Source organism: Mastigoproctus giganteus, chromosome 6 (genome assembly GCF_048544385.1).
Source record: "Mastigoproctus giganteus isolate SK-2022 chromosome 6, ASM4854438v1, whole genome shotgun sequence".
In the NCBI taxonomy this organism is placed as follows: domain Eukaryota; kingdom Metazoa; phylum Arthropoda; class Arachnida; order Uropygi; family Thelyphonidae; genus Mastigoproctus; species Mastigoproctus giganteus.
In genome coordinates this window covers 58,640,826-59,575,927 of record NC_143580.1, presented here as the reverse complement: position 1 = coordinate 59,575,927, position 935,102 = coordinate 58,640,826, and the positions used below count along the sequence as shown (strand labels likewise).

The 935,102-nt window shown below is 36.9% G+C and overlaps 2 protein-coding genes, 1 long non-coding RNA gene and 1 pseudogene across 5 annotated transcripts; 1 reads left to right on the top strand and 3 right to left on the bottom strand.

The window, feature by feature from the left end:
* Positions 1–41,409: 41,409 nt before the first annotated feature.
* On the bottom strand, positions 41,410–647,080 carry na (sodium leak channel non-selective protein na). Its single transcript, XM_090376183.1, has 41 exons — positions 646,981–647,080; positions 640,902–641,012; positions 606,992–607,177; positions 580,181–580,264; positions 562,271–562,410; positions 554,479–554,607; positions 545,240–545,385; positions 534,201–534,343; positions 530,305–530,409; positions 501,319–501,540; positions 486,623–486,790; positions 477,175–477,234; positions 451,723–451,854; positions 432,906–433,043; positions 402,446–402,520; positions 394,586–394,717; positions 377,007–377,200; positions 374,457–374,564; positions 345,921–346,085; positions 338,389–338,568; positions 329,213–329,333; positions 310,629–310,760; positions 298,056–298,223; positions 292,197–292,301; positions 290,196–290,299; positions 276,179–276,299; positions 246,802–246,900; positions 232,238–232,438; positions 226,784–226,858; positions 215,053–215,172; positions 191,417–191,485; positions 182,265–182,413; positions 167,658–167,751; positions 162,081–162,210; positions 148,404–148,519; positions 130,703–130,750; positions 112,875–112,984; positions 99,357–99,507; positions 80,977–81,168; positions 73,248–73,344; positions 41,410–41,576 (listed from the first exon to the last, which is right to left on the bottom strand). The coding sequence occupies exons 2-41, from the start codon at positions 641,001–641,003 to the stop codon at positions 41,410–41,412; spliced, it is 5,178 nt and encodes a 1,725-aa protein (XP_090232309.1). The 5' UTR covers positions 641,004–641,012; positions 646,981–647,080.
* Positions 647,081–676,872: 29,792 nt separating this feature from the next.
* Positions 676,873–836,523, top strand: LOC150084324 (AP-1 complex subunit sigma-2-like). 2 transcript variants are annotated; one of them, XM_090375171.1, is made up of 5 exons: positions 676,873–677,495; positions 686,109–686,287; positions 709,081–709,189; positions 713,086–713,223; positions 836,433–836,523. In XM_090375171.1, the coding sequence occupies exons 1-5, from the start codon at positions 677,493–677,495 to the stop codon at positions 836,469–836,471; spliced, it is 468 nt and encodes a 155-aa protein (XP_090231297.1). In that variant the 5' UTR covers positions 676,873–677,492; the 3' UTR covers positions 836,472–836,523. The 2 variants fall into 2 exon arrangements, with proteins under 2 accessions (XP_090231297.1, XP_090231296.1); XM_090375170.1 differs by lacking the exon at positions 836,433–836,523 and adding an exon at positions 813,550–814,505 and having other exon boundaries at positions 676,879–677,495.
* Positions 836,524–897,092: 60,569 nt separating this feature from the next.
* On the bottom strand, positions 897,093–926,426 carry LOC150084322 (uncharacterized). 2 transcript variants are annotated; one of them, XR_016547100.1, is made up of 4 exons: positions 926,295–926,426; positions 924,008–924,079; positions 904,239–904,356; positions 897,093–897,188 (listed from the first exon to the last, which is right to left on the bottom strand). It is a non-coding gene; the product is annotated as an uncharacterized LOC150084322 (long non-coding RNA). The 2 variants fall into 2 exon arrangements; XR_016547099.1 differs by having other exon boundaries at positions 897,112–897,188; positions 904,200–904,356.
* Positions 924,499–926,315, bottom strand: LOC150084323 (RNA-binding protein 39 pseudogene; annotated as a pseudogene).
* Positions 926,427–935,102: the final 8,676 nt, after the last annotated feature.

Here is a 935,102-nt window from a genome sequence, read left to right as displayed (position 1 = left end):
GACGTCAGAGTGCCTGGCATATGAATGTCTGGACCCAGGGTACCCCAGCAGAGCATTGCCCAAAACATGACACTGGCTTTATTTATTGCAAATAAACACTAACAAATGCATGCAAACCTAGAAACCAGAGTGTTTTGCTGTGGTTCAACTTATCCGTCCATAGCCAGTAGAGAAGTCAAATAATCATGTGCACATGCATAGGTTATTTGTTATATGGGTGCAATGAAAGCCAATTTTATAGTGGCAACTACTTTGTTTTCAATATGTCTGAATTTTTGTGTGGTGGTCTCCAGAGTTTTTCCCATGTGCCGCTGAGTCTTCTATACTGGGCTAAGCCCAAGCTGGCCATATGTCTGTGTGTGCATAGTGTAGGTTTTTGAAAGTGTAATGTTTGGAAATGTTCTGTTGTAAGCCAGCAAGCAAGTGCTTAGCAGACAGGGGCTGCCCAACACCTGGTTGGGTGCCCCTTGGCTGCCATCCCTAGCCACGTGGAGGCACACATTTTTGTACTATCAGTGGCTCTTACTGGCATCCACAGTATCTGTGGGTGCCGAGCGGTGTTGAAAGTAGAGGGTAGATAGTGGGAGAAGTGTGGGTGGGGAAAGAGTAGAGCGAGAGGGAATGAAAGTAACAGGCATCCCCTAGAACAGGAAGAGAGAAATTGTGAAAGCCAGACAAAATATTTGAGGACAGTGGGTTGATCCCACCCCGAAAACGGGTCAGCAGATCCACTTCATGGTGGGTACCTGAAGGGGTTGAAATCCTACCCTCAAAGGGTTAGCAAGCCTACTAGTCCGAGGCCTGATTCCCACTCAGCTTATGCAATCCCACCTCATCATGGGGGTCAGCAGGCACGATCTGAAATGTCTTCCGAGTTTGTTTGTCATTATCTGTGGGTTCATTCTGTTTGGAGTTCCCCTAAGATATAGGTGGAGCCCACAGGCAGGTCATGTCTGGGTGGAGTCCCAGTTTGGTTGCCCCATCAGCCGTTGTCACCTAAAAACACTTTCCTCAAAGTTGAAAGCTACAAAGTTTTCCTTTGTAGGAATAGCGGTGCCTGTTCCTGTGCATATACCTCTGTGAGAATTTGAAGAGGCCTTTGCAGGTCCTGGTAGATTGAACAGGTAAAAGTAATGTGGTGAGCTGTCTCTGGCATTCCACAGGTGCAGTCAGGGGTTTGTGCTAGCCCCAATGTGAGGAGTTTGACATTCAGGCTTCTGTGTCCAGTTAGTAAGAAAGTCGAAAATAGATTTGGTATGAACCATTTTTAAGCTGTTTAGAGTGTTCCTGTACTGTAGGCATGTAATTATGGGTGGTTCTATCCAGTGCGTTGGCAGCCCAGGCAGTCTGCCAGATGATTATCAGTTCACATCCAATTCTTTTCTTCTCTTAGATAGTATTATTGAAGTCCAGAATTATGTCATTACTGCTGCATGCGGGGTTCCGTCTTTTGTGCCACATTGAGGTGAGGTGAAGTGGTAATTTGCCAGATGGGATCTGCAGCACAGGAGTACAAACTGTTCTGCAGACTCTAGAGGTCATAAGGAGAATGGCATATTGAGCTTGGTCTAGTTGTCGTTTTACTGCTGTGTAGTCACCACTATGGCCCTGTGTGCCAGCCTCGTAGGTAGTAATTGGGAGGAAGATGCACTTATAGTACAGCTTTAAGGTTTGCCCCAGTTCTTCCTGATGACTCTCAGGAACTTGCCAGTGTATTTCTTGATCTCCTTCATGTAGTTAGTGAGTTGGCTTTGCATTAGCAACACCCCCTTGTTTAGGAATGTAGTTGTGCATGTGCCAGTATCTCAACAACAGCCAATGTGGTTAAGTGCTTCCATCTTGTGGTGCCACAAGTCTACTGTGAATGGCTCAACAGCTGTCAAACAGCCAACTAAAAGTCACATGTGGGACAGTCATGTAGTTGATGCCCATTGTGAGTTTCATATTTTAACTTGGCAGCTTTGCAGCACAGTGGCCCAGCTAATCAGTACAACATAGGAACAGTACGACACATGGACTATGTGCCAGATATTAACTCATATACTTGGCTATGGCAGTTGATGGTTGTCATAGGTACCCATGCTCACTGTGAGACACAAGAAACTTCCTTGCACGGGCATGTCAGCAGCAACACTGAACCATGAGGTGGAAATCTGTTTCCTGGTCTGACTAATCTTGTTTTCAATTCTGACATGCTGATGGGTATCCACATTTGGAGAGAGCAACATGAGGCTATGAAAAGTCCCCAAACCATAACACTAATAGTGCATTCAGGTGCCATAGCCTCATGTTGCTTTCTCCAAATGGGGATATACCCATCAGCATGTCAGAATTGGAAACAAGATTCATCAGACTAGGAGACAGATTTCGACCTCATGGTTCAGTTTTAACCATTGACTCCAGACAACTCAGGCATCTATCAACAAGACAACATGCCATAAGGCCCAGCAGATTGCTAACTGGTTTCAGGAACATGACAATGGATTCTCCATCTTCCCACAGCTGCTCAACTTACCCAATCGAGCATGTTTGGGACCTACTGTAGATGGCATTCAATGCTATGACCTGACAATGTGCAGGCATTATTGGACACATTGTGCAATGTGCAGGTAGCACTACCACAGAATAACCTGCAATACTGTGGGGTCCATGCCAAGATATATATATATATATATGTTGTATTATGGGCAGAAGGTGGCCTGACGAGGCATTAGGTAGGTGTCACTTATGTTCTTGTTTATACTCTGCACGACCAACAGGTCAGAGGAGTTTACAATAAATGATAAATACAATCAATAATCATATTTAGCAGGCATGGGTTTGAACCTCGGTCCACTAAAAGAGTGTGTGCTACTGCACTCTTGCTCTTGACCACTTGGCTATGTCAGGCCTATGCAAAAGCAACTTACTGTATAATGTTTAATTGTTTATAGCATTGGTTATAGATACAAAATAAATATAAATCTGTAATAAATGCAGAGAAGTATAGTAAACTCTAAAATTTGGAACTTTACAACAACCTAGAATTCATTAAAATCTGGCATATTTTACAAAAAAAATTTTAATTTAGAAAAATTAAGAAAGCAATCCAGCACTTGTATTGATAACTGCATTTGTCTTTAAGAATCCATGTATAAAAGGGTGCTTTTATAAGCAAAATAGTATAAAAAATACTATTTAGAGAAGAAATTAGTACGGCTATTTTGTCCCTTAAATCTTGCTATTGCAAATAGTTCAAAATGCATAGAAAATCCAGTGGAATTCATTAAATTTACTATCAACAAACATACATACAAGTTTCCCTAGTATTGCTGATGTTATTGAGGCAGTGTTAGGTAGTTTGGAAAACTGATAGCTTGGAAGGGATACCTGACTAATATATTAACAGCAGACACAAGCAGAAGTCAGGCATATATAAGCTGTTAGAATTATTAAAAACAGAAGCATACATGTACACCAGTGCTAGGAATAAAGCAAACAAATCTGATGAATTTGAAGTACTGATTAAATCAAATGTAGACTTGGTGCACTCACATATGAAGGACATGGAGTTTGAATTTGATGAGTACAGAAAGTACAGCAGAAGGGTTATGCTCTTGGTTAAGAATAACATAAAATTTGAGGCAGTGCACCCAGTTGATATGGGTGGCCAGTGCAATGTTGAGTTAGTTTTGTGTAATAAAACAAAAATGAGGAGTGTGTTATAGGCTTAATTATTGGGATAAGTATAATGAAAAACTATACAGACAAACTGGGTGGGCCACTCAATCAGAATGACTAATAATGATGGAATTATAATGGATAAAGTTGTAGGTTGGTCACTCACAACAACAGCAATACTTTTCTGGGTTCATTGGATGCCTGTTTATACACCAGCAATACTCTTGATTTGATTATCAAAAAGAGTGGGTATTAGTAATCTCCAGCTAAAGGAATGACTAGGTAGCAGTGATAACAGTGTATTGGTAGAGGGGCCTACTTTTTTAATGATGCAAGAAAACAAGCTTATAAAGCAACAACAACAACAAAAAAAAAAAAAAAACAAAACCCACCCACATGACCTGTCCATCCCATCTGATAATTTTTCTAGTTCTTCCTTCAATTTATTCAAATTTTCCACAAACGCAAATGGAAGTTTGTTTCAACAATCAACCACCTGCTAGCAGAAGGCAAACCTCCACACATCTATCCAGCAACCATCCTTCCTCAATTTGAATTTATGTCCCTTTGTGTGTTAAGTATGAGCAAGATGAAGAATGCAATTGGCACTGAGCTTGCTCAATCCATTCAGAGCCTTAAACACCTTAATTAGATCACCTCACAGGTGCCTAGCCTCCAGATGCCGCAATTTGCAGACCTGAAGCCTGTCTTGGCAAGATGGACCTTTTGTCCCTTTCATTAATCACTTTGCCCTTCTGTGCACCTGTTCCAGACGAACTACATCCTTCCTAAAATGACCTGTGAAGTACTCAAGATGCAGCCTAACCATTGCCTTATACAATGGGATAATCACTTCCTTATACCTGCTAGTAAAACTCCTGTTTATCACAGACAAAACCCCATGAGCTGCCCTGGCAGGCTGTCTGCATTACTCAGAGAACTTCATATCTGACTGCACAATTTCCTCAGGTCTTTTTCACACAGCTGATGCATTAATCTGATATTGCTGCCACCCATATATACAGTACCTTGCATTTGTCAATGTTAAACTTCAACTGCTCTTTCTCAGCCCATCTGCCTAATTTGTTTAGATCTTGTTGCAGTAGCTTACCCTGATTACTGTCAATAACCACCCTGCCAACTTTTGTATCATCTGTAAACTTAGACATTAAGCCTCAGATACCATCATCAATATCATTGATGAATATACAAAACAACGATGGGCCCAGCATTGAATGTTGGGAGACACCACAAATAACTTTAGTCCAAACAGCAGTATCCAATAATAATAATCATTCTCTGTCTTCTCCCACTCAACTGTCCCTTTATCCAGAGCAGTAACGTACCCTTAATGCAACACTTCTCCAATTTTTACAGCAGTCTTTTATGACCAATGGTATCAAAAGCTTTCCTGAAATCCAAGTATATGATATCAAAATTATTTTTTCATCCAGTTCCTTTGTTACTGTATCATTATCCAATCAGATTGGTCAGACAAGATTGCCCCTTAACAAATCCCTGCTGCGACTGATGTATGATTGCATTCCTGTCTGGATGATCTTGCATTACTTCTTTAACCAGACACTCCATTTTGTTTTCCCAGGAACAGATGTTAAACTAACAGGCCTGTAATTGCTTGTCACTGTTTAATCCCACCCTTTGTGAACTGGAGATACATTTGCACATCTCCAATTCATAGAGACCTCTCCTGAATCCAAAGACATTCTCATAATTATGGCTAAGAGTTTGCTTATCTCCTTTGCTGCCTTCTTAATATAATTGGATAGATTCTATTCACACCATGCACCGCTTTTATGTTAAACTTAAACAATTTTTCCTCCACTTTCCTCTCAGTTATTACAAAATCATTTAGCTCCCTGCTAGATTTTGATGAACTTCTGGAATTCTCCTATCTAAAGAACTCATGCATGGATATAGATGCAAAATTGCACTGGCCACCCATGCTGACTGGGTGCATTGCCTTAAATTTAATATACATCTTAACTAAGAACATAACTCTACTGTCCACCAACTGTGCACACTGCACTCCCCATATTCAAATTATGCATCTCTTATGTCTGAATGACACCATGTCTCTAACATCCCTACAAACCTACTTTATGACTTAATCAGTACTTCAAATTCATAAAATTTATTTACTCTACTTCTAGCATTAGTGTACATGCATTTGTTCTTACTCTTAGTTACCATAAGTTTGCAGACGATACGAAGGTTGGTCCCACTTTTTAATGTTTAATGAGGGTTGTTAATGACACTAATGACAGTACACTGCTGCAACAGGATCTAGAAAAGTTGAGCAGATAGCCTGAGAGGTGGCAAATGAAGTTTAACATTGACAAATGTAAAGTACTACATATGGGAAGCAGTAATCCCAGAGTGACGTATCAACTCTGGTAGCACACTGACAGTGGTAGAGAATGAAAAGGATCTGGGGGTAATTGTGAGGGAAATATGTGAAGTTTTCTGAGCAGTGCAGACAGTCTACAAGAGTAGCTCATAGTGTCTTGCCAATGATATACAGGAATTTTTCTAGCAGGGATAAGGAGGTGATTATCCCCTTGTATAAGGCAATGGTCAGGCTACACCTTGAGTACTGTATACAGGTCTGGAGGCCTCATTTTAAGAAGGATGTAGAGCTGTTGGAATGAGTACAGAGAAGGGCAACAAGATTAGTGAACAGAACAAAAGTTTGCTCTTACAAAGAAAGGCTCAAGTTTTGCAAATTACAGTGTCTGGAGACCAGGCACCTGCGAGGTGATCTGATTGAGGTGTATAAAGCCTTGAATGATTTGAGCATGCTCAATGCTGATGGGATTCTTCCTCTTGCTCAGAATAATCACCCGAGAGGGCATAAATTAAAATTGAGGAAAGATGGTTGAAGGATAGATGTGTGGAAGTCTGCCTTTAGCCAGCGGGTGGTTGATTGCTGAACAAACTTCCATCTGTCGTAGAAGTTGATAGTTTAAATAGATTCAAGGCAGGCAGAACTCGACAAACATTTGGAGCGAGGGGATGGGTGAAATAAGGGTTTTTTTTTTTTCTTTTTTGGCTGATGCTATATAAGCTTGCTTTCTTGCATCATGTGCCCTTGCTAATACTAACAAATTGAACTGTTATTTATATTTTAATAGACATAAATAAGTTCAGTTGTTAGTTCTCAATATTCATTGAAGCATGCTTCTGCAATACTGCTTAACCACTAGGTATACCTCTCTAAAATCCTGGAAAATTTTAAAATCCAGAACCACTCTTGTAACATGTATATAGATTTTAGAGAGCTTACTGTATTTACATTTTTTGTAGCAGTGCCATAGCAAAATGGCACTTTATAGCCAGTCACCATTAATCACAAATTAATCTTGCCATCTTTTCAAGTATCTTTCCTGAAATGAAGCTTTCAGAATTGTAAACCATATTCAAATGAGGTCTAACCACTGATATGCATGACAGGATAATTAACTCTTTATCTCTACTGGCAAATTCTCTGTCATTTACAAAACCTCATGCACTATTATAGCAGCCTTACTACACTAATGAGATAACTTCATGCTGGTCTGTATTACAATGCCTTGATCTTTTTCATTGTCAGACATTGTGTGTGTGTGTTGTCCTTCCCAAATGACCATTTAACTTTGGAATACAGCAATTCAGAACATAAGTACCATTATTGAGACTAGTTATATATATAATTCACCTATCTTGAAATAACATATCTTGGTTGGTTCTGTTAATGACCCCAACTTAATACTATGAATAAATTTTGATATGCAACTTTCATGTCAAATAATGTGCCATCATTAATGAAAATTAGAAATAACAAAGGCTATAGCAAAAAACACGAAGGTTCCTGCTCATAACACTGGTTAATCTAGAGCATTACTCTGTCCAGACATTATTATTACACAATCTTTGCTTCACACTGCATACATCCAAGCTGGCTGGGCAATCTTCCAAATGCAACTTGATGTGGCTGAGGAGATCTTGATAATGAATAAGTTGTTGAGTGAAATTTGACAAAAATTTTAGTAATTTGGTTATAGTTTCCCACTGGGGAATGCAGGTTTAGAGCTATTAGGGTTTCAAGGTCTCTGTGAGTGATGTCACCAATCTTGTCATCCTGGAGCATGTGTGACAGGATATTTTTGGTTCCTTCTGTAAGGCTGACACACTTTTTTTTTGTCACAAAGGAGGGATAGGGCTGTGTTGTTATAATCCAATTTCCTGATATAGAGTGACAAGTCATTTCTTAATTCTTTGAGGGTCACGTGCTCCTCACTACTAATATTTGGCATCAAAATATATGTTGACTATCTAGTTTGTACTTTGCTGCAGCTGGTGTCAAGCTGTGCCACAAAATCTAAGGTAGGTAGGTGGAATGACAGAGAAATGGAGGTCCATATTCAGAACATGTAACTGTTTCAGAGATTGTGATTTGTTGCTGCTTGCAGTCATAGTGTTGTTGGTTTCCTTACAGGTTGTAGGTGGTTACGAGAAACAGAATCTTGTTGGGTTATACTGTCTAATGTCTAGTTGAACCCAGTGGCATAGCCAGGTTTTGAAGTGAAGGGGAGCAAAGGGATTATATAGGCACTAATTGTTTGTTTGAATGTCATTTTTTTATAGTTGTCATTTCACAATTCCAGAAAATTAATTTATTGTATATGAGAACCTGTAAGCCATTAGGTTTTGGTGAATAAAAACTTTTAAATCGGTAATCTTACTTACTAGTTACTACTAGTGTAGTGAAGGATGTAAATGCAATATAATCTTAAATAATGCTTTATTAAATGTAAACTTACAAAATGTACATCAGTATTATTAATTTCCTATTAATTTAAACTTTTTTGTGTCCAAGTTTTATTTATGCATAGTAATCAAATTAAAGGATGTAGCTGTACAAATGATATCTGAAAAGTAATATGTCTTGTAACTCTTCTCTTTATTAGCAGAAAGCTGTCCACTGCCTTAAACCAATGCTAATGTGTATATGTAATTTAAAAGACTGAATACAAAATATATGACTCATTGACAAATTTATGTTTGGCTAGCATTAGTTTTATTAGATTTTATTAAGTTTTGCAATTTTACTAATCAGAGTTAATACATAACTGGTTAGAGAGATGATAAATAACTTGACAAATTAGTGGGCTCTTCTGTTATTGTCTTTTCATTTTATATTACAAATTTTTGCGACTCTTCAAATGAAAAAAATTGCCTATCCAATTCCTCCTTGAATCTTGACACTCTGCCTTGGCTACCCCTGCAGGCAACTTATTCTGTTTCCCAACACGGTGCACAGCAGCAAACTTCATAAGATCAAGTCTACTGTTATCCTTAGGGAAATTTTAGTGAAGGAGGAATTATTTTCACCAGTGAAAATAATTCCTTCTTCATTCATTTTACTAATTCTCCCACAGGGCCTTATACATCTCATTTCATTTCCCTCTAAGGTATCTAACTGCTAAACTACATAGTGACTGGATTCGTTCCTCATTTCAGTGTCTGTTTGACAAAAATTGTTGGTTTCTGCAATTTTGAAAAATTGCAGAAGCTAACAAGAAAAGCTTTTGTTGCCAAGTGACTTTGAGTTGCAGACATTTTAAAATTCGCTGTGAAGTTTTGTACAAAGCACTTGTCAAAAAAAAAAAAAAAAAAAAAATTATCTTCCTGATATTAGTGAGGTTGAATAATAAATCAAAAATATATACTGTATATTCATAATTTCTGTATTCATCACCATTCAACCCAACATATACAGATTTTTTGATTTGATTTTAAATATTGGATTATTTTTGCAATAACAATTAGTTATCTGTGTTAATAAAGAACTTTAATTTTACCCAAAAAAAAAAAAAAAAAAAACCACTTAACTTCTCATGGAAGTTGTAATCCATATAAAGTTAAGAGTTTCATGCTACAGAATGCATAGTGATGGGCATAATTGAGTTACAATCAAAATAACTGATTATATGCAAATTAGTTTATTATGAAATCGATGACAAGAAAACTGAAGAAATTAAAAAAAATAATAAATAAAATAATGGTAGGATTTGATCTACATATGATCAAATATGGAGACTGCACCTAAAGAAAGACATTATGCTTTTTGAAAGGGTCCAAAGACAGGTAACTCGCCTGGTGAGATCAGCAAAAGGGTGTCCATATGAGGAAAGACTTTGAATATGTGGGTTGCAGAGCTTGGAAACTAGGCACCTCAGAGGAGACTTGATTGAGGTGTTTAAGGCTCTGAGAGGCATAAATACATAAGCAAAATGAATGAGGACGAAATTTTCAAGGTTATAAATGATTCTAGAACTAGGGGCTGTAATTTCAAGTTACGTGGGGAGATGTTTAGACTGGATTGCAGGAAGTTTTATTTCAGCCAATAAGTTATAAATTACTGGAATAAGTTACCTACATGGGTGGTAGAGGCTGACAGTTTGGGGAAATTCAAAGGTCAGCTGGATAATTTTACCTACAAGAGGAGGGAAACGCATAGGTTGTCTATTACCTTTTCTCTTATTAATTATTTATATATTTTTAAATTTTTTTCTTCTTATTATTATTTTTATTTTATTTTTTTGCTGGTGCAGCATAAGCCATAGGCTTCCTTGCACCATGTGGTCACTGCTAATACTAATAACTGATATTACATATCTATATGTATATCTGATGCTATATCAAAATTAAAGATATAAAGTGCTGGTATCACTTGGGAAATAATTCCATTCCAAATGCTTTCTCTCTCGTTTTGATAACATCAAATCGAATTTTTCCACTCTCATTTTTTTTTTTTTTTTTTCCCTTCAGTTTTCTTATTGTAGATTTCATAATTGACTAATTTGCAAGTAATCAGTTATTAATCATTTGATTATGCCCATCACTAAAATATATAATAATTGTAAAGCTAATGAATAGCTTCATTTATGTATATAGTTAAAGATAAGATCAACTCAAAGTGTGCAAAATGGACACTACTTTTAAACTTTTAAAAAGTAGCACTTTCCCCAAAAGTAACAGAATATTGCTACTCTAATTTTTCTGAGTAGATTGCCATTACCCAAATCGGGCTGTTTTGAAGATTTTTTATCCTCATCAATTGGTAATGAGTAGGCCTTCTAAGTCTGAAAGCTGATGAGCCAGTTGTGTAATTAGTCACACCAAAAGGGACATCAGTATCATAGACTAAAACATAGCTCATAAACTAAGGGCTATTTTATAAATTACACTTAACCACTCACTGATGAAGAAACAAGCTCTGAAACAGAGTTATATGGGTGATTACACTCTATTGAGAATAAATAGTAACACCACTTTTGAGGGAAGTAATAGTTATTCGAGATTTAATAGTAAGGCAGTTCCCAATTTGAGGAGTTGTATAATGATGTCCCTTTGCAAATTTCAGTTATGTACATAAATGATGTTATATATCATTTATGTACACAGCTATATAAACAGGTATAATATATACGTGTACAATTACTTCTCATGGAAATTAAAATATGGAAGTACTGTATTTGGACACATGTAATTCCTGACCATTTATCCTGTAAGTAATATTTTATATATATATATTATAAATCAACAGGGATTACCTTTATTTTAGATATAGGAAGCTTCTTTTCCAACTCTCCTAGTCCAACAAGTTGGAAGGAAGCTTCCAAAGAAAATAGAAAAAGAAGGAAAATAGGAAGGAAGCTTCTTTTCCAACTCTCCTAGTCCAACAAGTTGGACTAGGAGAGTTGGAAAAGAAGCTTCCTATTTCTAAAATAAAGGTAATCCCTGTTGATTTATAATATAATAGAATATAGGAATTATCAAGCACTTAATAGCTCTCAATTATCAAATATATATATATATATATATATATATAAAAATGCGTGCGTGCGTGCGCGCACGCACGCACACACACACACACACACATACACACACACAAGTTTCTGTTTTGGGATTTTACTTTTGTTTTATTTTAATACATGGTGATAATTAAGGGATTAATTCTGTTTCTTAGTAGAGTGCAAACACAAGTATTAATATAACAGAAATTAAATATAGCTTGGTCAATATTTTTTCTCTTTTCATTACTACATTCAAGAAAAATCCTTAAGTGTTTTCTCTTCGTAGAAACATACTTACTTGACTGCATTCAAATTCCAGTGTCAAGTGTTAACTATTTAAAAATAAATGTAAGAAATTTTAATTGAATTCTCTACCTTCACGGTTACACATTTTAAAAAATAAGCTTTATTATGACAAATATTGGCACAGTTACATATGATTCCACCATACTAATCCTTTACATCTAGAAATACATTACAAGTTTTATAAAGTAGTACATATAAAATTTTACTTGCTGATAATAACTGCTGATGTACTGTATATACATATATATAATAAGTTAGTAAACATATGTACAGTATAAAAATATACAGGCAAATTACACATTCTATAACTGCAACTTGATTTATATATATATACTATGTACACCCACATATATATATATATACAAAGCAGATCAACAAACAGTACAATGCAACATTTAAAAATTTTCTTACATTAATAAATATTCTATAAAAAATTATAGTACAAACTAAGTCAGGTCAAGTCAACCAATGCTGGTCATAGTTATATTAAACAGGGTGTGTAACACCCTCCTATTTTTTTAATGATGCATATAAAGCCATAGCAACCAAATTTGTCTTTATTCCTTATATGTTTGTACATCACATGACATGAACAAATTGCATTTTATTGGCATTTTTTAGGCACATTAGCATATATGCATCTATTGTTTTCCCCTTGTCTATCTGCCTATCCAGCCACATGTAATAACTTAACTTCCAGAGGAAGAAAGCTTTTTCGAGTCTTTCCAAATTTCAGTGGGATCAGACCAATAGAAATTTGGCAATTAGTATTTTTTTTTTCTTACATATCACATAGGATATCTACATACTTATATTGTAGCTAAAGCACTGGACTTGACGTTTGTTGCCATGTGCTGGTTGGAGGAATGAATGGGCAATATGGCAGATATGTAGAAATTAAAGTGTTCTAGGTTCACACATAAAATTCATTGCTTTTTGCTCTTTTTTTTGTTATTGAAATATTACTATTTGCTAATGCACCTGAAATGTAATCCACTGCATACATTAACTAACTTGTTTTAAGTTGTCCTGACTCTTGGTTCATAGTGTATCTACTAAAATTATTTTAGACACATTTCAGAACATGGTACTTCATATTAGGCCCTTCAAAATTTTTTTTAATTAATATTTTTTCTTATTTTAACATGCAATAAAATGTCATTTCAAATGTTGTGCTATATATGCTCAATACCGAAGTATTGAGCAAATATAGTGAGCATTTTATATTACAATTTATATTAGTCTCTTTGGCAGCAATATTATTTTAATGAGTATTTCTGCAGTAAAGATGTGCAATGTGCTTCTTTTAGAAAAATTCAATCTATCCCGAAATAGCAAATTAAACAAAAATAAGTGAAGTACACGCTATTGTTGCAATAAGCAGAACACAGTATCTTTAAGTGTTAAAATATTTCTGTTAATATTAAGTACTTCCTGGATAAAACAAGTGTTCTGGTGTGGTTACTGCACATGTGCAACTTACATCACAGAATTTAGTTTACCATTAAGGTAGTTTTGTTATCCTGGTGCTCTGATCTACTAACATAAATATTCCATTTCAATTCAAAAATTTATTTTTTAGTTACATTAGGACAATCAAAAAGTTTTTTGAATTAATATTTTTATTTTACCATGCAATAAAATGTCATTTTAAATGCTGTGCTATATATGCTCGATACTGAAGTACTGAGCAATAACCCGATTGTTGTTGTTGCTTAGTTTAAAAAAAGTATTTTAAACTAAGGCATTAGTCTTAGCTTAAAATACTTTGGAACATGATATAATATTTAATGATTTTTAAGTTAATACAGCTTAAAGCAGTTTACGATAATATCACATTTACCTCAGAAACTATTTTTTTTAATACTATTTCATGACCTGGAGAAATGACAAGAAAACCCAGAACCCAACCCAAATGTAGTATATATATACAGGGTGTTTCAGTTAAACGTTTCAGAACTTCTAAGAGGGGTAGGGTACATCCTGACAACTCGAAATCATATAGCAATGTGGGGTCGGAAATACTTTCCTGAAGCGGTATTGTACACAGAAGTCGTCGTGCAGCACAGATTCGATTTTCGGTCAATGAATGGGCCGGTATTATGGGAGATCACCTCATCGGACCTTACCTGTTACCGTGTCGTCTAACCGGACCTATCTACTTGATCTTTCTGCAGCAAGTATTGCCACAACTTTTGGGAGATGAACAGATTTCTGCATCGACGCAACAGACAATGTGGTTCCAACACGATGGAGCCCCTGCCCATTATAGCGGAGATGTTCGTAACTACCTGGATGTCACATTTGGTCAACAGTGGATCGAACGTGGTGGTCCCGTGCGTTGGCCTGCTCGGTCACCCGACCTATCATGTCTTCATTTTTATTTCTGGGGTCATATGAAATCGCTAGTTTATGACACCCCTGTTGACAATGCTGAGGAGCTGGTTGCAAGAATCGCAGTAGCTGCGGAAGAAATTCGAAATTCGCCTGGAGTATTCCAGAATGTTCGGATGTCCATGCGTCAGAGATGTGAGGCGTGCATTGTAGCCCGTGGAAGAAACTTCGAACACTTACTTTAATCCATGTACCTTTTGCTTCTTTTCATGTATTATTAAAACGATTTCTCACTTACGGTCTCTTTTCTTTATGGTGCTTCTGTGTACAACACCGCTTCAGGAAAGCATTTCCGACCCCACATTGCTATATGATTTCGAGTTGTCAGGATGTACCCTACCCCTCTTAGAAGTTCTGAAACGTTTAACTGAAACACCCTGTATATATATATATCTTGTTTATACTCCAGTGAGACCACCAGATCAAAGGCATTTACAATGAATCATTAATTTTTTTTTTTTTTTTGTAGTTGTTGGCGCATAGGCTTCTGTGGCCATAATGCACCTCCCAAGGTTTTTGCAGTACTTTGATCCAAGCCAGAGGCGGGAATCGAACCTGCGACCTTTGGGTTGCCAGGCAGGCACTTTACCCACCCGGCTAGCCCGGTCGGCGAATCATTAATTGCAATTAGCAGTCACGGGCATGAACTACGATCCACTCAAAGAGTGTGTGCTACTTCACTCTCACTCCTGACCACTCAGCAACGTCATCTTAAGACTCTGGGTCAGACCTCAAGAGGTGGCATTTCTACCCATTGTATAATTATATCCTTTCCCTATCCTAATTTGGTTTGGCATTCCCAATCCTCTTTCTTATCCTTGTATTATTTATCTATATTACAGCATATGGGAATCAGCATTGTTGTGAATAGCATAGTAGTTACAAATGCTTTTTGTATATGCCACATGGAAATTGCCTGAGTGAATCCTGTGACATTTGGAGAATTTTTTTTAATGCCATGCCAACTTTGGTTTTACATTAAGCAAAATGGGTAAACCAACCACAGAATACACACAATGCACTGACACCTCATAGACTCATTTCAGCATATGAGCTGGATATCATCATTCTCTTTCTTGGTGATTCCCTTCTATCTCTCTCTCTCTCAGGGTAACACAGAAAATTTTTTTTTTTTTTTTTTGACTGGTGCAGCAAAAACATCAGGCTTCTTTGCACCATATGGCTAATAATAATAATAATAAAAACAAGCAACAATATGGGAACCCATAAAAATTAGATAATAACAATGCAATTACACAATTTTCAGTTTAAAGATTAGTATTTTATAGTTTAAGTCAGCAGTTCTAAACTTATATCAAATGACAGTAGACAACCAGAATGATTTGCTCTTGTCACTCTTCATTGTTTTTATATTCATAGTATGCTTCACAAGAAAAAGTTTTAATATTACTTTTCTTATATAAGTGCCTTGTATTACCACTCAAACTCTTATACCATAAGTTAAGAGATGTTGGTTTAGGGGGAAGAATGTATACTCTATATAAAAAAGAAACTGCATGTTTGTTCCAGAACACAAATGTTTAGCCATGCACAATAAATCATTGGTGCATGCAGCAAGGTAACTTGCTCAAGTTAGAATCATAAGGAATGCCATTTTCAAATTAAAAAGTGAAATTTATCTTTAAAAGAATGTTTTCTTTGTTTATATTCATATGGCATTTTAAAAATTGTATCCCATAAGAAATGAAATTAAAAAAAAAAAAAAAAAAGACTTAAAAGTTGTAAAATCGTGTGTAAATGACAGATGGAAGAACTTTTTTTTTGTTAGTTGCTGGCACATCAGCTTCTGTACCATAATGCACCTCCCAAGATTTTTGCACTACTCTGATCCAAGCCCGAGGCAGGATTCGAACCCGCGACCTTTGGGTTGCCAGGCAGGCACTTTACCCACCTGGCTAGCTTGGTCGGCGATGGAAGAACTGTTGATTCTTTCCTCTAAACATAGGTACACTGAGACACAGAGATACATCACAAATTCGCTCCACACGAACTAAACAGACAACTAGGAAACACAAGGCAGAGCAGTTTATTTATCCAGATAAAAAAAAAGAAACTATAACAGGGTGATTGCATAAATTGGACTTAGCAAAGTTTTTTACTAATTTATGCTTGTTTAGTACAGTGAAAAATTTTGAGAATTAATGAAAACCACCTACTGAGAATATCTGACATTAAAAATAAACATACAATTGGTTGTTGTAGAAGAAAGAACTGATACAATAATTGAAATTTGGAGATCATTCCTGCATTACATATGAACTCTGGATATGCGCTGTCACAGAGAGTTATTTGGAAATAATATAATTACATTACTTTCAGCTGTCTGTCAGTCTCACATATTATTAAGACAAAGAAAGTCAAAAAGATTACAACCCTCTGAGAGAGCTGGAAGAGTAATGGTTATTTCAAATAATGAGTATGGGCACACGAAAATTGCGGAATAAATCAGAATTAAAGATGCTCTTGACTTCTTGACTTGTAAAAATTATTTAAAACACCAAAAGTAAGTAGATCCAAAGTAACCCCAGGGGCTCACATCTGGTGAGTACGGGCTTGGCACCACCCAGGGTCCTGAGCTGGATATCATTATTCTTCTCTATCTTGGTGATTCCCTTCTACTTCTCTCTCTCTCTCTCTCTCAGGATAATTCAGAAATTTTTTTTTTGGCTGGTGAAGCATAAGCCTCAGGCTTCCTTGCACCATATGGCTAATAATAATAATAATAATAATAAAAGCATTCTTTATATGGAATACTGTGATGACAGTGAGATTTTTTTTATACAGCCCATTCAGCTAAAAGGAATATTATAATGGACTAAAAGCAGCTTTTGTTACAGTGGCTGAAGAAAGGGAAAACTGATGATCATTTCCAAAATGGTGGCTTTTAAACTTTCCAGAAGAGAAGATACAGAATTCTAACATGGCCTGACTAAAAAGAAATTGAATTTAAAAGGAAAGAAATACAATTCTGATGGCTATTTCAAATAATGAGTATATGCACATGAAAATTGCAGAATAAATCATAATTAAAAATGCTCTTGACTTGTTAAAATCATTTAAAACAGCAAGAGAGGCGTGGAAATACTTATATATCCATAAGTAGATTTCCCCATGGCAGCATTGAGCCAGAATTAATCATGATTAATTTTGGCTCCAAAATAAATCCCCAAGAATAACAATAAATCAGTAATAGTATGAATGAATTAAGAATAATAGAGAAAATACAAATAAAATTATAAGTAGCGATTAGAGTAGTGATTAGATGACATTGATGAAGGATGTGGACAAAAAACAGACAAAAAAGCAGTTTCCAATTATCAAATAAAAAGGGTAGTAAATGTATAACTGTACTTGGCTATGAATTAAATATACATAATGGAATCAAAAAAAGTTTCTGAAATTTTGAAATAGTTTGATATTTGTATGTGCATGGACATATGTAATGAATAATTGGTTCACACATGCATGCAAGCCCATTCAGTTTGTGGAGATTAGAAAAGGCAGATGTGTACATGTGTTATTTTCATTTTCACAAAGACATGGTCCCTGTTGTTTTCAAAACTGTCCAACTCATCATCAATCCCTGTCAATTGCAGTTTCCCAAAATGAAACTGCTCTTGAAAGAAGTAGGTTTAAGTCTGAGATGAGAAGTGGAATGTGCTATGACAGAGGTGCTGAGGGAAACAGGAAGGAAAAACCTACAGGACTGTGTCTTGCTAGAGGCAATTTTATCTCACATTACAGTATTATTGCTATATGTTGTCCTAGTGCTGAACAACCGATAAACAGCACTTATCAATACAAAACTATTCCACTATTCATTAGTAAAGAAATGCCACTACTCCACCCAGCTGTTCCAATGTTCATTGCCATCTCATTGGTGGATGGATAGGACTTGAAAGTACAATATACAACACTGCATTGATGAATTTACACTTGCGAGATGTCAATACATGTCGAAACAGTAAAGCTCAAAATTTATGAGCAAATGCTTCTTTCTACTTTGGAGATATAGATATATCTGAAAATGAGATTTTTGCCATAGTATCCTAAGTGGGAAGTCCTGTGCAGTGTGCTAATATCTAAATGCTAAAAATGAGCAGTGCTGGATAATTCTCTCAGCAGTGCTACCCATCCACACATGAGACATGATGATCATTAAAATGATGTCTGTCTGTCTGGGTGGTAGCTTGACATACTGCCTCACAGCACAGTAGACAACCTTGTAGCAATAATATAACGTGAGATTGAACTGCCTCTAGCAGGGTACAGTCCTTATTTTAGCATTTAGTATCACACTACATAGGACTTGCAGTGATAAAATTTACCCTGAATCTTATTTCAAGATAAATCTATTCACCCAAAGTGAAAAAAAAAAATCAGTATTATTAATATATTTTATATATCCTTGTAAACAGAAGGAAACTGCTTCAAAAGGGGCTCACATCTGGTGAGTATGGGGTTGGCACACCCAGGGTCCTGAGCCATTCTTCTCTTTCTTAGTGATTCCCTTCTACTTTTGACTCTCTCTCTCTCTCTCAGGGTAACTCAGAATTTTTTTTTGGCTGGTGCAGCATAAGGCTAATAATAATAATAATAATAATAATAATAAAATGGAATTTCTCTAGACTCAAAAACATCAAATTCACAGAATAGCATAAAAACAAAATCTAGTTTAGATATGATATAAAATACAAGTATAAAAAACACATCTTTGGAATAATGAAAGAGAATTTGTTAACCACTGAAAGAAGACCTTTTTAATGCCACACCTGTATTCTCATGTGAGTATTTTAACTTGTATTTTTTTAAATATATTAATATATATCTGAAATCTGCTTGTTTTTATAATGAAAGGAAATCAAAGACCTGAATTTTATTTTCTATTAGATCTAGTTATGTTTCAAATATGATTTTTTTTTTTAACAAAACATAGCAATGTCTATGTGATAGCTATAAGGATTAACCATTTTAATTATGGAAATATATAAAATAATGTTATTCTAATTAGCAAGTGAGTGACATTTTAAACCTTTATGCTTAGCTATTATTTATGCACTAATCCTATTCTTCATATATCATAAATATTCTTTCCAAAAACCATCATAACCACTAAACAGCAAATATATTTTTTATACTTTCTGGCAGATTTAAATTTGACTCAAATATGCAGTTACCACAAAAATTAGTTTAAAAGTCACCGTTCTGGGGCATACTAATCAACCTTTCTGCATATGTGGGCCACACTGAATGTAGTGATGACAGCCATATCTGAAATCAGAAATGTGACTACCCTTGATTATTAAACCTAATCACCATGTAGTTCATATCTTAGAAAATTTACAAAAATTTTGAGACAAAGTCAATTAAAATTGTTAATTGTCATTTAAAATTGTTATTACAGGGAAATAATAATGACTATGAAGCAAATTACATATTACATTGCTTTTTATTATATAAAATTAAAAAAAAAATGCTATTTTTTGCTTCTTTGAAGTAAGGAGCATTTTTATTTGCAAGTCTTTTATAACATAAACAATATAATCATCCTTATGGATGATTATACTGCTCATATTTTTTTTGAAATATCCCAAAACAAGAAATCATTTTAAATGTTCTATTGATAGAGCCTAAAATGTAAAATTAAATTTAATAATTTAAATAATTTCTCCACAATCTGCAATTAACAACTCTTTCAATAAGAAATTGACTGCATACTATTATTATTATTATTATTATTTTTTCCCCAAGTGGGTCAAGGATCATACAAAAACATTCAAACTTCAAGAGGGCAATGGGTTTGTTGGAGTTGTATAAAAATGGGTTTATACCACTTTCTGTGGCGCCTCCATAGCCAGGTGGGAAGGAGCAGCAGTCGCTTCTTGATTAGACCGGGGTTCGAGCCCGTCACCACCAAATACAGAGGATGCGGAAAGGTCAGGGAATGACCACCGCATATCACGGAGCAATATAGCCTTAGTTGCTAATGCTCCTAAAAAAAAAAAAAAAAAAAAACCAATAACAAAATAACCACTTTCTGTGGTATAAAATTATGCACCGACTGGCAATAGTGTGTCTTTGCCTTCTCCCCCACCATTTCTTAAAGAGAGTAATCATTAAAATTGAATGGATTATGAAATAGCAGCATGTGGTATTCAATACTTGCCATATTACTTTTACTATGGAATTTGTATTTAATAAATATAAAAGGTCAAAAAAAAGTTTCTTTTACAAGACATTTGTATCCCTGTCACCTTTTTTTTTTATTTTAGGATAACAAGCTTGTTAAGAGGGAAAATTAGCACTCTTCTAACTTGCTTTAGAATTTTTTTTTCAAGCATCACAAATTTTTTTTAATGTTCCTAAAATATAGAAGAGAAAAGTTAACTACAGAATTAATAGAATTACTGAAACAGATTTTTAAATAAAAGGGAACACATGTATCAAGTGACTGGCAAAAAAACATACAATACCAATATAAAAAAAAGGAGATAAGCAATTGTCAGAAAATTATAGGGGCATGAATTTATTAAACACTTCACTGAAAGTGTATACAAAGGAAATATCCGAAACATTAAATAAAATTATAGCATTAGCAGAGGTACATGATGCAAGAAAGCAAGCTTATACAGGCCTCCCCGACTCATGTAATACTTGACTTACGGAAATTCAACTTTACGTAAGTTTTTTCCGGCTGGTGCAAACTTAAAAAAATTGTGGAAACGTATTTTGCATCTTGCAGGAATAAATGGAGGTATCGTGAAAACATCGCAATTGTGAACCCAGTAACACTTTTTTTTTTTTTTTTTTTTTGCAATTCGTTCCAAGACTTTGGAAGTTGAAATTTTCACTATTTATATAACTATCTCTCTAAAAGGTCATTTTTATAATGGAGCGCTTCCCATTCATCATTATCATATGTTCCATTATAAGAATCAATTTTGAATGCCTTTGTTGATATTTTTCTAAAAAACATTTCTGGAGGTCACAACCATAAAACAATAAAAACAATTTGCACTTTCTGGTTTGTTGAGCTTTTCTGTTAATGCAATCTATTATAAATGGGTAGTAAAGTCAATCTTATTGCATTTGCGATGATACCGATAACTGGAATAGTTTGGGTTTTTACGTTATTATGGTGAAACGTGTTCCCTGAAACCTTCAATCATATTAAAAACATAAATACATTTTCAGAATCTTCTCTTCATTCCTACTTGTTACAATGAAGGGAAAAACAACCAACGGAAAGTGCAAGTGGTGGCAATGCTGGAAACGAAACAAAATTGATTTAGAAAAAAATTATTAAGAAGTACAAAGCATGACAAAGTTTGTCATCTATTGCATGGGAATTAGGTCTCACTGCTTCAACAGTGAATGCTATTTTATAGGACAGCGCATGGGTAAAAGGACATGCTAAAGGATCAAGGCATGTTGATAATTTTGAATGCTGTTTTGTGATCAACAGTGATCACAAAACAGCATTCAGGTGCTATGTTGAAGATGGAAAAGCTATTAATAATATGGTGGAAAAATCAGATTCAGACGTGAGTGCCCCCTGAGTCAAATGGCCATTCAAGCAAAAGCAACAAGTATTTATGAAGATACAGTATTAAGGATAAGTATGGCAAACCCCAAGCCAAGTTCATGGCAAGCAACAGGTGGTTTTAGTAGGTTCAGCATCATGCACTTTTCCACAACATTAAAGTATGCAGTGAAGTTGCTAGTGATGATTCTGCAGCAAATTTTAGCAGAGAAATTTTGTGATGTGTTAAAAAAAACCCCTTCTAAATTTCCACAGCCCTCAACCTCGGCGTACTTATATCCTGGAGATGTTGATTCTGGCAATGATGTTCGAAAGGTAAAACTTGCTGACGTTATGTCTGTCCCTTCCTTTTTTTGTAATTTTATAATTTCGAAATTTTTGTAATTGCACTTTTGTAATTTTTCTTACGCATAAGATAAAAAAATTCAATAAATTAATTTACATGTTCGTTGAACATTTCTTTTTTGCTTCAATCAAATTCAGGAAGCATAGTTAATAGTTGTGAGTGCTGCATAAGCCTTTAAGGAAATTCCGACTTATGTAGAGTTCTCGGAATGCAACCCTTACATAAGTTGGAGAGTGCCTATCATCAGCCACATAAAAAAAATAAAATAAAATAAACCCTTCCCATTTCACCCATCCATTCACTCCAATGCTTGTCTAGTTCTGCCTTGAACTTATTTAAGTTGTCGACCTCCACTACAACAGGTGGAAGTTTGTTACAACTATCAACCTAAAGGCTAAAGGCAAATTTCCACACATCAACTGTCTTTCCTCAATTTGAATTTACATACCCTGAGGTGAGTAATCTGAGCAAGAGGAAGAATTCCATCGGCATTGAGCTTGCTCAAACCAGTCAAGTTGGTATGTTACTCTGGGGTTACTACTACCCAAATACAATACTTTACATTTATCAATGTTAAACTTCAGTTGCCACCTCTCAGCCCATTTGCTCAACTTATCCAGATCCTGTTGCAGTAGTGTACTATCATTACTGTCATTAACAAACCTGCCAACCTTCATCAATATCATTGATAAATATACAAAACAACAATGGGCCCAGCACCGAACTCTGGCAGACTCCACTAATAACATTAGTCCACGAAGAAAGAACAGTGTCCATTGATTACCATTCTCTATCTTCTCCCACACCACCATCCTTTTATCCATTGTAGCAACTTGCCCTTAATGCCATACTGCTCCAATTTGTACAGTAGTCTTCCATATGCAACCACATCACAGTATCTAATCAAATTTGTCAGACAAGACTTCCCCTTAACAAATCCATGCTGTGACTGAACTATAACTGCAGTCTTGTCTAGATAATCCTGCATTGCTTCTTTAACCAGTGACCCCATTATTTTCCCTGGAATGCAAGTTAAACTAACAGGTCTGCAATTATTCATGCCACTCTCTGTGAATTGGGGACACATTTGCACATCTCCAATCCATGGGGACCTCCCCTGAGTCCAAGGATGCTTTCAATGATGAACAGCAAGGATTCATGTATAGATGCAATTGTTATGGTTAAGCAAATAAGAGGAAAATCATTAGAGTATAAAGACCATTTTATATGTTTCTTAGATTATCAAAAGCTTTTTAGAGAGTTAAAATATAAAAAGATGTACAAGAAATCTCAAAGCTTTGCAAATTTCCTAAACAATTAATAGAAGTAATCCGAGATATATACAGACAATAAATATATAATCAAAACAAGTTAAGGAAATACAGAGCAAATAGGAATAACTAAAAGAATAATACAAAGAGACTCAATGATTCCTATTTTCTTCATCTTGATGATGGATGAATCATTTAATGAAATAAATAGAGCAAATAAAGGAATCAAAATAAAAAAATAAATATAATCTGCTATGCAGATGATGCAATACTAATGGCAGAAAATGAAAATGATTTTCAAAGAATGCTACATAATTTAATAAAAAAGTGAAAGAGTATAATATGGAAGTATCCAATCCATAGGGAAAACAAAGAACTGCAATAGCAAAAGAATTGCTAAATTAGAATTAGAAGGGAAAATGACAGAACAAGAAATGAAATTTAACTACCTAGGAATACAGATAAATAATTCATAAATAATTCAAGAAGTAGAAGAAGATGGATCATTAAAAGCAAGTAGAACATCAGGGGGATTAAATAATATAATTTGGAAGTGTTGCATTAATCAGGATGCTAAAGTTAAAATTTTAATAGGACAAAACAGATGCATGTTTTAATATGCACTGTTTTGCTGTTGTACCTGACAAAAGGTACAACAGCAAAAATAAATAAATGAAACAACAGAAATGAAACATTAAGTGATAAAAGTTAAAAGTGCAGAAATCAGGAAACAATATAAAATACAACCTATTAATGAGCAGATATATAATAGAAAAAAAAAAAAAAGAATTGGGGAAAATATAGAGATAGAATGGACAATGACAGGTGGACAAAAATGTTAAAGAACTGGAGACCCATTGGTAAATGAAGTAGAGGAAGGCCAAAAAGAGAAAGATGATTTATCCTAAACCCAACAAGCGATAAGCTCAATGAGAAAAGAAGAATACAGGAATATCTCGAATAGTGCAGGTTCGAACAGCGCGGGTTTTGCTCTAGTGCAGTTTACAAATTTAAAAAATTGAAAAAAAAAATTAACTGCGTTATGCACCAATGCATTTGATATGTATGTATGTATGTATGTATGTATTGTAATGCCAGTATGTAGGCCAATGTGTTATGGTTTCAAGGCCATGCTGGCTCTTGTCACAACTCCCATTATATATGGACTCTGCTAGCATCAATACATTAGTAATCACTCTAGATTCCGAGCAGTGAGGCCGTTGACTGTGCGTAAGCTGTACAAATATTTTTCGCTGCGTATTTTTATTAAGGATTATTTTTAAAAATGTTACACCTTTATAGCAAATATGGGTGGAAAGAAGAAATGTAATGACGCTGAGTGTTCTTCTAAATGTAAATGGTTGACACTAGATGATAAACTAGAAATTATAAAGCAATATGAAAGTTGTGCATCACAATCATCGGTTGTTGTTTGTTTGTTTGTTTCGGAATTTATTGGGCGCATCGGCAACTATGGCCATAGTGCGCCACAATCATCGGTACGAACACTTCTAAAGAATAAAGATAAAATAAAAGAACATGCATTAACAACAGCATCTTATATGTCAAAAATGACTGTTAAAAATTGTAGCTCTGAAATAGATAATATGGAACGTCTGTTAATGTAGTAGTAGCATGTGATGCAAGAAAGAAAGTGTATGAGCTTATGCAGCATCAGCCAAAAAAAAAAAAAAAAAAACAATCCCCTCTAAATATTTGTCCAGTTCCTCCTTAAATTTATTTAACCTATCAACTTCCACGACAGATGGAAGTTTGTTCCAGCAATTAACCACCCGCTGGCTAAAGGCAAATTTCCGCACATCTATTCTACATCTGTCATTCCTCAATTTCAATTTATGCCCCCTTAGGTTCGTAATCTGAACAAGTGGAAGAATCCCATCAGAATTGAGCATGCCCAACCCACCTCAATCAGATCACCTTGCAGGTGCTTAGCCTCCAGCTGCTGCAATTTGCAGAACTTAAGTCTCTCCTGGTAAGAGGATCCCTTCATTCCCCTCACCAATCTTGTTGCCCTTCTCTGTACACAAGCAAATCTATATCCTTCCTAAAATGAGGCCTCCAGACCTGCACACAGTACTCAAGGCGTGGCCTGACCATTGCCTTATACAGAGGGACAATCACCTCCTTTTTCCTGCTAGCAAAATTCCTGTATAACATTGACAACACCCCATGAGCTGCCCTGGCAGACTGTCTGCATTGCTCAGAAAACTTCATATCTGACTGCACAATTACTCCCAGAGCTTTTTCATTTTCTACCACCTTAAGTGTAGTACCACACAGCTGGTACGTTTCTCTGGGGTTACTTCTACCCATATGCAGTACTTTGCATTTTTCAATGTTAAACTTCAGTTGCCACTTCTCAGCCCATCTGCCCAAATTTTCTAGATCCTGTTGCAGTAGCACACTGCCATTACTGTCATTAACAACCCTGCCAACCTTTGTATGATCTGCAAACTTCGATACTAAGCCTGATATACCTTCATTAATATCATTGATAAATATACAAAACAACAGTGGACCCAACACCGAACCTGTGGAACTCCACTAATAACATTAGTCCACGAAGAGCAGCACCCATTGATTACCACCCTCTGTCTTCTCCCACTCAACCATCCTTTTATCCATTGTAGCAACTTACCCTTAATACCATTCTGCTCCAATCTGTACAGTAGTCTTCCATGGACAACAGTGTCAAAAGCTTTCCTGAAATCCAAGTATATGATATCAAAATTATTTTTTGCATCCAGTTCCTTTGTAACCACATCATAATAACCAATCAAATTTGTCAGACAAGACTTTCCCTTAACAAACCCATGCTGTGTCTGAATTATTGCTGCAGTCTTGTCTAGATGATCCTGCAATGCATCTTTAACCAGTAATTCCATTATTTTACCCGGAACAGAAGTTAAACTAACTGGTCTGTAATTACTCGTGTCACCCTTTGATCCCCCTTTGTGAATTGGGGACACATTTTCACATCTCCAGTCCATGAGGACCTCCCCTGAGTCCAAGGATGCTCTCATAATTATGGCTAAGGGTTTGCTTACTTCCTTTGCCATCTCCTTTAATATAACTGGATAGATCCCATCCACCCCAGGTGCCTTTCTTATGTTTAACTTCAACAATTCCTCTTCCACTTTGTTCTCAGTTATTACAAAATTATTAAACACCCTGCTACAATTTGATAACCTTCTGGCATTTTAAAACCTTAATAACTCCTCATGTGCGAATGTAGATGCAAAATACTCATTCAGTTTGTTTGCTATCTGAGCAGGATCATCAACAGTCGAACCATCGATATCAAGTGGACCAATCAGATTCATCCCCTTCCTTTTAGAGTTTATATAAGTAAAGAAATCCTTGCTGTTTTTCTTAGCATCCTTTGCCAAAGATTTCTCTTGTAATTTGCCTTCGCCTGCCTAACCTCCTTTGTGACTTGATTACAGACCAGCTTATATATATCATAGGTTTCTGTGTTGCCTGATAATTTATATGCATCTCATGCATTTTTCTTCTCTTCCACGGGTCTCATTAGTTCATTTTACAACCATTTAGGTCTAACCCTTGAATGGAATTTTATTGATCAAAGACTGTAACCAGAAAAGAATTCTGTTAAGTCAGATGACGATTCAAACTAAAGCAAGCAGTCTCTATTCACTACTAACAAAAGAAAATGGCAAGGAAGAATAAAGTTTTTGTGCAAGCTGTGGTTAGTTTTACAGGTTTAAAAAATGTATGGGGTTCCACAATGTTCGACTTAGTGGTGAGAGTGCCAGTGCCGACAATGACGTAGCTGCAAGATTTCATGATGATCTAAAAAAACTGATTGAAGATAATGGTTACAAGGATGAACAAATTTTCAACGTGGACGAAACGGGATTATTTTGGAAGATGCTGTCACACACTTATTTGGCAGAAAAAGAATCAACCGAACCAGGATATAAAGCCGCCAAAGATCGATTAACCCTTTTATTAGGTGGAAATGCACTAGTGACTTTAAATTAACGCCTGTGCTGATATATAAATCAGAAAATCCAAGGGCTCTAAAAACCTTTTCAAAAAATACTACCTGTTATATGGTGGTCAAATAGGAAAGCCTGGGTAACAAAACAGCTCTTTGAAGATTGGTTTGTAAATTATTTTTGCCCTGCAGTTAAACGCTATTGCAAAGACAATAACATGGACTTTAAAATTCTGTTACTATTATACAATGCGGCAGGTCATCCTACTTATCTTACGGACTTGAACAGAAATGTCAATGTTATTTTTCTGCCACCGAATACAACTTCTTTGTTACAACTAATGGGACATCATTGCCACATTTAAGGCTTTTTATTTAAGACATACCTTTGGACAAGCCATTAATGTAACAATGGGAGAAAATGTCATACCTTTATGTGAATTTTGGAAACGTTACAATATCCGAAAGGCCACTGAAAACATATGTGAATCATGGCTTGAAGTAACTGCGAACAACATGACAGTTGTTTGGAAAAAATCTTTTACCGAATTGTGCCAATGTTAATTGTATCAGTTTCAAATCTCAAATCAAAACAGTTTCTGAAAACATTGTGCAGCTTGGGAAAGATCATCTTGGATTTGAAACCTTGGATTATGACAGTGTGCATCAATGCAATGACTCTCATTCCAATGACCTCGCTGATGAAACACTTGTGAAAATGGAGCAGCAACGCTTATATGAAGAAGAAGAAGAAAATGTTACATCTACGAAAGAATTCACAATTGATGAATTGTCAACATTGATTGCTAAAGTAGATTAAGTTTGTGAATTGATAATGACAGCAGATCCAAATATCGAACAAGGTATGAAAGTAAGGCTGGCGTTGCAAAATGACATTCGACGTTATAAAGAGATGTATGCAGATAAAAAGAAGAAAAAAACTGTGAAAATTAAGCTGATCAGTTATTTTTCAAAATAAAAATACAGTACATACTTATCTTCTCTTGGTATGTACGTACTGTAATAAAAATCATTTGTACTGTACTTACTAGTATTTTTCATTTTTATCACTTTAGTTTCTTTTTTTGCAAGAACTTCATGTGCATCGATTTATAGTAAACAAACACCTATATATTTTTGTAACTTGACCCATATAATCAAATTGTCGGAACGCATTACATTAAAATACATACTAATAATACCTCGATCAGCATGGTTTCGCATAGCGCAGTATTTTTTTGGCACAAATTAACCGCGCCGCTGTGCGAGATATTCCTGTATAAAATTTTGAAAGCTTTCATGTTGATGTGATTTTATCAGTCAACTGATCAAATGAAGCCCATATTGTTAAAAAAAAAAAGATATTCATCTTTTGCATTCCATGCAAAAACAGCCTCCAAAATCATTGTAAGTTTAAAAACAATAAGCATTATTTCATCTCTAATTACTACATCAATTTATAATGTTTTGCAAGAATAGTACATGGCTGTAGTAGAAACAAGTAGTTCAAAGTTTAGGGAGATTGGAAACAAGTAGTTCAAAGTTTAGGGAGATTGGAAACAAGTAGTTCAAAGTTTAGGGAGATTGGAAACAATGGAGTTCATGGTGAGTGCTATTGTATGCTTATATGTTTAGGAACTTTCAGTAATTCCGAGGATATCTCTTAATCAGATATATCATTGATAAAAAATAAGGAGTTTCCAAATCTTGTGTGATTAATTTTAATAATTTTACAATACTTAATCATACAACAATAATAATATATAATACGTATAATTTAATAAATAATAATTTTAAAAAATAAATTACAAAATAATATTGTATAATACTTAATAACTATTTATAAATTTCCCTTTTCCTTTTTAATTATCTAATAAGACCTGGATGCTAATTAAACTTCCTTTTAATTACTAAGCATTTCTTGACCTTTTAGTAATATGAAGTGTGATCAAAAAAGTTCAGGGACCAAACTAATATTTGGAAAACTAATAATGATAAATGATGCAAGGAAGCAAGTTTATACAGCATCAGCCAACAAAAAAAAAAAAAAAAAAAACCTTTTATTACTTGTCTATCCCTTCTAATAATTTGTTTAGTTCTTCCTTAAATTTATTTAAACTACCCACTTCCACAACACTACATAGAAGTTTGTTCCAACAGTCAACTATCTTCTGGCTAAAAGCAAATTTCTACACATCTATCCTATAAGCATCCTTCCTCAATTTAAATATAAGCCTCTTATGTGCATTGTCTGAGCAAGAGTAAGGATACCATCAGCGTTTAGCATACTCAATCCATTCTGTTGCACTTTTCCCTAATTGTAAATAAAATTTGATGCCAATTCACTGCAGAGTAAAATCCCTCATTTTAAAATGCAATTAAACACACAAAACATCTCCTATTTAATGTGTGTTAATTCAGAATGATTACAGATAAGTGGATAATTCACACATTGATATGTCTAGATGAGTCATTAAACATGTTGCAACATAACAACTTGCTACGGTGCCACAATTTCAAGAGATATCAGTCACCAAACTTAAATACTTCCAATCAGATCTCATCCTAGGTGCCTAACTTTTAAACACTGCAATTTACATTACTGTCTTTCATGGTAAGAGTACAATCTTGGACTAATATGATTGCAATTTTCTGTACCCATTAAAAGAGATTCCTCCTTCTTAAAATGAGGCTTCGATACCTGTGTGCAATACTGGAGATGTAGCCTAACAAATGCATTAAACAACAGGATAGATAATCACCTCTTTATCTCTGCTGGAAAAATCCTTGTATATCATTGACAAAAACAATCCATGAGCTGTCCTAGCAGCCTGTCTGAACTAAGCAGAGCACTTCATGTTTGACCGCATAATTACCCCCCAGGTCTTATTATTCTCCACTTCTGTTATCCAGGGATTACTGCAATCCCTATGCAGTTCTTTGCACTTGTCAAAGTTAAATTTCAACACTGACAAATAATGATGCATATTAGCTATCTGAATGGATCTCCTTTACCCAGTATACAGTAATTCCAATGCTTCCAAAACTTCTGAAAGTATTCCTGATAGGCTTCTTTTGGAATTGCTAAGAGTTCCTGTATAGCAGTCTAAATAATTTCCTTTAATCTGGTGGGGGGGGGGAATTACAGATAATGGGGGAAGACCAGGTGATTGAGTGCTCCACAAGAAATTCTTGAATGGAAAGTGTCAAGTGTGCAGTGTCACTATCATGATAAGAGCACTAATTCCCTGAAGCTTACTTTTCTGGCCATTTCCTCCCAATAGCATTTTGCAATCGCTGTAGAACTGTTTTGGGGTATTCCTGGTTCAGTGTGTGACTACGCAGGATAAATTTATAATTTATCCTGCACAGTCTGCGATTATCTTATTTTGGGTCTTGGAGAAGACAGGCTTTCACTGAGAGAACTAAGCCATAGTTTCTGGGTCATGGCCACATAACCACAATTCATCACCAGTAATGATGGAAATGAAAAAGTGTGGGTCAGCAGCAGCATGCTTATAAAAACCTAACATGTGTGAATGAACAAAACTTGGCCAAAGTGCATTGCATTTCCATACTTTGTATTAAAATTCATGGATGTGTCCCATTTGAAATACTGATTTCACTAGCGACTTAACAGATAGTTAAACATCGATCACTCCTGATCAGATTATGAGCACAAGTAACTGAATCATTGGTTTTTGAAGTTGAAGGGTGGCCACAGTGAGGATCATCTTTGATGAACATGCAGCCCTCTTTAAACTTTGCGAGCAACTGAAAAAGTCTTCAAATGATGCATAAATACAGCATCCTTTTCAAAAGTTGTTTTTAACATTTCATGGGTTTCTGCTGCACTTTTCCCTCATTTCAAACAAAATTTGATGCCAATTCACTGCAGAGTAAAATTTCTCATTTTTAAATGTGATTAAACACATAAAACATCTATTTAATGCATGCTAATTCAGACTGATTACAGATAATGGGTGACTCAGATCTTGGTATATCTAGATGAGTCATCAAATGTGTTGCAATATCCTCACTTGTTAAGATGCTGCAATTTCAAGATATGTTAGTCCCCAAACCTCATATTCCCACCTAAACCTGAAAAAATGTTTAATGGCTTACATATAAATCATGTACTTTATTTTTTTATTTTTCTATATAATAAAAATATTAAACTTTTTTGGAGCTTACTTTAAATTTATTCAACTTAGACAAATAAATGAGGGAAGAATGCAAGAATACTCAGAATGAATGAATGACAGATACAACAGTGATGGGAAGCTAAAACAAAAGAAAAAATGTTTCAGTAAATTAATGCAATGACATAGGAATAAAGGAAAATGAAGAAAGCAGTTCTATTAAGGATAGAAATAGTGGCACATTTCAAAAACAATGAAGTGAATATATGGAAGAACTACAGAATGGCAGTAATGAGGCAGACATTTCCATATGTGCTAATGGATATATCTGTATCAAAGATATGCAGCAGACTTTTAAATGTTGCAAGTTTATTTAAGGGAGTTTAGTAAATAACCTTATTGACCTCTTTTGGAGAGAATAAAATATTTCAATGGTTTTAGTTTTGGGGAAACACTTCCTTAGTACTATATACAGGTCTGGAAGCTTCATTTTAGGGAAGAGGTAGATTTGCTAGAACAAGTACAGAGACGGGCAACGGGATTGGTGAGAGAAACATAGAGTTACCAAGAAAGGCTTAAGTTCTGCAAATTCCAGCTTCTGGAGACTAGGCACCTGTGAGGTGATCTAACTGAAGTGCATAAGGCCTTGAACAGACTGAGCAAGCTCAATGCTAATGGGATTCTTCCTCTTGCTCAGATTACTCACCTGAGGGGGCATAAATTCAAATTGAGGAAAGACAGTTGTAGAATAGATGTGTAGAAATTCACCTTTAGCCAGCAGGTGGTTAATAGTTGGAACAAACTTCCATCTGTGTAGTGGAGGTCGACAACTTAAATAAGTTCAAGGCAGAACTAGACAAAGGTTTGGAGTGAATGGATGGGTGAAATGGGAAGGTTTTTTTTTTTGGCTGATGCTATATAAGCTTGCTTTCTATATAAGCTTGCATCATATGCCCTACTAATGCTAATGCTTAGATTTGGGAACAACAACATTCTACAGCAGGGTGGTCTGAGATTTAACTATATATTCAAAGGTAGTTTCCACAATTTTAAAAAATATAAAGCATCAATGATATATGCATACCTCACAGAAAATCTTAAATCTTCTCAATTTAATTTAAGTGAACATTCCTGTATTCAGTTGCACTGATACTGGGGGGGAGGAGAGTTCCACCTATCTACTTTCCCAATCATTACATAGCATAGTAATTCTATGCAATATTTATAATGATGGAAACAGTAGAGGTATGGCCTATCATGGGAGATGAAATGTGATTTAATTTACTTTTTCTTGATTTAGACATGCAAAATTTTTAAACTAGATTTTTAAAAGTTTTTGTATAATTTAATTTTTATTTATTTTGTTGAACCTTTCCATTTTGGGAATGTCTAACATGCAAGTTACTTCAAAAAAATTTAGTTTCTAAAAATACTGCAGAATAAACTCTCTAAATAAAAATACCTTAACAGAGCAAAAAAAAACTTTGAGAAACAATTTATTGAATAATAAATAAATAAATAAATAATGAATAAATTAATAATGAATAAATAAATTGAACAATTTATTGAATTTACCACTTAAATGCATTATTTCTTGGTCTTGCCTAACATAATTATTTGCACCATTCATCTTTTCCTAGTGTTACGCTACAAACAGACATCACTTCTCTGATAAGAAATATTATTTCTCATTAAAGAAATGCTCATCACCATTACAGCTGTTTCAATACTACTGCTATCTCTTCAGGGTAAGCAAGTACTTAACCTTGCAAATCCAACAATCTAGTAGTCATACAAATTGTAAAAAAAAGGCAATATCATTAAAATGAGAACTATTTTAAAAAACAATGAATTTCAGAGCTTATGTTCATCATCATACAATGGTTTACTGCAAAATATGGTGGGCAAGTATCACATTATTTTAATTCTACCTCATCTTAAAATAACCAAGTTTAAAAATACATTTATGTAAATTTTTCGTGTGGTGAATTCTATAATAAATAGTTATTTCTTTCTCCATAAAGTTTATTCAAAAGTTTTATATGAATTTAAATTATAATACAATTCCAGTCAGATAAAATACCTAAAATTCCATTAAATTCAACCTGTTTGCTTAAAAATACTTTATACAGGAGCAGTCCATTCTGAGATTATATTACATTTCTGGAGCCACAGAATAATATGAACAGAATTTTACAAAAAAACATTCCAATATATAAAATATATACACAAGTTGGCCAAAATGTCAGAATCATCTGTCACAATGTGCATTTAAACAGCAGGATAGACAATGTCATGTGGAACAGCTACACATATCTCAAATCCTTCCTGATAAAAAGGAGACCTAGACTCTAGGTCTCCTTTTGTCAGGAAGGATTTGAGAAGGTCCACAGGATAGCAGATAAAGAAAGACATAATCAAGCTGCAGAGAGATTAACCACTGGTGCATGACATTAGATATAATGATTTTGGAGAGTAGGGGAGTACTGAGTGACCAAGGCCTTATTATCTCAAAGGTGTGTAATGCTTGAAAAATCCAAAAGCAAGGCATGACTCAGGTGGGAAAAATTCTGACTATAGAGAGTCAATGCAACAAACATTTTAGTATGCTGCTGCAGCTGAATGACTATTACTTTCATCTACTGTACAGACACATATTTAGCTGAACCATGCAAAGGGAACTGCATCTGGTAGTCAGATCACATCTGTAAATTTCAAATTACAGTGATAACAGACAATGCTGCAATGATTACAAACTACAGGTAATTGGAAGAAGGTATAGTGAGCTGATGAAGTCTGCTCTATATTTTTAAGTATAGATTGCAATAAATCTGTGTCATTAACTCAAAAAAGGTGATGAATTCTGCATATATTATCCTCAGCAGTGAAAGCTTTTGGGGTGGAATTATAGTGTGAAATGTTATTCTCATAGCATGGGTTGAGCCTGGCACACAAAGTGCCAGAGAAAACCACATAAAAATCCCAAAATATAGGGGATGGCTGAAAGATTAAAAACTATGACTTCATTTCAATTTGGTGAAATCTAGTCACATGCTGCTGATTTAATAAAAACCATATAAAGCAACCACAACTTGAACATACATGTTTGATAATTGATTTATTAGTTCACACTGACAGGAAAAGTCTAAAATCATAGAACCATGAGATATTGTGTAATTCAGGTCCACAGTTACTAGATCTCCTTGATTTCTTTCTGTACATATTGAAAGGCAGTGGGGGGGCTTATGCTGGCTATTTACAGGAAAAGCTGAGTTCTCTGAAATATTACTGAAGTTTTCTTTATCACTTCAAGCATTTACTTCCCACATTTTTATTCAAAAAATTTAACAAATATACCTCCTGATTTTATATTAAAACAATAGCGTCTAATTTAGAAATCATATTTACAAAGGTGTGTCAAGTGAAGATGCAATTCTGATTGTCAAAATTTAAATTACTCACCCTGATGGTGTTTAGTACTAACACTTCTACTAAACAATAGGGCATGTTGTCTCTCTTGTATGCATGATGAGTGATGCACAGTAACAGAGATGATATGGCATTCATCGTGATGGGTGCATCCAATGGAGCACAATGTGGTGTTCAGTTTCTTTCAGCAGAATTCTAGCAGAAATTCACTAGTGCATGGAAAAGATGCCCATCAACAACCATGCCCACAGGAATATGAATGAACAAACCATTAGTGCAATGAAAAAAAAACAAAAAAAACAACTTTCTATAGAATGACTTCACTGAGGATAAGTTCAAAGTTTTCACAAAAGAAAATCTCTTGGCAGACATCATTAGGGCAGACTGGTGTATGACAGCTAATGTGGCCAGGGAGCTGTATATCAGTCTACCTACACCATTGTCCATGACAGATTGCAGTACAGGAAAGTCTACACCAAATATCTCAATGATAAACAAACATTTTCAATTGGGACTGTGCTTACATCACTCACTGCAATGTGAAGGAGGAGGAAAAAGCTTGACTTGTAGTGACTGTGAGTGAAACATGGTACAGGCATTTTAAACCAGGGAGCAAGTGATAGCATGCAGTGGAAACATTGGCCACCTCTAGATTGTTTTATTTCTACAAATGAAATGGCAGAAGCTGCTCCACTGCCATTTCATTTGCAGAAGTGAAACACACTTTACTCACAAAATTATGCACAAATCTTCAAAGTTTATCTGTGATGCGTTATCGCAAACAAGAGATCTAGATGTTTAATAGCTGTCATTTTGTTACATTACAATAAAATAAAATTGGAAAAAATTTCTGTTCACAAACCTTGTTATTCATCAGTGTAATTATATAAAATCACCTTAATACAAGTATTCCAAAGTACCACAAATTATTACTTGTAATTTATTCCAAGGTTTGTTCTCTGTTGTACCTTGAAATAAGTTGTAAGTAATCTTTATGCAATTAAATTACATAACAATGCTTTTTTTTTTTTTTTTTTTTTTGATTTGGTAGTTGTTGGCGCATCGGCTTCTGTGGCCATATTGCACCTCCCAAGGTTTTTGCAGTACTTTGATCCAAGCCCGAGGCGGGAATCGAACCCGCGACCTTTGGGTTGCCGGGCAGGTACTTTACCCACTCGGCTAGCCCGGTTGGCACATAACAATGCACTTCTCCACATGGCTCAGTAAAGTATGAAAATAATTTACTGAGAAAAATAATGTAAAGTGACTGAGCTTCCTCACTTTGATTCAGATTTGTTACCTTGAAAGTTTCGTGTTTATGGATGACTGAAAAATGGATCTGAAAGGAAGTCAATTCCACACGATGAAGCAAAGGGAACCATCAAACAATGGTGCCAACAGCAACTAAAAATGTTTACGAGTGGAGTGTATTAAAAATCTAGCGTACTGATGGGATAAGTGCCTAAACAAGGAGTGGTCACCCTCAGTTGTTGTTTTGGTTTTTAGGAGCATTAGCAACTAAGGCCATATTGCTCCGGGGATATGCGGTGGTCATTCTCTGACCTTTCTGCATCCTCCGTATTTGGTGGTGACAGGCTCGAACCCCGGTCTAATCAAGAAGCGTGTGCTATGCACTGCTGCTGCTCCTTCCCACCTGGCTACGGAGGCGCCGGTCACCCTCAGTAACCATGAGAGCAGCACAAGACAATCTTCAACATGCACACATGAATTTGATTAAATAAAATTCAGATACACAATAAAAATTTACTTTTCAGATAAAGCCATTTCAAAATCCTGATTAATAGTTTCTTTTGAACTTCATTTAATATACCCATTAACAAATAAAGTGGCATACTGTAATTCAGAAAATACTCTTGCATTTTTACAATGTATTGTAAAATAACAGAGAAACACCGTAAATTAGGAGGAAAAAAAACTGAAGATGAATTTTTGGAGTCATTTTTGCATACAATATTCCTCATTAAGGGCTATTTAAATTGCTAGGTCTGTTTTAAAAAGCAGGGTAACATGTTTTGGGGACAAAATTGTGCCATTTCTTAGAGAGCCACACTTGAAGTGTCAAAGTACAAAACTTGCAACTTGTGATTTGGTTTGCATCTGACCTAAACTGGAGCAGAGATTTTTTTTGAAAAATGAAGTATCAGTTATAGCAGAATTAATTCCAGTCATTAGAAACAATAGGGATTGAGAATATTTTGTACAGTTGGTTTATTTAGATAACTGATTTTAAATCTTACAGTATAAAATGGAAGCAGGGAAAAAAAAAAAAAAAACAATTACAGTAATTTCATTTATGATTTATACATTATGTAGTGTACATGCTTATACAACTTTAAAATAACTGCCAATGTTTTTTTTGCTTGAAAGATATGCTTTTTTTTTTTTTATTCTTTATTTTTTTAATGCAAGATTCTGTATTTTATTCAATGCATAATTAATTGGTTAACGTTCATTTCTTCTTGCCATTTGACCTATCTAGAAGCAATTTGAAGGGCATTAAATGCTTCACTATCTTTTGGTTTATGTGGCATATATTCATTAAAGTGTTCTCTCTCTTCATTTTCAATTTCTGTCTAATCTGGTTTAGTACAACTGATGCTGAAATTATGACTGTTAAATTAGTAGTAGCCTGGATTGTTAAGAAAACTGTGAAACTAACCCTCAGTTTGCTTCATTCATAAAGCTTTATATAAATAGAATCATGATTTTACTATATTATTAGCATTATAGGTTTGTTTCTGGCTTTTAGAGAGGTTCTGTAATTCTTCACAAAGTACCATGGTGCAGATGTGGGGAACCACTGGTGGCACCTTCCACAAAACACTATGCCACACTGTTAAATATTCAGGGGGTGTTTGATGCCTGTGGTGAGGGAGTCACAGGGTTAGGGCATTCCTCTGTCCTGGTAATATTTACTGCCTTCTGAAAGATTACTTCCATCAGAGGCAGGTTACTCTAGATTTGTTGAAAGAGCCGCCAACAGGGCTCGGTCCTGGGGCCTCTGCTGTGGAACTGGGTTCTTGAGTTCCTAGTGCAGCACAATGTTGACATTACTGTCACCGTGGCTAATGCAGATGATTTGGTGTTTCTTGTGGAGGAGGGAACTCGCACAGGGAACTTGAAGAATGAGTGGAAGCTTGCCTGGCTCGATTATTATCATGGGCCTCTCTGCATAAGCTACAGGTTTCTGTACACAGGTCTATGGTTGTGTTGCTAAGAGGACACCTCAGCCGGATGCAGCCTCTGTTTTCTGCTCTGGGGACTTCTCTCTTCGAGTTGGCAGACAGGTCATGTATCTTGGTGTATGCCTTGAAGGGCGACTGACTTTTCTGGTACATGCCAATTACTTGTGGGGGAGGGTGAAACAAATGTATGCCAAGCTCCAGCGAGTTACCCATGTGGATTGAGGCATAAAGGGGGAGCTCTCTCCCTCCTTTATGGCATCTTTTTCCTGATCCTGACTTACAAGGCCGGGGCTTGAGGAGGGTGAGTTGAACATTCTCACGTTTGTTGGATCCTTCTCTCTGCACAGCGGTTTGCTCTTCTCGGCATCACAAGAGCATGTGGAACAGTTGCTACAGCGCTGTGTGTGTTGGCAGGAAAGATTTTGGCCAACCTGCTGGTAGATAGTGCCTATTTGAGGTTCATCTTGAAGAGGGGCATTCTCCGACTGGCTTTCAGCATCTGGTCATGCCCGGTTAGATAGGCAGGCGTTGTCTTGGATATAACATCAGAGCAAAGGAGAATCAGTGATGAATTAGAGGCCATATGGCAAAATCAATGGACCAATTTTGAGAGGGGGTGGCTGTCTGCCTTTATTGCCTCCATTCAGACAGTGAGTTGATGGCAGCCATGGCTCCAGTTCGGCTTGGCAGCTTGCTGTGTTCTGACCAGACATGGCCTGAGGTCGAGACTGTTCTGGCTGGGGCTTCTAACTTCAGAATTGTGATCTTGTGGAGAGCCAGAAACTGGCCTTCATATTATGCTTGACTGTCCAAAATATTTGGACCGCCAAGGAAGGCTGGAGAGAGGGACACTCCCTCTCTCTCTCTCAGTCCACTTTGGTGGAGCTTTGTAATAACAAAGATTTTTTTGGCACGCTTGGCAAATTTATTAAGAGTGTAGTAGTATAGTGGCATGTGATGCAAGAAAGCAAGTGTATGAGCTTATGCAGCATCAGCCAAAAAAAAAAAAAAAAATTCACACAACCATTCCCTCTAAATGTTTGTCCAGTTCCTCCTTAAATTTATTTAACCTATCAACTTCCACAACAACAGATGGAAGTTTGTTCCAGCAATTAACCACTCGCTGGCAAAAGGCAAATTTCTGCACATCTATTCCACCTGTCTTTCCTTAATTTGAATTTATGCCCCCTTAGGTTCGTAATCTGAACAAATGGAAGCCTAGTCTCCAGCCATTGCAATTTGCAGAACTTAAACCTCTCTTGGTAAGAGGATTGCTTCATTCCCCTCACCAATCTTGTTGCCCTTCTCTGTACACACTCAAGCAAATCTACATCCTTCTTAAAATGAGGGCTGCAGACCTGTACGCAGTACTCAAGGCATGGCCTGACCATTGCTTTATACAGAGGGTTATTTTATTATTTTTTTTTTTTGGTTTTTTTTTAGGAGCATTAGCAACTAAGGCCATATTGCTCCGGGAATATGCGGTGGTCATTCCCTGACCTTTCCGCATCCTCCGTATTTGGTGGTGACGGGCTCGAACCCCGGTCTAATCAAGAAGCGTGTGCTACGCACTGCTGCTCCTTCCCACCTGGCTACGGAGGCACCTTATACAGAGGGACAATCACCTCCTTTTCCCTGCTAGAAAAATTCCTATATATCATTGATAAAACCCCATAACCTGCCGTGGCAGCCTGTCTGCATTGTACAGATTAAGTTACAGATTGCTAGATAGGGCGACATATCTCCTTGTGGTGGGGACAGTAACTCATGGTGGGGTGGGGCCGCTGTCCCCACTGCAAGGACAAATGGTCATTCCTTTATTTTGTTTTGTTATTTGAGTTTATGTTGTGTTGTGTTTTGTATTGATTAATATGCTAACCCATTGAACATGGTTACAGCTGCAATTCACAATTGAGAGCTAGTAGCATATGGACAAAAGCCTGGGTGGCAACTAGGATTAGAGTTCATTCAAATGACAAATGACACTGTTAAATATATCAATTTCTTTGAGTGAAAGGAAGAAAAACAGAGAGAGAGAGAGAGAGAGAGAGAGAGAGAGAGAGAGAGAGAGAGAGAGAGAGAGAGAGAGAGAACTTTCATAAAAAAATTTCAGATAATTGAAATTTCTTATAACTAGAATTCCACTGTATTGGTAAAAAAAATATTTCTCATTAAAAATAATTATCACCTGCACCTGACTCACCCTTGTACATACTCTAATTCTTTTACATTTTTTATAATGAAATTTTTAAACCAATAGTCTTTTTCTTTTTTGTTATTTTTCCATTTTTCTCAACTAAACATTTACTATTAAACATTAAATAAATATGTTTTTAGTAGAAAAGTAAATATTTTAAATAATTTTTAAAGTATGGAATGAGTATTTAAAAACAAAGGTAGTCCTTTGTTTTAAACAGAATAAAAAGTCAGTTCAAAAGGAAAAAGAAATACTTGCATGGTTAGTTAAAAATCAATTTGAAATCAATATGCTAAAGGACTGTGAAACCAAAATCCTAATGGACCACCACTTCTGAAAGCAAATATTTTTTAAGGGCTGCATGAAGAAAGTAAATATTGTGATTTTTATCAGAATATTCACTACATTTGTACATACAATGTATCTCTATCTCAGGAACACTAGTTGAATCTATGCAACAAAAAAATAATAATAAAAATAAATAAATAGATAATGTAAAAAAATAAAATATCTATTAAAGTTGTCTACACGATGGATTTCAATTTGGATATACAACACTGTTCTTATTGCTGCAATTTAATATAGTACCAGAATAAAGAAAATTAAAATGCATATTTTAAACTATTCCTTGTCTTTTTTCTCCAGAAATAATGGGCTGAATGCAATGCAAACAGCATACTTGTTCATGTGACTCTTTTCAATAAAAATCTTTGTAAGTCCATACTTGAAATAGACACTAGAATTTATTTTCATGTGTTCAGTATTTCTTCAATCTGAATAAAATGAAATGGCACAAAAATTGAAATTTTTATGCCATTAGGCAAGAAGAATATACTGTTTCAAAAAAAGTAATATAGTTTTTCTATTTTTTTAAAATGGCATTATATATATATATATACTTGATTTTACACTTCATAAAAATTACCTTTATCAGCTCTCTATTTTATATTAATATGCTGAAATGCACTGGAAAAAATAACTGTGCAATAAAACTAATAAGTTTTAAAAATATTTCAAACCATATCCCAATATTTATACCATAATTTAAAAGAATCATTCTGAACCACTGTCATAATTCAATTGTGCATTCCACCAGTTGTGAACTTCAGCCACAATGGTAGCCATCTTTGGCATTGAAGGCTGTACAATCCCTTCATCTTCATCTGGAGTTACAGATGACAGTTCACTTCCTTCACTTAGATCTGGTAAACCTTTAGTCCCTTCACAAATTAATGAAAGTCAGTTATATATATATATATATATATGTAATAAGGATAAAAATGGGGTAAAAAGTTAAGTAATAATAGAGAGATAAAAATAAAAAATATTATGGTTGCACCTGCAAAGCAGCAGCAGCAGCAAAGGATGCAAAAGTTTATATGCACAAGGTAAAATCTATTGAAAACTGTGAAGATGGAGGCATAAATTACACAGAATGCCAAAACTAATAGGAGAAGGATAGCAGAAATTGGAGATATTGAAGGCGTGAGAAAGAGAGAAAGAATGTGAATATCCTATATGATATAATGAATTAAATAAAATTATAGGCTGAATTGGATAGCCAATTAGAGAGAATGGAACCGTAAAGCAAAAATGATTAGATTAATATATAGAGTAATAGCAAGCATCAGATAAGGGTGGATACTTTGGTTATAAGCCTGGAAAGGGGGGAGAAAAATTATAAAATTAAATTAAAATCTGATGTTAGCTAAAAATAAATACTGGTACATAATGAGGTATTTCTTCAGGGAACTACACCTGATCATGTATCAAATACTGCATTTTTGACTGTATAGTAATGTTGTATATAAAACTGTATAGTAATGCAGTTTTTGATACATGATCAGGTGTAATCCCCTGAAGAAATACCTGTTTTTTATGTATCAATATTTATTTTTAGCTAACATCAGATTTTAATTTTATAATTTTTCTCTGATATTTTTGATAAAAATTTTATAATTTTTCTCTACAATGTCTGCAAAATTATTTTTGCAGACATTGCAGGAATATTGAAGACATGGTGTCACTCATATGTAAGGGATGCAGAATTTAAATATAGGAAGTACAATGTGTATAGAAAGGATGTGTATGTATGTATTTTTTTTGTACGGGTAGCATCTAGAATATTGATTAAACTCTTCCTTGTGTTGCTGTGAAGATACAGATCACTGTAGAAAAGGCCAAGCATGTGATCAGTGTTAGGTTTGTGTGAATAGTGTTGTGTTGTGTTGTGCTGGGTCTCCAGACTAGCAGCTGTCCTTTACCACAGGAAGGCGGGGCCAGTTGTTGTTTGCTTATAGGCTATACAGTGCAAGGGCAACAGGGCCATAATGTGCCTAGGTGGGCCATTTCTGCTGTAATGTACATACTGTCTCATTAGAGAGACATCTGCACTTGAAAAAAGAGGGAGTAGGAGTATAGGGACTCATCAAACAACACCATCTGTACAAAATTATCCAAGATCCAAGGAAGTTAAAAAAAAAAAACCCTAAGCAGCAGAACATTCATTATTAACACTATTTACAGCATTCTGAGTATTATACAAACACCTCCTGCATTTGAAAACATCTGAAGCAAAAAAGGAGATTTTGTTGACACTGAAGATTCTTGGGCAGGGGTGTATTCTGGAATAGCATTAGCATTAGTAGAGGCATTTGATGCAAGAAAGCAAGCTTATGCAGCATCAGCCAAAAAAAAAAAAAAAAAAAAAACCCACTTCCACTTCACCCCTCTGTTCGTTCAAAATACCTGTCCAGCTGAGCCTTAAACTTATTTAGGCTATCAACCTCCACCACAAGGGATGGCAGTCTGTTCCACCAACCAACCACCCGCTGGCTAAAGGCAAATTTCCGCACGTCTATCCTACATCTGTCTTTCCTCAATTTGAATTTATGCCCTCTCAGGTGATTTTTCTGAGCTAGAGGAAGAATCCCATCAGCATTGAGCATGCTTAAACCATTCAAGGCTTTATACACCTCTATCAGATCACCTCGCTGGTGCCTAGTCTCCAGACACTGTAATTTGCAAAACTTAAGCCTTTCTTCGTAAGAGCACCCCTTTGTTCCATTCACTAATCTTGTTGCCCTTCTCTGTACTCGTTCCAGCAGCTCTACATCCTTCTTGAAATGAGGCCTCCAGACCTGTATACAGTACTCTAGGTGTGGCCTGACCATTGCCTTATACAATGGAATAATCACCTCCTTATCCCTGCTGGAAAAATTCCTGTATATCATTGACAATACTCCATATGAAGTTCTCTGAGCAGTCTGCACTGCTCAGAGAACTTCATATCTGCCTGCACAACCACCCCCAAGTCCCTTTCCTTCTCTACCACTGTCAGTGTAGTACCACAGAGTTGATACGTTGCTCTGGGGTTGCTGTTTCCCATGTGTAGTACTTTACATTTGTCAATGTTAAACTTCATTTGCCACCTCTCAGCCCATCTGCTCAACCTTTCCAGATCCTGTTGCAGCAGCATAGTGTCAGTAGTGTCCTTGACAACCCTGCCAACCTTTGTATCATCTGCAAACTTGGACATTAAGCTTGATATACCATCATCAATATCATTTATAAATACAGAAAACAATAATGGACCCAACACTGAGCCCTGAGAGACTCCACTAATAACATTAGTCCACGATGAGCAGTGTCCATTGATTACCACTCTCTGTCTTCTCCCCCTCAACCACCCCTTTATCCATAGCAGCAATTTGCCTCCAATGTCACACTGCTCCAATTTGTGTAGCAGTCTTCCATGTGCAACAGTATCAAAAGCCTTTCTAAGATCCAAGTATATAATATCAAAGTTATTCCCTGCATCCAGTTCTTTTGTGACTGCATCATAGTATCCAATCAAGTTGGTCAGGCAAGACTTCCCCTTAACAAAACCATGCTGTGTCTGAGCTATAACTGAAGTCTTGTCTAAATGATCCTGCAGTGCTTCTTTAACCAGTGCCTCCATTAATTTTCCTGGAACAGAAGTTAAGCTCACAGGTCTATAATTACTTGTGTCAGCCTTTGATCCTCCTTTGTGAATTGGGGTCACATTTGCACATTTCCAGTCTATGGGTACCTCCCCTGAGTCCAAGGAAGCTCTCATAATTATGGCTAAGGGTTTGCTTACTTCCTTTGCTGCCTCCTTTAATATAACTGGATAGATCCCATCCACCCCGGGTGCCTTTCTTGTGTTTATCTTCAACAGTTTCTCCTCCACTTTACTCCCAGTTATTTCAAGATTCTGTAGCTTACTGCTAGAGTTGAATACACCTCTGGCATTCCCCTTGCTGAATAACTCCTCATGTGTGAATGTCGATAGATAATATTAACTTATAAAATAGATAATATTAACTTTGAAGGTCTTCATAGATAGCAAAATCATGAACGATTATATGGAGACTGAGAAGAAACAATTTCTCGTTCAGTGACCCCTGCCTCGTGATCAAGAAGAATGTCTCCAGAGTGAATGAAAACCAAGCTCTTGATTTTTTGTTTAGAAGACGTAACATTGGCAACTTTCACACAGCAGAGCCCAAAGGAGAAGAGTCTCACTTGGTCTGCCAGATATTTATCAGTTCATCAAAGCATCTACTTTGCTCATTCTTGGAATCAGCCTGCAAATTAATTTTGATGTCAAGTATACCAGTAGGAATCATCTTTTTAATGTGGAAACAAACCCTGATAGATAAGGAGAAGATCGAGTGGAACACAGCCAACAATAACTTGGATGGCAATAATGAAAATGGTTCTCCACACATGAGTAACAGATAATAACATAGACCACTGAATGAAATTCAATTTTGAGTGGAATTTTGTATTACCTGCCCTATGGAACCATGCTCCAGCAACATAAGTTACCAGAGGGAAGAAGACAGTCTGATAAGAAAGATGCAGAGTTTTCCTTGATTGATCCCATTCAGACCTAGAAATTCAAAACATTTTAATTTTAGAACTTAGATGAAGATGAGAGAAGCTGAGTTGGTGATCAATAATGACATATAAATATTTAGTTTCAGTCACAATGGGTAAACATTGTCCATAAACTTTTATTTCTGGTGGTCATTGAAGTTTGGATTTGAAAAGCATAATCTTTGTCTTGGATGGATTAATTTTAAGTTTATTAACTTGAGATCAAAGACCTAAATCCAGTAGCACCCAGTTGTTTTCAATAATGGCTTGAGATCTACATGAAAAAGTCAGGTTATCAGCAAATGCCATGAGCTTACAGTTTTCAAATAAACGGCAAGCCAATCATGTAAAACAGCATTTCAGGCCCCAGAACAGAGCCCAGGGGCAACCTCAAAAAATTTGTCTGGTAATACGTAGGTGATTGGACTTGACAATGATAAAACAATCAGAAAAGTAGCTCCTGAAAAGGTTACAGAGTTGAAGGGGACACCAAGCGGAGTGGTGTCCCCTTCAACTCTGTTCCACTAGAGGGAGTCAAATGTGCCGACCGGGCTAGCCAGGTGGGTAAAGTGCCTGCCTGGCAAACCATAGGTCGTGGGTTCAAATCCCGCCTCGGGCTTGGATCAGAGTAAAATGCAAAAACTTTAGGAGGTGCATTATGGCCACAGAAGACAATGCACCAACATCTAACAAAAAAAAATAAAGAGTCAAATGCATCCTTGAAGTCCACAAGAACATTAGATAGTTTTAGAGCTAAATTGTATTTTGCTCTAGAACCATCTAAATGAAGCATGAAATCAAAGAGGGCATCCTCACAAGACTGCCAGAACTGAACTCATATGAAGAGGAGAAACAAGATTTTGAGCAATGAAAACATTGTGAAGTTCTTAGTGCTATTACACATTCCATAATTTAGCCTAAATTTGCAAGGTGGGTGACAAGCCTATATCACTTGTGATCCTAAATGTTGGGAAATAAACTTTCGTCTAAGCATTATTAAACAGGTGAAAAAGAATCTGAGATTTTAAAGCAAGAAAAGAAGGATGATGAGTGTGACCTTCCAGAAGTACTGAATGATTATAAATGACAGTCCCAAAGACATCAGACATGTACATCTTATTCCTCAAAATTTTGTACATCAGTCCCCAAAGGTCTGAATTAGTATTAGTAACAGCCATATGGTGCAAGGAAGGCTAAGGCTTATGCTGCACCAGCCAAAAAAAAAACAAAAAACAAACATAAATAAATAAATAAAAATAATAATAAAATAAAATAAAAATAATAATAATAGAAAAGGAAATAGACAACCTATACATTTTCCTCCTCCTGTAGGTAACTATCCAGCTGACTTTTGAATTTCCCCAAACTGTCAGCCTCTACCACCCATGTATGTATCTCGTGGCAATTCCCAACCTCGTGTTGTTTGGCATTACAAGAATGCAAAATGGGATGACCTGCAAGACTTCTTATCTTCTTTTCCATGGTCGGATTACTGTTTCAAAACTTCTGATGTCAACATTTGCTCAGATCGTGTCAGTGAAATTATTCTTGCAGGAATGGAATCCTTTATCCCACACTCCACTTTAAAATCTCATCCTTTATCTAAACCTTGGTTTTCCAATAAATGTGCTAAGGCAGTTCAAGAGAAGAATGTTACATATCGTAAGTGGCTTGTTTCTAATTCTTCAGTTTCATTTTCTGCCTACACCAAAGGTCGCAACAATTGTAAAGCAGTTATTAATTGATCCAAACTAGAGTTTGAACAGGCTAAGAGTAGAAAACTTGCTTCTTGCCCTAATGGTAGCCGAGCATTCTGGTCTCTTGCCAAAGCTATTGGCCGCAACTTTTGCCCATCTCTGCTCCCACCTCTGTCCAAACCAGATGGTTCTGTTGTCACTTCAGCCAAGGATAAAGCTGACCTGCTAGCATCCCATTTTTCTTCCAGCTCATGTATTAATGACCTTGATAAAACACTCCCCACCATTCAATGCCTCCTGTGGTCTTCCATCCAAAGGATATCAGAAGGATTTTGATGAATCTCGATGCTAAAAAAGCTCCAGGTCCTGATGGTATTTCTCCACTTGTTCTCAAAACCTGTGCTCCTGAACTTACTCTAATTCTTTGCCGCCTTTTTTCACTTTCTTATTCCAAAGGTGTTTTTCCTTCTGCTTGGAAATTTGCTCATATCCAGCCAGTTCCTAAAAAGGGTGACAAATCCCTCCCATCCAATTATCGTCCCATTGCAATTACTTCTACTCTTTCTAAAGTAATGGAGAAATCAATTAACCGCTAACTCTTAAACTACCTAGAAACCTTCCGTCTGATCAACGATCACCAGTATGGATTCCGTCATTGTTGATCCACTGGTGATATTCTGGCTTATGTTACCCATTTATGGACTAATTCAATGGAAAGGTTCGGTAAAACACAAGTAGTTGCTCTTGACATCTTAAAGGCTTTTGATCGTGTTTGGCATAAAGGTCTTCTAAACAAGCTTCCATCTTATGGTTTGCCAACTGTTTTTTCTTGTTGGTTATCCAGTTTTCTCTCTGACCGCTCACTGAGGGTGATGGTAGATGGCTCTCTCTCTTCTAACTTCTCCACTAATGCCTGTGTCCCCCAAGGTTCAGTTCTTTCCCCCACTCTTTTCCTCTTGTATATTAATGACCTTCTTCCATTGACTGGAAATCCTATCCATAGTTTTTCCGATGATAGCACACTGCATTCCACTTTCCATTTTGATTGATTGATTGATTTGGGTTTTATTGGCGCACTAGCAACTAAGGCTATAATGCGCCAAGACCAGGTAATATCTAAAAATTTAACATCTCGGTGACTTAATTAATTAGGCCACCATGTCCAGATCTAAAAACATAAATAAACAACAATAACATATAAATTTTAAATACGATTAACAACCTTTATTGCTTTTAAAAAGCTAAAAACAGCAGACACATTGTCATTGTCGGATAAAATCTGACTGAGTGTATAAGGCTCAGTCAGATGATTAAAAGCGGTAAAACAGGTATTGCTAAAATCTGGACAGTCAATTAAAAGGTGTCTGATCGTTAAGATTGTGCCACAGGACACACACATAGGAGGGTCATCAGCCCTCATTCCATTTTGAGAAACGCTGTCCTGCTCAATCAGTTTCAACTTCTCGAAAATCTGCTACCAATTCCTTAAATGCCGATCTTCAGGTAATTCTCCAGTGGGGCAAAGACAACTTAGTTGATTTCAACCCTTCTAAAACTCAGTCTTGTCTTATATCTCGCAAAAAGGATTCTTCGGCTCCTATGCTTATCTTTAGTGACACTCCGATTTCTAGGCAAAATGATATATCTCTTTTGGGGATTACCCTGACTTCTAATCTCTCTTGGCACAAGCACATTGCAAATATTGCTTCCTCTGCATCTAAAAAACTTGGTTTTCTCTTTCGCTCTCGGCGTTACTTTTCTTCCAAACAGCTGCTCACTCTGTATAAATCGCAAATCCGCCCTGCCATGGAATATTGTTCCCACATCTGGGGTGGTGCCCCCAAAACCTCTCTCAGGCTTCTTGATTCCATTCAGAAGAGGGCAGTTAGGTTAATTAATGATTCATCTCTAACAGAGTCTCTCCACTCGCTTTCTCATAGATGTACTGTTTCTGCTGCATGCCTCTTCTACAGATACTTCCATGGGCACTGTTCTTCTGAATTGGCTTCTATAATTCCCGCTCTCTCTTTCAAAACAGTCCGAACACGTGCCGCCACCAGCCAACATCCATTTACTGTCCAACTTCAAACCCACAGAACCAACTTTTCATCTTCCTCATTTATTGATTCAACTGCCGTTTTCTGGAACAACCTTCCTTCATAAGTATTTCCTGAAAATTACAATCTACAGAAGTTCAAGTCCAATGTCAACAAATATCTTCTTTCATCTTCTCAACCTCCAACTCAAGCACGGTACTAAGTACTATAGGTTCTAATACCTCTCATGTTTGGGGTTCACATAAAAAAAAAAAAGGTAACTTATAATTTATAACTCACTGCTAAAATAAAACTTCCTGTAATCCATTTTAAACATCTCTTCCTGTAACTTGAATTTATGATTCCTAGTTCTAGAATCATTTATAACTGAAAATTTCATCCTCATTCATTTTACTATTGCCTCTCAGAGCCTTAAACACTTCAATCAAGTTGCCTCTATGGTGCCTAGTTTCTAAGCTGTGCAACCTACATATTCGAAGCCTTTCCTCATAAGGAGATCCTTTTGCTGATCTCACCAGGTGAGTTACCAGTCTTTGGACCCTTTCAAGAAGCTTGAAGTCTTTTTTTTTTTTTTTTTTGTAGGTGCAGTCTCCACACTTGAACAGTATTCCAAGTGTGATCTAACAATTGCCTTATATAATGGGATTATATTGTCCTTATCTCTACTAGCAAATGATAAATAGCAGATAAATCATTGATATTTGATCATTGACACTTCGCCCGTGTACTTAGAAGGGTTGTTTGTGAGATTTTGATTTTGATTTGGATTTTATTGGCGCATTAGCAACTAAGGCTATAATGCGCCTTGTTTGTGAGAAAAAGATCAAGCATATTGGCTGTATAGTTAGGATTGTCCGGTATTCTTGTACGTAAATGAACAATCTCTGAAAGGTCATTAGTAATTGCAAAAGCCTCAGCATCTCGACCAGCTGGGTCGGTGTGACTAGAAAGCGGAAGCCAGCTGGAGTTGTGAACATTAAAATCACCAAGGAAAATTCCCTCACTGTTAGGAAAGTTGGACTGGAGAAAGTCCAAATTGCAAAGAGAGGTAGTCAAAGAGCTCCAAGTGATTAGTGGAGTTGGGAGAAAGGTAGAGACAACAGATGAATTTGACAGAATGAGGTACAGAGATTTTAAGCCAGAGCAGATCGAAAAGAGGAAATTCCAAAATACCAAGTCTCGAACAGGGAATATCAGAACAGACATATGCACAAGTACCACCTTTGAGGCGAAAGGAATCATACAGCGAATAATTTTGGAAAATGAGATGAGCAGTAGTTGAATCAACCGATAACTGAGATTCTGTTAGAAAAAGTATATGGGATTTGGCAGACTGCAAGTGGAAATGGACATTGTTGAGATTAGAATTGAGACCACACATGTTTGTGAAATGAACTAGGAAGTGTTTGGGAGGTTTAGATCTTTTTGCAGATAATCTTACTGTATTAGTTTGACAATTCATGGTGTATTCAATAGTAAGAAAAAGCGTGGGGGGGGGACTTCTGTATGAAGTAATGAAATTTTTGGATTTAGCAAAAAACATGGTAAGAATATATCCAGATCCTTGACATAATGTGGCCTCGCCACCATAGCTACCAGATCTCTTGCCAGTCACATTGCAGCTTGGAAGGTTCAAGAGAACTGGACCACTTCTGACCACCGAGCTATCACATTTGACATGCAAAGATCACTCCACCGAGCCCCGGTCATTAGTCTCAAACTAAACAGGTATGCAGTAGATAGAGCAAATTGGGAACAATTTGCTCTAACAACTTACAAACCGACCAACTACTGAACTGCACACCTGATCACCAACAACATACGATAACAAATGCCATAACAAGTGCTGCAAACCAGACGATCAGGACAAGGACCCCACAGCCGGGAGCAGTCCCATGGTGGTCACGAGAACTTGAAGTACTGAGACGGGAAATGAACCAAAAGAGACGAGCCTTCCAGAGAGCTAGACGGACCTGGCCCCCACCTGAAGTGGAGTTTCTCAGGCAGCATTACAGGGATGCCAAGAATACATATACCGCGATGATCAGGCAGCGGAAGAAGCTGTCCTGGGAGCACCTAGTGTCTACTGTAGGCAACTCAGGCCCATGGAGCATAATATATCGCATAACCATGAACAAACTGCCCAGAGGGGAGTGACATCCTCCACAATCACCCCACAAGGCACTATGACAAAAAATTGGCAAGATTCAATCAACAACATCCTAAATACCATCTTCAAACCACTAAACGGAAATGATACTCCTGAACAACAGCTACTTTGTCTGGCCAACGAAGCTTACCAAACCATCCGAATGGAAGAGCCCTTCACTCACCATGAATTACAAACAGCCATAAGAAAATTAAAATAAAAAAGAACTCCAGGTCCGGACATGCTGGAGCCGGAAATAGTAAAGAAAGTTGCTGAATATACCCCTGACCTCCTCCTAGACTTGTACAACCACTGCCTCAGCTCTGGCTGGTTTCCCTCAGACTGGAAGGTGGCCAGTGTGAAACTTATACTTTAAAAACCCATCCAAACAGCCACAGATACCAGAATCATATCGAGAATCAATAGCCCTACTTTCGGTGCTAAGCAAAGTATTTGAACAACTGCTCAAACAGAGGATAGTAGAACACTATAACACAGCAAATTTAACTGAAAACAACCAATTCGGCTTTAAACCTGGAAGATCTACCCTTGATGCTCTGGAATATATCCTGGACTTAGCAGAGAGAGGGTTGTGACCTAAAATATTTCCTCCTCATCATGATTGATTTTGTGGGGCGTTCGATGCTCTATGGTGGCCGAGCGTCCTTGCAAGACTCAGAGCAGCCCAATTACCAATGAATCTCTATGACTGTATGCGGAGCTACTTAAGTAACAGAAGGATCTTAGTAGATGCTCCCTACTGCAGGGTGGAGCGCCGGGTCTGTCGGGGATGCCCCCAGGGCTCGGTACTGGGCCCCCTCCTTTGGAACTGTGTACTTGACGAGTTCCTCTGCAAGGATCTAGGAAACGTCAAATCACTGGCGTTTGCTGATGATCTCTCCCTGGTACTGGCCGCTAACTCTAGGGCTCAGATGGAGGTCATCCCAAACGAAGCACTAACCACCCTCTGAGTCTGGGTGGAGGGACATCACCTGACCATTTCATCAACCAAGACGAAATCCACACTCCTAAAAGGCTTCCTGACCCCAACCAGACCGCCCCAAATTAAAATCAATGATAGAACTGTTAAGCTTGTCACTGAACTTAAATACCATGGAATTATACTAGACAGAAACCGATCGTTTACCCCCACCTCAACTATATACAGACAAAAATTAAAAATTACTTAGCCATGCTTGCCAGGGTCCCCCCGCCGATACTGGGGGCTGAAGAGGCGCACCCTTGCGCTCCTATACAAGGCAGCCATCATCCCAGCAATTACATATGCCTCCGGTGCCTGGTATCAAAAGGCCTCAACACGGTGAATTGTCGACAATTAGAAATAATACACAGACCGATCCTCATCACCTGAGCATGCAATACAGTATCGACACATGCACTGCAAGTTATCACTGGAACCTTGCCTCTCAACTTGGAAGTAATCCGCACAGGAATGCAGCAGCAACTCAGGCGTGGAAAAGCCACAACGTATCTAGACCATACCACAGATCCGATAAATAACAGAAAGGCAGAGAAGAAAAGACTGGAAACATACCTACAAACAATCTGGCAGCAACGTTGGACTGACTCAACCAAAGGCGAAATAACTCGAAAGTTTCTACCTAATCTCCAACAGGTCTACCCACAATATCCGCAATGGTTCAACCCCGGACTCTACACTACTTACCTCCTCACAGGACATGGAGCGATCCGTAACAAACTGAACCTCCTTGGCATCACAGATAATCCCATGTGCGCGTGTGGCTCCCCGAAGACATGGGACCACATAATGCATGAATGTGAGCACTGGGAAGATCTACGTGGACACCTGATCACACAGATACAATTCAACCCCAAAAACCAGGTGCATTATCTACTGGAGAATGAAGAAAATTACAAGCTATTCTCTAAATTTGCCCAGAGCCTCTACGCCAGACGGCAAACTCTCCCGGCACCAGCAAACCCTGAGCAACCAGAACCAACATAGCTCATTGCTTGTACCTGCGGAATAACCAGCATAACAAAAACAGGAGTCTTGAATCCCTATTTCCCCATTGTGACTGAATCCAAACATCCCGACTTTCACTCTGGGTCAGGCCATAGGGCCCACGGAGAAACCACTACTACCAAAGACAAGTCTAACCTATAGCGTGCAAATGACTCTACACACCCAGGTTGGGACCAAAGCACAGAAATGAACATGTAAAGACCGCCACTATGACGAGAACACATCCCACACACACACAATGATCGTAAAGATCTGACTCTTTTAACCCACAGCTGGGGCGTTGCCCAATCTATAAAGACAAACGACCAAGCAGCTGTCGTGCTGCACAGACACCAAATGGACATGATTGAACCTTCAACCCTGATGAAAATCTTTCTCAACTGACACACGGAAGGGGACTCAGTCCCACGAGCGATTCTCACTAAAAGATGAAGAACCTGCACAGTCGTAGGGACCTGACAAGAAAGCCTGAACATCCATTAGCCCTGGATGGTAGGCCACTAATGATAGATGACCACTTTTCAGCCACAAGCGTTCACGCCCTATTGGCGATCTGGGTCAGCTCCCTTGTTTGGCCCACTATTACTGCCCTTCCCTGGTGGGGGAGGGAGGCGCTTGCCGTCTCCTGCAACCCACACCACCCTTCTCTTCTTTCTGGTGGAGCATGGGCATGCCCCACTGCAGGCTGCAGCTACCTTCCCTATCGGCTCCTTATTTCTGACTGTATCACCCCAAATCTTCAGTCTCCCTCCCCCCACTCTAACTATACACAAGCGAAAGTCCCACACAATCCAAATTTAACCTTCAAAATTAATTTTGCCCAAAACTCTCGGCTTCTCATTCTAGCTCCTTCACCACACAAACTAACCTATACCAATCGATGTGTATGTATATGCATTTTTGTATGTATGTGCACTTTTTTTTTTTTTTTTTTTTTTTTATAGGTCCTAGCCACTGAAATCTCAGGAAATTAGGTGGCAGGACCTGCCAAAGTAAATAATTATAATACTGGTGTACCTGGTCTGCCTCCATGGGGCGAAAGTGTGGCAACGTTGGGCCTCAGTAGGGGTCCAGCGGCTAAATGACCGAATGAGCAATGGTGCACAACACTACACATGAACAATATCCATACACTTTTAAATCTCTGGCATTTCCAGCAAACTGGCACACCCATCACAATGTAAACAACTCGGAGATGGGGGAAACCCCTGGTGCCGTATGACCCTAAATACACTTTACCCCTCAGCATACACACTACTCGGACTCCCTCCAGTCACTATCTGGCAAACTAGAGGTAGCAAGATTATACACTAGTTGATCCGGAAGCCTCCTAAAGAGTTACCAATAGGTTCGGTCTGGTGTACTAACTAGTGGCTGGCCTGCGAACACCGTTTTAGAGCTGTACTCTCGAAATGAAAAGAAGACTGGATCTCGCTATGATGTCCATCATAACCTCAAAAGTCATCAATCATACAGCATGATGGAAGAGATTGGGGAAGGATTGACCGGAACTCAGCTCTGGAGACTAAACATGGGTTCCACCACTTCAAGCCACCAATAAGCAAAGTGGTGGTATTGCAGCAGTTGAGAGTCATCTGCCTAGTACTGCCTGGTAACACAGAGGGCTGCATTCCTCCATGTGGTGTGGGCACCACAACTCAGCCCCTGCTTACATTGGTTCACACCTGGGTGGTCACCCACAGTGTGCTAATTTGGAGGCTGCTTCCAGGATTATACCCCTGCCGTAGATCTTTCGGACACTTTTGATTTTTATGTTGCCCAACTTTAGTTTTAAGATTTTCAAAACTGTCTTTTACGCCATCACTGTACCAATATCACAACCCTCTGCTGCCTTTATAATGAGCATATCTTTTCTTCTGGGGCAGGAATCTTGGGCATCTTGACATCGGCTGCATATGACAAAATCTGAGGAGCCCCTTCAAAAGGGGCCTGGGCCGGAGTGGTAGAGGCAATGGTGTTCAAGGCCTCGAAAGCCGGGTTGGTTATAGTCATTAGCATTAGCATTAGTAGAGGCATTTGATGCAAGAAAGCAAGCTTATGCAGCATCAGCCAAAAAAAAAAAAAAAAAACAAACCCACTTCCACTTCACCCCTCTGTTCGTTCAAAATACCTGTCCAGCTGAGCCTTAAACTTATTTAGACTATCAACCTCCACCACAAGGGATGGAAGTCTGTTCCACCAACCAACCACCTGCTGGCTAAAGGCAAATTTCCGCACGTCTATCCTACATCTGTCTTTCCTCAATTTGAATTTATGCCCTCTCAGGTGATTTTTCTGAGCTAGAGAAAGAATCCCATCAGCATTGAGCATGCTTAAACCATTCAAGGCTTTATACACCTCTATCAGATCACCTCGCTGTTGCCTAGTCTCCAGACACTGTAATTTGCAAAACTTAAGCCTTTCTTCGTAAGAGCACCCCTTTGTTCCATTCACTAATCTTGTTGCCCTACTCTGTACTCGTTCCAGCAGCCCTACATCCTTCTTGAAATGAGGCCTCCAGACCTGTATACAGCACTCTAGGTATGGCCTGACCATTGCCTTATACAATGGAATAATCACCTCTTTATCCCTGCTGGAAAAATTCCTGTATATCATTGACAATACTCCATGAGCTACCCTTGCAGCCCGTCTGCACTGCTCAGAAAACTTCATATCTGCCTGCACAACCACCCCCAAGTCCCTTTCATTCTCTACCACTGTCAGTGTAGTACCACAGAGTTGATACGTTGCTCTGGGGTTGCTGTTTCCCATGTGTAGTACTTTACATTTGTCAATGTTAAACTTCATTTGTCACCTCTCAGCCCATCTGCTCAACCTTTCCAGATCCTGTTGCAGCAGCATAGTGTCAGTAGTGTCCTTGACAACCCTGCCAACCTTTGTATCGTCTGTAAACTTGGACATTAAGCTTGATATACCATCATCAATATCATTTATAAATACAGAAAACAATAATGGACCCAACACTGAGCCCTGAGAGACTCCACTAATAACATTAGTCCACGATGAGCAGTGTCCATTGATTACCACTCTCTGTCTTCTCCCCCTCAACCACCCCTTTATCCATAGCAGCAATTTTCCTCCAATGTCACACTGCTCCAATTTGTGTAGCAGTCTTCCATGTGCAACAGTATCAAAAGCCTTTCTAAGATCCAAGTATATAATATCAAAGTTATTCCCTGCATCCAGTTCTTTTGTGACTGCATCATAGTATCCAATCAAGTTGGTCAGGCAAGACTTCCCCTTAACAAAACCATGCTGTGTCTGAGCTATAACTGAAGTCTTGTCTAAATGATCCTGCAGTGCTTCTTTAACCAGTGCCTCCATTAATTTTCCTGGAACAGAAGTTAAGCTCACAGGTCTATAATTACTTGTGTCAGCCTTTGATCCTCCTTTGTGAATTGGGGTCACATTTGCACATTTCCAATCTATGGGTACCTCCCCTGAGTCCAAGGAAGCTCTCATAATTATGGCTAAGGGTTTGCTTACTTCCTTTGCTGCCTCCTTTAATATAACTGGATAGATCCCATCCACCCCGGGTGCCTTTCTTGTGTTTATCTTCAACAGTTTCTCCTCCACTTTACTCCCAGTTATTTCAAGATTCTGTAGCTTACTGCTAGAGTTGAATACACCTCTGGCATTCCCCTTGCTGAATAACTCCTCATGTGTGAATGTCGATGCAAAATATTCATTTAGTTTGTTAGCTACCTGAGCAGGATCATCAACAGTTGACCGATCAATATCAAGTGGACCAATCTGATTCATCCCCTTCCTTCTAGAGTTTACATAAGTAAAGAACTCTTTGCTGTTTTTCTTTGCATCCCTTGCCAAGGATTTCTCGTAATCTGCCTTCGCCTGCCTAACCTCCTTTGTAACTTGGTTGCATATCAACTTGTATCTATCATAGGCTTCTGTGTCATGTGTTAATTTGTAAGTATCCCATGCATTTTCCTTCTCTGCCATATGCCTCATTAGTTCATCTGACATCCATTTTGGCCTAAACCTTGAACAATATTTCTTAGTTGGTATGTAAAGCCTAGTAGCTTCCAAGATAAGTTCTTTGAATGCTTCCCATTTTGAATTTGCTGTTGGTAACATCATCAGTTGGTCCCACTGTATAGAATTTAAATACTATCTCAGTCCATCGTAGTCGCCTTTACGGAAGCAATAACCCTTCCCTTTACCCCTAATGGTAGTTACCTCTTTGAGTAAATCCCACTTCAGCACACTGCCACCGAGTGGTTCATTTATATCTGCAGATTCTTAATGCATGAAGAATCACTGCTGATAATCAAATCAAGAGTATTACTCCCTCTAGTTGCCTCCCGAACATGCTGATGTAGAAAACAATCATCCAATAAATCCACAAAAGCCCTGCTAGTGCGTGAGTAACCAGCCCCCAAATTCCAGTCAATATCTGGGAAATTAAAATCTCCCATTATAAGACTCTCTGATTTACTGGCCCACTCTATTTCCCTGTACAGTTCCTTATTATACTCATCAGAGTCACTAGGCCTATAGCACACTCCTACTCTCAATTTTGATCTCCCAATGCTTATGTCACACCAAACTGACTCAACACTGCACTGTCCAGCGATGTCGACTGGCTTCACTTCCTTGGTTTTTATGTGTTTCTTAACTACTAGCATAACCCCTCCCCCCTTCCTATCCTGTCTATCCTTTCTGTAGACGTTGTACTCCCCAAATTGCAGTTCTGCATCCCTTATATCTGTGTGACACCACGTCTCTGATATCCCAACAATATCTGCCTTTGATGTTTTGAGCAATACCTCAAATTCATCAAATTTATTTACTAAACTCCTAGCATTGGTGTACACACAAGTATACCTGCACCTGTTTCTATTCTTAGCTACCCTAACACAACCCATGTGTTTACTTGTACCGCAATGGCTCCCAGCAGTCTCTGAAATACCATGCATCTTGTTTTTCAGGCTTCTGCTCATTCTAATAGAAGCAGTGCAAGAATCTCTTTCACCTCTGCCAGTGGCTACTGTCAATCTATTGGTCTTTGTCTCCCCCCCAAGCTAGCAGTTTTCCGACCCACCTAACACTGCCTCGATAGCATCAGCAAATATTCTTGCACCCTTTCTATTTAAGTGTATCCCATCCCTGTAGAAGCAATCTCTCCTGTTAACAAGTACAGTCCAGGCTGAAAAAAATTCTACCCCTTGAGCCTTGCACAATCTTTCCAGGGCCGAATTGATCGACAAGGCTCTCATCATATACTCCCTCCTATCGTGTCTGGGCAGAATTGCAGACACTTTCAAATTCAACCCTAATTCTAGGCTTTTGTTCAGCAGTGACCTGTACTTGTTAAGTAATTCTGCCGGTCTCCTACTCCTACTCCTAATCTCCTACATCATTGTGAGGTTGCACTGGTTTGTTGATTTCAGTTGCTCGTTTTCAATTATCGCTTTGTACAACATCTTTTCCAATGAGCCCCAGCAGTGTGTAATATGCAAACACGCAGCACTGGAAACTCCACTATTATCGCTGTAAAGACAGCTCTCCATTTTATACTGCAGAGTCTGGATAATTCTTAGGTTTGGAATTTCCTTCCTTAGTAAGCTAGGTGGATCCTCTCCTTCATCATTACTCTCCCTCTTCTCAGAGGTGGGAGCAGAGGTTTCTGGCATCTTTAACGCTCTTTTCTTGACAAGTGCTTTCTGGACGTGGACGGGAGGCCATGCTCTCCATTTCCTCACAATCATCATAGTCTTTGCCGTGAGAGTTATCAATCAGGATGGCATCCTGGTCGTTTTGTGTGAGTGTAGACTGTCTAGTTGACCAAAGTCTGTTCCTAATCATGGGAAAAGAGAAGGGGGTCCCCCTCTGAGTCTTTGTCACCTGTTAACTGGCAAGTTTGAAAAAAAAAAGTCATGAATTAGGGTTGAATTTGAAAGTGTCTGCAATTCTGCCCAGACACGATAGGAGGGAGTATATGATGAGAGCCTTGTCAATCAATTCGGCCCTGGAAAGATTGTGCAAGGCTCAAGGGGTAGAATTTTTTTTAGCCTGGACTGTACTTGTTAACAGGAGAGTCTGTTTCTAAAGGGATGGGATACACTTAAATAGAAAGGGTGCAAAAATATTTGCTGATGCTATCGAGGCAGCGTTAGGTGGGTTGCAAAACTGATAGCTTGGGGAAATTACAAGACCTAATAGATAAACAGTAGCCACTGGCAGAGGTGAAAGTGATTCTTGCACTGCTGCTATTGGAAGGAGCAGCAGCCTGGAAAACAAGATGCAGGGTATTTAAAAGACTGCTGGGAGTCATTGCAGTACAAGTAAAGAGATGGGTTGTGTTAGGGTAGCTAAGAATAGGAACTGGTGCATGTGTACTTGCATGTACACCAATGGTAGGAGTTTTGTAAATAAATTTAATGAATTTGAGGCACTGCACAAAACATCAAAGGCAGATACTGTTGGAATATATCAGAGACGTGGTGTCATACAGATATAAGGAATGCAGAACTGGAATTGGGGGAGTACAATGTCTACAGAAAGGATAGATAGGATGGGAAGAGAGGAGGGGTTATGCTATTAGTCAAGAAACACATAAAATCCAAGGAACTGAAGCCAGTCGACATCACTGGACAGTGCAGTGTCGAGTCAGTTTGGTGTGACATAAGCATTGGGAGATCAAAATTGAGAGTAGAAGTGTGTTATAAGCCTAATGAATCTGATGAGTATAATAAGAAACTGTATAGGTAAACAGAGCGTGCCAGTAAATCAGAGAGTTTTATAATGGGGGATTTTAATTTCCCAGATATTGACTGGAATTTGTGGGTTGGTCACTCACACACTAGCAAGGCTTTTGTGGATTTATTGGATGATTGTTTTCTACATCAGCATGTTTAGGAGGCAACTATAGGGAGTAATACTCTTGATCTGATTATCAGTAGTGATTCTTCATGCATAAAGAATCTGCAGATAAAGGAACCACTAGGTGGCAGTGATCACAGTGTGCTGAAGTGGGATTTACTCAAAGAGGTAACTACCATCAGGGGTAAAGGGAAGGGATTTTTCTTTCGTAAAGGCGACTACGATGGTCTGAGACAGTATTTAAATTCTACACATTGGACCAACTGATGATGCTACCAACAGCAAATTCAAAATGGGAACCATTCAAAGAATTTATCTTGGAAACTACTAGGCTTTACATACCTAGAAATATAAGAAATATTGTTCAAGGTTTAGGGCTAAATGGATGTCAGATGAACTAATGAGACATTTGGCAGAGAAGAAAAATGCATGGGATGCATACAAATTAATGGGTGACATGAAAGCCTATGATAGATATAAGCTGGTCTGTAATCAAGTCACAAAGGAGAAAAGACAGGTAAAGGTAGATTATGAGAAATATTTGGCAAAGGATGCAAAGAAAAACAACAAAGAGTTCTTTTCCTATGTAAACTCTAGAAGGAAAGGGATGAATCAGATTGGTCCACTGGATATTGATGGTTCAACTGTTGATGATCCTACTCAGGTGGCTAACAAACTAAATGAGTATTTTGCATCTACATTCACACATGAGGAGTTATTCAGGGAGGGGAATGCCAGAGGTGTATTCAACTCTGGCAGTAAGATAGATAATCTTGTAATAACTGAGGGTCAAGTGGAGGAGAAATTGTTGAAGATAAACATAAAAAAGGCATCTGGGGTGGATGGGATCTATCCAGTTATATTAAAGGAGGCAGCAAAAGAAGTAAGCAAACCCTTAGTGATAATTATGAGAGCTTCTTTGGACTCAGCGGAGGTACCCATAGACTGGAGATGTGCAAATGTGATCCCAATTCACAAAGGGGGATCAAAGGCTGACAAAAGAAATTATAGACCTGTTAGTTTAACTTCTGTTCCAGGAAAATTAATGGCGGCACTGGTTAAAGAAGCACTGCAGGATAATCTAGACAAGACCTCAGTTATGGCTCTGACACAGCACGGTTTTGTTAAGGGAAAGTCTTGGCTGACCAATTTGATTGGATATTATGATATGGTCAAGAAGGAACTGAATGCAGGAAATAACTTTGATATCATATAATTGGATCTTATAAAGGCTTTTGAAACTGTTGCACATGGAAGACTGCTGAACAAATTGTTGCAGTATGGCATTGGAGGCAAATTGCTGCTATGGATAAAGGGATGGTTGAGTGGGAGAAGACAGAGAGTGGTAATCAATGAAAGCTGCTCATTGTGGACTAATGTTATTAGTGAAGTCCCTCAGGGTTCAGTGTTGGGTCCATTGTTGTTTTCTGTATTTATAAATGATACTGATGATGGTATATCAGGCTTAATGTCCAAGTTTGCCGATGATACGAAGGTTGGCAGGGTTGTTCAGGACACTACTAACAGTACGTTGCTGCAACAGGATCTAGAAAAGTTGAGCAGATGGGGTGAGAGTTGGCAAATGAAGTTTAACATTGACAAATGTAAAGTACTACATATGGGAAGCAGTAACCCCAGAGTAATGTATCAACTCTGTGGTACTACACTGACAGTGGTAAATATGAAGATATGAAGTTTTCTAAGCAGTTCCGATGGTTTGTAAGAGTAGCTCATGGTGTCTTGTCAATGATATACAGGAATTTTTCTAGCAGGGATAAGGAGGTGATTATTCCCTTGTATAAGGCAATGGTCAGACCACACCTCGAGTATTGTATACAGGTCTGGAGGCCATCATTTTAACAAGGATGTAGAGCTGTTGGAAAGAGTACAGAGAAGGGCAACAAGATCAGTGAATGAAACAAAGGGTTGGTCTTATGAAGAAAGGCTTAAGTTTTGCAAATTACAGTGTCTGGAGACTAGGCACTTGCGAGGTGATCTGATTGAAGTGTATAAAGCCTTGAATGGTTTGAGCATGCTCAATGCTTGTGGGATACTTCCTCTTGCTCAGAATAATCACCTGAGAGGGCATAAATTCAAATTGAGGAAAGACCAATGTAGGCTAGATGTGCGGAAGTTTGCCTTTAGCCAGCGGGTAGTTGGTTGGTGGAACAGACTTCCATCCTTTGTTGTGGAAGTTGATAGCTTAAATAAATTTAAGGCTGAGCTGGACAGGTATTTGGAACGAACTGAGGGGTGAAATGAGAGCGTTTTTTTTTTTTTTTTTGCTGATGCTGCATAAGCTTGCTTTTTTGAATCATATGCTAATGCTAATGTTAAAAAGTCTGTTTATGTGAACGATGCGTAACCTTCTGGTTAAAGATATCCTCTTCAGCCATTGGTTAAAGTAGCAAGCAGCACTATATCGATGTTGGGGCAAAATAGGTCAACTGAAAGTTGTCAATCCAAATAAACATACAGTACAAAAATCTGCTCTTCGAGACAAGCAAAATCCAAAAATACATCCAGCAGAATCCGAGAACTGCCGTGTAAGTTTAATATTCCCCATAATTGAATAGGCTGGATGACTTCTGTTATGTATGTGGAGAAGTACATTATCTTCAAGAAAGCGTCGCTTAACTCAAGTCAAATAAAAAAGACCTACTTCTTGTACTTTGGGTGTAAAGTAGGTGACCAGGACAAGAATTGGGTTCCATACATATGCTGCACTATCTGTTCATCAAACTCAACACGTGCATACCTCATGGTGAAGTACTATCTATTCCTGAACCACCCAACCGTTTTTTTTTACACTCTGATGAAGATGAAGACACTGATAAACATCAACTTGATATGCACAAAGAAGTACAGCAGCCATGTACATCAAGGGATTCGCCATATTGTCCAAAACTTTATCGTTCTGAACTACATAAGATCACAGAAAGTGAGCTTTGAGCTTAATGACCTCATTAGGGATGGCACACCCAGGGTCCTGAGCTTGATATTATCATTCTTCTTTTTCTTGGCGATTCCCTTCTACTTCTGACCCCTGTTCTCTCTCTCTCTCTCTCTCTCTCTCTCTCTCTCTCTCTCTCTCTCTCTCTCTCTCTCTCTCTCAGGGTTAAAAAAAATATATTTTTTTTTGGTGGTGCAGCATGAGCCTCAGGCTTCCTTGCACCATATGGCTAATAATAATAATAATAATAATTATAATAATAATCTCGAACTGCTGAAGAATAAGGTAGAAGTTTTGGCCTCAAGGCTACAACAATGGAATCTTCTAGATCATTCTGTGAAAGTGACAACATTTCGTACTCGAAATAAAGACTATGATAAATTCTATCAAACAGAAGTTGAACTCGTTGTTTGTAAGGATGTTGATGTCTAATGGCAGCAATGAACATGAGGCATGTTCACGAAGAACGGTGACTATTTATATAGATGCTACTAAGGTTAGTCTTAAGGCTATTTATTACACAATGGAAATATGCTGCCCTTCAATACCTCTTGCGTATGCTGTTCACAAAAAAGAAACATACATAGACATGGAGAACGTCCTCTTAGGTGTACACTATCAGAAGCATGAGTGGCAGATATGTGGTGATTTAAACGTAATTTCCATTTTATTAGGACTACAAAAGGGTTACACTAAGTATCGTTGCTTTCTCTACCAGTGGGATAGTCATGCCAAGGATATGCACTATGAGAAGAGGAGATGGCCTCAAAAAAAATCATTAACACCTGGAATGTAGAATGCAGCATTTGAACCTGTGGTAGATCCAAATAAAGTTTTACTTCCACCACTCCACATCAAACTGGGGCTCATGAAAAATTTCATGAAGGCTTTGGAAGTGAACGGGCCTGCATTCACATACTTGAAAGAGAAATTCCCTTAAAGGCTTAGTACAGAGAAAATTTAAGGTAGGCGTTTTCATTGGTCCACAAATAAGGCAACTTTTCAACGATGAACAGTTTGAATGTGTCCTTAGTCCTAGCGAGAAATCAGCATGGAAATCTTTCGAAATGTTTCGACTGGTTTTCTAGGAAATGTAAAGCCAGCAACTACAGGCAGCTTGTGGAAAATCACATTATTTCTTATGAAAAACTGGGGTGCAACATGTCATTGAAGATGCATTTCTTGCACTCACACCTGGATTTCTTCCTGCTAAACTATGATGCCATCAGTGATGAACATGGTAAGTGCTTCCATCAAGACATTGCAGTGATGGAACAAACATACAAAAGCAAATGGAGTGCTGCTATGTTAGCTGAGTATTGTTGGATGGTGAAAAGGGATGCTCTCGAAGCAGAATACAATATTGTTGGGATATCAGAGACATGGTGTCACACAGATATAAGGAATGCAGAACTGGAATTTGGGGAGTACAATGTGTATAGAAAGGATAGACAGGACAGGAGGGGAGGAGGGGTTATGCTATTGGTTAAAAAACACATAAAATCCAAGGAAGTGAAGCCAGTTGACATTGATGGACAGGGCAGTGTCGAGTCAGTTTGGTGTGACATAAACATAGGTAAATCAAAATTGAGAGTAGGAGTGTGCTATAGGCCTAATGACTCTGATGAGTATAATAAGATACTGTACAGGGAAATAGAATGGGCCAGTAAATCAGAGAGTCTTATAATGGGGGATTTTAATTTCCCAGATATTGACTGGAATTTGTGGGTTGGTCACTCACACACTAGCAGGGCTTTTGTGGATTTATTGGATGATTGTTTTCTACACCAGCATGTTCGGGAGGCAACTAGAGGGAGTAATACTCTTGATCTGATTATCAGTAGTGATTCTTCATGCATTAGGAATCTGCAGATAAAGGAACCACTGGGTGGCAGTGATCACAGTGTGCTGAAGTGGGATTTACTCAAGGAGGTAACTACCATCAGAGGCAAAGGGAAGGGTTTTTGCTTTCGTAAAGGCGACTATGATGGTCTGAGACAGCATTTAAATTCTATACAGTGGGACCAACTGATGATGTTACCAACAGCAAATTCAAAATGGGAAGCATTCAAGGAACTAATCTTGGAAGCTACCAGGCTTTACATACCAACCAAGAAATATTGTTCAAGGTTCAGGCCTAAATGGTTGTCAGATGAACTAATGAGACATATGGCAGAGAAGAAAAATGCATGGGATACATACAAATTAATGGGTGACATGGAAGCCTATGATAGATATAAGTTGGTCTGTAACCAAGTCACAAAGGAGATTAGGCAGGCAAAGGCAGATTATGAGAAATCCTTGGCAAAGGATGCAAAGAAAAACAGAAAACAGTTTACCTATTTAAACTCAAGAAGGAAAGGGATGAATCAGATTGGTCCACTGGATGTTGATGGTTCAACAGTTGAGGATCCTGCTCAGGTGGCTAACAATCTAAATGAGTATTTTGCATCTACATTCACACATGAGGAGTTATTCAGGAAGGGGAATGTCGTAGGTGAAGTAAACATTGGCAGTGAGCTAGATTATTTTCTAATAACTGAGAGGAAAGTGGAGGAGAAATTGCTGAGGATAAACATAAAAAAGGCACCAGGGGTGGATGGGATCTATCCAGTTATATTAAAGGAGGCAGCAAAGGAAGTAAGCAAACCCCTAGCCATAATTATGAGAGCTTCTTTGGACTCAGGGGAGGTACCCATGGACTGGAGATGTGCAAATGTAACCCCAATTCACAAAGGAGGATCAAAGGCTGACACAAGTAATTATAGACCTGTTAGTTTAACTTCGGTTCCAGGAAAATTAATGGAGGCACTGGTTAAAGAAGCACTGCAGGATCATCTGGACAAGAATTCAGTTATAGCTCAGACACAGCATGGTTTTGTTAAGGGTAGGTCTTGTCTGACCAATTTGATTGGATACTATGATGTAGTCACAAAACAACTGGATGCAGGGATTAACTTTGATATTATATATTTGGATCTTAGAAAGGCTTTTGATACTGTTGCGCATGGAAGACTGCTGCACAAATTGGAGAAGTGTGGCATTGGAGGCAAATTGCTGCTATGGATAAAGGGATGGTTGAGTGGCAGAAGACAGAGAGTGGTAATCAATGGACACTGCTCAACGTGGACTAATGTTATTAGTGGAGTTCCTCAGGGTTCAGTGTTGGGTCCATTGTTGTTTTCTGTATTTATAAATGATATTGATGATGGTGTATCAGACTTAATGTCCAAGTTTGCAGACGATACCAAGGTTGGCAGGGTTGTTAAGGACACTACTGATACTATGCTGCTGCAACAGGATCTGGAAAGGTTGAGCAGATGGGCTGAGAGGTGGCAAATGAAATTTAACATTGACAAATGTAAAGTACTACATATGGGAAACAGTAACCCCAGATCAACGTATCAACTCTGTGGTACTACGCTGACAGTGGTAGAGAATGAAAAGGACCTGGGGGTAATTGTGCAGGCAGATATGAAGTTCTCTGAGCAGTGCAGACGAGCTGCAAGAGTAGCTCATGGTGTCTTGTCAATGATATACAGGAATTTTTCTAGCAGGGATAAGGATGTGATTATTCCCTTGTATAAGGCATTGGTCAGGCCACACCTTGAGTACTGTATACAAGTCTGGAGGCCTCATTTCAAGAAGGATGTAGAGCTGCTCGAACGAGTACAGAGAAGGGCAACAAGATTAGTGAATGGAACAAAGGGTTGCTCTTACGAAGAAAGGCTTAAGTTTTGCAAATTACAGAGCCTGGAGACTAGGCATCGGCGAGGTGATCTGATAGAGGTGTATAAGGCTTTGAATGGCTTGAGCATGCTCAATGCCGATGGGATTCTTCCTCTTGCTTAGAATAATCACCTGAGAGGGCATAAATTCAAATTGAGGAAGGACGGATGTCGGATAGATGTGCGGAAATTTGCCTTTAGCCAGCGGGCAGTTGGTTTGTGGAATAGACTTCCATCGCTTGTTGTTGAAGTTGATAGCCTAAATAAATTTAAGGCTCAGCTGGACAGGTATTTCGAACGAACGGAGGGGTGAAATGGGAGTAGTGGTTGTTTTTTTTTTTTTTTTTTTTTTTTGGCTGATGCTGAATAAGCTTGCTTTCTTGCATCATATGCCTCTACTAATGCTAATGCTAATGCTAACAAGCAAAAGGCAAAAAAGTCCCATGTTTAATACAGATATATTCGTAGCTAGATCTTACTAGCTACGAATAGATAAAAAATACCTTGTATAAATATAAAAAAACTATTATTTTCAAAAACAAGAGCCAATCTGCCATTTTAAGCACTATTTTCATGTTTAGCAGACAAAATCTATAAAGTAAAATTACTTTCATGCCCATACTAAGATATGACCGAAAATTTGTTGTTCAGTATTATCTGTGAATAAGGCAGTAGTAATTGTCTCAAGTTTAGATCATTTGTCCAAGCACTAACATTTGCACTAACTGAAGTTTTAGTAACTCGGTGGACTTGACAAACCAGGAAACTCATTATGCCTTTCCTTAACTTGGAAATAACTAAAAAGAGATGAGTTAGTTAGTTAGTTATTTGATTTTTAAGAGCATTAGCAACTAAGGCCATATTGCTCGGGGATATGCGGTGGTCATTCCCTGACCTTTCCGCATCCTTCGTATTTAGTGGTGACGGGCTCGAACCCCGGTCTAATCAAGAAGCGTGTGCTACGCACTGCTGCTCCTTCCCACCTGGCTACGGAGGAGCCTTAAAGAGATGAGGCATCTTGATATTTGTCTTCAGTACAATCGAACATAGTACATAAATCACATGTGATGCCAAGTCTCGTATGTAGCCCTGAGGCAATATTGCTATCAAGGGCAGAAATTGATTGAGTAGTTGGCAAAGCTGAAGCTACAGAAATAGACACAGAGAATTTATATATAGCAGAATCATCCTGAGCAGAGCCGGATTTAAACTTTTGTGACCCTAAGCTATAACATCTATGAGGCCTTTCACAAGTTCCCTGTGACAATATTAAAAAAGAATTTTTAAGGTGGAGCAAGGTCCCTTGTAATATGAGGGCCTAAGCTGTAGCTTGTTTAGCTTATGTGTAAATTCAGTCCCCCTGATCCTGAGACATACTGGATAAAATTTTTTGAGATAACACTGAGACACCTTGAGGCAGTTTGACAAAAGAGACCCAAAGCTCATACAAATTTGCTTCTGCAGAATTAATAATTGTTGAGGGAGGAAAAATTTATCCTCCATGGAATAATATTACAAATAAATTCAAATAAATAAAATAGAGTTATAAAAGAAAGAGTAAAATGTACAATGGGAAATGTCATTGTTAAAAATAAAGTAGAACACCTAAAAGTGATAGGCTCTTAAAAAATATCAGTTAATTTTGGAGTCTTCTGCAGATCACTAGTTCAGAAATGTCCACTAGGGAATGCAGATATCCAAATGATGCAGAAGGACTTGAAAAAAGTTAAAAAAAAAAATGTGTTTTGTACAATCAATAATTAAATCATTTCTTTCAATTTTCATTTCTTTCAACAGAAGCCTGAGGCTTCTGTTACACCAGCCAAAAAAAAAAAAAAAATTTCTAAGTTACCCTAAGAGAGAGAGAGAGAAGAGAGAGAGAGAGAGAGAGAAGTAGATGGAAATCACCAAGGAAGAGAAGAATCATGATATCCAGGTCAGGACCCTGGGTGAGCCAAGCCCATGCTCACCAGATGTAAGCCCCTCGGGTTAACTTCTGATAATAATAATCTCAACAAAGAAAGGGCATGAGACTACAAAAAAAACTCAAGCAGGCGACCTTTTATAATATAAGCTCACTTTCATTATTTTTCTTTTCATTTTTGACACTGGAAACTTTAATGTTGATATCCCTCATTTTTTTATGCTTCAATGATGAGGATTTACATAGATACAGCACATGTCACTTACTGTAATCACAGATAATGTCCTCATTCGGATAATGTTATTATTTTTATGAAGTCTCAATCAACCATATAGGAATACACAGAAAAAAATGTTGTTTATTGTAATCAGAACTTCGGTTTCTGTTATCACAGTTTATGCATGTGCAATGGATGTGTTTACGTAACAACCAGATTTGTTCTTCAACTATGACACATTGTGTGGCTAGTTACTCCATAAAAGGAAGTACTGTATCAGTACTTCTACCAATCTGACTGTTTTACTGTAAAGCATTAACCCTTTAATTCTTGATTTTATTATTTTCTTTGTTTTTAATGTTTTGTATAGACTTCCAAACACACATTATGATAGTTTAATTTTTACTGATAACTTTTCTTGAAGAAATAGTGGACGAAAGTATTTTATATTTCTTGATTTAAATGTTTTCATTCTGTCCACTTCCATCTTTTTATGTACACATTTCTGCTCTGAAACAGTAAACAAAGGGGAATAGCTGCATTCTTGTTCCATGGTTTATCACTTAGTGATCATAATAAGTAACATCCATTGTATTTGGTGGATAGTATCCTATTGCAGTCAGGCAGTTAGAGCAATAAAGGGTGGGTATTGGCATTTAAGGAATTGATAGCAGACTTTTGAGAAGTTGAAGCTGATTGAGCAGGGCAAGGTTTCTCAAAATGGAAAGTGGGATGCAATGTGCTATCATCGGCAAAACTATGGAGATAGGATTTCCAGTCAATGGAGGAGGTAATTAATATACAAGAGGAAAAGAGTGGGGGAAAGAACTGAACCTTGAGGGACACCAGCATTAGTGGAGAAGTCATCTACCATCACCCTCAGTGAGCAATCAGAGAGAAAACTGGATAACCAATTACAAAAAAAAAAAAAGTTGGCAAACCATAAGATGGAAGCTTGTTTAGAACACCTTTATACCAAACACAATAAAAAGCCTTTGAGATATCAAGAGCAACTGCTTGTATTTCACCAAACTGTTCCATTGAATTCGTCCATAAATGAGTAACATAAGCCAGAATATCACTGGTGGATCGACACTGATGGAATCCATACTGGTGATCGTTGATCAGACAGAAGGTTTCTAGGTAGTTTAAGAGTTGGTGGTTAATTGATTTCTCCATTACTTTAGAAAGAGTAGAAGTAATTGCAATGGGACGATAACTGGATGGGATTGATTTGTCACCCTTTTTAGGAACTGGCTGTATATGAGCAAATTTCCAAGCAGAAGGAAAAACACCTTCAGAATAAGAAAGTGAAAAAAAGTGGCAAAGAACAGGAGCACAGGTTTTGAGAGCAAGTGGAGAAATACCATCAGGACCTGGAGCTTTCTTAGCATTGAGATTTGTCAAAATCCTTCTGACATCCTTTTGACGGAAGACCACAGGAGGCATTGAATGCAGCATGCTAGGAATGGTGGGAGGTATTTTACCAAAATCATTAATACGCGAGTTGGAAAAAAAAAAATGGGATGCTAGCAGGTCAGCTTTATTCTTGGTCGAAGTGACAACAGAACCATCTGGTTTTGACAGAGGTGGGAGCAGAGATGGGCAAAAGTTGCAGCCAATAGCTCCGGCAAGAGACCAGAATGCTCGGCTACAATTAGGGCAAGAAGCAATTTTTCTACTCTTAGCCTGTTCAAAATCTATTTTGGACTGATTAATAACTGCTTTACAATTGTTGTTATTTGGTTTTTTTTAGGAGCATTAGCAACTAAGGCCATATTGCTCCGGGATATGCGGTGGTCATTTCCTGACCTTTCCGCATCCTTCGTATTTGGTGGTGACGGGCTCGAACCCCGGTCTAATCAAGAAACATGTGCTACGCACTGCTGCTCCTTCCCACCTGGCTACGGAGGTGCCACTTTACAATTGTTGCGAGCTTTGGTGTAGGCAGAAAATGAAACTGAAGAATTGGAAACAAGCCAATTCTTCTCTTGAACAGCCTTAGCACATTTATTGGAAAACCAACGTTTGGATAAAGAATGAGATTTTAAAGTGGAGTGTGGAATAAAGGATTCCTCCTACAAGAATAATTTCACTGACATGATCTGAGCAAATGTTGACATCAGAAGTTTTGAAACAGTAATCCAACCAAGGAAAAGAAGAAAAGAAATCTTGCAGGTCATCCCATTTTGCATTCTTGTAATGCCAAACAACAAGAGGTTGGGAATAGCCATGAGATAAAGGCTGCATTGGAGAAGAGACAATCACCAAGTTTTGATCTGAGGTGCCTAAAGGACCACTCACTTCGAATGTGTACTTAGAAGGGCTGTTTGTGAGAAAAAGATCAAGCATATTGGCTGTATGGTTAGGATTGTCCAGTATTCTTGTAGGTAAATGAACAAGGTCATTAGTAATTGCAAAAGCCTCAGCATCTCGACCAGCTGGGTCTGTGTGACTAGAAAACAGAAGCCAGCTGGAGTTGTGAACATTAAAATCACCAAGGAAAATTACTGTTAGGAAAGTTGGACTGGAGAAAGTCAAGTTGCAAAGAGAGGAAGTCAAAGAGCTCCGAGTGATTAGTGGAGTTGGGAGAAAGGTAAAGACAACAGATGAATTTGACAGAATGAGGTACAGAGATTTTAAGCCAGAGCAGATCGAAAAGAGGAAATTCCAAAATACCAAGTCTCGGACAGGGAATATCAGAACAGACATATGCACAAGTACCACCTCGGAGCAAAAGGAATCATACAGCGAATAATTTGGGCAATTGAGATGAGCAATAGTTGAATCAACCGATAACTGAGATTCTGTCAGAAAAAGTACATGGGATTTGGCAGACTGCAAGTGGAAATGGACATTGTTGAGATTAGAATTGAGACCACACATGTTTGTGAAATGAACTAGGAAGTGTTTGGGAGGTTTAGATCTTTTTGCAGATAATCTTACTGTATTAGTTTGACAATTCATAGTGTATTCAATAGTAAGAAAAAGTGGGGGGGACACATACTGTATGAAGTAATGAAACTTTTGGATATGGCAAAAAACGTGGTAAGAATATACCCAGATCCTTGACATAACACGGCCTCGACAATGCTAACCGGCATACACACTACTCAGACTCCCTCCAGTCGCTATCTGGCAGAGTAGATATGCAAGATTATACACTAGCTGATCCGGAAGCCTCCTAAAGAGTTACCAATAGGTTCGGTCCAGTGTACTAGCTACCGGCCGGCCTGTGAACACCATTTTAGAGCTGTACCCTCAAAATGTAAGGAAGATTGGATCTCGCCATGATGTTCAACATAACCTCAAAAGTCATCAGTCATATTGCATGATGGAAGAGATAGGGAAGGGTTAATCGGAACTTAACTCTGAAGAATAAACATGGGTTCCACCACTTCAAGCCTTCAATAAATAAAGTGGTGGTGTTGCACCGGTTGATGAGAATCATCTACCACCTAGTATTGCCTGGTAACACAGAGGGGCAGCATTCCTCCATGTAGTGTGGGTGCCATGCCTCAACCCTTGCTTACGTTGGTTCACACATGGGCAGTCAACCCATAGTTTGCTTGGCATGGAGGTTATACCCAGGATTACTAACAGTCCCACCATCATGAAGGTGCAAGCAGAGGATTTGGCTGTCACAGACCGTCTGGACTTCACCAAAATTGGGTCCACTTGACTTGAATGTCACTTCCATCATCATTTTAGACTCCTAGTTAGCAAGTATAGGAGTGTGCAACCCTGGGTGTGCCAAGCCCATTCTCACCAGATGTGAGCCCCTGGGATTTGCATACATATTGTGTATACTGATCTTCAGCCTCAATAACTTATTTGCTCTATACTGTCTTTCGTTTTGACTTAGAAACAGTGCTAAAGATACAAGGTGTGAATTAATGCACTTCGAAGATTACGCTGTCTTGTACCATAACACAGTGCGAGAAAAAAATTGATGTATCAAACATAATACAAGTATATTCAAAATATATTTCGTACATTTATGTCAAAAGAATATGACCTCTGATATTTTTATCTAATATTATTGAATCAAAATATCAAAGGCTGTTCTGTCGATTATTTAATTTTCATAATTAATTTTCATTTTGTTTAAATAACAAAATCCTGTAAACACATGCTTCTGCTGCAATGTTGTTGTTGATATGGCATCACTTCTGAGGCACTTTTAGAAAAACTTTCTTATAGTTGCACAAGTTAATTTACATCCTACATTTTATCTAACACTGAAACTCCTTCAGGCTTGATAATTTGAATAAACCTCATATAAATTTTCAAAAACTCAATGTGACTTTTAATGAGAGTATGTAATTTGCTTAAACATATTTCATCTCTTTATTTTCAAGAAAAAAAAGGGGGGGGGATCATACTTACCTTGTGTTCTGTTATTCCATTTTTTTGCTGGATATCTTTCTTTCTCAGCTCTTGAAGCACCATCTGATAACGAAGGTGCCAAAAATTTTCTTCCACCCTGGAATAAATTTAATATAAAATAACATTAATTCATGCTGGAAAACACGTTAATGTATTTTACATTACACTGAAACCAATTTCACTTATTTAATTATAATAAATAATTATGTTGCATGTACTGATGGTTATACTAATTTTCAAAATTAATTGGTATAATAATCTTTCTTGTGCAAGATGTGATGTAATATATGAATGGCAGAAGCAAGGAAATCAGGATGGTACTGACATTCTGAGATCCTTGTGCTGCTAAAGTACCTTCTGCTATTGGCAAGACATGGTACTCTCTCATTCACGGTGTATGATAGTTCTCTCAAGTGCATCTCCAAATGCAAATATGCCTGTCACTAACTCCAAAACAGAACTGGTACTTATCACAAAAGACTATATATGATGCCATTCACTACAAGTCATAATTATGTGCAGACAATTCAGTGTATGTGATAATATGGTGTATGAAAATTCACTGAAAGGCACTTTGGAATGTATTGCAATTCAGAATATTCTGTGAGAATTCAATGTATAACAGTATGCAAGAAAAATTTTGGCATGATAAAATAAAAGCAGTAAATATATTAACCACAGTGCAGTTCTTGATATATTTTGTATGGCAGATCATCTCAGAAAATCAGAAAATAACAATGGGTCCAGCTCTGAACCTGTGGAACTCCACTAATAATATCAGTCCATGAAGAGCAGTGCCCACTGATAACTACTCTCTGTCTTCTCCAACTCAACCATGCTTTTATCCATAGCAGTAACTTCATCTTTATGTCACACTGCTCAATTTGTACAGCAGCCTTTTATGGGCAATGGTATAAAAAGCTTTCCTAAAATCCAAGTATATGATATCAGAATTATTTCTACATCACTTCTTTAACCAGTGACTCCATTATTCTTCCTGGAACATAAGTTAAGCTTACAGGTCTGTAATTACTTATGTCATTCTTTGCTTCCCCCTAACAGCACTACTCCTTCATGTGCTGCATTAGAGCAGCTTCTATCTTTTCTATACATAGTGAAGTGTTTGATTGTTATAGATACTGCATTCGTCAGGTTTGTTTCTTGTATGCATGCTGCAACAGGCTTATATTCACGTAGGACCATTCTGTAGATAAATTAGCACAAAGTCCGCGACAATTCCATTGAATCACTGTGTGCATTGTTTGGTTTTAATTGGTGGGTTTGGTTACTTACGGTGGATATTTTTGTTTGCGCCTGTCTACTTTTGCTTTCTACTTTTGTCTTTCTACGCCTGTCTACTTTTGGGGGCCTCCGTAGCCGAGTGGTCAGGAGCGGGAGTGCAGTAGCGCACGCTCTTTGAGTAGACAGGGGGTCAAGCCCCTGACTGCTGAATATGGTCGATCTGCCAACCCGCACTGGACCAGCATGGCAGATTATGGTCCATTTCCCTCAGCATGAATTGTTGAGGAGGCTTCCATCCTGCAGTGGGTTGATAATGGCTGCACTTTACTTTACTTTTTTACTTTTGCTTTTTCTTTTTTTGGGAAGGTTGGCCTACCTGTGTCAATGCCATCCTCTGGATGAATCTCAAGAACTGAATCATCTTCATATACCTTTTCATCAATATCCATGGTATCGGATATAAATTTAGTTGCATTGCTTCTTTCAGGGCTGGTGGCTCGTTCTTTTGGTTGATCATTAAGTTTTTTATCTGGAGGTATTGTTACAGGAGTGATTTAGCCCAAGCAGATATTGAGATATTTGGAGGGACTGAGCAGTCAGTCTGAGTTGCTACTGAGCATAGCCGTTGGGTAACTGAAGCATATGTAAGTGACTTAGCAGGTACTGCAAAATGTTTTTTAGCTTCTTGATATGATACTTTCTGCTCAATCTTATATTTTTGAATATTCTTTCCTCTTTTCCATTGAGGGCATTCCTTAGAGAAGGCAGAGTGGTTACCATGGCAATTAGGACAACTTTGCATTTCAGTTTTTGTATGTGTATGCTCTTTTGATCCGCAGGTAGCACAAGTGGCTACACCTTTGCAGACAGCTTGGGAATGACCAAATTTTTGGCACTTAAAGCACCAGACTGGATTAGGAATGTATGGTCTTACTTGGCATCTAACATAACCAGCTTTAATGGAAGTAGGTAGATTTGGTGTTTTAAATGTTAGTATCACTGTCTGTGTAGGGGCAGGCTTTCCATCTTTTTTTATGACAATTCTTTTGGTTTATACCATGTTTTGATCTCTTAGTTCATGCACAAGTACATCCTCCAATACATTTAATAGATCCCATTCTGATATTACCTCTTTAGAGGAATTTAAGGTGGTATGTGGGGCAACCTTCGTGGGAATTCCATCAAAAGTAGATACTTTCAATAGTCTCTCGGCATGTCTATGTTCGGTCATTTCAGCTAATAAATCTCTGGATCTTAATCGCCGAACCATTTTTGAAGGCATATTTTTGAGACATTTCTGTATCAAAAATGGGGACAGCTTACTCAATGGTTGGTCTGTGGAGGAGTGTAGTTTTAAAAAGAGAAGAGGGATATTATCCGTTAATTCTTTTTTTTTGTCTCTTAGCATGGGATATATTTGTGTTGTCATGATCTGGATTATGTTTGTCTAGATCTGAATCAAAAGATCCACATGCGGACTGTTTATTTTTGTCCATCGTTGCTCTTTTAGCCCTGGGAGAGGGGCTTTCTTCTCAGAGGTTTCCAGCCCTGCCACATGGAGGCAGGAGCAGTGCCACCAGTGACCAAGTGATAAAGTGAAGTTATTTGTTAGTATTAAAATTTGTGTTAGTAAGTTAGTCCTATGTACGAGAAGAAAGGTGTCTTTCCTTTATGTTAGGTACGCTAGCTTCTTTACTATAGAAGAGCAAAATTAAATAACTCTTAAAAAAAATGAATAACAACACTATAATTATCAGCCGCTCTTTAAGAAAATTGCTTGGAAATCACTCAAAAATCGCTATAGTCACTCACTTGGCACTCGGGGGCCATGTGGATATAGTGTAGAAGGTTTTCCTTTGCTTAGGTCCTTTGTTTTAGTGCACATTTTACTATGGATATGCCAGCCCTTTTGAATTATCTTCTGAAATTTCTATAATTTTCTTGTATTTTTATTTGTGCAAATTTGGGGATAATCTGTGAATGTATGCATTTTTTAAAAAAAATCTATGTGCGTTTTCTGTTGGAAATATCTTATTATGGTTACTTCATATAGGTTGAAATGCTCACGTAATGGGGGGTTGTACGCCTTAGAAATAGAACAATGGATTATTCACTGAAGCATTTGTCCGACACATTTTAGCGGTTATGAAACATCAAATAGCTAAATTTTGATATATGACATAGAGTAAAAAAATATGTGGAGGTCCTAAAGTCTCGAAACTTTATTAGATGGTTGGACAGACAACTTGAGTAGTCGAGACCCGTTAATTTTCGAAAAATTGGACAAAGGCTAATAATTTATTGTAATTTTTCCTTGTAGAGAATCTGCGATCTCATTATAGATTTAAAATAAACTGTAGATTTTTTTGAAAAGGTTAGTATAGGCTATTTTTGGAAATTTTAAAGGAATATTATATATTTTATTTTAAGGCAGAAGAATACTCTTACCTAGGGTTTTCTTCAGGAACGGTTGCATCCACTAAAACAAAGCAAAGGAAAACTTTCTACACTATATCCACAGAGTAAAAAATCAACTAAAATCACTTGTTAAAGAGGACCTATAGAATAACTTTTTCCTACACGTACAGGATAGAATCAAATTTCATACTGAAATACTTACCACAAGACATGAGAAAAAATGGAACTCTCTTTTAAAATCACAAAGACCGCTATCTGTAGGTATGCACATAATAGATTATGCAAACAGTGAATTCATAACCAACCTATCCAAACTATAGCTTAACAAAAGATGAACGCAAGCTTCTCTATAAAGGCCTCAATTACAGCATGACCCCAAAAAAGACCCCATACAACGAATATGTAATAAAAGTCCAAACAGGCTTATACAGCCACAGCAATAGGAAAAAAACTAATCAAACAAATAAATAACGTGATAAACAAAAAAAACAAATATTTCTCCTAATCTTTCAAAAGAGGAATTTCAATGCATCAAAAAATTAGCCACAAATGAAAACATCATCATTCAAAAGGCTGATAAACGTGACTCAATAGTATTAATAAACAAATCCGATTAAGACAACAAATTGGCAAACCTCCTACAAGACACAAATACACACCAGAAACTAGGCAAAAATCCTATCCCCACCATGAGATCAAAAATCGAAAAAGAACTAAAAAGATTATGCTCTGAAGAAAAGATTACCAGCAATTTGCACACAAGAAAAGATTACCAACAATTTGCACACGTTCACCCTACATATATATATTTTTTTTTGGCTGATGCTGCATAAGCTCATACACTTGTTTTCTTGCATCACACCACTACTACTACTACTATTTGGAGTCACAAGTTGCATAAACCAGACAAACCATTGAGGCCCATAGTAAGCTTCAAAAATACATCAGCAGCAAACTTAGCAAAATTTATGGTTGATATACTAAAACGCCTAATGAATTATTCCAAATATCACATAAAAAACATGGAACACCTATTTTTGTCAATCAAAAATATAAAATTAGAACATGATGATGACAAATTATATTCCTTTGATATAAAATCACTATACACAAACGTACACCCTCAAAAAGCTGTGAGGGCCACTGAAGACACATTATGTAATGATCCCACACTTATAAGAATCGGATATAACAATCGTACTAAATATACTGTTATCAGCGAATTATTTCACCCATGAAGGAGATTTTAACCAACAAGTATATGGGGTACCAATGGGCGGTTCCATAAGTGGACATCTCTCCAAATTTTACCTCCTGAAAAAGAAAACCACATCATTTCCAAGTACTCTTCCCCATCCCTTAAATTTTATGAAAGTTATGTAGATGATTGTCTGCTTATAGGCAAACCAGACACCATAAATACCATTTTCCATGAGTTGAATAATGTAGATGATTGGCTACAATTCACAACTGAAAATGAAGAAAACAACAGGATCAACTTCCTAAATTTAACATTAACAAGAAATGCCACCAAAATCAACACAAAAATATACCACAAACCTACAAACAAGGGGAATTATTTACATTTTGACAGCTATGGCCCCCTCTCTCACAAAAAATCAATCCTAATAGCCCAGTTCAACAATACTTTCAGGTATTCATCTACAGAGGATGAACACAAACAGGAGATTGAAACACTTAAGAACAGATTTTCCAACTGCGGTTATCCAAAATGGCTCATAAGCGGTGCCTTAAATACAGCCGAAACAGTAAAGAAAAACCAAAATGAGAAGCACCAAAAAACAATGGATAGGGCTCCTGTACATTGAAATGTGCCAACAGCCTTTGAAAAAAATCTTCAAAGATTCTAGAGTAAATCTAGCCTTTGGCAGCTCCAAAAAACCATGGACATACCTAAAAAGCTTAGCTATCAACAAAAAAACAATAGATTTCAATCAGCAAACAAATGTGGTTTATGCAATTCCTTGCACACCGGATTACGATTGTATATATATAGGCAGCACGAGAACATTGCTACATATAAGAATCCAAAAACAAAAACAGTTTAAAAGTAGCCGCAAATAACAAAGAAAAAACAGACCGAATGAAAAAAAAAAATTGTTCTGAATTGGTAGCTCACCACTTAGACACAGGACATTATCCCTCCTTCCAAAAACAATAATAATTGACAAACAAGACACAAAATTTAAGTTAGAAACCAGTGAGATCAACATACATAGACCAATAATAATCTCTGAAGAATGGGACCTAAAAAAATATCCTATAAGTTCAACTTTAGCAAAAGAACATAACACCTCCCCCCCCCCAATCCAGGACCTCTACTAACGGTGATGGGTAGTCATGCTCCCGGATTTCCAAGTGAAACCTCTTTCTTTCCCTTTCCTACCTTTTTTTTTTTTTTTTTCGCCAAAAAAAAATCTACAATTTCCAAATTCCTAAAGTATAAGTGTAATACGGTGAGGCGGGAAATTCTTCCCCTTCACCCTACTTCACTCTTTTTCGACTACTCAACACCCCCCCCCCCCACCACGTTTTTGAAATATGGCAATGGAATGTGTCCGGGCTATAAAAGACGGTCTTGACACGTATTCACCCTCCTTTGAAGATGGTATTTACAAAAAAAGCTCCCATTAGGCTTCAGGACATCACTCCCTTTGCCTACAATTACTCCTCATGCAAGGATTTAGGACAAAAGCTGGCTTTTGTCCTAAATCATTTTCTTTTGTCCTCCTTCCATATAAATGCAATTTCAACACCTTCTGAATTACATCTCACCTGGATGCAGCCATTCCTGAAGAAAACCCAAGGTAAGAATATTCTTCTGCCTTAAAATAAAATATATAATATTCCTTTAAAATTTCCAAAAATAGCCTATACTACCCTTTTCAAAAAAATCCAGAAAGTTATTTTAAATCCATAATGAGATCGCAGATCCTCTACAAGGAAAAATTACAATAAATTATTAGCATTTGTCTGATTTAATGAAAATTAGCAGGTCTCGACTACTCAAGTTGTCTGTCCAGCCTTAGATACTTTGGAGCAAAATCAAAAACAACCAAATCTGGCCATCCAACCCTTAACTTATCCACACTACTTCAGTGGTACAGGTTTCAATAACCATTTATAAAAAAAGAAAAATAAATAAATATGTAGGAAGTAAATTCTTGTTGGTGAGATCACACACTGAATTTTTGTGCATTTACTGAATTCTTATATAGTGAATTGCCATGCATACACCACACCGTTGTAAGCATCAAATTATTTTTTGCTAAATTATCATACATCAAATTCATGTGGACATCTAATACCACTACCCATGCACAATGGATGGTAAGAAAATGCCACACTTCTCTCAGTCTTAATTAAAGGCATCTACTTATTTGGGCCATGCCAAGCTTCAACACTGGCTTGAAATCTGGCAATCTGTCATGGATATGTGCTCAGAAGCCAACTAATGGACCCGTCCTGTGTTCATCTGATGATGATGCTCACCTGTGAGCTCCAGAATTTGGGTACTAGGCATGAGGACCTACCTACAGCTATTGTTAATACCTTCCTGCAATTATCGTAGCATGACTCATTATGAACAGTGATATGCCATGTGCTGGCTACTGAGGTTGAGAAAAACTAATAATCCATCTCCATTCAAATTTGTTCAGGTGCTTGTAACCAACCCTCTGATCATGTGTCAAAGGCACTCCACTTTTACTAATTAAAAGGCACTCATTCTCTCAGCAAGATATAGAGTTAAACTTTTTTTGCACGCACACTGCTGCTCAAACACTAACAAATGCTAACACCTGCCACCAATCAAGATTATCAGTTGTGCTGCTCCCATGTCACTGCATTAACTGTCCTTAAAAGCTAATCATTTACATATTTTTATCTAAAAGATATTCATGAAAAAATATTTCAGACAGATCTGTCTACTCCTTCTAGGATGGGCAATTTCACTGCTCAGCAGAGCATTCATATATACTGCCAAAAAATTTCATACTAATGATAAAAATAATATTTTGGTTGTATGTAATTCTTTAAACTTTCTTACCTGAGAAGATATACTGTCAGATCGACCTGGAGCAGGTCCTTTTTTGCGTAGGCGAACAGATGCAGATGTATCCTCTTTGGCTTCTTCTTTAGGCTCAGCAGGAATAGGTTTATTTGGAATTATTTCAGACCCTGCAAGTAATGCTTCTGTTGTTGCACGCAGACTATTGATAAGACTGGTTTGTTCTTTTTGCTAACAAAAACAAAAAGGATAAAATAAGAATATCACCCTAAAATTTAATATTAGACAAGAATCAAGCAATCATAATTAGTAACAACAAGGATCTACTGAGTTCAAATTTTTATTTCTCCATAACTATTGAGAGTACAAAGTTTTTTCAAATGGTATACAAATTAACTGCTCAGAATTTATATGACAATATGTTTGATGTGGTTCCTCCACATTGATGATTCTTCTCAGCCTTACTCTAAAATCTGTTATGACTCTGGAGAACCTTTGTTGAAATATCAAAAATGTGATTTTGAATTGGCTATTTCAGTTGTTCAATGGTATTTAGGTTGCTTTGGTAAACTCTCTATCTTTGATGCGTTCCCATAGAAAGAAGTCACGTGGATTGAGATCTGAGAATAGGCAGCCAATTGATGCCACTTCAAGAGTATTTCTGATAGTCCAAAGTAATGACATTCTCCCCGAAATGTTTAATAAAAAGGTCAAAAATCACCTGTAAATGATAGGATTGGGTCCATCTTGCATAAAGTAATGACCTCTGAGTTCTGAGCCATGGAAACCCTACAAAAGGAAATGAAATCGTTTTCAAGCAAGCATCTGTAGATGAATGAGGCGACAATTCCTTGATGATTGCTGGGCCATAAATTCCATAAGTGGAGAGCGTGCAACAAATAGTAACGAGTACAGGGTGTAGGCCTGCAGAGCCTATGACATGCAGATTTTCTGGGATCCAGATTTGCCTGTTCTGCTTGTTCACAAATCTATCAAGGATGAAAGTGTGTCTTGTCAGAAAATCAAATTAGGGCAAGGTCAATTTCTTACTTCACAAATTTGCCCAGTATAGCATTAGCAAAGTCCAATCAGCAAAGTATTAGGGTAGCTAAGAGTAAAAACAGGTGGTTGCCATGTTTGTAAAGAGACAAATGCAGGTTAGACTTGAGGATATGCTGCAGACCTGTTCTTGTGGTTGATGACAAGCATTGATGAGAGTAATTGTCCAGAATGGATCCTGTCCTCCCAAATTTCTAGACAAGTTTAATGACTGTGTGCCTCTCTGGCTTCTACTTTGGCATCAACTTATTTTGAATGGCTCTCCTGATGGCTTCAGAGCTCTTTGCTAAACAGAAATATTCCTCAATTATGAATATTTGCTGCTCCATGGTATGATGCTATTTTGTGATCATCATGCCACCTGCAACACAATAAATAAAAATTCTATGAATATCTGGTTTGCATACCATTTGAATAAATTTTTTGTACTCAATAGCTATGGAGAAATAAAGATTTAAACTTGGTAGGTACCTTTTGGGTCATTTGGTATATACTAATATAAAATATTAAATCATTATAATTTTATACATTAGTAAAGTAGCAGCTCGTAATTTTGTACTACCCACAATAGAACTTTTACTCAAACTTTCCTTAATTCTTAGATCAGTTCATTGAACAAAAGTGAAATCTAAGTGAAGTAAATCAATACAGTTAAATCAAATAAAAATGAGTTGATAAATTTCTTTTTAAAAAGGTATCTGCTAGTTGCTGTTACTATCGAGGCAGTGACAGGAGGGTCGAAAAACTGCTAGTTTGGGCAGATACACAGACTAATAGATTAACTAGAGACACAGACAGAGGTGAAAGTGATTCTTGCAATACTTCTATTGGAACATGCAATAGCCTGGGAAGAAAGGTGTCAGAGATTTCATGCCCTGATGTGAGTCATCACAGAATGTGAGTAAATACATGAGCTGTATTAAGGTAACTAAGAGTAAGAACAGGTGCATATATACTTGCATGTACACTAATGCTAGGGGCAATGTAAATAAATTTGATGAATTTTGAAGTACTGATTAGGTCATCAAATGCAGGCACTGTAGAGTTTTCAGAGACATGGTGTTACTCGTATGATGAATCTGAATATTGGAAGTGCAATATATACAGGAAGGACATAGTATATAATGTATAAGACCTTGAATGGTTTGAGCAAGTGCAATGCTGATGGGATTCTTCTTCTTGCTCAGATTATTCAAATTGAGGAAAAACAGTTGTAGAATCAATGTGAGGAAATTTGCCTTTAGCCAGCAGGTGGTTGATTGCTGGAACAAACTTCCATCTGTTGTTGTGGATGTGATAGCTGAAATAAATTCAAGGAAGGAATGGATGGGTGAAATGGGAAGGTTTTTTTTGGCTGGTGTTGTATAAGCTTGCTTTGTTGTATCATATACCTCTACTAATGCTAATGCTACATGACATAGCACTGGGTCTCTCCTCCAATTCCACATAGTATACTCTGTGTCACAGTACAAACTCTGTAAAGGCCAGAGAGTGTAAGTTTATTGAGTGGTCTGCATAGTGCAGTGTTGGGCTGTTGTTCTTCTAGCTGCTTAGCTGTGGGCCCTTGGAGAGCCAAGTTTACCCCCCCCCACTTCCTTCCCATTGCTCATTCTTCAGCACAAAGAAGTGGTCTGGACATAGGATGTAAGTAAAGTGTCTGGCTGGGGTGAATCTTGGTGCCGCTTATGCTTGCCAGGGAGGGACCCTAAAAAAAACATTTCTGGAAGTTTTTATTGGAAAAGGAGTGCGGGAGTGTTAGTTTAAGTTGGGATAAAGGTAAAGGAGATGGACAGAAGGCAAATGCTCTCCACAAAACAAAAGTTAAGGGAACAGAGGGGCAACCTGAGCTGGATATCAGCATTCTTCTCTTTCTTGCTTTCTTGGTGATTCCCTTCTACTTTCCTCTCTCTCTCTCTCTCTCTCTCTCTCTCTCTCTCTCTCTCAGGGTAATATGGGAAATTTTTTTTTTTTTTTTTTTTTTTTTGGCTGGTGCAGCATAAGCCTCAGGCTTCCTTGTACCATATGGCTAATAATAAATAATAAAATAACCTTGTGGGGGAAAGTCCATCCTCCAGGGGAAGGACTGTTAAAAACAGGGGAGAGTTTAAGTTGCTAGGGCCCACCAGGTGAAACATAGGGGAAAGGTGGGGAGGGCCAGTAGAAGGTTTAGAGGGAAATAAACTCATAGTCAGGGTAGCCTATTGGGGAGGGAGATCACCATTATGGTTATCGGTATATTAAAATAAATTTTACACTGGCCTGACCAGCTACAGCCAGAGTCAGCAGATTCCACACCAAGGGAACAGGTTTCTTGTTAGGTTGCCTCCACTGCAGAAGTCAGGCAGAGGCTTATCAGAACAGGCATCATACACACATCAGACACCACATGTATACTAGCCATTTACTCACCTATCATGCAAACATATACACAGAACGTTTTTTTTTAATGACACATATTTAGGGAAACATGACAATTTGACATTTATAATGACTTCCTCTCCCACATTTATCTTATTCCATTTATCACCTTGCACTCTGATAGTATGATATCCTCCTGAATACAAACATGTTATTTGTCTCTCACAAACACTTTCTTTTTGGTAGGTAACCAATCATTTATTCAGTCATCGCATAGCTTACACAATGACCCTCTATTTATACCACATTTTAGGAATGTCTTAACTTGCAGAATTTAAGTTAATAATTTTAATATATTTTATTTTTTTTATGTATATTCGGAGTGTACATTCAGACAGTTAACTGACATTCTCATTTGCCCAGCAGTGACACACATTTAATCCTATTCAATTGACACAACACTCTGAACATGGACAGGACACTTTTTTTTTTTTTTTTTTGAGGTTAAGTGAACATATCTCCCTGCGTTCAACGTTCATATAACATTTGCCCACATATAACAGGGATATATATATATATATATATATACACCCATATAACAATTATTTCAGTCATTCACATTCATTCAACAAGGGGATACATATATATTCATACATACCTTCTTACCGTTTCATTTAAGCTAGTTAGCTGTGGCAGACGTGACAGAGAGCTCCAGCTAAACAAGGACAGTTGCTCATCCCTAGCATTTCTCTTATGCTTGCTCCTATCATGGCAGCTGTGACAGACAGCTGCAGCTGGACACGGACATTCATTCATTCTAATTTTGTATTCATTCAAATCTTGTATCTATCACAGCAGCCATGATAGAGAGATACCAGTGAAATTTGCCATTCTCATATCCTTGCATCTACAAGCTCCCACTCACTTCTGACAGCGTGGATGTGAGTGAGAACTCCAACCAAGCACCAACTCTCAAAACATACTAACTGTCGACCATTTTTAAACTTGGAGAGCAAGTTTAAACATGTAAGCCTATGCCCATAGGCTTACATGTTTAAACTTGCTCTGGTTATGTTCACTGGAACATAGCCACAGAAAGTTTATCCTCATGTACCAATAAACATGTTATATATCATATCCATTTTGCTTACAGATTCACATAGACACACAACTTACATTTAACATATACAGGGTGATTCACAACCAGTGTGACAAACTTGCAGGAGGTGTAGGGGGCACAAAGATGAATCGGAATCACATAGCATTGCAGGGTCCGAAATGCCTTCGTCATGCGGTAGAGGACGTTGAACGGGAGGTCGCGTGAACAGCGATCCCGCTGGAAGTCAGCATTTGCGAACCATTTCTGTTGAAGAAACGAAGTAGCAAAACTCCTCCGGAGTGGATAATCTGCAGGCTCCAATGATTGGACGCGTTGCAGATGGTATGAACTCATTTGGTTTGTTGACAGTATCATCCATACAGTGGATTGGGAAATACCCAATCGTTGGCCTATCGCTCGAGTACTCGTACTCGGATTGCCTTCTGCAAGATGTAGGACATTCTCCTCATTGTCTGGCATCCTTGTCGTTCGCTCTTGATTCATGGCACCTCTCATGAAACAACCAGTCTCACGTAACCTTCTGTGCACACGTGTGAAAATCGTATGATGAGGAGCACGCCTGTGCATGAAACGTTCCTGGTACAAGCACAGATCGACGTGCCCGTTACAGTCTGCAGCTCCATACGCGAGGTGCATGTCGGCCAGTTCAATGTTTGAATACTCGTCCATCCTACTGCCTTGGGAACCGGTTCGCAAATGCTAACTTCCAGCGGGATCGCTGTTCACGCAACTTCCAGTACAGTCCTTGTGAAAGTAATCTGTTAGTATTACACCATTCTGATCGCAAAAACTAGACAGCATCACAATGGCAGCACTTGGTTGCAACTTTGACTTGTTTTGTGGGGGGGGAGATTTTGTATGCTTTTCTTGTTTTGACCTTTCTTTAGTTTTGGGATCATAGTGATGGATTCAAATTTCATCCATGGTGACAAGTCATGAAAAAACTCCTCTTACTTTTCCTGGCACATCAACAACATTTCAAGTGCATATTGTGCTCTTTCTTTCTTCCAGTACGGGGTCAGAAACCTGGGAACCCAACTATCAGACACATTACTTTTTTTGAACTGTTGATGGATGATATTCTCTACAGACCATGCACTAATGTGGAGCTCTGTGGCTAGTTCTTTGACACTAATACAGTTACTGGTCTGTAATTACTCGTGTCACCCTTCGATCCCCCTTTGTGAATTGAGGATACATTTGGAGATGTGCAAATGTATCCCCAATTCACAAAGGGGGATCGAAGGGTGACACGAGTAATTACAGACCAGTTAGTTTAACTTCTGTTCCAGGTAAAATAATGGAGTCGCTGGTTAAAGATGCATTGCAGGATCATCTAGACAAGACTGCAGCAATAATTCAGACACAGCATGGGTTTGTTAAGGGAAAGTCTTGTCTGACAAATTTGATAGGATATTATGATGTGGTTACAAAGGAACTGGATACAAAGAATAATTTTGATATCATATATTTGGATTTCAGGAAAGCTTTTGACACTGTTGTGCATAGAAGACTATTGTACAAATTGGAGCAGAATGGTATTAAGGGTAAGTTGCTACAATGGATAAAAGGATGGTTAAGTGCGAGAAGACAGAGGGTGGTAATCAATGGGTGCTGCTTTTCTTGGACTAATGTTATTAGTGGAGTGTCACAGGGTTCGGTGTTGGGTCCACTGTTGTTTTGTATATTTATCAATGATATTGATGAAGGTATATCAGGCTTAGTGTCGAAGTTTGCAGATGATACAAAGGTTGGCAGGGTTGTTAATGACAGTAATGGCAGTGTGCTACTGCAACAGGATCTAGATAATTTGGGCAGATGGGCTAAGAAGTGGCAACTGAAGTTTAACCTTGACAAATGCAAAGTACTGCATATGGGTAGAAGTAACCCAAGAGAAACGTACCAACTGTGTGGTACTACACTTACGGTGGTAGAAAATGAAAAAGACCTGGGAGTAATTGTGCAGGCAGATATGAAGTTTTCTGAGCAATGCAGACAGGCTGCCAGGGCAGGTCATGGGGTTTTGTCAATGATATATAGGAATTTTGCTAGCAGGGAAAAGGAGGTGATTATCCCTCTGTATAAGGCAATGGTCAAGCCACGCCTTGAGTACTGCGTACAGGTCTGGAGGCCTCATTTTAGGAAGGATGTAGATTTACTTGAGCGTGTACAGAGAAGGGCAACAAGATTGGTGAGGGGAATGAAGGGATTCTCTTATCAAGAGAGGCTTAAGTTCTGCAAATTGCAGTGGCTGGAGACTAGGCACCTGCGCGGTGATCTGATTGAGGTGTATAAGGCCTTGAATGGGTTCAGCACGCTGAATTCTGATGGGATCCTTCCACTTGTTCAGATTACGAACCTAAGGGGGCATAAATTCAAATTAAGAAAGGACAGATGTAGAATACATGTGCGGAAATTTGCCTTTAGCCAGCGGGTGGTTAATTGCTGGAACAAACTTCCATCTGTCGTTGTGGAAGTTGATAGGTTGAATAAATTTAAGGAGGAACTGGACAGGCATTTGGAGGGAATGGTGTGATTTTTTTTTTTTTTTTTTGGCTGATGCTGCATAAGCTCATACATTTGCTTTCTTGCATCACATGCCACTACTACTACTACTTTCCACGATTAATGCCTCGATTTTTGCAACATTCTCTTCTGTTATTCTTTCCCAGGAGTAACAGAAGAGATAGTTGGAATCCCAGGAGAAATCTTTCCTGGAATTTCTTCATCATGCACAGAAGTTCTTCCACATTTGAATTTTTCATACCAGTGTGCAACAACATTGTAACCTGGGCAGTCTTCTCCATAAACAGCAACCATTTCTTCATGGATTGTTCTGGGTGTTTTTTTTTGCAGAAAGCGGAACCAAACCACTGCTTTGTATTCCACTTTATCCACTGGGTCATTTCACTTCTTTCAGTGTAAATAAAAAAAATGAATTGCCAGATTGAAACAAAAATTTGCGTGGCTGCTATAGAGAATTCAATGTATCAAACAAAAAAAAAATTTCATCTTTCTATCACAACTACTTCTGGGTGAATACAAATCTTTCTTCAACCTCCTCCCCTGTACATGTGCCCAGTCCTCATCAGCTCCACAGGTTAAGGATGTTGGGCAAGTCCTAGTTAACATAGTTTTGTATTTAACTATCCTAGTTAACATAGTTTTTGTACCTGAGAAAGGAACCTCCTAGCGACTTTACCTTGGTAGTCTCATCCCATCTGGTCTGCCACAGTTGGCAGAGAGTATCCAGAATTTTAGACAGAAAGGACAGAGAGGGCAGGACAGGGGGTTATGCTCTTAGTTAAGAAGCATATTAAAGCTAAAGCAGTGCATCCAGTCAATATGGGTGGCCAGTGCAATGCTGAGTCAACATTGCATTGCATATTGACTAAGCATTGCACTGGCCCAGCATTATCAGACCAAACGACTGGGAAAACGAAAATGAGAGTAGGAGTATGCTATAGGCCTAATTACTGTAATGATATATACCAAACAAGTATATAAAAATATAGAGTGAGCCAGTAAATCATAATTAAAATCCCCCTTCTAAGACAGAATGTCTTATAAGGAAGAATTTTAACTTTCCACATGTTAACTGGAATTTGTGGGTTGGTTACTCACATACAAGCAAGACTTTTGTGGACTTATTGGATGACTGTTTTCTATAGCAGCATGTTAGAGAGGCAACAAGAAGCAGTACCCTTGATCTAGTTATCAGTAGCAACTCTTCAAGCATTAAAGATATGCATTAAAAGACCTACAGGTTGGCAGTGATCACAGTGTATTGATGTGGAATTTACTTAAAGACATAACCATTGTTAAGGGCAAAGGAAAAGCTTTTGCTTTTGTAAGGGTGACTATAGTGGTCTCAGACAGTTTTTAAATTCTATACAGTGGGAACAACTGATGATGTTACCAAAAGAAAATTTTAAATTTTAAATTTTAAATGATCAGTAATATAATCATAGAAGCTACCAGACTTTTCATACCAACTAAGAAATACTGTTCAAGGCTTAGACCTAAATGTATGTCAAATAAACTAATGAGACTTGGGGCAGAGAACAAAAATGTGTGGAATGCTTATAAATTATCAGGTAATTAGATGCCTATGGTAGATATAAACTAGTCTGTAATCAAGTTACAAAGGAGGTTAGGCAAGTTAAGGCAGATTACAAGAAGTCTCTGGCAAAGAACAGCAAAAAAGATTTCTTTGTTTACATTAACAGGAAAAGGAAGAGGTTGAATCACATTGGGAAACTTGAATGTCAGTGGTTTAATTGCTGATGACCCTTCTCACGTTGCTGACAAACTGAAGAGGTATTTTGCATCTACACTCACACATGAGGAATTGTTTAGGTAAGTTGTCAGCAATTTATCACACTCTAACAGGGAGCTAAATAATTTTGTGATAACCGAAAGGAAAGTGGATGAGAATTATTGAAGCTAAACATAAAAAGAGGTACCAGGGTAGATGGAGTCTATTCAATTATATAAAGTAAGGTAGAAAAGAAGGTAAGCAAACTTAGCCATAATTATGAGACCATTCTTGGACTTCGGGGAGATCTCTATGAACTGGAGACATGCAAAGGTATCCCCAATTCACAAAGGGTCATTGAAAGATGACATGAGTATTTACAGACCTGTTAGCTTGTCTGTTAAAGGGAAAATGATGGAGTCACTGGTTAAAGGTGTAACGCAAGACAATGTAGACAGGAATGCAATTATACTACAGTCACAGTATGGATTTGTTAAGGGGTGGTTTTGTCTGACCAATCTGATTGCATACTATGACACAATAAAAAAAGGAATAAGATGAAATGAAAAAAATAATTTTGATATTATATACTTGGATTTCAGGATGCCTTTTGATACTATTGTACATAAAAGACTGCTGTACTAACTGAAGCAATATGACATTAAGGGCAAGTTACTCTATTTATAAAGGGATGGTTGAATGGAGAAGATAGAGAGTAGTCATTAATGGGTACTGTTCTTTGCAGACTAATGTTCTTAGTGGAACCCCTGGGTTCAGTGCTGGGCCCACTGTTGTTTTCGATATTCACTAATGATACTGATGAAGATATATCATGCTTAATGTCTAAGTTTGCAGATGCTACAATGGTTGGCAGGTCGCTTAATGACAGTAATCAAGGTAAGCTACTGGAACAAGATCTAAAAAATAGACAGGCTATTTAAGTAGACAGGCTGAGAAATGGCAGTTAAAGTGTTTAACATTGACAAATACATGGTACTGCTGTTTTGTTGTTTGTTTGTTATTTGGTTTTTAGGAGCATTAGCAACTAAGACCATACTGCTCCGGGATATGCGGTGTTCATTCCCTGACCTTTCCGCATCCTCCGTATTTGGTGGTCATGGGCTTGAACCCCGGTCTAATCAAGAAGTGTGTGCTATGCACTGCTGCTCCTGCCCACCCGGTTATGGAGGTGCCCTATGGTACTGCATATGGGTAGCAACCATATGCGGTACCATGATAAACATACCAACTGTGTGGTACTACACTCAAGGCAGTGGAAAAGGAAAAATACCTGTAGGCATTTGTGCCGTCATATAATAAGTTCTTTGAGAAGGCTGCCAGAACAGTTCATGGTGTTTTGTCAATGATATACAGGAACTTTACTAGCAGGAATAAGGAGGTGATTTTCCCATTGTATAAAGCAATACCAGGCCACATCTTGATTACTGCATACAGGTCTGGAGGCCTCATTTTAGAAAGGATATAGATCTGCTGGAATGAGTGCGAAAAGAACAATGAGATTGGTGAAGGGGACAAATATGTACTCTTACCAAGAAAGGCTTCAGTTCTGCATGTTGCACTATCTGGAGACTAGTCTCCTGTGAGTAGATCTGATTGATGTGTTTAAGGCCTTTGAATGAATTGAGTAAGCTCAACGTTGATGGCATTCTCAATCTTGACTACACACATCAGAGGCCGTAAATTAAAATTGAGGAAGGATGGTTGATTGTTGGAATAAACTTCCATATTTTATTGTGGAAGTGAGTAGTTTGAATAAATTCAAGGAAGAACTATACAAATTCTTGGAAGGGATGGATGAGTGAGGTGAGTATTTTTTTGGCTGATGCTCTATAAGCTTGCTTTTTTTTGCCTTATTTGCCACTACTAATACTAGTCATAAAACTCACGAAAAAATTCATAAAGAAATAATGAAATTTCTTGTTTGGTAATGATTTATATTCACATGTCCAAATTCATTCAGTGAAAAATTATTGAGGGGGGTGGCAGGGCATTATTTTGTGCTTGTAGGATACTTATTCCATTAGTAGCATTTGATAATGCTATTTATTATAAAGTGAACTGTTTATTTTATTTTATTTTGCAGAGATTGATAATATTATAGACTGCCTAGTGGTAATTTTGCACTGACAGTGAGTTAGCAGAAGTAATAGTAATATAGTAAATGATGAAAGAAAGCAAGCTTATATAGCATCAGCCAGGAAAAAAAAAAAAAAAAACCCCAGCTCACCTACCCATACCCTCCAAGAATTTGTCTAGTTCTCCCTTGAATTTATTCAACCCATCTGCTTCCACAACAGATGGAAGCCTGTTCCAACAATCAACCACCTGCTAACTGAAGGCAAACTTTTGCACATCTGTCTTGCAACCATCCTTCCTTAACTTGAATTTATTCCCCCCTCATGTGTGTAGTCTGCAAATGGAAGAATGCCATTAATATTCAGCTTACTCAAGGCTTTCAAGGCTTTAAATACCTCAATCAGATCTCCCCAAGTGCATATAGCCTTGAGACACTGCAATTTACAAAACTGAAGCCTTTCTAGGTAAGAGCACTGCCTGTTCTCTTCACCAGTCTAGCTGCCCTACCCTACATTTGTTCCAGAAAATCTACATCCTTCCTAAAGTGAGGCCTCCAGACAAACCAATAATCACCTCATTTTCCTGGCTAGTAAAGTTTCTGTATATCATTGACAAAACACCGTGAGTTGTCCTGGCAGTATGTCGGACTGCACAATTATCCCCAGGGCTTTCATTCTCCACTAATGTAGTGGTTCAGTGCATCTGTGTGGTACTACACTCTCGCTGAGTGTAGTACCACACAGATGATAAGTTACTCTGGGGTTACTACTACCCATATGCAGTACCTTGCACTTGTCAATGTTAAACCTCAAGTGCCATTTCCCAGCCCATCGACTAAATTTTCCTAGCTCTTGTTGCAGTAGCTCACCCTGATGACTATCATTAACAACCCTGCTAACCTTTGTATCAACTGAAAACTTACAAAACCAGATATTCCTTATTCAATATCATTGATAAATACTGAAAACAACAATGGGCACAGCACCGAACCCTGGGGAACTCCATTAATAACATTAGTTCATGAAGAACAGTCCTCATTGATAACTACCCTCTGCTTTTCCCACTTAACCATACCTTTATCCATAGTAGTAACTTGCCCTTTATGCCACATTGCTCCAATTTGTATAGCAGTCTTTTATGTGCAACAGTATCAAAAGCCTTCCTGAAATCCAAGTATATGATTCCAAAATTATTTTTTGAATCCAGTTCCTTGGTCACTGCATCACAGTAACCTATCAGATTAGTTAGACAAAACTACTCCTTAACAAATCCATGCTGTGACTACATTATAATTGGATGCCTGTCCAGACAGTTCTGCATTACTTCTTAAACATGTGATTCCATTATTTTCCTCAGAACAGACGTTAAGCTAAAAAGTCTGCAATTAGTCATGTCATCTTTTGATACCTCTTTATGAATTGGGGAGGCGCCTCCGTAGCCAGGTGAGCAGGAGCAGCAGTGTGCAGCACACGCTTCTTGATTAGACCGGGGTTCGAGCCCGTGGCCACCAAATATGGAGGATGCGGAAAGGTCAGGAAATGACCACCGCATATCCCTGGAGCAATATGGCCTTAGTTCATAATGCTCCTAAAAAAATAATAAAAAAAAAAAATTAAAAAAAAAAAAAAAAATTAATTGGGGATACATTCACAATTTTTTTTTTTTTTTGTTTTTTTTTTTGTTAGTTGTTGGCACATCGGCTTCTGTGGCCATAATGCACCTCCCAACATTTTTGTATTTTCTACTCTGATCCAAGCCCGAGGCAGGATTTGAACCCACGACCTTTGGGTTGTCAGGCAGGCACTTTACCCACCCGGCTAGTCCGGTCGGCAACATTCACACATCTTCAGTCCATAAGTTCCTCCCCTGAATCCAGGGATGGTCTCATAATTATGGTTAAGGGTTTGCTTACCTCCTTTGCTGCCTCCCTTAATATAATTGGAGAGATTCCAATCACCCCAGTTGCCATTTTTATGTCCATCTTCAACAATTTCTCCTCCACTTTCCTTTTAGTTATCACAAAGTCATTTAGTTTCTCATTAGAGTTTGATAAACCTCTGGCATCCCCTTCCCCAAAGTTAGGCCTTCCTAATCACTGAAAAATGTGTTTAAGGCCAGTTGATACTGATAAATACAAAATTTACAGAGAGAGAGAGAGAGAAAATCTTTATTGCAACTGAATTAATACAATGTACATATATAGATTTAAGTAAAGTTTTAATTAAAGTTGCAATTGTCCCATCACGGCCAATGGCCAGGGGCTCACATCAGATAAATCTACATTTTATGTGGAATGCAGTGGTGTTGAATGTTGCTTCTCTAAAAGTTCACACAAAGGGAAACAGAGAAACAGAGATTAGAAATTGCAAAATCTTCAAGAAAACCAGACACATCTTGATTTAAAACAATGTCACAAATTCTGCAGGCAGTAGTTTAGCACAGTTTATACATAGTGGGTCATCAGTAATAGATAAAGAAAAGCAGCCTGCTTTCTTTATGGAGGTTTTAAATTTCTTTATATCTGATGAAGTGACATGTGTAGGACTTATATGGATACCACTGGAAAAAGTAATGAATCACTCTTCAAACTGCAGTAACAAACTTGATTTTTATTTCCAATTATGTTCCCACATTTAGTAGCCAAAAATTTAAAATTAAGAAGGATAAGTTAGCATATGTCATCACTTAAGAACAGAGCTCAAGATCAGTAGTGTAAACAACTGGAGAAACATAACTTCTCTGTTTTCTGTGAAAAAGTCTGAACAAAGTATGTAAAAAAGACAAATGGAACTTACTGTACAATACTGGAATAATTTTCAAGCTGTATTTATACAAGGCACTGATCTGTATTCACAGGCAACTCCACAGAGTTGGATTTGTTTGATAATTTTTATTTTATACTAAGCAAGTTGGATCTGTCATTAAAAAAATTTAATACATATTTCTTTGGATGTTCCAAATGTGAACATTAATTCCACTTTCAATACAACCTAAAAACTTGTACTGAAAGGGGAAAATCCAACATAAATGAACCAGAAATATTTTATATAGGTACTTGATCACTTCACATAGTTTGTGGAGTTTTTAAAACAGCAATGGTTAAAATTGAGTAGAAAATACCAAAATTTCTTTGATAATGTATTTGTATTTTCTATTTAAGGCCTTTTCATTAAAAGAATGAGATTTTAAACATCATCCTGGCTTCTCCAAGTTTTGTCTTACATTCTGTGAAATCAGATGAACAGAAAATTCTAGTGTAATGCAATGAGAACTAGAAATGATAACTCATTTAAAGAAATATGTAGAAGCAATAAAGATAATACTCTGGCAACAGAAAACTTCAACAAAGTGTAAAGTGATTTCTTGATTCCATTTTTAGAAACCTTTACAACACGTTGCAAAACATTCTAAATCAGTTTTTGCAAAGATATTATACTCATGATCAGGCCTTCTACATATGTCATATCTGCAAATCGGACAAATTCATATAATTTCAAGCCAGTTCTTATTATTGACATTTCATTTTGGGGCTTCTACATACAGTCAGTCCTCGTATAACACGTGTTTACACTAAACAAATTCGATCATACACGATTTATAAATAGGGGAACGATATCGTATATAACATGAACCAAATTTGCTTCTGCATGATTCGCCTTTGTGTTTACAAGAAGTTTTACAATTCCAGCTATTGGTATTATTGCAAATGCAATTAGATAGAGTTAACTACCCGTTTAGAACAGATTCCACTAGCAGGAACGCAATGAAATTGTTTTTATTGTTTTATGGTAGTAACCCCCAGAAGTGTGCTTTAGTAAAATGTGAGCTAGTGAAGTGTTAATAGTGTGTCTCTGCCTTTACGGTGTTGTTTATTCAGTGGCTACACACGCACAGCTTTGTTTATGTGTATCAAGCGTGCCTCCTCATTTTGTAATTGTGCTTTATTCCCTAAAAATGAGTAAAATAATTAAAAGGTGTGAAAAGGAAGCATCCTGGTGAAGACACTACAGATTCAGAGAGAAAAAGAAAAACAATATCGATAAACAGAGGTGGACTGGGTCAAAAATTCTTACCTGGGAAAATTTGTAGTGGCCTCATACTAGCGTTTATTAAACTCCGGCCCACCGGGGTTTCCCCGATAAGGCTTATGGCCAGTCCGCCTCTGTTGATAGAGAAAAAAAATAAGAAATTGTGAAACGCTTTGAGTGAAATGAAAGACCATGTGATATTGCATGTGCTACAGGCCTAAATGAGGCAACGCCAAGAATTACAAAGAATGCAGAGAAAATAAAAACAACTTTCATAGCAGGAACAAATCAAAGTGTAATAAAATCCGTTAGATCAAGACACAAAGAACTGGAAGAGATGGAATGGCTGTCATCTGTTTGGATAGAAAATCAAACAAAGAACAAGTTTGCTTACGATAGAAGCAAAAGCAATATTTTATTATGTAATAGTCATAATAAAATACGTAAGTATTTTATTATGACTATTACATAATAAAATATTATGATTATTTAATATCAAATTAAATTTAATTAAATAAAATAAAATTAAAAGTATCAAACCTATAGTACTTAGTACCATGCATGGGTTGAAGGAGAAGTATAGCTGGGGGGGATGCTGGAAACTTTGCTCTAGAAACTAAACATGGGTTTCACCACTTCAAGCCTCCAATAAGCAAAAAGTTGCACACATCGTATATGATGGAGACGCAAAATCCTAACAAGACATTTCAATACGCCCGGATAATAGGGGATATAGGTGGTAGAGATAAATTCATTGATGCGATGAGGGTTAGATTGCGTAACAAATTCGTGAACCTGAAGCTCATATCTATCTAGAACATGAGGTGGATAGCCGCAATTTGAAAGCTGTGCCCTAATTTTGGAAATCTCTAATTGCCAGTCACCAGTCGAATTAGAGTACATCCAAGCGCGGGAGAATAAAGTGCGAGAAAATGACCAGGGACGTGTGCAGATCCATAATTGGTAAATTGGCCTGTGCACATTGGCTTCCTAAAAACGGAAGTTACTAAACGTAAATCCATGAAATGGACTAACACATCCAAAAAAAGGAAGAGTATTATCAACCTCTAGTTCAATAATAAACTGAATGACGGGCAAAAGGGAATTGAGATATTGCAGCAGTTGAGATTCCGATTCCTGGGGGACAATTGTGAAGATATCGTCACCATAACAACACCAGAGAGTGATAAAAATAAGTAAGTTCAAGAAAATCTGACTCTCAAGTTCCTCCATGGCGATATTGAAAACAATATTGTCATGGAGGAACTTTGCAACTATGGGTGCCATTGTTTTTTGCCAAAAACAGTGGCACCCATAGCTGTGCCCTGTTTTTGGCAAAACAGAGAATCATTGAACATGATCATGCCCCTCATTAAACACAGATTGAGAGCAGTACAAATATCATCTGTACAGAGCAAGGTTCTGTCTCCCAATGTGGTATCCCCGCTCAAAAGATGTCTCACACAGGCAATAGTCTGTGGTACAGTAACAGAAATGAACAGAGAAACCACACCAAATAAGACCATAATCTTGCTCTCAGAAATAGTAAAATCCTTAATAATATGCAGAAAATGTGTACTACTGGAAACAGTGTAAACAGTTTTCCCAACAAGGAGTGCTAATAACTTGGCAACATATTTAGAAAGTTCATACGTAGGTGTATGACAACAAGAAACCATGGGCCGTATAGGAATATCAGGTTTATGGATCTTTGGAAGTCCATAAAACTGTGGGAGTTGACAACCTGTTGCATGAAGCTTCCAACGGACACTCCTGGTAAACTTATTAGCTAAAAACCAAGAATGCACAAGTTTATTAACTTTAGATTCCAACTTCTCCAACACTTTCTCAGGGGAGTCTTGCACAGTTTCATAAACCTCCCGAGGGATACCAAACTGGGAGACAGAACCTCGCTCTCTACAGATGATATTTGTACCGCTCTCAATCTGTGTTTAATGAGGTGCATGATCATGTTTAATGACTCTGTTTTGCCAAATGCAGGGCACAGCTATGGGTGCCCCTGTTAGTCCTATTGTGGCCCATATCACCATGGAGGAACTTGAGAGTCAGATTTTCTTGAACTTACCTATTCCTATCACTCTCTGATGTCGTTATGTTGACGATATATTCGCAATTGTCCCCCAGGGATCGGAATTTCAACTGGTGCAATATCTCAATTCCCTGTCGTCCGTCATTCAGTTTACGATTGAACTAGAGGTTGATAATACTTTTACTTTTTTGTATGTGTTAGTCAAATGCGTGGAATTGCATTTGGTAACTTCTGTTTTTAGGAAGCCAATGTGTGCAGGCCAATTTACCAATTATGGGTCTGCGCATGCCCCTGGTCATTTGCATAGCACTGCTTGCACTTTATTCTCCTGCGCTTGGATGCATTCTAGTTCTACTGGTGACAGGCAATTGGAGATTTCCAAAATTAGGGCAGAGCTTTCAAATTGTGGCTATCCACCTCATGTTCTAGATAGATGTGAGCTTCAGGCTCACAAATTTGTTACACAATCTAACCCTCCTCACATCAATGAATTTATCTCGACTGCCTACATCCCCTATTATCTGGGCGTATCGGAACGTCTTGTTAGGATTTTGCATCTCCATCATATACGATGTGTGCAACTTTCGGGGAGGAAATTACAGTCTATTATTTCTAAGGTGAAAACACCTGTTCCTCCTTTTCTAAGGAGTGGTTCTATATACCGCATTACATGTCCAGATTGTGGGGGGGGTGTTATGTAGGTGAGTCTGGTAGAAGATTGAAAGATCGGGTTTCTGAGCATGAGGTGGCTCTGCGAACCGCTAATTTTGAATGCTCTGGGTTTGAAGAGTCGCCGAGCAGCACAATCTTGATCCCCGACGGGATATTGAAATCATCGACTATTCACATGATTACTGCCAGCGCTCATGGCTTGAAGCACTGCACATAGCTACCAATAATAGTACTATGAATCGCACGAGGGGAGTGCACTTACACCTTATTATAGAATGTACTGTATTGTAGTGCCATGAGTGCTGGCGGTCATCACATGTACGTAATTCTGTTCTACCAACACCAGACTCGTGATACATGATCATGCCCAGCTGACTTTTGCTATTGTAACCATCAATATATACTGAAGTACACCATTTGCCTACTAGCTGATGAACAGGCACTTTGTCTCAAACGCTTCCATGTATTTTAACACTTTTATTATATTTTATCCTATTGTATTTTAACTCTTTTATCTTATTTTATCTCTTATCTTATGTGTATATCATTTATTTATTTTAACCAGTTAGTTGGTAATCGCAAGCAACTTGGATGATATGCAATCTGACGTGCAAGGCCTGTTTTCTAACATTACACTTCATTTAGGATGATTAGGTTTTTGGATTCTAACAAGCCAAGTATAAGAAACATTATTTCTGCAAAGAATGAAAAGAAACACAAACAATATTTGAAATTTTTTTGTACGAAAATGAAAAAATAACACAAAGAGACACTTACAGCTTTAATTCGGCGTAAACACTTGTCTAGCCACTGACGGATAGTCTGTTTTGCAACTTCTTCTTCTATCAGATACTCAAGTTCTTCACGAGCTAACAATTCCTCTAGCTGCAATGCTTTTCTTATATCCACAGATCGATAGGACAGCATACTGTGTGAAATTAATTTTAAGAAAAGATAGTCTAAAGATCATATAACTTTGAATAAATACTTTTTTAAAGCAATTTTTAAAATAATGTAATAAATACTGTGTGCATAATTACTGGTTAAGGGCTTAGATGATACCAGTTTTTTCAAATTCTGGTTTCAGAATAGATGTGTGGATGTGTGCAATCAACCACCTGGTTGACTGTTGGAAAAAACTTCCACCTGCAGTTGTGGAAGTGGATTCCTTAAAAAAATTCAAGGAAGAGCTAGACAAGTTACTGGAGAGAATGGATAAGTGAAATGCAAAGTTTTTTTTTTTTTGGCTGATACTATAAAAGCTTGTTTTCTTTCATCATTTGCCACTACTAATATTAAATGTAACCTGACAATGTGATAATTTTAAAACTTTAATAAAAATGTGATATGTTTATACTAGTGTAATTTACAGAAACATTTTAAAAATCCAACAGTATCAAAAGTTAAACAAAAAATGAAAGACAAAAAAATATATATGCTGATAGCATAGCTGCCAACTTTTGACTTCACCAAGGCAGGATATTGAGTAATTGTAACCAGAAGAAAACAAGAGACTTTTTGGATGAAACAGGCAAACAACTAGAAGTTATTAAAAAAAAAAAAAAAAGAAAAAGCGGAAAGCAAGAGTTCTTCAAAAAAAACCAGGAGGGAAAAACAGGAGATTTAAAAAAAAAAAAAAAAAAGCATGTTTTTTAGTCTATACTACACTAGGAATTAAATTCCATTGACAATATACACATTTTTTATATGAAAATACAGCCACACGATTGTTTATTGATAAAATATACTTTCAAATATTACCCTACCTAGGATTTTTCTGTTTGCCGATTTCTATAGCATAGCTGCCATAGAAGCTCCCTTCTATCGTGTCTGGGCACGATAGAAGAGAGTATATGATGAGAGCCTTGTCGATCAATTTGGCCCTGGAAAGAATGTGCAAGGCTCAAGGGGTAGAATTTTTTTCAGCCTCGACTGTACTTGTTAACAGGAGAGACTGCTTCTACAGGGATGGGATACACTTAAAGAGAAAGGGTGCAAGAATATTTGCTGATGCTATCGAGGCAGTGTTAGGTGGGTCGGAAAACTGATAGCTTGGGAGCATACAAGGACTAATAGTTTAACAGTAGCCGTAGGCAGAGGTGAAGGTGATTCTTGCACAACTTCTATTAGAATAAGTAGCGACCTGGAGCATGGGGTGTTGGGGGTTTCAGGGATGGATGGCAGTCATCCTGAAATAGGTGGGTATATGGGATGTGTTAGGGTAACTAGGAATAGGAGTAGGAGCATGTATGCTTGCATGTATACCAATGCTAGAAGTATAGTAAATAAATTTGATGAATTTCAAGTGTTGGTCAAGACATCAAAGGCGGATATTGTTGGGATAGCAGAGACGTGGTGTCACACAGATATAAGGAATGCTGAATTGGAATTTGGGGAGTACAATGTGTACAGAAAGGATAGACAGGATAGAAAGGGAGGAGGTGTTATGCTGTTAATTAAGAAAAACATAAAATCAAAAGAAGTGCATCCAGTTGATATAGATGAACAGTGCACTGTTGAGTCAGTTTGGTGTGACATAAGCACTGCGAAAGCAAAAATAAGAGTAGGAGTGTGTTATAGGCCAAATGACTTGAATGAGTACAATGAACAATTGTACAGAGAAATAGAGTGGACTAGTAAATCGGAATGTCTTATAATGGGAGATTTTGACTTCCCAGATATTGACTGGAACTTGTGGTTTGGTCACTCACACACTAGTCAGACTTTTGTGGATTTATTGGATGATTGTTTTCTGCAGCAGCATGTTCGAGAGGCAACCAGAGAAAGTAATACTCTTGATCTGGTTATCAGCAGTGATCATTCGTGTATTAAGAATTTGCAGATAAAGGAACCACTAGGTGGTAGTGATCACAGTGTACTGATGTGGGATTTACTTAAAGATTTAATTACCATCAGGGATAAAGGAGAGGGTTTTTGCTTCTGTAAAGGTGAGTACAGTGGTCTCCGACAGTTTTTAAATTCTGTACAGTGGGATAAACTGACGATGTTACCAACAGTAAATTCTAAGTGGGAAGCATTCAAGGAATTAATCGTGGATGCTACTAAAAGTTTCATACCTATTAAGAAATATTGTTCAAGGTTTAGGCCTAAATGGTTCTCTAATGAACTAATGAGACTCGTAACAGAGAAGAAAATGCATGGGGTGCATATAAATTATCAAGCGACTCAGAAGCCTATGGCAGATATAAGCTAGTCTGTAATCAGGTCACAAAGGAGGTTAGACAGGCGAAGGCATATTACGAGAAATCCTTGGCAAAAGATGCTAAGAAAAACAGCAAGGATTTCTTTACTTATATAAACTTTAAAAAGGAAGGGGATGAATCTGATTGGTCCACTTGACATCGACAGTTCGACTGTTGATGATCCTGCTAAGATAGCAAACAAAGTGAATGAGTATTTTGCATCTACATTCACACATAAGGAATTATTAAGGTATGAAAATGGCATAAGATTATCAAATTGTAGCAGGATACTTAATTATTTTGTAATAACTGAAAGCAAAGTGGAGGAGAAATTGTTGAAGTTAAACATAAGAAAAGCACCTGGGGTGGATGGGATCTATCCAGTTATATTAAAGGAGGCGGCAAAGCAACTAAGCAAGCCCTTAGCCATAATTATGAGAGCATCCTTGGACTCAGGGGAGGTTCCCATGGACTGGAGATGTGCAAATGTATCCCCAATTCACAAAGGGGGATCGAAGGGTGACACGAGTAATTACAGACCAGTTAGTTTTACTTCTGTCTGTTCCGGGTAAAATAATGGAGTCACTGGTTAAAGATGCATTGCAGGATCATCTAGACAAGACTGCAGCAATAATTCAGACACAGCATGGGTTTGTTAAGGGAAAGTCTTGTCTGACAAATTTGATAGGATATTATGATGTGGTTACAAAGGAACTGGATGCAAAAAATAATTTTGATATCATATATTTGGATTTCAGGAAAGCTTTTGACACTGTTGCGCATGAAAGACTATTGTACAAATTGGAGCAGAATGGTATTAAGGGTAAGTTGCTACAATGGATAAAAGGATGGTTAAATGGGAGAAGACAGAGGGTGGTAATCAATGGGTGCTGCTCTTCGTGGACTAATGTTATTAGAGGTGTCCCACAGGATTCGGTGTTAGGTCCACTGTTGTTTTGTATATTTATCAATGATATTGATGAAGGTATATCAGGCTTAGTGTCGAAGTTTGCAGATGATACAAAGGTTGGCAGGGTTGTTAATGACAATAATGGCAGTGTGCTACTGCAACAGGATCTAGATAATTTGGGCAGATGGGCTAAGAAGTGGCAACTGAAGTTTAACCTTGACAAATGCAAAGTACTGCATATGGGTAGAAGTAACCCCAGAGAAACGTACCAACTGTGTGGTACTACACTTAAGGTGATAGAAAATGAAAAAGACCTGGGAGTAATTGTGCAGTCAGATATGAAGTTTTCTGAGCAATGCAGACAGGCTGCCAGGGCAGGTCATGGGGTTTTGTCAATGATATATAGGAATTTTGCTAGCAGGGAGAAGGAGGTGATTGTCCCTCTGTATAAAGCAATGGTCAGGCCATGCCTTGAGTACTGCGTACAGGTCTGGAGGCCTCATTTTAGGAAGGATGTAGATTTACTTGAGTGTGTACAGAGAAGGGCAACAAGATTGTTGAAGGGAATGAAGGGATCCTCTTACCAAGAGAGACTTAAGTTCTGCAAATTGCAGTGGCTGGAGACTAGGCACCTGTGCGGTGATCTGATTGAGGTGTATAAGGTCTTGAATGGGTTGAGCACACTGAATTCTGATGGGATCCTTCCACTTGTTCAGATTATGAACCTAAGACGGCATAAATTCAAATTAAGAAAAGACAGATGTAGAATAGATGTGCGAAAATTTGCCTTTAGCCAGCGGGTGGTTAATTGCTGGAACAAACTTCCATCTGTCGTTGTGGAAATTGATAGGTTGAATAAATTTAAGGAGGAACTGGACAGGCATTTGGAGGGAATGGTGTGATTTTTTTTTTTTTGGCTGATGCTGCATAAGCTCATACACTTGCTTTCTTGCATCACATGCCACTACTATTACTACTACTACTACTACTACTACTGTTCAGATTGTTTAGTTTAGACATCGACCTATGAGTAGTACTGTATATGGGTAAAAGTAACCCTAGAGAAATGTACCAACTGTGTGGTCTAATGTCCAAGTCTAATGTCAACAAATATCTTCTGTTGTTGTTATTTGGTTTTTAGGAGCACTTAGGGTTGTAGAAAATGAAAAAGATCTGAGAGTAATTGTGCAATTAGATATGAAGTTTTCTGAGCAATATAGACAGGCTGCCGGAGCAGGTCATGGGGGTATTGTCAATGATATACAGAAATTTTGTTTGTAGGGAAAAGGAGGTGATTATCCCTTAGTATAGGGCAATGGTCAGGCTATGCCTTGAGAACTGTGTACAGGTCTGGAGGCCTCATTTTAGGAAGGATGTAGAGTTGCTTGATTATGTACAGAGAAGGGTAACAAGATTGGTGAGGAGAATGAATGGTCCTCTTGCCAAGAAAGGTTAAGTTCTGCAAATTACTGCAGCTGGAGACTAGGCACCTGTGAGGTGATTTGATTGAAGTATATAAGGCCTTGAATGGGATGAGCACACTGAATTCTGAAGGGATTCTTTCGCTTGCTCAGATTACAAACCTGAGGGAGCATAAATTCAAATTGAGATAAGACGGTTGTAGAATAGATGTGCAGAAATTTGCCTTTGGCCAGTGGGTGGTTAATTGCTGAAACAAACTTCCATCTGTCGCTGTGGAAGTTGATAGCTTAAATAAATTCAAGGAGAAACTGGACAAACTTTTAGAGGGAATGGATGTGTGAAATTGGTTTTTTTTGGCTGATGCTACATAAGCTCATATACTTGCTTATTTGCATCACATACCTCCATTAATACTACTACTACTACATTAGCTTATTACAATTATTTCAAGAATGATACTGTTGCAGGCTTTGTCCTCGTCAGAAACGTTGAGCCAAAATTTTGTTTATAACAATTGTCCTATTATCTAGATTTGGCTGTCAAGAGTATTTCCAGAGCTTCCCAGAACCTTTGTGATTACATCAGCATACAATATTGTCAATTTCAGAGAATTATTGTCAACTTTTATTTGTGATCTGATTCACATATATTTGGTCCTTGAGGTTGTCACAGACATTCTCTCAGATATGTCAGACAAGCTGTACCTGGGAGTCTCAAACGCTGATGGAACTGATATTCAGGTGAAACTCAAGTCAAGGGGACCCAATTTCGTTGAAGTCCAGACGGTCTGTGACAGCCAAATCCTCTGTTGCACCTTCCTGATGGTGGGACTGTTAGTAATCCTGGGTATAACCTCCATGAACAAGCAAAATATGGGTGACCACCCATGGAATATTGCTCCCACATCTGGGGCGGTGCCCCCAAAACCTCTCTCTCTCAGGCTTCAAGATTCCATTCAGAAGAGGGCAGTTAGGTTAATTAATGACTCATCTTTAACAGAGTCTCTCCACTCGCTGTCTCATAGACATACTGTTTCTGCTGCATGCCATTTCTACAGATACTTGTATGGGCACTGTTCTTCTGAATAGGCTTCTATATTTCACGCTCTCTCTTTCAAAACAGTTCAAACACGTGCCGCCAACAGCCAACATCCATTTACTGTCCAACTTAGGCACCTCAGTAGCCAGGTGGGCAGGAGCAGCAGTGAGTAGCACACGCTTCTTGATTAGACCGGCGTTCGAGCCCGTGCCCACCAAATATGGGGGATGCGGAAAGGTCAGGAAATGACCACCTCATATCCCCGGAGCAATATGGCCTTAGTTGCTAATGCTCCTAAAAACCAAATAACAAACAACAACTGTCCAACTTCAAACTCACAGAACCAACTTTTCATCTTCCTTGTTTATTCATTCAACTGCTGTTTTCTGGAACAACCGTCCTTCATACGTATTTCCTGAAAATTACAGTCCACAGAAGTTTAAGTCTAATGTCAACAAATATCTTCTGTTGTTGTTATTTGGTTTTTAGGAGCATTAGCAACTAAGGCCATATTGCTCTGGGAATATGTGGCGGTCACTCCCTGACCTTTCTGCATCCTCCGTATTTGGTGGTCACGGGCTCAAACCCCGGTCTAATCAAGAAGCATGTGCTACGCACTGCTGCTTCTGCCCACCTGGCTACGGAGGCACCAGAAATATCTTCTCTCATTTACTCAACCTACAACCAAAGCATGGTACTAAGTACTATAGATTTTAATACCTCTCGTGTTTGGGGTTTTCATAAAAAAAATATATATATTACGTATTTGATTGTGGAAATTCAGTCAAGCATGGGAAAATGGTAGAAGTAAATTGGCTAACTCTCAAATTCTTTAATTGTTTTAAAAAATCTTTAAAACAAAAATTATATACTGCAAAATTTATAACATTTTAAAGTTTTTATTCTTAAACTTTTTTTTGCTTTTAAATTTTGAAAACTTTTTAAAATATATTTTTTGCCAAATATATTTAAGATTCCACGAGATATCTCTGTATGCATTTATATCTTATGAAAATATCTACTAACTATTGTAATGATTTTTAATTCTGGTTTAATGTTAATTTATAAACAAAATTAATTAAAATAATAATTAAAAATTATTTCTTCCTAAAACCCCTGTACTGTAAACATGAATACATTAATAAGTGTCCAATTTTAAATAATTCATTGCTTTTATTCCAAACATTTCCATGGTATCATGGTGAAATCACATGCATCAGCTAGTGTAACTTTTAGAGATGCACCAGCTAGAGGGTTAATGCAAAACAAAAATATCGAGGCTATATTATTCATTTTATGATAGTCATTAAGGAAACAAATAGGGGCTAACCACAAGGGACTTGTTTAAAAAGACAGAAAATTTCTTTTTTTTTTTAAATGTCACATCTATATTCATTGTTGTAGTGAGGATGAAATGTAAAAAACAGCTTTAAATCTAAGCCTCTTCCTTTTTTTTTAATTTGCCATACTACAATGATAGCACTAAAAATTTAACCTTTAATTACTAAAATAGATTCTACAATTGACAAAATATAAGAATTTTATAATGTAGGCTATATAATTATGTATATAAATGCTTTTCACAAACACTGCCATGTTAAATAAATGAATATTTAGTCAAAATTGGGTGGAATCATAAATCTAAAATTAGAATTAAAAGCATGACAATATGGCCACAAGTTGAAAGCAGTTATCTTAGTACAAACTGTTATGATGGTCTACTTTTACACCTATCTTCAGACATTTGCTAACATTCTTTTAACTTCATCAGTGAGTGGAAACATGAATGCATTTATATGAAGTTATTATTTTTCAATGTGTATGTGTGATCTACTTAATGTGAATTCCTTTTGGTTGTGTTAGTTTAAGAGTGGTTTCTTTTATAATATAACATCACAAATACATTTCCTAAGCTCAGGCTGCAAAATAATTTGTTTAGATGATTTTTCTTCCTTGTTTTACTTCTCTAATAATATAATGAACACCCCTCCATCCCCACTGGCTTCTGAAAGAGCTGTCTGAAAAATATAATATCTTTTTAAACGAGGATCCATAAAATTCAGGTTTATTTGTGCATAATGCCAAGAATTTTGATGTGTAAAAACTTAAATGTGTCATCTTTGGCAAAGTTCATTCAAGTTATATCTTTAATTTCCTTCCCCAAACTCTGTTCCAACTGTTGGAAAGCACCCTCCATATGGCATAAAGTTGGATGGCATGTGCTCAGGAATACCAGACTAAAGCCTACTAGTTGTAGCTTTAGTCCAGTATTTCTGAGTACATGCAAAACTATATTGAAAAAAAGTATGTTGTATATTGAAAAAGGCTATGTTCAAAAAAAGCCGTGAATTAGGGCTGAATTTGAAAGAGTCTGCAATTCTGCCCAGCCAAAATAGGAGGGAGTATATGATGAGAGCCTTGTCGATCAATTCGGCCCTGGAAAGATTGTGCAAGGCTCAAGGGGGTAGAATTTTTTTCAGCCTGGTCTGTACTTGTTCACAGGGGAGACTGCTTCTACAGGGATGGGATACACTTAAATACAAAGGGTGCAAGAATATTTGCTGATGCTATCGAGGCAGTGTTAGGTGGGTTGGAAAACTGCTAGCTTGGGGAGATACAAAGACTAATAGATTAACAGTAGCCACTGGCAGAAGCGAAAGTGATTCTTGCACTGCTACTACTGGAATGAGCAGAAGCCTGGAAAAACAAGATGCAAGATATTTTAGAGACTGGTGGGAGTCATTGAGGTACAAGTAAACACATGGGTTGTGCTAGGGTAGCTAAGAATAGGAACAGGTGCATGTATATACCAATGCTAGGAGTTTGGTAAATAAATTTGATGAATTCGAGATGTTGCTCAAAACATCAAAGGCAGATATTGTTGGGATATCAGAGATGTGGTGTCACACAGATATAAGGAATGCAGAACTGGAATTTGGGGAGTACATTGTGTACAGGAAGGATAAACAGGATAGGAAGGGAGGAGGGGTTATGCCATTAGTTAAGAAACACATAAAATCCAAGGAAGTGAAGCCAGTTGACATCGCTAGACAGTGCAGTGTCGAGTCAGTTTAGTGTGACATAAACTTTGGGAGATCAAAATTGAGTAGGAGTGTGTTATAGGCTCTGATGAGCATAATAAGAAACTGTACAGGGAAATAGAGTGGGCCAGTAAATCAGAGAGTCTTATAATAGGGGATTTTAATTTCCCATTATAAGACTCTCTGATTAGTGGACTGGAATTCTTTTTAATTGACTGCAATTTGTGAGTTGGTCACTCACACTAGCAAGGCTTTTAGGGATTTATTGGATGATTGTTTTCTACATCAGCATGTTTGGGAGGCAACTAGAGGGAGAAAATAATTGATCTGATTATCAGTAGTGATTCTTCATGCATTAAGGATCTGCAGCTAAAGGAACCACTAGGTGGCAGTGATCACAGTGTGCTGAAGTGGGATTTACTCAAAGAGGTAACTACCATCAGGGGTAAAGGGAAGGGTTTTTGCTTTCATAAAGGCGACTACGGTGGTCTGAGACAGTATTTAAATTCTATACGGTGGAACCAACTGATGATGTTACCAACAGCAAATTCAAAATGGGAAGTTCAAAGAATTTATCTTGGAAGCTATAAGGCTTTACACACCAACTAAGAAATATCGTTCAAGGTTTAGGCCTAAATGGAAGTCAGATGAACTTATGAGACATATGGCAGAGAATAAAAATGCATGGGATACATATAAATTAATGGGTGACATGTAAGCCTTTGATAAATATAAGCTGGTCTGTAACGAAGTCACAAAGGAGATTAGGCAGGTAAAGGCAGATTATGAGAAATCTTTGGCAAAGGATGCAAAGAAAAACAGCAAAGAGTTCTTTACCTATGTAAACTCTAGAAGGAAAGGGATGAATCAGATTGGTTCACTGGATATTGATGATTCAACTGTTTGTTAGCCACCTGATCCTGCTCAGGTGGCTAATAAACTAAATGAGTATTTTGCATCTACATTAACACATGAGGAATTATTCGGGGAGGGTAATGCCGGAGGTGAATTAAACTCTGGCAGTGAGCTAGATGATTTTGTAATAACTGAGAGGAAAGTGGAGGAGAAATTGTTGAAAATAAACATAAAAATGGCACCTGGGGTGGATGGGATCTATCCAGTTATATTAAAGGAGGCAGCAAAGGAAGTCAGCAAACCCTTAGCCATAATTATGAGAGCTTCTTTGGACTCAGGGGAGGTACCCATGGACTGGAGATGTGCAAATGTGACCCTAATTCACAAAGGAGGATCAAAGGATGACACAAGTAATTATAGACCTGTTAGTTTAACTTCTGTTTCTATTCCAGGAAAATTAAAGGCACTGGTTAAAGAAGCACTGCAGGATCATTTAGACAAGACTTCTGTTATAGCTCGGACACAGCATGGTTTTGTTAAGGGAAAGTCTTGCCAGACCAATTTGATTGGATACTATGATGTGGTCACAAAGGAACTGGATGTAGGGAATAACTTTGATATCATATATTTGGATCTTAGAAAGGCTTTTTGTACTGTTGCACATGGAAGACTGCTGAACAAATTCAAGCAGTGTGGCATTGGAGGCAAATTGCTGCTATGGATAAAGGGATGTCCATTGTTGTTTTCTGTATTTATAAATGATACTGATGATGGTGTATCAAGCTTAATGTCCAAGTATGCAGACGATATGAAGTTTGTGTTGTTAAGGACACTAATGACAGTACGTTGCTGCAACAGGATCTAGAAAAGTTGAGCAGATGGGCTGAGAGGTGGCAAATGAAGTTTAACATTGACAAATGTAAAGTACTACATATGGGAAACAGCAACCTCGGAGCAATGTATCAACTCTGTGGTACTACACTGACAGTGGTAGAGAACGAAAGGGACCTAGGGGTAATTGTGCAGGGAGATATGAAGTTTTCTGAGCAGTGTAGATGGTCTGCAAGAGTATCTCGTGGTGTCTTGTCAATGATATACAGGAATTTTTCTAGCAGGGATAAGATTTTGATTATCCCCTTGTATAAGGCAATGGTCAGGCTACACCTTGTGTACTGTATACATGTCTGGCAGCCTCATTTTTAGAATGATGTAGAGCTTTTGGAATGAGTACAGAAAAGGGCAATAAGATTAGTGAATGGAACGAATGGTTGGTCTTATGAAGAGGGCTTAAGTTTTGCAAATTGCAGTGTCTGGAGACTAGACACCTGCGAGGTGATCTGATTGAGGTGTATAAAGCCTTGAATGGTTTGAGCATGCTCAGTACTGATGGGATTGTTTCTCTTGCTCAGAATAATCACCTGAAGGGCATAAATTCAAATTGAGGAAAGACCGATGTAGGCTAGATGTGCGGAAGTTTGACTTTAGCCAGTGAGTAGTTGGTTGGTGGAACAGACTTCCATCCTTTGTTGTGGAAGTTGATAGCCTAAATAAATTTAAAGCTCAGCTGGACAGGTATTTGGAATGAACGGAAGGGTGAAATGGGAGAGGTTTTTTTTTTTTTTTTTTTTTTGGCTGATGCTGCATAAGCTTGCTTTCTTGCATCATATGCCTCTACTAATGCTAATGCTAACTAGTTCCTCTTACTAATAGGATATTCACAGTGGACAGATTTTTTCCATATCCTTCAGTTACAATTATTTACAAATTATAACACAAACCCTTCTATTATGCACCAATGATAGATATAGACGTAAAATCCTGAATTGTATTCTCGGTGGTATAATCAACTGAGCTCTATATTCTTTTATGAATATACAAGGTGAGTCAAAAATCAGAGTAGAGTTTAAAGAACATATATCTTGAAAAATAACATATTTAAAAAGAAAATGCTTTTTCACTGCAGAAAGAAATAAAGCTTTACATTTATCATGGCTGAAACAACAACACAAGATAACATTAAAGATATTAAACGCATACTGGAACCTTATGACCACTATGTACAGTAATATTGATAGTGAAGCCTTATAGCAAACTAATGTGACACCCAGTAGCAGCCAAATGAGCCTTGGATCCTGGACTACTATTGTGAAAGTGATGAACTTCAGCTTTCTTTATTGTTACTTTTAATATTCATTGCTTGGAAAACTTTATCGAGATTTGTGATATGCTATCAATGCAGTGGCAACACTACTTTGCCACTCTGTCAGAATACTGCATCATCTTTTGGAAATTATGCACTTTATAATAACCAGCAGTTTTCTTCAATACAGGTAGTTCTTGACTTTATGAGTTAATTTGTTCCTAGTGCGTGCTCATAAAGTGGGAATTTATTTCCCATAGATATAAGGTTTAAAATAGGGGTTACATTCTAAAACAATGAAATTAGTTAGCTAATTAGTTTATGTTTAAACAATGATTGATTTATCTAAAGAAATGAAATGCAGCCTGTAAAATCAAGCAAATTATAATAATATAGAAATAATTTACAACTTACAAATGTTAAAGAATGTTTATTCTTCGTCATCATCGACTAAATGCACACTTGTTGATCACTCATAATTGGTTCGTTGCACAAGGAGTCGTCTTCTTCAGAAATGCTTCAAGAGGCATTTGTTTCCAAGATAATCTTCTCTTTTAATTATACATTTCACGATTGCATGCATAAGAATTTTTTAATGGCACACACAAATTGCAACTAACACGATTTGCATGGAATAACAAGTTTATGAAGCTTAAAAAAAAAAGGAATGAAGAGAATATTCTGAAAATGTATTTATGTTTTTTATAATTGAAGATTTCAGTAAAGGGGGAACACATTTCACCATAATAACTTAAAAAAAACCACACAATTCCAGCTATTGGTATTTCACAAATGCAAGAAGATCGAGTTTACTACCCGTTTATAATTGCTTGCAGTAACAGAAGAGCCCAATAAACGGAAAGTGCAAATCGTTTTTATTGTTTTATGGGAGTGATCTCCAGAAATGTGCTTCAGAAAAATATCACAAAGGCATTTAAAATTTATTCTTATAACGGAACATATGACAACGATGAAAGTGTAGTGCATTTTAATGATTTGCATTGGTAACTAATACAATTCAAACCACTTTCACGACCTTTTATATGGCCTTAAGGTCACGCTCATGACCTTAAAAATGACATTATAGAGAGATGAATAGCTTAGTTATACAGCGAAAATTTCAACTTCCGAGACCTTGAAACGAATTATCAAAAAACAATGTGTTATTGGGTTCAACATTATGATATTTTAATGATACGATGATGTCTCTGGAACTGATTAATATCATGAAGCTGGGTACACTGTATTGTATAGCTGTGCACGTGGTTTGGAATGCAGTATTTATGAATGTTTTAACATTTGTTTTTTGCAATTAATGTTCATATTTTCGATTTTGTTGATACTTGATACTTGGGGGGGAAAAACTCATAAACCCGGGAACTCATAAAGTGAGAACTGCCTGTATTAGATTTCAAAAATCTAGCAAGGGACAATTTCTTTCAATATTGGATGTTCTATTGTATGCTTTAAGCTGATTAGTGATTTTGCCTGACAGTTGAGTGGTCAAGTGCAGGAACATATACACATTTGAGTTAACCCTAGTTCAAGCTTACATGCCTGCTAAATATGGCTAGCAATTATTTATTATTAAATCGATTAGTTGTTAACTCCTCTGTCCTAGTAGTCATGCCACAGTATAAAGAGAACATTTATATATGTATATTGCAAAAATTGTAGTACACATACTTCAGCACATCATGAAATGTAACATCATCCCCATTGTGCAGCTTTTCCATTTCATAACACATATGTTTAAATAGTAATCGATCTCTGTCAGGATCAACTTCAAGGCGTCCCTGAAAGAGTTTACAGTATAAATTCATTTGTGACATAAAATAAAAATGTATTTTTTTTAAATAATAAAATAAAGCAGTATCGCTAACATTAAGTATAGGGAATTTAACTTTTTTTAAGTTTTGGGTCGCTTCACTGTATACCACTTGTACAGTTCCATGCAGATTAATTAGGACAAACTTTATTATTTGTACAGTCGATTCTGGTTATTTGGGACACATCGGGACTAGTGCATTTTTGCCCGATTAAGCGGCTGCCCCAATTATCCGAAGTTTCACGTAAATAGTTAAAAATACAATGAACCCCCGCTTTACAATTGGCTCACTGTACTATCAAATCATGTTATGATGGACTCACCATAGTAAAGTACTGTTCACTATACGATATGTAGTAAGCGCCAGTCATTGTGATCATGTTTGTGAATTGAATTTTAATTTGATTCTAATTAGCAAAAATAGGAGGAATATTATCCACAGGCTATAAAAGTAAAGATATATTAAGCACAAATTTACCATTTATTACCTTACCAATTAAAAAATTAAATGATACGTGAAAATCGGAAGAATATACGTGATAATTGGAATAATTAATACATACTGTAATATGTACATACTAACTAGTTGACATTTCTGTTCACTGACATTTGTGGGTGGGGTTTAAAATTTAAACCAGTAAAAAGATAACAGTCAATAACAAAGAAAACGGCACACACAAATTGCAAGTAACATTATATGCACAAGTGAGAATGGAGTAACAAGTTACGAAGCTTTAAAAATAGGAATGAAGAGAAGATTCTGAAAATTAATTTTTTTATATGACTGAAGATATAAAAATATGAATGAATTTATAATAACCCACAGAATTCCAGCTGTTGGTATTATCACAAATTCAATAAGATCGAGTTTACTATCTGTTTATGATAAATTGCACTAACAGAAATGCCCAATAAACAGGTGAGTGCTAATTGTTTTATGGTTGTGACCTCCAGAAATCCGACTGAACCACATGGTACGGTCGCAGACAATCGTAGGGTAAACTCCAGTGCTGCAGTCTCCTGCCCCGATTAAACGGCATGTTGTCCCAATTAAGTGAAGTAAACCTTGGCTATTTTTACGATTGGATTCTGTTTTTTAAGATTTGCCCCAAATAAACAGCTGCCCCGATTGACCGGAATTCACTGTATTTAGTATTTTTTACATAATACAATTGGATTTCTGGAATTTATATAAAGCAACATTTATTTGCCAGAATAATACTACAGAATAGTATTTTAAAATGTTGCTATATGAAGTTATAATTCCATTCGTTGAATGCTTCAATCTCAGTTAGTTATGGAAAAATTTAAAAAAACTTTTGAAACAGATGACATTCTGCTAGTAAGAGAAAGTAAAACGAATCTGAGAAATACTGATGTAGACCTAAGAATAAACTGGCTGAATCTCAAATCTGCCATGTCACAGCTGTTTTGGTGAAGGCTATACAAGAAAACCTGTAAGAAAGTTCTTTTTGACAGACATGATTAAACATAACTGTTTATATATAGGTCAAAAAAAGTATAGACATTGAGACAAGTATAGACAGTTCTATTTTCTGATGAGTCCCATTTTGAGGTTCAGGGTCAGAGAGGATAATACATCTTCAAATAGGCCTCTGGGGTTGGGAATATTCATATTCATAATAATTACACAATACACCAGCCGATGTTATAAATAGTGTTATGTTTATTAAAATTAAAATAAAACAAATTCCAATAAAAACTGATAAAAACTGACTGTACAATATAATATGAATTTAAACTGCAAAGAATTATTTACAATAAAACAATGTAGATGAAACACAGGATGATAAAAGCGCCAAAATACCGTAGCTTTCAGAGACATCCGCCTCCTTTTTCAACAGTGAGGCTTATCGTACGGCACATCCTTAAATATCATTGGAATTTTTATTGGAATTTATTTTATTTTAATTTTAATAAACATAATACTATTTATAACATCGGTTGGTGTATTGTGTAATTATTACGAAAATGAGGATAATACAGTAAACCTTCGATTTAACGAACTAATAAGGGAGAAGGGGTGTCTGTTAAATTGAATGTAACCTGGGGTGGGCATTTTTTATTGTTCTTAATGTAAAAAAAAAAAAAAAAAGCTTTAATACAATATACCGTACTGTATAATATAAAATTATTAAATTATAATAAAGAATATGTAGTATTCTGTTGTAAATATAAAATGTTGAAATTTGGCCTTTGATTTGGCCTTGGATATTAGAAACAGTTTGTTTTTTTATGCAGTAAATTTCACAAACATGTGCTACTGAGATGCCATGTTCTAATTTCTCAATTAACTCTAATTTCTGTGCCACATTTATGTTCACGCATTCTTTTAATTCCTCTATCACTTGATGACATTTTAAATTGTAAGGATTGCAAAATTATTTAATAAATAAAGTCAAAATTCAGAAATCACAGAAACACTCTGTATACAACCTGACTGCATGATAGCTTGCGGCAGACTGAGACCGAAACAAAGTGAGTCGGTAGCCCTGCAGTTTACTGTCCCGAGAGGCGCCTCCGTAGCCAGGTGGGAAGGGGCAACAGTGCGTAGCACACACTTCTTGATTAGACCGGGGTTCGAGTCCGTCACCACCAAATACGGAGGATGCGGAAAGGTCAGGGAATGACCACCGCATATCCCGGAGCAATATGGCCTTAGTTGCTAATGCTCCTAAAAAAAAAACAAATAACAATAATAATATTGTCCCGAGACATGTTCAGCTCACAAGTCACCGCCTGCTCTTACCTGTTATCTGTAATCTGAGAAAACAGCTATTTTAACATGTTTTAAGAAAAAATAAAAAAACAATTTCCTGAATTTGATTATAAAAATAAAAGTAGGTAATTATCAAAACAATAATGGAAATAGGTAATTATTATTAATTTTTAATTAACTGAAGTTTTGTATAACCTAAAAAATATAATATGGTCGAGATTAATATGTACATTACTGTATTATTATTTGTCCGGTCCGTTAAATCCGAAATCCGTTATATCGGGGTCCGTTAAATCGAGGGTTTACTGTATGTCTGGCAAGATACTGGAAAGCTGTCTGAAACTCACTTTTAACAAACAGAAAACATGACACGATAAGGTCGTTGACTATTCCTTACTGGAGGAATAGTCAATGACTGTCTGAACAGTCTACAAAATGAAAAGCCTTCTCTTCATTGCATCCAAGCCAACATGCCCTGCACTCGCCACTTTGATGCTCCAATTAATTACTGAGCATACTGGGAAAGGAGCCAGTGGTGTGTGCTTCAACTGCCTCCATTCATGCTGTTCTCTCCCACAAGCTGCGAAGAAGAAAATCGGGACTTTCAAGTGTCATTTTGTTAATTTAATCTAAACGTTACATTACACATTTATTTAATGTAATTTCATTTAATGCAATTTTTATGTCATCTTAATATTTTTATGTGACCTAATGCCATTATGGAAGTCACTGTATTGTCTTATTAATGTTTTTTGTCACTTGATGTTATTTCATTTAATTTGTTTTATGTCCTATATCACTTAATGGCAATTTATTTATTTCTGTAGTATATCTGCTAGTTATCATCTCTATAAGTGTTAACCCCTGGCCTTTTGGCAGTGAAGGGACATTGCAACACGATCCAATCATGTAACTGTCAGAATTGAAGGTAGTGCAAAAAAAGATTCTCTCACTATATTCTTCAGAATTAAAAAAAAAAGTTATATTTTTCTGAGAATAAATATTTTAAAAAAATGTGGATCAGTCATAAATATTAGCAGAAGCTTTTAAAAAATATCAAAATATAATAAGGAATTTGAGATTTTTGTGTTCCATATTCATGAAAGCACAGTACCTACAGAGTCGCACTGGACATAAATGCTTTACAAAGCACTGCTGAATTAATAAATTTTTGAGAAGATAATTATAAAATTTAATTTTATGCGAAATATAAATTTCAAAATGTGAGAAATTTTGCTGCACATATAGTCAGTATCCTCACATAAATATGTGAGGCTGATGGTGTTATAAGGACAGCATTACAAGAATTAACAGAAGTGGTACAAGAAGTACCACAAAACATCTGAGAATAATCTTTAATTATTTAATTTCATTAAGAAATTAACCCTTTGGAGGTTGCCATATATCTGTGAGATACATGAGTGATATTTTCTTTCATAATTTCAAGGTATAAACAAGTATGACCTTGAGTGTCCGTATAGCTTCAAGTAAATTTACCCTCTACAATTTCCACAAATGTTGTTACAACAGCTCTACCGGTATTAGTTTTTGTTTGATGTTTTCAGAACTCTGCTTTTTTGCATCTGTCAGTACAGCAACTCACTGTGATTATTTTTTGTTTCTATAAATATGAGTATGGATCATACAACAGTGAAAAAGTTTTATAATTTATCCAACCCTGACGATGTTGCAGAAGTAAGACTTTTTTTAGAGACAGATGATTCGGATAATAACAATGAAGTATATGATTTTGATGATGAAGGCGTTGTAGCTGATGAGGACTATGTTGGAACACATTCTGAAAACTCTGAAATAGAAATTGATGCTTCCAACAGTGAAGATAGCAAAGATACTGCCAATGGAAAAGATAAATTTTTTGTTGGAAAGACAAAAAAAAACAAAACAAAACCAAGTGGCTCTATATCCAAGAAGAAAACCACAAAATGTATTGTCCCAATTGGTATTAGTAAGAAAAGAAGGTAGACATGCAAAAACGGAGTATGATGCATGGAACTGTTTTATTGATGATGAAATATTGAACCTGGTATCAGTAAACACTAATAAATGCATAGAATCCATACAAGGCAATTACACCCACCAAAGAGATGGAAAAACAATGAACATTACAGAACTAAAGGCATTTTTTAGGTATAATTTATTTGGCCAGAATACTCAAGAATAACCAACAAAATTTAGAGGACCTAGTGGGCCTCTAAAAAAAAAATTCAGAAGATTTAGTGGGCTACAAATGGAATGGGTATAGAATGTTGCTGATTGACGATGCCTCTGCGAGGGTTCAAATTCCTTAATAATTGCATATGATTCGATGACAAGCAGACCCGTGGAGACTGCTTCAAGCTCAACAAGTTGGCAGCTGTGAGAGAAGTTATTATAAAATTTGTTGAAAACTACAAAGCTTGTTATTCCTTGGGGCAAAATGAAATGCTAGCCGGATTCAGGGGAAATTGTTGATTTAGGCAGTATATTCCCTCAAACCCTAATAAGTACAGCATTAAAATTTTTTGTATGGTTGATGCTCAAGTTTTATAACATTGAACCATGAAATTACTGCAGGGAAACAGCCTGAAGTCTGTACTGATTTAGCAACAAATCGGTAGATGTTGTGATGAAGCCTGCAGAACCTATCTTCAAGACTGGGTGTAATATCACTGCTGATAATTGGTTTTCTGACATTCAAAATAAGATTTGAATGTAAAAGATCTGAAGAAACAAAGGCCGTCATATGTTCATACGTTAAGAAAAAATAAGCCACAACTTCTATTCAAGTTCATTGCCACCAAAATCAGACGAGAGAAACCTAACTTGTTTGTGTTCGACACTGATTGCACAATAGACTCACATATTCCAAGAAAAGGGAAAAATGTTAACTGATTTCAAGTATGCATTTTGATAAAGCCATTTATCCAGATTCAAGAAAGCCTGAAATTATCTCACACTACAACAGCACCAAATTGGGTGTGGATGTTGTTGATAAAACAACTGCTATGTATAGTGTAGCAAGAAATTCAAAACACTGACCTATGGTTGTTTTTTATACCGTGCTGAATTTAAATGATCATAAATGCACAAATTATCCAAAAAAGAAACAAACAAGAGGCTCAATGCAGGAGGAAGTTTTTGGGAAACCTAGTCACCAGTCTTGGGTCTGAGGAGATAAGAAGATCAGATCATAATACTGGGATCTACAAGGCACTTCATTTGAAAGTGTAAGAGTTTCAACAAGCTTCGCATGCCAATGATCCCAAAGAGCCTGATACATCCATCGGAAAAAAGAGAAAACGCTATTCAACATGTTACTCTTCAAAAAAAAAAAAAAAAAAAAAAATCTAATTTTTCTAAGTTTTTCTGTAAGTGTTGCAATGTTCTTTTTTGCATAGAACATGCAGCAATGATATGTAGTAACTGCACTCAAATGCTGCAAAATGTTGATAATGATTAGTGTGAATGTTTTATTACATCATCTACCACATTTTGTTCTTGAACTAGAATTTCTATTTTGTTTTTATATTATAACATGATTTTCTCTTTTATTTAAAAGTGTACTCATATTTGAAATAAACTGAAATTACTTCAAGTTTTTTTTATTTAATTTCTAAAAATATGTATGTTAACAAATTAAGTTTAAAAACATTAACAAAATAATAAAATATAATTAAAACTTTCAACTAAGTGTGACACTATTTGAAAAATGCAAAAGCTATTAAAAAAATTGGCAGCGTATCTGGAAGATACATTGCAACCCACTGCTTTCTTAATGAGACCACAACCTCTGAAGGGTTGTAGTCCCATTTCAGAGATTAATTTGGAAAATCAATCAAGAGTTGCCATTTCAAAAAATTTCAACAGATATAGATAAATTAAATCAACACAGAGTAAAGTAAATTTCTTATTAAATAAATTTTGCTGCTATGGCAGAAATCAAGATTATAACTTTTCTCATGCAATCCCCCAAAACATTTTTGGTTTTAAAAAGTTACCTGGGACACTTCTAATTATTTATGGTCTTGGATTGTATATTGTTTTTGAAGCTCTTGTATTTCTTGTCGGAAATTAGCAGTTAATTGCTTTTTCAATATACAAGTAAAGTTTTGCCTGGAAGCCATCAAGCCATCAGGCTTATGTATTATATTCCTTACACATATGTTGTAAACAGAGGCCAGGTGTGGCTAAATTGTCACTATTTCATTTGATACAAGTTTTTAAAAACAAAATCAATAAATGATCTTTCTGATATATTTGTACTTGATCAAAAAAAAAAAATAAATAAAAATACTAATTTCTACCATTGTTCATTAATTCTAAACATAAGTGGTGAGGTATGACTGCACCTTAAGGGAGAAAAACAAGGAAAAACATTGGTGTAAGTATGTTTTAAGCCTTGTGAGACAAGAAGACAAACTCATCATTAAATCTAAATAGCATAAAACTTACCAATTTTGCTGTGTGGCAAGGTGCTGAGTCTTGTTGAAAAATGCAGTTGTGCACACCTGTGTGGTGATTCCTAATAATGGGTTTCAGGCACTTCTCCAAGATAGCAGTGTAGGTTTCTGCATTCACTGTTCCATTAATAAACTTAATTTGCCCCACCCCTTTCTTGTTATGCATCCCCAGACCACCTGACTGGCGGTCAGATGGTCTGGAGTCAGGATGGTATGCCTCAGATGGTCAGATGGTTACGTAGTCAGGATGGTATGCCTCCGATTTTCATCTTCTGACTTATCGCTTCCCATCCAAGCCATGCAGGTTGAATTTTGATTCGTCAGAAAAGATGACGGTGTTCCATTGCTCTTTTGTCCATGAAATATGTATTTTAGCCCAAACAAGTTGCTTCTTCCTCATTTGTTGAATCAACAAAGGCTTCTTGGAGCATGCAGACCACATTCCGAAAGTTGTCTTTGGATAGTTCATACACTTGTTTCAACACCAGAGGCTATCTCAAAGTCCAGTTTTAGATCAAGAGCACTAGCATGGCGATTATAAAGGCATAGTCATTTTGAATATCGATCTTGGAAAGGCATAGTCACTCTCTTATGGCCTAACCCATGTCTTCTCTTCACATTACTGGTTTCGTGCTTTAATTTCAGCACCCGGAGATACTGTTGACTGGTGGCAGTCTATTTTATCAGTGATAGCACGTGTAGAAAGCCCTTTCTGGGACAGAGCAACAGCTACACTTTTTTTTCTTGGTGTCAACTGAACATATGGAGCCTGCTTACACCTCTGCAAAACAGGATACTAATGAGTGTATATACCATACCAACACCATATTTATAGAAATGGCTGATGCAATACCTTGCAATTTCTGTCTGATGCAGTAGAAGCATTATCTGATGCAATACCTTTGCTTTGCAACAAACAAAATGACTGTAATCAAACAATAACTTATACGTTTCACTACAAATGTTACTTTTTTAAGGTGATGCAGTGTTTTTGTCCACCACTGTAAGTAAACAAACACCATGATATATTTTTTGGATAATAGTTGAAATTATTAATATGTACCAGATTTTGCCTTAATAGCTAGGTTCTTTTCAGATAAGCGGTTTTAAGTTTTTGTATATGGGTATAAAAAATGAAATTTCTTATCAAAGTAATATGCTCAAGTCTTTATGCACAGGGACCTTGAGAACTGTTTGGACAGAAATATTCAGGGAAATTAGGAAAGGAGGCTTTTTTTGGAGATAGTGAGATGACATGAAATATTTTTTACAATTGCTAATAAAGCAATGATTAATTAACTGATTGTTAGTAGTGACCTCCTCAAGGGTCTTAGATTTTTAGATTGGCCCAGATTTTTAAAGTCGTCTGCATAGCAGATAAACTGAACTTCAAAAAAGAAGGGGGAGGATTAAGGATGAGAAAAGTAAAGCTGAAAGGGTCCATTCTGTGAAATGCTGGCTGAAATGGTTTTACTATACATATCTGGCCCAGTGGAAAGGAACAGTGATATATCAATAAGTGAAGATAATAGAATGGAAAAGGTCACCTGAAATAGCATCAAACTAATTAAGAAGGAAAATAGTAAATGACTCAAAGGTTACTGCTGTCTTTAGCAATCAAAAATGGGCCATTCTTCAAAGCTATTACTACCTATTCTTTCTCTATCTATGCAATTTCACTATCAATACCTGTTGTTTTAGTTCTTCCACAATGTATCTTCATAATCTTCACAGGAAGATTGTGTTCTATGTTGAAAGATACAAATAAACATTTGGCACATTTGACATCATCATCATCACCAAGAAATGCAGCATATTTTTGCATTTCTTTCTATGCACTGCACAGTGTAATGCTTACAGTTGAAGCTGTCTTAATAGACCTCTACTTAACTGATGCTCCTACCTTCCTTCTTTAAAACATACTGTTGGATGGTTCACATCCGAAAGTATGTTTTAAAGAGGTTCAGTATATAAAGTTAAGTCTCTAAAACAAATTTCTGTGGATAGGATAGGTGTGAACAAGACAACTGTAAAAGATGGTAAAAAAAAAATAAATAAAAATAACAGGATTTTGCACCAGTTGCTTTCACAAGTGTCATAAGTTCTCACTCAACTTCAAAGAACCAAAATCAAAGATCGGTGAACAATGCATGAGTGTGGTTTATGCAAGAAAGACAACAGAGAACTGCAATCAGTAGACCAATTAAAAGCAGCATGAAAGGAAAAGCCTTGGTCTTCCATCAAAAGATTGATGGTGCAGAACATTTTATAGTGTTAGAAGAAATGTTATGGTATTAATGTATTGAGTATTAATGGGAGAGGTTATCTGCTGATAAGCTTGCTGCTCAAAAATTTACAGAAGATTTAAGTATATAAACAGGAAAAACCTGATTTAAAAAAAAAAAAAAAAAAACCTAGTTGTATTAATAGGCCACCAAAGAATTACCTCACCCTACCTGTGTACATTATGTCTGTAAATTGCATGTGCATTCTCTGGTCAGTTTCCTTGTTTTGCTTGATGAAAAAACCCAAGTTTCTGGTGAGGGGGGGACCTTGTTATTCTCATCTGAGACCGAGTATCACCCCAGGGTGTGCCAAGCCCCTACTCTGGTGAGTAGGGGCTTGGCACACCCAGGGTCCTGAGCCAGATATCATCATTCTTCTCTTTCTTGGTGATTCCTTTCTACTTCTCTCTCTCTCTCAGGGTGACTTGGGAATTTTTTTTGGCAAGTGCAGCATAAGCCTCAGGCTTCCTTGCACCATATGGCTGCTACTACTACTAATAATAATAAGGGGCACGATGGCTCAGTGGTTATCAGTGGTTACCAGCCTGATCTGGGTTCGAATGCTGCCTTGGCGGAAGCAAACGCGGCTCCATCTCACTGGGAGACCGGTATAATAATAGTAATCAATTAGACTAATAATAATAAATAAATTAATAGTAATAAAAATTAATAAAATAAAATAAAAACATTGTGAAAGTTGCTCCAAGGGACCTACCCACCACAAGGTCGGAGTGGCAGCAAAGGCAGATTCTGGCGCCATCTGGTGTCACTCCTGAGAACTACCACTGGACATAAATTGAAGCTAAACAGGTCGACCTCCATAAATGGATGATGTCGCAGCGAAATATTAATCGTACTGCATCGAGTGTGGCGCAGGATAAAGTCACTCACATTCAGACCTAAGGCAGAGGGGTCGGTTCGAAAAATCAGAGACGGTCTCCTGAGGAAGACAGCGGAGCGAGTGCCGCTGTCCCCCATATGGCTACCACAAGAGAAGGGCAAGACCATCCAGTCCCACCAGCTGGAAGGGCTTCCTGTGCAACTGCACTAATGACCACCCAGGAAGGGAGAAAACGGCAACACATGAAGTGGAGCATCGAAATGAATACACAGATCATGCAAGCATACTACAAAATAACGAAACTGGAGACCAATATGACAACTTATGGGGTGAGACTACATACCAAGTGGCTGGAACAATTCGCGAATATTCAGGTCACTAAACAGTGAATAGCAGACCAGAGAAGGATCATCATCACAAAGAACCTGATAGCTCCAGCAATCTTGAAAAAAATTAAGCAGGATGTAAGCAATCAACTACAAAGGATAAAGAATATGGAACCAGAGGAGAAAGAACATACTGCCACCAGAAGAAGAAATACAACCCGCAGCAACTGAAGTGGAAAGAGATGACGTTATGATATCCAGAATAGAGGATGAGTGGAAGAAGGCCCTGACAGAATTCGAAGGAATGGACCCCACAAAGACCTGCATAATACCGAAGCAGAGACCCAATAGAACCTCGTGGAGAGTCACAGACCACCTGAATCGGCACATAATACCACATTACCTCAACAGCAATGGTGCAACACTGGAGGCCATCCACACAGCCCTGTATTGTGCTGCAGTAGCAGATATGAGGATTAATGGAAGAGAAGCGAGAGACCAGCAGCAGAAGAACCGAAAAGAGAAGGAACCACCAGCTTGGGAAAGAAGACTTCAGCAGAAGATAGAAGAATTAAGAGTCAAGATAGGCCAATTGACCCAGTACCAACACGGCAATAGGAGTAAGAAATTAATTGGAAAAGTGAAGAGCATCCTCAAGAGAGACAGCATCCACAGCAAACATGAGACAAAAAATCAGAGAATAGGAGAGTACTTGGACACACAGAAGCAGAACCTCCTTGCCCTCAGATACAAAGATACAAAGAGAGCTCCCAGAGGAAAATAAACCGAATCTTCGATGAGGACCAAAGAGGCTTCTACAGGAATCTTGGAGAAGATGGGAAAGAAGGGAATGGACCACCTGAGAAGAAGAAGATTGAGGAGTTCTGGGGAAACATATGGAGCAGGGAAGTAAGACATAACAGCCGAGCCACCTGGACAGAACTAGAATGCAAGAAAACCAAGGACGTACAAGAAATGAGAAGGTGGGAGAAGAAGTAAAACAGACAATCAAGAACTCTCATAACTGGTGAACTCCAGGAATAGATAACATCCACAACTACTGGTACAAGAAGTTCACTTGTACATACAAGCATCTGGCAGAGCAGTTCATCCGAATGGTAAGGCACCCAGAGACAATCCCGAAGTTTCTCACTCAAGGAATCACATATCTGAAGTCTAAAGATGAAGATACAAGAAACCTGGCAAAATATAGGCCAATCACCTGCCTCCCAACAATGTACAAGATCCTGACCAGCTGCATAACCAGGTAGAGCCAAAACATAATGGCCGAACAGTAGAAAGGATGCAAGCGGCTGAGCAAATGATGCAAGGTGGAATTAACCATAGATGCCACGGTTATGGAGCAAGCCTACAAGAAGCGCTGCAACATGTACACAGCCTACATCGATTACTGCAAGGCCTTCAACTTGGTGCCTCATAGCTGGCTAATAGAGGCGCTGAACATCTATAAAGTCAATCTGATGGTGAAAAACTTCCTAGACAGTATACGAGAAAACGTATGGCGAAGTGGAGTACCACCATTAAGGTCGAAAACATTACAACAAGGCCAATCCCCATCAGGAGAGTAATCTTTCAGGGAGATGCCCTGAGCCCATTGTGGTTCTGTCTAGCACTTAACCTGCTATCCACCATGCTCAACAGTACAAGTACAGATATAATCTCAAAGAAGGAAGGAAGGAAGAACCTGTACACCCTCACCCACCTGATGTACATGGATGACATCAAGCTCTACGTGGGAACCGAGAAGCACCTCCAGCAACTACTCCAGATCACCAAAGAATTCAGCAATAATATTAGGATGGAATTTGGTCTAGACAAATGCAAGACCTACGGATTGCCCCAGGGAAAATTAGTCATTCGAAACTAGCAGCTGCAGACTGTTAAAGAGATCGAAGTCATGGCAGAGAGAGGGGCCTACAAATACTTGGGGATGATGCAGGCTCAGCAGTTACAGCACAAGGTAATTAAGGCCTGCCTGACCAAAAAAAAACCATCAGAGACTCAGAAGCCTGCTGAAAGCAAAGCGGAATGGAGGGAACACAGTTAAAGCCATAAACACCTATGCAGTCCCAGTGCTAACATACTACTTCAGAGTCATAGATTGGACTAACAATGAGCTGGAGGATATCATGAGAAAGATAAGGACAATGATGACCAAGAGTCGCCAACACCAAGCGAAGTCGGCTGTCTGTGGAGAGACTGACAATTGCCCGGGAAGAAGGAGGAAGGGGCCTGATAGACCTCATTGAGCAACAGAAGACAGCGATAGTTAACCTGAAGGGTTAGTTCTAGAAACACACAGTAGCACTCCACCAGGCCATAAGGAAGATAGACAAGCAGTATACCCCACTCAACCTAAGCGAGGAGTCCCACCCACAACCAGAAGGTACAAACGAAGCTAGAAAGATGGGCAGAGAAGACACTCCATGGCAGACACTACAATGATCTCCATCAAGATCACACAGATAAAATTGCTTCCAATGCATGGCTCACGAGCGGGGACGTTCTTCCCCGAGACTGAAGAATTCATGCTCGCCATCTAAGATCCATCTAAGACGCCATCTAAGAACCAGACATCGCCAAGGAGCCCGGAGTGTCCGATGGACACATGTCAATGATGCCACCTGGCCTCAGAAACTATCCAACACATCACCGTGGGGTGCAAGGTGATCACCCAGACTGAGTACTTTCATAGACACAACCAGGTAGTCAGGATAATACATCAGAAGCTAGCAAGGAAGTACCAGCTGATTGAAGAAAGTGTACCGTACTACAAGTACAAACCCCAGGCAGTACTAGACCTCAACCCACAAGCTGTACTGGGACAGCGCCATAATAACGGATAAGACAATCCTGCACAACAGACCAGACATAACCCTAGTGAGCAAGAAGGAAAAGGCTATCTATCTGATTGACTTAGCGGTACCAAACACTGGCAACCTGCAGAAAACCCATGGGGAAAAAATCAGGAAGTGCATGAACCTAAGACGGGAGATCAAAGAGATGTGGCATATGCAACAAGTAACAACCATTCCGATCATAGTGTCAACCACAGGTATGGTGCCAAAGACCCTGCATAATAGCCTAGCAGCAATAGGCCTCCCAGACAACCCCTCAAGGAACTCCAGAAAGTCACAATCCTGAACACCTGTAGGATAGTCAGAGAGTTCCTCCACCAACAGTAATACCAGACATAACAATAACTACCCTGTGTAGTTGGTAGCAATACCCGTCACGAAGTGGAACCCCCAATAAGGGAGAAATAATATAAGAGCAATAATAATAATAACTCAGCCACAGAGTGAAAAAAAAAAAAAAAAAAAAAAAAAAAAAAACTTAAAAAAGTTCCTTGTGTCATTGACAGGATTCCAAACTGCCTTTTTCCACATGAGGTAGGAAGGACAGTGATTATAACCACTGTGCCATGTGAAGACTGAGAGAAAAACTTCTTGAACAACAACTCTATAATACGGACAAAACAGGTCTAAATTATAAGATATCTACAAAAATAATGGTAAAAAAAGGAGAGTGCAACAGCAGGATACAAAATATCCAAAGGAAGAATCATGATAGTTGCCTGCAGCAATGCAACTGGAACTCATAAACTCCAACTTTTTTTTTTTTTGTTGGTAAATCAACTAATCCTAGAGCTTTTAAAAGACAAATAAATTTTTCATCTTTACCAGTTTATTACCACTCATAAAAATCAGCATGGTTGGAGTCTGCATTATTTACAATATGTTTTTTTCATGAATTTGTGCTTTCTTAAAGAAAATATACTTATCTGAAAAGGCTATTCTCTTTCTGGATAATGCAACTTCAAGAAGCACTGCAACATGTTCAAATTCCAATTGTGAAAAGGGGACATAAAAGTTTTTATGATTTTATTTAACATCCATGAGATAGCCTATGGATCACGGATTGTAGAATGTCTCAAGAGACAACACAGGTTAAAATTTTTTGAGATCATTTCGGTAAAAAATGGAAGACACTGATATAGGTTTTACAGAGCATTAAAAGTCAGCATCATTGTGTTTACAATATAGCACTAGCATGGAACGAAATTTGAAGTTCATGATTTAGTAAACCTTGGAGAAAACCTTGGCCTGAGTTTGACAATGATAATGAATGTTCTAAACTACAAGAAGATAATGAAGAACACAGTTTATTATCTGATTTCATGCAAATTGTAGGTTCCAAAGATTTACATTAAGAAGACATACAACAATGGATTCAACAATGTTTTCCAACAAATTACCTATTTGTTGGAAAATGAAATTATTGTCAATGTAGATATCACATATACAGAGTGACAGAAACAGATCAGGGGCCAAAAATTTCTCATGCAGCTGCAAAAAAATGCCCAAATACAGCGTTACATTACATTCAATAACTATCAACGATAACAGCTATTGTTGATTTTTCAACAATCAACAACGTGAATTATATAGGGACCATGCTGCAAAACATCACATTATTTCATCTTTAATTTTTAAAAAATAAGAGGAAATGATGCAATATTCTTTTTCAAAATTAAAAAAAATTTTTTTTTTCAGATCATTTTTTCAGATCAGCTGATTTCATGTAACTAAATGTATATGTACAGGGTTGTTAAAATTAAAGTATCCCTATATAGAAGGCTCTGGAGCAAGTTCTAAGGCTCATACTGAAGATAAATTTGGACAACAAGTACAATAAAGAATGCACTCATCATTAATTGGAAAAAAAAAATTTGTCACTATATGGCACTGTGGCAATACAAATCAGTTGAAAAGCACTACAATTGTTCAATGTGTCCTCCATTTTGGTCAACAACAGTTTCCATTCGAAGAACAGCATTTCTACAGCCGAACATAACATGTCAACTGGAATAGCCAGCACATGACGTCTAATGCTGTCCTTCAGATCTGCCAGAGTTTGACAGCCTTCCCAATACACCTGGTTCTTCAAAAAACCCGGCAACTAGAAGTCGCATGGGGTGAGATCCGGTGATCGGGGTGGCCAAGATGTCTGGAAACAATGGCTGATGACCCATTCGTCTGTAAAGTACCTTAGTAATCTTTGGACACAACGGTGGATGTGGGGTGGCCCACCATCTTGCATGAATATGATATCCTGAAGGCACCCACGTTGCAGCTCTGGTATTGCGAAATTTGCCAACATATCATAATATCGCTGTCCAGTGACGGAACAGGTGCGCGGTCCAGTCGGTGTTACCTGTTCAAAAAAATATGGCCCAATCATGAATGTGGCTGTAAATACACACCACACTGTCACTTTTGGAGAATGCAATGGGATCTCTTGGATGGCTTGAAGGTTTTCTGTTGCCCAAATGCAACAGTTGTGTATATTCACTTGTCCATTTAAGCAGAAGTGGGCTTCATCACTCCAAAAGATGTTCCATGGCCAAGTGTATCCACTGTCATTCGCACCAGAAACTGAAGTGCGTGTATGAAACGAATATCTGCATCACCATGCTTTAGCTGCTACAGCATATGCATCTTGTAAGGATAGTACCACAACACCTGATGCATTACTAGCCTTAAAGTGGCTAGTACAGCCGGCAAGTAACATCAGTTACAACAGACAACAAGAGCTAGATCAACACACTAATCAGAGGACCACTGTATCACAACATGCAAATTGTGCAATGCAGTAGGTATAGGGTTGTTGTTGTTATTTGGTTTTTAGGAGCATTAGCAACTAAGGCCATATTTCTCCGGGGATATGTGGTGGTCATTCCCTGACCTTTCCGCATCCTCCGTATTTGGTGGTCACGGGCTTGAACCCTGGTCTAATCAAGAAGCTACACACTGCTGCTCCTGCCCACCTGGCTATGGAGGCGCCTAGGTATAGGGAAAACTGCTGTGTAACCATCATAAAGGAACTAGGTTACAACAAGGTTTGTGCCTGGTGGGTCCGAAAATGCTGATATGAGCACAAAGGCCAGAAATTCATCTGTATGGAACTTCTCCAGTGCTACAAGAGTGAAGGAGAGGTTTTTCTTTAATGCATAGTGCGTTAGTTGTCTTGGCACCAGGGGTTCCCCCCATCTCCGCGAATTCACAGTCAGGTGACAAAACCGGGTCCACCGTTATGACCCTGAAACGAAGAGACAATCGAAGGAGTGGCAATATCAAAATCCACCATGCAAGAAGTTCAAAAGACAGTCTTCTATCGGTAAAGTCATGGCGACAGTGTTTTAGAACAAAGATGGGGTCTTGCTTGTGGACTTCTTGGAGCATGGCACCACAACAACTCAGATCGATATGTGGAAACGTTGAAAGCCTGCATCTGTAGAGTTCGAATGGACCAGGTTCTTCTTCTCCACGATAACACGACTCCACACCAGTCTGCACATGATGGAGGCCATTGAAAAACTGGGGTGCACTGTTCTTCCTCATCCCTCTCATAGCTCAGATCTTGCACATTCTGACTAACACTTCAGCCTGCTGAAGGATGCACTGCGTGGAATCCATTTTGTGGATGACGACGCCTAAGCACAGTGTTTGTGAAGCCCTTCAGAGCAAGAGTAAGAACTTTTACAGGATTGGAATACAGCATCTGACTCAGAGATGGCAGAAGTGCATAGAAAATGATGGTGACTTTATGGAAAAATAACAGTGTGTTTATTAATGACTGAGGATTAATTGATGTACAAGGCATAGATGTATGAATTAAATTTTCTGAGGAAAAATATAGGATGCATTATTTTTGTACCACTCCTTATAATTTTATTACATTATTTTTGTACCACTCCTTATAATTTTATTATTCTTTTCTATAAAAAAATGATGGAGAAACTCTTTGTCACCAACTAGATTGCAATAGGAATGTTTATAAAATTAAGTAAAAATTGTGGATTCTCTTACCAGCTATGCTTTGATAAGCATCTTAAAACTTACATGGTGTAATAGTGCATTTATTTTATTCAACTTCCAATAATGCTAACCATGTATCATCTTCCTTTCAGGCAAATGAGTAATCATATTTTCAGTGACGTTCATACATACCTTGAGCAATCTAAGAAGGAATTTAACTCTTCTTATTGGAATCAAACCCTATCAAAATAGAATAAATTAAAATTTTAAAAAAATATATGAAAATTATAATTGTAAAATCAAATTGAGGCTTTAAAATGGTCAAATATAAATTATATATAAAAAAAAACTAAACTAAAAATAAACAGCAATAAAACAGAAACTTATAAGAGTATTTTATATCTTATACTTGGAATAAAATTATATGATGGAGTGAAAATAATGTTCTGAATAAGCAACACACACAATTAAGAGAGATGTGGATACTGATAATGTATATTAAAATTTATAATAAATTTTCCCTTGTAACAGAATTCAATATGAGCTTTTATAGTATAGTGGAGCTGTTACTGACTATTTGACTGGAAAAGTCTGTGGCTGATTCTTGCTATATTGAGTGGGGGAAGGCCTGCAGCCCTGGACCTCAAAATTTACTTAAACAGAAAATAACACAACATATAGTAAAGCATGCTCATCTATGACCACAAAATTTCAAATTTAAAAAATTGTGCCAACCACTGGGCCCTTTAGTGTGCTTAAATGGGCTGTCATTGTGAATATCTATTATGTGCCTTTTCAAGAGGGACTGAATCAGCTGGTCTCACCCACAAGCACCAAGCTTTATACCTCCAATAAACAGGCAAATTGACTAGAGAATTTCAGGTATAGAACACTTAAGTGTTCTATACCTGAAAATAAATTATGGCTTTGTCACTGATTTTAGTTAAAAATATTCCGGTTTTACATTTCTTTTAATGTTGCAGCAGTAACTCCTGTTATTAGAAGCATAATTTATCAACAAACAGAAAAGAAAGCTGTGTACTCTTTGTGGTAATTTTTCTGGACCAGAGTTTCTTAACTTTTTAAACTCAAATGTACTTTTCATACCAAAATATATATATATATTTATAAATTTTTAAAATAATTAAATGCACTTGGCATAATACTTTAAGAGTTTAATATCTATATAATATCGGTGTTTAGATACACCATAGACACTCTTAAAAAACTACATAGTAGTTGTTGTGGGCATCATTTGCTCTTTCTCATATTGTGCTCTGCCTTCACGACGAGTTGCCATGATACTGCACTACCTCAATAAGTAACTCTTCACTAATAGAGAAGACTATTGTTACTTATTCTCAGTGAGTACCACCACCCAGACATGTTTCAAGGCTATTGGCCTATCATCAGTGGGTGGGCAGGTACCCTAGTATTGCAGACATGACGACCCAGTTGTGAAGTTAATCGCACAATATGCTGCTGCTGCATAAGCTTGCTTTCTTGCATCAAATGCCTCTACTATTGCTAATGCTAATGCTAATATGAGAGATGCCAAAAGGTGTATAAGATAATATTTAAAATAATTAAATGAACTTGGCATAATACTTTAAGAGTTTAATATCTATATAATATTGGTGTTTAGATACACCATAGACACTCTTAAAAAACTACATAGTAGTTGTTGTGGGCATCATTTGCTCTTTCTCATATTGTGCTCTGCCTTCACGACGAGTTGCCATGATACTGCACTACCTCAAATAAGTAACACTTCACTAATAGAGAAGACTATTGTTACTTATTCTCAGTGAGTACCACCACCCAGACATGTTTCAAGGCTATTGGCCTATCAAACACCGATATTATATAGATATTAAACTCTTAAAGTATTATGCCAAGTGCATTTAATTATTTTAAATATTATCTTATACACCTTTTGGCATCTCTCATATTGTGCGATTAACTTCACAACTGGGTCGTCATGTCTGCAATACTAGGGTACCTGCCCACCCACTGATGATAGGCCAATAGCCTTGAAACATGTCTGGGTGGTGGTACTCACTGAGAATAAGTAACAATAGTCTTCTCTATTAGTGAAGCGTTACTTATTTGAGGTAGTGCAGTATCATGGCAACTCGTCGTGAAGGCTGAAGGCAGAGCACAATATGAGAAAGAGCAAATGATGCCCACAACAACTACTATGTAGTTTTTTAAGAGTATCTATGGTGTATCTAAACACCGATATTATATAGATATTAAACTCTTAAAGTATTATGCCAAGTGCATTTAATTATTTTAAATATTATCTTATACACCTTTTGGCATCTCTCATATTGTGCGATTAACTTCACAACTGGGTCGTCATGTCTGCAATACTAGGGTACCTGCCCACCCACTGATGATAGGCCAATAGCCTTGAAACATGTCTGGGTGGTGGTACTCACTGAGAATAAGTAACAATAGTCTTCTCTATTAGTGAAGAGTTACTTATTGAGGTAGTGCAGTATCATGGCAACTCGTCGTGAAGGCAGAGCACAATATGAGAAAGAGCAAATGATGCCCACAACAACTACTATATAGTTTTTTAAGAGTGTCTATGGTGTATCTAAACACCGATATATATATATATTTATACATTGCATTTAAAAAATTTAATTGAGAAAAATTTATCTCAAGATTGGTTGGTTAGTTATTTGGTTTTTAGGAGCATTAGCAACTAAGGCCACATTGCTCCGGGATATGCGGTGGTCATTCCCTGACCTTTCCACATCCTCCGTATTTGGTTGTCACGGGCTCAAACCCCAGTCTAATCAAGAAGCATGTGCTACGCACTGCCAATCCTGCCCACCTGGCTATGGAGGCGCTTATCTCAAGAGAAGTTCTAGTTGTTTCGTAAGTTTCTCTGATGAACCCCACATCAGTATTAAACATGATAAACCAAAAAACATTGGAAATACAAAACATCGAACTATGCATATTACATGAAATTAATTACAATAAACCAAGCATAATGGTCAGAAAATAGTAACCACAAAAGTAACATTTTATTGTTAAAAACTGCATAAATGACCTAATGCATCTAAATCCCATAATAACACACCCTTTGAGTAACACCAAACTCAAGATATTATGTAGTTAAGGAAATGACTATGAGTTTGACATGAGAAAAAAAAAACACTGCTAGAACAGCCTACTGGATTCTGTCAATTATATACAGGAACTTGAACAGCAGGAACACACGTGATTATTCCATTGTATAGAGCAGGTGTGGGCAACCTTTAGAAATGGCAGGCCAAATAAAATGTCTGTGAAGTCACACAGACAAAATATTTTTCTAGCTTTCCACGATTTTTAGGATAATTAAAATGGGGTATAATAAAAAAATTGTCATAAACAGTTTTATGTTATTTATTGTAATATTTACGTATACCCATACACTTATACATATAATTTATTTTATTAATAAGAAAAACAAAATACAATTCCAGTAACAAAAATTGCAATATTTTATTTTTATATTTAATGAGGGATTTGATACTCCATAATTGATGCTGCCAACTCTGATCAATTAAAACTTTAAACATAGATAAAATTAAATTACAAATAAAATAAATAAATAAAATACATAAAATCGACTGTAAAATATAATATAATTTAAAATACAATAAATCACATGAATATATTAAAATAATAAAAATATTATACATTAAAAGCGTTAAATCTGTACTACTTTAAAGCTGAAGCTTTCGGCAGCATCTACTGCCTTTCTCAAATAAGTAGTGCTGCATCAACAATTCATTATAAAGTACTAAGCCTTCCTAGCAGACCCAGGACATACTATGGTACCTGCGCATGCTCCGTTTCCTGTATATCAGCACTGGAAGTGGCTCGGGGCTGTATGACTTTAAAACACTCATCCCTATCCAGGATAACGGTCTTAAACATTACATTAATCCTACAACCCTTATCCCTATTCAGGCTATGATCACCCAAGGAACAAATCCTTAGGCTCTCCAGCCACTTCTAGTTCCAGAAACCCTCTACTTTATTTGTAATTACAGCTCCTTCGGCTATTATCCCATGCCTGGTTTCCCATGAATGTTCCGCCACGGCCGACCCCAAGACATTAGCCAATCTAAGCATCCTGCTATGTTCCCCCAATCTATCGTGTAATCTGTGCTTAGTCTCACCTACGTAACATCCCCTACAATCCGAACACTGAATTTGTAGACAACCCCACCATTGTCAACTCCCACAACAGGGTTTTTAAACTGCCACCATCACCGTGTGCAGCTTCCAACCTGGAAGCTGCACACAATACATCTTACAGTTGTATTTGGTACGACTGTAAGATGTATTGGTTGCGAAATGCCTGAATAGTAGGGAATGTATGCGGTGGAACCAAGTACCCCCCTCATCTCTCTGAGTACCATGTCCACTACAACCTTCAATCACGTTCCAGGGGTATCCACATTTCACAAGGTCAGCCGTAACCCATTTAATTTCTTCCTCCCTATCCTCCGAGGTAGAGCAGTGCGACCAAGCCCTGCTCATAAGAGCCCTACTACACTCTTCTTATGACCTCCAGTCTGGGCAGAACCAAAATGAGTATACTGGGCCTGACACATCTCCTTCCAACACTTTTGTTTTTAATTGTTGGCCCACCCACCCACCCTGTAAATCCAGACATCCAAAAATGGCAGAGCGCCCCCCCACTCAACATCGGAGGTAAACTTTATAAAGGAGGAACCACTATTAAGCCAACTGAGAACCTCTTGCCCACGTCCTCTACGTAGTATAGTGAACGTATCGTCCACATATGCCCGCAAGGGCAGCGGACCACAGGTGTCCAAATTGTGGGGGATGTTGCGTAGGTGACTAAGCGCCGATTACGTGATAGATTGGGGGAGCATAGCAAGGCGCTTAGATTGGCTAATGTCTCGGGGTCGGCTGTGGCAGAACATGCCTGGGAAACCGGGCATGGGATAACAGCCAAAGGAGCTGTAATTACAGATAAGGTAGAGGGTTTCTGGAACTGGAAGTGGCTGGAGAGCCTAAGGATTTGTTCCTTGGGTGACCATATTCCTGAATAGGGATAAGGGTTGTAGGATTAATGTAATGTTTGAGACCATTGTCCTGGATAGGGATGAGCATTTTAAAGTCGTACAGCCCCGAGCCACTTCCGGTGCTGATGTACAGGAAACAGAGCATGCATAGGTATCATAGAATGCCCTGGGTCTGCTGGGAAGGCTTAGTACTTTATAATGAATTGTTGATGCAGCACTACTTATGTTGAGAAAGGCAGCAGATGCTGCCAAAAGCCTGTTTTAGAGTAGTACTGGTTTAATGCTTTTAATGTATAATATTTTTATTATTTTATATTCTTATGATTTATTGTATTTTAAATTATATTATATTTTACAGTCGATTTTATGTATTTTATTTGTAATTTAATTTTATCTATGTTTAAAGTTTTAATTGGTCAGAGTGGGCAGCATCAATTATGGATAGATTTCCTGCCCACAGAGGCCTTTTTAGGGATTTGATACTGTTTATTTTTCATCAATGAATCGATATCTGGATCGATATTTGTTGTAGCAATGTGCAGAGCATTTTTAAATTCACATCAAAAATTTGGGACCTGTTCTTGGATTTTATAAATGACATTTTTGAGAAAAAATTGTTCATATCTGCATGTGCTTCCAAATAACGACAGAATTTTCTTTGCATTAACTCTCACCTGTGGAAATTCTTTTCAGTTCAAATTTTTATAAAATTTTCATTGAGATAATTCCAAAAATTTCATTTTCAATTCTGTTTTTTCTTGCATTTCCAATATTTCAAAGAATGTCTCTTTATCGGCAAAATCAATGACTCTTTATTCAAACTTGATGCAAATTTTTAAAATATTGATAAATTTACCAGTGTTGCCAGAATGCCTATGCTTGCTTACTGTTTGACAATGCATCTGCTTACTTAAGTCAGGACATATGGCACAAATTCAAATGATTCACAGATGCAGTGCAATCAAAATGATAAAAACAATTAAAAACAGTAAACATAATAAAAATTACAATAAATATAATTTCATGATATATATTCTTTGGCAGGTCATTTATTATATATATTTTGAAAAGACTGTGGTCCAGATTACGCATGTTCACAGGCCGCAGTTGGCTCACAGTGCTCTATAATCTACCCATTGCTCTATACCAGGGATTGCCCACCCCTGGTATGAGCAATGGGTAGGCTATATCTAGAAAACTGTACACGGGTTTGGAAACCTCATTTTCAGAAGAACATATTTTTGTTGGAAAGGGTAAGGAGAAGAGCAATAATATTAGTTTGGGTATTCATAAGGATATTTTTTTATCAAGAAAGATAATGAGATTCTGTAAATTGCAGCATCTGGAAACTAGGCAACAGTATGTGGTGTTCTAACTGAAGTACATATGTAAAAGGGTAAGTAAATGCCAATGGCATCTTTAATCTTTCTCAGATGACATACAATAGGGAGTATATATTTAAACTGAAAAAGGATGGTTATGGAATATACAGATAAGTGTAAATTTGGTTTCACCTAGAAAGTAGTAATTGACTGTTGGAATAAACATCCACTTAGTATTGTGGAAGTAGGCAGCTTGAATAAGTTTAATAAAGGCTTTTAAAAAAGAATAAGTTTAATAAATTATTAGAAGAAATGGGCAAATCAAATGTTAAAAAAAAACAGAAATTTTCTTTTGGCCTGCTGTGCTTTGCTTCACTGAATCATTGTTCCAAAACTAATAGGAAATCTCTCTCTTAGAGAAAGAATATCATCATTACTGCATCAAGTACTTCAAAAATCATAATTTTTAAACAGCCATCAACTTTATTAAAAGTCCATTCAATCAGCGTATTTATTTGTTGCAATGTATGATTAAAAAAAAAAAAAAAAAGAAAAAGAAAAAAAAAAAAGTCTGTTTAATGGTCTTGAGCAGACCTTATGAATTATATACCAAAGAATTGCAATTTCTCCAGGATCATGCCACTTTTCAAACAGCCCCTTTACAATATTAGCAAGGCTAATTAAGTACCTTATATCCATATCATTTCTCAACTTAGTGAATTATAGCAGAGATGCAACAAGAGAAAGCAATACTTTCAAATAACTAGCAGTGATTCTTCATGCCTTAAGAATCTCCAAATAGAGGAACAATTAGGTGGCAGTGACAACAGTATATTGATGTGGGATTTATTTAAAGACATAACTACCATCAAGGATAAAGGGAAGGGATTTTGTTTTCATAAAGGAGACTACAATGGTCTTGGTAACATCATCAAGTTAATGAACTGATGATGTTACAAACTGCAAAATGGAAATTAAACATGCTAAATCTGAATTGTTCAGGGAAGTAGTTCCTATTGGAATAAAACGCTTAGTAGCTTCTACAAAATTTTTACACCAATTAAGAGATATTGTTTAACTAAGAGATATAGATTGATGTCAAATGAAGTGATGAGACTAGTGGTAGAGAAAAAAAATGTGGGATGTATATAAATTATCAAGGGCCACAGAAACATACATTAAATACAAACTAGTCTGTAATCAAGTCACTAAGAGGATTAACCAAGGCGAGACAGATCATGAGAAGTTTTTGGCTAAGAATGCAATGAAAAGGTATGAACCATAGTGGTTCACTAGATAAAAATGGCACAGCAACTGATAATCCTATTCAGGTTGCTGGCAAACCGAATAAATGTTTTTCATCTACATGTTGAAGAAGTTTTTAGGGATTGAGATACCAGAAGTATACCAAAGATATAACTGGAAGCTAAATAATTTTGTGATAACTAAGTGAAACTGGAAGAGATATTGTAGAAGGTACCAGTAAATAAGGCATCCGTGGCTGATGGAATCAATCAAAAGGACAAAAGAGGTAAGCAAAACTTTAGCTATAATTATGAGAGTATCCTTGGATTCAGGGGAGGTTCCTAAAGATTGGAGATGTGCAAATGTCTTCCCTATTCACAAAAGGAGATTAAAGGACAAAGCAAATAATTAGACCTCTAAACTTGACCTTCTGTTTCAAGGAAAATAATGGAACAGGGTCAAAGAAAGAATGCAGAATCATCTTGACGGAATGCATTTAAACAGAATTCACAACATGGATTTGTTAAGAGGAAAGCTTGTCTGACCAATCTAATTAGCTACTATGATGCAGCAACAAAGGGGCTGGATGTAAAAAATAATTTTGATATCATATACTTAGATTTCGATAAAGCTTATGATTCACATGGTTGGTTGGTTGGTTGGTTGGTTAGTTATTTGATTTTTGTGATGCATTAGCAGCTTAGGTCATAATGTGCAAAGTCAAGATGCTCCACATGAAAGACTGCTTTAAAAGTTGGAGCAGTGTGGTATTAAGGGCAAGCTAATGCTATGGATAAAGGGATGGTTGAGTGGAAGTTGTGGTGTTTTCTGGCGCAAGGGCTACTTAGGCCATATTGCGCCTCCCAAATTAATTGAGTTACTTATGATAACTGCACGGTGAGCAGTTAGAAACGGTCATACATTTTTATTTGTTTTATATAGAAAAAGAATTCAGAGAGATTTGCTTCTTTACCTATTATGCTATTCAGAGCGAGAGGTTGCTGTAGATCTGAAATGAAACTAAAAGACATTCGTCGGGCATTGCTGAACAAGTTACATTCAAGGAGTATATGTTTTACTGTAAGTGGTTGCGAGCAGTGCGCACACTGCGGAGGATCGTTTCCTGTAAGCAGATAGAGATGTGTAAGATGAGTGTGACCTATATGAGTTCTGGCTAAGGTTATTTCTTCTTTTCTATTTTTAAGAAGGCTAGAAGTCCATAATTGTGGTTCAGGTTTTATTTGGAATAGCTTGTTATTTGTTTGCACTTTCCACAGAAGTGTCCATTGTTCCATAGATGTTCTTCGTATATTATGTCTATAATCAGGATATGGGACTAGGTCATTTGTTGAGGATATGATGGAAGGATACTTAGCAGTGCTGTCTGCGCATTCGTTTCCTGGAATACCACTGTGGCCCAGGGATCCATGAAAAGATAACAGTTTTCTGATGTTCATGAAGACGTATCAGCTTATGTTTTATGAACTTTAATAAAGGATTTTTAGGTGGGGAAGTCCTTTTCAAAGCTAAAAGAGCACTCTGTGAATCAGTATATATTATACTTTTATTTATTGACATTAGAGAGATGTTTTCCAGAGCAAGCTTAATGGCATGGAGCTCAGCAGTGTAGCTGCTGCATTTGATTGGAAGTGAAATTGAAACAGTTGTATTAGGGAAGACGGCAGCTGCACCCGCTCGATTGTCAGACTTTGAACCATCAGTATAGACCTTGGTAAAGTGGGGATACTTTTGTGGTTGAGTAACAGGTAGTTGTTGGATGTTAATATTTGCTATAGAGCCTTTACCTCATTGCTTAAAGTATTCATCAGTAGAAAGTGTGAAGTTAGTCCATGGGGGATCCGGATCTTTTGTTTCTCTGATGATATTATCAAGCTGAATATTCTTGCTTTCTGTTAGATTCTGCAGTCTGATACCAGAAGGCCGAACTGTTCTAGGTTTATTTGCGTGATGGGTTTTAAATTGAGGATTATGTAACAGTGGCCAAACCAGATGAGTAGGCAGGCTTTTAATTTTAGCTGAGTAGTTCATCAGCAACATCTTTCTTCTGATGCTAAGTGGAGGTTCGTGAGCCTTAACATAAAGACTTTAAACTGGTGATGTTCTATATGCACCTAGGGCTATCTTAAGAGAAGAATGTTGGATGGGTACAAGATGGGCCAAGGTGCTCTCCCTAGCTGAGTCATAAACAGGTGCTCCGTATTCTAACCACGATCTAATTAGAGATTTATATAAGTGGAGCAGGCTATAACGATCGGCACCCCAAGATGTACTGAAGATGACCTGGAATATATTCATTTTCTTTGTGCAAGTGGTTCTTAGATACTTGATGTGCTCCTGGAAGTTTAACTTCTTATCAAAAATTAGCCCTAGGAGGCGAATACTGTTTACAATTGGTAGTGGATGATCAGCCAAGTGCAACTCAGGTTCAGGATGCATTGCACGCTTGGTGCAGAAATGTATAGCTGTAGATTTATGGCTTGACAGTTTGTATCCATTTTGCACAATCCATAATTCAATATTATTAATGGATATTTGTAGATGCCTCTCAATATAGTTCATATTTTGGGAATGGCAGGATATGGTAAGATCATCTGCATAGAGATACGAGTCAACGGTATTTGGAATGCTGTTTGTGATGTTGTTTGTTCATATTGCAAACAGTGGCACTAAGAACAGAGCCTTGTGGGACTCCTTCTTCCTGAACGTATGTTTGAGATAAAACCTGCTGGTACCTCACTTGGAAAGATCTGTGCCAAAGGAAGCTTTGAATAAAATATGGTAAATGGCTTCTCATATGAATACAATGGAGATCTCTTAGGATACTGTAGCGCCATGTGGTATCAAAGGCCTTCTCTATATCGAGGCATATCATGACGAGATGTTGATTTCTGATGAATGCATTTCTTATGTTGGATTCGGCTTTGGTCACGAGGTCTAGGGAAGATCTATTCTTCTGAAAGCCAAACTGATTATTACTGATTATGTTTTCGGATTCCAGGTACCAGGTGAGTCGATGGTGAACCATTTTTTCCAGAGTCTTATTCAGGCAGCTGGTTATAGAAATTGGTCTATAGTTGTTAGGAATCAAATGGTCTTTTCCAGTTTTAGGTATGGCTATTATGTAAGAATGTCGCCAGGAAGTAGGGAATATATGTTCTGAGAATATTCTATTGTAAAAGTTTAGCAATGAAATTAGTGATTTCTGATTGAGGTGCTGAATCATTATATTGTAGATTCCATCAGGGCCAGGAGAGCTGTTTCTTGAGGTATATACAGATTCTTTCAGTTCAGATATTGTGAGTGGTTGGTTATAGGTAAAAGGACATGTAGTTTTGAAGTTTAGTTTCCTTTTCTCAGCTTCAGCTTTAATTTTTTGAAAAGATGGTTGATATGCAGTTGGGGCAGACAATTCACAGAACACCGTTCCTATGGCATTGGCAATTTCATCAGCAGATGAGATCTCCTTCCCGTTCCAAATAATAATAGGAGAAGGCAACTTATGATATTTACCATTTAGTTTATTTTTTCCCAGATTATTCGGGTATCAGTATCTTTGTTGATTGAGGAGGCAAATTTTATCCATGAGTCTTTTTTTCACCTTCCGCCGGATATAACGAGCTTTGGCTCTCAGTCTCTTGAAGTTAATAAGGTTGGCAGTGGTGGGATGTTTGCGGAAGGTGTTCCATGCTTTGTTTTTTTCTCTCTTTGCTTTATTACAATCACCATTCCACCAGTGATTGGTATGCCGATGGTTTCTTATTTGAGACTGTGGGATGGCGGCTTTTGCAGCTGTTAGTATCTGCATTATGATATGATCGGTGACACTGTCAATAGCAGAAGACTCTATGATGTCATCATCAAAAGATACATGACTGGCAAATTTCATCCAGTTTGCTTTGGAAAATTTCCATTTTGTTTTTGTTTCAGTTTGTTTGGAATGGGTGGTTTGAATACTACAGATCAGCAGATAGTGGTCACTATTTAGAGGATTGTCATGTACTGCCCACTCTATAGTTGGGAAGAGGATCAGAGAACAAATTAAGAGATCTACTGCACTGGTTGACCCAGTAGGAAAATGGATATATGTCGGTAAGCCATTATTCAATAGTGTCAAATTCTCTCGGTCAAGTAACATTTCAGTGAGTTCACCACGTCCGTCTGAGACCAGAGATCCACATAATGGATGATGCCATTAAAATCTCCTAGTAAACAAATAGAAGATTTAACAGAAGCTGGTAGGTTTGGAGAACTGAAAGTTAAAATTATACTCCGGGTAGGAACTAAACTGCCATCTTTTCAGATCATGATCCTTTTTTATTCCTTAATAAAATAAATTATTTTATTCCATAATTTTTGTTCCTTAAGTTCCTGGGCTATTTCATCTTCAGGAACGTTCAATAGATCTCATTCAGTGATCACTCTCTTTGAAGAATTGAGGGTGGTATGCGGTGTGATTTGAACTGGGATTCCACTCAAGGATGTCAGACTTAATAATAGTTCAGAGTGTCAAGAATTGGTGGTCTCTATTAATAAATCTCCAGATTGGAGACGTTTCACCATTTTTGGTGAACTTGCGGCATGTTCGAGGCATCTCTGAATGATAAAGGGGGAGAGCTTGCCCACAGGTTGTGTTGACAGAGAATGTATTATCAGGAATGCTGGTAATTCCTGTCTGCCAATGTCTTTCTTCATTCTCTTCGAGAGAGAGAAGTCATGGTCAGTGTCATGAATGTCATTTGCTTGAGAGCTCTTCGGCTCTAAGCGTGGAAAATCACTTGTTTCCATCTCTGCTCGTTTTAGCCTGGGGGGGGGGTTACCAGCCCCGCCACGTGGAGGCAGGAGCAGTGCCACCAGTGACCAAGCGGTTGTTGAAGTAAGTAAAGGATTAGTAATGAATATATAGAATAAAAATGAAAGGTAGATTTTCTCTCTCGGTTCTTATTTTTGCCCTTTAAAGTACAGAACCGCTTCAAGTAAACAAAAAAACAGGTGACATTAGAAAAGAAACAAAACTTTAACACTTTAGGAGAACACTATATATTCTCAGGAAGAAAATCGCTTGTCACTATCGCTTGGCACTCAGGACCTTGAGTGGAAGAAGGCAGTAGTTATTAATTATAACGGTAATAATATTAAAAGCATTTTTTGATGTCTTATTCTCCTATATGCTTAATCGCCTCCCCAAATGAAGTCTGAACCTGTTCTAAAAATAGTACATAAAGTTATTTGCCATTTCCCTCGGGCACACTGGGTATTGATTCTCTTGAACCTTCGACTCAAATCAGTGACTCAGTTAAATTTTTCAATCACTAGCTACTGTCACTATGCTGAATGATAACTTATTTCAAAATGACTCAATTACTTGAGTCATTGACTCAGTCACTTTTCTATAATCACTCAATTCAGTCAAGTTGGCCAGATGACTCATATTGCCCAACACTATAGAAGTCAAACCCATCAGTCCATAATTACTTATATGCAACTTAGCCTTTCCCTTATTGAATAGGCCCCTCTGTAGCCAAGTGGGCAGGAGCAGCAGTGCGTAGCACATGCTTCTTGATTAGACCGGGTTCGAGCCCGTGATCACCAAATACGGAGGATGTGGAAAGGTCAGAGAATGACCACCGCATATCCCCGGAGCAATATGGCCTTAGTTGCTAATGCTTCTAAAAACCAAATAACAACAACAACAAAACCTTATTGAATGGGTGAGACATTTGCAATTCTCCATCCAAAGTTTAGTGACCTAAATAGCAATCCTAATAGTGTGGTGTACCCCATCCACCCCAGGAGTACTAACCTCCCTCTCTCTCTCTCAACTTCGGTAGTTTTTCTATTAAGAGCTTCTTACAGATCATATTTCACTAATCTTGCTGCAATCTGACTGACCTATTCTGTATTTTTCTGGTTCAAATGTGCTTTGAAGTGAAAAATGGATGCCAAAATATCTGTTCAGCTCATCAGCAATACCAGCTTGATTATCTATGATTTCACCATTTTTGGACCTGGATGGGGGGGGGGAACGGACGGACCTCTATGGCTTGCTGAAATTTTATTTTTTCATTAATATGAGGGTAAACTAAACACTTTTCTTTACACCAGCAATTTCTGATACTGTGGCTTCATGATCCGATCTTATTCGATCTGATTTATGTAGTTTATATATTTGCTTATATTACTCAATATGTGGCAGCTAAACCACTGAAATTTCTTTAGATACTCTCCATTTTACAACACTCAGTTAAGAAAAGGAGAAATTACCTCTATGATGTCTTGTAGAACACTTCTGTGCTGATACTCTCTGTTGCTGAATTAACTATGCAAATAATTTACATGAATTTGTCACACTCTTTGACAGAATCAATGATCCAGTGCATCACAAAATTGGTGGCACACGGACCCCAAACCAGACCCCAAAATTACATCGAATCATCAACCAAAGTTTTAAAGTCCATACTTTAAAACAATTTAAATGCTTTGAAACCAATTTAAACAATCAATCCATCCTTTAAACACTTGTTAAACCATAAAAAACATTAAGAATCCACTGAAACTAACATTAAGGAATTAACAGAATTCATGATCACAGGAAAGTGAAACTGCGAGTTGTGTGATGGAATTTATAGCATGGAGATTAGTTGCTGTCTTGGCATGAGAGTGAAGGACCATGAATCTTGATGGTGTAGGGGCGACATACATTGATTGAATTTTGATGTAATTTAATTTGTAGAGCCTCAGCAATTAATAATTTGGTGTAATCATGTTGGATGCTAAGTATATTCACTTCATTAAATAGAAAGGTGTGGTCTTCACTGATCGCATGGAATGCAAATTCCGAAGCAGAGAAGTCCTTGCATCCAGCTCCTCTGCTTTAAATTGGTTTAAAAGCATTTAAATTGAAAATGCTTTGGGTTGGTGATTCTACGTAATTTTGGGGTCGGATTTGGGGGTCTATGGGCCACCGATTCCGTGATGCACTGGATCATTGGTTCGGTTTAAGAGTGTGTCAAATTTGTATGAATTCATTTTGCACACTTTTTTTTCTCTTTTTTTAGAAATTGGTAAAGAAAAACTGTCCAATTTCTGCTGCATTTGTATTTTATTTCGTATGTAGAATGAATCATTGGATTTCTGCATACTTCCATTTGAAGATTTTTTAAAATGTCATGATTATTCCTATTAATTTGATTTATAAAACAAGCATTGTAAGAAGTAAGATTTAAATATGGAAAAAGATTTTTACCATATTTAATTGTCTCCAATAAGTTATAATGACTGTATATTGAGGCATGTAATGGATAATCGTATGTGTATAATGGCCATCAAATGGGCAGTTTATTGCACACATCAACCTAATAACTCCTCCTTTAGTCTTAAGAACAACCTCAAGTCATTGGGCACAAACTCCCAAAGGTATCAAAAGAATTCCACAGGGATGCTTGCCTACGCACACTCAACGCTGAAATTGCCTCAGAGTAGGTGACATCAGATCCTTGCCAGTGGGTAGTTGGTTGGTGGAACAGACTTCCATCCCTTGTTGTGGAAGTTGATAGCCTAAATAAATTTAAGGCTCAGCTGGACAGGTATTTCAAATGAACGGAGGGGTGAAGTGGAATTTTTTTTTTTCTAGCTGATGCTGCATAAGCTTGCTTTCTTGCATCATATGCCTCTACTAATGCTAATGCCAGCACGTTACATAGATGCCCAATCAGGTTGGAATCCAGTGACTGAGCAGGTTACTGAAGAATGGTAACCCAATCTTGTTGCTCTTCTCTGTACTTGTTCTAGCAACTCTACATTCTTCCTAAAATGAGGCCTCCAGACCTGTACACAGTACTCAAGGTGTCGCCTGACCATTATCTTACGCAAAGGTATAATCACCTCCTTGTCTCTGCTAGCTGTTGTTGTTGTTGTTGTTATTTGGTTTTTAGGAGCATTAGCAACTAAGGCCATATTGCTCCGGGATATGCGGTGGTCATTCCCTGACCTTTCCGCACCCTCCGTATTTGGTGGTGACGGGCTCGAACCCCGGTCTAATCAAGAAGCGTGTGCTGCTCCTTCCCACCTGGCTAAGGAGGCGCCGACTCTGCTAGCAAAGTTCCTATAAATCATTGACAAAACTCCATGACCTGCTCTGGCAGCCTGTCTGCACTGCCAGGGAATTTCATATCCGACTGCACAATTACCCCCAGGTCTTATTCATTCTCCACCTCCCTGAGTGTAGTACCACACAGTTGGTACATTTCTCTTGGGTTACTGCTATCCATATGCAGTACTTTGCATTTGTCAATATTAAACTACAGTTGCCACTTCCAGCCCATCTGCCCAACTTTTCTAGATCCTGTGGCAGTAGTATACTGTCATTAACAACCCTGCCAATCTTTGTATCCTGTGAAAACTTGGACGTTAAGCCTGATATACTTTCATTGATATCATTAATAAATACACAAAACAACAATGTGCCAGCACCGAACCCTGAGGGACTCCACTAATAACATTAGACTACGTAGAGCAGTGTCCATTTATTACCACTCTCTCTCTCCCACTCAACCATCCCTTTATCCACTGCAGCAACTTGCTCTTAATGCCATACCGCTCCAATTTGTACAGCAGCCTTCCATGTGCAACAGTATCCAGAGCTTTCCTGAAATCCAAGTATATGATATCAAAATTATTTTTTGGATCCAGTTCCGTTGTGACCACATCATAGTATCCAATCAAATTGGTCAGACAAGAATTCCCCTTAACAAACCCATGCTGTTTCTGAACTATTACTGCAGTTTTGTCTAGGTGATCCTGCATCACTTCCTTAACCAGCAACTCCATTATTTTCCCCGGAACAGAAGTTAAACTAACAGGTCTATAATTATTTTCATCATGCTTTAAACTCCCTTTGTGAATTCGGGATCAATTTGCACATCTCCAGTCCATGGGGACCTATCCTGAATCTAAGGATGCTCTCATAATTATGGCTAAGGGTTTGTTTACTTCCCTTGCTGCCTCCTTCAATATAACTGGATAGATTCCATCTGCCCCCCCCAGGTGCCTTTTTTATGTTTAACTTCGCCAATTTCTCCTCCACTTTGCTCTCTGTTATTACAAAATCATTTAGCTCCCTGTTAGAGTTTAGTAAACTTCTGTCCTCCCCTTCCTTACAGAATTCCTCATGTGCGAATGTAGATGCAAAACACTCATTCAGTTTGTCAGCTATCTGAGCAGGATCATCAGCAGTCGAACCATCAACATCAAGTAGACCAATCTGATTTAATCCCTTCCTTCTAGAGTTTACATAAGTAAAGAAGTCTTTGTTGTTTTTCTTTGCATCCTTTGCTAAGGATTTCTCATAATCAGCCTTCACTTGCCTAACCTCCTTTGTGACTTGATTACAGACTACAGACTAGCTTATATCTGCCATATTCTTCTGTGTCACCTGCTAATTTATATGCATCCCATGCATTTTTATTCTCTGCCACAAGCCTCATTAGTTCATCTGACATCCATTTAGGTCTAAATCTTGAACAGAACTTCTTAGTTGGCATGAAAAGCCTAGTAGCTTCCAAGATTAATTCCTTGAAGGCTTCCCATTTAGAATTCACTGTTTTTAACATCATCAATTGATTCCACTGTATAGAATTTAAAAACCACCTGAGACCACTGCAGTTGCCTTTACAAAAACAAAAACCCTTTCCTTTACCCTTGATGGAGTTACATCTTTAAGTAAATCCCACATCAGTAGACTGTGATCACTGTCACCTGGTGGTTCCTTTATCTGCAATTTATTATTTTTTTAAATTTTATTTGCAATTTACTTTTTCTTGTTACAGCACCACTCTTGGTACACTCCAGACTGTTTTAAGTGAATCGGGCAGCACGCCTAACATTGACTATCACACTGCACTTTAATGCTAATTAAAGTGCAGTGATCCATTTAATGCTAATTGTAAATACACTATCCTTCAGTATTTACCTACTTTACACAGTCTGATACAGAAATTGACACTGTCTATGATGATGAGATAAATTCATTGGATGATGGCACACACCTAATAAACTAGGCAAACTCAATGTATATATAAATTCTCTGGCTCTGTGGAGTTGTCTCAGGGTAAACAGGCTATATGATTGTCAATAAAGATTATTATTAATATTTTTTTATTTGCTAAACACGACCAAAATCTGTAGCATTATTTATTTAGTCAATACAACAAACCAGTGTCTTGGAATGATTATATAATTTACCCTTTGTTGGATATCGACCACATTCCAAGTGTTCTGAAAATTTCTGATGTCAGCATAACTCAATAGAGCATCTTCTTCATTAGAATAAAACAATGAAAAGTTTTCCATGATGATGGCTATAAATGACAAAAGAAGGAAAACATATTCAACAAAGAGCTGCTCAGAAAATGAAATTAAGCTGCAATATAATAATTACGTAAAATATAATTTTAAGTATTTTTTTGCGCATGAAATGTTTTAAATAATGTTGCAAAGAAGTAAGAGGTGCTACCAAAAGTTCCTGAAATGTATTTATAAAATAAATTAGACACCCTGGGTTTTATTTGCCACCATAACTTTTGAAGTAGTCCCCTTGAGAGCGTAAACATCGATCCCAGTGCTTCTTCCATGATTTGAATGTGTCTTGAAAGTAATTCTTCGTCATAGTGTTCAGCACCACCTGCAATTCGGTTTGGATATCCTCTAAGCTGTCAAATCTTTGACCCTTCAGCTTGATTTTCTTCTTAAGTCTGGCAAATAAGGTGGGTGGTGGATAATTGTCACTTTGTTGGATGCCAAAAAACTGCGCCACGGCGAGACGTGTGTGGGCCACCATGTTGTTATGATGAAGGACCCAGTTCTTTGTGCGCCACTTCTCTGAATATTGCCTTCTGATGCTTTCCCTTAACCGCCTCAAGATGTCGCAGTAGAATTTTGCACTCATGGTCTGGCCAGGAGGAATGAATTCCTTATAGATAATCCTGTCAAGGTCTAAAAAATAGATCAGCATGGACTTCACATTACTCCTCACTTGTTGGACTTTCTTTGGTCAGGGCGAAGGTGGGTTCTTCTAATGGGATGATTGTTACTTGGTTTCTGTGTCATACCCATATACCCAACTCTCGTCACCAGTGATGCCCGTAGAAACGAAGTTTTGATCACTCCTGGCCTGTTCTTGAAGATCTCTGCTAACTTCCATGTGATGCTGCTTTTGGTCTTCACTCAGTAAATAATAAATAAATTTTCTGTTTATACTCTGGGACGACCAAACGGTCAGAGGAGTTTCCAAGATACACAGAATACAAGAAACAGCACCGTATTCAGCAGTCACAGGCTTGAACCACGGTCACTCAAGGCACGTGTACTTATGCACCCGTGCGCCTGACCACTAGGCTACGGTGGCCTCGTAGCCGTGGCACGAACTTGGCTGCAATCCTTATGTTCAATTTGTCTAACAAAATTTGCTGACATGTACCGTATCATAGTCCTACAATGCCACAAATGTCGTGGATGGTCTGTCTGCTGTGTTCATGGATCACTGCCTGAACTTTTGCGACATTTTCCGGGGTGGTGCTCAATGATGGATGCCCAGAGCAATGGTCATCATCAACTGACATTTGACCGTTTTTAAAATGGTTAAACCAGTAGCAGGTCTGTGCCTGGCCTAAAGCATTGTCACCAAAAGCTTGTTTCAACTTCTTATGGGTTTCTGCTGCTGTATCATTAAGAAGGAAACAAAACTTGATGCAAGCGTGTTGCTCTCTCACATCAACCATCAAAACAATCGCAAACTATGCAAAACACACCACCAAAGAACTGTCCATAAATATTCAATGACCCTATCCAGCCCGATGCTATGTGGCACACAAAGGATGCATTCAGTGTTATCTAGTGCCACAAGTCTCTACTAGATGTAGTTCCTGTGCCACAATAAAATTTTGGGAACATTTGGGTAGCACCTCGTATATTCACTTGGCTGAGATATTCATATTTTCAATCCATACATTTAAAATTGGATAGAACAGAAAAATATCCTTGTGAGGAAAAGTAAAAGATCTGTACACTGAGTGGGACTTTAGGTTCATATGTAATGAATACAGCACCATTTCTTTTTTTTTTTTTTTTTTGTTATTTGTTGGCGCATCGGCTTCTGTGGCCATAATGCACCTCCCAAAGTTTTTGCATTTTACACTGATCCAAGCCAGAGGCGGGATTCAAACCCACAACCTTTGTGTTGCCAGGCAGGCACTTTACCCACCTGGCTAGCCTGGTCAGCCACCATTTATTTATATCAGCTAATATAAAGCACAGTCAGTCCTCGTATAACATGTGTACACAACACGAATTCGATTATGCACGATTCGCCCTTGTGTTTACAAGAAACGGCAGTCCAATGCGGAATCACGCCAACTGAATGCAACACAATAGGAATGAAGAGAAGATTCTCAAAATGTATTTATGTTTTTTATATCAGTGAAGGGGAAACACATTTCGCCATAATAACGTAAAAATCGATTGATACACAATTCCAGCTATCGGTATTATCACAAATGCAATTAGATTGAGTTTATTATACCAGTTTATAACAGATTCCACTAGCAGAAATGCAACTGGAAATTGTTTTTATTGTTTTATGGTAGTGACCTCCAGAAATGTGCTTTAGTAAAATGTGAACTAGTGAGGTGTTAATAGTGTGTCTCTACCTTTACAGTGTTGTTTTTTAAGTTGCTACATGTGTGCTGCTTTGTTTATGTGTATCAAGCGTGCCTCCTCATTTTGTAATTGTGCTTTATTCCCTAAAAATGAGTAAAATACTTAAAAGGTATGAAAAGGAAGCATCCTGGTGAAGACATTACAGATTCAGAGAGAAAAAGAAAAGCAATATGGATAGACAGAGGTGGACCAGGGTCAAATATTCTTACCAGGGAAAATTTGTAGAAGCTTCATACTAGTGTTTATGGCCAAAATCACACTGGCCTCCATCGTCTTCTGGCCTTCGGCCCACCGAGGTTTCCCCCGGTAAGGCTTATGGCCAATCCACCTCTGTCCATAGAGAAAAAATATATAAAATTCTGAAACGCTTTGAGCAAAATTAAAGAACATGTGATATTGCACGTGCTACAGGCCTAAATAAGGTAATGCCAAGAATTAGAAAAAATGTAGAGAAAATAAAAACAACTTTCATCATAGAAGGAACAACTCAAAATATAATAAAATCCATTAGATCAAGACACAAAGAATTGGAAAAGATGGAACGGCTGTCATCTGTTTGGATAGAAAATCAAACAAAAAACAAGATTGCTTACAATAGAAGCAAAAGCATTAGCAATATTTTATTATGTAATAAAATACGTAAGTATTTTTTTATGATTATTTATCATGTTTGGTAATGTTTTGGTTACAAATGTGTGTTCGATCTTGGGTGGTCGGCACCTAACGGTTTCAAAAATGCCAGCATCTGAGCAAAAAAGCATGGAGAGTTGAGGTTTCCTCTAAGCCAGGATGTCAAATGCATTTGAGCCGTGCCATTTAGCATTAGCATTAGCATTAGTAGAGGCATATGATGCAAGAAAGCAAGCTTATTCAGCATCAGCCAAAAAAAAAAAAAAAAAACACTACTCTCATTTCACCCCTCTGTTCGTTTGAAATACCTGTCCAGCTGAGCCTTAAATTTATTTAGGCTATCAACTTCAACAACAAGCGATGGGAGTCTATTCCACAAACCAACTGCCCGCTGGCTAAAGGCAAATTTCCGCACATCTATCCGACATCCGTCCTTCCTCAATTTGAATTTATGCCCTCTCAGGTGATTATTCTGAGCAAGAGGAAGAATCCCATCGGCATTGAGCATGCTCAAGCCATTCAAAGCCTTATACACCTCTATCAGATCACCTCGCCGATGCCTAGTTTCCAGGCTCTGTAATTTGCAAAACTTAAGCCTTTCTTCGTAAGAGCAACCCTTTGTTCCATTCACTAATCTTGTTGCCCTTCTCTGTACTCGTTCGAGCAGCTCTACATCCTTCTTGAAATGAGGCCTCCAGACCTGTATACAGTACTCAAGGTGTGGCCTGACCAATGCCTTATACAAGGGAATAATCACATCCTTATCCCTGCTAGAAAAATTCCTGTATATCATTGACAAGACACCATGAGCTACTCTTGCAGCTCGTCTGCACTGCTCAGAGAACTTCATATCTGCCTGCACAATTACCCCCAGGTCCTTTTCATTCTCTACCACTGCCAGCGTAGTACCACAGAGTTGATACGTTGATCTGGGGTTACTGTTTCCCATATGTAGTACTTTACATTTGTCAATGTTAAACTTCATTTGCCACCTCTCAGCCCATCTGCTCAACCTTTCCAGATCCTGTTGCAGCAGCATAGTATCAGTAGTGTCCTTAACAACCCTGCCAACCTTGGTATCATCTGCAAACTTGGACATTAAGCCTGATACACCATCATCAATATCATTTATAAATACAGAAAACAACAATGGACCCAACACTGAACCCTGAGGAACTCCACTAATAACATTAGTCCACGTTGAGCAGTGTCCATTGATTACCACTCTCTGTCTTCTGCCACTCAACCATCCCTTTATCCATAGCAGCAATTTGCCTCCATTTGCCTCTCTGTCTTCTGCCACTCAACCATCCCTTTATCCATAGCAGCAATTTGCTTTCCTGTATTAGTGTACCTCACGTGAGCCACACACGACTTACAAACCTTGCCATTGCTAACCTAAAGATGCTTTTTAATTGCTGCTCAGTTGTTGTTTGTTGCTGATTAATACTTGCAACTGAGAATGCACTAACTAACTGAAAGGAAATAAGTCTGAATAAACAACAAAACATGAAAAGCAAGTTTATTCCGGATAATACAATATTTCAATGAAGGAATATACATAAAATTAGGTAATCTATGCCTTTTTGACAGACACTTTACTGTTTTCTTGAAACCAGCTTCACAAGGTTTGAATCAAAGATTGAGAAGACACAACCTTCATTATGGAAGTAAGATTAGCCGTGATCTGTGTGATGTTTTATTAGCTTTCATAAGCAAAACAGTTGTTCACATAAATACAGGAACTCCCTGACTTACATAATACTTGACTTACGGAAATTCGACTTTACGCAAGTTTTTGCCGGCCGGTGCACTCTTAAAGAATTTGTGGAAACATATTCTGCATCCTGTAGGAATAAATGGAGGTATCATGAAAATATCGTAATGTGAACCCAATAACACTGCTTTTTTTCTTTGTAACTGGTTCCAAGTCCTTGGAAGTTGAAAATTTTGCTATATTACTAAGCTATTTATCTTTCTAAAATGTGATATTTATAATGGAAATTGCACTATCCTTTCATCATTATCATACGTTCCCATTATAAGAATCAATTTTGAATGCCTTTGTGATATTTTTCTAAAGCACGTTTCTGGAGGTCACGACCAAAAAACAATAAAAACAATTTGCACTTTCCGATTTACTGGGCTTTTCTGTTAGTCCATCTAATTATAAACGGGTAGTAAACGCGATCTTATTGCTTGTTTGTTATTTGGATTTTAGGAGAATTAGCAACTAAGGCCATATTGCTCCAGGGGATATGCGGTGGTCATTCCCTGACCTTTCCGCATCCTCCATATTTGGTGGTCACGGGCTCGAACCCCGATCTAATCAAGAAGCGTGTGCTACACACTGCTGCTCTGCCCACCTGGCTACGGAGGCGCCTGATCTTATTGCATTTGCGATAATCCCGATAACTGCAATTGTGTGGGTTTTTATGCTATTATGGTGAAATGTGTTCTTCTTCACTGAAATCTTCAATCATATAAAATACAAATTTTCAGAAACTTCTCTTCATTCCTATTTCAGTATTACAATGATGAAGGGAAAGCGACCAACGAAAACTGCAAGTGGTGGTAGTGCCAGGAAACGAAACAAAATTCATTTAGAAATAAAGATGAAAATGATTAAGAAGTACGAAGCAGGACAAAGTTTGTCATCTATTGCAAAGGGAATTTGGTCTCGCTGCTTCAACAGTGAATATTATTTTAAAGGACAGTGCGCATATAAAAGAACATGTCAAAGGATCAACGTACTTATGATCAACAGTGATCACAAAACAGCATTCAGGTGCTATACTGAAAATGGAACAGCTGTTAATAATGTGGATAGAAAATCAGATTCAGAAGCAAGTGCCCCTGAGTCTAATGACCATTCAAGCAAAAACAACAAGTATTCATAAAGATATTAAGGATAAGTACGGCGAACCCCAACCCAAGTTCGTGGCAAGCAATGGGTGTTTTAATAGGTTCAAGCATTGCGCTGCTTTCCACAATGTTAAAGTATGTGGTGAAGTCGCCAGTGCCAATTCTGCAGCTGTAGAGAAATTTTGTGATGTGTGGGAAAAAATTATTGATGAAGGTGGCTATTCAATGCAGCAAATTTTTAATGTTGACGAGACTGCTCTGTATTGGAAAAAAATTCCGGATGGAACATACATTGCCAAAGAGGAAAATACAATGCCAGGTTTCAAGGCATCAAAAGGTAGGGCCACACTCTTGCTTGGTGCTAATGCGGCGGGAGATTACAGATTAAAACCACTGCTTGCGTACCATTTTGGAAATCCTCGTGCATTTAAGGGCATCAATAAAGCCACACTACCCATGCATTTCCAATCGAACCAGAGAGCATGGATAACAATATCTCTCTTTGAGGATTGGTTTAAATGCTGCTCCATTCCCAAAGTTTAAAAATATTGTAAAGACAATGACATTCCTTTCACAATTTTGCTTCTATTAGATAATGCTCCTGGACATCATATGCATCTAGATGATTTCAATTCGAACGTGAGAGTCATATTTCTACCGCCAAACACGACTTCACTCATCCAACCTATGGATCAAGGTGTTATTTCAAATTTAAAAGAAAACTATTACACATAACATTTGCTTGGGCATTGTCTGCAGTAGACGATGTGAAAAATTTTGTGTTGAGAGACTTGAAAATTTTACAATATTTACCACACCATCTTAAACATTAATAAGGTCTGGGCGGAAATTACTAAAAGTTGTTTTTATGGCGCATGGAAGAAAATATGCCCATGGCACACAAAAGGCTACAAAGGATTTGAAAAAGACGAATCATATGAAGAGGTTACAGATAAGACTGTAAAGGTTGCAGAGCTACTTCAGTTGGAGGTTGATGCCAAAGATGTGGAGGAGTTAATAGAGGAAGAGAAGGAATTATCTAAAGAATAACATATTGACTTGCAGGGAGCAACAGTGAAAGAAGAAAAAATGCCGACGAAGCTCAAGATGAACCAAATGAGCGGCGAAGATGCTTCATTGCCAGAGAAACGGCAATGGCATTTCATGAAATTGCATGGGCAATGGCAAAGTTTGAGAAGATGGATCCTGACAGCGAACGATGCTTAAAAGTTAACAGAGGGGTGAATGATATGCTTGTTTGCTATACAATGAAAAGAAAACAGCCACTGTCCAGTCATCCATTAATATGTTCTTTCGTAAAGTTGAGCAGCTGACCTCTTCTAAATCTCCACAGCCCTCAACGTCCGTAGTGGCATACTTATCAGCTGAAGATATTGATTCTGGCAACTATGCTCGAGAAGTAAAACTTACTGATGTTATGCCTGTCTCCCCTCTTCTTTTGTAATTTTATAATTTTGAATTTTTTTTTTAAATTGCACACTTTTGTAATTTTTCCTGCGCATGAGATAAAAAATTGAATAAATACAATAAATAATTCTATTTACATGTTCGTTGACCATTTCTTTTTTGATTCAATCAATTCAGCGAGCACAGTTGTGAGTGCTGCACAAGCATGGGGGAAATTCCCCGACTTACATAGCGTTCCGCGGAACACAACCCTTACGTAAGTCGGGGAGTTCCTGTATGTGCTCCCAAAGTAACGTAGAATTTGAGCGGCAAACTTTTCTATCTCTGAGTACTTTTGTCCTAAATATGAGTAGATTTTCAACTTCTTGGTATTTCTCTTTTAAAATTTAGTCATTCTGCAGATCAGTTAGTTCCATTTGTATGGAAATGGCAGCTCTCTCGACATTAAAAGAAAAAGGATCCTTGAAAAGAGAAAAATCTTCTTGGTGCTCCTTGAAAATTTTTTAAAGTGCCTATCAAATTCATCTTTTCTATTCTGTCACAATATTTTAAAAAGGTATAACTTTGACTCTGATTTTTCAACTGTTCCCACATAAAAAAGTAAGTCAGTATCCTCTTTTAATTGATTTTGTCACACAATCAACTTTTTTTTTGAAAACTAGCCAGTGTATCGTGCATGTCTGTTATCAACTGATGATTCCCTTGTAGTATGATGTTTAGATCGTTTAGTTGAGCTGTAATATCTACTAGGAAGGCCAGATACCCAAGACCGATCCTTCAGAAGCGATACAATCTGACCTTTTATTTCTAGGAACAGTATTATTTCTTCCAAAAGTAAAAAAAACCTCTTTAGTACATTGTGGCAAGACAACTAACAAACCTCTGTGTAGCATGGCAGCCCTGTATGCTTGTATGCTCTCCCCAAGTCCTTAAGAAGGAGAGCAAACTGGCTGTGATTTAGTCCTCTGGACCGGATGAAGTTCACAGTTTTGGCCATAGTCTTGAGCACATAGTTCATTTTCATTATTTTCGAACACAGAACCTGCTGATGAATAATGCAGTGTAAAGATTGCAATTTTTGTTTGTCAGGATACTTGTCCTTCAGTTTTGCTTCTAGTGTTGAATCAAATCCTTTGACTTTGCCTGTCACTGATGGAGAGCCATCGGTAGTCACAGCCACGAGTCTCTTGAGAGGAAGCTTGTATTTCTCCAGAATGCTTCATACGGCATTACAAACGTCTTCCCCAGTAGTAGTTCCATGGATGGGAATCATTTCCAAAAACTCTTCAGTTACTTTCAAATTGTTATCGCAGGCTCGAAGAAACAGTGCAACCTGCGCCACGTCTTGAATATCGTTACTTCCATTAAGTGCAATTGAAAAACATTGAAACGTTGCAGATGCTTCCTGCAGTTGTCTGATATCTCAGTTATCCTTTTAGCCACTGTGTTTCTTGACAACACTGAAATTTCTTGGAATACTTTTGCATTTCCGGGACAGATGTTTTCAGCCGCTTTTATCATGCATTCCTTAATAATGAGCCTTCACTTGTTTTTCACTTATGAAATCAGCCTTCACTTATGAAATCAGCTATTTACTGGAAAAACATTGGTTTGGAATGTTTTTCCAGTAAATAGCTGATTTCATAACTGGCTTTCACTACCAATTCACTGCCTTCATTAATTTTTGTAATTAAATTTTGTTGTCTTTGAAGTGAGTTGTTGCTATCCTTTAGTTTTTCTTTTAATTTACCCTTGAAGCAGGAAAATTTTTCTTTGTGAATTGTATCATAGTGTCATTTAATATTGTACTCTTTGATGACACTAATCAATTCATTGCAAATAATACACAACTTTTATCTCTGTGCAAAAGTAACTCTTTCTTGGAATTGTCTCCCCTCATCAACAACCTTTCTTTTTCTGGTTGGCTGGGAAAGCGACATCACATCGGAATGACGTGTACAGCAATACCTCGCTTAGCACAGCTTCAAACAGCACGGGTTTCACTATAATGCGGTTTTCAATTAAGTTTAAGTTGAAAATTTACTGTACACATTAAAACTCATTCACTATATGAGTAGCGGAAAAGTTATCCACTATTCAACGTTGTTTTCTCGTTAGCCTATTTCACATTTGCTGAACAGTATCAACTCCAGCTCTACAGACTCTTTCAGGCACTGTACCACTTGACCTGCATGTTGTGTTTAGAGGGCTTTGCTTTTACATCCGCAGAGGCATTTCTACGGAATTTCAGAGAATCATTTTTAACCCTCAGGCTGATTCCAAAACTGAATGAACCTGATGCTTGAATTTGTTAGTGAACATTTGGAAGAATAGGTGGAATTCTATCGAAAAAAGGAGCTATTAACAAAATATTCATTCCCGACATAACTGTACTACTTTCATCATCCAACAGAAAATGGTTTTCACCCTTACTGTTTACCTCCTACATGCTAACTGGACATGGTTCTCTTAAAGCAAAACTCTACCAATTCAGACTTTCTAATATAGTCTCCTGTTGTTGTGGGCTACTGGAAGACTCTCCTCACGTACTTTTTAAACGCTCCATTTACGACGACCTAAGATTTGCTCTTAAGGCAACAGTACTAAACATGTCTCCCTGATGTGAGAAGATACTCATATCTGTCAACAATTTCCAGGCCCTTCAAACCTTCTACAATGCTGCTTTTAATCGCAGTCAAAGCAATCAAACTGAAAACACTTTATTAATGAAAATACAACCTGTTGTCTCATTTGTTGTCCTGATGATATAATGTCCAAAATTTTGCTGGTTTTCAAGAACACGTGAAGATTTTAACAGATCTGCATTTTTCTGGTTCATTCTTTATCAAGACTCTTCACAACTAAATCCTTCCTCTGCATAGTGATACCGTCATCAACCAGTGACTTCTGATACCACTCCAGATTAACAGAATGAACTTGTTTCTGCTGATCTTGTTTTTGGATGACATTACTACTGCTGTTTGACAGTACACCTTTTCTCTTTGTGGACTACTTTGGGCAGCACTGCATAAAGATGTGGGCAAAGACATAGATAAAGATTTTATTATTTTTTTTATTTATTTTATTATTTTATTTTTTTGTTTTGTTTATTTATTTATTTTTGTTTTGTTTATTTATTTATTTTTTGTTTTATTTTATTTTATTAATTAATTAATTAATTTATTATTATTATTATTATTTTTTACTTTATGCTATTCTCTTTATTTCCTCGTCTTCTGCGGTCCTGTCTCCTGGGAATGACTGTGCGTGTGCACGTGCACGTGTGTGTGTGGGCGCGCGTGTGTGTGTGTGTGTGGGCGCGCTGGCATGGAGTTCTTTTGAATGGCTCCAAACTCGCTTTGGACATTCAGTGCGTAACTGTTGAGGTTGGCCATGGTTCATGCATAGTTGTGGCCTACCTCCCCGTGGTGTAGATGGACACTGGGCAGACTTTCCAAGTGATCGCCTGCCTGGTGACAAAACGGCCAGAAACAACTAAACAACACACACACACACACTGCATGAACATAATATTACACACATTTCTGGCCTGTTACAGTGCTCTGTAACCATCATGCCGACCGGGCTAGCTGGGTGGGTAAAGTGCCTGCCTGGCAACCCAAAGGTCGTGGGTTCAAATCCCACCTCGGGCTTGGATTAGAGTAAATGCAAAAACTTTGGGAGGTGCATTATGGCCACAGAAGCCGATGCGCCAACAACTAACAAAAAAAAAAAAAAAAAAAAGTAACCATCAACAGTGTACAAAGGTGGAGTTGAACTTTTTTTATTTTCTGTTTATACTCCAGCACGACAACCGAGTCAGTAGAGTTTACAATAAATCGTCAATACAAATATTTATCGTATTTAGTAGTCATGGGCTTGAACCCCGGTACACTCAAGAAACGCGTGCTATGCACTCTTGCTCCTGACCACTGGGCTACGTCAGGTGCCGTAGACATGTATAGTATCTACATAAGATACTATACATGTCTATATGCCTAGACACGTACCCTACATATATGCTGTGTTGTCGTAGCCTAGGTAAACAAACATATATGCTGCGGTGCCAACTATATTGTCTCAAATGCGCATATGCCAATAGTTCCTCTCAGGCAGTCAGGCAACATGCAACAGTGTTTGGTATTCTTAATTCCATTATGACAAGACAACGTGTAGCTTTTCAAACTTTTCATTTCACAATTTATTTTTTAGCTATTTAAATACGATTGAAAATATATCTGCATCTTGGCTAGAAATCACTGCCAACAACATGCCTTCTGTTTGGCAACATGTTTTTGCCCCATTTGGCAAATGATCTCACTGGTTTTGAATTGTAAGAAAGTTTTTTGGGGGATTGACACGGCCTGCAAGGTGATTATGAATGGAGATCCGAATGTTGAACATAGCATCAAGATACGACAAATTTTACAAGATGGAATTCGATGCTACAAAGACTTGTATGCCGAGAAAAAAAAGAGATGACTTCACCAGACTGCATTATTGAAATACTTAAATAAACAATAAAGCTTTTTTCTCATCTCTCATGCTGTTACCTTTTCATTAATTCTTCTTCTTTAATGCTGGCGAATGGCGTTTGCGACTTCGTTTTGATATTGTTCTCTGTCTAGCGCTGCGTGTAGAATTTGTGCTGTTGTCATGTGAAGCCAGGTGTTGATGTTATCTAGACATGCCATTTTCGGTTTGCCTGGGCGTTTCTTGCCTTCGATCTTTCCCTCCAGGATGAGTGGTAGTAGGTGATATTTTTGTTGGTTCCTAGTGATGTGACCTAGGTATTTGCATTTCCTGCTGATGATGGTTTTGAGCAGGTCCCGTTCCGTGTGCATGTCCTGCAGGACCCTTACGTTGGTTATCTTGGCTGACCACGGGATTTTTAGCATTCTTCGGTAGAGTCACATTTCGAAGGCCTGGAGCTTTTTTGTAATGGCTGATGTTAGAGTCCAGGTTTCTACACCGTAGAGCAGTATTGGCCAGATGTATTCATTTCATTAATTAAATTTTTGAAATATATATTTTTTTCAAATCCTTTTAATTGGCTATCGAGTGCAAATTGTTAATAGGTTTATTATAATTTGTTTATAGACTGTTTATCTGGTATGCATTCAATTAAAACCCATTATACCTCAATCAGCACAGTTTCACATAACACGGAATAGTTTTGGTACCAATTATCAGTGCTATGCGGGGTATTGCTGCATATAAGAGTTCACAACACAAAACTGTTTGCTTACTGACTTTATTAAATAGAAACGGCAACACAAATATTACTCACCACTCACATTAAAATGTAACTGACTCAAACAATATGAAAGCTGGAGTAAAACTAACAGATCGGCTGCCGTAGTCGAATGGTCAGGCACACGGGTGCCTAAGTACACATGTCTTGAGTGACCAGGGTTCAAGACCGTGACTGCTAAATATGGTGCTGTTTCTTGTATTCTGTCTATCTTGTGAACTCCTCTGACTGTTTGGTCATCCCAGAGTATAAACAGAAAATTTATTTATTAACTGTCAGCATGCGAAACAATTGCTTAAATAGGCAATGGAAAATTCTGGATATTGCACGATCAGAGAAAGCAGTAGACAGCAGTTGAAAGTGGTAGAAACGCATTTTAGAAACATCATTATTTTCCCTGGAGGCGGCATGGGCTGCCAGTTTGACACCCATGCTCTAAGCATTTGGAACATCATGGATGGAAGGGAAATGCATTTCTTGACCACACTGTGATGGATGTGAGATGTAGGTGCGATAAGATTGTGGCAATATTCAATACTCCGTGCCGAGTGCTCATTGAAAATTCTCCGTCACATTCCAGAGCAGAGAAATTTGGAAGTAATGTGTGTTCTCCAGTGGTTGCAAACCCCTCATAAAGAATTCTATCCTGCAGGGATACTAGCACTTGCATGTAATGGAATAGGTGTGTATGTGTAAGGGGAAAGTACATCAAGAAGCGTCATTTTTCTTAACACCATGATTTTCAGTAGCCTATGTGCATCTATTCTGGCCATTAAGGGATCGACTTAGATGAAACCAAGCCTCACTGGGAACTTTGCTCACAATAATGCATTTGGTAATGTGAATAGAATAGCTACATTTATATCTTTGCTCAATTCTTTTTAGAGTTTTTAAAATAACAATTATATTTATATTTACATTTATATTTATCGCCAAATATACTTGTAGTTTTGATGCCCTTATGGACAGCAATTGGACAGTCCAGATCAAACACATAACTATAAACTGTTATAAGAAAAGCTACTTACCAACAAGTAAATTAAGAACAATGTAAGTAATGATAACATAAAAGGAACAAAAATATATGAGGCTTCCTGTAAAGTGTCCACAGTCAGTTTCCCAATAATTGTCACCTGGTGTACAATGTGGAGGACTCAGCTATAGTAAAATAAAATTAATGTTTTAATATAAATAAATCAGTAAATTAATAATTAATAAAACATTGAAATAAAACAGTTTTAATATTGTTTACCAGCTACTCACAAAATTATAATTTTAAGTTTTTTTTAAATTTTAACTGTATAATGGACAGTTCAGCAATCAGTAATGAGAAAGAGCTGCAATTACACAGAATCATCAGAGTCAGGATGGTAGACTAGCCTTAGCAGAGAATGAATGGGGGGGACTTGGAATAGTTATGTTGTTGTTGTTATTTGGATTTTAGGAGCATTAGCAACTAAGGCCATATTGCTCCGGGGATATGCGGTGATCATTTCCTGACCTTTCCGCATCCTCCGTATTTGGTGGTCACGGGCTCGAACCCCGGTCTAATCAAGAAGTGTGTGCTACGCACTGCTGCTCCTGCCCACCTGGCTACGGAGGCGCCTGGAATAGTTATAATCATTAATGTCCCTGTCATCTTCATCAGAATATGGAGGAAAGGACCAGATTCATCAGAGCTTTCAACTCAAAATCAGCCATAAAGATCTGTATCATAGGGGATGACAATGAGCACTCCATGCCGAGTGCTCATTGAAAATTTTAAAGATAGAAATACCCCACACAAGAATATTCTAAATTTACAGAAAAATCCTATTGTATCCAATTTATTAATATAACTTCAGAACCAAACAAAGCATGCACTTTAAGGCCCACTAGACATGTAACATAAAAAAAAGTACTTACCAGTAGAACCATTATCAATAAACCGAGTAGCCTTTTGGAAAATAATAAAAGAAATAATTTTATTAACTAAATAAACCTTATAGTCCTTTGTGACCCCAATTCACAAAGGAGGATCAAAGGCTGACACAAGTAATTATAGACCTGTGAGTTTAACTTCTGTTCCAGGAAAATTAATGGAGGCACTGGTTAAAGAAGCATTGCAGGATTATCTAGACAAGACTTCAGTTATAGCTCGGACACAGCATGGTTTTGTTAAGAGAAAATCTTGCCTGACCAATTTGATTGGATACTATGATGCAGTCACAAAAGAACTGGATGCAGGAAATAACTTTGATATTATATATTTGGATCTTAGAAAGGCTTTTGATACTGTTGCACATGGAAGACTGCTGCACAAATTGGAGTAGTGTGGCATTGGAGGCAAATTGCTGCTATGGATAAAGGGATGGATGAGGGGGAGAAGACAGAGTGGTAATCAATGGACACTGCTCTTTGTGGACTAATGTTATTAGTGGAGTCCCTCAGAGTTCAGTGTTGGGTCCATTATTGTTTTCTGTATTTATAAATTATATTGATGATGGTATATCAAGCTTAATGTCCAAGTTTGCAGACAATACAAAGGTTGGCAGGGTTGTTAAGGACACTAATGACAGTATGCTGCTGCAACAGGATCTGGAAAGGTTGAGCAGATGGGCTGAGAGGTGGCAAATGAAGTTTAATATTGACAAATGTAAAGTACTACATATGGGAAACGTATAACTCTGTTATACGTTTCCCATATGTAGTACTTTACACATGTAGTACTCTGTATAAGAGCAACGTATCAACTCTGTGGTACTACACTGACAGTGGTAGAGAATGAAAAGGACCTGGGGGTAATTGTGCAGGCAGATATGAAGTTCTCTGAGCAGTGCAGACAGGCTGCAAGAGTAGCTCATGGTGTCTTGTCAATGATATACAGGAATTTTTCTAGCAGGGATAAGGAGGTGATTATTTCCTTGTATAAGGCAATGGTCAGGCCACACCTTGAGTACTGTATACAGATCTGGAGGCCTCATTTCAAGAAGGATGTAGAGCTGCTGGAACGAATACAGAGAAGGGCAACAAGATTAGTGAATGGAACAAAGGGTTGCTCTTACGAAGAAAGGCTTAAGTTTTGCAAATTACAGTGTCTGGAGAGTAGGCACTGGTGAGGTGATCTGATAGAGGTGTATAAAGCCTTGAATGGTTTGAGCATGCTCAATGCTGATGGGAATCATCCTCTTGCTCAGAATAATCACCTGAGAGGGCATAAATTCAAATTGAGGAAAGACAGATGTAGGATAGATGTGTGGAAATTTGCCTTTAGCCAGTGGGTAGTTGGTTAGTGGAACAGACTTCCATCCCTTGTTGTGGAAGTTGACAGCCTAAATAAATTTAAGGCTTAGCTGGACAGGTATTTCGAGAAATTTGGAGAAATGAAAGGCAAAAGAACAGGCAAATGGAGAAATGAAAAAAGACAAAGTACCTGAACTTTAAATGTGATATCCTCCTAAGGAAAAGCTGGATCCAAAGATTTCCCATTAAACAGACTAAAACCAAGAATGAACCAATTCTTTGATCATTATTAAATTTAACCTCATTCTCCTAAAACTGAAGAAGCCCATTACAGAGGAAGCTATGAAGTAAATATTTTACCTCTACACAGGCAAAGCATTGTTTTATTCTGATTATTGTCTACCTGTGTAAAATAATGCCATTAACCAAACACATTAGAAGTTACCTATAATTGTTATTATAGATAATTTAAATTTACAACTAAATTATGTCATTAAAACTGCTATAATCATGTAATTCTTGTCCATGCACAGGCATAAAAAAATGCAATGTTCTGACTCTGATGATAATTTTTCCTCCAAAATTAGGACACATCTCATGGATTTTGTTGAGCTGAATCAAAATTTGTAGTCAGATACTGGCTTAGCACCCACAGATTCAGAGAGGAATGCAGGTTACACTTATTGAAATTTTAAAAGGAATTTTAACCAGAACTACAATAAACAGCATAAAGATATAGTTAATTTTTTTTTTAGTTTCTTTGTTCTTTTTTAATGAAAAATGTTCAACAATAGTTTGCAGCATACTGGGCTTCCACCTGACAGTAGCATTTCTCCATGGTAACAATATCCTGATGAAAACATTCAAGGTTATTTTGGAAAAAGTCTAAATGGGAATGAAGAAAGAGTATTTTAGAAATATATTGCAACTAAGATTTTGATGGGCCTGTAATAAATTCTCCATCAAGATTTTGTAGTTGTCTGCTCTGTTGGGAAGTTTTTTTTATATTTATATCCATTTGACATGCAGGGAGCAAGTGTGAATAGAAATAGGCTAGAAACTGATGGAAAATGACCATTGCAGTAAGATCTAAAGAAAATTCCTGATTCCAGAACTTCTCAATCAGCAGTCCAACTATTATGAATTGAGAGACCAAAATCTAAGTATGCATAAACAAATGAAATATCTTGGAACTGATGGTGCTAAGAAAAAATGAGCTGCATATTTGAAATCAGTGTTAGAAATACATTAAGACCATCATATTTTTACTGAAAAATTTTTCACTACTCTTCACTGTAAGTTTTAATTGTATACTGACTTCAATTAAAATAAGGACTGGTAGTTTCTCAAACCTGCAACTTGGCCACAAGCTACCAATGTCAATTTGAAAACATAGCAATGACACCAGAATGGGGAACCTAAGACATTCACATATCGTTTAACTTTGAATGTCATGGTAGGAGGAGAGATTTTAAAGAAGCATTCAACATAGCCCAGCTGCTAACAAACAGGGATGGGGAGACTCACTGTCTGTTCCCAGCTGATGCTTTGAAGAATACCCAAAGCAACCTCTCAGGTTCACTGCAACTCAGCAGCCAAGCAAATTGCTAACTCCAGCAATAACACAGAACAACCAGATGACTAAGACTTGTGGGTGCTTTTACTTTGTACCCACAGATCTCTAGTGATCCCAGAAGATTGTAATTAGAAGAGAAGCCACCAAAAGAGCAACCAGTCAGAAAACAGAGTCCCCACAGCAGGTGCTCCTGTACCCAATACAATACAAATACTCTTTCTTTGAACATTAGGAGAGTTGAACTCAAGTACAGAATGGACTCAGAGGTAAAAGGGACTATGTAAGTTCTTCATTATAACACCTACTGGATTTAGAATGAAGGAAGAGAAAGACCAAAATCCAGGCTATTCTTAATTTTAATTTCTAGTTAATTCTATAGTCATTGTAAATTCTATTTTTTTTATAGAAATTAGTTGTGAGTTTTGCAGAGCAAGTGTTTATTTTTTAAATTTGACAGAAATCGTATTCACAGAAAATCAATCTTCAGTTTAGCTTCTCTACTGTCAATAGGAAACAGCCAAAGGAACTTACAAATTTGACAATCTCATTTCTGATTTGAAAAATTTGACATTTCTCATTTCATATAATTAGAAAATGTTCTCCAGCTTGGTGAAGTTATATGCTAATAAGCTACATGATTTCAGTATCAATAAGAGATCTATAGGAGGCACAATCTTTCAATGTCAAACCAATACTTTCCTTTACAGCAAATATAATTATCTGAAAAACTGTAATGACAATACATACTGACATTACGGTAATCCGAAACTTGCTTATAGCACACTGCAACTATCTTCATCAAATGTTAACCAAGTGTGAAAAATAAAAAAATAATAATAAATAATAATAATAAAAACATGCCAGCAGGCACAGTAGCATACAAAAGTCACCATTCAATTTTTTCAAAAAAAAAAAAAAAAAAAAAGATAGAAACAGTTTAAAACTGCACATTCTGTAATGCCATTTGTTATTTTAACTATATAAGGGCTGTAATTACAAAAGTTTTATCTATTTTTTTTATAATAGATGCATCTTTTTCTTGAATAAAAGTGTTATGTGAATGGGAGGAGTTTGTGCATGTTGTTCACCATTCAATCTACATTTTAAAAAAATAAATAAATAAAGGAGATTATTTACCTGTCATTATTTTAATCTTTTTTATTAAAAATTTAATGAAGCCAGCAGCATAGAAAAAAAAAAGGTTATGTCAGTGGGCACGTTATAGTACTGCATATAAAGGCAAAAACTTCCTAGTCATACTTTTTGAATTTTAAAATAAATAATAATGCAGATTGAAAATTGAAATAATTTTTGCAATATTTTTTTTTAGTTGATAATTTTCATCTGTACATCTGGCTGATAGGTAAGGCTGTAGGTTATTAAGTATTTAAGAGGCAGCATGTTATTAAGCATGTAAGAAGCCTACAAGGCAAGGAGTCTATCAACCTTTTCATATAAATGTCTTTGCTATTTATCATAATCAATACTTTGTTAATTATTTATATGATAACTAACAAATTTCAATCTCATAGATTTATAATATATGCTGCTTGACAGCAGTGAGAAAATTAACAAATTATTTTTTATTTCAAGAATTGCTTCCATGTGCATGAGAAAATCAAATTTAATTGAGTCATACTGTTTATCTTTATTTAACTAAGTTCTACTTTCCAGTAGTTATTGACTGATCAAAGTCTCCATTAAACCTCAATAAGTCAAATTCCTCAATCCTATCACCATGGTAAGCAATAAATTAAAATAGCATGGAGTATAAACTGAAAAAAATTAGAATTATTACATAACTTACCATGCAATCATGCATAATCTTATTCCAGTCCTCACCAGTCACAATCCTGAATAACATTGCAATACCACTTGGTGCTGTTTGAAAGTTCGCTTGCCTAACCATAAAAATGCTATACTTTATTAACATGAATATTATAATTTATAAGCACATCCATAAGATACAAAAATTTGTACACTCATTTCTTCCACAAAAAATGCTTCTCAATTCTAATTTTATTTTGCATAATTTGAAATAATAAAATATTCATCTAAAAATAATCTAAAAAGGTAAAGTAGTTTTAAAAAAAATAAAAATTAATTAATATAGTAATAGAAATGTACAAGTAATAATTCTGGTGATCTTCTTATCTTTAATTAATTCTGCTAAAGATTTGCATAAGCAGCCTTTGTCAACAATTACATTATTTACATAGCCTTCATCCTTCAGTTTTGCAAATATTATCCATTAATTTTGAATGATTAGGTTACAATCATTGATAAGTGGTATTACTGAATGCTAACACTTGAAAACACCACTGCAAATAAATGAAAATCAAAAAAGGTTCATGTCTGTTTAATCATTCCTGTAACATGAAATACCCTTCCTGTGTATGAAATATCAGATCAAATGAAACTTTGTTTGGAGCATGGGCAATTATTAAACTGAAACCAAAACTATGGTTTCATTGTGTAATGATATATATTCTTAATTTAAGGAAGGATAGGGAAAAATAGGGAAGATGAGCCAACAAATCTCAGTTCTGTGAATAATTTGACACTAGAATATCAGAAATAAAACAGGAAAAGAGAAAGCAAAGTCAAAAAGAAGCAAAGCAAACTTAACATCAAGGATAGTTACCTAACCTTGATGTTAAAATTTCAAAACTTAACATTACATTATTATTGACAATTTACATTACATTATTTAATGTAATGTTAAATTTTGCAAACTTAACATTACATTAAATAATGTAATGTTAAGAATTTAAAAGAATTTGTTAATATTCTTTTAACAAACAGTCCACAAGAAATCCATCACCAATACTGGAGTATCTTGCACTTTAGTTCCTGTATGGATGTGCTCATCCATACAGGACCAAAGTCACATGAGAATTCAAGATATGCAAGGAGGAAGATCATGTGATAGAGTTCAGAAAACACAAAGCAACACTGAGGAAGAGAGTCACCCTACTAAACCACAGCGAATACAATACACAAGTCAGACCATTAAAAAAAAAAAACACACACACACACACACACCGGAAGAGAAACTCAACTTCCCTACTGTCACAATTTCTTAATACAAATTGACAAACCAGTCAGAGAGTTGGGCAAAAAAGAAAAACATTTAATCTCATATTTACTACTGCAATTTAACTTGGAGGGGCACTGGATTGAAAAGCTATATTGGGATTTTTAAATGTTGGCATAACAGTTAAACAAAACAGGTAAATTGCTTTATTCAAGTCAAAGGAAGAAAAACATGAACAGACTTTCTGCATACATGAGGATAATATGTATAGAATTATCAGTTTGCTTGTCCTGTTTAGGATTGTTTCTGCCAGAAGTTCACAATTCAGAAGTTCTTTTTCTTCAGTTTATCAATTTTTATTCTTTCTTTCAAAACCTTTGGATCATGAGTCAGTGGTATTCTCTAATGTGATTATTTGTTGTTTTCTATTTAGTGAAAACACAAGCTCATATTGCTCTGAAAAGTGCTCATATTGCTTTTCTCACTACTTCTAACCTCTTCTTTAAACAGCCTTGTTTAAAGAAGAGGTTAGAAGTTAGAATGTGTACATACACACATTCTTCTAACTATTTTTTATTTTATTGGCATTTGACAGTATGAACCAGAGCTATAATGCTCAATACATTCTATGTTGATATCAATATTTGTAAAAGAATAAGAAGTTTACCTCAATATGATACGTAGAACACTTCCATGTGATACTCTTCAGAAATTAAAACGAAAACAATTAAAAAATAGAAAATCTTACATTATGGTAAAAAATAATTAAAAATCAATTGAACACAATTAAAAATCAATTTAACACAATTAAAAATTAAGTAAATTAATTTAAAAAACTAAAAACAAAATTTAATGAAAAAATTGTAATTTTTTCATTAAATTAATTTACTTAATTTTTAATTGTGTTAAATTGATTTTTAACTGTGTTAAATTGATTTTTAATTATTTTTTACTGAGGGTATCATACGAAAGTGTTCTATGTATCATATTGAGGTAAATTTCTCTTATTCTTTTACAAATTTTAATGGCATGCATCTTAAAAATTTTTAAAATTAACTTTAAAATCCAATTATTCATTCATTTCACAGGAAGGCATGCAGTTCTCTTTTCAGCACACAAATTAACAAGATGATAAGGACAGCCTATTACCACCTCTTTTGATACCCATGCTACTTCAGTTTTTAGGCCTACCATAACACATTATCAACACTTACTAAGTATCAGACAGTTTTTTGAAGGAATTCATATGCTTTCAGGTTATTCAGATATTGTAGAGTCACCTTTCAGTGTAGGTACTGAGAGAAAGCTGTTTTTGACTTGATTTTTTTTGATTACAAAAAGCCACCACAATGGTGCAGCTTGGAATCACTTTGATTACTGCCACCTGCAACAATCAAAAATGTCCCATTTTTCAGAGCCATCACTACCTCTTTTTTCCCTATCAATGAAATTTCACCAACAATGTCTGCTGTTTTTGTTCTTCCACGGCTGTACTTTTTTTTGCTATTAGGAAACATATTTCTAAAGAGCATGCCAGCATGATTAGCACAACTCAGAGAAAGACAATGTTCCAAGACAAAAGATACAAATAAACATTGCACAAGTAACATCATCACCACTATGAAATGCAATATCTGTACTTATGCTTATCTGTTTGAAATGTCTGTTTGCAATGCATTACCCACTGCTTGAAATTGAAAAATCACATTTACATATGGTAGACAAATGTGCTACCTTTTGCAGATTTTACAATACATGAAAAAATCGTGCTTAATGTCTTCTGATATTATGTCATATTTCTTTGGTATCTTCACGAAAGATATCATTAATTTGCTTTGCACTACAGAAGTACTAAGAAATTACATAACAGAGAACAATGGCATTATTGCATGTTTGTGATGCAGCCTACACAGCACATCTGACAACCAATTCATTAATGAAAATAAACAGAAATTGGAAAATTAAAAAAAAAAAAAAATCCAGAGAAAAACTGGATTTTTCCAAAATGATGGAGAAACTGTTAGTCACCAACTACATTATGACAGTGAAATGGAGAAGGGTCAAATAAAGTAAAAAAGAAGGATTTTCCATTGCAAATCCAGAGAGTTGGCTGTGATGCAAATGCTAATAAAAAAAATAAATGGATATATAAATAAAATACAGGATAAATATATGAAGTGCAGAATATATAAAAAAATTTATATAAATAAGTTTCTTTGATGGGAAGTTAAAAACAAAACTTTGGGAGGGGGGAAAAGGGGAAGAAGATTGTTTCTGTTCAATTTTCAAACTTAAAAAATAAATAAAACACTGGCCACTTTCTTCTATCTTAAAAAACTTACACATTATTCCATTTCCTTTCATACTTCAAGCACTGTGTATATCTTTAAATCATGACCAATTTCAAAATACTGAATAATATAAATGTAAAGTAAATGTCATATGCTATTATTTAGGATTCCTAAAGATTTTAAAGTTAACTACTGATTGAATAACTTATTAGCCTTTTCAGTAGCGAGTTTGCTGCATGTAGTTGGATCCCTCACAGTGAATTTTTGTAGCAGCAGGCTCTATGGAGCAAGTTTTTTTCATAAAATTTTAAAATTTTGTAAAAATGAAAAATTTGTACATAAATCACTTGATCATCTGATGCTACATCAGATTCATTGCTACATCCAGTGGTGAGCTGTGAATATTTTAACAATGGGTTCGCAGTTTTTCTGACTTTCTACCGAGTAAATCTGATCGGTCACGGAAATGACATCATCTGCAGCTTCCACTAGAGGCACTTCCCACGCTCGCACTACTACTAGTAGTGTGATTAGAGCACGTGATGCATTTTTCGTGTCAGGTATAATATCTTGAGTCGGGGCGGATTTAGAGGGGTGGACAGATGCGGCTTATTACCCCCTTAACCATGAGTATAAGTGAATGTGTAAAACGTTCTTAGGTCTATCTAAAAAAAAAAAAAAAACACTTAAAAACCTGGTCGTCGTGCCTCCCTTACAATGATAACTGGATACGACAGTGTCTGGAGCTAGCTTTTTAGAATTTTTGAATAGTATGATGTTGCAATCATGCTTACTGCAGTAAGTATGACTGCAACAATATAAATATTTGTCAACAATTTCTTTTTTCGTCTCGCATTTTCGTTACATTCCATTGTTAGGTTCCCCTAACAGCTGTGTATGTCACTTCAATTAAAAGATTGGTACATCAATTAGCACTATTTTACAGAGATATTTAGATACGTTGCACTCGCAAGTACTGGCACTCGCAAGTACTGGAAGACAAGATACAATGGATTTATGATAACTTTAGTTATCATAAATCCATTGTATCTTGTCTTCCAGAAATTATGAAAACCTGTGAATGATCAATAAAATATTTACAATAAAAAAGATTTTTTATTTCATAATTGATATATACAAATAAAAATACCTAAAAGAAATGAAGGATGTTTTGCATAAACCATCTACTGCGCAACTTTTTTATTCGTCTTTTTTTTAACTAGGGAAATATAATGGATACATTTTTTTCATGATAAAATTTTAATACTGTGAATAAAAAAATAACATGAAATATTTCCCATATCACAAATAACATAAAAACTATCACAAAACATTCCACAATATAAAAACAAATATTACATAAAAAAAAAATACTCTAGAAAAGTACACAAAAATCACAGATTACATGAAAAAAAATTATTTCACAAATATTCAAGAAAAATTTATTCTAAAAATTGTCATATAGAATTTACTTCTTTATTAATACTTTTTGTCGATCTTCTGCTTTGCTCAATAGCTGAGCAATGAATACAGAGGAATGATTTTACATAACGATCCAGATCAAATTGAAGCAATGGTTTTCCATTTAGATGTCAAAATCTGCAACATGTTTAACTGTCAACATTATTAATTTATTCACAATATATTATTCATTACGCTGAAATCTCACTCAGCTTCAGCACTGCTAATCGCAATGGTTTCAAAGATATTTTCTGGCTTTCTTAATTGAAAAGGTAATTTCACTCAATTTTAAAGATAAACTGTCTTCGACAAAATCTCTAAAATCATTAATTTTTATTTCATATTTTATCAGAAAACTTAAATTTCTTATTTGGTTTTTATCCTCTTGCCACCGAGATGAAAGTTCTTTCATATTCCATGATTTCGGGTAGCATATGTTTAAAATTTCTTTCAATGGTATCGTTATTTTTTTTAGTTAATTTAAAATCACCCTGTTGCATTAATAACTTATCCTTTAAGGATAAAACAATGCATTTAATAACTTGTCATGCGGTAATTTTTTTACTTTCGATTTTGATTCCTTCAAATTCTTTCCACTTCAACATGCTCTCAATTTTAGCTTCATAATTTCCTTCAGAATTTTTCAAATTAGCAATAGCATTGATAGTTAAAATAATTAATTTATATGATTTTACCATTGTGATTCTGTAAAGCTTCTGAAAGGTAAGAGAGCTCCTGCAGGATGTCGATCATTAGTGCTAAATGGGTAAGAAATTCCAAATTTAAAAGTTGGTTTAATAATCCGGAATATTTAACTTCTGATTCAAAATGTTTGCACAAAGCGGTTCAAAATGTTTGCACAAATGATCCCTCCAACCCACAATTACCATCCGCAATCTAAAAGCTGCTCATCGTGGCCCGAACACACGACCGATCTTTATAGTTTTCACATCAAGTTCTTTAGCAATCATCCTTGATTCATGCTAGTTTTTTGGAGATTGGTGATAGTTTTTTTTTTTTTTTTTAATTATTGCCTGTATGCCATTATATTTTAGAACATTTTCTACACAGTAAAAGGCTCGACAAAGTTTCGAAATCTGCCAACATTTCATCTTTGTAAAGTTTATATAATATCTTAGTTGCCTCAATCTCCCCCCCCCTCTATGTTGCTACTCTCACTAATTCTTTGAATACAGTGAAAATGTCGGAATCACACGGATATTCAGCTACTGTGACCATGTAAACATAGATAGGAGAAATTTACTGGAAGGCATAGATCACTCACTTCTCCGAAAAACATATATCCGTTTGTCGGAGTAAAGGAGAACCACAACACACGTTGACCAGAGGCTATAATCCATGTCGAGAATCTTCTTAATCCTCTGACTGGCTATGGAAAGCATATTGACTAGCGACTTCTCGGTATGTGACTGCATAGGTTTTATGGACACCACTAACATTGTGAAACGGTAATCCCTTTCACCCTTAATTCACACTTTCTAATTATCTAAATTGCTTAAAGGCCTGAGGTCAGAACAATGCATACGAAGTTCTCTCTCCTAATCCATTTGTTACATGGAAATTTTCTTTGTTCAATGGAAACTATTTTAAATGTAATTACCAAGGGGGAATGAAAAAAATTCGCTATAAAGAAGTTCGTTAAACAGAGATTTTGCTGTAATTAAATCAAAAATGAAGCAATTTTAAAATACATAACTGATCGATTGCACCATGAAAATGCTGGGAATGGGGCCTCTCCTGCCCCACCGTAGTTTCAGCTCTGGATACTCAATAATTGCATTCAGGATTTCATTTGTAAAATAAATGATCGTCTCAACAATGGGCTCGCAATTTTTCGAAAAAAAAAAAAATAAATAACAATGAGCCCTTGCGAGCCCACTATAGCTCACCACTGGCTACATCTCACTAAAGGAGGATAGGATAGTTTTTAATGGAGTTTCATAAAGGACACTTCACTGCCCTGAAATGGAATTTCAGAAGATGATTCAATTTCACATGCATTTACTGAAACTATTTCAAAATTCTCATAATATACATAAAATACTTCAGTTTGATCATTATTTCTGGAGAGAACATTTAATATTTTAGTCTGTACCAGTTTCCATCTTGATGCTTTACATAATAAAGCTTATCCAATGCAAATAATTTTAATTTTCCTGGAGTATTTTATGTAGTTAAATAAATTTTAAAATAGTTTCAATAGAAAATGCATGTGAAATTGAATCAATTTCTGATGTATTTGATGAAATTCCATTTCAGGCAGTGAAATAAACCTTTCATGAAATTCTATCAGAAACTAACCTTCTTTAGTCAGATGTAGCAGTTTGTACATGTATGTTTTAAAATATTAATATATTCTTATTTTGACTTTATTTCCTAAATCAGGATTTAAAAATATTTATAAAAAATTTGAAAAAAATTTCATAAACAAATTTTAAATAAAACTTGTTATATTTTTGATGCAACAATATCCTCTATATCTATTTATGTATTACTTTATTCAGTTTTACCAAATTCTTTGATTTCCTTTTTTAAAGTTAAATTGGATGACTAAGGTCAACAGGCATGATCTTCTCCCTGATTTTGAAATCTATTTTCAGGCTGCCATCTATTATAAACTGTGTTAGCTGGAAACAGACTGGAAACACAGAAAAGAGATTTCAAGGCAGTTTGTACATTAAAGGAACATATTGTTTGAAGTGACTTTCAAAACAGATTTATGTATGTATTTCCCACAGCTCCTCATTAAAAAAAATAGATCTACATACCACTGAAAAGGCTAATAGACATGCTATACCAAAATACTTTTGATTTAAAAAAATGTACATAAGCAAAACAGGTAGGAGGTGCGAAAACCAGAATAGTGGAATACTGGGAACAAATTTAAAAGGGGAAAAAAAAAAAAAAAAACAGAGGTCCTGGGACATGTGTATGAATGCCTTTATGCTTTTAATTTAAATAATTTCAACTGCATGGGGGAATATTTCATCAAAAGGAAGAAAATTTAAAGATGAGATGATAGATGAAAATATCGGGAGGGGCACAGAAGTATTATGGATGTTTGTTTGTTTGTTATTTGGTTTTTAGGAGCATTAGCAACTAAGGCCATATTGCTCCGGAATATGCGGTGGTCATTCCCTGACCTTTCCGCATCCTCCGTATTTGGTGGTGACGGGCTCGAACCCCGGTCTAATCAAGAAGCGTGTGCTACGCACTGCTGTTCCTTCCCACCTGGCTACGGAGGCGCCAAGTATTATGGAGGAACTTATTCAGTAACAATTTAGCATTATAATTATGAGAATATTATTATTTTTTTTTGTTTAAATTTTTAATCATTTGTAAGAGTTTCAGTTGCTGCCCATAATGTTAATATAATTAATATAACAGAACTAGACTTTGAATTCTGGGGTTGAGGCTATGCTTTGGCTTGCCTGCTTAGTCATTGGATTGCCAATTTCACTCTTATGATGTAATATTTTTGCAATTAGAACACAATACTTTGATATCAATACAGATGAGAAGAAATAATTAATAAGGCATGTGATCAAGGAAACAAAAAGAGGTTTTGGCAATACAAGATTTATAGGGGCTGGGGGGTAATGTAATGCACAGTTGCTCCAGGGTCCTCCAGATGTATTCAATTACTGTATGGAATAAAATTTTTTAGCTTTTAATTGCATTTTATTTACTATAATTACTGCTATTTTTGCTTGCTGCATCAAACAAAATATTAGTAAATTAATAAGAGGAGTTTACCTCAATATAGTATGTAGAACACTTCCGTATGATACCCTCCAGAAATTAAAACGGAAAAAAATCGACAACTTACCGGTACATTAAAGTAAAATATAAATAATTAAATAATCAATTTAACACAATTCAAAATCAATTTAAAACAATTAAAATTCAAATTAACGCAATTAAAAGACTCTAACGAAAATATTCAAAACGATTTTCCTTCCTGAAGCTGACAATGCTTTTCGACCGACTGTCGTGATCACAGGAATGAAAATTACCGAATCAGGCTAAACCTGCAACTTAAATAGTGATCATATGCGCATAAAGGTCCACGCATCGGAGATCGAATATGGCCGCCGAACATTAACAGAATTCTCGTGTAATTTAATTTCAACGGTTTCTGCAATTAATAGTCGCGTATAATTACGTTGAACGTTCAGTATTTTGGCCTCGTTAAATAAAAAAGTATGTTTTTCGCTAATGGCATGAAAGGCTAATTCTGACGCTGCTGAACGAGAAGCACGAACTGAGGCTTCATGTTGATTTACACGAATATTAAGAGAAAACCGCGTCGAACCTTGGTAAGACGAGTCGCAATCACCGCAAGAAATGTTGTATACCAGATCATTAATTTGAGTTGCGAACGCGGAAAGAACCGAGCGATTGTTCAGTATAGCGTGTAACTTCCGTATAGGCCTAGCTATAATTTTAAATTCGGTATCTTTAAAGAATCTGTTAAGCTGTTTGTGCCACTGTTCAACATATGGGACAGAAATAAAGTATTTTTTGATATTACTATTGTTGATTGGTGTAGTATTTTTTATCCTATCCTTAGCTTGTACCCTAATTCGATTTATTGTGTTAATGGGATAACCCCTGTTTAAGAATCTGCTAGTTAATATTTGTATTTCTGAGTCCAAAGCAGAATCCGTCGTTGAATATTTATAGGCATTTAGAAATTGATTAAAGATAATCGATCTTTTGTAGGTGAACGGGTGATAGCTATTATAATGTAGAAGCATACCGGTGTTTGTGGGTTTTCGATAGATGCTAAATTGTATTTTGTTCGAGTCCCGGGTAAGCGTGAAATTTAGAAAGTTTAATGACTTTGTATCCGTATCTTCCCTTTCCAATGTAAATTTGAGTCTAGAATGAATATTATTAAACGAATGTAAAATGTCTTGGATAGTACTACTATCGGTAATAACTATAACATCGATCTAAATACCTCCCATAGTATGTGATACGGGGACGAAAAGGTGTCAAATGTATCTGCTCAATCGTTGAGAGATAGATCTCTGACATTAAGCCACTCAGGCTCAAACCCATTGGTAATCCAAAAATTTGTTTGTACACTTTGTCTCGAAAGGTGATGTAGTTAGCCTCAACTAACAGTTTAATTATGTGAAAAATTTCCTTAATAGGCAGCTTCGTATAATTAATCGGTGTCGAGTTTTTATTTAGCATATCCCAAATAATATCTAATGTGTATTCAACGTTTACATTAGTATACAATGAGGTAACATCTAGTGAGAATAAATTGTCATTGTCGCCGAGTCTACAGTCTTTAAGATTCTTAAATAATGTATCGTAATTCTTAATCCCAAATTGTATAACCTGTCTAAAAGGTTTTATAATGTTATATACACGTGTGGCTAAGGCTGAAAATGCCCAGTTCCTGTAGGAAACAATAGGTCGAATAGGAAATCCAGTCTTGTGTAATTTTACCTGACCGAAAAGTGCAGGAATATTGTATGTTCTGGACTTCAATTCCTTCAACTGAACCATAGTAATGTAGTCGTTTTTACGATATGTGGTTAACGTTTTATTGTATTGATTTACCAAATTAGTAAAAAGTGCCGGATCTACTTCACGATAAGTGGAGGTATCAGACACAACTGAATCTAACTTATTAATATAATCATGTTTATCTAGTATTACCACTGTATCTCCTTTATCTGCCCTCTGTATAATAATGTCCTTATTTTCTCGAAGTTCTCGTAAAGCTGAACTGTCATGTGTATTCAATTTAGGAAGTCGCGTTTCTTTTAGGTTATTCACTACTTGGTTAACTTGTTGAATAAATACATCTTTTTGTGGAACACTACGAAGTCCAAATTCAATATCAATTACGCATTGTTTTTTTGGCAGCTTTCGCATATTTGATCATATTTGGCATATTGGCACATTTGATCTCCGATGCGTGGACCTTTACGCGCATGCGCGAAGACATATAATCACTATTTAAGTTGCAGGGTTAGCCTGATTCGGTAATTTTCATTCCTGTGATCACGACAGTCGGTCGAAAAGCATTGTCAGCTTCAGGAAGGAAAATTGTTTTGAATATTTTCATTAGATTCTTTTAATTGCGTTAATTTGAATTTTAATTGTTTTAAATTGATTTTGAATTGTGTTAAATTGATTATTTAATTATTTATATTTTACTTTAATGTACCGGTAAGTTGTCGTTTTTTCCGTTTTAATTTCTGGAGGGTATCATACGGAAGTGTTCTACGTATTATATTGAGGTAAACTCCTCTTATTAATTTACTAATATTATTATCAACGTAGAACATACTGAGTATTACAGCTCTGATTCATACTATCTAATTAATTTTTAAACTCTTATTGACTATTTCATTCACTTCCTGTCTCTCCAGTAGTATTCAATCGATACACACAATTATGGGAGATTTTTTTAATGGCTTGGTACAAAATTACATTAAATCTACACTAAGGTACTCGGCCCAAAGTTACCATATTTCTTTCCTAAAATATTGCCTTCAAAACAACATCGTTCCGAAGTTTGCCAGGGTGAATTTAAATCAAAAAATTTCAGGCATAAAACAACTAACACTGGCGACATCACGTAATATTGTTAAGCTTGCCTTAAAATCTCGATATTCGAATAAACAAAACTACCTTTCCCAGGTTAGCTTCGCGATAAATTAAAAAATTATCTACATCCGAACAATTGGTCTGTATTGAAGACCTCCACAGATTTGCGACGGGAAGCACAAGCCTCAGAAATAAAAAACAGACACGTTAATAAGTTGCAAACATTATCGAATAGTTCAAGACACGTTCATGCGAATTCTAACACATTGTCGCGGGCTTGCGACCAAGTTCACACGAGTTGGGTGACATCCCCCCCCCACAGATACATAATGTACTACCACAGAATATGTCGGCTAGTTCACAAACACCCCCTCACCCAGTATCCAACGAACCGACATATCAACAGGTTACAAATCTTTCCTCGTGTACACTATCGCAGGACCAGATTTCACTTTTATCCAAAGGATTAAATTATATTTTACCACCTCGAAAGCTGCCAAAAAAACAATGCGTAATTGATATTGAATTTGGACTTCGTAGTGTTCCACAAAAAGATGTATTTATTCAACAAGTTAACCAAGTAGTGAATAACATAAAAGAAACGCGACTTCCTAAATTGAATACACATGACAGTTCAGCTTTACGAGAACTTCGAGAAAATAAGGACATTATTATACAGAGGGCAGATAAAGGAGATACAGTGGTAATACTAGATAAACATGATTATATTAATAAGTTAGATTCAGTTGTGTCTGATACCTCCACTTATCGTGAAGTAGACCCGGCACTGTTTACCAATTTGGTAAATCAATACAATAAAACGTTAACCACATATCGTAAAAACGACTACATTACTATGGTTCAGTTGAAGGAATTGAAGTCCAGAACATACAATATTCCTGCACTTTTCGGTCAGGTAAAATTACACAAGACTGGATTTCCTATTCGACCTATTGTTTCCTACAGGAACTCGGCATTTTCAGCCTTAGCCACACATGTATATAACATTATAAAACCTTTTAGACAGGTTATACAATTTGGGATTAAGAATTACGATACATTATTTAATAATCTTAAAGACTGTAGACTCGGCGACAATGACAATTTATTCTCACTAGATGTTACCTCATTGTATACTAATGTAAACGTTGAATACACATTAGATATTATTTGGGATATGCTAAATAAAAACTCGACACCGATTAATTATACGAAGCTGCCTATTAAGGAAATTTTTCACTTAATTATACTGTTAGTTGAGGCTAACTACATCACCTTTCGAGACAAGGTGTACAAACAAATTTTTGGATTACCAATGGGTTTGAGCCTGAGTGGCTTAATGTCAGAGATCTATCTCTCAACGATTGAGCAGATACATTTGACACCTTTTCGTCCCCGTATCACATACTATGGGAGGTATTTAGACGATGTTATAGTTATTACCGATAGTAGTACTATCCAAGACATTTTACATTCGTTTAATAATATTCATTCTAGACTCAAATTTACATTGGAAAGGGAAGATACGGATACAAAGTCATTAAACTTTCTAAATTTCACGCTTACCCGGGACTCGAACAAAATACAATTTAGCATCTATCGAAAACCCACAAACACCGGTATGCTTCTACATTATAATAGCTATCACCCGTTCACCTACAAAAGATCGATTATCTTTAATCAATTTCTAAATGCCTATAAATATTCAACGACGGATTCTGCTTTGGACTCAGAAATACAAATATTAACTAGCAGATTCTTAAACAGGGGTTATCCCATTAACACAATAAATCGAATTAGGGTACAAGCTAAGGATAGGATAAAAAATACTACACCAATCAACAATAGTAATATCAAAAAATACTTTATTTCTGTCCCATATGTTGAACAGTGGCACAAACAGCTTAACAGATTCTTTAAAGATACCGAATTTAAAATTATAGCTAGGCCTATACGGAAGTTACACACTATACTGAACAATCGCTCGGTTCTTTCCGCGTTCGCAACTCAAATTAATGATCTGGTATACAACATTTCTTGCGGTGATTGCGACTCGTCTTACCAAGGTTCGACGCGGTTTTCTCTTAATATTCGTGTAAATCAACATGAAGCCTCAGTTCGTGCTTCTCGTTCAGCAGCGTCAGAATTAGCCTTTCATGCCATTAGCGAAAAACATACTTTTTTATTTAACGAGGCCAAAATACTGAACGTTCAACGTAATTATACGCGACTATTAATTGCAGAAACCGTTGAAATTAAATTACACGAGAATTCTGTTAATGTTCGGCGGCCATATTCGATCTCCGATGCGTGGACCTTTATGCGCATATGATCACTATTTAAGTTGCAGGTTTAGCCTGATTCGGTAATTTTCATTCCTGTGATCACGACAGTCGGTCGAAAAGCATTGTCAGCTTCAGGAAGGAAAATAGTTTTGAATATTTTCGTTAGATTCTTTTATTTGCGTTAATTTGAATTTTAATTGTTTTAAATTGATTTTGAATTGTGTTAAATTGATTATTTAATTATTTATATTTTACTTTAATGTACCGGTAAGTTGTCGATTTTTTCGTTTTTTCCGTTTTAATTTCTGGAGGGTATCATGCGGAAGTGTTCTACGTACTATATTGAGGTAAACTCCTCTTATTAATTTACTAATATTATTATCAACGTAGAACATATTGAGTATTACAGCTCTGATTCATACTATCTAATCAAACAAAATAGTATACTGCTGCATCAAACACAGTATACTGCTGTGATATTCATAAGTATATCACAGCAATATACTGTGTATAATGAAGTACCTGCTTATGTCACTTTATTTTAGAACAACATAATATTTTATGTATTCATGTGTGCAGGGCTCCAAACTTTCTAAATCCAACACTGGGTTTTAGAACATGATGGTGATAACAAAGTTAACTGTCAGGGTGTAATAAGTGTATTTATCAGTGGTTATCTTTATATGGAAATAACACTTAAACAATGCATTTAGAGCTATAATTAAGGGTTGCTTATAATTTACCTGCCAATATTCTCTCCAAATTTAACTGTGCCAAAAAGCAGAACACCAGTTAAAGCATAGAAAAGGATGAGAAGAAACATCCCCATGATGATGAAAAAACTTTTGTACACAGAAACAACAACAGTAAGCATCAGCATCTTCAATGTAGCCTATTATGAATAATACAGAAATAAGTATTCATAAAATAAAAATAAATGAGTGTGCTTTTGTAAACAAAACTCTAGCTGTACTAAAGAACTAGAATTTTGGAAACAGAAAAATTCTGAAGTACCATAAAGGTCATTACTTCCTGAATATTCCATTGATTGCATTTTTGCATGAATTTTATTTATATTTTAAAAAATGTATATATTAAACATAATATTATGATTTTTGCTTTAAATTGCTAATTATATCGAATTAATATTTCACAATTTTGATTGGTTTACTGAACAGAGCAATATTTCAGATGACAATGTTTAGATATTCAATATCTTAATAATGAATTTTGATGATGCATTCTATAAATAACACTTTTACTAGAAAACATATTAATGTTATTTTACAAAGGAACAATAACAACAAACAGTTTTTTATTCTTCCAAAATGACTATTTAGTGTCAAGCAACAAAGAAATCATGAGGCAAAACAAACAGCCATTTCTACAATATCAAACTATTATACATGAAACTATGCAAAATCTACCAATGTGGAATCCCTTAAAATTCCTTTTAAAATCAAAATTTTACAACATACAAAGTTTTACAGAAATATTAAAAAAAGCAATCTAGCACTAATACCAATAATTGCATTGCTTTTAAGAATATGTGCAAAAAAGGGCTGAAATTTCTCTTTTAATACTATAATTTTTTTCAATAAACTTTGTAACTTAGTTATCCTCTAATGCTAAAGTGATTTTTCTCCAAAGCACATTCATTGATATTTTCTCTGATACTGTAGTGGGCATGAAATAGGTGTAAATTGACATTAGAGGACATGACAAAATTTTCTGTTACTTTGTTTATTTTATTTCTTCCTATTTCACAAATTGAACTATTATTTACATTTTTAACCAGCAGCACCAACTTTAGGTCATTATAAATGTTTATGGAAATAAATAAACTTGGTTGTTAATGCTTAATATAAATTGAAATGTGCTTCCCCAAACCTGCTCAGCCACTAAATATACCTTTCTGAAATCCAGATAATTTTAAAATCCAGCATCACTCAATCCCTAAAGATCCTGGATTTTAAAGAGTTTATTGTACAACCATTCTGTACAGAGACAGATTTCAGAAACCACAGCCTGTACCAACAGAATGCACATTATCAAAACAGTTCTTTACCCCGAAAAGATCATTTAAAAGGAAATTACAATCTAAAAATATTAACCTTAACTCCTCTAGACTAGGCATGTTTGTTATTTGTTATTTGGTTTTTTAGGAGCATTAACAACTAAGGCCATATTGCTCAGGGGATATGCGGTGGTCATTCCCTGAACTTTCCGCATCCTCCGTATTTGGTGGTCACGGGCTGGAACCCCGGTCTAATCAAGAAGCGTGTGGTATGCACTGCCACTCCTGCCCACCTGACTACGGAGACGCCCAACTAGGCATGTCAAACTCATTTTGTATCGCAGGCTAAATAAAGAATTTTGCACTATGTCGAAGGTCATATGTTTTCAATATTTGAAATATAAATAAAATAAGATGTTTTTTTAGGATTATTTAAAATACATTGTGCCATCTAATACTCCATATTATTATGTTTACTAAGCAAACATACATAGGATTCTTAAAATTAAAAATATTTCAAAACAAACATTTATTTATAAAAATAGATTACATATTTGTAAATAATTAAACATCAAAAATAGAAATTTTGAAAAAATAAACATAAACAAAACCATAATTTCTTAATTTTCAGTTTTTAATTTCTATTATTTTTTAGTAGATAAACTTTGGCACCATTTTCCAGAATGTAAATCATCAAAATTTGGTACAATGTCTTGAGCTGATGAAATTTTCAAAACTGAAGCTATATTCTAATCGGTTAATCTTGGCCTTTATGTTTATATGTGTAACGAAAGATAGTAGCACTCTCGGAACCTGATCTGTAGATAAATAGGTGTAAAAATCTGGAATTCCAACTTCCATATAATTTTGCTTTAACAAAGAGCCATATCGGATTTCAGTTAGTTCCATTTGTAAGTTGTCAATAATTTCAATGTCAACAACAGACAGAGGTAAAGAAAAGAGATGAAACTGAGATTCACAGTTTTTGAAATCAGAAAATCTTTTATCAAATTCTGTTTCTAACAATTTTATTTGGTGGGAACACTGAAAGTTTCAATTCAGGCAGTTTTAGCAACAGATATTGGTAACTTTCAAAACGAGACAAGTTTCAGGACTTTTATCCACTATCCAGCTTTTAATTCAGTGCATTCATAATTTTGTTTCCAAAAAAACAAAAAAAAAAAAAAAAAAAAAATGATGATTTCATCCAACAATTTGAAGAATTGTTTTAAAACCTTATGACTCTAAAGCCATTGAACTTCCATATAATAAGGTAGGTGGGTGAATTCACTTCCTAAATCTTCCAGAAATTAAGAAAACTGGCAATGTTAAGTCCACATGCTCGTAAAATTTATAATTTTAGCACCTTTCCTGTCTCTTTTTCAAGCACTACATTTAAACAAATATCTTTTTTTTTGGTAGTTGTTGGTGCATAGGCTTCTGTGGCCATAATGCACCTCCCAAGGTTTTTGCAGTACTTCAATCCAAGCCCGAGGCGGGAATCAAACCCGCGACCTTCGGGTTGCCAGGCAGGCACTTTACCCACCCGGCTAGCCCGGTCGGCAAACAAATATCACATTCGGACCAAAGTGCATGTAAATTAAATAAAAATAAATTTATTTAAAAATGAATAGTAAATATTTATTATATAGTATAGGTAAACTTTTATTTATTTTATTTCTTGTTCTTTTTTTTTTATTTATTTTAATTTTTTTTTATTTTCAAGGGTCGGCAGGCCACAGCCTTTTTGCTGGCAGGCAGGCTGTATGATAACCGTGTGTTTGATGTGCCTGCTGTAGACATTTTGTATATCAACTGTTTTTTGAATCTATGAAATCTCAAATTTGCGAATACAACCAACTCCTAAAATTTACGAGTATACTACAATAACAGTAGTATAACCTCATATACTACAATAACAGTGCAAACATAAGATATGTCAGACTTAATAATAATAATATAAAATGTATTGGTCAATTTGAGATTTCATAGATTCAAAAAACAGTTGATATATAAAATGTCCCGAAGAAGACAGGAGAGCAAGTGGTGCTGTCCTCAGTAAGGCTACCACAAGAGAAGGGAAAGACCATCCAGCCCCACCAACTGAAGTGCTTCCTGTGCAACTGCACTAGTGACCACCCAGGAAGGAAGAAAACGGCAACGCATGAAGTGGAGCATTGAAATGAATATGTACATCATGCAAGCTTACTACAAAATAACAAAGCTAGAGACTGATATGACAACGTACAGGGCGAGACTACATACCAAGTGGTGGGAACAATTCCCGGATATTCAGTCACTGAACAGCAAATAGCGGACCAGAGAAAGACCAACATCATGTAGAACCTGATAGCTCCTGCAATCTTGAAAAAAAAGCAAACAGAATGTGAGCGATCAACTGCAAAGGATAGAGAATATGGTCAATATGGAACCAGAGGAGGAAGAACATACCACTACCAAACCAGAGGAAGAAGAACAAGAAGAAATACAACCCACAGCAGATGGGTTGTATTTTTTCAAAAGACGAGGTCATGATATTCAGAATAGAAGACGAGTGGAAGAAGGCCCTAACAGAATTCGAAGGAATGGATCCCACAAAGCCTCACATAATACTGAAGCAGAGGCCCAATAGAACCTTGTGAACACCTCAATTGGCAAATAATACCAAATTACCTAGACAGCAATGGTGCAACACTGAAGGCTATCCACACAGCTGTATACTGTGCTGCCAGAGCAGCCATTAGGATTAATGGAAGACAAATGAGAGAGACCAGCAGCAGAAGAACCGAAAACAGAAGGAATTGCCAGCTTAGGAAAGAGGACTTCAACAGAAGATAGAAGAATTAAGAGTCAGGACAGGCCAATTGACCCAGTACCAACAGGACAATAGGAGTAAGAAATTGATTGGAAAAGTGAAGAACATCCTGAAGAGAGACAGCATCCACAGCAAACATGAGAAAAAAAAATCAGAGAATAAGAGAGTACTTGGACACACTGAACCTCCTCAAACTCAGCAAGAGATTACACTGATACAAAGAGAGCTCTCAGAGGAAAATAAACCAAACCTTCGATGAAGCCTAAAGGGCCTTCCTACAGGAGTCTAACAGAAGACGGGAAAGAAGGGAATGGACCATCTCAGCAGAAGATGATTGAGAAGTTCTTTGGCAACATATGGAGCAGGGAAGTAAGACATAAAAGCCGAGTCCCGTTAAGAACTAGAACGGGAGAAAACCAAGGATGTACAAGAGATGAGACAGTGGGAGATTCGGGTGGAAGAAGTAAAACATGATCAAGAATTCTCACAACTGGTGAACTCCAGGAATAGATAATGTCCACAACTACTGGTACAAGAAGCTCACTTACACACACAAGCACCTGGCAGAGCAGTTCACCCAAATGATAAGGCACCCAGAGACAATCCTGAAGTTTCTCACACAAGGAATCATATATATGAAGCCCAAAAATGAAGATACAAGAAACCTGGCAAAATACAGGCCAATCACCTGCCTTCCAATGACATACAAGATCCTGACCAGTTGCATAACCAAGAAGATATGAGACCACTTGGAGAGCCAGAACATAAGCAAAGGATGCAAGGAGCAAATGACCATAGATGCTGTGGTTATAGAGCAAGCTTACAAGAAGTGCCACAACCTGTACATTGCCTACATCGATTACCAAAATGTCTTCGACTCCATGCTTCATAGCTGGCTAATACAGGTGCTAAACATCTATAAAGTCAATCTGATATTGACAAATCTTCCTAGGAGAAATGATAGCAAAATGGAATACCACCATTAAGGTCGACAACATCACAACCAAGCCAATCTGCTTCAGGAGAGGAATCTTTCAAGGAGATGCCCTGAGTCCACTGTGGTTCTGTCTAGCACTTAACTTGCTATCCACCATGCTCAACAGCAGCAAGTATGGATATAACCTCAAAGAAGGAAGGAAGGAAGAACCTGTACACCCTCACCCACCTGATATACATGGATGACATCAAGCTCTACGTGGGAACCGAGAAGCAAATCCAGCAACTACTCTGGATCACCGAAGAATTCAGCAATACTATATTAGGATGGAATTTGGTCTAGACAAATGCAAGACCCACCGATTGCACTACGGAAAACTAGTCAGCCGAAACTACCAGCTGCAGAGTGGTAAAGAGATTGAAGCCATGGAAGAGGGAAATGCCTACAAATACTTGGGGATGAAGCAGGCTCAGCAGTTACAGCACAAGGTAATTAAGGCCTGCCTGACTGAAAAATAACATTAGAGACTCAAAAGCCTGCTGAAAGCAAAGCAGAATGGAGGGAACACAGTTAAAGCCATAAACACCTATGCAGTTCCAGTGCTAACATACTACTTCGGAGTCATTGGACTAACACCAAGCTGGAAGATATCATGAGAAAGACAAGGACAATGATGACCAAGATTCGCCAACACCACCCAAAGTCAGGCATGGAGAGAATGACAATTGCTCGGAAAGAAGGAGGAAGTGCCTGATAGACCTCATCGAGCAACAGAAAACAGCAATTGCTAACATGAAGGATTACTTCCAGAAACACACAGCAGCACTTCACTAAGCGAGGAGTCCCCTCACAACCAGGAGGCACAAATGAAGCTAGAGAGACGGGAAGAGAAGACACTCCATGGCAGACACTACAATGATCTCCATCAAGATCACATAGATAAAATTGCTTCCAATGCATGACTTACGAGCGGGACACTTCCCCAAAGGATTCATGCTTGCCATCCAAGACCAGTTAATCAACACTAGAAACTATAGCAAATACATTGCCAAGGAGTTCTGAGTGTCTGATGACATATGTTGATAATGCCACCTGGCCTCAGAAATGGTCCAACACATCACCACGGGATGCAAGGTGATCACTCAGACTGAGTACACTCATAGACATGACCAGGTAGCCAGGATAATACATCAGAAGCTAGTAAGGAAATACCAGCTGATTGAAGAAAGTGTACCGTACTACAAGTATGAACCCCAGGCAGTACTAGAGACCCCAACCCACAAGCTGTACTGGGAACATGCCATAATAATGGATAAAACAATCGCACACAACAGACCGGACATAACGCTTGTAGACAAGAAGGAAAAAGCTACCTATCTGATTGACATAGCGGTACCCAACACTGGCAACCTGCAGAAAACCCATGTGGAAAAAATCAGGAAGTACACAAACCTAAGATAGGAGACCAAAGAGATGTGGCATATGCAACAAGTAATGATCATCCCGATCACTGTGTCAACCACCGGTATGGTATGGTGCCAAAGATCCTACATAACAATCTAGCAACAATAGGTCTCTCAGCGAACACCTACAAGGAACTCCAAAAAGTCGCAATCCTGAACACCTGTAGGATAGTCAGAGAATTCTTCGACCAACAACAACCATCCTGTGTACTTGGTAGCAATATATGTTACAAGGTGGAACCTCCAAAAAAGGGAGAAATAATACAAGAGAATAATAATAATAATAATAATAATAATAATAATAATATAAATCTCTTTATTACAAAAGTAATTACTGAATAATTACTTAAATAATGAAATGAGATACAGATTAAAATTCAAGGATCCAAAGCACAGAAATCAGTGGGATGTACAATATGAATTTTCTATGAATAAGTAACTCAGGGAAAAACAGAAACTCCAAAAGAATTTCTCACTGTTGAGAGCCTACCAAATTCTTTGATTTCAGCCTTTCTTCAATCCTACAGAGACATAAATGAAGTCAAGAAATAAATTTATACGAGGCACCAGATGCCAATATACAGAAGTTAGATTGCCAAAATATGAGGTAAAAGTCAAAAGTTTTCGGACTGGCCACATGGAGCACAAACACATGTAGTATAGCAGTGCATGTAGCACAGAAATGAATTAGACACTGAATTAATTCAGCAGTTAAATACTGCTGAATTAATTCACTGTAATTCAGTGTGGCAAGTTTCATGCCAACAGGCTATTGCACTTTTGTTCAATTGGCATTGAAGTGTGTTTTTGCTTCTTCTCTAGTGTTTAGTATTTCTTCTAGTAATGTGTCTTGTGATTTTTGTAGCCAAGTATTATGGTGGACATTAAATAACACTGAATTTTGTCATAAAGTTGAGAAAGAAGCTTCAGAGACTTATGAATGCTTACACAAGTGTTTGGTGATGATACTATGGATAAGACACAAACTTTTCAATTGTACTCACATTTCCAAGGCAGCCAACTTTGGCTGAGCATTTTGAGTTCTCAGGTTGTCCACTGTCAAGTTAGACTGATGAAAACATTGAAAAAGAACATCAAGCTATCCATAAGGATAGATGGCATACAATTAATGATATTTGTGGTATTCTAATGCATCAGCATCATAAAACAGGAATGATGCATCAGCATCATTCCTATTGTATGATGCCGATGCATTTTAACTGAAAATTTAAACAAGGTGGACTGCTGCAAAATTTGTGTTGTTTGCTAAGTGATGAACAGAAACAGAACCGGCTTTCTATGTGCAGCACAGACCAGAAAAGGTAGAAACTGCCTTTCTAAGGTCATAACAGGAGATGAAAGCTGGGTTTATGTTTATAACCCAGAACAAAGCAACAGTCCTCCCAGTGGAAGAGTCTATCATCTTCATGTCCAAAAAAGGCAAGGCAGGGGTAAGATCAAACATCAAGAGCGTGCTGATTGTTTTCTTCAACGAGGGAATCATTCATCAGCAATTCCTTCCACCACTGTAAATCACCAGTTCTACATCAGGAAATTAAGGCGTTTGAGGGAGGATATCAGCAAAAAATGTTCAGACAAATGGCACACTTGGGATTTTCAGGATTGGCTTCTACATCACGACAATGTACCAGTCCACACCACTTTGTCAGTTCAGCAGTTTTCAGCCAAGAAATAAATGATGATGATCCCACATCCTCCCCATTCTCCTAACCTAGCCCCCATGACTTCTTCCAGTTCCCCAAATGAAAATCCAATTAAAAGGACAACTATTTGAAGACATCACAGAGATTCAAGCTGAACCACAGATAGTGTTGGACACCATCACAAAACAGGAGTACCAGAGATTCATCAAACAGTGAGAGAAGTACTGGGATCAATGTATAAATTCTGGTGGAGACTACTTTGAATAGGAAAAATGCCAACATATAAGTAATGTTAAGTCTAAATTAATTTTATTTCCTAGTCCAGAAACTTCTGGCTCATACTTCATATATAGTATTTCTAGGCATATTATAAGTCTCCTCGCAATTAGTGAAAGAGTTCTGTTCTAGGAAATTTTATTTCCTAGTCCAGAAACTTCTGGCTCATACTTCATATATAGTATTTCTAGGCATATTATAAGTCTCCTCGCAATTAGTGAAAGAGTTCTGTTCTAGGAAATTTTATTTCCTAGTCCAGAAATTTCTGGCTCATACTTCATATATAGTATTTCTAGGCATATTATAAGTCTCCTCGCAATTAGTGAAAGAGTTCTGTTTTCTCCCTCACTTTCCTTTATTGTATCCAAAATGTAAAGAATATATGCACCTGGACTGGGGAGTTTAATTGATATAATTGAAAGTCTAATAGACATAATTTAAAGATAGCAACAAATATAGTTTAAAGATAGTACAAATAACAACATCATAACAATTATGATGTTGCTATCTGTACTACTTTTATATGGAATAAAAGGTTTTATTCTACACAAAAGTATTTTTAGATTTTTTTTTGATAACATGGTGCTTAGTGTTTCTTCTAGTAAAACAGTTATTCATATGCAACTTTTTTAAAGTTCATTTTATACCCATATTTTAACTATAAAGCAGCAAAAATGTTTTAATTAATATTTATAAAGAGGGAAATTTGATTACTGAACTTACGTGCTTTCCAGTAATGGTGAAAAATCTAAGAATAACAACAGCAAATCCAAAGGAATTACTCAGATCATTCTGATTAAGAAGAAAACAACAAACATTAACTTTATAATAATGCTAAAAAATCATAAGTAATGCTTTGTACTCTGAAACTAGTGCATTTAATGTGATGTGTTATAAATTTGATATGATAAAGAGTAATATTAAAAGATCAGCAATTGGCAATCAATACTTTTAACAAAACTAGCAAAAAATTCACATTTCAGAAACTAAAATTACTAAAAACAAAGAACAAAATTAGAGCAGATCACATTACTATTTACAATAAAGCCAATATTTCTGCTCATCTTTAAATAAAATAAAAATTTTTTACAGCTTTTTCATGAATCATCTGAGTTGCAAAAAAATTTAAAGGTTAAATAACAATCAGCCCTGAAAGCAAGATGTCAGGGATTACAAGTCCTGCTGGGGTGGGGGGGGGGTCCTCATGAGAAAAGCAAATACATAGGCTGTGGCAGGGTTACTAAGAGCAGAAATATGGTGAATGTATACTTGCGTGTACACTAATGCCAGGAGTAAAGGAACTAAATTTGATGAATTTGAAGGGTTGATTTAGTTGTCAAACAGATATTGTAGGGTCATTGGGGACATGGTGCCAGTCAAACGTAAGGTATGTGGAATTTGAATAAGGCGAGTATCATATATACAGAAAGGGCAGGCAGTTCAGGGAGCAGTTATAGACTTGGCTAAGAAGCACAGATAAACAGATGCAGTGCACCCAGCTGACAGGGGTGGCCAATGAAATGTTGAGTTAGTTAGTTTAGTGTGATATAAACACCAGGAAAATAAAAATGAGAGTAGGAGTGTGCTATAGGCCAAATGTTTGTGATGAGAATAATGAACAACTATACAGACAGAGTGGGCCAGTAAATTAGAATATCATATAATGGGAGATTTTAACTTACCATATATTGATTGGAACTTGTGGGTTAGTCACTCGTAGTAGCAGGACTTTTCATGATACAAGGTGCTACTGAAAAGGTTTCCGAAATGTATTTATAAAAAAAATTTGTTTCACCCTGGGTCTTATTTTCCACTGTCACCTTCGAAGTAGTCCCCTTGAGAGTGTAAACACCGATCCCAGCGGTTCTCCCACGATTTGAATGGTTCCTGAAAGTCCTTCTTTGAAGTGTGGCAAATAAGAGGTGGTGGGGGGGGGGGATAATTGTCATGTTGTTGGATGCCAAAAACTGTGCCACAGCAAGAGATGTGTGGGCTGCCACATTGTCATGATAAAGGTCTTTGTGCACTGTTATTTTTGGTTTTTAGGAGCATTAGCAACTAAGGCCATATTGTTTCGGGGATATGCGGTGGTCATTCTCTGACCTTTCCACATCCTCCGTATTTGGTGGTCACGGGCTTGAACCCTGGTCTAATCAAGAAGCATATGCTACGCACTGCTGCTCCTGCCCACCTGGCTATGGAGACACCAATCTTTGTGTGCAACTTTTTTTTGGATGTTTCCTCCTAATGACTTCCCTTAACTGCCTCAGGACGTTGCAGTAGAACTCTGTGTTGACGGTTGGCCAGGAGGGAAGAATTCCTGATGGATAATACCATCAATGACCAAAAAACAGATCAGCATGGACTTCACATTGCTCCTCACTTGTCAGGCTTTCTTTGGTTGAGGCAAAGATGGGCTCTTCCACTGGGATGATTGTTGCTTGGTTTCTGGGTCATACCCATATACCCAACTCTCGTCACCAGTGACGACGGTAGAAAGGAACTTTGATCACTTCTAGCCTGCGTTCTTGAAGATCTCTACTAATTTTCATGTTTGTTTGTTTGTTATTTGGTTTTTAGGAGCATTCGCAACTAAGGCCATATTGCTCCGCGAATATGCAGTAGTCATTCCCTGACCTTTCCGCATCCTCCGTATTTGGTGGTGACGGGCTCGAACCCCGGTCTAATCAAGAAGCATGTGCTACGCATTGCTGCTCCTTCCCAACTGGCTATGGAGGCACGCCAACTTTCATGTGATGCTGCTTTTGGTGTTCACTCAATAACTGTGGCCGCAATCCTTCTAACAGAATCCGCTGACATGTGCTGTACAACAGTCCTACAATGCCACAAATGTCGTGGATGGCCCGCCTGCAGTCTTCATAGATAGCCGCCTGAAGTTTTCCAACATTTTCAGGGTGGTACTCGATGATGGACACACAGAGCGATCGTCATCATCAACTGGCATTCGACCATTTTTAAAATGGTTAAACCAGTAGTAGGTCTGTGTCTGGCCTAAAGCATTGTCACCAAAAGCTTGTTTCAACTTCTTATAGATTTCTGCTGCTGTATCGTTAAGAAGGAAACAAAACTTGATGCAAGAAATTTGCTCTCTCACATCAGCCATCGCAACAATTGCAAAACACACCGCCAAAGAAATGCACATAAATATTCAATGACTCTATCCAGCCCGACACCACATGGCACACAAAGGATGCATGCAGTGTTACCTAACACTACAAGTCTGTACTAGATCTAGTTCTCACGCAACATTCAAATTTCAGGAACATTTGGGTAGCACTTCGTATATTGGATGAATGTTTTTAACAAATGCATGTTAGAGAAAGAGATATCGTAGTTGTCTGACGGCACCAGGGTTTTCCCCCCATCTCCACATGTTAGAGAGATAATGAGAGAAGGCAATACTCTTGTTCTAATTATCACTAGTGACTCCTCGTCCATAAGGAATCTCCAGATAAAAGATGTTTTGGTTTTTTTGTTTTGTTTGGTTTTTTTTTTAGGAGCATTAGCAACTAAGGCCATATTGCTCCGGGATATGCGGTGGTCATTCTCTGACCTTTCCACATTCTCCGTATTTGGTGGTGACGGGCTCGAACCCCGGTCTAATCAAGAAGTGTGTGATTTCTCCTGCTGCTCCTTCCCACCTGGCTACGGAGGTGCCTCAGATAAAAGAACCATTAGGTGGCAGTGATCACAGTGCTGCTATGTGAATGACTATCACTATCTATTTGTCTTTCATAAAGGTGACTTCAATATTATTAGACATTTTTTAAATATAATTAGCATTAGTAGAGGCGTATGATGCAAGAAAGCAAACTTATACTGCATCAGCCCAAAAAGAAAAAAAAAAAAAAAGAACTTCCCATCCATTTGCTCCAAAAGTTTGTCCAGTTCTTCTTTGAAAATTATTTAAACTATCAACTTCCACAATGACAGATGGAAGTTTGTTCCAGCAATCAACCACCAACTGGCCAATTCACTGGGACCAACTACAAATTCTAAATGTGAAGTAATTGTAGAAGATACTAGGCTGTCTATACCAAGTAAATGATATTGTTCATGGATTACACCTAAATGGATATCAGATGAACTGATGAGTGGTAGGGAAGAAAAATATGCAGTAAATGTACAGATTGTCGGGGGGGGGGGATACAGAAACTTAGAGTAAGTATGCAATATCATGAAGCGGGTTAAGGCAGATTACAAAAAGTCTCTGGCAAAGAAAGAAAAAAAAGGGTTGTCAAAGACTTCTTTACTTCTGTTAGTACTAGAAGGAAAGGGATGATCACATTGGTCTGCTAGAGATGAATGGTGTTACTGTTGATGACCTAGTTCAGGCTGCAGACAAACTGAATAAATATTTTGCATCTACATTCATGTGCAAAGAAGTTTTTAAGGATGGGAATAGCAGAAGTGCAGCAAGTTATAACTGGAGCTAAATGATTTTATGATAACTGAGAAGAAAGAGAAACTGTCAAAGCTAAAAGTAAATAAATGAAGCACCTGGTGCAAGTGGAATGTACCAAATTACATTAGAAAGAGCAAAAAAAAGATAAGCAATCCTTTATTTATAATTTTAGGGGAGTTTTCTATGATTGAAAATGCGCAAATTTTTCCCTAATTCACAAAAGAGGCAGGGGATCAAAGGGTGAAGGAGTAATTACAGTTTGACTTCTGTTCTAGGAAAATTAATGGAGTCGCTGGTTAAAGAAGTAATACATGATCACTTAGGCAGGAATGAAGTTATATGGCAGTTGCATTATGGATTTCTTAAGGGGTGGTATGACCAATCTGACTAGTTACTCTGACTCAGTAACAAAGGAACTGGATGCAAAAAATAATTTTGACTTCATATACATTTGTACTTGGATTTCAGAAAAAGAACTTTTGATACTATTCCACATGAAAGATAACTATTGGAAACAAACTGGAGTAGTGTGGCATTAGGGGTAGGCTACTGCTATGAATAAAGGGATGATTGAATGGGAGAAGACAGACAGTGGTTTTCAATGGACACTGCTTTCTTGAACTGTTATTAGTTCAAGTAAAGCAGTTTTTGTTTTAATATTTATTAATGATATTTGATAAAGGCATAATCAGGCTTAATATCTAAGTTTGCAGATGATGCAAAAATTGGCATAGTAGTTAATGACTGGTTTGAGAAGTGGCAAGTGAAGTTTAATATTGATTTTGACTGAATCTAGAAATATTGCTACCCATACTATATATGGGTAGCAATAATTCCAATAATTCCAAATTAATGTACCAAATGTGTGGTACTATACTCGGGGTAGTGGAGAACGAAAAAGACCTGGGGGCAACTGTGCAGTCTGATATGAAGTTTCTGAACAGACAGGCTGCCAGGACAGCCCATGCTGTTTTGTCAATGATATAAAGATATTTTTCCAGCAGGAATAAGGAGGTAATTATTCTGCCATATAAGGCAATTGTTAGCCCACATCTTGAGTAATGCATACAGGTCTTTAAACCTCATTTTAAGAAGGATGTGGATCTTGGCATCATTTGGAATGGGTGCAAAGAGTAATGACGTTAATGAGAAGAACAAAAGGTTACTTTTACTAAGAGACTTCAGTGCTGCAAATTGCAATGTCTGGAAACTAGGCACCCGCAATGAGATCCAATTCAGAATTTTTATGCTTTGAAGAGATTGAGTAAATTAAATGCAAATGGCATCCTTTAACTTCTTTAGATAATACTCATAATGGAAAATAAATTTGCATTGAGGAGGAATGGTTGCAGGATAGATGTCCAGAAATTTGCTTTCAGCCAGAGAGCAGCTGATGTCTGAACAAACTTCCATCTGGTGTGGTGGAAATGGGTATTTGAATAAATTTAGGGAAGAATTAAACAAATTATTAGAAGGGATGGGCAAGTGATGTGGGACCTGATTTTGTTTGTTTTTTTTGCTGTATAAGAATGCTTTGTTGCATAATTTTCCATTACTAATACTAATAAGTATTCGCAAGGTGAAATTACACAAGGAAGTGGACATTTTGTACAATGGCCAAAAAAATATAAAGTAAAATAATAATAAACAGAATTTTCATACTATTTTTCATTCCCACAAAGTAAACATCCAAGTGTGCTTTGAATTCTACTAGGCTCATTACCTTTACCATGTTGAGAAACAACTTATTCAAATGTTTGACAACCTGCGGCCCATAGGTGAACTTCATGAGATCCAATCTTCTGTTATTTCCTGAAAATTTATATTTATGCCTCTTGGTTGTTGTCTGATTTATGAAGGAGAACAAACCTTCCTCATTCATTTTACACAGCCCCTTCAATATACCTCAATTGGATCTATAATATGTACAGTTGTCAGGCTTTCCACAGTTTCTAAACCATATTTCATATATGCAATGATTTGTTATCATCACCCTTCTTTGAACCCATTCCAGAAGTGGTTTTTTTTTTTTTTTTAGGTACAGCCTCCCTCCAGACCTGAATATAATATCCAGAATGTGGTCTAACCAATGTCTCATGTAGAGATAAAGATCTCCTTCCTAACTGTTCTCCATGGCAGTGTATTTGTCATATATTACTCATTTGGAGAGGTTTGGGTTTGAGTCCAGTTATAGACTGGAGGTATTTCTGACGGTCTCTTTGGGCAGGTCAGGGCTGTAGTCAGTTGATCTCAGGCAGAGGGAGTAGGGGCATCCCCATGAGTTTTATACGGGTTGAAAAACTGTGTGTGTGTGGGTTTTTCAGCCTCCATAAAATGCATATCAGCTCATAAATATGCACTTCTAGAGACATAATACATAATTGTGCAATATGGTCTAAGCTGCTCATGTTGTTTGTTGCTATCTAAAGACCAACAGCAACAAACAACAACCTTTTTCCTGGTAGGAAAAGTCCCAAAATCATAAATAAATTTAATTGATGCCAGTAATCAAAAGCATGATGTGCTTTCCAAGCCAGAGATCACATCACTTGGAAAATTATGTCAGATTGAATCATAACACCTAAGTGTTTTCATCTTGAACTGCTCCCCAGCTTATACTTGACTCTAGAATTTGAGTTCCCAAAATGCACCTTACATTAAGAAGCATTAAACATGAGCTGCCATTTTTTTGTACCATATAAGCAACCAATCCAAGTCTTGTTTGAGGCAACATGATCCTCAAATTGTTAACTGCCTAAAAATAATTAGTAAACTGGCAGCTCTTTTGGATACCCCCATTAATATCATTTAAGAAAATTAAAAATATGAGGGAATCCAATACTGAGCCATGGGGGGGGGGGGCATACTTGTTACATAGGTCCACTACGAAGATTGATCATTTATGACTTGTAACAAAGAAGAAAAATGCTTGGGATGCATATAAATTATCAAGCAACTCAGAAACCTATGGCAGATATAATCAGATCACAAGGGAGGTTAGGCAGGCGAAGGCAGATTATGAGAAATCCTTGGCAAAAGATGCTAAGAAAAACAGCAAGGATTTCTTTACTTATATAAACTCTAAAAGGAAGGGGATGAATCTGATTGGTCCACTTGACATCGATGGTTTGACTGTTGATGATCCTGCTCAGATAGCAAACAAACTGAATGAGTATTTTGCATCTACATTCACACATGAGGAATTATTAAGGTTTGAAAATGGCAGAAGATTATCAAATTGTAGCAGGATACTTAATGATTTTGTAATAACTGAAAGCAAAGTGGAGGAGAAATTGTTGAAGTTAAACATAAGAAAAGCACCTGGGGTGGATGGGATCTATCCAGTTATATTAAAGGAGACGGCAAAGCAACTAAGCAAACCCTTAGCCATAATTATGAGAGCATCCTTGGACTCAGGGGAGGTTCCCATGGACTAGAGATGTGCAAATGTATCCCCAATTCACAAAGGGGCATCGAAGGTTGACACGAATAATTACAGACCAGTTAGTTTAACTTCTGTTCCGGGTAAAATAATGGAGTCACTGGTTAAAGATGCATTGCAGGATCATCTAGGCAAGACTGCAGCAATAATTCAGACACAGCATGGGTTTGTTAAGGGAAAGTCTTGTCTGACAAATTTGATAGGATATTATGATGTGGTTACAAAGGAACTGGATGCAAAAAATAATTTTGATATCATATATTTGGATTTCAGGAAAGCTTTTGACACTGTTGCGCATGGAAGACTATTGTACAAATAGGAGCAGAATGGTATTAAGGGTAAGTTGCTACAATGGATAAAAGGATGGTTAAGTGGGAGAAGACAGACGGTGGTAATCAATGGGTGCTGCTCTTCTTGGACTAATGTTATTAGTGGAGTCCCACAGGGTTCGGTGTTAGGTCCACTGTTGTTTTGTATTTATCAATGATATTGATGAAGGTATATCAGGCTTAATGTCGAAGTTTGCAGATGATACAAAAGTTGGCAGGGTCGTTAATGACAGTAATGGCAGTGTGCTACTGCAACAGGATCTAGATAATTTGGGCAGATGGGCTAAGAAGTGGCAACTGAAGTTTAACCTTGACAAATGCAAAGTACTGCATATGGGTAGAAGTAACCCAAGAGAAACGTACCAGCTGTGTGGTACTACACTGAAGGTGGTAGAAAATGAAAAAGACCTGGGAGTAATTGTACAGTCAGATATGAAGTTTTCTGAGCAATGCAGATAGGCTGCCAGGGCAGGTCATGGGGTTTTGTCAATGATATATAGGAATTTTGCTAGCAGGGAGAAGGAGGTGATTGTCCCTCTTTATAAGGCAATGGTCAGGCCACGCCTTGAGTACTGCGTACAGGTCTGGAGGCCTCATTTTAGGAAGTATGTAGATTTACTTGAGCATGTACAGAGAAGGGCAACATGATTGGTGAGGGGAATGAAGGGATCCTCTTACCAAGAGAGGCTTAAGTTCTGCAAATTGCAGTGGCTGGAGACTAGGCACCTGCGCGGTGATTTGATTGAGGTGTATAAGGCCTTGAATGGGTTGAGCACGCTGAACTCTGATGGGATCCTTCCACTTGTTGAGATTACGAACCTAAGGGGGCATAAATTCAAATTAAGAAAAGACAGATGTAGAATAGATGTACGGAAATTTGCCTTTAGCCAGCGGTTGGTTAATTGCTGGAACAAACTTCCATCTGTCGTTGTGGAAGTTGATAGGTTGAATAAATTTAAGGAGGAACTGGACAGGCATTTGGAGGGAATGGTGTGATTTTTTTTTTTGGCTGATGCTGCATAAGCTCATACACTTGCTTTCTTGCATCACATGTCACTACTACTACTACTACTATGACAATCCTCTGTCTTCTATCCAGCCTGCAATCTTACTAGTAACTGCAAATTCTTCTGGTTTATACAGCAGCCTTCCATGAGGGATGATATTAAAAGCTTTACTAAAGTCTAGATATACAGGGTGTCCATAAAGTTCTTGTGCACTTTAAAACTGCAAACATAGGTTCTGTACATAAAAACAATGTGTAAAATGGATAAAAAAGGTAATTTATTCTAGTTTTTTTGCACAAAAATAATTACTTAATTTACTCTAATTTGCTTTTTAATTTTTTTTTTCCAGATAATTTACCTCACAGGAGATGGCTTCAATAGAAAAGGAAGTAAACTGTGTCCTCTGGCTAGTAAAGCGTAAGTCCATAACAATGGTTAGAAGAAAATTTTTGATGCATTGCACAAAGGAAGCTCTGCACAGAAATTCAGTTTCAAACTAGATAAAATTCAAAGAGACTGGTTCCATTAAGCTGCAAACTGGAAGGCCTGGATTAAATGGGGTGACTGCCAAGGAAGCTTTCAATAAATTCCATGAAAATCACTATAAAAGACATCTCTGGAACTTGGTATTCCTAGAGCAGTAGCACACAAAATTCTCAGAGTGAAATTGCAAGGACGGCTAAGGTAAAGAAAGCCTGCACGAGAAGCATGCAAAAGTTTGATGAAATTTACCGGTAAAAGTACTTTGCCGTAACGGCATTTGTATTGTTGCTCGCTCGATAAACAGATGGTGGGTGTTATCGGTCTGGAGTAGCAGTTGAATCCCACGGGAGCTTGAAACCGTCCCGAAGTGGAGGGGGTAACCTGACCTTTTTTCTTTAGAATCACTAATTGAATAAACTAACTGAATCACAAACAGAGTCATTACTAATGATATTAAGAGTAGGAGACCAGCAGAATTACTTAACAAGTACAGGTCACTGTTGAAAAAAAGCCGTAAATTAGGGTTGAATTTGAAAGTGTCTGCAATTCTTCCCACACACACAATAGGAGGGAGTATATGATGAGAGCCATGTTGATCAATTCGGCCCTGGAAAGACTGTGCAAGGCTCAAAGGGTAGAATTTTTTTCAGCCTGGTCTGTACTTGTTAACAGGAGAGACTGCTTCTACAGGGATTGGATACACTTAAATAGAAAGGGTGCAAGAATATTTGCTGATGCTATCAAGGCAATGTTAGGTGGGTCAGAAAACTGCTAGCTTGGGAGAATACAAGGACTAATAGATTAACAGTAGCCACTGGCAGAGGTGAAAGTGATTCTTGCACTGCTTCTATTGGAATGAGTAGCAGCCTAGAAAACAAGATGCAGGATATTTCAAAGATTGCTGGGAGTCATTGCAGTACAAGTAAACACATGGGTTGTGTTAGGGTAGCTAAGAATAGGAACAGGTGCATGTATACTTGCATCTACACCAATACTACGAGTTTGGTAAATAAATTTGATGAATTTGAGGTATTGCTCAAAACATCAAAGGCAGATATTGTTAGGATATCAGAGATGTGGAGTCACACAGATAAGGAATGCAGAACTGGAATTTGGGGAGTATAATGTGTATAGACAGGATAGGAAGGGAGGAGGGGTTATGCTATTAGGTAAGAAACATAAAATCCAAGGAAGTGAAGCCAATCGACATCACTGGACAGTGCAGTGTCGAGTCAGTTTGGTGTGACATAAGCATTGGGAGATCAAAATTGAGAGTAGAAGTGTGCTATAGGCCTAATGACTCTGATGAGTATAATAAGAAACTGTACAGGTTTCTTATTATACTCATCAGATATACCCAACCACAAATTCCAGATATTGACTGGAATTTGTGGTTGGTCACTCACACACACTAGCAAGGCTTTTTTTAGGGATTTATTGGATTATTGTTTTCTACATCAGCATGTTTGGGACGCAACTAGAAGGAGTAATACTCTTGATCTGATTATCAGTCTTGTTTCTTCATACATTAAGAATCTGCAGATAAAGGAACCACTAGGTGGCAGTGATCACAGTGTGCTGAAGTGGGATTTACTCAAAGAGGTAACTACCATCAGGGTTAAAGGGAAGGGTTTTTGCTTTTGTAAAGGTGACTACGGTGATCTGAGACTATTTAAATTCTATACAGTGGTACCAACTGATGATGCTACCAACCGCAAATTCAAAATGGGAAGCATTCAAAGAACTTATCTTGGAAGCTACTAGGCTTTACATACCAACTAAGAAATATTATTCAAGATTTAGGCCTAAATGGATGTCAGATGAACTAATGAGACATATGGCAGAGAAGAAAAATGCATGGGATACATATAAATTAATGGGTGACATCGAAGCCTAAGATAGATATAAGCTGGTCTGTAACCAAGTCACAAAGGAGATTAGGCAGGCAAAGGCAGATTATGAGAAATCCTTGGCAAAGGATGCAAAGAAAAACAGAAAAGAGTTCTTTACCTATTTAAACTCAAGAAGGAAAGGGATGAATCAGATTGGTCCACTGAATATTGATGGTTCAACAGTCGAGAATCCTGCTCAGGTGGCTAACAAACTAAACAAGTATTTTGCATCTACATTCACACATGAGGAGTATTCAGGAAGGGGAATGCCAGAGGTGAAGTAAACTCTGGCAGTGAGCTAGATGATTTTGTAATAACTGAGAGGAAAGTGGAGGAGAAATTGTTGAGGATAAACATAAAAAAGACACCTAGGGTGGATGGGATCTATCCAGTTATATTAAAGGAGGCAGCAAAGGAAGTAAGCAAACCATTAGCCATAATTATGAGTACTTTTTGGACTCAGGGGAGGTACCATAGACTGGAGATGTGCAAATGTGACCCCAATTCACAAAGGAGGATCAAAGGCTGACACAAGTAATTATAGACCTGTGAGTTTAACTTCTGTTCCAGGAAAATTAATGGAGGCACTGGTTAAAGAAGCACTGTAGGATTATGTTGACAAGACTTCAGTTATAGCTCAGACACAGCATGGTTTTATTAAGGGAAAGTCTTGCTTGACCAATTTGATTGTATACTACGATGCAGTCACAAAAGAACTGGATGTAGGGAATAACTTTGATATTATATATTTGGATCTTAGAAAGGGTTTTGATACTGTTGAACATGGAAAACTGCTGCACAAATTGGAGCAGTTTGGCATTGGAGGCAAATTGCTGCTTTGGATAAAGGGATGGTTGAGGGGGAGAAGACAGAGAGTGGTAATCAATGAACACTGCTCATCTGGACTAATGTTATTAGTGGACTCCCTCAGGGTTCAGTGTTGTGTCCATTATTGTTTTCTGTATTTATAAATGATATTGATGATGGTATATCAAGCTTAATGTCCAAGTCTGCAGACGATACAAAGGTTGGCAGGGTTGTTAAGGACACTACTGACGCTATGCTGCTGCAACAAGATCTGGAAAGGTTGAGCAGATGGGCTGAGAGGTGGCAAATGAAGTTTAACATTGACGAATGTAAAGTACTACATATGGGAAACAGCAAACCCAGAGCAATGTATCAACTCTGTGGTACTACACTGACAGTGGTAGAGAATGAAAAGGACCTGGGGGTAATTGTGCAGGCAGATATGAAGTTCTCTGAGCAGTGCAGATGGGCTGCAAGAGTAGCTCATGGTGTCTTGTGAATGATATATAAAAGAATTTTTCTAGCAGGGATAAGGAGGTGATTATTCCCTTGTATAAGGCAATGGTCAGGCCACACCTTGAGTATTGTATACAGGTCTGGAGGCCTCATTTCAAGAAGGATGTAGAGCTGCTGGAACGAGTACAGAGAAGGGTAACAAGATTAGTGAATGGAACAAAGGGTTGCTCTTACGAAGAAAGGCTTAAGTTTTGCAAATTACAGTGTCTGGAGACTAGGCACCGGCAAGGTGATCTGATAGAGGTGTATAAAGCCTTGAATAGTTTGAGCATGCTCAATGCCGATGGGATTCTTCCTCTTGCTCAGAATAATCACCTGAGAGGGCATAAATTCAGATTGTGGAAAGACAGATGTAGGATAGATGTGTGGAAATTTGCCTTTAGCCAGCGGGTAGTTGGTTGGTGGAAAAGACTTCCATCCCTTGTTGTGGAAGTTGATAGCCTAAATAAATTTAAGGCTCAGCTGGACATGTATTTCGAACGAACGGAGGGGTGAAATGGAAGCGGTTTTTTTTCTGGCTGATGCTGCATAAGCTTGCTTTCTTGCATCATATGCCTCTACTAATGCTAATGCTAATATTGGAAGTTCTGGCATCATAAAAAATGTTCGCAATGTAGTTTCACTGGTAAACCTTTTGGAAGTTTGCCGTGCTTCTCGTGTGGGCTTCCTTTGCCTTTTTTTTTTCTTAATAAACAATTTATCCACTAGTCCACCAGTGATTCTAAAGAAAAAAGGTCAGGTTACCCTCCCTCCACTTCGAGAGGGTTTCAATCTCCCATGGGATTCAGTTTCTACTCCAGACCAATAACACCCACTGTATGTTTACTAAGTGAGCAACAATACAAATGCCATTACTGCAAAGTACTTTTACAGGTAAATTTCATCGAACTTTTGCATGCTTCTCGTGTAGGCTTTCTTTACCTTCGCTGCAAGGACCTTACAAGATTCAATTACATCAAATGTTGCTGAAAGAGGACTACCATGCAAGATTAGTTTTTTTTTCCATGAGTTTAATGAAAACAACATCAAAAATGGCATCTTATCTCTTGATGATCAAATTCTTTTGATAAAGCAATGTTTCACATTAGTGGAAAGATTAATTGTCGTATTTGGGGACAGAGAAACCACAATAAGTCTGGGAACATGAAAGTGATTCCAGAAAAGTCAATGGTTGGTGTGCCCTTTGGTCGGTATTACATACTATAGGATTTTTTTTATTCCTGAACTAAGACGATTAAGAATTGAAGACAGTATGGTTTTTCAGCAAGATGGAGCATCCTGCTGCTTTGCTTAGAATGTCTGACAATCTTTAAACAAAGTGTTCCCAAACAGATGGATCAGCAGAGGTGGCCAACTGTTTGGCCAGCTCAACTCACCTGATTTGTCCCCACTGGAATTTTTTTCTATAGGGGACATGTTAAAAGTGTAGTTCACTCCTCAAAACCTTGCTCTTTAAATGACTTTCACACTAGGATCACAAGTGCAATTAATGCAATAACGAAAAACAACTGGAGAAAATGTTCATGGAACTATACAATTGTACTACACTACACATTAGTAATGCATAATGTAATACAATTAGCATTAGTTATGTAATTAGCATTAGTAATACTGATGGAGGTTATTATGAATCTTAATGACTACATAACCTAAAATATATTATGACTACATACCCTAAAATTATTGACTACCCTAAAGAATTATACTCTAAAAAATTATTATGATACCCCAAAGTTATTATGACTACATAACCTAAAATATAGAATAAATTATCTTTTCAATGAATTTTACAGAATGTTTTTATCTCACACAGAACCTAAGTTATTGAAGTTTTAAAGTGCATAAAGACATTATGGACACCATGTATAATGTCAAAATTGTTGTCTGCATCTACCTGTTTAATGACTATATCATAGTAATTTACCAGATCAGTCAGGCATGACTTTAATGGACCCATTCTGTGATCTATTCAGAATTCTATTCTTGTGAAGATGGTCTTAAATTGCAGGATGATGTCAATTAGATGTAAGACACTTTGTCTTACAACAGTTCAGTGTATGAGTCAATTTGGCACATGACAATTCAATGTACCAGACAATTAGGTGAAAGACAACTGGTGGTTATGACAATTCAGTGTATCACACCAGAGACCAGACAATAAAAAAATCAATGAAATAAATGGTTTGAGAAACTAAAAGAAATTCTGGTAATTAGAAAGGTGGAATGCAGAAATTTAGAAAAAACAGAAAAAAGAAAAGAATACATTTTTTATCAATTTATTTTGGGTAAGAATATTCACTCTGATCCTACTATGTTACAATATGGACATCTGGGGTAGCACAGTGGTTAGGATAACTGCTCTTCCACATGCTGTGGAAACAGGCTTGATTCTAATCCAACCATGATAGGAGGAAATTTTATGGGTAGGTGCACAGTCTCCTCCACTATGGAATTCAGTTGTTTTTTTTTATCAAGCAAACAAAACAAACTGCTAATACAAATACAGGTAGCCCTCGTTTTGTGCTGGTCAGATTTGCACCTTGCAATAGCACCAGCTACTAACCACGAGGCCATTTTTATATTATTTATTTATTTATTTTTACAATATTTTTATACATTGAAAGTTTAAAATCGTCAAACAAAATTTATCAGAATCTTACTGTACCATGCACTGTTCACATGATCAAAAACAATCTGAGCCAATCAGCAATTAGCACGTCCGTATCATAGCCAATCAGAAATAAGAAAACTTCCCACCCTCAAAGTAGCCACTCGTTGATGCAGGTGGCAAAGGTCCATGCTGTGAAGCATTTAGTTAGTTAGTTGTTTACGGCATTAACACGTTGGAAATTTATTATGCAAACATTTTTTATTAATTGTGTTATTAATAAATTAATTAATAATTATAGCCATGTGCAGTATTTGCCAATCGTGTTATAAAGTTTTTAATTTAATAGAACAAAGAGACGCCATGTAAAAGAAGTTCAATGAATCCTAGTGCAAATGAAAGCATGAAAAAAGCACATCGATCTATCACATTGGAAAATAAGATGGAGGTTATTTGAAGGATGGAAGCTGGTGAAAGCTGCCCTAATGTGTGTAGGGCTATGAATATGCTTCCATTGACTATTACTACAATTATGAAGAATGCTAATAAAATAAAACAATCAATGCAAAGTGGTAGGTAAAATTTTTGGTGCCAGGAACCTAACCCTGTGATTTCCCATTGACTCCATGATTTAAGGGTTCCATTTGCACCTGTCTCCCAGGAAACTAACCCTGTGATTTCCCATTGACTCCATGATTTAAGGATTCCATTTGTGCCTGTCCCCCAGGAACCTAACCCTGGCGTAAATCGAGGGCTACCCGTATATGCAGTTTACATCATATAGATGCCTTGTGGCCTTAGCTGTTTGGTGAAAAAATAAACACTCATTTAACCGTCCTCCTCCATGCTAACTATGTATCTTTTGGCTTACCAGCCCTTAATCAGGGGGACTGAGAGCTGCCATGGGCCCTGGAGTAAATGCTCTCACTAGGCCAGATTGACTTTCTCTGAGGGCAATCCCCTCCAAAAGTATACTGTGGGTTGCAAAATGAATGTCAGAAGGCAAGCCATAACCCGACAATATCCATTAATTATCTCTATTTTTGGTTTCCAGATCAATTTATCTCCATATATATTTTTAAAAATACAACCTGTAGAAGCAAAAGTAAATTGTAAAAAGTTTCTTCTTGTTTCCCCAATCTTTCACCTGTCTCTAGTACATTAAAAAATGAAGGTGGATAGTGTACTCTATCAAAAGTACTAAGAACCATATTGTGATCATTAAATTAACTTTCAGTACAGCATGTTTAAAGTTTGCATTTTCAGTCTTGCTTTTCATACAGTGAATTCTCACATAGAATCTATTGAATTGTTGTACTCACCACATTTTTATATACACTGAACTGTTAAGCACCAAATTGACATGGATCCTTGAATCACATCCTTAAACAAAAAATCCATAATCTTTCCTTTTACAGGAGTCAAACCCACTAGCCCATAGTTATCCAACTCCTCTTTAGTACTACCTTTGTGGATTGGGGCAGACATTAAAACTTCTCCAGTCCAAGTGAGATCTATCCAGAGTATAATGATGCTCTTATTACCATTCCTAATGGTTTGATAAACTTGCATTATCCTTTTTCATTATAACTGAAAATTATGTTACTGGCAAAGTGTGGAATCAAGACACTGTATAGAATGCCTGGCAAAGTATTGAAATAAACTTTTCTTTATCGTCCTATGATACTATTATTAAGTAAACCACAGTTCTAACTTTTATACAAAGGCATACTTGGGGAAAAAATACTGCTCCTCATATTTTGTTCTTAAAATTAAACATATATACCTGTTATAAGTAGTAAATATAATATAAAAAAAAAATTATAACATGAAAACTTTGGAGAATTTCCATCTGTTTTACATTTATTAATAGCATTTCCCCTATTACAAACTTGCAAATGTAATGATGTACTGTATCAGAGTAAAAGTTTTATCAATGCAAACTGGTAAAAACCTGGAAAGAAGTGTGTTGTTGGTGATAAATTTAACTTATTGAACTAAGCAGTGCACACAATTTGGGATTTAAAACAAAAAAAATGATAGTCACTTGAAAACAAAATGAAGTGTATACATAAACCCAAACATTCTGACATTGATAAGGCTCTTTTAAAGTGGTTTAAACAGCAGTGGAGTGAAAATATCCTGACAGGTGGACCATGTTTAATGAATAAAGCAGATAATTTTTCCAATTTAAGTTGCATCACAGCATGTGTTTTGGAGAAGTTAAAGTTGGACAATGTATTCATTTTGCAGGGATTAAATTCAGTATGGCTCGCAAAAAGAATATGCAGACAAGACATTTTTAATGCATATGGAACTGACCTCTTTTTCTTTTTTTTTTAAATTAACTCCTGATGCAATGTTAAAATTCAAGAGTGAAAATTGTGTAGGTAGTAAACTATCAAGAGACTGGTCACTATCCTCATTTGCACTAATTTGAATAGCACAGAAAAATAAAAGAAATGTTTGTGATAGGCAATTCTCAACACCCATGATGTTTCAAACACATGAAACTTGTGTTTCTTCCAGGAAGCACAACAAGAAGATGCTGCACCAAATGGATCATGGGGTAATACAAAGGTCTCAAATCTCATTTTTGAAAAATTATTTTTGGTGATACTCCAATTTCTAGACAAGATGATATATCTCTTTTGGGAATTACCCTGACTTCTAATCTCTCTACACAAGCATATTACAAATATTGCTTCCTCTGCATCTAAAAAACTTGGTTTTCCCTTTCGCTCTAGGGCGTTACTTTTCTTCCAAACAGCTGTTCACTCTGTACAAATGACAAATCCTCTCTACCATGGAATATTGTTCCCACATCTGGGGGAAGGTGCCCCCAAAACTTCTCTCAGGCTTCTAGATTCCATTCAGAAGAGGACAGTTAGGTTAATTAATGACTCATCTCTAACAGAGTCTGAGTCTGGCCACTCTCTGTCTCATAGATATTCTGTTTCTGCTGCATGCCTTTTCTACAGATACTTCCATGGGCACTGTTATTCTGAATTGGCTTCTATAATTCTCACTATCTCTTTCAAAACAGTCCGAACATGTGCACCCACCAGCCAACATCCATTTACTGTCCAACTTTTCACATTCACATAACCAACCTTTCATCTTCCTCGTTTATTCATTCAACTGCAGTTTTCTGAAACAACCTTATTTCATACATATTTCCTGATACTTATAGTCTACAGAAGTTCAAGTCTAATGTCAACAAATATCTTTCGTCTTCTCAACCTCCAACCTATGCACGGTACTAAGTGTTATAGGTTCTAATACCTCTCGTGTTTGGGGTTTTCATAAAAAAAAAAAAAATAAAAAAATATGCATTTTTTTAATTTTGTGTAGTTCACAAATTCTACTGATATTTCCATGGGCATAGAAAATTAATTTCTTCACTATTATATTGCTGAGATATTGATGCAGAGGTATATTTTTCTTGCAACCATTTAGATTTATAGATTATTCTACCAAAATTCTCTCCGATATCATTATTATATATACATATTATATATTAAAATAATACTTACTAAGTAAAGAAATGCATGAGGCATAATAAATTATGAATTGAGAATTTACTATAGTGCATTCGGTGAAATACATACCATTCTTTGTTCATAATAGCAAATTGCAGTGAATGGCATCGATTTAATTGTATCTCATATTGTGACTCACATAACAATGAGTTACCACATATTGCACTACCTTGAATAAGTAACGCTTCTCCAATGGAGAAGACTATTGTTACTTATTCTCAGTACTCATTACAACTTGCTATTATGAACAAAGAATGGTGTGTATTTCACCAAATGTTCTATATTATAATAATACATATCTCTCTATACATTAAAAAAGTTTTCCTCTTAGTGATATTTATTCAAGCCAATGCGAGAAGAGGGCGGGGCAATTACATCACTACAAATGTGCAGGTAAATAATTACGTAGGTCATTTTCTGATTAGATTTCGATCAATGTGTTATAATGTTAATATAAAAAAACTGGTATAATGTTATTAATATACAAATAATAACATTATACAATACAAAAATATATAAAGGAGCATGAGGATGGTGAATATTAAATGGAAGGAACACAAATGGGTTACTGGGCAGAATCAGACACTTGCTGTTGACAATGTAGAGCATGTACGTGGGACACACGCCAATGTTTGCTGCATTGAAAGACAACTGCCTCCATAATGTTAATATATATTTGTAAATAGTTTAGTATTTTATAAATATTTGTATAGTTTATAAATGTTTTGTCATGCTCTTTCATACGCAACAATATTCCTCACGCATTATGGAATCCGAAACAAAAGGCCTTTTACTACGTGACCTATGAAAATGCAGGTAAATAATTACGTAGTGATATTTATTCAACCTTGAGAATGCAGTGTGGTGGGTAACCAATGAGAGAAGAGAGATGCGGGTCATGTGGTACAAGTGGGCAGGGCAATTACATTAATACAAATGCACAGGGAATAATTACATAGGACATTTCCTGATAGATAGCGATCAGTGCATTTCAACAGGTGTGTCTTTTACGTAGAAAAGTGTGCATGGGGTGGCGAGCAAAGCAAGCAGGGGGTGGAGTCCCTTAGTTATATATTATAATAATACATATTATAATATGTATGGTCTGAGACAGTATTTAAATTCTATACAGTGGGACCAACTGATGATGTTACCAACAGCAAATTCAAAATGGGAAGCATTCAAGGAACTAATCTTGGAAGCTACCAGGCTTTACATACCAACCAAGAAATATTGTTCAAGGTTCAGGCCTAAATGGTTGTCAGATGAACTAATGAGACATATGGCAGAGAAGAAAAATGCATGGGATACATACAAATTAATGGGTGACATGGAAGCCTATGATAGATATAAGTTGGTCTGTAACCAAGTCACAAAGGAGATTAGGCAGGCAAAGGCAGATTATGAGAAATCCTTGGCAAAGGATGCAAAGAAAAACAGAAAAGAGTTCTTTACCTATTTAAACTCAAGAAGGAAAGGGATGAATCAGATTGGTCCACTGGATGTTGATGGTTCAACAGTTGAGGATCCAGCTCAGGTGGCTAACAATCTAAACGAGTATTTTGCATCTACATTCACACATGAGGAGTTATTCAGGAAGGGGAATGTCGTAGGTGAAGTAAACATTGGCAGTGGGCTAGATTATTTTCTAATAACTGAGAAAAAAGTGGAGGAGAAATTGTTGAGGATAAACATAAAAAAGGCACCCGGGGTGGATGGGATCTATCCAGTTATATTAAAGGAGGCAGCAAAGGAAGTAAGCAAACCCCTAGCCATAATTATGAGAGCTTCTTTGGACTCAGGGGAGGTACCCATGGACTGGAGATGTGCAAATGTAACCCCAATTCACAAAGGAGGATCAAAGGCTGACACAAGTAATTATAGACCTGTTAGTTTAACTTCGGTTCCAGGAAAATTAATGGAGGCACTGGTTAAAGAAGCACTGCAGGATCATCTGGACAAGAATTCAGTTATAGCTCAGACACAGCATGGTTTTGTTAAGAGAAAATCTTGCCTGACCAATTTGATTGGATAACTATGATGTAGTCACAAAAGAACTGGATGCAGGGAATAACTTTGATATTATATATTTGGATCTTAGAAAGGGTTTTGATACTGTTGCACACGGAAGACTGCTGCACAAATTGGAGAAGTGTGGCATTGGAGGCAAATTGCTGCTATGGATAAAGGATGGTTGAGTGGCAGAAGACAGAGAGTGGTAATCAATGGACACTGCTCAACGTGGACTAATGTTATTAGTGGAGTTCCTCAGGGTTCAGTGTTGGGTCCATTGTTGTTTTCTGTATTTATAAATGATATTGATGATGGTGTATCAGGCTTAATGTCCAAGTTTGCAGATGATACCAAGGTTGGCAGGGTTGTTAAGGACACTACTGATACTATGCTGCTGCAACAGGATCTGGAAAGGTTGAGCAGATGGGCTGAGAGGTGGCAAATGAAGTTTAACATTGACAAATGTAAAGTACTACATATGGGAAAAGGTAACCCCAGATCAACGTATCAACTCTGTGGTACTACGCTGACAGTGGTAGAGAATGAAAAGGACCTGGGGGTAATTGTGCAGGCAGATATGAAGTTCTCTGAGCAGTGCAGACGAGCTGCAAGAGTAGCTCATGGTGTCTTGTCAATGATATACAGGAATTTTTCAAGCAGGGACAGGGATGTGATTATTCCCTTGTATAAGGCATTGGTCAGGCCACACCTTGAGTACTGTATACAGGTCTGGAGGCCTCATTTCAGGAAGGATGTAGAGCTGCTGGAACGAGTACAGAGAAGGGCAACAAGATTGGTGAATGGAACAAAGGGTTGCTCTTACGAAGAAAGGCTTAAGTTTTGCAAATTACAGAACCTGGAGACTAGGCATCGGCGAGGTAATCTGATAGAGCTGTATAAGGCTATGAATGGCTTGAGCATGCTCAATGCCGATGGGATTCTTCCTCTTGCTCAGAATAATCACCTGAGAGGGCATAAATTCAAATTGAGGAAGGACGGATGTCGGATAGATGTGCGGAAATTTGCCTTTAGCCAGCGGGCAGTTGGTTTGTGGAATAGACTCCCATCGCTTGTTGATGAAGTTGATAGCCTAAATAAATTTAAGGCTCTGCTGGACAGGTATTTCGAATGAACGGAGGGGTGAAATGGGAGTAGTGGTTGTTTTCTTTTTTTTTTGGCTGATGCTGAATAAGCTTGCTTTCTTGCATCATATGCCTCTGCTAATGCTAATGCTAATATTATGTTATTATATAATAATATATTAAGTATATTATTATACTATTATATTATACCTATATTATAATATAATATAGGTATAATACTATATTATACCTATTACATTATATATATAATACATATATAATATTATAATATATATTATGTTATATTTCATATTATTATTTCTTCCATTACAGTTTTAATTTTTTTCCCTAAATATTTAGTGATACTTCACTAAGAAGACTTAGGTATACAACAATGTTTCAGTCCTGGTATTATTGTAGCTAGTCAAATTTATACAGGCAGTTCTCGCTTTATGAGTTTTTTTTCCCCAAGTATCAAGCATAAACAAAATCGAAAATATGAACATTAATTGCAAAAAATGAATGTCAAACATTCATAAATACTGCATTACAAACAATGTGCATAGCTATATAATACAGTGATCTTGGAAGTTGAAAATTTCAACTTCCAAGATCTTGAACTTGAACTGTATAACTAAGCTATTTATCTCTCTAAAATGTCATTTTTAAAGTCACAAGCTGACCTTATGGCCACATAAAAGGCCATGAGCATGGTTTGTAAATTGCATTAGTTACCAATTCAAATAATTAAAATGCACTACACTTTCATCGTTATCATATGTTCCGTTTTAAGAATCAATTTTAAACGGCTTTGTGATATTTTTCTAAAGCACATTTCTGGAGGTTATGACCATAAAACAATAAAAACAATTTGAACTTTCTGGTTTATTTGGCTTTTCTGTTATTGCAAGCAATTGTGTGGTTTTTTATGTTATTATGGTGAAATGTGTTTCCCCCTTTACTGAAATCTTCAATCATACAAAAAACATAAATAAATTTTTAGAATCTTCTCTTCATTCCTTTTTTTTTTAAGCTTTGTAAACTTGTTACTCCACGCGAATCATGTTGAAATTTGTGTGTGTGTTGTTAAAAAATGCTTATGCATGCAATCATGAAATTTATAATTAAAAGAGAAGATTATCTTGGAAACAAATGCCTCTTGAAACATTTCTGAAGATGACGACTCCTTGCGCAACAAACCAATGAGTGCCGAGCCAATAATAAGTGATCAACGAGTGTGCATTTAGTCGATGATGATGATGAAGAATAAGTATTCTTTAAAATTTGTAAGTCGTAAATAATTTCTCTATTATTATAATTTGCTTGATTTTACAGGTTACGTTTTCATTTCTTTCGATAAATCAATCATTGTTTAAATATAAGCTAATTATCTAACTAATTTTATTGTTGAGAATGCAACCCCTATTTTTAACCTTATGTCTATGGGAAATAAATTCCCGCTTTACGAGTTTTCACTTTATGAGCGCACGCTAGGAACGAATTAACTTGTAAAGTCGAGAACTACCTGTATTTATTTTTGCATTTATACAGCCTCATTAAACCTTTATTTATTTATTTAATTTTTCAAGTTCTGTTCATTGATATTCTCTTTATTTGTTTGCTTTGCCATATCTTTTCCTATACTTACAAATTTCCATGCAGAGAATAATATAATTCTTACTGCTGAGCATTGTGATATTCCACTTTTCAAATCTACAGCCATTCTCTTCAGTGGCTTTTAAATTTATTTCTTTAGGTATTATTTGGTTTATTCAGCCTTTGCTGCTAGTACTCCCATTTAAATTTTATAGTTTTACACTCACTATATTTCTATTCATTTGTTCTCATATGTTTTAGTTATTGGATCTACTTATGTTCTAATAAATTTATACATTTTTTTGGCTGGTGCAGCATAATCCATAGGCTTTCTTGCACCATGCGGCTATTACTAATACTCAATAAATATATATAGTAGAAAAGCATAATGTTCAGACATTATTACAAATAAAACTATAATTCTTCTAATTAAGGTTTGGACCTTACTTAGAAATAAAGCTGTCCCCTATTTGCTTAACATATTTCAGGTCTCCAAATTAAAATATGGTACAAAATAAATCTCTATATTATGCCTTCTAAGAAAACAAATATTCTTTATATTTTTTTCATTTTTGGATGCAAATTTATTATTCAAGTATAAAAACATCACACTTGCCATCAGCATAAAATGCATGATTACCCAAATCACACCCAAGAAAGTTACAAAAAGATCATAACGATTCCTTCTGCTTTGCCAATATCCTCGAGGAGTGAAGGCAATTGTCTTCATAAGAACCTAATAAATTAAAGATAATAATGAAATAAATTAGACATACATTTTATTATATGTTAATACAGTGGTTTTCAACCTTTTTTTAATAATGGCACCCCTAAGTAATTTATTTTTTTTTGTGGCACCCCACTCAATTTTCTTCCTGTTAGATCTGATTCTCTCTCTCTCTCTCTCTACACACACACACACACACACACACACACACACACACACACACACACACACACACACACACACACACACATGTATATATAATATTAAAAAAATGTTATATTATAGTTATTACAATAATATAGCTATAAACAAAATTACAATTCATAATACAAATTATATATATATATATATATATATATATATATATATATATATACTGTATAATTTTATTCTTTATATAGAGGTACTAAATAAACATCAATTATAGATCACCACAAAATTAAAAAGATACTGTACACCTTTTTATAATGAAATAAATATATAAATTTAAAAAAATAAGTTTAAGAAACTTAAATCCAAATTATGTGGCACTCCTGGAATGTTGTTGTGGCACCCCAGTTGAAAACCACTGTGTTAATACATAATATGTTAACAGTAAAATGTCAGTTATCCAGAATAATTGATGTCAGACCTCTTCTGGATAGCCAAATTTTCCGGATAATTGAACAGGAAAATTTTCTGGATAATTTTTCCGGTAAGATTAAATAAATTTAATATGTATTTAATCTTACTTTTTTATTTATTTATTTAATTTAATCTTATTTATTTAATTGTAAGGTAAGATTAAATAAATTTAATCTTACTTTACGATTAAATTAAATAAGATTAATTAAATAAAAAAAATTATAAACCAATCTTGGAAAACAGAAACATCCATCCAGGCATTTTTTTATGATTTTTATACAAAACAGGAAAATTAAAAAGATGAAAGATTTTTAAAGGCTCTTGGTTTTTTCGACTTACTGATAACAAGCACAGACCATCTATGTGCCCCACGGGCATTTTCACACATAGCAATTGTAACTCGCTCTTTTCTTATCTTAAAACTTGGTGCAGGCATTTCTCTTTTAGTGGCTAGGGTTTTTCTCGGTAATTCTTTCTATAATAAGCCATCTCATCAACATTATAAACATTTTCTTTCTCATAATTTGCTATAACTGAAGCAAACTTACTTTTCAAAGGACACCACTGCCGATTTGTCTGCAGAAAGTTTCTCATCTTGAATATCTAGTTCACGTATACTGTGTCTCAGTTTATAAAGTTTTTCAGCCAACCTGTGCTTGCCTTAAAATCTTTATTACCTATTAATTTTCGATTAAAATCCAATGCCTTTTCACACAAAATTGGGCCAGACACTGGTTCACCTAAACTTTGCTCTGAAAAAAATAAAGTGAGTGCACTCTCTAAAGCAGCATTTTCAGGTTTTGACATTGTCTTTTTTCTGCTAGATCCTCCTTTACTATCCATAATTGACACAAATTCTGTTAAAGCATTGGAATTTTTCTTAACATTGTAAATTGTTTGAAGTTCCCACATTAAACCCTTTAAAGATATTTCCTAAATTTTAACCTTTTCTAATTCTATTAATAATTTCTGTTTTCTGTTGCAATGTTAAAACTATGCATTTTCTTTCCGTTCACATTTTACTGCAAAAAATTGAGAAATATAATAAATCACGCAGTTTCAGGCCAATATTATTCTTACTGAATCTGGAGCTAAACTAATCTGAAATTCACTCATGGTTTCCGAGAAAACCCAATAGTCTCTGTGGTATTTATCTAAATCACATTTCTGAAGGTCACATAGAATTGTAGAGGTCACAACCAATTTGCAATTTGCAGTTTATTGGGCTTTTTGTTTATACAATCTGTTATAAGCAGGGGTGGTAAACTCGATCTTTCGCTTATTATAATCAAAATTAAATTTGCAAATGTGCTCAATATAACTAGAGCTTACTGTACTACCGTTAATAAAAAAAAAGAAGAAAGATCAGCCTTTCAAATTATTCCAAATAATTGACTTATGGATAACCAACATTCTATTGTATGTGAAATCATTAAATCTAGGCATATAAATTTAAATATTTGTCCTTTTGTGTGTAATGCTAAATATTCCCATGTTTTATCATATATATGAGGCATTATCTCAAAAATTATGAGAATGCATTTAAAAACAAAGAATCCATTTAATTTAATTTGCATCATATCTCCTTCAAAGTACTTTCCTTGGGAAGCACACCAAGCCCAGTGATTCTTTCCCTGTTGAAAGCATGAAGTCTGTAACAGCATTACTTAAGGAAAAAATCTGTCAGCTTCTTAAGTTATGTCTGCAAGGCTTTCAAAATAAGACCACTTTCTGTAAACAAATATGGAATCTTTCAATTAGCAAAGTTTCAAACATTTAAATGATCATTAATTCCTAAGAAAAGACCCATCCAACTTTTAATTCTCATGAACTTCAACATTGACTTAAGGGCGTCAGTATAGATATCAAACAACTGTGCTCTATGTTAAGAATATGGATGACTAGTTTTCACATTGCAACACTTTCAGTGCAGAAAATATTAACTGCTAACCAGCTGGAAACAGTAACAGAATAAAGAGATAAAATACTCCTTTACTCTTTAGTGCCAGTATTAAAAATTGCAGAATAATTCAAGGAAAGAAATGCCATCTGCTATTTAGGAAAAAAAAAAAAAAACAAAGCCTCCTTAGTTTCATCTAGTTCATGGGTAGATATCTAATCTATCTTTAAATATAAATAATCATTTTTAATTTTGCAAGGCTGGATGGTAGTCGTTTCAATAGTAATCCTTTGATTAAAAGCAAGTTTTCTTATGTTTACTCTACAATTCGAATCTTTCTTATGTTTACTCTACTTTTTTAAAATTTGAATGTTCCCTTGTTTGAATCATCCTAGAAAGAGAAAATATAACCCTAGCATTAAATTTTCTGAACCATTTTTTTTAATATCTTAAACACCTCAATCAGACTCTCTGGTATCTAACTTCTAGACTTTGCAACTTGCAGGACCAGACTTTCATACTGTAAGAATATCCTTTTGAACATGGAAATCTATGTTCCCTTGTTTGAATTATCCCAGAAAGAGAAAATATATCTCTAGCATTAAATTTTCTGAACCACTGTTAACAGGAGAGATTGCTTCTACAGGGATAGGATACACTTAAATAGAAAGAGTGCAAAAATATTTGCTGATGCTATCGAGGTAATGTTAGGTGGGTAGGAAAACTGCTAGCTTGGAGTGGGGGGGGGGTTACAGCCTAATAAATTAACAGCAGCTGCAGACAGGGGTGGAAGTGATTCTTGCACTGCTTCTATTGGAATGAGCAGAAGCCTGGAAAGCAAGTTGCTGGGGATTTCAAGAACTGCTGGGAGTCATCATGAAACAAGTAAATACATGGGCTGTGTTAAGAGTAAGAACAGGTGCATGCATACTTGCATGTACACAATGCTAGGTGTATAGTAAATAAATTTTACAAATTTGAAGTGCTGGTCAAGACATCAAAGGAAGATACTGTTGGGATATCAGAGAAGTGGTGTCACACAGATATAAGGAATGCAGAGTTGGAATTTGAGGAGTGCAGTGTATACAGAAAGGATAATGCTGTTAGTTAAAAAACACGTAAAATCTAAGGAAGTGCATCCAGCTGACATTGGTGGGCAGTGAAATGTTGAGTCAGTTTGGTGCAAAATAAGCACTAGGAAAGCAAAAATGAGGGTTGGAGTGTGTTATAGGTCTAATGATTCTGATGAGTACAATGAACAACTATACAGAGAAATAGACTGGACCAGCAAATCAGAAAGTCTTATAATGGGGGATTTTAACTTCCCAGATATTGAATGGAACCGGTGCCATCGAAAATCTCAACATACCGATTGCATTTAAAAAAACAAAGTTAGGGTCTATATCTCTGAAACTGTTTTTGCAATAAGAAATGTTTTTCATTTAATCAAAACAGCCACTAAAAACATTAAAATTTTATTATATTGATATTTATCAGTTCACAAAAACCACATTACTGACAATAATCACAGTTTAATGATATCAAAATCACAGATTAAAATCTGCAAAAAATCAGACAAATTATAATCACATGTTTAAGTATTACAGAATAGTATTCTTAATATACTTCAATAATCTTAATAAAAATACTTAAATAATCTTAAGTATTATAATAAGAAGAAGAAAATGGCATTTTTTTTTTTTTCGGGGATATTTTTTCCTGTTACCCCTTTCAACGTATCCTGCCGGTACCCATGATCATGCCTAATATACTTGTCAGAGAAATTCGTGAAAGTGCAGCTAATAACAAATACCTGTATAATTACAGTTTTAGTTATGCTAATGATATTTATGACAAATGTTATGCAGTTGCCAAAATGCATTACTCTAAATTTTCATATTCTGAAAGTATTCTTATTTCAAGTTTTTTATCTTAGCATTTCAATGCTATACCTATAATAATTGCTTAAACACCCTATACAAATACCAAAATTCAACTTGAAAAATTACCAATTAAATGCAATATAATAAAGTAAAATAAATTAAGTCATTTTTTAAAAATGCTTGTTTCTGTAACAGAAAACATGATCTTCAAAGTAAAGAGGTTTTTGACATTAAAATTTTTATTTTTTATATTCCTTCTATACAAAATTAATCTAATATGGTAAATTTTTCACTTACAGAAAAACTAATAAATATATAGAATTATATTAATATATTTTTACAATATAGTAGATGTCGGGATTTTCGGCTGTCGGGAATTTGGCCTGTTGGGATTTTCGGCTGTCAGGATTCTGGCCGTTGGGGTTTTGGGCCAGACTCAACTGGAACTTGTGGATTGGTCACTCGCACACTGGCAAGACTCCTGTAGATTTACTGGATAATTGTTTTCTATAGCAGCATGTTCGACAGGCAACAAGAAGGAATTATACTCTTGATCTGATTATCAGCAGTGATTATTCATGCATTAATAATTTGCAGATAAAGAAACCACTAGTGGCAGTAATCACAGTGTACTGGTGTGAGATTTACTTAAAGACGTAACTACCATCAGGGGCAAAAAGAAGGGTTTTTGCTTTTGCAAAGGTGACTACAGTGAACAGTTTTTAAATTCTATACAGTGGGACCAACTGATGATGTTACCAACAGCACATTCTAAATGGGAAGCATTCAAGGAATTAATTTTGGAAGCTACTAAGTTTTCATACTAACTAAGAAATACTGTTCAAGGTTTATGCCCAAATGGATTTCAGCTGAACTAAACAGACTTGTGACAGAGAAGAAGAATGCATGGAATGCACATAAATTATCAGGCGACACAGAAGCTTATGATAGATATAAGCTAGTCTGTAATCAAGTTACAAAGGAGGTTAGGCAAGAGAAGGCAGATTATGAGAAATCTTTGACAAAGGATGCAAAGAATTCTTTACTTATATAAACTGGCACCTCCATAGCCAAGTGGGCAGGAGCAGTAGTGCATAGCACACGCTTCTTGATTAGACCGGGGTTCGAGCCCATGACCACCAAATACGGAGGATGCGGAAAGGTCAGGGATGACCACCGCATATCCCCGGAACAATATGGCCTTAGTTGCTAATGCTTCTAAAAACCAAAAAACAACAACTTATATAAACTCTATAAGGAAGGGGATGAATCAGATTTCTCCACTTTGGGAGCTAAATAATTTTGCAATAACTGAGAGCAAAGTGGAGGAGAAATTGTTGAAGTTACACATAAAGGCATCTGGGGTGGATGGGATCTATCCAGTTATATTAAAGGAGGTGGCAAAGGAATTAAGCAAACCCTTGGCCATAATTATGAGAGTATCCTTAGACTCAGGGATAGGTCTCCACTGACTGGAGATGGCATACATATATATTAAAGATTGAGGTGTATAAAGGCCTTGAATGGTATCCCCAATTCACAAAGGGAATCAAAGGGTAACACGTGAAATTGCAGACCTGTTAGTTTAACTTCTCTTCCGGAGAAAATAATGGAGTCACTGGTTAAAAAAGAATTGCAGGATCATCTAGACAAGACTGCAGCAATAATTCAGACACAGCATGGGTTTGTTAAGGGGAAGTTTTGTCAGAACAATCTGATTGGATACTATGGTCATAAAGGAACTGGATGGTAGGGTTGTTAATGACAATAATGGCAGTATGCTACTGCAACAGGATCTAGAAAAGTTGGGCAGATGTGCTGAGAAGTGGCAACTGAAGTTTAACATTGACAAATGCAAAGTACTGCATATGGGTAGCAGTAACTCCAGAAAAATGTACCTACACTCAGGTTGGTGGAGAATGAAAAAGACCTGGGGATAATTGTGCAGTCAGATATGAAGAGTTCTGAGTAGTGCGCAGACAGGCTGTCAGATCAGGTCATGGGTTCTTGTGAATTATATAGAAAAATTTTGCTAGCAGGGATAAGGTGATTATCCCCTTGTATGAGGCAATGGTCAGGGCAAAACCTTGAGTACTGCGTACAAGTCTTGAGGACTCATTTTAGGAAGCACGTAAAGTAGTTAGAACAAGTACAGAGAAGGGAAACAAAAATGGTGAGGAGAACAAAGGGGTGCACTTACCAAGAAAGGCTTAAGTTCTGCAAGTTGCAGAACTTAAGGTGTCTAGTCTCCAGAATTCATCTGGAGACTAGGCACTAGCAAAGTGATTTGATTGAGGTCTATAAGTCCTTGAATGGCTTGAGTAAGCTCAATGCTAATGGGATTCTTCCTCTTGCTCAGATTACGAACCTGAATTACTGAACTTGAACCAGATTACGAATAGATATGTAGAAATTTGCCTTTAGCCAGCAGGTAGTTGATTGCTGGAACAAACTTCCATCTTTCATCGTGGAAGTTGATAGCTTAAATAAATTCAAGGAAGAACTGTACAAACCTTTGGAGAGAATGGATGGGTGAAATGGGAAGAGTGTTTTTTTTTTTTTTTTTGGCTGAAAGTGTAATAACTTCCTTTCTTGCATTATATGCCTAAAGCTAATGTAAAAAAATGCTAATGTCTTAAACACTTCAATCCAACCCTCTTGTAGCTAACGTCTAGACTTTGCAACTTGCAGAACCAGGGATTTAATCTGTAACAATATCCCTTTGAATTCACATCTAATCTCGAAGCCCCCCCCTTTGCAACTTTTCAAGCCCGTCTAAAAATCAATTTGAAATGAGATTTCAAAACTAATATATCATATTTAAGATGTGGTGTATAATATGAAATACCAATGATTTATACAGTGAAATTATTGCTTCTTTACTACAAAATCCCTGCATATTATTCACTTAATATCCAAGTAGCCTTAAGGCACTGCTGAGAGAACTTCACGTTTCACTGTATTACCATCCCTAAATTCTTTGCCTTTATAAATACAGTGCAACCTGAATATAGTTGTCGGGTGAAAACTTTAATAGCCATTTTATAAGCAAAGCCATTATAGCCAAAAAAATTTTACCATTTTTTCCTGATTTTTTAACATAAATACACTTTACTTAGTAAATAAAATACTTTATTTACTAATGTTTTAGGAATATACAGATGAAAAGACAAAGTATTAAAGGCTATATCAACCCCCTTTAGATTCTGCTAATATTGTTTGTTTGTTTGTTTGGTTTTTAGGAGCATTAGCAACTAAGGTCATATTGCTCCGGGATATGCGGTGGTCATTCCCTGACCTTTCCGCATCCACCGTATTTGGTGGTGACGGGCTCGAACCCCCGGTCTAATCAAGAAGTGTGTGCTACGCACTGCTGCTGCTCCTTCCCACCTGGCTACGGAGGTGCCTTCTGCTAATACACAATGCTGTTTGTTTGTTATTGTTATTTGGTTTTTAAGAGCATTAGCAACTAAGGCCATATTGCTCCGTGAATATGCGATGGTCATTCCCTGACCTTTCTGCATCCTCCGTATTTGGTGGTGATGGGCTTGAACCCCGGTCTAATCAAGAAGCGTGTGCTACGCACTGCTGCTCCTTCCCACCTGGCTACGGAGGCACCTACACAATGCTGTTACGGACTTACTGAAACAGTACATCCATTCTGAAACAGTCATGTAATTTAGCTTACCAGAACTGATGATAGCACTTTTGCAGTATATAATTCTTAGCAGTGGTCGGATGCAATAAATGAAGATGTTCACTATCACTCTGATGTTCTAATCACAACATCACCTCATTAATGTTTTCAAGCACTTTGTTAATTTCTAATGTTTTTTCCGTACATGATCATCCACATTATCTTCTGAATCACTCCCTATGTCACTGGCCTTCAATCTGTCAATTGTCTTCTCACTGTTCACAGAGGCTGCAATTTCTTTCTCACTCAGGTAATGTGCACCTGGAGCTTATGCATCCACCTCAATCCAAGCCGCCAAGTCATTTGCTTCAAAACTGTACCATGTATGTTACAAGCAGCCTTTGCTTCTTGTTCTGGAAATACTGCTAATCCAAGGTTGTTATTAGTGATCTCATCTTTTCCAATACATTTTTTCCAGAACTTTTCAATAGTTGTTGAGCTTACTTTCTCAAAATTGTATGCAATATCTTTCAGTGTTAATGTTTTTAGAAATTTTAGAAAGAAACTTTACATGGGAATTTGTAGGAATGCCATATAGTCTTCTAATTGTATCACAGAAGGATATTTACACTGCCCAGTATGGTTATAAATTCCAAAATCCTTTAAGAAGTGTCGGAAATATGGATATCCACAAATGGCCTGCTGTAATGCCTCTGCATGTGCTTGGTGTGGTACAAAGGACCATGAAATTACATCATATCCAGCTATAAAACCCACCTGTATCAAATGCCAAAGAGAACACATTGCATGAACATGTCAGAGGTGGAAGGAAGGAAAAAAATATATACATAAATTAAAGCAGAGCTGATCTCATGATAGGAGGTGAGCAAAGCAATAAATAGCAATAAGCCAACGTAAGCTGAAAGGGGGGATACAAACAGAAATGATATATTGCTGAAAGAGTCATTTACACCTATTTCCTACTATTTCCCGAGTTGTCAGAAACCAACGGAGAAAATTCAGTGAGCTGCCATTCCAACATTGATAACCTTAATGTTCCAGCATTACAGAAATTCAGTGGTAAAATAACAGTACAGACAACCCAACTGCCAACAGTAGTGCAATCAAAAAATGGACATTAAAGCTGAGGTACCTCAGCCATTTTTCAACAACATGCTTGACAAAACAGTTTTGGAACTCTTTGGGGAGGAAGAAATGATCCTTGGACAGTATCCATGCTTCTCCAAAAAAGAAAACTCAAGGCTGAGAAAAATAAGCCATCAAAACTTTGGAAGCCAACTAACGATCTGCAAAACCTACTAATGGCTAAAGCCTATGTTGGATTTTGGCAAAATATTGAAGACATCAAGACCCCTTTTGATAAAGCATGAAACAGTCTGCTTTTGCCTACAAGAGACACCTGAATGTGCAAATGATGACACCACCCCCATGAAACATTTGCTAACCAGACCCCCATATCAGCCTTTGTTACTTGCATCCAGCATTTTTGTTTAATCACTTCCATATTTTCATATGGAAGTGATAAAATTAAAAAGAAGGAAGGGAAAGAAAACATTATTTAATATGGTAAGAAAAATAAATGGAAAGAGGGGGACTAATCTTTTCATGAGAATGTATTGTCAATTGCCATATATTCTGTAATATGTGGGTGGAAGTAAAGGTTTTGAATATTAGGAAGAATCTTGGTGAACAGCGAGCGTGTTTCTGATTGATTGGTAGGGAATTTAATTTTCTTGAGGCCCTAGACATTAGAGAAATCAGCTGAGTGGTGTGCGCAGATATTCTAATTTATACTTCTTATTATAGTTTATGGTAAGTGCTTCCATGGCATGAAGTTTATAATTCTTGTTTAGTTTGAGTAAAATTTTGGCATTATCTGATTGTGATTTATGTTTATTATTATGTGTGTGTGTTGTAAGTTCATTAAATCCATTTCCAGTATGTATGCTATGTTCATGAAAGTAAGCACACGTTTGACATATCAGAGCATCCATACCAGACAGGAGTTGACCTGATGTATTTGTCTGAACAACCATCTTGACAGTTAAATATGCTAAATTATTTATATCATTGATTTTATAAGAAAATTTGTTTATGAGACATGGAACAAATGGTTTGTTATGATGAAAATACTAATTTTACATCTGCATGCCTAAATATATCTTTAATTTTGTTAGTTAGAGAACTGTGATAAGGCAAGGATATGATTTTGCTGAAGTTTTCTAATGAATTATTGAGTGGAGAATGTGAGTTTATGATGTTATTACTTATTATTTCATTTATGACAGAGCATAATTAACCCCAGGGGCTCACATCTGGTGAGTATGGGCTTGGCAAACCCAGAGTCCTGAGCTGGATATCATCATTCTTCTCTTTCTTGGTGATTCCTTTCTACTTCTCTTTCTCTCTCTCAGGGTAACTTGGGAATTTTTTTTTTTGGCCGGTGCAGCATAAGCCTCAGGCTTCCTTGTACCATGTGGCTGATAATAATAATAATAATAATAATAATAATAATAATAATAATAATCTAGAAACTGAATTTCTGACTTCACAACACCAGCAAGTAGCTCACCACAGGCTGTATTAGTGCAGTTATGTTCCTTGACAGAATGAGACCGATGTTGCCATCTTTCGATTTCAGGACATCAGCCTGAAGGATGAGTGGGCAGTGATCCAACAGTAACAGAGCCAGATTTGCCTACAAGACTAACCTGGGATATCTCATGACGTACCTTCTATTTTCAAAGCCACTCTTCAGAAGATTGAAATGTGCCATTATCTCCACAAATTAGCTTATGAAATTTAAGTGCCTTTACTTTCAAAATTACCTATTTTATCGGTACCACTTGTATAAGCATTGATCCACATCATTGTTCTCACAAAGCCTTCCCCTCTAAGATAGGAAGGCTTTGTGAGAACAATGATGTGGATCACACAAAGCCTTCCCCTCTAAGATGTCTGGTTGCCAGACATTGGTTGAAAAGACTGACAACCAATGTCTGGTTGTCAGTCTTTTCTCGTACACTCATCTTTTTGCCGATCTCACCATGCAAGTTCCCATTCTTTGGATCCTTTCAAGAAGCTCAATGTCATTTTCAGATGAGCTCCTCATACTTGGACACAGTATTCCAAATGCAGTCTTACAATTACCTTTGTATTGAATTATGTTAATGAAAGAGAAAGAATATTCTCAGAAATATTTGGGATGTTTAATTTTGGCAGTATCAGATGATTTTTAATATTTGCATATCTGATTTCAAGCATTCAGACTATTTCGGACAATTAAATTCTTAACACTTTATATGTATCTAATGTAATTATAACCTAGTTCTCAGGGTGGAATATAGTTGCTAATTAAACTTGAATTTAAAGAATTTAATCTGAATATTCAGCTGGTGTCATTCGTTGCTATCTATAAATAAAAAATTATGTTAATGCAAATAATTTTAAAATGATATTAAGCAACAACAACAAAAAAATCAACTTTCAACTTGTATCCAAATTTATGAGAAACTGAAATCAAATGAATTTTAGTCTGAGAAACCATGATCATACCTCAACAGTAAATAACATAGTGAACCCTGCAGATATTGTTGCAAGTGGAATAGTGTGAGCTTCATCATACTTCCACTGAAAAAAGTAAAAATGTAAACAGTTTCTAGTATATATATTTTTAATTACACAAATTAGTATTGAAAACTCACATTCTACCATGTCAGTTTTTTTATGGTTCTTATTATTAATTTGTGAAAAAAATATGACAGAGAATATATAACACAAAAATTCAAGGATTATTAGAAAATTGCAGAATTTAATTAAGATCCTAAATAAGTTAAGAAATATGACAGATACTAAACATAACACAGATGATGTTAAATCTATCAAAAAGAACATATACAAAAAATACCAGTAAGTAAAAATCGGTAACAGTAAACTATAAAAATTATAAATTAACAGAAGCACAGCCATATAAGATGTTAGTATTTCTGGCAGATTCAATTATCTGAGTGAGTGCCTCAAAGATTAAAAACTCCTATACTGTACTTAAGAAATGTGCCCCAAATTTTCTCCACCTAACAGGCAGCTATGAGGTGGGATTTTCAAGTGTTAATTGCAAATCTGTAATTGATTTTGTCCTATCATATCAATTTAACAAAATTAAAAATAAAAAAATGTACTACCTATAGCAGAATATATATTCTGAAATGTCTGGCCAAAGTTGAGGATTAAGTTCTACTTGCCAAAATGATTGAAAAAAACACTGTTGTAAAGATACTGAAGGCATTTCTCAGCTTCCACATCACAGCAGGTGTTTAAAATGACTTTTCTGAGCAGCAATACAGGCATCAAAACATCTTTGTATTGACTGCTGAACAAGAACGAAATTATCAGGAGTGTTCCAGATTGGATGACAGACACACAGTGTTTTCACAAAGACTTTCTTCACTGCTAATCGGAACTGAGTAGACTAGACTAGCACTTTTAGGTGCCTCCTCCAAATGAAAAAATCCACGAGATTCAAATTTGATGAGCAAAGTTGGGATCAGTATTACAGACAGTAGAGGGAATAACAGAGGGTCGTTTGCTAGGTGGCAATTGCAAAACTGCTCTCTTCATGTATGGTTGATAGTTTGTACTATCAATCATACATGATATCAATCATATATCAATCATATATGATAGTTTGGTTACGGAGGCACTGCAGGATCATTCAGACAAGACTTCAGTTATAGCTCGGACACAGCATGGTTTTGTTAAGGGGAAGTCTTGCCTGACCAATTTGATTGGATATTATGATGCAGTCACAAAAGAACTGGATGCAGGGAATAGCTTTGATATTATATACTTGGATCTTAGAAAGGCTTTTGATACTGTTGCACATGGAAGACTGCTACACAAATTGGAGCAGTGTGACATTGGAGGCAAATTGCTGCTATGGATAAAGGGGTGGTTGAGGGGGAGAAGACAGAGAGTGGTAATCAATGGACACTGCTCATCGTGGACTAATGTTATTAGTGGAGTCCCTCAGGGCTCAGTGTTGGGTCCATTATTGTTTTCTGTATTTATAAATGATATTGATGATGGTATATCAAGCTTAATGTCCAAGTTTGCAGCCGATACAAAGGTTGGCAGGGTTGTCAAGGACACTACTGACACTATGCTGCTGCAACAGGATCTGGAAAGGTTGAGCAGATGGGCTGAGAGGTGGCAAATGAAGTTTAACTTTGACAAATGTAAAGTACTACACATGGGAAACAGCAACCCCAGAGCAATGTATCAACTCTGTGGTACTACACTGGCAGTGGTAGAGAATGAAAGGGACTTGAGGGTGGTTGTGCAGGCAGATATGAAGTTCTCTGAGCAGTGCAGACGGGCTGCAAGAGTAGTTCATGGAGTATTGTCAATGATATACAGGAATTTTTCCAGCAGGGATAAGGAGGTGATTATTCCCTTGTATAAGGCAATGGTCAGGCCACACTTAGAGTACTGTATACAGGTCTGAGGCCTCATTTCAAGAAGGATGTAGAGCTGCTGGAACGAGTACAGAGAAGGGCAACAAGATTAGTGAATGGAACAAAGGGGTGCTCTTACGAAGAAAGGCTTAAGTTTTGCAAATTACAGTGTCTGGAGACTAGGCACCAGCGAGGTGATCTGATAGAGGTGTATAAAGCCTTGAATGGTTTGAGCATGCTCAATGCTGATGGGATTCTTCCTCTAGCTCAGAATAATCACCTGAGAGGGCATAAATTCAAATTGAGGAAAGACAGATGTAGGATAGACGTGCGGTAATTTGCCTTTAGCCAGCGGGTGGTTGGTTGGTGGAACAGACTTCCATCCCTTGTGGTGGAGGTTGATAGCCTAAATAAGTTTAAGGCTCAGCTGGACAGGTATTTTGAACGAACAGAGGGGTGAAGTGGAAGTGGGGTTTTTTTTTTTTTTTTGGCTGATGCTGCATAAGCTTGCTTTCTTGCATCAAATGCCTCTACTAATGCTAATGCTAATGCTATTGGAGATTAGGTGTACTGTAATTCAGATGCTTGTCAATTCAGAAGGGCTCAACATTTCAGATGGTTGTTTACTAATAGATTCCTTATTTGAATGACAGTAATTTACAAAATTAAATTAAGTGCAACAATATAAAATTAAATTATAAAGTAATTTTCATCATAATTAGTAACTGTGGAATATGGATAACAGAGGCAGACAGGCATGTACATGTAATTCTGATTTGATAATCGGCTGTAATATCCCATATTGAGTAACAGCATGAGGTCTATATTATGTGAAAGGAAACAACTTTATTTTATAGTATTTTATTTAACTTTTATTTGCATTATAATTTTAATTATATTTTATAAATCCATATTCTAGCATCAATACGTTGCTTATTCTACTCGTAGAATATCCTTCATTTGCAGTTTTATGTCACAATATGAGCATCACACACTCAGTAATTACTGAATTGTAACCACCTATCTAATACCATGGCATTTGACTCCATACAGCATAAGGCAATGTTTCGGGGACTGGAAAGACAAGGCATTGATACCCCATATATTACGATTTTGAAGAAAATATATGAGAGTGCTTCCTCCTTTATAAGACTAGACAAAGACAGTAGGAAATTTAAAATTGAGAAAGGAGTTCGACAAGGAGACACAATATCTCCGAAGCTGTTTACTGCTGCCCTTGAGGAAGCTTTCAGAAGATTAGACTGGTCGCAGAAAGGAGTCAATGTGAACGGAGAGTACCTAAACCATTTACGATTTGCAGATGACATTGTAGTCATTAGCCAAGATCCCAACGAATTAGAGGAAAATCTTAATCAGTTATTCACAGCTAGTAAGGATTTTGGACTAAAGATGAATATGGCTAAAACAAAAGTAATGATGAACAAGTATGCCACAGAAAGGGAAATAATGATTGAAGGAGCAGTAATTGAAAAGGTGGAGTCATATACTTATCTGGGACAAGTCATTAGCTGTAATAATGATAAATGGCTGGAAGTCAAGAGAAGAATAAATTTTTGATGGATAGCATTCAGGAAATATAGTCACATACTGAAGAGCAATATCCCAGTTTGTCTGAAACGTAAAATAATGAATCAATGTATACTCCCCACCATGACTTATGGAAGTGAAACTTGGGCACTCACCAAAAGAATGGAAGAGAAGCTGAGAACTACACAGCGAAGAATGGAACGAATCATATTGGGAATCAGACTGTTAGATAAGAAGAGAAACACATGGATTAGGCAACAAACTCAAGTAAAGGACATTCTGATCAAAACTAAAGAACTAAAATGGTCTTGGGCAGGACACATAGCTCGAAGACATGATGACAGATGGACTAAGAAAATAACAGAATGGTATCCAAGAGGAGCTAGAAGAAAACCTGGAAGACAACGGCGGAGATGGATAGATGAAATTCATGAGTTTGTGAGTAGTAAATGGATGGCCAGTGCTCAAAACAGAAGGAACTGGAAAGTTGCTGGAGAGGCCTTCATCCTGCAGTGGATTAAAAATGGCTGATAATGATGATCTAATACCATGTTGGGCCACCATTCACACAGATAATACCCACTATTCCCTTAAGCATTGACTATCCTAGATGTTTGAAAATGTCCATAGAAATCTACAGCCACGATGTCTGCAATGCTTTCTGCAGTATCGGAATAGACAACAGTTACACGTCCACAGCCCTCACTTCCATTCCAAAAACATCTCACAAGTGTTCAATTGGATCGAGGTCATGCAAATTAGGGAGCCAATCAAGATGGATGATATCTTCACTGTACTCCTCAAATCACTCATGCACAGTGTGGGTCCAATGAGATAGATGATGCATTATCATCTTGGAAGATAGCGTTTCTGTCTGGGGAAAAAATTCAACATGGCAGGGTGCACTTGGTCTTCTAAGAGCTGCCAGTAGACCTCATCAGTGAAATGTTGGTCCATATGCACCAGGGAGTCCTAGCTCTTTCCAGAAATACATACCCCCATATTAAAAATAGTGGGCACCATGCATGATGGGTCCATAGACTCATGTTGCTTGCACCACACAAAGGTGTCCGTTAGTGTGTTGCACCAGGTATTTGGACTCATCCGACCAGCACACTTGTTTCAAGTCCTCTGATGTCTAACCAGCATGTTGTTGACACCACAGCATTTGCTGTCAATGATGATCACAGTGAGGAGAGGGTGTCTGTTGCATCTGAGTGAGTGACACACTGTCATTTGGGATAATGTTCTTGCATTCCCCATACCGTACGGCAATGTCAGCTGTCATACAATGACCTGCTATTGAGTCCGTACAACACACTGCACCCTTAGCTCACCATGAACATCCACATGTCACAGTCCTTTGCAGTTCTGTCAGTGGGAGGTGGTTTGATCCATTCAACACCATTCATTGTACACCTTAACTACAGTGTGAGCAACCGACAAGATGTGCCGTTTCTGATATGGAAGCACCCAATGCACGACTTCCCACAATTATGCCCTTTTGAAACTCTGTGATATCTTTGCTACATCCCATAACTGCTACTTCATCATTCTGATTTGCACAACCAGATGCAAATTACCACTGCTCTAGCTGTATGAAGTTGTATGGCTTTTCATACTGTGATCTATGTTGTATAGTACATTATGGATGGGCTGGTTCCAATTCAGTGATCACTGAGAGTATATGCTTTGAGATACAATGGTCTTGAGATACAATAAAATACAATAATACATCAATAGTTTCATAGCATACATCTGCTGATATAATTAATTACTGAATAAACATACACATCCATAACCATCGCAATATCATTTTTAAATTTAAGGCTTCATGTTGTTTGAATTTTAATATTTCAAAAATATTATTTTTAAAATATAAAAAATGAATTTTAAAATATTATTTTTAATATTTTTAGAATTTGTCTTAAAATTTTCAAGAAAAATGGAAAGGAATTAATTGTTTATCAATTTCCAATTACATTAAAAACAAATTATTACTACTTACACTAACACATAACAGGCTACTGTTTGTTAGCACCAGCACTGCTATGAAACGTTTGAAGTATATATTCTGCGTTATGTCATATATAAAAGCTCGAAACCTATGGCTATCTGGACGAGGTGGAAGATGTAATGGTTGAGCAATCTTTAGTCTTTTCTTAAGATCACACCACCTTCTTTGGTCTACTGTTAATAAAGCTGTACCCTGAAAAACAATATAGAATAAAAGAAGTTATTATTATTTAAAATTTATTTACAACTGAGATTACAAATATAGCTATGCATACTAATATACATAATATGCCTTGTGCAGATTCAGGTAAGCATGGAGACTGTGTAAACAATTATGTAGTCTCAACTTTTTATTAACTGTTTGTATTTATCCTTTGTGCAAACTTTTATTTTTACAATTGCAAAAAAAAAAAAAATATATATATTAAAAAAAAAAATATATATATTAAAAAAAAAAAAAAAAAATATATATATATATATATTTTTTTTTTTTTTAAATATATATATTTAAATATATATATATATATATACACACACACTAGTGTTCAAAGAAAGTGCATCACCCCTTAAAATTGTAATTTTTGTCCGAATAACGTAAGTATATGGCAATATTTCTTACAGATTGCATCAGATAGGATTGACATGCATAGGCGATGACATAATATTGCATCAACTGTTACTTTCAGCTATATAGCATGCTCTGCAAGAATTGCAGTCATTCCTTGCTTGTGTCAGGATGGCGAGTTACATGCAGTTGACGCCACGAAGAAAGAGTTCTATTGTTGCTTTACGTGAGGAAGGATGTTCTTTCTGTCATATTGCTTATAGAGTGTCTTGTAATTAGTCAATAGTGAGTAATTTCTTTCCAAACTCAAGAATACTGGTTCTGCTGATAGGAAAAAAGGAACCGGATGAAAACGAATCTCTAAGCCAAAACAGGACTGCGTTTGAAGTGCTTATGCCTTAAAAACCGTAAAGCTTCTTCATCTGAGCTGAAAAGAGAATGGGAAGAACACACAGGAGTGGTAGCAAGTTAGAAGACACCTCTCCAAAAATGGACTTGTAGCCCGTCGTCCTAAGAAGAAGCCCCTCCTCACACAAAAAATGAAAAAGGCCCAATTAATTTGGTGTAAGGAGCATGTCAAATGGACCCCCGAGCAGTGGAAGTCAGTTATTTTCTCAGATGAGAAGAAATTCAACCTGCATGGCTCTGATGGGAGACAAACGATTCGCCTTAGATGTGGTGAAGAATACCATCCAGACTGTATGGTTTTTTTTTTTTTTTGGGTAGTTGTTGGCGCATCAGCTTCTATGGCCATAATGCACCTCCCAAGGTTTTTGCAGTACTTTGATCCAAGCCCGAGGTGGGAATCGAACCCACGACCTTTGGGTTGCCAGGCAGGCACTTTACCCACCCGGCTAGCCCGGTCGGCTGACTGTATGGTGTCTACAGTGAAATTCCCTACCAGCCAAATGATATGGGGGGTGCATTTTGTATTGTGGAGTTTATAAATTGCAGGTCACCTGCAGTTTATAAAAGGTTCCGTAAATGCCAATGGATACCTGGCTATATTGGAAGGCAAATTGCTGCCAACCATTAGAGACCATTTCAACTGCCAAGTAACTGTATCTTTCAGGACGACTGTCGTCAGGCGAAAAGTGTAAGTAGGCACTTCTGTAGTTACTTTAGCTTCATTTCTGCATTAGAGATTTGACAGTAATGTGATTACATTTTTTACAGGTGAAAAAATGGTTGGAAGAACGGTCATTACAACTCTAACCTGGCCAGGAAACAGCCCAGCCGGACCTGAATCCTATAAAGAACTGTTGGCATTGTGTGGAATCTGCAGTTGCCAGAAAGAAACCAAAGACCCTTCATGAACTTCAGGAAGCCGTAATTCATGTTTGGAACCACAAACTATCAATTGTTACTTTCAGCTATCAGCATTACATAATTGCAAATTTTCATGTCATTTCTGTTATATGGGAGATCTTCCATACATGGCTTATGAGATGTAGGAAGTAGGTGATGACGTAATATTGCATCAACTGTTACTTTCAGCTATATAGCTTTTTGATCATGCAGGACAGGATTTTGTGTGAAATTTGAAGTAAAAAAATCAATTTAAAAGCAGTAGCGACTCTTTGAAATACAAGTCTAATAATAGCACAAAACTATGTACAAAACAGTAAAAAAAGACTGAAATAAAATTGATTGAATAAGTGTGTGTGTGTGTGTGTGTGTGTGTGTGTGTGTGTGTGTGTGTGTGTGTGTGTGTGTGTGTGTGTGTGTGTGCGTGTGTGCGTGTGCGTGTGTGCGCGCGCGCGCATGCAAGTGCCTTCAATTCAAAATTATATTTCATTATATTTCTCTTTGCTAACTTTCAATCATTCATTGTCTTAGCAATTTAGTTCCTTTTCATATTTCTATATTTCTCTGTGAAATTTCCTTACTCACCTGTTATTATTCCTTATGGATATTGCTTTGTTTCTATCTAGATACTACCTAATGAATATAACAGAATTATTTTGTCTTAACTTTCTTCTAAATTCTGTTCTCATGGTATTTTGAACTTTCAGAATTTTGGTGTTCATGTTGCAAGAATCTACCCAAATTTACTACTTGATTTCTCAAACATGGCATTTTTTTTTTATCACACTACATTCTGATATATGGTATTAATTTTCTTTTTTCATAATAAATCTTCACTTATGCTCCCAGCTTGCCTGAATTGTTCATGTATTCTCTTCATTTTTCTTTCAACATTCAAAACTTCTGCTTCCATTAACCTATCTATAACCTAACAGATAGGTTAATGGAAGCAGAAGTTTTAAAAGTTGTCCATATCTTTTACCTGCCTTATCCACTAGTCATTCCCCTTCCTATATCGTATGCTGACTGTTTGTATACTTTAACTACCTTTTATAAAAATATGTACCAATGCCAAAGCTTTATAAAGGTTTGGCTTTATGTCCCTAGCATGACGAAGCACTGGTTCTTGTTTTGGCGATTTACTGCTTACTGTCTATATATGTATATTTCAATTTTTTTCACCATACTTACCATTTTTTTGCTACAATCTCCTTTCTATCCTCCTGTATATCTATCTACCCACAGTACCTTTTTACTTATCATGGGATACATTTGGAACACTTACCCTTCTTAGAATAACTCAAATATTTTATCTAACTAAATTATTAGTAAATTTACAGGTGGTAACACAGCGTTAGATGCACCATCTTTATCTATGCTATTTCTAAATCAAATTCTCTATGTCCAGGAAGGATTGTCACAGTAGTCATTCCCTCATGACATTTGCAGTTAGTATATACTTCATGTCCACTCAGTATAGATGTTTATATATAGCAATATGTAAACTCTTTTCCTTGGATATTTAGGTTTATAGCTTTTAACATTTTTTCTTATTTTATATTTCTAGTTTACTTTATAACTTTCAATTCAGGTATCTTTTACATTGAACTCCTCACACTACTATTGACGGATATCAATGGTTCGACTGTTAATGATCCTACTCAGATAGCATACAAACTGAATGAGTATTTGGCATCTACATTCACACATGAGGAGTTATTAAGGATTGAAAATGGCAGAAGGTAATCAAATTGTAGCAGGGTGCTTAATGATTTTGTAATAACTGAGAGCAAAGTGGAGGAGAAATTGTTGAAGTTAAACATAAGTAAGGCACCTGGACTGAATGGAATCTATCCAGTTCTATTAAAGGAGGCGGCAAAGGAAGTAAGCAAACCCTTAGCCATAATTATGAGAGTATCCTTGGATTCAGGGGAGATCCCCATGGACTGAAGATGTGCAAATGTATCCCCAATTCACAAAGGGTGATCGAAGGGCGACACGAGTAATTACAGACCAGTTAGTTTAACTTCTGTTCCGGGTAAAATAATGGAGTCACTGGTTAAAGATGCACTGCAGGATCATCTAGACAAGACTGCAGCAATAGTTCAAAAACAGCATGGGTTTGTTAAGGGAAAGTCTTGTCTGACAAATTTGATTGGATATTATGATGTGGTTACAAAGGAACTGGATGCAAAAAAATAATTTTGATATCATATACTTGGACTTCAGGAAGGCTTTTGACACTGTTGCCACAATGGATAAAAGGATGGTTGAGTGGGAGAAGACAGAGGGTGGTAACTAATGGGTACTGCTCTTCGTGGACTAATGTTATTAGTGGAGTTCCACAGGGTTTGGTGTTGGGCCCACTGTTGTTTTGTATATTTATCAATGATATTGATGAAGGTATATCAAACTTACTGTCGAAGTTTGCAGATGATACAAAGGTTGGCAGGGTTGTTAATGACAGTAATGGCAGTGTGCTATCCAACAGGATCTATAAAATTTAGGTGGATGGGCTGAGAAGTGGCAACTGAAGTTTAACATTGACAAATGCAAAGTACTGCATATGGGTAGAAGTAACCCCAGAGGACGTACCAACTGTCTGCTATTATACTTAGGGTTGTAGAAAATGAAAAAGACCTGGGAGTAATTGTGCAGTCAGATATGAAGTTTTCTGAGTAATGCAGACAGGCTGCAAGAGGAGGCCATGGGATTTTGTCAATGATATACAGGAATTTTGCTAGCAGGGAAAAGGAGGTGATTGTCCCTTTGTATAAAGCAATGGTCAGGCCACACCTTGAGTACTGCGTACAGGGAAGGAAAATAAGATTGGTGAGGGGAATGAAGGGATCCTCTTACCAAGAAAAGCTAAAGTTCTGCAAATTGCAATAGCTGGAGACTAGGCACCTGCGAGGTGATCTGATTGAGGTGTATAAGGCCTTGAATGGGTTGAGCATGCTGAATTCTGATGGGATATTCTTCCACTTGCTCAGATTACGAACCTAAGGGGGTATAAATTCAAATTGAGATAAGACAGTTGTAGAATAGATGTGCGGAAATTTGCCTTTAGCCAGTGGGTGGTTAATTGCTGAAACAAACTTCCATCTGTCGTTGTGGAAGTTGATAGCTTAAATAAATTCAAAGAGGAACTGGACAGACTTTTAGAGGGAATGGATGTGTGAAATTAGTTTTTTATGGCTGATGCTACATAAGCTTTCTTGCATCACATGCCATGATTACTACTACTACTACTACTATATTCATAATTTAATTTTTAATTTAAATTTTACTTTACATTTTGTTTCAGATGCTCAACAATTGAAGATTCACTTACATGTCCCATTTTTTCCATAGCTCCATCAAAACAGTTAATATTTTAAAACAGTTTCACCGTTATATAGTATATATTATTAGTGGTTCCATATGATGCCAAAAACCAGGCTGATAAGGCATCAGCAAAAAAAAAAAAAAAAATCACCTATATCACCTGACCATCCTCTTCAATAGTCTATCTAGTTCTTCACTGAATTTATTCAAACTGCCCACTTACACACAACAGATCGAAGCTTGTTCCAGTGATCAGCCACCTGCTGCCTGAAGGCAAACCTCTAAACATCTATCCTGTAACCATCCTTCCTCAATTTGAATTTATGCCCCCTCATGTGTATAGTCTGAGCAAGAGAAAGAATGCAATCAGCACTGGGCTTGCTCAATCCATTGAAACCCTGGAACACTTCAATCAGATCACCTCACAGGTACCTAGTCTCCATATGCTGCATTTGCAGAATTGAAACATTTCTTGGTAAGACCCCCCCTTCTATTTCATTCCCTTCACCAATCTCACTGCTCTTCTCTGCACCCATTCCAGTAGATCTACATCCTTCTGAAAATAAGGCCATCAGATGTGTATGCAGTACTCAAGATGTGGTAACCAGTGCCTTGTACAATGGGATAATCTCCTCATTATCCCTACTAGCAAAGTTCCTGTATATCATTGACAAAACCCGATGAACTGTTCTGGCAGCCTGTTTGCACTGCTCAGAGAACTTCATATCTGACTGTACAATTAACCCCAGGTCTTTTTTATCAGCTACTACCTTTTAGTTTAATATGACATGGTTGAAATTTTAATTTGGGATTACTGCTACCCATATGCAGTATCATGCATTTGTCAATGTTAAACTTCAGTTGTCATTTCTAAGTCCAGCTGCCTAATTTTTCTACACCTTGTTGCAATAGCTCAGGCTGAATACTGTCATTAACCACCCTGCCAACCTTTGTATCATCTGCAAACTTAGACATTAAGACCTAATATACCCTCATCAATATTAATAAATATAGAAAACAACAATGGGCCCAGCTCTGGGGAATTCCACTAATAACATTAGTCCATGAAAATCAGTGTCCATTGATAACAACTCTCTGTGGTCTTCTCAACCATCCCTTTATCTGTAGTAGTAGTAACTTTCCCTTTCACTGCTCCAATTTGTACAACAGTCTTTTATGTGCAACAGCTATTATCAAATGTTAGTATCAAAAGCTTCCCTGAAATCCAAGTATACGATATCAAAATTATTTTTTGCATCCAGTTCTCTGTTACTGCATCAGAGTAATATAGATCCTGCATCATTTCAACCACTGACTCTATTATTTTCCCTGAAAGGAATTTAAGCCAACAGGTCTGTAATTACTCATGTCACACTCTGATTCCCCTTTGTTAATTGGGGATACATTTGCACATCTTCTGTGCACAGGGAACTCCCCTGAATCCAAAGATGCTCTCATAATTATGGCTAAGGGTTTGCTTATCCAACTATAGTGGATCGATCTGATCCAACCCAGGTGCCTTTTTTAAGTTTAACTTTGACAATTTCTCTTCCACTTTCCTTTCAGTTATTACAAAATCATTTAGTTCCTGTTAGAGTTTGATTAACTTTTAGCATCCACTTCCCTCAAGAATTCCTCATGTGTGAATGTAGATGCAAATACCTATTCAGTTTTCCTTCAACCTGAGCAGGCGCCTCCGTAGCCAGGTGGGAAGGAGCAGCAGCAGTACGTAGCACACGCTTCTTGATTAGACCGGGGTTCGAGCCCGTCACCACCAAATACGGAGGATGCGGAAAGGTCAGGGAATGACCACCGCATATCCCGGAGCAATATGGCCTTAGTTGCTAATGCTCCTAAAAATCAAATAACAATAACAAATAACAATCAACCTGAGCAGGATCATCAATGGTCAAACCATCGACATCAACTGAACCAGTGTGATTCTTCCCCTTCCTTATAGTGTTTACATATATAAAAAAGTATTTTCTGTTTTCCTTTGCCAAATATTTCTCATAATCTGCCTTGGCTTGCCTAACCTCCTTTGAGACTTGAATGCAGACTAGTTGATATCTACCACAGGCTTCTGTATCACCTGATAATTTGTATGAATCCCATGCATTTTTCTTTTCTGCCACATATCACATTAGATCACTTGACATCCATTTAGGTCTAAGCCTTGAACAGTATTTCTTGGTATGAAAAGCCTAGTAGCTTCTATGATTATTTACCTGAATGCTTCCCATTTACAATTGATTCTTGGTAACAACATTAGTTAGTCCCACTGTACAGAATTTAAAAACTGTCTAAGACTACTGTAGTCACCCTTACAAAAGCAAAAATTTTTCCTTTCCTCTTAACAATAGTTATGTCTTTAAGTAAATCCCACATCAGTACAATGTGATCACTGCCATCTAGTGGCTTTTTTATCTGAAGTTTCTTTTAATGCATGAATAATCACTACTGTTAACCAGATCAAGAGTAGTACTTCTTCCTTCCTCGCTAACATGCTGCTGTAGAAAATACTCATCCCATAAATGCACAAAAGTCTTACTAGTGTGTGTGTGTGTGTGTGTGTGACCAACTTGCAAGTTCCAGTCATTGTCTGGAAAGTTAAAATCCCTCATTATAAGACATTCTGATTTACTGTCCTGCTCTATTTCTCTGTATAGTTGTTTGATGTATTCATCACAGTCATTAGCCTTACAGCACTCTACTCTCATTATTGTTTTTCCAGTGCTTATGTCACACCAAACTGACTCAACGTTGCACTGGCCACCCATGTAAACTAAATGTACTACTTTGGATTTTATGTGCTTCTTAACTAAAAGTATAATCCCCCCCCCTCCTAAACTGTCTGTCCTTCCTGTAGATATTGTACTCCCCATATTCAAATTTAGCATTGCTTATATCTAAGTGACAACATGTGTCCAACATTGCTACAATGTCAGTATTTGATGACTTAAATCAGTACTTCAAATTTATTTACAATGCTACTAGCAACAGTGTACTTGTTCTTACTCTTAATTAGTCTAACACAGCCCACATATTTCCTTGTTTTTCAAGACAATCCATAGTAGGCTTTGGAATTCTTAATACCTTGCTTTCTGGGCTGCTGTATTTTCCAATAGAATCAGTGCAAGAATCATTTTCACCTCTGCCTATGGCTATTGTTAATCTATTAGTCTGTGTCCTCCCCCCAGCTAACATTTTTCTGACTCACCTAACACTGCTTTGATAAAATCAGCAAATATTCTTGCACCTTTTCTGTTAAAGTGTATCCCATCTTGAATAGATATTTCCATTCTAATTAAGTGGTCCAAAGTGGACATGTCTGGAAGCTGCACTGAATGTAGGAGATAAGGTCATTTGATTCCATGTAACATAAAAATGAGCATTGACCATTCCCTCCAATATTTTGCACAGGCAGCTAGTTAGAGCAATGGGTAATTTGTTGGAAATTTAGGGTCCTTTCCTGGCTTAGCAAAAGCAAGAATAAGTGCCTTGTGCGAGGTGTCCAGAAATTGCTCTTCAAAAAAGATTCTGTTGTATAGGAAGAGCAAGTGTGGCCCATGGATTTTGGTGAAAGGTGCTTAATCATTTTATAATGGATGTCATCTGGTCCAACAGCATATGCCTTTGGAATGATGTTTACCGTACATGCTGTTTTCAGCTTGTGTATGGTAAATGGCCCATTATATGCCTAAACACCCTTTATACACTTAAAGCCTGTTTCTCAGCTTTGTGTTTAAGGACTCAGAAACTCTGTGGGGTAAGATGATGTTAGAAAATGTTTCCCCAAGAGCACTGGCCATCGTAATTGAGTCTACAACAGTGCATCCATTATATTCCAGAAGTGAGGTGTGTGCTGTGTACTTCCCCTTCATCTTCTGGATTTTTTCCCAAACCACCTTACAGCTGGTCGCCTAGGTAATAGAAGATGTAAAACCAATCCAGGATTCCTCTGACATTGGATATGATGTGGTTTAGCACGTGTGCAACTAAAAAAGCTATGAAATTAGCTGCAGTGGGATATCACAGAAATATCCCCCAGGCTTTGCTTTGTACCTCTTTTGCTGTTGTGCATTATGAATTCCACCATGGTTGGGAAAAGGTACAAACTGGATGGATTTTTTTGGAATTTCAATTGCAGCTGCATGGATAATACTTTCTGTGATGTACATGACCATCATTGAGAGGCTCCTAACTGATGCGGTGATGTAAAAATCTTCCAGATGTTGGAAGGCATTCCAGTCAGCCTGATCAAATTTCCATCAGGATAGCCTAAAAGGAAGACACAGTCTTCCACTACATAAGCAGGTTATCTTGGGGAAGTGATCATTTTCATACAGGTTCTCCTCCAGTTCGCATATAAGTGGGAGCAATATGGCCTTAGTTGCTAATGCTCCTAAAAAAAAAAAAAAAAAAAAAAAAACAAATAACAACAAATAACAGCATGTAAGTGAAGGAAGGAGAAAAGGAGAGCAGATAGAAAGATCACTGGCAGAAAACATACAAGTAGGCATGTGGAAGAAGATGTTTGTTCCCACATTTAGAAGAGAGAGGTCATTGTCAGTGAGTATATGTTCTATGACTGAACATATCCCCTTCCACTGATGTCAGCACTAGCCCAATGGCGCCTCCGTAGCCAGGTGGGAAGGAGCAGCAGTGAGTAGCACACGCTTCTTGATTAGACCGGGGTTCGAGCCCGTCACCACCAAATACGGAGGATGCGGAAAGGTTAAGGAATGACCGCCGCATATCCTGGAGCAATATGGCCTTAGTTGCTAATGCTCCTAAAAACCAAACAACAACAACAACAACTAGCCCAATGAAATCACTAAGAAGTAAGAAAGGGGAGGCAAATGCATTACAAGATCATCAAGGTCTATTTGGGGGATGTCAGTCTCAGGTGGCAAGTAAATAGAGCAGACTGTTAATAAAAACCCATTATAAGGAAAATTGCTACTGCCTCAATGCTGGTTGTAAGTAGCAAAGGCTGAAAATGGGGACTGGTTGCACAAGTGGAAAGCAACTCCTCCATGCAATTCTATTCTTATGATTAATAGTACTGTTAGGCATGGTGGAGTCATCATTTGTCTTTAGATAATCTGCTGTAAGCAAAAGTAGGCTGGTTCATGCTTTTACAAGAGTGCCTCGATGTCTTCTGCATTTTGCCGGAATCCATGACAATTCCACCAAGCCCAAATAATGGGCTTGGTGGAACCATTGGTTGGCTTATAAAAAAGTGCTGAGGGCTTATTTTTCTCAGTCTGGGTTTTCTTTTTCAGGGAAGTATGGATGCTTGCCTGTGCCCATTTCTTCCTCCAAAAAGAGTTCCAAGACTGATTTATCAGATGTTTCCTTGGTTTAAACATCATTTTTTTTCTTACTGCTATTAGGTTTTCTTTACAGCTCAATTTTGTAATACTGGAGCAAAAGGAAATACTGATACTGGAGTGGCAGTTGACTGAGTTTGTTGTGCAGGTTTTCAGAATTCAGTAAATAGTGGGCAATGGGCATAAATGGCTCTTTCGGTGGCACAGTCACTTCTGTTTGAGTCCCAATGGAACATTTCTTGGCAATATTTTCGGCATACGTAGCATTATTGCTGTTTACTGGTTTAACTGCTTTTCTGGCCTCATGATATGAAATTTTCAGCTCTGTCTTAAGTCTTTGTATTCCTTTTTCTTTTTTCCATCTCTGGCATGCTTGAGAGCATGCAGGATGTTCTCCTTGACAATGAATGCAGGTGGTTTGGTGGCTGAATATGATATTATTTCAAGGTTGTTTGCATCACATTGAGTGTATGCAAGGGCACCATGGCAGGCCATTTGAGAATGTCCATATCTCTGGCACTTGATGCATCATAATAGGTTTGGAACATATGGATGTACTTGTGCAGTTCAGATAGCCAGCTTTGATTTCATTAGGGCCTGCTGAAGGTAAGTATGAGATTTCTAGTTGGGATTAGATTTTCATTCCTACGTACAAAAATTCGCTTTGCAGCTGTTATCCCTTGCGCTTTTAGCTCTGAACAGATCTCCTCTTCAGACATTTCAAGAAGATTCCATTCTGAGATCACACGTCAAGATGAGTTCAGTGTCTTGTGGGGTGTAAATGGTATTTCCCCAACAGAAGTGGCTTGGCAGAGCTCTTCTGAGTATGGATCACACTTGGTTTCAATGAGAATACCCCCAGAATGCAGCCATTTTACAGATTTAATGAAGGTTGCCAACCCTTTCAAACCCTTCTCAATAAAGAAGGGTAACATTTTCTCTATAAGTTTCTTTTTCTCTCTCTCTCTCTCTCTCTCTCTCTCTCTCTCTCTCTCTCTCTCTCTCTCTCTCTCTCTGGTAGAATGGATTGCCTGGTAGCTAAGTGTTAGATATGATATAGTTTCAGTTCTGGGCCTCTTTGCTGAATAGTGCTGTCTGTATCTGCATCATTACTTTCTGGTAGGGCCCATGAGAAAAGTTTAGATTATCAAGATTCATAGTGTGTGGTTTTTTTTTTTTTTTTTTTTTTTTGGTTCCTGAACCCTGTCCCTCAGACTTCCATGAGGGTAGGGGCAAGGTGTGGACACAGTTAATCTTTGCAGGCAAACCCACTAGCCAAGTGATCTGTGCAAGCCATCCCAGGGACATCCATCTTGTCGAGGTGCCTCCGTAGCCAGGTGGGTGGGCAGGAGCGGCAGTGCGTAGCACACGCTTCTTGATTAGACCGGGGTTCGAGCCCGTGACCACCAAATATGGAGGATGCAGAAAGGTCAGAGAATGACAACCACATATCCCCGGAACAATATGGCCTTAGTTGCTAATGCTCCTAAAAACCAAATAACAACAACAACCATCTTGTCGAAATAGGATCCAAATTAGTGCATTGAAACTGAGCCCCTCAACCACCTGACTCCCCTTTCTAAGTATCCACAGGTCACAGTGCATGGCAAATACATTGGATTCCTATGACGTTAATCTGTAGGACCAGCAACATCACCGGGAGGTCCCCTCACCACATACAGATGCCCACATTTAGGGAAAAGATTAGGGAAAACAAGGTGGTTAACATGCTTTAGTGCTTAAGTTGTAACACCAAAGAGGACTGTTTTATGTATATGTGATGTTACTTCACTGAACAGAAATAAAATACACAACACTTAAAAACAATCCTCACCATCAATAATGAGAATGGCAACACAGTGACAAGAACAAAGTTATGGAGGAAGTGATTATTTTAGTATCCACAGTACTATATTGTTCTTTACAAGAAACAAGGTTCTATCAGCTCTATGCCGATGCTTCATCCTTGTCTGGTTTATCAATTTGAGATGAGTATAATGAGGTAGATGACACAGTAATTTCTTGATTGACAAAAGGTTCAGGTAAGGTAGCAGATTTACCCCAGGGGCTCACATCTGGTGAGTATGGGCTTGGCACACCCAGGGTCCTGAGCTGGATATCATCATTCTTGTCTTTCTTGGTGATTTCCTTCTACTTCTCTCTCTCTCTCTCTGGGTCCTAGGGTAAATTAATTTTTTTTTTTTTTTGGCTGGTGCAGTATAAGCCTCAGGCTTCCTTGCATCATATGGCTAATAATAATAATAATAATAATAATAATAATAATAATAATAATAATAATAATTTAAGACTGCATTCTTCCTTCCAAACTTTTTTTTTTTTTTTTTTTTTTTTGTAGATCCCTCTGCACTTTTTTATAGACCTTGATTAATTTGTTTGACAATTACTTAAAGTTAAGATTACACTCCACAAAGGGAGCAATTTTCATGAAATAAAATTAGAAGCAATCGATATATTCTTTCTGAGGCTGTCATCTTTGATTTTCTCCACCGCATCCACATTTTAGTTTTCACTGGAAGTATATCACATTTATCTACCAGAACACCAGACATTCCTAACCACATACCCAACACTACTGATCTTAAAAGCACACAGTCAACGTTTGTGTTCATTTAGGTAATCTAGGTCACGACTTGATCATGGTCGCTTCTCCAATAGGGGGTCTCTAATGGCTGTTCTCAGCTTCATGTTGTTTGGCATTACAAGCTGCAAAATGGGATGATCCAATTCAAACATTTTGGCATCCTAATGTTCTGATCCTAATAATTCTTACAGAGATGAAATCCTTTATTCCATATTCCACCCTAAAATTTTGTCCTTTACCTAAATCATGTTTTCCAATAAATGGGTTAAGGCTGTTCATGATAGGAATGTAAGTATATTGCAGTTAGCTTATATCCAAATCTCCAGTTTCATTTTCTGCCTACATAAAAGCTCACAACAATTGTAAAACATTTGTTAATCAATCCAAACCTGATTTTGAACAGGCTAAGAGAAATATTCAGGAGAAGGGTTACCTGCTCTGGCAGGTAACCCTTCTCCTGTTCCTCAGACTTCTCCTGAATCAGCTTCTTCTTCAGTCTTCAGGAAACAATATAGCAGTGTCATTTCAACTCCTTTGACATTTCAACAAGCATTTGTTGACATTTCAACAAGCATCAATAAATACTTAAAGATACTTTTTTTCTGGGCCTGGCCTTCCACTTTTCATAATCTAAATTACAATTAAATGGCACACAAAACACTTCGGCACTTCTTAATGTGCCATCATCAACACTTTCGCCTTAAACAGTTCTAAAAATCAATTCATTCATTTCCATAAGGTGCTCCACTGATGCCATGCTTTCCCTATATGCAAACCTATCAAACCCTCTGTCATCTCCAATATCAATCTTTGATGTCCTAATATTAATTCACTTTTACCACACAGTGCATGTATAGAGAGAGGCACCTCCAAAGCCAGGTGGGAAGGAGCAGCAGTGCATAGCACATGTTTCTTGATTAGATCGGGGTTCGAGCCCGTCACCACCAAATACGGAGGATGCAGAAAGGTCAGGGAATGACCACCGCATATTCCCAGAGCAATATGGCCTTAGTTGCTAATGGTCCTAAAAAAAACAAAAAAATAAATAAATAATAATAATAATAAATAAATAACAAATATTTAGAGGCCATATCCTAATATATGTAAAATAAATGCTGATTAACAAAAAATAAGGTTAGCAAACATAGCAATGTAGGGAAGAACCCATCTATTATGAGAATGTGTAGAACATCACACATAAGAACACATGAAGAAATGCAGTGTAATGAAAACATGAACAGGAAAAAATTTTAAGCTTCAAATGCTTTTTAGTACTGAGCAATTAGATTAAATTGCATATAGGTAAAACTTGATCATAGTTAGCAAAATTTTAGTATGGGAGAAAAAAACTTGTTAACAAAAACTGGGCTGTGAGAGATTACTGTACATATTAAATAAAATATCAAACATATTCTCACCTTGTTTTCACTATAATTTGCAATAACCACACCAACAAACAAGGTTAATCCAATCATGCAACCAAGAAACACAAAGATATGAATATAAATTGCATGAACCTAAATAATGAAATAAACATTAATTAAACATTCTGAAATACTATATGTATTTTAACACTAACAAATGTAGATCCTTACAAGATCCTTAAAAAGCAGAAAAGACAACATATAATGATAAAAAAAAAGAAAAAAGAAAAAAAAGACAACAATGATCTTATTACATAAGACGATGGAATAAGATCATTGTTGCATTGATCAGCCTATAGTGCATCAACTCTTATTAAATGTATGACAATATGCAATCAGCAGCTAATTGAATGGTGCTGTAGGCAATAAACTTTATTAAGTCGGTGTCAAGAGACGCCAATCAATTTTTCCAATGAATAAATTTTTGATTCATTGGCAAAAACAGATTGAGTTAAATTTTTTCAAAGATTCTTTGGCATATAAATTTGATTAGAAGTAGTGTTCAAATTGTTCAACCCATGATGGTTGAGATAAAAAATTCTCTTACCTTTTTGTTGAAATGTGGCCTACAGATGTATCAAACGTTTTATGCTTAGCCTGGACAAGGGTGTTACAAGCTTAAGATAATAAAACACATCAGAATTATGAAAGTTATATCCTTAGCACTTTGTCAGCAGCCAGTTTACATTTAAATAAAGTTAGGTGAGGATTCCACCATGGTGGAATCTTCACCTAACCTTATTTAAATTTGATATGTTAAAAAGTAGGAATATTATGAATTCCTCGAGAGAAAATGAGATACAAGAAATTACTGGAGTACACCACACAGCACCCATAACTTCCACATCTCATCTACCATATTACGAATTCTGCAAGGGAAGATAAGATATGAGGAATGACTGAAATCCACAATACATCTACCTTATCTACCATACAATTGAGAAATCCAAATAAAGAACTATTAGAAGTTGATATTTGAAAGCTGAACTATTTTTTACCACTTGAAGTTCAACAGAAAACAGAAATTTCAGCTGAAATTTAGATGTTTCCTACCTCCACAGCACTGGCAGTTTCCCTGAACAGTCAATTTCTCTTTGCCTAAAATTTTCACTTATCTGTTCTACCATTATCCATTCTCAATTTAAATTTATGTCTCCCCACAGATGGGGCCTGAGAAAGAGTAGACATAACCACACTGTTTAGTTTACTCAAACCACCACAGCGAAAGTTGAAATATATCACTATGCAGTTGATATATTATCAATAATGGGTATGTAGTAGTGATAATAATAAATGATGCAAGAAAGCAAGCTTATATAGAACAAAAGAAAAAAAACCCAGTTCCTCCATCCGTACCCTCCAAGAATTTGTATACTTCTCCCTTGAATTTATTCAACCCATCCACTTTCCACAACAACAGATGTTGTGGAAGTGGATGGGTTGTTGTGGAAGTGGATGGGTGCCTGTTCCAACAATCAACAACCTGCTCTGGTGACTGAAGGCAAACTCCCACACATCTGTCCTGCAACCATACTTTCTCAACTTGAATTTATGTCCCCACATGTGTGTAGTCTCAATAAGTGGAAAAATACCATTAACATTCAGCTTACACAATCCATTCAAGGCTTTAAACATCTCAGTCAGATCTCCATGGGTGCATAGTCTCAAGACACTGAAATTTGTAGAACTGAAGCCTTTCTACGTAAGCCTACCTATTTGTTCCCTTCACCAGTATGGTTGCCCTTCTCTGCAATAATTCCCACACATCTACATCATTCCTAAAGTGAGGTCTGCAGACCTATATACAGTACTCAAGATGCAGTCTAACCCTGGCCTTATACAAAGGGATGATCACCTCCTTATCCCTCTTAGCAAAGTTTCTGTATATCATTGACAAAACCCCATGAGTTGTCCTGGCAGCACATCTGCACTGCTCAGAGAATTGCATGTCTGACTGCACAGTTACACCCAGGTTTTTTCATTCTCCACTACCTTGAGTGTAGTACCATACAGCTGATAAATTATTCTGAGGTTACTACTACCCATGTGCTGTACCTTGCATTTGTCAATGTTAAACTTCAGCTGCCATTTCTCAGCCCACTGACCCAATTTTTTAAGATCTTGTTGCAGTAGCTCACCCTGATAATATTGGGTAATCACCCTGCCAAACTTTCTATCATCTGAAAACTTAGACATTAAGACTGATATACCTTCATCAATATCACTGATAAATACTGAAAACATCAAAGGACCCAGCACTGCACCCGGCAGAACTCAACTAATTAGCATTAGTTGAGACATATAATACAAGGAAGCAAGATTATACAGCATCAGCCAAAAAAAAAAAAAAAAAAAACCACTTCCCATTTTCCCATCCATTTGTTCCAAATGTTTGTCTAGTTCAGCCTTAAATTTATTTAAACTATCAACTTCCACAACAACAGATGGAAGTCGGTTACCTACCTGCTGGCTAAAGGCAAATTCCGCACATCTATTCTATAACTGTTTTTCCTCAATTTGAATCTCTGCCCCCTCAGGTTGTTAATCTGAGCAAGCAGAATTATCCCATCAGCAATGAGCTTGCTTAAACCATTCAAGGCCATATACACCTCAATCAGTTCACCTGGCAGGTGCCGAGTCTCCAGATGCTGCCTTTCAGAAACTAAGCCTTTCTTCGTAAGCGTGCCCCTTTGTTCCTCTCACCAATCTCGTTGCCCTTCTCTGTATTCATTCTATCAACCCTACATCCTTTCAAAAATGAGGCCTCCAGACCTGGATGCAGTACTCAAGGTGTGGCCTGACCATTACATTATACAGGGAATAATGACTTCCTTGTCTCTGCTAGTAAAATTCTTATATATCACTGACAAAACTCTATGACTTGCTCTGGCACTGCTCAGAAAACTTCATATCTGAATGCACAATTACCCCCAGTTTTTTTTTTTTATTGACACCTCATTGAGTATTTTTATTCTACACAAAAGAGTTCTTTACTTATGTAAATTTGAGGAGGAAAGGGAAGAATCAGATTGGACCACTTAACATAGATGAGTTGACTATTGATGATCATGCTCAGGTAGCTGATAAACTAAATGAGCATTTTGCATCTACATTCACACATGAGGAGTCATTCAATGAGGGGAGTGTCAGAAGTTTATCAAATAATAATAGAGAGCTAAGCGATTTTGTAATAACTAAGAGCAAAGTGGAGGAGAAATTGTTGAAGTTAAACATAAGGAAGGCACCTGGGATGGGCAGGATCTATCCAGTTATATTAAAGAAAGCAGCAAAGGAAGTAAGCAAACCCTTAGCCATAATTATGAGCACTTCCTTGGACTCAAGCAAGGTCCCCACGGACTGGAGGTGTGAAAATGTTTCACCAATTCACAAAGGGGGTTAAAAGGTAACACAAGTAACTACAGACTTGTTAGCTTAACTTTTGTTACGGGGAAAATAATGGAATCATTGGTTGAAGAAGCATTACAGGATCATCTAGACAAGACTGCAGTAATAGTTAAGACACGGCATAGGTTTGTTAAAGTGAGGTCTTGTCTGTCCAATTTGATTGGATACAATGATGTTGTCACAAAGGAACTGAATGGAAAAATAATTTTGATATCATATAGCTCGATTTCAGGAAAGCTTTTGATACTGTTGCACATGGAAGACTGCTGTACAAATTGGAGAGGTATGGCATTAAGGGTAAGTTGCTACAATGGATAAAGGGATGGTTAAGTGGGAGACAACAGAGTGGTAATCAATGGACACTGCTATTCATGGACAAATGTTGTTGGTGGAGTTCTGCAGGGTTCAGTGTTGGGCCCATTGTTGTTTTGTATATTTATCAATGATATTGATGAAGGTATATCAAGTTTAATGTCCAAGTTTGCAGATGATACAAAGGTTGGCAGGGTTCTTTGCTACTCCAACTGGAGTAGATAAGTTGGGAAAATGGGCTGAGAAGTGGCAAGTGAAGTTTAACATTGCCAAATACAAAGTACTGTATATGGATAGTGATAACCGAAAGAGAAACGTACCAATTCTGTGGTACTACACTCGGGGAAGTGGAAAGTGAAAAAGACCTGGGGGTAATTGTGCAGTCAAATATGAAGTTCGGTCAGCAGTGCAGATGAGCTGCCAGGGCAAGTTATGGAGTCTTGTCAATGATATATAGAAATTTTTCTAGCAGGGAGGTGATTATCCCATTATACAAGGCAATGGTCAGGCCACACCTAAAGTACTGTGTACAGGTCTGGAGGCCTCATTTTAGGATGTAGAGTTGCTAGAATCAGTACAAAGAAGGGCAACAAGACTGGTGAGTGGAACAAAGGAGTGCTCTAACCAAGAAAGGCTTAAGTTCTGCAAAATGCAGTGCCTGGAAAGTAGGCACCTGTGAGGTGATGTGATTGAGGTGTGTAAGGCTTTGAATGGGTTGAGCAAGCTGAATGCTGATGGGATTCTTCATCTTGCTCAGACTAAGAACTTGAGGGGGCACAGTTTCAAATTGAGGAAAGATAGTTGTAGAATAGATGTGCAGAAATTTGACTTTAGCCAGCGGGTAGTTGATTGGTGGAACAGGCTTCCATCTTTTGTTGTGGAAGCTAATAGCCTAAATAAATTTTAGCCTGAGCTGTACAGGCATTTGGAACGAATGGAGGGGTGAAATAGGAGCTTTTTTTGGCTGATGCTGCGTAAGCTTGCTTTCTTGCATCGTATGCCTCTACTAATGCTAATTACTTCTTTAACCAGTGACAACATTATTTTCCCTGGAACAGACGTTAAGCTAACAGATCTGCAATTACTCATGTTAGCATTAGTAGAGGCAGAGGATGCAAGAAAGTAAACTTATGTAGCATCAAGCAAAAAAAAAAAAAAAAAAAAAAAAAAAACTGCTTCCATTTCACCCCTCCGTTTCTTCCAAATACCTGTCCAGTTCAGCCTTAAATTTATTAAGGTTATCAACTTCAACAATAAAGGATGGAAGTCTGTTCCACCAACAAACTACCTGCTGGATAAAGGCAAACGTCCGCACATTTATCCTACATCAGTCTTTCTTCAATGTGAATTTATGCCCTCTCAGGTGATTATTCTAAGACGAAGAATCCCATCAGCATTAAGTATGCTCAAACCATTCAAGGCTTTATACACCTCAATCAGATCACCTCGCAGGTGCCTAGTCTCCAGACACTGTAGTTTGCAAAACTTAAGACTTTCTTTATAAGAACAACCCTTTGTTCCATTCACTAATCTGGTTCCCCTTCTCTGTACTCATTCCAAAAGCTCTACATCCTTCTTAAAATGAGGCCTCCAGACCTGTATACAGTACTCAAGATGTGGCCTGACAATTGCCTTATACAAGGGGATAATCACCTCTTTATCCCTGCTAGAAAAATTCCTGTATATCATTGACAAGAGAGTATGAGCTACTCTTGCAGACAATCTGCACTGCTCAGAAAACTTCATATCTGCCTGCACAATTACCTCCAGATCCTTTTCGTTCTCTACCACTGTCAGTGTAGTACGACAGAGTTGATACGTTACTCTGGGGTAACTGCTTCCCATATGTAGTACTTTACATATCGTTCAAGGTTTAGGCCTAAATGGTTATCAAATTTACTAATGAAACTCGTGACAGAGAAGAAAAATGCATGGGATGCATATAAATTATCAGGTGACGCAGAAGCCTGTGGCAGATATAAGCTAGTCTGTAATCAGGTCACAAAGGAGGTTCGGCAGGCGAAGGCGGATTACGAGAAATCTTTGGCAAAAGATGCTAAGAAAAACAGCAAGGATTTCTTTACTTATATAAACTCTAAAAGGAAGGGGATGAATATGATTGGTCCACTTGACATCGATGGTTCGACTGTTGATGATCCTGCCCAGATAGCAAACAAACTGAATGAGTATTTTGCATCTACATTCACACGTGAGGAATTATTACAATTTGAAAATGGAAGAAGGTTATCAAATTGTAGCAGTGTGCTTAATGATTTTGTAATAACTGAGAGCAAAGTGGAGGAGAAATTGTTGAAGTTAAACATAAGAAAGGCACCTGGGGTGGATGGGATCTATCCAGTTATTTTAAAGGAGGCGGCAAAACAACTAAGCAAACCCTTAGCCATAATTATGAGAGCATCCTTGGACTCAGGGGCGGTTCCCACGGACTGGAGATGTGCAAATGTGTCCCCAATTCACAAAGGTGGATCGAAGGGTGACACGAGTAATTACAGACCAGTTAGTTTAACTTCTGTTCCGGGTAAAATAATGGAGTTGCTGGTTAAAGATGCATTGCAGGATCATCTAGACAAGACTGCAGCAATAATTCAAACACAGCATGGGTTTGTTAAGGGAAAGTCTTGTCTGACAAATTTGATTGGTTATTATGATGTGGTCACAAAGGAACTGGATGCAAAAAATAATTTTGATATCATATACTTGGATTTCAGGAAAGCTTTTGACACTGTTGCGCATGGAAGACTACTGTACAAATTGGAGCAGAATGGTATTAAGGGTAAGTTGCTACAATGGATAAAAGGATGGTTAAGTGGGAGAAGACAGAGGGTGGTAATCAATGGGTGCTGCTCTTCGTGGACTAATGTTATTAGTGGAGTCCCGCAGGGTTCGGTGTTGGGTCCACTGTTGTTTTGTGTATTTATCAATGATATTGATGAAGGTATATCAGGCTTAATGTCAAAGTTTGCAGATGACACAAAGGTTGGCAGGGTTGTTAATGACAGTAATGGCAGTGTGCTACTGCAACAGGATCTAGATAATTTGGGCAGATGGGCTAAGAAGTGGCAACTGAAGTTCAACCTTGACAAATGCATATGTATTCAACCTTGACAAATGCATATGACAAATGCAAATGCATAAGTACTGCATATGGGTAGAAGTAACCCCAGAGAAACGTACCAACTGTGTGGTACTACACTTAAGGTGGTAGAAAATGAAAAAGACCTGGGAGTAATTGTGCAGTCAGATATGAAGTTTTCTGAGCAGTGCAGACAGGCTGCTAGGGCGGGTCATGGGGTTTTTCAATGATATATAGGAATTTTGCTAGCAGGGAAAAGGAGGTGATTGTCCCTCTGTATAAGGCAATGGTCAGGCCATGCCTTGAGTACTGCGTACAGGTCTGGAGGCCTCATTTTAGGAAGGATGTAGATTTGCTTGAGCCTTACATCGCGCGCGCACACACAAAAGACATCCTCCTTGGTAATATCATGTCCCGTACCTGACTGCTTCACAAACATCAAGCAAGCAGTGCATTTTAAAATTTTAGATCGCAACTGCCCCCAATCAGGTCTCCCCTGAGTCACAGCACTCCATTTAGCTTGAGCCTTTTGCTTTGCTGCTCTGGTCTGAGTCATGATTTCGATTCAATTTCAGTACAAAATTATAACCCTAAACTTGTATCCCAACGCAGTTATAACACTATATATCTATAAATTTTTTTCAGTATTGAGTATTATCTTCGAGTTCCATTATATAACTTCCGTATCAAGTTATGTATTAATTAATTATGTTACGTTTGTAAAATCTAATTCGTTATATGTATTTAATTAAATTGACAATTTAATTGACAATGAAGTTTAACAAGATTAATAAATTTTACTGATTAATAGATAATATTATATACTATACTAAGCTCACGCCAACCAGTTCGGGATATAACGTTGTATCGTATAACAATTGCGGCAAGTTACGAGCGGTAAATCTACGGACACTTAAGTATTAATTAACTTCCAAAATCTCGCTGTCTCAATTCAGAATAAACCAAGGATCTTGACTAGGTCTATAAGCTACTTATAGAAAATAATTTAATATAACAATTAGTCAATAAAGCGGCTAAATATAGCTAAAAAACTTCCCAAAATATGTAAAACACGTGGATTGGATACCCTTACTGATACTAACTAATAACCTACAAAATCTCTATCTAAGTTAAAATTTAATCTAAGTATCGTAACTAGGAATATAAAGCTACTCTAGAAAATAAGTTAATATGCCAATTTAAGTTAATAAAACAGAAAAAAATGTCACCTTTTGTTCCTAACTAGGAATATAAAGCTACTCTAGAAAATAAGTTAGTATGCCAATTTAAGTTAATAAAACAGAAAAAATGTCACTTTTTGTTCCCCCTTTATGAATTGGGGATATATTTGCACTTCTGCAGTCCACAGGGATCTACCCTAAATCCAAGAATGCTCTCAGAATTATGGCTAAGGGTTTGCTTACCTACTTTTCTGCCTCTCCTTAATATAATTGGATAGATTCCATTTGCCCCAGGTTCTTTTTTTATGTCCATTCTTAAAAATTTCTCCTCCACTTTCCTTTCAGTTATCATAAAGTCATTTAGCTCCTCATCACAGTTTGATAAACTTCTGGCATCCCCTACCCTCAAATTCCTCATGAAAGAATTCCATATGTGTGAATATAGATGAAAAATACATATGCAATTTGTCCATAATCTGAGCACGGTAATCAACAGTTAGCCATTACAACTAGCCCAATGTGATTGAACCCCTTCCATTTACTGTTAATATAAGCATAGAAGTCTTTGCTGTTTTTCTTTGCCAGAAACTGCTCATAATCTGCCTTAGCTTGCCTAATCTCCTTCATGACTTGATTACAGACCAATTTATATCTACTATAGGCTTCTCTATCACCTGATAATTGATATGCATTCCATGCACTTTTCTTCATTGCCACATGTCTCAAAATTTCATCTGACATCCATTTAGGTCTAAGGCTTTGTCGTATTTCTTTGTCGGTCAAAGTAACTTCTTTGATTACTTACCTGAATACTTCCCATTTAGAATTGCTGTTGGTAACATCATAACAAAAAAATATAATACAATACAAATACAACAAAAACCTTTTCTTTTACCCTTGACAATATTTATGTCTTTAATTAAATTCCACATGTGTTTGCTGCCACCCAGTGGGTCTTTTACCTGCAGATTCTTAATGTATGAAGAATCACTGCTGATAACCAGATCAAAAGTATTGTTCCTCCTCTTGCCTCTTTATCATGGTGTTGTAGAAACAGTCATCCAAGAAATCCACAAAAGTCTTGCTAGTTTGTGAGAGACCAACCCACAGATTCCAGTCAACACCTGGAAAGTTAAAATTCTCCATTATGAGACATTCTGATTTGCTGGTCCACTCTATTTCCCTGCTGGTATACTCATCATAGTCATTAGGCCTGTAACACTGTTACTCTCAATTTTGTTTTCCCAGTGCTTATATCACACCAAACTTGCCCAAGCCAACTAGATGCAATGTCCTAGAGGTTTAAAATTTTTCTTAACTAAGAGCATAACTCTCCATCTCTCTTGTCTTGTCTGTCTTTCCCATAAACATTGTACTCCCCATATTCAAATTCAGCATCACTTAAGTCTGAATGACACTAGAATAGCATTTCTGCTATTATTACGATGTCTATATTTGACGATTTAATCGGTACTTCAAATTCATCAAACCTGCAATGCTTCTAGGATTAGTGTACATGCAAGCACACAGGCAGGGACTGAAATCCCAGACACCTTGCTTTCCAGACTGCTGCATGTACCAATAGTAGCAATGCAACAATCACTTTCACTCTGCCTGTGGCTCTATTAAACTATTAGTCTGTGTATCCCTCCAAGCTAGCAGTTTTCCAACCCACCTATCACTGCCTCAATAGCATCAGCAAATACACCGATGAGCCAAAACATTATGACCATCTACCTAATATGAACGGGCTCCATAGCTGAGTGGTCATGAGCGGGAGTGCAGTAGCACATGCTCTTTGAATAGACCGGGGTTCAAGCCCCTGACTGCTGAATACAGTCGATCTGCCAACCCGCACTGGACCAGCATGGCAGATTATGGTCCATTTCTCTCAGCATGAATTGTTGAGGAGGCTTCCATCCTGCAGTGGGTTGATAAATGGCTGCACTTTATCTTTTTTTTTTTTTTTTTTTTACCTAATATGATAGTGGTCCTCCACGTGCAGCCAAAAGAGCTTGTCGGCAAGGCATGGATGCTACAAGATTTCTAAATGTGTCTTGTGGTATCTGGTACCAACATGTAACCAGCAGATCCTTTCTCTCCTGTAAGGTCTGTGGTTGAGACATAGGCACTCAGGGTGGCCTGCGGCTAAGCAGCCCCATTTTCAGCAGGGTTCGAAGTACCTTGTGTTGTGACACATTACTCTCATCACCAGCATTCCAATTATGAGTTGTGCCACAGTTGCCCTTCTGTTCCCACATACCATACGGGAGAGCCTTCGCACACCTTGAGCATTAATGAGCTGTGGTCGTCCAACACCTGCTAGCAGTTCGTGGGTTTTCACTCCTCAGACCACTTTCAGTAGGTACTAACCACAGCTGACGGTGAGCACCCAACCAGCCACGCCGTTTTGGATATGCTCTCTGACCCAGTCATCTGGTCATTACAATTGTGGCCTCTGTCAAATTCGCTTAAATCCACTGCCTTTCCTATCTGAAGAACAAGAGAAACACTGATTAACGGAGCTCAGTAACAGGTGTTTTTTATGCCACGTTCCGACCCACGCACGTGAGTCGTGGTGCACGAAGCAACTACAGGTGAACTACGTGCCGTAGTTAACCTGCAGTTGCTTCGAATTGCATAACAACTCGCTGGTCATAATGTTTTGGTTCATCGGTGTATTCTTTTACCCATCTATTCCAGTGTATCTCATCCCTATAAAAACAAGTCTCTTTTGTTAACAAGAACAGACCACGCTGAGAAAAATTCTACCCTATGTGCCTTGCACATCCTCTCCAGAGCCAAATTGATATATCAGGCTCAATTTTTTGACTGTTGTATGGGAACTACATCTAGTACGGACTTGTGGTGCTAGGTAACACTGCATACATTGTTTGTGAATCAGTGTGCCATGTGGCATTTGGCATAGAGTCATTGAATATTTATTCACAGTTCTTTGGTGGTGTGTTTCGCATAGTTTGCAATTGTTGTGATGGCTGATGTGAGAGAACGTGCTTGCATCAAGTTTTGTTTCCTTCTTAACGATACAGCAGCAGAAACCCATAAGACGTTGAAACAAACTTTTGGTGACAATGCTTTAGACCAGACACAGACCTACTACTGGTTTAACCGTTTTAAAAATGGTCGAATGTCTGTTGATGATGACGATCGCTCTGGGTGTCCATCATCGAGCTCCACCTCGGAAAATGTTGCAAAAGTTAAGGCGGCAATCCATGAAGACCGCAAGCAGACCATCCATGACATTTGTGGCATTGTAGGACTACGGTAGGTGTCAGCAGATTTTGTCAGACTAGTTGAACATGAGAAGGATTACAGCCAAGTTCATGCTACAGTTACTGAGTGAAGACCAAAAGCAGCATCGCATGGAAGTTAGCAGAGATCTTCAAGAATGGGCCAGGAGTGATCAAAACTTACTTTCTATGGTCATCACTGGTGATGAGAGTTGGGTATATGGGTATGACCCAGAAACGAAGAAACAATCATCCTAGTGGAAGAGCCTGTCTTTGTCCCAACCGGAGAAAGCCTGACAAGTAAGGAGCAATGTGAAGTCCATGCTGATCTGTTTTTTGGACATTGATGGGATTATCCATAAGGAATTTTTCCCTCCTGGCCAGAACATCAATACAAAGTTCTACTGCGATATCCTGAGGTGGTTAAGGAAAGCTGTCAGGAGGAAACATCTAGAGAAGTGGTGTACAAAGAAATGGGTCCTTCATCATGACAACGTGGTGGCCCACAGATCTCTCACAAAAACTGTGGCACAGTTTTTGGCATCCAACAGCATGACAATCATTAGCATTAGCATAGGCATTTGATACAAGAAAGCAAGCTTATGCAGCATCAGCCAAAAAAAAAAAAAAAAAAGAAAAAAAAAAAATAAATAAAAAATAATCACTTCCACTTCACCCCTCTGTTCATTCGAAATACCTGTCCAGCTGAGCCTTAAACTTATTCAGGCCATCAACTTCCACGACAAGAAATGGAAGTCTGTTCCATCAACCAACCACCCGCTGGCTAAAGGCAAATTTCCTCACGTCTATCCTACATCTGTCTTTCCTCAATTTGAATTTATGCCCTCTCAGGTGATTATTCTGAGCAAGAGGAAGAATCCCATCCACATTGAGCATGCTCAAACCATTCAAGGCTTTATACACCTCTATCAGATCACCTCACTGGTGCCTAGTCTCCAGACTCTGTAATTTGCAAAACTTAAGCCTTTCTTCGTAAGAGTACCCCTTTGTTCCATTCACTAATCTTGTTGCCCTTCTCTGTACTCGTTCCAGCAGTTCTACATCCTTCTTGAAATGAGGCCTCCAGAACTGTATACAGTACTCAAGGTGTGGCCTGACCATTGCCTTATACAAGGAAATAATCACCTCCTTATCCTTGATAGAAAAATTCCTGTATATCATTGACAAGACACCATGAGCTATTCTTGTCCCGTCTGCACTGCTCAGAGAACTTCATATCTGCCTGCACAATTACCCCCAGGTCCTTTTCATTCTCTACCACTGTCAGTGTAGTACCACAGAGTTGATACGTTGCTCTGGGATTGCTGTTTCCCATATGTAGTACTTTACATTTGTCAATGTTAAACTTCATTTGCCACCTCTCAGCCAATCTGCTCAACCTTTCCAGATCCTGTTGCAGTAGCATAGTGTCAGTAGTGTCCTTGACAACCCTGCCAACCTTCGTATCGTCTGAAAACATGGACATTAAGCTTGATATACCATCATCAATATCATTTATAAATACAGAAAACAATAATGGACCCAATACTGAACCCTGAGGGACTCCACTAATAACATTAGTCCATGAGGAGCAGTGTCCATTGATTACCACTCTCTGTCTTCTCCCCCTCAACCACCCCTTTATCTATTGCAGCAATTTGCCTCCAATGCCACACGGCTCCAATTTTTGCAGCAGTCTTCCCCACCCCCACCCCATATTTTTCTGCCTGAGCCCCGTGTGACTTCTTCCTCTTCCCAAGAATGAAAATCAAGCTGAAGGGTCAAAGATTTAACAGCGTAGAGGATATCCAAACCGAATTGCAGGCAGTGCTGAGCACTATGAAGAAGAAGGAATTTCAGGACACATTCAAATCATGGGAGAAGTGCTGAGATCAGTGTTTACTCTCTTAAGGGGACTACTTCGAAGGTGACAGTGGTGAATAAGACCCACAGTGAGTCTAATTTATTTTATAAATACATATCAGGAACTTTTGGGTAGCACCTTGTATATGGTAAGCGCTGGTCCTATTGTTCACATTTGCAAATTAAATTTTAATTCTATAAAATGGTGATTCTAATAAGCAAAAATAGGAGGAATATTATCCACAGGCCATAAAAGTAAAGATCACAAATTTACACATTATTACATTACCAATTAACAAAATTAAATGACACGTGAAAATCAGAAGAATATTTTCCACAGGTTAGCAAAATAAAATAAATTTATTCTTACATCTATAGCTTAATTAATACGAACTGTAATAACTAGCTAATTGATAATACATACTAACTAGTTGATATTTCTGTTCACTGACTTTTTTGGGGAGGGGGGAGTTGTAACATTTAAAACAGTAAAGAAGATAAGTAATCAATAACAAAGAACACAGCACGCACAAATTGCAACTAATACGATATGCACAAGTGTGATACAGAGTAATAAATTTATGAAGCTTAAAAAATAGGAACGAAGAGAAGATTCTGAAAATTTATTTATGTTATTTATATGATTGAAGATTTCATGGAAGGGGAAACACATTTCACCATAATAACATAAAAACTCACAGAATTCCAGCTATCGGTATTATCACAAATGCAATAAGATTGAGTTTACTACCTGTTTATAATAGATTGCACTAACAGAAAAGTCCAATAAACCAGAAATTGCAAATTATTTTTATAGTTTTAGGGTTTAGACCTCCAGAAACATTCTTTAGAAAAATATCACAGTGGCATTCAAAATTGATTCTCAAAACTGAACATATTCGGTTATAAGAATCAAATTTTTTTCATGATAACGATGAAAGTGTAGTGCATTTTAATGATTTGAATTTGTTTTTTGAAATTAAAGCAGTTGATTCTACTAACCAGTGATCATGTTAACCAGTGCTTACTTATTTAACTTTAAGATTGGATGGGCTTATGATTTTCTCCAAGTGGACCACGTGGTCCTTCTTCTCAGCCAATAGCAGCATCTGTAAACGTGTTGGCCATGTGTTTTGTTTTGCATCCTTTGGTTGAACTGATTTTTTGTGTTGTGCTTTAATATATTAGTTTTAATCAATTGTTTTAATCAATATGTACAATTCCTATTATAAAAACCACCTTTTAATGAGATAAATAGATTATTTATATAGAGAAAATTTCAACTTCCGAGGTCTTGGAAAGAATTACCAAAAAATAATGTGTTATTGGGTGTATTATCATACCATGATGGTGACTCTGGAATGGATTAATAATGTAAAATGGGGGACCACTGTATCTGGTTTTGCCATACAATAACAACATGGAAATTACTGAAAAATTCTTATGACCTCTGTCTGGCAGGTTACATATTAGGGGGGGGGGGAATTGTTTATTGTAGTTGTTATTTGTGTGGCCAAATTTTTGCCTTTTGCTGAGATTTTTCACGGCATGGTTATATGGGGAGACCTATTCATGAGCCAAAACATTGTGACCTCCTACCTAACAGCATGTTGGGCTGCCTTTTGCTGTGATAATCACTTTCACACAGCGTTGCATCAAATCTACGAGACTGCAGAAGGTGTTCTCGGGTATCCTGAACAAGTTGGACAAAAGGACATCCCTGAGTTCGGTAAAAGAGCAGGGCACCAGCATGTACTTGCAAATGCTGCATTCCACCACATCCCACAAATGCTAAACGGGATTATATTGGTTTGAGGATTGATAATCCTCAAACCATTCCTGCACAATGCAGACCTCATGGCACAAAACACTGTCTTGTTGAAAGAGACCAGTTCATCTGGATACATGGCGACCATGCAAGACAAAACTTGGTCCAAAACAATGCTGAGGTAGGATCAGGCAATGAGGGTGCATTCAACGGGGATGAGGAAATCCAGTGATGTCCATGAAAACATCCCTCAAACTGTAATACCAATGTCACCAGCCTGTTTTCGTCCAACCACACAGTCTGATCACAGCTGTTAATCAGCATACAGCTGGAAACTTGATTCACCAGAACAGGTGACTCTTTTTCAGTTGTCCAATGTTCAGAAATGGTGTTCTCATGCCTACTGCAGGCAGAGATTTCAATAATGGTTAGTCAACATGCATGTTCGGGAGGCAACTAGAGGGAGTAATACTCTTGATCTGATTATCAGCAGTGATTCTTCATGCATTAAGAATCTTCAGATAAAGGAACCACTAGGTGGCAGTGATCACAGTGTGCTGAAGTGGGATTTACTCAAAGAGGTAACTACCATCAGAGGTAAAGGGAAGGGTTTTTACTTTCGTAAAGGCAACTACGGAGGTCTGTGACAGCATTGAAATTCTATACGGTGGGACCAACTGATGATGTTACCACATTGAATTCTAACTAGGAAGCCTTCAGGGACTTAATTTTGGAGGCTACTAGGCTTTTCAATCCAACTAAGAAATACTGTTCAAGGTTTAGGCCTAAATGGATGTCAGATAAATTAATGAGGCTCGTGGCAGAGAAGAAGAATGTATGGGATGCATATAAAGTATCAGGTGACACAGAATCCTTTGGCAGGTATAAACTAGTCTGTAATTAAGTCACAAAGCAGGTTAGGCAGGAGAAGGCAGATTATGAGAAATCTTTGGCAAAAGGATGCAAAGAAAAACAGCAGAGAGTTCTTTACTTATGTAAACTCTAGAAGGAAGGGGATGAATCAGATTGGTCCAGTGGATATCGATGGTTTATCTGTTGATGATTCTGCTCAGGCAGATAACAAACTAAATGAGTATTTTGCATCTACATTCACACATGAGGAGTTATTCAGGGAGGAGAATGCCAGAGGTGAATTAAACTCTAGCAGTGAGCTAGATGATTTTGTAACAACTGAGAGCAATGTGGAGGAGAAATTGTTGAAGATAAACGTAAAAAAGGCACCCGGGGTGGATGGGATTTATCCAGTTATATTAAAAGAGGCAGCAAAGGAAGTAAGCAAACCCTTATCCATAATTATGAGAGTTTCCTTGGGCTCAGGGGAGGTACCCATGGACTGGAGATGTGCAAATGTGACCCAAATTCACAAAAGAGGATCAAAGTAATTACAGATCTGTTAGTTTAACTTCTGTTCCAGGGAAATTAATGGAGGCACTGGTTAAAGAAGCACTGCAGGATCATCTAGACAAGACTTCAGTTATAGCTCGGACACAGCATGGTTTTGTTAAGGGGAAGTCCTGCCTGACCAATTTGATTGGATACTATGATATGGTCACAAAGGAACTGGATGCAGGGAATATCTTTGATATCATATATTTGGATCTTAGAAAGGCTTTTGATACTGCTGCACAAATTGGAGCAGTGTGGCATTGGAGGCAAATTTCTGCTATGGATAAAGGGATGGTTGAGTGAGAGAAGACAGAGTGGTAATCAATGGACACTGCTCTTCATCGACTAATGTTATTAGCGGAATCCCTCAGGGTTCAGTGTTGGGTCCATTGTTGTTTTCTGTATTTATTAATGATACTGATGATGGTATATCAGGCTTAGTGTCCAAGTTTGCAGACAATACGAAAGTTGGCAGGGTTGTTAATGACACTAAGTACAGTACGCTTCTGCAACAGGATCTTGAAAAGTTGAGCAGATGGGCTGAGAGGTGGCAACCGAAGTTTAACATTGACAAATGTAAAGAACTGCATCTGGGAAGCAGTAACCCCAGAGTAATGTATCAACTGTGTGGTATTACATTGACAGTGGTAGAGAATGAAAAGGACCTGGGGATAATTGTGCAGGCAGATATGAAGTTTTCTGAGCAGTGCAGATGGTCTGCGAGAGTAGCTCATGGTTTCTTGTCAATGATATACAGGAATATTTCTAGCAGGGATAAGGAGGTGATTATCCCTTTGTATAAGGCAATGGTCAGGCCACACCTTGAGTACTGTATACAGGTCTGGAGGCCTCATTTTAAGAAGGATGTAGTGCTGTTGGAGCAAGTGCAGAGAATGGCAACAAGATTAGTGAATGGAACAAAGGGTTGAGGTGTATAAAGCCCTGAATGGTTTGAGCATGCTCAATGCTGATGGGATACTTACTCTTGCTTAGAATAATTGCCTGAGAGGGCATAAATTCAAATTGAGGAAAGGCTGTTGTCGGATAGATGTGCGGAAGTTTGCCTTTAGCCACCCTGTGGTTGATTGCTGGAAGAAACCTACATCTGTCGTTGTAGTTGATAGCTTAAGTAGATTCAAGGCAGAAGTAGACAAACATCTGGAGTGAGTGGTTGGGTGAAATTAGAAGATTTGTTTTTTGTTTTTTTTTGTTTTTTTGTCTGATGCTATATAAGCTTGCTCTCTTGCATCATGTGCCTTTACTAATGCTAATATTAGCATGGGCACATGAATGATTGCCTACCCCATAGGCCTATATACAAGAATTTCTGATGGATAATATGCTTGGCACAGTGGTTGTAGTCTGCAATTAATTAAGAGATTGTGAGCCATCTACCATCTTGGACTGCCTGAGTCAATCAATAGTGGTCTCCCCAACCCGGAAAGTTAGGTGGTTATGTGTCCCTCTTTAGGCCACTACCACCACACCTTCACTATAGCAGCTCTTGAACAGTACAATGGCTGTTGTTTCTCAAACCCTGGACCCTGCCTTCCTAGCACCAGAAATCATTCTCTGTTCAAACTCCATCAGGTCCTTCCCTTTCCCCATTGCAAGGGCATCATACTGACGGACTCCCTGTGCTGGCTGGTGACATCATTCCTATGTGCTGTGGGCTGCATCCAAGCATGGAAACAGGGGTGATCATAATGTTTTGGCTCAGGAGTATGATTGTACTAAAATGAGTTGTACAGGTGGATTCTTTTTTTAAAAAGTGAAAAGGTTTAGCTACATTTGCATCATTCCCTAGCAAGTGTTGGGATTCATTTCATACTTTTATGGATTTTAAAGCTACATTTCTGATAGAATGATAACAAATACATTTTAATAGGATATTTTTTTACTGTAATTGGTGAGTGACAAAATGAACAGACAGGTGGATATTCTCCCGTAAGTAGGAAGAGATGTGTTGAAAGGGTAAGTCCAATATGTGCACAAGCAAGGACGACCTTTTCACGTCAGTTCCTTCAGAAGCTGGAGTTCCATACATGTGGTCTATGCTTTATTTGTAGCAGCTTATTTGTTTGGGTCTACCACAATAGAGCCCACTGATTAATACACTCCTGCTGTATTACAGATTTAAAATCAATGAAGGGGATCTGAAAGGGAGTTGTAGTGTTAGCCAGTTGCTTTGATGAGTGGACTGCCTGTTCATTTCTAGGTATTACAGTGTGTTCTGGGATTTAGCAGAAATGAAGTATCTGTTTATTTTCATAAAGTGAGCCAACTGAGATTTTATTTCAAGATCGGATAAGATGGTGGAGATTTATTTTCTACAGCAGTTACCTCATTTAAAGAGTCAGTATATATTGCTAATACTGCCTAATGCTATGGTGCTGGTGGGAAGAACCACAGAAACACCTATAGATGTCTCAATTTTTGAGTTGTCAGTATACTTCACAACTCAAATCTGAGTAAAATCTGGGTTTGCCAATGAATGTCCTTCATTCAATTGTCAGATATTTAGTTTGCAAGGGAGTGTTTCCTCCACTAACAGAAGCAATTATCACAAAAAAAAAAGGTATGTCTTCCATGGAGCTTCTACATCTTCTGTGTTATGAAATGTTATAGAGGCAAATATTCCAACTTGGCATTAGCTCTTGTAATTTTGACTCCTGCAGGTCTGATTTTATTAGGCTTGTTTTTGTTGTTAATGATCCACTGTGGATCAAAAAGACATGGCCAGATGGGATGGAAAGGAAGGCATCAGATTTTAGCTGCATATTTAAATAGATATTTTTTTCCCCAAAATATAATGGAGGTTTATTTTCCTGTATACTGTTATTCTATACCCTATACTGTTGCACTGTTATTCTATAGTTTATACCAGGGGTGGCCAACAAGTTGATCGCAATCTACCAGTCGATCACGGCTATAATTTCGGTTGATCACCATGAATTTTGAACATATATAAAAAATAGATTAGTCAAAATCTAAATGTTATTATTATTATGTGCCCCACTGCATACGCTTATTACAAATCCATTGAACCACGTGATTACTCTTGTCGCCGCACAGCAGCTAGGCTTGTCTAGTGCAGAGTACTACTCTTTGGTCTAGTGAAAATTCACGCACTTATGTTGTGGAGAGCATAGTGTATATGTCAAATTCTTATTTAGCTTACTTAATATTAATAACTGGACAGTACTTATATGTTAATTTTATATCCCTTGATTTAAAATGAATACTACGAAAAAGAGTAAAACGTATCATTTTCATCAAGAGTGAGAACTAGAATACTTTTTTGTAATGATAAAAGAAAAATGTTGATGTTTGATTTGCAATGCTTCTGTGGCTATACTCAAAAAAGGAAATTTAGAAAGGCACTTCAATGCATCCATGTTGGGCCACCTTACCGCTTTCAATACTTATTAACGATATTAATATCATTATGGTAAATATCAATCCATATTGATATTTACCATAATGATAATCACTGTTAGTCGGATTTTCTGACTAACAGTGACCTTGGAAAAAATAAATTAAAAGAACTTAAATCCAGATTATTCGCACAACAAAATTTCTTTATGACACTTAATTTACAATCTAAAGCAGTAACTGTAGCATCGTTTAAAGTGAGTCATCTTTTTGCAAAAAAATGCAAACCATTTTTTGACGGTCCATTCATCAAAGATGCATTTTTAGAAATAACAGATTCTCTTTTTGAAATTTTAAGAACAAAAATTAAATTAAAAGTGCTCTTCAAAATCTGCAATTATCTCAAAATACAGTGATGCGAAGCATCGAAAAATGAGTAAAAATGTAAGCGAACAATTGCGTGCTCATATTGCTAGTGGTGTGTCCTTTTCTTTACAACTGGATGAATCTATAGACGTCAGTGATACAGCTCGACTGCTCATTTTTATTCGTATGGTTTTCAATGATTCTGCCACTAGAGAAGACTGCTGGGTATGGTTTCGTTATAAGAAAGAACTAGAGGTCTTGATATATTTAACGCAGTCAAAAATTTTATTGAAAAAATTAAATTACCACTATTTAAGCTCCTATCAATAACAACAGATGGAACCAAAGCAATGACAGGACATCTTAGCAGATTCATCGCATTGTGCCTAAAGGATGGAGAATTCCCAGATTTTTTGAGTTACCACTGTATCATCCACAAAGGATCTGCCAAACCGCATTGGACCAGCGTGGCAGATTATGGTCCATTTCCCTCAACATGAATTGTTAAGGAGGCTTCCATTCTGCAGTGGGTTGATAATGGCTGCAGTTTATTACCATCCACCAACAAGTGTTGGCCAGCAAAAGATTAAATACTAAGTGTTATGGACATAGCTTTCAAAATCGTGAATTCCAACAGAGGACTTATTTAAAGGAGACTTTTCAAAAATACAACTCAATGAAAATGAACCAGATCTGATATTACACACAGATGTGAGGTGGCTGAGTCGGAGTAAGTTTCTAGAGAGATTTTGAAATTTGCTGAATGGAAATTAGCATTAGTAGAGACATATGATGCAAGAAAGCAAGCTTATGCAGCATCAGCCAAAAAAAAAAAAAAAAAACCCCACTTCCACTTCACCCCTTCGTTTCGTTCGAAATACCTGTCCAGCTGAGCCTTAAATATATTTAGGCTATCAACTTCCATTACAAAGGATGCAAGTCTGTTCCACCAACCAACTACCCGCTGGCTAAAGGCAAGTTTCCGCACGTCTATCCTACATCTGTATTTCCTCAATTTGAATTTATGCCCTCTCAGGTGATTATTCGGAGCAAGAGGTAAGATCCCATCAGCATTCAGCATGCTCAAACCATTCAAGGCTTTATACACCTCTATCAGATCACCTTGCTGGTGCCTAGTCTCCAGACACTGTAATTTGCAAAACTTAAGCCTTTCTTCGTAAGAGTACCCCTTTGTTCCATTCACTAATCCTGTTGCCCTTCTCTGTACTCGTTCCAGCAGTTCTACATCCTTCTTGAAATGAGGCCTCCAGAACTGTATACAGTACTCAAGGTGTGGCCTGACCATTGCCTTATACAAGGGAATAATCACCTCCTTATCCTTGCTAGAAAAATTCCTGTATATCATTGACAAGAAACCATGAGCTATTCTTGTCCCGTCTGCACTGCTCAGAGAACTTCATATCTGCCTGCACAATTACCCCCAGGTCCTTTTCATTCTCTACCACTGTCAGTGTAGTACCACAGAGTTGATACGTTGCGGTGGGATTGCTGTTTCCCATAAGTAGTACTTTACATTTGTCAATGTTAAACTTCATTTGCCACCTTTCAGCCCATCTGCTCAACTTTTCTAGATCCTGTTGCAGCAGCATACTGTCATTAGTGTACTAAACAACCCTGCCAACCTTTGTATCTTCTGCAAACTTGGACATTAAGCTTGATATACCATCATCAATATCATGGGTGCCTTCGTAGCCAGATAGGGAGAAGTAGGAGTGCGAAGCACACGCTTCTTGATTAGACCGGGGTTTGAGCTCGTGAGCCACCAAATACGGAGGATGCGGAAAGGTCAGGGAACGAGCACCGCATATCCCCAGAGCAATATGGCCTTAGTTGCTAATGCTCCTATAAACCAAATAACAAACAACATCAATATCATTTATAAATACAGAAACCAACAATGGACCCAACACTGAACCCTAAGGGACTCCATTAATAACATTAGTCCACGATGAGCAGTGTCCATTGATTACCACTCTCTGTCTTCTCCCACTCAACCAGGCGCCTCTGTAGCCAGGTGGGTACAGAGCTACGCTCTGCAGGCTTGTGCTACGCTCTGTAGCCAGTGCGTAGCACAAGCTTCTTGATTAGACTGGGGGTTCGAGCCCGTCACCACCAAATATGGAGCATGCGGAAAGGTCAGGGAATGACCACGGCACCGGAGCAATATGGCCTTAGTTGCTAATGCTCCTAAAAAAAAACCAAAAAAAACCACTCAACCATCCCTTTATCCATAGGAGCAATTTGCCTCCAATGCCACACTGCTCCAATTTGTTCAGCAGTCTTCCATGTGCAACAGTATCAAAAGCCTTTCTAAGATCCAAATATATGATATCAAAGTTATTCCCTGCATCCAGTTCCTTTGTGATCACATCATAGTATCCAATAAAACTGGTCAGGCAAGACTTTCCCTTAACAAAACCATGCTGTGTCCGAGCTATAACTGAAGACTTGTCCAGATGATCATGCAATGCTTCTTTAACCAGTGCCTCCATTAATTTTCCTGGAACAGAAGTTAAACTAACAGGTTTGATCCTCTTTTGTGAATTGGGGTCACATTTGCACATCTCCAGTCCATAGGTACCTCCCCTGAGTCCAAAGAAGCTCTCATAATTATGGCTAACGGTCTGCTTACTTCCTTTGCTGCCTCCTTTAATATAACTGGATAGATCCCATCCACCTCGGGTGCCTTTTTTATGTTTATCTTCAACAATTTCTCCTCCACTTTCCTCTCAGTTATTACAAAATAATCTAACTCACTGCCAGAGTCTAACTCACGTCTGGCATTCTCCTCCCTCAATAACTCCTCATTTGTGAATGTAGATGCAAAATACTCATTTAGTTTGTTAGCCACCTGAGCAGCATCATCAACAGTTGAACCATCAATATCTAGTGGACCAATCTGATTCATCCCTTTCCTTCTAGAGTTTACATAGGTAAAGAACTCTTTGTTGTTTTTCTTTGCATCCTTTTGCCAAAGATTTCTCATAATCTGCCTTTGCTTGCCTAATCTCCTTTGTGATTTGGTTACAGACCAGCTTATATCTATCATAGGCTTCCATGTCACCCATTAATTTATATGTATCCCATGCATTTTTCTTCCCTGCCTTATGTCTCATTAGTTCATCTGACATCCATTTAGGCTTAAACTTTGAACAATATTTCTTAGTTGGTATGTAACGCCTAGTAGCTTCCAAGATAAATTCTTTGAATGCTTCCCATTTTGAATTTGCTGTTGGTAACATCATCAGTTGGTCCCACCGTATAGAATTTAAATAATGTCGCACCTTTATGAAAGCAAAAACCCTTCCCTTTACCTCTGATGGTAGTTACCTCTTTGAATAAATCCCACTTCAGCACGCTGTGATCACTGCCACCTAGTGGTTCCTTTATCTGCAGATTCTTTATGCATGAAGAATCACTACTGTTAATCAGATTAAGAGTATTACTCCCTCTAGTTGCCTCCCAAACATGCTGATGTAGAAAACAATCATCCAATAAATCCACAAAAGCCTTGCTAGTGTGTGAGTGACCAACCCACAAATTCCAGTCAATATCTGGGAAATTAAAATCCCCATTATAAGACTCTGATTTACTGGTGCACTCTATTTCCCTGTACAGTTTCTTATTATACTCATCAGAGTCATTAGCCCTATAACACACTCATACTCTCAATTTTGATCTCCCAATGCTTATGTCACACCAAACTGACTTGACACTGCACTGTCCATCGATGTCGACTGGCTTCACTTCCTTGGATTTTATGTGTTTCTTAACTAATAGCATAACCCCTCCTCCCTTCCTATCCTGTCTATCCTTCCTGTACACATTGTACTCTCGAAATTCCAGTTCTGCATTCCTTATATCTGTGTGACACCACGTCTCTGATATCCCAAAATATCTGCCTTTGATGTTTTGAGCAATACCTCAAATTCATCAAATTTATTTACTGAACTCCTAGCATTGGTGTATACCGAAGTATACATGCACCTGTTCCTATTCTTAGCTACCCTAACACAACCCATGTGTTTACTTGTACCACAATGACTGCCAGCAGTTTCTGAAATACCCTGCATCTTGTTTTCCAGGCTGCTGCTCATTCCAATAAAAGCAGTGCAAGAATCACTTTCACCTCTGCCAGTGGCTACTGTTAATCTATTAGTCTTTGTATTCCCCAAGCTAGCAGTTTTCCGACCCACCTAACACTGCCTCGATAGCATCAGAAAATATTCTTGCACCCTTTCTATTTAAGTGTATCCAATCCCTGTAGAAGCAGTCTCTCCTGTTAACAAGTACAGTCCAGGCTGAAAAAAATTCTACCCCTTGAGCCTTGCACAACCTTTCCAGGGCTGAATTCTTGTAATGTCGCGAAAAAATAACACTCTGAAATCCTCAGCACTCAAAACATTCTTAAATGATGGTCATAAATTAAAAGACTGCAATTTATAGCTAAAAACAAAACTTACTTGTGGGCTGAGCCGTAAATCAGTAAATTCAAAATTTTATCAAAAGTTTATTCCATAAACTAACCTCAACACAAACAAAAAACAAATAAAACTACATACCAAACTATAAACAAAAGACAACCATTGCTGCTAAAAGCCCACAGTTCAATCAGTTGTCAATTTAATGTGCATTTACTTTTATAGCACTTATTTCCTGGCCACTACTTCAATGCTGTTTGAATGTTTTTATGTGTAACAGCACATCACTTGTAGTGCCATTTGATGCTTATATTGATCAGATGCAGTGAATGCATTAAGGATGATTTCATACTTTTCAGAATAAATTCAACACTTTTTTCTTTTCTTTTTTTTGCATCATTGCAGGTATCATTCCACCAGCAAATGTAACACCTGCCATTCCTGGTATTAGGGTGAGGTATGACAATGGTTGTAGTTGTCAGTATCTGATGTGTGATGCACTTGGTGACATCAATGGATTGATGTTGGATACTTTGGTCATTGAGTGATACACAGGAGGAATATTTTGCACAGCTTACTTTTAAAAATTTGCATTCTTGTGTTGTTTTAGTCTGCAATGCACTTGTTTGTTTTGAATTTACAAGGTAGTAGTAGTAGTAGCGGCATGTGATGCAAGAAAGCAAGTGTATGAGCTTATGCAGCATCAGCCAAAAAAAAAGAAAGGAAAAAAAAAGTGGTATTGGAAAGTGGTCGCTATTAAATAAGTTTTCTAATACCAACCACTCAATGCTTGAAAACAGTGAGGGAGAAAAGGCAGAAAAATCAATTTCTGAGGTTGATTTTGTGGAGGAATTCATATAAGTATGAGAGCAAATGTTTAGTAATGAAAGGGTATGCTTGTCAAAGAGAAGTTCAACTAGTTGTCCACATTTATCTGTCTGGAGTGATCCCCATAGTGCACGATGCCCTGAAACACCTCAAAAAGAAGAAGGAGATCAGTAACTGTGAACAAGTTCTTTGGGATCATTTATAGTGCACAAGTGATTTGCTGAGAAATATACAGAAACCAGGGTGAAGACAATTACTAGTGACACATATGTGGCAACTGCCTCCAAGGAAATTTGTAGTGAAATAGGTTTAGAAGGAATGCTGGAGTCTAGTACTACGGCTACACCACCATGTGCTGCATTTCTGTCTCATCTATAAATTTTATAGTTTACAACAGAGAGGGATGCTTGTTATGTTAAGTCTGTTTCTTGAAGAGAGACAGAGAGAGAGAGAGAGAGAGAGGAATCACCAAGAAACAGGAGAATGATGATATCCAGCTCAGGACCCTGGGTGTACCAAGCTCATACTCACCAGATGTGAGCCCCTGGGGGTTAACTTTTATGGAATTTGGGATATATGGTCATGTGATAGTTCAGACAGCTGGCTTGAACAGAGTTTAGTAGGTTTGGTGTACTAAAAGTAAAAATGACATTACAGGTGGGAATTAATTTGCCTTCTTTTTAATCTGAGAATTAATCTGGCTGTATAACTTTTTTGGTTCTGTAATTCCTGGACAATTTCCTCTTCTGTCATCAGGTCCCATTTAGATATGAACCATTTTGATGCATTTAACACAAAAGAGGGAGTAACTTTGACAAGTATTCCAGCAAAGGTGATAAATTTAAGTGGCAATTCAGAGTGTAACTTTGGGTAATAGTTTCCATGAGAAGATTCCCTGATTGCAGTCTTTTAACCATTTTAGGTGGACTGGAAGCATTCTCCTGGCATTTATGGATCACAAAGCAGGAAAGTTTATCCATAAACTGACTCAACAGAGAATGGAATGATGAGAATACCTTTTGATATGTTTCCATTTCAGTTCTTTTGGAGTGAGATATGTCATGTTGGGCATCAGAGTAGGCTCAAGTGGTGGAAAGCTGTTACTGTCCATGTGTGTACTCCTTTCAGCCCTTGGCAGATTAGCTTTTCTGGTAAGGTTTCTGGCCCTGCCCAAGCAAAGATTAATAAGAATTAGCACTTAAACTATGAAAAATATAAGAAAGGTAATAATCCTTCCTTGCTTTTTTTCAAATACTTTTTTGAAAGAGAAGCTAGTATTAAATAAAGAGTTTTATTAAAATTATAAACTTAAAAGAACTGGTGATCACTTTAGAGAAATCTCACTTCAAATACAGAGAAATAGCTCAGTCACAAATTGCTTAGCACCAAGGAGATACCGAGTGAATGAGATGTGTTTAGTATGGTAAGAGGAGATGCACAATGATTGTGAACACAGAAACCTGAAGGAAATGTAGAATACTACTTGACCAGCTTGATCTTCTGATGAAGTTGTAGCAGAGAAACTGTGATATGAAAGAGATGGAAGTACAGACAGATACACTGTGATGAATGACTCTAGAAGAACAAGACTGTATGATTGCTATAAATACAGGAGAATGTTATAGCCCTGTACTTTTAAAATCAACTTTGAAAAGTAACAGTCTACCATTTTTACTACAAGCAGTGGTGTTGTTTTTATTAGATCTATGAACAGTTTTTACATCAATTAGTTTGACTCTGGTGAACTTCTTTTTTTTTTTTTTTCATTCCATTATTAGGTAAACTATATTAAAAGATAAAAAAAAAAAATAATAGCAGCTGCAAAATTTTTTGCAGCAGTGGAAGTCGGAATTTTTATAAGAGAATATGATCATGTTAGCAGGATTGAAATTTTTAAAAATTTTTTTAAAATAGATAAAGAAACTTAAACAGATAAAACAGTCCAATTTTTTCAACATATATTCAAATTATAAAATAATTGAGACCAATTTTTTAATATATCTTCCAATTATAAAATAAGTATAGCTTCAATACATGTACAGTATTATTATATATGCAACTAACAGCATAAATGAAATACAGTCAGTTCTGCTATAACACGGTACATGTGTTCCTAAAAATCTCCGCATTATGGTATTTTGCACATTAAAAACAACAGGGCTTACGGGAAAAATAGAGATAGGGGCAGAGCACTCAAAAAAATGTTCAGTCTGGTAGGAAAAATAGTAAAAAAAGTTAGCAATCCAATAAAATTGCTAACACAAATTTAAACATCTTAAATTTCTAATAAATAAATAAATATTACAGTAAATACAGCACTGTAAAATTACATACTAATTGATATTTCTGTTCACTGACATAATATATACTTTTTTTTGTATTGTAAAATTTAAAAGAGTAAACAAGATAAATCAATAATGACAAATACAGCATGCACAAATTGCACAAGTGAGATTCGGAGTTAAAAGTAGGAAGCTTAAAAAATAAGAATGAAGAGAAGATTCCGAAAATTTACTTAAGTTTTTTGTAAAATAATAAGAGAAGTTTACCTCAATATATTACGTAGAACACTTCCGTATGACATGCTCCAGAAATTAAAACGAAAAAAATCTAAAAACTTACATTAGAGTAACAAATAGTTTAAAAAATAATTAAAAATCAATTTAAAACAATAAAACTCAATTTAACACAATTAAAAATCAATTTAATGCAATTAAAAATAAGAAAATTAATTAAAAGAATTTAACGAAAAAATTGCAAAACGATTTTCCTCAGGTTCCTGAAGCTGACAACGCTTTTTGACCGTATGTCATGATCACAGGAATGAAAATTTCAAAAGGTCGAAAAAGCGTTGTCAGCTTCAGGAAGGAAAATTGTTTTGCAATTTTTTTCGTTAAATTCTTTTAATTAATTTTCTTATTTTTAATTGTGTTAAATTGAGTTTTATTGTGTTAAATTGATTTTTAATTATTTTTTAAACTATTTTTTAAACTATTTGTTACTCTAATGTAAGTTTTTCGATTTTTTCATTTTAATTTCTGGAGAGTATCATATGGAAGTTTCTACGTACTATATTGAGGTAAACTTCTCTTATAATTTTACAAATATAGATACCAACGTAGAACGTATTGAGCATTACAGCTCTGGTTCACACTATTTAAGTTTTTTGTATGATTTCAATGAAGAGAAAACACATTTCACCATAATAATGTAAAAACCCACAGAATTCCAGCTATCGGTATTATCGAAAATGCAATAAGATCCAGTTTACCATCCATTTATAATTAGATTGCACTAACAGGAACACCCAATAAACCAGAAACTGCAAATTGCATTTATTGTTTTATGGTAGTTACCTCCAGAAATGTGCAGCGCTCACACTATCCCACCTCACGAAATTTTTGTTCGAACAGAAAAATGTGAGCTTCAAAAATGTGAGTCGGCCTACAATATCACCTGTTATCTTGTGAATACAGCAAATGATAACAGTGTGTCTCTGACCAGTACAACTATGGTAATTGGGAAATATGGCAAATCTCACATATTTGACATTTTTTAAGCTTTGTAAACTTGTATGTATTGCTGCACAGGTCACTACTTCCAGCTTGGTGCTGGGTTTTGCGTTCACCTGGTGTTATTCGCAGACAAAATCGCACATGAGCCAACGCAAAAATCGCATTATACTTGCATTGTTCCCTAATATACCAGTCGTGTTGAAGCGAATTCGCATTGCAAAAATGCACGTTATAGCAGAACTGACTGTATACACATATTAAGTAAAAAAATAAATAAAATAGTACCACTACAAGAAAAACTAATTTGATTATAGGAAATAATATTTCATTGTATTAAATATTACTATCTAGAAGGCTATTTTTTATCCAAACCATGCAACATAATTTGGTATCTGAAAGAATGGCAACAAACTTTTTTTTTTAAACAACTTCCACATAACCAAATATATATTAACTTTCATGGCAATTAACAAATGGATCAATGATATACATTTTATTAAAATTCACAAAGTATAAACAAAATTTCACATGATAAAGCAGAAGTGTCAGTTGTAAGGCACTTACAGGGCCTAGCCTCTGAAGCAATACATCACGAATGTCCAGCCAGCCTTTGAAGGAAAGTACCTCAAAGAGTGCCAGCATTGCATTCCCTATATTATCAAAGTTGAATCTGCGAGGATTGGCCCTGAGAAGCGAGGAGAATAGAAGATTAGTTTTTGTATATCTAGGGTTAAAAAGGAAAACATTAGAAGACTGGTGCCAATTAGTATAAAGAAAGAAACCAAATAAAAGAAGATTTGCTGGTATATCACTTCTTTCAACTTTATATATATATATATATATATCGATGCCAAGTATTTCCATTCTTAAAAGAGTAATTTAGCTATTAACAGTTATGTTACATGATTTTCAAAAATAACTCGATTTTAAATAATTAGAAGCCCATTAATGAATCCCCAACAATCTTAAGAAAAAAGTTACTCCAGAACCATTTTAAAAAATTACTACTGGAAAATGATATTAATATTAATAACTTATTCAAGTTCGGATTTGGTAAATATCAAATACTAGAAAGATCAAAATCATCAAATGAAAAAAGAAAATAGCAAAATATTATAAAATCTGCTTAAAAACTGAAAGTGCCAGCAATTCTCCCTTAAGATGTATTATATAGCTATATACTAGTCAGAGAAAAAAATGTCAGTAAGCTAAATGGAGAGAATTAGTTTAATCAATATGGGTCCACTTCAGTTCAGTGTAAGACAATTTGTTGTACAACAGTTTAGTGCATGCCAATTTGCTATATTTGACAATTTGATGCATGACCATTTTAATTATGACCATTAAAAATTACCACTGGAAAATGGCATTGATAACTTATTCAAGTTCTTATTCGCTGTATGTGACAATTTGGTAAAAGACAACTGGTACCTATGATAATTTAGTGAACATGATAATTTGGTGAATTCTGTGCAAGAATGCAAGTGTATGACAAAACACTGAAAGCGCAAACTTTTAACATGTCGTGCTGTAAATAATTAATTTAGTGATCATGGCATGGTATGACATGGTATGGTTTGTATTTTTGATAGTGCACATTAACCACCTCCATTTTTCAGGCATGTTATGTAAAATATTAGCATTAGTAGAGGAATATGATGCAAGAAAGCAAGCTTATACAGCATCAGCAAAAAAAAAAAAAAAAAAAAAAAACCCTTCCCATTTCACCCATCCGTTCGCTCCAAATGTTTGTCTAGTTCTGCCTTGAATTTAAGCTGTTTAAGCTGTCAACTTCTACAACGACAGATGGAAGTTTGTTCCAGAAATCAACCCCATGCTGGCTAAAGGCAAACTTCAGCACATCTATTCTATAACTGTTTCCTCAATTTGAATTTATACCCCCTCGGGTGATTAATCTGGGCAAAAGGAAGAATCCCATCAGCATTGAACTTGCTCAAACCATTCAAGGCCTTTTAGACCTCAATCAGATCACCTCGCAGGTGCCTAGTCTCCAGACACTGTAATTTGCAAATCTTAAGCCTTTCTTCATATGAGCAATCCTTTGTTCCATTCACTAATCTTGTTGCCCTTCTCTGTACTCGTTCCAGCAGCCCAACATCCTTCTTAAAACGAGACCTCCAGACCTGTATATAGTACTCAAGGTGTGGCCTGACCATTGCCTTATACAAGGGAACAATCACCTCCTTAGCCCTGCTAGAAAAATTCTTGTATATCATTGGCAAAACACCATGAGCTATTCTTGCAGACTGTCTGCACTGCTCAGAAAACTTCATATCTGACTGCATAATTATCCCCAGGTCATTTTCATTCTCTACTACCTTAAGTCTTCGCCATGCCTACCTGTCTGTCCACATGTAACAACTCAACTCTTAGTGGATGAATTTTCTTTAAATTTTATATTTGACTTTTTTAGAAAGATTTGTCAAGCCCTCTCAAATTTTATTAAAATCAGACTTGTAAATCTGAGGACCCCAAAACCACTGTATACCCGGGCCATAGGATACACCATCGTATAATACTAGAATAGCAGCATGGATTGGATGAGTATGAGATTATTATCTTCAGCATAACTGTTTGTCCACATTGTAAAGCTCTTAACAATATGGACAGAAAGTAATGCTGAATATAATAGGCTCATACCCATTTTCCAACCTGCCTATGAGCAGAATTCAGAATCAAGTTGAATACCTTTACACAAAATAAACTGATTAAAAAAATATATTATTTTCTTTTTTCTAATTTTTCTAAATTTCTGCATTCCTCCTGTCTAAGTGACTATAATTTCTTTTAATTTCCAAACCTTTTACTTCATTGATTTTTTTAATTTCTGGTCTGTATGTGATATACCAAATTGTCATACAACTGTTACAACTGAACTGTTACAGCCACCATCTTTCACTAAACTGTCATATACAGTCATATACAAACTTATACTCAACTGATGTGATCCCAACCAATATATATATTTGTTTTTTTAGCAAAAATAAATTAAAAAATCTGCAAAATGTTAGGTTGTAGAGTATTCAAACTTAGTTTAGCCAGGTGCATTTGAGCAGATCAAAAAAGCTCGAATGAACTCAAACATTCACTCACTTTCCCAACTTGATCAATAATGATGTCACGAATGTCAGCATAGCCTTCAAGAGAGAGTGTTTCAAATAATGCCAACATTGCATTACCAACGTTGTCAAAGTTGAAGTTACGGGGATTGGCCCTGTGACAATAAAAATTAGCAATATATCCTCATCATTTCTCTTTTAAAGATGAATGAAAGAATGATTTAGTACTTCCCATTTCTACAATGTTTGAGCATATAAGTAGTATTAATCGATTTTAAAAAATAGTAACAGAAAAATAAAAATATAAAAAATAATTCAACTTTCATTGAAGTTACTTTGAACTTAAACCTCCAACTACTATAAAAGTTAGAGGCTTAAGTTCAAAGATTGCCAGTACATATATTTTAATAATTACTTAGATGACATTTGGTACTATATTCTATAATTAAAATAATATCCAAAATAAGAGTTTTTTATGTAAGTTATATTTTTAAGGAGATTAAAGAAATTTTATTTCAGAAAAGTGTTGTTTCAGTTATAAAATTTTTTTTCAAATTTTCTTTTTTTGTTTATGAAAACAAGATTTTCTTCACTATAAGAGAATTTACTGTTGCCTTACTATTGTTTATTTCCAGTGGTGGTCTCAGGTAGGAGCTAAGAGCTATAGCCCCTGCATTATGATCAAAATAATGTGGATTTTTTTTTTTACTGTTATATAACAATTGAAGCTTAGTGATTCTCTGAACAATTCTTTAGTCCCCCCAAGAAAATTCTGGGACTGCCACTGCCTATTTCATTGACATTTTTAGAAAGGTTTATGGATGCTACCTCAAATTTGGGAGCGGTACTGTATGGTATGGTGATTACACAGGATTGATGGCTGCTTAGAAGAAAAATAACACAGACCCTGTCTTGCAATAGGTTGTTGACCTTTTTTTTTTTTGTAATGAAAAATAAGCATACAGACAGTGCTCAATGCATAGAAAGAAATGCAAAAATAGATGCTGTTTCACAGTAACGTTGACTACTGCTTACAAGTTGCTTATTTGCATCTTTTGTCAGAATACAATCTTCCTCTGAGTTATGCTGGTGCCTCCGTAGCCAGGTGGGCAGGAGTGGCAGTGCATAGCACACGCTTCTTGATTAGACTGGGGTTCGAGCCCGTGACCACCAAATACGGAGGATGCAGAAAGGTCAAGGAATGACCACCGCATATCCCCGGAGCAATATGGCCTTAGTTGCTAATGCTCCTAAAAACCAAATAACTAACAACAATAACAACAACAACAGTTATGCTGATCATAGGTGTATTGCTCAAAAATATATTTCCCAACAGTGAAATAGCATTAAAAAAAACAAAAGAAAACACAGTTAGTAGTAATGGCAAATGATGCAAGAAAGCTAGCGTATATAGCATCAACACACAAAAAAAAAAAAAAAAAAAGGAAAAAAAAAGGAACCAGTTCACCCATCCATATGCACCAAGAATTTGCCTAGTTCTCCCTTGAATTTAGTCAACCAATCACTTCCAAAACAACATCTGCAAGATGTTTGTTCATCAACATTCACTTCTACAACAACAATCAACCAACACTAGCCGAAGGCAAACTTCCACATATCTATCCTGCAACCATCCTTCCTCAACTTTAATTTTTGCCCCCTCATGTGTGTAGTCTCAGCAAGTGGAAGAATACCATTAACATTCGGCTTACTCAATCCATTCAAGGTTTTAAACACCTTAATCAGATCTCCCTGCAGGTGCCTAGTCTCAAGATGCTGCAATTTGCAGAACTGAAGCCTTTCTAGGTAAGAGCACCCTTTTGTTCCCTTCACCAATCTGGTTGCCCTTCTCTGCACCAGTTCCAGTAGGTCTACATCCTTCATGAAGTGAAGCCTCCAGACCTGTATATACAATACTCAAGATGCAGCCTAACCACGCCCTTATACATGTGGATAATCACCTCCTTTTCGTGGCTAGTAAAGTTTCTGTATATCATTGACAAAATCCCGTGAGCTGTCCTGGCAGCATGTCTGCACTACTCTGAGAATTAAATGTCTGACTGCACAATTACCCACAGGTCTTTTTCATTATCCACTACACCAAGTGTAGTACCACACTTGGCCACCTGCAGTTACTGTTACCCACATGCAGTACCTTGCATTTGTCAATGTTAACTTCAACTGCCACTTCTCAGCCCATTCACCCAATATGCCTAGATCTCTAGAACAACAAATCATGCACTTATCTCCTCGTGAAGGTAACTATCCAGTTAACCTTTGAATTTCTTAAAACTGTCAACTTCAACTACCTGCAGAGGCAACTTGTTTCAGTAAGCAATCTTTTAGTATTCTTTTATTCTTTAGATATAGGATTTTATCCTATCTCTAAAGGATAATACTTCCTATAATCCAATCTAAACCTCTTCCCCTGTAATTTGAATTTATGGCCCCTAGTTCTGGAATTCTTTATAACAGTGAAAATTCTGCCTTCATTCATTTTACTAACCCTCCCTCTCAGAGCCTTATAAAACTCAATCAGGTCCCCTCTGAGGTACATAGTTGCCAGCTCTGTAGCCCACATAATTGGAGTCTTTCCTCATATGGTTGCCCTTTTGCCAATCTCACCATATGAGATGCCCATCTTTGGACCCTTTCAAGAAGCTCAATATTTTTTTTCAGATGAGGTCTCCATACTTGGACATAGTATTCCAAATGCAGTTTTACAATTGCCTTATACAGTGGCATAATGACCTCCCTATCTCTAAAGGATAATGTTCAATAAATCATCAATAGGACACCATAAGGTTCCTTGGCCACCTCAGAATACTTCATCATCTGCCAGTATCATAACTCCCAGATCCCTTTCTCAAAGCCTATTCAAGTCATTCTGAAGGAGTGCTGCTTGGTACAGATCATACAGATCATTAAAGACTCTACCAATCTTTATGTAGGCTACAAATTTTGACATCATGCCTTCTATCCCTTCATAAATATCATTTATGAAAATCAGAAACAACAGTGGTCCAAGAACTGATCTTTTGGGGATCTCACTTCAGACGTTACACCAATCTGAAGAATATCCATTAATCATAACCCTCTGCCTTCTGCCATTCATCTTAGAATTTTTCTTATAATCCAATATATTCCAGTTTATACAGTAACCTCTCTTGAAGAACTGAGTCAAATGCTTTACTAAAATCCAAATAAATTATGTTGAAATTGTTCCCTACATCCAGCTCATGAGTAACTGTACCAAAATACTTAATAGCTTAATAGGTTAGTTAAACATGATTTTCTCCTTAACAAAACCATGTTGTGTATTCTTAAGAATGCTATTTCTATCTAAATGTCCCTGGATTGCACTTTTAATCATTGCTGCTAAGATTTTTCCTACCACTGAAGTCAGTCTAACTGGTATGTAGTTACCAAATTCATTCTTAGAACTGCCTTTATGTATTGCCATAAATGGCAATACATAAAAAATTTGATATATTGAGGTTAATTATGAGGGCATCTTTGGATGCCCTCATAATTAACCTCAATATTTAAATACACTCTCTGGCAGCCTCCCTCAAAATTACTGGGTATATGCCATCAACTTCGGGAGCCTTACTTCCCTATATGCTTGAATGTTTTTCTAATAAACAGTCATCTGTAATTTCAAAATAACTAATTTAATATAGCTCAGACTCACTCGCACGGCCTCTTCTTGGCATGAAGGATCTTTCATCAGTAAAGACCGATGCAAAGTACCTATTCAATTCATCAGCAACATCAGCTGGGTTATCTAAGATTTTCCAACATCTAGCACACAAGAGTCTGATGTGAATCACTTTCTTCTTCATTGTATTCACACACACACACACACGAAAAATTCCATATCCCCATTATTTGCTCTCTTAGTCAGTGCTTTCTCATATGCAGCCTTAGCTTCCCTAACCTTACATGTGGTACTATTACAGATAAAACTTTTAGTTGTCATAGGCTTCAGTACTTTTTGCCACTCTGTAACTATCCCATGCTATCTTTTTCTGCTCTATTAGACTGGTCAGCTCCATATTCATCCATTTCAGCATCCTCCTCCTGCAATATTTTCTTAATGGTCTGTATGTATTCATGACTTCTGTGATTGTTGCTTTAAAAGTATTCCATAATTCAAATGCATTCACTCTCCCTCGGCAATCCACCAAATTCATAGATGCCATATAGTGCCTTAAACTGTCAAAGTCCGTCCCCTCTTCTGAAGTTAAAACCAGTGCCTTTACCTTTAACTACTGCAACATCTTTTTACATCTTCCAACTGACGATTGCATGATCACTTCCTGAAAATGGTTCCTTTAAGCCCTGTGATGTCATCTGATTTGTTAGTAATGATGAGGTAAAGAAATTTCTCATCCCTAGTATTTTCTCTGACATGCTGGTACAAATAATAATCTAGTTTATTTTAAAAAAATTTTCCCCATGGTGAGTTTCCTCCCACTTATTCCAATCAATCTGGGGCAGATTGAAGTTGCTCATAATAAGACAACCAAGCTTGCTTGCCCATTCCATCTACATGTAGAGACTCTCATCATATATTTTACTATCTTCCAGTCTGTTGTTGATTACTCCCAATCTCACTATACCTTTCCTTCCACCTAACACACACCACACAAATTCTATGCTGGCAGATATAACTTCTCTCAGTAGAAGCTCTTTTTGTATTCATTCTAAGCTGTTCTAACTAATTGGTAGATAAAATAACTGTTTTTTTTTTTGGTGGGGAACATGGGTCATGTAGTTTCTCAGAGGAGCCCTATGCCACTGATGAAATGGCAATATATTCTTCATCTTAAATTATGGTGAAATATGTCTGCTTGTAGAACAGACATATTTATCAAAGCTGCTTTTATATAATGATAAAGTGAGACAGCATAAATTGTTTATATTATTTTATGTTATAAAACATAAAAGGAGGTGAGTACTAAGATAATAAGCTTTGCTAAGAATCTTTTTTAGTATTAGCATTGGCAATTGATGCAAGGAAGCATATTTATACAGCATTAGCTGGAGGGGAGGACTTCCCATATTATCTATCCATACCAGCTAATAATTTGTCTAATTTCTCCTTAAATTCAAACTACCCACTCCCACAACATTAACTGGAAGTTTGTTCCAACAATTCAAGTACCCTTTGGATGAAAACAAATTTCTACACATTAAATGTATGTGTTGTCTAAGCTTGAATAAGGATGGCAGCAACAGTTAGCTTACTCATTCTACTCAGAGCCTTAAGCACCTCAATCATATCTTCTCAAGGTACTTAGTTTCCACACATGCAATTTGCAGATATGAAGTCTTTCTTGATAAGAGTATCCTTTTGTTCCCTTCACTAAACTTGTTGCTCTTCTCCGCTCCCATTCCAACACATTCACATCCTTTTTAAAATAAGAATTCCAGACCTGTATGGAAGACTCAAGATTATGGCCTAATTATCTCTTTATCCCTGATTGAAAAATTACTGTATATCATTGACAAAATCCAATGAGCTGACCTAGCAGCCCATCTACACTGCTCAGAGAACTTCATGTCTGACTGCACAATTATCAACAGATCATTTTTGTTCTCTACTACCTTGAGTGTGGTGCCACACATTTGGGTTTTTAATCTGGGACTACTGCATTATGTTAATCTGGGATTACTGCTACCCATATACAGTATTTTGCATTTGTAAATGCTAAACTTAAATTGCCATTTCTCAGCCCATCTGTTTAATTTTCTAGATTGCATTGCAGTACATTAACAAATATTGAAAACAACAATGGGCCCAAAACTGAACTGTGAGTGACTCTACTAATAACATCAGTCCAAGAAAAGCAGTGCTCACTGATAACCATTCGCTGTCTTCTTCTACTCAACATCCCTTTATCCACTGCAATAGCTTACTCCTAATGCCACACTGCTGCAGTCTGTATAGCATTTTCCCATGTGAAACAGTATCAAATACTTCTCTGAAATCTAAATATATGATGTCAAATATTTACTTTTTGCATCTAGTTCAATAAAATTATTTTGAATTTTGCTGAAAATGTCAATAAAATTTTCAGAATTAATCAGAATTTTGTTTGCTTAAAACTTTCAGAAAAAAAACATTCTGATTACTTTTCCATTAAGAGGGTGCTAAATTGGGATGTACTGGGATATGGGTTTTATAATGCTATATACATGTTTGGCCAAGGATGGTCATCCTTGGCCACACATGTATATAGCATTATAAAACCCTTTAGACAGGCGATATAATTTTGGATTAAGAACTACAATACATCATTTAATAACCTTAAGGACTGTAGACTTGGGAATAATGAAAATTTATTCTCACTATTTGTTACCTCGTTATATATGAATGTAAACATTGAATACACATTAGATATTATTTGGGGTAACTCTATAACGATTAATTATACAAAGCTTCCTATTAAAGAAATTTTTCACTTAATTAAACTGTTAGTTGAGGCCAACTATATCACCTTTCGAGACAAAGTGTACAAACAAATTTTTGGTTTGCCAATGGGATTGAGCCTGAGCAGCTTAATATCGGAGATCTACCTCTCAACAATTGAGCATATACATTTGACGCCTTTTCGACCCCGAATCACATACTATGGGAGGTATTTAGATGATGTTCTAGTTATTACTGATAGTAGTACTATCCAAGATATTTTACATTCATTTAATAATATTCATTCTAGATTCAAATTTACATTGGAAAGGGAGGATACGGATACTAAGTCATTAAATTTTCTGAATTTCATGCTTACTCGGGACTCGAATAAAATACAATTTAACATCTATCAAAAACCTACAAACACTGGTATGCTTTTGCATTATAACAGCTATCACCAGTTCACCTAGAAAAGATCGATTATTTTTAATCAATTTCTAAATGCCTATAAATATTCAATGACAGAATCTGCTTTGGGCTCAGAAATACAAATATTAACCAGCAGATTTTTAAACAGGGGTTATTCCCTTGATACAATAAACCAAATTAGGGTACAAGCTAAGGATAGGATACAAAATATTACACCAACCAACAATCGTAATATCAAAAAATACTTTATTTCTATCCCATATATTGAACAGTGGCACAAACACCGTAACAGATTCTTTAAAGATATCGAATTTAAAATTGTGGTCAGGCCAATACGGAAATTATAAAATATATACTGAACAATCACTCTGTCCTTTCCTCGTTTGCAATACAAATTAATGACCTAGTATACAACATTTCTTGCAGTGATTGCGACTTGGCTTACCAAGGTTCGAAGCGGTTTCCTCTGAATATTCATGTTAATCAACATGGGGCCTCAGTTCATGCTTCTCATTCAGCAGCGTCAGAATTAGCCTTTCATGCCATTAATGAAAACCATACTTTTTTATTTAACGAGGCCAAAATACTTAGTGTCCAATGTACGTGACTATTAATTGCAGAAACTGTAGAAATTAAATTACACAAGAATTCTATTAACGTTCGCTGGCCATATCTGATCTCAGATTCATGGGTTTTTACATGCATGTGCGAAGATAAATAATCCCTATTTAAGTTTCATGCTCATCCCTATTCAGTAATTTTTAATTCCTGTGATTACGACATATGGTCAAAAAGCATTGTCAGCTTCAGGAAATAAAATCGTTTTGCAATTTTTTCATTAAATTCTTTAATTTTCTTAATTTTTAATTGCATTAAATTGATTTTTAATTATTTGTTACTTTAATGTAAGATTTTCAATTTTTTCATTTTAATTTCTGGAGAGTATCTTACGAAAGTGTTCTACGTACTATACTGAGGTAAAATTCTCTTATTATTTTTACAAATATCGATATCAACGTAGAACATATTGATTATTATAGCTCTGGTTCATACTATCTGAAATTAATGTACAGAATGGCATGGTTCTACTGTATCACTGTTAAAAGATGTGGTGGTGGTGGTGGTGGTGGTGAGTGTGAGAGACTCTTCGAGACCATTTAGAGACTCTTCTAAGGTAGTCTGTATTGTGCCTAAAAACCACATATTATATGAATGCAAAGGGTTAAAAATAACATTACAAATCAGCTCAATTTATACTACACCACACTGCACTGAGAATGAATAATTTCTTCCAGTCACAAAAGAGTGTAATGAAAATTAACAGATTTGTAATCATGTGTATTCTTACCTTTCAACTACATCTTTCATTTAAAAAAGAAACTGTATATTAGCTTTATAATACATTTGCTGACCTACATGTTAGGGGAAAAAGTTAAAATACGATCTATACAAGGCCATTTTAATAAAGCAAATTAAAAAATCCCCCTTGCCCCAGTGTGACTACTCATATCATTTTGTAACTAATCACAAGTTAACAGGGATATCAATATTGTAATTTCTTGCAAATCAAGTTATATCAAAGACTGGATGTACTACTGACCATAAGAATCAATTAAAGTAAAAAGAAACTTGTACTACAAAGTGAATAAATGTTCTAGTGTCCTTAGTGTAGATACATAAAACCTTCCAATATTTAAATAACTCATTAAATAAAGTTTTAAAATTTTCACATTTTTTTTCTTTCAAAAATTAAAATAAATTTTTTTTAAAATAAAACTTGAATAAGTATTATGGCACAGGTTAAGAAAGAGACCATAAAAACTTTATTAGCAAACTATTTTCCCATTATTCAATCAGTCTGATTTCCCAAGATAATCAATCATTTTAATACATGATTTTATAGTTTGTTACTTACTGTTAATCAGTTTATCATCTGTTATGCCCAACTATCAATCAATCGGTTGGATGCATAATGTTATTGGCCGTTACAATATGTGACATTAGATTTTAAACTGTACACCTGAATGCATTCTACCAATAAATAATGAACCAGTCACTGCTGATCAATGTGCACATTACTGAAATTAACTGAAGCTCTTCTTTGCTTGCGATAAATAATCAGACAGCTCTAGAAATATTCCTGTTTAGCAGGTTTGGCACATTATTCACTGGTAATCATTTTGCTTCAGAACGTAAAATTGAAACTATTGCTCCCAAATTTTTATTCAGTCAAAAGAGATACTCCACGTAAGGCAACTTTTATTCTTCTATGTAGGATATTCTTGGGCAGTAGAGCTCTTCTTCTTCCTCTTCATTTTGTGAAAATCAACAGAACATCATACTCAGATTCCAATTCTACTGGAAAGTGTCACCTAAGTCACAAATTTCACTGTTGTTGGTAGTGGGAAACAAGGGTAAAGGAGGATAAGATACTATTTGTAAGGCTGAAACTTTCATTCCTCTATGTTATGTATCCCTTTGATCTGCTGTTTTTCAGAAATTTTCATGCTAGATACAGGGAATCCTCATACTAGACTACTGTCAAAAATTTGAAAGAAATGCATAACCTTAAAATATGAATGCAAATAACTTTTTAATTGATATCAATATCAGCTTTGTAATATCTAGCACATATTTCATTAGAAACAACTGTATAGAAAACTGGAGACAATGATTTTCAAAAATGTTAACAGTAATCCAGAGGGATATCTCACATTTACCAATAATGCTAAATGCAAGGTACCCTCAAATCCCAAATTATAAAATTGTTAACAGTTCTGCTGGTAAAAGGTTTATAGCTCTGTATCAAAATAAGATATGAGGGTTGCTCAATAAAGAATTATAATAATTTTTTTCCATAACACCTTTATTAATCATCCATATTTTGATGGTCCTTTTTCAAAGTAGTCCCCATTTGATGACATGCACTTACTCCAATGTTTCTGCCAATCTTCAAAAACATGGTGAAAGCATTTTTTGACATTTGTTTGAGAATTGTCTCCAATGTTTTTACAACTTCTGATGATGGGAAATGTTTTCCTCACAGCTACTTCTTTAACTTTGGAAATTGAAAAAAAAAAAAAAAAAATCACAGGGCCAGGGTGTAGGGTGGATGAGGAACACATTTGACACTAATGCTGGCTATGCACTCATTGACAGTATGAGCAGTGTGAGGTTTTGCATTGTCGTGATGCAGCATCCACCAACCTCTGTGCAATTGTGGCCATTTTCAATGAATGTGATTCTACAAAGTGTGCAGTACACTACTATAGTAAGGTCCCATAACAGTCATATGATGTGCCACAACATGCTGGGTAAACCATTCCCAGAATGTAAAAAAAAAAAAAAAAAAAAAAAGAGATAGCCATAATCTCTCCTGCAGAAGCCACAACTTTTGCTTTTTTCAGTGTTGAGATGAAGTAGAATTCCAAACACAGCTTTTCACTGTTCAGTTTCTGGGTTGAAATGATGAAGCCATGTCTCATTTTCTGCTATCACCTTGTGCAGAATGTCCCCATCTTCAGTAACCACCCAATGTAGCTGCTCACAAACCTCCATGCAAACTTGCTGTTACTCAGGAGTGAGTAGTCTTGGAACCCAGCATGCACAAATACATGTCATAGGCAAATGGTCATGAAGAATACTGTGTGTGCTTCCTACTGATATTCTCAAAATTTTTGCCAGTTGCCTTATATGATAATCTTTTTTTTGTGATTACATTTAGTTTAAGCATTTATGGTTTCCATGGTGACAGCAGTGGTTGGAGCTCCAGGACCACTAATTTTTGTGAATGAATTACACCATCTTTAAACATACTAAACCACCTGCAAGCTGTGCTATATGGAAATGTAGATTCACCATAAGCCTCTTTTATCATTTCACACACTTTAGCTAATGTTTTCTTGAGATGGAAACTAAATTTGAGAGCAGCATACTGTTCCTTGGGTGTCATATCCATTTACATAGAGAAACTGAACAGGCATAAACTTGACTGACCACCAAGGTCACACCACCAAACGAGTCAACTTCATAGTTGCTAAGCGATGCAGCTTGGTTTGGTCTTAAATTCCATAGCTCAGCTAGAAATAGCAATCATGTATGGTTGTTTGCGAAAAAATATGATCATTCTTTATTGAACAGCCCTCGTAATAATAGAGAATTCCATCAAATAGTGTAAAAATCTTTCTTGCTAGTACACCAATGTCAAATTTGTTACCTCTGGTAATGGATTTCTTCTGCAGCAGGAAACAGCAATGCTTTTACAATTTTTTTGGCAATGGTCCATGAAGGGAGACATTTAGAAATGAATATGGAATTATAGTAATTATAGTGCTAGTGCAGGTATTCCTTTGGGCCACTGAAAAATGTCAGGCTGTGAAGAACCTCAATTTATAAACCTTCCCTAGCTAGGTTTATAAATTAGGACTTTGGGTCTGGTTTAATTAATGTTAAACTTATTCTCATGGAGTTACTTATTATTATTTTCTTGAGTGTAATAAGAATGGAAAATTTCTTGTTATAAACAGGACAGTTGTGAATTATGAAAATTGCAGTGGTCACTAAACTGTAAGCCATTTTAAATCAAAAAAACAAGTATGAATAAATTAAATTTTTTTTCAGTAAAGAAATATAAATTGCCTTTGCTCCTTACCAAACACGAGGAACAAGTATTGCTGGATATGATTCATTTTCTCCAGGTGGAAGCTTCATTTTCGTAATGAAAATTTTCCTCATGAAAACACCTATACACTCTTCCTATAAAATGGCAAACAAAACTATTAATTTGTAATGTAAACTATTTGCATTTAAGCCAAGCTATTTCTGTAAAGCCCAGCTATTTTATTCAGTTCAAAACTGTACTTTGCATAAGAAAGTAACCACTCTTTCAGATTAATTTATGTATTTTTACATGACAATAGTTTTAAACTTAACCTCAGTGTAAGCAGTAGACATTTTGGAATTTTTGAAATGTCAACCATATTTAACGTTTTTCACATTTATACTGAGAGGAGACAGCTGGTCATTCATTGTAGTCTTCTGTAAAATAAGCTTTTAAAATTGTTGCTCATCAGTCATAATTACAAGTTTTATGCTTTTTGATTATAAGCAACTTACTTGATTATCTTGTTGAAAAAAGAGTACAAACACACATAGCTGAACTTAGTTATAACACCCTCAATTTAAAAAATATCTTGGCTATAACTTCACTCTTGGTGAATCCTGCACATAAGAAATATATTAATTTGCTTTGATTATAATGACAAACCAAAATGACATCCTTATCTATATTGTAAAACAACAAGCTGGTCCTTTAATTTCATAACTCAAGTAGTAGTGTAGGTTGTTCATAATGCTACAACTTTAGAAGCTTATAAAGCAAACCAATGAGAAATTTTCATTTATATGAAAATTTCTCATTGAAATTTTAATTCTGGTCAAATAAAAATAGATGAAAGTTGCACAACTTTCACATATTTTTATGGTTTTTACTCACTGCAACAGAGGAGTCTAACAGCTAATAACTTTTTTAATTTTGTTTACAAATCAGTGAGTGTTCATATGTAATATATCAGTCCAGTAATTTGCATAATAAATGAAGGAGTGAGAAGCTCTTGAGCTCTCTATTGCTAATCATCAGTATCAGCAGATAATCCCATGACCTTCTAACAAACTATCCCACACCATAATGCAATCAGAGTAGTGCCCACTCCCAAAAAAAATTACAATTAGTGTATACCTAATTATACCTAAATTATTTATTTGCATTACTTCAAATAAAACGAGATAGCTACTATTGCATTACTTCAAATAAAACGAGATAGCTACTATTGCATTACTTCAAATAAAACGAGATAGCTACTATTGCATTACTTCAAATAAAACGAGATAGCTACTACTGCATTACTTCAAATAAATAATTTGAAGCAATAGTAGCTATCTCGTTGTGAAGGCAACCACATTATGAGATACAATTAAAATGATGCCCTCTACGCTACAAACGTAGTTCAAATTTATGGGTTAACTATGGTGTATTTACACCGATTCTATATAGTTAATTATCAAAACCCATAAGGATTATGCCCAGCACATTTCATTTTCCAAATATAATTTTAATATTGGTCAATGGCTTTTCTCTTGGTGCTTCTCAATTAAAAATCTGGCATTAAAAATCATCATTAAAAATCTGGCAATCTTCAAATGTTTTCTTTGAGACACATTTTGAGAGCTGAGTATGATTTCTGTATCCACTGATTGTATGAAATCGGTGGCATTGGGATGTTAAGAAAATGCACTTGATACTGCCATCTTTTCTTGATAAAATTTCAGTGGAAAGATGTACAGGTACATCTATATAAAACTAACAATGCCTTAATGTTTGCATTTGAATGTTAATTTTTTTATAATAGATTTATTTCATTTATAAAGTGATTATTAAGACCTGAAAAAAAAGTTAGAAATGTGTCATTAAATTCTTGTTACAGAAAAATCACAGTTTCATATAAATAAAACAGATACATAATGAAAAATGCAGTCTAAATTAGTGAAGTGAAAATTAGTGAGGTTTAACTGTAACTCTCTTTGAGCATTTATATTTTGGTAGAATAGCTATCTTAGTGTTAGGAGAATATAAGCAACATCAAAAAATACTCACTCTGGTTTTAATGTCAGGGTCATTGCAGCGTGCCAGCCTACCACCAAAAAGATGGACACCATAACAAGCAAATACAAACATCAATACTATCAGTAACACAGAAACCTACAAAAAAAATTATTTCCAGAATAAAAATGAATAAAAAATATGGTATGCACAATTTATACTATTTTTTAATTTTTAACACCAATACTTATTAATAGCATTGCCTGTTATAAAGGTAATCTACAACATTAATTAATTATTCAGGGATTCCTTTTAAAAGTCAGTCAAAGCAAAATGTTAATAAAGTAGATGCATTTAATTGAAATTACTGAAAAAATCCAGAAAATTCAGTTCTGATATTCCCTGTCAGAGACTTAGTAATTTGGAATCTCCTCTCTTTGATCTTCTCTGGCTTAAAATCTCTCCACCACATCCTGTCAATTTCATCTGTTGCCTCTATCATTCTCCCAACTCCACTAATCACTTGGAACTCTTTGCCTTCCCCTATTTGAAACTTGACTTTCCAGTCCAACTTTTCTAACATTGAGGTAATTTTCCTTGGTGATTTTAATGTTCACAACTCCAGCTGGCTTCTATTTTCTAGTTACGCAGACTCAGCTGGTTGAGATGGTGAGGCCTATGCAATTACTAATGACCTCTCGAATATAGTTCATTTACCTACCAGAATACCAAACAATCCTAACCACCAGCCAGCATCCTTGATCATTTTCTCACAAACAACCCTTCTAAGTAAATGTCAAGGTGAGTGGCCCTCTAGGTATCTCAGATCACAATTTGGTGATGTCTCTTCTCCAATGGGGCCTTTATCTCATGGCCATTCTCAATCTCGTGTTGTTTGGAATTATAAGAATGCTAAATGAGATGAACTGTGAAATTTCTTTTCTTCTTTTTCTTGGTCAGATTACTGTTTCAAATCTTCTGATATCAACATTTGCTCAGATTGTGTCAGTGAAATTATTATTGTAAGGATGCAATCCTTCATTCCAAAATCCACCTTAATAAATGTTCTAAAGCTGTTCAAGTGAAGAATGTGGCATATCTCAATTGGCTTGTATCCAAAACCTCCAGGTTCATTTTCTGCCTACACCAAAGCTTGAAACAATTGTAAAGCAGTTATTAATCAGCCCAAACTAGATTTCAAAGAGTAGAAAACTTTCTTTTTGTCCAAATGGTAGTCAAGCATTCTGGTCTCTTGAAAAGCAATTGGCCGCAACTTTTGCCCATCTCTGTTCCCACATCAGTCAAAACCAGATGGTTCTATTGCCACTTATACCAAATATAAAGCTGACCTGCAAGCATCCAATTTTTCTTCCAACTAGTGTATCGATGATCTTGGTAAACCAACTTTCACCATTCCCAGTATACTCCATTCAGTGCCTCCTGTGGTCTTCCGTCAAAAGGATATCATATGAATTTTGATCAATCTTGATGCTCAGGAAGCTCTGGGATGGTATATCTCTACTTGTTCTCAAAACCTGTGCTCCTGAAATTACTTCCATTCTGTGTCATCATTTTTCACTTTCTTATTCCAAAGGTGTTTTTCCTTCTGCTTGGAAATTTGCTCATATCCAGCCAGTTTATAAAAAGGATGACAAATTCCTCCCATCCAATCATTGTCCCATTGCACTTATTTCTACTCTTTCTAAAGTAAAGGAAAATCAATTAATCACAAACTCTTACACTATCTAGAAACCATCTATCTGATTAACGATTGCGAGTATGGATTCCATCAGTGTTGATCCATTGGTGATATTCTAGCTTGTGGCATCTAAGAACAAATTCAATGGAAACGTTTGGTGAAACTCAAGCAGTTGCTCTTGAGATTTAAGGCTTTTGATTGCATTCGGCATAATGGTCTTCTAAATAAACTTCCATCTTATGTTTTGCCTTTTTTTTGTAATTGGGTATCCGGTTTTCTCTCTAACCATTCACTGCAGATGATGGCAGATGGCTCTCTGTCTTCTAACTTCTCCAATAATGCTGGTGTTCCTCAAGGTTCTGTTTTATCTCCCACTCCTTTCCCCTTGTATATTAATGACCTTCTTCCATTGACTGGAAATACTATTCATAGCTTTGCTGATGATAGCACATTGCATTCTTCCTGCCAGTTTGAGAAATCTTGCCATGCACAAACAGCTTCAACTTCTCGAATATTCACGATCAATTCCGTAAATACTGATCACCAGTGGAGCAAACATAATTTAGTTGATTTTAAACTCAGACCTGTTATCATCATCATCAGCCATTTTCAATCCACTGCAGGATGAAGGCCTCTCCAGGAACTTTCCAGTTCCTTCTGTTTTGTGCAATGGCCATCCATTTACTACCCACAAACTCATGAATTTCATCTATCCATCTCCGCCGTTGTCTTCCAGGTTTTCTTCTAGCTCCTCTTGGGTACCATTCAGTTATTTTCTTAGTCCATCTTTCATCATGTCTTCTAGTTATGTGTCCTGCCCAAGACCATTTTAGTTCTTTAGTTTTGATAAGAATGTCCTTTAATTGAGTTTGCTGCCTAATCCATGTGTTTCTCTTCTTATCTAACAGTCTGATTCCCAATATAATTCGTTCCATTCTTCGCTGTGTAGTTCTCTCAGCTTCTCTTCCATTCTTTTGGTGAGTGCCCAAGTTTCATTTCCATAAGTCATGGTGGGGAGTATACATTGGTTCATTGTTTTACGTTTCAGACAAACTGGGATATTGCTCTTCAGTATGTGACTATATTTATTGAATGCTATCCATCTAAAATTTATTCTTCTCTTGACTTCCAGCCATTTATCATTATTACAGCTAATAACTTGTCCCAGATAAGTATATGACTCCACCTTTTCAATTACTGCTCCTTCAATCATTATGTCCCTTTCTGTGGCATACTTGTTCATCATTACTTTTGTTTTAGCCATATTCATCTTTAGTCCAAAATCCTTACTAACTGTGCATAACTGATTAAAATTTTCCTTTAATTCTTTGGGATCATGGCTTATGACCACAATGTCATCTGCAAATCGTAAATGGTTCAGGTACTCTCCATTCACATTGACTCCTTTCTGCAACCAGTCTAATCTTCTGAAAGCTTCCTCAAGGGCAGCAGTACACAGTGTGCATGAGTGAATTTTAGGGAGGCAGGCAGGCCAACCAGACTTCTCCTAAATCTTCTGTAATAGAAAGATATTGGATCCTTCAGTGTTTTAGACTGAGTGTCTGATAACACACAGAATACCTGTTCCCCTTTAAGATCTGTTATATATCTCGCAAAAAGGATTCTTCTGCTTATCTTTGACAACACTACAATTTCTATCCAAGATCATTAGCATTTAGCAATTAGTTGAGGCATATGATGCAAGCAAGCAAGCTTATACAACAGCATCACCCCAAAAAAAAAAAAAAAAAAACATTTCTCATTTCACCCATCCTGTCATTCCACATATTTGTCTAGTTCAGCCTTAAATTTATTTAAGCTATCAACTTCCACAACAACAGATGGAAGTCTGTTCCAGCAATTAACTACCCCGCTGGCTAAAGGCAAACTTCCGCACATCTATTCTACAACTGTCTTTCCTCAATTTGAATCTATGCCTCCTCAGGTTGTTAATCTGATCAAGAAGAAGTATCCCATCAGCACTGAGCATGCTCAAACCATTCAAGGTCATATATACCTCAATCACTTCTCCTGGCAGGTGCCTAGTCTCCAGATGCTGCAACTTTCAGAAACTAAGCCTTTCTTCGTAAGCACACCCCCTTTGTTCCTCTCACCAATCTTGTTGCCCTTCTCTATACTCGTCCTAGCAACTCCACATCCTTCCTAAAATGAGGCCTCCAGACCTGTATGCAGTACTCAAGGTGTGGCCTGACCATTGCCTTATACAAAGGCAATGGTAAGGGATGATTATCCCTTATACAAAGGGATAATCATCTCCTTGTCTCTCCTAGAAAATTCCTATATATCATTGACAAAACTCCATGATCTGCTCTGGCAGGCAGTTTGCACCACTCAGAGAACTTCATATCTGACTGCACAATTACCCCCAAGTCTTTTTCATTCTCCACCTCCCTGAGCATAGTACCACATAGTTGGTACATTTCTCTTGGATTACTGCTACCCATATGCAGCACTTTGCATTTGTCAATGTTAAACTTCAGTTGTCACTTCTCAGCTCATCTGCCTAACTTTTCTAGAGCCTGTTGCAGTAGCATATTGTCTTTAGTGTCATTGACAACTCTACCAACCATATCATCCAGTTCCTGTATGACCATAGTATCCAATCAGATTGTTCTGACAAAACTTCCCCTTAACAAATCCATGCTGTGTTTGAATTATTGCTGCAGTCTTGTCTAGATGATCCTGCAATTCATCTTTAACCAGTGACTCCATTATTTTCCCCAGAACAGAAGTTAAACTGGTCTATAATTACTCACATCTAGATCATCCTTTGTGAATTGGGTTCACATTTGCATATCTCCAATCCATGAGGATCTCCCCTGAATCTAAGGATGCTCTCATAATTATGGCTAAAGGTTTGCTAATTCCCTCACTGCCTCCTCCAATATAACTGAATAGATTCCATCTGCCCCAGTGCCTTTTTTATGTTTAACTCCAACAATTTCTCCTCCACTTTGCTCTCAGTTATTACAAAATCACTTAGCTCCCTGTTAGAGTTTGATAAACTTCTGGCATTCCCCTCCTTCAATAACTCCTCATGCGTGAATATAGATGCAAAATATTCATTCAGTTTATCAGCTACTTGAGCAGGATCATCAATAGTTGAACGACCTATATTAAGTGGACCAATTCGATTCATTCCCTTCCTTCTACAGTTTACATAAGTAAAGAACTCTCTGCTGTTTTTCTTTGCATCCTTTGCTAAAGATTTCTTGTAATCTGCCTTAGCCTGCCTAACCTCCTTTGTAAATTGATTACAGACTAGATTATATCTGCCATAGGCTTCTGTGACACCTGATAATTTATATGCATCCCATGCATTTTTCTTCTATGTCATGAGCCTCATTAAGTTCACTTCGTACATATCGCAAATCCATCCTACAATGGAATATTGTTCCCACATCTGGGCAATGACTCATCTCTAACAGTCTCTTCACTCTTTGTCTCATAGATGTTCTGTTTCTGCTGCATGCCTTTTCTATAGATATTTCCATGGGTACTGTTCTTCTGAATTTGCTTATGTAATTCCTGTTCTCTCTTTCAAATCAGTCTAAACACGTACCACAACCAGTCAACATCCTTTTACTGTCCAACTTCAAACTCCCAGAACCAACTTTTCCTCTTCCTCTATTCAACATCCATTTTTTGGAACAACCTTCCTTTATATGTATTTCCTGAAAATTACAATCTACAGAAGTTCAAGTCTAATTTCTGGAATAGGACATGATCTAGCCAAGGAGGATGTCATTGTGTGTGTGTGTGTGTGTGTGTGCTAAGCACAAGAGTGTCAAGAAATTAGGTGCCAACTCAGCATTCTGATAGGCATCTATGAGAGTTTGATATGTAGGGTAGATGCCCTCAAAGGAATTAAAATGGAGGCCTATCAAGCTCTCAGCTACCCATCTCAATGCCAGAGCTCACTCTTGTTCATCAGGCAACACAGCAGCAATCTTCAGGGCAGAATGCATTGGTCCCACAGGAGCTAGTTATTGTCGGTGGAGCAATATGCACTAAATTTAAAACACTTTGTATTACATTATCAGAATATTGTTATAATTATGAATATTTAAATATTTCATATATGAAATTTCATTACTCTTTTTATGTCAAACTGATAAACATAATTAAAACAAAACTATTAGAGGATAGAACTGAAGTAACAGAATCACACTTGAGAAAAATGTTCAGCTTACAAGAAGAATTTCCTTGAAACCTCTGCACAGTTCATTCACCACTTTTCGCATGTGTGGTACTAAACTAAAAATTCTCAATGGCCTTACACACCTCAAGATCATAAGAACTTGAGCTCCAGACTGAGGTGGGACTTGTTGGGGCATCCAGCAGAGAAATACTAAACTTACCTAAAAAAAAAAAGAAACAATGTATGAAATAGAAGTACTAGTAACTATTAAAGTACACTTAAATTAGAACATGTCAAAAGATACAAGTAAGCTAGGCCTTTCCTGTATCAGCCACAAAAAAAAAAGAAAAAAAAAAAAAAAGAAAAAAAGGACTGTCTGTACTACCTATAAGGTATGTCACAAAATTAATGAGATTGATTTTTTAAAATACACTGTGTAGCAGCACTGTACGTGCATACCACATATCAGCATGTATGCTGACACCCCTACCAAGGGTAGTTGCATCTCATTGAATTGTGTGCGTGTGTGTTGAGTCATCACAAAGTAAGCAACCACATGTTTGTTCAATGCATAATGAAAAATGGAGTGGAAGAATATAGAGCAACATTATGTCATAAAATTTTGGTGGAAACACATGAAAAGTTAAAATGAGCATGGCAAAATCAAGTTTTATCCTGAATTTTTCTGATGGTACAAGGCCTTTCTGGAAGGACATAAAGCCATTGAAGATGAACTACACACATGGGAGACATATCTTGGCAAAAAAATGAGGAGAATGTGGAGAGGGTAAGGGCAAAAAGACTGTGTCTGACAGGTGGTTGACCATGAGACTGCTAGCAGGTGAGCTCAATATGAGTCAGTGAGCTATCCATGACATTTTAGCAGAGCATTTGGGCATGTGCAAAATTTTTGCACAGATGGTGCCAAAAAAAATCTCACGAAGAACAAAAATTGGAAGAACATCTGCATCAATCTGGATCACGTTGAAACTAAGTCAGAGTTCCTTCAGCTAGTGATATCAGATGATGAAACAGGGATTTTTAAGAATAATCCAGAAACAAAAAAAGACAGAGTGAAGAATGGCACAATGCAAATTCACCCAACTAAAGAAAGCACGAAAGAGATCAAAACTGATGTTCATCTGTTTTTTTTAACAGAACGGAGTGGTGCACAGAGTTCTTGCTTCAAGGTAAAACTGTTAACCAAACTTTCTACTGAGAGGTCCTTGAATGGCTATGGAAAAGGGTCCTGCACATTCAACCTCAGAAGGCCAAAAATTGGATTTTGTACCATGACAATGCACCCTGCCAATGCTCAATGTCTGTTACAGTTTTTGACCTCCAAAAACATTCCAGTGTTCCCACAGCAACTGTATTCTCCTATTCTGTCACCATGCAACTTTTTTTTTTTTTTTTTTTACAAAGATCAAGAATTGTTTAAAAGGACATCATTTTGGAATAAATGACAACATCCAGGGTATGTAACCAATGCACTGAAGGACCTCAGAGAAGGGTAATTCCAGTACTGCTTCTAGGGATGGAAAAAGTGCTGGAGATGATGTGTAGCTTCCCAAGGAGCTACTTTGAAAGAGAGAACCTTCAGTTGTAGAAAATTTTATAATAAAACTTTTTATAAAATCAATCTCATTAATTTTGTGACAGACCTCATATATTCACTCATTATATTCTTCCTACCACTAAAGAAGATAATGAGCAGTCCTTATCATCCAACCATCAATCTTGAATATCCAGAGAGGCAGTGTGTGTGTTTGACAACACTGACAAAACAAACTTCCCAAGATGCACTCCATTAGTATATTAATATTCCTCAATAAATTGTATTATTGCCATTTGGTTTTATGCCTCATTTCAATGTGAAAATTTTAACATTGTTCATTTTGTTTCCCTCCATTTCTTACCCCCCTCAATCAGATTGCCCCTCCAAGGTAACTAGTTTCCAACTCTGTAACTTCCATTTCTGTAGTCTCTGCTTGCCTTGATATTCCTTTTCTGTTCAAGCCACATGAGTCACCTGTCTCTGGACTCTTTCAAGATAAAGATGCTCAGTATCTTTCTTCAGACCTGAACACACTCCAAATGTGGAGTCACTGTTGACTTGTATAATGGATCAACTTCCTTCTCCTTGATGCAAAGGTATAGCAAATCACTGATAAGACATCATACACCTTTCTGGCCACTTTCTTATGCTGCATATCTCACCTTCATATCTTACTGTATCATAACATCCAGGTCTATCTCTCTCTATTAAGCGCCTCCGTAGCCAGGTGGGAAGGAGCAGCAGCGCGTAGCACTTGCTTCTTGATAAGACTGGGGTTCAAGCCCGTCACCACCAAATACGGAGGATGCGGAAAGGTCAGGGAATGACCACCGCATATCCCGGAGCAATATGGCCTTAGTTGCTAATGCTCCTAAAAAACCAAATAACAAATAAACAAACTCTCTATTAACTATGTATATACTCCAGCCCTCCCACCCACCCCGCACATAACTTATTCTTGGATTGTTATTTCTGAAAGAGAGAGTCTTACATTTGGTAGCAGTAAAATATGCTTGCTATTTTTCTGATCATCTATGGAGCCTATCCAAATCATTCTGAAGGAGCTCAGCCTAACTTGCACTGTTAATTACCCTCTGGACTTTTGCATTACCTGAAATTTCATTGTCACACTCTTTATTATCATTTAATGATTTGAGAAACTAGAATGGTACGGTACTAGCTCTGAACCACTGGAGGGATCTTCCACTTATAATCCTGGCCCACTCCAATGGGTGACCATTTATAACTCTCCTTTGCCTTCTGTTCTTCCACCATCCCTAAATGCATCTTAGGATCTTATTCAAAATTGCAAACATGCTCGTGTTGGCACAGCAATTGTCCATGTGGGATGTCAAATTCTTTGTCAGGATCTAAATATATAACATCAAAACTGTTTTTTTGTATCCAACTTTTGTGTGAACATGTCACAGTTTAACAGATTGGTCAAACAAGATTTTTTCTTTACAGAGGGATCTTATGATCCATTTAGGTTATAATACCTCTCAGGAAGATCTTGAAATGAACTCTTGTATAGACTCCATGACCTCCCACTCCACTTCCCCAATACAGGTCAAACTCACTGATCTATAGTTACCCATCCTATCCTTAGTTTCCACTTTTGTGGACTGGCAAGTTGTTGGCACTTCTACTATCCAAAGGGATTACCCAAGCCCAACGATGATCTCCTGATTAACCCTAATGATCTGACATACTTGTTTACAGTCACTTCCAATATGACCAGGTAAGTACCATTAACATCCAAAGCCTTGTCCACTTCTGTACTTATCATACTTTATTAAATTTTGATCATTAAGGGGTGAGTGTTTTCATATAATTAGGAATTATATCTTCACTGAATAATATCATAACAAGATTTAATCTTGAAATATGATTAAACAATATATGTTTCACTTGACTTTCAGATATATAAAATGAATATGCAAAAATGAATATGATTCTAATCATGCTCTTCACTTTTGTGTACACTCCTTAGTAAATTTTGTCATTTGCTATAATACTTGAAAGTGGTTGGACATAGCCAAGCAAACAGCACATGCAGGTACAGATGTTAACTCTATTTTTTTATGACAGCACTTTCCTTTCTTTCATTTACAGGTGGTAGATCATCTGATGAGAGTCATCTACCACTAGGTGGTAGATGACTCTCATCAACGGGTGCAATACCACCAATTTGCTTATTGGAGGCTTGAAGTGGTAGAACCCATGTTTAGTCTTCAGAGCAAAGTTCTGGCCAACCCTTCCCCATCGCTTCCGTCATGCAGTATGATTGATGTCCTTTGCGGTTATGATGAACGCCATGGCGAGATCCAAATTTCCTTACATTTTCAGGGTACATCTCTAAAATGGTGTTCGCAGGCCTAGTTAGTTAGTACACCAGTCCGAACCTATTGGTAACTCCCTAGGAGGCTTCCGGATCAGCTAGTGTTTAATTTTGCTACCTCTAATCTGCCAGATAGTGACTGGAGGGAGTCCGAATAGTGTGTATGCGGGTGCACTGCCAAGGCCACACTACGTCAAGGATCTGGGTATATTCTTATCGTGTGTATGCCATATCCAAAAATTTCATTACTTCATACAGAGTGTCCCCCCACTTTTCCTTTTTACTGAATACACCATGAATTGTCAAACTAACAGAGCAAACTTATCTGCGAAAAGATCTAAACCTCTCCAACACTTCCTAGTTCATTTCACAAATATGGTCTCAGTTCTAATCTCAAGATGCCCTTTTCACTTACAGTATGCCAAACCTCATGTACTTTTTCTGAAAGAATCTCAGTTATTGGGCAATTGAGATGAGCACTGCTATCTCAAATGGAGACTAGGCATCTGCGAGGTTTTTTTTTTTTTTTTTGGTAGTTGTTGGCGCATCGGCTTCTGTGGCCATAGTGCACCTCCCAAGGTTTTTGCAGTACTTTGATCCAAGCCTGAGGCGAGATTCGAACCCGCGACCTTTGGGTTGCCAGGCAGGCACTTTACCCACCCGGCTAGCCCGGTCGGCATCTGTGAGGTGATCTGATTGAATTGTATAAGGCCTTGAATGGTTTGAGCATGTTCAATGCTGATGAGATTCTTCCTCTTGCAGAGATTAATCACCTGAGGGGACATAAATTCAAATTGAGGAAAGACAGTTGTAGAACAGATGTGCAGAAATTTGCCTTTAGCCAGCGGGTAGTTGACTACTGGAACAAACTTCCACCTATCATAGAAGTCGACAGCTTAAATAAATTCAAGGCAGAACTAGATAAACATTGGGAATGTTTTTTTTTTTTTTTCTGGCTGATGCTGTATAAGCTTGCTTTCTTACATCATATGCCTCTGCTAATGCTAATACTAATTACAAAAGTTAAAAAAATAAATAAAAATAGTTTAGAAACACTAGTAGCTTTAGCTAATAGTTTTTGAATAACATTTGACTGCCAGCCAGTAAGACCCTCACCAACAATTGGCTTGGTGTTTAAAACAAGTTTTTATTAATACAGGTATCAAATTAAGTGCTTGAACACCTGAACAATTATCAGGACCTGCAACAATACCATATTGGATTATAATAATATTTTCTATTAATAATTTTCTAATAATTCAATAACAGAATAAATGTGTACTATACTTTGATCTTAGCCAAAAGGCCGAGAAGCAATACAGGGAGCCCATCAAGTCACCACTGCTATTTTGCTACTTCATTTACAAGAGCTTATTACCACTAATTCAGTTTTACAAAAATTACAGCCAAAGTTAGCTTCAAATCATTGTGATTCAATCTAACACACTCTAATAAAAGATAAAGCTGTTGTATTCAGTAAACCTCTACCCATTCATAGGTTATTCACTTTTGAATCTTTTGCAAAAAAATGGTATTAACAGAAAACACCAGCATTGCTTAATACATATGCACCAACAGAAGTTTTTACAATATAGAATCTGAACAACTGAATGTTTTTTTTTTTTTTTTTTTTTTTTTCGCTTGATCATATGAAACCTGAGAGCACTGTGTAAAGCACTTTTCATTATAATAATCCCACCCATAATTTCTAATTAGCTAACAAGGCAATAAGATGTTACTTAAAAACTATTCGTTCAAGCTGCAAATATTCTTAACTATTTTGCTATAATTTTTTTTTTTTTTAATTTTCATAACGAAGAACTTACAGAAAGTGTGCACTTTCTTTTGAAGAATTCTTTTTAATTCATTTAAATTTTAATTTATCTTATCTTTCACTTTTAATTAAACTATTAACTTCATGTCAAAGAGATTACAAATGGTATTTCGAATGAATGGAGGGGTGAAGTGGAAGGGTCATTTTTTTTTTTTTTTTTTTTTTAGCTGATGCTGCATAAGCTTGCTTTCTTGCATCATATGCCTCTACTAATGCTAATGCTAAATAATTAAATAGAGCTTTTTTTAAATTTTGATATTTTGTAAATTAAAGCAAACAAGTTTTAGAAAATCATAAATCAAAATTATATTCCACAAAAAGCCTGCTCTTACCTATGTCTCAACAGATTATTAGTCAATAAGTCAGAAAAAACCACAAAGCCAGCCACTTTGAAAAAAGAGTGAACTACACATAACCAAATGAAAACCACACCACTTTATGGTAACAAAGTATAAAAAACATTGAGTGAAAAAATAAAGATAACTGTTCAGATGAGCTTACTGTAAACATTTTAAAAGAATAACTTTGGATTAGTGCAAAATGTAAATTGAAAATTTGTTAGAATTTTGAAACAAAATATATTGAAGACCAAATGTCTCATTCTAATTTCTAGATACATTCATTTAAACTATTAAAAAAACAAAAGTTGGATATGATCAGTCTGGCCTGATTTAGTATCTCACTGAAGAGAACAGTGGGCATTGTGTTGTGGCAACAAAGTCACAAAGGGTTAAACTGGGCTAAGATCATTTTTTAAACTGGATCGTTTTAAACTGGGCTAAGATCATCAAGGTGTTTTTATACTATATGCTGTGGAGATACATGTCTCAGGTCAATTGTAGGTTGATTGTGGGAGGTAGCTCTCCTTCATGCTATCCACTATGATCTAAGGCCAAGGTTGGGGACAGGTTGGTTCTATTAATTGTTGACTGATTATTGCTGAAGAGTCATATCAGTGTTTGGAATGTCATTTGGCTCAGACAAATATTTTCAAATAGAGTCAGCTGGGGGAAGGATGGATGGATGGATGGATGGCGAGCCTCCCTTTGATTTATAAGCTGACTGAGTTAAATTGCCCAGGCTTCTTTGAAGTCTCATTCCATTACAATTGATGTCTATAATTTTGGGCTATTTTAGGTTGACCTTAGTTGGTAAAGCAATGTCACTTTCCCACACGTTTTCCAGTCTGATTTAGCACTCCAATTTATGGGGTAGCAAACCAGAAATAAAACAAAAAAAACTCAGATACATTTATTTGCATTACATTTCAGGTGTATTTGATTATCAAATAACATACCTCAGGAAAAATTTCTATACCATACTCAAGAACTGTTTACGAAACCTCACCAAGGGTCTCAATGTTCACAAGATTGGTGGTCACAACGAATTTATTTGTGTAGGCAGTCTTTTTTCTTTTTTGTGTGGGGAAACAGGTACATAGGATATGAGCTATCCAATCAACATAACATTTGGAACAAAGGGCAGTAGATTATAAATAAGTCCTGAAAGTTTGAAAAGGATTAGAGCTGCATTCCAAATTTCTCTGTGTGTGGAGTTATGAAAATGGAATTGAATCTAAAATTAACCAAGGGACTAAGAAATCTGCACTGAATATTTGGTGTCAATCTAACTTTTACTTCTCAAGTAATGACTAAAACATACTTTCATTTATGTATATATAGATTTTTTTTAGAAAAGGAGAGTGACCCAGGAAAGGCTATAGAATCATAAGTGGTATTAAGTTTCCCAAGGACCAATGAAACATATGTTGAAAGTTTGATGTTGATCGATTTTTTTCTTTGTTCAGTGTTCCTGGTGGCAACTTATTTGGAATGACAGATTGTTATCTGCCACACATTTGAAGAGGTCTGCGTTTGATTCCTGTCAGAAACTTCAAGAATTTCTAAAGTGCTCTTCAATCAAGGTTGTAGTAGGTTGATCTCAGAGGGTTCCCCATGAATTAATCTGGGTGTTTTAGCCTGCACAACATGCAGTTCCATTCGTAAATAAGCACTTCTGCAGACAAAATCCAATGTATAAATGTGCACATGAATCTCCAGTTCTGTTAAAATAATAATTAAAATTTTCTACTTATCAAAGTATAAATTTCAAAGTTAGTGCAGCTATTCTGAACAATTAGTATTAGCAGTAGCAAGTGACAAGGAAGCATGCTTATACAGCATCAGAGAGAGAGAGAGAGAGAGAGAGAGGGAAAAAAAAAAAAACAACACTTCCCACATTACCTGTCTCTTCCATCTAATGATGTGTCTAATTCTTCCTTAAATTTATTCAAACTATCCACTTCCACATCACATGGAAGTTTGCTCCAACAATCGACTACTCTGGCTGAAAGCAAATTTCTACATATCTATCCTGCAACCATTCTTTCTCGCTTTAAATTTATAACTCCTTATATGTGTTGTCTGAGATAGAGTATGGATGGCAAAAACTTTTAGCCTATTCAATCCATTGAAAGTCTTAAACACTTCAATCAGATCTCCTTTCAGGTTCTTAGTTTCCAGATGCTTTAATTTACAGAGCTGAAGTATTTCTTGGTAAGAATACCCTTTGGTTCACCTAACTAATCTCGTTTTTATTCCCTGCACTTATTACACAATAGATCCACATACTTTCTGAAATGAGGCTTCAAAATCTGTATGTGCTTTACTTAAGATGTCGCCTAATCATTGATTATACATCAGAATAATTACCTCCTTATTCTGTATATACAGTATCACTGACAAAATTCCATGGGTTGTTCTACCATTCCACCTGCACTGATTAGACAACTTCGTCTGACTGCACTATTACCCTTCCCCCAACTCTTTTTCATTCTCTACTAACTTGAGTGTGGTACCACACATTTGGTATGTTAATATGGGATTACTGCTACCCATATGCAGTACCTTGCATTTGTCACTTAAACTTCTTGTTACTCCTTGGACTACCTGCCTAATTTTTCCAGCTCCTGTTGCAATGAATATTTCAGAATGTTGTATCTGACTGTCATTAACCACTCTGTCAACCTTTGAGTCATCTACAAACTTAGACATTAAGCCTGATATGCCATCATCAATATCATTAATAAATATTGTAAACAACAATGGGATAAGCACTGAACTCTGAAGAATTCCACATAACATTAGTCCAAGAAGAGCAGTGCCCATTAATAGTCATTCTGGGTCTTCTCCCACTCAACCACCAATGCTACGTTACTTCAATTTGTACAGCAGTCGTTAATGTGGCACAGTATCAAAAAACTTTTTCTGAATTCTAAGTATGTATGATGTCAAATTATTTTTTGCATCCAGTTCCTTTGTTACTGCATCATAGTATTTAATAAGACTGGTCCGACAAGGTCAATCCTTAAAAAATCCAGCCTGTAAATATAACTGCATTCCTGTCTAGATTATCCTGCATTCAGGGCTATGCAAAGGTACTTGGGGGGCCTGGATGCAAAAGGGGTTAAGGGGCTTTGTTTATTTATGTTGAGACTTTGATGGCTCCATCAATTGGGGCCCATAGATCGGGGGGGGGGGGACCCTAGTGCTGTGAATCCAATGCACCCCCCATATGTATGACACTGCCTGCATTACTTCTTTAACCAGTGACTCCATTATTTTATCTTTATTCTCAATGATGTTTTTGTTCTGGTGCAGATGTGGGAAACAACAGGAGGCATCTTTCCCCTAACGCTATGCACTATATTATGTTTTTTTCTTCATTAAATGCTTATTTATACTTTATTATCAATACAGCAAAATATCTTTCTTCCAGTAATTTATACCTGTATGGTACCATATCTGTCAGCACACATATAAAAAGAGCTACATATCAAAATCAGTTTGGAATACTTCAGTATTCCAAACACTGATTTTGTTATTTAAAAAACAAGGGGCCTGTTTTTTAAGTAACAACTACAAGTAGTTCCTGCTTTACAAGTTTTCGCTTTACAAGTTCCCGGGTTTATGAGTTTTTTCCCAAATATCAAGTATCAACAGAATCGAAAATATGAACATTAATTGCAATAAATAAATGCTAAACATTCATAAATATGGCATTTCAAACCATGTGTGTAGCTACACAATACATTACTACTGTGTGTGCATTTATTTTTTCAGGCAATGATAAGGAGGAAGGTCCAACTCTTAAAGAATTTTGGAAGAAATTCCATATTTTAGATGCTATCAAAATAATAAAACGAGTGTGGGACAAAATTACAGAGAAGAACATGGTGTCTGGAATAAACTCTGTCATCATTTTATTGATAATTTTGAAGGATTTCAAGAACCAGCAGAGATGGTACAAAATGAAACAGAAGCGGTCATTAATATTGCTAATCAATTGCAGCTTGAGGTTTCTATAACTAACATCACTGATTTGCTTCAAATACACAATGGAGAGCTCAAATCAAGACCTCCTCCTTGAAATGGCAAAATGCGAAGAAGCTGAGGAAAAATATTTAACAGATGAAACTTCTGTTTGTTCCTTTACTCTCAAGGGGCTTGACGAAGCTTTTCAACAAAGAAAAAAAAGCAAATAAGATTTTCGAGTCACAAAGTTCAAATTTCGAGTGCACTAGAAAAGTTGCTACAGATTTAAAAAAATACTTATGCATGCTATCGTGAAATTTCTAAAGAAAAAAAAAGACTGTCTTGGAGACACGACTCGTGAAGCATTTCCGAAGAAGAAAATGACTCCCTGTGCTTCCAACAATGAGTGAAGAACCATCAATGAGTGTGCATTTAGTTGATGATGATGAAGAATAAACATTCTTTAACATTTGTATGACATAAACAATTTCTTTACTCTCAAGGGGCTTGGTGATTGATTGATTTTAAAGGCTATGTTTTCATTTCTTTGGATAAATAAATAAATCATTGTTTAAGCATAAACTATTGATTTGTTGACCTTTATTTAACATTACTATGGTCAAATTTCATTGTTGGGAATGCAACCCCTGTTTTTAACATTATGGAAAAAATTTCCGCTTTATGAGCTCATGCTAGGAACAAATTAACTCGTAAAGTTGGGAACTACCTGTATTCACAATAAGTTTTTGTCTCTTTTAATGAAGTAACAGAATGTACTGTATTAAACACTGGAAAGTAAGAGAACAAGGTGAGTTTTTTAATATATATGTTTATAGTGGCCTGTTTTCAGTCTGACCCACAGTGGCAAAATTTGAAAGTCGATTTAAACATAAAAATTAAGTTTGCCATCATTTTGAAATAAACCACTTAAGAAGACTTCTGCATGCAACACAGTCTCACTGAATTTATGAGATTTTTTAAAAAAATATTAAATAATCAATTACCTAAATAATTAAGTATACATAGTTAAGTTCAAGGCTATGAAAGCTTTAAAAAGATGTCATGTCACTGCATCTCAGCATAGCCACTTTCTGTACATAGCTGTGGACAAACTGGACTTGCTACTTAGTGCATCAATCTTATGTTGTGAAGGCACTTTGCCATAAGTTGTGTTTCTAGTTGACTTCGAGTCTTATATAAAAATCAATGTGCTTCTCCATTGAAGCAGTGTTTTTTATTTAGAGTAGTGCAATATCAAAGCAAGTCTTGGAAATGTGCCTCTACAATATGAGAGAATGTTACACAAAGTAGCAAACCCTCCAGCTATGTACAGAAAGAGATTATGTCTGACATGTATAATAACTTTTTTATGACTTTCATATCTTGAGGCTTTTGCCCTGAACTTAATTGTGCCTACTTTACTTGCTGCTGCTGCAATATCTTGCATCTCACATATTGTGATATATCTCATCACTGGGTTGTTCAGGTTTTCATAATACCTATCTGCCTACCGGTGAAATCCCAAACAACAATTGAAACCATGGTCTGGACAGCAGCATATATATCTCCATTGGAGCAGTGGTTTTTATTAGTGCAAAATACCAAGGCAGCTCATGGCAAAGTGCCTCCACAATATGAGATCAATGTACCTAAGTAGCAAACCCAGTTTACTCACAGCTATGTACAAAAAGAGGTTATGTCTAACATGTACAATGATACCGAAATAATTAATTAGGCGAAGGTAAAGAAAGCCAACACAGGAAGGATGAGAAATGTCGGATAACTTACATGGAAAATTAGTTTCCCAATACAGCACTCTAGCACTGCTCGCTTAGTAAATGGATGGTAGGTTTGGAGCAGAAGTCAAGAACAATATACTGATTGACAGGTAGGCGTGGCAAATGATGTGCTGATTGGTGTGTGAACACAACACATGATAACATCGGTTTAGTAGCACTCAGAAGCACTAATGGTAACTTGCGCTAATGAACGCTTTCCATAATGGTGAAAAAAGGTCAGGTTACCTCCACTTGAATCCCATGGGAGCCTGAAACCCTCCCGAAGTGGAGGGGGTAACCTAACCTTTTTCTTTAGAATCATGGGTGGACTAGCGAATAAATTGTTTATTAACAAAATATTTATTTTTAATAATGAGAAACAAAAAAATGAATGGAACAAACTTTTATTAATTTAGTTTTCATCAAAAAATCAACCAACGTTTTATTTTCCTTACAAATTTTTTCCATCTTTAAAAGATTCATTGCTGCTACTACTACTGTTTTCTGTTCCTTACTCATAAATACACATTATAATGCCAGCCAATGACTACACAGTAGCTTGTTGTCTGTTGCGCCCACCACCGATCATTTCATCGTTTACCATGTCTACCTGTCAATCAATATATCCTTCTCGATTTCAGCTCCAGACCAATAACACCCACCGTCTGTTTACCGAGCGAGTAGTGCTAGAGTCCGGTGTTGGGGAAATTAATTTTCCGGGTAAGTTATCCGATGTTTCTCATGTTGGCTTTCTTTACCTTAGCCATTAACTATTATGAAATAATATACTTAAAAACTTACAGCATAAATGAAAAAATCCATAACACCTGCTGCATCTTTAATGAGAGCTTTGGGAGTGAAAAACAAGCCATCTGCCAAAGTTTTTAAAATCAGTTCAGCACTCATGGCCGCAACAACTACATATTCTGCAATCTGTAATAATAACAGAGAGCAAATTAGAATAAATTTCATTTAAAAATAAATATGTTTTTATGAATTAATGTATCATTTTACATTTAGTACAATTAGACTAATGAAAAAAATATACTAAAAACATCGGTATTTGTTATGATCAGGAAAAATTCTGTGAATATGGAAAGGACTTCCTTATGGAAAATGACAGAACATTTTGCAAAAAAAAAAAAAAAAAAACTTGCCTAAATACCCTTTATTACAGAAAACTACAAAATTATTTGCAATTACATGACCAAAACAGAAATAATTATATAATACAATGGGAACTTCTTTAATTTTTTATCTCAAATTTGTTTGCTCCTGCCACTACCAAATAAATATTCGGGTAAAACATCTTGAACTGGCTGTGAAAACAAAATCTTTGTATGTGAAAGAAAAGTGTTTTTTAGCATTAAAAAAAATTCTATTTTTTAAAGTTCGAGAGTTTAATTTGATTATTTTGGCACTCCCAGTAGTACCAAATTAATTCATTTGAATTTGGTGCTGAGCTATATATTGCTATATAATGCCAAGTATAGCACCAAATTTTCATGAGACTGATGTGATATGGCAGAAGTCTGAATTTTCTACAGGAGCCCTTTACCACTACTGAAAATTTTGCTGAAACTCCCGGAAGCAGCATATATGCAAATGCCAATCAAACTTATGCCATGATATGTTATTAATCATATTTAGCAGACACAGGATTCAACCATGGTCAATTCACATGCCTGTGCTGATGCACTCCTGCACTGACCACCTAGATACATAGGTTGTTGTATGTAGCTTAAATTTAGCAAACCTGAAATGGATGCATGAAAATTATATATGATAGATGTTAGGCTGAAGAACAGATGTTGTCAGTTGCTATACTCTCTACTACAGTATTCCAGAAGTTATTGCTGAGACACATGCCAATGGATGTAAAAAACAATTCAGAACATATAGTTATAATATCAGCTAGTGCCAGAATACTAGCTACCTAACCTTCTTACAAAACATATTCCCATTTCCTTCACAGTACAGTTGGTGACTCTGCTATTGGGGAAATGGGAAATATGCTGTGTAAAAAGGATAGGTGGAATAAGATCAGGGTATGTCTTACAGGGGCAAAAGAAGATGACATTTTAGGGTAGATATCTTTTAAGAACACAAAAGGTGATATTGTTATACATGTTGGGCCTAATGATATTAAGAGTAGGAAATCTGAGGACTTAACAAGTACAGGGCAATGTTGGGAAAAAGTCATGAGTTAGAATTGAATTTGAAAGTGTCTGCAATTATGACCAGACATGATAGGAGGGAAGATGTGTTGAGAGCCTTGTCAATCAATTCAGCCCTGGAGAGAATGTGCAAGGTACATGGAGCAGAATTTTTGTCAGCATGGTCTATGTTTGTTAACAGGAGAGACTATTTTTACAGGGATGGGATACACTTAAATAGAAGGGGTGCTAGAATATTTGCTGATGTTATCAAGGCAGTGGAAAATTGCTAGCTTGGGGTGATACACAGACTAACAGATTAATTAGAGCTGCAGGCAAAGGTAAAAGTGATTCTTGCATTGCCTTCTACTGCATGCAGCAGCCTGGAAAGCAATGTGTCAGAGATTTCAGGCCCTGCTGTGGGTCATCATGGAACAAGTAAATACATGGGCTGCATGCATTAAGGTAACTAAGAGTAAGAACATGCACATGTATACTTTCATAAACACTAATGCTAGAAGCACTGTAAATAAATTTGATGAATTTAAAGTACTGATTAAGTCATTAAATGAAGACATTGTAGGGATAGAGGAGATATGGTGTCACTCAGAAATAAGCAATGCTAAATTTAAATATGGGGAATACAATGTATAGAGGAAGAACAGACAGAACAAGAGGGGTGGAGGAGTTATGCTCTTAGTTAAGAAGCATATTAAGAAGCACTGAATCCAGTCAACATGAGGAACCAGTGCAATACTGAGTCAGTTTGATGTGATATAAGCAATGGGAAAACAAATTTGAAGTGTTATAGGCCTAATGATTGTGATGAATAGACCAAACAGCTATACAGGGAAACAGAGTGGGCCAACAAATCAAAATGTCTCATAATGGGAGATTTTAACTTTCCAGATGTAGACTGAAATTTGTTTTGTGGGTTGGTCACTCACACACTAGCAAGACTTTGTAGATTTCTTGGATGACTGTTTCCTACAGCAGCATGTTAGAGTGGCAACAATAGGAAGCAATACTCTTGATCTGGTTATCATGAGTGATTTTTCATGCATTAAGAATCTGCAAGTAAATGACCCACTGGGCAGCATGATCACAATATACTAATGTGGAATTTGATTAAAGATTACTGACAAGGGTAAATGGAAAGGCTTTTGCTTTTGTAAGGGTGACTAAAGTGGTCTCAGGCAGTTTTTAAATTCCATGCATTAGGACTAACTGATATGTTACCAAGAGGAAATTCTAAATGGGCATTCAGGGAAGTAATCATGGAAACTACTAGGCATTTTGTACCAATGAAGAAATACTGTTCAAGGCTTGGACCTAAATGGAGATCAGATGAACTATTGAGACACGTGGCAGAGAAGAAAAATATGCATGGGGCACATATAAATTATCAGGTAATAGTAACAGCCATATAGTGCAAGGAAGCCACTGGCTTTTGTTGCACTGTTAAGAAGAAGAAGAGAGGAAAAAAAAAAAAAGAATAGATAAGATAATACAAATTATTATTTCCCGCAAACTTGCTGACTAAAGGAAAATTTCCTATAATCTAGTCTAAACCTCTTCCCCTATAATTTGAATTTATGCTCCCAAGTTATGGAATTCTCTATAACAGTGAAAATTTTGCATTTTACTAACCTCTCTCAGAGCCTTATAAACAGCAATCAGGTCACCTCTGAGGTGCCTGGTTGCCAAGCTCTGTAGCCCACATAATTGGAGTCTCCTTGTATGGCTGCCCATCCGCTGATTTCACCATGTTAGTTGCCTGTCTTTGGCCCCTATCAAGAAGTTCTGTCTTTTTCCCAGATGAGCTCTCCATACTCAAACACAGTATTCTCGAAAATGTGGTCTTACAATTGCCTTATACAGTGGGACCATGACCTCCATCTCTACACAATAATGTTCGATAAATCACTGAGAGGACACCATGTGCTTCTTGGCTGCCTGTTTATGCTGCTCAGAAAGCTTCATATCTGCCTGTATTATAACTCCCAGATCCCCTTCTTCCACTACTGTATTTAATTCAACCCTACCTACTGTATAAGTTATTTTGGGGTTGAAATTTTCCAAGTGTGCCTTGCATTTTGCTGCATTAAAACACAGCACTTTTCTGACCATTCTTGAAGCTTGTCAAAGAAAGCAGCATTGCTTGGTACTGATCATTTTTATGTCATCTGCAAATTTTGACATCAAGAATCAGTCCAAGAACTGATCCTTGCATGACCCCAATTCTGACTTTACACCAATCTGAAGAATATCCATTTTTCACAACCCTCTGCCTTCTTTCATTCGGCCACTCAGCAATCCTTCTTACAATTTTTCCAGTAATCCCAGCATGTTCCAGCTTATACAGTAACCTCTCATGAGGGATTAAATCAACTGCCTTACTGAAATCCAAAAAAACTGTCAAAATTGTTGTTGTTGTTGTTGTTTTTGGTTTTTAGGAGCATTAGCAACTAAGGCCATATTGCTCCGGGATATGCGGTGGTCATTCCCTGACCTTTCCGCATCCTTCATATTTGGTGGCGACGGGCTCGAACCCCGGTCTAATCAAGAAGCGTGTGCTATGCACTGCTGCTCCTTCCCACCTGGCTACGGAGGCGCCCTGTCAAAATTGTTCCCCACATCCAGTTCATGCATTACTCTGTCAAAATAGCCTATTTAGTTAGTTAAACATCTAAATGTCCCAGAATTGCCCTCTTAATCACTGCCTCTAAGATTTTTCCTGCTGTTGAAGTCAGACTACCTGGTCTGTAGTTACCGACTTCGCTCTTAGAACCAACTTTATGTATTGGTGATGTGTAGGCACTTCTCCAATCCAAAGGAAACTCTCCCAAGTCCAAAGATGCCCCCTTAATTAACTTCAATTGATTCAATACACGACCTGGTGGCATCCCACAAAATTACTGTGTATATGTCATCAACTCCAGGAGCCTTACTTGCCTTTATGTTCAAAAGATTTTCTAATAAACAGTCATCTGAAATTTTGAAATCACTAATTTCATATGACTCTGTCTCACTTGCACAGCCTCTTCTCAGCACAAAGGGTCTTTCTTCAGTAAAGACAGATGCAAAGTACCTGTTCAATTCTTAGACAACCCAACTGTAAAAAATTCCTTGTTCCCATTCTTTGATCTCTTAGCCAGTGCTTTCTCACATGCAGCCTTGGCCTATCTAACCTTCTCTGTAGAACTATTACAAATCAACTTGTAGCTGTTATAGGCTTCAGTACTTTTCATTGATCTGTAACTATTCCATGCTATCTTTTTCTGCTCTATTTGAAAGCCCAGCTCTGCATTCATCCATTTCAGCATCCTCCTCCTCTTCAATATTTTCTTAATGGTTTGTATGCTTTCATGGCTTCTATGATTTTTTGGTTTAAAGGTATTCCATAATTCAAGGGTATTTCCCCTCACTCTGCATCTGCCCAATTAATAGATGCCATATAGCAACTTAAACCATCCAAGTCTTGCCTTTTGGAATTAAAACTCATGCCTTTAACTACTGCAACATCTTTCTTTGTCATGCAGATAACGACTGTGTGATCACTACCTGCCAACGATTCCTGTATTTTAAGCTCTGTGATTTCATCTAATTCATGAGTAATGAGGTCAAGAATATTCTCACCCCTCATATTTTCTCTACTGTGCTGGTACAAATAATCTACTTTTTTTAGAAAAATTTCTGCCCCAGGTGAGTATTTGTCTCACTTATTCCAATCAATCTGGGGCAGACTGAAGTCACCAATAATAAGACACTCACCCCTTCTTGCTGATTCCATCTGCATGTAAAGACTCTTGTCATAATCTTTGCCATTTTCTAGTTTGTAGATTTACTCCCACTATCATTCATTCAACAAAAAACACAGATATCGTGTTTACAGTGATAGTGAATTGACCATGTAAACTAGCATGTGGCACTATCACATGCTAGTTCAAGCAAGCATTCATTTCCAGTACACTGTGTGTACAGTCAAGTTGCATTCTTTCAATGTCAAAGTTTATTTGTAAGTCTGTGCTTAAAATGGATAACTATACATTCTTAGAGCATGCAGATATGCATCAAATTTTTAGCGAAGCTCATGACAGTGGTGCAGCAGCTTTAAAATTGTACCTGGAGCAGTGTTCTCAATGAAGACTAATGAATCCTGGCACATTTCACATCGTTTTGTTTATTGTTTATAGCATCAATGAGACTTGTACTGTTTGCCCTTCTACAGTAGACTGGATAAAAAAAAAAGGAAAAGTACAGGAATTGTAATGTGGAAGAAATTTTTGACGTTGAAATCTTCAAATGGCCTTAATTTGTTAACAAAGCATCCCAAGACACATGTGCATAAGACATTTTTTCACTGTTTTGGTCCAATATAGTACACCCTCCATTGCACTTATTTTAGGGACAACCTGAGATTTCATATTATAATTATTGTAGAGGCCCTTTCCCATGAGTTGCCTCAGTACTGCACTACTCTAAATAAAAAGAACTGCTTTGATGGAGAAGTATGCTGTTTTTTTATTTAAAGTGTATGCCATTAACCGCAGGGGCTTGCATCTGGTGAGTATGGGCTTGGCACACCCAGCGTCCTGAGCTGGATATCATCATTCTTCTCTTCTTTGGTGATTCCCTTTTATTTCTCTCTCTCTCTCTCTCTCTCTCTCTCGGGGTAGTTCAGAAATTTTTTTTTGGCTGGTGAAGCATAAGCCTCAGGCTTCCTTGCACCATATGGCTAATAATAATAATAACAATAATTACACAACCATCATTAACTCTTATCGGAATCTTGTCAGCAGGTAAAAAGTACTATGAAGGCCTGAACAACCCAGTGATGAGATATATCTACAATATGTGAGTTGCAAAGGTCGAAAAACAGATTAAAAACTCAGATAAATTTAGGGCATAAAGTTTCATGCTATGACAGTTATAAAAGCTTACTGTACAGATGGGGCATAGCCTATTTATATATATAGCAATGAGTACACTAGGTTTCTGCTTAGTGCATTAACCTCATATTGTGGAGCCCATCACCACAAGTTGCCTTGGTATTGCATTACTCTAAATTAAAAGCACTGTCCCAATGGAGAAGTATCCTGCAGTTCTTTAAAGTGCATGCCATTATTCAAACCATAGTTTTGACTCTTATTGGAGTCATGTCAGTGAGTAAGCAACCCAATGATGAGATATATTTGCAATATGTGAGATGCAAAATGGTAGAGCAGATTAAAAACTCAAATAAATTTAGGACATAAAAAGCCTCATGCTTCGAGAGCTGTACTTCTCCATTATAGAGCAATATTACTCTAAATAAAAAGTGATATATTTCTCTACTGGAAGAGTGCTTTTTATTTAGAGTAGAGAAATAGTGAGGTAACTTGTGGAGAATGGTTTCCTCCATATGAAACTGATGCACCAAATAGCAAACCTTTGTTCATTGACAAGTACATAAATAGAATATATCCTATTTATTAATACAGAAATTGTAAAATAATGATTTACAATTATTAATAATAATAAATAAGTCAATAATTAATATTAATAAGTCATAAAAATTATTCTGTATTAATAAATAATGTAAACATCTTACAGTGGAAAAATACAAATTATAGCACTTTACAATTCATCCACAAAACAGGCAGCTTCTATGTTTGCAATATTACAAGCCAAGTCATGGTTGGTCATTAATATTACTCAACTGAGTGTTGGCTAAAATAGCTTAAAAGTCTGCCAAAGATTTTGAGAAAAAAGTCCATGCCCTTTAGTGCTTTAAAATTATTGGTGGCTGTTGATGCAGGTTTAAAAAAAAACCTTTCATTTTTTTCATGTACTGCGTTTACTAAGGTCTACACAATGGATATTCGGGGTTCGAGCCCGTGACCACCAAATACAGATGATGTGGAAAGGTCAGGGAATGACCACTGAAGCAACATGGCCTTAGTTGCTAATGCTCCTAAAAATCAAAACAACAACAACAATGGATATTATGAAGTGACACAGGTCTTCTCAAAAGAGCAGAGGGACTCAAATAACAATGAGTGGGACATGCTTCATAGGGAAATTTTGGAACAGACTGCCAGTGGAAAAAAGAGAATAAGGGTGGGGGAAGGTGGGGGAGAGTCTAAGGAGACTGAAAGAATTGTGAAAAGACATGCATTTGTGTATTGTTTTCCCAATCTATGGGAAAATAATATGCAAGTGGGTGCATTTTTACACCTACATTGAGAGATTTGATTTTTTTTTATAGCTATACTTCTTTAGTTAAAAAATAATCAATAATGCAAGTTGAAACTGTAGATTTGCATCTAAAGACATATAAAAATTCACAATGACATAATTCCAGGAGACATTTTAATATTATAATTTTTGCTTCATAGGGTCAACTTAAAAACTAAACATTCTCAAATATATCACAAGATTATAAGTGCCAGGACACAGAATTTTGAGCTCGTGGAAATACAAGTTTTTTGGAAATTTTTATTGTCTTTTTGATTAATTAACATATTAAATTGTGTTTTACAAATAGTTTAAATAGTCTTAGCCATGTTTATTAGCTTATTTTTGAATTTAGCTAGTGATTTTGTAAGTTACAACTACCATTCATACTGCTGCTGCATCAGTGTTTTGGCATGAATACTGTAGCACGTAACGAGCAGTGCAAAGGAATAGTAAGGTTTTAAATTGTGATATTTGATAAATAAGTAGCTTGAATGTTCTAATCATTTGTTGGGCATATATCTTTTTTGTGTTTAGCTAAGGAATTTTTACTTTTTAGCAAAGATATAACAAACATTTCCATCACAATGGTATAGCGTAACATATATCTTGAACTTGATAGTGTAAGGTTTAATGTAAAACTAGACAGTATAATACATATCACTGCATTTAGGAATCTATTAGCTTAGTGTAGTATTTTCAATTATTCATTTAAATTTATTAATCTTATTAATTTTCATTGTTAATCAATTAAATTGTATTTAAATGGAAATCATGCTCCAGACTAGAGCAGCAAAGCAATGCGCACAAAGTAGCGGGAGTGGTATGGCTCAGGGGGAGAACTGAAGGGGGCGATTCTCCAATGCATCATAGCGTAAAAAAATTTGCAACTTATGAAATGTGCTAGGTGCAGAGAATGTGAAGAAATTAGGCGACAACACAGCATTCTGGTGGTGTTTATGAAGTTTTAAAAGTGGGGGTAGATGTCATTGAAGGAAATAAAATGGCAGCCCATCAAGCCTTCAGCTGCCAAACTCAACACAAGAGCTCACTCTTGTGCATCAGACATCACAGCAGCAATCTTCAAGGCAGAATGCGCTGGTACCACAGGAGCCTGTTATTCTTGGTGAGTCTATTGTCACATAAATGGGAAATATGTTGTGCAAGAAGGATAGGTGGACTGGGTCTGCCAGGGACAAAAGTAGATGACGTTATAGAGCATATATGATCTTTTAAGAGCACAAAAGGTGATATTGTTGCACACGTTCACACAAATGATATAAGGAGCAGGAAATATGAGGGCTTACTTAACAAGTACAGGGTAATGTTGGCAAAAAGTTAAGAATTAGGACCAAATTTAAAAGTGTCTGCAATTCTGTTCAGACACGATAGGAGGGAGAATATGTTGAGAGCCTTGTCAATCAATTAGGCCCTGGAGAGAATGTGCAAGACTCATGGGGTGGAAATTTTCTCAGTGTGGTCTGTGCTTGTTAACAACAGAGACTGTTTTTACAGGAATTGGAATATATCTGACTAGAAAGGGTGCAAGAATATTTGCTGATGCTATCGAGGCAGTGAGAGGTGAGTTGGAAAACTGCTAGCTTGGAAGGATATACAGACTAATAGTTTAACTACAGCTACAGGCAGAGGAGAAAGTGATTCTTACACTGGTACTATTGGTACATGCAGCAGCCTGGAAAGCAAAGTGTCTGGGATTTCAGGCCCTGTCATTGGTCATTATAGAACAAATGAATACATGGGCTGTGTTAGGGAAACAAAGAATAACAACACGTACTTGTATACCGATGAGCCAAAACATTATGACCAGTGAGTCATTATGCAAATCGAAGCAACTGCAGGTAAACTACGGCACATGCGTGAGTCAGGACATGGCATAAAAAACACCTGATACTGAGCTCCATTAATCAGTGTTACTCTTGTTTTTCAGATGGGAAAGGCAGCAGACTTAAGCGAGTTTGACAAAGGCCAAATTATAATGGCCAGACAACTGGTCAGAGCATATCCGAAATGGCACGGCTGCTGGGATGCTCATGGTCAGCGGAAAATGGTTCAAGGAGGGAAAACCCACAAACTGCCAGCGAGGTGTTGGATGACCAAGGCTCATTGATGCTCGAGATGTGCGAAGGCTCTCCTGGATGGTACATGGCAACAGAAGGGCAACTGTAGCGCAACTCGCAAGTAATTGGAATGCTGGTGACAGCAGTAATGTGTCACAACACACAGTACATCAAACCCTGCGGAAAATGGGGCTGCATAGCCGCAGGCCGCTTCAGCGGCCCATGCTAACCACAGTTCACTGGCGAAATCGCCTATAATGGGCATGCAAGCATTGAAACTGGACCTTGAGTGATTGGAAGGCGGTTGTCTGGTCTGATGAATCACGTTTCCTGTTGCAACATGTGGAAGGCTGGATACATGTGCGTTATTTACATGGGGAAGTGATGCACTGTGGGATGAAAACAAGCTGGTGGCGGCAGCAGTGTCATGCTTTGGTTGATGTTCTGCTGGGATATGCTGGGTGCAGACATCCATGGGCTGGGCACTCTGATGTCTACCACCTACCTAAACATCATTGCTGACCAGGTACACCCTTTAATGGCAACGGTCTTCCCCTCTGGTAGTGCCGTCTTTCAGCAGGATAATGCACCATGCCACAACGCCCAGATTGTTCGAGACTGGTTTGCAGAACATGAGGAAGACTTCCAGGTATTGCTCTGGCCTCCAAATTCCCCAGACATCAATTACGAGTATCTGTGGTTTTTTTTTTTTTTTTGTTAGTTGTTGGCGCATCGGCTTCTGTGGCCATATTGCACCTCCCAAGGCTTTTGCATTTTCTACTCTGATCCAAGCTGGAGGCGGGATTTGAACCTGCGACCTTTGGGTTGCCAGGCAGGCACTTTACCCAAACCGGCTAGCCCGGCCGGCTCTGTGGTTTGTGTAGGAACAGCAACTTCGATCTGCGGCATCTCAACCACAGACCTTACAGGAGTTAAAGGATCTGGTGGTTACGTAGTAGTAATAGTAGTAGTAGTGGCATGTGATGCAAGAAAGCAAATGTATGAGCTTATGCAGCATCAGCCAAAAAAAAAAAAAAAAATCACCCAATTCCCTCCAAATGCCTGTCCAGTTGCTCCTTAAATTTATTTAACCTATCAACTTCCACAACAACAGATGGAAGTTTGTTCTGGCAATTAACCACACGCTGGCTAAAGGCAAATTTCCGCACATCTATTCTACATCTGTCTTTTCTTAATTTGAATTTATGCCCCCCCTTAGGTTCATAATCTGAACAAGTGGAAGGATCCCATCAGAATTCAGCGTGCTCAACCCATTCAAGGCCATATACACCTCAATCAGATCACCGCGCAGGTGCCTATTCTCCAGCCACTGCAATTTGCAGAACTTAAGCCTCTCTTGGTAAGAGGATCCCTTCATTCCCCTCACCAATCTTGTTGCCCTTCTCTGTACACGCTCAAGGAAATCTACATCCTTCCTAAAATAAGGCCTCCAGACCTGTACGCAGTACTCAAGGTATGGCCTGACCATTGCCTTATACAGAGGGACAATCACCTCCTTTTCCCTGCTAGCAAAATTCATATATATCATTGACAAAATCCCATGACCTGCCCTGGCAGCCTGTCTACATTGCTCAGAAAACTTCATATCTGACTGCACAATTACTCCCAGGTCTTTTTCATTTTCTACCACCTTAAGTGTAGTACCACACAGTTGGTACGTTTCTCTGGGGTTACTTCTACCCATATGCAGTACTTTGCATTTGTCAAGGTTAAACTTCAGTTGCCACTTCTTAGCCCATCTGCCCAAATTATCTAGATCCTGTTGCAGTAGCACACTGCCATTACTGTCATTAACAACCCTGCCAACCTTTGTATCATCTGCAAACTTCGACACTAAGCCTGATATACCTTCATCAATATCATTGATAAATATATAAAACAACAGAGGACCCAACACCGAACCCTGTGGGACACCACTAATAACATTAGTTCACGAAGAGCAGCACCCATTAATTACCACCCTCTGTCTTCTCCCACTCAACCATCCTTTTATCCATTGTAGCAACTTACCCTTAATACCATTCTGCTCCAATTTGTACAGTAGTCTTCCATACGCAACAGTGTCAAAAGCTTTCCTGAAATCCAAATATATGATATCAAAATTATTTTTTGCATCCAGTTCCTTTGTAACCACATCATAATATCCTATAAAATTTGTCAGATAAGACTTTCCTTTAACAAACCCATGGTGTGTCTGAATTATTGCTGCAGTCTTGTCTAGATGATCCTGCAATGCATCTTTAACCAGTGACTCAATTATTTTACCCGGAACAGAAGTTAAACTAACTGGTCTGTAATTACCCATGTCACCCTTCGATCCCCCTTTGTGAATTGGGAATACATTTGCACATCTCCACTCCATGGGGACCTCCCCTGACTCCAAGGATGCTCTCATAATTATGGCTAAGGGTTTGCTTAGTTGCTTTGCTGCCTCCTTTAATATAACTGGATAGATCCCATCCACCCCAGGTGCCTTTCTTAGGTTTAACTTCAACAATTTCTCCTCCACTTTGCTCGCAGTTATTACAAAACCATTAAGCACCCTGCTACAATTTGATAACCTTCTGCCATTTTCAAACCTTAATAACTCTCATGCATGAATGCAGATGCAAAATACTCATTCAGTTTGTTTGCTATCTGAGCAGAATCATCAACGAACCATTGATATCAAGTGGACCAATCAGATTCATCTCCTTCCTTTTAGAGTTCATATAAGTAAAGAAATCCTTGCTGTTTTTCTTAGCATCTTTTGCCAAAGATTTCTCGTAATCTGCCTTCGCCTGCCTAACCTCTTTGTGACCTGAATACAACAGACTAGCTATATCTGCCATAGGCTTCTGAGTCATTTGATAATTTATATGCATCCCATGCATTTTCTTCTCTGTCACGAGTCTCATTAGTTCATTTGATAACCATTTAGGCCTAAACCTTGAACAATATTTCTTAATAGGTATGAAACTTTTAATAGCATCCACAATTAATTTCTTGAATGCTTCCCACTTAGAATTTACTGTTGGTAACATCGTCAGTTGGTCCCACTGTACAGAATTTAAAAACTGTCTGAGACTGCTGTAGTCACCTTTACGGTAGCAAAAACAGTTTCCTTTACCTCTGATGGTAATTATATCTGTAAGTAAATCCCACATCAGTACACTGTGATCACTGCCACCTAGTGGTTCCTTTATCTGCAAATTCTTAATACACGAATGATCACTGCTGATAACCAGATCAAGAGTATTACCCTCTCTGGTTGTGGTAGCTGGTACGCGTTGGTACCAGATACTACAAGACACATTTAAAAATTTTGTAGCATCCATGCCTTGCCGGGTACAAGCTGTTTGGCTGCATGTGGAGGACCAACATCATATTAAGTAGGTGGTCATAATGATTTGACTCATTGGTGTATACTTGAATGTACACTAATGCTAGGAACATTATACATAAATTTGATGAATTTGAAGTACTGATTAACTCATCAAATGCAGACATTGTACGAATAGCAGAAACATGGTGTCACTGAAACATAAGTTTTGTTGTTGTTTTTTGGTTTTTAAGAGCATTAGCAAGTAAGGCCATATTGCTCCAGGATATGCGGTGGTCATTCCCTGACCTTTCCGCATCCTCCGTATTTGGTGGTGACGGGCTCAAACCCCGGTCTAATCAAGAAGTGTGTGCTATGCACTGCTGCTCCTTCCCACCTGGCTACGGAGGCACCTGAAACATAAGTGATGCTGACTTTGAATATGGGGAAGTACAATGTATACAGGAAGGACAGATAGAAGAGAAGAGGGGTAGAGTGTAATGTTAAGTCATTTGGTGTGATATTAGTACTAGGAAAACAAAACTGAGAGTAGGAGTGTGTCAGAGGCCTAATGACTATGATGAGTATACCAAACAGCTAAACAGAGAAATAGAGTGGACCAGCAAATCAGAATATCTCAAAATGGAGGATTTTAAATTTCCAGATGTTGACTGGAATTTGTGAGTTTTGTGGATTTCTTGGATGACTATTTTCTACAGCAGCATATTAGAGAGGCAACAATAGGAAGCAATACTCTTGATCTCGTCATCAGCAGTGATTCTTCATGCATTAAGAATCTGCAAGTAAAAGACCCACTTGGTAGCAGTGATCACAGTGTACTAATGTGGAATTTAATTAAAAACATAACTACTGTCAAGGATAAAGAGAAAGGCTTTTGCTTTCATAAGGGTGACTATAGAGGTCTCAGACAGTTTTTAAATTGTGTACATTGGAACCAACTGATGATCTTAACAACAGAAAATTCTAAATGGGAAGTATTCAGGGAAGAAATCAAAGAAGCTACTATGCTTTTCAAACCAACAAAGAAATACTGTTCAAGGCTTAGATCTAAATGAATGTCAGATGAACAATTAAGACACATGACAGAGAAGAAAAGTGCATGGGAGGCATATAAGTTATCAGGTGATACACAAACCCATAGTAGACATAAATCAGTCTGTAATCAAGTCACAAAGGAGGTCAGGCAAGCTAAGGCAGATTATGAGAAGTCTTTGGCAAAGAATGAAAAGAAAAACAGCAAAGACTTCTATGCTTATAATAACAGTAGTAGGAAGGGGTTAAATCACATTGGGCCACTTGATCTCTATGAATTAACTCTTGACGACCCTGCTCAGTTTGTGGAAAAATTGAATACAGTATTTTGCATCTACATTCCCACATGAGGAATTCTTTAGGGAAGGGGATGTCATAAGTTTATCAAATTCTAACAAGGAGCTAAATGACTTTATGATAACTGAAAAGAAAGTGCAGGAAAAATTGTCGAGGACAGACATAAAAAAGGCACTTGGAACAGATGGAATCTATCCCATTATATTAAGGGAGGCAGAAAAGGAGGTAAGCGAACCTTCAGACATAATTATGAGAGCATCCTTGAATTCAGAGGAGGTCCCTATGGATTGGAGAAGTGTGAATATAACCACAATTCATAAAGTGAGATCAAAAGGCAACATGAGTAATTATAGACCTGTTAGTTTAACATCTGTTCCAGGGAAAATAACGGATGCGCTTGTTAAAGAAGTAATGCAGGACCATTGGACAGGCATGCAGTTTATACTGCAATCACAGCATGGATTTGTTAAGGGGTGGTCTTCTCTAACCAATCTGATTGGCTATTATGATGCAGTGATCAAGGAACGGGAAGCAAAAAATTATTTAACATCATATACTTGGATTTCAGGAAGGCTTTTGATACTGTTGCATATAAAAGACTTCTACACAAACTGAGGCAATGTGGCATTAAGGTCAAGTTCCTGCTATGGATAAAGGGATAGTTGAGTGGAAGAACACAGAGGGTGGTTATCAATGGGCACTGCTCTTCCTGGACTAATGTTATTGTGGGAGTCTCCCATGGTTCAGTGCTGGATCCACTGTTTTCCATATTTACCCATGATATGAAGGTATATCATACTTAATTAGTATTAGTAACGGCTGCATGGTGCAAGAAAGCCTATGGCTTATGCTGCACCAGCCAAAAAAAAAAAAAAAAAATCCGAACAAAACAATGATAAACACAAAAAAAAAATAAATAAATAACTAAATAATAATAATTAATAAATAAAAAAAATAAAATAAAAATAAATTTTTTTTTTTTTTTTTTTTGGTAGTTGGCGCATCGGCTTCTGTGGCCATATTGCACCTCCCAAGGTTTTTGCAGTACTTTGATCCAAGCCCGAGGCGGGAATCGAACCCGCGACCTTTGGGTTGCCAGGTAGGTACTTTACCCACTCGGCTAGCCCGGTCGGCCAAAAAAAAAAAAAAAAAAAAATATAAATAAAAAGGAAATTAAACCTATCATCCTATGCACTTCCCTTACCCGAAAGTACTATCCCGATGACCTTTGAATTTCCCCAAACTGTCGGCCTCTACCACCCATGAAGGCAACTTATTCCAGTAATTTATAACTCGCTGGCTAAAATAAAACTTCCTGTAGTCCAATCTAAACATTTTCCCCTGTAACTTGAATTTATGTCCCCTAGTTCTAGCATCATTTATAATCTTGAAAATTTTGTCCTCATTCATTTTACTGATGCCTCTCAGAGCCTTAAACACCTCAATCAAATCTCCTCTAAGGTGTCTAGTTTCCAAACTCTGCAACCCACATATTCAAAGTCTTTCTTCATAAGGACGCCCTTTTGCCGATCTCACCAGGCGAGTTACCCTTCTTTGCACCCTTTCAAGAAGCTCGATGTCTTTCTTTAGGTGCGGTCTCCATACTTGAACACAGTATTCCAAGTGTGGTCTAACATAAGCCTTATATAATGGGATTATCACGTCCCTATCTGTACTTGCAAAAGTTCGATAGATCATCGATAGGACACCATGGGCCTTCCTTGCAACCTGTTTACAATGCTCAGAGAATTTCATGTCTGACCGTATCGTAACACCCAAGTCCCTTTCCTCCAGTACTGGGTTTAGTTGAACTCCACCAAGTGAATTAGTTTTTTTGGGATTACTGTTTCCCAGGTGTAATACCTTACACTTTGTTGGATTAAAGCACAGCTGCCATTTTTCTGACCATTCCTGAAGTCTATCTAGGTCTCTCTGAAGAAGCTCAGCTTGACAGTGATCATTAACTACTCTACCAATTTTAACATCATCTGCAAATTTAGACATCACGCCCTCTATCCCTTCATCGATGTCGTTTATGAAAATTAAAAACAACAGTGGCCCTAATACTGATCCTTGGGGAACCCCACTTCTTACATCAACCCAATCTGAGGAATAGCCATTTATCACAACCCTCTGCCTCATGCCCTGAAGCCATCCTTCTATCCATCTAAGGATTTTCCCAGTGATTCCAACCTGTTCCAGCTTATAAAGCAACTGCTCATGTGGGACTGAGTCAAAAGCTTTGCTGAAATCTAAATAAACAATGTAGAAATTATTCCCTAAATCCAGCTCGTGAGTGACCCTTTCAAAATACGAACCAGATTTGTTAAACATGATTTTCCCTTTACAAAACCATGCTGAGTATCCTTGAGAATTTCAGTTCGATTCAAATGATCCTGAATTCCACCCTTGATCATTGCCTCCATGATTTTCCCTACTACTGAAGTCAGATTGACAGGTTGATAATTTCCAACTTCACTTTTAGAGCCACCCTTATGTATGGGAGATATATTTGCACTTTTCCAATCCAAGGGAATCTCCCCAGAGTCTAGTGATGCTCGCATAATTAGCCTCAATGGTTCAATGCACTCGCTTGCCGCCTCTCTTAAGATTATAGGGTATATTCCATCAACTCCAGGAGCCTTACTGGTCTGTAGGCTCAAAAGTTTTTTCATTAAATAATCTTGCGAAATTTCAATATCATTAATTACATATTTTTTAACTTCGCTCCCACAATTTCCCATTGCCACAAAAGGCTTTTCATTTGTAAATATCGATGCAAAATAACTGTTGAGTTCATCTGCAACGGCAGCTGGCGTATTTAATACTATCCCCTTTCCCTTACGTAAAGGTCCGATCTGGTTTGTCCTGCTCTTCTTGGCATTTATATATGTGAAGAATTCTTTTTATCCACCCCTCTTTGCTCTGTTTGCTAGTGATTTCTCATAAGCTGCCTTTGCCTGTCGAACCTTTTCTGTGGCTCTATTACACATCACCTTGTAGCTGTTATAGGCTTCAGTACTTTTTATTGCTCTGTAACCTTTCCATGCCACCTTTTTCTGCTCAAGTAATGCGGCAACTTCACTATTCATCCAACTTGGAACCCTCTTCGTGGAGTATTTTTTTAATGGTATATAGCATTCAAGGCATCTGTGATTAATGTTTTAAAAGCATACCACAGTTGAAATGTATTCATTCTCTGCGCGATATCTACCCAGTTAACAGAGGCCATGTAGTACCTTAAGGCATCATAATTTCCTTTTCTGAAATTAAAACCCATTCCTTTGCCTACGTTTGCAGATGATACAAAGGTTGGCAGGGTGGGTAATAACAGTAATCAGGGTGAGCACTCCAAAAAGATCTAGGATAATAGTAGTTGAAGTTTAACACTGACAAATGTAAGGTACTGCACATGGGTAGCAGTAACTGCAGAATAACTTATCAACTGTGTGGTACTACACTCAGGGTAGTGGAGAATGAAAAAGAACTGGGTGTAATTGTACAGCAGACATGAAATTCTCTGAGTGGTGCAGATGTGCTGCCAGGACAACTCATGGGGTTTTTTCAATGATATATAGAAACTTTGCTAGGAGGGATAAGGAGGTAATTATCCCTTTGTATAAGGCCATGGTTAGGCTGCACCTTGAGTACTGTATACATGTCTGGAGACCTCACTTTAGGAAGAATATAGATCTGGAATGGGTGCAGTGAAGGGCAATCAGACTGTTGAAGGGAACAAAAGGGTGCTCTTACCTAGAAAGGCTTCAGTTCTGCAAATTGCAGCATCTCGAGACGAGACACCAATAGCGAGATCTGATTGAGGTGTTTAAAGCCTTGAATCGATTGAGTAAGCCAAATGTTAATGGTATTCTTCCACTTTCTGAGACTACACACATGATGGGGCATAAATTCAAGTTGAGAAGGATGGTTACAGGATATGCAGAAGTTTTCCTTCAGCCAGCGGTTGGTTGATTAGTGGATGGGTTGAATAGCAAGGGAGCACTAGACAAATTCTTGGAGGGTACAGTTGGGTGAAATGTGGGTTTTTTTTTTTTGGTTGATGTTATATAAGCTTGCTTTTTTGCATCATTTGCCATTACTACTAATTATATTGTGATTTTTTAGATCGATCGAAATTAATTTGATGAGTGGCTTAAATATTAAGTCTTTTTCTACATGTTACTTCATCATTATTAGTACAAGTAGAAGAAAGGCAGTCCCTTATGTAACAAAAATTTTTAATATAAAATAAAAACTTACTTGAAGGACTGGTGTATTCATTATACGGCGCTGAGCTGTTTCAAACATCATTGATATACAAGACAAGGTCGTAATGAGAATCATAACCCAATCTAAATAAGTCACCAAGCCTAGAAGATTGCTAAAAATAAAAGAAAAACTGAAATACAGAATTGCATAAATTTATAAACAATATTTTCTCTTAGTTTGGCTTTATTTTTAACAGTCTGCACAAAATTCTGTTTTAAAGTCATTATTACTAAACTAATCCATGTATAAAGAAGAAGCTGTCTTCTAAATACATGATCTGTATTGTTCTTCTGGAACAGACCAAAAATCAATGCATATAAGGTTTGCCAACATCTGAAGATGTTATTTACACATTGAAAAAAATTTATGAACAATCTAATTTCTTATGGATTTAATTTCACGTAATATTAAGACGGCTCAAAAAGGACAAAGATAACACATAAGTCCACAAAGTTTAAAAGCAAGAAGTACTAAATCAAAAAAAATTATATAAAATTCACGTTGATACTTGATCAAGTGCTTGACTTGAAACATTGCAAAACACCTAAAATAGATAGATCATACTAATGCAAGAAGGCTGGAAGTAGTTAAAAATAGTGGTGCATTATACTACATTGCATGTATTGGAGACTGTGACATTTTGGAACATGCAAGATTTAGTTTCAAGTCTCAGTACCTATTAATTGTTTTGTATTTGATTTGTAATCATTTACACAAAAGTTCGTCTTTACAAAAATAAATCAAAGTGAGACTACTTACTTTGATTTATTATGGACTATATGCACTAAATATTCATATATAAGGTGAATATGTATTGCACATAGTCCCGAAACCCGTGAAATTTTTGCAATATGATTTTAGGACAACTATATGTTTTTATGGGCTTCAGATCCTCTATGGAAACCCAACAGTTTTAAAAGCAATATACAGGAACTCCCCGGCTTATGTAATACTCGACTTATGGAAATTCAACTTTATGTAAGTTTGCCAGCCAGGGCAAACTTAAAAAAATCGTGAAAACGTATTTTGCCTTCTGTGTATTTGAAGACAAAATGCACAAGGCATAATTTCCTACAGGTTTAGGTAATTAACTATATAATATCGGTGTAGATACACCATAGTTTTACCCATAAATTTGAACTACGTATGTAGTGTAAAGGCATCGTTTTAATTTTGCATATCTCATATTGTGGGTGCCTTCACAATGAGATAGCTGATATTGCACTACTTCTAATGTGGAAAAAAAAAACTCATTCGACCAGATCTATTAAATCAAACAAATGAATTATAAAATCCAAACCTAAATCATGAAAAATCTTAATTCAGACGATCATTTCAAAGCTATTTGTGAATTTAATGTGAAAAATAACCCGTTGGACCAGATCTATTAAACCAAACAAATGAGTTATAAAATTCAAACCTATATCATGGAATTGTTTTGATGAGAGTCTAAGAGATCTAGATTTTTATTAAGAAAACTGAATATAAACGAAAAAAAACCAGGTGCTTTTTTTTTTTTTTTTTTTCCCCAAATAACTAAAACTAGTACTTATTATTATTGTTATTATTATTAATAGCCATATGGTGCAAGAAAGCCTGAGGCTTATGCTGCACCAGGAAAAAAAAAAAGTTCCCGAGTTACCATGAGAGAGAGAGAGAGAGAGAGAGAGAGAGTCAAAAGTAGAAGGGTATCACCAAGAAAGAGAAGAATGATGATATCCAGCTCAGGACCCTGGGTGTGCCAAGCCCATACTCACCAGATGTGAGTCCCCGGGGTTAGATGAACCTCATCTCCAACCAAACTGCACAGAAGAGGTGTCTCTCCCCACCTTTTCAGAAACTTATCAGACCCTAAATGCCATTTTTCCAACTGTGAAAATCTTTGCATGGAAGCAGACATAGTTTGTTTCTAGTCCCAAAGAGATCCCCTAAAGGTCCCAAACCTTTTCCGTTTTCGAAGCTTCCACACATGATTTGCCTCTGTAATTAAAAATATCGTGAACATTTTTTTCTTGCCCAAGGGATGATCGAATTGCAAGTAAATTACCTCCTCCAGTGTGAACTGTCTTATCCTCAAAAATCTACAAATTCGCTTCTAAACTCCTGCACGAATCGACAGTAATAAAATAAATGGTACACTGTTTCAATTTCGGTACAAAATTGATTGAACAAAATTGGCATAATCTGTTGCCTGTCTGACTAAATCTATATGTGATATTGTTCACTGGTATATTTCCATAACCAACCCTCCACGAAAAGTCAATAAGTGATGGGTAGTTTCCGCCAATTTTTAGATTTTTAAAAAACAACTGCATGTTATGGTTTCCTAAATTTGGCTTTTCTGGATTTTCTGTGTTAAACAGTGTCCAGTAGAGTTGTTTTAAACCACCCTTAAAAGGATCTATATCTTTCTCCCTTAACTGTGTGCACATATCCTGAATTTTTTTGTAATATATAGAAATTGTCTCTACTTTTGGCCCTAGATAATTGCCGCCTTTAATTAAGGCTGTATTAAATCCCATAAAATATTTTATCAGTATCGCTATTAAATGGTTAGACTGCACCATATTAGCCACATCCAGCAGTCTCTTACAGCTACGCCTCAAATTAATTTTTGGAATACTTATTCCCCCATCTTCCCATGGTAAAAATAAAAATTTCTGCGCTATCTCTTGCCGTTTTCCTCCCCATAAAAACTGAAATGTTGGAACGTAAAATCGTCTCATTGTCCTAGCTGTGATTCCCATTATAAACACCGTGTATAAGATTATAGGAAGAATTACAGTTCTAACAATGATGGATTTGTTCTCAAAAGAAAATTGTTCCACTTCCTACTCTTTTAAACTTTCCCATATTTTAGTGGTGAGCCCTCCTACAGGTAGCATGGGACTCTCTCTAAACGAAACTCCCAATATTTGAATTGATTTATCCGACTCCACTTCTTGTTGTGCTAAAGACCGATTTACCCATTCCCCTAACAATTTGATCCTAGTTTTATCTTTATTTATGTTTAACCAACCCCGACTTCTTACCAAAAGATCTAACGAGTGACATAAATTTTTCCACCGCATAACTCGTACTGAGAGTGGCGGTAACATCATCTGCATACACTATACATTTACACTGCTCTGCTGGCTTTGGCAACGGTATCCCCTGAATGACCTCAGTTCTGTCTATTTTTCCCAGTAGTGGTTCCAGTGCTAACGTAAATAACAAAGGACTAAGCGGACATCTTGCTTTACTCCGCTATCAATTTTAATGTTTTTCGAATTTTCTCCATTTATCAAAAGTCTTGTGCTACTACGTGTATATAGATTTCTCAGGACTATAAACAACTGAGATCCTATGTTCGTATCTTCAATTATAGAGAAAAGGTAGTTGTGGTCAATTCTATCAAAAGCCTTTTCTAGGTCAATTGATACTAATGCTAAATTGTAACTCTTTCATTTCCGATATTCTGATATATCCTTTAATAGCCAAAGGTTATATTCTATCCGCCTCTCTGGTATACCGTAGCACTATGTGCTTCTAACTACCTGGGTTACGTCGCCTTTTAACTTAACTATCAAAATCTTTGCAAATATTTTGTTGTCACAATTAGCTAACATTATAAGTCTCCAATTACCAATTTTTGTTAAATCCTGTCCATGCTTCGGAATGAAAGTAGTATAGACATTTAAAAAGCCTTCGGGTACAATCCCCTCCTGAAAAAATTTGCTAAAGATGGCCAGAAGAATAGGCTCTAACAGGTTCCAAAATTTCTTATAAAATTCAACCCCCAAACCATCCGGTCCCGGTACACATCATAATTTACATGATTTTAGAGCCACAGTTAGATCCCCCATAATTATTTCCCTGTCCTGTAATGCTTTTTGTTCGGGTGTGAATTGTCCAATCGTCCAAATGGAGTCGTGTTTCTCTTTTTTCTGCAAAGCAAGCTCTTTTTCATAGTAATTTACAAAACGATTCATAATAGTGAGCATTGTTGAATGTGTATTCTCATTGTCTTTAATTTCCTGAACCATTTTGCGTAAATTATTTAGCCTTAGTCTTCTTTGGTAAAACACAGCTGAAGGACTATCAGCCTCCCTAAATTTCAGCTGTATTTTTCACGCCTTTTCTTTTTCTTCTTCCAATATTATACTGTCAATAACTGCTTGTACTTCTGCTGTTGCCCTTTCATCCTCGCACCATTGGTAAATTCTTTTTTCTTGTAAGAGATCTTTCACTCTATTTCTACACTGTTTGTTTCTTTCCTTAATTTTTGAGTAATAAAATGATTTTGCACTTTCTTTAATTTTCGCCCACATTTCCCACTCATTTCCATCTTGCTCTACTATCTTTTTAATAAGTGTTGTAAAGTCCCAGTTCTCTCCATTTCAAAGCTAGTGGGCTTCATCATCAGTGGGTGGGCAGGTACCCTGGTAATGCAACATGCCATCACAGTTGCGAAATTATTTCCACACTACGAGAGATGCCAAATGGTGTTGGTAATTATTTATTTGAAGTAGTGCAATACCAGCTATCTCGTTGTGAAGGCACCAACAATATGAGATACAATTAAAACGATGCCTTTACACTACATATGTAGTTCAAATTTATGGGTAAACTATGGTGTATCTGCACCGATATTATATAGTTAATTACCTAAACCCATAAGAAATTATGCCTTGTAAATAAATTTTCAGAATCTTCTCTTCATTCCTATTTACTTATTACAATGGTGAAGGGAAAGAGAAAAACGGAAAGTGCAAGTGCTGGCATCGCTAGGAAACAAAACAAAATTGATTTAGAAAAAATGATTAATTAAGAAGTACAAAGGAGGACAAAGTTTTTTACCTACTGCACGGGAATTAGGTCTCGCTGCTTCAACAGTGAAAGATCAATGCATTTAAGATCAACAGTGATCACAGAACAGTGTTCAGGTGCTATATTATTATTATTATTAGCCATATGGTGCAAGGAAGCCTGAGGCTTATGCTGCACCAGCCAAAAAAAAAAAATTTCTGAATTACCCAGAGAGAGAGAGAGAGAGAACAAGAAGAGTTAGAAGTAGAAAGGAATTACCAAGAAAGAGAAGATTTTTTTTTTTTTTTGGTAGTTGTTGGCGCATCGGCTTCTGTGGCCGTAACGCACCAAGGTTTTTGCAGTACTTTGATCCAAGCCCGAGGCGGGATTCGAACCCACGACCTTTGAGTTACCAGGCAGGCACTTTACCTACCCAGCCAGCCTGGTCGGCAGAAGAAACAGAAGAATGATGATATCCAGCTCATCAAAGATGGAAAAGCTATTAATAATATGGATGGAAAATCAGATTCAGAAGCAAGTGCCCCTGAGTCCAATGGTCATACAAGCAAAAGCAACAAGTATTTATGAAGATATTAAGGATAAGTACGGCAAGCCTCAAGCCAAGTTCATGGCAAGCAATGGATGGTTTAATAGGTTCAGGCATTGTGCTGGTTTCCATAACATTAAGGTACACGGTGAAGTCATCAGTGCTGATTCTGCAGCTGCAGAGAAATTTTGTGATGTGTTGGAAAAAAACTCCCTCTAAATCTCCACACCCCCTCAACTTCCACAGCGACGTACTTGTCAGCTGGAGAGTTAATTGTGGCAACAATGCTCAAAAGGTAAAACTTGCTGATGTTATGCCTGTTACCTCTCTCTTTTTGAAATTTTTGTAATTTGGTACACTTTTGTAATTTTTCCTGTGCATGAGATAAAAAAAATTGAATAAATAATTGTATTTACATGTTCACTGAACATTTATTTTTTGCTTCAATCAAATTCAGCACGGAAAGTTGCGAGTGCTGCATAAGCATTTAGGGAAATTCCGAAACGTAAAATTCTACTTACATAGAGTTCCGCGGAATGCAACCCTTATGTAAGTCGGAGAGTGGCTGTACATGTGTAATAATAAAACAAAAATTTACAATAAAGAAATTTATAGAAGATTCCCCCCTTCACTAACAAGCACTTCATTTCTAATTCAAAAATTCTCCCTCTGTCAATTTCTGAATAATGCTTAGTGTTGTTTATATACCTTCAAAGAAAATAACAATATATATATATATATATATATATATACTTACAAAGTAACTCAGTAATTCACTGAGTTACATTGTAATAAATCTAAGTTGATGTAGATATTATGTATTGTTAGAGAATCACTAACCAAATGAACATTACAATTAGAGTAACACTGTTATATAACTTTGTATCCATTACACTGGTCGGCATCAATTTCCTATTTGAATTAATTTCAACAGATTCTCACAGGAAATATGTTAAAAAAACTCAGATATGTGCTTAAAAACTTCTCATCACCCTCAGTTTTCAAATATTGTAGGTTAATGATCAAACACTAAGACATGTAGTTGGTTTTAATCATCTTTTCCATCTATTTTACTATTTATTTTTTAAATTTTTTTCCTACAAAATTTGGGAGATTTCTAGAGCATTCAGGAGCTTTGTACAACATTCGAGAATGTCCAGGAAAATTCTGGAATACTGTTACATGCAGAAGAAAGATCGGGAATATTTCTGGAAGGTTCTACAATTTTCGACAGAGTTCTCTAGAAGGAATTCTAGAGAAATTCTAAATGTAAAATTGTCTGAGACTACTGTAGTCACCGTTATGGAAGCAAAAGCTCTTCCCTTTCCTGTACTTACATCTTTAAGTAAGTCCCACATTAGCAGAGTGATAACTGCCACCCAGAGGGTCTTTTACATGCAGGTTCTTAATGCATGAAGAGTTGCTGCTGATAATCAGATAAAGAGTATTGCTTCCTCTTGTTGCTTCTCCAATATGCTGCTGTAGAAAACAATCATTCAATAAATCTACAAAAATCTTGCTAGTGTGTGAGTGACCAACCCACAAGTTACAGTCAATATCTGAAAAGTTAAAATCCCCCATTACAAGACATTTTGATTTACTGGTCCACTCTCTTTGTTTGTATAGCTGTTTGTTATACTCATCACTGTCATTAGGCTTATAACAAACTCCTAATCTCATTTTTATTTTCTCGGTGTTTACGTCACACCAAACTGACTCAACACTGCACTAGTCACCCATGTTGACTGGATGCACTGCCTTCGATTTAATACACTTCTTAACTAAGTGTGTGATCCCCTGCTGTGGTCTTGTCTATCCTTTCTGTACACATTGTATTCCCCATATTCAAATTCTGCATCCCTTATGTCTGAGTGACACCACGTCTCTGATATCCCCACAATGTCTGTATTTGAGGTCTTAATCAGTATTTCAAATTCATCAAATTTATTTGTTATGCTCATAGCATTAATGTACTTTCAAGTATACATGTACCTGTTATTACTCTTAATTACCCTAATACAGTCCATATATTTGCTTGTTTCATGATGATCCTTAGCAGGGCTTGAAATCCCCTGACACTTTGCTTTCCAGGTTGCTGCATGTTCCAATAGAAGCAGTGCAAGAGTCACTTTCACTTCTGCTTGCAGCTGCAGTTAGTTTTATTCTGTGTATCCCCCCCCCCAAGTTATATTAGTTTTCTGACCCACTTAGCACTGTCTCAATACCATAGGCAAATATTCTTGCAATCTTTCCATTTAAGCGTAGTTCCTTCTGTTAATAAGCACAGACCATTGCTGAGAAAAATAAATTCTACCCCATGAGCCTAGCACAGTCTCTCCAGGGCCATATTCATTAACGAGGCTCTCAATGTGTACTCCCTTCTATTATGTCTGTGCAGGATTGCAAACCATTTCAAATTTAATCCTAACTCACAACTTTTTCCCAATATTTCCCTGTATCTGCTAATTAAATCTCAGATCTCCTACCCTTAATATCATTAGTGCCCACATGTACAACAGTATCACCTTTTATACCCTTAAAAGATGATATCTGCTCTAAAGCATTATCTAATTTTGCCTCTGGCAGACATACACTAGTTCTTATCCACCTATCCTTTGTGCACAACATATTTCCCATTTCTCTGACCATAAGAGTCACCAACAATTACCACCTCCTTTGGGACCAGTGCTTTCTTTTGCAGATGTTGTTTTGTTGTTTTTGGTTTTTTTTAGGAGCATTAGCAACTAAGGCCATATTGCTCCGGGAATATGCGGTGGTCATTCCCTTGACCTTTCCGCATCCTCCGTATTTGGTGGTGACGGGCTCGAACCCCGGTCTAATCAAGAAGCGTGTGCTACACACTGCTGCTCCTTCCCACCTGGCTACGGAGACGCCGTTTTTACAGATGTGGGTTGCCTGATACCCAAGTGAGGGCTCTGGCATGTTGGGCAGCTGAGAGCTTGAGGGGATCCCCATTTTAGTTGCTTCAAGCACATACACCATGTTCTTAAAGCTCTTATAAATGCCCATCAGAATGATGAGTTTGCACCTAATTTCCTCGTACTGTTTGGACTGAACACACACAAAGGCGTTCTAGATATGTCCACACATTGCACAAGTAGCACATTTCATTGGGCCATGATTCATATGAGAACCACCCTTCAGTTCTCACCGAGCCACAGCACTCCTACTACTTTATATATGAGATTAAGTTGCTATGTCTACTGTTTAGGCAATTTAGTAATCCCTCTTCTATTAGATGGATCCTCAAAGCTCTTAATTATAAGACTGGTGTGTTCATGGTGTTTCTTTAAGAACAGATTTTCTGTGGAATCTAGACTTAGCTAATCTAAGGAGTGTCTGGCAAATCTGTGCTTTGAACGAGTCAGTTAACATCATTTCTGGCAAAGAGATGACAGCTGAGTTCCTTCAACTTATTCAAGGATTCCACAAAACCAGCTATGTGCTAATCCTATACTTTGGTCACCATTTCATAGACTAAATAAGTGCAACCAGTATTTCATAAATACTAATTTTGGGCTAATTAATACTTTTGCAATCGACTCTTAACTTATGGGACCTGAGTACCAGAGACAAGTAGCAAGTGACTTCTGGTAATATCACAAAGTCTATTCTTCATACAGCATGAAATTCTAGATACATAAATTTTCCATTGACGTATATATATATATATATATAGTAATATTTCTTTTAATTTCTTGAGAAAAAAATAATTTTTTCAAGCAGTACTTTAATTCATTATCACTAAAATTAAAGTTAAAATTAAAGATAAATTCTAAAACAAAACACATGAAATAATTTAATAGCTTACTGCATATTTTTATATTTGATTTTTCTTTCCTTTCCTGTAACAGGGTCACGTATATGTGGATCATAACGTGCCCAAACAATTGTTTGACAGAATTTACGAAACCTGCTTTCTCGTCCAACCATAAACAGCGGAGTATCAAAAAATGGATGATTTTCTCTTAAATCTTCTTCCCTCTGATTTCTAAAGAAAGTCAGTTATCAGCATATTAGTAAAAACAACAATAAATATGGATAAATTGACATGAATAAGCACATGGTAATAAGTATATAGTAAGCTTGTTTAACATTAATGAGTATAGTAAGTAACTATACAGTAAGAATAGTTACTTACTATACTAAACCTCACTATAGTAATTCCCATCAAGCTTAAAGAAAACTTAATTGTTTTAAACAAGAGCTAAGGCACCTAGGCCACATATTATTACTGAAATTCAGATTACAGAAAGCACTGGCCTCTTGCAGTTATGTAGTAGTAGTAGTAGTGGCATGTGATGCAAGAAAGCAAATGTATGAGCTTATGCAGCATCAGCCAAAAAAAAAAAAAAAAAAAAATCACACCATTCCCTCCAAATGCCTGTCCAGTTCCTCCTTAAATTTATTTAACCTGTCAACTTCCACAATGACAGATGGAAGTTTGTTCCAGCAATTAACCACCCACTGGCTAAAGGCAAATTTCCGCATATCTATTCTATATCTGTCTTTTCTTAATTTGAATTTATGCCCCCTTAGGTTCGTAATCTGAACAAGTGGAAGGATCCCATCAGAATTCAGCGTGCTCAACCCATTAAAGGCCTTATATACCTTAATCAGATCACCGCGCAGGTGCCTAGTCTCCAGCCACTGCAATTTGCAGAACTTAAGCCTCTCTTGGTAAGAGGATCCCTTCATTCCCCTCACCAATCTTGTTGCCCTTCTCTGTACACGCTCAAGGAAATCTACATCCTTCCTAAAATAAGGCCTCCAGACCTGTACGCAGTACTCATGGCGTGGCCTGACCATTGCCTTATACAGAGGGACAATCACCTCCTTCTCCCTGCTAGCAAAATTTCTATATATCATTGACAAAACCCCATGACTTGCCCTGGCAGCCTGTCTGCATTGCTCAGAAAACTTCATATCTGACTGCACAATTACTCCCAGGTCTTTTTCATTTTGTACCACCTTAAGTGTAGTACCACACAGTTGGTACGTTTCTCTGGGGTTACATTTACCCATATGCAGTACTTTGCATTTGTCAAGGTTAAACTTCAGTTGCCACTTCTTAGCCCATCTGCCCAAATTATCTAGATCCTGTTGCAGTAGCACACTGCCATTACTGTCATTAACAACCCTGCCAACCTTTGAATCATCTACAAACTTCGACATTAAGCCTGATATACCTTCATCAATATCACGGATAATTATACAAAACAACAGTGGACTTAACACCAAACCCTGTGGGACTCCAATAATAACATTAGTCCACGAAGAGCAGCACCCATTGATTACCACCCTCTGTCTTCTCCCACTTAACCATCCTTTTATCCATTGTAGCAACTTACCCTTAATACCATTCTGCTCCAATTTGTACAATAGTCTTCCATGAGCAACAGTGTCAAAAGCTTTCCTGAAATCCAAATATATGATATCAAAATTATTTTTTGCATCCAGTTCCTTTGTAACCACATCATAATATCCTATCAAATTTGTCAGACAAGACTTTCCCTTAACAAAACCATGCTGTGTCTGAATTATTGCTGCAGTCTTGTCTAGATGATCCTGCAATGCATCTTTAACCAGTGACTCCATTATTTTATCTGGAACAGAAGTTAAACTAACTGGTCTGTAATTACTCGTGTCACCCTTCAATCCCCCTTTGTGAATTGGGGATACATTTGCACATCTCCAGTCCATGGGGACCTCCCCTGAATCCAAGGATGCTCTCATAATTATGGCTAAGGGTTTGCTTAGTTGCTTTGCCGCCTCCTTTAATATAACTGGATAGATCCCATCCACCCGATGTGAGAAAATGAATGTCATAAAAGATGAAACCAAGAAATTGAAATCGAAAACATTCACTCTTAAGACATTAGTAAATAACTTCATTCCATATAACATGTCAAAGCCATATGGCTTTAACATATTATTCTGCCAGTACTTATAATGAACCACAGGAAGAATGATATGAAATGTGGAAAAATATATATATTTTATTTTTGATACCATATTCTATCCTCAGGCCAGTATTAGCCTGAAAGTAGGTTTGGCAAGAATTGAGAAATGTAACAAGATTCAAATTTAGTGCTGTATGTGTTTGATATAGTATTATATCACTAGATCAGTCCTGCAATATACCAAACTTTCATAAAACTCATACATGGATTTAATTATCTTACAATATTTTATGTTTAACCTTTATCTGTCTCCCAATGAAATCTACTTGAAAAACTATGCTTTCCACATCGTTTTTAAATTTAAATTGTAAAAATGTTTGTTTAATGGTATATATAGTTATAACACAATGTAGAGAGCATCTAAGAGCAACTGTGTGCTAGAGTCAAGGAACATATATGCATCAAGTGGTGTTTCATCTAGCTGGATGAAAAAAAAATCCCACATTAAAGGATATATTATTACTGAAACTAAGGTTTTAGTAACTAAGAAACAAAATACTCTTGTTTTGTATAAGCATTTTGTCCAACACTCCTCATCAAAGTCCAAATAACTCAACTGTGGCATTAAAAAAAAACACATTAGTACAAATTTGAAATTCTGCCTTGGCATGAATGTCACATAACTTGTTTCAATCTTTGAATCAAAGGTCAAACCGTCATTAAGAAGACTAACTGTTTTGTTTATGATAAGTTGTAAGTAAATTCAACATAATTCAGTTCCTAGTAATAGAGGAAGAAATTTACTTATTATTTGCTAACTTTGAATCAGCACTCCTAGGCATGGTAAATATCCAGGAAGTTTGACAAACATTACATCATAAACTACTCGCTGTCTGATGCAATTTCTTAACATAAATCAGCATTATCAATGGCTCACATGCCTCCATATGAATGCATCGATATGGTTGCTCAAAATGAGTTTTTTGTATAATCACCACTGTAATGACATGATGTAAGTGTTACACTCACTACTGATAATTATTAGTTGGAAGTCATACAGTAAACAGGAGAGGGACAGAAGGTGGGGGGGAGTGAGTGGGGGAGAGAGAGAGAGAGAATAAGGAATCACAAAGTTCAGGCATACAGTCTCGTGGCTGTTGTTGGATTTTTAAGTGCATCAGCAACTTAGACCATACTGTGCCATTTTCTATTGTTCATGCACCAATATGCATGTTGTGCCAGCTGAAAACTTAGAATAACTCACAGGGAAATCCTACTCCCTCCACCTGAGTTTGGTTAATTAGAACCTTGATTGAAATTAATTGACTTTAGAAATTCCTTCAGTTATTGATGGGAAATTGCTGTCAGGGGAGATCTACAATCTTATGAAATTTACTCTGGATATACAGTACTAGACCCCCTCATCCAGAAAGCTTGGGAACACAGACTTTCTGGAGTTTTGGAATTTCTGGATTTCAGGTCCTCCGCATGAGAAATTAGAATATATGCAAAATAATTAAACTCTTAAATTAAGATTTACTTTATTGTGGTATAGTTTAAGTAATCTAAATTACTCCACACCATCAGGCATCTCTCATATTGTGGATTTATACTTCGCAACTGGGTTGTCATCATTGCAACACCAGGGTACCTGCCCACCCACTGATGAGGAGTCAATAAGCTCCAAAACAGTGCCGTATGGGTGATGGTATCCGCTGAAAATAAGTAACAATAATCTTCTCCTATGCTGAAGCGTTACTTATTCGAGGTAGTGCAATACCATGGAAACTTGTTGTGAAGGTATTCACAATATGAGATATACTTAATGATGCCAATTTATAACTACTTATGTAGTTGGCTATGTACAGATATGATGCAAATGCACTAACTTGTACATTAGATTTACTTTATCTAAAAAGCGTTAGTAATACAAATTTTAATTCCACTATAATCAAATCAACCAACTAAATAGAAGAATATAAAAATTAAAATAGTACAAAATAAAAATAAACACGATACATATAATGGCCTCCGTAGTCGCGTGGTCAGGAGCGGAAGTGCAGTAGCACACGCTCCTTGAGTAGACCGGGGTTCAAGCCCCTGACTGCTGAATACGGTCGATCTGCCAACCCGCACTGGACCAGCATGGCAGATTAAGGTCCATTTTCCTCAGCATGAACTGTTGAGGAGGCTTTCATCCTGCAGTGGGTTGGTAATGGCTGCACTTTACCTTTTTTTTTTTTTTTTTACATATAAGATCCTAAAAATTAAGTACAGATAAGTGTTAAAAACCATGTAATAAAAGAGACTAAAACTTCAGTATTGGGGATTCAAAATTTTGTCTTCTCAGATATCTTTTTACAATGAACTTCAACATATATTAATAGTATAAACCAGAGCTGTGATGCTCAATACATTCTATGTTGATTTCAATATGTGAAAAAGAATAAGAGAAGTTTACCTCGATATGATACGTAGAACACTTCTGTATGATACTCTCTACAAATTAAAACGAATATAACATTACAGTAAAAATTAAATTAAAAAATCAAAAATATTATGTTACAGTAAAAAATTGAAAACAATTTAAAAAACAATTAAACACAATTAAAAATCAATTGAATCAATTAAAAATCAATAAAATGAAAGGTATTTTTATTCCTCTAATCACGACATGTGGTCAAAAAGTGTTGTCAGCTTCAGGAAGGAAAATTGTTTTGCAATATTTTCGTTAAATTCTTTTAATTAATTTTTTACTTAATTTTTAATTGCACTCAATTGATTTTTTAATTGTGTTCAATTGTTTTTTTAACTGTTTTCAATTTTTTACTATAATGTAATATTTTAAATTTTTTAATTTAATTTTTACTGTAATGTTATATTCATTTTAATTTCTGGGGAGTATCATACAGAAGTGTTCTACATATCATATTGAGGTAAACTTCTCTTATTCTTTTACAACATATATTAAATACATGCAGTCCAACCCTGATGTACCACACACATCAGTGATATCTTTTAACACTGTGTTATAACCGGAAATAAAATTTACTTAGTTTTTTAATAATTTTTAATATGAATATGTGATGACCTAAACAAGTTTTCATTGTAAGCAATTTCATTTCAGCATGTGGGTAGTTTAATTCTCATATTTCAAGATGCTCTCTCTCTCTCTCTCTCTCTCTCTCTCTCTCTGTAGGATTTCTAAGTGAGAGCAATGAGAGAATACTGCTTTATTGCCAACAAATGTGTGTAAACTGCCTGTGTTACCTAAGGAAAGAATATGTCTGTATTTATTCCATTTTCAACACCAAAAGCAAAAGATAACTTCTGTTTTTATTTACATGAAACAAAGATAATAAATTTTATTATTATCTTTATTTGTTGCATGGGTCACTTTTACCATATCACAGAGTAACATATCACATGCAGTCTTCATATCACAGAGTAACCTGTCAACTGCTATCATGCCAGGGGATCTCAAAGTAAAACAGTTTATTTGCCCTAAGTTTCATTTTCAGCCACTTGAAATGAATATGTTTGCATGTGTTGATAGTTGTTCCAAGTTCTTCCTTTATGATGGTGGGGGGAGGAAATGATTGCTATGTGACACCACAACTGTTGATGGTGATTGTTCTGTGGTAAGAGCACTTGTTCCCTGACTCACCTTTGTGTTTATTGGGTGAGGAAGAGACAGCAATGACCAAAAGACATATTGAACTGTTTTACAAAGGATAATGTTCTTACTTAGTTATGCTAGAGTGAATCAAGCATATCTCCCTTTTTGATTTACAGTTGATACTGTAAAGTAACAAAGCTTAAATACAGAATAAAATGTATCAATATTCAATACTGTAGTTCTTTTCAAAAAGACATAACTGTTATATGCTTCTTTCAATAAACAAATTGTATAAAAAATTAATGCTAAGCAGAGTTGGACAGTGGTGCCTTCTGAAATTAAGTTTTAATTAACTTTAAACATTAAGTTTTAATTACCTTTAAAATGTAACCAACAATTGTAACATTAAATTTTAATTAACTTTAAAATGTAACCAACAATTACAATGTAAAATTTTAACTTTACACATTACAGAAAAAAATGCATTTTTTTCATCAAATACAGTAGTTACGCATTAATTGTTATGAAATTAATGCATTCCAGGACATACTTTGCTCTTCCTCTTGTGATTTAATAGCTTTAAAAAGGATGTCACATGCTGTTGTTTGCAAAAATAATTCAATTTATAACTGAATATATTACAACTTGTAGCTTATTCTTATTTCACCTCTCAGAAAAAAATGTTTACTTTTGCGAGTTTTCTGTGCAAAGTAATAAATTACTTAAATTAAAAATTCAATTGCAATTAGCTTCTCAGTTATGTACTGTATTTAACTCATAATAACTGTAATGAAACACTCCAACCATCTATAACTGAAAATTTATTAAAATAATAATAAAATAAGAGTGGATAAAATTTTGTTGTAAAAATAAAAATAAAATACACTGACTGTAAAGCTAATAGTGATAAAATGATAGATAAAATTAAAATATGTGAAATTAAAAGTAATAAAAGTGATAAAAATAACATAGCTTTCAAAGGCGACTGCATTCTTTATCAACAGTAAAAATTAACCATTACGGCACATCCTTAAATAACATCAGCTGGATCATAGCTCGCAGCACATATTACCGTAGGAGTGGAACTCAGGCAAATATCCGAGAAGGGGAACACGGGCAAAGAGAGGCATTCTCACCCATTGCCACCACATACATTCCCGACTGTCCGGGCATAATGGGGCAGATCTCTAGAATATTATGCACTTGTCAGACATGATGTGTGCAGCTCCCAGGGGAAAGACTGTACAAAGTCATGTCAAAAGTAAAAGATTATGTGCCTAATGGGGATACAAGTGGTGTCATATATGAGGTCAAATGTCTGGACTATGGGGAATGCTATGTTGGAGAGACAAAATGTAGGTTAAAGATTGTATTGGGGAACATAATAACGCAATAAAGACTGCAGACTACGTGAAATCTGCTGCGATTGAACAATTCTAGGAGGAGAAAACCAAATTTCTCCAGGCAATGCCATCATCTTTGATCATTCGCATAGGATTAGAACCACAAATGACTCTCAAAAGCTTGCAGATTTGTTCTTCAGAACATAATACCATCAACAGAGATAGGGGAGTCCTTATTCATGCCCTCTTTTAAACCATAATTCTGGGACAGGGTGAACAGTTCCACATGGCATGCTCCCGAGCCATTTCTGGTCTCCGTGCATGTGTAGAGGATAATGCCCATGCTCCTATGGTAACATGTGCTGCAAGTCATAATACTGCTAATGTTATTTAAAGATATGCCATAACGGTTAAGTTTTATTGTATCACAAGTAAAGAATTAGTGTTTAATAATACTAAAAACATATTTATAACTTACCTTTTCATTTCTGCTTGCTGACGTTTTTGTTGTAATAGCTTAATATCAAAATCATGAGGGCTGCGAGAAGAAGATGGATTAACAGAAGTGCCATCTCCATTCTCTCTTAGATGATCATAAGTCTGCTTAATTTTCATGGATCCTCTTACCGAACGGCGCATGCTCCTGTAATAAAAAAAATAGAAACAGAAATAAAATAATTCATCTCACACTGTATTAAAAAACATATATTCAAATTACTTGAAAGGTGTTTCGCTAGGTAACCCAAAGAACTGCTTGGGATTTATCTACAGTGTTTTGACTTTCTTTTTCTTAATGAATGCATACAATTAAAAACATATATAAGATTTCATACTTGTAGCAAGATTTTTTTTAAAAGATTATATGTTGTTCCAAAAATAAAGAAAAACTATTATTACAAGAAATTATCTGATTATCCAATAATGTCTAAGTTCCTCATATGCTTAGGCCTCTGCATTACTGAAATTAAGAGAGAGAGAACGTACAAGTTAAGACTAAAATACATTAAAGGCTTTAGCCTCAGAGAACTAATTTTAGATAGTAACTTTTTCATTTTGACAGTGTTTTGGCTTTCTTTTTCTTAATGAATGCATACAATTAAAAACATATATAAGATTTCATACTTGTAGCAAGATTTTTTTTAAAAGATTATATGTTGTTCCAAAAATAAAGAAAAACTATTATTACAAGAAATTATCTGATTATCCAATAACGTCTAAGTTCCTCATATGCTTAGGCCTCTGCATTACTGAAATTAAGAGGGAGAGAACGTACAAGTTAAGACTAAAATACATTAAAGGCTTTAGCCTCAGAGAACTAATTTTAGATAGTAACTTTTTCATTTTGACATTTAATATCAATATTGATCTTGTTTTTATTATTCTTATAATAAAAACAAGATCAATAAAAACAAGATCAATCAATTAAAATGTTAATTGATAAAGGGGCAGCATGTCTCAGATATAATTGCAGTCAGTATTTTAATTACTTTAGAATATCTCTTCACTATTTACTTGCTATATTTAAATAATCTTATGTCTGCGAGTACAATCTGAGATTTATTTACTTTGAAATATAATGCCATTAAAATACTGACTGCAATTATATCTGAGACATGCTGCCCCTTTATCAATTAACATTTTAATTTACTAATAGTCAATGAATAGCATATCAGTATGTTTAGAACCAATATGATACAAATCATATTGATTTTAAAGAATCAAAAATCATACCATAAAAATTAAACTGAGAACCAAAAAACTAGATTTTACCCTTGCTGTTTTGTTAGCTCTCATGTTGCCCCATTAAGCTGAATTGCAAAATTGTTACTGAATAGTAAACCACATTCTGTTGCACATAAAAGTGGCTATTTGTATTAAAAACCCACTCAATCAAAATCAAATGCCTTAGTTTCAGGCTAAAAGCAAACTAAAAGCTGTTTGTGTAATAAAAAATTCATACCTGGCTAACTTTCCCAAAGTAATCAGACTGCACTGCTTTCAAGAGTTATCATTGTAAAAGATAAATTGTTTACCTGAATTAAAATAAATTAAGTAGTCAGACAACTCTCAAAAAACAATTTCTTATACTTGCCAGCAATTATGCTACCAAAAAGAACCACTAAGCTTCTTAAAAAGATCTGAAGTGGACAACTGCTTGAAAGTGGCACTCATATGGAGCAGGTATAAGGAGGTGATCATTTCCTTGTATAAGGCAATAGTCAGGCCACACCTTGAAAACTGCGTACAGGTCTGGAAGGATGTAGAGTTGCTAGAAAGACTGCAGAGAAGGGCAACAAGACTGGTGAGGGAAACAGATGGGTGCTCTTACGAAGAAAGGCTTAAGTTTTGCAAATTGCAGTGTCTGGAGACTAGGCACCTGCAAAGTGATCTGATTGAGATGTAAAAGGCCTTGAATGGATTGGGCAGGCTCAATAGGATTCTTCCTCTTGCTCAGATTACAAAACTGAGAGGGCATAAACTGAAATTGAGGAAAGACAGTTGTCGAATAGATGTGTGGAAATTTGTCTTTAGCCAGTGGGCAATTGATTGCTGGAACAAACTTCCATCTGTCGTTGTGGAAGTTGATAGCTTAAATTGATAGCTTAAGTCAAGGAAGAACTAGACAAACATTTGGAATGGATGGATGGGTGAAATGGGAAGGAGTTTTATTTTATTTTTTATTTTTTTTGGCTGATGTTGTATAAGCTTGCTTTCTTGCATCATATGCCTCTACTAATGCTAATATGAAGAGAGACTTTGAATACACGGGACAGAGTCCCTATATTCAATGTCTAGTACTAGTACTTTAGATGAGATCTGATTCAATTTATAAGCCTTATAAACTGAATCAGATATCCCTCTAAAAGGTAGTCTATAAAGCTTTGAGGGGAAGCAGACAGTAAAATAAGTGACATTGGATGAATCTAGTCACTTGAGGGAATTGAAAGGTCAACTGGACCTTTGAATCGGTTTTTCTCTTTCTTTCTTTTTTGTCTGGTGCAGAAAAGTCTCAGGCTTTTTTGACCTTTATGGCTAATACTAATGCTAAAAGCTTGATCACAACATTTAAATTGAACATTAGTATATGACTGCAATTGCTAAAAAATCTGAATAGAATTTTAAATGTATTAAATTAAACTGCTTTTGTAAATAAAATTGTGTTTCATATGATACTGGGAACCTGCATGTATGCTCTGACAGTACTCTGTGATGCCAATAATGGTGAGGTGAAATTTATGAGTTTTACCGAGTTCCTGTTTACTTTGGAACAGGAATTCTTAAGCTCAGTTAATTTCTTAAAACTGACATTAACTAGGATTGGAATATTACACAGTTTGCATGTAATATTAAGACATGAACTAGTTTTGAAATTTATTCAAGTTGAGTGAGTTAAACAGCAGTACTGACAGTAGTTCTTTTCAGTATTGTTATATAATACAGTGGATTCTGGTTATTTGGACTACCAGTTAATTGGGGTAGCCATTTATTTGGGACAAATCTTAAAGAACAGAACCAAATCGAGAAAATAGCCAGGATTTACTTTGCTTAATTGAGACAACATGCTGTTTAATTGAGGCAGGAGACCGCAGCACTCGAGATTACTTTATGATTGTCTCCGATCATACCACGTGGTTCGATCCGATTTCTGGAGGTCATAACCATAAAACAATAAAAACAATTAGCAGTCGCCTGTTTATTGGGCTTTTCTGTTAGTGCAATCTATTATAAATGGATAGTAAACTTGATCTTATTGAATTTGCAATAATACCGACAGCTGGAATTCTGTGGGTTATTATGGCGAAATGTGTTTACACTTCCAAGGAATCTTCAATCATATAAAAAAATTAATTTTATAAATCTTCTCTTCATTCCTATTTTTTAAGCTTCGTAACTTGTTACTCCATTCTCATGTGCATACTGTGTTACTTGCAATTTGTGTGTGCCGTGTTCTTTGTTATTGATTGCTTATCTTTTTTACTATCCCCACCCACAAATGTCAGTGAACAGAAATGTCAACTAGCTAGTATGTACATATTACAGTATATATTAATTAAGCTATGCACGTAAGCGTAAATTTATTTTTATTTTCCTAACCTGTGGAAAATATTCTTCCAAATTTCACGTATCATCTAATTTTTTAATTGGTAAGATAATAAAGTGTAAATTTGTACTTAATATATCTTTACTTTTATAGCCTGTGGATATATTCTTCCCATTTTCGCTAATTAGAATCGCTGTTTAATAGAATTAAAATTAAATTCACAATGACCGGCGCTTACTACATATCATATAGTGAACAGTACTTTACTATGGTGAGTCCATCGTAACGTGATTTGATTGTACAGAAAATCAATTGCAAAGCTGTATTTTTATCTATTTAAGTGAAACCTCGCATAATTTGGGCAGCCGCTTAATCGGGCCAAAATGCACTAGTCCCGATGTGTCCCATCTGTTGTTGTGGAAGTTGATAGCTTAATTCAAGGAAGAACTAGACAAACATTTGGAATGGATGGATGGGTGAAATGGGAAGGGGTTTTATTTTATTTTTTATTTTTTTTGGCTTTTTTGGAAATACAGCCGATTCCAGTTATTTGTCCCAAATAACTGGAATCGGCTGTATTTTACTTGCTAAGACTAATTATCATTCAGCTGGTTTGTGAAAGTGCTAATTCAAGCTGAAGTTAATAACAAACTTCATTTACATAGCTGAAGTTCTTATTAATTATAAAGTGGCCACATTTTAAAATTAACAGGAGAAAATTTTAGATGGTAATGTTTTTCATCTGGTGAGTATGGGCTTGGTACACCCAGGATCCTAAGCTGAATATCATCATTCTTCTCGTTCTTGGTGATTCCTTTCTACTTCTGACTCTTATTCTTTCTCTCTCTCTCTCTCTCTCTCTCTCTCTCTCTCTCTCTCTCTCTCTCTCTCTCTCTCTCTCTCTCTCTCTCTCTCTCGCTCTGTCTGTCTGTCTGTCTCTCTCTCTCTCTCAGGGTAATTCAGAATTTTTTTTTTTGGCTGGTGCAGCATAAGCCTCAGGCTTCCTTGCACCATATGGTTAATAATAATAATAATAAATATCAGTATTGATCTTGATGTATTTATCTCTCTATAAAAAAGACAAGAAATCCCAATTTAGTTCATGGTTCAATATCAAAGTATAAATTCTCAAGTCAAGATGATCTGAGAACTTAAACTTTGATATTGATTAGATCAGAAGTCACCAATTAGTTTTCATCATGGTCAGTATTAGAAAAAAATAACTTATCGCAGTGCACATTCTTGAAATTAAAATAAAATTAATAAATCGTCTAATAAATATTAGGTGATATTTGTATTTATTTATATAATTACTATAGATACAATGTTAACATTTATGTACATATACATATTAATGAGCAAAATTACATTTTTTCTAAAACAATTTTTGTAATTTATGTACATGTACATATTAAGGAGAAAAATGGGTTTTTTTCTAAAACAATCGTTGTAAAATCTAGAACAAACCTTGTGCTTGATATTTGAAGCAAATTTAGCAGATGTTCATTTGTTAACTGAAATCGAAACTTGTTCTTAATATGATTCAATTTTGAAAACGTTGATTCACATATATAAGTTGATCCGAACATTGTACATAATTGAGTGCACAGTTTCCTTATTTCAGGATACTTTTCACATTGCACATATTATCCCCAAAACTGTTACAGATCACTCAATTCATTAATTTTTCTTTCAAAGCAAAACCTTGAAAATCAGCCATTTCTAATTGCAGTACAGTTTTCTTACCTTTAAACCATTATGCTGTCTCATTATTCCCCCATTTGGTTCAAGCGAAAATGGACAAATGAGAAGTTGTGTTAATTTTCCAATTTATTAAAATCTGCAAACCTTTCATCGAATTCGTGTTTAGTTTTTCTAGAAAATTATTGTATTCACTTTTATCTAATTGAATATTAAGTTCTTCTGTCAATGCTTCTTTCACACATGGAAAGTGCAGTACCTCATTATCTAAATCAGAGGAAAATATGTTGAGTTTCTTGTGAAATGATTGTAAAACTGACAGCAATTCAGAAATAATAGAAAAATTCATTATAAAGAAATTCATTAAACAGAGGTCCAACTGTACATTTAAATTAATGATTTAAGTTCATTTCCCTTGTGGTACACAAAAAAAAAATTTCATGGTCCAGATGCAGACTGCTACTTGGTGACCCCTGGATTAGATGTTATAGATGTTTCATTCACATTTACTACCGGGTAAGTGTGAATGAAACATCTAAAGGTTTTACAGACAAGGGATTCCATTTTGCTTACTCCCCTCTGTGTGGGAAATAGACCTTTGACTGTTTCCTGTGTGCACTTTAAAAGATATTCTTAAAAAAAAAAAAAAAACATATTTAATAGACATCCATGAATGCAAGGGATTTAAGGACATCTGCTTCTCCTTGAAAGGAAGAATAAATTATGTAAGAAAAAGGAAAATTATATGCTTTGCTAATAATACTTTATTGGATAACTTTTTAATGCAATTTTATATTGTAAAAGTTTATACTAACAAACATATTATCATTAAAAGTAATCCTTATCCTTGAAAAAGCCTCCTTAAAAGTGATATTGAGATGAATTTGTATGGTTTAAGAATATGTCTAACCTCACACAGAAGTTGGTAAGTGAAAAGTATACGGGATTGCTTATTTATGTATATATTATTTTGATTATGTTAAAAAAAGGTAATCCTTTTGTTTTTTAACTGTGTTATTCAAAGTAAATACTGTTCTATACAAAAAACTGCTGTAAAAATTGGACTAATGTTAGATGCATTAGAGCAAGTTACTTCTATGGATGAAGGGATGGTTGAGTGAGAAGTGGAATGTGCTTATCAATGGGGACTACTCTTCTTAGACTAATGTTATTAGTGGATTCCTCACAGTTCAGTGCTGGGCCTCATTTTTTATATTTATTAATGATACCAATGAAGGCATATCAGGATTAATGCCTAAATTTGCAGATAATAGAAAGGGTGGCCGGGTGGTTAACAACAGTAGTCAGGATATGCTACTGTAATAAAATATAGAAAAATTTGATGGGCTGAGAAGTGGCAACTGAAGTTTAACATTGACAAATGCAAGGTATTGCATATGGGTAGCAGTAACTCCAGAATAACATATCAAATGTGTGGCACGAGAATAAAAAATACCAGTGTAATTGTGCAGTCAGACATGAAGTTCTGTGAGCCGTGCAGGTAAGATGCTGACAGTTCATGGGATTTTATCAATGACATAAGGAATTTGCCAGCAAGGATAAGGAGCTAATTATTCTGCTGTATACGACAATAGTTAAATGATATCATGAGGTCTGCTGATGATGCTAGTGGGAGCCAGACATGTTCAAAGTCGCTAAGTGGATTTTTTTTATTTATTGATTTGAAATTTATTGTTTTTGTATAACTTTTGATTTAAATTTAGTAGTATAGTATTTTTTGTGATTTTCTGATTAAATTAGTGCATTTATTCTTTACTCAGCCTTGTAATTGCATAGAAACCATAGTCAATTTCTGCCGGAATTGTATCGACAGTAGCATTCGAATCTGCTGCCATTGTTTTTCATATCAATATAGCAGATATCGGTAGTTCTGCGAAACTTGTAGCAGTGTAATCAGCAAAGGATTATAAATTATAGCACTACTTATGTGATTTAATAATTTACCTTGTCATGTAGATCGTAATGTGTGACAGTAATATTCATAGAGCTTTTAGAATCGGTGATTTGGCATTAATAGCTAGCATGAGAGTTTGAACCATGTGGGTGGCAATAGATAGTTGAATTTATTATTTATTATAACTACTTAGATTTTACAAATATAATTTTTTAAATTAATACACATAACAAATTAGATTTTATAAACGTAACGTTATAACTTAATAGGAGATACGAAATTCATATGACATAACTCGGTTGGAGACAAAACTCGATACTGAAATATATATATACTTATACATATATTTAAATGATGTTTGAAATAGTTGAAAACTGAATCTTTCATAATAAAAAATAAAAAGGTAAAGCAAACATCAGAGGCAGCAAAAAGCATATTCCTCTACATGATGCTTGAAACATAAAAATAAATTAGAATAATGATTAAAAAAATAAAAATAATGACAGCAGAATGGCAAGACAGAAGAGCAAAAATAGTCAAAATTAAACATAATGATCAAACCAACAGGGAGGGAAGAGAAGGATAACGAGAATAAAAATATTGCAGCAGAAACTCTTCAAGATAATTTATAAAATTTAAATGCAAAGATAATAAAATAATAATCAATTAAATTTTGAATGCCAATTAAATAGAAATTTAACGGAACCCCCTCTGATGAGCACCAAGTCCAAATTTATGTGAAATATCACCAGCAGAGATGTAGTAGTAGTAGTAGTAGTGGCACCTGATGCAAGAAAGCAAGTGTAGGAGCTTATGCAGCATCAGCCAAAAAAAAAAAAAAAAAAAAAAAAATCACACCATACCCTCCAATTGCCTGTCCAGTTCCTCCTTAAATTTATTTAACCTATCAACTTCCACAACGACAGATGGAAGTTTGTTCCAGCAATTAACCACCCGCTGGCTAAAGGCAAATTTCCGCACATCTATTCTACATCTATCCTTTCTTAATTTGAACTTATGTCACCGTAGGTTCGTATTCTGAACAAGTGGGAGGATCCCATCAGAATTCAGCGTGCTCAACCCATTCAAGGCCTTATAGACCTCAATCAGATCACCGCGCAGGTGCCTAGTCTCCAGCCACTGCAATTTGCAGAACTTAAGCCTCTCTTGGTAAGAGGATCCCTTCATTCCCCTCACCAATCGTGTTGCTCTTCTCTGTACACGCTCAAGTAAATCTACATCCTTCCTAAAATGAGGCCTCCAGACCTGTACGCAGTACTCAAGGCGTGGCCTGACCATTGCCTTATACAGAGGGACAATCACCTCCTTTTCCCTGCTAGCAAAATTCCTATATATCATTGACAAAACCCCATGACCTGCCCTAGCAGCCTGTCTACATTGCTCAGAAAACTTCATATCTGACTGCACAATTACTCCCAGGTCTTTTTCATTTTCTACCACCTTAAGTGTAGTACCACACAGTTGGTACGTTTCTCTGGGGTTACTTCTACCCATATGCAGTACTTTGCATTTGTCAAGGTTAAACTTCAGTTGCCACTTCTTAGCCCATCTGCCCAAATTATCTAGATCCTGTTGCAGTAGCACACTGCCATTACTGTCATTAACAACCCTGCCAACCTTCGTGTCATCTGCAAACTTCGACATTAAGCCTGATATACCTTCATCAATATCATTGATAAATATACAAAACAACAGTGGACCCAACACCGAACCCTGTGGGACTCCACTAATAACATTAGTCCACGAAGAGCAGCACCCATTGATTACCACCCTCTGTCTTCTCCCACTTAACCATCCTTTTATCCATTGTAGCAACTTACCCTTAATACCATTCTGCTCCAATTTGTACAGTAGTCTTCCATACGCAACAGTGTCAAAAGCTTTCCTGAAATCCAAGTATATGATATCAAAATTATTTTTTGCATCCAGTTCCTTTGTGACCACATCATAATAACCAATCAAATTTGTCAGACAAGACTTTCCCTTAACAAACCCATGCTGTGTCTGAATTATTGCTGCAGTCTTGTCTAGATGATCCTGCAATGCATCTTTAACCAGTGACTCCATTATTTTACCCGGAACAGAAGTTAAACTAACTGGTCTGTAATTATTCGTGTCACCCTTCGAACCTCCTTTGTGAATTGGGGATACATTTGCACATCTCCAGTCCGTGGGAACCTCCCCTGAATCCAAGGATGCTCTCATAATTATGGCTAATTATTATAATTATGTAAACCAACTACAATAAAATAAAACAAAAATAAACCAAAAATAGACTGACCATTACACCCCATCTCAACAGAGGACCACAAGACTAATAATGATCAGAGAATTGCTGCATTTTGATTTCTAGACAAACCACCGCAAAGGCGAGTCCAATTGAGAGATCAGTCCACCACCCAATCCCCAGCCCAAACAGCCAATGCAGAGGACTTGAATAGCGGTGGTCCTGATGCAGTGAAAATTAAAAATAGGACAGATACAAGCACTCCAATGCAAAGCCACACCACTGACAAAAAGTAATCTTAACCAGATTATATAGACGAATAATGAACTATGGATGGCAGCACGGGCGCAATGTTATCAAATCTTTATTTTATTTTTTTTTTTTTGAATAATGAATAATGTTTGAAATAGTTTAAAACTGAATCTTTCATAATAAAAAATAAAAAGGTAAAGCAACGGGGACTTGGTGCTAGTCAGAGGGGGGTGCCATTATTACAGGGGGGTGCCATTCAAAATTTAATTTATTATTATTTTATTATCTTTGCATTTAGATATTCTAAATTATCTTGGAGAGTTTCTGCTGCAATATTTTTATTCTTGTTACCCTTCTCTTCCCTCCCTATTGGTTTGATCGTTATGTTTAATTTTGACTATTTTCGCTCTTCTGTCTTGCCATGCTGCTGGAATTATTTTTATTTTTTTAATCATCATTCTAATTTATTTATATATATATATATATAAATTTTTTATAAGCATGCAACAGTATAAAACAGGGGTGGGCAACTTTTTTCGTCAGCGAGCCGAATGAAATTTTCGTATCATGATGCGGGCCGAATGAAATTTTCGCATCATGATGCAGGCCGGAATAGATTGAACGATTTAATAAAAAAAAATCAGAACCTAAAAAATGTTATATTACTTGAATTACCAAATTATTAATGTATTTTTAAAAAAAATATCTGAATGTCCAATTATCATTGAAAATGCAGCATTCGGCATCAATTTTTCTTTTTTTTTTAATTGGCTCATTTTATGGGCTATAAATTATATTAAATTAAAAATTGTAATAATTAGAAAAGGCATAAAACATAAAATATCTCGCACCAATATTATTTTTTTCAATAAGAAGTCAAACCCAAAGGAACTTTGTTTGATCGATGCTACAATAATAATTAGGAAATAACTCTTTGACGCTGCGTAGAATCACTTGGTTACTGTTGTACTGGCCGCAATTCCCGATTGAACCGAATTAAGCCGAACGTTTACGGCGAGTGTAGTCAGGTATGGATTTTCTATATTTATGCATTTACCGAGGGGGCCGGATTCAACATAGTCGCGGAGCCGGATGTGGCCCGTGGGCCAGCTGTTGCCCACCCCTGGTATAAAATATTATTAATTAATGGTATATGTACCAGGGACACTGCTATAATTATGCAGAAAGTACCTAACGACCATAATGGTTACTAAAATTGGAAAAATTAAGGAAATAATCAAAAATAAAATTAATTTAATTTTAATTTCAAAAATAGATAATAAAAAATAAATTTAATTTTAATTTTCTTTTTGATTATTTCCTTAATTTTTCTGATTTCTTAAACACAGGGTTGCCAGATTATACCATATATATACTTTGGATCACATTCTTTTGAAACTTTTACTACTCCACTGAAGTACAGACCGTCTGCCCTGTCATATACCTACACGACCCCAGTAAGTTATCTTATTTCCTTTTAATCTTTATTTTCAGCCTCTGTTGGGTCAGCCATGAAATATATGCAAGTCTTATGATTAAAAATTAAAAATTTTAACCCTTATATGCCTTACCAACTTTTCACATATACCATGTGCTGTGTGTATTTCATGTCAGAAACAGAGGCTTTACTTACTTATTGCCATTTTTTCCTTTGATTTCGGCAGCTGGCCCCGGATGAAGGTGCTGAAGTCATAGGATAAACAGCATTAAATAATTCTAATAATTCAGCTGCCCACATCAACGCCAGAGCTTGCACTTGGGCATCACGTGACACAGAGGCAACCCCCAAAGAAGAATGCGCTGGTCCAGAAGGAACTAGTAGTTGTTGGTGACTCTATTGTCAGGGAAACGGGGAACATGCTTTGTAAAAAGGATAGGTGGAACAGGACCAGGGTATGTCTGCCAGGGGCAAAGGTTGATGACGTTGTAGAGCGAATATCATCTTTTAAGGGCACAAAAGGTGATATAGTTGTACACGTTGGCACTAATGATATTAAGAGTAGGAGACCGGCAGAATTACTTAACAAGTACAGGTCACTGGTGAACAAAAGCCGAGAATTAGGGTTGAATTTGAAAGTGTCTGCAATTCTGCCCAGACACGATAAGAGGGAGTATATGATGAGAGCCTTGTCGATAAACTCGGCCCTGGAAAGATTGTGCAAGGCTCAAGGGGTAGAATTTTTTTCAGCCTGGACTGTACTTGTTAACAGGAGAGATTGCTTCTACAGGGATGGGATACACTTAAATAGAAAGGGTGCAACAATATTTGCTGATGCTATCAAGGTAGTGTTAGGTGGGTTGGAAAACTGCTAGCTTGGGGGGGAGACAAAGACCAATAGATTGACAGTAGCCACTGGCAGAGGTGAAAGAGATTCTTGCACTGCTTCTATTAGAATGAGCAGAAGCCTGAAAAACAAGATGCATGATATTTCAGAGACTGCTGGAAGCCATTGCGGTACAAGTAAACACATGGGTTGTGTTAGGGCAGCTAAGAATAGAAACAGGTGCAGGTATACTTGCGTGTACACCAATGCAAGGAGTTTAGTAAATAAATTTGATGAATTTGAGGTATTGCTCAAAACATCAAAGGCAGATATTGTTGGGATATCAGAGACGTGGTGTCACACAGATATAAGGGATGCAGAACTGGAATTTGGGGAGTACAACGTCTACAGAAAGGATAGACAGGATAGGAAGGGGGGGAGGGGTTATGCTATTAGTTAAGAAACACATAAAAACCAAGGACGTGAAGCCAGTCGACATCGCTGGACAGTGCAGTGTTGAGTCAGTTTGGTGTGACATAAGCATTGGGAGATCAAAATTGAGAGTAGGAGTGTGCTATAGGCCTAATGACTCTGATGAGTATAATAAGAAACTGTACAGGGAAATAGAGTGGGCCAGTAAATCAGAGAGTCTTATAATGGGAGATTTTAATTTCCCACATATTGACTGGAATTTGGGGGCTTGTCACTCACACACTAGCAGGGCTTTTGTGGATTTATTGGATGACTGTTTTCTACATCAGCATGTTCGGGAGGTAACTAGAGGGAGTAATACTCTTGATTTGATTATCAGCTGTGATTCTTCATGCATTAAGAATCTGCAGATAAATGAACCACTAGGTGGCAGTGATCACAGTGTGCTGAAGTGGGATTTACTCAAAGAGGTAACTACCATTAGGGGTAAAGGGAAGGGTTATTGCTTCCGTCAAGACGACTCCAATGGACTGAGACAGTATTTAAATTCTATACAGTGAGACCAACTGATGATGTTACCAACAGCAAATTCAAAATGGGAAGCATTCAAAGAACTTATCTTGGAAGCTACTAGGCTTTACATACCAACTAAGAAATATTGTTCAAGGTTTAGGCCAAAATGGATGTCAGATGAACTAATGAGGCATATGGCAGAGAAGAAAAATGTATGGGACACTTACAAATTAACACATGACACAGAAGCCTATGATAGATACAAGTTGATATGCAACCAAGTTACAAAGGAGGTTAGGCAGGCGAAGGCAGATTACGAGAAATCCTTGGCAAGGGATGCAAAGAAAAACAGCAAAGAGTTCTTTACTTATGTAAACTCTAGAAGGAAGGGGATGAATCAGATTGGTCCACTTGATATTGATGGGTCAACTGTTCATGATCCTGCTCAGGTAGCTAACAAACTAAATGAATATTTTGCATCGACATTCACACATGAGGAGTTATTCAGCGAGGGGAATGCCAGAGGTGTATTCAACTCTAGCAGTAAGCTACAGAATCTTGAAATAACTGGGAGTAAAGTGGAGGAGAAACTGTTGAAGATAAACACAAGAAAGGCACCCGGGGTGGATGGGATCTATCCAGTTATATTAAAGGAGGCAGCAAAGGAAGTAAGCAAACCCTTAGCCATAATTATGAGTGCTTCCTTGGACTCAGGGGAGGTACCCATAGACTGGAAATGTGAACTTAACTTCTGTTCCAGGAAAATTAATGGAGGCACTGGTTAAAGAAGCACTGCAGGATCATTTAGACAAGACTTCAGTTATAGCTCGGACACAGCATGGCTTTGTTAATGGGAAGTCTTGCTTGACCAATTTGATTGGATACTATGATGCAGTCACAAAAGAACTGGATGCAGGGAATAGCTTTGATATTATATACTTGGATCTTAGAAAGGCTTTTGATACTGTTGCACATGGAAGACTGCTACACAAATTGGAGCAGTGTGACATTGGAGGCAAATTGCTGCTATGGATAAAGGGGTGGTCGAGGGGGAGAAGACAGAGAGTGGTAATCAATGGACACTGCTCATTGTGGACTAATGTTATTAGTGGAGTCCCTCAAGGCTCAGTGTTAGGTCCATTATTGTTTTCTGTATTTATAAATGATATTGATGATGGTATATCAAGCTTAATGTCCAAGTTTGCAGACGATACAAAGGTTGGCAGGGTTGTCAAGGACACTACTGACACTATGCTGCTGCAACAGGATCTGGAAAGGTTGAGCAGATGGGCTGAGAGGTGGCAAATGAAGTTTAACATTGACAAATGTAAAGTACTACACATGGGAAACAGCAACCCCAGAGCAACGTATCAATTCTGTGGTACTACACTGACAGTGGTAGAGAATGAAATGGACTTGAGGGTGGTTGTGCAGGCATATATGAAGTTCTCTGAGCAGTGCAGATGGGCTGCAAGATTAGCTCATGGAGTATTGTCAATGATATACAGGAATTTTTCCAGCAAGGATAAGGAGGTGATTATTCCCTTGTATAAGGCAATGGTCAGGCCACAGCTAGAGTACTGTATACAGGTCTGGAGGCCTCATTTCAAGAAGGATGTAGAGCTGCTGGAACGAGTACAGAGAAGGGCAACAAGATTAGTGAATGGAACAAAGGGTGCTCTTATGAAGAAAGGCTTAAGTTTTGCAAATTACAGTGTCTGGAGACTAGGCACCAGCGAGGTGATCTGATAGAGGTGTATAAAGCCTTGAATGGTTTGAGCATGCTCAATGCTGATGGGATTCTTCCTCTAGCTCAGAATAATCACCTGAGAGGGCATAAATTCAAATTGAGGAAAGACAGATGTAGGATAGACGTGCGGAAATTTGCCTTTAGCCAGCGGGTGGTTGGTTGGTGGAACAGACTTCCATCCCTTGTAGTGGAGGTTGATAGCCTAAATAAGTTTAAGGCTCAGCTGGACAGGTATTTTGAACGAACAGAGGGGTGAAGTGGGTTTTTTTTTTTTTTTTTGGCTGATGCTGCATAAGCTTGCTTTCTTGCATCAAATGCCTCTACTAAAGCTAATGCTAATTACCGTATTTCCCCATGTATAAGATGCACCTTTTTTCGAAAAATTTGGGGTCTAAAAACTGGGTGCATCTTATACAGTGGTTGTAGATTTTTTTTTACTTGCATTTCCTGCTTTTTCGCGCTTGTTGTCTTTGCACTCATTGTTTCGCACTTGTTACCAGTATATTAGGTTGCGTTTTGCCATGTTCTGGCCAGAAATGGCTCAGAAAAGATTTTCGTACAGTGCTGAATTCAAGTTAAAAGTGATCCAGTTTGCAAAGGTGAATGGAAATTGTGCTGCTGAACGTAAGTTTGGTCCTCCTCCAACTGAGAAAACAATCCAAGACTGGCTACAGGAAGAAGAAACCCTACTGAAAACGCCACGGCAGAAGAAGGCCATTAGAGGCAAGTCAGCAAAATGGCCTGATTTAGAGAGGGAATTGAAGATATGGATTGAGGAGCAAAGGGCAATTGGAATTCCTGTGTCCACAAAGATGGTTCAGTATGAGGCAAGAAGAATTGCTGATGAAAAAGAAGTTACTGATTTCAAAGGAGGACACAATTGGTGCTTCAGGTTCATGAAACGGAATGGACTAAGCATGCGTACACGCACCAGACTTGCCCAAAAGATGCCTGAAAGCCCTTGAATTTCATTGTTTTGTCATTCAATGTTGGACGACATCAGTTTGAGTTGGGACAGATTGCAAATATGGACAAAGTCTCCCTTCAATTTGATGTCCCAAGTAACAGAACTGTTGATAAGAAGGTGGTGAAAACTAACTGTGAAGACAAGTGGACATGAAAAGAGCCATTATACAGTTGTTCTAGCTTGTGCCAACGGAACCAAGCTGCCTCCTATGCTGATTTTCAAATGCAAAACAATGCCAAAAGAAGACATTCCTCGAGGAGTGGTTGTCCACATTCAGACAAGGGTTGGATGGATCAGGATGGGATGCAGATCTGGTTTGAGAAAGTTTGGAGCAGGAGACCAGGTGGGCTCTTACGCAAACCTGCCCTATTGGTGCTTGATCAGTTCAGGGCACACATAATAAAAAATACAAAGAAGATTGATGCAGAGCAAAAAACAAAACTTGCCATCATACCTCGAGGCTTGACATCCCAGCTCCAACCACTTGATGTCAGCATTAACAAACCCTTCAAAGCTGCCATGAGAAACGAATGGAACCAATGGATGAAGTCTTCTGGGGACAATTTGACACCAGCAGGAAGAGTGAAGAAACCAACTATAGGAGAAGTTTGTACCTGGGTGAAAAGATCCTGGGATAATATCAAGATTGAGATCATTGTCAAGTCATTTAAGAAGAATGCCATAGTGGAACTGAGGACGAGGCAATATATGAAGACAGTGATTCGTCATCAGACACAGATGAGGACAAGCTAATGGATGGGAGTTTTGACAGTGATGAGGAGGAGTTGTATGAATTTTATGATGAATAAAACTTGAGTTCAATAACTTTATGTAATACATTTTTTTTCAAATTTCAGGCCGCAAAATTAAGGTGCATCTTATACATGGAGAAATACAGTACTTCTTTTTATCTTCGGTCCCTTCTTTGTTCTCTGCAATTACGAATTCAGTTCCGTTAGCCCCTCATTCTCCATAATTATGAGCGCAGTTACGCTAGTGCTTTGCCTTTCTCTACCTGACTTTATGTTCTCTACCTACAAACTTATATATATATACACATGTACAGGAAGTTCTCGAATTTACAAGTTAATTCGTTGCTTGCACGCACACGTAAAGTGGGAATTCATTTCCCATAGACATAAAGTTAAAAATAGGAATTGCGTTCTCAACAATGAAATTAGTTAGCTAATTAGTTTATGTTTAAACAATGATTGATTTATCGAAAGAAATGAAAACGGCCTGTAAAATGAAGCAAATTATAATAATAGAGAAATTATTTATGACTTACGAATGTTAAAGAATGTTTATTCATCATCATTGACTAAATGCACACTCACTGATCACTCATTATTAGCTCAGCACTCACTGGTTTGTTGCACTAGGAGTCGTCTTCTTCAGAAATATTTCAAGATGTGATTGTTTCCAAGATAATCTTTTAATTATAAATTTTGCGATTGCATGCATAAGCATTTTTTAATGGTACACTAATTGCAACTAACATGATTCGCGTGGAGTAACAAGTTAACGAAACAGAAAAAAAAAATGAAGAGAAGATTCTGAAAATTTATTTATATTTTTTATACAATTGAAGATTTCAGTAAAGGGGAAACACATTTCACCATAATAACATAAAAAACCACACAATTCCAGCTATCAGTATTTTCGCAAATGCAAGAAGATCGAGTTTACTGCCTGTTTAAAATTGCTTGCAGTAACAGAAAAGCCCAATAAACTGGAAAGTGCAAATTGTTTTTATTGTTTTATGGTCGTGACCTCCAGAATGTGCTTTAGAAAAATATCACAAAGACGTTTAAAATTGATTCTTATAACGGAACATATGATAGTGATGAAAGTGTAGTGCATTTTAATGATTTGAATTGGTAACTAATACAATTTACAAATTACACTCATAACCTTTTATATGGCCTTAAGGTCACACTCGTGACCTTAAAAATGACATTCTAGAGAGATAAATAGCTTAGTTATACGGTGAAAATTTCAACTTCCGAGATCTTAAAACAAATTACCAAAAAACAATGTGTGTTGGGTTCACATTACGATATTTTAACAATACGATGGTGTCTCTGGAACTGATTAATATTGTAAAGTGGGGTACACTGTATTGTATAGCTACACACATGGTTTGGAATGTGGTATTTATGACTGTTTAACATTCAATTTTTGCAATTAATGTTCATATTTTCAATTTTGTTAATATTTGATACTTGGGGGGGAAAAAACTCGTAAAACGAGAACTGCCTGTATACACGCTGAGTGATCACTGAATTATGACCACCTCTATGAAAACTGAATGCGACCCGGTGACCACTTGAGGTATGAGAGTGCGGAGTTAGTCGACCTACGTAGCCTACATAAGGTGTCAGTGTAGGTAGTAAAATTATGAGCGTGATGGGTAAAAGGAAGGATTTATCGGACTTTGATAAAGGACAGATTCTGGGTGCTTGATGAGCCGGTGCCTCGATTTCCCAAACGGCTAAACTGGTGGGGTGTTTGGAAGCTGCCATAGTTAAAGTGTACCGGGACTGGTGTCAAAATGGTCAAACAATGACCTGATGGCAAAACTGCAATGGTCAGCGAAAGGTTGATGTTAAAGGTGAGTGTCAGGTCTGACGACTCGAACAGGCGCAGCACTGTTGGAGAGTTGACTATCCGATACAATATGGGCCAGCCCAGAACAATATCTGGCATGACCATGCAACGCATGCTCGCACGTATGGGCTATACCAGCAGACGACCCCTACGGCATCCTCTCCTAACTAAGGTTCATCGGTTTAAAAGACTCGCCTGGTGCAAAGAGCATGCAAGTTGAACATTAGAAGACTGGAAGAAGGTGAGCTGGTTGGATGAATCAAGTTATTTATTCCACACCATGGATGGTCATGTACAGAGTTGGCGTCAACAACACGAGGCTCTTCATCCATCATGCATGGTATCAAAAGTGCAGGCCAGTGCAGGCGGTTGTATGGTGTGGAGCATGTCACTGGCAGGAACTTGGACCCCTGGTGCACGTGGAACAACGTATCAGTGGTTTCCGCTATCGTCAACTGTTTGCTGACTGTGTACACCCTACTATGTTACACTTTTCCCCGAATGGCAATGGTGTCTTCCAAGATGACAATGTGCTGAGCCATCGGGCACTTGTTGTGCAGGAATGGTTTGAGGAACACAGTTCTGACTTCTAGCATATTGATTGGACTCCAAGCACCCCCAATATCAATCCCAGAGCACTTGTGGAACACTGTGGAAAGGTATATCAGGCGTCTGGATACACCACCTCCATACCTGCATTACTGACCGCATTACACACAGCTTGGTTAGTCATACCTCCAGAACACTTCCAACATCTTGTTGAATCAACGCCATGTCGGATAGCTGCTGTACTGAGGGCAAAAGGAGGATCTACGAAATATTAGGTAGGTGGTCATAATTCAGTAATCACTCATTTTTTTATATATATATAAAAAAATGATAAAGATTCAATGAAATTACTGAAAGATTACTGAAAATTTTATAAAAAAAAATATATAAAAAATATATAAGACTTGCTTATGGATCAAAGGGTACTACGGTAAATGTAGAAAAATCTGGCAACCATAATGAAAAATAGATAAAAAGGTAATTATCTGTGTATTTGTGTATTTGGTAGGGGAGCTGAGCTATCAGGTGTAATAACCATGGAAGAATTGAGAGAATCAGTAAGCTAAAAAAAAAAGTTACCTGAAATAAAATGCAGTTAATATAATTATTGTAAGCACCTAAAGCTGTGGATCCTGAGAGTTTAACTACTTTGTCTGGGAGTCGGTAGCGAAAATCGTAGGAGCCACTGCAATAAGCCAGGTCTCTGTTTCTGTTATGATGTACACATAAAAGGCATACATATACATCATAGCTGACCCGACAGAGACCAGAAGGAAGAAAAGAATAAATAAACTTTAAAAAATAAAAAATAATAATAATAAATAAATAAGTTCATACCAATAGAATCCTGTGGAAAAAGAAGAATGAAATATAAAATCAAAGAAATCTAAGAGATGGGGCAAAACAAGAAAACTTACTGTCTGTATGGACCGAAAGACGTTAAAAGTCAATGGTGACCGAAGGAGAGAGCTGAGTGTTCACGTGCGGCGTATATATGTCAGTTGAAGTAGCTCCGTGGGGGAGAAGGTGTGAATTTCTAAAGAGGAACAGTACCCATGTGATGGGGAAGTGAGCAATTAAACAGATGAGGCAAAAAGCCAGCAGAGGGAGAAACAAAAACTAACAAAGTAGTGTGGAAAAGACACTAAACTTTGTAATAGAAGAAAACAAGTGGCGATAGTAGAGAAATAGCATCTCGATATTGCTTTCGGCCAGCCTAACTGCTCACAAGAAATAAAATGTAGTAAAAATAACAGCAAAAAGTAATTGGAATGGAGGTGAATAAAGCAGTGCTCGGGCTGTCCGGGGTTGCAAACCCGTACCACAGTTGGTCCCTGGACAGATGACTGGACAACTGCCTCATGTGTTTAAGTGAATAATGGCAATGTTAAAGAAATCAAAATAATATTTTTTAAGATCAAAAATAAAAATAAACATAAATGACATAATACCCCCCATATAGACAATCTGTGGGCACGAGCTTTCCACACTGTGAAACACGACAGAGTCATGGGTGTATAAAACTATACAATATGTACAGGCCTGAATGTAAAGGAAGTTAGTCTATTTACATGATGTTTAGAACTAAGTCGTAGTTTGTAATGTATTGTAGAGTATTTTAATATTGTCTGAAAATAGATTGATGCTGTTGCATATTGTTGCAACTCTGAAACATTGAGAAAGAATTGTTTGCATGAAATTTTTTAGAAATGTTAGAGTGCCAATGGGACATGATATTGCCAAAGGGAATGTCTTTGTGTGTGCTCGATGTAAGGAGGGTGAGGAAATCAACAGCAACTCAGTGTTGTTATGGGCCTATATGAGAGCCTGAAGAATAAGGTAGATGCCCTCGAAGGATTTAAATTCAGGGGTCCAAGCTCTCAGCTGCCCACATCAACACCAGAGCCTGCATTTGAACATCAGGCAACGCAGCGGCAGCAATCCCCACAGCAGAATGAGCTGGTCCCACAGGACCTAGTTGTTGTCGGTGACTCTATTGTCAGGGAAATGGGAAATATATTGTGCAAAAAGGATAAGTGGAACAGGATCGGGGTATTTCTGGCAGGGGCAAAGGTTGATGATGTTGTAGAGCAGATATCATCTTTTAAGGGCACAAAAGGTGATATTAGCATTAGTTGAGGTACATGATGCAAGAAAGCAAGTTTATAGAGCATCAGCCAAAAAAAAAAAAAAAACCCTTCCCATTTAACCCATCCGGTCACTCCAAATGTTTGTCTAGTTCAGCCTTAAATTTACTTCCACAACAACAGATGGAAGTCTCTTCCATCAATCAACTACCCGCTGGCTAAAGGCAAACTTCCACACATCTATTCTACAACTGTCTTTCATCAATTTGAATCTTATGTCCCCTCAGGTTCTTAATCTCAGCAAATGGAAGTATCCCATCAGCATTGAGCCTGCTCAAACCATTCAAGGTCTTTTACACCTCAATCAGATCACCTCGCAGGTGCCTAGTCTCCAGATGCTGAAACTTGTACACCTCAATCATCACCTTGCAGGTGCCTAGTCTCCAGATGCTGAAACTGACAGAATTAAGCCTCTCCTGGTAAGAGAACCCCTTTGTTCCTCTCACCAATCTTGTTGCCCTTCTCTGTACTCATTCTAACAACTCTACATCCTTCCTAAAATGAGGCCTCCAGACCTGTGCGCAATACTCGAAGTGTGGCCTGACTATTGCTTTATACAAAGGTATAATCACCTCCTTGTCTCTGCTAGTAAAGAACTTACAAGTGATGCAACCATATTAAAAACAGCTAGTAAAATACTTCTCAAAAACAAAAGGAAATTTATTCATAAATTTTGCATAAATTAAAGGACTTCTGTTTTTCTTTTTCTCAAGGTACTGCTAAAAATCAAGAATCAGCTTAAAAATTTACGAAAATATGAATTTTAGCACTCTGAGACATCATTTACCCTTAAATTAAGAACAAACAGAACATGCTATCATTATAAACATTGAAATGAAAAGAATGTAATACAAATTAAATCAAGATACCAAAAGACAAGTCAAGTCATTTAAAATGCACAACCTAGCCTGAAGTCAGACATGAAGTTTGATATTATTTTAATAAATTAACTTTTAAAGTACCAAAAGTAAGTTTTAAATAGGTGTGCCCACTGTTATATCCATTCATAATATCATGTATAGATTGGAAATTTGTAAAGCAAAAATATCTAAATAAATTTATTCAATTTTATCAAGATATAATTCAGGTAGACGCCCATGGATTGCCAATCTTTATATGATATTATAGATATGTTTAATACTGTACCCACCTATTTAAAACTTACTCTGGAATAAGAACCACTAAGCTGACTTAACCCTGACATTATATAGGAATGCAACAGCTTTAGATTTTTAAATATATTGCAAACCAACCAATACAGGTGTTGTTACGTTATGACAGTTATCACCTTTTGTGCATAACTTGCCTGTTTTATTTAGTCAGTTTTTACAAGGGGTGATCATTTAATTCACAGACTGGTGCAAGATCTTAATTTGATTGTCATCAACTGAATCTTCTGTGGATTTTTCCTCCTTGAAATACTCTCCTTTGAACTTTATACACTTTCACCACATCGTACCCATGCATTAAATGCTTCTTGCAAACCATTTTTCAAAAGACTGCAATGTGCTTCTGAGCATTGTTGTTGGAGGCAAAATGCTTACCTTTCAGAGCTTTCTGCAGATGTGCAAAAAGGAAGAAATCGCATGGGGCTAAGTCCACTGAATAAGACTGATGTGGCAGAACCTCAGCACCTATGGCAGTATCACTAGCTGCACAATATTAGCCGTATGGGGCCAGGCATTGTCTTGATGGAGAAACCACTTCACATGGGAAAATTCTAGACGTTGCTCACAAATGGCACAGCAAAGTTTGACTTTGCTCAAACTTTGAGAACCTCAGAGTATGCTTTTTATTTATAGTTTGTGCCACAAGGCACAGAATGTGTAACAAGAATATCTTTTATGTCAAGAAACACAAGAACCATTTGTTTGTCAGCCGAACAAGAAGTTCGAAATTTCTTAGGTCTTGGTGAATCAGAATGCTTCCACTGACTAGACTGTTGTTTTGTCTCTGAATCATAATGAAAAATCCAAGTTTCGTCACAAGTCACTATTCAATTTAAGAAGTTTTGACCCTGTGTTTCAAAACAAGCATTTCTTTGCACACGTCTACTCTTTGCTGTTTTTGTTCTTGAGTCAAATTGTGTGGAATTCAGGGGGCACAGATTCACAACATTTTCAGGTGATTTTTCACAATATTGTGAGCACTACCATATGAAATGGGCATTCTAACAGCTAATTCACAGAGTGTAATTTGCCTGTCTTCATCCAAGATTTCCTGGGTTTTTGCAATTTCTCAGGAGTTGCTGAGGAGGAAGGTTGATCAGGTCTTGAGTTATCTGATCCCACTAAATCATCTGTGCCATTTAAAGAAGGCCATCCTACCAAGACACTCAATACCATATGCTTCATTTATGTCTTTAACTGTTTCTGATGCATTTAAGCCCATCTGACACAACGAATCACATATGGCTGTTCAATCTGTATATCCAACATGATATTTGCTTCAAAATGATTGTCAGTGATGTGCGTCTAAAAAAACTCCCTTCACACAACACTAGCTCAACAAGTACTGGCATATGCACACAGGGTCTGCTCGTTAGTAATCAGGGAGAGTGCCAATAGCAGCAGTTATGGAAAGTTCAAGCAGTAAACATAAAATATTGCACCAATCTGCAAATTAAATGATCACCCACTTGTATATGAATATTAATACCACATCACTCAGGTTTTTTAACGTATTCTTACAAACAGATTCACGGAAATTCATATTCTTACAAACAGATTTTGAAATAAAATTACCCTATTAGTCTCATTTTATATATACAGGAAAAAGTTAAGCTGCAATTAAATTCCATAATAAGCCAGCCAAATCAGTTGCAGAAAAAATGTTTTATATATACAGGCAGCCTTCGATTTATGCTGGGGTTAAGTTCCTGGGGGGGGGGGATAGGCACAAATGGAACCCTTTATACAAGAGTTAATGGGAAATCACAGGGTTAGGTTTCAGGCACAAAATAGTTTACCAACCCTTTTCAATACTAGAGTATTTAAAGCTCAGAAATAAACATTTTCAATTAAAAATAGTGTTTTATTTTTAACTTATATAAATACAGTACATATAATAAATAAAATATAAATTAATACAGTAAAAGTAAAAAGTAAAGTAAACTGCAGCCATTATCAACCCACTGCAGGATGGAACCTCCTCAACCATTCATGTTAATGGAAATGGACCATAATCTGCCATGCTGGTCCAGTGCGGGTTGACAATTCGACCATATTTAGCAGTCAGGGGCTTGAACCCCAGTCTACTCAAAGAGCCTGTTCAAACTCTAGTTTGGACTGATTAATAATTGCCTTACAATTGTTGCAAGCTTTGGTGTAAGAAGAAAATGAAACTGAAGAATTAGAAAGAAGCCAATTAAGATATGCAACATTCTTCTCTTGAACAGCCTTAGCACATTTATTGGAAAACCAAGGTTTAGATAAAGGACGAGATTTTAAAGTAGAGTGTGGGATAAAGGATTCCATTCCTACAAGAATAATTTCACTGACATGATCTGAGCAAACGTTGACATCAGAAGTTTTGAAACAGTAATCCGACCAAGGAAAAGAAGAAAAAAATCTCACAGTTCATCCCATTTTGCATTTTTGTAATGCCAAACAACATGAGGTTGGGAATAGCCATGAGATAAAGGCTCCATTGGAGACGAGACAATCACCAAGTTGTGATCTGAGGTGCCTAAAGGACCTCTCACTTCGAACGTGTACTTAGAAGGGTTGTTTGTGAGAAAAAGATCAAGCATGTTGGCTGTATGGTTAGGATTGTCCGGTATTCTTGTAGGTAAATGAACAATCTGTGTAAGGTCATTAGTAATTGCAAAAGCCTCAGCATCTCAACCAGCTGGGTCGGTGTGACTAGAAAACGGAAGCCAGCTGGAGATGTGAACATTAAAATCACCAAGGAAAATTACTTCACTGTTAGGAAAGTTGGACTGGAGAAATTCAAGTTGCAAAGAGAGGAAGTCAAAGAGCTCCAAGTGATTAGTGTAGTTGGGAGAATGGTAGAGACAACAGATGAATTTGACACAATGAAGTAGAGAGATTTTAAGCCAGAGAAGATCGAAAAGAGGAGATTCCAAATTACTAATTCTCTGACAGGGAATATCGGAATGGACATATGCACAAGTACCACCTTTGAGGCGAAAGGAATCATACAGTGAATAATTTGGGCAACTGAGATGGACAGTAGTTGAATCAACCAATAACTGAAGTTTAACCTTGACAAATGCAAAGTACTGCATAGGGATAGAAGTAACCCCAGAGAAACATACCAACTGTGTGGTACTACACTTAAGGTGGTAGAAAATGAAAAAGACCTGGGAGCAATTGTGCAGTCAGATATGAAGTTTTCTGAGCAATGCAGACAGGCTGCCAGGGCAGGTCATGGGGTTTTGTTAATGATATATAGGAATTTTGCTAGCAGGGAGAAGGAGGTGATTGTCCCTCTGTATAAGGCAATGGTCAGGCCACACCTTGAGTACTGCGTACAGGTCTGGAGGCCTCATTTTAGGAAGGATGTAGATTTACTTGAGCGTGTACAGAGAAGGGCAACAAGATTGGTGAGGGGAATGAAGGGATTCTCTTACCAAGAGAGGCTTAATTATCTAATTAACTAGTTAATTATCTAATTAACTAGGCACCTGCGCGGTGATCTGATTGAGGTGTATAAGGCCTTGAATGGGTTGAGCATGCTGAATTCTGATGGGATCCTTCCACTTGTTCAGATTACGAACCTAAGGGGGCATAAATTCAAATTAAGAAAGGACAGATGTAGAATAGATGTGTGGAAATTTGCCTTTAGCCAGCGGGTGGTTAATTGCTGGAACAAACTTCCATCTGTCGTGGAAGTTGATAGGTTGAATAAATTTAAGGAGGAACTGAACAGGCATTTAGAGGGAATGGTGTGATTTTTTTTTTTTTTTGGCTGATGCTGCATAAGCTCATACACTTGCTTTTTTGCATCACATGCCACTACTACTACTACTACTACTGAGATTTTGTCAAAAAAGTACATGGGGTTTGGCAGACTGCAAGTGGAAATGGACATCATTGAGATTAGAATTGAGACCATGTATATTTGTGAAATGAATTAGGAAGTGTTTGGGAGGTTTAGATCTTTTCGCAGATAAGCTTTCTATATTAGTTTGACAATTCATGGTGTATTCAATAGTGAGAAAAAGTGGGTGGGACATGCTGTATGAAGTAATGAAATTTTTGGATATGGCGTTCACATGGTAAGAATATACCCAAATCCTTAACATAATGTGGCCTCGACAATGCCCCCCGCATGCACACTACTCAGACTCCCTCCAGTTACTATCTGGCAGAGTAGAGGTAGCAAGATTATACACTAGCTGATCCAGAAGCCTCCTAAAGAGTTACCAATAGGTTCAGTCTGGTGTACTAACTAGTGGCCGGCCTGTGAACACCGTTTTAGAGCTGTACCCTCGAAATGTAAGGAAGATTGAATAAGTCCTTTAATTTATTAAAAAAAAAAAGTATTCTCAAATTCAAGGGGTACTGGTCTTGTATTTGTCCTTTGCTCAATTTATTCATATTTACTCAATTTATTAATGGCTACTCTTCAGACTGGGCTAATGCAAGAAGTGGGGTTTCCCAAGGATCGGTATTGGGACCACTGTTGTTTTTAATTTTCTTAAATGACATTGACAAAGTGATACAGGGCACAGTGTCAAGATCAGTAGAGTAGTTGATAATCATTGCCACAGTGCCTCTTCAGGATGACTTGGCAGACTTCAGGGATGGTCAGGAAAGTAGCAGCTAAGTTTTAATGTTGCAAAATGCAAGGTTTTAGACTTGGGGAATAGCAACCCCAAAATAACTTATATTGGTGGGATTGAATAAAAAACAGCAGAGGAAGAAACCAATATAATGGGATATGAAGTTCTCTAAGAAATGTAAACAGATAGCAAGGAAGGCCTGTGGTGTCCTATCAATGATTTATTGTACATTTGCTCATACAGATAGAGATGTCATAATCTCACCACATAAGGCAAATGCAAGACTGCACGTGTAATACTGTGTTCAAGTATGAGACAGCATCTAAAGAAAGACACTGAGCTTCCTGAAAGGGTCCAAAGATAGGCAATACACCGTGAGATTGGAAAATGGATGTCCATATGAAGAAAGATTTCAAATATGTGGACTTCAGAGTTTGGCAACTAGAAACCTCACCAGAAACCAGATTGAGGTGTACAAGGCTCTGAGAGGCGAAAGTAAAATGAATGAGAGTGAAACTTGCAATGTTATAACTGATTCCAAAACTATGGAACATAACTTATAAGGGAAGAGGTTTAGACTGGATTGCTAGTGGGTTGTTAGTTATTGGAATAAATTGCCTCCATTGGTAGCTGAGGCTGACAAGTTGGGGAGATCCAACAATTGGATAGGTACTTACTAGAGGAGAGAGTGTCAAATAAGTAGTTTGTTATTTTAATTATTTTTATTTTATTTTTGGCAGTGCAGCAAAAGCCTCAGGTTTCATTGCATCATATGGCTAATATTAATAATAATAGTGCAATGGAATGCAAGGCAATTTATGGTATCATCACAAGTTTCCTTGGCATTATGAAATAAATAAACTGTTCTTCTCTTTTGGGAAGAACACCAAGATTACTGAAATTATACAGTATATAGTATTACAACTCTCAATTTTGAAAGAACAATGCCTCTGTACAGGACTTTCTGTCATTTTATTAATTAATTAGGTTTCCTATAAACCCGAACTAAATGCATGTCTTGTCATTTTATAGTCTGTGAGTGGTTGATGAAAGGCAAAAAATTTCTTTTAAATTTATCCTTACAAAGAATTTAACAGAAAAGTTATTATATAAAGAAAATTATAAATCTTCCAGCTTTTGAAAAGACGTCTGTTTATTCAATGGCAACAATCTGTCACATTATACTGTTCTGCTTTGCATTTCACTATGAATAAAAAAGTGCTTCTCTTCCTCCAACCTTATAGCCATCCTGTTTTGGTAGTTTTCATTTTTATCTTCTCAAAAGGCAGGGCCACTCCATCAGGGCAAACCTGACAACCCACTCATGACTAAATTTAATATGAGTAATGTCAAGTTTTATGTTATATGAAAATACTATAATATAATTTAATAGTGATATTAATTTATTATTACTAAGTAATAATAAATCTTTAGTGATGTGAAATGAAAATGATACTGAGATAATATTCTCTGCAATTTAACCACAGACCAACTTTATTAATAAAACCATTAAAGTAAATTTTAGAGAAGAGCTTTAAAAGATTCAAGTTGATTTGCAAATGAATAAGTTAAGAAGTAACAAGCTTTATATTGACTTTTGTTCACAGTGCAACACAAGAAACTTGTGGTGATAACAAATTGCAAAAGTTCACTGCTTTATGTTATATGGAAATACTGTAATATAATTTAATAATTTATTATTATTAAGTAATAATAAATCTTTAGTGATGTGACAGTGATAAAGATAATGAGAACATTTTCTGCAAATTTAAATACAGACCAACTTTATTAATAAAATCAGTAAAGTCAAAATGAAAAACTGCTATTCTCTTAACTTGCAAACTTAAAGAAATTAAAGCAAAGTTCTCTGCTTACCTGCGATCGAGTCTTAGAGTTTTTTGAGTCTGTGTCTGTTTTGGTCCTTTGCCTAAAACTGGAATTTGACCAGAGTCTCCAACTAAAAGTCTCTGATTATTTGAATCTCTGTTTTAAAATATTAGATACAATAAATGGTATAAATAATGAAAATAAAGTAGTTCACAATTCAGTTTACAATAAATTATAAAATAATTATATTATTATATTATATTTAATATATTTATTACATTATTAACGTATTACATTACACTAGTGTTTCCCAAAGTGTGGTCCACAACAGTACAGGACCTTGAAAAAAATCATGTCGAAATCCAAGCACAGATAAACCGAGAACACATCAACAGCTTGGCCTCCAACTTTATGCCAATTTCTTTATGTGATCAACTTTTTTTTATTATTAATATTATTAAATGTATTATTTTATCTTTTTAATCCTTTGGACCACTGGTCAAAATTTCAAAATGAGAAAATGAAGCATGACGTAACAATTACCAAAAAACCTGCTTTAGCAATGTTCCAATTAAAAAATAATAAATAAAATAATTAGGAAAAAAAAAAAAAAAACAGAAAAGCATATACTGCACAGGATATTTTCACAATTAAATTAACAATCATAATATATTAATTAATAGTGTCACAGGGTCAAAAAAGCTCACTTGAAAAATATCTGTTGAACATTAATTGCCAGTTCAAGATTAGCAGTTCTTCCTTCATATAGCTTCCTAACAGGTGCAGAGTCTAAAATATGGCAACCTTAGGACCTGGAGAGTGGGCAATTTTTATATTTTTCAATTTTTAAACAGTCAGTATAATTAAGTAGGCATTGGCAAATTCAGTGTTGAAATCCAAGCACAGATAAACTGAGAATGCATCAACAGCTTGGCCTCCAATTTTCTGCCAATTTCTTTATGTGATCAACGTTTTTTATTATTAATATTATTAAATGTATTATTTTATCTTTTTAATCCTTTGGACCACTGGTCAAAATTTCAAAATGAGAAAATGAAGCATGACAAAAGAATTACCAAACAACCTGCTTTAGCAAAGTTCCAATTAAAAAATAATAAATAAAATAATTAGGGGAAAAAAAAACAAAAAAAACAGAAATGCAAATACTGCACAGGATATTTTCACTAACAGCTAAATAGAAATAAAAATACAGTAAAGGTACTTAAAATCCATCTCATCAAAATTCAGACCTTCTGGAAGCTGCTATTTACTCTTAATTTTTACTGTTTAATGAAGAAGGGTGGGCCAGAGGTTGCCCACCCCTGCTCTAGGATGATACTATCACTTAATTTAGAAAGTAGTAAAAATTAATAAAAAAACTCGGTTTATTTAAAACTAATACTAGTAAAGATTCATTTTTAAAGAAAACAAATGTATGGGATAGCAACTCTCTAACCAGAGTTACAAATAGGGTTGGAAGTCTAGAAATGCAAGCCAAATCACCCCTGTCAACAAATCAATAAAGGCTGCCTTCCTTGTCAATCACAATCATTGAATAACAATGAGTTTAGAGATAATATGTCATGAATGTCAACAGGCTGATAGATAATAAACAGATGAATAGCACAACATTCATGGAAAACTTTAATGTAAGAGTTCTACAAAATGATTTGTGTGCTGATTCCGTCCAATAAAGTGTTGCAACTTCAAATATTTCATATTTGAAGTTGCAACACTTTATTGAATGTGTCATAGCAGAATCTGTATGACTTAATAAATAAATCTGGTAAATTGTGGACTTAATCTGGTGGCCAGTTGACTTTCTGTCATGCATTTCTCAGATCAAAGTGTGTTTTTCATGGTAGTCAAAAGTCTGCTGGCTCCAAACAGAATTCATAGATAGCAAGTTGGCAACTGAGTTTTAGTTTTTGGAAGAGTTAAGTTAATTATTAACTTTAACTTAAATATAATTGTATTTGGAGAACCAATTCATCATCCAATAATGCTACTCAGCGAACAAGTTTTGAGTGAGAGAGAAAGAAAGAGAGAGAGAATCTTAAAAATGTCCAGTGTTTGGACACCAGTTTTTGGACAGCTAGATCTGGGGAGAATGTTGCACCTGTATAATGAAAGTTTTTCTGAATAGTTTTGGCAGTGACGTGTATAGTTTACACAGTTATTAAGCGAAATTGACAAACCACGATAATATACTCATGAATTAGTTTCAATTTTCGTACTTTTAATGGGTACATGATCTTGAAAATGGAAACAAATAGTTTCATGTTCATATTTATATTGTTTTTTAGTAGTAGAATTAATAAATTTGTTTTTTTTTTAAATAACATAAAAATCACATTTTCAACTTTAAATTTTTCATTAAAAACAAATAATTACATTTACTAAGTATTGCATTTATTAGGAAAAGTTCAAGCAGTGGTAAGAAACAACAACTAGAATTCTAAAATCCAAATAAAAAAGCAACAGTTAGGTCTGTCAGACCATGTGCTTGCCTCCATGTTTGTTATGAAGCCAACACCACTGGTAGGTTATTCTGACTGTTATTAAACACATTTTGTATAATGTTAATGTAATACTTACACTATGATGTTGTTAACACTGGTTTTTCGAAGCTGTGACGTTACATTTCTCATTTTGCTTGGAGAAGATAAAAGTTTAAGTGGCCTCTGTTTTCTGAATGTTACTAGATTTTCTTCAGTCTCACTTATTTTCTTCATTGTTGTGGTTTCTTCTGGTGTCTCTTCAACAAACTGTTTCATAAAACTTTCCCTCACCTACAAAAAAACAAGGGGAAAAAAAGGCAACTATGTACATACTCACTAAAGATTAAAAAATTAACCTTTTCATATTCATTTTTTGCTCTCAACATTCATTATTATATATTTTTAAAAATATCTGCATTTCAAACTTAAATACCATTTCTCACTACCTTTACAATCTAAATTAAAACTGAACTGAACATAATCAATCAAAAATCAAATAAATATAATCTTTTCAAAAGTAGGAATGTCCCAGTATACTTTGTATTTTTACAATGTTACTAATCTTCAGATAAGGTATTTATTACAAAGATGACAGGTTTAATATGACTTTTGGATTTTTGAAATTTTGAAATTTGGGAGGAAGAAGTAAAGAGATACAATTTGAAGTTTAGTGATGCCAAGGGTAATGTAATGAGACTGACAAGAAAGGAAGGAGAAGAAGGAATTAACATCTTTATTGAGGGAAAGAAGATAGATTTTAATAGTTTCATATATTTAGGGAGTATAGTAGAAAAAGAATCAAGAAATAATAAGTAAATCAGTAGAAGAATAGATTAAGGAAGAATGCTTTAAAACCATGTAAAAGATTAGTTTGGAGAAAGGAAGTACATAAGAAGTGCAAAATGGCACTCTATAGATCATATTATATATTAAGGGTAATATAAAGAACCATTAGAATAAGCAAATCAATCCAATAATAATATCATCAGGGACCTAAGAAAACGCAAAAAAAAAAAAAAAAAATATTATCGCTTTTTACCAACAATCTAGATGACTTCAACTGGGGCCAACCACCCAGAATGAAGGCAAAAAACGACAAGAGGTTCTCTGTTTCTGTGAAGGACAATATATGCTAAGTAATTTAAATCTAAACCAAATATAAACCAGTATAGGCCGAATGTAAATCGAATATAAATAAATCGAAAGATGATAATAAAATTTAGAAATATTAGAATCAAAGGTAAGAAATATAAGTAAAATATAAAAGTAAGCATATATTAATCATCGTTGACCCAACAGAGAACGTAATTTAATGATTAAAATAAGATTAAATATATAATACATACTACATATTGACCGTATCTAGGACATAATGTAATAGTCGTCAAAATAATATGTGGTGCCCCCTATGTGATGGATACGGTAAAAATAAATAATTAAATTAATGCATAGAGAAACATGCAGATAGTAAGAAGAAAAACTAAAGGAGTAGGAATAATAGAACCTGAACTCCACAAAGGTGAAAAATAGTAGTATAGATAAGAAATAGTTTCTCCTACGTCCTTGGATTGCCCTAATAATTTCGGAAAAATAAAAAAAGAGTGTAGGACAGTTTAAAGACATTACAAGATATAAGTTGTGGCTCGGGTATGCCCGGGATCGCAAACCCGTTCCTATAGTAGGAACGGGTGAGCTGAATTTGCATGTTATCTCAGCGTGAACATAAGTAAATTTAAATGAATTTAACTATATATTAACTATATATTTAAAAAAAAAAAAAAAAAAAGATACACTCTAATTTGCAAGCCGGTGGGTACAAGTTTTCTATGCCGTAAGACACCAAGAATGCAAAGTGTATCCTATTTACATATATACATGGCACTAAATATAACGATTATATTGAAAATTATATTAAAACAATAGGTTCAGAAAACAAATTTTTGAAATTAATTATGTTTATCGCTTTCCTGAAATGATATTTCAGGTAAGCGATAGGGAAATTATTATTGATCAACCTGCCGTACAACGCTGTTAAGCACGCTGAACAATTTTTATTACTATTGCAGATATAAGCAATCCTTAGACATTACGATAAAATTATATTAGCATGCACTGATTTTGATATATTAGATTTCCAATTTGTAAGGCTGACTACGTTAAAATTAAATGCATCTCTTTTATTATATATGTTTACGTCTATATTATTATTATGGAATATTTCTATATGAAGATCCAGATAATTTGCTATAGTATCGGAACTATTAGTTTTTTCCAATACAAGTTCTACTGGATATAATTTACTGTAATCCTGGACAAAATGTGGACAATTAAAAACACATATATCATCTACGTATCTATATATAAGTAGGTTATCTTGGAATTCTCTTTCTGTATAATGTAGATAAAGGTTTGCGATTATGCTTGATGCTGGACTTCCCATAGGGGTGCCAGTCACTTGTAGGTATAACGATGTTCCGTCATATACATAATTATTAAAGATGCATAATTTTATTAGAGAATCCCAATAGGTTAAATCAACCTTTATGGTATTTTTATTTTCTAAATATAGTTTAGTTATCAAGATTAACTTTTAAGTTATCAAGATTAATGCTCGTAAATAGACTGTTAAAGTCAAATGTTTGTATTTGATGAATATTTTTATTTTTTAGAGCATTTATAATAGGTAAGTTATTATTTATTATAATAGTTTTATTTAAGTTATTTAATATAATTTTAAGTAACTTTTCTAACGTTTTTCCGGGAAATTTAGCATAACTGTCTCTACATGATGTTATGAATCTAAAAGCAATCGATGTTTTATGAAATTTGGGTATGCCATATATAAATGGATATTTTAAGTTATTATACTTTAACTTTAATTTTTTATGCAATGCAATTAATTTTTTGATTATTATATTAGAGGAAGATGTTATCTGTTTATATGTATGGCTAGACTGTAGTTCATTTTTTAAAATTTCTATATAATATGATTTACATATGATTGCATAATTACAAGCAGCTTTGTCAATGGGAGTAATTACAAAATGTTCATGTATATCTTTGAGCTGCCTATTTATTAATTTGGTATTATATAGATTATCCTGTATGAATTTCAATTGATTATATTTGCTAGATATAATATTAAGCATTGTAAATAACCACATGTGGTATGCTTCAACCGGTATATTATGGTTGTATGCTGATCTTATGCAGTATTTAAGTAAATCTAGATATAACAATTTTTTAAGGTTAGATTTATTAATAGGTAAATTAGGTCGAAATTTAAAACCCAGTGATAAAATATCTCTAAGTTCGTGATATGGGATTATATCTAAATTGCCGGTTATAATGTGATTATGGTTAGGATCCACGTATCTATGAAATGAAGGTTTGTGGCAAACACATGTATCCGATGTTAATATTGTGAAGGTTTGTAGCTATTGTTTTATAGTTACACGCTTTAAGACCAAATGGTCTAGAATATCTTATTATGTCACTTAAATATAATAATCATAATATACTACATCGGCAGAGTAGGATAAAAGTGACCGAGGATACTATTGTTGCCCTGGATAGTAATCCTAACCATGTTAATACATCGACACATACACAAATATCACACACTTTACAGAGCAGTTTAGCATATAATGCTTCTGGCACTAATATCCGATCACCATCTCTTAAATTTCAACCTTGTAACAACAAATTATATCTTACTTGCCCCTATGTGCATCCAAATCATGCTACAATTAATATGAATTCACATATATCCTGTAAAATGAATAACGTCATATATATGATCACATGTCGTACTTGCAATGTTAAATATATTGGTCAAACTAGCAATAAACTAAATATCAGAATGAACCTTCATCGTTCCGATATTAAAACTTATAATAACAAATCCAGCAAGAAAACAGGTAATCTGGAACATGACATTGAATTCAGACATTTCCAAAAACATACTTTTGGCAAAATTTTCATTTCAATACTTAATGTAATTAATAATGCAAATGAAAGATTATTGCAAGAAGATATTAGCATGTTACAATATAAAACACTATATCCATACGGTCTAAATAATAAATTTAATCAAAAATATATGACGAATAATTTAAAAGATATTTGTGTTTATAATATGTTTCAAATTGCCAAACTTCGTAAATATAATCACAGTAGGAAATATAGTAAATCCAACACATATAAAAGCAACCGAGAACATCTAGGAGACTTCATAGATTTATTCAAAATGTGGGACACGGATCCTATAAATATTAGTAAAATACATAACACACTTTTCAGTATTAAACTTAGTGTACTCAAAGCACTAAATAGAAAAACCAATGATTACGTCTTTGTATCTTCTCATCTTATGCACATCATATCGCACATTGTCAAATTCAGATTTCATATTTTGAATGTTGGCAAGCAGCCGGAAAACTCTGTCCTCATCTTATACTTTCAAAATAAATTAATGGATGATTTAGATATACATAAAACTATTAATTTACGTAATGACTTGCTGCCTATTAATAACTTACATATTAATATCAGATTTAGATATTCTAGACCATTTGGTCTTAAAGCGTGTAACTATAAAACAATAGCTACAAACCTTCACAATATTAACATCGGACAGGATACACGTGTTTGCCACAAACCTTCATTTCATAGATACGTGGATCCTAACCATAATCACATTATAACCGGCAATTTAGATATAATCCCATATCCCGAACTTAGAGATATTTTATCACTGGGTTTTAAATTTCGACCTAATTTACCTATTAATAAATCTAACCTTAAAAAATTGTTATATCCAGATTTACTTAAATACTGCATAAGATCAGCATACAACCATAATATACCGGTTGAAGCATACCACATGTAATTATTTACAATGCTTAATATCATATCTAGCAAATATAATCAATTGAAATTCATACAGGATAATCTATATAATACCAAATTAATAAATAGGCAGCTCAAAGATATACATGAACATTTTGTAATTACTCCCGTTGACAAAGCTGCTTGTAATTATGCAATCATATGTAAATCATATTATATAGAAATTTTAAAAAATGAACTACAGTCTAGCCATACATATAAACAGATAACATCTTCCTCTAATATAATAATCAAAAAATTAATTGCATTGCATAAAAAATTAAAGTTAAAGTATAATAACCTAAAATATCCATTTATATATGGCATACCCAAATTTCATAAAACACCGATTGCTTTCAGATTCATAACATCATGTAGAGACAGTTATGCTAAATTTCCCGGAAAAACGTTAGAAAAGTTACTTAAAATTATATCAAATAACTTAAATAAAACTATTATAATAAATAATAACTTACCTATTATAAATGCTCTAAAAAATAAAAATATTCATCAAATACAAACATTTGACTTTAACAGTCTATTTACGAGCATTAATCTTGATAACTTAAAAGTTAATCTTGATAACTAAACTATATTTAGAAAATAAAAATACCATAAAGGTTGATTTAACCTATTGGGATTCTCTAATAAAATTATGCATCTTTAATAATTATGTATATGACGGAACATCGTTATACCTACAAGTGACTGGCACCCCTATGGGAAGTCCAGCATCAAGCATAATCGCAAACCTTTATCTACATTATACAGAAAGAGAATTCCAAGATAACCTACTTATATATAGATACGTAGATGATATATGTGTTTTTAATTGTCCACATTTTGTCCAGGATTACAGTAAATTATATCCAGTAGAACTTGTATTGGAAAAAACTAATAGTTCCGATACTATAGCAAATTATCTGGATCTTCATATAGAAATATTCCATAATAATAATATAGACGTAAACATATATAATAAAAGAGATGCATTTAATTTTAACGTAGTCAGCCTTACAAATTGGAAATCTAATATATCAAAATCAGTGCATGCTAATATAATTTTATCGTAATGTCTAAGGATTGCTTATATCTGCAATAGTAATAAAAATTGTTCAGCGTGCTTAACAGCGTTGTACGGCAGGTTGATCAATAATAATTTCCCTATCGCTTACCTGAAATATCATTTCAGGAAAGCGAAATAAACATAATTAATTTCAAAAATTTGTTTTCTGAACCTATTGTTTTAATATAATTTTCAATATAATCGTTATATTTAGTGCCATGTATATATGTAAATAGGATACACTTTGCATTCTTGGTGTCTTACGGCGTAGAAAACTTGTACCCACCGGCTTGCAAATTAGAGTGTATCTTTTTTTTTTTTTTTTTTTAAATATATAGTTAATATATAGTTAAATTCATTTAAATTTACTTATGTTCACGCTGAGATAACATGCAAATTCAGCTCAGGGTCCTACTATAGGAATGGGTTTGCGATCCCGGGCATACCCCAGCCACAACTTATACCTTGTAATGTCTTTAAACTGTCCTACACTCTTTATTTTTATTTCTCCGAAATTATTAGGGCAATCCGAGGACGTAGGAGAAACTATTTCTTATCTATACTACTATTTTTCACCTTTGTGGAGTTCAGGTTCTATTATTCCTACTCCTTTAGTTTTTCTTCTTACTATCTGCATGTTTCTCTATGCATTAATTTAATTATTTATTTTTACCGTATCCATCACATAGGGGGCACCACATATTATTTTGACGACTATTACATTATGTCCTAGATACGGTCAATATGTAGTATGTATTATATATTTAATCTTATTTTAATCATTAAATTACATTCTCTGTCGGGTCAACGATGATTAATATATGCTTACTTTTATATTTTACTTATATTTCTTACCTTTGATTCTAATATTTCTAAATTTTATTATCATCTTTCGGTTTATTTATATTCGATTTACATTCGGCCTATACTGGTTTATATTTGGTTTAGATTTAAATTACTTAGCATATATTGTCCTTCACAGAAACAGAGAACCTCTTGTCGTTTTTTGCCTTCATTCTGGGTGGTTGGCCCCAGTTGAAGTCATCTAGTTTGTCGGTAAAAAGCGATAATAATTTTTTTTTTTTTTTTGCGTTTTCTTAGGTCCCTGATGATATTATTATTGGATTGATTTGCTTATTCTAATGGTTCTTTATATTACCCTTAATATTATAGACATTATGGGTGTATTGCATGATTGCTTGCAACTGCATTGACTCATAAATATTATTTACATATTAGTTACAGTTATTGTCGTTTTAACTTTCTCTCTTTACTTTTTTATCAATAATTATAAAGATCATATTATATACCTATAATAATATAACCTATGAGACAGAATCATGGGTAACGAGGGAGAAGGATGTTAGAAGAAGGCAAGTAATGGAAATAAAGTTTCAGATGTGTTCGTAGAAAGACTAGGACAGAAAGAATAAGAAATTCTATAAATTATATAAAAGAATAAGAAATAATAATAAGTGTAAAGTTATAGAATTCTTATAGTACTGTGATAATAGACTAAATATAAAAATAGCGAAATGCTTAAAGTGCGGTACTCACCTTGAATATAATCTGCAATAGTTTTATGAAAAGACTGATGGCTAAATATTAGGTGGAATGGTTAGGTTAACGCATTAAGATGGGATGAGATTTAATTTAACGGAATTTTAAAATAAGCACAAGGAAGCAGAAGTGCACTACTCCATCCCTGGTTGTCATAAAGTAGAAAATAGTTAATCTGGAACATAAAAGAATTGATAATGCCAACAGTCATGATGACAGACTTTCGTTAAGTTATAACGTCTTCAGTTGGCGGTGTTAAGTGAGAAGTTGTTGTTATTTGGTTTTTAGGAGCATAAGCAACTAAGGCCATATTACTCCGGGATATGCGGTGGTCATTCCCTGACCTTTCCACATCCTCCATATTTGGTGGTGACGGGCTCGAACCCTGGTCTAATCAAGAAGCGTGTGCTACGCACTGCTGCTCCTTCCCACTTGGCTACAGAGGCGCCTTATGTGAGAAGTAATGCGTGCTGTATTTTAAGGAATTTTCTATACTCTCGTGATTCTCTTTGGAACACGTGGGAATCTCAGATGTGAGAGATTCCAAGCCAAGGAAAGGTGAAAGGGAAGTTTTAGGTTTAGGATGTTGAGATTAGTATTGTGTCAAAACCATTCAATAATGAGGGCTTAATATTGAAGAATTTTGTGGCTGGTTTTAAGTCTCATAATGGTGATAGTGGAGTCAATTAAAGGAGTGTGATTGTGGGTTTGAGCATGAATTGTGAGTTCTGTACTAGCTTGTCCCAATCTAAGACTATTATAGTGGTAGTATGCGCGAGTGTTGGAGGTTTTTTGGTAGAACCAAACTTGGTAGTAGTACTACCAATATAACAGGCATCACAGTTTGGTTGACATTTAATCAAGTAAATTATATTGTTCAAATCATTGGTTGGGTATTTGTGTGTGTCTTGTAAGTGTTGAATAAGGATCTGAGTTTATTATAAGCTGAAAAAATAAGTGAGATATCAGTACCTGTAAACACACGGCGGAATTGTCCGGCAAGTTCATTATGTTATGGGAGGATGATGCGTATATTTGCGTTGGTGGTGGGTTTTGGTGGATTGTTAATTTTACTTTTGGCAGTGGAAATAGTCACCAAACAACATCCTTCCTCACATGTTTGGCATCACCAAACCACACAAACCTGGCCACCCATTAAGACCAATCATCTCTTTCAGTAAGTCAGCTTTTGCAAACCTATCCACATACTTAGTTAAATTTATATCCCATCTTACCAGAATTCATCTCAGAATTCAAAATCAGCAACACCAATCAGGCCTTTCAGAAAATAAGCAATACTACAATTTCTGATGGAGATATCCTAGCATCATTTGACGTAATATCTCTATATACTAACGTGCATATCCCATACACTTTACAGGCTTTACGGAAATTCTTAACAACAGATAACACTTTGACAAAACGTACCTCTCTTTCCATTAATAACATCCTTGAACTCACTTCACTTTTACTAGACGCCTGATATTTCAGATTCAATAATAAAATTTTCCAACAAATATTTGGTTTACCCATGGGTTTAGGTATCTCTGTCCCCCCCCCCCCCCCCGTCAGAAATTTACCTAGCCATAATAGAGAACCATATCTTACAACCCTTCCCTCCAGAAATAAAATTATACACCCGTTACGCTGATGATATACTCATAATAGGCAATAGGTCCACTATAGATAATCTCTTTTTAAAATTTAATTCAATACATGACAGGTTAAAACTCACTCTTGAAATTGAAACCAACAACCAAATTAATTTTCTCAACCTCACTGTTTACAAAACAGGTACCAAACTAGGTACAAAGATTTTCAGAAAAAATACACATACAGACAAATACCTACATTTTGCTTCACACCACCCCCTCTGCACAAAAAAAGCAGTTTTATACAACCAAATACATAATGCCCTCAAATATAACACCTCACAAAATGACTTAACCAATGAACTTCAATACCTCACAGAAAAATTTACAGCTAGGAACTACCCAACCCAACTCATTCAACACAATATTTCCACCGCCAAAAGTAAAATTAACAATCCACCAAAACAAATCAATGCAAATATACGCATCATCCTCACATACCATAATGAACTTGCTGGACAATTCCGTTGTGTGTTTACAGGTACTGATATCTCACTTATATTTTCAGCTTATAATAAACTCGGATCCTTATTCAACACTTACAAAGACACACACACACACAAATACCCAACCAAACTGTGATGCCTGTTATATTGGTAGTACTACTACCAAGTTTGGTTCTACCAAAACCTCCAACACTCGTGCACTCCACTATAATAGTCGTAGATCGGGACAAGCTAGTACAGAACTCACAATTCATGCTCAAATGCACAATCACACTCCTTTAATTGACTCCGCTATCACCATTATAAGACTTAAAACCAGCCACAAAATTCTTCAATATGAAGCCCACATTATCGAATGGTTTCGACACAATACTAATCTCAACATCCTAAACGCAAAACTTCACTTTCACCTTTCCTCGGCTTGTAATCTCTCACATCTGAGATTCCCACGTGTTCCAAAGAGAATCACGAGAGTATAGAAAATTCCTTAAAATACAGCACGTGTTACTTCTCACTTAACACCGCCAACTTAACACCGCCAACTCTCACTTAACACCGCCAACTGAACGCCAACTTCCGTTATAACTTAACGGAAGTCTGTCATCACGACTATTGGCATTATCAATTCTTTTATGTTCCAGATTAACTATTTTCTACTTTATGACAACCAGGGATGGAGTAGTGCACTTCTGCTTCCTTGCGCTTATTTTAAAATTCCATTAAATTAAATCTCATCCCACCTTAATGCATTAACTTAACCATTCCACCTTATATTTAGCCATCAGTCTTTTCATAAAACTATTGCAGATTATATTCAAGGTGAGTACCGCACTTTAAGCATTTCGCTATTTTTATATTTAGAAATAATGATAATAAATGCAGCCATTAGGGAGAAATCAGAAGAAGAAAAAGATTTAAAGTAGTAGTAGGGACATGTGATGCAAGAAAGCAAGCTTATACAGCATCAGCTAAAAAACAAAAACCCATTTCACAAATCCGTTCTCTCTAAACGTTTCTCCAGTTCCTCCTTGAATTTAATTAAGCCATCAACTTCCACAAGAAATGGAAGTTTTTTACAGCAATTAACTACCTGGTGGCTAAAGGCAAATTTCCACACATCTATTCTATAGCTGTCTTTCTTCAATTTCAATTTATTCCCCTCTCAGGTTCGTAATCTGAGCAAGCGGAAGAATCCCATCAGAATTGAGCCTGCTCAACCCATTCAAGCCCTTATACACCTTAATCAGATCACCTCGCAGGTGCCTAGTCTCCAGATGCTGCAATTTGCTGAATTTAAGCCTTTCTTGGTAAAAGACCACCCCTTCATTCCCCTCACCAATCTTGTTGCCCTTCTCTGTACTCGTTCAAGCAATTCTATATCCTTCCTAAAATTAGGCCTCCAGACCTGCACGCAGTACTTAAGGTGTGGCCTGACCATTGCCTTATACAAAGGGATAATCACCTCCTTTTCCCTAACAGAAAAATTCCTGTATATCATTGACAATCCCCCGTTACCTGCTCTGGTAGCCTGTCTGCACTGCTCAGAAAATTTCATATCTGACTGCACAATTATTATCAGGTTTTTTTCATTTTCTACCACCCTAAGTGTAGTACCACTTAGTTGGTACATTTCTCTGGGGTTACTTCTACCCATATGCAGTACTTTGCATTTGTCACTCAGAAAATTTCATATCTGACTGCACAATTATTCCCAGGTCTCTTTCATTTTCTACCACCCTAAGTGTAGAACCACTCAGTTGGTACATTTCTCTGGGGTTACTTCTACTGATATGCAGTACTTTGCATTTGTCAATGTTAAACTTCAATTTAACATTGACAAATACAAATAACACTGACAAATGACTATAAATCCATGCTGTGTCAGCCCATCTGCCCAACTTTTGTAGATACTGTTGCAGTAGCACACTGCCATTACTGTCATAAACAACCCTGCCAACCTTTGTATCATCTGCAAACTTCGACATTAAACCTGATATACTTCATAAATATAATTGATAAATATAAAAAACAACAATGGGCCCAACACCAAACCCTGAGGAACACCACTAATAACATTAGTCCACATAGAGCAGTATCCATTAATCACCATTCTCTGTCTTCTCCCCTCAACCACCCTTTTATCCATTGTAGAAACTTACCCTTAATTCCATAATGCTCCAATTTGTATAGTAGTGTTTTCCATGTGCAACAGTGTCAAAAGCATTCCTAAAATCCTAGTTTATGATATCAAAAATATTTTTTGCATCCAGTTCCTTTATAACCACATCATAGTATCCAATCAAATTTGTCAGACAAGACTTTCCCTTAACAAACCCATGCTGTGTCTGAATTATTGCTGCAACTTGTCTAGATGATCCTGCAATGCATCTTTAACCAGTGACTCCATTATTTTACCCGGAACAGAAGTTAAACTAACTGGTCTGTAATTACATGTGTCACCCTTCGAACCCCCTTTGTGAATTGGGGATATACATTTACACATCTCAAGTCTGTGGGGGCTTCCCCTGCATACAAGGGTGCTCTCATAATTATGGCTAAGGGTTTGCTTAATTCCTTTGCCATCTCTGTTAATATAACCGGATAGATCCCATCCACCTTGGGTGCCTTGCTTATGTTTATCTTCAACAATTTCTCCACCAGTTTGTTCTCAGTTATTACAAAAGCATTAAGCACCCTGTTAGTTTGATAAACTTGTGGCATTTTGCTCCCTTAATAACTCCTCATGTGTGAATATAGATGCAAAATACTCATTCAGATTGTCAGTTATCTGAGCAGGATTATTAACAGTAAAACCATCAATATCAAGTGGACCAAACTGATTCATTCCCTTCCTTCTAGAGCAGGGGTGGCCAACCTATGGCGCATGCGCAAAACGTGGCGCTTTGGAAGATTACAAGTGGTGCATTTCATCATAAAATTTCTCAAGGACCCAAAGCCCATATTGCCGATTCTTTGGTTCTATTTCCTTTCATTTCAGGTCCTTCCGCATATGGCTTAAGACACTCACCACCTTCTTTCCACTTACATGCACATAAACGTGTCAATTCCCTCAATTTAGCAAAAGAAATAAATTAAATAGTCTCCAAAAAAATGCATTTCTGAATTTTGACCGTAAGTGATCTATGGCTATGAAAATATATCGAGCACCTAGTCGTCCATTCTTTTGTATGGTCGTTGCCTCCGGCGCCCGACTCTATGCACAAGTGGGAAAATAAATGCAATACGTGACTTTTTCAGGGGACTGAGAATATACAAATAGATCCTTTGTTGGAAGTCTTTCAAGTTAAAAGGAAACAATGAAATGATAAATTTGAGGTATTTTCATCTACGGGAAATTTCCATCAATCGCATTTCCAAATTGCATTTTGCCAACTCAAGAAATAGTAGTAGTATAGCTCCCCCCCCCCCAGTCACTCCTGCTCATCAGTTCGTCGAAATTTTTCAACAGTTTATAATTGATATTCTGTGTGATTCGACATACATACTTGTGATCTGTTTGTTCTTTTTCAACGTTTAGACTTCTAGAGTTTTGTACTTTTTTTCTGTTTTTTTTTTTTATTCCTTCTATCCACCACAGTGCAAAAGAAAATGAGCAAAAGAAGAGCAGAAAGTGATATTAAACGTGAATTTAATGAACAGTGAGAAAATGAGTTGTTATTTATAGCAAATTCATCGGGAAAACCGTTTTGCATTGTTTGTGAAAGTACTCTTTCACATAATAAAAGCCATGATCTTAATAGACACTATAAATCACAGCATCAGACTAACATAGAAGGAAAAATGAAGCTCGTTCTTGGGTCTGAGCTACGAAAAGAATATGTGACTAAGAAAAAGGAAGAAATCAGAAGACAAAATATATTTGCTAAAGTAAGTTGTGAAGACTTGGCGATGATAGAAGCGTTCTATGAAATTGCTTTAGTATTGGCGAAAAAAAAAGAAATCTTTTTCTGACGGAGAAGAAATTGTTAAGCCTTGTCTCCAAATATTTGCACACCATCTTGGTAATAAAGGTATTGAAAGGAAAGCAGATGAAATTCCTATATCAAGGCAGACAGTTACGAGACATAACTGAGATACATCCTGAGAAGAACTCTCTCAGGATGTATTTCAGCAACTGGAAGATCTTGTCCATTCTTGTACTTTCTTTTCTCTAGCTTTGGATGAATCAACGGACATATGTGGTGTAGTCCAGTTAAGCATTTTTATAAGAGGAATTGATGATAATTTTAATGTCTTTGAAGAACTTGCCAGTCTGGAGTCATTGCATGGTAAAACAAGAGGATCAGACATATTTTAAAAAGTAAAATCATGCCTAGAAAATCTAAAATTAGATTATAGTAAACTCATCAGTGTGTGTACTGACGGAGCACCATCAACAATAGGTAAAGCCAATGGCACTACAACTTGGCTTGAAAATTTTTTAAATCGTCCTGTACTAAAATATCACTGCATTATACACCAAGAGACACTGTGTGGAAAAACTTTAAATATGCAGCATGTTATGTTACCGGTTGTGAAATTTGTGAATAAAATTAGAGCAAGAGCATTAAACAGATGAGAATTCAGAGAATATTGTGAGTTGTTAGATTTGGAATATGGTGAACTTGTCCTTCATTGTGAGGTGCGCTGGCTTTCTGGAGGACAGGTTCTGAGTAGATTTTGGAAATTGAAAAATGCTGTTTATAATTTTTTAGAACAGGAAAATGAACTACCTGATGAAAGAACCTTATTATTAGATAACAACTGGCTATTTAATTTGGCATTTTCAGTTGATGTTACTAGTCATCTCAATGATCTAAATTCGAAACTACAAGGCATGAATAAATTATTTCTAGCTTAGTAAATAGCATCAATTAATTTAAAATGAAATTAAAACTGTTCATCTCTCAGTTAGAAAATCAGGATTTAAGTCAATTTCCACACTTGAAAGTGCAGAATGAACGTGCTGTGGATGATAGCAATTGGACTAAATATCTTGAAAAAATCAAGTTATTGCAAGTGTCATTTGAAAGTCGTTTTCATGATTTGGCTAAAGAAGAAAACTATATGCTTGCATTTATAAACCCATTTTTACTTAGTGAACAAAACATAATTGAGATGCCTAGTAATATGCAAATGGAACTTATTGATTTAAAAACAAATTCATTATTAAAAATTAAATTTGATGAGCTTTTTTCAGATCAAAATGCTTCTGACATGATTAATTTCTGGCGTTCATTACCCTGTGAACATTTCCCAGAACTAAGAAAATTTGCAAAAAATTATATATGTTGTTTCGGAACGACATACAGATGTGAACAAGCATTTTCATCCATGAAATTGATCAAAAGCAAAACGAGGTCGTGAATGACTGATTCAAATTTGAAGAATTCTCTGCTGCTCTCAGTAACAAATTTAACACCAAACATTGAAAGACTGGCGAAATCCAAACAGGCTCAAAAGTCTCATTAATGGTAAGTAATGTTTATGTGCTGTAATAGAAATTGCTTTACATACAATAATTAAATCATTTAAAAATGTTAATTATCTTCATAAACATACTTTTATTAAAAAGGTTATTAAGGATATGCCTGGACTCCTTCTAGTGAGCAGAGAGAATAGAGACTCCAAGTTCCAACCTGATCTCGCTCTCGGTGCTCCATCTTGCTCAGAGCTATCTCTCTCTCTCATCACATCCAACAACTGTGGTACAGAGTTATCTTCACCAAACGAGACTCTCCGGCAGCTGTAGCACCATCAGCGGGTTCCATGACAGCGGTCACCCTCTTGTCCAAGAGATCATCTCTCACTATTGTAGATTGGTGCTCCAATAAACATGTGTCTTTTGAACTGGCGTATATCATTTAATTTAGTTGTATGTTTGAGTTATTCTTTTTCCTCCCCTAAGTGAAGCAGATCCTACCCCTATCCCTATTTTCTAACCCCAACCACGAACGTAAGAAGATAGAAAAGGTGCTTGAGTTGTATGGCGCATCTGAACTCGTATGTGAAAAAATTGGCGCATGGTATGTAAAAGGTTGGCCACCACTGTTCTAAGTGAAGCAGATCCTACCCCTATCCCTATTTTCCAACCCCAACCACGAACGTAAGAAGGTAGAAAAGGTGCTTGAGTTGTATGGCGCATCTGAACTCGTATGTGAAAAAATTGGCGCATGATATGTAAAAGGTTGGCCACCACTGTTCTAGAGTTGATATAAATAAAAAAGTCCTCACTGTTTTTCTTAGCATCCTTTGCCAAAAATTTCTCATAAGCTTTGACTGAGGAAGTAATGGAAATGAAGTTTCAGATGGGTTCATAGAAAGACCAGGACCAAAAGAATAAGAAATGCAGCCATTAGGGAGAAAGCAGAAGAAGAAAAGATTGAAAGAAACAAATTGAGATGGTTTGGACAAGTAAAGACGGTAAACTACCAGAGAGGATGCTAGAAATGGGAATGGGTGGGGTAAAAGACCAAGAGGAAGGTCATGTGAAGTGAAAAGTGATGTGAAGAGAAGAGTTGTTAGCTGGGAAGAGCTGGAGAGAGAGAAATGATAGGAGGATAGAGCTAATTGGAGAAAATTGGTTCCTTTTATTGACCCAGCAAAAAGCTGAAAGAACAATGGGTAAGTAAATAAGTAATATGAATTTTGGCTAAATCAAAAAGAAAAAAAAGAAGTTCAATATTTGCCATATATTGCATTGCCATACTTTGTATATATAAAATACATACACACAGTAAAATTTCATAAATCCAGCGTCCTTGGGACACAGCATATGCCACATTTTTGAAAATTTATTTTTTCTTTCTTAAATATGTATATAGCCTGAATATATGTATATTCAGGAATAATTTGTACAATGTGTGTATTCTATGCTCAGCAAGCTCTGGTAAGCTGATAAAATGATTACTGCAGTCACATGATCATAGACCAAATTTTAAGTTTACTGAAATGAATTCAGGGAGAGTGTTTAATTGTGTAATAAAATAAGTAGCTTTTTTGCTAACTAAATAATCTAAATAAGTACTGGCAGAAATTACATTTGAATATTTTTATTAGATAATACAGTAGCGATCCCTGCAATCTCCACAAAGTGATGGCAGAAATACCAAAGTTAAGCCAAAATGTGAACCTTGTACCACTGGACTAGTCAGGTGGGCAGCTTATGTGCCTAAGAAATAAAGGTTGTAGGTTCAAATCCCACCTTCAGTATGGATGTTGGGTTGTTTAATGTTTTTTTAATACAAAGTATAAATGATGTGGTGTGATTTCAGCAATTGAACTGCCTTGAAAACTAAATACATAGTACTGGCTCCTAAATACTATACTGTGAAAAAATATTCAGTGTTACACAAATGAATAATTTTATATGTTGCAAATACATGGTAATAATGGCATACAGTCTAAGATATAATATGTGAAATATAAAACAGAAAGAAATTTGTGTTTGGATTATTACTAATCAAATATAATACATAAATCCTGCACCTGCAATGCTTTTAAGTCAGGACAGGCTATTCCCCCTTCTGCTCTTGTATGATCAACTACCCTCATAGAAATATTCAAAGAGTGCCAGGTGTTTGATAATTCAGGATTTCTGAATGCTAGATTTATGATGTTCTACTGTATATATTACTGCTGTATAGGAAGTACAGTGGTTATGATCACTGTCCTTCCCACATTATCTGGATAAAGTCTGAGTTAAAATCCCACAAGACAGGAAGAATTTTATGGGCATTTTTATCTTACCATTGCTAAGTCAGTCAGTCTAAGGCAAGGACTGCACAATTTTTCTCCCCTGGAAGATGAAGTTTTTCAACCAACGAAATTGGCAAGCCAATTAAAGAATGTGCAAAATTTACACATATAATACATTGCAGCCTAAATTGCTCTCAAACAAAAAAACAAAACAAATTTTGTATATCCAAAGAACTTAAATAATTTTAATAATAATAGTAAAAAAGAGAGTTCTTTAGAATATTAAAGAGACAATCAACACAATCATTTCCATCTTTCTTTTGATAGCATAAAACAAAGTTACTTTTAATACTCTAGTACTTACTTTTGGAACATTAAATTCTGATGGAGTTTTATTCAATCTTGTCATCTGTGGACTGTCAGGAAAGTGCTCAAATAATAGAAGCCTAGTTGGTAAACTTTCTTTAATTCCTGCACTTTGCTCTCTTGCTTTCAGCTAAAATATAATTCAGTTTGCTTTGTAACAATTAAGAATTACAGTTTATTTAATAAGCTTTCTTACAAATCACATCAATAAAAAGAATTTTTTTTTTTAATGAAAGTCCCAAACACAAGATGTATTTGAATTTATAGTAATTAATATTGTGTATGGACTGAACATTCAGAAGATGAAACATTAGACTTGAATTTCTGTGGATTGTATTTTCAGGAAATACATAAAAATGAAGGTTGTTCCAGAAATGGAAGTTAAACAAATAAATGATGGAGAAGAAGAGTTGGTTCTGTGAGTTTGAAGTTGGACGGTAAAAGGTTGTTGACTGGTTGTGGGATGTGTGCGGACTGCTTTGGAAGAGAGTGAGCGGGAATTATAGAAGTCAATTCAGAACAACAGTGCACATGGAAGTATCTATAGAAAAGGCAAGCAGCAGAAATAGCAGATCTATGAGACAGAGAGTGGAAAGACTTTTTTAGAGATGAGTCATTAATTAATCTAACTGCCCTCTTTTTAATGGAATCTAGAAGCCTGAGAGGGATTCTGTGGCACCACATCACATGTGGGAACTTCTATGGTAAGGCAGATTTGTGATTTGTAAAGAGTGAACAGCTGTTTGGAAGAAAAGTAACACCAAGAGCCAAAGAAAAAAAACCCAGTTTTTTTTGGGGTTTTTTTTTTTTTTTTGATGCAGTGGAAGCGACATTTGTAATGTGCTTATGGCAAGACAGATTAGAAGCCAGGGTAATCCCTAAGAGAGGTATATGATCTTGCCTAGAAATCAGTGTCATTGAAGATAAGCATAGGAGCAGAAGAAACGTTTTGTGAAGTATAAGACAAAACTGAGTTTTAGAAGGGTTGAAATCAATTAAGTTATTTTTTGCCTCAGTGGGGAATTACCTGGAGATCAGCATTTAAGGATTTGGTAGTGAATATTTGAGAAGTAGAAGCTGTTTGTGCAGGGCAAGTTTTCTCAAACTGGAAGGTGGAATGCAATGTGCTATCATCAGCAAAGCCATGGATGGTATTTCTGGTCAAAGGAAGAAGGTCATTAATATACATGAGGAAAAGTGTTGGAGAAAGGACTGAACCTTGGGAACAACTGAATCAGTGGAGAAGTTAGAAAACAGAGAGCCATCACCCACAGTGAATGGTCAGATAGAAAAATTGGATAAATATTAAAAACAACAGATGGCAAACCATAAGATGGAAGCTTATTTACAAGACCTTTATGCCAAACATGATCAAAAGCCTTTGAAATGTTAAGAGCAACTGCCTGAGTTTCACGAAAGCTTTCCATTAAATTTGTCCACAGATGGGTAACATAAGCCAGAATATCACTAGTGGATTGACACAGAAAAAAAATCCATAATGACAACCGTTGATTAGATGGAAGGTTTCTAGATAGTTTAACAGTTGGCAGTTAATTGATTTCTCTATTACTTTAGAAAGAGTAGAAGTGCAATGGAACGATAATTGGATGGGAGGGATTTCTCACCCTTTTAAGAACTGGCTGCATATGAGCAAATTTCCAAGTAGAAGGGAAAACAAGGGAAAAAGACAAGACAAGGGAAAGCTAATTTCCAAGTAGAAGGCAACACTCACATAAAAAAAGATTCTGGTGAGTATGGGCTTGGCACACCAGGATCCTGAGCTGGATATCATCATTCTTCTCTTTCTTGGTGATTCCCTTCTACTTATGGCTCTCGCTCTCTCTCTCTCTCTCAGGGTAATTCAGAAATTTTTTTTTTTGGCTGGTGCAGCATAAGCCTCAGGCTTCCATGCACCAATAATAATAATAATAATAATAATAATAATAATAATAATAAACACAGAAAAGGAGTAAGTTTAGGAGTACAGGTTTTGAAACAAGTGAAGAAATACCATCAGGACTGGTGCTTTTTTTGTATCAAGATTGTTCAAAATCCTTCTGACCTCTTTTGGATGGAAGACCACAGGAAGTATGGAATGGAGTGTACTGGGAATGGTAGGTGAGTGAACAGCTGTTTCCAAGATCATCAATGCACAAGTTAGAAGAAAAATTGGATGCTAGCATATCAGCTTTATCTTTGGTATAAGTGGCAACAGAACCATCTGGTTTTGATGGAGGTGGGAACAGAGATGGGCACCAGTTGCAGCCAATTGCTTTTCAAGAGACTGGAATGCTCGACTACCATTTGGACAAAAAGTAAGTTTGCTATTCTTTGAAATCTAGTTTGGACTGATTAATAATTGCTTTACATTTGTTGCAAGTTTTGGTGTAGGCAGAAAATGAACCTGGAGATTTGGATACAAGCCAATTGAGATATGCAATATTCTTATCTTGAACAACCTTAGAACATTTATCAGAAAACCAAGGTTTAGACAAAGGATGAGATTGTAAGGTTGAGTGTGAAAGAAAGGATTTCATCCCTCCTACAAGAATAATTAATTCCAGTGGCATGATCTGAGCAAATGTTGACATCAGCAGATTTGAAACAGTAATCTGGCCAAGAAAAAGAAAAAAAGAAATTTTTCATATCATCCCATTTGCATTCTTGTACTGTCAAAGAACACAGGTTGAGAATGGCCATGAGAGAAAGGCTCCATTGGAGAAGAGACCATCGCCAAGTTGTGATGTCAGGTGCCTAGAGGACCATTCACCTCAACCATGTACTTAGAAGGGTTATTCATTAAAAAAAGATTCACCATGTTGACTGTGTGGTTAGGATTTTCTGGTATTCTAGTAGGTAAATGAACAACCTGTGTGGGGTTAGTAGCAATTACAAAGGTCTCAGTATTTCAACCAGCTGGGTCCATATGACTAGAAAATTGAAGCCAGGTGCAGTTCTGAACATTAAAATTATCAAGGGAAATTTCCTCACTGTTAGAAAATACTGGACTGGAGAAAATCAAGTTTTAAAGAGAGGAAGTCAAAAGGTTTCAAGTGATTAGTGGAGTTAGGAGAAGGATAGAGGCAATAGATGAATTTAACAGAATGTGGGAGAGAGATTTTAAGCTAGAGATGATCTAAAAAAAAAAAAAGATTACAAATTACTAAGTCTCTGATAGGGAATATCAGGACAGACATATGCACAAGTATCACATTTTAAAAGAAAGGAATCATACAATGAATAATTCGGTCAATTGAGATGAGCAATGGTTGAATCGACCGATAACTGGGATTCTGTCAGAAAAAGTACATGAGGTTTGGCAGACTAAGTGGAAATGGACATCACTGAGATTGAAACTGAGACCACGTATATTTGTGAAATGAATGAGGAAGTATTTTGGATGTTTAGATCTTTTTGCAGATAAGTTTGTTTTGTTAGTTTGACAATTCAGAATGTATTGAGTAGTAAGAAAATGTGGGGTGGACATGCTGTATAAAGTAATGAAATTTTTAGATATGGCATACACATGGCAAGAATATATCCAGCTCCTCCTTGATATAACGTGACCTCAACAATGCATCCCACATATACACTACTCAGACTTCCTCCAGTCACTATCTGGCAGAGTAGAGGCAGAGAGATTATACACTAGTTGATCCAGAAGCCTCCTAGAGAGTTACCAATAGGTTCAGTCCAGTATGATGTCTATTATAACTTCAGAAGACATTAATCATACTGCATGATGGAAGAGATGGGGGGAGGTTGACAGAGCTTTGCCCTGGAGACTAAACATGCCAATAAGCAAAGTGATAGTATTGCATCAGTTGATGGGAATCATCTACCATCTAGTACTGCCTGATAACACAGAGGGGTGGCATTCCTCCAGGTGGTGTGGGCGGCATACCTTGACCACTGCTTGTGTTGGTTCGCACCTGGTCGGTCACCTCCAGCATATTAGGTGCTGTATTTCAGGACTTGGCACATCTAAAGCTTTGGAAATGTCAAGAGCAATTGCTATAGTTTCCCAGTGAATTGATAATGATGGAATTCATACTGGTGATCACTGATCAGCTGGAAAGTTATAAGCTAGGGTAATAGTTGGCAGTTGACTGATTTCACCATGACTTTGGAAAAAGTAGAAGTGCCACATGACAATAATTGGAAAGGTGGGATTTTTCACCCCTCTTTTAACAACTAGCTATATGTGAAAAATTTCCATGCAGAAAGAAGCAAACCAGTGAAAGCAATGTAAAAAAAGTGACAAAAAACAGGGGCTTGTTCAGGAGAACAGGTTTTGAGAATAAGTGGAGAAATGACATCAAGACCTGGAGCTTTCTTGGAATCAAGATTTTTTGGAATTCTTCTAATGTCCTTCTGTTGGAAGGCCATGGGATGCATTCAGTGAAGTGTGCTAGATACTGTAGAAGGCAATTTACCAAGATTGTCATTACAAGAGTTAGAAGAAAAGCAGGATGCTAGTTAAGTCAGCTTTACCTTTAGCTAAGGAACTAAAACAATTGAACTATCAGACTGTAACAGAGGTGGGAGTATAGATGGACAGATATTGCAGGCTTTAGCAAGAGACCAGAATGCTCAACTACAATTTAGCTGTTAAAAATTAAGTTTGGACCGATAAATAATTCTTGTGAGCTTTAGTGCAGGCAGAAAATGAAGCTGGAGATATGGATACAAGCTAATTTCAATATGCTACATTCTTACTTTGAACAGTCTTAGCACATTTACTGGAAAACATTTAGATCAAGTATGCAATTTTAGGGTGGAATGTGGATTAAAGATTTCATTTAAAACAAGAATAATTTCACTGACATGATCCTAGTGAATCTTTTGAACCTTAAGATCAAAAGATTTTAAACAGTAATTGAAACAAGGGAATCAGGAATAGAAGATCATCCCATTTTGAATCCTTGTAATGCCAAACAACATGAGACTGAGAATGGCCATGAAAGAGAGGCTAACTAGAGAAGAGACTCATCAAGTTCTAATCTGAAGTGCCTAGAAAACTAATATCATTGACTGTATAATTTGAAGGGTTATTGGTGAGGAAAAGATTAAGTGTTCAGTGTGTGGCTGGGATTCTGATAGATAAATGCATAAATTGCGTGAGTTTAATTGTATGGGGTGGGGGGGGTTCCAAAAAAAAGATTTTTTATTCACCCAGAATAAGATGTGATAGAAAGATAAACAAATTTCTATTTGTTACCTTGAAATCTCTATAGCAACCACACCAATTTTAGTTTTGATCTCACAATTCATTTTTTTAAATCTGCAGCGCTGAATGAAGTGAAGTGTCACAATAGACAAAGTGGACTACAGATCACTGATTCGGTTCCTCTTTCTACAAGGGAAAACACCCAAAACAATCCACAATGAAATGGTCAAAATTTATGGAGAAGACTGTCCAGGTTTTAGTGTTGCTACATTGGTATAAGCAATTCAAATGTGGAAGAACTTCAGTGCATGATGAATAAATCTCAGGATGCCTGGCGACTGCTGTAACAGAAGAGAGTGTTGCAAAAATTGAGGTATTAATCCTGAAAAGTCATCTTATTAGCATCACAAAACTAGCTGAAGAACTCCAAATCAGTGTACAGTCTGCAGAGAACATCATCCATCAACAGTTGATTATGAGTAAAGTGTCTTCTAGATGGGCTCCCAGACTTCTGACTCCTTACCAGAAGAAGGAAGGGCACAATGAGCACGTGAAATGTTGTTGATGTGCCAGGAAAAGCAGGAGTTTTTTCTAAGGCTAGTCACCATTGATGAAACTTGGATCCATCACTGTGATCTTGAACCTAAACAGATGTCAAAACAATGGACACATGCAGAATCACAACCCTCCAAAAAGGGAAAGGTGCAACCAAGTGCTGGTAAGGTGATGTTGTCAGTTTTTAGGGTTCAGCATGGTGTAATACTAACAGATTACCTTAAAAAGGGCTGTACTCTGAGAGTGAAGTATTATTCTGACCTTCTCATAAAGCTATGTGTTACTATAAAAGAAAAAAGTCTGGAAAAGCTATCAGTAGGTGTGCACCTGCTCCATGATAATGCCCGTGTGCATTCCTTGCATGCTGCAGTGTGTTTGAAATATTACAGCATTCTACTTATTTCCCCAATTTTGAACCCTCTGATTTCTTCCTCTTTCCTGCCCTGAAGTCCTTCCTTCATGGAAAATACTTTGCTACTGATGATGAGGTGATTTCTGTTGCCAAGTCATGGTTTGAAGGAGAATCAGAGGACTTCTACAAAACTGGCCTGCAGTAGTGTATTGAGAGGTGGCAAATATGTATAATTTTGTCTGGTGACTATGTTGAAAAAGTATAATACATGGTGTTTGTTTCAACCTTCTATGACAACTACCTCTTGGTGAATACAAATCTTTTTTTGAAACCCCCTCCTCATAAATGCAAGAGCCTCAGCATCTTGCCCTGTATCACTTTACCTAGAAAATTGAAGCAAGCTACAGTTATGAACATTTAAATAGCCAGGGAAAACTGAGGCAATTTTGGCTCGCTGTTAGCAAAGTTAGACTAGAAAAAGTTGAGTTTCTAAAAAAAGGAAGTCAAAGAGTTTAGTGATTAGAGGAGTTGGGAGAACAATAGTACAAAAGATGACTTTAATAGAATGGGGCAGAAAGATTTTAAACTGGAAGAGATTCCAAATTAGGTAATCTCTAACAAGGAATATCACAGCTGACATATATGCAAGTACCACTTAAAGCATTCAAGTAACCATTCAGTTACTTGAATGCTTTAAGTGATTCAGATTCTGTCAGAAAATGTAAGCAGGGCTTGGCAGATTGTAGGTGGATATGGACGTCACTAAGATTGAAACTAAGACCATGTATATTTGTGAAATGGATGAGGAAGTTTTTGGGAGGTTTATATCTTTTCACAAATGTTTGCTTTATTTGTTTGACCTTCATGATACATTGAGTAGATAACCTAAAAGTAGAGAGGGTTGGGGAACATATATAAATTAATGAAATTTTTGGATATAGTGTACACACAACAAGAATGTACCCAACTACTTGACATAATGTGGCTTCAAGAATGCCCCTCATACACACACACATACTGCTCCAATTCCCTTCCATCACTAGCTGTCAGAGCAGAGGTAGCAAGATTATACACACACTAGCTAATCCAGACACTTACTAGACAGTTACCAATAGGTTTGGTCTGGTGGACTATCTAGCAGCCAGCCTGTGAAAATTGTTTTAAAGCTGTACTCTCAAAATGTAAGGAATTTTGGATCTCACCATGATGCCATCCATAAATTCAAAGACATGACTCATATAAGATGGTTGAGGAGACAGAAGTTGTGACTAGTATACAAAGAGCCATGTATTTTTTACTAATTGCAGGGAGATATTTCCACACTGTAGTTTGAAATTAAATAGAACTGGTATATTTTCATCTACACACTTTCAAAGCAAGTCAGCTAATTACAACTGTTGTTTATACTTCAGCAAGTTTCTTCTTATAATAAAATTCATTTTATATTAATAAGCTATCATATTATACTTATGTTTAAAAAGTCAAAAATGTGTATCAGTGCAGAGAACTGATGAAAGTGATAGAACCACTGCATTTTTCATTGTATTTTTCACAAACTGGCTTTATTCGAACTTAATCAGAGATGGACGGTAACTGAAACTTTTTTTTTACTTTACTTTTTAAAATAAATTTTTTAAGACCAAATTTAATCCTACAGTTTGTAATAGGAGATAAGTTTAGGCATAATAGTTAGAATTACAAATAGATTAAAAAAGCCAATGTGTTTTATAATAATGAGGTATTGAAAATTAGCAATGAAAACATAATAATTCATTACACACCTGCTTGACCTTTTTTATATCTTCATCTAACTCTAAGTTATCCAGAATAACTGCTACAAATAAGCTGAGCACAATCTGTAATAATAATTTTATATGCTAATATAATGGATTAATTAAAAAACATTTTGAAGCAATGGTAATTTTTTTTATTTACTTATTCAGCCAAAACCTAAGAGTAAATGAACCAAGTGACATTTTACACGTCATGCTACCTACCTAATGGTAGTATCTAGTAAATGTTCACTTACTGCCCACAACAAATTATCGAGTTGTAACTCTAGCACCAATCTAGTTTCTCTGCAACCTTCCAAAGTGTGCAAAGATTCTGTCAGTACCTTGGATATGTCTTGAGAGACAATGGGAGAAGAGAACTGAGGGAGAGGGATAGTATGTTAAGTAATAAGCTATCATATAAAATCATTTAAGGATTACACACCTATATATATAATCTTTATATGACCTGCAATGGAATTATTGATAAAAATTAATCTTGCCCTCTTATGATAATCATAAAAGCTAATTTCATGTAAAGGATGAGCATAAAACAATTTCCTGTGATGAATTTAAATTTTATAAATAGATATTTATTTATTTATTACCTCAAGGGAATTTAATATAAAAATTCCAGTCAAAGAGATTATTGCTGAGTGTTGTGCTCAGAAAACTAGTTATACTACAATGGAAACGAGGAGATTCTCTAGTTTGATGGAATGTGATTCTGTCAAAATACTGCCTAATAATACACTGTCATATCTTTCCCACATTACTGTAACAGTTTTCAGTAAGCCACTAATGGTTTCTTCTTCAAAGAAATATGAACCAAAAATGGAGGTTTTTCCTTTTCCCAGAAGACAAGTTTTCAGTAAGCCACTAATGGTTTCTTCTTCAAAGAAATATGAACCAAAAATGGAGGTTTTTCCTTTTCCCAGAAGACAATTTGTCAATCTTTTGTTGCTTGCTCTCTTCTATATAAGTTTTCAGATATTCCACAACAGAAGATCTATTTTATAATAATAAATGATAAGGGAAACATGTTTTCCTCAGTTGTTAGTCACTTCAGAACAATTAAAACAGCAGACACAATGTTTATCCAATCAATGATAATGTTAACAAGTTCTTCAATCATTAGTCATTGCAGCGCCTCCATAGCCAGGTGTGAAGGAGCAGCAGTGCATGGCACACGCTTCTTGATTAGACCGAGGTTCGACCCCATCACCACCAAATACGGAGGATGCGGAAAGGTCAGGGAATGACCACCGCATATTCCCGGAGCAATATGACCTTAGTTGCTAATGCTCCTAAAAACCAAACAACAACATTAGTCATTGCAGAGTGATTAAATAATAGATACAACATTTTTCCAATCTATCTCCCAGATTACCTTACATAAAATTTGCATTTCACCAATTGTTACATGATCAGCTGATGTCAACCTAAACAATTTTAATTCATCATGGAAAGTTAATTTACATTCACCCTGTTCTTCAAAGAATAGCTGAAGGGCTTTGGTAATCATTAGTAGAATGGCTACAAATACCTGAAATGCACAAAATGTAACCAGATTTATTTATTTCATTTCTGCACTTTACAGGCTTCACCAATTTACAAAGTGCTACATACATTAACATCAATATAGTTAAAAAAAAAGTATATATAAAAATATAATTAAGTCATTTACAGTATAGATCATCTAGTTATTTATAGATCTTCTAATATAAACCCTACACGCTGACACCAAAGTAATGCCAATACTTTGTGGCCACACAGATCACAACACATTTGCACACTTTGGTCCTAATAATTATTAAATACAAGAAGCACTTTTAAAAACCTATCTGGATTGCTATAGCCTGCAGAAGGCCATCATTAGGTAGACATAATTTACAAGTTTTCAACTTAAATAAAATCAAGAGCAATGGATAGATAGCAAAATTCTTGAAAAGAATTTTGTTATTCATTTAAATAGATCATATACAAGAGTTGATCAAAAAATATATAGAGTAGATCAACGAAAACTAAGATATACTAATTACAGAGACTGGTGTTAATCCCCTTTAAAATAAACTCTTGCACACTTTTAAACACTTGCATACCTGTTCCATTATCTGTGTCAATGTTGGAAGCACCTTCCAGACTATGTTTGTGGGACCAACTGATGATGTTACCAACAGCAAATTCAAAATGGGAAGCATTCAAAGAATTAATCTTGGAAGCTACTAGGCTTTTCATACCAACAAAGAAATATTGTTCAAGATTTGGGCCTAAATGGATGTCAGATGAACTAATTAAGACTTTTGACAGAGAAGAAAAATGCATGGGATACATATAAATTAACAAGTGACACAGAAGATTATGATTATTATTATTATTAGTCATATGGTGCAAGGAAGCCTGAGGCTTATGCTGCACCAGCCAAAAAAAAATTACCCTACCCTGTGAGTGAGTGAGAGAGAGAGAGCGAGAGAAGAAGGGAATCACCAAGAAAGCAAAAGAGAGAAGAATGATGATATCCAGCTCAAGACCCTGGGTTTGCCAAGCCCATACTCACCAGATGTGAGCCCCTGAGGTTGAATATATAAGCTGGTCTATGTATATAAAGTGCTTAGCATCATAATACACAGCCATTTCTGAATAGACAGAAAATTTTTAAGGTGGCATCGTTTTAGGTTATATCTCATATTGTGAATACCTTCACAACGAGTTGCCATGATATTGCACTACTTCGAATAAGTAACGCTTCACCTAAGGAGAAGACTAATGTTACTTATTCTCAGATAGGTACCACCACCCAGACAGCACCGTTTCAGGGCTATTTATGTATGTATGTGAATATCTACTCGAATATCCACTTGTCCCTATTAGACTTAGAAAAGCAAAAAAGGTAGAGGGAAAGTTATAGTAGGAGTGGAAGAGGAAAAGAAACGGTGTAGAAGAATGAAAGGGACAGTAACTCCTTCAACTCACACCACTCAAAAACTCATAAACTCCTCGAATAGGCAACGCTTCCCCAGTGGAGAAGGCTGTTGTTACCTATTCTTGGAAACTCCGGACATCATCAAGCTCCCCCTAGTGGCACCGTTTCAGGGCTATTTGGCCCTTCTTCAGTGAGTGGGTAGGTACCCAAGTGATGCAATGATGGCAAAAACAGTTATGAAGTATAACTCCACAATATGAGAGATGCCTGATGGTGTATGATGTATTTAGACTAAGGCGCATTTAGGGCTAGAGCCTCAAGCTGCGAACAAATTTGGACTATGTATATAAAGTGCTTAGCATCATAATACACAGCCATTTCTGAATAGACAGAAAATTTTTAAGGTGGCATCGTTTTAGGTTATATCTCATATTGTGAATACCTTCACAACGAGTTGCCATGATATTGCACTACTTCGAATAAGTAACGCTTCACCTAAGGAGAATAAGGCTATCTGAGAATAAGTAACATTAGTCTTCTCCTTAGGTGAAGCGTTATTTATTCGACGTTGTGAAGGTATTCACAATATGAGATATAACCTAAAACGATGCCACCTTAAAAATTTTCTGTCTATTCAGAAATGGCTGTGTATTATGATGCTAAGCACTTTATATACATAGTCCAAATTTGTTCGCAGCTTGAGGCTCTAGCCCTAAATGCGCCTTAGTCTAAATAAGCTGGTCTGTAACCAAATTACAGAGGAGGTTAGGCAGGCGAAGGCAGATTAAGAGAAATCTTTGGCAAAGGATGCAAAGAAAAACAGCAAAGAGTTCTTTACTTATGTAAACTCTAGAAGGAAGGGGATGAATCAGATTGGTCCACTTGATATTGATGGTTCAACTGTTGATGATCCTGCTCAGGTAGCTAACAAACTAAATGAATGTTTTGCATCGACATTCACACATGAGGAGTTATTCAGCGAGGGGAATGCCAGAGGTGTATTTAACTCTGGCAGTAAGCTAGATAATCTTGTAATAACTGAGGGTCAAGTGGAGGAGAAATTGTTGAAGATAAACACAAGAAAGGCACCTGGGGTGGATGGAATCTGTCCAGTTATATTAAAGGAGGCGGCAAAGGAAGTAAGCAAACCCTTAGCCATAATTATGAGAGCTTCCCTGGACTCAGGGGAGGTACCCACGGACTGGAGATGTGCAAATGTGACCCCAATCCACAAAGGAGGATCAAAGGGAGACACAGGTAATTACAGACCTGTTAGTTTAACTTCTGTTCCAGGGAAATTAATGGAGGCACTGGTTAAAGAAGCATTGCAGGATCATCTGGTCTAGATGATCCTGCACCGACCACCGATCTCACCGACCACCGGTGGTCCGTGGGCCACCGGTGGTCGGTGAGAGAATTTTGGTGGTTCACAGAGTAATCTGAATATATTTGCAATTTTTCGTGTTTATTAAAATGTTTCATTATATTCTGATTCTACTTTTTTGCAATTCTCACCTTATTACGTTGCATATTTATAAAAGGCCCAGTGCAATAATTGTAAAAAAATATAGAAAGCTATTTCTATTTCTTATCGATGGCCTAGCTTGGGCACGGCACAGCTCTCAGTTCTTAGGTAATGGCAGTGATATTTTTATTTTAACTGTGCACAGTGTGATATTTAATGGCATCAAAGAGCTTGAGTTTGATAACTATCTTATTTCTTTTTTGGTTTTAGATTCAAATTAAATAACCCCAATGAGTGAGAAAAAACAAGCAAGCATTTTGCACTTCTTAGGTAATACATTGCATTGTCATGAGATGATTAATGAATCAGAGCCTCCGCAGCCACCGCAAGGCATCATCAGGAAGGACATTAGAACTGGAGGCGGAGAGAAGAAAAAGTTCAAAGTTTCAAAAAAATATGATGCGGACTACTTCAAGTTTGGATTTATTCAAGAACCTGGAAGTGAACTGGATCCATGGCCGCTTTGTATTATATGTTCTGAGCGTTTATCCAATGATGCCATGAAACCTTCGAAACTCGGCAGGCACTTGCAGTCAAAACACCCAGATTTAGATAAAAAGCCAGAAGAATACTTCCAAAGGATGCGTGAAAATTTGCAAAAGCAAAAAAGTTCATTAGCAACAATGATTGTTGAAGATAAGTCCTTAGTAAAATCTTATTTGATAGCACTTCAAATCGCAAGATGTAAAAAGCCATATACAATTGGAGAAGAATTAATTAAGCCTTGCTTGTTACAAGCCTGTGAAGAGGTTTTGGGGAAACAGGCTGTCCAGAAACTGAAAGGAATTCCTATGTCCGCTAACACTGTGAAGTGCAGAATTGAAGACATGGCCGAAGATATTGAAAATCAAGTGACTGCACTTGTCAAAAATTCTATGTTTTATTCAATTCAACTTGACGAATCAACAGTTCTTTGTTTTGTGAGGTTTGATTGCCAAGGAGAATTAAAGGAAGAACTTCTCTGTTCGCTAATCTTGTCGGGTAGAACAACAGGCTCTGAAATTTTCAATGCACTTAATGGTTATTTCCTGAAACACAGTATTGAATGGAAGAAATGTGTTGGGATATGCACAGACGGCGCCGCAAGCATGACTTGACATCGTTGAGGAGTTGTTGCAAAAGTGAAAGATGTTGAACCCCAGACATCTTGTTTACTTATTGTATTATACATCGTGAGCAACTTGTAGTGAAAAGATTATCTCCAGAACTGCACGAAGTACTCTCTGATGTAATTAAAATTGTAAAAGAAATTCGCCACAAAGCACTCAATTCTCAAATATTTGAGGCACTTTGTGAAGAAATGGGCTCTCACATTACTCATGTTCTTCTTCACGCTCAGGTGAGATGGCTGTTGAGGGGAAAAGTACTAACCCGATTGTTCAACCTGCGCCACGAAGTCAAGTTATTCTTCCAGCAGCAAAATAATTCAAGGTTCCATGATCTCTTGTCTGACAATGATTGGCTAGCCAAGCTTGCATACCTGGCAGATATTTTTTTCTGTTAAATGAGCTGAACACGTCCTTGCAAGGACAGGTTACGGCCGTGTTCACACTGCGAGGCACAATGGATGCATTTCAAAGGAAGATATTGCTGTGGCAAACGCGGTTGGCTGAAGAAGATCTGCAAATGTTCCCAAAAATTTTGATGATTATACGAAACAGGAGGATGTCAACTGACAGGTAATAACTCTTGTTCGATTGCACTTACAGTCGCTCACTGACTCTTTTGGTCATTATTACCCAAAGGAAGAGGACCCCAGACACGGAAATACGTGGATAATAGATCCATTTTCGGCAAAAATCGAGGATGGTAATTTGAACATGAAAGAAAAAGAAAGCTTCATCGATCTATCATCTGACGACAGTCTCAAAGGTAAATTCCACTCGTCCCTAACAAGATCTCATTTTTGGCTTTCTGTAAAAAGTGAGTACCGAGTGCTGAGTGAAAAGGCCATCAAAATTTTAATTCCATTCGCAACTACATATATGTGGGAAAAGATATTTTCATCAGTTGCGGCAATTAAAAACAAGTACAGCTGTTGGCTAGAAATACAAAGGGTTCTCCGTGTTGCAGTAACGCCATCGCCAAGAATCCAACAGCTTATTTCAAACAAGCAGCAACAAATGTCACACAGATTATTATTTTGCTATAATTAATCCTTTATACACCTCTATGTCGAGGTGCACTCGATATTTGATAATTGTTAATATTAGTTGTTTCTGTTAATTCTTTTTTTAATAAAATGAAATTTAAAATATTTTTTTGCATTTTTCATAATGAATATATCTGCGTATATTTATTATACTTTTTTTTTTTTATCATTACAAGGCCATTATATTATTAATTATATTAACATTAATGGTATCCAATTTTTTGCAAACAACTTGGAGTGCAAAAACAAGTGTAAGTACCATTTCATATTTAGAATGAAAAAATCATGGTAGTGGTCCGCGGGATTCAAAATTTTGAGTTTAGTGGTCCGTGAGGTCCGAAAGGTTGGCGACCGCAGATCTAGACAACACTTCGGTTCTAGCTCGGACACAGCATGGGTTTGCTAGGGGGAAGTCTTGTCTGACTAATTTGATTGGATACTATGATGTAGTCACAAAGGAACTGGATGCAAAGAATAACTCTGATATCATATATTTGGATCTTAGAAAAGCCTTTGATACTGTTGCACATGGAAGACTGCTGCACAAATTGGAGCAGTCTGGCAGTGGAGGCAAACTGCTGCAACGGATAAAGGGATGGTTGAGTGGGAGAAGACAGAGAGTGGTAATCAATGGATACTGCTCTTCGTGGACTAATGTTATTAGTGGAGTCCTTTAGGGTTCAGTGTTGGGTCCATTGTTGTTTTCTGTATTTATAAATGATATTGACAATGGTATATCAGGCTTAATGTCCAAGTTTGCAGACGATACGAAGGTTGGTAGGGTTGTTAATGACACTAATGACAGTACACTGCTGCAACAAGATCTAGAAAAGTTGAGCAGATGGGCTGAGAGGTGGCAAATGAAGTATAACATTGACAAATGTAAAGTACTACATATGGGAAGCAGTAATCCCAGAGTAACATATCAACTCTGTGGTACCACACTGACAGTGGTAGAGAATGAAAAGGAACTGGGGGTAATTGTGTAGGCAGATATGAAGTTTTCTGAGCGTGCAGACTGTCTGCAAGAGTAGCTCATGGTGTCTTGTCAATGATATATGATATACAGGAATTTTTCTAGCAAGGATAAGAAGGTGATTATCCTCTTGTATAAGGCAATGGTCAAGCCACACCTTGAGTACTGTGTACAGGTATGGAAGCCTCATTTTAAGAAGGATGTAGAGCTGCTGGAACGAGTACAGAGAAGGGCAACAGGATTAGTGAATGGAACAAAAGGTTGCTCTTATGAAGAAAAGCTTAAGTTTTGCAAATTACAGTGTCTGGAGACTAGGCATCTGTGAGGTGATCTGATTGAAGTGTATAAAGCCTTGAATGGTTTGAGCATGCTCAATGCGGATGGGATTCTTTCTCTTGCTCAGAATAATTGCCTGAGAGGGCATAAATTCAAATTGAGGAAAGACGGTTGTAGGATAGATGTGCGTAAGTTTGCCTTTAGCCAGCGGGTGGTTGATTGCTGGAACAAACTTCCATCTGTCGTAAAAGTTGATAGCTTAAATAGATTCAAGGCAGAACTTGACAAACATTTGGAGAAATTGGATGGGTGAAATAAGGTTTTTTTTTTTTTTTTTTTTTTTTTGGCTGATGCTACATAAGCTTTGCTTTCTTGCATCATCATGTGTCTTTGCTAATGATAATGCTATGTTTTCAGAATTGTCAATTGTCATTTAAACAAAATGTCATCACATTTTGTTTAAATGTTTTCGCATCTTAAAATCTTTTATTTTTTTATGTTTAGGGAATAGAAAAAGTCATAGGAAACCATATCTGTTGAGTAAGGAACTGTCTCACTTGTGGTATACTTTTTTGTAAGCTAAAAACTACTTAACAAACTGAGAAGGGCAGGCAGGTGCATTTGGCTGTGATATGCTTCACTTCCAAATTTTCAGTTAAAAGAAACTGAAGTGTGCCATAAGGAATGCTTACCTTGTCAACCATTTTGTAAATAGTTAATCTTCTGTTATTTTGCACTTCAGCTATCATTTTTACTTTTTGAAAGGCATTGAGAATGCTCATTGTGTTCAACAGAAATTCACCCTACTGTAAAATTATGGAACCACTAAAAAATCCATGTATGACTTTTTACTGCATCTCCAAATGCTAGTTGGATCTAGACGATTAAAGGTTTCAATTTCCAAATTTAACGTAAATACATTTTACTGTGCTCTCAGATACAGTTAAATGAGAGGCATCACAAAAATAACTGATTTCATGTCAAGTAAGGTTGACTAAGCAACAAAATAATGTAAACATGCCAGATGACATTCATAAAAATAGTATTCCCACACAGAACAATTTAAGATGTGCATTTAGCCTCAATACTTCATTATCCTTGTACACTATAGGAATAAATTCTGCTTACAAAAGAAAATAACATTGTGACAAAGGAAGGCACACCTACCCTTTTCATAAAACTGAGCACTCCATCAGTAGCAGCATCATGTGTTTGTACAATACACAATGCCGGCCACAAGCATGTTCAACCAGTTCTGTCGAACAGGGCCATGAGCTTAAATGGTCTAAATAATAATATCATCTATGTCTTTTCCGCATTTCTATCAACAAGCCTACCATTATCTTAATGTCTAGTTACCCATATTATTGTCACTCCAAGGGCTCTAAAATTTGAAAATGAATACTGAAAAATTTTAAAAATTAAAAAATCACCATTACCAAAATACCCTGTATTTATTTTTTCACAGTACCTCAGGGCTCCCTCAAGTAATTTGTGAACAGGGCCCTGACTATACAATACAAAGTAGGTGGGCAGATACATGTGAACACCGTGCACGTGTGTGTGTGTGTGTGCGCGCGCGTGTGCATGTGCACAATTCAGTGCAAGAATGGGAAAGATAAAAGATTTAAGTGACTTTAAACACTGTATCTTAATCAGGGCCAGACCTGCTAGTATCAGTACATTGTAAACTACAACCTTGGGTTTATTGAGATTGGCCTACTAACCAAATAACATCCAATCAAAGGCAATCCTGTGGTCAGAAACAGCTTAATGATATGAGAAACAAATGAAAGGTGACAAGATTTGTACAAGGTAACAGAAAGTGTACAGTCAAATAGCAACACAGCACAACAGTGGTATTTGACTGAAATAATCAATTGGAAATGGATTGGATATTTGTTGCAAAGTGGAGAACTGATGAATGATGTAAAGAAGGAAAAATTGATGGGAAGGGGCCCAGATGAAAATTGAAGAAAACTATGAGAGGACTGAAGTAGTATAGAAAATGGGGATTCTGGGACAATGTACACATTCACAAATGCAAAACAAATCACCTCTTGCTAAAAACACTCCCTCTTCCCTTATAAAAGCATTCATTTTCCTAAAATATATTACAAAAATTGAAAGATTTAAAATTAATTACAGAGAAAATTGTAAATATGCTATGAAAAGAATCAAATGAAAAAAGTGCAAAACATTTCTTATTTGTGCAATTATGCATTTGCTTAACTCAACTATAGAGGTGACTTACTACAAGAGAAAAAAAGAGGCTACTCTTTTTTTCTCTTGTAGTCCCTTCCTCATGGAGGCTGGATGACATTGACCAGCTACCGTGTCAGAATCTACTGAAAAACATCCTTTTAGCATAGTTCAGCAAGCATTATATGAGAAATGTGGTTGCAGACTGCCAAAGCAGTCAATGCTCAAATCTGAGGAACCTTGATTGCTAAGCTAGCATCACGGTAACATCCTCAGACTCTTACATCGATCACCAACCAAAAGAATTAATCAGCTAAGTTCTATTTATATTACCATTCTACACATAATATTTACTTTTGGTGTATAAGTATTGTAGTCAAAAATAAACATTTGTTTGCAATTAGACATTTATAGTATGAAAACAAAACAATGAGAAATAATGAAATGCTGTTTATTTCATAAAAACTGAATAATACTATATGGACGAACATGTGTAAAACAGAACGTAAAAAATCAATTAAGGCCATGCTGTCTTAATTTTAAAAGCAACAGCTCTCTGATTAGAAGCTTTTATCTAAAATTATGTCACATCTTATACTTTATTTCTGTCTACTATGCTACTTTCTGACATTACTATACTTTATATATTAGTTTTGCATTAATATTACCTCAACATTTTCTTATTTACACCTCTAAATTATGTCTTCTTCATTCCTCAATATGATAATCTAGGCTTTATTTTGTGAATTATTATTTTATAATTATTTCTGCTTAGGATAGGTAGGGACATAATCTCTCTACCTAACCTAATTATAAGGTACAAAGTTCACTTAGCAGAGAACTGCACTCCTTTTTATCAGTGCTCCTTGAATGCAGTAAAAGTGAACAGTACCTGATAGCTATGAGCGTTAATTCTATGATTGCATTTTTAAAAGTCAATAAATGCAAGCTAATGACAGATAATCACTGGTTTACAGTGTATCTGGGGTTTGAGTAAAAATATGTGGCAGTTAGTTATTACTAAACCAAAGTCCATTTGTTTCTATCATATAAAGATTTTTCCCAATTCATTAACAAAATATTACCTAGGTATTATACGCAAATGTGTACATAACTATAGTTTCTGCAATGGTTTACAAGTTTTATACCCCTATATTCGTAATCAGTATCAAATATTTGTAACTACACACACTCCAAGGTAGCCGACCTTGACCCAGGAAGGTAGACAGCCCCCCACCCCGCTCTTCTGGCCCATCTATGATTCCCAGAATTTTATTTTCCAAGTGGAGTCTGGGAGACTCCTGTGTGTAGTTATGGGTTAAACTTGTCTGAGCATGCACTCACTTGTTTGTACAGTCCACTCAACCACAGAGCCTATATAAGTGGCACATCCCTTATGCAGTCACAGTACTCCTGTAAAAACCGTCATGAGCTCTCATTGTGTGTTAGTTTTCTTTTAGTATGGCAACCAGAAAGTATATAAACAGTTCCGACATATTTTGTTACATATGTGGTTGTTTTGTTCCTGTAAAGCAGAGGCGAAATGTTACCGATTTTGTAAAAAAATTGTATTATGCATACTTTGACATAAAACGAGGTGATCAGGATAAATCGTGGGCACTGCATAAAGTATGCCACACATGTGTCGAACATCCTAGAAAATGGAGTCAAGCAAAAAAGGTGTGCTTGCCATTTGCTATTCCTATGGTGTGGCATAAGGCAGTAAGCCAGGCCAAATGTTACTTTTGTGTACGTGACGTTAAAGGTTACAATTCAAAAAATAAAAAGGACATAAAATATCCAGATCTACCATCAGTCATAAGACTGGTTCCGCATGGACCTGACCTGCTTGTAAAACCTCCACCAAAAACTTTGGAGTCCACATCTTCTTCCACTGAAGCAGAAACTAAAGAGGTTAGTGAAGAGGAATGTTATCAACCAGAAAATATTTTAATGTCACAGCAATTCACGCAAGTCGAACTGAATGATTTAGTAAAGGACTTAGGTCTTCCAAAGTATGCTGCTGAAATTCTGGGATCCAGACTTCAAGCGAAGAACTTACTTGCTCCAGGTACAACATTTTCCTGGTATAGAAATCGTGAAAGGGAGTTTATACAGTATTTTTCACAAGAAGGTCCTCTCGTATATTGCAGCGATATCGCTGGTTTAATAAGTGCCTTAGGAGCTCCATCATATGTTCCTAGTGAATGGAGATTATTTACAGACTCTTTCTAAGACTAGTTTAAAAGGTGTTCTCTTGTATAATGAAGATAAGTACACATCAGTGACAGTTGCTCATTCAGTCTACTTAAAAGAAACTTATGACAATCTAAAATTACTTCTGGAGAAAATTAAATATCAAAATCACAAATGGCAACTATGTGGAGACTTAAAAATGTTATGTATGTTGTTGGGGCAACAGAGTGGGCACAATAAAATGTCATGCTTTATTTGTGAATGGGATAGCAGAGCTAAAGTGCTGCATTGGACAAAGAAGCAATGGAATCGGATGCACAATCTTACACCGGGGTCAAAAAACATTGTGCACGAAAGTTTGGTGAAACCAGATAAAATACTTTTACCTCCACTGCATATCAAGTTAGGCATAATGAAGCAATTTGTTAAAGCACTGAATAAGGATGGCAACTGATTTAAGTACCTTTGCAATAAATTTCCCAGTTTATCTGATGCAAAATTTAAGGAGAGTATCTTCATTGGTCCTCAAATTAGAAAATTGGTTTTAGATGGTCAGTTTGAAACTACTATGACTGACGTTGAAAGGGAAGCCTGGATTGCTTTTAAAAGTGTAATGGAAAACTTTCTAGGAAATCATAAATCACAGGATTATGAGAAAATTGTTCAAAATATGATCGAAAAGCTTCACAATTTAGGTTGCAATATGAGAATCAAAATTCACTTTTTGCATGCCCATCTTGATTTTTTTCCCCGAAAATCTTTCACAGATGAGCGAAGAACAAGGGGAGAGATTCCATCAGGACATAAAGGAAATGGTGCAGAGGTACCAGGGAAGGTGGAATACAAGTATGATGGTCGACTACTGCTGGTGTTTAAAAAGAGAGAAATCTGGCACTGTACATAAAAGAAAAATAATTAAACGTTCTTTTCAAACAAAGAGACGAAGGTAGGTCTGATTAATGAAAGTTTCAGAATTTTGATTAATACTTGTTAGTATTTACATATTTTTTGATATATGAAAATGTAATCCTATCAATTTGTCATTATTAAATACAATACGGTTAAATACTTTCATAAAAAACAATACTTTTTTATTTCTTAAATTGTGATGTATTTGGATGTGACAGAAAAAAATCTAAGTCATATTTGAAATCACAGCAACATATTTAGGCAGTAGGACCTATTGAAATTCAAACCCCAGTGAACAAACTTAAATTTGTAAACTAGTGTAATTAATTAGAATCCTCATTAAACTTTAAACTGCTAACTCCTTAACTAATTATCCAATTTTAATGAGACTTTCAATAAATAACATGCCAGAATAGACTATTTTTTAAAACTATTTTCTATAATCAAAATCGAATATTATTGTGTAACTCATGGTAAATTAACTTTAAATCATCTTTTAAATTAAAATTTTTAATATCGATATCAGATAAGGTTTGACTAAACTTTCCTGGCATATAAATTTGAAATAAATTTCTTTTCTAATCATAAACTTCTGCTATGAGATGAATGCCGGTGTCTTTTTTTTTAACAGTTTTGAATTTATTTACATTGTATGTCAAAGTCTATTCTTAAATCAGTTATTTTTTTAGCAGGAAGGATTTGTAGCTTTACATTAAGAATATTGCCATTTAATAGTCATAATTTTTATTTCAAGTTATTTTATTTCATACATAATTTTGCTAACATATATAAAACTCATTTTATAAGCTTCAATTATGAATGCATCACTTAATGAATGATTGATTTAAAACAACATCACACCAGTTTATTTTCATTTTATTTTGTATCAATAAAGTCCTCCAGTGTTTCCAGTCTAATTTGTCTAACAGTTGCTCAATGACGTCTTCTAATAACTGCTAATATTTAGTTACAATTTGCATATCTAATTCATTAGAGAATTCAAGAATAAAAGCACTACTAAGTGTTTGAAATTGAGTTACTTTTTTCATGTTTAATTTTTCTTTGAATTCCCAAATAAATTCCTCAGATAATCTTTGAAACTCTGAAATAAATTCCCAGTTTATATTAACTGCATGTTCTTTAGTAAACTCTTCAGAGATAGCCTGACGTTTAGATATAAGATTCCAGTCAATCATTTCATGAAATTCTTCTATAAAACATTCTGAGAATTTTTGTTCTTTAGAAATAATATTCTAACTGAGATAATCCTTAAATTGTCTAGATAACTGTTCAGAAAGAGTAGGATCTCTAGATACTTCAGCCCACTTTACATAGGGATAGGTATTAGGTTCAAACTTTTTTTTTTTTTTTTTTTTCCAATTAAATAACGACTGTGTTTTTATCCAATAATTGAAACTTTTCTTCCTTTTCAGATAAAATTTAATAGTATATTCAATAATTTTCATTGTTTTTTAATTTTCACTGAAATAAAACTTCTACAGATTTGATGTTTACATAATTGGAGTGTTTACTAACATCAAAATGTATTATTGTAAACATGAAAGAATTGGTTTATGGTAAATGATGAATATGCATGGTTACTGCATATACATCATTTCTACTACCAAGGTAGTATGAATACATCATTTAATTATATCTCATATTGTGAATACTTTCACTCCGAGTGGTTGAGGTATTGCACTGCTTTGAATAAGTAACGCTTCACCAGTAGAGAAGACTAATGTTACTTATTCTCGGCAGATACCAGCACCCAGCCAGCACAGTTTCAAAGCTTGTTGGCTTACTCATTGGTGGGTGGGCAGGTACCCTGTTGTTGCAATAGAGACAACCCAGTTTTGAAGTATAACTCCACAATATGAGAGATGCTTGATGGTATGTGTAGTTTAATCTAAAAATATTTCTTGGCTAAATGCCCAAGAATATGAAAGAGTTGATTTATGCATGATTGTTCCCCTCACCAATCTTGTTGCCCTTCTTTGTACTTGTTCTAGCAACTCTACATCCTTCCTAAAATGAAGCCTCCAGACCTATACACAGTACTCTAGGTGTGGCCTGACCATTGCCTTGTATAATGGGATTATTACCTCCCTGTCCCTGCTAGCAAAATTCCTATATATCATTGACAAGACTCCATGACCTGCCCTGGCAGCCCATCTGCACTGCTCAGCGAACTTCATATTTGGCTGCATGATTACCCCCAGGTCTTTTTCACTTTCCACTTCCCTGAGTGTAGTACCACCCAGTTGGTACGTTTCTCTTCGGTTATTGCTACCCTGTGATTAAACCTGTGAAAAGAAAATTTAAGAAGAGAGTTTATGGTAGTCATATATACGAACACTTTTAAGCAGACTTAGTTGATATGCAAGAATACAAATCATTTAACAATAACACTAACTACATATTAAGTCTTCGATGTTTTTTTCTAAGTAGGCAATGGGCTATACCCATTAAGAAGAAAACAGGTGATGAGATATCAAAAGCTTTTTCATATTACATTTGCAGAACGAATTCCTGAAAAAAAAAAACTGACTGATAGAGGAATTGAATTCATAAACAAACAAATAAATATTGATACATGATCAGGTATTTCATCAGGGGACTACACCTGACCATGTATCAGGAACTGCATTTCTATACTTGTCCATAGTATTAGAAGAAAATTGAAAGGCTAAAAAAAAAGCAACAAAAATGAAATTAGCACATTCTAATACAGTATTGACAAGGTAGTCCCAATGCAGTGTAATTTACTTAGGTAAAAATAAGGATCCAGTTAAAATAAATATGGTTAATATAAATATGTTTAATATAAATATGTAGAATTTAGTGTAAATAGGATTCAATGATTCGAAAAATAAATTTGGAACAAGCAGATGGTATAGGGTGAGGTATTAAATTGTGGATGGGGAAGGGAAAAAGGAGTATTTTAAATAAATAAAGACTTTAAATAGATAAAGAAATAGGATAGTAGGAATGTTCGTATCACCCTCATATACACTAATAGTTTTACAAATGGGAAGAACAGTAGAAATAGACAGCAGAAAGCAGAGAAAAATTTATTAAATAACACTAAGCTTGCTGGGGTTGTGAAGCCCAACCTTATAGTAAGGGCTCTGGCATTTGTAAGTGTTAACATAAAAGGGAGCTAACACCAAATGCTTGTATTGAAAGTTAAAATATATGTGTGTCGAAACATGCCGAGAATCTGAAACGAAACCAAAAGTATAACAAGAAAGTGAAAGCTACCTAGAGTATTTCAGGAAATGCATAGCGGAAATAAGCTGGTGGGAAAAATATACGTAGCAGAAGGAAAAAGGCAGGGAGATGAAACGCACATATTTAGTAGAGTAGATGAATGCATGCAAACTTCAACTACATTGGCGATATATCTACAATTTATAGTAGCATAGCAGACTTAATGGTAAGCTGCAAAGAAATGCAAAACAGCGGGAAAAAATAGTGACCTCTATTGTCGTATTTAGAATACAAGTGTATGGAGATAATTTAAAATTAGCGTTGGAAAAAGAAATGTGGTTGGAATAGTATGACTTTACCATGATAATGTCATACAAAATTATAAAAATAAACATACTACCATTAATAGATAAATAAAGAGTGTTGAACAATATGGTGGCAGTAAACATATACATGTTAGACCAAATGATGAGGCTATGTTATATAAGCTGAATAGTCTCATATAAGGGAATGATTGTAAATGTATCAGAGTATAGAAAACAAGAATAATCAAATGTTTTTAGATATAAATAGATTAATAATTATAATCTACAGTCCAAAAAGTTGTAGTAAGAATCCAATTTAGCAAGAAAATACATCCAGGGAAAAAGAACTAATTTAAATTCATGAATTAAAGAATGTGATATAATTCCAGGGATATAAACAGTGGTGAGCTATAGTGGGCTGCGAGAGCCCACTGTTATTGTTTTTTGAAAATTTGTGAGAGCCCATTGTTGAAACGATCATTTATTTTACAAATGAAATCCTGAAAGCAATTATTGAGTATTCAGAGTGGAAACTGTGGTGGGGTGAGCAGGGCCCCATCCCCAGCATTTTAATGGTGCAATCGATCAGTTATGTATTTTAAAATTGCTTCATTTTTGATTTACTTACAGTCAGACCTCTGTTTAACCAACTTCTTTATAGCGAAATTTTTTGAATTCTCTCTTGGTAATTACATTTAAAATGGTTTCTGTTGAATGAAGAAAATTTCTATGTAACGAACGTATTAGGAGAGACAACTTTGTATGCATTGTTCTCACCTCTGGCCTTTAGGCAATTAGAAAGTGCAAATTAAGGGTGAAAGGAATTACCATTTCACAATGTTAGTGGTGTCCCTAAAACCTATTCAGTCACATACCAAGGAGTGGCACTAGTCAATATGTTTTCCATAGCCAGTCAGAGGATTAAGAAGATTCTCGACACGGATAATAGCCCCTGGTCAACCTGTGTTGTGGTTCCCATTTACTCTGACAAATGGACATATGTTTTTCCGAGAAGTAAGTGATCCACGCCTTCCAGTAAATTTCTCCATTTATGTTTACATGGTCACAGTAGCTAAATATCCAAGTGAATCCAAAATTCTGCACATTATTCAAAGAACTAGTGACAATAGCAACATAGTAGGGGGGAATTGAGGCAACTAAGATATCATATAAACTTTACGAAGATGAAATTTTGGTATATTTTGAAACCTCGTAGAGGCTTTCACTGTGTAGAAAATGTTCTAAACTTTAATGGCATACAGGCAATAATTAAAAAAAAAAAAAAACTGTATGCATTTTATATCACCAATCATTATATCTCCAAAAAACCTGTGCAAATTAAGGATGATTGCTAAAGAACTTTATGTGGAAACTATAAAGATCGGTTGTATTCGGGCCACGATGAAGCTTGCAGACGGTAATTGTGGGTTGGAGGAATTATCCTGCTTTGTGCAAACATTTTGAATCAGAAGTTAAATATTCCGGATTATTAAATCGACTTTAATCTGGAATTTTGTAACCATTTAGCACCTAATGATCGACATCCTGCAGGAGCTCTCTTACCTTTCAGAAGCTTTACAGAATCACTATGGTAAAAGCAAACAAATTAATTATTCAAACTATCAATGCTATTGCTAATTTGAAAAATTCTGAAGGAAATTATGAAGCTAACTGAGAGCATGTTGAAGTGGAAAGAATTTGAAGGAATCAAATTCAAAAGTAAGAACACACTTAAAAAATTACCTCGTGACAAGTTATTAAATGCATTGTTTTATCCTTAAAGGATAAGTTATTAATGCAACAGAGAGTGATTTTAAATTAAATAAAGAAAATAATGATACCATTGAAAGAAATTTTAAACATATGCTACCGGAAATCATGGAATATGAAAGAACTTTCATCTCAGTGGCAAGATGGTGAAAACCGAATAAGAAATTTGTTTTCTGATAAAATATGAAATAAAAATTAATGATTTTAGAGATTTTGTCGAAGACAGTTTATCTTTAAAATCGAGTGAAATTCCCTTTTCAATTAAGAAAGCCAGAAATATCTTTGAAACTATTGCGATTAACACTGCTGAACACTGAAGCTGAGCGAGCTTTCAGCATAATGAATAATATTGAGTGAATGAATAATGTTGACAATTAAACACGTTGCAGATTATGATGACCATACATCTAAATGGAAAACCATTGCTGCAGTTTGATCAAGGTCGTTATGTCAAATCATTCCTCTATAATCATTGATCAACTATTGAGCAAAGCAGAAGATCGACAACAAATATTAATAAAGAAGTAAACTGCATATGGCAATTTTTAGAATAAATTTTTCTTGAATATTTGTGTAATAATTTTTTTTCATGTAATCTGTGATTTTTGTGTACTGTTTCTAGAAAGTTTGTTTTTTATGTAACATTTGTTTTTATATTGTGGAATGTTTTGTGATAGTTTTTATGTTATTTGTGATATAGGAAATATTTCAGGTTATTTTTTATTCGCAATATTAAAATTTTATCATGAAAAAAATGTATCCATTATATTTCCCTAGTTGTTAAAAAAAAAGACTAATAAAAAAGTTGCACATGTGCCTAGCACGCACGATAGATGGTTTATGTGAAACATCCTTTGCGTTCCTTTTAGGTATTTTGTTTTGTATATATTGATTATGAAATAAAAGAGCTTTTTTATTGTAAATATTTTATTGATCATTCACAAATTTACATAATTTCTGGAAGACAAGATACAATGGATTTATGATAACTAAAGTAAGAGATGTATACTTTGCGATTGCAACGTATCTAAATGTCTCTGGAAAACAGCGTCGACTGAATTGCCGATCTTGTAGTTGATGCCACACGTGCACTTTTATGGGCACCTAACAACGGATTGTAACGAAAATGCAAGATGAAAAAAAGAAATTGTTGACAAATATTTGTATTGTCGCAGTCATATGACAAATACTTGTATTGTTGCAGTCATATGATAAATACTTGTATTGTTGCAATCATACTTACTGCAGTAGTAATTTCAGGAAGTATGATTGTGACGTCATACTATTCAAAAATTCTAAAAAGTCAGAACTCCAGATACTATCATATCCAGTTATCATTGTAAGGGGAGGCATGACAACCAGGTTTTTAAGTTTTTTTTTTAGACAGACCTAGGAACATTTTACACATTCATCTGTCCACCCCTCCCCCCAATCCGCCCCTGACTCGAAATATCATACTGGTCACAAAAAATGTGTCACGCACTCTAATCACACTACTAGTAGTGCGAGCGTGGGAAGTGCCTCTGGTGGAAGCTGCGGATGACATCACTTCTGTGACCGATCAAATTTACTGGGTAGAAAGTCAAGAAAAATGCGAGCCCATTGTTAAAATATTCACAGTTCACCACTGGATACAAGCAACATGGTGACTTAAGATCCAATTATAAAAGAACAGGAAATAAGTCCATGCATATGAAACAATTCCAAGGAAACAACTATAGTAAGGAAGAACAGGAAATAATTCCATGTATATAAAACTAGATGGATCCACTTTGTGGATTCATCTAGTTTTATATACATGCAACCCACTGCATTAGGTACCATTTTTGTTATCATTATTATTTTTGTGTTAATCCTAATTTCATTTAATTTCAGATGGTCTGCTTTTTTCCATTGTGATTGCACTTGACAGGTCAGTACCCCTAACCAACACACTGATAAAATACATTTGTCTCTATATATCTATATAATTGGAATTATGCCTGCAGACAATTAGATTTAAATATTAATTTTTTTTTTAAATAGCGTAAATGTAGGTATTAGGTGCTACGTTAATGCTATTGCACAGTGACAATTAGACATTATACGTGCATGGGTTATGACATTATACGTGCATGGGTTATATATATGTACTTAACTTATTTATATATAATAAGGACAGGTCATGGGGTTTTGTCAATGATATATAGGAATTTTGCTATCAGGGAAAAGGAGGTGATTATCCCTCTGTATAAGGCAATGGTCAGGCCACGCCTTGAGTACTGCGTACAGATATTTGTTGTTGTTATTTGGTTTTTAGGAGCATTAGCAACTAAGGCCATATTGCGCTGGTGCGGTGGTCATTCCCTGACATTTCCGCATGTTCCGTATTTGGTGGTGACGGGCTCGAACCCCGGTCTAATCAAGAACCGTATGCTACGCACTGCTGCTCCTTCCCACCTGGCTACGGAAGCGCCAATGTACAGATATGGAGGCCTCATTTTAGGAAGGGTGTAGATTTACTTGAACGTGTACAGAGAAGGGCAACAAGATTGGTGAGGGGAATGAAGGGATCCTCTTACCAAGAGAGGCTTAAGTTCTGCAAATTGCAGTGGCTGGAGACTAGGCACCTGCACGGTGATCTGATTGAGGTATATAAGGCCTTGAATGGGTTGAGCACGCTGAATTCTGATGGGATCCTTCCACTTGTTCAGATTACGAACCTAAGGGGGTATAAATTCAAATTAAGAAAAGACAGATGTAGAATAAATGTGCGGAAATTTGCCTTTAGCCAGCGGGTGGTTAATTGCTGGAACAAACTTCCATCTCTCATTGTGGAAGTTGATAGGATGAATTTCAGAAGGAACTGGATAGACATTTGGAGGGAATGGTGTGATTTTTTTTTTTTTTGTTTGGCTGATGCTGCATAAGCTCATACACTTGCTTTCTTGCATCACATGCCACTGCTACTACTACTATATTATTACTTTTTATAATTAATTTTGGTACTACTTGGGAGCATCAGGTTTGTAGTGATCCCCAACCAACCTGCTAGCTGTGGTATGGGTAGCCTAATATACCATAGATACATATAAATATAAAAACAACAAAATTAATGTAAAATTTAATTTAAAATTTAAAGAAGATTAGAGATACAAAGGGTACTAGGAAAGTTTTGCAATATGACGCAACAATGAATCACAGGAAGCTGCTTGTTGCTGCATGTTGAGACATGTTCATACGTGCATAGTAGCTGCCGCGCCAAGTCGATGGGCTCAGTTATTCATTAGTAGTGAGAGTGTAAAGTGCTTGCGATGGCATCATGGTCACGAAATGAGATAAGGACAGTTTTGCGGTATCATTTCGTGCGTGGTTTAACCATAGACCAGTGCTTAGAAGAAATGACTCTTGCACTAGATGATGATTGTCCACATCGTACAACGATATTCATGTGGTATAGAGAATTCCAAAGGGGAAATTTCACTCTGGAGGATTCTGAGAGGCCGGGAAGGCCACGAACGTCAGTTACGGAGGAAAACGTTACTGCTGTGAGGAAAATGCTTGACGAAAACAGGCGAGTGACCTACCAACAGATAGAGGATACTTTGGGCCTAAATGCACCAGCAATTCATTCGATTCTGCAAGATCATTTGCACGTGAAGAAACTTTGTTCTCTCTGGGTGCCGCATCAACTGACTTAAGAGCAGATGACACGATGTGTGACTTGGTTCCGGGAGATGTTAAAAAAGTTTGATAAGGGACAATCTCGGTATGTGAACAACATCGTGACAGGTGACGAGACTTGGCTGTACTATTACGATATGCCGACCAAGGCTCAAAACAAAGTTTGGGTCTTTGATGATGACGACACACCCGTAATTGTCAGAAAATCCCGATCTGTAAAGAAGAAAATGATAGCTGTATTTTTCAAATCGAGTGGAATTGTGGAACGTGTCATTTAGGATACGCAGAAGACAGTCACAGCTAAGTGGTATACTGAACAATGCCTGCCTAAAGTCATTGGATGTATGAAGAACCTGCGGCCAAAGTCAAGAATGGACACCTGGTACCTCCATCACAAAAATGCTCCAGCTCACCGCGCCAAAGCCTGCACCGAATATTTGACCACAACAGGACTGAAACTTCTCGAGCACCCTCCCTACAGTCCAGACCTTGCTCCCTGCGACTTTGCACTGTTCCCGCATGTGAAAATGAAGCTAAAAGGGAGGCGGTTTTCCAGTGATGAGGACCTTCTATGGGCTTGGGACAACGAGTGTGCTTTACTCCCTAGTGAAACTTGGCAGAACTGGTTTAAAGATTGGTTTCGGAGGATGGAGAGGTGTATTGAATGTAGAGGAAATCAGTTTGAAAAAATTAAATAAACAAAGCTGTATTGCAAAACTTTCTTAGTACCCTTTGTATTTAGAGAAAATGGAGAATAAAGAAGAAAACTGTAGAAAATTAGAGAATACTGGAGAAACTGGAAAAAATTAGCAAAAGCTAGCAAAAATTAACATTTTTGCTCGTGGCCATCACAGGATATGGAGATGAGGTATAATGATATTTTAATCTGATACATACCCATAGGGCTTTGAATCTCCTATCACAGTTTGCTGCCATATGCATAAACCACCTGTTTATTTAAAAATTAAGTACATATATTCAAAATATTACTCTTTATTCCAAATTACTGACCAAGTAATTACCTAAAGTTAACCTAACAAAACTGGTATAAAGATTACAGAAACGGGTATGTATGACACGTTCTTCTAGTATGGCTATATGTTTTCTCAAAGCACCCGAGGAAGTAGCAGATGTATGGCCATGAGGGAGAATATTAATTTTCACTAATTTTCTCCAATTTCTCCAGTATTCTATAATTTTCTCCATTATTCTCCATTTTCTCTAAATGTCTCTAATTTTCTTTAAATTTTAAATTAAATTTTACATTAATTTTGTTGTTTTTATATTTATATGTATCTATGGTATATTAGGCTATCCATACCAGGGCTAAATTTATATATAACCAGCAGGTTGATCAGGGTCACTACAAACCTGATGCTCCTAAGTAGTACCAAAATTAATTAAAAAAGTAATAATATATAAATAAGTTAAGAGAATATATATATATATATTCATTAATATATATTCATTAAATATATATATATTTTTTTCGTTAACATACTTCTTTTATTTATATTAACACTTCTTGTATTTGCATTAACACATCATTTCATTCATATAGGTTCCTTCCACCATCAGAGGTATCCCCCAAACTAACTCAAATAAACTTCCAAAAGCTTATGCAGCATCAGTCAAAAAAAAAAAATAATAATAATAATAAAATTAAATTAAAAAAAATAATAAAATAAAAAAATAAATAAAAAAATAATAATAAAATAAAATAAAATAAATCACACCATTCCCTCCAAATGCCTGTCCAATTCCTCCTTAAATTTATTTAACCTGTCAACTTCCACAACGAGAGATGGAAGTTTGTTCCAGCAATTAACCACCCGCTGGCTAAAGGCAAATTTCCGCACATCTATTCTACATCTGTCTTTTCTTAATTTGAATTTATGCCCCCTTAGGTTCGTAATCTGAACGAGTGGAAGGATCCCATCAGAATTCAGCGTGCTCAACCCATTGAAGGCCTTATATACCTCAATCAGATCACCACGCAGGTGCCTAGTCTCCAGCCACTGCAATTTGCAGAACTTAATGCGAAAATTTATTTTTATTTTGTTACACAGAGCATTAATAAACTACAATAAATAAATAATTAGCTTTCAGCTGGGTGGCAGCCTTCATCGGATTAAAATACTTCATACTTTTCATAGACACATATTTATATCAGCATTAGCATTAGTAGATGCATATGATGCAAGAAAGCAAGCTTATTCAGCATCAGCCAAAAAAAAAAAAAAAAAAAAACACCACTCCCATTTCACCCCTCCGTTCGTTCGAAATACCTGTTCAGTTGAGCCTTAAATTTGTTTAGGCTATCAACTTTAACAACAAATGATGGAAGTCGGTTCCACCAACCAACCACCCGCTGGCCAAAGGCAAATTTCCGCACATCTATCCGACATCCGTCCTTCCTCAATTTGAATTTATGCCCTCTGAGGTGATTATTCTGAGCAAGAGGAAGAATCCCATTAGCATTGAGCATGCTCAAACCATTCAAAGCCTTATACACCTCTATCAGATCACCTCGCCAGTGCCTAGTCTCCAGACTCTGTAATTTGCAAAACTTAAGCCTTTCTTCGTAAGAGCAACCCTTTGTTCCATTCACTAATCTTGTTGCTCTTCTCTGTACCCGTTCCAGCAGCTCTACATCCTTCTTGAAATGAGGCTTCCAGACCTGTATACAGTACTCAAGATGTGGCCTAACCATTGCCTTATACAAGGGAATAATCACCTCCTTATCCCTGCTAGAAAAATTCCTGTACATTATTGAAAAGACACCATGAGCTACTCTTGCAGCTCGTCTGCACTGCTCAGAGAACTTCATATCTGCCTGCACAATTACCCCCAGGTCCTTTTCATTCTCCACCACTGTCAGTGTAGTACCGCAGAGTTGATACGTTGCTCTGGGGTTACTGTTTCCCATATGTAGTACTTTACATTTGTCAATGTTAAACTTCATTTGCCACCTCTCAGCCCATCTGTTCAACCTTTCCAGATCCTATTGCAGCAGCATAGCGTCAGTAGTGTCCTTAACAACCCTGCCAACCTTTGTATCATCTGCAAACTTGGACATTAAACTTGATATACCATCATCAATATCATTCATAAACACCGAAAACAACAACGGACCCAACACTGAACCCTGAGGAACTCCACTAATAACATTAGTCCACGTTGAGCAGTGTCCATTGATTACCACTCTCTGTCTTCTGCCACTCAACCATCCCCTTATCCATAGCAGCAATTTGCCTCCAATGCCACACTGCTCCAATTTGTGCAGCAGTCTTCCATGTGCAACAGTATCAAAAGCCTTTCTAAGATCCAAATATATAATATCAAAGTTATTCCCTGCATCCAGTTCTTTTGTGACTACATCATAGTATCCAATCAAATTGGTCAGGCAAGACCTGCCCTTAACAAAACCATGCTGCATCTGAGCTATAACTGAATTCTTGTCTAGATGATCCTGCAGTGCTTCTTTAACCAGTGCCTCCATTAATTTTCCTGGAACAGAAGTTAAACTAACAGGTCTATAATTACTTGTGTCAGCCTTTGATCCTCCTTTGTGAATTGGGGTTACATTTGCACATCACCAGTCTATGGGTATCTCCCCTGAGTCCAAAGAAGCTCTCATAATTATGGCTAGGGGTTTGCTTACTTCCTTTGCTGCCTCCTTTAACATAACTGGATAGATTCCATCCACCCCAGGTGCCTTTTTTATGTTTATCCTCAACAATCTCTCCTCCACTTTCCTCTCAGTTATTACAAAATCATCTAGCTCACTGCCAATGTCTACTTTACCTACGTCATTCTCCTTCCTGAATAACTGCTCATGCGTGACTGTAGATGCAAAATACTCGTTTAGATTGTTAGCCACCTGAGCAGGATCCTCAACTGTTGAACCATCAATATCCAGTGGACCAATCTGATTCATCCCTTTCCTTCTTGAGTTTAAATAGGTAAAGAACTCTTTTCTGTTTTTCTTTGCATCCTTTGCCAAAGATTTTTCGTAGTCTGCCTTTGCCTGCCTAATCTACTTTGTGACTTGGTTACAGACCAACTTATATCTATCATAGGCTTCGATGTCGCCCATTAATTTGTATGTATTCCATGCATTTTTCTTCTCTGCCACATGTCTCATTAGTTCATCTGACAACCATTTAGGCCTAAAACTTGAACAATATTTCTTAGTTGGTATGTAAAGCCTGGTAGCTTCCAAGATTAGTTCCGTGAATGCTTCCCATTTTGAGTTTGCTGTTTGTAACATCATCAGTTGGTCCCACTGTATAGAATTTAAATACTGTCTCAGACCATCATAGTCGTCTTTACGAAAACAAAAACCCTTTCCTTTACCTCTGATGGTAGTTACCTCCTTGAGTAAATCCCACTTCAACACACTGTGATCACTGCCACCTAGTGGTTCATTTATCTGCAGATTCTTAATGCATGAAGAATCACTACTGATAATCAGATCAAGAGTATTGCTCCCTCTTATTGCCTCACGAACATGCTGATGTAGAAAACAATCATCCAATAAATCCACAATGTGGATTTATTGGATGATTTGAAAATCCACAATCCATATATATGTGTGTGTGTGTGTGTGTGTGTGTGTGTATACACATACAACATATTTTCTTATATACAAAAATAAATAAATCTACAAGTATTGCTAAAGAATCAAATTCTAATAAATTTATTTTTTAATTATCAATAAATATTTTAATAATATTTGCTTTTGAAGTCTTTCAAAAACCAGACGGTATATGCTATTCACTTAAAAAAATCCAGAGGATATACGGCATGTACTTGCATATACCCTCCAATACAGCCTTGCTCGTACCTATGGACAGGGCACTCCATGTCATAACGCTTACATTATGACAAAGTGGTTTAAGGACAAGGGCTTAGAAAAGTTGGACTGGCCAGCTCAGAGCCCTGTCCTTAATCCTATAGAGAACCTCTAGGATGAATTTGATGATTGGATTCGTGTGAGGAGAGAAGCGCCAAAAAAACAGAGCTAGACTAGTCACTGCTTTGAAGGTCAAATGGCAGAAAATTTCGGAGGACATTTACAAAAAAAAAAAAAAAAAACTGGTGGAGAGTGTGGAGACTACAGGCAATCATAAAGACTAAAGCTTTGAACACGCTATTAGTTTTCTTAATAAATATGCAGATGTCTGAGTATTAATGGTAGGGTTAATGAGGCAGTGTATATTGTGGCATTTTCTAATATATTTTTGTAAAATTAAATATAAAAAATCAGGTTGTCATATTTCTGAAGCTCACCTTATAGTAAGGACTGATTAGTTATATTTGAAACCAAATAGAGTGACATCACAATTGGCTGCTTATTCACAAAAAAAAAGTACAGGATTAGTTATTACATCCAAATCATAACAGATCAGGTTATTGTGTTCTTGGTTTGAGTTACATATGATACCCATTAAACAGGAAAATAATCCAGACTGGACTGTAATGTTATTTTTGGTATAATTAGCCACAGACAAATTTAAGTCGTAAGTAATAATTTGGTTTATTCTGAACAGACTGTTACTATTATTATTAATGCTATTTCAATTATAATTAAATTTGCCAGAAGCACTGCATGACTTTATGGTGATCAAATAAATCTTAAAAGTCAACAGAGGACTTCAATAGAAATAGCATTTAAAATTAATTTAAATAGCTACAAAAATTACGAAGACACGACTTTGGTAAAATGTTTCAGTATGAAGCATTTCTGTCATTTAAAGGTAGAAATTCTTTTCACTGATAAAGGCATCATATATGACATAAAATCAGTATGCACCGGAACTTAAGAACAAGTTTGAGCTTCTGCAGATTGCTCAGGAGCAAGATATCGACGAGGAATATTACAACTTTCTGAAAGTGATAAAGTCCAAGAAACCTATAGAGAAAAAGAAATCCAAAGAAGAAAAAATTAGTCAAGAAACACTTGTTATGATGAACCGAAGGTGAAAAATGAAGAGAAAGATAAACACTGACAAGGAAAAAATTTAGTATACTGAATTATGCAAAGCCATTAGAAAGAGACTCAGAGAGGACATAAGAAGCTTTAACACAAGAAAGAAGGGAAAACAAAGGATTTAAATCAGCAGCCATGAACAGTAATACAGAAAGACAAATAATACTGAAACTGAATAATAGCGATGGTGTACTTATAAACAGCAGAGAAGGCATAATTCAAATAGCAGAAGACTACTATAGGGAATTATACAAGGAGCGAGGGAATGATGCCAGCAGTGGGGAAGATGGATCGCAAATTAGTAACACATACGACATACCCGATATACTTTCCGATGAGGTAGAACATGCATTGAAGAAAATGAAGAATCAGAAAACCCCGGGGGAAGATGAAGTTACTGTAGAGTTGTTAAAATTGGGAGGAAGAGACATAACACAAAAACTGGCAAGGCTCTTCACAAAGTGCATTAGAAAAGGTGTGACGCCTAAACAGTGGAATAATGCAATCATAGTTTTACTGCATAAGAAAGGAGATAAATCAGCAATTGGAAATTATAGACCAATTAGCTTGTTATCCCACATCTACAAATTGTTCACAAGGGTCATTACTAACAGATTAGAAAGAATACTTGATGAGAATCAACCGAAAGAGCAAGCTAGCTTTAGGACAGGATTCTCAACTATGGATCACCTTCACGTAATATCACAGCTAATTGGAGAAAGCAAATGAATATAAAACACCATTATGCCTGGCATTTGTGGATTATGAAAAGGCATTTGACTCCATACAGCATAAGGCAATGTTTCGGGCACTGGAAAGACAAGGCATAGATACCCCACATATTATGATTTTGAAGAAAATATATGAGAATGCTACCTCCTTTATTAGACTGGACAAAGACAGCAGGAAATTTAAAATCGAGAAATGAGTTCGACAAGGAGACACAATATCTCCGAAGCTGTTTACTGCTGCCCTTGAGGAAGTTTTCAGAAGATTAGACTGGTCGCAGAAAGGAGTCAATGTGAACGGAGAGTACCTAAACCATTTACGATTTGCAGATGACATTGTGGTCATAAGCCACAATCCCAAAGAACTAGAGGAAAATCTTAATCAGTTATGCACAGTTAGTAAGGTTAGTTAGTTAGTTATTTGGTTTTTAGGAGCATTAGCAACTAAGGCCATATTGCTCCGGGAAATGCGGTGGTCATTCTCTGACCTTTCCTCATCCTCCGTATTTGGTGGTGACGGGCTCGAACCCCGGTCTAATCAAGAAGTGTGTGCTACGCACTACTGCTCCTTCCCACCTGGCTACGGAGGCGCCCAGTTAGTAAGGATTTTGGACTAAAGATGAATATGGCTAAAACAAAAGTAATGATGAACAAGTATGCCACAGAAAGGGAAATAATGATTGAAGGAGCAGTAATTGAAAAGGTGGAGTCATATACTTATCTGAGACAAGTCATTAGCTGTAATAATGATAAATGGCTGGAACTCAAGAGAAGAATAAATTTTGGATGGATAGCATTCAGGAAATATAGTCACATACTGAAGAGCAATATCCCAGTTTGTCTGAAACGTAAAATAATGAACCAATGTATACCACCCACCATGACTTATGGAAGTGAAACTTGGGCACTCATCAAAAGAATGGAAGAGAAGCTGAGAACTACACAGCAAAGAATGGAACGAATTATATGGGGAATCAGACTGTTAGATAAGAAGAGAAACACATGGATTAGGCAGCTAACTCGAGTAAAGGACATTCTTTTCAAAACTAAAGAACTAAAATGGTCTTGAACAGGACACATAGCTCGAAGACATGATGACAAATAGACTAAGAAAATAACAGAATGGTACCCAAGAGGAGCTAGAAGAAAACCTGGAAGACAAAGGCGGAGATGCATAGATGAAATTCATGAGTTTGTGGGTAGTAAATGGATGGCCAGTGATCAAAACAGAAGGAACTGGAAAGTTGCTGGAGAAGCCTTCATCCTGCAGTGGATTGATAATGGCTGATGACGATATGACTAACTTAGAACGGCATTATGACTCTTTGTGAATTACGCTTAAATCACAAATTTTTGGCATTATGTTATTTCACTTTGTTTTATGTGCTTCACTTTTTACAAGACACTTTTGACATATCAGGAATTACTGTTTTGTTACATCTGTTTTTATATCCAAAAACAAAACAAAAAAAAAAGTTCTTTTACTGTGCTGTTTTTATCAGAGAGCACGTTTTATTAATAAAATTTTTGGAAACAAACAAACATTGAAAAGTATAACTTCTATAACAAATCCCAATCTAAGATTTTACTAAGGACAATCAAAACTAATAGCATAATAAACATTTAAAAAACTTACCAAAGTGACAAACAAGTGATAAAGTATAAAATAGATGGCTACTAAAGGGCCTATTGTTTTGCTAGTTCGAAGCATTGTTTCATTCATAACATCACCCCAGCCTTCTTGAGTAAGAATTTGGAACATGGACATGAACGCCTAAAATTTTAAAAAGTAGTATATGTAAAGATGCAAATTACTGCACAGCAAGAAATATTAGCACATGACATATGGCTTGTCTCCCAGATACCACTTAGTATCAATATTGCAGACAAGTTTTTCTGACTCTGATTACTATAATATGCTATGCTAAAAGAATTGCAGGAGTAGCCAAGCTTATTAAACTTGAGAGTAGCAGAAGATAACTTTAACCCCATAGCCAGCACAAAACAAAGCTTAAAAATTAAATAAATATCTATTAGAATTACTCTGCATAACAATAGCTCCATCATTCAGTTCCATCTTGGCTTGATTATATCCCTTGGCTTTTTCCGGTGAGACCAGATCTCATTATTTTGTAGGATGGGAACAGAAGAGAAGATGTATTTTCTTATTCTCCATTTCTTTTTATATCTTGTATTCATTCATTATAAATGTATGAAGTACTTCCTCTCCCCCCCCTCTCTCTTTCTCTCCTTTTTTAGCTATTTATCTTAATTAGTAGTAGTAGTAGTAGTGGCATGTGATGCAAGAAAGCATGTGTATGAGCTTATGCAGCATCAGCCAAAAAAAAAAAATCACACCATTCCCTCCAAATGCCTGTCCAGTTCCTCCTTAAATTTATTCAACCTATCAACTTCCACGACAGATGGAAGTTCGTTCCAGCAATTAACCACCCGCTGGCTAAAGGCAAATTTCCGCACATCTATTCTACATCTGTCTTTTCTTAATTTGAATTTATGCCCCCTTAGGTTCGTAATCTGAACAAGTAGAAGGATCCCATCAGAATTCAGCATGCTCAACCCATTCAAGGCCTTATACACCTCAATCAGATCACCACACAGGTGCCTAGTCTCCAGCCACTGCAATTTGCAGAACTTAAGCCTCTCTTGGTAAGAGGATCCCTTCATTCCCCTCACCAATCTTGTTACCCTTCTCTGTACTTGCTCAAGTAAATCTACATACTTTCTAAAATGAGGCCTCCAGACCTGTACGCAGTACTCAAGGTGTGGTCTGACCATTGCCTTATACAGAGGGATAATCACCTCCTTTTCCCTGCTGGCAAAGGAGGAATTGTGGCAACTACCCACATTGGGCAAAAAGTTGGGATGTTATGTACCAAGATATTTTTATAAATTAATGACTTCGATATAAAAAACAAGGTGGCAAATTTGCATATATCCATAACTACAGATGGAGAAAATATTTGGAATTAACCCCTTAGGAGTGATCAGGCACCTTACTATCCAAAAACAAGTAAATAAGAATCTGATATAGTGTGGATATTGTGATCATAAAATTATGAATACAGTTGAAATTATACAAAGAAAATACCTTTGACATAATGATTACCCATATCACTCATATTGTGTGAATAAAGAAAATGTTATTAGTCAGTTGCACATTAAAGAAAAGACAGCAAAATGTAGAGGCCATATCTTAACCAAAGACAATTGTGTGTCAAAGGTGTTTGTGCAAATGTACATTTTATATTTAGGTCACAAGAATTTTAAAAAAAATAATTACTGTGAAATACAAAAGATGTGAGAAGATTCTAAACCTGCCAAGCATATTTACAGAGGTGAAGTAGTTATTTTTTTTTTTTTAATCAAGGCTATGATTTAGTAGCTGACATATTTGCATTTTCAAAAGGATCTAATCTAAATGAAGATTAGATTAGATAATAATAATTATCTAAATATTCTAGTCTAAATGAAGTAAGAAAAGCTTTGGGAGATAGCAGTCACTGCAGAAGAACTTCCAGCAACACATAATGGGTATGAGTAATGGGAGCAACTTCTTATTACTTGATGGCAATATAGAAGAATGCATTCTCACATTCTTCAATGGAAAAGGTAAGGAATATTTATCTCCAAGTAAAATATTTTTCATGGATGGTGCTTACAAATGTTTTAGTAAGCAGTTTCAACAAGTATACATGATTTTACATGGAAACTGGAAACAAGCATACAGAGGTGAATGTTATCCCTACTGTTTAAGGTCTCCTTCCAAACAAATAACAAAATATATATGATTGGTTGCTTAGTGCAATAAAAATATTTATGCTATCTTGGAATCTAGATTGTATAAAGCCAGATTTCAAAGTTGTTATTCTATCATTACAAGAATTAAGTGTTCCCAACAGTGAATATAGCTGGTTGGTTGTAATTATAATTTTAAACAAAATTTATGGCAAAGTGTTCAGGACTTGTATAAGAATGCAAAAATAATAAGGAAACACATCTGAATATATGTGTGCACTGAACTGGCCAAAACTGATAATGGTTGGTTGACCATAACGGAAGATTCTCCTTTAGAGAAAGAAAATTAAAGCAATTCTGGGTTTTATAAATCAGTAGCTAGAAAACACTGTTATTATTATTACGGAGGGGTGAGGGGAAAACACTGTTATGTAGAACTGACACAGAAATATCAGTGGCTAAATAATGCTGTTGAAGGATAGAACAGTCAACAACTTTTTTTTATTATTATTTATTTATTTACTTGTTGTGTAGCAGCCCAGCAATCATGGTTGTTGTTTGTTGTTTATTTGGTTTTTAGGAGCATTAGCAACTAAGGCCATATTGCTCTGGGATATGCGGTGGTCATACCCTGACCTTTCCGCATCCTCCATGTTTGGTGGTGACGGGCTCGAACCCCGGTCTAATCAAGAAGCGTGTGCTATGCACTGCTGCTCCTTCCCACCTGGCTACGGAGGTGCCAGCAATCATGGAAACTCTGCTGTGTGTAATTTGAAGATACCAAGTAGATAAAGGCCAAGAAGTGTTGTGGTGTAAACGTATTGCAGAGAAGTGCTGTGTTGTAAATGTATTGTATTGTAGTGTTGTGTTGTGTGACTGGCCACTTAGCCCAGCCAGCAGCAGCAGAAACTGCCATTAGCTGGTTACCATCCCTGGCATGTGAAGCCCTGCCAGAGGTCTACCATCATATGTTTTTGATGTAGCATACCAATCCAGTATAATACCCTCAATTGTTGGAGGGTAGAAAGTCCATCACATAATGTTATAATCACAACACTAATGAATTATAAGCAGTTTTATAAGAGGCTTAAAGTTAATCCATGGAATCCAAAAGGCACAGTGCTAGCATAATGCCTCAAGCTGTTGTTGTTATTTGGTTTTTAGGATCATTAGCAACTAAGGCCATATTGCTCCGGGATATGCAGTGGTCATTCCCTGACCTTTCCGCATCCTCTGTATTTGGTGGTCATGGGCTCGAACCCCGGTCTAATCAAGAAGCGTGTGCTATGCACTGCTGCTCCTGCCCACCTGGCTACGGAGGCGCCTAATGCCTCAAGCAATGAGGGCAGAAGAATGTAGCAGACAAAAGTCAATCAGTGAATTTTAAGTCTGTTGCTGAAGCCAGCAATGTAAATAAGTCTTCAATTGCATTGTAAAACAGCACTGCATCAGTCGCAACACCATCTTGTCATAGAAAAATAGTCAGCACCAAAAGAGGAAGGAGGCCATGCACATACTAGAAATCAGTTGCCAGTGATATCCAAGATTTTGAGTAAAATCATAGTAACTGGAGAAACTGCAGATTCAAGCACAATCCCCCAGACAACCACATCAACAGCAACAGGCCCACGTGTTGGTCTACCCCTTCGTTGGAGCCTCCGAATTTCTCCAAAACAGGTCCCCTACTACAGATTACAGTAATATCCAAGGAAATATCAAGGTCACCAAAACAACTAACATGTACAGCTCCAACTGAGCTCTGCATGTTAGTTTTTCGGGAGCTGCCCAGTCTTGACAAAAGACCAACACCACAAGTAGATGCTTAAATAACATATAAATTGTAGAAATGAAGTGATGCTTAGATTTCCACTTACAGTCTGCCAAACCCCGTGTACGTTTTCTGACAGAATTTCAGTTATCGGCTGATTCAACCACTGATCATCTTCATTTGCCCAAATTATTCACTGTATGATTCCTTTCGCCTCAAAGGTGGTACTTGTGCATATGTCCATTCTGATATTCCCTGTCAGAGACTTGGCAATTTGGAATCTCCTCTTTTCGATCTTCTCTGGCTTAAAATCTCTCTACCTCATTCTTTCAAATTCATCTGTTGTCTCTACTGTTCTCCCAACTCCATTAATCACTTGGAACTTTTTCACTTCCTCTCTTTGCAACTTGACTTTCTCCAGTCCAACTTTCCTAACAGTGAGGTAATTTTCCTAGGTGATTTTAATGTTCACAACTCCAGCTGGCTTCCGTTTTCTAGTCACACCGACCCAGCTGGTCGAGATACTGAGGCTTTTGCAATTACTAATGACTTCGCACAGATTGTTCATTTACCTACCAGAATACCGGACAATTCTAATCATACAGCCAACATGCTTGATCTTTTTCTCACAAACAACCCTTCTAAGTACACGTTCGAAGTGAGTGGTCCTTTAGGCACATCAGATCACAACTTGGTGATTGTCTCTTCTCCAATAGAGCCTTTATTTTATGGCTATTCCCAACCTCGTATTGTTTGGCATTACAAGAATGCAAAATGGGATGACCTGCGAGACTTCTTTTCTTCTTTTCCTTGGTCTGATTACTGTTTCAAAACTTCTGATGTCAACGTTTGCTCAGATCGTGTCAGTGAAATTATTCTTGTAGGAATGGAATCCTTTATTCCACACTCCACTTTAAAATCTCATCCTACATCTAAACCTTGGTTTTCCAATAAATGTGCTAAGACTGTTCAAGAGAAGAACGTTGCATATCGTAATTGGCTTGTTTCCAATTCTTCAGTTTCATTTTCTGCCTACACCAAAGCTCACAACAATTGTAAAGCAGTTATTAATCAGTCTAAACTAGATTTGAAACAAGTTAAGAGTAGAAAACTTGCTTCTTGCCCTAATGGTAGCCAAGCATTCTGGTCTCTTGTCAAGGCTATTGGCCACAACTTTTGCCCATCTCTTCTCCCACCTCTGTCAAAACCAGACGGTTCTATTGCTACTTCAGCCAAGGATAAAACTGACCTGCTAGCATCTCATTTTCTTCCAACTCATGTATTAATGATCTTGGTAAAACACCTCCCACCATTCCCAACACGCTTCATTCAATGCCTCCTGTAGTCTTCTGTCAAAAGGATGTCAGAAAGATTTTGAAGAATCTTGATGCTAAGAAAGCTCCAGATCCCGATGGTATTTCTCCACTTGTTCTCAAAACCTGTGCTCCTGAGCTTACTCCTGTTCTTTGCCACCTTTTTTCATTTTCTTATTCCAAAGGTGTTTTTCCTTCTGCTTGGAAATTTGCTCCTATCCAGCCAGTTCCTAAAAAGTGTGACAAATCCCTCCCATCCAATTATCGTCCCATTGCAATTACTTCTACTTTTCTAAAGTAATGGAGAAATCAATTAACCGCCAACTCTTACACTACCTAGAAACCTTCCATCCGATCAACGATCGCCAGTATGGATTCCGTCAGTGTTGTTCCATTGGTGATATTCTGGCTTATGTTACCCATTTATGGACAAATTCAATGAAAAAGTTTGGTGAAACACAAGCAGTTGCTCTTGACAACTCAAAGGCTTTCGATCGTGTTTGGCATAAATGTCTTCTAAATAAACTTCCATCTTATGGTTTGCCAACTGTTTTTTGTAATTTGTAATCCAGTTTTCTCTCTGAATGCTCACTAAGGGTGAGGATAGATGGCTCTCTGTCTTCTAACTTCTCCACCAATGCTGGTTTCCCCCCCCTCCCAAGGTTCAGTTCTTTCCTCCACTCTTTTCCTCTTGTGACCTTATTAATGACCTTCTTCCGCTGATGGGAAATCCTATCCATAGTTTTGCTGATGACAGCACATTGCATTCCACTTTCCAGTCTGAGAAACCTGGCCCTGCTCAATCAGCTTCAACTTCTCAAATATCTGTTACCAATTCCTTAAATGCTGATCTCCAGGTTAATCTCCAGTGTGGCAAAGACAACTTAGTTGATTTCAAAACTCAGTCCTGTTTTATATCTCACAAAAAGGATTCTTCTGCTCCTATGCTTATCTTTGGTGACACTCCGATTTATAGGCAAGTTGATATATCTCTTTTGGGGATTACCCTGACTTCTAATCTCTCTTGGCATAAGCACATTAAAAATTGCTTCCCCTGCATCTATAAAATTTGGTTTTCTCTTTCGCTCTTGGCATTACTTTTCTTCCAAACAGCTGTTCACTCTGTACAAACTGCAAATCAGCCCTGCCATGGAATATTGTTCCACCTCTCTCAGGCTTCTAGATTCCATTTAGAAGTTGGCAGTTAAGTGAATTAATGGCTCATCCCTAACAGAGTCTCTCCACTCTGTCTCATAGACGTTCTGTTCCTGGTGCATGTCTTTTCTACAGATATTTCAATGGGCACTGTTCTTCTGAATTGGCTACAATAATTCCAGCTCTCTCTTTCAAAACAGTCCGAACATGTGCCTCCAGCCAACATCCATTTACTGTCCAACATCAAACTCACAGAACCAACTTTTCATCTTCCTTGTTTTTTCATTCAACTACCATTTTCTGAAACAACCTTCATACGTATTTCTTGAAAATTACAGTCTACAGAAGTTCAATTTAATGTCAACAAATATCTTCTTTCATCTTGTCAACTTTCAACCCCTGCACGCTACTAAGTACTACAGGTTTTAATACCTCTCATGTTTGGGGTTTTTATAAAAAAAAAAAAAAAGAAAGAAAGAAAGATGATTATAGAGTTGTAGAAGCATAGACATTTCAAGTGATGTAAAAGTATACCACTAAGAATTATGTCCAAATATACCATAGAAGAGCCAGAATACATCAAGAAATCCCCTCAAGAGTAGTAGGAACTTAGTCTAGAATGAGATTTGCAAACAATAAATAAGGTAATAACTTTTCTCCTTCATCTAGACATTGGGTCTTATGTTATATAAGGTAAGCAACCCAGAATTAATTGTAATTGTACCTCTCATTCTAAGCTTACCCTAGTCAATAAGACTTCTGATGATCAATGGCCAACTGTACATCATCCACCAGTGACCTCCAACGTTGTTTTTAATGTAATCAGACTGATTTGATCATTCTTCTTTAACTATCCTGGGTCTGTTCCATCAGCAGAAGCACACATCTTCAAAAAACCTTAGAAGCAATGGACTGAAACACTGTAAAAGTTTCCTTTGTTGCCAGAAAACATACCTCACAATCTGGTATCAATAACTGAAGATCAAGCACAGAAGCAGAATGTAATGATTGTTTAGTCAATAGATGATTATTAAACTTGTCTGGAGGAAAAAATGGAAGAAAGTACACATGCAATGAGCATTTTTTTAAAATTTTTTTCAGAAATTGCAATGATTAAAAATAATGAAGTATGACTGCAATCATTTGTAAAATTTTAGCATAAGTAACTGGTTGTTGTGTAATTCTTTTACAATCATTTGTAAAATTCTTAACATAAATAACTGGCACTTATTTTATTACATTATTTGAAAATTAACATAAAAAACAATTTTGTATATTTTGTAAATAAAAAATTTTAAAAAAAAGCATTTAAACACACCAGCTTCAAAAGATGCGGATGCCAGTTTTAAGTCTAGATAAAGTGTAAAGGGATGCTTGTATTTATAACAATTATTTATAAATAAGTGGTTTGTTTTTATTTACTATTTGACAACCTAACAATTTTAATCAATGTTGAACAGACAATTCACTGGTCAACACCAAAAATGTTTCTGGCTTGAAAATAGTCAATTCTTAATTTCAGCATGAGAAAAACGAATATAACATTTAAAACTCTTAGTCAGCTCTTGGTTCCATGATATAGCCCCTCTTATGATTTAGGGGAATATTGGTGAATACTAGGGAATTTTCGAGTCTAGAGAATAGATAGGTTGGTAACACTGAAGCAGGAACCAATACGGCATGTTTTTTTTTTTTTTTTTTTTTTTTATTTCTCTGTATCATTTACCTTGCAAGTGATGTTCATTTCTTTTATTTTTTTCAGGTTTATGGAGAAAAATTACGTAAAAAGCCAGGATGCCACATAAATTTTTTTTTTTTTTATGTAAACCCCAAACACGAGAGGTATTAGAACCTATAGTACTTAGTACCGTGCTTGGGTTGGAGGTTGAGAAGGTGAAAGAAGATATTTGTTGACATTGGACTTGAACTTCTGTAGACTGTAATTTTCAGGAAATACGTATGAAGGTAGAGTGTTCCAGAAAACAGCAGTTGAATTAATAAACGAGGAAGATGAAAAGTTGGTTCTGTGAGTTTGAAGTTGGACAGTAAATGGATGTTGGCTGGTGGCAGCACGTGTTTGGACTGTTTTGAAAAAGAGAGCGGGAATTATGGAAGCCAATTCAGAAGAACAGTGCCCATGGAAGTATCTGTAGAATAGGCATGCAGCAGAAACAGTACGTCTATGAGACAGCAAGTGGAGAGACTCTGTTAGAGATGAATCATTAATTAACCTAACTGCCCTCTTCTGAATGGAATCAAGAAGCCTGAGAGAGGTTTTGGGGGCACCACCCCAGATGTGGGAATAATATTCCATGGCAGGGCGGATTTGCGATTTATACAGTGAGCAGCTGTTTGGATGAAAAGTAACGCCGAGAGTGAAAGAGAAAACCAAGTTTTTTAGATGCAGAGGAAGCAGCTTGAGCAGCACAACACTGTTACACGATCCATTGCTTTCTTTGAACTGGACAGTGTTGATAGCTGAGGGAACCATCTGGCATAGCACGATAATACAGACCTGTTTCATCGGCATTGTAAATGTCATCCCCACTAAATTTTTTAAGCAACTCTGGCAGTTTTTCAGATTTCCATTGCTCAGCACTCGTAGCATCAGCACTGTCCTTCTTGCCATGTGCTTTTTTATAACTAATGTCATGTCTACACTTCCATCGAGACAACCAATCTTCCGTTGCTCTGAAATTTACATGACCTAGCTTTTTGGTCAATTCTTCTGACTTGGTTTTTAGCATAGGGCCGCTTACACGCACTCCTCATTTCGATACAGTGGAAAACCATTGATTCAAAGCATCTTCAACGTCTGGATCTCTGCCTTCCCTCTTTCACTTATGAGATGTTTTCTTTAAATCCACGCGCAATGTCCACTCCTCTCTACGTTTTTCTTGTTGCTGTAGCAGTCGTGAAATTGTAGATTTTGCAACTTTATTATCTCCGCTAGCTGCCGATGACTAATGTTAGGAGGTTGACTTTATCTTGTCAACAATAGCGATTTTTTCTGAAAGCGACAAATCTTTACATGGCATCTTGACAGGAGTCTTAAATGTACTGAAAAAAAGGGGAGGGGGGAAACCAAAATCAGTGCACTGTTTGGTACAGTTTTTAATCTATTCTAACCCACAAGATGTATACATATGTACCTAGTGTGATTGCAAACAACTGCAAGCAAAATTTCTTCAGAATCCGATTACCACAACACAGAACAAACGTAAAACAACCACTGTACAGCATGACTTGGCAATAACTGATTCGGCTGCTGCCCGCATGATCTTTGTTGTTTTTTTGGTTTTTAGGAGCATTAGCAACTAAGGCCATATTGCTCCAGGAATATGCGGTGGTCATTCCCTTGACCTTTCCGCATCCTCCGTATTTGGTGGTGACGGGCTCGAACCCCGGTCTAATCAAGAAGCGTGTGCTACGCACTGCTGCTCCTTCCCACCTGGCTACGGAGGCGCCTGCATGACTTTGTTACAAACCATCTAAATTAGTTTATTGTTCAATAAACTATATTTAGATGTTTGTGACCGCCATCTTAATATAGTTTATTGTTCAATCAAGATCTTCATTGCCCCAATTAAGTGGCGAGTTGGCCCAAATAAGCAGAACAAATTCAAGCTAAATTTTTTTTTTTGTTTATTTTTTCATAATTTGCCCCAAATAAGCGGCTGCCCCGATTAACTGGTGCCCTAATTAACCAGAATGCACTGTACTAACAACTAACTTTAGCCCTACAGGAGTGGAGACTGAAGAAAAGAGTAATTTGTCACATTGCATTTGATAATTTGATAGATTGTGAATCTTTTATAGGGAATAAAATAAGGGAAAACACAAACAAGTTGGTTAGGCTCTGTCTGGGTTGAAAAACAAAGTGCAGATGTACAGTCTGTCATTTATAATTTAAAGAAATTTGATGGTCAGCTGGATAGTTGAGGAGGAAAGCACATAATTTGTATTTTCTCATCTACTTTCGTTTTTGTGGCTGGTGCAGCAAAAACCCATGGCTTCCATGCACTATTAACAATTACTTAATACCCACTGGCTGAAGCAAATTTCTGCACATCTATCCTGCACCCATCATTCCCCAATTTGAATATATGTTCCCTCATGTGTGTGGTCTCAGCAGGAGAATGCCATCAGTGTTGGGCTCATTCAAAGCCTTAAACACTCCAATCAGATCTCCACACAGGTGCTTCATCCCAGACACAGCAACTTCCAGAACTGAAGCCTTTATTGGTAAGCGCACCCTAGTTAACTTCCTTTATTTTTCCTGTAAATTTCCCTTTGTTGTCACCATCCAGTTCCCAATTCAAATTTTATTTTTACAACAGTTCTCCCAATAGGTATTTTAACAGTGATTAAACTGTCAGTGAAGTAATTTTTTTTTCTCACCATAACTAACTTTCAGTATACAGTCTGATGTGAATTTTAAATAAAAAATTTACATCAAACAATATACTTCAAGTTAGGTATGGTAAGATACAATGGCTCCAGAAATTAATCTTTACTGCCATTATATGTGCTCCTTACAAAAAATTTTTAAAAAAATCCATTGTTCTCTTCAGATTGTCATCCATAAAAACAGCGTTTCAAAAAGCTTTTAAAGCTTACGGCCCACGTTTTTGATTAGCATTAGCATTTTAACATTAGTAGAGGCATATGATGCAAGAATAGCAAGCTTATGCAGCATCAGCCAAAAAAAGAAAACTGCTAACATTTCACCACTCCATTTGTTCCAAATACCTGTCCAGCTCAGCCTTAAATTTATTTAGGCTATCAACTTCGACAACAAAAGATGAAAGTCTGTTCCACCAACCAACTACCTGCTGGCTAAAGGTGAACTTCCGCACATCTATCCAAAAACTGTCTTTCCTCAATTTGAATTTATGGACCTCTCAGGTGATTATTTTGAGCAAGAGGAAAAATCCCATCGGCATTGAGCATGCTCAAACTATTCAAGGCTTTATAAACTTCTATCAGATCACCTCGCAGGTGCCTAGTCTCCAGACATTGTAATCTGCAAAACTTAAGCCTTTCTTAATAAGAGCAACCCTTCATTCCATTCACTAATCTTATTGCCCTTCTCTGTACTCGTTCCAACAGCTCTACATCCTTCTTGAAATGAGGCCTCCAGACCTGAATACAGTACTCAAGGTGTGGCCTGACCATTGCCTTATACAAGGGAATAATCACCTCCTTATCCCTGCTAGAAAAAATCTTGTATATCATTGACAAGACACCATGAGCTACTCTTGCAGACCATCTGCACTGCTCAGAAAACTTCATATCTGCCTGCACAATTACCCCCAGGTACTTTTCATTCTCTACTGCTGTCAGTGTAGTACCACAGAGTTGATACGTTGTTCTAGGGTTACTGCTTCCCATATGTAGTACTTTACATTTGTCAATGTTAAACTTCATTTGCCACCTCTAAGCCCATCTGCTCAACTTTTCTAGATCCTGTTGCAGCAGCAGCATACTGTCATTAGTGTCCTTAACAAACCTGCCAACCTTCATATTGTCTGCAAACTTGGACATTAAGCTTGATATACCATTATCATTATCATTTATAAATACAGAAAACAACAATGGACCCAACACTGAACCGTGAGGAACACCACTAATAACATTAGTCCATGATGAGCAGTGTATATTGATTACCACTCTCCATCTTCTCCCACTCAATCATCCCTTTATCCATAGCAGCAATTTGCCTCCAATGCCACACTGCTCCAATTTGTGCAGCAGTCTTCCACGTGCAACAGTATCAAAAGCCTTTCTAAGATCCAATATATGATATCAAAATTATTCCCTGCATCCAGTTCCTTTGTTACCACATCCTAGTATACAATCAAATTGGTCAAGCAAGACTTTTCCTTAATAAAACTATGCTGTGTCCAAGCTATAACGGAAGCCTTGTCTATATGATCCTGCAGTGCTTCTTTAACCAGTGCCTCCATTAATTTTCCCACCAAATACGGAGGATGCAGAAAGGTCAGGGAATGACCACCGCATATCCCCGGAGCAATATGGCCTTAGTTGCTAATGCTCCTAAAAACCAAATAACAAACAACAAACAAACATTAATTTCCTGGAACAGAAGTTAAACTAACAGGTCTATAATTACTTGTGTCACCCTTTGATCCTCCTTTGTGAATTGGATTCACATTTGGACATCTCCAGTCCATAGGTACCTCCCCTGAATCCAAGGAAGCTCTCATAATTATGGCTAAGTAATTATGCTTACTTCCTTTGCTGCCTCCTTTAATATAACTGCATAGATCCCATCAACCTGGGGTGCCTTTTTTATGTTTATCTTCAACAATTTCTCCTCCACTTTCCTCTCAGTTATAACAAAATCATCTAGCTCACTGCCAGAGTCTAACTCACCTCTGGCATTTCCTTCCTTGAATAACTCCTCATTTGTGAATGTAGATGCAAAATACTCATTTAGTTTGTTAGCCACCTGAGCAGGATCATCAACAGTTGAACCATCAATATCCAGTGGACCAATCTGATTCATCCCTTTCCTTCTAGAGTTTACATAGGTAAAGAACTCTTTGTTTTTCTTTGCATAATTTGCCAAATATTTCTCATAATCTGCTTTTGTCTGCCTAATCTCCTTTGTGACTTGGTTACAGACCAGCTGATATCTATCATAGGCTTCCATGTCACCCAATAATTTATTAATGGGTGACATGGAACAGAATTTTATATGTGGAATGGTGGAACAGACTTCCATCCCTTGTCGTGGAAGTTGATAGCCTAAATAAGTTTGTAAGCTCAGCTGGACAGGTATTTCGAACAAACAGAGGGGTGAAGTGGAAGTGGTTATTTTTTATTTATTTATTTATTATTTTATTTATTTATTTTTTTTTTTTTGGCAGATGCTGCATAAGCTTGCTTTCTTGCATCAAATGCCTCTACTAATGTATCACATGCATTTTTCTCCTCTACCATATGTCTTATTAGTTCATCTGACATCCATTTAGGCCTAAACCTCGAACAATACAGCCTAGTAGTTTTTTTTTTTTTTTTTTTTTTTTTATGTGAACCCCAAACACGAGAGGTATTAGAACCTATAGTACTTAGTACCGTGCTTGGGTTGGAGGTTGAGAAGACGAAAGAAGATATTTGTTGACATTGGACTTGAACTTCTGTAGATTGTAATTTTCAGGAAATACGTATGAAGGAAGGTTGTTCCAGAAAACGGCAGTTGAATGAATAAATGAGGAAGATGAAAAGTTGGTTCTGTGGGTTTGAAGTTGGACAGTAAATGGATGTTGGCTGGTGGCGGCACGTGTTCGGACTGTTTTGAAAGAGAGAGCGGGAATTATAGAAGCCAATTCAGAAGAACAGTGCCCATGGAAATATCTGTAGAAGAGGCATGCAGCAGAAACAGTACGTCTATGAGAAAGCGAGTGGAGAGACTCTGTTAGAGATGAATCATTAACTAACCTAACTGCCCTCTTCTGAATGGAATCAAGAAGCCTGAGAGAGGTTTTGGGGGCACCACCCCAAATGTGGGAACAATATTCCATGGCAGGGCGGATTTGCGATTTATACAGAGTGAGCAGCTGTTTGGAAGAAAAGTAACGCCGAGAGCGAAAGAGAAAACCAAGTTTTTTAGATGCAGAGGAAGCAATATTTGTAATGTGCTTGTGCCAAGAGAGATTAGAAGTCAGGGTAATCCCCAAAAGAGATATATCCTTTTGCCTAGAAATTGGAGTGTCACTAAAGATAAGCATAGGAGCAGAAGAATCCTTTTTGCGAGATATAAGACAAGACTGAGTTTTAGAAGGGTTGAAATCAACTAAGTTGTCTTTGCCCCACTGGACAATTACCTGAAGATCGGCATTTAAGGAATTGGTAGCAGATTTTCGAGAAGTTGAAGCTGATTGAACAGGGCAAGGTTTCTCAAAATGGAAAGTTGAATGCAATGTGCTATCATCGGCAAAACTATGGATAGGATTTCCAGTCAATGGAAGAAGGTCATTGATATACAAGAGGAAAAGAGTGGGGGAAAGAACTGAACCTTGGGGGACACCGGCATTAGTGGAGAAGTTAGAAGACAGAGAGCCATCTACCATCACCCTCAGTGAGCGATCAGAGAGAAAACTGGATAACCAATTACTAAAAACAGTTGGCAAACCATAAGATGGAAGCTTGTTTAGAAGACCTTTATGCCAAACACGATCGAAAGCCTTTGAGATGTCAAGAGCAACTGCTTGTGTTTCACCGAACCTTTCCATTGAAGTAGTCCATAAATGGGTAACATAAGCCAGAATATCACCAGTGGATCGACACCGACGGAATCCATACTGGCGATCGTTGTTCAGACGGAAGGTTTCTAGGTAGTTTAAGAGTTGGCGGTTAATTGATTTCTCCATTACTTTAGAAAGAGTAGAAGTAATTGCAATGGGACGATAATTGGATGGGAGGGATTTGTCACCCTTTTTAGGAACTGGCTGGATATGAGCAAATTTCCAAGCAGAAGGAAAAACACCTTTGGAATAAGAAAGTGAAAAAAGGCGGCAAAGAATAGGAGTAAGTTCAGGAGCACAGATTTTGAGAACAAGTGGAGAAATACCATCAGGACCTGGAGCTTTCTTAGCATCAAGATTCATCAAAATCCTTCTGATATCCTTTTGACGGAAGACCACAGGAGGCATTGAATGGACCGTGTTGGGAATGGTGGGAGGTGTTTTACCAAGTTCATTAATACATGAGCTGGAAGAAAAATGGGATGCTAGCAGGTCAGCTTTATCCTTGGCTGAAGTGACAACAGAACCATCTGGTTTGGACAGAGGTGGAAGCAGAGATGGGCAAAAGTTGCGGCCAATAGCTTTGGCAAGAGACCAGAATGCTCGGCTACCATTGGGGCCATATTTATTTATTTATGATTTTATTTATTTATTTTTTTTTTTTTTGGCAGATGCTGCATAAGCTTGCTTTCTTGCATCAAATGCCTCTACTAATGTATCACATGCATTTTTCTCCTCTACCATATGTCTTATTAGTTCATCTGACATCCATTTAGGCCTAAACCTCGAACAATACAGCCTAGTAGTTTCTAGAATAATTTGAATGCCTCCCCTTTAGAATTTGCTGTTGGTAACATCATCAGTTGGTCCCACCGTATAGAATTTAAATACTGTCTCAGACCACCGTAATCGCCTTTACAAAAGCAAAAACCCTTTCCTTTACCCCTAATGGTAGTTACCTCTTAGTAAATCCCACTTCAGCACACTGTGATCACTGCCACCTATTGGTTCCTTTATCTGCAGATTCTTAATGCATGAAGAATCACTATTGATAATCAGATCAAGAGTATTACTCCCTCTAGTTGCCTCCCAAACATGCTGATGTAGAAAACAATCATCCAATAAATCCACAAAAGCCTTGCTAGTGTGTGAGTGACCAACCCACAAATTCCAGTCAATATCTAGGAAATTAAAATCTCCATTATAGGACTCAGATTTACTGGTGCACTCTATTTCCCTGTACGGTTTCTTATTATACTCATCAGAGTCATTAGTCCTATAACACACTCCTACTCTCAATTTTGATCTCCCAATGCTTATGTCACACCAAACTGACTTGACACTGCACTGTCCAGCAATGTCGACTGGCTGCACTTCCTTGGATTTTATGTGTTTCTTAACTAATAGCATAACCCCTCCTCCCTTCCTATCCTGTCTATCCTTCCTGTACACATTGTACTCCCCAAATTCCAGTTCTGCATTCCTTATATCTGTGTGACACCACGTCTCTGATATCCCAACAATATCTGCCTTTGATGTTTTGAGCAACACCTGAAATTCATCAAATTTATTTCCCAAACTCCTAACATTGGTGTATACGCAAGTATACATGCACCTGTTTCTATTCTTAGCTACCCTAACACAAACCCATGTGTTTACTTGTACTGCAATGACTCCCAACAGTCTCTGAAATACCCTACATCTTGTTTTCCAGGCTGCTGCTTATTCCAATAGAAGCAGTGCAAGAATCACTTTCATCTCTGCCAGTGGCTACTGTTAATCTATTAGTCCTTGTATCCCCCCCCCAAGCTAGCAGTTTTCCAACACACCTAACACTGCCTTGATAGCATCAGCAAATATTCTTGTATCCTTTCTATTTAAGTGTATCCCATCCTTGTAGAAGCAATCTCTCCTGTTAGCAAGTACAGACCAGGCTGAAAAAAATTCTACCTGTTGAGCCTTGCACAATCTTTCCAGGGTCGAATTTATGGACAAGGCTCTCATCGTATACTCCCTCGTATCATGTCTGTGCAGAATTGCAGATACTTTCAAATTCAACCCTAATTCCAGGCTTTTTTTCGACAGTGACCTGCTTGTTTAGAATTCCACTGGTCTCCTACTCTTAATATCATTAGTGCCAACATGTAAAACAATATCACCTTTTGTGCCCTTAAAAGATGATATACACTCTACAACGTCATCAATCTTTGCCCTTGGCAGACATACCCTGGTCCTGTTCCACCTATCTTTTTTACATACCATGTTTCTCGTTTCCCTGACAATAGAGTCACCAACAACTACTAGTTTCTGTGGGACCAGCGCATTGTGCCTTGGGGGTTGCCGCTGTGTTGCGTGATGATCAAGTGCAAGCTCTGGCATTGATGTGGGCAGCTGAGAACTTGATGGGCCCCTCAATTTAGGTTCTTCAAGCTCTCATATAGGCCCATAACAATGCTGAGTTGTCGCCTGATTTCCTCACACTCCTTACATTGTACACACACAAGGATACTAATCACAAAAATACTAATCTATTAGTATTTTTTTTAACAGCAAAACACAAAATTTGTAAAAGATACTTGGAAGCATACCATGAAATATCAAGGATGGGAGGAAAGACAGAAAAAAGTATGATGAAAACACTAAACTTTCATACAGATCTATCAGATTAAAAATAAAATTAATTCATTCATGCTGACCACTATAAGTTATAGGAAACACCACCCACAGGTATCAATCTATAACAATATAGCAATCAAAGAAAGATGGTAATTTATGATTACTGGTTAAGCACAAATCATACAAAGATCATAAACTTGCATTGACCATTGATTTATCTGTAATATATAATGTCCTTTAAAGTTCTATGTTTCAAAAGGAAAGTGATAAATTGCATGTGCTGAGATGCAAGCAGATACATAACACAATAAAACAATTTGCAGGTAAAAGGAAACAAGGCAAGCATGATCTGCCAAGAAACACAAATGAAAATGTTTTCTTCAGAGAAGTATACAAACACAGATAAGAATAATTAATAACAATAACATATGGCAGCATCATCTCATTTGTATAATGGGATGATGACCTTGAAAGAAATTTCTCTTTCATTAAAAAATCTCACGGCACATGTGTTGCAGACTAGTATACTCTGATTCCATATTTCCTTTAAAATCCTTTTTACAGTAGAATTACTTATTTCCATTTCCAATTTCTCTTCTAATGCAGTTGCCTGCATTGCTCTATTCTTCAGTATCTAACGGTATTCTAACATTAAAATAAATTGGCAATTTTAGCTTTTCATGTTTGTTTGTTATTTGGTTTTTAGGAGCATTAGCAACTAAGGCCATATTGCTCCGGGGATATGCGGTGGTCATTCCTTGACCTTTCTGCATCCTCCGTATTTGGTGGGCATGGGCTCGAACCCCAGTCTAATCAAGAAGCACGTGCTACGCACTGCTGCTCCTGCCCACCTGGCTGCATAGGCGCCCCTAGCTTTTCATACTTGATTCCTTATTTCAGTTAATTTTCTTTAAGATTATGATGAATGACATATTTCCTGCTATGATGACTCTCAATAGCTACTTTGTATTTCTAATAATAATACTTGGTTTCCTATGTGCATTTCTGAAAGTAATCTAAGGAACCAGTTGCAAACCGTCTACACGAAAATGTCACATTTCTGATGACTAGTGGTTCAAGATCTATGATATATACAGAACATGATTGATTTCCAACTTTTGGTTAACTCAACACTATATTCTCTTTCATAGTGTTCCTCACCAGGCGACAAAGGCGACTATGAAATAGAATGCTGTCAAAAATGTCTGTGTCCAAACCTTTGCTATCTATCCAGAAAGTCTTCCTTATCGCCACTTTCACCCTAATCACAGTTTATGCCATTTCTGGGAACATTCTGCTACCTGCAGCTTGTATATACTCAGTCCTAGCTGATCCTTTGTGTACATGTGATCTTATATATCTTCCTATAACTTTTGGTAAGGTTATAAAACTATATATTTTGTTATATTTATTTAAAAAATGCAAGGAGGTATAAAAATTAATATAATAAATTTCATTAAATGTCACTGTTGTAAGACTTGAATACATCCATAAAAATATTGAACATGCTAACTTAACACTAATATTTTATATACATTATATTAATAGGAAAATATTAATAACATAGATTACCTCTGGAAAAGTTTCAAACTTATTAAAATCAGCCAGGGAACAAAAGAGTTGCATGCTAATACTCGATGTTATGATCAATAAACACATGGTAAAAATAATTAAGCTTCCAAGTTTCTTTCCTGGACCAAAGATCTAGGTGGGAAAAAAAATATATTTTTTTGTTTTAACTTTCAAAAATTAATATTTCAATATTAGTTACTATGTCTGTTACAGAACCTTCCCAAATACAATACTAAAATGACACAGAAAAAATAAAATACAGTTATCTCTCCTTGTTTCTCTCACTGAAAATGTGAAAACAATATCTATCCATGTCTTAATAAGTCCAACAGTTTCAAATTTATAATTTGTAAAAGCTTTAAGAAATTCTGGATAATATTCCAAGGTTAACCTATATATTTACTGGAGTCTTAGTTGTTATAGGATGTTATCTTCTCTGGAACAGGATGAAAGCTGGGGGAATGGTTCCCTCTACCTGATGGTATTTATGAAGTTTCCCTGAACATGAAAGACCTCCATGGAGTGTTGCATGTTCTCCCTCCTGGTGTGGCAGACATGTTCATCTATTGTCTTCTGTAGTTTAGGGTGTCTGGCCTACATAGTACCTGCTGCACTCTCAGTCAAGATGGTAAACACATCTCTTTTATCACTTGGGGGGGGGAAGAAAAGTTGAAAGACTAGAGGAGTTGTTTCAGGTATTTTCACCCTGTGAAACAGATATCAATATGTTGTGCCATTTAGCTATCACATTAATGGTATTACCAATACCCAGGTGGAAGTGGAGGACGAATTGGGCTAGTCAGGGTATCATTTGGCAAGGGAGGGGTGAAATTTAGTGATGGTGCCTATTACCATTCTTTATGGGTATAAATTTATTTGACTGTTTTAAATACTTAACCCAGAGTGTCAGGAGAGTATATGCTAAGTACTTGAAACTTTTAATAATACCCATTTTTAATGGTAGTGGATGACTAAGCTGAAAGTTTCAGATTGACAGGCCTGTGGTGAGTTCCAATGCTTCTTTAATGTCTTCACCATTGAGGGGCTAGGGTCCATTAGCTGGGTAAATTTATTTGGTTAATAGGGGTACTGATATTTCATTTGTTGAAGGTAGTTTATATATCAAAGCTGACCAATATGACCTTATCTTGTAAGTGGATTTGCTGAAGTCTATTAATAAAGTCCTGTGTATTCTTGAGAGTGGTTGGATAGGGAAGAATGGTACGGGTTCAGAAACTAATGCACCATCTTGCTAAGTTCTGCCCTAGATGTCTTTTCCTACTAACAATCCATCTAGATTGGAGACTGGTTTGCCATTAGCCGACTGGGGCTAGCCAGGTGGGTAAAGTGCCTGCCTGGCAACCCAAAGGTCGCAGGTTCGAATCCCACCTCGAGCTTGGATCAAAGTACTGCAAAAACCTTGTGAGGTGCATTATGGCCACAGAAGCCGATGCACCAATAACTACCAAAAAAAAAAAAAAAAAAGATGGGCCATAATATTTGCAAAAATTTGGGGGAAGAGATTATGAATTGTTGGGATTTAATCTTTTGAATGTGATTTATTCAATTTTATTTTCTGTTAGAAGTTTTTAAGGAAATATTTTAACCGGTTATTCAAAAGGTTTCATGAGATATTTTTTCGTTATGGCATGGATGTTTGTATCATTTAACAGGGCTGCAATTTTATTATTATAGGTATCCTTAACCAGAATTATGACTCCCCCCCACTTTCAGCTTTACTGATGAGAATATTCTTATCTTTAAGTTATCCTATACTATCTTTTCTGAGTGTGAGATGTTGTTGTTGTTGTTGTTGTTATGGAGGCTTAATGGCACATAAGCATCTATGGCTATAATGTGCCTATTCACTTATTATTTTAGGAGATGAGGAATTTCCATAAATTCAAAAGAAAATTTTAAATCAGAAATTATTAAAAAGTCCAGTTTGCTTGAGGAAGTCAAAAAATTCAGAAATATTTGCTTTATCACCAATGAGATTTTCAAGAGTTATTGGTTTACGTTTATTTATCAGTGAGATCAAGGATGAAGCTCTGTGTTGTTTATAGTAGGGGCAGTCAATTAGAATATGTCTAACAGTCAAGATGTTAGAGCAATGTGTACACTGTGGTGGATCACCTCCTGTGAGTAAATAAAGATGTGTCAGATGAGTATGACCTATTCTTGCCCTTGAAAGGACTACTTCTTCTCGTCTCGATGTACGAACACTGGAACGCCAAATTTTCGGATCTTGTTTAAACTGAAAGAGTTTATTATTAGTCTGAGAGTGCCAGAGTGCTGTCCATTGTGATAGGCAAGCAGCATGAACGGTTAGTACACAATCTGATGCTGGAACAGGGATGTTGGTTAAATCAAAGGTAGTTGGATTTTTTGCAGCTTTATCAGCCAGTTCATTGCCTAAAATACCGGAATGGGCGGGTATCCAACAAAAAGCAACCAGTTGTTGACGTTTTTTGATTTGTAGTAACAAGCTTCTGATTTCATCTAGAACAGGGTGAACTTTATCTTCGCAATTACTTAGTGACATGATTGAGCTGAGGGAATCAGTATAAATAACAGATTTTAAAGAACAGTCGGAATAGAGATTTTCTAAAGCAAGTTTTATTGCATACAATTCAGCAGAAAATATACTAAAATCTGATGGAAGGGATACTGATACAACTGTATTTGGAAACACTGCAGCTGCTCCAACATTTGAATTAGATTTAGAGCCATCTGTATAAATTTGGTAGAAATCAATATATCTTTGAATGTGAACATCATGAATTTGTTTGAAGTTTGTTGCTTGCAAAGTATTCTTTCTCCATTGGCAGAGGTAAGTGTCACATGTTGGAAGAGGAGGAGGAGCCCATGGTGGTTGAGCAAAGGTTGGTATCTGCTGTACTTTCCGGATGGAAATATTCCAAACCTGCACCAGTTCAAGAAGGCGAAGACCAACTGGTTTAACTATGCTGGGTTTGTTTCTGTATAGGTTTTCTAATGGTGGGTTTAAAAGGTATGACTGAACGGGATGAGAGGCACAACTTTGTATCTTGACAGCATATTTCAACAACAGTGTTTTCCTGCGTAGACTTAGTGGGGGCTCGTGAGCTTCTATGTAGAGACTATGTGCTGGCGACGTTCTGAATGCACCAATTGCAATTCTCAAAGCACTGTGTTGAATAGGATCAAGCCAGCGTAATGCACTCTTTCTGGCAGAATCATAGATTGGAGCACCATAATCGAGACGGGATCTGATTAATGCCTTGTACAACCGAAGCAGGGAGGTACGATCTGCACCCCACGTTCGGGCAGATAACGCTCTGAGTATGTTTATCTTTTTCAGACAGGAAGTCCGTACATTTTTAATATGATCTAGGAAATTTAATTTGTGGTCAAGGATTAATCCTAGAAATCTGATGTTAGTAGCGATTGGGATGGATACATTGGAAATTTGAAGTTCAGGATCCGGATGAAGTTTTCGTTGTCTGCAAAAATGAATTGCAGTTGTTTTCTTCTGAGAGAGTCGGTAGCCGTTGAGGCTGGCCCATTGTTGTATTTTATTTAGTGAAATTTGAAGCTGTCTTTCAATAGATCTCATGTTTTGGGAATGGCAGGAGATGGAAAGGTCATCTGCATATAGATATGTCTCAATTGTGTTTGGAAGCTGTTTGGTGATGGAATCAATTCTAATAGCAAAAAGAGTGGCACTCAATACTGATCCCTGTGGAACACCTTCTTCTTGAATGAAAGTTGAAGAGAGGGCATGTTGGTATCGAACTTGAAATGATCTAGTATGTAGAAAGTTCTTAATAAACACAGGAAGGTTGCCACGTAGTCCGAGAAAGTACAGATCACTAAGTATACCATGCCTCCAGGTGGTATCAAATGCCTTCTCTATGTCTATTGAAACCATTACTAGATGTTCATGTTTGACAAAAGCATTACGGATGGCAAATTCAGCCTTGACCATAAGGTCTAAGCATGACCTGTTTTGACGAAAGCCATATTGACTACCGCTCATTAGCTCTTCCGACTCGATGATCCAGATGAGTCTTCTGTGGATAATTTTCTCAAGGATTTTACTGAGGCAGCTTGAGAGAGATATGGGTCTATAGCTATATGGGTTGGATGGATCTTTTCCAGGTTTTAGGAATGCTAAAACTGTAGAGTGATGCCAAGAAACCGGAAAAACATTTTCTAAAAATATACGATTGTAAAAGACTAGGAGGAGGCGCAAAGCTTTGTCATTAAGATGTTGTAACATGACATAATAAATCCCATCTGGTCCAGCAGCACCATTGCGGGCTGTTCTAATGACATGTAATAGTTCAGAATATTGCAGAGGTTTATTATATGGGAGAAGGTTTGAAGTTTCAAAATTAATACCATGCTTTTCTTTAGTGTTTTTAATTCTTTGGAATGAGCTAGTATATGCTGATGTTGCTGAGATTTCTGCAAAAATATTGCCCAAAGCATTGGCTATATCTACAGGATTAGATATATCTTGCCCATTCCAGGAGAGGATTGGAGAAGGTATGGTAGGAAACTTACCAGACAGCTGTCTAATTCTTTTCCATATTATTTTGGGATCAGTATTTCTGTGAAAAGTGGATGCAAACCGGGTCCAGGATTCTTTCTTTGCTTGCTTTTGTATAAAGCGTGCTTTTGCCCTTAATTTCTTATAATTAATGAGATTGACTGTGCTTGGGCACTGCCGAAACAAATTCCAGGCTTTATTTTTTGCTCTCTTTGCTGTGGTGCATTTGTCATTCCACCAGTAATTATAGTGCTTTCGGCCCGGCGGATTTGATAGTGGTATCGTGTCTTTAGCCACATTTAGAAGATGCGACGTGATGTATTCTGTCACATCATCAATATGCTGGAGGCGGATTTTTTCCTCATCAAGGTCAATTGATGACTGAAATTTTGCCCAGTCTGCTCGGACAAATTTCCACTTTCTGCTGGGTTGAAATGAAGGAGTCTTTGCTTTCAGAAAGTTGCATACTATTGGGAAATGGTCACTGCCCATGGGATCGTTTATTACATACCACTCTATGGTTGGGACTAGTATTGGTGAACAAATTGAGAGATCTATTGCTGAGGTGTGTCCTGCTGGGAGCTGTACGTGTGTCGGTGCACCTGTATTGAGTACAGTGAGATTTAGTGTCTCCAAAAAACTTTCAATTAGTCTACCTCGTCTATCCAATTTAGTAGAGCCCCATAATGGGTGGTGCCCGTTAAAGTCCCCTAATATACAGAAAGGTGGAGGTATCTGTATAAAGAGGTCTTCAAGATCTTTTAAAGAGCAAGTACAGTTTGGTGGTAGATAGACTGAGACTAGTGTTATTGTACCATGGAGAGTTATACGAACAGCAACAGCTTCTATTTCAGTTTGGAGTGGGATATGTTTAGATGGGATCTTTGAATTTACTAGTATTGCCACACCACCATGGGCAGCGTTAGCAGTATTTCGATCTCTTCGATAAATGCAATAGTTCTTTATCGAAGGAGAAATTTGTGTGGTTAGGTAAGTTTCCTGTAAACAAAAGGCAACCGGAGAATATTGGTTAATTAGGTATTGTATATCGTCTGTGTTGGAACGAAAGCCTCTGCAATTCCATTGTAAGATGTTGTGGTTCATTTTGGTTTAGTTGAGGATGAATCATCTGACTGTTTTTTGTTTGAAGAGGATTTTTTTCGGTCTTTTTTCGGGAAAGTAGGGCGTCCAGTATCCATCGTGTCATTTGCGTGAAGTTCTAGTATGGGTTCTTCATGATCTGGGTTTACATCTACTTCCATACTACTACTGGCTGATGATTCAGGTTTATTCTTATCTTTAGCAGTTTTAAGTTTTTCTTTGTTATGTGGAACTGTCCGAGTCTCAATTGGGAATTTTTCTGTGTCATTTGAGACTGTCTCAGTATCATTTGGGATACTAATTGGGGTGTTGGTGGCATTGCTGGTTTTCGTTTTAGAATTTTCTTTTCCTGTGGTTGATATGGTTGCTTTAACCCAATTAGCTAGCGAGACGTTGGGCGGTATCGACACATCTGTTTGAATTGCAGTTGTATGAAAACTTCGGGTTCGAGAGGCATACGATGGACTTGGCATGGTCAGCATTATTTGTCTGCGTGCCTCAGGATATGTGACTTTGTGTTCTACTTTATATTTTTGGATATTCCTACCCGTTTTCCACATTTCACATGTTTTAGAAAATGCGGGATGATTGCCTTTGCAGTTGGGGCAAATGGGAATTGCGGCTGGACAATCTGCCTGCGTATGATCCTTTGCTCCACAAATAGGACAGATGGGGTCACCTCTGCATGCCTGCTGTGAGTGGCCATATTTCTGGCATTTAAAACAGCGAAGAGGATTTGGGATATATGGACGAATTCGGCAGTTTAAATATCCAGCTTTTACTGAGGATGGCAAATCAGGAGTACTAAAAGTTAAAATGATGGAACGAGTTGGAATGAGATTTCCATCTTTTTTTGTCATTATTCTTTTAGCGCTGATTACCTTTTGGTTGCTAAGTTCTTGTACTAATTCATCCTCTGACACAGTAATTAAGTCCCATTCTGTGATGACACCCTTTGATGAATTTAAGGTATTGTGGGGAGTAACAGATACTGGCAACCCACCAAATGTCGTTGTCTTTAATAGCCACTCCGAATGTTTTGTGGTGGCTGTTTCAATCAGGAGATCTCCGGATTGGAGTCGCTTTACCATTTTTGGTGATCCTGCAATAGATTCTAGATGTCTTTGAATCACGAACGGAGATAACTTACCCACAGGCAGGGTAGACAGAGAGTGCATCACCAAAAAATTGGGAATATCTGAACAGTGTGTTTCTGTTCGAAGCCTTTTGGGTTGGCTATTTTCCTTGTCTTCATTACCATATTCTGGTCTTGAGCTTGAAGGCTCTAAGGGTGGAAAATTTGTGGAATCCATGATGGCTCCTTTTGGCCCTGGGGGATTATCTTTTCCACCCAGGTTACCGGCCCCGCCACGGGGAGGCAGGAGCAGTGCCACGAGGTGACCAAGCGGCTGGGTTAGTAATTAGTATTTATAGAAAAAAACAGAAAGGTGGATTCCCTTTCTGGGCCTTTCCCTACTTCTTGTAGAGTGAAAGTGCTACTCGGATATACAAAGAAATTAAGAAAACGGTTTTTGAAACAAAAATAGAATCTGTTTGCTCAAATACTCTTTGCAGAAATCGCTTTTAGAAATGCACTACAAATCGCTTGGCCACGGAACGCTTGGCACCCGGGGCCTGAGTGTGAGAGACATCCACAATTTCAGTTCTGCTATTGGTAACTTTCCTAATATATTTATTCAGCACATGGATTAAGTCTAAAGCAAGGCCATTCCTCACTCTAGGATCCCATACACTTTTCAATGAGGTTCCCAAATAAGAGAGCATCTCAAGTACAGGTTTATTGGTAAATGGCGCAAATTGTATCCCTTTACAGAGTACTTTAATTTTGCCATCCGATAAAGGTCTGCTACTGTAGTTCTGAATCAGTGAGTTGGGGGAAAAGTTTTTATTTGGCTACAGATCCTCAAGCATATCATCATTATCTGGATACACCCAAGATCATCAATACTTTTTAAAACTGAAACATTCAACAAATCATTTATATTGAATTCTAAATAATTATGACAATTTTTCAATTTAAAGTTTAAGTTTTAGATTTTGCAAAGCATAAAATATGCCTTCTGAGAAATTACTTTAGAAACCGCATACCTCTTGGAGAGGGGAGGCTTATTCATTCCAGGTTAAGAAACACCACCCTAACCTAAAATTTTTGAAGTTTACAATTTATTTAACTTATGTACAATAGCTAAAAGTCAGTCTGAAATTTTTTTTGAGATTCATGCAGTAAATAAAACAGAATAATCCAGTTTAGCCATCATTATAAAAGAAGGGGAAACCAACTCGGCATAAAAATACTAGTGCATTTTTATGTATATTTTTATGTACATTCATATATATAATATAACTGCAGACTTTTGCTACTGTCATGGTACGTATTTTCATTGGTTGTAAATACTTGTGTTAGCCAGATCAAGATATAAAAACAGAAATCTTGCTTTAGTCAAGCCTACATTATTCAAAAAGGCAAGTTTAACTGCTTTTAAGGAAAACACAAGTTTCGACTTTTTCCATAATGCCTGTCTGGGTAAACAGATTTTGATAATATTTGACGACAGCATGCAGATTTTGTATACCTTCAAACAACTGTTATTCACTTCTGTCATATGTATATAAAACCTGTTTATGGTATGCAGTTCGTTCTGAAATTCTGTAATTTATAATTTTCTAAGAAGAAAAAAAATTATCTAGTCAACTTGGACTTTTGGTTATAAATGAATGGAAGCTGGTTGTACTCTATCGCTGGTTTAAGAATGTAGCATACTATGATCAGTAGGCAGCTTATTTTATACAATTATACAATCGGTAGAAAGCTTATTTTAGGGACTTCTTGGTATTATATAGAACTTCCAGTTGCTTTTAAAGAAAGCAGTTGTTTGTATTTGTTATTTGGTTTTTAGGAGCATTAGCAACTAAGGCCATATTGCTCCGGGATATGCGGTGGTCATTCCCTGACCTTTTCCGCATCCTCTGTATTTGGTGGTGACGGGTTTGAACCCTGGTCTAATCAAGAAGCGTGTGCTACGCACTGCTGCACCTTCCCACCTGGCTACGGAGGTGCCAAAGAAAGCAGTGATTCTCCTCAGCATACCATGAGAACAATAATACGGCCACTCCCCGACATACACAAGGGTTGCTTTCCGCAGAACTCTACGTAAGTCGGAATTTCCCTAAATGCTTATGCAGTACTCGCAACTATGCACACTGAATTTGATTGAAGCAAAAAAGAAATGCTGACAGACAGACATGGACATGGTTATGAACATGTAAATAGAATTATTTATTCAATTTTTTTATCTCATGTGCAGAAAAAATTACAAAAATGCACCAAATTACAAAAAGCGAAAGAAGACAGACAATGTCAGAAAGTTTTACCTTTCAACTATCGTTGCCAAAATAACTCTCCAGCCGATAAGTATGCTGTTGCAGAAGTTGAGGGCTGTGGAGATTTAGAAGAGTTTTTTTCCAACACATCACAAAATTTCTCTGTAGCTGCAGAATTGTCACTGGCAACTTCGCCGCATACTTTAATGTTGTGGAAACCATCATGAGGCTTGAACCTATTAAACCACCCATTGCTTGCCATGAATGTGGCTTGGGGTTTGCCGTATTTTTCGTTAATATCTTCATAAATACTTGTTTCTTTTGCTTGAATGGCTATTGGACTCGGGGGCACTTGCTTCTGAATCTGATTTTCCATCCATATTATTAATAGCTTTTCCATCTTCGATATAGCATCTGAACGCTGTTTTGTGATCACTGTTGATCTTAAATGCATTGATCCTTTAACATGTTCTTTTATACGTGCATTGTCCTTTAATATAATATTCTATGTTGAAGCAGTGAGACCTAATTCCTGTGCAATGGATGACAAACTTTGTCCAGCTTCTTACTTCTTAATCATTTTCATCTTCATTTCTAAATCAATTTTGTTCCGTTTCCTAGCACTGATACCACTTGCACTTTCCATTGGTCGCTTTCCCTTCATAATAAGTAAATAGGAATGTTGTTGTTGTTATTTGGTTTTTAAGAGCATTAGCAACTAAGGCCATATTGCTCCGGTGCGGTGGTCATTCCCTGACCTTTCCGCATGCTCCGTATTTGGTGGTGACGGGCTCGAACCCCAGTCCAATCAAGAAGCATGTGCTACGCATTGCTGTTCCTTCCCACCTGGCTACGGAGGCGCCAATAGGAATGAAGAGAAGATTCTGAAAATTTATTTATGTTTATTACATGATTGAAGATTTCAATGAAGGGGAAACACATTCCACCATAATAACATAAAAATCCACACAATTCCAGTTATCAGAATGGTTGTAAATGCAGTGAGATCGAGTTTACTACCCGTTTATAATTAGATGCACTAACACAAAAGCCCAATAAACCGGAAAGAGCAAATTGTTTTTATTGTTTTATAGTCATGACCTCCAGAAATGTGCTTTAGAAAAATATCACAAAGGTGTTCAAAATTGATTCTTATAACTGAACATATGATAACAATAACAATTTCCATAATAAAAATGACCTTTTAGAGATATAAATAGCTTAGTTGTATAGCGAAAATTTCAACTTCTGACATCTTGGAATGAATTACCAAAAAAAAAAAAAACAATATGCTATTCACATTATAATATTTTCACAATACCTCCATGATACCTACATTTATTCCTACAGGATGCGGCGCCTCCGTAGCCAGGTGGGAAGGAGCAGCAGTGCATAGCACACACTTCTTGATTAGACCGGGGTTCGAGCCCGTCACCACCAAATACGGAGGATGCGGAAAGGTCAGGGAATAACCACCGCATATCCCGGAGCAATATGGCCTTAGTTGCTAATGCACCTAAAAACCAAACAACAAACAACAAAACAAACAACCTACAGGATGCAAAATACATTTCCACATTTTTTTAAGTTTGCATCGGCTGGCAAAAACTTATGTTAAGTTGGGTATTATGTGAGTCGGGAAGTTCCTGTATTTATCCAGCACATTTAGGAATGAAAATGAGTTGTTGTTGTTGTCATTACCTGACCTTTCTGCATCTTCCATATTTGGTGGTCACGTGCTCGAACCCCGGTCTAATCAAGAAGTGTGTGCTACGCACTGCTGCTCCTGCCCATCTGGCTACGGGGGCGCCAATGAAAATGGGTGGACATCCTGTTATTCCTGGAGAGTGATTTAAGTGGGATCACATTATCCCAAATAATGAATGAAAGCAAGTCCATGTAATTAATGGACTTGACTCCATCCCATAACTGTTCCATCTGTCTGAGATCAAACAAATGTATAGCCAAGGAGGGTAGAAAGAAAGAGAAAGACAAATAAGAGGATACTACCTTCCTCCTAGACCTACTTCTCAACACTACTGGATCAATGTTACAGCATTATACAAAAATATGTGCATATAATGCCATAATATACAATTATAACAATTTTTTTTTTTTTTTTTACAAAAACCTCAAACACGAAAAGTATTAGAGTCTACAGTACTTAGTACCGTGAATGGGTTGAAGGCTGAGAAGATGAAAGAAGATACTTTTTGACATTCATCATCATCATCATCATCATCATCATCAGCCATTTTCAATCTACTGCAGGATGAAGGCCTCTCCAGCAACTTTCCAGTTCCTTCTGTTTTTAGCACTGGCCATCCATTTACTACCCAAAAACTCATGAATTTCATCTATCCATCTCAGCCTTTGTCTTCCAGGTTTTCTTCTAGCTCCTCTTGGGTACCATTCTGTTATTTTCTTAGTCCATCTGTCATCATGTCTTCGAGCTATGTGTCCTGACCAAGACCATTTTAGTTCTTTAGTTTTGATAAGAATGTCCTTTACTTGAGTTTGCTGCCTAATCCATGTGTTTCTCTTCTTATCTAACAGTCTGATTCCGAATATAATTCGTTCCATTCTTCGCTGTGTAGTTCTCAGCTTCTCTTCTATTCTTTTGGTGAGCGCCCAAGTTTCACTTCCATAAGTCATGGTGGGGAGTATACATTGATTTATTATTTTACGTTTCAGACAAACTGGGATATTGCTCTTCAGTATGTTACTATATTTCCTGAATGCTATCCATCCAAAATTTATTCTTCTCTTGACTTCCAGCCATTTATCATTATTACAGCTAATAACTTGTCCCAGATATGTATATGACTCCACCTTTTCAATTACTGCTCCTTCAATCATTATTTCCCTTTCTGTGGCATACTTGTTCATCATTACTTTTGCTTTAACCATATTCATCTTTAGTCCAAAATCCTTAATAACTGTGCATAACTGATTAAGATTTTCCTCTAATCCTTTGGGATCGTGGCTTATGACCACAATGTCATCTGCAAATCGTAAATGGTTTAGGTACTCTCCGTTCACATTGACTCCTTTCTGCGACCAGTCTAATCTTCTGAAAGCTTCCTCAAGGGCAGCAGTAAACAGCTTTGGAGATATTGTGTCTCCTTGTCGAACTCCTTTCTCAATTTTAAATTTCCTACTGTCTTTGTCTAGTCTAATAAAGGAGGTAGCACTCTCATATATTTTCTTCAAAATCATAATATATGGGGCGTCTATGCCTTGTCTTTCCAGTGCCCGAAACATTGCCTTATGCTGTATGGAGTCAAATGCCTTTTCATAATCCAATGCCAGGCATAATGGTGTTTTATATTCATTTGCTTTCTCCATTAGCTGTGATATTATGTGAAGGTGATCCATAGTTGAGAATCCTGTCCTAAAGCCAGCTTGCTCTTTCGGTTGATTCTCATCAAGTATTCTTTCTAATCTGTTAGTAATGACCCTTGTGAACAACTTGTAGATGTGGGATAACAAGCTAATTGGTCTATAATTTCCAATTTCTGATTTATCTCCTTTCTTATGCAGCAAAACTATGATTGCATTATTCCACTGCTTAGGCGTCACACCTTTTCTAATGCACTTTGTGAAGAGCCTTGCCAGTTTTTGTGTTATGTCTCTTCCTCTCAATTTTAACAACTCTACAGTAACTTCATCTTCCCCTGGGGCTTTCAGATTCTTCATTTTCTTCAATGCATGTTCTACCTCATCAGGAAGAATATCGGGTAAGTCGTATGTGTTGCTACTTTGCAATCCATCTTCCCCACTGCTGATATCATTCCCCACTGCTGGTAACATCATTCACAATATATCTTCTCTTAGTGAGGATGAAGTCGAGTTCATTAGTTGTTAATCCATTTGGACTCTTCCATGTCCACTTTCTGTTCACCCTTTTCTTGAAAAAAGTGTTCATTACTGACAGTTCTTGAGATTCTGCAAATTCCACAAGTCTTTCACCTCTTTTATTTCTTTCACCAATTCCAAATTTTCCTATAGTTCCTCTTTCTGCGCTGTTTTGCCTTTTTCCAACCTTAGCATTGAAGTCCCCCATAATAATAGTGTAGTGGGTTTTCTGCTCATCTAGAAGACTCTCAATTTCGGTGTACATTTCTTCAACCTCTTCATCATCATGGCTTGATGTTGGTGCATAAATCATTATAATCTTTAGCTTGTACCTCTTAGAAATCTTGAGTATTAGCCTTGACACCCTTGGTGATGTACTTTTGAATTCCAAAATGTTGTTTTTAAAATCTTTATGGACCAGAAAGCCAACTCCACCTTCACTCCTTTCACTGTTTCCATTGATGTACAGCAGATTTCCACTTGATAAACTTATAAGTGATTCATTTCTTCTTCTTCTTTCAGCCAAACCGATGATATTCCAATTCACATTTTCTAATTCCTTTTCCAGCGCTAATATCCTGTCTTCACCGATGAGTGATCGTACGTTATAACAGGCCAAGTTCAGTTTCCATGCATGGCAGCCTGGTCGTACCCAGAGATTCTTAGCACCCTTTGCTTCCACTCTGATCCTCTCGCTGCCGTAAGAGGGAGAGTGAAAGCTGCTGGGGACTGAGGGCCATTTGTATTGTTGTGCTCTCACATGCTGGAGGGTTTGGTCTTTTCCTCTTCACGCTGACCAGGCGTCTTGAAGAGAACCACTCTACACGTTCGTTGCCACCTAAGTGACGTAACAGGGCTTACCATCAAGAAGGTGTGCATGAGTGGATTTTAGGGAGGCAGGCCAACCAGACTACTCCTAAATCTTCTGTAATAGAGAGATATTGGATCCATCAGTGTTTTAGGCTGAGTGTCTGATAACACACAGGATACCTGTTCCCCTCTAAGCCCCTTTTTGACATTACACTTGAATTTCTACAGGAGTAATTTTCGGGAGATTTTTCCAAAACATGGAAGTTGAAGGAATAAATAAGGAAGAAGAAAAGTTGGTTCTGTGAGTTCGAAACTGGACAGTAAAAGGATGCTGACTGGTTGCAGCACATGTTTGGACTGGTTTGGAAGAGAGAGAGAGAGAGAGGAGGAATTATAGAAGCCAATCCAGAAGAAGGCACCTCCATAGCCAGGTGGGCAGGAGCAGCAGTGCGTAGCACATGCTTCTTGATTAGACCGGGGCTCGAGCCCATGCCCACCAAATAAGGAGGATGCAGAAAGGTCAGGGAACGATCACCACATATCCCTTGAGCAATATGGCCTTAGTTGCTAATGCTCTTAAAAACCAAATAACAACAATCCAGAAGAACAGCAGTGCCTATGGAAGTATCTATAGAAGTTTTTTTTTTTTTTTTTTTTGATTTGGTAGTTGTTGGCGCATCGGCTTCTGTGGCCATATTGCACCTCCCAAGGTTTTTTTGCAGTACTTTGATCCAAGCCCGAGGCGGGAATCTATAGAAGTATCTATGCAAGTATCTATGGAAGCAGCAGAAACAGAACATCTGTAAGACAGAGAGTGGAGAGACTTTATAAGGGATAGGTTACTAATAAATTAACCTCTTTTGAATGGAGTCTAGAATCCTGAGAGAAGTTATGGGGGACATAGCCTCCAGATGTGGGAACAATATTCTGTGGTAGAGCAGATTTCAGATTTGTACAGAGTGAGAAGCTGTTTAGAAGAAAAGTAATGCCGAGAGAAAAAGAGAAAACCAGTTTTTTTAGATGCAGAGAAGAAATATTTGTGGTGATGTGCTTATGCCAAGAGAGATTAGAAGTGAAGTGTAATCTGTAATAGAGATATGTGATCTTTGTTAGAAATATGAGTGTTGTCGAAGATGAGCATAGAAGCAGAAGAATCCATTTTATGAGACATAAGACAGACTGAGCTCTACGAGGATTGAAATTAACTAAGTTATCTTTGACCCACTGGAGATCAGCATTTAGGGAATTGGTAGCAGATATCCTAGAAGTTGCAGTTGTGTGTATAGGGCAAAGCTTCTCAAGCTGGAAGACAGAATACAATGTGCTATCATCAGCAACACTATGGATAGAATTTCCAGTCAATGGAAGGTCATAAATATACAAGAGGAAAAGCATGGGAAAAAGAACTGAACTTTGGGGCATACCAGCATTAACAAGAGAAGTTAGAAGATAGAGAGCCATCTACCATCACCAGTAGTGAGTGGTCACAGAGAAAAGTGGATACCAAATTACAAAAATCAGTTGGCAAGCCTAAGATAGAAGCTTATTTAGAAGACATTATAGCCAAACACAATCAAAAGACTTTGAAGTATCAAGAGCAACTGGTTGAGTTTCACCAAACCTTTCCATTGAATTTGTCTACAGATGGGTAAAATAAGCCACCATATCACCAGTGGATTAACACTGATGTGATCCATATTGGAAATCATTGATCAAATGGAAGGTTTCCAGGTAGCTTAGGAGTTTGTAGTTAACGGATTTCTCCATTACTTCAGAAAGAGTAGAATTAAATGCAATGGAATTATAATTGGATGGGAAGGATTTTTCAGCCTTTTTTGGAACTGACTGCATATGAGCAAATTTCCAAGCAGAAGGAAGGAAAAACACCATTGGAATAAGAAAGTGCAAAAAGCAACACAAAACAGGAGTAAGCTCAGGGGCATAGGTTTTGAGAACACAGGGAGAAATACAGTTAGGACCTTGAGCTTTCTTAACATCAAGATTGTTCAAAATTCTTCTGACATTTTTTAACTGAAGAAAGAAATGTAGTGTACTGGGAATGGTAGGAGGGGGTTTACCAAGATTATGAAGACATGAGTTAGAAGAAAAGTAGGATACTAGTAGGTCGGCTTTATCTTTAACTAAGTTGGCAATAGAACCATCAGGTTTTAACAGAGGTGGGAGTATAGATGGGAAAAAGTTGTGGCCAAACAGCTCTAGCAAGAGACCAAAATGCTTGACTGATATTTAGACAAGAAGCAAGTTTTTTTTTTAAATTTTCAGCCTGTTCAAAATCTAGTTTGAACTGCTTTACAATTGTTGTGATCTTTGGTTTATGTAGAAAATGAACCTGGAGAATTCAATGCAGTCTTAGTACATTTAATGGAAAACCAAGGTTTAGATAAAGGAGGAGATTTTAAGGAGTGGAGAATAAAGGATTTCATCCCTTCAAGAATAATTTCACTAACACAATCTGAGCAAACATTGACAGCAGAAGATTTAAAACAGTAATCCAACTAAGGAAAATAAGAACAGAAATATTGCAGATCATCCCATTTAACTTTATTGTAATGCCAGACAACATAAGGCTGAGAATGGCCCTGAGAGAAAGGCTCCATTGGAGAAGTTGGTCTCTTCTCCAAGGCTCCATTGGAAATTCTGTTAGAATTTTCTTGTATCCTGGCAGGTAAATGAACAATCTGAGTGAGGTCATTAGTTATTGCAAAACCTCAGCATCTCAACCAGATGGGTCTGTGTGACTAGAAAACAGAAGCCAGCTGGAGATGTGAACATTAAAATAAGCAAGAAAATCAAAAACCATATTTTTGATTTTCCTAACATTGGGGTAATATGATTACCCCATATGATTACCCCAATGTTAGGAAAATTGAAACATAAAAAGTCAAGTTTCAAAGAAAGGAAATCAAAAAGTTCAATTGACCAGTGGAGTTTGGAGAACGATAGAGGCTACAGATGAATTTGACAGAATGGAGTAAAGAGATTTTAAGTCAGCAAAGATTGAAAAGAAGAGATTCCAAATTACTAATCAAATTACAGGGAATATCAGAGCAGACATATACACAAGCAATTCAGTAAAAAGGAAATTACGATGGGTTAAGGTGGTAAATGCCCTCTATTAACTGGGGAAATATCTTACAGAGAGTGAATACAATTGAATTATGGTATACCTTTAAGACATTAATCACAGAAATCTTGAATGAATATATACCATTAAAAAAATACTTCACGAGGAGGGTTTCAAGTTGGATTAATAATGAAGTTTCCAGATTTCTTGAGTAGAAAAAGACAGCACAGAATTACTGAAACCTATAACAGCTACAAATTGATCTGTAACAGTGACACAGAAAAGATGAGGCTGGCAAAGGCATATATGAGAAATCGCTGGCAAAGGCATATTATGAGAAATCGCTGGCAAAGAGAGGAGATAAGGGAAATCTTTACATATATAAATGCAAAGAAGAGAAGGACAAACCAGATTGGACGCTTATGTAATGGATGTGAGATAGTATTAGATACCCCATCTGACGTCACAGATGAACCCAACAGTTACTTTGCATCGATATTTACAGAAGAAAAACCCTTTATGTCAATGAGAAATTATGAGAGTGAACTTTAAAAATATGTAATTAATGACATTGAAATTTCATATGATTATTTAATGAAAAAACATTTGAGCCTACAGGTGAGTAAGGCTCCTGGGGTTGACGGCATATACCCTATAATTTTATGGGAGGTGGCAAGTGAGTGCATTGAACCATTAAGCCTAATTATGAGAGCATCACTGGACTGAGGAGACAGAGGGTTGTGATAAATGGTTATTCCTGAGATTGGGTTAATGTAAGAAGTGGGATTCACAAGGATCAGTACTGGGATCACTGTTGTTTTTGATTTTCTTAAATGACATCAATGAAGGGATAGAGGGCACGATGTCTATATTTGCGGATGGTATAAAGATCAGCAGAATAGTTAATGATCACTGCCAAGTAGAGCTTCTTCAGAGTGATCTAGATAGACTTCAGGAATGGTCAGAAAAGTGGCAACTATGCTTTAATTTAGCAAAATGCAAGGTCTTACGCCTGGGGTTTCAAAATGACTTATACACTTGGTCAGGCACCACCCCTAGGCAGAAATGTATTTGGTGCCCTTGAGATACTTTAATTTAATATTATTATAATAAAAATTTTGAATTTCAGCTCCCTAGACGTTGGCGCTCCTATGCCCTGCTTACCAAGCTTACCGTTTTTCGCCAGCCCTGCACTTGGTGGAGTTGAACTAAAGTCAGTAGGGGAAGAAAGTAACTTGGGAGTTACAATATGGTCAGATATGAAGTTCTCTGAGCATTGTAAACAGGATGCCCATCAATAGGATGCCCATGGCATCCTATTGATGATTTACTGAACATCTGCTAGTAGAAATAAGGACATCATAATTCCCTTATATAAGGCTGTTGTTAGACCACACTTGGAACACTGTGTTCAAGTATGGAGACTGCACCTAAAAAAAGACATCAAGCTTCTTGAAAGGGTACAAAGACCACACCTGGTGAGATTGGCAAATGGCGTCCATATGAGGAAAGACTTCAAATATGTGGGTTGCACAGCCTGGAAACTAGGCACCTTAGAGGAAACTTGATTGAGGTGTTTAAGGCTCTGAGCAGCAAAAGTAAAACGAATGAGGATGAAATTTTCACAGTTATAAATGATTCTAGAACTAAGGGCAATAAATTCAAGTTACAGGGGGAGAAGTTTAGACTGGATTGCAGGAAGTTTTATTTTAGCCAGTGAGTTAGAAATTACCTTTGAATTCGAAACACTTTTGATTATAAATTTTGATCATAAATTTGATTATAAATTTTGATTTAGTTAAAAATTACCTTAGAATTTGAAAGACCAGCTAACCTTTGAATTTGGGGAAATTCAAAGGTCAGATAGATACCTATGGGAGGAGAGAAATGCATAGGTTGTCTAGTTCCTTTTCTTTTATTATTTATTTATTTTATTTTTATTATTATTTTACTCTTTTTTTTTTTTTTTCCTTTGGCTGGTGCAGCTTTAGGTTTCCTTGCACCATATGGCCATTACTAATATTAATATAAGTCCCACCTTTAAAACAAAAGGAATCATATAGTGAATAATTAGGACAACTAAGAAGAGTAGTAGCAGAGTAACCAATAATGGGATTCTGTCAGAAAAAGTAAGCAGGGCTTGGCCAACTGTAAGTGGAAATGGACATCATTGAGATTGAAACTTGAGACCACATATATTTGTGAAATGAATGAGGAAGTGTTTGGGAGGTTTAGTTCTTTTCACAGATAAGTTTGTTCTATTAGTTTGACTATTCATGATGTATTCAGTAGTAAGAAAAGGAGGAGGGATATGCTGTATGAGTAATAAAATTTTTGGATAGGGCATACACATGGTAAGAATATACCTAGCTCCTTGACATGGCCTCGACAATGCCCCCCCCCCCCACATACACGCTACTTGGGCTCCCTCCAGTCATTATCTGGCACAGTAGAGGCAGTGAGATTATACACTAGCTGATCTAGATGCCTCCTAGAGAGTTACCAATAAGTTCAGTCCAGTGGACTACCTATCGGCCAGCCTGCAAACACTGTTTTAGAACTGTACCCTCAAAATGTAAGGAAGATTGGATCTTGCCATGATGCCCATCATAACCTCAAGAGACATCAATCATATTACATGATGGAAGAGATGGGAAGTTGCCGGAGCTTTGCTCTGGAGACTAAACATAGGTTTTATGGAGGCAATGATCAAGGGTGGAATTCAGGATCATTTGGATCGAATTGAAATTCTCAAGGATACTCAGCATGGTTTCGTAAAGGGAAAATCATGTTTAACAAATCTGGTTCGCTATTTCGAAAGGGTCACTCACGAGCTGGATTTAGGGAATAATTTCGACATTGTTTATTTAGATTTCAGCAAAGCTTTTGACTCAGTCCCACATGAGCGGTTGCTTTATAAGCTGGAACAGGTTGGAATCACTGGGAAAATCCTTAGATGGATAGAAGGATGGCTTCAGGGCAGGAGGCAGAGGGTTGTGATAAATGGCTATTCCTCAGATTGGGTTGATGTAAGAAGTGGGGTTCCCCAAGGATCAGTATTAGGACCACTGTTGTTTTTAATTTTCATAAACGACATGGATGAAGGGATAGAGGGCGTGATGTCTAAATTTGCAGATGATGTTAAAATTGGGAGAGTAGTTAATGATCACTGTCAAGCTGAGCTTCTTCAGAGAGACCTAGATAGACTTCAGGAATGGTCAGAAAAATGGCAGCTGTGCTTTAATCCAACAAAGTGTAAGGTATTACACCTGGGAAACAGTAATCCCAAAAAAACTTATTCACTTGGTGGAGTTCAACTAAAGCCAGTACTGGAGGAAAGGGACTTGGGTGTTACGATACGGTCAGACATGAAATTCTCTGAGCATTGTAAACAGGTTGCAAGGAAGGCCCATGGTGTCCTATCAATGATCTATCGAACTTTTGCAAGTAGAGATAGGGACGTGATAATCCCATTATATAAGGCTTATGTTAGACCACACTTGGAATACTGTGTTCAAGTATGGAGACCGTACCTGAAGAAAGACATCGAGCTTCTTGAAAGGGTGCAAAGAAGGGTAACTCGCCTGGTGAGATCGGCAAAAGGGCGTCCTTATGAAGAAAGACTTCGAATATGTGGGTTGCAGAGTTTGGAAACTAGACACCTTAGAGAAGATTTGATTGAGGTGTTTAAGGCTCTGAGAGGCATCAGTAAAATGAATGAGGACAAAATTTTCAAGATTATAAATGATGCTAGAACTAGGGGACATAAATTCAAGTTACGGGGGGAAATGTTTAGATTGGATTGCAGGAAGTTCTATTTTAGCCAGCGAGTTATAAATTACTGGAATAAGTTGCCTTCATGGGTGGTAGAGGCCGACAGTTTGGGGAAATTCAAAGGTCATCTGGATAGTACTTTCGGGTAAGGGAAGCACATAGGATGATAGGTTTAATTTCCTTTTTATTTATTTTTTATTTTATTAATTATTATTATTTAGTTATTTATTTTTATTTTTTTGTTTTTATCATTGTTTTGTTCGGATTTATTTTTTTTAATTTTTTTTTTTTTTTTTTTTTTGGCTGGTGCAGCATAAGCCATAGGCTTTCTTGCACCATGCGGCCGTTACTAATACTAATACTAATACTAATTCAAGTCATAGGTTTTATGTATTCTATTAAACAAAGTGGTGGTATTCAATCATTTGATGAGTCATCTACCACCCAGTATTGCCTAATAACACAGGGAGGTGGCATTCTTCTATGTGGTGGTGGTGTGGACACCCCACCTCAACCCCTACTTACACTGGTTCACACCTAGTGGTAATTTTCAGAATATCAGGTGCCATACTTCAGGACTTGCACATGGGGATTATGCCCAGGGTCACTAACAGTCCCACCATGATGAAGGTATAAGCAGAGGATATGGTTGTCACAGAACAACTGGACTTTCCAAAATTCAATCTGCTTGACCTGAATGATGAAGAGGTTGAAGAAATGTACACTGAAATTGAGAGTCTTCTAGATGAGCAGAAAACCCACCACACTATTATTATGGGAGACTTCAATGCTAAGGTTGGAAAAAGACAAAACAGCACAGAAAGGGGAACTATAGGAAATTTTGGAATTGGTGAAAGAAATGAAAGAGGTGAAAGACTTGTGGAATTTGCAGAATCTCAAGGACTGTCAGTAATGAACACTTTTTTCAAGAAAAGGGTGAACAGAAAGTGGACATGGAAGAGTCCAAATGGATTAACTACTAATGAAATCGACTTCATCCTCACTAATAGAAGATATATTGTGAATGATGTCACCGTCCTGAATAAGGTAAATGTTGGAAGTGATCACAGAATGGTAAGATGTACACTTGATATAGATGTAGGAAAGGAAAGGAAAAAACTGACTTGAGTAAATAATACAAAGGTCTTTGAGATAACAGAAGAGAAGAAAAAGCAGTACGTACTGGAACTTAAGAACAAGTATGAGCTTCTGCAGACTGCTGACGACCAAGATATCGACGAGGAATATTACAACTTTTTGAAAGTGATAAAGCCCAAGAAACCTATAGGGAAAAAGAAATCCAAAGAAGAAAAAATTAGTCAAGAAACACTTGTCATGATGAACCGAAGACGACAAATGAAAAGCAAGAAAAACACTGACAGGGAGAAAATTGAGTATACTGAGTTATGCAAAGCCATTAGAAAGAGACTCAGAGAGGACATAAGAATATTTAACACAAGAAAAGTAGAACAAGCATTAAGGGAAAACAAAGGATTTAAATCAGCAGCCATGAGCAGTAATACAGAAAGACAAATGATACTGAAACTGAAGAATAGCGATGGTGTACTTATAAACAGCAGAGAAGGCATAATTCAAATAGCAGAAGACTACTATAGAGAATTATACAAGGAGCAGGGGAATGATGCCAGCAGCGGGGAAGATGGATTGCAAAGTAGCAACACATACGACATACCCAATATTCTTCCTGATGAGGTAGAACATGCATTGAAGAAAATGAAGAATCAGAAAGCCCCGGGGGAAGATGAAGTTACTGTAGAGTTGTTAAAATTGGGAGGAAGAGACATAACACAAAAACTGGCAAGGCTCTTCACAAAGTGCATTAGAAAAGGTGTGACGCCTAAGCAGTGGAATAATGCAATCATAGTTTTGCTGCATAAGAAAGGAGATAAATTGGAAATTATAGACCAATTAGCTTGTTATCCCACATCTACAAGTTGTTCACAAGGGTCATTACTAACAGATTAGAAAGAATACTGGATGAGAATCAACCGAAAGAGCAAGCTGGCTTTAGGACAGGATTCTCAACTATGGATCACCTTCATGTAATATCACAGCTAATGGAGAAAGCAAATGAATATAAAACACCATTATGCCTGGCATTTGTGGATTATGAAAAGGCATTTGACTCCATACAGCATAAGGCAATGTTTCGGGCACTGGAAAGACAAGGCATTGATACCTCATATATTATGATTTTGAAGAAAATATACGAGAGTGCTACCTCCTTTATTAGACTAGACAAAGACAGTAGGAAATTTAAAATTGAGAAAGGAGTTCGACAAGGAGACACAATATCTCCTAAGCTGTTTACTGCTGCCCTTGAGGAAGCTTTCAGAAGATTAGACTGGTCGCAGAAAGGAGTCAATGTGAACGGAGAGTACCTAAACCATTTGCGATTTGCAGATGACATTGTGGTCATAAGCCATGATCCCAAAGAATTAGAGGAAAATCTTAATCAGTTATGCACAGCTAGTAAGGATTTTGGACTAAAGATGAATATGGCTAAAACAAAAGTAATGATGAACAAGTATGCCACAGAAAGAGACATAATGATTGAAGGAGCAGTAATTGAAAAGGTGGAGTCATATACTTATCTGGGACAAGTTATTAGCTGTAATAATGATAAATGGCTGGAAGTCAAGAGAAGAATAAATTTTGGATGGATAGCATTCAGGAAATATAGTCACATACTGAAGAGCAATATCCCAGTTTGTCTGAAACGTAAAATAATGGACCAATGTATACTCCCCACCATGACTTATGGAAGTGAAACTTGGGCACTCACCAAAAGAATGGAAGAGAAGCTGAGAACCACACAGCGAAGAATGGAACGAATCATATTGGGAATAAGACTGTTAGATAAGAAGAGAAACACATGGATTAGGCAACAAACTCAAGTAAAGGACATTCTTATCAAAACTAAAGAACTAAAATGGTCTTGGGCAGGACACATAGCTCGAAGACATGATGACAGATGGACTAAGAAAATAACAGAATGGTACCCAAGAGGAGCTAGAAGAAAACCTGGAAGACAAAGGCGGAGATGGATAGATGAAATTCATGAGTTTGTGGGTAGTAAATGGATGTCCAGTGCTCAAAACAGAAGCAACTGGAAAGTTGCTGGAGAGGCCTTCATCCTGCAGTGGATTGAAAATGGCTGATGATGATGATGATGATGACCTGAATATCAGTTCCATCAGTGTTTTAGACTTCCAGGTAGCAAGTCGAGCTTGTCATTCTTGAGAGAATGTCTGTGACAGCCTCAAGGACCAAATTTACAAATATTTAGAAATATACTTACAAATATATAATACTTAATTATTATACTATTTAAGAAATAATACAAATATTATAATACTAATATACCTACAAATATTATAATACTAATATACCTACAAATATTATAATACTAATATACCTACAAATATTATAACATTAATATACTTACAAATATTTTTTATAATACTTATAAATATTTACAAATCTTACAAAAAAAATTTTTTATAAACATACAAATTTGAAGTATTTGTGTAATCTGAAGGTAATTTACTGAAATAAAAATAATGTAATAAAGCTTACAGTACACATACAACTGAAAGTTATATTACACACAGTAGACAATAAGTAATACTTTAGTATACAGAATGTTTTGTATGTAATAGTTTCTTAATGTTAAAGGATAAATAAACTAATTGTTGCTTTCAAAATGTAGTTAAATGTTATTAATTAATTTAACTTAATTTAATAGTTAATTCCCACATCCTTTTAACTGCTTTTAACATTTTTAAAATTGACTAGGGAGGATTTAGCATTAGCATTAGCATTAGTAGAGGCATATGATGCAAGAAAGCAAGCTTATTCAGCATCAGCCAAAAAAAAAGAAAAAAAAAAAAAAAAAAACAACCACTACTCCCATTTCACCCCTCAATTCGTTCGAAATACCTGTCCAGCTGAGCCTTAAATTTGTTTAGGCTATCAACTTCAACAACAAGCGATGGAAGTCTATTCCACAAACCAACTGCCCGCTGGCTAAAGGCGAATTTCCGCACATCTATCCGACATCCGCACATCTATCCGACATTTAAGAGGAAATCACTACATGGTTCAATAATGAAAAGGTATTAGGGGATATATTGATTATGCAACTTAAGTAAACCTTAATAATATATCTTACATAAAAATTTATTTCAGAAATTCAACTAAACAGTTGGACAGACAAATTGAGTAGTCAAGACCTGCTAATTTTCGTAAAATCGGACAAATGCTAATCATCCAAAAATAGCCTATACTATCCTTTGAAAAAAAAAAAAAAAAAAAAAAAAAAAAAAATCCACAAAGTTTATTTTAAATCCATAATGAGATCGTAGATCCTCTACAAGGAAAAATTACAATAAATAATTAGCATTTGTCCGATTTTACGAAAATTAGCAGGTCTTGACTACTCAAGTTGTCTGTCCAACTGTCTAATAAAGTTTCGAGATTAGGATCTCCACACATTTTTTTACTCTATGTCAAATTCAACTAAAGAGAAAAATTAACTCTGGTTAAATAATGAAGTTTCACTATAAACTAGCCTTTATGAAATATTTAATTCAGCTGTATTCATTGAATTAAACCAAGTACATATCAAGATTATAGATTTGGATATCAAAGTTATAAAAACTACCATCAATGTTAACATTAGGCTTGACATAGCCAAGTGGTCAGGAGTGAGAGTGCATAGTACGCATTCCTTGAGTGGACCAGGGTTCAAGCCCGTGACTACTAAATACGATAAATATTTGTATTGACGATTTATTGTAAACTCTACTGACTTGGTTGTCATCCCGGAGTATAAACAGAATATTTATTTTATTATTAAAATACAACACTGACAACAATCAAATTTTAACACTGACAATTTTTGCATTTTTATAAAACTCACTTTGTATACAAAATCTTCTAATACTGGAGATGCTTTAATCAATCTTACAATTCTTAATACCTGAAAGATAAGACAGTGAAATTTCTTAAGATATCTATTAGCAATAATACAATAATACATATTGCTCATCGTTGAAATTGGTCCACCTAAAAGTCTGTAAAATTTGCTAAAATTTTGCATTGGATCCATATAAGGAAAAAAAACAATTACGTTTATAAGTCAAAAGGAAAAAAATTCACTCCCAGAACAAAACAGTACGAATATTCTGTTATTTTCTTATCATTTTATTTTTTAGATAATGCGAAAAAAAAAAGTCTGCTTCCTTTCACCATTTGGCCTAAATGATACCACAAGCAACATCAATATTGCATATAGCCCCATTATGGCAGCAAGTCAAAATGGAGATGAATGCCACCTGGTGGGACAACTCTCCATGACTTCCGTGATTGTATTTGAGATGGGCAGCAGTTTGAGCTCGCCAAGGCACAGAGGTTAATATATGTCCCATCACATCCTAGAAATGATCTGCTGGAGGCAAGAGGGGATGATCCTGTGGACTAAGGAATCATGCCAGAATAATGAAAGTTCTCTGGGATAGTGCATGTGAATGGCACAATGAAAGGTACTAACGTAATGGTGGGTCACCAAATGCCTTCACTAACAACTATGGCCTATGACTATTGTAGGTGACAACTCCCTGTACCAAGACTTATGCCACTGAAAATCACAGCATAGAAAGAAATCCAGCCACTCCTAGCTGGGTCAATTTTAATAATAAGCAGTATTTTTATATAAAGTAGTAGCAAAATGAATTTCAAAACTTTTTATTAAAGTAGTTAATTAAAAATATGACAGCAAAGATTTTGCTCTCATCTTTTTAATCTCCATGGTTAATTAAGAATATCTGCTTAATTAATGGAAGTCCTTTATAACTCCTAGCAAATTTAAAATCACTTCAGAAAGCAAAAGTCATATTGTGCCAGTAATAAAATTTTGCTCATATCAACACATGTGAGATTATAATAGGGAAAGGACAAACTGGAGAACAAAATTATATGAATACCAAACTGAAGTGTCATGATATTTATATAAAGTTGAAATCTGTATATATTTACCAATGGTCAAAAAAGTCAGTGACAATATAAATCCAATGCAATAGATCCAAATGAGAAAATTAAAAAAATGAAAAATAAATGAAGCATCACAAATTTTGATTTATATTAAAATCAAAATTAAATTAATTAAAAGCAAAGCTTATTTATTTATAATATTTTCCTTTCAGTCCATGTGGTTCAGTGTATGCCATACATTAAAACATACAGGTTGAAAGGAGAGTCTCTAAATCAATAAGCTTTGTTTTTAGTTAATTTACTACGAGACTGAAGGCATTTGTCACTTTTCACGAGACTGAAGGCTTATTCACTACGAGACTGAAGGCATTTGTCATAAATTTAATAATTTATTTAAGAAAATCATTAGAAGGTATATCAACTTATAATTAACTAATAATTAGCATCTATATATCAAAGTTAAATATTTAAATTCAACAGAATAATTTCTCTCATTGGGCACAAATTTTTTACTTGTATAACAAATCTAAATATTCTCTGTGATTTATAAAAAAATTAACAGAGAGCGTGAATATGACCCAACTTTAGTTTAAAGAAACAAACTACAATCTGTCAAACATTAACACTATTAAATTAATTAATTAGCAACCAAATTCATCACTTTTCACAATAATATTAACCAACACACCTTTGACAACCCTATGGGGATAACTCTCATTAGCCACTGAGTCTTAAAGTGTTGTCATATTTAATAATTTTCTGGAGGGTTTGGTCTTGAAGAGAACCACTTTACACATTCGTTGCCACCAAAGTGACATAACAGGGCTTACCAATAGGGTATGCATGAGTGGATTTCAAGGAGGCAGGCCAACTGGACTTCTCCTAAATCTTCTAAAATAGAAAGATATTGGATCCATCAGTGTTTTAGACTGAGTGTCTGATAATACACGGAATGCCTGCTCCCCTTTAAGCCCCATCCATCACACAGTATTGTGTATTCAATTCATGGTGTATTCAATTGTAAGAAAAAGTGGGTGGGACATGCTGTATGAAGTAATGAAATTTTTGGATATGGCATACACATGGTAAGAATATACCCAGATCCTTGACATAACGTGGCCTCAACAATGCTCCCCATATACACACTACTCGGACTCCCTCCAGTCACTACCTGGCAGAGTAGAGGTAGCAAGATTATACACTAGCTGATCCGGAAGCCTCCTAGAGAGTTACAATAGGTTTGGCCTGGTGTACTAACTAGCGGCCCGCCTACAAACACCGTTTTAGAGCTGTACCCTCGAAATGTAAGGAATCTTAGGATTTTATTTATTATTCTTATTTTTATTTTTATTTTTTTATTATTTTTTTTATTTGATTTATTTTTTTTCTTTATTATTATTATTATTTTATTTTTTAATTTTATTTTTTTATTATTATTTTTTATTCGATTTATTTATTTTTCTTTATTATTATTATTATTTTATTTTTTAATTTTATTTTTTTAATTATTATTTTTTATTCGATTTATTTATTTTTCTTTATTATTATTATTATTTTATTTTTAAATTTTATTTTTATTATTATTTTTTTTATTATTTATCTGCTGGTACCACTGGGTTGGGCTCTGGGATTTGCTGGCATCTACTGGAATTGATTTTTCCTACAGTGGATGCGGGATTCTTACCTTGTAACTTTCGTTTGACAGTGCGCGTATTGTTGTGGCCCACCCCCCTCATGGTATGGACAGGTACTGGGGAGCAGCCATCCTGGTGATTGCTGCTCCCTAGTAACTAAGTGGCCAGATACAACACAACAACAGAACAAGACACACACTTCGCAGACATAGCACCATACTTGTATCTGGCCATTTCACAGAGCTCTGTACTCATCACAGTGTACATGGTGGAGTTTAGGTGCCGCTGTACATAAGACACAACACATGTCCACATGATGGTTAGTGACTCACCCACCGATATTGCACTACCTCCGGTGGGTGCAGGATTTTGTGCACATAAGCACATATAGGACAGTATACCCAGGCCGGTTTCATCTTGTCCTGGACGAGCACCAGGCAGCAGCTGCCCAGGTGTTCAGTGCTCCCTAGTGGCGAAGTGGCCTATAGTTTCTACACCAACACGGAGAACAAAGGTGAAGACAGGCTACTGCCCTGGAGCCACCATCATACCTGCCCTGGATGATGTAAACATATATATAATTGTATATAAATCTATGTAAGTTTTGTGTATATATATATATATATATATATATATATATGAATGTATGTATACTGTGTGTATTAATAAATGGAAAAAAAAAAAAATAAAAAAAATGATGTTTGGCGACTAATTCAGTCACTAATGTTGATTCGGCAGGGTTAGTAGTTGATTCAGTAGAATAAGTTCATACTAAATTACAGAAATGACGTCACTTCCTAAAGGCCGCTAACTCAGTCACTAACGTTGATTCTCTAGAGTAAGGGTAGTAATATTCTGCAAGAACAAAAGCTTCAAAGCCATCGAAGAAGCCTCTCGTGTTGAAAATGAACGAGTTCAAAAACATGGAACAACGAAAAAATGCAGAACTTTAATAATAAAATCTGCAGATTTTATTAAAGAATATTCTTTCACACAAGACCATTTCATTGCTTAAAATTTAAACAGCTTTGATTCAAGAATGAAACAATAAAACAATCACTTCAACAAACAATAACTTCTTGCAGTAGTTTTTGGTTATGACATGATACTAGTCTACAAATGGATTTCGCTAACTATTGAATTATAAAATACCTATAAAAGCATTTCGAAGATGGCTAAAACTCTAGCTGAGTGAAATCGAGAGAAGTATGCAAGAATAAAAGCTTCAAAGCCACCAAAGAAGCTTCCCATGTCGACAAAAGAACAAGTTCAAAAACATAGAGAACAAAAAAAAAAAAAAAATGCAAAGTTTAATAAAATCTGCTTCTCGAGATTCTGATCAACTTCAACCTTCTACATCGGCTTCTCATCAAGAAGCTGGACCATTGACATCATGAAATTATATTCAAGAACTTCCTGAAGATATTGATACAGAAGATTTGAATTCAAATTAATTACCTGAGGATTTTCAATTTATTCCTGAACCAGCTAGACAGAGTATACTACAACAATCAGCTTTGACTTTGAGGGACCTGCTAGAATGCCTTCTTCCTGATGCTGAAACAATATTGTTGGTAGTCATTTACATTTATTATTGACACATTATTGAATTTATCCATTTTGTTTTACTTTTTATACGATTGAATAAGTTGCATTGTTACAACAATTTTCTCACAAAAAATGCAACCAAATACCAATGATACTTAGTGGAGATTTCAACGTTAATTTTTCAGATACTCAATCCAAACCTTTCACTGATTTCTTAGAATATAAATTTGGGCTAATGTTAAATACTTCTAGATCTGTATTGACTACTCATCATGGAACTATAATTGATGCTGTGTTTCAAAGACATTTACACTCTTTACAATCTTAAGTGTATGCATCATATTTTAGCTATCACAAACCCATTGTAAGTAAATTACCTATTGAACATGTATTGAAACCTCAAATTCATGAAACTGTCGAAAAAAAATAAATGCTTTAAAATGTTAACCGTGTTCGGATTCTTTTCATACTAAAGGTGTATAAAGCCTTGAATGGTTTAAGCATGCTCAATGCTGATGGGATTCTTCCTCTAGCTCAGAAAAATCACCTGAGAGGGCATAAATTCAAATTGAGGAAAGACAGATGTAGGATAGACGTGCGGAAATTTGCCTTTAGCCAGCGGGTGGTTGGTTGGTGGAACAGACTTCCATCCCTTGTGGTGGAGGTTGATAGCCTAAATAAGTTTAAGGCTCAGCTGGACAGGTATTTTGAACGAACAGAGGGGTGAAGTGGAAGTGGGTTTTTTTTTTTTTTTTGGCTGATGCTGCATAAGCTTGCTTTCTTGCATCAAATGCCTCTACTAATGCTAATGCTAATGCTAATGAGAGATCCTTGGCAAGGGATGCGAAGAAAAACAGCAAAGAGTTCTTTACTTATGTAAACTCTAGAAGGAAGGGGATGAATCAGATTGGTCCACTTGATATCGATGGGTCAACTGTTGATGACCCTGCTCAGGTAGCTAACAAACTAAATGAATATTTTGCATCGACATTCACACATGAGGAGTTATTCAGCGAGGGGAATGCCAGAGGTGTATTCAACTCTAGCAGTAAGCTAGAGAATCTTGTAATAACTGAGAGCAAAGTGGAGGAGAAATTGTTGAAGATAAACACAAGAAAGGCACCTGGGGTGGATGGGATCTATCCAGTTATATTAAAGGAGGCAGCAAAGGAAGTAAGCAAACCCTTAGCCATAATTATGAGAGCTTCCTTGGACTCAGGGGAGGTACCCATGGACTGGAGATGTGCAAATGTGACCAATTCACAAAGGAGGATCAAAGGCTGACACAAGTAATTATAGACCTGTGAGTTTAACTTCTGTTCCCGGAAAATTAATGGAGGCACTGGTTAAAGAAGCACTGCAGGATCATCTAGACAAGACTTCAGTTATAGCTAGGACACAGCATGGTTTTGTTAAGGGGAAGTCTTGCCTGACCAATTTGATTGGATACTATGATGCAGTCACAAAAGAACTGGATGCAGGGAATAACTTTGATATTATATACTTGGATCTTAGAAAGGCTTTTGATACTGTTGCACATGGAAGACTGCTGCACAAATTGGAGCAGTGTGGCATTGGAGGCAAATTGCTGCTATGGATAAAGGGGTGGTTGAGGGGGAGAAGACAGAGAGTGGTAATCAATGGACACTGCTCGTTGTGGACTAATGTTATTAGTGGAGTCCCTCAGGGTTCAGTATTTGGTCCTTTATTGTTTTCTGTATTTATAAATGATATTGATGATGGTATATCAGGCTTAATATCCAAGTTTGCAGACGATACGAAGGTTGGCAGGGTTGTCAAGGACACTACTGACACTATGCTGCTGCAACAGGATTTGGAAAGGTTGAGCAGATGGGCTGAGAGGTGGCAAATGAAGTTTAACATTGTCAAATGTAAATGGGAAACAGCAACCCCAGAGCAACGTATCAACTCTGTGGTACTACACTGACAGTGGTAGAGAATGAAAGGGACCTGGGGGTGGTTGTGCAGGCAGATATGAAGTTCTCTGAGCAGTGCAGACGGGCTGCAAGAGTAGCTCATGGTGTATTGTCAATGATATATAGGAATTTTTCTAGCAGGGATAAGGAGGTGATTATTCCCTTGTATAAGGCAATGGTCAGGCCACACCTAGAGTACTGTATACAGGCCTGGAGGCCTCATTTCAAGAAGGATGTAGAGCTGCTGGAACGAGTACAGAGAAGGGCAACAAGATTGGTGAATGGGACGAAGGGGTGCTCTTACGAAGAAAGGCTTAAGTTTTGCGAATTACAGTGTCTGGAAACTAGGCACCAGCGAGGTGATCTGATAGAGGTGTACAAAGCCTTGAATGGTTTGAGCATGCTCAATGCTGATGGGATTCTTCCTCTTGCTGAGAATAATCACCTGAGAGGGCATAAATTCAAATTGAGGAAAGACAGATGTAGGATAGATGTGCGGAAATTTGCCTTTAGCCAGCGGGTGGTTGGTAGGTGGAAAAGACTTCCATCCCTTGTCGTGGAAGTTGATAGCCTAAATAAGTTTAAGGCTCAGCTGGACAGGTATTTCGAACGAACAGAGGGGTGAAGTGGAAGTGGTTATTTTTTATTTATTTATGTTACTTTTTTTTTTTCTTTTTTTTTTTGGCTGATGCTGCATAAGCTTGCTTTCTTGCATCAAATGCCTCTACTAATGCTAATGCTAATGCTAAACCCCTTTAACCTCGTCCAAGCCAAGGATGTTTTCACGTAAAAAAAAACATCTTTTGTACATATAGGGTACACATGGTGTTTTTTTTTACTCACAAGGCATTGTTCATTATGAATTTGCCCTACATGGTCAAATTGAAGTGTCTGAGAATTATTGCTTTAAAACAATAAAACAGTTCTATGGTGATTGCATGATGTTGCTTGGTGAAAATGGCTAGAAAAGTGGGCTTCAGGGAATTTGTGCTTGAATCATTATGACAAATACCACTACACACTTTTTTCCCCAAGCTTAAAGTCCATTGAGAGGTCACAAATTTTCAATGCCCGAGGAAGTTATTCAGAATGCAACACACGAACTAATAGAAATTTCGTTTTCTTTTTTTTTTATGTAGAATGCTTCCAGAAAAGTTGGAATCAGTGTATATGGTTTCAAAGTGATTACTTCAAAAGTTCAAAAGAGAACCATCCAAATAATCCGTAAGCTTCATCATTTCCCAAGTATTAGTTCTATCCTCGGGACATTTTGACTGCATGTGAAATTTTCAAAAATCTGGTAAAGGCTAAGTTCCAATGTTGAAAAATTTGAGGTTCTGCTGTATACACAAAAACTAAGCAAAACCATAAGTTTATATAACAGTTAATAAAGATTATTATTAAAGTAATTTGTTCATTCAAAAAATATATTTTTGAATCTTCAAATTCATATAAACTGAAGTGTTGTATAAGTTTATGACTATTTGAATTACATATATTGGTTTGGGCTACATGCCACCATAAAAAATATGATCTGCTATTAATGGTATACCAGTGTAATTGTCATGCCAATGAAGTTGTTTATACTCTTGCCATATAACTGTCATGAATATAAACAGAAAACTGTGCATATTTTGCATTATTATAATACATACAAGAACATGAATTTCTGGCTAAGGTAAAGAAAGCCAACACGAGAACCACAGGCTTTTAATAATGAGAAAAAAACTAATTAATACATTGTTATTGACTTCTACTGCCACTACCGATAACACACACCATCTGTTTACCGAGAATGAAGGGAGAAACTGCAGTAGTGGGAAACGAGTTTACCCAGTATAAGTTTACCGAAGTTTCTTGTTGGCTTTCTTTACCTTTACTGAACTTCTGAATCAGAGGTTCTTTTGCAGACCTGGTAACTTAAAATAATAATCATAAGAAGAAGAATCTTTATTGCAACACTTAGAATGATAATTTACATAATAGTAGTTGCAACAGCCCATCAAGGCAGTGGCCAGGGGTTAACAATATACTACAGAGACATTATTGCTCAAAAAGCCAAACATACATAAATAAATAACAGAATAATAAATAAATAAAATAAAGTACAGGCAAATGGAGAAATAACTCGAGTATACTACATATATAGAACATTAAGTGAGTGTACAACCATTTTTTTCAAAATACATACTATAAGGATATACATTGAAGTGCATAAATATGTACATAGTTGGTTGAGTTAAGAATATACATTGCTCAAGACTCATATTATAATAGTAGTAGTAGTAGCCTTGGCCACCCCACTGAGTATTCTTTTCTTATATTGTCAATCTCAACAGAACTCGTCGAAGTCGACATCAAGTCCTGGATTCGAGACAGCATCTGCTGAGGAAGAAACCGGTCTGATAGATGAAGGCGTCTTTGCTGAGAGCATAGCTGGGGAATTGCTTGTAGATGTGCTACTGGAATTATCCATGCACAGTGAGACCAGTTACGAGTTTGACTGTTGTGATGAGCCTCCTTTCATAAATGAGTGACATGAGCCTTGGGATGTTAAGTGCATTGGCCAAAGTGGTGGTCCAGAGCAGGGGAGGCAGGCTAAGTTTGTGGCACATCCACTTGAGAAGCTAATACTCGGATGAGAAAATTGGTTTGGTGGTAGAGGGAGATGCAGATGCCCAAATCTTTGCAGCATAGAGAAGTAGCAGATATACTATTGTTGAAATGCATCTCACCATGATGGATTTGTCTGTTACATAGTGCAGATGTTGCTTACATATCCATCTCAGTCTGGAGGCTTTTGTGAGGAGTATGTCTACATGCTGGCCGAAAAGAAGTTTTGGGTCAAATCTGATTCCTAGGTCAATGTGATGTTGGATAAGCGGGATGGAGGCTCCATTGAGGGCTGGATAGATTTTTGTTGGCTGCTGCTTTAATGAGAAGACCACGATTTCTGAATTCTCAGGATTGATCATACAGTAAATCTGATTTCCAAACAGGAGTCTGTTTTGAACACTGAATGAAGGTGAATTCAAATGAAATCCTACAAACCTTGAATAAAGAACAATTAAATCCATCTTATTTAGATTTTGATAAACATCATAAGTGTTTAAACCTGCAAACAGTGATCAAATAACACTGACATCTAGTAATACGAGGGATCTACAATCATAGTTACAGTAAGGCATATCAGAGTAAAATACAATTATATATTATTATAACATTTATATTACATTATCATTCGTCATGCAATTTTTACCTGAAAATATGCTAATTCAGTCATGAAAAGCTCAGGAATTATGTGAAGCGTTGTTCCTAATGACAATAAAAGTTCAAATTTATGGAGAGACCTTCTGTAGTAACTATGGAACCCTAGGCACCATATCTTGAACATTACTTCAAGGTCAAAAAAGAGAGTAAAACCAACCTGTAATAAGCAAAAACCAACCTGTAATAAGCAACAAAATAAAATCATATTAAAGCTTGAATGAATGATATCTAATTGTTAAACACTTGGATATGGCGATAAATAAATGGGCACATAACACAAAAAGAGATGTATAGTTGATTAACTGGAAATAATTACATTGCATTAACAAGAAATATTTTAAATATTATTACTATATTAACTAGAAATATTTTAAATATTATTACTATATTAACTAGAAATATTTTGCAAATACATATCTCCAAATAGACTACATTTACTGCACATCAAATTCAGTTCAAAACTGTAATAAAAACACAATTATAATTATTAAGATTAAAATAGTATAAATTGTAATTATCATTAAGATTATAATGATAATTAATGTTATTATAATTTAATTTCTTGAAAGATAGATATATGTGGGAAAAAACTCATTCCAATAACAGATTAAAAAAAAAAACCCTACACTCCACTTAAATTACGTTGTACACGTTGAGAACCTTGTTAATCAATTTGTCCCTGGAGAGAATCTGCATGGCTCACACAGTAGAATTTTCTCAGAGTGGCCTGTGCTTACTCTTGATTTGGTTATTAGCAGCGATTCTACATGCATTAAAAATTTGCGGGTAAAAGACCTACTGGGTGGCAGCGATCACAGTGTACTAACGTGGAATTTAATTAAAGACATAACTACTGCCAAGAGTAAAGGGGAAGACTTTTGCTTTTGTAAAGGTAACTACAGTGATCTTAGACAGTTTTTAAATTCTCTGCAGTGGGACCAACTGATTATTTCACCAACAGCAAATTCTAAATGGGAAGCATTCAGGGAAGTAATCAAAGAAGCCTGGCTTTTCATATCTACGAAGAAATACTGTTCAAGGCTTAGATGTAAATGGATTGTTGAGGGGAAGAAGATAGAGAGTGGTAATCAATGGACACTGCTCATCTTGGACTAATGTTATTAGTGGAGTCCCTCAGGGTTCAGTGTTGGGTCCATTATTGTTTTCTGTATTTATAAATGATATTGATGATGGTATATCAAGATTAATGTCCAAGTTTGCAGACGATACAAAGGCTGGCAGGGTTGTCAGGGATGCTACTGACACTATGCTGTTGCAACAGGATCTGGAAAGGTTGAGCAGATGGGCTGAGAGGTGGCAAATGAAGTTTAACGTTGACAAATGCAAAGTATGACATATGGGAAACAGCAACCCCAGAGCAACATATCAACTCTGTGGTACTACACTGACAGTGGTAGAGAATGAAAAGGACCTGGGGGTAATTGTGCAGGCAGATATGAAGTTCTCTGAGCAGTACAGACGTGTGCAAGAGTAGCTCATGGTGTCTTGTCAATGATATACAGGAATTTTTCTAGCAGGGATAAGGAGGTGATTATTCCCTTGTATAAGGCAATGGTCAGGCCACACCATGAGTACTGTATACAAGTCTGGAGGCTTCATTTCAAGAAGGATGTAGAACTGCTGGAACTAGTACAGAGAAGGGCAACAAGATTAGTGAATGGAACAAAGGGGTACTCTTACGAAGAAAGGCTTAAGTTTTGCAAATTACAGTGTCTGGAGACTAGACACCAGCAAGGTGATCTGATAGAGGTGTATAAAGCCTTGAATGATTTGAGCATGCTCAATGCTGATGGGATTCTTCCTCTTGCTCAGAATAATCACCTGAGGGGGCATAAATTCAAATTGAGGAAATACAGATGTAGGACAGATGTGCGGAAATTTGCCTTTAGCCAGTGGGTAGTTGGTAGGTGGAACAGACTTCCATCCCTTGTCGTGGAAGTTGATAACCTAAATAAATTTAAGGCTCAGCTGGACAGGTATTTCGAAGGAATGGAGGGGTGAAGTGGAAGTGGGATTTTTTTTTTTTTTTTTTTGGCTGATGCTGCATAAGCTTGCTTTCTTGCATCATATGCCTCTACTAATGCTAGATGTCAGATGAACTATTGAGACACGTGGCAGAGAAGAAAAGTGCATAGGATGCATATAAATTATCAGGTGATACACAAACCAATAGTAGATAAAAATTAGCCTGTAATCAAGTCACAAAGGAAGTTAGGCAAGCTAAGACAGATTATGAGATGTCTCTAGCGAAGAATGCCAAGAAAAGCAAAAAAGACGTCTTGCTTATATTAACAGCAGAAGGAAGGAGATGAATCACATTGGGCAGCTTGATGTCAATTGGGTAACTGTTGAATGACCCTGCTCATGTAGCTAACAAATTAAATAGATATTTTAGATATAGATATCAAACTACAACAGGGAGCTAAATTACTTTGTGATAACTGAAAGGAAAGTTGAAGACAAATATTTAAAGCTGAACATAAAAAAAGGCACCTTGGGCAGATGAGATATATCCAATCTAGGTCTTAGAGGTTGTCACAGACATTTTCTCAGATATGCCAGACAAGCTGTACTTCCTACCTGGGAGTCTAAAACGCTGATGGAACTGATATTCGGGTGACACTCAAGTCAAGTGGACCCAATTTCGGCGAAGTCCTGACGGTCTGTAACAGCCAAATCCTCTGCTTGCACCTTCACGATGGTGGGACTGTTAGTAATCCTGGGTATAATCTCCATGCACAAGTACATGGTGGGTGACCACCCAGGTGTGAACCAACGTAAGCAGGGGTCGAGGTGTGGCGCCCACACCACATGGAGGAACGCCGACCCTCTATGTTACCAGGCAGTACTAGGTGGTAGATGACTCTCATCAACCGGTGAAATACCACCACTTTGCTTATTGGAGGCTTGAAGTGGTGGAACCCATGTTTAGTCTCTAGAGCTAAGTTCCGGTCAACCCTTCCCTATCTCTTCCATCATGCAGTATGATTGATGACTTTTGAGGTTATGATGAACATCGTGGCAAGATCCAATATTCCTTACATTTCGAGGGTACAGCTCTAAAATGGTATTCGCAGGCCGACCGCTAGTTAGTACACCAGACCGAACCTATTGGTAACTCTTTAGGAGACTTCCGGACCAGCTAGTGTATAATCTTGCTACCTCTACTCTGCCAGATAGTGACTGGAGGGAGTCCGAGTAGTGTGTATGCGGGGAGCATTGTCGAGGCCACGTTATGTCAAGGATCTGGGTATATTCTTACCACATGTACGCCATATCCAAAAATTTCATTACTTCATACAGCATGTCCCACCCACTTTTTCTTACTATTGAATACACCATGAATTGTCAAACTAATAGAGCAAGCTTATCTGCGAAAAGATCTAAACCTCCCAAGCACTTCCTAATTCATTTCACAAATATACATGGTCTCAATTCTAATCTCAACGATGTCCATTTCCACTTGCAGTCTGCCAAACCCAATGTACTTTTTCTAACAGAACCTCAGTTATCGGTTGATTCAACTACTGCTCATCTCAGATGCCCAAATTATTCACTGTATGATTCCTTTCGCCTCAAAGGTGGTACTTGTGCATATGTTCATTCTGATATTCCCTGTCAGAGACTTGGCAATTTGGAATCACCTCTCTTTGATCTTCTCTGGCTTAAAATCTCTCTACCTCGGTCAAATTCATCTGTTGTCTCTACTGATCTCTCAACTCCACTAATCACTTGGAGCTCTTTGACTTCCTCTCTTTGAGACTTGACTTTCTCCAGTCCAACTTTCCTAACAGTGAGGTAATTTTCCTTGGTGATTTTAATGTTCACAACTCCAGCTGGCTTCCATTTTCTAGTCACACCGACCCAGCTGGTCGAGATACTGAGGCTTTTGTAATTACTAATGAGCTTGCACAGATTGTTCATTTACCTACAAGATTACCAGACAATCCTAATCATACAGCCAATACGCTTGATCTTTTTCTCACAAACAACCCATCTAAGTACACGGTCAAAGTGAGAGCTCCATTTAGGCACTTCAGATCACAACTTGGTGATTGTCTCTTCTCCAATGGAACCTTTATCTCATGGCTATTCCCAACCTCGTGTTTTTTGGTATTACAAGAATGCAAAATGGGATGACATGCGAGACTTCTTTTCTTTGCTCAGATCGTGTGAGTGAAATTATTCGTGCAGGAATGGAATCCTTTATCCCACACTCCACTTTAAAATCTCATCCTTTATCTAAACTTTGGTTTTCCAATAAATGTGCTAAGGCTGTTCAAGAGAAGAATGTTGCATATCGTAATTGGCTTGTTTCCAATTCTTCAGTTTCATTTTCTGCCTACATCAAAGCTTGCAACAATTGCAAAGCAGTTATTAATCAGTCCAAACTAGAGTTTGAACAGGCTAAGAGTAGAAAACTTGCTTCCTGCTCTAATGGTATCTGAGCATTCTGGTCTCTTGCCAAAGCTATTGGCCGCAACTTTTGCCCATCTCTGCTCCCACCTCGATCAAACCAGATGGTTCTGTTGTCACTTCAACTACGGATAAAGCTGACCTGCTAGCATCCCATTTTTCTTCCAACTCATGTATTAATGATCTTGGTAAAACACCTCCCACCATTCCCAACACGCTCCATTCAATGCCTCCTGTGGTCTTCCGTCAAAAGGATGTCAGAAGGATTTTGACAAATCTTGATGCTAAGAAAGCTCCAGGTCCCGATGGTATTTCTCCACTTGTTCTCAAAACCTGGGCTCCTGAACTTACTCCTATTCTTTGCCGCCTTTTTTCACTTTCTTATTCCAAAGGTGTTTTTCCTTCTGCTTGAAAATTTGCTCATATCCAGCCAGTTCTTAAAATGGGTGACAAATCCCTCCCATCCAATTATCGTCCTATGGCAATTACTTCTACTCTTTCTAAAGTAATGGAGAAATCAATTAACCGCTAACTCTTAAACTACCTAGAAACCTTCCCTTCCATCTGATCAACGATCGCCAGTATGGATTCCGTCAGTGTCGATCCACTGGTGATATTCTGGCTTATGTTACCCATTTATGGACAAATTCAATAGAAAGGTTCGGTGAAACACAAGTAGTTGCTCTTGACATCTCAAAGGCTTTCAATCGTGTTTGGCATAAAGATCTTCTAAACAAGCTTCCATCTTATGGTTTGCCAACTGTTTTTAGTAATTGGTTATCCAGTTTTCTCTCTGATCGCTAACTGAGGGTGATGGTAGATGGGTCTCTGTCTTCTAACTTCTCCACTAATGCCGGTGTTCCCCAAGGTTCAGTTCTTTCCCCCACTCTTTTCCTCTTGTATATTAATGACCTTCTTCCATTGACTGGAAATCCTATCCATAGTTTTCCCAATGATAGCACATTGCATTCCACTTTTCATTTTGAAAAACCTTGTCCTGCTCAATCAGCTTCAACTTCTCGAAAATCTGGTACCAATTCCTTAAATGTCGATCTTCAGGTATTTCTACAGTGGGACAAAGACAACTTAGTCGATTTCAACCCTTCTAAAACTCAGTCTTGTCTTATATCTCGCAAAAAGGATTCTTCTGCTCCTATGCTTATCTTTAGTGACACTCCGATTTCTAGGCAAAATGATATATCTCTTTTGGGGATTACCCTGACTTCTAATCTCTCTTGGCACAAGCACATTACAAATATTGCTTCTTCTGCATCTAAAAAACTTGGTTTTCTCTTTCGCTCTCGGCATTACTTTTCTTCCAAACAGCTGCTCACTCTGTATAAATCGCAAATTCGCCCTGCCATGGAATATTGTTCCCACATCTGGGGTGGTGTCCCCAAAAACTCTCTCAGGCTTCTTGATTCCATTCAGAAGAGGGCAGTTAGGTTAATTAATGATTCATCTCTAACAGAGTCTCTCCACTCGTTGTCTCATAGACGTACTGTTTCTGCTGCATGCCTCTTCTACAGATACTTCCATGGGCACTGTTCTTCTGAATTGGCTTCTATAATTCCCGCTCTCTCTTTCAAAACAATCCGAACACGTGCCGCCACCAGCCAACATTCATTTACTCTCGAACTTCAAACTCACAGAACCAACTTTTCATCTTCCTCGTTTATTCATTCAACTGCCGTTTTCTGGAACAACCTTCCTTCATACGTATTTCCTGAAAATTACAGTTTAGTCCAATGTCAACAAATATCTTCTTTCGTCTTCTCAATCTCCAACCCAAGCATGGTACTAAGTACTATAGGTTCTAATATCTCTCGTGTTTGGGGTTTACATAAAAAAAAAAAAAAAAAAACCATCATATTAAGGGAAGCAGCAAAGGAGGTGAGCAAATCTTTATCCATAATTATGAGAGCATCTTTGGATTCAGAGGAGGTCCTTACTGACTGGAGATGTATGAATGTATCCCCAATTCATAAAGGGGATCACAAGGTGATATGAGTAATTACAGATCTATCAGCTTAACATCTGTTCCAGGGAAAATAATGAAGTCATTGGTTAAAGAAGTAATGCAGAACCACCTAGACAGAAATGCAATTATACTGCAGTCACAGGATTTGTTAAAGGGCAATCTTGTCTAATCAATCTGATAGGTTACTATGATATGACCAAGAAACTGGATGCAAAAAATAATTTTGATATCATATACTTGGATTTCAGAAAGGCTTTTGATACTGTTGCACATAAAAGACTGCTGTATACACTGGAGCAATGTAGCATTAAGGACAAGTTACTGCTATGGATAAAGGAATGGAATGGATTGGATTTTAGGTTTTTCTGGCCCATTAGCAGCAGTGGCTATTATATACCAAGACAGAAAGTGGTTATTAATGAACACTGCTCTTCTTGGACTAATGTTATTAGGGGAGTCCCCCACCATTCTGTGCTGGGACCATTGTTGTTTTCTATATTTCATCATCATCATCAGCCATTTTCAATCCACTGCTGGATGAAGGCCTCTCCAGCAACTTTCCAGTTCCTTCTGTTTTGAGCACTGGCCATCCATTTACTACCCAAAAACTCATGAATTTCATCTATCCATCTTCGCCTTTGTGTTCCAGATTTTCTTCTAGCTCCTCTTGGGTACCATTCTGTTATTTTCTTAGTCCATCTGTCATCATGTCTTCGAGCTATGTATCCTGCCCAAGACCATTTTAGTTCTTTAGTTTTGATAAGAATGTCCTTTACTTGAGTTTGCTGCCTAATCCATGTGTTTCTCTTCTTATCTAACAGTCTGATTCCGAATATAATTCGTTCCATTCTTCGCTGTGTAGTTCTCAGCTTCTCTTCCATTCTTTTGGTGAGTGCCCAAGTTTCACTTCCATAAGTCATGGTGGGGAGTATACATTGATTCATTATTTTACGTTTCAGACAAACTGGGATATTGCTCTTCAGTATGTGACTATATTTCCTGAATGCTATCCATCCAAAGTTTATTCTTCTCTTGACTTCCAGCCATTTATCATTATTACAGCTAATAACTTGTCCCAGATAAGTATATGACTCCACCTTTTCAATTACTGCTCCTTCAATCATTATTTCCCTTTCCGTGGCATACTTGTTCATCATTACTTTTGTTTTAGCCATATTCATCTTTAGTCCAAAATCCTTACTAACTGTGCATAACTGATTAAGATTTTCCTCTAATTCTTTGGGATCGTGGCTTATAACCACAATGTCATCTGCAAATCGTAAATGGTTTAGGTACTCTCCGTTCACATTGACTCCTTTCTGCGACCAGTCTAATCTTCTGAAAGCTTCCTCAAGGGCAGCAGTAAACAGCTTCGGAGATATTGTGTCTCCTTGTCGAACTCCTTTCTCAATTTTAAATTTGCTACTATCTTTGTCTAGTCTAATAAAGGAGGTAGCACTCTCGTATATTTTCTTCAAAATCATAATATATGGGGTATCTATGCCTTGTCTTTCCAGTGCCCGAAACATTGCCTTATGCTGTATAGAGTCAAAAATGCCTTTTCATAATCCACAAATGCCAGGCATAATGGTGTTTTATATTCATTTGCTTTCTCCATTAGCTGTGATATTACATGAAGGTGATCCATAGTTGAGAATCCTGTCCTAAAGCCAGCTTGCTCTTTCGGTTGATTCTCATCAAGTATTCCTTCTAATCTGTTAGTAATGACCCTTGTGAACAACTTGTAGATGTGGGATAACAAGCTAATTGGTCTATAATTTCCAATTTCTGATTTATCTCCTTTCTTATGCAGCAAAACTATGATTGCATTATTCCACTGCTTAGGCGTCACACCTTTTCTAATGCACTTTGTGAAGAGCCTTGCCAGTTTTTGTGTTATGTCTCTTCCTCCCAATTTTAACAACTCTACAGTAACTTCATCTTCCCCCGGGGCTTTCCGATTCTTCATTTTCTTCAATGCATGTTCTACCTCATCAGGAAGAATATCGGGTATGTCGGCCGAGTGGGTAAAGTACCTGCCCGGCAACTCAAAGGTCGCGGGTTCGATTCCCGCCTCGGGCTTGGATCAAAGTACTGCAAACACCTTCGGAGGTGCAATATGGCCACAGAAGCCAATGCGCCAACAACTACCAAATCAAAAAAAAAAAAAAAAAAATCGGGTATGTCGTATGTGTTGCTACTTTGCAATCCATCTTCCCCACTGCTGGTATCATTCCCTCGCTCCTTGTATAATTCTCTATAGTAGTCTTCTGCTATTTGAATTATGCTTTCTCTGCTGTTTATAAGTACACCATCGCTATTCTTCAGTTTCAGTATCATTTGTCTTTCTGTATTACTGCTCATGGCTGCTGATTTAAATCCTTTGTTTTCCCATAATGCTTGTTCTACTTTTCTTGTGTTAAATCTTCTTATGTCCTCTCTGAGTCTCTTTCTAATGGCTTTGCATAACTCAGTATACTCAATTTTCTCCCTGTCAGTGTTTTTCTTGCTCTTCATTTGTCGTCTTCGGTTCATCATGACAAGTGTTTCTTGACTAATTTTTTCTTCTTTGGATTTCTGTTTCCCTGTAGGTTTCTTGGGCTTTATCACTTTCAGAAAGTTGTAATATTCCTCGTCGATATCTTGGTCCTGAGCAGTCTGCAGAAGCTCAAACTTGTTTTTAAGTTCCAGTACATACTGCTTTTTCTCCTCCTCTATTATCTCAAAGACCTTTGTATTATTTACTCGAGTCAGTGTTTTCCTTTCCTTTCCTACATCTATATCAAGTGTACATCTTACTATTCTGTGATCACTTCCAACATTTACCTTATTCAGGACGGTAACATCATTCACAATATATCTTCTGTTAGTGAGGATGAAGTCGAGTTCATTAGTTGTTAATCCATTTGGACTCTTCCATGTCCACTTTCTGTTCACCCTTTTCTTGAAAAAAGTGTTCATTACTGACAGTCCTTGAGATTCTGCAAATTCCACAAGTCTTTCACCTCTTTTATTTCTTTCACCAATTCCAAAATTTCCTATAGTTCCTCTTTCTGCGCTGTTTTGCCTTTTTCCAACCTTAGCATTGAAGTCCCCCATAATAATAGTGTAGTGGGTTTTCTGCTCATCTAGAAGACTCTCAATTTCGGTGTACATTTCTTCAACCTCTTCATCATCATGGCTCGATGTTGGCACATAAATCATTATAATCTTAAGCTTGTACCTCTTAGAAATCTTGAGTATTAGCCTTGACACCCTTGGTGATGTACTTTTGAATTCCAAAATGTTGTTTTTAAAATCTTTATTGACCAGAAAGCCAACTCCACCTTCACTCCGTTCACTGTTTCCATTGGTGTACAGCAGATTTCCACTTGATAAACTTATAAGTGATTCATTTCTTCTTCTTGTTTCAGCCAAACCGATGATATTCCAATTCACATTTCCTAATTCCTTTTCCAGCTCTAATATCCTGTCTTCACCGATGAGTGATCGTACGTTATAACAGGCCAAGTTCAGTTTCCGTGCATGTTATAACAGGCCAAGTTCAGTTTCCGTGCATCGTACCCAGAGATTCTTAGCACCCTCTGCTTCCACTCTGATCCTCTCGCTGCCGTAAGAGGGAGAGTGAAAGCTGCTGGGGACTGAGGGCCATTTGTATTGTTGTGCTCTCATGCTGGAGGGTGGTCTTTTCCTCTTCACGCTGACCAGGCGTCTTGAAGAGAACCACTCTACACGTTCGTTGCCACCTAAGTGACGTAACAGGGCTTACCATCGAGAAGGTGTGCATGAGTGGATTTTAGGAGGCAAGCCAACCAGACTTCTCCTAAATCTTCTGTAATAGAGAGATATTGGATCCATCAGTGTTTTAGGCTGAGTGTCTGATAACACGCAGGATACCTGTTTCCCTCTAAGCCCCTGTATTTATTAATGATATTGATGAAGGTATATCAAGCTTAATGTCAAAATTTGCAGATGATCAAAAGTTAGCAGGCTAGTTGATGAGAGTAATGATGGTACGGTACTGCAAAAATAAGATCTAGAAAGATTCAGTTGATGGGCTGAGGAATAGCAACTGAAGTTTAACATTGACAAATGCACAGTACTGCATATGGGTAGAAGTAATCTAAGAGTAACTAGTCAACTTTGTGGAACTACACTCATGGTAGAAAATGAAAAAGGCCTTGAATTAACTGTGCAATAATATATGAAATTCTCTAATTTTCCCTGATGTGCTGCAGGACAACTCATAGGGTTTTGTCAATGACATACAGAAACTTTGCTAGTAGGAATAAGGAGATGATTATCTCTTTGTACAAGGCCATGGTTAGGCTGTATTTAGAGTACTGTCTAGTCTGTAAGCTTACTTTGAGAAGGATGTAGATCTGCTGGAATGGGTGCAGAGAGGAGCAACCAAATTTGTGAAGGGACAAAAGGGTGCTCTTACCTAGAAAGGCTTCAGTTCTGCAAATGGCAGCATCTGAAGGCTAGACACCTGTGGGGTGATCTGATTGAGGTGTTTAAGGCCTTGAATGGATTAAGTAAGTTGAATGTTAATCGCATTCTTCCATTTACTGAGACTACACATGAGGAGATATAAATTTAAGTTGAAGAAGGCTAGTTGCAGGATAGATGTGAGGAAGTTTGCCTTCAGTTAGCGAGTGGTTGATTGTTGGAATGGGATTCCATCTGCTGTTATGAAAGCGGATGGTTTGAATAAATTCAAGGAAGAACTAGACAAATGCACACAAAGGGGTGTGTGTGTGTGTTGTGTGTGTATGTTTTTTGGCTGATGCTATATAAGCTTGCTTTTCTGCAACATTTGCCACTGCTACTACTGTTGAAAAGGATATCACAAGCTGCTGCCTACAAAAAAATTTATAAAATGAAGCACAGCTGACAAATACATACAGTAACTTATTCACTTCTCAGAGATAAATGCTTATTTTTGTGAGTCTCTTCAATGCAATTAATGTTTCACTAATATACTTTTTATTGCATCTCTAAATGAGAGAGAGAGAGAGATACGGGAGAAAATGCACAACTATAGTACTCCCAGATAAGTTCTGTTGTTTATAAAAATTTAATGGTCTAAATTGAGGCAATATCCACAGAAAGAAAACAAAGTAGCTCGGTTCCAAAACAATGGAAACAAGCGGGCCAAGTTTGCTCGGCATATCCAGGATGCACACTTATTACATGTGAAATTTTTGCACATAAATGCTCATAAACTTAACTTGGAGACAAGATTTGCTTACTATGGCCAAGATATCATTATAACCAAGTTTAACTGTATATGATTTTAATTATTTATTTTGTGTGTGTTCATATTTCTCTTGCTAAGTACCTGCAATCCAGAAACTCCCAAAATCCAGAGAGCATTTGGTCCCAAGCTTTCTGGATAAGGATTTCAGTACTTTACGTACTCTGCTTGCAATATGGCTGTCCTGAAGTATAAAAAAAACTTTTTTTTTTTGAAAAATTGCCACCTACTCACCTGATATAATAGTTGTATTTGAGGCAACACCAACATGATTCACTTGTTTTTTGAATAATATTCTTTTGTAAAAATACTATATACAACTATTTTGAAATATAATGACGGACTTGACTTTTTTTTTTTTTTTTTTCCAAAGTACTGGTAGACAATACCCATAGTGCTCAGGAAACAAGTTATAACCCACACTCCTGTCCAAACCAACAAATCGGCACCCATCTGCCATTAATGTTTTGTAGTTATTATTATTATTATTATTATTATTAATAGTAGCATATGATGCAAAAAACTAAGCTTATAAATCAACCAAAAAAAAAAAAGACACCTCCTACATCACCTGTCCATCCCCACTAATAATTTTCCTAGTTCTTCCTTGAATTTATTCAAACTGCCCACTTCCACAAGATGTGAGTTTGTTCCAACAATCAACCACCCACTAGTTGAAAGCAAACCAATCCTGCAACCATCATCTCTCAATATGAATTTATGTCCCCTCATGTGTGTAGTCTGAGCAAGAGGAAGATTGCTATGTGCATTGACCTTGCTTAATTCATTCAAAGTCCTAAACACCTCAATCAAATCATCTCACAGGTCCTAGTCTCCAGAAGCTGCAATATGCAGAACTGAAGCCTGTCTTGGTAAGACCACCGTTTTATTCCCTTCACGAAATTGAATATAGAAAATTATACAAATTTGTCTAAAGACAATTAGACAAATCTATTAAAATAATAAAATAGCATAGCCTAGCCCTATTTTACCATTTTATCAGTGCTAAGCTATTTTATCATCTTAATAGACTTGTCTTTTGGCATGTTATTGGAAACTGGTTGCACATCAATTGGAGTGTGGGTTGTTTTCCTGACTACTAAAATTCATGAGCATAAGTAATTTTAATATGTGCATTGTCTACTAGCAATATCTGAAGAAGAAGTAGGGAGGAAAAAAAGAAAGGTAAGTGCCTCCTTATGTTTAAAGCTATCTACTTCAAGGCACATTGGACCCTGTAGTCCTTTAATTAAATATTAGCTATTTTAAAAATACTGTATACTGTTTTCACAAATTTTGATCTGTTTAATAGCACACTGTGCAGCAGGTAAAAAAAAAAAAAATCAAAAAAATTTGCATTTCAGCAATTCACCAATGTTTACTCACAAGTACCAATAAGTGGCAGCGTATCACAAAATAGCTATATTTGCTACTACGTATTCTCTGCTATGTGAACAGTTCTATCTTCTAGAGTAACTAGTACTGTTCAGCCTTGTAACTTTATTTAAAAAGTCTTCATATGTGGCCAAAAACATAACAGGCATGTCTGAAATGGGACTATGTATTTATATATGCAATGGATGATAAAAGCAAATCTGAGACTGGGTGGTGGGGAAGTGGTGATAAATATGAAGAGTTATTAATGATGTATAATCAGTTCTGCTATAATGTGCATTTTTGCAATGCAAATTTGCTCCAATGCAACTGATATATTAGGAAACGTGATTTTCGCACTGGCATATGTGTGATTTTGTGTGTGAGTAACACCAGGCGAATGCAAAACCTGGCACTAAGCTGAACATAGCAACCTGCACAGCAATACATACAAGTTTATAAAGCATAAAAAATGTCAAATGTTGCTGTTTGTTATTTGGTTTTTAGGAGCATTAGCAACTAAGGCCATATTGCTCCAGGGATATGCAGTGGTCATTCCCTAACCTTTCCACATCCTCCATATTTGGTGGTCACGGGCTCGAACCCCGGTCTAATCAAGAAGTGTGTGCTACACACTGCTTCTCCTGCCCACCTGGCTACGGAGGCACCTAATGTCAAATGCGTGACAGCAATATTTCCCATTTAGTTTTATTGGTTGGAGATACATTGTTGTTATTCACTGTATTCACAAGATAACACGTGATACTGTAGGCCAACTCGTGTTTTCAGGAGTTCACATTTTTCTATTCGAACAGAAATTTTGTGAGGCATGATAGTGTGAGCAGAGGAGCACATTTCTGGAGGCTACTACAATAAAACAATAAAAATTTGCAGTTACCTGTTTATTGGGCTTTTCAGTTAGTGCAATCTAATTATAAATGAGTAGTAAAGTCAATCTTACTGCATTTGTGATAATACTGATAGCTGGAATTCTGTGGGTTTTTACATTATTATGGTGAAATGTGTTTCCTCTTCCTTGAAATCTTTAATCATATAAAAAACAAATAAATTTTTAGAATCTTCTCTTCATTCTTATTTTTTAAGCTCCATAAACTCTTGTATCACTTGTGCAATTTGTGCATCCCATGTTCGTTGTTATTCATTGCTTATCCTTTTTACTGTTTTAAATTTTACAATCTAAAAAAAAAGAAAATGTCAGTAAACAGAAATATCAGCATGCAAAATTCATATCTTGTCAAGGTAAAGTGCTATATTTACTATAATATTTATTTATTTATTATAAACTTAAGATATTTAAAACCTATGTTAGCAATTTTATTGGGTTTCTAACTTTTTTTAGTATTTTCCTTACCAGACTGAACATTTTTTTTTGAGTGCTCTGCCCCTATCCCTATTTTTCCCATAAGCCCTGTTGTTTTTAATGCGCAAAATACCATCATGCAGAGATTTTTAGCAAAAATGACTGTACAATGAAATAAGTAAAAAACAAAACGCAATTTAAGTTGGAAAAGAAACTTCAACTGGAAAGTAGAGAAAATTAACCAAAATCAATATAATAATTCTATTAAAAGTTTCTAATGAAACCTATTAGGGAAAATTATCAATTTTATACCTCAGCCAAATAATAATTTTTATAGAAGTCTTCTCTTGGTCTTCCATCATGTTCAAATTTTATACTAGCTCCAACAATGGCATTGGCTACATTTACAATCATTACAATAACTTGAAAGACAGCAGACTGCAAAAATATCTGTAGGAATCTTGGAGCTTTTCCTTTGCCTTTATTCTCATCAATTGTAACTAGTTTCCATCCTGTATCATCACCTTTTAAAACCTTTAAGAAAACATACATTTTTGCAGTTATATACAAAATTATATGCATTTAAACAGATTTAATTAAATATTCGAATGCATTTTCATAAAATTTCAGTACAAAATTTTATTATTAAATGAATTTAACCCAATATAAAATGCATTTAAAAAAAATTTATACTTCACGTAAAATATCTTGACTTTTCTTTTTATAATACCAAAAAAACACAAATTAATTTTAATAAAATACTAATAAATTTCAATTGATTTGTCATATATATATGTTGAACAGAATAATAAGAAGGCAAAAAAACAGAAAAAAAGAGGAAGTGGTCTAGTGCAGCCAAAAGCAGAAAATACTAAACCTAAGCAGAGCACCGACAATACGGTGAAAAAAAAACAAAAAAAAAAAACTATTTTGCTTGCAATCCTGACTGCTGAACCTGACGAAAGGCCAGTTTTGTAAGTTTTGTGGCAACATCCTTATTTTCTGAATTTTATAATTATTTATCTCTTATTATACATTTTTTTGTTACCTTCTATCCCCCTTCGATCACTCTCTAGTTCCCTAACTTTTTTTTCACTTTATATATATATATATATATATTTAACAGTAGAACCTCACAATCTGACATTCAAAAATCCAAAATATTTAAAAATCTGGACTTTTTAAATCTTTCTCTGAATGTTATCAACTGCACATGGGCAGAAGAAAAATAGACTAACCAGACTTAAAAAATAATAATAAATAAATAACATTGCACGTTTCTAGATTTATGCATTATGTTCCATTAATAATTTCCATACACCAATTTCTTTCTGCTTTACTTATTTCCTAGTATATCACTGTTTCTATTTATTTGAAACATATACTATCATTCATTTTGCAAGACATCCAATACTAGTTTATAGTACAGTATTTAAAGGTAGAGTAGTGTGCATTTAGTTTTTCATGGAATTTGACTGCTGAAATTATATCATACTATTTATACTTTATATTAAAAAATTGGACAATCACAACACCATACAGCAGCCAGCACTCAAAACAATTTCATTATATATTCCTGCTTATTATATGTATAAGTAGTTTTAAAAAAAAATTTCAAAATATGCATATTGAAATCCTATTATTCACTTCATTTTCAAAATTTTTAAAAATTTGCCACACTGTGAAGCATGAAAATTTTGAATATTACACGTGCTGCTAACTATGCACCAAGTGATTATTTCTTTCCATGTTTCTGTGTTTATTATTCAAAAATAATAATGATTATTTATTATTTCATATGAATCTTTCAAGAAGGTTTAGTTTATGACTGTTGTAAACCAATAATGATCATTAGATCATGTGGGAGATATTTATAAATAACCTAAACTATCAACAAACACATAATTCTAAGCTTTGTAGTATCAGTAGCACTCAGTTTCCCATTCCAGCATTACTACCTACAAGTGAAAAGTAGAACAAATGTGGTGAGGGCTGTATCTGCTGAGTGTAATAATACTATAAAACTGGAAAAATTATAAAAAATAATAATAATAAATAAAATAAATAATTTAAAAAATCCAAAAGCATATCAAGTAAAAATTTATCTATATTTAGGATGGTACAGAAAATCACAGATTGTGATCTTCAGCCAACAATTAATGTGGGCTCATTATTTTTGAATTGCACCATCATTGCAGAGTTAAGCATGTAGAAGTACATATCACTGGTCCCTTCACAAAAACATGGCCCAATAATTCCCTAGATGAGACACCACACCAGACTGTGACTGCCTTGTCTTATTTATGTAAATGTTTGTTTTATCAGTAGGCCAATACACATAGTTATGACGGTTCACTACACTACTGAGCTTGAATGCCATAACCTCACTCAAACAAACAGATTTTATAAACAGCTTTCTATATATTACATTTCTATACATTATTATATACAGCTTTCTTTACAAATATTTCTTTTCAGTTATTTTTGCTAGATGCATATGTGCCTATTGTCTTCACCATGTCTGCCTGTCTGTCCACTCAACAATCCGTACACATGAAAATAATTTGCCTCCCAGTGGTGAGTTATTACAAGTGGAAAAAGATTAAACAGATTTTTATGAAATTTTGTATTTGGACCTTTTCAAAATATTTGTCAAACGATATGAAAAATTTTTCATACTTAAAAAAATCTGGGAGGAAAAGTTAAGGATACTGATTTTAAACATTAGATATAGTATGTGCATATACTATATCTCATATACAGTGTGACATATACAGTATGATATATACCAACGGTGGGCAAATGCGGCTCTCAGAGCCGCATGCGGCTCTTCGTTGAGTTAAGTGCGGCTCCCATTGAAAATTTAAATCCGTTTTTTTTTATTATTATTATTTCAGAACTTTTTTCAATGAATCTTGTTAAATTAACTAAGTAACTAATATTTTGTTATACGGATTTTATGTTATGTTTATTTTTTTTTTATGTCTAGATATTTTGCTATTTTTATTTTGATTATAAATAAATCTGCGCTCATTTACACTGCTGGCACCATCAGCGGACTTGCGCAACACTACACCGGGAGTGGGTAGAAAATGTGACCAAACCTCCCATAAGAGTTTCAATTTCAAACTTTGGAATTAAATTTATTTAAATTTTTTGATAACATGACCTCAGAAAATATCAAAAAACGAAAATACGAACAAGAAAATAGAAACTTTCAAGAAGAATGGGTAGACAATTTTGCTTTTATTGACAATAATGGAAAGTCATTGTGTCTTATTTGTAAAGTTACAATTGCAAACTACAAAGTAAGTAATTTACGTCGACATTACGAAGGAAGTCATCCCCACTTTTCAACTCAATATCCACTCAATTCAAAATTGCGAAGAGAGAAACTTAAGTCCTTGCAATCTGGTCTTCATAAGCAACAAGGACTCTTGTCTTCTTTTAGTTGCGAAGATGACAGAGCAAACGAAGCTAGTTTTTTGATAGCTTGGAATATTGCTCGTGCCAAACGTCCATATGGAGAAGGAGAATTTATTGAAAGAAACTTGGAAGAAGTGGTTAAAGTTTTGGATCCAGATAATACAAAACTGCATAAATTGATCGCACAGGTTCCTATGTCACGCCGTACAACTGAGCGTTGTATTGGTGCAATTAGTAAAAATGTTGAAAATAGTTTGATGTGTGATTTGAAAAATTGTACAGCATTTAGTTTAGCTCTCGACGAGTCTACAGACATTCAGGACGTTCCACAATTGGTCGTTTTTGTCCGCTCTGTATCTGCAGACGTAAATGTTAGACCTAGTAGCTCTTATCGAAACAACTCGTGGTATAGATGTTAGAAATGCGCTTGATGAAGTGATGAACAGGTTTGAATTGCCTCGTGATAAACTTGTAAGTGTTGCGACTGACGGAGCGCCTGCAATGATAGGGTAAAACCAAGGTCTCATTGGTCTTTTAAACAACGATCCTAAAATTCCACGTTTCTTACCTCTTCACTGCATAATTCACCGCGGGCATCTCATAGCGAAGTACTTCAAATACGGAATTGTGTGGAACATTGTTTTGCAAATTGTGAATTTAGTTAGAAAAAATGCCAAAACACATTGTCAATTTAAGAACTTTTTAGAAGAGTTGCGAGTGAATGACGAAACAGATGAATTGCCCAATGATTTATCCCTATGGTGTGTTGTAAGATGGCTGTCAACTTACAATGTTTTGGGCGGTTTTGTGGAAAGAAAAATTGGAAGAATTGCAAGCAGATTTCAAACATAGGTTTGAAGATTTGAAATCACATTTGCATATTTTGTGAACCCATTTATTTGTGATATTACTGAAGATGGATTTCCAATTTCTGAAATAATACTTGTTGAAAAAGTGGCTGGGGAATTGGAGTTATTAGAGATGAAAGAGGATCAGGCATTGCAAATGCAGCACAAATCTACTTCTATAATTGAATTTTGGAAACTCTTGCCAGAATCAAAATATCCACATTTAAAGAAAACTGCAGCGGTCTAATTTCAATTTTTGGTACAACATATTGCTGTGAATCTTTGTATTCCACAATGAAGTTCGTGAAGTCGAAATATCGTTCACAGTTGACCAATCATCATCTCACTGAATTGTTGCGAACAGCTTTAACAAATTTTACGCCAAATGTCGGCGCCTCCGTAGCCAGGTGGGCAGGAGCAGCAGTGCGTAGTACACGCTTCTTGATTAAACCGGGGTTCGAGCCCGTCACCACCAAATACTGAGAATGCGGAAAGGTCAGGGAATAACCACCGCCTATCCCCGGAGCAATATGGCCTTAGTTGCTAATGCTCCTAAATAATAACAACAATGCCAAATTTCAAAAATTTGACCAAAGGTCTTCGTTAAATGTTATATACTTTTAATTAATGCATTTTTATTATTAAAATTTTGAAATAATTATTTTGTATTTTCTTTCTCTTAATTATATTTTCTTATATATGTATACACTTAAGACGTGTAGAATATGTAATCATATTAATTAAATTAAATTAAATTTGAATTTGTGTATTTAATACTATGTAACTATGGTGTGGCTCTTTATAATATATGAAAAACCGGAATGCGGCTCTCATTGACTTCATGCGTGCCCACCCCTGATATATACTGTATATGGATTAATATGGTATACGCCATGCCACATGAAGAAGGATGTGATTAGTGGTACTAGAATGTCTTTATACAATCGGTTTAAAAAACATAAGAGCTCCTTAAATGTGGTGCATAAAAAATCTAACAATTGACTACAAAAAGTGGTCATGCTTCTGCTTAATTTGTAGTTCAGTTTATTTAGGTTATCATCATATGGTTTATGGTAAGGGGTCTATAACTCAATCAATCTAATGCAAGTTGCATTTGTTCCATTTTACATACATAGTAGGTCTTTAAAAGGAAGCATTTTGCTCAATGTCATATCAAAAGTGAAGGATCTGTCACCCTTGTAAAGAAGTGGCTGGATATGAGAAAATTTACACCAGGAAGAAAAGCACCAATGGAATAAGAGAGAGAGAGAGAGAGAGAGAGAGAGAGAGAGAGAGAGAGAGAGAGAGAGAGAGAGAGAGAGAGTAAAAAGGCAACAAATGACAGATGTTAATGCTGGAACAGAGAGGCTACTAGAACAAGTGGAGAAATGCTATCAGGACTCATGATTATTCAATCATTGTTAACAAGATTGCTCAAGATTTGTTAATCTCTTTCTATTAGAAAACTAAGGAAGTCACTGAGTGGGATGGATTCAGTATATTAGGAAAAGATTTACCCAAATCATTAATGCTTCAGTTAGAGGTATAGTAAGACTCTAATAAGTTAGCTTTTTCTTTTGATAAAAACATAAAAAAAAAAAATTTAACTTATTAACTAACTCAACAACTATCAGGATATAGTGTAAGAGGTGGAAATATGGATAGACAGAAATTACAACCAATGGACAAGAAGCCAAATGGCTCAATTTGTACAAGATTCCACTTGTACAAGAGGCAAGTTTCCTGCTCTTCAACTTTCGAAAATCAAGTTTTGATTTTTAATAACTTGTTTCCAACTATTCATCTTTAATATTTGTAGAAAATTAAGCTGAAGAATTTAATGAAAGCCATTTTTTGATAAAGGGCAAGAATGGAATAAAAGATTTAATCTCTACAAGAATAAGTATGGTGATCTGAGCAGGTATTAGGCCTAGGAATTCAAAACAGTAGTCCAACCAAGGAAAATAGAAATCACACAAACTATCTCATTTTGGTATTGTTGTAATACCAAGAATAAGGGAAACAACTACTATTCGGGGAGATGGGAGGAGGGGAAGGAGGAGCGGAAAGAGAGAGAAAGCTCCACCAGACACAATATTAACTGTATGCTTTAAAGGGTAGTTGGTAAAAAGAGATCAGGATATCTGATATTATTAACAAGGAATATCAGAGCAGACGTATGCAAAAGTATCTACCTTAAAGCAGAGGAATCATATAGCGAGTAATTAAGACAAGATTGGTAGTGGTGTAAGAAACCAATGAGATCAGGCATATTTTTGAAATGAATTAGGAAATTTGCAGGAGTCTTAATTCATGCAGATAATCTTGTTCTTTTAGTTTGGTTATTCATAATACATTGATATAGATGAGGTAAAAGGTGTGTGTTGGGGGGGGGGGGTCCACTCCTTAACATAGCATGGCCTTGACAATATCCCCTCACCCTACATACATACTACTTGTACTCTCTCCAGTCACAGCTATCAGATGATGCAAGAAAGCAAGCTTATATAGCATCAGCCAAAAAAAAAACCCTTATTTCACCCATCCACTTGCTCCAAATATTTGTCAAGTTCTGCCTTGAATCTATTTAAGCTATCAACTTCTACAACGACAGATGGAAGTTTGTTCCAGCAATCAACCACCTGCTGGCTAAAGGTAAACTTCCACACATCTATCCTACAACTGTCTTTCCTCAATTTGAATTTATGCCCCCTCAGGTGATTATTCTGAGCAAGAGGAAGAATCCCATCTGCATTGAGCATGCTCAAGCCATTCAAGACTCTATACACCTCAATCAGATCACCTCGCAGGTGCCTAGTCTCCAGACACTGTAATTTGTCAAACTTAAGCCTTTCTTCATAAGAGCAACCCTTTTTTCCATTCACTAATCTTAGATAGTATGAATTAGAGCTGTAATACTTCCACGTTGATATTAATATTTGTAAAATAATAAGAGGAGTTTACCTCAATATAGTACGTAGAACACTTCCGTATGATACTCTCCAGAAATTAAAACGAAAAAATCGAAAATTTACATTAGAGTAAAAAATAAATAATTAAAAACCAATTTAACACAATTAAAAATCAATTTAACGCAATTAAAAATTAAAAAGAATCTAACAAAAATATTCAAAACGATTTTCCTTCCTGAAGCTGACAACGCTTTTAGACCGTATGTCGTGATCACAGGAATGAAAATTACCAAATAGGATTGAACCTGAAACTTAAATAGTAATTATTTGTCTTCGCGCATGTGCGTAAAGGTCCACGCATCGGAGATCAAATATGGCCGCTGAACATTTTTTGAATGGCTTGGTGCAAAATTACATTAAATCAACACTAAGATACTCGCCCCAAAGTTACCATATTTCTTTCCTAAAATATTGCCTTCAAAACAACATCGTTCCGAAGTTTGCCAGGGTTAATTTAAATCAAAAAATTTCAGGCATAAAACAACTAACACTGGCGACATCACGTAATATTGTTAAGCTTGCCTTAAAATCTCAATATTCGAATAAACAAAAATACCTTTCCCAGGTTAGGAAGCTTCGCGATAAATTAAAAAATTATCTACATCCGAACGATTGGTCTGTATTGAAGACCTCCATAGATTTGCGACGGGAAGCACAAGCCTCAGAAATAAAAAACAGACATGTTAATAAGTTGCAAACATTATCGAATAGTTCAAGACACGTTCATGCGAATTCCAACACATTGTCGCGGGCTTGCGACCAAGTTCACACGAGTTGGGTGACATCCCCCCCCACAGACACATAATGTACTACCACAGAATATGTCGGCTAGTTCACGAACATACCCTCACCCAGTATCCAACGAATCGACATATCAACAGGTTACAAATCTTTCCTCGTGTACACTATCGCAGGACCAGATTTCACTTTTATCCAAAGGATTAAACTATAATTTACCAACTTGAAAGCTGCCAAAAAAACAATGCGTAATTGATATTGAATTTGGACTTCGTAGTGTTCCACAAAAAGATGTATTTATTCAACAAGTTAACCAAGTAGTGAATAACATAAAAGAAATGCGACTTCCTAAATTGAATACACATGACAGTTCAGCTTTACGAGAACTTTGGCGAAATAAGGACATTATTATACATAGGGCAGATAAAGGAGATACAGTGGTAATACTAGATAAACCTGATTATATTAATAAGTTAGATTCAGTTGTTTCAGATACGTCCACTTATCTTGAAGTGGGCACTGTTTACCAATTTGGTCAATCAATACAATAAAATGTTAACCACATATCGAAAAAACGACTACATTACTATGGCCCAGTTAAAGGAATTGAAGGCCAGAACATACAATATTCCTGCACTTTTCGGTCAGGTAAAATTACACAAGACTGGATTTCCTATTCGACCTATTGTTTCCTACAGGAACTTGGCATTTTCATCCTTAGCCACACATGTATATAGCATTATAAAATTTATTCTCACTAGATGTTACCTCGTTATATATGAATGTAAACGTTGAATACATATTAGATATTATTTGGGATGTGTTAAATAAAAACTCGATACCGATTAATTATACGAAGCAACCTATTAAGGAAATTTTTCACTTAATTAAACCGTTAGTTGAGGTCAACTATATCACATTTCGATACAAGGTGTACAAACAAATTTTTGGATTACCAATGGGTAATCTCTGATGTCACAGATCTATCTATTTGACACCTTTTCGATCCTGTATCACATACTATGGGAGGTATTTAGACAATGTTTTAGTTATTACTGATAGTAGTACTATCCAAGACATTTTACATTCGCTTAATGATATTCATTCTAGACTCAAATTAACATTGGAAAAGGAGGATGCGGATACTAAGTCATTAAATTTTCTGAATATCACGCTTACTCAGGAATCGAATAAAATACAATTTAACATCTATCGCAAACTTACAAACGCCAGTATGCTTCTACATTATAATAGCTATCACCTGTTCACCTACAAAAGATTAATTATCTTTAATCAATTTAAAAATGCCTATAAATATTCAACGACGGAATCTGCTTTGGGCTCAGAAATACAAATATTAACTATCAGGTTCTTAAACAGGAGTTATCCCCTTGCCATAATAAACCGAATTAGGGTACAGGCTAAGGATAGGATACAAAATACTACACCAACCAACAATAGTAATATCAAAAAATACTTTATTTCTGGTATCCATTTCTTGCGGTGATTGTGACTCGTCTTACCAAGGTTCGACGCAATTTTCTCTGAATATTCATGTAAATCAAAATGAAGCCACAGTTCGTGCTTCTCATTCAGCAGAGTCAGAATTAGCCTTTCATGCCATTAACGAAAAACACACTTTTTTATTTAACGAGGCCAAAATACTTAGTGTTCAACGTAATTATACGCAACTATTAATTGAAGAAACCGTAGAAATTAAATTACATGAGAATTCTGTTAATGTTCGGCAGCCATATTTGATCTCCGATGCGTGGACGTTAAAGGGCATGTGCAAAGACAAATAATCACTATTTAAGTTTCAGGTTCAAAATTATTCGGTAATTTTCATTTCTGTGATCACGAAACATGGTCGAAAAGCATTGTCAGCTTCAGGAAGGAAAATCGTTTTGAATATTTTTGTTAGATTGTTTTTAATTTTTAATTGTGTTAAATTGATTTTTAATTATGTTAAATTGATTTGAATTGTGTTAAATTGGTTTTTAATTATTTATTTTTTACTCTAATGTAAGTTTTCCATATTTTCGTTTTAATTTCTGGAGAGTATCATACGGAAGTGTTCTACATACTACAATGAGGTAAACTCCTCTTATTATTTTACAAATATTTACTAATCTTGTTGCCCTTCTCTGTACTCGTTCCAACAGCTCTACATATTTCTTAAAATGAGGCCTCCAGACCTGTATACAGTACTCAAGGTGTGGCCTGACCATTGCCTTATACTTGGGGATAATCACCTCCTTATCCGTGCTAAAAAAATTCCTGTATATCATCGACAAGACATCATGAGCTACTCTTGCAGCCCGTCTGCACTACTCAGAAAACTTCATATCTGCTTGCACAATTACCCCCAGGTTCTTTTCATTCTCTACCACTGTCAATGTGGTACCACAGAGTTGATAAGTTACTCTGGGAATACTGCTTCCCATATATAGTACTTTAACATTTGCCAGTGTTAAACTTCATTTACCACCTCTCAGTCCATCTGCTCAACTTTTCTAGATCCTGTTGCAGCAGTGAACTGTCATTAGTGTCATTAACAACCCTGCCAACCTTCGTATCGTCTGCAAACTTGGACATTAAGCCTGATATACCATCATCAATATCATTTATAAATACAGAAAACAAGGGACCAACACTGAACCCTGAGGGACTCCACAAATAACATTAGTCCATGAAGAGCAGTGTACATTGATTACCACTCTCTGTCTTCTCCCACTCAGCCATCCCTTTATCCATAGCAGCAATTCGCCTCCAATGCCACACTATCCAATTTGTGCAGCAGGTTTCCAAGTGCAACAGTATAAAAAGCTTTTCTAAGATCCAAATATATGATATCAAAGTTATTCTTTGCATCCAGTTCCTTTGTGACTACATCATAGTATCCAATCAAATTAGTCAGACAAGACTTCCCCTTAACAAACCCATGCTATGTCCGAGCTATAACTGAAGTCTTGTCTAGATGATTCTGCAACGCTTCCCCAACCAGCACCTCCACCAATTACCTTGGAACAGACGTCAAACTAACAGGTCTGTAGCATCCCGTGTCTCACCCGATCCTCCTTTGTGGATTGGGGCCACACCAGTCCATGGGCACCTCCTCTGAGTCCAGGGAAGCTCCCACAATTACGGCTAAGGGCCCGTCTACTTCCCTATGGCACAAAAGGTGATATTGTTCTAAACGTTGGCACTAATGATATTAAGAGTAGGAGACCAGTGGAATTACTTAACAAGTACAGGCCACTGTTGAAAAAAAAGCCGTGAATTAGGGTTGAATTTGAAAGTGTCTCCAATTCTGCCCAGACATGATAGGAGGGAGTATATGATGAAAGCCCTGTCGACCAATTCGGCCATGGAAAGACTGTGCAAGGCTCAAGGGATAGAATTTTTTTCAGCCTGGACTGTACTTGTTAACAGGAGAGACTGCTTCTACAGGGATGGGATACACTTAAATAGAAAGGGTGCAAGAATATTTGCTGATGCTATCGAGGCAGTGTTAGGTGGGTCGGAAAACTGTTAGCTTGGGGGGATACAAGGACTAACAGATTAACAGCAGCCACTGGCAGAGGTGAAAGTGATTCTTGCACTGCTTCTATTAGAATGAGCAGCACCCTGAGAAACAAGATGCAGGGTATTTCAGAGACTGCTAGGAGCCATTGTGGTACAAGTAAACACATGGGTTGTGTTAGGGTAGCTAAGAATAGGAACAGGCGCATGTATACTTGTGTGTACTCCAATGCTAGGAGTTTGGTAAATAAATTTGATGAATTTGAGGTATTGCTCAAAACATCAAAGGCAGATATTGTTGGGATATCAGAGAAGTGGTGTCACACAGATATACGAAATGGGTACAGAAAGGATAGACAGGATAGGAAGGGAGGAGGGGTTATGCTATTAGCTAAGAAACACATAAAATCCAAGGAAGTGAAGCCAGTTGACATTGCTGGACAGTGCAGTGTCGAGTCAGTTTGGTATGACATAAGCATTGGGAGATCAAAATTGAGAGTAGGAGTGTGTTATAGACCTAATGACTCTGATGAGTATAATAAGAAACTGTACAGGGAAATAGAGAGGGCCAGTAAATCAGAGAGTCTTATAATGGAGGATTTTAATTTCCCAGATATTGACTGGAATTTGTGGGCTGGTCACTCACACACTAGCAAGGCTTTTGTGGATTTATTGGATGATTGTTTTCTACATCAGCATGTTAGGGAGGCAACTAGAGAGAGTAATACTCTTGATCTGATTATCAGTAGTTATTCTTCATGTATTAAGAATCTGCAGATAAATGAACCACTAGGTGGCAGTGATCACAGTGTGCTGAAGTGGGATTTACTCAGAGGTAACTACCATTGGGGTAAAGGGAAGGGTTTTTGCTTTTGTAAAGGCGACTACGGTGGTCTGAGTATTTAAATTCTATACGGTGAGACCAACTGATGATGTTACCAACAGCAAATTCTAAAGGGGAGGCATTCAAATCATCCTGGAAACTACTAGGCTTTACATACCAAATAAGAAATATTGTTCGAGGTTTAGGCCTAAATGGACATATGACAGAGAAGAAAAATGCATGGGATATATATAAATTAATGGGTGACATGGAAGCCTATGATAGATATAAGCTGGTCTGTAACCAAGTCACAAAGGAGATTAGGCAGACAAAGTCAGATTATGAGAGTTCCTTGGCAAAGGATGCAAAGAAAAACAGAAAAAAGTTCTTTACCTATGTAAACTCTAGAAGGAAAGGGATGAATCAGATTGGTCCACTGGATATTGATGGTTCAACTATTGATGATCCTGCTCAGGTGGCTAACAAACTAAATGAATATTTCGCATCTACATTCACACATGAAGAGTTATTCAGGAAGGGGAATGCCAGAGGTGAAATAAACTCTGGCAGTGTCCTAGATGATTTTGTAATAGCTGAGAGGAAAGTGGAGGAGAAACTGTTGAGGATAAACATAAAAGAGGCACTCGGGGTGGATGGGATCTATCCAATTATATTATAGTATGTGGCAAAGAAAGTAAGCAAACCCTTAGCCATAATTATGAGAGCTGCTTTGGACTCAGGGGAGGTACCCATAGACTGGAGATGTGCAAATGTAACCCCAATTCACAAAGGAGGATCAAAGGCTGACACAACTAATTATAGAATTGTGAGTTTAACTTTTTTCCAGGAAAATTAATGGAGGCACTTGTTAAAGAAGCACTGCAGGATCATCTAGAAAAGGCTTCAGTTATAGCTTGGACACAGCATGGTTCTGTTAAAGGAAGGTCTTGCCTGACCAATTTGATTGGATACTATGATGCAGTCACAAAAGAACTGGATGCAGGGAATAACTTTGATATTATATATTTGGATCTTAGAAAGGCTTTTGATTCTGTTGCACACAAGACTGCTGCACAAATTGGAGCAGTGTAGCATCGGAGGCAAATTGCTGCTATGGATAAAGGGATGGTTGAGGGGGAGAAGACGGAGAGTGGTAATCAATGGACACTGCTCATCGCGGACTAATGTTATTAGTGGTGTCCCTCAGGGTTCAGTGTTGGGTCCATTGTTGTTTTCTGTATTTATAAATGATATTGATGAAGGTTTATCAAGCTTAATGTCCAAATTTGCAGATGATACAAAAGTCGGCAGAGTTGTTAAGGACACTACTGACAGTATGCTGCTGCAACAGGATCTGGAAAGGTTGAGCAGATGGGATGAGAGGTGGCAAATGAAGTTTAACATTGACAAATGTAAAGTACTACATATGGGAAACAGTAACCCCAGGGCAATGTATCAAATCTGTGGTACTACACTGACAGTGGTAGAGAATGAAAAGGACCTGGGGGTAATTGTGCAGGCAGATATGAAGTTTTCTGACAGTGCAGACGGGCTGCAAGAGTAGCTCATGGTGTCTTGTCAATGATATACAGGAATTTTTCTAGCAGCGATAAGGAGGTGATTATTCCCTTGTATAAGGCAATGGTCAGGCTACACCTTGAGTACTGTATACAGGTCTGGAGGCCTCATTTCAAGAAGAATGTAGAGCTGCTGTAACGAGTACAGAGAAAGGCAACAAGATTAGTGAATGGAACAATGGGTTGCTGTTACGAAGAAAGGCTTTAAGGTTTTGCAAATTACAGTGTCTGGAGACTAGGCACCAGCGATGTGATCTGATAGAGGTGTATAAAGCCTTGAATGGTTTGAGCATGCTCAGTGCCGATGGGATTCTTCCTCTTGCTCAGAATAATCACCTGAGAGAGCATAAATTCAAATTGAGGAAAGACAGATGTAGGATAGATGTGCGGAAATTTGCCTTTAGCCAGCGGGTAGTTGGTTGGTGGAACAGACTTCCATCCCTTGTTGTGGAAGCTGATAGCCTAAATAAATTTAAGGCTCAGCTGGACAGGTATTTCGAATGAACGGAGGGGTGAAATGGGAGTAGGTTTTTTTTTTGGCTGATGCTGCATAAGATTGCTTCTTTCATCATATACCTCTACTAATGCTAATGCTACAGCACTGAAGAATGATACATGTTCAAGGAAAGAAATATGGATGGAAAACTGTAAAGATATAATCACAGAAAAGCTTGCCTCTGAGACTTCAGACTGTTTCAAACAGCATCCAAAGCACATTTCCTGCTTGCATTATTTCTTTAAGGTTCCTGAACAACATTATCAATGTTTTGAACCCTTTTTTTTTTTTTAAATCAGATTAAGAATGTATATTATGGATGAAATTTTGTTATCTTGTTTCTAATATTAGGAAGTCACTGTTTGGACTTTTGCCTTTATTTATTTTCCACTTTTTCAATTCTATTTCTTTCATCTAAAGCAAACTTCTAATTTAATGTTTTAATTTAAAAAGTTCTTTAGGGAAATAAAGAATAATGACATTAATTATAGTCCAATGACTTCTAGTTATTGTCTTATCTGTAATATTAAAAATAGCAAGAGCTTCTTTTTAAGTAGCTCACCTTACTTTAGTTAAGTGATCATAAAAAATACAGATGAAAGAATTTTAAAACTCAATATAAAAAAAATCAACCTTAATAATCCTGAAATGCATTCCAGTGAAAGCATGCCTGTTTTTCAAACCTAAATAAAACTGGTTATAAACAGAACTTAATTTACTTAATGGTGAAACCTGAAAGAGTTACTTCTTTGAAGACAGTTCACCTTACTATAGCAATAAAACAATTACTTGTATTTATATAAAACCTACTCACTCAAAACAGTTCCTATATTACAGTTATCACAACCAATATAGCATAAAAAAAAAATCTGTTCTATAAATAAAAGTACACAGTGCAGTGAAATACTGTACATCAAAAGATGATTTAGAATGAGAACTAAAATACATTAGTAAAGCAATCCATGAAAGATCCTATCCGTCCCCCAATCAATGAAGTTATAAACACTGCCAAAAATCTGATCCTAATGCCCATCAAAAAAAGAAAAGCCACTATAACATTACAGCAAAATAATGGCCCTACTGTAACATAGTTCCATAGCAAACAAAATTTGAATTTTTTGTAATACATAAATATAAAATTAAATTTTTCTAGTTATTCAAAAATCAGCTCATTTTTTAAAATTCCTAGCAAAATAAATTGGCGATATGAGTTCTGGAATTATGGCTACAGCATATGACTGCATATTTCCGAAGCACTTCATAGCAGGTTACTTTTTGAAATAAAAAAAGTGGGTTTTTTTTTTTTTAATATACTAAACTGCAGTTAATATATAGTTTGAATTCCTAAAATCACATAGGTTAGTTTATTTTTGTATTTAGATAAGTATTTAGAAAGCTACAGCTTAATATTCAGATAGCCATTGCTATTTCTACGGGAACTTTGTAACTTTCATTGGGTAGCTTTAATTTAATTTCACTAGCAGTTAAAAGTTTTGTCAGCAGTATAATTTCTGTAATCCTTTGTTAATTTAAATTCCATAATATACTGTATGTTTAAATTTGTAAAATATTTGGAAGGCTACAGCTTAATGTTCAGATAGCCTTTGTTATCGATATTTTGGCAGGGACTTCGTAACTTTTGTTTGGTAGCTTAAATTTAACTTCTTTAGTGGTTAAAGTTTTGTTAACATAACTTCTGTAATATATTGTAAATTTAAATTTCACAATACACTGGAGTCCCGCTAGTCCGAACTAATTGGGACCGAGCCCTGTTCGGATTAGCAGAATTTCGGATAAGCCGAAATTCTGCTAATCTAAAACAGGTCTGGTTTATTAAGGAATGAATGTATAGTAGGCCTACTAGCATTTGTACGCAAGCGTGACACACCAGAAGCAAACCCTCCCCCTCCACACTATGACTCATTGCATGCGACATTGTGCATTAAACATGAATGTTAAATCTTCACTCTACATTGCAGTTTAGTTTAGTTTAGTTCAGTTTGCTGCCAAAATGACCACGAAACGGAAACACACAATGTGTACGTTGAAAGATAAGCTGGAAGTTTTGAAAAGGCTGGACAAGGGTGAAAGTGCAACAAAATTGGCAATAGAGTTTGGAGTGAGCAAGGCCACAATAACTAATTGTAAAAAAAATGCGCAAAGATTGAGCAGTTTTGTACCTCTAAAACTAACAGAGGTACAAATAAACTAACAAAGTTTGTTACTTCTGAAAAATGACTTTTGTTCCTGTTTTGGTGTGTAAGTATAGATCTGTAGTTTTAACAGGCCATGTCAAACACTGATTTATTAATTTTGTATTAGTACAGTACTACAATAAAATACAATTTTTTTGTGGAATTCTAAATGTTTTTGTACCTTTAATACCATTTAAATTTAACTGGAAAATACAAAAAACTTATATTTTGCAAACTAAAAAATTTCCTCTTCGCCAACCGAAATGTGTTCAAATTAGCTGGGTTCAGATTAGCAGGAGTCCACTGTATTTGTAAAGTTCAAATTTTACTTAAATAATGGTTGCTACAATGATCCTCTTACAATATAAAGTCTAAGACATTGGACTCAGATGGAAATGGCTGCAGGTTTCCAGTGTGAGTCACGATTTTGCCATTTGTATAGCCTCTGGTATATATTCTAAAGCTGATCTAGTAGACAGACCTAGCTCAACTGACAATTCTTTTCTTTGTAACCAATATAAGGAATGTACCAATCTCAAATTAGAAATTGGTGCATTACGAGAAGAATTTGGGCCACTGAAGGAACGAGTACGTGCCCTAGAAACAAACGTAGCTGGGAGCTCGTCAGGGACTCAACTATCTCATGACCTGCCTTATGATGCACCACAAATTCAGGTCCCAGAAAAGAATAGTCAGGTGCAGGCAAGCTCTGGTCAAAGGTGATCTAGTTTTATTGGGAGACTCTATTGTCAGGGAAATGGGTAACATTTCTTGTAATAAAGATAGGTGGTCCAGAACCAGAGTTTGGTTGCCAGGAACAACAATTGATGATTACCAAAAGATTGTCAGATTTCAAGGGAGGTGAAGAGAGCATTATTATTCATGTGGGGACTAACAATATTAAACATACATGACCTGATTGATTGTTGGATCATCTGTTGGATAAATATAAGACTATGCTGAAAAAATTCCACGAGTCAAGTAAGAATGTGTATGTGTCTGCAATTCTGCACAAACATAATACGAGGGATTATATGCTCAAAGCCATGTGGATTAACTCAATATAGAGGGAATCTGCAAGGCTTTTGGTGAGAAATTTTTATCAGCATGGCCCACGCCAAAGTTAAAGGAATCTATTTTGTAGAGATGGTATTCATTTGAACAAAGGTGGTGCAAGGATTTTTACCAGTATCATTGGGGATTCAGAGAAACTGCTAGTTAAGGGGGGGGGGAAGGTAGTTACATCCACACAGCTTTGACCTATATCTGATGATATGGGTCAAAGTAATGATTACACTCACCTCAGGAATTCTTGTTTATTGCCACTACAGCCAATATTAATAAGATGTTCTATGGTAGCAACATTTAAAATGAGGGAGAAGATAAAGTTTGGGATACAAAACTAAATAACTTCAAGGGGTGTGTCAGGGTAGTAAACTATAGAAGATTACTTTGTCTTAACTGTGCATACAGTAATATCAGGCGTGTTGTCAATAAAATGGCTGAATTTGAACTCCTGGTTAGGACAACTAAGCTGATATATTAGGGCTAACAGAAATGTGGTGCCACTTGGAAATTAGAGATGATGAGTTTTAGGAAAGATAGGGAAGACAGAAAGACTGGAGGGGTCATACTTCTTATCAAAAGCAGCCTGAGAGCGAAAAGAGCTTTTGCTGAATCTGAAGTTACGTCTGCCAACATAGAATCAGTGTGGTGTGAGTTAGCTGGAAACAAAGGTGTAATGAGAGTGGGAGTAATCTACAGACTCGAAGATCATGAAGACTAAAAGGAGAGTCTCTACATGCAAATGGAATAGGCAAGCAAGAAGCATGAATGTCTTATTATGGGTGACTTTAATCTGCCCCAGGAATTAATTGGAATAAGTGGGAGGGGGACTCACCATGGGGAAAATTTTTTTTAAATAAACTAAATGATTATTATTTGTACCAGCATATTAGAGAAAATACTAGAAGGTGAGAATATTCTTTGCCTCAATGGGTGAATTTTTTACAGCTCCAGCTAATAGAGAAGTTTTTCTTAAATTTTTGCTGTTTTATTGACTTAAATTGGCATATTAATTTATTTTCTAGAAGTAGCTTTATATTCCTAGTTAAAATACTTAGTTTATTTTAAACTTAGACAGAGATTTTGTAGGTTCTTACTATCGGTAAGGGTATCCATGTGTTGGACAAGATTTTGCAGCTCCGGCGAACAATAAGTTTTTAATTATATTTAGCCATTTTATTGACTTAATTGTTATATTAAATTATTTTCTATAAATAGCTTATAATCCTAGTCAAGCTCCTTCATTTATTTTGAATTTATATAACGATTTTGAAAGTTGGTACTTAGTGTATGCAGATTTTACCATTCGTAATTTGCCGCCATTGTTATACAATGCAACATATATCCAGAACCAGATAGCATAACGTTTAACGTAAAACTAGATAGTGAAACACGTAGCATTGTATCAGAAATTTGTTAGTTCATTATAGTATAGTATTATCAATTAATCAATAAAATTTATTAATCTTATTAAATTTCATTTTTAATTAAATTGTACTTAAATGGAATCACGACCAAAGACCAAGACTAGAGCAGCAAAGCATTGCTCACAGATTAGCCAGAGTGCTGTGGCTCAGGGGATAACCGAAGAGGGCGATTCTCCAATGCATCACAATCTAAAAAAAATGCACGAAATGTGAAATGTTTGTGGACCTGTCTAGAACAGGACATGATCTAGCCAAGGAGGATATCTTTGTGTGTGTGCTAGGTGCAGAGACTCTGAGGAAATTAGATGCCAACTCAGGGTTCTGATGGGCATTATGAAAGTTTGAGGTGTAGGGTAGATGCCCTAGAGGAAATTAATAAGAGGGGCCTATCAAGCTCTCAGTTGCCTAACTCAATGCCAGAGTTCACTCCTGTGCATCAGGCAACACAGTGACAATCTCCAAGACAGAATGCACTGGTCCCACAGGAACTAGTTATTGTTGGTGACTCTATTATCAGGGAGATGGGGAATATATTATGCAAAAAGGATAGGTGGAACAGGACCAGGGTATGTCTGCCAAAGGCAAAAATGATGACATTGAAGAGCAGATATCATCTTTTAAAGGTACAAAAGGTGATATTGTTGCACACGTTAGCACTAAACATTAATCTTACCTTAAGAACAAGAGATCTGCAGATTTAATTAACAAGCACAGGTCAATGTTGAAAAAAAGTCACAAGCTAGGGTTGAATTTGAAAGCGTCTGCAATTCTGCCCAGACATGATAGGAGGGCGTATATGATGAGAGCCATATCAATCAGTTTGGCCCTGGAGAGATTGTGCAAGGCTCGGGAGGTAGAATTTTTTTCAGCATGGTCTGTGCTTGCTAACAGAAGAGACTGCTTCTACAGGGATGGGATACACTTAAATAGAAAGGGTGCAAGAATATTTGCTTATGCTATCCAGGCCGTGTTAGGTGGGTCGTAAAACTGTTAGCTTGGGGGATTCACAGACTAAAAGATTAACAGTAGCCACAGACAGAGGCTAAAGTGATTCTTGCACTGTTTCTATTATAATGATGAGCAGAGCCAGAACTATGCAATCTTATGCCTGGGGCAAAAGTATTATAAATACGGCCCCATTATATGCAGGTAGTCAATCTTTTAGTAGCATAGCTAGGGTCATCGACATTAAACATGTCTTCCTGGAGCCCCTGATTGTGATAGATAATTCCTTCAGTTTATGTCCCTGAATCCTGAGTCCCCCCCCCCCCCGGGATCCCCCCTCTGAACTACCTTGCTGTGCCTCTGCAAACTTTATGAATTTATAAAAATTACTATTGCAATGGTCTAGGATTTGCATATATTATTAATAAAATAATTTAAAATACAATGAATATAACAAAACAAAAATATCAAAGAAAAAGAAACTTTCAAATATTCATTTGTATCTACAGAGAATTTAATTCAATATAAACTACAAAGAAATTAAAAAACCAGATAGTTTATGTTTATATATCTAGTATAAAATCATAGAAACATAATATTGTGAAATATAGTACTTTTAACATTATAACATAAACTAAAAATATGCAATGAAGGTGTATTATTTTAATTGAATTTTTCTCGCTTTGAAGGACAAGAAGCTACTGTTACAGGCAGGGTAAGAAAAATTCATAGCGCTATTTCTATATTTAGATAAGATTCTATTAGACAATACTCATGAACAAAGTGGAGAAGTTGTTTTTTTTTTTTGCTTGTTGTTTGCACATTGGCTTCTGTGCCTATAATGCACCTCCCAAAGTTTTGCATTTTCTACTGTGATCCAAGCCCAAGGCGGGATTCAAACCTCCAACCTTTGGGTTTCCAGGTAGGCATTTTACCCACCCAGCTAGCCCGGTCGGCTGGAGTTGTAAAGGGGTTACAGATTTTATATCTTGATTTTTCAAATATCTGTTGAAATATTAACAGATATTTGAAAAATTTTGTTTTGTCTTCCAGAGGTTAGCAATGGAAGACAAACCAAAAAGCTGAGAGGTGTGATGTCACAAAGCAGGCCATACTTTATAGAAGTCTTAGATAGTATGAATCAGAGCTATAATACTCAATACGTTCTACATTGATAATAATATTTGTAAAATAATAAGAGGAGTTTACCTCAACATAGTACGTAGAACACTTCCATATGATACCCTCCAAAAATTAAAACAGAAAAAACTAAAAAAATCGACAGCTTACCGGTACATTAGAGTAAAATATAAATAATTAAATAATTAAAAAACCAATTTAACACAATTCAAATCAATTTAAAACAATTAAAAATCAAATTAACGCAATTAAAAGACTTTAACGAAAATATTTGTTAAATTTTATCCGAAAGTTAGGAAGGAAAATCGTTTTGAATATTTTCGTTAAATTCTTTTAATTGCGTTAATTTGATTTTTAATTGTTTTAAATTGATTTGAATTGTGTTAAATTGGTTTTTTAATTATTTAATTATTTATATTTTACTCTAATGTACCGGTAAGTTGTCGATTTTTTCGTTTTTTCCGTTTTAATTTCTGGAGGGTATCATACGGAAGTGTTCTACGTACTATATTGAGGTAAACTCCTCTTATTATTTTACAAAATTTATAGAAGTCTGTAATTGGATTTCTCTGTTATTTTCGAAATTTGTAAAACACTGTTCCTCCCTGATATTTTTTTCCATAAGTGATTATAAATCCTGAATTTATAATTTTTTTAACTCTCACAAAAATTTCTGGAATCATAAGTAGCACGTACAAAGATAATGCAGTATTTCTTTTAATAAAATATTTATTTTTATTTTGAACAAAGAACACATGTTGACCAGAAGCTATTATCTGTGTCTCGAATACGCCTAAACGGTAATCCCTTTAACTCTTAATTTGCGCTTTCTAATTGCTTATATTGCCTAAAGGCCAGAGGTGGAAACAAAGCATACAAAGTTAAGTCTCTTGTAATCTGTTCATTATATGGAAATTTTCTTCATTCTACAGAATCTTTTAAATGTAATTACTAAAAAGAATTCAAAAAATTTGCTATAAAGAAGTTCGTTAAACACAGGTCTGAATGTAATAAAATCAAAAATGAAGCAATTTTAAAATATATAACTGGTTGAATGTGCCTTTAAAATGTTGCACCTGGGGCTGGCACCGGCCAAGATAGAGCAAGTTGCTGGGGATTTCAAGACTTGCTGAGAATCATCATGGAACAAGTAATTACATGAGCTGTGTTAGGGTAACTAAGAGTAAGAACAGGTGCATGTATACTTGCATGTACACCAATGCTAGAAGTATAGTAAATAAATTTGATGAATTTGAAGTGCTGATCAAGGCATCAAAGGCAGATATTGTTGAGATATCAGAGACATGGTGTCACACAGATATAAGAAGTGCAGAATCGGAATTTGGGGAGTACAATGTGTACAGAAAGGATAGACAGGGTAGGAAGATAGGAGGAGTTATACTGTTAGTTAAGAAACATAAAATCTAAGGAAGTGCATCCAGTTGACATGGGTGGACAGTGAAATGTTGATTGCTGAAACAAACATCCATCTGTCATTGTAGAAGTTGATAGCTTAAATAGATTCAAGGCAGAACAAAACAAACATTTGGAACGAGTGGATGGGTGAAATGAGAAGGGTGGGTTTTTTTTTTTTTTTTTTTGGCTGATGCTATACACCTAATTCTGTTTTTACACGATAGATACGTTCCTGAAAAATACGTGTAAAAAAAATTCGTGTAAAAAAAGACATTGTATTTATGGAAGAAAAGAAGATTGGTTCCGGATCTAAAAAAATCAGTAAAAATAATTAAAAAAAAAAACACATAAAAATATTCGTTTTAAGCTTATTATTTTATTTAAACAAAATACACATGTAATAATATGAAATTAAAATGTATTAAAATAAATTTGTATGCATATGAAATGAAAAAAAATTCTTCATGAACAAAAAAAATCTGTTTTACACATAAAAAGATTTTATTCATTTTCACTTTCTGATAATAAACGGCGCATATGTTTGCGTACGACTGGAATATCACTGCTATCACTAGAAATGTTGTGGACATCGTCTTCTTCCTCTATTAATGAAATTCTTTCTGTGATCTCTTGAGCAAAATCAGCACGAGTCTCCTCTGGTGCTGATGTTTCACCGGTTTTACGAACGAATTCAGTTATTAATCGTTGTGTTCGTGTTTTGGTTAGGCCGTTATATAATTCTCTGTAAGAGGCTGTCAACAACTTCAGTTCACGTTGAAACTTCCCAGCGCGTTCCACATTAGGGTCATTTTTGACAAAATGATTATCTAATTTTCTGGCCAGTTTCAGACCTTCTTTTATTAAATCTGCATTTAGAACAGGATCATTTTCTTCATTATCACTACGTTCTGTGGGATAAGGAGTCCCAAGGACAACCTCTAATATTTCATCTTCGCTTAGGGCTTTGTCGGATAACAATTCATCAATATCTTCAAACGATAGATCATCGAATCCTTCTCCACCAATTTTGTATGCCATTGTAATGATGTTGGGAAATTCGGTCGTATTAGGGATGATGGGATCTTTGCTTTTTACACATTGTGGCCAAACCGCTTTCCAACACGCATTTAAAGTTGCTGGTTTTAATTCAGTTAACGCTAATCCAACTTGATTGATACAATCCATAATTGAGAATTTCTTCCACACATCAATGATTGTTAGTGTTTCATCATTCAGTTTGTCCAAAACGTGTTGGAATGTTCGTTTTACGTAGTATGTTTTAATTGTCGCAATTATACCTTGGTCTAGCGGTTGTATCAAAGATGTAGTATTAGGTGGCAGAAATAAAATTTGTGCGTTTGGGTTTTCCAAGACAGGATGGCCGGGTGCATTGTCAAGAATCAGAAGAACTTTAAATTCAAGACCTTTCAAATTCATATAACGTCTGACTTCTGGGACGAAACATTTGTTGAACCATTCTGTAAAAATAGTAGTGGTCACCCAGGCCTTCTTGTTTGCCATCCAGTGAACAGGCAGTTTATTGATATCTACACCTTTCATTGAACGTGGGTTTAGGGCTCGATTTACCAGCAGTGGTTTCAACATACGATCTCCTGAAGCGTTGGAGGAAAATAATAACGTCACGCGATCCTTAGCTACCTTAAAACCACCAGCAGTTTTCTGTGATTTGGCTACATACGTTCTGTTGCATTTGTTTCCAGAAGAAACCAGTTTCATCTGCATTCCACACTTGATCAGGAGTGTATCCTCCATCTTCAATAATTTTTGCAAGTTCCTGCTGGAATACTTTAGCAGCCGATTCATCTGCAGATGCAGTTTCACCTTTAATTTTTATATTATGAAGAGCATTCCTTTTAAGAAACCCTGTCATCTAACCTGTACTCGCAGAAAATTCATACTTTCTGTTTAACTGGGATGAAGTGCTTGGCTCCTTTTCTTTAATCTGTCTGTAAATTCTTAGTGCTGTTTGCTTGATGGCATTTCCATCTACTAGTACTCTTTTTTGTGACTGATCTTCTATCCATATTACCAGAGCCTTTTCCATTTTTTCCTTGACAATATCTCTTGTATATGATGATGAATTAACACTTACTTTTGTTCCAGAACATACGGACTTCCTAATTGCAGCTTCATTTTTCTTAATAGTTCTTACGGTAGCTTCATGTACACCAAAATGCTTTCCTAGAGGCGCAGCCACTTGTCCAGTTGCAAGACTATCTAAAATTTGAATTTTAAGTTCTGGTAATAGGCGAATTATTCGACATTATATAAGGGCTACCGAAAAATATCTCAGTTATAATTAATAAAAAAATGTATGAAAAATTTGTAAACTTACAATTTATTGACTATTGGCAAAATTAATAAATTTATATGTGCACAAATTTCACTAAAGATTCTTTCACTTTGAAATAGAGCTTACTACTACATGTCTTCCGAAGGTACAATGCACGAATACCGTAAATGTGCACCAAATTCAATAAAAACGTTGATGATTCATAGATACCTAGACGTACACATTGGTAAGCAAAAGCACGCGTTTCAAAACGCACACACTAGCTGTTATCCAATCTATTGGTGCATGTAATATAGAAATGATACTAATATGCCACAAATAAAAAAAAAATTCTTACAATTTAGGCAAAAAAAAAATTCATAGAAATCGTGTTAAATCAAAATGACTCGTGTAAAAAGAGAATGAAATATTTATTTTGAATTCGTGTTAAATCAAATTCGTGTAAAAAAAGTTCGTGCAAAAACAGAATTAGGTGTATAAGCTTGCTTTCTTGCCTCATGTGTCTTTACTAATGCTAATGTTTGTACCATATAATTCTCATATTTTAAATTTAGTAATCAATGATGCAACAAAAATCACTTTCAAAATTGTTCAATTTTTAGATATTGTGCAAGGGTTATATACTGTCTTTTCTTCCTCTTCATACAGATGGGAAAAATTAAAGGAAAATATTCCAAAATAAACATTAAAATTATTAAAATTTTGTCAAAAATCATTTAAATCAAAATTAATTTTCAGAGGAATTTACGAAAAAAATTATTACGTAATATCTTCATCTGATGATTTCTTAATACGGTATCTCATGAATTTAAGTCATAAATATAGAATGAAATCTGCAAACATTACAACAAATATTTATGGAATTTTCTTATGAACTAACTACAATGAACTAACTCATGTTTCATTGTAGTTAGTTCATAAATAGTAATTTAATTCCACAAAAGAAAATAATGCTGCAAGTTTAAAAATCTAATTTTACATTTATTATTTTGGAAGCACATAATTTTCTTCTGTGGTTGAAAATGAGAATAGTTTTCCTAGGATCTCCTAGTGAGTTGAAACAAAGTTTACCATATTTCTCTAAGTAAAACGATTTTTAAAATAGAACGGGAGACAGACGGGCAGAAGGACACCTTAAGAATTATGCATAGGGTAGGATTATTATATAGTTTTGTATATCAGTTTCAGTAAAACTGTAAAAAAATTTATATTACTTTTACAGTAATTTAAATTTGTGTCATTGTATTCATATTACTAGTAAAAACTAAAAGTTTTTCGGAAACATTTTTTCCTTTTAAAAATATGACATAAAGGGGCACTAAATACTTGCTGCACACAGGCAGCCAAGAAGTCGGGAACGGCCCTGCAAGTAAGGCTCCAAAGTTGATGGCATATACCTAGTAGTTTAGTAGGAGACCACCAGGGAGTGTATTGAACCACTGAGGTTAATTATGAGGGTATCTTTGGACTCGGGGGGGGGAGAGATTCCTTTGGATTGGAGAAGTGCCACCATATCATCAATACATAAAAGTGGGGTTAATCTTTAGTATAAGATTTTTACCCATGGATCTTTGAAATGATTAATAAGCAGGTCCAGCTCTGCCCACTGCTTCACAGTGATTGGAAGATCTAATACTGGTAGAAAATTGCTTCCTAATTTTAACCAGCAGCAAAGGGGGGAATCACTTAATGATTTTAAACTAGTGCCAAAAAAGGGGTAATTGGGAAATTTTTCTCCCTTTGCTATTGGTTTTAAATTGGAAATGAAATTTCACACAGGAATAAATAGTAAAACGGCATTCACACTACCCCAAAATCATTTTGATTAACAGTCAATCAATGCGAAGAAGTGGGAATGGCTAGACCTGCCTATCATTGATTGTCACAAAGATCCATCAGTAAGAAACTTGTACCGAAGACTAACCAAAGGTGGTTTTAAGAGTGAAGTTGGTACCACTGAACACAGACCAGTTAGTCTGACTTCAGTGGTAGGAAAAATCTTAGTGGCAATGATTAAGAGTGGAATCCAGGGACATTTAAACAGACATGGCATTCTGAAGAGCACAATGTGGCTTTTTTAAGGGAAAACCATGTTTAACTAACTTAGCAGGCCATTTTGACACAGTTACTCATGAGCTGGATGTAGAGAACAATTTCAGCATAGTTTATTTGGATTTTAGCAAAGCATTTGACTCGGTCACTCAAGAGAGGTTACTGTATAAGCATGAACAGGGTTGGGATCACTGGTAAGATTCTAAGATGGATTGCTAGATGGCTGCAGGGCAGAAGGCAGAGGTTGTGATTAATGGATATTCTTCTGATTGGTGTAATGTCAGGAGTGGGGTCCCTGAATAATCGGTTCTTGGACCACTGTTATTTCTCATTTTCATAAATGACATCCAAAGGGATAGAAGGCATGATTTCAAAATTTGCAGATGATATAAAGATTGGTAGAGTCGTTAATCGTCGGTGCCAAGCAGTGCTCCTTCAGGATGACGTGAACAGACTTCAAAGTTGGTCAGAGAAGTGGCAGCTATGTTTTAATGTAACTAAATGCAAGATCTTACACTAAGGGAATAGCAACCCCATAAATATTTGGTGGGATTGAATTAAAAACAGTGAAAGAGGAAAGGAATCTGGGAGTTATGATATGGGAAGCTATGAAGTTTTCTGAACAATGTAAACAGGTAGCTAGGAATGCCAACATTGTCTTACCAATGATTTATCGAATGTTATCCTGTAGAGACAGAGAGAGAGGTCATAATACCACTGTATAAGGAATTATAAGGCTACATTTGGAATACTGTGTTTGAGTATGGAGATCTCATCTGAAAAAAGACAGCGGGCTTCTTGAAAGGGTACAAAGAAGGACAACTGGAATGGTGGAATTGGCAAAAGGACAACCATACAAGGAAAGACTGATTATGTGGGCTACAGAGCTTGGCAACCAGGCACCTCAGAGGTGACCTGATTGAGGTTTATAAGGCTCTGAGAGTGATAAGTAAAATGAATGAAGGTGGAATTTTCGCTGTTATAAGGAATTCCAGAACTGGGGGCCATAAATTCAAATTACAGGGGTTAAGGTTTAGATTAGATTGTAGGAAGTTTTCTTTTAGCCAGCAAGTCATTGATTGTGTCAACTTTATTCAAACTATCAGACTCAACTACCTTGGAGGTAGTTGAGGCTGACAGTTTGAATAAATTCACAGGTCAACTGGATAGTTACCTATATGAGGAAGAAAGCACATTATTTGTATTTTCTTATCTACTTTGTGAGTTTTTTTTTTTTTCCAGTGCAGCAAAAGCTTATGGCTTCCTTGCACAATAAGCAAATACTATTACTATAACTATGAAAAAAATGACAACCAATATTGTCTATCTGATAAGTTCCAGGATAATTGCAGAGCAAAAAACATTGGGTCAACTAGATAAATTATAGAATTCTTAATAATTGAATTATAGTTGTTCACACATATCAAACACACACGTTTATTATCATAATACAAGTTTTAAAAATAATGAAGTTATTTTTAAAACTGCTTTAAAAAAGTTTTAAAAACCTAATAAAAGAAAATGAATATAAATTATGATTAAATGAAGCTCTGGCAATTTAAAAATTTAAACCACGATGAGAACATTTTAAACATCAGATCGATCACCTGTGGATTTTTCAAGGATATGGAACTTAGACAAGATTAAGATCCTTTCCCTTCCCATGCCCCTTTCCTCCCACTCCTTTCACTTAACTGAATAGCATCTTACAAAAACACATGACTGTTCCACAGCATATAAACCACCCTTCTACTGTTCTGCTGTAAGTAAAAACTGAAAATGAGTAAATGCTGAAAAAAATTAGTTTTCTTAATGCTACAGTAAAATGAATTATCTTTAAAAAAAAGTAACTCCTTCCAGATTTCATCTATTAAGTAAATTAAATTCAATTTATAGTCACTTTTATTTAGATTTAAAAAAACAGGCACACTTTGACTGGAATCCATTTCAGGATGAATAAAGCTTGATTTTTTAAACTAAGTTTTAAAATTCTTTCATCTATACTTTTTATGATCATTTAACCACACAGACAGAAAGATGATCATTTAACCAAATGACCATTTAATTTAATGATCATTTAACCAGACAGTAAGTACTTAAAAAAGAAGTTCTTGCTATATTTAATAATTGGAAATAAAGATATAATATTGGAGTTGTAATGAAATATCCTTCATAAAATATTCAAAATTATTACTGTTCAAACATATTTACCTGCTCTTGAGAGAACCTTTATGTTAGTTTTGTACTGGCTAACACGTTACTTTTGTACAGGTGAGTTTTACAAACTCAATATTTTACACTACATACATGGAACAGTGCATAGTGAAGTTAAAACTCACCTGTGGAGTAGTTTCATTTGGGATGGTTCCTCGTTCACCCCACATCTGTTGGAACTGTACTCTAATCTCATTAAAAGTTTCAGTGATAACAGCTATGAAAACATTCTGCAATGAAATTTAGTTTGATTATATTGGGATATCAGCCACAGAGATTGATCATTTGTAATTCAAAATTGCAAAGCTAAAAGGGTTAGTAGCAAAAATTATTCTAAACCACATATTAGCATTAGCATTAGCATCAGTTGAGGCATACGATGCAAGAAAGCAAAGCACGCTTATACAACATCAGCCAAAAAAAAAAAAAAAATTCCCATTTCATCCATCCAGTCACTACAAATTTTTATCTACTTCAGCCTTAAATTTATTTAAACTATCAACTTCCACAACAACAGATGGAAGTCTGTTCCAGCAATCAACTACCCGCTAGCTAAATGAAAACTTCCAGACATCTATTCTACAACTGTCTTTCCTAGATTTGAATTTATGCCCCCCCTCAGGTTCTTAGTCTGAGCAAGTGGAAGTATTCCATCAGCATTGAACCTGCTCAAACCATTCAAGGCCTTATACACCTCAATCAGATCACCTCACAGGTGCCTAGTCTCCAGATGCTGCAACTTTCAGAGCTTAAGCCTTTCTTCGTAAGCACACCCCTTTGTTTCTCTAACCATTGGCACTCTTGTTGCCCTTCTCTGTACTACTTCTAGCAACTCTACATCCTTCCTAAAATGGGACTTCTAGACCTGTACGCAGTACTCAAGGTGTGGCCTGACCATTGCCTTATATAAAGGGATAATCACCTATTTGTCTCTGCTAGCAAATTTCCTATATAGCATTGACAAAACTCCATGACTTGCTCTGGCAGCCTGTCTGCGCTGCTCAGAAAACTTTTCATTTTCCACCTCCCTGAGTGTAGTACCACACAGTTGGTACATTTCTCTTCGGTTACTGCTGCCCATATGCAGTACTTTGAATTTGTCAATGTTAAACTTCAGTTGCCACCTCTCAGCCCATCTGCCTATCGTTTCTAGATCCTGTTGCAGTAGCATACTGTCTTTAGTATCATTACAACTACCAATCTTTGTATCATCTGCAAACTTGGACATTAAGCCTGATATACCTTCATTGATATCATTAACAAATACACAAAACAATAATGGGCCCAGCACAAACCCTGGGGGACTCCACTAATAACATTAGTCCGTAGAGTAGTGTCCATTTATTACCACTCTCTGTCTTCTCCCACTCAACCATCCCTTTATCCATAGCAGCAATTTGCCTCCAATGCCACACTGCTCCAATTTGTGCAGCAGTCTTCCATGTGCAACAGTATCAAAAGCCTTTCTAAGATCCAAATATATTATATCAAAGTTATTCCCTGCATTCCAGTTCCTTTGTGACTATATCATAGTATCCAATCAAACTGGTCAGACAAGACTTCCCCTGAACAAACTCATGCTGTGTCCAAGCTATAACTGAAGTCTTGTCTAGATGATCCTGCAATGCTTCTTTAACCAGTGCCTCCATTAATTCCCTGGAACAGAAGTTAAATTAGAGGTCTGTAATGTAACATGTCTGTGTCTCCCTTTGATCCTCCTTTGTGGATTGGGGTTGCATTTACACATCTCCAATCCATGGGTACCTACCTCCCTTGAGTCCAAGGAAGCACTCATAATTATGGCTAAGGGTTTGCTTACTTCCTTTGCTGCCTCCTTTATTATAACTGGATAGATTCCATCCACCCTAGGTGCCTTTCTTATGTTTACCTTCAACAATTTTTCCTCCACTTTGCTCTCCATTATTACAAAATCATTTAGCTCCCTGTTAAGAGTTTAGTAAACTTCTGCTCCCCCTTCTTAAAGAATTCCTCGTGTGAATGTAGATGCAAAATACTCATTCAGTTTGTCCGTTACTGAGCAGGATCATCAACAGTCAAACCATCTATGTTAAGTGGACCAATCTGATTCATCCCCTTCTTTCTACAGTTTACATAAGAAAAGAATTCTTTGCTGTGTTTCTTTGCATCCTTTGCCAAAGATTTCTCGTAATCTGCCTTGCCTTCCTAACCTCCTTTGTGACTTTATTACAGGTAGCTTATATCTGCCATAGGCTTCTGTGTCGCTTAATAATTTATATGCATCCCATACATTATTCTTCTTCTCTGCCATGAGTCTCATTAATTAATCTCACATCCATTTAGGCCTGAACCTTGATCAGTATTTCTTAGTTGGTATGAAAAGCCTAGTAGCCTCCAAGATTAAGTCCCTGAAAGCTTCCTATTTAGAATTCACCGTTGGTAACATCATCAGTTGATCCCACTGTACATTTGGGATGGTTCCTCGTTCATCCCATATCTGTGATCTTTCTGATCTCATTAAAAGTTTCAGTGATAACAGCTGTGAAAACATTCTGCAATGAATTTAGTTTGATTACATTAATATACAAGATATTCATCTTATTGCAGTCAGCATAGTACCGAGGTACTATGTTCAAAATTTGCCAAGCAAATGGGTCTCCATGCAGAAAGTGAACACTTGAAAATGGCTGATGCCTAACCACTCTGCTCCAAAGGGCAAACAGAGTTATCAGCAGGGCAATAACAGCTACCTGGAAATGTGACAGTACCTGCATGAAAGCATGTTCATTTGGAACATTTTCAGCAAAGTATCTCAAAACAATGGATAAAAGGCAAGTTGCTACAACGGATAAAAGGATGGTTGAGTGGGAGATGAAGTAGAATGGTAATCAATGGACACTGCTCTTCACGGACTAATGTTATTAGTGGTGTCCAGAGGGTTCAGTATTGGGCCCATTGCTGTTTTGTATATCAGTTATATTGATGAACGTATAAAAGGCTTAATGTCGAAGTTCACAGATGATACAAATGTTGGCAGGGTTGTTTATGACAGTAATAACAGTATGCTACTGCAACAGGAGCTAGAAAAGTTGGGCAGATGGGCTGAGAAGTGGCAACTGAAGTTTAACATTGACAAATGCAAAGTACTGAATATGGGTAGCAGTAGCCTCAGAAAAAAGTACCATCTGTGTGGTGTTACACTCAGGGAAGTGGAAAATGAAAGAGACCTGAGAGTAATTGTGCAGTCATATACGAAGTTTTCTGAGCAGTGCAGACAGGCTACCAGAGCAGGTCATGGGGTACTGTCAATGATATACAGGAATTTTGCTAGCAGGGATAAGGAGGTGATTATTCCTTTGTACAAGGCAGTGGTCAGGCCACACCTTGAGTACTGCCTACAGATCTGGAAGCCTCATTTTAGGAGGGATGTAGAGTTGCTAGAACAAGTACAGAGAAGAGCAACAAGACTGGTGAGGGGAACAAAGGGGTGCTCCTACAAAGAAAGGCTTAAATTCTGCAAACTGCAGCATCTAGAGACTAAGCACCTGCAACGTGATCTGAATGAGGTGTATGTGGCTCTCCATGCAAGAAGAATCCCATCAGCATTGAGCAGGCTCAATACTGATGGGATTCTTCCTCTTGCTCAGATTACAAACCTGAGGGGGCATAAACTGAAACTGAGGAAAAACAGCTGTCGAATAGATGTGTGCAGAAATTTGCCTTTAGCTAACGGGTAGTTGATTGCTGGAACAAACTTCCATCTGTTGTTGTTGTGGAAATTGATAGCTTAAATAAATTTCAGGAAAAAATGGACAAACTTTTGAGCAAATGGATGGGTGAAATGAGAAGCGGTTTTTTTTTTTTTATTTTGGTTGAGCTGTATAAGCTTGCTTTCTTGAATCATATGCCTCTACTAATGCTAATGCTAAAAACATACAGTAAAATGCATACCATTCTAAAAATTTCCTGTATAATATTTTAAAAATTGCAAATATTAAAAATTTTGGAATTTCTGATAAGTTTTTGTTTAAAATAATTTTACCTTTACTAGCCATGCCAAGAAAAATATCATGGTAGTAAAATAAAATGTGGCTCTCCATGCAGGAAGACTATCCATTGCTTTGTACATTAGAAGTGCCCATCCTTCCTGAGATGCTGCTTGGTATACCGTAAAAAAACTATGGGCTGAAAACACATGAATTAGTTAATTAATTTGGAATTATAGGTATAACATAAACAAATAAGAAAGAAAACACTCATCACATGGCTTGTGGGCATGTTTCACAAATTTTTAAATGGTAATTTATAAAATACACAGTCTCTCTCTCTTTCTTTCGCTCGCCTTTTCCTTATTTTTTTTTTTTTTTAAATACTGCCTAACTTTATATAAAATATCATCTTTGCTCAAAAGCAGAACCTATGTAAACATGTGGAAGCAGCAGTTAAGCATTCAAAATACATATAGCTGTATATTACTAAAGACTAAATTTTTCACTCACAAGCTATAATATATGTTTCTCTTTCAATATATTTAAATTCCCACTCATCCAGTTGCTTTGTGACCCCACATTCCTGGTTTCAGCAATGTCAACAGACCCAGTGGCAAAAGAATACACAAAATGCCAAAACTAATAAGAGAAGGATATTATTATTAATTTTTTTTTATTTCATTTTTATTAGCAAGTAGCCCCTAGCCAGAAACTGGCAACTCCATTATATGAATCTGATACATATAATCTCCATTATATGTATCAGATTCATATGATATACAGAAATATAAATCAAAAATATAAATTGTGGCACAAGGACCCACAGGACAAGCACATGGCACAATGAACCATATGATACGAATAAGACCAAACATTGCACAAGGCACCACTGATATTATGACATCACATTAGATGGAGACAAATAACAATACGGTCACAAGTAACTACATAAATTGTCCATTAAGATTAGCCTGTTTACAAAGGAACATGATCATTAACTACCAGGTCAATTACACTGTTTATTTTAGCATCTCATTTTAGGAAGGATGTTTTTATTAGCAAGTGGTTCTTGCTAATAAAAACATCAATAAATTCTGTGTAACAGAATTCATGTCAATAATCTATAAGCCTTCCACTGTTCTTTCCTGAAGTTCAAGCACCACTTATCTTCTCTGGAATAATTTCTTGGAAAATTTTTGAAAAGCCTGAAAATCTTCCTCAGTCTTAATTATATAGCAGAAATTGGAGATATTAAAGGAGTTTGTTAGTTTGTTTGTTATTTGGTTTTTAGGAGCATTAGCAACTAAGGCCATATTGCTCGGGGGATATGCGGTGGTCATTCCCTGACCTTTCCGCATCCTCCATATTTGGTGGTGACAGGGTGGAAAGAGTAAGATTCCATAGGTTGTTTGATACGGAAATCTAGTTTAAATCCAATGATGAAAGAATAAGAAATAAATCCAAGATGGCATAAAACTAGATGACTGGTAGACCCGATGGTGGGGTGTTAAGGCATCAAAATCCTTAGGAGACTGTAGGAAAATAACTTATACAAAACTTTTGTAATATAAATAAGGTTGTTGTTGTTATTTGGTTTTTAGGAGCATTAGCAACTAAGGCCATATTGCTCAGGGCATATGCAGTGGTCATTCCCTGACCTTTCCGCATCCTCCATATTTGGTGTGCTACGCACTGCTGCTCCTGCCCACCTGGCTGCGGAGGCACTATATATATATATACAGGGTGTCTCAAAAATATTGGTACAAACATTTAGGGGAGATAGGTAACATCTAAAGGAATGTGAATCGCATAAGAATCCATAACCGGAAACATCACGGGAAAGTAGTAGCAGAGGCACAAGAAGCAGAAATGACACAAGACAGTAATTAGTGGCAAATATTTATTTGACATAATATTAACAATGGAGTACAAGATGCGTGCATTTCATGATGTTACAACAGATGCTCGAAGGTTCCACCATGAGACGCAATGCATGCATGACACCAACGCAGCATGGATTGGCGGACACGGTTGAACACACCTGGAGTTTCTTTGACAGCAGCAGCAGTGCAGAAGAGTCTCGCCATGAGATCCACAGGCGATTCATACATGATAGATTTGAGGGCTCCCCACAGAAAGAAATCAAGGCTCAATAAATCAGGTGAGCATGGTGGCCAGGCAACGGGTCCACTATGGCCAATCCATAGACGCCCAAAACGCCTGTTCAAATGGTCATGAACACAGCTTCCATAATGGGCAGGCGTCCCGTCACGTTGAAACCAAATGTTGTATCTCACATTTGCTGGAACATCGTCAAGTAACCCTGGTAGAACTTGTTCAAGAAAGATCCGATATTTAGTGGAGTTCATGCGGGATGGTAACAGGTATGGGCCGGCTAAGCAGTCACCGACCATACCTGCCCACACATTTATTGCGATGCGATGTTGTGCCGCATGGGGGCACACACCGTGTGGGTTGTCGTGAGCCCACACATGAGCATTGTGCTGATTGAATAAGCCTCATCCATGAACAAAACATAGGCTGGAAAATTCAAGTCTTGAACACTTTCTTGGAGAAACCACTGTGCAAAAACCACACATGCAAGATGATCTTGGGGGAGCAGTAAATGAACCCTTTGGAGATGAAAGGGGTGTAAGGAATCGTCGTGCCAGACATGCTGTACACTGCAACGAGACACTCCTTAAGGCAGAGGCAACGGCACGTGTGCTGGTAGTAGGATTATTCTGGACGGCATTCAACGCACTTTCTTCCATGGCGAGAGTTCGCGTTGAACGTGGTCTGCCTGCACTACTCCTGTTACCTCTAAATCACCCATAATCGCACAAATTTTGATGCACACGCGCAAACAAACGGTGGTCCGGTACATGTCTGTCTGGGAAGCCTTCTCCATAAATTTGTTGAGCGGCTCGTCCATTGCCCTCTGCTAATCCATACATTAGGTGCATGTCTGCCAGCTCACAGTTCGTATATCGATGCATGCTATTCGTGCAGCGACTACTGCTTGAATGAGTAAACCAGAAATTTTCCCCTATCGCGAACTGATGAACGGCGCCGTCTACCGACTTACGGTGAAGTTTCCGGTTATGAGTTCCCATGCGATTCACATTCCTTTAGATGTTACCTTCCTCCCCTAAACGTTTGTACCAATATTTTTGAGACACCCTGTATATAAATAAGGAGTCACATAGATCTAAAGATAGTATTAGATGCATACAAGTGATGAATCCAAAAGTAAACAGGTACTGAATAAAATTTTACTACTAATGAATATACTCAATAGTGAAAGAGATTAGTATGCATCCAAAGGTGGTTTGATGAGTAGATTTAGTGCAAATAATACAAGGTAATACTCAGTTTTGACTGAAGACAAAAGGTAGGGCTGTAAGGTACCAAATCTTTTGGAACCATAAAGTAACTTTAATACTTGAAAGATCCAAGAACCATAAAAATTGCATCTACCTACATATATTATCGTCCGTACCTGAAAACATAATCTAAAATGTCAATAAAGACTTAACATGGGAAGTGAATTATGAGTAATTTCATTAAGGATTGTTAAAACAAATCAAGTGAATACATGTAGAAAGTGAATACTTAAAAAGTAAAAACTTAGTGAGTAAAGAAACAAAGTAATCATTCCAAAGAAAATAATTCCATAGGAAATCATGTACAGCTATTACTTACCAAGTAATGGAAATCCCACCATATAATATTACAATTGTACAAATACAATTAGAACTGACCAGTTCATAGTAAATTATAACTAAATTTTTTATATGAGTTAAATAAATATTATTTATTTATAAAAATATTATTTATTTAACAAAGGAAGTAGATGCAAAAAATAATTTTGATATCATATGTACTTAAATTTGAAGAAAGCTTTTGATATGTTGGACAGACAAGTTATGTGATCAAGACCCACTAATATTCGTAAAATCGGACAGATGCTATACTATTGTGATTTTCTCTTGTAGAGAATCTGAGTCCTCACTTTGAATTTAAATCAATGTTTTGAAATTTAACCAAATCAAAACTCAAAATAGAATACTAAATATAATAAATGGGATCTTAAGATTATATTTTAAGTCAAAAAATCTCTTACCTGAGATATTTTCCAGGATTAATGCATCCACCTAAGATGTAATCAGAATAGTGGAAATTGTTTCAAAGACCTGCTTAAAGAAAGGGAAAAATCTTGCAACAAGACGTCACCATGCATGGATTTAGGGTAAAAGCATATTTTTATTCCATTGTCTTGTTGGGGATTTATGCTATGCTATTCTGTATTGTATAACAATGGCAGCAAGTTACGAACGTAAAATCTACAGAAACCTTACGGAAATCTTCCAGTGATGGCTGGAGAGCCAAAGGATTTGTTCCTTGGGTGATCATAGCTTAAATAGGGATAAGGATTGTAGGAGTGTAATGTAATGTTTGAGACCGTTATCCTGGATAGGGATGAGCGTTTTAAGGTCGTACAGCCCCATGCCACTTCCGGTGCTGATATATATGGGAAACGGAGTATGCGCAGGTACCATAGTACATCCTGGGTCTGCTAGGAAGGCTTAGTGCTTTATAATGAATGGTTGATGCAGCACTACTTATGTTGAGGAAGGCAGTAAATGCTGCCGAAAGCTTGTTTTACAGTGGTACGGGTTTAATGCTTTTAATGCATAGTATTTAAAAGTTTCATAGTAGTACAGGTTTAACGCTTTTAATGTATAGTATTTTTAAAAGTTTTTATATGATTTGATATGAATTTATATGATTTATGGTATTTTAAATTATACTACATTTTACAGTCAATTTTACTAATTTATTTTATTTGTAATTTTATTTTATTTATGTTTATAAAGTTATAATTGGTCAGAGTTGGAAGCATCAATTATGGATAGATAAAGCTCAAAAAAAGCTCAAAAAAGATTTCCTGACCACAGAGGCCTTTTTAGTGAACAGTCCACAATTGAAAAATTTCTTGTGAGGGGTGCTTTTTTCCTTTCCCTAGGCAAAATTTAGGGCTGGAATTTAATTCACAACAAAGAAATTATTCCGATATGGTCTTAAGAACAAAGTTTAGTAATCCACACCCAGAAAAATTTATAAATGATCAAATAAAAGCCAAAATAACTTTACAAAAACCTTAAAGTCACAAACTGCATGCTTCTAAGTCAATTTTTTGTGGTCTCAAACAAGCACAAAACCTAACAAAACCCAACAAAATAAAATACAGGGATTTACCAATGATCTTTTTTTGTATAACGACTAGCGAGTCAACAGCGGGGATTCACAAAAAAGAATGGAAATGTTGAAAATTTACATCCAATATAACAGGATTTCCCCTGCAAAAAAGCTCAAAAATAACGAGTTGTGAGGTTTGCCCCAATTTTCTAACCGTGTTAGAGTGAAACTGTGCTATATAAGTACCGTGTTGTGCGAGGATTGCTGCAATTTATCAATCATGTTACAGCGAAACAGTGTTGTAGAAGTACCATGTTATACGGGGAGTTGCCTGTACAAACTGTATCAGATATTGTAAAATAAGCAAGCTTAAGCTTAAATAAATACAAGCAGTCTGTTCTTTATACTGTTACTTAACTACTGTTCTTTATACCCACTGTAGAACAAACTTTCCCTTTACAATAAGTTGCCCTGGTACTGCACTACTTTCAAATAAATGACATCTCCCATTTATTATATAACTACAGACAGTCTCTAAAAGAAAGTAAGTAATCCTTCAATCACAAACAAACACACAATTCTAAGCTTTGTAACATTAATGCAATGGTCCTTATGTGTGCAGCAGGAAAAAATTTTGCCTTCACAGAAGTTACATTATATTGCACTACTTTCAAATAATAGAAAACAGACAGTAATTCTCCAACAAAGTATGCAGGTTCATTATTTTCAACAAGAACCTTACAGGTGCAGTATTGGCACTGCAAGACTAAGAACTGATGTTGATGGAAGTGTTTCCACAAGCGGCAACAGAAAACATATGAACGTAGTGACTGTTATAAAATTAACATCGAAGACGCAGTTTATAAGCAGTTTGTAAACAGCACTTAACCAGCATGTATATGTAGTATTGAAGTTAATTCAGCTGATAAGAAGCTATCATTGGGAATACTGTTCCAGACTCTAATGGTTCCCTAGTATCTAAACTTTGACTTCTTAATACCGACTCCAAAAACAGATTTTCCACTATATGGTGATTGAAAAACTGTATATACTAAATTATCTTCTGCTGACTATGTATCACACAATAAAGTTGATACACAGTACACAGAAGCATAGTACAAGCATAATACTTTAGTAATTAAAACCTTGTCTTTTATTGTTTAAATTTATTTTGGCATTCCTAATACATACATATACAGAATAACTGTTTAAGTTGTGTGGATTAAAAATAGTCTAAAAAAACTTTCAATTTAATGAACATTCAACCATAACAGACAACCCCTTCCCCCGTTAGTCCATAAAATTGATGGTTTACTGTATATATTTTGGTACATTACACCACACACATATATATATATATATATATATATATAGTTGTAATATTAAACTGTTAATAAGCAAAATAAACAGAAAAATGAAAATAACAGAAGTTATCATATGTCTAATGCTCCAAAACGTGCAGTGCAGCAGTAAAGGAAGCAAAAGAATATAAATAATGTGTGGTTTGTAACAAAAATAAAGTGTCTATGGAAATGAAAAATACACAAAGTGCCCGAACTAAGAGAAGTTTAAGGGAAGTTTAAGGATAGTAGAAACTGGAAGTGAAGTAGTAGTGAAAAAGTGAAAGAATTTGAAAAACCTAGTACAAAAATGAACTGGAACTGAGGAAGCGCAAACAACATACAAAAATAATAAATAACAAATAAATAAATAATATGAAAAGGCAATTTTAGCAAGAGGTTGAATCAAGGGATGGCAAATATGCAAAATCTGAATACAGTAAATGAAAAGATGATACATAGCCAGGAATTTCATCAGGGGACTACTCCTGACCATGTATCAGGCACTGTGTATCCAAACTTGTCTATAGTATTAGAAAAAAGGGGAGCAAATACGTGGCCTTTATCGTAATACTAACAGACAAGACAGTCCCTATGCAGTGTAAAAATTATTATTTTGTATATTGTTTGCTTCCTTAGCCCCAGTTCATTTTTGTACTAGGTTTTTCAAATTCTTTCACTTTTTCACCACTACTTCACTTCCAGTTTCTACTATTCATTGAAACTTCTCTTAGTTCAGGCACTTTGTGTGTCTTTCATTTCCATTTTCACAGACACTTTATTTATGTTACAAACCACACATTATTTATTTATATCTATATCTATATATATATATAGTGGTATATTTTTTTTTCTTCCTTGGTAATTTTCATTTACACTCCATGTCTATGTTGTGTATTTTATCTTTCTACTTCTAGTTTATACATAACATGCTAATACTCATCAATACATCATACTCCTGAACAGTGTTTGTTGGTGAATGTCAATGCTTCCATGTATGTTCTATGCTCATGTTTGTTGGTATCATTTCCATTGTTTGCACAACTATGGACTGTTTACTTATAAAAATACAGTAGAATGTTGGTAATCCAAAAGTCAGTTATCTGGAATAATTTGAAAGGCTGATTTTCCTTCTTTTTATTAATGGTAGTATTTCAGACAAATGTTTATGATGCTACAAGAGTATTTATTTGGCCCTGGAAACATTGTGCAAGGCTAAAGGGATAGAATTTTTTTCAGCCTGGTCTGTACTTGTTAACAGGAGAGACTGCTTCTACAGGGATGGGATACACTTAAATAGAAAGGGTGTTGTTGTTGTTTGGTTTTTAGGAGCATTAGCAACTAAGGCCATATTGCTCCGGGATATGCGGTAGTCATTCCCTGACCTTTTCGCATCCTCCGTATTTGGTGGTGACGGGCTCGAACCCCGGTCTAATCAAGAAGCATGTGCTACGCGCTACTGCTCCTTCCCACCTGGCTACGGAGGCGCCACAGGATAGGAAGGGAGGAGGGGTTATGCTCAGTGGTGAATGGTGAATATTTTAACAATGGGCTCGCAGTTTCGCTGACTTTTTGATGTGAAACATCCTTGGGGATTCCTGCCGCAGATGACGTCACGGAAGTGACGTCATCTGCGGCAGGCTTCCACCAGAGGCACTTTCCACGTTCACACTACTAGTCTGCACCAAGCATTCACTAGTAGTGTGATTAGAATGCGTGATGCATTTTTTGTGACCGGTATGATATCTCGAGTCAGCCTGGTCATCATGCCACTCTCCCCTCTTTACAATGATACCTGGATACGATAGTATCTCGAGTTCTAACTGTTTAGATTTTTTTATTAGTATAACGTCACAATCATACTTCCTAAAGTAAGTATGACTGCAACAATAAAAATATTTGTCAACAATTTATTTTTTTGTCTCGCATTTTCGTAACATTCCATTGTTAGGTGCCTTGAACAGCTGTGTATGTCGTTTCAACTACAAAGTCGGTACTTCAATCGACGCTATTTTCTAGACATTAGATACGTTGCAATCGCAGGTACACATCAGTTACTTTAGTTATCATAAATCCATTGCATCTTCTTGTCTTTTAAAAATTATAAAAATTTGCGAATGTTCAATAAAATATTTACAATACAAAAGCTCTATTATTTCATAATCAATGTCCAAATCAAAATACCTAAAAGAAACGCGAAGGATTCACATAAAACCATCTACTGCGGATTCACATAAAACCATCTACTACTAAGGATTCACATAAAACCATCTACATGATATATGATGACGCTACAAACAAAGGCATGAATAGAATAAAGGGTTGCTCTTACGAAGAAAGGCTTAAAGGTTTTGCAAATTACAGTGTCTGGAAACTAGGCACCAGCGATGTGATCTGATAGAGATGTATAAAGCCTTGAATGGTTTGAGCATGCTCAATGCGGATAAAATTCTTCCTCTTGCTCAGAATAATCATCCGAGAGGGCATAAATTCAAACTGAGAAAAGACAGATGTAGGATAGATGTGCAGAAATTTGCCTTCAGCCAGCGGGTAGTTGGTTGGTGGAACAGACTTCCATCCCTTGTTGTGGAAGTTGATAGCCTAAATAAATTTAAGGCTCAGATGGACAGGTATTTCGAACGAACGGAAGGGTGAAATGGGAGTGGTTTTTTTTTTTTTTTTTAGGCTGATGCTGCATAAGCTTGCTTTCTTGCATCATGTGCCTCTACTAATGCTAATGCTAAATGCTTATATCTGTTTTTACGTTGTATATCTGGTGAAATACTGGATTAGGACTAATGAATGAGTTCCAAATTCAGTAAGAATAATATCAGCCAGAAATTGTACAATTCATTATTTTTATCGGTAAAATGTCAACGAAAAGAAACAGCACTGAAATGGGCAGAAAACCAGGAATATAATCAAATTGATATTATTAAGGAACTTGAGAGATTTAGCAACAAAAAAAAAAAAAAAAAGAAAGTCACAAAAAAAATGATCAAACATTATTTTAAAAAATTACTTACATTTTTTTCCACATAAAATTTGCAGTAAGATTCCTATCCGAATATACATACATATGTAAATGTACGAATTTTTATATATAAGTTATTATTATTTTTGTTTAATTAAATAAATTCAGTTTTTTCACACTATTTAAAATCTTTCTTTTACCTTAATACATTATAACAGAATTTATTTAATTTTACTTTACATTCAATTATCCAGAAAATTTTGCTATCCAGTATAGGTCTGACATTAATTATTCCAGATAGCTGATGCTCTATTATTCTTGCTCAGAATTATGCTCTATTATTCTTGCTCAGAATAATCACCTGAGAGGGCATAAATTCAAATTGAGGAAAGACAGATGTAGGATAGATGTGATTATGTAGGGCAAACAATAACCATAAATACATAAGACTATTAATTTTTTTACCAGCCCTGAAGCTATTATCATTAAATCTGTCAATAATATAACCCAAAATTCAAAGTATTTTATCAATGTGAAATAATGGAACTAGGATATCAAAACACGAAACTATGGCTCAAGAACTTTATTCATTTATCTAATTGATAATGAACATAAGGTTATTATAAATGAAAATACATTCATTACTCTTTAGGAAATGACGTAGATAAGGTGTTTTTAACTATGTTTTTAACTACAAGTATGTCTCAAGTGATGAAAGTTATTTTCATGTTGCTAGCTATTATAATCTGTATCTACAAGTAGTTGAAATCATAAATAAGAAATGCCAGCATGCACTGAAAAAATCTCAAAACAATTCACACATTAACAGACACACTGTTTGAAGTAACCTTTAAAATTCAGATCTATGTACATACCCTCCAGAACCTACACATGGAAAATTTAAATCTACAGACATACTCTTGAAAGGATTAATGATATTTAACATGAGAGAAAAAGGAGTGATGCAACACAGTTTTCTTTCTAACTAATAATGTATAACATGCCTGATGGAATTAACAGTCTTTCAATGATGCTGCTATTATGTGTGTATGTAAAACAGTAATATAAGAAAACAGTGAATGCAATAAAACAGTGATACAAGAAAGTAAACATAAAATTGAAAATCATGTAATACTTTTTAAAAAAATAAAATAATATGAATAAAAGCACATCTAACTCATTAAGATTCATTATGAAAAAATAAGACTCATCAAAAAAAGCACCAACTGAAACCAATTAATTACATATTTTTTAAATTTCTTAACATCAGGTATTATGTCATGATAAGTTGAAATGCTACACATTTCAACTCACCATAACATAACCACCTGATATTAAAAAATTTTAAAAATATGTAATTAATTAGTTTCAGTTTAGTGTCGTGAGAGAGAGAGAGAGAGATGTTATGTGCATGCTACAAACAAAGAAAATCGAAAAAATACATTATGCACATATATGCATAATCAATTCTATTTTGGTAAATTAAGATTTCAGTTATTTGCCAGCCACAAAATCATATTTATATAAATATTAAATATAAATGTAGAACAATAATGCAACCGTAATTTAAACTTACCAAAATCATCAAAGCCATTAAAACCAGACACATTTTTTGGCAGATTAAGTTCCATACAGATCATACCCTCAGGACACTGATATCCAGAATGAGGACTGTTCGAGCAATAAGTATCTGGTATAGCTAAATCATCTAATGTCACATTTCTGGGAAAAAAAATTAACTAAATTAGATTATAACTAAAATAAAAATTTGAAAATAGTATATATATCATATACACATAGAATCTCTAATTTCAAATGTTTAAGGAAATGTAAAGAAAGAGAATGCTGAAACCACTGAAAAAAAAGCAAATACAGTGAAAATTATTATTTCTTCAGTTTTAATACTTTCAGAATACATATATTTCTTTGATCACATCAATAATGAAAAGAGAAAAAAAATGTGACAAACATCTTTAATACAGCAAACTAGTGGTATTTAAAAATTTTAAATTTGGAAGAGGTCTTCACTGACTATACACCATTACAAGTACAAAACATATTAAAATCTATGAATAACAATGTGAAATATTGGTATAGATAATGTAATCATCCCAGAAACTCAGCCAGTGGGTTGCTTCTCTGCACAGGCATGGACATGCAAGCCTATCAGTCAGTTTTACGGACAATTTTACAGTGTTATAAAATTTACCTAATAAATAATCACATGGAAACATCATCTTATTTGTTATCATGATATATGATGACGCTACATTTTATGTTGCAGGCTTGAAAGAATTCTTGATTAAAAGTCAATTCCAATGAACACAAATTATAGGATCAAACTAAAATAGTAGTAGTAGTAGTAGTGGTGGTGGTGGTGGTGGTGGTGGCAAGTGATGCAAGAAAGCAGTGTATGAGCTTATGCAGCATCAGCCAAAAAAAAAAAAAAAAATGGCGCCTCCGTAGCCAGGTGGGAAGGAGCAGCAGTGCGTAGCCCACACTTCTTGATTAGACCGGGGTTCGAGCCCGTCACCACCAAATATGGAGGATGCGGAAAGGTCAGGGAATGACCACCACATATCCCGGAGCAATGTGGCCTTAGTTGCTAATGCTCCTAAAAAAAAAACCAAACCAAACCAAAAAAAAAAAAAAAAACACACCATTCCCTCGAAATGCCTGTCCAGTTCCTCAGGCCACTGAGCCACAGCGTCCCTTGAAATGTATTTAACCTTTCAACTTCCACAACGACAGATGGAAGTTTGTTCCAGCAATTAACCACCCGCTGGCTAAAGGAAAATTTCCGCACATCTATTTTACATCTGTCTTTTCCTAATTTGAATTTATACCCCCTTAGGTTCGTAATCTGAACAAGTGGAAGGATCCCATCAGAATTCAGCATGCTCAACCCATTCAAGGCCTTATACACCTCAATCAAATCACCGTGCAGGTGCCTAGACTCCAGCCACTGCAATTTGCAGAACTTAAGCCTCTCTTGGTAAGAGGATCCCTTCATTCCCCTCACCAATCTTGTTGCCCTTCTCTGTACACGCTCAAGTAAATCTATATCCTTCCTAAAATAAGGCCTCCAGACCTGTACGCAGTACCCAAGGTGTGCCTGACCATTGCCTTATACAGGACAATCACCACCTTTTCCCTGCTAGAAAAATTCCTATATATCATTGACAAAACCCATGACCTGCCCTGTCAGCCTGTCTGCATTGCTCAGAAAACTTCATATCTGACTGCACAATTACTCCCAGGTCTTTTTCATTTTCTACCACCTTAAGTGTAGTACCACACAGTTGGTACATTTCTCTGGGGTTACTTCTACCCATATGCAGTACTTTGCATTTGTCAAGGTTAAACTTCAGTTACCACTTCTTAGCCCATCTGCCCAAATTATCTAGATCCTGTTGCAGTAGCACACTGCCATTACTGTCATTAACAACCCTGTCAACCTTTGTATCAACACATCTGCAAACTTCGACACTAAGCCTGATATACCTTCATCAATATCATTGATAAATATACAAAACAACAGAGGATCCAACGCCGAACTCTGTGGGACTCCACTGATAACATTAGTCCACGAAGAGCAGCACCCATTGATTACCACCCTCTGTCTTCTCCCACTCAACCAACCTTTTATCCATTGTAGCAACTTACCCTTAATACCATTCTGCTCCAATTTGTACAATAGTGTTCCATGTGCAACAGTGTCAAAAGCTTTCCTGAAATCCAAATATATGATATCAAAATTATTTTTTGCATCCAGTTCCTTTGTAACCACATCATAATATCCTATCAAATTTGTCAGACAAGACAAATTTGACATTTGTCAAGGTTAAACTTCAGTTGCCACTTCTTAGCCCATCTGTCCAAATTATCTAGATACTGTTGCAGTAGCACATCTGGGAAGTTAAAATCCCCCATTATAAGGCATTCTGATTTACTAGCCCACTCTATTTCTCTGTACAACTGTTCATGGTACTCATTCGAGTCATTAGGCCTATAACAACACACTCCTACTCTTATTTTTGCTTTCGCAGTGGTTATGTCACACCGAACTGACTCAACAGTGCACTGTTCATCCACATCAACTGGATGCACTTTTTTTGATTTTATGTTTTTCTTAATTAACAGCATAACACCTCCTCCCTTCCTATCCTTTCTGTACACATTGTACTCCCCAAATTCCAGTTCTGCATTCATTATATCTATGTGACACCACGTCTCTGCTATCCCAACAATATCTGCCTTTGATGTCTTGACCAACACTTCAAATTCATCAAATTTATTTACTATACTTCTAGCATTGGTATACACACAAGTATACATGTACCTATCCTTATTATTAGTTACCCTAACACATCCCATATACCTACCTGTTTCACGATGACTGCCATCCGTCCCTGAAACCCCCAGCACCCCTCGCTCCAGGTCGCTACTTATTCTAATAGAAGTTGTGCAAGAATCACCTTCACCTCTGCCTGCAGCTACTTTTAAACTTTTAGTCTGTGAATCCCCACAAGCTAACAGTTTTCCGACCCACCTAACACTGCCTCGATAACATCAGCAAATATTCTTGCACCCTTTCTATTTAAGTGTATCCCATCCCTGTAGAAGCAGTCTCTCCTGTTAACAAACACAGACCACGCTGGAAAAAATTCTACACCTTGAGCCTTGCACATTCCCTCCAGGGCCAAATTGATTGACAAGGCTCTCATCATGTATTCCCTCCTATCATGTCTGGGCAGAATTGCAGGCACTTTCAAATTTAACCCTGACTCACGACTTTTTTGCAACATTGACCTGTACTTGTTAAGTAAATCTGCAGATCTCCTACTCTTAATGTCATTGGTGCCAACATGTACAACAATATCACCTTTTGTGCCCTTAAAAGATGATATATACTTTACAATGTCATCAACTTTTGCCCCTGGCAGACATACCCTGGTCCTGTTCCATCTATCCTTTTTACACAATATATTCCCTATCTCCCTAACAATAGTCACCAACAATAATTAGTTTCTTTGGGACCAGCGCATTCTGCCTTGGAGCTTGCCGCTGTGTTGCCTGATGCCCAGGAGTGAGCTCTGGCATTGAGTTGGGCGGCTGAGAGCTTGACAGCCCCTCATATTAATTTCTTTGAGGGCATCTACCCTATACCTCAAGCTCTCATAGACACCCAGTAGGCATCAACGCTGAGTTGATGCCTAATTTCTAGACACTCTCTGCACCTGGCACACACAAAGACATCCTCCTTGGCTAGATCATATTCTGTTCCAGAGAGTTCGGCAAACATTTCACAAGTTGAACATTTTTTTAGGCTGTGATGCGTTGGAGAATCGCCCCCATCAGTTCTCCCCCGAGTCACAGCACTCCTGCCACTTTGTGCTCGTTGCTTTGCTGCTCTAGTCTGGGGCATGATATTTTAAATTAATTAGATCAATAAATTTAATTAATTTAATTAATTGTCAATACTACGCTATCTAATAGAATCCTAAATGCAGTGATGCATATTACGGTATATAATTATACATTAGAACTGCCTAGTTACCACAATTAAAAATTTGAATTCCCTACTACTCTATACAAAAACAATGGCTGCAAGATTCGAACGAAATAACAGTTTTATGTATATTAAGTAGTAATCTACAAAAACTCTTTATCTAAATTAAAAATAAAAATAACCAGCATAACTATAAGACTGCGTATAAAGTACAATATAAAATAACAATTAGGTAAATAAAAAGGCAAACACTTATCGCTTTTTCAGAGCCTGTAATTCACAGCTGTTACGCTGGAGTGCGTAAACAAGGAGGTTATTCTTTCATTGTACTAGTCCAGGGAGGGCCAAGCTTAGTAACCCTGAGGGCCACACAATAGTGCTTGAAGGCTCGAGAAGTGCATAAGATAATCTCTGAATGCATGAGAACTGCAAGTTTTGTGCATATGTGACTTTTATTAAACAAAATTCACACATTTAATAAAAAATTTGCTATCAGATTGAGTCATTTCAAAATCACAATTAATAGCTTATTTTTGATTATATTTAATATGCCAATCAATAAATAAAGTAACATAAAATGAACATCCCGTCATATAACCTATCATAAAATGATAGGAGAAATATTATAAACAGGTTAGTTAATGTATGCAGTGTGTTACATTTCAGGCAAGTTAGCAAATAATAATAATTCATGAATTATAGGAGGGGAAAAAAGCAAAAAATAATTTTTATGCACAAACCAAGAACATTTTGTTGCATCCGCCATACTGCCCATTCATTTCTCCAATGAGCACACTGTAGCAAATATAATATCCAGTGCTCAATATGCAATATATGGATAGCCTAAGTAATATGTATAAAAAAAAATAATAATAATAATTTCCAGATTTCTATTACTAGATTTAAATAATATTTGGGAATGCTTGACAAAAAATACCAAAAGTGCCAAACAAAATTTCCTGAAAATCAATCTACAGACAGCCAAGTTATTATATGCAAAGAAAATAATTAGCAGATTTCCATTATTCTGGTTTTAATGAAATTTGGAATGGGTGAAAAATCTCTCTAAAAGATCTAAATATAAAATTTTATGAAACTCCATCTAGCGTGAGTCTGAATTATTGCATGGAGATGGACTGACAAAAAATAATAATTGCTGGATTTCTATTAGTCTGATTTTAAAGAAACTTGGGATGACTCAACAAATCTTTCTAACAGAGTATAAGAGTTGAGATATTACATGAAGATGTAAGGTGCCTAATAAAAAAAAAAAAAAAAAAAATAGAGTTGAATATTTATAGCCATTTTCATATACATCATGGGAGAGCTTTGCTCTTGCTATAGACCAAAGGCTATATATTCAACCTTAAGACATAAGCTTGTATTTAATTTAGAGACAAATATTGTAATTTCCAGTTAGTATTAGAAGTGGCAAATGATGCAAGCAGGCAGGCTTATACAGCAGCAGTCAAAAAAAAAACCTGCCTCACCTCATCTTTCCATCCCATCTAATAATTTGTCTAATTATTCCTTAAATTTTACTACCCATTTCCACAATGCCAGAAAGCAAATTTACACACATCTAATCCACAATCATCCTTTTTTAATTTAAATTTATGTCCCCTTATGTGAATTGCCCAAGAAAGAGTAAGGATACCATCAGCACTTAGTTTACTCAATCCATTTATAGCTTTTAAACACTTCAGTCGGATCTTCTTGAAGGTGCTTAGTTTCCAAATGCTGCAATTTGTAGAAGTGAAGTCTTCTGTCTAAATTCCTAATGCCTTTTAAAACTGTATAAAAAAAAAAAAAAAAAACTGTATAGCATCACCAAAAATGGCATATCTGCAATACATTTAAAAATCTCAGGCACCACCTGGACAGCTGTTTAAAAGCTTACTGGCTTCTCATCTCTGGTAGGTAGTCTCTGTTAGCAAATGCATGCCAACCTGCAAATACGTATTTTGTTATGTGACTGGCCAAGTAATGTACATAATGACCATTACATATACCATTAACTCTTAGAATTGGGCAATGTTTGTCCTGCACAGAACAGTAATATGGGACTGCATGGGTATATTTCAATGCAGTATTTGAAATAAAATAAAATTTGTACACTTTACTGCATCTGATTTTGATCACAGAGGACTCTTTTCCCATTAAAGACCAAGGACACTGAGTATTTGATCTCAAGACTTGGGTTTACATCCAACTTAGAAAAAAATACCATTATCCAATTCTGCTTAAGTTGCTAATATCTGTTTAAATGTATGGGTTCACGAGCAAAGGAAAAATCTGTTATACATTAAAAATCTCAGACACTGCAAATTCATCAGGTGATAATGAACATCAAGGGTGAATGACTGTTTTATGTTCTGTTTTAACCTTTTTAGAGTAAGGGCTATCCTAGCCTCAGGTAAAAAAAAAAAAAAAAAAAAAAAGAGTAAATTGCAGCCATTACTAATCTACTGCAGGATGAAAGCCTCCTCCTCAATGATTCATGTTGAGGGAAATGGACCATAATCAGCCACGCTGGTCTAGTGCAGGCTGGCAGATCAACCATATTTAGCAGAGGCTTGAACCTTGGTCTACTCAAAGAGCATATGCTACAGCACTCCCGCTCCTGATCACTTGGCTACAAAGGCATAGCCTTAAGCAGGGAAAGTTTAAAAAAAAAAATGGAATATTTGGCACTCAGTCTTCGGTGACAGCAAATTTCTTCCTGCAATTACAATTGAATGCACTAAAGCATACAACTTTTATCTTATTTCAACTATTGTGTTGGAATATACCTTTGAAATCTTATATTTTTGAACTAACTTTTTAATAAAATTACTCTACATATTACACAGTAAACCACCGAAGTAGGTAAAATGGCATTGTTTTTGTAATATCTCATATTGTGAGTGCCTTCAACAATGAGTCGCCTGATATTGTACCACCTTAAATAAACAACACTCCACCAGTAAAGAAGACTAATGTTGCTTATTCTTGGTGGATACCACCACTCAAATGGCACCATTTCAAGGCTTTTTGGCCTCTCATTGGTGGGCAGGTAGGTACCCGGTGTTGCAATAAGTGACAAGTGAGTTATGAAGTAAAACTCCACAATATGAGAGATACCAGATGGTGTGCAATAGTATAGACTAAGAAGGTTTTAGGGCTGATTTGATTTTTTTCATTTTTAATGGCGCAAAAACATCGAAGGTTATAATGCGCCATGAATAAAGGTTTTAGGGTCAGCCTTCATAGTCTATACTATTGCACACCATCTGGTATCTCTCATATTGTGGAGTTTTACTTCATAACTGGGTTGTCACTTATTGCAACACCAGGGTACCTATCTGCCCACCAACGAGAGGCCAAAAAGCCTTGAAACGGTGCCGTCTGGGTGGTGGCATCTGCTGAGAATAAGCAACATTAGTGTTCTCCACTGGTTTTTTTTTTTTTTTTTCGTTGTTGGCGCATCGGCTTCTGTGGCCATAATGCACCTCCCAAGGATTTTGCACTACTCTAATCCAAGCCCAAGGCGGATTCAAACCCGCAACCTTTGAGTTTCCAGGCAGGCACTTTACCCACCCGGCTGGCACGGTCGGCGTTCTCCACTGGTGAAGTGTTGTTTATTTGAGGTAGTACAATATTAGGCGACTCATGAAGGCATTCACAATATTATATGAAACAAAAACGATGCCATTTCACCTACTTTGGTGGTTCACTACGTACTAACATGATGCAATGCACTAACTTGTCCATTTAGTGAATATATCCATATTTTTAGGTCTTTGGCCCTAAAACCTTCTTAGTCTATACTATTGCACACCATCTGGCATCTTTCATATTGTGGAATTATATTTCATAACTGGGTTGTCACTTATTGCTACACAAGGGTACCTACCCGCACACTGACGAGAGGCCAAAAAACCTTGAAATGGTGCGGCCTGGGTGGTGGCATCTGCAGAGAATAAGTAATGTTAGTCTTCTCCACTGGTGAAGCGTTGCTTATTCTAGGTAATACAATATCAGAGCAACTCATGAAGGCATTCACAATATGAGAAATAACAAAAATGATGTCATTTCTACTTCGGTGGTTCACTACATACTAACATGATGCAATGGATTAACTTGTCCATTGAGTGAATCTTTCTATAGTTTGAGGCCTTTGACCCTAAAACCTTCTTAGTTTTAGACATATTATTATACACTTTCTTATTATACCAGTTTTCCCAGATGTGTCAAATTTCTTGATGTGCCTTATTCCTTAAATTTTATTTGTTTAGTTCTTTAACTTAACTTTCCATAAACAGGTATTTTCACTGTACAATTTGGACACTGTACACTCTGTAATATATTCATTGGATATTTTAACAGCAATGGGCAAAGAATGAACTTTGATCATTAAAAAACAACCTACATTAGCTATAGGTTGTTTTTGTAATGATCCATAACGGAAACACCTGTTTTCATATTTAGAAACCAGTTTCTTCCTTTTGTGTTTCAGTTTATAGTTGCCAAAATTTACATGCTAGCACATTTCTGCAAAAGGAGATGATGTGACATATTATCGAATACAAGTGCCAGTTTAAAATTCAGGTCTTGTTCGAATAACTTCATAAATTCTCAAAGGCATTTTCAATCGGGGTTGTAATTAGCTAATCTCAAACAGAGGGAACAGGTTTCACCTCAGCAGTTGTTCCAGATTTTTCAGCCAGCAAAGCATGCAATTCAAACTGTGAATACACACTTTCATAGACATACTACACTGGTACAATATGGCTTTTGATATCAGTACACCATAAATTAATTGAGAGCAAGTATTACACAGTGCAGTATTATTAAGGTATTGCAGTGATGTTTATTCCATGTTAAAAAAGAATTTGATGTGTATTTCCTTTTCTGTTTAACTAATATTCAATTTAGCTAACTGCTGTAAGAACTGTAACTTTCATAAGTTTATTAAAGATGTCAGTTGCAAATGTCAGGTATTATCTATTCCACTCAATGCACATGTTAAACAATACAATGAAAGGCAGAAAAATAAAGTATGCATCAAACTCTGGTACTTTACAATAATTATTGTTTAATTATCTCAATTATCATAAACTTTATAGCACAGCTACACTTAGAAAAATTGCACGAGTAAAACCAACTGCTAATTCCTTGAATAAGAAACCTTGAGTAAATGATTTCATGCTGCAATACATATACTTCCATACCCTCACTACCCCTTGTTAATTAACACACTAGATGATTTATTGGAGCATTATGAACTAATAAAATGCATGTTAAATAAAAAATAAACTTACTCTGGATCCGTGCCATTTATTACACAATGGGTGTTCATTTCACCAAAAAACTGTACACCAAGTAATCCATAAAGTGACATAAAGAACAAAAAGAATAGTGTAACATTGTAGATTTGTTGACTTGACCGCCTAAAAAAAAAAAAGGGGGGGGGGAATATTAATTCCTTATTTCCTACAAATACTTGCTAAATCAGTGTAGATAACAATAAATTCTAATCAAAATGTTAAATATACCCAAAGTTAATATGATTAATTCAAATCCACTTTTTTTTTTCAACTTTCAATGAAAAGGTAATTTATATAGAATATTTAGAATAACAATTTCTAAGCAAAGACTCCAGCTCAACATAAAGTGAATGAAATTTTATGTAGAAATGTGATAAAGAATTTAATAATAAAAGAGATATCCTGAAAAAATTGACAGTCATCTGCTATTAGAAGAAAAAAAAAAAATAATAATAATAATAAAAGCATCCTTCCAAATATTAATATCAGTCTATGTATCTGTTAAGAACTCCACCCAACCTCTAATGTGATAAAGGGGCCATGGAAAGATGTAACAAAGATACACAATCTAATACAGTCCATTCCTGTTATTTGGGACACATCGGGACTAGTGCATTTTGGCCCGATTAAGCGGCTGCCCCAATTATCCGAAGTTTCACGTAAATAGTTAAAAATACAATGTACCACCCCTTTACAATTGGTTCATTGTACAATCAAATCACGTTACGATGAACTCACCATAGTAAAGTACCGTTCACTATACGATGTGTAGTAAGTGCTGGTCATTGTGATCACGTTTGTGAATTGAATTTTAATTCTATTAAACAGCGATTCTAAATTAGCGAAAATAGGAGGAATATTATCCACAGGCTATAACAGCAAAGATATATTAAGCACAAATTTACCCTTTATTACCGTACCAATTAAAAAAATTAAATGTACGTGAAAATCGGAAGAATAGACGTCAAAATCGGAATAGTAGTAGTAGTAGTAGTAGTAGTAGTGGTAGTGGTGGTGGTGGCCTGTGATGCAAGAAAGCAAATGTATGAGCTTATGCAGCATCAGCCAAAAAAAAAAAAAAAAAAAAATCACACCATTCCCTCCAAATGCCTGTCCAGTTCCTCCTTAAATTTATTCAACCTATCAACTTCCACAACGACCGATGGAAGTTTGTTCCAGCAATTAACCACCCGCTGGCTAAAGGCAAATTTCTGCACATCTATTCTACATCTGTCTTTTTTTAATTTGAATTTATGCCCCCTTAGGTTCGTAATCTGAACAAGTGGAAGGATCCCATCAGATTTCAGCGTGCTCAACCCAATCAAGGCCTTATATACCTCAATCAGATCACTGCGCAGGTGCCTAGTCTCCAGCCACTGCAATTTGCAGAACTTAAGCCTCTCTTGGTAAGAGGATCCCTTCATTCCCCTCACCAATCTTGTTGCTCTTCTCTGTACACACTCAAGTAAATCTACATCCTTCCTAAAATGAGGCCTCCAGACCTGTACGCAGTACTCAAGGCGTGGCCTGACCATTGCCTTATACAGAAGGATAATCACCTCCTTTTCCCTGCTAGCAAAATTCCTATATATCATTGACAAAACCCCATGACCTGCCCTGGCAGGATGTCTACATTGCTCAGAGAACTTTATATCTGACTGCACAATTACTCCCAGGTCTTTTTCATTTTCTACCACCTTAAGTGTAGTACCACACAGTTGGTACGTTTCTCTGGGGTTACTTCTACCCATATGCAGTACTTTGCATTTGTCAAGGTTAAACTTCAGTTGCCACTTCTTAGCCCATCTGCCCAAATTATCTAGTTCCTGTTGCAGTAGCACACTGCCATTACTGTCATTAACAACCCTGCCAACCTTTGTATCATCTGCAAACTTCGACATTAAGCCTGATATACCTTCATCAATATCATTGATAAATATACAAAACAACAGTGGACCTAACACCGAACCCTGTGTGACTCCACTAATAACATTAGTCCAAGAAGAGCAGCACCCATTGATTACCACCCTCTGTCTTCTCCCACTTAACCATCCTTTTATCCATTGTAGCAACTTACACTTAATACCATTCTGCTCCAATTTGTACAATAGTCTTCCATGCGCAACAGTGTCAAAAGCTTTCCTGAAATCCAAATATATGATATCAAAATTATTTTTTGCATCCAGTTCCTTTGTAACCACATCATAATATCCTATCAAATTTGTCAGACAAGACTTTCCCTTAACAAACCCATGCTGTGTCTGAATTATTGCTGCAGTCTTGTCTAGATGATCCTGCAATGCATCTTTAACCAGCGACTCCATTATTTTACCCGGAACAGAAGTTAAACTAACTGGTCTGTAATTACTCGTGTCACCCTTCGATGCCCCTTTGTGAATTGGGGATACATTTGCACATCTCCAGTCCGTGGGAACCTCCCCTGAGTCCAAGGATGCTCTCATAATTATGGCTAAGGGTTTGCTTAGTTGCTTTGCCGCCTCCTTTAATATAACTGGATAGATCCCATCCACTCCAGGTGCTTTTCTTACGTTTAACTTCAACAATTTCTCTTCCACTTTGCTCTCAGTTATTACAAGATCATTAAGCACCCTGCTACAATTTGATAACCTTCTGCCATTTTCAAACCTTAATAACTCCTCATGTGTGAATGTAGAGGCAAAATACTCATTCAGTTTGTTTGCTATCTGAGCAGGATCATCAACAGTCGAACCATTGATGTCAAGTGGACCAATCAGATTCATCCCCTTCCTTTTAGAGTTTATATAAGTAAAGAAATCCTTGCTGTTTTTCTTAGCATCTTTTGCCAAGGATTTCTCGTAATCTGCCTTCGCTCTCCGAACCTCTTTTGTGACCTGATTACAATAATTAATACATACTGTAATATGTACATACTAACTAGTTGACATTTCTGTTCACTGATATTTGGGGGTGGGGATTATAATTTAAAACAGTAAAAAGATAAGCAATCAATAACAAAGAACACGGCACACACAAATTGCAAGTAACACGATACGCTGAAGTGTGAATGGAATAACGAGTTACAAGGTTTTAAAAATAGGAATGAAGAGAAGATCTGAAAATTAATTTTTTTATACGATTGAAGATTTCATGGAAGTGTAAACACATTTCACCATAATAACCCACAGAATTCCAGATGTCGGTATTATCGCAAATTCAGTAAGATCGAGTTTACTGTCCATTTATGATAGATTTCACTATCAGAAAAGCCCAATAAACAGGTGGCTGCTAATTGTTTTTTTTGTTTTATGGTTGTGACTTCCAGAATTTCGACCGAACCACGTGGTACCGTTGGAGACAATCGTAGGGTAATCTCCAGTGCTGCAGTCTTCTGCCCCAATTAAATGGCATGCTGTCCCAATTAAGTGAAGTAAACCCTGGCTATTTCCTCGATTAGTTTCTGTTTTTTAAGATTTGCCCCAAATAAATGGCTGCCCCGATTAATTGGTGGCCCAAATAACCGGAATCCACTGTATTACTAAGGTGCATCTTGAAATAATAGAGCCAAGCTGAAATGAGGTATGTAGCATGTAGTATTTATTTATTTATTTATTTAATTCAAAACCATCACCTCACTCCTGAACAGCAAAGTGCTAGTAGGGTTTTAGTAATTTTTAAGACAAACTAACACATTAAAAATAATCATGTGCACATTGTGAATAGATGTTATCACAGATATGAGCAAAATGAAGGTGAACGAAATAATACTAAACAAGTAAAATATTTTTTAGGTAATGAACATGTCTCACAATGATAGGGCAACGCCTACAAATAAAAGTGTAGAACAGCCCCATACAACTGATGTTTATGAAGTAGGGCATAATACTTGCATGTGACACTATAAATGCCATAGTTATATTTATTAGAAATTGAAACTATAAATTTGAGGAACTGGTGAAAAGCACTTTCTCCATTAGAACAATGACAATTCAGTAACCATACAAAGCCAAACATTACATAAGGTCCATCACAAAGCAGTTACATCTTTCTTATGATATAGTACAAAGCTACATTAATTCTGATGTAGCATACTGACACAGGAAATTAAAAGGTCATCCAACAGCATTGGCACCTTATCAAAAAGAATGCTACTGCAAGGAAATGAGCAACTCTACAGTGAACATTCAACAAGCAGCAGCTGAAGCTAATATCAATCCATCACAACCTACTGCCCACTGAGTAATCTAGTGTGTGGCCAACTCCATCACGGGAAGAAACAGTTTAAACTCGCCATTCAACAAGCACCACGAGGAAAAGAGAATGCAGTGGGAAAAGTACCACACATGACTTGGATTGGTAAATGGAAGCAGGTCATATGGAGTGAAGAGAAAGAGTTCAAACTTAACAGCTCAGGTGGTTAAAGATACTATTGGTGTGATATACAAAGAAAGCGCTGACAGCCACATCCTATTTGACACTTTGTACCAAATAGGATGTCGTGTGATAGTTTGGAGAGGATTTTGCAGTAGTGGGAAAAAGTTTAGAATTTATATTCACACCCAAGAAAGAAGCTACTTATCAACAGCTTTTCAATCAGCATCTCATGCCTTTTACTGAATCCCTAAAAGAAACCTACTACCAATTTCAACAAGGCAATGTCCCTGATCAACAATGCCCATATGCCAATGCTCTGATCCATAACCATTCTCAACAGGAAATCGTGTTGAGAATAATTATGGGAATAGTTCCTGACTAATAGTCAATATTGAGAATAGTTCCTGGCTAATAGTATTCCTGTAATTGGCTGACCCATGCTTGCTGAACTTAAATCCCATGGAGAACATGTGAGAAATATTAATCTCCGAACTACTACATGCTGCCACACACATCTGTTTCATTTTGAGACACACATTGCAAGTGCAAGAGTGAAATAACATATGCATTTGAACAGACCATGGTTAAAATTTGCAGGACTGCTAAATATATTTAATGATTGTATTCACTGTCGAAATTGTATTGTACACTCCTCTGACCTATTAACTCCTCATGGCCACTAGGTCATGAACATTTTTCTTTTATTGTAACCAGTGTATCCTTCTTCTTCCTTTTTTTTTTAATCTATAAGAGGCACTGAATAAGTTTTATGCATTGCAGCACCAGCCAAGAATAGTTTGCATGTGTAAACTTTCATTAGGTGTGATGTTAATATCGCCTGTCGATTGCATATAAATGACAAAGAGAAAACATGCTTTTACCTAGTACTCAGCTATGGAATGTGAAAAAATACTAGTGAGTTACATACATATAGATATTCAGACAGTGATTAAATTTCATGTACTGTTAGAACAAACTCCGCATGAGTGTTGAATCTTGTTGAAGGAAAATTGAAGTATCCATTCATCATATAAAACTGTTCATTGTTCAACTGGTCAAATCCACTCATCCTATAAAACTGTTCAATTTTACTGCCATTAAATTTGAATGAGAAACTCAAGAGATGCCTCATACAGTAGCACCTATAAACTGTCACAGATGCAGCACAGGTAGGTAGAGTATTTGAATAAAATATTGGAACAAATAAGGAGCATATTCAGCAATTGAAACAAAATTGGGAATCTCACCATGAAGGGTTGTTTTTGGTTTTGTTTTTTCTTTTTCATCCTACACACACAGAATAAAGATGAACAATGATCTGCATCACCACAGTTTGACAATGGAGAAAACAGAGACCTTGTAATAATTTGAAATGAAAACCAAACACAATAAGTTTCATTAAGCAAAACAGTAATTCAAGAAAACATCAAGTCTGTCTCTCTCTCTTTCTCTCTTTGAAGATTTAAAAAGTGAATCTATGTTCACTGAAAGTTTCAAGGAAAGTGCTCTGAGCATTTAAAGCATTTTTTGAGCATTTAAAAAAAAAATAAACTAATCTACATAACTTGAAATTAACTGATGAGAGAGTTAGTTTTGATTTTGAGGCAGCAGAAGTGTATTGTGACACTTTAAAAGCTACTGCAGAAGGAGGAGAATATTTACCATGTCAAACCTTCAATGTATATGAGACTTATTTTATTTGAAAAAAACAAGAATACTCTGAAGAACTTTTATTTCCCATGAAGAGAAGTCCACACCTGGGTTCAAGGTGACAAAAGATATGTTAACTGTTCTTTTGGAAGAAAATTCTTAAGGGGATTTTAAGTTAAAGCCCATGCTAGTATATCACAGTGAGAATCCAAGGGCTCTTAAATGATATAAAAACACCTCTCTTCCTGTTGTATAGCAATCAAATCAGAAAGGGTGGTTAACGAGGAAGATTTTTGAGAATGATTTACCTCTTACTTCTGTCTTGCTACAGAGAAGTATTGCAAAAATAATATCACACACAAAGCACTGTTGCTTCTCAGCAATGCTTCTGCACCCCTGATTAATTAAAATGAGATGTCCTATAACATTAGAAATGTTTAATTTCTCCCGAAAAACATAACAGCCTCGATCCAACCTATGGATTGAGGCATAATCTACACAATTATGGTGAACTATTTAAAGAAAACATTAGCCAGATGATTCATGGAACAGAAGATGCTAGCAAGTGAATGGCTCAAGGATTCTGGTAAAATTATAACATCATATATGTCATTAACAATACTGAATTCCATGATCTTCAAGATTAGTCGTTAAATTAGCATAGTGAAGCTCTATCAAATGAAGACTTGCTTGAATTGAAGAGGATGAAAGCAAACTTCGGAAGATCAAGAATTAAAAAAAAAAACTGAAGGACAGATGGCTCATGAAATTACAAAAAAAAAAAAAAAAAAACTAGGATGAGTTTTTACTTGAATTGATGAGGTATACAGTCAGTTATTGATGAGATGTCACACAGTAAACCACAGTTTACATGTTTGCAGGGACATTGATCAATCAACTGAATGTTACAGGGAAATTTATAAGGATAAGAAGAAGTACTCTGTAAAGTGCATTAGACATTTTTTTTTGAAAAAGTTTATTGTCAGCACAAGTATGCATCAAGTAGAACCTGCTGTTATAATGCACACATCCAATAAAAGTGATATGGCCACCACCAACACAGACTCCCAATGCAGTAATCTCTGCAGTAATCTATGCAGTAATCTCTTTTTTAAAGAAGTTTGTAATATTTTGATTTTCTTAATTTTTACAATTCAACTTTATTTTTTATATTTTTAGTATAATGAAATTTTTCATTTTTATAAAGTTCTGTACATGTACAGTTATTTCAAAATAATAGTTTAGCAGCTGAACTATGGATGGTAAACATTTGAGTGACAACTTTTTTTGACATTACCCATAAAAAAATTTAAGTCAGTAAATGATAAGTGTAACTTATCATTACATCTATTCTTATTGAAAAATAATTTTCATTTAGAGCATTATCATTTAGTGTAGTAATTTTCTCAAACACGTCTATCATGCTAAATGAGAAATACCGGTATATAGGTTAAAAAAGGAGTAGAATTCACATCCAAATGTGAAAGATGATTTCTTTTTTTTTTTTTTTAAGTTTTCAAAAAAATAAAATATTTTACCAGTCTCTTGGAGGTGTCTTAATAAAAAAATGGTTACACTTGCATCTCATCTACTACAAGCATAATATCTGTGCATTCCAACTGCTGGAATGTTATAAGTTATTAATTATAATGGCAAATATTATAAAATTTTTAATTTCAAAAATTAAAAATCGATTTTTAATTAACAAGGATTTCTCAATTTCTAATATGAAAAATTAAAATTTTTAGAGATAAAAATTTTTTAATCAAAAGAGTGAACTTACTTAAAAATTTGATTGATACGAGATTTTGGCATAGAAAACTTCAAAAAGACACGTATAAAACGAATCATGATCAGTGGTCTTGGAGCACGTAGAATTGACAAATAAGAAAACTTTGGCACTACTTGGGTAATTTCAAATACCTGAAATATATATTCAGTCTTTAAATATATTATTAAATTTTTATTGTAGCAAATTTAATAAAAAACTATTAATAGTAACATATATTAGCATTAATATCAGTAAGGATGAAAGGATGCAAGGAAGTGACCTTTGCTACAATAACAACAAAACTTGACAATATAATTTAAATCCATTCACTTATACTACTGTAGAAAGAATTATATTTTGCTTTATACGTATGCTATTTATATATGCTAGTTTTCAATCATGCAAACATGGCTATTTTAAGAGGAAATGTTATTGGAGTGATAACAAATAAAAAGAAAAGAAGTTTAGGGAAAAAAATATTTAGACAGCATAAGGACATTAGCATTAGTTGAGGCATATGATGCAAGAAAGCAAGCTTATAGAGCATCAGCCAAAAAAAAAACTTCCCATTTCACACATTTGTTCACTCCAAATGTTTGTCTAGTTCAGCCTTAAATTTATTTAAGCTATCAACTTTCACAACAACAGATGGAAGTCTGTTCCAAAAATCAACTACCCGCTGGATAAAGGCAAACTTCCATACATCTATTCTACAATAGTCCATTAAATTCCACACATCTATTCTACAATAGTCCTAGTGTACATCATCCTAAATGTCGTATATATCTTAATTTAGGAGAGCATTAGGACAGCATCCTCATTCACCCCTTAATCAGGTCCCTCTGAGGTGCCAAGTCCCCAAGGTCTGTAACCTACATCATTATTTTGAGAGAGGTATAATATCCTAAATAGATCAAAACACAGGCTACTGACCTTCCATGGAACTGAGGTCAAGTTGACCAGTCTAAGTTACCCATCTCAACCTTACCTCCTCTCCCTTTTTGGACTAGCAAAGCACTTGGCACATCTCCATTCTAAGGAGATTACCTCTGAGTAGGCGCCTCTGTAGCCAGGTGGGCAGGAGCAGCAGTGCGTAGCACACGCTTCTTGATTAGACCGGGGTTCGAGCCCATGACCACCAAATACGGAGGATGCGAAAAGGTTAGAGAATGACCACTGCACATCCCCCGAGCAATATGGCATTAGTTGCTAATGTTCCTAAAAAAAACAAACAACAACAACCTCTGAGTCCAACAATGATTTCATGATTTAGCCTAATGGAAAATTAATACACACTCCTTCAAAGCCTACTTCAATATCACATTGTAAATACTACAGGTATCTAGGATCTTATTCACTTTCATGCTCAGTAATCATTATATTAGACATTCCTTTTTCACATCAACATCATTTATCCTGCAAAGCTCAAGTACATTAACACAATATCACACAGCCTTTTCTGTGATGATTGATACAAAGTAACTATTCAGGTCACCAACCACGTTGGCTGGATTACCTATGATGGTACCATTTCCACTATACAAAAGTCCTCTCTAGTTTATTCTTTTCCTCTTCATAGTTGCATACAAAGAAACCCTTGTCTTCAGACTTGGCTCTCTTGGAAGAGAGCCAAGTCTGAATCCTCATCACCTTATCCAACCTCATCATCTGTGGGTTTTCAGAAATCAAATTAAAAATAATATAATAATCTGACTCTCCCAGCACTAAATAATTGACTCATGCTGCCTTTTCTGTTCTATCAAGCTCACCAAATCCCTTTCCATTCATCTTGACATGGCGCCTCCGCAGCCAGGTGGGCAGGAGCAGCAGTGCGTAGCACACGCTTCTTGATTAGTCCGGGGTTTGAGCCCGTCACCACCAAATACAGAGGATGCGGAAACGTCAGGGAATGACCACCACATATCCCCGGGGAAATATGGCTTTAGTTGCTAATGCTCCTAAAAACCAAAAAAAAAAAAAAACATCATCTTGGCATCCTCCTTGTGCAGCGCTTCCTAAATGGAATAAATGCACTAAATGGAATAAATTAAGTTGATTCAAAATATTTATGCCACAGGTTGGTTTATCAGTCAATTATTTCCAGTCAATCAGTGGTAATTTAAAATTTCTCATAATAAGGCACTCAGTCATACCTGCTCATTCAAGTCGCACAGAGAGACACATACTTTATTCATTGCCATTCTGTGGTCTATTGCACACTCTTCTCTCAACTTTGCTTTACCATTAATCATCTCCCACAACATAGATCTAAAGCCTCCTGAGATTGTTCCAACATTATCCTGCCTCTATACTTGAAGAATATTTTCAAAGAAGTATTTTCATTCCATGTCTACTCTCAAAAATTTTTTTTTTTTATTTTTTTTTATGTGAACCCCAAACACGAGAGGTATTAGATTCTATAGTACATAGTACAGTGCTTGGGATGGAGGCTGAGAAGACGAAAGAAGATATTTGTTGACATTTGACTTGAACTTATGTAGATTGTAATTTTCAGGAAATACGTACGAAGGAAGGTTGTTCCAGAAAACGGCAGTTGAATGAATAAATGAGGAAGATGAAAAGTTGGATCTGTGGGTTTGAAGTTGGACAGTAAATGGATGTTGGCTGGTGGCGGCACGTGTTCGGACTGTTTTGAAAGAGAGAGCGGGAATTATAGAAGCCAATTCAGAAGAACAGTGCCCATGGAAGTATCTGTAGAAGAGGCATGCAGCAGAAACAGTGCGTCTATGAGACAACGAGTGGAGAGACTCTGTTAGAGATGAATCATTAATTAACCTAACTGCCCTCTTCTGAATGGAATCAAGAAGTCAGAGAGAGATTTTGGGGGCACCACCCCAGATATGGGAACAATATTCCATGGCAGGGTGGATTTGCGATTTATACAGAGTGAGCAGCTGTTTAGAAGAAAAGTAACGCCGAGAGCGAAACAGAAAACCAAGTTTTTTAGATGCAGAGGAAGCAATATTTTTAATGTGCTTGTGCCAAGCGAGATTAGAAGTCAGGGTAATCCCCAAAAGAAATATATCATTTTGCCTAGAAATCAGAGTGTCACTAAAGATAAGCATAGGAGCAGAAGAATCCTTTTTGCTAGATATAAGACAAGACTGAATTACCAGGAATGAGTTTTAGACCACAGAATGGCAATGAACAAAGTATGTGTCTCTCTGTGCGACTTGAATGAGTTTTAGAAGGGTTGAAATCAACTAAGTTGTCTTTGCCCCACTGGAGGATTACCTGAAGATCGGCATTTAATGAATTGGAAGCAGATTTTCAAGACCTTGAAGCTGATTGAGCAGGACAAGGTTTCTCAAAATGGAAAGTTGAAAGCAATGTGCTATCATCGGCAAAACTATAGATAGGATTTCCAGTCAATGGAAGAAGGTCATTGATATACAAGAGGAAAAGAGTGGGGGAAAGAACTGAACCTTGGGGGACACCGGCATTAGTGGAGAAATTAGAAGACAGAGAACCATCTACCATCACCCTCAGTTAGCGATCAGAGAGAAAACTGGATAACCAATTACTAAAAACAGTTGCCAAACCATAAGATGGAAGCTTGTTTAGAAGACCTTTATGCCAAACACGATCGAAAGCCTTTGAGATGTCAGGAGCAACTACTTGTGTTTCACCGAACCTTTCTATTGAATTTGTCCATAAATGGGTAACATAAGCCAGAATATCACCAGGGGATCGACACTGATGGAATCCATACTGGCGATCGTTGATCCGATGGAAGGGAAGGTTTCTAGGTAGTTTAAGAGTTGGTGGTTAATTGATTTCTCCATTACTTTAGAAAGAGTAGAAATAATTGCAATGGGATGATAATTGCTTTACAATTGTTGCGAGCTTTGGTGTAGGCAGAAAATGAAACTGAAGAATTAGAAACAAGCCGATTACGATATGCAACATTCTTCTCTTGAACAGCCTTAGCACATTTATCGGAAAACCAAGATTTAGATAAAGGACGAGATTTTAAAGTGGAATGTGGGATAAAGGATTTGATTCCTTCCAGAATAATTTCACTGACATGATCTGAGCAAACGTTGACATCAGAAGTTTTGAAACAATAATCCGACCAAGGAAAAGAGGAAAAAAAGTCTCGCAGGTTATCCCATTTTGCATTCTTGTAATGCCAAACAACACAAGGTTGGGAATAGCCATGAGATAAAGATTCCATTGGAGAAGAGACAATCACCAAGTTGTGATCTGAAGTGCCTAAAGGACCTCTCACTTCGATCGTGTACTTAGAAGGGTTGTTTGTGAGAAAAAGATCAAGCGTATTGGCTGTATGATTAGGATTGTCCGGTATTCTTGTAGGTAAATGAACAATCTGTGCTAGGTCATTAGTAATTGCAAAAGCCTCAGCATCTCGACCTGCTGGGTCGTTGTGACTAGAAAACGGAAGCCAGTTGAAGTTGTGAACATTAAAATCAACAAGGAAAATTACCTCACTGTTAGGAAAGTTGGACTGGAGAAAGTCAAGTTGCAAAGAGAGGAAGTCAAAGAGCTCCAAGTGATTAGTGGAGTTGGGAGAACGGTAGAGACAACAGATGAATTTAACACAATGAGGTAGAGAGATTTTAAGCCAGAAAAGATCAAAGAGAAGAGATTCCAAATTGCCAAGTCTCTGACAGGGAATATCAGAACGGACATATGCACAAGTACCACCTTTGAGGCAAAAGGAATCATACAGCGAATAATTTGGGGATCTGAGATGAGCAGTAGTTGAATCAACCGATAACTGAGATTCTGTCAGAAAAAGTACATGGCAGACTGAAAGTGGAAATGGACATCGTTGAGATTAGAATTGAGACCACGTATATTTGCGAAATGAATTAGGAAGTCCTTGGGAGGTTTAGATCTTTTCGCAGATAAGCTTGCTCTATTAGTTTGACAATTCATGGTGTAGTAGTAGTAGTAGTAGTAGTATTGGTATGTGATGCAAGAAAGCAAGTGTATGAGCTTATGCAGCATCAGCCAAAAAAAAAGAAATCACACCATTCCCTCCAAATGCCTGTCCAGTTCCTCCTTAAATTTATTCAGCAATTAAATTTGTTCTAGCAATTAACCACCCGCTGGCTAAAGGCAAATTTCCGCACATCTATTCTACATCTGTCTTTTCTTAATTTGAATTTATGCCCCCTTAGGTTCGTAATCTGAACAAGTGGAAGGATGCCATCAGAATTCAGCGTGCTGAACCCATTCAATGCCTTATACACCTCAATCAAATCAGATCACTGCGCAGGTGCCTAGTCTCCAGACACTGCAATTTGCAGAACTTAAGCCTCTCTTGATAAGAGGATCCCTTCATTCCCCTCACCAATTTTGTTGCCCTTCTCTGTACACGCTTAAGTAAATCTACATCCTTCCTAAAATGAGGCCTCCAGACCTGTACGCAGTACTCAAGGCGTGGCCTGACCATTGCCTTATACAGAGGGATAATCACCTCCTTTTCCCTGCTAGAAAAATTCCTATATATCATTGACAAAACCCCATGACCTGCCCTGGCAACCTGTCTGCATTGCTCAGAAAACTTCATATCTGCCTGCACAATTACTCCCAGGTCTTTTTCATTTTCTACCACCTTAAGTGTAGTACCACACAGTTGGTACGTTTCTCTGGGATTACTTCTACCCATATGCAGTACTTTGTATTTGTCGAGGTTAAACTTCAGTTGCCACTTCTTAGCCCATCTGCCCAAATTATCCAGATCCTGTTGCAGTAGCACACTGCCATTACTGTCATTAACAACCCTGCCAGCCTTTGTATCATCTGCAAACTTCGACATTAAGCCTGATATACCTTCATCAATATCATTGATAAATATACAAAACAACAGAGGATCCAACGCCGAACTCTGTGGGACTCCACTGATAACATTAGTCCACGAAGAGCAGCACCCATTGATTATCACCCTCTGTCTTCTCCCACTCAACCAACCTTTTATCCATTGTAGCAACTTACCCTTAATACCATTCTGCTCCAATTTGTACAATAGTGTTCCATGCGCAACAGTGTCAAAAGCTTTCCTGAAATCCAAATATATGATATCAAAATTATTTTTTGCATCCAGTTCCTTTGTAACCACATCATAATATTCTATCAAATTGGTCAGACAAGACTTTCCCTTAACAAACCCATGCTGTGTCTGAATTATTGCTGCAGTCTTGTCCAGATGATCCTGCAATGCATCTTTAACCAGTGACTCCATTATTTTACCAGGAACAGAAGTTAAACTAACTGGTCTGTAATTACTCGTGTCACCCTTCGATCCCCCTTTGTGAATTGGGGATACATTTGCACATCTCCAATCCATGGGAACCTCCCCTGAGTCCAAGGACGCTCTCATAATTATGGCTAAGGGTTTGCTTAGTTGCTTTGCCACCTCCTTTAATATAACTGGATAGATCCCATCCACCCCAGGTGCTTTTCTTATGTTTAACTTCAACAATTTCTCCTCCACTTTGCTTTCAGCTATTACAAAATCATTAAGTATCCTGCTACAATTTGATAACCTTCTGTCATTTTCAAACCTTAATAATTCCTCACGTGTGAATGTAGATGCAAAATACTCATTCAGTTTGTTTGCTATCTGAGCAGGATCATCAACAGTCGAACCAATAAGTTCGACTGTCGATGATCAACAGTCGAGTCAATAGTAAGAAAAAGTGGGTGGGACATGCTGTATGAAGTAATTAAATTTTTGGATATGGCGTACACGTGGTAAGAATATACCCAGATCCTTGACATAACGTGGCCTCGACAATGCTCCCCGCATACACACTACTCAGACTCCCTCCAGTCACTATCTGGCAGAGTAGAGGTAGCAAGATTATACACTAACTGATCCGGAAGCCTCCTAGAGAGTTACCAATAGGTTCGGTCCGGTGTACTAACTAGCGGCCAGCCTGCGAACACCGTTTTAGAGCTGTACCCTTGAAATGTAAGGAATATTGGATCCCGCCACGACGTTCATCATAACCTCAAAAGTCATCAATCATACTGCATGATGGAAGAGATAGGGAAGGGTTGACCGGAACTTAGCTCTAGAGACTAAACATGGGTTCCACCACTTCAAGCCTCCAATAAGCAAAGTGGTGGTATTTCACCGGTTGATGCGAGTCATCTACCACCTAGTACTGCCTGGTAACGTAGAGGGGCGGCGTTCCTCCATGTGGTGTGGGCGCCACACCTCGACCCCTGCTTACGTTGGTTCACACCTGGGTGGTCACCCACCATGTACTTGTGCATGGAGGTTATACCCCGGATTACTAACAGTCCCACCATCGTGAAGGTGCAAGCAGAGGATTTGGCTGTCACAGACCGTCCGGACTTCGCCGAAATTGTGTCCACTTGACTTGAGTGTCACCTGAATATCAGTTCCATCAGCGTTTTAGACTCCCAGGTAGCAAGTACAGCTTGTCTGGCATATCTGAGAGAATGTCTGTGACAACCTCAAGGACCAGTGTGACAACCTCTTCCACAGAATGTGTCAAAAGAAAAAGTGCATCATTTATTAAAAGTCAAGTTATATCCGAAGGAAGATATTTCCAAAGTTCTTGTTGGAAATTAAAAATCATCATCATCATCTAGTGCAAAAAATAGGAAATGCATGAAAACAAGAATCCAGGATGCAATGCATGTTTTAACACACTGTATGTTTTCTACCTAATCATTTACTGGATGCCATATATACCAATAGTAAAATGTATATTTTACTGCATTGTTTCTAAAAAATTTCCTCATGCATGTCACACTCAAGCTCCTTCCTCAGTACTAATTCCTACCCATCTCACTCTGAAAAATTCTTTATATTTGTTACACAGGAGGCCCTTCCTCAGATAGCCCTCTCTGAACAAATACTGAATATGTCTTTGCTAGTTTATACAAATACTACTCCACAAGAACATAATGTACGGTGCTTACTGTCTTGTGGCATCGTGTGTCCCCTCAGCTTGGTGTACTCTGTGTCGCAGTATAAACTCCTCTGTTAATCACAGAGATAATGTGAGTTATTGTGTAGTCTGAGTAGTGTAGTGTAGTGTGGGGTTATATTGCATGTTGTTCCTCTGGCCACTGAGCCAAACCGGAGACTCTTTCCCCATTGCCCGTCCAATTTCACGAAGAGGTAAGTAATGTCATAGAGTGTAAGGTTCTCAGGCTAGAGCACACCCTATCACCACTAAAGTTTACCATGAAGGGCCCTAAAAAAAAAAAGTTGGAAAGGAGCAGCGAGAAGACAGTTTCAGTAGAGGAGTATAGCTGAAGGTAAAGAGGGTGGATGATAGGGAGGCTTCCATGTGAAAAGAGAAATTAGAGATAGAGGGGCACCCTGTAGTGGGAGCCCATGCTCCATAGAGGGGGAGGGTGTCTGTTAAAAATAGCGAAAGATTTAGGGTGATAGGTTCACCAGGCAAAATGTTTAGGAGGTGCAGGGAAGTGGGTTTCGGAAGAGGAGTAAAGTCATAGGGTCAGCGTATCCTATGTGAGGGGAAGATTGTGCACACAGTGCAATATGGTAAGAAATACCATACTGGCAAGGCCAGCTGCAGTCAGTATCAGCAGATCCCACACCATACCTCTAAAGAGGGGAGGCATGATATCAGCAAGGCAAGAGGTTTCTTAAGTGGGTTGCCCTGGCTGCAGTCTAATTTAGGGGGGGGAGCTTTCAGAACAAATACATACTACATTTCTGATTGCTCACTTACCTGTCATACTTACACATACACAAATGATATTTTTGTTTTACCTAACACACATTTTAAGGCAAACAAACTAATTGCTCATGACATGAATTCTTCTCACTCATTTGCCACCTTACATCCATTATCTTTCAACCAGACATGACAGTTACTACCTAAATATATACAGCATATACTAAGACATAACATTTTTTTTTATTATTTAACTGGTCACAGGCATTCACTCATTCACTCAGCCATCACACAGTTCACACAGATAACTTGGCATTCATACACATTTTAACAACTTAACCTGCAGGGTTGAGAATTTTTTATTTTATTTTAAATATGAATATACATATTCAGGGTACAATTTAACACAGATTAAACACTTAATGGATGTTCTCATCCCCATGCTCACACATTTATTGGATGCATTACATGGATTCATTTCTCACCAAGCACAAACAAACATATATACATGCAGTTACACACATTTATACTTACACTCAAATGCATATGAGGTGTCCTTCAATCAACATTGATATTTATTGAGGTAACAGTTCAGTAAAACACAAGGAGAAAAGTATATACTCAGTTTGAAGTAGGGGCATTGAGTTTGAGTTAGAGCATTAAACAGATTAGTGATGTAATTTCTGCCTCTAGCATTTTGAGATCATGAAGTGAGGTAAGCAAATCAGACAGCTGCACAAAATGTTAGGTCAATCGTCATGCTGTATTTTTTATAAAATGCATGATGAAAAAGTAAGACTGCAACAAACAGATTGTTGCTGTGGTACAGTAACTTCATTATGTGTATAGTGAGTAGAACAGCATTATTATTAGCAGAATATGCAGACATTCACTTTGTATATGTGAAGGAAATGCTAGAGCTGCAGCCACCGAATACCAGAATAATTTTTCCAAAAAGGCAACACCCGAATTGGTGTGTGTTTGTCAATGTTCACTGGAATTGAAAGCCAGGCCTGATCACATTCTAAACAAGCAAAGGAAAAGGTGTTGGATACCATGACATTAGATCCCTCCACCAGCACATGAAGTGGTTCTATGGATACTTAATCATATTAACAACAGCCCTGACTTTCTTGCCAATACCCTGTGGACTGGCAAGGCAACATTTACATGAGATAGGTTATTCAACATGTGCAATCTCTATACATGGTGAGTGGAAAATCCCCACACCATTCAGCAATCCCATTTCCAAGTGGGGTTTAGTGTCAATGTGTAGGCGTACATTGTAGGAGCTAGCTTTATTCATCATGATCTCCCTACCCACTTAAACGCTGATCATTATTTACAGTGGCACCTCAGTAGCCAGGTGGGAAGGAGCAGCAGTGCGTAGTACACGCTTCTTGATTAGACCAGGGTTCGAGCCCATCACCACCAAATACAGAGGCTGCAGAAAGGTCAGGGAATTACCACCGCATATCCCGGAGCAATATGGCTTTAGTTGCTAATGCTCCTAAAACCCAAACAACAAACAAACAAACATTATTTACAGTTTTTGAAGAGTAGTAGTAGTAGTAGTGGCATGTGATGCAAGAAAGCAAGTGTATGAGCTTATGCAGCATCAGCCAAAAAAAAAAAAAAATCACACCATTCCCTCCAAATGCCTGTCCAGTTCCTCCTTAAATTTATTCAACCTATCAACTTCCACAACGACAGATGGAAGTTTGTTCCAGCAATTAACCACCCGCTGGCTAAAGGAAAATTTCCGCACATCTATTCTACATCTGTCTTTTCTTAATTTGAATTTATGCCCCCTTAGATTCGTAATCTGAACAAGTAGAAGGATCCCATCAGAATTAGGCGTGCTCAACCCATTCAAGGCCTTATATACCTCAATCAGATCACCGCGCAGGTGCCTAGTCTCCAGCCACTGCAATTTGCAGAACTTAAGCCTCTCTTGGTAAGAGGATCCCTTCATTCCCCTCACCAATCTTGTTGCCCTCTCTGTACACGCTCAAGTAAATCTACATCCTTCTTAAAATGAGGCCTCCAGACCTGTACGCAGTACTCAAGCCGTGGCCTGACCATTGTCTTATACAGAGGGATAATCACCTCCTTTTCCCTGCTAGAAAAATTCCTATATATCATTGACAAAACCCCATGACCTGCCCTGGCAGCCTGTCTGCATTGCTCAGAAAACTTCATATCTGACTGCACAATTACTCCCAGGTCTTTTTCATTTTCTACCACCTTAAGTGTAGTACCACACAGTTGGTACGTTTCTCTGGGGTTACTTCTACCCATATGTAGTACTTTGCATTTGTCAAGGTTAAACTTCAGTTGCCACTTCTTAGCCCATCCGCCTAAATTATCTAGATCCTGTTGCAGTAGCACACTGCCATTACTGTCATTAACAACCCTGCCAACCTTTGTATCATCTGCAAACTTCGACATTAAGCCTGATATACCTTCATCAATATCACTGATAAATATACAAAACAACAGTGGACTTAACACCGAACCCTGTGGGACTCCACTAATAACATTAGTCCAAGAAGACAGCACCCATTGATTACCACCCTCTGTCTTCTAGCACTTAACCATCCTTTTATCCATTGTAGCAACTTACCCTTAATACCATTCTGCTCCAATTTGTACAATAGTCTTCCATGCGCAACAGTGTCAAAAGCTTTCCTGAAATCCAAATATATGATATCAAAATTATTTTTCGCATCTAGTTCCTTCATAACCACATCATAATATCCTATCAAATTGGTCAGACAAGACTTTGCCTTAACAAACCCATGCTGTGTCTGAATTATTGCTGCAGTCTTGTCTAGATGATCCTTCAATGCATCCTTAATCAGCGACTCCATTATTTTACCCGGAACAGAAGTTAAACTAACTGGTCTGTAATTACTCGTGTCACCCTTCGATCCCCCTTTGTGAATTGGGGATACATTTGCACATCTCCAGTCCGTGGTGATTTTAACGTTCACAACTCCAGCTGGCTTCCGTTTTCTAGTCACACCAACCCAGCAGGTCGAGATGCTGAGGCTTTTGCAATTACTAATGACCTAGCACAGATTGTTCATTTACCTACAAGAATACAGGACAATCCTAATCATACAGCCAATACGCTTGATCTTTTTCTCACAAACAACCCTTCTAAGTACAAGGTTGAAGTGAGAGGTCCTTTAGGCACTTCAGATCACAACTTGGTGATTGCCTCTTCTCCAATGGAACCTTTATCTCATGGCTATTCCCAACCTCGTATTGTTTGGCATTACAAGAATGCAAAATGGGATGACCTGCGAGACTTCTTTTCTTCTTTTCCTTGGTCTGATTACTGTTTCAAAACTTCTGATGTCAACGTTTGCTCAGATCGTGTCAGTGAAATTATTCTTGCAGGAATGGAATCCTTTATCCCACACTCCACTTTAAAATCTCGTCCTTTATCTAAACCTTGGTTTTCCAATAAATGTGCTAAGGCTGTCCAAGAGAAGAACGTTGCATATCGTAATTGGCTTGTTTCTAATTCTTCAGTTTCATTTTCTGCCTACACCAAAGCTCGCAACAATTGTAAAGCAGTTATTAATCAGTCCAAACTAGAGTTTCAACAGGCTAAGAGTAGAAAACTTGCTTCTTGCCCTAATGGTAGCCGAGCATTCTGGTCTCTTGCCAAAGCTATTGGCCGCAACTTTTGCCCATCTCTGCTCCCACCTTTGTCCAAACCAGATGGTTCTGTTGTCACTTCACCCAAGGATAAAGCTGACCTGCTAGCATCCCATTTTTCTTTGAGCTCATGTATTAATGATCTTGGTAAAACACCTCCCACCATTCCTAACACGCTCCATTCAATGCCTCCTGTGGTCTTCCGTCAAAAGGATATCAGAAGGATTTTGATGAATCTTGATGCTAAGAAAGCTCCAGGTCCTGATGGTATTTCTCCACTTGTTCTCAAAACCTGTGATCCTGAACTTACTCCTATTCTTTGCCGCCTTTTTTCACTTTCTTATTCCAAAGGTGTTTTTCCTTCTGCTTGGAAATTTGCTCATATCCAGCCAGTTCCTAAAAAGGGTGACAAATCCCTCCCATCCAATTATCGTCCCATTGCAATTACTTCTACTCTTTCTAAAGTAATGGAGAAATCAATTAACCGCCAACTCTTAAACTACCTAGAAACCTTCCGTCTGATCAACGATCGCCAGTATGGATTCCGTCAGTGTCGATCCACTGGTGATATTCTGGCTTATGTTACCCATTTATGGACTAATTCAATGGAAAGGTTCGGTGAAACACAAGTAGTTGCTCCTGACATCTCAAAGGCTTTCGATCGTGTTTGGCATAAAGGTCTTCTAAACAAGCTTCCATCTTATGGTTTGCCAACTGTGTTTTCTTGTTGGTTATCCAGTTTTCTCTCTGATCGCTCACTGAGGGTGATGGTAGATGGCTCTCTGTCTTCTAACTTCTCCACTAATGCCGGTGTCCCCCAAGGTTCAGTTCTTTCCCCCACTCTTTTCCTCTTGTATATCAATAACCTTCTTCCATTGACTCGAAATCCTATCCATAGTTTTGCCGATGACAGCACATTGCATTCAACTTTCCATTTTGAGAAACCTTGTCCAGCTCAATCAGCTTCAAGTTCTCGAAAATCTGCTGCCAATTCCTTAAATGCCGATCTTCAGGTAATTCTCCAGTGGGGCAAAGACAACTTAGTTGATTTCAACCCTTCTAAAACTCAATCTTGTCTTATATCTCGCAAAAAGGATTCTTCTGCTCCTATGCTTATCTTTAGTAACACTCCGATTTCTAGGCAAAATGATATATCTCTTTTGGGGATTACCCTGACTTCTAATCTCTCTTGGCACAAGCACATTACAAATATTGCTTCCTCTGCATCTTAAAAACTTGGTTTTCTCTTTCGCTCTCAGCGTTACTTTTCTCCCAAACAGCTGCTCACGCTGTATAAATCGCAAATCCGCCCTGCCATGGAATATTGTTCCCACATCTGGGGTGGTGCCCCCAAAACCTCTCTCAGGCTTCTTGATTCCATTCAGAAGAGGGCAGTTAGGTTAATTAATGATTCATCTCTAACAGAGTCTCTCCACTCGCTTTCTCATAGATGCACTGTTTCTTCTGCATGCCTCTTCTACAGATACTTCCATGGGCACTGTTCTTCTGAATTGGCTTCTATAATTCCCGCTCTCTCTTTCAAAACAGTCCGAACACATGCCGCCACCAGCCAACATCCATTTACTGTCCAACTTCAAACCCACAGAACCAACTTTTCATCTTCCTCATTTATTCATTCAACTGCCGTTTTCTGGAACAACCTTCCTTCATACATATTTCCTGAAAATTACAATCTACAGAAGTTCAAGTCCAATATCAACAAATATCTTCTTTCGTCTTCTCAACCTCCAACTATAGGTTATAATACCTCTCGTGTTTGGGGTTCTCATAAAAAAAAAAAAAAAAAAGTGGGAACCTCCCCTGAGTCCAAGGATGCTCTCATAATTATGGCTAAGGGTTTGCTTAGTTGCTTTGCCGTCTCCTTTAATATAACTGGATAGATCCCATCCACTCCAGGTGCTTTTCTTACGTTTAACTTCAACAATTTCTCTTCCACTTTGCTCTCGGTTATTACAAAATCATTAAGTATCTAGCTACAATTTGATAACCTTCTGCCATTTTCAAACCTTAATAATTCCTCACGTGTGAATGTAGATGCAAAATACTCATTCAGTTTGTTTGCTATCTGAGCAGGATCATCAACAGTCGAACCATCGACGTCAAGTGGACCGATCAGATTCATCCCCTTCCTTTTAGAGTTTATATAAAAGGAAGGGGACATTGCCAACACTTCTGGTTGATGTTCCTCAAGTGTACGTGCCAATATATGGTTTCAGCACAACGGAGTGCCTCCACATTTTGGGCAACAAGCAAGAATGTTCTTAAATAATCATTACCAGAATCACTGGATTGGTTGCATAGGTCCTATTTCTTGGCTGCCACCCTCTCCTGACCTTAACCCATTGGATTTTTATGTGTGGGGCCACATGAAACAAATTGTTTATGCTACAGAGGTTAACAACCAAGATGACTTGTTGAATCATATCCACAAAGCTGCCGCTGCTATTAAAAACAACACAGTGCTACTCGCACACGTACAAGATTCTCTCTCACGTCATGTTGAAGCCTGTCTCCTGTCACACAGCACTCATTTCAAACACCGTTTGTGATATGTCTTTTGATCATGCTTCAGTTTTATTGCAGTACTAATAAAATTCATTTACTCCTGCTGTAGAATATTATTGAGTTTCTGAGTAATCTTCAATTCATAGCTAAATTTTAATCAAAAAACATTTATTGTTCTGGATTTATTGATAACCATGTACAGCACAAGTAGCATTATTCAGATACTTAGTAATAATTAAAATAAAAATGTTCTTATATAAATAAAATTTATGTAAAAAAAGGTTTCTAATTAAGCACTTTTCATAAATTTATTGTTACACACAAAACACTAGAAGCGGAAAAGACAACACTAATCTGTTTAATGCTCTAACTCAAAACCCATTGCTCCTACTTCAAACTCAGTGTAGACTTTTCTTCTTGTATTTTAATGAACCATTCCCTCAATAAATACTGACATCAATTTCAAGGATGTCCTGTATATTCATACACCCATATACACATGTGGACATTGTACACACAAACCACATGAACATAAATACATGCACTCACACACACATGCATGTATGTGTGTCTGTATTGGGAATGTCCTAGTCCAGATAGTTGTAACTGCCTAAATGGGGAGCACAGTCTGGGTGGTCATAACTTGGCTACTTCTTGACTCAAATATTCATGTCCTCATACACATGTAAACACCCATGTACATATATACACTCTAATGCCTAAGCATATACAAATATATCAGGATACATGATCACATAAATATCATGAATATATAAGGAGATAAAGATACATTTACACATTCTTACATTCAATTATCAAACTTTACACATTCTGTCATATTGAGAAATGGGGACACAATTTTTGGGAGGGGGGGATTATACATTCTCACTGTGGACAGAGTTCGTGTATAGATGTTTCCACTGTGGTGAAAACATCTGTACCTGAACACTGTATAGAAATATAAGCTATCACAAATCACATCTGGCAATGTGGATGCGAATGAGAGCTTCATCCAAGCATAAACTTTCAATACATACTAACTGGCAGCCATTATTTACATACACAAACCTGTCCTTAGCCAAAGTTCACAGGAACATAGCCAGAGAAAACATACACTTGTGTACTCAAAAACAAGGTGCCTCCGTAGCCAGGTGGGCAGGAGCAGCAGTGCGTAGCACATGCTTCTTGATTAGACCGGGGTTCAAGCCCGTGACCACCAAATACGGAGGATGCGGAAAGGTCAGGGAATGACCACCGCATATCCAGGAGCAATATAGCCTTAGTTGCTAATGCTCCTAAAAACCAAATAACAAATAACAACTCAAAAACATGTACACATCATACACATTATGGTTACTGATTCACATGAACATACATATTACATTTTAACATATATACATTTGCTATCGTGGATATTCTATATGAGTGGGAAACACATTCTGACAGGCTGGTCTTATTTAGGTTTGTTTGTATTGGGAATGTCCTAGTCCAGATAGTTGTGACTGCCTAAATGGGGGGGCACAGTCTGGGTGGTCATAACTTGGCTACTTTGACTCAAAGACTTTTTGAGCATAGGTACAGAAGGCCATATGGCATGTTTCATCAAAGATGAGTAGATATTCACATCCATGATTTATTGGTCTTATCTTTGATATTAGTATACATCTGCTGGGATAATAGTTGAGACAGTCATATAGAACATGTGCCCAATCTTCATCTGCTCCACAGATACATTTAGGATCCTGTATGAGTCCTGGTTGACACAGTTTTGCATTCAGGAAACCATGCCCACATAAGCAGGAAGGCTGCATAGAGATCAGAGGCATACCAGGCAGGTGGTTTGGGGGGGGGGGGAATTACTGGATTTGATGTAACAGGTTGCAAAAGAGCTTCTCCGAATATGACAGCATGAAACAGTTTCTAATGTGGTAAGTATAAGGAAAATATATGCACACACATTAAAAAAAATTTTTGTGATTGCACCTCTCATGTAAGAGCAAATTGCACCACATGTAATACTTGTGCCCAGTTTGTGGTTTCCTATCTCAGAAGGTTAATTATTTTTATTTTATTCAAAATGGAAAGAAAATGTAGGGGGGGGTCATGAAAACTGTACTGTATTGACTGCTGCTTGTTGCTTCCATACTTCTTTTGGGTCCCTTAAACCAAACGATTTAACTCAGCATGTTATAGGAATGGCATGTAACTCAAGTGGAACACTTATGGCCATTTGGTCAAGTATGGCTTGTGTGAGAGAGAGGGGGGAGGGGAGGGGAGGGGAGGGGGAGGGGGAGAGGGAGAGAGAGAGAGACCTGGCTCATTTTACGATCTGTATATAGATATTCCTTAACAGAGTGTTCCAGGACAAGTGGACTAGTGATGGCTTGCTTGATAATTTTACCTTCTCCCTCTTCACTGACCATACTGAAGCCCAGATTTGTCATAATATGACAATGCTTTATGGAAGTTCATTAAACAAAACATGATCCAGGGGCACTCAATTGACAACCTGAAAAAAGCAGGGAAGCATTCAATGATTCTGAGAAGCATTCAGTAACAACACTCCAGAAATGCTGCTTTGATTGAACATGAAAATGGCAGGTTACACAGACACTCTAAATGAATGAAATGGTTACACAGACACTCTAAATGAAATTTTACTAGACTTTTATTTACATTAATCATATTTTATTTTTATAGTCAGGTGGAATGGGGAAGGGTTAACAGACTAATCACTAGAAAGTAGCTTTACATAGGCACATTATGCAAATATGAATTTCTGTATTTTTACCTTTGGTGGATATTACAAATAAATGATTTTTGTAAATTAATGTTTATGGGGTAGGTGGATCCTTAACAGGTGTAACACATATTACTTGAGATAAACATATCAAATAAGACTGTACCTTAACTAATTTTTTTTTTTTTTTTTTTTTTTAATTTGGAAGGGGGAACCCTTGAAAGGGGAGGGGAATCCTTGTGTGAAAATTTACAAATTCTTGATATTATTATGCCGAGACATTACATTCATAGATAATAATTCTTTTACCTGAAGGATAACAGATATCCAAAGAAAGAAAACCATTGTTGCATCAAACTGACACCATCTATCCTTTAAATATGGCACTTCACCCTGTAAATATATATTATAATATTAATATTTTATTTTACTAGATAATTTTCAATAAATAAACATATATAGAAGGTCTTTTTGAATAAGGTGTCAAAATTCTAGAATCATGAGCGAAAACCTTGGTGAAAATATCCACAAAAATATATCATTAAGCAAGTTAGACATATAATATTAATATTTTATTTTACTAGATAATTTTCAAGAAATAGAGGTATATACATATATAGGTGTTTTGAAGTAAGGAAGGTGTTCTGAAGAGCAGAAGGCATTAAAATTCTGAGTGGTAAAAATGTCAAAAGGGAAATGAAGATGTCCAAATCGCATTTGCTGAATGGCAGATGCCAATCCCATAAATAGCAAACATGGTGGCCATAACCTAGATAGAGGATATTTATTAATTATGACTGTTGTGTTTGTAATTTACTCTCATAAATCATGCAGTAGCACACATTCATACCAGTGGACATTCAAAGAGCTGTTATAATCCTAACCATTTATTAGTTGAAATAAACCATTTTTCTTTGTTGCCTATCACCTAAAGTCTGTGGACATCATGTACAAATGTCTAGATGCTTAATGATGTGCTTTTGGAAACATCTTCACTGAATATTTTTACCTCCTTTTAACAGCCCTTTGTCACTTCCAGAATTTTGATACCTTATTCAGAAACCCGTGTGTGTGTGTGTGTGTGTGTGTGTGTGTGTGTGTGTGTGTGTGTGTGTGTGTGTGTGTGTGTGTGTGTGAGTGTGTGTGTGAGAGAGAGAGAGAGTGATAGTATAAAATAGAATAAAATTTAAGGAAAGCAAAATTAATATTGAAAGACTAGTAAGTAAAGTATCAGAACATAAAACATTATTTTTTTATTTAATTAAAGGTTTGGATAGTATAACATTATTCCACAGCTATTTGGGAATTACACCGAATTTATGGCAAAAAAAATCATCAAAAACAAATTATTGTTTGTTTGTTTGTTTGTTATTTGGATTTTAGGAGCATTAGCAACTAAGGCCATATTGCTCCAGGATATACGGTGGTCATTCGCTGACCTTTCTGCATCCTCCGTATTTGGTGGTGATGGGCTCGAACCCCGGTCTAATCAAGAAGCGTGTGCTACGCACTGCTGCTCCTTCCCACCTAGCTACGGAGGTGCCAAAACAAATTATAAAGCTGATCTAATTTTTGGATTACTGTGTGCTATGGTTCAATACCTGATTTCTTTTATACTTATTTATTAAATTATTATAATTCCATTTGGTGGATCAGGCAATTATGCCTGAGTATAATTGTTAATATCTGTGTTTCACTAGCTTTTGATTATTATTATTATTATTATTATTATTATTATTATTATTAGCCTTAAGGTGCAAGGAAGCCTGAGGCTTATGCTACACCAGCCAAAAAAAAAAAAAAATTTCCGCGTTACCCTGAGAGAGAGAGAGAGAAGTAGAAGGGAATCACCAAGAAAGAGAAGGATGATGATATCCAGCTCAGGACCCTGGGTTTGCCAAGCCCATACTCACCAGATGTGAGCTCCTGGGGTCATTTTTACCTTGTGATCTATTAGACTACTCAAGTACACATAAGTAATACTGCCATCTTTTCCTGCCTTTCTTCACCTTTTTTAATACTCAATGGTTTCCCATATTCCCCCATGGACTTTTCAGTTTAAGGAAGACTCTATTCATTATATATATTAATTTGTTAACTGTTCATTGGCCTAACATATTTTCATATTTTATTATTTAAATGCATATCTTATGCATTTAAATATTTCCAATGCATATTTTATGATTTCTGGCTGATAATGCAGCCAGTCTCCTTGCCTAGCAAAAAAACAATCAGAGCCAATTGCAAATTATTGTTTAGATATATTGAATGGCACTAATCCTTGATAATGTGTCATTCAATGTATTCTATTAATGCTTAGCAGTATATTGTGTGTGTGTGTGTGTGTGTGTGTGTGTGTGTGTGTGTGTGTGTGTGTGTGTGTGTGTGTGTGTGTGTGTGTGTGTGTGTGTGTGTGTGTGTGTGAAAAGGTATTAATTTGCATTTTCCTTGGATTCAAGGCACCTAGCTGAATGGTTTTTATGTAAATAATAGGTTTAATTTTTTTTTCTAGCTAAAACACTAGTACATTTATATCTAACTATATATATATAAATAATATGTGGTTTAACATTAATATTACTACTTTTTATTTATATCCTTTTGCTTCCTTTACTGCTGTGCTGCGCATTTTGGAGCATTAGACATGTATTAACTTTTGTTATTTTCCTTTTTCCTGCTTATTTTGCTTCTTAACAGTTTAATATTACTACTATATATATGTGTGTGTGTGTGTGTGTGTGTGTGTGTGTGTGTGTGTGTGTGTGTGTGTGTGTAACACAGGTGGTCCCAGGTAAGGGCTAAAGGGACCATAGCCCATGATAATGGGAATTTTTTACCACTATAAGAGGGTTTAAGCTTAATGATGCACCAGAACACTGCTTTAGCCCTTCCCTTTAATTACTTTAGCTCCCCCCATTTAAAAAATCCTGGGTCCACCATTGTGTGTATGTATATAAATGTAAAAAAATGTAATGCAACTGAAGGCAAGAAATAAGAATAATGATGTAAATAATATGAAAATGAACAGCACGGTTGCATTATATATTTTTTTAGTATTATTTTTTTTAATTTCAAATTAATCCATGGCTATAACTATGGTCAGTGTCCATTGATACTGACACCTCTTAGTTTTCTTCTCCCCTTCCTCCTTCCTTTTTGTTCATATTTTCTGCTATAATCTTTGCTGTATTATTTCCCACATTTCCTCTGAGTTACTGCACAATATTATGCACTTTGGTTTACTGTTGAACTTGTGATATTTTACATTTTTGTATCAGCCAGTCTCTTCTGCTGTTATTAAACTTATTCCATTTAGGTTTCGTAATTTTGGCTGCTTTGGGCCTTCTATATATTTTCTAAATTTTATAATTCTATGGTTTACTGTGCTGTTCCATTTTCATATTATTCCACCAGTATCATTCTTATTTCTTGCTTTCAGTTACATTACACATTTTTGGTTTATAGTCTAGTGATATTTGTCTCTGCCACTTTCTTACAAAGCAGTATATATATATACTGCTTTGATAGGATATTATGATGTGGTTACAAAGGAACTGGATGCAAAAAATAATTTTGATATCATATATTTGGATTTCCGGAAAGCTTTTGACACTGTTGCGCATGAAAGACTATTGTACAAATTGGAGCAGAATGGTATTAAGGGTAAATTGCCACAATGGATAAAAGGATGGTTAAGTGGGAGAAGACAGAGGGTGGTAATCAATGGGTGCTGCTCTTCGTGGACTAATGTTATTAGTGGAGTCCCACAGGGTTCGGTGTTGGGTCCACTGTTGTTTTGTATATTTATCAATGATATTGATGAAGGTATATCACGCTTAATGTCGAAGTTTGCAGATGATACAAAGGTTGGCAGGGTTGTTAATGACAGTAATGGCAGTGTGCTACTGCAACAGGATCTAGATAATTTGGGCAGATGGGCTAAGAAGTGGCAACTGAAGTTTAACCTTGACAAATGCAAAGTACTGCATATGGGTAGAAGTAACCCCAGAGAAACGTACCAACTGTGTGGTACTACACTTAAGGTGGTAGAAAATGAAAAAGATCTGGGAGTAATTGTGCAGTCAGATATGAAGTTTTCTGAGCAATGCAGGTCATGGGGTTTTGTCAATGATATACAGGAATTTTGCTAGCAGGGAGAAGGAGGTGATTATCCCTCTGTATAAGGCAATGGTCAGGCCACGCCTTGAGTACTGCATACAGGTCTGGAGGCCTCATTTTAGGAAGGATGTAGATTTGTTTGAGCGTGTACAGAGAAGGGCAACAAGATTGGTGAAGGGAATGAAAGGATCCTCTTACCAAGAGAGGCTTAAGTTCTGCAAATTGCAGTGGCTGAAGACTAGGCACCTGCGCGGTGATCTGATTGAGGTGTATAAGGCCTTGAATGGGTTGAGCACACTGAATTCTGATGGGATCCTTCCACTTGTTCAGATTACGAACCTAAGGGGGCATAAATTCAAATTAAGAAAGGACAGATGTAGAATAGATGTGCGAAAATTCACCTTTAGCCAGCGTGTGGTTAATTGCTGGAACAAACTTCCATCTGTCGTTGTGGAAGTTGATAGGTTGAATAAATTTAAGGAGGAACTGGACAGGCATTTGGAGGGAATGGTGTGATTTTTTTTTTTTTTGGCTGATGCTGCATAAGCTCATACACTTGCTTTCTTGCATCACATGCCACTACTACTACATATTTCTTTTCTCTATCTCTTATTTTTTTGCAATTCTATTTATTTCATTATACTTGTAGAATATATATATGCATACATGAAAAGTCTGATCAAAAAGTTCCAGCACTGAATTTAATTAAAAATATATAATCCAACCCTAATCATGACTTAAACAGAGTCATTTCCTTCACAGGCTATTTCCATTAAGAGGTAATTACTAATTCATACACTGCTACACCATGATTATTACCTCTGTTAACTACATCATGTTTCTGAACTTCTAGCATTCCTTTGATAACATGCACTACCCTAGTTAAGTGACCATGTGCTTTAATTAAAAAATATCATACATAAAAATTGTATTGTACTGAATGAATGTGGTCTATTTGCTAGAATGTATGATTCTTTTTACCCTCCACTGGCCTCTCACGTCAAACAGCTGTTTCTGACCACAGGATTGCCACTTCCCTGCTGCCACCGCAGTCTCCAGTCCTAATGACATTTCTCCTCCATTTATTCTTAAAACTTGTTGTTGTTGTTGTTGATATGATGTTTAATGGCACAAGGGCTGCTAGGGCCATATTGTGCCTCTTAAAACTTGTGCACCAAGGAATTCCTAAGAAGAGGAAAAAATTTCTTTCCCTCCAATTATTGTCCACTGTACTTCACAGAAAAGTGGAGAACTCCATCAACCAACAATTTTCAAACTATTTTCAAATTTATCTGATTAGCAATCACCAATATTGATTCTGTCAAAGACTGGTAATATCTAGGCTTACATTATTCATCCTTACACAAATTTCATGCAAGAGTTCAGAGAAACTCAAGCAGTTGCTCTCAATATTTTTAAGGCATTTGTTCATATTTATCATAAAGGTCTTCAAAAAAGCTTCCACCTGCAGTCTGCATTTTCATTTTTGCAACTGGGCAGCCAGTTTTCTCTCTCTGACCAAGAAACCTTACTTTTCAACTAATTCTGAAAATACCTAAGGTTCTGTTCTTATGAACATTATTTTCCTCTTGTATCTTAACAACCTTCTTTCATTATTTGCAAATCCTATCTGTAGTTTTGCTGATGACAGTACACTGCATTCCAAATTTCACTTTAACAAAATCTGCTCTGCTCAAACAGCTACAAGTTCTCAAAAAATCAACACTAACAGTTCTTAAATACTAATATCTCCAGGTATTCTCCAGTGGAGAGAAAAAAACTTAGTTAACCTCAATCCTTCAGAAACACAGTCCTATCTAATTTCTCATAAAAATGAGGCTGCTGCTCCCATGCTTGTCTTCAACAATTCTCAAATTTCTAGACAAGATGTTTGTTTGTTATTTGGTTTTTAGGAGCATTAGCAACTAAGGCCATATTGCTCCGGGATATGCGTTATTTGGTTTTTAGGAGCATTAGCAACTAAGGCCATATTGCTCCGGGATATGCGGTGGTCATTCCCTGACCTTTCCGCATCCTCCATATTTGGTGGTGAAGGGCTCGAACCCGGGACTAATCAAGAAGCATGTGCTATGCACTGCTGCTCCTTCCCACCTGGCTACAGAGGCGCCTTCTAGACAAGAAGACTGCACATCTTTACTGATGATGAAGTGACTTATAACCTTTCTTGGTTTATGCATATCACAAATATTTCTTTCTCTTCACTTTCATCCTTGGTGTTGCTTTTCTTATGAATAGTTCTACACAAATCCCATATCTGACCTACCATGCATGCCTGCTGACTTCTCAACTTTCAACCACCACAAAGTATTAGAGTAGCACAGGTTCCAATATCTTTGTATTTGGGTTATCTTTAAAAAAAAAAAAAAAAAAAAAAAAAATGGTACTTACATTTTATGAATCCTTTCTGAAATAAACAGATACTATAAATGCTGTTACACATTCATTGGAACTTATGACAACATTGTTTCAATGCACAGCTCGCTTAAAAAATAATACTGTGCTTATATTGAAATATTAAACAGTAATACTGGCATGATTTTAGCATTAGTATAGGCATACGATGCAAGGAAGCAAGCTTATGCAGCATCAGCCAAAAAACAAAAAAAAACCCTCCCATCTCACCCCTCCATTCGTTCCAAATGCCAGCTCAGCCTTAAATTTATTTAGGTTATCAACTTCCACAACAAAAGATGGAAGTCTGTTCCACCAATCAACTACCCGCTGGATAAAGGCAAACTTACACACATCTATTCTACAACATAGACCCCAACCCACAAGCTGTACTAGGACCGAGCCATGATAATGGATAGGACAATCCTACACAACAGACCGCACATAAACCCTTGTGGAAGAGAAGGAAAAGGCTATCTATCTGATTGACATAGCGATACCCAACACTGGCAATCTGCAGAAAACCCATGGGGAAAAAATCAGGAAGTACACGAACCTAAGACAGGAGATCAAAGAGATGTGGCGTATGCAACAAGTAACGACCATCCCGATCATCATGTCAACCACAGGTATGGTGCCAAAGACCCTACATAACAGCCTAGCAGCAATAGGTCTCCCAGCAAACACCTACAAGGAACTCCAGAAAGTCACAATCCTGAACACCTGTAGGATAGTCAGAGTTCCTCGACCAACAGTAACACCAGACATAACAACTACCCTGTGTAATTGGTAGCAATACCCATCACGAGATGGAACCCCTAATCAGAGAGAAATAATAATAATAATAATAATAATAATAATAATAAAGGCACATTAAGTTTAATGTATGTTTGCAGATGATACAAATTTTGGCTTCGTGGTTAACAACAGGAATCAGGATATGCTGATGCAACAATCCTCCTATAAAAATTAAGCAGTGGGCCGAGGAGTGGCAAGTGAGGTTTAATGTTAGTAAATTCAAGGTACTGCCTACAGGCAGCAGCAATCTCAGGATAATGTATCAACTGTGCAGTACAACACTCAGGGTAGTGGAAAATGAAAAAGATCTGGGGCTCACTTTAAAGTCTGTTATGAAGCTCTCTAAGCAGTGCATATAGGATACTAAGGCAGCTTGTGAGCTCTGTCAGTGATATACAAGAATCTTGGTAGCAGGGTCAATGAGGTGATTATCCTTTGTATGATGCAATAGTCAGGTTACATCTTAAGAACTACATACAGGTCTATAAATCTCATTTCAGGAAGGATGCAAATCTGTTGTAAGAGATGCAGGTAAGAGCAACACAGGATTGGCCATTATTTAAGATTATTCGAGATTGATCATTACTTTACACAAATGGCCTAACCAAATTTATAAGGCAATGGTCAGGCCAAATGCTGAGAACTGCATACATATCTGAAAGTCTAATTTTAGGAAGAATAAGAATCTGTTGGAAAAGGCACAGAGAAAGCTTCTCTCCAAAAAAAAAAAAGACTATGTTGCAGCATATAGAAACTAAGCACATGCGAGGAGACCAAACTGAAGTGTGAAACTTAAGGCCTTGAATGCTGTTGGGATCCTAAATCATGTTCAGATGACACACATAAGGGTATATAAATTTAAATGGATAAAAGATAGTTGGAGGTTAGATGTGAAGAAATTTGCTTTCAGCTGGTGAATAACTGATTGTAGGAACAAATTTCCATCCAACACTGTGTAAGTGGATAGTCTGAATAAATTAAAGTAAGTGCTAGACAAATTATTAGTAGGGATGGATAGATAATGTGACTATTTTTTTTTTTTTTTAACTGATGCTGTATAAGCTTGCTTCCTTGCATCTTTTTTCACTAGTAATACTAATATGTTATTCTACATTTATCTCATCCAATTTTTTTTTTTTTTTTTTTTGTTAATTGTTGGCGCATTGGCATCTGTGGCCATAATGCACCTCCCAAAGTTTTTGCATTTTTCTCTGATCCAAGCCCAAGGCAGAATTCAAACCCGCAACCTTTGGGTTGCCAGGCAGGCACGTTACCCACCTAGCTAGCCCGGTCGGCTCTCATCCAAATAACTGATTACAGACAAGCTTATATCTGCCATACGCTTCTGTGTCACCTGATAATTTATATGCATCCCATACATTTTTCTTCTCTGCCACAAGCCTCATTAATTCATCTGACATCCATTTAGGTCTGAACCTTGAACAGTATTTCTTAGTTGGAATGAAAAGCCAAGTAGTCTCCAAGGTTAATTCCTTGAAGGCTTCCCATTTAGAATTCAACATTGGTAACATCATCAGTTGATCCCACTGTACAGAATTTAAAAACTGTCCAAGACCGCTGTAGTCACCTTTACAAAAGCAAAAGCCCTTCCCTTTAGCCTTTGATGGTAGTTACATCTTTAAGTAATTACATCTTTAAGTAATTCCCATATCAGTACATTGTGATCACTATCACCCAGTGTTTTCTTTATCTGCAAATTCTTAATGCATGAATAATCACAGCTGATAATCAGATCAAGAGTATTACTCCCTCTGGTTTCCTCTCAAATATACTGCTGTAGAAAACAGTCATCCAATGAATCCAAAAAAAGTCTTGCTAGTGTACAAGTGACCAACCCACAAGTTCCAGTCAATATCTGGAAAGTTAAAATCCCCCATTATAAGACATTCTGATTTATAGGCCCACTCTATTTCTCTGCATAATTGCTCATTATACCATAAGATTCTATAACACACACCTACTCTCATTTTTTCTTTCCCAGTGCTTATGTCACACCAAACAGACTTAACATTGCATTGTCCACCAACATCAATTGGATGCACTTCCTTAGATTTTATGTGTTTCTTAACTAACAGCATAACCCTTCCTCCCTTCCCGTCCTGTCTATCCTTTCTGTACACACTGTACTCCCCAAATTCCAATTCTGCACTGCTTATATCTGTGTGACACCCCTCTCTGATATCACAATAATATCTGCCTTTGATGTCTTGACTAGCACTTCAAGTTCATCAAATTTATTAACTATACTCCTAGCATTGGTGTACATGCAAGTATATATGGACCTGTTTCTACTCTTAGTTACCCTAACACAGCCCATGTATTTATTTGTTCCACTATGACTCCCAACAGTCCTGTAAATCTCCATTGTCTTGCTTTCCATGCTGCTGTTCATTCTAATAGAAGCAGTGCAAGAATCACTTGTGCCTCAAACTGTTAACCTTTTAGTCTGTGTATCCCCCCCCAAGCTAGCAGTTTTCCAATCCACCTAACACTACCTTGATATCATCAGCAAATATTCTTGCATTCTTTTTATTTAAGTGTACTCCATCCCTGTAGAAGCAGTCTCTCCTGTCAACATGCACAGACCAGGCTGAAAAAAATTCTACCCCTTAGCCTTGCACAATCTCTCTCCAGGGCCGAACTGATCGACAAAGCTCTCATCATATACTCCCTTCTATCATGTCTGGGCAGAATTGCAGACACTTTCACATTCAACCCTAAAATATTGGGTATATATATATACCCAATATATTGTGTATATCTTTAATTTTTTTAAATATATATTGTATTTAAATATACCCAATATATTGTGTATATCTTAAAAAATAAAATAAAAACTAGCTTCTAATTTAATTGAATGTTAATGATACAATAAATAGTCATTCTTTTAGCTTCTAAGCTCTATAGTAAAGTCAGATTTAGAGATTTTTTTTTTGGGATAACAGACAAGAAATAATTGAAAATGGTGCACTTAATAATTTTATTTTTTATTCTGACACTATTGGGATAAAAAGAACAAATAATATATTTAGGTTATCCAAAAAAGTTATTTCCCATCTACCTTACTTACAAAAATGAAGCCAAAACCAAAGCTTCACAAAAATAACAATTAACACAGGAATGAGCATATGACATAATGCACTATGTACACAAATACTGTACTGTAAAGAATTCTTTTACAGCTTTACTTTATCAATTAAAAAATAATGATGCACATCAAAAGTGAATACCATAATGGTGGGGTTTTTTTTGTGGTATTCAGTATACCTTTATATACAGGAGAGGCTTACTACAGAGTTAAAATAATTTAATTTTCATGAAAAAGATACTGGTCATTACAATAATAACATTAGCCCAACAAAAAGTTTTTAAATGCTTTATTTTGCAAAATAACTTTACAGAAAAACTGTTTCTGGCCTTATATCTATATTGGGGTACAAGTGTTGTTAATATAATAATCAATATATTGTGTATATCTTTAATTTCAAAAACTAGCTTCTAATTTAATTGAATGTTAATGATACAATAAATAGTCACTCTTTTAGCTTCTAAGCTCTATAGTAAAGTCAGATTTAGAGGAGCTGATAGCCAAAATAAATAGATTTCTTACCCTAGGTAGTAGTCTGCAGTAGATAGACTCATTTCTGGATGAAGACTTCCACAAGAAGATTGCAGAAAGAGGGTAGAAGGAGAGGCAGGAGTTTTAAAACAGGAAACAAAAGAATATATAGGAAATATTCACAAAAAGAAAAAGTCAGGAAGATTAAATGGAAGGTAATGGGTAGGTCAGGAGAGAAAGGGAGGTGAGGAAAGAGAGAGAGAAATATAAGGTTCTGACTGCATTACATAAGTCACTATATAAATACTCGTTCAAACAGTGCTACATAGTTAACAATAAAGAAAATACACAATCCTCCAACATCAGATTCAGAACATAATTGTTTATTAAATTGGCATTGCATGCAACAAGTGGAAGATACCATCATTTTGAGGGGAGTACATATAAGAGGCCAGCACATCATCAGAAAAGGACAATCAGAAGGTCACAATGAAGAAAATCTTCACACCCTCCCCTTTCTAAAGAGATGTTATAGTAAGAAGCAATAGTGTCTTGCAAGTGTGCCAATCAGACAAACAGTATGTGGGTGATACAAAAACAACTGTTTAAAGCAACAAAAGATTGACACTCAGAAAAGGGCAGTCAGAAGCAGGATGGAATGAAGAAAACCTTGACACCCTCCCCTTTCTAAAAAAGTATTATAGTAGAAAGTCACAATGCAGGTGTGTCAATCAGACAGAGTAAGTGGTGATACAAAATCAATCAACTGTTTAAAGCATCATATGGCAATAAATACTGCTATTAATCCAAACCTGGTAGGTGGTTATTAACCCTTTAGTAGGCATTCTGGCAAATTGGCTATACAAAAAAAAAAAAAAAAAAAAAGGAAAATAATAAAAAAAAAAGGAAAATAATAAAAAAAAAAGAAGAAAAAAAGAAAAACTTAGAAAATTTAAATTACTATTAGAATTATGTCAGTATGAATTCAGCAATCCTATAATAAGTATTCACTTTTGGTTAACATCATTAATTATTTTTAATTAATGATGTTTTCAATTTGGAAAAGTATAGCCAAAAAGTCTTTATACAGGTCCATTCTGTATAAAAAGTGACCCATGCAACCACTTCAGTTTTAATTTGTCATTGGGCTTGGATTATGTTTAAATTTTACTTGCTTCATGTTGGAAACAAGGTAGTTTGAAAACAATTATTAATATTATTGGAAAGCAAGATTGCTGTTACTAAAGATATCATTTATTATTAACCAATATAATGTCAGAAAAAAAGAATAAAATTATAAAGTGCACATTTTAAACAATTTCTTATTGTTTATTTCAAAAAAGCTGAATGGTATATATAAGAACCATAAGGCCAATTTTGGATTTCTTTTTGATGTGCCCACTAGAGGGTTAATGACTCTCAGTGCCCTACAGCAGTTGAAATGAGTTGCAATGGGAAAATGCAGTCAATCTTGTTGTGAGTGAGTGAGTGAGTGAGTGAGTGAGTGAGTGAGTGAGTGAGTGAGTGAGTGAGTGAGTGAGTGAGTGAGTGAGTGAGTGAGTGAGTGAGTGAGTGAGTGAGTGAGTGAGTGAGTGAGTGAGTGAGTGAGTGAGTGAGTGAGTGAGTGAGTGAGTGAGTGAGTGAGTGAGTGAGTGAGTGAGTGAGTGAGTGAGTGAGTGAGTGAGTGAGTGAGTGAGTGAGTGAGTGAGTGAGTGAGTGAGTGAGTGAGTGAGTGAGTGAGTGAGTGAGTGAGTGAGTGAGTGAGTGAGTGAGTGAGTGAGTGAGTGAGTGAGTGAGTGAGTGAGTGAGTGAGTGAGTGAGTGAGTGAGTGAGTGAGTGAGTGAGTGAGTGAGTGAGTGAGTGAGTGAGTGAGTGAGTGAGTGAGTGAGTGAGTGAGTGAGTGAGTGAGTGAGTGAGTGAGTGAGTGAGTGAGTGAGTGAGTGAGTGAGTGAGTGAGTGAGTGAGTGAGTGAGTGAGTGAGTGAGTGAGTGAGTGAGTGAGTGAGTGAGTGAGTGAGTGAGTGAGTGAGTGAGTGAGTGAGTGAGTGAGTGAGTGAGTGAGTGAGTGAGTGAGAGAGAGAGAGAGAGAGAGAGAGAGAGAGAGAGAGAGAGAGAGAGAGAGAGAGAGCTGTTAAACCAAACTACCACTAGAAAGATACTGTACAGAAGAGATATCACAGACATGCAGCAGTTTGTAAGCCAAAGCTGTCTAAAGCAGAGGGTAAAATGGAGTAATGATTTTGTGTTAGCAGTCTGTGCAGGATATTGCACTATGCTTTCTTCGTGCATGCCCATGGAGATTTTATGCAGATTGCACAATACTATACTGAAGTTTGGTTGTGGCAGCCCAATGGCTTAGGCTTGCTTCACACAACTTGACTGGGTCCCACTGGTTGCTATGCATTAAATTGTAAATGCTGATCCTACCATGACATCCTGGATTTTATGAAAAAAGGCCTAAACTGTATCAGCAAAATAATATCCTGTTTTGCTGGTTCTGCCAACAACACAATGGTTTGAGGACAATACTGTGAAAAATCTGGCTGGACCAACCCATAATCTCAAATGAATTCAAGGATGTTTTGGACCAAAAAGCAAAATCCACAATGAAACATTCAACTTCCGTAAATGAATCAGCCACTGCTCTGAGGAATGACTGGCACTAAATTCCAATATAACCTTTACCACAGAAATCTTGTTGAGTGAATTCCTAAATGTACCAGTCAATCTGAGCCTATGGTAGCCACACCAGATATTAAATTTTGCTTTTTTTAAAGTCTGTTTCTCTTGGTGTCTTATTCGTTGAAGGATAATGCATTTTATATATATATAAACTGCACTGTTCATAATTTTCTAATTTTCATTAACATCATCTATTTTTGTATTAACTAAATTGTTAAAATATAAAATATTAAGATGCTATATGGATGGTGCATCCTAATGAATCCTAACTATTCTAATTAGAAACAATTTTTTTCAGTATTATGTAATTCATTACAATAATATAGATACTTAATGTAAAAATCTCATACTATATTTTGTTTTGTTTCAGGTTATAAATTCAAAATCACACCCATGATAAATTAGCAAATATTTATATGAATTTTTTTAATAAATATGGCTGTCATCTACAAAAATACTTATTTCTTTTCTTATAAACATATCTTTATTCAATAATTTTTAGTGGCATAATCACATGAAAAATTACTTTAAATAATTCTGCTTAAAAGACATGCACAGAATTTAGAAACATTTGAATTTAACTAACATTACTGTGTGTTTTTGTGTAGACAAATTCAAAAATCAACAGTCTTACTAATTGTGTTTATATTCTAAAATATAAGGTAACAATATGCCAGTCATATGGAAAGCTAAGCAAGTAGCAATAAAAATAAAGCAGTACATAACTACAGAAAAAAATCGAGATAATGGTATTGCAGAAGTACTACATTTCTAAAATAGTTTTATAAAACAATTTTAGTTTTAACAAAAATAACAAACTTAACAAAACATATCAATTAATAAATTAATAAAACATGCCAATTAATATAACTTTAACAGCAACCCTTGATGCCACTAGGTCCAAATTTCATGAACATGAAATATCACTAATAAATGGAGACATACTCGTAAATCAACCACAAGAATGTGATCATTAATAGTAGTAGTAGCAATAATAATGACAAATTATGCAAGAAAGCAAATCTTAAATAGTATTAGCCAAAAAACACCACCTACACACTTCACCCATCTGTACCATCCAAGAATTTATTCAACTCATCCACTTCCACAACAACAGATGAAAGCCTGTTCCAACAATCAACAACCTGCTGGCTGAAGACAAATTTCTGAACATCTATCCTGCAACCAACTTTCCTCAACTTGAATTTATGTCCTCTCATGTGTGTAATCTTAGCAAGTGGAAGAATACCATTAAAATTTAGCTTACTCAATCCATTCAAGGCTTTAAACGCCTCAATAAAATCTCCCCACAAGTGCCTAATCTCAACATGTTGCAATTTGCAGAACTGAAGCCTCTCTAAGTGAGAGCACCCTATTGTTCCCTCACCAGTGGTCGCCCTTCTCTGCACCCATTCCACCAGATCTACATCCTTCCTAAAGTGAGGACTCAAGATGTGGCCTAACCATGGCCTTATACAAGGGATAATCACTCCTTATCCCTGCTAGCAAGGTTTCTGTATATCATTGGCAAAACCCCATGAGCAAGTCTGCACTGCTCAGAGAATTTCATGACTGATTGCACAATTATCCCCAGTTCTTTTTCATTCTTCATTACCCTCAGTGTAGCACCACACAGTTGATAAGTTAACTCTGGGGTTACTGCTACTCATATTCAGTACCCTGCATTTGTCAATGTTAAATTTCAACTGCCATTTTGCAGTCAATTGACCCAATTTTCCTATATCCTGTTGCAGTAGCTCACTCTAATGACTGTTACTAACCACCCTTCTAACCTTTGTATCATCGGCAAACTAAGACATCAAGCCTAATATACCTTCATCCATATCATTAATAAATATTGAAAACAATAAAGTGCCCAGCACTGAACCCTGGGGTCTCTGCTAATAACATTAATCCATGAAGTGTGGTGCCCATTGATAACCATTCTGTCTTCTTCCACTTAACCATCCCTTTATCCATAGCAGTAACCTGCCCTTGATGCCGCATTGCTCCAATTTGTACAGTAATCTTCCATGTGCAACAGTATCAAAAGCTTTGCTGAAATCCAAGTAAATGATATCAAAATTATTTTTGCATCCAGTTCCTTGGTTACTACATCATAGTAACCTATCAGATTAGTGAGACAAGACCAGCCCTTAACAAATCCATGCTGTGATTGCAGAATAATTGCATGTCTGTTCAAATAATCCTTCATTACTTCTTTAACCAGTGATTCCATTATTTTACCTGGAACAGATGTTAAGCTAACAGGTCTATAATTATTCATGTTGCATTGCATTTTGATCCCCTTTTATGAATCAGGGATACACCTGCACATCTCCAGTCTATTGCAACATCCCCTGAATCCAAGGATGCTCTCCTAATTATGGCTAAGAATTTGCTTACCTCCTTTGCCTCCCTTAAAATAATTGGATAGATTCCATCCACCCTAGGTGCTTTTTTTTCTCAATCTTCAACAATTTTCCCTCCACTTTCCTTTCAGTTATCACAAAGTTATTTATCTCTAGTTAGAGTTTGATAAACTTCTGACATCCCCTTCCCAAAAGAATTCCTCATATGTAAATGTAGATACAAAATACCTATTCAGTTTGTCTGCAATCTAATATAACACTAATTGTTGATAACCCCAAGCAAGGTTATTAACAGTTAACCCACAGACCTCAAGTGATTCTACCCATCCTTTTACAGTTAATATAAACATAGAGGTCTTTGCTGTTTTTCTTTGCATTCTTTGCAAAGTATTGCAAAAGTATTGTGTGCTGTACATGAGATGTATTATGATTGGTTCTGCTGTTATGTTCTGGCTTTTGGCTGCAGAACCCCTAATGGGACCCCATGTTCAGCAGATGGGCTATGAGGTGGCAACTAAACTTGAACACTGACAAATGAAAAATACTGTATAATGGTAGCAGTAACCCCAGAGTAACATTGTTGTTATTTGGTTTGTAGGAGCATTAGCTACTAAGGCCATATTGCTCCAGGGATATGCGATGGTCATTCCCTGACCTTTCCGCATCCTCCGTATTTGGTGGTCATGGGCTCAAACCCAAGTCTAATCAAGAAGCGTGTACTATGCACTGCTGCTCCTGCCCACCTGGCTACGGAGATGCCCCCAGAGTAACGTACCAACTATATGGTACTACAGTCAGGGTAGTGGAGAATAAAAAAGACCTGGAGTGATTGTGCAGTTAGATATGAAGTTTACAGAGAGGCTGCTACAGCAGCTCATGGGGTCTTGTCAATGGTATACAGGAACTTTGCTAATAGGGAAAAGGAGATGATTATCCCTTTGTATAAGGCAATGGTCAAATCATACCTTGAGTACTGCATAAAGGTCCAGAGGCCTCATTTTAAGAAGGCAGTAGAACTCCTGGAATGAGTACAGAGAAGGGCAACAAGATTGTTGAGGGAAACGAAGGGGTGCACTTACCAAGGAGGGCTTAAGTTCTGCAAATTGCAATATCTGGAGACTAGGCACCTTCGAGGTGCTCTAATTGAGGTGTTTAAGGCTTAGCTTAAGGTTTGAGCAAGCTCAATACTGATTAAATTCTTCCTCTTGCTCAGATTATTCACTTGAAGGAGCATAAATTCAAACTGAGGAAAGACAGTTGCAGAATAGATGTGCAGGAATTTGTCTTTAGCCATCAAGTGGTTGATTGTTGAAAGAAACTGCCAACTATCATTGTGTAAGTTTATATCTTAAATAAATTCAAAGAACTAGACAAACTTTTGGAAGGAATGAATAGGTGAAATGGAAATGGGTTTTTTTTTTTCTGTTTTTTTTCTGCTTGCTTTCTTACATCATATGCCACTACTAATTATAATGCTAATTCTAACACAGTCCTACTCTCAATTTTGTTTTCCCAGTGCTTATATCACACCAAACTGACTCAACATTGCACTCGTCTTCCATGTCAACTGGATGCACTGCCTTAGATTTAATATCCTTCCTAACTCAGAGCATAAACCCTTCACCTCTCTTGTCCTTCCTGTTTTGTACTCCCAATATTCAAATTCAGCATCACTTGTGCTATGACACCGTGTTTCTGCTATTTCTATAATGTCTGCATTTCGTGACTTAATCAGTACGTCAAATTCATCAAATTTATTTACGATGCTCCTAAACATTAGTGTACATGCAAATATACGTGCACATGTTCTTACTCTTAGTTACCTTAACACAGCCCATGTATTTATTTGTTCCATGATACCCCCCAGCAGGGCCTGAAGTCCTAGACACCTCACTTTCCAGGCAGCTGCATGTACCAACATTAGCAGTGCAAGAATCACTTTCACCTCTTCCTGTGGCTCCAGTTAAGCTATTAGTCTGTGTATTCCCTCCAAGCTAGCAGCTTTCCGACCCACCTATCACTGCCTTGATAGCATCAGCAAATATTCTTGCACCCCTTCTATTCAAATGTATCCTATCCCTGTAAAAACAGTCTCTCCTGTTAACAAGAACAGAACAAGCTGAGAAAAATTCGACTGCATGAGTCTTACACTACATATTCTCTTCAGGGCCGAACTGATTGGCAAATCACTCAGCATATACTCCCTCCTATCGAGTCTGGGCAGAATTGCAGACACTTTCAAATTCAAACTTAACTCGCAACGTTTTCGCAACTAAATAAATATTAAGACTGATCATTGTTGCAAATCACTGAAAGGCTAACAATCATGGGACACCACTACATTTGTATTACTTAGCATTTTTTATAAATTTACTAAATGGTATGTAGTATTAATTATATTTTTTTCTAAATTATTTTAGCAGCACATTCCTTCTGCAACACCTCAATCATCTCTCAATTTGTTTCTCGCCTCCCTCCACTTCTTTCATTGCTGTAGTTATGTACTGAATAATTACAGACCAGTTAGTTTAACTTCTGTTCCGGGTAAAATAATGGAGTCACTGGTTAAAGATGCATTGCAGGATCATCTAGACAAGACTGCAGCAATAATTCAGACACAGCATGGGTTTGTTAAGGGAAAGTCTTGTCTGACAAATTTGATTGGTTATTATGATGTGGTCACAAAGGAACTGGATGCAAAAAATAATTTTGATATCATATACTTGGATTTCAGGAAAGCTTTTGACACTGTTGCGCATGGAAGACTACTGTACAAATTGGAGCAGAATGGTATTAAGGGTAAGTTGCTACAATGGATAAAAGGATGGTTAAGTGGGAGAAGACAGAGGGTGGTAATCAATGGGTGCTGCTCTTCGTGGACTAATAGTAGTAGTAGTAGTAGTAGTAGTGGCACATGATGCAAGAAAGCAAGTGTAGGAGCTTATGCAGCATCAGCCAAAAAAAAAAAAAAAAAAAAAAAAAAAATCACACCATTCCCTCCAAATGCCTGTCCAGTTCCTCCTTAAATTTATTTAACCTATCAACTTCTACAACGACAGATGAAGAAGTTGATGAAGGTATATCAGGCTTAATGTCGAAGTTTGCAGATGACACGAAGGTTGGCAGGGTTGTTAATGACAGTAATGGCAGTGTGCTACTGCAACAGGATCTAGATAATTTGGGCAGATGGGCTAAGAAGTGGCAACTGAAGTTTAACCTTGACAAATGCAAAGTACTGCATATGGGTAGAAGTAACCCCAGAGAAACGTACCAACTGTGTGGTACTACACTTAAGGTGGTAGAAAATGAAAAAGACCTGGGAGTAATTGTGCAGTCAGATATGAAGTTTTCTGAGCAATGTAGACAGGCTGCTAGGGCAGGTCATGGGGTTTTGTCAATGATATATAGGAATTTTGCTAGCAGGGAAAAGGAGGTGATTGTCCCTCTGTATAAGGCAATGGTCAGGCCACGCCTTGAGTACTGCGTACAGGTCTGGAGGCCTCATTTTAGGAAGGATGTAGATTTGCTTGAGCGTGTACAGAGAAGAGCAACACGATTGGTGAGGGGAATGAAGGGATCCTCTTACCAAGAGAGGCTTAAGTTCTGCAAATTGCAGTGGCTGGAGACTAGGCACCTGCGCGGTGATCTGATTGAGGTCTATAAGGCCTTGAATGGGTTGAGCATGCTGAATTCTGATGGGATCCTCCCACTTGTTCAGAATACGAACCTACGGGGACATAAGTTCAAATTAAGAAAGGATAGATGTAGAATAGATGTGCGGAAATTTGCCTTTAGCCAGCGGGTGGTTAATTGCTGGAACAAACTTCCATCTGTCGTTGTGGAAGTTGATAGGTTAAATAAATTTAAGGAGGAACTGGACAGGCAATTGGAGGGTATGGTGTGATTTTTTTTTTTTTTTTTTGGCTGATGCTGCATAAGCTCCTACACTTGCTTTCTTGCATCAAATGCCACTACTACTACTACTACTACTACTACTACTACTGATTTTTTTTTTTTTATTCCTACTTGCTTGGCTTGGCATATTTGTACATATGTTTTAACTATTTTTCTGCAATAAGCAGTAGGGAATGTTTTGCAGCCACCAATGTTTGCTTTACTATCTTTTCGCTTTTTCTTATGCTCATTTTTCTTTATTACTCATTTAATTAAAGTTTAATTTTTTGAATGTCACATGGTTAGTTCTAGTAATTTAAGATACTAATCAATATTTCATACTGCCATCTACATTTCAATTTCTACTTAACCAGTATTTTTTGATTGAAATTAAGCTTTTGCTATTGAAACTTAGCCAGTATTTTTTGTTAATTCTTTGGTTTGTCTTGAAAGTGCTCTTATAATAGTTTTTCACTGCTTAAGGACCACCATTATTCAAAACTGCTTCATTAGTGGGCTGATTAGTGTATCTTTCAGGCTATTGATGTGCATATATTTGTTTAATTTTTGAAATGCAATGATTCCGTGCCCATTGTTATCCTTGTGGCCTTTCAACAATTCGGGACTCAATGACCAGTGTATTTTTTTATTTATTTTTTCTTCACACTAATGATCACGTCGTTATGGTTGGTTTACGTCTCCATTTATAGTGATATTTCAAGCAATTTAGACTTGGTGTCATCAAGGGGATGACGCTAAAGTTGTATTAATTGGCATGATTTATAAATTCATTAATTTGTATTTTTTACAAATTATTCCTGAAATGCAATCCATCTGCAATGCCCTTATCTTGATTTGTTCTCTTCCCCCTTCTCCCTTTGTGCTATTGTTATGTACTGATTTATTTTTATTCCTACTTACTTGGCTTGCCATACAATTGGCACCGGCCTTCACCACAATCTATAACAGGCATGGCCAACCTTTTCTTGCAGCATGCTACATATTTGGTTGAAAATGTGTCATGTGCCACCTAGGTGTGGATTCAGAAGCTACCAGAAACCCCTACTGATCCATGCCCAGTGCCACCAAATGCTATTGATAACTATGTAAAGGAATTTTATGCTAAGCATTTATAACAAAAAAAATTAAAACAATTTTGTTTCCACAAAGTTGGAAAATTACATTATATAGTTTCTATCCATAAAATAAACTATATATGTTACATATAAGTATATAGAATTAAGGACATTTTTTTTTACCTTGAAATAGGAAACAAAATAGGTTTTTAGTATTAGTATTAGCAATGGCCACATGGTGCAAGGATGCTGCACCAGCCAAAATAAATAATAATAAATTAATAATAATAAGAGAAAAGGAAATAGACAACCTATGCGTTTCCCTCCTCCCACAGGTAAGTATCCAGCTGACCTTTGAATTTCCCCAAACTGTCAGCCTCTACCACCCATGTAGGTAACTTATTCCAGTAATTTATAACTCATTAGCTAAAATAAAACTTCCTGCAATCCAGTCTAAACATCTCCCCACGTATCTTGAAATTATGGCCTCTTGTTCTAGAATCATAACCATGAAAATTTCATCCTTATCCATTTTACTTATGCCTCTCAGAGCCTTGAACACCTCAATCAAGTCTCCTCTAAAGTGCCTAGTTTCCAAGCTCTGGAATCCACATATTCGAAATCTTTCCCCATATGGATGCCCTTTTATTGATTTCACCAGTCAAGTTACCCATCATTGGACCCTTTCAAGAAGCACAATGTCTTTCTTTAGGTGCGGTCTCCATACATTCATTTATGAAAATCAAAAACAACAGTGGTTCTAATACTAATCCTTGGGGAACTCCACTTTTAACATCAATCTAATCTGAGGAATAACTATTTATGACAACCTTCTGCCTCCTTGCCCTGAAGCTATCCATCTAAGGATTTTCCCTGTGATTCCAACCTGTTCCAGCTTAGAAAGTAACCGCTCATGTGGGACTGAGTCAAATCCTTTGCTGAAATCCAAATAAACAATGTCGAAATTATTCCCTAAGTCCAGCTCTTGAGTGACCCTGTCAAAATAGATAACCAGATTAGTTAAACATGATTTTCCCTTTATAAAACCATGCTGAGTATCCTTCAGAATTCCATTTCTATCTAAATGATCTTGAATTCCACCCTTGATCATTGTCTCCATGACTGCCCTACTACTGAAGTCAGACTGATTGGCCAGTAATTTACAACTTCACTCTTAGAACCGCCCTTATGTCTTGGAGATACAGTGGCACTTTTCCAATCCAACGGAATCTCTCCCGATTCCAGTGATGCTCTCATAGTTAGCCTCAATGGTTCAATGCACACTCTTGCCGCCTCCCTTAAGATTATAGGGTATATGCCATCAATCCCAGGAGCCTTACTGGCCTGTAGGCTCAAAAGTTTTTTCATTAAATAACGCTAACTGTTGAGTTCATCTGCAACTTCAGCTGAGGGTATCTAATACCATCCCACATCCATTACATAAGGATCCGATCTGGTTGTCCTTCTCTTATTTGCATTTATATATGTAACGAATTCCTTATCCCTCTTCTTTGCTCTCTTTGCCAGTGATTTCTCATATTCTGTTTTGCCAGCCTAACCTTTTCTGTGGCACTATCACAGATCAATTTGTAGCTGTTATAGGCTTCAGTACTTTTTATTGTTCTGTAACTTTTCCATGCCATCTTTTTCTGCTCAAGTAATCTGACAACTTCATTATTCATCCAACTTGGAATTCTGGTGGAGCATTTTTTTTTAATGGCATATAAGCATTCAAGGCTTCTGTGATTAATGTTTTAAAGGTATACCATAATTCGATTGTATTTGCTCCTTGAGAGATATCTACCCAGTTAATAGAGGCCATGTAGCATCTTAAATTGTCATAATTTCCTTTCCTGAAATTATAACTCATTCCTTTGCCTTTAATTACTGGTCTCTCTCTCTCTCTCTCTCTCTCTTCATCATCCACCGCAGAACTCCGTGATCACTTCCTACTACTGGTTCCTGTACTGTCAGCCCTATTATGTCATCTGGTTCGTGGGTGATGAGGTCAAGAGTATTCTTTTCCCTAGTACTTTCCCTGACATGTTGATACAAATAACAATCATCTAGTTGATTTAAAAATTTTGTCCCCCATGTGGAGTTTCCTTCCCATTTGCTCCAATCAATAAGAGGCAAATTAAAATCACCCATAATAAGACATTCATGCTTACTTGCCCATTCCATTTGCATGCAGAGGCTCTCATCATAATCTTCACAATCACCTAGCCTGTAGATTACTCCCACTCTCATTATACTTTTGCTTCCAACAATCTCACACAATACAGATTTTATAATAGCATGCGAAACGCCTGAATCCAGGAAAGCTTTTGTCGCACTCGGGCTGCTTTTAATAAGAAGCATGACCCTGCCACCCTTTCTATCTTCCCTACCATTCCTAAATATATTATACATACCATACTGAAACCAATCATCCCCTATCTCCGGGTGGCACCATGTTTCCGTAAGCCCTATTATGTCAACGTTACTTGTCCTAACGAGCAGTTCGAATTTACTCATTTTATTGACGACACTTCTGACAATACTGTACAAACAATTAAGACTTAGTGTTCTTGTACAGTTAACTACCCTGACACAACCCTTAAAGTTATTTAAGCTCACTTCCCTGGTATTAGCTGCCTACTCATTTGAAAGTTTCTGCCCTCAGAACATCTTGCTAATATGTTCTGCTGGTAACAAACAAGAACTCTTGAGGTATGTTCAAGCACTAATTTGACCAATATTATCAGATTAATGTGTATCTATATTACCCTTGTCCTCCAAAACTAGCAGTTCCCTGAACCTTTAATGTATCCTCAATAATACTGGCAAAAACTCTTGCATCACCTTTTTTAAATGTTTCCTGTCTCTACAAAACAGATTCCTTCTACCTACAAGTGTGGGCCAAGCTGATAGAAATTTCCCCCCAAAAGCCTTGCAGAGTCCTTTAAGTCTTGAGTTAATCCACAAGGCTTTCAGCATATAATCCCTAGGCAGAATTGCAGATACACAGACATTGTGACCTAATTTGTGGCTTTTCTTCAGCATGGTCCTATATTTGTCTAACAAATCGTCAATATCATTAGTATGCTTAATATCATTAGTCCCCACATGAATAATAATATTCTCTTTACCCCCTAAAATCTGTCAATCTGTTGGTGACATCATTAATAGTTTCTCCTGGCAGACATACCCTGGTTCTAGTCCACCTATCCTTATTACAAAAAATATTACCCGTTTCCCTGACAATGGAGTCTCCTAATAAAATTAAGTCCTTTTGAACCATGTTTTATTGAAATTTATATCAATTACAAGTTCAATATCTATACTAGATGGTTCGTAGGTGGTGATGTAGAATTATTACAGAATCCTACCTTCAGACAAAACGGGGTTTAGGGATCTGCTTTTGCCAAAAGGCTCTCTGACCATATCTTCAACTTCATCCCAACTACTTCTACAGGAAGATCATAGGATTCAACAAGAATCTGGAAATGTCACTTACAAACAATCTAGTGTGGTTACTGAGCTCGTAATTGATATAAATTTCAATGAAATCTTTTTTCCCCCACTTCACATGGTAAAAAATTGTCCTTAATTATAGTTTATTTATTTTATGTTTACAGTAAGATCCCCGTATTTGTGGGGGATACGTTCCAAGACCTACCGTGGATGGCTGAAACTGCGGATATAAGCGAACACCTGCTGACCCATATATAACGTGATTTTCTTGTACATACATATGTATAATAAAGTTTAATTGAAAAATTAAACACACAGCAAGACATTATCAACATTAAATATGGTAATAATAAAGTACAGCAGACTCTTGATTTACCGGGACACTTCAAGACTCCAAATTAAAAAAAAACAAAAAAAAAAGAAATCATAAAATTCAAGTAATAACTAGAAGAGGTATAAACAGATATTTTGCAAGTCATAAATAAGCAAAAAGAACCGGCATTATAAGTTGTCTTTTGGGAGATTAGTGTACCTATTATCTTGCAACCTCCACTGTCTTCACACCTATCACTCAAAATAAAAAAATAAAAAGAGAGACCAAATGTTTAGTTTGATTTAGTGCATCGCATCAATTGTTGTGTTCCGTCGCACCACAAAAGGACAAATTTTGTTTTGTTTTGTTATTTATGTCAGCAGGGATGTCGCAATTTTTTTTTTATAGAGTAAATATTATTTATTTTTTTTTTTTTTGTTTAGAAATTGCAAAAATTATAGGCAAACGCAAGAGTTGTGCTTTCAATTAAACAAAAACTTGAAATTATTCAAAAGTTTGAAATCAGTGTATCCATTAAATCTCTAAAAAACATTATAATGTTGGTGACCAAACCATACGCGACATTGTAAAAAATAAAGGGAAGCACTGTATTGGACACGCGAGTAGTACGTGTTAAGTTTTTCAGTTTTTTTTCGTGGTTAACCGTGGGTAACTGAACCAGCGGATACAGGGACACAACTGTACAGGATAAATTTAATATAGGTTTAAGAATAAATGTTCATCCTCAGAGAATTGATGTTGTGAGAAGCTTACTAGTGCCCCTGCAGTAAATTAACACTACAATATGAGATGCTAAATAAGCTTCCCATTATGCCGAAACCTAAGTATTATTTCAAGCAATGAAAATGGAATTTAAACTGAATGCAAACTGTATATAATTTAAACTATATGCTTTACAAATTTTTTGATGGTGACACTAAGCATGCGCAAAAAATAATTCAAAATAATTCAATATCCCACTCTGAATTTTGTAATTATTCTACAGTATACTCTTTTTGTACCTTATCTTTAAGTTGATGGTAAATGCAATGGTACATAACTTCCTTTGTTTCAACCCAAAAGTCCTTGTAAACAAGAGTAAGAAAGAGAGATGGATATTTAACTACGGCTATTTGAAATTGACTAAGTCAATTATTAGCTTTCAGAGAGAAAGATGCCTCCAAGTATAAAAAAATATAGGTTGACAATATAGATAAAAACTATATACAGACAAAGAAGAATAATCTAGCAATATGAATATCAGAGAATGCTGAATTATATAAATTTTTAAGAGTTAAGAATTTTTAATTATGAAGGAATCATAGGGTTCCAAAATGTATGAAATATTCTAATGTATAACTATATAAAGTAATTAAAGTATCTAAAATTGTGATCACCCAACATAGTGTAGTATGTTTAATTACAATCAAATCTTCATCCAGTTCAAGTCATTTTGAAGAAGTATAACTAGATAACTGATGAAGAAGTATAAGAAGTATAACTGGTCTTCAAATCATCAGCAAAACTCAGATAATTTTCCCTGAATCTCCTCATCAATGTTTTTAAGGAAGATCAGAAACAAGAAGGATCTTAGCACTCATCCAATTACTATGCTGGTCCACTCTGAAGTATGCCCATTTTTGACCACCTTCTATCTCCAGCCTTTTGGGCAGCTTCTGATTCATCTGAGAATCTTTTTTGTTATCCCAGCACATTCCAATTTATATAAAAACCTACCAGGAGAAAATCATATAAAAAGTTCCTAAAACCTAGGTACAATTCTGTCAGACAGGGCTTCCCTCCTCACCATTCCATGCTGCAATTCTTATCAAGGTGGTTCTGAATTGTGTCCTTAACTACAGACTCAAACTCCACAGAAGCCCAGCTCACCAGTCTACAGCTGCCCATCACCTCCTTAGATCTGTTATGGACTAGGAAGATATAAGTACTGTACTTCTTCAATCAAAGAAGGTCATCTTGGAGTAAGTAAATTCTAGGTGAATGTTAAGTGCTTTTTGATGAGTTACTAACCCTATTCATTCATTAGAGGAATATAAGAGATTTTTTTACAATGGAATAAAATGTATATCTGCTCATAACTGATTCTATTACTATATTTATGTCTGTATTTTTTTTTTGCAGAGAAGTTATGTAAATTTTGGATTTTATTTTATCAACAAGTCATTTAAACATTTTCTAACAGACAAGATAAGGATTATTTTAGGCATTATAAAATTATTCTTACAAACAACAAAAGTAACTTTTCTTGTTTGCAAGGATCCAGTTTAGTAAAAGATACTTTATTTTTTAAAATGCTAATTGGGATAAGAAAATGTAATCATTTGCAATTATGTTTACATAGATATTTATAGGTGTAAACTGTTTGATTAACACTCCACCCTAACTAAGGTTCACTTACTGTAATTACCCCTCGAATATGCATCTTGGCAATCATCTCAGCGGTAAAGAGGAAAGTAACAAACATATCACAGCAGAAGGTGATATATATAAGGGATTCATACTTTTCAAATGTCTTCGTAGTATTCAGGCTAACTGATACTAAACTCAAAAGTGCACACAACCTCAACAGTCTGCGGACCCACACCTAGCATTGAAATAAATACAAATGGAAAAAATCTTACTTAAACAGCAATGATTATATCGTAAACTTTATTAGAGAGTTTAAAATATTTATATTTAACATCACATTTAATTTCATTAATTTCATTTATATTTAAACATTTAATATCATATCACATTTATATTTATAAGAACGAAAAGAGTAAGTAATAACAGAGAAACTTCTTTCCTTTTTGATGATTAGATATTAAACAAGTGGATATTTAAGTCTAAATATTCATTTCAGTTAAATCCAAACTTCTATCAACAGAAAATGCAGCTGACAAATCTTTACAACAGGTGGAAGTGGGGGGAGGATCATCCACATAGATGCATGCATTTTTGGATTTCTTTATATCTTTCATTTCTATATATTGGATATCCTACCCTACCAGTTAGACCACTGCCAAGATTTGTCAGCTATATATCTGCATCATCCATTACCACCAAAGTTCCTTTTTCTGCATCTAAAAGAAAACTTGGCTGACAGTGATTGGCTGACAGGCATGATTGGATCGTGTTGCAATGTCCCTTCACGGCCAAAAGGTCAGGGGCTAACACTTGTAGAAATGATAACAAGCAGATATATTACAGAAATAAATAAATTGCCATTAAGTAACATAGGACATAAAACAAATTAATTTAAATAATATCAAGTGACATAAGACACTAATAAGACGATACAATGACTTCCATAATGGCATTAGGTTACATAAAAATATTAAGATGACATAAAAAAATTACATTAAATAAATACTGGTGTAACGTAACATTTAGATTAAATTAACAAAATGACACTTGAAAGTCCCAATTTTCATCTTTGCAGTTCGTGGGAGAGAACAGCATGAACAGAAGCAGTTGACGCACACACTGCTAGCTCCTTTCCCGGTATGCTCAGTAATTAATCGGAGCATTAAAGTGATGAGTGCAGGGCATGTTGGCTTGGATGCGATGAAGAGAAGGCTTTTCATTTTGCAGACTATCCGGACAGTCGTTGACTATTCCTTACTGGAGGGAAGCTGGGGTGAATTTGCATGTCACTAGATTGCTTTGAGGATGCCCTCTGTCTATGCTGAGTGATTGGAGGTCATAGGATGTGTGGGATCCAGAATCCTCTTCCTATAGTGTTGGTTAACAGCAAATTTCTCTAAGTCAGCATCGATGCCCTGGATTTTTCTGAGCATCTGGTAGGGTAGGAAGTGATCTGATAAGTGGAGGCATGAGTGAAGAGGGCAAATTGTTGGGGTGGCTCAGAGCTGGGCAGGTAGAATCCTCCAGCCACAGAGATCCCGGAATGAAGGAGATGTGATAAGACCGGTCAGCATCTTTATCATGATTACCAGTCTCCTTTGTTCAATGAGATATGGCAGCATGGGAATTCCCAAGGCCATTTCAGTTATATGGGTTTGGGGTGGTATCCTGTGTTTGTAGGTTACCTACTTGAGGAGCTAGTACTCTGCTGCCCAGGTGGGTTTTGTGTTCGTGGGTGTTGCAGATGTCCAGATTTCTGCTGCATAAAGTAGCAGGGGGTATATGATGGTCTTGACATATTTTGTTGCAGTAACCTTGTCTGAGATGTAATGAAGGTGCTGCTACGCTCTCTATTTCAGGTGTGCCGCTCGCCTGATGATTATTCGATGTGAGGGTTAAATGCAGCTTTGTGTTAAAAACCAATCCCAAATCTAAATGACATGAAACAAGAAGTATGGATGATTGTGGGCTCTTTCTTCAAGGAGTAGAGCATGCACTGAGACTTTGCTGGGTTGATAATAAGGCCAAATTGTTTGAGGAGCACACTGTTAATTTCCTCTGTGATCATATTGGGGTCTGCATTTGTTTGGATGGTGGTCAGTATTTTTAAATGGGTGGTCAGCATAAGAAAATATATCTGGTCTCTGGATTATAAAAGGGAAGATAATGGCAGCAAAGAGGAGGCTGGAGAGGACTCCCCCCTTGTGGTACTCCTGTAGATATTTGCTTAGTACAGCTTTTGTCAAAATTATGGAGTATGATTGTATGGTTCTGAAGGAGTGATGAGTGGAAATGCAATGCATCCCCACCTATGGGGTAGTGGTCTTCAAGCAGTCATAGGATGGCAAGTTGCCATCACCCATAGCTGAAAGATGCTATGGGTGATGGCAAGGAGATTGGTAATGGTGGACCTGTTTGGTAGTGATGAATGAATTTGTGGTGGAGCATCTGGAAGTATGTGAGCTGTTAGAGTTGGCAGGAGGGTCCTTTCTAGTAGTTTCAGAAGACATGAGGAAATGGAGATGGGTCTGATGTGTTTCTCTAATGATGGCATTCTTATTTTCGGGTGAAGCCTTACCAAATAGACATTCCATTGATCGGGAAAGATGTGTTTGGTTAATACTGCATTGAAGATGTTAACAAGGGGCTGGATGATATATGGACCCAGGCATCTAAGCATGAACTTAAGTATTCATTTTCTGCACCCATAGCTGTAGAGGATGGGGTTGAGTTCAAGGCTGCTAAGATTTGGTGTTCAGATATAGTGATGGATGTCAGTGAGTCCTGTCTACTACAATCGAATATGTGGTCGAAATTATTGTTGGATGCCACAACGTCCTCAAATCGGGTAATTAAGTCAATTCATCTCTGGGAGTCAAGTTGCTCTGGGAAACTAATAGTTTCTTCTGTGTATGGTATCTTTCCAGCTGTTAGCAACAGTTCAAAATAGTTCTTGGCAGACTGGGATTTTTGACGGTTGAAAAATGGCTTGTGTCTTGAAAAGGCACAAGGCATTACATATAAATTAACACATGACACAGAAGCCTATGATAGATACAAGTTGATATGCAACCAAGTTACAAAGGAGGTTAGGCAGGCGAAGGCAGATTACGAGAAATCCTTGGCAAGGGATGCAAAGAAAAACAGCAAAGAGTTCTTTACTTATGTAAACTCTAGAAGGAAGGGGATGAATCAGATTGGTCCACTTGATATTGATGGGTCAACTGTTGATGATCCTGCTCAGGTAGCTAACAAACTAAATGAATATTTTGCATCGACATTCACACATGAGGAGTTATTCAGCGAGGGGAATGCCAGAGGTGTATTCAACTCTAGCAGTAAGCTACAGAATCTTGAAATAACTGGGAGTAAAGTGGAGGAGAAACTGTTGAAGATAAACACAAGAAAGGCGCCCGGGGTGGATGGGATCTATCCAGTTATATTAAAGGAGGCAGCAAAGGAAGTAAGCAAACCCTTAGCCATAATTATGAGAGCTTCCTTGGACTCAGGGGAGGTACCCATAGACTGGAAATGTGCAAATGTGACCCCAATTCACAAAGGAGGATCAAAGGCTGACACAAGTAATTATAGACCTGTGAGCTTAACTTCTGTTCCAGGAAAATTAATGGAGGCACTAGTTAAAGAAGCACTGCAGGATCATTTAGACAAGACTTCAGTTATAGCTCAGACACAGCATGGTTTTGTTAAGGGGAAGTCTTGCCTGACCAACTTGATTGGATACTATGATGCAGTCACAAAAGAACTGGATGCAGGGAATAACTTTGATATTATATACTTGGATCTTAGAAAGGCTTTTGATACTGTTGCACATGGAAGACTGCTACACAAATTGGAGCAGTGTGACATTGGAGGCAAATTGCTGCTATGGATAAGGGGGTGGTTGAGGGGGAGAAGACAGAGAGTGGTAATCAATGGACACTGCTCATCGTGGACTAACGTTATTAGTGGAGTCCCTCAGGGCTCAGTGTTGGGTCCATTATTGTTTTCTGTATTTATAAATGATATTGATGATGGTATATCAAGCTTAATGTCCAAGTTTGCAGACAATACAAAGGTTGGCAGGGTTGTCAAGGACACTACTGACACTATGCTGCTGCAACAGGATCTGTAAAAGGTTGAGCAGATGGGCTGAGAGGTGGCAAATGAAGTTTAACATTGACAAATGTAAAGTACTACACATGGGAAACAGCAACCCCAGAGCAACGTATCAACTCTGTGGTACTACACTGACAGTGGTAGAGAATGAAAGGGACTTGGGGGTGGTTGTGCAGGCAGATATGAAGTTCTCTGAGCAGTGCAGATGGGCTGCAAGAGTAGCTCATGGAGTATTGTCAATGATATACAGGAATTTTTCCAGCAGGGATAAGGAGGTGATTATTCCATTGTATAAGGCAATGGTCAGGCCACACCTAGAGTACTGTGTACAGGTCTGGAGGCCTCATTTCAAGAAGGATGTAGAGCTGCTGGAACGAGTACAGAGAAGGGCAACAAGATTAGTGAATGGAACAAAGGGGTGCTCTTACGAAGAAAGGCTTAAGTTTTGCAAATTACAGTGTCTGGAGACTAGGCACCAGCGAGGTGATCTGATAGAGGTGTATAAAGCCTTGAATGGTTTAAGCATGCTCAATGCTGATGGGATTCTTCCTCTAGCTCAGAAAAATCACCTGAGAGGGCATAAATTCAAATTGAGGAAAGACAGATGTAGGATAGACGTGCGGAAATTTGCCTTTAGCCAGCGGGTGGTTGGTTGGTGGAACAGACTGCCATCCCTTGTGGTGGAGGTTGATAGCCTAAATAAGTTTAAGGCTCAGCTGGACAGGTATTTTGAACGAACAGAGGGGTGAAGTGGATTTTTTTTTTTTTTTTGGCTGATGCTGCATAAGCTTGCTTTCTTGCATCAAATGCCTCTACTAATGCTAAAGGCTATCCTATCATTAATTTCGCCAGATTGTGTCCATTACTTATGGATTTGCTGTTTTAATTGAAAGCTGGAGTTCAGATGTGGGGGTCCATCATGCTCTAGAGTGGGAGTGATTGTGACTGTCTTTGAGGCCGCACACTGAGCTACAGTGATAATCCATTTAGTTAACATGTAGGCCGCTAGTAGGACTCAAGAATATACCATGGGATGTGACTCAAGAATATACCATGGGATGTGACTCAAGAATATACCATGGGATGTGACTCAAGAATATACCATGGGATGAGAGATGTTTGTTTGTTTGTTATTTGATTTTTAGGAGCATTGGCAACTAGGGCCATATTGCTCCGGGATATGCGGTGGTCATTCCCTGACCTTTCCGCATCCTCCGTATTTGGTGGTGACGGGCTCAAACCCCGGTCTAATCAAGAAGCATGTGCTATGCACTGCTGCTCCTTCCCACCTGGCTACAGAGCCGGCAGGACGAGAGATGCTGCTGCTGTAATGCATTTGGAAATATAGAGATATTTGGGACTGTAAACTGTTCTCCATATCACTGTTGTTTTGTGTTAAAAATTGGAATTGGTAGTTGCAGTTGTATTAGGATTGGGCCATGGTCTGAGTTAAAATAACCACCTTGAGGAGTATCAAGTGTACATGGTATTGATGTGAGGATCAGGTTAAGTTGGTTTGTTCCCCTTGTAAGGCCCTCATTGACTATATTTAGGCCAGCAACGCTTAGCTGTTGTTGTTGTTGTTGTTGTTCTGGAGGCTTAATGGCACATAAGCTGCTAAGGCTATAATGTGCCTATTCACTTATTATATTAAAACATATGTTTTCCCTAGATCAAAAGAAAATCTGAAATCAGAAATAATTGAAAAGCCCAGTTTGCCGGAGAAAGTCAAAAAATTCGGAAATATTTGCCTTATCACCAATGAGATTTTCAAGAGTTACTGGTTTATGAAGGTTAACCAATGATATCAAGGATGAAGTTCTGGCTTGTTTATAATAGGGGCAGTCAATAAGAATATGTTTTACAGTCAAATTATTAGAACAATGTGTACATTGTGGTGGGTCATCTCCTGTGAGTAAATGAAGGTGGGTCAGATGTGTATGTCCTATTCTTGCCCTTGAAAGGACTACTTCTTCTTGTCTCGATGTACGGATACTGGAGCGCCAAATTTTTGGATCATGTTTAAACTGAAAGAGTTTATTATTAGTCTGAGAGTGCCAGAGTGCTGTCCACTGTGATAGGCAAGCAGCATGAACGGTTAGTGCATAATCTGATGCTGGAACAGGGATATTGGTTAAATCAAATGTAGTTGGGTTTTTTGCAGCTTTATCAGCCAGTTCATTGCCTAAAATACCGGAATGGGCTGGAATCCAGCAAAAAGTGACCAGTTGGTTGCATTCTTTAATTTGCAGTAATAAGCTTCTGATTTCATCAAGAACAGGGTGAACTTTATCTGAGGAATTACATAATGACATGATTGAGCTGAGTGAATCAGTGTAAATAACTGATTTTAAGGAACTGTCAGAAAAGAGATTTTCTAAAGCTAGTTTAATTGCATATAATTCAGCAGAAAATATACTAAATTCTGATGGAAGGGAAACTGATACAGTTGTATTCGGAAACACTGCAGCTGCTCCAACATTTGAATTAGATTTAGAGCCATCTGTATAAATTGGGGAGAAATCAGTATATCTTTGAGTGTGAACTGCATGAATTTGGTTGACATTTGATGCTTGCAGAGTGTTCTTTCTCCATTGACAGAGGTAAGTGTCACAGGTTGGAAGAGGAGGAGGAGTCCATGGTGGCTGAGTATAAGTTGCCACTTGCTTTACGGAATGGATGGAAATATTCCAAACTTGCACCAATTCAAGAAGGCGAAGACCAGCTGGCTTTACTATACTAGGTTTGTTTCTGTATAGGATTTCTAATGGTGGGTTGAAAAGGTATGACTGAACGGGATGAGAGGCACAACTTTGTATCTTGACAGTATATTTGAGTAACAGTGATTTCCTGCGTAAAGTTAGTGGGGGCTCGTGAGCATCAATGTAGAGACTATGTGCTGGCGACGTTCTGAATGCACCAGTTGCAATTCTCAAAGCACTGTGCTGAATTGGATCAAGCCAGCGTAATGCGCTCTTTCTGGCAGAATCATAGATTGGAGCACCATAATCGAGACGGGATCTGATTAATGCCCTGTATAAACGAAGAAGCGAGGTACGATCTGCACCCCACGTTTGGGCAGATAAAGCTCTGAGTATGTTTAACTTCTTTAGACATGAGGTCCGTACATTTTTAATATGATCTAGGAAATTTAACTTGTTGTCTAGGATTAATCCAAGAAATCTGATGTTGCTGGTGACTGGGACAACGATGTTAGAAATTTGAAGTTCGGGATCTGGATGAAGTTTGCGTTGTCTACAGAAGTGGATGGCAACTGTTTTCTGCTGTGAGAGCCGATAACCATTGAGGCTCGCCCATTGTTGAATTTTATTAAGTGCTATCTGAAGCTGTCTTTCAATAGACCTCATGTTTTGAGAATGACAGGAGATCGAAAGGTCATCTGCATAAAGGTAAGTCTCAACTGTATTTGGAAGCTGCTTAGTGATAGAATCTATTCTCAGAGCAAAAAGAGTGGCACTCAGTACTGATCCCTGTGGAACACCTTCTTCCTGGATGAAAGTTGTGGAAAGGGCATGTTGGTATTGAACTTGAAATGATCTAGTATGTAAGAAGTTCTGAATAAATATAGGAAGGTTGCCTCGTAGTCCGAGAAGGTAAAGATCACTAAGTATACCATACCACCAGGTGGTATCAAAAGCCTTCTCTATGTCTATTGAAACCATTACTAGATGTTCACGTTTGACAAAAGCATTACGTATGGCAAATTCAGCCTTGACCATAAGATCTAAGCATGACCTGTTTTGACGGAAGCCATATTGGTTATGGCTCATTAGCTGTTCCGACTCAATAATCCAGACGAGTCTTCTGTGGATAATTTTCTCAAGAATTTTGCTGAGGCAGCTTGAGAGAGATATTGGTCTATAGCTATTGGGGTTGGATGGATCTTTTCCAGGTTTCAGGAAAGCCAAAACTGTAGAGTGATGCCAAGTAGCTGGAAAAACATTTTCTAAAAAAATGCGATTGTAAAAGACCAGGAGGCAGCGCAAAGCTTTGTCATCAAGATGTTGTATCATGATATAATAAATCCCATCTGGCCCGGCAGCACCATTTCGGGCGGTTTTAATGACATGTAAAAGTTCAGAATATTGCAGAGGTTTGTTATATGGGAGAAGACGGGCAGTTTTGAAGTGAATACCATGTTTTTCTTCAGTGTTTTTAATTCTTTGGAATGAGGTAGGATAGGCTGTTGCTGCTGAGATTTCGGCAAAAGTATTGCCCAAAGCATTAGCTATATCTACTGGATTAGAGAGATCTTTCCCATTCCAAGAGAGAATTGGAGAAGGTATGGTAGGAAACTTTCCAGACAGCTGTCTAATTTTTTTCCATATTATTTTGGAATCAGTATTTCTGTGAAAACTTGAGGCAAAACGGATCCAGGATTCTTTCTTTGCTTGCTTTTGTATGAAGAGTGCTTTTGCCCTTAATTTCTTGTAATTAATGAGATTCACTGTGCTCGGACATTGCCGAAACAAATTCCAGGCTTTATTTTTTTCTCTCTTTGCTGTGGTGCATTTGTCATTCCACCAGTAATTATGATGCTTTCGGCCCGGAGGATTTGATAGTGGTATTGTGTTCTTAGCCACATTTAGAAGATGCGACGTGATGTATTCTGTCACTTCATCAATATGTTGGAGGCGGATTTTTTCTTCATCAAGATCGATTGATGATTGAAATTTTGCCCAGTCTGCTCGGACAAATTTCCACTTTCTGCAGGGCGGAATTGATGGAGTCTTTGCTTTCAGAAAGTTGCATACTATTGGGAAGTGGTCACTGCCCATGGGATCATTTATTACATACCACTCTATGGTTGGGACTAGTACTGGTGAACAAATCGAGAGATCTAGTGCTGAAGTGTGTCCTGCTGGGAGCTGTACGTGTGTCGGTGCACCAGTATTGAGTATACTGAAATTTAGTGCCTCTAAAAAGCTTTCAATTAATCGGCCCCGTCTATCCAATTTAGGAGAGCCCCATAATGGGTGGTGCCCGTTAAAGTCCCCTAATATACAGAGAGGTGGAGGTATCTGTATAAAGAGGTCTTCAAGATCTTTTAAAGAGTAAATACGGTTTGGTGGTAGGTAGATTGAGACAAGTGTTATTGCATTATGGAGAGTTATGCGAACAGCAACAGCTTCAATTTCAGTTTGGAGTGTGATATGCCTAGTAGGGATCTTCGAGTTTACTAGGATTGCTACACCACCATGGGCAGCATTAGCGGTATTTCGATCTCTTCGATAAAGGCAATAGTTCTTTATCGAAGGAGAAATATGTGAGGTCAGGTAAGTTTCCTGTAGACAGAAGGCAGCTGGAGAAAATCGGTTAATTAGGTATTTAATATCGTCAGTGTTGCGACGAAAACCTCTGCAATTCCATTGTAAGATACTGTGGTTCATTTAGGTTTAGTTGAGGATGATTCATCAGACTGTTTTTTGTTTGAGCACTTTTTCCGGTCTTTTTTTGGGAAGCTGGGGCGCCCAGTATCCATAGTGTCATTTGCATGGAGTTCTAGTATGGGTTCTTCAAGATCTGAGTGTACGTCGACTTCCATACTATTGGTGGATGATTCAGGTTTCTTGTTTTCTTTGGTAGTTTTTAATTTTTCTTTATCATGCGAGAGTGTCCGAGTATCAGTTGGGATGGTGATTGGAGTGTTGGTCGATTCACTGGTTTTAGTTTGTGTGTCTTTTCCTGAATTTGATAATGTATTTTTAACCCAATTAGCCATAGATGTGCTGGGGGGTATTGATACATCTGTTTGTACTGCTGTTGTAATAACGCTTCGAGTGTGAGATGCATAAGAACGACTGGGCATGGTCAACATAACCTGTCTACGTGCCTCAGGGTATGTGACTTTGTGTTCAATTTTATATTTTTGAATTTTTTTTCCTGTTTTCCACATTTCACAGGATTTTGAAAATGCTGGGTGACTTTCTTTGCAGTTGGGGCAAATGGGACTTGATGCTGAACAGTCTGCTTGTGTATGTTCCTTGGAACCACATATAGGACAAATAGCTTCTCCTCTGCATGCTTGTTGGGAATGTCCATATTTTTGACATTTAAAACAACGAATGGGATTAGGAATATAAGCCCGAATTCGGCAGTTTAAATAGCCAGCTTTTACTGAGGATGGCAAATCTGGGGTACTAAAGGTTAAAATGATTGACCTAGTTGGGACGAGATTTCCATCTTTTTTAGTCATTATGCGTTTGGCGTTGGTTACTTTTTGATTACTCAGTTCTTGAACTAATTCCTCTTCTGATATTGTAAGTAGGTCCCATTCAGTTATAACTCCTTTCGAGGAATTTAAGGTGTTGTGTGGAGTAATGGATACTGGCAGGCCACCGAATGTCGTTGTTTTGAGCAGCCACTCGGAATGTTTGGAGTTGGCTGTTTCAATTAATAGGTCTCCGGATTGCAGTCGTTTAACCATTTTTGGTGTTCCAGCAATCGATTCCAGAAATCTTTGGATGAAGAATGGTGATAATTTTCCGACTGGTTGGTTGGAGAGAGAGTGTATGACCAGAAAGTTTGGCATTTCATTGCACTGCACTTCCCTTCGGAGCCTTTTTGGTTGATTCAGGTCTTCATCGTTTGGTTTATCTAGCCTTGAGTTTGAAGGCTCTAGAGGTGGATAGTCACTTTTATCCATCGTTGCTCCTTTTAGCCCTGGGGGAGAACTTTTCCCCCAGATTTCCGGCCCCGCCACGGGGAGGCAGGAGCAGTGCCGCTCGGAGGCCAAGCGGTTGAAGTGTTAGTTGATTAATAGAACAAGAAATATAGGAAAAAGAAAGGTGTGTTTCCTTTCTGTGTTCTAACTAGTGGTTTTCAAGTATAGAACTAGTTTTAAAGAAAAGCTGTTGATAGAAATGTCGGAACTTAAAAGGAAATAACTTCAATCACTTTACAAGAGCTCTCTATATATCGCAAAAATATCGCTTGGCCTCGAAATACGCTTGGCACCCGGGGCCACGCTTAGCTGTGATAGGAGCAATCTTCTCATATGATCCAGACATGGAGGGAGATTGAAGTCTCCACAGACAATTTGGCTATCATTCTCCATTTGGCTACATTGAACCTAAAAATGTTCTCTTTTATACTTTATACACTGGCAGGAACACTAGATCAGAGGAGTTCACAATTTTGACAATAAATTCATTGGTGAGGTGTGGAGGTGGTGAACGATCCAGTTGATCACCTCTTGCATTGTTTCCTTTGTAGGATTGGGTGGTAAGTAGATGACAATGACTTCAACGGAAATGGATCTCAATTTAAACAGTGCATAGAGCACTTCATAATCATCTGAGTTGCTGGAGATGCTGTTCTCAAGGGGTGAGGATGGCTTGATTGTAGAACAGTAACATACCCCTCGCCAAGTGCTTCACTGATAATAAGCAATGGATTACTCAATTTCTGAGTTTCACAATTCATACATGAATTGTTAGACTGAGGTAATGATTCACTAAACATGTTTACTGTTCAGAGAATATTTTTTAGAAATTTTAGATTGTCTTTGTAAACAACAGCAACTTTTATTGATTTATATTTGCCCATATGCTACCACAAAGAAAATTAACCAGCACAGAGGAGTGTAGCCTTTTAAAATGCATACACAGACCCTTATCTATTGTGGAAAGGACAAAATCGCTTCATAAAAATCACTTTGATGAAGTGATTTTGCTTAACTTTTTGCCTTTCCTAAATATATCATACTGATACAATATATTTTAAAAGTGGTAAATAATTTTCATGTTTATACAAGAACTCTGGCACAACCTCTAGGTCAGAGGATTTCACAATTAACTATGTTGACTAGTGAACACAATGAAGAATACTGTTTTTCTGTATTAAACTATAGTAACTGTATTTAGCAGTCACACAGGCTTAAAACAATTACTACACTCTCATGCTCTCTCCCTCTCGTGCATTCTCCATTTGGCTACATTAAACCTAAAAATGTTCTCTTTTATTTTGGTTTGGTTTTTTTTTTTTTTTTTTTTTTTTTTTTTTAGGAGCATTAGCAACTAAGGCCATATTGCTCCGGGATATGCGGTGGTCAGTCCCTGACCTTTCCGCATCCTCCGTATTTGGTGGTGACGGGCTCGAACCCCGGGCTAATCAAGAAGCGTGTGCTGCGCACTGCTGCTCCTTCCCACCTGGCTACGGAGGCGCCTTCTCTTTTATACTTTATACTCTGGCAGGAACACTAGGTCAGAGGAATTAAATTAAACCAATGAAAATGCAGAAATTAATAGTGAGTATGAACAACAAGAATGACATCAGGTGGAGTTCAAAGAAATTCTGGAGCAAGGAAAGGATGAGAGCTTCAATTCTGGGGGGGGGGGAGGCAAGACTACAGTAGACATGTAGTTATTGGACTCAATTACCTGGAAAGATAACTATATGCTGTAAGGTACAAATCCTGCATCCCATAAACATTTCTGTTATGGACAGTGTGTAGGAGATTTTTCCTGGAAAAACTACCATATTCATTTCAGCAGAGAAGTACAACAAAAGAAAAGTACTAAAATAGATGTCAAGAGAACTGAAAGGTTTAACTAAGGAAAAGAAAAGAGCATGGGCTAGTTACAGACTATCACGAGACATCAATTGATATGACAATTATAAGCATATGTGTAACAAAAACACTGATGGGTAAGAAAATCGAAAGCTGAGTACAAGAAATCAATGGCAACAAGAACTAACAATAGGAACATGGAATCCTACTTGTATTTGAATACAAGACAGAGGAGAGTAAATCAAATAAACTCCTTACAAGATGGAGGTGTGGATTCACAGAAAATGTAGGCAAAGTGGCAGATGAACTGGATAAGCACTTTGCAAATATCTTTACAATTAGAAGCATGTCTGAGCCAGGAGGAAATGGTGAAGAGGGATTAGCCTGTTGTAAAGCTAGTATTATAACAACCTTTAAGATGCATCTATCAGAAAACCAACTGAGTATGGGGTTGATAATGAGAGGTGGGCTGTACACATCCAGCTATAACAAAAAGGACAGCATGTGAGTGTATAAAACAATCAGTAATATCACTAAAATCATCATTAGAGTTCAGGATAAATATTCTTTGGACTGGAGAAGTATTAGTTTTTCCCCAATGCATTAGGGACGACCTAAAAATATCATGAGAAACTACACACCAGTGAGTTTGAGTTCTATGTTTAAGGATACAACAGGGCCACTTCGATAAGAATGGAAGCTAACAGAATCACAATACAGTTTCATGAAGGGAAAGGTTTTGTAATCAGTCCGGTTAGCCACTGATTAAATAAACAATTTCAACATTACATAAATGGACTTGACTTTAATAAATCTTTTGATATGGTCCCCCTCCCCCTCAAAAAAGACTACTATTAAAACTGATGCAAACTGAGATTACAGGGAAGCAGGGAATAACTGAAGGACAAAAAATAGAGAATAATTATAAAGGGAGTATGCTTCGGAGTTGACTAGAATAGCAAGTGGAGTCCCTCAGAGGGTTTGCGCTTGGACCTCACTTGTTTTTAATCTTATTTTAACAACACTGATGAAGGAATACAGATGTCAGTATTCTCTGATGACTTGAAGGTTGGGATGTTCATTGATAACTATAACTAGGCTTGGGAAAATTACAAATATAGTCCGTAAAAAGAGAAACTAAGGTTTAACACTTGTAAATGTATGGTCTCTTGCACATGGGAAGAATAACTCAGGAGGTTACTCCTGGGTTATTCTTCCCAGGTAACTTATTACAGACTTGTGCAAGAGGAGTTAAAAGTGATTCAGAATGAAAAAGATTTGGGATTAAGGTACAATCAGACACATAGTTTACCATGCAGTGTAAAGGTAGCCAGAAAAGCACAAGAGGTGCTATTGATAATTTATCAGGAAATAAATTTAGAACTTACAAAATTAAAGTTTGCTAAGACAGTCTTGTCACCTCTGCTGCTAGAATTTTTATTAAAAATGATAAAAATACTAATTAAATAGAATAAAGAAGGATTTTATCTGGTGGAATCCCATCCTGCCAGAAACTAATAGACATATAAAAAAAGAGGGACACAGCATTTTATTACCTGTAATCTAACAGTTCAAAGGCTGTGGTCCTATACTATGCAAAATTGCAATCATCTGAAATACTTAACTAAAGTAAAGACTGAACAGCCAAAGAAAGAAAGAAAGCCTTAGAACCCTACCAATAATATCCTTCCCTTCATATATTAGCAACTTGATGGAAAAATTAATCAGAATGTTAGAACTGAATCTCATACTCACCAGCACAGCTAGAGAATTGGAACAAAAAAACAACTGTTAAAAAAAACTGCAATAAAAATAAATAAATCTAAAAATAAAATAATATGAAATTCATAAACTTGTAAGAGAAACGACCCTGTATATTCCTAAATAAGACTCTGAATCTAAAATTCTTTCAAATGAATCATCCTGAAATATTCAGATGAGATCTGAATTACATCTCAAATTAAATCACACGGTGTGTAATGGCATGGTAGAAAATCAGAGGTACCACCACAAAACAGAGCAGTAAGAAATTCCCCCTGTGAAAAGGTAAACATAGGGGAGCCCACACCGCAATGTCAGATTTATGGATCCTTTAGCTACGCCTCTGGTTACGTAGACTTCTCTGACCTGGTAATAGTGCTGGAGTATAAATAAGAACATACATTAAATCTTTCATTTTCATGATTTAAACATTTCCTCAAAATTCAACACATATCCAGGGGTCCTGCACTGAAATTCAGATTTTGTCACTTTATCTTAACACAGTAACAATAACTTACAAATTTTACCTACAGCTAATTGAGAAAGTTGGAAATGCCTTTGTTCAGCAATACCTGGTAAAAAAAAAAACCCTAATATGAAGGGATGGTTTTTTTAACCTACAAACCCTAATATGAAGGGATGGTCTAAAATACAAATCATGAACCAGTTGAAACATATTTTGTCTTGCCAACCAATACAGTGGAAGTTTGTTCTAATAATCAACTGCCTTCTGGCTGAAATCAAATTAAGCACTTTGATCCTGCAACCATCCATTAAATTTATGTCCCTGTATGTGAGTTGGGCCAGGTGGGTAAAGTGCCTGCCTGGCAACCCAAAGGCTGTGGGTTCAAATCCTGCCTCGGGCTTGGATCAGAGTAAAATGCAAAAACTTGGGGAGGTGCATTATGGCCACAGAAGCCGATCCGCCAACAACTATCAAAAAAAAAAAAAAAAAAAAAAGTGAGTTGTGAGTAAGAGTAAGGATGCCATCAACATTTAGCTTATTGAATCCATTCAAAGCTTTAAACACCTCAATCAGATCTCAGAGGTGCCAAGATTCCAGACACTAATTTTCACTACTCAGTTCTCTCCCGATAAGAGTATCCTTTTCTTCCCCTCATTAATCTCATTCCTCTTCTCTGCACCCATTCCAACAGATCCACATCCTTCCTAAAATGAGGCTTCCAGACCTGTCTGAAGTACTCAAGATGTGGCCTACTCATTCCCTTATATAATACATAGAATAATTACCCCCTTTTCCATGCAGGCAAAATTTCTCTTTGTATATCATTGACAAACCCCATGACCTGTCCTAACAGCTTGCCTGCACTGCTAAGAGAACTTTATATCTGACTGAACAATTACCACCTGGTCTTTTCTTTCTCCTCTACCCTGAGTGGTATCACACAGTTGGGTATGTTATTCTGGGATTAGTGCTACCTATGTGCAGCAACTTGCATTTGTTCAATGTTAAACTTCAATTGCACCTTCTCGGCCCATCTGTCTAATTTTTCTACACCTTGCAGCTGCATACCATGTTTACTGTCATTAAATACCCTACAAACCTCTGGAGCATATGCAAACTAAGACATTAAGTCTGATATGCCTTCTTCACTAATAAATAATGAAAACAACAATGAGCACAGCACTGAACTCTGGAAAACTCCACTAATAATATTAGTCCAAGCAGAGCACAGCCCACTTATAACCACTGTCTGTCATCTCCCACTCAATCATTCCTTTATCCATAGATAATTCTAATGTTACACTGCTCCAATTTGAACAACAGTCTTTCATGCATAACATTAGCAAAAGCTTTTCTGAAATCTAAGTATATGATGTTAAAATTAGTTTTTGCATCTATTTCCTTTGTTACTGCATCAGTATATCCAATCAGATTGGTCAGAAAGATCACCCCTTAACGAATCCATGCTGTGACTACAGTACAACTGCATTCCTCTCTAGATGGTACTGTGTTACTTCTTATATAAAGCAACTCCATTATTTTCCCTGGAACAAAAGTCAGGCTTACAGGTCTGGAATTACTCACTTCACCCTTTGATTCCCTTTGTGAACTGGAGGCTATTTGCACATTTCTACCCATAGGAACCTTCCCAGAATTCACTGATGCTCTTATAATTATAGTTAAAGGTTTGCTTATTTCTTTTGCTGCCTCTCTTATTATAATTGGATAGATCCTATCTGCCCGAGGTGCCTTATTTAAAGGTTTGCTTATCTCTTTTGCTGCCTCTCTTATTATAACTGGATAGATCCTATCTGCCCCAGGTGCCTTATTTACTTTTAGCCTCAAAAATTTCCCTTCCAGTTCTTCCCTTTTATTTGTTGAAATATAGCATTAGCATTATATTTTCCAAAACACTAAGAGTAAAAACAGATGCATGTATACTTGCATGTACACTAATGCTAAGAGCACAGTAAATAAATTTGATGAATTGGAAGTACTGATTAAGTCATAAAATGCAGAATTTATCCTTTACCGTGGAGGTGGGCCAGTCAATAGAGTCACAGAAGTCTGGTGAGGTGAATCCTGGCAGTACCTAGAGTGCCAGGAAGGTCCAAAAAAAAAAAACAAGTTTTTTATTGGCAATGAGTGCAGGGATGACAGTTCAAGTGTTTGAGAAAAGGGTGATGAACAAAAAGAGGAGTGCAAAGGCAACCCACCCTCTACACGGGTGATAGTGTCTGGTGTGGTAGAGCCTGCCGGGAAAAAACTGTAGGAGGGAGGGGGGCAGAGCCCTTAGGTAAGAGAATGGGAGAATAAATATCACACATTGGGGACTTTGGGACCCCAATGTGAATTTGGGTGCCATCCAGGCATCTTTGTCAGTACTCTGACATGAAGTGCCAGCCAGACCAGCTGACACTAGTGTCAGCATCCCACGCCATGCCATCAAGAAAGAAACAGTATGGAGTCAGCAATGGCAGGAGGGGGAATTCCTGGGAAGGTTACCCCCCACCACTGCAGTTAATTGGGGGGGACCCCATGATGCAAACTGAATTCATAACACACACACTCCATCAGTTTCTTGCCTATCAGGTACTCAAGACATTTTTTTTTTAATATGTATATATCTAAATTACATATATTCAGCACGCATACAAAGTTACACAATACAACTTTCTCTCTCTCCCAATTACCTTGTTCCACTCTTCATCTTACACACTGACAGATCACATCACCAGCCGACCGGGCTAGCCGAGTGGGTAAAGTACCTGCCCGGCAACCCAAAGGTCGCGGGTTCGATTCCCGCCTCGGGCTTGGATCAAAGTACTGCAAAAACCTTGGGAGGTGCAATATGGCCACAGAAGCCGATGCGCCAACAACTACCAAATCAAAAAAAAAAAAAAAAAAAATCACATCACCCTGAATAAAAACTGAACACCCACTTTTTTTTAATTTTATTTTTTATATATACATATATAAGTAAAACAAATACACACACACTCATTTGGCCATCACTCAGTTTACACACATGGCCAAGATCAGTCATAGCACAATTTCACATCTTAACCTGCCATTTCATTGTTATAGTAATTTTTTATATACACTGGGTCATTATAAAATCCTTGTGGAGTTTTAAATTTTAATAACTTCCATTCTATACATGATAAAATCAACCTGTAAAATACATTAGAAATTTAATTTAGTAAAGTTTAGTATGTACTAAGACTGATTCATTTATTTTATTGCAGTTTAGCAAAAATTTTATTATTATTATTTTTTTGCATAATTAGGCTTGACCAAATGGCTTCAATAGAAGAGAAAGCAAATTGTGTGCTGTGGTTGGCTGAGTTAAAGTCTGTAATCACAGTACAAAAAATATCACAACAGTACATCACAACAAAGATGCACCACACAGGAATTCCATAAATAACTGGATGAAAAAGTTTAAAGAAACAGGTTCTGTCAATAAACTATGATCTGGAAGGCCAAGCGTAAGTGAGGAAAGTGTGGCAGCTGTAGAAAAATCCTTTACTGCAAGTCATATTGAGAATTAACAATCCGAAGAATAAATGTACATAAAACTATAATAAATTCTTTCACTTATCCTTTTTACAGATTGATTTTATCATGTATAAAACGGAAGTTATGAAAATTTAAAACTGCATAAGGACTTTATAATTACCCTGTATATATAAACAATATTCAGAATGCACATTCGTCATAACATTCTCATTCACTCATCACAGCACTATGAATGTAAAATTTTTTTCTTTTTTTTTTTTTTTTTTTGCAGGTTAAGTTTACCCAGGGACTGTCAAACTTACAAAATCATTAGTTCAACTTGTCCATTTATTCACACACTGGCATACACTAAGTAACATTAACAACATAAATAAAAGTTCATTGATACAACAGATTGGTAAGGTCACATTCATACACAGATACAAGTTGTTGCTGTTATTTGGTTTTTAGGAGCATTAGCAACTAAGGCCATATTGCGAAAAGGTCAGGGAATGCGGTGGTCATTCCCTGACCTTTTCGCATCCTCCGTATTTAGTGGTGATGGGCTCGAACCCCGGTCTAATCAAGAAGAGTGTGCTACGCACTGCTGCTCTTTCCCACCTGGCTTGGGAGGTGCCACACACACAGACAAGTACACACCACTGCTTTAAAGAAGTAATGCAGGATCATCTAGACAGGAATGCAATTATACTACAGTGACAGCATGGATTTGTTAAGGGTTGACCTTGTCTGACCAATCTGATTGGATACTATGATGCAACAACAAAGGAACTGGATGAAAAAAAATAATTTTGATATTGTATACTTGGATTTCAGGAAAGCCTTTTGTTTTGATACTGTTACTCATAAAATACTGTTGTACAAATTGGAGCAGTGTGGCATTAAGGGCAATATTGGTACCAGTAACTGTAAAATTTAATGGCATTTTTTTGCCAGCTAAGAGAAATCAGACCTAAATGGATATCAGATGAACTGATAAGGCTAGTGGCAGAGAAGAAAAATGCATGGGATGATTACAAATTTACTGCTTTGATTAAGGGGATATTTGAGTGGGAGAAGACAGACTGGTTATTAATGGACACTGCTTCATGGACTAATATTATTAGTGAGATCTACCAGTGTTCAGTGCTGAGTCCATTATTGTTTTCTATATTTATTAATAATATTGAAGAAGGTATATTAGGCTTAATGTCTAAGTTTGCAGATAATACAAAGGTTGTCAGGGTGGTTAACAACAGTAATCGGGGTAAGTTGTTGCAACAAGATTTAAACAAATTAGATTGATTGGCTGAGAAATAGCAGCTGAAGTTTAACATAGATAAATGAAAGGTACTGCATATGGGTAGCAGTAATCCCAGATTAGCATTAGCAAGGGCACATGATGCAAGAAAGCAAGCTTATATAGCATCAGTCAAGAAAAAAAAAAAAAAAAACCATGCACACCCCTTCTCATTTCACTCATCAACTCACTCCAAACGTTTGTTTGTCTAGTTCTGCCTTTAATCTGTTTCAGCTATCAACTTCTACAACGACAGATGGAAGTTTGTTCCAGCAATCAAACACCCACTAGCTAAAGGCAAACTTCCGCACATCTATCCTACAACTGTCTTTCCTCAATTTGAATTTATACCCTCTCAGATGATTATTCTGAGCAAGAGGAAGAATCCCATCAGCACTGAGCACGCTCAAACCATTCAAGGCTTTATACACCTCAATCAGATCACCTTGCAGGTGCCTAGTCCCTAGACTCTGTAATTTGCTAAACTTAAGCCTTTCTTCGAAAGAGCAACCCTTTGTTCCATTCACTAATCTTGTTGCCCTTCTCTGTACTCATTCCAACAGCTCTACATCCATCTTAAAATGAGGCCTCCAGACCTGTATACAGTACTCAAGGTGTGGCATGACTATTGCCACATACAAGGAGTTAATCACCTCCTTATCCCTGATAGAAAAATTCCTGTATATCATTGACAAGACACCATAAGCTACTCTTGCAGACCGTCTCCAATGCTCAAAAAACTTCATATCTGCCTGCACAATTACCCCCAGGTCCTTTTTACTTTCTACTACTGTCTGTGCAGTACCACACAGTTATTATTATTAGCTACATGGTGCAAGGAAGCATGAGGCTCATGGTGCACCAGCCACAAAAAAAAAAAAAAAAAAAATTCTTCGAGTTACCCTGACAGAGAGAGAGAAAAGTTGAAGGGAATCACCAAGGAAGAGAAGAATGATGATATCCAGCTCAGGACCCTGGGTGTGCCAAGCCCATACTCACCAGATGTGAGCCCCTGCAGTTGATACGTTACTCTGGGGTTACTGGTTCCCATATGCAGTACTTTGCATTTGTGTGCCTCCGTAGCCAGGTGGGCAGGAGCAGCAGTGCGTAGCACATGCTTCTTGATTAGACCAGGGTTCGAGCCCGTGACCACCAAATACAGAAGATGCGGAAAGGTCAGGGAATGCCCACCGCATATCACCGAAGCAATATGGCCTTAGTTGCTAATGCTCCTAAATAACAACAACAACTTTGCATGTGTTAATGTTAAATCCTGTTGCAGCAGTGTACCGTCATTTGCGTCATTAACAACCCTGCCGACCTTCGTATTGTCTGCAAACTTGGACATTAAGCCTGATATACCATCATCAATATCATTTAGGAATACAGAAAACAACAATGGACCCAACATTGAAACCTGGGGGACTTCACTAATAACATTAGTCCAGGAAGAGCAGTGTATATTGATTACCACTCTCTGCCTTCTCCCACTCAACCATCCCATTATCCATAGCAGCTATTTACCTCCAATGCCACACTGCTACAATTTGTGCAGCAGTCTTCCATGTGCAACAGTATTAAAAGCCTTTCTAAGATCCAAATATATGATATCAAAATTATTTTTTGCATCCAGTTCCATTGTGACTACATCATAGTATCCAATCAAATTGGTCAGACAAGACTTCCCCTTAACAAACCCATACTATGTCCGAGCTATAACTGAAGTCTTGTCTAGATGATTCTGCAATGCTTCTTTAACCAGTGCCTCCATTAATTTCTCTGGAACAGAAGTAAAACTAACAGGTCTGTAATTACCTTTGTGGATTGGGGTCACATTTCCAGCTCTCATAATTATGGCTAAGGGTTTTCTTACTTTTTCTGCTGCCTCCTTTAATATAACTGGATAGATTCCATCCACCCCAGGTGCCTTTTTTATGTTTATCTTCAACAATTTCTCCTCCACTTTACTCTCAGTTATTACAAGATTATCTAGCTTACTGCCAGAGTTAAATACACCTCTGGCATTCCCTTCCTTGAATAACTCCTCATGTGTGAATGTAGATGAAAAATACTCATTTCGTTTGTTAGCTACCTGAGCAGGATCATTAGCATTAGCATTAGCATTAGCATTAGTAGAGGCATTTGATGCAAGAAAGCAAGCTTATGCAGCATCAGCCAAAAAAAAAAAAAAAAAAAACCACTTCCACTTCACCCCTCTGTTCGTTCAAAATACCTGTCCAGCTGAGCCTTAAACTTATTTAGGCTATCAACCTCCACCACAAGGGATGGAAGTCTGTTCCACCAACCAACCACCCACTGGCTAAAGGCAAATTACCGCACGTCTATCCTACATCTGTCTTTCCTCAATTTGAATTTATGCCCTCGCAGGTGATTTTTCTGAGCTAGAGGAAGAATCCCATCAGCATTGAGCATGCTTAAACCATTCAAGGCTTTATACACCTCTATCAGATCACCTCGCTGGTGCCTAGTCTCCAGACACTGTAATTTGCAAAACTTAAGCCTTTCTTCGTAAGAGCACCCCTTTGTTCCATTCACTAATCTTGTTGCCCTTCTCTGTACTTGTTCCAGCAGCTCTACATCCTTCTTGAAATGAGGCCTCCAGACCTGTATACAGTACTCTAGGTGTGGCCTGACCATCGCCTTATACAATGGAATAATCACCTCCTTATCCCTGCTGGAAAAATTCCTGTATATCATTGACAATACTCCATGAGCTACTCTTGCAGCACGTCTGCACTGCTCAGAGAACTTCATATCTGCCTGCACAACCACCCCCAAGTCCCTTTCATTCTCTACCACTGTCAGTAGTACCACAGAGTTGATACGTTGCTCTGGGGTTGCTGTTTCCCATGTGTAGTACTTTACATTTGTCAATGTTAAACTTCATTTGCCACCTCTCAGCCCATCTGCTCAACCTTTCCAGATCCTGTTGCAGCAGCATAGTGTCAGTAGTGTCCTTGACAACCCTGCCAACCTTTGTATCGTCTGCAAACTTGGACATTAAGCCCGATATACCATCATCAATATCATTTATAAATACAGAAAACAATAATGGACCCAACACTGAGCCCTGAGGGACTCCACTAATAACATCAGTCCACGATGAGCAGTGTCCATTGATTACCACTCTCTGTCTTCTCCCCCTCAACCACCCCTTTATCCATAGCAGCAATTTGCCTCCAATGTCACACTGCTCCAATTTGTGTAGCAGTCTTCCATGTGCAACAGTATCAAAAGCCTTTCTAAGATCCAAGTATATAATATCAAAGTTATTCCCTGCATCCAGTTCTTTTGTGACTGCATCATAGTATCCAATCAAGTTGGTCAGGCAAGACTTCCCCTTAACAAAACCATGCTGTGTCTGAGCTATAACTGAAGTCTTGTCTAAATGATCCTGCAGTGCTTCTTTAACCAGTGCCTCCATTAATTTTCCTGGAACAGAAGTTAAGCTCACAGGTCTATAATTACTTGTGTCAGCCTTTGATCCTCCTTTGTGAATTGGGGTCACATTTGCACATTTCCAGTCTATGGGTACCTCCCCTGAGTCCAAGGAGCTCTCATAATTATGGCTAAGGGTTTGCTTACTTCCTTTGCTGCCTCCTTTAATATAACTGGATAGATCCCATCCATCCCGGGTGCCTTTCTTGTGTTTATCTTCAACAGTTTCTCCTCCACTTTACTCCCAGTTATTTCAAGATTCTGTAGCTTACTGCTAGAGTTGAATACACCTCTGGCATTCCCCTCGCTGAATAACTCCTCATGTGTGAATGTCGATGCAAAATATTCATTTAGTTTGTTAGCTACCTGAGCAGGATCATCAACACTTGACCCATCAATATCAAGTGGACCAATCTGATTCATCCCCTTCCTTCTAGAGTTTACATAAGTAAAGAACTCTTTGCTGTTTTTCTTTGCATCCCTTGCCAAGGATTTCTCGTAATCTGCCTTCGCCTGCCTAACCTCCTTTGTAACTTGGTTGCATATCAACTTGTATCTATCATAGGCTTCTGTGTCATGTGTTAATTTGTATGTATCCCATGCATTTTTCTTCTCTGCCATATGCCTCATTAGTTCATCTGACATCCATTTTGGCCTAAACCTTGAACAATATTTCTTAGTTGGTATGTAAAGCCTAGTAGCTTCCAAGATAAGTTCTTTGAATGCTTCCCATTTTGAATTTGCTGTTGGTAACATCATCAGTTGGTCCCACTGTATAGAATTTAAATACTGTCTCAGTCCATCATAGTCGCCTTTACGGAAGCAATAACCCTTCCCTTTACCCCTAATGGTAGTTACCTCTTTGAGTAAATCCCACTTCAGCACACTGTGATCACTGCCACCTAGTGGTTCATTTATCTGCAGATTCCTAATGTATGAAGAATCACTGCTGATAATCAAATCAAGAGTATTACTCCCTCTAGTTGCCTCCCGAACATGCTGATGTAGAAAACAATCATCCAATAAATCCACAAAAGTGCTGCTAGTGTGTGAGTAACCAGCCCCCAAATTCCAGTCAATATCTGGGAAATTAAAATCTCCCATTATAAGACACTCTGATTTACTGGCCCACTCTATTTCCCTGTACAGTTCCTTATTATACTCATCAGAGTAATTAGGCCTATAGCACACTCCTACTCTCAATTTTGATCTCCCAATGTTTATGTCACACCAAACTGACTCCACACTGCACTGTCCAGCGATGTCGACTGGCTTCACTTCCTTGGTTTTTATGTGTTTCTTAACTAATAGCATAACCCCTCCTCCCTTCCTATCCTGTCTATCCTTCCTGTAGACGTTGTACTCCCCAAATTGCAGTTCTGCATCCCTTATATCTGTGTGACACCACGTCTCTGATATCCCAACAATATCTGCCTTCGATGTTTTGAGCAATACCTCAAATTCATCAAATTTATTTACTAAACTCCTAGCATTGGTGTACACGCAAGTATACCTGCACCTGTTTCTATTCTTAGCTACCCTAACACAACCCATGTGTTTACTTGTACCGCAATGGCTCCCAGCAGTCTCTGAAATACCATGCATCTTGTTTTTCAGGCTTCTGCTCATTCTAATAGAAGCAGTGCAAGAATCTCTTTCACCTCTGCCAGTGGCTACTGTCAATCTATTGGTCTTTGTCTCCCCCCAAGCTAGCAGTTTTCCGACCCACCTAACACTGCCTCGATAGCATCAGCAAATATTCTTGCACCCTTTCTATTTAAGTGTATCCCATCCCTGTAGAAGCAATCTCTCCTGTTAACAAGTACAGTCCAGGCTGAAAAAAATTCTACCCCTTGAGCCTTGCAAAATCTTTCCAGGGCCGAATTGATCGACAAGGCTCTCATCATATACTCCCTCCTATCGTGTCTGGGCAGAATTGCAGACACTTTCAAATTCAACCCTAATTCTTGGCTTTTGTTCAACAGTGACCTGTACTTGTTAAGTAATTCTGCCGGTCTCCTACTCTTAATATTATTAGTGCCAACGTGTACAACTATATCACCTTTTGTGCCCTTAAAAGATGATATTCGCTCTACAACGTCATCAACCTTTGCCCCTGGCAGACATACCCTGGTCCTGTTCCACCTATCTTTTTTACAAAGCATGTTCCCCGTTTCCCTGACAATAGAGTCACCAACAATTACTAGTTCCTTCGGGACCAGCGCATTCTGCCTTAGGGGTTGTCTCTGTGTCACGCGATGCCCAAGTGCAAGCTCTGGCGTTGATGTGGGCAGCTGAGAGCTTGATGGGCCCCTCAATTTAGTTTCTTCGAGGGCATCCACCCTGTCCTTCAAGCTCTCATATAGGCCCACAAGAACGCCGAGTTGTTGCCTGATATCGATACACTCCTTGCATCGCGCACACACAAAGACATCCCCCTTGGCAGTATCATGTCGCGTACCCGATTGCTCTGCAAACATCAAGCAAACAGTGCATTTTATAAGGCTGTGAGTCAGAGGACAACTGCCCCCCTCAGTTCTGCTCTGAGCCACAGCACTTCCATTAGCTTGAGCCTTTTGCTTTGCTGCTCTGGTCTGAGTCATGATTCTATTAATTTATTAATTAATTATGTTATGTTATTAATTATATTACGTTTGTAATCTAAGTCGTTATATGCATTTATTTAAACGTACAATTTAACTGCTAACGAAGTTCAACTAACGCTATCTAGTACAGTATATAACCTACGGTATATCTAGTACGGTATCACAATGGCGGGAAAGTTACTAACGGTAACGGTAGTTACGAACACGTGGAAACCCTTACCGATACTTTTACAAGGCCGAGTAAAGAATAAATACACCAGATTAATCAAAAAATCACAAAATAATGTTATACTACTAAATTTAAATCAAAAGTTTTAGAAAAACAATAATTTCAAATCAATAAATAAGAAAAATCCACTTAGCGGCTTTGAACACGACCGTCACTAGTGGCCTCGTCAGCAGACTCTCCCCAGCAGATCATCAACAGTTCAACCAGCGATATCAAGTGGACCAATCTGATTCATCCCCTTCCTTCTAGAGTTTACATAAGTAAAGAACTGTTTGCTGTTTTCCTTTGCATCCTTTGCCAAAGATTTCTTGTAATCTGCCTTTGCTTGCCTAACCACCTTTGTAACTTGGTTACAGACCAGCTTATATCTATCATAGTCTTCTGCATCACCTGTTAATTTATATGTATCCCATGCTAATCCCAGGGACTCACATCTGGTGAGTATGGGCTTGGCACACCCAGGGTCCTGAGCTGGATATCATCATTCATCTCTTCCTTGGTGATTCCTTTCTACTCTCGCTCTCTCTCTCAGGGTAACTCGGGATTTTTTTATTTTGGCTTGTGCAGCATAAGCCTCACGCTTCCTTGCACCATATGGCTGCTAATAATAATAATTTTTCTTCTCTACCATATGTCTAATTATTTCATCTGACATCCATTTAGGCCTAAATCTTGAACAATATTTCTTAGTTGGTATGAAAAGCCTAGTAGTTTCCAAGATTATTTCTTTGAATGCTTCCCATTTTGAATTTGCTGTTGGTAACATAATCAGTTGGTCCCATCGTATAGAATTTAAATACTATCTCTAAAATCCTTCCCTTTACCCTTGATGGTAGTTACCTCTTTGAGTAAATCCCACTTCAGCACACTGTGATCACTGCCACCTAGTGGTTCCTTTATCTGCAGATTCTTGATGCATGAAGAATCATTACGGATAATCAGATCAAAGGTATTACTCCCTCTAGTTGCCTCCCGAATATGCTGCTGTAGAAAATAATCATCCAATAAATCCACAAAAGCCTTGTAAGTATGTGAGTGGCCAACCCACAAATTCCAGTCCGTGAAATTAAAATCCCCCATTATAAGACACTCTAATTTACTGGCCCACTCTATTTCTCTGCACAATTGCTCATTATACTCATCAGATTCGTTAGGTCTATAACACACACACACCTACTCCCATTTTTCCTTTCCCAGTGCTTTTGTCACACCAAACAGATTCAAAATTGCATTGTCCACCAATATCAATTGGATGCACTTAGATTTTATGTGTTTCTTAACTAACAGCGTAACCCTCCTCCCTTCCTGCCTAGGTGACCTGTGTGTAGTACCACAGAACAGTTGAAAATAAAAAAGACCTGGGTGGTAACTGTGCAGTGAGATATGAAGTTCTCTGAGCAATGCAGACAAGCTGCCAGGCCAGCTCATGGAGTTTTGTCTATGATACACAGAAATTTTGCTAGCAGGGATAAGGAGGTGATTGTCCCCTTGTAAAAGGCAATGGTCAGGCCATACCTTGAATACTGTAAACAAGTCTGGAGGCCTCATTTTAAGGATGTAGAGTTGCTGGTACGAGTGAAGAGAAGGTCAACGAGATTGGTTAGTGGAATGAAGGGTTGCTCTTACCAAGAAAGACTTAAGTTCTGCCAATTGCAGCATCTGGAGACCAGGCACCTGCAAGATGATCTAATTCAGGTGTATGAGGAATGGCTTGAGCAAGCTCAATGCTGATGGGATTCTTCCTCTTGCTCAGATTACTCACACCTGAGGGGACATAAATTCAAATTGAGAAAAGACATTTGTAGAATAGATGTGCATGCAGAAATTTGTCTTTAACCAGCAGGTGGTTGATAGTTGGAACAAACTTCCATCTGTCGTAGCAGAGGTCGAAAACTTAAATAAGTTCGAGGCAGAACTAGACAAGCATTTGGAGTGAATGGATAGGTGAAACGAGAAGGGTTTTTTTTTTTTTGTTTTTTTTTTTAAACAAGAAAGCAAGCTTTCTTGCTTTCTTGTATCATATGCCTCTACTAATGCTATATTCAAACTAAGGAAGGATGGTTGCAGGACAGATGTGCAGAGGTTTACCTTCAGCCAGGAGGTGGTTGATTGTTGGAACAAACTTACATCTGTTGTTGTGGAAGTGGGAAGTTTGAATAAATTCAAGGAAAAACTACACAACTTAAAGGGGATAGACAAGTGATGCTGGAGTCAGAGGTGTTTTTTTTTTTTTTTTTTTTTGCTGATGCTTTATAAACTTGTTTTCATCAATGCTGCTAATAATATTTCATCTTGTCTTATATAGGATGTTATTGGTGGCACTGCTCCTTTTTTTTTTTTTCTTGATTTGGTAGTTGTTGGCGCATCGGCTTCTGTGGCCATATTGGACCTCCCAAGGTTTTTGCAGTACTTTGATCCAAGCCCGAGGCGGGAATCGAACCCGCGACCTTTGGGTTGCCGGGCAGGTACTTTACCCACTCGGCTAGCCCGGTCGGCAAAGGCACTGCTCCTGTAGGAGTTGTAAGCTTAAGGCTTACTATATAAAAAAAAAAAAAAAAACATTTGGTGGATGAACGTTACTACACAGTTATAAGGGCGCCTCCGTAGCTAGGTGGGAAGGAGCAGCAGTGCGTAGCCCACGCTTCTTGATTAGACCAGTGTTCGAGCCCATCACCACCAAATACGGAAGATGTGGAAAGGTCAGGGAATGACCACTGCATATCCCGGAGCAATATGGCCTTAGTTGCTAATGCTCCTAAAAACCAAACAACAAACACAGTTATAAGACGGCATGCAAATTTCGGGCGGAATTACGACGAATATTTCTATTAATGGTGGGGGGGGTCGGTAAAGGGTTCAAGGTATGCCGGGAAGTCGTGGTTATATATAAGGTTGTTAGAAAGAAAAGTAAAGGAGTTAATGATAGAGGGAGTGGCAGAGTAGTGGTTAGTTAGTGATGAAGTGAGAAATGAAGTCGTGGTTAGTAATGGAGTGAGTAACAAAGTGGAAGTTAGTAATGGAGTTAATAATAGAGGGGATAATAAGTGCTAGTGAGGAAGAGTTCTGGAGACGTAGTCTGGTTTTACCAAGACTAGTCGTGAAATTATGGGAGACAGTCAGTCGGGAATCGGCAAGCTTTTTGCTGGATTTCAGAAAGGAGAAATTTCCAGCCAACATAAAAGGGTTATTCAGTCAACTAGGTTCAAGGCAGCAAGGAGGAATCGTGGTGAGTTGAGAGGAAGATAGGAATTAAAAGCCAGGTATTAGATGAGGAAGTCGTCACAGAAGGTATGGGAAGGTCAAGGTGCTGACCCTAAAGCACTGAAAAATATAACTTATTGTAAGTACTGTTTGGTATTATTATTTCTAATAATGCTATTTGGAAAGAAAAAGGCATTCTGGAGTCCTAAAGTACTATTGGTTTGTTTAGCCTAGAGAATAGCTGGACTAACAGTTTGAGACTGTAGTGAAACCTTTAGTTAGATTGTCAATTAGATTAGAGAAGAGATATTCTAAATGGAATTGTTGTAATCATTTTTTGTTTTGGAAAACTTCCATAATAGGAAAAGTTGTGGATAAATTTTTGTATAAATTTGTTTGTTTGTTCTATAATTAAACATGTTAAGTTTATCAGGTGTTGTTCATTGTCTCACTCAATATCTGGCAAAAGGTATAAGTAAGCCTGAAATTTTCTGATGCAGTCAGTGGCCCAAAAGATAACCAGTGTTACCTAAAATTAAAATAAGCATTCTCACTATAATTAAAATAAGAAAAGCAGGGGCTTACAAATTTGGTGCACCAGCCAGCGTCTTACAAAAATAGCAGAAGCTTACCGAGTTCTATTGGCAAACAAATTGGCTTGCCCAAATAGTCCTGTAATGGTTTTCTGAGTGGGCTGAGACCAAGAGGTGAGACCAAGGCAATCTGAACTGCAATCATATTGGCATTTCAGAAAAAAAAAAAAGAGGGGGGCATTATTTTTTAATTAAAGTGGTCCCAGTCAAACCTATGGCAACCCCGCTGTCAGTTTCACATAATTTAGCGCTCTAATATACTCCCTCTCCTGTTTGCCCAATTACAGGGAAGGAAAAACTGACACGACCAAAACAGATAGATATGAAAAAACTGAAGATAATCAAAATACATAAAAAATAAATATAATAAAATATCAAAGTCCAAACTTCATCACAAAGAGCTACATCTGTTCAGAATCTGTTGGAAAGCCAGTAGTGCAAGGAGCTGCCGAGAACAGAACTGCTAGCACAAGGAGCTGGAGCTGCAGTGGATATAGCAGACTCATGCCTCCACAAAGCAAGGCCTTTCAGAGCGACTACACAGAACTTTAGGTAATCTGGCACAACATCATACCATATTACCAATACAGGGCTTCAAGATGCAGAAGAGTCTTCCACCTAACAAAAATAGCAGTTGCAAAGGCCTGGAAAGCCAAAAAGTTCTCCTGTTTATCGACTAGAATCATCTCACAGCCTTCTGCCATAAGACTGAGATTACTCACGTGAGATACCAATTCAGCTCACAGATCACTATGTTCCTCACAGTTGCACATAATATGTTCCCATGATTCCCTTTTGCCATAATGGAAACTAGATCTTTCAGTGATTCCTAAATCGTGCAACTTTGCATTAATTGAACCATGACCAGTCAATAGGAACATAGCTTGTAAGTTTGGTACAAACCATTTAAACTTTATTGAGGCTGCATTTCTTATATCTGGGAAAAATTTTTGTGCACTCCATCCTCTATCATAAACACAACAACGCTCCTGCTAGACATTTACCAGAGCATCCCAGATTCTTGCTTTTTCCTTAATGGGATCTGCCAAGATGTCCACCTCTATATTCAGGAAAGAGCTGGAAATGCCATGGTGGACAGAGTAAGCCAACGCACAATAGACCAAATGCAGATCAATAGGCAATTTTCCAGTCACAACCTACAGACAGAGCTGGAGTCGACACAGTCCTGCATGCCATGCACATCCTAAGGAGCATTACTCTTTGAATGGAACTGAGTTTCCTAGCAAAGACATTTTGACTTATGCACTCAAACCAAATTGGTCCACCATACGTTACCATCAGGATAAATACATATTCATATAGCAAGTTCAGAGCCTTACCTTTTATTCCCCAGCCAACCCTAGTGATTCGAGTAATCATCCCAATAAATTTCCTCACCTGTTCTGATAGATATGTAACGTGCGAGTTGAAAGTCAAATATCATCAAGCATAATGCCTAGTATTTTAATTGACATGCCAATTTTAGGCTTGATCCATTCATTCTCACAACTGGGGGTCTTCTATCCAAAAAATGACCCTTGAAGACCACTGTCCTTGTTTTGATTCTGATACAGTCAGTTTATGTAACCTATACCAGTTATTAAGTTCAAGCAAAACCTAATGTGACCTGGTTTTTAGTTGTGTCCATGAATTTCCTTCATTAGGCAGCACAAGATCATCAGCATACACCACCATCTCTGTATGCTCAAAGTCCTTACGCAATCAGCGCCCTCCAAAACTAGGTTCAACATTAGTAGTCCAAAAACCGATCATTGTGGACATCCCCTGGTCACTTCTCGTATAATGGAACCAACCAATGACTTAACAATCACCGTACGATGCATGAAGTAGTCCTTTACCACCCAAAAGATCTTAGTTCAACAGCCTGAAAGTGGCAACATCATAAGAACGCTGTTCCATTGGAATCAAAAGCTCCCTCAAAGTCAATAAAGACTGCAGGGGCATACTTTACTGTTCGAGCCTAATATGTAGCTCAGCAATGCCCGAAATGCATCTTCTGTTGAATGACCTCGAGTAAACCCATATTGTCTGCCAGACCAGTGTAAGTTTTTTTCGGTATAATCCATACTCTGTCTCACCAGACGGAGTAGTGAATCCTAAAAATTTACATGACATTACCAACAATGATTGTGAAGCTGAATGAAACTTTTTTAAACTATCAATAATAAAAAACAAATTTCGATCAACCATGGTAGAAGAAAGACCGAATTATCTTTCTATTCTCTTCATAGAAAATGATATTACAAAATTATTGTTATATATGAAAAGACAAACAAAGCGTATGCAGCCAAAACATCTAGAAAAAAAGTATTATAGAGGTGTGTCAGGCAGTTAATTAATAAAAATACAGTATTACATTATTTTGGGATGTCTGTAGTATTTATCAGCTTTTTTAAATTTGTAATTTGTTGCGATTTATTTTCTCATTCTAAATAAATATTCACTTCCATACATAATTTTATATTCTTTTTCTTAAAGAGAGCCTCAAAAATTGTATAAGCTTCAAACCCCACAAAACCTGGATTTGCCCCTGCTGGTCATCTTATGGGAATGGATTAATTAAGGAAACACTAAGGATAATATCTAAATGTAATCTAATCTAAAATTTTAATACTAAAGGTAATATCTAAATTTAATCTAATCTAAAATTTTAATATAAAAACACCAAAAATTTATTTTAACCTAACTTGGCAACTGGCCACCTTCCCTTCCACTAAAATCCTTGATTTCGAGAAAGGCAGAGAATGTTTGCATTGCCAGGATACCTGCCCATCCACTGAGTGGAAGAGGCCAACAAGCCTTAAAACAGTGCCATCTGGGTGGTGGTACCCACTGAGAAGGGCGCCTCCATAGCCAAGTGGGAAGGAGCAGCAGTGCGTAGCACACGCTTCTTGATTAGATCGGAGTTCGAGCCCATCACCACCAAATATGGAGGATGCGGAAAGGTCAGGGAATGACCACCGCATATTCCCGGAGCAATATGGCCTTAGTTGCTAATGCTCCTAAAAACCAAATAACATAACAAATAACGGTACCCACTGAGAATAAGTAACAGTAGTCTTCTCTATTAGAGAAGCATTACTTATTCAAAATAGTGCAATACCTGGTATCTCATTGTGAAGGTAGCCACAACATGAGATATAATTAAAATGATGCCTTTACACTACGTATGTAGTTTAATTTTATGGGTTAACTAGTGTGTATCTACACCAATATTATACAGTTAATTTAAACCCATATGGAATTATGCCTTGTGAATTTAGTCTTTAAATTCCTTAGGTCTGTATTATCAAATAACCTTATTTCTCTAAAACTTGTAACAGTCATTGATAAGGCCACCTCACAAAATCACCTTCACAACATTGCACAATAAAAAATAGCACAATGAAGCACAGCTTAATATAAAATAATAGAAAAGCTAACTTTAAAGAGCCAACCAATTTTTCTTCTTGGAAATAAAATCAATATATACTATATTTTAAAATAAATTTCTGATGATGTCATGTTAAACAAGAACAAACTTTCTCGATGAAATATGCAAATGAAAGTCAGCCCATTTTCAAGTCAGAAACCATAATGATAAATTTCGGCTGAATTCTGTAATAATAAATAAATAAATTTCCTAATTACTATGAAGAGGGGTGGTACATGACTGGTCATCATATGGGAATGAATTAATTAAGCAACACTAATACTGGGCAAGACTACATTGTTTTATTGAAAATGTTACAATTCCATTCAAAACACCTCAATAGAAACATTTCTTGGAACATCACCAAATTGCTTAAATGTTTCTATTGAGCTATTTTCAATAAAACTACTTAGTCTTTCACATGGTATATTAGTGTTACTTAATTAATTCATTCCCATAAACTAAATTCCATTTATGCTTGGTATGCTATTTTGTAACTGTTTTTACTGCAGCTGATATACCAGCACAACAATTAATGATGGATCATACATTTTTTGTAGCAGCTAACAAGTTTGGTCATGCATTGTACATACCGGTGTTCAAATACATTATCCCAGGTGCACAGCCAGACAAAATTCTAAATATTAATAAAAAAACTGAAAATAACTCAGAACGCTAATACCAACATATATACAAATACATGTATTCTATTTAAAGACCTTTATAGAAGTTAAATATTTACAATAATTACACCCAGATACCTTGTTTACCCATTCAATATCTGCATTTTCATTAAGACTCTCATCGGGCCCATAATCAGCAAGAATTGGCTCACCTCGCACACTCTGTTTCCGACCTAACATTGCTGTAGCCTGAAAAACATAAAAAATAACATATAAAAGACTAAAGTATCTACTTGTCCATTTGAGAGAGAGAGAGAGAGAGTTGACTATTTTAGTATTGGTAGTAATAAGCTAGATGTATAAAGTTAAAAAACAAAATTTGTTATTTTTGTATTATGCTACTTTCTGTATTGTTTGACACAAGTCCATGCTTAGACACTTTCTTCTAGATAGAAAGCTGAATAAAAGAAGTCCCTGACGAATGAATATTTTGAGGTCTTTAATACTTAATCTGTTATCAAATTTTGGCATAAGCTAAGACTTTGGACCTGGCCATCTGGGAGGGGCTTGCCATTTCTGTCTGTGATGATAAAAATTTATAATTACAATTTTACATTGACAATTGTAATTTGGAGCATCTTTGGTTTAAGATCTCATGATGACTAAATCTGGCCATGTATATGTATGTTTCTATGGTCCCTGGGAAGCTTTTAGGAGCAACTGCAATTCTTTTGCTCGCCCACCCTCATAGAAATATATATATAAGTTCTTCGTGCATTTTCAATTTTGGTAAGTTCTGTTCTTGTTCCCCTTCCATATATATCTCTGTACTGTCAACTGTAAAATACATGCCATCCACATAAATCATCCCACTCTTCTTCTACTTCTGTTTACTTTAGTTTCTATTAATTTTGATTAAAAAATTTTAACTAAATTTTATTTTTTACTTATGCTTTGTCTGCACCTTTACTGACATATTTTACATCAGAAATAGAGACATAACAGGAGAGACTGCTTCTACAGGGATGGGATACACTTAAATAGAAAGGGTGCAAGAATATTTGCTGATGCTATTGAGGCAGTGTTAGGTGGGTCAGAAAACTGCTAGCTTGGAGGGATTCACAGACTAAATGATTAATGGCAGCTGCAGGCAGAGGTGCAAGTGATCCTTGCACTGCTTCTATTATAATCAGCAGCAGCCTAGAGAGCAAGTTTCTGGGGACTTCAAGAGCTGCTGGGAATCACCATGGAACAAGTAAATACACGGGCTGTGTTAGGGTAACTAAGAGTAAGAACAAGTGCATGTATATTTGCATGTACACTAATGCTACAAGTATAGTAAATAAAATTGATGAATTTGAAGTGCTGATCAAGACACCAAAGGCAAATATTGTTGAGATATCAGAGACAGTGTCTCATAGATATAAGCAGTGCAGAATTGGAATTTGGGAAGTACAATGAATACAGAAAGGACAAACAGAGTAGGAAAGGAGAAGGGGTTATAATGTTAGTTAAGAAACACATAAAATCTAAGGAAGTGCATCCAGTTGGCTAGGATGGACAGTGCAATGTTGAGTCTGTTTGGTGTGACATAAGCACTGGGAAAGGGATAATGAGAGTAGGAGTATGTTATAGGCCTAATTACTCTGATGAGTACAATGAACAGTTGTGCAGAGAAATAGAATGGGCCAGTAAACCACAATGTCTTGTAATGGGGGATTTTAACTTTCCAGATATTGACTGGAACTTGTGGGTTCGTCCCTCACATGCTAGCAAGACTTTTGTGGATTTATTGAAGGATTGTTTTCTACAGCAACATGTTCGATGGGTCAACCAGAGGGAGTAATACCCTTGATCTGATTATCAGCAGTGATTATTCATGCATTAAGAATTTGCAGATAAAGGAACCACTAGGTGACAGTGATCACAATGTACTGATGTTGGATTTACTTAAAGATATAACTACCATCGAGGGTAAAGGGAAGGGTTTTTGTTTTCGTAAAGGTGACTACAGTGGTCTCAGACAGTTTTTAAATTCTATACAGTGGGATCAACTGATGATGTTACCAACAGTGAATTCTAAATGGGAAGACTTCAGGGACTTAATTTTGGAGGCTACTAGGCTTTTCATACCAACTAAGAAATACTATTCAAGGTTCAGGCCTAAATGGATGTCAGATGAATTAATGAGGCTCGTGGCAGAAAAGAAAATGCATGGGTTGCATATAAATTATCAGGTGACACAGAATCCTACGGCAGATATAAGCTAGTCTGTAATCAAGTCACAAAAGAGGTTAGGCAGGCGAAGGTGCAGATTACAAGAAATCTTTAGCAAAGGATGCAAAGAAAAACAGCAAAGAGCTCTTTACTTATGTAAACTCTAGAAGGAAGGGGATGAATCAGATTGGTCCACTTAACGTAGATGGTTCGACTATTGATGATCCTGCTCAAGTAGCTGATAAATTGAATGTTTATTTTGCATCTGCATTCCCACATGAGCAGTTATTCAAGGAGGGAATGCCAGAAGTTTATCAAACTTTGACAACAAGATAAGTGATTTTTTAATAATTGAGAGCAAAGTGGGGTTGAAATTGTTGAAGTTAAACATAAAAAAGGCACCTGGATAAAAAAACCATTATAACTGGATAAAAAAAATTTATCCAGTTATAATGAAGGAGGATGCAAGGGAAGTAAGCAAACGCTTAGCCATAATTATGAGAGCATCCTTGGACTCAGGGGAGGTCCCCGTGGACTGGAGGTGTGCAAATGAATCCCCAATTCACCAAGGGAGTTCAAAGGGTGACACAAATAATTCTAAACCTGTTAGTTTAACTTCTGTTCCAGGGAAAACAATGGAGTCACTGGTTAAAGAGGTGATACAGGATCACCTAGGCAAGACAGCAGTAATAGTTCAGACACAGCATGGATTTGTTAAGGGGAAGTCTTGTCTGACCAATTTGATTGGATACTACGATATGGTCACAAAGGAACTGGATGCAAAGAATAATTTTGATATCATATACTTGAATTTCAGGAAAGCTTTTGATACTGTTGCACACGGAAGACTGCTATATAAATTGGAGCAGTATTGGCATTAAGGACAAATTACTGCAATGGATAGAGAGATGGTTGAGTGGGAGACAGCAGAGAGTTGTAATAAAAGGACACTGCTCAACATGGACTTACGGTATTAGTGGAGTTCTCCCCCCCCCAGGGTTCGGTGCTGGGCCCATTGTTGTTTTGTGTATTTACCAATGATATCGATGAAGGTATATCAGGCTTAATATCCACATTTGCAGATGATACAAAGGTTGGCAAGGTTGTTAATGACAATAAAGACAGTATCCTACTGCAACAGGATCTAGAAAAGTTGGGCAGATGTGCTGAGAAGTGGCAACTGAAGTTCAATGAAGAAATACTAGTAGAAATGCAAAGTACTCCATACGGGTAGCAGTAACCCAAGAGAAACATACCAACTATGTGCTACTACACTCGGGGAGGTAGAGAATGAAAAAGACTTCGGGTAATTGTGCAGTCAGATATGAAGTTCTCTGAGCAATGCAGATGGGCTGCCAGAGCAGGTCACGGAGTTTTGTCAATGATATATAGGAATTTTGCTAGCTGGGACAGGGAGGTGATAATCCTGTTATACAAGGCAACGGTCAGGCCACACCTAGAGTACGGTGTACAGGTCTGGAGGCCTCATTTTAGGAAGGATGTAGAGTTGCTAGAACGAGTACACAGAAGGGCAACAAGATTGGTAAGATGAATGAGGGGGTGCGCTTGAGAAGAAAGTCTTAAGTTCTGCAAATTGCAGCATCTGGAGACCAGGCACCTGCGAGGTGATCTGATCGAGCTGTATAAGGCCTTGAATGGTTTGAGCAGGCTCAATGCCGACGGGAAACACTCTACTTGCTCAGATTAAGAACCTCAGGGGGCACAGATTCAAATTGAGGAAAGACAGTTGTAGAATAGATGTGCGGAAGTTTGCCTTTAGCCAGCGGTAGTTGATTGCTGGAACAGACTTCCATCTGTTTCAGATGGAAGTCTGTTCCAGCAATAAATTTAAGGTTGAACTAGACAAACATTTGGAGTGACCGGATGGGTGAAATGGGAAGGGCTTTTTTTTTTTTTTTGCCTGATGCTGTATAAGCTTGCTTTCTTGCATCATATGCCTCAACTAATGCTAATGCCTGTCTCTGGTAACTCTCCCCCCCCCCCATACACACACACTTCATGGCTTCCATCAAGTGAACATATGAGGTGATATTTTCGTAAATACCTCTTGAAAATAATATTGAAGTTTCTAACCCTGACATTATTTTGATAACATTGTTAAACATTTTTTTGTTATAAAGCAAAACCTTTTTTAACCTTCTGTTGCTAACATGACATTTGACAGATGCCAATTTTTTAAATTTTTCTGTAATTTTTTTTAAATTTGTAAATGGAATAAAATTCTTCCATATGTTCTCTAACTCGATATACAGTATTTTCTGTTTTCATTTGTATATAGTACGAATTATAAGGCATTAAATTTTTGTTTCGTGAGCTGACAAAAATACAGACATTCACACTGCATCTGTCAGATACCATGCAAGCTTCTGAGTTGCAATCTGGGGGATCAGTAACCTTGAAGTTTCTAAAAAATATATATGATAAAAACTTAATTATTATTTTTCAGTGCAGTAAAGAAAATAAACTTTACAGTTTCTGTTAAGTTTCTGGCAAATATTGCCATTGAATATCTCAAAAGGAACAATTTCTATGAAAAGAAATCTTATGATCTGTATATTGGGAAAAAATAGATCAAAATAAACTTTGTGCTCCCACATATCTGTTTTATGCACCGTGCATAATGACACTTTGAGGATGAGTGAATGGTTCCTTTGCTTTCACATTTTTGGCATAGCCGAAAATGTGAAAGTAAAAGAACCATTTTTGGTTGGTGCAGCATAAGCCTGAGGCTTATGCTGCACCAACCAAAAATGGTTCTTTTGCTTTCACATTTTTGGCATAGCCGAAAATGTGAAAGTAAAAGAACCATTTTTGGTTGGTGCAGCATAAGCCTGAGGCTTATGCTGCACCAACCAAAAAAATATTTTTTGAATTACCCCGAGAGAGAGGGAGAAAATCACCAAGAAAAAGAAGAATGATGATATCCAGCTCAGGACCCTGAGTGTGCCAAGCCCATACTCACCACATGTGAGCTCCGACTGGGGGTAATTGTGCAGTCACATATGACTGTTTCAGCTATGCCCACTGTATACATAGTTTGCACTCTTCGTGGTCATCCCATAGCCAGTGACGGACCAAGGTATTTTCATGCCCCAGGCAAAAGATTTTTTTCGGCGACCCCTTTACTAAGAATATATATATATATTTTTTTCATGATTTGTAAAATTTGGTGCCCCTTGAAGAACGGCACCCAGGGCAAGGGCCCTGCTAGCCAGTGCTTTAATCTGGCACTGCCAATAGCCAGAGTAAAAATTGAATTACCAGTTTAGCAACCTCAGATATACTCATTACCCTTATTTAAAAACTTCTCAGAAAATTTCCTTCGAGAAAGGTTTTATTTTTATCATTTTGAATTATTCAGTGGGTTACACAAAAATTCAACAAATCCAGCAGAATGGAATACATTAAAGGCACTTTGCTAAACATTTTAAAAAGAGAAAAAATCAACAAACTGTGCTTGTTGCAACAAAACACAGCAAACTGTGCAACAAACTCTCACAAGTATACAAATAACTTGGTAATATGAGCTTAAAAACTCATATTTTATATTTTCAAGTTAATCCCCCCCCCCCATCGGAAAAACTGGTTATCGGCGTTGAACATGGTGAAAAAATTCATCTTGCATAGAAAAAGCTACAATATGCTTATCGTTTAGTGATGGGCAGCGTCCAAACAGTAATCCACGGAAATCCAGAAAACTGCCATAAAAAATACAAAAATGTTCATTTTCTCAAATATCCAGATGAAACAGTAAAATTTTGTCATTTTGACAGGTTTCCTCAATCTATGCTACAGATAAATAATTTTTACCGAAGAAATTATGAATCCATCTCGTGACTATTACACATATCATAAACTTGCGAACAGAACTAACTTAGCTGTCTTTAAAGATATTTTCTAAAATATTTTAACTAAATAATTATTAATGAATCTCGTAAATACGTCTATCATAAACTTTCATGTTCAGGATTCAACTCACCAGCTTAATTTAATTTTAAGGATACCTGTATGCTAAAAACAAAACACCTTCGTATCTGGCATCCTATCACGTAAACAAAAACAAATCGGATGAAGATGTTTCGGATACTCCACTGGAAAACAGGGATGATTACCAGAGGAACAACTACAAGAGTGCCAGCTATAAGATGCTGTATGCATTTCTATAAAAACTAATAAACAAAAAAAAAATTCATTAGCCACACCATGTTTCACAATGTTACATCCCAGCAAAAAATATATTTCATATCATTATATTAAGGTCACCAGTAATTTATTACGTGAAACTGTGTTTGTATTTGTAAATTGCGGTTCACTGACAAAAAGCCCACACGAAAATTCGGCACAGAAAAAAAAAACTGTCATAAATGCCCACATGAAAAATACCCACACGGAAAATTGTTCACACGAATAAATGCTCAAATTTCTCACATTATTTTTAGGTTACAAAAAAAAAAAAAAAAAATTATTTCATATTTCAAAACGCAACAAAATGTTGAATTTCTATATTTTATTTCTACTTCTATACGATGTATTTTAATATAACTTTTCATTTCAATGTAAAGTAGAATATTATTATTATTATTATTATTATTATTATTATTATTATTATTATGCATATGGTGCAAGGAAGCCTAAGGCTTATGCTGCAACAGCCAACAAAAAAAAAAATTCTGAATTACCCTGACAGAGAGAAAGAGAGAGAGAGAAAAAAACAAGAGTCAGAAGTAGAAAAGAATCACCAAGAAAGAGAAGAATGATGATATCCAGCTCAGGACCCTGGGTGTTCCAAGCCTATATTCACCAGATGAGAGCCCCTGGGGTTAAATATATTTGGAGGTAAGAGTTTGTAAGAGAAATTACAGGAAATAAAATGTTCTGGTTTTATTGCAACTAAAGCCTTTTATTTTATTTATAAAAATACAATAGGTCCTCGATTTAACAAACAAAAAATTTCTGTCCTAAAGGAAAAATTTAGAACCTATTTATATCTGATAGCGTCGCACATCGGCAGCACAGATGTGCTGAAAATTCCTTCTAATGAAATAAAGGCTGTTTTACTGCTAGATAATGCAACTGCTCACCCTAATATGAGAGGTTAGATAGCAGGGATGGGAGAATGAAATGTTTTTCTGCCTCCTAAGACTAAGAGGTTGGAAAAAACAGAAGACGCATAAGGAGATACAAGGCCTACCAGGACATTGGTGCCTCTTGCAGATGATATAAAGGTTGACAGGGTTGTTAATGACAGTAATAGCAGTGCGCTACTGCAACAGGATCTAGAAAATTTGGAAAGATAGGCTGAGAAGTGGCAACTGAAGTTTAACGACAAATACAAAGTACTGCATATGGATAGAAGTAACTCCAGAGGAACGTACCAACTGTGTAGTACTACACTTAAGGTGGTAGAAAATGAAAAAGACCTGGGAGTAATTGTGCAGACAGATATGAAGTTTTCTGAGCAATGCAGACAGGCAGCATAAGCAAGTCATGGGGTTTTGTCAATGATATGCAGGAATTTTGCCAGCAGGGAAAAGGAGGTGATTGTCCCTCTGTATAAGGAAATGGTCAGGTCACGCCTTGAGTACTGTGTACAGGTCTGGAGGCCTCATTTTAGGAAGAATGTAGATTTGCTTGAGCGTGTACAGAGAAGGGCAACAAGATTGGTGAGGGGAATGAAGGGATCATCTTACTAAGAGAGGCTTAAGTTCTGCAAATTGCAGTGGCTGGAGACTAGGCACCTGTGAGATGATCTGATTGAGGTTTGAGCACACTGAATTCTGATGGGATTCTTCCACTTGTTCAGATTACGAACCTAATAACTTCAAATTGAGGAAAAACAGCTGTAGAATAGATGTGCAGAAATTTGCCAGCGGGTGGTTAATTGCTGGAATAAACTTCCATCTGTCGTTGTGGAAGTTGATAGGTTAAATAAATTTAAGGAGGAACTGGACAAACATTTAAAGGGAATGGTTGCGTAATTTTTTTTTTTTTTTTTTTTTTTTTTTTTTGGATACATAAGCTCATACGCTTGCTTTCTTGCATCACATGCCACGATTACTATTACTATTACTGCAAAATTTACATGCATACAACATCAGATCTGCTATCTTCAACTTAGCAGCTGCATGGAAAGATATGAAGATTGCTATCTTGGCCAATGCTTGGAAGAAGTTGTTGTACGACGCACAACCTGAAATAGACCCTGAGGGAATTGATTCTGAGGGCCGTCAACAAAAATGCAGCCGAGAATGATGTGGAAAATGATGGTGATCCAGGTTCGAAAACGATGGTGATCCGGGCTATTAAATATTTTTCGAGGGAGAGATTGCGGAAAATATTCTTCGTGGAGAACATGAGGACGATGATGATGACAAAGACGAAGAATCAGTTGCGCGTCATCCTAAATTGTCTGTTATAAGACAACATATGGATGACATTATACATTATACTGAATCATCATCAGACCCTGATGTGCTTCCTTATTATGAACATTTTAGAGAATTTCAATCTACAATAATAAGGAAGCAGCACCAAGGTATAAGGCAAATGAAGCTTGATGATTTCTTCAAGACCACTTCTTCAACTGGATCCGCTTCACGAACCCTCTACCAGCTAGCAATTAACACCTTTCCCTTCATATGACAGTTGTTTCTGATTCTGAAAATTGTGATTCTAGCATTAGCATTAGCATTAGCATTAGTAGAGGCATTTGATGCAAGAAAGCAAGCTTATGCAGCATCAGCCAAAAAAAAAAAAAAAAAAAAAACCCACATCCAATTCTTTCAACTAAGTTAATAATAATATTGAATATTATGTATCTTTTTTTATAAAATATTTAAGGGCAAAGGCTTCGTGGTATGAGGTAGATTGACTAACATATAGGTTAGTGCAAAAGCATAATTTTAACGTAGCTATCTACCAAAGTAGTTAAATTAATTAATTAAATTGCATCGTTTTGGTTATATCTCATATTGTGAATACCTTCACATCGAGTTGCCATGGCATTGTAGTACCTCGAATAAGTAACACTTCACCAGTGGAAAAGACTACTGTGACTTATTCTCAGCCGATACCATCACCTAGACTGCACAGTTTCAAAGCTTGTTGGCTTCTCCTCGGTGGGTGAGCAGGTACCCTGGTGTTGCAATAGTGACAACCCAGTTATGAAGCATGGGCACTCAGAACGGCCTATAACCACAAGCCGCTCCGAGTGCTCATGTTAACCACGGTTCACCGGTGACAGCCCCTACAATAGGCACGCGGGTATCGAAACTGGACATTGAGTGATTGGAAGAAGGTCGTCTGGACTGATGAATCATGTTTCCAGTTGCACCATGTGAAAGACTGAGTACGTGTGCGTCGTTTATCTGGGGAAGTGATGGCGCCTGGATGCACCATGTGAGGAAATCAAGCCGGTGGCAGAAGTGTAATGCTTTGGGCGATGTTCTGCTGGGATACCCTAGGTCCAGTCATCCATGTGCCAGGCACTCTGACGACGTCTACCACCTACCTAAAGCTTCCACAATCAAAACAAACAGAAGACATTCAGATTTTAACGGACCAACTGAATGACTTGGAAGACACCCGGTCCGCGGCACACTCAACCAAACGAAAGAACTGGAAGCTGCTGATGGTTGTCATGTTGGAACTGGAAACCCATTCTCAGACTGAGGAGAGGGAGCCACAAGAGATAAACACAACACAAAAAGAACAGCAAGACCCGCCCCTGGATCCTATACTACCAGAGGGCACTGTATATGAGAAGTTTCTCTTCCTCAAAACGGCACTGGAAAATATTTTCAAAGAACACCCGAACAGAATTTCTACTGGATTCAGAGCCCAGATAGTAACTATATTTAACAAAATGGAGACCATTACGTGGATACCTATTTAGAGAGTGACAGAGCCACTACACGGCTACAAGCATACATGGAATGTGGGGCAAACCAAATGCCACAGTGCACGCCCACATATACCCAAGCGCTCAGGACCAAAACACAGGGACCTCCAACGATGAAAATGCAAACTGTACCCAAACGAAAGACACTACTGCCAACTCCGCACTTGGTCATCCTACGACCAACCTCCACAGAAGGACACGCCACCAGTGAAGCGGTAAAAAAAAAACATAGTCATAACGAAACTAGCAGAAGACCTCAAAACGACCAAAATTAAATCTGACCGGAAAACAAGCAACACAGGCGTAATAATTGAAACCCTAACTTTTGGGCAGGAATATGCCCAAAAAATAATCGCAAATCCAAGAATCATCAACCGGTGAAATACCACCACTTTGCTTATTGGAGGCTTGAAGTGGTGAAACCCATATTTAGTCTCTAGAGCAAAGTTTCCGGCATCCCCCTCCCCCCATACTTCTCCTTCACCCCATGCACGGTACTAAGTACTATAGGTTTTGATACCTTTCGTGTTTGGGGTTTTCATAAAAAAAAAAAAAAAAAAACCCTTCGTCTGGAAGCTGCACCCCCCCCCCCAAAAGAGGACCCAGCATAATTATATATAACACTGAAAATGACCAGACACCAGCCACGCTATGAGATGAGTTATATGCAAGAAACCTCCAGCAGGAACACTCAGATGCAGACCCAACAACCCTAATAATCCCAAGATACCAAACCAAATCCCGAACAGGCAGTACCACCAACTGGGTTGTAGAGCTGTTTCCAGCCACCTGGACGACCATCAATCAACACAACAGGGTTTTTATAAACTGGGGCAGACATCGCTACAACGAGCACGCGACTGTCCCCAAGTGTTTCCGGTGTGGCTGTTTTGGACACACCACTCACACGTGTGCCCAAACACAGCCAACATGCGGGCACTGTGCTGAGATTGGCCATGAATTCAAGGCATGCCCCAAGAAAGAAGATCCTCCAGCATGCGCAAATTGTAAAGCGCAAAAAAATGCAAGCTGATCACTCGAACAGGGAAAACAAGTGCCCGGTATACATCAAAGCAAAGGGAGCCCACCAACTACAGCTTGATTATGGAAGTACACCCTAAACAGTTTAACAAAAGTAAGGTAAAATTCGCCCAACTAAATGCAAAAATATCTCAGGCAGTTGCTGCACAACTAGTGAAGAAAACCAAAGAAGAAAACATTGATATCATGCTTATACAGGAGCCATATACTCACATATTTCGCCATCAGTCTGAACAGTTTGGCCAGCGGGTGGTTGGTTGGTGGAACCGACTTCCATCACTTGTTGTTGAAGTTGATAGCCTAAACAAATTTAAAGCTCAACTGGACAGGTATTTCGAACGAACGGAGGGGTGAAATGGGAGTGGGGTTTTTTTTTTTTTTTTTTTTGGCTGATGCTGAATAAGCTTGCTTTCTTGCATCATATGCCTCTGCTAATGCTAATGCTAATGCTAACTATCTTGTACTTCATGGGATATCCCTTGAAGTACAAGATAGTTCAGACTGATGGCGAAATCCCATCGGCAGCCATCCTGATAAGAAACCCTGATTACACAGTAACTAAGCTTCGAAACTACTGTCTCCCTTGGGCTGCATGTGCCCACATAATTACGGCGTTAGGAGAATTTTATGCAGTCTCACTCTACAATCGGCCTGGAGCTGACATCCTCCTGATCATACCCTACCTGCAGACCATCCGTACAGAATTTCCAAATGCGAGAATCACCATAGGCGCTGATTTTAACTGCCGCTCACCGGCATGGTATAGTGAAACCTCGGAACGACGCGGTGCGGGGAACAGACAGCACCTTGAGGAGCATCTTGCAAATAGCTCCTACTCAATACTAATCCAGCCAAACAATCTCCCGACATTCTCTAGTACGATCGGGGAGACCACGATAGACATTACTCTGGCCACCAGATATATCGCGGACCACATCACCTCTTGGACTGTCACTGAAAACTGAACTACATCAGACCACAGAACAATTACTTTCCAGCTGAATCGACCAATAGTCAGAAAACAATACCTAGACAAATGGAGCACAGGTATGCTATTGAAAAGGCCGATTGGCCCCTAATCCAGGAAAGCTTACGGATGACTGCACATACACTTAAAATGGAAGAATCAAGCCCAGACCAACACCAAGCTGAACTGGTGAAGCTCATCACAGAAGCTGCTGACAAATCGATAAAAAGGAAGAAACCGTCTCCAGAGCAGCATCCTGGTGGAGTACCGAGCTGCAACTACTAAGACAGACAGCAAACGCCTGCCGGAAACATTTCCAACGCGCCAGACGTAGCTGGCTAGCTACAGAAGTCGAAGCACTACGAGAGCAATATCGTACAGCAAGAATCGACACACAGCCAAAATTCGAGAAAGAAAAAACGCACGTGGGAGCACCTAGTCTCAACGGCAGCAAATGAAAACCCCTGGAGAGTGGACTATCAGGTGACCACTAGCAAACTCCCAAGAGGAGAAGTCATCCCCGCAACCAGGAAACCGCAAGGACAACATACAACGACATGGCAAGAATCAATTAACAACATCCTAGATGCCATGTTTCCAGAACATCTGGATCCATCCATCCTGGAGCAAACACCGCTATGCTAACAAAATATCTCCTACACAACAACACAGGAAGAGGAATCCTTCACTAGGATTGAGCTGGGGATTGCAGCTGCCAAGCTGAGGAACAGAAGCCCCCAGGGGAAGATCTCTTAGAACCATAGATTATTAAGAAAACAGTCGAGACTATTCCGGAGGAAAAATTAAAACTATACAACAAATGCCTAAAAGAAGGATACTTCCCCCGCACTTGGAGGGTGGCAACGCTCCGACTAATACTAAAAAATCCAACAAAGCGGCAGGACCTCCCGGGGTTCTACCGACCCATAGCACTCCTGACAGTACTCAGCAAACTGCTGGAACACCTGCTAAGAAATAGGATAGAAAACCACAATTCAAATACAGGTCTAGAGTCCTCGAATCATTTCGGCTTCCGGAAAGGACACTCCACCACCGATACCCTGCAAAACATTGTCAATGTTGCCACAAAAACAGATCGGAAATACTTCCTCGTCATTGCAATCGACTTTGCCGGGGGCGTTTGACACCCTCTGGTGGCCAAGCGTCCTCGGCAGGCTCCAGGAGGCCAACCTTCCAATCAACCTATTTAAGTGCATAAGTACATATCTATCCAACAGATATGTCAAAGTCACTGTTCCATACTGCACAGTAATAATATCAATTTACAGAGGATGCCCACAAGGCTCCGTTCTAGGCCCACTTCTTTGGAACGTGGTCCTAGACGGATTTCGAAATTTAAATCTCGGAAATGTCACACCCCAAGCCTACGCAGACGACCTCATTCTAATGGTGGCCGAGGACAGCAGAGCAAATTTGGAAAATACAGCAAACTGGGTGCTTGCCACCCTACAACAATTGGGCCGATAGAAACAACCTAGCAATATGTTCAGCAAAAACCAGCTCGATCCTACTCCGGACGACCATGGACGTCAGGAGACCTCCCCAAATCAAAGTAAATGGGACCACTATCGAGCTCACAACAGAAATGAAGCACCTCAATATCATTCTAGACAGAAATTTATCCTTCACCCCCCCATATAAACTACCTCCGGAACAAAATTAGAAATTTATCCTCTCTCTTTGCAATAATCACCCGTAAGGACTGGGGTCTGAGGAAAAAGACCCTCGCCCTCTTCCACAAAATTGTCTTTCTGCCAGTCATCCTGTGCGTCGGGAGTCTGGTATAAAAAAGCAACAACCGCAACAAACAGAAGAAAGCTTGAAACTCATGGTCTCCGAAGCCTGCAACACGGTTAGCACTCATGCACTCCAGGTCCTTATGGGGGCCCTTCCCCCTGGACCTCGAGATAGTTCGCTGTGGCCTCCTCTACAACCAATGACATCAAAATAGAGAAGAGGAGACTCACCTTACATCTTCAATAAATCTGGCAAACATGCTGGGAGAATTCATCAAAAGGATAAATTACACCGAAATTCGCCAATAATGCAAACTGTCTACCCAGAATATCCACACTGGTTCTCCCCAGGACTGCTGGTTACGTACCTGCTTACTGGTCACGGCGCCATCAGACATAAACTATCAAACTTTGGACTCAGTGACACCCCCCCCCCCTATGCTATTGTGGAATGATAGCAACATGGGAGCATCTTATGCACCACTGTCATTTATATGACGACCTGCGATGCGTCCTTATCATTGAAATCCAATATGTATTACAGAACCAGGAGGACCGTATACTGGAGGAGGAGGGTAGTTACAGGGCACTAACAAAATATGCACAGGGCCTCTTTGACAGAAGACGAACCTTCCCTGTGCCACAATTTCAGAAACCACAACCAACGTAAACCCTAGCCAACGAAACCACCAAAGATCATCGAAATCTACCAACCAACCATGAATAACCCAGCCATTAAACCACTACACAATTTCCATGGACGGACACTCACCCAACTGAAAAACTACTTACGATAGGACCACATCCCATGAAAGATAAACACCGATTGGGCTGGACCGGACCCTGAATGTGACAAACACAGGCAAGACCCATGGACTCGACCCAAGGAACTGACCAAAAGCAGACATATCGCTACTACGTGACAATCACAGACTGGACCAAACACCTCGATGTAATAACCACGGACTGGACCCACGGACTCAACCGAAAGATTTGACCAAATAACAAGTATATTGTCACCGAGCCTTATTCGCGATCTGGGCCAGTTCCCTTGTCTGGCCCACTTTAGCCTCCCTAGCGGCCTCCCTTCTTTTTCTCTCAGGTGTGACATGGGCATGCCCCACTGACATCTGACTGGGGTCGTCTTCACTATTGACCCCATCTTTCTGCCTTTCTCCCCCCAGCCTTCAGTGTCCCACCCCTCTCTATCTTCACGCTAGCGTACGCCCCACACGTCAAAATCTAACTTTGTCCAAATTAGTTTTCGCTCACATTTTGGTCTCTCAGAGTTCAAGCGTTCTCCCCACGAAATCGATTATTAAATAATCACTATATGTATATATAGATTTATTTATTTTTATTTATTTATTTTTATTTATTTACTTTTTTTTTTAAGGTCCTGGCCACTGAAATCTCAGGAAATTAGGTGGCAGGACCTGTCAGAGTAAATACAAACTATTTGGTACCACATCTGCCTCCACGGGGTGAAGTGCAGGCAATGTCGAGCCTCAGTAGAGGTCTGGCGGCTAAATGGCTAGAAGAACAATGGTACATGACACCACACATTCCAAGATCCACACACTTTTAAATATCTGGCCTTTACAGCGAAATGTATCACACCACAATGTAAACTACGCGGAGATGGGGAAATCCCTGGTGCCATCTGACCCTAAATACACTTTACACTTTACTTTACCTAAAGCCTCCCTAGTGGCAGAGAGGTTGACAGGCCTGCTGTCCCCTTCTCGCCACCCTTCTTTTTCTCTCTGGTGGGATAGACATGGGCATGCCTCACTGACATCTGATTGGGATCGTCTTCACTATTGACCCCATCTTTCTGTCTTTCTCCCCACAGCCTTCAGTCTCCCTCCTCCCTCTATCTTCACGCTAGCGTACGCCCCACACGTCAAAATCTAATTTTGTCCAAATTACTTTTTGCTCACATTTTGGCCTCTCAGAGTTCAAGCGCTCTCCCCGCGCAATCGATTATTAAATAATCACTATATGTATATGTAAATTTATTTTATTTTTTTGTATTTACTTTTCTTTTTTTTTTAAAGGTCCTAGCCACTGAAATCTCAGGAAATTAGGTGGCGGGACCTGCCAGAGTAAATACAAACTATTAGGTACCTGGTCTGCCTCCACGGGGAAAAGTGCGGTCAACGTTGGGCCTCAATAGAGGTCTGGCGGCTAAATGGCCAGAAGAACAACGGTACATGACACCACACATTCCAAGATCCACACACTTTTAAATCTCTGGCCTTTACAGCGAACTGTATCACACCATAATGTAAACTACCCGGAGATGGGGGAAACCCCTGGTGCCGTCTGATCCTAAATACACTTTACACTTTACCTAAATACCTTGTGGTGCCACGCTGCTTCATCTGCCTGGGATATGGGCACCAAGTGGTACATTGCATCCAAGAGTCCTGAACCTGTGGGCCCTGGAAAGACAAAACACTCAAGATTGTCCAGATACAGAAAAGCTACCAAACTGCCGCACCTGTACACGAAAGAAAAGCAACAATAATCACTCATTCAAAGATCCCAAATGCCTGGAGAACATAAAAGCAGTCCAATTTGTAAGACAAAAACCGTTTATGAGTAACACACAGTACAACAGAACCATAGCAAGAAGAAGAAATTCGAGCAACCTTAAATTCCTACAACTAAACTGCAAAAGAGCCATTGCTGTCACAAATGACCTAACCAAAACTTTAATAGACTAATCCATACAAGTAGCGGCACAACAGGAACCCTACTCGTATAAGAGAAAAGTTAAAGGAATCCCCCTGACCCACCGAATCATTCAATCAAAACCAATCACAGTGGGGCAATGCAGAAATGCAAGAAGAATGAACTGGGCTGCCACTGTTATAATGGATCCAACCATCACGGTGACCAAGGTCACCCCGCTGTGTACAACGCATGCAGCCTGTGCCTGCTTTGAGGGCGACTTTGGCCAGATGTATGTAGTGTCCTTGTACTGCCAGTGTTTGCAATCTGCAGACCCCATCCGACCATTCGCAGACTACCTGGAACCCACACTGAACATTGGGCAAAACAAAAGCGTTCTGACATGGACATGAACCCAAACTCAACTCTATGGAACAGCCCACAGACAAACGACAAAGGGCAGATCATGAAGGAAGTTATTATAACGCACAGACTGAAAGTGCTAAACTCACAAGGGCATCTCCAACATGCGTCACCACACAGGGAATAAACATTTTCCAAATGTGTGATTGAGCGAAATATTAGTGGGAGTTAGTGAAATACGGTTTCCGTGTCTTTACAAATGTAGAATCAAGAATGCTGTTGATGGCCCTGAAAACATGATTCACTATTTGAAAAAAGTGAAAGTTCGGACCACAGCATCAGTGAGGATGAGTTTGACAGTAGCGACGACACTTATTAGAGTTATACAGTGAGTAATTTAGCTTTATAGTGAAATTTTGTGTAGTAAGCTCTTCTTTAAAATATATCATGAAAATATTTTTCCAAAAATTTTCCTCCTGGAACATGAGTCTGCGAGGGTAGCACAGCAGTAATAATCACTGCCCCCCCCCCTTGCATCGGGTGGAAAAGGTCCGGGTGAGAATTCCGTCAATAACGCTAGGAACTTTTTTATGGGCTTTTATCACTCCGTGGCTGAGTTAGTCGGCCCCAGGCATGTACAACAAGGTTTTTTCCCACGGACCCTCGAATTTTTCGCCTTGAAAACAGAGGCAAATTGACCAGAAACACGCACAATTTATGGATATAATACACAGGGCAGTTAAGATAGCTCTTGAGTAGCTCTAATACCACAGTTCCTAAAACATGGTTGCATCTTACCATACAGTAAAAATATGGGAAGTGAAATGGGAGCTTAAGATTAATATTTAATACAGAGTTTAAAGCAAAAATGTCAACAACCAGAACAGTAATAATTGGCACCGCGAGGGGCATTCAGTAATTTATTATAAATATATTTGATAACAAATAAAAATTGTAATTTTAGCATGCTCTTAAATGTATATATCTTGTTTGTGTAGGTAAATACTTAATATACACTGGTGTGCAAAATTTAAGGACCAATCAGGTTTTCACCTGTAGCTTCTCATATGAGTGGCCTGGATATGGGAAAAGCATACCAAAGGAACCTCGTGAGGTACAGAAATGATGAAGGAAACACCGACACAATGCTCTCATAAATGTATGTATCTTGTTTGTGTAGGTGAATACTTAATATACACTGGTGTGCAAAATTTAAGGACCAGTGAGGTTTTCACCTGTAGCTTCTCATAGGAGTGGCCTGGATATGGGAAAAGCATGCCAAAGGGACCTCGTGATGTACTGAAATGATGAAGGAAACAACACCGACACAACAACGAAAACAAAACAGTACAAGGAGATTTTATTCAAAAATGGCAACATTGCACTGGCTGCCATGATACAGATGCATCAATGCCAAAGATGGGACAAAGGGAAGGGGTGGTCCTCTGTAGGAGATATGGCCATCCCTAATGTCAATGCAGGCTTTGCACCGCCTGTCCATACTTAGAACAATGTTGTTGATAAGTTCTTGCGGTAACATCGTCCATTCCTCTGGCAGCGCCATCTTCAGCTGGTGAACATTTTCTGGTGGGTGTGGACATGCCCCTAGGCGTTTCCCCAGAGCGTCCCGTATGTGTTCGATGGGATTTAGATCGGGTAGGCCAATCCATACGAACAATGCCCTCACTTTCCAAAAGCATACGAACAACTGCAGTGCGATGGGATGTAGCATTATCATCCATAAACACAGGAAATCAAAGACACTGTACCTGAAACATTAAAACATGAGTATAAAGATGTAAGAATTAAAACTCTTCGTTTCATCCGCAACAAAGGACTACTGATAGAAACTGCATCCCAAAAAGATCTTGAAAAGATTGCTTCTTCATCTTCCTTCTCTAATATAGGAATCTCTACCGATAAACCCAAACTTTCAAATCCAACTCTGCTCATTTATGAGGTTCCAAAAGAAACGAAGAAAGAAGATATAGTGACTGACCTTTTCTACAAGAACCTCAGAGACTATAGCTTTTCTCATGAAGAAGTTGCACAATAAACATCTTTCCGTATTAATACAGCATCAAAATCAAAGTAAACTGTGAATTGGGTAATTGGTTTCTCTCCGAGAATTCTCAAGCGCTTGCAGAGTAATGATAGAATATACTTAGTGCATAATGCACACAAATATCGGAGGTTCACTGTTATAACCAAATGCTTTAAATGCTTGGGGTAGGTACACTGTTCTCATCATTGCTCCCAAAACTCAACATCCTGCAGCCACTGTGAAAATGGTGGACACTTTTTGCAGATTGCCCGCACAAAGTTGAACCACCCAAATGCATCAACTGCAAAAGAAGGAAGAGAAATTACAACCATTCGGTCAGGGATACTCAGTGCCCTGAATACTTACGGGCTCATGAGATAGCTCGTACGAAACTAATAAATGAATAATACGACTATTTCCAACGGCAACTTTACGGATATAAACAGCAATACAGTAATAAATCCAATTGAAATATTACAAATAAATGCACACAGATCTCACAGATGAATTAAGAATTGTCAGTCAAGAACACCATCTGGACTTAATATGCATACAGGAGCCTTATTTCTCAAAACAGTCATATTCAAAAGTTACGGGATTCTCTTTGGCCTCCCGTTTTGTCCTTATTCAATTCCTGATCCTAAATCAGCCATTGTCATATTAAACAAGAAACCAAATATTACAGTCATCTCAAGTCTGTGTGATCAATATTCTACTTGTGTTCTTGTAACCGTATCGTATTTTTCTTTCTACATTTTATCCCTGTACTGTTCGCCTTCTGCAGACCCGAACTGCTGGCCTATGGGTGCCGGATTTCTTTTTCCTGACCTCTTGCCCTTCGCTTGAGGCGGGATTTTGCTCGTGCCTGGGTTTGGGTTCCCTAGGTATGGGATCGTAGCATCCACTAGTTTTGCACTTAACCAGTGGACTTTGGATGTTTCTATTTTGTTATTTTAATTATTTATCATTTTTTTACTCATTATTATTTATTTTATTACATTTCTTTTTGTCTTTGAATATCCCAAACTCCTTTTGAGCATTCAGTATGAGCTGCTCGAGGTCCGCCACAGTACATACGTAGTTGTAGCCCACCCCCCCCGTGGTGTAGACGGACATTGGGCAGGTTTTCCAGGTGATCACCTGCCTGGTGAAAAAGAGGCTAGAAACAACTAAACAACACAACCACACACACACACACTGCACAAACATAACATTACACACATTTCTGGCCTTCTACAGTGATCTGTAATCATCACAGTGTACAAAGGCGGAGTTGAGCTGACGTTCAGGTGCCGTCCCACATAAGATACTATACATGTCTACGTGTCTACATGTCATTCATAAACAAGAACTCGGGGCCAATGGCACTTTGGAACAGACGCACATGGAGAAGGATTACGTCATTAAAATAGCGTGCACCGATTACAGTACCGCCTTCCAGTATCTGGAGTTGTGTACGTCCATCCAAGCTAACGCCCCCCCAGACGAGAACACCTCGACCGCCATATCGATCCCTTTCAGTGATGTTTGCGGGGTGATACCGTGTGCCAACCTCTCGCCAGAGTAGCTGACGTCCAAAATCGCTGTTGAGACTGAATCTACTCTCATCAGTAAAGATACCTTAAGTAAAGATTTTTTGGTTGTAACCTTTAGAAATAATCAAGTACTACGGAAGGGAAGAAGAAATTTAATGCAGTCAACCCAAGGGAAAACAAGTCACGAATTTGAAACATTGGGCCATGATCAATTTTTTTTAAAGTAATAAATCTATAGTTATTCATGGACATCTGAGAGTAGTACGTGGTAATGTTGTCCCTTCTGAATATCAGATAAATATTTGATCTAAAAAGTTTAAACAGGCTCGACAATCCATAGAAGATGAGCTCCTCTCAGGACGACAAACAAAAGACAACTCCAGAAATGCGCTAAAAAAATTAAAAACTTGCTAATACAGGACAGACGTATTAAAGTGAGTATGATTACTACAGAATGCAATATTTCTGAGAGTTCAAAAACTATTTATTAGGGTCGCCCGGAAAGTTACTCCATTCTACCCACGTGCAGAGCCAGCCCGTCCATTAGGCGAACTTAGGCGGTCGCCTAGGGAAAGGTCGTAGGGGCGCATCCGAACAAAGGTTTTTTTTTTTTTTTTTTTTGAGACGAATTGAAAGTTGAAAGACGAGGGGAAAATTACGGCACGTAGTTCTCCAAAATATATTATTGAATTCATTTTTTCCAATAAATTAGAAGACTCCATGCCAAATATTTTAATTGCTCTTAGAATTCTTCTAACTCTGCCAGTTACCGTTGCAAGCAGCGAGTGGAGTTTTCTAAACTTAAATTCATTAAAACTTATCTAAGATCAGCAATGAGCACGGACCGACTCTGTTGGCTAGCTACAATTTCTATTGAAGAACAAATGGCATATGGCATGGATTTAAAAGAACTAGTGAAAACGTTTACGGAGGCAAAGGCAGGAAAAGCAAATTTTTGAGGGAAATAATTACAGTAAGTAAAATTCACCAACTGTCTTATTAAATTTCTTTTAAAAAATTCTAGTCCTATGTGTTTCTGATCCCTATTAGCTATTTCTTCAGCGTAGTAAATAAAACATTGTAACTTCTTCTATGCCAATGAATTTGAGGACCAGGTGAATGAAAGGGCAGAAGAAGAGGAAAGGAGGACGATAAAAGTTTATTTTGTGATAATGTTCTATGCTGTATTCGTGCACTGTATTGTTATTATCACATCATACAATAAATCATAATAATATACAGCAAGCAGATAAATATTATAGATGAATGAGTGGAAACCAAAAAAAATATTATATTAGGGTCACCCGTAATTCATTACATAAATCCGTATTTTTGTCTGTAAATTGCGAGAGTTCTCTGGACGATTTGCCTGTTTTGCTGGAAGAAAAACCATAGTTTCTGGGGGGAAAAACCTTGTACCCGTGCAGACTGGAGGATAGTATCAAATACAAATTATTATATTAGGGCCATCCGTAATTTCTTACATATACCCATTTATATATTATGTGTGTATATTGCGCGTGTTTTCTGATCGATTTGCCTGTCTTCTGGACGAAAAAACGCCTGAGACCGACTAACAGCCCCGGAGTGAAAAAAGCCCACTAAAGTTCCGCGCGTCGTCGACGGGATTCGAACCCGGGCCTTTTCCACCCGGTGTGGGAAGGTTGGTGACAAAAAAAAAAAAAAAATTCAAATTATTATATTAGGGCCACCCATAATCTCTTACATATACCCATATACGAGGGGTTTCTGAAAAATAAGGTAACACATTTTTTCTCTCGATGACGTTTAATAATACGAAGTTGAAATTACAAACCAAGAAATAAGTGAACATGCACTATTTCTCCACAAAGTCTCCAGTTTTATTGATGCACTTGTCCGAACGACGGATCAGTTTACCAATACCAGTACTGAAGGAGTCCTGCCCACAAACAGTAACCAACATCGCACTGCCTGATGAACCTGCTCATCCGTAGTGAAATGCTTTCTGAAAGGTGTTTTTTCAGAGGGCCGAACAAATGGAAGTCTCAAGACGTTAAGTCTGGGCTGTAGGGAGGATGTGACAGAGTTTTTCCAACGATTATGGCGCAACCACTCACGAGTGGTTTGGGCAGTGTGCGGAGTTGCGTTGTCGTTCAACAAAATCACGCCGCTTGTCAGGAGTCCTGGACGTTTGCGTCGAATGTTGGCTTTCAGTTTTTCCGACGTTGCACAGTAAAGCTGTGCATTGATTGTTCCTCCTTCGGCAAGAAATCCACCAACAGAACGCCTTGGCAATTCTAGAATACTGTGATCATGACTGAAAGTCTGCCATCGAATGTCGATCTTCAATGTCAACACGACGCGCTTTAAATTCATTGCACCAAAAACCACCTGCTTCTTTGTCATCACCTTTTCGCCATACACAGCAACCAGTTCACGGTGAATGTCACTTGGTGAAGACCCTTTTGCTTGCAAAAAGCAAATAACTTCACGAACACCTATTTTGGACCACACTCTCACGGTAGCCGCCATTTTGCAACTGGAACCTGCTGTGAGGCGACAGTACCGCAACACTGCACTGGCGGTCTTTTTTAACGTTATTAATGGGTATATCTGTCCACTGTGTTTCATCTTATTCCCATTATTAAGAAAAAAAATATGTTACCTTACTTTTCGGAAGACAGAGGACGCTAGGTGGCGCGGACACGGTGAAGCGGTTGTTTTAAGTGCTCCTGATTGTCACTCGATTTTTATGTTATAAGTGAATGTTAAAAGGTTCTCACATGTTACAGTGCAACGGCCAAATGGTTCTACCTCTCCCGAGGTGAGTATATCCCGGATCCGATTATTCTAACGCTTTCAAATTGTGTGTAAGTTTAATCGAACCAAGCACGTTCTGCAGTAGAAGATCGTCGTTTTCAGCAGTTCGGATTTCTGCCTACTGGATTGCAGCCCGAATCAAGGTCAGAGGGGAGTGATAATCCCCCCCCCCTCAGGTGAAGTTTCTTAAAGTGACGTCTCGCCGTAGGGCGAAACGACATACAGCGTCAGTCACAAAGCCCTTGCAAAGTGCCAAATGGAAAAGGTGGCTTCGTGTTCCTGGAAAGCTTTACGATCCTCCCCCATACAAATTTCTGTCGTCCAAAATGTCGGATTATAGTGTTTCAATAGCCGAGTTGTCTGGTGAATTGACTTTCTCTGAAGTTGCAGACACCAGTTTCAAGGAACCTCCAGCTATGATGGAAAAAACACTGGAAGACAAATTTCCCCCTATAAAAGGACCTTTAAACTCTACTAATACGTTTAATGATTTTCAAGATTGTGAACAAACTGGTAGCTCAGCTATTCTGGACTATCTTTTTGGATTGAAAGCAAATATGCTTGATGTTTTTATCGAGAGCTCTACTGTGACACCTCTTATGTTTGTCGAGATGTCCAAAAATTGGAACAATATGGAAAGGTTAGTGATAGATCTAACTATAGAGAATGAAAAGTTAAGAACAAAATTAAATGATTTTAAAATTCAGAGGAAACAACAAAATGTCTTGCCAACCGTTCCGGCTCCCACCTATTCGGGTGTGGTTGCCTTAGGCGCTGGCAAACAATCTCAGAGTATTGTTAACTTATCGGACGTCCAAACAAAGCACGTACTCATAGTTAAAGCAAATGCAGATAGTAATTGTAAAACTAGTGAGGAAGTTAAAGCTGAAATTTCTAAAAGTCTTAAACCTGAATTTAAAAAATTAAAGATTAAATCAATAAGAAAAATAAGAGAAAAGGGAGTTCTAATCGAAACTGACAACAGCAAGGATCTAAATAAACTTAAATCCTGCCCTAAGTTCAAGGAGTTAAAATTCTCTGTGGATTCCCCTAAAAAATTAAATCCCACTGTCATAATATATGACATACCTAAAGATGTCAATGACTCTGATTTTCTGGAGGACGTATTCAATAAAAACCTTGTGGATCATGGGATTTCCCAGGAAGATTTCGAGTCTGTTAAGGTTCGCTTTAAAATCAGGTCTCGGAACAAAAACAATCAACATTGGGTTCTTGAGATCCCAAATAAAATTAGGAAAGCGTTTTTGGCTTCAAATTGCAAGGTTTTTGTCGGATGGTCCGTCCATGGTATGAAGGATTTTTTCACAGCATCACGCTGTTTTAAATGTCTTGGCTACAGACACTCGGCTAAAAACTGCCACCAGTCCGAGTTTACCTGCGGACATTGCGGTGACCTGGGTCATCAAATTCAAGACTGTCCTAAAATGGAGGAACCTGTTGTTTGCCCAAATTGTCGGCTTAAGAAGAAGAATGCGGACCATTCCTTCAAGGACGTTAAGTGCCCTGAATTTGTGAAAGCCCAAGAGGTAACAAAAATTCTGACCGACTTTACCTAACTCTGAAATGTCTTGTATATATACTTTACAGTTAAATTGTCAGCGATCTTCATCGGTTTTAAGTGATCTTTCTAAGTTAATGGTCCAACACAAATTTCAACTTTTAGGGTTACAAGAACTGTATTCTTATAAGGGTGTGGTCAAGGGCCTCCCTCTCAGCTGTCGTATTATTACTTCAAACCCTGTTACGGTCGGTGACCGTGGTAACGCCACCAGGGTTTGGGCGGCTCTGGTTGTTGCCGACCCCTTCATTACTGTAACAAAAATTTCTAGTCTTTGCACCACACATGCCGCATGCGCATGCTTGGAAGGCCGTTTTGGAAAAATTTATGTGGTTTCTCTGTATGCTCAATGTAGTCAGGCTGGGCAGGCCATAGAGCCATTTCTAAATTACATGGAAGACGTTTTGATCCGTTTAACTGGTTTTCCCATCATTTTTATGATGGATGCTAATGCTCACTCCCAGCTTTGGAATAGTCCTACTACAGACTCTAAAGGTGAGCTTTTGGAGGAGCTTATTCAGTCTAATAACCTCGCTCTGTGGAATACCCCGGGCCATCCGCCTACTTTTGTTTCTTCTCTGGATCAATCTTATATTGACATTACCCTTTCAAACTCTACTCTTGGTTATAGCATTTCCAACTGGCTTAGCCATACTTCGTGGTGCTCGAGCGACCACAATGTCATCACGTTTATGATCAGTCCAAACAACAATCCTAGGGTTGTTAGGTGCTGTTTTGACTTCCCGCGGTTTAAGACAAAACACATCGATTGGAATATCTTTGATGTAAAGGCTCAAGAGCTTACTTCAGAAGAAATAATCGTCCAACTTGGTTCGCTTCCTGCTGATATGCAGGTTTCTAGAGTTCAAGAGATTCTAACCACCGTCTGTGAGTCCACTCTAAAAAAGAAAAAACGAAAAATGAATAGTGTTTCATGGTGGACCCCAAATCTCACAATTCTCAGAAGAAACTTACAAAATGCTCGTCGTAATTTTCAGAGAGCAAAGAGAGCTAACAGGCCCAGAGATGAGATTGACAGACTTGGCGAGTTGTATAAATCCAATAGAAGGAGTTATTTCAATACCATTTTCCAAGAGAAGAAACTTGCCTGGGCAAGGTTTGTTCAGCATAACATAAATGAAGATCCGTGGGGATTACCCTACAAACTTGTTACTAACAAGGTTCATCCCGGCGATGTTCTTTCTTCTATTATTGTAAACGGTAACGAAACCCTGGACTGGAGTTTGTCCATAAATGCTATCTTGGACGGCTTGCTCCATGAGGACACTGCTTCTTGTGAAAACACCATCCAAACTACAATGAGATTAGATCATTTATCTTACCAAGGGCCCCGAACCGAAGCTCCATTTACGGATACGGAGTTGGAATCTGCTATCTCAACCTTAAGGGATGGTAAATGTCCTGGACAGGATCTCCTTGAGGTTTCTGTACTTAAAAGATTTTGGAAAAATTGTCCATTAATTATATTAAATCTTTTGAATGCTTGTCTGTCTTCAGGATTATTCCCGCTGGCTTGGAAACAGGCTAGACTTAAACTCCTGCTTAAGTCCTTTGACAAACCCTCCAATGATCCGGCCTCTTACAGGCCCATTGCACTACTGCCCATCCTTGGCAAAGTCTTGGAAAAATTAATTGTTTCTCGTCTTCTAAATTATTATTTAGACAGAAACCTAAGTTCCCCACTTCAGTTTGGCTTTACACGTGGAAGGTCTTCTGTTGATGCTATTTGTCAGATCTTGAGTTCTGTTCAAAATTCCAATTCTAAATATGTCCTCGGTCTCTTTGTTGATTTCCAAGGGGCATTTGACACTATTTGGTGGCCAAGTGTCCTGGCGAGGTCCAGAGAGGCTGGGGTATCTGCTCCTATTTACCGTCTCCTTTCGAATTACTTTGATTCTCGTAGCATCACAGTTTCCTCAGGATTCTGCTCTGTCTCCAGATCTGTTTCTAGGGGCTGCCCTCAGGGCTCTGTTCTTGGCCCTGTGTGCTGGAACATGGTCCTTGATGGGTGGCTCGCGGTTGATCGAGACAACATCCTTCAGATAGCTTACGCAGACGACCTTGCTATTCTGACTTTTGGTAATTCCCGCCGGGAGCTAGATGCAGAGCAAATGAAGTTCTAGAGGACTTGGATATCTGGTGTCAAACACATAAACTTCAAATCTCGACTAATAAAACAAAACAAATGCTGCTAAAGGGCTCTCTTGATGTGACTAGACCACCTGTTATTAAGTTGAATGGAGTAATGATTAGGAGTACTCGGCAGCATAAATACTTAGGAATTTATCTTGACGACCGTCTTAATTTTAATTACCACGCAAAATATGTACTTCAGAAAATAAAAGCTATGACCTATAAAATTATTAAGATTACCAGGAGTACTTTTGGTGTAAAGAAATCTTCCATTAAATTATACTACTCTTGTATATTTATACCAATTGTGTGTTATGCTGCTGGGGCCTGGGGATACAGAATCGGTAACTCCCCTGTTCAAAAATATCTTACACAAGCACAAACATTCTTTCTTCTCGCTGTAAGTAGAGCTTGTCGAACTGCCTCTACAGCTGCTCTCCAGGTCCTCAGTCATCGACTGCCAATCCAATATGAAGTAACGTTACACTATCTTTTATATTGTAGAAGAAAAAATGTTCCTGCGATTGTAAATGGTATAACGTATAATACTGACTTGCAAGAAAAGGTAGACATTAAAAGAATGAGAAATGAATGTTGTAGAGCATGGCAAAATACCTGGTCTACCTCTACTTTGGGTAGGGAGACCTTTAAGTTTTTTCCCGAGGTTGTTGATTACGACAAGAAAATGGACTGATTCAATCCTGGTTTATATGTTACGTTTTTATATACCGGTCATGGAAGTCTCAACTTTAAATTGTTCTCACTAGGAATAAGTAACACTCCTCTCTGTAGTTGTGGTGCTCAAGAAACTGTCGAGCACCTCGTGTTTCATTGTCCTCTGTACGATGATTTAAGACTGGACTTTCAAATTCTCACAAATGTATTTGACTGCTCCGAACTGCCAAGATTGGTTAACTGTTCCGAATATTATACTGCCTTCTCCACCTATGCAGAGAAATTGTTTAAACGGAGGAAAAGAATTCTTGCTCCTGAGGTTCAGTAAAATGCTAGACTGTTTCTTTGAATTACTCTTACCTGATGTATTGATCAGTCTGCTGGACTCCGAAGCCCAGTATTTATTTATGTATCATCATTGTATATAGTCTTTTTATGTACCACCATTGTATATAGTCTTTTTATGTACCACCATTGTATATAGAATTTTTATGTACCACCATTGTATATAGTCTTTTTATGTATAATTAACCATTGTACTCTTTATGTATAACTAATCATTGTACTTGTATGTACAATTAATCATTATAAATTGTACCCAATGTATAGATTACTTTCAGCGGTGAATAGGGGAAACCCTGGAGCCCGCCAAAAAAATATAATAAAATACTTTGAATACTTTGAATACTTTTCGGAAACCCGTCGTATGTATTATGACTGTAAATTGCGCATGTTCTCTGGTCGATTTGCCTGTTTTGCTGGACGAAAAAATCCCAGTTTCTTGGGGGGGGGGAATCCTTGATGTCTACCCCTGAGACCGACTAACTCAGCCACGGAGTGAAAAAAGCCCATTAAGGTTCCTCGCGTCATCGACAGGATTCGAACGGGGGCGTTTCCCACCCGGTGTGGGGAGGACGGTGACGATACTACTGTGGTACCCGTGCAGATTGGAAGATGGTGACAAATACAAATTATTATATTAGAGCCATCCGTAATTTCTTACATATACCCATTTATATATTATGTCTGTAAAATACGTGTGTTCTCTGGTCGATTTGCCTGTTTTACTGGAAGAAAAATTCCAGTTTCATGGGGGAAAATCCTTGATGTCTGCCTCTGGGACCGATTAATTCAGCCACGGAGTGAAAAAGGCCCGTTTAAGTTTCTCGCGTCATCGACGGGATTCGAACCCAGGCGTTTTCCACCCGGTGACGATACCATTGTGCTACCGCGCAGACGGTGGAGGATGGTGACAATACTCACTTAGACTTGTGAGTGCCATAGAGCGCCCGGTTAATCCGCAACTATAATAATAATCACTGCTCTCAGTATAGTTGCGGGCGTAGCACAGTGGTATCGTCACCATCCTACCCACACCGGGTGGAAAAGGCCCGGGTTTGAATCCTGTCGATGAAGCAAGAAACTTTAGTGGACTTTTTCACTCCGTGGCTGAGTTAGTCGGTCTCAGGCGTAGACAGCAAGGTTTTTCTTCCCAGATACTGGGTTTTTTTTCGTCCAGCAAAACGGGCAAATCGACCATAGAACACATCAATTTACAGACACAACGGGTTGGTGTATTCATTTACAGGCAATCCTAAAATAATAATTTGATTTTTTTTTTTTTTTTTTTTTGCTCTCTGTACAATATCACCCGCTGTCACTACCGTGCTTGACATTCCCAAATTCATGCTGAAGTGTCTGAGCTTCTAGATTTAAAAACTGCTTTATGACCTTCAACCAGTACTCAAAAATCGCGTTGTTTTACAGATATGAAATACCTACCTAAAGACCACTGGGTAAAGAAAACAATCCAAGTGAACAGTGCAGGCAGGGGGCGTTCCTAGGGTATGTGGCGCCAAGGTGTCAATCGCAATTTGGCGCCCGGGTGCCAATTGAAATCTGGCGCTGCTCCTTTAAAATTTTTTTCATATGTGTAGGTAAGTTTCAGGTTTTTAGGCGTCCCTTGAACGTTGGTGTCCGGTGCAGTGGTGCAGTGCACCGGACGTCAGTCCTAACCAGTTCTTTTGGGGCACAAAGACTCCCGACATTTACTGAAGACTAATGTCTCATCATTACAGCCATATTCCTAGTAACTTAATATCCACACCATCATTCTAAGAGACCTGTAGTTTGAGGATTCCACAAATTACCCTCAGAACAGTCCCTCATAGCGATCCACCTACCCTCGCCTTCATCTCTGAGACAGTTCCTTTCTTCACTGGATGCTATCACATGCCTAAGCCCTGGACGCCAATCTGAAATTCCCTTCAAGCATCAACCTAAAATGTGGTCGCGCAAGCACTAATCTAAACCACGACTCCTATCAATCCAGATGAGCTCCACATTAGGATCTATTGCTAGCCTCTTCAGACTCTTGTCTCTAATTTGTATACTTTTAATGAGAGTCATAGTAATATTTGGTCATGAAAATTAACATTAACAAGTTAATTTTCAAGTTTACTTTTCAGTCATGGCTGCCATTAACATGGGAGCCATGAGTGAAAAATTAAAAAATTAGCACAACATTCACTGCGAATGTTGACAAAACAATCGCAGTTAATGTCGACAAAACATCTAAAGAAAAATAAACATAACAGTTTTGTTTATTTTATATCTATGCTATTTTTATTTCATGTTATATGCATTTTATGCTATATGTATATTATTTGTTTTACTCTTAAGTTATAACACTTTTTATTTAATTCTAATATGAGACGAAACAGCATGGGCACTCCAGGTAAATTTTTAAAAGCAAAAAATGGTCTAGTTTATTAGCATTAATAGAGGCACATGATGCAAGAAAGCCAGCTTATACAGCATCAGCCAAAAAAAAAAAAAAAAAAAAAAACTCTTCCCATTTCATCCGTCCATTCGCTCCAAATGTTTGTCTGGTTCTGCCTTAAATTTATTTAAGCCGTCAACTTCTACAACGACAGATGGAAGTTTGTTCCAGCAATCAACCACCCGCTGGATAAAGGCAAATTTCACTACCTCTATTCTATTGGAACAACCTGGAGAGAAAACTTTACGGAAAACTTTCCAATAACCAAACCATTTAGAGGCAAATTTTGACGAAATTTCGATATCTTGGTGGATACCCCAGAGGTTTACATCTGGTGAGTATGGGACACCCAGGGCCTTGAGCTGGATATCATCATTTCTCTCTCTCTCTCTCTCTCTCTCTCTCTCAAGGTAATTCAGAATTTTTTTCTTTATTTGGCTGGTCCAGCATAAGCCTCAGGCTTCCTTGCACCATATGGCTAATGAGAATAATAATAATAAGAATAATGTCGTCTTGAAATCTAGAGAAAGGTAAAATAAGATGACTGTAAGAACTGGTTATAGGAAACACTGCGCTATTTTTAAAATGTTCCCTGCAATATATTGAATAATAATTCGCACAATTTTTAAAAATAGCCCAGCGTTTTATATAACCAGGTCTTACAATCACCTTATTTTTCCTTCCTCTAGACTTGCAAAACAATAGTTAAAGAAAAGAGGTTTTGTTAAAGAAAAGAGGGGAAAAAAAGAGAAAAGAAGTGCTTTTTAGTGATATTTATTTTACTAGCAGACAGGTCTGTGCCTCATATTTGTATGTAGTGAACCACCGAAGTGGACAAATCGGCATCGTTTTAATTAGTGTAGCTATTAGCAGACAGGCACTAACCAGTCTGGCGCCTCCGTAGCCAAGTGGGTAGGAGCAGCAGTGCGTAGCACACGCTTCTTGATTAGACTGGGATTCGAGCGCGCGCCCACCAAATACGGAGAATGCGGAAAGGTCAGGGAATGACCACCGCATATCCACTGAGCGATATGGCCTTAGTTGCTAATGCTCCTAAAAACCAAATAACAAACAAACAAACAACTGACCTGTCTGCTAGTGAAACTTCCACGTAGTATGAGGCATCAGCCCAAAAAATTGCCTTAGTCTATGTCATTCTACTTAAAAAAACAACAGTCGAATAGGCTAGCCGGGTGGGTAAAGTGCTTGCCTGGCCACGGGAAAATCGCGGGTTCGATTCCCGCTTCGGGCTTGGATATTAGGGGGGTTGCCATACTCTCCGCTTGGATCTTCCGGTCACAATAGTTTTTTCCTGCTTCTTTCGTTTATTGCTCACATCATACGACAAAAAAAAAAAAAAAAAAAAATGAATAACATTTTAATAAAAAGCCTTTTTAGTTACAACGTAATTTAAAAAGTATTTTGCATTCAAAATTTCCAATAATTTTTCATTGATTTATATTTCAAAGTCATTGCAAATAGTATTGTTCTATATTTTTTTCTACTTTACTGATGCGTTAATAAAATTTTGAAAAACAAAATATTTCCACTTAGTGGTCCAAAATATTGCAGTCACTTCTAGTGCAGCCATGCATAAACGTGTCACCGTGAATTATGCACCATTTCCGCGAAATTTGAATTACTACCTATAAATTTAGCTTTAGATTTAGTGTCTTCCTCCCCTCAAGGGTAGAAACTCAGTCAGCACCAAGAGGTGAAAGAAACAATGACTTTTATTCTGTCCACAGAGGTTGTTTTTTTTTTTTTTTTTTTGAGTCCTAACGCCCTTAATTTTTTTCTTACCATGTTCTCAGCAGCTAAACAGGTCAGTATCTCCGCTAGAACTAATGCTTGGTGGTCTTCGGAGCTAAATTTCAGTTTCAAGTGCAAACAGTCCCTCCATAAACAATGGAAACAGTCTGGTACTGCATATGACCGAACTCAGTACTCCAAAGCTAGAGCACTGTTTAACAGACTGAAATCGCAAGCCATTAAAGAATATACTGACAAGACCTTATCCAAAGGCAAAGTGCCATATACCCGTAACTCTGAACCAGATTCCAATTTCAATCCAGTTGAATGGATCAACTATGTAGACAGATTCCAAGACAACATCACACAACCATATGATTACCAACCAGACCCCATTTCTAGTCCAGATGATGAGCTGTTTTCCATTCAAATCGATCGACAGCAGCTTCGTCAAACCATCAACTCGCTGCGTCCGTCATGCACCGCTGGCATCGATAAAGTCCCGCATTTCATCGTAAAGTGCCTCAGTCCATATATCCTTGATCCTCTGCTCTACTTGTTCAACTCCATCCTCTCTCATAGAGTGTTTCCTGCATCCTGGAGCAAATACAGTCTTGCCCCACTACCTAAAGTTCAACTACCAAGCCAGCCGAAGCACTATAGACCGATTTCCACTGCATCCACGCTCCTAAAGCTACTGGAAAAAGTCCTTCTTCCGCATATAACACGCCATCTTCTTCCACAATCATCAAAACAACTCCATTATGTTCTCCCTAATAGATCAACTGTCTCCAACCTTCTGGCAGTCCAAACGGAAATTTTAAATGCATTTGAGGCCAAATCAGAAATGGCGGTTGTTTATGCCGATATTGAAGCTGCTTTTGATAGCCTCAACATCTCAGCCCTTCTGAATCTCCTAACCAATTTCTTTCGGATCAAAGGTGACGTTTTCGCTTTTCTGCACTCGCTCCTCCGGAATAGAACAGTGTACCTCACTCATCGTAAGCTCTGCTATACCTGATCCATCAATGCTGGTGTGCCGCAAGGTGGCGTTTTATCGGGGATACTTTTTACCGCCCTCCTCATTCCGTTTGTGTGTAACAGAGATGATGTCATTACCTACGCCGACGATATAAAGTTCCTAACGGAAATACCACCATCAGCCGACAGGGGAGTGATCACATCGGAAATCTGTAATAAGATCACAGCTTTCTCTAGCCATCTCAACCATTTCGGTCTCAAACTGAACCCCCAAAAATCCGTTATTATGGTTTTTTCTCTGAAGAAGTGTCCCACATCCATACAACCCTCACTGCAGGGTGCAGTTATTCCAAGTGTTACTAAACACAAAGATCTCGGTGTAACCTTCGACCCAAACCTTAGGTTCAACTGTCACATCGAATTTGTTCTACGCAAGATCAACCGAATGCGCTGGATTGCCCGTCAACATCTTCTTCATAACACAGACGCAAGAATCACTATCAGATATCTGGAAACCATTGTGTATCCTACCTTTCTGTATGCCTCTGAAATATGGGCATCCGCAGTACCTTCTCTCATGAAGCCCATCTTCGCCAGTGAATACTGGATATTGAAGTGGGCAACCCACAAACATCGACTCCCCCCTCAGCAGAGGACCACCAGCATGGCCGACCAACTCCAAATCCCGCGGCTGCCTCAAATAATCAGCATGAGGAGAACTGTGGCCATAGTCAAAATGCTGGTTGGCAGAATCAACTCCCCTGACTTCTGGGATATATGCCAGTGGCATGTTCCACTTCCGTCCTTACGAGCCACCCCTCTTCTTCAGCTACAACGGAACAGGCTGAAGATCAGTGACAGATTCCTACCTGGACAAGTACTTCCTACAGTACAAGCCCTGCTAATGATCGGAGTTGACCTGCAGAAATTCGCTTCTGATCGCAATTACAGGCGCTCGTTGGCCGAACTTGTTCCCCTTTTGTTTGGCCCTTGATGTCGACTCATACTGATATCTCCATCTGCTATCTCCTATAAAATGAAATGTGAAATGCACTGTGAAATATTCTGACTTGTGTGAATATGCTTAAATATGTGCTTTGTACATATGAACGTGTACATACCTTGGTGTACTGTCTGCCTCAAAACTATATACATACTCATATCTATTGAATGGCTAATGCTACGTTTTTAATTGTTATGTAATCTTTTATACTGTACAAATTTTTATACTGTACATATTTTTATATTACCCTATATCATTGTCAAGCCCCTGGCCTCCTGGCTGTGGCGGGCACATTATTGTATCTGTATCTTTACTGTACAATAAAGATTTTCTTCTAAACTCGGACACTTTAAGCCTAGGTTAGGGTCTAAACCCGGATAAGCGGCAGTCCTAGGTGAGATTTGAAATTTTACAACATGCCGCTGTTCACCGAATGTTCATTTCCCATGACTAATTTTTGAGAAAAGCAGCCTTGGGAAAATATATTCGAATTGGGTTAGGCGAGGCATTAGGGCAAGGAGCAAGGTGGATGGATGTCTTGGGCGGTCCAGTTGACAGAAAAAAAAAAAAAAAAAAAAAAAAGTTAAATATGCAACTTGCCAGACAAAGATTTGATCATTTCACAGCCAAATTTCTGTCTGAACTGACTTCAAAGATGGTTACAGAAGTGGCAGCTATGTTTGAGATATTTCTGTCTGGAAAGTTTCATATATATCTAAATTTATTATTGTTTACATTTCCTTTTACTTATTTGCTCTTTAACTTTCTTACTTATTTTCTGTAAGCTGTACCAGAAAATAGGTATTAGAAAGTTAAAGAGAAATAGATAAACTAAATTGCTTACAGCACAATAAGTGATATAATGTTTTGTTAAGAAAAGGCATTCTTACTATACATTGTCGGTATATTAACATTACTCTCAAAATTTTCACTTTTCCACTCACTGTAGCAACTAATGAAAGGAGTTTTCAAAACTAAACTTATAAAAACTTACATGCAGTCAACGATATTTCTAGAACAGGTTAACCATTTTGATATTTCGTCGATAGAAAATGACGTTTCCAGCGAATTGCGCTATAGTGAAATTATAGACGATTGTGTAAAAGCTCGTAAAATTTTTTTTATAAGTAATTATCTAAGAATATCAACCATTCAGATTTTTATACTTAAAAGTTTTAAGTAATAACTTAATATCTGTTAATGCTATATAATACTTAATAGGCTATATAATTTTGCTTTCTTGCATCATATGCCTTACTAATTATAATCTGTAGATACATTACTCTCCAAAGTCTGGATTTATAAATGCAGTGGTGTAATTGCCCCTGAGTCCTAAAATTCTCTTGAAATCCGTAAAGTGAAATTACTGTTGGTCTGGGGTCACAAACCTTATTTATTATTATTATTATTAGCCATATGATACAAGGAAGCCTGAGGCTTATGCTGCACCAGCCAAAAAAAAAAAAAAAAAAAAAAAATCTGAGTTACCCTGAGAGAGAGAGAGAGAGTAAGAAGTAGAAGGGAATCACTAAGAAAGAAAAGAATAATGATATCCAGCTCAGGACCCTGGGTGTTCCAAGCCCATACTCACCAGATGTGAGCCGCTGGGGTTTTTAAGGCTTTCAAAATATACGTTCGCCACAGCCGTAGATTACCTAAAAGTTCCGTAAAACACGGAACTTTTAGGTATTCTTTCATTTTAAAGTAGTTTTTTTGGCAAAATGAAGAAAAGAAAAAAAGGTGCGAATAAATAGTCCTCCATTGCAACTGATGTTACGATGAGACACAGAATAGTCTGTGCGATGAGGGAAGGAGAGGGAACGGTGTTATGCCATTAACTGCAATATCCACCAGGGGGTTCCGAAAGCTGTAAAGCTAAGTTTCTTTAGGGTAAAGGGAAATGTCATTTACACTGTGCATAACAGTATAGCATTTTGTTCAACACCTGTTTGTATTAGAAGTCCTTGTATTTAGGCCAATTTTTTTTTTTGAATTATTATTAATCTTTTATTAAGGTCACATTCATATCGGTTAAAGGGTCAATTACGACGCTTTCTGTAAGATAAATCATTACAAACGGATTAAGAGTTATGAAAAAGGATTTATTTTTTTATTAATTATTATTATTTTTTTAACGAACGGATATTCACAGATTTACAGAGTAGTAAGATACTCTGTGCTGTGGTTCACAGAGTAGTTTGTTGCTGTTCCTTGCCTTCATTGCTTGAGCATTGTTTTGCTCTGTTGTGTTATTCCTGAAATTTTCATTTTCTTTTTCAACAGATTCCTAAGTTTGTATTGCGAGAAAACTTGAAAGTTAATCGTTAAGTCTTTGGTGATCTTTTTTGATATTAGAATATATGTGTATGTAATATCTGACAAGAGCAAATTAGCAATCGAATTTAGTTGACGTCATACTTTTGCAAATCATATTTACATTTCCGTATTGTGGTTTGTGTATAATAGTGAGTGCAAATATGGTAAGTTGGCATTTTGAATCTTGTTATTTAGTAGGGTTGTACATTGCTTATATATGTACGATTAAGTAATATGCCTGAAAATTGAGTTTATCGAAGATATGTGGAATACCGGTAATGCTTTCATAATAAGTAGTATTGTCGTGTAATGGCTTCAGGTAGTGCGTCAACGTTAGCCGGTTTTTAGAAATATGGGGTAAAACTTTAGTACAGCGTCCCCTTTCCAAAATAGCGGTGAGAAGAAGAGAAAGAAGGCAATGATTGACATGCCTAACCCGCTATGGTTAATCTTAGGGTGTTTATCTCCTTCTTGCCACTGTTTTTAAATCAGGAACTCGTTTTCCTATTTTAACAGCGGGAAGGGGGAGATAAACACCCTAAGACTTGAGGCAGTCTGAAGGGGGACCTTATTCTAAAGATCAGCCAAATAGGGCAGAAATATAGTTCTATAACTATATAGAAATATAGTTGTATTAGGGTCACTTTTCTGCCATTGCATGGCGATTATTTAGTGCCATTGCACTAAAAAAAAAGTATTCTTTCAAAAGTTTCTCTGCCTATTCTGTACTTATTATTATTACCAATGGCACACCAGAGGAGTAACTACATGGCGTCCCTGCCAGATTATCAGCTCCCCCCCCCCCACGTACGCTCGTTAAGATCGTGCCATTTCCAATTGTCGCCCCCTCCTTCCCTCCGCTTAGCGAACCTTATGGTATGGTTGTCGTCCAGACAACAGCATAGGCAGCACAGTACATTGTCATCTCACATTCACTTGGAGAGGTCTGGCTTTGATTCCCGTCGACGACTGGAGAATTAGGCGGAGGGCGCAGGGTTTTCCCCCGTGAGTTATTCTGGATTTTTCTGAGAACAGACATTGTGGTTGGCTGTTAATACCAACATTTATTTATTATTAATAATAAACAAAAAATAATAATACATTTATGTATTATTATTTTTTGTTTGGTTATGCTGACCAGATCTTGTGGAGACCAAAGCGAGACTCTTAGTTATAACAAATTTGCCAGCTTTTGTAAATAAAAAATAGGAAGACATGAAATAAAGTGTAAAGTTACAACTTTCTAGCATTTCCACTTAAATTGGATTGCTTAATAAGTAGGCCAATTTTTGTTTTCACCATAGAACTTCTTCGCCTTCTTCCCATGTTTATATGGAGTAGTGGCATTTCCATTCTTAATTCTTTTCCTCCATTCCTCCCTATCCTGGGCTTCCTCTCTCCTCCATCCCCTTCTTCCCATGTTTATATGGGGTCGTGGCATTTCCATTCTTAATTCTTTTCCTCCATTCCTCCCTATCCTGGGCTTCCTTTCTCTTTTAAATCCTCTGCCACCTTGTCCTTCCATCTCAGCTTAGGTCTTCCCCTACCATAGAACAATTGTATTTAATAGCAGTATTATTATTATGATAAGCATGATACACACTAAATGCATTTTAGAGCTGAAGCCTCAGGCTGCGTGAAAGTTTAACTGACATACAAGTTGCGTAGCACACGCTTCTTGATTAGACCGGGGTTCGAGCCCATCACCACCAAATACGGAGAATGCGGAAAGGTCAGGGAATGACCATCGCATTCTTGATTAGACCGGGGTTCGAGCCCGTCACCACCAAATACGGAGGATGCGGAAAGGTCATTCAGGGAATGACCACCGCATATCCCGGAGCAATATGGCCTTAGTTGCTAATGCTCCTAAAAACTAAAAAAAAAAAAAAAAAACAACAAACGACATACAAGTTAGTGCAAGAGAATCATGTTAGTATGCAGCAAACTCTAAAATAGCCGAGAATGGCATCGTTTAAGCATATCTCATTGTGAATATGTTCACAACGAGTTGTCATGATGTCGCACTACCTTGAATAAGTAACGCTTCTCCATTGGAGAAGACTACTGTTACTTAATCTCGGAGAATACCACTACTTACACAGTACCGTTTCAAGGCTATCTGGCCATTCCTCGGTGGGTGGGTAGGTATCCTAGTGATGATAATTCAGTTATGAAGTATAACTCCACAATACGAGAGATGCCTGATGGTGTATAAAATGAGTCAAGACTAAATACAATTTAGGGCTCAGGCCTCTTAAACGATGCTGTTCTCGGCTATTTTAGAGTTTGCTGTATACTAGCATGATGCTCTTGCACTAACTTGTATGTCAGTTAAACTTTCATGCAGCCTGAGGCTTAAGCCCTAAAATGGGTTTAGTCTGATTCATTTTATACACCATCAGGCATCTTTCATATTGTGGAGTTTTACTTCATAACTGAATTGTCATCATTGTATCACCAAGTTTCCTACCCACCCACTGAGGAAAGCCCAAATAGTAGGGTTGAAATTGCTGTCTGGGTGGTGGTATCCAACAAGAATAGCTAACAATAGTGTTCTCCATTGGTGAAGTGTTACTTATTCGAGGTAGGGCAATATCATGGAAACTCATGAAGGTATTCGTAATGTGAGATATACTTAAACAATGCTATTTTAAAGTTTGCTGCGTGCTAACATGATGCTCTTGCACTAACTAGTATAGTTTAAAATTTTAAAATCTGTTTTAAAATTTCACGAACGCTTAATTTTTTGAAAAATGAAAAGTATGCTCACCCATCTTGAATCAGTTGATGTGATTTAGTAGTTCTTTTCTGAAATCCACAGTATTTAAATATACTAAAAATATTCATTTAAAACAGAGGAATAAAATAAACTGTTCCACAGCAGTGTGACTTTTGTGAGATGGTTTGTATATATCACCCAACAATATTCCCCTTCAGCTGACTATAGATAAAAAAATGACTCATAAAATAAGAAATAGTTTTTTATGATATGAGAAACAGTAGCGTGAAGAGGGAAATGATAAATCTTAAGTGCAAAATTCGGATTCATTTCACTTTTGTGTTTTTGATACGCAGTGTTGTTAAGCTGTTATGTGAAAGCAGAGCAAAATTTAAAAAAGTGGGACTTTTGTGAGAATTGAAGTGGGCAGTGGGACAAATGATTGAATAGCAGGATGAATGGTCACTACATTTATATAGGTAATGTACTTTTGCCATTGTGGGCTACCCATTAAATTTCCAGCCGTCGACTAGCAAGAGTGACAGAATTACCAACCAATCTGGTCTGCCCTTGCCTGGGAAAATATTTCATTATTTATCAGGGATATACATTGCGATCTGCTGTGGGATACGAGTTATTATTTGTTATTATTTTTATTTTATATTTCATTTTAGTTTTATTATGCTTTTCTTTAATTTGTTCTACACCCTTTACATAAGCATTGTTTGTTTAACAATTATTGTCAGTCTTTTGTGACAGCAGTTTCTATCAAAACACTGAGGCCAGAATGCAACTTGACTGCTTCATATAATTGTCATTGATAGAAGGTCCAATAGATGAGAATAATTTATTATAGAAATATTATTTTGGGCAGAAAAGTGAATTTTTCATGAGAAAATGGGGCAAATGCAAATTAGGATTTATAACACAAAACATTTATTATTGTTATTATTGTTAGTAGTAGTGATGGCATAAGATGCAAGAAAACAAGCTTATATAACATCAGCCAAAAAAAAAAAAAAAAACCTCCCACATCACCTGTCCATCCCCTCCAGTAATTTGAAGAGTTTTTCCATGAATTTATTCAAATTGCCCACTTCCACAACAGATGGAAGTTTGTTCCAACAATCAACCATCTGCTGGCTGAAGGCAAACCTCTGCACATCTAACCTGCAACTATTCTTCCTCAACTTGAATTTATGCTCCATCATGTGTGTAGTCTGAAGAAGAATGTCATCAGCATTGAGCTTGCTCAATCCATTCAAAGCCTTAAAACAGATATTGCAATTTTCAGAACTGTCTTGGTCAGATAGCTGCAAAACTAAATGAGTATTTTGCATCTGTATTTACATATGAGGAGTTATTCAAGGAGGAGAGGGCTAGATGTTTATCAAACTCTTAACAGAGAGTTAAATGATTTTGTAATAACTGAGAGAAAAGTGGAAGAGAAATTGTTGAAGTTAAACATGAGAAAGGCACCCAGGGTAGTGGGATCTATCCATTTATATTAAAGGAGGTGGCAAAGGAAGTAAGCAAACCACATTTTGAAAATGGAAGCCACTGACAGTAATGCTGAAAGTCATAAAACAATGAAGCTTGCTAAAAATGAACAATTGGGTACTGCAATGTTTCAATTGTTTGTTCAAAAATGTAGTCAAGGAATTCCATTGTCGGGACCTATAAGAATCGAAAAAAGCCATTGAAATCAATAAAAAACTAGGCAGAGATCCTTCATTCAAGTCTAGCATCGGATGGTTGGACAAATTTAAGTTTCGCTATGGTATTCGACAGTTGTTGATCCAGGGTGAGAAGCTAAGTGCAGATAGAGCTGAAATCTATTTATCGTGAAAAACTGCATAAATTGTCTTTGGTTGTTATAAGAAAACCAAAAAGAAAAGCCTAGATTATTTAAAAATATTAATTTAAATGCTTTGCCAGTTAAATATTTTTCACAAAACAATGTGTGGATGAGCCAAGATATATTTCATGAGTGGTTTCATAAAATATTTGTACCCTGTGTAAGATCACATTTAGTATCAAAAGGTTTACCACAATACGCAATGCTCCTGATGGACAATGCGCCTACTCATCCCATACGCGTATGTGATTGAAAAAGCGATAATGGCAAAATATCATGCCATTTTCTGCCAGAAAACATGACATCTCTCATTCAGCCGATGGACCAAGGTGTGATTGAGAGTATGAAACATCATTATCGCAAAATGTTCATTCAAAAACTTGTATTGCAGAAAATAAACTGGATGTGATAGTTTTGGAAAAACTACACTATAAAAGACAGTTTTCATTGTCACTAATGCCTGGAATGATGTTCCAGTTCAAACAATACAAAGAAGCTGAAATAAGTTGTGGCCAAAAATATATTCAAGTGATACAGAAACTATTCCAAAATAAACTGAAATTTTGCAGTTATGTTTGAATGTTCCTGGTTTTAAAAATATTTCAATAGAGGAGGTAAATGACTGGCTGGATATGGACAAAATGGACGTTGAATGAGAAATTTTAGAAAACAATGAAATTGTGCAAAGAATGATGACAATTTTTGATGATTCTGAAACTGAAGAAGATAAAGCTGCTGCTGCTGATGGACCAACGAACATAATTAGCCACTGTGGAGCTGAAACTACATTGTCAAAGTGCATGGAGTGGTTAGAAGTACATGAAGAAGCAAATGCTATGCAACGGTTACTTTTGTGTAAAACCTGTAACATTGCCTCCCAAAAAGGTCAAGTGATAATAAAACAAAAGAAATTGATTGACTTTTTTTAGAAAAGAAATTTAATTATGTAATATTGTTTTCTTTTAAATTTTTTATGGCATTACTAGACCAATGTAAGTCAAAATATTAAAAATAGATATGTATGTTATACAAGGCAATGGTCAGGCAATGGTCAGGCAATGGTTTAGAGTACTGTGTACAGGTCTGGGGGCCTCATTTTTGGAAGGATGTAGAGTTGCTAGAACGAGTACAAAGAAGGGCAACAAGATTGGTGAGGGGGAACAAAGGGGTGCTCTTACCAAGAAAGGCTTAAGTTCTGCAAATTGGAGCACCTGGAGAGTAGTCACCTGTGAGGAGATCTGATTGAGGTGTATAAGGCCTTGAATGGGTTGAGCAAGCTGAATGCTGATGGGATTCTTCCTCTTGCTCAGATTAAGAACCTGAGAGGGCACAGATTCAAATTGAAGAAAGACAGTTGTAGAATAGATGTGCAGAAATTTGCCTTTAGCCAGTGGGTAGTTGATTGGTGGAACAGACTTCCATCTTTTGTTGTGGAAGTTGATAGCCTAAATAAATTTGAGGCTGAGCTGGACAGGCATTTGGAACGAGTGGAGGTTTTTTTTTTTTTTTTTTTTTTTTTTGGCTGATGCTGCATAAGCTTGCTTTCTTGCATCGTATGCCTCTACTAATGCTAATGTAGATATCTGTACTATGATTTTTTTGATGACCCGGTAAAACAATAACAATTAAAGTTTAATCTAAATTTCATTAGATTATGTATTTATGTAAAAAAATAAGTTGGATGATCTGGTCTGTTGTATGCATAATGTTTTTAATGTACATATTCTATTATCCATCGTGGTCTTGGTCCCATACCCTGATGGACAATCAAAGTTGTACTGTACTTGTTAAGTAAGTCCGCAGATCTCCTACTTTTTAAGTCATTATTGCCTTTTGTGCTCTTAAAAGATGATATCTGCTCTGTCATCAACCTTTGCCCCTAGTAGACATACCCTGGTCCTATTCCACCTATCCTTTTTTGCATGATATATATTCTGTTTTCATGACAGTTGAATCGTTGATAACAACTAGCTCTTGTGGGACCAGTGCATTCTGCCTTGGGGATTCCCTCTGTGTTGACTGATGATGAAGTGTAAGCGGTAGGATTGATGTGGGCAGCTGAGAGCTAGAGCTTAATGGGACCCCAGTTTAAATCATAGTGCACCCTGTCTTTCAAGTTCACATTAAGGTCCATAACAATGCTGAGTTGTTGCCTAATCCTCACACTCTTTACATCAAGCACACGCAAATACACCCCCCTAGGAAATATCATGTCATGTGAATTATGGAAGGATGGTTGAATGCTCCCTGAAGGCAACGCCCACGCACACAATGCACACTCTCTGTTCGCCAGTTTCTGTGTGTGTGTGTGTGAACATTCACACTACTCACCAGACCCAGTGACTTGTGACTTTTCTCTTCCCTAAACTGAAAAGTGTAGAAGATGACTTTCAGAAATGTGTCTGTGCTTGGATGAAACATATTGAACAGTATGTGCAAGCCCAAGGCAATTACCCTGAATGGATAACTTGTAAATTACAAAATATTTCATTATATTTATTTTATTGCAATGGTATTGTTATTTAATATCACACCTTGTTTATATACAGAATTTTGAGCAAATGTAACTATTGTCCGAGTGGTCACAGCACTCACTCTCTCTCTCTCTTTCTCTCTCTCTCTCTCTCTCTCTCTCTCCATTATTAATGTTGGATCAAATCCCTCCGCCATTGATTTTTTTTCTCTTTTCTTTTTGTTGATTTTGTAATCACTTAATTTGCATATAATCAATCACTGATCACCACAATTATCAGTGACATGGTTCTGGGTGGCATTCACCTTGGCTACATTGTTTGTAGCGATTTGATTGCTAAGATATGATCACCTCTGGGGGTTATGGGTTTGCTTAGGCATCAAGAAGCCATCTGTTCTCTGAGTTTTGCATGATCTTTTAATGGCATGGTGGACAAATTGTCCACTATGCCATTAAAAATTGTCCACCATGCCATTATTATTAGCTATATGGTGCAAGGAAGCCTGAGGCTTATGCTGCACCATCCAAAAAAAAAATTCCCGAGATACCCTGAGAGAGTCAAAAGGGAATCACTAAGAAAGAGAAGAATGATGATATCAAGCTCAGAACCCTGGGTGTGCCAAGCCCATACTCACCAGATGTGAGCCCCTAGGAATCATTGAAGCAATTAGAAAATGTTGGATGGAGATTTTCCTTCTTTGTGCAGTGCTATGACAACTTTGTAACACCACTCCATGTTATCCTGTACAAAGATGTAGACATCACTGCTAATTGTTTTATTTTGTATGCATTACATAAAGACTGTATACTAAATACTGCAATTAGGTTTAATTTTAATTTAGGCTTATTTTTATTTTATCATTCTGACTTTGTGGCAGTAGTATGAGGTATTAAAAAAGTATCCAGATTGTTTGTGGTTTAAGGTTGAGACAACAGATAACATGTTTAGACATGTCTCATCATTTCCTCCCTGCAGTAGGCTGTTCATTTGTTTACAGTGTCTTATTGTTAGCAGAGGACACTGAACAGCGTGTCTGTTAAATTTTGCTTTAAAATTGGAAAGCCTGCAAATGAAACATTTTATCATCTTAAAATATCACATGGGGACTCCGCAGAGAAATTAGGGAATCTGTTGAAGGTTATACGAAATATGGATGGCCCTTGACTTCAATAAATGATGAGATCTTGTATCAAGTGCTCCAGAGTTTCATGTTGAAGTTTTGAGATGTCTTTGTGGAAAAAAAGTCTAGAAAAGTGTAACTCCAGTGACTGGTTGCTTCACCATGATAATGCGGCATCACTTTTGTCTTTACTTGTAAAAAAAATTTTGGCCTAACTAGATCTGTTCAAGTCCAACAACCTGATTCATTAGATATTGCTCCATGTGGCTTTTTTGTTTTCTAGACTGGAAAAAAAAACACCCTAAAAGGATATAGATTTGATGAGGCAAAAACAATAAGGATTAATATAATTTCCCAGCTATTGGTAATTTCGAAATCAGCTTCCATGTTCTTCCAAGAATGGACAATGGTTGGGCTGAGTACATTGCCCTAGAAGGACACTACTTTGGAGATGTTTACATTACCCATCCTCTAATTATGCTTGTCACTGTATTTAGCAGTCCAGATACTTTTTTGAACACGTCTTTCTAAAATACAGGACCATTTCTTATAATTCTGTATACCAAAGTAATGGTATGCCTAGGAATATTTATTATTTTTCAGATGCAGTTTATGCTTTTGTTTAGTCGCCAAGGAAAATTAAGGCTTCAGAAGTGGTATGCAGCATACACAGATAAAATAAAGAAAAAAATTACAAGGGAATTAGTGACAACTATTTTATCCCGTAAGCCTAAGATGTGTTCGTTCTTAGAATGGAAAGAGTTGAAAGTTGTGTATAAGAGGTAAATTTAAAACATTTATTTATTTTTATTTATTGTAGTTAACCTCGGGTATAATATGTAAAAAGTTCCAATCCAGTTAATCAAATTATAATGTGATCAGACAACGTACACTGAGTGGCCACTTTATTAGGTACATACCTGATTTTGAATTGGACCCCTTTATCCCATAGAACATCCTGGATTCGTTGTGGCATGGGCTCAACAAGGTGTTGAAAACATGCCACAGGGATGCTGGTCTATATTGACAATTTCTATTTTGATTGACTATTTCTTCCCATAGTTATTGCAATTTAGATTGTTATTGAGTTGTGGTCGAAACAGCTTGTTTCACCTCATCCCTCAAGTGATGAATTGGAGTGATACTAGTTTTATCTTTGTGATTATGGTTCATCATCCTGTTGGTAAAAACCCATTCACAGATGGATGCACTACAGCCATGAAGGAATATGCCTGGTCAGAAACAATTTCCAGATAATTTGTGTCATCCTAATGCTACTCCACTGGTATTAAGGGGCCCAATATGCATCAAAAAAATACTCCCAACACCGTTATGCTAACAGCCTGCATTGTTGGCACCTTGGACTTGTGGATGCAAGTTTTCCAAATATCCAGTGTTGGTGTTCCTGAACCATCTATAACTGTACTGGCTTGTTTTTTGCTGACGAGAGTTGAATCCATTTTTGTTGTTGGTTGCAATGCTCCATCATCTGTGACAAGGTATGATGAGGTGTGCATTCCAAAATGCTTTTTTGGTTAGCACTATTGTATTGAATTGTTATTTAACTGAATGTATTTTCTGTTACCCTGCACAAGTTCTGTTAGCCTCCATTTTCGTATATCATTGAGCTGTTTCTTACTACAGGATCACCATTGGTTGGATGTTATTCAGGTATTGGATCAATCTCAATACACGACACTGTGATACATGAAAACCCAACAATGGTTCTAGTTTACAAGACCCTCATACCAGTGCATCTGGCATGGACTGCCATGCTATGTTTGAAGTTACTTAAATCTTTCCTCTTACTCATTCTTGCACTGAATTATGCACACAGACACACAGCATGGTATTTCACGTGGTTTGAATATGCAATCCTGTTACTTAATGAATGCTCCATTTTATGAAAAGAGTAGGTGTACCTAATAAATTGACTATTAGTTTATGCATGTGTATTGTCTCATTAAAACTTCAGGTAGTACTATTATGATTATTATGAATTTATTTGATGAGGTAATGTTATGTCTGGATGAGTAATTTATAATTCTGTTATAAATTTTTTTGCAAGGATACTTTTTTTCCCTCCTCAAAAAAATTTTTCAAAATTGTATTGTGGTTTAAAATTATTTCAACAATGCATTCATAACTGTTTATACATAGTGTAATGCTAATGCCCCATAAATATATAGGAAGTGATTCCTTTGCTAAAAATAAACTAGTTCTGAACAGTTTTTTCAATCTCGCTGTTTTGTAATGCGATTTTCGTAATTAAATTTTGATATTACCACATTTAGTATTAGTAGTAGTGGCAAATGATACAAGAAAGCAAGCTTACATGGCATAAGCAAAAATATAATAATTTCCCACATCACCTGTGTGACCCTTCTAATAATTTGTCTAGTTCTTCCTTAAATTTATTCAAACTACCCTACTTCCACAGCACCAGATGGGAATTTGTTGCAGCAACCAGCCTTGTCGATTGAAAGTAAATTTCTGCACATTTATCGTGAAACCGTCCTTCCTCAATTTAAATATAAGGCATAGTAATAAAGTTCCCAGACTGGTGCAATAAAAAGAACACAAGGTGAAGGAGCCCAAAAATTCTCAACTTTACAAGTTAATTTGTTCCTAGCGCATGTGCGCGTGTAAAGCGAAAACTCTTAAAACAGGAATTTATTTCATATAGACATAAGGTTAAAAATAGGGGTTACGTTCTCAACAATGACATTAGTTTGTTTAAACAATGATTGATTTATCCAAAGAAATGAAAATGTAGCCTGTAAATCAAGCAAATTATAATAATAGAGAAATTATTTACGATTTACAAATGTTAAAGAATGTTTATTCTTCATCATCATCGACTAAATGCACACTCGTTGATCACTCATCATTGGCTCGGCACTCATTGGCTTGTTGCACAAGGAGTTGTCTTCTTCAGAATTGTTCAACAGGCATTTGTTTCCAAGATAATCTCTTTTAATTATAAATTTCATGATTGCATGCATAAGCATTTTTTTAACGGCACACACAAATTGCAACTAACATGATTCGCGTGGAGTAACAAGTTTACAAAGCTTAAAAAAAGGAATGAAGAGAAGATTCTGAAAATTTATTTATGTTTTTTATACTTAGTAAAGTATAAGTAAATTATACTTTATAAGTTTAAGTATAAGTTTATACTTCAGTAAAGTAAAGTTGAAATTCAGTAAAGGGGAAACACATTTCGCCATAATAACGTAAAAAAACACACAATTCCAGCTGTCGGTATTTTCGCAAGTTCAAGAAGACTGAGTTTACTACCCGTTTATAATTGTTTGCAGTAACAGAAAAACTCAATCTGGAAAGTGAAAATTGTTTTATGGTCGTGACTTCCAGAAATGTGCTTTAGAAAAATATCACAAAGGCGTTTTAAAATTGATTCTTATAACGGAATATATGATAACAATGAAAGTGCAGTGCATTTTAATGATTTGAATTGGTAACTAATACAATTTACAAACCATGCTCATGACCTTTTATACTGCCTTAAGTTTACGCTCGTGACCTTAAAAATTACATTTTAGAGAGTTAAATAGTTATACAGCGAAAATTTCAACTTCCGAGATTTTAAACGATAATGTTCCAAGTTTGTTTCAAGTTTCAATTGGGTTCACATTACGATATTTTAACGATATGATGGTGTCTATGGAATGGATTAATATCATAAAGCTGGGTACACTGTATTGTATAGCTATGCACGTGGTTTGAAATACGGTATTTATGAATGTTTAACATTCATTTTTTGCAATTAATGTTCATATTTTCGATTTTGTTGATACTTGATACTTGGGGAAAAAAAACTCGTAAACCCGAGAACTGCCTGTATAATACTTCAGAGATCAAGCAGATGTAAAAAAATCCCAAATAGGAAGCTTATGGATAAGAAAAGGGTCTTGAATAAAGGTGCAGAATTTTTAATAAAACTAGACATTTGAAAGATTCAGGGAACTATGATATATACTCATTTGTGTAAAACCTACATCTTTTATAGCATTTCCTTGTCAGAGTTAATAAAGCTAAGCACAAGTGTTGATGAACAGCTCTAAAAACAATAGATACCTATTCAGGTTGTATGAATACCCAAGGTGAAATAAGTAATTGAAATATAAGTGAAGTCACAAATTATTTACATAACTGCGAAATATAAACAAATTAAGATTGCTAAGCACCTAAATGTTGTTAGTTTGCTGAGTTACATAAAATTTCAGTCAAGCTAAAACAGGATTGTGATTTTCATATGCAAGAAGTTTTATAAGTAATAATTCATGACACAAACTGCTAAAATGCTTTGGAGAGGTAAGCATAAATTACATCAACTATCTTACTGCATCAATAGTTCTCAAAGTTTAGATAAGTAAGTACCACAAAAGAAATACCTTTTTTTTTTTTTTTATAGACCATGATATCCGCTGTTGTATAAGATCGGTTAATAATTTTCATAATATTTTTGAGCTATTTTTGAGAATGTAGCTCAAAGGATAAAAGCAGCATATTACAATATTCAGTTCCTTAAAATTTGGAATTGCAATATTCAACTCCTTAAAATTAAGGAGTTGAATATTGCAATTCCTTAATTTTAAGGAATTGAATCCCCGATATTCAATTCCTTAAAATTAAGGCAGAAATAATAGATCAACCCACTCAAAACCACAATATAAACTCAATTTTGCTAGAAATTATGAATAATTAAGCTCTTATTCAACAGGTTAGCTTCCCCACTAGAGGAGACCACCTCCTTGTTCTGATATTTTCTAATAAATGGCATCATAACTTTGGATCATAAAGCCTTAACTTTTAATATAATGGCCAGCAAAAATATTGATATCCAACAGCTAATTTAAAAAATTAACAAAAGGTGAACTGGACATTACAGTTCACATTTTGATTATGCATATAGATTGGAATTTTCTCTGTTGAATCACTTCTATAGAGGAAATCATGACAGAGTTCATAATCACCATTCATAATGTATATTAGATGAGACTCCTACAAAAAATGAAATAAAAAATATCCTATTCTGTTCAGCTATGCTTTTAAATGCATGCTTCAGTTGTAAGAAAAAGCTTATAAAATAATAATTGTTTGAAAACTATAGCAGCTTAAGACGATTTGTGCAGTTAAGGAAGTCTTTGAAGCACTTGTATGGAGAGCACAGTATCGAATTTCTCCTCTTCAGGTAAAATTCCTTGTGAATCACAGTTTGTCGAAAACATAATCAGAATCATCTATATGAGCCTGGACTTCTGTAAACAAAACTTTTTATAGCTTTATGATGAGTTTGAAGTCCACTGCATGCTCTGAACACCCAACATTTGTCTCCAGTAACAATACAGCCAAAGTAATTAATATTTTCATGACAAGTCTGGATGAAATCTTTTCATCCAGACTTGTCATGAAAATATTAATTATTTTTATAATAATTAATATTGCAGGATGAAGCCTCCCCAGCTACTTTCTAGTTCCTTCTGTTTTGTGCAATGGCCATCCATTTACCACCCACGAACTTGTGAATTTCATCTGTCCATCTCCATTGTTGTCTTCCAGGTTTTCTTCTAGCTCCTCTTGAATACTATTCTGTTATTTTCTTAGTTCATCTGTCATCATGTCTTCGAGCTATGTGTCCTGCCCAAGATTATTTTAGTTCTTTAGTTTTGATAAGATTGTCCTTTATTTGTGTTTGCTGCCTAATCCATATGTTTCTCTTATCTAACAGTGTGATTCCTAATACAATTCATTCCATTCTTCATTGTGTAGTTTTCAGCTTCTCTTCCATTCTTTTGGTGAGTGCCCAAGTTTCACGTCCATAAGTCATGGGCCCTGGGTGCCAAGCATATTTCAAGGCCAAGCGATATTTGTGCAATTCATAAAGTGCTCTTCAAAGGCAATTAAAGTTATTTTTAAGTTCTTACATTTCTCTAAAGTCTTATTTTTAAAACTGTTCTATACTTGAAAAGTCCAAAGTTAGAACACAGAAAGGAAACCCACCTTTCTTTCTTTATCTATATTTCTAGGTCACTAATCAATTAACAATTTAACTGCTTGGCCTCTTAGCGGCACTGCTCCTGCCTCCCTGTGGCAGGGCTGGAAACCTTGGTAGATAAGTCCTCTTGCCCAGGGCTAAAAGGAGCAAACATGACAAACACAGACCATCAGGATATTGAGAACGATAATCCCAAGAGACAAAAGACTGATCGGATGGAGAAACCTTGCCCATCGTTCTTAATCATCTACTCACTTACTAGTCAGCCCATGAATAAATTGTCTCCCTTTGTCATACAAAAACATCTGGAGGGTACTGCAGGATCTCCCAAGGCGGTGAAGAGACTGAATTCAGGAGACTTACTAGTAGAAACCACAAACCACAGACGTTCTGAGAAGCTGTTACAACTTATAAAGTTAGAACACAAATTGTCCCTCTGTATACGGCAATGGTCAGGCCTTGAGTACTGTGTACAGGTCTGGAGGCCTCATTTTAGGAAGGATGTCGATTTGCTTGAGCGTGTACAGAGAAGGGCAACAAGATTGGTGAAGGGAATGAAGGGATCCTCTTGCCAAGAGAGGCTAACGTTCTGCAAATTGCAGTGATCTGATTGAGGTGTATAAGGCCTTGAATGGGTTGAGCGTGCTGAATCCTGATGGGATCCTTCCACTTGTTCAGATTACGAACCTAAGGGGGCATAAATTCAAATTAAGAAAAGACGTAGAATAGATGTGCGGAAATTTGCCTTTAGCCAGCGGGTGGTTAATTGCTGGAACAAACTTCCATCTGTCGTTGTGGAAGTTGATAGATTAAATAAATTTAAGGAGGAACTGGACAGACATTTGGAGGGAGTGGTGTGATTTTTTTTTTTTTTTTTTGGCTCTGCATAAGCTCATACACTTGCTTTCTTGCATCACATGTCACTACTACTACTACAAGCTTTGCTGGCATTCCAGTTAAAATATCTTCTCACACAGCCCTAAATTCATCTAAGGGTGTGATATCCAGTTGGGACCTATTAAACGTCACCAAAGAAGAAATAACCCTAGAGCTGCAGGGACAACACGTAATTGAAGCAAAACGAATAATGATTAAAAAAGATAATCAACTTACACCTACCAGAAATATACACCCAACTTATCCTCCTCTGTAAAAGCAGGTTATTTACTTTGCCGCATTCACTCTTACATTCCAAACCCTTTAAGATGTTATAAATGCCAAAAGTATGGTCACTCACAAACTGTATGCAGAGGAGTTCGTGTGCCCCAATTGTGGATCCTCAGATCACATACAAAGTAACTTTCCACTACAAAAATGAACTGCCCAAATTGCAAAGGTGACCATCCTGCATATTCTAAGACATGTGAAAAGTGGAAAACCGAGAAGAAAATAGTAAAATACAAGGTTGAGAACAAAATCAGTTACCAAGAAGCGAAAAAAGTAGTTGTACCTATTATAACCGAAAAAAGTAGTTGCACCTATTATAACCTATGCCATTTCTGTAAAAAAGTATTACTGAAACTTATGTAACAGTTCCCACTAACAAATCAATTTCTGATTGGGCTAGAAATGTTCTTTCTAAGCAACAATCCAAGTTCTCTGACCAGGCAAATAATACTCCTCTGACAATACCAGTGGCATCTCCTACTCCAGTCATAGATACCATATCTCATAGTTCAAACGCAAATGTAGTGAAAAATATTCAGGACACAACCACGGACACAGATGGCACATCTACACAGGATTGATCCCCTTCTAGAAATCAATGCAGAAGATATGGACACAGTCGGCCAGTTTTCTCCAAAAAAGATAAACCTAAATTGGAATGTCATAAGCCAGTAACCTTCAAAAAGCAGTCAGATACAGCTCCATCACAAAATATTGTATTTTACAATGGAACTGCAAAGGTTTTCGTTGCAAATGATATCACAGATGATATCCATGATTTAATTAACTGATATTCTCCAGTTGCCCTTTGTCTTCGGGAAACTTACCTAACCTCGCAAATTTCTCCCTCGATAAAGAACTATTGCCTTTATTGAAGAGATCGTAATACAGAAAATGCTGCCCGTGGTGGTGTAGCAATTGTGATAAATTCAAAGATCCCAACTAAACATATTCCGCTTCAACTGAAAAAGAAGCTGTTGCTGTTCATATAACTCTCCATATCTCAATAACACTTGTCTCAGTATACCTACCACCAAACCATACTGTTTAAAAGATCTTGAAGATCTCTTCATACAGATACCTCCACCTCTCTGTATATTAGGAGATTTTAACGGACACCACCCCTTATGGGGCGATCCTAAATTGGTACACCTTGTAAACTCGTTGAAAGCTTTCTAGAGTCACAAAACCTCACCATACTCAATATTGGTACGTACGTACACACACACACACACACACACACACACACACACACACACACACACACACACACACACACACACACACACACACACACACACACTCTCACATACAACTCCCAACTGGACACACCTCAGCAATAGATCTCTCAATTTGTTCTCTGATACTGGTTCCGACCATAGAGTGGTATGTTTTAAATGATCATATGGGCGGGGACCACTTTCCAATCATATGCAATTTTTTAATATCAAAGACTCCTTCAAACAAACTCCGCAGGAAATGCAAATTTGTTCGTGCAAACTGGGCAAAATTTCGATCATCAATCTCTCTTGATAAGGAAAGAATCCAGCTCCAGAATATTGATAATGTAACAGATTACATCACATCACATCTTCTAAAAGTGGCCAAGGACACAATACCATTATCAAATCCCCCTGGTCACAAGTATTATAATTACTGGTGGAATGAGGAATGCACAAAAGCAAAGAAAGCAAAAATTTAAGCCTGGAATTTATTTTGCCAATGTCCAACCACAACCAACCTCATTAATTTTAAGAAGCCAAGGGCAAAAGCACGTTTTATACAAAGGCAAGCCAAGAAAGAATCCTGGAACCGTTTTGCATTGACCTTTAACAGAAACACTGATCCCAAAATTATATGGAAAAAAATTAGACAGTTATCTGGTAAGGTTCCTACCATACCTTCTCCATTCCTCTCCTGGAAAGGGCAAGACCTATCCAATTCCTTAGATATTGCTAATGCTTTGGGAAATACTTTTGCTGAAATCTCAGCAGCATCAGCCTATTCTACATCATTCCAGTGAATTAAAAACACTAGAGAAAAGCATGCCATTAACTTTCAAACTGTCTGCCCACCTTCTTCCATATAACAAACCTCTGTAATACTCTGAACTTTCGCATGCCATTAGAACAGCCCACAATGGTGCTGCCGGGCCAGATGGGATTTATTATGTCATGCTACAACATCTTGATGACAAAGCTTTGTGCCTGCTCCTGGTTTTTTACAATCGTATATTTTTAGAAAATGTTTTTCCAACTTCTTGGTATCACTCTACTGTTTTGGCATTCCTAAAGCCTGGGAAAGATCCAACTAATCCCCATAGCTATAGACCGATATCTCTCTCCCAAGCTGCCTAAGCAAAATCCTTGAAAAAATTGTCCACAGAAGACTCGTATGGATCAGTTAGAACATCTAATGAGTTAGAACATCTAATGAGCCATACCCAATATGGCTTTAGTAAAAATAGGTCATGCTTAGATCTTATAGTCAAGGCTGAATTCACCATTCGAAATGCCTTTGTTAAACGTGAACATCTCGTAATGGTTTCAATAGATATCGAGAAGGCTTTTGACACCACCTGGCGGCATGGCATACTTAGTGATCTTTACTCTCTTGGTCTGCGGGGAAACCTTCTTATATTTATTCAGAACTTCCTAAGTACTAGATCGTTTCAAGTTCAGTACTAACATGCCCTTTCCACAACGTTCATACAGGCGCCTCCGTAGCCAGGTGGGAAGGAGCAGCAGTGCGTAGCACACGCTTCTTGATTAGACCGGGGTTCGAGCCCATCACCACCAAATACGGAGGATGCGGAAAGGTCAGGGAATGACCACCGCATATCCCGGAGCAATATGGCCTTAGTTGCTAATGCTCCCAAAAAAAAAAAAAAAAAAACAACAAAAACAAAACAATGTTCATACAGGAAGGAGTTCCACAGAGATCAGTACTGAGTGCCACTCTGTTTGCTCTTAGAATAGATTCCATCACCAAACACCTTCCAAATACAGTTGAGACCTACCTTTATGCAGATGACCTTTCCATCTCCTGCCATTCCCAAAACATGGTCTGTTGAAGCCGTGAATTAGGGTTGAATTTGAAAGTGTCTGCAATTCTGTTCAGACACGATAGGAGGGAGTATATGATGAGAGCCTTGTCGATCAATTTGGCCCTGGAAAGATTGTGCAAGCTCAAGGGGTAGAATTTTTTTCAGCCTGGACTGTACTTGTTAACAGGAGAGACTGCTTCTACAGGGATGGGATACACTTAAATAGAAAGGGTGCAAGAATATTTGCTGATGCTATCGAGGCAGTGTTAGGTGGGTCGGAAAACTGCTAGCTTGGGGGAGACAAAGACTAATAAATTAACAGTAGCCACTGGCAGAGGTGAAAGTGATTCTTGCACTACTTCTATTGGAATGAGCAGAAGCCTGAAAAACAAGATGCAGGATATTTCAGAGACTGCTGGGAGTCATTGATGTACAAGTAAACACATGGGTTGTGTTAGGGTAGCTAAGAATAGAAACGGGTGCATGTATACTTGCGTGTACACCAATGCTAGGAGTTTAGTAAATAAATTTGATGAGTTTGAGGTATTGCTGAAAACATCAAAGGCAGATATTGTTGGGATATCAGAGACGTGGTGTCACACAGATATAAGGAATGCAGAACTGGAATTTGGGGAGTACAACGTCTACAGAAAGGATAGGAAGGGAGGAGGGGTTATGCTATTAGTTAAGAAACACATAAAATCCAAGGAAGTGAAGCCAGTCGACATCGCTGGACAGTGCAGTGTGGAGTCAGTTTGGTGTGACATAAGCATTGGGAGATCAAAATTGAGGTAGGAGTGTGCTATAGGCCTAATGACTCTGATGAGTATGATACGAAACTGTACAGGGAAATAGAGTAGGCCAGTAAATCAGAGAGTCTTATAATGGGAGATTTTAATTTCCCAGATATTGACTGGAATTTGGGGGCTGGTCACTCACACACTAGCAAGGGTTTTGTGGATTTATTGGATGCTTGTTTTCTACATCAGCATGTTCGGGAGACAACTAGAGGGAGTAATACTCTTGATTTGATTATCAGTAGTGATTCTTCATGCATTAAGAATCTGCAGATAAATGAACCACTAGGTGGCAGTGATCACAGTGTGCTGAAGTGGGATTTACTCAAAGAGGTAACTACCATTAGGGGTAAAGGGAAGGGTTATTGCTTTCGTAAAGGCTTCTATGATGGACTGAGACAGTATTTAAATTCTATACAGTGGGACCAACTGAAGATGTTACCAACAGCAAATTCAAAATGGGAAGCATTCAAAGAACTTATCTTGGAAGCTACTAGGCTTTACATACCAACTAAGAAATATTGTTCAAGGTTTAGGCCTAAATAGATGTCAGATGAACTAATGAGACATATGGCAGAGAAGAAAAATGCATGGAATACATATAAATTAATGGGTGACATGGAAGCCTATGATAGATACAAGTTGATCTGTAACCAAGTTACAAAGGAAGTTCAGCAGGCAAAGGCAGGTTATGAGAAATCTTTGGCAAGGGATGCAAAGAAAAACAGCAAAGAATTCTTTACTTATGTAAACTCTAAGAGATCAGATTGGTCCACTTGATATCGATGGTTCAACTGTTGATGATCCTGCTCAGGTAGCTAACAACTAAATGAATATTTTGAATTGACATTCACACATGAGGAGTTATTCAGGGAGGGGAATGCCAGAGGTGTATTCAAGTCTGGCAGTAAGCTAGAGAATCTTGTAATAACTGAGAGTAAAGTGGAGGAGAAATTGTTGAAGATAAACTCAAGAAAAGCACCTGGGGTGGATGGGATTTATCCATTTATATTAAAGGAGACGGCAAAGGAAGTAAGCAAACCTTTAGCCATAATTATGAGAGATTCCTTGGACTCAGGGGAGGTACCCACAGACTGGAGATGTGCAAATGTGACCCCAATTCACAAAGGAGGATCAAAGGCTGACAGAAGTAATTATAGACCTGTGAGTTTAACTTCTGTTCCAGGAAAATTAATGAAGGCACTGGTTAAAGAAGCACTGCAGGATCATCTAGAGAAGACTTCAGTTATAGCTCGGACACAGCATGGTTTTGTTAAGGGGAAGTCTTGCCTGACCAATTTGATTGGATATTATGATGCAGTCACAAAAGAACTGGATGCAGGGAATAACTTAGATATTATATACTTGGATCTTAGAAAGGCTTTTGATACTGTTGCACATGGAAGACTGCTGCACAAATTGGAGCAGTGTGGCATTGGAGGCAAATTGCTGCTATGGATAAAGGTGTGGTTGCGGGGGAGAAGACAGAGTAGTAATCAATGGACACTGCTCATCGTGGACTAATGTTATTAGTGGAGTCACTCAGGGTTCAGTGTTGGGTCCATTATTGTTTTCTGTATTTATAAATGATATTGATGATGGTATATCAAGCTACGAAGGTTGGCAGGGTTGTCAAGGACAGTACTGACACTATGCTGCTGTAACAGGATCTGGAAAGGTTGAGCAGATGGGCTGAGAGGTGGCAAATGAAGTTTAACATTGACAAATATAAAGTACTACATATGGAAAACAGCAACCCCAGAGCAACGTATCAACTCTGTGGTAGTAAACTGACAGTGGTAGAGAATGAAAAGGACCTGGGAGTGGTTGTGCAGGCAGATATGAAGTTCTCTGAGCAGTGCAGTGGGCTGCAAGAGTAGCTCATGGTGTATTGTCAATGATATATAGGGATTTTTCTAGCAGGGATAAAGAGGTGATTATTCCCTTGTATAAGGCAATTGTCAGGCCACACTTAGAGTACTGTATACAGGTCTGGAGGTCTCATTTCAAGAAGGATGTAGAGCTGCTGGAATGAGTACAGAGAAGGGCAACAAGATTAGTGAATGGAACAAAGGGGTGCTCTTACAAAGAAAGGCTTAAGTTTTGCAAATTAGTGTCTGGCGACTAAGCATCAGCGAGGTGATCTGATAGAGGTGTATAAAGTCTTGAATGGTTTGAGCATGCTCAGTGCTGATGGGATTTTTCCTCTTGCTCAGAATAATCACCTGAGAGGGCATAAATTCAAATTGAGGAAAGACAGATGTAGGATAGACGTGAGGAAATTTGCCTTTAGCCAGCGGGTGGTTGGTTGGTGGAACAGACTACCATCACTTGTCGTGGACGTTGATAGCCTAAATAAGTTTAAGGCTCAGCTGGACAGGTATTTCAAACAAACAACGGGGTAAAGTGGAAGTGGTTTTTTTTTTTTTTTTTTTTTTTTGGTTGATGCTGCAGAAGCTTGCTTTCTTGCATCAAATTCCTCTACTAATGCTACTTGAATGGCAGCTTCAGATATCACTTAATAAAATACAACAGTGGGCCAGTCTCAGTGGCTGTCAGCTCTTGCAACAGAAAACAGTTGCTGTCCATTTTTGTAGGCAATGCAAACTTCATTCAAATCCTGAACTTCATATTTATAGTATCTCCATCCCAGTCACTAATAGCATCAGATTTCTAGGATTAACCCTTGACAACAAGTTAAATTTTATAGACCATATTAAAAATGTGCATACTTCCTCTCTAAAAAAGTTAAAATACACAAAACTTTATCCTCCCAAACATGGGGCGCAGATCGTACATCTCTGCTTCGACTATACCGGCTATACTAATCTGTTCTCGTCTTGAATATGGAGCTCCCATCTATGATTTAGCCAAATTGATTGCATTGCACTGGCTTGATCCAATTCAACTCAGTGCTTTGAGGCTTGCACTTGGTGCTTTCACCAGCACATAGTCTCTACATTGATGCCCAAGAGCCCCACTAACTTTACTTAGGAAAACACTGTTATTGAAGTATGCTGTCAAGATACAAAGTTGTGCCATGCATCCGATTCAGTCATATCTGTTCAATCCACCATTAGAAAACTCGTATGGATCATTGAGTTAGAACATCTAATGAGCGACATCCAATATGGCTTTAGTAAAAATAGGTCATGCTGAGATCTTATAGTCAATAATATGTTATTTACACTGATTCCCTTAGCTCAATCATGGTTTTATGTAACTCCTCAGATAAAATTCACCCTGTTCAAGACGAAATAAGAAGCATATTATTACAAATTGAACGCTATCAACTGGTCACCTTCTGCTTAATTCCAGCTCAATCTGGCATTTTGGGCAATGAACTGGCTGATAAAGCTGCAAAAAATCCAACTACCTTAGACTTGACTAATATCCCTGTTCTGTATTAAGACTGCATTAACCATTCAGGCTGCATGCTTGTCAGAATGGACAGCAATATGGCACTCTCAAACGAATAACAAACTCTTTCAATTTAAACATGATCTGAAAATTTGGTGCTCCAGTGTCCGCACATCAAGACGAGAAGAAGTAGTCCTTTCAAGAGCAAGAATAGGTCATACTTATCTGACCCACCTTTATTTACTCACAGGGGATAATCTGCCACAGTGTCCACTGCTTAATATAAATCTGAGTATTAAACACATTCTCATTGACTGCCGTTACTATAAACAAGACAGAACTTCAACCCTGCTATCACTGGTTAATCTTGGTAAACCAATAACTTTAGAGAATCTCATTGGAGACGATGCAAATATTTCTGAATTTTTTAACTTCTTAAAGCAAACTTGACTTTTTAATTAATTCTGAATTTATGAAACTTTCTCATTTTTTTATATAATAAATGAATAGGTGCATTATAGCCAAAGTAGCTTATGCGCCATCAAACTCCCATAAAAACGGTACCTCTGTAGCCAGGTGGGAAGGAGCAGCAGTGCGTAGCACATGCTTCTTGATTAGACCGGGGTTCGAGCCCGTCACCACCAAATACGGAGGACCACCGCAAATCCCGGAGCAATATGGCCTTAGTTGCTAATGCTCTTAAAAAAAAAAAAAAAAACCAAAACCCATAAAAACAACAATCCATAAGTCATGATGGGTGTTTACATTGGTTCATTATTTTACGTTTCAGACAAATTGGGATATTGCTCCTCAATATGTGACTATATTTCCTGAATGTTATACATCCAAAGTTTATTCTTCTCTTGACTTCCAGCCATTTATCATTATTACAGCTAATGACTTGTCCCAGATAAGTAAATGGATCCACCTTTTCAATTACTGCTCCTCCAGTCATTATATCCCTTTCTGTTGTATACTTGTTCATTATTACTTTTGTTTTAGCCATATTCATCTTTAGTCCGAAATCCTTACTAACTCTGCGTAACTGATTAAGATTTTGCTGTAATTCTTTGGGATCATGGCTTATGATCACAATGTTATCTGCAAATCATAAATGGTTTTGGTACTCTCTGTTCACATTGACTCCTTTCTGTGACCAGTCCAATCTTCTTAAAGCTTCTTCAAGAGCAGCAGAAAACAACTACGGAGATATTGTGCTTCCTTGTTGAACTCCTTTCTCAATTTTAAATTTGCTACTGTCTTTGTCTGTCTAATAAAGAAGGTAATCTCATATATTTTCTTCAAAATCATAATATGTAGGGCATAGATAGTCTTGTCTTTCCAGTGCCCAAAACATTGCCTTATTCTGTATAGAGTCAAATGCCTTTTCATAATCCACAAATGCCATGCATAATGGTGTTTTATATTTATTTGCTTTCTCCATCAGCTGCAATATTACAAGTCCCTAAAAAAAAATCCTGTCCTAAAGCCAGCTTGCTCTTTTAGTTTATTCTCATGAAGTATTTTTTCTAATCTGTTAGTAATGACCCTTGTGAACGGCTTGTAGATGTGGGACAATAAGCCAATTGGTCTATAATTTCTGATTTGTCTCCTTTCTTATACAGCAAAATTATGATTGCATTATTCCACTCCTTATGGGTCACACCCTTCCCAATGTATTTTGTGACGAGTCTTGCCAGTTTCTGTCTCATGTCTCCTCCTAATTTTAAAAACTCTACAGTAACTTCATCTTTACCCAGGACTTTCTGATTCTTCATTTTCTTCAATGTATATTCTACTTCATCAGGAAGGATATCAGGTATGTCATATGTGTTGCTAATTTGTGATTCATCCTCCCCACTGCTGGCATCATTCCCTTGCTCCTTAATATTCTTTATAGTAGTCTTCTGCTATTTGAATTATGCCATCTCTGATATTTATACATATACATCATCACCATTATTCATTTTCAATATCATTTGTCTTTCTGTATTGATGCTCATGACTGCTGATTTAAGTCATTTGTTTTCCCTTAATGCTTGTTCTACTTTTCTTGTGGTGTTCAATCTTCTTATGTCCTCTCTGAATCTTTTTTACTAATGCTTTGCGTAACTCAGTATATTCAATTTTGTCCTTATCAGTATTTATCTTGCTCTTCATTTGTCATCTTCAGTTCATCATGACAAGTGTTTGACAATTTTTTTCTTCTTTGGATTTCATTTTACCTATAGGTTTCTCGGGCTTTATTACTTTCAGAAAGTTGCTGTATTCCTTGTCAATATCTCGGTCCCGAAAGATCCGCAAAAGCTCAAACTTGTTCTTAAGTTTCAATATATACTGTTTTTTCTCCTCTTCTGTTATCTCAAAGAGCTTTGTATTGTTTACTCGAGTCAGTTTTTTTTCCTTTCCTTTTTTTTTTTTTTTCTCTTACATCTATATCAAGTGTGCATCTTGCCATTTTGTGATCATTTCCAACATTTACCTTGTTCAGGATGGTAATATCGTTCACAATATATCTTCTTTTAGTGAGGATGAAGTCGACTTCGTCCCCTTATTCATATCCAACTTACTAGCCATCATTCCGAGGGTCAAACAACGATCTCTTTCCACAATTTCCTGAACATTTGCAAATCTATCCTCATTTTTGAGAGGTTGGTGGAAGGCCACTTCTTGGACCAATCCAAACATCCTCACATCCATCTTTGAACCACTCATATACCATTCAGACATACTGGTACAACATTGCCATAAATAGTTTTAAGCATTTCATATATTTGTTGTAGATTTTCCCATTTTAAAGCAAAATTTGTTTTTCATTCATTGCTCCATTGTAAAATCAAGAATGTTAAAACTATTATTGTATTAACAATATGTTAGTGCAATCTCTGTACTACCATTTGATGCTGGAAGTTTGAACTACAACATACCACTTCTCTTTATTTTCATACTCGTTGAACATGATTGCAATAATATCAGTCTAGGAAGTTTATTGCCACACACTGTATATGTCCCTTCATATGTGTTGTAGCTTACTCAGTCCATTCAAAGCCTTAAACACTGTTCAGTTCTTCTCCCAGGTGTCTAGTTTCCAGACACTGTAGCTTACGGAACTGAAGCTTTTCCTGTTAAGAGTACTCTTTTGTCCCCCCCCCACTAATCCCATTGCTTCTACACTTATTCCAAAAGATCAGTGTATTTCATACAAGATGAGGCTTCCAAATCTGTATGTACTCAAGTCAGTACTCAAGCAACTATAGCACGATAGTTGTGTTCCTAGAAACCCTCGTGCAATGCAAAATCGTGCAATATTAACAACAGGCCCTATGGGAAAAATAGGGTTAGGTGCCGACCACCCAAGATTGAACACACATTTGTAACCAAAACATTACCAAACACAATAAATAATCGTAATAAAATACTTACGTATTTTATTACGACTATTATGTAATAAAATATCGCTAATGCTTTTGCTTCTATCGTAAGTGAACTTGTTTTTTGTTGGATTTTCTATCCACACAGATGACAGCCGTTCCATCTCTTCCAATTTTTTGTGTCTTAATCTAATGGATTTTAATTATACTTTGAGTTGTTCCTGCGATGAAAGTTATTTTTATTTTAATTCTCGGCATTGCCTCATTTAGGTCTGTAGCACATGCAATATCACATGGTCTTTCATTTCGCTCAAAGCGTTTCACAATTTCATATTTTTTCTCTATCGACAGAGGTGGACTGGCCATAAGCCTTATCGGGGAAACCCAGGTGGGCCAGAGGCCGGTGTAATTTTGGCCATAAGCGCTAATATGAGGCCACTACAAATTTTCCCGGGTAAGAATTTTTGAACCAGTCCACCTCCGTTTATCGATGTTGCTTTTCTTTTTCTCTCTGAATCTGTAGTGTCTTCACTAGGACGCTTCCTTTTCCCGTCTTTTAAATATGTTACCCATTTTTAGGAAATAAAGCACAATTACAAAATGAGGAGGCACGCTTGATACACATAAACAAAGCTGCGCGCGTGTAGCAACTGAATAAACAACACCATAAAGGCAGAGATACACTATTAACACCTTACATTTTACTAAAGCACATTTCTAGGGGTAATAAAAACAATTTCCAGTTGCGTTTCTGCTAGTTGGAATCTGTTACTAACTGGTAGTAAACTCGATCTAATTGCATTTGCGATTATACGGATAGCTGGAATTGTGTTGGTTTTTACGTTATTATGGTGAAATGTGTTTCCCCTTCACTGATATAAAAAACATAAATACATTTTCAGAATCTTCTCTTCATTCCTATCGTGTTGCGTTTGTTTGGGGTGATTCTGCGTTCGACTGCCATTTCTTGTAAACACAAAGGCGAATCTTGCATAAGCGAATTCGGTTCATGTTATATAAGATATTGTTCCCTTATTTATAAATCGTGTATGATCGAATTCGTGTAGTGTAAACACGTGTTATATGAGGACTGACTGTACTTGTATATCATGAAAAAACCCATGAACTGTGCTGGCAGCCTGTCTGCAATTGCTCAGAAAATGATGTGTCTGTCAGCATAATTACCCTCATCTTTTTCTTTCTCCACTACATTTGATATTGTACCACACAGTTGTGGAATACTAGATTACTGCTACCCATGTAGTAATGTAGTATTCCATTACTAGTAATCTAGTATGTAGTATTCCATTACTAGTAATCTAGTATGCAGTATTCCATTACTAGTAATCTAGTATACAGTACCTTGCATTTATTAATGTTAAGCTTCAGTTGCCACTTCTCAGCATATCTGCCTAATTTTTCTGGATCTTGTTGCAGGAGCACATCTTGCCAACCTTTGTATCATCTGCAGGCTTAGACTTTAAGCCTGATATACATTCATCATTATCATTAATAAATATTGAAAACAACAATAGACCCAACACTGAACTCTGGGGAACTCCACTAATAACATTAGTCCTCGAAGAGCAGTGTCCACTGATTACCACTCTGTCTTACCCCACATAATCATCCCTTTATCCGTAGCAGTAACTTGCACTTAACGTCACACTACTCTAATTTGTACAGCAGTTTTTTTTATATGCAACAGTATCAGTAGTTTTTCTGAAATTTTTCTAAGTATATGATGTCAAAATTATTTTTTGCATCCAGTTACTTTGTAACTGCATCATAATATCAATTTAAATTGGTCAGATAAGGTCACCCCTTAACAAATCTATGCTGTGACTGCTGTATAACTGCATCCCTGTTTAGATGTTCTTGCATTACTTTAACAGATGACCCTGTTATTTTCCCTGGAACAGTCATGCTAACCTTTGTAAATTACCCATGTCACTCTGAGGATACATTTGTATATCTCCAGTCAATAGGGACCTTCCCTGTATCCATGGATGCTCTCATAATTATGACTCCAGGTTTATTTCTTTTGCTACCCCCCAATACAACTGGATAGATCCCATCCATCCCAGGTGCCTTTTTTTTTAATGTTTAACTTCAACAATTTCTCTTCCACTTTCCTCTCGGTTATCACAAAATTGTTTAACTCCCTGCTACAGTTTGTTCATTTCTGGCATCTCCATCCCTAAAAAAATTACTTGTGTGAATATAGATGCAGAATTCCTATTCAGTTTATCAGCCATCTGAGCAGGATTAACAGTTAAATCATTCATATCTAGTGGGCTAATGCAATTCATTCCCTTCCTTCAAGTGGTTACATAAAGAAGTCTCTGCATTCTTTATCAGAGACTTCTCATAATCTGCCTTAGCTTGCCTAACTTCCTTTGTAACTTGATTGCGGACTAGTTTATATCTACTTAAGCTATGTCACCTGATAATTTATGTGCATCCCATGCAGCTTTCTTCACTGCCACTATTCTCATCAGTTCATTCGACATCCATTTTGGTCTAATCTTTGAACAGTATCTCTTAGTTGGTATAAAAAGTGTGGTAGTTCCTATGAGTACCTCCCTGAATGTTTCCCATTTATAAGTTTGTTGCTGTTGGTGATATTATTAGTTGGTTCCACTGAATAGAATATAGTATTGCACCTGACCTGGTAGCACAACAAATAAAAATGAGACATTAGCTCCTCAGTCAAATAAATCTGTGGCTTTGTTTTCAAGCATACCAGCCCATGCTTTGATATCCCAAGTGAAGCTGGCAACATATTGATTTATGCCAGCCCATTGATGCATATTGTTATGCTTCTGATTTCCAGATGCCCTTCTGTGTGACGTTGCATTGTCAGCCCACAAAGTAGTTTGTCAGTGTTTTGCTGTAGCAAACTGCTCACAGTAGTTCACAAGTATTCATAATCTACAGACAGTAATTCTTGAAGACAGTAAAAGTGATATGGGTGCAAATGATTACTTCTCGTGACGTGGTAAATCGTTGTGTGATTCAGCTATAGCTGTTTAGCTAGTGTACGTGTGCCAGTTGTCAGATCAGAGGCAACTGCTTCTACATCATGCATTCACGTTACAGTCATGTTGAAGTAATGCCATGCCTGCGGCGCTTCCGTAGCCAGGCGGGAAGGAGCAGCAGTGCGTAGCACATGCTTCTTGATTAGACCGGGGTTCAAGCCGGTCACCACCAAATACGGAGGATGCGGAAAGGTCAGGGAATGACCACCCCACCGGAGCAATATGGCCTTAGTTGCTAATGCTCCTAAAAACCAAATAACAACAACAACAGCCGTGCCTGCAGTTAGTGTGGACAAAGATAGACTACTTTTTTGACACTTGTCAAGTCACGTGATGGCATTGGCATTGTGGTGCCATAGGCTTGAGCATTGTTGCATGTGTGCACTTTGACATTGTTCAGACATATGAGACACATGATATAGTAGCCATAACCATATATTCTGTCTCATTAGAGTTAGTTCGAGCCCGTCACCACCAAATACGGAGGATGCAGAAAGGTCAGGGAATAACCACCACATATCCCAGAGCAATATGACCTTAGTTGCTAATGCTCCTAAAAACCAAATAATAACATTGGAGTTAGTCTGCCCATTGTTTACCTGTCTGTTTTCTTCACAAGCTGGAATGGCTTCCTTTTAAATTCTCAATGGCTGATACATTACAGTGTGACATGTTTTTATATATATATATATATATATGCAATTTGTGTATAAATACCTTTTTGAACTGCCTTTTCAATTAAATCGCTTGGTCTGGATGTAATGGCTTCACATTCATCTGAACAGTGTGATTAAAATTTATTGAGAAAAATTTTAGGTTATTTTTGACCATGGAATCGTTTCCTGTGCTGGTTATGTGGTATTAATCTAATGTCTCAGATTGTGACCAAGACTGTTCTTAGTCTGTCACTACCTTTTTTTTTTTTTTTTTTATTTCAGATTTTTTTTTTTTTTTTTTTAAATTCTGGTTATTGTGTACCAATGCTAGAACTTTTAGTAATGGATTGCAGTACTTATTAAATGTAATTTTTAAAATTTATTCTAATGAAATTTTTAAATTTAAAAAAAATGTTTTACATGTGGTATTTCCAACAAAACAAAGTTTTTCTCTTAATTCTGCTTAAAGAAATTATAAACATAAATATAAACGTGAACTATTAGTTACTTCTATTTAGAAGTTTGTAAGCCATTAAGCCCAAAAAAATTTAAATTATACATGCACATTTAATTTTGAATTTTTACATGCTTTTTTATAAATAGATAAATAGACTACAAACCTTTTTATATAAATAATTATAATAAAATGGAGACAACTAACCATTTTTATATAAATAATTATAATAATAAGGGAGACAACAAACTATTTTATTTAATAATTTTAACAAAAATGTGTCTTTAAATAGCATTAGCTGGTATAGTAACAGGAGTGCAAGCTGTATAGTAACAGGAGTGCAAGCTGTATAGTAACAGCAGTGGTGTATATAAAGCAGAAGGCAAAAATAACACAATTGGTGGATCTTTCAGCATGTTTCATGTAATTACTACACATAAACAGTAACTTATGATTTCAGAAACTATTTGGGTAAGAGTGCTTATATATTTAGGGCCACTAATCCTGCACTGGCTCTTAATGAACAAATAGATATTTGTTTATGGTCCTCTAAGGAAAGACACTACCACTGCAAAGTGAATAGTACACTCTGTACAAAGAGGTGTGTCTTTCATAATATGAGATTTATTTTGTTTCTTCAACAGCCAGACAGGAAATTGTTTTTATATGATAGAAGATATAAATTATTTGCCAATATTTGCATAACATATAGTTATATATTGTTTTTACATTAAATAACTTGAACACAATAAAACAAAAAGTTTTCTAAAGAGAACTGAAGCAACCACTTTCCAGTCTTTCAACACAGTGAATTATGAAAATTATTTTATCATTCTACACTATGGAGTAGATGATATTCTTGGTCATTCTTGTTTCAAGATGGCAGATTGAAATAACACTCTCTTACAACAAGGGTACTCTTGGATCCCATCCTATGCACTGTAAATTTTACTTGAAACAAATTACACCTGTGTTCAAAAGTGGAAGCTCTTATAATTTGAGTGACTACCACCTTGACCTTAATCATGGTACAAGATGAGCAACAAATCTCTATTGCTTAGAGAGTTGTTTAATTGATTGAGTGCATTTTACAGATGCAAAAGTGCTGAAACTTTGCAATTAGATGCCCACGATATACTGTTATAATAAGATTTTAATATGGTATTTATGAACGTTAAGTGTAACTTAAACAGGGTAGGGAATGACTAGCTGACAGTTTTCACAGCAGCCTGGGTTTTGAATGAATATTTTATAGAAATATAATCATTCATAAACTGTGTATGCTTTGCCATTTCAAATGTCAGATAATTTTTATCTTTTTGTGCTATGGCTACATGGAAATAGTTTTTGGATCTATTCCATAAAATAAGTCAAAAATTGAAAGGGAAATTTGTTTTTTGCTTTACCACATGAATATTACAGACAACCATTATAACATCAGTGTTTTAAGTGACATTTTTAATGCAGAATAAATGTTGTACCATGTGTGCAGAATTGAAATATTTTAAATGGAATAAAGTAGAACATCCAGGTTGACATATCATATCATGATGACTGGATAGTTAATTTTTAATAAAATTAAACTAATAATGTATAGATCACACTTCTAGTTATAAACTCTTTGAATTATAGAATTGTCTTTTTATTTTATTTTTCCACTGAAGGTATGCAAGCTTATATTTTTGCTGTGCTGTAGAACAGAGTGATAATGAACTTTTGACCTTAGAAATCATACATCGGTATGTGGAACTTTTAGACAAATACTTTGGAAGTGTAAGTTTTATCTCAACTTTTTTTTTTTTTTTTTTCAATTATTGATAAAAAAAGAATATATGGCTTCAAAGTATATCAACTTATACAGTTACAGTTTATACATTATTTTAATTGCATTTATAATAATAATGTGTTTGTTAAGGTGATATAATGGTAATGTCTTCATAAGGTGAGTTTAATTTGAGTAAATAAGTGTAAGGTGAGTAAATAAAAGTAAAAGAAGGAAGAAAGACTGTATATGAAGGGCATAAATATTTTTTTATTGATATGGAGTTCAGAAACCTTGCTTATTTAGTGTTAACTTATGAAGACATTACCATTATAGTGACACATTGTTGTACTATCAGAATGGGAATAAGAAGAAATTTAAATTTTATGTGTATATATAAATTATGAAAAATTTATAGCAGTCAAAAATTAAAGCAGTCAACCCTGGATTCATTCTTCAAAAAGGTGGACAAATGCCCTCCAACTGATGAACCTCCCACAGGACAGTCACCAAAGATGAGTAGGAATGATGACTCCTCTCCTTCCACCTCTATGTGATTTTTTATGATTTTATTAGGGAAAGTTTGTTTATATCTTCACTGGGAGAATATTGCTCATGCTTTTCATGTGCGAAAGATTTTTTATGCTTTTATTATGGAAAGTTCGATTATAGTTTTCACTAGGGAAAGATTGTTTATCCTTTTCATGTGCGTTAAATTGTTTATGCTTTTTATTAGGGAAAGTTTGTTCATATTTTTCACTAAGGAAACGTTGTTTATGCTTTTCAAATTTTATGTACAGTGTATAAAAGTTAAATAAATTAATTTTATATTATTTTTATATTATTTCGTAAAGGCGACCATCATAGTCGCCTTTACGAAAGCAAAAACCCTTCCCTTTACCTCTGATGGCAGTTACCTCCTTGAGTAAATCCCACTTCAGCACACTGTGATCACTGCCACCTAGTGGTTCCTTTATCTGCAGATTCTTAATGCATGAAGAATCACTACTGATAATCAGATCAAGAGTATTACTCCCTCTGGTTGTCTCCTGAACATGCTGGTGTAGAAAACAATTATCCAATAAATCCACAAAAGCCTTGCTAGTGTGTGAGTGACCAACCCACAAATTCCAGTCAATATCTGGGAAATTAAAATCCCCATTATAAGACTCTCTGATTTATTGGCCCATTCTATTTCCCTGTACTTGTTAAGTAATTCTGCCAGTCTCCTACTCTTAATATCATTAGTGCCAACGTGTACAACTATATCACCTATTGTGCCCTTAAAAGATGATATCCGCTCTACAACGTCATCAGCCTTTGCTCCTGACAGACATACTCTGGTCCTGTTCCACCTATCCTTTTTACAAAGCATGTTTCCCGCTTCCCCTGACAATAGTCACCAACAACTACTAGTTCCTGTGGGACCAGCGCATTCTGCCTTGGGGGTTGCCGCTGTGTTGCGTGATAACTAAGTGCAAGCTCTGGTGTTGATGTGGGCAGCTGAGAGCCTGATGGGCCCCTCAATTTAGATCTTTCGAGGGCATCCACCCTGTCCTTCAAATTCTCATATAGGCCCATAACAATGCTGAGTTGTCGCCTGATTTCCTTACACTCCTTACATCGCGTGCACACAAAGACATCCCCCATGGCAATATCATGTTCCGTTCCAGAGAGTTCAGCAAACATTTCACAAGTTGCACATTTTTTTAGGCTGTGGTGCGTTGGAGAATCACCCCCCCCTCAGTTCTCCTCTGAGTCACAGCACTCCTGCCACTTTTTACCCATTGCTTTGTTGCTCTAGTTTGGGGCATGATACTTTAAATTAATAAGATCAATAAATTAAATTAATTAAATGTCAATACTACGCTATCTAATTGAAACAGTGAAGCGTATTACTCTATATAATTATACATTAGAGCTACCTAGCTACCTCAATTAAAAATTTGAATTCCCTACCACTATATACAAAAACAATGACTGCAAGATTCAAACGAAATAACGGTTTTACCTATATTAAGTAGTAATCCACAAAAACTCTTTATCTAATTTAAAATAAAAATAACCAGCGTAACTATAAGACTACGTATTAAGTACAATATAAAATAACAATTATGTAAATAAAAAGGCAAACACTTATCGTTTTTTCATAGCCTGTAACTCATAGCTGTAATTTTTAAGGAGAGTCCAACAGAGAGTGTCATTAACAACCTTGCCAACCTTCGTATCGTCTGCAAACTGGAAATTATTTTTCTTAATGTCATTTTGCTGACTCATGGCTAAAATTATATTGCAGAATAATTAAAAATATATATTTTCACTGCTAGAGGGCAAATAAGCAGATAACTGAACTAAACTAATAACTGAACCTTACAAACGATAACAAAGATGATAACTGATGCTCTAATCAAAGCGGGAAGGCCCCGACACATCATGCGCATGCACATGCTACGTCGGCCGATAGTATTCCTCCGCGTTCGTTGTAGCATCCTAATTTTATTGATAAAAACTGTTCGTTGTAGCATTTGTTCATTGTAGCATCGTCTACTGTAGCATACCTGACTGTACCTAAGAGACTGTACTGTGATGGCCTAATATTATTCCAACCTCATCATAAAGCTGTGTGCTGCTATAAAATAAAAAACACAGTGAAAGCTGTCAAAAGGTGTGTGCCTGCATATTCCTTGCATGCTGAAGTGAAGTATGCCCATGAATGGGGGTTTGAAATATTTCTGCATCCTGCTTATTCCCCCAACCTTGCACCCCCTCAGATTTCTTCCTCTTTCCTACCCTGAAGCGCTTTCTTCATGGAAAACACTTTGCTGCTCATGATGAGGTTATTTCTGCTGCTGAATCATAGTTTGAAGGACAGTTAAGGGGGCTTCTTCAAAGCTGGCCTGTGGGGAATGTATTGAGAGGTAGCAAAAATGTTTCATTTTGTCTGGTCTGTTGAAAAAGTGTAATATATGGTGTTTATTTCAACCGTTCTAATTATAACTTCTTATGGGTGAATGCAAATCTTTTTTGAACCCTCCTGTAAAAGTTTCCATCTGAAATACTTAAGGCCAAAATCTGACTAAAGAACTATACACTGAAATGCTTCACCTGAAAGATATAATCGGTACAAAAAGATGAGGAATGAGCTCAAGGGAATGGGATTTATTTACTGAATTTTGTTGTATGACCATGCACCTATGCAGAATGCCCATTTTGGTTTAACATTGCCTCACTGAACATGGACTAACAGCATCCATCATCTTACTATATTTCAAAGATGCAGAAGCATAAATGCAGCAAATGCACTAAATGGCATCCTGAATTCTTTCCATCAACTTATAAAGTTGCTGGAAAAAATTTGTTTGCTCCTTATTAATGCTACTTTGAAAGAAAATATTGTGTTAAGGTATTCACATTCACTCATATTCAAAAATAAACTCATTCAGAATACTTTTTAAAAGTTCATTTATCAGTAAATAAATACTAAATTAGTATCATTGTTACTCATATTCATTGAACTTGCATTTATTAAAAAAAGTCACATTTATTAGTTTATAAAGTTTTCCTAAATAATATACTTAGCTTCACATTCTGATCCGAACAGTGCTGATAAAAAAAAAAAAAAAAAAACCAGTCAGTTTCACTGTAGTTTGCATCAAATTTAAATTTTTTAGACACATTAACTAATAACATTATTTCTTCTCTAAAATTTTCTGAATTTCTTTCAAAATCCAAATTTCTTTTAAATGTTTTTTAAACTGTAGAACAATTGTAAGTGATTGCTTCATATTTATATTGTTCAGGTTATTGAGCTTATTAGAATTTATAACATTATTTAAAAAAAATTTTTTTTGCAGTTTTTTATTTATTTATTTATTTTTTGTTCAAGTGAATACTATATTTGTTACAGGTGTGTGAATTGGATATAATCTTCAATTTTGAGAAAGCCTATTTCATTCTTGATGAATTACTTTTGGGAGGTGAGATACAAGAAACTAGCAAGAAAAATATCCTTAAAGCCATAGCTGCTCAGGATCTTTTGCAGGAGGTAATCATTTTATTTTAGGTTTAGAGAGTTTGTGCTTTACCTATATTCAGTTATATGAACCCATATTCTAAACTGTTAATGTAGAAAATTAGGCCAAAATATATAAACAGTTACTTCACAGTTGTTATATTGACATTTTCTTAGTTCTCTTGCAAGCATAACAGGCTCATAATAACTTTTTATAATTTTTAATTTTCTTTCCAAAGACATGCTTAAATTTATATAGAAATTTATTGAAAGGTAGAAAACTTTATGCTTTGTAAGTAATTACTTAATATTTTTATTATTCAAGATTTTTTTAAATGTATTGGAATTTGAGTGCTCTAGTCAATCACCAGGAATATTTGTTTCTTGTTATAGTAGCCATTACTATTTATCTCATTCACTATTAATTATATTATTAAGATTAATATTGTCAGTTTTAATTTGTTTAAAGCAGCAGCTGTGTATGTGTATTTGAACCATGGAAAGCAGATTTTTACAGCCAAGTTTATTTGGGGATTCTAATTTTGTTTCAAGATTCTGTGTCATTATTTCTCCCCCCCCCCACACTTTAATATTGAAATCTGCTACTATTAACTCTGTCTGATGCAAAAATTTATTTAGTAACTTGCACTGTGATATTTGATAGTTACAAGTTTCAGTCAGGAGATATTCGGCGCATCTCCGTAGCCAGGTGGGAAGGAGCAGCAGTGCGTAGCACACGCTTCTCGATTAGACCGGGGTTTGAGCCAGTCACCACCAAATACGGAGAATGCGGAAAGGTCAGGGAATGACCACCGCATATTCCCAGAGCAATATGGCCTTTGTTGCTAATGCTCCTAAAAACTGAATAACAACAAAGTAGATATTCATTTCGTGTGTGCCTCACATATAATACCCAAAGTGGGTTACAATACGTTCACGTACAATACCCAAGCTGGCTACATTTGTATGAGTTAGTGATTTTTGATGCACAACTTTAACATTGTGCTTTCCTAGCACTATGTACCATTCTTATTGGATGCTTTTCCATTTAGAGGTACCATTATTTATAAAGCACAATATTTTGTATATCCTGATTTAGACCTAAAAGGGGCACATCTTGTTTTTTTTTTTTTTCTGTTAGAACCTCCGAAATTTGTATTTACCTTATCACCTGATAATGCTATTACTTTTTCATTCAAGGACCATTTTTCCAAAACTGCAACAACATATTTTGTAATTATTTTGGAAGTTTCACCTGAGAAATTTGTGAATTCCAAAACTCTAATGTTGATTTCTTGATACATGTCAAAATATCATACTACTAAAGGAATAAGTTTAAGATTACCATGACTGGATGACTCAGTCATGGCAGATACAAAATTTGTATTTTCTAATTCTTTTATGCTTTGATTCACCACAAACAGCATGAGAACATTTTTTGCAGTAGCTTCTATTTTTGTTTGAGCAGATGAAAACTTATAGGGTGACCATATGTCCTGGTTTAGCCAGGACAGTCTCGGATTTTAGTCTGTTGTCCTGACAAGTTTAGTATATGTCCCGGTTAAAAATATTTTTATTTCAACTGCAAATTTTTATTGGCCTATTTTTCTATTCAATAGGGATTAATCAACACTTAACTTCCTAAGGAATTTTTGGCTTCCGAGTTACTTAATAATACAGCTATTCACAAATGTAGAATCAAACAATAAATATAGAATAAATAAATTATCATGCTACTAAATCTCAAACACAGTAGTACTATCTAACACTCAACCAGACAGTGAACAGCTAAACCATACTGCAGCCTGTGGGTGCCTCGAAGTCTCCATACTTTTCTCTAACTACCCTCAGAGCAAATATTTTTCATTAAAAATATTTTAATATTTCATTTTAAATAAGTGAACTTGATTTTTTGTAATGATTACCACTGAACTAACAAAAAAAAAAAACAGTTCTTTTCTTTTCATTTATAAAATCTGTTCACATTATGTGAACAGATTTTAATGTAAATTTTTTATCCCACCTTTAAAAAATGTATATATTTGATTTGTTACTAATTTTGTTGCATGTTTTTAATTGGATTTTTAAAGTTAAATTATTTATTAATACTCTAAATAAAATATTAAAGTATTCAGAAAATTAGAAAATAATTTACTTTACTTACGAAGGTACATATAATTAAAAAGACGCGAACACTAACGTTGTCTTGGTTTTGTTCTGGATTTTCTTCTTTGGAACACGTTTTGTCCTGGTTTTGCTCTAAAAGTATATGGTCATCTTACAAGCTTACAATAATTTTTTATAAGAGATGATAAGCAGTCCACTGATCTAAATGTTTGGTTGTGGGCAACACTGTGAAATGCAAAGGTACCTTCCACAGCTGCAAGCTGTAAATCACGGGAATCGTAATTTCTTGACAACACCCTTGAGAAATATGGAACTTTTTTGTTTTTTTTGCTTTAAATGATCCTGTATCTCAATTGTCATCCATGTCCAATTACTTTTCACTTATTCACTTCAGTTATTAACATATAGACATTTGACTGCATTTTAGTTGTCACTAAAAGGTAAAGTGCACTCCACGAATGATACTCTCCTATTAGTATCATGCATCTGCTACACATTAAGAGAGTATACAATGGAATAATTGCCTCCTTATCCCTGCTGGCAGAATTCTTGTATGTCATTGACAAGACCTCATGAGCTATCCTGGCAGCCTGGCTTCGCTGCAGAGAAAATCATATCTGGTGCACAATTACCTCAAGGTCTTTTTCATTCTCTACTACTGCAAGTTTGGTATTACATGATACATTTATACGGGATTACTGCTATCCATATGAATTAACTTCAATTTGTCATTATTAAACTTCATTTGCCACTTCTTAGCATACCTGCCTGATTTGTCTGGACCTTGTTGTAGTATCATATCATCCTTATTGTCATTAACTGTCCTGACAACCTTTATATTATCTGCAGACTTAGATTTTAAGCCTAATATGCTTCCATCCATATCATTAATAAATGTTGAAAACAACAGTGGACCCAATACTGAACTTTGGGGACTCCACTAATAACATTAGTCCATGAAAAATAGTGCCCATTGATAATAATTTGTGTCTTCTCCCGCTTAATCGTCTCTTTATCTATTGCAGTAACTTTCACTTCATGCCACACTGCTCCAATTTGTGAAGCAGTCTTTTATATGTAGCAGTGTTAAGTTTTTCTGACATCTAAACATGTGATGTCAAAATTCTTATTTCCATCCAGTTGATTTGTTACTGCATCACAGCATCCAGTCAGATTGGTCAGACTAGATGGCTCCTCTTAAACCCTTGCTGTGACTGCGATCTAACTGAATTCCCATCAGTATGGTCCAGCATTACTTCTTTAACCAGTGATCCCATTGCTTTCCCTGTAACAAAAGTCATGTAACAAAAGGTAATTACCCATTTCACCCTTTGATCCCCCCTTTGTGAACTGGAGATACATTCCTACATTTCCAGCCCATTGGGACCTCCCCTGAATCCAAGGATGCTCTCATAATTATGGCTAAAGATTTGCTCACCTCTTTTGCTTGCATCCCTTAGTATAATTGGATAGATGCATTTGAACCCCATAAATGTCTTTTATACATTTAGCTTCAACAATTTCTCTTCCACTTTCCTCTCAGTTATAAAAAAAAGCATTTAATTATTAGAAGCTGATACACTTTTGAAGTCCACATTCCTAAAAAATTCCTAATGTGTGAATATGAATGCAAAATACCTATGCGGTTAGTTGGTAAACTGAGCAGGATCTCGCCAGTTAAATGATTTATACTTAGGGGATCAATATGATTCATCCCCTTCCTTTTATTGTTTACATACAGAGATCTTTGGTACTTTGCTTTGCATTTTTTGCCAGAGTCATCTCATAATCTTTCTTAGTTTGCCTAACCTCTTTTGTGCCTTAATTCCTAGTTGTTATTAATTGTGGCATATGATGATGTAAGGAAGCAAGCCTATGAAGCATCAACCAAAGAAGGGGGAAAAAAACCTCCTACATCACTTGTCCACCCTCTCCAGTAAAAAACAGGAAATATGTTGTGCAAAAAAGATAGGTGAATATGAGCAGGGTATGTGTGCCAGAGGCAAAAATAGATGACGTAGAGCAGATTTATCTTTTAAGGGCGCAAAAGGTAATATTGTTGTACCCATTGGCATTAATGATCTGAGGACTTACTTAACAAGTACAGTCTTTCCTCGTATAACATGTGTTTACACTACACGAATTCGATCATACACGATTTATAAATAGGGGAACAATATTGTATATAACACAAACCGAATTCACTTATGCTCGATTCGCTTTTGTGTTTACAAAAAATGGCAGTCGAGTGTGGAATCACCCCAACTGAACACAACACGATAGGAATGAAGAGAAGATTCTGAAAATGTATTTGTTTTTTATAACAGTGAAGGGGAAACACATTTCACCATAATAGCATAAAAACCCACACAATTCCAGCTATTGGTATTATCGCAAATGCAATTAGATCGAGTTTACTACCAGTTTATAACAGATTCCATTAGCAGAAACGCAGCTGGAAATTGTTTTTATTGTTTTATGGTAGTAATCCCCAGAAATGTGCTTTAGTAAAATGTGAGCTAGTGAGGTGTTCATAGTGTCTCTGCCTTCGGTGTTGTTTATTCAGTTGCTACACGCGTGCAGCTTTGTTTATGTGTATCAAGCGTGCCTCCTCATTTTGTAATTGTGCTTTATTTCCTAAAAATGGGTAACATACTTAAAAGACGGGAAAAGGAAGCGGCCTGGTGAAGACACTACAGATTCAGAGAGAAAAAGAAAAGCAACATCGATAAACAGAGGCGGACTGGGTCAAAAATTCTTACCCGGGAAAATTTGTAGTGGCCCCATATTAGCGCTTATGGCCAAAATTACACTGGCCTCTGGCCCACCTGGGTTTCCCAGTAAGGCTTATGGCCAGTCTGCCTCTGTCGATAGAGAAAAAATATGAAATTGTGAAACGCTTTGAGCGAAATGAAAGACCATGTGATATTGCATGTGCTACAGACCTAAATGAGGCAATGCCGAGAATTACAAAGAATGCAGAGAAAATAAAAACAACTTTCATCGCAGGAACAACTCAAAGTGTAATTAAAATCCATTAGATTAAGACACAAAAAATTGGAAGAGGTGGAACGGCTGTCATCTGTGTGGATAGAAAATCAAACAAAAAAGTTCACTTACGATAGAAGCAAAAGCATTAGCGATATTTTATTACATAATAAATAATCTATTTATGTAATTTTATTACATAAATAGATTATTTATTGTGTTTGGTAATGTTTTGGTTACAAATGTGTGTTCAATCTTGGGTGCTCAGCACCTAACCTCATTTTTCCCATAGGGCCTGTTGTTTATATTGCACGATTTTGCGTTGCATGAGGGTTTCTAGGAACACAACTATCGTACTATATGAGGGCTGACTGTACAGGACAATGCTGGGAAAGAGTTACATGTTAGGATTCGATTTGAAAGTGTCTGCAATTCTGCCCAAACACGATAGGAGAGAGTATATGTTGAGAGTCTTGTCAATCAATTCGGCCCTGGAGTTGTCAAGGCTCCTGGGGTAGAATTTTTCTCAGTGTGGTCTGTGCTTGCTATCAGGAGAGACTGTTTTTTAACAGGGATGGGATACACTTGAATAGAAGGGATGCAAGAATATTTGCTGATGCTATGGATGCAGTTGATAGGCGAGTCAGGAAAACTGCTAGTTTGATGGGGATACACAGAATAATAGCTTAATTAGAGCTGCAGGCAGATGCGAAAGTGATTTTTGCACTGCTTCTATTGGAACATGCAGCAGCGTAGAAAGCAAGGTGTCAGGGACTTCAGGCCCTGCTGTGGATCATCATGAAACGAATAAATACATGGGCTGTGTTAGGTAACTAAAAGTAAGAACAAGTGCATGCATACTTGTATGTACACTAATGCTGGGAGCATTGTAAATAAATTTGATTACTTCTCTCTGCCTTGGGCAAGATGAAAAAGATCCTCAGCTGATCTGCCAGTCCAGTTGCAGATGTTTTTCCTCCTCTCCACTCTTCTTTTCCTCTATTATTACTTGAAGCAATTTATATTTCTCATTTCTAAGGATATGTCCCAGATAGGCAGTTTTCCTTCTCTTCACTAAGCTCAACAATTCATGTTTTCTTCGAGCCCTTTTCGAGGCTTCAATGTTGGTAATTTTATCTAACCAAGATATTTTTAGCATGCAGTGTCTGTAGATCCACATTTCAAAGGCCCCAATTTGTTCATGCTTGATGTTTTCAGCATCCAAGTTTCAAGTCCATATAATACTATGGACCACACATAGCAGCTAACGAATTTCAGTCTAACCAATCTAATTGGATACTATGTCACAGTGATGAAAGAAATGCAAAAAATAACTTTGATATCATATACTTATAGAGTTCAGTCTGATTGACAGATCTAGAGCTTTGTGACACAGCATTGTTCTTTATTTTGTAAAGGCATTTCTCTATTCTTGCTTTTATTTCTGCTTCTGGATCTAGATCAGCATTTAGCCAACTACCAAGGTATTTAATATGAGTCGCTATCTATTGGAGCCCCATTCAATAATAGCTGGACTTGGCTTACTGGAGATTTGCTGGAGTCATGTGTTTGGTCATGTTGACATTGATTCTTAAACTCATATCATTACATTTGTTGTTAATACAGTCCAAAAGCAATTGAAGGTCTGCATTTTCTTGCAATTCTGGAAAATGCATTTTGGAAAATAACTTCAGAATAGATGTTAAATAGCATGCACAAGAGAGCAACCCTGCCTTACACCTCTTTTTATATTCATATCGTCAGTTTCACGTTTTGACATTTACAGTGGCTGTTTGATTCCAGTACATTTCTTTGAGTCTGATGTCCCATCCATCAAGATCTAGCTTTTTAAGTGCTTCTATAAGCTTTACACATTGCACCCGATTGAAAGCCTTTTCAAAGTCTATGAAGCAACTGAACGCTATCTTCTGGTGCTCACTACATTTTTGTGATATGTTCATACCTAGGAGAGCTTCTCTTGTACCTAGTCCGCTTCGGAATCCAAATTGGGAATCCAAAATAAATAATAATAAGATATTATTAATTATTAATAATATAATTAATTTTAATAATAATAATTAATATTATAATAAATAATAATAGGAGAAAAGGAAATAGTAACTTATTCCAGTAATTTATAACTCGTTGGCTAAAATAAAACTTCCTGCAATCCAGTTTAAACATCTCTCCCTCTAACTTGAATTTATGACCCCTATTTCTAGACTCATGTATAAACTTAAATTTCATCCTCATTTCTTTTACTATTGCCTCTCAGAGCCTTAAACACTTCAATCAAGTCTCCTCTCAGGTGCCTAGTTTCTAAGCTGCAACTCACATATATTCGAAGTCTTTCCTCATAAGGACATCCTTTTACTGATCTCACCAGGCAAATTACCTGTCTCTGGACCCTTTCAAGAAGCTCTGTCTTTTTTTTAGGAGTGGTCTTCACACTTGAACGCAGTATTCAAAGTGTAGTCTAACAATAGCCTTATATAATGGGATTATGATGTCCTGATCTCTACTAGCAAATGTTCGATAAATCATTGATAGGACACAATGGGCCTTCCTTGCATCCAGTCTACAATGCTCGGAGAACTTCATGTCTGACAGTATCGTAACTCCCAAGTCCCTTTCTACCACTACTGACTTTAGTTCAATTCCACCAGTGATAAGTTATTTTGGGGTTACTGTTAAGGGTGTGTTAAGTGCCAGGTGTAAGACCTTGCACTTTGCTCGATTAAAGCATACCTGCCACTTTTCTGACCATCCCTGAAGTCTATCTAGGTCAGTCTGAAGAAGCTCTGCTTGGCGGTGATCATTAATTACTCTACCAATCTTTACATAAATTTGATGAACTTGAAGTGTTAGTCAAGATATCAAAGGCGGATATTGTTGGGATAGCAGAGCCGTGGTGTCACACAAATATAAGGAATGCAGAACTGAAATTTGGGGAGTACAATGTGTACAAAAAGAATAGACAGGATAGGAAGGGAGGAAGTGTTATGCTGTTTATTAAGAAAAACATAAAATCAGAAGTACACACAGTTGATATAGATGAACAGCGCACTGTTGAGTCAGTTTGGTGTGACATAAGCACTGCGAAAGCAAAAATAAGAGTAGGAATGTGTTACAGGCCTAATGACTCGAATGAGTACAATGAACAGTTGTACAGAAAAATAGAGTGGGCTAGTAAATCAGAATGTCTTTTAATGGTAATGGTGATTTTAACTTCACAGATATTGACTGGAACTTGTGGGTTGGTCACTCACACACTAGTCAGACTTTTGTGGATTTATTGGATGATTATTTTCTGCAGCAGCATGTTCGAGAGGCAACCAGAGAGAGTAATACTCTTGATCTGGTTATCAGCAGTGATCATTCGTGTATTAAGAATTTGCAGATAAAGGAACCACTAGGTGGCAGTGATCACAGTGTACTGATGAGGGATTTACTTAGCATTAGCATTAGTAGAGGCATTTGATGCAAGAAAGCAAGCTTATGCAGCATCAGCCAAAAAAAAAAAAAAAAATCCACTTCACCCCTCTGTTCGTTCAAAATACCTGTCCAGCTGAGCCTTAAACTTATTTAGGCTATCAACCTCCACCACAAGGGATGGAAGTCTGTTCCACCAACCAACCACCCGCTGGCTAAAGGCAAATTTCCGCACGTCTATCCTACATCTGTCTTTCCTCAATTTGAATTCATGCCCTCTCAGGTGATTTTTCTGAGCTAGAGGAAGAATCCCATCAGCATTGAGCATGCTTAAACCATTCAAGGCTTTATACACCTCTATCAGATCACCTCGCTGGTGCCTACTCTCCAGACACTGTAATTTGCAAAACTTAAGCCTTTCTTCGTAAGAGCACCCCTTTGTTCCATTCACTAATCTTGTTGCCCTACTCTGTACTCGTTCCAGCAGCTCTACATCCTTCTTGAAATGAGGCCTCCAGACCTGTATACAGTACTCTAGGTGTGGCCTGACCATCGCCTTATACAATGGAATAATCACCTCCTTATCCCTGCTGGAAAAATTCCTGCATATCATTGACAATACTCCATGAGCTACTCTTGCAGCCCGTCTGCACTGCTCAGAGAACTTCATATCTGCCTGCACAACCACCCCCAGGTCCCTTTCATTCTCTACCACTGTCAGTGTAGTACCACAGAGTTGATACGTTGCTCTGGGGTTGCTGTTTCCCATGTGTAGTACTTTACATTTGTCAATGTTAAACTTCATTTGCCACCTCTCAGCCCATCTGCTCAACCTTTCCAGATCCTGTTGCAGCAGCATAGTGTCGGTAGTGTCCTTGACAACCCTGCCAACCTTTGTATCATCTGCAAACTTGGACATTAAGCCCGATATACCATCATCAATATCATTTATAAATACAGAAAACAATAATGGACCCAACACTGAGCCCTGAGGGACTCCACTAATAACATCAGTCCACGATGAGCAGTGTCCATTGATTACCACTCTCTGTCTTCTCCCCCTCAACCACCCCTTTATTCATAGCAGCAATTTGCCTCCAATGTCACACTGCTCCAATTTGTGTAGCAGTCTTCCATGTGCAACAGTATCAAAAGCCTTTCTAAGATCCAAGTATATAATATCAAAGTTATTCCCTGCATCCAGTTCTTTTGTGACTGCCTCATAGTATCCAATCAAGTTGGTCAGGCAAGACTTCCCCTTAACAAAACCATGCTGTGTCCGAGCTATAACTGAAGTCTTGTCTAAATGATCCTGCAGTGCTTCTTTAACCAGTGCCTCCATTAATTTTCCTGGAACAGAAGTTAAGCTCACAGGTCTATAATTACTTGTGTCAGCCTTTGATCCTCCTTTGTGAATTGGGGTCACATTTGCACATTTCCAGTCTATGGGTACCTCCCCTGAGTCCAAGGAAGCTCTCATAATTATGGCTAAGGGTTTGCTTACTTCCTTTGCTGCCTCCTTTAATATAACTGGATAGATCCCATCCACCCCGGGTGCCTTTCTTGTGTTTATCTTCAACAGTTTCTCCTCCACTTTACTCCCAGTTATTTCAAGATTCTGTAGCTTACTGCTAGAGTTGAATACACCTCTGGCATTCCCCTCGCTGAATAACTCCTCATGTGTGAATGTCGATGCAAAATATTCATTTAGTTTGTTAGCTACCTGAGCAGGATCATCAACCCTTGACCCATCAATATCAAGTGGACCAATCTGATTCATCCCCTTCCTTCTAGAGTTTACATAAGTAAAGAACTCTTTGCTGTTTTTCTTTGCATCCCTTGCCAAGGATTTCTCGTAATCTGCCTTCGCCTGCCTAACCTCCTTTGTAACTTGGTTGCATATCAACTTGTATCTATCATAGGCTTCTGTGTCATGTGTTAATTTGTATTTATCCCATGTATTTTTCTTCTCTGCCATATGCCTCATTAGTTCATCTGACATCCATTTTGGCCTAAACCTTGAACAATATTTCTTAGTTGGTATGTAAAGCCTAGTAGCTTCCAAGATAAGTTCTTTGAATGCTTCCCATTTTGAATTTGCTGTTGGTAACATCATCAGTTGGTCCCACTGTATAGAATTTAAATACTGTCTCAGTCCATCGTAGTCGCCTTTACAGAAGCAATAACCCTTCCCTTTACCCCTAATGGTAGTTACCTCTTTGAGTAAATCCCACTTCAGCACACTGTGATCACTGCCACCTAGTGGTTCATTTATCTGCAGATTCTTAATGCATGAAGAATCACTGCTGATAATCAAATCAAGAGTATTACTCCCTCTAGTTGCCTCCCGAACATGCTGATGTAGAAAACAATCATCCAATAAATCCACAAAATCCCTGCTAGTGTGTGAGTAACCAGCCCTCAAATTCCAGTCAATATCTGGGAAATTAAAATCTCCCATTATAAGACACATAATATATACTTAAAGATTTAATTACCATCAGGGGTAAAAGAAAGGGTTTTTGCTTCCGTAAAGGTGAGTACAGTGGTCACAGATAGTTTTTAAATTCTGTACAGTGGGATCAACTGACGATGTTACCAACAGTAAATTCTAAGTTCTGCAAATTGCAGTGGCTGGAGACTAGGCACCTGCGCGGTGATCTGATTGAGGTGTATATGGCCTTGAATGGGTTGAGCACACTGAATTCTGATGGAATCCTTCCACTTGTTCAGATTACGAACCTAAGGGGGCATAAATTAAATTTAAGAAAAGACAGATGTAGAATGGATGTGCGGAAATTTGCCTTTAGCCAGCGGGTGGTTAATTGCTGGAACAAACGTCCATCTGTTGTTGTGGAAGTTGATAGGTTAAATAAATTTAAGGAAGAACTGGACAGGCATTTGGAGGGAATGGTGCGTGTTTTTTTTTTTTTTTTTTTTTTTGGCTGATGCTGCATAAGCTCATACACGTGCTTTCTTGCATCACATGCCATTACTACTACTACTACTACTACTACTACTGCATCAGTCAAAAAAAAAAAAAAAAAAAAACCTTCCCATTTTACCCATCCGGTCACTGGAAATGTTTGTCTAGTTCAACATTAAATTTATTTAAGCTATCAACTTCCGTGACAACAGATGGAAGTCTGTTCTGGCAATCAACTACCCTCTGGCTAAAGGCAAACTTCACAGCACATATTCCACAATTGTCTTTTCTCAATTTGAATCTATGCCCCCTCAGGTTCTTAGTCGGAGCAAGTGGAAGTATCCCAACAGCATTGAGCCTGCTCAAACCATTCAAGGCCTTGTACACCTCAATCAGATCACCTTGTAGGTACCTAGTCTCCAGATGCTGCAACTGACAGAATTTAAGCCTTCCTTGGTAAGAGAACTCCTTTGTTACTCTCACCAATCTTGTTGCCCTTCCCTGTACTCATTCTAGCAACTCTACATCCTTGTTAAAATGAGGCCTCCAGACCTGTAAGCAGTACTGAAGGTTTAGCCTGACCATTGCCTTATTCAAAGGTATAATCACCTCCTTGTCTCTGCTAGCAAAATTCCTATATATCATTGACAAAACTCCATGACCTGCTCTGGCAGCCCATATGCATTGCTCAGTGAACTTCATATCTGACTGCACAATTACCCACAGGTCTTTTTCATTCTCCACCTCCTTGAGTGGAGTACCACACAGTTGGTATGTTTCTCTTGGGTTACTGCTACCCATATGGAGTACTTTGCATTTGTCAATGTTAAACTTCAGTTGCCCATCTCAGCCCATCTGCCTAACTTTTCTAGATCCTGTTGCAGTAGCATACTGTCTTTACTGTCATTAACAACCCTGCCAACCTTTGTATCATCTGCAAACTTGGACATTAAGCCTGATATAACTTGTTCATTTGTTTTTTAATTTTTAGGAGCATTAGCAACTAAGGCCATATCGCTCCGATGATATACCTTCATCGATAAATACACAAAACAACAATGGGCCCAGCACTGAATCTTGGGGGACTCCGCTGATAACATTATTCCATGTAAAGCAGTGTCCATTTATTACCACTCTCTGCCATCTCCCACTCAACCATCCCTTTATCCATTGCAGTAACTTGCCCTTAATGCCATACCACTTCAATTTGTACAGCAGTCTTCCATGCAGAACAGTATCAAAAGCTTTCCTGAAATACAAGTATATGATATCAAAATTATTTTTTGCATTCAATTCCTTTCTGACCACATTGTAGTATCCATTCGGATTGGTCAGACAAGACTTCCCCTTAACAAACCCATGCTGTGTCTGAACTATTACTGCAGTCTTGTCTAGGTGATCCTGCATCACTTCTTTAACCAGAGACTCCATTATTTTCTCCGGAACAGAAGTTAAACTAATAGATCTATAATTATTTGTGTCACTCTTTGAACCCCCTTTGTGAATTGGTGATATTTTTGCACATCTCTAGTCCATGGGGACCTACCCTGAATCTAAGGATGCTCTCATAATTATGGCTAAGGGTTTACTTACTTCCCTCACTGCCTTCTTCAATATAACTGGATAGATTCCATCTGCCCCAGGTGCCTTTTTTATGTTCATCTTCAGCAATTTCTCCTCCACTTTTCTCTCAGTTATTACAAAATCATATAACTCCCTGTTAGAGTTTAGTAAACTTCTGTCCTCCCCTTCCTTACAGAATTCCTCATGTGTGAATGTAGATGCAAAATGTTCGTTTAGTTTGTCAGCTATCTGAGCCGGATCATCAACATTCGAACTACCAACATCAAGTGGACCAATCTGATTCATCCCCTTCCTTCTAGAGTTTACATAAGTAAAGAAGTATTTGTTGTTTTTCTTTGCATCCTTTAAAGGATTTCTCATAACTAGCCTTCACTTGCCTAACCTCCTTTGTGACTTGATTACAGACTAGCTTATATGTGCTATAGGCTTCTGTCACCTGCTAATTTTTATGTATCTCACGCATTTTTCTTCTCTGCCACTAGCCTCATTAATTCATCTGACATCCATTTAGGCCTAAATCTTGAACAGTATTTCTTAGTTGGTATGAAAAGCGTAGTAGCTTCCAAGATTTAAAGGCCTACTGTGTGTGATCATGAAACAAGCAAATACACGGGCTGTGTTAGGGTAGCTAAAAGTAAGAAGAGATGAATGCATATTTACATGTACACTCATGCTAAAAGCATAATAAAAAAATTTGAAGTACTAATTAAGTCATAAAATGCAGACATTGTGGGGATATCTGTGGCCTGGTGTAACTCAGACATAAGGGATGTAGAATTTGATTTTTGGGGAGTACACATTGTATTCCCCATTTAAAAAAAAAAAAAAAAAAAAAAACCAAAGAAAAGTGAGGAGGGGGTAGCGTCATGCTCTTAGTTAAGAAGCATATTAAATCTAAGGCAGTGCATTCAGTTGACATGGATGGTCAGTGAAATGTTGAGTGAATCTGGTGTGACATAAGCACTGGGAAAATGGAAATAAGAGTAGGAGTTTTTATAGGCCTAATGAGTGTGACAAGAATAACAAGCTATACAGATGACCCCCTCTTAATGCTGATAATTTGTTCCGTAAAAACAGAGCGCTAAGTGAATCTGTGCTAAGCGAGTGCTGCATTCCCATAAGGTAACAAATGTGTTTGTGAGTTGCGGTCGGTGCCATAGGATATTTCCTAATCAATAATAAACGGTAGTGAAAAGATGCACAAATGTCAGTCAAAATATTTAATATTCAAATATTTGTACATATAAAATATTCTGCATTACATAAATATATAATTATGTGGTAACTACTTACGTATCAAAATTAAACTTAAAATTCCAATTAAAATCATGAATTTAATTGATCTAAATTGATTTAATTTAATTGATGAATTTAATCGTGAAAAATGTGTCGATTTTGGGTTGAACTTTGGCCCTCTTCCAAATAAACTAAAAGGAGTATTAATTTTAAATCCCCCACATCGTTACCACCCAACAATAAAGTTAACCGATCCTTCACTGCTTTGAAACCTGGCATGTTTTTTTCTTCTTTCAATATGAAACTTCTTTTAGGCATTAGTTTCTACAAAAGTCCTGCTTCATCTATGTTAAAAACTTGTTAAGAAGTATAACACACAATACCCCTCTTCAATAATTTTAACAAGTTCTTTTTTAAAAGTTTCAGCTCCATCTGCACTTGCGGCTTCTCCCTGGATTTTAAATCTATTCAACCAGTCCTAACTAGTTTTAAATGGTTCCACATTTTTTTTTTTTTTTTTTTAGGTGAGTTTTCTTCAGATCATCATATTGGCTAATCTCTCTCTCTCTCTCTCTCTCTCTCTCTCTCTCTTTTTTTTTTTTTTTTTTTAATAATATTTAACTTAACTGAATTCTGCATTGGATATTATCTTCAATAAAATTAGTTAAAGTCTTTCCATTTCAATCCTAATAGCCGACCTAGCTCTAGTTGTTTGCAGTGGAACAGCTATCTTTCCCGCTGCTAAAATTAATTCTTTATTTTTTTTTTTTTTATAATTGTTCTTACAGTTAAACTTGCAAGTCCTAAATTATGGCACACATCTGCTTGTCTTTGACCGGAATCGATTCGCTTCAAAACGTCTAATTTAATTTTCAAATTCGGTCTTTTTCTTACATTTATAGTCTTCATACTGCACTCAGACGTTGCTTTTTCATTCTTATCGGCCATTATTAACTCTTCGAAAATGTAACTGTGTTGGTTGCATTAATTATGATACAATGTTCAAGTAAACTGTCCATTTCGCACGATGTCTAATAGGGTACTGAGTGATGAATAGACTTTGGATAAATGCATATAACGCAAATATTACAATATTACTTGATAATTTTTTAAAATGTTGATCTCGGAACTACGTAATAAGTCACTGAGCGTGGGAAAATTTCTCAAGTCGGCATGGGAAATGTTTTAATGCTGTTTTGGTATTCATTTTCAAGCTATTGACTCCATCAAATGAAACAATTTCGTTAAATATGCCAAAAATGCAATCTGTAAAAGAGCGTTATAGTGATCTGTGACAGCGTTATAGTCAAATACGGGTTCTAATTCAGATACGGGTTATAATATAAGAACAGCATTATAGCGAATCAGCGTAAAACAAACCGCATTATAACAGGGGCCTGCTGTACAGAGAAACACAGTAGACCTGTAAATCAGAATGTCTTATAAGCGGGAATTTTAACTTTCTAGGTATTGAATGGAACACTTGTGGTTTGATCACTCACACACTATGAAGACTTTTGTGGATTTATTGTATGACTGTTTTCAGCATCAAGCATGCTAAAGAAGCAACAAGAGGAAGTAACACTCGATCTTATTATCAGCAGTAACTCTTCATGCATTAAGAACCTGCATGCAAAAGACCCTCAAGGTGGCAGTGATCACAGTGTATTGATGTGGGACTTATTTAAAGACATAACTAAATTTTATACAGAGTCTGATGATTGTTGCCAGCAGAAAAGATAAAAATGGGAAGCATTCAGGAAAGTAATTGTAGAAGCTACTAGGCTTTTTACTGTTGATGATACTCCCAAGGTTGCTGAAAAACTGAATAGGTATTTTGCATCAATATTCATGCACGAGGAGCTCTTTATGAAGCAGAATTTCAGAATTTTATCAGAATTAAACAAGGAGCTAAATGATTTTGTGATAATTGAGAGAAGTGGAATTGAGGAAGCTTAACATAAAAAAGGAAACTGGGGTGAATGGTCTATCCAATTATATTAGAGGAAGATAGCAAAGGAGATATGCAAACCATTATCCAAAATTATGAGAGCATTTTGAATTCAGGAGTCCTTATGAACTGGAGATGTGCAAATGTATCTCCAATTCACAAAGGGGATCAAAGAGTGACACGAGTAATTAGACTTGTTAGCTTAACCTCTGTTCTGGGGAAAATAATGGAGTTTCTTGTTAAAGAAGTAATGCAAAATCATCTAGACAGGAATGACTTACGCTACAGTCACAATGGAACCAGATAAAAAAATAATTCTGATATTATATACTGAAAGAATGCAAACTTCCACACATCTATCCTGCAACCATCGTTCCTCAATTTGAATTTATGTTCCCTCATGTGTAGTCTTAGCAAGTGGAAGAATTCCATTAATATTGTTTCCTTAATCCATTCAAAGCTTTAAACACCTCAATTAGATCTTCCTGCAAGCGCCTAGTCTCGAGATGCTGCAATTTGCAGAACTGAAACCTTTCTATGTAAGAGCACCCTTTTTCCCCCTTCACAAGTCTGGTTGCCCTTCTCTGCATCTATTCCAGCAGATCTACATCCTTCCTAAACTAAGGCCTCTAGACTTGTTACAGTACTCGAGATGCAGTCTAACCATCTTCTTTATCTTAGCCATTACCATCCCACTGCTGGGAAAAGGCCTCTCCCAACTCTTCCATCTTTTTCTATCCCATGTCATGGTTGGCCAGTTTCCCCCTGCAAACTCCTTCAACTTGTCATACCATCTCCTTTTTTGTTGACCTGTTTCTATGTCCTTCCAGTGGTATCCATTCAGTTGCAGCTTTACTCCATCTATTATCTTCTTTTTTCATAATATGACCTGCCCATTTCCACTTTAGATGTTTTGCTTCCACTATAATGTCCTTTATACCAGTTATTTTATGTAATTCGATTTTCTAATTCTATGTTTGTGTGACAGGCCCAACATGCTTCTTTCCATTCTGCTTTGTCCTGCTTGTAATTTTCTTTCTTGCATCTTAGTAAGGGACCAAGTTTGTGCTCCATAGGCAAGTATAGGATTTATATATGTATTTAAGAGCTTTCTTTTTAGATAAACCGGCAGTTCCCCTTCATATAGTTCCCAAGCATCCAGTATTTTTTCCAGCTGTTTTTCAACCTTATTGGTCTCACGTGTCTGGCAATCAAGAAAAGATAGAATTTGCCTCAGATAAGTCAACTGATTAAAAAATTTGAGAGGCGTGTCATTGAGATTTATAATGGGATACTGTTGGTAATTTGTCATGATTTTTGTCTTTTCAAGAGTGATGTCTAAGCCAGCAGTTGCACTTTCCTTCCTTAATTCATCTAGCATTTCTTGCAATTCTTATGCAACTTTTGAGAAAAAAACAGTATCATCAGCAAACTTTAGATGGCTTAGTTTCTTTCCGAAGATATTAATTCCTCTGTTTTCCCAGTTTAGGTTTCTGAAATTATACTGTAGTGTAGCTGTACATAGTTTCGGTGAGATTGGGCCACCTTGTTTAACTCCTCTTTTGATCTGGAATTTCTCTCCCAATCTATCCAATTTTATTTGAGCTGAGCTGTCCTTATAGATTTGCTATAGTAGGGTGATGTTTGTTGTTGGAATACCCTGTTGCTCTAGGGCCTTGAAGAGTACTCTGTGGTTCCTGGAAGGAAAAGCTTTGGTGTAATCAATGAAGGCCAGGTAAAGTATCTTGTTGTATTCCTGGTACTTCTCTATTATTTGATTTAAAGTGTGTAGGTGGTCAGTCACTGAAAAGTTTTTCTGAATCCAGCTTGTTCCACAGGTTGATTCTTATCTAGCAAGCAAGAAATACATTCTTTGATTTATTTTGATAAATACTTTGTAATTTTGCAAAATCAAGCTGATAGGGCGGTAATTGGTGATATCTGATTTACTGCCTCATTTCTAACTCTGTCTTTGCGTGACAGGCCCAACATGCTTATGAAGTATTATTTGAGACATTAGCCACTGTGCTGGTAAGATGTTTGTTTGAAGTATTTCTTTTTATTCAAATTTTATCATTTCCACTGTAATGCCATCTGGATGCGGACTTATATTGTTTTTTACATTCTTTAGTGAATGTTGTATTTCTGTCTCTGTTATTGGTAGAACTTCAGTATCTCTTGCTTCTTTTGTCTGATAATTTTTGTGAATATCTGCCTCAACACTGGAGGTCTCGTCACTCTACAGCTTCTTGTAAAATTTCGTAGCTATTTCAATAACTGCCTTTCTTTCTGTTTGAGCAGTGCCATTTTCGTTTCTTAGGCACTGAATCCATTTCTGCCTGGTGCAGAACCTCTTATTGCCCATTTCATAGATGCAATTTTTTAAAGTGCCTCTTGTATCCGTTCATCATTTCTTCTGCGTATAAAGTTTATTATAGTCCTTTTGGTTAGGTGGTCCATTTCAATGTATTCCATTGCCCTATACAAAGGGATAATCACCTCCTTATCCCTGCTAGAAAAGTTTCCACATATCACTGACAAAACCCAGTGAGCTGCCTGGGCAGCATGTCTGCACTTCTCTGAGAATTTCATTTCTGACTGCATAATTACCCAAAGGTCTTTTTTGTTCTTCACTACTGTGAGTGTAGTACCACACAGTTGATAAGTTACTCTGTGGTTACTGTTACCCATAAGCAGTAGCTTGCATTTGTCAATGTTGAACTTCAACTGCAATTTCTCAGCCCATTGAGCCAATTTTCCTAGATCTCGTTGCAATACCTCACCCTGATGACTGCAATTAACCACTCTGCAAACCTTTGTATCATCTGCAAATTTAGACATTCAGCATATATAACTTCATCAATATCATTGATAAATAGTGAAAACAACAATGGGTTCAGCACTGAACACTGGGGAACTCCACTAATAACATTAGTCCACAAACAGCAGATCCCATTGATAACCAGTCTCTGATACGAGGGACAAAATTTTAAAATCAACTAAATGATTTTATTTGTATCAACATGTCAGGGATAGTACTAGGGAAAAGAATATTCTAGACCTGATCATCATCCATGAACCAGATGAAATAAAAGAGCAGACAGTACATGAACCAGTAGCAGAAAGTGATCATTGAGTTCTGTGGTGGACAATGAAAAGAGAGGTGGCAGTAGTTAAAGGCACAGGAATGGGTTATATTTTCAGGAAAGGAAATTACAACAGCTTAAGGTGCTACATGGCCTCTATTAACTGGATAGATACCTCACAGAGAGCGAATACAATTGAATTATGGAATACCTTTAAAACATTAATCACAGAAGTCTTGAATGCATATATACCATTAAAAAAAATACTCCAAGAGAAGGATTCCAAGTTGGATGAATAATGAATTTACTACATTACTTGAGCAGAAAAAGACAGCATGGAAAAGTTAGAGCAATAAAAAGTACTGAAGCCTATAACGGCTATAAATTGAGTTGTAATAGTGCCACAGAAAAGGTTAGGCTGCAAAGGCAGATTATGAGAAATTTCTGGCAAAGAGTGGGGATAAGGAACTCTTTGTATATATAAATGCAAAGAAGAGAAGGACCAACCAGATCGGACCCATATGCAATGGATGCAGGATAGTGTTAGATACCCCAGCTGATGTTGCAGATGAACTCGACAGTTACTTTGCATCGATATTTACAGTAGAAAAATCATTTACATCAATGAGAAATTATGGGAGTGAAGTTTAAAAATATGCAATTAATGATATTGAAATTTCACATGATTTTTTAAAGAAAAAACTTTTGAGTCTACAAGCTAGTAAGGCTCCTGGGGTTGATGGCATATTCCCTATAATTTTAAGGGAGGCAGCAAGTTAGTGCACTGAACCATTGAGGTTAAATATGAGAGCATCACTGGATTCAGGAGAGATTCTTTGAACTGGAAAAGTGCCAATGTATCTACAATACATAAGGACTGTTCTAAGAGTGTAGTGGGAAATTTAGTCTAGCTTCAACAGTAGGGAAAATCATGGAGGCAATGATCAAGCGTGGAATTCAGGATCATTTGGATAGGAATGGAATTCTGAAGGATATGCAGCATGGTTCTGTAAAAGGAAAATCATGTTTAACAAATCTGGTTAGCTATTTTGACAGGGTCACTTGTGAGCTGGATTCAGAGAATAATTTCAACATTGTTTATTTGGATTTCAGCAAAGCATTTGACTCAGTACCACAGGAACAGTTACTTTATAAGCTGGAACAGGTTGGAATTGCAGGGAAAATCGTTAGATGTATAGCAGGATGGCTTCAAAGCAGGAGGCACAGGGTTGTGATAAATGATTATTCCTCAGATTGAGTTAATGTAAGAAATGCAATGGGACCACTGTTGTTTTTGATTTTCTTAAATGACATTGATGAAGGGATAGAGGGTGTGATATCTAAATTTGAAAATGATGTAGTAGTAGTAGTAGCATGTGATGCAAGAAAGCAAGTGTATGAGCTTATGCAGCATCAGCCAAAAAAAAAAAAAAATATCACACCATTCCCTCCAAATGCCTGTCCAGTTTCTCCTTAAATTTATTCAACCTATCAACTTCCACAACGACAGATGGAAATTTGTTCCAGAAATTAACCACCCGCTGGCTAAAAGCAAATTTCTGCACATCTATTCTACATCTGTCTTTTCTTAATTTTAATTTATGCCCCCTTAGGTTCTTAATCTGAACAAGTGGAAGGATCCCATCAGAATTCAGCGTGCTCAACCCATTCAAGACCTTATACACCTCAATCAGATCACCACACAGGTGCCTAGTCTCCAGCCACTGCAATTTGCAGAACTTAAGCCTCTCTTGGTAAGAGGATCCCTTCATTCCCCTTACCAATCTTGTTGCCCTTCTCTGTACACGCTCAAGCAAATCTACATCCTTCCTAAAATGAGGCCCCCTAGACCTGTACACAATACTCAAAGCGTGGCCTGACCATTGCCTTATTCAGAGGGACAATCACCTCCTTTTCCCTGCTAGCAAAATTCCTATATATCATTGACAAAACCCCATGGCCTGCCCTGGCAGCCTGTCTGCATTGCTCAGAAAACTTCGTATCTGACTGCACAATTACTCCCAGGTCTTTTTTATTTTCTACCGCCTCAAGTGTAGTACCACACAGTTGGTACTTTTCTCTGGGATTACTTCTACCCTTGTGCAGTACTTTGCATTTGTCAAGGTTAAACTTCAGTTGCCACTTCTTAGCCCATCTGCCCAAATTATCTAGATCCTGTTGCAGTAGCACACTGCCATTACTGTCATTAACAACCCTGCCAACCTTTGCATCATCTGCAAACTTCGACACTAAGCCTGATATACCTTCATCAATAAGAACAGTGGACCCAACACTGAACCCTGTGGGGACTTCACTAATAACATTAGTCCATGAAGAGCAGCACCCATTGATTACCACCCTCTGTCTTCTCCCACCCAACCATCCTTTTATCCATTCTAGCAACTTACCCTTAATATCATTTGTACAATAGTCTTCCATGCGCAACAGTGTCAAAAGCTTTCCTGAAATCCAAATATATGATATAAAAATTATTTTTTTGCATCCAGTTCCTTTGTAACCATATCATAATATCATATCAAATTTGTCAGACAAGACTTTCCCTTAACAAACGCATGCTGTGTCTGAATTATTGCTGCAGTCTTGTCTAGATGATCCTGCAGTGCATCTTTAACTAGTGACTCCATTATTTTACCCGGAACAGAAGTTAAGCTAACTCGTCTGTAATTACTCTTGTCACCCTTCGATCCCCCCTTTGTGAATTGGGGATACATTTGCACATCTCCAGTCCGTGGGGACCTCCTCTGAGTCCAAGGATGCTCTCATAATTATGGCTGAGGGTTTGCTTAGTTGCTTTGCTGCCTCCTTTAATATAACTGGATAGATCCCATCCACCCCAGGTGCCTTTCTTATGTTTAACTTCAACAATTTCTACTTTGCTCTCAGTTATTACAAAATCATTAAGCACCCTGCTACAATTTGATAACCTTCTGCCATTTTTCAAACCTTAATAACTCTCATGCATGAATGCAGATGCAAAATACTCATTGTTTGTTTGCTATCTGAGCAGGATCATCAACAGTCAAACCATCGATATCAAGTGAACCAATCAGATTCATCTCCTTCCTTTAAGAGTTTATATAAGTAAAGAAATCCTTGCTGTTTTTCTTAGCATCCTTTGCCAAAGATTTCTCGTAATCTGCCTTTACCTGCCTAACCTCCTTTGTGACCTGATTACAGACTAGCTTATATCTGCCATAGGCTTCTGAGCTGCTTGATAATTTATATGCATCCCATGCATTTTTCTTCTCTGTCACGAGTCTCATTAGTTCATTTGATAACCATTTAGGCCTAAACCTTGAACAATATTTCTTAATAGGTATGAAACGTTTAGTAGCTTCCACGATTAATTCCTTGAATGCTTCCCACTTAGAATTTACTGTTGGTAACATCGTCAGTTGATCCCACTGTACAGAATTTAAAAACTGTCTGAGACCGCTGTACTCACCTTTACGAAAGCAAAAACCCTTTCCTTTACCCCTGGTGGTAATTAAATCTTTAAGTAAATCCCACATCAGTACACTGTGATCACTGCCACCTAGTGGTTCCTTTGTCTGTAAATTCTTAATACACGAATGTTCACTGCTGATAACCAGATCAAGAGTATTACCCTCTCTGGTTGCCTCTCGAACATGCTGCTGCAGAAAGCAGTCATCCAATAAATCCACAAAAGTCTTACTAGTGTGTGAGTGACCAATCTACAAGTTCCAGTCAATATCTGGGAATTTAAAATCCCCATTATAAGATATTCTGATTTACTAGCCCACTCTATTTCTCTGTACAATTGTTCTTTGTACTCATTCAACTCATTAGGCCTATAACACTCTCCTACTCTTATTTTTGCTTTCACGGTGCTTATGTCACACCAAACTGACTCAACAGTGCACTGTTCATCTATATCAACTGGATGCACTTCTTTTGATTTTATGTTTTTCTTAATTAACAGTATGACACCTCCTCCCTTTCTATCCTGTCTATCCTTTCTGTACACATTGTACTCCCCAAATTCCAGTTCTGCATTCCTTATATCTGTGTGACACCACGTCTCTGATATCCCAACAATATCCTCCTTTGATGTCTTCAAATTCATCAAATTTATTTACTATACGTCTAGCATTGGTATACATGCACCTATTCGTAGTTACCCTGACACATTCTATATACCCACCTGTTTCACGATAACTGCCATCACTCCCTGAAAACCCCAGCACCCCACGCTCCAAGTCGCTACTTATTCTAATAGAAATTGTGCAAGAATCACCTTCACCTCTGCCTGCAGCTACTTTTAACCTTTTAGTCTGTGAATCCCCCCAAGCTATAAGTTTTCCGACCCACCTAACACTGCCTTGATAGCATCAGCAAATATTCTTGCACCCTTTTTATTTAAGTGTATCGCATCCCTGTAAAAACAGTCTCTCCTGTTAACAAGCACAGACCACGCTGAAAAAAATTCTACCCCTTGAGCCTTGCACATTCCCTCCAGGGCCGAATTGATTGAAAAGGCTCTCATCATGTACTCCCTCCTATCGTGTCTGGGCAGAATTGCAGACACTTTCAAATTTATTAATGCTCTATAAGCTTACTTTCTTGCATCATATGCCTCAAGTAATGCTAAATGCTAATGCTAAAATCCTAAGATTTTCAACTCTTAATATCATTGGTACCAGTGTGTACAAGAATATTCATCTTTTGTGCCCTTAAAAGATGATAGCTGCTGTACGAGAACATCAACTTTTAACTTGTGGTAGGTATTCCCTTGCCCTATTCCTCCTGACAGTTTTGTACAATATATTTTCCTGACAGTTGAGCTATTAACTATAGCTACTTCCTGTTGGACTAAGGATCTCCACTGTGGAAGATGTAGTCACCTTGTGAGATGCTGGTGCATGGGCTCTAGTGTTGGCTGTGCAGTTGAGTGCTTGATGGGTCACCTCTCTTTTAATCCTTCAAGGGTATTAGTCCTATTCTTCAAGCCATATATAAGCCCATCAGAATGCTAAATTTGCTTTTAACCTCCTCATGCTCTTTGCAACAAACACACAAAGGAATTTCCTTTGACTGCGTCATTTCCTGCTAAAGATAGCTTCGCAAAGAGGGAACAAGTAGAGTACGGAATACAGTTCTGATTTGTAGGAGACCTGCCAAGGGCAGTTCTCCTATGAATCAGTATGAATTAGGACTTAATTCAAGAATAAGGTGAGAGCTGCCATCTACTGAACCAAAGTATTTCTGCCAAACCATTCTAAATATCCTTGCATTTCCAAGTTTGAATCACTTGAGGTATGGAATGACTGTGTTTGTTCACAGAGTTTTGCTGTAACATTCAAAATTAGTATTAAATTAGTATTAGTAATGAGTATTAGTATTAATGTGACATACTAATACAAAGAAATGAACATATTCTAGCATGTGTTATTTAAAAAAAAAAAAAAAAAAAATTAAAAAAAAAGCCTATCCATTTCTTCCTTGAATTTCACCAAACTCTCTTGGATATCCTTGCAGGCAAATTATTCCAATATTCCATAACATGGTGCCCCACCCAAAAGTAAGCTTCATGGGACCAAGTTTACTGTTACTCCTTAAGATTTTATATTTGTGCTCTTTGTTTCTTGTCTTACTCTGAGAGGGTATAAATTCAAATTGAGGAAAGACGGTTGTAGGATAGATGTGTGGAAGTTTGCCTTTAGCCAGCGGGTGGTTGATTGCTGGAAAAACTTCCATCTGTTGTTGTAGAAGTTAATAGCTTAAATAGATTCAAGACAACTAGATAAACATTTGGAGTGAGTGGATGAGTGAAATGAGAAGTGGTGTGTGTGTTTTTTTTTTTTTTTTTTTGGCTGATGCTGTATAAGCTTGCTTTCTTGCATCATGTGCCTATGCTAATGCTACTCACCAGTGAGAATGTTTCTTCTACATTCATTTTACTAATCCCCTTGGGGCCTTATACACCTCAATCATCCTCCATCCCCCCCAGGTGTCTAAGCTCTTCGACCCACATTGCCTGTGTTGCTCCTTGTAGAGATAATGCTTAGCATGCTTCACTAATCTAGTAACCTTCTCCAGAAGTTGTGTTTTTCTATAGATGTGGCCTGATCTGAATACAATATTCCAAGTGTGTTTACACCATTGCCTTATTAGAGGACAATGACTTTCTTTTCCTTACTTCCCAAATTCCAATAAAACATAAACAGAACACCATGTGCCCTTCTGGCTGACTTCTTTCACTGATTTTGAACTTTTTTTCTACATCAGAATTCCAAGTCCTTCCCATTGAGTACATCCTTTAATTCTTCTCACACTGATCTGTAAACTACTCCAGAGTTTCTGTTCCCCAAGTGCAATACTTTGCATTTGTTAACATTAAGCTTTAGCTGCTATTTGGCAGCTAATGCTTATTTGGAGTTGGTTCATATCCTTTTGAAATAGCACATGTTTTTCCAGTTGTTAACCACCTTCACAACTGTTAAATTGTCAGAAAACATTGGCAGCTTCCTCTGTATTCTCTCATCAGTATCATTTAGATCAGAAACAAGAGAGGTCCAAACACTGATCCCTGAGGAACTGCACTTGTTCATCCAGTCCACTCTTAAGAATACCCATTTATGACCTCCCTCTGTCTCCTGTTTTTCAATGAATTCATATTTATTAATTGATAATTCTTGTTATTGCAACCTGCTCTGATTTATACAATGACCTCCCATGAGGAACTATCAAAAGCATAAAATTCAGATGTATAGTGTTAAGGTTGTTTCTGGCATCCAACTGCTTTATAACCTCATTATAGTAATTTACCAGATTTGTTGGGCAAGTTATCTCTTCTGTGAAACCACTCTGAGACCCATTTAAGATACCATCCTTGTTGAGGTGGTTCTGTATTGCATATTTAACCATAAGTTACATAATCTTACAACCCACAGAAGTCAAATTCATTGGTCTAGAACTGTTCATCACTGCTTTAGCCCCTTTCTTATGAATGAATTCAGGATATATTGGCACTTGTTCAGTACAACAGAATAATTCCTGAATCTGTTGATCTCATTATTGATTGTAATGATTGAGAATATCCAATCATTATTAATGGTTGGATATCCTCACTAGCCTCTTTTTCCAGTGCAAGTGGATGTATACCACCTACCCCTGGAACCCCAGTGGAGCTTTTCAGATAGGTGCGTCGCTGATAGCATGAAGTTACTTATTTTACAACAATTCATCTTGTCTTTTCTATCCCTCCTTCGTACTAATTTGATGTCAATAGTAAAGATATTTTTAAAATATTTGTTCAGCTCACCTGCCATTTCAGATGGATTCGTTTTTTCTATGTTGATCTTGCAAGAGACCTGCTCTGCTCTGCTCTTGTTTTCATATATGAGTAGGCTTCCTTTTTGAGCTAAGAATGATCATAACTCCCATTATGGAGTTATGATCATTCTTAGTTCTCTTCAGCAATTTTTCATACTCAGTGTTTATAAGTCTTTACCCATCAGTGGTTTAATGGTCTTGTTACATTGCTTGGAATTATTGTATGAAGCACTGTCATACAGTAATTGAAACTGTCTCATGCCCTTTTCATTTGCTCAGTTAAATCTTTCAGCTTTCATGTCATCCATTTTGGCATCTTTCTTTTGCAGTACTTCTCACCTGCAATGCATGTGTTTGTAGCTTCCAGGATAAATCGTTTAAACACTTCCTGTAATGCATTAGCATCAAATATCATATAGTTGTTACTGTACACTGTTTGATACTAACTTCAGTTCTACAGCTAGTTCTGTAACTTCAATTGACAGAATTCAAGAAATACCAAAGTCTATTGTAGTCTCCCTTCCTTTAATTAAAGTCCTGACTTTTTCCTTTGACCACCAATATTTCTTTGGATAATGCCCATTATGGAGTTATGATCACTCCCTGCTCTTTGTTCCAGAACTGTCACATTTTTAATCCACTTGGGATCTGGGTGAGAACTAGCTGAAGTATATCCCTCCCACGTTGTGCTTTTTGAAATGTGTTGAAATAAATAGCTGTCATCTAGTTGATTCACAAAACTACTTCCCTTATAGGTACCTTATATCTACAACTTCCAGTTTCTAAGAGGGGAAATTAGTTTGGCCATAATGATGCACTTTTTTTTTTTTTTTGCTTGCACACATGGATTGCTTAAAGAGATTTTTATCATTTTCTTCAGAATTGTTTGGCCTTTAACACATCCTCATCTTATTTCCTTTACTATTAGTCAACTCACTCAACACAGATTCAACACATGCCCAGACTTGCTTAGGCTCTGGAAAAAGTTCTTTTCAAGAAGCTTTTGATAAGCAACAAAACCTCCTAATCACTTTGCTCCTTCCTATCTCCTCTGAGCATACTATTCACCAAAATGACATTTATTATTCCCAATCTCAGTATAGAAACATGTTTCTTTTATTCATATGATATCAGCATTAATTTATCTTTAATTAATGCTGATATCATATGAACATTTCTATCATTACTCTGCAGACAGGTGAAGTTTTTTTTTTTTTTTTTTTTTACTCCTTTAATACATCCCTTATAGTTGTTTGCCTATGTCTTTCTCTGTGGTATGTAACTGCTGAAGATGGTGTCTAATTTATTAAGGGCTATCCATGTATGCAAAATTATGAAGTATCCCACAAGTACTCTTGATCTATTCCTTGTGGGTTGCACAGTTGGTAGGATCACCATCCTCCCAACACTGGGTGGTAAAGACCTGAGTTTGAGTCCAGTTGATGACAGGAAGAATTTTTATGGGCCTTTTTCACAATGTGGCAGAGTTAATCAGTCTCAGGTAAGTGTAGCATGGTCCCAAGAATAATTTGTACACTTTATATGCTAGGTAGGATAGAGAAGAAGGGTGTAAATGAGGAAAGAGACTGCAGTGTGAGCAGGTAGGCATAGTATCAATGATTTACCATGCCTTTTCATCTTGAAAAAAAGGAGGTGGTGGAGGTTATAGTTCTGTTATACAAGTCAGTGTTCAAGCTACATCTGGAATATTGTGTTCAGGTTTGGATTCTGCATTTAATGAAAAGCTTCTTGAAAAGGTCCAAAGGGGTAACTTGCAACAAGAGTAGAGAGGCTATAAAGGTGTAGGTTACAGAGCTTGTAAACATGGTATCTCAGGGCAGGAAGTGGGGATCTAATTGAGGTATATAAGGCACAAGGGGGGGGGTCAATTGAATGATGATGAATTTTCACATTGAAATGGGACAGAAGAACCAGGATTAAAAAATATAAATTGTTGTTTAGGAAAATTAATAGAATGAATCTCAGGAAGTTCAGAATGTTTGTTTGATCAGCATACTGTCAGCAATTAGACTGCATTCCGTTGTGGTTGACAGTCTAGCGAAGCTTAATGGCCAACTGAATCAGTACCTTCTGGCACTGGGAAGAGTATGATAAAAGGATACAGTGTATACAAGAGTTGAGTTTTTTTTTTTTTTTTTTAGATGCAGCAAAAGCCGAGACACCTTACACTTTTGGTCTTTATTGATATTACAACTAAATATAATAATTGGCTATATTATAAAGATCTGCAGCTTAAGATATACTTAATGAAATTCATATTTCATGTGATGATTACAAAGGAAGAAGATAACCCATGTTTTCTCTTACATCCTTCCAGTAAAAATATGAGTGAAAGATAGTTTTTATATTATTTAATATAATAGATAAATGTTTTCAGAGAGAGAGAGAGAGAGATTTTAAATGCAAATTTATATATACAAGAACTCCCGAACTTACATAAGGGTTGCATTCCACGGAACACTACGTAAGTCGGAATTTCCCCCATGCTTGTGCAGCACTCGCAACTGTGCTCGCTGAATTCATTGAATCAAAAAAGAAATGTTCGAACATGTAAATAGAACTATTTATTGTATTAATTCAATTTTTTATCTCATGGGCAGGAAAAATTACAAAAGGGTGCAATTTAAAAAAATTACAAAGAAAGAGAGGAGACAGGCATAACATCAATAAGTTTTACCTCTCTAGCATCATAGCCAGAATCGGCGTCTTCAGCTGATAAGTATGCCACTGGGAGGTTGAGCGCTGTGAAGATTTAGAAGGGTTCAGCTTACAAAAGAATATATTAATGGATGACTGGATGGTGGCTGTTTTTCTTTTCATCATAGATTTCTTTCTAGGAAGCAAGCATTCACCCCTCTGTTAACTTTCAAAAATTGTTCGCTGTCAGGATCCATCTTCTCAAAATTCACCATTACCAATTCAATTTCATGAAATGCATTACCATCTCTCTGGTGATGATGCGTCTCAGCTCCTCACTTGGTTTATCCTGAGCTTCGTCAGCATTTTCTTTTTTCACTATCACTGCCTGTAAGTCAATAAGTTCTTTTTTAGATAATTCCTTCTCTTCTTCCTCTATTGCCGACCGGGCTAGCCGGGTGGGTAAAGTACCTGCCTGGCAACCCAAAGGTCGCGGGTTCAAATCCCGCCTCGGGCTTGGATCACAGTACTGCAAAAACCTTGGGAGGTGCATTATGGCCACAGAAGCTGATGCGCCAACAACTAACTAAAAAAAAAAAAAAAAATCTTCCTCTATTAACTCTTCCACGTCTTTGGCAACAACCTCCAACTGAAGTAACTCAACTCTGAAACCTTTACAATCTTATCTGTAACCTCTTCATATGATACATCTTTTTCAAACCCTTCGAAACCTTTTACATGCCATGGGCATATTTTCTTCCATGCGCAATTTAAACAACTTTTAGTAATTTCCGCCCAGGCCTTATTAATGTTTAAGATGGCGTGGTAAATATTGTAAGATTTCCAAAAGTCTCTTAATGTAAAATTTTTCCCACCATCTACTGCACAGTGAATGTGTAGTAGATGGTGTAGAAATATGACTCTCACGTTTGAATTGAAATCATCCAGATGCATAGGATATCCATGAGCATTATCTAATAGAAGCAAAATCTTGACGGGAACGTCATTGTCTTTACAATATTTTTCAACCTCGGGAATGAAACAGCATTTAAACGAATAATCAAAGAGATATTATTATCCATGCTCTCTGGTTCGATCAGAAATGCACGGGTAGGATGGCTTTATTGATACCCTTAAATGCACGAGGATTTCCAGAATTGTACACAAGCAGTGGTTTTAATCTGTAATCTCCCGCTGCATTAGCTCCAAGCAAGAGCGTGGCCCTATCCTTTGACGCCTTGAAACCTAGCATTGTATTTTCCTCTTTGGCAATGTATGTTCGATCCGGCATTTTTTTCCAATACAGAGCAGTCTCAACAACATTAAAAATTTGCTGCGTTGAATAGCTGCCTTCATCAATAATTTTTTCCAACACCACAAAATTTCTCAGCAACTGCAGAATCAACACTGGTGACTTCACCGCATACTTTAACATTGTGGAAACCAGCGCAATGCTTGAACTTATTAAACCACTCGTTGCTTGCCACGAACTTGGGTTGGGGTTTGCTGTACTTATCCTTAATATCTTGATAAATACTTGTTGCTTTTGCTTGAATGGCCATTGGACTCAGGGGCACTCGCTTCTGAATCTGATTTTCCATCCATATTATTAATAGCTGTTCCATCTTCGATATAGCACCTGAATGTTGTTTTGTGATTACTGTTGATCCTAACTGCATTGATCCTTTAACATGTTCTTTTATACGCGCACTGTCCTTTAAAATAGTATTCACTGTTGAAGCAGTGAGACCTAATTCCATGCAATAGATCACAAACTTTGTCCTGCTTCGTACTTCTTAATTAATCATCTTCATTTCTAAATCAATTTTGTTTTGTTTCCTGGCACTACCACCATTTGCACTTTTCGTTGGTCGCTTTCCCTTCATCATTGTAAATAGGAATGAAGAGAAGTTTCTGAAAATTTGTTTTTATATGATTGAAGATTTCAGCGAAGGGTACACACTTCACCATAACAGAGTAAAAACTCACACAATTGCAGTTCTCAGGATTATCACAAATGCAATAAGATCGAGTTTACTACCCATTTATAATTAGATGCACTAACAGAAAAGCCCAATAAACCGGAAAGTGCAAATTGTTTTTTGGTCGTGATTTTGAAATGTGCTTTAGAAAAATATCACAAAGGCGTTCAAAATTGATTCTTATAATGGAACATATGATAATGATGAAAGGGTAGTGCAATTTCCATTATAAATATGACCTTTTAGAAAGTTAATAGCTTAGTAATATAGCAACATTTTCAACTTCCAAGAACTTGGAATGAATTACGGGGGGGGGAAATGTGTAATTGGGTTCGACATTACGATATTTTCACGATACCTCCATTTATTCCTACGGGATGCAAAATAAGTTTCCACGATTTTTTTTGTTTGCGCCGGCCGGCAAAAACTTGCGTAAAGTGGAATTTCCATAAGTCGAGTATTACGTAAGTCGGAGTTCCTGTATAGATAAATAGTAGCTGTCACCTGCTTTATGATGGATGATGAAATTATCTATTAATTATGATAAATTATATGCTTTTCATCATGGTAAGTTATTACTTATGTATATACAAATTCAGACAGACTAGCTAAAAAAATAGTTGACAAAATATTTACACTACGATGTTCTGAGAAGGAGTGTGTTTGTGTTTTTGTGTGTTTTGTTTGTTGACTTAAATTCCATTTGCAGTTTGTAGCTTAATGATCTGTGGTGTTTATTTCATTTGTGATCAATGATGAAATAATTCTTAATAAAGTAAAGAATAAATGAAGCTTTCATTTTGCATAATACTTTCTTTCAGAAGAATAATAAATTATTATTGCTAATTATTTGAACAGACTCATATCTCTCATCTAAACATGTAACCCAAGCACGGTACTAAGTACTATAGGTTAGAACCTCGTTTTTGGGGTTTACATAAAAAAAAAAAAAAAAAAAAAAAACAGCAATGTCAAATTTATACTATAGAAACAAAGGAAAATGTGTTTTTTTTTGTTTTTTTTTTTAATACAAGTATGATGTAACATCGTTGAGTTTTTTTTTTTTTTTTTTGTGTCAATTTTAACATTTTCTGTATCCATATTTAATTAGTTTAGAACATTGTTTATGGATTGTTTAATTGGCTCGGGGTGCTTCTATAGTGTTTTGATTGTTGTTAAAGTAGAAATAGGAGGTGAAATTTAATTTCTAGTGTAGTTTGGACTTTAAAAAAACCTCCTTTTTCCCAGTAAATTTCTTGTTTTTTCTGAAAAATCTCCTGTTGCCTTCTGTTTACAGTTACCCAACCTCTAGTTTTTTTTAATCAGAAGTTGGCACCTGTGCATTAAGCATAACTTTTAGCTTCTTCTGGGATCCACAGATAGTCTGAAACACTTATATTTTTCAGCACTATAGCCCCACTGTGGTGTCCTCAAACATAACATATAATTTAAAAGTATATGTCATAATAATAATTATTTTTTAAAATCTTTTATTAAATTTATTATTTATTAGTTTTATTCTTTATTTATTTATTTTCTTTTTTTGGACAGTTACTTATACTAATTTATTCATTGCACTGCTATTTGTTATAAATATTTGTTATTGAAATGAATAGTCTGCAGTAATTTACCTGGAAAGATAATGAAATTTCATCTTGATTATTATTTGTATAATATTATTAGTACTGGCTGCACCAGCAGAAAGGGTGCCTCCGTAGCCAGGTGGGAAGGAGCAGTAGTGCGTATCACATGCTTCTTGATTAGACCGGGGTTCGAGCCCGTCACCACCAAATACAGAAGATATGGAAAGGTCAGGGAATGACCACCACATATCCTGGAGCAATATGGCCTTAGTTGCTAATGCTCCTAAAAACCAAAACCACCAGCAAAAAAAAAAAAATAATAAAAAATCCACCACCTTACGTGTTTATTAATTTTTTTTATTGTATTAAATAAAATAACAATCCATGAATGCTTATCCCAATAATTTATCTAGTAAAATGATAATTACAATTTTATTTTTTTTTATTTTTTTTTTTTTTGCACTTCTGGAGCAAAAGTTGCAGATTCCAAAGGAAATTGATCTGCTGATTCTGAAATACCAAAATTATGTCTCTATCCCATCTCTATTAAAAGATGTACTGAAATTTTAACTTGATAAACAACCAATTTCAAATATCATAAAATAATATAATACATATCCTCCTAAAATTGAATCTTATTCATTTTAAAATAATTTCATCAAATGTATAGTGAACTACATACATTCTGTTTCCTTAGAAATATTTGCCACTCAGAGTTTTTGTTGGGGTTTATTTCTCTTCCCCTGTTAAGAAATCAGTGCTGATCTCATCAAGGACGTGATGAAAGCATTTTGAAAGATGGTAAGGGGGAACCCTTTTATTCATCTTTCAAATGTTGAGTTAAAAAATTGAGATGGAAATGAAGAAAATAGTTTTCAAAGGCATTCAGGAGCCCTTATCTTTATAACATTGGTAAACACCAGAGATTCACAATTATCTTCTTTCTTTCCTTTCAAGAAATCCATGCACAACTGCTTTAAATGATTGTCAGCAGCTAGTTCAGTATCCTATAACTTTGTTTCAAATACATCATCTTTGAACAGTTTATTTGAGTTCCAGTGAAATTTCTTTCTTTCAGTTTTACATCTGTTCAAATTGGGAAATATATCCCTTAGATAGCAGCATCCATTTCTTTCCTTATCCAGAGCCTTAACAGAAATTTTCATTAATCCAATCTTTATATGCAAAGGTGGAAGAAGAATCTCTTTTGGTTAAACCATTGGAACATCAAATATGATATCACTTCTCCCTTTAAAAAATTCTACCCTCTTTTCCCACTGCATCATCATCATCAGCCATTTTCAATCCACTGCAGGATGAAAGCCTCTCCAGCAACTTTCCAGTTCCTTCTGTTTTGAGCACTGGCCATCCATTCACTACTCAAAAACTCATGAATTTCATCTATCCATCTCCGCCTTTGTCTTCCAGGTTTTCTTCTAGCTCCTCTTGGGTAGCATTCTGTTATTTTCTTAGTCCATCTGTCATCATGTCTTCGAGCTATGTGTCCTGCCCAAGACCATTTTAGTTCTTCAGTTTTGATAAGAATGTCCTTTACTTGAGTTTGCTGCCTAATCCGTGTGTTTCTCTTCTTATCTAACAGTCTGATTCCCAATATAATTCGTTCCATTCTTCACTGTATAGTTCTCAGCGGTGTACATTGGTGAGTGCCCAAGTTTCACTTCCATAAGTCATGGTGGGGAGTATACATTGATTCATTATTTTACATTTCAGACAAACTGGGATATTGCTCTTCAGTATGTGACTATATTTACTGAATGCTATCCATCCAAAATTTATTCTTCTCTTGACTTCCAGCCATTTATCATTATTACAGCTAATAACTTGTCCCAGATAAGTATATGACTCCACCTTTTCAATTACTGCTCCTTCAATCATTATTTCCCTTTCCGTGACATACTTGTTCATCATTACTTTTGTTTTAGCCATATTCATCTTTAGTCCAAAATCCTTACTAACTGTGCATAACTGATTAAGATTTTCCTCTAATTCTTTGGGATCATGGCTTATGACCACAATGTCATCTGCAAATCGTAAATGGTTTAGGTACTCTCCGTTCACATTGACTCCTTTCTGCGACCAGTCTAATCTTCTGAAAGCTTCCTCAAGGGCAATAGTAAACAGCTTCGGAGATATTGTGTCTCCTTGTCGAACTCCTTTCTCGATTTTAAATTTGCTACTGTCTTTGTCTAGTCTAATAAAGGATGTAGCACTCTCATATACTTTCTTCAAAATCATAATATATGGAGTATCTATGCCTTGTCTTTCCAATGCCCGAAACATTGCCTTATGCTGTATGGAGTCAAATGCCTTTTCATAATCCACAAATGCCAGGCATAATGGTGTTTTATATTCATTTGCTTTCTCCATTAGCTGTGATATTACGTGAAGGTGATCCATAGTTGAGAATCCTGTCCTAAAGCCAGCTTGCTCTTTCGGTTGATTCTCATCAAGTATTCTTTCTAATCTGTTAGTAATGACCCATGTGAACAACTTGTAGATATGGGATAACAAGCTAATTGGTCTATAATTTCCAATTTCTGATTTATCTCCTTTCTTATGTAGCAAAACTATGATTGCATTATTCCACTGCTTAGGCATCACACCTTTTCTAATGCACTTTGTGAAGAGCCTTGCCAGTTTTTGTGTTATGTCTCTTCCTCCCAATTTTAACAACTCTACAGTAACTTCATCTTCCCCCGGGACTTTCCGATTCTTCATTTTCTTCAATGCATGTTCTACCTCATCAGGAAGAATATCGGGTATGTCGTATGTGTTGCTACTTTGCAATCCATCTTCCCCACTGCTGGTATCATTCCCTCGCTCCTTGTATAATTCTCTATAGTAGTCTTCTGCTATATTTTGAATTATGCCTTCTCTGCTGTTTATAAGTACACCATCGCTATTCTTCAGTTTCAGTATCATTTGTCTTTCTGTATTACTGCTCATGGCTGCTGATTTAAATCCTTTGTTTTCCCTTAATGCTTGTTCTACTTTTCTTGTGTTAAATCTTCTTATGTCCTCTCTGAGTCTCTTTCTAATGGCTTTGCATAACTCAGTATACTCAATTTTCTCCCTGTCAGTGTTTTTCTTGCTCTTCATTTGTCGTCGTTGGTTCATCATGACAAGTGTTTCTTGACTAATTTTTTCTTCTTTGGATTTCTGTTTCCCTATAGGTTTCTTGGGCTTTATCACTTTCAGAAAGTTGTAATATTCCTCGTCGATATCTTGGTCCTGAGCAGTCTGCAGAAGCTCAAACTTGTTCTTAAGTTCCAGTACATACTGCTTTTTCTCCTCCTCTGTTATTTCAAAGACCTTTGTATTCCCACTGCAGCACAATATAAATATTTTTCTGTAGACCACCGAGTAATCCAGTTACCTTAAGTAACCAGATTACTCACTCCACAGACATTCCAAACAAAGTCATGGTACTTTATTTCACTCAGGATCTTGGGAATACTTTTATATGTTTCTTTCAAGCCAACAGCGTGACTTAGAAGAAACTGATGGGAATGCATTTCCATTTGTAGCAAAACTGCTTTTAAAAATAATTTTGAGGCGTCAGTAAATATATGCTATTCATTAGGATTGTGTTAAAATGCCCAAGTCATTCAGAAGACTACTAATATCTTTACAGAAACATATACCATCTTCCATATAATGAAATATTTTGAAAATACTTTGTAATGTCTTCACAATATTGTAATTTTAGTTCCTGCTTCAAGTACCTTTCACTGTTGTAACCTAGAGCCAAAGAGTTCTTCTTGCTCTTTAGATCGGTTTAAATCACAAACTGAGTTTTTCAACTGTACTTGCTTAATCAATTGCAGCACATTACATTCTGGTTGGTAATCCAAATCTTTTGAAGCGGACAGTCCAGCACAGTCTGCAACACAAGAGTCCTTGCTATATTCATAACTGCTTCTGTTATTCCATGATTTTGGTGGTTCTGGTTTCAACAGATCTTCATTATGTGCAACAGGCTTTATTTGCAGATGATATATTAAGATATTTGATGCTGTGCTCACTTTTTCTGGATGCCCCTGATATTTTTGTCCTGCAGAAATAGTAATCATCAATGTGGTTACATGGTTCTTGCTGCACCATAGGAACAGCAAAAGGATACCTTTAATTTTCCCAGTTAGCCACATCCTCAGATTTGTGGCGCAGGTAATACAGCTCAAAAATGGAACCGAAGTTTTGTCCTGATCACCAATCTTGCACCCAAAGTGCAAAGAATATGTATGTTAAGTAATACTATAGATATTCTCCTCTGAGTTTTTGTTGTTAATCAAATTGACACATAAACAGAAATTGTCAAGGTGATTCAGACATTTCCTTTGCTTCTGCTTAAATATTTTAACAGTACAATGCTAAACAAAACACAGAAGTAACAAATAACATGCAACAGATATGTAGATGAACTGTACACCTACTTGTACTACAACTCTTTCCATTACTGAAAGAGTGGTGGGAAGCAGATGAAGCTTGAACACATTAATCCTCCCCAGCATTACTGCCATCCATAGCCACATGCAAACAGTATTATTTGCAGGTAGTACAACGGATCAGTGTCTTATCTACTTCCCTAAATTGTAGTAAGATATATGTATTATGGGTAAACACAAAAACATGTATATGTAGAAATTGTGATGTGAAATTTTTAGAATTGTTTTTGAAATCTACACAAAAATTTAATTGACTGCAAAGGACTGTCATACTAGTGGAGGTAAAAATTGTGTTGGCCAATGTTATTATTAGTATTAGTACTGGCTATCAGCTGCACCAGCAAAAAAATACCAAACTTTCTCACAAAGTCACTCCTCAGATGCACTTTTGCCAATCTCATCAGGTGCATTGCTTTCCTTTGACCTTATCTTGATGCTCTGTCTTTTTTTTTTTTTTCAGGTGTGTCCTCCCTACCTGGACACAATATTTCAGCAATGTCTCACAGTTGCGGGCTCTCCTTGCCACCTGTCTGTAATGCAGACAGGTCGTAAGGATAACTTAATATCTGCCTATATCATAACACCAAATCCCTATCTTCCCTTATTGTTTTTAATCTTCCCTTATTGTTTTTAATTCAATCCTTATATTTTTGCTTCCTATTTCCCAACAGTAAACCTCATTTTTCAGCATTAAATCATGCTGCTACTCACCTGATTTTTTTCCAAAGCCTTATCTACAAGGTCTGTCACAAAAGTAAGGTACACAAGGCGATTATACATGTTTTTCAGAATAGTAGAGTATCCCAGTTCTCTTTTACCAGCACCATCTACCCTCCCCATTAAGAAGTTGAGTGAGTATGCGCACCACTTGTGTACCTGTTGTGCAGTGTGAGAAAATGGCCACCAGTGACTTAATTTCAACAACTTGCAGTGATGGAATTCCTTATGAAAGAGGGGAAACTTAGCAGCAGACATTTCTGAGTAACTTCATAATGTGTGTGGGTATGCTTGCATTCCATTTATTGTTAGCAGGTGAGTGAAACATTTCATTTCAAGGATGGGAATATGAATATATTGTTATTCAGTATGTGGTCAGTGGAGAATAGCTTCAAGTGAACTTGCTGAGTAGAAAGTCACTGTGCTCATCAGAGCCAAGGGATAACTGTTGTGGAAATCACATCATGACTTCCACCACAGTTATCCCTTGTATTGGACACCATGCCTTAATTTGGGCATGCATGCAGCCTTTTTTTGAATATCAAAGTCTGTGACCAATGTGTTCCTTGCTTGCTTGCATGGTTGTTGTTGTAGCTTCAGCGCTGTGCTGTTGAAAGCAGTGACTTATTAAACATCATCACTGGGGATGAAAGTTGGTTCTGTCATTTTAACCAGAAAGACAAAATAGGAAACGTTCTGGCCAGAGAGATAGTCTTTTGTGATGCTGAAGAAGGCATTTGTAGATTTTTGACACTATGGAAAACCATCAATGCTGCCCACTATGTTCAAATTTTCATTAAACATCATTGTGAACTGAACTGCACATTAAACAGCAAAGACTTGTAAACTTTGGGTATGAAATGTGCTTAAACCCTCCCCCTTCATAGTGCAGCATTAAGCTCCCTCAGACTGCCATCTCTTGGGGACTCTTGATAAAACATGAGGGACAGCAGACGTGAGAATAATGATGCAGTCAAAAAACTTGTATGTACATGGCCACAAGGAGCCAAAACAAACTTCTATCCGGCAATATTTTTGACTTGTCCAGCACCCAAGGAAATTTTTAGATGCTAGTGAAATGACCAGGTATTTCTGAGGCTTTGAAGTTATAATATAGCTATTTAAAATCATTGCATTATCTAAAGGATTTGAATCCTGCATTGCATGCATTGTTTCCCCTACTGACTGGTCTATAGTTATCCCATTCTTGGAACTACTTGCAGTGCATTGCTCCTTCTCCAGCCCAAGGGAATTCCCCCCCCCCACAAGTCTAATGAAGCAGTCATAATTAACATTAATGATTTTTTGCAGCCTCTGCCACCTCCTTCAAAATTACTGTGTATATGAAGTCTTTTCCGTATTCATTACCCAAGAGCCTGATCTGACCTGTTCTTTTCTACTACATATTTATGTATTTACATACAGGTGAATCTAGTTGCCCACTTTCTTTGCTCCTTTAGCCAGTGGTATCTAATGGTCAACCTCTGCCAGGCCTAACCATTTCTGTGGTATTATTACAGACCTACTTACAGCTCATCCTTCTATAACATACCATATTACAACATACATTTCAAGTTATGTGCTTATTTGTTTGATACCTGGTCTATTACTCAAAACCTATGCATCACCACGATAAATTCTTTCTCATAGCATTATTTCAGTTTATGGTAGTGTACAAACACCTCTTACATATTTTGATTTGTTATATATTTTGTGTTTAAAAATTTATACATAAATTAATTTTTATTTAATTTGTGTGTAAAATTTATGCATATTCTTACTAGCTTAGTCATAATTAAGAGAGTATCTTCCGATCAGGGAAGGTCTCTGTGGACTGGAGACATACGAATGTATTCCCAATTCACAAAGGGGGGAAATCAAGGGTGACATGAGTAATTACTAACCTGTTAACTTCTGCTCCAGGGAAAAAAATGGAGTCGTTAGTTAAATTTAGAAGTAATGCAGAATCATCTAAACAGGAGTGCAGTTGTACTGCAGTCACAGCATGGATTTGTTAAGGGACAATCTTGTCTGATCAATCTGATTGGATACTATGACTGCAGTAACAAAGTAATGTTGCAAAAAATAATACTGATATCATATACTTGGTTTTCAGTTAAGCTTTGGATGTGTTGCACATAAATGACTGATGTACAAATTGGAGCAGTGTGGCATTAAGGGCAAGTTACCATCCTGGATAAATGGATGGTTGAGTGGGAGAAGATAGAGTGGTTATTAATGGACACTATTCTTCATGGATTAATGTTATTAGTGGCGTTCCTCTGGATTCAATGCTGGCCACGTTTTTTATATTTATTAATGATATTGATGAAGGTACACTGAAAGGACAGAATTCATGGAATTCCTGGGCAACGCAATGCTGTCACCCCTCTCGCTAGTGGTCGAACCTACTGCTTGGCTAATATATAAGTACACAGCATTCACGTAGATGGTAATTCGATGTCAGTATGGATAAATGTTGTGAGTTAATAGGCTTTGAAAGAGGGATGATAGTGGATGCCCAATGCATAGGTCACTGTCACAGAGGTGGTACAGAAATTGCATTATCCCCGTTCAACAGTATCAAGAGTGTATTGGGAATACGCCATTTCCGGAATAACATCTCATCATGGACAGCGCTGTGGGTGGGCGGAGAAAGGTGGTGGATGAACGTGGCTGTCAACGTCTGTCTTGCATTGTTTCAGCCAACCGGAGAATGACAATGGCACAAATCACCACCGACTTCAACAAGGGAGGTGCCAGAAATGTCTCCGCCAAGACCATCAGGCAATCATTAGCCGCAGTAGGTTATGGGAGCCTTTGACCCACCAGAGTCCCATTGCTAACACCACAACACAGGACTCTATGCCTCAGTTGAGCAAAAGAACATCAGCACTTGACCTTGGATGATTGGAGACAGGTACAATGAGTCCCGTTTCCATTTATTTCAAGCAGATGGGAAGATGCTTATCTGGTGGAAAGTGCATGAAGCTATGCACCCATCATGTCAACAAGGAACTGTTCAGGCAGATGGATGGTTAGTAATGGTCTGGGGCATGTTCAACTGGTACATGTTGGGATCTCTGGTATGTCTAGACACATCTTTGAGCAGTCCAGGTTATGTGTGCATCCACAGGGCAGTGGATTCTTCCAGCAAGACAGTGCACCTCCACACAGAGCCGTGGTGACTAGAACATGGTTCAAAGAGCATTTTGCAGGTTTTACCACCATGGAATGGCCTCCCTGTTCGGCAGTCACGAACCCTGTGGAGCATCCCAAATGCCGTGGAAATGCCTGTTCAAGCTTTGAATCCTCCACCCAGGAATGCGACGGAAGTTTGGACAGCGGTGCTGCAAGCATGGATGGAAATACTTGCAGAATGCCTTTGTGGACTCGTGCCTCGCCATGTATATGGGCAGAAGGTGGGCCTACCTGTTACTAGGTTGGTATCCCACCATGATTTTTGTCCTCTTGCTGTATATCAGGCTTAGTGTCTAAGTTTGCAGTTTATACAAAGGTTGGTAGGGTGATTAATGACTGATTTTGTTAAGCTACTGCAGCAAGATCTGAAAAAATTAGGCAAATGGACTGAGAAATGGCAGTTGAAGTTAAACATTGACAAATGCAGGGTACTGCATACAGGTAGCAGTAATCCGAGCATAATTTACTAACTGTGTGGTACTACACTGAGGGTACTAATACATTGTAGCTATTCTATAAACAATGATATAAACGATTTAACTCAAGCACGGTACTAAGTACTATAGGTTCTAACACCTCTCGTGTTTGGGGTTTACATAAAAAAAAAAAAAAATGAGAAAAAATATATATTGTGGTGTAAAGCATTAAATATTATTGTAATAAAGGTGGAAAAGTTTTAGTGAAACTGTTTCTGGTGTGGACCTGGACATTGAAAGAAGCTGCACATTCAAAAGAAAATTGGATGATGTGATGAGCAGTCACAGATTTATTTTAAAAGAGAACAAAAAGCAAGGAAAGGCAACCTGCCTTACATTCATTCATTTAAAAAAACTATCCCAATACAAGATTTCTCTATCCTACTTCCTCCTGTTGAAAAATTAGCCATAAAAAATGAAACAATATTGCCCACATGTTTTGTTTAAAATTTTTAATTAATAACCTCTGAGTTTTAGCATGTTATTTATTGATCATATAATAATAATATGCACCAATTAAATAAGTTTGTAAGTGGGGAAAGTATCAACTGTTTGTAGCTTTTATGGAACCTGGCCCTGACTGTTATATGAAAATTTGCATGCCATAGCAATTATTTTTGTGATGTGTCATTTTTTTCTGAACATATGTCACCTGTAATCGATGTTCATTTATTTATTTATTTTTTTTTTTTTTTAGAAACATCAAGCACTCGGACTATATTGCTTTTTTGTGTATTATGAATATACGAGTGTGTGTTCATGGGCTGATTTGCATGTTGCAGGCTTAACTTCCTCCTCTTGATATCAGCTAACTACACCCCCAATTGAAGAGACCTTTTTCTTTTTGAAATTTCTCCAGTCATTGATGGAATTCAAACTCAGACCTTTCCAAATGAGTGGCAAGTGGTGAAACTACTATACTGTCACAGCAGATCACATTATAGCAGGATGTGAATTCTGTAACCATTGTGCCCCACAGCTTTTAATCGCCCTATAATTATCTTGTTCTGTCTTTTTACTGTGCTGTTAATCCAAATTCCTTAATCATTTACGTTGGCATCCTTCTTGTCTATATTTTCTTAATGGTATATACATTTGTGAGTTGAATTTCATGTATTTTGCATATGTCCTTGTGGATTTTTCAGTGTTGTGTTCATAATAAATTTAAAAGAAAAGTAGTATAAAAAAGTAGCATTAGCATGGGCACATGATGCAAGAAAGCAAGCTTATATAGCATCAGCCAAAAACACACACACACCCTTCTCATTTCACCCATTCACTCGCTCCAAAGTGAACAATTTTGAATTATTTCTTGCCAGTTTTTAAGGTTATAGACAGGATTACTTTCCTAATACATATGATTCCCAAAAAGCACTGGTATGCTTAGTTAAAGGCAGTGCGTGATGTATCACATCACTGCCTTCCCCAGTTGATGGATGCCATATCACATATTAGACTGTCACAGTTCAGTGATAAACTACAAATTCTTCCTTTGTGATTTTTTTGTGGCCAATAGGATTAAACTGTCTAGTAAACGCATTAGTTTTAATGCTCAGAGAACCTCATTATACCAGAATTGTCTTTAATTGCACTACTTTCAACCTTTAACTAAGTATACCAGTGTTTTTTGGGACTCATATGTATTAGGAAAGTAATCCTGTCTATAACCTTAAAAGCTGGCAAGAAATAATTCAAAATTGTTCACTTTGGAGCTAGTGAATGGGTGAAATGAGAAGTGTGTGTGTGTGTGTGTGTGTGTGTGTGTGTGTGTGTGTGTGTGTGTGTGTGTGTTTTTGGCTGATGCTATATAAGCTTGCTTTCTTGCATCATGTGCTCTTCTAATGCTTCTTTTTTGATACTACTTTTCTTTTCAATTTATTATGAACACAACACTGAAAAATCCATTTTTTATATTAAAACACATTTTTAATTAATTTTTAAAATAACACTCCCTCTGCGTGCTTTTGACATGTTGCTTTAAAAGTGCAAAATTATCTTCCATATTTGGGCGAGTGAAATGTAAATCAAAAAACCCATGTGCTTTAACAGTTGATTGTCGATAACTTGCGTATTAACCTTTTAGGAACTCTTATTTGTTTAAAAGTTGTGCAGTACCAAAGCAACTTCTAAAATGAAGTATATTCTGCTGTGAATATAACCATTGCAATTATTAGGCAGTGGCAGTTACTAACCAGCCATAAAAATGCGAGAAAGAGCCCTATTGATTAATACTGGGAAATATCACTTTTTCCCATGGGTTTATAAAACTTACAGTTCTATTTATTTTGCTTCACTGTTATTTTCGAACTTTAGGAAAGTGGTGTAATGGTTACAATGAGTAATATATTCAAATAGCATTTTTCGGTGGTACCATGGATCATGTTATAACTGAGTTCTATTGTATATTAATTAAATATATTGAATAATTTAATTGAATATTGTTTTAATTGGCTATATATAGTAAGATTTCATTATATCGAACTACTTGGGGGTACATTGATCATTTCATTATACCAAAATTTTTTTCTAATATCGCTGAAAAAATATTGTTTTTTAAAATAAATTGTTCTGTGCATTTCTGATATATATGATGTTCCATAACATGTGGACTATACTTTCAGGATCGATTTAGGACTTGAAAACAATGAAAAAATTCATATAAGCATGTATTAAATTCTGAATGGTTACAGAAGTATGTCTACCTGAATTTTAAAAATTGGCTATGGAGTTTTCAATGGTAAAAAATATAATAAATAAGAATAAGCAAACATTTCCATGGTGTGAATAAATATATTATTAAGCATGTGTCTGCATATTCTTATTTATTATTTTATAATTATTATTTTTTGTTACTGAAAACTGCATAGCCATGTTTTAAGATTCAAAAAACCAAAATTCTGTAACTGTTCAGAATTAGACAAATGTTTAAACTTTGTTGTTTTCAGGATCTGAATTGAAACTGGAAGTAGTATGACCTACATGCTATGAAACATGTTTATAAGCAGTCGTTCCTGCTTTGTTTTACTTATATATTGGCTTTAAAATCTATAATCAATTAAATGTGTGGATGAAGTGTACTATAAAATTAAGAGTATTTTATTCTGATGAGAGTAAAGGGTTTTTTTTTTTTTTTTTTAAGAACATTCTGTTTGTAAGAATTCAGAAAATTTGGTACAGTAGATATAACGTATTGTCTTTTTCACATGTTAATGCATCAGTGTTAACATTAAACATTTATATGTTTTTACCTTTTTTTTTTTCCTCCCACATTAATACAGAAATTCAACTTTAAGTGCAATTGAAAATTTCAATACCGCAGGGCTATTTGTGGTTAAAAAAAAAACATTAAAAAAAAAAATTAATTATTGAGAAATGTGGAAAAGATAGTAAAGGGTGCACTAATGAATTCTTTTGCTACATCTTTTTTTGCTTCAAGTGATTGGCTTCCATATTCATATTTACAGTATAGGCCACTGTAAAATTTTCTAATAAAGTTTTTCTTTCATGGAAACCGGTAAATTTTAGGTATAAGTGTGCTTTGAAAGTAATTTTCTTTACTCAATTTTTCATTTGAACAAGACTTAAAACTCTGTTGCAGGAAGTCATCTGGGATCTGTGTCATTTATAATTTTCAAATAGTTACTTTTTCATAGTTAAAACAATTAAATTTTTAATCACAGGCATACTTTTGAAATAATTTGTACTGAATTTTGCATTCAAACAATTATAAAGCACTAATAAGGGAAGTTGGCCAGGACATGGATATATTTTCATTAAAGTAAAATTTTTGTTAAAAGTTATGTTAAAAATATTGTTTTGTTAAAACAGTATTCATTGTAATAGGAATGGATGCTATCCAAAGCATGCGGAAATAGCAAGTGCAAAAAAAAAAAAAAAAAAAAAAAAAATCCAAAAACTGCCAGCAGGAGCAAGTTGGTGCCACGTACACACACACAAGAATGTAGAGCTGACCTCTTCACGTGACCATCACTGATGCCAGAATATTTAAAAATGGGGATGACAAATGCAGACAACAGATCTCAAAATGGTACTTGAAAAGAAAGATTGTGCTTTGTTGATAAAGCTGCATTACCAGAACAACATCAATTTTATGGCTGTGCTTACATGTGTTTAAAAGGATTAAGAAGACCACTTTCCCAAAATGGGCTGTGCAAAGTAATGAAAAAATTCAAAGGAATGAGTGAATTACCTGTAGCTCATCACAGAGAACGTTCCCCAGTCAGTGACTGTTGTTGAAGAGATTACTTTTGCTGTGTGGTGATGGTACAGCACAAAATCAACATTTGTACATTCACTAGTGTAGTGGCACAGCAGCTTAATATTCTCTAGTCAAACACCTGTAAAGTTCTTCAGTCCATTGTTCATTTGTGTTTGTACAAGATACATGTAGCATAACAACTAACCAATGCTGATTCACATTAATGTAATGATTTTGCTTGTGGTTTTTTGCAAGGATGGAGGTTAGTGATATGGCTAGGAAACACCTTGTTGACTGGTGAGGCTCATTTCCAGTTAAGTGGTAGTGTGAATACCTATAATTGTCAGGTGTGGAAATCACCACCTCCACATGTTGTAAATGAAGTGCTTCTCCATTCTTTTTATGTTAATGTTTGGTGTGTGTTTATGGTGAATTTCATACTTGGGCCATTTTTCTTTAAGAAAGTTTGAGCTCATGTTGTAAAGGTCTGTATTCCAACAGCCAAGTGTTTCTGCAGTGTGTGATTCCTATCTTTCAGGAGATAGGATGTTTAGAAATAACTTTTTATGCAAGATGGTATTTTTCTGCACATTGGTCAGCTAGTGATTCAGCTGCTTAGTAACATATTTAGTGATGACAAAATCATATTGGGCATATGCACCTCACTCACCTGTATCTATTAACGAATGACAGCGCTCCCAAATGTACATCATGTCAAGTACAACTGACCATTCACCATTTGTTAGTGGACTGTTCCCACTTTCAAAACATCTGCTTAAACACCTTTAAATCAATTGCTAATACACAGTCATCAATAAATTTATTGCAGATTCTTGGAGATGATCCTAATAAAGAACTGTTTACTTTCCTAAATCATATAGAAATATATCATAATTATATAGGTTGTTTATTAAAATATAGTTATAAATAAATATAGGTAATGAAGCTGATATTTCATATTCACCATCAGAAAGACACAATATGGCCCTGGCAGCCTATGTGTCATTAAATTTGACAACAACGACGAAATCGTTTTCAGTCACTTTAGGAATGTTTGATCTGACCACCTCAATCTCTGGATCTCAATCCATATGTCTTGATTATAGAGTCCCAAGGATAGGGTGTATCAAGGGCATATCCAATTTGATTTGAAAGTAAGCATCAAAAGGTATGTCACTAAGATTCCCCATGATATACTTTGAACAAAGGTTGACTGTGTATACTGCACTTTAGCATATAATGAACACAAATAGTCACGTTCAACATTTCAATCTTCCCATCTAGCAATTCATCCAAACATTACTTGTGCCAGTTGTCCCCCCCCCCACCGCTCATGGCAGTTTTTTGGAATTTTTTTTTTCTTTTGCAGTGCTATCCAACAACACCTGCTGAAAAGCATGTGTTGGATAGTGTCCATTCCAAATTTATTCTTTCTACAATTAACAGTTTTCCCACCATCACCTAGTTGAAGCAGTGTACTTTAATGGCATTTTATTACTATCAGCATTATATTTAGTTAATAAGGGGGATGCATACTTGGTAAAATAGTGGATGCTAAAATAGGGATATACATTGCATTTTTTTTTCCCTACCTAAAAGTAAAAATATTAGCATGTTAATTTAATGCTAGCACAGGATGATCATACTTCTCCTTTTGGCCTAAAATATTCCTTTGGGCATATTAATTTAAGAATCAAGATCTTATGGTAAGAAAATGGAACTTAAGGTTCAAAATTCATTGTTAATAAAATCAATTTTCAGTTATAAATGATAAAAAATTTTCAAATTTGGTCATCCTATGCATAGTTACTTTGTATTGCTATGCAGATTCAGAAAGCGTGCTATTACTTTTTGTTCACAATGGTTTTGTTCACTTTTCTCTTCTTTGCACTAAGGATGAGATGCTTGAGACAGCACTGAAAGAAAATGGCCTCATCTAACCTATACTTACTCCACTAACTGCTTGGTTATGATGTCACAGTTAACTAGTGCAAGTGGCTTTCCACCCTCACTTTAACTATTAACAGATTTTGCTACCAAAGTGCATGAGACCAAATGTGATGGCTTTTCCACCCTATTTTGTTACGCACAGCTGATGAATCTCATTAGTTTTCATATGGTTTTTATTTTTTATTTTTGTTTGTTTGTTTGTTTGTTTGTTTGTTTGAATAAAGCTGAAAATATTACAAACTTATGTTATTGATGAAAGTGCTTTAATTTATTAACTTGCAATCTGTTATTTTTAATTATTGTTTATTCCTTTGTGAAAATTTGTAATAATTCTTGATAGAATGAAAGGCTTACATCAAGAAAAATATATTTGATTAAAAAAGTAAAAGATAAAAATCAGTTTTTTTGAAATCTAGTCATTTTTAACAAATATAAGATTTTAATATGTGCATGAGGTACTTCTGATTACTAATATTTATTGTATGAATTTCCATAATGTGGATGTAACTTTTTTTTCCCCATTGCTTTATTTTGAAAATGCTTTTATTAAATATACCCAAAGTCAGAAAAATTAGCCCATCCTAAAAGAACTTCCTAAAAATTTGCATGTCAGTACATTATGATGATAAATGCAAATGATCAAAGAGACTATTAAGTTGAAAGAAAACATAAGCAGGATACACAGCTGTGGGAGAAGCCAGCATGTAAAATTCAGTTGCAAAAGATTACTACCAAACATTGGTGAGTTAGCTTGTCTGAAAAGTTTTAAGATGCCCATACTATTTGTATGAGCAACATATATGCAATTTAATAAGTTTGAACAGGGTTGCATAGTTGGCTCCTGTGAAGCTGCATGGTCCATCTAGCAAACTACTGTTCATATTGAATGAGATCCTAGGGCATTTGGTTAGTGGCTGCAACATTATGTAGCAGAACACACCCACAACCATCTTACATGTAGAATATGCAGACAAACATCAGAACATGTGGTCTGGAGATGATTTGCTATCCCTGTCAGGTTGCAGCTGACACATTTTTCCTCGCTGAGAAGTATTAGAGATAGTGTTAATTCATCTTTTAAACATCAGATATTAAGAAGCATATTTAGTAGACAATTGACATAGGGTGGTATTGCAATCATGTTGTGCATTGCGTGACTTCATGCTGCAAAAATAAAGCATAAAGCCAATTAGAATGAAGAGTAAACAACTGGGTTGTATTTAGTGACAAGTCAAGGTGTCCTTGTGTTCAAGAAAGGGGCTTTCCATACTCAGTGGTGTCTTTATATTCAACAAAGGTATATAAATTGAACACCAGGAATCATAGTAGGGAGTACCATCTCTTTTTTTTTTTTTTTTTTATCCATGGGGGGAAAAAAGACCTGTCTTTTTGTCATTTCATCAACAACTACATCGCACCTTATTTCAATAGGAAAATATCTGGCCTCATACCCTGAGTTCACATCAATTCAGTGTATGTGAGCATACATACCATCAACAGGAACTTTAGTCTGCTCTTACATGTTGGGTTGTGGGTTTGGAAACCTTGGAGTGTTCCAAAAGTAAATGAAGGTTGTTTCATGAATGTGAGTTTCTGAAAGAAAACTTACAACAAAAAACCCATGAGTCCCATGCAGATGGGACTCAGACTATGAATATTTTTCATATGGTATGGAAAAACAATGAAAATAAATAGGTTCAGTCTGAAGGCTTGGAAGCAGAAGAAACTAATTCACACAGAAAGGACATAAAGAAAAGTTTGTGGTAATGGGTACCTGTTAAAAGCCTGTGCTGTTCTAATAGCATGGACAGTTTTAGGGTTGAGAAGAACTATAAGACTCTTGGTTAATATATTACCTGGACCTAATAAATATATATAAAGAAGGCTTTTTTTTATGCGAAACATCCTTGGTTGCATCTGCAATAATTTCAACCAAGTAAATCTGATCAGTTATGAAAAACGTGCCAAGGAAGTGATGTCATCTGTGGCTTCCACCAGAGGCACTTTCCATGCTCCCACCACTAGTCTGTGCCAAGCACTCACTAGTAGTGTGATTAAAGTGCATGACACATTTTTCATGACCAATATGATATCTCGAGTTCTAGTGAACCGATTTACAAAATTCAAACACCATTCATTTGAATTTTGTAAATTGAACTGCATTAGAAAAACAAAATTTAAAAAACCGCTTGTGTTGTGTACCTTGTACACATGAGAGATGTTTTATTTAATGTGAAAACATCCTTGGCTTGGAAAAGGTTAGCAAAATCTAAGCCAATAGCCTAATTACCCAATTGATTGTAGCCATTTGTTGAATAGTATGAATTGCAACAATAGGAGCTCACGTCTGGTGAGTATGGACTTGGCACACCCAGGGTCCTGAGCTGAATATCATCATTCTTCCCTTTCTTGGTGATTCTTTTCTACTTCTCTCTCTCTCTCTCTCTCTCTCTCTCTCTCTCTCAGGTTAATAGGGATTTTTTTTTTTTTTTTTTTTTGGCCGGTTTAGCATAAGGCCTCAGGCTTCCTTGCACCATATGGCTAATAATAATAATAATAAAAATATTTGTCAACAATTTCTTTTTTTGTCTTGCATTTTCGTTACATTCCATTGTTAGGTGCTGCTGTAGAAGTTAGCACATCAATAATTTTGGAAAAGGTGTTCAGCGATGCCGAAGTCAATTGCAGAACATTCTCGAGCGTATCACGGAAGAATGATAGCGACAAGACCTAAGAAAATAAAGACAAAGGTAGCAGTGAGTGCTCGAGAACAAAAAAAGACTCTCGAGATTGCTTAAAAGACAAACAGAAAATCAAGCGTTGGATTTAGCAGTGCCATTAACCAGCAAGGACGCTTAATCTAAAATTATGTACCCGAAGTGAGTATTAATTGTGTACAACAGAACACTTCTGCAATTGTGGAGCAGATGAGTTTAAATGATAAAGCTCCTATTCTTTACAGCGATACTATTTACATAAGAACACACATCGAGAGTTTGAAAGGAGATTTATGAAAAATGATTTCTGTTCTGTATGCTACATTTATGTCTGTCTATGGTTCGAAAATGACGCAAACAATCTAGCTGCTAAAAATATACCATTGATATGCACTTCATTTCCCAATGTTGACATAAACGGGATCCTTGTGTGTAATTAGCTGTTGAGGATCACTTAAGAATAACACCATTCCAGCACTATCTAAGTCGAACGGCTTTATCTACCCAGAAATTCCTTTGCATTTACCGAATTTGGTTTTAGTGACAGAGAGGCTCATTTCTCCTCACTTACCGTTCATACAGATAAGATGCCTGAGGCACGCATATGGACAATATAGCATTCTGGGCCAAGTGATCATTGTGCATGTTTCAGTCAACATGATGGCCCATCGCTTCAGTATTTGGCCAACACACCTCTGTCGATTTTATGAAATCACGATAGATCAGTCATTCTTTGACCACACAAATTAATTTGGCTAAAGACAACATAAGTGAAGTGGTTCTGATCAAGGAAAGTGTCATTGTCCAACAGTAAACGTGGAGCGGCGATAAATATCTTAGAATCTCCCCAGGAGAAACTAACATACTGCAGAGCTTACTGTTTGATGAGCACACAGAACTGTCCTGTCCCACCATTTATCTTGTACAATTCGGAACAGTCAGAGAGAATTTGTGTGTGACTCCGTGTGTGATGGCAACAAGTGAGCTCAGACAATCTGACCAATGCAGTGTTATTCCATATCATCTCCTTTATGTAGCAATGAAGACAACGAGATTGAGAACGAGAGACTCTTTGATTGTGGCTTTCAAATACATAAGTAAAGATACTAAACTGACCTGTGAGCAAGTTCAATCCAAAGAATACATTAACAGCTTCATTGAAAACAATTTGGCCTTGCTAAGAACAGTTCCAAACTCTAATTGCTACTGGTCTAAACATAAGTGAAATCTGTTCGCTATGATTAGACATGTCAGTAAACCTACAGAATTCTAGACTCTGAGTGGAAATGAAATTGGTTGGCCATGCTTGCTGCAGATATTGTAAAAGTTACAGAATGACAGGCATGATATTAGTGAGAACAGTGTCAGTGACATGAAGTTCATGCAGAAGGCAAAGCTAGTGAAAAAAGATGCTGTAACTTGTGCAGTATACTTCAAGAAGATTGTGGATGTAATTATTAATATATTGTAGTCAAAACGTTATAGCCCATTTGATCAATTTTATGTGGTAAACTTTTTCAAACGTATAGAATTTCAACATTGCAGTAGTCCGCATGCACACATTTTTCTGTGGCTAAATAACACTCCCAAAGACCCTTTAGGCAATGACAAAGATTCCACTGCAGTGATTGACAAGTTGGTGTCTGTCTCTGCTAGCAAGGCATTGGGGAGCATCAAGCTTCAAACTTGCTAACATACATTTACGTATTACAAGACAATAATACTGCATATGTATTGAGTACCTGAACAAGAAGAACCGAGAGATCAGCAATTTACAGTGACAGATTATTACGATCATGAATGAGCACCCAGAGTTCGACATTGTCGAAATCACATGAAAACTATCCATCGACATGCTCAACAGCGTCGATATCATGTCAATAAGCCGCCTGGTACTTGCTACATCAGCCCATGTCAGAAAGTTCCGCAGTGGTAGTTTACATTCCCACTGCGTGGCTAATTGAGTAACAGAGAGTGAGGAAGTCCAAAAGAGATGAACAAGGAGAACATTGTGAAGGATTCTTGTGGCATATGGAAAGAGAATTGGTTTGACAAATACGAGAAGACTACACCACTTGGAGCATGTTAGTCTGTCATGCTTTTTTGCAAATTACACATGCAGCGCTAACGGGATCTGCAAGGAGCGACAGTATCCATGCATAATATGCTATCAAAACTATGACATGGCTCAGGATCTCAATGAGTACAAGTGTGATATGGTAATGCTGCACGTTCCATTTCATAATGAGTTAACAGATACTGTCTGAGATGGCATATATCAAGATCTACGACGACAATGAGGAGCTCATACTAGAACAGTGTAAATTGTATGAATTGATGTGGACATTCGCGAAACAATGGAAATTTGTAAGGCGATGTCAAGATGATGACAACCCTGACGAAGCATGTGGTAATGACCTGCATAGCCTTGTTACATGATTGTGAGAAAAAGACCCCGTTCAAGACTTTTACAATCATCCAGACAGAGATGAATGAGGATCTAAAGCTTTCCATGCTCAACTGACTCAGTGCATATGTAAAGAAACATGAAAACTTAATGGCCAATGAGGACTTTTGTAACTTAATGAGAATAGCCATCGACAAGCAAAAGATTCTACTCATGCATGTAATTTGGAGTCTTATCTTCCAGTTGCCAACCGATTCAGATATTCTTGACCAGCCCTGCTGGTTGCGACAAAACGTTTCTGATTCGCCTCTTGATGGAAATATACAGCTTCAGCAGTACAGACTGGTATTGTAACGTCTACATTACATGTGCTTCAACTGGTAAGGCTGCCACTGCAATAGACGGAATCACTGTGCACACAGCCCTGAAGATATCCACTGCAAGAAATCTGCCTCTGTCAATAGAAGTCACACAGCAATATGGATCACTGTTTAAGTACGTCAGAGTGCTAATAATTGGTGCTGAGCTGTTATTGCAAATGGATGCAAGGCTAAAACATAACAGAAAATGTTTAAACGAGCTTTGGCGGGCAAGACATGTTCCTAATTATTTTTACTATTTATTATTAGCCATATAGTGCAAGGAAGCCTGAGGCTTATGCTGCACCAGCCAAAAAAAAAAAAAAAAATTTTCAAGTTACGCTGAGAGAGAGGGAGAATTGGGGGATTTGTGTCAGCTGCCTCTGGCTCGTGTGGCCCCAGTCTATAAACAGATAAAGCAGCATATCACTGGCCCACTCTCTGGCATGGACTAAAATACTATGAGCTTGATCAAGTTATGTGCCAGTCGAATGTCACGTTCTCATCTGTGTTATCCAAAATAGGTAATGGAGCTAAATTTGATCAGAATGAGCAAGAACTTATCGAGTCGCATTTCTTCACTTGGGAGGAAGCCAATCGCCTCTGCCCAAACAGTATGACTCTACATGCAAAATAATTCCATCAATGAGTACAACCATTCGATTCTCGATGCTGCAGAGGAGAAAATAGAATCAGTTGCGCAAGACATGTTCATGGGTTGCAAGAAGCACACATTCACCAGAAACTATAAAATGTCTGTTATCGACATTGGTGGATTACCTACGAGCTCCCACTGGACATCGGAAAGCCGTATATCATCACTACCAACGTGGACATCGCTGATGGGCTTGCTAACGGCACCATGGGTAAATTATCCAAGATTGAGTACAACTAAGAGCAACAGATATGATTGTGGTTTGAATTTACCACCTTGCCTAAGATCAGAAAGTTGGCTCTCAAGAAGGCAGCGAGATACATGCAAGCAAACAACATCAATCCCGCAGCTGTGCTGCTCACAAGAATTCATCCACGATAGGAAGGAACTCTTACTTCTCTCACTGAACTGCCAAAGCCTATGGGCTCATCACACTGACGTTACCATCAATGCCAAATCTCTCTGCTATCTTAGACTTGGTTAGACAATGTGAGTGTCAGCATTCTGAACTTCAGTTGCATGGTTAAATTCAAGTGTGAAACCAAACAGACAGCTGGAGTTGCAATATATCACAACAAGATGGATGAGGTACACATTGTTACGCCATTCTTAAATGTCATCTATTGACAAAAGACTGGTTTGACAGTCGGTGTTCAGTCCGTTAGTGATATATGTATAGCAGAGTACTTGTTACCCAATGGTCAAGTGATACAACAGTTGTCTATATTTCTCCTAACAGTAACATATAGGATATAATTGACTTTGTTCATTTTGTTTTGCTGCCGTACTCAGTTCAGGGTTAATGCTGTTAAGGTGCCTCCGTAGCCAGGTGGGCAGGAGCACCAGTGCATAGCACACGCTTCTTGATTAGACCGGGGTTCGATCCCGTGCCCCCCAAATACGGAGGATGCAGAAAGGTCAGGGAATGACTGCCGCCTATCACCGGAGCAATATGGCCTTAGTTGCTAATGCTCCTAAAAAAAAAAAACCAAAATGCTGTTAAAGAAAGGTTTACATAAAATACCCATGATCGTGAGTGACGATTTCAACATTAACTTTGGATTGGAAGAAACTAAACTTTTAATTACTTTCCTGCAAGAAATGTTCATTCTAACTCTAAACACTAATCCCTTGATTTCAACTACAAGATAAAGTACCTCAATCGACATTGGTTTCTAGAGACATTTAGATATATGTCTCTATAGTTGCATTCGCAACTATACATCTCTTACTTAGTTATCATAAATCTATTGTATCGTGTCTTCCAGCTCAAATTATTGGAATTTGTGAATGATTAATAAAATATTTACAATACAAAAGCTCTTTTATTTCGTAATCGATATATACAAATTAAAATACCTAAAAGAAATGCAGAGGATGTTTCTCATAAACCATCTACTGCATGTGCTTGGCACATGCACCTTTTTTTTGTATTTGTCGGAACTAGCACTAATTTCACATGAATAGGTTCAAGGATTAGGATTGGAAGCACACTTCTAAAAAAACAAACCTTTTCATTTACTTCTGTTATTGTCTATTTTGATCTGAAATTCACCAAGCACCACTTACTTTTACCAGCAAAATCTCATTTATTGGTTGCCTTAACCATCACTCATCTTCCCTGGCCTAATTATTTCCTTTGTGATTCCCTCCACTTTTAATGGTGCTATTTGTTCATGCTTAGACTCTGATATGTTTTATCCGAGACTGCCTAACAATGAATCTCTTTTCTTTTTTTTTTAATTTTCTTTAACTTAAAATCTCTTTATTCTGTTCTCTCAAATTCATTTGTTGCCTCTATTGTTCCAACTCTAAAAATTACATAGACTTTTCTGACCTTTCTTTGAATTTTAATTTTCTCCAATCTAAATTTCCTAATAGGGAAAGTAATCTTCTGTTTTGATTTTAATGTTCACAACTCCAGCTGGTTTTAGTTTTCTAGTTATATAGACCAAGCCAGTATGCAAGGCTTGATCAAAAAAGTTTAAGGACAACTGAACTAATATTTAAGAAGGATTCAGATGGATCTCTTGCAAAGTATAGTCCTCAGCACTGTATACATTGATTTCAAAGCTTTTGCAACTTCTATAATAATTCCTGATGGTCTTCATTTGGAATTGCTGATATTTCCCTTGTCATGCTCTGAATAGTTTCCTCAGTTGCAAGAATGTGACCTTTCAAGAGGAATTTAAACTTAAGAACAAAAAAAAAAAAAAAAAAAAGTTTTTTACAGGGAACTAAATCCAGTAGGGAGGACACTGATTGAGTGCTTTGAAGAAATTGTTGAAAGTGGCAGTGTACAGGGGTATTATCATGGTGCATTCTTATTCTCTGAGGCATGGTTTTCTCTGGATAGCATCACACAAATGCTCTATTAGCATTAGTAGAAGCATATGATGCAAGAAAGCCAGCTTATACAGCATTAGCCAAAAAAAAAAAAAAAACCCTCACTTCACCTATCCATTCCCTACAGTAATTTGTTTAGACCTTTCTTGAATTTATTAAAGCTTCCCACTTCCATAGCAGGTGGAAGTTTTTTCCAACAATCAACCACCTGCCAATTGAAGACAAATTTCTGCACATTTATTCTACAACTATCTTTCCTCAATTTGAATTTATGCCCTTTGATTCTATCAAGGCAGTGTTAGGTGGGTTGGAAAACTTCTATCTTGGGGAGATACACAGACTAATAGATTAGTCTCTGCCAGCAGCTAACAGTAGCTGCTGGCAGAAGTGAAAGTGAACTGATTCTATTGGAATGATGAGGAGCAGCCTGGAAAACAAGGTGATGGGTATTTCAAGGACTGCTGGGAGTCACTGCGAACATGTAAATACATGGGCTGAATTAGGTTAACTAACAATAAGAACAGCTGCATGTATACTTGCATGTACACCAATGCTAGGAGTTTAGTAAATAAATTTGATAAATTTGAGATGCTGGTCAAAACTTCAAAGGCAGATATTGTTGGGATATCAGAGACGTGGTGTTACATGGATATAACAAATGCATAATTGGAATTTGGGGAGTAAAATGTGTACAGAAAGGATAGGAAGGGAGGAGGGGTTATGTTGTTAGTTAAGAAACACACAAAACCTAAGGAAGTGCATCCAGTTGACATGGGTGGACAATGCAATGTTGAGTCAGTTTGATGAGACATAAGCACTCAGAAAGCAAAATTGAGAGTAGGAGTGTGTTAGAGGCCTAATGACTCTGATGGCACAATGAACAACTGTACAGAGAAATAAAGTGGGCCAGTAAATCAGATTGTCTTATAATGTGGGATTTTAATTCCCCAGATATTGACTGAACTTGTAGATTGGTCACTTGCACACTAGCAAGACTTTTGTGGATTTATTGGATGATTGTTTTCTACAGCAGCATGTTTGAGAGGCAACCAGAGAGAGAGTAATAACCCTTGATCTGATTATCAGCAGCGATTCTTCATGCATTAAGAATCTCCAGATAAAGGAATCACTAGGTGGCAGTGATTCCTTTATCTGCAGTGTGCTGATCTGGGATTAACTCAAAGATGTAACTACCATCAGGGTAAAGGGAAGGGTTTTTGTTTTCATAAAGGTGACTACGGTGGTCTCAGACAGTTTTTAAATTCTATATAGTGGGACCAACTGATGATGTTACCAACAGCAAATTCTAAATGGGAAGCATTCAATCTTGGAAGCTACTAGGCTTTTCATACCAACTAAGAAATATTGTTCGAGGTTTAGTTGGATGTCAGATGAACTTATGAGATTCATAGCAGAGAAGAAAAATGCATGGGATGCATATAAATTATCAGGTGACACAGAAGCCTGTGGTAGATATAAGCTAGTCTGTAATCAAGTCACAAAGGAGTTAGGCAGGCAAAGGCAGATTACAAGAAATCTTTGGCAAAAGATGCAAAGAAAAACAGCAAATTGTTCTTTACTTATGTAAATTCTAGAAGGAAGGAAGTGAATCAGATTGATCCACTTGATATTAATTGTTTGACTGTTGATGATCCTACTTAGGTAGCTGACAAACAGAATGAGAAGTTTGCATCTACATTCGTGCAGGAGGAGTTATTCAGGGAGGGGAATGCCAGAGGTTTATCAAACTCTGGTAGAGTCCCACATGATTTTATATTAACTGAGAGCAAAATAACTCGTTGAAGGGAGGATAAATCGTTGAAGGTAAACATGAGAGAGAGACCTGGGGTGGATGGGATATATCCAGTTATATTAAAAGAGGCAGCAAAGGAAGTAAGCCAACCCTTAGCCATAATTATGAGAGCTTCCTTGGACTCAGGGGAGATACCCATGGACTGGATATGTGCAAATGCGACCCCAATTCATAAAGGGGGATCAAAGGGTGACGAGTAATTAAAAACCTGTTAGCTTAACTTCTGTTCCTGGGAAATTAATGGAGGCACTGGTTAAAGAAGCACTAGAGGATCATCTAGAAAAGACTGCAGTTATAGTTCAGACACAATGGGTTTGTTAAGGGGAAGTGTTGTTTGACCAATTTCATTGAATACTGTAATGTGGTCACAAAGAACTGTATGGAAAAAATAATTTTGATATCATATACTTGGATTTAAGGAAAGCTTTTGATACTGTTGCATGTGGAAGCCTACTGTACATAATTGGACCAATATGGCATTAAGGGCAAATTGCGGCTATGGATAAAAGGATGGTTGAGTGGGAGAAGACAGTGGTAATCAATGGACACTGCTCTTCATTCACTAATGTTATTAGTGTAGTTCCCCGGGGTTTGGTGTTGGACCCATTTTTTTTTTTTTTTTTTTTTTTTCTGTATTTATTAATGATATTGACGAAGGTATATCAGGCTTAATGTCCAAGTTTACATATTATACAAAGATTGGCAGGGTTGTTAATGAGACTAATGGCAGTACGATACTGCAACAGGATCTAGAAAAGTTGAGCAGATGGGCCGAGAGGTGGCAACCGAAGTTTAACATTGACAAATGCAAAATACTGCATATGTGTAGCAGTAACTCCGGAGTAGTGTATCGACTGTGTAGTACTACACTCAGTATAATGAAGAACGAAAAACACCTGGGGGTAATTGTGCAGTCAGTGAAGTTTTCTGAGCAGTGCAGACAGCCTGCAAGAGTAGCTCATGGTGTCTTGTCAATGATATACAGGAGTTTTTCTAGCAGGGATAATGAGGTAATTACTCGTTGTATGAGGCAATGGTCAGTCCACATCTTGAGTACTTTTTACAGTTCTGGAGGCCTCTTTTAAGAAGGAGGTAGATCTGCCGGAACAAGTACAGAGAAAGACAATGAGATTGTAGGATGGAACAAAACGTTGCTCCTATGAAGAAAGGCTTAAGTTCTGCAAATTGCAGTGTCTGGAGACTAGACATATGTGAGGTGATTTGCTTGAGGTGTCTAAGTCCTTGAATGGTTTGAGCAAGCTCTATGCTGATGGAATTCTTCCTCTTGCCCAGAATAATCGCATGAGGGGACAAATTCAAATTGAGGAACAACGGTTGTAGAATAGATGTGCAGAAATTTGCCTTTAGCCAGCAGATGGGTGATTTCTGGAACAATCACCCATCTGCTTAAAAATTCAAGGCAGAACTAGATAAACATTTGGAGTGAACGGATCAGCGAAATTGGAAATTTTTTTTCTTTTACTGATGCTGTATGAGCTTGCTTTCTTGCATCATATGCATCTACTAATACTAATCTGATGGAGCGGAAGAAACCCATCAGTATTGAGCTTGCTCAAACCTTCAAAGCTTTATACACTTCAGTCATTACCTTTTGGTGCCTAGTCTCCAGATGCTGCAATTTGCAGAACTTAAGCCTTTCTTGGTAAGAGCAACCCTTTGTTTCCCTCATCAGTATAGTAGCCCTTCTCTCTACTCATTCCAGCAGCTTTACATCCTCCCTAAAATGAGGCTTCCAGACCTGTACACAGTACTCAAGGTGTGGCCTGACCATTGCCTTATACAAAGGCATAATCACCTCCTTATCCCTGCTAGCAAAATTCCTGTATATCATTGACAATACCCCATGACCTGCTCTGGCAACCCATCTGCACTCCTCAGAAAACTTTACATCTCACTGCACAATTACCCCCGGGTCTTTTTCATTCTCCACTACCATGAGTGTAGTACCACACAGTTCTCTGGGGTTACTGCTACCCGTATGCACTACTTTGTATAGATAGTTAAACGTCAATGACTCCTGATTAGATCATGAATACAAGTGATTGAATCACTGTTTTTTGACATTTAAGAGCAGATGGAATGAGAATCATCTTTAATAAACAAGTGAAACTCTTTAACAACACATTCTCTGAAAGCTGTTTTTAGCATATCTTGGGTTGGACTTTCCCATAATGCAAATTCACTGTTCGATAAAATTACTCATTTTAAAATGCATTGAAACACATAAAACACCTATGAATGTTCACGAATTCAGGTTGACCACAGATAAATGGATAATTCATCCATTACTACATCTAGATTTGTCACTAAACATGTGACAAGTTGCTAAACATAACTTTGCTGCAATTTCAAGATAAAAAAAAATAAATTTGCCCTCAAACTTTTTGATCACACCTCATATATATATGATAAGGAATTGTGTTATTACTAATGACTTTATATAACTTGTTCATTTACCTACTAGAATACTTGCCAATCCAAACAACATGCATAATTTTCTTGATTTTTTTTTGTCACCAGTAACCCATCAAAGTATACTGTTAATGTTATCTCTAGGTACTTCAAATTACAACTTGGTTGATTGTCTCATTTCCATTGAAGTCTATCTTGCTTGGGATGATAAAATAGTATGACTTCTGTGATTTCTATTCCTCCTTTCCTTGGTTGGACCACCATTTTAAATCTGATTGTAATATTTGCTTAGATCCTTTATTCCTCGGTCCACTTGAAAACTCCCATCCTTAATCTAAATCATGGCTTACCAAAAATAGTGCTAAGTCTGTTCGTTATAAAAATGTAGCATTATCATAATTGTGACTTGAAATGAAATATCAGACTTCATTTTCTGCCTATGCTATAGCTTGCAATTGTAGGCGCCTCTGTAGCCAGGTGGGCAGGAGCAGCAGTGCATAGCACACGCTTCTTGATTAGACCTGGGTTCGAGCCCATGACCACCAATTACGGAGGTTGCGGAAAGGTCAGGGAATAATCACTGCATATCCCCATGGCAATATGGCCTTAGTTGCTAATGCTCCTATAAACCAAATAACAGCAGCAACAATTGTAAACAAGTCATTAATAAATTCAGCCTTTATTTTGAAATGGCTAAAAATAGAAAACTTGTTTTCTTGTACAAATGGTAGTGAGCCTTCTGGTCTCTGCTAGAGTTATTGCCCACAACTTCTGTCTGTCCATACTTCACCTCTGTTATTTCCTGGTTGTTTTATTGAAACTTATTAACAACTAATTAGCATCTTACTTTTCTTCTGACTCCTGCATTGATGATGTTGATATTATCATAAATATTGAAATTCTGTATTGAAAAAAACCTTGGTTTATCTCTTTTGCGCTTTGTTGCACGTTTCTGAACAGCTGTTGACCCACTACAAATCTGTCCTACTTTGGAATATTGTTTTGTCTGAAGTGGTGCCCTGAAAACTTCTTTTAAATTCCTAGACCCTATCCAAAAAAAGAGCAGTTAAGTTAATGGAGATTATTATTATTGCTCTTATATTATTTCTCCCTCGTGACAGGTATTGCTACCAAGTACACAGGATGGTTGTTATTATGTCTGGTGTTACTGTTTGTCGAGGAACTCTCGGATAATCCTACAGGTGTTCAGGATTGTGACTTTCTGGAGTTCTTTGTACATGTTTGCTGGGAGACCTGTTGCTGCTAGGCTGTTATGTAGTCTTTGGCACCATACCAGTGGTTGACACGATGATTATTAGTTCAAGGAAGCTTATGGCTTATGCTGCACCAACCAAAAAAAAAAATATTTCTGTATTACCCTGAGAGAGGGGGGGGGGGGAATTGCCAAGAAAGAGAAGAATGATGATATCCAGCTCAGAACCCTGGGTGTGCCAAGCCCATACTCACTAAATGTGAGCCTCTGGGGCTAATGGAGCCATTTGAGTTTGTTGCATGCATTTTAGAGATATTTCCACAGTCACTATTTTTCTTATTTAACATCCGTAACTTCACCTTTTTCTTCCAAAATAATCCAAACATGTGATGTCGCAACTAGTTGAGAACCATTAACAGTTCAACTCCAGTCTCACCTACCTAACTAACTTTACCTTTTCTTTGGAATGAACTTCCTTCATATATAATTTTCCTAAAAATTATAATCTATAGAGATTAAAAGTCCAGCATTAACAAATATTTTATATTTGTTAATATTTGAATGTTTTGAGCATTCAACCCACACAGAGTACTAATAATTAAAATAAAATAAAACACATGCACACATCTATACCAAGCTTCTTCATGCTGCTCAACCTTACTAATATCTGTATACTAGTGTACTACCAGCTTTAATGACTTTCCATAAAAAGTTATTGTTATTTGGTTTTTTTTTTTTTTTAGGAGCATTAGCAACTAAGGCCATATTGCTCCGGTGCGGTGGTCATTCCCTGACCTTTCCGCATACTCCGTATTTGGTGGTGACGGGCTCGAACCCTGGTCTAATCAAGAAGCGTGTGCTACGCACTGGTGCTCCTTCCCACCTGGCTACGGAGGCGCCTTCATAAAAAGTATAATACAATTGAATGCCTGAACCTATGCAAAAACCTATTGGCATTCATTGTCATTTCAACTCCAAAGTCACTAATCTAACTTGGTTTTCCTCATTTATTCTCACCACCAGTCTTCTTCCATATGTGTTTCCTGAAAATTGCAAACCACAGAAAGTAAGCCTAGCATAAGCAAAATCTTACCCGTTTTTTTTTTTTTTTTTGTTTGTTTTTGTTTTTTTTGAAAAGGAAGACTTTGTACCCATCTGTGGTACTGTTTAGGGAATCACCATAAAATAAAAAGTAGAATGTGGATTTTGAAATGAATGAAAGAAAGTCTGCTCTTCTATATCAAGAACCATGCTAAATTTATTGTTTACATCATGGCAAATTAAAGATTTATATTTTTTTTTTTTTTTTTGTCTAGCACTGTTATACACCAAATATTGGTATTCACCGAATTGTAATGTATTTCCCTACAGTCTCTAACTTGGCTTTCACCAAACTGTCACTTACATTGAACAGCCATATGTACACAAAATTTACACGATCAACCATAGGGCTAATTATCAAGCAGTTTCTCTCCAGAATGTTTACATGGCCAAACTTGGCCAATAGGAGATAAATGAGGGAACAGAGCTATTAGTAGAGGCATATGATGCAAGCTTATATAGCATCAGCCAAAAAAAAAACTTTCCCATTTCACCCATCCATTCGCTCTAAAAGTGTATCCAGTTCTTCCTTGAATTTATTTACGCTATCAGCTCCCACAATGACAGATGGAAGTTTGTTCCAGCAATCAACTACTCGCTTGATTGCTAAAGGCAAATTTCTGCATCTATTCTACAACTATCTTTCCTCAAGTTTACCTTATGCCCCCTCAGGTTCGTAATCTCAGCAAAAGGAATATTCCCATCAATATTGTGCCTGCTCAAACCATTCAAAGCCTTATACACCTCAGTCATATCACCTCGCAGGTGCCTAGTCTCCAGACGCTGCAGTTTGCAGAACTTAGCCTTTCTTGGTAAGGGTAGACCCCCTTCGTTTCCCTTCTCTATACTCATTCTAGCAACTCTACATTTACCCCGGGGGCTCACATCTGGTGAGTATGGGCTTGGCAAACCCAGGGTCCTGAGCTGGATATCGTCATTATTCTCTTTCTTGCTTTCTTGGTAATTCCCTTCTACTTCTGTCACTCTCTCATGCGGGATTTTTTTTTTGGCTGGTGCAGCATAAGTCTCAGGCTTTCTTGCGCCATATGGCTAATAATAATTATGATAATAAAATGAGGCCTCCAGATCTGTGCACAGTACTCAAGGTGTGGCCTGACCATTGCCTTATACAAGGGCATAATCACCTCCTTATCCCTGCTAGCAAAATTCCTGTATATCATTGAAAAGACCCCATGACCTGATCTGGCAACCCATCTGCACTCCTCAGAAAACTTCATATCTGACTGCACAATTACCCCCGGGTATTTTTCATTCTCCATTACCATGAGTGTAGTACCACAGCACTCTGGGGTTACTGCTACCCATATGCACTGCTTTGTTAAACTTCAGTTGCCACCTCTCAGTCCATCTGCCCAACTTTTGTAGATCCTGTTGCAGTAGCATACTGCCATTAACAAACCTGCCAACCTTTGTATCATCTGCAAACTTCAACATTAAGCTTGATATACCTTCATCAATATCAATGATAAATATACAAAACAACAATGGGCCCAACACCGAACCTTGGGTAATTCCACTAATAACATTAGTCCCTTGATTACCACGCTCTGTCTTATCCCACTTAACCATCCTGTTATCCACAGCAGCAACTTGGAGCAGTATGGCACATTAAGCCATACTGCTACAATTTGGCTGATGCTGCATAAGCTTGCTTTCTTGCATCAAATGCCTCTACTAATGCTAATGCTAATTTGTACAGTAGTCTTCCATGTGCAACAGTATCAAAAACTTGAAATCAAAGTAGTGTATATGATATCAAAATTATTTTTTGCATCCAGTTCCTTTGTGACCACATCATAATATCCAATCAAATTGGTCACACAAGGCTTCCGTTTGAGAAACCCATGCTGAATTATTACTGCGTCTCGTGTAGATGATCCTGCAATGCTTCTATAACAGTGACTCCATTATTTTCCCTGGAATACAAGTTAAACTAACATGTCTGCAATTACTATTGTCACCCTTTGATCCCCCTTTGTGAATTTGGAATACATTTGCACATCTCTAGTGTGTGGGGACCTCCCCTGAGTCCAAGGATTCTCTCATAATTATGGCTAAGGTTTACTTACTTCCTTTGCCTCCCCCTTTAATATAACTGGATAAATGCCATTCAACCCTGGTGCCTTCTAATGTTTAACTCCACTTTTCTCTCAGTTATTACAAAATCATTTAGCTTCCTGTTAGAGTTTAATAAGCTTCTATCCTCCACTTGCCTATAGAATTCCTGATGTGTGAATGTAGATGCAAAATGCTCATTCAGTTTGCCAGCTGTCTGAGTAGGATCATCAACAGTCGAACCATCGATATCATGTGGACCAATCTGATTTAAACCCTTCCTTTTGGAATTTATATAACCAAAGAAATCTTTGCTGTTCTTCTTTGCATCCTTTCCCAAAGATTTCTGCCTTCACTCACCTAACCTCCTTCATTACTTGATTACAGACTAGCTTATACCTACCATAGGCTTCTGTGTCACATGAAAATTTATACGCATCCCATGCATTCTTTTTCTCTACGAGTCTCATTAGTTTATCTGACATCCATTTGGGCATAAACCTTGAACAATATTTCTTAGTGCAAGGAATTAATCTTGGAAGATTAATTCCTTGAATGCTTCCCATTTATAATTTGCTTTTGGTAACATCAGTTTTTTAAGGAAGCATTTAACCCAGGCACATTTAAGAATATACTTGTTTGATATAGTATGGCAATAGATTACTTTCATTGTTATCAGAGGAGAGCCATGCTTCATGCTGATGTAGGCTGGTTTCCACATTAATTAAAGATCTTTTGTTTTGATAATTTTTTATTTCCTTTACTCTTTACCTCTTTGTATACCAGAGCTCAGATAAATTAATCTACACTTTTAAGGATAAGGCAGTTTTTCTGACTAATTGTATATATGATTAAAATCATTCCCCTGAATTATTGGTACATGATTGTCAACCAAATTAAATCAATGTTTCCAAGGAAATTTAAACTGTTCAGGGGAAAAATAAAAAAATAAAAATAAATAAATATATATATATATATATATATATATATATAAAAATAAAGTCTTTAAACAGTATAATTAATATTTTGTTTTCTTATTTTTAAAACTACAAACTGTAAAACTATTATGCAACTGAACTATATGGGTACTTCATGGTGACACTTTTGTAACAATACTCTAGCATTGAAATTGGTGTGCTTCCATATTTATTTGAAGAGACATTGTGTACTCATATATTTGATAGTTTATAATTGATAACTTGTATTTTAATCTATACAGTTAATATATTTGTAAATGAAGAAAAATATATTTTATAATAAAGGTTTACTTGTTAATTATTATGCCTGAATTGTTATTACTAATGTGAACTTAAAAATAAGGATGTGTTTGTGATCATATCCATTTTATTAAAAAAAAAATGATTTTATTAGAAAAAGAAATCTGCAGTGAAAGGATTAAAAAAACATAAGAAAATAACTTAACATTTAACTTGGCATGAGGCAAAACTGCATCTTATTGCTACATTTTTTTTAATTTTCACTGATATATTTTTGGTTTTATGGTGTATTGGCAACTTTACACCAAATTGTGCCAGTGTACTATGTAAATTGTGCCAGTGTACTCCTTGACAGTATAACAACCACTATACTGTCAAGGAGGAAAATAAACAATTTAGCAATAAAAGAATGCAAGTTAATAAAAACTTGATCGTGGGAGATTTAAATATTGATTATTATTGTGTGTAGATGATATTTTCCTTTTAACAGACGCATGCAAGATCTTCAAAGAATTTCTGAATAAATTAGATAATGGTTGTAGATAGTTAGGCATGAAAATTAGTTACATATTAAAGTTCTGAGGACTGGGAGAGTGGGGTTGGGGAGGAAACTTAGTGTTTAGAAAAAGGCAAATATTGGAACAAGTTAGTAATTCTATATATCTAGGAAACAGTTTTTAATGAAAATGGAAGATTATATATGGAAATAAACAATATAGAATAAATAAAGTAGAAAGTATAGGAAGCCAGTTAAACAAATTAATTTGGAGCAAAAGAATTCAATCAATAAACAAAGTTCACTGTTTATGAAATAGTTTTTAAAACTATTTTAACCTGTGGAACTGAGGTGGACTGGAAAAAAAGGAATTGGTCAAAAATTCAATCCACTGTAAACAACACTTTAAGAAAAATAAATGGTGCTAACAGATAAAGGCTATGCTGAGATGAGGAGATAAGAAAAAGTCCTGGGAAAATCCAAGATAAATGAAACACATAAAATAGTATATGTATATAAAATGGATGGGAGAAGGGAGAATGATTAAACAGACATTGAGGCAAAAAATTAATGGATAGAGGCAGAACAAAGAGGTAGGAGAATCAATAATGTTCTTCAAGCATTAGAGGAAAGAGGAATTTACTCTGTCAGGCTATAAAGCTCTAAGAAATTGGATAGCTTGGAGGCAAATGGTGAATGGAAGTCTAATAGCCCAGAAGGACCTATGCACTACTGGATATAATAAATTTCGATGTTGATGAAGAAAAATATAGTTCTTACAAAATCATCAGATGTTGTCCCCATAGATATAATAGATAGATCAGTAGATGCTAATATGGGCATGCTTATATCTCATATGCATTTATTTTGTCATATGAATGAATTTGCACTTCTGCTGCTTTCTTTGTTAAGAAACAGTCAAATCCTTCCCCTTTAAACACCAACAGCAGTTGGCCATTTTTGCCTCATTCTGTCAGTCTTAGTATTATTGTTTCACTGAAACCTTTCACTTGCTCGTCACTAACTGCACTGAGCTTCTTCGAGAAGAAGTTAAAATAGCTGTGCAGAAAATGAAACTTCAAACTCATATTATGACTCAAAAGTTGCAAAACTAGTTAGTATGCTGTTGACAATCTTCTTCTATTTCTTTTGCATTATTTTGCATTTTGCATAATTATCCATAAAGTATTCCAACATTCTTTAATGATATCTGTGCTGCCATTTCTCTATGAAATACATTAAGCAGCAAAATTTTCATCTTTCATTATTTGCCTGGTCTATCAACCTTCAGCTCCAAGTTTGTCAACACTGACCTCAGAGAACTTTGTCAAAAGGTAATGAAAATAGTCTCCATCTTAATCTAGGGCTTAATGACTCCTAGTTTTATTTGAAGAGGTAGAAACACTTAACATGGAGCTCTTGGGAGTACATAGCAAACTTACTTGAGTGACCATGGTTTAAACCACATGACTGTTAAATATAGTTAAAGATTGTATTCATTTCAGAAGTGAACTGCTATGCCTGGTGATTGTGCTAGAGTATAAATGTAACATTTTAATTGATCGCATTTTTGCTTTCAAGTGTAAGATTGGTTCTTTTTTCACTTCCATTTACTGTAGTGATTATCTTTGTCTCTGTTGTATCATTGAAGAGAAAGCAGAGGAATTTTTTATAACCTGACTGCAAAAAACATGATTATCCTCTTCAGATCACCTTTATTTCTTTTGGCTAATAGAAATAAAGGGTAGTGCATACCTAGTGCAATGCAAAACTCCTGCCACTAGCAAAATCTCCATGTCATCGAATTGCACATTGCACTCAATGCATGTTCAGCTGTCGTAAATTATACATGACCGTGGGGAATTTTTCCTTAGCTTCCTGAAGTACCATACCATATCAAGTACCACCTCAATCAAACTGTTGCTGTGATGTGATTGGATGGTTCAGTGATAATCAAATTCACTATAGAATGTGGTATCTGAAATCATTTAAGCAACTTTGTTATGCATATATTTCCGAATTGCTGGCATCCTAGTAAAACCATATCACTTTTCTTGTGAACCTTGCTGCATTTAAAAAAGCAGCAGCTGTTGGAAAGTTACTTAAGCATAGTAACCCAAGTCCCTTATTCACTTTGTAATTTGTGACATAAGGTTTGGATAACAGTATTTGCCATGTGATTAAAAATAACCCAACTAGCCACTCAGTCAATATAGTGTGTTTTTGAAATTGAGAATTTTTTTTTTTTTTTGTAAAAGTCCTAGTAATTGCCTGGAACCTTAGAGTGAATATACACAATAAATGCCAGTGGCTACACTGGCAAAACTAAATTCTGGGCCCCATGCCAGATTTTTGAAATAGCCCTGACACAATCTTAAATAACGTATCAAATTAGCTGCCAGACCTCTTGACACCTTGTCCCCTCCCCATGGTATGGTAGGTTGCCCCAATTTTGGTGAAATGTAGGTTCTATTATGTGTGCATGCAAACAGTGGGCACTTTATTAGGTACACCCACTCCTTTTCATAAAATAGAGTATTCTTTCAGAAATAGCATCACTTGTTAATACCATACGATATAAACTAGGTGTGCGTGTACATAGTGATGCTGCACCCCTGCAATTCAGTGCAAGAACAAGAAAGACAAAAGATTTAAGTAACTTTAAACATGGAATGGTATTTGGCATCCGAAATTTCATTACTATTTTTGTAACAGAGTATCTAATCCTGGTTTATGTAAAAATTTTAAATAAATTTTGTATGTTGTATCTCAAAAACCGCAACCCTTTAGGATTTTTACATACAATTGTATTGGGTGTACTGAGATTGGTCCAGTAGCCAAATAATATCCAGCCAACAGCCATCCTGTGAGCAAGTAGCCAATGGTGGCGAACAGGAGTTATGTGGTGGCAGTAACAAAGGCTACATTCAGTCAAATAACAACCCAGTACAACTGTAGTAACCAAAGACGTATTTCAGACTGCACAACTCGTATCTTGTTTTGGATGGGGTAACAAAGATGATGATGACAAAACTGGATTCCTCTGCAAAAACAAGAAGGTATGGTTACAGTGGACTCAGGAACACAAACAATGGAAGACAAACAAAAAAACACTGTGTGGCCTGACATCCCAGTTCTGGCTGTTTTCATATTCTGTTTTCACAAAATAATACAACTCTGTTAACCCATCCTGCCAGGTATCAACAGTACAAGCTGGTGGATTGTAGAGTTAATGGTGTGAGGAGTATTTTCATGGTGCACATTGGACCCTTTGTCCACGCAGCAACAATTTGGGTGATTATCTTGAAATTGTTTCTGACCGGTACATCTTGACATGGCTGAAGTGTATCCATCTATGAATACGTTCTTCTAATAGGATAATGCAGTGTGCTGCAAGGCCAAACTTTTACAGAACTGATTCCAGGAATGTGAGAGTGTATTCAGCCTACTGCAGTAACCTCTCTAGTTACCAGGTCTCAGTCCAATTGAGCACATGTGTGTGATTAATGGAACAAGCTCTTCGGAGTAGACATTTGCAGCCACCCAGTTGTAGTAACTATGGGAAGCTATTGAGACAGTGTGGACCAGCATCCCTGTGACATGCTTTTGACACTTTGTTGAGTTCTTTTCACGACAAATCTAGGCTGTTTTAGTAGTAATGGCAAATGATGCAAGAAAGCAAGCTTATATAGCATCACCCAAAAAAAAAAAAAAAAACCACTTCATCCATCGCTCCAAGAATTTCTCTAGTTCTCCCTTGAATTTATTAAACCCATCCATTTCCACAACAGATAGAAGCCTGTTCCTACAATCAACCTCCCACTGGCTGAAGGCAAACTTCTGCGCATCTATCCTGCAACCATTCTTCCTCAACTCAGCAAGTGGAAAAATGCCATTAACATTCAACTTATTCAGTCCATTCAAGGCAACCTCAATCAGATCTCCCTGCAGGTGCCTATTCCCAAGACACTGCAATTTGCAGAGCTGAAGCCTTTCTAGGTAAGAGCACCCTTTTGTTCATTTTACCAGTCTAGTTGTCCATGTTTCCTCTTCCAGCAGTTCTACATCCTTCCTAAGTTGAGGCCTCCAGACCTGTATACAGTACTCCAGATTTGGCCTAACCATGGCCTTATAGAAAGGGATAATCACCTCCTTATCCCTGCTAGCAAAGTTTCTGACAAAAGCCCACAAGCTATCCCGGCAGCATGCCTGCACTGCTCAGAGAATTTCATATCTGACTGCACAATTACCCCCACATCTTTTTCATTCTCCACTACCCTGTGTAGTACCACACATTTGATAAGTTACTCTGGAGTTCTGCTAACCATATGCAGTACCTAGCATTTGTCAATATTAAACTTCAACTGCTGTTTCTCAACCCATTGATCCAATTTCCTATTTCTTGTTACAGTAGCTCATCCTGATTGACTGTCATTAACCACCTTGTCAATCTTTGTATCATCTGCAAACATAGACATTAAACCTGATATACCTTCATCAGTATCACTGATAAATATTGAAAACAACAATGACCTGGCACTGAATCCTGGGGAGCTCCACTTATAACATTAGTCTGTGAAGAACAGTGCCCACTGATAACCACTCTATTTTCTTCCACTTAACCATCCCTTTATCCATAGCAGTAACCTGCCCTTAATGTCACATTGCTCCACATTGTACAGCAATCTTTAATGTGCAACAGTATCAAAAGCCTTCCTGAAATCCAAGTATATGGTGTCAACATTTTTTTTTTTTTTTTTTTTTTGCATCTAGTTCCGTGGTCGCTGCATCATAGTAACCTATCAGATCCATGCTATGATTGAGGTATAATTGCATGCCTATCCAGATGTTCCTGAATTAATTCTTTAACCAGTGATTTTATTATTTTCCCTGGAATAGATGTTAAGCTAACCGGCCTGTAATTACTCATGTCTTCTTTTGAAACCCCCTTTATTAATTGGGGATATCCCCTGAATCCAAGGATGCTCTCATGATTATGGCTAAGGATTTGCTTACCACCTTTGATGACTCCCTTAATATAATTGGATAGATTCCATCCACTCCAGGTCCCTTTTTCAAGGCAATCCTCAACATTTTCTCTTCCACTTTCTTTTCAGTTATTACAGAGTCATTTAGCTCCCTGTTAGTTTGATAAACTTCTGACATCCCCTTTCCTAAAGAAATCCTCATGCATGATTGTACATGCAAAATACCTATTCAATTTGTCTACACCCTGAGCACGATCATCAACAGGTAACCCATAGACAGGTCTGTTTATGGACCAATGTGATTCATCCCCTCCTTCTATTGTGAATGTAAGTATAGAAGTGTTTGCTGCTTTTCTTGGCATTCTTTGCCAGAGACTTCTTATAAATCTGCCTGAGCTTGCCTAACCTGCTTTGTGACTTGATTACAGGCTAATTTATATCCACTGGCTTCTGTATCACTTGATAATTTATATGCATCCCATGGACTTTTCTTCTCTGCCACTTGGCTCAATAGTTCATCTGACATCCATTTAGGTCTAAGCCTTAAACAGTATTTTCTGTTTTTATACTCTATCACGATAACCAAGTCAGTAGAGTTAACAATAAATCGTCAATACAAATATTTATCGTATTTAGTGGTCACGGGCTTGAACCCCTGCCCAATCAAGGAACGCATGCGATGTACTCTCGCTCCTGACCACTCGGCTACATCAGGCCTTTCTTCATTTGTATGAAAAGCTTAGTAGCTTCTATTATTACTTTTCTGAATATTTCACATTTAGAATTTGCTGTTGGTAATATCATCAGATGGTCCCATGGGACAGTATTTAAAAATTGTCTGAGACCCGTGTGGTCGCCCTTAAGAAAGCTAAAGCCTTCCCCTTTGACAGTAGTTATGTCCTTAATTACATTGCAGATTAGTACATTGTAATCGCTGCTACGGGCATCTCCGTAGCCAGGTGGACAGGAGCAGTAGTACTTAGCACACTTAGCATTCTTGATTAGACCGGGGTTCGAGCCCGTGCCCACCAAATACGGAGTATTCGGAAAGGTTAGGGAATGACCACTGCATATCCCCGGAGCAATATGGCCTTAGTTGCTAATGCTCCTAAAAACCAAAAAAACAAACAAACAAACAACAATCGCTGCTACCCATTGAGTCTTTTACTTGCACATTAGCATTAGCAGAGGCATACGATGCAAGAAAGCAAGCTTATGCATCACCAAAAAAAAAAAAAAAAAAAACTGCTCCCATTTCACCCCTCCGTTTGTTCCAAATCCCTGTACAGCTCAGCCTTAAATTTATTTAGGCTATCAACTTCCACAACAAAAGATGGAAGTCTTCCACGAGTCAACTACCCGCTGGCTAAAGGCAAACTTCCACACATCTATCCTACATATCTTTCCTCAATTTGAATTTATGCCCTCTCAGGTGATTATTCCGAGCAAGAGGAAGAATCCCATCAGCATTGAGCATGCTCAATCCATTCACAGCTTTATACACCTCAATCAGATCACCTCGCAGGTGCCTAGTCTCCAGACACTGTAATCTGCAAAACTTAAGCCTTTCTTCGTAAGAGCAACCCTTCGTTCCATTCACTAATCTGGTTGCACTTCTCTGTACTCGTTCCAACAGCTCTACATCCTTCTTGAAATGAGGCCTCCAGACCTGTATACAGTACTCAAGGTGTGGCCTGACCATTGCCTTATACAAGGGGATAATCACCTCTTTATCCCTGCTAGAAAAATTCCTGTATATCATTGACAAGACACCATGAGCTACTCTTGCAGACCGTCTGCACTGCTCAGAAAAATTTCATATCTGCCTGCACAATTACCCCCAGGTCCTTTTCATTCTCTACCACTGTCAGTGTAGTTGACAAGTTACTCTGGGGTTACTGCTTCCAATATGTAGTACTTTACATCTGCCACCTCATAGCTTGTCTGCTCAACTTTTCTAGATCCTGTTACAGCAGCGTACTCTCATTAGTGTCCTTAACCCTGCCACCCTACGTATCACCTGCAAACTTGGACATTAAACCTGATATACCATCATCAATATCATTTATAAATACAGAAAACAACAGTGGCCCAACACTGAACCCTGAGGGACTCCACTAATAACATTAGTCCACGATGAGCAGCGTTCATTGATTACCTCTCTGTCTTCTCCCACTCAACCATCCCTTTATCCATAGCAGCAATTTGCCTCCAATGCCACACTGCTCCAATTTGTGCAGCAGTCATCCATGTGCAACAGTATCAAAAGTCTTTCTAAGATCCAAAAGTATGATATCAAAGTTATTCCCTGCATCCAGTTCCTTTGTGACTACATCATAGTATCCAATCAAATTGGTCAGACAAGACTTCCCCTTAACAAAACCATGCTGTGTCTGAGCTTTAACTGAAGTCTTCTCTAGATGACCCTGCAGTGCTTCGTTAGCCAGTGCCTCCATGAATTTCCCTGGTACAGAAGTTAAACTAACAGGTCTAATTACTTGTGTTGCCCTTTGTGAATTGGGATCACATTTGCACATCTCCAGTTCATGGGTACTTCCCCTGAGTCCAAGGAAGTCTCATAATTATGGCTAAAGGTTTGCTTTCTTCCTTTGCTGCCTCCTTTAATATAACTGGATAGATCCTATCCACCCCGGGTACCTTTTTTATGTTTATCTTCGACAATATCGCCTCCATTTTACTCTCAGTTATTACAAGATTATCTAGCTTACTGCCAGAGTTGAATACACCTCTGGCATTCCCTTCCTTGAATAACTCCTCATGTGTGAATGTAGATGTAAAATACTCATTTAGTTTGTTAGCCACTTGAGAAGCATCATCAACAGTTGAACCGTCAATATCCAGTGGGCCAATCTGATTCATCCCTTTCCTTCTATAGTTTACATAGGTAAAGACCTCTTTTCTGTTTTTCTTTGCATCCTTTGCCAAGTATTTCTCATAATCTGCCTTTGCCTGCCTAATCTCCTTTATGACTTGATTACAAACCAGCTTATATCTATCATAGGCTTCCATGTCACCCATTAATTTATATGTATCCCATGCATTTTACTTCTCTGCCATGTGTCTCATCAGTTCATCTGACATCCATTTAGGCCTAAACCTTGAACAATATTTCTTAGTTAGTATGAAAATCCTAGTAGCTTCCAAGATTAATTCTTTGAATGTCTCCCATTTTGAAGTTGCTGTTGGTAACATCATCAGTTAGCCCCACTGTATAGAATTTAAATACTGTCTCAGACCACTGTAGTCGCCTTTACGAAAGCAAAAACCCTTCCCTTTACCCTTGATGGTAGTTACCTCTTTAAGTAAATCCCACTTCAGCACACTGTAATCATTGCCACCTAGTAGTTCCTTTATCTGCAGATTCTTAATGCATGAAGAATCACTACTGATAATCAGATCAAGAGTATCACTCCCTCTAGTTGCCTCCCGAACATGCTGATGTAGAAAACAATCATCCAAGAAATCCACAAAAGCGTTGCTAGTGTATGAGTGACCAACCCACAAATTCCAGTCAGGTTATTCTGGTTAATTAAACTCCCTCATTATAAGACTCTGTGATTTAACTCGCCCACTCTATTTCCCTGTACAGTTTCTTATTATAGTCATCAGAGTCATTAGGCCTATAACACATTACTCTCAATTTTGATCTCCCAGTGTTTGTCACACCAAATTGACTCGACACTGCACTGTCCTGCGATGTTGACTGGCTTCACTTCCTTGGATTTTGTGTTTCTTAACTAATAGCATAACCCCTCCTCCCTTCCTATCCTGTCTATTCTTCCTGTACACATTGTACTCCCCAAATTCCAGTTCTGCATTCCTTATATCTGTATGACACCACATTTCTGACATCCTGACAATATTTTCCTTTGATGTTTTGACCAACACCTTAAATTTATTTACCAAACTCCTAGCATTGGTGTACACACAAGTATACATGCACCTGTTCCTATTCTTAGCTACCCTAACACAACCCATTTGTTTACTTGTACCGCAATGACTCCCAACAGTCCCTGAAATACCCTGCATCTTGTTTTCCATGCTGCTGCTGCTCATTCCAATAGAAACAGTGCAAGAATCACTTTTACCTCTGCCAGCAGCTACTGTTAATCTATTAGTCCTTGTATTCCCCCCAAGCTAGTAGTTTATCGATCCACCTTACACTGCTTCAATAGCATCAACAAATATTCTTGCACTCTTTCTATTTAAGTGTATCCCATCCTTAATGCATGAAAAATCAATGGTGATAACCAAATCAACAGTACAGGCACTCCCTGGCTTGCGTATATTCGACTTCACGTATGTTTTTGCCGGCTGGTGCAAACTTAAAAAAATTGGAAACGTATTTTGCATTCCATAGGAATAAATGGAGGTATCGTGAAAATCTTATAATGTGAACCCAATAACACAATGTGTTTTTTTTTTTTTTTTTTTTTGTAATTAATTTCAGAACCTCGGAAGTTGAAATTTTCGCTATATAAGTAAGCTATTTTTCTCTCTAAAAGGTCATTTTTGTTATGGAAATTAAACTACACTTTCATTGTTATAATATGTTAGGTTATAAGAATCAATTTTGAATGCCTTGGTGATGTTTTTCTAAAACACATTTCTGAAGGTCACTAGCATAAAACAATAAGAACAATTTGCAATTTCCAAGTTTATTGGGTTTTGCTGTTAGCACAATCTGTTATAAACATGTTGTAAACTTGATCTTATTGCATTTATGATGATACTGATAACTGGAATTCTGTGGGTTTTTACGTTACGGCATTATGAGTTCCCCTTCACTGAAATCTTGTCATCTAAAAAACAAAGAAATTTTCAGAATCTGCTGTTCGTTCCTATTTACTTACGGAATGGTGAAGGGAAAGGGACCAACGGAAAGTGCAAGTGCTGGCAGTGCTAAGAAACGAAACAAAATTGATTTAGAAATGAAGATGATTAATTAAGAAGAACAAAGTTTGTCATCTATTGCACGGAATTAGGTCTCGCTGCTTCAACAGTGAATACTGTTTTAAGAGACAGTGTACGTATAAATGAACATGTTAAAGGATGAACACATTTAAGATCAACAGTGATCACAAAAACTGCATTCAGGTGCTGTATCAAAGATGGAAAAGCTATTAATAATATGCATGGAAAATCAGATTCAGAAGCAAGCGCCCCTGAGTCCAATTGCCATTCAAGCAAAAGCAAGAAGTATTTATGAAGGTATTGAGGATAAATACGGTGAACTCCAAGCCAAGCCAAGTTCGTGGCAAGCAACAGGTGGTTTAATAGGTTCAAGCATTGCGCTGGTTTCCAAAACATTAAAGTATGCGGCGAAGTCACAAGTGCCGATTCTGCAGCTGCAGAGAAATTGTGATGTGTTGGGAAAAACCCTTCTAAATCTCCATAGCCCTCAACTTCCGCAGTGGCGTGCTAATTAATTCTCCAGCTGATAAGTATGCCGCTGCGGAAGTTGATCTTATTGCTTTTTTACCTTTCCAACCACAATGCTGGAAAGGTAAAACTTGCTGACGTTATGCCTGTCTCCTCTCTCTCTTTTTGTAATTTTATAATTTTGAAATTTTTGTAATTTTTCCTGTGCATGAGAATAAAAAATTGAATAAATAATTCTTATTCGTCGGACATTTCTTTTTTGCTTCAATCAAATTCAGCATGCATAGTTGCAAGTGCTGCATAAGCATTCCGAATTACGTAAAATTCTACTTAAGTAGAGTTCCACAGAACCCAACCCTTATGTAAGTCGGGGAGTGGCTGTATTGCTTCCTCTTGTTGCCCGTCTGACCTGCTGCTGCTGTAGAAAACAGCCATCCAAGAAATTGACAAAAGGTTCAGCACTGTGTGAGCCCAACCTGCAAATTCCTGTCCACATTTTGAAAGTTAAAATTCTCCATTACGAGACATTCTGATTTGCTGGCCACTATTTCCCTGTATACTGTCAATTTTGTTTTCCCAGGGCTTATATCACACCAAACTGACCCAGCATTGCACTTGTCACCCAAATCATCTGGATGCACTACCTTAGATTTAATATTCTTAACTAAGAGCATAATCCTACCACCTCTCCTGGCCTGTCTGTCCTTACTGTATTCAAATTCAGCATCACTTTTGTCTGAGTGACACCACGTCTCCACTATTCCTACAGTATCTTCATTCGATGACTTAATCAGTACTTCAAATTCATCAAATTTATTTACAATGCTCCTAGCATTAGTGTACATGCAAGTATACATGCACGTGTTCTTACTCATAGTTACCCTAGCACAGCCCTTGTATTCGTTTGTTCCATGGTCCATGATGACCCACAGCAGGGCCTGAAATCCCAGAAACCTTGCTTTCCAGGCTGATGCAAATAGTGGTAATGCAAGAATCACTTTCTCCTTTACCTGCAGCTCTAATTAAACCATGTCTGTGTATCTCTCCAAGCTAGCAGTTTTCTGACTCTCCTATCGCTGTTTCAATAGCATTAGCAAATATTCCTTCACCCCCTTCTATTCAAGTGTATACCATCCCTGTAAAAACAGGAATGTAAAAATCACGGCTTCCACTAGAGGTGCTTCCTACACTCTCACTACTACTAGTAGTGTGGTTACAGTGTGTGATGCATTTTTCGAGACTTGGTTTGATGTCTGAAGTCAGGTGCAGATTCAGAGAGGTGGACAGATGGGGCTTATTTCCCCCTTAATCGTGCATATAAGTGTATGTTTCTAGGTCTATCTAAAAAAAAAAAAAAAAACACACTCAAAAACCTGGCTGTCATGCCTCCCCTTATGATGATACCTGGATACAATAGTGTCTGGAGTTCTGACTTTTCAGAATTTTTGAATAGTATGATGTCATTCATACTTCCTGAAGTTACTACTGCAGTGAGTATGATTGCATCAATACAAGTATTTGTCATATGACTATGACAATACAAGTATTTATCATATGACTGCAAAAATACAAGTATTTGTCAACAATTTCTTCTTTTTTTTTTTTTTTTTTGTCTTGCATTTTTGTTACTTTCCATTGTTAAGTGCCCCTAACAGCTGCGTAAGTCGCTTCAACTACAAGATCGGCACTTCAGTCAATGCTGTTTTCCAGAGACATTTAGATACATTGCAGTCGCAAGTATACATCTCTTACTATAGTTATCATAAATCCATTGTATCTTGTCTTCCAGAAATTATGAAAATTTGTGAATGATCAATAAAATTTTTACAATAAAAAGCTCTTTTATTTCATAATCAATATATACAAATCAAAATACAGTATCTAAAAGAAACGCGAAGGATGTTTCACATAGACCAATCTACCACACGTGTTGGCACATGCACAACTTTTTTATTCGTCTTTTTTTCTTTTTTTTTTTAACTACTGAGGAAATGTAATGGATACATTTTTTTTCATGTTAAAATCTTAATATTGTGAATAAAAAATAACATGAAATATTTCCCATATCACAAATAACGTAAAAACTATCACTAAACATCCCACAATATAAAAACAAATATTACATAGAAAAACAAACTATTCTAGAAAAGGAACACAAAAATCAGATTACATGAATGCACAAATATTCAAGAAAATTTTATTCTAAAAATTGTTGATCTTCTGGTTTGCTCAATAGCTGAGCGATGAAAACAGAGAAATGATTTGATGTAACGATCCGGATCGAATTGAAGCAGTGGTTTTCCCTTTAGATGTGTGGTCATCGTAATCTGCAACTGGTTTAATTGTCAACATTATTCATTCACATATACAATATTATTCATTATGCTAATCGCAATGGTTTCAAAGATATTTCTGGCTTTCTTACTTGAAAAGGGAATTTCACTCAATTTTAAAGATAAACTATCTTCGACAAAATCTCTAAAATCATTAATTTTTATTGCATATTTTATCAGAAAACTTAATTTCCTATTCTGTTTTCACCACCTTGCCACTGAGACTAGAGTTCTTTCATATTCCATGATTTCAGGTAGCATATGGCTTAATGTCCAAGTTTGCAGATGATAAAAAGTTTGGCAGGCAGGGTTATTAATGACACTAAAGACAGTATGCTACTGCAACAGGATCTAGAAAAGTTACACAGATGGGCTGAGAAACGGCAACTGAAGTTTAGCATTGAAAAATGCAAAGTACTCCATATGGGTAGCAGTAACCAAGAGAAACATACCAACTATGTGGCTACTATAGTCAAGGAGGTGAAGAATGAAAAAGACCTGGTGGTAATTGTGCAGTCAGACATGAAGTTCTCTGAGCAGTGCAGACGGGCTGCCAGAGCAGGTCATGGAGTTTTGTCAATGATATATAATAATTTTGCTAGCAGAGACAGAGGTGGGGTAAGGTTCCAGGTACCAATCTGATTGTACTGAAAGAGATGTAAATGATTGTGCCAAACCTTCGAATAAACATTAGTAGTGGCAAAACGCTGCAGGGTAGCAAGCTTATGCATCAGCCATTAAAAAATTAAATAAAATAAATACTTAAATTTCCTCCTTTTTAATAATTTAATTAATTCTTCTGTAAATTTATTCAAACTGCACTTCGATAACACCAGGTAGAAGTTTATTCCAAGAACCAGTTATTCTCCAGACAAGGAAAAATTTCTGCAGTCATCCTGCAGCCATTATTTTTCGATTTAAATTTATATTCCCTTGTGAGTACCATCTGGAAAAGAGTAAGAATTGCATAAATTGATAATAAAAAAAATAAAAAAAAATCAATGGAAAACTGCAAATAAAATTCACTCATATGTAATATGTCCTTGCAAGAACAATGACCCAAATAATCACCTTGATAACTTGGGACCGCCCTGAAGGCAGAATGTGCCAAAATCATGGATAGAAAGTAAAAAAACTACTGAGTGATCAGAAATATTCATATATGTGTGATGACTTTTGAAGAATGAGGCCTGTCGTGAAGATATAATTCTTCTCTTCTCCCTATCAGTCTGTTTGGTTTGGTTTGGTTTGGTTGTTAAGGTAAGTTTAGCTTCATTACACTAAGTAACAAAAAACTATTTGTTATGTATTTGATTTTGTTTACACATAAAAAACATCATTAACATAATGTTTTTTATGTGTATTCTTGTGTGCCAAATCCAACAGTGTCATTAATTTTTCTCTAGTGTCAATATTTCAGGGCATTGAAGGTTTTATGTTTTGTAAAACTTATATGTATTACCTAAGTGCATGGCAGTACTGTGTAAATCCTGTAGTGTTTGTATAACACTGGTCAACACGTAAAATTTTACGAAAATGAAAATACTCAATCTTGACAAATTTCATGCTGCTGAACATGAAAATCACATTGAAATTTCTCGATTGGTTCTTGTTTTTGAATTACAGTTGGGGTCTCATATTAGCGAGTTATTCTATATTATCAATTACGGTTCTCGGCAAAATGTGCGGTAACACTACAGTTTCAGTACCACCATGCTCTTATCACGTGATCAGCAACTGTCTCCTCACTCTGCATCACATAAGTTGTCACCTCAAATGAGTTTTCAACTCTGTTGCAGTAATCATTGAATTTCATGTTACCTAGGTACTGGGTAATTTGTTTTCTGTGAGATTCTTACTTTTTGTGCAGTATTTGTTGTGTAATATTAATATGGCCCGTAATTGTGTGAATAGTCTGGATGGCTTCTGTTATGTATGTAGAGAAGTCACATTAGCTTCAAGAAAGCGTCCCTTAACTTGAGCCATAAAAAATGCCTACTGCTTTTACTTTGGGTGTAAAGTAGGCAACAAGGACAAGAACTGGGCTCCACACATTTGCTGCACTACCTGTTCATCAAAACTCAATGCGTGGGTGAATCGAAAAGGATGTTTTATGCCTTTCGCAGTGCCCATTATATGGAGGCAGCCAACAAATCACTTCACAGACTGTTGCTTCTGTATGGTGCCTCCTATTAGAAAAGGGATGATAATGAAGAAAAAGTGGACAGCGACGTACCCAAATATACCATCTGCAATTCATCCCATTCCTCACAGTGAAGTACTACCTATTCCTGAACCACCCGACCATTTTTCTGTATACTCTGATAAAGATGAAGACACTGATGAACATCAACTTGATATACATGAAGTACAGCAGCCATCTACTTCAAGAGATCCACCATTTTGTCTAAACCTTTATCCTTCTGAACCACATAAACTCACAGACAGTGAAGTTAATGACCTCATCAGGGATCTCAAACTGCCAAAGAATAAGGCAGAGCGTTTGGCTTCGAGATAACAGTGGAATCTTCTAGATCTTTCTGTGAAAGTGACAACATTTCATACTCGAAATAAAGAGTATGATAAATTCTATCAAACAGATGGTAAACTCACTGTTTGTAAGGATATTGATGGTCTAATGGCAGCAATGAACATGAGGCATGTTCCCAAAAAATGGCAACTATTTATAGATGCTTCTAAGGTTAGCCTCAAGGCTGTGTTATTACACAATGGAAATATGCTGCCTTCAATACCTCTTTTGATGCCGTCCACAAAAAAGAAACTTAAGTAAAATTAAATGCAACAAGGCATCATATCTTTAAGAGTATAATAATCTATATAATATTGCTGTAAATACACCATAGACAACTCTTAAACTAAAAACTATGTTAGTAGTGTGAAGGGCATCATTTTATCTGCATCTCATATTGTGCTCTTCCTTCACAATGAGTTGCCATGTATTGCACTACCTCAAATAAGTAACGCTTCACTAAAAGAGAAGACTGTTGTTACTTATTCTCAGTGGGTGCCACCATCCAGACGGCACCATTTCAAAGCTTGTTGGCCTTTATCAGTGGGTGGACAGGTACCCTGGTATTGCAGACATGACAATCCAGTTGTGAAGATAATCCCACAAATCACGTACACCTTTTGGCATCTCTCATATTGTGGGATTATTGTCATGTCTGCAGTACCAGAGTACCTGCCCACCCACCGGTGAAAGGCCAACAAGCCTTGAAACAGTCACCAGAGGGAGCCTGATATTCACAGTTTCCAAGAATAGGTAACAACAGTCTTCTCTACTGGGGAAGCATTGCCTATTTGAGGAATTTGAGTTTTTGAGTGGTGTGAGTTGAAGGAGTTACTGTCCCTTTCATTCTTCTACACAGTTTCTTTTCTTCTTCCACTCCTATAACTTTCCCTCAACTTTTTGCTTTTCTAAGTCTAATAAGGACAAATTGATAGTTATTATCCCACACATATACAAACAAGCCTTGAAACGGTGCCGTCTGGGTAGTGGTGCCCACTGAGAATAAGTAACAATAGTCTTCTCTTTTAGCGAAGCATTACTTATTCGAGGTAGTGCAATACATGGCAACTCGTGAAGGAAGAGCACAATATGAGATACAGATAAAATGATGCCCTTCACACTACTAACCTAGTTTTTTTGTTTAAGAGTTGTCTATGGTGTGTTTACACCAATATTATATACAAAAAAGAAATGTATGCAAAGATAGAGAACATCCTCTTAGGTGCACTATCAGAAGTATGAGTGGCAGATATATGTGGCGATTTAAAGGTAATTGCCATTTTATTAAGACTACTGAAGGATTATACTAAGCATTGTTGCTTTCTCTGTGAGTGGGATAGTCATGCCAAGGATATGCACTACAAGAAGAGGAGTTGGCCTCAATGAAAATCAGCAACACCTGGAATGAAGAACTTAGCATTTGAACCTCTGGTAGATCCAAATAAAGTTTTGCTTCCACTACTCCACATTAAACTGAGGCTCATGAAAAATTTTGTGAAGGCTTTGGAAGTGAACAGTCTTGCATTCACATACTTGCAAGAGAAATTCCCAAGACTTACTGCAGAGAAGATTAAGGCAGGTATTTTCATTGGTCCACAAATAAGGCAACTTTTCAAGAACGAATAGTTCAAATGTGTCCTTAGTGATAGCAAGAAATCAGTGTGGAAAGCCTTTCAAAATGTTTCAACTGGTTTTCAAGGAAATATTTAAGCCAGCAACGACAGGCAGCCTGTGAAAGGTCTCATTACTTCTTACGAGGCGGAGATGGGGGGGAACCCCTGGTGCTGTTAGACATGAACACACTATACTTCTTACGAAAAATTGGGGTGCGACATATCTTTGAAGATGCATTTCTTGCACTAACACCTGGATTTCTTCTCGCCAAACTGTGGTGCTGTCTACAACAAACATGGTGAGCGTTTCCATTAAGACATCAAAGCAAGGGTAAAAGATACAAAAGCAAATGGAGTGCTGCCATGTTAGGTGGCAAAAAGGAAAGCTACCGAAGCTGAATACTATTGAAAGGCATAAAGGTCCCATGTTTGATACAGGTATGTTTGTAGCTCCATGTTACTTCCATATAAATAAAAAAATATACCTTGTATAAATATAAAAAAAATTCCTTTTGCGAAAACAAGAGCCAATCTGACATTTTAAGCACTGTTTCCATGTATAGCACCCAAAATCTATAAAGTAAACTTACTTTCATGCCCATAACAAGTTATGACTCAAAAATTTGTTGTTTAGTATAATATATATATATTTTTAAATTTTTTTTGAAGTGTCCTATTGCTACTAGACAAAGGTCTGTTTTCCCTAGGCTCATTCTAAAGGGCAACAATATTATCCTATATTATATAGGATAACATTGTTGCCAGCACCAAGTCACTTGCGCACTAGAAAGACTTTGTGTATTTATTGGACGACTGTTTTCTATAGTGGCATGTTTGAGAGGCAACCACAGGGAGTAATACTCTTGATCTGATTATCAGCAGAAATTATTCGTGCATTAAGAATCTACAGTAAAAGGAAACACTAGGTGGCAGTGATCAGTGTACCGATGTGGTATATACTTAACGATGTAACTACCATCAGGAGTAAAGAGAAGAGTTTTTGCTTTCATAAAGGTGACTATAATGGTCTCAGACAGTTTTTAAATTCTATACAGTGGGAATTACTGATGATGTTACCAACAGCAAATTCTAAATAGAAAGCATTTAAAGAATTAATCTTGGAAGCTACTAGGCTTTTTATACCAAATAAGAAATACTGTTTAAAGTTTAGGCCTAAATGGCTGCCAGATGAACTGAGACAGGTGGCAGAGAAGGAAAATGCATGGGATGCATATCAATTATTAGGTGACACAGAAGCCTATGGTAGATTAAGCTAGTGTGCAATCAAGTCACAAAGGAGGTGAGGCATGCGAAAGTAGATCATGAGAAATCTTTCAACAGATGCAAAGAAAAACAGCACAGCTGGACAGGTATTTCGAACGAATGGAGGGGTGAAGTGGAAGGGGTTTTTTTTTTTTGGCTGATGCTGCATAAGCTTGCTTTCTTGCATCATATGCCTCTGCTAATGCTAATGACTTCGTTACTCATCTAAATTCTAGTAGGAAGGGATTGAATCAGATTGGTCCACTTGATATCGATGATTTGATTGTTGATAATCCTGCTCAGGTAGCCAACAAACTGAATGAGTATTTTGCATCTACATTCACACATGAGGAATTCTGTAGGGAAGTGTAAACTAGATGTTTATCAAACTTTAACAAGGAGCTAAATGATTTTGTAATAACTGAGAGCAAAGTGGAGGAGGAATTTTTGAAGTCAAGCATAAGAAAGGCACCTGGGATGAATGGGATCTATACAGTTGTATTAAGAAAGGCAACAAAGAAAGTAAGCAAACAGTTAGCCATAATTATGAGTGTATCCTTGGATTCAGGGGAGATCCCAACAGACTGCAGTTATAGTTAAACACAGCATGAGTTTAAGAGAAAATCTTGCCTAACTAATTTGATTAGATACTACAATGCGGTCACAAAGGAACTGGATGCAAAAAATAATTTTGATATCATGCTTGGGTTTCAGGAAAGCTTTTAATACTGTTACACATGGGAAACTGCTATGCAGATTGGAGCAATATGGCATTAGGGGAAAGTTGCTGCTATGGATAAAGGGATCGTTGAGTGGAAGAAGACAGAGTGGTAATCAGTGGACTCTTCTCTTCATGGACTAATGTTATTAGAGGAGTCCCCCCAGTGTTCGGTGTTGGGCCAATTGCTGTTTTCTTATATTTAGCAAAGATATTGATGAATGTATATCAGGCTTAATGTTCAAGTTTGCAGATGATACAAAGGTTGACAGAGTTGTTAACAACAGTAATGACAGTACGCTACTGCAACAGGATCTAAGAAAAGTTGAGCTTATGGGCTGAGAAGTGGCAACTGAAGTCAGCATTGACAAATGCAAAGACTACACGTGGATAGCAGTAACCCCAGGGTAAAATGCAACTGTGCAATACCAACTGTGCTGTGTAGTTTTCATTCTCCTCTACACTCAGTATAGTGGAGAATGAAAAAGACCTGGAGTTATGGTGCAGTCAGATATGAAAGTTTTCTGAGCATTGCAGACAGGCTGCCAGAGCAGCTCATGGGGTTTTGTCAATCATATACTGGAATTTTTCTAGCAGAGTTGAGGAGGTCATTATCCCTTTTTATAAGGCAATAGTCAGGCCACACCTTGAGTACTGCATACAAGTCTGGAGGCCTCATTTTAGCAAGGATGTAGAGCTGCTGGAATGAGTACAGAGAAGGGCAACGAGATTGGTGAGGCAATTTGCAGAACTTAAGCCCTTACCAAGAAGGGCTTAAGTTCTGCAAATTGCACCTGTGAGGTGATCTGATTGAGGTGTTTAAGGCTTTGAATTGTTTGAGCAAGCTTAAAGTTGATGGGATTCTTCCTCCTGCTTAGATTATGCACTTGATTTATGCAGGCATAAATTCAAATTGAAGAAAGACAGTTGCAAAAATTTGCCTTTAGCCTGCCGCAGGTGGTTAATTGCTGGAACAAACTTCCATTTGTTGTGAAAGTTGATAGCTTAAATGAATTCAAAGAACTGGACAAACATTTGGAGCAAATGGATAGGTGAAATAGGAAGTTTTTTTTTTTTTTTTTTTTTTGCTGATACTGTATATGGTTGCTTTTCTGCATCATATTCCACTGCTAATTCTAAGTCCTGCAGCACATATGAAGCCTATTTTGGAATACCTATTATTGATCAAGGGAAGTTTTGGGCACTTCATTTCTGCTGTAGATTATAATTGCAGGTCAACATTAGAGGTATGATTTTGTAGTAGCTGTAAATGTATGCCTTATGCTATACTTTGCAAATGGATAGAGTCCTCAAACCATCAGTGACAGCTACTGCTCTTGTATTGTAGATATATAAAAGTTTAAGAAGGCTGAGGATCAAAAAGTTTTAGTACAGGGGGATCCTTATTATCCAAGGATAATTGGTTCCAGAAAATTCCACTTAAAACGGGGACCAAATTTTTGTAATGTTTATTATTTAAATAAATGAAACTAGGTATAATATTTTAAGAGTTTAAGATTCTATATCTATATGATATTGGTGTAGATATACCACAGACAACTCTTAAAGGCACCTCCGTAGCCAGGTGGGAAGGAGCAGCAGTGCGTAGCACACGCTTCTTGATTAGACTGGGGTTCGAGCCCGTCACCACCAAATACGGAGCATGCGGAAAGGTCAGGGAATGACCACCGCACCGGAGCAATATGGCCTTAGTTACTAATGCTCCTAAAAACCAAATAACTACAATAACAACTCTTTAAAAAAAACTACGGTAGTAGTGTGAAAGGCATTTCATCGGTATCTCATATTGTGCTCATCCTTCACAATGAGTTGCCTATGTATTGCACTACCTTGAATAAGTAATGCTTCACTCATAGAGAAGACTATTGTTGCTTATTCTCAGTGAGCGCCACCACCCAGACGGCACCGTTTCAAAGCTAGTTAGCTTTTCATCATGGGTGGGCAGGTACCCTGGTATCGCAAGTGAAGCATTTCTTATTCGAGGTAGTGCAACACATGGGCAGCTCGTTGTGAAGGATGAGGAGATATGGTGCATCTACACTGGTATTATATAGTAATGGTTAGGTTAGATAACTATTTAGTAGTTATCTGCGAGCAGATCTGATGCATTTGCACTAACTTGTAAGCATGTTAACTCAATACGCAACTTGAGGCTCTGTCCTAAAATGCGACGTAATAGTAATGATTATTATGTACTGTACTTTTACATAGTAAAAAATGGGTGAAGCAACTGAAAAATTGGAAAATTATTTTATTAGACATTTTTTATTATAAAAGAAGATCATTCTCACAAAAAAATATTCAAGTGCTTGGTCAATTTTCTCAAGGGAAAAAGCTTTAATTTTCAAATCCTCGTAATTGCAGGGACTCGTATACTGGGGACCCCCTGTATATTCAGCAACTCATCCTCTGTTTCCTGGTGCCACACAGTTATCTGCCAACTCCCAATCCACATTCCAGAGAAGAGTCTTAAGAATTGGTTGATGAATCTAGAGAATGAAATAAATGAGATTACACATCTTAGCCTGTTCAAGTAAGCACCACATTTTACTAATTGGGATGAACTTGTTAACCTAATGAAAGATTTGGGCTTAACTAAATCCATTGCAAAACTCCAGACATCTTGTTTAAAAAATTGGAATCTACTGGATCCCAGCTGCAAGGCTTCCACATACAGAAAATGATTGATTGATTCCTGTTACACACTATTCATACTATAGACTATTGAACCATGCAGCATGTTAGAGATCATGTATGATCAGATATAAACAAGATGTCTATTGAATTTAAGATTCTTGGGTTTCCTTCTGAGTTTGTAAGGTGGTTTCACCAAGTTACCTTGCTCTGTACAGGATAACAAAATGGTCTGCCATATGTTATCGCCTTATGCACACAGTGTAATAAACAATTCCTTGGTTTCAAGAAACAGCCTTCCTTCCATCAGTCCACATCAAGCTGGGGCTGGTCAAATAATTTGTTGAAGCATTGGATCCTCAAGGTAGCATGTTTATTGGTCCATAAATTAAGCAGACAACTTCACAAGAAATGAAAGACAAAAGGACTGATGGTGGGAGAAATGCTTGGCAGTCATTTCACTTTATAGCGAATAACTTTCTTTGTAACATTAAGAGTAAAAATTATTAAGAACTAGTTTCAAAATTATTGAAAAATGGGATGCAAAATGTCAATCAAACTCTGTTACTTGCATTCTCACCTGGATTTTTTTCAGGTGAGAATGCTTCAAATCTAGGTGATGTCAGCAAATAGCATAGGAACAGATTCTAACCCAAGGATCTTTAGTGGAGAAGGGATACCAAGGAAGGTGGGATATAGCTGTGATGGGCAACTATATCCGGTTCAGAGCGATCACCGACCACTAAATCCAGACATTCCAGTGTACACTTTTAAGGAAATTTTTTTTGATTAACTCAGGAGGACTTCAAATTTTTAATTTGTAGGCTTTTTTTTTTTTTTTTAGCTTGTTTACATTTAGCAAAGATTAATTAATGCCTATTCTGTACAGCAGTTAAACATTGTTAATATATCTGATATAGTATTACTTCTTATTACTTTTCTTTCATTTCTGAGTAAACCGTTGATATCATACAAAACCTGAGATCATATATAGGTCCTTGAGGCTGTCATAGACATTCTCTCAAGTATGCCAAGCTGTGTTTGCTACCCAGAAGTCCAAATCGCTCATGGAACTGATATTCGGGTCACATTCAAGTCTACCTAATTTTGTTGAAGTCCAGTTGGTCTGTAATAGCAAAATCCTCAAGGTAGCATGAGGATTCTGCTTGCATCTTCACAATGTCAGGACTATTAGTAACCCTGAGTAACTAATAGTCCTGTGTGCAAGTCCGGAAATACAGTACCTAGCATACTGGAGATGACCTAGATGGGAACCAATGTAAGCAGGGGTTGAAGTGTGGTGCCCCACACCACACAGAGGAATGTCGCCCCTCTCTGTTACCAGGCAATACTAGGTGGTTGATGACTCTCATCAACTGGTGAAATACCACCACTTTGCTTATTGGAGGCTTGAAGTGGTGGAACCCATGTTTAGTCTCCAGAGCTAAGTTCCGGACAACCCTTCCTCATCTCTTCCATCATGCAGTATGACCGATGACTTTTGAGGTTATGATGGACATCATGACGAGATCCAATCTTCCTTAAATTTCAAGGGTACAGCTCTAAAATGGTGTTCGCAGGCCCGCCACTAGATAGTCCACTGGACCGAACCTATTGGTAACTCTCTAGGAGGCTTCCAGATCAGCTAGTGTATAATCTCACTACCTCTGTTCTGCCAGATAGTGACTGCAGGAATTCTGAGTATGTATGCGTGGGGAGGAGGGGCATTATCGAGGCCATATTATGTCAAGGAGCTGGTTATATTCTTGCCATGTGTATGCCCTGTCCAAAAATTTCATTACTTCTTATAGCAAGACCCCCCCCACCTTTTCTTACTACCGAATACACCATGAACTGCCAAACTAATAGAACAAACTTATCTACAAACAAACCTGAACTTCCCAAAAACTTACTTATTCGTTTCACAAATATACATTATCTTGCTTCTAATCTCAGTGATGTCCATTTCCACTTAGTCTGCCAAACACCATGTTCTTTTTCAGACAGAATCCCAGTTCTCAGTTGATTCAACCATTGCTCATCTCAGTTGTCTGAATTATTTGCTGTATGATTCCTTTCGCTTCAAAAGTGGTACTTGTGCATATGTCCATTCTGATATTCCCTGTCAGAAACTTAGTGATTTGTAATATCCTCTTTTCGATCATCTCTGGGTTAAAATTTCTCTACCATGTTCTGTCAAATTCATCTGTTGCCTCTATCATTCTCCCAACTCCATTTATCACTTGGAATTCTTTGACTTTATCTGTTTGAAATTTGACTTTCTCCAGTCCAGCTTTCCTAACAGTGAGGTAATTTTCCTTACTGATTTTAATGTTCACAACTCCAATTGGCTTAAATTTTCTAGATGCACCAACCCAGCTGGTCGAGATGCTGAGGCTTTTGCAATCACTAATGACTTCACACAGATTGGTCATTTACCTACCAGAATACCAAATGATCCTATCCACACAGCCAACTCACTTGATCTTTTTCTCACAAACAACCCTTTTAAGTACACGGTCAAGGTGAGTGGTCCTTTAGGCACCTCAGATCACAACTTGATGGTGGTCTCTTCTCCAATGGAGCCTTTCTCTCATGGCCATTCTCAACCTCGTGTTGTTTGGCATAACAAGAATGCAAAATCAGATGATCTGCAAGATTTCATTTCCTTGATCGGATTACTGTTTCAAATCTTCTGATGTCAACATTTGCTCAGATCGTGTCAGCGAAATCATTCTTGTAGGGATGGACTCCTTTATTCCACACTCCACCTAAAAATCTCATCCTTTATCTGATCCTTGATTTTCCAATAATTATGTTGAGGCTGTTCAAGAAAAGAATGTTTCATGTTGTAATTGGCTTGTCTCCAAATCTCCAGGTTCATTTTCTGCCTACACCAAAGCTCGCAACAGTTGTAAAGCAGTTATTAATCAGACCAAAGACTTCGAACATGCTAAGAGTAGAAAATGTGCTTCTTGTCCAAATGGTAGTCAAGCATTCTGGTCTCCTGCCAAAGCTGTTGGCTGCAACTTTTGCCCATCTCTGTTCCCACCTCTGTCAAAACCAGATGGTTCTATTGCCACTTTAGCCAAAGATAAAGCTGACCTGCTAAGCATCCTACTTTTCTTCCAACTCATGTATTGATGATCTTGGTAAACCATTCTTAGTACACGCCATTCAGTGTACTGGGAATGGTCGTCTCCCCTCAAAAGGATATCAGGATTTTGAATGATCTTGATGCTAAGACACCTCCAGCTCCTGATGGTATTTCTCCTCTTGTTCTCAAGACCTGTGCTCCTGAACTTAGTCCTGTTCTGCGTCACCTTTTTTTCACTTTCTTATTTCAAACGTGTTTTCCATTCTGCTTGGAAATATGCTCATATCCTGCCAGTTCCAAAAAACAGTTAGCAATCCCTCCCAACCAGTTATCACCCCATTGCACTTACTTCTATTCTTTCTAAAGTAATAGAGTACTGAATTAACCACCAACTCTTAAGTTATCTAAAAACCTTCCATCTGATCAATCATTGCCAGTATGGATTCTGTCAGTGTCAATCCACTGGTGATATTCTGGCTTGTATTACCCACCTATGGAAAAATTCAGTGGAAAATTTTGGTGAAACTCAAGCAGTTGCTCTTGACATTTCAAAGGCTTTTGATTGTGTTTGGCATAAAGGTTTTCTAAATAAGCTTCCACCTTATGGTTTGCCATCTGTTTTTTATAATATTTATCCAGTTTTCTCTCTGACTGCTCACTGTGGGTGATGGTAGATGGCTCTCTCTTCTAACTTTTCCACTAATGCTGGTGTTCCTCAAGGTTCAGTTCTTTCTCCCACTCTTTTTTCTTTTTCCCCACTCTTTTCCTCTTGTATATTAATGACCTTCTTCCATTAATGGACTGGAAATTATATCCACAGGTTTGCTGATGATAGCACGTTGTGTTCCACCTTCTAGTTTGAGAAACCTTGCCCTGCTCAAACAGTTTCAACTTCTGTCACTATCTGGCAGAATAGAGGTAGTGAGATTATACACTAGCTGATCTGGAAGCCTCCTAGAGAGTTACCAAATATCCACTACCAATTCCTTAAATGCTGATCTCCAGTGGGGCAAAGATAACTTAATTTCAATTCTTCTGAAACTCAGTCCTGTCTTATATCCCACAAAAATAATTCTTCTACTCCTATGCTTATCTTCAGTAATACTCTGATTTCTAGGCAGGGTCATATATCTTTATTGGGGGTTACCTGACTTCTAATCTCCCTTGGCACAAGCACATTACAAATATTGCTTCCTCTGCATCTAAAAAAATCTATTTTTCTCTTTTGCTCTCAGTATTACTTTTCTTCCAAACAGCTGTTCACTCTGTACAAATTGCAAATCTACCCTACCATGGAATATTGTTCCCACATCCAGGACGATGCCTCCAAAACCTCTCTGTCTTGTCAATTCCATTCAAATGAGAGCAGTTAGGTTAATTAATGACTCATCTCTAACAGAGTCTCTCCACTCATCTCAGATGTTCTGTTTCTGCTGCATGCTTTTTCTATAGATACTTCCATGGGCACTGTTCTTCTGAATTGGCTTCTGTAATTCCCACTCTCTTTTCCAAAGCAGTCTGAACTCGTGTCCAACCAGTCAACATCCTTTTACTGTCCAACTTCAAACTCACAGAACCAACTTTTCTTCTTCCTCATTTATTCATTCAACTTCCATTTTCTGGAACAGCCTTCATTCATCGTAATTTCCCAAAAATTACAATCTTCAGAAGTTCAAGTCTAATGTCAACAAGTATCTTTCATCTTCTTAACCTCCAACCCATGCACAGTACTAAGTACTATAGGTTCACATTGGGGTCACATTTGCACATTTCCAGTCTATGGGTACCTCCCCTGAGTCCAAGGAAGCTCTCATAATTATGGCTAAGGGGTTTGCTTACTTCCTTTGCTGCCTCCTTTAATATAACTGGATAGATCCCATCCACCCCGGGTGCCTTTCTTGTGTTTATCTTCAACAGTTTCTCCTCCACTTTACTCCCAGTTATTTCAAGATTCTGTAGCTTACTGCTAGAGTTGAATACACCTCTGGCATTCCCCTCGCTGAATAACTCCTCATGTGTGAATGTCGATGCAAAATATTCATTTAGTTTGTTAGCTACCTGAGCAGGATCATCAACACTTGACCCATCAATATCAAGTGGACCAATCTGATTCATCCCCTTCCTTCTAGAGTTTACATAAGTAAAGAACTCTTTGCTGTTTTTCTTTGCATCCCTTGCCAAGGATTTCTCGTAATCTGCCTTCGCCTGCCTAACCTCCTTTGTAACTTGGTTGCATATCAACTTGTATCTATCATAGGCTTCTGTGTCATGTGTTAATTTGTATGTATCCCATGCATTTTTCTTCTCTGCCATATGCCTCATTAGTTCATCTGACATCCATTTTGGCCTAAACCTTGAACAATATTTCTTAGTTGGTATGTAAAGCCTAGTAGCTTCCAAGATAAGTTCTTTGAATGCTTCCCATTTTGAATTTGCTGTTGGTAACATCATCAGTTGGTCCCACTGTATAGAATTTAAATACTGTCTCAGTCCATCGTAGTCGCCTTTACGGAAGCAATAACCCTTCCCTTTACCCCTAATGGTAGTTACCTCTTTGAGTAAATCCCACTTCAGCACACTGTGATCACTGCGACCTAGTGGTTCATTTATCTGCAGATTCTTAATGCATGAAGAATCACTGCTGATAATCAAATCAAGAGTATTACTCCCTCTAGTTGCCAACCGAACATGCTGATGTAGAAAACAATCATCCAATAAATCCACAAAATCCCTGCTAGTGTGTGAGTAACCAGCCCCCAAATTCCAGTCAATATCTGGGAAATTAAAATCTCCCATTATAAGACACTCTGATTTACTGGCCCACTCTATTTCCCTGTACAGTTCCTTATTATACTCATCAGAGTCATTAGGCCTATAGCACACTCCTACTCTCAATTTTGATCTCCCAGTGTTTATGTCACACCAAACTGACTCCACACTGCACTGTCCAGCGATGTCGACTGGCTTCACTTCCTTGGTTTTTATGTGTTTCTTAACTAATAGCATAACCCCTCCCCCCTTCCTATCCTGTCTATCCTTTCTGTAGACGTTGTACTCCCCAAATTGCAGTTCTGCATCCCTTATATCTGTGTGACACCACGTCTCTGATATCCCAACAATATCTGCCTTCGATGTTTTGAGCAATACCTCAAATTCATCAAATTTATTTACTAAACTCCTCACATTGGTGTACACGCAAGTATACCTGCACCTGTTTCTATTCTTAGCTACCCTAACACAACCCATGTGTTTACTTGTACCGCAATGGCTCCCAGCAGTCTCTGAAATACCATGCATCTTGTTTTTCAGGCTTCTGCTCATTCTAATAGAAGCAGTGCAAGAATCTCTTTCACCTCTGCCAGTGGCTACTGTCAATCTATTGGTCTTTGTCTCCCCCCAAGCTAGCAGTTTTCCGACCCACCTAACACTGCCTCGATAGCATCAGCAAATATTCTTGCACCCTTTCTATTTAAGTGTATCCCATCCCTGTAGAAGCAATCTCTCCTGTTAACAAGTACAGTCCAGGCTGAAAAAAATTCTACCCCTTGAGCCTTGCACAATCTTTCCAGGGCCGAATTGATCGACAAGGCTCTCATCGTATACTCCCTCCTATCGTGTCTGGGCAGAATTGCAGACACTTTCAAATTCAACCCTAATTCTCGGCTTTTGTTCAACAGTGACCTGTACTTGTTAAGTAATTCTGCCGGTCTCCTACTCTTAATATTATTAGTGCCAACGTGTACAACTATATCACCTTTTGTGCCCTTAAAAGATGATATTCGCTCTACAACGTCATCAACCTTTGCCCCTGGCAGACATACCCTGGTCCTGTTCCAGGAGGATCAAAGGCTGACACAAGTAATTATAGACCTGTGAGCTTAACTTCTGTTCCAGGAAAATTAATGGAGGCACTGGTTAAAGAAGCACTGCAGGATCATTTAGACAAGACTTCAGTTATAGCTCAGACACAGCATGGTTTTGTTAAGGGGAAGTCTCGCCTGACCAACTTGATTGGATACTATGATGCAGTCACAAAAGAACTGGATGCAGGGAATAACTTTGATATTATATACTTGGATCTTAGAAAGGCTTTTGATACGGTTGCACATGGAAGACTGCTACACAAATTGGAGCAGTGTGACATTGGAGGCAAATTGCTGCTGTGGATAAAGGGGTGGTTGAGGGGGAGAAGACAGAGAGTGGTAATCAATGGACACTGCTCATCGTGGACTAATGTTATTAGTGGAGTCCCTCAGGGCTCAGTGTTGGGTCCATTATTGTTTTCTGTATTTATAAATGATATTGATGATGGTATATCAAGCTTAATGGCCAAGTTTGCAGACGATACAAAGGTTGGCAGGGTTGTCAAGGACACTACTGACACTATGCTGCTGCAACAGGATCTGGAAAGGTTGAGCAGATGGGCTGAGAGGTGGCAAATGAAGTTTAACATTGACAAATGTAAAGTACTACACATGGGAAACAGCAACCCCAGAGCAACGTATCAACTCTGTGGTACTACACTGACAGTGGTAGAGAATGAAAGGGACTTGGGGGTGGTTGTGCAGGCAGATATGAAGTTCTCTGAGCAGTGCAGACGGGCTGCAAGAGTAGCTCATGGAGTATTGTCAATGATATATAGGAATTTTTCCAGCAGGGATAAGGAGGTGATTATTCCATTGTATAAGGCAATGGTCAGGCCACACCTTGAGCACTGTATACAGGTCTGGAGGCCTCATTTCAAGAAGGATGTAGAGCTGCTGGAACGAGTACAGAGAAGGGCAACAAGATTAGTGAATGGAACAAAGGAGTGCTCTTACGAAGAGAGGCTTAAGTTTTGCAAATTACAGTGTCTGGAGACTAGGCACCAGCGAGGTGATCTGATAGAGGTGTATAAAGCCTTGAATGGTTTAAGCATGCTCAATGCTGATGGGATTCTTCCTCTAGCTCAGAAAAATCACCTGAGAGGGCATAAATTCAAATTGAGGAAAGACAGATGTAGGATAGACGTGCGGAAATTTGCCTTTAGCCAGCGGGTGGTTGGTTGGTGGAACAGACTTCCATCCCTTGTGGTGGAGGTTGATAGCCTAAATAAGTTTAAGGCTCAGTTGGACAAGTATTTTGAACGAACAGAGGGGTGAAGTGGAAGTGGTTTTTTTTTTTTTTTTTTTGGCTGATGCTGCATAAGCTTGCTTTCTTGCATCAAATGCCTCTACTAATGCTAATGCTAATGATCCTGCAGTGCTTCTTTAACCAATCCATTAATTTCCATGGAACAGAAGTTAAACTAACAGGTCTGTAATTACTTGTGTCACCCTTTAATCCTCCTTTGTGAATTGGGGTCACATTTCTACATCTCCAGTCCATGGGTACCTCCCCTGAGTCCAAAGAAGCTCTCATAATTATGGCTAAGGGATTGCTTACTTGCTTTGCTTCCTCCTTTAATATAACTGGATAGATCTCATCCACCCCAGGTGTATTTCTTATGTTTATCTGCAACAATTTCGCCTCCACTTTGCTCTCAGTTATTACAAAATCGTCTAGTTACTACCATAGTTTAATACACCTCTGGCATTCCCATTCCTGAATAGCTCCTCACGTGTGAATGTAGATGCAAAATACTCATTTAGTTTGTTAGCTACCTGAGCAGAATCATCAACAGTTGAACCGTCGGTATCAAGTGGACCAATCTGATTCATTCCCTTCCTTAAAGATTTTACATAAGTAAAGTACTCTTTGCATCTGTTGCCAAATATTTCTCATAATCTGCCTTCGCCTGCCTATTCTCTTTTGTGACATTGTTACAGACCAGCTTATATCTATCATAGGTTTCCAAGTTACCTGTTAATTCGTGTCCCATGCATTTTTCTTCTCTGCCACATGTCTCATTAGTTCATTTGTCAACCATTTAGGCCTGAACCTTGAACAATATTGCTTAATCGGTATGAAATGTCTAGTAGCTTCCAACATTAATTCCTTGAATGTTTCCCACATTGAAGACTGCTGCACAAATTGGAGCAGTGACATTGGAGGCAAATTGCTACTATGGATAAAGGGATGGTTGAGTGGGAAAAAACAGAGTGGTAATCAATGGACACTGCTCTTTGTGGACTAATGTTATTAGTGGAGTCCCCTAAGGTTCAGTGTTGGGTCCATTGTTGTTTTCTGTATTTATTAATGATATTGGTGATGGTGTATCAGGCTTAATGTCTAAGTTTGCAGATGATACAAAGGTTGGCAGTGTTGTTAATGACACTAATGACAGTACACTACTGCAACAGGATCTAGAACAGTTGAGCAGATGTGCTGAGAGGTGGCAACTGAAGTTTAACATTGACAAATGTCAAGTACTGTATATGGGTAGCAGTAACCGCAGAGTGATGTATCAACCGTGTGGTACAACACTGACTGTGCTAGAGAACGAAAAGAACCTGGGGGTAATTGTGCAGTCAGATATGAATTTTTCTGAGCAGTGCAGACAGTCTGCAAGAGTAGCTCATGGTGTCTTGTCAGTGATATGCAGGAATTTTTCTAGCAAGTATAAGGAGGTGTTATCCTCTTGTATAAGGCAATGGTCAGGCCACACATTGAGTACTGTATACTAATCAGGAGGCCTCATTTTAAGGAGTACAGAGAAGGTCAACAAGATTAGTGAATGGAACAAAGGGTTGCTCTTCCAAAGGAGGGCTTAAGTTTTGCAAATTACAGTGTCTGGAGACTAGGCACCTGCAAGGTGATCTGAATGAGGTGTATAAGGCCTTGAATGGTTTGAGCATGCTCAATGCCACACCTTGAATACTGTATACTGGTCTGGAGGCCTCATTTTAAGAAGGATATAGAGCTTCTGGAACGAAGGGTTGCTCTTACGAAGAAAGGCTTAAATTTTGCAAATTATAGTGTTTGGAGACTAGGCACCTGTGTGGTGATCTGATTGAGGTGTATAAGGTATTGAATGGTTTGAGCATGCTCAATGCTGATGGGATTCTTCTTGTTGCTTAGAATAATTGCTTGAGTGGTCATAAATTCAAATTGAGTAAAGACATTTGTAGGATAGATGTGCGGAAGTTTGCCTTTAGCCAGAGGGTGGTTGATTGCCAGAACAAACTTCCATCCACTGTTGTAGAAGTTGATAACTTAAATAGATTCAAGGCAGAACTAGACAAACATTTAGAGTGAGTGGATGGGTGAAATGAGATCAGCTTGCTTTCTTGTATCATATACCTTCTAATGCTAAAGGTTGGTGGAGAATGGAAAATATCTAACTTGCTTACTTTTTGTTGGTGTATTTGCAAGTATTATTGCTTGGTTTCATGCTTTCAGAAATTAGTATAAAAAAAAACTTTTTTTTTTTTGCTATCATACAATGATAAACTTGAAATTAAAAAATTAGATAGAGGATCTCTGCCTGAATTAAATATTGTGGGAAAACAGTGAAAAAAAATTTTTTATATCGCTACTACCGGTTGAAATCGCCATTGACCAGCTGGTTTGTTTAAGTATGAATGTAAATAAAAGAACATAAAAGATTAATATTAATTAATCCCAGTAAAAAAAAAAAATGTGTTGCGTGTTCCATATTACAAATCACTGCTATTATAGAATAAATTTATTCTGATTTCTAATGCAAGCATATTTAATTTTAAAAAATTTTCTAGACCTGAGTTTTAAGAATTCGTTTACAAAAAAAATTGGGTTTTATTAAAATTGAGATTCTACCTTCTCCATTAAAAAAAAATAAATAAATAATAAAAATAAAAAATTCATTCTCGGCTTCTTTTGGAACCAAGAGAAAAAAAAGTAGGAAGGGAGTTAATTTTATCTTTCTGTCACTTGTGAAAGTCAACAAACACAAGATAGAAAAAATTTACAATAAAATTTTACAAAAAAAAATTAATATTTAAAATTTTTAACTCTCTCTTGAATGGAATTTAAATTAAAGATTTTAATTTCATTCAACTGAGAGTTTGAATTTTTAATAGAGAAACTGAAAGAAAAACTTCCTTTTAACCTACTGCTAGACATGTTGGTAAACTCCATCGTGTCTCCCCACTGTTAAAATATCTGTTAGCATTGTCAGTGTTAATATGAGCTTAGAATGGTTTTCAATTCAGTTATGTCTGCGTTCAGAATGCACTGTGCATCCGTTTGTGTATATTTTCTCATAGAGGTTTTGGCTTTGGTTTCTTTTGCTCTACATCATATTTTGGAAGTCGTAGTCAGGAATTTTTTTTTTTTTTTTTTTTGTGGATAACAAGTTTGCTGTTACTAAACATACTATTTGCTCTTATTACTCAATGGGACATCAAAATGGTGTCAGAATTATAAGTACAGCATTTTAAACAATTTCTGCAATTTTTCCCCAGAAATATTGATAATTACATGTAACGCAATGAGTGCCTACCCATTTAACTTTTTTTTATTACATCCACTGCCAGGTTAAAGATACCACAAGTAATAATTAGGTGAACAGAGTTGATTAACTGTGTAAAAAAAATGCTATAAAAGAAAGTTAGCCAGGATGTGATCTCCATGCAATTCATCCATGCAATTCAAAACAGGTTAAATAAACTTAATCAGTGGCAAGGAATGAAGATTAACTCAAAAAATCCTATATTCCAACTGCAAACACCCATAAGCTTTTATGTTTTTTTTAGTTAAAACTTTAATTTATTTTGTACCTTTTAACAACACAACTATAAATGTAAGAACCTAATCTCCACCTGTGGGGTGGAAATGTATACTTTTCCAGGGCCAGGTAGTCTGTGAGAGGAGCAGTTCTGTAAGAAAATGTCCCCTTGCAAAACAGAACCTAATGATAAACATTCTTTTGTAGACATGGATCCATAAATTCATGGTTGTGCTTTGTAAGCACTATAATTATATTCTCGATTGGGAAGGGTAATATTCATTAGAGAATAAACCAGACATAGCTGTACTGAATCTTTATAAAATGAAAATATTCAATAATTTTACCAAAAATTTCTTGGAAGTTGCCTGTTTAAATTTACATATATCCTTGCCTTTTAGGAAGAGACTCCACAGGGATTTTTTGAAGATCACAGCCTTGGTTAGATGGTGTCAAAAAGAAGTCATTTGTATTTGAAATTGAATATGTCAGCTTGAGCAAGTACCTCCCAAAACTTCAGTACTGGATATATTTAATATTGTTAAAAAAACTGATAATGCACTGTATGCAAAATATATTTATATATGCTGCCTGTTCTATTATGTACATACATATTTTGTGAAATGTTCGAGAATCAAGTTGGGTTGTAAAAACTCTTCACTTTGTACAAAAAATAGCTGAAGTAAATGTTAATGGGACATCAAAATAAGTTTTAATGATTCATGCCATGTGTTGTGTGTGTAAGAGAATTCTCATATGATGCCATCAAGAAAAGGAAAAATGAAGGTTGAGTTCATTTAGACATTGTGTTAAATGTAGATAATAGTACATAAACTGGCAGGTGCTTGTAGAAAATGCAACTTCTTGTTTTTTTTTTCTGTTTAATACTGTTGCTTGATCATTAATTCTTGTCTGATAAAATCGAGAGATTGTGACTGTTGATAAACATTTTATTCTGATATTTCAAACCAGTGTTGTCACGGCTGAAAGTTGAGCTGTTGGCTGTATTTGAAGTGCTGATCCACAGCAGTTACATAAATCAATTTTTGATGAAATTTAACTGTGATATAAGTAAAAAAAGTATGTTCACAAAATACAGTGTAGTGGGTCACACTATCATAAGGCATTACCTTTCAGAATATCAGGCAAAATTTTTATCAGAAATGCAGTATTTCCTGCAGGAAACTGGAAAATTAGCAGAACTGGCATGATATGTAGGCTCCACTTTATTAAGTGAATTATTGCTAAGAGTCAGAAACATGTATCAGAAAAAAATTATGGGGACCTTGCTATTGTTTCATTTCCATTGCCATGTGATAAATGAATATATTCTTCAGCATGTGCTGTTCTACACCTTTAGCCACTCTCACTATATATCATAAAGCTGTAATGATATAAGGTGTTGCTTTTTTTAATCACATTTCATATAAATTTTCGTGATATTATTTAGATAAACTGTATCAACTTCTTTTCTTACATTTATTAACTGGTGTGTTTGTTTTGATTGCACACACAACAGTAGTACCATCAAAAAATAAGTAAACTGAATTTTAAAAAAATTAAAGTAACTAGTTTCACCTTATAAAAATAAACTTCATTTTCCCATTCCTTCCAATAATTTAAGACTTCAGCTATCTACTTCAACAACATTAAGTGGAAGTTTATTATAACAATCAGTAACCCTTTTGTGTGTGGCAATGTATTTATCAATGTGGTCATTGATAAACTTCAGTGGTCATTTTTCAGCCTATCCACTTAAAATATCATAACTTGATTACTTTCATTAATTTTAGTATTAGTATAAACATATGATGCAAGAAAGCAAGCTTATACGGCATCAGCCAAAAAAATTAAGCAAATAGACAACCAACTGAAGAATACTTACAGATACAGAATACTGGTGCCTTTATGGCATTGGTTGTTGTGTTACTTTACACACCACCACCACCATGAGATGTGCTAGTGCAGTAGTTGTGTAATTACTGCTCATGTTGTTGGCTATTGTTTAATTCCCATAGATTTGGTTGTTTTTTCTTTTCTCTTCCTTGATTTTCTATAAAACACAATTTAAATTTCTTTCTGGCAGAGATTTCCAGCTTTCAGTATACAAATATGTAGTATTGAATTACAGAAAATTAAACAGCAGAAATCACAAATAGGAACTGTATGTGAATAATAGCATTTTAGTGCATAATTACTTATATGAGTTGACTATAAAGTGGTGACACTTATTTTTTTTAAATAGTGGCACCAGAATTTATAGGTCAAAGTGAAAGGAAGGCTGTATACTTATTCTAGTGATGTTACCACTGCTGAAAACATTTCTAAAACTCTTCCTTTGGAATTTACTTTATGACCTGCATCACATCCTTTTGAATATTTCCTGGAATTTCCTTTGAAAGTGAATTTAGCATTAGTAGAGGCATATGATGCAAGGAAGCAAGCTTATATAGCATCAGCAAAAAAAAAAAAAAAAACCCTTCACCCATCCAATCACTCCAAAAGTTTTTCTTATTCAGCCTTGAATTTATTTAAGCTGTCAGCTTCCACAATGACAGATGGAAATGTGTTCCATCAATCAACCACCTGCTGGCTAAAGGCAAATTTCTGCACATCTATTCTACAACTGTCTTTCCTCAATTTTAATTTATGCCCCTCAGGTACAGAATCTGACCAAAAGGAAGAATGTCATCAACATTTGAGCTTGCTCAAACCATTCAAAACATTTTACACCTGATTCAGATCACCTCACAGGTGCCTAGTCTCCAGACACTGCAATTTGCAGAACCTAAGTGTTCCTTGATAAGAACAACCATTATTTCATCTCATTGCAATTCTCTCATTACAGCAGCTCTACATCCTTTCTAAAATAAAGCCTCCAGACCTGTATGCAGTACGCAAGGTGTGGCCTGACCATTGACAAAGGCATAATCACCTCCTTCTCCCTGCTAGCAAAATTCCTGTATAATCATTGACGAGACCCCATGAGCTGCTCTTGCAGCCTTTCTACTATGCTCAAAAAAAGTTCATATCTGACTGCACAATTACACACACGTCTTTTTTATTTTCCACTGCCCTGAGTGTAGTGCCTCATGGTTGGTACATTACTCTGGGGTTACCCAGAGTAACTGCATATGGGTGGCAGTAACCCTCCAACCATATGCAGTACTTTGCATTTGTCAACATTAAACTTCGGTTGCCACTTCTCAGCCCATCTGCCCAACTTTTCTAGATCCTATTGCAGTAACATACTGTCATTAACAACCCTGCCAACCTTCATATTATCTGCAAACATAGACATTAAGTCTAATAGACCTTCATCAGTATCATTGAATAAAGAAAACAACAATGGGCCCAACAGAGAACCCTGGGGGACCCCACTAATAGCATTAGTCCACGAAGAGCAGTGTCCATTGGTTACCACTCTGTCTTATCCCACTCAACCATCCCTTTATCCATAGCAGCAACTTGCCCTTAATGCCATACTGCTACAATTTGTACAGTAGTCTTCCATGTGTAACAGTATCAAAAGCTTTCCTAAAAAAGTATATGATATCAAAATTATTTTTTACATCCAGTTCCTTTGTGACCACATCACAGTATCCAATCAAATTGGTCAGAGAAGACTTACCCTTAACAAACCCATGCTGTGTCTCAACTATAACTGCAGTCTTGTCTAGATGGTCCTGCAATGCTTCTTTAACCAGGGACTCCCTTATAGATCTGATTTTTTATTAGAGATACATTTGCACATCTCTAATCTGTTGGTGCTTCTCCTGAATCTAAGGATGCTCCTATTATTAAGGTATAAGGTTTAACTACCTCTTTTGCAGCTTTTTATAATATTATTGGATATTATTCCATTATTTCCATGCAGTAAATTGTCCTCTGACAATTTATAACCATCCTGTTGTATAACTATCCAATTTCTTCTCTGTCACTAAGCTCCTGCTTAGTGACAGAGAAGAAAATGTATTTCAAACTCATTATTTTATGTTGATATCCATTTTAGTCTAAGCCTTGATCAATATGTTTCAGTGGCTTCAATGATTACCTCTCTGAACACTTTCCATTTGGCATTTACACTTTTTTAACATTAGTTGGTTCCACTGAAAAGAGTTTAGAAAATGACTGAGCCCATTATAATCACCTTTTTGAAAACAAATATTGCTTCTCTTTACCCTTGACAATAGTTATTTTCTTTGAATAAATCTCACATTAATATACTATGATCACTACCACCTAAAGGTTCATTTACTTGAAGATTCTTAATACATGACAAATTATTGCTGATTAACAGATCAAGTATATTACTTTCGCTTGTCATCCCTCTAAAATGTTGATTTAGAAAATAGTTATCCAGAAAATCAAGAAATACTGTAGGATTTCAGGGGTATTTGAAATAAAATCAAAATTATTTTGTTACTTGTGATTTGTTTGAATCATGGAGATGCTCTGCTCTCACTGAAAACCAAGAGCAGAGTACTTGATGCTGAGAATTGCTTATGTTCAACTCTATCAATCTCACAAACCTAGCATGTTTTGAAGCTTGCTGACTTTTCATTGGCCTCTGTTAGTGAACTTGCTAGACCAAATAATATATTTTACGTAAATGAACATCTAAGCATTTTTGAAATTGAAATAAAACATCTATTTCAAAAATGTAGCAACTGTTCTGTTTCTCTAACTCCTAGAATTTTGTATAGACTGTATTAATGTGTAGAATTATTGTATATATTGCACTGCATGGGGCCAAGTTTGCCCTGTACAGTACAGGACTGAAGGGTATTTTGATGCAGCAGTTGAAATAAAATCAAAATCAGTTTGCTTTTCCTGAATTCAATTTTGATCATGATGAAACTTTCTTTTCTCATTGAAGTTGTCTCAGATATTTAACTAATGTAGTGGATTCACCTATTCTAGTGATGCTGTTCAATTTAAAAAGATATTAGCAACTTAGGCAGAGTCACAGATAATGATATTTGTCTCGAAGCTGAACATAAGCTCAAGCCTTTGCACCAAGTACTTGGCAGTTGGCCTTCAATAAGAGTTTAGTCTGTGTCTTAACTAAAAGCATCACTTCCTGTGCACCTCCGTAGCCAGGTGGGAAAGAGCAGCAGTGCATAGCACACGCTTCTTGATTAGACCGGGGTTCGAGCCCGTCACCACCAAATATGGAGGATGCGGAAAGGTCAGGGAATGACCACCGCATCTCCCGGAGCAATATGGCCTTAGTTGCTAATGCTCCTAAAAACCAAACAACAAACAACATCACTTCCTGTCCCCACCCCTTCGGTTGTCTGCCATTTCAGTACACCTAATCAACATATTCAAATTTTGCATCTACAATATCAGAGTGACACCAAGTTTCTGTTATAACTACCACATCAACATTTAATGATTTAACCAATACTTTCAACTTATCAAATTTATTTTCTACACTCCTACCATTGGTGTTTAAACAAGTCTCCTGTTTTTCATGTTTTTAGTAACTTAACAGCCCGTACAATTTCCAGTCCCATATAAACACCCAGTAGATCTTGTAATGCTTCTTCTCCTGCTTTTCAGATACTGCATGCCACAATAGAAGAAATGCTAGAATCATTTCCATCTCTGCTGATGGCTATTGTTTAGTCTGCATCCCCTAGCCCAAATTAGCAGTTTTCCAACCCACATAACACTACCTCAACAGCATCAGCCAGTATCCTTGCAGCTCTTCTGTTCAAGTGTATCCCATATCTATAAAAAAATAATCCCTTCTGTTAAAGACTATTCTGAGAAAAACTGTACGCCATGAGTCATGTATATTCTCTCCATGGCCAGACTGTTATCTGCTTATGTCTTGACAAAGTTCTGAACGCATTAAAATTCAGCCCTGGCTCATGACTTTTTTCAACATCACCACATACTTATTAAGTAAAGCCTCGGTTGCCTGTTCTTAAAAACATTAGTGCCAACATATATAACAATATTACCTTTTTCGCCCTTCAAAGACAATAATTGTTCTCTAACATCACCAACTTTTGCCCTTCACCAACTTATTCTACCTATAAAAATAGGTGGAATAGGTTGAAAGTTTATTCCTCCAACAGTCTTCAAAAATAACTACTGACCCCCCCCCCACATATGACCAGTGCATCCTGCTCATGATAGTACTGCTATACAGGCACATTCATGGGGACAGGCTGCAATGTTAAGGTGGGCAACTAAGTACATATGAGTCTGCTGAATAATTCATTTAAGGACAATGACTCTTTACTTTAACTGCTCAAATTCATCTGAAAAACCAATTTGGATCTATCTTTTTGGTTCTGCCTATTATCAGGGAAACGGGGAAATATATTGTGCAAAAAGGATGAGTGGAATATGACCAGGGTATGTTTGCCAAGAACAAAAGTTGGTGACATTGTAGAGTAGATATCGTTTAAGGACACAAAAGGTGATATTGTTTTACACATTAGCACTAATGATGTTAAGGGTAGGTCTGCAAACTTAACAAGCACAGGACAATGTTAAAAAAAAAGTTGCAAGTTATGGTTATATTTGAAAGTGTCTGCAATTCTGCCCAGACATAATAGTAAGCAATATATAGAGAACCTTGTCAATTAATTCAGCCCAGGAGAGAGTGTGTGCAAGGCTCATGGGCTAGAATTTTTCCTTGCATGGTCTGTGCTTGTTAACAGGAGAAACTGCTTCCACAGGGATAGGATACACTTAAATAGAAAGGTTGCAAGAATATTTGCAGATGCTATTGAGGCAGTATTAGGTGGATTGGAAAACTGCTAGCCTGGGGAGATGATACATGGATTAACAATAGCCACAGGCAAAGGTGAAAGTGATTCTTGTGCTGTTTCATTGAGAACGTGCAGCAGCCTAGAAAGCAAAGTACAGTCCTTAGGATTTCAAGGCCTGCTGTGGGTTGTCATGGAACAAGGAAATACATGGGCTGTGTTAGGATAACTAAGAGTAAGATCAGGTGCATGTATACTTGGATGTACACCAATGCTAGGAGCATTGTAAATAAATTTAATGCATTTGAAGTTGCTAGTCAAGTCATCAAATGCAGACATTGTTCGGATATCAGAGACATGGTGTCATTCAGGCATAAGGGAGACATAATTTGAATATGGGGAGTAAGTACAATGTGCACAGAAATAAGAGACAGAATTGGAGAGGGGTAAGGGTTATACTCTTAGTTAAGCATATTAAATATAAGGCAGTGCATCCAGTTGACACAGAGGGCCAGTGAAATGTTGAGTCAGCATGTTACACCAGAAACATAAGAACTGAGAAAGCAGAAATGTGAGTAGGAGTGTGTTATAGGCCTAATGATTCTGGTGACTACAATGAACAAATGTACAGAGAAATAAAGTGAGCCAGTAAATCAAATATTTTATAATGGGGGATTTTAATTTTCCAGGTATTGACTGGAACTTGTGAGTTGGTCACTCACACACTAGCAAGACTTTTGTGGATTTACTGGATGACTGTTTTTGACAGCATGTTAGAGAAGCAACAGGAGAAATCAATACTCTTGACCTGGTTATCGGTATCAATTCTTCATGCATTAAAGATGTGCAGGTAAAAGACCCACTGGGTGGCAATGATCACAATGTGTTGATGTGGGATTTACTTAAAGACATAACTACTTGTCAAAGATAAAGGGAAAAGCTTTTGCTTTCATGAGGATAACTAGAGTGGTCTCAGAATATTTTTAAATTCTATACAGTGGGACCATCTGATGATATTACCAGCAGCAAATTCTAAGCTGTTCAAAGGGAAGCATTCAGAGAAATAATTATAGAAATTACTAGGCTTTTTATACCAACTAGGAAATACCATTCAAAGCTTAGACCTAAATGGATGTCAGATTAACTAATGAAACATGTGGCAGAGAAGCAAAATTAATGAGATACATATAAATTATCAGGTGATACAGAAACTATGGTAGATAAAAACTAGTCTGCAACCAGATCACAATGGAGGTTAGGCAAGCCTAAGCAGATTATGAGAAATCTTTGAAAAAAATGATAAGAAAAACTTTTATTTATATGTAAACACTAGAAGGAAGAGGCTGAATCGCACTGGTCCACTTGATATCGGTGGTTCAACCGTTGATGATTCTGCTCAGGTTGCTAACAAACTGATTAAGTATTTTGCATCTACATTCACAGATGAGGAATTATTTAGAGAAGTGGATGCCAGAAATTTATCAGACTCTAACAGGGAGCTGAATGATTTCGTAATAACTTAGAGAAATGGTTCAAGTTGAACCTAAGAAAGTCACCTGGATTAGATAGCATTTATTCAATTATATTAAGTGAGGTTATCAAAGCAAAGGAGGTAATCAAACCTCTTGCCATAAGAAAGCAGCTTTGGATTTAGGGGAAGTCTCGATGAGTAAATGTATCCTCAATTTACAAAGGGGAATCAAAGGGTGACATTAGTAATTACAGGCCTGTTAGCTTAACTTCTATTTCAGGTAAAATAATTGAGTCATTGGTTAAAGAAGTAATGCAGGACCATCTACATATTACTGCACTTATACTTGAGACACGGCATGGGTTTTTAATGAGAAATTATGTCTGACCAATTTTATTGGATATTAATGCAGTCACAAAGGAACTGCATGCAAAAAACAATTTTGATATTTCATACTTGGAATTCAGGAAGCTTTTGATATTGTTGGTAATGAGATTGGCAAAGGGGAACCAAGGTGTGTTCTTCCAAGAATGTAGTAGTAGTGATATTGTGCAAGGAAGCTTGAGGCTTATGCTGCACCAGCCAAAAAAAAATTTCCAAGTTACCCTGAGAGAGAGAGAGAGAGGAATCACCAAGACACAGAATGATGATATCTAGCTCAGGACCCTGGGTGTGCCGACCGGGTTAGCCGAGTGGGTAAAGTACCTGCCTGGCAACCCAAAGGTCGCGGGTTCGATTCCCGTCTCGGGCTTGGATCAAAGTACTGCAAAAACCTTTGGAGGTGCAATATGGCCACAGAAGCCGATGCGCCAACAACTACCAAATCAAAAAAAAAAAAAAAAAAACCCTGGGTGTACCAAGCCCATACTCACCAGATGTGAGCCCCTGGGGTTAAAAAAAAAAAAAAAAAAAAAAAAGCATCAGTTCGTTGGAAGACTAGACACCTGCAAGGTGATGTAATTGAAGTGTTTAAGGCTTTGAATGGATTGAGCTAGTCAATGCTGATGGTATTCTTCTTGCTCAGACTACACACATGAGAGGGGCTTAAATTCAAATTGAGGAAGGATGGCTGTAGAATATGTTGTTGTTTAATGGTTTTAAGACACAAGGGTGCTGTAGAATAGATGTATGTTTACCTTTATGTATGTCTGTGGATGGTTGATTGTTGGAACAAACTTCCATCTGTTGTGGAAGTTCATAACTTAAATAAATTCAAGAAGGAACTAGACAAACTATTGAAATATTGAAATGGAATTTTTTTTTGGCTGATGTTGTGTAAGCTTGCTTTCTTGCATCATTTTCCACAACTAATACTATTTTATCGAATGAAAAAACCTCAGAAAACAAACAGATATTTTCACTTATCAGCTGAGAGTAACTATACGACATACTTTATACAAAATTTGCTTAAAAAATTAAAATATGTACTTTGATCCAAATAACTTGCCAGTATAACAAAGACTACAGAAAACTGTACTTGCACACAAATTATGAAACTGGAAAAAAAACAATCCAAAATGGAAAATATATGTTACACAGTATTACCAATAATTGTGCTGTGCATACAAGCAAATGTATTTAATTATAATATATATAACTGCACAAAAAAGGACAACCCTCCTGTAGCTGTGAAATTGAAGATGGTTTTATTCAGTTCATATCAAATGGTGATACTGTGGATAAAAATGATAGCCTCTGTTCGAGGCTATATTTACTGGGATGTTATGGTGCAGTTGATTCATGGCCAAAAGGTTGCTGGGATCCCAAACAAATGAAATTACTGTTGGTACAGTTCTACCAGAACCTTATTTTTAGGACTTCTAAAATTATGTACTCAAGTTCCAGAAATTACCTAAATCCAGCTTTGATTATGAATTAAGGATATGAGGGTAGGGCTAAATGGAGAAAGATTTATCTTTTGCTTGATGGGCACAAATGATATATTGTAGTTATAATTTATTCTAACTCCAATATATAATGTATATAATATAGACATTAGTTTCTAAATTAATGTACGTTTCGATTCTTCAGAATTAAACTACTTTTCCTCCATGTAGTGAAGTGTTTAATTTCATAATTTTCAAAAATGTTCCACATTATTGGTTAGTTCACCTTTCCCAGTATTTACACAAGGGCATATATTTCCTGATGCTTTATTTTTTGTTAAAAAATTGAAAAAGGAAGCAACCATATTTTCAGTGTTCCATGTAGTGCTTCACTTTCTTTCCCTAATCTATAAAGAAGTATACTATTCTACCAAAAGTATTGAACACCACTGCACTTAAAAAATTACCCCTTTTAATGAGCAAAATAAGTGTTGTTGGGCGGGCCAAAGTCAAATAGGGGCCCCCTTATTGGGGGTCATTATTATTGAGCATAGTATTACAATTGCACCTATAATATTTCCGAGTATTACTAAGGGGGACTGTGGTGCAACTAGCCAGTAATTGGAATGCTGGTGACAGGAGTAATGTGTCACAACACACAGTACACCGAACCCTGTTGAAAAAGGCTGCATAGCCACATGCCGCTCTGAGTCTCCATGCTAACCATGGTTCACTGGTGACAGCACCTACAATGGGCATGCGAGCATCGAAACTGGACCCCTTGAGTGATTGGAAGAAGGTCATCTGGTCTGATGAATCACATTTCCTGTTGCACCATGCAGATGGCCGGGTATGTGTGCGTCGTTTACCTGGGGAAGTGATAGTGCCTGGATGCACTGTGGGACGAAAACAAGCTGGTGGCAGCGGTGTTGTGCTCTGGGTGATGTTCTGCTGGGATATCCTGGGTCCAGTCATCCATGTACAGGGCACTCTGACATCTACCACCTACCTAAACATTATTTCTGACCAGGTACACCCTTTCATGGCAATGGTCTTCCCCTCTGATAGTGCTGTCTTTCAGCAGGATAATGTGCCATGCTACACTGCCCGGATTGTTCGAGACTGCTTTGTGGAACGTGAGGAAGACTTACAGGTATTTCCCTGGCCTCCAAATTCCGCAGACATCAATCCCATTGAGCATCTGTGGTGTGTGTTGAAACAGCAACTCCAATCTGCAGCATCTCAACCACGGACCTCACAGGAGTTAAAGGATCTGCTGGTTATGTGTTGGTACCAGATATCACAAGACACATTTAGAAATCTTGTAGCATCCATGCCTGGCCGGGCACGAGCTGTTTTGGCTGCATGTGGAGGACCAACATTATATTAGGTAGGTGAGAGTATGTTGTGAATATTTGTCTCATTGGTGTATATTGACAATGCTCAGCTTGCCCTGGGACAATTAATGAAGTAGCTATAGGGGCTTACATTATAAGATCTATACACCCATCTCAGTTGTTATTTGGATTTTAGGAACATCGGTGACTAAGGCCATGTTGCTCCGTGTATATTGTCTGCACGTGTTCTGAGGTCAGTTTTCTGGACGAAAAGCCCAAGTTACCTGGAGAAAAGACCATGCTACACTCACTGAAACCGACTAACTCAAAAATTCCTCTCGTCATCGACGGGATTCAAACTCAGCTCTTTTCCACCCAGTGTGGGGAGGACGAGAATCCTACAAACTGCTACTCATGAGGGCTTCCCCGCCTCGGTAAAGAATACCAAAAAGATGACAAAAACAGACATTTAATAACTTTTGAAAAACAGAACCTCACCTGGTATACCCAGATTCTAAGATCTGTTTACTATTCTGCATATCATTTTCATGAGATCTGTTGTATTTGTAGTGCAACAGACGTTTATTATAACACAGATGTGATGACTAAAAATGGAAGTGTATTGATTCTGCTGCACATCCACGAAAAGCAATATAGAAGTTGCAATTAAGTGATACCTTGATAGAAACTTCTCAACCAAAGCATTCTGAACAGCTTGAAGCTTCCTACCTTTGTTGGACTTCATATAAAAGCTTCTCCGCATCACTAACATCTCTAATGGTATCGGGCTAAATTCATCCTCAACACATGGTTCTTCTTGCTGCTCTGTTCCTGCATTTTTCTCAGTTACGGTTCTGCAATGGACCAAGTAAAAGGCAGCAAAAGCACAATGAGATCTAAACTAACATTAGCATTAGCATTAGTAGAGGCATATGATGCAAGAAAGCAAGGCGCCTCCGTAGCCAGGTGGGCAGGAGCAGCAGTGCGTAGCACGCTTCTTGATTAGACCGGGGTTCGAGCCCAAGACCACCAAATACGGAGGATGCGGGAAGGTCAGAGAATAACCACCGGAGCAATATGGCCTTAGTTGCTAATACTCCTAAAAAGCCAAACAAAACAAACAAGAAAGCAAGCTTAAATAGCATCAGCCAAAAAAACCCGTTTCATCTATCCATTCGCCCCAAAAGTTTATCTAGTTCAGCCTTGAATTTAAGCTGTCCACTTCCCAACAGATGAAAGTTTGTTCCAGCGCCCACTGACAAGGCAAATTTCCACGCAATTTTTCCACAACTGTTTTTTTTTCTATTTGAATCTATGTCCCCTCAGGTGATTAATCTGGGCAAGAAGAAGGATCCCATCAGCATTGAGCTTGCTCAAACCATTCAAGACATACACCTCAATCAGATCACCTCGCAGGTGCCTGCAATTTGCAGAACTTAAGCCTTTCTTAGTAGCTAACCCTTTGTTCCACTCACTAATCTTGTTGCCCTCCTCTGTAATGGTTCTAGCAGATCTGTATCCTTCCTATAATGAGACCTCCATACCTGTATGCAGTACTCAAGGTGTGGTCTGACCTTATAGAAGGGGATAATCACCTTATCCCTGCTAGCAAAATTCCTGTATATCATAGACAAGACCCATGAGTTATTTGTGCACTGTCTGCACTTCTCAAAAAACTATCTGACTGCACAATTATCCCCCGGTCTTTTTCATTCTCCACTGCCTTGAGTGTAGTACCTCACAGTTGGTATGTTACTCTAGGGTTACTACTACCCATATGCAGCACTTTGCATTTGTCAATTTTAAACTTCCAATTGCCACGTCTCAGCCCATCTCAACTTTTCCAGATCCTGTTACAGTAGCATTCCGTCCTTACTGTCATTAACAACCCTACCAACCTTTTTTATCATCTGCAAACTTGGACATTAAGCCTGATATACCTTCATCAATATCATTGATAAATACAGAAAACAATAATCAGCCCCGTTAGACACCACTAATAACAGTCCACGAAGACCCCAAAGAACTGTCGAAGAACAAATTGTTTAGTAATAGTAGCAGCAAATGATGCAAGAAAGTATCATGGAAAAAAATTTTCCCACATCACCTGCACATTCCTTCCAAAGGAAATGGGCAAGTCTAGTTCTTCCTTGAAACTTTCTGCAAAAATAGAAGGTTGTTCCAACAATCAATTACCTGCTGTCTGAAGCAAACCCACACATTTATTCTGCAATCATTCCTCTTTAATTTGTATTCATTCTCCCTCCGGTGTCAACAGCACTGAGCTTGTTCAATCCATTCAACTGTTAAACACCTCAGTCAGATAAGCTCACAGGTGCCTAGTTTCCAGATATTGCAATTTTACAGCAAAGCCATCAACAAGTTACCTGTTACCCAAGCTGATGAGATACGGGTTAGGGTTGCGGCTATTTTGAGTCAGACCAGGACAGCACATTCTAATCTCAGTCATAAACATGAAAGAGCATTAAGACAACTCAGAAAAGATGAGGATATCATAATGTTACCTGCCGACAAAGGCAGATCCACAGTGGTACTGAATAAGGATGATTATTGTGCAAAAGCTCTGGATCTTTTACAGGACAGCAACATATATAAAGTTACCCATCGAAATCCGTTAGTTGGTTTGGAGAGACAAGTCAACAACATTATACAGGGATGGCATAAGGCTGGTAAAATAACCAAAGAAGTTTATTGGTCTCTTCATGCCTCAGGTTGTCGATTACCTCGGTTTTATGGCCTCCCAAAGACGCACAAGGTGGGCATTCCGTTGAGACCTATAGTATCATTTGTGGGTAGTCCCACTTATGCTTTATCTGGATTTTTAGCTGGAGTCATCTCTCCTATAGTGGGACGCTCCAGTTTAGTAATCAGAAACAGCAAGGAATTTGTGAACTTTATAAGAAGCCAATCTATAGGTGAAGACGAACTCATGATTTCGTTTGATGTGGTATCCTTGTTCACATGTATCCCCATTGAACAGGGGGTGCATTGTGTAAGATCGGCCTTGGAACGAGATGATTGCTTTAGTGCTAGATCTTTACTAAGCATTGATGATATTTGTAAAGGTGTGGAATTTTGCCTTGCAAGCACTACCATGGTGTTTCAAAAAGTTATGTATAAGCAGGTCCATGGCACGGCCATGGGTTCCCCCATCAGTGCCATTGTGGCCAATTTGGCAATGGAGGAACTGGAAACTAGGGTGTTTCATCAGTTGAATTTCCCCATGCGCGAGTGGAGGAGATATGTGGACGATACCTTCACTATTTTAAAAAAGGGAAAGGAAGATGAGGTGCTCAATATGCTCAACAGCTTTTCCACATTTATACAATTTACCTCGGAGGTGGAAGAAGCTGGGTCCCTCCCGTTTCTGGATGTCTTGGTGAGCAGAGATGGATCTAGATTAAAAACAACGATCTATAGAAAGCCTATGTGCCGTGGCCAATTTGTTCATTATAGCTCAGCACAGGCTTGTCATCATAAGAACAGTGTAGCCAGGGCATTGTTGAATAGGGTGGGGACCCACTGTAGTACCCCTGAAGAAAAGGAAATAGAAATTTGCAAAGTCACGGCAGACCTCAGGAAATGTGGATACCCTCAGAGGGTCTTGGACAAATATATTCATAGGGTTGAGTCCAATCGTAGGGAGTGGCCTGCCCCTGTGGCTACTGCATACATTCCTTACTATCCGGGCCTTTCAGAACGTATTGTACGGGCATTGCGGGAGTGCCAGACTCGCTGTGTGCAACTTCCGGGTCGGAGGTTGCACACAGTGATATCCCAAGTTAAAGATCCCGTAGCCCAGGACCATACTAGCAATGTGGTCTACGAGATTAAGTGCCCGGATTGTGAGGAGTGTTATGTGGGGGAAACGGGCCGACGTTTAAAGGACCGTCTGGGGGAACACACGACCGCTATCAAGACTGCTAACTATGCGAGGTCTGCTGTGGCAGAGCATTTCTGGGAAAAGCAGCATCGGATCTCCCCTGAAGACGCGGTCATTACCGACCGCGCCCATGGATTTTGGGAACGCAAGTGGCTCGAGAGCTTGCGAATCGGTTCATCCAGTCACAATACTATTAATAGGGACAGGGGGATCCGTTTACACCCCCTGTTTGAGGCAGTTGTCCTCAGAAGGGATGACCGTTTCTGTTTGACACGCTCCCGAGCCACTTCCATTTCCGATACGCGCATGGAGAATGTAGATCATGTGTCTGATGATCACGTGCATGAGTGCCATGGACCGGCTACTTAAGGATGTGTTTTAGCACTGGTAGTATGCTGTTGAAGAAGGAGACGGCAGTTCTCCGAAAGCTCCAGATTGTATTGTTTTATCGCTTTTAACCTAGTTTATTTTAATTAATTTTATTGTTTTTAACTACATTTTAACTATAATTTAATCAGTGTTTTATTTTATTTGCATCATATTTCATTGTATATTATTTCATTGTATAGTAAATTTTTAGTTTAATTCCTGGCTGGTGTCTATCATTAATTATTATAGTAATAATCACCTTATCCCTGTTAGCAGTGTTCGTGTATAATTCAGGGGTGGCCAACGAGTCGATCAGGACGAATTTTAAATATACAGTCATCCCTCGATTTGTGCACCTTGTGCAATAAAATTTTTGAGATGGTAGATCGCGGCACATTTTGAAGGAAAAAAGTAGATCGCATCACAAATTAAGTTGGCCACTCCTGGACTGTATATCATTTTTCTGAAAAAAAAAAACCCCATGAGCTATCCTGGTAGCCTTTCTTCAGTACTAAGAGAACTTCATATCTGACTGCAGAATTACCCACAGGTCTTTTTCATTTCCCATTACCCTGGATGCAGTACTAATCTGGGTAAGTAGTGTTAATCTTGGATTATTGCTGCCCTGTGACTACTGCCCATATACAATACCTTGCGTTTGTCAATGTTAAACTTATCACACCAAACTGGCTCGTCACTGCTCTATCCACCCATTTAGACTATCTGTACTTCCTTCGATTTTATGCGTTTCTTAACATAACCCCTCCTTCCTATCCTATCTATTCTTTCTTACATATTGTACTTCCCAAATGCCATTTCTGCATTCCTTATATCTGTTTGACACCACGTCTCTGGTATCACAACAGTATTCGCCTTTGATGTCTTAACCAGCATTTAAAATTTATTTAATATACTCCTACCATTGGTGTACATGCAAGTATAAATGCGCCTATTCTTATTCTTAGTTATTTTAACACGGCCCATGTATTTAGTTGTTTCATGACTCCCAGCAGTTCCTGAAAAAACCCTAGCAACTTGCTTTCCGGGCTGCTGCTCATTCCAATAGAAGTAGTGCAAGAATCATTTCCACGTCTGTCTGCAACTACTGTTAATCTATTAGTCTGCGAATCCCCCCAAGCCAACAGTTTTCCAATCCACCTAACATTTCCCCGAGAGCATCAGCAAATATTCTTGCACCCTGTTTTTTTGTAGAAGCAATCTCTCCTGTTAACAAGCACAGACCATGCTAGGAAAAATTCTACCCCCATGAGTCCTGCACAATCTCTCCAGGGCCGAATTGATTGACAAGGCTTTCATCATTTACTCCCTCCTATTGTGTCTGGACAAGATTGCTGACACTTTTAAATTTAACCCTAACTCGCGACTTTTTTTCAACATTGACCTGTACTTGCTATCTAAATCCACAGATCTCCTACACTGAATGTCATTAGTGCCAACATATACAACAATATCACCTTTTGTGCCCTTAAAAGATATCTGCTCTACAACGTCTTCAACTTTTTCCCCTGGCAGATATACCCTGGTCCACCTATCCTCTTTGCACAATATATTTCCAGGTTCCCTGACAATTTGAGTCACCAACAATAACTAGTTCCTGTGGGACCAACACATTCGCCCTGAAGATTGCCACTGTGTAGCCTGGTGCACAAGTGAGATCTGGTGTTGAGTTTGACAGCTGAGAGCTTGATGGGCCCCCATTTTAATTCCTTCGAGAGCATCTAGCCTACTTGTCAAGCTCTCATAGATGCCCATCTGAACGCTGTTGGCGCCTATTTTCTTCACATTCTCTGCACCTAGCACGCACACACACACACACCCATAAAGACATCCTCCATGGCCAGATCATGTTCTGTTCGAGATAGTTCCGCAAACATGTCACATTTTGCACATATTTTTTGACTGTGATGAGTTGGAAAATCCCCCTTCAGTTCTCCCACGAACTACAACACTTTTGCTACTTTGCTGCTCTAGTCCGGGGCATGATTTCCGTTTAAATAGAAGTTAATTAACAATAAAAATTTATAAGATTTATAAATTTAATTGATTAATTGCCAGTACTATACTAAGTTAACAGATTCCTACTACAGTACTAAGTATTACGCTATCTAGGTTACTAAATAGTTACTACAGTACTGCGTATTATGTATTAGGCTATACGTATTACGTATGTCACGCGTAATTTAAATTTAGTTGTATCTGATGCAGCACATTTTTCAACAACAGCAGAATTATTTTTTGGAACATTACAAAAATTATAAGCGATTTGCGCTGATTCGCCCAGTATGTGGGATATTTTAAAGGCACATAAAAACTACTATGAAATCTCTACCAGAAACAAGAGGGGAATGAAGGAAAGATAAAAGCTATTGAAGCAGTATGATATCAGTTATGCGATATTACAACTGCATTAAATGAAATCAAGGAACAAGTCAAAAGAAAAGATGCAAAATTGCAGTCTGAAATACAAGGTTTGTTTTGTTAACAGAAATTGCTTCTTTTAAATTTATATTAAGTGTAATTGTTTGGTACGAAATATTGAGTATTATAAATAAAGTAAGTAAAGCCATTCAAAGTATTACAGTTGATATAAACACTGCAATTATATTGATAGAAGGTGCTCCTTAGTCAACTAAACGAATTTAGAACGTCAGGATTTAAATTGTGTATGGATAAATTGTGTAAGCTATATTACCAGAAGTATAGAGTAATAAAAAATCTTACTACTCTCTGACCAGAAGTGCTAGTTTCTAAAAAAAAAAAGGGGTTACCTACGAAACGTCATCAGATGAACGCTCTATTGGTCCAACCAAAAGGTCTGAAATGTGATTTTTTTTAATATAATGATCGCTATCCTTGGCTTACGAGAAAGATTTAATCAGATGAATGAAATATCCTCGGCTTTTCATTTTATTCTAAAATCAGAAAACTTCGTGAATTTATTTGAAAGTGCAATAAAAACAACTCGAAGGAATTCTCTGGCGAAGACGAGAGCAGCGACAACGATGCTAAAGGGTTACGTCAAGAAATCCAATCTTTACAGCTGTTTTAAAAGGTAAAATATTTGGTTGTTTTAATAATATTTTATTAAGAACTTTAAATTAAGTTTCGTAGATAAAAGATAATGAATTTGCAAAAGATCGCGTCACATAAAAATGATTTTATACCCAAAGAGTTAAAACTGGAACTGCTTCGCGGGGCTCATCATTGCTTGGCAACGAACTTCGAAGATTCTTCGTAAGATGGCTCTTCCATCAATAATCATCGATGAACGATAACTATTTCTAACACCCCCGCTTGATGAGGTGCACCTAGCTTCCAAAAAAAAAAAAAGGGAGGGGGTGAGTGGTTTACATGGGACAAATGTTCATTTTAACTCGGCACCACTCATATTTTTGCGGCGATTGACAGCGCTCGTTGGAGAATCTGCCACCTCTGTAGTCTCCTTTAAAAATTCAACATGGCCATTTCTTACTGCATCACGAATGAAATTATGTTTCACATCAATGTGTTTGGTGCATCCATGATGAGTTGAATTCTGTGTAAGGTCCAATGCACCTTTGTTATCAGTGCGGATTGGTCCAGTGTCCATAACGTTCTGCTCCTCGATCATCATGCTCGACCATAATGCCTCCCGCGTAGCATGGGCGAGTGCCATATACTCAGCCTCAGTTGTTGAATGAGCCACAGTTTGCTGTTTTTTACTTGACCAGCTAATCACTTAATTTGCCAACTTGAAAATGTATCTGCCCAAATTGAAACGGCTGAGGATTTCTTCTGTGTAGCTCTCTTGGTCCAAAGTAGTCTATCCCTTTTCTCGATATCTCGTGATTCGTATTTCAAGGCAATGATTCGCTTCGCCCAGGTCCTTCATCAGTTCAGCTAATTCTTGCGATTTGAATATACCATGAAATCGTCCACGTAAATTGCTACTATACAGATCTTGTCTTCGGCATCGAACTTTGCTTGAGTGAAACCGAAGTTACGTAATTCCTTATCCAGCTTCTGGTTCTACAGGTGTCCCGATTGTTTAAGACCATATATCGCCTTTTTTAGTTTGCAGTCTTCTGTTTGATTATGATGATTATGATTATTATTAGCATATGGTGCAAGGAAGCCTAAGGCTTATGCTGCACCAGCCAAAAAAGAAAAAAAAAAAGATTCTGAATTACCCAGAGAGAGAGAGAGAGAGAGAGAGAACAAGAATCATAAGGGAATCACCAAGAAAAAGAAGAATGATGATATCCAGCTCAGGACCCTGGGTGTGCCAAGCCCATACACACCAGATGTGAGCCCCTGGGGTTAGTGCCTTTGTCTCGTTTCTGTCTACCAAAAGGGTCAGGCTGCTCCATATAGACATCTTCGTCCAGTTTTGTTTTCAAAAATGCCATCACAGCATCCATTTAATAGATGTTCCAATCTAAAATGGTAGCCAAGGAAATTATATATCGAAGAGTCGTTTGTCGCACTGCAGGTGCAAAAGTTTCTTCAAAGTTGATGCCATAAACTCGCATGCAACCGTGCGTTGTATCGATCTGTATTTTTAACGTCGTCGTTTCGTTTAGAACCCACTTACAGGATGGACACGTTAGACACTTCCATAAAAGGCACCACCAGGATAGAAGTTCATATGCGAAGTCTATATCCTTTAAGTGGACTTGTCCACTTACAGGATAAATTATGATATTAGGGTCACCCGTAAATGATTAAATATTAATTTTGTGTGTAAATTGTGTGTGTTCTCTGGTCGATTTGCCTGTTTTGCTGGACGAAAAAACCCCAGCTTCTGGGGTAAAAACCTTGCTATCTATGTCTGAGACCGACTAACTCAGCCACTTAGAGGATATAAGTTTCTCACCCTTTCGAAGGTTGAACAGCTTCCAAGTACCTTTCTTGATGAATGAGTCATATTCCTTTTGCATTGCCTGCAGCCATTGCTTTGCGTCGCTGCAAGAAAGAGTTTCCTCAACGCTCTTCAGATCACCACTTGACTCAATATCTATAGTTGGAGCCATGACATAATGAACATATCTTCCTGGTAATTTACGCTCACGTCGCAGGTATTCTCGATTGGTCTGATTTCCTGATACTGTCGCTTTATTCGAGTCTGCCTTGTCGCTTTCATTTTTTAAACTAACAGAGTCCTCACACAAGGTCTTGTCCGATGATTCGATGCTCTTCTCACTGCTCGATTCATCGCTGTAAACAGATAGTAGTTTCTTTTTCTCCAACATCGTCTTCCTCTTTTGAAATCAAAATTTCCTTCTTTATTGGCGTCTGAGTACTCCTTGTTTTCTGCTGACCACTTCCAGTGTTACCTTCTTTTTCTTGAATGACAATCGCTGGCTCATTATCGTAAAACGGTTCATCAGGAACTCGTACGTTCTCGTCGACAAAGAAAAGGCTACAGACTGATTGTGTTGTGTATGGTCCATCCTTAAAAAATGAGGCAAAGGATATTTTTAATCTTTATGAGACAGGTTTATTTTATAATTTGCTGCCAAACAAAACATTTGCTGCTTGAGGAGTCTTGTCATGGTGAAAAATTAAGTAAACAAAGACTTGCTGTTTTGTTATGCTGCAATTCAGATGGCAGTACATCTGAAACTATGCCCAGTTGTGATTGGTAAGTTTTCCAAGCCAAGATGTTTTAAAGTAGTTAACCAACTTCCCTGTGATTGAGGCCAATAGAAGTGCTTGGCTTACAGTCAAAATTTTTCAGTCTTGGTTATCAAAATTGGACAGAAGAATGGTTTCAGAAAAAAAAAAAGGAACATTTTGATGCTTCTAGACCATTGTACAGCACATTCTACCGAGACACCTAAGTTGTCAAATATACGGCTGTTATTTTTATCCCCCAGTACCACAAGTTTAATGTAACCACTGGATCAAGGCATTTATAAACTCAAGAGAGCATATAGAGCTTGCCTGATAAGGTACTTGATCCGCAACATAGAAGGAGGGAACAATTTGCAGACAAATTGAAATGTCTTGGATGCTATCCGTAATTTTATTATTGATTGGGAAAGTATTACATCAAGTGTAATAATCAACTGCTTCAGAAAGAGTGGCTTTGGAGAGAACATCATCGAAAAACATGGTCCAACACACGAATGTGATAGCAACGGTGACGAATGGAGGAATTTGAAGGAGCATATGGATTTTGTTGGCGAATTTGAAGAGTTTGTGAAGGTGGATGATGAAGTTGCTGCCACTGCAACGCCAACACCAGAAGAGCTGCTGGGTACCAAACAAAACGATGTTTTTGTTACCAGCGAAAGTGAAGCATGCACACTGCCATCTAAAAAAAGTAAAACCCAAAATGCATTGAACATAGAGAATGCCTGCAGTAACGCTGATAAAGAAACAACTATTGCATTCGGTGTAATAATCTACAAATTCTTCGTAGTTAAATGCATATAGGACAAAACTGTGCAAACATTGGATTCTTTCTTTAAATCAGATTAATTTATTAAAAAGTTAATGATTTGTATGTCTCCTTTTATATTAAGATTGTAATTATTTTTACTGTGATACTAAAATACTGTATTTATCAAAATATATACTGTACAATATTTTCATTTCGTTAATATTGCTTCTCTTAGTTTATCTTACAGATAAAATAATCTTTAAAAAATGTTATTTCTATTACTGTATTGTTAGACAAGGCTTTTGTTTTTGTTTTAATTTATTTTTGATATTATTTATTATTATTCTTAGGTATACAGTATGTACCAAAAAAAAAAAAAAAAATTGACACTTGGGGAACCTCGTTATTTAATACGTGAAAATTTAGTTCCCTCGAACTTTGTATTAACAAGATTCCACTGTTGCGGCCAACGACCAGTTTTTGCTCGAATCCCTCTTAAAGTCACGTAAAAACCTAACCTGTTTTCACTAAACACAAATGAAAGTCAATTAAACAAGACTCCTCTTAATTTTTTTTTCCCAACGACTGGTTTTTGCTTGAATCCCTACCGAAGTCTTGTAAAAATCTAACATTTTTTTCACTAATCTAACATGTGCAATTAACAAATTCTTCGTAATTAAACACCTTGTAATTACAGATGCAGAGATGGGAAAAGAAAACTGAATTCATCAGTCCTGGCATACAGGCTTGTGGCAGCAAAAAACAACGAAACAGTTTACCTTCAGGATGGAACAGGATACAAGACAAACTCGGGACAATGCAAGGAACCACATGGCAAGCTAACCCAATATTAATTTTTGGATACTTACAGTAATTAAAAAGATGTTAAAGGAAAAATATGAACAATTTATGAATATTTCCAGTTTTCTTTAACTCAGGACGAAACGAGGTAACAAGCGAACATAACCAGCAGTTTATAATCAAACGTTTACATACTATAATAATCTTATTCAACCTTGGCTTTCTTTGCATATGTATCAGTCACATGTATTAATTTTTCTGATTATGCAATTGTAAATTAAATTCCGGCTTCCCCAGGGTGAAAAATAGTAATTTTAATTCCAATATTCGCTTCGCTCCAAGAAGTGAAACTTCTTAGAACGAAACTTGAAATTTTTGCCATATATATGAAAACCATTCAGCAGATCTCTATATAATTCTCACACTTTCTTGTTTTACTGTTTCTTTGGTTGTTTAGTACCACTCCTTTGGCTACCAGTTCTGCTCTTTTCGTTGAAGAGTTTCCGCTTTAGAAGAAGATGCACGCCATGAATCCTCAAGTGAGACTGAATACATGTTTTTGTCGGGAGTTGAACAAAAGAGGAGTAATTGAATGGTGTGTGTGTGTGTGTGTGTGTGTGCGCGCGCTTGACCTGATCAAAGTATGAATGTCCCAAGTGCGGAAGTTAGATGGAATTAGGTGAGAGAAAGGATAGTGGATGGCTATGAATGGAGGTGTTGAATGCGCATTATGTTAAAAGGTCGATACGAAAAGGGCTTGGTTCTCGGAAAGCAAGTTAGGAATGAATGAAGTGCTGCTTTTGACCTATTTTTGGGTACAAAAGACGCCTTGTGCATTTGTAATAAATGAATTGGGTGTGAGTTCCAAGACGGTATGTGATTAGAGGAGCTTTTGCTGGGAAGTGTGCGCAAGAAAGTGGTATGATTGGAGGCGTAGTAATGGTGGAAATAGACAAAAGCAAATTTGGAAAAAGAAAATATAGGAGTAAACGTGTAAATGGAAAATGGGTATTTGGTGGTGTTCAGCGTGGGTCTGTATGGTGTTTTTTTCAGTGTTGTCAAAAATATGAGTAAGGAGGTACTCTTAGACTTTATTAGGTCTTTCATTTTGCCTGGCACTACATAGTGTTGGATTTGTGGAAGGCCTATGATTGTCTAGAGGACGAAGGTTTTTGACATTTCACTGTGAACCACTCGCTGCATTTCAGCAACTCTGAAACTGGAGAAAACACCAATAGTATTGCGGGTTCATGGAGTGCCAGCAAGCAGAAAACCAGTTTGATGTTATCATGGAGGAGATATGCATCAAGTAAGAACATCACTGAGGAATTCATTGCAGCAATCAGGAATATTTACCCGCCATCTGAAAAGGATGAAAAGGACTGGCGAAATGAGGTACGTGTATTCCTTCTATTTTGCATACTATTAATCCCTTCATGTTGGTGTCTTAATCTGGAGAATATTACCCCATCCATCTGATGCATTAGCGCACCCCGGCCTCAATGAAAGAAGTTTTTCATCCCTCACGAAAGAAACTAAGATTTTTTTTTCATTTAATGATTTTTGTAATTCCCAACCCAATTTTGTGTTTTCTATACATACAATGTGTAGAGATGGGTGTGATGCCCTTAAAACTACTAACAGTTTTTTGTTTAAGAGCTGTCTATGGTGCATTTACACCAATGTTATATAGATTATTATATATGCCTTGTATTTAATTTTACTTAAATATTATCACATACACCTTCTGACATCTCATGTTGTGGGATTATCTTTGCAGCTGGATTGTAATGTCCGATACCAGGGTACCAGCCCACCCACCGATGAAAGGCCAACATGCCTTGAAACGGTCAGCAGGGAGCCTGATATTCACTGAGTTTCTGAGATTTATTATCCCACACACATAGGTAACAGTCTTCTCTACTGGGGAAGTGTTGCCTATTCAAGGAATTGATGACTTTGAGTGGTGTGAGTTGGAGTTACTGTCCCTTTCAATCTTCTACACCATTTCTTTTCTTCCACTCCTATAACTTTCCCTCTACTTCTTGCTTTTCTAAGTCTAATAAGGACAAGTGGATAGCAGTTATTATCCCACACACGTACAAAGAGTGTACCCATTCTGTGGATTTTTTTTTTTTTTTTGTTTTTAATCTAAAAATAATTAATTTTTTATAAATGGGTATCTCCTCCAGCATGAGTAGTATAGGCTTGATCATAACTGGGCTAAAATGTCATTTTTCCATAATTTTTCTTCTTTCCTCTTAATGCTTCAGAAAGTTAATTTGCATGAAGAAAACATAGCATAACATTTGGGCATACTTTTGCTAAAAATAAATTTTAGGTTAACATGTAAAATCTAAAATATGAGAATTATTTTTTGAATTGAAATTTATTTTTCTAATGTTTTTGGGAATTGAAATAAGCAGTTAACTTGGCTTAAACTGGCTTTATTTGCCCCTGGTAAAATAGTCTCTATTACAGCGCGGTTAAGTTATTTTGCTGAACCTCATTTTGACGGAGATGCCTTTCTGAAATAATGGTTATAATATGTCTAGTACGTGATGCTTTGTAATCGTGCCATCCATAAATGAGATAAGTATGCTGTCTATGTATTCTCCCGTCTTTATTAGATGAACAATCTTAAATAAGTTTAATTTCTAACTCAAAGTTCACTAACTCTTCAGACTGGGATCAAGAATTGAGTTTATTTCCTCTCTTCTGCATTTGACATCTGTTTCAGACTATCAGATGGAATTAAGTACGGGATCAAATTTCAGTATGAGTTCAACTTCCTTTCTGTGGATTTTTCTCAGAGCCTTTGAGTGAAGAATATACAGTATTTTTCTGTTAAGAGGTAATATTAATTAAATTCCAGCTGAGTACATTTAACTCTGACCCTTGATCTTTTTTACTTGAATATATCAGTTTCTGAATTAGTTCATTGTTTAGGTTAATGAATGCAACCCAAATGTTTACTGCTAATCTGATTAGTGTTTATTTAATTTAAGTGATCTTAGAAGGCAATGAATTTTTATCATTGCCATTAATTTTTTGGGGGTTAAAAAAACATATCCTCAGATTTGTGTTATTTCAGTAGGTAGCACTGCCAGCAGTAGGGCCACCTGCAAGTGAAGTTGAGGCGAAAATCATCAGCCATGTCTTTTGCGGGTATGAATTTTTCACTGTTTAATATAGCCAGTATATCTTTAAGGAAAAGAATGATACAAATTGATCTTAATGCAACTGTCGCATGATTTAGGATAAATGAGAAAATATGCTCTTGCGTTTGGGATGTTAATAACTATGAATATATGAATTACATGCCCCTTTTTTTTAGGTCTAGAAAAGGATCTTTAGAAGTCCATTTCATGACAAGAAATTTGTTTTTCAAGACACAATTAGCGTTAAATCTTTGGCCATTATTTACTGCAAAAAATATATTTTTTTGCAGTAAATAAGCACAACTTTGGAGGTACACTTTTTGTAAATAGGCAAAATAATTCCATTTGTAACTAACCAAATATAATTATGTAATTTCAAGATTTTTAATAGTAATTTTGTTAATTTGTTTTTTTTTAATAATATAATAATTTTGACTAACGTAATCATTGTAAAAAAAAGTAATGCTGTTAGCTGCAAACAGCAGTTGTATTTTGTTGTTGTTACATTTGTTGTTTGTAAGCTTTCATTTTACCTAATTGTCAAATACCGACAATGTACATTTTATGTTTATTGTATTTTTATTGCATTTTCAGAATCGATAAATGGAAGATTTAAACTCCACCAGATCATGTGTTTTTGCTGCGATTATACTTAAAGGTTGAAGTCTGTTACACATGCTGTTGGCTAAAAAATCACCAGAGAGGAAACACTTGGGCAAAATCATTTTAAAAAGAAAAAAGCGAAATATTACTTCCACGAATTTAGAGGAAAATGAAAGTACATTTTTAAAAACTAAGAAAAACAAATAACAACACTCCTGTATTAAACAAGAAAAAATTTCATTTGATATCTGTTAAACATAAGTTACATTATGAAACAAATCATTTAATTTTAAATATGATAGATATACTGGTTATATTAAATAAAGCATTATTTTCTATGATACAGCATAATAAAAATATACATACTTTCAACTAAAGCATGACTACATTGAAAATATAATAAACAAGTTCAAATGGTTAAGAGGTCAATTACTTAACCACTGTTTAAGATTAGACATGTTCCTCTTGAAATGTCTCCTTATACTTGTTTGAACATGAACCAAAGGTTCTATCCAGTACATTCAGGAGCGTGCAGTGCCTGTGTGCAAAAATTTATACAGGAGCCCCATTAATTAAAAACATCAGAAAATAATATTCTAAAATTCAATGAATTTTGTCTTTGGCCTCCTGGCGCCTGTGCATCGCACACGTGGACAGCGGGGCCCCGAGTACACTATCCAATACTATGTATATATTAAGTGCAATAGCATCATTAATACACAGCCATTCCTGAATAAAGAATATTTATAAGGTGGCATAGTTTTAAGTTATATCTCATATTGTGAATACCTTCACAACGAGTTGCCATGATATTGCACTACTTCAAATAAGTAACGCTTCACCTAAGGAGAAGACTAATGTTACTTATTCTCAGATAGGTACCACCACCCAGACGGCACTATTTCAGGGCTATTTTGTATAGGTGTGGGATAATAACTCTACTAACTACTTGTCCCTATTAGACTTAGAAAAGCAAAAAAGTAGAGGGAAAGTAATAGTAAGAGTGGAAGAGGAAAAGAAACGGTGTAGAAGAATGAAAGGGACAGTAACTCCTTCAACTCACACCACTCAAACTCCTCGAATAGGCAACGCTTTCCCAGTGGGGAAGACTGTTGTTACCTATTCTTGGAAACTCATCGGGCTCCCTCTGGTGCCGTTTCAGAGCCATTTGGCCCTTCTTCGCTGGGTAGGTACCCAAGTGATGCAATGATGGCAAAACAGTTACGAAGTATAACTCCACAATATGAGAGATGCCTGATGGTGTATGGTGTATTTAAACTAAGATGCATGTAGGGCAAAAGCCTCAGGCTGCGAGCAAACAATATCATGAGTTGCCCTACTTCGAATAAGTAACGCTTCAACTAAGGAGAAGACTAATGTTACTTATTCTCAGATAGGTACCACCACCCAAGCGGCACCGTTTCAGGGTTATTTGGCGCTTCTTTGTGAAGGTATTCACAATATGAGATATAACTTAAAACGATGCCGCCCTATAAATATTCTGTTTATTCAGAAATGGCTGCGTATTAATGATGCCAATGCACTTAATATATACATAGTCTAAATTTGCTCGAAGCCTGAGGCTTTGGCCTAAATGCATCTTAGTCTAAATACATCATACACCATCAGGCATCTCATATTGTGGAGTTATACTTCGTAACTGTTTTGCCATCATTGCATTACTTGGGTACCTACCCACCCACCGAAGAAGGGCCAAATAGCCCTGAAACGGCACCAGGGAGAGCCTCATGATGTCCGGAATTTCCAAGAATAGGTAACAACAGCCTTCTCCACTGGGGAAGCGTTGCCTATTTGAGGAGTTTTTGAGGGGTGTGAGTTGAAGGAGTTACTGTCCCTTTCATTCTTCTACACCGTTTCTTTTCCTCTTCCACTCCTACTATTACTTTCCCTCTACCTTTTTGCTTTTCGAAGTCTAATAGGGAAAACTGAATAGTCGAGTTATTATCCCACACAAATACAAAATAACCCTGAAACGGCACCAGGGGGAGCCTGATGATGTCCGGAGTTTTCAAGAATATCAGCGAAGAAGGGCCAAATGGCCCTGAAACGGCACCAGAGGGAGCCCGATGAGTTTCCAAGAATAGGTAACAACAGTCTTCCCCACTGGGAAAGCGTTGCCTATTCGAGGAGTTTGAGTGGTGTGAGTTGAAGGAGTTACTGTCCCTTTCATTCTTCTACACCGTTTCTTTTCCTCTTCCACTCTTACTATTACTTTCCCTCTACTTTTTTGCTTTTCTAAGTCTAATAGGGACAAGTATAGAGTTATTATCCCACACCTATACAAAATAGCCCTGAAATAATGCAGTCTGGTGGTGGTACCTATCTGAGAATAAGTAACATTAGTCTTCTCCTTAGGTGAAGCGTTACTTATTTGAAGTAGTGCAATATCATGGCAACTCGTTGTGAAGGTATTCACAATATGAGATATAACTTAAAACTATGCCACCTTATAAATATTCTGTTTATTCAGAAATGGCTGTGTATTAATGATGCTATTGCACTTAATATATACATAGTATTGGATAGTGTACTCGGGGCCCCGCTGTCCACGTGTGCGATGCACAGGCGCCAGGAGGCCAAAGGCAAAATTCATTGAATTTTAGAATATTATTTTCTGATGTTTTTAATTAATGGGGCTCCTGTATAAATTATCTGGAACAAGTGGCTTCTGTATTATTAATCAAAGAAGGATAATCTGCTTCTTCTGCAGTACTCTTGACAGCAGCTTCAATAGTTTGTCTTGTAGAGCTTATTACTACAACCACGTACACAAGGTGATTTGCAGTGTACACACAAATCCACATTTCTCCATAAATAAACATGCTTCAAGAACTTTCAAAAACTGTGCCTTCAAGATTTTGTGAATTGATTTAAGAACCAATAATAATAGAGATAATCTAGTCCAATGAAATATATGCCGATAAAATTCACTTAAATTTTACACATCCTACAGTTAAAAAAAAAAAAAAAACCTAATCTTAAATACTTATAAACTGAATTACTGTTTTTTCGTTCTGCATTCGATTAGTAGTGCTTAATTCAGATAAATCTTTCCCCCTACACATATGAAGAAAACAAACTGCAACTTGAATTGAAAGCTTGATATGTTATCTTATTGTAGTTAACTTCTTTAGAATTTCAATTTCTAAACTAATAAGTTTTCAGTAAAAAAAAAATCATTTATTAATTGTTCATCTTTTTTAATTAATACTTGAAATTATGTGGAACAACTCTGATAATATCAACACTCAAGAAGAGGAAGACCTAGGAGGGCATGGATAGATTAAGTACGGGGGTGCATGACAGCTTGAAGTCAAACTAACCAAGACACTTCGAATCGCAATTTCTGGCGGTAAAAAATTACCACCAAAAATTAATTAAAATTTTAATTAATTTTCTTCTTACTGCAGTTTACTCTATTTTGTATACTAAGCCCTTTCATATTGGTGTGGTTTAATTCTTGGGAATATGTTCTCCCATCCGTCCAATGTTTTAGTGTGCTTTTATCTTTAGAATTTTTGCTTTTATCTTAAGACATAAGTTTTGCAAGCGGGTATCCCTTCTGTGTATTTTTGATGTGTTTTATCCTAAGTATTCTTCGATTGATGTTTTACTTTTAGCACCACTGAATGCATGGCAGGCAGTCAGCGGAAAGGCAGCATCCACTGCAGTGCACTTCCGTGCCATTCTACGAAGTTGTAGATGTGGGTACCCTTATTCTCCCCGCTTGTCACCAAGATCTGAGAAAGCAATGGCATATCACATGACCAGCTAATGGTAACGTATGACACCATGTGCTACGTGCCAGCTTTCAAAACTTTAATATTAGTGTTAGCAATGGCCACATGGTGCCAGGAAGCTTGCACCAGCCAAAAAAAAAAAAAAAAAATAATAAAATAAGAAAAGGAAATGGACAACTTAGGTTTCTTCCTCCAATAGGTAATTATCCAGCTGATCTTTGAATTTCCCCAAATTGTCAGCTTCTACCACCAATTCAGGCAACTTATTCCAGTAATTTATAACTTGCTGGCTAAAATAAAACTTCCAGCAATCCAGTCTAAATATCTCCACTTGTAACTTGAAATTATGGCACCTTGTTCTAGAATCATTTATAACTGAATTTCTCCTCATTCATTTTGCTTATATCTCTCAGAGCCTTAAACACTTCAATCAAGTCTCCTCTAAGGTGCCTAGTTTCCAAGCTCTTCAACCCACATATTCGAAATCTTTCTTCATATAGGCACCCTTTTGCAGATCTCACCAGGCGAATTACCCCTTTGGACCCTTTAAAGAAGCACAATGTCTCTTTAGGTGCAGTTATCATACCTGAACACAGTATTCCAAGTGTGGTCTAACAATAGCCTTATACAATGGGATGATGTTCTTATCTCTACTCGCAATTGTTCGATACATCATTGATGTATCGAACAATTTCTAGTAGAGATAAAGACGTCACCATGGGCCTTCCTTGCAACCTGTCTACAATGCTTAAAAACTGTCTAACCGTATCGTAACACCCAACTCCCTTTCCTCCACTACTGGCTTCAGTTCAACTCTGCCAAGTGTAAGTTTTGGGGTTGCTGTTCCCCAGGTGTAATACCTTACTTTGCTGGATTAAAGCATAGCTGCCACTTTTCTGACCATCCCTGAAGTCTATCTAGGTCGTTCTGAAGCTCTGCTTGGCGACAATCATTAGCTACTGTGCCAGTCTTGACATCATCTGCTAGTAGAGATAAAGACGTCACCATGGGCCAACCTGTCTACAATGCTTAAAAACTGTCTAACCGTATCGTAACATCCAACTCCAATTCCTCCACTACTGGCTTCAGTTCAACTCTGCCAAGTGTAAGTTTTGGGGTTGCTGTTCCCCAGGTGTAATACCTTACTTTGTTGGATTAAAGCATAGCTGCCACTTTTCTGACAATCCCTGAAGTCTATCTAGGTCGTTCTGAAGAAGCTCTGCTTGGCGGCAATCATTAGTTACTGTACCAATCTTTACATCATCTGCAAATTTAAACATTACGCCTTCTCAACGATGTCATGGAAATCAAAAATTACAGTGGCCCTAATACTGTTCCTTGGGGAACCCCACTTGAACCAAACCAATCTGAGAAATAACCATTTATCACAGCCTCCTGCCCTGAAGCTATCCATCTAAGAATTTTTCCTGTGATTTCAACCTCTTCCAGCTTATAAAGTAACCGCTTATGTGGGACTGACTCAAATGCTTTGCTGAAATCCAAAACAATGTCAAAATTATTCCCAAAATTATTCCCAGCTCTTGAGTGACCCTGTCCAAATAGCTAACCAGATTAGTTTAACATGATTTTCCCTTTACAAAACCATGCGGAGTATCCTTCAGCATTCCATTTCTATCTAAATGATACTGAATTCCAACTTTGATCATTGTCTCCATGATTTTCGCTGCTACTGAAGTTAGGCTAACCAGCCGGTAATTTCCCACTTCACTCTTATTCTCCCTGCTTGTAGGCAAGATCCGAGAAAGAAATGGAATGTCACATGACCAGTGTATGACAGCAGGTGACTAGCTTTCGAAACATTAGTCAAGAATGCATTCATTTTAGCATTACTTGCTATCATTCTTTGCATGTGTACAACAGGATGTCCAGATTTTCTCAGACTGCTGACATCGGAGCAAAGTTTGAGGATTACTGTTCCTCTCGGTTGCTGAATTCGAAGAAAAATAGCGGCATTGATGTCATGTGACCAGCTTACGACGGCAATGCCCAGTCTCGCAGTTGTCTGCAACCGTGTCACATGACCAACTTACGTCATACGTCATGATCAGAACCGACTTTGTGACATACATATCACGTGACCTCTTCAGAGAAGCAACGCTACCAAACACGGCACCAGGCCATGCCCTCGGAAAATTCAAGGTATTGTAAACTTTAACCTCGCTCCGATTTTGGGGAGGGGGGGGTGACAGTCCACACCAAAAATGAAAACAAAGAAAAGAATTTCTTTGTTTTCATTTTTGGTGTTCACTTGCATCATCAATTCTTGTCAAGGTAAGGGCGAGAAGAATCAGTGGTTATATGTCGTGTCGTTTTTTAAAAATTTGCAGTTTTTCCTTTTATTTTTGTTCATTTCAGCTCCGCTTTTGTGATGTCTTGTGACCTATTGCAATCCCCAAATAACTTGCATTTTTGTTACTTTCTTTTTAAAAAATTTGTCATTTCCTGTTCGTTCTATTTTTCTTTTTGATTTGCCACATTGTTGATCAACAATAAAATTGGTTGGTGGTGGTAGTAGTAGTAGTAGTAGTGGCATGTGATGCAAGAAAGCAAGTGTATGAGCTTATGCAGCATCAGCCAAAAAAAAAAAAAAAATCACACCATTCCCTCCAAATGTCTGTCCAGTTCCTTCTTAAATTTAATCAACCTATCAACTTCCACAACGACAGATGGAAGTTTGTTTCAGCGATTAACCACCCGCTGGCTAAAGGCAAATTTCCGTGCATGTATTCTACATCTGTCTTTTCTCAATTTGAATTTATGCCCCCTTAGGTTCGTAATCTGAACAAGTGGAAGGATCCCATCAGAATTCAGCGTGCTCAACCCATTCAGGGCCTTATACACCTCAATCAGATCACTGCGCAGGTGCCTAGTCTCCAGCCACTGCAATTTGCAGAACTTAAGCCTCTCTTGGTAAGAGGATCCCTTCATTACCCTCACCAATCTTGTTGCCCTTCTCTGTACACGCTCAAGTAAATCTACATCCTTCCTAAAATGAGGCCTCCAGATCTGTACGCAGTACTCAAGGCGTGGCCTGACCATTGCCTTATACAGAGGGACTATCACCTCCTTTTCCCTGCTAGCAAAATTCCTATATATCATTGACAAAACCGCATGACCTGCCCTGGCAGCCTGTCAGCATTGCTCAGAAAACTTCATATCAGACTGCACAATTACTCCCAGGTCTTTATCATTTTCTACCACCTTAAATGTAGTACCACACAGTTGGTACGTTTCTCTGGGGTTACTTCTACCCAGATGCAGTACTTTGCATTTGTCAAGGTTAAACAGTTGCCACTTAGCCCATCTGCCCAAATTATCTAGATCCTGTTGCAGTAGCACACTGCAATTACTGTCATTAATAATCCTGCCAACCTTTGTATCATCTGCAAACTTCGACATTAAGCCTGATATACCTTCATCAATATCATTGACGAAAAACAGCAAAGAGTTCTTTACTTATGTAAACTCTAGAAGGAAGGGGATGAATCAGATTGGTCCACTTGATACCGATGGGTCAACTGTTGATGATCTTGCTCAGGTAGCTAACAAACTAAATGAATATTTTGCATCGACATTCACACATGAGGAGTTATTCGGCGAGGGGAACGCCAGAGGTGTATTCAACTCTGGCAGCAAGCTAGAGAATCTTGTAATAACTGAAAGTAAAGTGGAGGAGAAATTGTTGAAGATAAACACAAGAAAGGCACCTGGGGTGGATGGAATCTATCCAGTTATATTAAAGGAGGCAGCAATGGAAGTAAGCAAACCTTTAGCCATAATTATGAGAGATTCCTTGGACTCAGGGGAGGTACCCACAGACTGGAGATGTGCAAATGTGACCCCAATTCACAAAGGAGGATCAAAGGCTGACACAAGTAATTATAGACCTGTGTGTTTAACTTCTGTTCCCGGAAAATTAATGGAGGCACTGGTTAAAGAAGCACTGCAGGATCATCTAGACAAGACTTCAGTTATAGCTCAGACACAGCATGGTTTTGTTAAGGGGAAGTCTTGCCTAACCAATTTGATTGGATACTATGATGCAGTCACAAAAGAACTGGATGCAGGGAATAACTTTGATATTATATACTTGGATCTTAGAAAGGCTTTTGATACTGTTGCACATGGAAGACTGCTGCACAAATTGGAGCAGTGTGGCATTGGAGGCAAATTGCTGCTATGGATAAAGGGGTGGTTGAGGGGGAGAAGACAGAGAGTGGTAATCAATGGACACTGCTCATCGTGGACTAATGTTATTAGTGGAGTCCTTCAGGGTTCAGTATTGGGTCCTTTATTGTTTTCTGTATTTATAAATGATATTGGTGATGGTATATTAAGCTTAATGTCCAAGTTTGCAGACGATACGAAGGTTGGCAGGGTTGTCAAGGACACTACCGACACTATGCTGCTGCAACAGGATCTGGAAAGGTTGAGCAGATGGGCTGAGAGGTGGCAAATGAAGTTTAACATTGACAAATGTAAAGTACTACATATGGGAAACAGCAACCCCAGAGCAACGTATCAACTCTGTGGTAGTAAACTGACAGTGGTAGAGAAAGAAAGGGACCTGGGGGTGGTTGTGCAGGCAGATATGAAGTTCTCTGAGCAGTGCAGACGGGCTGCAAGAGTAGCTCATGGTGTGTTGTCGATGATATATAGGAATTTTTCTAGCAGGGATAAGGAGGTGATTATTCCCTTGTATAAGGCAATGGTCAGGCCACACCTAGAGTATGTATACAGGCCTGGAGACCTCATTTCAAGAAGGATGTAGAGCTGCTGGAACGAGTACAGAGAAGGGCAACAAGATTAGTGAATGGAACAAAGGGGGTGCTCTTACGAAGAAAGGCTTAAGTTTTGCGAATTACAGTGTCTGGAGACTAGGCACCAGCGAGGTGTACAAAGCCTTGAATGGTTTGAGCATGCTCAATGCTGATGGGATTTTTCCTCTTTCTCAGAATAATCACCTGAGAGGGCATAAATTCAAATTGAGGAAAGACAGATGTAGGATAGATGTGCGGAAATTTGCCTTTAGCCAGCGGGTGGTTGGTAGGTGGAACAGACTTCCATCCCTTGTCGTGGAAGTTGATAGCCTAAATAAGTTTAAGGCTCGGCTGGACAGGTATTTCGAACGAACAGAGGGGTGAAGTGGAAGTTGTTATTTTTTATTTATTTATTTTACTTTAATTCTTTTGGCTGATGCTGCATAAGCTTGCTTTCTTGCATCAAATGCCTCTACTAATGCTAATGGATAAATATACAAAACAACAGTGGACCCAACACCGAACCCTGTGGGACTCCACTAATAACATTAGTCCACGAAGAGGAGCACCCATTGATTACCACCCTCTGTCTTCTCCCCCTTAACCATCCTTTTTATCCATTGTAGCAACTTACCCTTAATACCATTCTGATCCAATTTGTGCAATAGTCTTTCATGGGCAACAGTGTCAAAAGCTTTCCTGAAATCCAAGTATATGATATCAAAATTATTTTCTGCATCCAGTTCCTTTGAACCACATCATAATATCTTATCAAATTCGTCAGACAAGACTTTCCCTTAACAAACCCATGCTGTGTCTGAATTATTGCTGCTGTCTTGTCTCCTGCATCTTTAACCAGTGACTGCATTATTTTACACGGAATAGAAGTTAAACTGAATGGTGTTCCATTTCTATCGTAAAATTTCCTTAAATTACCGTTTTGCTTTTTTTAATAGCATAGAAACGTGTATTTTTGTTTGTTATTTTTAAAATTGTTGATTTTTCCGTTCCATTTCTATCGTTAAATTTCCTTAAAAATTACGGTTTGGCCTTTTTTTTATTCTTTTCAGCCAACGCTCATATAACACAATAAAACGTGCATTGTTGATTTGCGGTTCCTTTTCTTCCACGAAATTTCCTTTTAAATTACCTTTTCTTCTTTTCAGCTCTATCCAACTTATTTAAATGTCAACGTGACATATTGTGATCCGGGAAAAGGTGTGTTTTTATAACTAGAAATTTTAAATTTATTGGATTTATCCTTTGTTTTCAGCCGCCATATTTGTTGCTCTGCCACGTGCCATCTGCATGTCACTTGACATCTGCCGGGCGAGGAGAGGAGGGGGAATGCATGAGTGGGCGGAGTCAACCCTTAAATCACTGCTTCCCCTTCCTTGCCGCAATTTTGAAATACGTACCTGCCTCGGAATGTTTACCAAACAATTATAAAAGGGGTCAAGTTCTTAATCAATTTTCATTAGTGTTTGGTGAAAAAATTTAGGTCAGGAAAATTGTTTTTATGCGACTTCGTCAGGGATTCGCCAAAATCGGTCATTGGTCACGACAAACTGGGTTGATTGCCGTGCCCCATCAACAATTAAATTCTAAATATTATCCGAGATCATGAGCCATTTTCGATCCACTTCAGGATGGTCTCTCCAGCAATTTTTCGGTTCCTTCTGTTTTGTGCAATGGCCATCCATTTACTACCCACCAATTCATGAATTTCAACTGTCCGTCTTCATTCTTGTCTTCCAGCTCTTCTTGGGTACCATTCTTTTATTTTCTTAGTCCATCTGTCATGTCTTAGAGCTATGTGTCCTACCCAAGACCATTTCAGTTCTTTAGTTTTGATGAGAATATCCTTTACTTGAGTCTGCTACCTAATCCACGTGTTTATCTAACAGTCTGATTCTCAATATAATTCGTTCCATTCTTCGCTGTGTAGTTCTCAGCTTCTCTTCCATTCTTTTAGTGAGTGCCCAAGTTTCACTTCCATAAGTCATGGTGGGGAGTATACATTGGTTCATTATATTACGTTTCAAATTGGGATATTACTCCTCAGTATCTGATTATATTTCCTGAATGCTACCCATTCAAAATTTATTCTTCTCTTGACTTCTAGCCATTTATCATTATTATAGCTAATGACTTGTCCCAGATAAGTATATGACTCCACCTTTTCAATTACTGCTTCTTCATTCTGTGCCATACTTGTTCATCACTTTTGTTTTAGTCATATTCATCTTTAGCCCAAAATTCTTACTAACTCTGCATAACTGGTTATAGATGAATATTTCACCCAGGGAAGACAGAAGTCTAAGTACGACACTGATAATTTGGGCAGATGGGCTACGAAGTGGCAACTGAAGTTTAATCTTGACAAATGCAAAGTACTGCATATGGGTAAAAGTAACCCGAGAGAAAAGTACCAATTGTGTGGTACTACATTTAAGATGGTAGAAAATGAAAAAGCCTTGAATGAGTTGAGCACGCTGAATTCTGATGGGATCCTTCCACTTGTTCAGATTACGAACCTAAGGGGTGCATAAATTCAAATTAAGAAAGGACAGATGTAGAACAGATGTGCGGAAATTTGCCTTTAGCCAGCGGGTGGTTAATTGCTGGAACAAACTTCCATCTGACGTTGTGGAAGTTGATAGGTTGAATAAATTTAAGAAGGAACTGGACAGACATTTGGAGGGAATGGTGTGATTTTTTTTTTTTTTTTTTTGGCTGATGCTGCATAAGCTCATATAATTGCTTTCTTGCATCACATGCCACTACTATTACTGATCGGAACGGATCCATATCCGTCCTAAAATGAGACCTCAAGATGTGGTGTAAACATCACATTTTATTTAATGGAATAGTCAACTGCAGAGGTGGACAAAAAATTGCATTACCTTAAAAAATGTTTATTTTGGTTTTTAGGAGCATTAGTAACTAAGGCCCTATTGCTCTGAGGATATGCGATGGTCCTTCCCTGACCTTTCCGCATCCTCCGTATTTGGTGGTCACGGGGTTAAAAAAAATGTAACATTTGTAGTGAAACGTATAAGATATTGTTTGATTAGTCATTTGTTTTTCACAAAGGCATTGCATCAGACAGTAATTGCAATGTATTCCATGAGCCATTTCTATAAATATGACGTTGGAAGTGTATACATGCTCAATAGTATCCTGTTTTGCGGAGGTGTAACATGGCTCCACATGTTTAGTTGACACCAAGAAAAGTGTAGCTGTTGCTGTTCTAGGAAGTGCTTTCTATACGTGCTATCATTGATAAAATAGGCTGCCACCAGTATCTCGGCTGAAATTAAAGCGTGAAACCAGTGATGTGAAGAGACCTGGATCAGGCCATTAAGAGAGTAAGATCAATATTTGATGTATGTTACTCTTACGGCCTTCCCAAGATCAATATTTGAAACGGCTACGCCTCCCTAATCGCCATGCTAGTGCTGATGACCTAAAACTGAACTTTGAGATGGCTGCTGTGTTGAAACATGTGCATGAACTATCCAAAGACGTTATGCGTAGGTAGCAGTGGTATCGTCACTGTCCTCCCCACACTGGGTGAGAAAGGTCTGGGTTCGAATCCCGTCAATGACGCGAGGAACTCTTATGGGCTTTTTCACTCCGTGGCTCAGTTAGTCAGTCTAAGGTGTAGATAGCAAGGATTTTTTTGTACCGCAAAACATGTAAATCGACCAGGGAACACAATTTATTCAAAATACATATGGGTATATGTAAGAGATTACAGGTGACCAAAATATAATAATTTGAAATTATCCAAAGATGGCTTTTGCAATGTTTTTGGTTTGGTTTGGTTTTTTTTTTTTTTTTTTAGGAGCATTAGCAACTAAGGCCATATTGCTCCGGGAATATGCGGTGGTCATTCCCTTGACCTTTCCGCATCCTCCGTATTTGGTGGTGACGGGCTCGAACCCCGGTCTAATCAAGAAGCGTGTGCTACGCACTGCTGCTCCTTCCCACCTGGCTACGGAGACGCCTTTTTGCAATGTGATCTGTGTGCCTATCGGCCAGGAAGAAGCCTTTGTTGAGCAAACAAAAGTGACTTGCTTGGGATAAAACGCATGTTTTATGGACAAAAGAGCAATGGGACACCGTCATCTTTTCTGACGAATAGAAATTCAACCCGCATGGCCCAGATGGGAAGCAGGTCAGAAGATGAAAATCGGGGGTATACCAACCTGACTGCATAACACAGACTGTAAAGTTCCTTGCCAGTCAGATAGTATGCAGAGCCATAACAAGCAAAGGGGTAGGGCAAATTAAGTTTATTAACGGAATGGTGAATGCAGAAACCTACGCTGCTATCTTGAAGGAGTGCCCAAAACCCGTTATTGGGAATCACCACACAATGTCCAAAATGGCATTTTTCAACAGGTCTCAGCAACATTGTTAAGTTTTATGCTATTTAGAATTTTAATGAGTTTGTCTTGTCACACAAGACTTAAAACATAACTACACCAATGTTTTTCTCCCTTAAGGTGCAGTCATATGTCAGAAATGCTGGCATTAGTGTTGGACTGACCCAGCAACTGTCCACATTTAAACTCAATGGAAAATTGCTGGCACATAATGTCCTCTTAAAATTAGGAGCCAACAAGATACAGCTGCAGGAGAGCATTGTAAGGGTGTGGTACCACGAAATTGAGCAACCGTGAAAAAATTAGGCACCAACTGAGTGTTCTAATGGGTGTCTATGAGGTGTAGGATTAATGGAGAAATAATAAGAGGCCCATCAAGCTCTCACCTGCCCAAATCACCAGCAGAGTTCACTCCTGTGCATCAGGCACCACAGAGGCAATCTCCAAGGCAAAATGTGCTAGTCCCACAGGAACTAGTTATTGTCGGCGACTCTATTGTCAGGGAGATGGGGAATATTATGCAAAAAGGATAGTTGGACCAGGGTATGTCTGCCAGGGGCAAAAGTTGATGATGCTGTAGGCCAGATATCTTTTAAGGGCACAAAAGGTGATAGTTGTACACGTTAGGACTAACGACTTTAAGAGTAAGAGATCTGCAGATTTACTTAATAAGTACAGGTGAATGCTGGAAAAAAGTCACGAGTTAGGGTTAAATTTGAAAACATCTGCAATTCTGCCCACACAATAGGAGGGAGTATATAAAGAGCCTTGTCAATCAATTCATCCATGGAGAGATTGTGCAATGCTCACGGGGTGGAATTTTTTTTTCAGCGTGGTTCCTGACTGCTTCCACAGGGAGGGGATACACTTTAATATAAAGGGTGCAAGAGTATTTGCTGATGCTATCGAGGCAGTGTTAGGTGCGTCGGAAAAACTGCTAAATTGGGGGATTCACAGACTAAATGATTAACGGTAGGCGAAAGCGAAATCAGAGGCGAAAGCGATTCTTGCACTGCTTCAATTGTAATGAGTAACAGCCTAGAGAGCAAGTTGCTGGGGACTTCAAGAGCTGCTGGGAGTCATCATGGAACAAGTAAATAGATGGGCTATTTTAGATAAATACAGAGTAAGAACAAGTGTATGTATACTTGCATGTACACTGATGCCAGAAATAGTAAATAAAATTGATGAATTTCAAGTGCTGATCAAGTCAAAGGCAGATATTGTTGGGATATCAGAGACATGGTGTCACACAGATATAAGCAGTGCAGAATTGGAATTTGGGAAGTACAGTAAGGACAGACAGGGTAGAGAGGGTTATGCTGTTAAACACATCGAAGTGCATCCAGTTGGCACGGCTGGACGGTGCAATGTTGAATGTGTTTGGTGTGGCAAACACTGTGAAAGGGAAAATGAGAGTAAGAGTATGTTATAAGCCTAATGACTCTGATCAGTACAATGAACAGTTGTGCAGAGAAATAGAATGGGCCAGTAAATCACAATGTCTTGTAATGGGGGATTTTAACTTTCCAGATATTGACTGGAACTTGTGGGTTGGTCCCTCACATGCTAGCAAGACTTTTGTGGATTTATTGGAGGACTGTTTTCTTCAGCAACATGTTCGATGGGTCAACCAGAGGGAGTAATACCCTTGATCTGATTATTAGCAGTGATTATTCCTGCATTAAGAATTTGCAGATAAAGTAACCACTAAGTAATAGTGATTGCAGTGTACTGATATGGAATTTAGTTAAAGATGTAACTACTATCGAGGGTAAAGGGAAGGGTTTTTGTAAAGGTGACTACAGTGGTCCAAACAGTTTTTAAATTCTATACTGTGGGAGCAACTGATGATTTTACCAACAGTGAATTCTAAATGGGAAGACTTCCGGGACTTAATCTTGGAGGCTACTATGCTTTTCATACCAACTAAAAAATACTGTTAAAGGTTCAGGCCTAAATGGATGTCAGATGAATTAACGAGGCTTGTGGTAGAAAAAAATGCATATAAATTTTCAGGCGACACAGAAGCCTACGGAAGATATAAGCTAGTCTGTAACCAAGTCAAAAAGGAGGTTAGGCAATTACGAAAATCTTTGGCAAAGGATGCAAAGAAAAACAGCAAGGAGTTCTTTACTTATGTAAACTCTAGAAGGATGGGGATGAATCACATTGGTCAACTTATCATAGATGGTTTGACTACTGATGATCCTGCTCATGTAGCTGATAAACTGAATGAGTATTTTTCATCTACATTCACACATGAGGAGTAATTCAAGGAGAGGAATGCCAAGTTTATCAAACTCTAACAGGGAGCTAAGTGATTTTGTAATAGCTGAGAGCAAAGTGGAGGAGAAATTGTTGAAGTTAAACATGAGAATTAAGCAAAACCTTAGCCTTAATTGTGAGAGCATCCTCAGTCAGGGAAGGTTCCCATGGACTGGACATATGCAAATGTATGCACAAAGGGGATTCAAAGGGTGGCACAAATAATTATAGACAAAGGAAACTGTGGTCACAAAAAATATTGATATCATATACTTGGATTTGAGGAAAGCTTTTGATACTGTTGCACATGGAAGACTGCTCTGAAAATTGGAGTGGTATGGCATTAAGGGCAAGTTACTGCAATGGATAAAGGGATGGTTGAGTGGGAGAAGACAATGGTGATCAGTGGACACTGCTCTTTGGCATTGGACACATTTTTTCTTTCTTTCTGTATTTATTGATATTGACAAAGGTATATCAGGCTATATCAAGTTTGCAGATTATACAAAGGTTGTTAATGACACTAATGATAGTACGCTACTGCAACAGGATCTAGAAGTTAGGCAGATGGGCTGAGTAGTTATTTGGAGCATTAGCAACTAAGGCCATATTGCTCCTGGGATATGCAGTGGTCATTCCCTGACCTTTCCGCATCCTCTGTATTTGGTGGGCACAGGCTCGAACCCCGGTTTAATCAAGAAGCGTGTGCTACGCACTGCCGTTCCTGCCCATCTGGCTACGGATGCGCACCAGAGATGGGCTGAGAAGTGGCAACTGAAGTTTAACATTGACAAATGCAAAATACTCCATATGAGTACCAGTAACCCAAGAGAAACATACAGTTAATACTACACTCAGGGGAGTTGGAGAATGAAAGACATTTGGCTAATTGTGCAGTCAAATATGTAGTTCTCTGAGCAGTGTAGACGGGCTGCCAGAGCAGGTCATGGAGTTTTGTCAATGATTTTTAGGAATTTCAGAGGTAAAGGGAAGGGTTTTTGTTTTCGTAAAGGAGACTATGATGGTCTGAGACAGTATTTAAATTCTATACAGTGGGACCAACTGATGATGTTACCAACAGCAAACTCAAAATGGGAAGCATTCAAGGAACTAATCTTGGAGGCTACCAGGCTTTACATACCAACTAAGAAATATTGTTCAAGGTTTAGGCCTAAATGGTTGTCAGATGAACTAATGAGACATGTGGCAGAGAAGAAAAATGCATGGGATACATACAAATTAATGGGTGACATGGAAGCCTATGATAGATATAAGTTGGTCTGTAACCAAGTCACAAAGGAGATTAGGCAGGCAAAGGCAGACTATGAAAAATCCTTGGCAAAGGATGCAAAGAAAAACAGAAAAGAGTTCTTTACATACTTGAACTTGAAAAGGAAAGGGATGAATCAGATTGGTCCACTGGATATTGATGGTTCAACAGTTGAGGATCCTGCTCAGGTGGCTAACAATCTAAACGAGTATTTTGCATCTACATTCACGCACGAGGAGTTATTCAGGAAGGAGAATGATGTAGGTAAAGTAAACATTGGCAGTGAGCTGGATGATTTTGTAATAACTAAGAGGAAAGTGGAGGAGAGATTGTTGAGGATAAACATAAAAAAGGCACCTGGGGTGGATGGGATCTATCCAGTTATATTAAAGGAGGCAGCAAAGGAAGTATGCAAACCCCTAGCCATAATTATGAGAGCTTCTTTGGACTCAGGGGAGGTACCCATAGACTGGAGATGTGCAAATGTAACCCCAATTCACAAAGGAGGATCAAAGGCCGACACAAGTAATTATAGACCTGTTAGTTTAACTTCTGTTCCAGGTAAATTAATGGAGGCACTGGTTAAAGAAGCACTGCAGGATCATCTAGACAAGAATTCAGTTATAGCTCAGACGCAGCATGGTTTTGTTAAGGGCAGGTCTTGCCTGACCAATTTGATTGGATACTATGATGTAGTCACAAAAGAACTGGATGCAGGGAATAACTTTGATATTATATATTTGGATCTTAGAAAGGTTTTTGATACTGTTGCACATGGAAGACTGCTGCACAAATTGGAGCAGTGTGGCATTGGAGGCAAATTGCTGCTATGGATAAGGGGATGGTTGAGTGGCAGAAGACAGAGAGTGGTAATCAATGGACACTGCTCAACATGGACTAATGTTATTAGTGGAGTTCCTCAAGGTTCAGTGTTGGGTCCGTTGTTGTTTTCGGTGTTTATGAATGATATTGATGATGGGATATCAAGTTTAATGTCCAAGTTTGCAGATGATACAAAGGTTGGCAGGGTCGTTAAGGACAATACTGACGCTATGCTGCTGCAACAGGATCTGGAAAGGTTGAACAGATGGGCTGAGAGGTGGCATATGAGGTTTAACATCGACAAATGTAAAGTGCTGCATATGGGAAACAGTAACCCCAGAGCAACGTATCAACTCTGCGGTACTACACTGACAGTGGTGGAGAATGAAAAGGACCTGGGGGTAATTGTGCAGGCAGATATGAAGTTCTCTGAGCAGTGCAGACGAGCTGCAAGAGTAGCTCATGGTGTCTTGTCAATGATATACAGGAATTTTTCTAGCAGGGATAAGGAGGTGATTATTCCCTTGTATAAGGCAATGGTAAGGCCACATCTTGAGTACTGTATACAGGTCTGGAGGCCTCATTTCAAGAAGGATCTAGAGCTGCTGGAACGGGTACAGAGAAGGGCAACAAGATTAGTAAATGGAACAAAGGGTTGCTCTTACGAAGAAAGGCTTAAGTTTTGCAAATTACAGAGTTTGGAGACTAGGCACCGGCGAGGTGATCTGATAGAGGTGTATAAGGCTTTGAATGGTTTGAGCATGCTCAATGCCAATGGGATTCTTCATCTTTCTCAGAATAATCACCTCAGAGGGCATAAATTCAAATTGAGGAAGGACGGATTTCGGACAGATGTGCTGAAATTTGCCTTTGGCCAGCGGGTGGTTGGTTGGTGGAACCGACTTCCATCACTTGTTGTTGAAGTTGATAGCCTAAACAAAATTTAAAGCTCAACTGGACAGGTATTTCGAACGAACGGAGGGGTGAAATGGGAGTGGTTTTTTTTTTTTTTTTTTGGCTGATGCTGAATAAGCTTGCTTTCTTGCATCATATGCCTCTGCTAATGCTAATGCTAATTTCGCTAGCAGAGACAAGGTGATTATCCCTTTGTATAAGGGAATGGACAAGCCACACCTTGAGTACTATATACGGGTCTGGAGGCCTCATTTTAGGATGTAGAGTTGCTAGAATGAGTACAGAGAAGGGCAACAAGATTGATGAGAGGAACAAAGGGGTGCATTTACGAACAAAGGCTAATTTCAGAAAGTTGCATCTGGAGACTAGGCACCTGCGAGGTGCATAAGGCCTTGAATGGTTTGAGCAGGCTGTGCCGATGGGATGCTTCTGCTTGCTCAGATTAAGAATCTGTGGTGGCAGAGATTCACAGGGGAAACAGTTGTAAAATAGATGTGTGGAAGTTTCCTGTAGCTGGCCGGTCGTAGTTCCTGCTGGAACAGACTTCCATTTGTTGTGAATAAATTTAAGGCTGAACTAGACACATTTGGAGGCACCCAATGGAAGGATTTTTTTTTGCTGATGCTGTTTAAGTTTGCTTTCTTGCAACACAAGCCTCAACTAATGCTAACTGTATATCCAGAAGTTCATTAACTCTGTACCAGATCGTTTGAAGGTTGTAATTGGAGCTCGAGGAACACAACAAAATATTGAGGACTAATTTTGCTGATTTACAGTACATAATACTATTACGTTAACTTGTCATCTCAGTTTGTACACCTACATGCAATAAAATGTATGTTTGGTTGTCATGACTGCTATTTGCATTGGTTCCATTATATCGATTAACTGCATATATTATCCAGTCAGTTTCCTGTTTTGCTTTGTGAATTAGAAGTTCCTATTGAGAATTGGTAAATGTGGTATTAGTTCAGGGGTGGTACAATTGACTTGTCCGTGGACAAGGTTCTGTCTACACCAAGTGTAGTTCAATTTAATTTCCATAAACTTCATAAATTAATCATTTAAATTAGGCCCATTAAAACCCACCCACCTTAATAGATTTTGAAACTGGGCATTTCCACACTATAGATCAGTAGTAATAACCACTGATATTACCATGGGTTTCATTTAATCCAATCTAAACCATATTTATAACAAACATGGAAGGTAACTGTTAGCAACAACTGCCAATAACAAATTGAATAACTTTGCTTCCCTGTTTCAATTTTATTAATGTAAACAATAGTATTAAGTTCAGCTGCCTTACTACTTTTCTTCTCTAAGCAACTTTAATAATTTTCTTCACAAAAAGTAACTGTCACTTTGTGTTGTACAAGTGCAAATGTATTTTTCTAAAAATGAATTCTTCACAATCTTTCAGAAATGCCTGTTCACAATTGAGAAATAAATATCCTCAAAAAGTATGATTTTTAGATTGTTTAGTAACAAGATTTTGGGTGTTACCTAAGTGAAACATGATTTTTTATTGGTAATGGGCATACGCATGTCGAATATTAGTCTACGAAATGGGGATTTACTGAAAAACAAGCACTCAATCCAATCAACTTTTCAAAATCAGTTCAGTCCATTCTAAACCAAATTACCGTTTGTATAATGGTACACTGCAACAGGGATAGTTTTATTTCAATCACGTAATGCACTTGAAATAGCATCCATTTGGTCTCTATAATGGTGGTATTCAGCTGTGTTGCATACCCTCTTTGTAATTTCATAGAATACTGTACCCCACCACTATATTTTTTTATAAGAAATTTAAATTAGTTAGTACCTGTTTATATGACAAAATAACCCAGACAAAATTAACAGATATGTATCATAGAGATTAAAAATTTATAATTCCTATGCAAGAATACCTTAACATACTTTTCATATCTCTGGGGATACAAAGCAGTGGCTGAATACCACTGCTATACAGAAATTATTTTATATAATCAATTTTTTTGTGTCATCCCTTTGCGACATCTTGGCATGCACCTGAAATGATTTCACTACATAAGCACTTAATGTGTTACATAAAGTAGTGGGAAATTCTTTAACACAATTATGGAAATTGCTGATTATGCAAATAAATGAATGTATAGTGTCATTGGCAAATGATGCAGAAAGAAAATATGAATACAGGATGGCACAGTGCAGAATCTAAGCATATGGCCCATAAATATCACAGATGAACTTTTAGTCCACAATGTTTTCATCACAAAAGTTAATAATAGCAGGAGTAAAATATGTTGTGATCATTGGTACTGGCCTGTTAAACTCCATTCTTTCTCAACTTTTAGTAACAATTTGGTACTCATAATTAATGTTGGGGCAAGTTCCTAAAAAAATGCAACATTATTCAAATGCAAATCAACAGGATACAATTTCTCCATGTGAACCAATATAAATGGGAGGGAGAGAGAGATCCCCTCTCTAAAGTAAAATTTGTCAGTAAATTCTCAGCTCATTTTACAGTGTATATTAGTAGAGATACTGTATCTTTAAACAGCATAAGAGACAGATAAAACAGCCTATTATGTTGTGCAGAGTTTTACCATGCACATTTCATACCAAAACAATACACAAACTGTGAACTACTATTAACATCACCTAACAATCAGTACATACGAATTTTCCTTATTTCCATTCTGGTTTACAACACAGCACAAAAAGGCCCCTTTCCTAGCAGCACCACCCAACTCATGTGTGCTGAGTAATGGCAGCAACAAAGCATTTTCATACGAATTTCATGCCTACAGATTTTTGTACATAAAAAAAAAAAGAAAGAAAATATGTTTTAGCCAAAAAAAAAAAAAAAAAAGATTGAAATGAGCAGATTAGTATTAATTTGTCCAGCACTGCACTTAGTAGCTTCAGATATCTTTTTTAGGGTATTGCAATCAAAATATTTCTTTGTAACAAGAATATCCATTCTGCATTCCTATATTCACTTTGCAGCTACAAATTGAGGATATAATGCAATAACCCAGTTTTTTTTCAAACAGCTGAAATTTTTCCAGCAAGATCTGTTATCTAACAAGGCCTGTCTTTTTTTTTTTTTTTTAAACTAGTTATGTGTGATCTTCAGTGCTCCTTCAAATGCTCAGTGGTTATCAATGAAAGACTGAATTTCATTCTTTAATTGACAAAACATTGATTTAGATACATTCCCAAAACAGGAAGACCTCATTTGCTAGGAAGAACAAAAAACTCAAGACAGATTCTCCCTTTCAGTTAAAATCATGCCTCCATCTATTCAAACACTGCTTGCACATAATTTTAAATGGAAATATTTATTTCAACTGATAAGATTTTATGTTAATCATAGGTAGCCAGCATCTGGTAATACACAACACAACAAAGTACAGCTCTGTTCTATCGTGTAACTATTTCATTCTGTTTATTTTTCAACAGCAAAAAATAAAACTTGCATCATTATTCATATAAATATGAAAGTTTTGTATTGTACATAAATCTCCACAACCACCAAATCGTAATACGTACCCCTAATTAACTTTTTTTTTAATGATCTTTTTAAACTGCATCCATAGATTTTCTGTAGGCTCCATATCACGATAGTTCTGTTGAATGGCTTGCGTCACTGAGAGTATAATTTGAGAACAAAATTGTTAAATGTTATGGCATTCAACAGTGCTGTCAAATAATTTAAATGTTCTCACTAGTTCCAAACATCCCCAGATAATCATACTGGTAAGAAACTTCACTGTCTTGATCATACAAGAAGCATGCAGCTTCATCAAAAAAAAAAAAAAAAAACTCCGCAGCAATTGTTACCACTCAAATTAATTTGTTTCATCACTAAACAAAAATTTCTGCTACTCTTCACCAATGCTGTCTAATGCATTTAATGTGTGCATATTGCTATTGTTTACTGAGCACTGCTTCTTAAATGAATGGCATGATTTCAGATTCATTTCCTACAACCCTCCTGGAAATCTACCAGCTGTTTCTTTTTCTTTCTAAAGATATCTCGGGGCAGTTACCATGAAGGCAATCTTGCTCTTGCAGATTATATTAGTTTTCTTCCACTGAAAGCCTCTCCCAATTTTCATCATTTTCTTTAATTTCAATCCTTCTCTTGATTTGTGTACACCAATAATTTTGGTTCAGTGTATTTTTTCAACATTACTTGGCTTAATTTTTGTAGCCTTCCTAAAAGTTACTATCAGCATTTCATACCACACTAATTAATTTCTAACAGCTAAATTACAGAAATATTCTTGGGAAAAAAAAAAAAAAAAAAAAAAAATGCTCCCTATACTGGCTGAGAACACACTGCCTTCTAAAATCAACACAGAATTTACCCTGGATTAAGGTGGGGAATATGATACTGCCCAATAATCCCCATGTATCCTGTATAGGTTATAACCTAAGAGCTTAAGACAAATTCCAAGTAGTTGACAAAAACAACTGCTATTCATTTATTTTAATTTGCCAATATCTATAAATATTTTCATAAATAAATATCATTTTCATATGAATTTCATGCCTACAGATTTTTGTACATATATAAAAAAAGAAAGAAAATATGTTTTAGCCAAAAAAAAAAAAAAAATTGAAATGAGCAAATTAGTATTAATTTGTCCAGCACAGCACTTAGTAGCTTCAGATATTATCTTTTTTAGGGTATTGCAATCATAACCACCCCTCCAAACATACATACAAAGGAAATGTTTTAGGAAATATGCAGCACAATTGCTTTCAAGTCACAGCCAGTTATCAAAATGTAGGCAGACTTAAGTTTTTAATCTCCCACTTATTATATACCTATTATATTAAAAAATCTACAAAAGGGGCTATCCCAAAAAAAAATAAAATAAAAACTATGTATACTAAAAGTATATATATGAGAACACCAACATTTACTTAAATTACCAACAATGACCTGAATATCTGGTCTATAGGTATCCTAGACTTTGGGGTTCCAAGTGAATGAAATGTCTTCTTGAATCTAAAAATTAACATACAGTAATTATAAATGAAAGAAATACTGTTATTTAATATTGATGTGCTAATTATTGAGTAAAACATTTTTCTTTAGGAATTAATAACCCACAACATTGTAACAAGGAATGGAATTTTTAATAATTCAGGATGGCTAAACCCCATATACAATCATCTGCTGCCTGGGTTTTCCAAAAAATCTTAGCCCACTGATGTTTTCCCCCCTCCTACTAAATTATAAAAATTTTTTTTTGTCTCACTTATTTTCCTATCATTCTAACATTAAATTTCCTACAAAAGAAAAATGTAAACCTTTTTTTCATTATCATATATCACTTGCTACTGTATATTTACTGTACATTCTGGTGCCTCCGTAGCCAGGTGGGAAGGAGCAGCAGTACGTAACACACGCTTCTTGATTAGACCGGGGTTCAAGCCCATCACCACCAAATACGGAGGATGCAGAAGGGTCAGGGAATGACCACTGCATATCCCGGAGCAATATGGCCTTAGTTGCTAATGCTCCTAAAAAAAAAACAAACAAAACAAACTGTACATTCTCCTCTACTGGTTGCCAGTATCTGCAAAGTCAACTTTAAATTAAATAAGTTATTTGATTAGTTTTTTTAAAAAAATCAAATTTGTATACGTAATGCGAAATTTTAACTCCCTACTACAAAAGGAGCTATTCAAAAAAAAATAAATAAAAAAATCTATGTATACTAAAAGTATATAAATGAGAACACCAACTTTTATTTAAATTACCAACAATGAACTGAATATCTGGTCTATAGGTATCCTGGACTTTGGGGTTCAAAGTGAATGAAATGTCTTCTTGAATCTAAAAATTAGCATACAGTAATTGTAAATGAAAGAAATATTGTTATTTAATATTGATGTGTTAGGTTTTGAGTAAAACCTTTTTCTTTAGGAATTAATAACCCATAACAAGGAATGGAATTTTTAATAATTCAAGATGGCTAAACCACATGCACAATCATCTGCTGCCTGAGTTTTCCAAAAAAGCCTAGCTCACTCATATTTCTCCCCCCTTACTAAATTATAAACTTGTAAGTTATATACATTTTTTTGCAATTATAAAGATTATTATTTGTACAACTAAGATATAGGTATCAAAATAATTCTGATGTTCTAGTGTTGCCTGCTCTAATGGTTTATCAAGTGCTGTCTAATAACAGGCCTGGAAAGATAGGTGGTATTTTATTTATTTTAATTGTATCATCCTTTCATTGCTTAAGGTTATTAATTCAGTCTCAAAGTAGTATAAACGAATCCTTTATGAATGCCATTTACAAGGGTTTCTCCTAAAGCAATGCTGCTTTTTTTTTTTTTTTTTTTGTTGATACCAATGCAGGTATGACAGTTTAAACTGTTTTTTATTTCAACTCTTTAAGTACTTAATATTTATTTTTCCACATATTCTCCACCACTGAATCAGTGCACTCCTCTCCTCTTATAAGAGTTATTGCCAGCCTCCTAGAGCCATCTAGGAGGTAACTACGAGTTAACTTAATCACTCACAGGAATTTTAACAGTACATCAATTTTCTGCTCTTATGTTTTTTTGGCATTCAAGCATATTTTCAAAAATGCAGATATCATCACAGCAGTTTTTATAATCTTGCAAAATTAACACAATTCTTGCTTACCTTTAGATGGCTTTAGGAGGCTGCAATACTATTATCACTAACCCATAATATTAACGTAAGACATCCAATAATATCTATCCAGTTGAAATATTACCTAACATACAAATATAACTTCTTTGAAGAGTCCCCTCATTTTTTAATCCAATAACATTAATCTCTATCCCACAATTCTCATTAAAAGAAAGGTTGAAAAGAGATGTTAAACTTTGGAGTGGTAAGAGTTTTAAATTGATAATTTGAAAAATTGTAATAATGTCTGCTTCTTTTAATTCTCTGGATTTTATTCACTCTCCATTTTTTTAATTTAATGCCTGTTTTAGGCAACTTAGCATATGTGCATAATGTGCCCATTATCTTCACCATGTCTGTTGTTCATCCACATGCAACAAATTGACTCCAGTAACAGATTTTCATGGAATTTTATTATTTCGGCCCTTTAAAAGGATTTGTAGAGCCAACCCAAATTTAATTAAAATTGGGACAACAGAAATCTGACAATTATTATTTCTTTGTCTGTACATCTACATGTAATAACTTGATCCCCAGTTAATTGATTTTCATGAAATTTCATATTTGGGCCTTTCAGAAAGATTTTTGGGCCACACCAAATTTCACTAAAACTGGATCGTAGAAATTGACAATATATATATATATATTTTTTCCCCACCACACATATCACACAGCCTATCCGTATACTATATATTGTGACTAAAGCAACGGCTATTATATTTGTTGCTGTGTGCTGATTGAAGGAATAAATGGGCCTTAAATATGGCAGATGTGCAGAAACGAAAAGTTATTGATCAGCACATAGGTAATTTCTTTTTGCTCTCTCTCTCTCTCTCTCTCTCTCTCCTCTCTCTCTTTTTTTTTTTTTTTTTTTTATAAATCATGAATTATTACAACTGTATTTGCTAAAACGCTCAAAATATAATGCACAGCATACATGAACTAATTTGCTTCCTTTTATGTTATCATCATTGAAGTTTTATTTATTAAAGTATTTTGGTTAAATTTTTTTTTAACTTTCATATACTTACAATGCATTTTTACTAATCACAGTTTAAATTAATTCAATTACTTCACATGATGACATTCCAACTTGTTTATTCCATATCACAAACCTTGGATCTATAGTACACAGCCATGCAATACAATGAAAATGAAATAGTAAAAATAAACATCAGCATATCCTTGAGATAAAAACAGAAATTAGCTAATTTTCTTCTGCAGTATATGGAGTCTGTTCAAAAATTATCCAAATTATGCCTGTTATTCAAGATTGACACAACAGGGCACACTGACAAAGTATAATGTATTTAGACACATGTTTACCTCCACATAGTAAGCTGCTCACAGTTATGGCAGTCTGTTACTGTAACTCCACATTTCAAAATATCAAAGACATTTTGAGACTGAACACCGAACAATGTGTATGTTTTAAACTTTGCTTTAAAATCGAAAAAAACCACAAGTGAAACATTTCATTTTCTTAATGTAGCATTTGAGGGAATCTGAAATAGGCCACACACAAATTTTTCACTGACAATCATTTCAAAGAGGACAAGGAGTCTGTTGAAAGTGATTGGCTAAAGCCAAGAAAAATGCAAGCTATGTTAGCGTTTTTTGATTTCGAGGCTGTTGTCTACCAAGAACATTCCCCAGAGAGACAAAAAATAAAAGGCTCTACAAACAAGATCTGAGATGCCTTCATGATGCAGTTCAAAGAAAAAGATATGTGGAACTTAAGACAGATTGCTTCACCACAATAATGTGCCATAACATTCTTTGTAGTTTTCAGTCAAGCTGAACTTTAACAATTCATCTTTAACGAATTGTTAAAGTTCAGCAATTCCTCTGCTCACCAGGCATGACTCTACATGACCACTGTTACCTAAATTAAATTAAATAAAAAAAAAAAAAAAAAGTGAAAGGACAAATTTGACACACGATAAAAAGTAAAGAATGGGTTGCTTTCGGCGATTTTGAATGAAGTCAGCTTCTAGTTTTTAAATAGATAACATATTCCGTTATAGTGTGTGGTTTCTTTTTTTTAATCAACAAGACTTATTCTGGAATATAAGTCAACCCTTAAGTTTTTCCTTGAAAATTTGTTCTTAGTCATATATTTGCTGTTTAAGTCGACTTTTTTTTTTTTTACAACCATCCTTCAATGCGAAAGAATCACTGTCTACTTCTTAATTCAATTATTTCTACTCTTTTTTTTAAAAATTTACATTGTGACATTTATTACACTGCACAGTAAACTGTAGAGAAAGCAATAAACATTTGCAGGTCATGAAACAATTGTACCAGCACAGGTGACAATGTGACATCATTGAAGACTGATTATGCAACTGAGCCAGACTTTGATATTGTACTAACAATTGATTTCTCTGTACAAAACATCTCAATATGGAAGCAAATTTGCTATTATAAATATATATTGCGAAAATTCCCTTTTCGAGAAACCAAAATAAACCTGAAAATATAACATCAGATGAGTTTCATGAACTGTATTCGTCTAATGAAAACTGTATGGTTTTAAATTGTGAGAAACAATGTGTATTTGTGGGAAGTTAAGTAATAAATTGTAAATATATTGTTACTAATTCACATCTCTAACCTTAAGACAATATCTTTAATTAAAGCTTAAGATTTTATACTCTGTGTATAAAATTTTTGACACTTTTGTAGTGCTTAAAAGGTCAACTTATACGCTGAAATAATATACAGAATGTGAGACCAATCATCGTAAATTCACAATTCCTCCCCTAACTTGCCTCAACTAGAGATACAACATAAAAAAATATATACGCTTATATATATCAAAACCCTATATAATTTCATATGTGGCACACAAAAAAAGTGAACAAATATCTCAGAGAAATAATCAGTTACTGTATTTGTCAACTGCAGTATATTCATTTAGAGAATAAACTTTTATAAACAGCTACATATGTTAACATTTTCTGTAATTTGTGAACTACAAAGTTTGCTTGTAATGTTTATAAAAAAAAAAAAGTCTAATCAGGAACAATGCAGACTTAGACATGTTTTAGGCTTGTCATTTTCATGTAATGCCATTAATTGCACAACTCAAGAGAACCTATTAATTTACCCTGCAACTTCTGGTTATCTTACACAGTTAAGTTCTTAATTTTAAAAATAATTTCAGGATGCATCACTTTTTAACTCTGCTTAGCACTAATATACCACACAATTTGTTTGTTGAAAGAAGCATATAATAATTGTCTTAACAATTACTTATAACAATTAAATCTAAAGAGCTGCAAATGGATTTTGTAAAGACTAAAAATAATCCCCTGAACTTATTTTAATAACGGCATCACTTCAATAAACATGACTGGATCTGCACTAGCGTTAGCCGGGTCAAAGCTACTACACAATATGAACCAAATATTTCATATTTGGTTCATATCGCGTCATTTAAACAAGTTTGAAAAAAGGAGTCATTAACTTATTAGTCATAGTGCATATTTTTAATGAGTGTTTTTACTTTTGAAATGTCCTAAAAATAGTGAATTTCGACTTAAATTCTGAATAATTACACATTATCAATGATCAAATGTACCCAAATTTTAAAAATACTGTATTGCTGACAGTATAAACAAACAAACATTGATTCATGATATTCCAAATTACCCTCTTTATTTAGCACAAAAACTTTTTTTTAATTATTGAAAAAAATTTTAAAAATAATTAAAAAAAAATACACACACACACACAAACACACACACACACAAACACACACACACAGTAAGACCCCCGTATCTGCAGGTGATACGTTCCAAGACCTACAGTGGATGGCTGAAACCACAGATATAAGCGAACACCTGCTGACCCCATATATAACATGATTTTCCTGAACATACATACGTATAATAAAGTTTAATTGATAAATTAAACACACAGTTAGACATTACCAACATTAAATACAGTAATAATAAAGTATAGCAGACTTTAGCACGACTCCAAATAAAAAAAATCAACCAGAAATCATAAAATTCAAGTAATAACTGGAATAGGTATAAACAGACATTTTGCAAGTCGTAAAAAAGCGATAAGAACTGGCATTATAAGTCGTCATTGGGAGATTAGTGTACCTATTATCTTGCAACTCCTGCTGTCTTCACACCTAACACTCAAAAAAAAAAAAAAAAAAAAAAAAAGAGAGGGGCCAAATATTTAGCTTGATTTAGTGTGTCGCACCGATTGTTGTGTTCCGTCGCACCACAAAAGTACAATTTTGTCAGGGATGTCGGAATTTATTTTTTTTTTAGAAATCACGAAAATGGGCGAATGCAAGAGTTGTGCTTTCAAATTAAACCAAAACCTGAAATTATTCAAAAATTTGAAATCGATGCACACATTAAATCTCTAAAGAACCATTATAATGTTGGTGACCAAACCATACGCAACATTGTAAAAAAATAAAGGGATAAAGGAAATAAAAATAAAGGCATCGTACTGGACATGCGAGTAGTACGTGTTAAGTTTTCCCATTTTTTTTTTTCTGGGGTTAACCGCGGGTAACTGAATCAGCGGATACAGGGGCACAACTGTATATACTTACAGTAGAACCTGGTTTGGATTACTGTGACTGCACTTTACTATGCATACTGCCAACTTTTTTGATTTTTAAAAAAAAGTTGGAGATTTCCTAAAAATTTCAAATTAAATTTCAACGATAACAGACACAATATGCTTTAAAACATTAGCTTGCTTTTTTTTTTTCTGTATGTGGATTTCTGTTTGGATTTTCTGACAAACAAATTATGATTACTTCAAGAAAGATATTGTTGCAGACTTTGCTCTCTTCAAAAATGTTGAGTCAAAGTTTTCCAAAGTTATCCCACTGTCTAGACTTGTCAGAAAAATAAAAATTGAGTCCACAGAATATCTAGTTTTTTCTCACCTGGCTCAATATCCTCACACACTCAGCACTGCTATGAGGAATTGTTAAAACAGCAAACACGACTTGGGATAATTTATTATAATCCCAGGGGCTCACATCTGGTGAGTATGGGCTTGGAAAACCCAGGGTCCCGAACTGGATATTATCATTTTTCTCTTTCTTGGTGATTCCTTTCTACTTCTCTCTCTCTCTCAGGGTAACTTAGGGATTTGTTTTTTTTTTTTTGGCTGGTACAGCCTCAGGCTTCCTTGCAACCATATGGCTAGTAATAATAATATTTCAAGTGTCTGTGTTCATTTCAGTTCCCCAACCATGGACAACTAAGCATCAATTCTTTCTTCTTTCATAATAGCTTCTGGTAGGCTCTCACAATGAAAATGACAAAGATTCTGCAAAACATATCTTCAAATGATATTAAGGAGTACTGGAAACTTGTCCACAAAAAATTTCAAATTTGAAAATCATGCATTGCCAACTGATGACATTTGTGACACCATATACAGGGTTGTTAAAATTAAAGTATCCCTATGTAGAGGGCTCTGGGGAGAGTTCTAATGCTCGTACTGAAGAGAAATTTGGCCAACAGGTACAATAAGGAATGTGCTTGCCATTTACTGGAAAAAAAAAATTAGTTACAAAATTTGTCACTGTATGGCACGTAACTATCTTTAGGCAAATAACTTACGTTATGTGGCAAACATCTACTGTATGATTTTGTAAGTTATTATGCAAATAACTTACAAAATCATACAGTAGATGTTTGCCTGCACTACAGCAGCAACAATGCCAACGTTGCAGGAAAAGGCGCTATTAGTGAAGCTGTACTATCAGAACAGCAACAATGCAGCTGCGGCTATCAGAGAATTCCAGCATCAGAAGCACATAAGGCGTGGACCTATGACTGTGCTGTCTGCAAAATGACTGCAAAATTTGAAGCAACAAGACATCCTGGTGTTCAAGCAGGTAGAGGTTGAAAACGAGTGGACTCCTCTTGTGTTGAAGATGTGGCTATGGCTGTTGTGGATTTATCAAGTTAATCTCCATGTGGAAGTGCAAGTGTGCCAGCTGTTTCTCGTGAAGTGGACATGCCGTATTTCACTGTAAGGCAAGCAATGCATCAGGTGTTGCGGTACTGTCCTTACAAGATGCACATGCTACAGCAGCTAAAGCATGGTGATGCAAATATCGTTTCACATACGCACTTCAGTTTCTGGCGTGAATGACAGTAGATATCACTTGGCCATGGAACATCCTTTGGAGTGATGAAGCCCACTTCTGCTTAAATGGACAAGTGAATATGCACACAACTGTCACATTTGGGCAACAGAAAACCCTTGAGTTATCCAAGAGGTCCCGTTGCATTCTCCAAAAGTAACAATGTGGTGTGGATTTACGGCCACATTCATGATTGCGCCATATTTTTTTGAACAGGTAACACCGACTGGACCCCGCACCTGTTCCGTCACTGGACAGCGATATTATGAAATGTTGGCAAATTTCACAATACCAGAGCTGCAACAATGTGGATGCCTTCAGGATACCATATTCATGCAAGATGATGCGCCACCCCACATCCACCGTTGTGTCCAAAGACTGCTAAGGCAACATTTTATAGATGAAGGGGTCGTCCGCCATTTTCCCAGACATCTTGGCCACCCCAATCACAGGACCTCACCCCATGCGACTTCTGGTTGTGGGGTTTTTTGAAGAACCAGGTGTATTGGGAAGGATGTCAAACTCTGGCAGATCTGAAGGATAACATTAGACATCATGTGATGGCTATTCCAGTTGACGTGTTACGTTCTGCTGTAGAAAATGCTGTTCTTCAAATGGAAACTGTTGTTGACCAAAATGGAGGACACACTGAACAATTGCCGTGCTGTTCAAGTGATTTGTATTGCCACAGTGCCATATAGTGACAAATTGTAACTTAATTTTTTTTTTCCCAATAAACAGCAAGCGCATTCTTTATTGTACCTGTTTTCCAAATTTCTCTTCAGTACAAACCTTATAACTTGCTCCAGAGCCCTCTACATAGGGATACAACCTTGTACTTTGCATTTATCAGAATGTTCCAATAGCAACTTTTGCACAATGTAGTCACATGCAGTAATAAAGAACTCACTGAAAAATGAACAGAATAATTATCCTCTTGTTATAAATTCTCCATGACCTTAATAGTAAAGATACCCAAGTCAGACTCATCCTTCTAATTCAACTCACTTTAGTAATCTATTTCCAAAATGGAAGTGGATGATTTAATAACTACCAGTGTAACAAATTTTTGCAACAGTCCTCAACACATCTAGGGGTAATGACATCAGTAAAGGGATGTGAGATATGTTGGATTAAAGAGTTGTTGGGATTTTCAAACGTTGCCACAGCATTTAATCCTCTGACAGGAATATGCCAGGGTATAACAGCTTTTTTTTTTCTAATTTAAACGAAATCTATATAAGCAACATCAAATGCCAATCCAGAACTTCAATTATAGTGTTTCTGATTAATCTGCTTCACTGTTTTGTTATTCAAGCATTTTGGTGAAAAAAAAAAAAAAAATAAATAAATAAATAAAAACCAAGTGTTTTCTTAAACCTATTTATGTGTATTGGAAAAACAAGAATTTAAAATTACTTGCTCTTTTCCCATCCAATTATCAAAGTCTGCTACCATCAACGTTTGATCCATCTCCCAACAGTGCTCACTTGCTTCAGATGTTTACAGTTCTCAATGGCAGACCATTCACTGTACCATGCAGAATATTTGATTTTATTTTCTTTCAAGTTACCTGCTGACACTAAAGATAAAGCCCAAATCTGGGCATTTTTTAACACGTGAAAAAAAAAAACACACACACATCTAGACTGTGGTAGGAGGAGTTTAATTTAAGATATATAATTAAAAATATACTTTTAATATTAAAAAAATGGATTATTCACAATTGGTTCTTAACATATTGAAAATAAAAGGTGGCTTCAAGAAGTGAACAATTTTAAATTTTTTCATGCTGATTTTAAGATTATAAAATGGCATACCTGATCCCAAAGTGCATAGGATGGTTAAAAGGAAATTTGTGTACCCATCACAGGGTTAAAAGAAATAAACAAATTGCTTTATTCAAGCCAGAAGAGAGGAACATAAACAGACCTTCTGTACAAGCAAGGACAACAAGCTTAGAGTTAGCAGCTTGGCCTGTTTAGGATTGCTTTCATCAGAAGTTTGCAATTCAGAAGTTCATTAACACATTCACTGTCCCTTTAATGCATATAAGCATTAAACACCAATAGAGTGACTGTACTACAATGTATATAGGCTGTCATTTTCAAGTGGTCAATAAACAAGTAAAGGCCTGACGTAGCCCAGTGGTCAGGAGTGAGAGTGCATAGCATGCATTCCTTGAGTGGACCAGGGTTCAAGCCTGTGACTACTAAATACAATAAATATTTGTATTGACGATTTATTGTAAATTCTACTGACTTGGTTGTCGTGCCATAGTATAAACAAAAAAAAATAATAAAAATAATAATATAAAAGTAGAGACAGATGAAATTAACAACTACTTGATATCAGCCCACTGACTGAACTCTGAGCTAATTTTAGAAAACTCATGGCTTTTGTTTAGAGTTGGTACACAGTGTTTTCTTCTTTGCTTGCACTGAGGTCAGTTTATATACATAGAATAAAATTATAAAATTTTAAAGTTTGTTCTGATTTACAGATCAGCCCAAAAAAAGTAAGCATTTACTTTTAGCTATAATTACATATACTGTACTACGACACTTGTCAGAGAATGTCACTTCTACCAATATGCTTAAACATTTACCTGAAGACAACCAACATGTACACACGCTTTAAATTCTTCTTCTCTAGTGGTATGGATTAACAAAATATTTAATCTTTCCTTTCTGTATTTCTTTCCACCAAACATTCATTCACAGGCCCTTTTCAGCACACAAATTAATGAGATGACAAAGGCAGCTGATTACCAAACAATTACTCAATCTCATTTATAATACCTTGCTATTAAAGACTTAAAAAAAAAAAGGGGGGGGGGACATTAATAACACTAAGTTCAGCACCACTGTGGTCAAATGTCTTTCTATGATGCTTAATAGAGTGATTGTTATCAGCATATCAGGAGGAGTTAAATGCTGTCTGAGAGCTGTATTGATCAGAGGTAAAGCTCATCTAATTTGTTTTGTCTCTGAGAACATGTTCTCAGAACATTGAAACATGGGAAGATGCTCAGTAATATACCCTGTAGTCACCTTCCAATGCTGGCTCTTCTTGACTTTTTTTAAAATTAAAATCACTTTTATCATGTGTAACATTGCTGCAACTATAGCAAGTGTTATGTTTACCAGGACCTATTGTGGGGTACTTCCTGTTTTGAAGGTAGACTAATTTTCTATTTCTTTGTTATATTCTTTTCCATTAACAATTAACTTCTTAAGAGGCTTTATTTTTTACTTTGGTTGAACGCAAGTAATTGCAGTTGTAGGAGGAGGAGGCTTCCATTGTGCAGTGGATTTATAACGGCTGAAGTTTACCTTTTTTTATCCACTGTATCCACATTTTCTTTACAAATTAGTAGACTTGGCAATGTGTGGTACTACCACTTGTAATTAACAAATTTAATTAATTCTTCGATGTTGAAACTGATTCTTCATTAATTAGGTCTACTCTAAATTAATATTTAGGAATATCTTGATGTAAACAATGATGAGATTTCAGATTTCAAATTATATTACATATAGGAATGATAGAAATCAGAATATAGTTCTTTACTGAAATCCAATTTTTTCTGTTTATATGAAACAAATGATTTTCTATATTTTTAAAACTTCAGATTATTTCTAATGCATTCATTCAATATTTAAAATTCAATTTAAAAGAGATATCTATCACTGCAGCATCGAAAAATGCACCAATCACTTATCGGTTTATGGTACCCGTGGGTGAAAAAAGCAGTTTGTTCATCTCAACAGGCTTTTTGAAAAATCCGTGTTAAAGTTTTACAACCTTGAAAAGCTACTTTGAAAGCTCATAGTATTTGCACTGAATATATATACACAATACACATTACCTGGTAATGAAGTATTCCACTTGGTAAAGTTTTAAAAATTTAGTATTTATACACCAGTCACACTTGAAAAATCTGCAATAGACATGGCAACAAGGAGCACTGTGACAATGCTGACTGGGCAGTTGGTTATTTTCTCTCTTACAGTAGTTATTTTAGTGCTGCAAAATAACAAACCATTGTGTCTAATATGTTCAGAAACCACCTCCATGTAAAGAATATAATGTTAAGTGCCATTACAATACCAAGCATTTTGCATATTTAAACTTTAAGGAGAGATTAAAAAGCTCAAGGTAGAAATGTAATGCAGATTGGAAAGCTGGATACACTTATTTTTAACAGACAAAGTTTCTGATAAAATTGTGCCTGCTAGCTATATTGTTAGTGGAAAAGTTGCAGCATTCCAAAAACTACACAGACTCAATAATGTTTGAAATAGTTTTGAAAAAAAATTATGAAGGGCTACAAGCCCAAAGACATTCAACACTAATGAAACAGGTCTACTTTTTAAATGTTTGCCGAACAAGACACTGAATTCTGAAGGTGATAAATTTTTGGATGGTAAAAACAGTAAGGAGAGAATTAGTCTTAGTTGGTGCAAATATGGCTGGCAGCAAAAAACTGAAGCTTTTGACAACAGGCAAAAGTAAACAAGCCACCACTTCAAAGTCATTAGAGCTGGACTACAAATATAACAAAAAAATCTTGGATGACAGGTGAAATTTTTGAACAGTGGATTTCAATTTAGATAGAAAGGTGACAAAAGAAGAGGAAAATCTCATTAATTGTTGACAACTGCCCTGCTCACCCTTACTTGGTAATTTTGAACCTTAAGTGTGAAGCTTGTCTTCTCCCCAATTACCACATCCAGCAGAACAAGGCATCAAGAATTTGTGAGTGCACTACTGACAATGCACACATTGAGAAAAATTATACTGGGAATAGGAACCAATCTAGAGATTGTGTTAAAGATTTGGAGATTAATATTTTTGGCATGATGTAAAATGAATAGCACGTTTTAAAATTAAAAATTTTTTTTATTAAAACTTAAAAGTATATACAATAAGTACTGCAATACATTAAAAAAAAAAAAGATGAAATATTGGCATTATTTAAGAATTAAAAAACCCAAAACATTTTCCACAAATTAAAAAGAAATTTGGGCACCTGTCAGGTGAACTGCCACCATTTTTGCTACACCTTTCAGTGCAGCAAATCTACACCACTTGCTTAGCAAAACCAGGGTTTATATTTCATGGATTTCTATTGCACTTTTCCCTAATATGAAACAAAATTTGATGCAAATTCACTCCTCAATAAACACTCATTTTAAAATGTGACAAAACAAACAGAACACCTTTTTAATGTGCACTAATTCAGACTGACACGGCCTCCGTAGCCGAGAGGTCATTGCGGGAGTTCAGTAACACACTCTCTTTGAGTAGATGGGAGTATAAGCCCCTGGCTGCTAAATACAGTCGATCGGCCAACCTGCATGGCAGATTACGGTCCAATTTCCCTCTACATGAGTTGTTGAGAAGGCTTCCATCCTGCAGTGGATTGATAATGGTTGCAGTTTACCCTTTTACCTTAAATTCAGACTGACTGTAGATAAACAAGTGATTCGGGTCTAGATGAGTCACTGAACATGTTGCAACAAATCACATCTCACTATGATGCCACAATTTCCAAGTACAAAATCAGCCCCTTAACTTTTTGAATTGTATTTGACCAAAATTACATAGCTTCACAACAATATTTTTAAACAGATGACAAATCTTATAAACATTTTAAATTTAGATATATTAACTTTTTAGATTTAAGTCATTTGGCCACCAGTGTAACAAATGAGCAGGTGGTGCCATTACGTGTTTTAAGATAGATCCAAGTTATCCATACTGGCACACAACATTACGTAAGTTCACCTTATTAAATAATACTATTTCACATGTCTGGTTGAAATGAAAAGAAATATAACTGAAATGCCTTTAGTTTTAGAAATTAAAAAATCAAGAAAAATCCACAGTTTTTCATATATTTTATTGGCATATTTATTGTTTTCCTCAATCCCTTATTTTCTATGGGACCTTAGCCTTGCTAACTGCACTGCTTTACTTCACTGTATCCCTGTGGTAGGTGAGGGATTACTGTAGGACAATTTAAAAGTGCTAATTCTAAACAGTCATCTATACAAAGTGTTTATCAAGAAAAGAATTTTTTTAAATTGTGAAATAAACTTGCAAAACAGCAAAATGTGTTTGCAAAAGTTCATGGTATTGTTAGTGCTAGTTACCAAGTTGCACATTTCATTGCTTTTGAAATTATACCTTTCAATGAAGGCAGTTTTACCAAATAGTGTATGTTAATGCATTCGTTGCTGGACACGTGTCAAGGTTCCCATAATGTTTTTATTCAATGTCAATGTGGCATGCCGTGACAAGTATGCAGTTATTCTTAAGCAGCCAATAAACAAGTGCTGTTAAAGTAAAATTACACAAAATTAACAATTGCTCAATATCAGCAAGTTAACTGAATTCTAAACTGTTTGCAGCAATATTTAGTGCTGTTTTATTTGTTCTTTTCTTATGATGAGGTAAGTTTATGTACATGGAATAAACTTTTGAAGTTTCGAATTATCAAAAGTTTATTCCACATCATAAACTAGCCTCAAAATGTGTGGACATGTGCTGACTATGTAGGGAGGCACCTAAACATTAGTTCAACTCTGCCTTGGTACGCTGTGATAAATGAAAACAAAAAACTTTGTGAAATGGCCAGAATGAGTATGGTGTTATGTTTGCATAGTATGTACTAATCCCACATTCACGAGAGGAAAAACTATTCCAGTGGATGCCAGCAGATCCCATACCACTGATATCAGCAAAAGATAAAAATAGAAATAAAGAGAAATGAATGTCAAGAGCACTTAAAAAAAAAAAAAAAACATTGTCTAAACAGGCCAGTCAGAAATACCAAATGAAGTGAGATATGGTAACATAAATTTAACCAGCAGCTGTTGTCAAAGGGGTGGGATTACAATCAAGAGTCTGTCAAGGGATATAATCAGGAAGACACAGCCAGGTTTGAATTCAGGAGATGCAAGGCAAAGGAGGAGACTCAATGGTTTTGATGCCAGAATCACACACACAGTTAATGATAAGTTCTGTCTGAGGCAGGTAACTATACCATAAAAGAGTGAGACGATTGTGAATTGTAAGGCAGATATCCTGATAAGCAGGGAAGCTGGTACAAACTATTAAAGATTTCTTTGGCAAATTCTTGGAAGATTTTAAGTTTTCTTATCTGCAATTAAATGGTGTCTTTTCTAGGAGCAAAGTGATGAGTTGCAGTTTAGGTTTGTTGCTACAGTCTTGGTAGATTGGGCAAGAATAAATATATTGCCAGTCCTCAGTGCAACCAATCAACAGAGGTGAGATTAAACTGTAACAGTTATGCATTCAATGATCCATGTCCTGTTATTAAGTAAAAAAACAATAATAATAAAATAAATAATAAATAAAACTGTCCCACATCTTTACAGCACATGGTTGATGATTGAAAAAAAAAAAAAAAAAAAAAAAAACTAATTCACTGTGCAGTACTGAGCTGTTATTAATTTCATGTGCTTTTACTTTTAAAGTATTCTTGTGCAACAACATACATCAGTTAAGTCAAAGAAATATTTTATACTGGTTTCTTAAGCTGCACCATGAAATTTTCAGGATAGAAAGCAACATTCAAATATAAAATAGCCCAACAAACTTGCCATTTTTATCACTCAATGACCATTCCAACAACTGACAAACCTGTTGGATGAAGGCATATTTCCATTCATTTTCCTTGTAATCATCCTCCCTCAGTTTGAATTTATTCCAATGTGTGTAAGCATGGCCTGAGCAAGAGAAAAGATTCCATCAGTATCAAGCTTACTCATCCCATACACCCCATAGAAGTGGTGTTACAATAACACTACTATGACTTGCAACATTCAAGTTTTCTTAATTTAAAATTGCAGGAAAACGGTAATTTAAAAATTATTTTTTATTATAATGTTAAAGGTTCAGAACAAAACTTTTCCATAAAATCATCATCTTTCTTTTATCCAATCACTTTTTGATGAGTTCTCACATTAATTTACAATTTGTTTGTAGCACATGTGGAAAAATATGAACCTATTTCACAACTTGAACTGCAAATAAATACATATCTATGAGATACGGATGATACGCTGATTTTCAATGATGCTTTTACTAACTGATGATTTCCCCCACATTGAAGATCACACAAAAATAGCCATATTATCTGCATCTACACGTACACATTATTTTATATTAATTCATATAATATTTTATATTATTTTACAAATATTAATAACCTTAAAAAACTAGAATTAGAATGGATAATTGCTTTCATTCTGTATTAGCGCCAACTTTTTAAACAAAATTACAGAAAACTTCCTACAAATACACAAAACCAACTATTTCACCAACCTACTTTAAACCACAAAAATCATTTTTATCAAAATTGTTCCAATAAAATATTTGAATTTCCAAATACATTTTTTCACATTTTTGTCATATAAGCATGTTACACGCATGCTACTAACCTATGTAAATACTTCCTTCTATGAGGCCAGATGGACATCATAAGTAAGTTGTTTACATACAGTTGTCATTCAAGGCATTGCTATTATGTTTAATGATTTAACAAAGAGCAAACATTATATTTTGTTTCAGGCTGGGGAATAGTGCAGCTGAAACCTACAAATTCGTAAAACAAGTGAATAGTAACGATGCTAACATGGCAATGAAAAAAAAAATACATGGGATGTGTATAAATTATCAGGTGATATTTTAGAAGCCAATACAAAAGGCTATGGTATATATATAAACTAGACTGCAATCCATCACAAATGAGATCAGGCAAGCGAAGGAAGATTATGAGAAATCTTTAGCAAAGGATGCAAAGAAGAACAGAAAAGACTTTTTTATTTATGTAAATACTAGGAGAGAGGAGATGAATCACATTGGTGCACTTGATAACAACGGTTTAACTGCTGATGATACTGCTCATATTGCTGACAAATTGAATAGGTATTTTGCTTCTACATTCTTGCATGAAGAATTCTTTAGGGAAGGGGATGCCAGAAGTTTATCAAACTCTTAACAGATTTTGTGATAACTGAAAGGAAGCAGAACATAACAAAAATTGTTGTAACTAACCACAAAAAACACACATGACGTGTATGAGAGATATTCAATTATATTAAGTGAGGCAGCAAGCAAACAATTAGCAATAATCATGAGAGCATCTTTAGATTCAGAGAGGTCCCTGTGGACTAGAGGGCAATTTACTGCTATGGACATGCTCTTCTTGGAGTAATGTTATTAATGGAATACCCAAAAGTTCAGTGCTGGACCACTGTTGTTTTCTGTATTTATTAATGATATTGATGAAGGTATCTTAGGCTTAATGTTAAGTTTGCAGATGATACAAAGGTTGGCAGGGTGATTAATGACAGTAATCAGGCTAAGCTACTGCAACAAGATCTAGAAAAATCAGGCAGATGGGCTGAGAACTGGCAATTAAAGCTTAACATTGACAAATGAAAGGTATGGCATATGGGTAGCAGCAATCCCAGATTAATGTATGAAGGGGTAGTTGAAAGTGAAAAATATGTGAGGGTAACTGTGCAGTCAGATAGTTTAAAAGATTTTGGCTTGTTTGTGAGGATCTGGAAGATTATTGAGAGCTGTTTACTTCCCACAAATTGCAGAAATGATTGTTCAAACCAATTAGTCTAATTGTAGCTTATTCTTCACAGGATATCAGAACAACTTTACATTAACAGAGAAACAATTCATGCAATTCTGATAGCAGATTTTGGAAAATTGAAGATCTGTGCTAGGTTCATTTTGCCATGTTTCACTGAACAAAAGCTACTCAGACTCCTAAACATACAGAATCCATTCCAGCTGTTGATGATCTTTCATTATTTGAATTACTGTAACAGGTGAAAAAAACCATTGTACTTCAAATGAGTCGCAAAAAAAAAAAAAAAAAAAAAAAGGAGAACGGAGAAGCAATCAACATACCCTTCAAGACAAAAGAAGTCAAATCACTTTGATTTTTAATTTTTAAAAGTCAAAGTAATGTTGATCACTTTCTGCAGGGGGATAAAATTCACAAGGAATTTTTTTTTACTAGATTTAACAGTGAATAAGGAGCATTATGCACAAATTTTGTATTATTTGGTTAAGAGATTTGCAAATAAAGGTGGCCATAGAAGCTATGGTTAGAGAAAAGGCCTGCCCATCGAGAGGCAGACATGGATGTAAACTTGATCCTTCCAGATTTAACACACATACAGAATTATAACCTTCCGGAAAACCAGACAAACTATGCTGGAGGGTTTATGTTGGGCAGTCGCAACTTCTGAAAAGCCATAGTGTGGGGTAACCTAGGTTTGCCGAAAATGAGCTTTCTGAGCTTGTTATTTTCTGGAAGGCATTAAAAGCATGCAAATTGTACCCCATGTAAGAAAAAGAAATGGTAAGAGGTGAGGTGTGGTTTATGAAAAATTTCAATCTATGCAATGCACTAGACTCACCATCATTCATAAAGGAAACTGCATGTGAGAACCTAAGAAACTCATCCAAGTCTCAGGAGTGCTGAAAAGGCGCAGTATAAGTTAAAGTACAAAAACTATAAACGAATTTAATTTTTTTGAGAATACAATGCATTTAGTGTAATTCTATCAAAGAATAAATTTATGAGCATATATATATTTTTACAGGAAGGTTAAAAACAAATTTTAAGAGCAGCACCACTTTTATTCAGTGTATTTATACCAACTACTGCTTCCTCTGGTTACATTTAGTCAGAGGTTTTACAGTTTCTTTAACACTATAATCCAACTCCTGAATATTTTTTCAACATTTTTAATGACACACTGAATGCATTTCTGCCACTGCTCTATCCTTATCGTATTTATTGTTTGTGATATTATTATTACAGAAGCAATAAATACCATTTTAAATATCAAGTTTTGCTGTTACAGGAATTCTTGTAGAGTTATGGCAATAGTTAACTCTACAAGTGTAATAGTTTTGCTTAAGCACACATGCACATATGTTGTTGTTATTGGGTTTAATGACACAAGGGCTACTGAGGCCAAATTGTGTCTATTCATAGTATAATTGCATGACCACATGCACATAAGCAAAACTAAGTTTGCTACTAAGTGCACTGATTTTGTATTGTGAAGGTACTTGAGGCATTACATCAGTAATGCACTATGCAATGAAAAGCACCACTGCATAGGGAGACGTATGTTGCTATTTATTCAAATACTGTAATTGCACATAATACTTTTTATTTGCTTTTTGGAAAAAATAAATATCCATCATGGTACAGATCAGTGTTTCTCAACCATTTTTCAGATATGGATCACTTTTATATTTAAGGTCTACACCATAGACCACAAAAGATACTAAACTATATATGCAAATATATTAATAATTATTTTTAAAATACAATGAAATGCATTCTAGCCTATGGTAGATATAAATTAGTCTGTAATCACAAAGGAAGTTAAGCAAGCTAAGGCAGATAAGATGTCTCTAGAAAAGAAAAACAGCAAAAACTTCTATGCCCATATTAACAGTAGAAAGAAAGGGTTGAATCACAATGGGCCACTGATGTCCATGGGTTAACTGCTGATGACCTTGCTCAGGTTGCAGACAAATTAAATAGGTAATTTGCATCTACATTCACACATGAAGAATTGTTTAGGGAATGGGGATGCCAGAAGTTTATCAAACTCTAATGAGGAGCTAAATGACTTTATGATAACTGAAAGGAAAGTGGAGGAGAAATTTATGAAGATGGATATAAAAAAGGTGCCTGGGGTGGATGAAAACATTTATATTAAGGGACAGCAAACCCTTAGCTATAATTATGAGAGCACACTTGGATTCAGGGGTAGTCCCCATGGACTGGAGACACACAAATGTATCCCCAATTCATAAAGGGTGATCAAAAGGTGACATGAGTAATTGCAGACCTGTTATCTTAACATCTGTTCTATGGAAAATAATGGAATCATTGGTTAAAGAAGAATTAATGCAAGACCATCTGGACAGGCATGTAATTATACTGCAATCACAGCATGGATTTGTTAAAGAGAGGTCTTGTCTAACTAATCTGATAAGTTATTGTGATGCAGTAACAGAGGAACTTGATGCAAAAAAAAATTGACATATGTATAGTAGTATATGATGTCAAAATTAGCAAAGAACCTCTAAACCTCTTTTCCAAGGGAGTAGAGGTTTAGAGCTTCCTACAAGGGAAAATGCCCTTGCCCTAAAGCATGAAATATTAACCACACAAATAAAAATGACACAGCAACAATTCACTAAGTAATTCAGAACTGTTCAGAACCATCAAAACTTAACAGCAAATGCTTCACTGTGCTTCAAGTGGTCGACGCTATCCAATATGGATATCGATGAAAACAATCGTAATATGTCACTTCCATTATATCAAAATGTTTATATTGTTAAAAATAAAGAATTTCTATATTTAAAAATGTATTAAGTGGGAAAACACCATAATAATAAATACACTGTGCATTCTTTATCATGTACTTTTTTTTATGCAGGAAAACTTTTTACCCGCTATTTATCCACAGCAGTAACTTGCTCTTAATGCCACAGTGCATTAAGAGCAAGTCTTTTATAAGAAGATCACCCCTTAATAAATCCATGCTTGACTACAGTAAAATTGCATTCCTGTCTAGATGCTCCTGCATTACTTCTTTAACCAGAGACTCCATTATTTTCCCCAGAACAGTTAATTATTACTAGTAGTGGCATATGATGCAAGAAAGCAAGCTTATAAAGCATCAGCAAAAAAAAAAAAAAAAAAATTCTTTATTGTGAGATACAAAGATATACATACACACAAGTAATATAATTTACTTAGTTTTTAATGGCACATTGGCAGCTAAGGCCAGGTAATATTATTATTCACAAAACTTGTCATGGCACCAACCAGGAGTTAATACCAAGGCAACTCATGAAGAAGCACCTCCACAATATGAAATTGATGCTCATAGCAGGCAATTTAATTTTGTTCACTGCTACACACAAACTGAGGCTATTACCCTAACTGTACAATTATTATCCACAGTTCTGGAAGCATGAGACTTTGGTTCAAAATTTACTTGAGCGCTATATAATTTTTAATTGGAGCCCAAACCAGTTGAATGGAGTTCATTTCATGATGGTATGATAGCATCCTAAGTACAGCATGAGTTATCAGGTACCTACAGGTCTGCAGCAGTAGTACCGAATTATCAGATATTCTGTATTATTGGGTGTTTATCAAAAATAATTAGCTACATGAAATGTATTTTTATTATTTTATAAAATAAAATAATAAAAAAACATTACACTGTAAAGTAGAGATACTACTTTTAAAATCAACTACACAATGTTGGACTTCAAAATTAACAAAATTGAGCAAACTGTGTTCACAACAAGTTTCCCTGGTACTTTCAATCAAATGGCATTGCCAAGTGTTAACATTTCATTTACTTAAAGTGTAACACCCATTATAATAGTCTATTTCATGACTTACTTGTTCCTCATCAGGCAACAGGAAATCTCTTAAATAAAGAGCAGATTAACATTTTTGGCAATGCATTTGTTTGAAAGTACTGCAATACAAAGACAGTTTAAATCCTGATGCAGAAGAATTACACCAAAATCAATACGTTTTGTAATTATATCTGATATATGTGATCTTGGTTGCTATCTCTTGAAGAGATTATAGAATTATATTTATATAATTCTACAAACTCAACCTTGCTTACATGATACAATAAAATAACTAAAAAATTTCTACACATTGAAATTTAGCTTGTTGAATGATGTAGGGGGGGGGTGTTTGTCTACTTAACCAACTTCTCACCCACTTAGACCAATTTTTCTTTTTCTTATTTTACAATAATACAAACTCAAGACAAACTAGAACCAAATCCTTTTTAGATGTTCTCAGTGTGGCAGCATATAATAATTGAGCAAAAACATTTCTTGGACAACCTGACAAGTAATACTTTGGAATTTCTTAGTAAGATGTTTAGAACACCTCACCTCTTCCCCTTCTATGCATATTATGATTTGCATGCTCCAGGCAAACAATAAAGACATGTAGATTTCAAAAATGATCAATTTACAGCCAATTCTTTCAACTTATTTACCCATAAAGTCTGGCTTGCTAGTAGTGTCTGTCCTGACAGAAAATCTTCTAACAAATTGTAGTGTCTATGATCTTAACCACTTGCCTGTACTGTGTACAAGCAGACACATTGGTCTAAAAATTGACTTGCCATATTTTATTTTTTTGGACACAAATATGTTAGTGTTACGTGATTTGCCAATAACTTTTTTTTTTTTTTATAATCACAATTTTACTATCATTCACTAAATTACTGTTTCCAATGTTTCACTGATAGCAACATGTGTGTTTTATTTTTTTTGCATAATGCATAAGGAAAGATTGATTGGTGTTGGTATGTTTGTTCCCATCATTTGATTATTGCAAAATATAATGAAAAAATAACATTTGGACTTTTCTTCGGCAAGACATTATTCCTGTTGCTGTCAGAAATTACAGAAATCAGTGATAAAACTGATTTCTGTAATTAAAATGACGGATCAACAGACTTTTCAAATTTATTATTTATCACTGGAAAATGATTAGGATGATTTTAGCACAGCTGGCAATTTTGTCAACTAAATTATATTAATTGTGGACCAGCACCTATCTGCTATTTATATGAATATACTTGGTAATGAATTTCTCATTTTCAGTACTTCTGTGATGACTATATTGGTGACATCAAAGATGAATAAACAAATTGATATACTCAGCAATGAACTCAACTGTATTTCATAAGTTTTCCTAAGATAAAAACCAGTATTCTAAAACAAAAAAACTTGTTTATTGTTTTTGTAATTTTAAAAGGAGTTTTAATAAAGCCAGTTATGGAATTATATTGGATCACACTATAAACACAAGTTCTAAATGGGTGGTGCCTATAGAATGGCAGCCATCTTATTTCAAACTGCAGTCAAAATAAAAATACCCCAACAGTGTCCTCATATCCGTTTATATGATCTATAAGTTTTATTTCAAGAGGACTGTAAACAGACAAGTTCCAAACAGATTCACCTATAATTCCAGTGGCAGCCACCTTGTTTCAAGATGGCACTTCAAAACAGAAGTACCCCAGTGAGTACCTGATTAGCGTATCACTCCCCATTACTACCTCAAAGAGTATTGTGATTTTGGTTGGGTCTGGACTGTAAGCAGTACGAGTTCTAAATAACATGGCATTTTTTATAAATACAGCGGATTCCGGTTATTTGGGCCACCGGTTAATCGGGGCAGCCGTTTATTTGGGACAAATCTTAAAAAACAGAACCCAATCGAGAAAATAGCCAGGGTTTACTTTGCTTAATTGGGACAGCATGCAGTTTAATCGGGGCAGAGACCGCAGCACTGGAGATTACCCCATGATTGTCTCCAACGGTACCACGTGGTTCGGTCGAAATTCTGGAGGACACAACCATAAAACAATTAGTAGTCACCTGTTTATTGGGCTTTTCTGTTAGTGAAATCTATCATAAACGGACAGTAAACTCGATCTTACTGAATTTGTGATAATACCGACAGCTGGAATTCTGTGGGTTATTATGGTGAAATGTATTTACACTTCCATGAAATCTTCAATCATATAAAAAAATTAATTTTCAGATCTTCTTTTCATTCCTATTTTTAAAGCCTTGTAACTCGTTACTCCATTCCCACTCGAGCGTATCGTGTTACTTGCAATTTGTGTGTGCCGTGTTCTTTGTTATCGGCTGTTTTAAATTTTAACCCCCACCACAAATGTCAGTGAACAGAAATGTCAACTAGTTCGTATGTACATATTACAGTGCATATTAATTATTCCAATTATCACATATTTTTTAATTGGTAAGGTAATACAGGGTAAATTTCTACTTAATATATCTTTGCTTTTATAGCCTGTGGATAATATTCCTCCTATTTTTGCTAATTAGAATCGCTGTTTAACAGAATTAAAATTCAATTCACAAACGTAATCACAATGACCAGCACTTACTGCACATCGTATAGCGAATGGTACTTTACTATGTTGAGTTCGTCGTAACGTGATTTGATTGTACAGTGAACCAATTGTACAAAAAAAAAAAAAAAGGGGGGGGGGGGGGTACATTGTATTTTTTAACTATTTATGTGAAACTTCGGATAATTGGGGCAGCCGCTCAATCGGGCCAAAATGCACTAGTCCCGATGTGTCCCAAATAACCAGAATGGACTGTAATTGAAAAATGTTTTGGAAACCTCACCTCTTCCCTCCTCCATGCACATTAAGATTTGCATACTTTAAGGCTTGGCTGCAGGAAAATAATCATGGCATGCAGATTTCAGGAACCCTCATTTTCCAGCCAACCCTAAATTTTAAACTTCCCCCACCAACGTTCATCCTAAATTTGGTTTTGATCAGAGTGTAACCAGAAATGCTAATAAGGTAGAAGCAAGCACACACAGGTTTTGCAAAGTGCACTAAAAACAAACCTGATAAATTTATTTACATTTTCTTGGGAAAAAACCTTGACTAAAGTGGTTGAGGTCATGGATTTGAGAAAAGGAACTGATTATGAAGGGGTTTCTGGCAGAATGTGAAACTGGGACTGAGAGATAATCCCCCCCCCCCCCCCCCCCGACTTATCTCGTCCTACTACCTTGTTCTCTGAAATCAAATCCATAAAAGGACAATTTAATGGCACAGAAGACATAAAAACAAATGGGACAAAGCAACTGGTGGTAGCAGTCAGCTAAAATTATTTTAGCAAATGTTTCCAAAAGCTCCATAAGTGATCTTACAAGTGTGTAGCTGCTGAAGGTGATTACTTGGAAAAATATTGTCCCACCCCAGAATTAAACTGTCAACTGATATGGCCTACAGGATGGGCCATATATTAATTTGCTGAGAAATAATTCACAGTTTATATACTGAAGTCAGTTTCATCCAATATTACTTAATTAATATTAATATTATATTTACATATTATCTCTGACGTTTAAAATAAATAGGTCTAACTGTTGTAGATAATTTACTTCTCAGTATATCATATCTCTTGTTAAACTGATACATGGTACCTTCTGTATATTAAATAGCTCACAAATTAACTCAGAAGTTTCAAATTGCCCCAATTCACAAAAAAGTTGAACACCACTGCTGTATAAAATTATGCAGCTAACTGAAATTTTTTCAACTTAATCCCATACTGTGAAGTTAAATAATGTAAGAACACTACCTTGATTTCTAAGCTTACTTATAACCAGGACAAAACAAAGCTTGGGCACCAGGTTTCCACAGTGGCACCTACAATTCTCCCAGTACTGTCCTTAAGTTTTACTTTCTTCATACAATGAAACATTTTGAAATTCATGCCTTATAACTGTGGTCCATAATGCACATCACAGCTGCAACCATTAGTGAAAATTACAAATAAAGTAACTAATGGGAAGCTTTCGATATGTTGTGCTCATTCAAAATACTTTCTAATGACAAAAAGGGAAGCCTTTGTATTCAAGGCTATTATATAAAGTCACCTTTATAGAATAATATATAAAGGCAACAAGAGTAATTACAGACCTGTTAGTTTAACATCTGTTCCAGAGAAAATATTGGAGCCACTGGATGAAGTAATGTAGGGTCATCTGGATAAGAGTACAATTATACTGCAATCACAGCATAGATATATTAAGGGGTGGTCTTGTCTAACCAATCTGATAGGTTACTATGATACAGTGACCAAAGAACTGGATGCAAAAAGTAATTTTGATATCGTATACTTGGATTTCATGAAGTCTTTTGATACTGTTGCATATAAAAGACTGCTGTATAAACTGGATCAATTTGGCATTAGCAGTGGCAAATGATGCAAGAAAGAAACAGTATTAAGGGCAAGTTACTGCTATGCATAAAGGGATGGTTAAGTGGAGGTAGACAGAGAGTGGTCATCAATGGGCACTGCTCTCCATGGACTAATGTTATCAGTGGAGTCTCCCAGGGTTCAGTGCTGGCCCCACTGTTGCTTTCAATATTTATTAATGGTATCGATGAAGGTATATCAGGCTTAACATCAAAGTTTGTAGATGATATAAAGGTTGGTGGGGTGGTTAATGACAGTAATCAGGGTGAGCTACTGCAATGAGGCATAAGAAAATTGAGTTAATGGGCTAAGAAATGGCAGCTGAAGTTTAACATTGGCAAATGCAAGGTACTGCATATGGGTAGCAGGTAATACCAGAGTAACTTATCAACCGAGTGGTTCTACACTCATGCTAGTGGAAAATGAAAAAGACCTGGGGTTAATTGTGCAGTCAGATATTAAATTCTCTAAGCAATGCAAAAATGCTGTCAGGATGGCTCATGGAATATTGTCTATGATATACAGAAACTTTGATAGCAGGGATAAGGAGGTGATTAACCCTTTGTACAAGGCCATGGTTAGGCCACATCTTGAGTATTGTATACAGGTCTGGAGACCTCAAATTGGTGAAGGGAATAAAAGGGTGCTCTTACCTAGAAAGGCTTTAGTTCTGCAAATTGCAGCTTCTGGAGACTAGACACCTGTAGGTGCCTAGTCTCTAGGGTGATCTAATTGAGGTGTTTAAGGCCTTATATGGATTGAGTAAGCTGAATGTGAATGAATTCCTTCCTATTGCTGAGACTACATACATGAGGGGGCATAAATTTAAGTTGAGGAAGGATTGTTGCAGAATAGATGTGCGGAAGTTAGCCTTCAGCCAGCGGGTAGTTGATTGTTGGAACAGGCTTCCATCTGTTGTTGTGGAAGTGGAGGGTTTGAATAAATTCAAGGAGTAACTAGACAAATTCTTGGATGGTATGAATGGGTAAAAGTGTTTTTTTTTCTGGCTGATGCTATATAAGCTTGCTTTCTTGCATAATTTGCCACTACTACTATTACTGCTGCATTAGCAAGCAGAAAGATTTGTAGCACTGAAACTGGCAAAATTACAAATCTGAAATCTAATACAGCTAATCCATGTGTTATGGAAGACTGAGATATACCGCTGCATCACCAAACATGATGCAAATAACTTGCTTCAACACCAAACTGCATAATGTTCTTACAACTTTTGAAGTTATTCTAGACATGATAAAGCCAAATCTGCTTAAATAAGTGAAAAATGGTGAACTTGCTATATTGTCAGAGAGAACAGTTTTCTTTCTGATGCGACTGCTTGAGAATTTTTTTGTCTAAATATACAAACATAATGTTATAATAATATGACAGCAGCTGCTTTACGACAGTTTCTTTGTTGTTACACTGGAAAGAAGGAATTAGGAAGGAGAACGAAAACAAAAACTTCAGGGCTAGAAGTTCACTTGTCACAGCATTTAAGAAATTGCAAGAAACTGGAAAGAGGTTGATATAAACTGTACAAAATAGACAAAAAAAAAAAAATATCCATCAACATTCAGTATGATTAGAATTCGAAAAGTATGGTTATCGAAAAAATTAAGCAACCACCTCAACTGGGTTGGCCATTAAGAATTACTCACACCTCCAAATTTTTATTTTAACAGTACCAACACTTGGCCATATCCTTGTGTACGTGAAACTAAGATAATAAAAAGAAAAAAAGTGCTGTAAAAAAGATAAATATACCATAAATTTAAAATACAATAAAGAATAAATTTAGACTGGTGACACCTTGATAATGCCAAGGCTAAATAATGCGAAATATCATGATATTGAAATCGCAAACTATCCACAAAAAACCAAATAAAAGAAACAAACAAAAATAAAGAACAGAGGTTCTTTATTTTAGCATTCAAGGCAACATGTTGATGGTTTGCTAAGGTTGCCTCTTATGTTTACTGCCATTTTCATTCTTTATTTCTGTTACTGTGAGCTAATTAGCTGCCCAGCTCACGATGCCTTCTATTTTACTTTTGGTTTCTTATTTTAGACTTCACTTCACTTGCTTGTTGGCAGTTTGGATTATCAGCTATGTAAGTGCTTAAGCTTTCATAATAACTTCCTTTATAACTAATAAAACTTCCTTTACTGCATAAGGGCCACCGTTCTGCAGGTGTATTGTATTGGCAGGCTGACATTAGTTTTTCAGTTCTGCTTGTTACATAAATTTGTATATTTGAAATGCAGTAATTTCCAAGGTTACTGTTGTCTTGTGGCCTTCTGATGATAAGGGACACAATGGTCATCTGTTCTCTATTTTTGTTTGTTTCTTTGATTTGGTCTTTCATGGTTAAGTTTATGGTTTCAATATTGTGATATTTCATATTATTTGGCCTCGATGTTATCAAGGTGTTTAAATTTATTCTTCATTGGCTTTTAAAATTTATAGAATATTTCCCTTTTATTAAAAATATTCAAAATTTCTTGTATGTATTCTTTCTAGATTATTCTTCCCCCATTATTTCTGTTGTTCTTATAGGTTTTAGATGTAGTTGTTTTTTACAGCACTTTTCCTTTTTACTGTCTTATTTTAATCTAACTTACATTATGTTCTAGGCAATATTTTGTTGGGTGTGCACTGCTTATGTTTACCATTCTTTCTTTATTTATTTTTACTCTTTCTTAATTTTCCTTTCAATTTAATTTACATTACACACTTTTTTTTTTTTTTTTTTTTAAATGTAGAAGTGTGTGTGCATGTGAAGGCTGAAAAAAACCCAAAATAACTCACAGGGAATCTGTAATCCCTCCATCTGAAACTAGCTAACTAATAGCCTCGACTGAAGAGGACTTGAGAAAAATCCTCCATCATCAATGGGAATTGAACCCAGACCTCTGAAAATGAGTGGTAGACAATGGTGATTCATGCCAACGAAGTTGCCATGGAGGACTCTCCCACCTGCAACAGAAACTGAACTGAGATCTCCCAAATAAGTGAGAGGTGATGGATTCTCTATACTGTGACATCAAAGAGGACACTATTTTTTTATGATGTGCCCACTTGGGGGAAGGGAGATTTCTAAATATAAAAAAAAAAAAAAAAAAAAAACTGTTAAAATATGGAATAACATTAAAAAATGCACTACACACCTGGTTATATAAAATGATAATGATCATTAACTGATATTTTACATTAAATGAAAATGGATGAGACTGTATAAAACAGAATGGACTGATTTAATTATTTATAAGGCTGGCTTGATTAGCATATGCCATAATGAATTATGAAAAGGAATTTTTTTTTAGACCCTAAGAGTTAATGGATGTATGTGATTTATGCAACCTTAAATATTTGCTGTCTTCTCACTCAAACGAAGAAACAATGTATATCGTTAATTAAAAAAATATCCTATAAGAATACTATTTTCCCCTGTTACTGTTTGGTGCCTTGAATTTTCACTATCTGAAAAGAGAACAGTAAAAGCAGTATCAGGTTTCAAATATAAATTTTGGAGGTAATTAATAGAGGATGATGAGTGATTATTATAATATACACTAAAAATAATTTGGTTTTGCAAACGTACCAGTCAGGTATGAGATGACTAAAATCAAGTTATACCTATATCTGATTATGGGAGTAGTTGTAAGATTACTAATAGCCATATAAGTTGTTTACATCTGCCTATATATAAGATGACTAAAGAAAAGAAATATTATGAATAAAACAGGAATGACTGAAGGAGCAAGACCAGAATCAATTGAAGACTTAAAATATTCTAAAAAATAATCTAAAGTACAAGGGTGAGCCAAAAGTCAGGTACATACACTGCTCTACCATTAATATCTGGACACCTGCCTTTAGACAAAAAAAAAAAAAAAAAAAAAAAAGAGATCTTTTATTGTGTCATTTAATATTTTGTGCTGAAACCTTTTACTTTTATGATGGCCTTCAATCTTCACGGCATACTGTCAACCAGCCTTTTATAAATGTCAGGTGATATGTTCCTTCACTCGGCCTTTAATGCAGCCACCAGTTCCAGTTCCGCCTTGTTCTTTAGGTGATCTCAATGTGCACATACCCGATAATCCAATACACCCCAAAGATGCTCAATAGGGTTCAGATCAGGACTCCGGGAAGGCCAATCCAACTTTTCCACATCCATGTCCTCAAACCACTCTGTTATGACCCAAGCAGTATGGTCTTGCCGATGTATTGCCATAATGTTGGAAGTGCATAATTTAATTATGCACTTCCGACTGTGCAATACCAGGAAATACCAGGATTTCCTGGTATTGCAACTCACGGTTGCACTCACGGTTTTGTCAATAATGACTAATGGGCCCAAGCCAAACCACGAAAAGCAGCCCCATACCATGACATTGCCTCCACCAAACTTCATTGTTGGGAGGATACAATCAGGAAGGAACTGTTCCCCCTGGCATTTGCCACACCCAGGAATGGCCAGACTGGTAGAGTGCAAACCTCGACTCTTCTGTCCACAGGACTGTTTTCCACTGCTCTACAGTCCAGAACTTGCACTCCTTACACCATGTTAATCAGCATCTAGAATTTGTTGATGTGATCAATGGCTTGTGAACAGCTACACGACCATTGTAACTCATACCATGGAGTGTCCTTTGTATTGTACTAGTGCTGACATTAGTCCCAATACTCTCACAGAGAGTTTGTGTGACTTGAGACAATGGCAAATTATGATTTGCAGACTCTTGTCCCATTGTTAGTTTTTGGGATTTACCAAGCCGTTTTTTGGCAGATTCAGTTCCATTTGCATATGACGTCACTAACCGTTGGCCTAGAGATTCCCAGAGTGACTGCATTGTCTCGTACAGAATCCTTGCTTACGTGGCATCCTACTATCATTCCACTTTGGAAGTCTGTTAATTCTGTTGAACGTGCCATCTTGCATGCCCACTCTTGCAACTGTCTGTTTGAAGCCCAGTGAGCATATTTATAGCAGGTTCTGTGATGTGTTGCATGCATAGGACCTGTTTCCCCATCCATGGAGGGGTGGCTGGATATTAATGGTAGGGCAGTGTATATTGTTACATAAAAAAAATTAGAAACTTTTACTTTTATTTGGTTGTTTATTGAAGGAAGAGGTAAAGTTTTGTATGCATCATCCAAAATTTTGTATGACAATCAATGCCTAAGCATTAAGACACTTCAGTCTAAAGCACATTAAACCCCTAATCAATACATTGTTGTTGTTGTTGTTATTTGGTTTTTAGGAGCATTAGCAACTAAGGCCATATTGCTCTGGGATATGCGGTGGTCATTTCCTGACCTTTCCGCATCCTCCGTATTTGGTGGTGACGGGCTCGAACCCCGGTCTAATCAAGAAACATGTGTTACGCACTGCTGCTCCTTCCCACCTGGCTACGGAGGCGCCTAATCAATACATGACCTATCACATAATTGCTTTAAAATAGGAAGACTGCTAATCTTCCTAAGACCATATTCAGCTCAAGCAAAAGATAATGCTACATATGTCAAGCAAGTTTTGGATTTCCAAAAATTAACAAGAAGGCTCTCTTCAAGCAAGATAAAAAATAAAAATCAGAATATAAATATTTAATCCCACAATTGTGTTACACACTTAATGATGATAATCTGAACAGGGGAGCTGAATTTGCTAACAAGTTTCTCCAGATGTGGGGAAATAAAAATTTGCCCAATAAAACCTTCTGGCCTGATGAGCCAATTTTCAAGATTAATGGACATGTTAGCCAACACAATTGGTTAACATGTCCATTTATTGAGCCACTGATAATTCTAATAACCAAACTGAAGAATTAAACTCTCTCAGTATGCTTGTTTGCATTGGAATTTTCTCTGAAGGACTGTTGGACTCCCCCCCTTCCAACAGCAATGTTATTTCAGACTGTTATTTATCAATGTTCCAAGATCTTGCTCATCCTAAAATTGAGGTAAAAGGCCTTTTTCCTGCAGAATGATGAATAATGTATGATGCTCTACATTATTCCCTCAAAGTTTGCTAAATAATAAAAGTTTGGTTTCTATTATACTGTGTATACACTTTTCCAGTGAACTTAAAAGTGTATCCTGACTTTTGGCTTGCCCTGTACGTCTAAACATATTTCAAAATCCATTATTGGAAAGGAAACAAGAAATTTAGTTTAAAACTCAAACACATTCAAGACTAGTAACAATATACATTAACATACAAGATGAATATAACTTCTTGTGATGAATTTCATTTTTAACATTTGTTTTGGCCAATCAACGTACAATCCATGAAATACAAATTTTATATGGAGAGAGAGGGGGGGGGGGGTCCTGTCCATGCCCCAATGTATTCAAAGTATTCATTGCCCCTGTAAAACATTTGAATGTGAACAATTTTCCCATAGAACTGATATGCCAACAAGCCTGATGTGACACCTGAGGAAATATTCCAAGCTGAAAGAAATTCCTTCAGCATCATGTTTAGGCACTTGTAGTGCCATGAATGTTGCTTAATGCAAGGATATTCCAGAAGTTGGTTTTTAAAAGTCACGAGGAAAATGTTAGAACTACATCCATATAAGAAGAAATACGTTTAATCAATAATTCTGAATGAGCTAAAGTTTAAGATCATGTAAGTAAGATGAATTTTGCTAACATCTTGTTTATTAAGATTAGATGGAAACCCAGACTAGCTAACTTTCTGTGAACAGATGAGGCTCATTTCTACCTTCATGACATTATCATCATTCATGACTGTCATTTGGATAAAAGAGAATCCTGTGCTGAAATTCCAGGCAAAATTTACTACAGGTGTGTATATTTCTTTGAGGAAGAAATTAAAAGGATACCCAAAACTGTTCCAACAACTGAGAAGGAATAAACCAGGATGTTATCAATCACTGTTTTTCCTAAATAAGGTTATGAGGCATCCTTGCAAAAGAACCACTTTCCAGTAAGACAAAGTGCTGTTTCATTTCTATCAGTACAACCAACCTTCCTCAAGATTGTATTTGTCAATAATCTCACTGGCCTGTGTTCTGATATTAAATGACCCCAATTAAATTCCTGGCTTTATGCTATAGGGCTAAGTGCACCAGTTTTACAATATGCAGCCTTCAAATTTCTTAGAAGTGAAACATGCAATTAGAAGAGATGTTTTTAATACTGATCCAGAGAACTTTATTAACTCTGTGAATAATACTGTTTCTTGAATTCTTATTAAGTGAAAATAAAAGTGGCCACAGTGAACACTTAATCGAGATTATATTCTAAGACACATCTTAAAAAGTTAGTGTATCTGTTTCACCGGGTGAAAAATTGGAATTTCTCAATGAAAAAGTTTTGCTACTCTTTGCCTGAACCCAGTGAAGGGAATAATAAGGTATTAATAAATACACAGAATGCAGGCTGCCCACCTTCCAGGAACTAGCACTTATATGCAGCTTAAATGAGTCAAGTAAGTTAATGAGAGGGCAAGCGTGTGCATGTGCACACACAGTTAAAAGCACATCAAAGTGTTCAGTGCTACTTGTGTTAATATACCAGCTTACCTTACGAGAATGAATTTTAGTTGAAGCTTGCTTGTTGTCAGCAGCTGAAGAAATGGATTTATATTTATTACAGTATGCTGATTAGAGGAATGAATGGTATGCCCAAGTTTTTTCTGTGCTAATTTTTGCTATTATGTTAAGTGGTCCACGTTCAGCCCTTTTCTTTTTTTTAAATATTAAAAGTTTCTCAATTCATTCTAATAGATTGGGGGGAGGGTAATCACTCTTCATTCCATTTTAATTCATTAAATACATGATGATATTCATCATATATCAGTTGATAGTTTAGTTCCAGGAATGAGCCAATTTTAAAAATATCTACAGGAATTTACAGGGTTTACACCAGTTCTTTTTCTATTCATTTAAAAAAACTATTTCCACAAGGATTAATTCCTCATCTAAAGAACTGAACTTAAAGACATTTATGTGTACATTCTCCTCGATTCACACAGAGACTAGTTTAGTTTCTGGCATTAATATGCTTCCTAGTATAACCTACCTATGTTTCATGAAATACAGAGAACTGGCACTGGTCAACCTGCTTTCTATGTGTTCATAGCCAGTAAGTAGATTAGTGCATGTTCCCAATGCAGAAAATTGATGCTTCTCAACCTGCATTCTATGTATACATTGCTAACTCATCACTGGGTAAAAATGACAAGAAAAACTTCAAGTCACTCACAGGAAGTGAAATTCAGGCTTATATAACTTTCCATTACTACCTGGGAAAAGTCCATTATGAATAACACCCTATAATGAGCATTATTAAATTATTGTCAGTTTAGTTTAATAATGTTAAAAACACTAGGAAATTTGTTCTTCAATTGTATAGATTGGATCGCAGGGAAGCATAACTAATGTAATATAACTTGCCTTTTTTGTTTTCACTTTTGTTGGCAGCCAATTCAGTTGTAATCATGGAGGAGACTGTTATATAGCGAAATGTGAATCTAGAAAATCAAGGCACTTGTTAAAATTCTATCCAAACTTCATTCTAGAGGAAATGTGTAAGATAAATTTTAAGAAAAATGTTTATTAGAATAGAAAAGAAATGCCAAGGTGTGGGACTTAAAAACAAAATCTGAAATGATTGAGCCTGTGAGAATAACAGAGTATACAAAAGTGAAAATGAGAAAGGGCATGGATTAACCCTATCCTCCTTCATCACTATCCTTAAGAGTAGGGCCAGATACCATTCTTCATGACAGTGCTGCTAGAAAAAGGAAGTAATTGTGATGTGTTGAATAAATTCTGATGCAGCCATTTACTGCATAACATTTATAGGCAAGGTATCACCAATTATACTCTATTATCCTGTTATATGCAAATTATTATTACAATGGATGGAAATTAGACAAGTATACAGTAGATTTTCTCAATGTGCATGTTTTCAGCATTCATGGATTTTAACTTGTAATCCAGATGTAATGACAATCTGTCACAAAGATTTTTTTCCCCTTCTCAGCTCTTATTATAGTGTTCTTTCACAATACGTATTTCACACTATAACAATTCAGCAGGTAATATAACACTAAGACATGCAAGCATAATTTAATCTGAACTGAGGGGAGGATCCCATCTCTATTCCCTTGCAAAGCAAAATAAAGAAATAAAATAAACAACAGAACCAGATTTTTGTAAATAATTTACTCTTAATATAAAAAAATAATTATAAAGGATTTCTAATGTCCAAGAAGGATTTTGCTAACCAAAAATGATAGAGACAGAGAGGGAAGCAGACCTATGGCATTGTTAATGCTTAATATAAATTGAACAGGGTGTGCAGATGTCTTCTTATCTTGCAATTTTTTCCCTTTTTTTTGCAATCATAATCTATTACCTATTTAAAATTTGTATTCAGCAATTCACATAGCATTAAGCAACAAGTAGCAGTGATATCCAAATCCATGTATACATGGGAAAGCCAATGAAAGACATGAAAACCTATTTCCATAAAACAATATCATGTGGTATTTTTATTCTCATCATAACATTAAAAAATGATATGACAAAAATAAAGGATCTTTTCTAAAGGTATTTTGGTCAATCAAAAGATTTCATGACCTTTATAGCAACAAAAAGCAATGAGTGGAAGTCACCACTCTGCTTTAAAAATTGTAAAAAAAAAAAGTCGCCCCACAAAAATATACCAGCACCACGATGGCCAATTGAAAGTCTTCAGAGCCTGTGTTTGTTAATGAGTCTAGTGAGTCATTTGCAAAAATGTGTAGCACATGCACTTTCTTGTAATATTGTGACAACATAGTAAAGTTGTATTTCTGTTTAGTGTGCTATTTACCAGAGTACCAAAATATCATTTATGGAGATGCTGTAAAGTATTTGTTGAAGTGAACAGGCTGAAATGTTTGAGGTGAAATGGTCTCAGATTTTGGTTTCATAAGAATCTCACATTAGTTTAATTTCTTATCATGTGGTACTTATATATAAGCCATTGTATTCAAAAGATTGTGTGCTGCCATCAGCCCATATATTTAGCTGCCACTGCAGCTAATACCAAATTTTGATATCATAGTTACCATGCCAGTAGGAAAAGGAATAGATGTTTGTCAGCGTTGAGTCAAATTGGGGTTTCTGTGTTTTCCCCAAATTCCAATAATAACGAGTTAAAGAAATAGTTTTAGCATTTATCATATGACACAAAGAAGTCCTAAGCGTTTGCTTAATCAGCAAAAAACTTCTTAAATATTCCACTCCTCACATAGTGTGCTGGTCCAGCCAAACTCCAAATTTTGCCAAGCTGTCAACTTCAACTACCACTAGAGATAATTTATTTAGCCAATTTACAACCCATTCGCTAAAAGAAAAACTTCCTATGATCCTCTATGCCTGTAATTTGAATTTATGTCACTAGTTCTAGTATCATTTATAAAGGGCAAATTTCCCATTCATTCATTTTACTATCCCCCCCTCCCTCACTCACCAGGCTTATTATATCCTTGCATATTCAGCATCCTTTCCCATATGGGTACCCTTCTGCCAATTTCAACAAAGGTGTTACTTGCATTTGGACCTTTTCAAGAGGTGCAATTTTTTTTTTTTTTTTTACCCAGGTGCAATCTCCATACCTGAATGCAGTACTGAAAGTGTGGTCTCACTTCTTGACATATACACTTATATTGTGACCTCAGTAGTTTTGCAAGCAAAAAAAAAAAAAAAGGGAGAGAGAGGGAGATACTGATAGGACACCATGGACCTTCCATGAAGCCTGGCTACACATTAAATGAAGAACTTCATGCCTACCTAGATTGTTATACCCCCCCCCCAAACATATTTAATTCAACTCCTCCTAATGTGTTATTTTGGGGTTTTTTTTTTTTTTTTTTTTAATTCCCCTAAGTGGAAAACACTGTATTTTGTAATATTAAAAGAGCTATCACTTTTCTGACCATCCCTGAAGACTATCCAATTTCTGAATGATACCAGTATGTCCTAGTCATTAACGACTCTCCCAATCTTGACATCACCTGCAAATTTTGACATTGCTCCCTGCATCCCTCTGTCAACATCATTCAAGAAAATTAGAAACAACAGTGGCCCCAGCACTGATCTTCAAAGGGCCCATAACCAGATTAGGCTCTGATCACTCTTCACAGACCAATCTGAAGAGTAACCATTAATCATAATCCTCTGCTCTTGGTCCTGCAGTCATCGTGGGATCTATCTAAGGATTTTACCCGATATCAATGTGTTCCAGTTCATATAGCAAACTCTTGTGCATGACAAAGTCAAATGTTTTACTAAACTCCAAATAATATCAAAATTAATTCCTATTCCTCCTCACAAGTGACTTAAAATAGCTAACCACATTAGCTAAACAAGATTCTTCCTGGAAAAAAACATTTCTTTCAAAATACCATTTCTATCTAGCGTGCCCTTATGTTGAACCATATGAACCATGATTTTTAATTGTCACCTCCATTTTTTTCCCTATCAGTTAAATTACATCAAATTGCCTGCAGTTACTTCACTTCTAGAACTGCCACTATAGATTGGTGATATTCTGGCATGTTCCAATCCAAAGGAACCTTTCCTAACTCCGATGTTGCTCTCATAATTAATCTTAATAGCTCAATGTACATTCTCTTACTACCTTCCTCAAGTTTAATGGCTACATGACATCAATTCCACGAGCTTTATCTACCTTCAGGTTCAAAAGTTTTTCTAATCAATATTACTAATTACATACTGCTCAGCTTGACTCACATACTCACTATGAAAATTCTTTCATCTGTATTGATCAATATGCTGTACCTATCCATCGCCAACGTCATCAGTTTGGTTATCTACAACTTCCCATAATTCCTTCACGTAACGGTCTGATCAAATTTGTTTTCTTTGTATTCACATAAATGAAAAAAACACCTTGTTCCCATTCTTTGCTCTCTTAGCCAATGATTTCTCATAATCAGCCTTCTCGTCTAACCTTTCCTATGATACTATTACAGATCAAGTTATGGCTGTTGTATGCTCCATGAGTGTAAACGATTTAATGTAGCTGAACAACCTTTTGGTCTTACTGGTAATATTGGTTTTCCTGCAAACGGATCTCATCCAACAACCTAGCTTAGTGACAGACAGGAAGTTTTCAATATTCTGAAATTTCTTTCTCATGATAAAATGTTATTAGCATTATCAATAGTAGCTTACTGTTTATAAAACATAACTATATTTAATGGCAGTCAATATATATACAAAATATGACAATGGAAATAAGGCTCTGGGCACTAAGTATTCTAATCACCATAATCAATTCTTTTCTCTGACACTGATATAAAAATACAGAATACTTTAACTAAATCATAAAACAAAATATTAATAAATAAAAAATATAATAAATAATTAACAAGGTATGTGATGATTGCTTTTCCCTCTTCACAAGCAACTAAAATGGTTCAATGATTAAGAAAAAAAAAAAAAAAATTCCCTGTATTTCTCAACCTTAATAATCAGTTCTTTATCTTCATAAATAGGTACTAAAACACAAGGTTTTAACACTAAAAGTAAGGTCTTGAAAGTTATTGGCAAAGGAAACTAATATCCATGTGATTGCTGAAGGGTAAGATGCCCTTCAAGAATCGCATTTTACTAAACTAAAGCCTTGAAAGTTAATGAAAGAATTAAAATTTAAGGTTATGTCTAGTATTAACCTGTTAATTATTCTAACAGATAGTATACAGTAGCTTACAGAATTCCTATCATTCTGTTTGGGAAATTGGTTATTAAATAAAAATTTGTAATCTAATTTCAACTACTGCGTTAAAATATCCCCCCACATACAATCCTATGGTACTGTAAATTGATTATTAGATTGCAAACAATATATAATGTTTGGTAGTTAAGCAATTAATTTTAAAAATATTTAATTCTGGTTAATATCATAGATTTAATTCCTTGCCAAGACCTAATGGTCTAAGTTCTTGTGGGGACACAGCTTTGGAGTAAGATCATGAACAAGAAATATTCAAGAATAGCTTTAATAATGTATATAAATGATGGTTATAATTGAACTATACTTATAAAGAAACAACTGAATAACAATGTATTAAAGGAAATACAAAGAAACTTGCAACGAGCATAGTCCATGAAATGCCGAAGAGATAGAAATATCAACAAAACATTAGTCTGAGAGACTGCTATCAAGGGCCAAAGTGGCACACTGTAAAATGGGAACCTACTCTACATGATTACCATAATTCACAGTATGTTCGAACTTCTAAAAAATGGTTTTCAAAACAAGTCTGGGGTAATGTTTCTGACATAGCTGTGAAGCTTTCTCAAAGGTCTGAGGTTACAAATGATTTCAACTGCTGCATTAAAATTTCTCTCCCCCCCCTGCAATCCTACAGTACTGTAAATTGATTACTGCAAGAAACATACATTTTGTAGTCATGATGGCACAATGTCCTTCAGGTAACCCTGCAACCAGAAGTCAAGTGGATTTTGTCAGTTTGTACAGATCACATTTTTTTTTTGTACTGTGCTATACGGTGTATTTATAAGGTATGCAACCATATACATGCACCGATAATACCATGTGATTGTCCCTGTGATGACTGCTTTTCCACTGCAGTGACAATTTCTTCTTCCATCTGGTTGTTGCAGTAGTTTTTATTCCCCTTCCTGGCTTGCATTAATACATCTCATTTACTTGAACTTTGCAAACGTCACATAACACAGACTGTCAATGGGTCTCATCAAAGATACCTTTCGTGTCTGCATTGCTAGTGTTTTCAGAGTACAGCTCCATGAGGAGATAGCAGTATGCATTGGCTTTGTAATGTAAGATATACCATCAACTGCTCACCCACATGCTTTTATATTCATAGGCAACTACAGCATCACTCTGACCACAGGTGGTACACTTTTGAACTAATGTTTTTTTTTTTTTTTTTTTTTCTGCATCTCATAGACTATCCCTGAGCCTGAGGGGGCATAAACTCAAATTGTGGAAAGACAGTTGAATAGATGTACAGAAATTTGCCTTTAACCAGCAGGTAGTTGACTGCTGGAACAAAACTTCCATCTGTCATTGTGGAAATAGCTTAAATAAATTCAAGGAGGAACTGGGCAAACTTTCAGAGGAAATGAATGTGTAAAATTTTTTCTTCTTCTTTTTTTTTTTTTTTTTTGGCTGATGCTACATAAGCTTGCTAGCTATCACATGCCTCTACTACTACTGCAAGTTTCATTGTATTTCCTTGTAATAAATCCCTCTCCAAGACAACATCTGATAGGGATTGTTAATTATATCCACCCTGTATATGAATCTGCAATAAATTATGTTTGTACTGCTTAAATGACAAATTATAACAGCTAAATTCATATTTGGAGAATAAATTTCATTCCTGATAAACTTGTCACAAATACCAGCATTATTCAAATGAAACACACCAGTTGTTTGTTTCAACTGGTGTGTTTCATTCAAACAAACACACACATCTTGGAAATAACCAGTTGGGATACTGCATGTGACAAATGGCTATGACTGCAGAGCAAATACCAATACTTTTCAAAGTCAATGATATCAGACTATTACTGATAGCCTACAGTGCCACACTGAATGTCTTGTCACTACAGCGGGCTAACAAAAAAGGCAAAGTGGCTGAGTTGCTTAATTCATGGCAGAGTGTTGCTCCATAATAACAAAACCTCACAGCCCTTGAAATTCAAACTCAGCAAATGCAAAAAAAGAAATCAACAAAATTGATATGAGGATACAGATACACATTTTCTTAGTTTTAATGAACTGATTTCTTGGTATATATAATGTATTCAATGATAGCCTGGTTTACTTTTATTAATGTTTTAATAACACATCAATAACAAAGGCTATCATGTATCAAAACTAGATAAGGAAAGGCCAAATAAAAACAGAACAAGGATTTCAATGACCTATGGTAATGGGTCACCATGTCAAAAAAGTATACAAGTATAAAGAATAAAATCAGCCAAGGATAAAAGCTGTTTTATATATAACTCAAAAAGTTTGAACTCGAATAGTTCAAAAATTATAAAAAGGTTAAAAACAGCCGATACATGGTCATTGTCAGATAAAATCTGAATAAGTGTATCAGGCTTAGTCAGATCATTTAGTCCCAGCAACAGATATATCTATCAATTAATTACACTGAATCAGACAAGAAATTTAGTGAACAAACTTGTAGAAGTTGAAGTAAGCTGATAAAAGTTAATGCAGATGATTTATTCCTATTCCATTGGTAAAAACATAACAGTAATCTTAATGAATTGTTTAGCATATTATTTTAAAAGAATTAAGGAAGGGTGCTCGATAAAGAAGTGATAAAAATCTTTGCATTTAATTTTATTTTATGAAAAACTAATATTCTATTATTTTAATTATGGCGATAAACTATAAATATAATGATTTTGTCAGTGAAAGAAGAATATGTAAGAATACGTTTTGTCAGTTGATACTCCACTTTTTAATAAACATAATGTGGTGTTAAGAACAGGGTTACCAACAGTCCAGGATTGTTCTGAACTGTTCGGGACCGGCATCACATCAGGGAATTCAGGTTTCTTGGAAAGTCATCCATAAGTCCACACTCCTGGACATTTCATCAGGTGTCCAGAAATCTAACAAAAAGTTTTCAACCCTAATTAAGATGCTGATATTTTACTTTATATAAGAAAATTTTACACAACTTAAATTTCAACCACTTTAGCATCTTATGAAGAAATTTGATTTAAAAAACAAAACTTTAAAAAGAAAAATTAATATACTTATGACACAATTTCAAAGGCAATTAGTTGTTTTTAACACTGTCTTCAAGTTTGATTAACATATTTATTTCAAAAGTCACAAATTCTATTTAGACAACAAGAACTGAAATATCTTAGCATACAAAATGGCAAAATTCAGTGTCATGATCCACTTTATTATGCTTACAACTCCTATACTAGATTATGAGCACTGACTAAATGACATAGTCAGTGCTCATAAACTAGTATAGGAGTTGGCAACTGGCAGCGCATGGGTCCTTTTTCTGTGGCACACACAGCATTTGAACAACAAGCTAAAATGCTGCCTGCCTGGGAATTCTGATAAACCAAAAATGCAAAAACAGAGAAACAAGTAACAAGAAGGGAAGTTCATAGTGTTTGATATAATTTAAAACAAACTGGAGATCAACTGGAGAAGTTCTGTTTATACTCAATACTCATGGGGGGGGGGATGAATAAGTAAAAGTAAAAACATGACAGATTTAATTTGGCAACAACCCTCGAAGAATTTACTGCATTGCACTTACCATTACAAAGAATAAACGAAGGTGGCACAGTCTAATTTGGCATAAAAAACAAAGTGAAATCCAAAAATGTTGTTCCAATAAAATACAGAACTTCTGCATGCCTCTACAAGCAAGACAGTGAAATCCTATATCTAAAAGTGAGTGTGTAAGTGTAAAAAGGAGATTTACTTATTCTTTACTCAAGAGTAACAAAGTAATATTTTCTGAGTCACAACATCAGGGAAATGAAAAGCCTGTGATGAAAGTAGTTTTTCAAGAACAGTGGATAAGCAAATACATTTTTATCAAAAATGTAAAACTGTCTTATTTGGTAACCGACTGTTTCTGTTATGAAAGAATACATATAAAAGCAAATCTGAATGTCTCACTGGTGAATCTAAAAAAAAAATATTAAATAAAACTGGCAAGTTGAAAACCACTTGGATGGGTCAACAAAACATTTTCAAGATACAACACATTCAAAATGAACCAGGAGTGTGTGCTAACTACGTAGTGGTTAAAATAATTGCAAAAATGCCTTTTAGTGACTGAATTTGTAACACTGTACTAACTGCACTGTACTAACATTATGTTGTACTAACTGTGATTTAAGTGTGTATACAAATATAAGGCTTTGGAGATCAGTCTTTCTGTCCAAAATCATTCAAGGCATATAGAAGAAGGAGAAGTAATTCATTTAAACATTTTTTTTGTTATTCAAACAATTTCAGTTGAAGCAACAGATGAAAGTAATAACACAGAATGGTTACTGATATTATTCATCTGTAGAATTGATACTACCTTTAAGTTTCATGAACTAGGTGGCTTGCATAGTTTAAAAACACTGCAACTAGTCAGGCATTTGTTATAATACTGTCAAAGGAACTCCCTTCTAACTGAAAGTTAGGAGTCAATATATATATTGTCAATATAGGAGTCATAAATGACAATTAATATATATTGCAGCTCAGTTCAATTTACAATTTTCCATTTCCATGATAATACCTTTTAGTTACACTTGACTAAACAGAGTTTATAACTTCTGAAACATGTAAAAATTCTAGTTTTGCAGTCTTAAAATTCACTGGAAATACTTAAATTCATCTGAAAATTTTGGAATCTTCATGAATAACTAATTTATTTCATGCATTTTTTTTAATAAACTGAACTGATCATTTAACTGTAATTAAAATTTATAATAAAGTAATGGTTTCATAATGCAAAATTATACTGAAACCATCAAGCACTAAAATAGAATATTATCATAACACTTTCAAAATCAAAAGGAACTTCCTTTCTAATTGAAAGTTAAGAGTCAACAACATAAGACTTAACTATGTATCTACAACTCAGTTCGATTTATAATATTTTCAAACAGTAAATAAAGACAGCCTAAAAAGTTTTAATTCCATTAACTAATTGTGGATTTTCTTTTCTTTTTTTAAATACTTTCCTCAAGCGCAAAGTACAAGTAAAGTACCCATATTTTTTATATAAGTACTTTACTTAGATTGCTGCTGCTCTATCAGTCTAGTTACGCATTTACTCAAAGACAAAAAAGATATACTAGAACACGGGAAGGGAAGTGGCATTTCATTACTTAAATATACAAAGAACCTTCACTTAAAATGAAGAAAATTTCTGTCTCGGTATCAGGGTGGAATATGAGGAACTTTCAGGACATGCCATTGATCTAAAAATAAACAGTGGCAGGCACACTACATCCCTTGATACAAGTAAAAATATATGAATATCCAAAAGCTAAGTTACAACATTTTCATTTTTAAAGTGTAACTGCAAAAATTTTTGCATGATATCTGATGTCAATACAATTTTTTAACACGATAAAGAAAATCAGAATATGATTTTAAGCCTAGGAAATGCAAACCAAGTGAGGCATAAAAATGTACCTAATTAAGTGTTTCTCTTTCTATAAAATGAAATGTAATAGCCTGCAAGATTTAGAGCAGTTCACCACTAATAGCAGGATAGTCACAAGCTGAGGTTTCAGGGTTATGGCAACAATACAAAGAGTAAGGAAATGTGTCCTGAATGTATGCTCAATGTCAGCCAAGAGTTACAGCATCTGAGGATAGCCACTGTCTGCCAGATAAAACAGGGAGACGTCTAGCATTCCTCACATCTACTTGAATAACCTAGTGATGAGATATAGCCAAAATATGTCAGATGCATACGAGATTGATGCGCTACGTAGCAACCCCAGTTTGCTCAAGCTATGTAAAGAAAGAGGCTATGCCTGACATGTACTATGTCCTTTTATAGCTTGAGGCTTTTGCCCTGGTCTTAACCATGTGTACTTCATTTACATCACCACCTCATATCTCACATATTATGGATATAAAAGTAAAGTGCAGCCATTATCAACCCACTGCAGGGTGGAAGCCTCCCCAACAATTCATGCTGAGGGAAATGGACCATAATCTGCCACGCTGGTCCAGTGCGGGTTGGCAGATCGACCGTATTCAGCAGTCAGGGGCTTGAACCCCGGTATATCTCATCCCTAAATGTTCAGGTGTTCACAGTGCCAGCCTGCTCATCGAGGAGACCCAAATCAATGTCTAAACAATGGTCTGGGTAAAGGAATACACTTTAAATAAATAGCAGTACACTTCTCCACTGTAGAAGTGCCTTTTATTTAGAGTAATGCAAAACCAAAACTCATGGTAATATGAGATTGATGCACTAAGTAGCAAACCCAATTTTCTCAAAACTGTGTACAGGAAGAGGCTATGCTTGACATATACTATGACTTTTTAGCTTTCGTAGCTTGAGACTTTTGACCTAGACTTAAATGTCCATTTTTCAATTTGATAACAATGAAATGTGCTCATATGGCATTTCTCACTACTTTAAACAGATTTGCAACAGGTTGCTGTTGTTAAAATCAGTCTGGTTAAACATTTTCCCAAAGATAAATGGGGGGGGGGGTGAAACTAAAAAGTCTCTTCCATTTTCAAATTCAGAAAACTGTAACAAGTGCAACTGTCAGATGATACTATATAAACAACCATAATTTCAATAATACTGATGCCTCATCTATCACAGCAAGCTTCACAAAATATTTAAATCTGCAAAAACAACACACCTTTATTAAATAAGACTTTAGAATGGTAGACAGATCAAAATCCACTAACCTTAAACAGGCAATTAACTGCCCAGTTAGGAAATTGCTGGAGCAATGCCAGTTGCTAAAAACCAATGATCAAAAAGTGAATTTCATATTGTTTAAGGATTTTCTTTTTACTTATTTCATTATAATGATTATATTCATATTGGGATGAATTTTTACAGTGCTATACTGATATTTTCATTACAATTACACTACTGCTCCAAGTCTACAAATATACAATAAAAAATGGGTCACAGGTTAGAGGGGGGGGGAGAAGAAACACACATAGAATGGGCAATTGAGTATCAATTAAAGATAAAAATCCCAGATGACAATGGCTTAATCAAAAATTAGATCATATTTCTCCATATTTATTAAGTATTACTGTATGAAGTAAACTTTGAACAAAGCTGTATATCTATTCAGTTTAATTATAACTACACAATATTTATTACTCTTCTCCCATATACTGCACTTCTTTTTTTGTCTCTTTTCCCTTTATATGTATCTTTACAAGTGACACCACATTCATAAGTCTTACATAATAATATGCACAAAGCATGCATGGACTGACTAATGCTAATAATACTGCATTAAAACTACATTTAATCTATGAATTTCTTTTTTCTGTTCATACTCTGGCACAACAACCAAGTCAGTAGAGTTTACAATAAATCGTCAATACAAATATTTATCGTATTTAGTAGTCACGGGCTTGAACCCCGGTCCACTCAAAGAACGCGTGCTATGCACTCTCGCTCCTGACCACTGGGCTACGTCAGACCTCTATACAAATCATATGGAACAAAGAAATAATAACTGCCAGATTTCTATTTGCCCAATTTTAATGAAATGGGATAGATTGGCAATCTTTCTAAAAGGCCCAAATATAAAATTTCATGAAACTCCATCGTGTAAGTTGAATTTTTACATGCGGATGGATAGACAGACATGGTGAAGGCAACAGGCACATATGTATATATATAGCAAATATGCCAAATGATACAAAGAAACATCTTATACGGTATCAGCAAAGTGTGTGTGTGTGTAGGGGGGACGCACCTCTGTCCATTTGGCCATTCCTTCTAATAATTTGTTCAACCCCACAAACTTCTCTCTGTAACACTAGGTTTATTTCAACAACCAATCTCTGGCTGCAGACTTTTGCACATCTATTCTGCAACCATCCTTTTAAATTTCAATTTTTGCTTCAAGCCCGATATACCATCATCAATATCATTTATAAATGATATTGATGATGGTATATTGGGCTTAATGTCCAAGTTTGCAGACGATACAAAGGTTGGCAGGGTTGTCAAGGACACTACTGACACTATGCTGCTGCAACAGGATCTGGAAAGGTTGAGCAGATGGGCTGAGAGGTGGCAAATGAAGTTTAACACTGACAAATGTAAAGTACTACACATGGGAAACAGCAACCCCAGAGCAACGTATCAACTCTGTGGTACAACACTGACAGTGGTAGAGAATGAAAGGGACTTGGGGGTGGTTGTGCAGGCAGATATGAAGTTCTCTGAGCAGTGCAGACGGGCTGCAAGAGTAGCTCATGGAGTATTGTCAATGATATACAGGAATTTTTCCAGCAGGGATAAGGAGGTGATTATTCCATTGTATAAGGCGATGGTCAGGCCACACCTAGAGTACTGTATACAGGTCTGGAGGCCTCATTTCAAGAAGGATGTAGAGCTGCTGGAACGAGTACAGAGAAGGGCAACAAGATTAGTGAATGGAACAAAGGGGTGCTCTTACAAAGAAAGGCTTAAGTTTTGCAAATTACAGTGTCTGGAGACTAGGCACCAGCGAGGTGATCTGATAGAGGTGTATAAAGCCTTGAATGGTTTAGGCATGCTCAATGCTGATGGGATTCTTCCTCTAGCTCAGAAAAATCACCTGAAAGGGCATAAATTCAAATTGAGGAAAGACAGATGTAGGATAGACGTGCGGAAATTTGCCTTTAGCCAGCGGGTGGTTGGTTGGTGGAACAGACTTCCATCCCTTGTGGTGGAGGTTGATAGCCTAAATAAGTTTAAGGCTCAGCTGGACAGGTATTTTGAACGAACAGAGGGGTGAAGTGGAAGTGGTTTTTTTTTTTTTTTTTTTGGCTGATGCTGCATAAGCTTGCTTTCTTGCATCAAATGCCTCTACTAATGCTAATGCTTCCTTGTGTGTACTGTTGTCTGAGAAATAGTAAAAATGCCATTTTGTTTAATCCACCCATTTAAAACCTCAATTAGGTTTCCAAACAGCAATTCACAGAGCCCTAGTACCCTTTTGTAAACTATTAACAACAAATAGATTTTAATGAAACTATACACAGGTGAAGTGTTTTCAACTCAACTATTTAGTTCTAAGCAGTGCAGGCAGTCTGCACTGCTTAGAGCTAAACTATACAAATACTTCCAGGTCTTTGTCATTATTGACTATCTTTACACTGATGAATCGATAAATTCTACACACTCCCTAAAACGAGGTACACTATTTGAGATGAGTCCTAACCACTGTTTTATAAAAAATGATTACCTTTGTCTCTGCTGGCAAAATTAATATCACTGACAGAAATTTGTGAACTTTTCACAAATTAGTGAAATTTGCACGAAGCTCTAAGCAGTACAGGCAGTCTGCACTTCTTAGAGCCAAACTATACAAATACTTTCAGGACTTTGTCATTATTGACTATCTTTACACTGATGAATCAATAAATGCAGTACATTGCACTTACATTGCATTATATCTCAATTACTGTTTTTGAACCTATCCTAACAGTTTATCTAGAGCTTGCTGAAGCGGCACACCCTGATTACAGGTAACCCTCATATAACACGGTGGTTAGGTTCCTACAAAATCTCATGTAGTGCGAAACCATGTTATACAGGACTAAGAACCAGTACAAAAAAAAAAGGGGGGGGTTACGTTCCAAAAGCTAACAAAATACACATTTTTATAAATCGGAAAATTACTTTTTGTTAAAAAAAGTAATAACTGAACAAATGTCTTACAAACTATGATACATATATGTCAGATAATATACTTTCATTTAATTTTCTTCCTTGTCATTGCTGCTAAGCACAATTAAATTAAAATGTTTTCTCTGTTGCAGAATATTTTCACCTTCTGAACTTTCTTCTGCAGCATCTATATATCGTGTATCTTCTGCTCTCTTTAAAAACTCAGCAATCTCGGTTTGTTTGCCTTTGCTTGATAGATCTTTGTAAATTTTTTGGTATGGAGCTAAGCATGTTCGAAGCTCCCTTTTGAACTTTGTGCTCCTTTCAGACAAAGGATCTGCGTTCTGCCTTCCCATATGCTTTTTAGTGTGAAAGTTGGAACTTTGATCTGCGCTATCATCCTTTTAATTGATTTGGTTTACATCCGATGCCATTTCCACTAAACCGCTTTGCCAGCCTCTTTTTCTACCAGTAATTTGTGAACGTCTTCAGTAGTCTTATCATCAAAACCTTCCTCTCCTACTGACTTAGCAAGTTCTAATATCACATTGATTCCGTTTTCTGCCGATTCGACCATATTTCCTAAATAGCTAATTCTGGCCATACATTTCCCCAACAAAATGTCTTTTGAGGGGTGCTTTTTTACTTTCCTTAGGCATAACTTAGGGCTGGAATTAGATTCACAACAAAAGAAATTATTCCAATACAGTTCTTAAGAACAAAGTTTAGTAATACATACCCGAAAAAATTTATAAATGATCAAATAAAGGCTAAAATAACCTTACAAAAACCTTAAAAGTTACGAACTTCATGCTTTGAAGTTAATTTTTTGTGGTCTCAAACAAGCACTAGTTCGATAGCATAGAACCTAACATGGGGATTTCCCAACAAAATAAAATATGAAGAGAATTTCCCAATATTTTTTTTTTTTTTTTTTTTTTTGCATAACAGCTAGCGAGTCAACAGCAGGGATTCAAAAAAAAGAATGGAAATGTCGAAAAATTACATTCAACATAGCAGGATTTCCCCAGCAAAAAAGCTCAAAAATATCATGTTATGCCAAGTTTTCCCCAATTTTCTAACCATGTTAGAGCAAAATTGTGTCATAGTGCTGTGTGTTGTACAAGGATTGCCGCAATTTATCAATCGTGTTAGAGCGAAACTGTGTTGTAGAAGTACCATGTTATATGGGAGGTACTTGTACTGTGATTAACTAGCCTCTATCATCAGCAAACCAATTTAAAGTTAAAATAACTAAATAAATATGATTAATAAATATTAGGAAGGCTGAAGAACCCTACACTAATCCTCATAAGAACCAGACTTGTGATCTTGGTCCATGAAAAGAAGTGACTACTTATAACCACTATCTGTCTCCTACTGCTTAAACATCCCTTTATCCACTGTAGTATTTTACCATTAATTCCAAATAAGTCAGTCACCACATGGGAAGAGTAAAAAACAGTATACTTGAAAAAAAAAAAAAAAGCACAAAAAACAACCACACTTTAAGAACAGCATTATGCAGAAATTCTCCTTTAGTTGCTGTGTGACAAGGTGAAATCTTTGCCTTGCTTGTTAAATTTATATTATGCTGATATATCATGGATGACTGTTTTCTACAGAAGCATGTTAGAGGCAACAAGAGGAGGCAATAACAATCTTGATCTGGTTATCAGTGATTCTTCATGCATTAAAAATCTGCAGGTAAAAGACCCACTGTGCGGCAGAGATCATAGTGTGCTAATGGGAATATAATTAAAGACCCAACTACTATCAAGGGTAAAGGGAAAGGATTTTGCTTTCATAAGGGTGACTACAGAAGTCTCAGACAGTTTTTAAATTGTGTAGTGGGACCAACTGATGATGTTACCAACAGCAAATTCTAAAGAGGAAATATTCAGGGAAGAAATCAAAGAAGCTACTAAGCTTTTCATAGAAATGAAGAAATACTGTTCAAGGCTAAGACCTAAATGGATGTCAGATGAACTACTGAGACAAGTGACAGAGAAGAAAAGCTACATGGGATGCATATAATTTATCAGGTGATACAGAAGCCTATGGAAGATATAAATTAGTCTGTAATCAAGTCACAAAAAGCAGATTATAAGTAGTCTCTAGCAAAGAAAAACAGCAAAGACTTCTATGCTTATATTAACAGTAGAAGGAAGGATTGAATCACAGTTGGACACTTGACTATAGGTTAACTGTTGACTAACCTGCTCACGTTGCAGACATATGGCACACTGTGCATCAGGAGCATCTTTATTTCCAAAACGTGTAAAGCCGAAATTCAAGTAACTGTCATCATACTTTCGTTCTGGTCTTTCATTAGTTGGTTCCTATTTTTTCACTTCGGATTTCTGGGGAACAAAATGCTGTATTTTTCATCCTCGCTTTGAAGTATGACAATACTGTTTTCATCGACCACAGTTGCACTACTATAAGTACTTTGCTTCTTGTTTTAAAGTTCCTTTTTTTCAACCACAAATCCATGGTAATTTAATTTAATAATAATATTTCGAAATACTAATAATTATAAAAAAAATTTATACAAGGAAGTGAGTTTAGTTATAATATCGGTTCACTTCCTCCTCTCCTTCAACCCGTGTACTCCAGACTAAATCGCATAAGTATGGCATACTTGCCATACTAGATCACTAAACTGCTACCTTTTCGTAGGTGTCATTACTTCTACGCATATTTCTCTATGCAAAGCCCGCCAAAATAGTGTTCCGTGGTCTATGCCAGTATATTAATAACGGAAAAAAAAAATTGTTATAATGATACAATAAGTGGTGTACGCCACAAATATTCAAAATTTATTTATTTATTTTTTAATTATTAATTACGATTTTTCGCAGAACACTTGCTCACGTCTCACGGAACACTAGTTGAGAAATGCTGCTTTAGGGAACGGGATGCCAGAAGTTTATCAAACTCTAATGAGGAACTAAATGACTTTGTGATAACTAAAAGGAAAGTAGAGGAGAAATTGTGAGGATAGACATATAAAAAGCACCTATGACAGATGGAATCTATCCAATTATATTAAGGAAGGCAGCAAAGGAGATAAGCATATCCTTAGCCATAATTATGAGAGCATTCTTGAATTCAGGGGAGATCCCTATGGACTGGAGAAGTGCAAATATATCCCCAGTTAATAAACAGGGATCAAAAGGTGACACAAGTAATTACAGACCAGTTAGCTTAATGTCTGTTCCAAGGAAAAGAATGGAATCACTGGTTAAAGAAGTAATGCGGGAGAAGGCATGCAATTACAGCATGGATTTGTCAAGGGACAGTCTTGTCTAAACTATCTGTTAGGTTACTATGATGCAGTGACCAAGGAACTGAATGCAAAAAAATTTTTACATCATATACTCAGATTTCAGGAAAGCTTTTGATGCTCCTGCACATAAAATACTGCTGTACAAACTGAAGCAGCAGCATTAAGGGCAAGTTACTGCTGTGGATAAAGGACTGATTAAGTGGAAGAATTTATCAATGGGCACTGCTCTTCTTGGACTAATGTTATTACTGGAGTTCCCAAGGGTTCAGTGCTGGGTCCACTGTTGTTTTTAATATTTATCAATGATAACAATGAAAATATATCAGGCTTAATGTCTAAGTTGGCAGGGTGGTTACTGACAGTCATCAAGGTAACCCAATGCAACAAGATCTAGGAAAATTGGGGTCGATGGGCTGAGAAATGGCAGTTGAACATTGACAAATGCAAAGTACTGCAAATGGGTAGCAGTAACCCCAGAGTAACTGTGTAGTACTACAATCAGGGTAGTGGAGAATGAAAAAGACCTGGGAGTAATTGTGCAATCAGACATGAAATTCTCTAAGCAGTGCAGACATGCTACAAGGGCAGCTCATGGGATTTTGTCAATGATATACAGAAACTTTGCTAACAGGGATAAGGTGGTGGTTATCCTTTGTACAAGGCCATGGTTAGGGCGTCTTGAGTATTGTATACTGGTCAATAGTCTTTAGGAAGGATGTAGATCTGATGGATGCATACAGGTACACAGAAGGGCAACCAGATTGGTGAAGGGTACAAAAGGGTGCTCTTCCCTAGAAAGGCTTCAGTTTGCAAATTGCAGTGTCTTGAGACTAGGCACCTGACGGGAGATCTGATTGAGGCATTTAAAGCCTTGAATGGATTGAGTAATCTGAATGTAAATGGTATTCTTCCACTGTTGTTGTGGAAGTGAATAGGTTAAATAAATTAAGGGAGAACTAGACAAATTACTGGAGGGTATGGATGGGTAAACTTTTTTTTTTTTTTTCAGCTGATGCTATATAAGGTTGCTTTCTTTCTTGCATAATTTGTCATTACTACTATTAATATTACTATATAAAATTTATATAAGGATATATAGCCATCAAACTTGTAAGATCATGCTGGATGGTCTGTTTATAATTAAATACTATTTTTAAAATTCTATGATTTTAAATTCCTCAGTAACACTGAAAAGAAGATTACAATGAAGCCCTCATTGTAATACAAGCTGATGTATTCCCACTATCTTTGTAGTAAGTATTACCAGGTACATATATTGCATCAAAAACTACTATTTCCAAGAAAATGTAAGTAAATATTAAATAATCTGTAATGTTATTAAATAAATGTATTAGTAAATGAATAGAGAAGGCCTATACAATGAACCAATAAGAAAATTTCAATATTCTATTTACCACACATATAAAAAAAACATATATGGATCTCTTATGACCTCAGTGGCATATAAATTTTATATTACACCAGTCCAAGGTGTAACAGGAGGAATCTGCCAAATTTCAGGGATCGGTTGATTCCTTGAATGATTTTAAGCTAAAAAAAAAAAAAAAAAAGGAAAAAGATGCATATGAGATTGATGCACTACATAGTAGCAAAATTTTTTTTTTTTTTTTTTTTTGCTTGAAAAAAAAATATGCAGATTAAAAGAAAAATTATCAACGTAAGTCTAATTCTGGACAGTTATAGAGCTATGCTGTTTGAATTTTAAAAATGGCTATGGAATTTCAAATAGTAAAAAAAAATCATCAAAACAGCAAATAAAATTAGCACATAATATACCTAGTAAATGTTTATTTATACTAGGTATTGGGTCTTACTTTTATTAATTTTCCATTATTTTTAACCATTCAAAACTCCACAGCCATTTAAAATCAGACCCATGTTGATATGATTTTTTTTTTTTTTTTTTTGAGTGCTTAAAATCACTCAAGGAATTTACTGTGAAGTTTGGAACAATCTTACTCATACATTCTCCATTGTCTGTTGGTATAAAAGGGTTAATTTAGTGTCACTGAATGTTTTAACCACCATGTATGCTTGAAATGAAATTGACATAAATAAATAGATTTTATTTGTATTGCTTTTACTTATTTTTTGTAAGTTTTGAGTACAGAATAAGAAAAAATTATCGAACATATTTTCTTCACACATCTCATTTCCACTAAATGAAGGACGACATTAATACATATTAACACAGCTTTCTCCTCAAATTCACCTAAGTAGCTTGGCATTTTTTAAATACTATTCCTGTTTTCATACTCTTTTGCAGTAGTTCGTATTGACTGTCCAGAATATAACTAACTAACACTCACAACACACACAGCCTCCAGAGGCTCACTCAACACAATGTTTGTATCTGCGGCTGCCCTTATTATTTGAAACAATTGGCCAGTGTTGGTGTCTACTGCACAGTTCCCAATAAACTGAAGGAGATACAGAATCGCATTCTGTCCTAAAAGCTGTCCCAGGCCGATTTCATCTTGCCTGGGGACAGGCACCAAGTGGCAGCTGCCCAGGTGTTCATTGCTCCCTGGTGGCAAAGTGGCCTGGAGTTTCTACACCAACACAGAGAACAAAGGTGGAGATGGGATATTGCCTTGGAGCCACCATGATACACACACACACACACAACCCCTGGATGATGGAAATGTATATATAATTGTATATAAATCTATATAATTGTATAAGTCCCAAAAGCTTCTCGGAAAATTAAAATATACACCAAAAACAGCATCAAGCCAGCACTACTTTCAGCGTAATACTATGCAGAAAACAATACAACAGCCTCATAATAAATACTCTTCCAGAAAGTCTTATTATTATACTGTTTTCAAGGCATTTATTAATTCTCTGATATCATTCATTAATTCTCTTACCCAAACAATATAATCCAGTCTTATAATTAGCATTTTCCCACAAAGGTTTTAACAATATCCCTACAATTATTTTTAGGTGCATTCACGTATACATGAAGTGCCTCTTGTTTGTTCATGTCTGTTCACATGCATGTAACAACTTGACTCCCAGTAGACAAATTTTCATATCAAACCAGTCTGCATTTTAAGAATTTTCTGATTTTTTGCTAGTGATAAATAATCTCAACTACATTTTTAATGTAATTTCAAGTTACTTGAAACCTACTCCATCACATCACAATTTTTTTACAATTGCATTATTTTTATTCCAATAAAATTATGCAAAAACAGAAATATCAAAGGATGCATATTCTTATCAAACATAGCTGGATACAGACTGGGTGAAACCTTATGCTTTCTGACTTCCTCAAGCAGCTGGTTTGGTGGCTGTTCCTCATTTTAGCATCCAGCAGTAGTTTGCCTTCATATCAACAATCCATTTCCATTGGTACATTTTCCATTTCCTGCTGATCACTTAAACTACCTAAATTTTACAAGAAATAGTTGAAATGAGAGTGGAAGAAATATACCTTAACAGTCATATTGTAGCCTAGTTTTATGAACTTCTTCAGCATATCACTCACAATAATCCAGGTGTTTTGTTTCCCAAAAAATTGCATACTACATTTTTAAAGACAGTCCAGAGTCTTTTTCACTTTTCACAGATTCTTTATATAGCAGCTGCTTGCAGATTTCAGATCCAACAAAAATTCCTTCTTTCATTTTTTATATACAGTATAAGCAATGGGAAATCTAAGTGCAAAAATACTTGAGACAATTTCCTTCCTTACTCAAAGCTTGGATGAAATGTTTCATTAAAACTAGCTTTATATGCACAGGAGGTAACAGTACTTTGTTTTGATCTACTTGTTGGTCACACTTTCCTTTCCTTTCCTTTCCCCAATATTCACTTCTTTCTCAACTTGCAAAGAAAGCAAGGCATTTTTGTGTTATAGTAGTAGTGGCATGTGATGCAAGAAAGCAAGTGTATGAGCTTATGCAGCATAAGCCAAAAAAAAAAAAAAAAAAAAAATCACACCATTCCCTCCAAATGCCTGTCCAGTTCCTCCTTAAATTTATTTAACCTATCAACTTCCACAACAGATGGAAGTTTGTTCCAGCAATTAACCACCCGCTGGCTAAAGGCAAATTTCCGCACATCTATTCTACATCTGTCTTTTCTTAATTTGAATTTATGCCCCCTTAGGTTTGTAATCAGAACAAGTGGAAGGATCCCATTAGAATTCAGCATGCTCAACCCATTCAAGGCCTTATATACCTGAATCAGATCACCACGCAGGTGCCTAGTCTCCAGCCACTGCAATTTGCAGAACTTAAGCCTCTCTTGGTAAGAGGATCCCTTCATTCCCCTCAACAATCTTGTTGCCCTTCTCTGTACACGCTCAAGCAAATCTACATCCTTCCTAAAATGAGGCCTCCAGACCTGTACGCAGTACTCAAGGCATGGCCTGACCATTGCCTTATGCAGAGGGACAATCACCTTCTTTTCCCTGCTAGCAAAATTCCTATATATCACTGACAAAACCCCATGACCTGCCCTGGCAGCTTGTCTGCATTGCACAGAAAACTGCATATCTGACTGCACAATTACTCTCAGGTCTTTTTCATTTTCTACCACCTTAAGTGTAGTACCACACAATTGGTACTTTTCTCTCGGGTTACTTCTACCCATATGCAATACTTTGCATTTGTCAAGGTTATCCAAATCCAAATATATGATATCAAAATTATTTTTTGCATTCAGTTCCTTTGTAACCACATCATAATATCCTATCAAATTTGTCAGACAAGACTTCAGTTGCCACTTCTTAGCCCATCTGCCCAAATTATCTAGATCCTGTTGCAGTAGCACACTGCCATTAAAAACCCTGCCAACCTTTGTATCATCTGCAAACTTCGACACTAAGCCTGATATACAACAGAGGACCCAACACCGAACCCTGTGGGACTCCACTAATAACATTAGTAACATTAGTCCACGAAGAGAAGCACCCATTGATCACCACCCTCTGTCTTCTCCCACTTAACCATCCTTTTATCCATTGTAGCAACTTACCCTTAATACCATTCTACTCCAATTTGTACAATAGTCTTCCATGCGCAACAGTGTCAAAAGCTTTCCTGAAATCCAAATATATGATATCAAAATTATTTTTTGCATCCAGTTCCTTTGTAACCACATCATAATATTCTATCAAATTTGTCAGACAAGACTTTCCCTTAACAAACCCATGCTGTGTCTGAATTATTGCTGCAGTCTTGTCTAGATGATGTGTAATCAAGTTGCTGGCCAAGTAGCAAACCAATAACTTTAAACTCTCCACACACTAGCCAACAATGATCCTTGCAGTGAATTTTTTTTCAAAAAGAAGCTTAACATTTTCATTTTTCTTTTTAAGTGTGCTAAATGGGCTAGAAGAATGGTTGCATACTTGTTTCCATTATGAAGAACACCTTTGAGGCTTTTCTTCAATATACAAAAAATTCCAAAAAGTTCATAACTGCAGGAATGTCACTGCAATGTATCATTCAGCTTGCTTCAGAAAAACGGGAAACCAATTCTTTTCCAATATAATTATGTCATAAAAAGTCTGTTCTGGGATCAGCAGATTCTTGGATTTCAGTCCTGACCCTAAAAGCTCTGCAGATCCTTTGGGTAGATTTAAATAGCTCATGAGATTGTTGAGTTCATTTTGTATAAACAGCTGTGATCTAGAGTTCTGAATTTCTTCATCACAACACTTTATATCACCCTGTAGATCACAAATATCAGATTCAGAATCTAATATGTTCAAAAACAACTGGTGGAGGTGGTACCAGTAGTCCAGGTCCATGGGGTACTGGCCTTACAGCTGAAGTGATGATATGGGTACATAATGCTCTATATTTCTCTTTAAAGTATAACCTGCTACATTTACAGACCAAACATAGCAGTCATTAACACGATCCTTAGTCCCTCCACACCATCATAACAGCAAATGTCAAGGGTTCCTTTTTACATTTCCACAATCGTAAGTCCTCCATACATGTATGGCATACTTTGAGGCCCAACTGACATCTTGGTTGCCTAATTTAATTCCGAAATACACAAATGGAGAAAAATATATTTGGATTGTTCATACAACCACAAGTTGCCATTGTCTAAGACACAGAATATGAAAATCACATTTGAAGAAGATACAAGTAATCACAACTGCACCCGAAAACAACTGAATGCGGAAGAAACACTTTGTAGGTTTATAGGGCTACCTGACTTGCAGATATCTCAATATGTCTAAACAGATCTAGGCACATTCATACCTGTCAGTCACAAAGAATGTAGTATGCATATTATGTATAAAAGAAATGTGCATGTAAGAAAACAATTATTTATAAAAGATCTGTACATGTTAGGTAAAAAAGGTTTGGATTTTTAGAATTAGCACTAAAAGTACACCCAGAGTGTTATTTGACTTGCTATTAAGCAACAACTTTCTAGAAAAATTTTGTTGAGTCAACCCAAATTCCATTACAACTGGGCCAATACAAACTGTGTACTCCCCTCCCCTATAAAACGGAGCTGCTTGCTTGCTCTCGCTCTCTCTCTCTATATATATACACACACACACACACACACACACACACACACACACACACACACACACACACACACACACACACACACACACACACACAGAAATCTATATTGGTTACCGATGTTCACCATTACTTGTGAAGTTGGATCAACATTTTTGGCATATCTCACTGATCCCGAAAAGTTTTTAGAGCCAACCACAACTACATAGTTCCTTTAGTTCTGCCCCAATTTATGTCAATGATTGGTTTTCTTTTTGATTTGTGTATATACATGCACATATGAAATTTCCTATACAATAAAAAAAAACTGCTTTAAAATCTGTATGTGTTCAATGGTTTCTAAATATCTTGCTAACAGCACCTGATCACTTGTGTATATCACAAAAAATAAACAAAGGTCTTAACACAAAGGTTTTTATAGGCACAAATAAGGATTAAATCAATAGTTTAATAACTCATATGAGATTGGCCCCTTTGAAAATTCTCAAAACAAACTTAAACTGAACGAATATACACAATTTTGTTTTTAGATTATGAAATAAGAAAACTTTTGGTGTATTTCATATATAAATCTACAAGTAAACCTACTATAATCGTCACCAGGCAGTCAGATGTATTACTATTGTTCAATTTTGTTAACCTATCAAGTGGTCAACTGAAACTATTTTCATTGGTCCATTTTTTTTCCAGTAAAACATGCCATTTTAATTGGTCTCCCTCACCATACAACTGCCAATAAGTCAGCAAGAGTCAATAACAGCTTCATTTGCCTTTTCATCTTTCAGTGTGATTTTCCTCTTTCCATGCTTAGGTTTGCCTTTGTTTCCTTTCTATGTTTTGATATTGAATCTCTTCAAATTAGAGAAATTTTTGCTTAATCCAGGAAGGAGTGTTGTCGTCGTTTTTACGTGACCAAAAGATAATGAAATCACAAGTGATGTGTGGTCTATGTAATTAACTGTACACACACACAGCTCAACAGATTAGAAAACCTTTCCAGGTTTATTTGAGCTGGCAACACTAATGTACCCAATCAGTTTTAAAGGGGTTAATTGGTGCGGAGGGAGGAATTCCTGCAAAGAAAATGTTTATTTATTGTTCTATTGGGCCATCCAAACCACACTAACAGTGATGCAGGAACATTTAAATTTGTTGTCACATGCAATAAGGCTGTCTTCAGTTTTTTTTCATGACATCTGCTCCTGGAAACTGCTTCAAGTATCCACTGTATTGGGAGAACCAGGTCACATACCATTAAAATTGATGAACAGTGCAGATTGAGCAGAAGTATATCCCAAATATAGCTATTTGGTGACAATAATATAGTTGAAAAAGGTTGGCTATGCTTGCTTCATGGAAAAGAGGGAAGCAGAAATGCTACTTCCAACTGTTAACACAGTAACTGTGCAAGACTCAATAATATCAAATAAAAGGAAAGTATAAAACGATTTACCAAAAAAACAATCTGCCCACAAAACAGTGAACCACAGCCTGAATTTCATGAATCCCATCAAAGGAGCAACCATCAATCACAGAAAATTTTTGGAAGAGTTTGAAATCTCACAAAAGAAGAAATGGTATGCCTGTGGACATGATATTGAATTTTTGGGGAGGAAAAGGTACACGCAAGCTGGCCATCTGTAATTTGATGAGGCAAATTGTGAAGAGATGTCCTGTACAATTTGTACTTATTATTTATTTACCTGGTTCTGTCTTTTTTTTTTTTTTTGTGCATAATTTGTTGTAATACATTTCATATGCAGTTAGATCATGTCTTTTTTGTGTGCAATTTTGACAATTAAAAATTTATGCATCCTTTGTGTGCAATCTGTTCATGTAATTTTGTATTTTTTTATGTGTAATCTGTTTCAGTATGGTTACCAGCCTTTCAATAAACAACACAGTCTCTTCTAGAAACAAATCAGTATCTATTTCATTTTTTAATAATTTTATAAAAACTTTTTTATTAAGTTTTTGTGAAGGATTTTATCTAATATATGTAGTAAGGTAAACAACGGACAGGGACACCAATGAAAACTGAGCCGTTTAACCATTCAGGAATCAAACAAGCCAATGAAAACAGACAAAAGAATATATCCAACTGCCAGCTGACTCTTACCGCAGGTTTGCCAACTCTGTGTATTACACACCCCCATCAAGTGAAAACTCAAATATTTTGAAAAACTAGCTTTCTGAAATTTTATTATAACAGATGATTTGAACAGGCGCTGTTAATAACATAAATGTACAAATAAGATTGATCTTAAAAAAAAAAAAAAACAGCCTAACATGCATCTTTCCCAAGTAAAAACAAACATAATTGCAGATTTCTGAAACTTGCACCACAGATTTCATTTATCTAGAAGGCAACAGCACTGCACTGAGTCAAAAAAGGGGCACCTGAAAACAAGTTATGTACACAACACATGAAAATAAAGAAATCATATAAACATTAATTTTTTCCCCGTTTGACTGAAGGTTAAAGAATAAACTCCCATAACTATTACACTCACGAATTCAAAATTACTGTTACAAACCCTATGCAACGTTAACAAAATAAAAATATTTGGGTTTATTCTAGGACAAGCAACCCTCCCCTACCAATTTCCTAAATCCCATGTACACAAGTGGGTACCCTAAATCAAAAGCCCATGCTGTTATAAGACAACCTATTAATGGGCTGCCTATTCTAGATAACAGCCAAATATTTTAATACCAAGAGTTAATATTTCAGAAGTATTAATGTCTAATTCTGCATTTAAGAGAGAATTCCCATTTAATCTCCTTATATTAATATATTTTGAAATTTTGGGTTATCAGCAATCTTCAACCTGCCTTATGACTAAAAGTCAAACTAATAACAGACAGTCTAGTCGCTACTTTGAAAAACAATTCAAAGTAATATTTATAAAGTTTATTTATGAGCAAGTCCATCATATAACCAAGATAACTTTATATATTATGGACATATTCACAAATTAACTGATCAACTCCCAATTTTATAACTTTGACTGTTAAGACGGGTTGCAGACATAACCTACCCAAAATTTTTTTCAGTTACTAAATATATATTTACTTACAAAATTCAGCCATAAGTTAACATACTACTGTCAAAATATAGGAATAAGACAAATCAAAATTCCAGTCCTTCCCTATAAAAAAAAAAAAACAAAATTAGGTAGGAAAGGTGAAATGTATGTCAAGATTTAATTTAAAAAAAAAAAAACAAAAAAAAAACATGATCTCAGAATCACATTTTTAATTTCTCATCAGATATATATAATTAATGAGAAAATGAAAATTACAAATAAAAGAGCACACTGTTTTCCCTCATGACTCAATTTTTAAGAGCTACAACACCTTAGGATCAACATCACTGGCAGAACAAATTACAAATGGTTTACAAAATTTGCAAAATCATTACTTACCCAATACAACATTAAATGAAGCAGCCATTTATATATATATATATATATATATGCACTACTATATTTAAGCGACAATACCTTGCAAATACAAGCTTATGAAACATGGTCATTATAAAATGCCACAAACTATAAGCTATTTATGAGTTGAGAGTGATGACATATGTACACATAAAAAAGTAACTCTAGTTGTTTGATCAGTCCTGTCTATAAACATACACGTGCATTGGCCGCATCTGGAAAAAATGTGTGATAGTTTACAACAGGTACATAAGCAGCAGTAATCATTCTCCCTGCAAACCATCTCCCATGAAGGGCATTTACTGAAGCTACTGCTGCTGCTATACTAGGACACTTAACATATACATTTCCTTGAGGTGACACTTTATCAACAAACACATGAAGAGCTCCTCCATGTTTTCGGCATTCTTCAATGACATCACCCTGAATTTCTAAATCCCAGTCTTGCTTGTTCTCACTAGAAGGATCAAACATATTAGATAGCATGAAACACTGTGTTGCAATAGGAGGAACAACACTTTGTTGTCCTGCAATGCTTCCACCAGCAGCTGCTCTTTGTAAAGCATTAACAGCAGCTTGGGGTAACTGAAGTCCAGTACCTTCAGCTAACTTGGCCATTAACTGCAGCCTTCCAGTAGCTCCAAGATCCATACCTCTTCGATCTAATTCATCACTATCCAAGAATGAAGGTCCTTGAGAAGTATCAGTTCGTTCTGTGACATGAGCCACTTTCATTGCCCTTCCTGCTAATTCAAATCCATTCATGTGTTCCAGAGCTTGTTTTGCATCATCAGCATCATGGAATGTGATAAATCCATAACCCTGGGACCGTCCTGTTGTTGGATCCCTATTTAGCTCAATTTTATCAATTTTGCCAAATGGTTCAAAAATTCCCTTGAGCATATCTTCAGTAACATTGAAATGCAAGGAACCTACATATAATTTCATAGAACCTGTATTACCTTTCTGAAGATTTGCAGAATTTGCAGCAACTCTATTTTTCTCTGCTTGTGTTGGTTGAATTATTATCGGTGCACCTTTTAACTTCTGTCCACTCAAGCCAAGTGCCAAACTAACCGATTGAGCACTATTTAGTTCAACATAAGCAATGCCTTTTGAACGTCTAGTCTTGGCGTCCATTATAATTTGTACGTCACGAACTTCACATACTGAAGAAAAAAATTCCCTCAAATCGTGCGCTCGAACCTGCTGTGATAGTTGCATGCAAAATACAGTCCTCTGATCTCTTTCTTCTGGAGTCAGATCGGTAGCATGGGATCTAGTAGAACGGCCAGGCAGTGAAATGGGTGGTGACATTCGCGTTGGGGGTATTGCTGGTGGTGGACTTCGTGACCTGGTGCGACGTCGTCTATCACGTCTTGGAGGTGAAGGTGAATGGAATCTTTTCTTTTCTCTCCCATATCGCCTCCGGTCATGGCTCCTGGATCTGCTCCTCCTCCTTTCTCTCTCCCTCTCTCTTTCCCTTCCTCTGACAGGAGGAGGTGGACTGTGTCTTCCTCGACGATCTCTGCTACGACTTCGGCTCCTACTACGACTCCTCCGTCCCCTTTCCCTGGCACTGGAATGACTCTGACTTCTACCTCCGCTTCCACTTCGTCTTCCTCTATTTGGACTTTGACTCCTATCCCTGCTTCTGTTCCTTCTCCTTCTGCTGCCACTACTACCAGAAGAACTGCTGATAGTGTTGTCTTGATTTTCTTTATCCGAATAATTACCCTTACCTCTTTCGTTTACTTTATCCCCTTTCCTGAATGGGGCTTCTAACATTGCTTCTACATCCAAATCATCGGCCATTATTGCGAGATCTTTGAAATTATTAAGGCTGAACGACTGGTTTACAATGACGTATTAAATTTGCTAATTTTAAGCCCAACTACAACCTAGTACAACTTACAAATACCTTGTCTTTAACTAACGTACGATATCAAGATATCGTTGCAGATCTTTGCTTCAGTTGCTAGTTGAAAACGATCCTAAAATTTAAAATAAAAATAAAATAAAAAGCAGCAATCGTTAGCACAAATTCCGACTACCATTTATTCACGAAAATTCCACCTACTCTAGAAGAAGAAGCAAGACGTTCAGAAAATGAGATAATTTTATCGTTATTACAGATATAAAATCCAACAGCCAATAAATCGCCCAAATGAATAATGAAGCTAAACGATTGTCGATATTTCGAATAAGTGAGCTAAAAAAAGAAAAAGAACTAGTACATTTTTTTAACAGACGAAGGAAAACGTGATGACATATGGAAATGCAATCAATGTAGCCTATGATGGATATAAGCTAATCTGTAAGCAACTCACAAAGCAGGTTAGGCAAGCAAAGTCAGATTACGAGAAATCTTTCGGAAAGGATGCAAAGAAAAACGGCAAAGACTTCTGTACTTATATAAACTCTAGAATGAAGGGAAGAATCAGCTTGGTACACTTGATATCGATGGTTTGACTGTTAATGATCCTGCTCAGTTAGCTGACAAACTGAAAAAGTATTTTGCATCTGCATTCACACATGAGGAATTCGGTAGTGATGTGAAAAACAGAAACTTATTAAAATCTAACAGGAAGCTTAATGATTTTGTGATAACTGAGAGCAAAGTAAAAGAGAAATTTCTGAAATAACACACAACAAAAGGACCAGAAGTGGACAGGATATGTTCAGTTATACTAAGGAGGCAGCAAAGGAAGTAAGCAAACATTAGCCATAATTATGAGCGCATCCTTGGACTCAGGGGAATCCAAGGGAGTTCAGAGGTTCCCAAGGACTGCAGATATGCAAATGTATTCCCAATTCATAAAGAGAGATCAAAGTGTACACGAGTAATTACAGACCTATTAATTCAACTTCTGTTGCGGAGAAGATAATGGATTCTGGTTAAAGAAGCATTGCAAGATCATATATACAAAAGTGCAGTAATAATTCAGACACAACATAGGTTTGTTAAAGGGAAGTCTTGTCCGACCAATTTCATTGAATACTATAATGTGGCCACAAACGAACTGGATGAAAAAAACAATTTAGATATCATATACCTCTATTTGGATTTCAGGAAAGCTAATTGGTACTGTTACACATGAAAGATTGCTGTGCAAATTGGAGAGGTATGACATTAAGTGCAAGTTGCTACAATGGCTAAAACAGTAGTTGAGTGAGAGAAGACAGAGAGTGGTACTCAATAGACACTACTCTCCATGGATCAGTGTTAGTAGTGCAGTTCCTCACGGTTCAACGTTGGGCCCAATGTTGTTTTGTATATTAATCAATGATAATGATGAAGTATATCAGGTTTAATGTCGGAGTTTGCAAATGATACGAACGTTGGCAGGGTTGCAAATGAAAGTAATGATAACACGGAACTGCAACAGGATCTTCAAAAGTTGGTCAGATGGGTTGTGTTGTGGCAACTGAAGTTTAACATTGACAAATGCAAAGTACTGCATATGAGTAGAAGTAACACCAGAGTATTGTACTAACTGTGCGTTACTATTGTCAGGGTGATAGGAAATTAAAAAGACCCGGGGGTAGTTTTGAAGTCAAATACGAAGTTTTCTGAGCGGGGCAGACAGGCTGATAGAGCAAGTCATGGGGTCTTGTCAATGATATTCAGGAATTTTGCTAGTAGGGATTGCGAAGTGATTATCCCTTTGTATAAGGCAAAGGTCAGGAGATGCCTTGAGTACTGCATAGAGGTCTGGAGGCCTAATTTTAGGGAGGATGTAAAGTTTTAAGAACGACTGCCACGGAAAGAAAAAGGCCCATAAAGTTCCTCGGGTCGTCGACGCGATTCGAACTCAGGCCTTTTCCACCCGTGTAGGGAGGACCGCGACGATACCACTGTGCTACACGCGCAGACGTGGCGCGTAACTACCTTAGTCCGGCACTGGTGCACTAACGAAGAAGGGCTTAAGTTTTACAAATTTCAGATATAGAAGATATCGTAACGACTACACAAGCCTCATTCGGCAGAAAAAGAAAGTGTCTTGGCAGAACCTTGTGACAACCACTGGTAACGCAGATCCTTGGGGGGTCGTTTATCGCATTGTTATGAACAAGCTGCCCAGGGGAGAGATGTTAAATGCAACCCTGACTCCTGATGGCAATCCAACACACACATGGGCTGAATCCATGAATAATATTCTGAATGCCCTACTTCAGACAGATGAGAGTCCCCTCAATGATGAACAAAAGCAAATTAAACAAGACAACCAGGCCTTCTCCAACAATAAAATAGAACCTCCTTTCACCTCTGAGGAAATGAACAAAGCACTTGACAGAACAAAAATGAATAAATGCCCTGGTCATGATAATATTGAGGTTGAGGTCATCAAGAAAGCAGCAACACATCTCCCAAACCACCTATTAGCACTATTCAACAAATGCCTTGCGAAAGGAATTTTCCCTGATTCTTGGAAACAGGCAGTGCTTCGACTCATCCTAAAAGGTCCAGATAAAGATCCTACTCTACCCAAATCTTACCGCCCCATTGCTCTTCTCCCGGTCTTGGGAAAGGTAATGGAGCGGCTGCTTCAATCCAGATTATCCACCTACTACCAGACAGCCAACTTAGACTCTCCAAAGCAGTATGGCTTTAAGCCAGGATGCTCCACTGAAGATGCTATGAACAATCTGCTCAACACAGCAAACTCAACCACAGAAAAATATCTACTGGCTATTTCCATTGACTTTGCTGGTGCCTTCGATTCCATCTGGTGGCCCAGCATTGCAGGAGATTACGTCAAATCAATATTCCACTCAACCTCTACCGCTGTCTCCAGAACTACCTCTTCAACCGCTCAGTCACTGTTCAAACAAATTTTCAGAAAACCTCCCGACCAGTTGTTAGAGGGTGTCCACAGGGCTCGGTTCTTGGGCCCTACTTCTGGAACTTGATACTAGATGAATTTCTTCTTATGGATTTGGGTCCTGTGGACTGCATGGCCTATGCAGATGACCTCATCCTCCTTATCAAAGCTGATTCTAGAACTCAGCTTGAGCAAATTGCCTCCCCTGCCTTAACGATCCTCCAAAATTGGGCAAACAACCACAAGTTAGTCATCTCTGGGGAAAAAACGAAGACAATCCTCCTCAAAGGATCCTTGGACATAAGAAGACCACCCCAAATTAAAATCTCTGGGCAGACATTGCAACTCAAAACAGAACTAAAATATCTAGGAGTAACCTTTGACTCCCGATTAACATTCTTACCTCATCTTAATTACCTCTCCAATAAAATACGTCGTTATACTGCCATGATCGTAAGAATTAGCAGAGCAGACTGGGGTTTGAAGAGGAGGACTCTCATGCTACTTTATAAAACCATCTTCTTACCAGCTGTGTGCTATGGTGCAGCCATATGGTTCCCTCGTGCCATCATTGCACGTAATAAAGCAAAGCTACATACAATTCAACGCAATATCCTACTCACTGTGACTAGAGCATGCCGCACAGTCAGTAATCCTGCCCTGCAGGTCTTAGCAGGCACTCTTCCTCTGGACCTGGAGGTTATTCGTCGCGGCCTTGCATACCGCATAAAGAGAGGAATTGCCACCACCATTCTGGATATAACACTCGATCTAGCTAATGATCCAAAAAACGAAATGAAACAGATTTACACTAAGCTCTTCCAGCATTGGCAAAGATCTTGGGAGCAAACAACCAAAGGTGAAACAACTAAAAGATTTCTTCCACAAGTTATGATAACTGCACCAAAACCTCCTCCGTGGTACTCACCAGGCCTTCACGTCTCGTTCTTCCTCACTGGTCATGGATCGTTTCGGGCCAAGCTGCATGCCCTGGGTCTCACCGATTCTCCTCTCTGCACATGCGGTGACAATGAAGACTGGATTCACCTCATGTATAATTGCCCTCTTTATGATTTACCCAGAAGTCTCCTAATTACCAAAACTGGAAATATACCCAGTGGGCAGGAACACCTCTACATAATTGACGAAACCAACTACAAAGCCTTCACTACTTTTGCCCAGACTGTATTTGAAATGCGTCAAATTCACCTACAGCAAACTGTTCAACGCACCCCCATCTTATAATGAACCCAAAACTCAATTCACAGAACATATCCTGAATGGAATCAAAGAAAACACAAACAGAATATTGATCTTTGTCATGACCTAACAGGAATCTCTCGACGTTCACAAAGGAAGCTATCTGACAAACCCACGAACCCAAAAAGGACTTTTCTACAATAGCCACAAGAACTCCAAGCAATCCTTGAGTTTCATGAATCCATGTGCCTCCTCTCATCCCCTAAGAGAAGATTATCCAAGTCCCAGTGTGGGACACTGCCCATTGCCTACAAGTCACCCTTGGATGAAGAAGATTAAATTGTTGACCCTGGGCCCCTTGCCCATTGTGGGACCCACTCACTTGCTGGCACCTCTTCTCTTCAAGGTGTATGACAATATCTGATTTTCCTACTTGTGCAGGAACTCATATAAATACTCCTCTGGGAGTGGGGCTGGCATTTGACTTTCAAATGCAGGATCATGCTATTAGGCAATCTGACTTTGTGGGTCACTTGACCTCACAACCTTTTCTCTTCTTCCTGAGGTAGGGTGGGCTCCCCCCAGGGGGGAGCCCACCCTACCTCACCCTCTCTCTTCTGCTTACCTTCTTTCTTCTCCTCAATCTCTCACCCCTTCTCCTATTTCAAAAAAAAGAAAAAAAAAAAAAAAAAATTTTTTTTATTTTTTATTTTTTTTATTTTTTTTTATTTTTTATTTATTTTTTATTTATTTTTTTATTTTTATTTATTTTATTTTATTTATTTATTTTTTTTTTTTTTATTTTTTATTTTTTTTTTTATTTTTATTTATTTTATTTTATTTATTTATTTTATTTTTTTTATTTATTTATTTTTTTATTATTATTATTTTTTTTTTTTATTAATTTTTTTTTTTATTATTATTATTTTTATTTTTTTTATATTATTTATTATTTTTATTTTTATTTTATTTTATTATTATTCTTTTTTATTTTATTTTATTATTTTATTTTTTTTTTTTTCTCGGCCCTCCCTGGGAAGCCCAGGCTAACCCCAGGGTCGGCCAGCCAGAGTTCTCTTTCCACATACCTGGTCCGGCTCCCAGTGCCAGTGACGGTAACTAGCAGTCTGTGGTGTTCCACAGACCCTAGGCTAAGCGGCCAGATGAACAACATAACCCGCACTAAGCAAACATGAACATACACTAACATATGATATCTGGCCTTGACAGTACTGTACTGTCTTACTTCACAAGAGATTCAAATGCGGAGTTGTGCGAAAGCACCGGTGCCGCTTGTCAAAAAACACTATGTCACTATGTCACTATTTACAAATTTCAGCGCTTAAGGAGGCTAGGGACCTTTATTTTATTTATTATTATTATTTTCCTATGCTTATATATAAATTTTTATCTTAGTTTATTTTATTTTATTTAACTAACTTACTTATTATTTTTTTTTAAATTATGATTTTATTTATTTTTTTAAATTATGATTTTATTTATATATTTTTTCTCTATGCTGGTACCTTAATTTGGGTAGCTGTGGGTACGGGATTTACTGGCACCCACTAGTATAGCACTATTTCCGGTGAATGCGGGACTTCACCCTCTTCAGAGCAGACAAAGATTGTAATGGTCTATATCCATTTGGCTAAGGAAATATGTAGTTGTGGCCCACCTCCTCGTGGTGTAGACGGGTACCGGACACGCTTTCCAGGAGATCGCCTGCCCGTTGACAAAGAGGTCAGAAACAACTAAACAGCACATAATATACGCAAACACAACTGTTACTCTGTGATGATACACAGTTTTGTATCATCACAGAGTAACATGGCAGAGATGCACTTATGTTCCTGGAGCCACTGTACAGAAGATACTATACAGTCTACATGACCTGATTGAGGGTCTGCATGGGTAGCAGAGTGGTATCGTTGCTGTCCTCCCCACACCGGGTGGAAAAGGCCCGGGTTCGAATCCTGTCGATGACGCGAGGAACTTTAATTGGCTTTTTTCGCTCCGTGGCTGAGTTAGTCGGTCTAAGACGTAGATAGCAAGGTTTTCCCCGACCCAGGAACTGAGAGTTTTCATCCAGACAAATCGACAATAGAACTCTCGCAAAAAACAGACATAAGACATAAAGCACGGCATTAAAATTTAAATATTCGGCTGGCATAATATAATATTTTGATCTGATTAAGGAGTATAAGGCTTTGACTTGGTTGAGCAGGCTCAGTGCTGATAGGATTCTTCCTCTTGCTCAGATTACGAACCTGAGGGGGCATAAATTCAAATCGAAGAAAGTCAGTTGTAGAATTGATGTGCGGAAATTTGCCTTTAACCAGAGGGTAGTTGATTACTGGAACAAATTCGCATCTATCGTTGTGTGAGTTCATAGCTTAAATAAATTCAAGCAAGAACTGGATAAACTTTTAGAGTGAAAGAATGTGCGAATTTTTTTTTTTTTTTTTTTTTTTTTTGGCTGATGCTGGATAAGTTTGCTTTCTTGCATCGTATGCCTCTACTGATGCTAATGTGGTTCCATTCCTTTGCAAGAACAGATGTAGTTAAATTAATAAATAATATTTATTTAATATTTATTATAATATTTATCCACTGTTTTACCTGTTCCGGGTAAAACAATGGAGTCACTGGTTAACGATGCATTGCGGGATCTTCTAGACAAGACTGCAACAATTATTCCAACACAGCATTGGTTTGTTAAGTGAATGTCTTGTCTGAGAAATTTTATTGGACAATATGATGTGGTCACAACGGAATTGGATGCAAAATATAAGGGTTAAGTGTTCGGCCAACTGTTGTTTTGCGTATTTATCAATGATATCAATGAAAATAAATCAAGCTTAGTTTGCAGATGATTCAAAGGTTTGCAGAGAAATCATAGTAACCTTATAATACCGTGATAAATATGACTAAAAAATTAATAGCAAATGCTTAGAAAACGGTACTCACCTTTTATAAATCTGCAGTAAACTTTTTTTGGTAGATGGTGGTTAAATTTAGGTCGGAAGAAGCATTAAAAAGAAATAAGGCAGGGAATGGGGTGAAAATATTTTAAACAGATATTAAAATGAGCGCAAGGAAGTAGAAATGAAGATCTCCAATCCTTGGTTGTCATAAAGAGGTTAAAAGACGTAAATGAAGAAAAGAAGATCGGTGATGCTAATAGTCGTTACGAGGGACTTTCGTGAGTAAACAGTCATCAGTTAGCAAATGGAAGAGAAGTGAGCGCGTGTTGTATTTAAAGTTTATCTAAACTCCCATGATGCTCTTTTTTTTTTAGATAAACTTTAAATACAACACGCACTCACTTCTCTTCCATTTGCCAACTGATGACTGTTTACTCACGAAAGTCCCTCGTAACGACTATTGGCATCACCGATCTTCTTTTCTTCATTTACGTCTTTTAACCTCTTTATGACAACCAAGGATTGGAGATCTTCATTTCTACTTCCTTGCGCTCATTTTAAAATCTGTTTAAAATATTTTCACCCCATTCCCCACCTTAGTTCTTTTTAATGCTTCTTCCAATCTAAATTTAACCACCATCTAAATTTAACCACCATCTAAGCATTTAACCACCATCTAAGCGTTTTCTAAGCATTTGCTATTAATTTTTTAGTCAGGTTTGCTGGGTTGTTAATGACAGTAATGGCAGTGTGCTACTGAAACAGGATCTAGAAATTTTGGGCAAATGGACTGAGAAGTGGCAACTGAAGTTTAACCTTGACAAATGCAAAGTATTACATATGGTTACAAGTAACCCCTGAGGAACCTACCAACTGTGCGGTACTACACTTTGGGTGGTAGAAAATGAAAAAGACCTGGGAGTAATTGTGCAGTCAGATTTGAAGTTTTCTGAGCAATGCAAATAAGCTGCCAAAGCCGGTCATGGGGTTTTTTCAATGATATACAGGCATTTTCCCAGCAGGGAAAAGGACGTGATTATCTCTTTGTATAAGACACTGGTCAGACCGCGCCTTGAGTACTGCGTATAGATCTGGAGGCCCCATTTTAGGAAGGATGGAAATTTGCTTGATCGTATACAGAGAAGGGCAATAAGATTGGTGAGGGGATGTTCTGCACATTGCAGAACATCCCCTCCCCTCTCCCCTCAAAGAGAGGCCATGTTCTGCACATTGCAGCAGCTTGAGACTATGCACCTGCGAGATGATCTGATTGAGGTGTATAAGGCCTTGAGTGGGTTTAGCACGCTGAATTCTGATGGGATTCTTCTGCTTTCTCAGATTACGAACCTAAGGGGCATAAATTCAAATTAAGAAAAGACAATTGTAAAATAGATGTGAAAAAATTTGTCTTTAGCCAGCGGGTGGTTAATTGTTGGAAGAAACTTCCAACTGTTGTTGTTTATGGAACTTGATAGCTTAAATAAATAAATTTATTTAAGTTTTGGTCGTCCTGTTTATACTACAGGACGACCAAAAGGGTCAGAGGAGTTCGCATGATAGATTGAATACAAAACAGCACCGTATTCAGCAGTCACGGGCTTGAACCTCAAGGCACGTGTACTTATGTAACCACGCACCTGACTACTAGGCTACGGCGGCCTGAATTCAAGGAGTAACTGAAGAAACTTTTAGAGGGAATGGTTATATGATTTTTTTTTTTTTGCGATGCTACATAAGGTCATACGCTTGCTTTCTTGCACCACATGTGTCTATTAC

Coding starts and splice junctions, on each gene's coding strand:
- LOC150084324 (XM_090375170.1), top strand. Junction 686,288..709,080: donor TTGAAAGTTGTGTATAAGAG/GTAAATTTAAAA, acceptor TTTCCACTGAAG/GTATGCAAGCTTATATTTTT. Junction 713,224..813,549: donor CTCAGGATCTTTTGCAGGAG/GTAATCATTTTA, acceptor CTTGCCTTTTAG/GAAGAGACTCCACAGGGATT.
- na (XM_090376183.1), bottom strand. CDS start 641,003: ATGTTAGGTCGGAAACAGAGTGTGCGAGGTGAGCCAATTCTTGCTGAT. Junction 182,414..191,416: donor TCACCATTACTGGAAAGCAC/GTAAGTTCAGTA, acceptor TATTCATAATAG/GCTACATTGAAGATGCTGAT. Junction 148,520..162,080: donor TGTTCTTAATTTACTTGTTG/GTAAGTAGCTTT, acceptor TGTCATTTATAG/CCATCATCATGGAAAACTTT.